The 1,153,433-nt window shown below is 43.3% G+C and overlaps 2 protein-coding genes, 1 long non-coding RNA gene, 3 other non-coding genes and 2 pseudogenes across 6 annotated transcripts; 2 read left to right on the forward strand and 6 right to left on the reverse strand.

The window, feature by feature from the left end:
- Window positions 1–116,129: 116,129 nt before the first annotated feature.
- On the reverse strand, window positions 116,130–368,681 carry LOC126235536 (synaptotagmin-15-like; the record flags this gene model as incomplete). The annotated part of the gene is made up of 9 exons (XM_049944255.1): window positions 116,130–116,384; window positions 127,422–127,626; window positions 133,963–134,070; window positions 146,970–147,125; window positions 179,438–179,531; window positions 190,836–191,049; window positions 228,960–229,123; window positions 274,589–274,757; window positions 368,519–368,681. Coding segments are annotated over 9 exons (1,401 nt in total), but the record flags the coding sequence as incomplete, so codon positions are not given.
- An 18-nt stretch (window positions 368,682–368,699) lies between these two features.
- On the reverse strand, window positions 368,700–883,579 carry LOC126234786 (uncharacterized). Its single transcript, XR_007544773.1, has 3 exons — window positions 883,530–883,579; window positions 700,253–700,315; window positions 368,700–368,739 (listed from the first exon to the last, which is right to left on the reverse strand). It is a non-coding gene; the product is annotated as an uncharacterized LOC126234786 (long non-coding RNA).
- On the reverse strand, window positions 572,392–572,466 carry Trnat-ugu (transfer RNA threonine (anticodon UGU)). Its single transcript has one exon. It is a non-coding gene; the product is annotated as a tRNA-Thr (tRNA).
- Window positions 605,315–605,432, reverse strand: LOC126238053 (5S ribosomal RNA; annotated as a pseudogene).
- LOC126238486 (5S ribosomal RNA) lies at window positions 643,867–643,984 on the forward strand (annotated as a pseudogene).
- Window positions 860,281–860,353, reverse strand: Trnaa-cgc (transfer RNA alanine (anticodon CGC)). Its single transcript has one exon. It is a non-coding gene; the product is annotated as a tRNA-Ala (tRNA).
- Window positions 883,580–933,534: 49,955 nt separating the features above from the next.
- Window positions 933,535–1,125,723, forward strand: LOC126235537 (inositol-trisphosphate 3-kinase A-like). The gene is made up of 5 exons (XM_049944256.1): window positions 933,535–934,523; window positions 953,324–953,515; window positions 1,078,103–1,078,285; window positions 1,117,193–1,117,280; window positions 1,125,693–1,125,723. The coding sequence occupies exons 2-5, from the start codon at window positions 953,449–953,451 to the stop codon at window positions 1,125,721–1,125,723; spliced, it is 369 nt and encodes a 122-aa protein (XP_049800213.1). The 5' UTR covers window positions 933,535–934,523; window positions 953,324–953,448.
- Window positions 1,074,491–1,074,565, reverse strand: Trnas-cga (transfer RNA serine (anticodon CGA)). The gene has a single exon. It is a non-coding gene; the product is annotated as a tRNA-Ser (tRNA).
- Window positions 1,125,724–1,153,433: the final 27,710 nt, after the last annotated feature.

Below are 1,153,433 nucleotides of genomic sequence, written 5' to 3' on the forward strand. Positions count from 1 at the left end.
CAAAGAACAAACTTACCGGATTTGAAAATAGAACGTTAGGAATTTATGAACATCTAATGCACTTGGATAAACATCGCAAATGTATTTGATTGCAGCTGATGCGTTACTACCCTTACGAAGTTAAGAAAAAGCATGCAATGTCGGATAAATGTCTCTTCTGGTACTTGGCTGGCAATGTTACTATAAATTAAAGAAAAATAAGGATTAAATTATTTACAAGTAATTAATCGTCTAACGTGCTATTTTCGCAGCAAAAAAACACCAAAGTCAGAGCAATCAACTATGCCATCCATTAAAGAATTTCGGACGATTCTGTCACCTAAAACTCCATTAACAGCATCGTGAATGTTGACGTTATTTTAAATTATCCAACTGAGCGTTCCACCGCAACGCTAATAATTATTTTGCGCAACATTAATCCGCCTGTATTGTGCTATGGACCAGGCTCTCCGCCAAAAAAATCACGCCAAACGTCATTGGGGCGACAGTTCTGAATGGCAAGGCAAACGGTGAATCTGTTCTCATTCCACGTATTCCTAACATTCCCATCGACATGCCATTTCATTTCAGCGAACACAGTTCCCTGTTCATCAAACATTCTCGACGACCATCTACAAAATGTAATGTCAACTGGTTCAAGTCAGGAAAACACATGCATTTCACCTGGTCAGTTATATGGTGCATGCTCATGAATGGGAAAGCCGATAAATTTATTTGTGTTTGCTCAAAACGGAAAGGCCAAAAATACTATCCCAAAGCATTCAGTAAACTAATTCACAAGTAACGCAATGATGTAGAAACCATTTTTTTATTCATTTCGTACGTATTGTCTTCTTCGTTTATGTGTATCTACTTCCAATAAATTAGGAAACAATTGAAAGAGGTATTGCAACGCATGCTGGACATTAACTAGTTTTTGTGTAAAACGAACCATAGAACCAACCAGTAAATCTGTCTTCTTTTGCGTTACAGGTCTGACACCAATCAGCACTTACTGCGGCTAGTTCCATCGAAGTCAGTACGTAGATAGCATTCCGACACTGTATATCTCAGGCTCTATACAAAACAAAACCCATACACAATATTCAATCGTGTCTTTTCTTCGAAATTTTCAGCTATGGCAAGTCACATTCCTCTGTGACGTCAACATGTAGGTGACTGCACGACAGGTGTCTGCACACAAACACTCTCAACTTGCAGCAGAGTTCGCATTTATAATATTTATAATCTTCGACGGATTGCTCACAGCCCTCAGTTTATTTCATAAGGCAGAGACAGACACACACACACACTAAAAGGAACTCCACAATAGGAATTTCACGCACAACAGATTTAGGCCTATGTGTTATTGCACTCTGGTCGTTGCTAAAAAAACACTTTTATCTGTGACAGTAATGTAAATTTATTAGTCTAAAACCTAAACCTTTTTTTTAAATTCCTTCAAGCAGATGTAAATTTGTGGTAAGTAGTGTTAATGGCTTTCCAGTATAGGTGTGGCAGATTTTTACTGTATTAGCGGTATATATAATTCTTGATTGTTCAGTGTCTCTTCCTTATCTTATCTTTGGTAGACGGGGCATACAGCATTTTTGGTGATGTTGGCCGTCTATTTCAACACATCTTGTAAGATACAGTACAAATGGTACGCTCATTGTATCAGTGATGATATTTGCAGTTAACTAATGGAAATAAAAAAGTACACAGTAATGTGATTTTATTCCTATTATCTCCTTAAGCTGGCTTTTCGATGCAGGTTACCCACCTCAAATTGTTCAGCAGAGCATCCTTTATGTCCTGTTAAATTTTTGCACACTCCTGTGTACTATATGTAATCAGTTTCTACAGGCTTTGCATTCTTAGTTGCATGACAAAGTTCTTCTAACTCAAAGGAAGGAAGATTTACTTGCACTGTCCGAATAAAAAACTGAAGCACTCAGAAGATAATAATGTAGCTTTGTACACGTTCATACTGTCACCAAGTATGTAAATGAATAGATTTGCAGGTCTCCGTGATATGTTGAATGGACACAAGGGTGCATTATGTGTTGTTTGTGTTTAGTGTTGTAACGAGGTCTAGTTTGGTATATAAGGGACGTGAACAGCAATTGTTGAGTGATCACTGTGAAAAATGTGAAGTTGCTGTGTATTTGTGTGAGAAGTGTTACCAACACATAGCAGAGTGTGGAAGAGGCCAGTTTTGGCATAGATCGATACAATCCTCACTAGCGTCTCACAGTTTGTAACAGAACGTACGTTTGTGACAGCGATAGTGATAATGTGGGGGCTGGGTAGATCCAGTGATGCGCGCCCGCTGAGCCACGCCTTCAGTGGCGCCAACTGTGGGTTCCCTCTGCCACCGCGATAAAGGACGGCTGGCGGCAGCTACGTGGACCAGCCTCAATCACAGTCTTCGACAGTCTTCAGTCTCTACCTTCGACAGTTCACTCGTGCATTAAGAGTGAAAGCCACGTACTGCACACTGCTCTTTGGTTTTGTAATAGTTGGACTTGATTGCTGTCTGTTCTTTTGCAAAGTTTGTTCACGACACTTGTGTTTGTATTGGTGCAGTGACCAGCAAGCAAGGATGGCTGATGAATGTGTTCAACGATGAAACGCGGGTTCTGCTTTACCATAATCGTCAAATATCTTGGCGACTTTGGGAGAGGCCCCATTCTTCCAATGTTTGAGAGAGAGACACTCCTGAAGTCATGATGCGGGGTCCCATTGGGTCTGACGTCAGAATGCAGCTTGCAATGCCGGAGGGAACTATGACAGCACAGCAATCCTATTGTGTTACCAGAATTCCCTCCGTCTTCTTGTGTTACCTCTTCTGTGACAATAGGCCCATTACCAAAATGTCTATACGGTCGGCATGATACTGAAGTACTCCTGCCAGGATGATCATCGAAGCCTTCTCTGATGGGAAGTGTGTGGCACCAGCTTGGACGTCAAATGTGTCCCACTGCGTATATCCGGGATTTAGAGAACGAGATATAATCGTCGTCGGCCAGCCTGCATCCGGAGAAGATACAATTCTTTCCCACACATCTCCCAACCGAATCAGTGAAAGCATTCAGGTCAAAAGGTGTGTAATACCATACTAGTACGTGGGGTCCTACTGCCATGTTATTTGTAAATTTGGATCGATTTCGTAATCACTGAAATAACTTCACATGCTCTCTCAGCCCTTGGGCCTCAGTTCTATTCCTCTTCCCCTTCTGTGTGCATGACTTCTTTTACTAAACAGTGTACGTTCAAGTGAATAGACGACATACTTAGCATTCAAGTGAACTACGGATAAATTAAGACGAAAAATTGGAAGCGTAGTACGAATTGAAATAGCAAGTTTCTCAATATTAGAACTGAGAAACATACAGTAGAAGTGAAAATTTCTTTTGTCGGGGTGACAAGAGAATGAAGAACTGCTGAAGGAAGAAAATAATGGGAAGCAGACTATCACAGGTGAACAAAGTTTTCTTTGACAAAGAGATTCTCTCGGTATCAAGTGTTGCTAAGGAAATTACGAGAGCGTCTTTAAATGTCGATGTTCGGAAAATAATAGTGAAACGTTGATCTGGCAGAATACGAAGGAGAAGTAACAGTAAGCATTTGAGACAGACATCCTTTAAGAAATCCTACTTCCTCAGAACTTTTGTGCTTCATTTGTAATGTTCATTTCCGAATAAATTTCGGTCTGACTTCGGTTAATGTTTGTACATAAATTTTATGTTCCACATCTAAAGATAATTTAGCATATATTTCAACACCAAGTACTATTTTATTGATAATATAATTCTACTTTTCATATCGATCCATTTAGCAACATCGATCTTGAACCACGAAAATTAGAAATCATAATTGTTAACTTAAATGAGTCAGAAACTACTTTATAGTGAAACTAATATTATTGTGTCAGTTTTCATGTAAACAAAATTTCTGTTTTCATTTTTAGTTTTTCCAGTTTAGCTATCGATAATTCCGTCAACAATAATACGATAACAAGAAGGTGACAGTTTTTATATTGTCAAAATTTTCAATCTTTATTATTAATTACTAGGTGCAGAAATGTTTATATAAATCATTATTTCCAGCAAACGTTATGGAAATTATACCTGAAAAATAATTTGAGTTAAGAGAGTCATAATAAAATTCGTTTGAACTACTTTCTAGTCCAGAAGCATTCGGATGCTATGAACTTTAGAAATTTTAGGCGCCAAAGGCGCCATAATAGTTTCAGTTGTTGCAGAGATTGCTGCACTGTAACTATCAAGTTATTTGTGTTGTGATGAAATGTTGCACAGTCCATTTACTTAACAAGGAAGTTGTAGAAAGTGTCAATAATGTATGAATAAATATTGATGACGTCAAAAGGCAACAATATTCCAGCTACTTTTACTGAAACTAGAAATCTTGTACCTATTAACTGGAAAGCATAATCACGAAGGGATACCCTATACAAAGAACAGATACTATAATATTTCTGCCCTTATGAAATTGTATAAACGTTGAGAACACTGGAATATATCAATGCAGGATCTTTACTCTTTGTGCATATATAACATTTTGATAATAAGGGATGTATAACAGTATAATTTTCAAATTAAGTAGACAATGAATTTATGTAATGAAGATTACCGGTTATAATAGATTAAGCGCGTGGAATACGGAAAGCCCTTATCATAGGAACAAACTTGGTAGTGGGAAATTTGCTGTGGTATCCATTGATGTTTATTTAGATGCTGGTAGTTTGTAAAAGTATTTGTTTTGTAAAAATATTAACCCAACGTAATAAATGAAGGATGATCAGCAAAATAATTTGAAGGAATGTGACTGGACGACAATTTGCTGTGCGTCCTTCCCTAACATGGGCTCAGAGCTTTTCCTTTGAATACTGGTGGTTACGCAGTACAACTGCGCTGTCTGGACTTAACTGTGTGAAGCCCAGCGGCAGGTAGGGTTTGCCTATCGTAAAAAGAGAATGCTTACATGCGAGTCTGCTAAGGTTAATCGGTCGAATCCTTTTTTTGGGTGTTACGTCTTTTGATTAGTTTGATGCGTCCTACCATAATTTTATTCTTCTATGACAGTTCCTTCATCTGAGACTAACAACTACACACAACCACCACAATTATTTGTTGTGTAGATAGCGATCTCTTGTGTTCTTCTACAGTTTATATTCTTGTGGAAGTTGTTCTCTGATGCCTTAACTAATTCCCCGTCACTCTTTCCCTGCTTGAAGCTAGAGTTATCTACATATTCCTTTCTTTGCAAATATGTGCATCAGCTGTAAATTTCTTACTACCAATCGATTTGATTTTCAGTATGCTAATGTAACAACACATGTAAATCGCTTTGACTATTTTATATTCTAGTTTAGCCACAGCCCGTTGCACTTAGTGTCATGATACAGGGAGTTAAGGGGAGGTTTACTATCTTTGGCCCGAAAAAAGCATGTTCTTTGATAATTTGTTTCTCGGGATTTGTTATAGATATTAATGTAAAATTTGGTCAAAATGTTTATTGATATTTTCTCTACAAACTGGAATTTTTTCGACCGGAAATGTCAAAGAGATAAGGCGGAAGTGCCGTCGGAACGAAACAAAATTTAGTTGTAGACATCCACGCGCGGTATGTCACAGGTCAGCCGGCCCGTCTGAAATAAAAATTGAGTTGACGTTAGCAAAGTATATAAGATTCTCTAGGAGTTGTACCTCGCTTAAGTTATTTGGACCATTGGAAACAAAATGGCAGCCATTTGAAACAAATAGGGTTTTTTCATCGATTTTTCGACTTCGTCTGCCAAGTAAAAATATTTATAGTTGATGGATCGAAATAAAAGTGCTATATCTCCTAGACAATTTAGTTAGTTTCGTCGGAAACAAAGAATCATGCCAATCGGTTCAGTAGATTTGAAGTTACCACACCGCGCGAAAAAAAAAAAAAAAAAAAACCCTCATTTCGAGAAAAACGCCTTTGAAGTTTTGACTACATATAAATGCAAAATTATGCAACTTGCGTTCAATCTGCTATTTCGGGTCCTTAAACTAGTCCTTCCTCTTCCTCAGAGAGGGCGTTCTGCTCGATCTGGGCAATCCTGCGCTGCTCCAGAGCCGCTCGTACGGCCGGTGACAAGCGGTTTTCGGCCGCTTGAATCCGGTGGACGTCCGAATGCTTGGAGAACTGCGTCGAATAGAGTCCCAGGGTGACGTCCATCGTTGTCATGGTCTTCAGAATTGATGAATACCCTTCGTTGAAGCTGCTCACTGCCAGAAATGTCGCAATCTCCACAGTCTTCGCACCAGAATGCAAATGTTTGGGGGCTAACTTCCAAACACACGAGTTCAAACTTTCATTTGAATTTTGTGTTTCCTACCAAGCTCCGGTGCAATAACTCGCACTCCGAAAGAAAAAAACTGGTGCGTGAAAAAGGGCGATTTCAGGCAGATGCATTTTTTTGTTCAACCCGGAATAAGAAACACTTCCGTTCCGTATTCGGAAAAACCGTTTCAGTGGTGGGTTCTAAACACTTTTATCGGTCAAAAAATGAAATTAAAAAAATCAATTTTTTGAACCAAAAGATAGTAAACCTCTTAAGGGTATAAATGCAGATATTTTTACTAGAAACTGATAGCAGCATACTGAACAACACTACATCAGTCTTTACGTCATCTGCAGACTGATAGTTATCGCTATTATGGGTAGTATATTTTTGGTTTAGGTTAGCACCTCCAAGTACGTATGCCAAGAGCAACTCATCAATGCTTATTTTTCTCTGAGCAGCAGGTCAGTTCTTGATGATGGATGCATGGATGCAAAACGATTGGTTCCTCTTGGTCGGGGCTCACAGTCATGTAGAAATTTTTATAGGACATCATATTCGGCGTTGACTGTAGACATTATTTATTTCACTGTTACAGTTTCGGCCTTTGGGCCATTTTCAAGTTTTTTGTGCAAAAGATTTTACTTTAGCACATGTCAGACGTTAAAATCCTCTGACATGTATACATGTCATCGTCAAAACACCTGTCGGAGGGCTTTAAAGTCTCACATGTGCTGAAGTAAAATCTTTTGCTGTGCCACTTGCCCAAAGGCCGAAACACTGTCATAGTGAAATACATAATATCTACAGTCAACGGCGAATATGATGTCCTTTAAAAAAAGGTTTATACTGTCAAGCGCAACGACGGTGCAGGAAATATCAAGTAGAAAATTATGTGGTGTGTTTGCTTGAAGGCTGTTAGACGTAGAGAATAAATCAACCAACACACTGGAAGTACGTATAAATGTAAAAGTGATTACAATATCTGAACTTATACCTCTAACACTCTCTATATCGGGAGTAGGAGTCTTCGTGATATTATTTATCGCTCTAAAGAACAAGATTCCAAGAAATCTGTTGAAGCAAGCGAATATTCTGGCCGTAGAAAAACAGATTTTTTCTGTTGCTAAAAGCTTCTGCAAACGAGTATAAAAGTCTTTGTTTCGAGAGAACCATTAATTCTTAAGTTTCTTTACTCTGAAACATAATCTGCTTTCTTTTAACGAGATGGGCTATTATGACAGGGCTCTTTCGTATGAACAATCGATGCAGGTCGAACAAGAAGCTGGCTGATGTTTTCACTGTTTACCATTTTCTTTTCACAATGAAGGTATTCATTTTTTACCGTAACACGCTTCGCACGTTCAACTTCTTGACAAATCAATGCGTTCTATAAGCTTCAAACCACTGTGAAGTGCATGATATGGGGTACTTCCCCTTATGTCGGTTACTAGGGCTTCTTCCCGTTCCATTCCCGTATGGAACACGGAAAGTATGGATGTGTAACCGTCCTTCTACCACGATTTCTTTTTGTTTCACAGAGTACCATTAGGGTCATAAAGACCCCAAGTAATCTACACGGGATATACTGGCGGTATTTTAATGAAACACCATAAAGACATTCATTACAGCTGTCAACGTAAAAGTCATCATTCTATTTCTGTAAATCTTACATTCAGAAAGCCAAAATAAACACAGATTTGGGTCATATTGACCTTTGTGTATTCAGTTCCAAAACCCGAATAAATGTTAAAGTGTTGAAAATATAAAACTAAACAACACATCCATGGATATAGTAGACTCAGAGGGAGAAATTCACATGTTTTCAAAATAATGGTTTTTAATTGCATGTGTTTCCGATGCGTTTGTGTTATCATATTGACTACAATGGCTCTAGGAAGGGCACAAAAACTGCTGAGGGAAGATATCCTAACAATGGATACACAAATAAGTCGGAAATGATAATTTTATTCTAGCAGGTGTTTCGTATAAAAGTTGTCGAACGTACTATTTTCGTAATTGTAACATTCAATAAACAAACAAAACAATTTGAACTGGAGTGTTACTGACCCCTAGTGGTACCCAGTGCAAAAACCACGAATAACTTTTAATGTGTTCTAAATATAGAAATGAACAAAACATCTCTGACTCAGAGGAAGAGAGTCACTTGTCTTGAAGATAACAGTTTTGGAAACGAAGGATATTTACATATTTTAAATGCTCTTATTGGGTCATATTGAGCCTGGTGATACTCGAAGTGTTAAATGCCTCTGTGTGTTGTAATTAGTGTAATCATGCCCTCGGTAATATTATGGGAGGGATACATAGGGGTTGTGGTATATTCCTATATTAATCACTTTCAGCTGGTTCTTGTACTTTGTATGTAGGCTTTCTCAAGATAGTCTGCGTCTTTCTTCAAGCGACTACCAGGTCAGTTACTTCAGCATTTCCGGACACTCTTCCATAGGTCAAACAAACCTCTGACCATTCGTGTTGTGCTACTCTGTAGACAATGAATATCGCTATCAGTCCTATTTGATATGGGTCCCAGAGACTTGGGGAGTATGCTAGGATGAGTCGCCTGATTGTTTTGTAAACACTTATCTTGGTAGCTGGAATGTATTTTGGTAGTATTCTACCAAATTTTACATTTACATACATTTAAAGCAAGTTACCAGTTATTCCCCCGCTGCGAAATCTTATAAAGGGTGGACTGAATATTTATGCAGCTTATTTCACACAGTAGGTCATTGTGGAAAATGGCATAATCATCAGAAATTATGTGGTTACAAGCGCTACGTCATGTACAGCAATGGTCCCAACACAATTCTGTTGGGACCCACTTGAGGTACTTCTGCATCTGTCTGTGACTCTCCATCATAGACAACTTTTCTAGAGGAACACTAAGCGCTCGATACAGTGACAACAGAGATATTAAATTCATTCAGGTCAGAGGACATAGTGCGTAATACTTATCGACAAGCTACAACACTTTACAAAAGTAATTATGGGGGCATAGATGAAACATTTATTAACTCAGCAATCTATACTAATAATAAAACTAAATAACCGTCGTGTCTACCTGTTCGTCTGTTTGAACACCCAAATTTCCATAAGTACTACACGAAGTTTCACAGGCAACCTGAGTGTAGCTTGGGGCCGGCCGCGGTGGTCTAGCGGTTCTAGGCGCTCAGTCAGGAGCCGCGTGACTGCTACGGTCGCAGGTTCGAATCCTGCCTCGGGCATGGATGTGTGTGATGTCCTTCGGTTGGTTCGGTTTAAGTAATACTAAGTTCTGGGGGACTTATGACCACAGATGTTGAGTCCCATAGTGCTCAGAGCCATTTGAACCATTTGAACAAGTGTAGCTTGGGCAGTATATTCCCTGCGTTTACCAAAATCGGATGACGAAAAATTATATTAAAGTTTAAATTTTTGTCTCCTATCTGTTTGCAAAGGTCCAATGGAATGAGATGTTACTTCTTTCCAGCGTAACATCATAGAAGTGGAAATCTGGATGGGAAGTGGCGGAGACGACTGTTGCTTTGCAACCCCTGTTCATTTCGCTTTAAACGTTGTAATATCGCCGGGGGCAATTTTCGCCGACTCAAAGCACCAGGAGTCCAGGACGATGAAAAAGACGGACACCATCCGGCGAGCGCGCAAACGTTGACACTGGAGCCATTTTGCAACCACACAGGGTTCAAAACGGTTCAAATGGCTCCAGACACTATGGGACTTAATATCTCAGGTCATCGGTCCGTTAGAACTACTTGACCTAACTAAGCTAAAAACATCACACACACCATGCCCCTGGCAGTATTCGAACCTGCGACCGTAGTAGCAGCGCGGTTCCGGACTGAAGCGCCTAGAACCGCTCTGCCACAGCGGCCGGCCCATCACACAGGGGGTAGGCGGGAGGATACCCTCGCCTCTCTCAAGAACTAACGCGTTGGGAAGAGTCTGGCAGACAAAGGATGGACCCCTGCAACCGTTAGGACGGAGTGTCAAGAAAGCACACGCAAAGGCATGTCAATTCTTCTGGCCTCGCAGAAGTTATCTCCCTCAGAATGCGTGAAAGTGTCATCAATTCCAGCACTGGGAGAAGAGTATGCAAAGTGCGAAGAATTATCACAGGGAGACGTGGGAAAGAAGTCAGCCTGCTCAAAAAGAAGTTTTCTGCACACTGAGGACGTCCTTCATAAGCTACAGACGCCAGCAGATTCTGAGACGGTCGAAACATGAATCCGTCCAGGCCTCACGCAGAGATGGCCACTCTCAGAACAGCTTCGGAATGCAGAGCAACGTCGGAAGAACGTGCCACCAACACTGGTGAAATAGTGCGATAGGCGCCAGTTCGGGAGTCATACACCAGCCCGTGCCAGATTAGAAAATTTCCACCCTGCACAGAGAAGCGTGGTCACGAAACGGCGAACAGTCATTGGGCGGCATTGCAAATTTAATCTACCAGTGCCAATGTCGAGAGGAGACATGCAGTGGAGAAAGAGATAAAGAGTGAAGGGAGTGGGTGAGACTGCTCGGAAGCGAGAAAACATGGGCGTTCTTCCATCCATTGCCAACAGCCGCCTTCCGACACCGTGATATTGCATCCACAACGGGTAAACAAGGCGGACATCGTACATGAGCTTCGCCGCAAAGCCGCGATTTCTGATAAGGGCAGCTAAATCGCGCCGCATCGACGTAACGCCGGCCGCCGACAGCACTACACGACGAATGATCACGAATAATTCTGAGATGATTCGTCCCCACCTCCTTCCCCTTAATAACTGATTCGCATCCACGCCCAGTGAAATCAGCACTGAGATTTGCAGTTTTGTTTTGGTCTGTGTAGACGGTATTGAAACAAATACATTACTTTCATGTTTTAGTCGTCTAAACAATCTTTTCCATTCATACATCAATCCCTTAATCTCATAAACTTTAGTGCTTCGTTTAGTTTAGTTACTGACGTCAGTTAATTATTGGCTGCCAACGGGGGCAATCGCATTAATCAGCTACATGTCATTTCAGGTCAAATAGCAGAGAAGACTTCCCAAATTCCAAATCACTACATTTTTGGTACCCAGTGTGGAGTGATTTCATTGGTAGTTTTCATGTTGTGTGATGTCACAAATAATTTATCGAGGTCACTAGAACGAGCACAATTCCCGGTGAGCTTATGCGATGCCTTGACCATAAACAGAGCACATGGCCAGTCGCTGTATGTTATGGGCGTGGATCTCAGTGTCAATAGCTTTTCTCACAGCCAGCTCGACGTGGTTTTCTCCAGTGGTAGTGGAGTAAACAAGCTCTATTCACAGCCCCAATTATACTACTTCAAACGTTGGATACGAAGAAGCTTTAAAAGTCAAAAATAAATTCCATGCATGTGAAGTCTCGGGCACAGCCATCAATGCCTGGACAATGCGTGGTTTCTTAGCTAGTAAGAAATACAATTATATCGCTTCAGTTTTTAAAACTAATCGTTACCAGTAATGTAGTTCACTGTTCAAATCAGTAGTCTGTAAAATATTATTAGATCTTTTTGGGCTGCTTTCCTTATCATTTTAACCCGAGGTTACACTTTTAATTGCCCGCAGTTTACAAACTGTGCCAATAAGCAATAGATTACTGTGAACTACAGAGTACCGCAATAATATTCATCATGAAACTTCCTGGCAGGTTAAAACTGTGTGCCGGACCGAGACTCGAACTCGGGACCTTTGTCTTTCGCAGGCAAGTGCTTTACCAACTTTTTTTTTCATTTTGGTCGGTATCGTTCGTTGCGTTTGGTCTGGGTGGACGTCACAGGACATCCGTTCAAGTTGACCTTTCTTTCCTTTAGTCAGTTTTTTTTTTTTTTTTTTTTATTACAGTGGGTTAGCGCCTCTCTGACCGAACACGCTGAGCTACCGTGCCGGCGCCGATTGAGCTACCCAATCACGACTCACGACCCGACCTCACAGCTTCAATTCTGCCAGTACCTCATCTCCTACCTTCCAAACTTCACAGAAGCTCTTCTGCGAACCTTGCAGAACTAGCACTCCTGGAAGAACCAGGATATTGATGAGACATGGCTTAGCCACAGCCTGGGCGACGTTTCCAGAATGAGATCAGCGCACACTCCGCTGCAGAGTGAAAAGCTCATTCTGGAAATATTCATCATAGCTAGAAATTATCAAAAAACCCGTAAGTTTGAGACTTTATAATCTTGGAACAGCACAAAAAAATGTTGACGAATTTGCAGTCCTTCAAGTAGAATCTGCTCTGTTTCAGCTCTAGCCCTCGAGTAACATTTTGTTTCCGGATTATAGGCAGCAAACGCAATGGAACCTGATAAGTATCATCTTGCGTTTCTTGCATTAGATCTTTGTCTTTCGGTAAGCTACAGGTTTTTTTATATTCATTGAATCCCATACTTGTACATTTCTGTGTATTTTCTGATTTTGGTGGAAAGGGAGAGTGAGGGTGGATACATTGAAAAACTGCCCTCTGAGACTTCCAATGGCTCCAGAATGAGATTTTCACTCTGCAGCGGAGTGTGCGCTGATATGAAACTTCCTGGCAGATTAAAACTGTGTGCCCGACCGAGACTCGAACTCGGGACCTTTGCCTTTCGCGGGCAAGTGCTCTACCAATTGAGCTACCGAAGCACGACTCACGCCTGGTACTCACAGCTTTACTTCTGCCAGTAGCTCGTCTCCTGCCTTCCAAACTTTACAGAAGCTCTCCTGCGAACCTTGCAGAACTAGCACTCCTGAAAGAAAGGATATTGCGGAGAGATGGCATAGCCACAGCCTGGGGGATGTTTCCAGAATGAGATTTTCACTCTGCAGCGGAGTGTGCGCTGATATGCAACTTCCTGGCAGATTAAAACTGTGTGTCCGACCGAGACTCGAACTCGGGACCTTTGCTTTTCGCGGGCAAGTGCTCTACCAACTGAGCCACCGAAGCACGACTCACGCCCGGTACTCACAGCTTTACTTCTGCCAGTACCTCGTCTCCTACCTTCCAAACTTTAGTAGTAAAGCTACTTCTGCCAGTACCTCGTCTCTTACCTTCCAAACTTCAGTAGTAAAGCTGTGAGTACCGGGCGTGAGTCGTGCTTCGGTAGCCCAGTTGGTAGAGCACTTGCCCGCGAAAGGCAAAGGTCCCGAGTTCGAGTCTCGGTCGGGCACACAGTTTTAATCTGCCAGGAAGTTTCACTTCCAATGGCCTTAATGTGTTGGCTTGTGGGCGTCATAGGTTTGTCCACATGGTCGAAAACTACTTCTGTGACCAATAATTGACAACAATTGTGCAGCGTTGTGTTGAAATGAAGATTTAAAGCAGGGATGATTCGTATTTAGTTACGGAGTGGAGTTGCTACATTTATGAGATGAGTAAAATACCTGTGATTGGATATTGTTAACCTCAGGGCAGTTTCACCAATAAATTTTAACTCCTTTTCATAGCCAAATACGCAACGCTTCGCCGACTCTCAGTGATGAGGAATAAATTGTTGACGAAAAATCACGCGCCTCCCTTCTCTCCTTCCCCTGTTCATAGCCGACAGTCATATCAAAAAGAATCTGATAGCGACACATGATTCCAGTGCGAATAGTTTACTGGTAACCAAGACCAGGGTTTCCATAACATTTCCTCAGTAGAACAGATTCCTGGTAACTTGCTGTTTATTTGAAGGTTAATAAAATTTTAAAAATTAGCAAAAATTATTTTGTTCGGTGATTATTAGTAACAAAGAATTCACAATATAATTTAACAAATACTCACTATCATCAAAAAGTTGAAAAACAACGCCGTGTTATTAATATATGATTGTAGGTTTTCTCGGCGTAGTCCTGCGATAACATTTTCTCGGCTGGTGACCGGAGTAGATTTTATCATGTTATTAACAGTTTTTTGTGGGGAATTTATTCATTCCCCGCCGAACCCTGATGTTACGCGCAACACTGTTTGGAAAAGTCTGTCCTAGAGGACTCTTCACTACTAGTACATCGTTCTGTGTCCACCGACCGACGAAAACATGTCTGCAGAAAGAAGCGGCCTGGTGCATATTATCGAAAAAAGAAAAGCACAAGAAACGAAGCAAAATGGAAAGCAAAAATAAAGCTATGAAAGGTTTTTACGTCACTTGGCACAAGAGGCGAAATAGAAATACTATGAGATTAGATGATAACCTCCGTAGAGCAACAAACGTGTCTTGAGGAGTTGAACCGCTGGTGGAGCAGTTAAGTTTACTATATTTGCTTGTTGCCAGAATTCCTTTCTTGCTTCTAAATAATTTCGAATATTATATGGAGAACAAAATTTTACTACGGTAATTCTTTATTATTACATTCACAAGATACAGGTACGGTAATAGCCATAGTCACAGAGATATGGCCATTAAAAATGACGAATATCTGACTCGCGATCACCCAGTCATCCACGCGTATGAAGCCTTCACAAAAAATAAACCTTGCGAAAGCATTGCAAGCGGGAGTCTCCCTCTACCCCCAATTCCAGTGCGCTTACCTCTGTTGTATCATGAAGAGTGTGGAGCTCCTTCCGTACTTCTTGCTTCTTTTCGCGTTTCGAGCAGTTGAGTTATAATCATATAACACATGTTAATACGTGTGCAACAGTCTTATTCTTGGATTTTCTGTCCTATAATCAGTTTTAAAACGTTCAGTACAGTACGTCAGTGTAGTGGCCTCCATTAAGATGTGAGGAACACAAGGCCAAATTTTTTAAGGATACGGTAACAAACCGGTCGAGCCCTTTCAATCGAAACAACCCAGCATTTACTTGGAGTGATTTAGGGAATTATGAAAAACCCAAATCTGGATAACCGGAGCCGAAATTGAACTGTCATCATCCCGAATGTGAGTCCATTGTGGTAACCACTGAGTCACCTCTCTCGATCTTGAATTTGAGTAGGTTTTGTTACACAAAAACGTGTAGATTCCCCCGCAGCTTAGCTTTTAGGTCACATTAGCACAGTACAGTTTCCTTCCGACATTTCGCCGACACCTGTGGTCCTCATTGTGTAACGTATTTTCCCTCACATTTTTCACAGTGCTGACAATGTTTCTAACTTTTCCCATCACGTCTGTGACTCTTCACACCGGCGAACGTCAAGAAACTGTGGACGATAGCTTGTTTTCAAGAAACTAACGGGGGGGGGGGGGAGGGGGGGAGGGGGGAAGTGAAGAAAACAAGTCGTAAAACCCTAAATGATTTTATTTAAGTAAGTGGTCTTTTTAATGATACACATGGAGTGAAAAGTGATCAATTACATAACTTTAGCATACGTGAACCTTTTGTTTTCCAGCTCGCTCTTTTGCGACATTATGCTAGATCGTGGAGTCTACTCTAACATGATGGACGATCTCATGGCTCCTTGACGCTCCAGTAATTTATTGTCCATGACCATCTTTTCTTTACGCTACAGACATTTATTACAGTCCTCGTACTTAAATACAAAATGTCAGATTCTGGGTTACAAAAAATATTTTTCTCAAGTAGAAGCATTTATCATCTCTGAATAGTGATACAAATATTAGTTTCACAAGGAAAACACGATACAAAGTTAACTTCCAAAAAATTATTTTTGGTACTGTGATCTACCATCAGACGTCGTGTTTAAAACAGTCCGTCAGACTTTCTGAGACAGCTCTCAGGCTCAGCGGTGTTCAGCAAGGTGGCTCTTATTTTAAAAGTCTTATTTTTTCTTTGTGCTACCCCCTAGTTTGCTTCCACTGCAGGAAATAATGAGTTTTGCGTAATTTGAAATCCGTAGGAAAAAGAGCAGTCGTGTCCCTGTGTGCCTACATAAAAAAGCTTAAAATCGGTCAATGGCATCAACATTTCATTTACAAGTAATTTGGAGTTCATAGAATAAAGGGCAGTCGCCTCACTGCGCACCTACAAAAAAAAAGCTTTAAATTTATCAACAGCATTAGCATTTCATTTAGATGTATCTCATTACACCGAAGTAGATGATGAAACGATTACTTTCAATTTAATTTATTGGTCTAACTTTAATAATCTACAACTTTTGTGCCTAGAATGTTTGTGAGCAAACATGAAGAGAAAACCAAATTTTCTGTTAAAAATCCTTATTCTTCCATAAAGCCACAATTTTCTGTCGTAAAAACTTCAGCGAATCTTGGATACAACCTGGTGCACATGCTGCTTCTCTTTCTCTTTTTAGGAAATAATCTAGTCTAGTTCTCCAAGAGCTTGACTCCTCTTGCTGGTGGATCATTGCTTTCAGTTTATTGGTTAGGAATAGAGTGTTTATGAAATATTCATTTTCATGCCACTGTGAAAAATCTGTTTTTATGGACATATCAGTCATAAAAAATGTGGTACCCAACAGTCTGGTTTTATTACACAGAAATAGTTCGATACCTTAATTTATGGTTTATGGGATTTTATTAGTTGTTATTTGAATCCTTTAAATTTTTTTCGTATCAGGTTCTGCTCGCGTTTCAGTGCACTGTCCATTTTAATTTATGAATCAAGAGACAACTTAGTGTCAAAGAATGAAGAAAAATGCAGGAGACAGGAAAACATAAACGACATCCACACACGGTGATTCTGCTGCAGAAGAGGCAGAGAACCACATTCCAACATGCACACTGACAAAGAAAATAGAAATGTCACAGATTGCATTCTTGTGCAGGTAATTCATATTCATCGTCGAACATGAACATTTAAAAATTGTTGTAGTCAGTCCTGTGCTATTGGCGCGCGGGATTAGCCGAGCGGTCTAAGGCGCTGCAGTCATTGACTGTGCGGCTGGTCCCGGCGGATGTTCGAGTCCTCCCTCGGGCATGGATGTGTGTGTTTGTCCTTAGGATATTTTAGGTTAAGTAGTGTGTAAGCTTAGGGACTGATGACCTCAGCAGTTAAGTCCCATATGATTTGAAACACATATAGACCTGTGTTATTACACTCCATCGTTTCCACAAAAACACTTGTGGAACTGATTTCAAGTATGTGACGCCTGCAAGAGGTCTTGCAAGAGCCCCCATTTATACTAAACCTCCAGAAATGTCTCAGTTCAGTCAGTGAGTCCGTACAGGGGTAAATAAGAGGCTTACAGTATGACTGGCGGTGCTTTCCTTTCCGAGTTTTGTGGAGACACTCCGTCCTTGGACTATCTTAGTAGGTCGTCGAGTAGGATTCTTTCCACCGGCTTTGCCGAAAAGCTCTCGAAGTTTATGTCCCTCGCAGAAGCAGTATCAGCGCCGTTGGGATCTCTGCAAAGTGCAATTCCAGTTCACTTTATTTTAAGTGATGAAGCGAGAAGCTATGTTATTCGGAATATCGTTCAGAAGGGATGACAGTCTGATTTACTAAACGCTATAAACTGTTATGATCGACACAATTAATAATAATGATTAACTGGAAACTAACACTTTACTGATAGCATGATATTATGACAGAAGGCATCCTATCGACGACAGGCAATTATGGCCCGCAGCCTGCACCTCGTACTTGCACTTGTGATATTTCTTAACTGCCCGCGCATTTTCGTTAGCTTAAACGTTATTCATTTATTTATTAACATGTTTAGCTTCTTGTGCTGTAATACTGTTGTAGGGAAGTACTTACGATCTGTAAGTTTTTCCTTACATCTGTATAGGAAGAAGCGACTTCTATCAGTAAATATGTATTACGCACGATTTCTTGCTTCGCACGAGAATAAGTGTGCTTAGTCTACGTACCTCGGTGCTGACGCTACGGTCGTTCTCGTTTAGCCACAGCGCCTCACACCACCTTCCACCTGCAACACCGTATGAACTACTGTCTGCTTCAGGCAGCGTGGGAACTGAAATCTTACTCCCGACTCTGTGCGTTCTGCAGTACCATTTTACTCGTTTAATACTACATGAGATCTGCAGTCGAGATGCAATACCGTAAAATTGGAAAGTAAAGAAATAAAATGTTAAAATTTTACAAACAAATACCTTACGCTATTGCGTAAAAAGTTCTCGGTTTACTTGCCGCGTCAAATTTGGATAAAATCCCAAGCTTTCGATGACTACCTCCGCCATCTTCATCCCCTGACGAAGATGGCGGAGGTAGTCATCGAAAGCTTGGGATTTTATCCAAATTTGACGCGGCAAGTAAACCGAGAACTTTTTATGCAAGGACTCCGTCGCGTAAGACTTCGTAGTCACCTTACGCTATTCTTAAATTTCACATTCACTGGAGCCTCTTCTCAGGTACCTCTGATCGTTCATGTGGTCTTTTGTTTTTCTCAAGTGGTTGGCGATAGATTTTTTGGTTCGGTGCAAAGACCCGGGCTGTCTTTCAACGACTGGCTGATCGAAAACCATGGACGTTCTTGGGAATTAATGGTAGGTACAGCATTAGAATGTGCTATGTCAAAAATCTATCAAATTTTTTGACAAAACCTATTCCTTTAAAGTCAGTACTGCCATTAGTCTGTTATTTATTTACAGTGTTACATTTACACCTACATAATCACGATTTCGCCTTCAAAGTGCCATTATCAAGAGTTTTAAGAGTTATAAATTGCCTAAGATGGCATACTGACGTATTAAATTACACTATTGGACACAATGTGTAAGAGTCGATATTTATGGCAGAGCCTACTGCTTTGTTTCATTATTGAGTACACCATCTTGAGTCCAGATGCCAGAACTCTTAGACAATGTGTCTAATAGCGTATTTTAATACGTCAGTATGGCATGTTAGACAATTTATAACTCTTAAAACTCTTGATAATGGCACTTTGAAGCCGAAATCATGATTGTGTAAGTGTAAATGTAACACTGTAAATAAATAACAGTCTAATGGCGGTAGTGACTTTTAAGAACAAATACACTCCTGGAAATGGAAAAAAGAACACATTGACACCGGTGTGTCAGACCCACCATACTTGCTCCGGACACTGCGAGAGGGCTGTACAAGCAATGATCACACGCACGGCACAGCGGACACACCAGGAACCGCGGTGTTGGCCGTCGAATGGCGCTAGCTGCGCAGCATTTGTGCACCGCCGCCGTCACTGTCAGCCAGTTTGCCGTGGCATACGGAGCTCTCTCGCAGTCTTTAACACTGGTAGCATGCCGCGACAGCGTGGACGTGAACCGTATGTGCAGTTGACGGACTTTGAGCGAGGACGTATAGTGGGCATGCGGGAGGCCGGGTGGACGTACCGCCGAATTGCTCAACACGTGGGGCGTGAGGTCTCCACAGTACATCGATGTTGTCGCCAGTGGTCGGCGGAAGGTGCACGTGCCCGTCGACCTGGGACCGGACCGCAGCGACGCACGGATGCACGCCAAGACCGTAGGATCCTACGCAGTGCCGTAGGGGACCGCACCGCCACTTCCCAGCAAATTAGGGACACTGTTGCTCCTGGGGTATCGGCGAGGACCATTCGCAACCGTCTCCATGAAGCTGGGCTACGGTCCCGCACACCGTTAGGCCGTCTTCCGCTCACGCCCCAACATCGTGCAGCCCGCCTCCAGTGGTGTCGCGACAGGCGTGAATGGAGGGACGAATGGAGACGTGTCGTCTTCAGCGATGAGAGTCGCTTCTGCCTTGGTGCCAATGATGGTCGTATGCGTGTTTGGCGCCGTGCAGGTGAGCGCCACAATCAGGACTGCATACGACCGAGGCACACAGGGCCAACACCCGGCATCATGGTGTGGGGAGCGATCTCCTACACTGGCCGTACACCACTGGTGATCGTCGAGGGGACACTGAATAGTGCACGGTACATCCAAACCGTCATCGAACCCATCGTTCTACCATTCCTAGACCGGCAAGGGAACTTGCTGTTCCAACAGGACAATGCACGTCCGCATGTATCCCGTGCCACCCAACGTGCTCTAGAAGGTGTAAGTCAACTACCCTGGCCAGCAAGATCTCCGGATCTGTCCCCCATTGAGCATGTTTGGGACTGGATGAAGCGTCGTCTCACGCGGTCTGCACGTCCAGCACGAACGCTGGTCCAACTGAGGCGCCAGGTGGAAATGGCATGGCAAGCCGTTCCACAGGACTACATCCAGCATCTCTACGATCGTCTCCATGGGAGAATAGCAGCCTGCATTGCTGCGAAAGGTGGATATACACTGTACTAGTGCCGACATTGTGCATGCTCTGTTGCCTGTGTCTATGTGCCTGTGGTTCTGTCAGTGTGATCATGTGATGTATCTGACCCCAGGAATGTGTCAATAAAGTTTCCCCTTCCTGGGACAATGAATTCACGGTGTTCTTATTTCAATTTCCAGGAGTGTATATTATGACCGTGGCCCCGTATTATGAAAAAATTATTAAAAATCCATTCCTTTTCAGTTACGAACGTCCGACTATCAATGCTTTTGTGTATGTATGTGTGTGTGTGTGTGTGTGTGTGAGAGAGAGAGAGAGAGAGAGAGAGAGAGAGAAAAGGGGCACCAAATGGTATATCGTTTGTGTGCAACAATACTCTCGACCTGTCCCTGCTCCCTGGACTCGACAGTAACATTAAATAGTAGCTGAACGTACCGTGGGACACCAGGACCTCGGCTAATCTGCTCAATTAATCGTCCCTCATATGAACGTCGCGGTCGGTAGCATGACGCGCCGCACGCAACAATGTCCCAAGACACATACCATTGTGGCTACACATCTGCGCCTGGCTATGTGCCAGAGATGTCGCCCACGCGATATCCATACATATCTAGCACTCCAGCTAACAGTGGCTCCTGTTGTCAGCTGTGGTAATAGTTTCTAACCTATGGTACGTGGGTCGCAGAAACCTTTATTCGGATATCGCAAACGCTAGCCCGAATTTTATCACACACTGCAGTTGAAAGAGTAGTGAAAGAGAGTTATTAAAACGACATAGGGGTATTCGTTTGCTACGTTAAGAGAATGACAAAGGCTTCTGGAGAAGCTCTAAAACCTTTTAATTACATTTATAGCACTCCGCTACTGACTGTTAGTTCATGACAACTTTTTAAAGTGTTTTGGTTCAGTAGTGTCCGTGATATACTAGTGAATTATTTGCCTGGAAACATATTCTTATTAGGCAACGAGGACTTTAAAGCAACATATAACAGGAAAAAAAATGGAAAGCAAAGAGGCTTTGAGGAAGTCAAAACTTTCCGTTGACTGGGCTTCCTGGAAATCTTATACTGACGACGCCATGAAAATACACTACAAGATGTGGACAAAGGCACTCCTGTTTCCCCCAATTGAACTCCATCCTGTAATACGAACAAATAATTCACATTTGATCCTGCTACCTCGTGTTACAGGGGAAAGCTTCGTTTGGCGCTGGCCTAACACGCTGCACACGGTTGATGGAGCTATGACACCATGTTCCCATTTCCAGCGAGTGGTCAAAACGCGCTCCAGTCGCACTAACTCAGATTCTCCTGTTTCCCCGCAGGATGCAGAAAGTCTTAGATACAGCACTCTCCGTCTTCCGTACAGGACAGGACAGACTCTAAATTGGACGATCACATGGATTAAGCTGCGAGGAGAGCTGGGCATAGACATAGGAGCAGTTACACGATGCAGAGGGACTGTCTAAAAACAGCGCTGGAGTTCCTGGTGTATGGAATCCTTAGCAGCTAGCTCGAGATACGAGAATGGCATGAATGTGATCGAACGCAAATATGTGGTAGAATGGATAGACTTGATTCGAAATTGTGGACAGCATTTCGGACAGTATTTCTGCCTGAAAGCATAACATTATCACCGAACGTGTGTACCTGTAGACTCAAGATCGCTTTTTATGCAGCGTGATGATAACATAGGTGTTATCGTCGTGTATTTTAATAGTGCGGTCCTTACGCAAAATGTATGTTGTGGGTTGTAGATTCCCTCTATTGTCAGCTTCGATGTCGTTTCTCACTAGTGTTCATCGAAAAGAACGTCGTATTCCCTCCTTGGATTCCCAGTTGTTCTACATCGCGAGTGTAATCTCCAATTGTTTAGTTGACTATGTCCGAAAAAACAGACACCATATCCATATAAGTATATACACTCCTGGAAATTGAAATAAGAACACCGTGAATTCATTGTCCCAGGAAGGGGAAGCTTTATTGACACATTCCTGGGGTCAGATACATCACATGATCACACTGACAGAACCACAGGCACATAGACACAGGCAACAGAGCATGCACAATGTCGGCACTAGTACAGTGTATATCCACCTTTCGCAGCAATGCAGGCTGCTATTCTCCCATGGAGACGATCGTAGAGATGCTGGATGTAGTCCTGTGGAACGGCTTGCCATGCCATTTCCACCTGGCGCCTCAGTTGGACCAGCGTTCGTGCTGGACGTGCAGACCGCGTGAGACGACGCTTCATCCAGTCCCAAACATGCTCAATGGGGGACAGATCCGGAGATCTTGCTGGCCAGGGTAGTTGACTTACACCTTCTAGAGCACGTTGGGTGGCACGGGATACATGCGGACGTGCATTGTCCTGTTGGAACAGCAAGTTCCCTTGCCGGTCTAGGAATGGTAGAACGATGGGTTCGATGACGGTTTGGATGTACCGTGCACTATTCAGTGTCCCCTCGACGATCACCAGTGGTGTACGGCCAGTGTAGGAGATCGCTCCCCACACCATGATGCCGGGTGTTGGCCCTGTGTGCCTCGGTCGTATGCAGTCCTGATTGTGGCGCTCACCTGCACGGCGCCAAACACGCATACGACCATCATTGGCACCAAGGCAGAAGCGACTCTCATCGCTGAAGACGACACGTCTCCATTCGTCCCTCCATTCACGCCTGTCGCGACACCACTGGAGGCGGGCTGCACGATGTTGGGGCGTGAGCGGAAGACGGCCTAACGGTGTGCGGGACCGTAGCCCAGCTTCATGGAGACGGTTGCGAATGGTCCTCGCCGATACCCCAGGAGCAACAGTGTCCCTAATTTGCTGGGAAGTGGCGGTGCGGTCCCCTACGGCACTGCGTAGGATCCTACGGTCTTGGCGTGCATCCGTGCGTCGCTGCTGTCCGGTCCCAGGTCGACGGGCACGTGCACCTTCCGCCGACCACTGGCGACAACATCGATGTACTGTGGAGACCTCACGCCCCACGTGTTGAGCAATTCGGCGGTACGTCCACCCGGCCTCCCGCATGCCCACTATACGCCCTCGCTCAAAGTCCGTCAACTGCACATACGGTTCACGTCCACGCTGTCGCGGCATGCTACCAGTGTTAAAGACTGCGATGGAGCTCCGTATGCCACGGCAAACTGGCTGACACTGACGGCGGCGGTGCACAAATGCTGCGCAGCTAGCGCCATTCGACGGCCAACACCGCGGTTCCTGGTGTGTCCGCTGTGCCGTGCGTGTGATCATTGCTTGTACAGCCCTCTCGCAGTCTCCGGAGAAAGTATGGTGGGTCTGACACACCGGTGTCAATGTGTTCTTTTTTCCATTTCCAGGAGTGTAGTTCTGGCAATACCGGCCATGACCTTCCTCTTTGTGCGGATGCACACATATTACTCGAACTCTTATGGGAACTGGTAAGAATGTCTTCTACGAGTAATGAGTGTGTTAGGGTAGGGACACAACGAATGTAGTGGGTGGACATACAAGGTGAGAATTTGGGTCTTACGGGAGGCATGTGCGAGATAGTCTCTGCAGTCGCAGTATGCTCTGTGCCCTCGGTGGCACAGATGGACAGAGAGTCTGCCATGTAAGCAGGAGATCCCGGCTTCGAGTTCCGGTCGGCGCACACATTATCACCTGTCCACGTTGATATATATCAACGCTCGTCAGTTGCTGATGGTATTAATATATAATTCTAATTTCATTCTAGACAGCTGCAGGTCATCAATGGAGTCTGTACTTTTGGACATGGCCGAAAACACACACCATATCCATGTAAGTAGAGATTTATTATGGTCGCACATGTTTTTTGCTTTTTGTAATAGATGCCTGATCATATCTGCATTGACGTCAAATACAATTGTTCTCCGTCGCCGTAACGTGGGCTGCTGCTGGTGAAGGGCAGGGGGGAGGTGGGGAGGGGGGAGGGGGGGAGGGAGCGTGTCTGCTGTTGTGGTAGCTGGACACAGCCACTCTCTATCCAGGGTGGCGGCATGTGGGGGCTCTGCCGTTATATTTTAGATGAACGAGTTGCATTTGAGGTGGCCTATTGTTTAGTTGACTATACAAGCTATTGTGCAGGTGTATGAGGGTCGCATTAAGGCGGCTGCAAGGTGGTGCAAAGCCACGTGCGGGCAGCGGCCTTAGAGGATGGTAGTGGAGGTGCAAGACGCTCAGCGGAGTATCGTAGAAGGGGGAGGGGGAGGGGAAAGCGTGAGGGGAAGTCAGACGGTCTTGGTTCTCGGCAGTTTGTGATTGTACATCGAAAAGAACGCACGTTCAACTACCACCCTCTCTGCCTTTTAGGACTACGATTTTCCCCCAGTATGTGTGCTGCATTATGACCCATTCATTAAGAGTGCTGGTTTTTCCACGACAATTTCGAAGTGTAATTAGAAATGTGATGCATTTTTTCCATCAATAGTGGTAGTGTGTTTTGGCTTCTATTACCTGGGCTGCAGGATGGTTTTTGAGCAGCCGTCTATAGCAAACTCTGATGTCAAACAGCGATAGATAATGAAACTTCCTGGCAGATTAAAACTGTGTGCCCTACCGAGACTCGAACTCGGGACCTTTGCCTTTCGCGGGCAAGTGCTCTACCAACTGAGCTACCGAAGCACGACTCACGCCCGGCCCTCACAGCTTTACTTCTGCCAGTATCTCGTCTCCTAGCTTCCAAACTTTACAGAAGCTCTCCTGCGAACCTTGCAGAACTAGCACTCCTGAAAGAAAGGATATTGCGGAGACATGGCTTAGCCACAGCCTGGGGGATGTTTCCAGAATGAGATTTTCACTCTGCAGCGGAGTGTGCGCTGATATGAAACTTCCTAGCAGATTAAAACTGTGTGCCCGACCGAGACTCGAACTCGGGACCTTTGCTTTTCGCGGGCAAGTGCTCTACCAACTGAGCTACCGAAGCACGACTCACGCCCCGCCCTCACAGCTTTACTTCTGCCAGTATCTCGTCTCCTAGCTTCCAAACTTTACAGAAGCTCTCCTGCGAACGTTGCAGAACTAGCACTCCTGAAAGAAAGGATATTGCGGAGACATGGCTTAGCCACAGCCTGGGGGATGTTTCCAGAATGAGATTTTCACTCTGCAGCGGAGTGTGCGCTGATATGAAACTTCCTGGCGGATTAAAACTGTGTGCCCGACCGAGAACATTCTGGAAACATCCCCCAGGCTGTGGCTAAGCCATGTCTCCGCAATATCCTTTCTTTCAGGAGTGCTAGTTCTGCAACGTTCGCAGGAGAGCTTCTGTAAAGTTTGGAAGCTAGGAGACGAGATACTGGCAGAAGTAAAGCTGTGAGGGCCGGGCGTGAGTCGTGCTTCGGTAGCTCAGTTGGCGTAGGGGAGGAAGGAGGCCCAAAAAAAAAAAAAAAATAAAAAAAATTGGTACAGCACTTGCCCGCGAAAGGCAAAGGTCCCGAGTTCGAGTCTCGGTCGGGCACACAGTTTTAATCTGCCAGGAAGTTTCATATCAGCACACACTCCGCTGCAGAGTGAAAATCTCATTCTGGAAGCGATAGATAATGTATGCTTACGGGTAATACACTTCTGAAACTCCTCTCTGCCCAACACCAGCATCATGTCAGTTGAACGTATTTCCACCAAAAATAATAAAGATAGTACCCTACATCCCTGCCTTTTTCCCGCCGGCTTACCGAGCGAGGTGGCGCAGTGGTAGCACACTGGACTCGCATTCGCGAGGACGACGGTTCAATCCCGCATCTGGCCATCCTGATTTAGGTTTTTCGTGATTTCCCTAAATCACTCCAGACAAATGCCGGGATGGTTCCTTTCAAAGGGCACGGCCTACTTCCTTCCCCATCCTTCCCTAAAAACCGATGAGACCGATGACCTTGCAGTTTGGTCTCTTCCTCCAAAAAACAACCCCCCCCTCCCGCCGGCTTGTGGCTGTAGGGTAAAGTTTGAGTGTCTGTCGCTAGTTTAGAGTGGCCTGCGAAATTTTTTCCCAGCAGGATAACACCAGTGGTATGGTACCGTCAGTTTTTGAGCTGTATTGCACTTTTGTACCGTCATTGTGCAGCGCTGTGCACAGAGTTGTGTAATTAGGCCTGATCTTTGTGATTAATTACGTAATTAGGATCGATATATCTGTCAGTTTAGCGACCACAATAAGTAAAGTACACTACCCCAACTTTCCTCACCCACACCAGGACAGTTTTCATGTGTTAGGTGGTGCATTTTGGCTTTCCATCCAGTAGAATCAGGGTTCGACTCCCAGAAAGGGATCAGCCATTTTTAATTTCCCGTAAATTCCAAGTGCCTCTGGTGGTTTCATTGTGTTGGGGGAAGGGAGGGATGGGACTACACTTGGGCTTTCCACCCAGGAGGACCAGGGTTCAAGTACCAAAAAGGGTACTGACAATTTTAAAATCCCACCAATTACCTTTGGGGGGGGGGGGTGAGTGGGGTGGGATGTCAGCACAGCAATGGGACAAATAAATACCCACGAAAATTCAAATTCCCGCCTAAATTCGAAATTCCCGCCAACAAGGTAGGTTGGGGGGAAAGGAGGTGCGGTGGTGGCAGGGGAAAAGAGGACTGGGGCACATGTGCAGGCTGACAAAAACACGTGACGTCATCTGGGGGCAGGGGTGGGCGTTGTCGACGTTGGGGATATCAGTTTGATATCAAAATTGCACCTAGAACCCCATCTCCCTACTACTAATGATGACTAAGTGGATCCTTGAGTGAAGCCTGTAAGAATGATAAAGAATGGAATGTGCCTATCTTCTGCACTTATATAGCAATTCGAATCTAGACACACGTTTCTGGAAACATCAGTGTGATATTCAGCAATTCCTTATAGGCTTACAATACTCCACAATGATTCTCGGTGTAAACTGCCAAATGCTTTTTTTGAATCAAAGAAACTGTGAGCAGTGGGAAATTGAATTCTGTGTACTGTTCCGTTAGATTTCGGAGAACAAAAATTTGTTAAAAGCAGTATTTTCCACTTTGAAAGGCAGCCTGTTCTTCTCACAGTCTACAGTATGCTGTTTCCTGTATCCTTTTTAGAAGAACGATGCAAAAGACTTTGCTTGGCTCTGAGAGAAGCGTGGTACCTCTCCAGTTTGTCAGATTTCTTTTCTTCGGTAGTTTAACAATGATTCCTCGGGACAAGTCCTATGGAACATGCCTTGTTTCCCAACATATACTGCACAGTTTCCTAAGATGGCGAAGTAACTCCAAACCTCCATATTTAAGGATTTGGGCTGAGATTTCATCCAAATCTTGGCACGGGCATCATAGTTTCTTGAAAAATTATTAGTTAATAAAGTTTTCTTACGCGTTTATGTAATTCCTGACTACTTCAATAGTGTACAGAACATTGAATGCCTATATTTACATTGAGAAGTAACACATAACTATTGTATACAAATGATCACTAACAAGTAAAACACCTATCTGCGTTGCAAATGAGATATATTTTACGGCGTTGGAAGAGTGGATCAGTAAGGGAGCTGCAGACGTATTCGCCTTCCGCAGCTGGCGTGATTGGAAACGAAATTTGCATCTCCGAATGAGCCTGATATTGACTTAGGACCCAATTTCCTGAGCTTCATATAAATTCTACAGGCTTCGTAGAATATGCATCAGGCCTACAGTTCTATAAAGAGGTATTTTCTGCTGCTCTTGATATAACTCCACCATAAAAGAGTAGCTTCAGAGCTGTATATTTAGGGAGAAATTGTTTGCTAATTTTTGTTTGTTTGTATGTGAATGAACTTGCAGATATTATCCATTCTCAGTGAATTTCATTCCTAATGGATGCTGCTGAAATCCGTGACTGTTTCTTTACAGGGTGTAGAACAAGATCCGCTACCAGTCAAACTGAAGGTGATTTACTGGGGACACGACCAGTTGATTATACTTTCACTTTCATGTTCCAAAATGCGATGTTGGAGTTCACATTCGTGATGTTGGCCAAATAGACACAGGTGAAAGAAATGGAAGTGGCGAAATGACATGTGCTAAAAATATTAGCTGGAGTATCCAAATCGTATATGTGACAAATACGCAACTATGATTTGTATACTCCAACTGTATGTAAGTACGCTAATATTTTTCACACGTCACTTTTCCATTTCCGTTTCTTTCACCTCCGTCTATTTAGTGAATATCGCGTCATTTGCCTTTAATTTAAGCGGTGGTCTCCATCATTGAATGTGTAAACATGAAAAAAAAATGTATAATGACCTGAAGATGGGTACAAGGCCGAAACAGGTCGTGTCTCAAATAAATAACTTTCAGTTCGGAGTGATAGCGTATCTTATACTACAGTCCGTTATCAGTTCCGATAATAGTGATCTAACATGTTTCCAGTATATGCAAGACACTCATTGCTCAGTTCCTTATTATTGTCTGCTTAATTTAAAGGGCTGTGCAGTCAAAATAACAAACATTTATACTTCCTTTACTTTACGCTATCAGGCCCAATGGACCTCGCGCTGCTTCGGTAGATTGCCTCCACTTCAGCCTGTCTTCAGCTCCTTTCTGCCGTCCTTCCAGCATTCCCACTCTCTGAAGGCCTTTGGATACGTAGTCACTCCATCGAGTCCTAGGTCTTCCTACGGGCCTTCTGCGTTTAATTAATAAAACAATGTGATTTCTTTTTGTCTGTATGGTAGTTTCCTATGCATTTCGGAAGTCAACATTTCGCGATGACAAGAGTGGTACTCATAGATTCATTCTAATGAGTAGACTAAGATAACTGGGGAAAGCGTTGCATTATGTTGGATTACGTATATTTAATCTGTGTGAAGAATAAGGGTCGAGTGCAATGTAGCACAGTCATTTATATGTGTAATAGGGATGACGCAGAAACACTTGTTATAACACTGAACAGCTACAGTCATTTTGGAGTTTTCATCGAGGCTGTGCTCTTATTGTATGTTCCAGAAGTACAAGAATTTTCTACCCATAGTCACAGGAGTATTGAAATACAAATAAGCAGCATCGAGTTAAGGTTTCAGATACTATAGAAAACTTACTAAATACATTTGTATACATTACAAATAAATAAAATAGCAAAGTGTCGTTTCACTTCAGTAACAAAAGCAAAGAACGAGCTCATTTACAAGACCTGCCGATATCAAGAGTTTCAGTAATAGATGTAATTTTACTGCCAATTATCGCTGTATACTGATTGCACGAGGGGCATCCAACGTGGTTCACATGTCCAATTTCAAATTATATCACTCCCGCAGCCTTAGGAATATATTTCCATAGGCGTATTACTGGGCTCGTCTCACACAGATACCCAAATAAAGGTCTTAGTGCTTGTCAGAAGTCACAAGATTTTGTGTAGAAAATACGGACAAAAGGAACTGGAGCCGCGAGAAAATTCAATTTAGTTAAAGACTGTCGTCAACGATTTCCAACAGTCTCACGTAGAAGAGAAGTCGGTAGCTAGTGTGCTGCAGCCCTTATATTTGTATAAATACAACTACGTAAGTCGTAAGTATTTAGCAACAAATCATACGGTAGGTAATTGTTTCCATAATTTCAAAACAGCTTCAAAGATCCTGCATGCAGAAAATTCATATAGATAAGAGTACAGCCAGACAAATAGGGGAAGAACTTATGCAGCGTGTCGTCGTTGAATACGTAAGTGAGATAAGCCCTTTCCTTTTCGACTTCTGTAGTTAGACTGTTGCGACTGTAATCTTCCAGTTACGCAATCAAAATAGAAAAAGGTATTAATTACTAATACCACAAAATATTGTCAGCCTCTTGATATAAACTGGTTTAGACACTATAAGCTACATGTGACTGGAATCGTTGACATTATCCTCAAGGGAAACTTGGCAGTTCATATGAAGTTACGGTTTCTCTCTGCTATATAAAACAAGGCTTTACTGTGCTACAGATTCTCAAAGGTGCCCCCGTCTTTGAACTAAAAGGAACTCTTTACCGCATCTTATAGGTTTAACTCGTTTTATCAACTCATCGAGTGTGTCCTTACGGTTTATAATTTTTCAGCAACATTTACTCCACTTCCTGTTGAGTGGTTAAACTGATATTTTGTGTTCGTATGTGAAACAGGTGACACTGCGAATTTACACTACTACACAATAAGTTTACGATAGACCTTACTATTTTTATTTGTTATCAGTATCTGAATGTTTTCAGAAACTCAGGCCGGCCGGAGTGGCCGAGCGGTTCCAGGCGCTACAGTCTGGAACCACGTGACCGCTACGGTCGCTGGTTCGAATCGTGCCTCGGGCATGGATGTGTGTGATGTCCTTAGGTTAGTTAGGTTTAAGTAGTTCTAAGTTCTAGGCGACTGATGACCTCAGATGTTAAGTCCCATAGTGCTCAGAGTCATTTTTCAGAACCTCATATCACGAAATTTCGACGATATAAAAACAAGAAGTAACTTCATTCAAAATATATTCACTAATTTCCTTTTTAATTCTGTGGTCCTAACGGCTTCTTTATTATTTTTTATCATAATTACATCATATGGTGCATCGTCTACGTTCGATCCCATTGTAGGAACAGAATTTCCTCAGAGAACTTCACACAATTAAATTTATAAAAACCATCAATGACTAAGACCCAGTAATCTGGACAATGGAAAAAACGAACACTCTTGTTCCAACTAGGTGCCACTATGCAGTAAGGGTGCAACTAAAAAATTATGGCAAGGAACCTCTTAATCCTACAAAAAAGAAAAATGTGATTTACTACTAACTGCAAACCAGGACTCCTTTACTTACGTGCATCTGCCTTCAGCTCTGGTATAACCCAAACGTTGCATAGTCAGCTGTCAGTTGTCCCTCGCGGTTAGTTGGGAGCAGTCTTTCTCGTAGTTGTTTTCGTGCAACGAGGATTACACTTTAAATTTTCCACTAATACAAGTTGAGAAATTTAATTATATACCTTACTATCATTGCTTATTAATTTATTTACCTTATTAACCTTCACTTCCCACCACTTTTGATACGAAGAAAATTAGATATGAAAAAATCTGCAAAATTCCTGTAGCTATGGAAAACAGGTCCAGCCACGTGTCTCGGTCACTGCTATGGTTGAGGGACGTTAACTGTGTGGGTCATAAACAGAAGTTGTAAAAACTTTGTTCTATATCTCGGAAGATCGGGGAACTCCATATACGAAGTGTCCTAGGAGAAATGGTCAGTATTCAGGAAGAGATATTAGCACTGCTTCATCTTCGGCACTATGAAACAAATCTCTTGTACTGCAGGACATTTTCTTTCTATTTTTACAGAGGGCCTAATATGGACCAAAACAGGGAAAAATTGTCTAGTAAACGCGTGCACTGAAAAGCATACCTTAAGAGTTCTGAGCAATAGCTCAGTAGAAGACACATATTCCTCACCGGCGAAAACGAACAAGTCCGCACAGCTTTTATGGTATGCTCTTTAGAGTCCACATTTGTTGGACCTTCTTTTGTGTCGGTTCATATTACCACATCTCGAAATATATAAAGCAAAGGACTTACAGTAGAAGAGATTTGTTTCACAGAATCTAAGATGAAGAAGTGCTCATAGTACTTAAAGTACCTATTTTAGAGCCCATGTTTACGAGACATTTTTACTTCGAGTGATCGTCACTCTCATGTCACTGAACATTGACTATTCCTCTTCGCACACCCTGTATGATGAAAAATTCTCATTTTTCAGTTACCTATTTATCCCATCAATTTTGATCCAAACGTGCGTCATGACCTTTAGGGGTGTTCAGAAATTGAAGGTGGGAGGAAACCGCAATGAGCTAAAATATGTCAGTCATAAACGTATGTCCAATCGGTTGATAGTGTCTGTGGCCTTTCCCGCATAAGACTCACACTGCATCTGTTGTGTGTCCTTAGCATAATTTGCGGATTCTCCTCACACACATACTTCACTGTAGAGTTGAAAGAAAATGGCATCTGTAGTGCTCTTCAATGTTTGCTCAGGATTATAACCTACAAACTATTCAGCGCACTTGGTTCACATTGAATGTTCTGGCGCACATAGGCCCCATCCTAATTCCCCTCCCCTTCCCGTCTCCACCCAGTCTCAGCGTAGTGTTAAAATGAGACAGCCCAATCAGGATGTAATTTCAGTAAATAAACTTAAAAAAGCCCAAGAAGATCTAACTAGCCCAGTTGTGCTATGTACATCTCTTCTTCCCCATCCAAACACAGTGTAGTATTAGAAATGATAGTGTCGTCATTTTCAAAGATATGTGAAAAAATTCGTAATCTTCACAGACGTCTAGATTACAGAAATTTATGTAAGACATTTCCCTCCAAATTGCGTGCACGCACATACCTCAGTCAAATTCTGTACTCCTTGCACATTTTGTATCTCCCCAGCAAAGGGTTCCAGTAACTGTATATGGAAAACTTTATTTCATTTCTTTTTTCTTTGTAACCACACAAACAGCTCCCGCCTCCACTCCACCGCCTCCCCCCCCCCCCCCCCCCACACACAAACTCTCTGATAATGTCATGTGAGGTCGTTGACACTGAACACTTGATATCATTAGCGACCTTGACACATGCACATACACCCCCAAAAATATACGTCTTCCATATTAGATGCACTGTGCAGCCACCTACTGCCAGGTACTGAATATCAGTGATCTCAGTAGTCATTAGACGTCGTGACAGAGCAAAATGGGCCACTCCGCGGAACTCACGGACTTCGAACGTGGTCAGATGACTGGGTGTCATTTGTGTCATATGTCTGTACGCGAGTTTTCCACACTCCTAGACATCCCTAGGTCCACTTTTTCCGATGTGTTCATAACGTACGGCCTGTGGAGGAGTGGTTGCACGACAATAACATCCCTGTAATGGACTGGACTGCACAGAGTCCTGACCTGAATCCTGTAGAGCACCTTTGAGATGTTTTGGAACGCCGACTTCTTGCCAAATCTCACCGACCGACATCGATACCTTTCCTCAGTGAAGAATGGGCTGCCATTCCTCAAGAAACCGTCCAGCACCTAATTGGACGTATGCCTGCGAGAGTGGAAATTGTCATTAAGGCTAAGGGTGGGCCAACACCATATTGAATTCCAACATTACCGATGGAGAGCGCCACGAACTTGTAAGTAATTTTCAGTCAGGTGTCCGGATACTTTTGATTACATAGTGTATGACATTATCAGTGACCTGGAATGTCCGACATAATCAAGATGGCAGACGGCAGGATATTTAAAAATTAAAGACGCCAATAAATTTAGACATTAAACATGGTGGAAAACTAAGAAATGAAACATGGCTCTAAATTTAGAAATTTTAGATTGCAGATGGTGGTAAATATAAAAACTTAAATATGACGGATGTCAGAAATTTTAAAAGTTAAAGGTTGGAAATATTTTCGATTTTATGTTAAATACCGTATCCTCATCAGCAAATTTGATTGTTCTTGTTTTACTCCTTTTCGTACTTAGTGATTATGTCGAATACTATACTCCACCACTGTTTGTGTCAAAATACTGTACCACCTCACCTTCAGTATATTTCGTTCATCCGAGTTTACGTCAAATACAGTATTACTTAATCATCAGTAAGGAAACTCAATCAAAAAACACACTACTGTTTGCAAAAAGGGAAACACTAAGACCCAGAGATGTTAGCGCATGTAATTTTTTTTCACCCATTACTGCCGTGGCATTACAGAGCTCTACGTTCACTTAACAGGGTAAATCCAGTACGGAGTAGCTACACAACGTGCTGCCATCAGGGCCTCTAGACGTCCTGGCGTGGAATCAAAGAGCGCCTGAGTTTACCGCTGGGAAATACTCGGTCGTGCAGTTTCTGGGCGCCGCCGCATAGCATCAACTGTGGCTGCTGGGGGGACCCGACTGTGCAAGTTACTGACCGATCGTATCCCAGACATGTCCGATTTACTTCACGTCAGGCGAACGGAAAGGCCAGGGAAGTGGTGGTGCCCGTGGTTTTTCGAAGAAGATTTTCACTTCCTCGCCACATGCGGCTGGGCATTGTCCTGCTGAAACATGGCGTGTGGGACGGCCTGCAGGAGAGGCAGTGTCTCAGGTCGTAAAACCTGCCTGATGTAGTGGTAGCTGTTCAGGTTGTCCTCGAGATGCGCGAGGCGAGATCCCGTGCTACAGACAAGGGCGCTCCAAACCATCACAGTTGGCGTTTGTCCCCAACGCCACTTATCAGTAAGGTCTGCACGATTACTTTTACCAAGACGGCATCGAACGGGTATGGGGATTTCACTGTAGGACAAGCTGAATCGGGACGCGTTCAAAAACACCACTCAGCACGCCAGTGATGGGGTTCACGTGCCAGTTGCAGTCTGCTGTGTTGGTGAGGTGTGGTCAGTGGAAGCCGACGCAATGGCATACATGCCACCAATCTAGCCCGCGGAAGATGCCGTCGAACCGTCGACGCAGACTTGTCCCCACCTGTTGCAGTGCTCCAACATCGCGCCAGCACTGTGGATGAAGCTGTTCTGTCTGTTACGCCCAAGCAGACAAGATGGCGGTCATTTCACGCTGTGGTCACAGTGTGTCATCCAGTACACTTTCGGCGCTGCGTAAGACTCTCTTCTCTCCACTGGGTCCACATACGCATCACTGTTAAAGCTATGTGCCCCGTACGAGCCGCAGTGTTGCGGAAAGACAGTCCCGCTTCCCTGAACACATATTTCTGCCCCATTCAATTGCACTCACATATTGATATTCCACCTTGTGATGTAAGTAAGGCGTAGGTTCACTTGGTTACCCGTCTCCACTTCGTATGACGGCTCTGCATCGAATGAACGTTTGTAACACCGTTTTGTCAGGTCACACAAAAGAGCAACCTTTTGGGCCTACTTACACGCCGCCTTTCTGCCATTTAAATCAATTATTATGGTTAGGCTTATAACACTGCAACAGCATATTTACGTAGCTTACGTAATCAAATACCAAATTTGGTTTATTACTCATTATGCCCCAACAGAACAAATAGTCCTGTCACGGTCGCCACGTATAACACTCATGTCCGCTGTTGTTACTGTTATACCATAACCTCAATGCTAGAAACAGGTTGTGACATAAAACTATTTTGTAAAAGCAATTATGGTACAAAGCAACAGAGCAGTGTTACCCTCTGAGAGGAATTTTGTTATGTTGACCGTGTTGTCCCTAACGGAGGTCGCTTATCGGAAATGAAAGTCAGAATTACGTAAATATTTGAACAGTACCAAACAAAATTTTGTTTATCTGCACTGTTCAACGGATAAAGAAAACGGTCGCCAGCCTAACTAGGCAAGAGAATGATTAACATTCTCGTTTAAGGAAGTATGTATAAGTAACTATAACGGACAAACACAACTTAGACTTGGCCACACGCGAGTGCAATGAACTCTGACACACACATAAGTTTACGGTAAGGTTGAAACTAACAGTCGGAACAGCACAAACTATTTGCAAAATTATAACAGTTACCGAAACACACTATTACTTTCAGGGCTTACACAAAGTGAGTGGTCTTTATACTGTTAATATGCACACAAGAGAGACAAACACTTAGTAATCATAAACATATAATTTCCTACTATGCAATTTTCCACTTTTACTACCATGAGACATAAAATTGACATTCATGTAAAATACTAACTCACTTTCTGCGATTTACAACAGGCAATAATGTGATCATTTACTAAGCAAAACTTTATAAGCCTGAGTCTTAAGAACTTTTAATTTTGCAGTTGGCAACAACACATTCATAAGCAGTTTTACTAGGAAAATTATTTCAGCAAGCATCATTAACTTTAACTTTCTCTTTACTAAGTTCAAGAGGGATTAATTAGCATAACATTGGTCATAAAAGTTCTTTCAGTAGGGGCACTCGCTGATTACATTAGTTCAAACGGAAAGGAACCTGAGAGGTGTTATGATGAGGAGAAAAATCAAGGTTGGTACATAAATTCAGATATAAATTACCTTATATTCGAGCACAATAACACCTCCATTAAGCTGATCCTTCACTGTACATCATTATAGTATTACGTTACAGTGATTGCGCAACGTGGTGGCAACTGCATGTTGGTAGGTGGATTCGCAGACTGAATTGCTGGACTCTGTCATTTCTTGGTGGCGACGACAGATACAAATTCCAGAATAGTTCCAGCTATTTATCCATCCAGCCGAGGCATTGGAAAGCAGCAAGAAAAGCCTCTCTCAGAACTAGCACCATATGCACCTTTTACATGGCAGTGCACGGACTCGTAGCTTGTCTCCGTCTGCTGGCTCGTCCCCGACTGACTATCAGTTCCACCTTTTCCACCTGAGCCAACCACAATTTGCGCGCGCTACACAGTTCCGTTCCCGAGGGGAACCACTACACCTCTTATACACAGAATACTAAGAGCCCTAAGTGAGGATCAGCAATTTACATAACAGCAACCAAATGCATTAAATAAAACAAAACATTCACACATATTGACATCTCTACAAAAAATTATGCACACAAAATTACAATCATATATAGTAAGTTTTATTCCCTCCAATTGGGACAAAGCATTTAAACGAGAGATATGCTACACAGCATACAATCAGACCATGACTCAAAGTTTGTGCAAAGAAAGAAATATACAGTTTTATGTTATCGATTCAATCGCACACAGTTACAGGAGCTCAGCGATGTAACATTAAATGAAACAAAAGTAAAATAGCATTAGAGCTATGGTGTTACAGGCTGTTCTACGCGTCGTCTTGTAGTGTTGCAGACCGTTGTTTCTTAGTGTTTCACTTTTCACAGACATTCGTGTGAAAAAGCATATATTCCAAAGAAAGATAGATGCACACTTTGATGACTGTGCACATTAACACACAATTGGTCATAATCATTATCATCAACATCATCATCATCATCATCATCATCATCAGCCAATTCGATCACCTCCTGGTGTGCCCTCTTTGGGTCGACGTGCAATGTAGGATCCCTGCAGATTCTTCCAATTCTGCCGATCTTGAGCTTCCCATTGCCAGTTCAATCCGGCTGTCTTTTTTCTGTCCTATCTGTCCGGTGGTCTTCACCTTGGACTTTTTTGGTAATCTGAGCTCCAATGTAGTACTTGTTTTTACCACCTGTCATCTTTTCTTCGAGTGACATGACCATCCCACTGCCATTTCAAGGTATTCAATGTTTCGATTACGTGACTGACCTTTGTCGTCTGTTTGATAGCAAGTGCTTTCTTCCTCTCTTTATTTGTGTAGCGTAACATGCATCTTTCCGTTCCTCTTCGGGCTATTATTAGTTTTCTGACAACTCATTTAATGTCCATGTCTCACAGACCTGATTTATTAGTGGTACTATGCACTGGTCAAAGGCTGTTTTCTTTAGCTTCGCCGACATCTTGGACTTCTAAACTGAGGAGTATCTTCCATAAGCTTCCCAGCCTAATTTAATAGGTCGAAATATTTTCGGTTTTAGATCTCCTTTCATATTTAGCAGCGGACCCAGATAGTCATATTCTGGGACACTTTGAAGTTGCATATTTCCAACAAATATATTTCCGTTCGGTGTCCATTCACTCATCATGATCTTAGTTCTATTATAGTTTATTTATAGGCCATCTAGTTTCTTCAACTACATTTATAAACGCTGTGGCGGTTTTGTGCATGTTGTATAAAACTTTTATATAGTCCTGTTCTATTTCTTTCTCTGTAAGAGCCTCAAACACAGCTGGGTCACTAGTCGAATCGAATGGCTTATCGAAATCTATGAAGACAAAACAAAAAGGTAGGTGGTACTCATTTGTTCTACTAAGGGTTTCGCGTAATATGAGGATATGATCAGTTGTACTAAATCCTGTGCGGATCCCAGCTGGCTTAGTGGTTTGGACCAGGTCAAGTGTAGTGCTCAGGCTGATAATCAAAATTCCAGTAAAAATGTTGTGCAGTATGGGCAGGAGGCTGATAGGGCGATAGTTCTTTATATTTTTGTACTACCTTTCTTGTGTATTAGGATTATTTTGGCTTTATCCAATCTATTGGTATTTTTCCGCTGTGCAAACAGTTTGAAAACATTTTAGCTAAATATATTATACATTCGTCATCCAGTAGCTTTAAAATCTCTAAAATTTCGGCTGAGAAGTCATCATTGCCTGGTGCAGTTCACTTTTTCATTTTGTCTATAGCGTGTTTGACTACTAAGGGGAGTAATTTGGTATTTGGGAAAAAGAATCATCCAATTCGTCTAGGATTAACATATCATCATTGACTTTACTGTACAGGTTACTATAAAATTTTCATTTTTTTCGAGTATCTCTTTCTTATCTGTAGTTCGGCTTTGGTCTGTGTCTAACGCTATTAGCTAACTCATTCCAGTCATAAGCTTCAGTTTGGCTTTCTTGAAACTAGATTTATTTACAAGACTGGCTTTTGCGTACCTTCTTCACACTTCTTGATGTCAACTTTCATGCTCTTTCTCAGAGCCTTGCACAGTTGTTCCCTTGTGGTTTTATTTTTCTTCACTTGCCCATCAAACTTATCGTTTTATTTGTCAGCTTCTTTAGTTGGTCTTGAGATCTGCGTAAGTCACACACTTCTTCAGCTGTTGTGATTATTATCTTTGTTACTGCTTCTGATTCACATTCTTTTAATTTTCTTTTCATCCTGTCTTGAAATTCCTCATTCCGTTCTTTGAGCTGTTTGAAACCTAAATTTTTTCCTTTATTTAGTTTCAGTCTTTCATGTTCTGTATTCAGTTCAAATCTTGCTCTTATTAATCATTGTTTGTATTGAACCCGATCAACACACAGGCATCTTTAACGTTTTCAGACCTGTTGCTAAGAAGACTATTTCATTTTTCACTTTAAAGTTAGGTCCCCTCCAAGTATATTTGCGACTAGGATTATTATTGAGGAATGTATCATTTGCATCCTGCAAACTGGACCAGTCTCTCACTTCTGTCATTTCTTTCATCTATCCCACGTTTGCCAGTAACTGAATCACTTTCCTTGACGTTACAACTTTCGCATTAAAGTCACCAACCCTCTTTTTTTTGTCATCAGTCTTTCGACTAGTTTGGTGCGGCCCGCCACGAATTCCTGTCCTGTGCTGACCTCTTCGTTTCGGAGAATCATTTGCAACTTACGTCGTCAGTTATTTGCTAGATGTGTTCCAATTTTTGTCTTCCTCTACAATTTTTGCCCTTTACTGCTCCCTCTAATACTATGTAACTCATTCCCTCATGTCTTAACAGATGTCCTATCATCCTGTCCCTTCTCCTTATCGGTGTTTTCCACATATTCCTTTCCTCTCCGATTCTGCTTAGAACCTCCCCAATCCTTACCTTATCTGTCCACCTAATTTTATACATTCGTCTGTAGCACCACATCTGAAATGCTTCGATTCTCTTCTGTTCCGGTCTTCCCACAGTCCATGTTTCACTACCATACAATGCTGCACCAGACGTACCTTCTCAGAAATTTCTTCCTCAAATTAAGGCCGATATTTGATATTAGTAGACTTCTCTTGCCCAGGTATGTCTTTTTTGCCATAGCCAGTCTGCTTTTGATGTCCTCCTTGCTCCGTCCGTCATTGGTTGTTTTATTGCCTAGGTAGCAGAATTCCTTAACTTCATCGACTTCGTGACCATCAATCCTGATGTTAAGTTTCTCGCTGTTCTCATTTCTACTTCTCCTCATCACCTTCGCCTTTCTTCGATTTACTCTCAATCCATACTGTGTATTCATTAGACTGTTCATTCCGTTCAGCAGATCATGTCATACTTCTTCAGGATAGCAATGTCATCATCGAATCGTATCATTGATATCCTTTCACCTGGAATTTTAATTCCACTCTTGAACCTTTCTTTTATTTCCGTCATTGCTTCCTTGATGTACAGATTGAACAGTAGGGGCGAAAGGCTACATCCTTGTCTTACACCCTTTTTAATACGAGCACTTCGTTCTAGGTCGTTCACTCTTATTACTCCCTCTTGGTGGTTGTACATATTGTATATTACCCGTCTCTTCCTATAACCCCCTCAGGGGCTCAGCATTCGTTTGCTGAGTACGGGCTTGGCGACCCCGGGTTTCCTGAGCTGGGGACTGGTAAGCGCCACCAGTCTTCTGTCACCGTAAGCTCTGGTCATACTTCAACGACCACCATGCGGCGCGGCGGTGGAACGTTGTGTTGTGTGAAGAGTGGAAGAATGTAGGCGTCAAAGAGGTGCAGAATTATATGAGGAGAGTCAAGGGCAAATTGGAAAAATCGGCAACGTTTATTCTGTTTCGTACTCCCGAATTACCGGAATAAATCCTTGCCAGCTATATCCGCCTTAAGGTTGTTCCTAACCCCACGCGCTGCTATAAATGTCAAAGATTTGGCCATACCACTATGGGATGTAACGGGAAGGATACATGTGGCAATTGTGGAGACTGCGCACACGAGTCAGGGATTTCTTGTACACTTCCTCCGAAATGTATTAACTGCTCTGGGGATCACCCAGTGTGGAGCAGAAAGTGTGGGGTTTGCAACGAGGAAAAGAAAATTCAAGAGTTGAAAGTACAGGGACGCATACCCTAAGGTGAAGCTAAAACGGCTTACAAAGCCACGCTACCACCGGTTTTTGCAACTTCTTTTGCATCAGCCCTTAAAACACCAATAGCTGAGTGTGATGCCTTCACACAAATTCAGACCACAGATTCAATTACGAGCACATGCACTTGCCGCTGTGCCTGTGGGGGGAAACGCTCCACTTGCAACTCATGTCGCTCAGAAGCCGTCAGCAGTAGACTTACCACCTAAGCCACATACCACTCCCCAATTTGAGAAGCCACCTAAGCCATCCCAGCAACCCAGGCAGCCTTCTCCTCCTGCCAGTAAAGAAAAACCTGCTTCTATAAGTAGTTCTAAGTCCAAGAAAGCGGTAGGTAAGCCTTCTGATCGACGAGCGCTCTCCCTTTCTGATGGCGACTATGCTCTTGAAGATATGGACTTCCAGTCGCAAGAACTAGAGAACGCGGAACATTCCCACTGACCACCCCGGTAAATCGCCGCTTACGAGGGAGAAAGGAAAGAACCGTCATCGCTAACCAATGGCTTCCATAGGGACTTCTGTGTTGCAGTGGAATTTGAATGGATATCGCTCACATTTGGAAGAATTGCAGCTGCTGGTCCAGGATAAACCATTCTGCATCTGCTTACAAGAAACGGGTTTTAAAGTCACGGATATACCTACATTACGGGGCTACCACATATACAGGAAAGACGATGCTGTTGAAGGCAGGGCTAAAGGTGGAGTGGATATTCTTCTTGATGACAGATACCACTCCTCTGCTGTCCCTCTTGCCACGAGCATCCAAGCAATTGCAGTGAAAGTCTCACCGTTTACTATCACAGTGTGTTCTTTGTACCTGACCCCCTCCCGCCCCCCCCCCCCCCCAATGACACTTGGGATACGGACGCACTGGCAGACCCCTTCCGGGAACTCCCGCGCCCATTCCGTCTTGTGGGGGATTTCAATGCCCACAATGTGCTGTGGGGCTCGGCTACTACTTGCTCCAGGGTTAGGCTGTTCGAGCGACTCGTCCATTCTGAGGATATCTGCCTTCTGAACGCGGGTCAGATGACTCACTTTTCCACAGCTACAGGGTCTTTTTCTGACCAGCAGGAGACCACGCAGGTGGATGATACAAATAGCAAATTGGTTACAGTTCAGTAGACAGGCTATTTTTAAACGAAATGATTGTGCACAAGAGGCGGTGGCCCATATCACTCATGAGATTCAAAGGGCTGCCGCAGAGTCCATCCCCAGGTCGAGTAATCGCCTTGGACGACGGCCTGTACCTTGGTGGAATGACGACTGTCGATTGGAAATCAGGGCCAGACGGACAGCTCTTAGGAACTTCAAACGGTGTCCAACTACAGACAACTTTCATTTTTTGAGATCTGCGAGAGCACATGCACGGCGAGTGATGAAAGAACGGAAGAGGGCTTCCTGGAGGGAATTCACGACTTCCATGAATCGGTCCACTTCCGCTGCGCACGTTTGGGACTCAATAAGACGGATTTCAGGCAAGGGTAGTCCACATCCCCCTTACGGCCTTGTCAAATAATGGAGTCTTGGTGGACACGCGAAGAGATGGCTCACGTTTTAGCTGAAGACTTCTTTACTGTTACTAAGTCATCCAGACAAGCTCCTGCTGTTCAGGTATTACGTCGGACTGCAGAGATGAGGAAGCTCAATTTTTTCTCGCGTAAAGAAGAATTCTACAATCTTCCATTCTCCATGTGGGAGCTGGAATCAGCTTTATCTGCAGCCAAAGACACTGCTCCAGGACTTGATGAAATCCATTATACCATGCTTCGTCATCTGTGCCCTGAGGCAAAAGGTCAGCTCCTATCAGATTTGTTTTGACGGACAGTACCCCACGACTTGGAAGGAGGCAATCTCAATTCAATTCTGGAAACCAGGTAAGGACCGGAGCGCCCCTAACAGTTATCGGAGTGTTGCCCATCATAGTTGTATGGGTAAGACTCTTGAACGCATGGTCAACCGCCGCCTCGTCTGGCTACTCGAATCCCGAGGTTACCTGAGCGGCTCCCAGGGTGGTTTCAGGCGCTACCGTTCCACTCTTAGCAAATTAATTCTACTGGAGACGGCGATACAGGAGTCCTTCTTACGCCGAAACCATTTAGTTTGTGTGTTTTTTGACCGCGAAAAAGCACTTGACACTACTTGGACGTACAACATCCTTCCTCAACTTCATGAATGGGAACTACGTGGACGCCTGCCGCTTCTGATCCAATCCTTTCTCGAGCACAGGCGTTTTCGTTATCGCATTGGCGATGCCATATCTGATTGCTATGTTCAGGAGAATGGTGTGCCCCGGGGCAGTGTCCTCAGTGTCACATTGTTTGCCATCGCTATCAATGACATTTGCTCTGCGGTCAGGAGCCCTGTCAAATGCTCTTTGTTTGTGGATGACTTTGCAATCTTCTTCTCTTCCTCTGATCTTACGACGACGAGGCAGCTACAACTGACCATTAGGAGGCTGGAAACCTGGGCCCAGACAACTGGTTTTCGGTTCTCACCTGAGAACGCTGTGTGTGTCAATTTTAATCGTGCTCGTCGGAGTTTTAACCAACCAGAGCTTACAATGGGGGACCGTATTTTACTTCTTCAAGACACAGTGCGTTTTTTGGGTTCATTAGTTGACTCGAAATTAACATGGCTCCCACACCTGAAACACCTACGAACAAAGGGCTTCCGGTTGTTGAACATTTTGAAATGCCTTGGCGGAAAACATGGGGAGCTGACATGTCCCGCATCCTACAGTTTTAGAGAGCATTTGTTCGATCACGCTTAGACTATGGCAGCACGGTTTCTACATCTACACGACTACTCTGCAATTCACATTTAAGTGCTTGGTAGAGGGTTCATCGAACCACAATCATACTATCTCTCTACCATTCCACTCCCGAACAGCGCGCGGGAAAAACGAACACCTAACACTTTCTGTTCGAGCTCTGATTTCTCTTATTTTATTTTGATGATCATTCCTACCTATGTAGGTTGGGCTCAACAAAATATTTTCGCATTCGGAAGAGAAAGTTGGTGACTGAAATTTCGTAAATAGATCTCGCCGCGACGAAAAACGTCTTTGCATTAATGACTAACTATCCCAACTCGCGTATCATATCTGCCACACTCTCTCCCCTATTACGTGATAATACAAAACGAGCTGCCCTTTTTTGCACCTTTTCGATGTCCTCCGTTAATCCCACCTGGTAAGGATCCCACACCGCGCAGCAATATTCTAACAGAGGACGAACGAGTGTAGTGTAAGCTGTCTCTTTAGTGGACTTGTTGCGTCTTCTAAGTGTCCTGCCAATGAAACGCAACCTTTGGCTCGCCTTCCCCACAATATTTTCTATGTGGTCTTTCCAACTGAAGTTGTTCGTAATTTTAACACCCTGGTACTTAGTTGAATTGACAGCCTTGAGAATTGTACTATTTATCGAGTAATCGAATTCCAACGGATTTCTTTTAGAACTCATGTGGATCACCTCACATTTTTCGTTATTTAGCGTCAACTGTCACATGCCACACCCTACAGCAATCTTTTCTAAATCGCTTTGCAACTGATACTGGTCTTCGGATTACCTTACTAGACGGTAAATTACAGCATCATCTGCGAACAATCTAAGAGAACTTCTGAAATTGTCACCCAGGTCATTTATATGGATCAGGAACAGCAGAGGTCCCAGGACGCTTCCGTGGGGAACACCTGACATCACTTCAGTTTTACTCGATGATTTGCCGTCTATTACTACGAACTGCGACCTTCCTGACAGGAAATCACGAATCCAGTCGCACAACTGAGACGATACCCCATAGGCCCGCAGCTTGATTAGAAGTCGCTTGTGAGGAACGGTGTCAAAAGCTTTCCGGAAATCTAGAAATACGGAATCAACTTGAGATCCCCTGTCGATAGCGGCCATTATTTCGTGCGAATAAAGAGCTAACTGCGTTGCACAAGAACGATGTTTTCTGAAACCATGCTGATTACGTATCAATAGATCGTTCCCCTCGAGGTGATTCATAATGTTTGAATACAGTATATGCTCCAAAACCCTACTGCAAACCGACGTCAATGATATAGGTCTGTAGTTCGATGGATTACTCCTACTACCCTTCTTAAACACTGGTGCGACCTGCGCAATTTTCCAATCTGTAGGTACAGATCTATCGGTGAGCGAGCGGTTGTATATGATTGCTAAGTAGGGAGCTATTGTAACAGCGTAATCTGAAAGGAACCTAATCGGTATACAATCTGGACCTGAAGACTTGCCCGTATCAAGCTATTTGAGTTGCTTCGCAACCCCTAAGGTATCTACTTCTAAGAAACTCATGCTAGCAGCTGTTCGTGTTTCAAATTCTGGAATATTCTATTCGTCTTCCCTGGTGAAGGAATTTCGGAAAACTGCTTTCAATAACTCCGCTTTAGCGGCACAGTCGTCGGTAACACTACCATCGGCACTGCGCAGCGGAAGTATTGACTGCGTCTTGCCGCTTGTGTACTTTACATACGACCAGAATTTCTTCGGATTTTCTACCAAATTTCGAGACAATGTTTCGTTGTGGAACCTATTAAAGGCATCTCGCATTGAAGTCCGTGCCAAATTTCGCGCGTCTGTAAATTTTAGCCAATCTTCGGGATTTCGCGTTCTTCTGATGCTTTTACCGTTGCCTCTGCAACAGCGTTCGGACCTGTTTTGTGTACCACGGGGGATCAGTTCCATCTCTTACCAATTTATGAGGTATGAATCTCTCAATTGCTGTTGCTACTATATCTTTGAATTTGAGCCACATCTCGTCTATATTTGCATCGTCAGTTCGATCCGTCCTTCCTACCTCCGGATGTTAGATGCTGTCCACCACGCGAGCATTCGGATATCGACTGGAGCCTTTCGGACCAGTCCAGCTCAGAGTCTGTGTGCAGAGGCTGGTGAATCACCACTGTGGATTCGGCGACGTATCCTTTTGGCTCGACAGGCGCTGAAATTCTCAGTGTCACCTCAGTCGTTTGCATTTAGTTCAGTGATCCAACCCACCTTAGAACGACTGACTGTTTGGGAATCGGCCCCACGTGACCCAGACATTTGGTATACGTGCTACGGCCTGCCTAAAGTATCTGGATCTTTCGAGCATGAAAATACACAAGCAGGGATGGAACGCCCTGCCTGCTTGGTGTCTTCGGAGGCCCAAAGTGATTTTATGCTTGACGCAGTACCCGACAAATTGTACTCCAGATATGGTTTTTACAACTCTGTTTTCGTCTATTTTAAGTATGTACCATAGCTTTATCGTTATTTATACAGATGGATCGCAGCAGGGGAATGCTCTCGGTTGTTCTGTGGTTTTCCCTGACAGGGTTTTAAAAGTGCGTCTTCCAGAACAATTTACAAATTATGATGCGGAGTTGTATGGCATTCTAATGGTACTATGTAGGGTTCACAGACATCGCGGTACGAGTGGTCTTGTCTGTTCCGACTCTCTTAAGGGGCTCCGGAACGCCCTATACTTGCAATAATAACGCTTATAAATTACATCTTTCCTCACAAAGTATTTGAGGTAGGAAGTTGAACTTTTTACAGATTATTTATTGGAATATGGGCTACAACATAACACAGGGATTTTACAAAATTTTAGTTCAGTTATTAAAGATGATTTTTTTTCAATTGTAATGAAAATTCACAACATTTTTTTGCAATTTTTTATTTATATATTCAAAAATATACAGTTTTTTGGAAAAAAGGCTGTGTTAAATTATGCAGAAGGTACTGTGTAACATTTACTGAAAGTTTGAAACAAATATGTTTGGAGGATCCTTAGAAAGCATGTAATTAGTATGAGAAAATAAAAGTTTTGGGAATCGAGCGACAAAGATTGGATTAACTTTTTAGTGCATTCCAGGTCCATAGGATGGATTATCTTCATCCTCTGCAAACTCCTCCTCCAGCTTCCTCTTGTTCCTCCTCCTGTTTACTCTTGCTTGTATTTCTAGACTCTTTACAGCCCTGTCTGCAGCCCGAAGGCGTTCCTTGTCTAAAGCAAGCATCGCTCGTACCATGTTAGAACCTATCTTCATTCCCATATTTCTAAATACCTTTGGCTTTCCAACATTTCTCCTTTTCTTAAAAGCCTTCAGAGGATTTCTAATAACTTTACTTTTACTCATTATTATACTTCAACAAAACAGAGACTCAAGGAACAGAATTAATTACGAATATTTTCGAGATAACGACAGAGTAAATAAACATGAAACAATCGACAATCACACCAGCGATATATATTGAACCATCACAGGTTAGCCACAACACATACTTTATCTCACATCACTAAAATGTACCTGATGAACACAGACGTTAATAATAACACAATTTGACAGCAATTTAACAGCGCCACGGTGGGTCACGCCCATGTAGAACACATTTCAAAAAAAAAAAATTAAAAATAGTTGTAGCCTTCGGAATTGAATAAATTATATATCTATTAAAAGGTAATAGTCTGCAGATTCAGAAAACGCAAAAAAGTAAAAATTGAACTTTTCATGATTTTGATCCTTTCCGGAGCCCCTTAAGTGCACTGCAAGCGCTTCACCAAATGTATCCGGTGGACCCGCTGATCCATGCTCATCCATGACTGCTTACAGCGGCTCCAACGCCGTGGCAAGGAGGTGACCTTTTGCTGGCTACCTGGTCACGTTGGGGTACAGGGTAACGACAGGGCTGATAAAGCTGCCAAGGAAGCATGTTGGGATGGTGCTGTCCATCAACGTGCCATCTCGTTGCATGCCATTATCTCATTTTCTGACAGATGCATCATGCGTCAGTGGGAGGCTGAATGGTTGCAGGTGTCGGACAACAAACTGCGGTCACTCAAACCGACCACAAAGGCTTGGCGGACTTCGTGTCAGCCTCGCCGCTGGAAGGAGGTTTTGCTTACCAGACTGTGCACCGTTCATAGCCCTTTCACACGTAGCTTCCTCCTCCGGGGGGAGGGTCCACCTTTCTGTGAATTTTGTGACGTGCCGCTTTCAGTTCAGCATATTGTGACTACGTGTGTCCTGTATACTGATAATAGGGCAGCCCTTGGTCTCGCTGGAGATCTGACCACCGACCTCGCAGATACCGATACCGGTGTTAACGGAGTGGTGAAATTCTGTGAACTATCAAGCCTCATCCCTAAACTGTTGCGGAAGGGCGGCAGACTTTAGTGCGTTGTAGACTGCTCTGCATGTGGGGACAGCCTTCGTCCCCACCCATGAGATTTCATATTGACTTTTCGTCAGGGCGCTGATGACCGTGATGTCGACCGCCCCCTAAACCTAACTCATCATCATCTCCCTATAGCTTACCCTTACTTTTTTCATAATTTCGAACATCTTGCGCCATTTAATACTGTCGAACGCTTTTTTCCAGGTATAAAAATCCTATGAACGTGTCTTGATATTTCTTTAGCCTTGCTTCCATTTTTAACCGCGTCAGAATTGCCTCTCTCGTGCCTTTACTTTTCCAAAAGCCAAACTGATCGTCATCTAGCGCATCCTATATTTTCTTTTCCATTCTTCTCTATATTATTCTTGTAAGCAACTAGGATGCATGAGTTGTTAAGCTGTGCGATAATTCTCTCACTTGTCAGTTCTTGCCGTCTTCGGAACTGGGTGGATGATGCTTTTCCGAAAGGCAGATGGTATGTCGTCAGACTCATATATTCTACAAACCAACATGAGTAGTCGTTTTGTTGCCACTTCCTCCAATTATTTTAGAAATTCTGATGGAATGTTATCAATCCCTTCTGCCTTATTTGACCTTAAGTCCTTCAAAGTCCTTCAAAGTCCTTCAAAGTCCTTCAAAGTCCTTCAAAGTCTCTACTAAATCGATTTATGTTTCTTCTTCTATAACATCAGACAAATCTTCCGCCTCATAGAGTCTTTTAATATATTCTTTCCACCTATACGCTCTCTCCTCAGCATTTGACAGCGGAATTCCCGTTGCACTGTTAATGTTACCACCCTTGTTTTTAATGTCAGAAGGTTGTTTTAACTTTCCTGTACGCTGAGTCTGTCCTTCCGACAATCATTTCTTTTTTGATGTCCTCACATTTTTCCTGCAGCCATTTCGTCTTAGCCTCCCTGCACTTCCTATTTATTTCACTCCTTAACGGCTTGTATTTCTGTATTCCTGAGTCTCCCGGAACATTTTTGTTCTTCCTCCTTTCATTAATCAACTGAAGTATTTCTTCTGTTAGCCATGGTCTCTTCGCGGTTACCTTCTTTGAACTACCTACTGAGTTATTCCTTGTTGCTGTACCTATAGCCTTAGAGAACTTCAAGCGTGTCTCGTCATTCCTTAGTACTTCCGAACCCCACTCCTTTGCGTATTGATTCTTCCTGACTAATGTCTTAAACTTCAGTCTACTCTTCATGACTACTATATTGTGATCTGAGTCTATATCTGCTCCTGTGTACGCCTTACAATCCAGTATCTGATTTCGCAATTTGTGTCTGACCATGATGTATTCTAGCTGTAATCTTCACGTATCTCCCAGCCTTTTCCAAGTAAACCTCCTCCTCTTGTGATTCTTGAACAGAGTATTCGCTATTAGTAGCTGAAACTTGTTACAGAACTCAATTAGTCTTTCTCCTCTCTCATTCCTTGTCCCAGGCCCATATTCTTCTGTAACCTTTTCTTCTAGTCCTTCCCCTACAACTGCATTGCAGTCCCCCTTGACTACTAGATTTTCATCCCCCTTTACGTATTGTATTAACATTTCAATATCATCATACACTCTCTCTATCTCTTCATCTTCAACTTGCGATGTCGGCATATATACCCGAACCGTCGTTCTCGGTGTTGGTTTGCTGTCTATTCTGATAAGGCAACCTGTCAGTGAACTGTTCACATGAACACTCTCTCTGCTCTACCTTCCTATTCGTAACCAATCGTACACCTGTTATACCATTTTCTTTTCATCTGACCAGAAATCCTTGACTTCTTTCCACTTCACTTCACTGACCCCTACTATATCTAGATTGAGCCTTTGCATTTCCTTTTCAGATTTTCTAGTTTCCCTACGACGTTCAAGCTTCTGACATTCCACGCCCCGACTCGTAGAACGTTATTCTTCTGTTGATTATTCAATATTATGTTCATAGTAACCTCCCCCGTGGCAGTTGCCTTTAGGAGAACCGATTGGCGGATATTCTGGAATCTTTTGCCAATGGAGAGATCATCATGACACTTCTTCAATTACAGGCCACATGTCCTGTGGATACACGGTACATGTCTTTAATGCAGTGGTTTCCTTTGCCTTCTGCATCCTCATGCCGTTGTTCATTGCTGATTTTTCCGCCATTTAAGGGCAGTTTCCCACCCCTAGGACAAGAGAGTGCCCTGAACCTCTGTCCGTTCCTCCACCCTCTTTGACAAGGCCGTTGGCAGAATGAGAGGTGACTTCTTATGCCGGAAGTCTTCGGCCTTCTATGCTGATTATTTAGCAAAATACAGTCAGCGGTGGTATTCGAACACGGGACCGAAGACATTTTGATTATGAATCAACGACGCTTATAAAAGCAACATCTCTCTTTTTCACAGGTTTCTTTCAGGCACTCATAAAAGAATTCTGTCTCCTTATCCGAGTGACAAGAAGCAGGTCCGTATGCTTGAACTATTTTTATTTTAAACCTTTCTGACATTTTGGGGACAAAACGCGCAATTCTGCTTGAAGTTCCTTCTGATACAGCTATCTTGTCTACTATGGTTTTGTTTACCAGATATCCGAATCCACTGAGTTTTCCATTTGGTTCACGACAATGATAGATTTCATGAATTTGGTCGAAGGCAATTTTCACCTTTACGACGGACTTCGCTTAAGCCAACAATGCTCCTGTTAATTTTTTTTCTAATTCCACTTCTATTTCTGTCAGTCTGTCCTCTCAGAATATCGAACGATTTTAGATTTTTTGACACTGAAGCAGCTACCATCCGGAGATCAGAATGTGGGACTAATTTAATTTAAAAAAAAAATTACCTTACTGCGCTTGCTTCAGAATGGACTGGCGATATCATTTTCCAGGCCGCCGCTAACCTATCGTACAAATGGCGTTGACTGGCCGCTCCTTTGGAGTATAGACGCCGCCTATGTTGCTAGTTTTGGTCCACCTCGATTATTTTATTTCTCTAGTGCCACCCATATCTGGGAGGCTTTCCCGATTGACCACTTGGCGAGGTGCGTTACGGGATCCAAGTGTATTCAGAGTTAAACTGTTAATGCTTTTGCATTAAATTTTTCTTATAATTTTTCACATATTTAAAGTGTTTGTTTCACGCTACAAATATACCCCAGTATCCTTAACGGCCTTATGAACCATGTTACACATAAACAGAATCACTTTTTATGTTATCACACAAAGTGCACACATACGAAATTAATACATATTCTACTTAATCTTCAACACTTGTTATAATGTCATCTATTGCAAGCAGTAGGTTGTTACAATAGGAGTAAATATTTCTGATATCTGACCTGGCTAATCAGTTTTGACAGCTGTTTCCCTGCATAAAATCGAAATAACACCAAATAGCATTTTCTGGAAATATGAGTAAGACATTCTTAATGTAACCATTAGCCAGTTCGTAATACTGAAACAGAATCACTTCATAGTGATAAATACATTCACACTTACCAACACTTCAAAAGCAACAAAGTGTTCACAATTTGTGAAGCACTGCTCCTTAGCGAGTGTACTAGTTTAACATTCACTTCTGAAATAGCGTTTAGATAACATCTAAAACCAATTACTTTATTTGCGAAAAATAAAGACTCTTGTGAATTAAACACAGAACAACAATGTTCTTTTAGAAAGCAATCAAGAATATCCCTTGTAGTTATATGAAAAATTAGTATTTTTAGGTTCATCGTTTCCATGTATCCGTATATGAAAATAACTTCAGTATATTTTGTTGTTTTCGGAATGAAATATGTCTATGTTGCTCACTCTTCTGTGATACATCACACAAATGAGCCTCGGGGGGTAGCCGCGCGGTATGAGGCTCCTTGCAACGGTCCCCGCGGCTCCCTCCGTCGCTGGTTCGAGTCCTCCCTCGGACATGGGTGTGTGTGTTGTCATAAGCTTAAGTTAGTATAAGTTAGTTTAAGTAGTACGTAAGCTTACAGACCGATGACCTAAGCAGTTTGGTCGCATAAGATCTTGACACAAATTTACAATTTACAATATCACACAAATGGTAGTGCTGTTGAGACAATGAAGGTCATCTTAGCTGGTAGATGGAATCTTGGTGACAGGTACGTCTTGAACTCCTTAAAGAGAGACCAGCACATCTGTTGCAAAAATGATGTTCGCTTCTTGGTCTCAAGATTGGTTGCTGCTCCTTCTTCTCCATTACCCGTAAGTCTTTCGATGCGTACTGCACTTCCGCGAAAACGATCAGGTGTTTCAAGTTGTGTAACACAGAAGCGGAAGAATCTCTATTTTCTTAAAGTATAACAAGTAAATTATAAGCAAATACAAATGTTATTAGTAGTAGTAGTGAGTAATAGACTTACATTTTTTCTGATTCAATAATACTCATACAGAGGACAGCAGCAGCATTAGCAACAGCGTCAATAGCAGCTGCGCCAATGAAGCCATTCCACCTATTTGTCTCCTATTTATACATATTTTTCCACTGAGACACCAACTGCAGACTTGTTCGGAGAAGTCCTGACAAGCAAATGTGCATTCTCATCAAGTCAGTATGTTTTGCAGACTAGATGCATGTCACCTTTCTCTGGCTCAACAAGCCAGGACAAGCTGAGTCTTGCTAAATGCATAGTCGGAGAGTTCAGTCTTCTGATACCTAACTCCATCCTCTATATACGTGCATCTGCTGTTGTCTATCATTTACATATTTTATGTTACACATTTAATAACGACATTTACTTTATTTTTTAAAGAGTTCGTAAACTTCAAGCTATTGTTGACGATTCTCGAAGTTCTTCTTCGATGGACGTTATTTTCTTATCATGTGATTTATTGCCTATCGCTTTAAACGAGAGCAAGAAAATTTATTTCGATATCTGCCGGCACTTTGTTGTAGAGCATTTTCTAACTCTGAACATCTTCTTCTTCGTCATTATAATCATCCTCTTCATCATCATCATCATCATCATCATCATCACAGCCATCTTTTAGTTCTTTTCCTATAATATCTCCACTTTCAGTTTTATAAGTACATTGTTTTCTTCAGCTTTAACGTCTTCAACTTCTTCATCTCGATCTGTCTCCTTCTACTTTCGGAACTACTGTTCCAGTCCCTGCAGTTGTTGAGAAACAGGTGTGATGGGCAGTTAAAGTGCATATTTATTGAAGTGTACCTTCTCATTTAAAAGTACCTTTCTGTGTCGAAGTACAGCTAGATAGGAATCTCAGGTTACATTCTCTCCCACACCGATACGTGTGTCATCATCACTCAATAATGGTCCACCAATTTCTTATCTGGGCTTAATAATATGGAAATCATTAATTATATTCTCTGTTGGAATTTTCTTATCTGTACTAGATATGTCTTTGCTTATGAGCAGTTGTAGCCCTGAGAATCCGAACATATTATAAAAATGGATTGACATATACATGTAAGTATTCATGCTCCACATCTGCTGCTAAACCACTGGCCGGATTTCAACCAAACTGGGTGTACATATGGGAAGACTCGCTGTTAGGGTAAGGAGCACATTCCTATTAATGGGATGGGAATGGGTGTAAAAAAGTAACATAGCACATGATGAAACTTTTTGTAACAGACAAAAATGATAAAAGGAAAAAAAAAGTTTGTCCTTTACTTCAGTTTCGCTTGGCATGCAGTAAAACTGCCACATCAGGCAGGCTTTTTAAATTATTGCTTCTTTGCTAACTCTATTCGCAAGACATTTTGTAGTTATTATTCACGTATACCTACAATATTATATCTTTGTACGACACATAGCTTTAGGATATATGACGTCATAAAAATTGAGCTGCGTGAGAACGAAAGTGTAGTGCAAATTTCAAACAAAGCAAGCTTCTCCTGAACCTCTGTATCGATTTAAACACACTTGATACGTTGCTGTCTAAACAGAAATACTGTCGGGGTAAGAACCAGCAACTTCTTATTGGGGTAGGGTGATAACTTGGAGAGGGAAGGGGTAGGAGGAGATAGACAGAGGCAGGTGGAGGAAGAGATGAACAGAGAGAGAGGCAGGAGGAGATGGACAAAGAATGGGAAGAAGAGAAGCTGGACAGAGAGGGGAAAGATGAGGAGATGGACAGAATGACGAGGGAGGAGGAGATGAACAGCAGCAAGGGGGAGAAGGAGAAGAAGCCGGCCGGGGTGGCCGAGCGTTTCTGGGCGCTACAGTCTGGAACCGCGCGACCACTACGGTCGCAGGTTCGAATCCTGCCTCGGGCATGGATGTTTGTGATGTCCTTAGGTTAGTTAGGTTTAAGTAGTTCTAAGTTCTAGGGGACCGATGACCTCAGAAGTTAAGTCCCATAGTGCTCAGAGCCATTTGAACCATTTGAAGGAGAAGAAGATGGACAGAGAGAAGGGGTAGGAGGAGACTGATAGGAAGAAACAGAGAAATTGAAGAGGAGGAGAAAGGGAGTAGAACTGTCTTGAGTTCCACATCAAACTGAGCTCTGATGACATACGAAGACGTGTATGTTGACGCCCCAAACGACAATGGAACATCATCCTTGAATACGGCTCGACAATCAGGACTGCATTTCATAGCAGAACCCATTTGGTTGACATCTGCGTCTCAGCGGTGGGTCGATGATGTTCTGCACCCTGTTGCCCTTCATGGCAAGCCACCTTTGGCTTGTATTTCAGCAAGATAATGGGCGTCGAGTGTCTCTACTGCTCATTTTCGTGCATGCCAAACCTAGTCTTGCGTAGCAAGGTCACCCGATCTCTCCTCAGTTGAGGACATTTGGAGCATTATGTGGAGGACCCCCTACGATATTGTCATTTTGACAATTTAACGCGCCAATTTGTCAGAATAGGGCACGATACCTCTCGGGAGGTCATCCAACAACTCAATTACTGACAAACCAAACACGTGCTTGCTTAAGGAGCAGAGACAGACCAATGCATTATTGACTTGCTCAGTTCATGAAATTCTTTCTCTTGAATACAAGTTTTTTGTTCGTACTTGCACATCATATCTATCGATTTCCGTCCAATTTGGGTAATTCCTTTGCGGTGTATCCGTTTTAATTTTTTCTCTCTTCTTGTTTTTCGGTCCTCTGTCTCCTCACTGATCTGATGCTGCCTGTCACGAATATCTCTCCTGTGCCAACCTCTTCACCTCAGAGCAGCATTTGCAACCTACGTATTAAATGATTTGCAAGATCTATTCCAATCTCTGTTTTCCTCTACAGTTTTCATCCTCTGCAGCCCCCCCTCCCCCCCTAGTACCGGGGAAATTATTTCTTGATATCAGAGGTCCTACTATCCTGACCCTTCTTTTCTTTCTGTTCCATATATTACTTTTCTCAGTGATTCTGCACAGAACCTCCTCGTTTCTTGCCTTATCAGTAGATCTACTCGTAATTTGCAACATTCTTCTGTAGCACTACATCTCAAGTTCTTCCATTTTCTCCCGTTACGATTTCCCCACATCGTTGTTTCACTATTATACAATGGTGTACTAGAAAGGTACATTCTCAGAAATTTCTTCCCCCCAATTAAGGTCTATGTTTGTCACCAGTACATTTCTCTTGGCCAGGAATACTCTTTTTATGTGTTAGCCTGCTTTTGATGTCTCCTGGCCCTGTCCGTAATGGCTTATTATGCTGCCTAGGTACCACAATTCCTGAACTTTATCTACTTTGTGATCAACAATTTTGATGTTAAGTTACTCGCTGTTCTCATTTCTGCCACATCTCATTACTTTCGTCTATCTTCGATTTGATTTCAATCCATGTTCTCTAATCATTAGACTGTTTATTACATTCAACATATCCTGTACTTCTTCTTCACTTTCACCGAGGATAGCAATGTCTTCAGCGAATCTTATCATTGGTATCCTTTCACCTTCATTTCTAACTTCACTCTTGAACCTGTCCTTTATATCTGTTATTGCTTCTTTGATGTATAGATTGAATAGTAGGGGCAAAATACTACACTCCTCTGCCGGCCGCGGTGGCCGTGCGGTTCTGACGCTGCAGTCCGGAACCGCGGGACTGCTACGGTCGCAGGTTCGAATCCTGCCTCGGGCATGGGTGCATGTGATGTCCTTAGGTTAGTTAGGTTTAAGTAGTTCTAAGTTCTAGGGGACTTATGACCTAAGATGTTGAGTCCCATAGTGCTCAGAGCCATTTGAACCATTTTTGAACTACATTCCTCTCTGACACCGTTTTTAATCCGAACATTTGTTCTTGGTCTTCAACCCTTATTGTTACTTCTTGGTTTTTGTACATATTGTTTATTAGCTGTCTTTCTCTATAGCTTACCCCTACTTCTCTCAGAAATTCGAACATCTTAAACCAATTTAAATTGTGAAACGCTTTTTCTAGATCGGCAAATCCTATGACTCTATCTCGATTTTTATTTAGTCTTGTTACCATTACCAACCACGACATCTGAACTGCCCTTCCGGTGCCTTTATCTTTCCTGAAGCCAAACTGGTCGTCATCTAATACATCCTCCAATTTCATTCCGATCTTTCTGTATATTATTCTTGTGAACATGTTGGATGAATGTGCTGTTAAGCTGACTATGCGACAATTTTCGTACTTGTCAGCTCTTGTAATCTTCGGAATTAGGGATGACGTTTTTCTGAAGGTCAGAGGGTGTATCGCCAGACTCATATACTGTACACAGCAACGTGAATAGTTGTTTTTTATCTCTTTCCCCAATGACTTAAGAAATTCTGATGAAATGTTATCGATCCTTCTGCCTTATCCAACCTTAACTCTCTGACACTGGTACTGGATCACCTATCTTTTCTATACCTACTGCTGTTTTTTCTTCTATCATGTCATCACACAAGTTTTCCCCATCGAAGAGGCATTCATTGTACTGTTTCCATCTATCACTCTCTCTCCTCTGCATTTCTACATCTACATCTACGTGATTACTCTGATATTCGCAATAAAGTGCCTAGCAGAGGGTTCAATGAACCACCTTCAAGCTGCCTCTCTACCGTTCCACTCCCGAACGGCTCGCGGGATAAACGAGCACTTAAAGTTTTCTGTGTGAGACCTGATTTCACTTATTTTATCGTGATAGTCATTTCTCCCTTTGTAGTTGTGTGCCAACAGAATATTTTCGTAATCGGAGGATAAAACTGGTGACTGAAATTTCATGAGAAGATCCCGTCGCAACGAGAAACGCCTTTGTTTTAATGATAGCCACTCCAATTCACGTGTTATGTCTGTGACACTATCTCCTCTACTTCACCATAGTAAAAAACGAGCTTCCCTTCTTTGAACTTTTTCGATGGTATCCGTAAGTCCTACCTGATGCGGATCCCACACCGCACAGCAGTACTCCAAAATAGGGCGGACAAGCGTTGTGTACGTAGTCTCTTTAGCAGACCTGTTGCACCTTCTAAGGGTTCAGCCAATAAATCGCAATCTTTGTTTGGCTCTACCCACAACATTGTCTATGTGATCGTTCCAGTTTAGGGCATTTTTAATTGTAATCCCTAAGTATTTAGTTGAATTTACAGCCTTCAGATTTGTGTGACTTATCGCGTACTCGAAATTCAACTTATTTCTTTTAGCACTTTATTCAGGGTAAATTCCTCTTTTTGCACCATACAGATATCTTATCTAAATCATTTTGCAATTCGTTTTGGTTATCTGATGACTTTACACGACGATAAATGACAGCATCATCTGCAAAAAAATCTAAGAGATTGTCTCCTATGTCGTTAACATAGATCATGAACAGTAGAGGGCCTGTAACACTTCCTTGGGGAACGCCGGATATTATTTCTGTTTTACTCGATGACTTTCCGTCTGTCAGTATGAACTGTACCTTTCTGACAGGAAATCATGAATGCAGTCGTACAACTGAAGCGATATTCCATAGGCACGCAGTTTGGTTAGAAGACGCATGTGAGTAACGGTGTCGAATGGAATCAATTTGACATACCCTGTTGATAGCACTCATTACTTCATGAGTATAAAGGGCTGGCTGTGTTCCGCAAGAACGATCTTTTCTGAATCCGTGCTGACTACGAGTCAATAAATCGTTTTCTTCGAGGTACTTCATAATGCTCGAATACAGTATATGTTCCAAAACCCTACTGAAAATAAACGTTAGTGATATGGGCCTGTAATTCAACGGATTACATTTACCAGTGAATTTAACATCACACTCTTAATTTTTGACGCCCTTTCTTTTAATTCCACCGAATGTTCTTTTGAGTTATTTATATGCTGAGTCAGTCCCTCCGAAATTCATTTTTAATTTCTTTACATGTGACCTGTATTTCAGTATTTCTGAATTTTCCTGAACATTTTTGTATTTCCTTTTTTTCATCGACCACCAGAAGTATTTCTTCGGTTACCCTTGGTTTCTTTGCAGTTACGTTTCTTGTGCCTATGTCTTTCTTTCCAACTTCCGTGTTTAGCCGTTGTACAGATGCCTATTCCTCTTCAACTGTACTGCTTACTGAGCTATTGCTTAACACAGTACCTGAAGCCTTCGAGACCTTCAAGCGTATGACCTTATTTCTTATTGCTTCCTATCCGTAGCCCACTACATTATGCATTGATTCTTCCTGACTAGAATCTCATGCTTCAGTTTGCACTTCATCGTTACTAAATTGTGGTATTAGCCTATCCTTACCATCTAATATATGATTTCAGAATCTCTGCCTACCTATGACGTAGTCAGACTGGAATATTACTGTATCTCTCGGTCTTTTCCAAGTATTCATCCTCCTCTTTTGATTCTTGAACAGAGTATTAGCTATCATTAGCTGAACTTTATTCGGGAACTCATTTTGTCTTTCCCATCTCTAATTAACAGAACAAGCCCATAACTTCCTCCTTTTTTCTACTCCTTCCCCTAAAACCGCATTCCAGTCCCCCACGATTATTAGATTTTTTACCTCCCTTTAGGTACTGAATTACCCGTTTCATATCTTCATATATTTTCTCTGCCTCTTCTGCTTACGACGTTGGCGTATATCCCTGAACCATTGTCGTCAGTGTTGGTTTGCATCGATTTTGATGAGAACAACCCTATCTCTGGACTGTTCACAGTAACTCACTCTCTGCCATAATTTCCTATTGAAAAGGAATTCTACTCCATGTATACCATTTTCTGTTATACTCATCTGACCAGAAATCCTTGTCTTGTTTCCATTTCACTACACCGACCCTCCTTTCTCCAGATTGAGCGTTAGCATTTGCTTGAAAAAGCATGCTTCCCTATCACGTTCAAACATTCCACGCCCCTACTCGTAGAACTTCATCTTTCCGTTGGTTATTGAATGTTTTTCTCATTGTCATCTGCCCCTTACCAGCCCCCCACCCCCCACACTTAGACATCTGAATGGAGGGCTATTCCGGAATCTTCTGCCAGTGGAGAGATCGCACGACACTTTTCGATTACATGGCATATGTCATGTGGATACACATTAGGTATCCTTGATGCATTCGTTTCCGTTGCCTGCTGCACCTACCAAATCATAGGTTGGTGTGAATCACATACTTGATACTGCGAATGATATCGCGATCGCCAAGTAACTCGGAGCAAGTGACTGAGGAAGCTCCAGCTTCCGATTATTACAGCCATGATTTGCAAATCCTAAAGTTTAGCAACTGTATTCGGCAACGCCAGGCACTCAGCTAGTTTTATAGTCATTCAAAAGAATCTCGTGTTGTGAATTTTTTTGCGGGAGGTTTAATTTTCTACAATAGATTGTATAATCGTTTTGCTCCTGAGTATCTTACATTGAGAATTATTAAATCACCTTCCTATGCAGTTACTGGTTCAAATCTGATAATGTACACAGTGTACCTATATTGTCTGTTTGTTCAACAAAAAGTGATGCTGACAGTTTATCCTCTGTCTCAGCTATAATTTTCTTTCGTCATTCCTCTTCATCATCATTATCACCACCCACTTCCACAGAGGTAAGCAGTATCTGTTATCCATTACGTGTTACCCATAACCTCTACTTATTTACAGTTACTCTTTTACTGTTACTTGTTCATCATTACCCATTTACTGTTACCTTGTTACCATTACCCATTTAGCATTATCCCTTACCCTTTAGCTAATACCCACTAACCATTTACCATTACCCATTCACTGTTACCTGTTTTTCACCACCCATATGCCATTGTCTGTTAGCCATCAGCTGTTACGCATTATCCATTTATCATTACCCATTTACTGTTACCTATGTACCATTACCTATTTACTGTTACTCATTTACCATTACCCACTTACCTTACCTTTACCTGTTGCCCATTTATTGTGACCTGTTTATCATTACTCATTTACTGTTACCTGTTTACTGTTACACATTTATCATTATCTGTTTACAATTACCACTTTACCATTTCATGCTTACTGTTATTCATGACCCATTACCTGTTGCCCATCTAGTGTTTACCATTTACTGTTCATCCATTCACTGTTTACCGATTTTTACTTGCAAAGTGTGGACAAATACATTGTGAGACTTGAATTAGACCAGGGATTCTCAGACGTTTCCCCTGATGGAACACTTTGAGGATAGTGGTGTTCTGATGGAAGACTGTTTATTTCGAATATTAGTAATATTTTTAAGAATGAGATAAAGTTGTTTTCTTCGGTGATTATTACAATTTTAAATCACAAATTGTAACAGAAATTATAATGAAATTTTAAAATATGATTAGTGCCATATAAATATAAAAAATCATGATATTAATAGTGTTTTGTGGAGCACTTACTCACTTCTCATGGAACACCAGTGTTATGTGGGACACACTTTAGGAATCGCTGCCACAGACATTCCTGCTTTTGTGTTCTTCACGTATTTCGCACACATTTTAGTCGTGGAAAGAATGTTGTGGGATTGACAAGCAGTACAAAAGTCGAAAACAATTAATTTGGGGAGCGGTTGTGAACATGTTCGTAGATGAAAGTACTAATGTTTATAAGTACTGTGGTACTGTCATGTATTGGTAACGATAAGTAACAGGAACATTTTAAAGTTTTGCAGAATAGTAACTGAAGTAAATTCCATCTATAGCTAGCTACTTATTTTAATACATTAATTACACTGAATAAGTAAAAAGGTTTTTAACTATTTATGGAGAACATGTTTTACAGTCATTTTCATGTAAGAGAAATACAAATAAAGCAAACTGTGTTTTATGATTGTAGTGATTCATCAAATAGCGTATATGCTTTCAAGCATTGAATAGATTTCGCTGTTTGCTGCGCGTGATAGATAGCCTCTGGAATACGAAATTTTGCTTCAGGGAGAGAGTTCTGAAAATTCAACGTAACTCTGTTTGGCCTGATGTTCTCTCGAAGTACGTGGAACAAAATCATATTCTGAAGATTCAGCTGGTTGGTACATGTGTCCGATGCTGGATACTAATTCAGCATAGGTCTGAGATCAATGATTTGAAAATTTGTTTCGAGTTTGGTATAGACAGACCTGCGTTTCTACAGAACATATTTTCTTCAAGAACGTTGGTGAATTTCATTTCATATATCAAATGTCTGCAGGAGACCTAATTCCAAAATGTATTATGTCAAAACGCACATAAAGTGTCTGCATTTAATGCTTTTGCATCAAAAAGTAATGCATCAACAAAAACTCCGTTCAATGAGAATTTTGCAGTCAGCTATTGTCTGTTCTTTTCCATAGTAAGTTCAACGTAGGAAACATTGAATGACTGAATGAATAATGAGAGAAAAACTTTGTTGATTCTTATCGACACGTGAACTTTACTCTGTACCTTAGATCATCTGTATCTCCCCATGTATTTTTTTCAATGCAGTATGTATATGATTACTCTGAGCTAAGAGTCAAATGCACTGGATGTCAGCAAGTCGAGACTTGTCGGAACAAGCAAAACACTCACACGGCAAGTTAGGTGCAGTGGACGTCTGCCTGTGTGTCTTGTGACGCTTGACATTTTACACTTGACATTTAGATGTGGAAAATAATTAATTTGAGGCCACGTTATGCCTTACACCAGAAATCGAACTTCGAGTGTATACAAGTACTGCTTCCCCTAATTTTTGGCTATAAGATTTGGGACGTGATTCAAGAAAAACAGATTGTTCTGATAGTTTTGAGCGCCCTATAAAATGCTTTGAAATATTGCAAAATACAATATCTGTGTAATTTCTTTCGTAAAAATCTTTTAAACGTGGTACAAAAAGTAAATCAGAAAGTTTGGTTACTTTTGAGCACTCTGTAAAGTACTTTGAAATATTGCTAGTTACACCCTTTATGTAATTTTCTTCCTAAACATGCCGCAAAATATAGAACATTCAGATGTTTTTGAGCACTCTGGAAGGTAATTTTAAATGCTTAAAATTCCAACCTTTATAAAAAATTTTCGTTGAATATAGCACAAAGTGTTCCGTGTTTTCTAATGCATTTCAGGAATCTGCAAACTAGTTTGAAACACTGCAAGTTATATCTTTTACATAATTTTTTTCTTGGCATAAAAGAGTTCAGTGCTTTTTGGTACTTTTGAGAATTTTTTTAAGCACATCAAAATGTGGCAAGTTATATATGGATAGATAATTTCGAATATGGCCTAAAAGAAATATTAGATCGTCCGGATACTTTTGAGCGTTCTAAAAGTACTTGTGTATGTTGATGTGTGTGTGTTTGTGTATTTGTATGTATGAGTGAGTGAATAGCACTATTTTACACACTGCAGGTGAAGAAGCTTGCTTAAGTTTAGGAAAAACTGTAGTATTGGCAACACTTTTTTATTTTTGAATATGGCACCAAAATCAGATGAAGAAGCTTGTGGAAATACTGTAATATAAATGAATATAATTAAAAAAGTACTAAAGTGTCATAGGCTGTAAAAATTATTCCACCACCATCATCTTGCACTGTGGTTCGTTGAAAAATATTTGCCACCAGTGCCATATTGCATTTTTAAAATTTTTTTTCATCTCCCATCCTTCATTTTTAAAATTCTCACCATCCATCATCTTTAATTTCTTAAATTTACTGTCACCCCTATCTTTAATTTTTAAACCAACCATCCACCTTCGAAAAGACATCATGCCTCAATGATCACTGATGACGTCATACGTGCATATGTTCAAGATCAATGACATCACGTGATGTTATCAGGGGGCGTGTGTGTGTGTGTGTGTGTGTGTGTGTGTGTGTGTATGGTTGGGGAGACGGAGAGGAATTGCGCTCCCGTGCTTGTATGTTTTTGTGATTACGAAGAATAAATAAAACTTTCCACCTTTCCACAAAGAATTACTGGATAACTTTGTATGAGGGAGATAACATGTACAACATGGAACCAATGCCACGTATAAACTCGAATTACGATATAGTCATGAAGCTTAAGACAATCGTACGGAAGGAGTAGTGTGGAAGATAGTAGGATGACAAAGACGTGTATGAAGGTCTCTAAAATATGGATAATGCAATAAGCAATAACACAGCACGCAGTTTATCTGAAGACGAGTGGGTATCTCCAAAAAGAGCAATGAAAGATATCGGAAAGACAAACGTAGATGCTAGAAAAGTAATTACGAAAAAGAAAATGAAACACTTCAGATGATTGATGAATGAAGGAAGAACAAAAAAGTTCAGCGAAAACCGGAATAGAGCCATATAAATCATTCAGAAATGAAATAAATAGAAAGTGCTGGGACGCCCAGGTAAAATGGCTGTTGGAAATCGAAAAAGAAATGATCGTCGGATGGACTTTCTCGAAATCAAAACAAACTTCGTAGAAATTAAAATTAAGGGCGGAACCATTAAAATAGCAAGGGGAATTCCGCTGTTAAAATAGAGTTAGACAGCATAGATGGAAAGAGTACATTGAAGGCCTCTATAAGGGACACTATTTATCTGATGACCTGATAGAAGATGGAGTCGATGCAGAATACATAGGGGATCCAGTATTAGAGTCAGACTTTAAAGTGCTTTGGAAAAACTGGGATTAAATAAGGTAGAAGGCCGAAAACATTCCATTGGAATTTCAGAAACTCCTTGGAGGATGTGGGAATCAAACGACTATTCAAGCTGGTGCGTAGACTCTATGAAACTGACGACATACCATCAGACTTTTCTGAAAATATCGATTCAGTTCCTAAGGTAGCAAAAAAAGATGGCTCGAGAATTATCGCACAATCCGATTAACAGCACATGCATCCAAGATGGTCACGAGAATAACACACAGAAAAATGGAAAAGGAAACAGAGTTGTTAGAGGATCACTTTGGTTTTAGAAAAACTAGTCATCAGAGAGGCAGTTCTGGCATTGCTGTTGATAATGGAAGCAAGACTGACGAATGATCAAGATTCGTTCATAGGATTTGTCGACCTGGAAAAAGTGTACGACAGTGAAAAATGGTCAAGATGTTCGAAATTCTGATAAAAACAGGCGTAAGGTGTAGGGAAAGATGAGTAATATGTAATATGTGCAAGTATCAAGAGGGAACAATAGGATTTGAAGACAAAGAGTGACATGCTGGAATTAAGAAGGGGTCAGAGTGTTTGTACATCTAAGAAGCAATGATGTAAATAAAACAGTTCAAGAGCGGGATCGAAATTCAGGGTGAAAGAATGTCAGTGACAAAATTCGTCAGTGACATTGCTAACCTCAGTGAAAAGTGAAGAACAATTACAAGATGTGTTAGATGGAATGCATAGTCTAATGAATACAGAATACGGATCGAGAGTAAATCGAAAAAAGACCACAAATAATCAGAAGTACCAGAAATGAGAACAGCGAGGAACTTAACATCATAATTGGTGAGCAAGAAGTAGATGAAGTGAAGGAATTCTGATTTCTAGGCAGCTAAATAACCCATGATGGATGGAGCAAGGAGAACATAAGAAAACAGACTAGCACAGGCGACGCGAGCATTCCTGACCGACACAAGTCACAGATAGGGCTTAAATTTTGGGGACGAAATATCTGGGAGTGTACTTTTGGAGTACAGCATTGTAAGGCAGATAACCATGGACTTTATGGAAACAAGAGTATAAGACTATCGAAGCTCTTGTGATGTGGTGCTACAGAAGAATGTTGAAAATTGGGTGGACTGACAAGATAAAGAATGAGAAGATTCTCCTCACAACCGGCGAAGAAAGTAGCGTATGGAAGATAGCGACAAGAATAAGTGACAGGACGGTAGGATATGTGTTACGAGATCATTAAATAACTTCCATGGTAATGGAGGGAGCCGCAGAGAGTAATAACTGTAGAGGAAGACAGTGTTGGGAATATATCCAACAAATAATTCAGGAGATAGAGTGCAAGTGCCACCCTGAGCTGAAGTGGTTGGCGTATAAAAAGAATTCATGGTGGATTACGTCAAACCAGTCAGGAGACTGATGACTCCGAATTAAATAAATAAATCTTGCTACCCGTTTTTGTTTCAAGAAGAGGGATCTGTGATACGTTCAGATATTAACCACTGATGGACTGTGCAACGAAGTTGAGCTAAGGCGTTAACAGATGAATACTACTTATAGTAATTTGAACTTATGCTATTAGGTTGGGTGTGTCTATAAAAGTTTCCCAAACATCAGGGAAAGGCTGTAGGCATACCGCGCGTCACCCACTAGAGGCATGGTTCGCCTGTTGACTGGGCCCTTAACCGCTGTACCTATTCTGAACTCTGTGCCGACAGGGTGGGGTGTGAGGTTGTTTCCTAAGAAGACATTACATTGCATTGCCTACAATGGCCACAGGTAATACAAGAAAACCGATGTATGAAGGTTTTATGATGCTACTGGTTGGCTGTGACTTGGGGCTTCCAACTCCGCTTTCGCCGCCACCGCCGTTGGCCGGCAGCTGGGGTGTATCTCAGCCGCTCTAGACGGAGGCGTGTTACCTACAGTGCCACTGCCTGGCTCTTGAAGGCCACCCGAGTGAGTCTGCAGCTACGAAAAGTCTCGCAAGCGAAGCTTGTGACCTGGGAACTCTGAGACCTTCGGTGTGCTTAGAATATAAATCGCTCATCGCGGAGCATCAGTCGCTGGAGAAACAATTCCGTGTATGAGACAGGCAGATTAACACGAGTCATAGATAATGTACTATCCGACAAAATGATTCACATCTGTGTGGGACAGCTCACGTGGAAACGTGAGGTATCCACAGAGTCGTACTCCCAAAGTACAGGGTGTATAAAGAGATGAGGTCAGTGGTTGACGTGATATAGGGCCTTATTTGCAACACAGAATCTTAGTACTACTTGCAATATTCTGAAGTATCAAATACGTCAAGGTCGCTTGTAAATCTCTTATTGGTTACCACTTAGGCAGATCTGCGCAGTTAATACCACTTTCCCGTTTTCATCCCCGTGTACGAAAAAAGAAGTGTACTAAAAAGGTAGTGCGTGGTAACTGTGTATTTAAACGCCATAATACCCGCCATATGTTGCTAGCCATTGGTCTTTAACTGCCGAATGTGTACGGTTCTCTAGTTAAGTACAGCATTCATTGTTACTGGTATTGGGTATTTTTCGTTTAGCCTTGTGCTCTCATGGACGTGACGGCTAAAGCGATCAGTTGCAATCGTGGACATACACAATGTTTACTAACGAAAAGTATCGTGACATGCGCCGGCCGGGGTGGCCGAGCGGTTCTAGGCGCTACAGTTTGGAACCGCGGGACCGCTCCAGTGGCAGGTTCGAATCCTGCCTCGGGCATGGATGTGTGTGATGTCCTTAGGTTAGTTAGGTTTAATTAGTTCTAAGTTGTAGGGGCTGATGACCTCAGAAGGTACGTCCCATAGGGCTCAGAGCCATTTGAACCATATCGGGACATGCACTTTGTTTGCAGTGTCTGTACGGTAATGCGGTCGTCACTGAAAGAAAATACCAAGACACGTTTCTGCGACGACGCCATGCAAAACACGAGTTATTTCAAGCCTTTCACCACGCAGGGGGGTTACAGGAATGTTACAAACGTACAAATCATGCTGGTCGACCAGAATCAAGATCGTAAGAAGAAAGTCTTAACAATGCAGAAGCACGTCCGTCTGTCAGTAGAAGGCGTCTAGGGCGACGTGTTGGTATCCCTCACTCATATGTTTTGCGAGTACTTCGTCAGTAAGGTCTTCGTTCGTACTATCTGATACCTGTGCAAGAATTAAAACCACTAGTGTACATCGTTAGCGTACTGTCAGTGGTTATTACAGATGATTAATGACCAGCCAGATTTTGTGGATTACATCTTATTCACTGACGAGTTAGGATTCACAAGCGATGGTGCTGTGAGCAGACACAAATATGCTGATGAGAATCCCCGTGTAAACTCTCCCTGCCTAATTCGAATCAGGCTTCGGTGTTACTGTGTGAGTAAATGTCCAGTGTCCAGTGATTTAGGGTAGCGTCTTTGATTAGTAGTCAAAATATTCTGAGTTTGCTGACATTGCTGGAATTTTAAATAAAAATGATCAGCAACGTCGGCCGAAGATGTCCGTCCGTGTCAAAGAGGGCGGAGGAGCGGACAGATGTTCAGCGCACAGGGGTGGGAAGAATCAGAAAAGACAAACGGCATGAGGATACAGAAATCAATGGAAACCACTTCAATAAAAACACGCAATATGTATCCATAGGGCATGTGCCCTGTAATTGGAAATTGACATGATGATGTGTCCATTCGCAACGGATTCACAGTCTACCTTCGGCAGGGCAACAGTGCACACGCATGACTGTTTCCCGCACACGGGGTAACGCTTACGCGCCGTCTGCTCTTCACCTTTTGCCCCTACTTTGCACAACCCCAAGCACTCGATGTGGAATGTTTCTTGAGAAACGAGATAAAGATACCTGCATCTCAATACAATATACAGGATGGTCCATTGACAGTGACCGGGCCAAATATCTCACGAAATAAGCATCTAACAGAAAAACTACAAGGAACGAAACTCGTCTAGCTTGAAGGGGGAAACCAGATGGCGCTGTGATTGGCCCGCTACATGGCGCTGCCATAGGTCAAACGGATATCAACTACGTTTTTTGAAATAGGAACCCACAGTTTTTGTTACATATTCGTGTAGTACGTAAAGAAATATGAAAGTTTTAATTGGACCACTTTTTTCGCTTTGTGATAGATGGCGCTGTAATAGTCACAAACGTATAAGTACGTGGTATCACGTAATATTCCGCCAGTGCGGACGGTATTTGCCTCGTGATACATTACCCCTGTTAAAATGGACCATTTACGAATTGCGGAAAAGGTCGATATCGTGTTGATGTATGGCTATTGTGATCGAAATGTCCAACGGGCGTGTGCTATGTATGCTGCTCGGTATCCTGAACGACGTCATCCAAGTGTCCGGATAGTTACGTTATTTAAGGCAACAGGAAGTGTTCAGCAACGTGTGAAACGTCAACCACGACCTGCAACAAATGATGATGCTCAAGTAGGTGTTTTAGCTGCTGTCGCGGCTAATCTGCACATGAGTAGCAGACAAATTGCGCGAGAATCGGGAATCTCGAAAACGTCGGTGTTGAGAATGCTACATCAACATCGATTGCACCCGTATCATATTTCTATGCATCAGGAATTGCATGGCGACGACTTTGAACGCCGTGTACAGTTCTGTCACAGGGCACAAGAGAAATTACGGGACGATGACAGATTTTTTGCACGCTTTCCATTTGGCGACGAAGCGTCATTCACCAACAGCGATAACGTAAACCGGCACAATATGCACTATTGGGCAACGGAAAATCCACGATGGCTGCGACAAATGGAACATCAGCGACCTTTTCGGGTATGGTGCGGCATTATGCGAGGAAGGATAATTGGCCCCATTTTATCGGTGGTGATCTAAATGGTGTAATGTATACTGATTTCCTAGGTAATGTTCTACCGATGTTACTACTAGATGTTTCACTGCATGACAGAATGGCAATGTACTTGCAACATGATGGATGTCCGGCACATAGCTCGCGTGCGGTTGAAGCGGTATTGAATAGCATATTTCATGAGAGGTGGATTGGTCGTCGAAGCACCATACCATGGCCCGCACGTTCACCCGATCTAACGTACCCGGATTTCTTTCTGTGGGGAAAGTTGGAGGATATTTGCTATCGTGATCCACCGACAGCACCTGACAACATGCGCCAGCGCATTGTCAATGCATGTGCGAACATTACGGAAGGCGAACTGCTCGCTGTTGAGAGGAATGTCGTTACACGTAATGCCAAATGCATTGAAGTTGACGGACATAATTTTGAGCATTTATTGCATTAATGTGGTATTTACAGGTAATCACGATGTACCACCATGCGTTCTCAGAAATGATAAGTTCACAAAGATACATGTATCACATTGGAACAACCGAAATAAAATGTTCAAACGTACCTACGTTCTGTTTTTTAATTTAAAAAACCTACCTGTTACCAAATGTTCGTCGAAAATTGTGAGCCATGTGTTTGTCACTATTACAGCACCATCTATCACAAAGAGAAAAAAGTGGTCCAACTAAAACATTCATATTTCTTTACGTACTACATGAATAGGCAATAAAAAATGTGGGTTCCTATTTAAAAAAACGCAGTTGATATCCGTTTGACCTATGGCAGCGCCATCTAGCGGGTCAACCACAGCGCCGTCTGGTTTTCCCATTCAAGCTAGACAAGTTTCGTCTTTGTAGTTTTTTCGTTTGATGCTTATTTTGTGAGATATTTGGCCCGGTCACGATCAATGGACCACCCTGTATGTAAGTGCAACATGAGTGACCTCAGGTGGTTGTGAATCACGATACAAAATTAACACCAAGCACAACTTTTTGTACATCTCCAACCCCATACATTCGACATGGGAAGCTGGATTCCAATCAGGTATTTTGTTGAGTAAGGAGAACGATTCGATTTTAGAAACTTTTATTTGAATCCCTTTTTTGCTTTTGGTAAAAATATGAAATTTGGGGGGCACCGTTCTATGACTAAATACGCTTTTAATTAAATAATTATTTAGAAGGGAACGTTTACTTCATGATAGCTTAATACTGAATTAATGAAACATATTTCCTTAGGCAGTATTAAAGTATAAATCAGATCTTAAATGACTCGTGATTCACTCATGACAGGGAACAAAAGCAATATTTCACTTAATTCTATTAAATGCAGCCCTTAACTTTTTGCTCTGGTCTGGCATTTGACGTGTAAAATGAGATCTAATTAAACACGTATGTTAAACGCATTGATAATATAGTACAATAGTCAATCATTAGACCTGCTTCCACATAGAGTCACAGTTATAAAATAAAGGCAAAAACATGAGTCTTTGAACTGTCTAACAATGATGAGGATGTATTACTGAACACATTTACGATACTGAACAGGTTACTATTTTACCCGCAAGATACGACTACAAAAAGATCCTAAACAGGCCATCTAGTTTGGAGCGCAGTTCCGCTAATTTGGAATACAGGCAAATCATGTAACTGCTGTACGGGATTAGTTCACTGAATATTATCAATTTAAGTACACATTGTGGAAAAGACAGCAAGATTACTGATTTTCGACACAAGTGTTCAAGAACTATGTTGGCAGATTATGAGAGTTCCATCTTGGAAAATCGAACTGCATTTGTGTTAAATAAAGGCAGGAAATTTTATTAGGTAATTTATGTATGAAATGAGGAGCAGTGTCGACCCTAAGACAAAATGTTCCCACTGAATCGAGACAACAACATCTTAACTGTGCGCTAAGGAACTGAATTTAAAATTTAACATGGAATAGAGCACGTTTTTGATTGAATAGAAACAAAAATTCTATATCAGAAATCTGCTGTGAGAAGAAACGTATGAAATACGTCCATTAGATAGTACAATTTCAAATTTGTTGATCATTTACCGTTGCGTGCTTTCTACCTTGTGGTGCTGTTCCTGTCATGAACTGAATGTTGCAATAAGTAATGAGCCCTTAATTGACACTGAGTACGTCACGACGTGAAAGTAACTCCAGATTTTGGATTTGTACACTCACTTTGTTCTTTCGTGACATTTACTCACCATAAACCTTCCATTATGGCTGATCAGCGCACAATTAACGACTTCATCTGGAAAAACTGAGATTTTAATTAATACTGCCGGCTGAGTCAATAATTCTATCATGGCCAAGAGTCACTTTGTCACTTTTCTTGAGGCACATAGAAAACTGGCTGTGGGTCTATGGATGACTCTGATCTACGATGACGGGTGGCGCTCCTCTTGTCAAGAAGTTTTTAATTCAGTCACACACGTGGTCAAATGGGAACACATTCCCTTTACAATGCGTAATTGTGGCGTTGGTTGTAAGCTTTTCGAAAATCCAGAAACACTGCATCAACCTGATTGCCTATACCAAAGCTTTAAGACTCACAAGCGAAGAACGTGATTCGTTTGTTAATATTTACATTCTTATCGAGTATTAATTCAATGTTGTTTATCTTGCAGATAAGAATAATTGTTACGCGTCCCTTTGTAAGCGATTTTCATCGTTGTGTTTCACCAAACATGTTTCCCATAATTGCTTTGTGTAGCTTCAGTGGCGTATTATTATAAGCGTTTGCCGTACTATAAATATTTTGATTTAACTTTTAGTTTAGATATGTAGATGTTCATAGCAGAACTTTCAAATTAACTTAACTAACTAATCACTTTACTTCTAGGTAAACTACACTCCTGGAAATGGAAAAAAGAACACATTGACACCGGTGTGTCAGACCCACCATACTTGCTCCGGACACTGCGAGAGGGCTGTACAAGCAATGATCACACGCACGGCACAGCGGACACACCAGGAACCGCGGTGTTGGCCGTCGAATGGCGCTAGCTGCGCAGCATTTGTGCACCGCCGCCGTCAGTGTCAGCCAGTTTGCCGTGGCATACGGAGCTCCATCGCAGTCTTTAACACTGGTAGCATGCCGCGACAGCGTGGACGTGAACCGTATGTGCAGTTGACGGACTTTGAGCGAGGGCGTATAGTGGGCATGCGGGAGGCCGGGTGGACGTACCGCCGAATTGCTCAACACGTGGGGCGTGAGGTCTCCACAGTACATCGATGTTGTCGCCAGTGGTCGGCGGAAGGTGCACGTGCCCGTCGACCTGGGAACGGACCGCAGCCACGCACGGATGCACGCCAAGACCGTAGGATCCTACGCAGTGCCGTAGGGGACCGCACCGCCACTTCCCAGCAAATTAGGGACACTGTTGCTCCTGGGGTATCGGCGAGGACCATTCGCAACCGTCTCCATGAAGCTGGGCTACGGTCCCGCACACCGTTAGGCCGTCTTCCGCTCACGCCCCAACATCGTGCAGCCCGCCTCCAGTGGTGTCGCGACAGGCGTGAATGGAGGGACGAATGGAGACGTGTCGTCTTCAGCGATGAGAGTCGCTTCTGCCTTGGTGCCAATGATGGTCGTATGCGTGTTTGGCGCCGTGCAGGTGAGCGCCACAATCAGGACTGCATATGACCGAGGCACACAGGGCCAACACCCGGCATCATGGTGTGGGGAGCGATCTCCTACACTGGCCGTACACCACTGGTGATCGTCGAGGGGACACTGAATAGTGCACGGTACATCCAAACCGTCATCGAACCCATCGTTCTACCATTCCTAGACCGGCAAGGGAACTTGCTGTTCCAACAGGACAATGCACGTCCGCATGTATCCCGTGCCATCCAACGTGCTCTAGAAGGTGTAAGTCAACTACCCTGGCCAGCAAGATCTCCGGATCTGTCCCCCATTGAGCATGTTTGGGACTGGATGAAGCGTCGTCTCACGCGGTCTGCACGTCCAGCACGAACGCTGGTCCAACTGAGGCGCCAGGTGGAAATGGCATGGCAAGCCGTTCCACAGGACTACATCCAGCATCTCTACGATCGTCTCCATGGGAGAATAGCAGCCTGCATTGCTGCGAAAGGTAGATATACACTGTACTAGTGCCGACATTGTGCATGCTCTGTTGCCTGTGTCTATGTGCCTGTGGTTCTGTCAGTGTGAGCATGTGATGTATCTGACCCCAGGAATGTGTCAATAAAGTTTCCCCTTCCTGGGACAATGAATTCACGGTGTTCTTATTTCAATTTCCAGGAGTGTATTTAGACTGGGCACTTGCTTCTATCTTTTGTATTTCATAGCGCTTTGACCTCAAAATCATGAAACTTTCATGAATAAAAATTTTCTATCATTGGTATTCCACTACACCACGCGCACTGGATTTCATCAAGCTGATAGATCTTGGGATGTACACCTGCAAAACGTGAACCTGCAACTAGCATCATACCTGTAAAATTCTACGATCCTGGCCATGTTACAGTACAATATGAGATTAATTAGGAATTTGGCCTGGACCTGATGATGCAGTAATTTTTAATTTGCTTCTGGGAGAATTCGTAGCTGAAAAAATACTAAGGCCCAGTAAGTGCCTCTCTATCTGATAGTGGCTGTAAAAGAGTAAAGATCCGACCACAGATGTGTTTATACGTACCTCCTTCCTGGAATTTGCCCAAAAACAGCCAATCGTCATGTGACGCACCGTCTTGTCTTCTTGTATAGGAAATAAGAAAAAAAATGTAGGTGGCAGTTTCGAATGCGTTCCGCCATTCCACTGCCTTCACCAAATGCCTCATTGCATTCATTTCTTCATATAGTGCTCAATATGTTTAATCGCCTTTCTTCAGCCAGTGCGTGGCACCTTTTTTCCTTATATCCAGCTCCTGCAGAAATATTTGCAGAATGTCCAACGTCAGTCAAGCTTATAGAGAAGCCACCTGGTGGTTTACTCCGAGTGTTGAAGAAGATGGTCTTGCAACCTGTAATTTATGAGCTCATACATCCTCATAGTTACCCTTGATACACATGAACATACATTTGTGATATTCTCTGGTTACTTTCAAGGGAACTCGAAAATGTCAGTTTATGATATCGAAGAGATGGAGAATCACTATGGTTCCTTTCCAGACTGCTTCCTGTAACTGAGTTGACAAGTTACTATTTTCATACAGAAAATCAGCAAGATATGTCGTTACTACCCTTCTTCCGATCGTTATGTCGAGAAGTTTATTTTAAGACCTTTAGTAGGTTGCCGTTCAGTGGATGTGCTGCATTTTTGAGTTGCTTATGACAAGAATCTAGTGGTTCAGGGAAAACGTTTACGTCCTGCGGTTCTTCTCTAGTCACCACAGACAACTAATGACGAATCATGTTCATATGACACCAATCACTTACGTTACCACACAACGTATGCACTGTGGACTCTACGAGACCCAGTGGTGCATCTCAAAACTCTGGACGAGACATTGATCTCCACTACTTCCTGGACACATGAAAGATTTTTATCTACTCAGGAAATAAAACCTTAGACGCTTACTGAGTTCCCCTATATATTCTAATTTTCTTAAGTCTCTTAAGGGGCTCCGGAAAGGCTCAAAATTATGAAAAGTTCAATTTTTTACTTTTTTGCGTTTTCTGAATCTGCAGACTATTACCTTTCAATAGATATATAATTTATTCAATTCCGAAGACTACAAGTATTTTTAAATTTTTTTTGAAATGTGTTCTACATGGGCGTGACCCACTGTGGCGCTGTTAAACTGCTGTCAAATGGTGTTATTATTAACGTCCGTGTTCATCAGGTACATTTTAGTGATGTGAGATAAAGTATGTGTTGTGGCTAACCTGTGATGGTTCAATATATGTCGCTGGTGTGATTGTCGATTGTTTCATGTTTATTTACTCTGTCGTTATCTCGAAAATATTCGTAATTAATTCTGTTTCTTGAGTCTCTGTTTTGTTGAAGTATAATAATGAGTAAAAGTAAAGTTATTAGAAATCCTCTGAAGGCTTTTAAGAAAAGGAGAAATGTTGGAAAGCCAAAGGTATGTGTTATTACTGTAAACAATAAAGACGATGAAAATCCCCAACATAGCTTGTGTCCCAAAGAAGAAGACAGTTGGTGTAAATATAACAAAGGATTGCTAACTGGTGAAGTGTACACTCATAAGCATAGTCTGCCTCATGCAATAATGGAGGTGATAAAACCTATTTTCAGAGACTTAGCACCACCTGAACTGTTGAAAAAGTGTATTCACGGAAAAACTCAAAACCCCAATGAAAGTGTAAATAGTGTTATATGGTCGAGAATCCCCAAGACTGTATTTGTTGGAATAGAAACACTTCACTTTGGTGTGTATGATGCTGTTGCGACTTTCAATGATGGCAACATTGTAAGGTGCAAGGTATTTAGAAATATGGGAATGAAGATAGGTTCTAACATGGTACGAGCGATGCTTGCTTTAGACAAGGAACGCCTTCGGGCTGCAGACAGGGCTGTAAAGAGTCTAGAAATACAAGCAAGAGTAAACATGAGGAGGAACAAGAGAAAGCTGGAGGAGGAGTTTGCAGAGGATGAAGATAATCCATCCTATGGACCTGGAATGCACTAAAAAGTTAATCCAATCTTTGTCGCTCGATTCCCAAAACTTTTATTTTCTCATACTAACTACATGTTTTCCAAGGATCTTCCAAACATATTTGTTTCAAACTTTCAGTAAATGTTACACAGTACCTTCTGCATAATTTAACACAGCCTTTTTCCAAAAAACTGTATATTTTTGAATATATAAATAAAAAATTGCAAAAAAATGTTGTGAATTTTCGTTACAATTGAAAAGAAAATCATCTTTAATAACTGAACTAAAATTTTGCAAAATCCCTGTGTTAAGTTGTAGCCCATATTCCAATAAATAATCTGTAAAAAGTTCAACTTCCTACCTCAAATACTTTGTGAGGAAAGATGTAATTTATAAGCGTTATTTTAACATTGCAAGTATAGGGCGTTCCGGAGTCCCTTAAGGGACGAAAGGGAAATAGAAGAAGCAGTCAACGGCAGTATATGTTAGAACGGTACCTTCAACAAGTCTGACATTACACTGAGGGGACAAAAGTCGTGGGGCACCTTCTAACACCCTGTCAGAGTCCTTTCTTCAGGCGTACTGCAGCAGCCCGATGTGTCATGGACTCAAAAAGTCGTTGGAAGTCCCCTGTAGCAATAATGAGCCATGCTGTCTCTATAGCCGTCCATAATTGCGGAAGTATTCCCGGTGCAGGATTCTGTGCACGAAATGACCTCCCAGTTACGTCCGATAAATGTTCGATGGGTGGCCAAATCTGGAACTGTCCAGAGTTTTCTTCAAACCAATGGCCCGGTGACATGGCGCATTGTCATCCATAAAAATTCCATTGCTGTTTGAGAATGGTTGCAAATGGTCTCCAAGTAGCCCAACAGAACCATTTCCAGTCAATGATCGGTTGAGCTGCACCACGCAACCCAATCCATTCCACGTAAACACAGCTCACCTCATTATGGAACGACCGCCAGCTTGAACAGTGCCTTGTTGACAACTTGGGTCCATCAGCTCTTACCAACTGAAATCGGGACTCACCTGAGCAGGCCACGATTTTTCGATCGTCAAGGACCCAATCGATGCGGTCACGAGGCCACGAGAGTCGTTGCAGACGATAGCGTGCTATTAGGAAGGCACTCTTGTCGGTCGTCTACTGCCATAGAACATGAACGCCAAATTTCGCCGTACTGTCGTAACGGACACGTTCGTCGTACGTCTCACATCGACGTCTGCGGTTGTTCCACTCAGTGTTGCTTGTCTGTTAGCACTGACAATTCTACGCATTCGCCACTGCTCTCGGTTGTTAAGTGAAGGCAGTCGGCAACTGTGTTGTCCGTGGTAAGAGGTAACGACTGAAATTGTTATTCTTGGGTCACTCTTGACAACGTGTACCTCGTAATATTTCCGCAATGGAATGCTCCACGTGCCTAGCTCCAACTACCATTACGTGTTCAAAATCTATTAATTCCCGTCGTGCGGCCTTAATCACGCCGGAAACCTTTCCACATGAATCACATGAAGACAAATGACAGCTCCGCCAATGCACTGCCTTCTTATAACTTGTGTACGTGAGTTGTGTATGTGCTTGTCGCTCTCCCATAACCTTTGGAACCTCAGAGTACTTTAAATTTCTTACATAATGCTTGTAAATGATTCGTGTGAAAAGCACGTGACTCCAGATTCAGTATTTTTTTGTTTAACCGTTAAGTGACGCCGGCCGATGTGGCCGAGCGGTTCTAGGCGCTTCAGTCTGGAACCGCGCGACCGCTACGGTCACAGTTTCGAATCTTGCCTCGGGCATGGATGTGTGTGATATCCTTAGGTTAGTTAGGTTTAAGTAGTTCTAAGTTCTAGGGGACTGATGACCATAGATGTTAAGTCCCATAGCGCTCAGAGCCATTTGAGCCGTTAAGTGACGCAAACGATCAAATGACAATGTTATACAGAGAATAGGGCACACAAGCGCAGGTATTACGATCATTGTTACCTTAAGGCGTACCGATTTTAATGTGTAAGATATTTTTTCTCTTCATGTATCAGTCTTTCCGCAAACACATCACATAATTTACTAGCTGATGTTTTCTCCATGGTTGTAAGTGCACCACTAGATACAACACGACTGTCAGTTTACACAATTTTGTGTCCAAGAGTCCACACGTCAACACAGGACCGCTGCCCAGTGGAAAATAAACATTAACGACTTGCTTTTGCCATATGTACTTGTTGGCACTAACCAACCTATAAACATACTACTCACAAACGCAATGATTATTTGTCTCCAAATGAAGTACATACTGCTGTAATGTTATTCAGTACACTGCCCTCAGTCCCCAATACAAATTCTGCACATACTCCCAGAAGGATTTCTTTAAAGTTATTATTTGTAATGGCGAGATACGCGGTTTTGATATACGACAAAGTATGCTGTTATTATGATTTTCAGTCCAAAGATTGGTTTGATGCAGCTCTAAATGTTGGTCTGTTCTATACAATTCTCTTCATCTCTGAATTACTACTGCAACCTACACGCATTTCAACTTGATTACTGTACTCACACCTTGGTCTCCTTCCACATTTATTAATCCTCATTCTCAAAACGTCCTTCCATTAACAATTTCACTATTCTCTGATGCCTCGAGATGTGTCTTATCAGCTGATCTCTTCTTTTAGTCAAACTATGCCATAATTTGCTTTTTTCCCCATTTCCATTCAATACTTATTTATTAGATCAATCCATCTATTTATCAGCATTCTTCTGTAGCATTACGCTTCAAACGCCACCATTCTCTTTATATTTGTGCTGTTTGTCGTCCAAGTTTCACTTCTGTAGAAGGCGTACAAATGTCTTCAGAAGAAAACTAGTTATTAGCTGATGTTAACGCATTTCTTGATTTCAGAAACGCTTTTCTTGTAATTGCCAGTGTATATTGTATATCCCGTCTACTTCGGTCACTGTCAGTTACTTTTCTGCATAAATAGCAAAACTCACCATCTAGCTTTAGTTTCTTATATCCGAGTCTAACTCTAAGAGCATCATCCGATCTAATTCGACTTTATTCCATAACCATTGTTTTACATTTGTTGATATTTATCTTATCATTTGTTTTCAGTACGTCATTCTTTTCATTCAACTGATCATCCGAGTCCCTTGAGTCTCTGACAGAGTTACTACGTCATCATCAAACCTAAAGATTTTTATTTCTTCTCGCCGAACTGTTATTTCTTTTCCAATATCTCCTTGCTTTCTTTTATTGCCTCCTCAGTGTACAGGTAAAATAACATAGAGGAGAGGCTACAACTTTATATAACTCGCTGCTCAACTACGACTTCTCTTTCATAAAACTGCAGCCTTGTTTCTCCATAAGTTGTACAAAATTTTCACTCTCCATATTTTATCCCTCCTACCTTCAGAATTTCAAAGAGGGTATTCCTGACGACACTGCATACAGACGTCTCTAAACCTACAGACGCCTTTATTTAATCTGAGATAAGTCTTAGCGTCAGTATCGCCTCGAGCGATAACAGACCTCTTGTTACGACGAGAGCTACCGTCCAAGAACAGAAAATCTTAAGCTTGTTGTAAAAGCTGTTTTTTGTGATTGTTTCCTTAGCCAAGTGGGAGGTAGTAATCAAACATTTTCTCTCTTTCTAGCGTCAGCTGCATGCAGTGCTTTGTTTTAGAGGTAACGTCACAGTTCGTGCTTCAAACGAGCTACCAGCTGTCGCTTCAGCTGGAACGCCTTCTCCCGGAATTGCAACGTCTGTCGCACTCCTTGTAACCCAATAATGCGAAAGTCTCCCGCCTCAGCTCTTTCTACACAGTTGCTTCAAACGGGATGAGTCGCCGAGGCACATGAGCAGTTTAGGATCAGTTGCAGTAAGGATTGTGGAATGTAAGATTGTTAAAAATATTTATTGACCAGTTGCACGTTATTAGCGAGCTCCTGTACCGAGAACACTACAGAACGGCCTCTCCTAGTCGTTTACTACCGATAAACGTGGGGTGGCGATCCAGGAACAAGTGTTGTTAGTTTTGTGGCACGAGGATGTTATGAGCATTTGCCGAAGTTGAGTACGATTTGAGGCAGGTATGTGATTATTGTATCGACTTAAATGGCCGGGAAGAATGTCACTCGCATTTAGTGGCAGACGGCTTGGAAATTTGTCTGCTACTTTTGGCTGCAGAATTCACTTGCAAAGTGGGATTAGTAAGCCAGCGCTTGTTGGACTTCTCTGAGGAGCACCTTAGTGTCTATACTGTGTGAACAATTATTGGGAGGTATCTGTTGTGTCATTTGGTTCTTTCAACTGTGTGTGGTATATTGTTTTAGGTTTGAGTTAGTTTATTTAACTCTTTATTTGCCACAAACAGAAATATTGTGAAGAACAAGTATTAAGTAACATGTATATGGCCAGTATTACATGTATTGAATCAAGATTATTACCTGTAAGGTCATTGCCCTATAAATCCGCATGCGTGCTACTATAATAGTGATTGGAAAAATGGTTGCGTTTTGCACTATTGCATTTGAAATGTCTTAAAACATTTCTGTTTTTGCTACAAAGCACAGAACAATTCTCCATTTTCTGCATTTTACAGTCTACTGTCCCTGATGGCAAACTCTGGATCTTATCTTTTGGCCCATCTGGTCAGTGACCTGAACTGTCATCTCGTACATAATTCACGGGCACAGAAGCTGTCGTTTACTTCTTGTTCTGGGCTTTTTGTCCATCCAATAGTGAAAGCCAGGCTTCCTCTTTACAGAAAAAGTAAGACCGTGCGTAACGACCCAAGTAAGATTTGTATAACACATTTGCGTAAGAACTCACGTTCAAGACTTCCTCTTTACGTTTAAAAGCAGTTTTGCTTGCACAGGAAGAAACAGCGTCTCAAAACCGAATGAAACTGCTCAAACGGTAATTGATGCTCACAAATCCATACAACATGTCTGCTATGGATGCACAGTATTCAGAAATTTTTCACCAGAGACAACAGAACAAGAGCTTAAATTTCGGTTGGAAGCACCATTACCCATCCAACGACGAAACTTAAAATATGCTACAGATTACAGTCAGCAGTTTTGACATGGCTTCAGAGCCAGATTGCCAAATAAAGGGTTAAAGAGCTCACTGGTTCCATCTAGGCTAGCTTACAGTGCTAAAACCGTTCATTTCTCAGTTATTCGTGGTGGGTCGTCTACTTCCCGTCTATCGCCTTTGAGACGCTGTTGGTATATTATGAATATTACGTATATGCTGCGTGAGTATGTTGTGTCGCAGAATGGCTATTCGAACTCGCCATTCTGTTTCTCCATCACGACATATAAATATCTTAATTCGTGAGTACTTTAAATGACATCACTCAAGCTACGTTTCTGTGAATTTGTGTGACCAAACTGGTGGTGCTCGATCTGTTTGTCTAAGTTTATTCTCACCTATAACTAAAATGTGTTGTTTATTTTGAAATCACGTGCTTCATGTGCAACGTTTGCCTTTTCCAAGTTGAAACGCGTACGTCTCATATGTACCAGCGATGGCGAGGCATGACAGAATCTCTGACCAGAGAGTTGTTTATCGTTGCTAGTCTGCGCTTGACCGCGCGAGAGTGCTGTTGCGTGTAGCGCGTCGGCAGGAACAGTCAGTTGCGAGTAGGACTCGGTCGGAGTTCTGTGTGAGGAGTCGGCAGGCGTCGACATGGGTCTCTGGTCACGATTCGGGACGAGGTATATTGTTAAATAACGTAATGAAGCAGCATTGCGCACATCTGATAATGTAATGAATGTTAATTGTAATTAATTTGTTCAAGAAATGCCCCAATAATAATTTCGTTTTCAAAGCAATCGTTTTTAAAAAAAGGAATCATTCCAATTGAAACAATATTTCCTATGCTTTTCCTCCCAGAATCAATTTAGCAGATTAATTATTGCACAGGGCCTAAGGTCAGCGCAGCTGCCCTTATAAAATTTATCAGGTTCACCGTAACGTTAATTTTGTGCGGACCTAACATTTTTGCACATTTTTACTATCATTGAGTTTTATTACTGTGGGAAGCTAACATTTGGCACTATTTGTGATTATATTCCATTCTTTTCATTTTCATATTTTCACGGGGAGGTTACACTTGGCTCTATTCCCATTAACATTCAATTATAGACATTTAAATTATTTGCGGGGAGGTAATTATTGTCTTTTCAAAATTCTGCGGGGAGGTTACAAAGTGTATTTACAGTGTCCATTTGTGTTCTAAATGCACTTGATGTGTCTGTTGTTTGTTTTGTGGGTCCAGTTAGAGATGCTTGGGTACAATAAATGCTTTTACTGAGAATGTCTATCTCTCCAGCGGCGATCGCCATCCGCACTTCAATGAAGAAAGAGTAATTGATTCGCTGTGCAACTCCCACTTGTACCATATTTTGAATTTAATGTGCAGTTTAATGTTTCTTCTATCTGCAAACAGTCACGTGATAGTGGATGGCTGATGTTAATGACCTGTTAGATATTTTCAATATTTCAAACTTGTAATGTGGAATGTATAGGTTAATTTTAGAGATTTGTAATCTGATAAGCGTCTATAAAAAACTTTTGCTTTAACTTAATATAGTTACCAAAATATATTTTTTAAAAATGTCTTTCAATCATTTCTGAAAGTTATTTAATATCTACCAGTTCTGTTGTTGGAAATTAATTTAAATAATTGTGGTGTAGCTGCTCAAATTAGCCAACGGCCTTGCCGCGGCGGTGACACCGGTTCCCATCAGATCACCTAAGTTAAGCGCTGTCGGGCTGGGAAGGCACTTAGATGGGTGACCATCCGGTCTGCCGACCGCTTTTCGCGAGCGGGGTGCACTCAGCCCATGCGAGGCAAACTGAGGAGCTACTAGACTGAAAAGTTGCGGCTCCGGTCTCGTAAACTGACATACGGCCGGGAGAGCGGTGTGCTGACCACATGCCCCTCCATATCCGCATCCAGTGACGCCTGTGGGCTAAGGATGACACGGCGGCCGGTCAGTATCGTTGGGTCTTCCAAGGCCTGTTCGGACGGAGTTTAGTTTTTAGCTGCTCGGAGTGTCTTGCATCTTTTTCTGTGTTTTAAGAAACTGGTTTGTGTTTTTTTACAAATATGATAATAAATTTGTGGCCTAGCATCCTTTCACTTAAGACCAGCTCGCTGCCACATTATAGTCGTGGTCTGAAACTCAGAACTACTACTCACCAAAATTTGAAGATTAAAACTATATAGCTGAATTTGAAACTGTCAAATGGCACGTGTTTTAAAAATAGTTTTTCATACAAATAGTTTACACTATTATTAAATAAAATTATTTCATCTCATCTGGGTAACATGTTACGTACTCCCAGCTCCTCGGTTGCTGACGACTTCAGGTTGCATTCGTGTTGCTTTTGCCGTCGTTTCGTCCATCTGCGGATCCGACTGTTTCATTAGCGTTTCACCTTTTGATTCTACCTGGACTTAAGCTTCAGCGGAGATTTCTCGCATATCTTTGCTATGCTGTTTCTTCCTCATTTTAGTCAACGTTTTGAAAGGTTTTTTTCATTTTCTAGAAAACCAAGGTACTGCTGAAGTTTCTTCTTGAGCGGAATGCGTTTTTCCATGTCCTCCCGTAATATACGCGCTCCTTGCAGTTCTTTTTCTACCTGGGTAACAGCCCCTTCTTATTGAGAGAGTTGCAAAATATCAAATTAATCAAACTTGAAGGACTCATGCGAACAATTTTTCCATAGAAAACAATCCTCTTCCTCCGAATTATGTTGTGAATTATTCTGCCAGTGTGTAAGAATCGTTGTTATCTTTTCTTTCCTTTAAATATAACGACGACGTTTCTTCAAGATCTGTCTCTCTATTACTTCTAATTTCTCGATCAGACTATTTCTTTTCATACAAAATCTTACTGCGGCGTCTTCTTGACTCAGATAATAATTCAGTGCAGTAATGTAGCATCTTGGCGTTAATCGAGATTTTTTTTTTTTTTTTTACAACTTCTCATCGATGTATGCGACTGCCATTGGCGTGTCGCCTTCGAGTTTACTAACTGTAACGAAATGCTGCTTACCTTATCTTTTCCTCTATTAGCCCACAGACTGGCGAGGAGTAGTCAAATATTGATTGAAACAGAGTTTTGTAAGCCACCCCTCTGTTGGTGGACTCTACCCCACTGAGGAGTCTTCCAGTGAATATCACTCTGGCATCTGCGTTTCCTGCGATTAGTTTTATGCGGTCTTTCCGCTTTACATCTCTCAATACGGTTACTCCTAGATATCTAACAGATGTTATTGTATATAGTGATCATTCTTCAATCCTTTAATCAAACAGTAATTGGTCTTGCTGCCTGTTCGTGTGCAATACGTTACGTGTGTTTATGTTGAGGGTCAACTCTCAGTCCCGTCACCAAGAGTCGATCCTCTGCATTTCAACTTGCATTTCGCTATTATCTTCTAGGGTAGCGACTTTTCTGTATACAACAACATCATCCACGACAAGCCTCATGGAACCTGCGATGTTTCCACTAGGGCCTATAACACACACTTGGGGTAAGCACGAAGTTACTTCTACGTCTGAGGATTTCTCTCCCGTTCATAACGATATGCTGTGTTCTGTTTGCTATAAACTCTTCAGTCCAGTAACACGGCTAGCTGATATTCCTTACGCTCGTATATTAGGCCCTAGTGCAGGTCTGCATCGAATTCCTTCCGGAAGTAAAGGCATACGGCACCAACTTGGGCCCCGGTATCTACTACTTCCTCGGTCTCGTAAACGATCAGAGCGAGCTGAGTTTTAGACGATCGTGATTTTCAGAATTTACGTTCATTACCACAAAGGTGATTTGCTGTCTACAAAAGCCACAATATACGAGCATATAAAATATGCTACAAAATTTTACAAGAGACCGAAGTCAAAGAAATATTAAATTTCTTCTGTCCGTTTTCTGTCTCTCGTACTCTAGATGTTAACGTTTCTTATAAATTCCATTTTTTATGGAGATCTGGAGTCCCACGGATTATAAAGATACATTACCGTAACTGTGGAAAAAAGGTGCTGAACAACAGTTTGAATATCTTTTATACCTTCGCCTGTCTTCCTTCCTGCAGCCGCGCATAGGTACCATAATGGAGTGGTACGATTCCATTTGGGAGAACATGTTCCTAACCATTTCCACCTGTCGTAATAGTTTTTCAACTGCAATACGTTAAGGTAAAACATATAGGGGAAGACAGAGATATGAATATGCCCAACAAATAATCGAAGACGTAGCGTGTAAATGCCACTCCGAGATGAGGAGATTGGCACAAAAGAGGAATTCATGGTGAGCCGCATCAGACCTGTCGGAAGACTGATGAAAACGAAAAACAGCAATTGAATAAGAGAGTCCCACTTAGTAATGTAGTACCTGTCTAGTATAGATGTGATACCGATGAGTCGTGACATGATACCTGGTTGTAAGCTTCTGTGTTGGCAGCTATGTGTTGCGCTTTGCATTGGATCTCTGACTCAGCTTTCTTTGTAAGAGACTCTGTTGTTGGTTGGACGCGTTGTTGGAAGTTAATCGCCAGTAGTGTTGGGCAGTTGGAAGTTAGTCGCCAGCAGTGATGGATGTTGGAGGTGAACAGCCAGCATTGATGGATGTTAGATGTGAGAAGTTAGCATTGATGGAGGGTAGAGGTCTGAAGTGTTAGCGTGGGCTAACAATCTGTACGTGTTCGACTTGGAGATTGAATATTATTCATGATTATATACCTTTGTACTAGATCTCAATGACGATTTATACTCGTGTCTGGACTGGATGTCACATTATTAAGGTAAAAAATATATTAATTGGTTTGCAACAAATTCGTTCCTTTGCTAACCACATGCCTCTTAGTAGTTAGTGGCTTTAATTGTTAGAATCTTATATTTAGCTGGGAGTATTGACGCTCGCTGTACTGCAGTAGTTCGCGTAATGAAGATTTTTGTGACGTAAGTGCTTAATGAAATGTAAATAAAGGTTATTGTTAAGATTTCTTTTTAGTCATGGCCATTCTTTTGAATTAATTACTTGAAGACAGGTTGCAATTTCTTTTGAGCAGTCAGACTGCGTTGCGCTAGAATATTGCGGGTCAGTGTTGACATGATAAGAATAAGTAAAGAGAAGGTAGGCTCTGTACGTTCAGTTTTACTCAGCTGTTTCAGAATTAAATAACGTAGAAGCTTCAACTTCCCATTTCATTCAGCAATAGAAGTAGAAAAGAATTTAAATAAAGAAATTTTACGGTGTCGTCCTGATCCACGACTGTCCAACCACGGTTGACAACTCATAGACATTTTCTCAGCACCAACATTCCTTTCCCGTTTCTTAGCGTCAGTTATCTGTAGACGTTAAGAACAGGCCACTGCAACTGCCAACAAATGCACTTTCCGCTATCATTTTTCATGCTTTCTCTGCGACATAACAACATATTCTACTTCGAAATGGAACCTGTGAAAGAGGGCTGTCGAAGTCCACTTTAATTTTGTATTTCGTATGACATTACCTGGTAACGTCGTTAGATTTAATGCAGAATGTGTGTGTGTGTGTGTGTGTGTGTGTGTGTGTGTTGTAGTCCTTTGAAAAGAGAATGTACGTGGCGCAAAAATACGTATTTTACGTAATAACGCGCATCATCTTCTCATCTGATTCATATTCAAGAATGACCTCGGCAAGTATCAACGTTTGTATTTAAATGTGCCAGTGAGGGACAGAGAATATTTCCTGTGCCTTTGGGTTGTGTAGTGCAGCGGTGATAATCTTCTGCACAGAGATGTGGCAAATTTGCATCTTTGTGAGTCAGAATGTTTCTCGCTTTTTCTCTCCGAATTGTTGCCTGTAGGATACTCGCCCAGTCACTTAATGAACGGCTATTCGCGGCAACTGAAGCTGGGTGGTTTTTTTGCAGTTCCCTCTGGGTTCCTTCGCTGAGCTAGTAAGCACGAATATTCCATGGAGCATACTTTAGAACGAATTCTATTTCTGATACCGAGGGCATATACTTGTCCTTTGGTAGAAAATTACGTCATTAGTTTGATTAAATGTGTGGACCTGTTTCTTATTTTGAATGACGGAGTTTTTCTAATAACTTTCACGAATGATGTTTGAACACGAGTTGTTTCTTTGTACATCTCAATACCAGTCACTAGCCATCAGAACTGGTGTTTTCTTTAATCGAGAATCTTTCTACATTTGTTTGAAACTAGTGTTTTCCTCAATTGGTAAGCATAACGATGTGTTACAAATAAATTTCTTGCAACATAAGCAGATTGAAGCTTTTTTGTGATCAGCCTCGTGTGTAAGTGGGGTAAAGTTTGCAGATGATTAGTCAAAGATACCACCAACAGTGATCAATCGTCATTTTGATGTATTTTCATGAATCTGATAGCAGGATTTGACGTTTCTTCTCTGTTTCTGATGTAAGACCGTTTCTGTGGCGTGGACACGAAGGGTGAAAAAAGATATCAAGAGTACAAGGTTTCCTGCTTGGTATAATATGGGACTCTACACGGAATGAACCGCAGTTTCCATAATTTTTTTTTTAATGAAATGGGTGTAGTTGAATTTATTTGCCTTAGTAGGAAGGCTTTGACATTAATTTTAGTGGTAGTGGAGAAGGAACTGTCTCGTTCAGTCACTATTTTGCATATGATAACTTTAACGTCAGTGGAGAGTTACTCTCGTACTTGAGTGGTCTCCCAGTTTTCAATACCTTGCGTCTGAAGTTATTTACACTATTTCTTCCGTGTTATTTTAAGTGTAATTTTCATGCAAGTAACGCACTGCACAGTTTTACTGCTCGCTTTATGTCAATTCATATTGTGTTTCGAAAGAATTTGATGATCATTATAGTAAACCACCACATTCGATAAGAGATTGTTTCCAAATATTCACCCTCATCATGCTCTCCCAAAGTCTGCAGTTGTTCCCTTAAAAGACGAATGAGTCAAGTCCTCTTAGATTCAAAATATCCTTTAATCAGATTTAATGCGCAATGGATGTGTATGTTATGTGCACCACATCCCCGTGTAGTCGAATTTAAACACAAGGACTTGCACAATAAAATATTATTACAACCTTATGTTTAATATGACAACGCTGGATGTCATTTTCAGCGTCTGTAGTGTTATTTGTGAACTAAGTTTTGATATTGGTTTAAACGTATTGTCGACGACATCATTAGCACGAACTTGGATGGTAGAAAATCGGAAAAAGACGTGTCATTTTCAAAGTAACGGACTCGGCGTTTGTCGTAAGGGACTTAAGGAAAGCAGGAGAAAACTAAATCTGGACGGACAAACGAGGATTTTAATTTCCGTCCTGGGAAACGAGAACCCAGTGTATTACCATCTCACACGGTACATAAATCAAGTTCTTTGATAAATGTGAATTGCTTGGTTCAGTACATTCATTAATTCTTTGAGTCTCACAAATATGAGAAATGTATAATTTGAAATTTTCCACATAATTTACATTTATTTCCATAGTAAGTGAAGAATGCAAGAAGATGTTTGCAAGAAGTAAGTTCTCAGTTCTTTTCGGGAGTTCTTTTCACTTTGGAATATAATTTTAAAGTTATTCGCAAAATTAACGATTACTTTCATGGTCAGCAATGAATACAAAAAGAAATTGGAAAAGAGTAAACGTTCAATTACTTTAAGGAAGTAGTTTCACTCTGGGACAACTAGGACGAAAAGTTTTCAGGCTCCTGTCATTCCATGCCATAGATTTGAAAGCAAATTAGCATTCTCCCCTGACACAGTCCCGCATCTCGAAACTTCCATCAACTCATAATGCCTCAAACAAAAAGTAATTCTATATAATAATCAAAAATGAGCCCAAAATTTAATAATTTTTTATCATAAATGTATGCTGCTCCAGTGGTCCCATTTCGAAAATGGTTCAAATGGCTCTGAGCACTATGGGACTTAACATCTACGGTCATCAGTCCCCTAGAACTTAGAACTACTTAAACCTAACCAACCTAAGGACATCACACAACACCCAGCCATCACGAGGCAGAGAAAATCCCTGACCCCGCCGGGAATCGAACCCGGGAACCCGGGCGTGGGAAGCGAGAACGCTACCGCACGACCACGAGCTACGGGCGGTCCCATTTCGAAATCATTCATAAAGTAGTACTACAAACTCCCATTTACGTTACAATAACTTGAATATACATACATTCACTGCCAGTGGTTTCTTTAAAATACCCATTACAAGCAAATCCACGTGTCATAATGTGAAGGAGATTCACAACTCTATCCTTTTCAGTGCAGCTCAGAAAGATACTGTTCCTTATTTTCATCCAGCATATTTGGTAATAAGAAACTGCACGGGTAAACTGCCAGGCGTTAGCGTACAAAGGGCCGAATGTGTCGGCGATCGATCCTCTCGCCATCAATAGCTGAGCTGATCAAATGACTGTGTGGCTGCTCAGGCGCCACTTGTATCCCCACCCCCCACCCCACCCCCACACCCACTTGAGCAAACAGCATTCATTGCACACACACACACACACACACACACACACACACACACACACTGTATAGAATTACACGTGTGGTTCACGTACGTGCATCTTGCAGGTACCATTATGTCTCTAAACAACTGGCAATATTAACCACAGACTCACAGTACATTTATCAACTCATAAAATTAGCTACCAACAATCCATCTGATTTTGAGACTGACAAAGACAACTGCAAGTATAACACTAGAAAGGAAAACGATCTGCATTAGCCTGCAACGAATGTAACGTTGGCTTAGAAAGGAGTGAAATATGAAACTATGAAACAGTTTGACTGCATGCCCATTGTAACAAAGTAAGGATAATATTCTCTTTTCCAGATTGATTTGGTTGATGCCAGTCTCACTGTTAATGAATCATCCAAAACCACTTTTGCGTGATACTTATGCGATTCTCGGATTTTGTTTCGGAACTGGTTTTTGTGTAGTACTTTTCTATTATTTATATTTCTTTACTGAATGGTTATGAGATTATTCAGTACTGTTTTTTAAACAGAAAGTAGTATGCTCAAAAAATTAGCAATCTGGGAATTTTTATTTTTAACTTGAAACAAATTTGTATAAAAATTATTCACGTTAACACATTTTATAAAAATGCATGAATCTCTGCCTTTATAATGTCACAGAATGGACCAAGGTAACTTATTTGATGATTATCATTGATGTATAGTTTTTGGTCGTAAGATGATGCGTGTGAGGCGGTCTGTGTGAAGTTGTTGTTGTGGTTAGGCTCCACTCTGGTTTAAGATCTGTATCATACCCTTTTGTGAATTATAGCGTATGAACATTGTGACTGTTAAAGATAGGAATCTAATTTGAAGAACTATGTGAATGAAAGAATTAATACGCGATAAGAAGTGTGGCATAGAATATGTTGGCATTCAAGAAATACGATGGGAAAATAAACAACAAGAAACAATTGGTGTTCACAGGAAAACCCAGACCTCCATACTGAGAACTTTTGATAGATGAATTATAGTCTTTGCGCCAAGAAACTAATAAAACATTATATCGACGTTTTATATAACTGAAACACAATGGACTACTTTTATTCTGGAAGAGAGTGATGATTCACTAAATTTTCATGTAACATATTTTCCCGATTACTGTCAGTAACACCACTGTGGAACGGAATTTTGCCATTGCAATAAAATGACACCAATATGGCACAATTTAGGTTATGAATATTTCCCCTTAACAACTCATTCTATACCAGACAGGAATTCTGGAATAGAAATTGTCATTTCTACAGACAAAAAATGTAAGTGGTCAGCAAGTATCCATGCATATTCATTGTAATTTTTTTGTTTTTGGCTTTTCCAAATGACGTTGTGCGTGTTAGTGTGAATAAATATGTCCTACAGACAATGCAACTGCTTTTGAGGAAACTGCAAACAATATTTCAGTCGTAATAATCGAAGATTCTGCAAAACCTGCCACTTTGTCATACGTGATTTAGTTAATGAAACACTGCTAAGCATGAAAAAAATAAGTAATGGGTGCAGGGTTTTTTACTTAAATCATGAATATGACTACAAGTATAGGAAACTCTTTGCATCGAAGACAATAAGGAAACTATGCTGCAACAAATATTGAACACGATCGTTAAACGGGTTTTCTCAAATCACGATAGTTAAGAGTCAACAGACAGGTGCTCCATTTGAGACCTCCTGACATCCACCCTCTTAATGTCTTCTAGTGGCACTCCACCACCGAAGAAGGACAGATTGTAATCTCGCTGGCAGCCAATGTACTCAACCGCATGCTTGGGCCACACATGCAGCTCGTCTTCCATTCTCACAAGACGAATATATTCACACGTCTAAGCACGAATGTGCGTCATTAATTTTGATTGTTTGTCAGTAACTGTGGTTGTGACTTCTTGTAGGTATAAATATACACTTCTCGCAAAAAATCAAATAAACTGTTCCTTGAATCCTCCAACCACAGTTTGCAAAGAATTGTGCATATTTACGTATAAACTGTTTTCAGTGTTCTAATTATACATAATCCTTTTACAGACGTTTTGGAAGGACTGAGAACAAACAAGGGGTAATGGACACATAGTATTCCACCAGAATTTCTAAAATCATTCGGGTAAGTGCCAACCGAGGTTGGCGACACAGACGATCGGAAAAATATCATTCATTCAATTTTGAAGATAGCAAGAGCAGATAGGTACGAGTTCTATCGCACAATCAGCTTACCACCTCGTACATAAAAGTTACTGACAACAATAATATACACAAGAGTGGAAAAGAAAATTGAGGAGCTGTTAGATCATAATCATAATGGCTTAATGAAAGGTAAAAACTTCAGAGAGGCAGTTTTGCTGTCGCGGTTGATAATGGAAGCTAGACTGAAGAAAAATGGCCATGCGTTCATAGAGTATCTCGACCTAAAAAGCGTTCACTGTAAAATGGAGCAAGATATTCGAAATTCTGAGAAAAATAGGAGTAAGCTATTGAGAAAAAAGAAGTAATCAATAGAAAGAGACGTGTGATGTACAATCTGTAGAAGTACCAAGAAGAAATAATAAGGTTGAAAGACAAACAAGTAAGTGCTTGGATCAAAAAGGGTGTAAGGCAGCACTGTAGACTTTCGCCCCTACTGCTCAGTCTACACATAGGAGGTGCAATGACGGAAATAAAAGAATGGTTCAAGAGTGTGATTAAAATTTAGTGTGAAAGGATATCGATGATAAGATTGACTGGTTACACTGCTGTCCCCACTGATCTTTTTATGAATACAGGACATGGATAGAGAGTAAACTGGAGAAAGACGGACTTCATGAGAAGTAGCAGAAATGAGATCAGCTAGAAACTTAACAGCAAATCTGGTGATCGTAATGCAAGACGAAGTTGTGGTATTCTGCTACCTTGGAAGCATAATAACACATGAGACGTAGGCAGAAGGACATAAAAAGCATAGTGGCGCAGGCAAAGAGGGCATTACTGGTCAAAAGAAGTCTGCTAGTAGCAAACATACGAATAACCCTCGCAGTACCAAGGGGTGACAGTACTTTTTTTTAACCATTTACTGTTTTTAATGATCTCTTATATCAGATCAGGTATTTGTTTAAAATTTTTCTGTAGAAGTTAACACAAAAATTTAAGTCGTAGTGAATGTGACATTTTGTAGCAAGTGTCATATTCGTATTTTCCGGTTCAGTGCCCTTCTTAAACAGCTAGTTAACTTCAAAAGTTAAGTTGTCAACGAAAATCAATGAAAATTAATGAAATTTGCATTTTCTTTAAATTTTTATGGTGGTCATAAAGTATCTCTCCACTTCGCGTAAACATTACAGAAATGCGTTGCTGTTGATAAAATTGCACTAAAAGATATGTTCCCTACTTACATATCAGTAAATGTTTAACAAGTGTTTCATTAATTAAACTGATTTAATTGAATTTGTTATTTTATTTTTCTTTTCATGGCGGGCACAAGGCATCCACCTTTGTATTACGCGTTATGGGAAATTAATTGGTACTGGCAGGGATTATCTGAGGAATAAATTTCTAAGAATGTACGTTTGAAACATAGCGTTGCGTGATAGTGAATTGTGGACAGTGGGGAAACGGGAACAGAAGAGAATCGAACAGTTTGAAATGTCGTGCTAGAGATGGGTGTTCAAAATTAGGTGGACTCATAAGGTAAGTAATGAAGAGGTTCTTCTCAGAGTTTGCGAAGAGAGGAACATAATGGAATACACTGACAAGAAGAAGGGAAAGGATGATAGGACATCATGGAATAACTTCCATGGTACTATAGGGTGCTTTAGAGGGCAAAAACTGTAGTGAATGATAGAGAGTGGAATATATAACAAATAATTGAGGGCACTCGTTGCAAGTGCTGCTCTTAGCGAAGAGTCTGGCACAAAAGAGGAATTCGTGGCAGACTGCCTAAAACCGATCGGAAGACTGATGACTGAAAAGAAAAAAGTACCGATCTCACAGTATGACCAATGAAATGCTTTTCATAATCCTATTAATTTGTTCTTTTAAACATTTGATTTCAACAAATTGTTGCTTTGGATGCCAGTTTCATTCCTCAGTCAGGAGTCAATCATGCCTTCCCTTAACCTCTGTAAACTATTGGGTAGTGTTAACTCCAGAATACTGTCATTCCTAAAATGGTAGTTTGGCAATTCCTTTAAGTTTAACCTTATAGTATGACTATTCTCTTTCAGTGATAAGATTTGTATTAATAAATTTGAAAGTACTTATTTCAGAGGTTGTAATAAAGAGCCTACTCTCCCATTTCTTCATATAGATATCAGCTAGGTTTCCTCCAGGAGTTACGGTATATCTGGAATTCATGTATTCCATCTTCCTTTTGTCTTTTTCTTCAGTAAATAAAAAACTACTAGCATTAATGTTTCTTAATTTTTTTCAGCATTTGTCACATTCTCGCCGTTATTAGAATTAACATTTTAATTAGATGTGCTTAATGTTTATTTGGTTTGAGCTTCTGTGACCGGACTGGTTTAGTAGAATATCTTTCCCCATGTTCTTTTTCCTCTGCCTCGTTTACGGTTTCGACATCCATTTCCAGCCACATGTTAAAATGCTCTCTGACAACAAGCAGCATATAGACTATATATATAGTGCTGCTCACAAATGTAGTTTGATTTCTTAAACATGAACTTACCTACTGACAAGTTCACATGTTTATAGCCTATGCCAATTATTTAGGGATATGAGGTGAACATAAAATTTTGATACATATCCTCAGCTTTCTGAATGGAGATAAAGTTGTATATATGTTAAATTACTGCGCTTCATGTTTCTATATGTTAGTAAAATACAAATGCATATTATGTTTGATGATTCATAGCATTTGATGTGCATAACCTGCCATACTTGATATCACTAAATTAATAGAGTGGTAGCTATTTTGTTTTGATATATGGCTATAGATATTTTCAATGAGGTTGCCTTTTTTATACTCTCCAATGAAGATATTTTATTAATAGATTTGCCCAAATGATAAAACAAAATATATCGTAACTAGTAGCTAAATTAAGTAATATCATGTTGAGGTTCGCCTACTGTCATGTCTTCCTTCTGAAACAGTCAAATACACTTACTAGCACGACAGTCTCAGCTTTCTTTGTTTGAAGGGTCAGATAATTGTGAGTTTCAATTTATTTTTCCATCAATGTAAATTTATTGTACTTCTTTTTTAGATGAAATTGTGTTCCCTCACATAAAGGTGATATACTGTCTATCTAGTTGAGTTATTTGATACCTGCAGCCCGCAATCACATTGTTCTTACATGAAAGGTGTGTTTTATACAGTATGACGCCTTAGCGGACATGATCGTATTGCATGTGGTATACTCCTTGCTTTGTCCTACCTTTGAAGTGGCCTACCCAATTTGTAAATTGATGAACAAATAAATAACCACAGTCTGACGTTTTTTTACACAAATGTTGATAAACTGCACTTGCTACATCGAACCTGAAGTGACCTGCTATGCAGATTGGAACCGTTAGTAAGTATAAGAAATTTTGTGGTGTCACAGCCAGACACCACACGTGCTAGGTGGTAGCTTAAATTGGCCGCGGTCCTGTAGTACATGTCGGACCCGCGTGTCGCCACTGTGTGATCGCAAACCTAGCGCCACCACAAGGCAGGTCTCGAGAGACTGACTCGAACTCATCCCAGTTGTACGGACGACAGAGCTAGCGACTAGACGTACGAAGCCTTTCTCTCTCATTAGCCGAGAGACAGAATAGCCTTCAGCTAATTTAATGGCTACGAACTAGCAAGGCGCCATTAGCCTTACAGTGATTGTAATTAAAGTCTCCTTTGTGCAATGTACCACAATGAAAGAGTAAAGATAAGTATTATACCAGCTACGTACTTTTCTTCATAGCATTAATTACGTATCCTGTTCCAGTACTTCACGCCCGCCTGCGTTAGTCTAGCGTGCCTTAAGCCACCTCTATCTACAAAGTGTTGGCCCAGCTGGCCGACACATCACATGGCGACGAGTCTACAAAGGATCTTGTGTTTTACTTTGCCCTAATTTCTTTGTGTCATGGCTTCGCCACAATCTCCAGATGTACTGTCCGAATTGTATCGCTTGCAGAATCAGCAGACGCAGGCGTTATTGGATGCTCTTGGACAGCTCGTCCAGGGTCAACGTGCGCTGCACACCAATGCAGCCGCCGCCGCTTCATCGCTACCGCAGCCACAACATGCTGTTGCACCTCAATTCAGACCCTTTGATGCAACCCACGAGTCCTGGCAATAGTGGTCCCGTCAATTCGCCTTCCACCTCGCCGCATACAGAATTCAAGGTAATGAGCGGCAGCCGTTTTTGCTTTCTTGTGTCGGTGTGTCCGCCTACCGAGTGATAGTGAAGTTGTTTCCCCGGCGCGACGTAGCAACTCTGTCCTACGAAGAACTTTTGTCTGCTTTAGATGCCTATTTCAAGGAAACAGTAAATGTCATTGCACAAAGGTATACGTTCTTTCGTACAAAACGTACGGCCGGTCAGACTAATAGGGAGTGGGTTGCGACACTGCAAGGACTTACTAGGGAGTGTGCGTTTGAATGCGAATGTGGACTTCCTTATTCAGATACTATGGTGCGTGATGCAATAGCACAGAACGTTTCTGATGTTCGCGTACGGGAACAGATTTTGAAACTAGTTAATCCCTCCCTTCAACAAGTGATAGACATATTGGATAGGCAAGACACACTTGACTTTGCTCAGGACTCATTTGCAACTTCGCCGGCAGTGTGTCACATTAACCGGCCCGCCGGGCCTGCTGCACGGGACGCTCAGCGGCCCTCGCGCCCGTCAGCACAGCGGCAGCCTAGCTCGCACACACGTGCGCCGCGTAAGCAAGCTAATGCAGTGAAATCATGCCCGCGGTGTGCAACTAGACATTCGCGTGAAAATTGCCCGTCACGCCAAGCTCTTTGCTTTTACTGTCATAAGAAAGGACATGTCCAAAGTGTTTGCCACAAAAAGCTCAGATCAGACACTCACACCAATTCCAGGCCCTTTGCTTCGCGCCGGAATCGAACCAAGGAAACTCAGGCTCGTGAACCTTCGCCCATGGATATTCATGTAGTTCATTCCACCCCGTCCAGTGACAGTGTTCATTCCACAAAAAGTGTGCGTCGACGTCGACGGAAGACCCGTCACGTCGCACGTGATTCTGTCCCAGTGTCTGTTCCAGTTGCACAACACAGTCGCTTTTGTCATCAGCAGGACAATAAACTTTTTGTAGACTTAGACTTTGCAGGCAAAGTGATACCATTCCAGCTCGATACCGGAGCTGCAGTTTCATTGCTCAATCACGACACGTACAACCAACCGGGCAAACCTCCGTTGCGTGCCGCAAATGTTCAGCTCAATAGTTACTCAGGCCAGAACATACCAGTGTTAGGACAGTGCAGCCTTCTTGCAACATACAAGGGACAAACAAAACTTGTGTCATTTTACGTTCTTCGTTCTTCTACTGCAGTGAACTTGTTTGGTTTAGATTTATTTCAGTTGTTTAATTTGTCTATAGTAAATCAGGTCCTCTCAGTGATTCAGACTGTGCCTTCCGCCAGTGTTTCTAGTCTATGTGAAGAATTTGCAGACATTTTTGCACCGGGCCTTGGTTGCGCTAAGAATTATGCAGCGCATTTGGAACTGAAAGAGAACGCGCAACCGAAATTTTTCAGAGCGCGCAATGTTCCCCACGCATTACGTGATGAGGTCGCAAGAACATTGCACGATTTAGAATCTCAAGGTGTAATTGAACGTGTGCAGGCTTCTCTCTGGGCCTCACCCTTAGTAATTTTGCCAAAACCTTCCGGAAAATTGAGACTTTGCGTGGACTTCAAAGCAACTGTGAATCCACAACTTGTGACTGCTACTTTTCCTTTGCCCCGCCCGGAAGATCTTTTTGACAAACTGTGCCCGGGAAAATATTTTTCAAAGTTGGACCTAGCAGATGCGTACTTGCAAATACCTGTGGACGAAGAATCCCAGCGCGTCTTGGTGGTAAACATGCATCTTGGCTTGTATCGCTTCAAAAGACTGCCTTTCGGGTGTGCATCCGCCCCTGCATTGTTTCAGCAATATTTACAAACTATTTGTGCGTCGGTCCCTACTGCTGCAAACTATCTGGACGATATTGTGATCTCCGGAAAGACAGAAGCCGAACATTTGCAAAATCTCCGAACGTTATTTCAGGTCTTGCGACAAAATGGTCTTCGCTTGAGGAAGGACAAATGTGTGTTTTTTGCTCGGGATTTACCCTACCTGGGCCATGTCCTCAATGCCCAAGGCATACATCCGAGTCCAGAGCACCTCCGTGCCATACAGGATTTGCCGTCACCGCAGAACTTGAAACAGCTGTAGAGTGTGTTGGGGAAAATTAATTACTACCATAAATATGTTCCCCATGCCTCTTCCATTTCAGCTCCGCTTCATCGCTTACGCCGTCAAGGTGTTCCGTTCGTCTGGACGACGGAATGCGAACGCGCCTTTCGCCAGTTGAAATCGGCGTTACTTTCAAATACTTGCCTTACGCCGTTCGATCCCCAGAAACCCCTTTTGTTGATGGTAGATGCATCGGATTTCGGGATCGGTGCTGTGCTTGTGCACAAAGATGGATCGCATGATCGCCCTATTGCCTTTGCGTCAAAATTGCTCTCATCTGCGCAAAGAAATTATTCACAGATAGAGAAAGAGGCTTTAGCTCTCGTGTTTGGTGTTACTAAGTTTCACGATTTCTTGTATGGTCGTCACTTTACCATCATCACGGACCACAAACCTTTGACATCGCTTTTTCATCCGAACAAGCCGGTACCTCCGCGTACGGCGCAGAAATTCATTCACTGGTCTCTCTTCCTCTCGCATTACCGCTACGATATCTTGTATCGGTCCACTGCTAAGCACGGAAACGCTGATGCGTTGTCCCGTTGCCTGTTGCTGAGGATAAAGCATTCGATTCTTCCGAACTTGCTTGCATGTTCATTGATGCGGAAACCGATGACGTGGTCGCATCGTTTCCGATTGATTTTCGTCGTGTCGCTACAGCCACGGCTGCTGACCCTGTCCTTGCTACTGTTTTGTGTTTTGTTGCTACGCAATGGCCCTTGTCAAAGTTCCGGATCCAGGATCCGTTGGTTCGCCGATTTTTTGCTCACAAGGAGAGACTTTTTGTACGACGTGGTGTTTTGTTGTTGCGTTCTGATAATGATCAGTCCCGAGTCATGGTCCCACGTTCGTTACAGTCCTCTGTCTTACGGCTTCTTCACCACGGACATTGGGGTATAGTGCGTACGAAACAACTTGCTCGTCAGCACTGTACTTGGTTCGGAATCGATGCTGCGATTACGAATATGTGCTCCTCTTGCGTGGCGTGTGCCGAACAACAATCCGCACCGCCGCGGAAATTCTTTGCATGGCCGAATGCCACTTCCCCTTGGCAACGCTTGCACATCGATTTTGCTGGTCCATTCTGGAATGCTCGTTGGTTGGTTGTGGTCGATGCTTTCAGTAATTTTCCTTTTGTTGTCCGGATGTCTTCCACGACGTCTTCTGCCACAATCCAAGCCTTGTCTGCTATCTTTTGCATTGAAGGTCTTCCGCAGACTCTTGTTTCCGACAATGGCCCACAATTCATGTCCGCAGAATTTCAGTCATTCTGCAAGGCCAATGGTATTCAACATCTGACGTCCGCGCCGTTTTCGCCTCAGTCAAACGGTGCTGCGGAACGGTTGGTCCGGACTTTCAAGTCACAGATGTTGAAGTTGAAAGAGTCGCATTCTAGGGAGGACGCATTGTTGCTCTTTTTGTCTTCATATCGCTCTCAGCCCCGTGATGGTCGCTCGCCGGCTGAGTTGCTCCATGGTAGTCCTCATCGAACCTTGATGTCTTTGCTGCATCCGCCGCATCAGGTTCCAGTGCAGCGGCAGACTACTACTTTTGCTCCTGGCGACGTTGTTTTCTATCGCAACTATCGCGGTTCACGGCGTTGGCTCGCAGGGCGCATTCTTCGCTGCCTCGGCCGCGCGATGTATTTGGTTTTGGGGACCTCTGGTGAGGTGCGTCGGCATCTCAATCAGCTGCGCCTCTGTCGTCGCCTGGGTTCTGCCGCTCCCCGTCTGCTTTCAGCGACGGTGCCGTCCGGTCAGCGCCCTGGGGACCCATCTACTGGCTCGCCTCATCCCCAGGTGTTACCGACGCTGCCTTCCATTTTGCCTCATGGCGACGCGCCGCCGCCGCCGCCGCCGCCGCCGCCGCCGCCTGTTCTCCCGCCGGCGCCGCCCGCAGTGGACGCGTCGCTGCAACCGCCTGGCGCCTCCCTGGGTCACGCGCCGCCGCTCGCTTCCCGTGACCAGCTGTCCTCCGCCATGGAACTCTTGCCCGCTCCGGACCAGATGTCGTCATCGCGCGTCGGATTCTCCGACCACATGGAGGTCGACCCTTCGGCCCCTCCTGTCTCTTTACGGGCGCATACACCGCATGTTGACGTGCACCCTGGACTAGGTTTTCAGGCGTTTCCTAGCTCCCCTCGGACCGAATGGCCGGGTGCGGGTGGCACACTCGCCTGTTGTTAGGCTCCCCACCTCATCGCATACGTCAACATGGGGTCCTCCCCACGGCGGGCGGAAGCCTTATCTCACGACCGTTCGCCGATTTGCGGGGGAGGAATGTGGTGTCACAGCCAGACACCACACGTGCTAGGTGGTAGCTTAAATCGGCCGCGGTCCTGTAGTACATGTCGGACCCGCGTGTCGCCACTGTGTGATCGCAAACCTAGCGCCCCCACAAGGCAGGTCTCGAGAGACTGACTCGAACTCATCCCAGTTGTACGGACGACAGAGCTAGCGACTAGACGTACGAAGCCTTTCTCTCTCATTAGCCGAGAGACAGAATAGCCTTCAGCTAAGTTAATGGCTACGAACTAGCAAGGCGCCATTAGCCTTACAGTGATTGTAATTAAAGTCTCCTTTGTGCGATGTACCACAATGAAAGAGTAAAGATAAGTATTATACCAGCTACGTACTTTTCTTCATAGCATTAATTACGTATCCTGTTCCAGTACTTCACGCCCGCCTGCGTTAGTCTAGCGTGCCTTAAGCCACCTCTACCTACAAGGTGTTGGCCCAGCTGGCCGACACATCAAATTTTAATGCACACAGTGTGTGTTTATGTATTGTAATAAAAGAAATCACGGTTCTAAAGACACAGCGTCAGTTATGGAACTGTTAATGGGGTACTATTCTTCTAAGCTGGACTTCATACCACGCTGCAGCCTTGAATTTTTCACGTTCACTGATCGTTGCCGGAAGTGAAAGAAGTGGTAAGTGATGGCGAATAGTCCCAGGAGTGACTGAGGGCCGAACAGCAATTGTTTGGATTAGTAATCTGATATTTTTCCACATAATCATCAAGTTTCAGGATTTCAGATTTTCCGATTAATTTTAATGACTCATTGGCCTTGCCTTGTGATCACAATATGTGCGACCTCCAGTTAATAGAAGTGCTAACAAAAACCCATCCCGTGAATGGAACATCGTTTATTTAACTTGTATAACACGCTTGACATAGTACATTACCCATGGCACATACTGGAGGATAGAACTTTGTGTCATAAAATTTCCTCCTTTTGTTACCGATTTTGGAATACATTATGAACAGTAATTTCTGTCCAGAGATTGTAGGGGAAATGAGTGTATGTGGTGCTCGAGTGCGGAAATATCTGGGGGACCTCTTCACACAACTTACCTTTTCCATAAGCAACTACAACTTCAACAATATGGTCAGAGTAGGTTCCTTTGATCCACTCTTTTAAAACACATGAATCCATGTATTTCTATATGATAACTGCAAAAATGGCGTTATCTCACCATCACCATACACTTAATGCAAAAAATAACAATAGGGAGGGTATTTGCAGCAATTATATGGCTGTTTCTTAAGAGGTCCTAAGTCTGTTCAGGAGTCTGAAGCAACACATCCCAGTCCCATCACTGCCTGTCCACGGATAATGGAAAAAAAAGTTTATCATCACACTTTACACAGAAAATGGGCTGCTGCCTATCATGCATGAATTACGTTACTCTGTTTCAGAAAATTTACGTTGTACCACTGTTAGGAGAGACGAATCGGACCAATCATGTGACCCACAGGATCCATATTTCTGCTGCGTCATTCTGAGTGGCTGGTGTAACATTAGTAATCAATCTGCTTACTTAGATTAATTTATCCTCATAAAACTCACTTCTGAGGCTATTTCCTCAATTCTCGCGACTTGACAGGGATTAGTCATGCATGTAAAAACCATGTCACAGATGTACGAAGAGAAACATCTCAAAATTCAAGGGTTTTCGGTCATATGTTTGTGTAATTTTTTTCTGCGAGTAATATGTTCCGGGAAAGATCACCCGAAGTTACTATTTATACACCGCTGATTTTATGTAATCACGACAGGGTATTAAGAAAATAGCATAACTTCTCTACTGGGAGAAAATTGAAAGCCAGCTGTCACTCTTTTATAAACATTTACTCTTGTTTATACTGCAACCGATTTACGGAATATACTCCCATATACAGATGCCTGTCTACGCATATTAAAAACTGCACGTAGTTTATGCCATATCGCCTGGCGTTGCACTACGTGGGAATTAATTATTTCGTCGTTACGGTCACGTATAATGAAATTTGATATTTTGAAGTATGTGATCTGTTTTGGAAAATACGCTTTAATCAGCACTGTTTTGATTATGTAAAGTCAACTTGACACAGTTCGCCGTTTTTGACTGATATGAATTGTCATGGGACCCAGTGTCTCCTTACAAAACCTACACGCCAATCTTTGTCTCATGATATCATTTAGCAGATGGAAAATGATCAAGATGGTTGACAAATCACTTTGGACGTGTCGTTTTGGTAACGAGATGCTGGTTCCGATGGTGACTCATAAAAAACTCGAAACCCCTTAAACTATCGAATCTGTTCACTGGGAGAAAGGCAACTGTCAATAAAAAGATCACTTTTGTTTAATGTGAATCGATGTATTTAGTTAAAAAACCAAATGTTTATACTCTTGCTGCAAACGTTATCGGTCATAACCAAGAAAAGCTAATGCTGAATATCTACTTACGTATACTCCAGCCTTTTACATTTTAGTCGTCGTTGCGTTGAACAATGCCGGCCGATGTGGCCGAGCGGTTCTAGGGACCCGCTACGGGTGCTCGTTCAAATCCTGCCTCGGGAATGGATGTGTGTGATGCCCTTAGGTTAGTTAGGTTTAAGTAGTTCTTTAAGTCGATGGGACTGATGACCCAGATGTTAAGTGCCATAGTGCGCTGAGCCATTTGAACCATTTTTTTTGCGTTGAACAATTTAAAATGTGAAAGTTGCTTGTCCATAAAAAATATTTGATGATTCATTGCACAGAATCTGTTTGAATTTTTCTCGTGGAAGTACTTCATATTCTGCTTTGAGCAAAAGTATTAGCTTCATAGAGTGATGCAAACATGACTTCATAACTACTCTGGTATTTTTGTTAGCTGTTATCAGCTCCTGGCTCTGGTGACAAAGAAAATGTAGATGATAAAATGTGGTACTAAATTACTCGAGAATCGAGGAGGCGTATCTGTTTCCACTAACCCGTACCAGTTAAATATTTACCGAATGTTTTTAGGGGCTTGCAAACATAATTCTTATCCACCCTGTAAACACTACTCCTAAAAAGAGTTTTTTTGTTGTTATTCATTTGCTTCAAAATTCGTTGTGATATGTTCCGTCTATGCAACTAATTGAAGGCAGTTTGTTTGTTGCCAAACGCGTTTAGCTTCTTTTGTTTTTGTGAAGCCTCTTCAATGGCATTTAATTAATGTTTCTCTTTATACATGTAATTAATGTATTACGTGGTAGTTGCAAGATGTTATCATGTTACATTCTGTCAAGTTTTCTCATGTTTTTTAGGTTAGATTCAACTTTTGTAGCACAAATTACTTGATGCGAAATTACCGTTCAGTGCTGCTTACTTCTAAAGCACGCTATGGTAGACTGAGCGCACTACGAGAGCACGAATTTACTGAATAGGAAGGTGCGACGAGCGACACTGTTTTATGGACGAAGTACCTGTTCTCAGTTTCAAACGTCAGCATCGGGTCGGATGTAAGCACCTCACAGCATGTAGTGCTCGTCATCCCGACCCCTACCGACCACAAATGGGCGTTCCAGCAGCTTCCATGGTGGGCGGAAGGCAGTGTTAATTTTAAAAGCATTTTCGTTAGCTTTTCATAAAACGTTGATATAAATTATTATTACATGCTTTAATTTGCTGTATTTCTGCTTAATACATTTTGTAACTAACAGTTTTTGTAAGTATATCACCGGGGCCCCTTCACGCCCACACTTGCGTGGTGAGCATTCAAGAAGACCTGTCACCTCTTCGGTGGTTAGTATCTAAAGACAATTCCGTCGAAAATGCGGCGATTTATTGTCGCCTAATTTGTTAACCATTTGTAACTCTCAGAGAAGTGTCACGAGTGGGGAAATTTGAGTAAATCCTACACATTTCTCTTGTAGCCATGTTAGAACTTGCTTATTTTGCCAAAACTCAGTGGAGTTTACACAGTTTCACATCACCAACATGTTGTGCAGCTGCAGTAGCGAGGGAATTCTGACACAGTGGTTTACAAACTTTATTAATTGAGGAACTGAGGAAAAGGAAGGTCAGCATCTTATGAAAAAGCACATCCTCAGTACAAAAGAAACGTATAATGAATTCTCTTATGTTGTTCCAGCCCCTGAAAATTACATTCTTTCGTCGGAAAACTCTGTAGCTACTGGAATAACACGGTAGATAGTGAAGCTTTGCACAATAACCATACGGCAAACTACTCTCCTCTTTGTGTGCTACTATTTGCCAATAGCTCATCACGATATCTCAAACTGTGAAGTATGAGGAATGTTGTGGATATTTCACTCTGACCTTATTCCTCGCCCAGTGCCATAGCAAATGAGTGCGCTACGTCAGACCAATTTCCTCGAGATTGGCAACCCAAGTCTAGAGAGAAATTCAATATGTCAGCTAAATTTAATACGCAGCAACATTAATACGCGTCAAAAGCAAAGTCATAGCGACCTCTATAAATCATTTGAGAAAGAGCGCAGGGAGTGTGCGTCGATTCTGCCGTAGCCGACCTGCCGGAAGGTGGCAAACGCATGTTGGCCTCTCCGTCTCTCAACAAACGAACGAAATGGTCCAGCACTTTGAACAAAAACAGGTCACTGTACATCGGCCACCGTATCCTGAGCGACCTATACATTTTGATTTTCTTTGTAATGGTTTTGTTACATGCACCATGTAGCACTAAACGTAATGTGCAGAACTGTTGTATGAACTGTGATGCAACAGCATATCGATATTTGCAATAGAACAGAGACGGTCAGCGTTTGTGCAATGGTGTGCACATGTATATGTTGTGTGGTGTGCTAGAACCGTGCCGGATACAAGCAACACAAAATTTGAAACCTCCCATTAGAAAAATTAATGAATTACTGTGGTGGTAAACCTCTTAAGTTATTTGTTTTTCAAACAGCTGAGCAAAGCTGAACGTACTCCGACATTTCTCTCTTCACTTATTCTGATCATCACTAAACTGACACACAATATTTTTTTTTTTGCGCAACGCAATCGTACTTTCAATAATCCCTACAAAAGAATGGTCCTGACTAACAATAACCTATACCTTTCATGAATCACTTACCTCACAAAAATCTTCGTTACTCAAACTGCTGCAATACAGCGTGTGCCAATACTGCCAGCTGAATAAAAGATTCTAACCACTGAAGGCACTAACTACTGATAGGCATAGTTGGCAAATGAAAGATTTTGATAGAGAACAATCAACGTATTTACCTTAATAATGTTCAAAAGTCATCATATATATATCAGTTCATGATATTCAATATTACAAATTTACTCTTTCTGATGGACACACGTCCAGATCGTCCGTTCTTAAAATTCTGCCATCTCTCACCCCACATCCACCACTGCTGGTGGCTCACCTCCAACTGCGCAACTCTACGAGCTGTTCACATCCAACTGCCCAACATTAAAATAGCAAAAATTCCAACAATGCAAACCAGCCACAAATTGCACATAGCACAGTCAGTGATTTTCATACAGAGCGCTACGTGACGTTACCAAGATAAAAAGCTAAACAGCCTACCTACAAATTTACTGTCGACTTCTTAAGTTTCTGACATTATTTGGACCAGATATTACAGTGAATGTTTTGAAAGAAAAGTTAAACTGTTTGAATGCTGAAAGCTTCGTGGAGTGTTATGAATATCATTAACAACGCACGGGGTAGTAGAGTTTTGAGCGTCGTCATTAGCGCCTAATTATTAGCCGCTAAGCACAAACTGATGTACCTTCAGGTTCTCATTCTGTTTGCAACATAATGAACTTCTGCGCGCTGTTTACTTCCTGTGAGCTGGTTAACAACAGTTGTGGCATTGCGAATGTGATTTGTATCCCTACAACGAACTAACCGCATGACCATCGAGGTAAAGTATATTTCACATTGTTTCAAGGCTGTGTATTTGATGTTAACAGAAGCAGCGCGTGGCTGAGCAAAGCTATTGACGTACACTAATGGCTTACAACCCATACTGCATCGAAAGTTATTGCCGATTCAGAAAAAGTTGACGGATCGCTAACACTGCCACCGAGTAGACGACGTACGAGGCAAGGACCGAAAACATTTTACCGTCGACGGACCTGCTTTAATTTTGCCCCATCATGAAGAGCTGCTTCCGAAGACGCAACGCAGCTACCGCCCGACCAGATATGCAGCTTTCCTTAAAACATTTCTCGTGCTCTCTCAAGGTTCCTTTCCATTATAACGTTCAAAATAGGGTACTAGCAGTAAGAGGCAGCCTGAGTAGCTGATTAGTGGGATAAGGATGTCATGTAGAACAAAGTGGGAATTATGCAAAGTGTTAGAAGTAGTCACAGCCGAGCTAGAGTAGCCTATTGCAAACAGGGTGCTCAAAACTGTTGTTAGGAAGACAAAGAGCATGTGGTACGCAAATGGAATAGCTAGTTCACAGGATAAAACTAAAACAATATGGTCAGTCGCGAAGGAAGCAGCACAAGGTCCAGGATACAAAGTCAGTAGGTAGTAAAATTGTTTTTGTCACTGATAAGTCAGATATATGTACAATATTTAACAATCACTTTCGGAACGTAGCTGGCGAATTAAATGAAAACTTAGCTTCTACAGGGAATCATATAAATATCGTGGGGAACGGCTTTCCGAAACTGATACGTGAAATACTTGTGCGTCATACTGACAAGTTCGAGACTGAGTCAATAATTAAGTCACAGAAGTCTGGTGGAGTGTCTAGCAGAATACTTACGTACTGTGCTGCTCATGTGAGCATGTACTTAGCCATACTTATTATTTTTCCTTTAGAAATGGCCAGTTTCCTGAACGATTAAAGTACCTGATAATAAAGCCGCATTATAAAAGGGGAGAAAGAGATAATGTAGACAATTTTCGACCTATTTATATACCATTTGTGTTTGCTAGAATTATAGAAAAGACTGTGTATGCGAGGGTAATTGACCATTTCTTTTCACATAATTTGCTATCAAATTGGCGTACGATTTTAATGATAAACAACAGAAACTTTTCCAACAAGATGAGTACGAACGTTTCTTTCTTGAAAAATCTACCAGAACGAAACTAATGCATGTTTGTATAAAGTTTGATAAAGATTATTGTAAATATCTGTGTAGCAGGATTTTGATCTCTTCTTTTGCAGGATTTTTATCCTCCAAATTTCTGTTAAAAAAATGCACCATATTTTAGGGCTTTTCTCTTGCATAAATGCTTTAGTACTGTATTAAATGAAAATTCCTTCCATAGAATGTTTCACTATACTACTGACTAATTGAATGCCAAATTTTCGTTCTCTAAGGTCAGTAGTTTGTGAGGAAAAGGTAGATAAAGTTTTCAAAATGTAAGTTGTGAGAAACCCGAATCAAATATTTGACACTATTTGTATTACGTCTTACCTTATCTGGGTGAACAAGTGCAAACCATATGCATACTCCTCTTCATTCTCAGGCAGTCTTTTCTTTGTTTGTCTTTTTGGGTTAACCTGATTTTCAAACTGAGTAGCAATAATGTCATCTGCAACAATTCTCCTCTTCGAAGCTCTAATTTTCTTCCTTGAAGAGACGTCTTCATTCGGTATTACTAAATTGTTTCCAAGTTTTATTTATGTCAGCGAGAAGAACGACACTTCGTAACCTTATTAAACACTTTACTGCAACTAGGCAGGCTGCAGATTGTAACAACAGATCTACACATAACTTTCGTGACAGTTACTGCTTTTGCAACTTCTTGTAAGCAAACACCATAACCCAAAGTATACAACATTAGTGGAAGTAATGCTATTCCATAGCCTTTTTGATGTACCATACAAACATTCGTCGCGTTATGATTGGAATAAAACTGTAAGAAAACGCCACAGGGATAATTAATATGAGGAACTACAGAACAAGAAGGGGGCTTGTCCTCTTGCAGGCTTTTGCCATTTAACATATTCATTACACTTGTGAGTGCAATTGTAATGTAATATTTAGGAATTCTAATTTCAAACCATGTAGCAAATGAAGAGCTAAAAATTTTTTTTCACTACTTTGTCGCTTTCAAGTACGTGCCCATTTAACGCCATACTTTGCGTTTTGGTGTCAATGGCAGCCTACAAATGGAACGATAATTCCATAGTCTAGCTGCTGCTAATCTCCGACCAGTGGTACACGATGACACAGAATGTCCATTATTTGTTCTCGGATGGCAGGTGCAGATGTAAAGTGGTGCACAGTACGGCTATCTTACTATGTGTTGGTCACACATAGTCGACCGCAAACGTGTCGAGTGCACCTGTCCTAACAGTCACATGCAGCCTAACAACCGACCAATGACACATTCGATTGTCCAACAAATGTGGATGTTGCGTTATTCGATCAGCCAGCCAAATGGAGATCCACAATGTGACCGCTTGAAATTTACCAGGTGCTGATAACGCTGTCTCAGACAAGTACATGGTACCTCCAAGTCCTTAACAGTGATCACTCAACACCTGTCGCTGATAACGACCCTTATGTAGCCCACAAGGCCTGGTAAGAACATTAAATACGAGAAACACTAATGTACTCTGGTGGCGTTTCTACCTGTCACAGAGAATTGGATCGCTTTTCATTTAAATAGCAGCCAATGATATCTATATACACGTAGTTATATTGACATCTGACCATGTCTTCACTTTTTTGTCAGTCAATGTACACTATGTGATCAAAAGTATCCGGACGCCTCCAAATACATACGTTTTTCATATTAGGTGCTTTGTGCTACCACCTACTGCCAGGTACTCTACATCAGCGACCTCAGTAGTCAGACATCGTGAGAGAGCAGAATGGAACGCTCCGCGGCACTCACAGACTTCGAAAGTGACAGGTGATTGGGTGTCATTTGTTTCATACGTCTGTAAGCGAGATTTCCACACTCCTAAACATCCCTAGGTCCACTGTTCCCCATGTGATAGTGAATTGGAAACGTGAAGGGACACGTGCAGCTCAAAGGCGTACAGGCCGACCTCGTCTGTTGACTGACAGAGACCGCCAACAGTTGAAGAGGGTCGTAAGGTGTAGGCAGACATGTATCCAGACCATCACAACGGCAATCCAAACTGCATCAGAATCCACTGGAAGTACTATGACAGTTAGGCGGGAGATGAGAAAACTAGGATTTCATGGTCGAGCGGCTGTTCATTACCCACACATCACGCCGGTAAATGCCAAACGACGCCTCGCTTGGTGTAAAGAGCGTAAACATTGGACGACTGAACAGTGGAAAAACGATGTGTGGAGTGACGAATCACGGTACACAACGTGGCGGTCCGATGGCAGGGTGTGGGTATGACGAATGCCCAGTGAACGTCGTCTGCCAGCGTGTGTAGTGCCAACAGTAAAATTCGGAGGCGGTGGTGTTATGGTGTGGTCGTGTTTTTCATGGAGGGGGCTTGCATCCCTTGTTGTTTTGCGTGGCACTATCATAGCACAAGCCTACATTGATGTTTTAAGAATCTCCTTGCTTCCCACTGCTGAAAAGCAATTCGGGGAAGGCGATTGCATCTTTCAACACGATCGAGCACCTGTTCATAATGCACGGCCTGTGGCGGGGTGATTACACGGCATTAACACACCTGTAATGGACTGGCCTGCACAGTCCTGACCTGAATCCTATAGAACACCTTTGGTATGTTTTGGAACGCCGACTTCGTGGCAGTCCTCCCCGACCGATATCGATACCTCTCCTCAGTGCAGCACTCCGCGAAGAATGGGCTGCCATTCCCCAAGAAACCTTCCAGCACCTGATTGAACGTATGCCTGCCAGAGTGGAAGCTGTCATAAAGGCTAAGGGTAGGCCAACACCATACTGAATTCCAGCATTACCGTTGTAGGGCCCCATGGACTTTGAAGTCATTTTCAGTCAGGTTTCCGGCTAATTTGATCACATAGCGTATATTTTAAAGCTTGTAATGTTTACCTTTTGTCTTTGTCTTTTACAGCCATCCGTTCGCGGGAAACTGAAATAACAATAAATAAAAAACGTGCTTCACCGTCAGTATTTCCTGCTCGTTCCTAAGATGACTAAGCAGTTAACAGCAGAGAGCCTGGTTGTGGATGAGTTCCTGCAGTTTTCTGGATCGAGTTTCGTGATACAATTTTTCATATGTACTTTTACAAACCGGTTAGTAAAATTTTAGTGTAAAGTCTGCGTTTGGCGTATGTGATACGTTGGCGAGATGTTATGCGTGGAGCTCTGCTGAATTACACAGACAACGGACATTTCACCTATGAACACTATTTATATTTTGGGAGTGGGAAACGCACAGGATAAAATAGACGCATATTATAAATTCAAATTTTATTTTCAAAAAATTAATTTTTGTTGAATATATACATACACGTTGTTTCGCTTACATACTCTTCATTCCAGTGTTTTACTATGCTGCAAAACGAAACATAAGGGTAACAGTTTTCTTCATGCAAATGGTTATGTCAATAAGAAACCTCTTGTTTTACCATAAGCAGCTTTCGTTTGCGTTGGAGCTCGCACCCAAAATATCTAACCGTACAAGATATTTTGAATAATATCTTGTATTGACCCCTTCTTCAATACTTTAAAGGGTTAACAGGTTGTTCATATATTTACAAACGCTCAAAATTATTTCCCTGTGACGTAAGCCTGCATGAAAATTTTACGAAGCTCAGTGGCACATTGTAATTCAAATCATTGTTATTATCCTTATTAACAGAATATTTTTATTTATAAATGTTTGCCTGTGTTTGTAATTTTACTTTGTAATAAATGTATACGTTCTGTATCTTAATATTATACAAAAAACATTTTTGTCACAAAATCGAAAACTGGCCCCACGATATTTTTCTCATTTAGAGACATTGCGGACGCAAGTATTACTTTCTTACACTGACTGCTGTCTATCCCGTAATGTTAAAATACACTATTAACGATTTAGATTACGGGTGCACTTCATTTTTTATTATTTCCATTGTAGAATATATTGTGTGATATTACCTTTATGTTAAGTATCGTACTCTGAAGAAAAATCAAATAATTTTGGAGCTTAACACTCTACAACTGCAAGCAAACTGTAAGTCGCTTAGTATCTTAAGAATATGCCGGGGCATCGACACTTGTTGGTTGTTTTTCAAACATGCATGCCATCACCTTGTGTTAAATCAAACAAACGGAATGTTCCTGAAGGTGACTGATTGAGACACAAGGAGCTCAATCATTTTTGTTCCTCAGTCTTTCGTATCCGTTGGCCAGAATATACTATGAGATTTTGTTCAATGTATCGTTTGCCCTGAGTATAGTATTAGCACCACCTGGTTCTTACAAACGGACATGGGATAATGCTAGATCCACATTTCACTTGGTCGGGGAATGGAAAAGAGATGACACATCCCTAACAAGATTCTGAAAGAACTATAATATTTTTGACTACCGAAGAGTAGTTGGCTGTGTTGCTGATTTCCGTATCCAACAATGACATCCAATTATAGTAGATGGGAGTTAACCGAAATCAACCAAGAGAAGTCTGCTAAACTTTTATAGTAGCAGAAAATCGTTTAAATTTCATAACAAAGCATTAAACAGTGTGGTACCATTTTCATTAAACTTCGCTTTCTCCATTCTTTACTAATCTGTAGAACTAAGTTTATAAGAGTTGTGCTGGAGTTTGGAAGTTTTGTTGAACTATGTACGAAACACTGCAGGGTCCATTAAAGACTGCCATGACTGAAATATTTAAATAAGCAACCACGGTGCAAGATAGCAAATTCTAAGACTGTCAGCTGACAGCGAATTATCGTCTTATTGTCGCCCAGAGACTTGAGAACCAAAATTCTCCGATTAGGAAGGTAGCGAGCGTTCTTAGTGCAAGACCCATGTGAAGAAGAAACAAATGAAATATTTTTATTACAAAATGCGCTATCAGTGGAACAGTGCCCAGACTATTTGTTTGCAGCATTGACTTGTAGCAGTATCAGGGCAGGGGGAAGTGGGGGATACCGTTTCGAGAAAAAACTGTGCCACTACAGCTTACGACTGGTGACAAATATGTAGGTACAATAACCGTTTTCTTCGTCATAAAATCACCACGCGTATGAAAGCTGCAAAAAGCGTCTCCTAAGCCTTCTGACGCATACAAACGGCAGATCTTGTCATGAGATCTCGTTTCAAATAACATTTTAAAGTAAAACATCTTACAGTCTAAGTTATCTAAAATAGATATAGTCCTCTATTTTACTGCAATAAATACAAACTTGTATGACATGCTTCATTCACTGAACCTCTACATATACATTGTCCATAAAGATTTATAGTTAGGCTATCAGAAAATTAACGCTAGCACAGTTAACTATGGCTTTCAAGATCTCGCTACATGATCAAATTTGGTGAGAGATAATTCTTTGATAACCTTAGGCAAAGCACGAATCGTTTGAATGATGTGCCATGAAACAAAGACCAACTATCTCTTTACACTTATATGTTGCGACCGTTTCTAATAACTCCAGATTTTCGTATCGGTCAAATGCTTTTCATGACTCACGGTCCAAACTGCTTCTCCCACTAGCAGTTAAACTCGATACCACAACAGTAACGTGTTCCGGAGAACCACCTACATAATCGTGCGTCAAAAGATGATACTGTTGGCAATTAACACAAATAGGAGGGCAGATCAGGGTTTAAAGTCCGTTTGAGATGGAACAAGTTCTCGGTTGTGGAACACATTATGGAAATTGCCTCAAGCGATTTCGACAAAGCGCGAATGGGCAGGAGGTCTACAAAACTTATTTTGGTACCACATATCAACACGGTCAGGATAAAGTGTGGTAATCGTCGGTATTTCTGACAACTGTGGGAACTATGATTTATTTTGATAATAGTTCCGAAACGGACAGTAGTTATTCTACAACCACAAAGCAAAAATGTGAAGTTCCGTTTTAACGACCTTGACGTGTATAACGATAAAAACTGGGACTGTAAAATAAATCGGTTTTCAAAGCCTTCGGAGTCTATAGGATAAAAATTCAAAAGAAAGCAGAAACAATTATCTATAGCCTCGAAACGTTACCGTAACTGTATGAAAAATTAACTATCACTTTTCAGCACCAAAGATATGTAATTTCATTCGTACATTTACCTTTTCAAGAAATATCTGAAACTTTCATTTTCACAGGTCCGAGCTGGTTTACCATAATCATTTGTCTACGAGCGTCATTTCATAGCATTTCATTACAATCATTCGTCTGTAATGACCTCCTGACTCTGGCGTGATGTAGCGATTTCTTGAATGTCTAAGAAAGCTAATTTCAATATTTAGTCACAAAAATATAGTGACATTACGTGATATGTTCATATTTTACAAATGTTGTTAAGCAAGGAGCTACGCTATCAGTCCTTACAGTAAAAATTAATATCACGTGGTCAGCTGTGGAATGAGCGTTGCTATTCTATAACATATATACATACAAACATATATTTACAATCGTAAGTGTTGTTTTCCATTACAGTGAGCTCAAATTGAGATATATTTACATTATTGTTGTATTATCAAAGTAGTGGATAAAAATGTCAGTACTGGACTGTAAAATAAATATCTACCATTGATCCCTATTTGTTTAAGCTCTCTACGTTCAAGTCTCTGCCTCTGTAATAGCGAATTTTCGTTTACAGTATTGCAACTATTCGCAATTCTATTTAGTAATGTCTGATGTACTTCTATTTAGAAATCTAAGGTCAGCTTGGTGATTATTTACGTAAAGTATTGCATGAAACACTACGTTTTCTACAGTTTACTTAAATATTAAACATTACAGTCACCAATAAGATGATGCAATACTTAGTGTGTGTGGAATTTTATTCTTTCGTTGCCTTTACTACCTTCACCATGTTACCTCGGCCCATTCAAGAGAAAGAATAAGTTTCACAGGGCACAGAATACGTGCGCATAGCCTCTGAACTGTGGCAGTTCGAGAGGAGAACATATGCAGATACGTGTTGTATTTTGAAGAAAGTACTCAACTAAATAATGAAGTCGCTGATTAGAACGTCACCTTCAGCTATGTTGCCTCGTATTCTCGTAGAGGACGAAATATTTGAGTCGCAAAGTCTCAAGCGACTGCAGAATCATTATCGCTGCATCCGAACAATATAAGCTACACTGCATCATGTCTTAAACAGTCTTGTTGCAGGTTAACGTTGAATTCGTTCCTCCTACAAAGCGACTGTGTTTCCTGCCGACGAGGATAATTATGTATAAAAGCCGTGCGACGCGACCGTCGATCAGTATTTGACTGTGATATAAATAGTTGATTGCAAAGAGTTACACAGTTGCTACAAGAAAGTTTAGGAGTTTGCCATAATAATGTTGCTTGAATTATCGTACTGTACACGTAGGTCGTTACCCAGTGAGTCCAGTAATCGTTAAGAAATTTTCGACGGACAAATTGTTACAAGCGCTGGTAGCTTGCTGTGCATCCTAATGTACGAGCATCGCATTAAGTCTCAACTTCATGTTCATTGGTTTGACGAAGAGCATTACTCTGTATAGGAATTACACAATTCGACAACGTTTCAGTTGTTCGATTTACTTCTGTGGAATGGAAATGTGGATTTTGCTATAGAACGTGCAACAGCAATCCTTTCTTCGTAACCGTGAAAGTACCAATATTTGATCTCTTTCTACATGGTGTCAAAAATTTTGAGAAAAGACATTTTCTATACTCCTAAAGCGCAAGTTTTGACGAGAATCTGTTTTTAGTGGTCAGTGAATCCATTATGGGACTAAATTTTACTAAATTCTACGGTAAGCTATTTCTTGTCGGGCTAAGTGAAATGTTTTCCCTTCGATAAGCACGAAATCATATACTAAAATCTTTACCTATGGTGATAGTTACCACAGAGTATTAAATTTGGAACCATAAAGTGCATCATGTTATCAGTCGTGCTAACTTGAATCCCCCGTATAATGAATGTTTCATGATATTTCGGGCTTGCAGCTGGATGCCGTGACATCTTGCCAAATTATTTGGATTGACAACGGTTTACACGTCTTCAGATGAGATTGCTGGTACACATCAATTATTTTCTATCGAAATTTGCCGCTGTGGCACATGCGCACGGATTTTCGGTGTACGGCAGCCGTCTATCGAGGGCGGATATTCCCCCCATCAGATTAGGACAGCGTTAGCGAGGAGTAAACGTCACCATTCAAAAGATAGGGAGGAGAAGGAGCTGTTCATGTCCAGGTCGCACCTCTCATAAGGGGGCAACATTTCATCTAAACTGGGCAAAATTCTAAAGAAATGTTGTTTAAAGTAATATTCCGGTCACTTACAAAGGCCTGTGCTCTTCCCTGCTCACTAAAGCATGATTGCATTCCAGAGAACACAGCGGCAGTACATGTTCGCCAGCCCATTAGCTCAGCGTAGCGACTTCTCTTCCTAAATAAAAATTTAAGCCCTCTGATTCAAAATTAAAATCTTAAATTTATTAAGAGACAGATGATTTATCGTCTTTGCTCCAATCCCTAAGTAGGAGACTAATGATCATGCTAACATTGCACAATCAAACTACTGTGGCTCTTTGAATCTTTTGTCAGTGAGTAGGCTAGACTTCAAATCACTATCAAGATGATATGTTTTTTATAACCAGGCGGAAAATTAAATTTGCCGTCTTCCTTATAATAACAACGAAAGGTCTTCTATGAGTTATTCTGCCACGACTGTCCTGGCCACGAAGATATGCTTTGAATCATTATTGAACCTGGGCAAAAATGTTTGCCGAATGTTGTTGTTAATCGTGATCGCATATTACAATGTGATAAAGCTTGGGAGCCGGTGGTTTGTTTAATATCTTCAGAAAGACAAAATTTCACGCCTAATAACAAGTCCAGCGACTTTTCTTATTTTCACCAATGAATTTTAACTCCGGGAGTCCCAAATTCGACAGAGGGCGTGAAAGCAGTAAGAGCTGCGCGCCGCACATGGAGCAGTACTCGACAAAGAGCGAAGGGTGGTCATGCAGCGAAAACCTGTGCGAATGTGGCGTCGCGCGTTTTCGGTATAAATTCAGCGACGCACACCAGCAGTCTCCAGTGTAAAATACACCTAAAGATGGCTGAATGGTTGTTAGCTGAAATACTGACGCAAAATGTTGATGTCATCCGGTTGCAAGTCCAAAACTTTGGGGAATATGGTACCATTTGCTTACTTACGAGGGTTTAGCCTCTTTTAATGTAATTTATGCAGGGATGGCTACCAGTCTGATAGGCTCGTCCAGCCTCTTGGTTAGTCCATTTGAATTAACCGATAAAGTGACGCATTTATAGCAAAGGGAAGATACTAAAATGAATTATAGTGCACGTTGTAGTAACAAGCCGTACCGCCCTAGTAGGGCGGGAGCAACCTATAGTTGAAGCAGTTTCGCAAATGAGTTGTATAAGAGGAAGGTGGCCACTGCATCTCGACGCGAGGAAGAAGGAAGATATGTACAGCTGATTGTTTCTTGGTAGGAAACCAAACGCGTGCATGGCCCCGCCTCACTCGGACAGGGCGTGCCATTGCTGAACTTGCTCCATGGGCGATGAGATGGCGGCGTTCCAGTGGGCCAAGGCCTTGCCGCGCGCGAACATGTACGACCCCAGCACCGCCTTGCCGATCGGCTTATCTGAAACACACATGTCGCCTCTGGTAAATACACAGTTATATGCACAACATTCGGACAAAGGATACTTGACAATACGTAAGCCTGCTAGGCTTCCATGTCCGTTGGCACTGAAGGCAAAATCTATAGGACTGTGAGGCAGCGACCTGTTCCTCTTCACTGGAAGTAGGAACTTAAAAACGCCTTCAGTCACAGATTTTCGTGTTTTATTAAACACACGATTAATTTTGGACCCTGTGGTTCCATCATCAGGTGTAACTTGTCTTAATACATGATTTTATTTTGCTCTAGAACGAGGTTAAATGCATAATGCTGTTATGGAAAGGAAAGTTATTCCCTGCACACGTCATTTGTTTAATAATTAGATCTCTGGCACTGCGAATATATTCATCTTTGATCACTCCACACTAGACACACAATCGATATCTCTGACGTGTTTACAAATATGTGTATGCAAATGTGCCTCTTGAGTGAAGTGATATGCACGAAGAGGATGGAGAGAAGAATGTATGATGGTATTAAACAGTTAAAAATTCTTTTCTTGGATGTGCGGTACGTTTACGCTGTTTATTTTTTCCACTGTTTCGCACATATTTCCCGCATTTGACTTACGAAATTCATAAACTAACATCAAACCTTTTCGTGACAGGAATATGCATTTCACCTGAGCGAAAATAAATCACATATTAAGACAAGTTACACCTGATGATGGAAGCACAAGGTCCGAAATGCAGCGTGTATTTAATAAATACACGCTGCATTATTAATAAATATTAATATAGTATTAATAATTTAATAAATTTAAAAAAATATATTGTTACTGAAGGTGTTTTTTAATTCATACTTCCATGTGTACAAACATTCAAGTTTGAAGCTGCGAAATATGGATAAAATTAAAATGTTCCTCTACAAATTATTACGTAACCGACGTTTCGAGCCCTCTAATGGGATCTCCTTCAAGATATTCTCGAGTTCACCGCTTAGTTGAACACTGCTACAGACCAGTGCAGCGTTCACTTACAGTATCTGATTGAAAAGTATCCGTGTACCATTGTATTATGCGGAATTGATCACTGGACTTCACGAGTGGCCGAACCACCAGTATAGATGGTGGTGGGGATTATTGTATGGTCAATGGGGTTGCTCAGGAGAACTCAGTGTTATTGAACGAAGACAAGTAATTGCATATCACTTGACCAGCAAATGCATCAGGGATATTTCATCACTTCTAAAGACCCCCAATTCGACTGTTGGTAATGTAACTGTGAAGTGGCAATGCGAAGAAGCTACCACTACTATGCCGAGACCAGACAGACCTCACATGTTGACAGCATGGGGTCTTAGACCAATGTTAAAAGGTGGTTGTACAAAAATCGCATGAAATCAGCGGAAGAAATTATTCGTCATTAACAAAGCGCCACCAGTAGTCCAACTACCACAATGGCTGTGCATGGGAAGTTAAAGAAGTTAGTGTGAAATGGTCAAGGAGTTCCTTGTAAGCCACTAATTTCTGTAATCAATTGCAAGCGGCGCTTGAGGTGACGTAAAATGCGACGCCACTGGGCAATGGATGACTGAAAACGTATGATTTGGATTGATGACTGACGCTATACCCTGCGGCAATCCGACGGAAGGGTTTGGGTTCGACGATGTTTGGAGAATCTTACCTACCGTCATGTCTAGTGCCATCAGTGAAGTACAGATGAGATACGGTCTCCAGGAAACACTAAATGAGGAAGGATATGTACACAATTTACAGCGTTGTGTACTGGGTACAGCAGAGGGACAGTTCGGCGACGTGTGCCCTGTGAGGCCATAGTTTGTCAACAATGACGTTTATGAAATGGTCTGTACTGTCCTTGTTCCCGTTCTGATCCCAGTGGGACGCCTTTGGTCGCTCCAGGCCTCACCGTCCAACATCGTCATCTTCTTTGGTTTCGGCTCTTGAGGAAGAATGGGCTGGCAATCCACAGGCTTTCACATGTCTCGTAGGAATTGTCCCCAGCCGAGTTCAAGGATGGACACTACCCATATTAACACTCAGTAATAGATGTCCAAATACTTTCCATCCGATTATAAAATGTTGTCCCACCTTTTCTTTAGAAATTGGCTTAATGGAGGAAAATTTTACGGCTGCTGTTAGTGGGCCATTGGTCATTGGTTAGGTAAAATTAAAATTTAAAACAGCCTTGATCGCAATTTTGTATTGGAGAGAGTGACCGGTTTCGACTCTTTCATAGAGTCTGACTGTTTTAAATTTAAATTTAAACAAATTTTAAGATTGCTGAGTATGTTTTCAAAAACTTCAAAAATTTTATTGGTTAGGTAGCTAAAGAGACGGAACAAGACAGTAGTAAAGTCTATCAAATTATTATTTTCGTGCTGCTTCTTCGTAACTGTATGTATTTCTCGCGCACTGAGGCTGTGAATTTACTTCTTACTTACGAAATATGCGCGAAAAAACTCCTTTTACAAAAGAGCGTGTCGATTGTCTTAGAGTCCAACTAACCGGTAAACACCCGAAGATCCAGATAAGGAGGGGTTGAAACGTCGATTATATATTGAAGAGGAACATGACGTGACAAAGTAGAAAATTTTACGTTCAATAAAAAAAAAATTGTCTACTATTTTTTTTTTTTTTTCAAAACATCTTACTCCCAAAATGCCGTTCATAAAATTAGAGGCAAGGTTCGTAAATCGGGCCTTGTTGTAGGATTCGATTCGGTACTTCCTAGAACTTCTAGTGAGCCGCGAGCGGGAGAAGAATGTTCCCAAAAAAAAAGGAATATTCTAACAATATAGGACATCTCTCAGTAACCTTGGATGGAAGTAATTCTAAGATTCCACTATCAATTGCAACACAAAGCCCATGTTAAATGGGTAATGTGAGTAATGCTGAACAATCATCCGATAACAAATTTGACAACTGCACGTTTACAGTGAACATAGTAAAATTCTGCGAATAATGTGCTGTAACTAGTCTGTCTCACTAAGCCGTGTTAGACTCCTAGCGCTCTCTAGTCCCTATAATGAGCCTGGTCTTGCTCCCATGCCTCTGTTCCGTTAGACGTGTATCCCTTCTACCTTTTCCGGCTCTTATGAGTGTTGTACTGAGATACTGCGATAATGAATAGCTCAGTACGCAGTTCAGTTCCGAAGATGAATGGACATTTCTGAAAAGGGCATTCACAAAAGTTGTAAAGAAAAACGTAGATACCTGAAAATTAACTGTGAAGAAATCACGGATAACAGAATAAATACTTCAGTTGATCGACGAAAGAAGAAAATACCAAAATGTGCAGGGAAATTCAAGAATACACAAATACAGGAACTTAGAAATGGAATAAATAGGAAATGCGGCGAAGCAAAGGCGAAATGCCTGCGCCTAAAATGTGAGGAAATTAAAATAGAAATGATTGTGGGAAGAACTGACTCAGCACATAGAAAAGTTAACCTTCGGTGAAATTAAAAGCAATAGTGGAAACGTAAAGACAGCATCTGGAATTCCACACTTATATATACAGAGGAGGGAACGGATAGGTAGAAAGAGTACAATGAAGTCCTCTGTGAGTGGGAACACTTGTTCGACGCTGTGATAGGAGGAGGAACAGGGAAGAGATATGGCATCGAGTATTAGAATCGGAATTTAAAAGAGCTTTGGGAGACTTAAGGTCAAATAAGGCAGAAGGGAGTGATAACATTCCATCGGAATGTATAGATTATTGTTGGAAAGTGGCTACAAAACGACTGTTGACACAACTGTGTACAATGTATGATACTGGCGATATACCATAAGATCGTCGGAAAAATATCCACACAATTCCGAAGATAGAAGGAGCAGACAAACTCGAGAATTACCGCAAAATCACCTCGTGCATCCACGCTGCCGACAAAAATAATGTACAGAAGAATGGCATAGAATATTGAGAATCTCTTAGATGATGACCAGTTTGGTTTTAGGAAAGATAAAGATAACAGAGAGGCCGTTCCAACGTTTCAGTTGACAGTGGAAGAAAGACTGAACAAAAACCAAAACACATTCATAGGATTTGTCGACAATACAAAATGGTGCAACACGTTCTAAATTCTGAGAAAAGTAGAGGTAAGCTATAGGGAAAGACGGATAACATACAACATGTCCAAGGATCAAGAGGAAACAATAAGACTGGAAGAACAAGAATGAAGAGCTCGAATTGAAAAAGGTGTAAGACAGGGATGTAGTCTTTCGCCCCTATTGTTCAATCTACACATCGAAGAAGCAATGACGGAAATAAAAGAAAGGTTCAAGAATGGGATTAAAATTCAAGGTGAAAGGATATCAATGGTAAGATAGGCTGAGGACATTGTTATTCTCAGTGAGTTTGAAGAAGAATTACAGGATCTGTTGAACTTAAGGAATAGTCTAAATAGTATAGAATATGTATGCAGTAAATCATCAAAAGAAAGTGATGCGAAATAGCAAGAATGAGAACAGCGAGAAACTTAACATCAGGATTGATGGTCACGATGTAGACGAAGTTAAGTAATTCTGCTACCTTGGAAGCAAAATAACCTATGACTGACGAAGCAAGGAGGACTTAAGAAGCAGAATAGATGGGGCAAATAGAGCATTCCAGGCGAAGAGGAGTCTACTAGTATCCAACATTAGCCTTAATTTGAGGAAAAAATTTCTCAGAACGTATGTTTGGAGCACAGCATTGTTTGGTAGTGAATGGTGGATAGTGTGAAAACCGGAGCAGAAGAAATCGAAGCATTTTAGAAGTGGTGCTACAGAATAATGAAAATCAGATGGATTGATAAGATAAAGAATGTGGAAATTCTCTGTAGAATCGGCGACGGAAGGAACATGGGGGAAACGGTGATAATGGAAGGGACAGGATGATAGGACCTGTTTTAAGGATCAGTGAGTAACCTCCATGGTACTAGATGAAGATGCATAGTGAAAACTCTTCAGGGGGCAGTCACAAGTCGCAATTCATAACCTTACTCAATATAATAAGAACGTTGGAGAGGATTGAAGACCATCGTCAGAGCTAGAGGAACTTACGGTTCAAAGTTAGATTGGCAGTGGAATCAACCAACTACTTTCAGTTGTAAATCCACAGTTTCTGACGATGTTGTTGTTAAACTGAGGAAACTTGTCCATAAAAGCATTGGGGCTGTCATAAACTGGACTGACATATTTGTGTTGTAAAAATAATTTGTTTGTGTTGGGAGATTGTGCTGATACATGTGTGTGTACAGTTCTCCGTGTTCGAGTATTCTACTAATTGTCTTGGTGGTATTTGTTACGCCATTGCCGTTCTAAGGGTACGGATACATAATAGTGTCTCTGACAACGTTGTTAAATATAGTAACTTGTTTTCTTCTAACCTAAACTTCAAGTGTAGATACTCCTGGCACTCGTTCCTAGAAGGAACTGATTGTGTTATTTTCGTTTCAGCGCAGAGAGTAAAGAGTTTTGACACGATTTATCAAACTGTATGGCAGGCGCATTGTAAGCTCTTCCCTTGATGGTAAGACAATTGCAGTACTCATGAAGCATGATTAACACCTTGCTGAATATGGAACAACATTGTCTTGAAATCGACCGTGTGTACGTAGGATACACATCAAAATAAAAAAAAATTAAAGATACAGCTGCTAGAAAAATGACTTACATTGAATTACATAAATGACAACTGAAAGACCTGTGGATATTCGGTATACAGCCGACTGCATGGAAGCCCTAATGTATCTAGAACAGCCCATACCTGCATAGAGAATAAAACTACGAGCACAAGAACACATCACTTTGCCAGAGTTAAGTCAGCCACGGAGGTCTGTATGCTTTTCTCACCCCATAATTCATGTTTTAGTTCTCGATATTTCTGTTTAAGTAATTTGAAAAACATACAGACGTTCGTTATACACTATCCTACCAAATATAAGAGAAGCACCCAGAAGTGGAGGAAGAACCTAAATGAAAGTTCACGGGTTGATATTATTGCAGTGACTGCAAAATCGAGTTAGTTTCACAAAAAACGTGACAGCATGAACCAACTTATCTGTATGATGTTGCATTCTCTCTTTCCAGTATGTATGCATTGATTCTATTTGGAAGGGTGTCGTCAGGCTGTTCGTAAGGCTGTTGTATTCTTTCCTGAGGCAAGCTGACCCACAACTGTGCTTGATACCCTGGATATGGCACTGGAACGTCTGAGCTGGTACCACGAATATACCATTGGAGGCAAATGGGGGATCTAACTGGCTACGGGAATGCCTCAACATCACAGAGAGACCAAGCAGATACGTTCCACGTGTAGACGAGTATTGTATTGTTCAAAAATGTCACCATGGTACTGTAGCATGATAGTTACTACATGTGGCCACTGGATGTCAGTGACGTACCGCCGTGCCATCAGGGACCCTCGGTCACTACCAGCCGTGACCTGAAATCGTACTTCATGGCTCCGCGCACCATGACCCAGGAGTAACGCCGGTGTGCTTTTGCAAAACATGTGATGAAATCATACCCGACGATGATTGTCATTCGGAATAATGCAGGACTGCTGTTCATTGCTGGACGCAATGCGAGGCCATTTTCCAGCACTCCGTAGCACCACTCCAAATGCAGCAGTTTGTGTTGGGATGTTAATGGCAGCTTATGCGTGGCACGGGAATTCCCTAGTCCGACTTTTGCTAGTCTCTGAACAGTGGTGCGTGATGACACAGTATTCTGCAGGGAGTCCATGACTTGTTCTCGGACGACAGTCACAGATTCACGTGAAGGAATTTCCATGAGTTTGGTGCACCCTTGTGGCCGTCAGACGAACTCGACCACAATTCTGTACGCCTGCCCTTCAGTTTCCATTTGGTCCAACATCGGGCCTCTGTCACGTCCGAATGGTCCACAAATATGGATATTGCATGATTCAACCAATCGGCCAGATGGAGACCCACAATGAATCCCTTTCGAGCTCCGTCAGCTGGTGATTTCGCCGTCTCACATGAATATGAGGCATAGCTGTGTGTTACACAGTGATCATGCAGCATCTAATGCTGTTCGTTCCCTACCAGGTGTGGTATCAACTCTAAACCCGAATGACGGAGATGCACTATGGCCGCTGTTTTATCTGCCAGAGAGAAATGCAACTCTAATCACTTACATATCTGGTCATTGTGAATCGGTATAAGAAACTACATTGACATCCGACCGTGTCTTCTGGGCGCTTGTATTGTATTGTATTGTATTGTACGTTAACCGGGGGCTAGTAACGATGGATGTGGCCGAGCTGTTCTAGCCGCTTCAGTCTGGAACCGCGCGACCGCTACGGTCGAAAGTTCGAATCCGGCCTGGGACATGGATGTGCGCGATGTCCTTAGGTTAGTTAGGTTTAAGTAGTCCTAAGTTCTAGGGGACTGATAACCTCAGATGTTAACCCATTAAGTACCAGTGTCCTATTTTGAGGACAGAGCACATGTTTATTTATAAATACACAATAAATTATTAATTTCTAACTGTTACCGTTCTAAGTCATTTGCTGATGCTTTTTATAACAAATGTATGCTTAAAGGAAACTAAAAGCAATAAATCCTACCATTAATTGATTATTGAATACTAAGGCACACTTTTTGTTATTATAGGTATTTACTTTATCGACAATTTAGTAATATTTGAAATATGTGGCAAAGATCTTACTGTGATTATTTATAGTCAACAATGTGTCTTTTAAACTACTTGCATTGTTAACTCAATTGGAGCTATATTCATTGTTTTCCATTGTTATAAAATTTGATGTACTCGAAATAGGGCACTGGGATTTGGTGTTATCATTTCAGTTATTTGAATTGCTGCACGTTCGAATATGAAACTCCGCTACTCCTGATGTATTTTCTTTTTAGAACGTGGTAATTTTACCAGATTTTGTTGCTGAGGTAAGTAACGACCCCTCTTTTATATATACATATTACAGGATATGAAGTTACTTTGAAATTTACAGCGTATTATGTAAGTATATCTATGAATATGTTACCCATTAGTAAATAATACAATTCCAGATGGACAGAGGTATTTACACATTCCCTTTTCTGTAGTTTGTGCTAATGTATTATTCTTTCATTTCACGTTATTTTATTAAAATTTATTCCATTTCATTTTATATAGATTATAATGGCCTTCAGACGAGATAGATACCTCACTGACGAAGAAATAGAAGAAATAATAAACAGTGACGCATTCTATAATGTGGTGTCAGATGATCAGGGCCATATCTATGTCACTGTATGTCCTCCTGCAGTCGACTGTATGACCGACGGAGGTCCAGACGATGTTACTGGAACCGTGGAAGTCTCAGATGTGCCAGGGGCTATTTAATTACATTATGTTATATCAGAGAATAACGAAGAAACTGTATGTAAAACTTCACTGCCAAGTACATCCCAAGTTTCCAGAAGTAAATCGAAGAAGAGACGCCTTACTGATGAGAAAAGCAATTGGAAAAAAGACACCTCCAGTTTATACAAAGCTGTCTCAAACTAGTGAGCATGACATCAGCACAAAGAGAGAGGAATTGAAGGAACAATTTTCTTCCTTGACCCCGAAGGAGATGTTTGAAGAACTGATGAACGGAAACATATCCGAGTTCATACTGAAAGAAACTGTGAGATATGCAGTAAATATGAAGAATATGCAGGATTTTATGCTCAGAGTTGAAGAAGTGAAGGTCTTTGACGGATTTCCTCTTTTTGCTGGCTACCATAAGCTCCCTGCTGAGAAGCTATACTGGTCTGGAGATGAAGATGTTGGCACACCAATTATAAAGACAGCTATGTCAAGGAATAAATATCAGAAGTTGGAAAAATTGCTTCATATTCAAGATAATGACTTAGCCAATGAAAACAAACACGATCGCGGATTCAAAATTAGACGTCTCTTGAAAATGATAAATGAATCGTTTCAAAAATTTGGAATATTTGAGGAAAATTTGTCAGTTGACGAAATGATAGTCAAATACTATGGACGAAGTGGGCTGAAACAGTTTATCCGAGGCAAGCCTATTAGATTTGGCTATAAGTTGTCGTCTCTTTGTGGAGCAAGTGGCTACTGTTTCAAATTTGATTTATACTGTGGAAAGGATCCAGAAGATACTGCAAGGGATGACCTACTATTTGGATCAAGAGTAGTCCTAAACATGCTGGACTGCACTGAAAAACCCCTTAATCATTTTGTGTACTTTGACAATTTCTTCACTAGTAGAGATCTTCTGATTCATCTGAGAAATTTGGGTTTTCGAGCAACTGGGACTGTCAGAGAGACTAGAGTTGGTGACTATCCACTACTGAGCAGCAACGAACTGAAAAAGACAGTTAGAGGAAACTATGACTACCAGGTCGACAGGATTGGTGAAGTCTTATTTGTTCGATGGCACGACAACAGATGCGTTACAATTGGTACAAATTTTGACAAAGTTGAACCTTTGGGAGCAGCTACGCGGTACAGTAGACAAGCAAGTAAGAAGACACAAGTGCAACAACCTGCCGTTTTGAAGTCGTACAACGCGTACATGGGAGGTGTTGACCACCATGACTGGTTAGTTGGAAAATACGCGACGGTAATTAGAGGGAAAAAATGGTACTGGGTCCTATTTACACGTATGCTGGAAACGGCCCTCGTAAATGCCTGGCTCTTCTACAGACTAGTACATGGGAAAAATGCACTGGATTTACTGGATTTCAGACGTGCTGTTACAGTTACATACCTGAAATTGGACACTGGAAGACCGAATATTGGACGTCCATTGGAATACCCATCACGTCATTTGAGAGTGATACCAGACATCAGGTTTGATGGAATTGGTCATATGATTGACAAAAAAAGCACGCAAAGAATATGTGTAAGAGCTAAATAATGGGAAACCAAAAACATATTGTGTTAAATGCCGTGTAACATTGTGTGTGATGTGTTTTGTGCCATTTAACGAGAAATAAATAGTTAACATTTGAATACAGTTTAGCGTGCTATACAACACTGTTTGATCCCTGCGTCTTATTTGAGGACGGCCATTATATCAGCATGTATGAATATTCTTTGGCTATTTTTGTACTTATTGTGCTTCACACACTATGTACATTATAATTAGGGAATAAAAAATTCAATTTTTAAAAAAAATTGGGACTTAGTGGGTTAAGTCCCTTCGTGCTCAGAGCCATTAGAACTATTTTTTTTAGAAACGAAGGAGTGGCTGCGTCCCCGCCGAAGCCGCAGCGGTCCACAACCCCACGACGACTACCGTAGTCCACTTCACCCCTCCGCCGCGCCACACCGAACCACTCTTTCAGGGTTATTGTGCGGTCCGGTTCCCGGTGGACCCCCCCCCTCCCCCCCTCCCCCCCAGCGAACGTCTCACACCAGACGAGTGTAACCCCTATGTTTGCGTGGTAGAGAAATGGTGGTGTACGCGTACGTGGAGAACTTGTTTTTCGCAGCAGTCGCCGACATGGTGTAGCTGAGGTGGAATAAGGGGGAACCATCTCGCTTTCGCCAAGGTAGATGGAAAACCGCCTAAAAACCATCCACAGACTGGCCGGCTCAGCGGACCTCGACGCAAGTCCAGCGTGCCGGGGACCAGGCGCTCCTTCCCAATCCGGAAAGCCGTGCGTCAGATCGCACGACTAACCGGGCTGAGTCTGGATGCTTACATTTTTTTGTCAGGCAGCGTAACATTGTAGACTTGCATGCACGGTGTTAATCTCATTAAAATTCTTCTGGGTGTACTGCCACATCATCTCGCAGAATACGTAAATGATAAAATAAACCGACGTTCCAGATGATACAGGTTGGTGAGGAGTCCACTGCAACTCGCCTGAAAGGATTTTAATAAGGTCACGTGGCAGTAGGCCTAGAAGGGTTGTAATGAGATGCAAGCGTGGCTGTATTAAAACAGAAAATTCCATTCAGCCCCATGTCATGCTGGCATGTGTGATGCACCTAGGAAGTGAATGTAGAGGGAAGGAGGTGGAGAACATGGGAAGGTAGGCAGGGAGTTGTCAGGCAGGTACCTCTGCCGTAGCCCGGCACGGGCACCAGCACGTGCAGCGTGATGCTGGTGAGGTCGAGCCGCGCGGCGGGCACGCGGAAGTTGAAGCACTGCGAGAAGTTGGGGCAGTCCGAGTTGCGCACCGTGGCCGTGCGCTTCACCTTGACGGCGCGGTACTGCTGCTGCAGCGACACGCGCACGTACGAGTCGCGCCGCTCCTCCCGGAACTGAAACACACACACACACGCTGGGCGCACACACTTGATTCCCATACGCCTGAACTTTCTCATTTTCATAGTACTGAAGGGCGTTGTTTTAATTGTTACAAACCATTCAAAAGCCAACATCGCATAAAAATTTCCTTATTTGAGACGACCGGTTTCGGCAGTCATTGCTGTCATCTTCAGGTCTTTAACACTTCTTTGTTGTAAAACTCGTTCATTTTACGCTGAACCTCGTGCAAAAGATGTGAAGAGGATAAAACTAGGCACATTAAAGACAGAAAGCACCTTGTCCAAAATGCCATGTCCATATAAATATTGCTCGCAGATGCTTGAGTATGTTGTCCTGCATATGTAAAAATATATGCTACTGTGTACCATGTTTGTGTGATATAACAAGCATCTGCGAGCAATATCGCACACAGGTCGCTATTGATGGTTGAATCTGATCGGCTGAGGCCGTCTGTATGAGACGGCGTTGCAGGCATTCCGTACGTACAGGGTGTTTCAAAAATGACCGGTATATTTGAAACGGCAATACAAACTAAACGAGCAGCGATAGAAATACACCGTTTGTTGCAATATGCTTGGGACAACAGTACATTTTCAGGCAGACAAACTTTCGAAATTACAGTAGTTACAATTGTCAACAACAGATGGCGCTGCGGTCTGGGAAACTCTATAGTACGATATTTTCCACATATCCACCATGCGTAGCAATAATATGGCGTAGTCTCTGAATGAAATTACCCGAAACCTTTGACAACGTGTCTGGCGGAATGGCTTCACATGCAGATGCGATGTACTGCTTCAGCTGTTCAATTGTTTCTGGATTCCGGCGGTACACCTGGTCTTTCAAGTGTCCCCACAGAAAGAAGTCACAGGGGTTCATGTCTGGCGAATAGGGAGGCCAATCCACGCCGCCTCTTGTATGTTTCGGATAGCCCAAAGCAATCACACGATCATCGAAATATTCATTCAGGAAATTAAAGACGTCGGCCGTGCGATGTGGCCTGGCACCATCTTGCATAAACCACGAGGTGTTCGCAGTGTCATCTAAGGCAGTTTGTACCGCCACAAATTCACGAAGAATGTCCAGATAGCGTGATGCAGTAATCGTTTCGGATCTGAAAAATGGGCCAATGATTCCTTTGGAAGAAATGGCGGCCCAGACCAGTACTTTTTGAGGATGCAGGGACGATGGGACTGCAACATGGGGCTTTTCGGTTCCCCATATGCGCCAGTTCTGTTTATTGACGAAGCCGTCCAGGTAAAAATAAGCTTCGTCAGTAAACCAAATGCTGCCCACATGCATATCGCCGTCATCAATCCTGTGCACTATATCGTTAGCGAATGTCTCTCGTGCAGCAATGGTAGCGGCGCTGAGGGGTTGCCGCGTTTGAATTTTGTATGGATAGAGGTGTAAACTCTGGCGCATGAGACGATACGTGGACGTTGGCGTCATTTGGACCGCAGCTGCAACACGGCGAACGGAAACCCGAGGCCGCTGTTGGATCACCTGCTGCACTAGCTGCACGTTGCCCTCTGTGGTTGCCGTACGCGGTCGCCCTACCTTTCCAGCACGTTCATCCGTCACGTTCCCAGTCCGTTGAAATTTTTCAAACAGATCCTTTATTGTATCGCTTTTCGGTCCTTTGGTTACATTAAACCTCCGTTGAAAACTTTGTCTTGTTGCAACAACACTGTGTTCTAGGCGGTGGAATTCCAACACCAGAAAAATCCTCTGTTCTAAGGAATAAACCATGTTGTCCACAGCACACTTGCACGTTGTGAACAGCACACGCTTACAGCAGAAAGACGACGTACAGAATGGCGCACCCACAGACTGCGTTGTCGTCTATATCTTTCACATCACTTGCAGCGCCATCTGTTGTTGAAAATTGTAACTACTGTAGTTTCGAAAGTTTGTCCGCCTGAAAATGTACTGTTGTCCCAAGCATATTGCAACAAACGGCGTATTTCTATCGCTGCTCGTTTAGTTTTTACTGCCGTTTCAAATATACCGGTCATTTTTGAAACACCCTGTACATGTCCACGTCCGGAGCAGGTCCTCGGCTGACCGTCGCAAATACTTATCGCCCGGCAGCCAGTGATAGTGAGATACGAAAGTATATGGCGGTGAAATTCAACACTGACCTCTCGCACCTCGTTAAGGACAGGGTAAGTTTCGAACGTCTTCAATTTTTTTGGCCGTATGGTCGAGGACTGTGCCACAGAGCCGAAGACCAGGGGTGACCAGATCCTCTAAACCTTCAAATACATATTTTGTATTTTGCACATTCCGTTCCAGTGTTACCATACCGAGAGTGTCAGAATCTGTAACCTTCCGTCTGAGAAATTTGTCACACTCCCCATCGTCAGCGAACTTAAGATATACTGGAGACGGTAGACAAATAGATACCCAGCAGCTCTTTCGGATCAAGTCTCATAAAAATCTGTCTACCTCGTGGGTATAGAGTCTACAATACGTTGCGTCAAACTGCAATTTGATCCCGACTTTTCGGTACGAAAGAGCCATCGGGGTCACGAACGTAACTGTAACACTCAACACCACCACGGTCGTGCGGTAAACAACAGACCCGGAAACGTGCCCGGGATGTACTGCACCGCTCAAAAACCTAAAGCTGACTATCCATGCACGACTCACGGCCACACTCAAACCTCCATGTGTCGTCAACTTAGTATGTGTAGAAAACCCATACTTGCTCATCCACTATGTATATTCCCGTACAATGGAGACAATTTACTTCAAAGCCGCTTACCCAGTGTCGGAGGGTAAATACGATATTGCAGTGCCTGTGATATTCAGAAATACGATGTAAAGTTCCTTTGGACAAGCATGTAAACAGGCTCTTCAGCATCATATTTACGTCACTGCTCATCACACTGCAGTCCGTGGGCCACACGCGGCTCGAATCGGCTATTCGTGCAGCCCCAGGTGCTTACTTTTAATTGACGTCGGAGAACTGGGCCTTGAGCTAAGTAAAGTTGGCCGCTTACGTCAGGGACAGAGTGTTATGTAGTGTGGCAACTGCGGGTATTGAGGGTTACGGTTCCACTGCTTGTCTTCCAGTTTTGAAAACACACTGGCTCGCGTGACTTGCATTGATCGTTTGCTATGGAAAAAAATTGACATGGGAGTAGCGTCGGTTCATGAATGCGCATTAAAGAGAAGGTCATCTTCACAAGCGGTACAGATTTATAGGTAGCGTCACAACTTTAGGGTCACTAAGGGTGTCAGCAATCTGAAACAGAGAACAGTCAAAATGAAGTGTTCCGAATGGAGCTGTCTTCTTTCAGCGCTTCGGAAGGCTATATGTCGCGCGTTTACTATAGCTAGTGAATTGGGGGCTCATAACATATCAATTTATGTAAGTTATCAATTAATAAACCTATGTAAGATACGAATTAAGAATGAGAGTGGTACATAAGCGGCCCGAGGTGCGGCCCCTCAAACTGTGTACTGCCTCTTGAGCAAATAACATTTTACTACCACTGATTTACAGCGAATTGACCGCTACGCGCAGCGACGGCAGGCGCATCAGACTTACGTCACTTTCGATGCCGCAGGGGTTGCCTAGCGACAGGAGTTTTCTCCAGTAAGTTGCCTAGTGACACCAGTCTTCGACAGTAACGACAACGCTATATAACGTCGGTGGATAGCGTTGTTGGACACGGTTTCCTACCTTCAATTTTTTTCTCAAAACAACCTCCACAACTCTTCGAGCTTACTTTCGTTGCATACTATATAGGCTAAGCATAAAGTTTTTGTAAAAACACAAAATTTTATTTCTAAGAACTATGAGCGATACAGCTATGTGGTTTGCAGCAAATAGTAGCTTAACCGATGAAGTTTTTTATGGATTTGCCTTCTTTCTTTCATTTCTTGTTGCAGAAAGCGTAATTTAAGACTGCTGCTGTCATAACGTCGTCTATGCACGAATTATTTCGCGGTTTCGTGACACTCACTCGCCAGTTACAGTTCAGCAACTCTTTAGAAGTGCCTGTAGTCTACATCCACCAGGTGTGAAGAGCCTCAAAGGAGTGTATGAAAAGTGATTGACGGTGTTGGCGACGACAAGGCCAGAAGTCGGAGACCTGGAGTGAGCGATTACGCTGTTGATACCGTGAGTACAGAATTTCGAAGGAGTCTGGGGAAATCGACGCATTGTGTTTTCAGAGAAAAGAGCATAACTCACAGCACTGGATTTAATATTTTACACAAATGTCTGCATTTACATGTATACGAAGTGTAAATTATGCACGTTTTGCAGCCGTATGTTTAGCCCAGACGGGCTGACTTCGCTAGGTACATACTAGAACAAATCGCTGTACACAACACAAAAGTTTGTGTGTCCGATGAGACGACTTTTCACACCTCCAGGAAAGTAAACAGGGGTATCGTCCGAATCTGATGGTCGAAGAGGCGATACATTTTCGAACAGTAGACAATGGACAACCTGGAAATGAATGTGAGGTGTGGCCGTTATGGGTTCGTTATTTTCCACTGAGTCTACCATTATGGCAAAAGTTTAACTCTACACCTTGGAACTTCACGTTGCAAATCAGTTGCGGGACTGTCAACCTTGGAAGCGTTACTACAGATGGTCTGGCACAGACGGCCCAAAATCGTGACCACCATGTCCGCTACAGATAACATCGTTTTACCTTTTACGGGTAAGAAACAGCGCACATACGGAAGTGTACCGACAAAGAAAAAAAAAAGAAAAAAAAAACCTTTGCCCTTTGCGAGTTAAGTTACCAGTTGCAACAAACCGCGTATCTACACTCCTGGAAATTGAAATAAGAACACCGTGAATTCATTGTCCCAGGAAGGGGAAACTTTATTGACACATTCCTGGGGTCAGATACATCACATGATCACACTGACAGAACCACAGGCACATAGACACAGGCAACAGAGCATGCACAATGTCGGCACTAGTACAGTGTATATCCACCTTTCGTAGCAATGCAGGCTGCTATTCTCCCATGGAGACGATCGTAGAGATGCTGGATGTAGTCCTGTGGAACGGCTTGCCATGCCATTTCCACCTGGCGCCTCAGTTGGACCAGCGTTCGTGCTGGACGTGCAGACCGCGTGAGACGACGCTTCATCCAGTCCCAAACATGCTCAATGGGGGACAGATCCGGAGATCTAGCTGGCCAGGGTAGTTGACTTACACCTTCTAGAGCACGTTGGGTGGCACGGGATACATGCGGACGTGCATTGTCCTGTTGGAACAGCAAGTTCCCTTGCCGGTCTAGGAATGGTAGAACGATGGGTTCGATGACGGTTTGGATGTACCGTGCACTATTCAGTGTCCCCTCGACGATCACAAGTGGTGCACGGCCAGTGTAGGAGATCGCTCCCCACACCATGATGCCGGGTGTTGGCCCTGTGTGCCTCGGTCGTATGCAGTCCTGATTGTGGCGCTCACCTGCACGGCGCCAAACACGCATACGACCATCATTGGCACCAAGGCAGAAGCGACTCTCATCGCTGAAGACGACACGTCTCCATTCGTCCCTCCATTCACGCCTGTCGCGACACCACTGGAGGCGGGCTGCACGATGTTGGGGCGTGAGCGGAAGACGGCCTAACGGTGTGCGGGACCCAGCTTCATGGAGACGGTTGCGAATAGTCCTCGCCGATACCCCAGGAGCAACAGTGTCCCTAATTTGCTGGGAAGTGGCGGTGCGGTCCCCTACGGCACTGCGTAGGATCCTACGGTCTTGGCGTGCATCCGTGCGTCGCTGCGGTCCGGTCCCAGGTCGACGGGCACGTGCACCTTCCGCCGACCACTGGCGACAACATCGATGTACTGTGGAGACCTCACGCCCCACGTGTTGAGCAATTCGGCGGTACGTCCACCCGGCCTCCCGCATGCCCACTATACGCCCTCGCTCAAAGTCCGTCAACTGCACATACGGTTCACGTCCACGCTGTCGCGGCATGCTACCAGTGTTAAAGACGGCGATGGAGCTCCGTATGCCACGGCAAACTGGCTGACACTGACGGCGGCGGTGCACAAATGCTGCGCAGCTAGCGCCATTCGACGGCCAACACCGCGGTTCCTGGTGTGTCCGCTGTACCGTGCGTGTGATCATTGCTTGTACAGCCCTCTCGCAGTGTCCGGAGCAAGTATGGTGGGTCTGACACACCGGTGTCAATGTGTTCTTTTTTCCATTTCCAGGAGTGTATATTAGCACAGTTCCTCAGAACTAATTTTTGATTAGGTAAAGATTTTACGCTCAGCCTGTATTACTGCTTCAGTGTGTAAAATGTTAGCAGCCGTACACGTACAGAAAGACACACACCTTGAGGTTCCTGGCCTCTATGACGGTGACGGCGAGCCGGTGCAGGTTCTCGTTGTACAGCAGTGATACCAGCAGCTCCCCGCGCTCAGACACCTGCTCTTGCGCCTCCTGCGGAACAAATGGAAACAGCGCTGGAAAAGAGTGGAACACATATAATTACTTGTTACTGAGGTAAATTCTATATAAGTCAGTGTGGCAGGGAAATATACACCCGCTTGAAGGAACACCACGCAAGGTGGAAACTTAAAAAAGGAGACGCTATTTTTGCAGACCACCTGCTTAAGGAAGGCGACAGTTATAAGGCAAAACACATACATTACATCCACAAAGGAAGGAAGATAAACTGCATTGAAATTATAAAAATTAATAAACACTTGTCCATCAACCCAAGCTTCGTTCTGAAAGAACAGACACAGTTCCCTCACTCACCACTTGTAACTGCAAATACTACTCATAATCCTATCCAGGTCATATTATTTCAGTTACTACAATTTCTCCTGTTGTGTTAAAAAATTTACTTTGTATAATCACAGCTCATCACTCACCTGCTTAATACCACTACTATATCTCATTTGTTTGTAATTCTTGGTCTATTAAAGACAAGATTATTTTGTTCAGCGACATCTTTGGATATGTCACCAAAGGTTATTGTTCAGTTACGTTCTTGTGTGTAAAACTGTTGTAATTTGTGTATGGTTCATTAGTTAATGTGTCACATATTTTATTTTAGTTAAATATGCCATTTACATGGAAATAACCTCGCTTATTTTGTTCCTATTCTAACTTGGCATTTTTATGTCTGGAGATGCAGATGCTCTGTGTGGTGTCACCGCCAGACACCACACTTGCTAGGTCGTAGCCTTTAAATCGGCTGCGCTCCGTTAGTATACGTCGGACCCGCGTGTCGCCTCTATCAGTGATTGTAGACCGAGCGCCGCCACACGGCAGGTCTAGAGAGACTTCCTAGCACTCGCCCCAGTTGTACAGCCGACTTTGCTAGCGATGGTTCACTGACAAAATACGTTCTCATTTGCCGAGACGATAGTTAGCATAGCCTTCAGCTACGTCATTTGCTACGACCTAGCAAGGCGCCATTATCAGTTGCTATTGATATTGTAAAGAATGTACAGACAAGAGCTACGTTCAACATTAATGGATTAAAGTTAAGTATTCCACCATCTGCGTCCGTTTTTCTAAGTTCTGATTTCCTTGTCCTGTTCCAGACCTCACGCCAGCCTGCGTGAGATTAAACGCATGCCTTTCGGCTTCCTCTATGAGGGTTGGCTCTCCTGCCAATCCACAACATCTTGGCGACGAGGTTTTCCGTGTTCTTATCGATATTGCCCTGATTTACTTGTGTAATGGCTTCGCCAACATCTTCAGATGTACTGTCCGAATTTTATCGCTTACAGAATCAGCAGACGCAGGCCTTACTGGATGCCCTTGGACAGCTCGTCCAGGGTCAACGTGCAACGCAAAACGATGCGGCAGCCGCCACTCCACCGCTAACGCAGCCACAACATGCAGTTGCACCAACTTCTCGTCCTTTTGATGCTGCACTGGAAAGCTGGACAGAGTGGTCACGCCAATTTGGATTCCATCTCGCCGCCTACAGAATTCAAGGTAACGAGCGGCAGCCTTTTTTATTATCTTCCGTCGGAGTGACCACGTACCATGTGATAGTCAAATTATTTCCCCGACGCGACGTAGCAACTCAGTCCTACGACGAGATTTTGTCTGCATTAGATGCATATTTCAAAGAATCAGTCAATGTAGTTGCCAAATGGTATACCTTCTTTCGTACAAAACGTATGGCAGGCCAGACTAATCGGGAGTGGGTTGCAACTTTGCAAGGCCTTACTAGGGATTGTGCTTTTGAGTGTCAATGTGGACACCCTTATTCAGATACTATGGTACGTGATGCAATTGCACAGAACGTTTCTGATGTTCGTATAAGGGAGCAAATTTTGAAACTAGTCAATCCCTCCCTTCAACAAGTGATGGACATATTGAATCGGCAGGACACACTTGACTTTGCTCAGGAATCATTTTAAACTTCGCCACCCGTGTGTCAGGTTAACCGGCCCGCCAGGCGAGCTGCACGGAACAGTAAACACTCCTCACACCCGGCCGCGCCAAGCCGCCTGGCTGTCAGCCACGTGTACCGCGCCAGCAAGCAATGCAGTGCTAAAATCATGCCCGCGGTGTGCTACTAGACATTCGCGTGATAATTGCCCGTCACGCCAGGCTATTTGCTTTTTCTGTAACAAAAAAGGCCATGTTCAGAGTGTTTGCCAGAAAAAGCTCAGATCGGACCCTCACAACCATTCCAGGCCCTTTGCTTCTCGCCGGAATTGGAATCGAACCAAGGATACTCAGGCTCGTGAAACTTTGCCCATGGAAATTCATGTAGTTCATTCCACTCCGCCCGGTGCCACTCTCTCTAACAGTGACTTTGTTCGTCCCACAAATAGTGTGCGTCGACATCGCCGGAAATCCCGTCAAGTCGCAAGTGATTTTGTACCAGTGTCAGTTCACGTTGCACGAGACAGTCGCTCTTGTCGTCAACAGGACAATAAACTTTTTGTCGACTTGGACATTAACGGCAAAGTGATACCATTCCAGCTCGATACCAGAGCTGCAGTTTCACTGATCAATCAAGACACGTACAAACAGCTGGGCACACCTCCGTTGCGTGCCGCAAATGTTAAGCTAACTACATATTCAGGTCACGGGCTCCCTGTGTTAGGACAGTGCAGCCTTCTTGCAACATACAAGGGACAAACAATACTTGTGTCATTTTACGTTCTTCGTTCTTCTGCAGTGAACTTGTTTGGTTTCGATTTATTTCAGTTGCTTAACTTGTCTATAGTCAATCAGGTCCTATCAGTGAACCAGACTGTGCCTTCAGACAGTGTTTCTCGTCTACGTGAAGAATTTGCAGATATTTTTGCACCGGACCTTGGTTGCGCTAAGAACTATAAAGCACATTTGGAACTGAAAGTCAACGCGCAACCAAAATTTTTCAGAGCGCGCAATGTTCCCCCCGCTTTGCGTGATGAGGTCGCAAACACATTACACGATTTGGAATCACAAGGTGTGATTGAACGTGTGCAGGCTTCTCTATGGGCATCACCCTTGGTAATTTTGCCAAAACCTTCCGGAAAATTGAGACTTTGTTTGGACTTCAAGGCAACAGTGAATCCCCAACTAGTGATTGCAACTTTTCCTTTACCCCGCCCGGAAGATCTTTTTGACAAACTGTGCCCGGGTAAATATTTTTCGAAGTTGGACCTAGCAGATGCGTACTTGCAAATACCGGTGGACGAAGAATCCCAGCGCGTTTTGGTGCTTAACACGCATCTTGGTTTGTATCGATTCAAACGACTGCCATTCAGGTTGCCTGCCTGCATTATTTCAGCAATATCTACTAACTGTTTGTGTGTCGGTCCCTACTGCAGCAAACTATCTGGACGATATTCTGCTCTCCGGAAAGACGGAAGAAGAACATTTAACCAATCTCAGAACATTATTTCAGGTCTTGCGACAAAATGGTCTTCGCTTGCGGAAGGACAAATGTGTGTTTTTTGCTCATGACTTACCCTACCTGGGACATGTACTCAATGCCCAAGGCATACATCCTAGTCCCGAGCACCTCCGTGCCATACAAGACTTGCCTTCGCCGCAGAATTTGAAGCAGCTACAGAGTGTGCTCGGAAAAATTAATTATTATAACAAATATGTGCCGCACGCCTCTTCCATTTCAGCTCCGCTTCATCGCTTACGCCGTAAAGGTGATCCGTTCGTCTGGACGACGGAATGCGAACGCGCCTTTCGCCAGTTGAAATCGGCGTTGCTTTCCAATACTTGCCTTACGCCATTCGATCCCCAAAAACCCCTTTTGTTGATGGTGGATGCATCGGATTTCGGGATCGGTGCTGTGCTTGCGCACAAAGATGGATCGCATAATCGCCCTATTGCCTTTGCGTCCAAATTGCTCTCGTCTGCGCAAGGAAATTCATTCGCCGGTCTATTTTCCTCTTGCAGTACCGCTACGATATCTTGTATCGGTCCGCTGTTAAGCACGGAAACGCCGATGCGTTGTGCCCTTTGCCTGTTGCTGCGGATAGAGCATTCGATTCCTCCGAACTTGCTTGCATGTTTATTGATGCGGAAACCGATGGCGTGGTCGAATCGTTTCCGATTTATTTTCGTCGTGTAGCTACTGCCACAGCTGCCGACCCTGTCCTTTCTACCGTTCTGCGTTTTGTTGCTACGCAATGACCCTTGTCAAAGTCACGGATCGGGGATCCGTTGGTTCTCCGATTTTTTGCTCACACGGAGAGACTTTTTGTTCGACGTGGTGTTTTGCTGTTGCTTTCTGATAATGATCAGTCCAGGGTCTTGGTCCCACGTTCGTTACAGTCCTCTGTCTTACGAATTATCCACCAAGGACATTGGGGTATAGTGAGAACGAAACAACTTGCTCGTCAGCACTGTACTTGGTTCAGAATCGATGCTGCGATTACGAATACGTGCTCTTCTTGCATGGCGTGTGCCGAACAACAATCCTCACCACCGCGGAAATTCTTTGCATGGCCGAAAGCCACTTCCCGTTGGCAACGCTTACACATAGATTTTGCTGGTCCATTCTGGAATGCTCGATGGTTGGTCTGGTAGATTCATTCAGTAATTTTCCTTTTGTTGCCCGGATGTCTTCCACGACGTCATCTTCCACCATCCAAGCGTTATCTGCTATCTTTTGCATTGAAGTTCTGCCACAGGCTATTGTTTCCGACAATGGCACACAATTCATGTCCATAGAATTTCAGTCATTCTGCAAGGCCAATGGTATTCAACATCTGACATCCGCGCCGTTTTCGCCACAGTCAAACGGTGCCGCTGAACGATTGGGCAGGACTTTCAAGTCACAGATGTTGAATTCTCGGGAGGACGCGTTGGTGCTCTTTTTGTCCTCGTATCGCTCTCAGCCCCGAGATGGTCGCTCGCCGGCTGATTTGCTTCACGGTCATCCTCATCGAACCTTGATGTCTTTGCTACATCCGCCGCATCAGGTTCCTGTGCAGCGGCAGACTCCTGCTTTTGTTCCAGGCGACGTTGTCTCCTATCGCAACTATCGAGGTTCACGGCGTTGGCTCGCCGGGCGCATTCTTCGCTGTCTCGGCCGCGCTATGTATCTGGTTTTGGGGGCCTCTGCTGAGGTGCACCGGCATCTCAATCAGCTGCGCCTCTGTCGTCGCACGGGATCTGTCGCTCGCCGTCTGCTGTCAGCGGTGGTGCCCTCCGGTCAGTGCCCTGGGCACCCATCTACTGGCTCGCCTCAGCCCCAGGTTTTACCGACGCTGCCTTCCATTTTGCCCCATGGCGACGCGCCGCCTGTTCTCCCGCCGGCGACGCCGCCAGTGGACGCTTCGCTGCAACCACCGGGCGCCTCCCTGGGTCACGCGTCGCTGATCGCTTCCCGTGACCAGTTGTCCTCCGACATGGACCTCCTGCCCGCTCCGGACCATATGTCGTCTTCGCCCGTCGGGTGCCCCGGCCCGATGGAGGTCGACCCTTCGGCCCCTCCTGTCTCTCTGCGGGCGCATACACCGCATGTTGGCGTGCACCCTGGAGCAGGTTTTCAGACGTTTCCTAGCTCCCCTCAGACCGAATGGCAGGGTGCGGGTGGCACAGCCTCGCCTGTTGTTAGGCTCCCCACCTCGTCGCATACGTCAACATGGGGTCCTCCCCACGCCGATTTGCGGGGGAGGAATGTGGTGTCACCGCCAGACACCACACTTGCTAGGTGGTAGCCTTTAAATCGGCCGCGGTCCGTTAGTATACGTCTGACCCGCGTGTCGCCTCTATCAGTGATTGCAGACCGAGCGCCGCCACACGGCAGGTCTAGAAAGACTTCCTAGCACTCGCCCCAGTTGTACAACCGACTTTGCTAGCGATGGTTCACTGACAAAATACGTTCTCATTTGCCGAGACGATAGTTAGCATAGCATTCAGCTACGTCATTTGCTACGACCTAGCAAGGCGCCATTATCAGTTGCTATTGATATTGTAAAGAATGAACAGACAAGAGCTACGTTCAACATTAATGGATTAAAGTTAAATATTCCACCATCTGCGTCCGTTTTTCTAAGTTCTGATTTCCATGTCCTGTTCCAGACCTCACGCCAGCCTGCGTGAGCTTAAACGCGTGCCTTTCGGCTTCCTCTATAAGGGTTGGCTCTCCTGCCAATCCACAACACTCTGTATATGCACTAGTTTAAAGTCTTTGACCGAAGAAAATTTCATTGCACCACATACTTCCGTGGAGCGACAATAAAGTAATGAGACTGTTTTCTTTTCAAGATGTTGCAACACTGCAGGCCTACATACACACAATATCTTTGACCTTGGTCTACAAGCTGCATCTAGTCCAAACGGCACATCGATGCAACTGCTCAGTTGTAAGTTGTGCTGTAGTAAGTTAACACGTGTTTGTGTCTCTCGTCACGGAAATGGAACCGTATAATACTGTGCAACGGTATGCCATTTCTTTTTGCGTTAAATTGGGTGAAAACGCAACGACAACTTACGGTAAGCTTCAGAAGGCTCATGGAGAGGAGGTTATGTCAAGAGCTCAAGTTTTTCGTTGGCATAAAATGGTTAGTGATGACAGAACGAATGTTGAAGATGAAGACCGCAGCGGATGACCATCAAACTCACAGACGGATGTCAAGTTGGCCAGGCTGCGTGAACTCGTACGATCTGATCGCAGATTATCTGTGAAAATGATTGCAAAAGAACTGAACATCAGTCGAGATACGGTTCGTCTAATAATAACTGAAGATCTTCTTGGTATGAGAAAGATTTGTACAAAAATTGGTCCCCAAAAATCTCACACCACAACAGCAATTTTTAACGTTAAAACAAATATCAGTACTACCACAGCCACTTTATTCACCAGGAAACGATACAAGATGTCCAAAAAGCTGTGACGAGGGTCTTGGAGGATAGATATTACGGAAGATGAGTTCCAGAAATGTTACCATCAATGGCAAACGTGCTGGAAAAAGTGTGTGCAATTAGAAGGGAACTGCTTTGAAGGAGACAACACTAAACTTGACTAAAACGGTAAGCAACCTTTTTTTCACATCAATCTCATTACTTTATTGTCGCACCTCGTATCATTGACTTGATGAAAACCGGTTCGTGTAGTTCGTGTAACAAATAGTAAATATTGTAGAATATTACACCAGTATTGTTTGCGTTTCATTGATGATCTACACAACATTCTATCAAGAACGGACCGAACAGTCAATCATTGCAATAAATCTCTCTGCTCACAATGCAGAACATTACAGCTGTGACAGACATTGGAACTAAGCACTTGAAGTCACGCGCCTAGTGTATCTGAGTTACTCTAGAGTATACAGTATTTAATTTCCTTAATTAGTGTGTTTGCATATGATATTGCACAAAATTATCCAGATGTACATCAGATAAACTGCTATCAGTCGCCTACTAACAGAACATTTTATATGGCATTACTAATTTCACCAACAATTAGAATTACAAAAGCGGTGAAACTCAAACCTAGTAAAGAAACATCGAATTAATATTTGAACGAGCTATCCTGAATTACTGTATGTTTCCAAATCCAGTAACTGCATTCAGAAGTTGGTGCTGGAGTCACGCTCTACTACTGCTATATACTGCAGCCTGTATTTATTGTCACTGTTGACTAGAAGATAAGCTTTCCAGCAGGAGAACGGAATAAGAAATATGATCCTATGACAGGGCGATCTACATAATTTATAAATATGGAAGCGATTATTGCTACCCAGTTCCAGTCAGAGGACGTTGAGTTTTAATGTCCGCTAGAGGAATGTTCTGCATGCTCCCCTATGGTCTGCCTATATGTACAAAGCTGCGAGGGGTGGTAAGTCTCCAGTGTGGCCGCCATTGTTTTGTTACCACAGCGTGTTTCTTGTGATTGTATCGGTGTAGATTATTGGTGTTTCGATCTTCCTCCATCGCACAAAAAGCAAAATTTCTTTCCTTTTTTTGGACTTTATGCACATATACACTGGTTTCCAAAACAAAAGCGAGAAACCACTATTTCCCCGTCCTGTGTCTAACGATATAATCATACAAACTGTCAACGGATGTCCTTACGATCGCGCCCTGCACGGAACATGTATTCCAGTCAACGGACAACCACACCAACGATGACATCGGGGCAGCTATCAAACGGGACAGTGTTTGCCGGGTACTCCCACATCCACAATCGCTGTGTACAGTCATAGACGGTGCCGTATGGCACAGAGAAGACGCCTACCAGGGTCTGCGATTGAGGGCCATGGGGAGAATGGAAGCAAGATAGTGGCAAACTGATGTGGCTTGATGACATAATGTGAGTCGTTGTGTTGCTTTTTCGGATGTGGCGATAGTTTATAGAGATCTAAATTGTGTCCTGCAGACGAGGCCGGGCCCGACCACGTGTAACATCAGAAAGAGAGGACCGTAATGCCTTAGTACTGCACGGCAGCTGGCGCCTGTGCTCGCAGCATCCACTGGACGCGCTGCAGCGAGGCAAACCGTGTAGAGAAGGCTTCGGAAGAGTGGCCTTTATTGTCAGAGACCTGCTCCATGTGTACCTCTGACGTGTTTTCGCAGAAGGGAACATCTATAGTGGAGCAGTCGGCGTACCACCTGGACGGTCGGACAGTGGGCCAATGATCTTTTCACAGATGAGTCCCGATTTGTTCTCGGCAGTGATTAACGACAGATTCGCATCTGGAGGGAACGTGGAGCACGATTTCGGGTCCCAAACGTTATGGAAAGAGACTGATATCAAATGGTTCAAATGGCTCTGAGCACTATGCGACTTAACTTCTGAGGTCATCAGTTGCCTAGAACTTAGAAGTAATTAAACCTAACTAACCTAAGGACATCACACACATCCATGCCCGAGGCAGGATTCGAACCTGCGACCGTAGCGGTCGCTCGGTTCCAGACTGTAGCGCCTAGAACCGCATGGCCACTCCGGCCGGTAGACTGACATCAAGGAGGATCACTAATGCTGAGGGAGAGATTGTATTGCCACCTCTTCATGAAATTTTACGGGTGAATCGGCAAGGTTCAACTGCTGCCTGGTATCGAGACGAGATCTTGGGGCCTCATGTGCGGTCGTTGCAAAGTGCTGTCGGAGCAGACTTCGCACGAATGGACGATGATGCTCGACATCATAGAGCACGGGTGGTTGATGTTTTCTTGGAAATGGGAGATACTGGAGGAATGGCGTGCCCTGCTCGCTCTCCTAATTTGAGTCCCATAGAGCAAGTACGGCAGGCACTAGGGACATGGGTTGCACCATGTCAGCATCCACCAACCACTCTCCAGAACCGTGCGGGCAGGGCTGCAGGAAGAATGGGCGTTATCGCCTCAACATGAGATTGGAGATATCATCGTTTGTCAGTCTCGTATTGCTGCCAAAGGTGGTCACACCCCATACTGAGTGCATTAACCAGTTGTCAGAATGTACGTTCACTGTTGTACATGCCGTTGTTATTTACGTTCTGTATTCTATATATTGTTTATTTTTAGCTATCATCTGTTTATACTGTTTTGTGGCAAAATAAACGCAATCTTGCGGAATTTCTACATATACATCTACATCTACGTGATGACTCTGCTACTCACTATAAAGTGCCTGGCAGAGGGTTCAATGAACCACCTTGATGCTGTGTCTCTATCGTTCCATCCTCCAACGGCACGCGGGAAAAACGAGCACTTAAATTTTTCCGTGCGACCCCTGATTTCTCTTATTTTATCGTGATGATCATTTCTCCCTATGTAGGTGGGTGCCAACAGAATGTTTTCGCAATCGGAGGAGAAAACTGGTGATTGAAATTTCATGAGAAGGTCCCGTCGCAACGAAAAACGCCTATGTTTTTATGATTGCCACTCCAATTCACGTATCATGTCTGTGACACTATCTCACCTATTTCGCGATAATACAAAACGAGCTGCCCTTCTTTGTACTTTTCCCATGTCATCCGTCAGTCCCACCTGATGCGGATCCCACACCGCACAGCAGTACTCCAGAATAGGCGGACAAGCGTAGTGTAAGCAGTCTCTTTGGCAGACATGTTGCACCTCCTATGTGTTCTGCCAATGAATCGCAGTCTTTGGTTTGCTCTACCTACGATATTATCTATGTGATCGTTCCAGTTTAGGATGTTTGTAATTGTAATCCCTAAGTATTTAGTTGAATTCACAGCCCTCAGATATGTGTGAGTTATCGCGTAATCGAAATTTAGCTGATTTCTTTTAGTACTCATGTGAATAACTTCACACTTTTCTTTATTCAGGCTCAATTGCCACTTTTCGCACCATACAGATATCTTATCTAAATCATTTTGCAAGTCGTTTTGGTCATCTGATGACTTTACAAGACGGTAAATGACAGCATCATCTGCAAACAATCTAAGACGGCTGCTTAGATTGTCTCCTATGTCGTTAATATAGATCAGGAACAATAGCGGGCTTATAACACTTCCATGGGAAACGCCGGATATTACTTCTGTTTTACTCGATGACTTTCCGTCTATTACTACGAACTGTGACCTTTCTGACAGGAAATCACGAATTCAGTCGCACATCTGAGGCGATATCCCATGGGTATGCAGTTTGGTTAGAAGATGCTTTCGAGGAACGGTGTCGAAAGCCTTCTGGAAATCTAAAAATATGAAATCAATTTGACATCCCCTGTCGATAGCACTTATTACTTCATGAGCATAAAGAGCTAGTTGTGTTTCGCAAGAACGATATTTTCTGAATCCGTGCTGACTATATGTGCATAAAATGTTTTGTTCGAGATACTTCATAATGTTTCAATATGGTATATGTTCCAAAACCCTGCTGAAAATTGACGTTAGTGACAGAGGCCTGTAATTCAGCGGATTATTCCTACTTCCCTTTTTGGGTGTTGGTGTGACTTGAGCAATTTTCCAGTCTTTAGGTGCGTATCTTTCTATGAGCGAGTAGTTGTATACAGGATGGTCCATTGATCATGACCGGGCCAGATATCTCACGAAATAAGCGTCAAACGAAAAAGTACAAAGAACGAAACTTGTCTAGCTTGAAGGGGGAAACCAGATGGCGCTATGGTTAGCCCGTTGGATGGCGATGCCATAGGTCAAACGGATATCAACAGCGTTTTTTTAAAATAGGAACCCTCATTTTTTATTACATATTCGTGTAGTACGTAAAGAAATATGAATGTTTTAGTTGGACCACTTTTTTCGCTTTGTGATAGATGGCGCTGTAATAGTCACAAACACATGGCTCACAATTTTAGATGAACAGTTGGTAAGAGGTAGGTTTTTTTAAATACAGAACGTAGGTACGTTTGAACATTTTATTTCGGTTGTTCCAATTTGATATATGTACCTTTGTGAACTTATCATTTATGAGAGCGCAAGCTGTTGCAGCGTGATTACCTGTAAATAACGCATTAATGCAATAAATGATCAAAATGATGTCCGTCAGCCTCAATGCATTTGGCAATACGTGGAACGACATTCCTCTCAACAGCGAGTAGTTCGCCTTCCGTAATGATCGCACATGCATTGGCAATGCGCTGACGCATGTTGTAAGGCGTTCTCGGTGGATCACGATAGCAAATATCCCTCAACTTTCCCCACAGAAAGAAATCCGGGGACGTCAGAACCGGTGAACGTGCGGGCCATGGTATGGTGCTTGGACGACCAATCCACCTGTGATGAAATATGCTGTTCAACACCGCTTCAACCGCACGCGAGCTATGTGCCGGACATCCGTCACGTTGGCAGTACATCGCCAATCTGTCATGCAGTGAAACATCTTGTTGTAACATCGGTAGAACATTACGTAGGAAATCAGCATACATTGCACCATTTAGATTGCCATCGATAAAATGGGGGCCAATTATCCTCTCTCGCATAATGCCGCACCATACATTAATCCGCCAAGGTCGCTGATGTTCCACTAGTCTCAGCCATCGTGGATTTTCCGTTGTCCAGTAGTGCATATTAAGCCCGTTTACGTTGCCGCTGTTGGTGAATGACGCTTCGTCGCTAAATAGAACGCATGCAAAATATCTGTCATCGTCGCGTGATTTCTCTTGTGCCCAGTGGCAGAACTGTACACGACGTTCTAAGTCGTCGCCATGCGTTTCCTGGTGCATAGAAATATGGTACGGGTGCAATCGATATTGAATGGGGGTCTAAAAAAAAAAACAAAAAAACGCAGTTGATATCCGTTTGACCGTTTGACCTATGGCAGCGCCATCTAGCGGGCCAACCATAGCGCCATCTGGTTTCCCCCTTCAAGCTAGACAAGTTTCGTTCTTTGTAGTTTTTTCGTTTGACGCTTATTTCGGGAGATATTTGGCCCGGTCACGATCAATGGACCACCCTGTATAATTACTAAATATGGAGCTATTTGATCAGCATACTCTGATAAGAACGTGACTGGTATACAATCTGGACCGGAGGCCTTGCCTTTATTAAGTGATTTAAGCTGCTTTGTTACACCGAGGATATTTCGGTTTGTTGCTTTAAGTTTGAACGGCAGTGTATTTGGCGTCAGAGCAGACACCAAAGGTAACAAAATGGTTCAAATGGCTCTGAGCACTATGGGGCTTAACTTCTGAGGTCATCAGTCCCCTAGAACTTAGAACTACTTAAACCTAACTAACCTATGGACATGACACACATCCATGCCCGAGGCAGGATTCGAACCTGCGACCGCAGCGGTCGCGCGGTTCCAGACTGTAGCGCCTAGAACCGCTCGGCCACTCCGGCCGGCACCAAAGGTAGCAAACTCTAGGGAGAAACGCTAGGAAATTTTGAGGTAGGATGATTCAGTAAGGGTTTGTTGTTGGGTCGATGCCACCTTGAGCTGGTGCACACTGCACTGTAGTCGATAATCTCGCACGGAACGCAGTGGTCGCCGTGACGCACCTTCTCGAGGTCCATGTTGAAGAGGCGCTGCTCGCCGCCAGTGCCCAACTCGCGCAGCGGCAGCGACACGTGGCCGATCACGTTGCGGCGCTTGGCGCGCCCCGCGTCCAGCACGGTCAGCTTCAGGATGTGGTCGGACACGTTCTTGGACGGCACCTGCGGACACGCCCACATAACCCACGATTAGCTCGCCAGTCGAGTAGTAATCGTGAAAAACACTGTAGCCTGCTGCAGTGTTTAAAGCTCATTAATACACTCCTGGAAATGGAAAAAAGAACACATTGACACCGGTGTGTCAGACCAACCATACTTGCTCCGGACACTGCGAGAGGGCTGTACTAGCAATGATCACACGCACGGCACAGCGGACACACCAGGAACCGCGGTGTTGGCCGTCGAATGGCGCTAGCTGCGCAGCATTTGTGCACCGCCGCCGTCGGTGTCAGCCAGTTTGCCGTGGCATACGGAGCTCCATCGCAGTCTTTAACACTGGTAGCATGCCGCGACAGCGTGGACGTGAACCGTATGTGCAGTTGACGGACTTTGAGCGAGGGCGTATAGTGGGCATGCGGGAGGCCGGGTGGACGTACCGCCGAATTGCTCAACACGTGGGGCGTGAGGTCTCCACAGTACATCGATGTTGTCGCCAGTGGTCGGCGGAAGGTGCACGTGCCCGTCGACCTGGGACCGGACCGCAGCGACGCACGGATGCACGCCAAGACCGTAGGATCCTACGCAGTGCCGTAGGGGACCGCACCGCCACTTCCCAGCAAATTAGGGACACTGTTGCTCCTGGGGTATCGGCGAGGACCATTCGCAACCGTCTCCATGAAGCTGGGCTACGGTCCCGCACACCGTTAGGCCGTCTTCCGCTCACGCCCCAACATCGTGCAGCCCGCCTCCAGTGGTGTCGCGACAGGCGTGAATGGAGGGACGAATGGAGACGTGTCGTCTTCAGCGATGAGAGTCGCTTCTGCCTTGGTGCCAATGATGGTCGTATGCGTGTTTGGCGCCGTGCAGGTGAGCGCCACAATCAGGACTGCATACGACCGAGGCACACAGGGCCAGCACCCGGCATCATGGTGTGGGGAGCGATCTCCTACACTGGCCGTACACCACTGGTGATCGTCGAGGGGACACTGAATAGTGCATGGTACATCCAAACCGTCATCGAACCCATCGTTCTACCATTCCTAGACCGGCAAGGGAACTTGCTGTTCCAACAGGACAATGCACGTCCGCATGTATCCCGTGCCACCCAACGTGCTCTAGAAGGTGTAAGTCAACTACCCTGGCCAGCAAGATCTCCGGATATGTCCCCCATTGAGCATGTTTGGGACTGGATGAAGCGTCGTCTCACGCGGTCTGCACGTCCAGCACGAACGCTGGTCCAACTGAGGCGCCAGGTGGAAATGGCATGGCAAGCCGTTCCACAGGACTACATCCAGCATCTCTACGATCGTCTCCATGGGAGAATAGCAGCCTGCATTGCTGCGAAAGGTGGATATACACTGTACTAGTGCCGACATTGTGCATGCTCTGTTGCCTGTGTCTATGTGCCTGTGGTTCTGTCAGTGTGATCATGTGATGTATCTGACCCCAGGAATGTGTCAATAAAGTTTCCCCTTCCTGGGACAATGAATTCACGGTGTTCTTATTTCAATTTCCAGGAGTGTACAATCTAAAAAATAATACTAATAAAAATGAGGCATCACGAAGGAGTTATGCGAATGGGATGGAAATCGATGGATGTCGGTACATTCACAGACGAACAAATTACTGCAAAAACAGAAATTATGCGAAGTGAAAGCAGCTGTCAAAGGTCAATGAGAGATTCTTTTAACGAATTTGAAAGCAATATTTTATCTTGCAGATTCAAAAAATAACCACAAAAAATTTTGTTCGTACGTAAAATCTATGAACGTTACAAATAATTCAATACCTTCTCTTGAAGACAGTACGGGTAATGTAACGGATGATGATAAACTGAAGGCAGAAATTCTAAACCTAGCTTTCAAAAACTCGTTTATGGTAGAGGACTGTAGCGTCATTCCCTCTTTCAACTATGGAAGAAACGCAAGTATGGCTGACATAGTGTTTAGTGTTCCTGGAACTGTAATGACCTTAGCAGTTAAGTCCCATAGGACTTCACACACATTTGAACACTTTTTTTAAGGCATCTGGCCCAGACGGTATCGCCGTAAAATTTTATTTTGACTATGCTACAAAAAACAGCACCATTCTTGTCCATCATCTGTCAGAAATCATTGGAACAGCGGGAAGTTCCACGGGACTGGAAGAAGGCATAGGTCATAGCAATCTATAAAAAAGGGTAGAAAATTGGATGCACGTAATTACCGGCCAATTTCACTGACATCGATTGTTTTAGAATCATGGAACGTATTTTGTGTTCAGACATAATGATCTTTCTAGATTCTGAGAAATTCATCTGCAGAAACCAACACGGTTTTAGGAAACAGCGGTCATGAGAGACACAGGTGGCCCTCTTTGTGCATGATATACAACTGGCTCTAGATACCGACTCCCAGCTTGATGCCATATTCCTCAACTTTTGAAAGGCGTTCGACGCAGTTCCGCACTGTCGCTTGATCCAAAAAGTGCGCGCTTACGGTCTATCCGATGACATATGTGGGTGGATAGAAAGTTTTATAGCAGACAGAGAGCAGTATGTCGTCCTGAATGGGGAGACTTCAACAGAAACAAGCCTAACATCAGGTGTGCCCCAGGGCAGCGTAATAGGTCCGCTCCTTTTCACGATTTACGTAATCTGGTTGATAGTATTGACAGCGCCATATGACTGTTTGCCGATGTTACTGTAGGTTACAGGAAAGTAGTATCACACGAAAGTAGTGAATAAATAAATGCAGATTTGCAGAAAATAAATGCCTCCTGTAATGAGTGGCAGTTATCTCTCAATACGATTAAGTGTAGCCTACTCCGTATAACAAAGCGAAAATCCCCATTAATGTACGAGTACAAAATAAATGACCAGTCTTTGGAAGCGGTAACATCCATCAAGTATCTGGGTGTGACTATTCGAAATGATTTCAAATGCCGGCCGCTGTGGACGAGTGGTTCTAGGCGCTTCCGCGCGACCGCCACGGTCGCAGGTTCGAATCCTGCCTCGGGCATGGATGTGTGTGATGTCCTTAGGTTAGTTAGGTTTAAGTAGTTCTAAGTTCTAAGGGACTGATGACCTCACGTGTTAAGTCCCACAGTGCTCAGAGCCATTTGAACCATTTTTTTATCTCAAATGGAACGATCGGATTACACAAATAACGCGTTAGGCGAACTCCAGATTGCGGTATATTGGTAGAATCCTGAAGCGATGCACTCCTTCAACAAAGGAAATTGTTTACAATACGTTAGTTCGTCCTGTCTTAGAGTATTGTTAGTCTGTACGGGACCCTTATCAGTTGGGTCTGAGTCAAGAGATTGAGAAGCTCCAAAGATGAGAGGGAAGATTCGTGACTGGTACATTTAGCCATCGCGAGAGCGTTACCAATCTCATAGAAAGTTCGAAGTGGGACACACTTGCAGATAGACGACGCGCTAAACGGAAGGGGCTGCTGACTAAATTCCAAAATCCGATCTTCGCCGAGGATGTAGAGCATATATCATTACCGCCAACTTTCAAATCGCGCAATGATCACCATTCAAAGATAAGGGAAATTACAGCTCGTACTAAGGCGGTCAGACAGTCGTTTTTCTCTCCCGCGGTCCGCGAGTGGAACAGAGGAGGAAATATGGCTTTGGTACCAATAGTGCCCTCCGCCACAAACCGTTTGGTGGCTAGAGTAGATTATATGTAGATGTAGATGAATTGATTTTATTAAAGAGAAAGAGTTTCAGAAACTGAGCAAGTCAATAACGCGTTGGCCGCTTCTGTACCTTATGCAAGCACTTACTGGGCTTGGCATTAATTGATAAACTTCATATATGTCATGTCCTCCTGAGAGATGTCGTGCGAATTCTTTCCAATTGGCGCGTTAGATCGACAAACTCCTTAGGTGGCTTGAGGGACCTGCTCATAGTGTTCCCAACGTTCTGAATTAGGAAGTGATCCGGCGGCGTTGCTGGCCAAGGCATGGTTTAGCAAGCACGAAGACAAGCATTAGAAAGTCTCGTCGTGTGCGGACGGGCATTATCTTGCTGAAATATAAGGCCAGGATGGCTTGCTATGAAGGGCAACAAAACCGGGGGGTAGAATATTGTCACCTTACAGCTGTGCTCTAAGTGTGCCGCAGATGATAGTCAAAGAGACGAAATGGCACTGTAGACTCCTGATCTTAGGGCCCTATGGCGGGGGACCATCAGGCTGGTACCATACCGCTTTCTGGGGGTGTTTCCAGAAGCTTCTCCATTGATCATCGCGGCTCAATTCGAAGCGGGACGCATCACTACAGACAATTCTTAGACAGTCTATGAGAGTCCAGGCTTAACGTGCCTTACACTACTGTGAACGGTGTGTTGTTGGTACGCAGAGGTCAATTACAGTCGAAGCAGGGGGCGTCGGAGCTCACCCCGCTTCCTGTGAACCGCCTATTGTTTGTGCTTGTCTTCACTGAAGCATCAACTGTACGTCGGACAGTGGAATAATGAAAAATGAAATGTCGTGTGACGAGGGCCTCCCGTCGGGTAGACCGTTCGCCTGGTGCAAGTCTTTCGATTTGACGCCACTTCGGCGACTTGCGCGTCGATGTGGATGAAATTATGATGATTAGGACAACACAACACCCAGTCCCTGAGCGGAGAAAATCTCCGACCCAGCCGGGAATCAAACCCGGGCCCTTTGGATTGACAGTCTGTCGCGCTGACCACTCAGCTACCGGGGTCGGACCGTGGAATAATGATGAATCCGTGGCAGTGAGTGCCTGTCTGACAACTACTCGGTCTTCATGTACCGTTGTGTCCCTAGGTCGTTAGCTTCTTTCTTGACGCTGCTTTCTGACGTAGTTCACCCTTTCCTGCCAACATCGTTGAACAGTAGCGTCGCTCCTATTGAAATATCGATCTATTTGCTGATTACTCCAACCAGCTTGTTTGAGTCCAACTACAGCCCCTCTCTCAAACGCGACTGCTAGGTGTAGTTACTGTCCAACTAAGTACACGGAATCAAATTCGCGGAGACGTTATGCCCTGCTATCGGTATGTTTCCTGCGTACTATCCTTGTCACCTGCGAGGCAAAACTGCGCTGCAGCATCACATATCCATCCATCGGTCACCAAAGTTATAATCTCGCATTTTCCGTCGATACCTGTACGAATATCAGTTGTGATCAAATTGCGTAACTCTTTCGTCGTACGGTGTAATAATTCACTTATGGTTTTGTGAAGAGTCAGGTTACGAGGCTTTAATCTAAAGATACTGGTAAGTTACATACTGGTCATTCTTTGGATGAAGTGGGAGTGTGGGTACCCAGCTACTTTGGTCGCGAGGTGGATATCTGCCTGTATAATGGTCATGTTGCATGTTGTGCCGCGTCCTTGGGAAGAAGGAAGGCAGGCCCATCTTCGCATTCTGGTGCAGTTCGTCTGGGAAGCTTGGACACAGCAAAGTTAAAACATGCATGGCAATATTTGCTACGAAGCGTTTTCGACCGCTAGTACTGTTATGGAACGACAGGGGCTGCGGGATTTGCAAACATCGAAAGGATGTGGGACGTCTAGTTCGAGGTGTTACTTTCATGTAAAGATAGTATAGTTGGTTTCCAGACGACAGCTATACCAGGAAAGTCACTGGAGAATAGCAAGAAAGGCATCAGTGTGGAAAGGAGCCGAGTGGCCAATGTGAGCACGTCTCTAAGGACGTTTGTAGTACAAGCAATCAAAAAGAGTGAAGAGGCCAAGAATATGTATTGGGGTAGGGAAAATTAAAGGGAGCGGAGGCAGTCGGTGTTAAGCTGGGGTCTGGCGCCCAAGAGGGGAATGGAGAGTGTGGAATGCGAAGGTAGATACTAAGGCAAGAAAACGTGTGTTGCACAGAGAAAGAGCGCATCCTGAAAAGTAATGTTTCCGAATTTTTTATGTGGAAACTCTTAAAGCTTGCTAAAGAAATTGAAATACAGCACATTTTTCAGAGGCAAGTAGTAGTGGTAACTTTACATTCATGATAGTAGTCAAACCACGAAGGAAGTATGTTACAAAACATTCGTTAGACCGATTTATTTTCCTTATCGTGTGATGACAGCAGAAATACCAGACAATTATTTGCGACAAGTATGCAGTTTTTACAAAGATGCACACAATCGCAAGTCCATAATTGATTCATAGCTCTAAGTTCAGGCTTCAAACCCAATCAGAAGTTTCTACAGACAAATTGTGTAGATCTTCCGTGGTCCCTTTGAATGCTCTGAGGGAACATTCAAATGTTACATCGTGCACTGTTTGCTGCTCTTCGCCACAGTCGCATGCAGGGGAGGACTTTCATCCACATTGGTGTGGCTATGTTCCACATCTGCCGCCGTTAGTTCGGATCCGATTCAATACGCACCATTTTCGTCAGAGTAGAGGAAAATCTGCTGGTCACTTCCAGGGAGATTCGACTGGTCTGTAGTGCTTTATGAAAGATTACTCCTGCCGTTGATCGTTCCAGGATTCTTAAACGTTAAAATTACTGTCCGCCAGGCTGACTGCTGTGCGCCATGAAGGTTATCTACTCTGCAGTCGGTGAGGCTCTAATGATCATATTTCTGAATGAATATGGGCTGTTTTTCTACTCTTGTACATACGTATAGCAATGAATATGATCTTCTTGTGGATGGTGGTGGAGTGTTACTAAGGACCGGTAGCCAGTACTCGTTCGTAGGATGAATACACCATGTAACGAGGTGCATTGCTTGACTGAGCCGTGTGTGTGTGTCAATTATTTTATTGTGGACACTGTTTAGACAGATGGAAGAGCGATACTCTGCAACTGACAATGCATTGTCAGTCAGTTTGGACATTAACAAGCCAGGATTTATATAAGAAATAAAGAACATCCAAAGAAGAGCGGCACATTTCGTTACAGGTTCATTTAGCAACATGGGAACCATCGTGGAGACGTTCATCCAAATCTATTGGCACACACTACAAGAGGGCCGTTGTCCATCGAGGAGGAGCATTTGCATCCAACGTACATAGTTGCTTGTGGAATAATTTCCGATCTCTGTCTTCCCCTATACTTTTTATCCTCTACAGTTCTCTCAAGGAAGTTATTTCTTGATGTGTTGACACGGTCGTATATCGTACCCCTTCTAGTTGTTAATGTGTTCCCTCCTAGACGATTCATCGGAGAAGCTCGTCTTTCCTTAGATTACCTGTCAAGGTAATTTTAAACATAGCATCCGACCTCAAACACTTCAATTCTTTTCTTATACGGTTTTGCCGTATTCCATAAATCACTAGCACACAATGCTACGCTCCAAACGTACATTCTCATAAATATCTTACGCAAATGAATGCCTGTATTTGATACTAATATCTTTCTTTTGCAACTGTTAGTCACCTTTTCATGACCTACTTCATCCTCCATGTGATGCTGTGCTTCCAAGGTAGCTGAATACTTTCATCTATCTCGTGGTCATCAATTTTATCGCAAGTATCATTCCTGCTGCTCCTTATTATTTTAGTCTTTGGTCTTCCCTCAATCCATTTCCAGCAATTCGACGTTTCGATCCATTATCGATAAGTCCTGCACTTTCTCCTCACTGAAGACAGGAATGTCACCTGTTAATCTTAGTATTGTTTCGTCCTAAATTTTAATCCCATTCTGAAAGCTTTCTTTTATTTCCGTCATTGCTTCTTTGGTATATAGGCGGAAAATTAGGGGCTTGCTCGTGCAGGTACAGTGTGCACTTAGGTATCCAACTTGCTAGCACGCTGCACGAGTCTTTAGTCAGTAGTCAAAAACAACCCATACGCAGAATCCTTGCACTTTAATATATGGTAGGACATGCTTCTGCAAAAGCCGTGGGACATGCTTCTGCAAACCAATGTGCACGGAGAGTACGCCTATGAAAACACTGAAATCAGCGTTTGTCGTCCAATTTTCATCCTAATTTGTAAAATAGTTTCGTCTCTAGCTAAGAATAACACTATTTCTTAAACGGGCGTCTCAAGAGTCAAGTTTTGCGCTCGAATTGTTTCCAGCCCTAGTTCGGAAGGTGTGGTCATAACGTTAAGCACAGGAAAAATGTTCCTATAGGAGAAGCAGAAAGAGGCGAAAATGCTCCATTTTAACAGATGCAGTCTGAAATGTGGAGTACAAGTTGCCTCATTTTACTGTCTTCAGCATCTTTATAAATTTTCCCAAAACTCTTAGCACCACACTAGCCCATCGCTGTAAGTAGGTCATCCCATCAACTCCCACTTCCCCATCCTCATTCAGCCCAACTCATTACCTGTGTCCCTCTGTTATTATCTTCTGTTTCACAGCCACTGTCTCTTTCATTCTGTCCTACTACTACTGTCTTCTCTCAGTGTCACTATCTCACTCTTGTTCTTTCTTACTGCTACTATCTCATTCATTCCTTCTCACTGCTGCTGTCTCTTCTCTCTGCCACTACCTCTCTCTTCTTCGTTCTCACTGTCAAAGACTTTGTCTCTTACTGTCACTGGCTCTCGCCCATTACCAACTTCTTCCTTCTCTTTATTCCTCTTCCAATCTCACTGTCTCCCTCCCACTTCTTCTGGCACTGTATTCCACTACCACTACCACTGTGTCCTTCTCTTTATCTCACACTTCCACTGTCTTCTTCACTCTTTTTCTACCACAACAACTGTCACTATTAATTACTTTTCTGTCCCTTTCCTGTAGTCACTGTGTCACAGTACAAACAAATGCAAATACATACTCAAGCTAAATTTTTGGAAAAATTTTAAAGGTGCTGAGGAAGGTCGGATGAGACAACTGGGACCCGACTTCTCAGCCAGCTTATTCGCGGGCATTTTCCGCTGGTTTCTTTCTTGGCCCTGCTGCAGCAGGGCACATTACTCATATGAAAAGAACTTCATGCGTCAGTAAAATTTTGGTAGATTACTTACATCAAATTCAAACAAATCAAGAGTAAGTTTGCACCTCAGTCATAATTTTAGGCGCATAAAAAGTTTGTATGTTCTTCAGTACTAAAACATGGCGACCGAGAACAATCTTGATGATAACGGAGACACTTTGCAGCATATTTCTCTGTCCTACGTCGCTTTATGAACTAAATTTCCACCTCAATCCGGATCTGACGTACGTATTAATTTTTTACAACTTTGAACTTTTGTCTTTCGGAAACAGATAAAGATAACATGAAATTTTTCAAGATTGTCCATCGGGATATTAGTAATACATCATAACACAAAATTGTTAACACTTTCGTGGCCACCTGCTAAAAAAATTGCCTGTTGTTTTCTGTTTCGGGATCTTCCGCTGATGATTGTTGATATTTCTGACGTTCTGGCGAAATGTCATGAAATGAAACGTCAGCCGAAGAACCCGAGTCAGAAGCGAACAAATTAAAATCATTTGCTGTGCACAGCCGTCTTGGAATCCGTGCATCGGCTTTGTTAACCAAAAACCATAATTTTAGGGTTTTTCTCGAAAACGGGAGGACTGCACTTCTAGATAAATGCCTAGAAAATACACTGACAAATTTGAGGAATTTACTGCTGACGGCAGAAAAGATGACAAAAAAAAAGCTTATTTCGGGTGTTCTCAGGAGCCACCATAAGGTTCTTAATGCGCACCGTAGACGCCATCTAATGAAAAGAAATTAGCTGATTAGCTCCATTTGCCTAAGCTGGGGGAAGTGTGCCACATTCAAACTTTGAGCTTTTACTGTGGGACAGTACAAGTAATATGACCCTTCTGTTGGGTATTCAAATGGTCCCTAGCCCAAGGGCTATCCAAAGCACTCGATCCTTACTTTATATCATTAACAGAATCCGAGGTATGAGCCCCTGAAAAAAACCGCTTTTGTGCGCGGCGTTTTGGAACATATCGGTAGCGCATGCTGTCGCATGCGTTGTTTTTTTCTGCAGGAATCACGAATTCTATTTCTTTTTTGATTTCAGACGTCCTTTGACAGATCAAGGTTAAATTCACGTTCTGCACTAGATGAATTTGAAAGCCACAAGTCTCTATTGGAATTACACCTGTTTTTGAGGCTTGCCATTGGTCACCCCCGCTTTCTCGCGGTTTCGGACAGCTATAAGGGAAGCCAATTCAGATGCTATTGCTACGTAAGTGACGATTAATGTTTGCACTACTGTTGACGTCGTAGACGGTGCGACCGCAGTTACCGCTGTGGTAATACAGGGCAATAATTATTGAACTACATGAAAAAAAAACTCAAATTAGTATAATCTACGGCGCGCGCACACACTTTATACAGCATGTAAACGTCACTACAGATATTCTGATTTGGGTTATGACATGTTCGATATGCCTGCCATCATTAACGATGATTTGGAGCAGACGAATAGCGAAACTCTGCATGGCCGCTGTAGTGTTGATGACCTCCACACTGGCTATTTTCAGCTCATCAAAGGTTTTGGGGTTATGCTGTATTGTCGTTAATACAGCCCCAGAGAAAGCAATCGCATGTGTTCAGATCCGGAGAACATGGCAGCCAATCGAGGCCAATGGAAGTGGCCTCTGTATAACCCACATCCAGAATACGGCTCCCTAAGTCCTCCCTGCTTTGATGGGGTCGAGCTCCGTCCTGCATGAACCACATCCTGTAGAAATCAGGGTCACTTAGGATAATCCAGATGAAATCATCTTCCAAAACATTCACGTAGTGATCGGTAGTCACCGTGCCATCAAGGAACATCGCACCGATTAGTCCGTGACTGGACACTACACACCACACAGTCACCAGTTGATAATGGAGAGACTTCTTGATTGCGAAATGCGGATTCTCAGAGCCCCAAATGAGCCAATTTTGCTTACTGACGAACGCATCCAAATGAAAGTGGGCTTCGTCTCTAAACCAAACCATACATATAATACTAATTCCCATCATGCCCCACGGCCAACCGTGCAGTTTGAACACCCTAACGCAAACCGTTCAGAAGTTATGACGATTTTCTTTCATATAGTTCAATAATTGTCACTCTGTGCGTGAGTCTCCCAATAATGCCTCAGCACAGTCAAATCTCCGTCGCTGCTGGCACGCCTGATGACAGGTCAGTGTCCAGAGCATCGACCCGCTTTCTCCTACTGCTGCTGAGGAATGGTCTCTAGTCCAGAAAGATAAAATTTAAAGCGGAACGGTCACCTGCCAACAACAAATTCCCATGCACCATTCGCAATAGATACTGGAAAAAGTGGAGAGTGTGTAGGGGCAATGGTTTATAAAGTACCCACCGGCGCATGCCATGAAGTGAGCTGCGAGGTATAAACGTAGATGCAACTGATCAGGGCTTCTCGAGAACACCGCTGCGGCTTCCGCCAGAGCGGACAAATCCGGGTGAAAGCTAAGGACAGGAGGCGTCGAAGCGGCGAGCTGTCATGATGAGGGGAGGAGGGGGGGGGGGCGACTTGCTCCCCACTGTGTGGAGGCCGCGCCTAACTTAGTTTCGCGGGACGTCGGACGCGCTATTCTTGCCGAAGTAACGCAGTTACTGTCAGGGGCAGCTGGACTCTGGAGCAGGCAGGTCGCGTGTGTGTGTTCTGACTGACGCTACCCTGAGCCCGCTCACTTACACATTCGCGTCAGTGCTGGTTTGTACAGCTTCTGACTACGTGAGAAATACTCATACGTCTTTCTCGTCTACCGAGCATAATTAACATGTGGCCGCTATAGCACCTAAGAAAAATTCTAGTGGTGACAGATGCAATGTAACAGCTTCTATCTGTGGCAAAAACAACACACTTATCCAGAAATTACGTAACGTAATATACACTGCTAGTCTTTAAAACAGGTACATTATAAAGAATAGAAAATAGTGAATATTGTATATTAAGGAGAATACGTAATTAAATTCGTAGATGATTTGTGGGTGTATAGGGTGCGACATTTAGTGCACAAAGTTTTTGTCTCTAGCAGATTAACGGTTAGTCGCATGTAAATCAGAATAAATACTGTTACACACATGAAAATTTATTGCAAGGAATGTAGGAATAGTGGTATTCAGTGCTGGATATCTGCGGAAATAACTGGTTGTTTCCAAGGAGGTCTGAATATCGTATGGTCAGCTTGTTCATCTTTCAATGTTCAGATACCGTGTGTTGTTTCAGTAAGTACCGTAATAACTGTAGATTATTAGCAACTATCTTCCAGCCACTCACTTCTTCCCACATCAAGCATACAGTTTGGATCAAAGGGGTATATACTCAACAAAGAGAGGCTATCTGTGCGTTACAACGGTCACTCCGAACACTTTAAGTTCGGCTTATGCCACATATGCTCGAAAATAATATTATTTTGTCATCGAAATATAATTTCAAAGAGTCTGTGTTGATCATAAATCATGTTCAGTGTATGTTCAATGTACAGTTGTATTAATCGTAGTAATGAAATTATCCAAACAAGCTGGGATTTTTACACTGATTCACAAATTTTATTATTAATGTTACTGCACAACCTAGGTTTCGGGTTGTAAGCCCATTTTCAAACATTACTGATTCCCTGGTAATGAAATATCCGAATTGTCGCGTTTTACCTACGTATCCACTTCTAACCTTCCTTGTTCGCAAGTTACCACATGTCTGCATCCTATTTTCAGGATCATTACTGCCATCTGCAACATTAGCCAGACGACTTGATTAGAATGCATCTTTCTATCGCACTAAATGTGTGTCAGTGTATCGACAATACATTTGCTTGTTCACAGTAAAAGTAGGTGTTAAACAATAACTAGAATATGCTTATGGGCTACCTATGTATTTCAACACTAATTAAGCTAGTCATTATTTTCGTTTAGAATTCCTCTGAAAAACACTGACCTGACATAATGACGGGTGGCCACCGCAAGGCAAGAGCAAGTGATGGCTTACTCTGTGTAGTTACACATTCCGTTTTCATCCCCCGTTAGCTGAGTGGCCAGCGCCGCTGAATGCAAAGTGGCCCGGGTTCGATTCCCTGCTGGGGCAAGAGATTTTCTCCGCTCAGAGACTGGGTGTTGTGTTGTCGTCATCATCATTTCATCCCCACCTCTGACGTGCAAGTCGCCCAATCTTCCGTCAAATGCAATAAGTACTTGCCTCGGCGGCCGAACTTCCCCGAATGGGGTACTCCCGGCCCACAATACCGTACGCTTCATCATCATCATCACCTTCATCACCATCATCATCTCAAGGGGCCTCTTTTCCGAGAAACAAAAATCGTGACGCAGTATATCGGGAAACATGACAGTCCCATCTTTCGTTAGAACTACCCTGAGCTACACAGAAAACAGCATGGCGCTAGAACAAAAAACTGTATGTGGAGCTCTCCTCAAAAGCGACGATTATTAAGCATTCGAATCAGGTATTAAAATATTTATTTGTGTCTACTGTCGTTTGATTTCTCTACATAATAAATATATCAATATGTCTCCTTGCTATATACGAAAGACAGAGATTCATAGCGTAAAACACTTGAAACGTTATTCAAGTCCAAGGTGCAATAACTGTACATAAAAGTTATAAAAAAATCCGCCAGTATGTATACGGTAAGGTAAATATGTAACTAAACAAATTCGGCTATTTACTATACAGTGAATCCGCCAGAATAGTGCAGCAACTAGCACATTGCAGACATTGTGAATGTGATCCCAAAGTACACGATAGCGCTTCATACTAGGAATTATGTCCTGAAGCGCGTCGTACGGGCAATAAATAAAGAAAATTGGGGACTTCTGGCAGCAAATTAAAAAAAAAGTTTAAAAAATAAAGAAAAGATACGATTCAATCTTAAGACGCATGAAGACTAGGTCAACGAACGACGGAGACTGGATTCGACCGAACGTTGATTTCCACACCAAACGAAGAGCTTTCGGCCAAAGGATTCGGCCATGTGGAATCGCAGTTGGCTCTGATATCTTGCCGATGTTGTGCAACCCTTGCTATTGTTGTAAGGTGAAAGGCGGATACTTTATTTGTCACGGCAGTTTTCACGTAGTTTTGGCCATAAATGTGAATGAAGCAGGGAATTTGATAAATGAACTCAACCCCCGTAGTATCAATATAGCTATGTTCTGTCTAAGTCCCATTTTGAGACCACAGATCTTGGTCAGAGAGATTAGTTTTACTTTGTCAGAGAAGCAGTCAGTGTGTGTTTGGTTATGTGTTTGCTTTGAGAAGAATGGAAGTTGGCCTACCGTGTTGTGGAGGTAACGTTGTTTGAAATTGAAAATGATTTTGTATTAATACATTCTGAAGAAAAAGTTTGTGCTACTGAGATTGTATGTAAAGTAGCTTATATATACTGTGTTCGTATACTTGCATTGCATTTCACCAGTTGTATGCTGCAGAGGCATTTTTACGAAAAGCGATAAGAAACCGTCTTGCATTGCACACTAGTACGGTAAATGAGATTTAATTTTTGACAGTCTCGTCATTCTCTTAGCAGTGTCATGTTGCACAGCAGACGGGATTTCCGTGTGCACAGGTAGGCAGAATTCATGTCCTCCATAAGGAACAGTGATTGTCAGAGAGCTATTTGTGAAAATAATATCGTAGCTCAGTGGCTTAATACGAGTAGAAGAAATCAATAAAATGCTATAGCGTAACGTGTCCTTCACATACTTTCGTTCAAAATTTGTCTCAGTTCTGTAGCCCTGAACTGAGATTTACGTATTTCAGTATCAGAATAACTTTTATACATTTATCAGAATCCAACCAGACAATTACAAACCCAAGTTATGCAGAATTTTGAACATTACACTTTCAAAGCATTGTTGTGATTCCAGTTTCACTGGCCGATATTATGAGGGAAGAAGAGGATTTATCGGTCGTCCCATATGCAGCATTTACTGAACATCAGAAAAAGAAGACGTAACGATGCTGGTGGACAACCGCTATTTTTTAAAAACTGGGCAGAAAAAAATTAATGCCTACCTTAAAGACGAGTCGGAAAATGGGCTACTTCATAATTTTTTTCGAAATGAAAGCTACAGATTTCAAATTCTCAACGAATTGTGTACGGCATAAAATATCCAAAGGTAAAACAGCTTTTAGGAGAGCTGTACCTGCAGCAGAAAGTTATGTCAGTCGCAGTTTTGTTTGTTTCTTTCTGTCGTTCACGGGAAACAGATATCAATAAAGACACCATATTCTTTTTTTCACATCGTGCATATCACTTTCTAACAGTTGAGTTATTTCCCTCGAAGGGTTTAGTCTTTTTAGTCTGTTATTATAATAGCAGTTTGAAGAGATTCATAAACACTCCCGTTGACGACAAAACTCTATCAGTTTTAATTCTCTCTCTATATTTCACCCCATGAACCATGGACCTTGCCGTTGGTGGGGAGGCTTGCGTGCCTCAGCGATACAGATGGCCGTACGGTAGGTGCAACCACAACGGAGGGGGATCTGTTGAGAGGCCAGACAAACATGTGGTTCCTGAAGAGGGGCAGCAGCCTTTTCAGTAGTAGCAGGGGCAACAGTCTGGATGATTGACTGATCTGGCCTTGTAACATTAACTAAAACGGCCTTGCTGTGCTGGTACTGCGAACGGCTGAAAGCAAGGGTAAACTACAGCCGTAATTTTTCCCGAGGACATGCAGCTTTACTGTATGATTAAATGATGATGGCGTCCTCTTGGGTAAAATATTCCGAAGGTAAAATAGTCCCCCATTCGGAACTCCGGGCGGGGACTACTCAAGAGGACGTCGTTATCAGGAGAAATAAAACTGGCATTCTACGGATCGGAGCGTGGAATGTCAGATCCCTTAATCGGGCAGGTAGGTTAGAAAATTTAAAAAGGGAAATGGATAGGTTAAAGTTAGATATAGTGGGAATTAGTGAAGTTCGGTGGCAGGAGGAAGAAGACTTTTGGTCAGGTGATTAAAGGGTTATAAATACAAAATCAAATAGGGGTAATGCAGGAGTAGGTTTAATAATGAATAAAAAAATAGGAGTGTGGGTTAGCTACTACAAACAGCATAGTGAACGCATTATTGTGGCCAAGATAGACACAAAGCCCATGCCTACTACAGTAGTACAAGTTTATATGCCAACTAGCTCTGCAGATGATGAAGAAATTGATGAAATGTATGACGAGATAAAAGAAATTATTCAGGTAGTGAAGGGAGACGAAAATTTAATAGTCATGGGTGACTGGAATTCGTCAGTAGCAAAAGGGAGAGATGGAAACATAGTAGGTGAATATGGATTGGGGGGAAGAAATGAAAGAGGAAGCCGCCTTGTAGAATTTTGCACAGAGCATAACTTAATCATAGCTAACACTTGGTTCAAGAATCATAAAAGAAGGTTGTATACCTGGAAGAATCCTGGAGATACTAAAAGGTATCAGATAGATTATATAATGGTAAGACAGAGATTTAGGAACCAGGTTTTAAATTGTAAGACATTTCCAGGGGCAGATGTGGATTCTGACCACAATCTATTGGTTATGAACTGCAGATTTAAACTGAAGAAACTGCAAAAAGGTGGGAATTTAAGGAGATGGGACCTGGATAAACTGAAAGAACCAGAGGTTGTAGAGAGTTTCAGGAAGAGCATAAGGGAACAATTGACAGTAATGGGGGAAAGAAATACAGTAGAAGAAGAATGGGTAGCTCTGAGGGATGAAGTAGTGAAGGCAGCAGAGGATCAAGTAGGTGAAAAGACGAGGGCTAATAGAAATCCCTGGGTAACAGAAGAAATATTGAATTTAATTGATGAAAGGAGAAAATATAAAAATGCAGTAAATGAAGCAGGCAAAAAGGAATACAAACGTCTCAAAAATGAGATCGACAGGAAGTGCAAAATGGCTAAGCAGGGATGGCTAGAGGACAAATGTAAGGATGTAGAGGCTTGTCTCACTAGGGGTAAGATAGATACTGCCTACAGGAAAATTAAAGAGACCTTTGGAGAGAAGAGAACCACTTGTATGAATATCAAGAGCTCAGATGGCAACCCAGTTCTAAGCAAAGAAGGGAAGGCAGAAAGGTGGAAGGAGTATATAGAGGGTTTATACAAGGGCGATGTACTTGAGGACAATATTATGGAAATGGAAGAGGCTGTAGATGAAGATGAAATGGGAGATAAGATACTGCGTGAAGAGTTTGACAGAGCACTGAAAGACTTGAGTCGAACCAAGGCCCCGGGAGTAGACAACATTCCATTAGAACTACTGATGGCCTTGGGAGAGCCAGTCATGACAAAACTCTACCATCTGGTGAGCAATATGTATGAGACAGGAGAAATACCCACAGACTTCAAGAAGAATATAATAATTCCAATCCCAAAGAAAGCAGGTGTTGACAGATGTGAAAATTACCGAACTATCAGTTTAATAAGTCACAGCTGCAAAATACTAACGCGAATTCTTTACAGACGAATGGAAAAACTGGTAGAAGCGGACCTCGGGGAAGATCAGTTTGGATTCCGTAGAAATGTTGGAACACGTGAGGCAATACTAACCTTAAGACTTATCTTAGAAGAAAGATTAAGAAAAGGCAAACCTACGTTTCTAGCATTTGTAGACTTAGAGAAAGCTTTTGACAATGTTAACTGGAATATTCTCTTTCAAATTCTGAAGGTGGCAGGGGTAAAATACAGGGAGCGAAAGGCTATTTACAATTTGTACAGAAACCAGATGGCAGTTATAAGAGTCGAGGGGCATGAAAGGGAAGCAGTGGTTGGGAAAGGAGTGAGACAGGGTTGTAGCCTCTCCCCGATGTTATTCAATCTGTATATTGAGCAAGCAGTAAAGGAAACAAAAGAAAAATTCGGAGTAGGTAATAAAATTCATGGAGAAGAAGTAAAAACTTTGAGGTTCGCCGATGACATTGTAATTCTGTCAGAGACAGCAAAGGACTTGGAAGAGCAGTTGAACGGAATGGACAGTGTCTTGAAAGGAGGATATAAGATGAACATCAACAAAAGCAAAACGAGGGTAATGGAATGTAGTCAAATTAAATCGGGTGATGCTGAGGGGATTAGATTAGGAAATGAGACACTTAAAGTAGTAAAGGAGTTTTTCTATTTAGGGAGCAAAATAACTGATGATGGTCGAAGTAGAGAGGATATAAAATGTAGACTGGCAATGGCAAGGAAACCGTTTCTGAAGAAGAGAAATTTGTTAACATCGAGTATAGATTTAAGTGTCAGGAAGTCGTTTCTGAAAGTATTTGTATGGAGTGTAGCCATGTATGGAAGTGAAACATGGACGATAACCAGTTTGGACAAGAAGAGAATAGAAGCTTTTGAAATGTGGTGCTACAGAAGAATGCTGAAGATAAGGTGGGTAGATCACGTAACTAATGAGGAGGTATTGAATAGGATTGGGGAGAAGAGAAGTTTGTGGCACAACTTGACTAGAAGAAGGGATCGGTTGGTAGGACATGTTTTGAGGCATCAAGGGATCACAAATTTAGCATCGGAGGGCAGCGTGGAGGGTAAAAATCGTAGAGGGAGACCAAGAGATGAATACACTAAGCAGATTCAGAAGGATGTAGGTTGCAGTAGGTACTGGGAGATGAAGAAGCTTGCACAGGATAGAGTAGCATGGAGAGCTGCATCAAACCAGTCTCAGGACTGAAGACCACAACAACAACAAATTCAACCCATACTTCAGTATTTTCAAACACAACATATACACATTCGTAGTGAGAGCAGACATTGCCTGCAAGGGAAAGAGCGACTATTGTAATTAAGTTCTTCAGAACAGCATCTAGTCGCACACAGTATGTTTTATTGACAGGCTTTGCTCTTTAACAGCCAACTAGCGTACTTTACACTGCAATCTAGAGAGTTTCTGACGATGCTCTTGTTAAATTATATAGAGAAACCGGTCAATGAAGCACAGTAAGTGCGACTTTTCCTGACCTGGATAACTTAAGCGACCATTCTGGGGACACAACAAATCGCTACTGAACCAACGAACATTCGACGCGGCGTCCACATTAGCAGAGAAGTCCCATAGCTAAACAACCGTCAACGCTTTGATGTTATCGCCAGTAGACCGAACAGCAACCAACACCAAGCGCCTGCTTGACTCCGATTTGCCGCCAGTATCCAATAAGCAGATTTTGTCTAATGAAGCGATTGGCTGTCGCTTATTGGCTTTCGCAGGCCTAAAGTGTACGCGCTGTCAGTCTAACAACGGTAAGTTATTTTCGTACTAACTCCAATATTTCTATTAGGTATATATTTGTCTGTCACATTCAGCCGCCTGGAGGATGGTTTACTGTTGGATATTTTACTTTATTTTCCGTTTAATTATTGGAGTCCTCATTCCTGTTCATATATTAAATCCTAGTGTAGTCACTTGCATGAGATGAGTAATGGTGACACAGCTTCAAATTAGAGACAGTACCTTTCTTTCTTTCTCTGCAAACCGTGCAGGGGTCGTTTGTTTTCTTTATGCCTGGCTGGCGGGAGCATTGCACAACTGCACAAGCGAACCTTCCCGTCGTTTTCAAAATGAAATACTTTGATTGGCCCTGTAGAATTCCGCCCAGAGCTTTCTAGAACTTTCTGGACCTTTGCTCTATTCAGGAAAAACCTGGGGGTAACAGCTGCCCGCAGTTTCCCTACCCCGCAGGTTGGGGTACCGGCCCACGCTCTTTATCGGGCGCCGGGACTAATGTCTTGCCGTCCCTCCATAAAGTACTCTGGACATTGCGTCCAGGGGAGAATCGTGAATTTTCGTTAGACACCGTAATCCGAGCAGCCGGTTAGTGCTCACATTCTGATGGAGCGTGAAGTTAAATACTAAGTCGGATCACAACTCGAGTTAAGTCGAATTTAAAGCTGTTGTTAACAGCGTCATCTGGACTACAGAGTGATTCAGGTTACTTGTCACTGCTTTTGCCCATGGTCGCACTACAAGATCGGTGATTAACTGTACACTAGTTTCCCCCTTTTAAAAAAGGTGTAAGACACTGAGGTAGCCTTTCGCCGCTGCTATTCAATCTATACGCCGAAGAAGCAATGATGGAAATAAAAGAAAGGTTCAAGAGTGGGTTTAAAATACAAGGTTAAAGAATGTCAATGTTAAGATTCGCTGATGACATTGCTATCCTCAGGGGAAGTGAAGAAGTTTCTTTTTTTTTTTGTCATCAGTCTACTGACTGGTTTGATGCGGCCTGCCACGAATTACTTTCCTGTGCTAACCTCTTCATCTCAGAGTAGATGTTCCTCCCAGTGGTGGCAGGATCAAAGGGCTGCAATGCCTGAGATGTGGTTCTAGTAGGCGTATGGTCAGCAGTAAATCTGACGGGGTAGAAGCACTTAAAACTGTATAATTTTCCACGTGTGCAGAACTGTTTTACTTTGACGGAGGTCGCGCCTATTAAGGGAAAGCTTTCCTGACTGAACATCTGTTTACGTGATGACGTAGAGATGCCGCAACTTGGACGCTCCCTCAATTTGTTCCAGTCTTACGACTGTTGTGACACACAAAGAGGACATAGAAACTGTTGGCCTCATACCTGTAGTTCTCTTGTGGACCTCCTGCGTGTGTGCATCGGCTACCGACATCTTCTTTACCCAACCTGAAGCCTCTTGCATTACCTCACGCCGCTAATTATTAAATTACGTAAACTTGTTACGGGCTTCTGCCACGATACTTGTAATATTTTGATTTGTGCCCCCTACCCCCTATTTTTTTTAAAGGGACTTCATCCTGTCCCGTGTTTTAATTAATGTGAGTCTTAAGTGTTCTGCTCTCTTAGGTCAATGTCTTGCACGGCCCGAGTTGTTAAATTTACTTAAATTTTGTCATCTGGTGTTGGCCAATTTTTTGAAGACCTGTGACTGGCCGTTTCTTAATTTGTTAAACTTTTGTTAAAGTTTTTAATGAAAGGGGATTTTATATATCGAGGCGGATTGTCAATGGAGATGCATTTATAGGAATTGTGTAGTAGAGTAATTACCCATCACGTTCTTGGTTTCGCATTAGTCGGTATCCCGTTTACAGATTTGAATTGTGGTAGAAGGTTCTAGAACGCCAGCTCGTCGTCTTTATAAGAATAATTACGCCACATGTTGGTTCAAATCGCTCTGAGCACTATGGGACATATCATTTGAGGTCATAAGTTCCCTGGAACTTAGAACTACTTAAACCTAACTAACCTAAGGACATCACACACACCCATTCTCGAGGCAGGATTCGAACCTGCGACCGTAGCGCCTAGAACCGCCACTACATGTTGGCACTGACAGTTTTTTCCCCTTTCCCTAAATTTGTAAAATTAAAAATTAGACTAAATTGTGTTATTTCTTGCTCAAGTTTTATTTAAGTGCCCGGTGGGCTTCTTTCTAAACTGTTAAAGAATTATTTGGATGGACTATATTTTAAATTTACTAAACAGCAGCAGCCGTTGGGTATACATTGAAAGTATGCTTAACGTGAAACTGGAAATTTTTATCTTATAATCAATCTGCGTGATATGAAACTGGAAAACTGCACTTCGTAAGCTTTTGTAATAGGTGTTGTGCAAGTGGTAAATGATGTGTACTCAAAATGGCCCCTCGCCGGCCGGAGTGGCCGTGCGGTTCTAGGCGCCGAGCCGAGCGACCGCTACGGTCGCAGGTTCGAATCCTTTCTCGGGCATGGATGTGTGTGATGTCCTTAGGTTAGTTGGGTTTCATTAGTTCTATGTTCTAGGGGACTGATGACCTCAGAAGTTAAGTCGCATAGTGCTCAGAGCCATTTGAAACACTTTGAAACGGCCCCTCCTTGCAGGTGATTTACTCAGAGCACCAGGTCGCCATTTGATATTATAATGTAAGATGGAAGGAAGATTAATATTTAACAAATTGTTGACAACGAACTTCAGAATTGGGAAGGATGTGGAAGGAAATCGGCCGTGCCGTTACAAAGGAACCACTCCAGCATTCATGTTAGATTTAGGAGTGCTGTACTAGAGACGTTCGCAAAAGCGCTCGGCAACCCTTTGGGCACCCAGCGCACGCGTGCGGCCTAATTGGCCCCTGCACGCCTCACCTTCACGAACTCGCTCTGTCGCAGCAAGGGACGGACACCAGCGGCCGGTATCAGTGCTAGCAGAGGCCGTCGCTTCCAAGGGACATATTCACGCCCGCCACACACGTGACTAGAAAATAGTGCCGCGAGGATTCGGCCTCCGGCCGCCATATAAAGTCGGCGCCAGAGATGCGCAAGTCAGTTCTTCCGGCTTCGAGAGCTTCTCCTAGCCTCCGGGCGGGTGCCGAAGTCCGTCGTAGGAACTGACGTAGCTGTATCCAGCATTCGTCGTGTTTCCCTTGGTACAATCCGACTGTATCCAGGATAGACTCTTCTGTTCCTATGCCCATGTTATTCAACACAGCTTCATTCGACTTAGCAAATTTTCCTTGCGAATGTATTTGTCTACGAAGATCCTTAATGTGTTAATTTGACAGGTTCTGTAATTACCATACTGTCAGGTCTTCATACCTGGGAATCAATGTAATTGTGGTTTTGTTGTTATCGTCTAAGCAGACGTTTCTTTCCTTTTCCAATAAACTTTTGTAAACTTTGTCACTGTGTCGCTGTGAGCGACACATCAAGTAATATCACAGAAAACATAAATCTGGGTGGGCTGTCGTGGATGTGAATCACCGTCCTCCCGAAACTATCTGTCGATTTATTTGTGTTGTTTTTGGAACGCTATGTCAAATTCTGAAGGTGGCAGGGGTAAAATACAGGGAGCAAAAGGATATTTGCAATTTGTACAGAAACCAGATGGCAGTTATAAGAGTCGAGGGGCATGAAAGGGAGGCAGTGGTTGGGAAGGGTGTGAGACAGGGTTGTAGCCTCTCCCCGATGTTATACAATCTATATATTGAGCAAGCAATAAAGGAAACAAAAGAAAAGTTCGAAGTAGCTATTAAAATTCATGGAGAAGAAATAAAAACTTTGAGGTTCGCTGATGACATTGTAATTCTGTCAGAGACAGCAAGGGACTTGGAAGAGCAGTTGAACGGAATGGATACTGTCTTGAAAGGAGGGTATAAAATGAACATCAACGAAAGCAAAACGAGGATAATGGAATGTAGTCGAATTAAGTCGGGTGATGCTGAGGGAATTAGATTAGGAAATGAGACACTTAAAGTAGTAAAGGAGTTTTGCTGTTTGGGGAGCAAAATAACTGATGATGGTCGAAGTAGAGAGGATATAAAATGTAGACTGGCAATGGCAAGGAAACCATATCTGAAGAAGAGAAATTTGTTAACATCGAGTATAGATCTAAGTGTCAGGAAGTCGTTTCTGAAAGTATTTGTATGGAGTGTAGCCATGTATGGAAGTGAAACGTGGACGATAAATAGTTTAGACAAGAAGAGAATAGAAGCTTTCGAAATGTGGTGCTACAGAAGAATGCTGAAGATTAGATGGGTAGATCACATAACTAATGAGGAGGTACTGAATAGAAGTGGAGAGAAGAGGAGTTTGTGGCACAAATTGACTAGAAGAAGGGATCGGTTGGTATGGAATATTCTGAGGCATCAAGGGATCACCAATTTAGTATTGGAGGGCAGCGTGGAGGGTAAAAATCGTAGAGGGAGACCAAGAGATGAATACATTAAACGGATCGAGAAGGATGTAGGTTGCAGTAGGTACTGGGAGATGAAGGAGCTTGCACAGGTTAGAGTAGCATCGAGAGCTGCATCAAACCAGTCTCTGGACTGAAGACCACAAGAAAATCAACAATGGTGAGCTTATGTGTGTTTGTCGGGTGATCCAGATGAGCAGAAAATTGTACATCGGGTTAATGAAAACTGGTTTTGGTCGCACTTTTTGCTTCGTGTGCAGTTTCAATGTAAGTCGTGACTAATAACAAATTCAAATGACGCACTCCGTATCTTTTAAACAGCTCCAGATTACTAGTGTGATGACGAGAGAATTTGAAGGTTTGTCTTCTAAATCTACTAGGTAAGTTATTTTGGATGTGTACGATTGCTCTGGAACAGGCCAGAATTCGTCACGTTATACTGTGGAGCAGTTTAATCGGAGGCTGACAGTTCGCCAAGTTACATCTCAATGTATCATCCGCTATCGAGGCTGTCTTGTATAGCCTCTCTAGGCATCATCTAGCTGGAAGGAATTTGGACGCAAGAGGCAGCTGCACGATGCGTTATTGCCCGGCGACAAACTGCAAATCTCCCATCCGTGTCTCACGGCAACTCTTCATGGTGATCCATTCGTGAAGGGAGTCTTTAAGTTTTCCAGGACTCTTGGTACTCTTCTAGACTATATACCGTTAACAGATTTTATCCTGTTTGTTCTTTCCTTTGTGATTAACAATACAACGATGACATATACTCTCTGCACAAACCTGCCATAATCACTTTCAGCAAAGCAGTTTCATTTAGAGATGCCCCTTGAACTGTTGCTTCAACTAACGGCGAGAGAGCTTCAGCGCTCTAGTTCGCCACAATGCAAAACCCCCACAACCACGGCACCATATCATCACATTCATCGCGCCTCCACAGCCCGGACAACGTGAAGGAACAAAGCGATGGCCGAAAAAGTTACATCAAGCATCACAAGATTTCGAAATTCCCAACGTCCGAGATATAACTCATAACGGCTGAAGTACCAGAACCCAGTATGGCAAGATACGACTAATTATCGTAACTTCAAGAAGAAAAATGGTGTAAAATATGGAAGTCTCGAACCGTTAATGATCCAGTTATGACAGATCACGCTCATTTAATCTAAACGGGTTCACTTTGAACAGGAAAATGTGGACTAGATTCAACGATAAACTGTGCAATATAAATTGGGCAAATGTGTGAACGGAGACCCATCAGCTTTCCCGCATGAGAACAGACGACCATGGAACATCTGCGAAAAGAATGCGCTTCCTGGAAAGTTACTTTAGTTCTGTCAGTCTGCACAGACGCGGTGGTATTCCTCAACCAGCCGCAAATGCTTGAGGCAGCTTATTGATGGAAGCCCTCAACATTCTACTTTTGAATTTCCTCTTACTTTGAAAATAGCTGTTATTCTTGTAAATAAGTAGATAAAAATGAAATATGCCTAAAAATAAGCCAGCAGTAGGGGAGTCAAATAAGGTGGCATGAATCAGGCATGAAACGCATTAAATTTCAACGACAACAAAGTATTAAGGATAACAATAGTAGCTTAAACATGGGCTAAGGAGAGTAGTATAAGAATGTTGTCCTCTGGGAGTAAAGAAGAGTCTTGTTTTCAGAGAAAACTTCAACTGCAGATATGGCATCCATATTTATGGGCATTTAAGAACCAATATATTTTGCAAAGAAGTTATTGCCTTATTGTTGTTATTGTCTTGATTAAATCTGCCATTTAAATGTGAACCGAGAACTAGCAGTTGCACCTGTGGTCTAGAGGTAGCGTCTTTGATTAATAATCAAGAACGTTCTCGGTCCCAGGTTCGAATCCTCCCAACGTTTAAATTTTCAATAAAAATTATCGGCAATCGCGGCCGAAGACTTCCGGCATAAGAGGTCACCCTCATTCTGCCAACGGCCTCGTCATAAAGGGCGGAGGAGCGGACAGAGATTCAGGGCGCTCTCTTGTCCTTGGATTGGGAAACTGCCCCTAAAGGCTAAGGAATCAGCAATGATCAACGGCATAAGGAAGCAGAAGGCAATGGAAACCACTGCATTAAAGACATATGTGAATCTACAGGGCATGTGGTCTGCAACTGAAAAAGATCATCAATCTCTTAATTGGCAAAAGATTCCGCAATAGTCCCCCTCTCGGATCTGCAGGATGGACTGACCATGAGAAAAAGATTGAATAATCAAGGAAAGGATAACGTTCTATGAATCGGGTCGTGGAATGTCAGAAGTCTTAAGGTCTTAGGGGAACTAGAAAATGTGAAAACGGAAATGCTAAGTCTCAATTTAGATATTTTGGGGGCCACTTCAATTACCCCACAATATCTAAATTGAGATTTAGCAATGGAGAGAAGACAAGTATTTCGGTCAGATGCGTATACAGGGTGTTACAAAAAGGTACGGCCAAACTTTCAGGAAACATTCCTCAGACACAAATAAAGAAAAGATGTTATGTGGACATGTGTCCGGAAACGCTTAATTTCCATGTTAGAGCTCATTTTAGTTTCGTCAGTATGTACTGTACTTCCTCGATTCACCGCCAGTTGGCCCAATTGAAGGAAGGTAATGTTGACTTTGGTGCTTGTGTTGACATGCGACTCATCGCTCTACAGTACTAGCATCAAGCACATCAGTACGAAGCATCAACAGGTTAGTGTTCATCACGAACGTGGTTTTGCAGTCAGTGCAATGTTTACAAATGCGGAGTTGGCAGATGACCATTTGATGTATGGATTAGCACGGGGCAATAGCCGTGGCGCGGTACGTTTGTATCGAGACAGATTTCTAGAACGAAGGTGTCCCGACAGGAAGACGTTCGAAGCAATTGATGGGCGTCTTAGGGAGCACGGAACATTCCAGCCTATGACTCGCGACTGGGGAAGACCTAGAACGACGAGGACACCTGCATTGGACGAGGCAATTCTTCGTGCAGTTGACGATAACCCTAATGTCAGCGTCAGAGAAGTTGCTGCTGTACAAGGTAACGTTGACCACGTCACTATATGGAGAGTGCTACGGGAGAACCAGTTGTTTCCGTACCATGTACAGCGTGTGCAGGCACTATCAGCAGCTGATTCGCCTCCACGGGTACACTTCTGCGAATGGTTCATCCAAAAATGTGTCAATCCTCATTTCAGTGCGAATGTTCTCTTTACGGATGAGGCTTGATTCCAACGTGATCAAATTGTAAATTTTCACAATCAACATGTGTGGGCTGACGAGAATCCGCACGCAATTGTGCAATCACGTCATCAACACAGATTTTCTGTGAACGTTTGGGCAGGCATTGTTGGTGATGTCTTGATTGGGCCCCATGTTCTTCCGCCTACACTCAATGGAGCACGTTATCATGATTTCACACGGGATACTCTACCTGTGCTGCTAGAACATGTGCCTTTACAAGTACGAAACAACATGTGGTTCATGCACGATGGAGCTCCTGCACGTTACAGTCGAAGTGTTCGTGCGCTTCTCAACAACAGTTTCGGTGAGCGACGGGTTGGTAGAGGCGGACCAGTTCCATGGCCTCCACGCTCTCCTGACCTCAACCCTCTTAACTTTCATTTATGGGGGCATTTGAAAGCTCTTGTCTATGCAACCCCGGTACCAAATATAGAGACTCTTCGTGCTCGTATTGTGGACGGCTGTGACACAATACGCCGTTCTGCAGGGCTGCATCAGCGCATCAGGGAGTCCATGCGACGGAGGGTGGATGCATGTATCCTCGCTAACGGAGGACATTTTGAACATTTCCTGTAACAAAGTGTTTGAAGTCACGCTGGTACGTTCTGTTGGTGTGTGTTTCCATTCCATGATTAATGTGATTTGAAAAGAAGTAATAAAATAAGCTCTAACATGAAAAGTAAGCGTTTCCGGACATTTGTCATTTGTCACATAACATATTTTCTTTCTTTGTGTGGGAGGAGTGTTTCCTGAAAGTTTGGCCGTATCTTTTTGTAACACCCTGTAGAGTAATATCAACAGCAGCAGTAACGGTATAACGGAAGTAGAATTTGTTGTGAATAGGAAGATAGGGTAGAGAGTGTGTAACTGTGAACAGTTCAGTACTACTGTTGTTCTCATCAGAATCGACACCAAACCTTGACCGACGACAATAATACAGGTAAACATGGCGACGTCACAAGCAGAAGATGAAGAGATAGAGAAAGTATATTGAGGATGTTGAATGGGTATTACAGTACGTTAAGGGAGATGGAAATCTAATAGTGATGGGGACTGGAAGGCGGCTGTAGGGCAAGGCGCAGCGGAAATAGTTACGTGAGAGTGTGGGCTTGATACTAGGAATGAGAGAAAGGAAAGAGTAATTGAGTTCTGCGATAAATTTCAACTAGTAACGTTGGATAATCTGTTCAAGAATCACAAGAGGAGGAGGTATATTCGGAAGAAGCAATGAGATACGGGAAGATGTCAGTTAGTTTACATCATGGTCAGGCAGAGATTCAGAAATCAGATACTGGCCGTAAAAGCGTATGCAAGAGCATAGGCAAACAAGTGGCATACGGAACTACTAAGGAATGAAGAGATACGCTTTAAGTTCTCTATGGCTATAGATACCGAGGTAAGAAATCGTTCAGTAGGCATTTCAGCTGAAGAGGGAAGACATCTATGAAAAGGGCTATCGCAAAAGTTGGAAAGGAAAACATAGACACAAGGAAGGTAACTGCCAAGAAAGCATGGATAACAGAACAAATACTTCAGCTGATTGAAGAAATTAAGTAGTAAAAAAGACAAGAAATTCAGGAATACAGAATTATAAGTCAGTTAGACTGAGAAAAAAAGAATGTGCAGGGAAGCTAAGGCGAAATGGCTGCATGAAAAATTTGAAGAAGTTGGAACAAAATAATTGTCGGAAGGACTCACTCAGCATATAGATAGGTCAAAATAATATTCGTTGAAATTAAAATCAAGGATGGTAACATTAAACGTTCAAACAAAATTGCATTGTTAAATGAAGAGGAGAAGTGCTCTACGAGGAGGTAGACTTGTCTGGTGACGCGATAGAAGAAGAAACTGGAGTCGACAGAGAAGAGATGGTGGATCAAGTATTAGAATCAGAATGATGACTTAAAATGACTTAAAATCAGATAAATGACTTAAAATCAGATAAGGCAGATGAAATAGATAACATTCCATCAGAATTTATAAAATGATTTGGCGAAGTAGAGAAAAATCAACTATTCATGTTGGTGTGCAGAATGTATGAGTCTGGCAATATACTATCGAATTTCAGGAAAAATATCATCCACACAATTCCGAAGACTGAAACGGCTCACAAGGGCGAGAATTATCGCCCAGTCAGCTCAACAGCTCATGAATCCAAATCGTTGACAAGAATAATGTACAGAAGATCGGAAAAGAAAATTAAGAATGTATTAGATCAAAATCAGTTTGGGTTTAGGCAAGATAAAGGCACCAGAGAGGCAGTTTTGACGTTGCATCTGATAGTGGAAGCAAGACAAAAAAAATCAGGACATATTCGTAGTATTTTGTGAACCTGGAAGAAGCGTTCGACAATGTGAAACAGTGCGAGATTTTCGAAATTCTGAGGAAAATAGGAATACGTTATCATGGGAGACGGGTAATATACGACATGTACAGGAGACAAGCGAGTATAATAAGAGCAGGAAGGAAGTGCTCGGATTAAAAAGGGTGTAAGACAGGGATGTAGTCTTTCGCCCTAATGTTCAGTCATCGAAGAAGCAATGATGCAAATAAAGAAAAGGCTCAAGAGTGCAGTTAAAAGTCAAGGTGAAAGGATATCAATGATTATATTTTTCTGATGACATTGCCATCCTTAGTGACAGTTCAGAAGAGTTACAGGATCTGTTGAATAGAATGAACGATTTCATGAGAACAGAGTATGGACTGAGAGTAAATAGAAGAAAGAGGAAGGTAATGAGAAGCAGCAGAAATGAGAAAAACAAGAAACTTGACGCCAGCGTTGATGGTCAGGAAGTAGAAGTAGGTAAGGAATTCTGCAACCTAGGCTACAAAATAACCCATGTCGGATGGAGCAAGGAGGACATCAAAAGCAGGCTGGTATTGGCAAAAACAGCATTCCCAGCTAAGAGAAGTCTACTAGGATCAAACATACGTCTTAGTTTGAGCAATAAATTTCTGAGAATTTCCGTTTGGAGCACAGTATTTTATGGTAGTGAAACATGGATTCTGGGAAAACCGGAAAAGAAGAGAATCGAAGCATTTGAGATGTTGTGCTACAGACGAATGTTGAAAATCAGGCGGACTGAGAAGATAAGGAATGGGGAGGTTCTGCACAGAACCGTAGAGGAAAGGAATGCACGGAAAATTCTGATAAGAAGTGCCTCTACTCTTCAGCTAGTTGGCGCATGTCACTAGTTCTCTACGTGGCATACTTACGCCAAGTGGGATCCGATGCCACGTTTTATTTTTAGTGTCATATAGATACAAATCTCTCAAGTAAAACACTGCGCATTGTTGAATACAATATAAAAGTGTGATATTTTAATAATAGTTATGGCAAGTCTCTAAATTAGAGAACTACTACTTTTAAATCATGTATTTTAAATGGTGATTAAGTGGACGACACGCATATGCACTAGACAGTCAACGACTCCCGCATTGGATATAGGTAATGTGATTCTACATTCAATACTTTCTGAAAAAGACGGTTTTAAAACTGTCGAAACGGTGGTCAAGGCTTATTAAACCTATGAGCTGTGGTAAAAAAATCTGCTGTTTTAAAGAGCGCGCTGCAGCGCGTTGTGTGAAGCAGTCGCCCTCCGTTTCTGGCGGTGGCGCTGGTGTGGAAATCGCAGCTTTGGTGTCTCCCTCTGGTGGGAAAGCGTAAAGGTTGCCTGTTCACGTGCATTAAGGGGCGCTATGAGCTCGGTAGAGGGGCATATGCTGCTGCCAGCCCGCCCCAATTGGGAATTGAAATACAATAAAGGAAAAAAAAACTCGGTACAGGAGAGTCGGTCAGTAGAGGCGAGGCTAGTCAGTTGGTCAACCGGCTCAGTGAGGGGCAGTCAGTGTGTGTGTGTCATCGGAGCGCGAGTATGTCTGTCGTTTGGATCAAACTGTAAGCCACAAAACGAGAGTCTTTCCACTCCGCCAGTAAGAGATCTCAGCTAGTGGTCGCCCGGTCGGGGCTGAGTTCCTGCATCTGAGTCTGCGCGTTAGGCCGCCAGTCTGCTTGAATTGCTCGGGCAACGGTCATTGGCAGTTGGATTGGTCGGTTGGTTGGTCGCGCACTGAGACACGAGATCACTTGTCCGCCTTGAGCGTCGGCGCATGTGAGGTCCCCACGTGAGTCCCGTGGGCAGCGCTGTAAAGAAAGGGGTAGTGGCTTCGCGGTTCACAAGAGAGCAACATGAGCGAAACCACGACGTCGGGCTGGCCGGGGCGAGCTGTGACGCCGTGCGACGGGAGATCGGCGCGCCTTCCTGCGTCTGTTGAAGCGGCTGGCAGCGGACGGTTCGGGAGAGCGTTGGGGGTGCTGCGCCAGGTCTTCGCCAGAAATCGCAGTTTATTAGAAGTTAAGTGACTGGAGATATGTTGTTTCATTTACTTGTTAAATTCTACTTGTTTTCTGGGTGAGGTCACCAGCCTCTTTGTTTTGGGGTCGTCCCACCATTCTTCTCCGTTTGCCCACCCACGGGAAGGTGGTTATTGCGAATTGAGTGGTCCGTTTTTCCATTGTGGAATTGAGGAGGTTTAGAGCAACCTGTGGTTTGGGTTGTTTAGTAACCCCCCCCCCCCCTCCGTCAATCTGCCATACGTTAATAGCTGCATCTGTCGTGTTTGTCGGATTCAGTGTCAACGAATTTATAGAATTATGGTAAGGGCCGAATTCCTGAAATATGTTTTTATCTTGCCTATCATCTTGCGAGGCGGTATATATGTAATGTAGAGCACGTTGTACACTTTATGTAAGTCTGAATTTCACGGGTTTTATTTAAATAGTGATTTTTATAAATTTGCCACCATTCCACCGTAAGAGCCCTTTTAAAAACAAATTGCACTTTTGATGGAAAATAAGTTCTCAGTGTGAGTGTTTGTACCATTTACATCCCTCTTACGGGGTGCATAGTTAATTTGTTTGTGTGAGTTGTTAAAAATTTTAGTTCAAAGTAATCTGGTGTGTTACAGATTTGCACCAGTGTAGTTTTTCAGAGGTCGTCGTGAGCGGTCGTGACTACGGCCGTGTTGAAAGGGAGTGGAAGCTTCTCAGCACGAAGGCCCTTACTGCAACAAAAATTTTTTTTATTCTGCCTCTGAATAATTTAACACGATATTTCGAGGGTGCTTTTCTGCTTAAAATTTTAAAACTGTTTTGAAAAGCTTTAGGAATAAAATTCACATTTGTTAAATTGTAACTTGATATCTCGAGGGTGCTTTTTTGCTTATAAATTTTAAATCTGCTTTGAAAAAGGCTTTTATGAATAAAATTTCCATTGGTTGAAATTTAATTTGTTTCCATCAGATACTCTTTCGCAACTACTTCCACGCTCACATAGTGTGTTAATGTTCTCGATGAATCGCTAGTAAATAAAGTAAATTCTTTAAGAACATATTTTGAAAGTAAATTTTCGCTGTTAAACCTGTATTTTAACTGGCTGCCTTTTACTTCCTGTCTACTGAACCTCTTGCATGCACAGTTCCTGAAGCGCAGCCATGTTCAAAATCACACAAGAATGATGTTCCATAGAAGAATGCTGAAGATTATTTGAGTAGATGGTTTAACTGAGGTTTAGAGCCTTTGACTTACCTGAAAGACAAACGTCTCGTCGAAGTACGGGTTGCAGGTCTTTTTCTTCTGCTTGGACTGCAGACATCGCCGCTCGTCTGGCAGCAAATGCAGTCTACGAAAAATAAGACGAGAACGCTGAAAATGTACCAGTTACGACCACTAAGAGCTATCTTTTCAAGGAACAGGAAATTTTCTTTTTTAGGAATACAAGCTGATGAAATATTAATGAATAATTCTAGAACTGACTACAGGCCTAGAAGTAATTAGAAAATGTAACAAGTAAGCATTATCATCACAAACTTTGGTTACTGAAGCAGCTAATACAGGGTGTTTCAAAAATGACCGGTATATTTGAAACGGCAATAAAAACTAAACGAGCAGCGATAGAAGTACACCGTTTGTTGCAATATGCTTGGCACAACAGTACATTTTCAGGCGGACAAACTTTCGAAATTACAGTAGTTACAATTTTCAACAACAGATGGCGCTGCGGTCTGGGAAACTCTATAGTACGATATTTTCCACATATCCACCATGCGTAGCAATAATATGGCGTAGTCTCTGAATGAAATTACCCGAAACCTTTGACAACGTGTCTGGCGGAATGGCTTCACATGCAGATGAGATGTACTGCTTCAGCTGTTCAATTGTTTCTGGATTCTGGCGGTACACCTGGTCTTTCAAGTGTCCCCACAGAAAGAAGTCACAGGGGTTCATGTCTGGCGAATAGGGATGCCAATCCACGCCGCCTCCTGTATGTTTCGGATAGCCCAAAGCAATCACACGATCATCGAAATATTCATTCAGGAAATTAAAGACGCCGGTCGTGCGATGTGGCCGGGCACCATCTTGCATAAACCACGAGGTGTTCGCACTGTCGTCTAAGGCAGTTTGTACCGCCACAAATTCACGAAGAATGTCCAGATAGCGTGATGCAGTAATCGTTTCGGATCTGAAAAATGGGCCAATGATTCCTTTGGAAGAAATGGCGGCCCAGACCAGTACTTTTTGAGTATGCAAGGACGATGGGACTGCAACATGGGGCTTTTCGGTTCCCCATATGCGCCAGTTCTGTTGATTGACGAAGCCGTCCAGGTAAAAATAAGCTTCGTCAGTAAACCAAATGCTGCCCACATGCATATCGCCGTCATCAATCCTGTGCACTATATCGTTAGCGAATGTCTCTCGTGCAGCAATGGTAGCGGCGCTGAGGGGTTGCCGCGTTTGAATTTTGTATGGATAGAGGTGTAAACTCTGGCGCATGAGACGATACGTGGACGTTGGCGTCATTTGGACCGCAGCTGCAACACGGCGAACGGAAACCCGAGGCCGCTGTTGGATCACCTGCTGCACTAGCTGCGCTTTGCCCTCTGTGGTTGCTGTACGCGGTCGCCCTACCTTTCCAGCACGTTCATGCGTCACGTTCCCAGTCCGTTGAAATTTTTCAAACAGATCCTTTATTGTATCGCTTTTCGGTCCTTTGGTTACATTAAACCTCCGTTGAAAACTTCGTCTTGTTGCAACAACACTGTGTTCTAGGCGGTGGAATTCCAACACCAGAAAAATCCTCTGTTCTAAGGAATAAATCATGTTGTCCACAGCACACTTGCACGTTGTGAACAGCACACGCTTACAGCAGAAAGACGACGTACAGAATGGCGCACCCACAGACTACGTTGTCTTCTATATCTTTCACATCACTTGCAGCGCCATCTGTTGTTGAAAATTGTAACTACTGTAATTTCGAAAGTTTGTCCGCCTGAAAATGTACTGTTATCCCAAGCATATTGCAACAAACGGTGTATTTCTATCGCTGCTCGTTTAGTTTTTACTGCCGTTTCAAATATACCGGTCATTTTTGAAACACCCTGTATATGGTATATAAGTTTAAATTTCGTCATATTCTTTAACAATTAGAAGTTGTCTGCTGTTTAGTTAGATAGAACGAGTTATTGAGTTAGTTTTGTTGCTCATTAGATACATTGTAAATGACGAACTGAAAATGTAATTTAAATTGGCGGTTTTTGTAGTTGTAATATGCAACCAAATGCTTTGTGAATTTGACGATTGTACCTTAAAATAGTTTTAGAGCCATTGCAGGCTCATCTTCTGGCGAAAGTGTTGGTGCAACACTGTTTTCTGCACCATGCGCAGATAATTATAATGCCTGCCGAAATTTAAGTGTAAGTTACAGAAATATGTGTGTGTGTGTTCGCGACTTACTTGTGTTCGTTGTCGAAGTTGTCAGCGCTCATACGAAAATTAATAGGGGAGAGTAGGGTTAAAATGGCTAAAAGCAACTTAAAATAAGGAGTAAATCCCATAGAATTTCACCCATTCTCTCCGAGTGTCACTCACGCCCATTCACACAACCACAGACAATGTCGCATCCCTTAAGACAACGTAAAATTGGTGAAATGCTCTAAAATTTGTAATAAAAACACAAGTAATACAAGAGAAAAGCTAAAATAACTACGCAAGGAACTGTAACTGGCTAACCACTTACAAAAACAGAGATGATCCAGCCTCTCTGATAATACATTAAAATTTTCTCCTCAAAATTTTGGGGAACAAGTCGGACATTTCAAGAAACATTGGGTCGTACCACATTCGTTTGATATTCTGTTGAATTAGAGGGCAAATCTAACGGGAAATGAGCTGCCGATGTCTGGTCTGAAATGAACACAATCTACTAAAATGTGGCGCACCGTGATCTCTACGTCAGAAGCATTAAACGTTTGAGGGTCCTCTCGACGGAACAAGAAGCCATGCCTTATACCGATGTTTACTATGCGAAGACGAGTGAAGAGGACCTCAATTCGTTTGCCTCGGTGGAAGCAGGTGCACCACGGGAGCGTTATGGGCAGAAATGATATTTATGTTTCAGTATAGTTACACTGAGGCGACGAAAGTCATGGAATAGTGATATGCACATACAAGGTGCGGCTAGAAAAAAACCGGACTGATGCTGGAAAAAACATTTATTTACAATTATTTACAATTTCATGTTATCTCCTTCAATGTACTCTCCTCCTCGGTCTCTACACCGCTCCATACGAATCTTCCACTGTTCATAGCAATGCTGCAGATCATTTTCGGTAAGTCCATACATTACTTCCGTCGCTTTTTCTTTTACTGCTTCAACAGTCTCAAATCTAGTTCCTTTCAAAGCTGACTTGACTTTAGGGAAAAGAAAAAAGTCACAGGGGGCCAAATCAGGTGAGTAGGGTGGATGATCTAACATGGGAATGTTGTGTTTTGCCAAAAACGTCTTCACTGACAACGCACTGTGAGCTGGGGCATTGTCTTGGTGAAGGATCCATGACTTTTTTTCTCCACAAATCGTTCCGTTTTCTCCGTACTCGCTCACGTAGGGTAGCCAGGACGCTAATGTAGTAATGCTGATTCACTGTTTGTCCCTCTGGTACCCAATCAATGTGCACAATCCCTTTGATGTCGAAAAAAAAAACAATCATCATTGCCTTGAATTTCGATTTTGACATTCGTGCTTTTTCTTGTCGTGGAGAACCAGGAGTTTTCCAATGCATCGATTGGCATTTAGTTTCGGGATCGTAAGAAAAAACCACGATTCATCGCAAGTAATAACATTTTGAAGGAAGGTGGGATCACTTTCAATGTTTTCCAGGATGTCAGAACAAATCATTCTTCGGCGTTCCTTCTGTTCAATTGTGAGACACTTTGGAACCATTTTTGAACACACTTCGTTCATGTTGAAACTTTCATGAAGAATCTGCCTAACACTTTCCTTGTTAACTCCTGTTAACTCAGACACTGCTCTGATTGTTAAACGGCGATCTTGTCGAACAAGTTTACCGATTTTTTCAATGTTTGCATCAGTTTTTGCTGACAATGGTCTGCCAGTGCGAGTGTCATCACTGGTGTCTTCGCGGCCATCTTTAAATCGTTTAAACCACTCAAACACTTGTGTTCGCGATAAACAATCATCGCGGTACACTTGTTGTAACATTACAAACGTTTCACTTGCAGATTTTCCTAGTTTGAAACAAAATTTGATGTTAACACGCTGTTCTTTCTGTACACTCAACATTTTCCGACGCACAGACAAAACGTCAACTACTTAAAACAGACGCCACGGGCAGACTGAGTGAAGGAGGCAGATGAAACTCGAGCAGTAGGCGGAGCGAGAGTCACGTGACAGGCCACGCGACTTTCAGCCTTATTGCATTCGTTTTATTGTTTCACCAGTACTAGTCCGGTTTTTTTCCAGCCACACCTCGTATGCAGATGGCGGTAGTATCGCGTACACAACGGCGGAACTGCCATTTTAACTCAGGTGATTCATGTGAAATGCGACGTCATTAAGGCCGCACGACGAGAATTAACACACGTGGAAGTCGGAATGGTAGTTGGAGCTGAATGCAAGGGACATTCTATTTCGGAAACCGTTAAGGAGTTCAATATTCCTAGATCCACAGTATCAAGAGTAAGTCGACAGTCATATTTCAGTCATTATCTCTTACCACGGACAAAAAGTGTCCGACGGACTTCACTTAACGGCCGATAACAGCGGCGTTAGCATAGATTTGTCAGTGCTAACATACAAGAAACACTGCATGAAATAACCGCATAAGTCAATGTGGGACGTACGACGAACGTATTTGTTAGGACAGTGAGGCGAAATATGGCATTAATGGGCTGTGGCAGCAGACGACCGACGCAAGTACCTATACTAACAGCAAAGCGACTCTCCTGGACTGGTGACCATGTAGATTGGACCCTAGACGACAGGAAAATGATGAGTCCTAATTTCAGTTGGCAAGAGCTGATTGTATGGATCGAGTATGGCGCAGACCCTACGAAACGGTGGACCCAAATTGTCAGCAAGGTACTGTGCAAGCTGGTGGTGGCTCTATAATGGTGTGGGCTGTGTTTATATGGATTGAACTGGGTACCCTGGTCCATCTGCAACGATCATTGGCTGGATATGTTTTGTTCGGGTACTTTGAGATCACTTGTAGCTATTCATGGACTAGATGTTCCCAAAGAACGACGGAATTTTTATGGACGGGAACAATAGTTCGCGAATGGTTTGAAGAACATTCTGGAATATTCGAGACATGGACATAATCTACAGGGCAGTTTGTGCATAAAATCGTGCACAGGGAACAGTTCCGCGACTGTTGACGGTCATACAGGTAGCATGGCTCAATTATTCTCCAGGCGACTTCCAGCGACTTGTGGATTTCGTGCCATGTCGGTCTGTTGCACTAGGCCGGGCAAAAGGAAGTCCGACACGATATTAGGAGGTATCACATGACTTCTGTGACCTCACTGTGTATTTCACTTCCTAGTGTTGCCCACGACACGAATTTGTCTGCGTCCAGCTGCACGTGGTCCAGAAAATAATGTTTCTGTGAAACTTTCATCTAATGATAAGCCTGGTGTGGCTCAAAAACTGGTTAGTGATAAGCTACATAGTATCAGATTCAAAAAGAGATTGAGTGCATGTTAGACCGACAATAACCACCAATTAAGATGTTACTATAATTTCCTTAAAATTTTTCGTTTATGTATATTTATAATATCTCTGTTTCTAGACAGCTTTAAAACTTATGTTACTAGTTTAAGGTATACACAATGAAATTAAAACATGCTACAATACTCCAGTTTCTATGACGATACCCCTACACCTTCCCTTTCCTCATGGAGTATCTGAAGTATGTAAGGCTTTATGTATTTTTACCCTAATAAACAATCTCCACTTCGCTTCATAAAAATAGCCGAGACGGAGCAGTTCTGTTTCGAAATATCAGATTAACACGACCTGGAGAACAGGGTTCTGACCATATCCTCTTCGACAGACGCTTTTTAGTGCGCAGGGGTTGGACAGAAACATGGTGAGACCTTGAGAAGCGCATGATTGAACATAAATGCAAATACCAGCGAAACCAGCAGCTCGCGGTGTAGCATTTGACCACACAACGGCACCTGTGTAAGGTCTTCAATAAGTTCCAAGTGCCAGTCGTGGTCAGAACATAGTCCTCTGTAGCTGTGAGTGTATCATGGCGGAGCTGAGTGAATTGGAAGCCGGGCAATATGTTGGCGCTAGTACGGTGGGTGCTTCCGGAACCAAGGTAACGGAAGCGCTCGGTGTTTCAACAGATGGAAGATTTATACCACATAAAGGGAAAACAGAAAAATACGAGGGCAGTTCAATAAGTAATGCAACGCATTTTTTTTCTCGGCCAATTTTGGTTGAAGAAACCGGAAATTGCTTCTGGAATATTTTCAAACATTCCCGCTTCGTCTCGTATAGTTTCATTGACTTCCGACAGGTGGCAGCGCTGTACGGAGCTGTTAAAATGGCGTCTGTAACGGATGTGCGTTGCAAACAACGGGCAGTGATTGAGTTTCTTTTGGCGGAAAACCAGGGCATCTCAGATATTCATAGGCGCTTGCAGAATGTCTACGGTGATCTGGCAGTGGACAAAAGCACGGTGAGTCGTTGGGCAAAGCGTGTGTCATCATCGCCGCAAGGTCAAGCAAGACTGTCTGATCTCCCGCGTGCGGGCCGGCCGTGCACAGCTGTGACTCCTGCAATGGCGGAGCGTGCGAACACACTCGTTTGAGATGATCGACGGATCACCATCAAACAACTCAGTGCTCAACTGTTGGTAGTGCTGTCACAATTGTTCACCAGTTGGGATATTCAAAGGTTTGTTCCCACTGGGTCCCTCGTTGTCTAACCGAACACCATAAAGAGCAAAGGAGAACCATCTGTGCGGAATTGCTTGCTCGTCATGTGGCTGAGGGTGACAATTTCTTGTCAAAGATTGTTACAGGCGATGAAACATGGGTTCATCACTTCGAACCTGAAACAAAACGGCAGTCAATGGAGTGGCGCCACACCCACTCCCCTACCAAGAAAAAGTTTAAAGCCATACCCTCAGCCGGTAAAGTCATGGTTACAGTCTTCTGGGACGCTGAAGGGGTTATTCTGTTCGATGTCCTTCCCCATGGTCAAACGATCAACTCTGAAGTGTATTGTGCTACTCTTCAGAAATTGAAGAAACGACTTCAGCGTGTTCGTAGGCACAAAAATCAGAACGAACTTCTCCTTCTTCATGACAACGCAAGACCTCACACAAGTCTTCGCACCCGAGAGGAGCTCACAAAACTTCAGTGGACTGTTATTCCTCATGCACCCTACAGCCCCGATCTCGCACCGTCGGATTTCCATATGTTTGGCCCAATGAAGGACGCAATCCGTGGGACGCACTACACGGATGATGAAGAAGTTATTGATGCAGTACGACGTTGGCTCCGACATCGACCAGTGGAATGGTACCGTGCAGGCATACAGGCCCTCATTTCAAGGTGGCGTAAGGCCGTAGCATTGAATGGGGATTACGTTGAAAAATAGTGTTGTGTAGCTAAAAGATTGGGGAATAACCTGGTGTATTTCAATGCTGAATAAAACAACCCCTGTTTCAGAAAAAAAATGTGTTGCATTACTTATTGCACTGCCCTCGTATCATACCACGTGGAGAAAAGTGTGTGTTGAGTTATTGTGGGCCGGCCGCTGCGACCGAGCGCTTCTAGGCGCTTCAGTCAGGAACCACGCGACTGCTACGGTGACATGTTCGAATCCTGTCTCGGGCGTGGATGTGTGTGATGTCCCTAGGAATGCGTTAGGTTTAAGTAGTTCTAAGTCTAGGGGACTGATGACCACAGCAGTTAAGTCCTATAGTGCTTCGAGCCATTTGAAGTTATCGTGGAGGAAGGTCATTCAAGAGAACTGTGATGATAAACATGAGGACGATAGCTCCAAATGTCAATTCAGAACTCAATGTCACACTCTAAACTTTGTCAGCGCCAAAACAATACGGTGGGAGCTCCAGAACCAGGGAATCGCAGGGCGAACTGGAATTTCCAAAGCCGCTCATCAGTGATAGAAATGCCCGTAAAAGGGAAACGTGACGCCGAACTCATTAAACCAAGACTATGTAGCCCCGTAAAAATGTCATTTGTTCGGATGAATCTTACACTACTGGCCATTAAAACTGCTACACCACGAAAATGACGTGCTACAGACTCGAAATTTAACCGACAGAAAGAAAATGCTGTGATATGCAATTGATTAGCTATTCAGAGCATTCACACAAGGTTGATGCCGGTGGCGACACCTACAACGTGCTGACATGAGGTAAATTTCCAACCGATTTCTCATACACAAACAGCAGTTGACCGGCGTCGCCTGGTGAAACGTTGTTGTGATGCCTCGTCTAAGGAGGAGGAATGCGTACCATCACGTTTCCGGATTTGATGAAGGTCGGATTCTAGCCTGTCGTGATTGCGGTGTATCTTATAGCGACATTGCTGCTCGCGTTGGTCGAGATCCAATGACTGTTAGCAGAATATGGAATCGGTGGGTTCAGGAGGGTAATACGGAACGCCGTGCTGCATCCCAATGGCCTCGTATCGCTAGCAGTCGAAATGACAGGCATCTTATCCGCATGGCTGTAACGGATCGTGCAGCCACGTCTGTATCCCTGAGTCAACAGACAACAAGCATCTGCACGAATAGTTCGACGAGATTTGCAGCAGCATGGAATATCAGCTCGCAGACCATGGCTGCGGCTACCCTTGACGCTGCATCACACACAGGAGCACCTGCGATGGTGAACTCAACGACGAACCTGGGTGCACGAATGGCAAAACATTTTTTTGGATGTATCCAGGTTCTGTTTACAGCATCATGATGGTCGCATCCGTGTTTGGCGACATCGCGGTGAACTCACATTGGAAGCGTGTATTCGTCATCGCCATACTGCCGTATCACCCGGTGTGATGGTATGGGGTGCCATTGGTTACACGTCTCGGTCACCTTTTGTTCGCATTGACGCCACTTTGAACAGTGGACGTTACATTTCAGATGTGTTACAACCCGTGGCTCTACCCTTCATTCGATCCCTGTGAAACCCTACATTTCAGCTGGATAATGCACGACCGCATGTTCCATGTCCTTTACGGGCCTTTTTGGATACAGAAAATGTTCGACTGCTGCCGTGGCCAGCACATTCTCCAGATCTCTCACCAATTGAAAACGTCTGGTCAATGGTGGCCGAGCAACTGGCTCGTCACAATACGCCAGTGACTACTTTTGATGAACTGTGGTATCGTGTTGAAGCTGCATGGGAAGCTGCACCTGTACACACCATCCAAGCTCTGTTTGACTCAATACCCAGGCGTATCAAGGCCGTTATTACGGCCAGAGGTGGTTGTTCTGGGTACTGATTTCTCAGTATCTATGCACCCAAACTGCGTGAAAATGTAATCACATGTCAGTTCTAGCATAATATATTTGTCCGATGAATACCCGTTTATCATATGCATTTCTTCTTGGTGTAGCAATTTCAATAGCCAGTAGTGTATTTGACACTGATTCCAACATCTGGCCGAGTTTGCGACCCAAGACTGAAGAAGGTCAGTGGTTCACTTATAATTGGGGCAGCCTGATCGTGGTTACTCTGTGAGGGCGTTACTGGATTGGTTCAAATGACTATGAGCACTATGAGACTCAACTTCTAAGGTCATCAGTCCCCAAGAACTTAGAAATACTTAAACCTAGCTAACCTATGGACATCACACACATCCATGCCCGACGCAGGATTGGAACCTGCGACCGCAACGGTCGCCCGGTTCCATACTGTAGCGCCTAGAACCGCTCGGCCACACCGGCCGGCAGTTACTGGATCACGTAACAATTTTGGTTGATAGGGTCCATCTCATGGTACAGTGTTTGTTCCCTAATGGTGATGCTGCGTTCCGAGACGACAGGCCACTTTTCCTAGCTGCTCGAATCGTCCAATAGTAGTATTGTGAGCACAAGCATTAATTATCGCATTTCCCCTGGCCATCAGTTACTAGACCTTTACGTTACTGAGCCTTTGCGCTCTACCTTGGAGAGACCGGTGTGTGACAGCTAGCCACATCCATCATCGTTACATGAACTTGCCCCTATTTTGCAGCGAGAATGGTATAAGAGTCCTTTCAAAACCATGGAGGACCTGTATTCCGAGACGAGTAGAATCTGTTTTGAATTCCGACGGGTTTCCTACACTGTATTTGGCATGGAAGTGTAATGTGTTTCCGGTGTGTCCATATAATTTGCCCAGCCGCCCTTACTTCCACTGGGTATTTGTCGTACTGTGGCCTTTGTCGTATGGTATCTCTGAACTTGCTGACGTTATTGTAAGTGACAGACGTTGATTTTCTGGAACACCTCATACCAGTTCCTTCAGCTTACATCTACATCTATATACATAGTCCGCAATCCACCATACGGTGCGTGGCGAAGGGTACCTCGTACCACAACTAGCATCTTCTCTCCCTGTTCCACTCCCAAACAGAACTATGGAAAAATGACTGCCTATATGCCTCTGTAAGAGTCGTAACCTCTCTTACCTTATATTTGTGGTCTTTCCGCGAAGTGTGAGTTGGCGGCAGTAAAATTTTATTGCAGTCAGCGTCAAATGCTGGTTCTCTAAATTTCCTCAGTAGCGATTCACGAAAAGAACGCCTCCTTTCCTCTAGAGACTCCCACCCGAGTTCCTGAAGCATTTCCGTAACACTCGCGTGATGATCAATCCGACCTGATAGGGATCCCAAACGCTCGAGCAGTACTAAAGAATATGTCGTATTAGTGTTTTATAAGCGGTTTCCTTTACAGATGAACCACATCTTCCCAAAATTCTACCAATGAACCGAAGACGACTATCTGCCTTCCCCACAACTGCCATTACATGCTTGTCCCACTTCATATCGCTCTGCAATGTTACACCCAAATATTCAATCGACGTGACTGTGTCAAGCGCTACACTACTAATGGAGTATTCAAACATTACGGGATTATTTTCCTATTCATCTGCATTAATTTACATTTATCTACATTTAGAGCTAGCTGCCATTCTTTACACCAATCACATAGCCTGTCCAAGTCATCTTGTATCCTCCTTCAGTCACTCAACGACGACACCTTCCCGTACACCACAGCATCATCAGCAAACAGCCGCACATTGCTATCCACCCTATCCCAAAGATCATTTATGTAGATAGGAAACAAGAGCGGACCTACCACACTTAGTTTCTTTTCCTGTGATCGAGTCCACCCCATGGTACAGCTTTTGCTACCCAATGGTGATTCGGTCTTCCATGCTGACAGGCCTCTGTTCACACAGCTCGCATCCCCCAGTTCTGCTTTTGTGAGCACGAGGACGAAGTGTCCCATCTCACCTGGCCATCACAGTCACCAGATCTCAATATCGCTGAGACTTTTTGGATTTTGTGGCCTTTCAAGCTATATAAATATTTGACTGCTAATAAATAATATTACTCTAAAAATTTATTGCTGTTGGTTATTTAAGTAGATTACCTGACGAAGGGGTCGCAGGCGTTGACGGTGGCGACGGTCCTGGAAGGCAGGTTTCTCGCCTTGAGCAGCGACACGAGCAGTTTCTCCGTGGCGGGTTCGTAGCGCACCGAGAACCACACGCGGCCCAGGTGGTCCTCCGGGAAGGACATGTTCTCGTCCAGGCCTAGCGCACCGCGGTACAGCGAAGGGTCGATAGCGCCGAGGCCGTAGCAGCCTGCGAAAGGATTCCAGATGAGGAGTCATGTTCTGACACTACACGAAGAAGACCCGCACCTGGTCCAGATGGTCCTCTGTGAAGGACATGCCCTATCCAGGTGCACCCAGGCTGTAGCAACCTGAGAAGAAAATTCATGAGACATGTTCTGTCAAAAATCACTGTAAAGAAGAGCTAAACGTGTCACAGGTGGTTGCCCTGGAAGGACTCGTGCTCGTCCAGCCCAGCTCACTGCGGTGCCGCGACAGGTCAGTGGTGGCCTCTCCATAGCAGCCTGAGAAGCGAATCTAGAATATATGTCCCAATACACCTTAAAGAAAATGTACACGAAATTCAGATGATCCTCTAGAAAGGATTTGTTCTTGTGCTGACCCACTGTTTCCCGGTACAGCAGTGGGTCAATCGCAGCCAGACCGTAACAATCTGAGAAGAGAATGCAGGTTATGTCTCACGTTTTGCCGAACTTCTTGTAAAGAGGCCGGCCGCTGTGGGCGAGCAGTTCTAGGCGCTTCAGTCCGGAACCGCGCTGTTCCTACGGTCGCAGGTTCGAATCCTGCCTCGGGCATGGATGTGTGTGCTGTCCTTAGGTTAGTTAGGTTTAAGTAGTTCTAAGTCTAGGGGACATGACCTCAGATGTTAAGTCCCATAATGCTTAGAGCCATTTGAACCATTTCTTGAAAAGAAGAATCAAACGCGACATAGATGGCCTTCGGGGAAGAAATGGTCCTCTTCGAGGCTCAGCACACTGCGGTGGAGTGACAGGCCAACTGTGCCCAGTCTATAGCAGAAGGGAAACTAGGTGATGATTCACCATTTGAAACTTTTTCAAAATTGTCCACAGGTGGCGCAGTTGATACTCTGGAAATCAGGCCCATGTTAAAGTAGCCTTTATTTGCAGATAAGAGCGCATTTACTTAAGCTCAGTTTTGATATTTCACATACCCAGTGAATGTATCAGCAGCGCAGTATGTATGGAGTAAGGAGCGAGCTGTAGATTACCACATTGGCTAGCAGAGGCGGTTGGCCATCAGGCGCTTCTTAGAGCCAGTGGGATGAAGTGCCAATGCAGAAACCGCTGGTGACGTCAGCAAAGAGATACGTAGGGAAAGTACATCTGTTCTGGTGCGAATCAAGCAACTACTGTTAATGTGTATTTATGAATAGAAGTTGACTTTTGTCACTCAGACATTAGAAGGACTCTAGGGTCATAAATACCATTTTTTGTAATATTACAATACCAGCAAACGTTGATGTTAATAAATAAGTGAATAACTTTGGCATAACCCAAGATGTATGATCTTAGACGAGCTATACAGACTGTATGCTCAAGTTACAGATTGTGCGCCGTAGTCGGCAGTCGTCGATAGGATGACAAGTTTATTTGCGAAGCCATCCTCCGCAACAAGTACAGAAATATTTGTTTTGTAAATAAAAGCGCCTTTCCTTGCTGCAGCTTAATTATTTTTCCCAGACACGTTTCGCCTTTTTCTTACTCTAAGGCACCTTCAGTGGGATCTAGAACGATACAGTTTTGTTATTTTTAGATTATCAAACAGTCCACGTCGCTTTTTTTTAAATAAACAAGTAATTAATTACAGTCTGTTGGCGTCTGAGTTTCCTCTCATCTGGTCTTAAGGTCGCACTGCCTCTTCATTTCCGAAACATACGAACAATTTTGTATTCTGAAGTTTCTCTTTCACACTGTGCACCGTGTTTCTCCCTCGTCTTTGTGGTGCATTATTATTCTTTTGCCACTGTTTATAGGTATTAGTTCAAATACTGTGCTTTTTAAGACGTAAATATTATGAGTTCATTAAGTGTTCCTTCTGTTTGGGTATGTTTATATATATGTTGCCAGCATACTGAAGTACGTGTTGAAAACTAACGTCTATTCATGATGTTTGTGTCTGTGTGTGTGTGTGTGTTTTTTTCTTTTTAACCTTATGGGATTTAACTGCTAAGGTCATCAGTCCCTAAGCTTACACACTACTTAACCTAAATTATCCTAAGGACAAACACCCATGCCCGAGGGAGGACTCGAACCTCCGCCGGGACCAGCCGCACAGTCCATGACTGCAGCGCCCTAGACCGCTCGGCTAATCCCACGCGGCTGTGTGTGTTTATCTCGCGCTCTCTCTGTCTGTCTCTTTCTCTTCATGTGTGTGTGTGTGTGTTTATCTCGCTCTCTCTCTCTTTTTCTCTTTATGTGTGTGTGTGTGTGTGTGTGTGTGTGTGCGTGTGTGTGTGTGTATGAGAGAATGAGTTTTGGTTTGAGTGTTCTGTGGCGGGGTTCATGGACAAGTGAGCGATAAGGTGTTGGGTGGTATTATTATTATTATTATTATTATGATAATCTTCTTTTGGATTGTTAATCTATTGTTCCAGCTAAAAGTTTAGGAGGTGTTTTTTATTGTTGATTCTAGTTATTTTCGTGTACTCTTCTCTAGTGGTTGGTTCATGGTTATGTTCTCTTCGGTGTTCAGCAAATGTGAAGTGGTTTGTCCCATTCATCTAGGCACTCAAGTGTTCTTTGTATCAGACATCAAATGTTCTACCTGTTTGTCCTATGTATCTGCCATCACAAGTGTTACACTGTATTTGATATATACCTGCATTCTAGTATATGTCTCTGTTTCTTGTCAGTTTTGGGGTGTATTTTTGTATAGAAATGTCTGTTGTATATGCTATGTTTATTCTCTGTCTTTTGAAATGTTGGTGATTTTATGTGTGAGTTTGTGCTTGTATGTCATTGTGTCTTGTATTTTCTTTCATATTTTTCCGACTGTTATGTGTATTTGTTATGGTACTGAGTATTTGTGTTTGGTTCTGTTGTGTTGGTGTCTGGGATTTGGTGCTTTCTGCTTTTATTTTACTTTTAATTTTGTTGTTTGGCTTGTGACTATGTTACTATGGTAATCATTGTTTTGTGCTATCTGCAATATTACGTCAAGTTCTTCGGTAGTTTTCTTTGATTAATGGCACTGTGTTGAGTCTGTGGAGCATGAGTCGAAGTGCTACTTGCTTTTGTTAGTGTGGGTGGTTTGAGGATTGGTGAATGACAATTTCCATTGCTGTGGGTTTACGTCAAATTTAAAACATGTGCTTAATGTTTAATTTCTTGTTTGTCAATTTGGTTATTTTGTTCTCTTTCAAAAGTGAATTTTATATTTTTATGCACCCTGTTGAAGTCAGTATGTAGGTTTTCAATTTTTGTTTGCTGTTTGTCTATTAAGCAGAGGATGCCATCCATATACCTGAAGCACTATAGTATGTTGAATTCTTTTGCTACTATTTTGGTGAAAATGATCTGTTCAATGTGTTTTACAAATATATTTGCTAAGGTTCCTGACATTTGGACCCCATTACTAATCCATCTCCTTGTATATAAAATTCGTTATTCAATTGGAAGTAATTTTATTCTTTTATGAGCTTAATTAAAGTGTATTAGCTGTGTAGTGTTTTAATGGTTTTGTGCTCTTGTTTTTTGAAATGTTCAGACTGTAATTTTGAAATGCATCCTAGTAGATTTTTTGAAATCCGGTATTGACCCTATAAGAAGATTAGGTTTGTGAATCTTTGTTTGACTTTGGAGGATAGGTGTAGTGGTATTAATTGGTGTCATCTTTCTTTTCTCTGTTTTATACAGTCTATATTTTTAAGAGGGCTTTTTACTTTTGTCTCTAATCCGTTTTTTTGGGTCTGGTTTTAATTTTGTAACGTTATTTTGTGAGACGAATTCTTGTGTTTTTGAATTTATTGTTCTTTTTCCGTAAGTGCTAATACATTCACTTTGTCTGCTTTTGAAATGATCAAATTTTCATTTTGAAGCTTTTTTTCTAAGTTTTGTGAGTGTTGCAGATTCTGGGTTTTTGTTGTTTTCGTGTTGTGTCGATTTCTTTTTTTACTAGTTCTCTAGTTAGTGCAATGTTGACAGTGTTGTTTTCGTTTCTATCTTCCCTTGTCCTTTCTCCAACAGCTGTCTTCTTTGCTGTTTAACAGTGTGCCTGTAAAGTTTACCAATCTTGGGTAGAATGTGTGTGTTTGTTTCTCGGATTGTGTGTGAAGGTATTGTGTTGTGACTAGAGTTTTTTGAGTTGATAATGTTTCTTCTACGTACTTTTTCTATTCTTTGTACTGCAGTTTTTGCGTGCCTTTCGACCTTGTTGATCAAATGGGAAAAAACTGCCATATTATTAATGGTGTTTGCAAGTTGTAAATGTGTCTCACACTACTCGAAATTTAACTCTTGGTTTGTAGATATAGGGATTTGATTTCGTATTTCACCATATTTTCTGAGCAACATGCACTGCTTTTTGGGCTCTAGGTGAACTGTTTTTAATCTTTACATTGATTTATTTAGGTACAAGATCATTACATTTGCATATGGTGTTGATTTTTGTGTGTTTTCTGCTTTTATGGACATTCCGGTGAAGTCTTCTGAATGTCTTGTACAGACCACATGGAAACGCTTGGCATCGCGTGAATAACAAGTTTGTTTGTGTTGTCATCCTCCACTGCAAGTACAGAAATATTTGTTTTGTAAATAAAACCACATTTTCTTCCTGAAACTGAATGTAAGAGATATAAACACACGCACAGAGGCACAAACGTCATGAATAGACGTTAGTTTTCAACATATACTTCGTTAGGTAGGCAATAGGTAGGTAAACAAACTTAACAGGGGAAACACATAATGAACTCACAATATTTACGTCTTTAAAAACACAGTTTTCTAACAAACAGCAAAAGAATAATAGTGCAACACAAAGAAGAAAGAGAAACTTGGTGCACAGTGTGAAAGAAAAAGTTCAAACTAAAAATTGTGCTTAATTTTTGGAAATGAAGTGGTAGTGTAACTTCCAAACCAGATGAGAGGAAACGCAGATGCCAACAAACTGTAAATAATTACTTATTCACATATAAAAAAGCGTTTGATAATATAAAAATAATAAATCTGTATCGTCTTAGATCCCATTAAAGATGCCTTAGAGTAAGCAAAAGGCGAAACGCGTCTGGGAAAAATAAATTAAGTTGCAACAAGAAATGGTGATCTTTTTTACAAAACAAATGTGTTCGATAGGATGCCTTTCGATCTAGTTATGCAGTAGATCACGCTCTCGTACCGTTTGTAGGTAGCTTATAATCAGTGTGAACAAGTTCACTTTACCCTGTTTCTTAAATGAACGGACCATAAAGGCATCCCCTGTAAAAATTATTTCCCGCTTTATTATGGAATACATAGACAGTGGTATTGCACTTTCAGAATCCGACGGCCCTGTAAGGAGACATAAAACTACGAGAGCACCTCCACTTAACGGATTGAAGGAATTCCTAGGCGGTGGCTCACTAAGCCAGTTAACGGACGCACTGGCTTAATTTTCGCAAAACTCAGGTGGGAAAGCGTGGCCAGTTACTCTGTACGCCCGTTATACCACCATGTACGGACTCGCTAAAGTGAGATATTTGTAGAGGTTTAGTACGGGTGGAGGTTTCTTGCACCCAGTGCATTTCGGTATATGTAAGGGTCAGTGGCACCTATATTGTATCTACCTTGGAGGAAAGGATGCGTTATCTCTTGCGATTCGACCTGCAGCCGAGATTGCCCTACTAGAACGAATCATTACCGTTCAGGCCGAGCACACCATGGTTGTGCGACGGGTCATTGGCACACAGACTGCAACAGCTCCAGGAGCCGAGTCACATCTCGTCCATTTCCAGTGCACTTTTTCCAAGAGACAGGTCAGTCTACAGAGAAACATGGTTTTTCATGTTCACTCCCAATATATATTTTTCAAAATCATCTGCCTTCTGGCTGGTTGGACGCCACCCGCCACAGATTCCTCGCATGCCACCGTATGTCTTCAGTTATTTGTTGGGTGAATACCAGTCTCTGTCTTCCTATATAGCTTTTACTCTCCATAATTCCCTCTAACGCCATGGAAGTTATTTCCCACAGTCTTAATATCTTTCCCTTCTACATGTCAGTGATTTCTGTTAACTCTTTTCTTCACAGAATCTACGAAGAGCCCCCTAAATCCTTATTTGTCCAACTAATTTTCAACAGCCTTCTTTAGCGCATCATCTCAAACGCTTCATTGCTCTTCGTTTTTGGTTTTTCCACAGTTCATGATTCACTACGATAGACTGCTTTGCTCCCATCAGAAGCTTCTTCCTCAGATTAAGACCTGTATCTGATACTATCTGACTCGCTTTGCTGATAATATCCTCTTTGTCTGTGCTGTCCCGTTTCTTATGTTCTCCTTTCTTTCTCTGTGAAGCGTTACCTTGCTTGCACAGTAAAAGAATTAGTTAACTTCGTCTACTTCGTTGTCGCCAATTTTAACGTTAAATTTATCGCTAATTTCACACCTGCTTCTCATTACTTCCACCTTTCTTCGATTTACTCTGGCCATAGACTGTACAGTCTATTCACCGTTAATTCATCCTCCTTTCCACGCCGAGGGTAGCAATGTCACCAACAAATCTTTTCAGTGATATCCTTTCAGCCTGAAATTTAGCCTCACAATGGAAAGTTTCCTTTATTTGCATCGTTGTTTCTTCACATTATAGACTGAACTGCATCCCCGTTTTACACTATTTCTAATCCGAGCTCTTTTTTCTTGTTCTTCCATTCTTGTTCTTGTTTTGGTTCTTATACACACTGATTATCACTTGTCTTTCCCTATGTCTCAGACCAATTTTTCTTTTATTATTTTATATTGACCAGCGCTATTTCTGGGTCCACAGAGCCTATGAATGTGTTCTGGCTTCCATTATGAATACAACTCAAAATTGCCCCTCTGGTGCCTTTACTTCTAAAAGCCAAACTGATAATAAACAAAAAGAGAACTAATTTTCCTTTCCATTATTAATAAGGTCAGGAGAACAAAAGAAAAAGATGTTGTAACTAAACTGTTACAAATTAAGTCAAATTCCGGAATGGTAAACTTCAAAATGACACGACTGCTTTCCTTTTCATCCACTCCCAGATTTCAGTTGGTACTCCTGGTCTCGTCAAGCTGTTGTCAATAATTGACAGACACAGCAATCCACTTGTTACAGTCGAACAGCAGCGTCCGAAATACTGTTTCAAATTGGTCGGTAATTCGTTCTTGTGTGGAGAAGTCGATGAGAGCGACATATTGCAGGTGATACACGCAGCGAATCCATTCTCGTGTATGCGGCCCTTGAAGAGCAAGGGCAGTTCCTTATTCCTTGGAATCTCAGGTTTTGGTCCAGTTGTTCGGAGAGACTCTTGGCAGCAGTGTAACACTAGATACACGCTGTCACGTGAAGATTTAGAGCCCCAGTGACCTAGGGTCCTTTAAATAAGGCCGCTTTGGTTCACCCATGTTGAATGATACAGAGAGAAAACCACGGTGCCAATTCACCGTTTCCACTCTTTGGAACCCAATCGATAGAAAAAAGGGAGACTGTGTCGAACGACTAAAGAGACAAGTAAAATAAATACTAAAATAATAACAAAAGAACAGTGTATGTGTGTGTGTGTGTATCTCTTTAATGAAGTAACCCTCGTTATATGCGGGCTTTGTAAACATCAAAGGGCTCCTCACGTGGAAGACTGCAGGGGACCGACGCGTCAGCACTTTTCGCGCACGTGTGCTTCCGTTGGCCGAACGGTTGCGGAGTTCTCGTTGACACACGCCCACGTCGCGTTTATTGTCCTACAGAGAAAAAACAAAAGAGCCCTCAGCTGTGAGCGTTTGATCAGCGTGCCGCTTCGAGGATAAGCAGCGTTTGTTCAGCGACAGCGTAAGCAAAGGGTGTACTGGGGAAGGCGAAGTCCTCTGGTCTCTCCCTTTTTTTTCTGTTCTCTTAATCGCAGTACTTTACCGCATATCCGAGCGCCTTATAACGTTATACTTTATTTATGCCTATGTTTATGTTGCATTTGACATTTGAGGAACGCAGTGCCGATATTACCTCACGGAAAGTTTGCTGGGAACCTGACTTTACAATATTAAAAGTTCACATAAAAAATTATCTGCGTCATTCACTCTTTTTATTTGATCTCACGACGAGTTTCGAGAGCTTACACTTTCATCTTCAGGTGAGACAGTGATATTATGTTACATATTTGCTGTGTGAATGCAGCCACTAGTTTCTTGCGGTTTCATTTTGCCACAAAACGTGTAACAATCACTTGTTAGCGTAATATGGCACTAATATTATAAATTTTGAACGGTGATAAAGTTACTGGCAATCTGTTGCAGTGCACAGAACCCTGTGGTTCGTCATGAATATACGTTTTTAACTGAATGTGTCTCACAGAACATGAATCAATAACGTAAACAAACGAAATATTATAACGGCGTAAATATATAGTGACTAGTCTCAGAGTTTATTCACTACTTATTTAAATAGCGGACAATAGATACACGTAACAATTATAAAATTATATCATTATTTACAACAACTTGTTAGAAGTATTACTATTGCAAATACATTACAGTAAAGACACAAATAAAAATAAAAGTACAATGAAAAATACAAAAATATAAAATTTACGTGCTTAGTATTGACATAATGTAATTGTAACTGTCTCTGTACAGTGCTCCTGGAATTATCTTTTATTAAGGTCAGTGAGGAAGTAGAAAGTGGGAAGAGTTATAGCACATCATTTAGTATATCTGCAAAGCTCTTAATGAAGCTGATTGCCCCTATCTCAGCTTTTTCATTTAGTGTGTTCTGACTATGTTTTCTATTTCGAATGAAAATTTCTAATTGTTCATAAAGATCGAGTTTATAGCTATTGTTTATTATGTGAAGTGTTATTAAATTGTCCTCTATGTTATCAAAGCCCTGTGTCCTGAACGTGTGTAGCTGTGGTAGATTTATTGGGTATTTTGTATCTAAGCCAATCATATGTACTTTGAATGTAGTTCGAAAGCTTCGTCCAATCTGACGACACATTGTACGGGGCCCTGATTGCATTTTATCTTGCTTACAGCTCAGTTGGAGAATTTACCTTTACTGGTTTTTGCATTGTGCGGCAGTCGATGAACTGATTAATTGTTGGTGAAGAAAGTAACTCTTCCGTTGTACCGTCTCAGTACATTAATAGTTTTTTTGTGAAATGGTACGAAAGTAGGGAAGGCATACCGTCCTAGCGTAAGTTTTCTTGTTGTTCTTATTTATGTTTCTGTTTATTTCTCTACTAACTTTCTTAGAAAAATGTGTAAGGAAGTATAACTTTACAGCGTTATAATTTGTGGTTTGTTTGTATCATTGGTTTGTGTTCTGTGAAACAAATTAACAACTTATATTTATGACAAATTGCAAAGTATTGCGCACTGGAACAGTCTGTAAGTAACTCTGTCAGCGTTTAAAATTTATAATTTTAGTCTCATATTACGCTAACAACTGCCTGTTACACATTTTTGTAGCGAAATGAAACCACAGCAAACAACTGGCTGCATACAGTTAGTACAAATGCAACAGTATATTGTCCCATCTGTAGATGAGAGTGCAAACTATCGTAATGGATCGTGGGATGAAATAAAAGAGTGACTGAGGCAAATAATTGTTTTCTGCCAACGTTTATTGTCATAACAGTCGCAGTTGCTTACAAAAGTCCACCAAAAACGACATAAAGTTTACGATATTAGCTTTATGTATTTAGTAAGTAGCAGGTGTGATACCCTGACTATCGTGACCTTCGTTTTTTTCCCTTCAAAGTCGTTTTGGTGTACCGCTCTCGATGGACGCTGTATCGACTCTCTTCAAATACGGCAGGAATATGGAGGAATGTAGGGAGATACGATGAGCAAGTTTGCAATATGCTGGATTTTACTTCACCAACACAAGACTACACCAGTGACTTCTTAGGTGTCTATCAGTTTCACGCGGACGCTCGTATTACAACATAACGGAACCCCGTCTTCTCGGAAACGAAAACTTTTCCTACTAAGCCGCCAAGTTCCCCACGCTGCGGGATTAATCTCTTCATGGGAGTTCTCTGGCCAAGAGTAATGGACGAAACGTAACTTGCTAATACACCACAGAACACGATTCTTTTAAAATTGTTATGTCTCATCTTACTGACACAGTGAGATGTCTTGGACTTTCATTTTCGGACACCAAGATCATTTACGCAAAGTAGAAAATTACATGACTTGCTGTGGTAAAATATTGTTATATACTCAGACTCACTTTACGATTACAGACGAAATCGATGTCATCCATGTAAGTGGTTTGGGTAATGGCAATTTTATGGTGAGCTGGTGCTGCTTGTCGATTTAAGTCATTTTTGTTCTGTTTTTAATGCACACTGAGTGTGCAAAACCTACAGTATTTGTGCTGAACAAATCACCATAGTTAATTTTCTTGTTAAGTCACAATACGCTCATGGATGAAGTTTGGAAAAATTGAAACTCTTAAGCCTTTTTTCGAGGTGTTATTGATCCGTTCTTAATGTTTCGATATTTTTGTGTGCATAAAAATGCATTCCCAGGGAAATATCAAGATGCCTATTACTCATCTGGAACGCTCATCCAAATCAGAAACCATTCATACTTCCCTCATTTGTATACATTTCTTTACTGGGTCTTAATTCATTCCGATATGAATGCCATTCGCGTACAGCTAAGATCTGTTCCAGCAGAGTTATTGTAAATACTCTGTAAGCGATCTGTTTCACATGGAAGCTAAGAATCACGTCTGTTTAAACTGCCAAGTCGGTTCTGCAAAGGGCATCTATTATCCCTCTTTAGCACACCTCTTCTCAGGTACCTTGACATATTTAGCATCTTTAGTCGTATGTTGGTAAAGTGCTTGGTACACTGTTGACTGGAAGTAGGAGAACATACAATCTGAAAAATTGTGCCTCTAAATGGTTCAAATGGCTCTGAGCACTATGCGACTCAACTTCTGTGGTCATTAGTCCCCTAGAACTTAGAACTAGTTAAACCTAACTAACCTAAGGACATCACACACAACCATGCCCGAGGCAGGATTCGAACCTGCGACCGTAGCGGTCACGCGGTTCCAGACTGCAGCGCCTAGAGCCGCACGGCCAATTCGGTCGAATTGTGCCTCTAACGGAAATAGATTCTGAATATGTTATATGCAATTCCACATATAGGGAGTTGTGAGACAACTCACTTGAACAGTTTGTAACTTATGTAAGAATAACTGACTCATCAGTTTCAAATAAGGAACGAAACTTGTGGATACGTGTGCAGATAAAATGACGAACTGCACTTGGTACAGTAAAAAACTGACATTATTTAATAATTAACAACTGTCATTTTTCAATAAAAAGCCATAGCTTAACTGAACTTAGTATAACATAATATGTCCAAGATCTGTGACGGATGATTCTACATGTAAACAGGGCCACCGAAGAGAATCAAAACCAAACGATGGATAATACCAACTTGCTGATTCCAATACGGTATGTTTAATTAATGAAAAGCCGCTGTAGTTACTAATAAGAACTTTATTAAGTCTTCAGCCGATTTCAGCCTTTACATCAAGCCATTTTCAAGTAGACCTGGAACTATCATTGTTAATGCCTAATATGGTGGATACACAAAGAAGATAAAAAACAAATTTAGATATTTTCAGCAACATTACCGAAAGAATATATAGCTTACATTATGCTCTAGGGAAGTAATGTCAAATGATAAAAATAAGAAATGTCAGGTGATTTTGAGAAGTAAAAACGTAGGATGTAAATCCACCTTCCAAATCACTAATACAAAGTAGTTACACGGTACACAGTATCGACAACACTTGGAGTCCTTCATACATCGAACAAGGGACATACACTGACGGAAAGAAGTCGCAACACCGAAAAATAATTAATGTAGAGTAATAAAATTTCGGGAATACATTTGTCAGGGTCACATATTTAAGTGATTGACATTGCAACACCATATGCTAATGTAAGAGCGAGATAAACCATAGGAAATGTGAAATGTGGGTACATTAATAACCGGTGTGGCCGGAAGAATGCTGAATGCAAGCAATCAAATGTGCATGCATTGCCGGATGTCAGTTTGTGGCTTGGAGTTCCATGTCTGTTGCACTTGGTGGGTCAATACAAGACGGTTAATGATGTTGGTGGATGACGCTCAAGATGTCGTCCGATGAATTCCCATATGCGTTCGACTGGAGACAGATCTGGTGATCGAGCATGCCAAGGCAACATGTCGACACTATGTAGAGCATGTTGGGCTGTAACAGCGGTATGTGGGAGAGCGTTATCCTGTGGGAAAACACCCCCTGGAATGCTGTTCACGAATGGCATGTGTGTGTGTGTGTGTGTGTGTGTGTGTGTGTGTGTGTGTGTGTGTGTAGTTTACGGGCGCTCGCCGAAGAAGATTAAAACATAAGTGAAACGACAGAGGAGTTAACAGAAAGACATAGGGAAATGTCACTGGCTGACCACATACAAAAGATATGGGTGAGCCAGTGACCCTGTTATTAAAAGATATCCCCAAAATCTTGGGAAAAATGTTGGACAATTGACAAAACTTTAAGACTTTAACCAGACCCGTCGGCAAACATGCCGCGGCGCAGTTATCTTCACGCCACAAGCTCCGCACTCTGGAGGGTCCTCTCACCACAGCAAGAAGTTGTGTGTCATACAGCTGTGGCCTATGGGAAGACAAGTAAGAAGGACCTCATCTCTTCGATGTGGCTGGAAGGAGATACACTACGGTCGCGTTGTAGGCTTTACTAGGCGGAGTTAGTTGCCAGTCACTTCCAGCCACTCGTCCACGCAACATTCTCGTATTCAACAGCGGGACCTCACCATGCAGACGTTTGGCACAGTGAATGAACTGAGGATCACGACACGTCTCCTTGGTTGCAAGAGCCGCCCTCTCGTTCCCCACAATGCCCATGTCGCCTGGTACCCAGGGGAAAGACACCTCCTTTCCCAGTTGTTGCATTTTCAGGCTGGCGTCCTGGATATTATGGACTACTTTATCTCTTTTATTTACGAGGGCAGTTCAATAAGTAATGCAACACATTTTTTTTCTCGGCCAATTTTGGTTGAAAAAACCTGAAATTTCTTTTGGAATATTTTCAAACATTCCCGCTTCGTCTCGTATGGTTTCATTGACTTCCGACAGGTGGCAGCGCTGTACGGAGCTGTTAAAATGGCGTCTGTAACGGATGTGCGTTGCAAACAACGGGCAGTGATCGAGTTTCTTTTGGCGGAAAACCAGGGCATCTCAGATATTCATAGGCGCTTGCAGAATGTCTACGGTGATCTGGCAGTGGACAATAGCACGGTGAGTCGTTGGGCAAAGCGTGTGTCATCATCGCCGCAAGGTCAAGCAAGTCTGTCTGATCTCCCGCGTGCGGGCCGGCCGTGCACAGCTGTGACTCCTGCAATGGCGGAGCGTGCGAACACACTCGTTTGAGATGATCAACGGATCACCATCAAACAACTCAGTGCTCAACTTGACATCTCTGTTGGTAGTGCTGTCACAATTGTTGACCAGTTGGGATATTCAAAGGTTTGTTCCCGCTGGGTCCCTCGTTGTCTAACCGAACACCATAAAGAGCAAAGGAGAACCATCTGTGCGGAATTGCTTGCTCGTCATGTGGCTGAGGGTGACAATTTCTTGTCAAAGATTGTTACAGGCGATGAAACATGGGTTCATCACTTCGAACCTGAAACAAAACGGCAGTCAATGGAGTGGCGCCACACCCACTCCCCTACCAAGAAAAAGTTTAAAGCCATACCCTCAGCCGGTAAAGTCATGGTTACAGTCTTCTGGGACGCTGAAGGGGTTATTCTGTTCGATGTCCTTCCCCATGGTCAAACGATCAACTCTGAAGTGTATTGTGCTACTCTTCAGAAATTGAAGAAACGACTTCAGCGTGTTCGTAGGCACAAAAATCTGAACGAACTTCTCCTTCTTCATGACAACGCAAGACCTCACACAAGTCTTCGCACCCGAGAGGAGCTCACAAAACTTCAGTGGACTGTTCTTCCTCATGCACCCTACAGCCCCGATCTCGCACCGTCGGATTTCCATATGTTTGGCCCAATGAAGGACGCAATCCGTGGGAGGCACTACGCGGATGATGAAGAAGTTATTGATGCAGTACAACGTTGGCTCCGACATCGACCAGTGGAATGGTACTGTGCAGGCATACAGGCCCTCATTTCAAGGTGGCGTAAGGCCGTAGCATTGAATGGAGATTACGTTGAAAAATAGTGTTGTGTAGCTAAAAGATTGGGGAATAACCTGGTGTATTTCAATGCTGAATAAAACAACCCCTGTTTCAGAAAAAAAATGTGTTGCATTACTTATTGAACTGCCCTCGTATTTATTTTCACGTCAAGTTCCGTAGGACAAAATCGAGGAGAAAATCTTCAAGATCATGGATCGTGTCAGTACATGAAATTACAGCATAACAGAGAAAAATAAAATGTTTATGAAACCGAAAAAAGACAAGCCATAAGTTTAAGGAAACGCAATCAACACTACAACAAGAATCAGCTTAATTTTTCAATGAATCATCGACATAATAGAAGGAGTAACCCATGAGGAAACTCTTCACTTTCGATTTGAAAGCGCGAGGGTTACTGCTAAGATTTTTGAATTGTAATGGTAGCTTATTGAAATTGGACGCAGCATTATACTGCACACCTTTCTGCATAAGAGTTAAGGAAGTCCGATCCAAATGTAGGTTTGATTTCTGCCGCGTATTAACGGAGTGAAAGCTGCTTATTCTTGGGAATAAGCTACATTGTTAAAAAGAAATGTATATATACTGAGAGGACAATGTCAAAGTATCCAGACTAGTGAACAGAGGTCGACAAGAGGTTCGTGAACTTACACCACTTATTGCCCGAACCGCCCGTTTCTGAGCCAAAAATATCCTTTTATGTGTATAGACGCTGGAGTGAGTGAAGGGCACTCAGAGAATCGGAACAGAGAAGGAATTTAGCATTTGAACGTCTCATCTGCTCCACTGCCCGCAAGAACGCATGTAATTCTGCATCTAAGACTAAAGTCTTTAGGCAGTCGGACCTTGAGGACACGAGCCAGGAAAACAACAGAACAACCACCAGAGCCCCCTGTTTAGACCCATCCGTATAAACAGCTACTTAGTTGTGGTGCTCGTTTAAAATGTCAGAAAATGTCGCATTAAAAACAGAAGCTGGAACGCAATCTCTCCCGTACTACACCGAAGATAAAATTACACTGTGCCTCTGAAACTGCCATGGTTGCAGATGGTTAAAATCCTGGATTTTGGGTTGTACTTGTTCCACACCAGGTGTCTCCGGTACACGCTGCAGCGGGCCCCAAACGGCCTTGTTGCTCGTGGACGATTGGAGAAAATGTGTTTCAGAGGCGGTAGAGCGGCAGTACGGTATGCGGGTGAAGTCGGAGCTGCGAGGAACTATATACCTGTCGCGCCGCGAGGAGCTGCCGCTGGATTGTGAGTGGCGGTTCTCCACCCTTATGGTTGATAACGTCAATAATCTTCAGGTAAGAAAACCTCATTGACCCGTACATTGTAAATGAGCTGTGGCTATGGCACTTGATGTTATTGAGCGTCTTCTGGACTTTCTCAGGTCCCTCAGATGCGGTAACTACGATAATTTTAAGTAAAAAATGAGGCCCAGAATCTCACTGTGTCTTTAAAATGTAGAGGGTGTCCCTCGTACAAGAGTAAGGTTAACTAAAGAGACGTTGAGAACGATTAAAATGAACACACACACACTTAACTGCAGATAACTGAAAATCCGTCTTTGCAAGCCACTCCTCTAACCTCCGCATTTTAAGTTGCAACTGGGAGGTCATTGTTACAACACTGGAAGAAAAAGAGAAAATAGTAAAATCGTCTGCAAGTAAGGAGCACTACATAAGACTCCTTAGCGTAGACGTACTACTGGTTATGTCTAAGGCAAAGAAGTTAACACTTAAAACACTACCCGAGGAACACCATTCTTCTACTCAAAAGATCTGACAGCATGTCACCTACTTCAGACCTAAAAAGCGGGTAGACAGGAAGGAGAGTTTGAAAATGGGGAGGTGGCCACGAAAGCCTCACTGATGGAGATTCACGAGAATATTGTCTCTATGTAGTGTCATACACCTTACCGATATCGAAGAATATACCAAGACAGTGCTGTTTGCATAGGAAAGCCTGCTGAACAGCCGCCTCTAGTAGGGTCAGGTTCTCGACAATGAACCATAATCTCCGGAATCCACATTTAGATACGCCAATGAGTTTCTTGGTCTCCAACAACCAGACCAGGTGACGGTTAACCATGTGCTCCAGGGCCTTTCCTGCCTAGCTCGTTAAGACGACGTTCCAGTAACGACCTGGACATGTGTGGACCTTTAATGGTTTGAGGAGAGGCATCAGAATTGCCTCACTCCACGAGATGGTCTGTCTGCCGTATAAGATTAAAACATTCAAGGAGGATTTCCCAGTGGCAAATGTCGAAGCATGCAGAACCGGATTTGGTCGTGAGCGGGTGCAAAGTTACGAGTTCATTCCATCTCCTACGTGGAAAACGGAGAGATGTAGGACTAAGAATTGTTGGATATGAAGTACAATTTGCACCTCTCTACTGTCGAACTGCAGTGGAGGAATGCCGGAGCCAGGCTGACATTGGCGACAGTTTTTGCAAAAAGCTCTGTCATCGCCTGAGCGATGTCTCCAGACGTTGTCTGCAGGCACCCCTGTTCCAGCATTGCTGCTATTGGTAAACGACTGTGTTTACTGCAGAGCCTCCGGATGGCTTCCCATACTTTCATAGAACAAACGGAACAGTTGATGGCGACCAGAAACGCTGGCAATGACGTTTTCTTGTTCTCCTTAATTACACGTCACACCTTGGCCCTTGCTACTCTGTGAGGCTGTCTACTGTTGGGCGGCATTTAAACTGTTGAAGAGCCACAAACCCGTCCCCGATTGCTGAATAGCACTCATATGTCCACGAAGGTACAGGATGCCTTCTAATAAGACCTGAAGACTTTGGGATGAGTAAATCAGCAGTAAGACAGATCACACGCGTGATGTGGTCTACTCATTTCTGGGCGCTGTCACGGTGTTCAAACACAGCCAGCTGGTTAGAGCAGCGTACATTTAGCCCTGATGACCATTTCGGTGCCTTCTATTCAACTACTCCTCCACTGTGGGAAGTGATCACTGGAATGAAGCTCATCAGTTGCTTCGAACTGGGGTGAGACTGGAAGAGCGGGAGAGCAGAAAGAGAGATCGATGGCTGGGGATGAGCCACTGGCAGCCGAGGAGTGAGTCGGGCAGCCTGTATTCAGAACGCACAGCTCCTGACGCATCATGACCTCTAGGGCAAGAGTAGCTCGCGCCCCATAATATGTAAAGGTAATTGAAGTCTCCCACTTGGAAGAATGGCCATGGGAGCTGTTCTGTAGAGCCTGTGACTCAATCGTATCATACAGAGGTACATAAAGCGACCAAGCAGTAATCCTCTGACACTTGCAAAGTTCAACTGCAACGCCTTGCAAGTCAGTAGCTAGTGGGCAACCACAGGAGTGCTGTGTAGTATCGACAAACAAAGCGTCCCCTGCCTTAGCTCTTTTCCCAGAGAGATCATCCTTGTGACAGGGCGTAGTCCCAAGGCACAGGTGCATCAGATGCTATAAAAAGCATTTCCTGAAAACACAAGCGCATAGGGTGTTCCTGTGCTAACAGTTTCAGTTCCTGTACGTGTGTTCTGAACCCATTACTGTTCCACTATAATATGGGAGCCATCTGCCATCGGGGTTGCAGTTTCATCCTGTCTTTCCACCGTGGAGGTGAGCCCGAAGCGAGGGAGGCTCCAAAACGAGTCGGAGCTACGCTAGCGTCTTCTGCGTTCTCTTTGCTTCAATTGTTGCCCAGTACAGTATGTAAGTATGTACTCATTTGGACGCTCCGCCACTCAATCTGTTTTACACTTTTAATAAATCTTAAGAAAATTTCTTTTTGCCTTGTACTGGTGAAGCATGCAGTTTAAAACTACGAATTTTTCGTAATATAAATCTTCTTAAAGGTAAAGCGTTCTTTTAACGTATCGAATTGTACAGTTTTTTCTTACGATGTTACTGGGCACACAGCATTTTTAGCTCCACTTGACTTTCAAGTTTTTTAACGCTTGACGTTGCTTCTGAGAGCACATTATGAGTTACATGTTCTTTCTCTGCTTTTACTGTACATGTCTAAGTTCTGTTCTGAATCATCTTTTTTTGCAAAATATTTACCAGAGTGTTTCAGAACTCGACAGCATAATTTCAGGAATGGGTCTCCAATATAACTAAAAAGAAAGAAGTCTGGTAAACTTGGGCTCTAAAATGCATATCTTGAGAGCTAGGGGCGCTGTTCATCTTCGATCCTGTAAAACACATCTCTTTTATTGCAAACTCTTTGCTTTCCATATTTTAAGAAGAGGTAGAATGGACCAAGACGAGAAAGAAAAAACGTCGAGTAAGTAGAGGTTCTAAAATGCTTGCCTTAAGGGCAGTGAGCACTTGTTCACCACAAGAGATGTATTTCACAGTAGCGAAGATCAACACATGCTCATAGCTGTTTACGTATGCATTTTAGAGCGTATGTTAACTAGACTTATTTCCCTTCTTGTTGTATGACGAGTCATGTCCTGAAGTTTTTACTTCGAGTTTTGGAACACACAGGCGATAAGAATGGCAGTACCTGGTCCATTTGAAAATGGCCTGATGTAAAGGGCAGAATCGGTCATGGACTTCTTATTGGCAACTGGCACAGCTTTTTATGAATTAACTTTTTCAGTTTACTTGAGCTCAATATCTTTCGTTCATTGCGGTGAGACTTTTTCAGATGGGCCAAGAGGGCAACACGAAGAATTCAACATAGTGGCACAAATATAATCGACCTTCTGATAGCAGCTGAGATTGTATGTGCATGTATTGTATGGTATGTTTGTGTGTGTTGGGGGGGGGGGGGGGGGTGGAGGTTGGGCGCTGTGTGTGTGTGTGTGTGTGTAATGCAAACTTGTATACGTTTATATGGGCTGTGACCACTGATGTGGTACAAATGAAGAGTGTTAAAGTACTTTTTGATTAGATATTATTACTGTATGCATTACTTTGTCATTTTTTAATATTTATTTTTCAGATCAGATGACATGTGTGATATCATTTTACAGATAATCTTTAGGTGAATATACGGGTAACTAATTAACTACAGTATCAATCAGATTTTCTCAAAACAAAGGCACAATGTGGTAGACAACACCCTTTTCATGAGGTTGTCTTTTTTTTTTAATCATTCTTCTTAAGTGCATAACAGATGTATCCTTGTAAGGAGAGCTTTTGAGAATGAGTAAACTAGCTGGTAGTCCTTAAGAAAGTACTCTTTTAAAAATAATAGCCAGGTGGAAGTATTATTCTACCTCACATTAAACAAGGCTGTGATACTCACCTAGAAGCCGTCAAGGAAACAGTAGGTGGTAATAAGTGTGAAAGTTATTCTCTCTTTATTTGACTGCTATAGCAACAGTATTTTTACAAGTGAGCTCCCTCTTCATATACACTGAATTCAGAGCAGGTGCTGATGGCACGACGCATTTGAAGTCTTGCTTGTACGCTGCGATTTGTTAAAACATCAGAGGGGTGCGTGCTCTCACTGCAGAACGGGATCGTGCGTGCTACGTGCTGTACTGGCTTGGAATAGGGGTGGAGTCCCGCACGGTCGCTACCAGCCTGACATCTATCACCGTAACGGGGTGTGTTTAAGAGAGGGAGTGGGGAGGGTGAGAGGGAGCCGACTCGAGGGAACAGTTACCGGTGTACGTGAGTGGATTTCCTTCTCCGGAACACCTCTGGCTACCAGCCCCCATGAGACTGCACGCCTTTCAGACTGCTGCCGGGAAGGGGGCAACGGGAGATTGGGTGGTGCCTGTTGAGAAGGTGTTGCCTTCCACAGGATTTGGAGGTAAGATATGTGAAATGTTATTTCATTCTTCTGAAAATCTGTATTTTCAGGACGCCAGTAAATAACAAGGCACCATGAATTTTAAAATATGACTGTTATTCGTAGACGAATCTTGAAACAAGATCGTTCATCCTACATTCTAAGAGAAGACAGATTGAAAGTCTCAAAAGTGCCATAAAACAGCATTAGACTGTATCTGCGCCATGCGAGGCTTCATCCATGTCTGTGGTATACGGTAGTGTATCATTCGAGCACGCTAATTTTTCCGGAAGCGCAGTAGTTATATCTCTGATTTGATGGCCGTCCAGAGAAGCTACAACACGTTGCTGTTATAATGTTCCGTGTTAGCACAGCCTAGCGTAACAGTCCCGACACTTCATCTCACTTTTGTTACCCTCAGCGATAGCAGCGCCCCAAGCAGCCAACAAGCGACACTTCTGAATACGATATCGGACGAGTGCCAGTACTAACGTTTATATTGCTTTGTAACAGTATTTACAACAGCGAGCGTACGTAGTGCCATAAAAATCCACAATAACTAAAAAATGATACGACATTTGTCATTCTTTTGTTTCCTAAGGACCCTGGGAGGTAGGAAACAGTACAGTATAGGACAGTTTATTTACGATTCTGTTGTAACCTATATATATTTACTGAATAATGTCGTTTCCTTTAATAACAAAAACTGGCGGTAAACATCAGAAGACCTGACCCCTCGCACAAAGACGTCGTATACCTACCAAACAAAGTGGAGGTTTGTTCGCTGCACTTTCAGCCAAATTAGAGAATGTGGAACGTAAGAAATCGATATGGAATGTAATACGTACATTGTTTAAAGTGCTAAATAAGCTGCCACACCTGTAGCTTAAAAAAAACAACAGAAGAAATCAATTCCATAATTGTTGCTAAATCCGAGCTACAAAAGGCAAGAACCTTCAACTCATTCGGTTTTGAGACAAAAGTAATTACATTTAAAGAAAATACTCGTGTATTAGAAAGTCGAGTGAGTTGTAAGAATGGGCGAATCATTAGAGCCCATAAAAATTTTTTACATGTTCAGGAAAATGCCTGTGATAGTAACAACAGTCATCAACAGTAATGTAGGCCTCTCTTGCATGATATATGTGTTTATATTCTCATGATTTAGCTGCAGATATACACGTATTCGAAAGTATCGCTTCCTGAATAAATTGAATCTGCACAGAATCTGTTTTACGTATATTGCATGATAATTCATGTGTATTGGTAATTTGCTAGCTCATGGAACGCAAAAAATACAACTGTTTCGTTAGTTAAGTAGAAAATTACTAAAAACAAACATTACCTTTGCAACGAATGTTACTGCTTCCTCACCGCTTGAAGCGCTAATGACGTTCCAACTGTCAAACGGCATCAGAGAGTGTCGTGACTATATATATTAGGCTGTGGTGTTACTTACCGCATCCACTCGCTGATTCATTGCGCATTACGAGGTGCGATCAAAATATATACTGATGTAGATGAATAATTTTATTAGAAACAAAGTAATTAGCACACTCAGAATTCGATTTAATCTTCTTCAAAGTGCAGTAATTGGGTAGCAACGCACTTATGCCAACGTTGTATCCATAACTCGAAGATTTTGTGCAAGGCTTGTCTTGGAAGGGCGTTCAGCTGCTCCGTCGTGCCTCTCTCAGTGTCGGGGATGGGGTCCAAACATTTTCTTTTAAGCACGGTTTTACTTTTTGGGGAGAACCATATGTCGCATGGTACTACATATGGTAAATAAGGCGGATAGGAACACGCGCGATGTGGTACGGCGCATTGTCGTAATGAAGAAGGAAGCCATTAGCCCGTTTTTCTGGTCTCTTCCTCCGTACATCGTTTCACAAACGTTGTAGTACGTCCTTGTAAAAATCGACGTTTACAGTTGTTCTCCTCTAAATGAATTCTAATCGATCTATGCCATCAATATCGAAAAAAATAATGTACATGATTTTGATGTTCGACTTCGACTGACGTGCCGTTTCAAGGCGAGGATATCACTGGTTTTTAATTGCGAGCTGTGAATTTTCGTCTCAGGGTGATATCCGAAGACCCAAGAATCATCTCAAGTCACACATTCGGACATGAGGTACGGATCTGAATGGAGTCGATCCTTCAGCTCCGTGCTAATTCACACACGATTTTCCTTCTGCTAAGCACCTGAAAGTCAGGGAACAATTTTTAGTCACATATCTAATTGCTAATTTATCCGTTAAAATGCTTTGCACGAACACGTACGAGAAGCTACGTTCTTCGGAAAACTCTCGAATAGTTATTCCCTGTTTGAAAGAACCGTTTTTCTCACTTTTTGCACGTTTTCTATTGTTTTTGAGGTTAAAGGACATCTCAAAAATTGCTCCTCTCCTACCTACTCATTTCCGCTTTTAAATCTCTCATACCACTTGAACAGTTGAAGAGTTACTGCATCATCGCTAAACATCAATTTCAACGTTCCATGAGGTTCTTTGAGCCTTTTTTTCAACCTGAAAGAAAACTTAAATTTAACCCCTTGTTCAAAATCCATGAGGAGCGACAAACATAGTACATACAACCTCACCATAGTGTCTCTGGGCACTGACTGAAAAGGCCGAGCTACAGTCTGGAACCGCGCGACCGATACGGTCGCAGGTTCGAATCCTGCCTCGGGCATGGATGTGTGTGATGTCCTTAGGTTAGTTAGGTTTAAGTAGTTCTACGTTCTAGGGGACTGATGACCACAGCAGTTGAGTCCCATAGCGCTCAGAGCCATCTGAACCATCTAGCACTGTTTCCGCGACGCGGGATAGAACATGCATTTCATTTATGAGGTTCGCCAGCGAAATTTATTAAAATTATTCGAGAACTAAGAATTAAAAAAAAAATCATTTTTAGCACCAAATAGGACGGGCGAAGTTAGGGTTTACTGTAATATTATATGCAACAGGGAATAAAAACGCCGCCAGTATATTTAATGCGTGAGCAGACATATGAAGGCAATCGTACCCTCTTGCAGTAACACAGCTTAGTCATTATATTCGAAGTATGGCCTGGCGTTAGTACTTTTTTTCAGATTAAGAACAGAAACACTAATACACGTGCCAACAGCGGTTGAGAATAATATTTCTTTATTTGGCGTATTACTTTACCCGGCGGCGGTAAGGTACTTTGTTCCACCAAATGATGTCCTATCCACAAGTATCACCAAACTGAAAATACAGCTTGAAGTGATGTATTGTAATACAGGAATTTTGAAGTCGTTTAGAGTATGTAGGCTGGTTCAACTGGCTCTGAGCACTATGGGACTTAACATCTATGGTCATCAGTCCCCTAGAACTTAGAACTACTTAAACCTAACTAACCTAAGGACATCACACAACACCCAGCCATCACGAGGCAGAGAAAATCCCTGACCCCGCCGGGAATCGAACCCGGGAACCCGGGCAGAGTATGTAGGAAAAACTGTGTAGCTGACCAGCCCATAGCTGTCCAGTCACATAAAAAAAGAGAGAAAATAAATTAATATTAAAACCGCATTCCTATCACAGATAGACACTGCTTATACAGTAACGAGTTCAGTGGTAGGAAGCATGGAGTTGTAGACATTGAACTCAATCTGTTTAGTTATACCTGAGAAATAATTTTCTCAAGCCAATTGAAGCCACCGATAGTTTGTCTAGGTAGAGGACAATCGAATGGCGCAGCGGAGCAACTTTCGTGATAACTAATCATTTAAATATTAAAAGACACAAGCTAGAAGGAGTCTGTTCTTATTGAAGCCGACGCAACAGTTGTGCGTAGGGACAAAAATCCGACAGTACCTAGGAACACCAGACTGTGAGTGAATCGAATCGACCCTTCATAGAAAGAATGAACATCGGCACGTCCGCCCCCCAGTTATGTTGGCTGCAGGGGCCTTCTGCTCTCGGATGAAGCACGCGGTGTGAGACAAATCTTCTCGATCGCATTTCGTTGCAGTTGTTGGCTGGCTTTACTTCGTAACCAGCAGAAGTGCGGTAGGTGTCACCATATTCCCGGTACAATGTAGACTGGCAATGGCAAGGAAACCGTTTCTGAAGAAGAGAAATTTGTTAACATCGAGTATAGATTTAAGTGTCAGGAAGTCTTTTCTGAAAGTATTTGTATGGAGTGTAGCCATGTATGGAAGTGAAACATGGACGATAAATAGTTTGGACAAGAAGAGAATAGAAGCTTTCGAAATGTGGTGCTACAGAAGAATGCTGAAGATTAGATGGGTAGATCACATAACTAATGAGGAGGTACTGAATAGGATTGGGGAGAAGAGGAGTTTGTGGCACAACTTGACCAGAAGAAGGGATCGGTTGGTAGGACATGTTCTGAGGCATCAAGGGATCACCAATTTAGTATTGGAGGGCAGCGTGGAGGGTAAAAATCGTAGGGGGAGACCAAGAGATGCATACACTAAGCAGATTCAGAAGGATGTAGGTTGCAGTAGGTACTGAGAGATGAAGAAGCTTGCACAGGATAGAGTAGCATGGAGAGCTGCATCAAACCAGTCCCAGGACTGAAGACCACAACAACAACAACATGTGTTTATTGCCATCACGTTGCAAACAACCTTGTACTGCCACGATACCTGCAGCAGAATCCTCGTAAAGCGTCCGGCTGTGACTAAGATGCAAATACACTACGTGCACAGCGACCAATCAGCGTCAGTTATCTTTGTCGCGCTACGCCATATATGTGCTTGTCACGCTTGTGTACTGATGGATTATTACCTTCTTTTATGATTCGAATCCTGGAGATTTATAAACAATCTACTGCATGAACAATCTCTCCAGAAACTAGAATAGTTATCATTTATTCTTTTGTGTTTTAGGTGTTTTCATATTATTTTGCCTGTATGGTCAAATTTCTAGATTGACCTGTTCCCATCCGGAATGATAAGCACGACGGTAACCAGCAGAACATATCGCTTTCAAAAACCCCTTGGAAGACAACTGATCTACATAGTTGCTTGTCACAATGACAACTTTCATAACTATTCTTTTTGACGCTTAACCTAAATCGCAAGCCTGCTGGAAGCATATTTTTGTACCAAGCACCCAGTTGTTGTGTTAACTGCTGTCAAGTGAGAGCGATCGCATTTTTCCGTGTTTGCAGGGTGTTTGAAAGGCACGAAGAGAGGCTAGTCTATGCTAATCTTTTATGGTTCTGCTATAAACGTTTTAAGTTGTTTTAAAATGAGGATTCAGCTCGCACCGTAACTTGCAACTACGCAAGTTGAATGGCACAAACAAGTGTCAGTTTCGGAGCTTTCCAAAATACGACATCTGGTAAACGATTCGCACTAGAGTTCTGCTACCAATACCATTGACAATCTAATTTACCCTACTTTTAGTTTGTTAATTTCAATAGTCACTGCTCCAATTCAAAAACTGTACCTTTGCACTAAAATACACTTTCTCAGTATTATTATGATCCCTTGATTGGCTACCAGTCACTGTGTGAAAACCGGACATCAATAGCACTTACCATTCCCGCAATATCTGCGGTGAAAGTTTTAAGTGATTAATCCTGTGTATACAGTGTGGTCCATTGATCGTGATCGGGGCAAATATCCCACGAAATAAGTGTCAAACGAATAAACTACAAAGAACGAAACTTGTCTAGCTAGAAGGGGGAAACCAGATGGCGATATGGTTGGCCCGCTAGATGGCGCTGCCATGGGTCAAATGGATATCAACTGAGTTTTTTTAAATGGGAACCGCCATTTTTTATTATATATTCGTGTATACGTAAAGAAATGTGAATCTTTCAGTTGGGCCATTTCTTTCGCTTTTTGACAGATGGCGCTGTGATGGTGACAAACATATGGCTCACAATTTTAGACGAACGTCTGGTAACAGGTAAGTTATTGAAATTAAAATACAAAATGTAGGTACGTTTGAACATTTTATTTCGGTTGTTCCAATGTGATACATGTACCTTTTTTAACTTATCATTTCTGAGAACGCATACTGTTACAGCGCGATTACCTGTAAATACCACATTAATGCAATAAATGCTCAAAATGATGTCTGTCAACCTCAATGCATTTGGCATTACGTGTAACGACATTCCTCTCAACAGTGAGTAGTTCGCCTTCCATAATGTCAGCACATGCATTGACAATGCTCTGACGCATGTTGTCAGGCGTTGTCGCTGGATCACGATAGCAAATTTCCTTCAACTTTCCCCACATAAAGAAACCCAGGGACGTCAGATCCGGTGAACGTGCGGGCCATGGTATGGTGCTTCGACGACCAATCCACCTCTCATGAAATATGCTATTCAATACCGCTTCAAGCGCACGCGAGCTATGTGCCAGACATCCATCATGTCGGAAGTACATCGCCATTCTGTCATGCAGTGAAACATCTTGTAGTAACATCGGTAGAACGTTACGTAGGAAATCAGGATACATTACACCATTGAGATTGCCATCGGTTAAATGGGGGCCAATTATCCTTCCTTCCATAATGCTGCACCATACAGTAACCCGCCAAGGTTGTTGATGTTCCACTTGTCGCAGGCATCGTGGATTTTCCGTTGCCCAGTAGTGCATATTAAGCCAGTTTAAGTTACCGCTGTTGGTGAATGATGCTTCGTCGCTAAATAGAACGGGTGCAAAACATCTGTCATCGTCCCGTAATTTCTCTTGTGCCCAGTGGCAGAACTGTACACGACGTTCAAAGTCGTCGCCATGCAATTCCTGGTGCATAGAAATATGGTACGGGTGCAATCGATGTTGATGTAGCATTCACAACACCGACGTTTTTGAGATTCCCGATTCTCGCGCAATTTGCCAGAAACTGATGCGCGGATTAGCCGTGACAGCAGCTAAAACACCTACTTGGGCATCATCATTTGTTCCAGGTCGTGGTTGACGTTTCACATTTGGCTGAACAATTCGTGTTTCCTTAAAAAACGTAATTATCCTGCGAACGGTCCGGACACTTGGATGATGTCGTTCAGGATACCGAGCAGCATACGTAGCACACGCCCGTAGGGCATTTTGATCACAACAGCCATACGTCAACACGATATTGACCTTTCCACAATTGGTAAACGGTCCATTTTAACACAGGTAATGTATCATGAAGCAAATACCGTCTGCACTGGCGGAATGTTACGTGATACAACGAACTTATACGTTTGTAACCATTACAGCGCCATCTATCACAAAGCGAAAAAAAGTGGTCCAACTAAAACATTCATATTTGTTTACGTACTACACGAATATGTAATAAGAAATGGGGGTTCCTATTTTAAAAAAAAAAAACGCTGTTGATATCCGTTTGACCCATGGCAGCCACATCTAGCGAGTCAACCATAGCGTCCTCTGGTTTCCCCCTTCAAGCTAGACGAGTTTCGTTCTTTGTAGCTTTTTCATTTGATGTTTATTTCTTGAGATATTTGGCCTGGTCACTATCAATGGACCACCCTGTATATAAGTGTAACTGTGTGCGTCACTCCTGTCTTCTGCATGTTTAACGATATTATATGCCGCAATTCATCCTGTTTATTGCAGTGTGATAGAGAATTACGTGCGTTGAGTATTGTCTACCGTTAAGTCAACTGGCTACAGCCAACCAGAAAAAGACACCTTGGAGCAGCACTCCTTCTTCCAGTCCCTATCGCGATATCTGTCACCGAGCTGCGTATAGTGAGGAGCGCGTTTCTTGCCGCTCTTTACCCCCAGCGGGCGAAACGACGGCATTTAGAGGTAAGGATCTCGCGAAGCGCGGCCGGCGCGGAGGGGCGTGGTCGGGCCTCGACGTTATATGCGTCGTTACCGCTCGCCGCCACCGCAGAGGCAGCCTCACCCCCGCCTGTCGCTGCCTCGCCTCCCTCAGGGGCTTGTAATCAGTTTGGCCTTACTGCTAATGAGAAGCCTACGAACATCCTGAACGTAAATAACGTAATTTACTATTTCCTCCTGAACACAATTACGAGTTGCGTCCATACAGTAGGCTACCTCCCGTTTGGTAATGGACTGAGGCGACCAAAGTGATGGGACACCTCCTAATATGGCGTCGGACCGCCTATTTCCCGACGGAGTGTGTAGGAACTCGACGTCGCACGGACTTAACAAGTCGTTAGCAGTCCCCTCCAGACATGCTGGAGGTCGAAGATTTTGTGCACGAACGGACCTCTCGATTATTCCCGATAAAAGTTCGAAGGGATTCATGTCGTGCGACTTGGGAGACCAAACCATTCGCTCCAGTTGCCCAGAATGTTCTTCAAACCAATCGTGGTACAGTGATAAGGAGCATTGTCATCCACAAAAGGTCCATCGTCGCTTGAGAACATGAAGTCCATGAATGGCTGTAAATGGTCTTCAAGTAGCTGAGCATAATTGTTTCCCGCCAATGATCGGTTCCATACCGCGTAAACACAGCCAACACCACTACGGAGCCACAACCAGCTTGCACAGTGCGTTGTCACGATCCCAGGAGTTGCGCTGCAGGCGATGGCGTACTCTAAGCAGAGGTACAGGGTGTTTCAAAAATGACCGGTATATTTGAAACGGCAATAAAAACTAAACGAGCAGCGATAGAAATACACCGTTTGTTGCAATATGCTTGGGACAACAGTACATTTTCAGGCAGACAAACTTTCGAAATTACAGTAGTTACAATTTTCAACAACAGATGGCGCTGCGGTCTGGGAAACCCTATAGTACGATATTTTCCACATATCCACCATGCGTAGCAATAATATGGCGTAGTCTCTGAATGAAATTACCCGAAACCTTTGACAACGTGTCTGGCGGAACGGCTTCACATGCAGATGAGATGTACTGCTTCAGCTGTTCAATTGTTTCTGGATTCTGGCGGTGCACCTGGTCTTTCAAGTGTCCCCACAGAAAGAAGTCACAGGGGTTCATGTCTGGCGAATAGGGAGGCCAATCCACGCCGCCTCCTGTATGTTTCGGATAGCCCAAAGCAATCACACGATCATCGAAATATTCATTCAGGAAATTAAAGACGTCGGCCGTGCGATGTGGCCGGGCACCATCTTGCATAAACCACGATGTGTTCGCAGTGTCGTCTAAGGCAGTTTGTACCGCCACAAATTCACGAAGAATGTCCAGATAGCGTGATGCAGTAATCGTTTCGGATCTGAAAAATGGGCCAATGATTCCTTTGGAAGAAATGGCGGCCCAGACCAGTACTTTTTGAGGATGCAGGGACGATGGGACTGCAACATGGGGCTTTTCGGTTCCCCATATGCGCCAGTTCTGTTTATTGACGAAGCCGTCCAGGTAAAAATAAGCTTCGTCAGTAAACCAAATGCTGCCCACATGCATATCGCCGTCATCAATCCTGTGCACTATATCGTTAGCGAATGTCTCTCGTGCAGCAATGGTAGCGGCGCTGAGGGGTTGCCGCGTTTGAATTTTGTATGGACAGAGGTGTAAACTCTGGCGCATGAGACGATACGTGGACGTTGGCGTCATTTGGACCGCAGCTGCAACACGGCGAACGGAAACCCGAGGCCGCTGTTGGATCACCTGCTGCACTAGCCGCACGTTGCCCTCTGTGGTTGCCGTACGCGGTCGCCCTACCTTTCCAGCACGTTCATCCGTCACGTTCCCAGTCCGTTGAAATTTTTCAAACAGATCCTTTATTGTATCGCTTTTCGGTCCTTTGGTTACATTAAACCTCCGTTGAAAACTTTGTCTTGTTGCAACAACACTGTGTTCTAGGCGGTGGAATTCCAACACCAGAAAAATCCTCTGTTCTAAGGAATCAACCATGTTGTCCACAGCACACTTGCACGTTGTGAACAGCACACGCTTACAGCAGAAAGACGACGTACAGAATGGCGCACCCACAGACTGCGTTGTCTTCTATATCTTTCACATCACTTGCAGAGCCATCTGTTGTTGAAAATTGTAACTACTGTAATTTCGAAAGTTTGTCCGCCTGAAAATGTACTGTTGTCCCAAGCATATTGCAACAAACGGTGTATTTGTATCGCTGCTCGTTTAGTTTTTATTGCCGTTTCAAATATACCGGTCATTTTTGAAATACCCTCTACTTGCTTCGGTCGTCTGCTGCCATAGCCCATTAACGCCAGGTTTTGCCTCATGGTGCTGAAGGACACGTTCGTCGTACGTCCCACACTGATATCTGCGGTTATTCCACAGTGTTGCAAATTATAGCTCCACCATTGCACTGCCCTTTTACACCTTGCGTACGTCATCTGTGTATGTGCATATCCCTAGCCCTTGACTTTTGGCACCCCGGAGTAGATACAAAAAGTGCATAGTTACACGAAAAATAATTATCGGTTAAAAATTACGAGCATTAAACCTTTCCATATAGCTCCAAGATTTTGGAAGCATAATCGCGCCATTACATTTTACATGCCTTTCTCATAGAATAGCGGTCTTGAAACTGTGCGCCGCAACTCCCAGAGGCGTCGCGGCCTCACAGCAGACTGGTCGCGGCGGTTTCATGAAAATAATAAATTCGGTTTATTTGCTTCCGAGTAAGGGAACGAGTGCGCTAGTCGGCAAGGGAATGTCGCTTCAGCGGCAGCGTGGCATGTAACATTCTAGAAACAAAGTTGGATGGTAAAGATACGAGTATACAAGTTCACGTTCTCTACTCTTCAAGCGGTTTTAGCGTACAATGACTTTCAGTTGAGTGAAGAGCTAGATAGTTATTGTTTGTCGATCACATAACTCAACTCAGTGATGACTTTCCGAAGTACTTCCCACAAGAAACTGACCGACAATAATGGATCCAAGATCCGTTCAGTACAGAACTTTCATCGTCAATTACACTAAAGACCAAGAGCAATTTATTGATATGTCTTCAGGCTCCACACTGGAATCAAATTCGTTTCCTTATCCGCAGCTCGTGGTCTTACGTTAGCGTTCTCGCTTCCCGCGCACGAGTTTCCAGTTTCAATTCCAGGCGGGGTCAGGGATTTTCCCTGCCTCGAGATGTCTGGGTGTTGTTCTGTTGTCTTCATCATCGTCATTCATCCCCATTACCAATTACGTTCGGAGGAAGGCAAGGGCAAACCACCTCCGCAAGGACCTTGCCTATTCGGCGGCGCTAGTCTCCCGTATCGTTGCCTACGCTCCTCGGAGTATGGGACATCATCATCATCACTGCTTGAGTTTTGGAGCTTGGTGAAGTAGGAGTATCGGCAAGCATTGGTACCTTTTGTAACATCCTACTTATGTGATATGTATTGTACAGCATTGGCAGTCATCGACACGAAATATACACTGATGGAAAAATATCACAGTACCAAGAAGGAATTTTGCGACGTAAATGAAAGCTGGTAAGAGTGTTTCTACTTCTGAGAGATGATGTTTATTCAAATTTCGTGCAAGTTGCACAACAGTGGCGCTAGGTGCGCCACTATGAGGAAGCAAATCAGTTAGCTTTAAATACACGGTGTGACGGTCGTGAGCGTTAGTTACCTTTGAGATTGGAAGTGGTGACTTGACGTTAATGAAAAATGCATTTAAGGTAGCAAAGACCACATTATCATCACCTCACTGAGTTTGAACACAGTCGTGTAATAGGGCTACGAGAAACAGGATGTTCATTCCAGAAAGAAAGACTTGGCAGGAATGTAGCCCCTGCGCGTAAGTGCTGGCATCGGTGGTGACGAGAACGTCCGGTTGCCGGAAGACCAGACTCCAGATGACCACGTGGCACTTCCGAGAGGGAAGACCATCGTGTTCGGCGTGTGACCCTCGCGCATCGTATTGCATCTGCAGCAGCAATTTGAGGAACACGGTGACACAAATAATTGTTTGCAAATAGATTATTTCAAGGACAGCTCCGAGACAGACGCCAGTTGCTTGCATTCAACTGACGCCAAACCGCCGCCATCTGCGACTGCATTAATGTCAAACGAGAGCTCATTGGGAGGTAGTGTGAAGGTTTACTATGTTTTATGACGAAAGCTGGTTCTGCCTCAGTGCCAGTTATAGCCGTGTTTTGGTTAGGAGGCCAGATGAGGGCTTGCAATCAATCAGTCTGCGTGCTGGACATACTGGAGCTACGCCTGGAGTTGTTGTGGTCTTCGGTGGGATTTCCTAAGACAGCAGGAACATTTTCGGGGTTATCCCACGCACCCTGGCTGCAACTTCGTACAGCAGTCTGGTCACTCGACCTGTTGGGCTGCCATTAACTAACAGCGTTCCAGGGGGTGTGTTCCAACAGCATAACACTCGCCAACATACCTTTGTTGCAACCCAATATGCTCTACAAAGTGTCGACATGTTGCTTTGGGCCGGACCATCACCAGATCCGTCTCCAGTCGAGCACATGTGGGACTTCATCGGACGACAACTGCAGCGTCATCCACAAACAACGTTAACCGTCCCTGTATTGACCGACCAAGTGGAACAGACCTGGAGCTCCATCACAGAAACTGACATGCAACACATGTACAACACAATGCATGCACGTTTGCATACTTGCGTTCAATATGCTGGAAGTTACGCCGGTAATTCATGTACCAGCATTTCACATTTGCAGTGGCTTATTTTGCGCTTACATTTACTTGCAATCTTGCAATGTTAATCATTGCAACAAGTCTCCAAGATAGACGTATTCATGTCATGTCATTATTCTACATTATTTATTTTTCGGTGTTGCGATTTCTTTTTCGTAGGTGTAGATCAAATGTTTTTGCAAGAATAAGATATAACAACATTAGAAGTTGATTGAAATATATTTTGCCAACAATTAATAAAGAAATAACTACTATTATTCACTTTCTTCGAAACTTGTTTACCCCCACACCTTGAGTGGGATGTCATGTGCGAAATGAGTCTTGGGTGATTATGTCTGGGCCAAGGTATGCTTGGATAACAGAGTTTGAAAACCACTGTCGTAGAACGTTGTTCAGCGTTTAGACAACCATGTGCTGCCATATTCTTATAGGTCCTCATCTTTTTTTTTTAGTTTCCAGGGGTAAAAACGTAATGGACGTCGGTGTGGGAGAGTTCAAGGCTGTACGGGAGGTGGTGAGTTAGATACAGCCAGAGTCCAAGAGCTGTTCGCAATTTGAGGTCAATCATTGACATGAATAAAAAAAAACCTTTGTGAGCTTTCCGCAGCGCTTATTCTGTATCCCGCGACACAGTTTCATAAGCATCTCACAGTAAATTGGCCTATTTGCACTGATTGTTTCACCTCGTGGCAGAATATACACCAGTCGAGTTGACATTAATCTTTAATGGTGGCGCAGTATGCCTTCATTTCACAGATTGGAGTTTATATCACTGGATTTCTACGAGCGACTCTAGTCTCATTGTCAGTTACTATCTCGCTTAGGTAATCCTTGCCATGTTCGTTATAAAGTGCACAGACCAGATGTTACTCTGTAATAGTTTTTCTTGCCCAGCGAGAATCTAATTTTCGAAAATTCGAGTTTTCAAAAATGATTTCATGAAGAAGCCAATCTGAAATTCGCACAGATTTCTTAGAAAGATCGGATACTGTAACCTTACAGTTTTCCTCTACGCGTTCTTCAGATACGTGAACCCGTTCATCTTTCACTAAAACCCGACGCTTTTTGTCTTCGTTCACTTCAAAACCTCATTCGTTCAACTGTAGATTCCATATCCTTAGCATTCAGTCACTGTTCACATGCTGTACTCCACATGAAACTAGCAAATCTGTTGATGATTGTCGACTGGTTTAGTGCCCTTCGCATTCAAAAAACGAATTATAGATTCAATCTCACAACTTCACCATAGTAAACAAGCAGTGTATAACATAAACAAAACACAGAGAACTCAAAGCAACTACCTCACATGCACCGATTTGCCATTGTAGAGCTTAATCGAATGGGATACAAACGGAACATACTATCTGGATATACCTCGTACGATAACACTTATTCATCCTCGCCATAATGGCAATGGTCGATTGTTCTTCAATTTATACAAATCACTGTCAATTGGCAATACAGTAACTTATGCGACTGATTCACTCAACTATTCAAACGAAATGACACCAAAAACCTGAAAGTAAAGGCAGCTGCAAAGTAAATAATTCTATTCAAAGATTTTCTGAAATGAATTTACGTAATAATATCGCTAAAACACTGTAAATTTCAGACTATAAGATCAACACAACGAAGATATGAACATTTGCATTTATGGATGCGTTGCAGTAAAGTTCACACCCATTAAATTCCTTGGGATAACACTGGAATAAATGTAAACCAGCATACACAAGGTAGTCACAGATAGCCTGGAAAGCTTATAACGGTGTTGCAGGGTAGACTGTGTTCAGAAATAACTGTAAAGGAAAAATTTGATACGTTGCACCGTTTCCGAGTTACTTAGCATTGAAATTAGTCAGTCTGAAGATTGCGTACACATATTCAAGTGCCCCCCCCCCCCAAGAGACGGTCTGATTGACTAATTTAGATGCTAATTAACTTGGAAATGGCACCAGATGTCGACCTTTTTCTTTACAGATATTTATCAACACAACCTCCCCTACAACACCCTAACAAGCGTTTCAGCTTGTTTTTCACCGACCTGTATAATCTCACACCTACATGTGCTGCTCAAATGCAGCTACCTAAAACACACTACTATTGTTAAAATGACATACTGTGCACTAACTAAGTCTACGTTATGGCATAGTTTTGTGGGGAAGAACCTCCAACACAAATGTCAAAAGAATATTCGATAAGTAGAAAAGAGCAATAAGAATCATAGAAGTACAACAACTGGATAAATATAGTCAGGCATTTAAAGCATTAAAGATACTAACATTTTCAATCACATTTGAATATAAACACCCGTGCTGGACGAAATTCAGAAACGCTCTTGATACTAAAGACATTGAGATGCGACGCAACCATGATATAAGGAAACAGAACTTCTTCTACGAGTCCAGACACAATACCATGAAAATCAAATCAGATTCATCCTGTATAGGACAAAAACAACTGCAAAGGTCCTTTTCAACTCTGGAGAGATAAAGAATAAAATTATTTATTTAAAATCTGTAGTGGACTGTTAAGGCAGCCAGTCCACAGTGAAGTAGCCGAAAGGGCACGCGTCAACTCACGCCGTCTGGCGGTAAGTCTAGAACAGGATTCGTAATGAATGTGATAAAGAAAAGAACGTAGCTACTAGAACACTTAACTTTTATATCGTCCTTTGGTATACAGCATTCTTGATGATACAAGTGAGACTCTTTAGATTCATGAAGTAACTAATGGCGCCTTGCTAGGTCGTAGCCATGGACTTAGCTGAAAGCTATTCTAACTGTCTCTCGGCAAATGAGAGAAAGGCTTCGTCAGTATAGTCGCTAGCAACGTCGTCGTACAACTGGGGTGAGTGCCAGTACGTCTCTCTAGACCTGCCATGTGGTGGCGCTCGGTCTGCGATCACACAGTGGCGACACGCGGGTCCGACATGTACCAATGGACCGCGGCCGATTTAAGCTACCACCTAGCAAGTGTGGTGTCTGGCGGTGACACCACAAAATCTCTCAAAACATTTGATACAAAACTATTTCTACAGTATAAATTATTTTATTAGGACTCCAGTGTAAGACAAAATGCAGTATAAGAATATATGCTTTAGCTACCTGTTTGTGTAACTCTGGTCAGGGGTAAGAAACCTTAGCATTAAGCCCCAGATTAAGAATAGATGACTACTGTGAAAGTCGACTACAAGAAACTTTAACTAGACATCTATCAGAAGTAATACAAACGTTTGAATGACGAGCTGAATGAGTTTCCATACATGCATCTTCTACATCTACATCTACATCTATACTCCGCGAGCCACCTTACGGTGTGTGGCGGAGGGTACTTATTGTACCACTATCTGATCCCCCCTTCCCTGTTCCATTCACGAATTGTGCGTGGGAAGAACGACTGCTTGTAAGTCTCCGTATTTGCTCTAATTTCTCGGATCTTTTCGTTGTGATCATTACGCGAGATATATGTGGGCGGTAGTAATATGTTGCCCATCTCTTCCCGGAATGTGCTCTCTCGTAATTTCGATAATAAACCTCTCCGTATTGCGTAACGCCTTTCTTGAAGTGTCCGCCACTGGAGCTTGTTCAGCATCTCCGTAACGCTCTCGCGCTGACTAAATGTCCCCATGACGAATCGCGCTGCTTTTCGCTGGATCATGTCTATCTCTTCTATTAATCCAACCTGGTAAGGGTCCCATACTGATGAGCAATACTCAAGAATTGGACGAACAAGCGTTTTGTAAGCTACTTCCTTCGTCGATGAGTCACACTTTCTTAGAATTCTTCCTATGAATCTCAGCCTGGCGCCTGCTTTTCCCACTATTTGTTTTATGTGATCATTCCACTTCAGATCGCTCCGGATAGTAACTCCTAAGTATTTTACGGTCGTTACCGCTTCCAATGATTTACCACCTATGGCATAATCGTACTGGAATGGATTTCTGCCCCTATGTATGCGCATTATATTACATTTATCTACGTTTAGGGAAAGCTGCCAGCTGTCGCACCATTCATTAATCCTCAGCAGGTCTTCCTGGAGTACGTACGAGTCTTCTGATGTTGCTACTTTCTTGTAGACAACCGTGTCATCTGCAAATAGCCTCACGGAGCTACCGATGTTATCAACTAAGTCATTTATGTATATTGTAAACAATAAAGGTCCTATCACGCTTCCTTGCGGTACTCCCGAAATTACCTCTACATCTGCAGATTTTGAACCGTTAAGAATGACATGTTGTGTTCTTTCTTCTAGGAAATCCTGAATCCAATCACAAAGGTACTAGGACTACAACCGTTATGATAATGTGGTATAATGACAATACGTCCAACTGTAAGAGGTAATTTTTATTTATTTGCATCATAGGTAGCGATTTGTAACCTATTGCACAGCAAATAATTTTCCTACTGTATATGGATAGCTATGTATACCTATACAAATTACGAGGCTATTCGGGAAGTGAGGTCCGATTGGGCATTAAGTAGAAACCAGGATGAAAATCCGATGACGTTTTGCACAGATGTGTTGGGCAGTTTCTCTAATATGCCTGACGATCGCATCACGTCTCTCCTTTGAGTTCTGAGTGCACAGTGAGTACGCATAGATGCCTAGAACAGTAGCGTCTCCCGCCAAGTACGAGGACCTGGTGAGAAATTTCGCCTGTTTTTTTGCACCCCACATAACATAACTGTCATGTGTTTCCTTCTTCATGAAAATTCTCGACCACACTCTGCAGGAGCAATGAAGATGCTCCTGCAGTGTTTTCGATGGGAAGTGATCGCCCACATCACAGCCCATAATTGGCTCCTCCTGAGTATCATGTCTGCTCGTATGAACCGCTCGCTATGAAGACAACATGTTGACACGGACAACGAGCTATAGACCAGGGTAGAAAATTGGCGGAAACCACAGGCGGCCGCCTTCCATGACGAGGATGTTGTAAATGTCTAAGTCGGAGACTTGATTTTTACAGTGGTTTTCATTTCACGGCCGACCGGAGCTTACATTACTGAACTGGCCACACACATATGTATAATCAAAATTAGTTCATTGTGGTATAGTTAATATTTTATTATTTAAATAAATAAGTACATCTATTATTATTACGTGTGTACTCTGTGTATTGGCCTGAAGATAGTGAACTGCATCACTGAAACCGGTGGCAAATAAACCAAAATAGCACATATTGCGCATAAATAGAATACACCGTTTTGTGTAGTTAGACGTATTACGTTTGCGCCCATACTTCATGCTCTGAAGCCCATACGGGTACATTATTTGCAGACTGATGTTTTCAGAGTACTTTCATCAAGAAAATTCAGAAATTACATCAAGTGGCCCCAACGTGCGTAAACATTGCAGCAAAATTGAAATTCCATGACTCTGAATGGTCGCCCACTTAAATGAAACGCAGTCCCTGAAGATGGGAGAATAACTGAGAAATGACCGAATAGACTCACTGAACGAGTTGGACCGCTGCGTGTGGGCACCGCTGGCGGGCACCAGTGGGTCGCTGGCGCCGTCCTCGAACCGGTCGTCCAAGTCTGCATCGCCATCGCCGCCCAGCTCGTCCAACGAGGCCGCGTGTCGCAGCGTGGGCAGCGTGAAGCTGATCTCCTTCGTCCTGTCGAAACAGAGCCATGAGGGCGTGCCACGTGCCGAACTCCACACATTTTACCTACATATTAGCAGACAAACCCGGCATGGGTCAGGTATTTATTTTGCCAATATTCTATCAGAAACGAAAACAACAAGAGAACTGTGTTTGCAGCGTAGGGGAATGTGTGGGAATTAGGCGCAACTAAGGCACTTCGACTATAACTTTTACTCTGTACTACCTAGAGGCTCCAATTTGTTTATAGCATCAGCCGCATCTGTTTACTACAATATATCTTAAAACCATAAAAATATAGCTACGCGTCTTACTAAACAATGAATAATTTTGACGTCATTGCACAACGTCGTTTTAGCCGACATACCGGATAAAATGACGCAATAAGAGAGGTAAACTGGCACAAGGAATGCTCAAATGTTCAAATCTGTGTGAATTTCTGAGGAACCAAACTGCTGAGGTCATCGGTCCCTAGACTTACACATTACTTAAACTAATTTACACTAAGAACAACACACATACCCAAGCCCGAGGGAGGGATCGAACCTCCAGTGGGAGGGGCCGCCCAGTCAGTGACTTGACGCCTCTAACCGCGCGACCACTCTGAGCGGCTCAAGGAATGCTCTTTCTTTCTTTGTCTGGGCCTTGTCCGACAGTTACGCAGGGTCGGCCATGGTTAATCGGATATGGGATGATAAGTTTAAGGGGTGGCCGGATGCCCTTCCTGCCGCCACCCCGTACCACCCCCAGAAAGGAATTACTGTACCCCAGCTGTCTGTGTCTAATGTAAGCCATGGAATAGTGCGAATGTGTTGCAAATGTCTGCGAGTCTTGTAACTGAGGCGGAACGTGGGGACCAGCCCGGTATTTAGCTAGGGGATGTGAAAAACCGCCTAAAAACCACATCCAGCCTGGCCAGCACACTGGCCCTTCATCGTTAATCCACCGGGCGGATATGATCCGGGGCCGGCGCGCCTACCCGAGTCCAGGAAGCAGTGCGTTAGCGCTCTCGGCTACTCTGGCGGGTTCAAGGAATGCTGTCAGGTAACTAATTCCAAGCATCTTATAATACAAATTGTATATATTGAATATTACATGTATTAAACAAAACACTGAACAACATAGTTTACGAAAAGAAAGTAGCGAATGTATCAGCTTAACGAATTACGGATACAAAACAATAATAGTTTTCTCATAAAATGGCGACAAGGACTCGAGTATAATCGAAATCATTAATTAGTGTCCTGCACATCTACTAACCAACTAACGCTTCTTCAGACGGGAGTCACAGTTATAGTTTTCAGACTATCTCACTCACTGTATTGAGAATGACGTGAGAAACACAAGAAATACACCGGTACCATTCCTCGACATCTTTGCCGAATTTACCGCATACTACGCACAGTCTTTGCCTCTCGTATGTTGTGCTGGATGGCGCTCTGTCTAACATAAGTCCCACTATAAACAGCGCTGATGCCATTTCTTAATTCGCCTGATATCCAAACGGCTCTTTCCGCTGTATGGGTGTATGTCCTTGGCATCGGAACAGAGGAACCTATTCTTATAAAAACGGTGCACTGTGGTATTTTGGATTTTATTAAATGTACATAATGTATCTCATGTACACTCATGCTCATAAATTAATAATAATGCTGATACATTGTGAAACAATGCTCTGGTGGGCGGTTTGCGGGTTTGACTCACCTCTGAGCATGAGCATGAGGTGCATTTGATCTCTGCGGTCGTCGCACGGTGGCGCTGGCAGCAGTCCACATACGCAGAGGTGTGTTGGTGCATGTCAGAGTACGGTGCAGCGAGTAAGTGTGCAGACGTTTTCAGGCGTGCTAATGGTGACTGTGTGTTGAAAATAACTCAAAGAACACATATTGATGCCGTTATGAGGGGTAGAATATTAGTACGACTGGAGGCTGGTCAAACACAGCATGTCGTAGCACGGGCCCTCCGTGTGCCACAAAGTGTGAACTCAAGATTATATCAACGATTCCAGCAGACGGCCGTGGAGTACTGCAGGCACTCTTGCTCGGGACCTTACCGCAGCCACTGGAACAGTGATCTCCAGACACACAGACGACTGAACAGACATTGTTTATTCGCCTGGAGACCTGCAAGGTGCACTGCAATGACCCCTGGTCACAGGAGAACCCGTAAAGCCTGGTGTCGAGAACACAGTACATGGTCATTGGAACAGTGGTCCCAGGATATGTTCACGGACGAGTCCAGGTATAGTCTGAACAGTGATTCTCGCCGGGTTTTCGTCTGGCGTGAACCAGGAACCAGATATCAACCCATTAATGTCCTTTAAGGGGACCTGTATGGAGGTCATGGTTTGATGGTGTGGGGTGGGACTATGATTGGTGCACATACACCCCTGCATGTCTTTAACAGAGGAACTGTAACAGGTCAGGTGTATCGGTACGTCATTTTGCACCGCCTTTTCAGGGGTGCAGTGGTCCCCACCTTCCTCCTGATGGAGGAGTGGCCTGCCTGTTCTCCAGACCTAAACCCCATCGAGCACGTCCGGGATGCTCTCGGTTGACGTATCGCTGCACGTCTTGAAACCCCTAGGACACTTCAGGAGCTCTGACAGGCACTGGTGCAAGAATGGAAGGCTATACCCCAGCAGCTGCTCGATCATATGATCCAGAGTATGCCGACTCGTTGTGCTGCCTGTGTACGTGTGCATGATGATCATATCCCATATTGATGTCGAGGTACATGCACAGGAAACAGTGGCGTTTTGTAGCACATGTGTTTCGGGACGGTTTTCTCACGTTGTGTGGCACTACATTCTGCAAATTATCCTTAATTTATGAGCATGAGTGTAGCTACCTACTTTCATTAGTGAGGTAAAATAACGCACTCAGCCTCTTTGCGTCAAATTATCCCATCAGGCATGGCTCATATAAAATTATCGTTCCACACTCGCAATTTTCTTAGGAGACATAATACTTGTACGAGGCGAATACGGAAAGTAAGGTCCAATTTGGCGCGAAGTGGAAACCACAGTGAAAATCCGATAGCACTTTGCACGGATGTGTTGGGCAGTCTCTCTAGTGTGCCTCTCGATCACTTCACGTCGCTTTTTTCAGTGCAGATATCAAAGTGATCACGTAGAAATTCCTAAAACAACAGTGTCTCTCGCCAAGTATGTGGATCTGGAGAGAGACTTGACCTGAAGCTCTGGAGCCACATAACATACATGTCATGCGTTTCCTTCATCGTGACAATTGTCGGCTTCACTCTGCAGGGACAATGAAGATGCTCCTGCAGTGTTTTGGATGGGAACTGTCTGGTTGCCCACAATACAGGCCTTAATTGGCTCCCTTCGATGTTCATCTGTGCTCACATGAACCGTTGATTACGAAGACAACATTTTGTCACAAACAACGAAAGCCAGACCAGCGTAGAGAATCGGCGGAAGGCACAGGCGACTGCTTTCTGTGACGAGGGTACTGGAAAGTTTGTACAACGCTATGACAATTGTCTAAGTCGGAGCTGCGACTATTTAGAAAGGTAGCTGGAAGGTGTGGCTAACTGTTGCGAATAAAAAATTTTTCATTTTTACTGTGGTTTCCATTTCGCGACTGATCGGACCTTAGTTTCCGAACAGTCCTCGTATAATAGTGAGTTTAGTTAGATAGGAATAACAACAAAAACTGGCATTTTAACATAACAGGAAATGGCTTACCTGTTATAATATAGAGATTAAATATTAGAAGAAACAAAGACAAAACACACTCTTGTTTCTTGCGTCGACTATTTGCAAGTAACGGTTTCCGCGATCTGTATTTGTACAACCGAATACCAGATGGCAGCACAGACCAGATAAAACTAGCTCTTACAATTATAGACGTACTGACGTGCGCCATTTTACCGCCAGTCTCCCCTAATATCGAAAAAATGTCGTGTCCATGTATTCGTCAAAACACCTGAGAAATTACGAAACAGTTTCTGTACGCTGACCTCAGCTGCTCTGCATGACTACAATGCGGTTTTGTAAATGTCTCCATGACAACGCCTCTTCGCAGCTCTGCGCTATGGAGACAAAACTCGCGGTATAGGGATACCCACTTACACAGATGGCGCCAGTGTCGCGCAGACAAGATATAAAAGGGCAATACATTGATGGAGCTGTAACTTGTTCTCTGGCGATTCGTGTGAAAAGGTTTCCGACGTGATTATGTGCGCATGACGGGAATTAGTAGACTTCGAACGAGGAATGGTAGTTGGAGCTAGGTGGATGGGACATTCCATTTCGGAAATCGTTATGGAATTCAGTATTCCGGGATCCACAGTGTCAAGAGTGCGCCGAGAATTTCAGGCATTGCCTCTCACCACGGACATCGCAGCAGCCGATGGCCTCCACTTAACGACTGAGAGCAGCGGCGTTTGCGCAGAGTTGTCAGTGCTATCAGAGAAGTAACACTGTGTGAAATAACCGCACAAATAACTGTGGAACGTACGACAAACGTATCCGTTGGGACAGTGCGGCGAAATTTGGCTTTAATGCGCTATGGCAGCAGACATTCGACTCGAGTGCTTTTGCTAACATCAAGACATCATCTGCAACGCCACTCCTGAGCTCGTGACCATATCGGTTGGACCCTCGATGACTAGAAACTGTGGCCTGATCAGATCAGTCCGGACTTCACTTGTTAAGAGCTGATGGTAGATTTGGAGTGTGGTGCTGATCCCGAGAACAGTTGGATTCAAGGTGTCAAGAAGGCATTGTACAATCTCGTTGTGGCTCCATAATGACGTGGACTGTGTTCACATGGGATGGACTGGTTCCTCTGGTCCAACTGAAGCTGATCATTGACTGGAAATTGTTATATTCGGCTCCTTGAGAGACATTTTGCAACCATTCATGATTTCATGTTCCCATACAATTGCGGAATTTTTTATGAATGACAATGCGTCATGTCACCAGGCCACAATAGCTCGTGATTGGTTCGAAGAACATTCTGGACAGTTCGAGCGAATGGATTGGCCGCCCGGATCGCCCTACATGAAACCCATCGAACATTTATGCGACACAATCGAGACGTCTGTTGCTGCACAAAATCCTGCACCGGCTACTCTTTCACAATTATGGCCAGCTATAGAGGCAGCATGGCTCAATATTTCTGCAGGGGACCAATTTTTGAGTCCATCCCACGTTTGGTTGCTGCGGTGCTCCGGGAAAAATTACGTGCGACAGGATGTTTCTATGTATCCCAAGACGTCTGTTACCTCATTGTATAGGTGGCTGTTGTTTTCACGGACAGCCGTTTGCAAAAAAATGGTTCAAATGGCTCTGAGCACTATGGGACTTAACATCTGTGGTCATCAGTCCCCTAGAACTTAGAACTACTTAAACCTAACTAACCTAAGGACATCACACACATCCATGCCAGAGGCGGGATTCGAACCTGCGACCGTAGCAGTCGCGCGGTCAGCCGCTTGCACTCTGCAGTTGGAAGTCGTCAAAAGCGCTGCCAGGTTGCATGGATTTCCTTAAGTTATCTCGACTGTAGGGTTGTCATAGTAGTAAGGAATAAATGTGCTTAAACTTGAGTCATAATGTGAGATTTTTTCATGAGTGTCAGTGTTTTTGACATCGTATGTCTTCAATTATGTACAGTAAATCCATATATTTATGTAAGTACATTCAGCGGCATATACGGATACTGTCTGCGAAAAATGTTGCGAGTAGAGTTAGTGGCAAAGAAGTAATAACTTGGAGCATCATGCGTGATGCGGTAGATTTCACACGTCTAATGTTTATGATGCCATACCTCCTAAAATACTTGGTTCTGGTCTCCTCAGCGATTGTTGCCTGACAGTAAGGGATATGTGGACCAAGTCTGATTAAAATCGATCCAGTCATTTAGAAGGATATGTGGAACATACACACATTTTTTTCATTATTGTTATCCCATTCCCTCCACGTCCCATACGGACGAGGGGAATGGGTAGGCTGTCATCGGTACAGGCGATCCGCTCTTCGGCCTGCGGACAAATACAAAAGTAAAGCAAATGAAAAAAAAAAAAAAAAACGAGAAATAGATTGCGGAGATATATAGGCTGAACTGAAGGCTTTATAAAGGAGAAAAATAGGAAGTTTTGAGGTATAAGATGGATATCTTTTGGCCCTGGTAGTTAAAAACAATAATAATAAAAGGTAAAATGAAATACTGTCAGTACCAATTTAAAGCATTAAAACACATTGCCGAGACACGCATATGGCAAAGAAGCACTTTCCTGTCACTAGAAATTGGAAAGCTCTGCCATGGGATAGGAAATCAGTCGTTCATGGAGAAAGAGTTGGCCATGAAAATGGTAGTAATGTGGTGCTATAAGGATGGAGGACTGGTGCATTTGCAGCGATGTGGTAGGAGTCGCTGTTGGGACACTAGAGGAGGTGGTGTAGAGGGGGAATTGCTGAGACTAATGGGTGTTGGGAAAACAGGTGTGGGGAAAGAAGGGCAGAAGGGGAAGAGAGAGAGTAAGAAAACATGGGAAGAGAAGGGCGAGAGGACCTATAACTGGTAGGATGGGCAAATGTCAGACATACGCACATAGACATCCATTTTTATTATATGTATAGATTCCATGACATGCCGATCTAGCAATGGTTGATATGGTGCAACGATATTTTGACAGACATCAATTCAGCCATCTTGAGGTGAGTTTAATTATGGATCTGCTGGTACACATTATTGGCTTAATACAGGGTGTTTCAAAAATGACCGGTATATTTGAAACGGCAATAAAAACTAAACGAGCAGCGATAGAAATACACCGTTTGTTGCAATATGCTTGGGACAACAGTACATTTTCAGGAGGACAAAATTTCGAAATTACAGTAGTTACAATTTTCAACAACAGATGGCGCTGCGGTCTGGGAAACTCTATAGTACGATATTTTCCACATATCCACCATGCGTAGCAATAATATGGCGTAGTCTCTGAATGAAATTACCCGAAACCTTTGACAACGTGTCTGGCGGAATGGCTTCACATGCAGATGCGATGTACTGCTTCAGCTGTTCAATTGTTTCTGGATTCCGGCGGTACACCTGGTCTTTCAAGTGTCCCCACAGAAAGAAGTCACAGGGGTTCATGTCTGGCGAATAGGGAGGCCAATCACGCCGCCTCCTGTATGTTTCGGATAGCCCAAAGCAATCACACGATCATCGAAATATTCATTCAGGAAATTAAAGACGTCGGCCGTGCGATGTGGCCGGGCACCATCTTGCATAAACCACGAGGTGTTCGCAGTGTCGTCTAAGGCAGTTTGTACCGCGACAAATTCACGAAGAATGTCCAGATAGCGTGATGCAGTAATCGTTTCGGATCTGAAAAATGGGTCAATGATTCCTTTGGAAGAAATGGCGGCCCAGACCAGTACTTTTTGAGGATGCAGGGACGATGGGACTGCAACATGGGGCTTTTCGGTTCCCCATATGCGCCAGTTCTGTTTATTGACGAAGCCGTCCAGGTAAAAATAAGCTTCGTCAGTAAACCAAATGCTGCCCACATGCATATCGCCGTCATCAATCCTGTGCACTATATCGTTAGCGAATGTCTCTCGTGCAGCAATGGTAGCGGCGCTGAGGGGTTGCCACGTTTGAATTTTGTATGGATAGAGGTGTAAACTCTGGCGCATGAGACGATACGTGGACGTTGGCGTCATTTGGACCGCAGCTGCAACACGGCGAACGGAAACCCGAGGCCGCTGTTGGATCACCTGCTGCACTAGCTGCGCTTTGCCTCTGTGGTTGCCGTACGCGGTCGCCCTACCTTTCCAGCACGTTCATCTGTCACGTTCCCAGTCCGTTGAAATTTTTCAAACAGATCCTTTATTGTATCGCTTTTCGGTCCTTTGGTTACATTAAACCTCCGTTGAAAACTTCGTCTTGTTGCAACAACACTGTGTTCTAGGCGGTGGAATTCCAACACCAGAAAAATCCTCTGTTCTAAGGAATAAATCATGTTGTCTACAGCACACGTGTACGTTGTGAACAGCACACGCTTACAGCAGAAAGACGACGTACAGAATGGCGCACCCACAGACTGCGTTGTCTTCTATATCTTTCACATCACTTGCAGCGCCATCTGTTGTTGAAAATTGTAACTACTGTAATTTCGAAAGTTTGTCTGCCTGAAAATGTACTGTTGTTCCAAGCATATTGCAACAAACGGTGTATTTCTATCGCTGCTCGTTTAGTTTGTATTGCCGTTTCAAATATACCGGTCATTTTTGAAACACACTGTAGCTAAGACTGGCACGGAGACGCATGAGCGTCAGATGGTAATGTATGAGTGCACCTTGCCGAGTTTAGCGCCCTCTGTTGTCGAATACGACGCTATCTTTGGCGCGTAGGCGCATGCACAACGTTGATACAGAATGCAATTGCGGGATCACCGAGGTTAAACTTCAGTGGTCAAAACAATAAAGTTAACTATCAATAGACGTGTCATCATAAGTAAAATTTTAACTTTCTAAAGATACAAAAAGATCACCAACTCCCACGCCGTGTCAACTTAAAAGCCGCTTCGTGCTTGTGATTTGACCAACGTAGACTTTGCCGCATTCACATGGTATTCTATAGACTCCACTCTTCCGCAAACCCAGATCATTATTTATGAAGATGACAAAACATAGGAAGCATCCTAAATTAGGTGAAATGTTCTTCAATAAAATTCTTCAGGGTATCAGACCGCATCGTCGTAATTTAAAATGCGCCAACGTTTAGGCCAGCGTTGCAGCTAGCCTTCATCAGGGCCTTACGTTAACTGCTAAATGAACACACTTGGTTCCTTAAATAGCTGCACGAGAAAACCGTGTCGTTACTTGATTGGCTGTAAAAGGAGGAGGAGGAGGGGTGAAAGGTATGCTTCATTGGTGTTTCCTTTATTACCTGTCATTAGCTGAAATAACTGTTTTCTATTGGTCTTTATATTAATCCACCCCATTGGAGGAGACGGACGAATAGCGAACAGGTGATGGCTGTGACGTCACACTGTTTCCATGCTGTCCAGAAGCCGGCTGCGGCGTGCCATTGCTTTGTGTGCTCGCGACCACTACTGCGGCTCTCCGCGTGTCTGCATGGGCCGCCACGGCTCTGCCGCCGCTCCGTAGCCCTGCTATTGCAGGCAGCCAAGACCTCGGAAGCATGTACCCGTCCTCTCTATTCATGTTGGCGGGTCTTTTGGCTATTTCTATCGCCTCTCTAATCTTTCTTTTCAAAGTGAGAGGCTGTTTCGCCAGAAACAGCTATTTCAGCCAATGACAGATAATAAAGGAAACACCAATAAAGCATACCTTTCACCCCTCCTCCTCCTCCTTTTACAGCCAATCAAGTAACGACACGGTTTTCTCGTGCAGCTATTTAAGGAACCAAGTGTGTTCATTTAGCAGTTAACGTAAGGCCCTGATGAAGGCTAGCTGCAACGCTGGCCGAATCGTTGGCGCATTTTAAATTACGACGATGCGGTCTGATACACTGAAGAATTTTATTGAAGAAGACAACGGCCGCGGAAGCCTACGCTTACATAGGTGAAATGTTGTCCACATAGGGGAGGGGGGGGGGGCAAAGGGCGCTAAACTCGACAGAGGACGCTTATTCAGCGGTAACCTAAACTCACGCTCAGGTACGTATTTAGGCACGTGCAACTGCAAAGGGCGGCAATGTTTCTTTTTTTTTGGGGGGGGGGGAATGTTTTAGTATTTGTAAATACAGTTTTAATGTGCGTTTAATCAGCGTTCAGGCAGAGAATATAGAAAATAAACGGTAAGCTTTTTTGGCTTTTTACCCTAAATGAATTTCTTGTAAATAATGAATTGCAAATGAAAACGAACCGTGAAGTCCACGACTACAACAGGCTTTTGAGAAGCCAGGTCCATCCCCACTAGTGTCGTGTGTTTTAATTTTTATTTCTTCCGAGAAACGAAAATGGGATCGCTCATTTTTTGGAGATAACATGGGCGCTATTAGAAGGGAAGGAAACGCTTCGTCTCTGAATCTCGACAATAACGGTTATGAAATTTATTTGATCACCAACGATGATACAGCCTAAGAGGAAAGTTGGCGTCCTCCTCATGGGAAAGGAGAGCCCCGACTTTGACTGAAAATGTTTGACTATCGATCAGTAGGTCAACCGAATGTAATTTTAGAACATGTTCCAGTTGTGGCTGACTTTTTAGACAATGCTATTACTGTGGACGAAATGCGGGCATTTGAGTACGATCCGGAGACAAAGCGATATAGTGAAGACTGGCACACCAGGACATTCTTTGTATACGTTCTTTTAATATCAGTAAATTGATGAAAGAAGTACAGTAAGGAGAGGTAAGAGATACTAAGTGATAAAGTAGTTGGTAGCTATAATTAAAGTGCAGCTACTCACTGAGGTCCAGTGTGTGCTGTAAATGTCGTATAGCAGCGAAACTAGGTGGGTATGGTAATACTGGCAAAAAATGTTAGTTCTAATTTTGATCAGCAGGTGCAAATCTGGCACTGTACAGCATCTCGTTCACGTCACTAGTGCCGATATTGATCAATTTGTGTAAGCAGAGGTTAACAACAAAATCAACGTTATGCCTTTCTCACTTGTTTGAACTTTTCCACCCACGTCTCGTTCCAAATCTATTAGATATGGAAACATTTCTAAACATTTTTGTTACATTCACACCGGCAGATTTTCACCTGGTAGCCAAAAAAGAAACTAATTTTTCCCAGCTTAGATCGGCTCCGCATTGACTCATTACAATACATACCAAGTTTCACTGCCATATGATAATTACAGCCCACACTGTATGTCTGAATAGCTGCTGTTTAATTATAACCACCAAGTATGTAAGCTGAGGAGAGCAGAACTCTGCAGTGGGACGGATCTCAAAGAGTTTGTTGGACCTTTAAATGTAGAGAAATAAGAGAAAAGAAAAGGTCAGCACACTGTTATCTCGTTTTCTGTCAGCTGTTCCACCTTTAAGCCGCTGCTTCCATTGACGCAGCCGCTAATTGGCTTCACGAGGCAGTGCACCTCGTCACGGTCTTCCTATCAGGGGAAAATCTCTCGTACTGCCAGCAATCGCATCCCAATCGATACATGCAGTCTGACAGCTCAGCTATGAGGGCGGACTGAGGTCAATGATATATTAACTTCAGAGTTACATGGTAACTGAAAATTGTTCTCATTAAGATGGTTAAATAATTATATTATAGTCATGCAGTAAAATTCTAATTGTTAATGCAGATCGTTTTAACAGCGCAGTAAAACTTATAAACTTTCAGCAGTGAATAAGCAGTTCTGCACTACCCTGGTTGACCTCAAGGGCTAGAATGGCGATGACCAGGGAAGAGGTCCCTTTCTCCAAATGCTTTATAGAGGCACAGTAGAGTTACTCCTTGCGTCATCGAGTATGACTTCTGGTCCTTACCCTGTTCACTTACACCGCGTAGGTCGCAGCCAGAGAGCTATTTGTACATGTGAGGAACATATATCCCAAGAACACATACTTTCTCACTGTCACCAATACAGATCTGCACACCAGACACTAAAGCAGTATGTCTGTGACATATACGGGCAATAAGAGACAAAGACGAATGAGAGATAATAAATAAAATCGCTGATGATGTCTCAAGCACATGACGAATACGGTCAGACACGGACATATAACAGAACATTGTAACACACACAAAGCACACAAGACAGCAATTCCAATTCGTACACCAAAACAGACAGCAGAACCGAAACACACTCAATTAAACACCGAACACTTACACCAAAATGTACTGCAGATAACCTTACACAAATCTAGAATAGTTCAAATGGTTCAAATGGCTCTGAGCACTATGGGACTCAACATCTTAGGTCATAAGTCCCCTAGAACTTAGAACTACTTAAACCTAACTAACCTAAGGACATCACACACACCCATGCCCGAGGCAGGATTCGAACGTGCGACCGTAGCAGTCGCGCGGTTCCGGAGTGCGCGCCTAGAACCGCAAGACCACCGCGGCCGGCTAGAATAGTTAAACTGTATTACAAGAAAAAGACATATGTAAACAGGCAGAACGCGACGCTGCGGTCGCCATCGCCTATGTTAGACAACAATGCCTGGCGCAGTTGTTAGACCGGTTCTGTTGCTACAATGGCAGGTTATCAAGATTTAATTGACTTTGAACGTGGTGTTACAGTCGGCGCAAGAGCGATGGGACATAGCATCTCCGAGATAGTGATAAAGTGAAGTTTTTCCCTTACGACCATTTCACGAGTCTACCGTGAATATCAAGAATACTGTAAAACTCCAAATCTCCGACATCGCCGGGGCAGGAAAAATATCCTGCAAGAACGGGACCAAAGACGACGAAGAGAATCGTTCAGCGTGACAGAAGTGCAATCCTTCCGCAAATTACTGCAGATTTCAACGCTGGGCCACCAACAAGTGTCAACGTACGAACCGTTCAACGAAACATCATCGATATGGGCTTTCGGAACCGAAAGCCCATTCGTGTACCCATGATGACCGGACGACACAAAGCTTCCCGCTTCACCTGGGCCCGTTGACACCGACATAGGACTGTTGATGACTGGAAACATATTGCCTAGTCGGACAAGTCTCGACTCAAATTGTATCGAGCCGATAGACTTGTATAGGTATGTGGGGAAGCTCATGAATGCATGGACGCTGCCTGACAGCAGGATACTCTTCAAGCTGGAGCAAGGTCTGTAATGGTGTGGGGCATGTGCATTTGGAGTAATATGGGACCCCTGATACGCCTAGGAACGACTCTGGCAGGTGACACGTACGTTAGCATTCTATCTGATCGCCTGCATCCATTCATGCCTATTGTGCTTTCCGACGGACTTGGGAAATTCCAGGAGGCCAATGGGACGTCCCACACGTCCACAATTGCTACAGAGTGGCGCCAGGAACACTCTTCTGAATCTAAACACTTCCACTGCCCACCAAACTCCCTAGGTATGAACGTTATTATATCTGGGATGCCTTTCAAAGTGCTGTTCATAGGAGATCTACACCCCCCCGCCCCCCTCGTACTCTTACGGATTTGTGGACAGCAGTGCAGGATTCATGGTGTCAGTTCCCTCCAGCACTAATTCAGATATTAGTTTAATAGCCCCAAGAAGTAACATACTTTACACTCACACACCACTGCGCTTTCCAGAATGTACGTAATACTTATAATATTTTTCTAAACAGTCTTTAGAAATATTAATCCGTAAATTAAACTGTTGAGGACTGGGACTGCAAAGTTCTAAGTAGTTCCGAAGCTTTCAGACCAGGCTAGCTAAGATATTATAACATTTCTCTGTCTCTTTCTATCCAAATCTTTCCCCCCATCTATCATCACAGCTTCTTAAAATCTGAATATTTTTGTGCTTTTCTTTCAATTTCTATTGTACTTTTAATTTATTATTTCTTCCATCGTAATTGCTGAAATAATAATTGCTGACGTAATATGGGACATGTTTTGTAATCGCTATGAAAAGCTGTAAAATTAACGAAGTGTTGTAAAATGCAATAGATAAAATTCAAATTCAGATCAATGACTTCAGGTGACAGCAGGAAGTGACTGAGGGAACTCTGCTGGATAGAACTGGAGGACGTCACAGGCATTCTGGATAGGTTGGTTGATTTGAAGAAGAGAACCAAACAGCGCGGTCATCGGTACCATTGGATTAGGGAAGGATGGGGAAGGAAGTCGACCGCGCCATTTCAAACCGATTTAGGGAAATCACGGAGAAAGGATGGCCGGACGAGAGATATTCTGCTTCCTCATGTGTTATCCCTCAAAGGGCAGTACGGTGGTGCCATTTTTCAATAGAATATTGCTGGTCCACATACGGGCCATGATGTGCCGAAGCGTAGTGCCTCTACATCGTGGCAGTTGAGATGGGAGATCCGTGAACAGGTGTGCACTATGAGCCACGCGCATGACAGGTGCCAACAAATTGCTCGAGATTATGTAGTTTCATGCGATCTGGTAGAGGGCACTAGCTGACGGACACTGAGCTGAAGTCAAGATACGGTAATTTTCTTTTGAACTTCTGTTTGTTTAAGTTTCTAATTGCTCGTTAATTACCACCGTATTGTGCTTAGTTATGAGAGCGAATGAAGGTGTGGATGTGAAATCATGGTTTCTGTAAAGTTTTTATACTATACACTGAAGTAATTGGTCGCGTGAGGAGTGCTCGAGAATGGCGTGTGTGTTACTCATTCGTACTGGGGAATTTGTTATAAAATATTTCGTCAGTTTATGGTACTACAAGTAAAATGAGATTATTATTTCACTAAAGTAGTTTTATTAAGAGAAAATTAATTTTATATTCGTGAGTTAAAAATTTATTGATTGCGGTTTACTGTTCCAGCTGCTGGTAAACCTTCTGGGATGTGAGGTCTGCAAGACTCAGCGGAGGAGCGCCTCTGAGGATGTCCAGCGCAGTCCTGGACAAAAGTCAGCAACAGAAGACTTCCTTGGACCACGATCACACATCCCGAAAGATTTACCAGCAACTATATCATGCGATGGTGAAAGCCTTCATTCTATGAGCAGTTTACTGTTCTGATCCAGTAACAAATTTCAATTGGTGCTGTTTATATACTCGGAATTGAGCGGCTTTGATGCTGCTTTTCGACTGGCAGTGATGTTTCTCTGCCAATCAGAAATCAGCATATTCGCGCGTATTTTGGGAACCACAAACTTCTTTTGTCTAGAGAGATGAGAGAGTCGGCGCTTGGATCCCATAGTGATCAGACCTGCCTAAAATTTGCTCCTGTGAAAATTAATAATAGTGTAATATTTCGGCACCAAAATGTTTTAGAAATGCCGTAAAGTGTGGAAGGGAGTTCGATTTAAAGCACAGAGTGAAATTCGAAATATTTTGCGACATTTAAATAACTACGCTGAAAAGCCAAAGAAGCCAGTATACCTGCCTAATGTCGTATAGGGCCCCCGCGAGCGCGCAAAAGTGCCGCAATACGACATGGCATGGACTCGACTAATGTCTGAAGTAATGATGGAGGGAACTGACATCACGAATCATGTAAGGCTGTTCATAAATCCCTAAGAGTACGAGGGGGTGGAGATCTCTTCTGAACAGCACGTTGCAAGGCATCCCAGATACGCTCAATAATGTTCACGTCTGGGAAGTTTATTGGCCAGCGGAAGTGTTTGAAGTCAGAATAGATTTCTGCAGCCACTCTGTAGCAATTTTGGCCGTGTTGGGTGTCACATTGTCGTACTGGAATTGCCCAAGTCCGTCGCAATGCACAATGGACATGAATGGATGCAGGTGATCGGACAGGAAGCTTACATACATGTCACCTGTCAAAGTCTTATCTAGACGCATCACGGATCTCATATCACTCCAACTGCAAACGCCCCACACCATTACAGAGCCTCCACCAGCTTGACCAGTCCCTTGCTAACAAATGGCTCTGAGCACTATGCGACTTAACTGTCGAAGTCATCTGTCGCCTAGAACTTAGAACGAGTTAAACCTAACTAACCTAAGGACATCACACACATCCATGCCCGAGGCAGGATTCGAACCTGCGACCGTAGCGGTCGCTCGGCTCCAGACTGTAGCGCCTAGAACCGCACGGCCACTCCGGCCGGCATGGCCTTGCTTACATGCAGGGTCCATGCATTCATGAGTTTGTCTCCATACTCGTACACCTCCATCCGCTCGATACAATTTGAAACGAGACACGTCCGACCAGGCAACGTGTTTCTAGTCATCAACAGTCCAGTGTCGGTGTTGACGGGCAAACGCGAGGCGTAAAGCTTTGTGTCGTACAGTCATGTAGGGTACACGAGTGGACCTTCGGCTCCGAAAGCCTATATCGATGATGTTTATTTGAATGTTTCGCACGCTGACACTTGTTGAAGGCCCAGCATTGACATCTGCAGCAATTTGCGGAAGGGTTGCACTTCCGTCACGTTGGGCGAGTCTCTTCAGTCGTTTTGGTCCCGTTGTTGTAGGATCTTTTTCCGGCAGCAGCGATGTCGGAGTGTTGATATTTTGCCGAAGTCCTGATTTTCAAGGTACGCTCGTGAGACCGTCGTGCGGGAAAATCCTCACTTCATCGCTACCTCGGAGATGCTGTGTCACATCGCTCGTGCGCCGTATATAACACCATATTTAAACTGCCGATAATTCTTCTGGGTTGTATGGCCGTGGTCCATGGAACTCTTCTATCCCTGACGTTTCTTCCAAAGCTACGTTGGACGTCTTCGGAGGTGATCCTGGTTGTGCTGAGTCTTGCTGACCATACTACCAAGTTCATGGTAATTTGACTCGATATTTGTATCACTGAAATAGGAAAATAGACTCTCAAGCAGTGAAGTTTCATTTCTTTTCCTCTTCCTCATAAGGGAGTTTACATATCAACTTTATTACAGTTTTATTTCTTAAAATTAGGAATGGAATCACCTTGTTTCATGTATCAACCATTGTCTTCCCACATGTCACAGCCTCATCCATTCCATTTTCATTACAGTCAGACTAATGTCTTAAGTTCTTATCTTTTTCCAGACATATTTATTAGTTTCATATTTTATTTCTTTCTTTCGCGGGCCTTTGTTCCGCTCCAACTCGGGGTCGGCTTTGTTATCACGGATTTGGCAGTGTTAATTGCAGAGGGTGGCTGGATGCCCTTCCTGCCGCCACCCCGAACCCCCCAGGACGGAAGTAGTGTTCCCCAGCTGTCTGCGTCTAGTGTAAGTCATGAAATAGTGCGAACATTTTCAAAATGTCTGTGAGTCGTGTAACTGAGGCGGAAATTGGAGTCCAGCCCGGTATTCACCTAGCAGGATGTGGAAAACCGCCTAAAAACCACAGCCAGCCTGGCTGGCCTACGGGCCCTCGTCTTTAATCCGCCGGGCGAATTCGATCCGGGGCTAGCGCGCCTACCCGAGTCCAGGAAGCAGCGCATTAGCGCTCTCGGCTACCCTGGCGGGTATTTATTAGTTTCATATGACTCTCATTAATTCTCAACTTGCACCTTTGCCGCTCTCGCTTACAGTCCCTCAGTTTTTGAAAGATCTCCGCGTTGAATCTCTCGTTCCGCAACACTCATTCGTTGTATAAGCATGTGCACTGATTTTAATTTTCATTCTCATGCTAACTGGGAGGGCGAGATTGTTTTTTTTTTTTAAAGAAAAAGCACTGCAGGATGTTTGTATTCTTTTATTTCATTTTTGTCTATACATTCTTCTCTACAAGTGCCCTAAATAAAAAAAACTCATTAACTGCTCCACTTCAATTTGTTTCAGTGTAAATCATGCAGTTCTTACTGTAATTGATTTCCGTGCGCCTGTCCCATTTGCCCTGTTAAATTCGCACGAAGTAATGGCCGCTATCGACAGGGGATCTCAAGTTGATTCCGTATTTCTAGATTTCCGGAAAGCTTTTGACACCGTTCCTCACAAGCGACTTCTAATCAAGCTGCGGGCCTATGGGGTATCGTCTCAGTTGTGCGAATGGATTCGTGATTTCCTGTCAGGAAGGTCGCAGTTCGTAGTAATAGACGGCAAATCATCGAGTAAAACTGAAGTGATATCGGGTGTTCCCCAGGGAAGCGTCCTGGGACCTGTGCTCTTCCTGATCTATGTAAATGACCTGGGTGACAATCTGGGCAGTTCTCTTAGGTTGTTCGCGGATGATGCTGTAATTTATCGTCTAGTAAGGTCATCCGAAGACCAGTATCAGTTGCAAAGCGATTTAGAAAAGATTGCTGTATGGTGTGGCCGGTGGCAGTTGACGCTAAATAACGAAAAGTGTGAGGTGATCCACATGAGTTCCTAAAGAAATCCGTTGGAATTCGATTACTCGATAAATAGTACAATTCTCAAAGCTGTCAATTCATCTAAGTACCTGGGTGTTAAAATTACGAACAACTTCAGTTGGAAAGACCACGTAGATAATATTGTGGGGAAGGCTAGCCAAAGGTTGCGTTTCATTGGCAGGACACTTAGAACATGCAACAAGTCCACTAAAGAGACAGCTTACACCACACTCGTTCGACCTCTGTTAGAATATTGCTGCGCGGTGTGGGATCCTTACCAGGTGGGATTGACGGAGGACATCGAAAGGGTGCAAAAAAGTGCAGCTCGTTTTGTATTATCACGTAATAGGGGAGAGAGTGTGGCAGATATGATACGCGAGGTGGGATGGAAGTCATTAACCCTGCTGTTCTGTTCGGGTCTATATGACCCGAAACGAATATGAACGTTATTTTACATTATGTAAATACCAATATATATTTATGAAACTTTGTGACTTTGTCTGAAAATGGATGAGCAGCATGTGTTTTAAAAGGTTTTAAAAAAGTTTAAGAAGTTTGGGCTTCAACTGTAATAGTTGCATATGTAATGTTCGGGTCATAATGACCCGACACAAATATGTTTAGTGTAACTCGTATTTATTTCTAAAATCTGGAAATGGCGAAAATTATTTTTGTTGTGTTGTGTGGGAATAGTGACTGCATCATTCCAACTTACTCTCAACAATCACCTAAAGCTCCATGCGTTCACAACAATGGGCTTGTTTGTTGCTTTCCCCAGGAAATAATAATTGGCAGTTCTCAATAATTGGAATGCTTTGTTTCTGCCCAGTTTGACTTGTGACACCATGGCGATGAGACCATTGAATGATCGTGAGTTGGAAGAAATAGTAAATGCCTCACCAGATGAAGGATCACTTTCTGAGTTTGAAGATCACATCAGCAATGCATCTGAAAGCGAGTGTTCCGATGACAGTTACGACAGTCCACAGCCCATACAAAATAGTGTAGAGACTTTTCTTTCTAAAAATGGGAATATAGAATGGCAGTTGCATCCACCAGCACAACATGGTCGCCTACCAGCTTCGAACATCATCAAGAGTACCCCAGGAGTTACCAGGTATGCAGTCAGCAGAATATCTGATGTAAAATGTTCATTTGAAGCAGTATTTCACACAGCGCTTCAAAATGAAATAATAGAGATGACAAATATTGAAGGGCAGCGAGTTTATGGTGAACAGTGGACAGATATTGATGGTTCTGTTTTCCATGCATACTTAGGACTCTTACTCCTAGCGGGTGTATATCGATCTCATGGGGAGTCTACAAAAAGTTTGTGGGATAAAGATACTGGGCGAAACATATTTCGAGCAACCATGTCTCATGAAACATTCTGTAAGATATCACGTGTCCTGCGATTTGACAAGAAATCTACTAGAGAGGAAAGACGACGTACTGACAAACTTGCCGCAATTCGTAGTATTTGGGAGAAGTGGGTAGAGGTCCTTCCTAAACTGTATAATCCAGGAGAAAATGTTACTGTTGACGAGCAGTTAGTAGCATTTAGAGGTCGCTGTCCATTCAAGCAGTATATCCCAAGTAAACCGGCAAAATATGGGATCAAAATATGGACCATGTGTGACAGCAAAACTTCATACGTACTGAAAGCCCAAATTTATACAGGAAAGGTGAGTGGAGCGGCACCAGAAAGAAATCAGGGAATGAGGGTGGTATCTGATCTCACTTCTGAGTTACGTGGTCAGAATATCACGTGTGACAACTTTTTTACGTCGTACAATTTGGGGCAGCTGCTTCTGAAAAGGAAATTGACTATGTTGGGAACTATACGGAAAAATAAGCCGGAGCTTCCACACAAAATGACCAACAAGGAGGTACACAGCTCTTCATTTTACTTCACAAATGACACTACTGTGGTTAATTATATTCCTAAGAGACACAAGAATGTTGTACTTATGAGCACTCTCCACCATGATGCGGAAATCAGTGACAGGGCTGATAAGAAGCCAAAAATGATTTTGGACTATAATTCAACCAAAGGTGCTGTAGACACGCTTGATCAGTTATTAGGTACATATACATGCAAACGAAAAAGTAATAGGTGGCCAATGATAGTTTTCTACAATATTCTTGATGTTTCTGCTTATAATGCATACGTTTTGTGGATTTCGGTTGACCCTAATTGGAATGCAAGCAAATTGACTAGAAGGAGAATATTCTTGGAGGAACTTGGAAAGTCACTGATAAAAGAACATATTGCATCAAGAACGCATTTCCCAAGAACAGAAGATTCTTTGAGAATGGTCACAAGCATCCAAAACCCGAATGATGTGGGTGGTGTGTCAGAATCGGTAACAACAAGAAAATCTACAAAACGTGCACGCTGTAAGTTCTGTCCATCAAGTAATGACAATAAAACAAACATGGTGTGTGGAAAATGTAGTAAACATATTTGCAAGAAACATGTAACCTACTTGTGTCCACAGTGCAAGCAGTAAGAAAAGAACTGTAGTATTTTATAAGATGATTGTATTGAAAATTCTGTTGTTTCAAATTTATGTGAATACTTGTGCCTAAACTACAATCAGTAAGAAGAGAGGATTCTAAAGTTGTAGTGCTTTCTATGTTGGAATGTAATAAAAAAACTGTAGTGTGTTCTGTACTGTAGTGTGCTCTAAGATGAATATCTGTAATGACAACTGTCTGTTGTTAGAAAATGTCAATACTTACGTCTAAACTGTCAACAATAAGAATAGAAGTATGGAAAAACTGTAGTGCTTTCTAAGTTGAATGCCTGTAATGGAAACTGTCTGTTGTTTCAAATTTATGTGCATATTTAAATGAAAAATATCCCTCAATAAAGTTGTATGCATTGTTATTATTATTATTATTACCATTATTATTATTATTATTATTATTATTATTATTACTAACAAGGTACTGGAATAGAACAACAATGTCGATAGCTAAAACTGTACCAAAATTTATGTTTCTAAAGCATTTTGATATGTCGGGTCATATTGACCCGAACAGTATATATGTCAAGTAAAAGTGAACAGAACAGCAGGGTTAAAGCAAAGACGTTTTTCGTCGCGGCGAGATCTATTTACGAAATTTCAGTCACCAACTTTTTCGCGAAAATATTTTGTTGAGCCCAACCTACATAGGTAGGAATGATCATCAAAATAAAATAAGAGAAATCAGAGCTCGAACAGAAAGGTTTAGGTGTTCGTTTTTCCCGCGCGCTGTTTGGGAGTGGAATGGTAGAGAGATAGTATGATTGTGGTTCGATGAACCCTGTGCCAAGCACTTAAAGGTGAATTGCAGAGTAGTCATGTAGATGTAGATGTAGCAAGCGTGAAATCGTCATGGACAAATTCATCAACTTCCAGTCGTAAACGCCGTAAGAGAAATGTTAAGCATCATAGTGTGGTTTACTGTTAAAATTTCGTGAGGTGAAATTCCGGATATTCGAGCTCTTCAGGTGCTTACCAACGATCGGTCTTCCAATGAACCACTGGAGACTGGGACGGGAATGGCGGAAGTGACACTCGTACATAAAGTACCCTCCGCCACATAGTGTAACGACGCTTACCGATTATTGTGTATGTAAATGTCGATGGGCTTTGAGTGAACAGATGTATAAACACAGCCTTATTTAAATGATCGATTGCCCACATTTTATTTTCATCAACTGACAATGAAACAAGCCAACGGCCTTGCCGCAGTGCTAACAACGGTTCACGTCCGATCACCGAAGTTAAGCGCTCTCGGTTTGGGCTAGCACTTGGATGGGTGACCATCCCGTCTGCCGAGCGCTGTTGGCAAGTGGGCTGCACTCAGCCCTTGTGAGCCAAACTGAGCAGCAACTTGATTGCGAAATAGCGACTAAGGACTCGTAAACTGCCGGGAGATCGGTGTGCTGACTACATGCCCCTCTACATCCGCATCCAGTGACGCCTGTTGTTTGAGGATGACACGGCGGCCGATCGGTACCGTTGGGCTTTTAAGGCCTGTTCGGACGGAGACTAGTTTTAGATAACAAAACAAAATAGTAAAATTATAGCTTTAGTGTAATGTATCGTACGATATGATCATGCAATGCGATGGAAAAGGACGCTTTAACTGTAAGATAGATACTTTTTATAATCATAAATAAATATTAGTCATACATATGAAATGGTCTTTTTTACCATAATGCAGCTCTATAACTGTGGATGCCCACAACACAAAATTTTCTGCAGCAGTGTAATGAAGTATGTATAATGTAAAACCTGAAAACAACAATAATGGATAAAAACAAGTGACTCAGTCACCCATCACATAATAAAACAAAGAAACGTTTTCAATTGTTTAGCAAAGTTGGATATGGCGATTTATCATCACTTACTCATCTTTGTTACATAAAATTAATTCTGTATTACAAGTGAATATGCATTAATTTATGAGTTAAAACAGAAATTTCGACAGAAATACCCACTTCTAACGTAGAGTGTGCCAGTCCAGAATTAAAGTCTTGTCGCATAGAGTCTCGTATCGTGTGTTCGCCCACCGAGACATTATTTCTAGGTAGAATGCGCACCAAGTAACTTGACCCATAACTGTGCAGACGCGTTGGTGAAGGAAGGGAGAGTGGTAGAGGGGAGCCCTCCGTTGCATGCCACAGAGCAGTAGGGGAGGGGCACATCGACAGCTGATGCCTACGCATAAATGTAACTTGTAAGCTACAGTTAGCAAGTCCGTAAACGGTTATGTTAACAGATTATGCAAGTACAGCGAATAATTCGACGAATGTAGACGTTCAAAGTCAATATATTCTCACGACAACAATGAAAAAGGAATAGCTGCACAAACGAAAGACGAGCCAAAACAAAACAAGTCCGACCACTCTCATGCATAGCTCAAGTTGCCTTTCCTCTTTCGAAAAACTTCATTAAATTTTCTAATTCGCGGTAATTGATCTCGGTAAATGTCATGTTGGCCGCCGTGCGATGATTGAAAGAATTTCGCAGACTTGAACAACTTTCGATACCGCAACTCAGTATGTGGGCCTTTTTCCTTACGGCGCCGGGGGCTATGCCCATTGCTTTGAGACGCTTAGTGATATCAAATACGAACAAAATCTTTTAGAATTTGTCTGTTAGATCGGAAGGCAAAATTTTGCTGTCTGGCGGTAACTACTTGTGGTCACATGTCAGAGGAAGATTACTGTGCCTAATGCCATCCGATGCTAAAAAAGTTTCAGCCACGTGCACACTGAGATGGACCACTGGTAATCAACTTTGGGAAGAAAAGACCAGTTGGCAGTGGAACGTTTCCCTAGTTTATAGTTACTGATAACCATGTATCAGTTACGACATGATTATCTCAGATATCATAATAAAGTTAAGGACTTCACGTCAGTAAAAACGTAACTGGTTATGGCGTGATTACTGAGTGACAAATGCAATTGGTTATATAACATGTTATGTGTGAGTTAACAGTACACTAAGATGCAAAATTAAATGCCACTGGGGCAAACCGATTATAGAGCAGCCTGAAAGGAAGTATAAAGCATGTTCTCCACATGCTGCCGTACCTTTCTGGTAATCGTAGATTCTATTTTCGTTTGGACGAACGAGGTAGACAGATGAGTGTATACCAAGAAAAACGGATCGTTGTTGTGTGACTCCCAGTTGTGTCTCTTACAGAAAACATATCAAGCGAAATACGTCCTCAAATGCATACATGTTGACAGGCACTGAACACATCCAGAGATGAGCTGCTAGGTTTGTAAGAACTCGATACAGCCCATAAAAGGGGGTAACAACATAGCTTGGGGAACTAAAATGGGAGCCCTTCGAAAATGAGACTACGTACTTCTCACGAAACCATACATCTACCATCGTATATCCTGTGCACGGATACTGAAAATAACAGACATTATGCCACGTATAGAAGAATATAATTCTTCCCGCGCTCAACACGCAGATGTGTTATAATCAGAAGTAACACAATAAATATATCACGGTTTATTGACACAACGCTAATACATGTAATTCTGTTACCGAGCGCCAAGTTGTAGATGAACACTTTATGGAAAATTACATAAATTGATGGTGGTTATACCATCGTCCAGGAAGTGCAAGTGAATTGCAGAATTCCAGCGGAAATCACAGGTCTGTTGACATACTGTAAGTAGCCTGTTTATGTGTTTGTTTGTTGGCAGCGCTTTAGTCTGCTTTAATATCACTGACAGCGCTGTGCGCCTTCTGTAAGAGACTTTGTGGCTGGTCGGACTCGCAGTTGGAAGTTAATAGTGAGCAGCGGTGGAAGTTAAAAGTGAGTCGCCAGCAGTGATGGAAGTTGGAAGTCTATAGTTAGCGGTGATGGAGGTTAGAGGTCTGAAGTGTTAGCGCGAGCGGACCGTCAGGACGAGTGCGTCAAGGAGATATAATTTTGTTGACGGTTATGTAATTTTTTGACTGGATCTCACGGACGATTATATAATTTTTGAACTGGTTGTCACACAATTAAGGTAAAATCTGCTAAATACATTGTTTCCTTTATAACAAAATCTTTCCTTTGCTAACCACATGACATGGAGCATACAGTAGTTAGAATCTTTCATTTAGCTGGCTGTATTGGTGTCTTGCTGTATCGCTGTAGTTCGCGTAGTGAAGATTTTCTGTGAGGTATGTGACTTATGAGCCTTATGAAATGTGTGGGTTACTGCTAGTATTTCTTCTAATTCAGGGCCATTCTTTTGTGTTAAGTAATAGTCAGATTACGTTATCCTTGTATATTGTAGGTAATAAATGGATAAGTTTGAGTTGCATTTGTCAGGAACAATTGTGTAGGTCAGAAATGAAATGATAAAGACAAGCAAGGAGACCCTACTTCAGTTTTACTCAGCAGTTACAGAATTAAATAAAGAAGTTTCACCTTCTCAATTATTTTCAGTTTAAGTAAAAATAAATAAATAAGTTTCAGTACTAAGTCTACTGAACGTCGAAGTCCAAGTTCCAGTACAGCATTCGAATTCTAAGTTCAGAGCGCAGCCAAATAACCATCGAACAGCTGGTCCACCGCAGCATAGCACTCCCGCGTTCCGGAGTAGAAACACAGCACAGTTAGATCTGGCTCGTGGACGTCAGTAACAGCGTTAAATAAGGCTCCGTAGCTAATGGAGCCGGCGTCAGGTTTCGCTGTATCTTGTGGGCGGCCAATCTCTGAGTGTTACTGGTGGACAATCGCTGTGGTTTGAAACGCACGAGCGCGCCCGAAGGCGGAGTGCGACGCTACACAATGGACCGCACACGAAGAAACGCGGTCAACGATGCGTTTCTCGGCCGCGCGTATTGGAGCGCGCCACTGCTCGGTGCGGAGATTTAATAGTGCTGGCTACCGCAAAAAGGAATAGGAAATAAAACCGATAATAATGGTGCGACGTAGAGACGCCAGCCTTGTCTGAGCCTCCTCCTTCCATTTCTAATTCAACAGTTCACTAAGTCAGTCAGAAGGATGGACATACAAAAAAATTACACTACTTGCCATTACAATTGCTACACCAAGAAGAAATGCAGATGATAAACGGGTATTCATTGGACAAATATATTATACTAGAACTGACATGTATTTACATTTTCATGCAATTTGGGTGCATAGATCCTGAGCAATCAGTACCCAGAACAACAACTTCTGGCCGTAATAACGGCCTTGATAAGCCTGGCCATTGAGTCAAAGAGAGCTTGGATGGCGTGTACAGGTACAGCTGCGCGTTCAGCTTCAACACGATACTACAGTTCATCAAGAGTAGAGATTGGCCTATTGTGACGAGCCAGTTGCTCGGCCACCTCTGACCAGACGTTTTCAATTGGTGAGAGATCTGGAGAATGTGCTGGCCAGGGCAGCAGTCGAACATTTTATGTATCCAGAAAGGCCCGTACAGGACATCCAACATGCGGTCGTGCATTATCCTGCTAGAATGTAGGGTTTCGCAGGGATCGAATGAAGGGTAGAGCCACGGGTCCTAACACATCTGAAATGTAACGTCCACTGTTCGAAGTGCCGTCAATGCGAACAAAAGGTGACCGAGACGTGTAACCAGTGGCACCCCATACCATCACACCGGGTGATACGGCAGTATGGCGATGACGAATACACGCTTCCAATGTGCTTTCACCGCGATGCCGCCAAACACGGATGCGACCATCATGATGCTGTAAACAGAACCTGGATTCATCCGAAAAAATGACGTTTTGCCATTCGTGCATCTAGGTTCGTCGTTGAGTACACCATCGCACGCGCTCCTGTCTGTGATGCAGCGTCAAGGGTGACTGCAGCCATGGTCTCCGAGCTGATAGTCCATGCTGCTGCAAACGTCGTCGAAGTGTACTTGCAGATGGTTGTTGTCTTGCAAACGTCCCCATCTGTTGACTCAGGGATCGAGACGTGGCTGCCATGCGGCTTTACTTCTGCCAGTATCTCGTCTCCTACCTTCCAGAGACGAGATACTAGCAGAAGTAAAGCTGTGAGTACCGGTCGTGAGTCGTGCTTCGATAGCTCAGATGGTAGAGCACTTGCCCACGAAAGGCAAAGGTCCCGAGTTCGAGTCTCGGTCGGGCACACAGTTTCAATCTGCCGGGAAGTTTCATATCAGCGCACACTCCGCTGCAGAGTGAAAATCTCATTCCAGCACAATACCTGACGACTGGAGATTAGGAAACATTGTTCCCATCTTCAAAAAAGGCAATAAAAGGCTTTGTGAAAACTACAGATGATTAACCCTTATGGTTCTTACAGCCAACATTTTTGAAAGAATTTTACTAAATCGAATAAGTGAAAAGATAGAAAAGGAGCTGAGTGAAGAACAGCGTGGATTTAGGAAAAGAAGAAGCACGATCGACCTGATTTTTCTATCTGTCAACTGATGGAAAAATGTTGGGAGTGTAACAAAAGGGTGATAATGGCTTTTATGGACATAGAAAATGCCTATGGCTCAGTTAACAGGGAAAGACTCTGAGAAGAAATGAAGAAAATAGATATAAAAGATGGATACATTAATGAAGTAAAGACACTGTACAAAGGACACAATTGTAGAATTAGAGCACCATTGGGGAACTGTGAATAATTCGAAATAAGACAAGGACTTAAACAAGGAAGTATTCTATATCCTGCACTTTTTAATGTTGTGATGGAGGGAATGAATAGGGCAGTTAAAGATATAGTAAAAGAAAAAGACAAAAAGATGATTTTTGCAGATGATATGCTAATATGGGGTGATAAAGAGGTAGATGTGCAGTTACAACTTGGTGCTTGGAAGGAAATAATGAAAAGGTATGGATTAAAAATAAATAAAGATAAGAGTGAAGTAATAGTGTTTGGAAGAGACAAAGGGATCAATGGAAATATTACTTTGAATGGAGAAACCCTCAAAGTGGTAGACAGTTTCACTTATTTAGTGAGTGAAATACCTAATGATGGAAGAATAACCGACGAAATTAGTTGGAGGTTACAGAAGGGAGGCAATTTCTACTAAACAATGAAACACCTGATTTGGAATAAGGAAGTTTCAGAAAAAGCAAAACCCCTTACGTATAAAAGTTACTACTTCCCTTGTGTCACCTATGGAGGAGAAACATGGACAATGCAGAAAGGTACTGGAGCAGACTGCAAGCAGGGGGAATGAAGTTTCTCAGAGCAGTTAAAGGAAAAGCAGGAATGGACAGAGTAAGGAACGTAGATATCAGAAAGGACCTTAAAAAAGAAAGTATGAGAGAAGGAATTGAAAAAAAGAGATTAAGATGGTACAGGCATGTTAAGAGGATGTGTGGGCAGAGACTCCTCAAAATTGTGGAAGAACTAAAGATGGATGGAAAAAGACCTAGAGTGCGCCGAAGAACACGGTGGAAAACGGGAGTGAGAATATCTGTGGAAAGGAGAGGTGGCTGGCAGCAAGTGGAGGAAGAAAAGTGGTGGGAGGACCGAGCCAAATGGAGAGAACTCGTTAGCACCCAGACTCGGCAGTAGCTGGAGCCGGATCCGGATACAGATAGATTTGGTAGGCATGTCAAAACACAATATTGTATTTGAGAAGTCATACCTCCCAAAGTGGTCCAGTGAGATATTCACAGTTTCCAAAGTGCAGAGAACAAATTCCAGAAATTAAAATCTAAAACGAAAACAGTGTCACAGAAATTTCGGGATGCTTTTGCACGGAGGAAATATAGAACAGCTCAGAACAACAGGTCTTTCACAACGAGTGTGTCATAAGATGTTGAGATGTTGAGGGAATAGAGCATTAGTTAAATGGATTGGTTTTCCTGCAACACAAAGCATCCGGATTTATGCTGACGATTTGCTATATAATGTGCTGCTCAGACCACAGCGTAACATGCTCAATGGGAGACACATTAAGGGCGGTGGTGTTATTCTCGCCAAATTTCCAGCTGAACTGCACATCCAGGGATATAATTACAAACCTTCAAATACGCTTGGCTCATGGTAATAATGGGATTAATCTCGTTGATGCGACAGGTTTGTAAACACAACATTGCTTAGACAAAACGTAAATATCTGCAAGGATGTCATGCTGCAGATCGAATCTTAGCTGATAAAGCCAAGGAAATATGTGTAAGAAAGGACAGTGATATAGGGCAGCGCATTGCAGCATTTGTAGTTCATAAAAGCATGCATGGTAAAATTAACTTGGGTTTGGATGTGAATGTCAGGGAAATTATGAACGTCACATGTGGAACACTGAAGAAGAAGAGTAAATCTATAAAGAAGAAGAAGAAGCCAAGGCTGGAGTGTTTAAAAAACTATCCTGAGAGTTTGGTGTGCAGCTAAAAGTGGCCTGAAGTATAAAGGAGCGATAAAGCCCCCTGCTTCTGCCGATAGTCAAGGTATCAGGCGGAATTATCCCCTTCCTCAGTCCTGCCCTTGCAGGTCTCTCAGCGATGGGTTCATTGGCTGCTAGTGCTGTGGCTATTGCCAGAACAGCCAAGAACGCTCAGAACTACAAGGATCAGCTAGAGGAAGACATAACTGCATGATGGGAGGAGAAACCATTGTAAAAGAGCTGTACCAAAAACCATGCAAAAAGACTAGGTCTCTTCACAAACAGAAAAAAAAGTCCATTAGCTATCTTACTAGGTAGACCGCTTGCAAATACAGGTCTGTTCAAGTTTGTTAGGAAAAAATGCAGCATTCCCAGATTCTATGTTGTGTTTATGTGGGATACAATACTGAAGACTATACGGAAATATAGAGAATATGGGATTATTAATTCAGATGTTGCTAGGGGAAGAGGAACCCACTGTGTGGCGTAAGATAGAGCAATACAAATAACGGCAACTATTTCGAGTCATTTGGATATTTGCAACCACCAGAAAAGTTACATCGATACTTAATCGGCAAAAGACGTTTTTCCTACAATTTTCATCGCTACAAAGACTTTATACTTACCTCTGTAGGAATCTGTGCATCATGTTCCTCCAACTTCTACGACGAAGGTTATATAAGGAGGTGGATTAAATATTACTCATCAGATGAGGTTTATGTACAGTGTCATATATACTGACTTCAAAAGAATGATCGTTAGCATTATACGTGAATTACTTCCCACCGACTGATTTAAGCAATGGAGTGTATTGCGCTGATTGGATTCGAGACGTACAATAGCATTACTGATATCACAGAGGCTAACAATAAACTTCATCTGGAAGTTAATGGTAGAAAAGAAATTGTGGAACTAGAACTTGGTGCATACGATATTGGCTGTTTAAACAACGTGCAACACGCAAACATCAATGCACAAAAATCTGAAATAAATACATCGAATGCAGTGATAGGCTTCAACCAGAAAGCCTCAGTAGGACGACTATTGAGTTTCACAAAAGGACAGGTTTTGAAGGACGCTAATAAATTTTACAGATCGGACCAGTCAGTGCATGTACTTCCTGTCAGTACAATATGTGTCGAGTGTAATATTGCAACAAATTCCTATCTCTACAACAGATTGAGTCACACAGTTTACGGATTCTTCCCATAGGTTGCAACAAGGTACAAGATAATTGGGACACCTACCATTGCTTTTTTACCTCCCAGAAACAGTTCAGACATTGGACTATCTGGAGCTGTGTACTGGGTACCAGGATAACCAACTCATCGACTTGCGTAGCGAGGAACTCATTGTACAGCTACATCTATAGCAGAACCACTAGTGGATATGGACATGCAGAAACTTGTAAGGGCCGGAAGAGGCGGTGTCGACCTTCAACCAGTCAGGGTTCACAGCAGCCCCAGCTTCCCAGTGTCTGCGTGTTGTCAACAAAGACAGGAAAGGCGCAAGATACGAAACCAATTTGCACAACGCACCCTGTGGCACTTCACAACATAACAGCAAGCTGACGACACGTCCGAACTAGGAGTGTATTATATCAGCAGGTCTGAAACCTCGCAGTGACGTCGTTCGATACAACTAGTCCAGTGGAATATAATGAGCGTGTTATACGCCAAGAATACTTCTCTCATAAACCTCACGCATCAACCACATTTAACCAGAATTACGAAATTAGGGTGTCATCCAACGCGACGACGCTTAAATAAAATAAAAGAAGCTAAATGACTTATAAAACAGAGCTTTATATGCTCATTCGATACAGTGGTCTATGTTAGTCTAATGCAATATTTTATTTACAATTTTTTTTTACTTGGCCAGTAAAACACGAAGAATAACCAGTACAGCCGTGACAGCACCGACTGTTAACGCCATGCGGCACGCTGCTTAATCGCTGCTCTTTGTCTTTTACTGTGTCATTTAATACGTATTGGTAAAGCAAACATAGCGCTAGGCTAATTTGGGACAGTTCTATTGAATGGGCATGTAAAATTCATCTTGAAAAATCAATTTGTTTGTAAAAGGAATCCAACAAACTCTTTCTGTCGACAGTGGGTGTCGTACGAAAGACATGATAAGCAGTATTTGTTTGGGCTGACCCCAATTACATACAGCAAAACCGAAATTGAAAACATCTGTCAAAACACCAGAAGAAATCCACCTGATGAATCATAAGATGAATACCCTAGAAGATAACAATAACAATGATTGTGTTTGTGTGTTGGAGTAGGTACTGATTTTCATGATTCTGAGAATCATCATAGTAACTTCCTGGTTTCTGATTGTTTGTACTAAAAATAGCCTGCCGTTGTGGCCGAGCGGTCCTAGGCGCTCCAGTCTGGAACCGAGCGACCGCTACCGTCGCAGGTTCGAATCCTGCCTCGGGCATGGATGTGTGTGATGTCCTTACGTTAGATAGGTTTAAGTAGTTCTAAGTCTAGGGAACTGATGACCTTAGATGTTAAGTCCCATAGTGCTTAGAGCCATTTGAACCATTTTAACACTGTTATCATTGCATCTTGAGTTTTAATCTCACTATTTCACCTTTCTTTTATTTTCGTCATCGCTTCTACTATGTACAGACTGAACAGTAGGAGAGAAAGGCTATATCCCTGTCTTACACCATTTTGTAATCCGTTCATAGGTTGCGATTATTGATAAGGTATGGAAGTCTCTATAGAAGAAAACACAACGCTATCCCTAGACCACGAGTCACGAATGAGACCGTATTTGTCATTCAACTGAAAAGTTCCTGCAAACAGAACATCGACGAACATCCTTAATGGAGAGAAATTGTAGATATGAAAGTAACTTCTGGAGTATCCTCAGTGACTGTTACAGGACAACTACTTTTCATATTGACGCAATCGATAACGTTGTAGCCGACCAGAGTGGCCGTGCGGTTCTAGGCGCTTCAGTCTGGAGCCGAGCGACCGCTCCGGTCGCAGGCTCGAATCCTGCCTCGGGCATGGATGTGTGTGATGTCCTTAGGTTAGTTAGGTTTAAGTAGTTCTAAGTTCTAGTGGACTGATGGCCTCAGATGTTAAGTCCCATAGTACTCAGAGCCATTTGATAACGTTGTGCCGGACGATGTGGCCGAGCGGTTCTAGGCGCTTCAGTCTGGAACCGCGCGACCGCTTCGGTCGCAGGTTCGAATCCTGCCTCGGGCAAGGATGTGTGTGATGTCCTTAGGTTAGTTAGGTTTAAGTAGTTCTAAGTTCTAGTGGACTGATGACCTCAGATTGTTAAGTCCCATAGTGCTCAGAGCCATTTGAACCATTTGATAACGTTGTAAGTTCCATGAGGCATTTTTTGGATGATGATGTTGTATACACGGAAGACACAAGTACGAAGATTGTAGCGAAATAAAAGAGGACGTGAAGGAGGAAGATGTTTTGTTCAGGGATTGAAAATTGACATTCATCGTAAGTAAATCTAACGTATGCGCTTACACTGGCAGAAAGAGCCATTATTGTATGCAGAACAATCACTGTAAGTAGTCAGGTCCATTAAATATCTGCGAATATGTTCACAGAATGTGGACTGAGAGCGAATCGAAGAAAGACAAAAGTAATTACAAGTGACATAGATGAGAACGGCGAGGAACTTAACATCGACATTGGGAATAACCATGTAAACAAAGTTAAGGAATTCTGCTACCTATGCAGCAAAATAATCCATGACGGATGGAGCAAAGAGGACACAAAAGCATACTACCACTGCGAATAGGGCACTCCTGGCCAGAGAAGTCCATTAGTATCAAACATAGGCCTAAGTTTGAGAAAGAAGTTTCTGAGAAGGTACGTTTGGAGCACAGTATTGTGTGGCAGTGGAACACGGACTGTGGGAAAAACCAGTATTTGAGATGTGCTGTTACAGAAGAATATTGAAAATTCTATTGATGAAATGAGGATTTTCTCTACGGCATCGACGAGGAAATGATACATGGGAAACACCGACAGGAAAAAGGGACAGGGTGATAGGACATCTGCTGGGACATCAGGGAATAGCCTCCATGGTCCTGAGGTGCTAGACGGAGATGTAGAAGTTGAAAAAGCAGTGGAAGACAGAGGTTGGAATACATCCAGCTAATCATTGAGAAAGTAGATTCCAAGTCCTAGTGTGAGATGAAACTGTTGACACAGGAGAGGGATTCGTGGCGAACGACATCAGATCAGTCGCATGACTGATGACTAAAACAAAAAACGAAGTTTACAGACCAATACTTGAATAATGCTCGACAGTCTGGGGTCCGTATAAGTTAGGATGCATAGAGGAAACAGAGAAGAATAAGGGAAGAGCAGCTAGTTGCGTTACAGGGTCATTTAGTAGCAACAGCAATTGAGAGATTCATACCTCATAAATTGGTAAGAGATGGAACTGATCCCCCGTGGTACACAAAACAGGTCCGAACGCTGTTGTAGAGGCAACGGGAAAAGCATGCGAAGTTCAGAAGAACGCGAAATCCCGAAGATTGGCAAAAATTTACAGACGTGCGAAATTTGGCACGGACTTCAATGCGAGATGCCTTTAATAGGTTCCACAACGAAACATTGTCTCGAAATTTGGTAGAAAATCCGAAGAAATTCTGGTCGTATGTAAAGTACACAAGCGGCAAGACGCAGTCAATACCTTCGCTGCGCAGTGCCGATGGTACTGTTACCGACGACTGTGCCGCTAAAGCGGAGTTATTGAACGCAGTTTTCCGAAATTCCTTCACCAGGGAAGATGAATGGAATATTCCAGAATTTGAAACACGAACAGCTGCTGGCATGAGTTTAGTAGATACCTTAGGGGTTGCGAAGCAACTCAAATCGCTTCATACGGGCAAGTCTTAAGGTCCAGATTGTATACCGATTAGGTTCCCTTTAGATTACGCTGATACAATGGCTCCCTACTTAGCAATAATATACAACCGCTCGCTCACCGATAGATCTGTACCTACAGATTGGAAAATTGCGCAGGTCGCACCAGTGTTTAAGAAGGGTAGTAGGAGTAACCCATCCAACTACAGACCTATATCATTGACGTCGGTTTGCAATAGGGTTTTGGAACATATACTGTATTCAAACAGTATGAATCACCTCGAAGGGAACGATCTATTGATACGCATTCGGCATGGTTTCAGAAAACATCGTTCTTGTGCAACGCAGCTAGCTCTTTATTCGCACGAAGTAATGGCCGCCATCGACAGGGGATCTCAGTTTTATTCCGTATTTCTGGATTTCCGGAAAGCTTTTGACACCGTTCCTCACAAGCGACTTCTAATCAAGCTGCAGGCCTATGGGGTATCGTCTCAGTTGTGTGACTGGATTCGTGATTTCCTGTCAGGAAGGTCGCAGTTCGTAATAATAGACGGCAATTCATCGAGTAAAACTGAAGTGATATCGGGTGTTCCCCAGGGAAGCGTCCTGGGACCTCTGCTCTTCCTGATCTATATAAGTGACCTGGGTGACAATCTAGGCAGTTCTCTTAGGTTGTTCGCAGATGATGCTGTAATTTACCGTCTAGTAAGGTCATCCGAAGACCAGTATCAGTTGCAAAGCGATTTAGAAAAGATTGCTGTATGGTGTAGCAGGTGGCAGTTGACGCTAAATAACGAAAAGTGTGAGGTGATCCACATGAGTTCCTAAAGAAATCCGTTGGAATTCGATTACTCGACAAATAGTACAATTCTCAAAGCTGTCAATTCAACTAAGTACCTGGGTGTTAAAATTACGAACAACTTCAGTTGCCGGCCGGTGTGGCCGTGCGGTTCTAGGCGCTTCACTCTGGAACCGCGTGACTGCTACGGTCGCAGGTTCGAATCCTGCCTCGGGCATAGATGTGTGTGATGTCCTTAGGTTAGTTACGTTTAAGTAGTTCTAAGTTCTAGGGGACTGATGACCACAGCAGTTAAGTACCATAGTGCTCAGAGCCATTTGAACCAATTTTTTGAACAACTTCAGTTGGAAAGACCACGTAGATAATATTGTGGGGAAGGCTAGCCAAAGGTTGCGTTTCATTGGCAGGACACTTAGAACATGCAACAAGTCCACTAAAGAGACAGCTTACACTACACTCGTTCGTCCTCTGTTAGAATATTGCTGCGCGGTGTGGGATCCTTACCAGGTGGGATTGACGGAGGACATCGAAAGGGTGCAAAAAAGGGCAGCTCGTTTTGTATTATCACGTAATGGGGGAGAGAGTGTGGCAGATATGATACGCGAGGTGGGATGGAAGTCATTAAAGCAAAGACGGTTTTCGTCGCGGCGAGATCTATTTACGAAATTTCAGTCACCAACTTTCTCGCGAAAATATTTTGTTGAGCCCAACCTACACAGGTAGGAATGATCATGAAAATAAAATAAGAGAAATCAGAGCTCGAACAGAAAGGTTTAGGCGTTCGTTTTTCCCGCGCGCTGTTTGGGAGTGGAATGGTAGAGAGATAGTATGATTGTGGTTCGATGAACCCTCTGCCAAGCACTTAAATGTGAATTGCAGAGTAATCATGTTGATGTAGATGTAGATGTAGATTCGCAGTTAAAATTTATCTGCGCTGGGGATAAATAGTACAATGTCATTAGCAAAACCATGGTTGTTCCACTGATACGAGTTTCTTCTTCGTTTTTCTATTCTAAGACCATGAAAAATATCCTGGTTACTACTGGCTGCATTTTGCTGATAGCGATTGTCCGTTCCTGACTCGTCTTCTAAATCTGATGTATTACAACCAGATAATAACGGCCACAACGATATTTGCTATCTATCCTTCTGATGTTACCTTGTTTGGCTTCATAACAGTTACATACACCTTTCATGAAAATGAGTAATTCTGCTGCGTGATTGAAAAAAAAGTGCTAGATAATTTTTAGAGAGCAAAATTAGTCACTGATACGAGTTCGATCCCTGTGGAAGGGCCTATGAAATTTATTCCAGTATAAACGAATTGCTGCCATTGAAAAATTACGAGGATCACTCTAAAAGTAAACATTTTTGTTAGAGGTAAGGGACGGAGATTTTACAAAAGATTTTGATATCTTCCGCGCTGATATTCATACGTTTGCCGCAGCGTTTCCCGAGCTTTCCTACGCCTTCTGCATTTACAGTTGACGCCAGATTGATGAGGCAGTTACTAACGTCCTTTTCCAGTTCGTTGTCATTTCCATAGCGTTTGCCATCCGTAAAATCATTCATATTGGAAAAAAAGATGGTAATCCCTTGGGGCCAAGTCAAGGCTATAACGCAGATGTTCAAAAATATCGCACTTTAAGTGCCGATGCAAACTCTCTGTCAACGCAGCAGAATGCGGGCAGGCGTTATCGTGAAGAAGCACAATGGACGACAATCCGCGCCGTTTGTTTCGCAGGCGCTGATGGATTTGACAGCTGGGCGCTAACTTTTGATAAGGCATAAAGTCGACCAACAGGACGCCTTTTAGATTCAAAAACACTACGGCCAAAGTAATTTTGGTGTTCGGAATTTGTCTGGATTTGTCTGGTTTTGTTGAAGATGGTGAACAGTGCTGTGACATTGACTGTTGCCTTGTTTCTGGACTTTTATGCGCAACCAAGATCTAACCACCACTAAACACGTAGCTCAAAAGCTCCACACCGTCTCTGTCGTAACGAGGGAATTAAATCAGTGCAATTCCTATTAACTGTTTTTGTGTTCATCTGGCAAAAATAAAAGAACTCACTTGGCGCACACTTTTCTATACCCCAGATCATCACTAACAATTTGATAAGAAGATCCGTAAAATTTCAGGAAACGTAAGCTCAGTCCACAATAGTCCTTATCGACTGTTCCCTCAGTGCTTGATTTGTGTTCGGCCGTCACAATTCGAGGTTGGCCTGGTCCTTGTGATGTATGTTTGTGTGACCGCCATTAAACATGGTTCACTATTTTAGTACTGAAGCTTCGTTTATCTGTCTGTAAATCACGGTAGGACAGACTTTCTTTGCCTTCGCAGACAAACATCACAAATCACGAGATCGTTGTTTTTCTCATGCAATATGAAATCGTTCATATACCCTGTAAACGATAGGTAGTGACCGCTGTTAGCCAACGATTAGATGGGTCTACGATACGACGGCGATTGGTTTCAACAGAAGTGCACAGTTCGTCAAATCCAAAGGTTCTCCAATTTTAGAACGACCTCGGTAATGGAATGGCCTAGTGCACCAACCTTCAAAAGGTTTCTTATATAGGAACCTTTTTTTAAGTTTCGAGTCATCTCACTGGTTTGATGTGGACGGCGACGAATTCCCTTCTGCTGCTACTCTCCTCATCTGAGTAGCTCCTGCATCCTACGTCCACATTTATTTGTTGGATGTATTCCAATCACTGTCTTCCCACACAGTTTCCACCCTGTACAGCTCCCTCTACTACCAGCGATATTATCCTCAGATGTCTCGACACATGTTTTATTATGATCCTCCCACTCTTCTTGTCGCTGTTTCCGAGGTGTTCGTTTCTTCGTCAGTTCTGCGGAACATCTCATCCCTTACCTTATTAGTCCATCTAATTTTCAAACATCACATCTCAAACGCTTCTTGTCCCTCTGTTCCGGTTTTCCCACAGTCCCCGATTCAGGTGGATGCAAAGATGTACTCCCAACGCACTTTCTCAGAAATTTCTTCCTCAGATTAAATTCTGTTTGATAGCAGTAGACTTATTTTCCTTGTTCATCTGTGAATGGCTACCATTTATGTCCTGCTATAGTCAATCGTGTCTTATTTTGCTCCCAAGGTAGCAGAAATTATTTTCTTCTACTTTGTGATTACGAATTTTGTTGCTGAGTTTACCGTTAATCTCATTTATCGCACTTCTGTACTTATTAGATTGTTAACTCGTTGAACAAATCCTGCATTTCTTCCTACTTTTCGGTAAGGATACGTCATCACCGAATCTTATTTTTTTTCTTTTTTTTTCCTTAATTTAATTACGATTAACCCCCAGAGGGGGGGGGGGGCAGGCTAGCAGCAGCTTAATATGCCGCTCTGCAGCCTACTGAAGAGTTAAAAACATAATGAGTATAAAACAAACAATAAAACAGACGACAAAACGGTGACTTTTTTTATAACTGTAACATGGCGAAAAGTTGCGCAAGTGAAAATATAAAAACAAAGGGTTAGTGATGCTGATTAAAACACATAGTAATTATACATCAACAATTGAAAAACACGGCAACAGTCTGGTTTCTGTTTGCAAGATTTAAAAAACACACCTAGCGACAGTATGGTGTCTGTTCCCAACACTTAAAAATGGTTATGTACAACACTGAATTGTCACTTAAACACTGGACTATAGACACAAAGGCAGATGTGGGGGGGGGGGGGGGGCACACAGATGAAGGGGGAAAAGGAGGAATAGGAGAGCAAAAACAAAAATGGGAGAAGCAGATGGGCAGAGGGGACACGTAAAAGAGGGGGGGAGCAGGTCAGCCACAAGAAGGAGTGGGGAGACTAGAGGAAGGGAAAGCAAAAGAACTCAGGGGAGAGAATGGAGTCAAAGAGAAGGTAGGTGGGGAAGAGAGGGAAGAGGGGAGAGGGAGCCTGGGAAAAGGACAGAGGTAGGGAGGGCGAAGTGAGGATCAGAGTTGATAGGAGGGACAAATGGAGAGAGAGAGAGAGGGCTTCATGCAGGAGAGGGAGTTGACAGAAGCCACCTTGGGAAAGGAGATGTAGGATGTAGAGGTGTTATGCACAGTGACATAGGAAAACTGGTGGGAGAGGAAGGAGGCAATCAGACGGACATAGTTGATAGGAGGGGAGTAGATCTGGAGTTTAAACAGGAGACCAGTATGCCATGTTCTGTCATAGGCCTTTTCGAGATCCAGGGAGACAAAAATGGCGAAGTGACAGAAGTTAATCTAGAGGGAGAGGAGATGGGTGAGGTGTAGGAGTTGGTCGTCGGCAGAGAAGGAAGTTCAAAAGCTACATTGGGTGTTGGGGAGGAGGTGGTGTTGGTGGAGATGCTGATGGATGTGCCTCGTAAGGATGGATTCCAAGAGCTTGCTGAACACTGTGAGACATATAGGACGACAGGAAGGAGGCAGCAGATGGAGGCTTATTAGATTTGGGCAACATCAGAATACAGGAGGTTTTATGCTGGTCTCAGTAAAAGCCAGCTTTCGTTACCAAGGGCGGCAAGGACTACAAGGAAGGAGGGATGGTAGTATTTGAGAGGGTGGTAGTTAATACGGTCGTGGCCAGGGTGGTGTTACATTTAGTGCGAAGTGTGAGGCTGATGTCGTATGAAGTGATGGGAGGCTTAAATTCTGATGGTGGTGTGTGGCCCAAGTACTGGAAGCTAGGAGCAAGGGGAGTAGTGGAGGTATTCAGACGTTAGATGACGTTGGGGAAGAGGGAATAATCAAAGTGGAGGGGCAAAGTGGTTGGCCTTACTGAGGATGTCAGGAAATGTTCAAATGTGTGTGAAATCTTATGGGACTTAACTGCTAAGGTCATCAGTCCGTAAGCTTACACACTGTTGTTGTTGTGGTCTTCAGTCCTGAGACTGGTTTGATGAATCTCTCCATGCTACTCTATCCTGAGCAAGCTTCTTCATCTCCAAGTACCTACTGCAACCTACATCCTTCTGTACCTGTTTAGTGTATTCATCTCTTGGTCTCCCTCTTCCATTTTTACCCTCCACGCTGCCCTCCAATACTAAATTGGTGAACCCTTGATGCCTCAGAACATGTCCTACCAACTGATCCCAGCTTCTACTCAAGTTGTGCCACAAACGTCTCTTCTCCCCAATCCTATTCAATACCTCCTCATTGGTTATGTGATCTACCCATCTAATCTTCAGCATTCTTCTGTAGCACCACATTTCGAAAGCATCTATTCTCTTCTTGTCCAAACTAGTTATCGTCCAACTTTCACTTCCATACATGGCTACACTCCATACAAATACGAGTACTTTCAGAAATGATTTCCTGACACTTAAATTTATACTCGATGTTAACAAATTTCTCTTCTTCAGAAACGCTTTCCTTGCCAATGCCAGTCTACATTTTATATCCTCTCTACGCCGACCATCATCAGTTATTTTGCTCCTCAAATAGCAAAACTCGTTTACTACCTTAAGTGTCCCATTTCCTAATCTAATACCTTCGGCATCACCTGACTTAATTCGACTACATTCCGTTATCATCGCTTTGTTTTTGTTGATGTTCATCTTATATCCTCCTTTCAAGACAGTATCCATTCCGTTCAACTGCTCTTCCAAGTCCTTTACTATCTCTAACAGAATTACTATGTCGTCGGCGAACCTCCAAGTTTTTATTTCTTCTCCATGGATTTTAATACCTACTCCGAATTTTTCTTTTGTTTCCTTCACTGCTTGCTCAATATACAGATTTAATAACGTCGGAGAGAGGTTACAACCCTCTCTCACTCCCTTCCCAACCACTGCTTCCCTTTCATGTCCCTGTACAAATTGTAAATAGCCTTTCGCTTCCTGTATTTTACCCCTGCCACCTTTAGAATTTGAAAGAGAGTATTCCAGTCAACATTGTCAAAAGCTTTCTCTTACAAATGATAGAAAGGTAGGTTTTCCTTTCCTTAATCTAGCTTCTAAGATAAGGCGTAGGGTCACTATTGCCTCACGTGTTCCAATATTTCTACGGAATCCAAACTGATCTTCCCCGAGGTCGGCTTCTACCAGTTTTTCCATTCGTCTGCAAAGAATTCGTGTCAGTATTTTGCAGCCGTGGCTTATTAAACTGATTGTTCGGTAATTTTCACATCTGTCAGCACCTGCTTTCTTTGGGATTGGAATTATTACATTCTTCTTGACGTCTGAGGGCATTTCGCCTGTCTCATACATCTTGCTCACCAGATAGTAGAGTTTTGTCAGGACTGGCTCTCCCAAGGCCATCAGTAGTTCTAATGGAATGTTGTCTTACACACTACTTAACAGAAATTAGCCTAAGTACAAACACACACTCATGCTCGAGGGAGAACTCGAACCTCCGCTGGGACCAGCCGCACAGTCTATGACTGCAGCGCCTGAGACCGCTCGGCTAATCCCGCGCGGCTGTCAGGAAATTTATGGTCATCAAGGAGGAGAGGGTACTGCAGGGTAGGACGGTTCCCAGTAAGGCGGTGGAAAGCAGACCAATACTTCGAAGAGTTTATTGGGAGTGTGACGTTGATTTGTGTGGAAGTCTGTTGCCAGACACGACATTTCTTCGCTGTAGTTGCGGATGTGTCTTTGTAATTGCCGGTGGTGGATTAGTGTTTCATGGTCACGAGTGCGGAGGAAGGATCGGTAGAGGCGACCGGATTCACGAAGGTTAAGGATGGCCTGTGGGGACAGGGCTTCGTGGTGAGTGTGAATGGCTTTGGCAGGGATATGGATGGCTACGGCGTCAGTCAAGGTCTCGTGGAGGAAGGTAGTGGTTCGGGATATGTCGTCGGGAGATTGGTGGGTAGGGCTGTGGCGTTCGACCTGGGTGTTTATGGAGTCCCGGTAGGCAACCCAGTTAGCGTGGGAGTAATCGTGGATTACGGATTCACAAAGGTTAAGGATGGCCTGTGGGGACAGGGCTTCGTGGTGAGTGTGGATGGCTTTGGCAGGGATATGGATGGCTACGGCGTCAGTCAAGGTCCCGTGGAGGAAGGTAGTGGTTCGGGATATGTCGTCGGGAGATTGGAGGGTATGGCTGTGGCGTTCGACCTGGGTGTTTATGGAGTCCAGGTAGGCAACCCAGTTAGCGTGGGAGTAATCGTGGATTAGTTTAATAGGAATGTCAGGGCAAGGAACGGAAGTTATCCTTTCACTCTGAATTTCAGTCCCACTCATGAACACATCCCATACTTCCATCGTTGCTTCTCTGACGTATACGTTGAATATCATTGACGAAAGAGTATGTCCCTATCTTAACACTCCTTTTAATATGGGCACTACATTCTTGGTCTTCCATTCTCATTGTTCGTACTTTGCTCTCTTACATATTACACACGTCAGCTCACATTAAGGTGATCACCGCCTATGTTCGATGTCAAAGTGCAATAACTATCAACAAATGGCAGGAGGCGGCACCCAAAACAAAGAAGCTTGCGAACTGTTCAGGTGCCACCATGGTTTGAAGAATATCGTGCATGGCATTATGCCGTTATCCAAAACTGGCCCCGAGGTTAACTGTGGTGCGCCACGGGCTATGGATGACTGGGATGAACGTCTCCGGAGATCTGTATGGGTTAACAGACAAGCAACTGTTGAGCTACTGATCGCCCAGTGAACCAAGGGGCTAAAACGGTGTCCCCTTAACGATCGTTCAGAGAACGTTGCTGCGTTTGGGCCTCTACAGTGTGCGCCAGGTTGACGCATCCATGCTAACTGCTGTTCATCAGCTATGAAGGCCAGAATTTGCAGGCCAGTACCGCAACTGGACGTCCACTGAGTGGCGACAGGTGACGTCATCAGATGAATCATGTTTTATGACTCGTCGGCGAAGAATGTCTGAAAGCATACACCCTGCACCAATCGTCGGATGCGACGAGGCAGGTGGAGGCAGCGGTATGATCAGGGGATTGTTCTCGTGGCACTCTGTGGGCGAGCTCCTCATTCTAGAAGGCGTAATGGGTCGACACAAATATGGATCTATCTTTGAGGACCGTGTCCGTTGCTACATGCAGTTCGTCTTTCCTCGGCGCGATGGTATCTACCATCAGGGCAATGCAACAGTCACAACTCGCAGTTTACGTGTGTGATTCGAAGAGCGCGAGAATGAATTGATCGTACTCAAATGGCTCTGAGCACTATGGGACTTAACTTCTAAGGTCATTAGTCCCCTAGAACTTAGAACTACTTAAACCTAACTAACCTAAGTACATCACACACATCCATGCCCGGGGCAGGATTCGAACCTGCGACCGTAGCGGTCCCGCGGTTCCAGACTGTAGCGCCTAGAACCGCTCAGCCACTGATCGTACTCCTCTTGCCCGAATTCCAGCTCTGCCGAGAATCTGTGTGACCACCTCGATCGGGCTGTTCTCCGCCATTGATCCACAACCGACAAACCTAGCGCAGCTGGCAACGGTACTGGAGTCGTCCTGGCTCAACGACCCTGGTGGTACATTCCAGATCCTCACTGACTCTCCTTCTACACTCTCGCTGCAAAAGTTGGTTATTCGGGTTTTTGATATGTGGCCTCATTAACGTGACAGAACAGTGAATTTCACCCTACTTTCCCTATAGCTTTCGCTTACTTTTCTCAGATTTTCGAAGACATTGGATCATTTAATCTCGGGTTTCGCTTTTTCCTTGCCGACAGACCCTTGATTTGTCCTAATTCTTGCTCCCAGTATTAAGTACAGCTCTAGAATTGCCCCCTGGTGTCTTTACCTTTCAAGCAGCCAAAGTGATCTTCATCTAACAGATTCACAATTTATGAAGATAGTATTTGTTCCCGAGAGAACTGATACCATTTATGACCTTGCAGCTTCTCTAGCATGAATTTTAAGGGACACCCTAGCTGCAAACAGGAGTTGATATACATCATTGGGCACATGTTGAAAATGTGTGCAACGCCAGGACTCGAACCCGGGATCTCGTGCTTACACGGCAGACAGTCTATCGATCTGAGCCACCGAGGGCACAGAGGCTACACCACATACAGGGACTTTTCCCTTGCACGCTCACCGTGAGTCCCACACTCCCAACACGTCCACACCACTACTTTAATGATGTATATCAACGCCTGTATGAAGCTAAGGTGACGATTTAATTATCATTTCATTCTAGGGAAGCTGCACGGTCTTCAATGGTATCTGTTCTTTCGGGAACCGATACTACCTTCATATATATTTAAAATATCGCTACCTAGCCATTGACCTTCTTGTGCGAAGGCTCACGCTATGCCCCAACTCGTACGGGACTTGGTAGATTAATCTGCCACGAGTAATGAGTGTGATGAGCAAAAACCTATTAGGCGCTGTATCCTCCGTGCCCTCGGTGGCACAGATGAATTGAGCGTCTGCCATGTAAGCAGGACATCCCGGGTTCGAGTCCCGGTTGGGGTACACGTTTTCAACATGTCCCCAATTATGTATATAAACGCCTGTTTGCACCCACGTTCTCGATTTAATTATCATTAGATTCACAACTGTGTTACCCTACACCAGAGCGTACTACACTACTGGCCATTAACATTGCTTCACCACGAAGATGACGTGCTACAGAATCGAAATTTAACCGACAGGAAGAAGATGCTGTGATATGCAAATGATTAGCTTTTCAGAACATTCACACAAGGTTGCCCCCGGTGGCGACACGTACAAGATGCTGACATGAGGAAACTTTCCACCCTATTTCTCATACACAAACGCCAGTTGACCAGCGTTGCCTGGTGCAATGTTGTTGTGATGCCTCGTGTAAGGAGGAGAAATGCGTACCATCACGTTTACGAGTTTCGTAAAGGTCGGATTGTAGCCTATTGCGATTGCAGTTTATCGTATCGCGACATTGCTGCTCGCGTTGGTCGAGATCCAATGACTGTTAGGAGAATATGGAATCGGTGGGTGCAGGAGGGTAATACGGAACGCCTTGCGGGATCCCAACGGCCTCGTATCACTAGCAGTCGAGATGACAGGCATGTTATACGCATGGCTGCGACGGATCGTGCAGCCACGTCTCGATCCCTGAGTCAACAGATGGGGACAACAACCATCTACACGAACAGTTCGACGACGAATGCAGCAGCATGGATTATCAGCTCGGAGACCATGGCTGATGTTACCCTTGATGCTGCATCACAGACAGGAGCGCCTGCCATGGTGTACTCAACGACGAACCTGGGTGCGCGAATGGCAAAACGTCATTTTTTCGGATGAATCCAGGTTCTGTTTACAGCATCATGATGGTCGCATCCGTGTTTGGCGACATCGCGGTGAACGCACATTGGAAGCGTGTATTCGTTATCGCCATACTGGCATATCACCCGGCTTCGTGGTATGGGGTGCCATTGGTTACACGCCTCGGTCACCTCTTGTTCGCATTGACGGCACTCTGAACAGCGGACGTTACATTTCAGATGTGTTACTACCCGTGGCTCTACCCTTTTTTCGATCCCTGCGAAACGTTACATTTCAGCAGGATAAGGCACGACCGCATGTTGCAGATCCTGTACGGGCCTTTCTGGATACAGAAAATGTTCGACTGCTGCCCTGGCCGAAACCTTACATTTCAGCAGGATAATGCACGACCGCATGTTGCAGGTCCGGTACGGGCCTTTCTGGATACAGATAATGTTCGACTGCTGCCCTGGCCAGCACATTCTCCAGATCTCTCACCAATTGAAAACGTCTGGTCAATGGTGGCCAAGGAACTGGCTCGTCACAATACACCAGTCACTTCTCTTGATGAACTGTGGTATCGTGTTCAATCTGCATGGGCAGCTGTACCTGTACACGCAATCCAAGCTCTGTTCGACTGAATGCCCAGGCGTATCAAGGCCGTTATTACGGCCAGATGTGGTTGTTCTGTGTACTGATTTCATAGGATCTATGCACCCAAATTGCGTGAAAATGTAATCACATGTCAATTCTAGTACAAAATATTGGTCCAATGACTACCCGTTTATAATCTGCATTTCTTCTTGGTATAGCAATTTTAATGGTCAGTAGTGTAAAAAAAACTTCGAATGCCAGAGAGCTTAGATAAGTTCCAAGAGATTTCAACAGGAAATGTTTTACCTTTTAGAGACTGCATTGCGAACAGAAAGCTGGGCTCGCGCCCTGGGAGTGTGCCGTGGGGTACTCACAGGAACTGCGGCGCGGACCCGTGGTGCGAGGGGTAGACGACAATGCTGGGGCCCGCGGCGTCGCGGTCGAGCGCCTTCCTACGCCTCCGGATGAGCAGCACGGTGGCCACCAGCGACAGCACCACCACCACGCTGGCCGCCGCTGCCGCCACCGGCACCGCCACCTCGCCTGCGCACAGTGCCGGGCACACCTTACACACACACACTGTCCGCGCTGCACACACAGCTGCAGGGGCTGTTTACATAGCGCTGCAAGCAGGCGACTCGGTAAGAAAAATGGTTCAGATGGATCTGAGCACTATGGGATTTAACTTCTGTGGTCATCAGTCCCCTAGAACTTAGAACTATTTAAACCTAACCCAAGGACATCATACACATCCATGCCCGAGGCAGGATTCGAAGCTGCGACCGTAGCGGTCACGCGGTTCCAGACTGAAGCGCCTAGAACCGCTCGGCCACCCCGGCCGGCAACTCGGTAAGGGTTACGACATGTAGCTTTTGAGTGATCGCAGGTGCGCATTTTTCAGGTGCAGCTTCCACGATCTTCGGTGAGGGTGTTTGCATGCTTGCGCCGCATTGGCACTAGTAAGTTTTATACGATTTTTCAGGCGGAGTCGTTAATTAATTAGGTTCATGTTCCGTGGATGATTTGCACAATAAATCCTAACGATAAAGAACGAATCATTTTACATGCACAACGCAATTGGTTCTAAGTACGGCCCGGCCCGGAGTTGGTGGGTGGGGGGGGATGTGGAGGCAAGTTTTTGACCCACTTTGGAAATATCGTACATCCGGGGTTGAATATGGTTACATGCTGTGATCATACAGAGGGTTTTACTGTCTCATATCATAGCAATGACATAATGTCCACTGAGTTTATTGATCTTAAGTATGAACCTTCAACATCGCGGCGCGTCAGCAATCGTTGGTTAATATATTAAGAAACTAAAAACCCGCCTCGACTGCGAAAAAGCACCTAGTGTTAACCTAGGTTTCCGCTTAGATAACTACATCTTCTTCAGAACAACAATAAAACCCACAAGTGCCTAAGAACACCTTTGTCAATGATTAAAAGAACACCATAGCTATACATTTATAAACGAAAAAGAAAAGGAAAACACAAACAGTACATATGTACAAAATCAAAACTACTACTTAACTTAATGGTGTACGCTCCACCTCACACAGGCCTATGTTCGGTGGGCCATGACCCGCCATAAACAGGTCATGGCCCATCGAACATTGGCCGGTGTGAGGTGGAGCGTACACCATTAAGTTAAGTAGTAGTTTTGATTTTGTACATATGTACTGTTTGTGTTTTCCTTTTCTTTTTCGTTTATAAATGTATAGCTATGGTGTTCTTTTAATCATTGACAAAGGTCTTCTTAGGCACTTGTGGGTTTTATTGTTGTTCTGAAGAAGATGTAGTTATCTACGCCGAAACCTAGGTTAACACTAGGTGCTTTTTTCGCAGTCGAGGCGGGTTTTTAGTTTTTTAATAAATTTCAAGTATTATGGATCAAAGACTGTAATTTATGGATATTGCATGGACGAGGGACTTCAGATGATGGATGTGAGAATAAGTACCACCACAGGTGTATTTTGAGTATGCCTTTATTCCATCACATGACTAGTTTTGGCGGCACATTTTTGCCATCCTTAGGCCCCACCACTGCCAAAAGAGTATTTGACTCCCTTGGCGTATTTACTGTGAGATCCTTGTTGCTAGCACACGTGGGCTAGCTTTCATCAGGGGTCTACAGTGTCGTGGGTCTTACAGTAAATGCGCCAAGGAAATCACTCATGACATTGGACACGTCACGGTGTCGAGTGTAGACCTCTGATGAAAGCTAGCCCGCATGTGCAACGAACAAGGATCTTAAAGTAAATTCGCCAAGGAAAGCACTCTTTTAGCTGTAGTGGAGCCTGAGGATAGCGGTAATGTGATGTCGACACTATTCAGGTAATGTAACATTAGTAGGCGCAGGATCAAGCACCCTAATCACTGGAGAGGCCAAAGACACACCTGCAAACAACACGCCGCCAACGTCCTCTCGACAGCACGTATTCAGCTCACTGCCGCTGACAGGAACGCCTCACTGACTCACTCTTCCACTTTGGCGTCTGTCAATTCATCACAGAGTAGGCTCAGTTAACATCACAGACTAAGACACTTCATAGGGACCAGATTAGTGACTATAGCAAAACTAAAGTTTGTAATAGCAAGATTACCAATACTGTCTGCAAGAGGCCTGTTACTGAGGAGTTCGTACAAGAACACGTGGAATCTAATCAAGTTAAGTAAATGTTCATGTAAATAAAGAGCCATATTAATCCACGTGTGTCTCTGTATTCTAAAAAGAGGATACTGGCCACTTAGAACAACCTCCTCTCTCTTGCTTCCTCGCAGTACAAGACTCTACAACAACAATAGTAATTCTTCTATGGGATATATGGAGTTATCAAGGAAAAAATTTTTGTTTGTTTTCAAATTTTACTTTCGTGTCTGCGAGACGTTTTATATCACTGGATAATTTACGAAAAATTTTACAGTTACAGCATTGTGCACCTCTTATCGTGCTAGAGACAACTTTAGTATGCAATACTTAATGTCATTTTCCCTTCAGGTGAAGTAATTATGAACATCATTGTTTCTTTCGAATTGCAGTGGATTATACACCAAACTTCACGAGTGAATAAATACATCGTGAAACAGTCAATACGCAACTCCTTAAACAAAGTTTACAAGATGATTGTGGGTCAGCACCAGATAATATTCTAATAGCACGTTTACGAGCAATGAAGATTTTATTTCTTAAAGATGAGTTACCCCAGTACATTAACCATGCGGCATTTTTAAATGAAAATATGCAAAATATGTCAATTTACTGATTTGTCTCTCTTCTAGATCTGCAATGATTCTAAGTGCAAATGTGGCTAATGAGTTCGTTTTAATTTCCAGCTTAAATTTTCATCAATATGAGCATCTAAGAATATTTAAGTTTCCACCTCGTTTATAATTTCCTCACCATGTGTTATGCTCATCATTGGTGCAGCACCCCTACATGTCCAGAACTGAAATTGATGGCGAGACCCTCCACAGAAAATCAATGACGTTCACAAGAAAATTGTTTACCATTTCTTCTGTTTCTGTATGTGTGCATTGTCTAAAATTTAAATCAAATCAACGTTTTACTAACAAATACACTAAGTACATCTTACACACTTTTCACACTTTATTGTCGACTTATATTCAGTCACTGTATCACTTTAACTATTCACACTTCACTGTTTATTTATATTCACTCACTGCACTACTTTTTCGGTCCCTCCCTTCATTACTGATAAACTGACGTTCGAATCCACGTCAGGTTCTGTTTTATTTACCCATATCAACAGGTAGCCCCATCAGTGGCGATTTCCAGAATATACCAAAATGGCTTCGAATGGTCCACAATGTTTCAGAACATTCCACAACATTCGAGAGTGTACCAGAATGTTACACGATTATCCGGGCTGTTCTCGAACATTCTGGAATCTTCCCAAATATTCCAGACTATTCCTAAACATCCAAAACATTCCGGATCATTGTGGAGCATTCCGGAACATTCTGGAATGTTGTGGAATGCTCTCGAATAGTCTAGAATATTCTGGAATGTTCTCGAATACTCTCGAATGTTTTCAAATGTTCTCGAAATTTTAGAGGGTGTCTGTATCAGTGGCTCACATGCGAACAGTACAACAGAAAAAAGCGACAGTGACTTATATTTGCAAGCCAAAAGGAATTGCGTGAACCATGATATCGCAGAAACCTATTGCTCTACATAAAAGCGAAGCCACTTACCTTACATCGAATGATTGAAAACCCTAAATATTCTCACAGAAAGATAACGGAGAACGCTTTGTTTCTCAACGTCAATGTCCGCACTAATGGTGTGGATTACAGTTAATGTCGCCACTTCTCGGTAGGAAGCAGCACTACTGAAGACATCAGACAAGCAGTGGAAAGTTTTGTCAACCTAGACACTTCACCCTTCTTTACCCTACTCTTCTAAATTTCTTGTCAAGCCTTAAACTTCCAGTTCTTGTTCAGGCACATATACTCTTGTTAAATCTCGGACACTTTGCTGTCAAATTTTGGTGCGTGTCCATATGTACCATCTGATTTTTTTCTTTTTTCTTTTTTTTTTTTTGGTAATTAGCTTGAGGTGCACCTTATGCTCGCCGTTTCGAATACACGTGCGGCAATATAAATTACTGGGAGTTCACTGCTTTCAGTTTATATTTAATTATTTTTAGAGATAAGTACGTTAGGACTAAATTCGATCAGTTATGACACCCCCTTTAATGTTATCTTACGTCTGTGTTTTATAATTTAATGGTGTCGCAGTTTCTTGATCAGTCTCGCACGTGAAGTTTCCTGATTAGCCAGTAGCGTCGGAACGGAAACTTACTCCGTTTGACTACAGTTGATATTTGTCAATGTAAACATTTATATATTTGTCAAAGAACTTGTTCATTGTAGTAAAACGTATTTAAAATTTATTTGTTTCACGAGTGGTGTTGAAGCCCTTTTTGCCCAGGCCTCCATCCAAAAGGCAACCAAATGACAGGCCGCGTTTCGGTACAGCCATTTCGCTACCTCTGAGTCAGGAAATAGTCTTATTTTAAAGCAAAGAAAATATCCTCGTGGCCAATATGATGACATCTGGAGCATGTAGGTCTTTCAGGGATATTGCTACGGCCTACATGACGTGGCAACACAAAGAATCGCGCAACAGCTCTGAACATAAGAGTGACACTACGTCCTGGTTGTGGACACCGCGTCATAGCAGAAGCTACGTTGTCTGAGCAGCTATCGTGATGGTATGGGTACACAACATTGACCACTCCGAGACCTTATGTGTCAAGAATATGACCGCATGTTCCAAGTGCTGCCGTGAATTACATTTACACAGAGGCTATCACGTTTTTAACATCTCTCATTCACTGAAAACATCCGAGCATGGGCTGCCTACAGAGTGGCATGCCTGGCACTGCCATAGCTCCTTGACAGGGTAGATGAAATGACGTTCCCGTCTTTGTCATCCAATCTCAGTTCGACTCACTCCCTATCCAAATTTAAATCCATTGTTCCCAGTAAGGTGGCGGTTGTGTGCAGTAATATCCAGAAGTTGGCAGAGAGCGTTCGTGCGCTGCAGTTTAGAATAGCCCCTGCTCCGCCCCTTCAGCAAGATATCTGGAGCAAGTGTGAGCCGTTGTGCAGACACTTGACCGACCCAGAGTGGGCAGTGTGCACAAGACGCTGCCGGCCCATGCCGGGGCAGACAAAGGCCACCAAGTAACGAGCGCTGCCCCCACCCCCAACCCCCACCCCTTCACTCTCTCCCGTTTCCCGACCGCGGGGCCGCCGCCATTGTCTCTACCGCCGACGCTTTCCCTCCGTGTGCAAAATTTCTCTCGAGTGCCTCTTCAGCCCGAGAGCGGCGTGGCCCTTTTGTCTGCGGCAGAAAGAAGACGCCCGTCTCCCCCGAGGCCACGTGTTCTGTCCTCGAGCCGGACGTAACCGATCTCAGTGTCACATTACTTTTCTCCCCTCCGGTGTGCACGGAATCTTTCGAGGTGACCTTCCAAATTAATTGCTCACCTGTTACAGCATTTAGATCACCCTTGATGCAACTACTTTCCGCAAATGAGGTGTGACACAGGATACGCCGTCTTGTAAGTACAGGGTTATTATAAATGAGTGAAGCGATTTCACAGCTTTCCTGTAGCTATATTATTTGACATATTGCTCCAGGGCTTTCCACACACACAGAAAAATTGAAAAAGTTTTTTTAACATACAGGGTGATTCAAAAAGAATACCACAACTTTAGGAATTTAAAACTCTGCAATGACAAAAGGCAGAGCTAAGCACTATCTGTCGGCGAATTAAGGGAGCTATAAAGTTTCATTTAGTTGTACATTTGTTCGCTTGGGGCGCTGTTGACTAGGCGTCAGCGTCAGTTGATGCTAAGATGGCGACCGCTCAACAGAAAGCTTTTTGTGTTATTGAGTACGGCAGAAGTGAATCGACGACAGTTGTTCAGCGTGCATTTCGAACGAAGTATGGTGTTAAACCTCCTGAAACGTGGTGTATTAAACGTTGGTATAAACAGTTTACAGAGGATGGGTGTTTGTGCAAAGGGAAAAGTTCTGGACGGCCGAGAACGAGTGATGAAAATGTAGCACGCACCCAGCAAGCATTTGTTCGCAGCCCAGGAAAATCGACTCGCAGAGCTAGCAGAGAGCTGCAAATTCCACAATCAACTGTATGGAGAGTCCTACGAAAAAGGTTAGTTATGAAACCTTATCGTCTGAAATTGGTTCAAGCACTGTCTGCAGCTGATAAGATTAAAAGAATCGATTTCTGTGATTTTATCCTTGCTCAAATGGAAACAGATGAATCTTTCGTTTCAAAGATTGTGTTTAGTGATGAAGCAACTTTCCACACTAACGGGAAAGTCAACCGTCACAATTTCTGTATATGGGGCACTGAGAATCCGCGGGAAACAACTCAGTATGAACGTGACTCGCCTAAGGTGAACGCTTTCTGTGCCATTTCAGCCAATAAAGTTTTTGGTCCCTTTTTCTTCGAAGGTGCTACTGTGGACTACAGTATCTGGAGATGTTAGAGAATTGGCTGTTCCCTCAGATCGAACAAGAAGCACAACAATTCATATTTCAGCAGGATGGGGCGCCACCACATTGGCACTTATCTGTCCGTAACTACCTGAACGTCAACTACCCGAGGCGATGGATCGGCCGCCAGGCAGCCCGTGACAGAGCACTTCATCACTGGCCTCCAAGAAGCCCTGATCTTACCCCCTGCGATTTTTTCTTATGGGGGTATGTTAAGGATATGGTGTTTCGGCCACCTCTCCCAGCCACCATTGATGATTTGAAACGAGAAATAACAGCAGCTATCCAAACTGTTACGCCTGATATGCTACAGAGAGTGTGGAACGAGTTGGAGTATCGGGTTGATATTGCTCGAGTGTCTGGAGGGGGGCCATATTGAACATCTCTGAACTTGTTTTCGAGTGAAAAAAAACCTTTTTAAATACTCTTTGTAATGATGTATAACAGAAGGTTATATTATGTTTCTTTCATTAAATACACATTTTTAAAGTTGTGGTATTCTTTTTGAATCACCCTGTATTACAAGTGGTTCATACGTGTCCCTCTCCCCCTCCCCCTCTCGCCCTAGTGATTCTGCGGATATAAATTCAGTAAACAACTTCTTACCACGATCGGTGCTGCACGTCCCTATTAATGTGTTTCAGAAGCACTGTCGGGACGAGGTCGGGGTTCTGGTAGGTTTTTTGGTAGACCAGGTATAAAATGTGAATCTTACACACAGGCCCCCACAAGAAGAATTACAGGGTTAGGTTGGGAGAGCGTGGAGCTGCTGACACGATTGGCTGATCATCAATCCCACCACGACCGATCCTTCGGTTTCTCAATTTACTGTTTAAGAATTCACGAACATCTTGCCGGAAGTGGCGTGGAGAGCTACCTTGTTGCTAGGTGAAGTACACACTGTCGGTCTCCAGTTGCAACATCAGCTTTACAGCATGTCCAGATATACGTGTCATGTAATGATCTTTTGTGAGAAGAAAGAGGGGCTCTAAACTTTAAACCGTGAGATTGCACAGAACACATGAACTTTTGTTGAATGTGCTGCATGATAGCGCGGGGATCCCTTGTGCCCCAGATGTTGCTTCATAACTGATGATGAGTTTCTAAGAAAATCCATCCACATCTATCAGCTGTTTCAGCTGTGTCGGAAATTCAAAGCATCTGACATTGTCATCGGGAGTCAGAGCTTCTAGTAATTGTAAACCATAAGACTTCAGGATCAATCCTTTCCTTAGGATCTTCCATACGTTCGGTTGTGGTTTGTTCAGCTCTTTTTGTTTTGCGCCATTCGTCGACTTCAGGAGGCTACGTGCTAAACAGGCCCGCTCACGGTCAACAGTCCCTTCACTCACTGCAAGCTGATTTCCCCTTGCAGAGGCATCCTGAAGCTTTAAACTGCACATAGAACCGGTGAATGGATTATTAAAATCATTTCCATCATCTATAATAACCTTGTAAGGAACTTCCACTGAGGAAGGACGCTTCAAAGCAACGATTATACAGAAATCCCAAGACTACCTCTACGCTATTTTAATCTACGATGAATTGTTTTAATCTGCCTAACTGTACGAGTTTCGAGAAAACTTTTTGTTGAGCCTGCTGGGCTCTGACAATCTAAATATCTGTATTCACTGCAGATCAGGTCTAATGTGAGACCCTCCAGAGTGGATACAGTTAATACACATCCTAGTCGGACGCAGTAAGGGGGTGAGTAGCCAAAAGTTAAAACATTTTATAAGCTGAACAGCAGAGACAAGAGCAGTCTTGTAAGAGAGACAGATGGAGACGCCATCAGTATAAGAGAGCAGCAGCAGATGCTCTAAGCTGCCCAGTAGGAGAGCGAAAACACAAAGGAGCGTAATTAAAAAGTGACTCTTTTGAGGCATACGCAGAGGGAATTCATAGGGCTCCTCTCCTACGCCTCTGATTATGAAATCATATCGGATATGCTGCAGGGTCTGTACCGTCCTTGGACTGCTGTCCATCGTTTCATCACGCATATAAGCGCACATTTAGCTTGCTAGAACGATTTATTTCCGTAGATAGTATGTCAACGAAATAGAAAGACAATAAATATTTTTAATATCTTGGGTTACACGTTGTGAGTGACTACTGAAAGCCAAGAGAGGTAGGTTCAGCAACCAAATTGGAAAGGGTTTTCTTCCTTCTTGCACAATGAACCCTTTCCTTGAGATGTTGTAATTTTAGCTATGGAATGTAGGTGATTGCAATGTATCTGCGTTTAATCTGGAGCCAGGTTTGTGTTGTATAATGAGAGAAGGAACGCTTGTAGGTTATGCTATGGTGTGTGAGCACGATGTGCAATCCCATCAATACGTTACAAGTATCACTCGTGGTGAGAAAAGTGTTCTGTATCATATTTATTGCTTTATCTCCGAGGTAAGTGAATACTAAAGTGGAAAAATTGATGGCGCTCTTACGGTGGGCGCTTTCGTACCTAAGTTAACCGAAGTGTTTGGTGCTTCTGGAGGCAGTGTATCGATTTATACTGCATGTAGTGAAAGCGGATAAATGAGGGGATGGATGTGTGTGTTGAGTGGGCATGACAGACGCACTTTGAAGGGGATTGTGACGAAAAATACGGGGAAGACAGCTATAGAAATGACCACAGCACTGAATATCGCTCTCGCGAACTCTGGTAGCGCCAGAACAATACAGTAGTCCAATAGAGTTAAACCTGAAAATTAGACAAATCGGAAATAATGCCTACAAAAAATTATATTGTTTTAACTGCTTCACTTGTGACCCAGTATGACTATCCTAGGTTTTCTCCCTCAGCGAAGTTGTGGAAAAGTGGTGGGGGTGTGGGGCAAAAATGTACCCGAAAAAGTGGAATTTTTTAGGTTTCGGGATTATTTTTCGTAAACGACTCACAATATCGAAAGCATAGTGGAATAAAAATTGTAGGGCATGAAATTCTGCATTGATTGAGACTATTCGCATATTTATCGGACCACCCGTTTGCATACTAGTGCTCTTCAAAATTGGATCAATTTTACATGTTCATGAAAAAGTTTCATTTTAACCTCTGTTTTTTGGTAATATCGTTGAAACTAACCCTCCTGTCAATAATGTCGTTCGTAAAAAAGACATGCATTCGATAAAACCAAAAGTGAATTTATTGGACCACCCATTTGTGTGCAGCTCCTCATTAAAGTTGGACCACTTCTCATCATCAATGAAGACAATTTCAAATGTAGTTTGTAACGGAACTGAAATGATGGTGGGCTGACAGTAATTTGGAGCCCGCGCGTCGGAAACGGGCGCGCTGGTGTGAGACTGCCAGGGAGTGCACCCTGATGCCATCTATTGGCGAAACTGGGAATTAGCGCTACCTGTCAGACAATGCACTAAGCTCTCGGAGTCAAATGTATTCTTCTTCTTGGTAATTATAAGTTATTACTGTATAATTTAATGTTGTAAAGCGCTAGTAGTAAATCATTATGACTGGTATGAACTCCAGGATAATAAATATAAATATTCTTAAATACTAAATGATTTCGGTAAAAAGGTGGTAGGGGAACGCCCCCACTCTTGGTGATACGAGCGTAGCTAGGGGTAGCTGGAGACACAGGGACTGAACAATGAAATGGCCTGTGGAGTGTGGACGTGATCGGACGTGCGTAACTGTGCTCACGCAAAAGCGATTGTGCAACAGCGAAGAGGCGAATATCGTCGCCGTTTGTGGAGTACAACGCGACGAATGGTTGTTGAAGCCGCCTCTATGCCACTGGGGCTGATTGTAAGAGTTACTGCGCCCAGATTTTATGGCGTACGTGCAGTAGCTTATACGAGTGCTACAGCTCGTAGTTCCAGCCGCCATTAAGGGCATGAGGCGTGAAGAGCTGCGTTAGCCACCTGCGTCTCACCACCAGCACCGACACGTCTACCCAAGGCAAGACTGCTTGCAATTGTTAAGTCGAACTTTCTATACATGTAAAAGGAGAATACCAGTTTTCTTTTATGCAAGTGCAGAAGACTGAATATAGTAATGAGTAAAATTACGACGCATGTTGTTCATTGTAAAGTGTAGTAACCTAAAACATAGTATAGTGAAATCAGACTGAGGCCACCATCGCCTCTTTCATTTACAATTCTTTTGGTTGTAGAATACTTTAGCGTATAAGAATGTTGAAAAGAGCAATGGTCACACCAGAATGAGTCGCCTATTTATAGTTACTTAAATTTTTCTGAGTAACCTTTCAAGTAAAGTCACTTAACTAATTCTATATCAGTTGACCAAAGAGTAATATCCAAAATCATTAAATAAGTTGAAGGATAGAATTTTGTTAACCCAAGTTGCATAAATTGTCTTGGTAGTAATTACCAAGCCAACTCACAGAAATTGAGAGAGTATTTGCTTTGTAGAATCACCTAGAATGATCAGAAATAGTAATATTCAGAATTAAGTTTAAATTCAACTCAAGCCGTTTCACTTTGAAACGAGCCAAAAATTGATTTATTCTTTTGCTCCTTCAGAGCTGGCGACCGTAGTTATAAGTATTTTCAGGAGGATTCGACGGTAAGTCTGCTGCTCTCGTCGTGCTGATAGGATTATCCACTGCTGCTAGCAGTGGTGATTGGATACATAAGCTCACTACCAAGTTAAGTGGGTCAGGTAGGCAGTGTTACCGTGTGAACTGTAGGGCACTGTAGGCCGTGGATCGAACCCGTTCAATCATCACAGCTCTTTGGGAAATAGTCCGGTTAGGAGTGTACTAATCATTAGGCAAATACTGGCGAGTAACGGTCAAAAATGTATACGCAAGTGAATTTAGCAAGGTCCGTGTAGCACCTAGTTAATGTGGTGCAATGGCGAGGGTAGGAGTGGAGTAGAAGTGAGCTGAGCTTGTGGCAGCTGTGCTGTATTCAAATATTAACAACGTGAATTCACTACTACCTCTTACCATTAGGACTGAGCTATTTACGGTTAAAATACGTAGCAGTAAGCGCAAAGGCGTGACAGCTACAAGTCCGTATTGGTTTTATACATACGGAATTAGGAAGCGGGTCATTCCGTCAGTGGAGGGGGTTAAAACAACAGAGTCAGTTGAGAACATACCCCATTTACTGATGGAAAGATTCGGCGGTTCGGTCGCAAGTTCTTTAGTAATTCTTATGTACACCTATTTAAATACAGAACTATAGCAACCCATTGTCTTGTACGTATTAAATATAGTAATAGAATAAAATATTAAAATTTGGTAAAATTTGAAACGTAATATTAAAAAAGTTTTTCATATGTCGAGGGTTAAGAACTGAGACCTCGTATCTGACAGATGTCAGAAAAAGTCCTGGCTCAAAAAAACTTGTAAGTTAAAAAATATATGTTGTAACAAAATGATGCAAAAAAGACAATGCACAACCTGAGAGTAATAAAGGATTATGCTTTCAATAAAAAAAATCAAAGTAATTAAAATTTTTATTAAAAAGTTATATTTTTTAGCTCCCCTGTAAAATTTGTCATTTGTCAGATACGTGGTCTCCGAGAGGAGGCAGGAGAAAGAGAGACACTCATTGGAATTAAGTAGTGGTTATTATATTTCGTAATTACAAAATATTACATAAATGTATGAGATGAAAATGGTAAAAGTAGTTGTTGTTGTTGTGGTCTTCAGTCCTGAGACTGGTTTGATGCATCTCTCCATGATACTCTATCCTGTGCAAGCTTCTTCATCTCCCAGTACCTACTGCAACCTACATCCTTCTGAATCTGCTTAGTGTATTCATCTCTTGGTCTCCCTCTACGATTTTTACCCTCCACGCTGCCCTCCAATACTAAATAGGTGATCCCTCGATGTTTCAGAACATGTCGTACCAGCCGATCCCTTCTTCTAGTCAAGTTGTACCACAAAATCCTCTTCTCCCCAATTCTATTCAATACCTCCTCATTAGTTATGTGATCAACCCATCTAATCTTCAGCATTCGTCTGTAGCACGACATTTCGAAAGCTTCTATTCTCTTCTTGTCTAAGCTATTTATCGTCCACGTTTCACTTCCATACATGGCTACACTCCATACAAATACTTTGAGAAACGACTTCCCGACACTTAAATCAATACTCGATGTTAACAATTTTCTCTTCTTAAGAAACGCTTTCCTTGCCATTGCCAGTCTACATTTTATATCCTCGGTAAAAGTAGGTATGTACACAAATTTCACATACGTCGACGTATAAGGTACACATATAGATTTGTTTGGTGAGCGTCTTGCAAGGTGCCGTGTCGTGCTTGTATTCAGTGGTTAAGCTTACCCATTTCCAAGAGATGTGTGCCACTAGCGTCTTTATTGGGTTATTTTACCGTTCTGAAACTGTAGCACTTGCCTTTTGGTAGATATGTATTTAACGAATGTCTGCCAGATATGTACAGCGCACGGGCAAGCACAAATTTCCTTTTGTAGTTTTTTTTTGAGCCCACTGAAATGGTCTGTGTTGGCCATATTTACGTTTGCTGGGCGAGTTGAAGCGGTTTTGTTAGGAATAAACGGGTTGAGTCTTTCGGGTTCTAAGTCATTGATACGTTTTTTAAATGTGTTGTTTATTTGTTTAAATAGTCTTTAGATTGAAAATAAATTTTTTGAGTATAAATTTTAGTTGCCCAATGACTGCTATTTTTAAAATTTCTTTGAGATATAATATGGGCATTTGCTTGAAGTTCATGATTATTGAACAGGTATTCTTGAATGTGTATTGTGGACTTTGTATGAACTGCAATATCTTGAACACACGTGTTCATGCAATAGCTTGGCACCCATATCTTAATCTTACTTATAAGTTGTATTGCACCCACTGGTTCTTATAGTTTTACACTGACGGCTCACGCTGGTGGATCAGGGCAGACTGAAGCAGGGGCACCGCAGACTACAACTAATTAAATTTCACTTTATGTAACTCCTGTTGTTGATACCTCAATGTTTTTAATTGTTACTCATTTACTTAAAGACTGTTTTAATAGAGAAGTCATTGGGCTAAATTACTATTCCTCACGAACTAGTATTATCAGTCTTCCAATTTTTTTAATCCATTGAGCTGTAAGAGTCACTCATTCTGCTGCCGAAAGAAAGCATTTTGTAACAAAAAAGCAAGTAGAATATCTGAATATTTATGGTAGTTAATTTGAAGCCTTATTTTCAAAGAAACGTCTTTCCTGCCATCAATGTCAAATTTTATTTCCCGGCAACTTATCGCTGCCAGCACGGCACTATATTGCTCGCGATTCTTTCTGAAGGTACGTAAGAACAATTAATTGCAGTCGTCTCGTAGACCCAGTCTAGAAGAAGATTACTTTTCGGTAGGAGGTGCCCCAATCTGTTTCGAGTAACGTATTCAAGGCACAGTTTTCAGAAACGAAAAGAGAAAAAAATCAGAGAGGCGAGTTTTCTGGCGAACGCTGTTCGTGTAGAAATCTGTGGTCGAGAGAACACTGACGGTAACATTAATTTCCAAAGTGGAACCGCAAATGCTGTAAATACCTCCATCGATAAAGTTGGGACTCATTCCGCAGCAAGTCTCGACTCTCGTTTTTTTTCCGTTTGCTTTGGAGATTTACAAGTGGCAGAAGAGCGGCAGAAGTTGGCAGACGGACTAACACTAGCGGCAGCAGGTGGAGCAGAAAATGGATTGGACATGGGAGGAAGTGGGCGGGGTTGGTCGGAGGAGGGGGAGGGGTTGGGGGGGGAGGGGAGAACGCTTTAGCAGGCAACTCAGCCAGCGCCTCAAAGGGAATTCTTGACGCTGCCGAACGAGCTACGCTTTGCATTTATGCCTTCGGCCTACGTGAATTATTCATACATAGCTACAGGCAGAAGCGAAATTTCATCACGTGAACGACATCGTGACAGCAGTGTAGCCATGCGGTAACTAAGCACGCCGTATGGGGAAACGAGTACAGAGTTTTACAGATACAGATCTTCTTTTTTTTTCTCTTAAGTTACAACAGCGCCTCTACACTGCTGAGATAAATTTAATTAGGCACTAGTGATCTTTCATGAGTTTACACTGTAGCGAAATTTTCTCTAACTAAAACAGCGGTACGCACGTCTTGAGAAAGTCTAGTAAAACAACTGTATGAGCCATGTAGATCTGAGAGAGGCCAGATACATCAGTTTCTACTGAAGTAGATTTGGACCTTCTATTCAGTCACCATGCCGCACCGGTTAAAACATGTTACTATCGCTGCTGTCGTGAGGTATTTATTATGAGAATGGATGCGTTTGTTTTTGTGTATGTTACGTATTTCATCCTAAAACACTAGACCGATTTCAAGAAAACTTGGTACACATATCCCTCACTGTCAGGCAACAACCGCTGTGAGAGTAAGAACCGCCTACCTGTCTTAGTTCGGTGATATAACTTCATAAACAACGAGATGCACGAAAACCTGCCGCATCATACTTGAGATTAAATTTATCACTTCCGTGGCCGGCCGCTGTGGTCGAGCGGTTCTAGGCACTTCAGTCCGGAACCGCGCTGCTGCTGCGGTCGCAGGTTCGAATCCTGCCTCGGGCATGGATGTGTGTGAAGTCCTTAGGTTTGTTAGGTTTAAGTAGTTCGAAGTCTAGGGGACTGATGACCTCAGATGTTACGTCCCATAGTGCTTAGAGCCATTTGAACCATTTGAGCCACAATAAATTTCGCAGACAATGTCCACATATGCCGTTAAATTAACCTACAAAAACATATCATGTTACCACATACGAGAGATGACGTCATAAACACACTCGTGCGTGGAAAACGGCCACGTCATGCTCGACGTTTAAATTTACTACTTCCTTGCTACTAATTCTATTCGCAACATATTTTGTAGACAATATTCACATATGCATTTGTGTGTATCGACACAAATACACCATTATACGGCACATAATTCAAGAGATATGACATCGTAAACACTGAGATGCCTGAAAAATTGTCGCATAATGCCTGACGTTTTAACACATTTACTCCGTACTATAAAGATACTCGTACACGCGAGTCAAATTAAGTCAATACCTGAAACCTGGTAGCGCTTTTGACAGCTTACAACAGTGGCTGTGGGCGAAAACAGTAGTCATCTATAGAGCTATGAAGACGTGTTGCCATACAGACGTTAACAAACTTACGCTGTAGACACGCGAAGCATCTGCGTCCAGGAGGCGGAAACTTTCAGAGATAAGGGTTTTTCTTCTTTTTTTGTTTTGTTTTGTTTAAGATACTATATTTATACATTTGTACGTGCCACGCGAGGTAGCCGTGCAGTCTGAGGCGCCTGGTCACCGTTCGAGTCCTCCTTAGGCATGGGTGTGTGCGTTGTCTTTAGCTTAGGTTAAGTAGTGAGTAGGCCTAGGAACCGATGACCTCAGCAGTTTGGTCCCATAGTACCTCAAAAGAAAGAAGGAAAAAAAAAAACGTTCGTACACTCTGCATATTTCATTCTAAGACTGTTCATTATTTCAAAGGTGTTTTAACAAAACATAGAAATCAAACTTTTTCGATACTTCACTACCAATACATTTTTTTCGTTTCTAATAAAAAATTGGCAAACTAACAAGGGCAGTGTCGTATATGTGAGCTAGTATAATTCATAAAAAATAAAAAGTCCATCGTGAGGGTGTACACCCCTAACAATTCATGTTTCATTTCTCTTGCAGGAGAAATAATATAGCAATGCCGATAAATTTAATCATAGGTCAATATTTGTGCTCTTCATTTCCACTGAGGTAATGAGATTCTAATTTCCAATTATATAATCTCACCATAATTATCTACGGTGTTCGCTTTTCTAATTGTAGCTACTTTTTTGACATTAACAATTTTCAGAAAGTGATGTGATGGTTTTTGTTATTTGACAGTAATAATGTCCTTGGAGGTAATGAGAGTGTAATTTCCAACTATTTCGTACCACCGGAATAAACTATGGTGTTTGTTTTTCTATTTATAGCTGCTTTTATGATGTTATCAATTTTCAGGAAGTGAGTTGACGGTTTTTGTTATTTGGCAGTAATAATTTGTAGCATTCAACAGTTTTATGTCCTACAAACATCTTAACAACGCGGTTCGATAGACAATGCTCCCGTTACCAAGTGGTCAGACTCATCTTGTGAGGTTAAAAAAAAAGCATGCAGACACTTTTGCGGCGCTGATAAAATAAAATAGAGTGAAACAGGTTGGACTGTGAGTTCTTTTCTTCAATAAGTCGGTGATTTTAAGACAAGGACTCACAGTCCAATGTGTTATTATTCTATTAATTATTTCTCTAGCTACTTTTGTAAAGTTGTAAATAATCATTGTTAAGTACAATGTTCATGTAATTCACGGTTGCAGTTAATTCTGTTATAATAAACATGATTCCAAAGACAAAATTATTTACTTCCTGAGATATGGTTCTGATGTTTTTCGCTCATTCAGAAAATACGATCATCCATTTGAGAGCTACAAATAATTCACCTGTGCTGTATCAGGCTTCGTCATGGCGATGGTCACCTTGTTCCTCCGAATTAATTAGTCATCTCAGTTCGTGCAGTTTTCAGCTTACGTCTCCAAAATTGTTTCTCAGTATTATGTAATAGTTTTTCGTTCCAAGTTATTATATTCTTAAAGTGATATATTACACTACTTGAGATGGGTTTTAACAAGTTAAATCAAGTGGTACGCTTTTCCCTTGCCCATCAAAAAATTCCCATGTCGTTTTCAAATATTCAGTATATAACCGCTAACGTACGAAGAGCGTGAGGTCTGTTTGACCCCACGAATAGATTCAAATCGCACTCGCCTGAATGCATAACGGTGCACGGTGCTCTTTACTGCCTAGTCTAGTTTAGTTTCATCTAGCTAGAGATTCAAATCCTCTGCTGTTTCCAGTTGTAGACTTCGCAGGTAGAGTAACTACTGAAGCAGCTACATTGTACAGGCGCATTAAAAATGAACAACGTACATCTTCAGAACGTTGAAGCTAAATGCGCAGCTTTCTTCTGACATCATTTGAGGATAAAACATATGAGTGAAGCTCTATCGTTAAACTACACTAGTCTGACGTATTTCTCCGACAACGTGTCAGAGAAAATTTAATTTTTATCGGTGTCCATACAAAATAAATCGAATGAAGTGAACGTTCAAGCTTTTACTGAATACGAGTCAAGGATATTTTTGAAGAGGAAGAGGTATTTCACGGCAAAATTGATTTAATAGACATCCCCAATCATTACCTAACTAAGTTGTTGCTGTATTAGTTTACGGTCATCGCTATTGTTCACGTTGAAGTTTGGAATGGACGCTCAGCAACAAGGGCCATTAACGCCCAACCACACCTGCATAAAAAAATAGATAAGGGGTAGATTAAATTAAAATTTTACAAGAAAACTGAGAAAAGATATATGAAAGGAGAGGCCAGCAAAAAATGTGTATAAATAATTGCAAAAAAGTGAGCGGTCTTCAGTCATTACTTTTGGTGTGTTGGCAAAAAGATTTTGGCCCAATTTTTAAAACTTTAGTTCTTTATTTGCTTTCAGAGCGCTTGTCTTCTTCTCGTATAACAGATCATATAAGGTATGCTTTACAGTTCACGTCCTCTGAGTATTGCTATATTTATCATTCTTAATACAAATAATGTAACACAAAAGATATTTCTATAGAGTAGAACTTAATAACTGTGTTCCATTAAAGGAAGCAGTTGCACTTAATTAAGTGTACGAATAAACGGAAACGGGAATAAAATACCGAAAAAATGGAAGTGATACTCAATTTTTCAGTGCTCATCAATAAGGACTTCTATAAATTCCCTTCGGCATGCGGCTACCTCAGAACGTCTGGAGTTCTGCTGTGCCAGTCGGAAATACCTACATCTATAGGTGGTTTTCTGCAGCCATTGTCGATAAGCTAAGCTTACCTCATTTTGCAGTGCTGGTGGTTGTCTCTGTTTACTCCGAGCCACCACAACTCTGCTTTTGGATGGTAGATCATATTACGTATGACTCGTATTATAACTTTCTGGATATGGTGCCACTCATCAGAGCTTCGATGCATCGCAGTTCTATACAGGCTGTACATAATGTCCTATTACTATTAATCATGTACAAGAGAAATTAAATATCACTTATGTAGCTCTTCCTCATGAAAATATACTGTATTACTAGTTATACGATGCTCGTGCACTATTTGATGTATACTCCAAGACAACAACTGTGTTAAAAGCGCAAGTGGTTTATACTGTTAACTAAGCTTCATGCCCCAAAAAATCGTAATTACTGTCATTTTTATGGTACCTCACAACACTTACTCTCAAGTTCGTTACAATAACACCTTCACGTTTAGTTGCCACTCATCCTATGTTTACTTCATTCGCTCCTTAAACGCAAGTGCTTTTCCTCCACACTAACACCGAGCGAGGTGGCGCAGTGGTTAGCACACTGGACTCGCATTCGGGAGGACGACGGTTCAATCCCGTCTCCAGCCATCCTGATTTAGGTTTTCCGTGATTTCCCTAAATCGTTTCAGGCAAATGCCGGGATGGTTCCTTTGAAAGGGCGCGGCCGATTTCCTTCCCAATCCTTCCCTAACCCGAGCTTGCGCTCCGTCTCGTTGTCGACGGGACGTTAAACACTAACCACCACCACCATCCACACTAACATCTGTGTCATCACTTGTCTCTAGGTTACTAATCACGTTTCATAGGCTTGTGTGTCTGTCGCTGTTATGGCTGTAAATTCTAAGCGTACTTACCTCATTCCCACTTGTTCGATGCAAAACCAATTAATGTAAATAATGTTTGAAACATAATCCGAAATAATATCCTTCTTGTTTAGGGGTACTTTATTTACTAATTATAGATCTCCTGAGCTTGCGGACGGGTAGCTCCTACTTTCTTTCTGTCTGTGTTAAAAACAAAGGGTATGCTTCTGTTAGAAATAAAGTGAAACGAGAAGAGTCACATAGAATACAAAATGAAAGTTATACGGAATAACAAAACGTTCTGTATGCGACACATTGCGCTATGAGCCCGAAATTCAGTGGGCAGCAATCAAGTCGCAATGGCAGATGTGAAAGCGACACGAGCTCATACTCTTTTGCTTATCTGACGTGTGATGGTTACTGTATCGCGGTAACACCAAATCTCCGGACATGGCTTTCTATTCAAATCATTATCTACTCCGCTATTTACAAAATGAAAGACGAATACATCCAAATCAGCAAGCGAGGTGAGGAGTAATACGACAGACCGTTCACAGCTCCGTCCCGCTATCGACACATAGGCTTCGCGAGATTTCTCTAAATTCTAAATAGCTTAATGAGAATGTCGGGGTGGTTAATTTGGAAGAAAGGGGGCGTGACCGCTACGGTCTCAGGTTCGAAACCTGCCTCGGGCATAGTTGTGTGTGATGTCCTTAAGTTAGTTAGGTTGAAGTAGCTCTACGTTCTAGGGGACTGATGACCTCAGAATTTAAGTCCCATAGTACTCAGAGCCTTTTGAACCATTTGTAGAAAGCGGCTTATTTCCTTCTCTATCTTTCAAATGGTTCAAATGGCTCTAAGCACTATGGGACTTAACTGCTTAGGTCATCAGTCCCTAGAACTTAGAACTACTTAAACCTAACTAACCTGAGGACATCACACACATCCATGCCCGAGGCAGGATTCGAACCTGCGACCGTAGCAGTCGCGCGGTTCCGGACTGCGCGCCTAGAACCGCTAGACCACCGAGGCCGGCCCTCTATCTTTCAACAAGTGCTAGTGCTCCATTCTCTTGACAGTTACTTTCTACATCTACATCTACATGACTACTCTGCAATTCACATTTAAGTGTTTGGCAGAGGGTTCGTCGAACCACAATCATACTATCTCTCTACCATTCTACTCCCGAACAGCGCGCTGGAAAAACGAACACCTAAACCTTTCTGTTCGAGCTCTGATTTCTCTTGTTTTATTTTGATGATCATTCCTACCTATGAAGGTTGGGCTCAACAAAATATTTTCGCATTCGGAAGAGAAAGTTGGTGACTGAAATTTCGTAAATAGATCTCGCCCCGACGAAAAACGTCTTTGCTGTAATGACTTCCATCCCAATTCGCGTATCATATCTGCCACACTCTCTCCCCTACTACGTGATAATACAAAACGAGCTGCCCTTTTTTGCACCCTTTCGATGTCCTCCGTCAATCCCACCTGGTAAGGATCCCACACCGCGCAGCAATATTCTAACAGAGGACGAACGAGTGTAGTGTAAGCTGTCTCTTTAGTGGACTTGTTGCATGTTCTAAGTGTCCTGCCAATGAAACGCAACCTTTGGCTCGCCTTCCCCACAATATTATCTATGTGGTCTTTCCAACTGAAGTTGTTCGTAATTTTGACACCCAGGTACTTAGTTGAACTGACAGCCTTGAGAATTGTACTAATTATCGAGTAATCGAATTCCAACGGATTTCTTTTGGAACTCATGTGGATCACCTCACACTTTTCGTTATTTAGCGTCAACTGCCACCTGCCACACCATACAGCAATCTTTTCTGAATCGCTTTGCAACTGATACTGGTCTTCGGATGACCTTACTAGACGGTACATTACAGCATCATCTGCGAACAACCTAAGAGAACTGCTCAGATTGTCACCCACGTCATTTATATAGATCAGGATTAGCAGAGGTCCCAGGACGCTTCCCTGGGGAACACCTGATATTACATCAGTTTTACTCGTTGATTTGCCGTCTATTACTACGAACTGCGACCTTCCTGACAGGAAATCACGAATCCAGTAGCACAACTGAGACGATACCCCATAGGCCCGCAGCTTGATTAGAAGTCGCTTGTGAGGAACGGTGTCAAAAGCTACTTGTACGATGAATCATATTCACTGTAAACGTAATGATCTGAAACTTGTCAACAGAACACAACATACTCTTTTTTTAATCATCTGTCTTCTGATTGGTTCGATGCGGCCTGCCACAACTCCTCTCCAATGCCAATCTCTTCACCTCAGAGCAGTACTTGCAACCTACGTCCTTAATCATTTAACTGTTTGGTGAATGTATTCCAATCTTTGTCTACCCCTATTCTTTCTACCCTCTGCACCGCCCTGTAATACTACAGAAGTCATTCCGTGATGTCTTAACAGATATCTCTTCCCTTCTTCTTGTCAGTGTTTCCTCGCCGTTTCAGCGCAGAACTTCCTTATTCATTATCAGTTCACCTAATTTTCAACAGTCTTCTCCAGCGCCACATTTCAAATGCTTGGATTTTCCTCTGATCGCGTTTTCAAAAAGTCCATGTTTCACTACCATACAATGCGTTGCTCAAAACGTACATTCTCAGAAATTTCTTACTCAAATTAAGGCGTATGTTTGATACCAGCAGACTTCTCTTGGCCAGGAACGCCCTTTTTGCCAATGATAGTCTGCTTTTGATGATCTCCTTGCTCCGTCCGTCATTGGTTAGTTTGCTGCCTAACTAGTAGATTTCCTTACTTCATCTACTTCGTGACCATCAACCCTGATGTTAAGTTCCTCGCTGTTCTCATTTCTGCTCCTTCTCATTTTCGTCTTTCTTCGATTTACTCTCAATCTATATTCTGCACTCATTAGAATGTTCATAGGAATCAGCGCATTCTGTAATTCTTAAAGAAATGTAGCCAAACATTAACGTTTAGTAGGTCTAATACTTGTTCATCACTATGCAGACCTATGAACTTGCAAGTTTCTACTTCGTTCATTACCTTTTTTTTGTTGTTGTTTTTGCTACTTATGAGTATTCTGACTTTTTCATGCGTCCCGTTACTTATTTCTCTCTTTGCCAACCTCTTCATCTCTCAGTATCTCTTGCTCGCCAATGATTAATTGATTTCCATCACCATTTACGTACTGAATTACCTTTCACTAGCCCCATACACTTTCTCTACCTCATCTTCTGATTGTGGCATCTGCATGTTGAACTGAACTACTGCAACTGGTACTCGTTTGCTGTCGATTCGAATGAGAACAGCCATATTTCTGTTGACAGTAATTCACTCTCTACTCTGCCTTCCTGTTCATAACAAATTCGACTTCCATTACACCATTTTCTGTTGCTGTTGATATTACCATATATTCTTCTAACCATAAATCCTTATCTTCTTTTCGTTTAACTTCGCTGAACCCCACTGTTTCTAGACTGAGACTTAGTATTTTCCCTTTCAGATTTTCTAGCTCCCCTTCAAACTTATACCACCCTTTGAGTCGTAGGTTGCTACCTTTCAGGTGGTTATTCCAATATTTTTCTTGCTTTCAGCCCCACTCCCATCCCTTGGCAGTCTCCTTCTGGTTATGCAAAAGGGATATTATTTTTGAAGTTGTTGCCAAGAAAGAGGTCATCATGAAACTTTTGCAATTACAGGCCGCATGTCCTGTGTTGTTAATTCAGTAGATTTAGTTGCCTTTTGCATCCGCATGTGGTTGATGATTTGTGATTCTTCCGCGTTTCCCCCAGAAACTTTCTCCCCTTCTCCAACCTCTTTCACAAAGCCGTTGGCAGATTGACGGTGACTTCTTACAGTGGATGTTTTCTTGTCACCATTTCTGACGATTTTTATTCAAAATGTTTGCAGTGGCTTAGTTAGAACCCTGGATCCACAACGTTTTCAAAAGACGCTATACGTAGGCCATTTGTAGTCCTACTAGGTTAGTCGGTGGAATATTGTTGTTGGTACGAAACTGAATTAGTTGTGTTTTATAAAAGTTTACCCCACTGGTACAGATCAAGTCAATAATTATCCAAAATACATCATCTTCCGTTCTTTTTATGCTTCTTCGCTAAGCTCTGGAACATTTGCAAACATACTATCTCTACCTAATGATTCTAATTGATTGGCAGGTCATTTACATAATGACAGAATAATAGTGGGTCTCCCTTAGTAATTTCTCCCTGCGCCGATGGCGGCCGTGGTGGCCAAGCGGTTAAAGGCGCTACAGTCTGGAACCGCGCGACTGCTACGGTCGCCCGCATCTCGTGGTCGTGCGGTAGCGTTCTCGCTTCCCACCCCCGGGTTCCCGGGTTCGATTCCCGGCGGGGTCAGGGATTTTCTCTGCCTCGTGATGGCTGGGTGTTGTGTGATGTCCTTAGGTTAGTTAGGTTTAAGTAGTTCTAAGTTCTAGGGGACTGATGACCATAGATGTTAAGTCCCATAGTGCTCAGAGCCATTTGAGCTACGGTCGCAGGTTAGAATCCTGCCTCGGGCATGGATGTGTGTGATGTCCTTAGGTTAGTTAGGTTTAAGTAGTTCTAAGTTCTACGGGACTGATGACCTTAGAAGTTAAGTCCCATAGTGCTCAGAGAGCCATTTGAACCATTTGAACCTGCGCCGATGATGTGACATCCCTCTCTGTATTAGTCGAACAAACTACGGTAACTAAACGCACCCTGTTTCTTACATAAGAACTGTGCCACAGTTGTGGTGAATTTTATATTCCATAAAATCCTTCTCTAACACAATCCCTTCGTCGATGGAACGCTAAACTCTGACCATGCGTCCTTCTTTCGTTACTTTTCACTTGAGCATTAACTGTGTTGGAGCAAAGTGCTGGCACATTTGTTGATGGTTTCTCAAAAATAGCTAAAATCTACATTTGGTACGTTCTAAATCGGTAGGTGACCGACGAAAATATTGCTCAAATTCAGGATTTTTTTTCTCCTTACTGGAATGTACACTGAAGACCCAAAGAAACTGGAACACTTGTCTAATAACGTGTAGGGCCCCCGCGAGCACGCAGAAGTGCCGCAACACGACCAATCACTCCATTAGTGCCGGAGGGAATTGACAGCATTAATCCTGCAGGGCTGTCCATAAATCTGTAAGAGTACGAGGGGGTGGAGATATCTTCCGAACAGCACGTTGGAAGGCATCCAGATATGCTGAATAATGTTCATGTCTGAGCAGTTTGGTGGCTAGCAGAAGTGTTTAAACTTAGAAGAGTGCTCCTGGAGCCACTCTGTATCAGTTCTGGACGTGTGGGGTGTCGCATTGTCTATCGGAATGCACAATGGACATGAATAGAGGCAGGTGATCAGACATAATGCTTACGTACGTCTCGCCTGTCAGAGTCGTATCTGAACGTATCAGGGGCCCCATTTCACTCCAACTGCACTCGCCCCACATCATTAGAGAGCCTCCATTACCCTGCTAACATGCACAGTTCATGGATTCGTGAGGTTGTCTCCATACACGTAAGCGTCCATCTCCTCGATACTACACTCCTGGAAATTGAAATAAGAACACCGTGAATTCATTGTCCCAGGAAGGGGAAACTTTATTGACACATTCCTGGGGTCAGATACATCACATGATCACACTGACAGAACCACAGGCACATAGACACAGGCAACAGAGCATGCACAATGTCGGCACTAGTACAGTGTATATCCACCTTTCGCAGCAATGCAGGCTGCTATTCTCCCATGCAGACGATCGTAGAGATGCTGGATGTAGTCCTGTGGAACGGCTTGCCATGCCATTTCCACCTGGCGCCTCAGTTGGACCAGCGTTCGTGCTGGACGTGCAGACCGCGTGAGACGACGCTTCATCCAGTCCCAAACATGCTCAATGGGGGACAGATCCGGAGATCTTGCTGGCCAGGGTAGGTGACTTACACCTTCTAGAGCACGTTGGGTGGCACGGGATACATGCGGACGTGCATTGTCCTGTTGGAACAGCAAGTTCCCTTGCCGGTCTAGGAATGGTAGAACGATGGGTTCGATGACGGTTTGGATGTACCGTGCACTATTCAGTGTCCCCTCGACGATCACCAGTGGTGTACGGCCAGTGTAGGAGATCGCTCCCCACACCATGATGCCGGGTGTTGGCCCTGTGTGCCTCGGTCGTATGCAGTCCTGATTGTGGCGCTCACCTGCACGGCGCCAAACACGCATACGACCATCATTGGCACCAAGGCAGAAGCGACTCTCATCGCTGAAGACGACACGTCTCCATTCGTCCCTCCATTCACGCCTGTCGCGACACCACTGGAGGCGGGCTGCACGATGTTGGGGCGTGAGCGGAAGACGGCCTAACGGTGTGCGGGACCGTAGCCCAGCTTCATGGAGACGGTTGCGAATGGTCCTCGCCGATACCCCAGGAGCAACAGTGTCCCTAATTTGCTGGGAAGTGGCGGTGCGGTACCCTACGGCATTGCGTAGGATCCTACGGTCTTGGCGTGCATCCGTGCGTCGCTGCGGTCCGGTCCCAGGTCGACGGGCACGTGCACCTTCCGCCGACCACTGGCGACAACATCGATGTACTGTGGAGACCTCACGCCCCACGTGTTGAGCAATTCGGCGGTACGTCCACCCGGCCTCCCGCATGCCCACTATACGCCCTCGCTCAAAGTCCGTCAACTGCACATACGGTTCACGTCCACGCTGTCGCGGCATGCTACCAGTGTTAAAGACTGCGATGGAGCTCCGTATGCCACGGCAAACTGGCTGACACTGACGGCGGCGGTGCACAAATGCTGCGCATCTAGCGCCATTCGACGGCCAACACCGCGCTTCCTGGTGTGCCCGCTGTGCCGTGCGTGTGATCATTGCTTGTACAGCCCTCTCGCAGTGTCTGGAGCAAGTATGGTGGGTCTGACACACCGGTGTCAATGTGTTCTTTTTTCCATTTCCAGAAGTGTATTTGAAATGAGACTCGTCCAACTAGGCAACATGTTTCTAGTTATAAACAGTCCAATGTCAGTGTTTGACGGGCCCAGGAGAGGCGTAAACGCTTGTGTCTTTGCAGTCATCAAGGGTATACGGGTGGGCCTTCGGCTCCAAACGCCCGTTTAGATGATGTTTCGTTGAATGGTTCGCACGCTGACACTTGTTGATGACCCAGCATTGCGATCTGCAGCAATTTGCGGAAGGGTTGCACTTCTCTCACGTTGAATGATTCTCTTCAGTCGTCGTTGGTCCCATTTTTACTTGATGTTTTACCAGTATCGTGATAGTCACGGTACACTCGTGAAATGGTCTTGCTGGAAAATCCCCACTTCATCGCTACCTCGGAGCTGCTGTGTTCTCGCTCGTGCGCCGACTATAACACAAATAATTTTATCACGGGGAAATATTTTAATCCGCCTCTTCAAGCCAGAAACGAAACAACGGCTCAGAGGTAAAAGCTTGTACCAGTACACAACGAAGGCAAAACTGATGTCAACTGTCAGAGACAAAACTAATGTTTGTCACTGATTACGTTGCACAGGATAAAGCGATAGCTATAGCACACTTCAAACGACTTCTGGATCAACAGTTCGAAGAGAATAGCAGCATCTGCCTTCAAGATCACGCACCAGCCAGCGGATGTGCTTTGGAAATTTATTAATTAACTGAGCGATTTGATATATGGCGTTGTAGAGTTTCAAATCTATTCTGTAGACTTTGTACGCCCTGAGGTCCATCTAAAAACAATTTGGCTACATAAACTTGTAGAAAAGCACTTTGGGACTGGAAACTACTCACTATAAACTATCGCTAGAAGGACGTTGACTAAAGGGAAGTAGGTCAAAGAATAAGGGTAGTTTTATTGTTTTCTGACTACCACATAACGTTTCATCGTTCCTTCTATGACAAATTCGTTCATAAACGTGTACATTACTAACGTCTGTAGCGAGTCCCAGGCTACAGTTAAGTGAGACTGAACTAGGAAACGTAATATCTTAATGCTCACGCACAAGCATAAACAGGTTCAAGAAAAGAAAAGCAAATAAAAGGCGATTTCATATGATGTTCTTTGCGAGTACTTCCGCGTTATTTTCGAACATCTGTCGACAGCGTTTGCCGCCGCGCATTGCATTAAAGGGCGGAGCTCCACTCGGAAACTTGAAAGACCCTTTGGCGCCGCTCCATTTCTGTATCCGGCCCCAACATCCCCTGCGCTCATTTCACTGCGGACGTGAACTTTGCCAGGCCGAAAAAACCGCGCAGTCGGCCTGAAACGGAGCGGCGCTGGCAGGTCGTGAATCAAAGCCAGCTGGCGAGATTACGACGGCAGGGCGGAATGCGCGGCCCGGCGAATTCATAACGTGGGCCGTTACCGTCACGGACTGCGCGTCCGCGCCATCAAAAGGAAGTCCTGCGGGCTGCGAGGCGAGTGTGATTAAAGCCCCTGCTCGCCAGGACCAGGTTCTGCGACCACCAGGGTGCCATGCCACCACGACCGTCACCCTATTCTACATCACGCCGAACCGTCGTTCTTCAGCAAATATCCATCGTTGGGCATTAAAATCGCGACACCAGCGAGGACCTGTTTACGAAATTTTACGTATTGTGCGATTACAATATAGCAGGAAGATAACGCATGTACACGGTCTGAGGAAATGTACCCGAAAACCCATATGTATTGGGGAATTGACAGCTAGATGTCATGAAATGTGGACCAGCCTATGTAAAGGAGGCCGCAAGAAACAGTAACCACAAATTGGGTTGATTAGGAGAGCTCAGGGACTTCGGATGTGGACTGGTCATAGGATGTTTTCTGAGTAAAAAACCCATCAGGGCCATTTCAACCCTCAACTGCTTCCAAAGTCGACTCTTGGTCTTGCGTTTGTGAAGTGGAAAAGTCAAGGAATGACTATAGTTAAAACAAACACCTCGTAAATTGAGGGACAGAGACCATCAGGCATTGCGGAGGGTGGTTCCAAGAAAATCGCATGAAATTAGCTCTAATGTACTACCAGCAGTCGATATAGCACAATGACTGTGCGTAGAGAATTAAAAATTATGGGTTACAATGGCTGAGCAACCACCCATACGGCACACATGTCTGCAGTCAATCAGGAGCTCCGCTTGAGGTGGTGTACAAAGCAATGTCAGTGGCCAGTGTTCGACTGTAAACGATTGATTTGGAGTAAGCGCGCTAACACTATGAGAATCCGATGGAAGGGTCTATGTTTGGCAACTGCTGTCATGTGTAGTCCTAACATCAAAGTAAGGAAGAGGTGGTTTTACGGTGCAGGAGTGTTGTTCGTGTTTGACAGCGCTTAAGAAAACGCTAAACGTGAAAGGATATAATGAAATTTTACAGTATTATCTGCTTTGTACAGTACAGGAACAGTTCGGAGACGATGACTGATTATAATGACATGACAGTGCACCCTGTCATAAAGTAGCATCTTTCAGGCGCAAATCTCACGTGCTTCCTACCTTTCATCCTGGGCAAAAATTAGATTCGTGAAGAAAATGTCCAGTAATAATTCAGTGATTAAACTCGTTCATCGATAACGTTAGCCACAGATAAGATAATGTACTGTACGCTGTCTACTGCCTCATGTCCTTCCTTCGATAGAGGAAGACATAAATTAACAATGGCCATTTTAAGAATGACTTCGCAAATTCCGGTTATGCTTCCGCGTTAGCAGTAGCATATTTCAGAACAAATGAAGACATGTATTTGACTGTTTCTCGAACGCAGATTTCCCGCTTCTTGCGAGGGGTCACCTTAACAACCTGTTTTTTTTCCGGCCAAGTGCTCTACCAACTTTTTATTCTTTCTTACTGTCGCCTTACGCTTCCAGGAGTGGCTCACAGCTCCATTTGACGGGTGCCTACTCTCCCTTGTCCTCGCAGTACAGGGTGTTCGGAAATTCCCGTTACAAACTTCTAGGACATATGGCGGTGAGTGGGTAAATAATGCCGGCCGTTGTGGCGGAGCAGTTCTAGGCGCTTCAGTCCGGAACCGCGCTGCTGCTGCGGTCGCGTTCAAATCCTGTCTCGGTCATGGATGTGTGTGATGTCCTTAGGTTAGTTAGGTTTAAGTAGTTCTAAGTCCAGGGGACTGATGACCTCAGAAGTGTAGTCCCATAGTGCTCAGAGTCATTTGAACCATTTTCAGTAAATAATATTTTGAATAGGAAGTCATATCCGCAAACGTAAAATGGTTCAAATGGCTCTGAGCACTATGGGACTCAACATCTTAGGTCATAAGTCCCCTAGAACTTAGAACTACTTAAACCTAACTAACCTAAGGACATCACACACACCCATGCCCGAGCAGGATTCGAACCTGCGACCGTAGCAGTCCCGCAAACGTAACGTTTCCGTTCTACAAAGGTTTGTGTTCAGATGTGAAACGCATTTGTGTTCAGATGTGAAACGGACCCGCGTTTGCTGAGAGAAAGAGAAAAGTCTCAGAGTTGCTTGTCCTGGTATGCAATAGGGTAGACAGTATGACGTGTACTACGTCAGACGGTCACCTGTTGTCGCTTAACGTCTGCCTTGCTGCGAGACCTACTCAATCCTTTGCCTCCCCGCTACAGTAAACATTGTTCGGTACACGGTTAAACATTCCTTGTGCATGGCGAAGATCGAGGTAACGAAAGAACTGTTGGTCGGCGGTATCACGAACATTTTCCGTAAGGTAGCATGCGTAGTACAGACTTTTTTGCACAAGTTACGAGGGGGCTCGGAGAAGCAGGTAGCTTCACCGTGAGAATGCAGGACTGTGATGTTCCACGGCAACGTCGCACGCCCAAATTTGAAGATGTCCTGCAACGCGTTGCAGAGAGCGCGTCAAAGAGTACTCGAACAATTGTGCATGCAATAGGTGTTAAATGGCTCTGAGCACTATGGAACTTAACATCTGTGGTCATCAGTCCCCTAGAACTTAGAACTAACCTAAGGACATCACACACATCCATGCCCGAGGCAGGATTCGAACCTGCGACCGTAGCAGTCGCGCGGTTCCAGACTGAGCGCCTAGAATCGCTAGACCACCGCGGTCGGCTAATAGGTGTTAGTCACAGTATCGTGTGGGACGTTCTGCGCGAGCAATTATTACATCCGTATCACTTACAAAGGGTGCACGCTATGGGAGAAGCGACTTTCCATAACGCGTTGGCTACTGCGCGTGGTTCCTGCACCGCTGCATCGACACGCCCCTGTTTCCACGTCCAGTTCTGTTCACAGATGAATGTTAGATAACTAGGGACTGTGTTTTGAATTCGAAAAACAGCCATGTCTGAGCGAACGACAAGTCTCATACCGCATATATTCATGGATTTCAGGACAGGTTCAAAAATGGTTCAAATGGCTCTGAGCACTATGGGACTCAACTGCTGAGGTCATTAGTCCCCTAGAACTTAGAACTAGTTAAACCTAACTAACCTAAGGACATCACAAACATCCATGCCCGAGGCAGGATTCGAACCTGCGACCGTAGCGGTCTTGCGGTTCCAGACTGCAGCGCCTTTAACCGCACGGCCACTTCGGCCGGCCAGGACAGGTTTGGTATCAACAACTGGGCAGGTATTCCAGATGGCCAGGTGATTGGGCCATATCTCCATCCACTCAAGCTAACTGGTCCTAGATAGGTGAGCTTTCTACAAAATGCTTTGGACCAGTTCTTGGAAGCTGTGCTACCGGATGACCGTCAGCAAATATGGCTTCGGCAAGGTGGTACACCACCTCCCTTCTCAGATGTGGTTCGGAGATATCTCAACAGACGATATACTGAAAGATGGATAGGCCGATATGGTCCCACCGCGATCGTCGGATTTAAAATTTATTTGCGAGACTCTTATGCACACAGAGCTGGCACGAGTTCTGGCCCCTGCGCTGGAAACTGAAGTGACACCAGGTGGGACGAAGAGTGTGAACTAGACCATGCTTCGTAGATACAATGTCTGTAACAACGTTGTCTGTAACATCGAGACGCTGTTGTAATGCATCAGTACTGTTTGTGTTGTGTCGATTCCCTAAGGTCTCGACACAATGAGTGGCTAGGTGCACGCGAAACTAACGCAGACGGGCGTAAATTCTGAAACAGGAGACTGGATGAAAACTATAAAGAAAAGAAGAGAGATTTTAATATACTTAACTTTAATGTAGTCTTGTTCTTGTTGAAATACATCTCTTGCATAGTAGTAAGCAATTAGCAATGATACACATGGCGCCTTGCTAGGTAGTAGCGATGGACTAGCTGAAGGCTATTTAATCTGTCTCTCGGCAAATGAGAGGAATACTTGGTAGGTCTAGTCGCAAGCTATGTCGTCCGTACAACTGGGGCGAGGTCATGTCCGTGTCTTGTGACCTGCCCTGTGGTGGCGCTACGTTTGCGAATACACAGTGGCGACACGCGGGTCCGACATGTACTACAGGACCGCGGCCGATTTAAGTTACCACCTAGCAAGTGTGGTGTCTAGCGGTGACACCACATTCCTCCCCCGCAAATCGGCGAACGGTCGTGAGATAAGGCTTCCGCCCGCCGTGGGGAGGACCCCAGGTTGACGTATGCGATGAGGTGGGGAGCCTAACAACAGGCGAGGCTGTGCCACCCGCACCCGGCCATTCGGTCCGAGGGGAGCTAGGAAACGCCTGCAAACCTAGTCCAGGGTGCACGTCAACATGAGGTGTTTGCGCACGGAATGATATAAGAGGAGCCGCGGGGTCGACCTCCATGTGGTCGGAGCACCCGACGGGCGAAGACGACATCTGGTCCGGAGCGGGCAAGAGGTCCATGGCGGAGGACGGCTGGTCACGGGAAGCAAGCGGCGGCGCGTGACCCAGGGAGGCGCGAGGCGGCTGCAGCGAAGCGTCCGCTGCTGGCGGCGCCGGCGGCGGCTGCGGCGGCGCGACGCCATGAGGCAAAATGGAAGGCATCGTCGGTAACACCTGGGGATGAGGCGAGCCAGTAGATGGGTCCCCAGGGCGCTGACCTGACGGCTCCGTCGCTGAAAGCAGACGGGGAGCGGCAGAACCCAGGCGACGACAGAGGCGCAGCTGATTGAGATGCCGACGCACCTCACCAGAGGCCCCCAAAACCAAATACATCGCGCGGCCGAGGCAGCGAAGAATGCGCCCTGCGAGCCAACGCTGTGAACCGCGATAGTTGCGATAATAGACAACGTCGCCAGGAGCAAAAGCAGGAGTCTGCCGCTGCACAGGAACCTGATGTGGCGGATGCAGCAAAGACATCAGAGTTCGATGAGGACGACCATGGAGCAACTCAGCCGGCGAGCGACCATCGCGGGGCTGAGAGCGATATGAGGACAAAAAGAGCAACAAAGCGTCCTCCCGAGAATGCGACTCTTTCAACTTCAACATCTGCGACTTGAAAGTCCGGACCAATCGTTCAGCGGCACCGTTTGACTGAGGCGAAAACGGCGCGGATGTCAGATGTTGAATACCAGTGGCCTTGCAGAACGACTGAAATTCTGCGGACATGAATTGTGGGCCATTGTCGGAAACAATAGTCTGCGGAAGACCTTCAATGCAAAAGATAGCAGACAAGGCTTGGATGGTGGCAGAAGACGTCGTGGAAGACATCCGGACAACAAAAGGAAAATTACTGAAAGCATCGACCACAACCAACCATCGAGCATTCCAGAATGGACCAGCAAAATCGATGTGCAAGCGTTGCCAAGGGGAAGTGGCTTTCGGCCATGCAAAGAATTTCCGCGGCGGTGCGGATTGTTGTTCGGCACACGCCACGCAAGAGGAGCACATATTCGTAATCGCAGCATCGATTCCGAACCAAGTACAGTGCTGTCGAGCAAGTTGTTTCGTTCGCACTATACCCCAATGTCCTTGGTGAAGAAGCCGTAAGACAGAGGACTGTAACGAACGTGGGACTACGACTCGGGATTGATCATTATCGGAACGCAACAACAAAACACCACGTCGTACAAAAAGTCTCTCCTTGTGAGCAAAAAAACGGCGAACCAAAGGATCTTCGATCCGTGACTTTGACAAGGGCCATTGCGTAGCAACAAAACGCAAAACGGGAGCAAGGACAGGGTCAGCAGCTGTGGCTGTAGCTACACGACGAAAATCAATCGGAAACGATGCGACCACTTCATCGGTTTCCGAATCAATGAACATGCAAGCAAGTTCGGAAGAATCGAATGCCTTATCCTCAGCAACAGGCAAACGGGACAACGCATCAGCGTTGCCGTGCTTAGCAGTGGACCGATACAAGATATCGTAGCGGTACTGCGAGAGAAAAAGTGACCAGCGAATGAATTTCTGCGCTGTACGTGGAGGTACAGGCTTGTTCGGATGAAAAAGCGATGTCAAAGGTTTGTGGTCCGTGATGATTGTAAAGTGACGACCATACAAGAAATCGTGAAACTTTGTTACACCAAACACGAGAGCTAAAGCTTCTTTCTCTATTTGTGAATAATTTCTTTGCGCAGATGAGAGCAATTTGGACGCAAAGGCAATAGGGCGATCATGCGAGCCATCCTTGTGCGCAAGCACAGCACCGATCCCGAAATCCGAGGCATCGACCATCAACAAAAGGGGTTTTCGGGGATCGAATGGCGTAAGGCAAGTATTTGAAAGTAACGCCGATTTCAACTGACGAAAGGCGCGTTCGCATTCCGTCGTCCAGACGAACGGAACACCTTTACGGCGTAAGCGATGAAGCGGAGCTGAAATGGAAGAAGCATTGCGCACAAATCGATGATAATAATTGACCGTACCCAGCACACTCTGTAGCTGTTTTAAGTTCTGCGGTGACGGCAAGTCCTGAATGGCACGAAGGTGCTCTGGACTCGGATGTATACCTTGGGCGTTAAGGACATGGCCCAGGTACGGTAAGTCACGAGCAAAAAACACACATTTGTCCTTCCTCAAGCGAAGACCATTCTGACGCAATACCTGAAATAATGTTCGGAGATTTTGCAAATGTTCTGCTTCTGTCTTTCCTGAGATCACAATATCGTCCAGATAGTTCGCAGCAGTAGGGACCGACGCACAAATAGTTTGTAAATATTGCTGAAATAAAGCAGGGGCGGAGGCACACCCGAATGGCAGTCTTTTGAAGCGATACAAGCCAAGATGCGTGTTTACCACTAAGACGCGCTGGGATTCTTCGTCCACAGGTATTTGCAAGTACGCATCTGCGAGGTCCAATTTTGAAAAATATTTTCCCGGGCACAGTTTGTCAAAAAGATCTTCCGGGCGGGGCAAAGGAAAAGTAGCAGTCACAAGTTGCGGATTCACAGTTGCCTTGAAGTCCACGCAAAGTCTCAATTTTCCGGAAGGTTGTGGCAAAATTACTAAGGGTGAGGCCCAGAGAGAAGCCTGCACTCGTTCAATGACACCTTGAGATTCTAATTCGGCTAATGTTCGTGCGACCTCATCACGCAATGCGTGGGGAACATTGCGCGCTCTGAAAATTTTCGGTTGCGCGTTGTCTTTCAGTTCCAAATGCGCTTCATAGTTCTTAGCGCAACCAAGGCCCGGTGCAAAAATGTCTGCAAATTCTTCACAAAGACTAGAAACACTGGCGGAAGGCACAGTCTGATTCACTGATAGGACCTGATTTACTATAGACAAATTAAACAACTGAAACAAATCTAAACCAAACAAGTTCACGGCACTAGAGGAACGAAGAACATAAAATGACACAAGTTTTGTCTGTCCCTTGTATGTGGCAAGAAGGCTGCACTGTCCTAACACAGGTATATGCTGTCCTGAGTAACTAGTTAACGTAACATTTGCGGCACGCAATGGCGGGGCGCCCAGTTGTTTGTACGTGTCGTGATTGAGCAAGGAAACAGCAGCTCCGGTATCGAGCTGGAATGGTATCACTTTTCCTGCAAAGTCTAAGTCCACAAAAAGTTTATTGTCTTGTTGACGACAAGAGCGACTGTCTCGTGCAATTTGAACTGATACAGGTCCAGAAGCACTTGCAACTTTACGGTATTTCCGGCGACGTCGACGCACACTTTGGGTGGGACGAACACAGTCACTGTTAGCTAAAGTGTCACTGGACGGGTGGGCATGAACTACATGAATGTCCATGGGCGAAGGTCCACGAGCCTGATTGTCCTGGGTTCGATTCCGGCGCGAAGCAAAGGGCCTGGAATTTGTGTGATTGTCTGATCTTAACTTTTTCCGGCAAACACTTTGTACATGTCCTTTCTTGTGACAGTAAAAGCAAATAGCTTGGCGTGACGGGCAATTTTCACGCGAATGTCTAGTTGCACACCGCGGGCAAGATTTCACTGCAGTTGCTTGCTTACGCGGCGCACGTGGTTGCAAGCTAGGCGGCCGCTGCGAAGTCGGGCGCGAGGGCCGCTTAGCGTCCCGTGCAGCGGGCCGGGCGGGCCGAGTAATGTGACACACTGCTGGCGAAGTTTCAAATGATTCCTGAGCAAAGTCAAGTGTGTCTTGCCTGTCCAATATGTCTATCACTTGTTGCAGGGAGGGATTAACTAGCTTCAAAATCTGTTCCCTTATGCGAACATCAGAAACGTTCTGTGCAATTGCATCACGCACCATAGTATCTGAATATGGGAGGCCACATTCACAGGCAAACGCACAGTCTCTAGTAAGTCCTTGCAAAGTTGCTACCCACTCCCTATTAGTCTGACCGGCGGTACGTTTTGTACGAAAAAACGTATACCGTTTTGCAACAACATTAACTGTTTCTTTGAAATAGGCATCTAAAGCCGACAAAATGTCCTCGTAGGTCAGAGTTGCTACGTCGCGTCGGGGAAACAATTTCACTATCACCCGGTAGGTAGACACACCGACACAAGAAAGCAAAAACGGCTGCCGCTCTTTACCTTGAATTCCATAAGCAGTGAGGTGGAAGTTGAACTGATCGGCCCACTCAGTCCAGCTCTCGTTATGGGCCTCAAAGGGCCTAAATGGCGGTGCGACAGCGTTGTGTGGCTGCGGTAGCGATGAAGCGGCTGCCGCCGCATCGGTTTGCAGCGCACGTTGACCCTGGACGAGCTGTCCAAGGGCTTCCAATAACGCCTGCGTCTGCTGATTCTGCAAGCGAAAAAATTCGGACAGTACATCTGGAGAATGCGGCGAAGCCATGACACAAGCAAATTAGAGCAAGTATAACACAAAGACTGCAACGTGGGCGCGGCACCACTCCTCGGCGCCAAAATATTGTTGTGTCGATTCCCTAAGGTCTCGACACAATGAGTGGCTAGGTGCACGCGAAACTAACGCAGACGGGCGTAAATTCTGAAACAGGAGACTGGATGAAAACTATAAAGAAAAGAAGAGAGATTTTAATATACTTAACTTTAATGTAGTCTTGTTCTTGTTGAAATACATCTCTTGCATAGTAGTAAGCAATTAGCAATGATACACATGGCGCCTTGCTAGGTAGTAGCGATGGACTAGCTGAAGGCTATTTAATCTGTCTCTCGGCAAATGAGAGGAATACTTGGTAGGTCTAGTCGCAAGCTATGTCGTCCGTACAACTGGGGCGAGGTCATGTCCGTGTCTTGTGACCTGCCCTGTGGTGGCGCTACGTTTGCGAATACACAGTGGCGACACGCGGGTCCGACATGTACTACAGGACCGCGGCCGATTTAAGTTACCACCTAGCAAGTGTGGTGTCTAGCGGTGACACCACAGTTTGTACGTACAGTATGCTGGGTTCTTTTTTGTTTTGGATTAATGTCACGTTCAAGTGTTAATACAAACAAATGTGCTCAAGTGATAAATGGATGTTTGGTTATGTTCCGTTTCGAATGATTACCTAATAATTGTAGTGCTTTACGCCCTTTTCAGTTCCTCAAGCAGAAATGGATGATTTAATCATCTCAATTGAAACCGTCGTAGGTACGATAAAGTACGTTTCCGGATATGAGGTATGTACTCACACGGTTCTAGAAGTCCTAGAAGTTTATAACGGGAATTTCCGAACATCCTATATTTTACCGCAATCCGCGAACAGGCTGAGACATTGTTTTCTTCGTCATTTCCTTGCTATCGCATGAAATACTGTAGTGCAGTGCCTGAGACACTGCGTTGACGATCAACAGCAGCATTCAGTCAACAATGAACTCGCAAATTTTGATTATGGTTCCGCATTGACAGTAGAATATGACAGAGGAAACAATGTCTCATCCTGTGCGGGAATCAAAACAATGTAGTGTGTGCACGATGGAAGGTAAACACCAGCACAAATGGAGATTCAAATCACTACCGGAAGCGGGCTTGGTGACCTGAAGCGTCTGGATCCAGCACAAATTTTCATTTTTATAACAAATATTCTACAGCTAATACGGAACCGCAACTGCAGTTGACGAGTTCATTCTCAATTGAATGCGTCTGTTGATCGTCAACGCAGTTTCTTAGACAATGCATTACAGTATCAATGATCACCTTTGAATTTTCTGTCCAAACAGTCTCTACAGACCGAGTATGTAAGCAGAACTACGTTCTGACATTTGTGAAAGTATACGTAAACTAGATTTGGAAGCTGTTGTAATTATTTTTTTTAAGAGTGCTTCTAATGACTGTAATTGCAATGGAAATGAGCGTTTGGCGTAATTGGCTGGGAGGCCCCTTGCAGGGCAGGTCCGGCCCCCTTGGTGCAGATCTTATTACATTCGACGTCACATTGGGCGAACTGTGGGCCAGATGGGGATGAAATGATGATAAAGGCAACACACCCAGTCACTGAGCGGAGAAAATCTCCGACCCAGCCGGAAATCGAATCCGGGCCCGTAGAACGGCAATCCGTCAAGCTGACCACTCTGCTATCGGGGCGGTCATGACTTTAATAAGATACAAAGACTTACACAGAACCTACTCGCCCATACTGTGTGAGACAAAATGAAAGAAAAATAAAAGAGAAGAAGGTACAGAAAACATCTCCAAATTATTTTAGAAACAATATCAATCCTCTTCAAAGCTGGATCTGCAGATCTTATCTCAACTCCACAGTTGAAATAGTACTTGAAAGATTCGCTCTACATTTTGAAACTTCTTTATTAAAATGTTTACTTAAGCTGAAATAACTGGGAGGTGAAACTTCTTAATTTACTTCTGAAACTGCTGAGTGAATTTGAATGCAATTAAAGCTACTTTCTCTTTACTTTTTCTTATCATGTTAACACTGACCGACAATATTCTAGCCCAACGCAATCTGACTGCTCAAAAAAAGTTACAACCTGACTTCAAATATTTAATTCAAAAGAATGGCCCTGACTAAAAAGTAATCTTAACAATAACCTATATATTTCATTAAGCACCTACCTCACAAAAATCTTCATTACACGAACTACTGCAATACAGCGAGCGCCAATACTGCCTGCTAAATATAAGATTCTAACTACTAAAGGAACTAACTTCTGATAGCGATATGGTTAGCAAAGGAAAGATTTTGTTGCGGAGCAAACGATGTATTTACCTTAATAATGTGGCAACCAGTACAAAAATCATATAATATATAAACGTTCGTGACATCCAGTTACAAAAGATTATATAATCATCGACAAATTACGTTTCCATGACAAACACACGTCCAAATCGTTCGCTCGAGCTAACACTTCAAACCTCTAAACTCCATCACCTCTGGCTGTTCTCTCCGCACATCCATCACTGCTGGCTGTTCACCTCCAAGTGCCCAACAGTACTTCCATCACTGCTGGCGACTAACTTCCAACTGCCCGACCCGCCACAGAGTCTCTTACAAAGAAAGCGCAGTCAGACATACAATGCAAAGCGCTACACAGCGCTGCCAACACAAAAGCAGCCCACTTACAATTGATTTGCCTGCCCTGTGGACCCAGTTTGTACCTTAGAAAAGCAAGGTAGATATTATAGAGGCAATGGTCTGAGGACATTCCTGAAATGGACTGGCATGACCTCCACCCAATGGAACAGTTTTGGTATGAGTTAGAAAGTCGACTTCGCTCCCTGCCCCAGCTTCCATCAGTACCTTCTCTGGTTTCGGTTCTTGAGGAAGAATGGGCTGCCATTCCTCCACAGACATTCAGACACCTCATTAAACGTATTCCGAGCAGAGTACAAGCCGCTATAAAAGAGAAGATTGGACACGCCTCGCATTAACGTTCATTAATACATATTCGGATTCTTATCATTTACACATCGAAGTATTATGGAGCACGGCCACTTCGATGTGGCGTAATTTACTAGTTCTTTCGGGAGGTGAGAGTATAAGTCGTTCTAAAAGCGAAACCTGATATAAACATATTCTCTATCATTTCCGCGATACGGTTATCTGAAGCTCTTATGAAGGAGGAAGGTGTAGGTATACTACTGAAACCTAACTAACGTAAGGACCGTAGCAGCAGCGTGGTTCCGGCCTGAAACGTCTAGAACCGCTCGCCCAGAGCGGCCGGCCCGCCAAATCAGTTCGCTTTAATTTCGATAGAACTAAGCGACATCTTAGTGCTGTTCATATGAAATTAGGGGAATCGTTGAAAAAAATAAACGAGCGTATCTCAGCGTTCATAAACTTTGGTATATTCTCTGAACAGTATTTTCTACTACATGCTTTCAGAAATAATTAATTATCTGGTCAGTATTCTCACTTCAACTTCCTCAAATTAAGATTTATTCTTATGGTAACCTTCCATAAAGCACCCCAATACAAAGACTTTCTCTTCTACAATTAGATTACAAGACAGTATTAATTACCCACTTAAGATAAACATTTTTGTACTCAGAGCTTATTTATGAGCGTCTCACAGGCGAATATCGCTCTTTTCCGCCCTTCAAAAAATTAACGGTTATTTAATAATTTTATTGCTCAACGAGATAATTGAATAACCTTACACATTTATCGTTATTACTGTGGTATTACAATCAATAGCTATATACAAGCTATATTCAGAATTATTTCCGTGGTAGGCTACATTTAATTTACTTTTTCTCACAAGTACAAGCCATAGATATACGTTACTAGACTGGCATAGGCACATCTCTCACTGAAGCCTGATGTTTGGTGAAATAACATGGCGGTATCAGGAAGTTTGAATGTGGCACTACCACGATTTTCTGAAATGAAATGAAGTAGGCTTCACGAGGTGGTAAAAGTAAGTTCTGTAGCTGAGGAAATATTTGCGTACTACTTGACTTTCAGACACAAATTGTAGAACTGTGTTACGAGAACATCGAGTTACATGTGCACACGTTTCAAGCAGACTGTAGACCCGTAAGAACACTCAAATGAAAAAAGATACTTGTTATCAATGACAAATACTCTTAGGAACACTTTCTAACGACATTGCTATTCAAAGAAAAGCTGAAGTTGACCAAACCTGGTTAAAAACATATCATTAGGGTAAATCTCTTATTACTAGATTTAGAAAACTCCAAAAAATATTCATTAACTACTGCTGGTATTTCAGACAAGACGAACTGTAATGAAATTATTTAGGTCTACATACAGTAATACAGTAAAAATTCTCAAGATGTTTCTCGTTATGGTTGCCAGAGACATGTACCTTTTCTTGTATCTTCTGTCTGCTATACGAAAAATTACAGCCAAACACGTATCATGTATTGATAGTTATGTCAAAACTGTAAAGGCAAAGTAGTTAGCCCGATTTTTAAGACTCTTTTTATCTGCAAATAAGCAGCCGTTTAGACGTCCTTGCACTCGCCGTCATATTGCAATTTTAAAGCGCTGGCTTCGGTCACACTAATGATTCTGTATACGGTGTTGCCAGTCTAATAATGTATGTCTGCGGTGCACGCACGTATGTGTCTTACTCACCCAACCTCTTTGACATTTTATTCTAGCTCAGTCCACCTCGTTACTTTCAACCTCTTTGCTTCCGATGTCTTTCTGCCAATAAACCACCCCGTTGAAGGCGGAGTTGTTCGTGCTGTGTTTTGCGTGAAGTAGTTCGATGGGCTGAGAGTGTATCAGTTAGAAACATCGGTTATCTGTGTACAGGCGCTGGCTCAAATGCCACACATCTACACTAATGAAGAGTACACAGGTATGAAGTATGCTTTTGGCTTCCGCGATGATAATGCTACTATAGCTGTCGAAGAAACCATTGGCGCTTTCCGACTTGTCAGATTTCTGATCGCAAACTGTTTAAAAGAGTTTTCAGTACATTTCGCGAAACAGGTACTTTTCCAAGTTCCCATTGTAGTTCTGAACGTGTGGTTCAACAACCTGTGCAGGAACAACAAGACATTGTTTAAATACACTCCTGGAAATGGAAAAAAGAACACATTGACGCCGGTTTGTCAGACCCACCATACTTGCTCCGGACACTGCGAGAGGGCTGTACAAGCAATGATCACACGCACGGCACAGCGGACACACCAGGAACTGCGGTGTTGGCCGTCGAATGGCGCTAGCTGCGCAGCATTTGTGCACCGCCGCCGTCAGTGTCAGCCAGTTTGCCGTGGCATACGGAGCTCCATCGCAGTCTTTAACACTGGTAGCATGCCGCGACAGCGTGGACGTGAACCGTATGTGCAGTTGACGGACTTTGAGCGAGGGCGTATAGTGGGCATGCGGGAGGCCGGGTGGACGTACCGCCGAATTGCTCAACACGTGGGGCGTGAGGTCTCCACAGTACATCGATGTTGTCGCCAGTGGTCGGCGGAAGGTGCACGTGCCCGTCGACCTGGGACCGGACCGCAGCGACGCACGGATGCACGCCAAGACCGTAGGATCCTACGCAGTGCCGTAGGGGACCGCACCGCCACTTCCCAGCAAATTAGGGACACTGTTGCTCCTGGGGTATCGGCGAGGACCATTCGCAACCGTCTCCATGAAGCTGGGCTACGGTCCCGCACACCGTTAGGCCGTCTTCCGCTCACGCCCCAACATCGTGCAGCCCGCCTCCAGTGGTGTCGCGACAGGCGTGAATGGAGGGACGAATGGAGACGTGTCGTCTTCAGCGATGAGAGTCGCTTCTGCCTTGGTGCCAATGATGGTCGTATGCGTGTTTGGCGCCGTGCAGGTGAGCGCCACAATCAGGACTGCATACGACCGAGGCACACAGGGCCAACACCCGGCATCATGGTGTGGGGAGCGATCTCCTACACTGGCCGTACACCACTGGTGATCGTCGAGGGGACACTGAATATTGCACGGTACATCCAAACCGTCATCGAACCCATCGTTCTACCATTCCTAGACCGGCAAGGGAACTTGCTGTTCCAACAGGACAATGCACGTCCGCATGTATCCCGTGCCACCCAACGTGCTCTAGAAGGTGTAAGTCAACTACCCTGGCCAGCAAGATCTCCGGATCTGTCCCCCATTGAGCATGTTTGGGACTGGATGAAGCGTCGTCTCACGCGGTCTGCACGTCCAGCACGAACGCTGGTCCAACTGAGGCGCCAGGTGGAAATGGCATGGCAAGCCGTTCCACAGGACTACATCCAGCATCTCTACGATCGTCTCCAAGGGAGAATAGCAGCCTGCATTGCTGCGAAAGGTGGATATACACTGTACTAGTGCCGACATTGTGCATGCTCTGTTGCCTGTGTCTATGTGCCTGTGGTTCTGTCAGTGTGATCATGTGATGTATCTGACCCCAGGAATGTGTCAATAAAGTTTCCCCTTCCTGGCACAATGAATTCACGGTGTTCTTATTTCAATTTCCAGGAGTGTAGTTCAACGTACTCTTACCACTAGTACATGTACATTAAATGTGTTATATCTCGGATACCAAACGGAACAGGGGCTATCTCCATACGAAGTTTTCTACTTCAAGGAAGTGTTCCTGAATGTTAATCAGTTCTTCTGGGACACTCTGTATTCTCCCCAAGCCACTTTACTGAGCGAGGTGGCGCAGTGGTTAGCACACTGGACTCGCATTCGGGAGGACGACGGTTCAATCCCGTCTCCGGCTATCCTGATTTAGGTTTTCCGTGCTTTCCCTAAAATCGTTTCAGGCAAAAGCCGGGATGGTTCCTTTGGAAGGACACGGCCGATTTCCTTCCCAATCCTTCCCTAACCCGAGCTTGCGCTCCGTCTCTAATGACCTCGTTGTCGACGGGACGTTAAACACTAACTACCACCACCACCACCCAAGCCTCTTTGTGTGACAGGTGTGTTTTATATACCACTATCACTGCACCCATTTCTCCTATTTCTGTAGCGAATAATGTGCGGTAAAATCGATTGCTGGTAAGCGCCTATGTGAGCGCGAATCTCTGTCATTATCCCTCTGATCTTTTCATCAGATAAAGAGGAAGCGTTATACAGTATTTATTTGAGTGTTCTCGCAACTTACGTTCTTGAAATTTTAATTGCAGACTGTACTGTACAGACTATGCCTCGCTTGAAATGTCAGCCACTATAGTTGGAAGAGTATCTACGGGTTACGTCTGCGTTTACTATACGAACCTCTGACGAAGACACTCATCTTCTTGGGATTTTCTTTATTTAATGTATCAATTCCACCTGGTACGGGTCACTTCCTTCGTGTGTGGACTACAGTTCCTGAGGATTCTTCCAATTACTTTCTATGTGGTATCTACACATAATACGATTAGTTTTATGTGGTTCTTTAAATACCTATGTACACCTGATCCCATTTACTGGATGGACGTAACTGCTTTCAGTGGTTGTTCGGCAGTTGTGTAATGAAACAACAGCGGGTCAGACATTTTCTATCATTTTGGATCTTTATCTTCCTCTCCCCTTCCTGTCCAATACTGAAGCCAAATTTGAAGTCTTTAGGAACTGTACTGATTTTTACAGGCGTTTATTAACTTCATATGTTTGCAAGGGTGCAAGGGTCTTTGTGATACAAACATGTTAATATTTCGGCTCCATACATCCTTTTCTGTTGGTTAATTACATTAAAATGTTGTATGCATGTATGCCGTTGGTAACAGTGTTATTTCCATTTCTAAAAACATAAATTTGATATATATATAACAAAATGGCTCAAGGACTGTAAAATTATCTGTCCAGTTAAGTCCAAATCTGAATGTTATGACAACTATTTCTGACTGATTTAAAATTACTTCAAAGCTAAGATTTGTTTGTTTGAAAAATTACAAATTACGCTTGTGTCATACTGTTTCCACAATTAATTTAAGTTACGCACAAATGTCGTCATTATTAGGAAAAGGTAAAAACTATAATTTTTTATTAAGTATTCAGTGTTTAGAGAAGATTACAATGTATGGAAATTCGGAATCAGTAAAACTTAAGTTGAAACGATATTCGAGCTAAATGGATGCTAACGTTTTCCAGAACGGCGTTCAGCAAAACGTTATGTACTACAGGAAATGGTTACGCACCCTTAGATCTTTCTCTACGGATGGCATTGCGCTATAACTTTTGCTCTTCATGACAGAGAAACGTCAGAAAACTTATGTCCCACAAGTATGTCTTGGAAAGCAATTATCAACCACTTTCACCTCACGACTGGAATTCTTCACCTATGTATGTCCAATATTTTCAGATGGACATTCCATTAAATTTAGTTGTCACTGGTATCAGTTGTGAAGAATAGTGAAATAGTTAAGAATACCTCGTTATTACATCACCTCAACACTGCCAGAAATTAATACTAATCCCATAAAAATATTGAGTGGCAAAATTCAATTTATGAATACATGAGGAAGACCTGTAATGATGAGTTATATTCGCTAGCAAAAGATTCTTTAACCTTGATTGGGTTACTGTACCATTGAGGCTGGAAAATCAGTTTCTCCTTTCTCACTCCAGGTCGAAGTGTATTTATCTTCGGTGGTCTTATTTGAAAGATCAGTCTCTCCCTTGTGATTCCAGGTAGAAGTATTTTTGCCTTCGATGTGCCCACGAAAGGGAAGCAGTCATTTATTTTCTCCCCTATATGAAAGATTGCAGAACGGCTTCGAATGCTGTTATTACCGGTATTGCAGACAGTAACAGATGCGACGCCGGCGGCTGTCTCGCTGTAAGACTTCTGGAGCGACATCTCTGTTTTGCGACAGAATTTCCGTAAATACAGATCAGCGAAGTTCAGCTGGGACCCTAGCAATATCTCTGACGATTCTGCTGCTTACAATTCGATTTAATAAATCATCAAGGCTGACATTTGCTGCAGAATAACTCTTCCGGGCGATATTATTTTGCAGACGGAAACACAAGCAGCGTCTACTAAAAGCTCTCTCATTTTAATGAATTTAAGAAGCATGATCTCTGTCTGCAGGAAATTGCTCTTGACGCCAAATATAACGAACAGTAGGATTTTTTATTAATTCGGCAGGAACTCACGTCAGTAACCCGAATAATCCGACTGTACTTCGATTAAATGCGACTGACGAGGGGAGGCCGCCAGTTGTGAAATTCAGATTCGATTCATACTGCGCATAATAAAAGCTCATGGCCAGAGGTGTAACGTGGCAAAGCACCAAGATGCACTTCTCAGCCGTTGTCGAGAAAATACAGTTAAAAGAAACCGTTCCGGAGAAATACTCTCTACGATGGATGATTTACCTACAGCGTCGTGGCGCAGCGGTAAGCGCGCGGGTTCGTAATCCGAAGGTCGCCGGATCGAATCTCGCGCCATGCAGTTTTTTTTTATTATTAGTATGTTGTAATTCAAACATTAATGAATTGCTTATGTATGTCGGTGAAGGCGGATCGCTCTCCAATTGTACCGCCTCCATTTTTCCGTTTGTTTAACAGGGTGTACCAAAGCTCTCACGTCTGCACTGATTTTCGACGATGTTATAAGTTGCGCTAGGGACAGCATCTACCTTCTTTCGAAGTTAGCAGGCAACTACGCTGTTACTCGGCGGCTCGTTTCGGCCAATTCAACATCTGTCCTTCAAGTGTAACGAGCGAGTAAACGGAGTTTATATTTCATACCTGCCACAGCAAATTTATGTTCGTGGGGTCTCTATTCTAATTCGGACGTTTGACTTACGCTATACGTATCCGTTTCGGAATATCGTTTCTACGTCTTCCGTTAACTATACCTGGTTAACATTATGAAGACAATTAATAACATTGGTGAAATACAACTTTGTTTGCGGAAAACATAATCATGTTCGAAGTCGCCAGTTTTTCCACGACAAACGACTTTCAACAACTTATTATATGCATAATTGTTGCAACTGATTGCCGGGAATTATATATATATATATATATATATATATATATATATATATATATATACAAAAAACTAATAATAAAAAATTGCATGGCGCGAGATTCGATCCGGCGACCTTCGGTTTACGAACCCGAGCGCTTACCGCTGCGCCACGTCGCTGTAGAATATTAGTCATCGTAGAGAGTATTTCACCGCAACGGTTACTTTTAACTGTCGATTTTCTCGACAACGGCTGAGAAGGGCATCTTGGTGCTTTGCCACATTACACCTCTGGCTATGAGCTTTTATTATGCGCAGTATGAATTGAATCTGAATTTCACAATTGGCGGCCTCCCCTTGTGAGATGTAACTTTTCTGTTTACTAGTTAGCTATCACTTCCTTCAAAGGGCGTCATAAAATACCGAAAATCATCCATTTTGCTTGTACTTGTATTTTATTGTATCTCACCCTTTTGCCTCTCACAGATCGTTTAGAACTAGTTACTGTGAACTAAAAGGAAGAAATAAGCAGTATTACGAATCAAATGGTAGTAATTAGTATTTCGGTTCGATTTACAACGTATTAAGGGCGTTAAATATTTCATTCATTTCTTATTGTAAATAGCAGTTGAATTTTCAGGAGACAATAATCGATAAACCAGTCGCTTGTGAATCGCTCTCTTATCAAACAGGAATCAAGCCATGGTTTACTGTCAAATTGTGAATGAACTACACGGTACAGCGGATGACTCCTAATTTCAGCTTGAAACAACAGATATAATTTTGTCTTTCCTAATGAAATATACGCTGCAGTGCATGTGCGCAGGGACTGTCCAAAACTGTGGTCTGACGAGACGCTCAAACTTGTCTTCTAGTGGAAATAGTCGACTGACTGGCAGTTTCAGTGACAGGAAGGTTTTCTTCCACATAATAGCTCTGGTACAAATAGGTGCTTTTGTAGATACCATCGAATTTCATATATCTTTAATTCTTCAGAAGGACCAAAGCTACAGTCATACCTGACCTCACTTACAATGTTAATACTGTGGCACGAATTAGCAGTCATAGCCACGCTGTTTACTGTTGTTAACAATTGCATCAAGAAGGCTACGAGAACTTTGTGTTAGAAAGAGCAGATAAGCTGTTGTTAGCACTATGAATGGGCTTTATTTATTTTCAGTATGACGGACGTTGAGAAACTATGGGCAAAGTTAAACTAGCAGCAAGTCACCCTTTGTGGAAGTACGTGCCGAATAAGTTTTTTTTTGTGTGTGTGTTTATTAGCGTGGTATCTAGGAAGCCTGCTTACACGGTTCTCTAGACAAACATTAAAACAGTCGTATTAATGAGCTTTATTACAAAGAGATAAGATACAATATTTAACTTCACAATTACACATATGTATCGCAAGCAAATGGAGACACATAAAATGTTTCAAGTTTAAATACTGCGCAACGTGGAAGGCGACTGCTGGACAAAATCTACAGATAGCTGATGGAAATTACGACGACTGGGAGACAGACGCAGAGTTTGTTAACGATGTTACTGAACAAAAACAACGATGGAGATCCTGAACAGTTGAAGGCTCAGGAAGAACTGTTGGTGCAATAGATATGAAAAAATTACGTGATGAAACTGCAGATGCAATCCTTAAACAAAGACCGACCCAAGGCAGCATTTTGCTATGGAGGGACGTTTGGAGTGCAGAAAGACAGAATGGATCAGTGTGCTGTTGGACATGACCATGTTGCAAAAGTAGAGAAGCACGTGTCCCAGAAGGATTACAGTGCAGGTTTTGGGGGCAAATTTCGAGTGAAGAAGGATCGGATTCACAAGAGTGCAGAAGGCTGGGAATATAAAGAGAAAATTGAAAAAAACATGCGTCACAATTGGACTACAGCTCTGGATTTGGTGGGAAGTTTGGAATTCAGGCAGATCGACAGGATAAGTCTGCCGTTGGTTGGGATTATGTAGAAAAGATCGAAAAATATGTCACAGAAAGATTATACTAAAGTCTTTGGTGGAAAATTGGGAGTTGAAACTGGCAGTCAGCAAAAGTCAGCTTTAGGCTGTGACCTTGTCGAAAAGACTGAAAAGCATGCAAGTCAAAAAGATTATGCTGTTGGCTTTGGTGGAAAATTTGCAGTCCAAGCTGACAGGCAAGATAAGTCAGCAGTTGGTTGGGATCATCATGAAAATCTTAATCAACATGAAAGCCAAATGGATCATAAACAGGAATTTGGTGGAAAATTTGGACTCAAGACAGACAGAGTTGATAAATCAGCGCATGATTTCAATGCAAAACCAGAAGAAGTTGGAACAAAGTATGAAAATGTGAAACCAGATGTTGGATCTCTCTGGCCATCCAACATACGTGAGAAGTTCGAAAACAAGACGAAAATTGAAGAACCAAAGCAAAATGTTGAAGCAGAGCCCCGGAGTCCTAGTAACCAAATAGTGGAAACTGCAGACCATATTAGAAGGGAAGCAGAGATTTTGAAAACACAGCTGGTGACTCCCTTAGTATATCATAGACAAGTAGAAGAAGAAATTGCAGAACCACCTGACAAAGTGAGCCCACCTACACCAATAGTCATGACTACACAGAAGCCACTAATTTCAGAGCCAGCAGTCACAAGCCAGAGCACAGTTGCTGATGAACAGCTGCTACTACCTATAATAGAAGATAATCTGCAATCAGAAAATAAACAATCTTCTTCAGTATAGACCATCCCTAGTCTGTGCTACATTGTACAAGCGAAGCGATGACAGCTAATCTTGAAGCTGCTATAGAACTCGCTAATCTTGAAACTGTTGTTGAACTAGGCCGTCACCAGTCGCCTGCGGTGATGGCCTCTTCACACAATGGCCTCTGCTGTCGCGTTGTCGTCCTGGAGCGAAGTCCGGTCAGCGTGCGATTGGCTGACTTCTTCTCACAGCCATCTTTCCTCTCTCGTTCCCAACTGGCGTGCCGGCGATTGACTTTACGCCGAAACAATTAGTTTCCCATCATCACTCACATAGGAGTACCTTATTCTTCATTTATGAATAGGAGAGTTTATTGTAATTTTCCCTTACCAAAATACTGTGCGGGAAATCAAACCTTGGAGTCTGTACATCAGTTATTAGCTTTTCATGTCCTCTACTTCTTCGCAAGCTGCTCTGATACAGAAAGCAAGTTATACAAGATAGGGAATTATTAGCCTGGCAGTAAGAATACTACACCCTTACGACGTACAATTTGATTACATCTTGGTGTTGTTCGTATGCAGTAACCAGGGGAGGCAAGACTCGGGTTTTATTCAGGCATAACGCTACAACACACGTTTCCACAATACGTGCCCACATGTTGCCTAGTGTTACCAAGTTTTAAAGTATGATACGAAACCCTGCTACGAAAGTGATAGTTCGCATAAAATTGTGTTGCCTGATATCTCCAGCTACAAGTTGCCCGTGTCGTGTTCCTAGCACGTACGTCAGTCAGATCTACCGAAGAAAATCAGAATAGCGTATTGTCTCTTTGTAAATGGTACGTAGAAACAAATATGTTCTTCGTCGTAACCTGGTGTGAAACAAGGAAATCAAAACGTAGTAAACTAAAATGATTGAAAAGAGCATTATTTATTGGTCCATAACCTCACAGCGAACTTTTGAACAAGTGTTGGATGTCGACGAAGCTTTGTTAAATTACGATATTTTAGGTATTTACTGGAGAAGATCAATCCAATGACAAAAAAATCAGAAACCAACTGTTATGAAGTATACCGCCTAATGTCAGATTGTTATTGACATTCACATATTTAGCGACATGAGACAGTTACCCTTCCTTGATTTAGATGTTCTGGATAGGTAAACCAGGCATTTAAAGAATTATCCTGCATATATGCACGTGGCTTCCATTATTTTGCAGAATAAGAAAAGGAGTAGCATTACAAGCTGTTGCATTTACATCCCTTATTACGGAGAATGATTATTACTACTTGACAGGAAATATGTGTCTGAATGACGCAGTAACCAAAAAAAGTTTGCTTTTCTGGCAAAGAGGTACGTTAATATATTATTAAAATGAACAAATTGAACAATAAATCACTGAACATCCACATCAAGTAGGGATTCTAATATGTATTACTTTGGGAACTCTAGAAAAATACATGTATTGTGCACAGACAAAATTAATGTCAGAGTTAACTTCGAATTCACAAATATTTTAGTTAATATATTAAATACTAAACACACAATATTCTGGAACATTCCAGGCATACCAGATTTACCACAATTCACACACCTACTTGCTATACTCCTCTTGTCCTGGTAAGGGCACAGACCGCATTTCCTCTTTTATTTCGAACAGATCAGTAGATTCGTAGTTACTTTGCTGCTGTACATCAGTCCTGTTTCTGTACTGTTCCAGTTTAACGTTTCTTTATTTCACAATTAGTTCTATGAGTGAATCGTCAAACATCAAAGACGAATTATCTTGTCTATTTCACAACTGGTTCTATGAGTTCGTCATCAAACCTCAAATACAAATTATGTTCCATATTAGGATTATCATCTAAATTTACAATAGCCTTAGTTATATTCGGTATTCTCCGGATTATGTTATCATCAGATACTCGTCTAGCTTAATTGGTTCTTTTGATTCCCAAGTAAATCCATGTTCCCTTGCCGGTCGGGGTGGCCGAGCGGTTCTAGGCGCTACAATCTGGAACCGCGTGACCGCTATGGTCGCAGGTTCGAATCCTGACTCGGGCATGGCTGTGTGTGATGTCCTTAGGTTAGTTAGGTTTAAGTAGCTCTAAGTTCTAGGGGACTGATGACCTCAGAAGTTAAGTCCCATAGTGCTCAGACATCTGAATCATGTTCCCTTTCTAAACAAGAGGAACTGAAATATCGTTATTTGCTTGCTGACCGTGCAGGAAAAATCAACACCTGCAACAGAATCTTGTTCATCAGAGGAAGACTTAGAAAAAACGGAGGATGACAGTCGGAATAGTCAGAAAATCTACTTCTTTACCTCTTGCAAGTTTCTCTTCAAAGTTTGGACCACCTCTCTCAGTACTTCGACGTCTTAGTGACGTAGATGGAACCTGCTCCATTTTTCACGCCCCTATAAAATATTTAAAACATACGAGGCTTTGTAACTTAAAAGAATGTATGAAAGACAAGGCAGTTAGCTCCATCTAGTTCTGCTCACCAGAAAAAAAGTGTAACTTTCGGATATTCATGTCTGATAGACATGCAACAAAACTTGCGTTGCTAGAAATATGTTTCACAGACACTGTGATACTTGAGAAAGCAATTATTACTTCACATGTAACCGTCACCATCAACAATAACAAGCTTGGCAAAGAAATTGTATGAAACTACGGAGGCATTGCCGCCATAGCATCATTAGTACTGTCAATATAACAAAATAAAATTGCATGCTTGTCTCTCAAAGACATAATTCGTTTTAAGGGATATAGTACGTCACGTGGAAACCATTTTGCTCCTTTTTTAAGAAGTGTGCCACTTTTCTTTGAATGATGTAGTTTTTACGTTCGCTGTGGGATGCTGTCCGCATTTTTTTTATTTTTTGCTTTGCTTTCGTAACACTACAATAATATTTTTTGCAAGTTTCGCCTGGCTTGTTGATGTTGGAAGCCTGCTTTTTGTATCCTGTCGACCACAGTACTGTGTTTTCTGTCCAATTTACAAAACTCCTCTACTATTTTCAGTTTATCGTTTCGTTACTTCCTTACCTAACTCTCCAAACATCACATTATTTAATTTACTTGCATTTCATTACCCTTCTTTTATTTTTGTTGATGTCCACCTTGTAACCTCATGTCAAAATATAACTCTTTCACTTTTCCTAATCTTTTGCAGTCGCTCATAGAATTACAATGTCAGTGGCAAACTTCAAAGTTTTTATTTCCTATGCATGAACTTTGATTAAATTTCCAAACTTCTTATTCGTTTCCTTACTTGCGTGCTCAGTATACAGACTGTATGGGAGCTGAGGTCGGCAGATTGGGGGGTGGGGGTGTGAGGGGGAGGAGATGGACAGAGAGAGGGGAACGGAGGAAAGGAATATATGGACTAATACAAGTTTGGAATAAATACTTACATGGGCATGTTTCTACAAATAAATGTTTAACAGCACGTAACACCATGGTACTCACGTACTCCGTATATAAATGACAGGTAATTCTAGCTATTGCAGCATACTGCCTAGTTTGCGAGTATCTCTAGCGTGCGACACCGTATGTGCGTTTTGGCGGCACGTGTAAAGTACTGCCATCGACCGACGAATGATCTGTGGTGTATCATAACGGTTAGCACTCGCGATCATTGACACGGGCGCAGCGGACACAATGGCGGTCATTCCAGTGAACAGCGACGTCCAAAGTGAACTGTGACCTTTGCCGTAAGAGTGCCGCTGAGGCCGAGCAATGGGTACGGGACGACATCCACACATCTTTTCGTTAGCGCGGAGCTGTCATTGAATTATTTCGGCAAACTCCAGAAGTCAAGCCATTCTGAGTTTTCAGTATAAGTATAGCACTCCAATTGACTCTGTCCTCCCACAGATACAGGGCACTGATTGTAATAAACACCTTAAAACGCGTTCCCTGTTGTTTATTTTGCCCTGTAAAGTGAGCGGCGGACAGGAGCACAAAGGTACAGTGTGAAAGCTCTGCAGCTCTGTTACCGAGGGATATTCATGGCAATGCATCACAGCTACAGCATTTCAAGATAGACTCGCGCCAACTAATAACGTCACCGTATTCATCCCTCTGTAGTGAAAGGTTTCTAGCAAGCTACAGGCCAGCACTGTCTGCGTGTTTTGCCCTCTTGGGTGTGCCGACAGCAGCTCGTGTCTTCCAGGTACAATTTTTTATACAGCGCAAAGCCCGTCGTCGGCATTGTGTGCTCCCCGATGTATGAAAGTGTCCACTTTGTTGTTGCTCCCTTAACGTGTGCTTTATGCCCTCCCATTTGACTTTGGTAAAGGAAGCAGTAGACCTTACCTTTACCTTGCCTCAGCACATACAACGGAAAGTATCGGGGCGATTAAAAATGTCATAAACAGTGCCAGTCAAAAATAAAAGACCGGTACCACAACGAATAACACCCTTCTGAGGGCTAGACACCACATGCCGATACGTCACTACCCACTGGGAAGAGGAAGACGCAACGAAATAGACATGCCAAGAAGGCAATCCATCACTGACCTCAGTAGTTTGTTACTCGATACAAAAGTATACTGTAAGAAAAAAAATCGACGCACCACGAAGGAGCTATCCGAATGGGATGGAAATCGGTAGATGTAATGTATATGCATGAACGAACAAGTCATTACAATTACAGAAAAATTGGATTATTTGATCAAAAGAAATAGCTTCAGAAAGTCAATACCGCCTTGGTCCTTTCTATAAGCACTTATTCGGCTTGGCATTGATTGATCCACCTGAGAGATACTGTGCCAAATTCTGTCCAATTTGGTTAGATCGTCAAAATTCTGGCATGATTCCAGGGCCTTGCCCGTAGTACTGCGAACGTTCTCAATTGGGGAAACATCTGGCGACCTTTCTGGTCAAGGTAGGGTTCGGCAAGCACGAATACAGGCAGTACAAATTATCGTCGTGTGTGAACGGGCATTATCGGGCTGAAATTGAAGCGCAGCGTTTGTCTTTAGGGTCAACAAAATGGGGTCTCGGATATCGTCGACGTACCGCTGAGCTGTAAAGGTCCTGCTACGAAAAGAAATGACACCCTCGACCATTACTCCTGGTTGTCGGTTGGTATGGGGGGGCCACAGTCAGGTTGGTAACCCGTTGCTGTCCGGAGCGTTTGCAGGTAAGTGTTCACTGGCCATCGGGGCTCAATTCGAAGCGGCACTCATTCCTGAGGACATTCTACTCCAGTCAATGATATTACAGGTGGAACACGTTTCTACCGTTTGCCCTTGTGCTTGCCAAACCCTACCTCGGTCAGCAAGGTCTACGAATCTCTCCACTATCGAGAATGTTCGGAATATCACGGCCAGGGCTCTCCAGTCATCTCAGTGTTCTGACGATCTAACGCACCAAGTGGACAGAGTTTGGCACGATATCCTACAGGTGGACACCCAACAACTCTGCCAATCAGTGACAAGTCGAATAACTGCCTGTATAAGGGACAGAGGTGGACCAACGTCATATTGTCTTTCTCAGAAATGGTTCAAATGGCTCTAAGCACTACGGGACTTAACATAACCAGTCACCTATACTTAGAACCACTTAAATCTAACTAACCTAAGGACATCACACACATCCATGCCCGAGACAGGATTCTAACCTGAGACCGTAGCAGCAGCGTGGTTCCGGACAGAAGCGCCTAGAACCGCTCGGTCATGTCTTTCTCAGTTTCCGAAGCTCTTTCTCTAGAATCAATAATCCATTTGCTTCTGAAATTGTTGTCATTTGTTTGTTTGTATTTGTACATCACATCTACAGATTTCTGTCTCATTCGGAAATTTCCTTCGTGGTGCGTCGATTTTCCTGTTGCAAAGTGTATTATCTACCGGAGAAACTTAAGAGCAACATCTGATGATATCGATGATTTTTTTCAAAGATTGTGCCAAGAAGGTTTAGAAACCCGAGGCTTGTTCAAGAGGACACCAAGAAGTTGTTTTCTTACGTCCTTCTCATGTTAGTAGAAAAACTACCAGGTCTGGAAGCTTCTGTATTAGTAGTGAGCCACGCTTAACTTTCTAGCCCTCCGTAACAAACACGCTGAATCGTGACCAAAAGTTATAATCGTTTCCCCGTTGTCTTGTAGACTTTTCAAAAATAGTAAACAAGTACAGAGATTTATTATATAAAACAGTTAGGAAGCAAATTTTCACAACTTAAGTGAAATTGATCAAAACTATAATGAGAAGAAATAATTAGCGACTTGGATAAACTTTCCGATGCGACAGAGTTAACCACTGCCTGCATCTTGAAATGTTTGGCCCCGTTATAGGTCCGTTTGTTCCCACGTAAACGCTTAATTCCACAACGGTTTCATAATTTTCTTTTTCATATTCTTTGATTTGTTTTCGTCACCTGTTCCCAAGTACCAGGAAATCAGAAATATGTATTTCCAATTTGGAATACTTACAGGACAAGTTCCAATTCCAGCACTTTCCAAAAAGAATTAAAGATAAATTTTAATAAACTAAATTAATGTTGAAGTAACGTTGGTGATGTGCGTTCTTCTACTCCTTTGGGATGCTGATGGTGATGATTGCTGCTCATTAGGAAATTTTGATGTAGAAGGTAATGAAGAGGATGATGCATTAAAAGGAATTGGCAGGAACGATAGAATGCATATCTTAGGCTATAGGTAGGACGCATATAGGAAGGTAAAATGTAAGTTGAAGGATTCGTCTGGAATGGTTTAGGTTGATTGAACTTTCTAGGAACGGTAATTTGCATTCCCATTTTACAGTGTGAAGGTTGGTGGTTAAAACTACACTGGAAATAACATAGTATGCTATGAAATAAAAGTGATCTGAGATGCTATACACAGCAGCGAAGTAGGGTTTCTAAGGCTGAGGACCAGAAATGCGTGTTAGGACACAGATATACTGGACATGTGCTGAACGCCATGGAGGTTTAGGTATTTGAAGTAGTGTAGTAATTTCATCAGAAGTTACTGAATGCAGATTGGAGAAAGTAGCTGCTCACAGTAGCGAGATGGAATGCACTTCTTCAAGGGTTTGAGAAAGGTAAAGCTTGGGAGTAATGGGGTTCCCTTCTAAATTTGCAGTGGTTAAAATACGATGGATGAAAGTCTTTTGTGTGTGTACCATCGGATCGAAATGGCCAGCGAGATCCACAGATCAGTCCTCTATAGAACACATGTGGGACCAACTCTGATGTCAGCTTCGCCCCAGTGACAATATCGAGGGACACCCGCCCTACCGAATAAATGAATGTATCAAGAGGGGTGCTACGTCATATTGATGAACGTAATGCGGTTTTGTAATCACTTAAATAACATCCCATGCCCCCTCAACCCGTGAGGTTTCATTTCGTTTCCTCTTCCCATTCCAGGTGATTCACTTTTTTTGCCAGGTAGTGTAATATGTAAGCAGATAATGGTTCCGATTACTTACGAGGAAAATACTCAGCACTAACGAATAGTATGCAGACGATCTGCACTGTTATCTCTGTGGACCATGTATAATAACTTTATGATTGAGTTTCGTGCGGATTTTCCTACCCTCAACGTGTTATGTGAACTGTGAATCCTGTGAGCGATGTTTGATGTGTTTCTGCCTAAGGTGACTAACAGGAAAGCGTAAGTAAAATTTCGTGGAAATTCACCATTATGTGTATATACAGGGTGGTCCATTGATAGTGACCGGGCCAAATATCTCACGAAGTAAGCATCAAACGAAAAAACTGAAAAGAACGGAACTTGTCTTGCTTGAAGGGGGAAACCAGATGGCGTTATGGTTGGCCGCTAGATGGCGCTGCCATAGGTCAAACGGATATCAACTGCGTTTTTTTAAAATAGGAACCCACATTTTTTATTACATATTCGTGTATTAGGTAAAGAAATATGAAAGTTTTAGTTGGACCACTTTTTTTGCTTTTTGATAGACGGCGCTGTAATAGTGACAAACGTATAAGTACGTGGTATCACGTAACATTCCACCAGTGCGGACGGTATTCGCTTCGTGATACATTACCCGTGTTAAAATGAACCGTTTACGAATTGCGGAAAAGGTCGATATCGTGTTGATGTATGGCTATTGTGATCAAAATGCCCAACGGGCGTGTGCTATGTATGCTGCTCGGTATCCTGGACGACGTGATCCAAGTGTCCGGACCGTTCGCTGGATAGTTACGTTATTTAAGGAAACAGGAAGGGTTCAGCCACATGTGAAACGTCAACCACGACCTGAAACAAATGATGATGCCCAAGTAGGTGTTTTAGCAGCTGTCGCGGCTAATCCGAACATCAGTAGCAGACAAATTGCGCGAGAATCCGGAATCTCAAAAAGGTCGGTGTTGAGAATGCTATATCAACATCGATTGCACACGTACCGTATTCGTATGCACCAGGAATTGCATGGCGACGACTTTGAACGTCTTGTACAGTTCTGCCACTGGGCACAAGACAAATCACGAGACGATGACAGATTTTTTGCACGCGTTCTATTTAGCGACGAAGCGTTATTCACCAACAGCGGTAACGTAAACCGGCATAATATGCACTATTGGGTAACGGAAAATCCACGATGGCTGCAACAAGTGGAACATCAGCGACCATGGCGGGTTAATGCATGGTGCGGCATAATGGGAGGAAGGGTAATTGGCCCCCATTTCATCGATGGCAATATAAATGGTGCAGTGTATGCTGATTTCCTACGTAACGTTCTACCGATGTTACTACAAGATGTTTCACTATGTGACAGAATGGCGATGTACTTCCAACATGATGGATGTCTGGCACATAGCTCGTGTGCGGTTGAAGCAGTATTGAATAGTATATTTCATAACAGGTGGATTGGTTGTCGAAGTACCATACCATGGCCCGCACGTTCACCGGGTCTGACGTCCCCGGATTTCTTTCTGTGGGGAAAGTTGAAGGATATTTGCTATCGTGATCCACCGACAACGCCTGACAAGCGTCAGCGCATTGTCAGTGCATGTGCGAACATTACGGAAGGCAAACGACTCGCTGTTGAGAGAATGTCGTTACACGTATTGCCAAACGCATTGAGGTTGACGGACATCATTTTGAGTATTTATTGCATTAATGTGGTATTTACAGGTAATGACGCTGTAACAGCATGCGTTCTCAGAAATAAGTTGACAAAGCTACATGTTATCACATTGGAACAACCGAAAGAAAATGTTCAAAGGTACCTACGTTCTGTATTTTAATTTAAAAAACGTTCCTGTTACCAACTGTTCGTCCAAAATTGTGAGCCATATGTTTGTGACTATTACAGCGTCATCTATCACAAAGCGAAAAAAGTGGTCCAACAAAAACATTTTATCATGTGGCGCAGTTGTCCATAAGTGCAGATTTTATAAAAACTTTGCTTGTTTTTCTCGTAGATCAATTTCGTTATTCATTTTTGGCAGTAGTGTTCTGAGATTAGATTCGTTAATTTCTTAGAAATCGACACAGACGTATTTTGCAGCAATTAGATATTAATAATGTAAGAAAATGTCACACGGTGCAGATACAGTCTTAGTTGTGGTGGTTCGTGAGTCTCTACGCCAGCATTCAAGCCCGCAGCGATAACATAACGGGTGGATTTCTGGTTAACCTTAAGGGTTTCACCGTTCTGTCACGTGACTCCGTCGTTCTGATAAAAGAAGTAGTAATATAAGCATAGTTGGTCAAGCTGATGTAGATTATCTAGTCAACAATTGCAGGACACCAAGTAGTTGACGTTAATATATTCCCGCCATTTGCCTTTATGACGGCTCAAACTCTGCCGAGGACACTTTCAGTGACATGTCTGAAAGCCATGTCGTGATAGCACCCCATTCTTCCCCAAGAACAGAAGCCAGAGAAGGTAGTGATCATTGATGTTGGTGTCTGGAGCGAAGTCGACGGTCTAACTCATCCCAAAAGCATTCTACTGGTTTCAAGTGAAGACACTGGGCAAGCCACCGCATTTCAGGATTGCTTTTATCCACGAACAACTGCCTCACAATGACACGGTGCTTGTCACGCTGACAAAATCGTCCTCTCCACAGCGTTCCTCTACTGTACGCATACACAGTGCTTTAAAAAGTCTTCACGTCCTTCCGTGCTTCGCATTTTCTTAAGTGTAATAAATACTATAAAAACGAAAAACACCCCCAGTGCCGAAGCATCACCTACTCCGTGCTCCACTGTTGGTACTACAAATGATGGCAGGCAACGTACTCCAGCCATTCACCAAACCCGAACCATTCCATGGGATTGTCACAGAATACGTGATTCATAGCTCCAAATCATTCATTTGCGTTCACAGACTGTGTAATGTCGTCGCTGATTTCACCGCCTCAAGCGTCGCTTCGCTCTGCCTACGGAAATTTGAAACGAGAAGCTGATCGAGCTATTGTAGGGGATGGTGAGGAAAGTGGCCACACTAAGGAAAACTGGATTTTCATCAAAGCATGTTTTCTGATACAACCTTACTGCTTATACGTTCTCAAACATATGTATTGTGAGATATCAATCAAATATTTCTAAGGTTGAAGGAAAATAATGTATGAGAGCTATACGCAATTTTCTAACATAGTGGCCATTTTTCCATACCTTAGGGTTGGGGGGGGGGGTTAACGCGGTCAGTGCCTTCACAACATGATCCAATGTTTGTTGTTCTGCTTTTCGGGTGTATTTTTAGGCGTCTTGATACCCTACGACAGAGTACCAAGCGCCTGGAGCAGACTATTTTCAAACGGAGTTTTGTACTACGCCAAATATAACTGAACAAAGATGGTTTTAAATAATATTGCTTAATTAATTCAAAATCGTTAGTAAGCAATAGAATGAGGGATAGTACATTTGTTTATAGAAGGATTTAGAAGCCAATCTGGTCTTTGTTCTTAGGTGAGATGTGTGGAAGTAACAAATTCTTATTGGGTAAATACTTGACCACGTTTCCCACGACTAACCTGATCACATTTTCCCGATCGGCCGCCGTGTCAGCATTAGCAGTTCACAGAAGAAACTATCAAAACGAAAGAAACAACAAGGAACTACTTTTGGAGACCAAAGGACGTTGTTTCAATATTGATTGGGTGAATATAAGTATTACTCTGCGCACAAGTGAGGCAGGTAACACGAGGAATTTAAATACTTACATCAGACGCCTGGAAATCAGGAATGTTTGTACTAAAAATTAAATGAACGAGCTTCTTCTGGCAAACTCAGTGCAACTGCTATGGTGGACATCAGAATTGGTTTGACCACTTCTCGGCAGGTGACAGCTCTTTTCAGGACAAAAAAAAAAAATAAAATAAATGCAGTGGCCACATTTCACGTCCTGACCACTTCACCCTACTTTTCCCCAGCCCAACATCTTCTGCTCCCTATCTACAGCCACTGTGCTAGCTGGACCACTGGTATCACTTTGGAACCAACGAGTTATTTCTTCCGATTATTTCATACGATTTTTACAACCACCTCCTGCAATCTCGGCGTTCCCCTTTCCCCTTTTCGTCAGTACATGGAGTCCGTCTAGTATGGTTTTTCCTATGATTGCTCCTTCGCGGTTCCACTTCAGTCACATCACCAGCAGTGAACGTGGGCAGCTTTAGATGAGCTGAAGCGGATTTGTCACATGCAGTGACTGTTCCACGTCCTGGCGACCATTTCAGCAGCCACGGTTTCTCTGCTCACAACAACTGTAAGTAGGCTGTTTAGGTTTTTATGTTGGTAACGCCACGTAGCGCTCTATATGAAAATCACTGACTGTGCTGTGTGAAGTCTGTGGTCGGTCTGCATTGTTGGAATATTTGCTATTGTAGTGTTAGGTAGCTGAATGTGAACAGCGCATAGCGTTGCGCAGTTGGAGGTGAGCCGCCAGCAGTGGTGAATGTGGGGAGAGAGATAGCGGAGTTTTGAGAGCGGATGATCTGGACGTGTGTCCATCAGAAAGAGTAAATTTGTAATACTGTATATCATGAAGATAATGACTTTTGAACACTATTAAGGTAAATACATTGTTTGTTCTCTATCAGAATCTTTTATTTGCTAACAATGCCTATCAGTAGTTAGTGCCTTCAGTAGTTAGAATCTTTTATTTAGCTGGCAGTATTGGTACTCACTGTATTGCAGTAGTTCGAGTAACGAAGATTTTTGTGAGGTAAGTGATTCATGAAAGGTATAGTTTATTGTTAGTCAGGGCCATTCTTTTGTGGGGATTATTAAAAGTCAGATTGCGTTACGCTAAAAATATTGTGTGTCAGTTTAGTGTTGATCAGAATAAGTAAAGAGAGAAATGTCCGAGTACGTTTCAGTTCTGCTCAGCTGTTTGAAAATCAAATAACGTAAGAGGTTTATCAGTACAGTAATTCATTAATTTTTCTAAGGGTATGTTTCACAACATACCGGGTGATCAAAAAGTCAATATAAATTTGAAAACTTAATAAACCACGGAATAATGTAGATAGACAGGTAAAAATTGACACACATGCTTGGAATGACATGGGGTTTTATTAGAACAAAAAAAAAATTCACAAAACATCAGACAGATGGCGCTGGACAGCAAAACGTGTACTGGTGGGATATATTGCAGGCGACTTGAAAACACACAATCCAGCTCTACATCGGGAATGCGAATTTTCAGCAAGCCGGAATAGGGAATAACACACTCTTTTTCTTAGCTCTTCTTTCTAGTTTGTCTGTTTTTAACTCTGAATTCCATAAGTTAAAAAGTGCTTCAGCTGTTTCATACTTTTTGTTAATTTTGGAGTTGCTGGAACACTAACTCTATGAAGTAAATTATTCAAAAATAAAAATAGATTTTGTGTCCGTATAGTGCACTAAACATTTATTTATCTTCAGATTTTCTTCAGTATTTTGTAAACCACTTTAGACGTTTCTGGAATTATTTTGATTAAAGTGCGCTGTGGTATTCGGCAGCTATATAGTAGGTGAGAGTATATCTCTCCTGTAGCTAGAAATAGCAGCTTTGAGGTGAACCTGTCTTCTGCACATATAGTATTTCTCAAGTGAGTCTTCTGCTTTGTAATAATAGGAGCCACTGTACTAAGTAAATAGTGAAATGCACTCCCTTCCACTAGTGGGTAGTTTATATTAGACTCGATGTCCTCCACTTACAGCTGTCGTAACAAATTTTGCTGAATAATTTTAGTATATCGACATAAAACCCACGGCTTCACCAAAGTGTGTTTCCTTTTTCTCCGCCGCTTCTCTTCCAAATGCATATGCAATGCAATTGTGGTACAACCAACTGCAGTGTATCATAAGCAGCTATTGTCGCCCGCCACCTTGAAATTTGACAATGCAATACACCTTTTTGGCGCCTCTTTTTGGCGCCTCGTCAAAGATCTTTGTCAAAGAAATTTGACGAACATTTGATCATATTTCTTTGTCGAAGAAATATGTTAGTCTAATACAAGCCTAAGGGATGCTTGAGGTAATGTAAAGAGCAACGCTACAAGACAGGGCATATATGGAAACAAGTGACTTGGAGTGATGAATCACGCTATACCCTGTGGGAATCCGATGTAAAGGTTTGGTTGGGGGATTGCCTGGAGAACGTTACCTGGCACCAAGTGTGGTGCCGACAGTGAAGTACCGAGGAGGTGATGTGAAGACGTGAGTGTGTTTTTTGTGGTTGGGGTGTGGTCCCCTTATCGCGCTTAAGGAAACGCTAAATCCGAAAGGATACGAAAAATCCAACAGATTTTTGCACTGCGTACAGAAAAATGCGGAGACGAAGCTTGCGACAGCAGTGCAACGCACCCCGTCGTAAAGCACCATTTGGGGTCAGCTGCATTCTTGAAATTGTCTGGCCTGCTCAGACTTCCTACTTGGTACTTGAACCCAATGGGACACTCTTGGCATGAGTTAGAACGCCGACTTTGCTTCAGACCCCAGCGTCCTACTTCGCTAACTTGTTTCGGCTGTAGATGAAGAATGGGTTGCCATTTCTTCAGAGACACTGTGATACCTCATTGAAAGTATCCCCAGCAGAGTTCAGACCATCATACATCTGAACAATCTCCGAAGTTTTGTAAGAGGTGTTGGTGTTTGCCCTGTGGATGCTGATGTGAGGAAGGGGGGGGGGGGGGGGCATGGCATTGAGGGGATACAGCTGTTGCCTCACGCCTGCAGTGCCGCAGTGGCGGCTGAACGAGTAGGCGTACGCACTTGACGCGCCCTTGCCTAGCACCGCAGCATGTGTGTGTGCTTCCGTGCGTGCGTGTGCGAGCGTGTGTGTGCGAGTGTGTGCACAACCAATCGACGCGAGAGCTCTCCACAGCGGAAAATTAATGGAATCATACACTCCACAGGCTGGGCTAATCAATTATGTATGGTACGTGTTTGCAAATTCCACTCAGATTTAAATTGCTCGTCAACAACAGCGGCGCTAACACTCGAGAGAAAGTAAAAAAGGAATCTGTGCTGCAAAATTGCGTTCCGGTTTGTTTTTATTTTTTCCTAGTTAACCACAAATTGTATTCCGATAAATGCTACAGAAATAACAACGTGGAATGGAAACTGTGCGAAGAGAAGTAGCCCAGTTTAGAAAGATTTATTGGCTGTTAGGTGTGAAAGATGGAGGATTTTAAGTTTCGCCGCGTTCTGAGGCATTCGGCACCGAAATATCTGGCAAGCAGAACTCCATGATATAGGAACTCGTAATTCTGTATCTTTTGTCATTAAGTGATAGCGGATCGTCAGTCTTCTGACTGGTTTAATGAGGCCCACCACGAATTTCTCTATGCCAATCCCATCATCTCGTGCACCCTACACACATCTCCTTGCACCCTGCGTCCTCCACTAATTTATTTGATTCCTGTCTTTCTCTACAGTTTTTATCTTTTACAGTTCCTATAACACAGTGATGCCCAACTTTTCTGAGACCATTACCCCCTTAGTGTTATCAGATATTGTTTACTACCCCTCCTCCACCCATCAACACTAAAGCCTAACTCGACTTTAGAATGAAAATCAATTTTCTTTCAACACTTTTATTTTTAAAATGACGAAAGATAAACGATTTTTTAAATTTTTTTGTAGGTCTTTATTAAATTGTGAACTAAAGAGCCGTTGAGACAGATGGTACTTCCCATTTGTAACAACTTTCTTTTACAGAATGATGGAGCAATGCTCGTTTCGTCGCAAGTGGTACCTACAAATTCTTTTTCTGAAAAGAAATCTAGCTGTCTACATTGAAGATAGACTCTTATCAGAAAACGTGCTTCCTCTGCACCAGTCCTGTCCCTAACGGTACTTGCTTTACACATACCCTACACCGACGTTTAAAATCAACCAAACTGAAATATGTGTAATGTGTTAGTCGTTTGTAAACATTTGATTGGCGGGCTCCTTGTTTCTGAACTGGCAGAAATTGGAAGACTTCAGGGTGGTAATTTTTTGTGTCTGACCACTGTCAAAAATAATAATAACACTAAAAACAATTCTAATTACACCGTGTATGCCGTGCAACAGTGTAGTAACTATTACATAGTTGTTACTGTGTTTCCTGTAAATTATTTCGTTTATATGTTGCGAAGCAGCATCTGGTCTATTGAGGAGACTACACACAACTCGGGGAAGCTTTTTCCATTAAATATTTAAGAACAAGTGACATACACTTTTTACTTTTATTGGGATTTGATTCCTGGTACTAAGTTGAAGGTATGTGTGTGGTGGCTGGACTGTGTCACGATGATGTCCGTACGTACGTTTCAGAACGTGTAACCTGCACCATATTTGGTCACGCGTTAATGCTAGTATTTTCAAAACAAATTAATTATTGCTAACTTCCTTAATTAGTTCAAATGTTCCAATGTGTGTGGATTCCTAAGGGACCAAACAGCTGAGGTCATCGGTCCGTAGACTTACTCACTACTTAAACTATCTTATGCTAAGAACAACACATACACACACATACACACACATACACACACGTACACACATACACACACATACACACACGTACACACACACACACACACACACACACACACACACACACACACACACACACACACACGCCCGAGGGAGGATTCGAACCTCAGGCGGGAGTGGTCACGCTATCAGTGACGGCGCCTCTAACCGCGCGGCCACTTCGCGCGTCCTAATCAGTATTAGCGTCTTATACACAATGATAATAGTAGTGGCCATTTAAAAATAATTTAGTTTTCTGACCCTGAACACAATTGGACATTTTCTTTACCCTTCGAAAATTTGGTTGTCCTCTCATCGTGTAGTTATCGCTCTAGTACCATTTGACTTATTCCCTGATGTCATAACACACGTCCTACGAGCCTGCCCCTTTTTCTTGTCACTGTTTACTCTGTGTCTCTCCTCTGTGATAGAACAATTAGTATATCACCATAATACGAGTATTAAAAAGTCACCGGGAAACGGGATGTATATATTTATAGCCATATCTTCATCTAAATCGACATTTACATCTGTGCTCCACTAAACACCTTACAGTGTGTGGAGTATGATACTTCTGGTACCACTTATCATTTCTGTCGGTAAACAGTAAGTGGTGGGAATGACTGTCGATAAAACCTCGGGTATGGACTCTAATGTCTGATTGTCTAGGAGCGTCCATTTCTCGAACGAAACTTATGTGGAAGTTATATGTTGCCATACCTTTCCTAGAAAATACGCCCTGACAGTTTCAACAATGAACTTCTCTGTGTTCGACAAAGCCTCTCGTGTAGCTTCCGCCACTGGAGTATTTTGACCATTTCCTTGACGCTCTCTCTCTCCAGTTAAGTGGTCACTCATGAATACGTGTCTCTCCTGATAGTCGTCAGGCGCAGCTTCTCTGGTGTTTCAGAAGATATGGTAGATATTTGCTGTTTCGTTTTTGCAGTGTGTAGCTGGAGTCTGCCCAAATAAAAACTGCTTATTACGTCTTTCATGCAATGCCCTCTGTTAAACGAAAGCGTAGGATTGTTTCCCGTTACAAACAAAGCGATTTTGAAAGAGGGATTTTAAGTGCCCGTTCGATAAAGCGGTACCAGATTACTCTAGTACGATATTCCTTCTAACGATACGTATTGGCAGGAAGAGAGAAATAAGAAGTATAGCCAGTATTCCATCAGCGACTCATCTGCCGCACTGTCCAGTGCTGTATACTAGCGCCATGCAGCGCTGCTACTCAGTCGCTGTTGGAAAAAAATGGTTCAGTCCCCTAGAACTTAGAACTACTTAAACCTAACTAACCTAAGGACATCACACACATCCATGCCCGAGGCAGGATTCGAAGCTGCGACTGTAGCGGTCGCGCGGTTCCAGACTGTAGCGCCTAGAACCACTCGGCCACTCTCGCCGGCAGTCGCTGTTGGACTACTGGTTATCATTCTAGTTATTCTGTCCCTGTTAATGCAAATGGTTCAAATGGCTCTGAGCACTATGGGACTTAACATCTGTGGTCATCAGTCCCCTAGAACTACTTAAACCTAACTAACCTAAGGACATCACACACATCCATGCCCGAGGCAGGATTCGAACCTGCGACCGTAGCGGACACGCGGTTCCAGACTGAAGCGCTTAGAACCGCACGGCCACACCGGCCGGCTGTTAATGCATATCGATAAAACGAATATCGCTGTCGTATAATCTGGCATGAAAAATTCCACTTTCAGGGCGTTCCACGAAAGACGTTTCCCTGGGTAAACATCAGCCACGCACTGCATAAAAACGAAACTGCAAATATCTGCCGAAACACTAAAATGTGCCTGATGACTCCATTTAATTACACTCAGTATCAACAACCGTCGACCCTCTGCAGGTATATCTGCTTTTCGCTAAAGATCCATGCTGCCTCCGGCGTTACATACTTCCTGTAGACAACATTAGCCTCTCAGAGCCTCTAACATTATGCACTATATTGTTAACACAGGGTGTATTAAAAAGGGATTTAAACTTGTTTAAAATCTGTACAAAACTATTATTCAGCATACAGGCTTAGTCTTGGTCTTGGTGGTATCTCAAAGGAAAAAAGGTACATCAAATTTTGACCGACGTTGGACGCTAGCACAGAAACGAGCTCCACAGCAAGCGCTAGCAGCATCTATAGCAAAGATAGCTGCCTTTACCGGTCCCGACCGTGCTCGCTGCGTGTCGGTGTACTTACAAGGAAACCTCCCCATCGCACCCCCCTCAGATTTAGTTATAAGTTGGCACAGTGGATAGGCCTTGAAAAACTGAACACAGATAAATCGAGAAAACAGGAAGAAGTTGTGTGGAACTATGAAAAAAATAAGTAAAATATACAAACTGAGTAGTCCATGCGAAGATAGGCAACATCAAGGATAATGAGAGTTAAGGAGCGCCGTGGTCCCGTGGTTAGCGAGAACTGCTACGGAACGAGAGGTCCTAGGTTCAACTCTTCCCTCGAGTGAAAAGTTTAATTTTTTTATTTTCAGTTTATGTGACGAACTCTTATGTTTTCATCACTATTTGGGAGTGATTATTACATCCACAAGAAAACCTAAATCGGGCGAGGTAGAAGAATCTCTTTACCCATTCGCCAATTGTACAAGTTAGGTGGGTCGACAACATATTCTTGTCACGTGAGGCACATGCCGTCACCAGTGTCGTATAGAATATATCAGACGTGTTTTCCTGTGGAGGAATCGGTTGACCTATGACCTTGCGATCAAATGTTTTCGGTTCCCATTGGAGAGGCACGTCCTTTCGTCTACTAATCGCACGGTTTTGCGGTGCGGTCGCAAAACACAGACACTAAACTTATTACAGTGAACAGAGACGTCAATGAACGAACGGACAGATCATAACTTTGCGATAATAAAGAAAGTAAAATTTTCAGTCGAGGGAAGACTTGAACTAAGGTCCTCTCGTTCCGCAATTACTCACGCTAACCACGGGACCACGGCGCTCCTGAGCTCAGGTTTTCCTCGAGGTTGCCTATCTTGCGCATGAACTACTCAGTTTGTATATTTTGCTTATTTTTTTCATAGTTCCACACAACTTCTTCCTGTTTTCTCGATTGATCTGTGTTCAGTTTTTCAAGACCTATCCACTGTACCAACTTATAACTAAATCTGAGGGGAGTGCGATGGGGAGGTTCCCTTATTAGAAATGCTGCTGAACTTATTAATCCACCGTACTGAAGAGGATCAAGAACGCACCATCTCACTCCCTCTCCGGCGTTAAGAATTTCCTAAATGTCGGCGACTTTTTCTTTGGGAGGGCTGGATTCTTCAAGGATACCGTATTTGTTCCACCGTTACCGGTATTTATACCAGAGCTATAATCTGCCTTGTAAATGAACAAGTCACGTCTTTCATGCTTCAACGAGTCTGGCAAGAAATCGACTTCAGACAGGACGCGTGCGCAGAACCAACAGAAGTGACATCGAATTTGTTTAGGTGTAAGATAAAAACCTTTATGTATTTAGCTGTAAAATGACACCAAAATATGAATTTATGACTTTTCAAACTAATGAATGCCTTTCCGATGCACTAATTATATGTTGTAAGTAGTAACGTCCCTACACGATCACTTGACAAACATCGTGGGGTAATCATTCCATGTAGGCTTTCACGGCCGGCGTCTTCATCAATAAACACTTCCGGGCTAAGTTGCCGTGGTCGATCTGTAAAACTTCTTCTCCCTAACGTTTCGTTCTCAACTACGGAGAACATCTTCGGAGGTGAGTCAACAGATCGACCACGGCAACTTAGCCCGGAAGTGTTTATTGATGATCGTGGGGTAAATTCCAATATCGAGTTGAACGTCCTGTCGCCCGGCGTCGTGCAGCAACTCGACATGGTATAGACTCAACAAGTCGCTGGAAGTCCTGCAGAAATGTCGAGCCATGCTGCCTCTATAGACGTCCATAAAAGTGAAAATGTTGCCAGTGCAGCATGTTGCGCTCGAATTGACCTCTAGATTATGTCCCATAAATGTTCAATGAGATTCATGCCGGCAGGTCTGGGTGGCCAAATCATTCCAAGTGAATAGTCCACCATACGGTGCGTGGTGGAGGGTACCGCGTACCACAACTAGCATCTTCTCTACCTGTTCCACTCCCAAACAGAACGAGGGAAAATGACTGCTTATATGCCTCTGTACGAGCCCTAATCTCTCTTATCTTATCTTTGTGGTCTTTCCGCGAAATGTAAGTTGGCGGCAGTAAAATTGTACTGCAGTCAGCCTCAAATGCTGATTCTCTAAATTTTCTCAGTAGCGATTCGCGAAAAGAACGCCTCCTTTCCTCTATAGACTCCCACCCGAGTTCCTGAAGCATTTCCGTAACACTCGCGTGATGATCAGACCTACCAGTAACAAATATAGCAGCGCGCCTCTGAATTGCTTCTATGTCCTCCCTCAATACCTGATAGGGATCCAAAACGCTCGAGCAGTACTCAAGAATAGGTCGTACTAGTGTTTTATAAGCGGTCTCCTTCACAGATGAACCACACCTTCCCAAAATTCTACCAATGAACCGAAGACGACTATCCGCCTTCCCCACAACTGCCATTACATGCTTGTCCCATTTCATATCGCTCTGCAACATTACGCGCAAATATTTAATCGACGTGACTGTGTCAAGCGCTACACTACTAATGGAGTATTCTTCTTTTTCCTATACATCTGCATTAATTTACATTTATCTATATTTAGAGTTAGCTGCCATTCTTTACACCAATCACAAATCCTGTCCAAGTCATCTTGTATCCTCCTACAGTCACTCAACGACGACACCTTCCCGTACACCACAGCATCATCAGCAAACAGCCGCACATTGCTATCCACCCTATCCAAAAGATCATTTACGTAGATATAAAACAACAGCGGACCTACCACACTTCCCTGCGGCACTCCAGATGCTGACAGAAATCCTACAGGAAGCGTCTCGCAGAGGCTAGGAATGAGTGTTTGAAGTGACATCGCCTGTTCTAGCAGTGCTGTCCTCCGGTAATTGCCGCACGCACCAGTCTAGGCTATCTGCCAGTCCTTGAGCTATCCAGTTTACTCCATTACGCGCTATGAAAAGCCGATTTCGTAGTTAGAGTTCGCTGTCCAAGATAACATTTATAAACGTACTGCGTTGCCCACCCAAACCGCAGTCGGTCTTCGCCCTCAACTATCAGCCTTCTCCAGCGTCCTCTGTGCATGTAATCTTCTTCAGACAGTCCCTGCGTACTCATATCCTCTCTCAACTGATCAGTCCATCGGAGCCGTGGTCTTCCCAGTGGTCTTTTGCCTCTAATATCTTCCTCCACTACCTGCATTATATTCTGGCCTTCTCGGCACATTACGTCTAACACTTCAGTCTTCTTTCTTTGATCACTGCCACGAAGTCCATCGACTTGTATAGCTCCTGCAATTCAAAGTTCTTTCTTTTCCTCCTTCATCTATTTCCTTCACTGGCCCAAAAATCTGAGGATGGCATTCTCAAATGTCAGGAGTTTTATTTCCATCTTTTGGGGGATGGTCCATGTCTCTGCTCCATATAAGACTACAGGTAGCCGTCTTAGGTTGTTTGCAGATGATGTTGTCATTTACCGTCTTGGAAAGTCATCAGATGACCAAAACGACTTGCAAAATGATTTACATAAGATATCTGTATGGTGCGAAAAGTGGCGACCCTGTATAAAGAAAAGAGTGAAGTTATTCACATGCGTACTAAGAAAAATCAACTAAATTTCGATTACACGATAAGCCACACAAACCTGATGGCTGTAAATTCAACTAAATACTTAGGGATTACAATTACAAATAACCCAAATTGGAAAGATCACATAGATGGTATTGTGGGTAGAGCAAACCAAATACTGCGATTCATTGGCAGAACACTTAGAAGGTGCAACAGTTCTACCAAAGAGACTACTTACACTACACTTGTCCGCCCTATTCTGGAGTGTTGCTGTGCGGTGTGGAATCCACATCAGGTGGGACTAACGAATTACATCGAAAAAGTACAAAGAAGGGCAGCTTGTTTTGTATTATCGCGAAATAGGGGAGATAGTGTCACAGACATGATACGTGAATTGGAGTGGCAATCATTAAAGCAAAGGTGTTTTTCGTTGCGAAGGAATCTTATCGTGAAATTTCAATCACCAGTTTTCTCCTGCGTTTGCGAAAATAGTCTATTGGAACCCACCTACATAGGGAGAAATGATCATCACGACAAAATAAGAGAAATCAGGGCTCGCACAGAAAAATTTAAGTGCTCTTTTTTCCCGCGTGCCGTTCGAGAGTCGAACGGCATGAAGGCGGTTCATTGAACCCTCTGCCAGGCACTTTATTGTGAATAGCAGAGTAATCACGTAGATGTAGATGTAGATTGTATTATTGTCTTGTACATTTTGGTCTTTGAGGATCTCGATAGAAGCCCTGACTTTGGCAGCTTTCCCAGAGCAAACCTTGACCTGTTTCCTGCTTGTATTCGTGCGGTAATTTCCTGTCTATCTAGTTCCTTTCACTGAGTATAGCCCCAAGATATTTAAAGTCTTTTACCCTTTCAAAGACTTTGTCCTCCATCTTCAGGGGTCTGTCATCATTTTCTCTGCTAACTAAGAGGTATTTTGTCTTATCCCTATCCAACTTCAGGCCTGCTCTCATTACCTCTTCCATTACATTTATATACGATACAATTTTTCTACATTTTCTTCTCAGTGAATGTAAGTGGAAATGCTGTCATTTTGATGCAGTATTCAGGCTCGTCCGCCTATGACGAAAACGGAGATGAAAATATTTCTATGAATGATTTTATAGATGTAAAATGTAAACTTTCGCGGCAGGAAATTTCACAATTAATAAAATGTTCCCTGCTATTATGCCATGGTCAAAAGGATGTCACCTGATTAGTCAGTAGCGAGGCAGGGTGTGCATAGGACATTCAACGAAGCTACTATCCCCCTTGAAAATGTCCTCCGCAGACGGGGACGAAACGTCTGGATTTAAAGTGAAATCCATTCGACCACGGCATAATAGCCTGGAACATTATATTAACCGTGAATTTTATAGATGTGTCCGTAATTTCTTCGTGAAGCATACGTCAGTTGATGTAATAACGAGGGGGATAACAACCGCTTATTCACAATAGCCGCACAGCTCCTTTATTTCCCTCACGGTCTGTTTCTACAACAGCCCATTTTGAACTAAATATGCATGAAATATTATTTGCGAATGCACCGTGAAAGAGTTCTGTCAACATCGCTGCTTGAGGCAGAAAACGTAGCTCCAGATTTCAGCAACGGGGTAGGGAACAGATCAATGCGCGACATCGGCCACAGCCGTATCTGCAACCGTCACCTTTTATTCTCCATCTTAAAACGACTTTCATAAAGCTGTTATTACTATAGCCCGCGTCCGAAGAGCCTGCTTAATGGCTTCTTTCAGCCTCCAGAGAGGATGGTAATAGCAGGGAGAAGGCTTTCGGAAAGCAGAGTCCGTAGCGTCTGTCACAATAGCGGTAAGACACTGCCAGATTCCCTCATTTTAGTATTGGTATTTTCTTTACAGATCACATGTGAAATAGTGGCCTGCGGAAGCCGTGGTGAAACACTGTATATTGTTTATTTCTTCGCATATCCAGATTCCATCTGTGCAACTACGAAGAAATTCTTTTTGTTATTTGAATCGGTCTTTTCATCCAAGTAAATATCTTCAGTGATATTTTCTAGACTACATTGTGTATGTTAATGCTAGTTGACTGTCGAATATTATTCAGTATCTGAGCTTCTAAAATTAGCTCTTTGACATAGAATACATGTTTTCAACGGGAAAATACGCGCTTTTTTTTACGGTGGACGCTATCTGTATTTTAGCTCCAGGTGTGTGATATAAAATTTGCTGTTCCGTATATGTGAATGGCTCCCTAGAGCCGATCAATCGCGATATCACGAGTGCTGCTATTCTTCCGAACGGCGTTCTGTTACGACACCATAAAACAGTGAAATTGTGAATGAGGTCTTCTGTTCTGCGAAAAACGCTGTTGTTATCTGGACAAAAGCCGCCTCGACTCTTCACGCTGTTCAGCAATTTCAGAGCATATTTCTATCGGAACTGTACAGACTTTCGCGATCACATCTCTTCAAGGATCTTCGCTATCGACGAGAGCTGTGATATCTTCCACAGCAAGTCCCTGCGTGCGGTGTTTGTGTGCAACGTACATATCTCTGACTGCCTCATACGTTCAGTGACGTTGACTTCGACCGATAACAGAATATGACCACCACATATCCAGTCTTCCGTTGATGAAATGTGTAAATTACGACAACCGTCACTTCTCTCCTGCTAGAAATTGACTTTCCCTTGCTGTATTTGCCTCCTGTAAACCTAATCCTCCCTTTAGTCAAGTTTTTGGCATTAAGCTCTTTCCTCCCCATTCTGATGCAATACTTCTTCATTAGTTATTCTTTGTACCTACCTAATCAGCCTGTGTATATTCCACAATTACACTACGTTTACAAGAGCACGCAAATTATTTTACTACGAAGTATTTATAGATCAGCATCCAGCGGTCAGAATGAATGAATCACGTGGTACAAGATGTTGAGTGACTTTGAATAGAAGGCGAGTCTTTGTTTCTGTATCGATGTCTACAACGCTACTTTCGGTGACAGTACACATTCATCTCTTATACGTATGACCAAAGAGCCTTTTGGGGCAATGTGAAGTCGTTGATACGAGAAACCGCAGTAGAAACTTGAGAGGGGCTGCTAGGGTCCCACCTACCTATACAAATTACAACAGTCAATAGATGCAGTAGAGAGAAGCGACAAAATTACTTGTCCTATTGTAGATGCATGTGTGGAGACTGCTGGCCATCACTTTGAAGAGTTACTATAGAGTGTAAAGTTGTCTACATCATTGAGGGAATCCATTTTTCTGCAAAAGAGGTTTTATTTCGGAATAAACACCTTACTTCATAATGCAGAAATTACGTAATTTCGCCCTCTATGGCGCTAAATAGCTACATCAGAATAACATTGTTATGTACGGACAGTGAGAAGAAGAATTAAAGGATCACTTTTTTGAAATACTGTCATGTGATATTTACAACTTTTCTCTGTAATGGTGCAAAGACGTGGTGTCGACACCCGAAAAAATTCCCAGAGCTCAGAAGGTGTAAGGCTGGTTAACGATGTTATATTGGCGTCAGATTTCACCACAGCTCTACCCAGCACCACCAAGGACATGTAACACCGTGAGAAGGTAGACACCCCCTCCCCTCCCCACCCCCGACCGACATCTTACCCTTTCTCTTTTGCCGCTCAGGTACATTTTAAAATGCTCAATAAAGGAGCGCTGGTGGTACCGAAGGTGTTGATGAAGAGCGAGATCTTAGAGGGACCCTCTGCACTTTCATCTATTCATTTGTCAATCCCATGAGCATGCCACAGAAAGGCGCAAAACAAGACTGAGAAAGCGTAAAGACCCACTGCAGGGTCGGATCACGTTCAGTTTTTGTCGAACGGTTTTGCGCGATCATTAGTGTTACACCCTGTATACCAGAGTAAAAACTGCGGTCCATTTATACGCAAATGGTGTCCGATTACTTTCAATTGGGTTACAGTCCCACGATGTCGTTAGACAAGGAGTGGGTCGTCCGATGGCTGTTGGCAGTATCGAGTGTTGTCAAGAACGTAGTTCCGTTCCACATCACACTGAAAACTGTCGCTTTCGACTGCAAAATGCATATAAACCAGTGCCACAAGGGAAGCAGCGCTCTCACACTGACGCCCTTTCTGCCACCCCCTGAGCCCATTTCGTGTCGGTTCTCAGCGGTGGTGTGACTGAAATGTTTTCCTTGGCCATCAAAAAGGAAATCGCGTAATCTCAACGCTGGGCGTCGTGGTTCTGACCTTTATTGCTGGGGCGTCAAAAAGAGTGACACGTGATAAAAAGGTGCGGCTTGTGACGACGTTTCCAGTTTATGGTACGTCCACAGTGGCGTTGGGCAGAAAATATGTGTGAAATTTGGTGTCACTGTGACATTATTGACCAACCTTACATCTCATATGAACTGAACTCTGGCCTTATTTTTAAGTGTCATCATATTTCTATTTGAAGAATGGCCGAGCCGAAGGGTGAAGTTGTAGGGCACCAAGCTTTTGCACCATTAAAGAGGAGCATTATTATTTATTCGTAATTTCTGCTACCAGTCACTTTTTATGTTTTGTTTTATGTTTAATCCAACATAATACAACGCGTTTCGAACATGTTAGTCTTCAGGCGTTTACACATGCATACATACATCCAGAGAAATGTTACTTTAAAATAAACCATCTTAAACTATATTAATCTAGAACGCTCTGTCCATGGTTTGTTACTGTAGCGAATGGTGTGGCATTTGGGCGGGAGGAGGGGGGCAGTGGATGGCCAGAAATCGAAATCAGTGATTGCTTCTGCTGGTTTTCTTCCTTGTGGTTGACTATTTTTATTTTATTCACTCGTCAAGTTCCGTAGGACCAAACTGACGAGCAAATCTCCAAGGTCATGGAACGTGTCAGTAGATGAAATTACAACGTAAAAGTAATAACAGATAAAAATAAATGTTTATGAACCCGAAAAAGTCAGTACAGAAGCTTAAGTAAACGAAATCAACAATACATAAGAATCAGTTTAATTTTTCAAGGAACTCCTCAACAGAACAGATGGAGTGACCCATGAGAAAACTCATCAGTTTCGATTTGAGAGCGAGTGGATTACTGCTAAGATTTTTGAATTCGAGTGGTAGCTTATTGAAAATGGAATCAACAGTATACTGCACACCGTTTTGCACAATTGTTAAGGAAGTCCGATCCAAATGCAGGTTTGATTTCTGCCGAGTATTAACCGAGTGAAAGTTGCTTATTCTTGGGGATAAGCTAATGACAGTAAGGAATATATATATTGAAAGGCCAATGTCAAAATACCCAGACTCGTGAACAGAGGTCGACAAGAGGTTCGTGAACTTACACCACTTATTGCGCAATCCGCCCGTTTCTGAGCCACAAATATCATAGAATGGGAAGAGTTATCACAAAATATAATACCATACGACATAAGCGAATGAAAATAAGCAAAGTAGACTAATTTTCGTGTCGAACTATCACTCACTTCTGATACCGTTCGAATACTAAAAATCGCAGCATTAAGTCTGTGAACAAGATCCTGAACTTGGGCTTCCCACGACATCTTACTATCTATCTGAACACCTGGAAATTTGAACCGTTCAGTTTCACTTATCATATCCCCGTTCTGTAAAATTAAAACGTCAGGTTTTGTTTAATTGTGTGCTAGAAACTGTAAAAACTGAGTCTTGCTGTGATTTAGCGTTAGTTTATTTTCTAGAAGCCATGAGCTTAAGTCATGTACTGCATTATTTGAAACCGAAGCAATGTTGCACACAACATCCTTCACTACCAAATCATACTACTAGTGTCATCAGCAAACAGAAGTAGTTTAGAGTTACCCGTAATAGTAGAGGGCATATCATTTATATAAATAAGGAACAGGAGTGGCCCCAACACTGATCCCTGGGGCACCCCCAACTTGACAGTACCCCACTCAGACCCCAGATCACAGCCATTATCAACATTGTGAATAATGACTTTTGTTTGCCTGTTGCTAAAGTGAGAGGTGAACCAATTGTGAGCTATTCTCCGTATTCAGTAGTGGTCCAACATCTGGAGCAATATTTTGTGATCAGCACAATGAAATGCCTTAGTTAAACGAAAGAATATGAGAAGCGTTCGAAACCTTTTGTTTAGCCTATCCAGTACCTCACAGAGAAAAGAGAATATAGAATTTTCAGTTGTTAAACGACTTCTAAAGCAAAACTGTACATTTGATAGCAAATCGTGTGATGTAAAATGATCAATTATCCTTACATACACAACCTTTTCAATAACTTTTGCAAACACTGATGGCATAGAAATAGGTTTAAAATTTTCTACATTATCCCTTTCTCCCTTTTTATAAAGCGGCTTTACTAGTGAGTACTTTAATCGCCCGGGAAACTGACCATTCCTAAAGGAAAAATTACAAATATGGCTAAATACAGGGATAACATGTACAGCACAGTAATATTCTGCTAGACACTCCATCATAACCATGAGAGTCCTTAATCTTCAGTGATTTAATTATTGACTCGATCTCCCTTTTTCTGTATCACAGACATCGATCTCAGAAAGGCATTTGCCAAGAAAGTTATATGATTTCCTGCAGAAACTAAATTTTTATTCATTTCACTAGCAATGCTCAGAAAATGATTCTTAAATACTGTACATATATCTGATTTGTCAGTAACAGAAATATTTTTACTATGAACTGACTTTATATTGACGACCTTGTGCTGCTGACCAGACACTTCCTTCACAACTGACCTTACGGTTTTAATTTTATCCTGTGAATCAGCTATTCTATTTGCATACCACATACTCTTTGCCTTCCTAATAACATTTTAACCACATTACAATACTGTTTGTAATGGGCTAATGTAGCCTGAGTGTGACTTCTTCTAACTTTTTGATATAATTCCCACTTTGTTCTACAAGATATTCTTATCCCACTAGTCAGCCACCCGGGCTGCCTATTACTGCTAGTACCCCGTTTGGAACGTTCTAATGGAAAGCAACTCTCAAAGAACATGAGAAATGTGTTAAGGAAAGCATTGTGTTTATCATCTATGTTATCGGCACTATAAACATCCTGCCACTCTTGTTCCTTGACAAGGTTTAAAAAACTCTCTATTACTATTGTATTTACTTTCCTACAAAGTTTTTAATTAAATATGACATTGGTTTGAGTACAAAATCCTTTTAGTGTTAAAATTTGTGCATGATGGACTGAAAGTCCATTCAGCCTTTTTCTAACAGAATGCCCATCTAGTAATGAAGAATGAATAAAAATATTGCTACTGTCCCCCTGCACCCTAGTTGGAAAAAACACAGTCTGCATCAGATCATATGAATTTAGGAGATCTACCAACATCCTTTTCCTTGCACCATCATATACAAAATTAATATTGAAGTCACCACATATAACTAATTTCTGGTACTTCCTACAAAGTGAATCAAGAACCCTCTGTGCCTTGAGCAGAAATGCTCTGAAGTCGGAGTTAGGGGACCTATAAACGACAACAATTAGAAGTTTAGTTTCACTAAATTCAACTGCCCCTGCACAACATTCAAATATCTGTTCAGTACAGTGTCGGGATACGTCTATGGGCTCAAACTGAATACTGTTTTTTACGTACATCACCACTCCCCCATCCCACAAGGAACTCCTTGAGAAACAGCCAGCTAATCTGTATCCTGGTAAAGGAAGCCTCTGAACTGTCAAATTATTTAAGTGGTGCTCTGATATGCCAATAATTTCAGAGTCAACATCCATAAGCAGTCCACTAACTTTATCTCTAACACATCTTATATTCTGATGAAATGTGCTAATTCCTTCTCTACCTGGAAACATTACATCCTCATAAGGTGAACCCTTAGTTAGAGGGACTTCGTTTAAGCAGGTATACCAATCAGCTGACTTCAATCTAAAAAACGTGCAGCTCTAACACCAACTACTACAGTAACTTTTCCATGAGTGTCCCCACCACCACCACCACCACCACCACCACCACCACCACCACTATCGCCTATAAGTTTAGCCAGCCTCCGCTATTGAGGTGCAGGCCATGCCTAGTGGAACCCGACCTACTGATAGACCCAACTGGCACCACCGAGATGTGAGCCACGCCCTCTGATATCAGCACCCTAACAGCAGCATCAAGGTGAGGCCGATCATGACGCTGAAGCAGTTGCACCAGTGCCACCAGTTTGAGTAGCTATCTTTACCAGGTCACCACCTACATCACATTCCCCATCCCTGTTAAAACTGTTCCCTGCTCCACGTACTATCACTACCTGATCCTCCTTCGTAAAATTTCTACATAACTCCCCTATGCTGTCAGTCACTTGAGCCAACCATACACTAGGCTTCGTAATGCTGGTGACCTGGTATGATATCACAGCCTGTATAGGATGCAGATAGTTTTGGATCAGTTGTGTCTTACGAAAACAGCGTCAAAGGCTTTTATATGACAGTTGATCACTAACTTGCATGACTGGTGTAATGGCGGAGCTGTTGATTAACATTACACTATTGCACATCGTACTTTATCACTGATTTCCAACGTAATTCACTGCACAAATTGCTTCGACATACATGTAAACATTATGCACGTAACACAAGATGACGGACTTGTAGCATGTGAGTCAGTATCGATTATCGAGATTTTGTATCGATATTCTTGATACTGATAGATTTGTCGCCATCTATTTACATTGACACGTCTTAAATCTATTGAGTTAGATTTGGATTAAGACTGTTGAAGAATTTGGACTTTTCTTGTTTTTGAATTCGGTTATCTCATTGAGAATGTTATCTCCATCCTTTGTATTATGTATGAAAATTTCCATTTCTTCCATGATACCCATTCTTTTACTTTTTCCTATTTTGTACAAAATTTCGAGGCTGTCATCGATTTTCAGAGGGTGGACTGAGTCTTTAATGCGAGTTGCTGCTGCCGATTTGTTACATTTATCAAGCCTGTAGCAGTCTAAATGTTCTTTGGATCGGGTTCTGAAATTTGGGAGGTGACTCACAATTAGTATTGGAAACTGGCAAAGATGAAATTTTATAACGACAGAAGCGAATCGTTGGATCTGCAAATATGAATCTGCAGATGTTTGGGAGATAAATGCGAATGTGTTGTTTCAGTTTGTCACTGACTTCGTATCAAATATTTTCTTAGTTATTATATGCATATCTGGAACTTAAAGTTTTCGAAAAAGTCCCCCTTCCAGTTGTGGGTCGCATTTCACCCAAGGCGTACCCCAGTAACATGAAATCCAAACCACTTCAACACATAATATGCTGTATTTTACTGCCCCATATCTGTATACGATACCGATTCATTTTTGCCAACATCTCGCGGTTAATTTTATTTTGTGTGTATTAGGCACATTTACTAGGAGGAAAGCTTTGTGTTTTCCTTGTTGGGAAGGTGTTTTTCCAGTGTGTTCTCTGGGTCGTCTTTGTCGGCAGAAGGCAGTCAGTGAAAGTCATCAGGAGGGGTGGAAGATCGACTCAGAGCTGGGCGGAAGATTAATGTGGTCCACCCTGTGTTCATCAGCAAAGCCGGGGCCTCTCCAAGCCCTGAGCAGAAGGCGCCGTGCATCCACTGGTATCCCCAGACATCAAGGGGCGTGACAATGAAACGCCTCGTGACCAGCTTGGGAAGGTCCGTTGCTTTCGCTCCAAATTTTAACGGACACAAAAGAACTGAGTCGCCTCGCTGTGATGCTTGGTAAACAGAATTCGACCAATCGACGGAATACAGCTTCTTCCTAGTGCTAAACTCTTATTTGTTGCGGTCCGTTTTCTGTGCTAAGAGTGGGAAGTTTGTGCAGCGTTCCCCCGATGTTCAAGAGGTAAACAATATTCTTGTCCGTCACATTGCCAACAGCATTGAGTCGCACCGTCCATGAAAAGCTTTTTTAAAAAAGTTGTTTCAGAGGGAGATGAATGTTTTGGGGCCATTCAGTCGCTGGAGGGTCATTCATCTCCCTTTCCCCGTTTGCTGCTGACGGCCGCATGTGCTGCTGATTTTGGGGAAATGTAAGCATCACAATTGCGGTACTGTGGCCCGTGTTTTGAGAAGCTCGCTAGTTGTTTAGTTTGCCACTTAATGCTGCTTAATGCGGTTATAATTTGTGCCATCTTGTATAGGCAACTACAATGTAGCGATCTGTCCATATGAGCAGATCCTGCTCCACTTTTTCCATACAGTCAACCCATGGTGTTAGCGTCATTTTATGATTTCTTTTGAGTTCTAGAGGACTTCGTTTTCTGTTAATTTTATTGTGATTTTTTCCGCTCATTAGGGCAAATAAATATCTATTAATTTCACTCTTGACTTACATTCCATACTTTGCCCTATTTTGCCCTACAAATCTTCCATGGTCAGGCGTAATGGCATTGCCTTTGTCCTCACTGGACAAACGCAACAATCAATTTTATTAAAAAATACAAAGGTACGAGCATTGCACTCGCTCGTCGTCTATGATCGAACATTGGTTTTATAACGAACGTTACACTTACTTTCACCGAGCGAGGTGGCGCAGTGGTTAGCACACTGGACTCGCATTCGGGAGGACGACGGTTCAATCCCGCCTCCGGCCATCCTGATTTAGGTTTCCCGTGATTTCCCTAAATCGCTTAAGGCAAATGCCGGGATGGTTCCTTTGAAAGGGCACGGTCGATTTCCTTCCCCTTCCTTCCCTCACCCGAGCTTGCGCTCCGTCTCTAATGACCTCGCTGTCGACGGGACGTTAAACACTAGTCTCCTCCTCCTCCTACACTTACTTTCCTCGACTCTGATCTATAACTGGGATCCAACTTCCGTCCGCAGCTCGTGGCTGTGTGGTAGCGTTCTCGCTTCCCACGCCCGGGTTCCCGGGTTCGATTCCCGGCGGGGTCAGGGATTTTCTCTGCCTCGTGATGACTGGGTGTTGTGTGATGTCCTTAGGTTAGTTAGGTTTAAGTAGTTCTAAGTTCTAGGGGACTGATGACCATAGATGTTAAGTCCCATAGTGCTCAGAGCCATTTGAACCATTTTTTTTTTTTGATCCAACTTCCAATGTTACAATTTAGCGTACACTTGTACCTTTTAAAATAGCTGTTCCACGTGCCCTCCTCGAATTTGGAGACAATACTGCCCATCTCTCTGCAGTAAATCTTGGCGTGACCGTACAACTGGCTACTCCAGTTCTTCATCCGCATCAGAGAAAGTGCTGCACACGTCACTTTAGAGATGAATACAGACAGAAAAATCCAGGTTCCTGAGTTCAGGTTGCCTTGCAGGCCAAGCTACAGTTTGTGCTCCATCTATCCATCTTGGACCATATTAGCACGTTAGATATCGACTTACAACAGCAAAATACGGCCGTGCCTCCAACACCCATGTACCACATTTTCCAATGCTGCACAAGGCAAGGTAGGTCCTGGATGAAATTTGAGCGCAATTAGAATGGACGTTAATTCAGAAGTAATCATTTCGCATATATCCGTACTAACTAGGACAACGTTTCATACTGACATGAGCGGTAACCGCATATGCGCATTTATCTCGCGGACGGCTCATTTGCATACCTGCGTTTAGTGTGACATTTGTGCTTCGGTAGTCGTGTATTTTCATACCGCTATTAATGTAATCCAGAATGTGTATATAAGAAGAAAATTTTATTACGATGTTTATAGAAAAATAAATAATAAATCTAGTGTGGCTCACAGCTCGGTGCAAACATTTTCATGTAACGCGAATGTCAGTTTAATAGGTGCACGAAAAGCATGCATTCCACTAATCAGCTATGCAGGGGCAGTGGCTCATGTCATGAGCAGAATGCATCCCATTGAATACTGTTAACCTCAGAGCATTTAACTATTAAACTGCGACTGCTCTTCGCAGCAAAATACGAGCGCTTCGGCAATGCTCAGTGATGAGGAAAGTGATAAGGAAAAAGCTGTTTTTGAACACAGAGTACCGGGTTTCTCGCCTCCCTCCTCTCGTTCTGTTGCATAGCCGACACTGATGACGAAATGCTGTGGTAGCAACTCTTGATTCTAAAACACTGTGCTCAATTTGACTCCAAGTATTCTCGTTCGATGCTAGAACGTTGATCTGTGCCCACTTGTCAGCACTTTTGTGAGGCTATTTCGAAAATTCACTCTTATCTTAATGACAAGTGAACCGAAGAAAATACATTTGAAGAAAAGAAACAATCTGTCGCATATTATCGAAAAATGAAAGTACAAGAAGGGACCTTTTTTTGCTGTATTGTAAGCGGGCATATGCCTCGATCCCTCAACTGCCATGTACATAAAATCTGTTGCAAACCTCTGTTGGATCATTAAGTGACTTGTGCATCATTCCATGTTTAATGTAATTAAGGCAAAAATTAATATATTGGCCTTCAAATGGTCTAACTAAGTCACTGTGCCAAGGTATGTAATGTGTGGGGGAGGGATGCGACACCAAATATGTGGCTTCTGTGAAACGATATTCTTGAACATGTTCCGCCTGCGAGTCAGAGATGGAGGGTATCTCTAATTAGTCAGAATATTAGAAAGACTGACAGAGAAATTTTATTATAGTGGTTGGTTGTAAATTGTGACCTGCAGAGACACTTGCTATTCATTAATGTTTGGAAACGTACAGGATGTTAGACGTGTGAGCACAGATATCTCTGTTGGTGACTCAGAACAGTGCTTTGAACACCAGCATTTACTTCAGCTGCAGACTAATGATTATAGCTATTACAGGTAGTATGTTTTTAGGTTGGTTAGTATCTCCACATACGCGACGCACAAGCAAGCAGTTAATGTTTATTTTCCGTTGGGCAGCTGGTCAGTTAATGACTGAGGTACGGACGCGTGAACACAAAACGGATATCTAAACTGACAAGCGTAGTCCACTTTGCAGAACCGTTATGGCCGTGCTGAAAACATTAGCTACTAAATTACGAGATGTCTTTGCTGGAATACTCTTATATGCAGTGACAAACCGACTAACCCATTGGGTACAAGTTGAGGTACCAATAATCATCATATCTGTACCATACCCTAACACCCTGCGTGTCTCACCTTTCTCATCCTATGGCAGCAGCGGAACAGGACGACGAACTGATGACATTGTGCTGGTGGCGATTTCCAAGACAGACTACAATGGAGTAGGACTTCCTCGGAATACTATCCTGTGCTCACACGTCTGCGTCTAAGTGTTTCCTTGCTACTTTACAAAGAACTGTTACATCTTACTTCACCTCATTGAAATGCATACAGATTGATGAGCCGGAACATTACGACCAGTTACTTTAAAGCGTATTGGTCCGTTTCTGGAACGCAGTTTAGTGATCCTGTGTGCCATGGATTCGACAATAACTTGATAGGTTTCCAGAGGTCTGTGGCACCAGATTCCTATGGAGAGATCACAAACTCCGCTCCCACTCAGGTGAGTCCTTCGTTATCTGTAGCGACTCCCTGAGCAGTTTTCGAGCTATCGACCAGTGTTTCCCTCGCTCTCGTCTGGTGATGGCTATCCAGGAGTCCCTGCCATACTCTTGCCCGTTGCGGCCGCTCTGTGGTCCTTGTGTGGACCCCAGCCCACTTTGGGATACCCGGCAATGAACATGATGACCGCCTGGCCAAACAGGCCACCAGTGAACCAACTCTGGAGGTAGGCCTCCCGGAGACTGATTTGCGGGCAGTCTTACGCCGCGCAGTTCTCTCACTTTGGGACACTGAATGGAACAATCTGCCCATGCCAAACAAACTCCGTCCTATCAAGGCAACGACGGGTGTGTGGCGGTCATCCATGCGAGCCAATCGCAGAGATTTTGCAAAAACAGACATAATGTCTTACGGGATAACCGCAATAAGTGATTTTATAATGTTACTTAAAATCCGTCTTGATTGCAAATTTCTTTTTATATTATTCATATGACCGGTTTCGGTTCATTCAGAACCATCTTCAGATCTGATATTTCAGTTACAGGAGTAACCCGTCCAAATCCAGCAACTTTCACATGCTACGTCACATCAGCATGTGACGTAGCACGTGAAAGTTGCTGGATTTGGACGGGTTACTCCTGTAACTGAAATATCAGATCTGAAGATGGTTCTGAATGAACCGAAACCGGTCATATGAATAATAAAAAAAAAATTTGCAATCAAGACGGATTTTAAGTAACATTATACAATCGCAGAGAGACAGATGTCCTTTGTAGGCTCCGCATTGGCCGCACCCGGCCGACGCACAGTTATTTACTGCGTCGGGAGGACCCTCCTCTATGTCGTTGCGGGGTGGCTTTGACAGTGGCTCACATTTTGTTGGCCTGCCGCCTTTTAGCTGTGGTCAGGCAGACATTTGCGCTGCCTGATACGCTCCCTGCCCTTTTAACTGATTACTCTGTCATGGCAGGCCTAGTTTTGCGTTTTATTCGGGCAGGGTTTTTTATCATTTAATTTGAGTGTTTGTTATGTTTTTTTAGTGTTGATTCTGGCCTTTGGCCTACGATTTTAAACTGAGTTTTTAATGTGTCTCTCGGTGGTTGGCTTCCCCTTTTTTTGTTCCTATGGTCAGCCAACCACCGTCACACTCTGTGTGATTTTAATTCGTTTTGTCTGGTCTTTGTCTAAATTTCTTTTGTTCTGTGTCGTCTGTCATCTGTTCTGTTGAACGTTTTTTTTTTTAATTCTCTGTGGATGTTCTTAGTATTTGGGAAAAGGGAACGATGACCGTAGCAGTCTGGTCCCTTTAATCCCACAAACCAACCAACCAACCGTAACTTATGGCGGTTGGTTTGTGGGAGCGGAGCTGACGCCCGATATCGTCGAAGCTGGGCTTCATCGGATTCAGATAAGCAGAATTTAAAAACCAAGACATCAACGTGATCCACCATCATGCTCCTCAAACCATTGGAGCACGTTTCTGCCTTATCACATGGACAGATATTCTGTTGCAAAATGCCCTCGCTGTTGAGAAAGACATCAAGCATAAGGAGCTACAGGTGGTTCCTAATAATGTTGACGTAGTCCACAGTTCTCAAGGTCCCTTCGATTACCACCGCAGATCCCATGGAAGCCCTGCATAACATAATACTGCTCCCACTGGCCAGTGTCCGTTGAGCGCTGCATGTTCCGATCACCCCTTGGCCTGGATAACGGCATATCTGGACACGACCATCGCCCTGGCTTGACAATAATCGGGATTCATTCGACCAGCCGACAAGATTACATTGAACCGCTGTCCAATCTCGATGATCCCGTGCCAACTGTAATCATAATTGACGATGTTGTTGGGTCAATATGGTAACACGTAGTCGTCCTCTAATGTGGAACACCATGTTCAACTCTTTCTGCTGAACGGTGTGCTTCAAAACATTTGTGCCTGCGCCAGTACTTTACTCTGTCGTCAGATGTGTCGCAGATCGTCACGTATCCTTCTTTAGAAAGCGAGCAAGCCTCCGACCCCTATGTTCTGTGATAAGGAACGCACGTCAAACTTCTTGTCGCCAGCTCGTGGTTTCCGCAACCTTGAACCTCTTTCCATAGATGCTCGTGGCAGTAGATTGCGAATAACCGTCCAGCGTCGCCATTTCCGAGGTGGTCGCTCCCAGAACTGGATAACAACAGTCTGGCTTTTGTCAAAGTCACTTAACTCTGTGGATTTCCGTAATAGCGACAATAATCGCCATTAGAATGATTCCCCATTCGTCTCTGCTCCGCTCACATGTAGACGTGTGTGTACTAAACCGGGGACCTAGAAACGACCAGATACTTCGTCACCGCCGTAGCCCTCAGTGGTTCACCCCCACAACAGGCTACAGCGGTCTACTCACCCCACCGCCGCCCCACAGCGAACCCAGGGTTTTGTGCAGGTCGACCCCCAGTGGACCGAACCTTCCCCCTCCCCCGGGAACGTCTCAGAACAGACGAGTGTAGCCACTAATGTTGACATGGCAGAGTAATTATAGTGTACGCGTACGTGGAGACAGTGTTTGTGCAGCAATCGCCGACATAGTGTAACTGAGGAGGAATGAGGGGAACCAGCCCGCATTCACCGAGGCAGATGGAAAACCACCTTAAAAACCACCTACAGGCTGGCCGGCACATCGGACGTCGACACTAATCCGCCGGGCGGATTAGTACTGGGGACCACAACGCCTTCCCGCTCGGGAAGCAGCGCGTTAGACCGCGCGGATAGCCGGGCGCGCTTCTGCTCACATACTTGTCTGTCACGTGCCCTCAGCGCCACAACGCAGCATGCGTCCTCACCCATGGACAGTGGTCATAATGTTTTGGCTCATCAGTGTATGTAACTTGTGAGTTTCTGTCCGAGTTTAATCGATACTTTTTCAAAGGGATTCTAGACTCCCTTTGCTGACTAAACCTCTACGTGCATGGCTGCTGTGGAAAGGGGTGTGGTAGGGAATGCATAGTCACCGACCGTTGTCAATTGTTTCTGAAACATTTTGAAACATGATTATTGTTCCGTTTCGTAGAGACTGACGAAATGTCTCATCTGTACATCATGCCGATGGCACCAAGTACAGCTGGCCAGTTAAATTCTTTTTTGGGCGGGACTGAAATAAAGCCTCCTGCAAGGAATAGGGGGCATGTCAGGTGTCCTTATTTCATTTAAGTTACTTTATTCCTCAAAGTGTCCTGTATTCCTCCAAGTGCAATTGTAATTAGGTAATTGATTGGTTAGTGGAGAATTCACTCATCACAGTGCCAGCCGAACAAAATGGTCCAGAGCAGGCACGGGCGTTGGGCCGGGTTTTGGATGTTGCTTGATTTGGGGGGGGGGGGGGGGGGGACCAAACAGCGAGGTCATCAGTCCCCATCGGATTAGGAAAGGATGGAGAAGGAAGTCGGCCGTGCCCTTTCGTAGGAAGCATCTCGGCACTTGCCTGGAGCGGTTCAGGGAAAGCACAGAAACCGAAATCAGGAAGGCCGGGTGCGGGTTTGAACCGTCGTCCTTCCGAATGCGAGCGGGTCCAGTGTGCTAACGACTGAACCACCTCCCTCGGCGGCACAGTTTTTCAGACGTTTAAATTTTAACGAAAACTTCTCCCTACCACCTGAAAGAGAGCATTACTTCGTGCGTGACAAAGGCGGGCTTTGCGTAAGGCAGATGGCGAAACGCCGAGTCTAAAACGAGTGAATCATTGACATGTTTTAACTGTACCAGAAACTTCTCCTCACCAATCCGTAGAGATAACCAGTTTTCGACACGAGAGAGAAATGCAGAACGGAAAAGCGACAGAAACCGCGTAGCCTCAAACGGTGCGTGATTGGAGCGTCTGAAATACAGTAATAACGCGCTCTTTTGTCTGGTATGTGGCGAAGGGTGTTTGGTTTTCTGTCAGTACGTATGAGAGTCACAAATTTTGCGGTTGATTTTAAACTAATAATGAGCTAGAGACTTGAAACGTTACCATAGCTCAGAGCTGGATAAAAATGCAAAGTTAATTCGCTGTCTTCCGTTGGTAGTGGTGGGTGTATCGCTCCTGCTATTTCCCCGTTTTCCTGTTCCAATTTTGAATGTTTCGCGGTAAGAACGGTTACCAGTAAGCTTGCATGTAAGTTCGAATCTGTCTAATTTTTAGCTTCAAGGTGTTTTCGCGCGATGTATGTCCTGAATAATCTTATAGTACCTCTTTACTGCAAAGTCATTATATGATTTCTGTGCGTGTTGCCGTTCTTCATGTAATGCATGTCGTCCGCCAACTATGAGCGGCTGTCATTATACGCGAACGTGAACTTAAAACAATAACTTAGACGTTTGTGAGTTCTTATTCTCATATCTGGTAATAACAGCCGCTCGCACCTTTGCAAATGCCGTACTGTTTTCCGGGAAACGGCAACGTACATAGAAATCATGAAATGACCTAGAAGTAAAAACATGCTAAAAAATCATTCACCCATATATCTGGCACGAAACATTACACACAGAAGGAAGAGTCAATTGGAAACGACTCAGATGGGAATAAGTATGTAATCTGTTTAATATATCAAGTATAATCGCCGTAACAGTTAATACATTATTCCACAGTGAGACAAGTCGGTCAGTGACTTAACGGAGAAATGTTTGTGTTTGGCTATGGCACCCAGGCTTGCACTTTTTCGGCCGAAGCAAGTCGGCGGACACCAATGTCTTTTGGGGGCTTCAAATTTATGGAGAACGCGTAGGGAGAAACAGTGACTGTACGGGGGATGTGTAAGGGGTAAGAGACTCCCAGCGAAACTTCTGCAGCGTACTCGAAACAACCTTGGCAACTTATGGACGGGCCAACATGTTGTCTGGGTTGTTTCGAATACGTTGTATAAGTTTTTCTGTGGGGACCTTACACGTCCTCCACACAGTCCCGACCTCTCCCCTAGGTACACTATGTGATCAAAAGCATCCGGACACCTGGCTGAAAGTGACTCACAAGTTCGTGGTGTCCTCCACCGGTAATGCTGGAATTCGATATGGTGTTGGCCGACCCTTAGCCTTGATGACAGCTTCCACTCTCGCAGGCATACGTTGAATCAGGTGTGGGAAGGTTTCTTGGGGTATGGCAGTGCATTCTTCACGGAGGAGAGGTATCGATGTGAGTCGGTGAGGCCTGGCACGAAGCCGGAGTTCCAAAAGATCCCAAAGGTGCTCTGTAGGATTCAAGTCAGGACTGTGTGCAGGCCAGTCCATTACAGGGATGTTATTGTCGTGTAACCACTCCGCCACAGGCCGTGCATTATGTACAGGTGCTCGATCATGCTGAAAGATGCAATAGCCATCCCCGAATTGCTCTTCCACAATGGGAAGCAAGAACGCCTGTGCTGTGGTAGTGCCACGCAAAACAACAAGGGGTGCAAGCCCCCATTATGAAAAATACGACCAGACCATAATACACTCCTGGAAATTGAAATAAGAACACCGTGAATTCATTGTCCCAGGAAGGGGAAACTTTATTGACACATTCCTGGGGTCAGATACATCACATGATCACACTGACAGAACCACAGGTACATAGACACAGGCAACAGAGCATGCACAATGTCGGCACTAGTACAGTGTATATCCACCTTTCGCAGCAATGCAGGCTGCTATTCTCCCATGGAGACGATCGTAGAGATGCTGGATGTAGTCCTGTGGAACGGCATGCCATGCCATTTCCACCTGGCGCCTCAGTTGGACCAGCGTTCGTGCTGGACGTGCAGACCGCGTGAGACGACGCTTCATCCAGTCCAAAACATGCTCAATGGGGGACAGATCCGGAGATCTTGCTGGCCAGGGTAGTTGACTTACACCTTCTAGAGCACGTTGGGTGGCACGGGATACATGCGGACGTGCATTGTCCTGTTGGAACAGCAAGTTCCCTTGCCGGTCTAGGAATGGTAGAACGATGGGTTCGATGACGGTTTGGATGTACCGTGCACTATTCAGTGTCCCCTCGACGATCACCAGTGGTGTACGGCCAGTGTAGGAGATCGCTCCCCACACCATGATGCCGGGTGTTGGCCCTGTGTGCCTCGGTCGTATGCAGTCCTGATTGTGGCGCTCACCTGCACGGCGCCAAACACGCATACGACCATCATTGGCACCAAGGCAGAAGCGACTCTCATCGCTGAAGACAACACGTCTCCATTCGTCCCTCCATTCACGCCTGTCGCGACACCACTGGAGGCGGGCTGCACGATGTTGGGGCGTGAGCGGAAGACGGCCTAACGGTGTGCGGGACCGTAGCCCAGCTTCATGGAGACGGTTGCGAATGGTCCTTGCCGATACCCCAGGAGCAACAGTGTCCCTAATTTGCTGGGAAGTGGCGGTGCGGTCCCCTACGGCACTGCGTAGGATCCTACGGTCTTGGCGTGCATCCGTGCGTCGCTGCGGTCCGGTCCCAGGTCGACGGGCACGTGCACCTTCCGCCGACCACTGGCGACAACATCGATGTACTGTGGAGACCTCACGCCCCACGTGTTGAGCAATTCGGCGGTACGTCCACCCGGCCTCCCGCATGCCCACTATACGCCCTCGCTCAAAGTCCGTCAACTGCACATACGGTTCACGTCCACGCTGTCGCGGCATGCTACCAGTGTTAAAGACTGCGATAGAACTCCGTATGCCACGGCAAACTGGCTGACACTGACGGCGGCGGTGCACAAATGCTGCGCAGCTAGCGCCATTCGACGGCCAACACCGCGGTTCCTGGTGTGTCCGCTGTGCCGTGCGTGTGATCATTGCTTGTACAGCCCTCTCGCAGTGTCCGGAGCAAGTATGGTGGGTCTGACACACCGGTGTCAATGTGTTCTTTTTTCCATTTCCAGTAGTGTACGACCGCCTCCGAATTTTACTGACGTTCACCGGGCATTCGCCATACTCACTCCCTGCCATCGGATCGCCACATTGTGTACCGTGATTCGTCACTCCACATTTGTCACTCCACACAACGTATTTCCACTGTTCAATCGTCCACTGTTTACGCTCCTTACACCAAGCGGAACGGCGCTTGGCATTTACCGGCGTGATGTGTGGCTTATGAGCAGCCAGTCGACTATGAAATCCAAGTTTTCTCACTTCCCGCCACACTGTCATAGTACTTGCAGTAGATCCTGATGCAGTTTGGAATTACTGTGTGATGGCCTGGATAGATGTCTGCCTATTACACATTACGACCCTCTTCAACTGTCGGCTGTCAGTCAACGAACGAGGTCGGCCTGTACGCTTTTGTGCTGTACGTGTCCCTTCACGCTCCAACTTCACTATCACATCAGAAACAGTGGACCTAGTGAGGTTTAGGAGTGTGGAAATCTCGCGTGCAGACATATGACGCAAGTGACTCCCAATCACCTGACCACGTTCGAAGTCCCTGAGTTCCGAGGGGCGACCATTTCGCTCTCTCACGATGTCTAATAACTACTGCGATCGCTGATATGGGGTACCTGGCAGTAGGTGGCAGCACAATGCTCCCAATATGAAAAGCGTATTTCCGGATACTTTTGACCAAATAGTGTATGTTTGGATTCCTGCCGAATGAAGTTAGTGGCCTTCGATTTGCTTCGGACGAAGAGATGCTCGCCTGGGTGCAGTCATCGTTCCATAGCCAAACACAAACATTTTTCTGTGAAGTCATTGACCGACCTGTCACCGTGGCTATTATTTTCGACACATTAAATACACTCCTGGAAATGGAAAAAAGAACACATTGACACCGGTGTGTCAGACCCACCATACTTGCTCCGGACACTGCGAGAGGGCTGTACAAGCAATGATCACACGCACGGCACAGCGGACACACCAGGAACCGCGGTGTTGGCCGTCGAATGGCGCTAGCTGCGCAGCATTTGTGCACCGCCGCCGTCAGTGTCAGCCAGTTTGCGGTGGCATACGGAGCTCCATCGCAGTCTTTAACACTGGTAGCATGCCGCGACAGCGTGGACGTGAACCGTATGTGCAGTTGACGGACTTTGAGCGAGGGCGTATAGTGGGCATGCGGGAGGCCGGGTGGACGTACCGCCGAATTGCTCAACACGTGGGGCGTGAGGTCTCCACAGTACATCGATGTTGTCGCCAGTGGTCGGCGGAAGGTGCACGTGCCCGTCGACCTGGGACCGGACCGCAGCGACGCACGGATGCACGCCAAGACCGTAGGATCGTTCGCAGTGCCGTAGGGGACCGCACCGCCACTTCCCAGCAAATTAGGGACACTGTTGCTCCTGGGGTATCGGCGAGGACCATTCGCAACCGTCTCCATGAAGCTGGGCTACGGTCCCGCACACCGTTAGGCCGTCTTCCGCTCACGCCCCAACATCGTGCAGCCTGCCTTCAGTGGTGTCGCGACAGGCGTGAATGGAGGGACGAATGGAGACGTGTCGTCTTCAGCGATGAGAGTCGCTTCTGCCTTGGTGCCAATGATGGTCGTATGCGTGTTTGGCGCCGTGCAGGTGAGCGCCACAATCAGGACTGCATACGACCGAGGCACACAGGGCCAACACCCGGCATCATGGTGTGGGGAGCGATCTCCTACACTGGCCGTACACCACTGGTGATCGTCGAGGGGACACTGAATAGTGCACGGTACATCCAAACCGTCATCGAACCCATCGTTCTACCATTCCTAGACCGGCAAGGGAACTTGCTGTTCCAACAGGACAATGCACGTCCGCATGTATCCCGTGCCACCCAACGTGCTCTAGAAGGTGTAAGTCAACTACCCTGGCCAGCAAGATCTCCGGATCTGTCCCCCATTGAGCATGTTTGGGACTGGATGAAGCGTCGTCTCACGCGGTCTGCACGTCCAGCACGAACTCTGGTCCAACTGAGGCGCCAGGTGGAAATGGCATGGCAAGCCGTTCCACAGGACTACATCCAGCATCTCTACGATCGTCTCCATGGGAGAATAGCAGCCTGCATTGCTGCGAAAGGTGGATATACACTGTACTAGTGCCGACATTGTGCATACTCTGTTGCCTGTGTCTATGTGCCTGTGGTTCTGTCAGTGTGATCATGTGATGTATCTGACCCCAGGAATGTGTCAATAAAGTTTCCCCTTCCTGGGACAATGAATTCACGGTGTTCTTATTTCAATTTCCAGGAGTGTAGTTTACTTACTTGATGTGAATCTTCAGGTTTTGGCGGCGCAAAGAAATTTCTTGCGGCTGCACACCCGAAACTTAATGGAACCGTTTACATACTTAGTCTCATCTTTTTTATGTGACGACCCCCTTCACTAACGTATTTTACGTAATGTAATTAACGATGCTAATTTTACATCTTTTTGAATAAAGTAACCCACTGAATATCGCTATACTTCACCGAAACCAGATTTGTAAATTGAATAAACAAAAATGTTTACATCATGGTGGACGGAATAGTTCCATATTGTTTCACGCGGAAACGGAACGAGAAAATCTGAATTCAAGTTACAGTTACAGTTATAGTTTTCAAAACAATCACTAATTGTGGTCTTGAACTCGACTGAAACGCTGTTCTCCCAGTAGCTGTACACCTCCTCTAGCCTTCAGACGACTCGGCCGCGCTGCAGCCACTTTTGCTGCTAGAGTTGGCAGTTATGCTTACTAATTATCGCACCCAGTATACCACCAAATCGTCTACAATCTCAGTCTTGTATTTCTTCTTCTATACTATATACGGACAATACGTATAAGTTCCGTGCGAGCTGTCCTCCCTGGTGTTGCAATTATAAAAGCCCTCACCAGTTTACAAGTATAGTTCACATGACACGTGTTGAATACTGACCGTGATGGAGAGGCGGCGTGGCTACGCGGCGCACGTCGGAGCCGTTGGCGGTCCCGGAGGCGGCCGCGGTTGCGGCTGCATCTGCGCCACCGCCGTGCAGAGTTGCGGGGGCGGCAGCGGGGGCGGAGGCGGCGCCCAGCTTGAAGAGCCGCGACAGCCGCCACGGCCGCGGCAGCGCTGCGTCCTCCATCTCAGGCCACGCCAAGGACGCCGTCCATCTGCTGGACACAGGCACAGTGCTCTCGTCGTATTCTCGCGTACACTCTAAGGATAGGTAGGGAAGTATCGGACAAATGTTCAAATTATGTGAAATCTTATCGGACTTAACTACTAAGGTCATCAGTCCCTAAGCTTACACACTACGTAACCTAAATTATCCTAAGGACAAACACATACACCCATGCCCGAGGGAGGACTCGAACCTTCGCCGGGACCAGCCGCACAGTCCATGACTACAGCGCCCTAGACCGCTAGGCTAATCCCGTCTAGCTTTAATGACAGCACCCGTGGTCTAGGGGTAGTGTCTCTGATCAGTAATAAACACATCCGCGGTCCCGGATTCATAACACGCCGCCACTTTAACTTTGAATAAAAATCAGCGTTGGTGGCTGAAGACTTCCGGCATAAGAAGTCACCCTCATTCTGCCAACTGTCTTGTCAAAGTGGACGGAGGAGCGGACCGAGCTTCAGGTCACTGTCCTTGGGGTGGGAAGATGCCCCTAAAGGCGGAAGAATCAGAAATGATCAACGGAAATGGAAATCACTGCTTTAAAGACACATAATGTGTATCAAATGGTTCAAATGGCTCTGAGCACTATGGGACCTAACTTCTGAGGTCATCAGTCACCTAGAACTTAGAACTACTTAAACCTAACTGACCTAAGGACATTACACACACCCATGCCCGAGGCAGGATTCGAACCTGCGACCGTAGCGAATGTGTATCCATGGGACATGTTGCATGCAAGTGAAAAACGTGTCATGATGATCTCTCCGTTGGCAAAACTTTCCGGAATAGTCCCCCATCTCCAGCAGGGGACTGCCTAGGTGGAGGTGACCTTGAGAAAAACATTGAATAATCAGTGAAAGGATAACATTCTACGCGTCGGGGCGAATAATGTAATAAGCTTGAACGTGGTAGGGAAGCTAGAAAATCTGACAAGGTCAGTCTACGTATACTGGGAGTCAGTGAAGTGAAATGGAAAGAAGACAAGGATTTCTGGTCAGATAAGTATAGAGTAATATCACCAGCAGTAGAAAATGGTATAACAGGAGTAGGATTCGTTATGAATAGAAGGGCATGGCAGAGAGTGTCTCACTATCAACAGTTCAGTGATAGGGTTACTCTCATCTGAATAGCCAGCAAACCAACACCAACAACGATAATTCAGGAATACATACCAACGTCGCAAGCTGAAAATGAAGGGACAGAGGAAGTATATGATGATATTGAACCGGTAATTCGGTACATAAAAGGAGATTTAATTCAAATTGTCATGGAGAACTGGAATGCAGATATAGAGGGAGGAGCAGAAGAAGGGTTACAGAAGCATATGGGCTTGGGACAAGGAATGAGAGTGGAGAAAGACTAATTGAGTTCTGTGGTAAGTTTCAGCTAGTAATAGCGAATACTCTCTTCAAGAATCACAAAAGGAGAAGTTATACTTGGAGAAGGCCCGGAGATGTGGGAAGATTTCAGTTAGATTACATCATTGTTAGACACAGATACCAAAATCAGATACTGGATTGTAAGGCGTGCACAAGGGCAGATAAAGAGTCAGATCACAATGTAGTAGTGATGAAAAGTAGGCTGAAGCTTAAGAGATCAGTCATTGAGAATCAATACGTAAAGAAGTGGGACAGTCATGTATTAAGAAATGAAGATATATGCTTGAAGTTCCCCGAGATTACAGATACAGCAATAAGCAATAACTCAATAGGCAGTTCAGTTCAAGAGGAATGGACATCTATGGAAAGATCAATCACGGAAGTTGGAGAGAAAAACATAGGTACAAAGAAGGTAGGCCTAACTGCGAAGAAACCATGGCTAACAGGAAAAATACTTCAGCTGACCGATGAAAAAAGAAAATACAATAATGTTCAGGGAAATTCAATTACTGAGGAATGAAATAAATAGGAATTGCAGGAAAGATAAGACTAAACGGCTGTATGAAAAATGTGAAGAAATCGAAAAAGAAATGATTGTCTGAAGGACTGACTCAACACACAGAAAAGTCAAAACAACCTTCGGGGAAATTAAAAAAAGTGTGGTAACATTAAGAGTCGAACAGATATTCCATAGAAAATGCAGACGACAGTTCGGATAGGTGGAAAGGCTACCCTGAAGGCCTCTACGAGGAGGAAGATTTTCTGTATAAGTCGGGCGATATACCATCTGACTTTCGGAATCATGCCATCCACACAATTCCGAAGATTGCAAGAGCCAACAAGTGTGAGAATTATCGCATATTTGGCTTAACAGCTCAAGCATCCAAGTTGCTGACAAGAATAACATACAGAAGAATGGAAAAGAAAATTGAGGATGTGTTAGGTGACGATCAGTTTGGCTTTAGGAGAGGTAAAGGCAGGAGACAGGCAGTTCTGACGTAGAAGTTGACAATGGAAGTGTGGTGTCACCGCCAGACACTACACTTGCTAGGTGGTAGCTTAAATCGGCCGCGGTTCATTAGTACATGTCGGACCCGCGTGTCGCCACTGTCAGGATCGCAGACCGAGCGCCACCACAAGGCAGGTCTCGAGAGACGTACTAGCACTCGCCCCAGTTGTACGACAACGTTGCTAGCGACTACACTGATCGAAGCCTTTCTCTCATTTGCCCAGAGACAGTTAGAATAGCCTTCAGCTAAGTTAATGGCTACGACCTAGCAAGGCGCCATTTGTACCATTGCATGTATCTCAAGATAGTCTCACTTGTATCATCAAGAATGCTGTATACCAAAGGACGATATAAAAGTTAAGTGTTCTAGTAGCTACGTTCTTTTCTTTATCACATTCATTACGAATCCTGTTCCAGACTTCGCGCCAGTCGGCGTGTGTGTACGTGTGCCCTTTCGGCTACCCGTCACTGTGGACTGGCTGCCTTGTCAGTCCACTACAGGAAGCTAGACTGAACAGAAAGCAAGAGACGTTCTTACGATTTGTCGTAGTGGAAAAAGCATTCAACAATACCAAATGGTGCAAGATCTTTGAAATTCTTAGGAAACTAGGGGTACGCTATAGGGAGAGACGGGTAATATACAACATGTACAAGGGGCAAGAGGAAATAATGAGAGCAAGACTTTATTTCCTGGTATTCTTCTTATGAAACAGGTTTTTCTTTTTTTTAATTTCCCATTAAGTTGTTTTTCTTGACTCACACGCTTTTGAAAAAAGGCCGATTCATGTGCAGGGCGAGTATGGTCAAGCTCCTGTTCATGTGACTGCCAAAGTGAACAACAAACTGCGAAGCCTTCTCCAGCGGAATCCTGAGTGTTCTACAAAGTGCAGAACTAATGACAGTCATTCTGGGAATGCTACAACATCTGAAGTCAATGATGCAAAGCTCCCATGCAGTTCCTCGCCACCTTAAAATACGCGCCTGTGTCGTTGTGTGGTGTGGGAACGAGCTTTTCTAGGCACAAAATTATCCTCACTGACAGCCGTAACTCTTCGGAAAGGAAAACCGGAAAATGAACTTGTGATGCAATGCAAGAGTGATAGGATGCGTTAACCAATTTGGAATACTTTAAACAAGAGGCGTGCAATAGTCAAAATAGGTTTTTGGTTTGGATAGGTGTTACTGTTTTCATTGAACTTGATGTTATTTCCGATACATGAAAACATCTACAAACTAAGTTCTAGCTAGTTTCAAACACTGCAAAAAGTAAGTACTATATTCACATTTGGTTCAGAAGTGAGTTTTTGTATTAGGTGGAGTATCAAAAAGATCAACGTTTTTAATTACGTTTACATGAAGTCATATTTTGTTTTTGTAAGGTAATATTTATATAACTTTTAGGTCATAAGTTCCGTTGTATTTCACTTTTTTGGGGTCATTAAATTCTAAGTGATAATAATGACCAAGTACCACTCATGTTACGTCAACTACCGCAGTGGTAAATGTGAAATGGGGGTGTATGTTACTGTTTTACTGGACAACATAATTTGGACGTTATATTTTAAAACAAAGATCAATCATTCCTGTGTTGCTGATGACGTTCTCTGTTAACAGAGTCTTGTAGCGGATTTCTCTCGGCGGTCACAGGGCACAGATAATGTAAAGAAGATAGAAGTAAACATGTAATCCAAACAATAACAAAATCTGTTGTCAACGAATTCCGAACCTACATAAAATATGCACTTACATATTTATGAAACAATAAAAGAAAAAACACGGAAGAAGCCCCAATTGTGATAAAACAAATTTAGGGTTGTAGAAGAAGGAAGACTGTCTTTGATTTATTATTATAGTCTGCAGTCACGGGAAGAGCGCTCAAAATTCCGTTACGATAATTGTCATACATCAAAAAGAGAATTTTTGTGTCATAAATATAAATTTCTCATACATATCAAAAATAGTAACTGTAGAGTCTCCTTTACTCACGGATAAATTTGGGAGGACGCCCATGACTCCTCATCCAACAAGTCTTCGGCACACACTGATTTGCATTACTGAGAGTTCTTAACTATTCACATTTTTTATTTTGTTATCCTCTTACACCTTTATAATACTGCCACAATTTCTCGGAATGTTCCAGGCTGGGTGTTGTGTGATGTCCGTAGGTTAGTTAGGTTTAAGTAGTTCTAAGTTCTAGGTGACTGATGACCATAGATGTTAAGTCCCATAGTGCTCAGAGCCATTTTGTTCCAGGCTGATTAATGGGAGAGATATTGCACATTTGAATTTAAGATTTAAATTTCACATATAGTAATAAGAGGGATAAATTGCTACTCGCCACATAGAGGATTTGTTGTGTCGCAGACAGACACAACAAAAAGACTTCTAAACATGTGAGCTTTCTGCCAAAAGGCCTTCTTCTAAAGTAAACACACACATTCACGCAAGCACAACTTCCAGGCAGATCACCATTTTCTCTGGCCACTGCTGCAATTATTTGAGGATATCCCCACTCTAATTAATGTTTTCTTCATGGTCGGTGTGGAGATAGAGACGAGAAGTAATACATTGCCGTACTGTAACCGTAAAGAGGTAGATAACTGTTCGATAGTTGGATTGCTAAGTTTTCCGAGATACTCTTTTGTAAGTAAGAAAGCTATTATTGTTTCACCTTGTGAAGTATCTAATGGTCCAACAATGACTTTGGCAATAACGCGACCCTTAGGATCAGTTGAATTTCTGTTTGAAGTACAGATCTTTTTATTATTTATTTCGTCTTTGACAGTTTTCATTACTTCATCGTAACATTCGCTTAAGTAAAATTTTCAAAAACTTGAGATATTCATGGTGTGGGTGTGGTTCATGGTGTGGGTTCCTGTAGTCATGTCCCAGTTCATGAACCACAGGCAACGTACGAGTGGCCAAGTAAGTGGTCCCGACAGTCGGGATACCAGGTACTTTGGAATAAGGCTGGGCATCTCGGACATATTCTGAGTCGTGGTCACCTTTGTGCTCATACGGCAAAGACTACCAAATCCACTGGTTAGTCCCTCAACCGTTAGGGGTAAAACCCAATGGGACTCGGGGCAAGTAAGGCTAGCAACCTGCTTCCCTGGTACTTTAAATATGACGCTGGCAACAATCAGAGCAAAATGCCTCGGACCTTTGGAGGTGACGGAGTCCCACCTCTAACTGACAAACCAGGGACTCCTAAGATTCGACTAGGCAAACAAATGGTAATGAGATGGGGAGCTATTAATATCAATGGGGGCTGCTCTGGGAAGAAGGTAGAGCTGGCAGAGGCTGCAAGTAAGATGGGGCTGGACGTTTTAGCTGTTAGTGACATTCGGGTAAGGGGTGAGAAAGAAGAGGAAGTGGGAGAATACAGGGTCTACCAGTCAGGAGTCAAAGCAGGAATAGCACAATGGGGTGTAGGGCTTTACATCAGGAAAGAAATGGAATCCCGCGTAGTTGCAATAAGGTATGCAAACGAACGACTGATGTGGATAGATTTGACAGTGTCTAGCAAGAAAATTAGGATTGTGTCAGTATATTCGCATTGTGAAGGGACAGATCAAGATAAGATGGATAGTTTTTATGAGGCACTCAGTGATGTAGTTGTTAGAGTAAAGGACAAGGACAGTGTTTGCTCATGGCTGATTTTAACGCCAGGATTGGAAATCTAACAGAAGGGTATGAAAAGGTTATGGGTAAATTTGGAGAGGCTATGGAGGACAACAGGAACGGGAAACAACTCTTGGATTTCTGTGCCAGTATGGGCTTAGTAATCACAAACTCCTTTTTTAAACATAACATTCACCAGCATACTTGGGAAGGTAGGGGAACCATATCTGTCATTGACTATATAATAACAGATCAGGAATTCAGGAAGGCTGTGAGGGACACACGTGTATTCAGGGGATTCTTTGATGACACTGATCATTATTTAATCTGCAGTGAAATTGGGATTTTGAGGCCGAAAGTGCAGGAGGTCAGGTCCATATGTAGGAGGATAAGAGTGGAGAAACTTCAGGATAAGGAAATTAGGCACAAGTACATAACAGCGATCTCAGAAAGGTACCAGTTAGTTGAATGTAGTCAATTACAGTCATTGGAAAATGAATGGACAAGGTACAGGGACACAGTATAGAAGTGGGTAAAGAATGACTTGGAACAGTAGTGTGTAAAAGTAGGATGAAGCAAACAGCTTGGTGGAATGACACAGTCAAGGCAGCCTGTAAAAGTAAAAAGAAGGCGCATCAAAAATGGCTACATACTAGAACTCAGGTAGACAGAGAAAGTTATGTTGAAGAAAGAAACAAAGCCAAACAGATAATTGCAGCATCCAAGAAGATATCTTGGGAAAACTTTGGAAACAGGTTGGAGACTATGGGTCAAGCTGCTGGAAAACCATTCTGGAGTGTAATTAGCAGTCTTCGAAAGGGAGGTAAGAAGGAAATGACAAGTATTTTGGACAGGTCAGGAAAATTGCTAGTGAATCCTGTGGATGCCTTGGGCAGATGGAGGGAATATTTTGAAGAGTTGCTCAATGTAGGTGAAAATACGATCAGTAATGTTTCAGATTTCGAGGTAGAATGGGATAGGAATGATGATGGAAATAGGATCACATTTGAGGAAGTGGAGAAAATGGTCAATAGATTGCAGTGCAATAAAGCAGCTGGGGTGGATGAAATTAAGTCGGAACTCATCAAATACAGTGGAATGTCAGGTCTTAAATGGCTACATGATAATTGAAATGGCCTGGGAGTCGGGACAGGTTGCATCAGACTGGACAAAAGCAGTAATCACACCAATCTTTAAACATGGAAACACAAAAGATTGTAACAACTACAGAGGTATCTCTTTAATCAGCGTTGTGGGTAAAATCTTCTCAGGTATTGTTGAAAGGAAAGTGCGAGTATTAGTTGAGGACCAATTGGATGAAAATCAGTGTGGGTTTGGGCCTCTTAGAGGTTGTCAGGACCAGATCTTTAGCTTACGGGAAATAATGAAGTGTTATGAGTGGAACAGGGAACTGTATCTATGCTTTATAGATCTAGAAAAGGCATATGACCGGGTTCCTAGGAGGAAGTTATTGTCTGTTCTACGAGATTATGGAATAGGAGGCAAACTTTTGCAAGCTATTAAAGGTCTTTACATGGATAGTCAGGCAGCAGTTAGAATTGACGGTAAATTGAGTTCATGGTTCAGAGTAGTTTCAGGGCTAAGACAAGGCTGCAACCTGTCTCCACTGTTGTTCATATTATTTATGGATCATATGTTGAAAACAATAGGCGGGCTGGGTGAGATTAAGACATGTGAACACAGAATAAGCAGTCTTGCATATGCGGATGGCTTAGTTGTGATGGCAGATTCGATTGAAAGTTTGCAAAGTAATGTTTCAGAGCTTGATCAGAAATGTAAGGACTATGGTATGAAGATTAGCATCTCCAAAACGAAAGTAATGTCAGTGGGAAAGAAATATAAACGGATTGAGTGCCAAATAGGAGGAACAAGGTTAGAACAGGTGGACGGTTTCAAGTACTTAGGATGCATATTCTCACAGGATGGCAACATAGTGAAAGAACTGGAAGCGAGGTGTAGCAAAGCTAATGCAATGAGCGCTCAGCTACGATCTACTCTCTTCTGCAAGAAGGAAGTCAGTACCAAGACTAAGTTATCTGTTCATTGTTCAATATTTCGACCAACTTTATTGTATGGGAGCGAAAGCTGGGTGGATTCAGGTTACCTTGTCAACAAGGTTGAGGTTACGGATATGAAAGTAGCTAGGATGATTGCAGGTACTAGTAGATGGGAACAATGGCATGAGGGTGTCCACAATGAGGAAATCAAAGAGAAACTGGGAATGAACTCTATAGATGCAGCAGTCAGGGCGAACAGGCTTAGATGGTGGGGTCATGTTACACGCATGGGAGAAGCAAGGTTACCCAAGAGACTCATGGGTTCAGCAGTAGAGGGTAGGAGGAGTCGGGGCAGACCAAGGAGAAGGTACCTGGATTCGGTTAAGAATGATTTTGAAGTAATAGGTTTAACATCAGAAGAGGCACCAATGTTGGCACTGAATAGGGGATCATGCAGAAATTTTATAAGGGGGCTATGCTCCAGACTGAACGCTGAAAGGCACAATCAGTCTTAAATGATGATGATGATGATGAGATATTGGGCATAGATTCGCCAGTATGCTTCTCAAAAACTCTCTTAATGTAGCATTCTGCAGTTTGCACAAAGCAATTCCGACATCAATAATAGCTTTTCGTATACGGAATGCAAACTGCCATTTTCGACTAGGTGTTGCAGTTGCTATTGGAAGCAAAGAAATCATTTCCCCTCTAACCTTGGAAAGTGCATTTTTATGTTTGATTGTACTAATGTGTTGAGAAATGAAACATTTTGGGCACAAGTAGTTTACCAACAGTAAAAAATACGTCGATTTTCAAAGTAGTAATGCAATTTACTGTGTAAAGGAACACTGAATTTCGGCATGTTGTTAGCTTTCTTGCGCAACAACGTCGTAATTAAAGATGAAAGGAAGAGAAACTTAGAACAATAATGAAACCAAGTTTTAGATCCGGCTCTAGTTGTTGCTTTTTTAGGGGGTGTGATCCAGTGGGAAGCCAGGTAAACACATGATAATTAAAACCCTTATCTTCTTTTTTTTTGTTACTTCTTCTCATGGCGACATTCATTTTTGGTTTTAACAGACAATAATCAGAAAGGAAACAAAAGGTTTTTTCAGATATTTGGCGGTTATATAAAAAGACAGAAAAATGCTACATAGACCTGCGGTGTTTCAATCACAAAGATGTAAATCGAACTCATAACACATTCTACTTTAAGATAGATTAACGACATTTACAAAGACTTTCTGCCAAACGTCCAGACCTGGTTCTAATGTTTTCACAAAATCACGAAATTGCGGAGCAATCAATGAACCAAATACAGAACGGGTACGAACCTGTCTGGTAGAGGAGGATAAGAAACTTTATTCTGTTCCGTATGAAATTCAGGAAAGAATTTTAATATTTGTTTTTGAATGGATTTATCGGAAGCAGAAGATGCATTTGGCAGCAGAGATTGAATAAAGGGAAATGCAGTAGTTATTGTTATGTAGCAGCTGGCACAGGGCTCGAATCTTTTCAATATCACAGCTTGCTATGAAAGTGATTGCTTTTGCCCGCAGTAATTCTCGAAGCGGCAATTTCCTGCCAGATGTATGTTTGTTATTGCATTAGAACACTGCAATATTCCGAGTAAACAGTAATGTCATCCGTCGGGATGGTGTGAAGCAATATTTCCAGGATAATTAAACCAATAACAATCGCGTGGAAACATACAAACTGAATCAAAGTATTAAATTTAATTTAATAAATATAGGAATGGTCTGAAACTTCCTGGCAGATTAAAACTGTGTGCCCGACCGAGACTCGAACTCGGGACCTTTGCCTTTCGCGGGCAAGTGCTCTACCAACTGAGCTACCGAAGCACGACTCACGCCCGGTACTCACAGCTTTACTTCTGCCAGTACCTCGTCTCCTACCTTCCAAACTTTACAGAAGCTCTCCTGCGAACCTTGCAGAACTAGCACTCCTGAAAGAAAGGATATTGCGGAGACATGGCTTAGCCACAGGCAAAGGTCCCGAGTTCGAGTCTCGGTCGGGCACACAGTTTTAATCTGCCAGGAAGTTTCATATCAGCGCACACTCCGCTGCAGAGTGAAAATCTCATTCTGGATAGGAATGGTCTGTTTATTCTTATACGCTGACGGAAAAAAGTCGCAACTCCAAGAAGGAGTTGTGTGACATAAACGAAAGTTGGTAGGAGTGTTTCTACAGCTGATAGATGTCCATTCTGATTTCATGGCAATCGAATAAGGGCGGAGCCACTATGAGGATGCAAATCAGGTTTGTTTTAAATACGCGCTTTAACGGTCGCGATAGTCAGATATTGGACGTGGTGACCTGACGTCATTGTGTACAACAGCTGTCTGTGTTTGAACGAGGTCGTGTGATACGGCTATGAGAAGCTGGATGTTCCTTCTGCGATATTGCAGAAAGACTTGGCAGGAATGTAGCCACTGTACATGACTGATGGCAGCGCTACGGTCGCATTAAGACCGAGCTCCGGACGGTCACGTGGCACTACCGAGAGGGAAGAGCGTCGTGTTCGGCGTTTGGCGCAGTACTGCGTCTGCAACAGGAACAGGAGCAGCAGTTGGCAGCACAACGAAACAAATGATTGTTACAAATCGGTTACTGCAAATACAGCGCCGAGCCAGATATCGCGTAGCGTGCATTCTTTTTGCCCCAAACCACCGCCATTTGCGACTACATTGGTGTCAATCCACAGCTTTTAGAGGGAGCAGCGGATTTTTGTCTGTCTCAGTGCCATTGATGAGCGTTTGTTGGCTAGGATTAGGTTAGATAAGCGTCTGCAAGCAACCTGTCTGCGGCCTAGACGCAGTGGACGCACTCCTTGTTATTTGTCTAGGATGCGATTTCTTATGACAGCAGGAGCACTCTTGTGGTTGTCTGAAACATACTGGCTCCAAATTTGTACGTCAGTCTGGTGATACGACCCGTTGCGCTGCCATTCATGAACAGCACTCCAACAGGATAATGCTCTTCCACATCACATACAGAGTGTCGACATGTTGCCTCGGGCTGATCGATCCCCATATGTCTCCAATCGAGCACATACCGGACATCATCGGACGGCAGTTCCACCGTCATTCACAATCATCATTAACCGTCCCTGTATTGACAGACCAAGTGCAACAGTCATGGAAGTTCATCCCACAAACTGACTTCCGGCACCTGTACAAAACAATGGTTGTGCATTTGCAAGCTAGGAATCACGAGACACTGGTTATTAATGTACCAGCATTTCACATCTGCAACGGTCTTTATATAACGTACTTAAATGATAAACGTTGCAAGATAACAGGTTAATGTAAGTGCGGGAAGTATTTTAGAAGTTTCACTACTCTACATTATTTCATGGTCTTGGGATTTTTCTAACCATCAGTGTAAAACCTTATAACTACCTGAGATCTTAAACGACCACTCTGTACTTTGGAAAATGCCTAGGTCTAACTGACAAAATTCAGTTTCAACTGAAACACTGTTTATTGATGAAGAATTCAGCTTACGTGTCACGTACCTAAAAACATGACCTGCTTATTGTTATGCGCCACAATAACACCCTGAAATTATTGAAATAGAGAGAAGCTATATTTAAATCCTAACCAGGTAGCGGCCCACACAGAAGTGGCGCATTTGGCTTCGTTGTTCGCTATACTTGTTGAAAGGCTATAAAATTTATATTATTTCTCTAATGCGTTATGTACAGTATATATTGCATTCATACCGTGAACAATAATCTTTGCTCCCATACACTGTAATTATATGATAGGCTACTTTACACTTACTATATGATCTGGACATTTAATATGGTGTAATCTCTCACTAACGTCACCCACTAGTGATGACACGGTTGAGGCTTAAGACTTGAGAAAAATATTTTAAGAAAAATGCATCGTAACTCGTAATCACCCAATGTCTGCTTATAGTTCAATACTGGATTATTTTATATTTTCGTGATTTTGCCTGTATATTGTGGCCTCCTTACAGAAAAGTCTATGTGTTTTTCACGAACCAAGTTTACTCCTTTTTATTTTTGTGACGTATTTGCCTGTCGCGCAGAGGTACGCGTTTTACGTTAAAATTATCTGTGATTTATTTTTGTGTTCTTTGACAAACAATTTGTTATGCTTACTGTTTTCCAATAAAGTTTATGTTTTTGGGGAAAACTCATGAAGATATAATAAGGGGGGATGTCATTACTTCACAAGCTTGAAGCCGACGTCTACCCTGTTACTTGCCATTAACATTATCTAATGGTTGAACGATTTTCATAAAAAATGATAGATTTCGTCATTTCAGATTAGAGTCTAAACTGTAGAGTGTAAAGGACTCGTATTTCATTCGTAAGTGGATGTCTTCAAGCGATATTTTCTTTTATATGCATGCGTGTCCATTATGCTGTTTGCTTTTGCTGTTGTGGTTTTATTTGTGCCACATGATATTAGATCATTACATGTCTTATCGTTCCGACACGAAAACTTTGCGGACTGAAAGCTGCGAGAAGAATAGATAAGAAACCCACTAAACATAGGAAAACACATGTTTTTTATATTTTCTGGAAGAGGATGTACACCGAACATTATTTCGGTCAGCTCGTATTCAGGAAAATACTACATTACAAAGAGCAATGTTTTCGTAGCACATACTTCTCTTCTTGGTTATTCGAAACGTATAACCAAACCGACTGATGCATTTTTTTACTCAATGAAATACACACCTCAGATTAGATAAACTTCTGAAACGTCTTCCTGAGCCTGTGTTACCCACGAAAGCACTGCAACGTTTTCTGTTTAAAGCGCTGTCACGTCCACAGAAACTACACTTCTGGCCATTAAAATTGCTACCCCACGAAGATGACGTGCTACAGACGCGAAATTTAACCGACAGGAAGAGGATGCTGTGATACGCCAATGATTAGCTCTTCAGAGCATTCGCACAAGGTTGGCGCCGGTGGCGACACCTACAACGTGCTGACATGAGGAAAGTTTCCAACCGATTTCGCATACACAAACAGGAGTTGACCGGCGTTGTCTGGTGAAACGTTGTTGTGATGCCTCGTGTAAGGAGGAGAAATGCGTACCATCACGTTTCCGACTTTGATAAAGTTCGGATTGTAGCCTACCGCGAGCGCTGTTTATCGTATCGCGACATTTCTGCTAACATTGATCTAGATCCAATGAATGTTAGCAGAATATGGAATCGGTGGGTTCAGGAGGGTAATACTGAACGCCGGGCTGGATCCCAACGGCTTCGTATCACTAGCAGTCGAGATGGTAGGCATCTTATCAGCATGGCTGTGACGGATCGCGCAGCCACGTCTCGATCCCTGAGTCAACAGATGGGGACGTTTGCAGGACAATAACGATCTGCACGAACAGTTCGACGACGTTTGCAGCAACATGGACTATCAACTCGGAGACCATGGCTGCGGTTACCCTTGACGCTGCATCACAGACAGAAGCGCCTGCGATGGTGTACTCAACGACGAAACTAGGAGCACGAACGGCAAAACGTCATTTTTTCGGATGAAACCAGGTTCTGTTTACAGCATCATGATAGTCACATACGTGTTTGGCGACATCGCGGTGAACGCACATTAGAAGCGTGTATTCGTCATAGCCATACTGACGTATCAGCCGGCAAGATGGTATGAGGTGTCATTGGTTACACTTCTCGGTCATCTCTTGTTCGCATTGACCCCACTTTGAACAGTGGACGTTACATTTCAGATTTGTTACGACCCATGGCTCTACCCTTCATTCGATCTCTGCGAAACCCTACATTTCAGCATGATAATGCACGACTGCATGTTGCAGGTCCTTTATGGGCCTTTCTGGATACAGAAAATGTTCTCACCAATTGAAAACGTCTGGTCAATAGTAGCCGAGCAACTGGCTCGTCACAATACGCCAGTCACTACTCACGATGAACTGTGGTATCGTGTTGAAGCTGCATGGACAGTTGTACCAGTACACGCCATCCAAGCTGTGTTTGACTCAATGCCCAGACGTATCAAGGCCGTTATTACGGCCAGAGGTGGTTATTCTGGGTACTGATTTCTCGGGATCTACACACCCAAATTGCGTGAAAATGGAATCACATGTCAGTTCTAGTACGATATATTTGTCCAATGAATACCCATTTATCATCTGCATTTCTTCTTGGTGTAGCAATTTTAATGGCCAGTAATGTAAGAACAGAAAGCAATCGTCTGCTAAAGTATTGCGGATTGTGATACGGCGGCGCAGGATTCTAGGTAGTGTAGAGGGTTATGTATATACCGTCATCTGTCGTTATTGTATCTCCATGGAAAACTCGTAGGGAAAACCATAGAGCAAGAATACCTATGGAATTATCACACCGTACTGCGCATGTCGCCAACATTAAACCAAAATTGTGACGTGACTTCTGCAGCCTGTACACGCTGCTTATTAATATGGGGATCTATCCTCTACTTTATCCTATGAAAACGTGTCGTACGCGTTGTGAAATTTTGTGAACTCTCCAGGCTCCAGCCTAAACTGTTAGGTTAGGGGATTTACACTCTGGTGCTACTTCCTAACATCGTGTCGGATCTCCTTTTGCTCGGCGTAGTGCAACAACTCGACGTGGCATGGCCTCAACAACTCGATGCAAATACCTGCAGAAATTTGAGCAATGCTGCCTCCACAGCCATCCACAATCACAAAAGTGTGGTTGATGCACGATTTCGTGCACTAACAGTCCTCTAGATTAAGCCCCATAAATTTTCAATGGTATTCATATCGGCCGATCTGGTTGGCCAAATCATTTGCTCGAACTGTCCAGAATGCTCTTCAAAGCAATTTCGAACACTTGTGGCCCGGTGAAGTGGCTCATTGTCATCTCCAGAAATTCCATAGTTGTTCGGTAAACCTATGAATGTCTGTAAATCGCCTCCAAGTAGCCGAACATAACCTGTTCCACTCATGATCGGTTCAGTTGGACCAGAGGACCCAGTCCATTCAATGTAAACACAGCCCACATTGTTATGGAGCCACCAGAAGTGCCTTGTTGAGAAACTGGGTCCACGGCTTCGTCAGGTCTGTGTCACACTCGAACCCTGCCATCAGCTCTTACCAACTGAAGCCGCGGCTCATCTGTCCCGGCAACGGTTTCCCAGTCGTCTGGGGTCCGGCCGTTGTAGCCACGAGTCGAGGAGAGGCGCAGCACGCTGTGTCAGCAAAGAAAGTCGCGTCGCTCGACTTATGAACGCGACACTACCGCCGTCTGTATAAGAACATATCGCTATCCTATGACGCTTTTCACCTCAGTGTAGTGTTTTGCGAAATGGGTGACGAATACTTTCTTGTTTAGACATCAGCCAAATACATGAATCAATCATTTAATCCATTTTTCTTGAGCTGTCACTTTCCTTGTATCCACCTTTAACGGAGTGACGCATGAGAAACTTTTACGTTATGTTTCTTTACATATTTGTGTGTGTTTTCCAGAAGAGAAGTTTTTGAGATATATTTTCTCCTCCCATTTTACGTTATTTCAATTCCTTTACTAATTTTAACAATATGCCTCTCAGCGGAGTTCAGTATCGCTGCTAAAGACCTCGAATTCATGCGCCCAAATAATTCTGTCATCATCATCATCATCATCTCAGATAACTGCCAGTTTTTTGCACCAAGTACCAACATAACAGAACTGAATTTCACTGACATCACCGTCCGTGGTGCCAGGTCGATGCTTCGTAGAACAGAACGAGAGGGAAAGTACGGCTCGTCGGCTGTTGATCGGGACGGCGTTGACGCCATATCGGAGAGTGGACTGCTGCGGCGACAGGCGGCAGTCTCTGGCTTGCGGCGTGGCCGCGAGCAGCTAATCTGTGAGTGCAGCCAGGCGGTCCTGTCCAATTTGCTGGCTAATGGCGTGCCAAGCAGGGCCGCCAACGCTGCAAATCGCCACAGCGGCGCCTCGCCGTGCCCTGCGAACTCGGCGGTCCCGTCCCAGCCGCTGCTCCGCCACATTAGCTGGCTTCCTGCCAAACTGCTTATGGACGCAAATTGAGTCCGGCGACCTCCGCTGATGACCCAAGTTGTGCGCGAGGCTTCCAACCGGCCGTGAACTGCGGTACCTCTCACTGGAAATGGTTTTCCGGTTAATTCGCGGAGAGTCTGGTGTTGCGTGAAATGTGTGCGAAAATTATAGACCATTTCCTGGAGACGTTTTAAAGCACATTTTCTCCTTCTTTGATATGTCGTCGTCAAGGTCCTACAGGTAGGACGGGTCAGGCGCACCGAGTAAAGTTAGTGAACATACAGGATGATTACAAACGATACCGAGGGTTTTGGACAAATGTGCACTCCTGGAAATTGAAATAAGAACACCGTGAATTCATTGTCCCAGGAAGGGGAAACTTTATTGACACATTCCTGGGGTCAGATACATCACATGATCACACTGACAGAACCACAGGCACATAGACACAGGCAACAGAGCATGCACAATGTCGGCACTAGTACAGTGTATATCCACCTTTCGCAGCAATGAAGGCTGCTATTCTCCCATGGAGACGATCGTAGAGATGCTGGATGTAGTCCTGTGGAACGGCTTGCCATGCCATTTCCACCTGGCGCCTCAGTTGGACCAGCGTTCGTGCTGGACGTGCAGACCGCGTGAGACGACGCTTCATCCAGTCCCAAACATGCTCAATGGGGGACAGATCCGGAGATAGTTGACTTACACCTTCTAGAGCACGTTGGGTGGCACGGGATTCATGCGGACGTGCATTGTCCTGTTGGAACAGCAAGTTCCCTTGCCGGTCTAGGAATGGTAGAACGATGGGTTCGATGACGGTTTGGATGTACCGTGCACTATTCAGTGTCCGCTCGACGATCACCAGTGGTGTACGGCCAGTGTAGGAGATCGCTCCCCACACCATGATGCCGGGTGTTGGCCCTGTGTGCCTCGGTCGTATGCAGTCCTGATTGTGGCGCTCACCTGCACGGCGCCAAACACGCATACGACCATCATTGGCACCAAGGCAGAAGCGACTCTCATCGCTGAAGACGACACGTCTCCATTCGTCCCTCCATTCACGCCTGTCGCGACACCACAGGAGGCGGGCTGCACGATGTTGGGGCGTGAGCGGAAGACGGCCTAACGGTGTGCGGGACCGTAGCCCAGCTTCATGGAGACGGTTGCGAATGGTTCTCGCCGATACCCCAGGAGCAACAGTGTCCCTAATTTGCTGGGAAGTGGCGGTGCGGTCCCCTACGGCACTGCGTAGGATCCTACGGTCTTGGCGTGCATCCGTGCGTCGCTGCGGTCCGGTCCCAGGTCGACGGGCACGTGCACCTTCCGCCGACCACTGGCGACAACATCGATGTACTGTGGAGACCTCACGCGCAACGTGTTGAGCAATTCGGCGGTACGTCCACCCGGCCTCCTGCATGCCCACTATACGCCCTCGCTCAAAGTCCGTCAACTGCACATACGGTTCACGTCCACGCTGTCGCGGCATGCTACCAGTGTTAAAGACTGCGATGGAGCTCCGTATGCCACGGCAAACTGGCTGACACTGACGGCGGCGGTGCACAAATGCTGCGCAGCTAGCGCCATTCGACGGCCAACACCGCGGTTCCTGGTGTGTCCGCTGTGCCGTGCGTGTGATCATTGCTTGTACAGCCCTCTCGCAGTGTCCGGAGCAAGTATGGTGGGTCTGACACACCGGTGTCAATGTGTTCTTTTTTCCATTTCCAGGAGTGTATTTCTCAATGTACGAGTGCTATTCGGAAAGTAAGGAACGATACCTCGCGAAATGGAAACCACAGCGAAAATCAAAACTGTTTTATTTGCAACGGTTAGCTACACCTTTAAGCTACTTCTCTACACAGTCCCCGTTCAGACTTCGACATCTGTCGTAGCGTTGTACCAACTTTTCAGTTCCCTCATTACAGAAGACAGCCGCCCGGCTTTTCGACAATTTTCTGCTCTGGACTGCAGTTTGTTGTCTGTGAGAAAATATTGTCTTCATAGCCGGCGGTTCATCTGAGCAGAGGTGAATCTCAGGGGTAGCCAATTATGGGCTGTAAGGTGGGTGATCAAACACTTCCCACCGAAAACGCTGCAGGAGCATCTTCATTGCCCATGCTGAGTGTGGCCGAGAATTGTGTGGCAGTTATGTAATGTGGATTGCATAGCTTCAGGCGAAATCTATCACGAGGCCCTTATACTTGGCGGAAGACGCTAATTTCCAGCCATCTTAACGTTCTCACTGTGAGCTCAGAACTGAAAAGACGTACTAGACACAGTGTCCAACATATATGTGCAAAGCTTCATCAGATTTTCACTGTATTTTACATTTCGCGACCGATCGTTCCTTACTATCCGAATAACCATCGTATTACACTCAGGTGACAAAAGTCGTGGGATAGATGATAGTATCGCGTACACAAGACATTGGCTAAGCTCTGATTTGTGCTGACGTGATTTATGTGGAAAGATTTCTGGCATGATTATCGCTACACGACAGGAATTAACAGCCTACGAAGGCGGAATGATAGTTGGAACTAGATGCACGGAATATTCCACTACGGAAATCATTAGGGAATTCAATATTCCGAGATACAAAGTGTCAAGAGTATGCAAAGAATATCAAATTCCAGGCATTACCTCTCAGTATGGGCAACGCAGTTGCCAACGGCCTTCACTTAACGACCAACAACAGCTGTTTTTGTGTAGAGTTGTCACTGGTAAAAGATAAGCAACACTGCGTGAAATAACATCAGATAAGCAGTGACCGGTGAAATGACATCAGAAATCTATGTGGACGTACGACGAACGTATCCGCTAGGACTGTGCGGCGAAATTTGGCATTGATGGGCTGTGGCAGCAGACTACCGATTCGACTGCCTTTGCTAACAGCGCAACATCACCTGCAGCCCCTCTTATGGGCTTTTGACCATATCAGTTGGACCCCAGACGACTGAAAACCCGTGGCTTACTCAGATGAGTCCTGATTTCAGTTGGGACGAGCTGATGGTAGCTTTCGAGTAGGGCGCAGGCCTTACGAAACATGGACCCAAATTGTCAATAATGTACTTTGAAAGTTGTTAGTGACTCCATAATGGTGTGGGCCGTGTTCGCATGGAATGGACTTCGTCCCCAGTTCTAAATGAACCGATCATTGACTGGAAATGGTTATGTTCGCCTGCTTGGAGACCATTTGCAGGCATTCATAGACTTCGTGTTCCCAAACAATGACGGATTTTTTAAGGATGACAGTGCCCCAGGTCAATGGACCAAAATTATTCGTGAGTGGTTTGAAGAACGTTTTGGACATTTTAAGCGAATGATTTTGTCACCAAGATCGCCCGACATGAATCCCATCGAACATTTACGGGAGATAATCGAAAGGATAGTTCGTGCAAGAAACACTGCTCCAGCACCGGTTTCGCAATTATGGACCTCTATAGAGACAGCATTGATGATTAATTCCGCGGGGAACTTCCAAAGAGTTGTTGCTTCACTACACCGGGCAAAAGAGCTTCGACACGATGCTAGGAAGTATACAGTACTTCTGTCCCCTCTTTGTACATAACAAATTGTGAATGATACAAAGTGTGAAAAAGTAGATTTTCTGGTTGCCTGCATTACAATGTTCTATGTGCCTCCTCGTGTTATGCATCAGACATCTCTGTGATTGTCGAGTTCGACCTGTACACGTTTGATCGTGCCCCTGTCAATATTTACTAGAGCAGAAATTATACTATCCTGGAGTTCAGTCAGTGTTATCGGAGAGGAGTGGCGTAAACTTTGACTTTCACTTATTCCCAAAGAAAATAGTCCCAAACTAGAAATTCAAGTGACCTGTGGGACCACCTAAAGAGGAGTAGATCATCTTGAGCTTGGCGACCTGTCCACTGGTTTCGAATTTCCTCGTTGTAATGGGGACTCACTACTGTACGCTAATGAGTCGGAGCTCCGTCTTGTTGGAGTCTGGGATAGAAAACAATCGGTCTTGCAACATGCGTCGGCAAGTGGCACCCGTTGCTTCCCTAGGAAAGAGAAATGCCCGTACACTTTGGTACATGAAATTGCACAAAAGACATTCAGCTGTTAAGAATCCCTTCCATTCTCCACTGTAACAATGATATTTGCGGTGCCGAATTTATGGACATTACGACGATTCACTTCACCAACAACGTGGAACGTCGCCTCTCCACTGAATATGAGTCGGCGGAGCGAGGTTGGTGGTGGTGGTGGTGGTGGGAGAAATTCGTCGCTTCCTGATGCTTCCTGTAAAAGTTCAAAAAATTCGTGCTCATGGTACGGTTTTTTGGCAGTAAACTCTCATTAGCTGTAAGCGCTATGGTTTCTGATGTAGTTCCCTCTGCAGAATTTTTTCACAAAGGAAGTTGTGGAATGTCTAGTTCACGAACTGTACGGCATGTTGTTTTCTTAGGGTACAAATGAACACCTCTCAGACAATTTCCACTACTTACACTCCTGGAAATTGAAATAAGAACACCGTGAATTCATTGTCCCAGGAAGGGGAAACTTTATTGACACATTCCTGGGGTCAGATACATCACATGATCACACTGACAGAACCACAGGCACATAGACACAGGCAACAGAGCATGCACAATGTCGGCACTAGTACAGTGTATATCCACTTTTCGCAGCAATGCAGGCTGCTATTCTCCCATGGAGACGATCGTAGAGATGCTGGATGTAGTCCTGTGGAACGGCTTGCCATGCCATTTCCACCTGGCGCCTCAGTTGGACCAGCGTTCGTGCTGGACGTGCAGACCGCGTGAGACGACGCTTCATCCAGTCCCAAACATGCTCAATGGGGGACAGATCCGGAGATCTTGCTGGCCAGGGTAGTTGACTTACACCTTCTAGAGCACGTTGGGTGGCACGGGATACATGCGGACGTGCATTGTCCTGTTGGAACAGCAAGTTCCCTTGCCGGTCTAGGAATGGTAGAACGATGGGTTCGATGACGGTTTGGATGTACCGTGCACTATTCAGTGTCCCCTCGACGATCACCAGTGGTGTACGGCCAGTGTAGGAGATCGCTCCCCACACCATGATGCCGGGTGTTGGCCCTGTGTGCCTCGGTCGTATGCAGTCCTGATTGTGGCGCTCACCTGCACGGCGCCAAACACGCATACGACCATCATTGGCACCAAGGCAGAAGCGACTCTCATCGCTGAAGACGACACGTCTCCATTCGTCCCTCCATTCACGCCTGTCGCGACACCACTGGAGGCGGGCTGCACGATGTTGGGGCGTGAGCGGAAGACGGCCTAACGGTGTGCGGGACCGTAGCCCAGCTTCATGGAGACGGTTGCGAATGGTCCTCGCCGATACCCCAGGAGCAACAGTGTCCCTAATTTGCTGGGAAGTGGCGGTGCGGTCCCCTACGGCACTGCGTAGGATCCTACGGTCTTGGCGTGCATCCGTGCGTCGCTGCGGTCCGGTCCCAGGTCGACGGGCACGTGCACCTTCCGCCGACCACTGGCGACAACATCGATGTACTGTGGAGACCTCACGCCCCACGTGTTGAGCAATTCGGCGGTACGTCCACCCGGCCTCCCGCATGCCCACTATACGCCCTCGCGCAAAGTCCGTCAACTGCACATACGGTTCACGTCCACGCTGTCGCGGCATGCTACCAGTGTTAAAGACTGCGATGGAGCTCCGTATGCCACGGCAAACTGGCTGAGACTGACGGCGGCGGTGCACAAATGCTGCGCAGCTAGCGCCATTCGACGGCCAACACCGCGGTTCCTGGTGTGTCCGCTGTGCCGTGCGTGTGATCATTGCTTGTACAGCCCTCTCGCAGTGTCCGGAGCAAGTATGGTGGGTCTGACACACCGGTGTTAATGTGTTCTTTTTTCCATTTCCAGGAGTGTACATTGCCATACCTGGTAGCACCTGGTCGTCCGGAGCTTTTTAGTTTTCAGAGGCAATCCGTATCCTTCAACCGTCGATACCACCACAGTATGTTTTGGTTTGCTATTGGCTGTACGCTGTGTTGTCTCCAGAAGACATGCTGCAAGGTGACGGATTTCTTCTCATATTGCAACACACAAAATGCTTTCTGTTGATTAGTCGCCATCATACCACATTTTTATTAGGTTGCTAGCTTGTACATCTGTTCAGTACAAATTTTGCAATTACTTTTAAATTAACTTCGCGATGAGATAGAGACTTGAGACTTTAAATGTATCTCTGAACGGCAGGGCAGTGCGATATTAAGTTGCTGTACTGTCGCTCTAATTCGTGTGGCTGGGGGGTGGGGTAAGAAATTTCGGTAACACCTGACATCTTAGCCGCCCTGCAGCAACTGTGTGATGGGCGGGTGTATGAGAGTGCGTTCCAGGCAGTTTGCAAGCAGACAGGCACAGCTGAGCAGAGAGAGAAAGAGGGGGGAGGGGGGAGGAGGAACCCCGCAACGACCTGCAACAGTTTTCGCTATCTGCAATAATGTATGGCCATATTGTGATATATACCGTGTACTGAAGTCACTATTGCAGCCACTTATTGAACTGTATGTTTATGACTCATTTGATTGTTGGAACAGTTCTGCTTAAATCTCTAAAAATCAAAATAGAAAAGGTAGGCACTGTAGTAAGAGTTGTCAAAGTACCCTAAGCTGCGACAGACTACCTTAAGTAAGCGTACATTGCGGTAATTTTCCTAGTAGCATTTCTCAGTTAAGATCTCAACCACGTTACCTGTATGTTAGGTGTGTTGCATAAAGTTACATTATTTCGATCGCATTGTCTGCGTTTGCGATCACTGTGTAACTGATTCTCCTGGAAACCGAAAGTAATGAACCATCTAGAATCTGAGTGAGGATATGTAAAGGGCCGTGTAACGTGCGAAAAATTTTTATTCTACATAGTTATGTTCCTGTTACTTAAAAAATTGAAATTTTCAATCTTTAATTCAGGTTTTATTCGAAAATTGTTTATTTGTAAAGTTAAACAGAGGTCTGTGTTAATAAAAATAGAAAACAATAAAAATTTGTCATACAGTGCTAGAAACCGGAATTTAGTAAAAAAAAAATAAAAACTATCGCCAAACAAAAACACTTCAAACATGCTTTCAGCACTTTGTCGAGCTTAAATTAAATATGTTTTTGTTGTTCATAAACATGTTACACACATATCAATAATAACTGGAAACTTTTTCCTTTGATTGTGTTGAACGTTCTATTGGGTACAAAATACCAACAATAATCATATTTTCTAATGTCTGTGCATGTAAACTATACTTCCATCAAGAGTAAATACTTGGGTTATAAAACGTGGAGTGTTTACGCGATCAACATATAAAATGCAATTTATATTTTATAAGGATATAAAGTAATAGTGGACGACGCTGAACGATGTGCGGTTCTAATTGTGTGAAATACAAACAAACAAAAGCAAAATGAAGTCGCCGGTTCCCAGTTTCTCTCTCACATATTCATTTATAGTTCTTCCCTTGCCAGTGCCACCAATGCTGCCGGTGATCCTTCCACTTACCACGTCATTTGAGTACTGCAACAAACTACAGAACAGAAGTTTTGGTAGAGCACAACTCTAACTGTAGTCAAAGACGAGTACTATACTACAAGTACAGAAACCAGACCGAAACAATGTGAAAAGAAAGAAATGCTTGTGTTAAATACTGCGTACAAGGAAGCAATCTTCCTCCCCTTTCGTTCAAAAAACGATGGAAATAAAACGACGGATCAGGAGTGGAAATAAAATTCAGCGTGAAACAATAATTGCTGATGACGGTATTGTTCCCACCGAAAGTGAGGAGGAGTTACAGGACCTGATGGTTCAAAAATGGTTCAAATGGTTCTGAGCACTATGGGACTTAACATCTGTGGTCATCAGTCCCCTAGAACTTAGAAGTACTTAAACCTAACCAACCTACGGACATCACACACATCCATGCCCGAGGCAGGATTCGAACCTGCGACCGTAGCAGTCGCGCGGTTCCTGACTGCGCGCCTAGAACCGCTAGACCACCGCGGCCGGCTACAGGACCTGATGAACTGAACGAATATTCTAATGAGTGTGTAACGTGGATGGAGGGTAAATCATAGAAACACGAAAGTAATGAGGAGTAGCACAAATGAGAACACCGAAGAAGAAGAGATTGAGAGAATTTGAGATGTGTTACAGAAAGAAATAAGCCATCTAACCCCAGTATTAAGAAAAAAATGGCCTCAGCTCACATGGAAGAAAGTCAACTCTCTTCAGTAAACGCACACCCGAATCAAATATCAGAATACGACGTTCCTTCCGTTTGATAGAGGAACATCAAGGAAAATTGGATGATTCTAAAACACTGACAAAAAATAAGACTGTCTTTCGACCACCTAACAAAACCAGAGAAATTTTGCACATTGTGAAGGGAAACAATGACTCCAGAGACTCAGGTGTTTATAGTCTGCCGTGTGAATATAGCTGTAGCTACTTCTGTTTGTCTGTTCGTACTGTTTTCCAGCTGTTACCGCACAGAACCTTACTAATAAACACAAGATCTTCACTGATCCAACACGCTTTATACTTCTGGAACTGAATCAACAACTGTGGAGGTCAGAATACATAAATAATTATGTAGGGTGAGGGGGGTGGGAGCTGGGGGGTTCTCTTACCCTATAGCGCGCGTCCCCAAAGGGCGAACAGAAGAAGGTTCTGCAGATACGCACAGTAGCTGAGAAATAAAATACCAACCGTGGACCAACACCGAAATAAAAATCCAAAGCCGACTGTCACCAGATTGTGTGGCTTTTGGTCATCGTCTGTTCTCGAAGTTAAGGGTAGCCGAGAAAAGTCCCCAGGGTTATCAACCGTGGTTGTAAACCAATGGCTCGAACGATGAGAGGCACACCCATACAAAATATCATCAGTCATGGAAGAGTATGATCCACCGCACCAAAGTGCACAAGCAGACAGTCAGCAAAATGATTATGAAAAACACACTGCGTGTTGGAATTGGTTTCATAATAGACAGGACATATTGGACACCATTATCAGCTCTGAATCACATTGTGAAAGACTCTCCGCACTTACTTGTAAATCTGTTAACATAGTGTACATTATTGTAAGTGCACATACCCCCATAAACGAAGACAATGGAAAGAACAAAAATAGGATAGGCCATATTTGGGAACAACTAACTGACGTTGTGCAAAAAATTCGAGAGAAACTCTACTTTCTACTTGTGTGTAACTTCAATGCGCGTGTAGGAAAAAGCTCGACAGTCGATCATTTAGCAATCAAACTGAAGTTCCATAAACAAATACAAAAAGGCAAATTCCTCAGAGCGCCAACCTAGATTCCGATCACTGCCTTCGTAAAATAAAGCTCAAAATTATTCGCAGTGGAAAAATCGAACCAACAACCGAAAAGGAGAAAATAAGATCCAGGAAAGATGTAAAACTTCAAGAAGTTTACCCTCGCGACTCAGATATTGCAAATCCAGAACTGGAATAAAATAAAAGAAAGCCTTACAAGTACAGCCTAACAAGAGGCTCCCATAACTAAAGCCATAAAAGATGTCTGGTGGACTGGAGAATGTGGCAGACTCCGTGAACTTAAGGGAAACTGTGCCAGCCAAAGAAAAATTCACGTGACACACAAAACTTTCTAAATGTAAGAAAATAAATCAGAAAAATCTCAAAAGAAAAAAAAAAAGCCCAAGAAAGACCAACTCGTCTTTCAGATCAACGTAGACTTCATAAACAACAACGTAAGAAGCTTCCATAATGGTTTTAAACAAAAAACAAATACAGCCCACCGATGCTTAGACCTACTTAAACCTAACTAACCTAAGGACATTACACACATCCATGCCCGAGGCGAACGTAGCGGTCGCTTGGTTCCAGACTGAAGCGCCTAGAACCGCTTGGCCACACAAGCTGGCTGTTAATCTGGCACTCAGCCATTATTGACATCTATGTCACTGTAAATGTCACTGTCTATTATGTGTTATGATGATTCTGAAGTTTTAAATAAATTTATGAAATCCTTTCTCACAAGTTATTTAGAAGTTAACAGGGCCCAAGCAAAGTCCTTTTTAATAAATTTATTCTTAGTAAAAATGGTTCAAATGGCTCTAAACACTATGGGACTTAACATCTGAGATCATCAGTCCCATAGACTTAGACCTACTTAAACGTAACTAAGCTAAGGACATCACGCACATCCATGTCCGTGGCAGGATTCGAACCGGCGAAGCGCCTAGAACCGCTCGGTCATAGCGGCCGGCTCGTTCTTAGTAACAATAAGCTTTAGCTGCTGCTGCTGCTGCTGCATGCTGCTGCAAATTGCTGTAAACCACATGGAAAAAGGCAGTAATCTGAAGAGGTGAGAGCAAAACTTAGTGTCGAAACAGAGACACAGACACAACACAACATGTCATGTACCCTAATACAGCGAATTCCGTTGCACAAGCCAGATTTTGTATCACTTGTAAATTCTCGTTCAAAAACGCAGTCAGATGGCTTAAGTATTCATTCTTACAAGTTCATTTGTTCCTTTAGTTTTTCATATTCATGCAGTCCAAGTTCATTTGTTCCTTTAGTTTTTCTTATTCACGCAGTCAGATAGCTTATCTAAATGTTAGTTTTAAGTTCTAAGTTTTTCATGTAACGATCGTTTGTGGGTTTAAATGACCGTGAAGCTGACACTCATACAACGCGCGCAGTGTTACACTGTTAGATTCCGTTTACTGATAGCTCAGGTTGCTTCTCGAGTCCATTTTCACAGACGAACATAGTTATAATTGTTGTAACTAATATGTAACGTAGCTACAACAAATATACATGAAGATCCATAGTGTAATCCTACTAGGAACAAAATACAAAGACATTAGAGTTGGTTCAAATGGCTCTGAGCACTATGGGACTAAACATCTGTGGTCATCAGTCCCCTAGAACTTACAACTAATTAAACCTAACTAACCTAAGGACATTACACACATCCATGCCCGAGGCAGGATTCGAACCTGCGACCGTAGCAGTCGCGCGGTTCCGGACTGAGCGCCTAGAACCGCTAGACCACAGCGGCCGGCGAAATTAGTCAATTGTCTCACCTGTCCATATGATATGGGACTAATGGGACTATTAGACGAGATCTGACAAGAAGCAACAGAGCAGAGCATAGAACTACAAAAAGAAGTAGAAAAAATTGGTTTAAAAATCTCCTACAAAAAGACGAAGATAATGACAAAAACAACCATTAAAATAAATTATAGGAGAAAAAGACTAGAGATCGTGCAAGAATTTAAATACCTTGGAGAATGGATGAGCTAGAATGTCCTCGAAAAAAAAGGCAGTGATATCTAGAAAAATTAAAGTTTAATTTCCCTCCCAATTCACTAAAATCACGTATAACAAGAAGACCGTCTCATGGAATGCAAAAGTTAGACACTATAACACAACAATCAAACCAGAAACCTGTATGCAGCCGAAACACTATCCCTCACCAACTGTCGTCGAATTGGAAGCCTGGAGCTCAAAGAAAGGAAGATATTAAGGAAAGTCATTGGCCCCAGATTCCACAGCAACAAATTAAACCAAACTAAAAACTACTGAAAAACTCTGACAGAAAGAAGAAAAGAAGAATTGATATCTATGGACCATCGTCGGAATTAACCCAAAAAGATAAAAAAAAATTTTTTATTACTTCCGCAACAAAAGACCCAACTAAATTGGTTTAAGGCAACGGAAAAGTCTTAAGAGAACTGTAAATCGCAGAAGATATGATGATAGATAAAACTGCGGAAAAAGAGTTGCGAGTCAAAATGACAATTCATATCTCTGAGGGGGGAGAACGGAAACCATGAGCAGGAAGAATGAAACAATACTGAGTTAATAGAACTGATTTAGTTAAAGAAACCCAAAGTCAGGTGAAACGAAAGAAGAAGAAAGACGAAGACTATGCATTCAGTAATATGTGGAAGTGATCGCTTGATACCGAGAGACTGCATTGGAGCCTGTGTTGTATTATAGAGACGGCGTTACTCACAAGTACCTCTTGAGTTTCAGAAGACAGAACCAGTGGGAGTAGGAATCGCACTCAGAGGATATCTTATAAACTCAATCACACTGACGAAAAAAAATTGCACCATCAGAAAATAATTAATGTTGAGTAAAGAAATTTCGGAAATGCATTTGTCTAGGTAACATATTAAAGTGATTAATATTGGAACATCACAGGCTGGTGGTGGTGGTGGTGGTGGTGGTGGTTAGTGTTTAACGTCCCGTCGACAACGAGGTCATTAGAGACGGAGCGCAAGCTCGGGTTAAGGAAGGATTGGGAAGGAAATCGGCATGCCCTTTCAAAGGAACCATCCCAGAATTTGCCTGAAACGATTTAGGGAAATCACGGAAAACCTAAATCAGGATGGCCGGAGACGGGATTGAACCGTCGTCCTCCCGAATGCGAGTCCAGTATGCTAACCACTGCGCCACCTCGCTTGGTATCACAGGCTAATGGAAGACAGATAAGCCATTGCGAATGTGAGTTGCTGGTACATTAATAACCAGAGTAACCGCCAGAATATTGAGTGCAACCACACAGACATGCTTGCATTGTGCTATACAGGTACCAGATGCCAGTTTATGGGTTGGTGTTACACGTATTTTACAGTTGGTCGATCAATACAGGGACGGTTAATGATGTTTGTGGATGACGCTGGAGTTTTCATCCCATGACGTCCTCGATTTGAGACAGATCTGGTGATAGAGCATGTTGGGTTACAACAACGGTATGTGGACGAGCGTTATCCTGTTGGAAACACCCCATGGAACGCTGTTCATAAATAGCAGCGAAACAGATCGAATCAGCAGAATTACATAGGAATGGGCAGTGAGGGTGTGTGGATAACCACGAGAATGCTAATGCTGTCCATACGATATCGCGCCCCAGACCGTAACTCCAAGTACAGTTCCAATGCATCTAGCACACAGACAGGTTGGTTGCAGGTCCTCGAGTGGCCTCCTTGTAACCAGGCCATGGCCATGAATAGCAACGAGGCAGAACCAGCTTTCATCAGAAAACACAACAGAGCTCCACATTATGCCCCCCCCCCCCCCCCCCGCCACCACTCCGTCAGTTCTCGCTTGACACTACTGAAGTCGCAAGTGACGGTGGGCTTTGGTCAGTGGAATACGTACTACAAGGCCTCTAGCTCGGACTACCCTTGGGATAACCAATTTGTGCGCAGAATCGGAGAGGAAAGGAATATGTAGGAAACACTGATAAGGACAAGGGATAGGATGATAGGACATCCGTTACGATATTAGGGAATGACTTCCATGGTACTAGAGGGAACTGTAGAGTGTAACAAACTGTAGAGGAAGACTGAGATTGGAATACATCTAGCAAATAATTGAGGACTTAGGTTGCAAGTGCTGCTGTGAGATGAAGAGGTTAGCAAAGAGGCCCGCATCAAACCAGTCAGAAGACTGATAACAAAAAAAAAAAAAAAAAGCCAACTCGTTGTGTCACTGTGGTGTCAATTGCTGCTCAGATTGCTGCTGCAGATGCATCACAATGCGCCGGAACCAAACGCCGATCACAGTGGCCTTCCCTCTCGGTAAGTGCCACGTGGCCGTCCGGAGCCCCGTCTTCTTGCGACCGTACGTTCTCGTGACCACTGCTGCCAGTAATCCTGTACAGTGCCTACGTTCCTGCCAAGCCTTCCTGGACTATCGAAGAAGGAACGCCACCTTCTCGTAGCCCTATTACACGATCTCATTCAGCCTCAGTGAAGTGTTGATAATGACGTCTTTGTCGTCTTAAAGGCGCCGATGACAAAGATCAACTCATCTCACCCAGTCTCAAAGGCGGCTAATGCTCACGACGGCTTCAGCGTGTAGTAAAAGCAAACCTGATTTGCAGCCTCGTAGTGGAGCTACTAGCGCCAGTCTTATGTGAGTCATGAGAAATTTTAAAATACCTCATAGTTTAGACATAGAAACACGTCTACCCACTTCCGTTTATGTCGCGATTTTTTTCCGTCAGTGTACGATTTCAAAAATGGCTCTGAGCACTATGGGACTCAACTGCTGTGGTCATAAGTCCCCTAGAACTTAGAACTACTTAAACCTAAATAACCTAAGGACATCACACACATCCATGCCCTAGGCAGGATTCGAACCTGCGACCGTAGTGCCGTCAGTGTACGTTTAACGCGTACACCGAGGTTGCAAATATCATGGCATACCCATTAATACTGTGTCGGACGTCCTTTTGCCCGGCGTAGCATGAACTCAACAAGTGGTTGGAAGTCCCCTGCAGAAATATTGAGCTATGCTCCATCTTTAGCCGTCCATAATTGTGAAAATGTTGACAGTGTACGATTTTGTGCACGGCTGATCTCTCGATTATCACCCATAAATGTTCGGTGCTATTCATATCGATGTGTATGGCAAAATAATTCCCTCAAACTGACCAGAATGTTCTACAAACCAATCCGAACAACTGTCATCCATACATAATTGGCTGAAAATGGCCTCCAAGTAGCTGAACGAAACCATTTCCATTGGAATTATCGGGTTCAGTTGGACCAGAGGACACAGTACATTCCATGTAAACAGAGCTCACAATACTATTAGGCACCACCAGCTTCTACAGTGCCTTGTTGACAGCTTGGATCGATGGCTTCGTGGGGGTCTGCGCCACGCTCGAGTCATACCGTCGGTTCTTACCAACTGGAATCGGGACTCACCTGTTCAGACCACGGTTTTCCAATCATCTATGGTCCAGCCAATATGGCCACAAGCCTAGGAGAGGCACTGCAGGTGATGTGTTGCTGTTACCAAAAGCACTAGAGTCGGTCGTCTGCTGCCTTACCCCATTAACGCCAAATTTCGCCTTACTGTCGTAATGAAAACGTTCGTAGTATGTCCCATATTACTTTCAGAAGTTCTGTCATGGAGTGTTGCTTTTCTGTTAGCATTTGCAACTCTGTGCAAACGCCGCTGTTCTCGGTCACTGACAAGGGGAGGCCGCCAATTGTGAAATTCAGATTCGATTCATACTGTGCATAATAAAAGCTCATGGCCAGAGGTGTAATGTGGCAAAGCACCAAGATGCACTTCTCAGCCGTTGTCGAGAAAATCGACAGTTAAAAGAAACCGTTGCGGTGAAATACTCTCTACGATTAATAATTTTCTGCAGTGTCGTGGCGCAGCGGTAAGCGCTCGGGTTCGTAATCTGAAGGTCGCCGGATCGAATCTCGCGCCATGCAACTTTTTTTATTTGTTTTTTTGTAATTCAAATATATATATATATATATATATATATATATATATATATAATTCCCGGCAATCAGGTACAACAATTATGCATATAATAAGTTGTTGAAAGTCGTTTGTCGTGGAAAAATAAAACTTGAAATAAAACACAATATCACAAATAGTATTCGAGTGGATACAATTTATTGATAAGTTCGGTATACAATCGCACATAATTAACAATTAGTGACCAGAAGTAGCTGGAGTATCGCACGAACCAGAGTGATAGTTATCATAGAAACATGGAAAGCAGAAAACAGCACGACATCGAGCACATCTGATAAACGATGCGTTTTTACAAGAACAATTGTTTTTTAAATTATCTGTTGGGAAACACACCTGATTGACATTCTGAAAAAATTGTTCTATCGTTCGTCAGGTTTGATGCATACCACGCGTATCGTATCATATCGGCAAAAATCGGATAAGACAATTGGTGGTGGACGATGGATTATATATATACATTTGAATTACAAAAAACAAAATAAAAAAAAGGTTGCATGGCGCGAGATTCGATCCGGTGACCTTCGGATTACGAACCCGAGCGCTTACCGCTGCGCCACGACGCTGCAGAAAATCGTAGAGAGTATTTCACCGCAACGGTTTCTTTTAACTGTCGATTTTCTCGACAACGGCTGAGAAGTGCATCTTGGTGCTTTGCCACATTACACCTCTGGCCATGAGCTTTTATTATGGACAGTATGAATCGAATCTGAATTTCACAACTGGCGGCCTCCCCTTGTGAGTAAAGGTCGCCACACACTGCGTTGACCATGGCTAGAGGTAATGACAGAAATAGGGTATTTTCGGATCACTGTTAACACAGTTAATCTCGGAGTACCGAATTCCCTGACGACTTCCGAAATGGAATGTCCCATGCATCTAACTCCATCTACCATTCCGCGATCATAGACCGTTATTGCCGTCGTGCGGCCATCATTACGTCGGAAACTTTTCATATGAGTCACCTGACTACAAACGAGAGCTCCGGCACAGCAGCAAATGAGGATGACTGCACCTGTTGCTGTAATAACAGATACAGCTGTCGCTGGTCGGGCCGAAGCGGATGTGCTGTTCGTGAAAATAAAACTGTCAAATCTTGCTGCAAATGTGACGTATATTTGCATGAAAACTGCTTTCCTGAGTTTCATACACAGTTATATAATGGCTTAGCGTTCCTTAACTGTTCGAAACTTGCAATAATAAAGTGTGATTAACAGATTTCAATTTTATTTTGATTATTCCTGTTTCACAGTAGTGACTGATCTTACACTGAAGCGCCAAAGAAACTGATATAGGCATGCCTATTCAAATACAGAGATATGTAAACAGGCAGAATACGGCTACGGTCGGCAAAGCCTCTATAAGACAACAAGTGTCTGGCGCAGTTGTTAGACCGATCAGTGTTGCTACAGTGGAAGGTTATCAAGAGTCAAGTAAATTTGAGTGTTGTGTTATAGTCAGCGCACGAGCGATGGAACATGGAATCTCCGAGGTAGCGATAACGTGGGGATTTTTACGTACGACTATTTCACAAGTGAATACCAGAAATCCGGTAAAACATCTGATCTAAGACATCGCTGAGGCCGGAAAAATATCCTGCAAGAACTGGACCAACGACGACTCGAGAGAATCATTCACTGTGACAGAAGTGCAACCCTTCCGCAAATTGCTGCAGGTTTCAATGCCGGCCCATCAACAAGTGTCAGCTTGCGAAGCAGCCGACGAAACTTCATCGGTATGGGCTTTCGAAGCCGAAGGCCTACTCGTGTACCCCAACGCTTTGCGCCTCACCTGGGCCGGTCAACACCAACATTGGACAGTTGATGACTGGAAAAATGTTGCCTGGTCGGACGAGTCTCGTTTCAAACTATTTAGAGTGAATGGACATGTACGGGTATGGAGACAGCCTTATGAATCCATGGACTCTGCATGTCAGCATGGGACTGCTCAAGTCGATGGAGAGTCTGTAATGGTCCAAGGCGTGTGCAGTTGGAGTGATGTGAGACCCCTGACACGTATAGATACGACCATACACGTACGTAAGCACCGTGTCTGATAACCCGTATACATTCATGTTCATTGTGCATTTCGACGAACTTGGGCAATTCCAGCAGGACAACGCAGCACCCCACGACGTGGGTCGCTAGTCGGTCAGCCTTACGCCTGTTAATGCTAGAGGGCAGAGGGATCGTTTTCTTAGTAAGAGGGGAATTCACTTCTTTGTAGCTCACTCAATTAGCATAAAACGTAAATTATACACACAAAGGTACCTCGTCTATCAGTCTACTTGTTACTGAAAGCCATATAAATATCTGTATAGTAGTTCCTGAGGTTTATGACGGATTACGAATACAATGTACGTTTACAACTGCAAAAAATATTTATGAGTGGTATAATTCCCAATTAACCATTTTTTAAATTTTTTCCTTTACCTCTAATGTGAAACCTTACCGCATGTCAAATTTCAGGATTCTAGGTCAACGGGAAGTACCCTCTAGGTGTTGATGAGTGAGTGTGTTTTTATTGCATTGACTTAGAACTATAAATGTTATACATCACAAAGGACTGGCGGATCTTAGTATGGGACGTAAATTTCAACTTGGTACATCTAGTCGTCCTAAAAAAAAAGCGGATTTGAGAGCCGGAGAAAGAGAGAGACGGGTAGACGGATAACAGACTGATGCTAAAAGGATTCTGTTTTTATCAACTGAGGTAGTGAACCTTAAAAATTATTCATATCAGTGGACTGAGCTTTCTCCTATTTTCGATTCATGATACGCCCTGTGGCGTAATTGCAGAGTGCACCGATAGGGGAGCAGAGGTTCTGATGTTGCGTGCCTTGTAAGCTTTTTCCCAGTCATCGTCTGAATCCTCGGAGATGTTTACGGATAGCCCTGAACTGGTGTTTGTTGTGAATTGGCAGGAGCCAATTCACGGGGTTTGGAGGAAGCCGAAATGCACGCGTTTAAGCTCACGCAGGCTGGCGTGAGGTCTGGAAAATGACAAGGAAATTAGAAAAACGGACGCAGATGGTGAAATACTTAACTTTAATCCATAATTGGTGAACATCGCTCTTGACGGTACACGTTTTACAATCTCAATATTAACTGGTAATGGCGCCTTGCTAGGTCGTAGCAAATGACGTAGCTGAAGGCTATGCTAACTATCGTCTCGGCAAATGAGAGCGTATTTGTCAGAGATCCATTCTTAGCAAAGTCTGCTGTACAACTGGGGCGAGTGCTAGGAAGTCTCTCTAGACCTGCCGTGGGGCGGCGCTCGGTCTGCAATCTCTGACAGTGGCGACACGCGGGTCCGAAGTATACTAACGGACCGCGGCCGATTTAAAGGCTACCACCTAGGAAGTGTGGTGTCTGGCGGTGACACCACAGTGTTAATAGAGAATTAACTAGAAAAGTGCATCGACAATTTTTAATACAGATAACAGGTAAATTTGAGAGAAGGTTGAAGAATTTTTTGTAATGCATAAATTGAAACTTGTGGTCGTCACATTGAAAAGTTGCTATGACTTCCGAGAAGATACTAGTCGTTTATGTAAATAAAATTCTAAACATCCACTCTGGACATTGTTTTATGAATCCTCTAAGATCTGGACAGTTTTGTTCCTTGAGGTTTGCGATAACTTGTACAGCTTTACTGTTATGAGGGAATCTTGAGAACAAATTCAGTTTCCCGCTTCTGTAAGTGTCGACTTTCCAGAGCAGTTTTGGGGTTATTCTTACACCTTGTCTGGTGAGACACTGTCAGCGAACCACTGAAATAAGTATTCTTACAATTTAATGAAAAATGGGGATGAGTAGCGTACACAGAATAGTCCAGTAACTCTAATTACTTCCCAAGTCGGAGCGTCAGGGGATGCGATCTCCTGGCCTACTTTCCCTTGTCTAGTTACATCTTTAAGTTGCACTTCTCTGATTGGTCGCTTCTATCTCAGTTCGTAGATAAGCTTACATTTATGCTAGTTACTCTGCAATAGATTAAGGAACCTTTGCCGTATTATCTCATGGCAGAGGAACGCATACGCGGGAGAACTTTGAGGTGCCTCTAACTAATCTCATTAAGGACTCGGGTTGCTGAGGACGGTGGCCATCTATAAACACCCAGTAACTCTATCGGTTATTTGGAAGCTTCCTCATAATAGCCGATTAGTGCTGGCGTTCTTCTTACGCCACGTCGTTAGAGTTGCTCGTGATAAAGCTCTGCGAAGTTTAAGACACGAAGAAGTTTCATGTTCACGTTGTAAGAAGGTGTACAACATGGACAGTCACGAATTTCTCGCTGAATGCTGAAATGTACAGCCTAAATAATGAGCACTCCAATAGACAAAATTTTGTACCAAAACTAAACAACTGCATCCAACTGGAGCATAATCTAACAGCAAATAAGTGTGGAAGAAAACAAGATCGATTTTGAACGTCTCACTCCCGATGGCATTATAGACAGAACAGAAGCGAAGAATCATAGTGGCATTCACGGAAATCGATTTGTGGTAAATACGGAAAACATTAATCCCACTGACCGGACTGAGATCTGTACTCCATCCGTCCCGATTGCGAGCCATTTGACTTTTATGGATAGAAGATAAACAGTTTTTCCGACGTTAATATTAAAATGTTTGTTTGGCATATGGTGGGATGTAAAGGAACTTAGATTAAAAATAGATCATTGTTTATATCCAGAGACATACGGGAAATAGATTATTGTTTGTATCCACAAACATACAGGAAACGGATATCACAGGCTGTACATACTAGAAGCTACCACTCTGTGGATAAGAACAAATGTAATGTCTAATGAAACTCTGGGCTACACGTAAAGCAGTATTAAAAAATTATTTTTGTTGTGTGTTGTGGTATTCAGTCCGAAGACTGATCTGATGCAGCTCTGCACGTTACTCTATACTGCGAAAGCCTCTTCATATCCTAATAATTACTGCAACTTACATCCTTCTGGATCAGTTTACTCTATTCACCTCCTAGTCTTCCTCTTCAATTCTTACGCTCTACACTTTCCTTCAATCCTGAACTGATGGTCCCTTCCTGTCACAGATTTTGTTCTATCAACGAACCCATCTTTTGGTCAAGTTATGACATACATTTCTTCTCTCGATAATCTTATTCAGTGCCTCCTCATTATTTAGGCGATCTACCCGTCTAATCTTCAGCATTCTTCTGTAGCACCACATTTCAAAACATCTATTCTCGTATTAAGTGAAATGTTTACCGTCGACATTTCACTTCCGTTCAAGACTACATCCCAGACAAATGCCTTCACAAAATTGCCGAACATTTAAATTAATATTCGAGGTTCACAAATTGCTCTTCTTCATAAAGGCTTTTCTTGCCATTTCCATTCTATATTTTATATCCTCTCTACCTCACCCATGATAATTGATTTTATCACCTAAGTAGCAAATCTAATCTACTACGTTTAGTGTCTCTTTTAATAATCTAATTGCCTCAATATCACCTGATTTAATTCGACTATATTCCATTACCGTTGTTTGGCTTGTGTTAAAATTCATCTTATATCCTCCTTTCGAGACATTCTGTTAGCCGGCCGCTGTGGCCAAGCGGTTCTAGGTGCCTCAGTCCGGAACCGCGCTGCTGCTACGGTCGCAGGTTCGAATCCTGCTTAGAGCATGGATGTGTGTGATGTCCTTAGGTTAGTTAGGTTTAAGTAGTTCTAAGTCTAGGGGACTGATGACCTCAAATGTTAAGTCCCATACTGCTTAGAGCCAGTGGAACCATTGGAACATTCTGTTAAAATGCAGTTCCTAGTCTTTCGCTGTATCTGATGGAATTACAATGTCCTCTGCAAACCCCAACGTTTTTAATTCTTTTCTACGAACTTCAATTGCATTTCCTAAATTGCCCCGCCTCTCCTTCACAGACTTCTCAATGTACAGATTGAATACTACTGGGGATAGTCTCACTCCATTCTCAAGCACTGCTTCCCTGAACTATGTGGCAGTGTGTAATGGCTTCGGTCTCGACGTAGGGTAGAATATCGTAAAAGTCGGTGGTCTCCGACGTAGCTTATAGCAAAGTAGCTGGCCTTACGATGAGATCCTTCTCATGCACAAAAGAATGTATGGACGTGACAGACAAAATCAAGCAATTAAAACTTTCCAAGAACTGTGTAATGGAGAGGTTTTAGAGGTATTCTTTACGTAGGCGCCAAGAAAGAATACATGAAACTCGTCAATTCTTGATAGTTCATTATTGTCCTCGATCAATAAGAAATTCAACCGTTAACAAATCAATCATGATCGTTGGCAGTCAAATTACTCGTGTAGCACTTCGTGCAAAGGGCAGTGGACTCAGTGTCGTATATATTAAACACTTACTACATGTATGGACACTAGTTGTATAAGTGTTCCACGTAAAATGTATTTGTTTCGTTATAATCCCAGTGAAATACACTATAAGGCAAACAAAGTGACCCATCACGAAGGAATAATCCGAATGGAACGGAAATCGGTAGATGTGACTTACATGTACAGACAAACAAACTATTACAATTTCAGAAAAATTCGATAATTTATTCAAGAGTACAAGCTTCACAAACTGACCAAGCCATGATGTGATGGTCCACCTCTGGCCCTTACGAAAGCAGTTATTCAGTTTGGCATCGAGTGCTGGAGTCGTTGGATGCCCTCCTGAGCGATATCAAGCCAAATTCTGTCCAACTGTTGTTTTAAACAGTCAAAATCCCGAGTCGGTTCCAGCACCCTGCACATAACGCTCCAGACGTTCTGCGTCGTCTCCACATCTTGGTCTTGGAATCTCACTGACTGGAACAGTATTGTCTTCAGCGATGAGTCTTGCTCCGAATTAGACCCCGATGACCAATGAGAGGTCAGAAGTGAACCAACGCGTTACTGACTTCCTCAACTTCTGAATCTCGTTCTCTTGAATAAATCATTTGATTTTTCTGAAATTGTAGTCATTTCTATGTATCTGCATGTGCACCACATCCGCAGATTCAAGCCCTATTCGAATAATACCTTCATGCTGCACCAGTCTTTTTTGTCCTTAGAATCATGCTAATAAAAGAGTTGCTCAACTAAAATTGCTTTTTTCCCTTCCGGTAAATTTCATCTTCGTCTTCTCTTCAGGTATTAGGCGGGAATTACGTGTTACAGTACCCATCTCCGTCGGGATCTTTCTCTGTCTCTTCTCCCATGCAACTTATAATTTCTGGCCTTTAAGGGAAGTGTCTCACTCTCCATTCTTTGCAGATGTTCGATCCATTTTCTTCTATAATCTTGAATTTTATCATTGAGGCTAAAGATTTGCAGTTATTCTCTAATATCTTGATTTCTTAGCCTGTCTTCTCTTTTACAACTCTTAACACTTCCAAGGAATTTCATTTCTTGTGCCTGAATCCGGATTTCTTGCTTCTTGGTAATCACCCAGGTCTCAGTTCCATAGAGCATTGCCGGAACTGCAACAGTTTTGTAAAATTTAATTTGAGTGTTATTCTTAATTTCGTTTTTTTAGGTTTCTGTTAATTGATCCACATACCCGGCTGAATTTACTAAGCTTAATTTCAGTATCTCTGCTGTATACATATGTCATTTCACAACCGAGGTAATTTAAATGGTTTACTTGTTCTAAAATCTTCTGATATATCACTAATTTGCTTCTGATTCTTTCCCCATGAAGGGGAAATTTCCATGTTAAATTTTGCACTTATCTGCTAGGATCACTGCAGCATCAGCATATAGTAAATTATTTCAAAGACTGTTCCTGCCTAGGAAGATGCATTTCTGAAATTCTGATTTCCATATATGTATAATTTCATTAATGTATATGTTGAACAAAGCTGGAGAGGAGGAGCAGCCTTGCCGTACCCCTTTGTTAGTTGGTATCTCATTAGTTGTTTTGCCATTGAGATCTAGACTGATATTTGTGTCCTAGATGCTTTGGATATCCGCGATTCGTTATTATTTCCTAATGTTGCTGTCTATTGACATTGTCAAAAGCTTTTTTGAAGTCAATAAAACCAATGTGTGTTTCTTTATTATAATCTCTTATTTGCTGTATAATAAAAACTGCATCTATTGTGGATTGTGCTTTCCTAAAGCCCATTTGTTCCCGTAAGTTTCTACCCAGTTTTCGATGGTAACAGAGGAAGATAGTCAATTAACTTTCATTGGTGTCTGAGTTACGAGCCACACAGGGATAGTAGAAATATTAATAACTTGAATACAACGTCTTCATGTTCCACAATAATATTTATTAATCCGTTATGAACGGTTTCGGCTTCTTACGCCGTCGTCAGATAACTTATTGCTAAACAGATAGTCCACGCAACTACAGCTAGAATTCTCAAAATGAAAGTAGAAACCGGAGAAAAGGTTTGATAGGCGCGTAGGGGAAGTTCGGGTAGAATCGGTCGTAAACTTTTTCAGTTTATAATATATCCTGAAGGTTTTATTTGAACACTCTTCACAGTAGATAATTCTACAATAATTTATTTATTGGAATTATAAAACTCACAAGAATATGCGCTCACAGATTAATATTTTCGCACCCTCTGGATTTTGGTCTTTTATTTCTTTTTTCAAATTGAAAGGTGTAAAAAGACGGGCGATATTAAAACACGTTGGCAACATTCACGGAGCGCACTGCCTGTAGTGGATATTAAGAAGATATATCTCGGTTGATATCGAAAACAATGATGAGGGAGACTGCGTCGGGCAAAACTTCAGTTCATTTTATCTCTTATGAAGAGTAGCGGACAGATTCAAATGTAACACGACGAAAATATATGACGTGAAGTATGCCATCTACAAGCCGACGGGGAAATTTCATGAATTAATAAGGTCGGCCAAAGACAAATCGATTTAGTTCTCAACGGCAGGGACATCATATTCTACACATTTGCATTAATGTTATATCGAGGAGGTAATCAAAATGCAGACAGGGACATGTTCGAGATGGTGTAGCAGCTAAATATAAGTTGGCAATAAAAAATAGCGACGAGAAAAAAGTCTGGCAACCAAACGTTCACATAAGAAAGGACAGCAGTCTACCTAAACCTTCCGCGCAAAATTTCAGCTGACGGAAAACAGTTAACTATTGGCACCAACGAACAACAGATATACGCCTATGGACAAATTTGATCAGTAGAAGAAGAAGGCCGCTGCAACCGTGGCCGAAACGTTGATTTTCTCCAGCAGTTGTTTTATACAATATGACGCGGTACCACATCCAGAAAACTTTTATGTGTGTCGACTGACTCCCGCCACGGAAGCCTTCGCATTTATAATTGTATAACATATGTTAATGTGTACTTTCACTCGTTTTCCACAGTGATAACCGTTGCCTTCTGTTAGGGAACGTCTTCGGATGCAGTTGCTGAACAGCCAGTCAGTTCTATGTGCTGTTTACTGCATCCATATGTCACTTACGGAGCTCTCAACGGTATGTGTAGATTAGGAACCTGATTGGTTGATCTGCAACCGAAAATGCTTTGCAGCTGGAAGAAAACTGTGTAAAAAGGACTATAGTAGATTGCACTTAAATAATTTATAATAATGTAGGTTTCTCTTTTTTCGGTGTGTCAGGCTACCTGTTTTTGTTATGATGCACAGATGAACACTTTAAGGACAGTACGTTTGTGTTCTTCATCATTGCTACGGTTCAGCTTGACACACGATTATAAAGTCATCATATCATGTAACAGTCGTACGAAGAGCTAGGCGCAAACCTCAGTGGATCCGATAAGGAACAGTTACCGATTTGATTTGGAAAACGTGGAGTATGTGAAATTACTGGTGGTATGCGAAAATGAACATTAGGATTAATGTGCCATCGATGAGGATGAAATTAAAGACAGAATGAAATTCCAGTTGAAAATGTTCATTTATTAGTAGATTTAGATTATGTTAATGAAAAATGTCCAAAATCATATTTTGTTTGCCATTTTTGTAATAAAACACGCCACATACATAATAGCAGTTACCCATTACTAAAACTAATCGTCTGTCATAGGACTATGTGATGCTGAAGAAAGTAAATTATGAAATGAGACGCTAACAGAAATAGATGAGTTTCGCTATTTGGGCAGCAAAATAACCTATGTTGGCCAACGTTGAGAGTATATAAAATGCAGACTGGCTGTAGCAACGAAAGCGTTACTGAAAAGAAGAAATTTCGTTCCATCTAATATACATTTAAGTCAAAGGAAGTCTCTTTCTGAATCTATTACTCTGGAGTGTAGCCTTACACGGAAGTTAATGTGGGACGAAAAGCAATTCATATAAGAAGAGAATAGAAGATTTTTAAATGTTGTGCTACGGTAGAGTGTTGAAGATTAGATGGGTTCAGAGAGTAACTAATGAGGAGGTACTGAATGTAACAGGGGAAGAAAGAAACTTAGGCACAAGTTGACTAAAAAAGGAAGTCGGTTGCTAGGACAAATCTTGAAGCCTGAAGGAATCGTTAGTTCCGTAGTGGAATGAAGTGTAGGGTGTAAAAATTGGAGAGGGAGACCAAGGAATGAATACAGTTAGCAGATTCAGCAGGAAATGAAGAGCTTTACAGTGGATGGAGCTGCGTGGAGAGCTGCATTAAACCAGTCATCGTACTGAAGCCCACAACTAAAACTACAATGCTACTCAGTTTACCGGCTTTTAAATCTATTATGCCACCTTCCCGCTGGCATTTTAGTTCTATTTCATGTACGTTTATTTCAATTTCTTGCACCTGCGAGAAATTATGTGAGTTTATAGAAAAGAGTTTGTAATAGTAACAGTTTTATGAAACTTTAAATTTGGGAAATGAATATCTGCTGTGAAGTTATCAAAACCACAATACCAGTCTCAACCATAGTCGGCTTATGCAAACTACGAGAAACTTAAATCTGAATGGGTGAATGGAAAGATTATACCCTGCCGCCCACAGGCCAGCGCAAGCCCCTCTAGACCTGTTGTTTTGGCGGTTATTGCCACGAGTGTTAAGTATATTGGTTTGATAATTATGATGTAATAATGTGGCGTGAATGATCTCCTAGAGAGTGCCTAATCCCCGAGAATAGTACTCAGGCGATGCTAAAGTAGAACAGGTGTGTAAACTGATTCACCCGCTAGGTAAAATCCATACTCTTAATGTGGACGGTGATATCAGGACTGTAGATGCAAACCACGGGTTCACTTCCCATATTGCAGCACTACGTCACAATTGCGCTTGTAGAGCGTACCATATGCATTACGCAAACGGCCTCGGCTTAGCTGCCAAGCTACGCGCTCCACGCCATCAAGTTACTAATCCACGCTTAGGGAGTAACTAGGCAGCACGCTGTCGTATACCATGGATTCAGATCAGAATGGGTTGTTGAAGAGGAAGCGTTACTCCACGTCAGCGAGACACTCTGTCTGTATAGTATCATGCCAGAATCTCATTAGGAACATAGCCGCAGACATGAGGGCCAACATTTGAGCACTTTTATCAGTTTCGTTATTACTTTTAGGTTTCGGAAATATTCTTCGTATTTACTGCTTGCGTATGTCAATTACACCTGGTTTACTTTCACCGTAACACTATGAGAGACACTCCTATCAGGTAGAAAAATTTGCGCTGAAGTATTGTTTCAGCAAATCCGCAATTATAGATTATTAGAGTATGACATAATGGTTACAAGTAGAGATTATAACAGTCGTTTCAGATCGAGACAAGACTGCGTGGGACATGAGGGCTGGAATTTACTACAGTGATATATTTAAAAGTAATTTAGGCGATGGCCTCCCTGTTATCTGCTGGTGTTTCTTCAGAAATACTGACCTAGCAGAACATTTCATGTGTCCTGTTATTTCTCACTTTTTAGGGTGACATGGTAAAATTCACTCCTGTCAGAGATATAGTGGCATTCGCTTCTGACAGTGACATGCTGTACTACGTATGAGATAAGTAAGTGGAATATTATAGCTTCCTGATTACTGGTAGCGGTATTGGACTCAATTCCGCCCACAAAGCTTAATCCCCAAGAAATGTTTCTGCGTGTTGACTAGCAACGTATTAAACTTTCTGACGTTTGTAACGCTGTGCAGTTGTTCTGCTCACCGTATTGGTAACGTTTATTTAACACACTATTTGGAATTCTTAAATTAGCCGAGATAAGATATGGGGAGTGAACTGGTATCTTCAACGAAACTGGGTGCAGTTATAAGAGTCGAAGACGTAAAAGGGAAACATTGGTTGAGAAGGGAATGAGATAGGGTTGTAGTCTTTTCCCAATGTTATTCAATCTGTACATTGAATAAGTTGTTAAGGAAAAGAAAAGGAATTGAAGCTCACGGGAAAGAAAATATGTGAGGTTTGGTAATGACATTGAAATTCTGTTAACAGTGTCAAAAGCTCTGAAAGAGAAGTTGAACGGCATGGATAGTGTCTATAATAGACGTTATAAGGTGAATATCAACTAAATAAAACAAGGGTGTGGAGAGAACGAATATAGTGAAATCAAACTGGGCGACGCTAAGAAATTAGATTAGGAAATTAGGCACTACGAGTAGTAGATCAGTTTTGTTATTTAGACGGGAAAACGAACTGATCATGCTCGAATTTGACTGGCTATACCAAGAAAAGCATCAGTCGGAACAAAAATTTATTGAGACGGGACACAAATGTAAATATTGGGAAGCCTTCCCTGAAGGTGTGTGTCTGGAATGTAGCCTTGTGACGTAGTGAAAAGTGGCCGACGGCAGTTCAGACAGGAAGAGATTTGTAGTATTTTAAATGCTGTGCTTCAGACAAATGTTGTAGATTAAATTGATAAATCACACAACTGATAACATGGTACTTTATCGGAACGCCGAGAAAAGAAATTTATGGCACACTGTCACTAAAGGATGAGATCGCTTAATTAGAAACGTCCTAAGGAATCAAGAAATATTTAATTTAGTAGTGGAACGAAGTGTGGTAGGTGAAAATCGTAAGCGGAAACTAAGGCTTGACTGCAATAAGCAGGTGCAGTAGCATGTAGATTCCAGTAGGAGCGCAGAAATGAAGAGGCTTGCGTAAGATAGAGTAGTGTAGAGTGCTGTGAACAACAAGCCTTAGCACTGAAGAGCAAAAGAACAACATTGTGAACTAGGGATACAACTTTGGAATCTACTATCTTTCCATGATAGCGGTTGGTATCGGTCACTCGCGACAAGAAAAAGTTTAGAGCATTCAATTTTTGTAAGTAATTTAATTAATCTGATGCAAAAAATTATTGCCCTGTAGTTAGATATAATCATTATGATTCAAAGTACCTCTTATAACAACCAGAATGGGAACTTCGACTGAATTAAATCATCCGCAGGTGGTCAAAGAACGCTCTTTAAACTTGTACCTTCTCTTTGAAGTCATTATATAGTATAAGAGAAAACGACGTGTGTACAAGCAAATATGCTGAATGAGAAGTTAGCGTTTGTGGAGTCGCAGCTCCTGCTCCGTTCACCACCACCGTCTACTGTCGTGGTACGAGGTCTAAAGATGGTCTAAGACAGATCGAAACCGGTAACTTCACAAAAAACGAAGTTTCTTGCGGTTGTGACTGTTCATGTTCATTTTAAGTAATAAAAACCGTTGTTTTCCAAGTCAAATGTTCTCAGAAATTACTCTTTTAATAAAATCATAGTATAAGTCTTTACAAGCTATAATTCTTATCATATTGAAATGTTGTTTTGTTTTCAGCTACTCTGCCTGTTTGTACACTAAATTTGTGAATTCATCTTTACACAGATGCATAAGATGGATATCTAAAATCCTATAATGACTGTATAATACTGCTTCTTGCTCAATACGGAATGTTCTCGGAAGAGTTTTTCTATTTCATGGTCAATTCCTTATTTTCCAGTAAAGCTTTCAGTTTGTTACCTAATGCACTTCCTGGAACAGAATATTCTTCATTCGCAAATCCTGACTGTCATTTCTAAAAATCTGTATTTTTCTATGGCTCGTTCATCTTATTGTCATTTATATCCTGACGTCTGTATCATTGTATGTTAAAGAAAATAATCGTTAAAATTAACTTTTTAGCCACCTATTTTGTCCTATAGAACACAAAATTGTTTTTGCAAGACTGCCCTAACGTACCACTGTGGCTGTTTAACGTTTTCACTTTTATTACTAGGACTAGACACTGTCAGAACCTCCAACACAGAGAAAATGTCTGTTGTATCTCAAGATACAGTGTAGTATTACGTACCTGCAACCCCGACACTCCAATTAGTTAATTTCGTAACAGGAAAACTCACTAGGAACAGATAACTCGTTGCCACTCCGAAATGCACTGTTATTTTGATTCAGAATCATGTCACCGGTTCTCTTCCTTCATACACTCCTGGAAATTGAAATAAGAAAACCGTGAATTCATTGTCCCAGGAAGGGGAAACTTTATTGACACATTCCTGGGGTCAGATACATCACATGATCACACTGACAGAACCACAGGCACATAGACACAGGCAACAGAGCATGCACAATGTCGGCACTAGTACAGTGTATATCCACCTTTCGCAGCAATGCAGGCTGCTATTCTCCCATGGAGACGATCGTAGAGAGCTGGATGTAGTCCTGTGGAACGGCTTGCCATGCCATTTCCACCTGGCGCCTCAGTTGGACCAGCGTTCGTGCTGGACGTGCAGACCGCGTGAGACGACGCTTCATCCAGTCCCAAATATGCTCAATGGGGGACAGATCCGGAGATCTTGCTGGCCAGGGTAGTTGACTTGCACCTTCTAGAGCACGTTGGGTGGCACGGGATACATGCGGACGTGCATTGTCCTGTTGGAACAGCAAGTTCCCTTGCCGGTCTAGGAATGGTAGAACGATGGGTTCGATGACGGTTTGGATGTACCGTGCACTATTCAGTGTCCCCTCGACGATCACCAGTGGTGTACGGCCAGTGTAGGAGATCGCTCCCCACACCATGATGCCGGGTGTTGGCCCTGTGTGCCTCGGTCGTATGCAGTCCTGATTGTGGCGCTCACCTGCACGGCGCCAAACACGCATACGACCATCATTGGCACCAAGTCAGAAGCGACTCTCATCGCTGAAGACGACACGTCTCCATTCGTCCCTCCATTCACGTCTGTCGCGACACCACTGGAGGCGGGCTGCACGATGTTGGGGCGTGAGCGGAAGACGGCCTAACGGTGTGCGGGACCGTAGCCCAGCTTCATGGAGACGGTTGCGAATGGTCCTCGCCGATACCCCAGGAGCAACAGTGTCCCTAATTTGCTGGGAAGTGGCGGTGCGGTCCCCTACGGCACTGCGTAGGATCCTACGGTCTTGGCGTGCATCCGTGCGTCGCTGCGGTCCGGTCCCAGGTCGACGGGCACGTGCACCTTCCGCCGACCATTGGCGACGACATCGATGTACTGTGGAGACCTCACGCCCCACGTGTTGAGCAATTCGGCGGTACGTCCACCCGGCCTCCCGCATGCCCACTATACGCCCTCGCTCAAAGTCCGTCAACTGCACATACGGTTCACGTCCACGCTGTCGCGGCATGCTACCAGTGTTAAAGACTGCGATGGAGCTCCGTATGCCACGGCAAACTGGCTGACACTGACGGCGGCGGTGCACAAATGCTGCGCAGCTAGCGCCATTCGACGGCCAACACCGCGGTTCCTGGTATGTCTGCTGTGCCGTGCGTGTGATCATTGCTTGTACAGCCCTCTCGCAGTGTCCGGAGCAAGTATGGTTGGTCTGACACACCGGTGTCAATGTGTTCTTTTTTCCATTTCCAGGAGTGTAGTGGACTGTAGTGGTACGCCATGTTCTTCCACTAATGCTGAAGTTTAGAAACAACGCTTGTGCCATACAGTTCTTCGACCAATAGTACCTAAACTCCCCTACACGCACGATCTAGATGTTGGTTTTTTGTACTGAGAACACGTCAGCAAATCACCTTAATACGCATAGTAAACGCTCTCAGGTCGAACAACGTGCTGCTACTAGTGAATGGCAGTAACTGGAAACCGAAAATCTACGGGAACGTCGTGACTACTAGCTCCTTCATAAATCGCTAAAGAATACACAGAATACGATACCTGCATTGTCTTCACCGTGCAGAGAGCGGCAGTCGACGCACTAAACTTTAGCGCTTGTGCTGGAGCTCAAACGACAATTCCCCTTGAGTGCCGTTTCTCGTCTTCCGTTTAACTCGAGGATGTGGTGGACGTCTGCTGGACCTTATCAGACGCAGTGGCCAGAACGGGAAACGCTTATGCAAGATAAGCCCGAGGAACTTACCATCTGTCAAGCAGTGGCACATACGATTGCGAATATCGCAAGAGGTTGAAAATACACTGCTGGCCACCGTAAATGCAACACCAAGAAAGACAAGAGGTAGCACAACAAGATTTATTTTGTAGATAACATGTTGACCAAGTATCAAATGATTACGTTTACAGACGTCTGTGACATGTGGTTTCTGCCAGAATCAGTAGCCAGAGTAGCCGCCATTGTTGGAGAACACCGCTGCCACACGTCTCGGCATTGAGTCAAAGAGACGTTGGATGTGTTCCTGGGGTACAACAGCCCAAGCAGCTTCCACACGTTGCCAAAGATCATCTGGTGTGGCAGCTGGGGATGTAATCTGGGTCACTCGTTGAGCAACCATGGACCACATGTTTTCTATCGGCGAAATATCCGGAGAGCGAGCTGGCCAGGGAAGCAATTCAATCTGGTTATTGACGAAGAACCTTTGGACGATGCGTGCCACGTGTGGTCGTGCATTATCCTGTTGAAATATGGCTGTGGCCGAGCCCTGAAGGTAAGGAAGGACAACTGGCTCCAGCACCTCGGATATGTTGCGCCGGCTATTTAAAGAACCGGCAATGCGTACTAGAGGCGTGCGAGAGTAATATCCAATACCGCCCCATACCATAATACCCGGTGCAAGACCAGTGTGGCGGTGCATAAAGCAGTTGTCCAGCATCCTCTCTCCACGGTGTCTCCACACTCGAATCCGATCATCGTGGTGCTGCAGACAGAAGCGTGCCTCGTCAGTAAAGACAACGTCATTCCATTCTGCCGTCCACATCCGTCTGTCATCACACCATTGGCGACGGAGACGTCTGTGGTTCTGCATCAATGGTAGACGAAGCGATGGACGTCTTGCGGACAGACCACTCTGCTGTAAACGGCGTCGAATGGTACACGCAGTCACTGGATGATGCGTTACAGACGTAATGTGCTGTGCTATGGTTCGGGATGTCACTGAGCGATCCGTCACTTCCATGCGCACAATTTGCCTATCAGCACGTGCAGTGGTGCACCGAGGAGAATGCGATCGACCACATCGGTCCGTCGTACCCTCCTGCATCCAACGGTCACATATCCGCATTACAGTTGTTTGGTTTCGTCCAACACGACTAGCGATTTCTCTGTATGATAATCCACAATCTCGGTAAGCGACTATCCTTCCTCTGTCGAACTCGGATACTTGATCAAACGATGTTCGCTGTTGTCTACGAGGCATAACTGATCGTCTTGTGAAACAACCACAAGGTAAACACACCTGCCGAACGTACACTCGTCGAAATCGGCAAGCCTTAAATGGCGCTATGAGGTGGCGCCACAGGCGCGCGTGATGTGGGTCTGCGCTGAAATTCTAATCAGTTGCATATCTCATCGCTGCAAACCCATGGTGTGCATTTCACTCGATTCGGATGCTTCCTTCAGGGTGTTGCATTTACGGTGGCCAGCAGTGTATGTTCCAGATGACTCAAAACTCGCAGTATGTTCGAAAGAAGAGACGCCACCTTCATATCGTTTAAGGCTAACTGGCTGATGACCTTCTTCAGTGCGGATGCACAATATTTTCCTGAACTCTTACGGGACTCGGTGGATTGTCTGCCGCGAGTAATGGGTATAATGGCAGGGGCACTACGAATGTCGTGTGTGAGCTATAAGTTGAGAATATGGGTCTCACGGGGAGTGTGCAGGTGATAAATCCCTACAGTCGTACTAACCTCTGTGCCCTCGGTGGCTCAGATTTGCCGGCACGGTAACTCAGCGTGTTCGGTCAGAGGGTTAGCTGCCCTGTGTAACAAAAAAAACTGAGTTAATGGATCAACAACGAACTGAGACGGGTGTCTTGCGACGTCCGCCCCGAGCAGATACAACGAACGAAAGAAAAGAACAAAACTAGATTATAAAAAGAAGATGGATAGAGCGTCTGCTATGCAAGCAGGAGATTCCGGGTTCGAGTCCAGGTCGGGGCACACATTTTCAACTTCCCCGTTGATGTACTTCAAGGCCCGTCAGCAGCTAATGTATTGATTTAATTGTAATTTCATTCTAGAGAATTGCACGGTCACCAATGGCATCTATCTTCATATATTCTATATCTTTGGTCGTTTTCTGTGGTGAACGGGGTTGATCTGCTATTCTGTTATTCTGCGCAACGGATTAATCTGAGATGTACCCTTTACCCTGTGGCTCCTGCCAGATGCAATTTCCACCCCCACACTACTACAGAAGTCAGACAGACGCTCCTAACGTTCTAAAGAGAAACGCCTGAAAAACTTTCAGCAATAAATATCTTCTGGAGTCGTCCGCTGTAAGGAAATGACACAAAGATTGACAAAATTTCTTACGTAACTAGTGGGATACTTGGGTACTGGAGTATTTGTGGTGGTTAGTGTTTAACGTCCCGTCGACAACGAGGTCATTATAGACGGAGCGTAAGCTCGGGTTAAGGAAGGATTGGGAAGGAAATCGGCCGTGCCCTTTCAAAGGAACCATCCCGGCATTTGCCTGAAACGATTTAGGGAAATCACGGAAAACCTAAATCAGGATGGCCGGAGACGGGATTGAACCGTCGTCCTCCCGAATGCGAGTCCAGTGTGCTAACCACTGCGCCACCGCGCTCGGTGGTACTGGAGTAGTGCTATTTAGTGTAAGAAGAACATGAAATGGTTCAAAATGGCTCTGAGCACTATGGGACTCAACATCTTAGGTCATAAGTCCCCTAGAACTTAGAACTACTTAAACCTAACTAACCTAAGGACATCACACACACCCATGACCGAGGCAGGATTCGAACCTGCGACCGTAGCAGTCCCGCGGTTCCGGACTGCAGCGCCAGAACCGCTAGACCACCGCGGCCGGCAAGAACATGAAACTAACGAAAATTATTATTTATTTTGCAAAAATTCTGAGAAATCACAATGGCACTTTTAGTTATGAATTGAACAAGTTATATCCTGTTTTTTTTTTTTTTTTCTTCCGAATGTGAAGTTACCTCTTAGGGATAGGATTCGCTAATGAAATTTCTATACAAAGTTTAAGATTGTTATTGACTTGGCAGAATGGCTGAGAGCCGCGCCTGCTCAACTTGAATAATTATCCTTTACAATGTTGCTAGGTACGGTCGAGGCTGTCACGTGTGAAATGCAGTGAAGTGTACTGTTGTGGAGGAAACATTGGGCTCGCAATAGCTGTAGCGCACAATACCGTAAGCTGCGATGACTGCTGTCTGCGCAGCTCACTGCTGACAAATAAGATAACTCTGGTTCTATCTGGATTGACCTTCGCCAATCAAACTCTCCCTACGCCTCGATGAAGTCAAGGACTCCTATTCGCCCCTAGTCTAACTATTGGCGTGGTACTCCGGCCAGATAACCAGTCCACCGCGATGCCACTCAAAAATTCGCTCGCAGGCGTGTAACTATAGCTCTGTCCATATTCACACCGTTCACACCGTATGTCGGCCAACAGAGTGAACAACGCTTAATCTCAAGGAGTCAGTATAGAGCCGCACTTGGATTCGCTCTCGGCAGAGGTGTTCTACAAGTGAAGTAATGAGGAGAGACTTGTTCCTCACTCCAAGAGCGACAATGGAACAGCGCCTCTACACGCCAGACGTGAAGGGGTATATCTTTCGGTCTCTTCCATTACTCCTTCAGCTCAAGGCGTCAGAAATATAGTGGCCAATCAGCATTGCTCTTCTAAAACGGGAGAATGACGTTTCGTTTAAGGCGACCAATCCGGAAATCTGTAGTATCGGCGTTTGGCGTTTGCTGTCTCCCAGTTAAAATCTCTGAAACTGCGTGCTATGTGTAAAGAATGCGTAGGTTGGACGCTCCCACACAATGTAGTGGAATTTGCTTATAAGGCAAACACGGGGGCGTTCCCCTTTTCACTCGGGCACACGCTGTCTGCTCCACGGGCGTCAGATGTTGACTCGTCCTCTGAAGGGACCGGCCTCCTGGTGTGTGGTCTGTCTCTCCCGAACTAAAAGCTCCTGTGACCGTCGTGCCTGGAATGTATGTGTGTACGCTAGCCTCAAGTATTTCAACCCCAGTGCGCACTTGTTATTTGCATATCGTTTAGATGAATTCATACAACATTGACTTTATCTTATCAAGTTTGGGTTTGAATGAAGCCTCTTGATGTGCGAAAGATGATTGTGAGGGCGGACTATGTAAGCAATGAAGGTCTTACAAGATACCATCTTCATATATTCTACATCTTTGGTCGCTATGTCTACGTATCTATTTCTCAACATAGTCACTCTGGTGACGAACACATTTTCCCTCAACGAGGAAACAGTTTGTTGATACCATTACTGCAGAACGTTTGACTTTGTCGACGGAGCCACAATCTCACCTCTGCTTACACCGCTTCATCATTATCAAAATGAAGCCCTCGAATTTGTCCTTTAAGTCTTGGAAGCAGATGAAAATGCGATAGGGCCAAGTCGTGACTGTCTGGCAGTGAACCCAAGATGTCAGATTTCTGCAGATGTGGCACCGCTCTCATGTGGTCTGACACTGCCATGTTGAACGTGTGCGGACGAGCTCTCCGAATTCGAAATTCGATTACAGCATGGTGTTTTTCACGCACCGATATAGTTGTCATACACACAACACGATGTTACACGCTAACGGGAGATAGCTGCAAATGCCGAGCGAGGTGGCGAAATGGTTAGAGCATTAGGACTACATTCGGGAGGACGACGGTTGGACCGCGCGTCCGGCCATCCTGATTAATGTTTTCTGTGCAAATCGCTGCAGGCAAATGCCGGGATGGTTCCTTTGACAGGGTACGGCCGATTTCCTTGCCCGTCATTGACACAATGCGAGCTTGTGCTCTAATGACCTCGATGTCGACGGATCGTTAAGCCTGAAACGGCATTATTGTAGCCATTCCATAATAATAAGCAATAAAATTCTCTGCTCGTTCATTTCCAAAATTTCGTCATCGGTAAAAAGTTGATCAGGCGGCTCTTCCACAGATTTCTCTTTCGACGCGGCCCTGCCGAGAGCGCCGCGCAACCCCCACGCCAACGGATGATGCATTTTATAAAGAATATCAGTGTATGTTTTTTATCATTTTTATTTTTTGTGTGTGGTGTCTGTGTTCGGGCGCACGTCAAATGAATACCTCACCCTCTTCCCACCTGTTCCTAATGCACGTTCTTCTGTAGCTCAAACGTAGCAGACGGATCTTGTTAAAGGGTCTTCTGTAGTAGTTCATTTCTCTGGCTTAGTGGCAGAGATGGAACACGGGTAGGTCGTGACCAAAGACAGACCGAAATCTTCCGATTTGTCGTGGTGAGGTTGGTCATAGCCAACTGGTTCGGCCATCCCCTCCACTAGGCACCGGAGGACCTCCGGACGCCAGCCACTTTCAGGGAGAGTAAAACAATATGGTAAGTGAGCGGACATGCCTTCAGTGCGTCTGTCTCAAGTTTGCTGGAAAAAGGTATCAGAATGTGTTGTGTGTTATCTAATCCATTTTTCTTTGCAGGGTAAGGTTGAGTAGGTAAATCTATTGCAGGAACCGTGCTCATTTACCAATTTATTAGCCGTAAATCCGTTTAAAATGTAAGAAAAGTGCATGTCCTTTGTTTTGCGCCATGTGGCAGGGAGTTCATAGGTTAAAGTATCTATGTTTATTTCTATATCATATTTAGACTTAAACTCGTGTCAAACGTTGAATATTAGCGAATGGTTATATTTCAGGATCAAGTATTCGAATTTTGATAGGTGTTTCTTTGTGGTAGATGGGGCTTATTCCCTATACTCCACCTGTGCACTGTATTCCGGATAAAGCGAGTGTAAATGATCGTAGGCAATTTGTGCTATCAAACGAAATCACTTTTAGCCGCCTCACGGCACATTTTATAAATTATTTACTCCGTTTTGTTTGTCTTAGAAATCAGATGGGGCCCCATGCTGGACCCACGTGGTCGCAGGCGCAATGCCGGAGGGCAGAACATTTCTCAGATACAGCCAAGAATATTAGAAGTAGCTCAACTTTTCTCAAAATTACAGAACGAATAGAATTGATCTTTGAAGAGCCAATACGATCCTGATTAGTTATTTGTTGTATTTTCTTTATGCTCGATGGGCTACGAATGCGAAATTTGATATGCTTTTAAGATTTTGCGTCCCCGTGGTCCAATCTCTGCTTCTTTCTCGGTGCTCTGTTCTATTAAATCTATTTATTAGAGGCATACTATGTTCGATTGTTTGCCACATCTAGTGCATGTTGACTGAATTTATGGATACATTTCCTCCCAGCTTGACCAGACGCAATCCTGACCACTAAAATCCTCCTTGTTTCCTTCTGAAGCGTGCGCGTATTTAAAACTAGCAATCGGTAAGAGGCCTCACCTCCACGCTACGTACATTTGTCGCAACAAATATCTAGTAAATCGTTATATTTTGTAAAAGAGTATGTTTCAAAATGACCACTGCGGCCGTGGCACCAATGTTGTCAGAAAGTTGCATTGTCTTGCGGTAACTCCGTTTTCATTGAAGCCCGCTCAATGAGCAAAAGTTTAACTATAACCACCCTGTACATCAACCCTGTGAACAACCGTAGTGTAACGTGCCGGAGTTGTGAAACCACTGTCCTTTTTGCCTAGATCAAACGACGAATAGTGCCTGTGAGGCTGTAAATCGATAATTTTCTTCTCAAATGTTGTTAGGTATTGATTGATAGCTTCCTACGCCGGAGGAATGAGGATAAATTATCTTATCTTCATCTATTGCTTGCTTTGAAATACAATCTACGTCACTTTTCTCTTTGGTAAATGTTTCCGGTTTAGACTTACATTAACCACCTAGATTCATCATATTTCTAATGACTACCTATTTACGTCGCAATCGGCGTTATTTGTGTGATAATGTATTCATATAAAATATTTTGTAAAAGCCACTACCGTTTTTTCCACCCTGATACCATGTCCAAAATAATTTTTGTACCAGGGATAAGGATTTAATCATAGCTTCAACAATTCGTGTTGTGACCATAACATTCGTAATTATGTCAAGCTTTCTCTACCTACTAACCCTTCAGCGCGACACATTTCTTCCAACGATGGACGATTTGGTAACGACCTTTGCTGTAGAATTCTGTATTTTGGCTGTTACGGAAACGATCCGCCTCGATAGTCATCATTATTGTGGATATGTCTACCACGCAGTGGTTTCTTCGTCCGAGGGAACGTGGAGAATTCACTGGGTCCGAAATCATGAGAATACGAGGGGCGAGGCAAATTTTGGTAACCCAGAGAGGCAGGATGCATTACTGTATCATGTGGAGAATAAGCTGAAGTTTTATGGTGAAGCGAATATTCCCTGATGAATAGCTTACCGCGACTCTTAGACTTCAAGACCTCCCATAAACTCTTCAAGAAAAATCAGTAGTACTCTCCTGTAATGATTTGCCCATTAAGAAAATAATCTGTTAGCCCTACATGATCGTTGATTCTTCGCTTTCTTCGCAGTGGTGAAGCAACATGTTTTGACTGCTGACTTTGCTTCTTTCCATAGTGATACACCCAGCATTCGTCTTTGAAGCAGAGGCGACTAGAGATATCAGCTGGATTGGTCACACACACACCTGTAACATTTATGCTACGGCTCTGGCTTATTGAATGTCTGACTAGTCGATGAAACAAACGGGCAGTGGCATCTATCAGGTTTAAAATGTAGTCAAGATATCGAAAATTGATCACGGGCGTCAGCCGAAGTTTATACAAGAGGGGGAAAAAGTGTAAAAATGATTTTTTTTTATGAAACTCATTCGGTTAGTTTGAGAACGTGTAGTGCCGCAAGAGATAAATTTGATAAGAATCGGAAGAAACTAACTTTGTCTCAAATGAACAACATGAATCGCTCAATAATTTTACGTACAAGGTGGTCCATCTGAAGTTTCGGATGAGATTATCTCGAAAACTATACATCGAGTAAAAATAGTGGGTAAGACAAGGGGGACACCAAATGATGCTACACGTGACCCCCACCCCGCCCATTGGGTGGGGCAGAGTGCAACTTTTAAATATTAAATGGAAACATCTATTTTTATTGCAGATTCGGGTTCTCCATTAAAAACTAATCAATTTTTCTCTGAAACATTTTTTAAACCATTGACAGATGGCTCTTAAATCGATAAAAAAGTAAAATTGGGGAAGAACTCTGATCTATTTACAATTATCCGAGAAATACGCACCAATGGATAAAAATGTGCACCAGTTCTTTCGTCACGCCAAATTAAGCTATTTTTGTGCAAAATGTACTGTATCCTACTTCTAGCGTTACCCAGGAACAACGACATGGACGTAGTAGCATGATGTTCCTATGGCGTGCTTCATTGTGTGAGTCCCCTTACCTCTCACATGTTGGGGTGCTTCATTGTGTGAGTCCCCTTGCCTCTCACATGTTGGGGTGCTTCATTGTGTGAGTCCCCTTGCCTCTCACATGTTGGGGTGCTTCATTGTGTGAGTCCCCTTGCCTCTCACATGTTGGGGTGCTTCATTGTGTGAGTCCCCTTGCCTCTCACATGTTGGGGTGCTTCATTGTGTGAGTCCCCTTGCCTCTCACATGTTGGGGTGCTTCATTAGTGTGAGTCACGTTGCCTCCCACAATTTAGGGTGCTTAATTACTGAAATTATCTACGGAAAAATTGTTCAAAATTATCCCCATTGGCTTCAATGCATAAAGTCAATCGTCTGCGAAAGTTGTCCACAGTTTTGAGCAGCACATCCAGTGGTATGGCTGCACACTCGCTTCGATTGCGTTGCTCCATATTGTTCCTGGTTGTGGGCTGTTTTTCATAAACAATATTTTTTAAATTATTTTTTAAATAACCCCACAAGAAAAAATCAGGAAATGTGAGGTCTGGTGAACGTGGAGGCCACTGAATTCGTCCGCCGCGTCTTATCCACCGACCACGGTACCGTAAATTTAGAACGTTCCCCACAGTTTTAGCATAATGGGGAACTGCTCCGTCCTGTTGGAACCACATTCGTTGCCTACTTTCTAAATCAACGTCTTCCATTAGGTCCAACAATTCATCGTGGGGAAGTTATAAATATGATTCCCAGTCACATTTCCGTCAAAAAAATACGGCCTTATCAAGTAACCGTTTAAAATTCAACACTAGACCATTAATGACCATTTGTGTTGATTGTCAACGGGTCTGTGCCAGTGTGGATTGACAGGGACCGATAATGACAATCATGACGATTTTATCCGCCATTATTTTTGAATGTGGCTTCATCGGTCAACGTAACGTATCTAATAAAATCATTGTCACCTCTTATCATTTCCAAGGCCCATTGGCAGAAATGCACGCGTATTGGCATATCTATCGGCGTTAATGCCTGTGTCAGTGTGATATGATACGCATGATATTAATGTGCCTTCAAAATCCTCAAAACAGTTGATTTCGGTATTCCAGTTTGTCTCTGAATCGCACGACTACTAATTTCGGGATCCAGTTGAACACAGGCGAGAACGGTAATGGTACGAGGGTCATTTTCATTTTATTCGCAATGACGAGGTGGACGGTGCATGTATCCACTTCGAGCTCGTTGAGTGCAATTTCGAATAATGTTTTCTCTTGGATGTCGTCTGTTTGGGAAACGATCCGCATAAAATTGCGCAGCTGCAGTGTAACTGTTATGTCATTCACCTAAACATCATATCAACAATCTCTCTAGGAGGATAGTGAGTCATGTTACGCTAAAGGGTAATTAACGTTCGTCAGTTGATGTTTACGGCTCACAATCTGAAAGTGAAGTGACGTCTAATTGCATTGCACCGACCTTTATCCTGAGCCATAGTTCGTAGTTTAGCCACGGTAGCCCTCCATCAAAACCTGTGGTAGGTAGGATACATTTTGTAATAAAATAGCTTAATTTGGGATAATGGTGCACATTTTGTATCCTTTTCGGATAATTCTAAAAAAATCGGAGTTCTTCCCCAATTTTATTGTTTCTCGATTTCAGCGCCATCTGTCAATGGTTCAAAAAATGTTTGACAAAACTTGATTACTTTTTTTATGGGGTAGCCGAGTCTGCAAGAGAAAATGGGTGTTTCGATTTAAGATTTAAAAGTTGCTCCCCGCCCCACCCAAGGCGGCGGGGGCTGGGGGTCACGTGTAGTATCATTTGATGTCCCCCTTTGAGCTTACGAAGTTGTCTTACCCACTATTTTTACCCGACGTATAGTTTTCGAGATAATCTCATCCGAAAGTTCAGAGGGACCACTCTATATATTACTATAACCGAGATGGCAAGTACATAAGTACATTGTATTAGTACACTATAAGGAGAGGCACCCCCCCCCCACACCCATGAACCATGGACCTTGCCGTTGGTGGGGAGGCTTGCGTGCCTCAACGATACAGATAGCCACACCGTAGGTGCAGCCACAACGGAGGGGTATCTGTTGAGAGGCCAGACAAACGTGTGGTTCCTGAAGAGGGGCAGCAGCCTTTTCAGTAGTTGCAGGGGCAACAGTCTGGATGACTGACTGATCTGGCCTTGTAACACTAACCAAAATGGCCTTGCTGTGCTGTTACTACGAACGGCTGAAAGCAAGGGGAAAATACAGCCGTAATTTTTCCCGAGGGCATGCAGCTTTACTGTATGGTTAAATGATGATGGCGTCCTCTTGGGTACAATATTCCGGAGGTAAAATAGTCCCCCATTCGGATCTCCGGGTGGGGACTACTCAAGAGGACGTCATTATCAGGAGAAAGAAAACTGGCGTTCTATACGGATCAGAGCGTGGAATGTCAGATCCCTTAATCGGGCAGGTAGGTTAGAAAATTTAAAAAGGGAAACGTATAAGTTAAAGTTAGATATAGTGGGAATTAGTGACGTTCGGTGGCAGGAGGAACAAGACGTCTGGTCATGTGACTACAGGGTTATAAAACACAAAATTAAATAGGGGTAATGCAGGAGTAGGTTTAATAATGATGACGAAGAAATTGAAGAAATGTATGATGAAATAAAAGAAATTATTCAGATAGTGAGGGGAGACGAAAATTTAATAGTCATGGGTGGCTGGAATTCGTCAGTAGGAAAAGGGAGAGAAGGAAACGTAGTAGGAGAATATGGATTGGGGGGAAGAAATGAAAGAGGAAGCCGTCTAGTAGAATTTTGCACAGAGCACAACTTAATCATAGCTAACACTTGCTTTAAGATTCATGATAGAAGGTTGTATACATGGAAGAACCCTGGAGATACTAAAAGGTAACAGATTATATAATAGTAAGACAGAGATTTAGGAACCAGGTTTTAAATTGTAAGACATTTCCAGGGGCAGATGTGGACTCTGACCACAATTTATTGGTTATGACCTGTAGATTAAAACTGAAGAAACTGCAAAAAGGTGGGAATTTAAGGAGATGGGACCTGGATAAACTGAAAGAACCAGAGGTTGTACAGAGTTTCAGGGAGAGCATAAGGGAACAATTGACAGGAATGGGGGAAAGAAATACAGTAGAAGAAGAATGGGTAGCTTTGAGGGATAAAGTAGTGAAGGCAGCAGACGATCAAGTAGGTAAAAAGACGAGGGCTAATAGAAATCTTTGGGTAACAGAAGAAATATTGAATTTAATTGATGAAAGGAGAAAATATAAAAATGCAGTAAATGAAACGTCTCAAAAATGAGATCGACAGGAAGTCCAAAATGGCTAAGCAGGGACGGCTAGAGGACAAATGTAAGGATGTAGAGGCTTATCTCACTAGGGGTAAGATAGATACTGCCTACAGGAAAATTAAAGATACCTTTCGAGAAAAGAGAACGACTTGTATGAATATCAAGAGCTCAGATAGGAACCCAGTTTTAAGCAAAGAAGGGAAAGCAGAAAGGTGGAAGGAGTATATAGAGGGTCTATACAAGGGCGATGTACTTGAGGACAATATTATGGAAACGGAAGAGGATGTAGATGAAGATGAATTGGGAGATATGATACTGCGTGAAGAGTTTGACAGATCACTGAAAGACTTGAGTCGAAACAAGGCCCCGGGAGTAGACAAAATTCCATTAGAACTACTGACAGCCTTCGGAGAGCCAGCCCTGACAAAACTCTACCATCTGGTGAGCAAGATGTATAAGACAGGCGAAATACCCTCAGACTTCAAGAAGAATATAATAATTCCAATCCCAAAGAAAGCAGGTGTTGATAGATGTGAAAATTACAGAACTATCAGTTTAATAAGTCACAGCTGCAAAATACTAACACGAATTCTTTACAAACGAAAGGAAATACTGGTAGAAGCCAACCTCCGGGGAGATCAGTTTGGATTCCGTAGAAATGTTGGAACACGTGAGGCAATAATGACCCTACGACATATCTTAGAAGCTAGATTAAGGAAAGGCAAACCTACGTTTCTAGCATTTGTAGACTCAGAGAAAGCTTTTGACAATGTTGACTGGAATACTCTCTTTCAAATTCTGAAGGTGGCAGGGGTAAAATACAGGGAGCGAAAGGCTATTTACAATTTGTACAGAAACCAGATGGCAGTTACAAGAGACAAGGGACATGAAAGAGAAGCAGTGGTTTGGAAGGGAGTGAGACAGGGTTGTAGCCTCTCCTCGATGTTATTCTATCTGTATATTGAGCAAGCAGTGAAGGAAACAAAAGAAAAATTCGGAGTAGGTATTAAAATCCATGGAGAAGAAATAAAAACTTTGAGGTTCGCCGATGACATTGTAATTCTGTTAGAGACAGCAAAGGACTTGGAAGAGCAGTTGAACGGAATGGATACTATCTTGAAAGAAGGATACAAGATGAACATCAACAAAAACAAAACGAGGATAATGGAGTGTAGTCGAATTAAGTCAGGTGACGCCGAGGGTATTAGATTAGGAAATGAGACACTTAAGGTAGTAAACAAGTTTTGCTATTTGGAGAGCGAAATAACTGATGATGGTCGAAGTAGAGAGGAATTAAAATGTAGACTGGCAATGGCAAGGAAAGCGTTTCTGAAGAAGAGAAATTTGTTAACATCGAGTATAGATTTAAGTGTCAGGAAGTCGTTTGTGAAAGTATTTGTATGGATTGTAGCCATGTATGGAAGTGAAATATGGACGATAAATAGTTTGGACAAGAAGAGAACAGAAGCTTTCGAAATGTGGTGCTACAGAAGAATGTTGAAGATTAGATGGGTAGATCACGTAACTAATGAGGAAGTACTGAATACGATTGGGGAGAAGAGAAGTTTGTGGCACAACGTGACTAGAAGAAGGGAGCGATTGGTATGGCATGTTCTGAAGCATCAACGGATCACCAATTTAGTATTGGAGGGCAGCGTGGAGGGTAAAAATCGTAGAGGGAGACCAAGAGATGAATACACTAAGCAGATTCAGAAGGATGTAGATTGCAGTAGGTACTGGGAGATGAAGAAGCTTGCACATGATAGAGTAGCATGGAGGGCTGCATCAAACCAGTCTCAGGACTGAAGACAACAACAACAACAACAACAACAAGGGAAAAACGCAACACGAAGAAATTATCAAATTGGACAGAAACTGGTAGATATGATGAACATTTACAGTCGAACAAATGATTGCAATTCCAGAAAAATTGAATGATTTAATCAAGAAAAACTGAGCAAGTCAATAACACTCTGGTCCACATTTTGCCCTTTGCAAGCTGTTTTTCGGCTTGGCATTTACTGAAAGATTTGGATGTCCTCCCTAAGGGTTTCGTCCAATTGGCGCGTTAGATCGTCAAAATCCCGAGCTCGTTGGAGGACCCTGCGTTTGGTGGTCGTCCGCAGCACCCTTACAACACATCGGTACGTTTACAATATTCTACGAACCGCTTTGTAGCCCTTTGTGACAAGCCATCGTGCGCTGAAAATTTCAGCAAAATAATGCGCTCTCGCACACGCGGAGAGTTTCTGTTGTTTGTCTTCGTGCTTGCCAAATCCAACCTTGTACAGAGAGGTCACCGGGTCTCTCCTCAACTTAGTACGGTTGAAATATTGTGGGCAGCGTCCTCCAACGAGCTCGAGATTTTTACAACATAACATGCCATTGGACAGAATCTGGCACGATATCCCTCAAGAGGACATCCAACAACCCCATCAATCAATGCCAAACCGAATGGCTGCTTTCATTAGGGCCAGAGGTGGACCATCACGTTAGTGACTTGCTCAATTTGTTAAGCCCTTTCTCTCGAATAAGTCATCCGTTTTTCTGAAATTGTAATAGTTTCTACATGTACGTCATTACATCTACTGATTTCTGTCCCATTCGGATAATGGTGAGTCGTTTTTTTCTTTTCCTCAGATCTAAAATTAAATCCTTTTTGAGACTAAAACCAGAGTATTCAAGCTTACCGACTATATCTCCTTCTTCTAGTTCCTATCCGTTCCAGGTGTTGGCAACCATTTTTAGAGGTCGACGTTCTGATGTTCTTAAGCTAGGATATTCTTCTCCAGTGAGTGCTTCTCTTCCCTGGTATATTTCAAAAATGGTTCAAATGGCTCGGAGCACTATGGGACTTAACATCTTAGGTCATCAGTCCCATAGAACTTAGAACTACTTAAACCTAACTAACCTAAGGACATCACACACATCCATGCCCGAGGCAGGATTCGAACCTGCGACCGTAGCAGTCCCGCAGTTCCGGACTGAAGCGCCTAGAACCGCACGGCCACCGCAGCCGGCCCTGGTATATTTACTAGCAGGATGGTCTGGAGGAGATGGTATCTGTTGTTGTTCTGCATGATGGGTCCCAGGTACTGGATCTTTCTTGATGGCCAGTACTTCTTCCTCTTTTTTAAGTCTTCGTAGAACTTCGACATTTGTGACATGCGCTCTCCACGGTATTCTTAACATTCTCCTGTGCAGCCACATCTCAAAAGTCTCCATCCGCTTACCCAACAATTCCACCATAGAACAGGGTGGAAAATACGTAGTACCGTAGAGTCTGATCTTCGTCGTCATTGCTAAGCGATAATTCTTGAAAAGGTTATTCATATAATTGAAGACTGCCCTGGCTTTTCCAGTTTGAGTTCTCACCTCATTAGGAAGATTCCACTGGTCATTTATTGTAGTATCAAGGTACTGGTATTTATGTACCGGGTGATCAAAAAGGCAGTATATATGTGAAAACTAAATAAATCACGGGATAATGTAGCTAGAGATGTACAAATTGACACACGTGCTTGGAATGACATGGGGTTTTATTAGAACAAAAAAAAAAAATACAAAAGTTCAAAAAATGTCCGACAGATGGCGCTTCATCTGATCAGAATAGCAATAATTAGAATAACAAAGTAAGACAAAGTAAAGATGATTTTCTTTACAGGAAATGCTCAATGTGTCCACCATCATTCCTCAACAATATCTGTAGTCGAGGAATAATGTTGTGGACAGCACTGTAAAGCATGTCCGGAGTTATGGTGAGGCATTGGCGTCGGATGTAGTCTTTCAGCATTCCTAGAGATGTCGGTCGATCACGATACACTTGCGAGTTCAGGTAACCCCAAAGACAATAATCGCACGGACTGAGGTCTGGGGACCTGTGAGGCCAAGCATGACGAAAGTGGCGGCTGAGCACACGATTATCACCAAAGAGATCTTTCACGCGTCTAGCAATATGGGGTGGAGCGCCATGCTGCATAAACATCGTACGTTGTAGCAGGTGTTTATCGACCTGGCTGGGGATGATGCGATTCTGTTACATATCGGCGTACCTCTCACCCGTCTCGGTAGCAATTACAAAACCAGAATCACGCATTTCCATCTGTCGGACATTTTGTGAACTTTTTTTTGTTATAATAAAACCCCATGTCATTCTAAGCATGTGTGTCAATTTGTACCTCTCTATCTATATTATTCCGTGATTTATTCACTTTTCAAATTTTATACTGACTTTTTGATCACCCGGTACTTGCTGTAGGTGATTTTGGCCTGACCATATTCAGAGCTTTTTTGTGCAAGTCTATCGATAAGGTATTGCAAACTATCCTATCAGAAAGTATTGCTGTGTCGTCAGCATGTCGAATGTTGTTGGTATATTTTCCATCTAAGAGCACTCCCATCTCAACTTCATCAAGAGTTTCCTTAAAGATGTGTTGAAAAATTATAACTATATTTAGCGTTAATATGCTTTAAAATTTTGTTATTGTTGCCGTAATACTATCTCCGTAACATACACGAAGAGCAAGGAAGATATATGCTTCATCGTAAAACGAGACAGAGGTAAGGTGAAATGCTCACACGCATAATCGTATTTGCGCACTCAGACGAATCTCTCAACCGCGGACACTCTGGTGCAATTAACGCGAACACCGGCGGACGACATCTGTTACTAGCAGGTTGGCGGGGCAGGTGCGCTGCTGCTACATCGGTCGCCTTCCCTCGCAGCTCCTCCCACCCCTCGTTTCTCCCCCGCCAGCCCTGCTCGCCGGCTGGCACGTAATTGGGTCGTTGCGGCTGATATTTAGCCCTCCAGCCTGCAGAATATAATTAAGGCGCCACCCTCCTGCCCGCCGTTCCTCAGGAGAAGGCGAGCGAGCTAGCCGGGTCTCGGTGGGGACCACAGTGCCGCAGCAATTACCTGTACAACGGCGAGACGCTGCCGGTATACCGGTACTAGGGTCGGCCCGCGATAGGGGAAACCTCGTATATCTCCTAATGCGTTGCAGCCACAAATACAAGTATAGCAGTCGCACTGTTATCTCTTCCCGCAGGAGTCCAACTTCGGGCAGTAAGGAAGTCTCTAGAGCAGGATGCTGTAATCGAAAAATTTTTATTGCGCTTTTCATTATGTGAACAACCTACAGTGTTTCGAAAGAAACAATAAAGATCTGACAATGTGATAACATGAATAATTCAAGATAAAATGTAACAGCGTGTACCTGTTATTCCATTTCTAATCGGATGATAAAGAATAAAATGGACCTCACATTTAAAAAAAAACTGTGTCAGTTACTTTAAAAGAGCACAACTTTCATAAAGCTATCTCTTAAATGTTTACTAGTTGTCGAGCTAAAATTCGGTAAAGTTCGCGCTATTTTCCGAAGGCGACATGTCTAACATGTAACTTAAGAAACTTATATCGGAGTTCAGTGAACTGCGATACATTTTGAAACTGAATGTCTGTTATTTATAGACTTGTGTAACAGTAACACTGGCGGACGTTGTGGCCGAGCGGTTCAAGGCGCTTCAGTCTGGAACCGCGCTGCTGCTACGGTCTCAGGTTCGAATCCTGCCTCAGGCATGGATGTGTGTGATGCCCTTAGGTTAGTTAGGTTTAAGTAGTTCTAAGTCTAGGGGGCTGACGATCTCAGAAGTTAAGTACCACAGTGCTTAGAGCCATTTGAACCATTTTTGAACAGTAACATTACTATAAGTAATAAATTTCTTTTTAATTTTTATTCTTATTTTGTGGGTACACACAGCTTTCACAACAGTTAAACTTAGATAGGACTGAATCCCTTGTATTATAAGTCGATATAAGTTTTAAGTTTTATCGAACTCTTTGACTCAAACATGCAAAAAAAACTATTAAATAACAAACATTTAAGCTCGCACTCTTCTTAGGTTACGATGACTTGCCGTCTACCACTGGTTATGGAAAAAGATACCACAGCTAGTTAGAGTCAATGTGGCGCAGAGCAGCAGCGGATTTTGCAACAGTTTCTATTTACTTCTTTCTTCTACAGCTCTCCACTGGAAATACTAAAAAAAATGTTTGATAATTTAATCCAAATGCTGAAGAATGTGGCACAACTTCCATTACATTTAAAAGGTTGTTTCTCAGAAAAATTTTACATTCTAAAACTACTGCATAAGTATCACCTCAAACTATAAAATGTTACCTCCATTTCGAATTTTATTTGAGTATTTTACTTTGATTATCTTATGAGCTACGAGTTCCTGAATCGCATGATTCCATTAAATTTCGGTAACTCAGATTCTTGAAATAATTGGAAGCACTTGTTCTTCACAGCTGCGAGGTTACCAATGATACTGATGCCCACTTTAGATGTCAGAGAACTGAACCCCCACAAAAATGCAAGATTTCCTGCTGTCCGAATTGAAATGGGATTGCTAACATACACTGTCCAGTAATGTTGATGTGAACGGCTGAATAATCTCCGCAAGGAGAGAGTCAGTGACGTTGTTGGAGATACCGACCATGTCAACTCCTTTACCGTGGCCAGCTGCGCAAGGTTTCTACACTGTTGGCCATTCAAAATGCAGCACTAAGAAAGGCCATAGGAATCACAAGCAAAAGTATTTGGGAGATAATACGTTGTACAAAGATCACATGATTTAAAGTACAGCTCCGTGTGAAGATGATGAAATCAGTACTGAGTGATACCGCCATTGCTGGCTATAAGCACGCCTCGGCATTCAATCAAAGAGGCTTTGGATGTGTTGTTGGGGTATGGCAGTCCCAGTCCATGCTGCTTCCATGTATTGCCAAAGTCGATCTGGTGTAGCAGCACGTGATGTGTCCCGGGGCAGTCGCGCCACAATATTTGACCGGACGTTCTCGACAAGGGAGAGACATCGGGAGAAAAGGGAGACCAAGGCAGCATTGAACACAGCGTAACGCGTGTGGCCGTTCGTAAGCTCCGAAGGTAAGGGAGATTAACAGGCTCCAGCACGCTGGGTGGTTAACATACCGGCAATGCGCTCTAGGGGGGGGGGGGGGAAGGGGGGGAGAATGTGGACTCCAATACCACCTCAAACCATAGAACTGGGTGCAGAACCAGTATTGCGATACATACATCAACAGCTCAGCGATTTCTCACCACGGTGTCTCCAGACCAATTCGACCATAGTGATGGTGCAGGTAAAATCGGGATCCACCTTTAAAAACAGTATCATTCCATTCGGTTGTCTATGTCCGTCGTTCATCGCACCATTGCAGGTGCAAACGCCCATGGCGTTGCCTCAGTGGTAAACTCGGCAATGGACGCCTTGCGGGCAGTCCACTCTGCTGCAAACAACGTCGAATGGTACGCGCTGACACTCCTTGTAGCGCAATAGACCGAATTCGTTGTGATGTTGTTTGTGTCGTGGCAGAGCGCTTCATCACTGCCACGCCCACAACGTGAAGTGGCGGAGCGAGGTCAATGCAATCGGTCCTGTTGGTCCGTCGATCCCGACTGCATCCAGCGTTTATAGCTCAGCATCACAATTTCTTGGTTCCGTCCGCCACGATCACCAATTTTCCCGAAGGATAATCAGCATTCGGGCATATATTGTTCCTCGGTTCCGAAACGTGCTCGAAAGACGCTCGCTATCTTCTACGAGGCATACTGAAGCTGCTTACGCACAACAAGGGCACAAAAGAACACTTTCGGTACGTCCACACGACCATTTGTTCACCGTTAATATAGCGCTTGCAGGTGGCGCCACTGGCGAACGTGATGTGCGCCACAGCTGAAATGTTAATCATGTGCATCTCTGGCTGCCGTAAACATATCCTGCAAATATCACCTGCTTTAGATACTTTCTTCAGGGTGTTGCATCTTTGGTGGCCAGCAGTTTGGATTGATGATCCACAGTGTGAACAGGCCGTTGGAGTTAGTCCTACAGATTCACTATAGGTTTAAATCTGGGGAGTCAAGTGGTCAGGGGAGTACGATAAACTCATCCTGGTGCTCTGTGAACCACACACGTGCACTGTCTTGCTAGATCTAAGGGTGGACCTGGTCCTCAAGGATAGAAGCATATACGCATACATGCATTGACCCCCAAGGACAGAAGGATAGAAGCATAGAACCATACCTGCGTTGATCCACTGTGCCTTCCAGAATGACGAGACCATCAAGGGAGGGCCACGAAAAAATTCTCTAGACCATAAAGCTCCTTCCTCCGGACTGGATGTTTGAGAGGTTGTTGCAGGGTTTGTGGATTCAGATGTATCACCCCGTATACACTAACAGTCATCTGCCAGATGAAGCATATGATGTGAAACATCTGAAAACACCACCAGTAGCCACTCAAGGGACGTCCAATGTGGTGCTGGCGTGCAGATTCCATCCTTCGTCTCCAACGAACAGCAGTCACCATGAAAGCATAAACCAGGCTGCTGCTGTGGAGGACCGTATGCAGCAGCGTTCGCTGAACTATCATTGAGCAGACGCTTTCCGTAGCCCTTTGGTTCATCAGATCACGTATTTGGGCTTCTGAACACCTCCGCAGCTGTCTTTCACCCGTGTCATCTATGGCCCGTGGTGCACCACAGTCGCCTAAGCGTCGCTTTTGGATAGCACTATTTAGCCATTCGCCGTCTACTTGAACCACGGTGGAACATGAGTAGTTAACTAACTTAGTTATTTAGGAAATGTTTCCACCCTTGGCTCGAAAACCAATCAATAAGACCTTTTCGAGGCGTGGTCGGCTCGCGTTAACGACGTTTTCTTTTGGGCATTTTGTCGCCATCGAGTGGCGTCTTATTCCTCCCTCACTATCGGAACGAGCTGCTCACTTGCCTCCATCAATGGCAGCCGCAGCGTTTATCGATACTAGTATTGCTGTAACTTCTTTTGTGTGTCAGTTATATTTGCATGCCATGGTGTGTGGGGCAGTTGGTCGGCTGCGGCGGAGCAGCGAGGAAGTCTCTGCGGCGTGTGATCAGACCGGGGCTGCTGGCGGCGTGCAAGCACGGTCGGAGTTGTGTGGCACTAGCTGCGAGAACGGCTAAGCTCGTCGCCCACCGCACCTGCATACTGGAGTTGAGTAACCAGTGAACCTATCATGAAAGCTCAACCGCTGTGACATCTCTCCGTTGATTGCCGGTTGTTGCATCCTGGGCTGTCCCCGCAAGCAGCAATGTGATGGTGTGTTGGAGTTGGCAAAATTTTGCAGCCATCCCCCTGGATGGTGTTTAACCTTTGAAATGATTATAATTTATTAGCGAAGTCACCAGCGGCATCTTCTGCCTTGTGGCCGTTAACGTTCCGGTTACCTGTCCTGGTTGTTAGCATAGTTTTTCGGCAGTGTGTTTTCCTCGCCGTGTTGATGCTGCCCGGCACGGCGTGTAGTACAACAGCTTGGTGTTGTTCTCCTTTTCTCTTTGACTGTTTATTGTGCCTTCACTGTGTTTATACGCCAATCATTAAGACATAATCCTGTTGCGATCCTCGTCTTTGCTGGTACTTTTGGTTGTCGTGCTGTTGGTAGGGTGGAAGGGAATTGATTAGGCGGTTGGTTGGTTCGTCAGCTGTCCATAGGTCGTGCTGCATCCCGATTGTTTAGTGTTACGCTTGGGTGTGTGTCTCACCTAAACTGTGCCGGCTGGAGTGGCCAAGCGGTTCTAGGCGCTACAGTCGGGAAACACGCGACCGCTACGGTCGCAGATTAGAATACTGCCTCGGGCATGGATGTGTGTGATGTCCTTAGGTTAGTTAGGTTTAAGTAGTTCTAAGTTCTAGGGGACTGATGACCTCAGAAGTTAAGTCCCATAGTGCTCAGAGCCATTTGAAGCATTTCACTTTAACTGTGGTTAGAGTTTCCTACCCAGGCTTCTGAGCACCACTGTTGTTTGTGACTGTCATTTTATTTGGTCGCAAGAATTATGCCAGGCCTTTAGCTGTGTATTAATATTGTCTGTTTTATGTTTAGTACACAACGGGTTCAACACCGCATTATGCCGTGAACGTGACTCTTCACATAATTCCAAAAGAGTCAATATCGCGATTCATCGAACCGAACTATACGTTTACAGTCAGGCACTGTCCAGTTGTTTGGTCCATTGAGGAGCTACACTCCTATGTGCTGTTGTGAGCGATGGCCTTTTGCGAAGAAGCCAACCCCAAATGTCAGTTGCATATAGTTCCTTGCGCAATATTCTTTCGAAGACTGGTTGAGATAGACCTGTATTATTCACTGACAACAGCAATTCCTGCAGGGGGGAAACCGGTTGTCATAGACAAGACCGTGACACTAGGCTCAGGTCTTCGCGGATTAAGATCTATTGCTCTTACATCACGTTGTCTGTCCCATATGATGGTACACTATTCCTCGAAGATACACGTGAAAACTCATTTACGTCATTCTGTCACGTCTGCACGTCGAACCATCTTAATGAGCTGATTCCACAAAGTCGACGGCCATATGCACATGACAGCTGTGTGCACGGTTGCTATTAAAATGTCTAAGAGATGTTCACAGGACTGTAAGAATGTGTTCGATCGTGAAATTCCTTCAGCGTTACCATGAAGACGGGAGGAGTTTCTCAACAGAATTTTGAATTAGGACGAGATGCGTTTGCATTACTTGAACTCTGAAAGTAAGGATCAGTCCTAATAGTGGACGCACAGTCATTCCCCCAATAATCTAGAAAATTTAAAGCAGACGCTGTCAAAGCGCCGAATTATGGTTATATTTTCTAGGGATCACAAAGGAATTTGAATGACAGTTTTCATGAGAACAATGCGGGAGAACACTGTTAAAACACGGATTTAGTGTGAGAAAATATCCAAAACAAATAGTGTGGAAGTATCATTCTCTTTCGCGGCAATTCGTGATCTCGTACTGTGAATCAACCGAAGGAAATTCTCACTGTTTTACCAGCGATCGATGTGGACTTGCTTCTTGACGAAAAGTATGACACAGTTACCATTGTGAGAAATTTTTTACCTACTATGGTGGGCTTAAGAGAGCAAATTACTTTTGTTGAAATTAGGATAAAACGTTCCTACCGGTTATACCATAAGGGTCATTGAACGATATTAGTAGTGAATTGTGGAAAATAAATGACAACTTAAGGTTATTCCACGAATTTTAACAATTATCCCCTCCGACAAACATACGAGGGCAGTTCAATAAGTAATGCAACACATTTTTTTTCTCGGCCAATTTTGGTTGAAAAAACCGGAAATTTCTTGTGGAATATTTTCAAACGTACCCGCTTCGTCTCGTATAGTTTCATTGACTTCCTACAGGTGGCAGCGCTGTACGGAGCTGTTAAAATGGCGTCTGTAACGGATGTGCGTTGCAAACAACGGGCAGTGATCGAGTTTCTTTTGGCGGAAAACCAGGGCATCTCAGATATTCATAGGCGCTTGCAGAATGTCTACGGTGATCTGGCAGTGGACAAAAGCACGGTGAGTCGTTGGGCAAAGCGTGTGTCATCATCGCCGCAAGGTCAAGCAAGACTGATCTCCCGCGTGCGGGCCGGCCGAGCACAGCTGTGATTCCTGCAATGGCGGAGCGTGCGAACACACTCGTTCGAGATGATCGACGGATCACCATCAAACAACTCAGTGCTCAACTCGACATCTCTGTTGGTAGTGCTGTCACAATTGTTCTCCATTTGGGATATTCAAAGGTTTGTTCCCGCTGGGTCCCTCGTTGTCTAACCGAACACCATAAAGAGCAAAGGAGAACCATCTGTGCGGAATTGCTTGCTCGTCATGTGGCTGAGGGTGACAATTTCTTGTCAAAGATTGTTACAGGCGATGAAACATGGGTTCATCACTTCGAACCTGAAACAAAACGGCAATCAATGGAGTGGCGCCACACCCACTCCCCTACCAAGAAAAAGTTTAAAGCCATACCCTCAGCCAGTAAAGTCATGGTTACAGTCTTCTGGGACGCTGAAGGGGTTATTCTGTTCGATGTCCTTCCCTTCCCCATGGTCAAACGATCAACTCTGAAGTGTATTGTGCTACTCTTCAGAAATTGAAGAAACGACTTCAGCGTGTTCGTAGGCACAAAAATCTGAAGGAATTTCTCCTTCTTCATGACAACGCAAGACCTCACACAAGTCTTCGCACCCCAGACGAGCTCACAAAACTTCAGTGGACTGTTCTTCCTCATGCACCCTACAGCCCCGATCTCGCACCGTCGGATTTCCATATGTTTGGCCCAATGAAGGACGCAATCCGTGGGAGGCACTACACGGATGATGAAGAAGTTATTGATGCAGTACGACGTTGGTTCCGACATCGACCAGTGGAATGGTACCGTGCAGGCATACAGGCCCTCATTTCAAGGTGGCGTAAGGCCGTAGCATTGAATGGAGATTACGTTGAAAAGTAGTGTTGTGTAGCTAAAAGATTGGGGAATAACCTGGTGTATTTCAATGCTGAATAAAACAACCCCTGTTTCAGAAAAAAAATGTGTTGCATTACTTATTGAACTACCCTCGTACATATACATATCACACTTTTTGGTTGAGAAATTTTCGAACATCTTACCTGTCGTCTGTAGTAGGCACCAAGCGACTTTCATTCGTTGCCCAAGATGAATGTCTGGCTGGTTACTCAGCACACTGAGACCTCCCATGTATATACAAGGACGCTATTAAGGAATGCCTGAAGCATAGGCGACAACACTCTTTGACGAAGGGGTAAATAAGATGGTGTCGCTTTCCGACAAATGTTTACCCGCCAGGATAGCCGAGAGCGCTAACGCGCTGCTTGCTGGAGTCGGGAAGGCGCCCCGGATCGATTCCGCCCAGCGGATTAACGACGACGGCCCGTGTGCCAGCCAGCTTGGATGTGGTTTTTAGGCGGTTTTCCACATCCTACCAGGTGAATACCGGGCTGGTCCCCATGTTCCGCCTCATTTACACGAATCGCAGACATTTGAAACACATTCACACTATTTCACACTTTACACTAGACGCAGACAGTTGGGGTACACTATTTCCGTCCCGGCGGTATGGGCTGACGGCCGGAGGGGCATCCAGCCACCACTTAAAATTAACCATGCCAACTCAGTACTTAACCCAGCCGAACCCGTGCACACTGCAGGATACAGGCGGTAGCAAAAGAAAGAAAAGAAGAAAGCTTTCTGACAAATGTTTAAACTGGGTATAGACTTTGTGGAGAAGCAATGTCAACATCTAAGTACAGACGGGATACAAAAAATTGTAGTTATCTAAAAACAATGGCCAATCCGAAATTAATTTAGGAATAGCTGTCATTTCTTCTGGGCGATTATTACGTGAAAGCCTGACTCCTGTACAGACAAAAGTAATTAAAGAAATTACAAGCACTGATCACAATCAAAAATAATCCCTATTCACTTCCACGCAGTAAGGAGTAAAAAACTGCCATGTACGGTTGTGACTGAGAAAAAGGTAATAATAATAAATGTCAGTGACCGCTCGCTGTTTGACCCATAGGCGTGTCAGTGTTATTTACTCCCTCAATATAAATATTGTAAATAACGTAACATTAAGTTGGACACACTAGAAAGTTCGCTGGGCTCGAATAAATCAACTCAAATCAGTGATCCAGTGAACCTCTACATCGCTGCAGTTAATATTTTATCTAGGACTATAACGAGGAATATAGCGACAGTAAATGGTTGTGGTCAGTGGAATTCGTGGCTGGGAGTACAGCTATTGCTGGCGGTGACCACTAAACGTTAATGGCACTGCGGTCAGCGGGGAGTTGCGCCGTAGGTCGAGCAGCCCAATTACTCAGAGGACAATGGTATGGCAGACAATTGCTGCGTCTATCCGCGCGCCCTCTGATCGAACCGTTTCACCAGAATAAAACACCGCTTTCAAGCTGCGGATGACTCTGGCAGCTCCAGGACGTTTTGTGCATGGAGTGAATACTGCATATCCCTTAACAGCTCTGAGGACTCGAAAATACGAAATCTTCTGAAAACTATAATACTTGATTACTAAAGCTGGGATTTCCATGCCCTATAAAATCATGCATGATTGCATTCATGCAGTATCATATCATTAAACACGCCCAACGAGGCACCAAAAACTTAAAAATATACGACACCAAAATTCAGTTTTACAATTATAATCTTAATTACTTCTGTTTTTTTCTAAAACAGTGCGAAAAAAACCAATTTACCAATTTTCTTCACTTTGGCTCATTTTTGTGGACCTCTCTACGTCACAAGAATTGACAAACGCATAATGAGTGAAGATTAAATTGGAAGTCTTTTATATTATCACCACAAAATATTTTTTTATCAACTTCATAAACTCCGAACAGGATTTGAGCCGAAAACACTATTGTTCTTCTCCATAGGAAGGTTGCAAAAATCTTTCAAGCCGTTAAGGAACTGTGAGAGATTCCAGTAGTTACCACTGGCTTCCAACTTGGATACTGCCACAGGAGAATTTGCAAACTTTGATTTAATGTAAATCAGGTGTTTGTTGAAATACGTTTTCTTGATTTTTCACTTCAGAAAAGTATTTACAACTCTGAAACGAAAAAAAATAATAGGGGGAAGTAGCTTACGGCTTTTCAATAGAATGGAGTAAACAGAAGTTGAAACGTCAATAAACTGAGAAAATTTAAGTCTATTAGCAACTCAACTTCATCAAAATTATCACAATAAAGGATGGTAGCACTTATCCAGATGTTCCGTGTGGAGGCAAAGTTGCCTCCGGCACTATATTCCTAAACGCAGCAACACGTTTCAAAATATGGCTCTGAGCCTATACAACTTAACTTCTGAGGTCATCAGTCGCCTAGACCTTAGAACTAATTAAACCTAATTAACCTAAGGACATCACACACATCCATGCCCGAGGCAGGATTCGAACCTGCGACCGTACCGGTCGCTCGGCTCCAGACTGTAGCGCCTAGAACAGCACGGCCACTCCGGCCGGCCAGTAACACGGAAAAGTGCTTTTAAGGATAACTTCAGCAGAAAAAAAGAATGGGCATGACTTAATTAATGCTGCCAGAGTTATAAAACCGTTGTATTTCCGGCGTTTGTTTAGCTTGTTTGAAGAGGGTATCAGCGTATCCATGTTATATTTCAGACGTCCTGTTTCAAGTACTCGACATACCGCGTTGGCTAAACGTATAAAGTGCTATAATGTGAGTTGTTCCTACAAATGCATAGAGGAGAGAAAAATTATATAATATGCATTATAAACGTCTAAAATGATGCAGTTACATCGATGAAAACTTCGAAAAATGCATTTATTCCCTAAATTGGAAAATCATGTAAGCATATTTGCATTACTCATGGAAATCGGAGGTCTACACATAACCAACTACTGTCAGTCCAAGAGTCAGCAAATGAGATGAACTGGCAATATTTGTTAATTTTGTTCGTACCATAACCGTCCGTAAATCGAAGCACTGAATCTTCACAATGGAAATCATGTCGCCATCTTAAAATTTTCTTTACTTTGGCCTGACAATGACAGCTGTAAATGCCGATTGAAACTGAAAATAACTGTAATGATAACAATTTATTTTTGTTTCCACTGCGTCTCTCTCTCTCTCACTCTGTGTGTGTGTGTGTGTGTGTGTGTGTGTGTGTGTGTGTGTGTGTTCGTGTCTCTCTTGACACTCCCCTCCCCCACTGTACCCACTCAAACACACACACGAGCGCGGGTGGGCGAGAGCGGGCGCGCGAGCGCGCGCGCGCGCGCGCACACACACACACACACACACACACACACACACACACTGTAACATCCTCGTGATAAAATTTAGGCTACAGTGCGACGAGAGGAAATTATGCCTCTAACAGTTATAAACATTATGTATTCGACGTACAGTGAAAACTTATAAATATTAATTATTTATATAATATTCTATGATGTAATTAGACATATCGATGTGTATCATACAAAGACAATGATAATTGTAAATTCCTTTTATGATCTGCGATTGTCTTCCTTTGTTTTTACCTTTTGTTGGATGGCTTTTGTAGGTTCAGCACGCAAGACGCATATCAAACTCAGGTCTGTTAAGAAATTGTAATTATTTGTTAATTATTACTTGAAAATAGAGTTCATTATTATTATAAACATGAGTGAATAATTATTTGTAACTTTAATTCCCCTCTCAGTAAGCATTATCTGTATTAATTATTTCTTTCCGCTGCAAGGAGCGCAGCCATTGATGATAGCGATTTGTATCGCGTTTTTGTCTGTGTTTTCCTTAGAAACAAATCAAATGTTTGCTTGATGAAGTCTAAATAGTGCACAATACGAAAGTAAAGTTTCTGTAAAGTTTAATAAGCAGTTAAAATACTTATTTGGTCTAACAATAGAAAGTCTCTATCAATTGTCTGCCGCCATCTTAACAATTATCTCATGATCTCAGCGGCGAATTCAAATTACGCAACTCTGCAGACATAAATGCCGAACGTAATACAAATGTGTAAAAATAAATGTGCACCGGTGGTTCCGAACTCATTTTAATGAAAATGATTTGAATCACATTGGTTCTTTAAAAACAGTGCTCATAGCACGATCGTTATAACAAACTTTTCTAGCTGATGTATGGAGCCGAAATTAATTACGCACGAGTTGCGAAGAATATTGTTTCAGGTAACATGCGTCAGTGCTGTGCGCGGCTGATATTCGGTGGTTTTAATGATCATTTTGCTGAAGATAACTGTTTCCATCATAATCCATAGTTGTATAGAATCCGTTGTATGAACTGTGATTTAGTGACACTTACACAACTTACAGACAACACTTTAACACGACGTTAATTTGGAGTTCTTTAGCAACTTTATCAAATCTTTAGCCGGGAGAAAAATTATTTAATAATTACTCAGTGTAATAAAATAAGATTATCATTTCCATTTTACAAATTAGTTAAATACCAAACCACTGAATAACCCAGCGAACGCCACAACACACACACACACACACACACACACACACACACACACACTTCACAATATTAACTTTATATAGGTTGTTCGGGCTGGAGGCATACAAAAACATTTGTTTATATTTCAATACCTATTGAGATTTATGGGTTTATGCTTCCAACGTTGTTCACAGGGGATCAAACGTTTTTATAGACGTACGTACAGTTAAATGTGGATACCGTTTGCCGGCCGTGGTGGTCTCGCGGTTCTAGGCGCGCAGTCCGGAACCGTGCGGCTGCTACGGTCGCAGGTTCGAATCCTGCCTCGGGCATGGATGTGTGTGATGTCCTTAGGTTAGTTAGGTTTAAGTAGTTCTAAGTTCTAGGGGACTAATGACCACAGCAGTTGAGTCCCATAGTGCTCAGAGCCATTTGAACCATTTGAACCATTTTTGGATACCGTTTGTAGGTCGACAGATATCGAAATGTTGCTCCACTTCCCGCCACGTGTTCATAAGCATGACCTCTTATGATCTCTACTGCGGCGTAGATACATTGTCTCAAATTTACCAAATCTCGAACACTTGTTCTAAACAATGACCTTCACAAACTCCAATGCACTTAAATCCAGCGGAGTCGGATTCAGAAGGTGAGACGAGGGGGGTCAGGCAATGGGATCCACCTCCCAGCCCTTTCTCATGGAGTACGGTGGTAACATCCACAAGAGATTGGTGGGGGGGTGCACCTTCCAGCTGGAAAATGACATCGGGAAACATCTGTGGAACTGCATAGTTCGCCAACAAAAAAAATGGCTCTGAGCACTATGGGACTCAACTGCTGAGGTCATTAGTCCCCTAGAACTTAGAACTAGTTAAACCTAACTAACCTAAGGACATCACAAACATCCATGCCCGAGGCAGGATTCGAACCTGCGACCGTAGCGGTCTTGCGGTTCCAGACTGCAGCGCCTTTAACCGCACGGCCACTTCGGCCAGTTCGCCAACATGCTGATATACGTATATCCTGCCACTTGCGCGCATGTGTCTTGCGACTCAGCGCTGTTTATGAAATGGAGAGGACCATATCATGAAGAGAGTGTCTGTCGAATGCGTATTTATCTAATAAAACAAAATTTCGTGTTCTTTCGTTGTAAGGAATTGTTTGTATATACCTCTAGACCAGATACTCTGCATAAAATTGGTGGTTTGGTGGTCAGAGATTATCCGAGTACATATTTCCAGAGGTTAATTATCGTTTTTATATATTCCTTGATAGCACCAAATACGCTGGTTTTGCTTACTTAAGTACATGTGAAATCTATGTAATGTAAATACGATCTGGTAAGCAGTCTGCGACCAAGGAAAGGTATTTACATGTTACCGTTCATCTATGTAATACATAAATTTCAGCCTTGCGCTAAAATAGGCGTTGTTGTATGAGAATAGAGTTCCAGTGACTCGCTGCCATGAGTTGTGGCCTGGGGGGAACTTTGTCCTACATTAAAAACGGTTTTTTTATCCGATTTCATTGGCCTAGATTTGAGGAACAACAAAGGAATTACAATCTTATGTCTCCCTGGCGTCCAGAATCCCGTAGAGGAGTGAAGGCTCAATTGCGGAAAGAAAGCGCTATTGCATTTATTTGGCGTCAGACATGTAAACGATAGTCCGTACCAGAATGGTGTAAAATTGCTTTGAATTCTCGCTCATCACAAGTACTTTTTTTGTAGAACATGAGATCTTGACAATTTACTACCTACACGGATGAAAGAGTGAAGGAATTATATTACGTCATAAGCAAAACAACTAAAGATGGACCAGGGGCGGATTAATGAAGGTTTGTGGGTGGGGCGGTTGACTAGAAGAGAAAAAAGACCAAGGGGTTAAGGAAAAAAACCTTCAGAAACTACTGCTTTAATCTGTTTTGGTACTTTTTTTGGGGGGTCATCAGTCTTCTGACTGGTTTGATATGGCCGCTTGTATGAATTCCTTTCTTGTGGCAAACTCTTCGTCTCAGTGCAGCACTTGCAGCCTACGTCCTCATTTATTTTCTGGGTGTATCCCAATATCTGTCTTCCTCTACCCCCTACAGCTCCCTCTAGAGCCATGAAAGTCATTCCCTCATGTCTTAACTGATTTCCTATCATTCTGTTCTTTCTCCTCATCAGTGTTTTCCACATACGCCTTTCCCTCCGATTCTGCGAAGAACCTCCTCATTCCTCACGTTATCAGTCCACCTAATTTTCAACATTTGTCTGTAGCACCACATCTCAAATGAGTCGATTCTCTTCTGTTCCAGTTTTCCACAGTCCATGTTCCACTACCATACAATTCTGTGCTCCGAATGTACATTCTCAGAAATTTCTTCCTCTAATTAAGGCCTACGTTTGATGCTAGTGGACTTCTTTTGGCCAGGAATGCACTTTTTGCCATAGCTAGTCCGCTTTTGGTATCCTCCTTGCTGCGTCCATCATTTTGTAGTTTACGGCCTAGGTAGCAGAATTTCTTAACTTCATCTACTTCGTGACCATCAATCCTGATGTTAAGTTCCTCTCTGTTCTCATTTCTACTACTTCTCATTACCTTCGTCTTTCTTCGATATACTCTCAATCCATACTCTGTACTCATTGACTGTTGATTCTGTTCAGTAGATCATATAATTCTTCTTCACTTTCACTCAGGACAGAAATGTCATCAGCGAATCGTATCATAGATATCCTTTCACCTCGAATTTAGCTGATAGTAAGCAGCTACATCGAAACGACTACTTTCCGATTCAAACATACGTGCGTGACAGAGAGTTCATGGGACCATCGTTCCACTCTTGACTAGCACGTAAGTAAATTTTTGCGCCAGAGCTCTGATTTATTTTATCACAATTATAATTTCGCCTATCTAGGCGAGCGCCAACATTATATTTTCACATCCGAAGGAGAAACTTTGAAATTTCGTGAAAAGACCTCCCCGCACTGAATACGCCTTTATTTTAATATTGTTACCCCAACTCGCATAGCATATCCGTAACACTCGCGCCATTCTGTGGCCATAACACGAAAGGAGCAGTTGTCCTTCGAAATTTTCCGCTGTGTCCTATTGTATAAGGATCGCATACAGCGCAGCAACGCTCAAGAAGAGGACGGACAAGCATTGTGTAATTATTTTTAGTACATCTGTTGCATCTCTAAGCGCTCTGCCAAAAAACCCAGCCTTTGGTTATTCTCCACAACATCTTTCCAATGAGAATTGTTCGTAATTGTAATCCATAGATATTATGCCGTGTTTCTGTGAGATTTATCGTGTATGGAAATGTCACGGATTCCTTTCAGCACACATGTGGAGAATTCACACTATTTATTGTCAATTGAAACGTTTCAAAGCGTGCAGATACTTGTCTAAATCATTTCGCAATTGGTTTTTATCTTCTTCAGATCTTACTAGAGCGTAAACGACAGCATCTTCTAAGGAACTGCAGAAGACCGCTAACACTTCCTTAGGGAACGCTATATATGGCTTCCGTTTTGCTAGGTGACATTCCATCTATTACTACGAATTGTGACCTTTCTGACATGAAATCACGACTCCAGTCGCGCAATAGAGACGGTATTTCATTGACACGCAATTTGCTTAGAAGCAGCTACTGAAGCAGCTCTGTTAACAGCCTTCTCCAAATCTAGAAATATGGAATCAATTGGAGATCCCCTGTCGATAACACTCATAACTTCGTGAACATAAACAACCGGTTGTGTTTCACAAGAATCCGTGCTATGCGGCAACAAATCATTTTCTTCCAGGTGTTTCTTGTTCGAACATGGTAAAAGTTCCTAATCTTACTGCAAGTCGACTTCAGTGCTATGCCTCCGTAATTTAGTGGGCTACTCCTATTGAGCTTTGGATTCTATGAAAAATCATTGCGAAAACTGAATATCTTGCACTGAGAAAATATGAGGCGATGGATTTGGAAACTGATGTTAGCAAGATAAAAGAAACCAAAGTTTTTAAATATCTTGGTGTAACTTTATGTGTTAGTGGAAAGAGCACAGAATAAAAAACAAAAATAAATTTGGTTATGGCAAGAAGATAGTCAGACACTTAAATTCTGCCTTGTGGAAAAAAGACTAACAATTAAAACCAAAAATGAAGTATACTGTACAATTGTGGGAAGTATTGCAAAGTATGTGTCGGTAGTCTGGTAAATGAATAAAAGAGAAAAACAGGCTTCTTGGAATGGAAACGGGCTACAGGAGGAGGGGCAGCCTAATATAAAGATTGGATCACACAAGAAATCAGTAAAGAGGGAGGAAAATAGAAGTCGAAAAGACTATTACAGGCATACCTGAAACAAAATAGTGGCTTGGTATGGTCATTTTGGCAGGACGTATATGCAACTTGATAACTGGATGGACAAAAAGCAGTGGGAAATGCGAATCGAGAAATGGCAACGGCTGTTTCAGGCTCGCATATATATATACTGTCGAGGAAATCATGAGAGTGCTGGCTTCTTTCACACGCCTCGCTGCACCGATTCCCCGCGCTTTTTTTTTTTTTTTTTTTTTTTTTTTTTTTTTTTTTTTTTTTTTTTGCCCTCCTCCCTGTGCCAATAGGGTGCTGGTATTGTCGGCGCATCCCTGTTTTCTAAGGCAGGTAAAATAACTGCCGCAAGTCCAGAAGAACTCAGATGCTTTCGTCCGTACATTCTTGGCGTTCCGTCCTAATTGCTGTAGGCTTCCATCAGCTCTCGGCACGCTTCTCGTTGACAGACGCATCGTGTCCCTTGTTGAGCGAGGCCAGGACGTCAGCTCAGCTTCCTGTTGTGTGCTTGCAGAATGACTGCACCCGGGGGCTCGCTCAGGCAGTGGCCCGTTCATCCTCCACGGCCACTCGGGGCGACTTGGGGGGAAGTGATTATATATATATATATATATATATATATATATATATATATATATATGTGTGTGTGTGTGTGTGTGTGTGTGTGTGTGTGTGTGTGCACCATTGCCAATGTAGATGGCGCTGACGAATGAAGTTCCTCTGATCACGTAGCAGATTGATCCAGTGTTCATGGCGGGAACAAGCCGAGATGGTGTTAGTGTACGAACAAGCAGGCTGGAACGGTCGAGAGGCAGCACGGCTGTAAAAAAGCACGTACCCTCACAAACACCAACCACATCGGACATCATTTGAGGCCCTTTTTGGGCGTTTGTGAGATCAATGGTCCCTTGAGACACACGAACGTGCTGGCAAGATGCGGACTGTGCGTGCACCAGCCAAAGTACAGTTATGTGTATCATGCCTGACAACTGCTACTATCCCTATCACCTGCAACCTGTCCAACTGTTATCAGCAGTGGATTTCCCCCTACAGGAAGAATTTTTCGATGGGTCAAACCATCACAATGATGGGATTTCTCCCATCAGTCCTGTTTACCGACGAAGCAATCTTTACCAGAACTGGCATCATCAGTAAGCATAGTTGACATCTGTGGGATATAGACACGGCATGTCAGAGGAACTTCCATTCGTCAGCGCCGTCTGCCGAAGCAGTGATGCACTTCCGGGCACATGCTGATAGGACTTTTTCCCTCCATTTCCAGTCAGGAATCCGTCCCTGAAATTCGTCGGTTTTATTAACGGTCACCCCGTACATATATGCTCCACATCTCCTCCTAGCCCACTGGACTAATTTCCACCAAACTGGTACATGTGTCAGTATCTGGCAACGATAGCTGTTGTACTAAGAGCCACCTACCTATTAAAGGGTGCGAGTGAGGTTGAAAAACCAACGTAGCCCTCGACGCGTGAATACCCTTACTTCAGTCATCCAGCATTTGCGAATGATAGCGCTTAGTGACATGTAATAGACTTTATACGTAATTTCAAACCTAAACGTAACTTATTTTCTCTGACAACCCCCTCAAAATGATGAAAAGAACAAAAATTTATCACATAATACATTTTGGCCGTTCTTGCAGTAGAGGTGCCACTTGAAGCATTAAATTTGAATTTATTACTTCTTTACAACTCACTATATTCACGACACATTTTGCAGATAGTATTCACATATACAACTGAATGTACCAGAAAAATTATATCCTTTTATGCCACATGGTTCAGGAGATATACAGTCCCAACAATAAGATACAAGAAAAACTGCTACATCACGCATGACATTCACATTTATTACTTCTTTACTACTACTCTCTATTCTTAACATATTTTTGAGTCTTCGAGGCGCCTGCTCGGACAATATCGATAAGCTACAGTATTATACACGGTAGTTAAATTTTGTATGTGGATACGATTTCGCTGGAGGCTGTGGTATTCTTGTAATTCAAGAAAAACGCGTTTTAAGCTCACATATGGAAGTTTATCTTCAATAATTCTAAAATGCGACATCCAGCTAAAACGTATCCCAATACACAAGTTAACGCATAAAATTTCCTTCAAAACCGACCTGTTCATTCTTGCTGTTGGACTAATAGTGTATATGCAGCGACTGACAGAACATGAAATTATTGCACCAGGTACTGCGAGTCGCGTAAAGCCCATGGGTAGGGGCAGCTGAATCACCCATATGTAATTTATTTATTTTTCATCACTAGTTTGATGCGGCCCTCCACGAATTCCTCTCCTACGTCAACGTCTTCATCTCAGAGTAGAACATGCACTACATACTCGCAATTATTTGTTGGTGGTATTCAAATCTGTGTCTTCCACTACTGTTTTCATTCTCTACAGCTCCCTCCTGTATCACGGGTGCTCTTCCCTGATGTCATAACACATGTCCTATCATCCCTTCTTCTTATCGTTTCCCCACATCGTACTTCCTTCACATATTCTGCGGTACACCTTACTAAATAATTTTAAACATCCTTCTCTAGCATCACGCTTCAAACCATTCGATTCTCTTTTGTCCAGGATTTTCCCACTGTGCCCCAAATTCGGAGATATTTCTTCCTCAGATTAAGGACTATGTTTCGTACTAGTAGACTTCGCTTGGTCGAGAATGCCCTTTTAGCGCCAGTGCTAGCCTGCTTTTGATGTCCTCTTTGCTCCGTCCATTATGCATAATTTTGCTCCCAAGATAGCAGAATTCATTAGTTTCGTCTACTTCGTTATCACCAATTTTGATGTTAAGTTTCTCCCTATTCTCATTTCTGCTACATCTCATTACTTTTGGGTTTTTCCGATTTATTCCCAATACATATTCTGTAATTAGACTGTTGATGCCATCCAACAGACGCTGTAACTAAAAATGGCTCAAATGGCTCTGAGCACTATGGGACTTAAAAGCTGAGGTCATCAGTCCCCTAGAACTTAGAACTACTTAAACCTAACTAACCTAAGGACATCACACACATCCAAGCCCGAGGCAGGATTCGAACCTGCGACCGTAGTGGTCACGGGGGTCGCTGTAACTCTTCTTCGAATTCAGTGAGGATAACAGTGTCATCAGGGCATCTTTTCGTTGATATCCTTTCACCCTTGATCCTTTCTTTTGTTTCAGTAATTGCTACCTCGATGTATAGATTGAACAGAAAGGGCAAAAAACTGCATACCAGTCTTACAGCCTTTTTAATTCAAGCAATTCGTTCTTGGTCTTCCATTCTTTTCGTCCCCCCCTTGATTCTTGTACATACTGTATATTAGCCTTCTTTCCCTATAATTTACTTCAGTTTTTCTCTGAATGTCGAACATCTTGCACCATTTTAGATTCTCAAATGGTTTTGTAGGTCGACATATCCAAAGACTGTCGTGATTTTCCGTCAATGTTGCTCAGCTATCGTTGGAAATACCTCTCTGGTGATTTACATTTCCTAAAGCCGAACCGACGGTCATCTAAAAGAGCCTCAGTTTTCTTTTCCATTCGTCTGTATATTATTCGTGTCAGCAGGTTCGACGAATGAGCAGTTAACCTGACTGTACAATAGTTTTTGCCCTTTTCTACACTTGCTGTCTTCGAAACTGTGGACGACATTTTCACGGAAGTCTGACGGTATATCGCCAATCTCATACACACTACAAACCAAAGTGAACTGTCGATTTTTTTTTTACAAATGATTTTACAAGTTCCGATGGAATATTATCTATCCTTCCTGCCTCATTAGATCTTGTTATTGTTGTCTTCTTTAGTCCAGAGACTGGTTTGATGCAACTCTCCATGCTACTATATCCTGTGAATGCTTCTTCATCACCAAGTATCTACTGCAACCAAATCCTTCTGACAATGCTTAGTGTATTCATCTCTTGGTCTCCCTTTACGGCCGGCCGGAGTGGCCGAGCGGTTCTAGGCGCTACAGTCTGGACCCGCGCGACCGCTTCGGTCGCAGGTTCGAATCCAGCCTCGGGCATGGATGTTGGTTAGGTTTAAGTAGTTCTGAGTTATAGGAGACTGATGACCTCAGAAATTAACTCCCATAGTGCTCAGAACCATTTGAACCATTTGTTCTCCCTCCACGATTTTTAATTTTAACGCTGCCGTCTAATACTAAATTGCTTATCCCTTGATGCCTCAGAACAAGTCCTACCAACCAATCCCTTCTTCTAGTCATGTTGTGTCAAAAATTTCACCCCTCCCCAGTTCTATTCAAAAACTCCTCATTAGTTATGTGATCTACCCATCTAATCTTGAGCACTCTTCTGTAGCACCACATTCCGAAAGCTTCTATTCTCTTCATGTCTAAACTATTTATCGCCCATGTTTTACTTCCATACAAATACTTTCAGAAATTCTTCCTAACACTTAAATCGACAACCGATGTTAAGAAATTTCTCTTCTTCAGAAACGCTTACTATGCCAATACCAGTCTACATTTTATATCCTCTCTACTTCTACCATCATCAGTTATTTTGCTCCCCAAATAGCAAAATTCATTTACTACTTTAAGTGTCTCATTTCCTAATCTAGTCCCCTCAGCATTACCTGATTTAATTAAACTACATTGCATTATCCTCGTTTTGCTCATGTTGATGTTCATCTTATATCCTCCTTTCAAGACAACGTCCATTCAGTTCAGCTGCTCTTCCACGTCCTTTGCAGTCTCCAACAGAGTTAAAACATCATCAGCGAACCTCAAAGTTTTTATTTCTTATCCATGGATTTTAATTCCTACTCCGAATTTTTCTTTTGTTTCCTTTCCTGCTTGCTCAATATACAGATTGAATAACATTGAACAGCCTTTCCCTCCCTGTATTTTACCCCTGCCACCTTCAGAATTTGAAAGAGAGTATTCCAGTCAACATTGTCAAAAGCTTTCTCTAAGTCTACAAATGCTAGAAACGTAGGTTTGCCTTTCCTTAATCTTTCTTCTAAGATACGTCGTAGGGTCAGTATTGCCTCACGTGTTTCAACATTTCTACGGAATCCAAACTGATCTTCCCCGAGGTCGGCTTCTACGAGTTTTCCCATCCGTCTGTAAAGAATTCGTGTTAGCATTTTGCAGCTGTGACTTATTAAACTAATAGTTCGGTTATTTTCACATCTGTCAACACCTGTTTTCTTTGGGATTGGAATTAATAAGTTCATCTTGAAGTCTGAGGGTATTTCACCTGTCTCATACATCTTGCTCACCAGATGGTAGAGTTTTGTCAGGGCTTGCTCTCCCAAGGATATCAGTAGTTGTAATGGAATGTTGTCTACTCCCGGGGCCTTGTTTCGGTTTAGAACTTTCAGTGCTCTGTCAAACTCTGCACACAGTACCGTATCTCCCATTTCATCCTCATCTACGTCCTCTTACATTTCAATAATACGGTCCTCAAGGACATCGCCCTTGTATACACCCTCTGTATACTCCTTCCACCTTTCTGCTTTCTCTTCTTTGCTTAGAACTGATTTTTCATCTGAACTCTTGATATTCATACAAGCGGTCTTTTTATTTTTTCTGTAGGCGGTATCTATCTAACCCCTAGTGATGCATGCCGCTACATCCTTACATTTGTCCTCTAGCCATCCCCGCTCAGCCAATTTGCACTTCCTGTCAATCTCATTTTTGAGATGTTTGTAATTCTTTTTGCCTGCTGCATTTACTGCATTATTATATTTTCTCCTTTCATCAACTAAATACAACGTCTTTTCTGTTACCCAAGGATTTCTACTAGCCCTCGACTTTTTACCTACTCGATCCTCTGCTGCCTTCACTATTTCATGTCTCAAAGCTACCCATTTTTCTTCTACTGTATTTCTTTCTCCCGTTATTGTCAATCGTCCTCTAATGCTCTATCTGAAACTCTCTACAACCTCCGGTTCTTTCAGTTTATCCAGGTCCCATCTCCTTAAATTCCCACCTTTTTGCATTTTCTTCAGTTTTAATCTACAGTTCATAACTAATAGGTTGTAATCAGAGTTCACATCTGTTCCTGATTCCGCAATCTCTGTCTTACAACTGTATAATCGTTCTAAAACCTTCCGGTGTCTCCAGGTCTCTTCCACTTCTGCAACCTTCTTTCACGATTTTTAATCCAAGTATTAGCATGATTAAATTACAGTCCGTGCAATTCTACCAGGCGGCTTGCTCTTTCATTCCTTATTCCCATTTCATATTCACCTGCTACTTTTTCTTCTCTTCCTTTTCTATTATCGAATTCCAGTCCCCCATGGCTATTAAATTTTCTTGTCCCTTCACTATCTCAATAATATCTTTTATCTCATCACATATTTCTTTAATCTCTTCGTCATCTGCGGCATATAAACTTGTACTACTGTGGTAGGCGTGGGCAGCGTGTCTACCTTGGCTACAGTAATGCGTTCACTATGCTGTTCGTGCTCCTATTTTTTATTCATTATTAAACCTACTCCTGCATTACCTGTATTTGATTTTGTATTTGTAGCTCTGTATTCACCTGACCAAAAGTCTTGTTCCTCTTGACACCGAACTTCACTAATCCCACTATATCTAACTTTAACCTATCCATTTCCCTTTTTAAATTTTCTAACCTACCAGCCCGATTAAGGGATCTGACATTCCGCGCTCCGATCCGTAGAACGCCAGTTTTATTTCTTCTGATAATTACGTCCTCCTGAGTAGTCCCCGTCCGGAGATCCGTTTGGATCACTATTTACATCCGGAATATTTTACCGAAGAGGATACCATCATGATTTAACCATACAGTAAAGCTGCATACCCTCGGAAAAAATTATGGCTGTAGTTTCCCCTTGCTTTCAGCCGTTCGCAGTACCAGCACAGTAAGGCGGGTTTGGTTAATGTTACAAGCCCAGATCAGTCGATCATCCAGACCGTTCCCCAGCAACTACTGAAAAGACTGCTGCCCCTGTTCAGGAACCACACGTTTGTCTGGCCTCTCAACAGATACCCCTCCGTTGTGGTTGTCGGTACAGCTAGCTGTATCGTTCAGGCACGCAAGCCTCCTCCACTTCTCTCTGTCCTGGCCCCCCTTCCCCTTTTCCTGCCACCTCTTTCTCGTTCCATCTCTATCCATCTCTTACATTTCTGTGTCCATCGCGTACTCTCCCCTGCCTCTATTCACTTCCCTCTCCAAATCTCTTTCTCCATTCCCTTCTCCCCCTATTTGTGACCATCTCCTCATTCCCCCTCATTGTCAGTACATTTCCTTTTCTCCTTTCTCACCCATGTTACCATCCCCACCCCAACAGAAGGCTACTGGTCCTCATCTAGAAGATATTTCTTTGCAGGTAGTAAATAATATTTCTACCAAATTTGGTCGAAATGTTTCAGGGGTTGGGATGAATTTTTTCCCTTTGGCCTGGCCCACGTACCCACATTTCAATTCTGTTTGAAATATGTTTAACTTATTTCGCATGAACTTGTACACATGTTTCACCTCTATCTCTAGCGAATTTAATCTTCAGTTTCAACTTCGCGCCGCTCAGTTTTTTGATGTATTCGTCATAAAGTGATACAATTTTGCAGGGACATCCAATGGTGTATGTGGCTATTGTCGTTTTGAAGGACCTCCAAGCCGCTGACAAATGGAGACAGAGAAGATCGAGCTTTAAGTGGCGCGCACCTGCGCACCAGTCTTCTAGTCGAGATTACTTCGGCGTCTCTAGCTGGTACCGAATGTGACAACGAGTTGTTGATAGTTACCTCTACCGGCAAACATTCAGTGTATATAGACAAACGCTCATATCGCGCCTCTGCTTATACCCAGCCACGGCTGCCACAAGGTAATACATTAAATTTCCCGAAAAAAATTCCAGAATATCCTGCTCAATTTTTTGCAGGAGTAATAAAACACGCGTTTCGAGCGTGAGTATCTGAGAATTCGCTCATTGTATTAGAAGGTATTATGGGCATGCATGAAATCTATTGGTATGTGCAGCTGTCCTTGATTCTAATTTGGCAATATCCATTCGTCTTGATGAAGGAATTTCGATATATGGTATTTAGTAACTTCCCTCTAGCGGCATTTTTGTCGATAGCATGATCATTGCTGTAGCCCAGTGGAGGTACAGAATGTTTCTTGCCACTGGTGTACATTACATACGATCAGCACCTCTTTCGATTTGCTAACAAATTTCGAGCCAGAGTTGCCTTGTGGAAAATAGGCTAGGATACTTAAGTGTTCTAGTTAAGTAGACTGCAAATTTCAAATTCCTAGGTCGGTGTCTAGGTAGCGGAAAGCACTATTGATGCTTCCTTCAAATTTTCGGGGATTTTTGCCGATCTGATGGAAAGGTATCATTCTACACACAACAAATATAGCATTTATATTCATGTATTCAGACTATTTATGCCTAGAATAATGGGAGTCATTATAGGTATATGGTCTAACAGAATCTTTGTGCTTTTGTTCTGATCTAAAGCGTAGATGTGCAAGGGGAAACATTTATCTTTTCTCTAATGCATAAGACACAACATCAGATGATATGTAAGGGAATCCTGAGAACGAACGACGGTTGAAGTACGCTCTGCACTGCACTTGCACTCTGACAGGTCGATACGAGACGCCGTAAGTGTGAGCGCGTGCCCAGAGCACTTGGTGCCGTGATTTTCCTGGCCGGGGATGGTGGGAGGGGCAGGGGACAGAGAGAGAGCTGGGAGATTGAATAACGCGTGGCTGTCGATCTGTAAAGGAAGCTACAGGGACACGTTAGCAGCTGCAGTGGAGTCTTTCAACAAAATACCCCTCTCGCCCCGAACAGATATCAGGACACAAGGCATCGCGCTGCTCAAGCTCTTTGAAATGTTATCACTCCATGGGAACTGGATTCGGCAGAGAATTAAAGGTCTGCATTTTTCCGATAATGTCTGTCATTTATTACATTTACCCGACGTTACAGGTGAACTTGTACGGCGTCTTCTCCCTGAATCATTCGTGTTATCATCTACTGCACCCACTCCCCTGCCGTTTTAGAGTAATCGCATACTATAATTCCCACATTTCCTTATGGTCTTCCAGCGTTTTCTTTTTGATTCATGTTTGTTCATTTTTGTTGGCAGCCTTTCGGGATCATTCTGACGTTGTGTCCATACTTTCTTCTAAATTTCATTTTACGATAATAATGTTTAGCTTATTTCTGTCTTTACTTTATACGTCTCGACATTTTTTAGAGACTTTATTTGCGTAGACTGTATTTTCTTCCATTTCTTTAACCAACCATCATCTGTTTCCGTAGCCGGCCGCTGTGGCCATGCGGTTCTAGGCGCTTCAGTCTGGAACCGCGCGACCTCTACGGTCGCAGGTTCGAATCCCGCCTCGGGTATGGATGTGTGTCATGTCCTTAGGTTAGGTTTAAGTAGTTCTTGGGGGCTGATGACCTCAGCTGTTAAGTCCCATAGTGCTCAGAGCCATTTGAACCATTTACTTCCGTATGTTCTGCTGGTAGAGAAACAATCTTATATAGAAACTTCCTGGCAGATTAAAACTGTGTGCCCGACCGAGACTCGAACTCGGGACCTTTGCCTTTCGCGGGCAAGTGCTCTACCATCTGAGCTACCGAAGCACGACTCACGCCCGGTACTCACAGCTTTACTTCTGCCAGCATCTCGTCTCCTACCTTCCAGACTTTACAGAAGCTCTCCTGCGAGATATTGGCAGAAGTAAAGCTGTGAGTACCGGGCGTGAGTCGTGCTTCGGTAGCTCAGATGGTAGAGCACTTGCCCGCGAAAGGCAAAGGTCCCGAGTTCGAGTCTCGGTCGGGCACACAGTTTTAATCTGCCAGGAAGTTTCATATCAGCGCACACTCCACCGCAGAGTGAAAATCTCATTCTGGAAACATCCCCCAGGCTGTGGCTAAGCCATGTCTCCGCAGTATCCTTTCTTTCAGGAGTGCTAGTTCTGCAGGGTCGCAGGAGAGCTTCTGTAAAGTTTGGAAGGTAGGAGACGAGATACTGGCAGAAGTAAAGCTGTGAGTACCGGGCGTGAGTCGTGCTTCGGTAGCTCAGATGGTAGAGCACTTGCCCGCGAAAGGCAAAGGTCCCGAGTTCGAGTCTCGGTCGGGCACACAGCTTTAATCTGCCAGGAAGTTTCATATCAGCGCACACTCCGCTGCAGAGTGAAAATCTCATTCTGGAATCTTTGGTATTTTTATTTTTCCGCTATTGGGTGTTTGTTCCGTAAATATCACCAAACTTTTTCAATTTACTTTATCTATCCATCACAGTCGTATTTTATATCACGGAAAAGCTGTACAAAGTGTAGTACTTGTTCTGTTATTTTATTGTTAAAGATAATTTTAATCTCACTTAGTTGTTTACCTAAGAACTCTACGGTTCTAGTTTTCTGAACCAAAATTTTCATATTTTATTCGTAAATTGCATAACTGAATTCATGAATAGCTATCTACAGCTCATTTCCTTTCTTTCAAATTTCTGGTACGTCGTCACCGTTTAACTGTACAAAATCGAATAAAAGTAAGAAGTGGGGATGTGTGAAAATAATACGAAACTGGATGCAGCAGGATTCCAAATAACGGTCATGGCAGTACGTTGCTGATAAATATGAATACACGACGAGATGTATTCACTGGCGGGCTCCAGCAACCTTCGGCTCTTTGTTGATGCACCATGTGAAAGCTTTTCTTGTAGAGTTGCTGAGTAAACGCCACTGAAGTTGCCGCACCTTGACGAATCAGGTAAGGTCCAACACAACGTTAGGCTAGTGTCTTACGACCATTCAACGTAGTCACTTGACAACTTTGCCTTATCAGTGTAGGAACTTCTCGTGAGCTCTTTTCTGTTGGTCTGTTACTAGAGAAACAAACTTTTAGCGTACTATCTATTTAGCAAACGAAACAGCTAGCCACTACGCTTGACGGTATCTGAACGGTGTGGAATGACGTATCGGATATCAGTCATTCACACTTAGCACAACAATTCGCACCTTGTATTCTCAAATTACCTGAAAGTTAACTCATACATTGTTCCTTCTATACAGCATATACACAATAAGTAAAAAAATCGCTTTTTGCTCTCCTTCCTGATGTTGCAATTGCAGCGAGTGGACAAAGACGTGGATACACCACAAACACAGTACACATGCATAATACAGTGTAGGAAATACACTGGCATTCAAAATATCTCCCATCCGTCTCGGAATGGGTAAAAACAGTTCCTGCAGTGTTTTCAAAGCAATATTATATCAGTATAAAATTATAAACAATGTAGTAACCAGTCGCGTTAACATAATTTATTTATCTTGTTGCAAATCGATTTTGACTGATATTAGTCATCATCGGTGCAGAAACAAATACAAGAGACAGGGCATAAACTACAACTGCTTCAACAAACGAAAAAAATTACAATAAAAGACAGTTGCAACAATTACGACAAATACAGATGTATAACATTAAAATTCAAAGTCATAACATACCATTTTTTAAACCGATACATGCCATAAGTAGAAGTAGTGTCTTTGGCAGATTTCTATCGTGAAGTGACACATCATAGGTCAATACTACAACAAGAGAACGTTGCAATAAGCGCCATGTAAAATAGAGGAGTAATGTAAAGTACAAGCAGTAAGGAATATATCGCTTTACAAAAAAATTATGCAGTTATGGTAATTGATAATATCAGTTTAAATAATTGCGACAAGTACGAGTAGAAATGTCTGAACATTGTTGGTGCAAATGGCTCTGAGCACCATGGAACTTCTGAGGTCGTCAGTCCCTTAGAACTTGGAAGTACGTGAACCTTACTAACCTAAGGACATGACACACATCCATGTCCGAGGCAGGATTCGAACGTGCGACCGTATGGTAGCGCCTAGAACCTCTCGGCCACCCCGGCCGGCTGAATATTGTTGGTCAGATGATAATAACAAATTAAATATATACTCCAAACCTACGATCGTCAAAATAGTAAGAAGAGAGAAACTCGCTAAGAATATTATTCCATTCACACAAATTTAGGAAATGAAACTTATTTAGATTACCTTACATCGAGTGACGCTTGTTTGTTCTAAAGTTTTGACTTTTGGTTTTGTAAATGGTATTGTATATCTTTATATGTATTGGCTTTTAAAGGATGTATGTATTTTATGAAATCTGGTTCAACTGTCAATTTTTCACACATAAACTGAGCCATTCTTAAACGTAAGGGCGCATGGTACATTTGTTCACGAGACTATAGTTCGGACCGTAGATCTAAAGTAGTTATCCGCATATATATAGTTCTTTATATGTGCAACACTTTGTTAATCGCATTATTTAAGTAATACGATTGTTTATCGTGTACTGTAATTTTTACCTGAACTCTGTCAATTTTGGATTTGTGCGTTCAGTAACAAAGCGTCATCTACTGGAAGAAACATAAATGTAACTTTGGATGCACTTGTAGTTCGAATGTAGAACGGCAGATGGCCATTGATACCACCATTGGGTTTCGTCATTATGACAAGTTTCATTTTCTAAACTTGTGTGAATGGAATCATATTGTTGTGGCGTAACAAGACAGCCACGCCACTCGGAAGTAGCCGAAAAGCACGCGTTAACTCACGTAGGCTAGTAGATAGGTCTGAAACAGGATACGTAATGAATGCTATAAAGAAAAGTACGTAGCTCCTGGAATACTTTAATCCATCCTTGTGGTACATCGCTCTTGACGATACAAGTGAGACTCTTTAGATACAAGCTATGTAATGCTAATGGCGCCTTGCTAGGTCGTAGCCATTGACTTAGCTGAAGGCTATTCTAACTATCGGCTCTGCAAATGAGCGAGGCTTCGTCAGTGTGCATCGCTAGCTACGTCGTCCGTACAACTGGGGCGAGTGCTAGTAAGTCTCTCGAGACCTGCCGTGTGGTGTCGCTCGGTCTGCGATCACTGACAGTGGCGACACGCGGGTCCGACATGTACTAATGGACCGCGGCCGATTTAAAGCTACCACTTAGCAAGTGTGGTGTCTGGCGGTGACACCACACTTATTTTTAGCGAGTTTCTCTCTTCTTACAATTTTGACGATAGTAGTTCTGGAGTATATATTTAATTTGTTATCATAGTCTGACAAACAATGTTAAGACATTTTAACTTGTTGTAATTATTTAAATTGGTATTATCAATTAGCATCACTGTATACTTTTTTTGTAATGCGATATATTCCTTATTGCTTGTACTTTACATTACTCTATTTTACATAGAGGGCGCTTGTGGCAATGTGGCTCCACCTCATGTTGTCTTGTAGTGTTGACCTATGATGTGTCACTTCATGATAGAAATCTGCCGAGGACAGTAGTTCTACTTGTGGCATGTATCGGTTAAAAAAATATGTTATGACTTTGAATTTTAATTTCAGAATTCTGTATATGTTGTAATTGATGTAACTATGTTTTATTGTCAATTTTTTCGTTTGTTGAAGCCGTTGTTTTTTATGCCTTGTCTCTTGTACTTGTTTCAGCACCGATGATGACTGATGTCACTGGAAATCGATTTTCAACAAGATAAATAAATTATGTTTCCGCGAGTGGTTGCTACATTCTTTATAGCTTTATATTCCACTGTCGCTGAACAGAAAGGGAACCTTATGGAGCCCAACATTCAGAAATATGTCACTGTTTCTGCAAAACTGTGACACGTTCAAGAAGCGATAATGGACGTGAACAGCGATGACGATCTTTCTCTCCACGATAGACTAGAAATGCTCAGTGCTGACTGTGGTAGCCAAAGGGTATACGATACTTCATCCTCGTGCTCACAAAACCAATTCAATTCTAGTTGTGTGCACAGGCACCTTATTGTCTTGGAACACAGCATCGTCATTGGGGAGCAATAATTATACCATGGGATGGACCTGATCAGCCACAATGGTCAAATAATTCTTGGCAGTACTGTGAAGATGCAGAGTAGGCACGGGACCTATGGAATACCTCAACATAGCTGCCCGAGTGGTCAACGAACTCCCACCGTCTTTCACTCTTGGGACTTAAAGTCTGTCAGAAGTTGGAAACAGTGTGAAACAATAGGGAACCAACCAAATGACTTGGGTTGCTCCGTTGTCCTGGTGTTAAGGCTGCGGCAGCACGTTTTCCTCTTAGGGGCAATTGCGTCACCGATGCGTGGTTCTGGTATTCCACCTTGTGACAACAACAACTGTACATATAATAATTTTTTCTTCTGATTTTTGATAAATTAGTGTAAGCAATGTTTTGATTTCATTTCTTTTTCTTTTCATGCCATGATGTTAAAGGAACTGTAACCAACTTCCGATATGAATATTAATATTTATGTCAAATTTCAAGCAATGCTGTAACAGAATTGAAGTGTAACCCATGTTGAATCTATTGTAACATGTTTAAAATTGTAATTGTGCGCCTGGTCCATACGTAGGCAATGTATTAGGATATGTGGAATGCAAAACCTTTGGTGAATACCCTGTCTGTAGGGGAGCGGTAAAAGGTGGATGGCAGGCGAGCGCGGGAAAATGCACACGGGCGCGGCACGGCATAACGGGCTCAGCAAGAAAGTCGCAGTTGGGCATCGGTCTGAGAAACACGTTCTGGATCGAGGACGCTCTCCTGGAAAACGTGATTTCATTGAGCCTCGGATGTGCCGTTTCCGACGACTATACAGCATGGCTATATTCTATAGGCACTAAATTGAAAAGGATTGCGACGCTAAGAAGAAGCAAAGTGCCGATACAACAAGAGCCATAGCTGTGATTGTATGTGTGCTGTGCGCCTCGCCATCTTGCCGCCCGCCAACCGCCGCATCGACACGAACAGGTTGAATCTTTAGAATTGTATTCGTGTGGACCAGTGTTAATTTTGTTCCTGACTCTTCAATAACAACTTAACTTTTACCAGAATTGTCCTATCAATTAATTATCCTCATCACCAACCTAGACAGGGTCCTTTCCACATGTTGTGCAATCCGAGTGTCCCGAAATGAAGATTTAAAGTTTATGTTAATAAGAATTACCTGCAGACCTATCTATGCTAGAAAGATGTTTAAGGAGCTTTATTGTTAATGAAAATATAAGCAAAGAACAAAGGTCTGACAAAGTTGGAAGATAATTTTGGAATTGGTTTAGTAATGAAGCTTAATTAATTTGAGACAAAAATAATGGTAGTTAAATGAGAAAGTAAGAAGACAAAAAGAGTAGTAGCTCATATATTGTAAATCTTGAGTGCTTAATGCTTCCAATAGTTTATAGTTTCAACACAGTGATCATAACAGTTTCAGGGTCCCCCCTCCACTCTTTTCTTTTCTATTCATTTAAATTCTGAAGTGTACTGAACTGATTTGACCAGCAAAGTTAAAGTCAATACAAAACCTAAATTTATCAGTGTTTTACTCTTCTTAAAATTAACATTGTATGTGTGTTTCAAAAGTGCTATTTCTGGGATAACCTATGCCCGATTCCAGTCAGATCAATAGACAAAACGCAGTTTGTAGTAATCATTGTAGTGTAATGTTGTGTATTTATAGCTTGTCCAAATTAGTACAGAAAGGGAAAATATTAGTTCAGTAGATTTTTCTGGTTCTAAAATTTACCATATAATGCAGTATTACTACGTGTGGTTATGCTTGTACGTACATCCACTTGTACAAGGAAAAAACTCACTTAATGGCTAATTAGGCTGGCGACCGTATTATTAACAGTTTATTAGCATCTGCGGTGTTGGTTCTTGTCCGTCCTAACGCGTAGTTGCACTTCAGACTTGCTTGACGTATCATTGTTGTTACTGAGTGGGTGTAAGTCTGATTGTGCCTCCATTCAGGTACACGCGGTCAACATATTTACTAAAATCCTTTCTTATAAGGTAAAGCCCGTCAACTTACCATAGTACAGGCTTTAAAGAGTTAACGTACGCCCGAGCGTAGACGTTACAACCTCGCCCTGCAGTTCCCTGTTTATGGACCTCCCTTCGTGTTATGGAGCTGATAGGGGTGCAACATTCAATTTTGCTATGATTTTTGCATCTGTCATCTTATTTTTCATCACCATCCTCTTCACTGACCATCTGTCACCATTACTCATCACACGCTTTCGTCTACGTTGTGATGTTTTTCCGCTCTGCTTGTGCACAGTGCCTCTTGAAACATCTAACACTTGGTTACGCAAGCTCCCACCATAAGAGCACCAACAATTTTCGCACGTTCGTATCCACTCAGCTTACAAATAATACACTCAAAACTAAACAGAAAAACAGAACACTTTTCTGGCCACGACTGACATTTGCAACATATCGAGTGCCTTGCGTATCGTGATCACATACAACAGAGCAACCTGCAGTCGCGGCTGGAAACTCCATTTATCTTCAAGCAAGCATTTCTCGCTGTGTTTCCATATATTTGTCCAAACCCTGTACAACGGCCAACAATCTGTTACGGATGACATCCTGCCTCAAAGCTACCTCTCAGTATGTCTGTGTACGCCGACACTGTGGCCGCTCGCAAATTTCCTTAAACGCATCGGCTGCAGGGAACAGCGTGTTCCCCAAAAGCCTCTTCCGTAGGGAGAGTAGCCACTGTTTAGTCTTCCGGGGAAACGTTTTAGGTTAGTAGATCCCTCAGGGAAAGCAGCGAGGTCGCGTGAATTATTCAGGCGGTGCGTGGCGTTCGCGCAAGAGTTAAGGCAACACGGCACGGAATGGGATGTAAAAAGCTTACGCACAACGACGGAAATAAGGCTCCTCCTCTGTAGTGGAGCGAACCACGTGTTTATATTGCAGCGGGCGGAATGTACGGAGCCAGGGTCGCTGAATTTTTAATAGACGGATGCATAATGTAGGGCCTCTCTAGCCGAAGCGTGTGATGGAGTTTCCACTTTGTGCTCGCACTGATTTCTTCAACCCCGGAGAGAATTTTCTCCTAACTAAAACGCATAGAATTTTTCCTGTTTTCTTTTAGTTATGCCCACAAGAGTCCTTCTTGAAGCACGAGGATACTGTAAACCGCTAATTTCAAATAATTTTTGTTTAGATAGACAATTAGCGAGTGTGTTGTCTGGTCCTGTTCTTGTAGAAATTTCTGCTGTGTCTGCTACATACTCTGCACGACACTGTGATGTTTAGGTCCTTCCCATAGTACCACGCATTAGCGTATCTTAATGTTCCATTTACGTAAGGACTGCAGGAAGAATGACTGCTACAATGTCTATGCGCATGCTGTGGTCTAGTCTACACGGACCCTAGCGGAATGATACTCAAGGGGCAGTAGACTATTCCTATTTTCTTCCATTAACAAGGTTCTGAAAATTCAGGTTTTTCTGAATTTCAGTGGCGCTCTCCCGCGTTCCAGCCTAGCCTGTCATCAGTCGACCTGTCCTTCTTTGCATGCACTGAACACTGCATTTCAGTGTTGTTTAGTTGGAATCGCGCACTCTTGAGCAATATTCTAATATGGGCCGCACGAGAGCTTACTACGCAGCACCTTTATAGACTGAGTGCGTTTTCCCAGTATCCTACCAATGAAACGAAGTCTGACACCTCCTGCACCTACGACTGAGCCCTTATGATCATTTGAATTCCTATCCACTCAACTTGTTCCAACCAGATCCTTGTTTCAGTTGACGATTCCCGTTGTGACTTATTGATATTGTAGTCATAGAATGTTTTTACACTCTGTTAAGTGAAAATTTCACATTTTTGAGCTTGTAAAGCAAGTTTCCAGTTGTTGCCTCACTTTCATATCTCATCAGATCTGATTGCGGCTGCGCTGTTCGGGGCGCCATGTCACGGATTGCGCGGCCCCTCCCACCAAGGTTCGACTCCTCCCTCGGGCGTGGTTGTCCGTGTTGTTCTAGGAATAAGTCAGTTTAAGTAGTGTGATAGTCCAGGGATCGATGACCTCAGCAGTTTGGTCAAAATGTGTGTGAATTCCTAAGGGACCAAACTGCTTAGGTCATCGGTTCCTAAGGAATGGTTCAAATGGCTGTGAGTACTTTGGGACTTGACATTTGAGGTCATCAGTCCCCTAGACTTAGAACTACTTAAACCTAACTAACCTAAGGACATCACACACACTCCACACCCAAGGCAGGATTCGAACCTGCGACCGCAGCAGCAGGGCGGAGCCGAACTGAAGCGCCTAGAACCGCGGGGCCAAAACGGCCTCGGTTCCTAGACTTACACACTATTTAAACTAAATTATGCTAAGAATAACACACACACCCATGCCCGGGGGAGGACTCGAACCTCCGGAGGGAGGGGGCGCGCAGTCCGTGACATGATGCCTCAAACCGCTCGGCCACTCCACGCGGCGCAGTTTGGTCCCTTAGGAATACACACGGATTTGGACATTCAGATAATACTTCTTTTTACACAACTACATAATCTGTGAAGGTCTGAAACTACTATTAAATACGTCGTTAATAAACTACATGAACGGCAAAGGTACCTGCACACTTCACTGCGTCACAACTAAAATTCTATTTCTATCCACCAGCCGTGCAGGATTAGCCGAGCGGTCTTAGGCGCCGCAGTCATGGACTGTGTGGCTGGTCCCGGCGGAGGTTCGAGTCCTCCCTCGGGCATGGGTGTGTGTGTTTGTCCTTAGGATAATTTAGGTTAAGTAGTGTGTAAACTTAGGGACTGATGACCTTAGCAGTTAAGTCCCGTAAGATTTCACACACATTTGAACATTTTTTCTGTTCAAACATGGTTCAAATGGCTCTGAGCACTATGGGACTCAACATCTTAGGTCATAAGTCCTATAGAACTTAGAACTACTTAAAGCTAACTAACCTAAGGACATCACACACACCCATGCCCGAGGCAGGATTCGAACCTGCGACCGTAGCAGTCCCGCGGATCCGGACTGCAGCGGCAGAACCGCACGGCCACCGCGGCCGGCTTGACTCCTTTCCCCGCCGAATCAATGCATTCGTCCCGTCCAGAAGGGGTGCACGTCACACTGATAAATGTGCTCATACTGTCAAGTTCTTCCTTAAGTTGTCTCGATTTTGTAAGCACTGAAATTACAAGTACATCAAATAATCTCTCGACCCATGAACTTTCATTAGTTTCCTCCTCTCGTTCCTGTTGCTTCACGTTTTTGACCGGGCTGTCTATTGCCTCCAAACCTAGAATTACACCAGACGTCTGTTCAGGGTGTATCGATGTTTTATTCCTATGGCGTTTTCTTGACCTTCATATTTCTGCACCAGCCTTGTTGACCTTCCTAACGCTACACCACCTGAAAATTTTCCTTGCACGGTAACTTTCACATGCTGAAATAGACTGTCGCAAAAAACATATGCACTGATGAGCCAAAACATTAAGACCATTGTCCACCACAATCGATACGGGATGCCGCCTGGTCGCCCTACGAGCACGTAATGCCCCTGTTGGGCCATGCTGACCCAACGACATCGTCGGTTACGACTGCCGTTCCCATGGGATCTCCGCGACTGGACCGTGGATCAGTGTAAACGTGTCACCACGTGGGAAGAATCACGTTGGTTGCTTCACCAGGGTAACAGTCGTGTCCAGAAACGACGTCATCCAGGCAATGGTTCTTTCAAACAAGCACCGCGCCAAAGACACAGGCCAATACAAGCAGTATTATGCTATTGGGTACATTAACCTTCACTTCCGTAGATCCTTAAGTAATAATAGAAGGCGCCGTGGAAGCAGTAGACTACATGTGCTGTTTTGCGGACCACATGAAATTCTTCATGTATCTCCCTTTATGGCAATGGTATCTTTTAGCTTGATAACTGACTGTGCCATAGATTCAGGATCATACTACAGTGATTTGAGCTGAACGATAGCCATCTCACGTGAATGTCTTTGCACCGTAATTCACTTGATCTGAAACAGATGAAACACTTTTATGACGCTTTCGTGCACTAGCTTCTTGCCGGCCGCGGTGGTCTAGCGGATCTAGGCGCTCAGTCAGGAACCGCGCGACTGCTACGGTCGCAGGTTCGAATCCTGCCTCGGGCATGGATGTGTGTGATGTCCTTAGGTTAGTTAGGTTTAAGTAGTTCTAAGTTCTAGGGGACTTATGACCACAGATGTTGAGTCCCATAGTGCTCAGAGCCATTTGAACCAACTAGCTTCTTGCTCAAAAAGCGCCAGCGCATAATTTAAGGGATTTAATGTGACCTGTGTCTAGACATCTGATGTGCACTAAGTGCTTGCGGAATACACGCCTCAGACAAGCGCTGGAATGGAAATGAGCGTACGGCATTGTGGGCCGGGAGTCCCGCACTCGGGGAAGTTCGGCCGCCGAGGACAAGTACTTCTTGCATTCGACGCCGCATTGGGCGACTTGCCCGTGGGAGATGGGGATGAAATGATGATGAGGACAACACCAGTCCCTGGGCGGAGAATATCTCCTGCCCCAGCCGGGAATCGAACCCGGGCCCGTTGGCGAGACAACTGTAGTTGTGTTGCTTCCAGACGTGGACCAACACGATGTTCAGAAGCCACTCGCAATGTTTTCGTTCATCAGTGTCGTATAGCTTTGCAGAGTCATGGATCGTTGGATGGAAGATCGGTACCAGAAAATACTGCGTTTGATACGGCATTCACGATGAGTCACATGACGAGACATCACAGAACTTCCGCCCCGAACAGCGACTTGTATATTCCACGTTGGTAGAATTACAGCTGGCGTGGATTTTCGAGTGACGGAAGCGATGACCCAGTTTCGAGTTAACACGACGTGGCGCTCCATATTGGCAATCGACGTTAATCTACTTAAGCTATACGATCCCCATAAAAAAAGTCAACTTATTCTGTACCTGGGTCCCTGATTCACCTTGGTTTACTTACAACGAGTACAAAAGTTCGCTCCTACATGGAACATGTACTTCCTTTGTGTTCGTTTCTCTAGTGTACTGTTCTGTGTGATACATTCCCCAATCATAAAAGTTCAATCTGCAGTTATTATTACCCCTTCTCTCATGCGAATTATGTAACTGATCAAATTCATGATACTTGATGCTGCTGTGATACTGAGATCATCGCAGTGCCTGGTATGTAACCATCTTACCTACAAGCACACGTGATGCTAAGAACTGTATCTGATACTCGGTTATATTTTTCTTGTATAATATTTACAAGCCAAAGGCATTGCCGCAGTGGTAAGACAGGTTTCGTCACATCACCAGAGTTAAGTGCTGTCTTGCTTGGCGAACCCTTGGATGGGTGACCGTCCTGTCTGCCGAGCACTGTTGGCAAACGGGGTGTAGTCAACCTTTGTGAAGCCGATTGAGGAGCTACTTGATGGGGAAGTGGTGGCTCTGGTCACGGTGTGCTGACCACATGCCCGTCCATATTCCCATCCAGTGACGCCTGAGGGCTGAGGATGACACGGCAGCCGATCGGCAACGTTGGTCCTTCAGTGCCAGTTCGGACGGAGTTTAGCAGTCAATTTTTTTAATATATGCAGCATATTACTGAAGAAATTGTTGAGTGCCTTCATCCCACATCGTGATCTATTCTGGACGCTGTACACGTGTGGCTGATAAATGTACTTCGCCCGTCACTAACCAAGTGCTTTTGTAAAATCATTCATGTCCCAGTTCCACAATTCTTCATAGAAAGAAATATTATTTTTTTTACTTGATCTTGGGCACAGACCACAGCCTTTCCTAATTTCCAATTATCTTATGTCCATTACCTCTTAGTCGTTCTTTATTTAGCATTATATTTGTGATTCCTGTGTGCACGCTTTTCAGCTAACAGGTAAACATATCACAGTATAAGGACGTAGCTGTAGAGGATTTAAAATAGCTGAAACGACTCAGTCTGTTTCATTCTAATATCTATATGTTGTCCTTAGTTGAACGTAGTATGGGTTTCAGTCCTAGTCATGATTGCGTGATTGCTGCAAATAAAGGAACTTTCCGAATTAGTTGGGTTTTGGGTTATCAGTGACCATGATCAAGTGGAACACAACATTTGCACATGGCCACGCCCCAAAAACTAAAGACCAAAATCACGCTTCTTTGAACGTGCAGTAAATTAGCGATCCCTCACCGCTTGCCGGTTGGCGCCAGTGCTGGCCATGCATTCCTTCTTCGACAGCGTGCGTGTGAAACTTCGAAATAGTCAAGCACAGCATCACAGTGGGAGCAGGAGCAGTTGTTAGCGATAGCAGCGCGAAGTCTGGTGCGAGCAAGGAAGCAGCAACAACTTGGAGCTAGTGCCAGATGCCATGGGCAGCAGGGGCAGGACAAGGCTTTGCCTGGATTTGGTGCGCCATGGGGTCTTGTGTACGTCGCAGAGTGGTTGGTTCAGGTAGTTGGCTGGCGAACAGAGGCCCTTGGGAAGATGGGTGACAGTTGTCTTCTGGCAGTTGGTGATGGCGGCCCCATGCGTATGGAGCGTGGTGCAGGTGCTGTTCTCATAGGGACTGCAAGCTAAAAGACGAGGACCTACAGAGAGCTAACAAGGAAGCACACATGTGGACTACTGAGACAGAGTCAGCTGTAAAGTCGTAGCAGAAAGTTTAGGTGACGAGCAGTAGGGACAGCCTGCTAGTGACTGGATGCGAGTTGGCAGTAATATGGCATTGGTTCCTGTTCCGGCTCAGTAGGTGGTACCTGGCGTCTTTGTTCCGGGTAAGGCTGTTCTGCTGAGACACAAGCAGAGGTGAACCGTATTGTGTGCTCTTGATCGGCGGTGCACAAGAAGAATGGCATATCGTTTGTGTTCAGCGGAAACGTCGGGATACTGCCAATATCGTCTGGCTTTATTTCAGTTATACCTGTGCCAGATGTTGTATTGTTCTAGACGCTACAGTCTGGAACCGCGTGACCGCTACGGTCGGAGGTTGAATCCTGCCTCGGGCATGGATGTGTGTGATATCCTTGGGTTAGTTAAGTTTAAGTAGTTCTAAGTTCTAGGGGACTGATGACCTCAGAAGTTAACTCGCATAGTGCTCAGTGCCATTTGAACAATTTTTTGTTGTATTGTCAAACGATTGAGCTGCTTCAAGGCCTAGGGCCGTTATCGAAAATAAGTTTCAGTATTTGGCGATACTGAACTAGGCGAGATTGCCAAAAGGGTGTATTTCATTTTATTGTCAGCCGAGGCTGGACTCCCATACCAGTAGTTTTATTATGATGAGATGGTGAGTAAGTAAGTTACAGTATGTGTAATAAAGTCACCTGCCCTCACGTGTCTTCGTGTTCCGGTAAGCAAAGCTAGTGATGTGCGCCATTTCCCGTACAAGTCTCCCCCCCCCACGCCCCTCCCCCACTCGAGTGACCCTATGCACGATGCACCAGCTGCCGACTGGCGCGTGTGGAGAGACATGAGGAGGAGCGTGCATCTATGCATCTGTGAATTGTGCTACAGAACTAACTAGACGTCATATAATGTGGACATTATCCAACAAAATTAATAATTTTTAACATGGTTTATGTTTAGAAAAAGTAAAAATGGTGACCCATGCCATACTTCACACTCCTTGTCGTAAAATTTTTTTCCAAACTGCAGTTTCATCGGAAACAGTTCTGCTTTTTAGTCGTGAAAACATGACAGACAGTTACTTTCACTGTTAACAATACTAATATGGGCCCTTGGCTTAAAACATTGCGGACTGTATAAGCATGGTATTAATTAGATTGAATCCTATTACGTACAATGTATCAAACAATAACATCATTTTCAGAAATACGATGCAGTTCCACATCAAAGACGTATATTTCCCCAAGTCCAGATAAAACTTTAAATTACGATGTCTATTTCTCCAAAGACACGATTTTGATGGAATGAAGTCTATATATTGCCCCAAGCTATGCTCAAGTCACCTCTGAAGACTCCATTAAAATTCGTTTAGTAGTTTTGGAGGCTGGCGTACTCAAAAAGACTTTTATAATTACTATAGATACATATTGCGCTAAAACTCTCTTACCTCTTTGACATATAAATTGTGGACGTTGTTTTGAATTCAGTCATTTCGTCCTGCCAGCTCAGGGTAGGTCTGTTCCGTGTGCTATAAGTATCCATGTACACACATAAAAAAAGAGGTATTGCATCACCTCGGTTCGGAGAGTTCCGGAACCTATACACAAAATTGGAATAGAGAGCAACATAAATATCATTTCCGTCCTTTTTATTGCTCATGAAAACCACACAACCATACAGCGAGAACTTCAGAGGTGGTGGTTCAGATTTCTGTACACACCGGTGCCGGCCGGAATGGCCGTGCGGTTCTAGGCGCTACAGTCCGGAACCGAGCGACCGCTACGGTCGCAGATTCGAATCCTGCTTCGGGCATGGATGTGTGTGATGTCCTTAGGTTTAATTAGTTCTAAGTTCTAGGCGACTTATGATCTCAGAAGTTCAGTCGCATAGTGCTCAGAGCCATTTGAACCATTTTTTGTACACACCGGTACCTCCAATACGCAATAGCACGTCCTCTTACGTTGACGCATGCCTGTATTCGACGTGGCATAGTATCCACAAGTTCATCATGACACTGTTGGTCCAGATTGCACTCCTCAACGGCAATTCGGCGTAGATGCCTGAGTCATTCATCGCTCACGTCGTCCATAAACAGCCATTTCCAATCTATCCCAGCCATGTTCGATAGGGTTCATGTCTGGAGAACATGCTGGCCACTCTAGTCGAGCGATGTCGTTATCCTGAAGGAAGTCATTCACAAGATGTGCACGACGGGGGCGCCAATCGTCGTCCATGAAGACGAATGCCTCGCCAGTATGCTGCCGACGTGCTTGCACTATCGGTCGGAGGATGGCATTCACGTGTCGTACAGCCGTTACGGCGCTTTCTGTAACCACCAGCGGAGTAAGACGGCCCCACATAGCGCCACCCCAAAACAGCATGGAACCTCCACCTTGATGCACTCGGTGCAGAGTGTGTCTAAGGCATTAAACTTGACCGGGTTGCCTCCAGACAAGTCTCCGACGATTGTGTGGTTGAAGGCATATGCGACACTCATCAATGAAGACAACGTGACGACACTCCTGAGCGGTCGATTCGGAATGTTGTTGTGCCCACCTGTACAACGCTGCATGGTGTCGTGGTTGCAAAGATGGGCCTCAATGGACGTCGGAAGTGAAGTTGCGCATCATGACACCTATTTCGTAAAGTTTGAGTCGTAACACGACGTCCTGTGGCTGCACGCAAAGCATTATTCAACATGTTGGCGTTGCTGTCAGGGTTCCTCAGAGCCATAATCCGTAGGGAGCGGTCATCCACTGCAGTAGTAGCCCTTGGGCGGCCTGAGTGAGTCATGTCATCGACAGTTCCTGTCTCTATGTATCTCATCCATGTCCAAACAACATCGCCTTGGTTGACTTCGAGACGCCTGGATACTTCCATTTTTGAGAGCCCTTCCTGGCACAAAGTAACAATGCGGATCCGATCGATCCGCGGTATTGACCGTCTAGGCATGGGCGAACTTCAGACAACACGAACCGTGTACGTGCTTCCTGGTGGAATGACTGGAACTGATCGGCTGTTGGACCCGCTCCGTCTAACAGGCGCTGCTCATGCTGGGTGTTTACATCTGTGGGCGTGTTTAGTGACATCTCTAAACAGTCAGTTGGACTGTGTCTGTGATACAATATCCAAAGTCAATGTGTATCTTCAGAAGTTCTGAGAACCGGGGTGATGCAAAACGTTTTTATCTGTGTTTTATCTCTCGTTGATTAGCAGAAACTGAATCAGTTTGGGGCAGCTGAGGCTGTCTTATTCGAAGTTATGTATTTATGGTAACACAACACCCAGTCAATTTCCTGCCCCACGGTGTGTACAGTCGATGAGGCTTTCAGTAAATCCTTTGGAAGAGTGAACCAGTCGACGTGGCTAGATACGGCATGAACATAAGTGCTCGGTACCTGACCTCAACCACCAGAACTGTCGTGCCTGCGCGGGGCTGACCAGTGGTGCGAGTAAAGTGGGCGGGCGGTTTTAATTACAGCCGCAGCTGTCGCCTGCAGACGCGCCTTCCCTGTCCTCTGGGGCTGAAGGCTGCTTTCACCGCTCCGTTTACCAATCCGCAGGATTCTCTTAAGGCATGACAGCAACAGCAGTGCTGCTGCGGTTGACCTCTTTTGTTGTCGAGATACTACCCAAAATACCGGAGTTTTTTCTCTTCCTGTTTGCCTCTCACCTTTCACTACGGTGTTGGTATTCTTTGTTATAAATCACGTATGGCAGTGCTAATGTCATATTGTGGTCAGATTCCCTTCCTGACAACGCCTCTGCCACCGGGAAGGAATCTGTATACAATCCATATACAATGTATATGAGATCCATTTCGAAGAGTTTGCATATGTTTCTGAGAAGGGACATGGTACTGCTTTTCTCAAAATAAGCGAAATCTAGGAGGTGAAGTCTTGCCGCGTGAACTTTGTCAGGCTAGGTCTTATTGAAGAATATTAAATTTTGTTATTACTTTCGCCGGAAGCAGTGGACCAGAGAAAAAAATATCTGATGGATGCTTGCAGGTCTTATTAGAAAACAAAATGCGACGAAATGTTGCCCGTTATAAGTTTTTGTTATAAGAGACACAACTGTTCTACCACGGCAAGAACGAAAATTCCATTAACACGGAAAGACCGGAAAGACGGCACCTAATTTTCGTCCGTTTTCCAGAGAGCTGAAGTTGCTTAACAAAAGTTCCCGCATTTTGAAGTCACTTTCTCATGAATTATGCAGATAGCTTAGTCCTATCGCCAACGAGGAAGCATAGTCAGTTCTTTTCTTGTCATCTTTCAAAAATGGCTCTGAGCACTATGGGACTTAACTACTGTGGTCATCAGCGCGCTAGAACTTAGAACTACTTAAACCTAACCTAAGGACATCACACACATCCATGCCCGAGGCAGGATTCGAACCTGAGACTGTAGTGGACACGCGGTTCCAGACTGAAGCGCCTAGAACCGCACGGCCACACCGGCCGGCTCTTGTCATCTTTCACATTAGCCATTTTACTCATTTGCTCCGACCACAGCCTGTTGTGACAGCCGACAGATGTACGACTAACAGTTATTTACTTTATTTTCTTCTTTGATTCTCTAGTATGCAACTAAAGGTATTTTGGTACAAGTAAGTAGCTAAAAGTATGCGTATTCATGTATCGAATGGACAGAAAAGTTTTCTAATAAGAATAAACGGATTTCGGTTTAATTTTTTGGGCTTTCGTGTGGACTTCGTGCCCGGAAATTATAAGAATTTAGGACAGCTACATTATGAGCATGACAAACTGTTCATATACCGTCCATACAGCCTGCATAAGAACACTGGCGGAGATTGAGGAATGCAATCTATACTGATACGGATCTAATATACTAGAAAGTGAGAAGTGAAGACCAGGGAGAGTGTTATTGAAATTACAAAAAATTTAAAAAACTAGCAGCTATAAAATTATACGTCTATTTTTTGCGAATATTTAGGGAATAATTAGGAATGTTTCAAAGTGTGCTATGTACAGCTTACGCCCTTTAAGCCACTTGCCTTTCCACGTTTATTACGTTTTTTTCTATGTTTTAACGCACAGTACAGGAAGATTTAGTTACGAGAGGCTAGCGAGTGGGTGGGATCACAAGGAAGACTCAGAACGACGCGCCATATGGTCTCGCAGCTCGAGAACGGCCGAGCGAGGAATAGCCGTATCTCTCTGAATCAGAGGGAGACAGTAGGGTTTCACCTATAACGCTGGGCGACAAGAAGCGAAAATTTTATTCTTTATATTCACAGTGTAGACAATAATCTGTAGCTCCAACCGTGCTGATGACGTTACTCACACTGAGAATTTGTTAACAATAATTTCAATATCACTGAATCCATCAGGAACTGTTAATAGCAAATTTCAGTTACTGTCAGTGCTTACAAATGCAAAGGATGGACCAATCGCGAACGCACCCTGAGAGGGCAGTAGCCAAACTGCTAAGATACCTCACTATTATTGTACCATCGGTTTCTGATGAGGTACAACATGAACCCGTGTATAAAGTCTGATGTCGTGTAATGACGGAACAGTTCACTGAAATACACTCCTGGAAATGGAAAAAAGAACACATTGACACCGGTGTGTCAGACCCACCATACTTGCTCCGGACACTGCGAGAGGGCTGTACAAGCAATGATCACACGCACGGCATAGCGGACACACCAGGAACCGCGGTGTTGGCCGTCGAATGGCGCTAGCTGCGCAGCATTTGTGCACCGCCGCCGTCAGTGTCAGCCAGTTTGCCGTGGCATACGGAGCTCCATCGCAGTCTTTAACACTGGTAGCATGCCGCGACAGCGTGGACGTGAACCGTATGTGCAGTTGACGGACTTTGAGCGAGGGCGTATAGTGGGCATGCGGGAGGCCAGGTGGACGTACCGCCGAATTGCTCAACACGTGGGGCGTGAGGTCTCCACAGTAGATCGATGTTGTCGCCAGTGGTCGGCGGAAGGTGCACGTGCCCGTCGACCTGGGACCGGACCGCAGCGACGCACGGATGCACGCCAAGACCGTAGGATCCTACGCAGTGCCGTAGGGGACCGCACCGCCACTTCCCAGCAAATTAGGGACACTGTTGCTCCTGGGGTATCGGCGAGGACCATTCGCAACCGTCTCCATGAAGCTGGGCTACGGTCCCGCACACCGTTAGGCCGTCTTCCGCTCACGCCCCAACATCGTGCAGCCCGCCTCCAGTGGTGTCGCGACAGGCGTGAATGGAGGGACGAATGGAGACGTGTCGTCTTCAGCGATGAGAGTCGCTTCTGCCTTGGTGCCAATGATGGTCGTATGCGTGTTTGGCGCCGTGCAGGTGAGCGCCACAATCAGGACTGCATACGACCGAGGCACACAGGGCCCACACCCGGCATCATGGTGTGGGGAGCGATCTCCTACACTGGCCGTACACCACTGGTGATCGTCGAGGGGACACTGAATAGTGCACGGTACATCCAAACCGTCATCGAACCCATCGTTCTACCATTCCTAGACCGGCAAGGGAACTTGCTGTTCCAACAGGACAATGCACGTCCGCATGTATCCCGTGCCACCCAACGTGCTCTAGAAGGTGTAAGTCAACTACCCTGGCCAGCACGATCTCCGGATCTGTCCCCCATTGAGCATGTTTGGGACTGGATGAAGCGTCGTCTCACGCGGTGTGCACGTCCAGCACGAACGCTGGTCCAACTGAGGCGCCAGGTGGAAATGGCATGGCAAGCCGTTCCACAGGACTACATCCAGCACATCTACGATCGTCTCCATGGGAGAATAGCAGCCTGCATTGCTGCGAAAGGTGGATATACACTGTACTAGTGCCGACATTGTGCATGCTCTGTTGCCTGTGTCTATGTGCCTGTGGTTCTGTCAGTGTGATCATGTGATGTATCTGACCCCAGGAATGTGTCACTAAAGTTTCCCCTTCCTGGGACAATGAATTCACGGTGTTCTTATTTCAGTTTCCAGGAGTGTATTACGCCGGATGACGTGCAATGTTCCGGTAATCCAGCGCAGTCTACGATCGGGTATCGAAGTGGCAACACGCTAACAGATGCGTAAAGTGCAATTTCGCGTAATGATGGAATTAACTGTTGAAGCAGGATTAGAAGACATTTGTGCCATCTCATGTGGATTCTAGGATCACGCGAAGATTTTTTGCGATTTTAGCGGTGCTCGGGAACTAATGATATATGACCGGGAATCTTGCTACGGATATTAACGATACGATGGCCCTAGAAATCGATTTACAAATTCAGAGATTTGATAAATAAAACAAAATTAGATGGCACCCAAACAGTGTACTATTCTTATTACACTTAACATTTAGACCTACCCCCTTGTCACATTATTATGCATTGTTGATTGCACAAGCGTTAGAGCTCGCGACTGATGGAAAAAAAAACAAGGGCGACGTCTACGAGAAACGAGATGAGCAAGTTGGCTACAATTCAGGCACGAGAAATAGGGGCCGGACGCACTAGACTTTCATTGTGAATCACACGTAGCATCACTTTGTATCCCCGTGTACATATTGTGGCTGGCGATATTTCGAACATTTATTCGCTGTCTGCTGTGCTAATTTTACAAGCTCTTACAAAGGCACGAGGAAAATTAGTTATGTACATATTCACAAATCAATTCTACATTTACGTCGACACGCTGCAAACAACTGAAGTGCACGGCAGAGTATACTTAATATTGTACTGCGTATTAAGGTTTATCCCGCTCCATTCGCGTGTGCAGCGTGGGAAGAATGTCTTCTTAAACGCTCCTGAGCGCGCTATAATTACACTAATCTTGTGTTTCCGGTACCTACTCGAGCAACACTCAGAAGGTGGTAACATATTCCTAGATACCCCAATTAACACAGTTTTCCTAAGCTTTGTAATCAGGCTTTAGAAGGGTGGTTGGCATCTGTCTTCTAGCGTCTGCCAGCGCATGACTTTCAGCTGTGGGTCAAAGGGAGCTTGTGACCAACCGTCCTGTCTTTCTTCCAGCACGTTGAATACCAGTTTTTAGCACTAACTGATGTAGGTCTTACACACTTGAGCAGTATTGTAGGATAAATTCCACAGGTGTTTTGTAAGCAACTGATATGTAGAACAATGTATTTGCCCACTACCCTAACAATTAACTGAAACCTGCATCTTGCTTTACCTAAAACTGAGACTGTGTCGTCCCATTTCATATTCCCACAAACCGTTGCACTACCGGTCAAAAGTTCTCGACCAACAATGAAAAGAGAAAAATACTTTAGTGTACAAACACATCGTACAAACTAAGTAAACCAGCAAAAGAAATATTTTATCCCTCTATCATGAAGTTCAACACAATATGGTTTAGAATTTACCACCTCGAAGTATACACCTTGCCCTCACAACAGCTGCACAAACTCTTGGCATTGTGTGGATATTGTTAGTGTTTTCTGATATATTACAGTCCAACACGTATGTAAATTATTCTGTAGTTCTTAAAAATTAGATGAACTCAGCTTTCTGACCACCCTGTTCGGTATATCTCATGAGGGTTCACTGGAATTTAAGTAAGGTGACACAACTGGCCGAGTCATATTCTTCGGTGCTCCAAATTTCTCTTCTTGTTGACGTAAACTCTGCGCAATTTTGAAGCATGTTTGAGATCTTTGTCCTGGTGCACAACGAACCCACGACTATTAAGTCTCGTGCCAGATGGGACTGCGTTGTTGATCAGTGTCCTTTGATATCCTTTCTTCTTTAACGTTCCCCTAATTCTCACTGGATAACTGACTTTATCACCCACAAAACATCCCCACACTATGATCCACCCTGCACCATGATTCATCGTTGGCGGCACGCACTGAATCTTCACACATTCTCCACGAAGTTGACGAACAAATATTCGACGAAGGGTTCCAAATACTTCGTACTTAGATTCCCCGCGGACCATTGCTGCACGCTCCAGTTTTTATATTCCTGTGCCCACTGCAATCTTCTCACCTTATTTTTGTTTGAGTAATAATGTTTTTTGGCCGCAATGCACACCTTGGGCATGAGAACAGGGTCATACTCTTGAGATAGACAATGAAGCTGGTCGCTTACTACTTACTTCCTCGTGAATTTCAGGTGAAGTACATGTCCTCTGACGTTTACACGTATGAACTGATCGTTGTCTGGTGTTACTCGGTGTCATCGCTGTTTGCTGCTACTTAGTGTCTTCCAGATGGCGAAACGACTGCTTTGGCACCAGTTTGCTTGAACTGCTGCATTTTTTATACCAGTGTAGACTAGGCTACACTAGCGTTTGTTGCTATTACCTAAATAACCTTCCTGATGCAGAGCTACAACTATGATACGTTTTTCAATTCCAGCCTCCTACTTCCGTCCCATCAGGAGGTAATATGATGGGAAGCTCATGAGATGTACAAGCAAACTGCTAGATGCACTCAATGCACTGTAAACCAATGCGAACTGATTTCTAAGAATGAATGAGGCTTATTCGAATGGACCTCTCTTAGATAAACTTACGACGGTGTTGTGGATACTCTTCAGCGCCCCTTTAGGCGAACGGTCAAACTTCAGAGGCGCTCTCTGTCTCTACATGTCTATAGCTGTTTCATTATCAGAATGGGGACATGATAGAATATTCAAAACAATATCGCTGATTTAACAAAATGATTCAAATGGCTCTGAGCACTATGCGACTTAACTTCTGAGGTCATCAGTTGCCTAGAACTTACAACTAATTAAACCTAACTAACCTAAGGGCATCACACACATCCATGCCCGAGGCAGGATTCGAACCTGCGATCGTAGCGGTCGCTCGGTTCCAGACTGTAGCGCGTAGAACCGCACGGCCACTCCGGCCGGCGCTGATTTAACCACAAACTTATAGTTTTGATAGGTATAACAGACTTTTGACCGGTAGTGTACTTCCAGGTACGTGTGTGAGTTGACTGATACCGTTAGTAATTCACGGTTACTGCTGTCATATGCCGCGCGCGGTAGCCGCGCTGTCTGGGTCGTCTTGTCATGGTCCGCGAGGGTTCCCCCGTCGGAGGTTAGAATGCTTCCATGGGCGTAGGTGTGTCTACCTTCGCGTAAGTTAGTATAAGTTACATTAAATAGTGTGTAAGCTTAAGGACCGATGACCTCAGCAGTTTGGTCCCATAAGACCTTACCACCAATATACATTACTTTAGTCATATCATACTATACAACAAACCTAATCTAAGGCATTTCTGTTTGCAGATGCTGAAGTAATCTCTATGTCTTTTAAGACATATGAAGGTACATTTGTAACTGTCTTTAACATCTCCTCTTAAACGACTTGATCAATTTCATCTAAACTAGGTTCACATATCACTTTCTCTCTACAGAAAAGCACCGTGCCGGGAAGCGGGGGTAGAAATAGGAAAGAATCGTAACATAGTGCCAAAAAATATCGAGGCTATATTCACCAAATGAGAATGAGAAGGCTTAGCGACCTGCAGAAAACTTTACACATAATGTCAGCCCCTTAAGAAATTTTTTCTCGCCGACACCCTCAACAAAATAATGAATGGAGAAAGGTTTATCATTTCTTACAATCTCGCTGATCATGTGTAAATGTTCCTTATAGGGCACAATGTTTTAATTTACGAGAATGTTCAGTAAGTGACATATATGCTTTTCCTCTCGACCAATTTCGGTTGAAAAAATTTGTCATGTGTTTGTGGGACATTGTGGAATATTCCCACTTCAGTCCGTTTAGCATAGCGTATAGAAGATAGAAAGTTCATCACTATCAGGTACACCAGTTTCGCCGCTTGGCAGCGCTAGTTCCGATTTGAGCGTTACTCTCCCATGCAGTCAAATTACACTTTCGCATTTGAATTTGTTTTACGTGCTGTAAAGTAACTATTCTCATATATTCTGTGGAAACATAATTAAACTAGACTATTTAAGCCCAGATTAAATACTGACAATTTTTTGTTTTTTAGTTGCTTGGGAATGGCAGTGCATAAACTTCCCAAACAGTAATCAATTTTGGGATTGTCTATGTATTAAAGTAGCAAGAAAAGGGAAAAACAGGAATCATTGAATGTTATACGGTAATAAAAATGTATATTCTTACCACCTCACTTCATAGTTCTACAGCCGACTAACTAGATAACACTCGTGGCCGTCTATTAAAACAACTCACTTTCAGTAATGCTGCGAATGAACTAGAGCTATATCAGTATAAGACGTTTGTTGTGAAAAGTGTTCAATTCTCTAACATGTATTACAGAACAACGTCGATCTTTAATCCTGTCCTAGTACTGTGTTTTCAACTACTACGGTCCTGCCTCTCTGTCCGGATTTAGATTTTCTTGGCCAGTACTCAACCAAGAATGCATCACCACCTATATCTCACGAGGCACAACAAGAGTAGTCTTAAAATAAATGCTGCTTGTGCAGAATTGACCGTAATGGAGTGTGGCTACAGCTTAAAAGAAGAAAATTCTCATAGGCCTACCAGTCCATACAGCAAAACAGGTCATAAATAAAAGCTACTACAAACTAAGACAAAAAATTAAAAACATTTTCTACGTATTTTCTCACTTTTTAACTGTTGGACAGTATGGAAAGTTTCCTTGTTGATTGAATTAAGGTTTCTTCTGCCCGTAGCAAGACATCTAACAGTACTTCTGAAGGGTGACATTAATATCTTTGTCCTCGATGAAAACCATAGTCCTTCTAGTTAGTGGAAAGTGATAAAGGACGGTTTTTTTACTAATGATTTCTTTAGTGAATCTAAGCAGACATAATATTTAGTGATTTTTGAGGCGGGATGTGCGATATAACCTGATTTGTTGTGTACAATACGTTTTTTTTGCGTTCTCAAGAACATTGTTGAATGGATTTTGTAGGCTTTCCGATCGGAACGACTTTCATCGGATTTATAGCAATCAGTTTTTCTTCTATACTTCCTAGTACATATTTTTTGACGTCAGTGTACTCCTCCATAGTCTTCTTTGCCAAGATTCTTATATGACTGACAAGGAACGTAAGAGTGGGTGCCTCCAGCACAATTAATCTAGCCTTCTCTGACTTGAGTTTACTGTTTGCTCTAGCCAAGCTACTTTTAAATTTTTTTATTTGTAGTTTCAATAGAGTTAATTCATCAAGTGTATCAACTAATGGAGACCTATAAGACGACAGGTTTCTGCTTAAATCAGAAGTGATATCACTGTCACAAATTTTTGAACATTTGTTGGGTGATTTATTCACAATTTTGCAAGCAGCTTTCCTTTTTGTGGGAGATTTCCTTTGCTATAATAGGGTAGACAAAAGTATGGGCAAATATGAGAAAATGTCAGGAACTGAATTTTGTTTCAAGTGCCAATTAATTCTGGGCTATTTTACTTCCTTTCCATCAATAACGAATTTGTCTGTTTCCTTAATATTAAATTTTCAGCAAAGTGAGCATCACAAATGTTTGTGTTTCTTGTTAGTTCCTTGTCTTCTCTTGAGATAACTGTTTTCGATTTTTTTATATTTTCTACATCTTTTGGTGGCTTCGAAGAGCATCTTACCTCTCTGCGACTTCTATAACCAGACTTACAACCAGGCACAAGATAGGAAGGCATCATCACTTCTCTTTAGTAGACAGCAGGGCCAACTATTAATTTAAATCGAAATATTCGCTTGGAAACCACGTATTTCGGTTTAATTTATACTCACGTACCACTAATAATCTGTACAGCTGCAGAACCGCACATATGTAACTTAAAATATCCGCAAATCGGCAACGAAGCACACGGTATAGCATTTAAAAACTTAGAAAAAACAGCGCGCGAAACGATCGAAGCGTTGCGCAGTGGGATATTACCGTACTAACCTTATTCAGCCCATGTTATCGGAGACAAGACATTACACTCTCCACTATGCCTATAATTTCATTAAGTTCAGATACAAATAGCCGCTATACAGAGCCTTCAAAATGGCGTCCGTAACCGAGATGCGTTCCAAGCTCAGAACTGTCATTGGGGTTCTTTTGGCGGAAAGCCAGAGTATCGCAGATATTCACAGGTGCTTGCAGAATGTCTGCAGAGACCTCGTCGTTGGGCGAGACGGCTGGCATCATCGTCCGATCTTCTGCGTGCCCGCTGACACAGGTGTTACTACTACAGTGTTGGAATGTGCAGATATTCGAGATATCTCTCATTCTGCATCTCTATCAGCTATCGTTGTCAGTACTGGTTAGAGAGAAGTCTAACCCAAAAGAATCTTTTGTGAACCTCACACAGATAGTTACAAGAACACCGATACTGCCTCATTGACATTTCTCAACCCTGTTACACTAGTCAACAAAGTGTGTACTTATTCCTTGCCACCATTTCGCTAAGGGGTGTTCGACAATGGTGAAGCCTACCACCCACGTAATTCAAATGCTACACTACTGGCCATTAAAATTGCTACACCAAGAAGAAATGCAGATGATAAACGGGTATTCATTGGACAAATATATTATACTAGAACTGACATGTGATTACATTTTGACGCAATTTGGGTGCATTGATCCTGAGAAATCAATACCCAGAACAACCACCTCTGGCCGTAATAACGGCCTTGATACGCCTTGGTATTGAGTCAAACGGAGCTTCGATGGCGTGTACAGGTACAGCTGCCCAAGGAGCTTCAACACGATACCGCAGTTCATCAAGAGTAGTGATGCGTATTGTGACGAGCCAGTTGCTCGGCTATCATTTACCAGACGTTTTCAATTGGTGAGAGATCTGGAGAATGTGCTGGCCAGGGCAGCAGTCGAACATCTTCTGTATCCAGAAAGGCCCGTACAGGACCTGCAACATGCGGTCGTGCATTATCCTGCTGAAATCTAAGGTTTCGCAGGAATCAAATGAATGGTAGAGCCACGGGTCGTAACACATTTGAAATGTAACGTGCACTGTTCAAAGTGCCGTCAATGCGAACAAGAGGTGACCAAGACGTGTAACCAATGGCACCCCATACCATCACGCCGGGTGATACGCCAGTATGGCGATGACGAATACATGCTTCCAATGTGTGTTCACCGCGATGTCGCCAAACACTGATGCGACCATTATGATGCTGTAAACAGAAACTGGATTCATCCGAAAAAATGTTTGCCATTCGTGCACCCAGGTTCGTCGTTGAGTACACCATGACAGGCGCTCGTGTCTGTGATGCAGCGTCAAGGGTAACCGCAGCCATGGTCTCCGAGCTGATAGTCCATGTTGCTGCGAACGTCGTCGAACTGTTCGTGCAGATGGTTATTGTCTTGCGAACGTCCCCATCTGTTGACTGAGGAATCGAGACGTGGCTGCACGATCCGTTACAGCCATGCGGATAAGATGCCTGTCATCTCGACTGCTAGTGATACGAGGTCGTTGGGATCCAGCACGGCGTTCCGTATTACCCTCCTGAACCCACCGATTCCATATTCTGCTAACAGTCATTGGATCTCGACCAACGCGAGCAGCAATGTCGCGATACGATAAACCGCAATCGCGATAGGCTACAATCCGACCTCTATCAAAGTCGGAAACGTGATGGTACGCATTTCTCCTCCTTACACGAGGCATCACAACAACGTTTCACCAGGCAACGCCGGTCAACTACTGTTTGTGTATGAGAAATCGGTTGGAAATTTCCCTCATGTCTGCACGTTGTAGGTTTCGCCACCGGCGCCGACCTTGTGTGAATGCTCTGAAAAGCTAATCATTAGCATATCACAGCATCTTCTTCCTGTCGGTTAAATTTCGCGTCTGTAGCACGTCATCTTCGTGGTGTAGCAATTTTAATGGCCAGTAGTGTACATGTACGAACTAGTTATAAAGTGAAAAATTTAAATACAGTTGGAATTAAAACAGGATCTAACATACAATCAAGCCTTGTTCAAATGGTTCAAATGGCTCTGAGCACTATGGGACTCAACTTCTGAGGTCATTAGTCCCCTAGAACTTAGAACTAGTTAAACCTAACTAACCTAAGGACATCACACACATCCATGCCCGAGGCAGGATTCGAACCTGCGACCGTAGCGGTCTCGCGGTTCCAGACAGCAGTGCCTAGAACCGAACGGCCTCTTAGGCCGGCAATCAAGCCTTGTTTAAAAAACAGGACAGATCGCTGAAATTTTTAGAGCATTTTAATCTTTTCAACGTTCTCTGCCTGTCAATAAATGATCCAACTGTGTCCTCGAAGCCCAGACGACAGGAAATATGCTTCAATACGTTCGCCATAGCCTGCACTGCTAGCACTCTGGTTTCATTGGTTACAAGAATAACAACTTTAACATATTTTATCAGTTCCACAAGCATAGGAGCACAGTAGACAAGGTGTCCTTACTCCTAGGCGCCATTTCACTAAGGGGTGTTCGACAATGGTGAAGCCTATCACCCACTTAACTTCTATATGTACGACCTAGTCATGAAGTGGAAAAATGAAATACAGTTGGGAATTAAAACAAGACCTAAGATATAATCAAATACTCTGTTATATAGTTAGGACCAGATAATTGTACAGGAAATAGAAGACAATACACATAGTACAATATATAGAATGAGCCCGAAAGCAATACACTGAAATTTACCTATACCTTCAAAGCAGACAAAGATAATGGCGTTCAAAGGAAAGAATACAGTCAGATCGAAAATAATATTAAATGAGCAAATTTTGGAACAAGTATGTCAATTCAATTGTCTAGGATATGATATTAGTTTTAGGTAGTTTAGAAACATCGAGAAGGTTAACAAATTTCACGAAGCCTGTGGAACAACTGAAGGAACTTCGGGAAGAAAAACAAGATAGGAATGAAAGATGAAATTACTTAAAATATAACTGCACGTACTCTTGGATACGGTTCAGAATCCTAGAGGAAAATTTAAAAAAATAGAACTGCGATTAGGACTGGCCCTCTTATGGTTCTCTACAAAATTAATTACACGTTGTGATGAGCGAGTTTGCGAGTATCGAAGTACGTGATATAAATGGTCGTATCTTTGGTTACATTTACTTAGTAGCTTAAATTTTTTACACCGTCATGGGACCGCAGACCTCAGTATTTGGCATGAAATTCAATCTGATACCTTTAACATTCCCGTGGAAAACTAATCTTTAGAGACGGCCGTATCTTTTGGTTACATTTACAGTATTTATATCGTCAAGGGACCGTTCACCTTACTTAGTACTGGACATAAATTTCAGCTTGACAGCTCTGCTCATTTCTGAATAAAAGGGGTCGTAACAGACACACGGACAACAAGCGACAAAAAAGTATTTTATTATGTGATACAATTACAAATTATCGGCATTTGCATTTTTTCCTATACTTGCACCGTACAGCGAAACCTTGCCTCCTGCCAAATTTCGTGATTCTACGTCAGCGGAAAGTACAATACGTTTTTCGATAACTTTGCGACTACCAATATGTGTGATACAAATGGCCGTATGTTTGGATTTCAATGTGTTAGAAGGTTAAATTTTTAATAGCGCCAAGTGATTTTGACATAAATTTCAACTTTATACCTCTCCCCGTTGCTGAGGAAAAGAAGTCTTAATTGACGGACAGACGCAAGGTCAAGAGAGTGGTCCTGTGTGGGTTCCGTTTTTGCTGATTGAGGTAAGGAATCCTTAAAAAGAAAAAAAAATATCCCGTGTCTGGCAGCAGAGACGATGTTCATGAGATATGCAAGGGGCTGTAATAAAATACATGAAATTAGAAATGAAACAATACGATCAGATTTAAATATCTTTTCATTTAACAAGATAGAAGAGAATAGAATGAAATGGAAGCAGCATAGTGAGAGAAAATAGACAAAAAAGATTGAGTTATTGGCCGACCGTAAAGAGAGAACTAAGCAGAGCTCGGGAGAGGTGCATGTATGATAGAGACGGATCAGGTGGCTGTGACACCCAATCCTCGAAGGGAGATGATGATGATGATGATGATGATAGTAATGGGTTTCCGTGAACCTGACTGGTCCTGTGACGAGGCTGAACGGTTGTTGTGTGTCAGTAAGCCACCTCAATAACAGCAGTTATTTTCGGTGGGATGGGGTTCTCTTTCTGGCACGTTTATGTTTGACGCCAAGAAAATTTGGTGAATAGAATATTAGAGTTTGGATTTGTAACTTGCGTTGTGCTCACCAACAGACTCGTGTAAGAAATCACTAAATGTGGAATTTAACGGTCAACGAAGACAACAGACACTAAGGGGGAAACTAACCGGAACGCGATGCTTGAAAACACAACATTACGCGGCAACAGTCAGCTTCGTAGAATTTATTTTTACGTCGCGTTTGTGAAGCGAACAACACAGCGGTGACTAAGGGAGACCAGCCCTTAGACAGTGGCGCGCCAGCCACCTACCCCCCCCCCCTCCTCCTCCCGTTCCGCCACCACCGCTTAAGTTTGAATGAGGCTAATTAACTACCCCTCCACAGCCTGCACAGTGTTTGAGACCGGCCCCAGCGCGCTCCAGGCACTCCAAAGCCGTGGTAATGAGTCTTCCTCCCGGTCCGCCACGTATCCATCCGTTGTTGTCACGGCTTCTCACGTCACAGCATGGAGTTCCTCGAGACCTCCACTGAAATCAGACGCCTTTCATTAGCAAACATGTACCTTTTACCTGACGTGTTTATGGAAGACGACATGCAAGTAGTGAACAAGAACTATGCCATGAAATGATAATTAAATGAAGTTCCTAAGCTGTCGACAGCCGTTGATATACACAACTGGGACACTTGAAAATGTGTGCTCCGACCGGGACTCGAAAACTGGATCTCCTCCTTACATGGCAGACGCTCTATCCATCTGAGCCACTGAGGGCACAAAGGATAGTGAGACTGCAGGGATTAATCCCTTGCACGCCCCCCGTGAGACCCGCATTCCCAGCATAGTGTCCACACACTACATTCGTAGTGCCCCTGCCCATTACACTCTTTACTCGCGGCAGACAATCTTACTGAGTCCCGTTTCAATGGCCGGTTAGCCTAAACTATATGGAGATGGTATCTGTTCTTTCGGAAATGTCTGAAAGAACAGACACCATCATCATATAGAACTATGCCACGCTGGTCCCAACATGCAATTAAATATAAACTCCGTTGTTGCTGGTCGTCGTGGCCTCGCGGTAGTATTACAGGCTCGTGAAGCAATAGTGCGAGTTTAAATCCCGCCTTGACCACGGTACTGTATATTCTAGACCTATTTGATCTGAAAGTACGTACGATGATTTAAGACGACCTGAAAACGTAAACTGAACAACATACATAATCCTCGCAAAACCAAGTACGGAGGGTGCTTTATGCTCACCTTTTGAAAATATTGTAATCTGCTCAGTCACATCATATTTTAAAATTTTGAAACAATATTTATTGTTTTTAGTGAGTTCTTCTACCAGAGTCCAAATATGTTTTGAAGTTTTCAGTTAAACCAAAACCAAAAATTTAATTCTTAATGGCTGTCATAGTCAATATTTTTATATTTGGAACCTTACTCATCCAGAGCAAAATGAATTTTGTGAGTAAAGGTCAATAACAATTAACGTAACTTGCGTTTTATAAACAATTTTTGGGTGGTTTAACAACCCTACCACAACAAAGGTCAAAAATTAATTATGATTGTAGTGTTGCTCACGCTGCTAAATATTGCATTTTCGGGCAACAACAAAGTTATATTATGTGGCAGGTGTCATTAGAGCACAGTTAATAAAGTCATTTCTTGAAATAATGGATAAACTAGGCATTCATCTTTTCGTGTTTCTCACGCTGGTCTCGTTGTGAACTCGTGGCTCAATCGTCGAAAATCTAGGTAGTGATGATTCCAAGCTGGGATGCAAAGAGGCCTAGGTGTTATTCTGCGATATTCAAAAGTTTTATAGATGTGTTTCATAAACCATTCTTGAAGATTAAACTTTTGCAGGTTAGGACAATGGTGACGTAAAAAAGTAATCAGCACTCCGAATTTAAGTTACACTTCTTATTTATTACTTTTGTTGCAATATCACGTAACTCGTTCCAAAACATCACTTCACAATATAAAACATACTTGAAAATATCTTCCTCACTGTTAAATTTCACATTTCATAAACTGACTACAATTTGCGTCTTTTTAACATGACGACCAAAGCTTGACTCTCTAATAACCGCTTACGCGCCCAAAAATCAGAGTTACAAGTACGTCAATGATCATAGTGACGAAAGAAAGAATACACATAAGAATATCATTGCAATATATACATATCGATGTATCGAAGTACCTCTACATTAATGAAATCAAATCTGAATGTTGTCACAGAAATATGTTAACTATTTTACAGAAACACAGTAGAATATTGCTGGTATCGATAGGTTGATGTGAGGTGCCGTAATGGCTACGTAATTCAAGTACTATTACAGTGGGCATAAAGTACCCGCATTGGTAGTACATGAAAGTGAATGTGCTTTGGTATTGCTAAGAGTGTGCTAAAATGTATTTTTAGGTTCTGAACCCTACTTACGCATCAGTGTCTCTTTAAGTATGTTGTTAATATAAGTCAACAACAAATAATACTTTTTTCTATTATTCTTTTTTTGGGTGGGCATTATATACTCTCCCCAACTGGTAATGGAAATTACTTTGCTACTGCTAGAATTAAGCTTGGGGAGAGTAATGTAAAAAACGTATTTACGAAATAATCAGATTTTCAGATTAGCAGTGAGCTGACTGTGAGATTAGACGCTACTTTCTCTCTTTGTAAAAAGGCACACCACTCAGTAATTCCAGGTCTCTGCACACAAACATGGGTCCACGAAGCAAGATATAAAGTTTACATCACTGTCGGCGGAGAAAGAAGAGAAGTTCCTGGCGGCGGCCATTCAAACGGTTTCAAGAACGGCGTAAAAATTATCAGATTCCATGTATTTTTACTACGTAATATCTTGACAGGCCTACAAAAGAACTTAACTACAAGATACAGAATGGTCAAATATAACAAAAGCGTTTAATCGATTTGGTCTGCATCGCTTGAAAGGCGACAGCATGTTTTCCCACGTGTGTTCTTTACCGACAAAGCAACGATTATGAAAGGTAAATGTATGTACTACTTGTCAGCTGACTTCGTCAGGTCAACAACGACAATGTAGCGTAAACATATCGTGCGGCATCTTAGAAAATTCCATTCTGGGACCATCTTAGGAATGTTAAAGGAAATACATGCGCATACTTTCTTACGAACATTCAATATTCTTCTACAAGAGGTACCACTGCATAAGCAACAGGGCATGTGGTTCCAACACGGCGGCTACCACGCTTAGATTTCCTGTGCTGCAACGCAAATACTGAATGAGAAGTTTCCTGACCATTGATATGACGGTGTAAGTAGGCTGTTTAGGTTTTTTTTATTGGTAACGCCACCTCTGTATGAAAATCACTGCCTGTGCTGTGTGCAGTCTGTGGCTGCTTTGCATTGTTGTAATACTCGCCATTGTAGTGTTGGGCAGCGGCATCTGGATGTGAACAGCGCGTAGCGTTGCGCAGTTGCAGGTGAGCCGCCAGCAGTGGTGGATGTGGGGAGAGAGATGGCGGAGTTTTGTAATTTGTCATGAACTGCTATATATATATTATGACTATTAAGCTGGCAATAGTGGCGCTCGCTGTATTGCAGTAGCTTGAGTAGCGAAGATTTTTGTGAGGTAAGTGATTTGTGAAAGGTATAGTTTAATGTTAGTCAGGGCCATTCTTTTGTAGGGATTTCTGAAAGTCAGATTGCGTTGCGCTAAAAATATTGTGTGATATTGTGTGTCAGTAAAAGCTCAGTCTTATATATAAATTGTTAAAAAAGGGGACGTTTCAACGGTATGATGCAGTACAATGGCTGACCAGGTCTCTTGATTTGATTCCTCTTGATTTCGTTCTATGGGGGGCATTGAAGTCCAAAGTATGACGGAAAATATGCACTGCCGAATTGCCACAGCCTGTAATGGCATGTCATCCAATTTACTTTCACCTGTTCATGCAAATGTGTCCTGCAGTAGATACGAAAAGATTAGAGCACATACTTGAGTTGGATGTGAAGCTACCTTTCATTAAGAAAGCTATGTATTCTTTCGGTTACCTGTTGTCAATAAAGCGTTTGATTTATTTAAAGCGTTTTCTGTCTAGTCACAATATCGAGTAGTATTTATAGACATATATTTTGTTCGGCAGCAGGTGGTTACTTTAAGAAGCATTCAGACGTCTCCAGGCAAAGACAGGTAAAATGTCTTTTTTTCTCAAATCTAAATAAGTTATTAGTCCTTCCCTTTTTCCCCTTGAACAAGGCTGTTTATCGTTATGATGACTAGCAAACGTTTCTGTTTTGGCTTTGACAAATAAGCAGCAACAGGGAAGGTTTAAATGGAAAACTGAATGACGAAACTGTAGTTGTTTCCACAAAACCTGGAATCGTACATACATTTGAAATAGTTTTCTTTAAGCCCCATCAGATGCGCCGGAAGCTAGCCTATTCCGTATTTCCATAAATAAAATCATAGCGCATTATATGTCGATTTATCTTAGTAGAGTAGGACTGTCTTGTTGCATGTAAACACGGAGCTTCGCATGAGAGCTAGTCTTGGCGGTGTTCATATTGCAATTGCTGACACTGGCGACATTGTATTTTCATTTCAGTACATTTCTTGGATTATTCTGTGAAGAGATTTAACCTCAACATTAATAAGTGTTATATCACTGTACTCTTATTCTGAAGCGCTTTCGAGTGTCATTAAAAATATGCTTTCGAATGCCGCTAAAAATATACCATTCTATTTCGAAAACTATACTTGATTCATTACCTCGATCGATACAAAAGCTACGATACTTCATCAAACGCGAAAGCACCTTAGCGTGCTATCATTTGCCGAAAACTTCGTTTCTATACCCAGAACTGTTCATGAAATAAAAGGTGTGTGTGCTTGACAAGCCCATCAATATACTCAGAGGCAACAATCTTTCCTTTCATATCTAGATTATATTCAGTATGCTTCGACTCGGACGATTGGAAAATAATTTTGTTTTCATTATCACTACTTTTTCTTGTCCCACCCCCCCCCCACCCCCCCATGAACCATGGACCTTGCCGTTGGTGGGGAGGCTTGCGTGCCTCAGCGATACAGATGGCCGTACCGTAGGTGCAACCACAACGGAGGGGTATCTGTTGAGAGGCCAGACAAACATGTGATTCCTGAAGAGGGGCAGCAGCCTTTTCAGTAGTTGCAGGGGCAACAGTCTGGATGATTGACTGATCTGGCCTTGTAACATTAACATTAACCAAAACGGCCTTGCTGTGCTGGTACTGCGAACGGCTGAAAGCAAGGGGAGACTACAGCCGTAATTTTTCCCGAGGACATGCAGCTTTACTGTATGATTAAATGATGGCGTCCTCTTGGGTAAAATATTCCGTAGGTAAAATAGTCCCCCATTCGGATCTCCGGGCGGGGACTACTCAAGAGGACGTCATTATCAGGAGAAAGAAAACTGGCGTTCTACGGATCGGAGCGTGGAATGTCAGATCCCTTAATCTGGCAGGTAGGTTAGAAAATTTGAAAAGGGAAATGGATAGGTTAAAGTTAGATATAGTGGGAATTAGTGAAGTTCGGTGGCAGGAGGAACAAGACTTTTGGTCAGGTGATTACAGGGTTATAAATACAAAATCAAATAGGGGTAATGCAGGAGTAGGTTTAATAATGAATAAAAAAATAGGAGTGCGGGTTAGCTACTACAAACTGCATAGTGAACGCATTATTGTGGCCAAGATAGACACAAAGCCCATGCCTACTACAGTAGTACAAGTATATATGCCAACTAGCTCTGCAGATGATGAAGAAATAGATGAAATGTATGACGAGATAAAAGAAATTATTCAGGTAGTGAAGGGAGACGAAAATTTAATAGTCATGGGTGACTGGAATTCGTCAGTAGGAAAAGGGAGAGAAGGAAACATAGTAGGTGAATATGGATTGAGGGGAAGAAATGAAAGAGGAAGCCGCATTGTAGAATTTTGCACATAGCATAACTTAGTCATAGCTAACACTTGGTTCAAGAATCATAAAAGAAGGTTCTATACCTGGAACCATCCTGGAGATACTAAAAGGTATCAGATAGATTATATAATGGTAAGACAGAGATTTAGGAACCAGGTTTTAAATTGCAAGACATTTCCAGGGGCAGATGTGGATTCTGACCACAATCTATTGGTTATGAACTGCAGATTGAAACTGAAGAAACTGCAAAAAGGTGGGAATTTAAAGAGATGGGACCTGGATAAACTGAAAGAACCAGAGGTTGTAGAGTGTTTCAGGGAGAGCATAAGGGAACAATTGACAGGAATGGGGGAAAGGAATACAGTAGAAGAAGAATGGGTAGCTCTGAGGGATGAAGTAGTGAAGGCAGCAGACGATCAAGTAGGTAAAAAGACGAGGGCTAATAGAAATCCTTGGGTAACAGAAGTAATATTGAATTTAATTGATGAAAGCAGAAAATATAAAAATGCAGTAAATGAAGCAGGCAAAAAGGAATACAAACGTCTCAAAAATGAGATCGATAGGAAGTGCAAAATGGCTAAGCAGGGATGGCTATAAGGCAAATGTAAGGATGTAGAGGCTTGTCTCACTAGGGGTAAGATAGATACTGCCTACAGAAAAATTAAAGAGACTTTTGGAGAGAACAGAACCACTTGTATGAATATCAAGAGCTCATATGGCAACCCAGTTCTAAGCAAAGAAGGGAAGGCAGAAAGGTGGAAGGAATATATAGAGGGTTTATACAAGGGCGATGTACTTGAGGACAATATTATGGAAATGGAAGAGGATGTAGATGTAGACGAAATGGGAGATAAGATACTGCGTGAAGAGTCTGACAGAGCACTGAAAGACCTGAGTCGAAACAAGGCCCCGGGAGTAGACAACATTCCATTAGAACTACTGATGCCCTTGGGAGAGCCAGTCATGACAAAACTCTACCATCTGATGAGTAAGATGTATGAGGCAGGCGAAATACCCTCAGACTTCAAGAAGAATATAATAATTCCAATCCCAAAGAAAGCAGGTGTTGACAGATGAGAAAGTTACCGAACTATCAGTTTAATAAGTCACAGCTGCAAAATACTAACGCGAATTCTTTACAGACGAATGGAAAAATTGGTAGAAGCGGATCTCGGGTAAGATCAGTTTGGATTCCGTAGAAATGTTGGAACACGTGAGGCAATACTAACCTTACGACTTACCTTAGAAGAAAGATTAAGAAAAGGCAAACCTACGTTTCTAGCATTTGTAGACTTAGAGAAAGCTTTTGACAATGTTAACTGGAATACTCTCTTTCAAATTCTAAAGGTGGCAGGGGTAAAATACAGGGAGCGAAAGGCTATTAACAATTTGGACAGAAACCAGATGGCAGTTATAAGACTCGAGGGGCATGAAAGGGAAGCAGTGGTTGGGAAAGGAGTGAGACAGGGTTGTAGCCTCTCCCCGACGTTATTTAATCTGTATATTGAGCAAGCAGTAAAGGAAACAAAAGAAAAATTCGGAGTAGGTATTAAAATTCACGGAGAAGAAGTAAAAACTTTGAGGTTCGCCGATGACATTGTGATTCTGACAGAGACAGCAAAGGACTTGGAAGAGCAGTTGAACGGAATGGACAGTGTATTGAAAGGAGGATATAAGATGAACATCAACAAAAGCAAAACGAGGATAATGGAATGTAGTCAAATTAAGTCGGGTGAAGCTGAGGGAATTAGATTAGGAAATGAGACACTTAAAGTAGTAAAGGAGTTTTGCTATTTACGGAGTAAAAAGTTGATGATGGTCGAAGTAGAGAGGATATAAAATGTAGACTGGCTATGGCAAGGAAAGCGTTTCTCAAGAAGAGAAATTTGTTAACATCGAGTATAGATTAAAGTGTCAGGAAGTCGTTTCTGAAAGTATTTGTATGGAGTGTAGCCATGTATGGAAGTGAAACATGGACGATAACTAGTTTGGACAAGAAGAGAACAGAAGCTTTCGAAATGTGGTGCTACAGAATAATGCTTAAGATTAGATGGGTAGATCACGTAACTAATGAGGAGGTATTGAATGGGATTGGGGAGAAGTTTGTGGCACAACTTGACTAGAAGAAGGGATCGGTTGGTAGGACATGTTTTGGGGCATCAAGGGATCACAAATTTAGCATTAGAGGGCTGCGTGGAGGGTAAAAATCGTAGAGGGAGACCAAGAGATGAATACGTTTAGCAGATTCAGAAGGATGTAGGTTGCAGTAGGTACTGGGAGATGAAGAAGCTTGCGCAGGATAGAGTAGCATGGAGAGCTGCATCAAACCAGTCTCAGGACTGAAGACCAGAACAACATCATCTGGTAGACACACCTTTCCATAGTTTCCTGGGCCATCATATCTTAATACCGAGAATGTCATCTGAAGGTAAAGTTCTGGTTCTGGACGAACGGTACGACGCCGACAGAAGTGCATAACACATGACTTTGCGGCCGAAAACTGTAAACTGTGGGCTAGAGCCCATGACCGCCTTGTGGATGGCTCCCTGTAGGCACCACCCAGTAACACCAGTATTGGTGGAGCAGTACGGAATGCAGAAGTCGTCTGCGTACAGAGAAGGTGAGACCGACGGTCCTACAGCTGCTGATAGACCATTAATGGTCACTTAAAATAGACTCAATACAGAGCCCTGCGGGGCCCCATTCTCCTGGAAATGGGGGAACCATGGGAGACATTAGCTTGGACACGGAAAGTACGAAGCGTCAGGAAATTTTGGATAAGAATCAGGAGCGGGCCTCATAGGCCCCCTCGTATAATGTGGCAAGGATATCGCTAGGTCGTGTCATAAGCTTTTCATAAATCAAAAAAGACGGCAACCAGGTGCTGGCGTCTGGAAAAGGCTGCTCGGATGGCAGACTCGAGGAACACAAGATTTTCAGTGGTAGAGCGACCCTGGCGGAAGCCGCATTGACATGGAGCCAGTAGGCCACGTGACACCAGCACCCAATTCTACCGCCGACACACCATACGTTCCAGCAGCTTACAAAGAACGTTGGTGAGGCTGATGGGTCGATAGCTATCCTAATCGAGCTGTTTTTTGCCGGGTTTGACAACCGGAATTATGATGCTCTCCAGCCATTACGATTGAGAGGCGCCATCACACCAGATCCGGTTGAAGATGACGAGGAGATGTCGCTTGTAGTCAGATGAGAGATGTTTAATCATCTGATTGTGGATCCGATCTGTTCCAGGAGCTGTGTCTGGGCAATGTGGAAGGGCACTTAGGAGCTCCCACTCTGTAAATGGGGCGTTTAAGGATTCACTGTGGCGTGTAGTGAATGAGGGGACTTTCCCTTCCAGCACCCAATGGTCGAGGCTTATCTATCCCAACACTCCTGCTTCCGTCGTTTGATAAGTTGGCGAACGGCGGCACGGATCTATTTACAGGCTATGAGGTGCTGCAGGGAAGGGTGCCGCGTATGCCGCTGTGGAGCGCGCCGAAGCTCTGTAACTGCTTCAGTGACTTCCAGCAACCACCAAGAAACTGCCTTTCGTCAGGGGCACCCTAAACAGTGAGGGGTCGCGTTTTCTGCCACAGAAACGATTGTTGTAGAGACCTGCTCTACCATCACATCGATGTTACCCTGTGGGGGAGATTCAACAGTGACAACAGAGGTGAAAGTTTCCCAGTCCGCCTTGTTTGAAGCCAGTCTGGGCAGGTATCCGTGGGCCTGACGCCAGGGCAGTGATAGGAAAATGGGGAAGTGATCACTACAACACATGTCGTCATGTGCTCTCTAGTGGATAGATGGGAGAAGTCCTAGGCTGCAAATTGATAAATCAATGGCCGAGTAACTACCATGAGACACACTGAAGTGTGTGGCGGCCCCAGTATTTAAGAGGCAGAGCTCAAACTTAGACGGTAAAGTTTCGAAATCTCTGCATTGGCCAGTAAGCACGGTACCACCCCAAAAGTGGTTATGGGCACTAAAATCTCCCAAAAGTAGGAACGGTTTAGGGAGTTGATCAATCAGTGCAGTTAATACATTCAGGGGTCAGGAGGGGCTGGGGGGGGGGGGGTTGCTCCTGAACTAGGTGGTGCCGAGCAGCAGGAAGGGAAGTGTCCCCCACCATCAAGGAGGCAGATGTAGTCGTCCAGCTCTGAGAGGTGACTGGGGTTGATGGACCTGATGTGGCACAAACTGTTGTAGCAGTGGTGTAAGACGTTGTTATGCATGCAGGATGTAGGCGTTCAAATTTCCTCTTAGCCTCGGTGTAGGTCAGTCGCTCCAGGGTCTTGTACTCCATGATTTTCATTTCTTTCTGAGAAACCTGCAGTCTGACGAGCAAGCCGAATGGTGCTCTCCACAGTTGACACAAATTGGAGGCGGGGCATATGGAGTATTGGGGTGTGATGGGCATCCAAAATCTGGACTTGTGACGCTGGTACAGCGAGAAGACATATGGCCAAACTTCCAGTATTTAAAGCACCGCATTGGGGATGGGATATAGGGCTTTACACCACAGTGTTAGACCATCACCTTGCCCTTCTTGGGGAGTTAATCACCCTCAAAGGCCACGATGAAGGCACTGGTTCAAATGGTTCAAATGGCTCTGAGCACTATGGGACTCAACTGCTGTGGTCATAAGTCCCCTAGAACTTAGAACTACTTAAACCTAACTAACCTAAGGACAGCACACAACACCCAGCCATCACGAGGCAGAGAAAATCCCCGACCCCGCCGGGAATCGAACCCGGGAACCCGGGCGTGGGAAGCGAGAACGCTACCGCACGACCACGAGATGCGGGCGAAGGCACTGGTGGCAACCTGATTATCCCTCGGACCCCGGTGAGCACGCTGAATGAAATGTATACCTCGCCGCTCTAAATTGGCATGTAGGTCATTGTCGGATTGCAAAAGAAGGTCCCTGTGAAATATGATACCCTGGGCCATATTTATGCTCTTATAGGATGTGATGGTTACAGAAACATCCACAAGCTTGTCGCAAGCGAGTAATGCCTGTTACTGGGCACAAACTCTTGTAGCAGTGGTGTAAGACGTTGTTATGCATGCGTTCAAATTTCCTCTTAGCCTCGGTGTAGGTCAGTCGCTCCAGGGTCTTTTACTCCATGATTTTCATTTCTTTCTGCTGTTGTGATCAAGACTAACCCAGCTCTCATTTTGGACTACCCCTCCACCTCCCCAAACTTGTACTCTAAATGCTCAAGAAAAAACTGAGGCTTCACCATCTGAAAGATTCCTCATCAGGGAACGAACAAGGTACCAAGGTGAATAAGAGCCACTGCCATCCTTAGCCTGACGTTCCTGCCATGGTGTGTCCAGTGGGAGGAACGATTTGGGGGTCATACTTCTGTGTGTTGAATTGAGCCTGAGAACGCTTACAGACTGCTGGTGTTTGACCACCAGCAAGAGATGATGTACTACGCTTCATCACATGCCATCCGCCCCGATGCCACCCACTCCGACCAGGGGCTCTCCTCAAGAGCGTCATCCAGCAGCAGCAAAGGCCATTGCCGGGAGTCCTGATGCCCAGGGGGATGGGCATCTACCCTTTGGCATACATGGGGAGTTAACGGCGCAGGCATCAGCAGAGTGATCCCTGTGTGGTCAGGGAGCTACAACAAACAGGGTACATGGCAGCCCCACCACAACGGACTGGCTACTGCGCTGGATATCAGGTGCAAACAAGTCCATTACCATCGTCAGCGCAAAAAAGCATAATGCACAGTGGACGGAGGGTGACCGCGCCGAACAGCTGGAAAATGAGCGGAAGGGCAGATCCACACCGACGTAGGATGCGAAAGGTCTCAGCGCACGATGGACATGATGCACCATGAAAGGCGCCCTTCCCCAATTGGCTCGCTCTCCGGGAAAAGTTTGAAATATGGAGGTCAAACCCTACAGGGGACCATCACATAAAATGTGTTAGACTCCTTTTAGTCGCCTCTTACGACAAGCAGGAATACCTCAGGCCTATTCTAACTCCCGGACCCGCAAGGGGAAAAAAAACATGCCTGTTTTAGGTGATTAATGAAGTTGTGAAAAACCTTAGAATTACATTCATTGTCCCAGGAAGGGGAAACTTTATTGACACATTCCTGGGGTCAGATACATCACATGATCACACTGACAGAACCACAGGCACATAGACACAGAAAACAGAGCATGCACAATGTCGGCACTAGTACAGTGTATATCCACCTTTCGCAGCAATGCAGGCTGCTATTCTCCCATGGAGACGATCGTAGAGATGCTGGATGTAGTCCTGTGGAACGGCTTGCCATGACATTTCCACCTGGCGCTTCAGTTGGACCAGCGTTCGTGCTGGACATGCAGACCGCATGAGACGACGCTTCATCCAGTCCCAAACATGCTCAATGGGGGACAGATCCGGAGATCTTGCTAGCCAGGGTAGTTGACTTACACCTTCTAGAGCACGTTGGGTGGCACGGGATACATGCGGACGTGCATTGTCATGTTGGAACAGCAAGTTCCCTTGCCGGTCTAGGAATGGTAGAACGATGGGTTCGATGACGGTTTGGATGTACCGTGCACTATTCAGTGTCCTCTCGACGATCACCAGTGGTGTACGGCCAGTGTAGGAGATCGCTCCCCACACCATGATGCCGGTTGTTGGCCGGCCGAAGTGGCCGCGCGGTTCTGGCGCTGCAGTCTGGAACCGCGAGACCGCTACGGTCGCAGGTTCGAATCCTGCCTCGGGCATGGATGTGTGTGATGTCCTTAGGTTAGTTAGGTTTAACTAGTTCTAAGTTCTAGGGGACTAATGACCTCAGCAGTTGAGTCTCATAGTGCTCAGAGCCATTTGAACCGGTTGTTGGCCCTGTGTGCCTCGGTCGTATGCAGTCCTGATTGTGGCGCTCACCTGCACGGCGCCAAACACGCATACGACCATCATTGGCACCAAGGCAAAAGCGACTCTCATCGCTTAAGACGACACGTCTCCATTCGTCCCTCCATTCACGCCTGTCGCGACACCACTGGAGGCGGGCTGCACGATGTTGGGGCGTGAGCGGAAGACGGCCTAACGGTGTGCGGGACCGTAGCCCAGCTTCATGGAGACGGTTGCGAATGGTCCTCGCCGATACCCCAGGAGCAACAGTGTCCCTAATTTGCTGGGAAGTGGCGGTGCGGTCCCCTACGGCACTGCGTAGGATCCTACGGTCTTGGCGTGCATCCGTGCGTCGCTGCGGTCCGGTCCCAGGTCGACGGGCACGTGTACCTTCCGCCGACCACTGGCGACAACATCGATGTACTGTGGAGACCTCACGCCCCAAGTGTTGAGCAATTCGGCGGTACGTCCACCCGGCCTCCCGCATGCCCACTATACGCCCTCGCTCAAAGTCCGTCAACTGCACATACGGTTCACGTCCACGCTGTCGCGGCATGCTACCAGTGTTAAAGACTGCGATGGAGCTCCGTATGCCACGGCAAACTGGCTGACACTGACGGCGGCGGTGCACAAATGCTGCGCAGCTAGCGCCATTCGACGGCCAACACCGCGGTTCCTGGTGTGTCCGCTGTGCCGTGCGTGTGATCATTGCTTGTACAGCCCTCTATCAGTGTCCGGAGCAAGTATGGTGGGTCTGACACACCGGTGTCAATGTGTTCTTTTTTCCATTTCCAGGAGTGTATTTTATGTGAAAGAACTGGGTGTCATGTTATAGCAACATACAATTCGGTGTAGCTATTGATACAGGTAACTTCACTTAAAGCATAGTTGACTCGGCTCTTTTCATTCATAATTAGAATTATGGTTTACAAGCCGCAATTGTTTACTCCTTTGGTACAAGTTTCCGCATGTAAACTGTATGACTGTATGAAGGAACTGAGTGGTTGGGAATAGATATTGTGCTATGGTGTGTGAGAACATTGCTTACAAGCATATAGAGGACGTCACATTTATTTTCACTACCCAAAAAAGCTTTCTGTGCAGAAAAAAAATAAAAGAAACTGTTTTGTGCAAATGAACTGTTTTGTGCAAATGTTGGTTATCTACCTATGGGACAATAACCGAGATGTTTGCTAACTTTGTAACTTTGTTCGTTACGGACTTAACAGCAGTACCTCTTCTTTTAAATTTTACCCAATGTTTGTGCAAAGACGTATCACAACGGACCACTTAAGTAAACATGGCTTTACTAAAAGCGTAAGCCAAAAGTTACTTTGACACTTTCTGGCATACAGTACCATTACTGAGGTTAACGTACCTAATCTATTTGCTGGAGATGACAGTAAAAAATGGAAACACAAGGAAAATGGACACAACTCAATCAGTCACGTCCTCAGTTTGTCTGAGTACAATGTACACCAACGAAAGCAAGTTATAAATGCTACACATCTCTGACTGATATTACACTTTCAAATTTCTTTGACAAAGTTTCTGTATCAAATATATTCGGCTAAATGTAATAGAGGACTTTTGCCAGTGTACCCTTTCGTCAAATTTATTTCGCCAGATCCAGCGCCTCGTCTTAGATTTTATCAAAGAAAGCAGTCGTCTTTTGTTTACTGCAAGGAGAAATCTTTCCTCAAGGATTTTGCGAATATAGCATTTCTGAAGCTGAGTGTTCTGCTTCGTAATGTGAGGAACCACCTTCTTGAGCACATACTGAAATACAGTCTCGTTGATTCGCAGCTGCCATATGCCTTTATTTATTGTGCTCCTGTTTTAAATGTAAACAAAATGCGATTATAGTGCACACAACTGCAGGCTTCATCAGCCATTATGAAGAAACTATGACCAAATATTTGATGACAATGTAATACTCACGTACCACATCAAAAATGTTTATCAAAGAAATAAGACGAATATTTGACCGAATCTCTTTGTCAAAGAAATCTGATAGTGGTATTCCAGCCTATGAAGAATATATGTTGGCAGAATAGTAAGTGCACTAATGTTTTCTCGTTTTACTTAGGTGTTCGTATGTTTACTGTCAACTCCAGCAAGTGGCACGCTACCGGCTATCCGAACTAGTGGAGATAATGTTCTGTGGCAAGTGGCAGGCCGTACTATCCCACCATGGTGGGCATTTATGAGAATGACAATTGCATTCTGGCAATGTTCGTTCTCCTCGGAGTCTACACACATGGTACATCTATCGCGATGCTGTGCGTAGTAATGGAACTCCTGAAAAATGTTATTAAATTTTAAATATTTATTTCTCAAAATAGGCACTCTGGCAACGAACACGTTTCTCCCAACGAGACACCGGTTTGGTGATACCGTCATTGTAGAATGTTTAACTACGTTGACGAAACCATAACCTAACCTCTGTTTGCACCGCTTCGTCACTGTCAAAGCGAAGGTCTTGAAAGTGTTTTGTAAGTTATGGAAACAGATGAAAATCGGCTGGGGCATAGTCAAGACTGTATGGAGAACGACCGATGAGAGAGAACTCAAGGCATCAGGCTATTGCAGATGTCGCATCACTCGTGTGTGGTCTGGCATCATCACGCTGAAGGGGAGGGTGCTCCATGTACAGATGAATTCCTCAAATTCGAATCTTGATTACAGTACTAAAAAAAATCCGCTAAATTTCAGTTACACGATAAATCACACAAATCTAAAGCTTCTAAACACAACTAAATACTTAGGAATTACAATTACGAATAACTTAAACCGGAACGATCACACAGATAAAGATGTGATGAAACTAAACCATATACTGCTATATATTGACAGAACACTTAGAAAATACAATAAGTCTACTTACTCTAAGGTTGTCCACCCTTTTCCTGAGTGTTACTGTGCTGCGTGCGATCCGCAACAGATAGGACTGTTCGAGGACATCGAAATAGTTTTTTCACATTCTGTTCTCATGGTGCTACCATTTGGCTCTGAGACGCCAAAGAAACTGGTACAGTCATGCGGATATAAATACAGATATATGTAAACAGGCAGAATAGGGCGCTGCCGTCGGCAACACTATATAAGACAACGTGTCTGGCACAGCTGTTAGATCGGTTACTGTTGCTACAATGGCAGGTTATCAAGATTTAGGTGAGTTTGAACGTGGTGTTAAAGTCGGCGCACGGGCGGTGGGACACAGCCTCTCCGAGGTAGCGATGAAGTGGGGATTTTCCCGTACGACCATTTTACATTCGTACCGTGAATATCAGGAATCCGGTAAAACATCAAATGTCAGACATCGCTGTGGCCGGAAATAGATCCTGCAAGAACGTGACAGAAGTGTAACCCTTCCGCAAATTGCTGCAGATTTCAATGCTGGGCCATCAAGAAGTGTCAGCGTGCGAACCATTCAATGAAACATCATCGATATGGTTGGTTGGTTGGTTGGTTTGGGGAAGGAGACCAGACAGCGAGGTCATCGGTCTCATCGGATTAGGGAAGGATGGGGAAGGAAGTCGGCCGTGCCCTTTGAAAGGAACCATCCCGGCATTTGCCTGGAGCGATTTAGGGAAATCACGGAAAACGTAAATCAGGATGGCCGGACGCGGGATTGAACCGTCGTCCTCCCGAATGCGAGTCCAGTGTCTAACCACTGCGCCACGTCGCTCGGTCATCGATATGGGATTTCGGTGCCGAAAGCTCACTCGTGTACCCTCGATGACTGCACGACACAAAGCTTTAAACCACGCCTGGGCACGTCAACACCAGAATTGGACTGTTGATGACTGGAAACATGTTTCCTGGTCGCACGTGTCTCGTTTCAAATTGGATTGAGCGGAAGGACGTGCGCTGGTATGGAGACAACCTCATGAATTCATGGACTCTGAATGTGAGCTGAGGCCTGTTGAAGCTGGTGGAGGCTCTGTAATGGTGTGGGGCGTGTGCAGTTGGAATGATATGGCACCCCTTACACGTCTACATCGACTCTGACTGGTGACACGTACGTAAGCAGGCCTTGACAATCCGTTCATGTCCATTGTGCTTTCCGACGGACTTGGGCAGTTCCAGAAGGACAATGCGACATCCCGTATGTCCAGAATTGCTACAGAGTGGCTCCAGGAACACTCTTCTGAGTTTAATCACTTCCACTGCGCACCAAACTCACCAGACACGACTATTATTTAGCAAATCTGGGATGCCTTGCAACGTGCAGTTCACAAGAGATCTTCACCCCCTCGTACTCTCACGGGTTTATGGACAGCCCTGGAGGATGCATGGTGTCAATTCCCTCCAGTACTACTTCAGACATTAGTCGAGTCCATGCCACGTCGTGTTGCGTCAGTTCTGCGTGCTCGCGGGGGCTCTACAAGTTATCAGGCAGTTGTACCAGTTTCTTTGTCTCTTCAGTGAAACTGCCATTATTGTGCTGTTTCAGGAGTGGCTTTTACGTAGGCCTTGGCAATAGTGTCAAGTCCATTAGCATCCTTGGTGTGTTTCGATGTAAGTGTAGTGGACTTTAGCTTCTCAGTAGTTCACTCTGTGCACATTCAAAGCAACCGCCTTATTGTCTCACAATAAGAACCCCCATACAGTTAACACATAGTTCACAGGTCGTAGGAAGGCAGTGCAAAAACCAACTAGTCCATAACACTATGGTAGACAAAGGTCACTATGTGTGGAACATGGAACTATATTGCCGTGCCCTTCAGCGTCATCTTTCAGACACATTCTATTGGCATGACTGTTTCTATAATAAAGTGTTTTGTGAGGTAACAAGATTATCCTTTCCATCCATAATTGAATCTGTGCCAAAACGAAGCTAAAAGGGTTTGCCAACGCATGATCTTCGGGAGCAGATTTTTTTCAAATAGCAGTCAAGAAACTGAAATTAGTATCGTGAACTATTTGGCCATATTCCGAGTAAAAGAAGTGTGTTGTCACACATCGACCTCCTTAAAAGCTATATGTTGAATCGGTGACTATTTCTCCACATTCGTTACAAGTGCCTGAATATATGTGAAAAAAAAAGTGGGCACGATGGAACAGTAGATGGCGAAAATACAGTAATTACAATTAGCTGAAGCCAAATGGGGATCAGAGTGGCAGGAAACGAATAGGAATCGGCGTTAGCCAATGTTAAATGAGGCACTTTGCCAACAGCGCTGCAGATTCTCGTTTATTTATTAAAACTTATGCAAATAAGCGTTTATCTCTGTAAACAATGTAGTGATTCACTGACACTATGGGTACTAGGAAAGGATTAATACAGCTCTGCAGTGAATTTCGCCGGAAATTATGTTCCTCTCACTTTATGGCATCGAGCAAAGGAAGCCTCGCAGTGAGAGATTAGCTAAGCCAGTCTTTTAAAGCAGATAATTCTGGTTAATGCTGATAAAATGTGTGGCGTTAAGTACACCAATTTTGGGACTACCACATGCGTATGCAACATGGAAGACCATTTTATTCTTGTGTATTTACACTTAACAGCTTAGTACATTCGGAACCTTTCTGTATATTTCGTCAATAAGTTACTTAGCACGAGCGTAAAATAAAAATCGCTAGTCCATTACGGCCCTGTGCGACTGTGACCTAGTTCAGTTGGTAAATTCCATTTATATGATCTGAAGAGATGTGCATTATTGCATGACTACGTAAACAGGCACAGTTAAAGTTATTCTTAATAATAATGATGTAAAGCTAAGAAAACGCTTTCAGAAGAGTAAACCATGAGCTCAGGGTTGTGAGGAGAGTAGGAGAATCGAAAAGAAAATAAGCAGTACATATGTGCCGTGTTACAATAAAGCACTGAATACAGTCTAGATAAAGAATGAAAGGAAGATGTAATAGAAATATAGATAACTGTGAAAAATTTAACATAAGTAACCGAACGAGGTGGAGCAGTTGTAGGTCACTGAACTCGTATTCGGGAGGATGAGGGTTCAAATCAGCGTCCCGCAATCCAGATTTAGGTTTTCCTTGATTTCTCTAAATCCAGATAAATACCGGGATGTGTTAATAGAAAGTGCGCTTTCCTTCCCCATCCTTGGAACAATCTAAGCTTGTGCTTTGCCTTTAATAATCTTGACGTCGACGGGACAAACCGTAATCTTCCTTCCTTCCTCGCCATATGAAGGCAAAGGTCAGTTGAGCACCTTCCAAGACACCCAGAAATAATTAACTAGACAATGGAAGCAGGGGTAAACGAGAAACATTACTTCGGGGACGAACTTTACACAGCGCACGTTATTGAAGAGATGCAGTGTAGTAGATATGTACCTATCCGAAACTGGCATAAGGTATAAAAAGGCGCGAAACACCTTAAACCAATGAAAGTACTTATTAAAAAGGTTGTCTAGATATAGCTGCCATGAAATAAAACCGAAAGACGATGAGGCTTTTTAGTAATATCAATCGTGTAAAGGGAGTAGGATTTGTCATGAATAGGAAGATCGAGCTGAGACTGAATTACAGTGAACACTTCATCGATAGGATTATACTCAACAAACTCGAAAGAACACCAATGGCAGCAGACATAGTTCACTCGCATTCAAAAGTAGCAAGTGAAGAGATAGAGAAGAAATAAGGACACTGAACTTTCATGTAGTATGTAAAGGCACAAGGAAATCTAATAATCATGGGTGATTGGAAGTCTCTGGAATGGAAAGGAGCAGAGCCGCTACAGAATAGGGATTCGGTAGTAGGAATGAGAGAGAAGAGGGACTAATTGAGTTCTGCAAGAGATTTCAGCTACAGTAACAGCGAATACTGGTTCAAAACGCAAAAGAGGAGGAGATATACTTCCAAAAGTCCTGGAGGTTTTGGGAGATTCCAGATGGGATACCTATTGGTCAGACAGAGATTCCAAAATCAGCTACTAGGTTGTGAGTCGTACACAGGAGTAGTTAAATATTACGATCACAATTTAGTAGTGTTGAAGAGTAGACTGAAGTTGAAGGTTATTGATACTGCGACAATTAATAACACAGCAGGCAGTTCATATGAAGGCCGGACATCTTTAAAATGGATAATCACAGAAGCGGCACAGACAAATACAGATAAAAGGAAGGAAACCTTGGCTGACATCAGAATTATTTCGAGTGGACGATAAAAGGAAGTTGTATAATATCCAAGAGAATACTGGAGTACAGCAAGTTCAGTTGTTTAGGAAGTGCATGGAAGCAAAGACGGAATGACTTCGGGGAAAGTGTGAAAGAACTAAAAAAGAATTGAACTTGGAAAGAATGATTCAGGATACAGAAAATTATGGATAACCTCCGGTGAAATTAAAAACAAAAACTTCAGTATCAACATTGCAAGACTTAAACATATAGGAGGGACCGGATAGGCGGAAAGAGTACAGCAAAGGCCTCTACGACGGGGAGGAAGACAGTGATGACGTGATATAAGAAGAAATGGGAGTCAGTATGAAGATATTGCGGATACAGTATTCAGAGCTTTCGAACAATTCCGACGAAATAAGAAAGATAGGGCAGATAATATTCCTTCCGACTTTTTTAAATTAAGTGAGGGAGTTGTGAACCAACAAGACTCGCCGCTTGTGTGGGTGGCCTGGTTCCCTCAGGGAACACTCAGCAGCATCCATGTTCGCGACTGCAGTGAGGGCTGAGGGAGTTCAATGAACTCAGCACGCAAGTACATTCGTTTCTGTGAGCACTGCTAATCCTGTCAAAGCCTTATGCCGCCCTCTGCCGCAGTAAACGGGACAAAGGTGGCAGCTCCCTGGGATTCGTGTAGGCTGTGTTTACCTTCCGCCGCCCGCATCCGGTCACTCACCTCACCCGCTGAGCGCAAGCCGAGGTGTGACAATACTGCAAGGGCGATGCGTTCATTCTCTGCTGACTATCAAAAGAATGAATTCAACATGAATTATACAACTAAAAGGAATTAAAAGAAATCCTCTACAGTCATCACAAAATGAAACAGGTTATACCGCTCCTTTGCATATGCTTCGGAAATCAATCAGTTAGACCTATCACACCGAGGAATTAACTACGATGAGTGAAAGAGTGTAACGTAAATTGAATTTTACGTTAAAATGTGGGAATGTCATTATTCTTCTACGAAAGTAGACTGCACTTATCTCGTTGGATAAACACGACCATTTTGCCGATGTATAATTTCTATTTTCCATTGCGATGTTACAGGGTGTTTCAAAACTGACCGGTATATTTGAAACGGCAATAAAAACTAAACGAGCAGCGATAGAAATACACCGTTTGTTGCAATATGCTTGGGACAACAGTACATTTTCAGGCGGACAAACTCTCGAAATTACAGTAGTTACAATTTTCAACAACAGATGGCGCTGCAAGTGATGTGAAAGATATAGAAGACAACGCAGTCTGTGGGTGCGCCATTCTGTACGTCGTCTTTCTGCTGTAAGCGTGTGCTGTTCACAACGTGCAAGTGTGCTGTAGACAACATGGTTTATTCCTTAGAACAGAAGATTTTTCTGGTGTTGGAATTCCACCGCCTAGAACACAGTGTTGTTGCAACACGACGAAGTTTTCAACGGAGGTTTAATGTAACCAAAGGACCGAAAAGCGATACAATACAGGATCTGTTTGAAAAATTTCAACGGACTGGGAACGTGACGGATGAACGTGCTGGAAAGGTAGGGCGACCGCGTACGGCAACCACAGAGGGCAACGCGCAGCTAGTGCAGCAGGTGATCCAACAGCGGCCTCGGGTTTCCGTTCGCCGTGTTGCAGCTGCGGTCCAAATGAAGCCAACGTCCACGTATCGTCTCATGCGCCAGAGTTTACACCTCTATCCATACAAAATTCAAACGCGGCAACCCCTCAGCGCCGCTACCATTGCTGCACGAGAGACATTCGCTAACGATATAGTGCACAGGATTGATGACGGCGATATGCATGTGGGCAGCATTTGGTTTACTGACGAAGCTTATTTTTACCTGGACGGCTTCGTCAATAAACAGAACTGACGCATATGGGGAACTGAAAAGCCCCATGTTGCAGTCCCATCGTCCCTGCATCCTCAAAAAGTACTGGTCTGGGCCGCCATTTCTTCCAAAGGAATCATTGGCCCATTTTTCAGATCCGAAACGACTACTGCATCACGCTATCTGGACATTCTTCGTGAATCTGTGGCGGTACAAACTGCCTTAGACGACAGTGCGAACACCTCGTGGTTTATGCAAGATGGTGCCCGGCCACATCGCACGGCCGACGTCTTTAATTTCCTGAATGAATATTTCGATGATCGTGTGATTGCTTTGGGCTATCCGAAACATACAGGAGGCGGCGTGGATTGGCCTCCCTATTCGCCAGACATGAACCCCTGTGACTTCTTTCTGTGGGGACACTTGAAAGACCAGGTGTACCGCCAGAATCCAGTAACAATTGAACAGCTGAAGCAGTACATCTCATCTGCATGTGAAGCCATTCCGCCAGACACGTTGTCAAAGGTTTCGGGTAATTTCATTCAGAGACTACGCCATATTATTGCTACGCATGGTGGATATGTGGAAAATATCGTACTATAGAGTTTACCAGACCGCAGCGCCATCTGTTGTTGAAAATTGTAACTACTGTAATTTCGAAAGTTTGTCCGCCTGAAAATGTACTGTTGTCCCAAGCATATTGCAACAAACGGTGTATTTCTATCGCTGCTCGTTTAGTTTTTATTGCCGTTTCAAATATACCGGTAATTTTTGAAACACCCTGTATAATTTCCAGTGTGCACTTACACTGATCACCGAAAACTTTATATCCATCTACCTAATAGCGGGTACGGAAAACGGCGACGACGCCTCGTGGCATGAAAGCTATGAGGAGTTTGATGATCACTGGAGGGAGTTGCCACCACCTATGCACACACAAATCGTCTAATTCCCTTAAATTCATGGGAGAGGGCGATGAGCTCTGACGCTACGTTCAATCACATCCCAGATCGATCGGGTTCAGATCTGGAAAGTGAGAGGCCAGCACACCAGTTTCTCGAAACACTCCATCACACTCGTGTCCTTATCACATGACTCATTATCTTGTTGAAAAATGCCACTGCCATCAAATGGTTCAAATGGCTCTGACCACTACGGGACTTAACATCTGAGATCATCAGTCCCCTAGACTTAGAACTACTCAAACCTAACCTAAGGACAACACACACATCCATGCCCGAGGCAGGATTCGAACCTGTGACCGTAGCAGCTGCGCGGTTCCGGACTAAAGGGCCTAGAACCGCTCGGCCACCGCGGCCGGTCCACTGCCATCAGGAAACACGATCGTCATGACGAGGTGTACATGGTCTGCAACCAGTGTACGATACTCCTTTTCCCTCATGGTGCCTTGAACGAGCCCCACTGGAGCAATGGGATGCCCACGTGAATGTTCCCCAGATCACAATGGAGTCGCCGCCAGCCTGTCTCCGTCCCACAATCAAGGACCTGTTCCCATAGAAGACGATGGATTCGCGCCACCCCATCAGCAAAACGGAGAAGGTATCGGGATTCATCAGAACACGCAAAGCTCCGCCACTGCGCCAACGGCCAACGCCGATGGTCAAGTGCCCATTTCAGTCGCGATTGCTGTCGTGGCACATACATGGGAGGCCCATCGTTACGTGTGTTCGTTGCACTGTGTGTTCATACACACTTGTGCTCTGCCCAACATTAGCGTCTGATGTTACTCCCACCACAGCTCGCCGACTGCCCTGTTTTACCAGCCTATGTTGTCCGACGTCGGTGATGAGGGATGGCCGCCCGACATGGGAGTGATTTCACCTTGATTTCGCCACGTGTTGAAGACATTCACCATGGCACTCCTCGAACACCCGACAAGTCGTGCAGTTTCCGAAATGCTTGAACCGAGTCTCCGGGCCATCACAATCTGCCCTCGATCAAACTCAGATACATGGACAGAACGCTGATACTACTTACACCATAGGTGTGTGACTAGCAGTCATTCCTCTCCAGGTGACGCTGCTGCTATCGCCTGAACTGGTTTATATCGATAGTAGGTCGGTGGTCATAACTTTATGGCTGATCAGTGCATGTAGTGTATACATAGCACATTTAAATAACATTTGTGACATTATACAATCTATTGATTTTTCCTTTGTGTTTTGGTGAGTATATTTTAAATCTGTACACTCTGCATTTTCGTTGTTTATTGATACGCATAATTCTCTTCTGGTAATATGTGAAAAAACTTTCTGATAGCTGTATTTATCTATTTATTTTTGTGGTACAACGGATCAAATGACAGCAGTCTGCCGAAACGCTTAATCTATGTAGATAAATAAAATATGATCGAGGCAATTCATTTTGCATAAATGCTTCATCATGATCAATGACCTCCATAGCCGTTTTCTGTTTTCTTGTGTACTGGTTGGTCGACCTATCTCCGATTGTGGAACCTCTTTCAACCATAATGTGTCTTAAATCTGTGAAACGAAATACCTTGCCCAGTGACTGGAAGAAACACAGGGCACAACCGTCTACAAAAAGAGCAGCAGAAGGGATCCAGAGAACAACCGTCAAGAATTATTGACACCTATTAGCTGTAAAGTCTTAGAACGTATTCTGAGCTCAATCCTAATGAGATACCTCGAACAGAATGACTTCCCTCATCCCAACCACCATGGAATCCGAATACATAGGTCATATGAAACTCAATGGGTACTTTTCTGACTCATCCTGAAAACCATGAATCTACGAAGTTAGGTAGATACAGTTGATATCGGAAAAGCTTCAAACTCGGTATTACGCATAAAATTAATATCGAAAGTACGATCATAAAAAAATATGCTGTAAAGAGAAATATGTAGCTGAATTCAGGATTTTTCGGGAGAGTTATCGGCAGATACAGAATTAATTTAGGGTGTGACACAGAGAGATGTCTCAGGACTCTTCCTACTCATATTGCATATTGATGACCTTGCCAAAAATACTAATATTACCCTCAGACTTTTAACAAATGATGCAGGTACCTATACAAGCACTATATGAAAAACGCTATGCATTCAGCCAGATCTTGATAGGATTTAAAAGTGGTGCAAGTACCAACAATTTTATTTAAATGGTGAGAAACGTAAAAGATTGCACTTCAAAAAACGAGAAACTGCCTACAATAACAAGCAGTTACACTTCCGACTGGCTGACTCATACAAATATTTGTGCTTAAAATTTGGCAGAATATGAAATGGAACGATCACACAGACTCAGACGTAGGTAAAGAAGGTCGTAGACTTCGGTTCGCTGGTAACATACTAGGGAAATGCAGTCAATCTACAAAGGAGATTGGATACAAAACACTCGTTTGACCCATCTTCGAATACAGTATCTACAAAATTTCACACATCTTCAATGGACGTTGCTAAGAGTTTTTAAAAGTTAAATGCATAGCTTCTATCACGATCTAGGCCAACAGAAAGAATCTTTCCAATGATATAAACGGTGCGGCAAACAATACTGGGCAGAAATTATTACATACTCTTTAAGATACACCACTCAGATTATCCACACGCGGAGCGGATAATTAACTACGATAGCCTGTATCAAAGTGCATGACATATTCTCTGCGCCACTTTTATTTTACTACGCTTTAAATCAGAGCTACAAACGGATTTCGATGCAGTAGCATCTTTTTCTTTTGTACTATCAATGCAGTCACTAGCTGGCGTGACGATAGATGCAGAAAACATGTTTCCGCGCTCTTCTCTTTAGTATCGCTTATGTTTAGTATGTTACATGTGATCGAATGAGACCTCTATGCCTTAGTGTATCAAAGAAAACTTTTTAAGTACCTAAAACGTAAAGCTTCTGTATATAACATCAAAACATAAGTAAACAAGTATATCGTTATCATTATATTACATTATAGGACAGAAATGTGAAATTTGTATTAGAAATGATCCCTGCCCTCTGACGACGGGCTCAGACCCGAAACTACACTCCTGGAAATTGAAATAAGAACACCGTGAATTCATTGTCCCAGGAAGGGGAAACTTTATTGACACATTCCTGGGGTCAGATACATCACATGATCACACTGACAGAACCACAGGCACATAGACACAGGCAACAGAGCATGCACAATGTCGGCACTAGTACAGTGTCTATCCACCTTTCGCAGCAATGCAGGCTACTATTCTCCCATGGAGACGATCGTAGAGATGCTGGATGTAGTCCTGTGGAACGGCTTGCCATGCCATTTCCACCTGGCGCCTCAGTTGGACCAGCGTTCGTGCTGGACGTGCAGACCGCGTGAGACGACGCTTCATCCAGTCCCAAACATGCTCAATGGGGGACAGATCCGGAGATCTTGCTGGCCAGGGTAGTTGACTTACACCTTCTAGAGCACGTTGGGTGGCACGGGATACATGCGGACGTGCATTGTCCTGTTGGAACTGCAAGTTCCCTTGCCGGTCTAGGAATGGTAGAACGATGGGTTCGATAACGGTTTGGATGTACCGTGCACTATTCAGTGTCCCCTCGACGATCACCAGTGGTGTACGGTCAGTGTAGGAGATCGCTCCCCACACCATGATGCCGGGTGTTGGCCCTGTGTGCCTCGGTCGTATGCAGTCCTGATTGTGGCGCTCACCTGCACGGCGCCAAACACGCATACGACCATCATTGGCACCAAGGCAGAAGCGACTCTCATCGCTGAAGACGACACGTCTCCATTCGTCCCTCCATTCACGCCTGTCGCGACACCACTGGAGGCGGGCTGCACGATGTTGGGGCGTGAGCGGAAGACGGCCTAACGGTGTGCGGGACCGTAGCCCAGCTTCATGGAGACGGTTGCGAATGGTCCTCGCCGATACCCCAGGAGCAACAGTGTCCCTAATTTGCTGGGAAGTGGCGGTGCGGTCCCCTACGGCACTGCGTAGGATCCTACGGTCTTGGCGTGCATCCGTGCGTCGCTGCGGTCCGGTCCCAGGTCGACGGGCACGTGCACCTTCCGCCGACCACTGGCGACAACATCGATGTACTGTGGAGACCTCACGCCCCATGTGTTGAGCAATTCGGCGGTACGTCCACCCGGCCTCCCGCATGCCCACTATACGCCCTCGCTCAAAGTCCGTCAACTGCACATACGGTTCACGTCCACGCTGTCGCGGCATGCTACCAGTGTTAAAGACTGCGATGGAGCTCCTTATGCCACGGCAAACTGGCTGACACTGACGGCGGCGGTGCACAAATGCTGCGCAGCTAGCGCCATTCGACGGCCAACACCGCGGTTCCTGGTGTGTCCGCTGTGCCGTGCGTGTGATCATTGCTTGTACAGCCCTCTCGCAGTGTCCGGAGCAAGTATGGTGGGTCTGACACACCGGTGTCAATGTGTTCTTTTTTCCATTTCCAGGAGTGTAGTTACGGCAAAACTGATCATTAAAAAAGTGAAGCTAGTTGCAGTTTTTTCTTGAATGATATTTGTGAAAACAGCCGCGGTGTTTTCAAACCATTATGGGTGTAATGGCGAGTGTTCATAAGTAGTTCAGACTGTGGGAGGTCTTGAATGAACAACGCTTCAAATGCATGCATCTGTTAAACTCTTCATGTTTAATAACAAACAATGCCAGAACCGCAAGGCAGCTCATCTGACTCACATTGGTGCTACAACGAGACGGAAACTAATAAACCGCAACCAAGAAAAATACCTGAGCGCCGATGGTACAGCATAGACCGCAGTACGCAACCAGTCACCAGGAAGAGCGATTATATTCAGTCTACACACTCGTCATCGTAACCAAGGAACAATTGCTACCGCTATATATACTCAAAAGTACGGTATGTAAGTTATACCTCAGCAGTAGAGCTATCGAAAAATGAAGTGGAAAAATGGAAGAAGAGAAATATGAAGAAAATACGATCGAAATGTAATCGAGCACCCAGAAAACTGTTGAAATAACCTTGGCGATATTCAAGAGTAAGTGTGATATATGGCAACGGGATTCATACACCGTATCAGGCCCGTTAATGTGTTTTTTGGTGTTTTCATACTATTTTCCACCACTGTGTAGCTTTACAAATAGATAGATAGATAGAGAGAGAGAGAGAGAGAGAGAGAGAGAGAGAGAGAGAGGGTGGTCCATTGATCGTGACCGGGCAAAATATCTCACGAAATAAGCATCAAACGAAAAAACTGCAATGAACGAAACTCGTCTAGCTTGAAGGGGGAAACAAGATGCCGCTATGGTTGGCCCGCTAGATGGCGCTGCCATAGGTCAAACGGATATCAACAGCTTTTTTTTTCCAATAGGAACCCCCATTTTTATTACATATTCGTGTAGTAGGTAAAGAAATATGATTGTTTTAGTTGGACCACTTTTTCGCTTTGTCACAGATGGCGCTGTAATAGTCACAAACGTATAAGTACGTGGTATCACGTAACATACCGCCAGTGCGGACGGTATTTGCTTCGTGATACATTACCCGTGTTAAAATGGACCGTTTACCAATTGCGGGAAAGGTCGATATCGTGTTGAAGTATGGCTATTGTGATCAAAATTCCAAACGGGCGTGTGCTATCTATGCCGCTTTCAAGAAAATATTATACCGTTCTTCCTGCAAAATAGTGGCAGGCTCAGGTAACGATGATGGAGGTGGATTCGAATAGAGCTCACTTCTCTCCAAAGTAGACCACAAAGTCTCAATAGCATTGAGATCTGATGAGTGTGTGGTCACAGGAGATGTGACAGTTCGTCTTCGTGCTCACAGCACCGGCCTAGGACGTTGCTAGCTGTGAGAACAGGGGCCTTGTTGTCTCTGAACACAGCGTCTCCATTAGTGACCGGAATGATCAGCCAAAATTGCCACATAATCCTTGCCAGGAATGCAGGCTTTCAGAGTAATCATGGGGTCCATGGAATACCACCATATGACTGCCCTAATCATCACCGAACCGTCCGCCCCCCCCCCTCCCCGCCATGTTTCATTCTTGGGACATAGCTAGAAAAAAAATGGTTCAAATGGTTCTGAGCACTAAGGGACTCAACTGCTGAGGTCATTAGTCCCCTAGAACTTAGAACTAGTTAAACGTAACTAACCTAATGACATCACACACATCCATGCCCGAGGCAGGATTCGAACCTGCGACCGTAGCGGTCTTGCGGTTCCAGACTGCAGCGCCTTTAACCGCACGGCCACTTCGGCCTGCCGGACATAGCTAGAAGTTAATGGTAAACAAGATCCATCCGACCAAATTACTTGAAACGCCTGGTTAAATCCACAGGACAGAACAGGTAGGTGGAATTGTGGAAAGGGGCCAAAAATGAGGGGCTGTCAGTTAAACTGGAATACATATAACTTTATTTAATTGCCCAAACATTACAGCGCAAATTTCCGAGCTTAACTATCGACTGGATATGTCACACAATTTTATGGCTTAAGGTCTCAACGTCTTTAATTTTTAAAACGGCTGAAGGCACATGATTTAAAACACAACTACAATAAATTTTGAAAAGCACAAGGTTTTATCCTTAAATAATATTTCAGAAGAGGATGATGGCCCTAACCATCTAAGATTTGACAAGTAAGGAATTTTAATTTTAAAACGGCTGAAGGCCTTGATTTAAAACACAACTACAATGAATTTTCAAAGGCCCAAAGCTTTCTCCAAAAAAAATATTTTAAATGAGGCTGAAGGCCCAAACAATGCAAGACTTAACAAGTAAGGAACTTTCAATTTTAAAGCGGCCGAGGGCCCATTATTTAAAACCCAAATAAAAGCATCCAAATTCAAATTCAAAGCATCGGCTATGAGCCATTAAAATACACAATCAAACACCAATAAGAAAAGGCAACACAGCCAGCGGCGCTCAGAAGTTTCCGGGCCTCAGCCTGCACTTGAAATATTAACGTTCCCTTAGGGGAGACAGGTAGTCGACCCAACTATATCCGTTCCGCCGGCAACCCAACCAAGAGACAGTCAACGGACCCACCGACGAACTCCACCCGGTGGTGGCCAAACTTTCGCCAACTTGTCACTCGCTGTTGCTCACAGGAATACCCCCCCCCCCCCCCCCCCCAACAGCCTACCATGAAAACCAGCGGCACAATGTGAACAGACTGGCTTCGGTAATTAAATAACCACTCAACTTTAATGCCCTGGGTCAGTGAGCCACGAACCTCGTAGCAATCGAAACAGCTCCGACACACTCCGGGACTGCGTGCAGACCGCCAGCGGGCCCGGCCCACTGCGCCGCGCGCAGATTTCCCGGCTGATCCACACCAACCGACCGAATGCCGCACACCGGCTAGCCGGAAACTATGTAGTGGACTGTTAAGGCAGCCAGTCCACAGAGACGGGTAGCCGAAAGGGCACACGTACACACATGCCGACTGGCGCGAAGTCTGGAACAGGATACGTGATGAATGTGATAAAGAAAAGAACGTAGCTACTAGAACACTTAACTTTTATATCGTCCTTTGGTATACAGCATTCTTGATGATACAAGTGAGACTATCTTGAAATACATGCAATGGTACAAATGGCGCCTTGCTAGGTCGTAGCCATTAACTTAGCTGAAGGCTATTCTAACTGTCTCTCGGCAAATGAGAGAAAGGCTTCGATCCGTGTAGTCGCTAGCAATGTCGTCGTACAACTGGGGCGAGTGCTAGTACGTCTCTCGAGACCTGCCTTGTGGTGGCGCTCGGTCTGCGATCCTGACAGTGGCGACACGCGGGTCCGATATGTACTAATGGACCGCGGCCGATTTAAGCTACCACCTAGCAAGTGTGGTGTCTGGCGGTGACACCACAAACTATAAGCACCAGACCAAAGATAGTACAAGGTGCGAATATCGATACACACCGCTGCGGCCACACGTAGAAAGAGGGAGAACCACGGTATAACCGCAGTAACCGCGGCAAACCAAACCCAGAGTAACAATTAAGGTTTAAACCAACACATAAGCCGGGGCCAGCTCGGCTCGTGACTTTTTCCCAATCCTCTATAGTCCAACTTCATGACTTCAGCGTAATTTTTCTCTGTTGCTGGCGTTTGCGTCACTGATGAATCGTTTTGGAATTCCAGCTTATCCTGTAATTTCCTGCCAATGGAGATCTATTTGTGTTTTGTTGCTGACAGTGTTCGCGAGTATGGAATTCACATCTGCAGTGACCATTGCATTTGTGTCCCGTTATTGTTGGTCACAATCCGCTTCAATGAGCGTCTGTCACGATCACTCAAGACATTCTTTGGTCCACATTGCGACTTAGCGGACGCTGTTCTTCGGCTTTCCCTGCACGTGGTGTAAATCTTCGATACGGTGCGTCTTGGTAACGGAAGCACGCACCATACCAGCAGCAAAAGTTTGTCCGTGTTCGAATTCTCTCGGCTCCGACGTAATGCACTCACAACTACACACTGACACTTGTACTACAGACTCAAATGGCTCAAATGTTTCTGAGCACTATGGGACTTAACATCTGAGGTCATCAGTCCCCTAGAACTTAGAACTACTTAAACCTAACTAACCTAAGGACATCACACACATCCATGGCCGAGGCAGGATTCGAAACTGCGACCGTAGCTGTCGCGCGGTTCCAGACTGTAGCGCCCAGAACCGCTCGGCCACTCCGGCCGGCGTTGTACTACAGACACTGCACAGGTGCCGTTCATAGTAAAACATAACAGTGCAACTTTCAGGCATGCCTAGCATCTACATTTATGTTGAAGTATGTAGTTTTCTCTGTGTGTCTATGTTTTTGCTCAATTCCTGTAACTTGAAAGAGAATACACTATCGTAGTAGATGCGCTCACAGTGGAATTTAATTCCGTTTACAGTTCACACCCAGTTATCCAATTTGGAGCAATAATCGTTAAAATAACTTGCAGACATACATTTAACGCGTGAAGCGTCTGCAATTCCAAACAAATATAAGGAGAAAAGATTCGTAATGTAAGTCATCCTCATATCGTAAAACGCTGTCGAAATAACCAGAAACTTATGAGAAACAGGACCAGAGATCCCTCCACTTATGAACATGAGTGTATATGCATTTCGTTTTTAATGCTGTTGGTCCAGATTTGTAACATTCTGAAGATATCCAGCCTCAATAACAGTAGTGCGTACAACTTTCTTGCCGATGGTAGGAGTTTTTTCCGTAAAAGCGGTGCACTTCCATCGTGCTTAGAGCGCCACCCACTATGAAGGTGCGACGTCATTTAAGTGTCGAGGTTGGCGTCACGTAGAGTTCTCCCAGCGCCTTTCATTGTCAGGCGGCGGAGCAATGAACACTACTACAGGTGTACCCGATAATGGACTGCAAAACGGCGGCATTCGTGTGAACCCTATGAAGCTAGCAAAAGGAGGTTTTAGCACTGCGCAAAGTCCTACCAACACAAAAGTCAGCAAAAGCGAGTTGTCAGTGAATTATTTCACGTCAGTTGGACCTCTACTTCTCATTCTATCCATCACTGCATGAATCAGATTCTATTCATCGTAAGTTGCTGAAGTTTTCGTAACGGAGAATAAACAACAGCTGTCACCATGAGAAATTTAGAAGTAAATAGTAAGAAAAGCAAGTATTGGTTGGTTGGTTGTTTTGGGGAAGGAGACCAGACAGCGTGGTCATCGGTCTCATCGGATTAGGGAAGGATGGGGAAGGAAGTCGGCCGTGCCCTTTCAAAGGAACAATCCCGGCATTTGCCTGGAGTGATTTAGGGAAATCACGGAAAACCTAAATCAGGATGGCCGGACGCGGGATTGAACCGTCATCCTCCCGCATGCGAGTCCAGTGTCTAACCACTGCGCCACCTCGCTCGGAAAAGCAAGTATTCCGGTCGAGATTCTATACCAGCTAGATTCCTTTCGGAGTATTGCTGATGAAATAGCTTCGTGTTTAGCAATAATATACAACCGCTGTCTCGATGAAAGGTCCTTAGCCAAAGACACCGGGTCACACCACTGCACAAGAATAGAAGTAGAAATAATGCACTGAATTATAGGTCCATGGCGTTGACATCGATATGCGACCGAATTTTGGAACACACTCTATGTTCGAACAGTCAGGATTCAAAAAATACCGGTCTTATGAAACACAACTGACTCTAATGTATGCTGTAGCAATGGGAGCTCAAGTTAATTCCATATTTCTAAAGTTCCAGAGGGCATCAGACACCGTTCTTTACAAGCGAATTCTAATCAACTTGCTTGATTCTGGAGTATCGTCTTAGTTGTAGTTGTGCGATGGGATTCATTATTTCCTGTCAGAAAATTCAAAATGCGTAGTAACTGACTGGAAGTCATCTAGTGAAACCGAAGTGACATCTCTCATTCGCCAAGGAAATATTATATGTCCCCTGCTGTTATTAATCTATATAAAAGATTCACGGGTCAATCTGAGCACCTACAAGTCCGCGAAAAAAGAGGTAAAATATCTGTTAAATTTCTGTTGCACGATAAATTACGCAAATGTACAGGTGTTCGACTAACAAAGTGCCTACGAATTACAATTCAGAACAACTTCAACTGAAACCATTATACAGATGTTATGGTAATATCGAATCAAAGAATGCCTTTTATTGGCAGAACACTTATAAGATGGAATTAATCTGCTGTAAAGAGTGTGCAGTTTGTTGCTCCATGTCTTAACCGACAAGAATTTTTTTCAAAATTCAGCTGTAAAGTCACTTCGAAGAACCTCTTGTGTTCTTCATAACTTTAGATCGTTGATTGTCTGTCTTTGTGCCTCACTTTCCACCTTTCTCATATCCAAGCTACACTATTATTTCAGGTTTTGTACATGACATCGTCATTTAAAGGAAATAGTGATACTTGTGATAAATTATCAGCTTCAGTCACAATAGAGCAGTTAGGATGGAACGAATATTTTCACGCTAGCTTCGTCAGCGTCTATTGCACAGCCTGTAGTCCTTAGAGATCCTGTGGCCTCTTGTAAGAGCGCATTTCTGTATGCAATTAAGCAAGATGACGGGTTTCATTTGTTTTCTACAAACACGTTCAGATCGTTGAAATCGTAAAGCGGTAAACATGCACTGAGAAACATCATTAGCTGTACGAACTACCAGCAAGCTGGAGTAGCTGTTGGTCAGCAACATTTTATTAATCAGTACAACGACAAACCAGTCCAAAGTTGCAAATTTTACACTTTTTGTTTCATTCTATGACAAGTTCTGGGCCAACACGCATTTTCAGATCATTTATGACTATGTTACGATGATCTGAATCTTGTTTTAGGCCAGAAGGTAGTCATAGAGTGAATAAAAAAACTAAAATTTGCAAGTTTGGGTTGGTTTTTCGTTGTACTGATCATTAGCTGTCGTCTGCAATGACATGCATTCTTATTATTGCCAACAAGACTATGACAGTATTTAGCTAAAGTCCACCTTGAGCGAGCCAGGATGTGAACCACAATCTCGCAAGACGACGGTTATGAAGAAGGAAAATAGCCAGTTGCATTAGCATGTGACGCAATTTCTGCCAACGTAACTGGCCATTTACGTTCTTTATTACCGTGATATTGCTAAATTATGGTTTAAAACGTAGCTCTCTGACGACGGAGTTTAGTTTTATACTGTTAAACATTTGTTGGCCATAATACAAGTGCATTTCATTGTATGACTATAGGTAACGACGTCTCTCAATCCACGGTCATCACTTCTTTGCGATTTGAACGCTCTAAAGATGGCTGTAGCAAGCAGCCGAAACTAATCATCGTACTTTAATTGTATACTGAAAACTGCAGTCTATGCATTAAAAGTTTTTACAGTAAGAAAATTTATTCAATAAACGCACCCTATATTTCCGGAAAGAGAGAAAGTCGTAGGACTTGGTCAGCGCTCGTATTCTGAGAAAAGACCTGGCGACTTGCACTTGCAGCATATACAAAAATTACTTCAAAAACTTCGTTTATCGAAGAAAGAAAAAAAACTAATTGTATTATATGAGGCGTATGATATATGTGGAATGTGAAATGTCCAGATTACGCGACGCAGGGAAGAAGGAAGAAATCAACATTTGAAAACAAGAGAAAATTAATTTTCGTTTACTACTGAAGTAGTTTAAATTTAAAGAAAATAATAAAAAAATTGTCAACAGTTTCACTGTAGCTGAAATATGCACAGCAATGAGAGAAGGTAGTGCAGTATTTCAGGCAGCAATTGAACGTTGCGACGTTTTGTCTCCCTTCACAAATATTTTGGTCTATGAGGGTGGTCTGTTAAGATTCCGACCTCAGCATCAAGACACAAGTACTTGTCAACAAACACTGGCGAATTTATCTGCGCATGCCTAGTGAAGCAGTCAACAATTTCAGCTAGTTTGGATGCACAGTTGTGGCTTGACAGTCGTTTTAGTGAGTCGACGTGCATGTTTTTGTGGAGGTATGCAAAATCGAGTTACAGCTGTCATTAGATTTTTGTTTTTGAAAGACAATACGCCTACGCAAGTTAAACACGAGTTGAACGCTGTTCACGGGGACACTGTACCATCAACTGACACCGAGAAATTTTGCACAGCCGAATTTAAACATGGCCCTACCAGGTTGGGTGACGATGAACATTTCGGACTGCCATAAACTGCAACCACTGGTGATAACATTGGTCAGCTTCACCAGGTAGTGCTAGTGAACCGTCGAATTAGGGTGAGGGAGATTGTAGACGGTATGAGCATATGTAAAGAATGTGTTTTTCACATATCGATTGAAAGTTTAGTGATGAGAAGGCTGACCGCACGCTGGTTGCCACGATTTCTCACACCTCCGCGGTTACTATGGCGAAAATCCACGAACTGCGGTTTCAGTTGCTTGACCATCCTCCATACTCATCAAGGCTAACGCCAGGCAACAGTTTTTCGTTCCTCCGGATAAAAGTTGAGCTCAGAGGACAGAAATTATCGTCTAAGTAAGAGACCGTCACCTTCGTAAATAGTTATTTTGCGGAGAAAAACAGTATTATTTCAAATGGTTGAAAAGACGGGAGCACAGCTGGGAGAAGTGTACAGACTTACAACGAGATTACATTTAAAACTTAAAACAAATTTGAAGAAAAAATTTGACATCTTTATTAGGTCTGAAATTTTCAGACTACTCTCGTTTACCATCAGGATAAAAATTGCTTAACTTTGAACCATGTATTTAGTTTATTTTTGTTCGATGTCAGAAACATTTACTCACTTCTACTATCAAAAACAGTCTTGATCACAATTTATTTATTACGGTGACCGGTTTCGAGCACTACTGTGGTCATCTTCATACCAATGAGTAAGAACCTCCTTCTGGTGGCGTGTTCAGTAGTCACAATCCTGAAATGGACTGGGCTGCTCGGAGTCTTGTCCTGAATAACCGTAATGAATAAATTGTGATCAAGACTGTTTTTGATAGAGCCGGCCGCGGTGGCCTGCGGTTCTAGGCGTTGCAGTCCGGAACCGCGCTGCTGCTACGGTCGCAGGTTCGAATCCTGCCTCGGGCATGGATGTGTGTGATGTCCTTAGGTTAGTTAGTTTTAAATAGTTCTAAGTTCTAGTGGACTGATGACCTCAGATGTCAAGTCCCATAGTGCTCAGAACCATGTCAACCATTTTTTTGTTTTGTTTTTGATAGTAAATATTTGTAACACATTGATCACTGTTCACTCCCACAATGTATTCGAAACTAATTAAGTTACTCACGGTGGTTCTAGTGTATCTACTCTTAAGTCGGCTTCTGTGCTTGTTGCTGCTGCCTGGCAATATAGGTCAGTACTACATTCTAAGTTCTTGTTTCTATATAGGTATCCAGTTATGTGGGAAATCCTCTTTCTGATATTTTTCAACCAAGAGTACTCTGTGAGTTCTGGGAACTTCTGGGCAAAATTATATGGATTCACTAATACTGTATGCGACACATGCCGCATGGACTGAAGCCCGAGTTATTGGACAGCTTAAATGAGGAACTAACTGCAGATTTCTCTTCCATCAAACGAAATACGCGGAAAACTTAAAGCCGATGTTCTTTATCTCCAGAAAACTATAAATGGACATAAAAATGGGATGAGTCCACCTTTCGCCTTATGACTGCTTCAGCTCTGATGAGGATTCTTTCAATGAAGAGAGGGAATATTTGTGGAGGAATGGCAGCCCTTGAGATCCGAAACCAGAGGAGACAGTGATATTTGATGGCGGGCTCTGGAACGATGTCGACGTTGTAAAGCATCACAGATGTTTTACATATGGTTCAGGACAAGACTCCGGGCAGTCCAGTCCATTTCAGGAATATTATTATACATAAACCGTTGCCTCACCGAAGCTGCCTTGAGATAGGTTGCAATATGATGCTGAGGTAAACTATCATTGTCTCCCAACTGTTCCTCTACTGCAGAAAGCTGTAATGCGTCTCCATATCACTCCGCACTTAGCGTTTTCTTAACTGCAAAAATAGTTACGCACCATAACCGTACCGTAACATCACATCATTCGTGCTTCGCTGTAGACACTACACATGGTGGCAGGCAACATTCTCCATGCACTCGCCAATCCAAACACTTCTGTCGCATTGCCACAGAGTAGAGAGCCATCCCTCACTCAAAGTCACTCGTTTTCAGTCATCCACTCCACAGTGGCGGAGCTCTTTACACCACTTCAAGCGCTTTGCAATGACTGCAGAAATATGTGAACAGCTGCTCGACAGTTCTATTCGATTCATTTTTACTCTATGCACAATCAAGGAAATGAAAAGGCACCACAGAGGCAATTATGACGCTGTGGTTCATAATGGAGGCAACACTAAATAAAAATCAAGGCACGTTCATAGTGTTCGTCGACCTGGAAAAATCGTTCGACGATGTAAAATGATGTAAAATGTTAACAATTGTGAGAAAAATAGAGATAACCTTTAGGGAGAGACGGTTAACACAATATGTGCAAAAGACAAGAGGGAATAATAAGAGTGGACGACCAAGAACGAAGTGCACGGATTAAAAAGGGTGCAAGACAGGGACGTAGTCTTTCGCCCCTACTGTTCAATCTGCACGTAGAAAATAGTGATGGAAACAAATGAAAGGTCCAAGAGAGGGATTAAAATTTAAGGTGAAAGGATATCAATGATACGATTCGCTAGTGACATTGCTATCCTGAGTGAACGTGAACAAGAATTACATGATCTGCTGAATGGAATGAGCAATCGAATCAGTGCAGAATACGGATTAAGAGTAAATCGAAGAAAGATAGAAGTAGCAAAAATAAGAACAGCGAGAAACTTAACATCAGGGTAGATGGTGACGAAGTCAATGAAGTTAGGGAATTCTGCTACCTAGGCAGCTAAATAACCAGTGCCGAATGGAGCAAAGAGGATATCAAAAGCAGAGTAGAATAGCGAAAAAGTGGATTCCTGACCAAGAAAAGTCTACTAGTATCAAACATAGTAATACATTTGAGGAAGAAATTTCTAAAAATGTACGTTAGGAGCACAGCATTGTATGGTAGTGAACGTGAACTGTGGGAAAACCGGAACAGAAGAGAATCGAAGCGTTTGTGTTGTGCTACAGACTAATGTTCAAAATGCACCACAAGATGATTAATGTTGAAAAGTAGGTGGACTGACAAGGTAAGGAATGATGAGATTCTGCCCGGAATCAGAAAAGCAAGGAATGTGTGGAAAATACTGACAAGGGGAAGGGACAGGATGATAGGACATGTGTTAAGTCATCAAGGAATGACGACCATTGTAGTAGAGGGAGCTGTAGAGGGCAAAAACTGTAGAGGAAGACAGAGATTGGATAACATCCAGCACATAATTGAGGACGTAGCTACTCTGAGATGAAGAGGTTGGTTGTTGTTGTTGTTGTTGTGGTCTTCAGTCCTGAGACTGGTTTGATGCAGCTCTCCATGCTACTCTATCCTGTGCAAGCTTCTTCATCTCCCAGTACCTACTGCAGACTACATCCTTCTGAATCTGCTTACTGTATTCATCTCTTGGTCTCCCTCTACGATTTTTACCCTCCACGCTGCCCTCCAATGCTAAATTTGTGATCCCTTGATGCCTCAAAACATGTCCTACCAACCGATCCCTTCTTCTAGTCAAGTTGTGCCACAAACTTCTCTTCTCCCCAATCCTATTCAATACCGCCTCATTAGTTACGTGATCTACCCACCGTATCTTCAGCATTCTTCTGTAGCACCACATTTCGAAAGCTTCTATTCTCTTCTTGTCCAAACTATTTATCGTCCATGTTTCACTTCCATACATGGCTACACTCTATACAAATACTTTCAGAAACGACTTCCTGACACTTAAATCTATACTCGATGTTAACAAAATTCTCTTCTTCAGAAACGATTTCCTTGCCATTGCCAGTCTACATTTTATATCCTCTCTACTTCGACCATCATCAGTTATTTTACTCCCTAAATAGCAAAACTCCTTTACTACTTTAAGTGTCTCATTTCCTAATCTAATCCCCTCAGCATCACCCGATTTAATTTGACTACATTCCATTATCCTCGTTTTGCTTTTGTTGATGTTCATCTTGTATCCTCCTTTCAAGACACTGTCCATTCCGTTCAACTGCTCTTCCAAGTCCTTTGCTGTCTCTGACAGAATTACAATGTCATCGGCGAACGTCAAAGTTTTTACTTCTTCTCCATGAATTTTAATACCTACTCCGAATTTTTCTTTTGTTTTCTTTACTGCTTGCTCAATATACAGATTGAATAACATCGGGGAGAGGCTACAACCCTGTCTCACTCCTTTCCCAACCACTGCTTCCCTTTCATGCCCCTCGACTCTTATAACTGCCATCTGGTTTCTGTACAAATTGTAAATAGCCTTTCTCTCCCTGTATTTTACCCCTGCCACCTTCAGAATTTGAAAGAGAGTATTCCAGTTAACGTTGTCAAAAGCTTTCTCTAAGTCTACAAATGCTAGAAACGTAGATTTGCTTTTTCTTAATCTTTCTTCTAAGATAAGTCGTAAGGTTAGTATTGCCTCACGTGTTCCAACATTTCTACGGAATCCAAACTGATCTTCCCCGAGGTCCGCTTCTACCAGTTTTTCCATTCGTCTGTAAAGAATTCGCGTTAGTATTTTGCAGCTGTGACTTATTAAACTGATAGTTCGGTAATTTTCACATCTGTCAACACCTGCTTTCTTTGGTATTGGAATTATTATATTCTTCTTGAAGTCTGTGGGTATTTCGCCTGTCTCATACATCTTGCTCACCAGATGGTAGAGTTTTGTCAGGACTGGCTCTCCCAGGGCCATCAGTAGTTCTAATGGAATGTTGTCTACTCAGGTGTTTCAGTGCTCTGTCAAACTCTTCACGCAGTATCTTATCTCCCATTTCATCTTCATCTACATCCTCTTCCATTTCCATAATACTGCCCTCAAGTACATCGCCCTTGTATAAACCCTCTATATACTCCTTCCACCTTTCTTCCTTCCCTTCTTTGCTTAGAACTGGGTTGCCATCTGAGCTCTTGATATTCATACAAGTGGTTCTCTTCTCTCGAAAGGTCTCTTTAATTTTCCTGTAGGCAGTATCTATCTTACCCCTAGTGAGACAAGCCTCTGCATCCTTACATTTGTCCTCTAGCCATCCCTGCTTAGCCATTTTGCACTTTCTGTCGATCTCATTTTTGAGACGTTTGTATTCCCTTTTGCCTGCTTCATTTACTGCATTTTTATATTTTCTCCTTTCATCAATTAAATTAAATATTTCTTCTGTTACCCAAGAATTTCTATTAGCCCTCGTCTTTTTACCTACTTGATCCTCTGCTGCCTTCACTACTTCATCCCTCAGAGCTACCCATTTTTCTTCTACTGTATTTCTTTCCCCCATTCCTGTCAATTGTTCCTAATGCTCTCCCTGAAACTCTGCACAACCTCTGGTTCTTTCAGTTTATCCAGGTCCCATCTCCTTAAATTCCCACCTTTTTGCAGTTTCTTCAGTTTCAATCTGCAGTTGGTACAGGAGAGGAAATCGTGGCGGATTGCATCAGAATAGTCAGAAGACTGATGGCGAAAAAAAATTGCAGTAATTGTGCCAGTTGGACTGCTGGTACCACTTCAGAAGCCCCCCGTGTTTCTTTCTGCTGATGTCATACGATTCTGTACAACCACCTCCGCCATCCTCAACGGTCCGTGTCATTCAGTACACGAGATAACCAGGTCTTCGTTTAGCAGTGGTTCACAAACCACCACACTATCTGCAACAGTCGACTTGGCGAGCTTGAGAAGGGCTGAAATGTCCCTGATGGATCTGCTGCTTGGTGACAATAAATGACTAGGATGAGTTCGAAATCACTGTCTCCTGTCAGACCCATTCTGCTTCTCTAATGATAGTACTCACTAACTCCATTTATCCGGGCAGGTCCGCATCTCCTGACATCTAGTGGCCGATTAAGCATTGCATACCGGTGTCCGAATGCCTTGTATGAAATAGTGTATAAAGTATCGCCCAGAAGTATTTTGTAGACTCTATAAATTCGGAAAATAAAGCCTGTAGGAGCAAATGTAAGTGAAATCCTTGTAATATGTACTTCATTTTGTTACACATATTATATACAACTCTAGTCTTTGCATCAATAATAAATAACAAGTACACTACTGGCCATTAAAATTGCTACACCACGAAGATGAGGTGCTACAGACGCGAAATTTAACCGACAGGAAGAAGATGCTGTGATATGCAACCGATTAGGTTTACAGAGAATTCACACAAGGTTGGCGCCGGTGGAGACACCTACAACGTGCTGACATGAGGAAAGTTTCCAACCGATTTCGCATACACAAACAGCAGTTGACCGGCGTTGCTTGGTGAAACGTTGTTGTGATGCCTCGTGTAAGGAGGAGAAATGCGTACCATCACGTTTTCGACTTTGATAAAGGTCGGATTGTAGCCTATCGCGTTTGCGGTTTATCGTATCGCGACATTGCTGCTCGCGTTGGTCGAGATCCAATGACTGTTAGCAGAATATGGAATCGGTGGGTTCAGGAGAGTAACACGGAACGTCGTGCTGGATCCCAACGGCCTCGTATCACTAGCGGTCGAGATGACAGTCATCTTATCCGCGTGGCTGTAACGGATCGTGCAGCCACGTCTCGATCCCTGAGTCAACAGATGGGGACTTTTGCAAGACAACAACGATCTGCACGAACAGTTCGACGACGTTTGCAGCAGCATGGACTATCAGCTCGGAGACCATGGCTGCGGTTACCCTTGACGCTGCATCACAGACAGGAGCGCCTGCAATGGTGTGGCAAAACGTCATTTTTTCGGATGAATCCGGGTTCTGTTTACAGCATCACGATGGTTGTATCCGTATTTGGCGACATCGCGGTGAACGCACATTGGAAGCGTGTATCCGTCATCGCCATACTGGCGTATCACCCGGCGTGATGGTATGGGGTGCCATTGGGTACACGTCTCGGTCACCTCTTGTTCGCATTGACGGCACTTTGAACAGTGGACGTTACATTTCAGATGTGTTACGACCCGTGGCTCTACCCTTCATTCCATACCTGCGGAACCCTACATTTCAGCAGGATAATGCACGACCGCATGTTGCAGCTCCTGTACTGGACTTTCTGGATACAGAAAATGTTCGACTGCTGCCCTGGCCAGCACATTCTCCAGATCTCTCAGCAACTGAAAACGTCTGGTCAATGGTGGCCGAGCAACTGGCTCGTCACAATACGCCAATCACTACTTTTGATGAACTGTGGTGTCGTGTTGAAGCTGCATGGGCAGCTGTACCTGTACACGCCATCCAACATCTGTTTGACTCAATGTCTAGGCGTATAAAGGCCGTTATTAAGGCCAAATGTGGTTGTTCTGGGTACTGATTTCTCAGGATCTATGCCCCTGAACTGCGTGAAAATGTAATCACATGTCAGTTCTTGTATAACATATTTGTCCAATGAATACCCATTTATCATCTGCATTTCTTCTTCGTGTAGCAATTTTAATGGCCAGTAGCGTAAGTAAGTCACACAGAATCAAAAATGTTTTGTGAGAACTAAACATAAGAACACTAATAATGATGTCTTGACCGACGATGTTCTTGGCTTAATACTTGGTTGCATAGTCCCTTACGTGTATTATTGCAGCACACCTGGATGGCATACAATCCACGAGTTTTGACAATCGGGCCTAAGGAATTTTCTACTATTTCTCACACAATTCTTTCCAAAAAGCCGCATTGTTTCAGTAGATTTTTTGGCGAACACTTGTATTCAGCTCGCCCCGAAGATGTTGTAAGGGATTCTGCCACAGAAGTGTCTTCACATGACCAAAAGTATGCTTCATACCGTTGTCGTGATAGAATTGCCAATTACGAGGTCTATCTTGTGTCCCGTGAGGTATCATATGGCCTGTTAATATTTCAAGATATTTCAGACTATCCATTATTACATGAATTTCAACGAGAGAGGACTTACACAGCTTCCTGAGAGCCGCACACCGTGACCAGTCTTGAGTGTTTCGTGTCGCGTACTTCTTGGTAAACTGTATTCTGGCCTTCCTATTTTTCGCATTTATTATAGGCTTTAGACAAAGTCGTCTACCATTCAGAGCTATACGCTGTCGAGAAATGTACCTTCACCCTGGGTTGTATCTGTAGATCATCACGTACTGCCCGGGCCGATTCAATAGGATCAGCCTTCGATTCCCTTCCGATGTTCCTGTCACTGGGTGTGACAGGCCTGCCACTTTGTGTACTGTTCTCTATCACCACCCCTCCCCCGTTTCTCCTCACAAGGTGTTGTGAGATCTAATCACTTTTTCAACGAAGGACAGCTTGTCTGCAACCTGCTGAAAATTTTTTAATTTTAGACGTTGCTGTAAGTAAATAAAAATATATAATTTTCGTTGTGTAGTTAGTTTTTCTGCTGTCTTCCCATTCTTGAAAATGCTTATGGACCCCTTGGAATCACCATTTATGTCTTGAGTCCGTGCTTACCTGCACTCAGCAGGCACTACATGTAACCATCTTATGTCCGAACAAAAAATTTGTTTTAATTCTGTACGTACGTAAACACGCTTACCAACCCACTAGTTCAAACACAGAATACTTTTGAACGATACTGTATACTGAGAACGATTGAACCTATCAGTACTAAACGTTAGCTTTGATTCGTGACGTGTGACGTTGTACGTACTCAGAGACACAAGCCTGGCAATATCTACTTTGCTAGCACTTAATATTTTAAATGTAGGTTGTGATAAACTGATTCTCACTGTAGGCAACGTCTACATCTACAGAATCATTAACTTCCTTACTCTGAAACCAATTTAGGGTGGGCGTTGTGGGATACGTCTAATGTCACTGTCATTCACCTTTTCCCTAATCCGTTAGGGAAAGGTTTGCGGGAAGAATGAATGTCGACGAACACTCTTTGAGAGGTAATTATTCTGATTTTTTCCGGGTATTCATTTCGTAGGACGTACATTCTTCGAAATTAGTCTCATGGAACGTACTCTTTAGAAAATTCATTCCTAAACAACTCTAAGATACACAACGCTTCTCTTTTAGCGTCTACTACTGGGGTGGGGTCTTTTGATGTCCATAACACTCTCGCGTTTACTAGACGATCACGTGACGAAACTGAAGCGTCACCCATCCACCAGTGTCAGCCCAGTTTGCAGGTGAATATAAGTTTAATTTAGTTTTGTTTATGTATTTTTGTAATATTTGTAATGGTTGTGAATTGTCTAAAGTTTTGTATTTATTTTTTGTGTTTCATGTACGCAGAGGGCGGCGCAACGAACGGAGACAGCATTTTCGCTGCCGGGACCAGAGAGAAAATTGCTGGCCACTATACGTCGCGGGTCGACAGCCAAAGAGCAACAGAAGATACTGAAACCGAGTTGTTGCGTCGTGCTTCTAAAAATCAAATAATTGAGAATTTGTAATGTTTTGTACAACAATGATATCATAGGAAGTTTAATCTTATTGAAAATGTTAGTTTTGTCTCGTCAAGACTCAGGTTCACGTCTGTATGTAGGAAGATAATAAACTAGTGGATGCTATTAAAGTTGAAATACGTGATCCGAGGATTTATTTATGAAGAATTATGTGAATGAATTAATAATATATTTGACAAGATTATTGAATTTTGACAGCGTTCATCGCGACTTTGAATCTCAAAAAGTTTATTCAATGTGGTTCTAATATCAACTAAATCAGATAACGTGTATCAATATAATTTCTGAGGAGAAAGAAACGACATCTAAAATTGAAAAAGTTTACGCAAACCAATTGGCCCGAGTGACGTAATTCTGAGCATACGACTCAAATGATGTTTTACAGTTTCGTTCAAGAACCATTCTGAGACAATTTAAAAAGAATATAAATAATTTTGAAGTGGGTTGTAACTGACGTAGGTGACGAAGTCTACACATGGTCATATGTCAAAAGAAAATCATTTAAACAAAACTTACGTCGTTACACTACACCGTGGCGACCGTGACAGGACTTGTGTGCAACTAAGGCACACAGGTACGAAACAGAACATCAAGAGTCCTTCGGAAGTCAACGCGAGTTTTCGTGGAGCCTTCACCAGCCAGCGGCGACTTCGCGGGTGTGGGCATGTGACGGAGCGCAGCCAAGCAGTACGGTCACGCAGTTATTCCACGAGAAGGCGCATCTGTTGGGCAGCAGCTGAACGCTGCAAACCCCGACAACCTTTTTTCTCCCTAAGCTAACAGGCCCAGTACGTCAGCTGGGGGGCGTTCCTTCGGCTGGTATTAGAGGTGTTGCTGAGGGCTTCACCTGTCAACGGTGGGCCGGGCGTGGTTGCAGCCAGTGACGTCTCCGGTGTTCGACTCAGCGTCCTGCCGCTTGTGGAAGCGGGGTCGCAGCATCTCAGCGGCTGCATCGACGGCTGTTACTTCTGCAGCCCATAGCAGCACACGGATCACCGAGAACTACAAACTACAATATTAGTGTCCGGTGAGTTTGTTTCAAGTTGGAAGTGGATTGTTGTACATAGGGAGTGTGCTTTTACAGGATTGTTGATTACAAGTCTGCGTGTGTAACTAGTTAATGTCTTACAATAATGTCGGGAAGTGAAATGTCAGACGAAGAGCATTCTATGTCCGATAGGAGCATGAGATCCCTTTTTAGAGCGATCGCTAAATTAAAACAGTCTAACGAAGAATCTATTGCTAGATTAAAAGAGGAATTAAAACAATCTAATGAAGAATCTACTGCTAGATTGAAAGAGGAATTAAAACAGTTTAATGCTAGATTAAAAGGGGAGCTAACAAAATCTACAGACAGGTTACAGGAACATCTTAATGAAACCAGTCGAGAATTAAGTGATAAAATAGAAGCTTCTAAAGTTGAAATGCAGGAAAAACTAGTAGGACTTAGTAATAAGATTGCTGATAATTGTAAAAGGTTAGAAGAACATATCCAGGAATCGCGTGAGGAAAAAGCTCGCATGCGAAATGATATTACTGACTTAACCAAGAGACTAGATAATGTCAATGTCTTAGTTGTAAATGAAATAGAGAAAAATAACGATAAGTTACGAGATGAATTTTCTATGCAATCAGAAACTGTTCGTAGAGAATTATTAGAATCTATTAAAGAGGTTTCTACCAGACCTGTAGAGATTTCTTCAATAGATAATGTAGAATTAGAGACATTAACTCATCGAGTAGAAAAAGATCATACCGAAATAAAAAACATAAAATTTTTAATTACTGAAATATGCAGTAACCTTGAGACTGCCAAAGATAATAACATTGACGAAGGTACAGAGCGTTCACATCGTGAACACAGTGAAGAATCGATATTAGTTAATCGCGTATTCAATACAGAAATGCGAATACAGGAAATTACTAAACGGTTATCGGAATTAGATAATAATAAAAACATTTCAAGTAGTAGAAGCAATAAAGTAATCAGAGACAACAGTCGCATCGAGTTTGCTAGCTCGGACGACAACAATACGAATAAAGAAATCACGGCAAGCCAATCCGATGCAACTCCGTCTCTGCAATCTAAACAAAAGCCAACTATGTTGTCTCTCGCAGAATGTTGGGATGATATAACAACAAATTCAAATGTAGCAAGTCGATTTCCTGTATTCAAACCGGGAGGCGAACTTCACCCTATAATCTTTATAAAAGCTTTTGAAACAGCATTATCTCCTAAATGGAGTAATGAAAAGCGGATTCAATTTGCAATAGGACATTTAGAAGCAGAAGCTGCGGAATGGGCAGTACTGCATAGAACTGAATTTAGGGACTGGGATGATTTTGTTAAGCAGTTTAAACAAAATTATTGGTCAAGAGGAAAACAACAACACTTAACTTTAGAGTTGTTACAACCTCCTCCATATTCTAAACGCTGGGGAGGTTATAGGAATTATTTCGAATGGCATTTAAACCGTGCTAAATTAATTGGAGAACCAATTATTAAAAGTCATCTAATACGAGTCCTAATTAGTAGGTTACCGTATTATGTAAAGGAAAGAAAAATGTTATTCCACGAATTGTCTATCCGAACGAGAAAAGGAAGATCTTGTATTAGTACGATCTCATCCTAAAAGTTCGAAGATCAATAAGGAATGTAGAAAATTCTTCTTTATCTTTGAAGGTCCATATGTTGTGCATAAGATTGTATATCACAAAGCGTTACTTCTTATGGAACCTTCATCAGGTGTAATTAAAGGATTATATAGTGTCGATCAAATGAAACCCTTCATTCCTAAATAAGTTAATATTTAGTATATGTTACATACGGAAGAGCGTTCATAGTTTATTCATGTGAAGTTTTTCGTGAGAGTTACGTGTTATTTTAAAGAAATAACAGAAAGTTTAAACAAGTGTTCTACAATAATCTACCATTACTTCAACAGGAGAAAGATAAATAAAAGGGGATTTATATGGAAGAAATTTTGTTATTAGGTCAGAAGGAATTTTGTATATTCTATATTTACTCGGATAGTAGGAACCAAAGGGGATGGTTAATAATTTTAGGGACCATGGGCGTCCAGAGCTATATGGCTCACGAGAACATAGCAGAGTGCTTTTAATAGAGATTTGTAATAGTCTTAATATAGAACACACCAAACGGGGCTCTCTCGCTTGTTTCTCCTAAATAAATTGCCATTACCCAACAGAGTGTCCGAAGGTAAAGAAAGCCGTGCCGAGATTCTAAAGAAAGTTTGCTTGATTTCTTCTTGACCTCAGGCATAAATAAAGCATTAGGAAAACAAACGACGTAAAGTAAATAGTACTATTAGTTATTGTGAGAAATTTGTTAGTAATATACATTTTTGGAAAGAATAACTCTAGTAAATGAATAAAACTGAAACTAATCTATCACAATTTGAAGGCTCTGTCCTAATGTAACAACGTTAAAGAACGTACTAAATTAAATGAAAAGGAGTAATCTCCATATATTCGGTTATGAATTACCATAATAGCACAATTAAGAGTAAATGACAAATAGTCACAACAATATCGTAGTAAAAGAATTAAATCTAAGAGCAAGGACTCTAGATTACGTAAAATGTGAGGAAAATGTATTAACAGTTAAATATGGTATATAGAAAAAGTTTTATTTTCGGTTAAAACCTGACAAACTGAGCTTGTGGGTGGGGTATGTAGTGGAACGCGAAATTGAAGCGTCACCCATCCATCAGTGTCAGCCCAGTTTGCAGGTGAATATAAGTTTAATTTAGTTTTGTTTATGTATTTTTGTAATATTTGTAATGGTTGTGAATTGTCTAAAGTTTTGTATTTATTTTTTATGTTTCATGTACGGAGAGGGCGGCGCAACGAACGGAGACAGCATCTTCGCTGCCGGAACCAGAGAGAAAATTGCTGGCCACTATACGTCGCGGGTCGACAGCCAAAGAGCAACAGAAGATCCTGAAACCGAGTTGTTGCGTCGTGTTTCTAAAAATCAAATAATTGAGAATTTATAGTGTTTTGTACAACAATGATATCATAGGAAGTTTAATCTTATTGAAAATGTTAGTTTTGTCCCGTCAAGGCTCAGGTTCACGTCTGTACGTAGGAAGATAATAAACTAGTGGATGCTATTAAAGTTGAAATACGTGTTCCGAGGATTTATTTATGAAGAATTATGTGAGTGAATTAATAATATATTTGACAAGATTATTGAATTTTGACAGCGTTCATCGCGACTTTGAATCTCAAAAAGTTTATTCAATGTGGTTCTAATATCGACTAAATCAGATAATTTCTGAGGAGAAAGAAACGACATCTAAAATTGAAAAAGTTTACGCAAACCAATTGGCCCGAGTGACGTAATTCTGCGCATACGACTCAAATGATGTTTTACAGTTTCGTTCAAGAACCATTCTGAGACAATTTAAAAAGAATATAAATAATTTTGAAGTGGGTTGTAACTGACGTAGGTGACGAAGTCTACACATGGTCATATGTCAAAAGAAAATCATTTAAACAAAACTTACGTCGTTACACTACACTGCATGCGCCGCTCTTTGATGGGTCTCCTCTACGTCTTCTTTTAACGCAATCTTATAGAGGTCCCAAACTGATGAGAAATACCTCGAGATTCAGTCTTACACGTATAAAACAGTTGACAGGTGGGCTGGACTCCGTCCTGGGCGAAACTTTTGTCGATGCACGATGTTCCAGGTCAGTATCCAGCCCGTTGGGGAGTGAGCTTCTGGTATTTGGTGTTTGCTACGCGATTTAATATCATTCATTCCTATAGCTTACCGGTTGAGACGTGGGACATAGAGAAAGCAGGAAAGGTGTGGACGGGGCCTAATCAGTTACCGTTGCTTGCACAGAAAAAACATACACTTTATTTTAAAAAAACTCTCAACAATCATTTTTAAAAGATTTTACTACACTGGCGGCTGAAAGCCTTATTAGAAGAATTGCAAGTTACTGTCGGCTGAAGGCCACAAGCAATGTTACACACAACCAAAGGCTGAAGGCCTGATTAAGAAGGTTTAAAATTATTCGTCGGCTGAAGGGCAGAAGCAATTTAAAAAATACACGACGACTGAAGGCCTGAATTACCAATAATGTGAATAATTACACGTTAAAAATACTAAAACCCTTTCTAATAATCTTAATAACTTGTAACAAGCTGTAGTGACGGCCAAAGGCCTCACTAAAACAGGATTGAAATTTTTTTCGCTGAACGTCACAAGCAGTGTTACAAACAATTAACGGCTGAAGGCCGGAATTGCAAGTGGGCAATAACGTGTTTAACATTACGGTAAATTTAAAAACATATTCAGGTGACAAGTCGTAAGTTTAAATAAAGAAAATCAACAATGTAACACTGGAATTTGCTTAATTTTTTAGCTTTTCCAGGAGCTCCTCGGCAGAATAGAAGGAGTGAGCCATGAGGAAACTCTTCAGTTTGGACTTAAAAGAGTTTGGGCTACTGCTAAGACTTTTGAGTTCTTGTGGTAGCTTATTGAAAATGGATGCAGCAGAATACTGCACTCCTTTCTGCACAAGAGTCAAGGAAGTGCATTCCACATGCAGATTTGATTTCTGCCTAGTATTAACTGAGTGAAAGCTGCTAACTCTTGGGAACAGGCTAATATTGCTAACAACAAACGACATTAAAGAAAATATATGCTGTGAGGGCAATGTCAGAATTCCCAGACTATTGAATAGGGGTCGACAAGAGGTTCTAGAACTTACACCACATATAGCTCGAACAGCCCGTTTTTGAGCCAAAAACACCCTCTTTGAATCAGAAGAATTACCCCAAAAAATAATACCATACGACATAAGCGTATGAAAATATGCGAAGTAGACTACTTTTCGTGTTGAAGTGTCACTTATTTCAGATACTGTTCTAATGGTAAATAAAGCAGCATTTAGTTTCTGAACAAGATCCTGGACATGGGCTTTCCACAACAGCTTACTATCTATCCGAACGCCTACGAACTTGAACTGTTCTGTCTCGCTTATAATACGCCCATTCTGTCTGATCAAAATATCGGTTCTTGTTGAATTGTGAGCTAGAAACTGTAAAAACTGAGTCTTACTGTGATTTAGCATCAAATTATTTTCCACAAGCCACGAACTTATTTCATGAACTACATTATTTGTTACTGTTTCATTATCACGCCCAAGATCCTTCACTATCAAGCTGGTGTCATCAGCAAACAGAAATATTTTTGAATCACCTGTAACACTAGAAGGCATATCATTTACATAAATAAGAAACAGCAGTGGCCCCAGCACCGACCCTTGGGGAACGCCCCACTTAACAGTGCCCCATTGGGACTGAACATCACTACCACTCTCAATATTGCGGAGAATTACCTTCTGCTTTCTGTTCTTAAAGTAAGAGGCGAACCAATTGTAAGCTACTCCCCTTACTCCTTAATGGTCCAACTTCTACAGTAATATTTTGTGGTCAACACAGTCAAAAGCCTTCGTTAAACCAAAGAAAACACCTAGCGTTCGCAACCTTTTATTTAATCCGTCCAAAACCTCACAGAGAAAAGAGAATATAGCATTTTCAGTTGTTAAACCATTTCTAAAACCAAACTGAACATTTGACAGCAAATTATGTGAATTTAAATGCTCCAGTAACCTTGTATATACAACCTTCTCGATAACTTTAGCAAACACAGATGGCGTAGAAATAGGTCTAAAATTGTCAACATTATCAATGTGTCCCTTTTTATAAAGTGGCTTCACTACCGAGTACTTTAATCGGTCAGGAAACCGACCACTCCTAAAAGAAAAGTTACAGATATGGCTAAGTACTGGGCTAACATACATAGAACAATACTTCAGTATTCTGCTAGATACCCCGTCATATCCATGAGAGTTCTTGGTCTTTAGTGATTTAATTATTAACTCAATCTCCCTCTTGTCAGTATCATGGAGGAGCATTTCAGGTAACCGTCTCGGAACACTTTTTTCTAAGAGCGCTATATGATTCCCTGTTGGGACTAGGTTTCTATTTAGTTCACCTGCTATATTCAGAAAGTGATTATTAAATAGTGTACATATATGCGGTTGGTCAGTAACACGGACATTCCCACTACGCACTGATTCTATATCCTCGACCTGTCTCTGCAGACCAGCCACTTCCTTTACGACTGACCATATGGTTTTAATTTTATCCTGAGACTTAGCTATTCTATCTGCATACCACATACTTTTTGCCTTCCTAATAACATTTTTAAGCACCTTACAGTACTGTTTGTAATGGGCTGCTGCATTTATATTTTGACTGTTTCTAACGTTTTGATATAATTGCCACTTTGTTCTACAAGATATTCTTATCCCTCTAGTCAGCCACCCCGGCTGCCTATTTGTGCAAGTACCCTGTTTTGAACGTTCTAAAACAAATGGTTCAAATGGCTCTTAGCACTATGGGACTCAACATCTTAGGTCATAAGACCCCTAGAACTTAGAACTACTTAAACCTAACTAACCTAAGGACATCACACACACCCATGCCCGAGGCAGGATTCGAACCAGCGACCGTAGAAGTCCCACGGTTCCGGACTGCAGCGGCAGAACCGCACGGTCACCACGGCCGGCGAACGTTCTAATGGAAAGCAACTTTCAAAGAGCATGTGAAAAGTCTTGAGAAAAGCATTATATTTATCGTCTACTGTATCAGCGCTATAAACATCTTGCCACTCTTGTTCCTTGATAAGTTTTACAAAGGTCTCTACAGCAACTGGATCAGCTTTCCTAAATAGCTGATGACTATATTTAACACGTGTTGCAGCACAAAAACCTTTTAGAGTTAAAATTTGTGCATCATGATCTGAAGTACAACTGTTCCGACTGTATTTACGACAAGGAGCTGATTCATTAGAACATTAATGATCGGGTATAAACCAGAAAGGAAAGGCAATATAATATCGGAACAAATTTTCAGACGACAACTTGTGTCTTAGTACAATACAATTTACGAGCAAAGAGCCGACCGAATAAAACTCTGAGGGTCGGATACAAATCAGAAGATAGTTAGGAGCTCAGGTATACAATGGCACAAATCACCACGAGGATTGCAGATTGTTACTCCTCTTCATCTGCAAGCAGTTCCATGGATCCACGGTCCGTCGCGGTGGTTACTGACAAGGGAACCTCCCCATCGCACCCCCCTCAGATGTAGTTATAAGTTGGCACAGGGATAGGCCTTGAAAAACTGAACACAAATCAATCGAGAAAACAGGAAGAAGTTGTGTGGAACTATGAAAAAAAATAAGCAAAATATACAAACTGAGTAGTCCATGGGCAAGGTAGGCAACATCAAGGAGAGTGTCAGCTTACGAGCGCTGTGGGCCCGTGGTTAGCGTGAGCAACTGCGGAACGACAGGTCTTTGGTTCAAATCTTCTCTCGAGTGAAAAAATTTTTTATTTTCAGATAATTATCAAAGTTCAGGCACTCACACATAATCAACTTCGCCCTCCAAAATTCCAGGACATGTTCAGATTTGCTTGGACATTTACAGTATTTGACGGTCTACGCATGGAAACATTTGAAAACGTAAAAAACATATGTTTTGACAGAGCACAGGGAAAACTGTGCGATTGTGAAACTGTTGCATTCATTTGTTGCAGTTTATGTGACAAACTCTTATGTTTTCATCACTTTTCTGGGAGTGATTATCACATCCACAAGAAAACCTAAATCGGGCAAGGTAGAAGAATCTTTTTACCCATTCGCCAAGTGTGCAAGTTAGGTGGATCGACAACATATTCCTGTCATGTGACGCACATGCCGTCGCCAGTGTCGTAAAGAATATATCAGACGTGTTTTCCTGTGGAGGAATCGGTTGCCTATGGTTGGTTGGTTTGGGGAAGGAGACCAGACAGCGAGGTCATCGGTCTCATCGTATTAGGGAAGGATGGGGAAGGAAGTCGGCCGTGCCCTTTCAAAGGAACCATCCCGGCATTTGCCTGGAGCGATTTAGGGAAATCACGGAAAACCTAAATCAGGAGGGCCGGACGCGGGATTGAACCGTCGTCCTCCCGAATGCGAGTCCAGTGTCTAACCACTGCGCCACCTCGCTCGGTCGGTTGCCTATGACCTTGCGATCAAATGTTTTCGGTTCCTATTGGAGAGGCACGTCCTTTCGTCGACTAATCGCACGGTTTTGCGGTGCGGTCGCAAAACACAGACACTAAACTTATTACAGTGAACAGAGACGTCAATGAATGAACGGACAGATCGTAACTCTGCGAAAATAAATAAATTAAAATTTTCACTTGAGGGAGGACTCGAACCAAGGACCTCTCGTTGCGCAGCTGTTCACTTTAACCACGGGACCACTGCACTCATATGCTAACATTGTCCTTGATGTTGCCTATCTTGCACATGGACTACTCAGTTTGTATATTTTGCTTATTGTTTCATAGTTCCACACAACTTCTTCCTGTTTTCTCGATTGATCTGTGTTCAGTTTTTCAAGGCCTATCCACTGTGTCAATTTATAACTAAATCTGAGGGGGGTGCGATAGGGAGGTTCCCTTGTGAGTACTGCCGCTGAAAGCCACGTAGAAGAGGGCAGCCAGGCCACGAGCGGTCGTCCGACACGAATGTTGACATCCAACCGAGGGAATGTCGGCCTACTGTTTATAGCCGACGCTGACCCCAGTGAAGTACTGCGTTATCTTTACGCTGCTCAGGCCCACCTGGCGTAGCTCGTGGCTTCGGCCGCTCGGAACTCGTGACCGCCTCTTCTCACGGCGCTACCATCAATCCCCAAACTTGATGCCTCCTCCTCTCGGGCCAGCGAACCCGTATATACAGGGTAGTCCACTGATCGTGACCAGGCCAAATATCTCACGAAATAAGCGTCGAACGAAAAAACTACAAAGAACGAAACTAGTCTACCTTGAAGGTGGAAACCAGATGGCGCTATGGTTGGCCAGTTAGATGGCGCTGTAATACGTAAAACGCATATCAAGTGCGTTTTTTTAAAATAGGAACCCCATTTTTATTACATATTCGTGTAGCACGTAAAGAAATATGAATGTTTTATTTGGCCCACTTTTTTCGCTTTGTGATGCATGGCGCTGTAATAGTCACAAACATATGGCTCACAATTTTAGACGAACAGTTGGTAACAGGTAGGTTTTTTAAATCAAAATAACGAATTTAGGTGCGTTTGAACATTTTATTCCGGTTGTTCCAATGTGATACATGTACGTTTGTGGACTAATCATTTCTGAGAACGCATGCTGTTACAACGTGATTACCTTTAAATACCACATTAACGCAATAAATGCTCAAAATGATGTCCGTCAACCTCAATTCATTTGGCAATATGTGTAACGACATTCCTCTCAACAGCGAGTAGTTCGCCTTCCGTAATGTTCGCACATTCATTGACAATGCGCTGACGCATGTTGTCAGGCGTTGTCGGTGGATCACGATAGCAAATATCCTTCAACTCTCCCCACAGAAAGAAATCTGGGGACGTCAGATCCGGTGAACGCGCTGGCCATGGTATGGTGCTTCGACGGCCAATCCACCTGTCATGAAATATGCTATTCAATACCGCTTCAGCCGCACGCGAGCTATGTGCCGGACATCCATCATGCTGGAAGTACATCGCCATTCTGTCATGCAGTAAAACATCTTGTAGTAACATCGGTAGAACATTACGTAGGAAATAAGCATGCATTGCACCATTCAGATTGCCATCGATAAAATGGGGGCCAATTATCCTTCCTCCCATAATGCCGCACGATACATTAACCCACCAAGGTCGCTGATGTTCCACTTGTCGCTGCCACCGTGGATTTTCCGTTGCCCAGTAGTGCATATTATGCCGGTTTACGTTACCGCTGTTGGTGAATGACGCTTCGTCGCTAAATTGAACGCGTGCATATAATCCCGTCATCATCCCGTGATTTCTCTTGTGGCCAGTGGCAGAACTGTAATTCCTGGTGCATAGAAATATGGTACGGGTAGCATTCTCAACAACGGCGTTTTTGAGATTCCCGAATCTCGCGTAATTTGTCTGCTACTTACGTGCGGATTGGCCGCGACAGCAGCTAAAACACCTACTTGGGCATCATCATTTGTTTTAGGTCGAGGTTGACGTTTCACATGTGGCTGAGGACTTCTTGTTTTCTTAAATAGCGCGCCCGCATCTCGTGGTCGTGCGGTAGCGTTCTCGCTTCCCACGCCCGGCTGCCCGGGTTCGATTCCCGGCGGGGTCAGGAATTTTCTCTACCTCGTGATGGCTGGGTGTTGTGTGCTGTCCTTAGGTTAGTTAGGTTTAAGTAGTTCTAAGTTCTAGGGGACTGATGACCATAGCTGTTAAGTCCCATAGTGCTCAGAGCCAATCTTAAATAGCGCAACTATCCGGCGAACGATCCGGACACTTGGATGATGTCGTCCAGGATACTGAGCAGGATACATAGCACACGCCCGTTGGGCATTTTGATCACAACAGCTATACATCCATTTTAACACGGGTAATGTATCACGAAGCAAATACCGTCCGCACTGGCGGAATGTTACGTGATACCACGTACATACACGTTTGTGACTATTACAGTGCCATCTATCACAAAGCGAAAAAAGTGGTCCAACTAAAACATTCATATTTATTTACGTACTACACGAATGTATTAAAAAAATGGGGGTTCCTATTTTTAAAAAACGCAGTTGATATTCGTTGCACCTATGACAGCGTCATCTAGCGAGCTAACCATAGCGCCATCTGGTTTGCCCCTTCTAGCTACACGAGTTTCGTTCTTTGTAGTTTTTTCGTTTCATGCTTATTTCGTGAGATATTCGGTCACTATCAATGGACTACCCTGTATATCGGCTAGCTAAGACCTTCTGAAGATACAACTCACGGATACCAACTGTTTCTCATAGATATTGGTAATGGTGCCGCAAGAGGAATAGTTGATAGTATTCTTGAGGTAGAAGCGCCAGTCAGAACAGTGTACCAACTTAATGGCGCCACGGCTCAACCGGTAAAGGTATCGTCACACTCTACTCCTTCCCTACGTGCGTCTTTTCAGGGTGCATTCGGGCCTGACATCGTCTATAAATGATCCGAAAGTTACTGAGCTGTATTACTCGGCACTCACAAGTCCCGCCAAAGTTCTTTCGTCCTTAAGCTGCGGACGACAGTGGATTTAATGAAATTATGTGTCAGATCGGAGAAGTGATGCCGATAATTGCAATATCGCCTTAGCTATGCCGTAGATAATAGTCTCCTAGAATGAGTTGTCGACGAATCCTTTTAAAAACCAGCATTGAATCGGAAAAGGAAAAGCGAATTTCCGCAGTAGGAACTGTGGGCGCAGATAGCAGGAACGCTGAACAGGCGGCACGTGGCTTCCTCGCCGGACTCTGCGGAGAGAAGTCAGGGAGGAGGAGGAGGAGGAGGAGGAGGGAGCGTCGTGTAGAGCGATGGACACGTCCAGATAGCGGACGAAGGCCGCCGAGGCGCCGGGCCGGGGAGAGAGTCTGAGCGCCGCTGCGTGGGCGCCGGGCTGCATCCCCCAGGGCGGCGGGGGCGGATAAGCCAGCCCCCAGATCCCACCCTTAGCCGCCGCGCCGCCCCTAACGCCTCGGGGAGGCGCCTGTGACGCTCCTAACATAAAGCAGGCGGCCGGCGACAATAAGCTGCCGATGGCGGCAGGAACGCCGGAAATGCGAGGAATTTGCTATTCCGCTGCGACAGCCAGCTCCCCGTTACTTCATACGTTGTTAGAAGAAGCCGTGAAAGCGAGCCGTGGCACGAAAACGCAGCATATTGTGTGTAGTGCGGAAGAATCTGAGATTTTTTTGTTACTGTCCGGAAAAAAAAAAGATCCGTGACAGGCATGGTTTCTGATGGAGTAGCAAAGAAAAAGGTCACAGCACAGTCACTGTCCAGTCTTTCATCACTGTTTTTAGAAGCTTCATGCAAAACATCTTTGCTAGACAAAAAAAGTAGGAAAAAGGATTCGGTTTTTCCATTTGATCTCCGCTAGTCTGACACATTCAAGTGCTAAGGGTCGATTCGCCGCTACCCTCAGCCGTCACAGTTAATTTTCCTGTCCATCAAAGTCGTTCTCGTCACGGGAGCTTTGCTACAGCATGGGGCGTAAGTAACACTACAGTCTAACATTTACAGTCTTGACACTCAATGCTGTGAAATTTGTTACCATCTGACAACTGGTGTGACAGTAGCGCTCTAAGCGGAGAGGAAGCCTCCCGTCTCTCAACCGCGCCTTAAGAATAATGCTTGTTGACAATAACTTCTCAAAGTAATTTCTGGAACATTTACTATATTTTTTGTGTCCCATAAGTTAGTACTGTATATAAGAGGTACCAGTTGGTTCAAATGGCTCTGAGCACTATGGGATTTAATTTCTGAGGTCATCAGTCCCCTAGAACTTAGAACTACTTAAACCTAACTAACGTAAGGATATCACACACATCCATGTCCGAGGCAGGATTCGAACCTGCGACCGCAGCGGTGACGCGGCTCCAGACTGTAGCGCCTAGAACCGCTCGGCCTCCCCGGCCGAAGAGTTACCAGTGAATAGTATTCACATCTACACCAAACACGCTTACACACATGTTCACAGACGCAAATGTATTTACCAAGAGGCGGAGGTACTGCAGCAGACGAACAGAGTGCGTCCCGGGGGAAATACAGCGGGCAGCGCCAAGTCTTCGCAGTTGCAGCTCTCGGCACAAGCAACTGAATTTACGAACACTATGTTCACGCACCACAACATGGAAGGAAGGTTACCGACTTCAATGTTAAGAATTTGCGGATACAGTCACATGTTAGTGATAGGTGTTCGTGTTAACACTACACTGCAATAAAAACTTAAAAAAAATGCTACGCATCATTACATTAGTTCAAGATAAAATCACTTCGCTCCATGACTACGGCAATGGCACTCTTGGAGCAACCGTAATACGTCTGCAGAACAGAAAAACAGTCTTGGTTGCACAAGATAGGTTTTTTTAATCTTCACATGTGAAGTGTTTCGCCTGTTCCAGGCATCATCACACAGTCTGTCGAAATTACAAACTGCTCTTAAAGGCAATAATAAATGAATAAAAATAACAAGAAGACATTCATCGGTTGTACTATGGAGCACAGGGCCACATTTGTGTTTCAGGGGGCGTTGTGGGTATAAATTTCAGTTCATAAAATATTGCATCATAACTGAGCTAACCGATAAAAATTCTCGCTAATCGTAACAGAGGCGTCGAACGTAATTAAGAGTCCCATAGAACTAGGAAGTAACAGCCAGGTATCCATTGTCAATGCTTCGTTACATAACCGCTGAAATGCTTCCTACTCCTAAATGAAGTGTCAAACGTGATTAAGAGTGCCAAAGAACTGTGAGGTAACAGCCAGATACCCACTGTCAATGCTTCGTTACATCACTCAGATGCAAGACGAACAAAGGCAGAAGGAAAAAGAAAGCTACTAAAACGTCCAAGGCGTGCCTAAGGCAAATACACTCCTGGAAATTGAAATAAGAACTCCGTGAATTCATTGTCCCAGGAAGGGGAAACTTTATTGACACATTCCTGGGGTCAGATACATCACATGATCACACTGACAGAACCACAGGCACATAGACACAGGCAACAGAGCATGCACAATGTCGGCACTAGTACAGTGTATATCCACCTTTCGCAGCAATGCAGGCTGCTATTCTCCCATGGAGACGATCGTAGAGATGCTGGATGTAGTCCTGTGGAACGGCTTGCCATGCCATTTCCACCTGGCGCCTCAGTTGGACCAACGTTCGTGCTGGACGTGCAGACCGCGTGAGACGACGCTTCATCCAGTCCCAAACATGCTCAATGGGGGACAGATCCGGAGATCTTGCTGGCCAGGGTAGTTGACTTACACCTTCTAGAGCACGTTGGGTGGCACGGGATACATGCGGACGTGCATTGTCCTGTTGGAACAGCACGTTCCCTTGCCGGTCTAGGAATGGTAGAACGATGGGTTCGATGACGGTTTGGATGTACCGTGCACTATTCAGTGTCCCCTCGACGATCACCAGTGGTGTACGGCCAGTGTAGGAGATCGCTCCCCACACCATGATGCCGGGTGTTGGCCCTGTGTGCCTCGGTCGTATGCAGTCCTGATTGTGGCGCTCACCTGCACGGCGCCAAACACGCATACGACCATCATTGGCACCAAGGCAGAAGCGACTCTCATCGCTGAAGACGACACGTCTCCATTCGTCCCTCCATTCACGCATGTCGCGACACCACTGGAGGCGGGCTGCACGATGTTGGGGCGTGAGCGGAAGACGGCCTAACGGTGTGCGGGACCGTAGCCCAGCTTCATGGAGACGGTTGCGAATGGTCCTCGCCGATACCCCAGGAGCAACAGTGTCCCTAATTTGCTGGGAAGTGGCGGTGCGGTCCCCTACGGCACTGCGTAGGATCCTACGGTCTTGGCGTGCATCCGTGCGTCGCTGCGGTCCGGTCCCAGGTCGACGGGCACGTGCACCTTCCGCCGACCACTGGCGACAATATCGATGTACTGTGGAGACCTCACGCCCCACGTGTTGAGCAATTCGGCGGTACGTCCACCCGGCCTCCTGCATGCCCACTATACGCCCTCGCTCAAAGTCCGTCAACTGCACATACGGTTCACGTCCACGCTGTCGCGGCATGCTACCAGTGTTAAAGACTGCGATGGAGCTCCGTATGCCACGGCAAACTGGCTGACACTGACGGCGGCGGTGCACAAATGCTGCGCAGCTAGCGCCATTCGATGGCCAACACCGCGGGTCCTGGTGTGTCCGCTGTGCCGTGCGTGTGATCATTGCTTGTACAGCCCTCTCGCAGTGTCCGGAGCAAGTATGGTGGATCTGACACACCGTTGTCAATGTGTTCTTTTTTCCATTTCCAGGAGTGTAGATACATTCAATGAACAAAAGAAAACTCAAGAGTGCTAAATACAAATATATAGTGGATAGGTTAATACACCTGTGGAAGATGGCTGGGCAGTAATAAGAATAAAGAAATAGCTAAACTTTTTTCGTAAAAATGTAAAGCAACGAAGCCAGAAGCAAACTAAACCGGAAACCTAACTGTAACGATGATAACATATCCATGAAGAAACCGCCCTACCAACACAAATATGGTCTGTTTATAATACTGTGAGCATGTGGTATCATGCCGCCAACTAGCTGCCAAGCCATAGTGAGAAAAGGCTCACAAGGTGGCGCGCTACAACTTAACTAACTGATGGCTAAGCATTAAATAAAACTCCCCAGATTATCTGATGATGCCTAGAACAGGCGAACGGCGTCACATGTGAAGTTTAAATAAACCTTTATCATGCAACTAAGAGTAATTTTCTGTTCTTTAGTTTAACTTTTCTTTTATTAAGTTAATTTAATTTCTTGCGAGGAGTAATCTGTTAAACTAATGGGGGCGGGGAGGGGGGAGGAGGAATCAAATGAAAACGAGACTAATGGAAAAAGTAAGTAAACAGTTTACTATTTCAAAAGTAATCACCTAGTAATAAGTTTAGCCGATAGTGAGACAAGACAGATATTGCCTACATGGAAAAATTTTTGTGGTTGACTCTGTACCTCTTTGTCTCATGGTGGGACAAATGTATTAAGAGATGAGGCGCTTACTTTTGAAATATTAAGCAGTTTACTTCCTCTTTCCCATCTGTGTCGTTTACATGTGACTACCCTTATACATACGAGTGCTATTCGGAAAGTGAGGAACTGTCGGTCGCGAAATGGAAACCACTGTTAAAATCCGACGAGGCTTTTCACAGACATTCTCGGCAGTGTCTCTACTATGTCCGTCGATCGCATCAAGAGGCTCTTTTCAGTTGTGAGCGCAGTGTGAGCGAGTAAAGGTGCCTAGAACAACGATGTCTTCCGCCAAGTAGGAGAGCCCGCTGACAGGGTTCGCCTTACTGAATGCAGCCCACCTAACACAGCTGCCACGCACTTCCTTCTTCATGGCAATCCCCAGCCGCACTCTGCAGGGGCAGTGACGACGCTCCTGCAGCCTTTTCGATGGGAAGTGTTCGATCACCCACAACACAGCCCTAACTAGCTCGTCCTGAGTATCATCTCCGTTCACATTAAACGCTGGATGCGAAGGCAACGCTAGGGCGCAGGCTACACGCTATAGACCATCATAGAGAATTATCGGAAAGCATAGGCCGCTTCCTTCTATGACGATGGTGTTGGAAATTTGGTATAACGGTCCGAAAATTGTCTAAGTCGGAGCGGCGATTGTGTAGAGAAGTACCTGGAAGAAAACAGTTTTGATGTTTCACTGTGGTTTTCAATTCGCGACCGATCGTTCGTCACTTTCGGAACAACCCCCATAACAATGTAGTATCATTTTAATCCGGGCCACAGCGTGCTTTTTACGAATCTGTTCTTATTTAATGTTGGCTATAGGTTCAAGAGATGTACTGGGGAAATTGCGGTAAAGGCAGCCAACGGTAAGCAAACTAATAGTAAGAGTGGTGTAACGTATACTAAGGAGACGAGTGTCGAAATTCCAAAGGAAAAAGAAGTGGAATGTAGGTAATTCGGGTGCTTAGCACGGAATAGGAAGGAGCTTTGGTTTCAAAACGCGTACTTGCGCATACGACGGCGTAGTGCTGAAGTTTTATGAAATTTTCGCGAAGCTAGCCTTTTGAGGGATAAGTATCACATATGTGGTGTTTGTTCTTTGGCACATGTATAATTATTGAGAGGATTGCCAATGATCACTTCAGTGCGTATGCACACCACGCTCGCTCCCTTACGGGAATCGACGAAATGTTGCGAGTAATGAGGATAATGGGCAAGAGTCACTAGATCAGTAGTGTGTGGATAAGTATCGGTTGAGAATTTGGATCTGACGGGAGACCTGACGGATGGTGCAATGATCACAACATCTGCGTAGCAAGCACGAGGCCTGGGCTTGAATCCCGGTCTGGCACAAATTTTCAACTTCCCCCCATTAATTTAAATCAATGCCCACTGGCAGCTAGCGTCATTCATTCCATTGTGTCTGGATTCAGTATTGTCGCACGAGATGTTACATTTGTGAGCATCGAAGTTTTTTGAGACAAGAGAAGCATGTGAAATTCACTGGCAATCAGTCTCTGTGTGACAGTTATTTTTGTAGTTAAATAACAGATGACTTTTAAAGATGTACGATTAGTGTCTCCTAATTTATGTTGAACATCTGCATTTTCAGCTATTTTCAAGCTTGCAGATAGATATACAGGGTGCTCCAGAAATGTAGCGACAAACTCTGCGGAATTGTAGAGGATGTCTCGAGAAACATGATAGGAACACGTGTCCGAAAAGGTCATCCAGCGAAGCTAAAGAGCGCCGATGTTATAGTGTACAGGCGTTCTATTCTATGAATGCGATGCCCTGCTGCCTTGTTGAATGATGTTTTCGAACAAGGGTTTCCGTCTGCTGTTTATTTTTCTCTGGAACCCTCTAAAATCTCCAATGTTTTTTTGTGTACACGAGGAAAATGAACTGCAGCTGGAAATCCGTGTCGGAAACCATCATCCAACGAGCCAACAGATCGTTGCATTCATAGGAGAGAAGGCTTTTCTACGCGGCAGCTAGCTCCATCTTCTCCACTGGCTACCATGGCAATGACTCGCGATCACTGAATAGCAAACAATGTTGCCGGATGTTCTGCCTACGGTCCATCACCATACAAAGCCACTTTTGCTGCCGATGGGGTGGTCTAAAGGCAGGCGCCGGCGCGGCGCCTATAACTTCGACGCTCTGTAGCATCGTCGGATTACGTTTCTGGACACTGGTTCCTATCTTCGATTTCTTTTTCAGAACACCTACTACACTACCTCGACGTTTCTCACAACATTTCTGGGACACCCTGTATAAAGTTGTTATATTAAAACGATGGTCCGAATCTAGAGAAAATAACTGAGCATTAAACTTTTCTATAAATCTAGTTGTGCATTCAGGTTCCCCATCCAGTGGTAGTTTACAAATTAAGGCGGTTGTGCAGCCAACATTAATACCCAGTGGGAGGAATGATACCGAGTAACGCTCTGTTTCCGCCCACGACAAAGGTGATGCCGTCTATAGGCCAGACTGAAATTGTGGCTGTAGCCTTAAGGCTTACGTCGCCTTGCCGTTTAACGCCTGCTGGGCGGGCAACCCAAATGAAGCTACTGTACGCGTTTTTGCGCGTGAACCAATCTACCCCTATTAACAAACAGTAAAATGCTTGTACGAAAATGATGAGCAACAGATGTGAGAAATATTTCTAACAGGTGTCACTACTCAAAGTCAACGTTCTGAGCATATGATACGACAGTCATAATAAACAAATGAATTACACCTTAATTTGGCATTTCCTTATATTTTGGGCTGTAGGGCTGATGTTTGACAAATGTCTCATGACAGGACATTTGTTTATAGTGCTGTTATCTTCCCTAACATTTGTTGCGAATCCACATAAGCTACGTCGTTGAAACCTGCTTCGCCATAAAGAGGACTGCGCTCTACCTCAGCGGAAATAGACGTTAAAACTTACTTGCATCCGTCAGAAAAATCACTACATTGTTCGCAACAGGTCAGTGCAAACCACACCGCCATGTAGTTACTAGTTCTGGTTGTAAGCTGCTTAGTCTTGTAATTCAATGTCGCGTAGCTAAGTGATGGTCTTAATGGCAAAACTTCAAGGAATAACGAAGATACAGACCGAATCGAGAGCCACGTAGCTGACTGTACTTATAAAGTTTGTAAAGTATCTACCCCGCCAGCACTCATTACGTAAGAAGAGTTTTATTTTAGGGGAAATAACATAGAACTCTAAAGTTAAATTGAGAATAAAACTTCGTTCACTCTCTTCTGTTTCCATAACTATTTTTCTAAATTAATGGGCTCAAACCAGGTGCCGGTTTCTATCGATAAGGGCTGTTGCTCTATCGTATCGATAACCTGGTCCTGCTGGAAGCAGCAATTCAACAAGATTTCCTTCGTAAGCAACACCTTATCGGGTTTTTCGTCAATTTCGAAAAGGCCTACAATACTACCTGGAGGCATAATATTTTCTCAGTGCTCTATCAGTGGGGGTTTCCTCTGACTGATATTTTAGATACAAGATCGGAAATGTCCTCTCTGAGCGTTTTAAGCAGGATTATGGTGTCCATCAAGGGAGTGTTTTAAGTGTCACGGCATTTTCCATTGCAATAGAGAGTATGACGTCGATAATGTGACGTCCCGTACTGTCTTCCTTGTCTGCGGACGATTTCTCCGTCTTCTGTGCGTCCTGCAACATCGCAACGGCTGCTCGCAATTTGCAACAGACGATCAGGCCCTTGGATGAATGGTCTTACACTAAAGGTTTTAAATTCTCTTTGGAGAAAACTGTTTGCGTTGATTTTAATCTCTACCGCCCTCTTTTTAATTTTCTAGTTTTAAAACTGGCGGACGCAGTTCTCACTTTCAAGCAAAAGTGAAATATTTGGGTGAAACATCTACTGATGAGTAGCTAAGATGGCTACCGTACCTTAAAGAACTGAAAGCGACATGTCTCAAGGCCTTAAAGGATTTTGAATGCGTATTTCATAGGTCTTGGGGAAATGACAGGGCTCCAACTTCATAGGGCGTTTGTGCGACCCCCGCTTGAATACGGGTTCCCAGGGTTTTGGGTCAGCAAGGCCCTCATATCTCAAAATGCTGGATGTGGTTCATCACGAGGGTATTATGCTGTCATTAGGGGCCTGTCGCACGAGTCCTGTTGCTAGCTTGTGTGAGGAGGCTCGTGAGTCTCCGCTGTCTATCCGACGTCTTGTTCTGGTGGCGCGCCAAGTATATGGCACATTTTCCGTTCCTACATGGCCAGCATCCAGCTACATCACACAGCCGCCACTGGAATGGCTGTTCAAGCGTCGGCCACAGGCAACCAGACCATATGGGATCCGTACAAGGGAGGGCCTTGAGTTATTATAATTGGGGGAGGGGGGTGGGGGGGCATTGAAGTCCAAAGCTATGGGTGGAGTAGGGCATCCCTCCGGCTACCAACAAGTCGCAGATTCCTTTTGGCTAATGCTTATAGGAAGAGAGATTTTCTCGGTTGTTCTGTCGTATTCCGCGACATCGTCCTAAGGATAGGGCTCTCATAGCAGTTTTCGGTTTATCATGCGCAATTGTTTGCTATGCTGAGGGAAATGAAGCGGATGAGAAGGCTCATGACAAGAAATTCCTCATCAGGTACTCAAGTTCTTTTCGCGCTACTGGGCAGATGTACCCAGCATATCGAATGGTGCAAGAAGTGCAGGACGCTGTCCTTCTCTTGCAAAGTCAAGACGAAGAAATAATTTTCTGCTGTGTTCGAGGAACATCGGGATTCGGGAAAACGAACTCACTAATGCGGCTACCAAGGAGGCTTGCTCCCTCCCTCCTCCTGCTTACTGTTCGGTCCCCCTGCAGGCTGTCACTTCATTTGTAGCCAGGAAGGCCATGCGTTGCTGGGAAGCTCAGTGGCCAGAAGTGAGGAATGATAAACTAGGATCCGTAAAACCTTCACTGCGAGCGTGATTTACCTCCTTCCGCCCATGACGGTCTGAAGAAGTAGCCCTTACACGGCTTTGAGAGGGACATTACCAATTGACACACGCCTTCCTCTTATGTATCGAGGAGCCTCCAGTATGTAACACATGCGGGACGAATCTATCAGTACGACATATTTTAAATGTGTGTGTTTCATACGACTGACGGTTGACCTGGGTCTCCTACAGCATCTGCCTTTTGAACTGATTATGAGGGAGCGTTGTTCGTGTTTTAAGATTTTGTGTGGTGACCAGAATTCTTCCCAAAGTATTGGGTGTGAGATTTTAATGTGTCACAGAATGTGGCTCGGTCATTCATTACTTATGAGTAGTCACACAGCTACTGTTATCTGTCCCTAAGTTCCTTTACTGGTATTTCATTTATGGTTTTATCTAGTTATTCTGTAGTGCCTCATCGGGATTTCATGACTGGCTTTTCTCAAGTTCACCTTTTCGGGGATGCTTTCCAATTCTTGTAGGAGAATGAAACTCGGCCTTCTGTTTTATTCTTACTTTTTAACAGACTTTCACCATGCTCGTCGGTACATCGGTAAACCTAGGGTCGCTGATGACCTTACTGTTTACCGCAGTCAGCCATAAATCATCATCATCATCATCTCTGACTTACCCGCCTAGCATCCAGTATCATGGGTCCCCCCAGAGTGCGCTGTGCCCACTTTTAGAGCGTTGTCCACGCAGGCTGGCTCTCAGTCTGCCGTGGAGTTTTCCTGCTGCAGCCGACCAGTCCAGAAGGGGCCCGCCGGGCCGTCGTGATCCGCCCGCCACTCACGCTATTCCGTTGGAGGTGATGCACATTTTGCAACGGATTTCAAGAGATGTGCTCTAGTCCGAAGGCTCGGACAAGTCTCGAGCAGAGACTGGCTGAGTCTAAGGAACCAGCTGTTTGGAGACTTCATCCCACGTACTGTCAGAGGATCAACAAGGACAATTAATTTGGCAAAAAGTCTCTCAGAAGACTTGTCCTCAACGTTCTGGTGTTCCTCAACGAATTACTGGTGCCTTTCTGTGAGATTAATCTTGGATAAATCTGTGTTGCCAAGCTTCATCGGTTTCTGCAACGTTTGAGCGTTATACTCTAGTACCAGTGGTTTTTCTAGTGTTATTTGTAAACGATATTTTGTCGAAAATTGAGACTCTGAGATCGTGGCTCTGTACAAAATGTAGGTTGCTTCTTTCAAAGAAAAAGACAGCAATCAGCAACTATCAATAATGCTAAGTCTTTAAATAAATAGCTCCATAAATACTTACTTAAACAACAGTCGTCGTATGAAACACACTCAGTGAAAATATGTCGTACTGATACCTTCGTCCCGCATGTGTTACATACATCCTCGATACATAAGAGGAAGGCGTGTGTCAGTTGGTAATGTCCCTCCCTAAGCTGTGAACTTCGTCAGACCGTCATGGGCGGAAGGAGGTAAATCACGCTCCCAGTGAAGGTTTAATAGTGGCTAGTTGCTGTCTTTTTCTATGAAAGAATCAACCTACATTAGTTGTAAAATTGCTAACAACTACTATTGGATTTGCTTTTGGGTTATCATAACAACCCCTGTTATCGGCTTTGATTGCGGCTTGTTCTACTTTTTTATCTAATATTGCTTTTATAAATACACTCCTGGAAATGGAAAAAAGAACACATTGACACCGGTGTGTCAGACCCACCATACTTGCTCCGGACACTGCGAGAGGGCTGTACAAGCAATGATCACACGCACGGCACAGCGGACACACCAGGAACCGCGGTGTTGGCCGTCGAATGGCGCTAGCTGCGCAGCATTTGTGCACCGCCGCCGTCAGTGTCAGCCAGTTTGCCGTGGCATACGGAGCTCCATCGCAGTCTTTAACACTGGTAGCATGCCGCGACAGCGTGGACGTGAACCGTATGTGCAGTTGACGGACTTTGAGCGAGGGCGTATAGTGGGCATGCGGGAGGCCGGTTGGACGTACCGCCGAATTGCTCAACACGTGGGGCGTGAGGTCTCCACAGTACATCGATGTTGTCGCCAGTGGTCGGCGGAAGGTGCACGTGCCCGTCGACCTGGGACCGGACCGCAGCGACGCACGGATGCACGCCAAGACCGTAGGATCCTACGCAGTGCCGTAGGGGACCGCACCGCCACTTCCCAGCAAATTAGGGACACTGTTGCTCCTGGGGTATCGGCGAGGACCATTCGCAACCGTCTCCATGAAGCTGGGCTACGGTCCCGCACACTGTTAGGCCGTCTTCCGCTCACGCCCCAACATCGTGCAGCCCGCCTCCAGTGGTGTCGCGACAGGCGTGAATGGAGGGACGAATGGAGACGTGTCGTCTTCAGCGATGAGAGTCGCTTCTGCCTTGGTGCCAATGATGGTCGTATGCGTGTTTGGCGCCGTGCAGGTGAGCGCCACAATCAGGACTGCATACGACCGAGGCACACAGGGCCAACACCCGGCATCATGGTGTGGGGAGCGATCTCCTACACTGGCCGTACACCACTGGTGATCGTCGAGGGGACACTGAATAGTGCACGGTACATCGAAACCGTCATCGAACCCATCTTTCTACCATTCCTAGACCGGCAAGGGAACTTGCTGTTCCAACAGGACAATGCACGTCCGCATGTATCCCGTGCCACCCAACGTGCTCTAGAAGGTGTAAGTCAACTACCCTGGTCAGCAAGATCTCCGGATCTGTCCCCCATTGAGCATGTTTGGGACTGGATGAAGCGTCGTCTCACGCGGTCTGCACGTCCAGCACGAACTCTGGTCCAACTGAGGCGCCAGGTGGAAATGGCATGGCAAGCCGTTCCACAGGACTACATCCAGCATCTCTACGATCGTCTCCATGGGAGAATAGCAGCCTGCATTGCTGCGAAAGGTGGATATACACTGTACTAGTGCCGACATTGTGCATGCTCTGTTGCCTGTGTCTATGTGCCTGTGGTTCTGTCAGTGTGATCATGTGATGTATCTGACCCCAGGAATGTGTCAATAAAGTTTCCCCTTCCTGGGACAATGAATTCACGGTGTTCTTATTTCAATTTCCAGGAGTGTAGAACGTACTTATATTTACATAGCATTAAGTGTTACAGAAATTATTTATATCAATTTCCTTAGGAAGGCCCATAACCATTTAGAAAACAAGAAGGTGAAAAAATTTTGTACAACAGGACTAGAATCCTTTACCTGAGCAGTCCTAAGACATCGACAGCACACCGTACAGTGCAGCCCGCGAAAGGGCGTCAAGAAGGCGATGAACTGCGCGCCAGTGGAAAGAGCGTGCAGCGCCACACTTCCACAAAGATAGGATTCAGCGCCCCCTGTCAACACTGATTTAACTAGCCGTCCATCACTGGTCTGCCCAGTTCTGTATCAAACTTCGAAAGCAACGGTACTGAGTAATGGGACGCCTAAACTTAGCGTTTTTTCTGCGAGTAGTGATAATGAAAAGTACTTGCATGTAGGAGGCACAGGAAGCAACTTATGTTTATTTTCTTTTTAGAAATAAAGAGGTCAATTAATTTTCAAGTGTAATGTACAGATCATTTTGAATTCCTATCATCGACCATGGCAACTTCTTTTCTTCCTTGTTTGTGTCAGTGCTGACTCCCACAGTAGCAAACACAACACTATCGACCTAACCTCTGTTCCATAACGTGATGCCCCTACCCACTATGCTATATTGCAGCTTCGTGATTAGCGTGATTATGTTAAAGTCCTTTGTAGGATTCAGTTGCCGAAATGTTATTAATTCACATTTAAGTACAGCAAATCGTAACAAGAACATGTTTCTCACAAATATTCAATGAGCCCTTGTCTTAATACGGATTTCTAGCATAACGCGCGAATTATAACGCGATAATAACTAAATAAGAAAATTCTTCAACCATCAATATGACGTACTTTTATTAAAATAAATCCTACCGATAATGATTCGTTCTCGAGACATTCTAGCGCACTGGACTCACATTCGCGAGGACGACGATTCAATTCCGCGTCAAGCCATCCTGATTTGGGTTTTCCGTGATTTCCCTAAATCGCTCCAGGAAAATGCCGGGATGGTTCTGCCCTAATCCGATGAGACCGATGACCTCGCTGTCTGGTCTCCTTCCCCGAACAACCCATCAATTCATGAGCTTCGATACATTCAATGCCTGGCGCTTAAGAAACAACATGTATTCATGGGGTGTAAAGGTAACATAAAATCCACTAATATACAGGGTGTTACAAAATGGTACGGCCAAACTTTCAGGAAACATTCCTCACACACAAATAAACAAAAGATGTTATATGGACATGTGTCCGGAAACGCTTAATTTCCATGTTAGAGCTCATTTTAGTTTCGTCAGTATGTACTGTACTTCCTCGATTCACCGCCAGTTGGCCCAATTGAAGGAAGGTAATGTTGACTTCGGTGCTTGTGTTGACATGCGACTCATTGCTCTACAGTACTAGCATCAAGAACATCAGTACATAGCACAAACGGTTAGTGTTCATCACGAACGTGGTTTTGCAGTCAGTGCAATGTTTACAAATGCGGAGTTGGCAGATGCCCATTTGATGTATGGATTAGCACGGGGAAATAGCCGTGGCGCGGTACGTTTGTATCGAGACAAATTTCCAGAACGAAGGTGTCTCGACAGGAAGAGGTTCGAAGCAATTGATCGGCGTCTTAGGGAGCACGGAACATTCCAGCCTATGACTCGCGACTGGGGAAGACCTAGAACGACGAGGACACCTGCAATGGACGAGGCAATTCTTCGTGCAGTTGACGATAACCCTAATGTCAGCGTCAGAGAAGTTGCTGCTGTACAACGTAACGTTGACCACGTCACTGTATGGAGAGTGCTACGGGAGAACCAGTTGTTTCCGTACCGTGTACAGCGTGTGCAGGCACTATCAGCAGCTGATTGGCCTCCACGGGTACACTTCTGCGAATGGTTCATCCAACAATGTGTCAATCCTCATTTCAGTGCAAATGTTCTCTTTACGGATGAGGCTTCATTACAACGTGATCAAATTGTAAATTTTCACAATCAACATGTGAGGGCTGACGAGAATCCGCACGCAATTGTGCAATCACGTCATCAACACAGAATTTCTGTGAACGTTTGGGCAGGCATTGTTGGTAATGTCTTCATTGGGCCCCATGTTCTTCCACCTACGCTCAATGGAGCACGTTATCATGATTTCATACGGGATACTTTACATGTGCTGCTAGAACATGTGCCTTTACAAGTACGACACAACATGTGGTTCATGCACGATGGAGCTCCTGCACATTTCAGTCGAAGTGTTCGTACGCTTCTCAACAACAGATTCGGTGACCGATGGATTGGTAGAGGCGAACCAATTCCATGGCCTCCACGCTCTCCTGACCTCAACCCTTTTTACTTTCATTTATGGGAGCATTTGAAAGCTCTTGTTTACGCAACCGCGGTACCAAATGTAGAGACTCTTCGTGCTAGTATTGTGGACGACTGTGATACAATACGCCATTCTCCAGGGCTGCATCCGCGCATCAGGGATTCCTTGCGACGGAGGGTGGATGCATGTATGCTCGCTAACGGAGGACATTTTGAACATTTCCTGTAACAAAGTGTTTGAAGTCACGCTGGTACGTTCTGTTTCTGTGTGTTTCCATTCCATGATTAATGTGATTTGAAGAGAAGTAATAAAATGAGCTGTAACATGGAACGTAAGCGTTTCCGGACACATGTCCACATAAAATTTTATTTCTTTGTGTGTGAGGAATGTTTCCTGAAAGTTTGGCCGTACCTTTTTGTAATATCCTGTATAGTGTCTTGCTTTCTGCACGCCTCAAGCTTCCTCCTTGTAATGTAAGGGGCGTTCTTGCTTCCTATTGGTTCTACTTTCATGTCACACGTCGCAGAAACATCGCAGAACTTATTATGAGTTTCACGTGACGAAATGACTCCTCAACGTGACACAGCAGCAAGTCGCAAATCTCGTAGAGCAGCATGTTAACGTCGACAAACTCGATTCCGTGTGCCGACAGCTTCAGTGATGGATGGTCCAGCACCTGGCCACGCCAGCCGCACCGTGTCAGGACTGAGGCTCTGCCGTGCCCCCCCCCCCCCCCCCCGCCCCCGGCAGCCTCGTGGCATTTTTATTAAGTTGTCTAATTATATAACTTTTTATTGTATAACTTCGTTTGTTGCCATGTTTAGATTAGATTGCCTTCTGAAAGTTACTGACAATGTAAACTCCCCACCGCACCGCTCTCAGATTTCGTGGTAAAATGTCCTGGTGGATAGCCAGTTAGAAAACGGAACAAAGAGTAAACATGAAAACAAGAAGAAGCTGTGCTGATCCGCGAAAAAAGAAGCGAAATAGAAATATTGGACGATGCAAGCGCAATATCTGCGACATCGAGCGAAATGCCAGACCCATAGCGGCGTGGTTTTACGATCATGGTGTTGGACTATATATCGGGAGATGAACGTTCAAATCTCCTACACGACCCATACTTTTCTTTCACAAATTTAAGAACTGCCCGTCCAGTCACTGACTTGTCCGTTTTCCTTCTGTAATCTTGGCAGTTGTCATACTACACATTGGGTATAGGTCACGAATCTTTTGGTAAGAATATACTACCGTCGCAAGTAAATGTGATGAATAGAGAGAGCAGGCAAGAAACCGCACAAACCTCTCACGGAAATGAAAACTACAAATAAACGGGTGTGAACTATGTTACAAGAAAGGAATTCGGAAGTCAAAACTTCCGAAAAGGAACGCAAGAGTCATAACAAGTGGCACTAGCAAAGCAAGTAAGAGGTATCTGCCTCTGATGGTCCCTTCCTTACATCTCGCTGTAGCAAACGGATGTTACTGCACGACACAGACACAAATTTGTATGCATCGAAAAGACACGCCAGCGGCCCGACGGACAATTCATAATTTGTGAAGTAATAGGGTGGAGGGGGAGGGGGAGGGGGCATGAGGGAGATTTGAACTCGGATTTCCCCTTCGCATTACAATACCGTGAACGCATAACCAAGACACCATGACTACTCAGTTTCGCTCGATGTTGCATTTCTTGAGCTAGGACCGTAAACATTATTTTTAGCTTCTTTTTTCGCTGTTCAGTACAGCTTCTTCCCGTTTTCATGTTTGATGTGTTTTCAGTTTTGATAGGCTGTCCCCTGAGCAATCTTACCAGTAAATCTGAGAAAAGCGTGTTGGGGAGTTTCCCTTGTGAGTGATATTCTAAACATTATATGTAAATTGAAGGTGGAGGGAGTAAGAAAGGAAACGGAAGGGAAGGGGAGGGGTTAATTATGTCAGCTGCTTCAGGGTATTACACGGAATGTGTACCGGACAGGATTCGAACCCGGGACCTCCTGCTTACTAGGCAAGTGCGTTAACCATTGCGCCATCCCTTACAGTAGCAATAAGAAATTTGTGTTTATAGTTAATTGTCACTGCATGAAAACATTCATTGTTTAGCAAGCAATGTATATTGAAGTGCACGAAAGGTGACATGAAACACTATAAAAAGTTCACTTAGCTTTAAAAGATGGCTTCAATGTCTGGAGACGTTGAAATATTGTCGATCACCATTTTCGAGGCCCAGGATGGTATACGACACTACATGGTGCTAATAGTTATTCTGTGAAAGAATGTGACTTATTTATCATTCCACATAAAAGTTCACACTTAGTGTCACATCTCCACAGGAAAATATCAACAACAGAGAATAGAACTCTTTTTCATTATTATTCTGCCGCGTACATTGAAAAGAGCCCTACGTGTGCTAACTGAATCCACATCAATAACAATCTGACGCAGTTAGTGCCTGCGAATGACAAGCTAATTTCCCTCGAAGCTTTCAGAATTTGAGATTGGTCAACAATATGCTCTGATTCCCGTTTTTAGGTGATTCATCAAATTTAGTTTATTGAACGTTTCTTGAGGAGATATATTCTATGAAGATTTTTGGTAATAACATCTGGTAAGAAAGGTTAAAACATTTGCAAATATTAAAACTGGAAATGAAAGCAAGACCAAATCTGATCAGAAGAAAAGGTGGTGTCACATACTTCACTAGTTAGAAAAACGGTTCCGTCAGACAATGTTTTATTGTGACCCCCATAAATGTATGTAGAAAAACAAACACCGTAATTTTTCTTATAGCGTTTCAGTACTGACTTTTAAATAATAAAAGTAATTCTTTTGCACAAATATTTCGTGGTCCAGTCGTTTTAATCCTAAATCTTCGCCTCTCAACCTCTCAGGGCTGGTTCTTAGCGAAATTCTGCGAGGCTGTTGAGGCAGTTGAAAACAATCGAAAAACTCTTAATCAGAAGTCTTTGCTGATGATCAGATAATTTCACAATAGTCAGAGAATGATTTACAATTGTTTCCACATCGCTTGGGCTTAATAGTCAACTAACCCGAAAGTATCGAAATAAAACCAAAATCATCGTTTTTAAACAAAAATACCCAGTACGTTCTAAAATAATTCTAAATAGAAAATCTGTTGAACACGTATCTTACCCGCAGCTATTACTATTAGGATGTGACGTAAGTTATGATCATGATAACGCCATCTCTAATTAGTTAAACAAGTTTCAAAAATGTAGCGCTATACACAGAACATTAACCAATGAACGCAGGAAAGACAGGACAAGTTTCTACAAAGAAATGGCAGCACCTATGCTCACAGACCAAAATATAACCTGGAATTACTGAAAATAAAGAAAGAACGAAAAATATGTTCTGCATGAATGAAAGAATAAAATACGGTTCACAAACGGAAGGAGGATGTTGAAAGAATGGGCACAGAAAGAATAGAAATTTAAGAGATTATAGACCTAAAGAAAGAGAGATAGAGGAAGACCATTGGAAATGTGGCTTTTGTGGAAGACTCAACATGCTTTACATCTACTCCTCAAATGAAGAAGATTACTATTTCCGAGCTATGTTGTTGGTTTAACAGTTCTCCGGAGGTTATTTGCCATTCAGGTACATCTCATGCTCTTCTAGCCTACAGCTGTACCTCTGGCCTCACATTTACCTAGATACTGTATCTATAGGCTGGGAAGGGAGACGTTCAAGTGGATGTTGGAGCAGGAAATAGTAAGGAAGCGTCAGGAAGCTAGGAAAGGCATTTGAGACTTTATCTAAGGAGAGGATACGGGCAATAGGTATGTAACTGGTGGGAAGCGTTTGGAGGGGTCCTGGGTCATCAGAAAGGAGCCTATTGCAGATGCCTTGAGATATAAAGTGGACGGCTTGGAGTTGGAGGGGGGCTGGAATGTGTTGGCATAGGCGGGACAGCAGCTCTGGATTGCAGAGGGTTGGATATAACTTAGGTATGCTAAGGATTCCGAGATTAGACAGCTGCAAAACTTGTTGCGGAAGAACGCCTGTAGTGACCGAGATATTAAGTTAGCCATCAAACTTTCTGGCAGATTAAAACTGTGTGCCGGACCGAGACTCGAACTCGGGTCCCGAGTTCGAGTCTCGGTCCGGCACATAGTTTTAATGTGCCAGAAAGTTTCATATCAGCGCACGCTCCGCTGTAGAGTGAAAATTTCATTCTAGTAATTTGCCATCATTAAGACACAAAAAGACGGAGTAGGCTATTCATCACAAAATTTCTTCGGAGCTACGATATGTAAAGTAACCAGTCTTGGGCATCAAGGAACTTAATTCATTATCCGATTAGGCAAGAAAATTAGACAGGTCGGCATCCAATAAATTACAGCCTTAGTGTCAGTATCCATGGAGTGTATTAAACTACCTCTGAATGCTGTAGCATTTATTTTCCTAAAACGACTTCAAAACGATACCCAGAGCACTGATGTCACATTAAATATCGGAATTTTGGCCAATCGGCTGTTGTTACGAGCATACGATTGTGTTTGATGGAACCTACCTACCGATATTCTCTCATCAAACTAACCGTTGAGATCGTGAGAGCAACAACGTTGACCAGGACAGAGGCTGTACCCCCTAGTGTCGCATTGAATCGAGTGCTCGATGCTGGAAGGCTACACTGAGCTGCATTATCCACCAGCTAACGGAACCTGTATCACTATTAATTTTCTCGATCACAGACATAATCCCTTGTAGCATTTGGAAGCTCCGAGACTTCGTGAAGTCTGTGTGACATAACTTTGCGAATTACAGGCTACAGTAGGAGATGGCCCTTTAGCACGACAGGTCTGACGATGACGGCAGAGGAAGTGGTAAATCCTACGCGATAACGTGATAGGAAATCTCAGAAACATTTATCGAATTGGATATTGTAGTGCCTGTGTTGTTAAGAAGAACGATGCAATACAGGCACTGCAACATTGTATTTATTCGCCGATACCAGGCAGCGAAAATCTAATTGAGTTCAGTAATTGAAAGACGTGTTCGAGTAAAGGTTGTAACGGAGGAACGACGACCTAGGGAAGGGTGGCTATGGCAGTGGGTCGCGCACGGATAGCCGAGGCGGTTATGACGAGAGACCCAAGTAAAGCGGGAAATCCAGGTTCGAGTCCGCGTCAAATTTTCTTCTGCTCCACTACTTGTCAGGGGACACGAGACGCTTCTTGATACGTACGTGCACGTGCACGTAATTTTAATACACAATGACAACCAGATTGCTATGTTCAGTGAATTTTTTAGACGCCAAATGTACAGAAAGTAGTCGAATGTGTGAGCTCAGCAGCTGCAGCTATGAACTACTGGTTTATACAAACTCCTGTATAAACTATGAATGATGCCAATGTCGCACAGTAGAGGAGTAAAGCATTCACAATTTTCGATGGATCAGTTAGTCGTCGATGTTCCTCTCTGTCCTCATTAATAACGCGCCTGGAATAAATAGCAGAATTTGAAGTGCGGACAGGCGGCAGCATCGAATATCATTACACGTGTTCATGGAGCAAATGCGAGATGAACACGATCGACTGAGTCTCATAATGTGAGCTGGATAATTTAATTGCCACTATGCATGCGGTCGTGCAGGTAACAGCTGCCCTTCAACCACTTTGTATTGAAGCGTTTGAAATTTTTTCATGCGATATTTAGTTCCATGGCTTTGTAGAAAACCCGATAAAAGTCGTACCTTATTTTTTTAAAAAAAATATTGTTACCAAAACATTCGTACATTTTCAGATTCAGTGCTTGTAGCTAGCACTTTGGAAAGTCAGAATTACTTCTGGTGGTGGCCTTTTTGTAACAGAAAAATCTAACAAGTACACTAAATTTTGCTTAATGGGTGTAATACACAAAGCTATCTCAACTACAGCTACACCGTTGGATGTTCAATGTGGGTGCTAAGTTGCTGGATTTAGTCACTTCTGCCTATACCACAGGTGCAGCTTGTGATGGTTTACTGAGATCTGTATTTTTAGTTTAGATTTGGTTTTTAGTTAATTACTATTATCCAATTTCACAACGTTCAAGAAAGCCCATTTATTTCGACGTCAGTTTATGTTACATAGTTCTATGCTTTGAAATCAGTAAAATAAATAAACAAACGTTCCCTAATCATCACGTGAATAATATTCCATATATGAGGACAGAGGATTTTAGAATCTTACAAAATTATGAACTTTAAATTGCAGATCAACTGTCGCCCATATTCATGTATTAAAAAATGTTTATCACCTTTAGAGCCACTTATCTAAAGACATTTCGTAATTCAACGTATACAGGGTATTTGAAAAAAATAAAATAAAAAAATAAAAAAACAGTGTCACATTCCTTCAAGAGGTAATATTTATCAAAAGTTATATGTCCGGAAAATAATACCTGCGGCCAACAGACCACCGTCCCCGATTACAGTTCTACCAGCTGATTCTAGAGCAGACTGCTAAAGATCCGAGTTCACAGTCTGCATTTTATTTACAGAATAGGAAAAATGCACACGATACAGTATAGTAACTTACCACAGTACGAAGGTATGGGCAGATGCAAATCGTTCAGTCATAGAGGTGAGACACCAGAATCCCTCCAGCATCAGTGTATGGGCAGGAACTGTCGGTGACAGACTCGTAGGGCCATACACTTTACCGAACAGATTAACAGGTGATGTGTATCAGCGACGAATTACCAGCGCTATTGGAATATTGTTTGCGGAACGACAAATATTGTTTTCTATGGATGAAGGTGCACCACTCCTTTATCTAGGAATCGTACAATAGTGCCTCTCCGCAATGTTTCCTGGGCGATGAATTGGTTGAGGAAGCACGGTAGCATCGCCAACCGTTCATTTGAAACCAATCAGTTGTGTTCCCAATCCATCGACGTTATGTAGGCGTTGCAGTAGCGCATTACCAATGTATGTGACGTAATCCAAATAGAGCCACGTGTATTGGGAAGTTCGTAATGATTCGTTGTCAAGAAGAGTTTAAGAATGTGTCAAGATGCATGGTAACCACATATAGGAATGATTGATTGGTTCTTATCTCAACAGCTATTGATTTCCGGACATATTATTACACGACCTTTTCTTCTGGTTTTGACTGATATGACCTCCTAACCTCCTATAGGAATGTGTGACACTGTTTTTTAAAACACGCGTAGGATTTTCGTTTAGGCAACTTCCTTACGTTAAGGAGAACTCTGTTTTGAATCTTCCGCAACAGCCGCGCTAGTTATTACAAAATTATTACGTAAGTAAGCACGTTTGTTAACAAACATTTGTATTCAAGCGTAAAATACCCTATACGTATTAGAGAGAACCGCTAACAGGTACCGGCCGCTCCCTTCCCTTCAGTTTTCTCTCACTAATCTTGTGATCCCTTTCTAGTAACTATGTCCGTTACCCATTCACTCAATACGTAGTTTCATTAACGTGCTTTCTATTCAGTCCAAAACGATGTCACGATTTCAGCCGGAACCTACGAATATGTGCCTACGTACTAAGAATAGTGTACCCATTAGTCATATTTTAATGTACAAATGATGATTTAAGAGATCATACCAAATGGTAAGCAAACCGTTTCCTTTCTGTAACTGTTTCAGTGATAATATATGCAGCTATGGCACTTGTTTCGAATTTTTAGACTACTGTCCAGCATTACTGGACAATAAAGTATTGTGCATGCTGGCGAACAAATACATTACAGAATTTACAACTACCAGAGAAATTCATTGCTAATACTTAATAAATGAAGTAATATAGTCAAAACTCTAGACTGATATTTGAAAATATCATGTTCTTCGGAACCGTGACAACTGCAATTGCAATGATAAAAGACGCCGTCTTGGTCGGTTATAATGTTTTATGTGTGCTACCAGTTTCGCTTTGTGATAGAGACTGTCTTCACATCCACATAAATGATGAAGGAAGAAGAAAAGAGATGTACAGTACCAAATCAGCAGTAATTTGATATTAAATCATAGAAACAGTGTCATTATGAAAATCACATAGCACGAAGTAGTTCAGTCCTATCACTTAAAAGGAATCAGCAGGACGAGGATTCACTGAAAATTGCTAAATGGATGGCGCTTTACGGAAAGTTATGTTCTCAGCAACATAAATCTATGTCATTAGTTCAGAGCTCTAATATAAATAAAACCCAATTAAATTGTGAGTAAAAATTTTTAAAGTAACAGCACAAACGGTGATATTACGTGATTTAAAAACTTCAAAAACACTTGAAGTTAATAGTGCAGATGTTAACAAGTCCAGAGGAATCTCTTAAGTGCCAGTGACGTACAAAATCTATTCAAGGCCCTTCAAAATGATTTGCAAGAGCAGTTAGATTCTAGGTCGCTGAATGCCGAGAGGAATTTAGAAATGGCCGGTACTGGGAAGAACAATTACGCATTTCATACTGGTTTTAAGGAACTCATGTGTAAAGCAAAATTCGTGTCGTACTCTTTTGTAGACTTCCAAAAATCCTACGACTCCGTAGACAGAGAAACACTCTTCAATATAGTAGAACGATTCGGCCCAAACAAATATGCTTTAGCAACACTTGAAGAAACATCAACACAAAGTCTAAAATAAAATTCCGTGTGGATATTTCAGAACTATTTGAATTAAAAACTCCTGTAAGGTAAGGTGATCCTCTTCGCTCTTCAGGTGCGTTTTGGGGGAGGTAATCAGCGAATGGAAACTTATATTTGAAGCAAAAGAAATCCGAGAAATCAGACAGACATAAAAACGCGAACGTCAAACTCAGCTAACTAGCCTTTGCAGATAATTTAACAAACTTTTCGGAGAACACTGACTAAACCACTGATCAAATTAACCTACTGAAAGAGACGACGAGAAGGCTGAATTACAAATTTCTGTAGAGAAGTTAGATTTCACGTTGAACTTTACAAATACTACAACATTCCTATGGACAAGATAGACAGACTCAACAGAGTGAATAAATTAAATTACTCAGGGGAAATAATACAGCCAAATGGTCTAGATAAAAAAGGAAACACAAACAGAGAGATGAAAATAGAAATGAATTATTAGTCAAGGAAGGACATTTAGAATAAATAATCAGTCTCTGCTAAACCAAAAATCTAGCCCTGCAACACGGTCATAAAATTGGAGTGCCTCTATGCAGCGGAATCCTTAGTCATCAACAAGAAGGTATATACTGAATAGTTGGAGCCAAAGGAAAGGAAGGTACCAGGGAAATACTCGGTCCGACATAAATTGGGAGAACGTGAGTGGGAAAACGTACTGAAGAAATCTACACCCAAACTGGAATCTATCTGATGCCCTTAGGAAAAAGTGAATTTCGCTTTAGGGTTACTTTATTCGAATTAACCCGGAAAATTGGCTAAACAAATACTCCTCAAGTGTATTACGGCAAGACTACCACACAGAACCTATCCAGTGTGACATGAGAAGCACAGTGTGGGCTACATATTTCCACATGGTGTCAACAGCTAACCATTCATCTGTGTCACACGAGGCTCTACAGGCTCAAAGGGATAACAGCCCCTTAATACACTGGTAGAGGCCTTCATATTGTATCCTGGATGTTTTCAAGCCCACTTACAAGTTTTGCACACCTATTTCTATAAATCCCATAAATGTCTAAAGAGATAATTTTGAAACTGTGGGTGTAAGCTAAGATATTGAGTAAAGCGCTTGGAATTTTACATGAATTTTGTATTACGCTTGCAGAATTGTAATTAAAAAATGTTAACATTCTCCTACTCGATATATTAAGAAAAAACTCATGAGAAAAGATCGCTATATGCAAAGAGATTAAACAGAAAATTTTGTAGAAACTTCCTGAATAGTTTGCGTTGTCCTCATCATTTCATCATCATTCCTGAAAAGTGGCGAGACTAGACTGAGCAAAGGTTGGGATTTTGTATGCGCGCTGATAACCGCGCAGTTGAGCGCCCCATAAACCAAACAACAACAACATCATCATCATCATCATCATCATCATCATCATCATCTTGAACAGTTTCTGACAAAAAGATACATAAATTACTTTTTTAAAATAAAATTTTAAATTCCATAAAAAGTTAAATGACTCTAATGACTTGTAGAGAAGTAGTTGGAAGATGTAACTACTCAACAGATTGATTCACAAAAAGGTATGTGTATTTAATTTATAAATGTTTCGTGCAAATAGGTTCAAGTATGATGAATTAAGGAGGAACGTTGTTGAAAAACACACAGTATTTAAAACATGCATCAAATCCACAATTTCAAAGATATGGCAATGAAATTTTGTACCACACTTTATATGAAATGAATACAATTACTATGATACTCCTTGGACTACACATATTTAACTTTTTTATGTAATTTAAAGAGGTTTCTATAAAATTCTCTGTTTAATATCTTCGCATATAGTGAGCTTCTCTCACGAGGTTTTTTGAATGTATTGAGTGCGAGGATTTTAATAGTATTTTAATTATAATTCTGCAAGTGTAATACAAAATTCATGTACTTCCAAGCACTTTACCCAATGTCTCAGCTTACAGCCACAACTTCAAAATTAGCTCTTGACACATTTATTGCATTACTGGTAGTATTGGTAGCATTGATAGAGGAACAGAAAAGAATATGTGTGTGAGACAGATAGACTGGGAGCTGATGACTTCTTTGTTTCTTGTTTGTTTTGCACGTAATTAGCACCGCAAATCTCTCAGTGTCAGTCCACTGTGTATTATACACTTATAAAATATAAACTGCATTTTATAAGTGATAAAAATTTGTTGATCGCGTAACATCTGCGCATTTGTGTAATAAAAACAATTACCTTTGATTCAAGTACAGTTTACATGCATTTACATTCATAAAATCTGTATTATTGTTGTTTCGTGTTCTGATTAGAACCTTCATCATGATCAAAGGCAAGACTTTCTTTCAGTACTGATAAGTTCGAAAGTTGTTTACGAATAACAAAAACACATTTTACATACAATCGACGAACTATTGTTTTTCTTTTGCGGTTACTTGATTTTACCTTTATTTAGGAAATTGTGTCGTCTGGCACTATATGATAAAACTGTATTGGTTTCTATTTTTACTACAATTTCCCTCTGTTTCAAATTACAAATCAACTATTTTCTAATGGAACCAGAATTAAATATTGACGATTTCAATTTTGCAATAAATACTGTTTATTTTTAAGTAAACGGGCAGGCCCTTTACGTGAAGACTTTTATATATATTCTCACTCAGTTTAGACAGTTCACCGCTTACAGTTTGTAAAGGAATCTAGTAAGACACTGACTGCATACGCCAACAAAGTGATCGAAGTAGGTAATGCTCAATAGGTATGCAACCTCTAGCATACAAGTAATGTGGTTATGATCTTAACTTACCAAAACGACTAGGAAAACTACCACAATCTCCGCTTACTTACTGTCATCTGCGGTAGCTTACGATATTTTTAAAACTCTAGCGGTAGCACACAGCGGCCTCCCCGCAGCTGCAGTTCCAAGATGTTCTACCATTTTCCACTAGATGGGAATGGCATTGTTTTCACAGCGGCAGGGGACTTAAATTTGTGATAGTTAAACCGATTTGCCGATGTATCTATAATTTACACACACACACCTTCTTCGTGCATCTGTCGATTAGTGAAAAACCGTATCAAAATACCTAGCGTAGTTCCTGATATTAGCACAGCCATAAAGAGAGGAATCCCGCAAAGGCCTCCAGTTTATATACTGAAGCGCCAAAGGAAATAGGATAGGCATACGTATGCAAATACAGCGATATGTATACCATGCAGAATATGGCACTGCAGTCGGCAACGCCTACATAAGACAACAAGTCTCTTGCGCAGTTCTTAGATAGGTTACTGTCGCTACAATGGCAGGTTATCAAGATGTAATGATAATTAAATAGACACCCTCGCTGCATACAGGCGTTGATCTACTTCTTTGGGGACATGTTGAAAATGTGTGCCCCAACCGGGACTCGAACCCGGGCTCTCCTGCTTACATGGCAGACGCTCTATCCATCTGAGCCACCGCGGGCACAGAGGATAGTGCGTCTGCAGGGACTTATCCCTTGCACGCTCCCCGTGAGATCCACATTCCCAACATGTCCACACCACTACATTCGTTGTGCGCCTAATAGATGTTTGCCCATCATACTCATTACTCGTGGCAGATTAATCTACCAAGTCCCGTACGAGTTCGGGCATAGCGTGTGCGTTCGCACAAGAAGGTCAATGGCCGGGAAGCCATATTTTAACTATATATGACGGTGTAGTAACTGTTCCCGAAAGAACAGTTACTTTGGATGACCATGCATCTTTGCTAGAAATGAAATGATAATTAAATAGACACCCTCGCTGCATACAGGCGTTGATGTACTTCATTGGGGACATGTTGAAAATGTGTGCCCCGACCGGGACTCGAACCCGGGATCTCCTGCTTACATGGCAGACGCTCTATCCATCTTTTTTTCTTTTTTTTATATGTTTTTTTCTTTTATTTTTTATTTTTTTCAGAGAAAAATATTGTGCCCTTGAAAGCAGTTTCCTTCGGCAGCTATACACCGGCGGAGTCGCTGTTCCCTATCTTGGTAGCAGCGTTGAAAGGCTTCAGCTGAAAGGGGCACATTGTTTTTAATGCTCTACAGAGTACCAAACTGACGTCCGCTTAAGATACGTTTCAATTTCTGGAAAAGAAAAAAAAGTCACATGGGCTGAGATCAGGTGAACAGGGGGGCTGTGGAACAAGAGGAACAGCTTTTCAGCTCTAACACTCCGCGATGGAAGTGGTAGTGTGACATGGGGCCCGTAGGACGGCAATCCGTCACGCTGACCACTCAGCTATCTTTTTTTTATTTTATTTTATTTTTTTTTTTTTTAGGCGACGTTGGGGGCGCGGGGGGCAAAGTGGGCAGGGGTCGAAACCTGAGGCCTGGCCACAGTGTCCCCCTCACCACCACCGAGCCTATGGTGCTTAGGGAAATAGGAGACACAGGAATCAACAGTAGTGGAAGGCGTTGTTATTTATTTATTTGCATGTGTGTTTGTAAGATTCACTAATATCATGAAATTATGGGAACACATCGGCGAAAAAGAAAAGAAATATAAATTCTGGTCAAAGAAAAGGAAGGAAAAAGGAAAAGCAAAAAGAAATAAAATCCGCGCAATCTGCGACGCGCTCTCCCATCCGCGGAGGTCAGAAGTAGAATAGATCGTAGGCAGTTGAAACTCAGACACCGCCGGGGGAGGAGCCAGGCACCCCCCAGCTCAGTCGAGGTCTAACAAAGACCGCTCGAAGATAGTTAGCAAATAATGTTCGTAACGTGGCGAGCGTTCGAGAGCTGCATGGGCTGTTCGTAAATAGGTCCAAAATTCGAGGCGGGATTTAGGTCCCTCATGAAAGAGATAAGCGACCGCCCATCCTTTGACCCACGTAATAGCATGACATTTGGCGGCGGGAAAATGTCGGTCCTCCGGGTATAGAAACATTCGAGGTTCGATTTTGTCTGGTGGCACCCGGAGATAGCAGGCAATGATTTGCTGCACGAAGCGCCATACATCTTGCGACGAGGCGCATGTCAGACGGTGTTCATCAGTGTCCAGTTGCTGGCAAAGGAGACAAAGAGGGGATTCTGACAAGCCAATGTTGTGCAGGCGCTGCTTCGTGGCAAATTTCCTGTTGACTATGTGATACCACAGTGCCCGGACGTTCGTAGGGAGGAAGGGCTGGTGGACGGTAGTCCACACTATGGGCCACTGGACGGAGGGATGTTTGGTCTCCATCACATTCCGGGGAACACAGCGCAGCAACAGGCTGTAAAAATCCTTAGTCCTAGGTGGGCGTGTATCTGGAAGACTGGTATGCATGTAACTGTAGTCGACAAAAAAGGTCGAAATATGGGACAAATAAGGCACGATATGGCCGACAGACACCGGTGGTGAGGTGGAAGCAGGTAGGAGGACTTCAAGCAGGCTGCGTGTTAGAGATGTACCCTGGCCTATCCACTGTTTTCTCATGGTACTCATGTACAAGGCTGCAGCTCGCATACGGACATTGACGAGCCCGACGCCACCATACCGTGAGGGCAGGGTAAGTGTCTCATAACGGACTTTAAACATTGAACCAGCCGTGAGATAATAGCCAAAAGCCGCCTGAAGGTTGCGCCCAATTGCAGTTGGCAGAGGGAGAACTTGCGCGATGTGAACCAATTTTGATGCCACATAAAGGTTAATAAACTCAACCCGTTGAAGTGTGTCCTGGCGGCGCAAGAGGTTCTGGCGGACGTCGTTGCGGATGACGTGTAACAGGCGACGGAAATTCGTTGCCGCTGTGCGTGTTACCGTGGGGGTGAAGGTAATGCCCAAGTACCGGAAAGTCCGCACAAGCGGCAGGGGTGCAACTTCACCCTCCTGGAGGCTTCGTCCAATGTGCATTGCAGAAGATTTGGCGACATTCATGGCACTGCCAGCGACAGCCCCATAACGGGTAATCAATTCGAGGACTTCTCGAATCTCAGATCCGGAGCGAATGAGGGGGAGGAGGTCATCAGCATATGCCCGACAGCGAAAAGTGTGTTGGCGTAGGGTGATGCCAGAGAGCTTGGTCGTCAAACCACCAATAAGGGGCTCAAGGGCAATGGCATACAGGAGGGTAGAGAGGGGGCATCCCTGCCGTATCGAACGGCAGATAGGTACCGGCCCTGCTAAACGTCCATTGACTTGGACACGTGAACTGGCACTGTCGTAAAGACGCCGGATGACGTCGAGAAACGGAGGGGGGATGCCCATTCGGGCTGCCACCGAAAACAGGAAACGATGACGCACTTTATCGAAGGCGCTGTCGAAGTCTATAGCGACGACCGCTGCCCGGAGTCTGCAGGCCGCCGCTATCGCAATTAGTCGCGGCATTCCCCTGTGGCAGTCTGTATGTTAACCTGTCCGCCAGGCGTCGTTTGCTCTGGCGAGAGGATATGAGGGAGTGTAGTTCGGAGCCGCATTGCCAGTAAGCGCGCGAAAATCTTGTAATCGGCATTGAGTAGGGTGAGCGGTCTGTAACTCGTGACCATCGAACCTCGGGCTGGTTTGTGGACCGGTATAATGATGCCCTCAGCAAAGGCGGGTGGGATTGCTCGGTCAGATGTCATCAGTTCTTGGTACATAGTCGTCCACCGTGGTGCCATGAGGTCCCGAAAGGTACGGTAAAACTCAATCGGTAAGCCGTCAAAGCCGGGCGATCTGTTGACTGCACCCTTGGCGATGGCATGGTTGACTTCGTCTAGCGTGACCGGCACTGTCAAAGCATCCGCCTCCGTGTGGGGGAGGGTGCGCGTGACGTAATGCAAAATGGAGTCGTCTGCTGCAGTTCCAGCGTCTTCTTCACAATAAGTACGACGGTAGTGCTCGACTAATGCGTGGACGATGTCATTCTGAGTGGTCACCTGCGGTCCATGAGGCGTGGTCAGAGTGCTGATGATCTGCCGACGACTCCGTCGTTTGTCGGACACTATATCATGCATGGATGGAATTTCTAATCTGAGCCACCGCGGGCACAGAAGATAGTGCGTCTGCAGGGACTTATCCCTTGCACGCTCCCCGTGAGATCCACATTCCCAACATGTCCACACCACTACATTCGTTGTGCGCCTAATAGATGTTTGCCCATCATACTCATTACTCGTGGCAGATTAATCTACCAAGTCCCGTACGAGTTCGGGCATAGCGTGTGCGTTCGCACAAGAAGGTCAATGGCCGGGAAGCCATATTTTAACTATATATGACGGTAGTAACTGTTCCCGAAAGAACAGTTACTGTGGATGACCATGCAGCTTTGCTAGAAATGAAATGATAATTAAATAGACACCCTCGCTGCATACAGGCGTTGATGTACTTCATTGGGGGCATGTTGAAAATGTGTGCCCCGACCGGGACTCGAACCCGGGATCTCCTGCTTACATGGCAGATGCTCCACGGTGGCTCAGATGGATAGAGCGTCTGCCATGTAAGCAGGAGATCCCGGGTTCGAGTCCCGGTCGGGGCACACATTTTCAACATGTCCCCAATGAAGTACATCAACGCCTGTATGCAGCGAGGGTGTCTATTTAATTATCATTTCATTTCTAGCAAAGCTGCATGGTCATCCACAGTAACTGTTCTTTCGGGAACAGTTACTACCGTCATATATTATCAAGATGTAATTGAGTTTGAAACGTGGTTTTGTAGCCAGCGCACTAGAGCGATGAGACCAAACATATCTGCGATATCGATGAAGTGGGGATTTTCCCGTACGACCATTTCATGAGTGTACCTTGAATGTCAGGAAACCGGTAAAACATCAAATCTCCGACGTCGCTGCGGCCGGAAAAAGAGGTCCAACGACGACTGAAGTGAATCGCTCAACGTGACAGAAGTGCAACCGTTCCGAAAAATGCTTCAGATGTCAATACTGGGCTATCAGCAAGAGTCAGCATGCGAACCATACAATGAAACACCATCGATATGGTGTTTCGAAGACCCACTCGTGTACTCTTGATGACTGCATGACACCAGTGATATGATTGGAAAGAGGTGGCCTGGTCGGACGAGTCTCATTTCAAATTTGAATTGGAGACTCTGTAATTGTGTGGGACGTCTACAGTTCAAGTGATATTGGACCCCTGATACGTCTACATACGACTCTTACAGGTGACACGTACGTCTGATCACCAGCATCCATTCATGTCCATTGTGCATTCCGACGGACTTGGGCAACTCCAGCAGCACAATGCAACACCCCACACGCCCATAATTGCTACAGAGTGGCTCCAGGAACACTCGCCAGACACGAACATTGCTGAGCATGTCTGTGCTGCCTTGCAACGTGCTGTTCAGAAGAGATCTCCACTCGCTCGTACTCATGCGGATATATGGACAGTTTTGCAGGATTCATGCTGTCAGTTTCCTCCAGCTCGACGTCATATATTAGTCGAGCCCATGACACGTCGTGTTGCGGCACTTTTGCGTGCTCGCTGGTCCCCTAGACGATATTAGGTAGATGTACAAGTTCCTTTGGCGCTTCAGTGTATATCTAAAGAAGATAGATAATAACATAGACAAATGTAATGTATTGAGAATAGATAGAAAGTAGGATCCTTTATTGTATGATTATATGATAGCGGAACAAACACTGGTAGCAGTTACTTCTGTAAAATATCTGGGAGTATGGGTACGGAACGATTCGAAGTGGAATGGTCATATAAAATTAATTTTTGGTAAGGCGGGTGCCAGGAGATTGATTGGGAGAGTCCTTAGAAAATGTAGTCCATCAACAAAGGAGATGGCTTACAAATCACTCGTTCAACCTATACTTGAGTATTGCTCATCAGTGTGGGATCTGTACCAGGTCGAGTTGACAGAGGGGATAGAGACGATCCAAAGAAGAGCGGCGCGTTTCGTCACAGTGTTATTTGGTAAGCGTGATAGCGTTACGGAGACTCTGCAAGAGAGGCGTGCTGCATCGCAGTGTAGCTTGCTGTCCAGGTTTCGAGAGGGTCCGTTTCTGGATGAGGTATCGAATATATTGCTTCCCCCCTACTTATATCTCCCGAGGAGATCACGAATGTAAAATTAGAGAGATTCGAGCGCGCACGGAGGCTTTCCGGCAGTCGTTCTTCCCGCGAACCATACGCGACTGGAACAGGAAAGGAAGGTAATGACAGTGGCACGTAAAGTGCCTCCGCCACACACCGTTGGGTGGCTTGCGGAATATAAATGTAGATGTAGATAGTCTTTATGCATAAATTATGTCAAGATTATATTATTTAATGTGTTAATGTATACAGAGGGTACTGGGCTTTTACACCAGTCAAATGTTATCTGTATTCTGGTATAAAGCGACTGCATACAAGTTTGACATCAGTATATGAGACTTTTTATTGTGTAATTTGGAGAAACAGTACGTTGAATAGCATTTGTAACGTAGATTGGAAAAATATATCTGTAATATTCGAAAGAGAAGACTAGAATGAAATTTTGATTTTTCTTTTGTTTGTGTAACTAATCTGATGATGGGTCACACTACACGAAACCGCTCGCCTTGTGAAAATAAACACAGCGATCGACAGGCAGAATGTAAGGGTTTTTGTTCTAATTTTATTGGCAATTACTCGGATTTTGAACCGAGAGGACAGAGTACACGCACGCCACTTCGAAAGACTCCGAAAGATATGTGATTTCATTGGTTCCTTGGCCTCAGTAGAGTCCCGTAGCGAGTAGGGGTGTACGCGAGGTAACAGTGCGGAAGGCGGTGCAGAGCGAGCCGGCCGCGGTGGTCTAGCGGTTCTGGCGCTGCAGTCCGGAACCGCGGGACTGCTACGGTCGCAGGTTCGAATCCTGCCTCGGGCATGGGTGTGTGTGATGTCCTTAGGTTAGTTAGGTTTAAGTAGTTCTAAGTTCTAGGGGACTTATGACCTAAGATGTTGAGTCCCATAGTGCTCAGAGCCATTTGAACCATTTGGTGCAGAGCGAAGCTCAGACTGCGCCCTGCAGCATTCGTCCAACCCCGCCTGGGGCGGTATTTACCTGCTCGCGCAGCCTTCATAAAGGCGCGAGCAGGCGCCTCGCCGACAAACACTCGAGCCGTGGTCGCATTGTCGGACACAGGCGGGCTGGCTAAATATTTTCCCTGGCCGTGTGCACAGGCTGTACAAAGAGCACGCCGAGCCGCCACGCGCTGCCCCGTGCCGGGTCGATAGCGGGCGGCCGGCCGCGTTCTTGGGCGCCGCCGACCGTGGCCGGCCGAGCACGCCCCACTTGTCGCGGTACAGGCAGCAGGTGGCGGTGGCCGACACGTGAACCACGCCAGAGGCTCGGCCGGCGCCCCAGTCACAGCAGGAGTTGGCGCCGGCGCCGAAAAGCGGCTTTTTCGAATGAAACGTCGCGACCACGTAGGTGTCAACACGGGGGTTGGTTGGTTGGTTGATTTGGGGGAGACGGGTGTGTGTGTTGGGGGGGGGGGGGAGAAGGTCATCGGTCCCACTGGATTAGGGAAGGATGGGGAAGGAAGTCGTCCTCCCGAATACTAGTCCAGAGTGCTAACCACTGGTAATGCGGAGGGCTAAGAAAATTGACACTCGTCTTTTGTCTTCCTCTGGCCTGCTTCAACTGGTGGAGGACCACCTCGTCCTCGGTTTTGTGGGCAAACATGACGAACAGCGGCGTTCCAGCTTTTTACATAAAGACACTTTTTTTCCCCCATCAGTCTTTTCACTGGTTCGAACAGGCCCGCTACAAGTTCCTCACCGAGAGAGGTGGTGTAGTGGTTAGCACTCTGGACTCACATTCGGGAGTAAAGTTCAGACCCGCGTCCGGCCATCCAGATTTAGATTTTTCATGATTTCCCTAAATCGCTCCACGCAAATGCCGGGATGGCTCCTATGGATGTGCACGGACGATTTCCTTCCCCATCCTAGACACAATCCAAGCTCGTGATCCGTCTCTAATGACCTCATGACCTGGATGTTGACGGTACGTTAAACCCAATCTCCCCCCCTTTTCTTCACATGTTCCTCTCCTGCGCTAACCTCTTCGTCTCCGACCAGCAATTGCACCTTACGTCCTCAGTTATTTGCGGGATGTATTCCAATATAGACATTCATCTAACGTCTTTACCCTGTACAGCTCCCTCTCGAACACTGGAGTTATTCCCTGATGTCGTAACACCTGTCCTAACATTCTGTTTTGTCTTCATGTCAGTGTGTCCCCTATATTCCATTCCACTTCACTGCTTACCCCATAAGTCTACATAATTTTCAAAATTATTCTGTAGCATCACGTCTCGAATGCACCGCTTCTCATCGGTTTCGTAATTCCCACAGTCCATTATTCACTACCAATCGGTGCTGTGCCCCCAAAACACATTCTTAAAAATTTCTGCCTCAGATTAAGATCTTCTCATCGGTTCCGGTTGAAACGTCCCCTTAGAAAAATTATGAATTACTGTGCTGGTAAACCTCTTACGTTATTTGTTTTTCTAACAGCTGAGCAAAACTGAACGTACTCAGACATTTCTCTCTTTACTTATTCCGATCATCACTAAACTGACACACAATATTTTTAGTGCAACGCAATCTGACTTTCAATAATCCCTACAAGAGAATGGCCCTGACTAAATTAACCTATACGTTTCACAAATCACTTACCTCACAAAGATCTTCGTTACTCAAACTACTGCAATACAGCGAGCGCCAATACTGCCAGCTAAATAAAAGATTTTAACTACTGAAGGCACTAACTACTGATAGGCATAGTTAGCAAATGAAATATTTTGATACAGTACAAACAATGTATTTACCTTAATAGTGTTGAAAAGTCATAATACATATATCAGTTCATGACATCGAGACATACAAATTTCCTTTTTCTGGCGGACACACCTCCAGATCGTCCGCTCTCTAAACTCTGCAATCCCTCGCCCCACATCCACCACTGCTGGCGGCTCACCTCCAACTGCACAACGCTACGCGCTGTTCACATCCAACTGCCCAACACTACAGTAGTGAATATTCCAACGATGTCAACCAGCCAGAGACTGCACACAGCATAGTCAGTGATTTTCATACAGAGCGCTACGTGGCGTTACCAACATAAAAACCTAACAAGCCTACTTTCACGATACCCTCAGAGTCCATTATTCACTACCAAACAGTCCTGTGCTCCAAACGAACATTCACAAAAATTTCTTCCTCAGATTAAGATCTACCAGTAGACTTCACTTGGCCAGCAATATCTTTTTGCCACTGCTGGTCTGTTTTTTACAGCATTCCTTATTTTCGTCTGCTTAACTATGAATTTTTAAGTTGGGTCTAACACTCATCTCGTTGCTACTACTTCTTATTGCTTTTATCTTTTTACGGTTTACTGTAAGTCTACATGCTGTATTCATTAGACCATTTCATTCAGCTCACCCAGTCATTGTTCGTCGCTTTCACCGAGGGTGACAATGTCACCAGCGAAGAGTTTGAATCCCATTCTTGAATCGGTCTTTCATTTCATCATTGCATCTTCGATGGACAAATCGAAAAATATGGGCGAGAGACTGCATCCTTGGTTCTTGTGCATATTATAAGCTAGCGAACCCGGCAATGATTCACTGTTGATAAATACATGTAGGAATTGGGTATACCATATAATATCCATCTCTCCGCCCACCTCTACTTCTCCCTCGCCCCTCTCTTTGTTCATAACCTCCTCCTCCCTCTCTCTGTCATTCCCTTCCTCCTCCCCCCTCCCTCCATCCTCCGTTCCCGTCACTACGTTCATTTGCTTCCTCCTTTCGGTCCACGCTCTCTGCCTTGTTTACTGGTGTTGCAAAGGAAATCTTGACTGGAAATTGAAGTCGCCTAAAATGAATGCGTAAATCGGTTCGGGTCATTGGTACAAGGGGTGTGCGAGAGATCTCACCAGCTGCTAGATTTGTGAGGATAATAGCTTCAACAACAGTACTTCGCATGGTTTTAATCCGTAAACGAGTAGGGTTAAGAAGTTGTGGACGATTCAGGTTTGTAGTAGTATTCCAATTATAAGCCGATCAGCCATTTCTGTTAATACCGACTGTGAGGAATAAAACGAGGCATAAGGAGCATTGTCTTGTCTGCTAATTTAGTTTAAAATTATCTATAAGGAGAGAGAACATTTATAGGAGAAGCAATTTATCTGTTGGTTTAAACGCAATGACACGTAGTTAAAATTGACCGCGAGAAAGAAAAACTAAAGCATACATTTTCGTAACGCAGCATTGCACAGCATCTTTTTTTCTCATAGTTGGTTTTAACTAGAGATGCGCTCTGCCATAAGTACGGTTCGGTAATTTTGATACACTACCTAAGTGACGAAGTAAATGGTAGGATTACAGGCAGCTTGGTAGAATGGTAGGGAATAAGTGAATAAGTGAATATTTAAGAGAGAAAATGGAAGCCGACGCCTTCCTCTGCTCTTATTTCTTGTCTGGTTGTTTTATTTTTTGTCTGGTTGTTTCTTTTGCACGTAATTAGAACTGTACGTCATTCTATGTTCGTACAGAATATAACATTTTATAAGTAATAAAAATTATTTTGTCGAGTAATTATTGCACTTACATGTAATCGAAGAAGTTTTCCAATTATTATTGGCAAATGGGAAAGCTGTTTATGATTAACAGAAACTAGTTTTACATATGTTCGACGAGGTGTTGGAGCGATGTTTGATATATTTTTTTTTCTTTTTGTTTGTTGAGGCAATTAAATTTTAAAGTGCTATATGATAGACCTCTATTGTTTTGTTTATCTTTAATACAACGTTTGTTTCACATTATGAGTTGACAAATTTCGAAAAAACCTACATTAAACATTAAAAATTGCATTTTTGCTATAAATACTGTTTATTCTTAAGTAACGGACAGGAGGATACCAATGTAGAAGAAAGATGTTACATACGGTGCTCAGTAGTTGTCTAGTGGTCATATAGCCTCACTGAGTTTGTAGACAATTCATTTCCAGAGGGATCGAGATAGACATTGGCCACATATGTAAAGAAAGTGGTCGTTATGAGGTAACGCGCGATAGATATGCAACACACTCTACATACAAGTAATTCGGTTACGACCTTAACTGACCAAAGCTACTATGAAAACTTTCCCTTATGCTGGTCTACAGAGGCTTAATGTGGTTTCACAACTGTAGTTTTAACAGAAATGTGTTCAGTGTTGTTTAAAAATACTGTTCGTCTGAACATTTTTGTGTTGGACCAAAGTCCTTTCTGCATGGATGAAAGCAAATTGTGTTTTTAGTACTTTCTTGGGTAAAAATAATTATTCATTTATTACTTTCAGAGCATACTTATTGTTGTATCAGAATAACACAGTAACATACAAAATAATTAAATGATTTATTCACAGTGATACTGGTTCACAATAGAACTTCACAATCCATAGCAAGTACACAAGTCTAGGGCACTCCAGTTCACATCCGAGATCGTTGAGACAGTGTCCTAAGTTCCACAGGGTTCCTAGTACGTGCGGTCACTAGTCACAAGTACGAGCAAAGGCAGGCGTAGGACTGGCTCTACGATACTGTTTCAGTGGGCTGTATAGCGTCCTGCTAGTCCTGGAACACAGCGTGTGTTGGTGCCAGGGGCCGAGTGGAGACTCGCTTCCATTTCAGGACACTGGGCCTCTAGTGGTCATCTCGAAATGGACTACGCGGCCGGTCGGTGAATCTATATGCCCGGTCCGCGTGTGTTATCTTTGCAGCTGCGCGGTTGGCCGCGCTTTGCGGGTGTTGACAGTCGCCGCTGTCGGCCGGCGGCTGGCTGAGTGATGGCGGATACTACAGTTATAGTTTACGAATCTGAAAGGATCGTAAGCATTAGATAAAGTAAAGCAATAGGTTTTCAATCACTATTTATTAAGAAAATAACCGAGAAAAGAAAATGTAATATTCCATTTCGAATTTCCTTAGTCATCTTGCTCTTGTGATTTAAGAACTTCATTTGTAGGCCAGTGCCCGCATCTCGTGGTCGTGCGGTAGCCTTCTCGCTTCCCACGCCCGGGTTCCCGGGTTCGATTCCCGGCGGGGTCAGGGATTTTCTCCTCGTGATGGCTGGGTGTTGTGTGCTGTTCTTAGGTTAGTTAGGTTTAAGTAGTTCTAAGTTCTAGGGGACTTACGACCACAGCAGTTGAGTCCCATAGTGCTCAGAGCCATTTGAACCATTTTTTATAGGCCAGTGGGTAATTTGACGGTAGAATTCTTGATAGTCCGGAACCGCGCTACTGCTACGGTCGCAGGTTCGAATCCTGTCTCTGGCATGGATGTGTGTAATGTTCTTAGGTTAGTTAGATTTAAGTAGTTCTAAGTTCTAGGGGACTGATGACCTCAGATGTTAAGACCCATAGTGCTTAGAGCCATTTGAACCATTTGATTCTTGATGGTCATTAGGTCTGCAAGTGAGTAATCTAATGATGTCCTCTATTTTTGTTGCTTTTCCCCATGGGATATAGACAGTTCGATGGAAAAGCAGAGTTTGAAATATGCTCATGGTGACAAAGAGGGAATGAGTATTTTTTTTCGAACAAGATACATTAAAATAAACCAAGTGTATAAACCTGAAAGGATGAAAGCCAAGGAAAATTGTTGTAAGCAAAAACAAAAGGGACCACAGGCAAAAGAAATAACGGAAGTTACCTGGAAACAGTGATAGCCGACAGGTAAAGCGCAGCGTACAGCGACACGCACATCGAATGAACCTGGAGAGCTAGTGAGTAAACAGTCCAGCAGAAGACCATATCCAAACTAGAACTGAAACTAATATCGGAACTGATACGTGAGGACACATTTCAAACTCTGCACAGTTTGGCAAACGAGGTATCACGGAAAGTGTAGACAGAATATCTGAAGGACGTTAATTAACGATTAATCCGTGATTAATAACCAATACCAAATGCGTCCAGTACCCTAATCCTATACCGCCTGTGCGTGGACACGCCGACTTACATTACAGTTAGAATCCGCCACGTGCAGGACTAGGGGGACTGGGGTGCGATAACAACAAATCAGGACATGCACCGAACATGACATAGAACAGGACTTAGATAATAGGCCTTAGAATTAGGAAATTAAAATGGGAACCTGCAGCATTAGACATCCTTGGCCTGCCTAGTCAGAGGGGCACGCCCACCGGGATTAGCTCGGTGAGCAAGGCTGCATGGTAGGTTTATATGTTTGCTGACGCACCTGTGACGCTGCAGGCAGTAGGGATTACACATAAGTACCTATCATAGAGTATTAGTAGTAATAAAATTACCCATTCTAATTCTGTACTGGGTATAGTTCACTTGTAAAAACTGCAAATTAGCTGCAATTACAATGATATGTAACACTTAAGGACCCATTAATCATGAAGGTAGCGGGCTGCATATGTATAATTATAAAGATTTGGGAATAAAGAAACTAAAAAAAGACTAGAATGCAGAGCAAACCATGTTTCTCGCGCTAGGAGGCTGGTATGTCAACACGACGCTAGTGTCGGTAAAATTTTACTAAACTAATTAAACTATGAAAACTGATGGTGGAGGGGGAGAGGAGGGAAGAGGGCTGTAGATGTCAGCTGCATCCAGAATTCATGCGGAATCAGAAGCGACGAGTGAAAATGTGTACCGGGGTTCGAACCCGAGATCTCAGGCTCACTGGGCATTTGCCTTAAACACTGCACCATCCTTGTTGTGATGATGACAGACTGCTCGTCCAACGGCTCAACGTACCTTGGTTCACTGTCAGGTCTCCGTAGACATTGTGCAATCGCCTACGAATATCTTCGATGCTCTGGTTTGCCGCCAAAAGAACCACAAAGACAACTCTCTGCTTGGAACGCATATCCGTTACAGACGCCATTTAGAAGACTACGCACAGCGCCGCTACCCACCGGAACCTCATGAAACGTATGGTCTCGAGCGGAAAATTCCTCTATGTCCCACAACAAATTCAGCATTTTTTCAGCCGAAGTTGTCTGAGAAAAAATGTGTTCCATTACTTATTGTAACTCCCCTCGTATGGCTTCAAGACGGATTTCGGCAGTTAGCTGTCTCTTCACGTTCCAGCAGTAAACGCGAGAACCCTGGCAGTGCCCAGTCCCTAGTTCCTCCCGCGCACAGACACGTCCCGGAGGCTGCCGGCTGAGTCTTGTTTACGACCGCCTCCGGGGGCGGACTGCTCGCGAGTTGGCGCGGCGGCCCCAACTGCCGGAAGCGACCCAGGACGGCAGCGGGCTCCGCATACTGAGAGGGCGGAGGCGTGCGTCGCAGGCGACCCCGCCTCCACGTTCGTTAACCTCGGAGTCTCATCCCCTCAGGGCACAGGGCACCCACGCATTCTGGAGGCGTGGCCAAGTCAGCAACTCTCACAAGATACTTCGTCGAGTGCGACTATTCATTTGATTTCGTGCTGTAGATCGCTGGTGCCGGCAGGTGAGAATACTAACGAATCATCATTTTAATGTCCGCCACCGTAGCTGAGTGGACAGCGCGCCGGTTCGTCATGCCAGGGGGCCCGGGTTCTATTCCCGGTTGGAGATTTTCTCCTCTCAGGAACTCGGCGTTTGTATCTTCTTCTTCATCATCAACTCAAAATACACTCCTGAAAATAGAAAAAAGAACACATTGACACCGGTGTGTCAGACCCACCATACTTGCTCCGGACACTGCGAGAGGGCTGTACAAGCAATGATCACACGCACGGCACAGCGGACACACCAGGAACCGCGGTGTTGGCCGTCGAATGGCGCTAGCTGCGCAGCATTTGTGCACCGCCGCCGTCAGTGTCAGCCAGTTTGCCGTGGCATACGGAGCTCCATCGCAGTCTTTAACACTGGTAGCATGCCGCGACAGCGTGGACGTGAACCGTATGTGCAGTTGACGGACTTTGAGCGAGGGCGTATAGTGGGCATGCGGGAGGCCGGGTGGACGTACCGCCGAATTGCTCAACACGTGGGGCGTGAGGTCTCCACAGTACATCGATGTTGTCGCCAGTAGTCGGCGGAAGGTGCACGTGCCCGTCGACCTGGGACCGGACCGCAGCGACGCACGGATGCACGCCAAGACCGTAGGATCCTACGCAGTGCCGTAGGGGACCGCACCGCCACTTCCCAGCAAATTAGGGACACTGTTGCTCCTGGGGTATCGGCGAGGACCATTCGCAACCGTCTCCATGAAGCTGGGCTACGGTCCCGCACACCGTTAGGCCGTTTTCCGCTCACGCCCCAACATCGTGCAGCCCGCCTCCAGTGGTGTCGCGACAGGCGTGAATGGAGGGACGAATGGAGACGTGTCGTCTTCAGCGATGAGAGTCGCTTCTGCCTTGGTGCCAATGATGTTCGTATGCGTGTTTGGCGCCGTGCAGGTGAGCGCCACAATCAGGACTGCATACGACCGAGGCACACAGGGCCAACACCCGGCATCATGGTGTGGGGAGCGATCTCCTACACTGGCCGTACACCACTGGTGATCGTCGGGGGGACACTGAATAGTGCACGGTACATCCAAACCGTCATCGAACCCATCGTTCTACCATTCCTAGACCGGCAAGGGAACTTGCTGTTCCAACAGGACAATGCACGTCCGCATGTATCCCGTGCCACCCAACGTGCTCTAGAAGGTGTAAGTCAACTACCCTGGCCAGCAAGATCTCCGGACCTGTCCCCCATTGAGCATGTTTGGGACTGGATGAAGCGTCGTCTCACGCGGTCTGCACGTCCGGCACGAACGCTGGTCCAACTGAGGCGCCAGGTGGAAATGGCATGGCAAGCCGTTCCACAGGACTACATCCAGCATCTCTACGATCGTCTCCATGGGAGAATAGCAGCCTGCATTGCTGCGAAAGGTGGATATACACTGTACTAGTGCCGACATTGTGCATGCTCTGTTGCCTGTGTCTACGTGCCTGTGGTTCTGTCAGTGTGATCATGTGATGTATCTGACCCCAGGAATGTGTCAATAAAGTTTCCCCTTCCTGGGACAATGAATTCACGGTGTTCTTATTTCAATTTCCAGGAGTGTACTTGCTTCAGGCGGTCAGCTCTACCTGCCGGGAGGCCCTCGCCACACAACATGTCATTTCATCAGTTTAATAATTCGTGGTACCAAAACACTAATACGAATTATCTCCAGAAGAATGAGAAAAACCTGGTAGAGATCGATCTTGAGGAAGATCAGCTTCGGTTCCGGAGTTATGTAGGAACACAACCGACGGTACTTAACCTACGACTTACGTAGGAACTTCAGAAGAGAAGTTGCACATGTCTTCCCTCGACAACACCATTTTTTCAAAGGTGCGGTGCGTTTTCAGAAGAGAGAACATGTTACGGGTTTCCTGTAGACACAGCACAGCTGCGGTACGGAAAACAGGGGTATCACAGTGTTCAAGTGAAGTGACGCGGCAGCTGTAAATGTACTCCCAATTGTAATTACGCGGGAGGGTATGGCTCTTGCGAAAACGACAACGGTCAGGCAGTCTTTTCGGCAATCTGAAAGAAAATTTGAGGGAGAAACATGTTTTCAAACGATGAGGACAACGTGGTGTTTCCAGAATGAGATTTTCACTCTGCAGCGGAGTGTGCGCTGATATGAAACTTCCTTGCAGATTAAAACAGTGTGCCGGACCGATACTCGAACTCGGGACCTTTGCCTTTCGCGGGAAAGTGCTCTACCATCTGAGCTACCCAAGCACGACTCACGGCCCGTCCTCACAGCTTTAGTGCGAGGACATCGGTTCAGCGGCTCTCAGATGGCCCCATGACCGAGGGGCGCATCGTTGTTATGGAAGAAATGAATGATGTGTGAGCGTTGCGACCCTTTTTATAGAGGCTGAACAACTATATGGAAAAAATGACCATTGATCTGTATCACTTGGCAATGGTAGCAGAACTGAAAAAAAATTAAGACATGTTCACAGGATTTGTCGGCCTGGTAAAAGTGCTTGGCACTGTACAATGGTACAAGATGTCGGAATTCTGAGAATAGTGAAACTAACCTGCAGGGTGTCCCAGGAGGAATGGTCAAAACTCAGGGGTATGAATGGAACGATCATTCGAAGCAAAAAAGTCGAGTAAACATGGGCTCTAAAATGCCTACCGTAAGAGCTATGAGCATTTCTTCGGTACTGTGAAACAAATCTCTCCTATTAGTACAAAGAAAAACCAGTTTCAAGTTATACTTCTTCCACTGACTCGATGACTATCGAGCCGAGCCCCATTTTCAAATCACCGTAACATAGTCAAAAATGCTATTTTCGAACACGTGAAAACCATTTAAAAAATGTGTAACGAACAGCTACAGCGCTTACAGGTAACTGAGTTATGTGTATGCGCTGTACCTGCTCTTTGCACATTTTTGACATGGTTTTCAAGTCTTCGGAAACACCATTTTTGACCGCGTTACGATGATTTGAAAATTGGCCTCGGCCCGAAACTAGCCATTGAGTTGGTAAAAAAAGTAAAGTTTGCGACTTTGTACTGGTTTTTCGTTGTACTGATTAACAGAACTTGCACACCCACATCTACTCCAGCATGCGGGAAGTGCGTAAATCTCTTCTACTCCAAGCTGTTTGCTTTCCATGTCTTGAGAGGTGATAGTACGGACCAAAACAAGGAAAAAAATGGTCTAGTAAGCACGGATCTAAAGTGCGTACCATAAGAGCCACGCACACTTGTTCAGTGAAATAGATATGTTTCACAGAGGCGAAGATGGACAGGTTGTCATAGCTCTTAGGGCATGTACGTTAAAGCCCATGCTAACGGGATACTTTTTTCTTGTTTTAGTCCATACTGGCACCTTTCAAAATATGTAAAGCAAAGAGTTTGCAATAGAAGAGTTCTGTTTCACAGAAGAACTGCTCATAGCTCTTAAGGTATGGTTTTTAGAGCCTATGTTTACTTGAATTAATTTGCTTCGAATGATCGTCCCTGTCGTTCCCCTGAATACTGGCCATTTCTCCTGGGAGACCCTCTATAAGGAATCATGAGTAACGGTATGTTGAAGTAACAAGGATGAACAATAACAATGGAAGACCAAGAACGAAGTGATCGAATTGACAAGGGCACAAGAAAGGGTTGCAGTCTTTCGGTCTTAGTGTTCCATGTACTGTATACATCAACGAAGCAGTGACGGACATAAAAGAAAGGTTCAAAGGTGGGATTAAAACTGGGGGAGAAAGAATATCAATGACGAAATTGTTGTCCTCAGTGAAGGTGAAGAATGATTACAACGTCTGTTGAACGGAATAAAGACTCTAATCAGTACATAATACTGATTGAGAGTAAAATTAAAAAGGCGAAAGTAATGATATGTAGCAGCAATGAGAATAGCGAAATACTTAACAGCAATTTTCTTGATCGCTACCTAGGCAGCAAAATAACTCATGACGGACAAAGCAACGGGAATATGAGAAGCAGACCATGAACGCCAAAGACCGCATTCCTGGCGAAGAGAAGACTGCTGCTATTAAACATGAACCTTAATCTGAGGAAGAAATTTCAGAGAATGTATGTGTAGTGTACAGCTACAGTCAGGCCATTTAACCCACGAAGAGTCTGCCGTATATCCCCTCACTTTCTTCCAATACCGACCGGTGGGACTTCGGGACCAAAAAAATCTGAGAAATACGTGACGTCTGTAGTGTAACAACGTCAGTGATGCAGTGTATTGGAGCAGTCGCACCGAAGATACTTAATCTACACCATGTGGAAGACCGGTGCAACACACAAAAAACTCCAGTTGTTTTAGTAGGTTCAACATTATAAGAATTTTATGAGATAACACGGAGGTACGTCAGAGCGATTTCAATGGGATTGTAACTATCTGCTCAGCGATCGTATTTATACCCTGAATAAGTCAGCGTAGATGTTTTTATTTCAATATTATTACCACTTTCGTGCAAATTACGTCGCCATGGATATAAAACTAGAGCAAAAAAAATTATAAAACTCGTTAGTCATCCCCTCTCAGTACGGATATGTGCAAATGAGGATATGGACGTATATAAAAGCATGCGCCGATGTGAGTGTCCGCGTGTTTATCTTTGGATAACGGCAATAATAATTACGTTTTGGTTAAGAGGAAAATCTCAGTAATATGAATTTCGTTTATTTCCATTGTAAATGATCGATATCAAAAATTGTAATTTTGATGTTAAGTCACTATTATTACCAATTGGTAATAGAGTGAATGCACAGTCTATTGGAAATGGTTGATGCGTTGTGGACACTTGCAAGGATAAATGCGGCTATGCTTCCACCTATCCACAGAATTACGCGAAGACCCTGGTTCCGTCGCATCGCCGTCTTATCTCTAGGTGTTCTTATCTCTAGGTGTCCCTGTTTCGTTCACAGTAACATAGGTCAGTTGTATAATTACCAAAAGTTTCATAAAAGCGAGATAAAAACTAGGACATGACTAGGACACTACACCCGCTGGGGTCTTCGTCTCATGGTCTCTCTTCTGTTTGTGGAAAACATACTACAAAATAATGTCCAAAATGAAATCAATGAATTGATCTACGTTTCTCATAAATATGGTTACATGTACGCAATGTAGCACTTCGGGCACAGACATTTAACATTATGGCGTGTTAATATACATTTGATAAACATATTATTTGATTAACAAATAAAATTATACAGTATGAGACAACTTCTAACACATCTTCATTTGACTTTCCAGTGTTGTGACAGATTACATGGTGATGGTAGTAGGGAGCTACAGGGGCATCATTCCAAGTACACTTGTCCAAGATGGCGGCCGTGACATCAGCTGATGACGCAAGTACCGTTATCCAAAAAGGCGGGTTTTGATGGGAAGTTTGAATTTTGGCGGGAAGATACGTCAATTGGGTTATGTCTACTAACTTAATCCCTTCACCTCCCCCTTCCCCACAAAATGGTGTGGAGTTCAAATTCCGTCAGGACAATGTCACACACTTGGCTTGCGCTGGACATGTCTTTATTTTCAGTCTTTATTTAGCCCCATCCAGTATGTTCACCAAGGAATCCAGATCCAACTGACCTATTACACAGTACTGCCACCAGAGGGCGCTGTTATCCCTTATATGACATAATCCAAGACAGCAGTCTGGAGGGGGGGAAATGGCCAGAAAATGACTCAACCTGTGCTGCACTGCTGGAGAGAGGAAGGAGAGTAATATATTTGTTTTTGAAACATTTTATTTAGGGACGAGTTTCACGTAGTTTTTTTATTACACTGATACAAAACACACTCTCTGACGTGTTTGAGTCGCAATTCACAGCCTAGAGCCCCGCAAACTACTCGTAAATTACCGAAATAACGCATGTTAAACGCTCTGCAGACACGCTCACTAATTCTAAACTGCCCAAATAACACTACACAGCACACAGACATGCAAACAACTCGAAAATTATCAAACTAATGCAGTACACTGATGTACAGACACGAAATCAACTCGTAAATTACCGAAAGAATGCATACATAACGTCCAGCCAACACGCTCACAACGCTTAAACAGCCAAAAATAATTCACTGCACAAACACTCAATGCACGTATAAAACCCTTTTGAACTATAGTCAATTGTGACGTATCAGAGGCTACAACGTGCTCATACGTCGACGCGCCGCCAGCCACTGCCTCTGCTGAGCCACACACAGGTGTCTGTCTGGGTTCTGCAATCAGAAGGCGGCGGCATCCCTTTCATACTTGACACGTGAGAAATTCATGTCGAAAATACGTGTTCACCTAGACCATTGCAGACGCAATGGCGCATAGCTGCATTGCGTGTCCAGCGGCGAGAGAAATGTGTGCATAGCAGCTAAAAGGTTCGCAATGCTATGCTGACACCACAGGTCGCACTATTGAAATATGTTGGAATGCAATCATAACTGGACAGCCCATTCATCACTGAATTTGCCCAACAAACTGCTGCCCTTGTGGGAGCACCGTCCACCACTGTCTTCTGCAGATGAGACTTTCATCGGCAAAAAACATTTTCTTTTATACAGATCGCCATATGCACTGACAGTTAAACCCTGAAAAGAGCGTTATATATCGTCAAATACGGAAAGACTTACCCAATTATACTACTCTGCCAGTGAGGACAGGAGCAAATATCTATTTGCAGAGCAACTCACCCTCACATATGCTGCAGAAATCCGTTCCATTGTTTCCCAGAAAAGGACAGGCTGCTTTCTCTTCCTCGCCATCCTAATGGGACATTTGAGCTGTGTCTGTCCGTGCACGCATGCTTACCTTCCCAGCTCGGCTGACGCATCACCACGAAATGAGCGTGCGTAGCTACACACCATCGCAGGTGCTTCTAAAAGGTTTCTCAATGTTATATTGTTTTTTTTTTTTTTTTTTTTTTTTTTTTGTCTACTGACTGGTTTGATGCGGCCCGTCACGAATTCCTTTCCTGTGCTAACCTCTTCATCTCAGAGTAGCACTTGGAACCTACGTCCTCAATTATTTGCTTGACGTTTTCCAATCTCTGTCATCCTCTACACTTTTTGCCCTCTACAGCTCCCTCTAGTACCATGGAAGTCATTCCCTCATGTCTTAGCAGATGTCCTATCATCCTGTCCCTTCTCCTTATCAGTGTTTTCCACATATTCCTTTCCTCTCCGATTCTGCATAGAACCTCCTCATTCCTTACCTTATCAGTCCACCTAATTTTCAACATTCGTCTATAGCACCACATCTCAAATGCTTCGATTCTCTTCTGTTCCGCTTTTCCCACAGTCCATGTTTCACTACCATACAATGCTGTACTCCAGACGTACATCCTCAGAAATTTCTTCCTCAAATTAAGGCCAGTATTTGATATTAGTAGACTTCTCTTGGCCAGAAATGCCTTTTTTGCCATAGCGAGTCTGCTTTTGATGTCCTCCTTGCTCTGTCCGTCATGGGTTATTTTACTGCCTAGGTAGCAGAATTCCTTAACTTCAGTGACTTCGTGACCATCAATCCTGATGTTAAGTGTCACGCTGTTCTCATTCCTACTACTTCTCATTACCTTCGTCTTTCTCCGATTTACTCTCAAACCATACTGTGTACTCATTAGACTGTTCATTCCGTTCAGCAGATCATTTAATTCTTCTTCACTTTCACTCAGGATAGCAATATCATCAGCGAATCGTATCATTGATATCCTTTCACCTTGTATTTTAATTCCACTCTTGACCTTTCTTTTATTTCTATCATTGCTTCCTCGATGTACAGATTGAAGAGTAGGGGCGAAAGGCTACTGCCTTGTCTTACACCCTTCTTAATACGAGCACTTCGTTCTTGATCGTCCACTCTTATTATTCCCTCTTGGTTGTTGTACATATTGTATATGACCCGTCTCTCTCTATAGCTTACCCCTACTTTTTTCAGAATCTCGAACAGCTTGCACCATTTTATATTGTCGAATGCTTTTTCCAGGTCGACAAATCCTATGAAAGTGTCTTGATTTTTCTTTAGCCTTCCTTCCATTATTAGCCGTAACGTCAGAATTGCCTCTCTCGTCCCTTTACTTTTCCTAAAGCCAAACTGATCTTCACCTAGCGCATTCTCAATTTTCTTTTCCATTCTTCTGTATATTATTCTTGTAAGCAGCTTCGATGCACGAGCTGTTAAGCTGATTGTGCGATAATTCTCGCACTTGTCAGCTCTTGCCGTCTTCGGAACTGTGTGGATGATGCTTTTCCGAAAGTCAGATGGTATGTCGCCACTCATATATTCTACACACCAACGTGAATAGTCGTTTTGTTGCCACTTCCCCCAATGATTTTAGAAATTCTGATGGAACGTTATCTATCCCTTCTGCCTTATTTGACCGTAAGTTCTCCAAAGCTCTTTTAAATTGCGATTCTAATACTGGATCCCCTATCTCTTCTAAATCGACTCCTGTTTCTTCTTCTATCACATCAGACAAATCTTCACCCTCATAGAGGCTTTCAATGTATTCTTTCCACCTATCTGCTCTCTCCTCTGCATTTAACAGTGGAATTCCCGTTGCACTCTTAATGTTTCCACCGTTGCTTTTAATGTCACCAAAGGTTGTTTTGACTTTCCTGTATGCTGAGTCTATCCTTCCGACAATCATATCTTTTTCGATGTCTTCACATTTTTCCTGCAGCCATTTCGTCTTAGCTTCCCTGCACTTCCTATTTATTTCATTCCTCAGCGACTTGTATTTCTGTATTCCTGATTTTCCCGGAATATGTTTGTACTTCCTCCTTTCATCAATCAACTGAAGTATTTCTTATGTTACCCATGGTTTCTTCGCAGCTACCTTCTTTGTACCTATGTTTTCCTTCCCAACTTCTGTGATGGCCCTTTTTAGAGATGTCCATTCCTCTTCAACTGTACTGCCTACTGCGCTATTCCTTATTGCTGTATCTATAGCGTTAGAGAACTTCAAACGTACCTCGTCATTCCTTAGTACTTCTATATCCCACTTCTTTGCGTTTTGATTCTTCCTGACTAATGTCTTGAACTTCAGCCTACTCTTCATCACTACTATATTGTGATCTGAGTCTATATATATTGTATAGTGTCCCAGAAATAGGTAATGCTCGCTTTTGTAGGAGCTTTTGTGATGTCTCAGCTTGTATGCATTGAAATTATTGCTCTAACAGAACTTGTTTACGAAAATAGCGCAGAATAACGTCGAATGTATTCTACCTCGTGGTCCTAACGTGCCACCCCATCCATCATGTGTTACCCTTCCTGCTTTCAACATACGAAAACGTTTTCATCGCTATGTAGAAACTCCTATATCCCAGCACAAATGATGTCTTGTGAATGAATGTGGCTTTATGATTGGGTCTTATCTAATTTACCCGCCGAATTGCTGAGGCCGCCTGTGTGGAAACACCTTCCACCTTTTTTTTTTTCTTTCTGCAGACGAGACTTTCAGTGGCAAAAAGCTATTTTACACAGATCACCATATTGCACCGATAATTAAACCTTGCAAAGTGCTCTATATTTCGTGAAATATGGAAAGACTCTTACCAAATCACACTGCTCTCCCACTGAGGACAGGAACTTGAATATTAGAGCGTGAAACGGATCTCCAACCCAGCAATATGTCACTGCGTACAGTGTGGATATGGTATACAAACAATTCATATCCTGCGCCGTACCTGTACAGGTATGAGCAGCCCTCAGAGGCTCGCCTTCACACATTCCTTTTAAATATTTTGTAACTAAAGCCCTTCTGGCCTGTTATTTATTTTATATGTGACATGTAAATACTGTCTCTGTCTTGTATTGTTAGTCAGAACTTACACTTTTTATGCAATTTTTTTTGTCCCATAAATTTGTAATTATGTTGTAGACCACATTAAATGTCTAAATTCTGATGAAGGCACTCTTAGAAATGTTGAAACCTGGTTAATGAGACTGAAAATTGTGACCAAGGGCTCATTTGTTTCAATTTCATTTAATGGTTAATGTATATAATATAGACAAGTGACTATAAGGAATTGCAGAAGGCTAACAATAGATTGCTATCACATGGTCTAAGAACATATTTTTAGACTTTTTTTTTTTTTTTTGCGAGACAATGATTATTCATGTACACAGACATTTGACTGAGGAACTGTGCTATCGAACAAACGAAAGTTATATAAGGACAGGTTCACCTAGCGGCAACTACTCCAGTTTTAGTGGTAGAGGATTATCCACATGGGCATTATGTTAAACGGTATCTAAATTTCTGGCATGCTAGTTGCCTTGTCAGCGAGGCATTGTGGTTTTCCCATGCATCAGCTGACTATCTTGTGCAGTTGTGACGGTTTGCGTAGGCAATTTTTCGTTGCCTGTGGCAACAAGGGCTAATATTAATACCATAAAGAGGATTAGCACTAGTTATTGCAGCAGATATCTTTATTTCTGTTAAAATTCGGCTTCAGTCATAGTACTAAAGCCCTGTGAATTCATAAATACAAGCAAAATAATTGCAATACCTGCACATATCAATAAAGAGTACTTGTCAGACCGAACGTTAACGCAACAGAGCTAGCTGTTTACAGGTACCAATGCAATTGGAGTAGCTGCTTGCAGGACAGACCCATCTAGCCAACTGCACACGTCAGTGTAAGCAGCTAGCCCAGTTGCCTTCTGTCTGAGAAGTATTTTTTACTGAAATGCGCAGATATTTCAATTTCAGTGCTTGTACTCATGAGTCCACAGTGCTATTACTGGTGATGGTCACGCAGTGATTGAAATAAAGATTTCTGCTTCAACCACCAGTGCTGACGCTCCTTTTGTTTGTAATAGTGGTGCTGTGGTCGTGGTGCACGCAAATCTCGATGGAGTCCTCATTCAAAAAAGATTATTGGTCAGTTGTGTAGCAACCTTAACCGGGCGTCGTATGCGAACGTCGTAAATCCGACAGCTAGCTCGAAACGCACGTACAGCTTGAGCTAATATACAGTTTGACAGCGGTGTCCTATTCGCAGCTGCACAGCTGAGCGAGGGCGTAGAAACGCAGACGGCGCCAGCGGTGGCCTACAATCGATAGGTGGGCGTGTTAAGCCGTGAGCTCTCTTTATTACCCGGCTGGACTCGAGCGGCCGGCCACGTGTGGCGGGGATTAGCGCACCACCAGACCGCAGCTGCGCTTCCACCGCGAAATGCGCCTCTGTACTCCCAGCCGGTCGCTGCGTTGCATCGTCGGCTCCCTCTCGATTCCGTGATTTTGAATAGCCTTCGCAGCCATTCGCAGCACTGACAGTCACCCGGCGTTGCGACTTCGCGTTATGAAACTTGGGGATTGCTCCTGGACGTATTGCGTCCTGAGAGTGCCGCACCGATTGTATGGAAGTAGGGCAGCGTTTAGGCGGGAGCGCAGATTCGCAATGGGCGAAAACGTGAAGAAGGGGAAATGAGAAGGCTGGAGGTGAGGAGGGGAAGGTGGTGATGCTGGTGATGGACGAGGAGAAGCAGCAGGTGGAGATGGAGAAGGAAATGGAGGGAGAAGGAGCTGAAGAGGAAAGTACACTGCTGGCCACCGTAAATGCAACACCAAGAAAGACAAGAGGTAGAACAACAAGATTTATTTTGTAGATAACATGTTGACCAAGTATCAAATGATTACGTTTACAGACGTCTGTGACATGTGGTTCCTGCCAGAATGAGTAGCCAGAGTAGCCGCCATTGTTGGAGATCACCGCTGCCACACGTCTCGGCATTGAGTCAAAGAGACGTTGGATGTGTTCCTGGGGTACAGCAGCCCAAGCAGCTTCCACACGTTGCCAAAGATCATCTGGTGTGGCAGCTGGGGATGTAATCTGGGTCACTCGTTGAGCAACCATGGACCACATGTTTTCTATCGGCGAAAGATCCGGAGAGCGAGCCGGCCAGGAAAGCAATTCAATCTGGTTATTGACGAAGAACATTTGGACAATGCGTGCCACGTGTGGTCGCGCATTATCCTGTTGAAATATGGCTGTGGCCGAGCCCTGAAGGTAAGGAAGGACAACTGGCTCCAGCACCTCGGATATGTAGCGCCGGCTATTTAAAGTACCGGCAATGCGTACTAGAGGCGTGCGGGAGTAATATCCAATACCGCCCCATACCATAATACCCGGTGCAAGACCAGTGTGGCGGTGCATAATGCAGCTGTCCAGCATCCTCTCTCCACGGTGTCTCCACACTCGAATCCGACCATCGTGGTGCTGCAGACAGAAGCGTGCCTCGTCAGTAAAGACAACGTCATTCCAGTCTGCCGTCCACATCCGTCTGTCATCACACCATTGGCGACGGAGACGTCTGTGGTTCTGCATCAATGGTAGACGAAGCAATGGAGGTCTTGCGGACAGTCCACTCTGCTGTAAACGGCGTCGAATGGTACGCGCAGACACTGGATGATGCGTTACAGACGCAATGTGCTGTGCTATGGTTCGGGATGTCACTGAGCGATCCGTCACTGCCATGCGCACAATTTGCCTATCAGCACGTGCAGTGGAGCACCGAGGTGAATGCGATCGACCACGTCGGTCCGTCGTACCCTCCTGCATCCAACGGTCACATATCCGCATTACAGTTGTTTGGTTTCGTCCAACACGACTAGCGATTTCTCTGTATGATAATCCACAATCTCGGTAAGCCACTATCCTTCCTCTGTCGAACTCGGATACTTGATCAAAAGATGTTCGCTGTTGTCTACGAAGCATAACTGATCGTCTTGTGAAACAACCACAAGGTAAACACACGTGCCGAACGTACACTCGTCGAAATCGCCAAGCCTTAAATGGCGCTATGAGGTGGCGCCACAGGCGCGCGTGATGTGCGTCTGCGCTGAAATTCTAATCAGTTGCATATCTCATCGCTGCAAACCCATGGTGTAAATATCACTTGATTCGGATGCTTCCTTCAGGGTGTTGCATTTACGGTGGCCAGCAGTGTATTATGGGCACTAAAATGGGAGGGGGGGGGGGGGGTTGGGGAGCGGAAAAGAGATGTACGAATACATAAGGACCGCAAAAAGATTCCGATCAATGAGACGTACAGTGAGCTCCACAAAAAAATGTACGCTGTTGTATGTATGAAATAAAAGACACTATTATAAATATATGTACACATTCACATAAATGTTATTACTGACTTGCACAATGGCCTAAAATGGCCGTCATTATCGACTACAGCTTACACCTTTGTGTCACGCTTTCCACGAGATTTTCTTCACTCTCGGTGACGTTCTCCACATCGTCATGATTGTATATGACATTTGCATGAATGCATATTGCTTATATATATGACGGTAGTATAATAGGCGTTTGCAGCTAGGGTGTCCATTTCAATATCATTTCCTTCTAGCAAAGCTGAACGGTCACTGTTCTTTCGGGAACAGATATTACCGTCATATATATAGTTAAAATATGTCGTCCTGGCCATTGACATTCTTGTGCGAACGCACACCATGCCCGATCTCGTACGGGAGTTGGTAGATTAATCTGCCACGAGTAATGAGTATGATGCGCAAACATCTATAGGCGCACTACGAATGTAGTGGTGTGAACATGTTGGAAATGTGGGTCTCACGGGGAGCGTGCAAGGGATAAGTTCCTGTAGGCGCACTATCCTCTGTGCCCGTGGTGGCTCAGATGGATAGAGCGGTTGCCATGTAAGCAGGAGATCCCGGGTTCGAGTCCCGGTCGGGGCACACGATTTCAACAAGTCCCCAATGAAGTATATCAACGCCTGTTTGCAGCTAGGGTGTACATTTAATGTATATTGGCTTTCCCTTAAGCTTCATCTTAATATATGAAAATACATTTCCGATCGGATTCGCATCCAGAGACATTGCAGGCCACTCCATCGCGGACACTGTTACCGCATAAAGTCAAGACCCAGCACGCCAATCGGAAACAAGAGTGCAGAGAGGGCCGTGAAGAAGACGTCGGCCAATCGCACGCTGACTGACTCCTCTCCAGGACGACAACGCAAAAGCAGCGGCCTCCAACGCGAAGAGGACGTAAGTGCTGGTCCAACTGGTCGCGCCCACTTCTACAGCAGCATCAAGATTAGGCACTTCAACACCAGCGACTTAGGAACCCTACATGCTGAAGAGATTTCTTGTTTGCATGTCGCCCTTTGTTTGCGACATTTCTGTGTTATTGTCACCGTTAAATACTGTCATTGCTCATTGGGTAATAGAACCCATTAATACACTATTGGCCATTAAAATTGCTACACCACGAAGATGACGTGCTACAGACGCGAAATTAAACCGATAGGAAGAAGATGCTGTAATATGCAAATGATTAGCTTTTCACAGCATTCACACAAGGTTGGCGCCAGTGGCGGCACCCACAACGAGCTGGCATGAGGAAAATTTCCCATCGATTTCTCATACACAAACAGCAGCTACCGGCGTTGCCTGGTGAAACGTTGTTGTGATGCCTCGTGTAAGGAGGAGGAATGCGTACCATCACGTTTCCTACTTTGATAAAGGTCGGATTGGAGCCTATCACGATTGCGATTTTTATCGTATCGCGACATTGCTTCTCGCGTTGGTCGAGATCCAATGACTGTTAGCAGAATATGGAATCGGTGGGTTCAGGAGGGTAATACGGAACGCCGTGCTGGATCCCAACGGCCTCGTATCACTAGCAGTCGACATGACAGGTATCTTATCCGAATGGCTGTAGCGGATCGGGCAGCCACGTCTCGATCCCTGAGTGAACAGATGGGGACGTTTGCAAAACAACAACCATCTGCACGAACAGTTCGACGACGTTTGCAGCAGCATGGACTATCAGCTCGGAGACTATGGCTGCGGTTACCCTTGACGCTGCATCACAGACAGGAGCGCCTGCGATGGTGTACTCAACGACGAACCTGGGTGCACGAATGGCAAAACGCCATTTTTTCGAATGAACCCAGGTTCTATGTACAGCATCATGATGGTCGCATACGTGTTTAGCGGCATCGCGGTGAAAGCACATTGGAAGCGTGTATTCTTCATCGCCATACTGGCGTATCACCCGGCGTGATGGTATGGGGTGTCATTGGTTACACGCGTCGGTCACCTCTTGTTCGCATTGACGGCACATTGAACAATGGACGTTACATTTCAGATGTGTTACGACCCGTGGCTCTACCCTTCATTCGATCTCTGCGAAACCCTACATTTCAGCAGGATAATGCAGGACCGCGTGTTCTAGGTCCTGTACGGGCCTTTCTGGATACAGAAAATGTTCGACTGCTGCCCTGGCCAGCACATTCTCCAGATCTCTCACCAACTGAAAACGTCTGGTAAATGGTGGCCGAGCAACTGACTCGTCACAATACGCCAGTCACTACTCTTGATGAACTGTGGTATCGTGTTGAAGCTGCATGGGCAGCTGTACCTGTACACGCCATCCAATCTCTGTTTGACTGAATGCCCAGGCGTATCAAGGCCGTTGTTACGGCCAGGGGTGGTTGTTCGGGTACTGATTTCTCAGGATCTATGCACCCAAATTGCGTGAAAATGTATTCTTATGTCAGTTCTAGTATAATATATTTGTCCAATGAATACCCGTTTATCATCTGCATTTACTCTTGGTGTAGCAATTTTAATGGCCAGTAGTGTACGATTTGTTTGATCTAGCGATCCGAGAAGGGTTTCCTAGACACCCCAAATTCGACGACTAGGCAGGATTCAACAGACACCTCATTGTCTTTTCCAAGCTGTACAGATGTGTTGGATCATTATCCCTTTGAAGCAGACCGTTTGTTTCTTTCGGACCAAAAAGCTTCTTAACGGACCGCAGAAGGCATTTTTGATAAATATTGAGCATATTTCAGAATTTAAAGTGGATGTAAATAAGTGCAAATAGCCAAAAATGAGTTGAGGGAAGTATCCTCAAACATTCACTTTCATCACGTATTTCACAGTCTGCTGAAGCAACCTTTCACGATTCGTACAACAGACTTTTGAAAGAGGAGACCAGGCTCAAAAAGTTGATTTACTACGAACACTGCCTCGTGACGCTCCAGATATTTTGCACCCATTTTAAAACGCAACTGACAAAACAAAACATTCAGTCCTCACGCTGTTGATCTATACACTGTTCAAAAGCGAACTGAATTCAGATTCGAGACCACAACCAGAGATATCGCTGTGGATGCTACACTTAAAATTATGGCGTACACTTTCTTGTGGAACTGACTGTACATCCTACTGATAAGGACAATTAGTCATTAGTTTTAAACTGCTTATTGGACGCAGTCGTATTGCCAAGTAAGACTAAGTGATAAAACTTCAGAGAACATATTTTACTCTTCTTTTCTTCTTCGTTACGGCAATTTTTAATGAAAAAGGAACCTCACTATTGTTGTAAATAATGTGTTGTTTAGTGGTTAAAATTACGTTTACTACAGTTAAATTTCGATTTCTGTTCACATATTTGTTTCGACATAATCTTACTATCAGAGAAAGAGTTTCATAAATGTAATTCATTTGATTCCACGCACACTAAATTTGTTTACTCGTGTACTGTGAGAGAATCCAGTACACACGTTCAGGTATTATATTAATATTTGTTGGAAGACAGATGTCTTGGGGACATAACAGACTTTGCAGGAATTTGCTTCCTTAACCGGAAGCATGAAACACAATGTTTACCTATTTTTAAATGCAGTCCCAACAGATACGGTAATTATAAGTAATGGAAAACATGTTAAAATGTGTGTGAATTCCTAAGGGACCAAGCTGCAAAGGCCATTGGTACTTAGACTTACACGTTGCTTAAATTAACTTACGCTAAGTTATTCTAAGAATAACCCATACGCCCATATCCGAGGGAGGACTCGAACCTCCGGCGGGAGGCGCCGCGCAATCCATGACATGGCGCCTGAAACCACGTTGCCACTCGGCGCGGCTATAAGTAACGATTCCGTCTAAAAACGACAGGTAATGCTCGAAGGACACAATTCAAAATTTTAATTTTCTCATGTGTGTTTGAATCTGAGCTTAGCCAACGATAAGTTATTTATGTTGCCTTTTGACTCACCGATGATGAGGTAGATAGGGCTTCTTCAGAGAGAACTAGTTTCTGAACTGTCTTAACATTATCACCATGTATAATTTTTCTTAAGAATTTAATAATGGCGACATGTTATCATCACTGACATATAAGAAAGTTGTCTGTGGGTAGCGCCTAGGGGTAGTATCTTTAGCTAAGAATCAAAACGTCCTGGGTCTCACTTCGAACCGAGCCACTAATTCAATAGTGAATACAAAGCCTCAGCAATGTAAGCCAATGGCTACGGGTGACTCTCATCCTACCAACAGCCTTGTCAGACGGGACGGAGGAACTAAAGAGGCTCAGGGTGCCTTCTTGCCCTTAGGGTAGGAAACGGCCCTTAAAAGGAGGAAGAATAAGGATCGATCAATGACGTGAGGTATTAGGATGCAGAAGGCAATGGAAACCACTGCGTGAAAGACCCACGATGTACATGCACAGGATAGACAATGTTATTGAAAAAGTGGCATAATGATCTCTCTATCGCCAAAGGACTCCTTATTAGTTCCCCATTCGCATCTCCGGGAGAGGACTGACAAGCAGAAAGTAACCAGGAAAAGAGCTGAATAACCAATGAAAACGTAACATTACAGGAGTCAGAGCGTCGAATGTCAGATGTGTGAACGGGGCAGAGAAGCAATGAAATGTGAAAGGGAAATGCAAAGGCTCAGTCTACATATAGTGCGGATCAGTGAAGTGAAATGAAAAGAAGACAAGGATTTCTGGACAGACGAATATAGGGTAATACGAGCAGCAGCAGAAAATGGTATAATGGGAGTAGGATTTGTTATGAATTTGAAGATAGCACAGAGAGTGAACTACTGTGAACGTTTCAATGAAAGTTATGTTCTCGTTAGAATCGATAGCAAGCGAACGGAAACTGCAATAGTTCGGACAGACAACCTAACGTCTGAAGATTTAGAAGTAGATAAATTAAGTAACTAACTAACTCCGTCCGAATAGGCCTTGGAAGGCCCAACGGTACCCACCGGCCGCCGTGTCATCCTCAGCCGACAGGCGTCACTGGATGAGGATATGAAGGGACATGTGGTCAGCACACTGTGTATGTAGGCTGGTATTGGTAACGCCACGTAGCGCACTGTATGAAAATCACTGGCTGTGCTGTGTGCAGTCTGTGGCTGGGTGGCATTGTTGTAATATTCGCTATTGTAGTGTTGGGCTGTTGGCTGTTAACAGCGCTAAGCTTTGCACAGTTGGAGGTGAGCCGCCAGTAGTGGTGGCTGTGGGGAGAGAGATGGCGAAATTTTGAGAGCGGACGATCTGGACGTGTGTCCATCAGAAAGAGTAAATTTGTAATATTGGATATCATGGACTGATATATATATATTATCACTTTTGAACACTATTAAGGTAAATACATTGTTTGTTCTTTATCAAAATCTTTCATTTGCTAACTATGCCTATCAGTAGTTAGTACCTTCAGTAGTTTGAATCTTTTATTTAGCTCGCAGTATTGGCGCTCGCTGAATTGCAGTAGTTCGAGTAACGAAGATTTTTGTGAGGTAAGTGATTTGTGAAACGTATAGGTTAATGTTAGTCAGGGCCATTCTTTTGTAGGGATTATTGAAAGTCAGATTCCGTTGCGCTAAAAATATTGTGTGTCAGTTTAGTGTTGATCAGAATAGGTAAAGAGCGAAATGTCTGAGTACGTTCAGTTCTGCTCAGCTGTTTGAAAATCAAATAATGTAAGAGGTTTATCACCACAGTAATTCATTAATTTTTCTAAGGGGACGTTTCAACCGCTCTCCCGGCCGTATGTCAGTTTACGAGACCGTAGTCGTTACTTCTCAGTCAAGTAGGTCCTCAGTTTGCCTCACAAGGGCTGAGTGCACCCCGCTTGCCAACAACGCTCGGAAGACCGGATGGTCACCCATCCAAGTGCTAGCCCAGCCAGACAGCGCTTAACTTCGGTGATCTGACGGGAACCGGTGTTACCACGGCGGCAAAGTCGCTGGCTAGGCAGAGAAAATATACGACAATTTTCTTTCTTATGTCTTAATCCACTAGCTAGACGGGGTCGGCATGGTTGTTACCGGATTTGGAGAGAGGAGAATTGTGATATAGATTGCAGCTATTACGCAACAGTGAATGCACTGTCCATATAAAAGATCGCTACAGAGGGAGGTATACTTGGAAAAGCTCCGTACGCGAAGAAAAATTCCAGCTGATTGGCAAACTGTGAAATCTGATGCTGGACTGTTTGCATCGTTATTATTGGATTATCACTACTGATGCTATGCTAGAGAGGGGCCAGATGCCCGTAAGCCGTTTGCTCCCCCCCCCCCCCCGCCCCCTCACCAACTGTGTGCGTGTAATCTCATCCATGTGAAAGAGTGGGAACGTTTGCGAATCATGGAGGGGAGGGGTGACGTGGATACCAGCTCTGGAAATCGCCAGATCGGATGCGAGTAACCGCTTTAAAACCACATTGAGGCTCACTGGCAAGTCGTTAATCTGCCTATCGGATTAGATACGCGCCTGCCCGAGTCCTGGAAGCGGTGTGCCAACACGCGAGGCTATCTGGGCTTATTCAAAGGGTAGTTTTGTATGTGAAGGAAGATGATAACGCAGTACCAATCTGGGATGAGAACGTGGTTGTAGGGGAACGAATAGAAGGAAGGAGTACGGGAGAATATGGACTTGTTAGTGGAAATCAGAGAGGAGAGAAGTGAAGGTATACTTGAGGAAAAAGCCTCTAGAGATAGGAAGATTCCAGCTGATTTACATCATAGAAAGCCAGAGGTTCTGAAATTAGTTACTGAAATGTAAGACGTCCCCGAGAAGAGGCGGAGGCTCATATCACATTTAAGTAATGATGTCCTACTTAACCTACCTAGAAGTCAGATAAAGTTTTTCAGTTTCGTGTTACTACTATGCAATTAAGTAATTACAGCTACGTGTAGTGTTAACGGTTCACAGTCGTCCGACTAAGATTTTAGTGACGCCAATTAAAAGAATTGTAAGGTCGGTACCACTACATTTCTGTTTGCAGTAAAAGGTGTCTAGCGTATACGAACTTGATTGACCACTTTAACTTATCTTATTGATGACGATGCGATAAAGATGTCCTCAATGGGAAACAAACATCCAGAGCAATCTGTTATACTCGAATAGCTTTGTCGATACGGAGCTCCGATTTTCCACCGTGTGTGATTGCTTTCGAAGCCCACAAGATGCCTCATTGAAGGATAATTTTATGACTACATTGTGTTAAAACAACAAATTAGAATGACTTTGTTCTGTCGCTGATAGTTATTCTTGCAATACCCGTGCCTATCAGATGGACATATTTCCTGTTTGAGACTTTCAGCACAATCGGTTTCATATCACAAGACATAGTCTTCTTTAGCTGGTGATGATAAGTAGAAAAGAAACCCTCTAAGTTCAGTAGCGCCTGGAAGAGTTGGTCATCAATGATGACACTGATGAGTTTTCTGGCATCCTGGAGATTATTGTCCATGGAGGATTTTCATTTGTGGCTGTCTCACCTCCACAGAATGTCATCTCACGTATTTTGATGCTCGAAAACTCACTCGTGAAAGCCTGTATGATATGTCCCATTGACCTAGAATCATGAAATTTGGTAAGAAGCAACATTTCCCATTACGAGCAAATGAAAATAAATCCGTTAATTGTTAATTTGTAATCATATCACACGAAAAATATGTTTTTTGTCAGTTTTCATCCGTATACCACCATTAATGTCAAATACGTGTTTTGATACTCGAAAACTCACTCATCTGTAGCGTACTTTCCGTTAACCTACAACCAGAAAAAAATGGTTCAAATGGCTCTGAGCACTATGGGACTCAACTGCTGAGGTCATTAGTCCCCTAGAACTTAGAACTAGTTAAACCTAACTAACCTAAGGACATCACAAACATCCATGCCCGAGGCAGGATTCGAACCTGCGACCGCAGCGGTCTTGCGGTTCCAGACTGCAGTGCCTTTAACCGCACGGACACTTCGGCCGGCCCTACAACCAGAAAATTTGGTAATAAATACAGTGTCACACTACAAATAAAGGAAAGATATCAGGAAATTGTTGAGTTGTAATTATGTCACATAAAAATATTTTTTTTTTTTTTGTCACTGGACCTTACATTGCATTCATCTGTCGAAAGCATGACGGGAAAATAGTACCCCATGAAAATATAAAATCTAAGTTGCAGTCATGTTTTAGTTAGTAGTCTCTCGATTCCTCGGTGGATGAAATCTCTACATACCGGATATTCACCACGTTGCAACACGAGAACTACTTACCGTACGAGAACCAAAGTTGGCAGCATTAATGTCCAGAGTATGGGGTGTATCATTTCCATGCTCACAGCGCCACCGTCCAGTTTCAACTATGGCCAGCAGGTGCCGTGATCAGTCATCCTGATTCACAGTCTCACACTCCTGACCAGTCGCAATGCACCTGTTCACGTATTAACATGATTTTGGACAAAAGGAGCAGGGCATTGTTGCTGAAGCTCTATTATCAAAACAACAGTAATGCTGCCGCTGCACTTCGAGAATATCGTCGGCTGAAAGGATTACGGAAGGGTCCTCTTTCTCCACCTGCTGTGCGGAGCATGATGAAGAGGTTCGAATCAACTAGATAACTGGGCGTCGCTGCAGGAAAAGGCCGACGACCGGTTGCACCACAGGTGATGCATGAAATCGCTGTTGCTGCGGCAGATAAAGCTGCTCGCAATTCCCGATTGTCAGGTAGTGCGCGTGATGTGTCATATTTTAACATCCCGTGGTCCACTGTACGGATGATGCTTCGAACCTTTCTCGAATGGTATCCGTACAAGACCCCTATTGTTCAGCAGCTTGCACCGGATGACGCACAACGACGTGTTGACTTCGCTCTCCACTTTCTCTCAAGGACTGAAGTTGACGAGGGCTGGCCCTGGACCATCCTATGCACAGACGAAGCTCATTTTTGTGGGGATCTTCACCTCCAGTCGCTGTGCATGAAATTCCTCTTTAGGGTGAACTAGTCACGTACTTCGTGCCTTCACGCCTACGTTCATCATTGGCCCATTCTTTTGAACAGGTTGGCGCTGAAGGACCTAAGACGTCCATTGTGACTGACCTGTACTACTGAGATGTGCTTCGCTAGCCTGTAATACCCGCCCAACAGGAGACAGACACATTAAACTCAACAGTTTTCATGCAAGATTGGGCCCCACCGCACACCGTTCGTGAGGTTCACCTGCCTCTGCGAAACACATTTGGAAATGATCGAATTATCAGCCGATTGTTTCCAAATGCTTAACCGTTACGATCACCTAATCTCACTCCCTGTGATTTCTGGTTGTGGGGCTACCTGAAGGACATTCACACATGTGCTGATCTGAAGAGGAGCACATCTAGAGAGGTAGTCTGCATACCTACTAACATGCTTCATTCTGCTCTGCAGAATGCAATCCTGTACTTTCAGACACTTCTGGACACAGATGTGCGCCATATGGAGCACCTTCTGTTACTGTAATGGTACCGGTATGCAATGATATGATGTTAGGTTGCATCAAATTAAAAGTCTTTCGGTTGAAGTGATTCTGCATAATTTCTCTTCCCCGTGTCCTTGGCATTAATGCTACCGAGTTTGGTCCTCGTACGGTAATTAGTTTCCGTGTTATAACGTGTTAAATAGGAAAGTTTAGTTATAACAACCCAGTACATACACTACTGGCCATTAAAATCGCTACACCAAGAAGAAATGCAGATGACAAACGGGTATTCACTGGACAAACATATTACACTAGAACTGACATCTGATCACATTTTCAAGTAATTTTGGTGCATAGATCCTGAGAAATCAGTACCCAGAACAACCACCTCTGGCCGTAATAACGGCCTTGGCACGCCTTGGCATTGAGTCAAACAGAGCTTGGATGGCGTGTTCAGGTACAGCTGCCCATGCGGCTTCAACACAATACCACAGTTCATCAAGAGTAGTGACTGGCGTATTGTGACGAGCCAGTTGCTCGGCCACCATTGACCAGAAGTTTTCAATTGTTGAAAGATCTGGAGAATGTGCTGGCCAGGGCAGCAGTCGAACATTTTCTGTATCCAGAAAGACCCGTACAGGACCTGCAACATGCAGTGGGGCATTATCCTGCTGAAATGTAGGGTTTCGCAGAGATCCAATGAAGGGTAGAGCCACGGGTCGGAACACATCTGAAATGTAACGTACACTGTTCAAAGTGCCATCAGTGCGAACAAGAGGCGACCGAGACGTGTAACCAATGGCACCCGATATCAACACACCGGGTGATACGCCAGTATGGTGATGACGAATACACGCATCCAATCTGCGTTCATCGCGATGTCGCCAAACACGGATGCGACCATCGTGATGCTGTAAACAGAACCTCGATTCATCAGAAAAAATGACGTTTTGCCACTCCTGCAGCCAGGTTCGTCGTTGAGTGCACCATCGCAGGCACTCCTGTCTGTGATGCAGCGTCAAGGGTAACCGCAGCCATGGTCTCCGAGCTGATAGTCCACGCTGCTACAAACGTCGTCGAACTGTTCGTGCAGATGGTTGTTGTCTTGCAAACGTCCCCATCTGTTCACTCAGGGATCGAGACGTGGCTGCCCGATCCGCTACCGCCATTCGGATAAGATGGCTGTCATCTCGACTGAACCCAGCGATTCCATATTATCCTAAAAGTCATTGGATCTCGACTAACGCGAGCAGCAATGTCGCGATACGATAAACCGCAATCGCGATAGACTGCAACCCGACGTTTATCAAAGTCGGAAACGTGATGGTACACATTCCTCCTCCTTACACGAGGCATCACAACAACGTTTCACCAGGCAGCGCCGGTCAACTGCTGTTTGTGTATGAAAAATCGATTGGAAACTTTCCTCATGTCAGCACGTTGTCGGTGTCGCCACCGGCGCTAACCTTGTGTGAATGCTCTGAAAAGCTAATCATTTGCGTATCACCGCATCTTCTTCCTGTAGGTTAAATTTCGCGTCTGTAGCATGTCATCTTTGTGGTGTAGTAATTTTAATGGCCAGTAGTGTATGCTATTTTGTACGGATAAATAAGGGCGTCCTACGTGCACTTGGCCAGAACTTTTTTTGTTAGTTTCAGCTTGTAATATGCTTATTAGCGAAATAACGCCGTTTGTTTACCTTTTTTACAAAACACGTGAGATTATGTCTAGTACGGAGGTATATAATTTTCCTGCGCTTTGCCACCGTAACACAGTCGGGATGGCAAATAAAGATACAAAGTGTCCTCTGCCGAGGAGTCTACAGTGGTTCGCGGTACGTGCGGGCAGATGTAGGTTAGAAGCCAGACAGCAGCCGCCTCCTTGGCCGTTGGCGCGTTTCCCATTAGGTAACCAAAAACAGCGCTTCTGCTCGTGAGTGGTGGCGGCTACACTGCCGTGCTCTCAGGGCGACAAGAAATATTTGACGTCGGGTAATGGAGAGTTTTTGCCGGTGCTCCGGTGCGCTCTGGGCTGTCTGCAGTGGAGACCATTATGTAGGGGCGCCGTGGTGCCGGCATAATGAGGCAGCGGTGCTGCCACCGCCCCGGCTTAATGACTTCTGCGCACAAGGACGGAGAGCGGCGGAAAATACACACCCAGCTCACTACAGGCCGTGGCGAGTGCCCGGGTGGGGAATATTTTAGTACAAGGCTGAACCACGCCCGATTGCTGCGTCTGTATGTGAGGTCTGTCTCAAATGAAACGAGGTTTGAGATGCACAGTTGTGAAATTATTAAACAAGGTACGTGGACAGAATTAGTTAACCCATTAAGGCTCCACTATCAGGCTAAAACATTATGACCAGCCCCCACCGCGACATTTTATGCCAACCGGTGTCGTGCAGGCACGAGGCGAGATACCAAAGGTATGTAAGCAGAACACCATAGCGAAGATATGGGCTTCAAATCGGAAAATCCACTGAGATAAGCGATTTTGACAAAGGACATTATTGTTATGCAAAGCCTGTCAACGAGAATCTCGAAAACTGCGAAGCTGGTAGAATGTTCACATGTTTCTGCGGAAAGAGGTGGAAAATCAGTGGCACCAGGCGCCAAATCGTTGGACGTGCACAACTCTTCTGTTGCGTAAAATAGGATAGATGGCGGTCTGTGGCATTCTTGCCGGAAGAGCACAATGTTGGTGCACGCACAAGTGTTTCGGAGTACACCATTGATCGTACCTTGTTGAACATGGGGTTTCGCAGCAGACCACACCTATATGTTCATATGTTGACCCAATGACATCGTCAATTACGACTGCAGTGGGCACGGACCACCAGGATTCAACAGTCGATCAATGGAAATTTGTCGGCTTTTCGCATCCGTCATCGAGACGAACGTCAGCACGAAACGTGCAGCGCGCCATGGACGCTAACTATTGGGAGCAGTATTTTGCTATAGGAGACATTCTCCTGCACTTGCATGGGACCTTTAGTAGTTATCGAAGACTACCTGACAACTGCGAATCACCTGCATCCTTTCAAAATTCATGTCTTCCCAGACGGCGATGTCATCTTTCAGCAGCATAATTTTATGATTGTCCGTGTCTCGGAGCCAGAACCGTGATACAGTCGTGTGAGAAGCGTTGTAGTGGACTCACGTTGTAGTCTCGGTGACCAAATTCGCCTGATTTAAACTCTATGGAACCCATCTGGGTCGCTTTCGGGCGGTATCAGCGGGGTACGCGAATCAGCGGCCCGCTATTTTCGCGAATTACATGAAACATGCGTAGACATCTAATGCCACATACCTACAACAAACTGTCAGCTCCATGGCAGACAGAATCAGTGATGTATTTCGTTCCAAAGAGGTACTGAGAAGCTGTTACGCATGTGGTTATAACATTTTGGCTAATCAGTGTACACACTAAAAGTTTTGGAACGCTACTCCTAAAAGTCATAGTTTAAAGATGGGTACCGCAAATAAAAACAAACTAGCATATATGCACACAAACAAGAAGGTAAAGTCTGATCTCAGAAGTGGCCTTCGGTACTTTAAATTCATGATCGTCCTTCCACTAATTGGTACTTAACGTGTTTCTCTGTGACCCCAACCGTGTATGTAGATGCTGGTACCTACATACATACTCCGCAAGCCACAGTACGGCGGCAGAGAATACCCAGTAACACTACTTGCCATTTTCTTTCCAGTTCAACTCTCAAACACAACGAGGGAAAAACGACTGTCTACACGCCTTCGTATCAGTCCTATCACAATTCCCTTGGGCACTCCAGACGATGCCCTTGTGTTTGGTGAACACGCGTCATCGAGGACAACATACTGTATTCTACTGAGAAGTCTTCGAGCCTTTGGGAACCTGTTCCATATGCTCGTACCTCCGTTAGCAGTCTGCAGTGAAGCAGCGTGTCAAATGCTTTTCGGAAATCTAGAAACATGGAATTTGCCTGTCACCAGTCGTACTGTATCCGTCACAGAATTCCTTCCCGTAATTTATTCTCCTTTGTTCTATTGTGCATGGGTTTTAAATTTGTGACAATATTCATCCAATTGTTAATTACTGTACGTCACATCGTAAGAGATAGCATTTAGTATTGTCTTAAGCCAGCCATAAGGATACATGACGAGAGGATTTGATAATATTCTGTATGTGATTTCTAAATTCACGGGAGAGAATTTTCATCGCGCTTCAGTTTGGGGCCCCATATCGATGATTCGTTGAATAGTTCGCACGCTGACATTTGTCGATGGCCCAGCATTGAAATCTGCAGCATTTTGTCACGTTCAACGATTCTTTTCAGTCGTCGTTGGTCCCGTTCTTGCAGGATGCTTTCCCGGCGGCAGTAATGTCTGAGATTTGATGTTTTATCGGATTTCTGATATTCACGGTACACTCGTGAAACGGTCGTATGGGGAAACCCCCACTTCGTCGCTACCTTGGAGATGCTGTTTCACATCGCTCGTGCTTCGACTATGACATCACGTTCAAACTCACTTAAATCTTACGCCAGACACTTGTAGTGTCACACTGGCGTTGCCGACCGCAGCGCCGTACTTTGTCTGTTTACATATCTCTGTATTTGATTGGAGACTCCATGGAGGGCTGTGTGCACCCCGACCATATATGTTATATTAAAAGGAAGGTCAGCGTTGGTAGTAATATTGATGTTTTATTGATAGCAGAATCGATTTTCGATCACACAGTGATCATCTTCGGTGCTGTACACATTAAACTCAGACACTGGTATCAAGTTATCAATAACCAAAACTGAGAAGCGATCACAATAACTTCTAGCCGTAATAGATCTCGGGTGAACGGCCTGGTATGAGTGTGCATACGACACAATATTTCGGCAATCGACCACGTTGCCATCATCAGGTGCACCTGATGATGGCAACGTGGTCGATCGCCGAAATATTGTGTCCTATGCACACTCATACCAGGCTGTTCACCCCAGATTTATTTCGTCATAAAATACGCCTGGAGAAATTGAAGAATCGCGTTTATTATTGGTTAGGAGGCTATTGGAAGCATATGCCAATATGTTTTGTCATATCACCAAATTTTCCGTCCTTTATCAGGTCACAGAGAACGAAAGGCGACACTTTTCGTGACATCCGTGTCAACCTGCCGACAGATGTTTGTGAATTTCGACTGGTGAAACGACATCTGCTACGCTAAAGTCGGCACACCCTTACCAGTACGTGGAGATGCTGCAGGGAAAGAATGACTGTATGCCGTAGGAATCAGGCCAATTACTCCTCTGTACAGTCATCAAGGACTGGATAGCTATGTTATGTTTCTAAACCAGTGACTGATTAATGTCCCATCCGATTGTGAGATTTCATGCAATTAGACAGCAGCGACACGTAACGAGGACGTAGTAGTACGCTGTAACCGTTAACAAAGGCACAGAGCTCAACAGAGAGGCGGTTAACGTGCAAAGCGTCACTAAGGGGCTACTCTGCCTAGTTTGTCGTAATTGGGAGCGACTCTCTGAGAGAAACAACATGTCGGTGAAACAAACGAGAGCCGAGATGATAAGCAGATTATTTGGATATTCAAATGTGTATAATCGGATACGATTAAAGCGCATTACAGCAGCGTCAACATTAATTAAATACCGTAACATCTGACATTATTAAATGCTGTAAGCGGTCTACGACGGCCGAACCACATGTTTCCATGCACTATGTGAAACTTTATCACTATTTCGTTCTTAATACTGTCACATGTGTAAGAGGTGATTCCGTGATGATGTTACAGACTTACAGGGATGATGGAGAAGGGTAATTGTATCAATCAAGGGTAAGGAACCGTAGTCAGGAAACGCACGAGTCAAAAACTTAAAAAAAACTACTCAAGTTACGCCATAGCCTCACGCAATGTTCATTACATGCAGAATTTTTGCTGAACACTCCTCACAGATAATTTCACCCGTTGAATTAGTAACGGCGCACGTAACGTGATGTCTGAGAGCCGGAAAATCGTAAGTCTGCGGCGAAGTAATAATGAATTTCATTTACCTTCAAAAGTTTCAGAAGCTGCTACATCTGTAACAGTTGTTCAAAACGGCGTCCCCCATCCTCAATGCAACCATGGCATCGTCGCACAATGTTCTGTCTTTCCCGTTTTAGTATCCCCGGTGTCGTTAGGACACTGCCGCAAGCAGAATTCTTGCCAGGAAAGCCACTTCAGTTTCGACAGGTAACTCGTATTTATACGCACGGTAACGTGGATTTATATGCACGGTTTAAAGTTGGTTGTGAACCTCAGAATTTTGGGAAATGTCTTCCTCCTGAGGGCATATGTTTACTAACAGACGTTGGCATTGCTAATTTCCTGCAAATTTGTTCAAATATTTTCAGCACATATTTTGTGTTACTGATTCTTTGGTACGAATATTTACTATCGCATGATGGTGTAACTAGAAATACATAATAAACTGAGCAATTTACTTGATTAGTACTCCAAAAGAGTACATGCTCACATGCGTTCCGTTTTTATGCTGAATGAAACATTTTGTCACTTAAAGGATTAACCTGAGGAAGAAATTTCTGATAATGTACGTCTGGAGTTGCAGCGTCATATGGGCGAAATCGTGGACTGCGGGAAACCGGAACAGAAGAGAATCGAACCGTTTGGCATGTGGTGCTACAGAAGAATGTTGAAAATTAGGGGGGCTTATAATCTCTGCAGCATCAGCGGGGAAAGGAATATATGGAAAACACTGATAAGAAGAAGGGACAGGATGATTTATTTTTTACAGTATTAGTTTCCACCTCCTCGGACCATTCTCAGATCTACAAACAAAGTAAAACTAAACATTTAGTTTGATATATAAATATTTACTATTTATTGTTTTAAAAAAGTAGACAAGTATTGCCAATAACTGCTCAATATTCTACGTATCTGCGTTGGAAACTCGCCGTTTCTGTATTGCTTCTACACGTGACAATATTGCGGTGTGGAACTGTGTTCCATGTATTAAATTTGTATCTGCTGTAGCGAGGCGTGCGGTGGGAAAAAGAGGAAGAGTCAAAAATGGGTCAAGTGGCTCTGAGCACTATGGGACTTAACTACTGAGGTCACTAACTAACCTAAGGACATCACACACATCCATGCCCTAGGCAGGATTCGAACCTGTGACCGTAGCGATCGCGCTGTTCCAGACTGAAGGGCCTAGAACCGCTCGGCCACAAAAAAAGCAAGAGATGGAGGGGGTTGGGAGACGGGAAAGAGGACAGAGGAGGGGGGGGGGGGCTGGACGAATTTCTTGAACTCAACGGATTTACATTCGGTAAAACATGGTAGTAACTTCTGTGTAGAGAGAGTATTACACCTAAAAACATAAAAAGAAAAATTATGATAAACTATTGTTTAAATATTAACCCAGAGCTTCCCAGGTAAATTTTTTTGTCACACTCTGACCAGGTGCGGTCTGACAGACCATTATGTTTAAATAGCCATAAAAATTCCACTCAGCAGTTTCAGTGAAACAGTTCAGTTTTTTATGTAAAAGGTTACACTGATGCCACACGAAAAAATATTCAAATAAATTTTAAAGTTTATTTTTACGATAAAGCTCATTTAAACAAAAAACTGCACAAAATGGACATAATATTAAATGATAAAGCTATGAAAACTCAGATACCCTGCACTCTAAATTTTACTTTTTGCTATGTTTTTATTGTTTATTATGCACGTAATAATAACATAAAAACTCCCATAAACCGTCCAAAAAAACTGAAAATCATACTAGTAACTTTCGGGTTTATTTTGGGTCACATGTTTTGCGTTTTTCCAATCGTTCTACGACTTCTACTCTTGGTTCTACTACATCCAAACCATAGTGAAAGGACACACGAAGTTCGCAGCCTATATGATCGTTGTTGACCGGTTTTTATCGGCGGTGTCACCAATGACTTTGCAAGCTTCTCCAGAAACTTAACGCGGCTCACCTTAATATCGCCTTTGTAGGAATTATATATATTAATATAAAATTTTATATTTAATAATATTAATTATATTTATTATATCCAATTATAATAATATTTAATATTAATTTACATATTATTATATAATTTATAATATAATAACCTATTTTAAGCTAAAAACATAAGTAGCTATAATCCTAGGTAAATAAATGTATTAAAATAATCATTTAATAATTATAAAATAACATTATAAGTATTTAAATTAATGTAATATGGTATTAATATAAAATTGACTTTATATTAAGTTAACTTAAATATTAATTAGTTAAATAATCTAATTATAGATAATATATTGAATTATATTATTATAATTAATATAATTATATATATTAATATAAAATTTTATATTTAATAATATTAATTATATTTATTATATCCAATTATAATAATATTTAATATTAATTTACATATTATTATATGATTTATAATATAATAACCTATTTTAAGCTAAAAACATAAGTAGCTATAATCCTAGGTAAATAAATGTATTAAAATAATCATTTAATAATTATAAAATAACATTATAAGTATTTAAATTTAATTAAATGTAATATATTAATATAAATTATTTATTATATATAATATATATTATTCATGCCAATCATATTCAGCAGGGGAAACGGAAGAGGCTTCGACGACCAACGATATTTGTTTCAACTATATAAATTTCTAATAGAACCTTACCTAAAGATTAAGTGTTTGCAATTCTATCTGCCTCACTATCTGATCACTAGTTTCATTCAAGGAATTCATTGGTGGCAAAACAAATTCGTCTTCACTTTCGCACAGTTCCTGTTCTGAATTGTTATATCCTAGCCAGTAATGCCACCCGAGCCCGCTGCCAAAAGGTTGGCAGCATCAAAGTCCGGACGCCGTCCGCATAAGCAGCGCCAGCGAGACAGGAAATGGCCGCAAGTCTGCGCGCGCCACCGCTGGCTTCTGGTTTCTTAAGCGCTGGAGTCGCGAGCGCTAGGACAGTTCTGTATTCGCCGCTCAGTTGTATACTCGCCACCGAATTGTGTACTTGCTAGGACAGTTCTGTATTCGCCGCTCAGTTGTATACTCGCCACCGAATTGTGTACTTGCTAGTCAGTTGTGTGTTCATCGCAGCAGATTTGTTGTTTGTCGTCAGCCGACGCTGACCTAGCCGCTCCGACTCGAACTAGACAGATTTCTGTAGACACGGAGTTCACTACTGTGTTTCTGTATCTTCGTTAATAAAGGTAAGTACCGACTTTTATTTAATCAGAGTGTTTGGGGTTTCATCTTTCTGTTCACTGTTCCAGCGGACCGGTCGGCCCGCTATTAAAAGTGTGGCGGTGACTTCGTAAGCCGTTTCTACAGCGAATTGTTTGTCGCTACGAACGCCGCCACAAAATGAATTGCGTTCGCTTTCAATTTCGTTATCACAGTCTAATACGACATCACTTCCTAAACCGTCGTCAAACCATTTTAAAACAGCGTCCTCAAAATCAGGGTCCGTAACATGAACAGCAGATGAAGACTCGGCTACTGAATCCAGGAGCGGTCTCAGATACCAAAAAAAAAAAAAAAAGAAAAAACCGTACTAAACAGGCCTTAAAGGTCCAACGTACCTACCTGTCGCCGTGTGATCCTCACCACTTAGGCAGAGGAGAGGCGGGTGGACAGTACATCGCTCTCCAGCCGTTGTCAGTTTTCGTGACCGCTGCCACTACACCTCAGTCAAGTAGCTCCTCTGTTAGTCTCACAAGGGCTGAGTGCACTCAGCTAGACAACAGCAGTCGACAGACCCTGACGGTGACCCATCCAAGTGCTAGCCAAGCCGGACAGCGCTTAACTTCGGTGACCGGACGGCAAGGCTGTCGCCCAGTCTCAGAGACCACTAGCACAAAGAAGCAGCAATACTACAGGTTCAAGTCACATGAAAGTGGCTACTGACAAAGAAAATCACTGCATCTTCGGTAAAGAACAACTACACAACGCTCTAATCTCCTGACCCGCCCCTATGCACTGGCAACAAAGTAACAAACGCTAACGGCCTGTGAGACCACATCTAGGACGTTAAGAGTTAAGAATGTACAACAATCGGTAGGGCATGTCCTGAGCATGATGGTTTTATATTCTTTCGGCATTGTAGTATGTGCTAAGTGATTAAAAACAGAGAGTCTTACTCCAAAATGTGCCATATTAACGATATATTAAAACTATTTCATATCAACACAGTTACTGATTTCTCTCGTGCCAAATATGTCGGCTGTAGGGTAAAAGGTTTTTACCTCGATTGTTTTTCACCAGTTGCAAAATTAAGAACATCATCGTAATATGAGCCACACTGGATAGCGAACATTTCAGTCACGCCAGTATCTGCAAAGAACTTTGCCATGTCACCGGAACTACAGCAACGTACAGTCTGATGCAGAGACGGTCTTTCGTGAAAGCCAACACACCACCGCAGTCCCCCTTTCTGTCAGATAACGCGGCGTGGCGGAGGAGAAGCCTGCTTTCTCAAAATAAAACTTCTCCGGCCTTAGCCGATCGGCGAGGGATTTTTGTAGCCGAGCGTCGAAACTTTGATTTAACCTTTCACTTCTGTTGTGTTGCGGCTTCGAAACTCCACGCTCCACAGAAACTTATCCTATATCCTGCTTGTTAAGCTTCTTGCAACGTCTTGCCTTCCAATACTTTTCTGGGCCACATTGACGACACACATCATAAACTCGTGTTCCCGTGCCCCGAAATACTTTGTCACCAGCGAAAGCGTCCCGCATGAAGGTAAGTTTTCTACCTTGAGCAAACTGCTACGCTCAGCTCTTTTCAGACTATATAGCTCAACACTCTGCCGCGAAAATTTTCCATTACAGTTACGTTTACTTTTTCTCCACCCAGTACCACTCATTTAGTGATCTCAAAAAATAAGTTACACACGTCGTCCCACGTCAAGGCCATCACGCAGTAAGAGCGGCGTATTGTCAGTAGAAAGTATATATTCCAGTATTCTTGAATGGCCTCGTTATCGAAGGATGACACACCAAACACTTCGGCTAACTTGCTGACTGAAACACTCACCATACGAGCACTAACAGTTTGTCCACGTTCGAATTCACTTAGCTCCGACATAATGCACTTGGAAACTTCACAGAACACTGTTCTGACGACGACTGACAATTGGAACGTACTGAGGACATGGCGAGGTGTCGGTCGTGATCGATTGCAACAGAAGGCTTGACTGGTATCTGCAATTATGGTAGATTGCAGCTGTGTGTCGGACCGATACTCGAACTCGGGACCTTTGCCTTTCTCGGGCAAGTTCCTTACCATCTGAGCTACCCAAGCCCGACTCACGACCCGTCCTCCCAGCTTCAATTCCACCAGACTCCTTCGTGCTTGGGTACCTCGGATGGTATAGCACGTGTCCGCGAAAGGCAAAGGTCCCCAGCTCTAGTCTCAGTCCGGCACACAGTTTTCATCCGCCAGGAGGTTTTCAGCGCACACTCCGCTGAAGAGGGAAAATTTCAGTTATCAGTTATGTTCAAGATTGTATTTCTCACAGTCTTTTCACATTTTTCATCAACACCTATAACTCCCATAAAAATCCGCTAATTCTCACGAAATGATAGAAATTTTTTGGCGTTATGACTCAAAGTTTATCTTAACTGGTAGATTGTTACCTAATAAATACTTATAGATGCAAGCATAGCAAAATTAAAAATCGTAAAGTGCTTAAAAACACTATTTATGGCATGAATTCCACAATGACATTTTTCGATTCATGAATTGGGGAGCTGTGCCACAGACGCTATAGAATTAAACAAAGGATTACCAAATCCTGACTATAAATAACAGTGGAACAGAACGATCATGTAAAACACAAGGCTAACGAAAATCAGTGCAAAAAACGATCGTATCGCCATAACCATATACACTCCTGGAAATTGGAATAAGAACACCGTGAATTCATTGTCCCAGGAAGGGGAAACTTTATTGACACATTCCTGGGGTCAGATACATCACATGATCACACTGACAGAACAACAGGCACATAGACACAGGCAACAGAGCATGCACAATGTCGGCACTAGTACAGTGTATATCCACCTTTCGCAGCAATGCAGGCTGCTATTCTCCCATGGAGACGATCGTAGAGATGCTGGATGTAGTCCTGTGGAACGGCTTGCCATGCCATTTCCACCTGGCGCCTCAGTTGGACCAGCGTTCGTGCTGGACGTGCAGACCGCGTGAGACGACGCTTCATCCAGTCCCAAACATGCTCAATGGGGGACAGATCCGGAGATCTTGCTGGCCAGGGTAGTTGACTTACACCTTCTAGAGCACGTTGGGTGGCACGGGATACATGCGGACGTGCATTGTTCTGTTGGAACAGCAAGTTCCCTTGCCGGTCTAGGAATGGTAGAACGATGGGTTCGATGACGGTTTGGATGTACCGTGCACTATTCAGTGTCCCCTCGACGATCACCAGTGGTGTACAGCCAGTGTAGGAGATCACTCCCCACACCATGATGCCGGGTGTTGGCCCTGTGTGCCTCGGTCGTATGCAGTCCTGATTGTGGCGCTCACCTGCACGGCGCCAAACACGCATACGACCATCATTGGCACCAAGGCAGAAGCGACTCTCATCGCTGAAGACGACACGTCTCCATTCGTCCCTCCATTCACGCCTGTCGCGACACCACTGGAGGCGGGCTGCACAATGTTGGGGCGTGAGCGGAAGACGGCCTAACGGTGTGCGGGACCGTAGCCCAGCTTCATGGAGACGGTTGCGAATGGTCCTCGCCGATACCCCAGGAGCAACAGTGTCCCTAATTTGCTGGGAAGTGGCGGTGCGGTCACCTACGGCACTGCGTAGGATCCTACGGTCTTGGCGTGCATCCGTGCGTCGCTGCGGTCCGGTCCCAAGTCGACGGGCACGTGCACCTTCCGCCGACCACTGGCGACAACATCGATGTACTGTGGAGACCTCACGCCCCACGTGTTGAGCAATTCGGCGGTACGTCCACCCGGCCTCCCGCATGCCCGCTATACGCCCTCGCTCAAAGTCCGTCAACTCCACATACGGTTCACGTCCACGCTGTCGCGGCATGCTACCAGTGTTAAAGACTGCGATGGAGCTCCGTATGCCACGGCAAACTGGCTGACACTGACGGCGGCGGTGCACAAATGCTGCGCAGCTAGCGCCATTCGACGGCCAACACCGCGGTTCCTGGTGTGTCCGCTGTGCCGTGCGTGTGATCATTGCTTGTACAGCCCTCTCGCAGTGTCCGGAGCAAGTATGGTGGGTCTGACACACCGGTGTCAATGTGTTCTTTTTTCCATTTCCAGGAGTGTAATATAGAAACTGCCATCACATAAACCACTCGTGACTAATGGACATAAAGAACAAAGACGGCGAAAAAACGTGTCATTAAGGAAGAGAGTTAATAACACCACTTTGATGAATATTTAGTGAAATTTGGGCGTTGTCTTTCCGACAGTAGCTATTTCTCTTGTTTGTATTTTTTGTTGCCACGTCAAACTTAGCCTCTGACGAAAGAGGAGTACATCTGTACCTATTATGTACCCTAATGCAGTCCATTTTCCTTCTCACCTTTCCTCTGTATGCGTATGTTTGTAAATGGAAGAGAATAAATGATTTGATATCTGCTCCACTGTAGTCAGAGTTTTTAATAGTCGTAGTTTCGTAGTGCCAACGTAAACTTTCCTAAAATCAGAGACACTGGTCCGTCACAGAGAGCTGAAGTCTTGTTTCGAGAGATACAGGTCCCTAGTTCGCAACACCCTTTCCCCCCTGCACCGACTCGTCATGAATACACAGCCGGAAAAGGAAGACGAGGGATTTTACAGCGGATCCTGAAAGTGATGGACGCTCTATCATAATGTAGTAAGCATTCTGTTAGAACAATTCATTTGGAGTTTGCAGTTAATTTAGCACATCTGTTCATGGATTTAATGCAAAGGTTTATATAATAAAATGTTCAACATAAATTTTTCTTGGAGTTAATTCCTACATTTTATGCAATTTCATGGGTACTGCTCGCTCTTGAAACGATGACCATTAAATTTGTACCTTGGCGGTGTTTGTGACGGTATACAATTGGAGATGTTCCTTGCAATGTGTTAACATATTCTTCGTAATCACTTATCGGATTCTATCTGTTGTATGATTTCTCTTTATAATATGTGTCGCTTTGTCGATGTTACATTGTATCCTGGATATCAGCCAACAACATTGTCCTCCATCCAAGATTATCAATCCACGGCCATATAAATCGCCGTGAGTTTAGTGGTTTCTGAATTTGTGGAAAATAATTTCCATTTTAGCCACCAGCCAGTCTCGTGGTTCTGGGTCCACGTTAAAACGTTATACCTCTTTTTCATTAGTTTCATGAGTACCCAAACGTAATTTTAAATTACTCTGTAGTTTATGAATTTATCAAAGCTGGACTGCATTTTGGCCATCAGCTAGCCAGCCAGATTAGCTACTCATGGCTATGTTGAAACGTTAGTCTTTTTGACCTGAGGCTATTGACTACCCAGATACATCTATGATTACCAATTACTTGGTCCTTCATTAGTTTCATGAGTACCCAAACGTAATTTTAAATTACTCTGTAGTTTATGAATTTATCAAAGCTGGACTGCATTTTGGCCATCAGCTAGCCAGCCAGATTAGCTACTCATGGCTATGTTGAAACGTTAGTCTTTTTGACCTGAGGCTATTGACTACCCAGATACATCTATGATTACAAATTACTTGGTCTTTCCTTAGTGTATTGAAGATAAGCTATTTTTTGGGCATAATCTTGAATTCTCACCCGTCTATGACGCTGATTAATTTGAAATAATATATTTAAATAAGCTTTTAATTATCTTTAGGCTTTTGAATGGTATTTAGTTCTGACATCATTCACAGGTTCCAATAAAGACAAAGTACTGAAAATACAGAGTCCCCAAAAAGGAAGTAGTGGCTGCAACACGGGTGTGCTCAGTACCATACGCTCCGGATTCTAGAGGCCGGCGAATTTTTAGTAAGATTTGTGAATTTATTTAATGACCATTTGCTAACTCGATCGCTGTCTTATCAAGCTCCTAATTTCGCCATACCGGAGTAAATACTGAAATCTTAAATAAAGTGGTTTGAAATAATTAAGAGGCGTACAGAATCAAGTTAAGCCTCACTGTATGTTATTAATCAGTCTTCCAACACCAAATTCAGTAACTTGCACAATGAACAAAGGCACTGATAACGCAAATTCAGTCACACTTCCGTGCAGCTCCAGAACAAAAAATAATGATGTTATTTGCGTCTTCTCGATAAAAAAAAATCGTCGAAATGTCTCTGAGAACTATGGGACTCAACTTCTGAGGTCATCAGTCCCCTAGAACTTAGAACTACTTAAACCTAACTAACCTAAGGCCATCACACACATCCATGCCCGAGGCAGGATTCGAACCTGCGACCGTAGCGGTCTCGCGGCTCCAGACTGTAGCGATTACAACCGCACGGCCACTCCGGCCGGCTCTTCTCGATAAAGACGAGGAACAATAGAATATGGTCTGGAGATCAACCTCACGGAGCACAACTAACTAAAACAAAATGAAAGGTACATTACGAGGCAACCACATACTCTGATTATGAATACTACCATAATGTAATACGAATACTCACTTGTACTTATCGCAGAGCGTACGAGATATTCATGGTATTCATTATACGTTTCTTTTGGTTAATTACACTCCTGGAAATTGAAATAAGAACACCGTGAATTCATTGTCCCAGGAAGGGGAAACTTTATTGACACATTCCTGGGGTCAGATACATCACATGATCACACTGACAGAACCACAGGCACATAGACACAGGCAACAGAGCATGCACAATGTCGGCACTAGTACAGTGTATATCCACCTTTCGCAGCAATGCAGGCTGCTATTCTCCCATGGAGACGATCGTAGAGATGCTGGATGTAGTCCTGTGGAACGGCTTGCCATGCCATTTCCACCTGGCGCCTCAGTTGGACCAGCGTTCGTGCTGGACGTGCAGACCGCGTGAGACGACGCTTCATCCAGTCCCAAACATGCTCAATGGGGGACAGATCCGGAGATCTTGCTGGCCAGGGTAGTTGACTTACACCTTCTAGAGCACGTTGGGTGGCACGGGATACATGCGGACGTGCATTGTCCTGTTTGAACAGCAAGTTCCCTTGCCGGTCTAGGAATGGTAGAACGATGGGTTCGATGACGGTTTGGATGTACCGTGCACTATTCAGTGTCCCCTCGACGATCACCAGTGGTGTACGGCCAGTGTAGGAGATCGCTCCCCACACCATGATGCCGGGTGTTGGCCCTGTGTGCCTCGGTCGTATGCAGTCCTGATTGTGGCGCTCACCTGCACGGCGCCAAACACGCATACGGCCATCATTGGCACCAAGGCAGAAGCGACTCTCATCGCTGAAGACGACACGTCTCCATTCGTCCCTCCATTCACGCCTGTCGCGACACCACTGGAGGCGGGCTGCACAATGTTGGGGCGTGAGCGGAAGACGGCCTAACGGTGTGCGGGACCGTAGCCCAGCTTCATGGAGACGGTTGCGAATGGTCCTCGCCGATACCCCAGGAGCAACAGTGTCCCTAATTTGCTGGGAAGTGGCGGTGCGGTCCCCTACGGCACTGCGTAGGATCCTACGGTCTTGGCGTGCATCCGTGCGTCGCTGCGGTCCGGTCCCAGGTCGACGGGCACGTGCACCTTCCGCCGACCACTGGCGACAACATCGATGTACTGTGGAGACCTCACGCCCCACGTGTTGAGCAATTCGGCGGTACGTCCACCCGGCCTCCCGCATGCCCACTATACGCCCTCGCTCAAAGTCCGTCAACTGCACATACGGATCACGTCCACGCTGTCGCGGCATGCTACCAGTGTTAAAGACTGCGATGGAGCTCCGTATGCCACGGCAAAGTGGCTGACACTGACGGCGGCGGTGCACAAATGCTGCGCAGCTAGCGCCATTCGACGGCCAACACCGCGGGTCCTGGTGTGTCCGCTGTGCCGTGCGTGTGATCATTGCTTGTACAGCCCTCTCGCAGTGTCCGGAGCAAGTATGGTGGGTCTGACACACCGGTGTCAATGTGTTCTTTTTTCCATTTCCAGGAGTGTAGTTGTGTATTTTTGTAGTCTTACATGCATTGGTTTTCGGCTCCAGTTCTTCATTTACAAATACCCCTCCGGTGCTCTGTAGTACACTCTACGTTTAGGTGAGTATATTGTCATTTAGAATAGAACTGATAAAATGCTACATACAAGAGTGTACGAGTGAAACAGACGTGCTCTCTTTCGTTTCCTACTCAGTCCTCTGATCTCTCCATAGTGGACTGTATTTCGCTATTTAACCCTTTAGTATTCTTATATCTTACATGAATCTGGTTTATCAGGGATCATTTATATACAGAACCGCGAAAGAAATTGGTACAGGCATGCGCATTTAAATACAGAGATATGTAAACAGGCAGAATATGCCGCTGCGGTCGGCAACGTCTATATAAGACAACAGGTGTCTGGTGCAGTTGTTGCATCGTTTACTGCTGCTGCAATGGCAGGTTATCAAGATTTAAGTGAGTTTCAACATAATGTTATAGTCGGAACACGAGCGACGAGACACAGCATCTCCGAGGTAGTGATGAAGTGGGAATTTTCCCGTAGGACCATTTCACGAGTGTACCGTGAATATCAGAAATCCGTTAAAACATCAAATCTCCGACATCGCTGCTGCTGGAAAAAGATCCTGCAAGAATGGGAACAACGATGACTGAAGAGAATAGTTCAACGTGAGAAAATTGTAACTCTTCCTCAAATTTCTGCAGATTTCAATGCTAGGCCATGAAAAAGTGTCAGCGTGCAAACCATTAGACGATACATCACCGATATGGGCTTTCGGAGCCGAAGACCCACTCGTATACTCTTGATGGCTACACGATACAAAGCTTTACGCCTGGCCACGGCCCTTCATCGCCGACATTGGACCGTCGATGACTCGAAACATGTTGCCTGGTCGGACGAGTCTCCTTTCAACGTGTATCGATTTTATGGACGTGAGCAGGTATGGATATAATCTTACAAATCCAAGGATCATGCATGTCAGCAGAGGACTGTTCAAGCTAGTGGAGGCTCTCTAATGGTGCTGAGCGTGTGCAGTTTGAGTGATACGGGACCCCTGATACGTCTAGATACGAGTCTGCCAGATGACATGTACGTAAGCATCCTAGCTGATCACCGGCGTCCGTTCATGTCCATTGTGCATTATGACGGACATGGGCAATTCCAGTAGGACAATGCGACACCCCACACGTCCATAACTGCTACAGAGTGGCTCCAGGAATACTCTTCTGAACACACCCGCTGGCCACCACACGCCCCAGACATGAACATCACTGAGCGTATCTGGGATGCCTTGCAATTTGCTATTCAAAAGAGATCCGCACCCCCTCGTACTCTTACTGATTTATGAACAGCCCTGGTTGGTTGGTTGGTTTTGGGGAAGGAGACCAGACAGCGTGGTCATCGGTCTCATAGGATTAGGGAAGGATGGGGAAGGAAGTCGGCCGTGCCCTTTCAGAGGAACCATCCCGGAATTTGCCTGGAGTGATTTAGGGAAATCACGGAAAACCTAAATCAGGATGGCCGGACGCGGGATTGAACCGTCGTCCTCCCGAATGCGAGTCCAGTGTCTAACCACTGCGCCACCTCGCTCGGTGAGCAGCCCTGTGGGACTGATGATGTCAGTTCCCTGCAGCACTACTTCAGACATTAAAGGAGTCCATGCCACATCATGTTGCGGCACTTCTGAGTGCTCGCGGGGGTCCTACACGATATTAGACAGGTGTAACAGTTTCTTTTGCTCTTCAGTTTCACATCGTGTGTTACATTGCATTCATAAGTCTTAGTTTCCGGTAAAGCTTTCCATTTTGATGTTAATTAATAAACTAATTTTGAGCCATGCGTGCGCACTCATACTGATACTTACGCTAGCAGAACTGCTTGGTGTTTCGTTATCTCTCTGGTGTCTTGGTAGATGGCGGCTTTTCAGCTCTGTGACCAGAATGTTAGCACACGTAAAGCTCACGTTAGAGGACTGACAGGGGTTTAGTGTCAGTGAAGGACTGTGTCTGGGTCGTGGGCAGAACTTGCTTGCCGTGCAGGTCGGCTCGCCGCAATTTAGATCGTGGGTGTTTACTTTGGCAAGTGTGCCTACGCCTACTGCTGAGTCGCCGCTTCCCTCTGGCTTAGCGGTAACTGGAGATCGAGTAGGCCTGTTTCTTGCTGCCTTGGTTGGTGGACGTGGGGGACATACACTCTTCTTAAATATCCACGGCCGACTCAGGAATGAATGGTAAGCACCATATCTCGGGTTCGATAAAGTGTCCGCTGTGGTTCGTGAAATGCCTCGTGCCTTTGCTGTTGACATTTGTTTGGCGTTCTTACCGTAAACTGATCTGACTTATACTGCTTAGCTATTGAGTTTTGTTTGATGTTCTTATTGTAATCTGATGTGGCTTATACTACTGGCCGTTTTTTTTTTTTTTTTTTTGGCAGTTATCCTTAACGTGCATTAGCATCACGGTAACTGGAACGTGTACGAGTTAAACATGGTTCAGTTGTAAGAGGGCTTGCGGTTTTTCTATTTCTATTTTGTGAGTACCTGATCTAGGAAAGTTTGCTTTTTTCTGCACTCCTGGTGCTTGTATTTCCTAAGTTTAGGTATCTTCAAGATTTTTCGTTGTCACTTAGCTCTGATTACTTGCGGATGAAATAGGCTTAGTTATTTGGTTTGGCTTCTTCAGTCAGAATTAAAAGGCCCATAAATACTTGCAGGGCTAACGGGCTCATTTGTCTGTCCTGATTTTCTCTGTGGTCGTTGGAGGTCGGTGCACTATTTGCAGTTTATTTGTTCCGTAAACACAATGTGTCCTCAATGTATGTGTTTTAGAGTCTGCACTGATTCGAACAATCGTTTCGGACAGGGGCTGAGCTCATGCCGTTTATCGTGCGTTGGGTGATCCATCTGTTTCAGTCCCTTTATTGGTTTTGAACTTGCCGCAAGGAATCTCTATAACTGGGGTTGACCCATCTTCAGTCGTTAAGTCCCGTTTCATATTGAGCCCCAATTATCAAAGAAGTGTCTGGAGACACTTCTTTCAGCGGTGGGATACCAACATTTCTTTCACCCCCCCCCCCCACCCCGCCATACGGTCCGAACTCAGAAGTGATGGTATGTGGTCCCATTTCACATCATAGCAGGACCTATTTGGTCATCTTTCGCGGCACCCTTACAACATAGCGGTACGTCGGCGATATTCTACGCCCCGTTTTGTTACCCTTCATGGCAAATCAGCCTCGGCTTACATTTCAGCAAGATAATGTCCGCCTGCCTTAGGCGAGGGATTCTACTGCTTGTCGTCTTGCTTGCCAGACCATACCTTGGCCCCAACGTCGCCGGATCTGTCTCCACGTTTGGAGCATTATAGGCAGGACACTCCCACCAGGTCTGGATTTTCACGATGTAACCCGCCAGTTGGGCAGAATCTGGCACGATATCCCAACGAGTTGTTGACTTGCCCAACTGGTGTAGCTCTTTCTCTCGAATAAATCACGATTTCTGTGAAATTTTAATCATTTGTTTGTCTGCATATGTACATAACCTCTATTGATTTCCATTCCATTCGGATAATTTCCTCGTGGTGTGTCATTTTTTTTTTGTCTTTTGTAAGCGTTAAATTCATTTAGTGCCTCTCGGGACGATTTTCTAATGTTTTTCACGATGAGAAGTTTTTCTTTCATAATAAGAAAGGGAATACTATGAAATAACCAAAGGACAGTAACTTAAGGTTTCGCTAACTTATAATGGGATCCCTTAAGCTTCATTGTACATTACTCTTTATTTCGTGTTTGGCCTCTGTGGCAAATAAACATTGCTTATCAATGTCTATACTAAATTTTCTCTGTGTGGCAAGTAAATATGTTAAAAATAATGTCCACGCCTTACCACTTCTAGCTCCCAGGTCATTGCCGTTTCAAATTTCATGATCAGTAAATTTCAACGTGAATGATCATAGATAGCCCCGCACTTCAGAATCGTCTTCCCATCCAGTCACTTTGAACATCCCAAGAACTATGAACTGAATAAGACATTTAAGTATACTCGATATTAAAGAGGAAGCTGTGCATGGTGCGAGTTAAATTGATGATATCGCTGGGAGTATTGCACTGCTAGCTATGCTATTGTCCCCATCTCTCTGTATCGACATAGCGTAGTGTCTTTATTCATTGCGCATCAGAGATATGTCTGTTTTCGTTATTGCATTTGGCTAATTATGTAATTTATTGCATAATTCATCTGACTGTCATACAGAGAGGCGAACATGACGCGGTTGAGCGGGACTCGACTGTGAGGAAAGAGTTCAAATGGTTCAAATGGCTCTGAGCACTATGGGACTCAACTGCTGAGGTCATTAGTCCGCTAGAACTTAGAAGTAGTTAAACCGAACTAACCTAAGGACATCACAAACATCCATGCCCGAGGCAGGATTCGAACCTGCGACCGTAGCGGTCTTGCGGTTCCAGACTGCAGCGCCTTTAACCGCACGGCCACTTCGGCCGGCTGTGAGGAAAGAGTACAGCGTCAGCTTTCATTACGTATGTAAAAGTATTCGGTTACCCAGTTAGTCGTCTCGTTAACAGCCAAACAAGATTAGAAACAGGTATCTACAATGCAATGTACACAGTGTGATAATACAATATGATCATGAATAATGAATAAAAGTGAATATAAGAAATCGTATTTTCATTGCGCACGTAAAACGGTTAAATTGCTAAACTGTATGTATTCAGTGGTCTGTTGTTAATGAGAAAAAAAAAACAGACAATGTTGAACTTAATGAGGTGAGTTAAACAAGCACTTTGCGTAAATATATGCCGTGAACTTTCATATAAATAATGTGGGAAGCTGCAGGTGTCCATGCAAATCTAGAAAATAGCGTAACATCGAAGCAGGATAGCTAAACAAGAGGATTGAGATAAGTTTGGGTATACAGCAAGAGCGTGGGTGTTGACCATAAAGCACATCAACTACAAAAACTGTATCACAGTTACACCGTGAAACTCCCATCATGAACGAATTGAACGTCTATAAAAGTGTGCTGTGCTAAGTATGTAAACCTGCGTTAGCAAGAACGTTGCGCAGCCGTGACTTAAAAACAGGAACGTAAAAACTAAACCACTCGTTCAGGATGTTGTTACATTCCCTGTACTTACACTATCTGATCAAAAGTATCCGATCACTTGTTAGTGGACATTAATATGGGCGTGTCCACCATTCCTTTACGACGTATTGAACTGGAGACACTTTTAATGATGAGTCTGAAGGTCTGTGGAAGAAAGCCAGTCCGACCTTCCTCAAGAGCAGAAAGCGGACAAGGCTGTGATTTTCGACGCTAGGCCTGCAACTAAGTCGACGTTCTAATTCATTCCGAAGCCGTTCCATAGCGATCACGTCTGGACTCTGGAAGGACAGGAATGTTATTGTCCACAAACCACTGCGTCACACTTGCTGCACACCGTTCTGTAAACTCTATTCATATCATCCCACATCTAGCGTTTCCTTAACCACAAAAGGGGGACCACACCCTAAGCACGAAAAACTATCCACACCGTAACACAATCCCACCGTATTTCATTTTTGGCACAGTATGTGATGGCAGGTCACGTTCTCCAAGCATTCCCAAACCCAAAATCTTCCGTCCGACGGCCACAGTGTCTAGCGTGATTCATCGTTCGAAATCTTTCGTTTCCGGCCACTGTCCAGTGGCGTAGCCCTTCACATAGCCTCAAGCGTCGCCTAACAGTGAGTACCAAAATCTGTGGCTTATGCGAGTTGCTCGACCCCTGTACCCATTCCTTTTTATCACCCTACGATCTGTCGTGTTAGCTAGAGTACTGGTAGCAATCTGAAACTCACAGCCTGATTACACCTGCTGATTTCAGTGGTTTTTCACAACCAACCTCCGGAATGTTCGATGGTTCATGTCTGTCAGTATATGAGGTCTGCCTGGCCTCTGTTTAGTTGTTGTTGCTCCTTCGCGATTCCACTTCACAAACGCATCACCAACGTTTGATTTGGATAGCTTTAGAAGTATTGAAACACTCTCGTTGATGTGTTACTGATGTGAGCAGTGTTGCGGCTCGCGTTGGTGCCGTTGGTAGGTTGGCATCGTGTCATAGGGATAGCGACGTCTCGTTTTCTTCTCGTGTTTACTGCCGCCACTACGTTTGCTAGCATTATCTGTCCGCGAGTGGGAGCAGCAAAAATGGTTCAAATGGCTCTGAGCTCTATGGGACAACTTCTGAGGTCATCAGTCCCCTAGGACTTAGAACTACTTAAACCTAACTAACCTAAGGACATCACACACATCCATGCCCGAGGCAGGATTCAAACCTGCGACCATACCGGTTGCGTGGCTCCAGACTGTAGCGCCTAGAACCGCTCGGCCACTCCGGCCGGCTGGCAGCAGCAGCAGTTATCGATATCTAGTACCCTAGTACTATCTTCGGAAGTGTTTTCCGGGTTGGGTGTGTCGGGGAGTCCGGTTGGGACGGAGCAGCAGTGAAGTCCGACAGCGCGGGGACATGCCTGAACCGCTGGCAGCACGCAGGCACTGCCGGATCGAGGGGCTGTAGTTGCGAGGGCCACAACCTCGATGTCCACCAGACTCAGGACTTTTGAGTTGAGTGAACACTAAACCAGTAGTGAAACCTCCACTATTTTGAGATCTCGCCGTTTGTTCGGGCGTAGCTGCTCGCAGGGTCGCTGAGACGAAGAGCAGTGAGTGGAGTGTTTGGACTTGGCGAAATTAATTAGACACCCTCCACTTGTTATTATTAATCATTGAATTCCTTTTGTTTATTGATGAAGTTCAACCAGCTGCATTTTTCTGCCTAGTGGACGCTAACGCTCCGGTTACCTGCCCTGGAGGTCAGCGTATTTTCGCGACAGTGTACCTTTCCTCGCCTTGCGGCTGTTGTCCGGTAAGGCGTGTAGTTCGACAGCCTCCTTGATTGTGGTTAGGATACTTGTTTATTTTGGAGAACTTTGATCGTAGTGTGTCCTTCTGTATGTTCTAAACACCGGATTCTGGAGATGCAGTGCTGTTGGCTGGTTCCGCCTTGCTTGGGTTATACCGTCGTTGTATTGGTTTTCAGATGTTAGGTAGATGTTGCAAGACCGTTGGTCTACGTTTAAGCTGTCACTCGTTTGAGTTGCCATCCGGATAAGTGAATGCAACTCTTGGCTGTCCATCTCATCGTTTGTAAAGTTGAGCGACTTTCCCAGATCGATCATTGGAGCACTGTCTGAGGGCCACTTCTGTCTTGATTTGGTCAGATTGTGATGACTGTCAATAAGGCCTTCAGCCGTGAATGCAATTTGTCTGTTAATATTGAAAATTTCATGATTGTCCTTTTTTATAACATTTTGGTATCTCTTGAAGAAGTTTAATTCGTTATTAAGAATTTGCTGTCCAGGCCTCCAGCTGTCAAATTGTTTTGTGAGTTATTACTATTGGGGCCTTCTCTAGGGATGGTGAGAGACAACATCCGACGCCAATGCCTCACCATAAATCCGGACATGCTTTACAGTGCTGTTCACAACATTATTCCTCGACTACACGTATTGTTGAGGAATGATGGTGGACATGTTGAGCATTTCCTGTAAAGAACATCATCTTTGCTTTGTCTTACGTTATGTTAATTATTGCTATTCTACATCTACATCTACATAGTTACATTACAAATCACAGTTAACCGCCTGGCAGTAGGTATATCAAAAGACCTTCACACTCATCTACGAGGCCTGTTCAGAAAGTAAGCTCCGATTGATTGCCAAATTGAAACCACAGTGAACATCAGAAATGTTTTACTTGTAACAATTAGCTACACCTTTCAGCTACTTCTCTACGTAGTCGCCGTTCTGACTTAGACTTTTGTCATAGCGTTGTACCAACTTTTCAATAGCCTCATCATAGAAGGCAGCCGCCAGTGCTTTCCGCCAATTCTCCACGCTGGCCTACACCTCGTTGTCTGTGTCAAAATGTTGTCTTCAAAGACAGCGGTTCATGTGACCAGAGATGAAACTCAGGGGGAGACAATTGCGGACTGTATTGTGGGTAATCTCACATTTCCATTTGAAAACGATGCAGGAGCATCTTCATTGCCCCTGCAGAATGCGGCTGAGAATTGTCTTGAAGAAGAAACAGCACGACAGTTATGTAATGTTAGCTGCATAGCTTCAGGCGAAATTTCTCACCAGGCCCTCGTACTTGGCGGCAGACACTATTTTCTAGACATCTTTACGCACTCACTGCGAGCTCAGAAATGAGAAGAGCGACGTGATGCTAACTGGGGTTATACTAGAGACACTACCCAACACATCTGTGCAAAGCTTTATCGGATTTTCATAGTCGTTTCCATTTCGCGACCGATCGGAGCTTACTTTCTGAACGCCCCTCGTATTATTCCACTCAAGAACAGCGAGCGGAAAAAGCGAACACACGTATCTTCCCGTGCGTTCTGATTTCCCTTATTTAATTATGATAATCGTTTCTTCCTATGTACGTCGGCGTCAACAAAATATATTCGCTTTCGGAGGAGATAGTTGGTGATCGGAATTTAGTGGAAAGATGCCACCACCGCGAAAAACGAGTTTGTTCCAATGATCTACACCCTAAATCCTGCATCATGTGCGTGACAGTCTCTCTCTCTCAATAATACAATACGTGCTGCCCTTTTCTTGAACTTTCTCGATGTACTCCGTTATTCCTATCTAGTAAGGATCCTATACCGAGCAGCAGCACTCCGAAAGGACAAGCGTAGTGTAGGCAGTCTCTTCAGTACACCTGTTGCGTCTTCTAAGTGTTCGCCTTCCCCACAACATTTTCTGTGATCATTGAAATTTAAATTTTTCGCTATTGTGGTTCCTAGGTATTTAGCTGAATTTACACCCTTTATATTTGGTTAACGTCTCGTGTAACCAAAGTTTAATGGATTCAGCATGAATTTACGACTCACGTATTGACTTCACACTTTTAGGATCAATTGACTGTTTTCGCACCATACGGATATCTTATGTAAATAGTTTTGAAATTGGTTTTGATCTTCTGATGACTTTAGAAGACGATAAATGATTGCATCATCTACAAACAACCTACGACGGCTTCTCAGAGTATCTCCTAAATCGTTTATAGTAATAAATAACAGCAGACGGCCTATAACACTTACTGGGGGAACGCCTGAAATGATTTCTTTTTTACTCGATGACTTTCCGTCAGTTACTACGAACTGTGACCTCTCGGACGGAAATCAGGGATCCAGTCGCATAACTGACACAATATTCCATAAGCAGGCAGTTTGATTACAAGTCGCTTGTGAGATACGGTGTTGGAAGCCTTCTAGAAATCTAGAAATGCGAAATCGATTTGAAATCCCTTGCCGATAGCTCTCAACACTTCGAATGAGTTAAGAGCTAGTTGTGTTTTAGAAGAACGACGTTTTCTAAATCCGTGCTGAGTGTGTGTGTCAATAGAGCGTTTCAGAATGCTGTAGCATGTAGACGTTAATAACGTGAGCCTATAATTTAGTCAATTACTCCTTTTGCCTTTCTTGAAAATTGGTATGACACTTGCAACTTTCCAGTCTCTGGGTACGAATCTTTTGTTGAGCGATCAGTTGTATATGATTGTTAAGTATGGAGCTATTGCATGAGGATACCCTGAAAAGTACTTAATTTTTAAATAGTCTGGAACTGAAGACCTGTTTTTATTAAGTGGCTGAAGTTGCTTCACTGCTCCCAGAATATTTGTTACTAAGTCACTGATGTAGAAAGTTGTTCTTGATTCGAATTCTGAAATGTTTACTTCGCTTCTTTGGTTAAAGAATTTCAGAAGGCGGTGTTTAGTAACCCTGCTTTAACAACACTGTCATCTTTAGTATATCCATTACCATCGCGCAGAGAGGGCATTGATAGTGCCTAACCACTAACATAATTTACATACGACCGGGATTTCTTTCAATTTTCAGCCAGATTTCGAGACAATGTATCGTCGTGAAAACTATTACAGGAATTTCGCATTGAAGTCCGCGCTAAATTTCGAGTTTCTGTAAATATCGCAAATCTTGCTTTCCCTTACATTTGGTAGGCTCTTTTTCTTACCTCTTTTTTGCTGTTACTATTCCTCTACTGAGATCACAATAATCCCTACCACATTTCGTGAAATCTAGTGGTCAATTCACAATTATATAGGGAATGCCGGATACGTTTGACCAGATGGTGTACAGCTGGCTGTTCTTGTGCCACGCGGTCGGCGAAGTGATTGAGTGTGCTAACAGTGTTCAAGAATATACCTTTTAGCGTTTTGCATGGTGATTAGACATTTTTGAGTCAATTTAGTTACGAAGACTTGTGTGCATGTTTTTGGCCAAATATTTGTGAACAAGCAACTGAATGCGAGCAGGTGCATAACAGTGCTGCAAAAGTTATAAATTATTTCGTCACAAATCGATGAATATTTATCTGATTGACGATGCAAACAGATCTGAACTTGTAAGTAACTGATCTTTCGGCCTAGTGGCACGAATTCATGGTATGCTATTCCATTAACATAGAAGAACACGTTGAGCATAACCTTCACTTTTGACAGCACATGTCAAACTGTTTTCGGTCTTGGTGATCCAGAATGTATGTATGGAACGACCAACCGTTAGTCTCGTCATTTGCGTAAACCAAAGTTACCGACCTTCATTTAGCGACTCCTGACAAACTTACATTCGCTGCTGTTTCAGGCCGAAATTTAATTTTTTTTAATAAATTTTGCTGTCACACCCTTCATATCCAGACCATTCCAAAATACTTTCATGCGTGAGGCCATTAATATCCCAACATCATCAGCGATGTCTCTGTGATTCGGAGATCGTTCATAATTTGCTTCCCTTTTTTCACGATTTCGTCGGTTGATGTGGCGGTGCATTGAGGGCGCTCGGCATCCTCCTTTTACGGCATTCTTCGAAACTTTTGTACCACTCGTAACCAATATACACATTTTCTAAAACTTTGCTGCTCACTGTTCCGTTCTGACATAAAAATTTAATACAAAATTTCTAATTCATTTTTATACAAAATAAATAATCACAGGTACCCCTAAAATATATGTAAACATTTTGACAGATGACAGCAGGATAAATATTCGATAAGGCTAAAACTGTACAGAAGCGCTTCATACACTTTAATCGACATGGAAACGGAACGATTGCTTTAATCCAGGGCTTAACAACTGGCCGGTTTAGAGCGTGAGTACTCGCGTCTGCTCAGGCACGTGCTCGCGAGCAGGTGCTAGGTCGCGGAGTAGGGAGGTAGGGGAGGGAGGGGAAATGCGCGCGCACGTTTGGATAGGGCCGCAGCGTGCCTATAGAATTCGCGCCGACTTTGTAACGTTTAAAGTACTACGATCAGCTCTAACAGTCACTTCGCTGGTTAAGAATCATGTCAAGTCGCCGTTGTGTAACCACAACCATGCTTTTGACTTCAACTCCCATTGGGAGGAATTGTATCTGTTTACAGAAAAAGATGGTGTTGCAAAATGTTTAGTATGTCACAAAACGCTGAATTCTTTTAGGAAATTGAATTTGTAGCGACATTATATGTCGTACCACGCGAAAGACTACGGAAGTGGAAAATGTGATGGACCAGATCGTGCACAGGAAGTTATTAAACTTAAAAGGAAGCTATCCGAAGAAGATCTGGACGACGAAGAAAAATCAACTGAGGCAGCTCTCAGAGTGAGTTACAAAATTGCTTTGCTTTTAGCAAAATCCCTGCTTCCTATCACTGACGGCGATTTAATAAAAGAATGTTTGGTAGTTGCCGCGGAACATTTGTGTCCATCTCAAGTTGAACAGTTTCGGAATGTGCCATTATCTAACATGACCATTATGTGTCGCATACAGAACATGGCAGACGATGTCTAGAGCCAGCTTGCAAATATCTGTAAAGATTTTATGGCGTATTCTCTGTCTCTGGACGAAAGTGTTGATATCACAGGAACAGCGCAGCTTACCATATTTATTATAGGTGTTAATAGAGATCTTCAGGTGAGGGAGGAGCTCCTCGATGTAGTAGCCATGAAGAACACTACAACCGGAGGTGATATTTTAAGTAGTGTTGAAAAAAGTGTTGAAAATATAGGATTGTCGTGGAATTCTTTAGTTTCAGTGTCTACAGACGGTGCACCAGCTATAACAGGGAAAAAAATCAGGTTTCGTTGCGCTGTTGAAGGAGAAAATGCAAAAACTGACCGTGCCGAATGAAACAAGGGGCGTTCACTGGCTGATCCACCAGGAAAACTTATGTGCAAAGAGTATCACACTAAAAAATGTGATGAGTGTTCTTTTTCGAACAACCAATTATATAAGGAAGCATGGGCTACAACACAGGCAATATAAAAGCTTTCTTGAGTATGTAGAAAGCCAGTATGGTAGCCTGCCTTATTACAGCGAGGTCCGCTGGCTTAGTCGTGGCGAATTATTAACTCGATTTTTTTGCCTATTAGATGAGATAAATATGTTCATGGGAATAAACAATATGTGTGTTCCTGAATTGAAAGAGCCTTCATGGAAATGTGATCTCGCGTTCTTAGCAGATTTAACTAGCCATCTGATTGAACATTTCACTACAAGGTAAAGATCTGCTGATTACTCATTTCATAGATCGAATACGAGCTTTTAAAATGAAATTGACACTTTGGGTAAGTCAGCTGGAAACAGGAAATCTAGCTCATTTTCCTACATTATCATCCATGCAAGATGTTCACAAAGACTGTGAACGTTATTCACATGCCCTTAAGGAAGAATTTGATCAACACTTTCAAGATCTGACAGCATTAGACAGTGATTTTGATCTGTTCTCCTCTCCATATTCAGCGAATATTGAAGAGATTCGTCATGAGCTGCAACTAGAAATTATTGACCTGCAGTGTGACAGAGAATACAGAGACAAATTTCAGAGCAAGAAAAACATTTTGGAATTCTACAGAGGTTTCCCTCAGGATAGACTTCCTCGTTTGCACAAACTGGCGGCTACAATAATATCAATGATCGGTTCCACGTATGTTTGTGAACAACTGTTCTCTGCAATGAAATGTAACAAGACGCGCCTGAGAAACGCATTGTCTGATAGAAATTTAAACGGCACGCTGCGCCTAAAATGCACAAGAACAGTTACTCCGAACATAGACGCCATTGTAAAGGGCAAAAAGTACAAGATAACCGAGAACCCCACACTTCAGTGACACCTTTTATTGTGTAACAGTTCACAAATTAATATGAATGTAGAGGCATACACTAAGCTAATAAAATTATGTGGCACGTGTACATTCTCCTTTATTTGTTTCACTTGTCGCAGTAATAATTCGTGAGTGATATCCCTGCAGGTGGCCGTGGATTTACAATGACTGGCGGCAGCTGCTGTGTGCCCCACGTGACTCTCCCCACTCTCCGCTCTGGTCCGGTAGTGGGGGTAGCGTGCTCGCACTGCTCCGTTCTCGCGCCTTGCTGCTCACAGCTTTCTCCGCGAGCACGTATGTTGTGAAGCCCTGCTTTAATCGGACAAAAATAAAAGGCAAAATTACAAAATTCCCCAAAATTTTTGAACATACCGCGTCTTACGGCGAGGATCAGTGTCACACTACTTCGAAAAAGCTGTCCCTCATACAGGAATATACGATTTTCGTTGTGCGACTGTATTTGCGTTTCTGGAAACCCTGTAGGAAATCATTTCCTTCATTGACATGTACCATCAAACTGGGGTGATTTCTCACGAGATGTAGGCAACTGCTGTATTACACAACCTGCATTAAATGTTTTCACTGTAGAACGAGAGTTTTCTAAACATTCGTCTGATCTAGATATTTGCCCGATGCATATATCCAAACACATACATTGTGAGAAAAGTCGTGGATAGCGATATACATATCTACAGCTTTTATCACGTACACAAGAGATAAAAGGGTAGTGCGCTGGTAGAGCTATACCTTGTACTGCGATGATTCATGTGAAAAGATTTCCGACGTGACAATGGCCTCACGATAGGAATTAACAGATTGTGAACGCGGAATGCATGTTGGAGCTAGACGCACGGGACATTACATTTCGGAAATCGTTAGGGAATTCAATATTCCGAGATCCGCATTGTGGTGTCACCGCCAGACACCACACTTGCTAGGTGGTAGCTTAAATCGGCCGCGGTCCATTAGTACATGTCGGACCAGCGTGTCGCCACTGTCAGGATCGCAGACCGAGCGCCACCACAAGGCAGGTCTCGAGAAACGTACTAGCACTCGCCCCAGTTGTACGGACGACATTGCTAGCGACTACACGTACGAAGCCTTTCTCTCATTCGCCGAGACACAGTTAAAATAGCCTTCAGCTAAGTCCATGGCTACGACCTAGCAAGGCGCCATTAACCATATCTGCAGAGAGTCTCACTTGTATTATCAAGAGAAATGTACCACAAAGAATTAAAGTTAAGTATACTAGAAGCTCCGTTCTTTTCTTTATAGCTTTCATCACGTATCCTGTTTCAGACTTAACGCAAGACGGCTTGAGTTGACGCGTGCCCTTTCGGCTACCTACCTCCCTTGTGTCTAGACTGTCTTGTCTAGACACAGCACGCATTGTCAAGAGTGAGCCGAGAATACGAAATTACCGGCCTTCCTTACCTCTTACCATGGACAACTCAGTGTCTGACGTAGAGTTGTCAGTGGTATCACACAAGCGGCAATGCTTGAAATAACGACCGAAATCAATATGGGACGTACGACGAACTCAATCAGTTAGGTCAGTGCGGCGAAATCTGGCGTTAATGGGCTATGGCAGCAAACGACAAACCCGAGTGACTTTGCTAATAGCACATCGCCTGCAGCGCCTCTCCTGTTGTGGTAACCATATTGCTTAGATCCTAGACTACGGCAAGATCGTGGTCTGGTAAGATGAGTCGTGATTTCAGAGCTGATTTTAGGATTCCAGTGTGGCGCAGACCCCACCAAAGCATGGAGCAGAGCTGTCAAAAAGGATTTGTGCAAGCTGGTTGTGGCTCCAAAGTCGTGTGCGCAGTCTTTACATGGATCGTTGACTCGAAATGGTAATTTTCCGCTACGTTGAGCCCATTTGCAGCCATTAATGGCCTTCATGTTCCCAAACAACGAAGGAACTTTCGCGGATGACAATGTGCCATGTCACTGGGCCGTAATTGTTCGCGATTTCTTTGAATAACATTCTGGACAATTGAAGCGAATGATTTGACCACTCAGATCACCCAGCATGAAACGCATTGAATGTTTTTGGGTCATAATCCAGAGGCAGTTCGTGCACAAAATACACTACTAGTCGTTAAAATTGCTACACCACGAAGATGACGTTCTACAGACGCGAAATTTAACCGACAGGAAGAAGATGCTGTGATATGCAAATGATTAGCTTTTCAGAGCATTCACACAAGGTTGGCGCCGGTGGTGACACCTACAACGTGCTGACAGAGGAAAGTTTCCGACCGATTTCTCATGCACGAACAGCAGTTGACCGGCGTTGCCTGGTGAAACGTTGTTGTGATGCCTCGTGTAAGGAGGAGAAATGCGTACCATCACGTTTCCGACTTTGATAGAGGTCGGATTATAGCGATTGCGGGTTATCGTATCGCGACATTGCTGCTCGCGTTGGTCGAGATCCAACGACTGTTAGCAGAATACGGAATCGGTGGCTTCAGGAGGGTAATACGGAACGCCTGCTGGATCCCAACGGCCTCGTATCAGTAGCAGTCGCGATGACAGGCATCTTATCCGCATAGCTGTAACGGATCGTGCAGCCACGTCTCGAGCCCTGAGTCAACAGATGGGGACGTTTGAAAAACAACAACCATCTGCACGAACAGTTCGACGACGTTTGCAGCAGCATGGCTCTAAATGGTTCAAATGGCTCTGAGCACTATGGGACTCAACTGCTGTGGTCATAAGTCCCCTAGAACTCAGAACTACTTAAACCTAACTAACCTAAGGACATCACACACATCCATGCCCGAGGCAGGATTCGAACCTGCGATCGTAGTGGTCGCACAGTTCCGGACTACGCGCCTAGAACCGCGAGACCACCGCGGCCGGCGCAGCAGCATGGACTATCAACTCGGAGACTATGGCTGCGGTTACCCTTGACGCTGCGTCACAGACAGGAGTGCCTGCGATGGTGTACTCAACGACGAACCTGGGTTCACGAATGGCAAAACGTCACTTTTTCTGATGAAACCAGGGTCTCTTCACAGCATCATGATGGTCGCATCCGTGTTTGGCGACACTGCTGTTAACGTACATTGGAAGCGTGTATTCCTCTTCGCCATACTGGCGTACCACCCAGCGTGATTGTATGGTTGTATGGGGTGCCATTGGTAACACGTCTCGGTCACCTCTTGTTCGCATTGACGGCACTTTCAACAGTGGACATTTCAGGTGTGTTACGACCCGTGGCTCTACCCTTGAATCGATCCCTGCGGAACCCTACATTTCAGCATGATAATGCACGACCGCATGTTGCAGATCCTGTACGGATACAGAAAACGTTCGACTGCTGCCCTGGCCAGCACATATTCCAGATCTGTCACCAACTGAAAACGTCTGGTCAATGGTGGCCGAGCAACTGGCTCGTCACAATACGCCAGTCACTATTCTTGATGAACTGTGGTATCGTGTTCAAGCTGCATGGGCAGCTGTTCCTGTACACGCTATCCAACCTCTGTTTAACTCAATGCCCAGGCATATCAAGGCCGTTATTACGGCCAGAGGTGGTTGTTGTGGATACAGATTTCTCATGATCTATGCACCCAAATTGCGTGAAATTGTTATCACATGTCAGTTCTAGTATAATTTATTTGTCCAATGAATAACCGTTTATCATCTGCATTTCTTCTTGGTGTAGCAATTTTAATGGCTAGTAGTGTATTTCGCTTGTAATACTTTCGCAACCATGAACGGAAACAGAGGCCATACAGCTCAGCATTTCTACAGGGGACTTCCCGTGACGTATTGAGTCTATGCTACGTCGAGCTGCTGAGCTACGCCTGGAAGAAAGAGGTCAGACACGGGATTAGAAGGTGTCCCATGACTCTCGTCACGTCAGTGCATGTTGCCACTGTACGAATAGCTCAAAATTTTTCGTCATTTAATTGTAGCTGAGTAGAGCTTCTGCCTTTGATCCAAGTGGATGGTGGTGACTCACGTATTACGGAGGATTAATTTCATGAATGTCGTTATGCAAGTACATACTGAGACAAAATATTATCACCGCCTGCAGCGTAGCTTGTCGGCCCATCTTTGGAACATAGCACTGGAATAATTATATGTAACAAGCATTCAGTCATTGGTGGGTTTTCTGAGATACCAAACGTGTACGCAAAGGTCACGCATTTACCTCGAATCACGGGCCGGTGGTCTATGTACACCGACCGTACCAATGTGTTCACATCCGCTTCAGATCAGGCGAATTCAGTGGCCATCAATGTGCGTTCACCATCGTGCTCCTAAAACACAGCCGCACGATTTTAGCCTTACGACGAGAGCTATTATACTCAGTCGCCGTCGGGACAACAGTGTGAAGGGACGCGACAGGACCGCAGTTATTTTCACGTAGACCAGTGCTGTCGTGGTGCTTTCGATTAGAGCCACTGGTGCCATCTCAACCCAGATGAAACCTGGCTGACGGCGTACCGGTGCACGACCATCGTTCTGGTACAACATGAAGCGTTATTATTCCGACAACCCGCGTCCACTGCAATTGTAATTGAAAACCATATGTATGCCAACGGCCTTGTCGCAGTGTTAACACCGGTTCCCGTCAGATCACCGAAGTTAAGCGCTGTCGGGTTGGGCTAGCACTTGGATGGGTGACCATCCGGTCTGCCGAACGCTGTTGGCAAGCGGGGTGCACTCAGAGGTTGTGAGGCAAACTGAGGAGCTACTTGACTGAGAAGTAACGACTCCGGTCTCGTAAACTGACATACGGCCGGGAGAGCGGTGTGCTGACCACATGTTGTTGTTGTGGTCTTCAGTCCTGAGACTGGTTTGATGCAGCTCTCCATGCTACTCTATCCTGTGCAAGCTTCTTCATTTCCCAGTACCTACTGCAACCTACATCCTTCTGAATCTGCTTAGTGTATTCATCTCTTGGTCTCCCTCTACGATTTTTACCCTCCACGCTACCCTCCAATGCTAAATTTGTGATCCCTTGATGCCTCAAAACATGTCCTACCAACCGATCCCTTCTTCTAGTCAAGTTGTGCCACAAACTTCTCCTCTCCCCAATCCTATTCAATACCTCCTCATTAGTTACGTGATCTACCCACCTTATCTTCAGCATTCTTCTGTAGCACCACATTTCGAAAGCTTCTATTCTCTTCTTGTCCAAACTAGTTATCGTCCATGTTTCACTTCCATACATGGCTACACTCCATACAAATACTTTCAGAAACGACTTCCTGACACTTATATCTATACTCGATGTTAACAAATTTCTCTTCTTGAGAAACGATTTCCTTGCCATTGCCAGTCTACATTTTATATCCGCTCTACTTCGACCATCATCAGTTATTTTACTCCCTAAATAGCAAAACTCCTTTACTACTTTAAGTGTCTCATTTCCTAATCTAATCCCCTCAGCATCACCTGATTTAATTTGACTACATGCCATTATCCTCGTTTTGCTTTTGTTGATGTTCATCTTATATCCTCCTTTCAAGACACTGTCCATTCCGTTCAACTGCTCTTCCAAGTCCTTTGCTGTCTCTGACAGAATTACAATGTCATCGGCGAACCTCAAAGTTTTTACTTCTTCTCCATGAATTTTAATACCTACTCCGAATTTTTCTTTTCTTTCCTTTACTGCTTGCTCAATATACAGATTGAATAACATCGGGGAGAGGCTACAAACCTGTCTCACTCCTTTCCCAACCACTGCTTCCCTTTCATGCCCCTCAACTCTTATAACTGCCATCTGGTTTCTGTACAAATTGTAAATAGCCTTTCGCTCCCTGTATTTTACCTCTGCCACCTTCAGAATTTGAAAGAGAGTATTCCAGTTAACGTTGTCAAAAGCTTTCTCTAAGTCTACAAATGCTAGAAACGTAGGTTTGCCTTTTCTTAATCTTTCTTCTAAGATAAGTCGTAAGGTTAGAATTGCTTCACGTGTTCCTACATTTCTACGGAATCCAAACTGATCTTCCCCGAGGTCCGCTTCTACCAGTTTTTCCATTCGTCTGTAAAGAATTCGCGTTAGTATTTTGCAGCTGTGACTTATTAAACTCATAGTTCGGTAATTTTCACATCTGTCAACACCTGCTTTCTTTGGTATTGGAATTATTATATTCTTCTTGAAGTCTGTGGGTATTTCGCCTGTCTCATACATCTTGCTCACCAGATGGTAGAGTTTTGTCAGGAATGGCTCTCCCAAGGCCATCAGTAGTTCTAATGGAACGCTGACCACATGCCCCTCCATATCCACATCAAATGACGCCTGCGGGCTGAGGATGACACAGCGGCCGGTCGATACCTTTGGCCCTTCATGGTCTGTTCGGGAGGAGTTTAGTTTAGTTTTTAATCATATGAATGCCTAGTGTCCATTCTTTCGGACATGTCCGTAAAAACACTCAGAATCCGCAGCTGTGACACATCTAATGTAAATTGAAGGTGGAGGCGAGAATAAAATAAAAGAAAGGGAGACGATCCCTGCTGTCAGATGTATCGGGACATTACACAGAATCAGCGGGGACGAGTGAAAATGTGTACAGGGCCGGGATTCGAATCCAGTATCTCCTGCTTACTAGTCAGGTGCGTTAACCACAGCCCCACCTGGGATGCAGCGTTACAGCCACTGCACGGACTATCTCGGCACGCCCGAGAGCCGGTTCACACTCACATCGAGCGCCACCTATCCGGAGTCCCTGTCCATTTCCTCCGTGTTCGCTACTCTTGAGACTTCCACAGGAGGGCAGACGTATTTGTGCATCCGCACAGTAGAAGCTGGATCCGTTGCCCAGTCAGGCTAATCAATTATGGGACGCTTCGTGCCTGTTCTTTCGCACATCTCAGAGTAGCGAACATGAAGGAAATGAGCAGGGACTGCAGGTAGGTGGCGCTCGATGTGAGTGTGAATCGGCCGTGAGGCATGCAGAGATAGTCTACGCAGTTGCGATAACGCTGTGCCGCAGTGGTTAACACACTTACCTGGTAAGCAGGAGGTCCTGGGTAAGAATCCCGTTCTTGTACACATTTGCACTCGGCGCTGCCGATTCCACGCAATATCCCCAGGCAGCTAACAACAGTCTCCCATTCCTCTCCTTTCTTCCCCTTTCCTCCTTCATTTTACATGTAATTCGTAATTTCACTAACAGGCAGACTTCCTCTGCTTCAGAAGGTGCTGATCTGTGTACTCTAAGAAACTTGTGCCTGGATCTGCATTGCATTGCATCTGAAATCCCTGGGCTAGCAGGAAAGAGCGGATGTGGAAGGGGGCGAAAATAAGTTACTGTTATTTGCAATCAACATACAGGGTGTTTCAAAAATGACCGGTATATTTGAAACGGCAATAAAAACTAAACGAGCAGCGATAGAAATACACCGTTTGTTGCAATATGCTTGGGACAACAGTACATTTTCAGGCGGACAAACTTTCGAAATTACAGTAGTTACAATTTTCAACAACAGATGGCGCTGCAAGTGATGTGAAAGATATTGAAGACAACGCAGTCTGTGGGTGCACCATTCTGTACGTCGTCTTTCTGCTGTAAGCGTGTGCTGTTCACAACGTGCAAGTGTGCTGTAGACAACATGGTTTATTCCTTAGAACAGAGGATTTTTCTGGTGTTGGAATTCCACCGCCTAGAACACAGTGTTGCTGCAACAAGACGAAGTTTTCAACGGAGGTTTAATGTAACCAAAGGACCGAAAAGCGATACAATAAAGGATCTGTTTGAAAAATTTCAACGGACTGGGAACGTGACGGATGAACGTGCTGGAAAGGTAGGGCGACCGCGTACGGCAACCACAGAGGACAACGTGCAGCTAGTGCAGCAGGTGATCCAACAGCGGCCTCGGGTTTTCGTTCGCCGTGTTGCAGCTGCGGTCCAAATGACGCCAACGTTCACGTATCGTCTCATGCGCCAGAGTTTACACCTCTATCCATACAAAATTCAAACGCGGCAACCCCTCAGTGCCGCTACCATTGCTGCACGAGAGACATTAGCTAACGATATAGTGCACAGGATTGATGACGGCGATATGCATGTGGGCAGCATTTGGTTTACTGACGAAGCTTATTTTTACCTGGACGGCTTCGTCAATAAACAGAACTGGCGCATATGGGGAACCGAAAAGCCCCATGTTGCAGTCCCATAGTCCCTGCATCCTCAAAAAGTACTGGTCTGGGCCGCCATGTCTTCCAAAGGAATCATTGGCCCATTTTTCAGATCCGAAACGATTACTGCATCACGCTATCTGGACATTCTTCATGAATTTGTGGCGGTACAAACTGCCTTAGACGACACTGCGAACACCTCGTGGTTTATGCAAGATGGTGCCCGGCCACATCGCACGGCCGACGTCTTTAATTTCCTGAATGAATATTTCGATGATCGTGTGATTGCTTTGGGCTATCCGAAACATACAGGAGGCGGCGTGGATTGGCCTCCCTATTCGCCAGACATGAACCCCTGTGACTTCTTTCTGTGGGGACACTTGAAAGACCAGGTGTACCGCCAGAATCCAGAAACAATTGAACAGCTGAAGCAGTACATCTCATCTGCATGTGAAGCCATTCCGCCAGACACGTTGTCAAAGGTTTCGGGTAATTTCATTCAGAGACTACGCCATATTATTGCTACGCATGGTGGATATGTGGAAAATATCGTACTATAGAGTTTCCCAGACCGCAGAGCCATCTGTTGTTGAAAATTGTAACTATTGTGATTTCGAAAGTTTGTCTGCCTGAAAATGTACTGTTGTCCCAAGCATATTGCAACAAACGGTGTATTTCTATCGCTGCTCGTTTAGTTTTTATTGCCGTTTCAAATATACCGGTCATTTTTGAAACACAATGTATATACTTTATTTCTTAAAACACAAATCACACAAGCAAGAACCGAAATTTAATTTACATCGGCTGAAGGCCACATCGAAAATCCAAGGCACAAGGACTAAGCAAGGAATTGAGGTACAGGAGTTCTTCTGGAGGTTCCACTTCTTCAAAACAAAAATTTTTATCTTCAACATAGATAGGCTGAAAGCCTTAGCTTAAATTTTTCCCATAGAACTCGGCTGAAGGCATCACATTATTCAAGCGCAGTGTTACAGCTTAAGGCCGAGACAAACATTTTCAAAGTTTAATCTAAATAGGCTGAAAACTCGGCTGAAGGCCGCATATCAACAAAACAATTTAACGGCTTAAGGCCTAGGAAGAAGAGCTTTCAATTTGAAAAGGCTGAAGGCCTTATCTTAAAATATTTCGTGTAAAACTCGGCTGAAGGCCTCATACTAAAGAATAACAATCTTATGACTGAAGGGCTAGACAAGGATTTTGAATTTTTAATTTAAGAGAGATTAAAACTCGGCTGAAGGCCACACACCATGCAGAAAACAATTTTATGGCTTAAGGCCTAAAGGGAAGAGCTTCTAAATTTTAACTAAAATAGGCTAAAGGCTTTATCCTAAAATGCTTCACATAACTCTCGGCTGAAGGCCACATACGAAACCCAAACAATCTCACGGTTTAAAGCCCAGACAAAGAAATTTCGAATTTTTAATTTAAGCTGGAAAACTCGGCTGAAGGACACATAATAACTAGAAAATATTTCTTTCGGCTTAAGGACTACACAAAATTTTTCAACTTTTGATCTGAAAAGGCTGACAACTCGGCTGAAGAGCACATACCAACTTGAAACCAATTTACGGCTTAAGGCCTAGGCACAAGGAATTTTCAGTTTTAATTCTGAAAGGCTGAAACTCGGCTGAAGGCCACATATCAAACAAGAAACAATTTTTTTAAGGCTTAAGGTCTAAGAAGAAAAGCCTTGCAATTATAGTAAGCTAAAAGTAGGCTGAAGGCCACACAGAGTACTTAAGACTACAAATGAAATCATTGTGTAAAACACAAGGAGCGGCGCTCAGAAGGTTCCAAGGGTCAGCCTGGGAAGGCAACCTAAAGCACGTTTAGGTGAGACAGGCAGCCAGACCGACAATCTCTTAATCGGAAGGCAACCCAACGAAAAGCCAGCCGAAGAACCGACCAACAAGATCAATTCTGCTCCACCAGACCAGCAAAATGACAACAAGATGTCAATAACACAACCTTCTGGATACTGGTGCCCAATCCTGCCCAGTCAGAATAAACGCCCAAAACTACCAACAACAGCTCAACTGTCGGACTACACGCCGCGCTGGACAGGATCAACACGATGAGGAAAATACACAGAAAAAAAGTAAGTCAACGACCAGGGCTGGTGACCCGAACGTCAACGGCCACAAGGTAGCACATACCGCTGGTACACTTCACTAAGGAAGGAATGAATTAAAATTAAGTTAAACACCACACAGGAAGACGGCAGCAATTCTAGCCGACTTCAATGCACACACATACACTCCTGGAAATGGAAAAAAGAACACATTGACACCGGTGTGTCAGACCCACCGTACTTGCTCCGGACACTGCGAGAGGGCTGTACAAGCAATGATCACACGCACGGCACAGCGGACACACCAGGAACCGCGGTGTTGGCCGTCGAATGGCGCTAGCTGCGCAGCATTTGTGCACCGCCGCCGTCAGTGTCAGCCAGTTTGCCGTGGCATACGGAGCTCCATCGCAGTCTTTAACACTGGTAGCATGCCGCGACAGCGTGGACGTGAACCGTATGTGCAGTTGACGGACTTTGAGCGAGGGCGTATAGTGGGCATGCGGGAGGCCGGGTGGACGTACCGCCGAATTGCTCAACACGTGGGGCGTGAGGTCTCCACAGTACATCGATGTTGTCGCCAGTGGTCGGCGGAAGGTGCACGTGCCCGTCGACCTGGGACCGGACCGCAGCGACGCACGGATGCACGCCAAGACCGTAGGATCCTACGCAGTGCCGTAGGGGACCGCACCGCCACTTCCCAGCAAATTAGGGACACTGTTGCTCCTGGGGTATCGGCGAGGACCATTCGCAACCGTCTCCATGAAGCTGGGCTACGGTCCCGCACACCGTTAGGCCGTCTTCCGCTCACGCCCCAACATCGTGCAGCCCGCCTCCAGTGGTGTCGCGACAGGCGTGAATGGAGGGACGAATGGAGATGTGTCGTCTTCAGCGATGAGAGTCGCTTCTGCCTTGGTGCCAATGATGGTCGTATGCGTGTTTGGCGCCGTGCAGGTGAGCGCCACAATCAGGACTGCATACGACCGAGGCACACAGGGCCAACACCCGGCATCATGGTGTGGGGAGCGATCTCCTACACTGGCCGTACACCACTGGTGATCGTCGAGGGGACACTGAATAGTGCACGGTACATCCAAACCGTCATCGAACCCATCGTTCTACCATTCCTAGACCGGCAAGGGAACTTGCTGTTCCAACAGGACAATGCACGTCCGCATGTATCCCGTGCCACCCAACGTGCTCTAGAAGGTGTAAGTCAACTACCCTGGCCAGCAAGATCTCCGGATCTGTCCCCCATTGAGCATGTTTGGGACTGGATGAAGCGTCGTCTCACGCGGTCTGCACGTCCAGCACGAACGCTGGTCCAACTGAGGCGCCAGGTGGAAATGGCATGGCAAGCCGTTCCACAGGACTACATCCAGCATCTCTACGATCGTCTCCATGGGAGAATAGCAGCCTGCATTGCTGCGAAAGGTGGATATACACTGTACTAGTGCCGACATTGTGCATGCTCTGTTGCCTGTGTCTATGTGCCTGTTGTTCTGTCAGTGTGATCATGTGATGTATCTGACCCCAGGAATGTATCAATAAAGTTTCCCCTTCCTGGGACAATGAATTCACGGTGTTCTTATTTCAATTTCCAGGAGTGTAGTTGCTTGCGGAGATCTCCCAGAAAGCGACAACCAGGATCAAACGAAGAGATGTGATAGCAGTTGAGGCTTGATAGTAGGTTACGTGAGGACTCCACTTTAGTACCAGGATCGGTGGGTGACGAACTTCGTAACCCTCGCAAGAAGCGCCTAACAACTCCAACCGCGCCTGCACGCCGCCAGCGGATCCGTCCTGACAACGCGCCGTGGAGACTCCCTCACTGCTTTGCCCCAACAGACCCACCGCCACACACAGCACAGCCAAATATACCCGCCACACCAAAGAAGATAGTACAGCTGTAATAGTATCGATACACCTTGCTGCTGCCACTCACAGAGAGAAGACAGCGACGTTATGGCGGTAGCACAAGAAGAAATAAGAGAACGGCTCTGAGCACTATGGGACTTAACTTCTGAGGTCATCAGTCCCCTAGAACTTGGAACTACTTAAACCTAACTAACCTAAGGACGACACACACATCCATTCCCGAGGCAGGATTTGAACCTGCGACCGTAGCGGTCGCGCGGTTCCGGACTATAGCGCCTAGAACCGCTTGGCCAGAAGAAATAAGACACCACTGGACTGGAACCAATGATAAAGAGACATGACGCGAGCCAGCCACGGCTCAGTATCATTAGATCTGCCACAGATCGCTGCCTACCCTTGTTTTTGCAAAGCACGCAAGACTCCGACATCTGTGGCGAGGGGAGGCCGTCCAGTATCTTGTCGTCTACTCGTGGTTTCACCGTCTTCAACCACTTTCCATAGTTGCTTGCAACAGCAGCATACGGGCAGCCCACTAATTTCCGGGTTTCCGAGGTGGCCTTGCCAGGAGGCAGGCTACAACAATCCGTCCTTCGTCTAAGTCGCATTTGTGAATGGATATCCCCATTAGCGACCCGTGCTTGTTCCCACAAAATTTCCCCATTGATCTCGTGTCCTCTTACTTATTACCTTTACTGTGTTACGCGATCGCATATTATCTTGAATAATGAAACCAGTGACTGTATTTTAATGTAATGTCGTTTATTCTTCATAAAACACGCTACCAGTTTCGACAACACATGGTGTCATCTTCAGGGCCTGCACGTAACCTGCCACCCACAACCGTTTTCATATGCAATTAACTTAATTGTATGCAGTGGGACAAAATTAACTGGATTATGTACCTTCCGCCGGTTACATACGATTCTGTTCATTGCACATGAAACGGTTGTGGGTGGCAGGTCACGTTCGGGGCCCTGAAGATGACTCCATTTGCCGTAGAAATTGGTAGCATGTTTTATAAAGAATAAATGACCTTCGATTAAAATACAGCTGCTGGTTCCGTCATTATTATTAAAGTTCTGTGTGTCCGGATGCAGTCCCACTTGATAGATTACCAGAGACGCCTTTTATCTGGCGATGGTGAGCAGACATAATATTTTGGACAGTCAGCGTATAGCGATTCTTTAATTCTTCATTGAAAATTGATTTTCAAGATTCGAGTTGCATCGCATTTCTTATTTTTGAACAATTAGCAATCGTGCCTTGCTTATCACGGTTAGTACTAAGTATCTGTGTCTAGATGACTTGTCTGACGTAGTGGTAGTTTTGTTTACAGGCTACTGCGTAGAGCTATGATTGAAATTCAGAGAACAGCGTCCGATAACTGAATGCCATCACTGTGACAAACGATCTGTACGATACTGTAGTGTCTCTGTTGCTAATAAGACCGATGGAGTGCTCCTTCGGACATGCATGCACGTGTCTCCGGAGGAACAGTACATCTTTCTTCTTAACAACACAGGCGCTGAAACATTGTATTTATTCCCCCATATCAGGCAGAGATTTTCAATTAAAAATATCCTCTCCTGCGCAGGAATTACATAATGTGAGTTTGAGTACAGGTTGTGACGCAGGAATGACGATATGTGGAAGCTGTGCACGGAGAGCCAAAGTGGTTCAGGCGACAGCTCGCTTAAAGGGGGAATCCGGGTTCGAGTCCCGATACGGCACAAATTTTCATTTTCGCCATTCCTTTCTACAGCAGACGGTTGATCGTATTCGCAACTGCGAATACATTTCACATATTTTACGATGTGAGTAGCGCTCGCCAGGAAAGGACTCCTGTACTTGTACGGTAACAGGTACCGGAACGTTTTCTGTGTGACCATTTTCCCATATTTACTGTCACACCTCTTTAAACTCTTTCTGCACACACAAAAAATTATTTTAATATCAAATACGGCCGGTCACAGGAGCCGGGCAGCCTTTAATGTATATGTATTACTCCAAGGAGTTCTTCCGTTCACCAGTAGATGACAATAGCATCGTTTCCACAGCGGCGATGAACACTGATTCATTATGGTTAAGCCAATCTGTATGAAGTATTTATCAATTGTGCACATAAATTTTCTTCATGAAGCAGTCTATCTATCAGTGAAAACCTACTGTTGTTAGCATAAACATACAGACAGAAACAGCGGTGCGGGTCTTTAATGTACATGTGTTGTGATCATCACACGAGACAGCTGTCACGATTTCTTTTACAAAATTTCTTCCTATGTTCATTTTACTCTCTTCCAACATATCTTTAAATATGTATACATGTACCGAGATGTGTGTTACTTCTTGTTTCGCTTGAATGGAGGAAGACCCTAAGATAAGGATAGGGGAAAGTAGAACGATTTAGAATAGGATCTAAACTGAAAGGGGTATACATTGATTGCTCGGCCTTTGCGGGTGATCTAGCCATTTTTGCCAGAAATATTAACTCAGCAGTTCTAAACATTGCTCGATAGACAGAGATCTCTGACAAAGAACCATTGAAGATCTCCTTCAAGAAAACGAAAAATATGATAATCATAAGCCATAGATGAGAACGGAAAAATTTAAATCCGTACCTAGTTCACGTAATCCAGCAGAATGTCTTAGAATAGGAAGCGATCAATCGCAAGATTTGTAAATTGGACCAGGAAAACCACCTGCAAAAAATTTCTATAAAAGGAAGTCGCTTAGGATTGGTGACAAGTTAAGACGAATCATTTGAAAAATCATAAGTATTATAAGCTTTAGAGTCTTTGATTATTAATAAATGAGCATTAGTAGATATATTAGTCAGAAGAGAACACAGGATATTGAGGAAGCTTTTAAGCAACAGATGGCTTACCAGACATACAATGTTTCAGATCAAATGAGGCACTGCAAAGAATGGTAGAACCAATACCTTGGATTAAATGGAAAAGCTTGTTGTTCTTATTGGCACATATTCAAAACGTCGGAAGATCGTATTAAAAAAGAAAATCTGGAGTTCCATTATGCCAAAGGCAAAAAGAACGCGATGTAATCTTAAAGTAATCAGTACCCCAAAGGACAAAATCATGGATAGGAATAAACTTAGGCAAATAGTGGAAAAGTACTGAAAATACCTTTCCATTCTCCTGTGATTTGGGGGTGCAATAATGGCGCAAATACAACTGCCCAACTTTAGATTCACATCACTCCAACGTAATATTCATTAGTTTGAATTATGACGAAATAAAGTAGGAGCCATTTCGAAACTGACAGAATGATGAAAAAAATCACCATTAATAAAAATACTACCATAGATGGCTGTTTACGAATTGAGGATGATTTTAGCAAGAGGTCGACTTTATTGCAAAGTCCATCATCCCTGTCATGCATATCACTTGTGGCCAATCAGAATGGTCCATTAATATACTCAGCTTGACAAATGCTAAGTAATAACTGAAACTTGCTAAAGAATAGCTGCCGATTGCTAAAAAAAATCCGACTAATGATAGTGAAAGGATCTGTAGTGGGTAGGACGTGACAGCAGCAACAAAGCCTGTGTACAAAAGCCCTGTATGCTTTCGACAGTTTATACAGTGGTGTTTGACTAAGGTTGAAGTGGAACCAATTAGTGCGACACTCCATGTGTTACAGCAACATGTATGCAAGACATTATTTGAGTGATAACGATCGTGGACGGGCAATTGGACGGCTCGAAGACGGCCAAAATGTCACTACTGTGGCTACAGTAGTGGATGAGTCCAAAAGTGTCATCTCGAGATTAAAAAAGGACATCGGCAGAAGTATGCCAGTGGTCGCAGATAGGTCACCACACCACAAGAGGATCGATACACATCCCTTGTGTTGAAAGCGAACAGGTATTTCACTATATAAATTGAAGGCGAATAGGAGAGAAACTAAAGGAAAGGGAAGGAAGTAGTGACATCACCTGCATCGGGACTTCGTGCAGAATGAGCAACGATGAGTGAAAATGTGTGCCAGGAGAGGACTCGAACCCGGGAATTCCTGCTTACTAGGCAGTTGTGTTACCACTGCAGCACCCACATACAGTGTTTATCTCAAATGCGCGGACTATCTCGGCACGGTCTACAGTTGACCCACACTTCCACCCAGCACTACCTAGCGCTGTCCGTCATCCACGTCCACCAAGCTCGCTAATTTCAGATTCCCGCTGGAAGGCGACATGAATGTGCATCTGTATTAAAGGTTGTGGATTCATTGCCCACTGAGGCTACTCAACGGAAGGTATAGTATCTGTTTTTTGGAAAGCGTCCGGATTGTAGAGGTTATCGCAACAGCCTACGAGGAATAGAAAAGCAACTGGAATCACTCAACAGAGGAAAGTCCACTGGACCTGACGGGATACCGATTCTACACAGAGTACGCGAAAGAACTTGCCCCCCTTCTAACAGCCGTGTACCGCAAGTCTCTAGAGGAACGGAGGGTTCCAAATGATTGGAAAAGAGCACAGGTAGTCCCAGTCTTCAAGAAGGGTCGTCGAGCAGATGCGCAAAACTATAGACCTATATCTCTGACGTCGATCTGTTGTAGAATTTTAGAACATGTTTTTTGCTCGAGTATCATGTCGTTTTTTGAAACCCAGAATCTACTATGTAGGAATCAACATGGATTCCGGAAACAGCCATCGTGTGAGACCCAACTCGCGTTATTTGTTCATGAGACCCAGAAAATATTAGATACAGCCTCCCAGGTAGATGCTATTTTTCTCGACTTCCGGAAGGCGTTCGATACAGTTCCGCACTGTCGCCTGATAAACAAAGTAAGAGCTTACGGTATATCAGACCAGCTGTGTGGCTGGATTGAAGAGTTTTTAGCAAACAGAACGCAGCATGTTGTTATCAATGGAGAGACGTCTACAGACGTTAAAGTAACCTCTGGCGTGCCACAGGGGAGTGTTATGGGACCATTGCTTTTCACAATATATATAAATGACCTAGTAGATAGTGTCGGAAGTTCCATGCGGCTTTTCGCGGATGATGCTGTAGTATACAGAGAAGTTGCAGCATTAGAAAATTGTAGCGAAATGCAGGAAGATCTGCAGCGGATAGGCACTTGGTGCAGGGAGTGGCAACTGTCCCTTAACATAGACAAATGTAATGTATTGCGAATACATAGAAAGAAGGATCCTTTATTGTATGATTATATGATAGCGGAACAAACACTGGTAGCAGTTACTTCTGTAAAATATCTGGGAGTATGCGTGCGGAACCATCTGAAGTGGAATGATCATATAAAATTAATTGTTGGTAAGGCGGGTACCAGGTTGAGATTCATTGGGAGAGTGCTTAGAAAATGTAGTCCATCAACAAAGGAGGTGGCTTACAAAACACTCGTTCGACCTATACTTGAGTATTGCTCATCAGTGTGGAATCCGTACCAGATCGGGTTGACGGAGGAGATAGAGAAGATCCAAAGAAGAGCGGCGCGTTTCATCACAGGGTTACTTGGTAACCGTGATAGCGTTACGGAGATGTTTAATAAACTCAAGTGGCAGACTCTGCAAGAGAGGCGCTCTGCATCGCGGTGTAGCTTGCTCGCCAGGTTTCAAGAGGGTGCGTTTCTGGATGAGGTATCGAATATATTGCTTCCCCCTACTTATACCTCCCGAGGAGATCACGAATGTAAAATTAGAGAGATTAGAGCGCGCACGGAGGCTTTCAGACAGTCGTTCTTCCCGCGAACCATACGCGACTGGAACAGGAAAGGGAGGTAATGACAGTGGCACGTAAAGTGCCCTCCGCCACACACCGTTGGGTGGCTTGCGGAGTATAAATGTAGAGGTAGATGTAGAGTCATTCAATAATTAAAGAGACAAATTGGTCTGGAGAAAAAACCGTTTATTTTTACAAAACAATACTTTTTCTACTTTTCATAATATTTCCCTTTAACATTTATGCACTTGTTCCAACGGGATAGAAGCTTTTTTATTCCGGCTGCAAAGAACTCTTTATCTTGGTGTGTGAACCAATTTCCCACAAACTTTTTCGCGTCATCGTTGTCCTGGAACCTCTTCCCACGTAATGCCTCCTTCAGTGCACACCAAATAAATGGAAATCACTAGGTGCTAAATCAGGACTGTAAGGGGGTTGAGGCAGTACTTCCCAGCCCATTTTGTCGATGGTATCACAGGTTAGTTGAGCCATTTGAGAACGTGCGTTGTCTAGATGGAAAATCACACCTCTCCTCTGAGAACCACGACGTTTCTCTCTCATGGCTGGCTTCACTTTGCTTAAATGCAAATCCGAGTAGTATTGACTTCATTCTACGCTGCTCTCCGAGATAATCACAAAAAACTGGAACTTCAGCATCCCAAAACACCGTCAACATTACTTTTCCTGCTGATATTTGGGTTTTGAATTTTTTCTTGACAGGTGAGTTGGTGTGCTTCCACTCCATGCTTTGTCTTTTTGATTATGGCTCATAATACTGAACCCAAGTTTCATCACAAGTTAAAATTTTGTTGATGAAATGCTCACTTTCTCTTTCATAGCATTCCGTTAGCTCTGTGCCCACTCTCAACCTTCTTTCCTTGTGTAGCCGCTTCGACTCTTTTGGGACTCATCCTGTGCGTGTTTTGCGGTACTTCAGCTTATTCAAATGTGTGTGGGTTCTTAAGGGGCCAAACTGCAGAGGTGATTGGTCCCTAGAATTACACACTACTTAAAGCAACTTAAACCAACCTATGCTAAGAACAACACATACACCCATGCCCGAGGGAGGACTCGAAACTCCGGCGGGAGTGTACTTCAGCTTGTTACAGATAATGTTATGAACTGTGCCAGTACTAACTTAAACCATATCAACTATCATTTCCACAGTCACACGGCGGTCGGCACGAATAATATCATCAATTCGACTTTCAAATGAGGGAGCTGAAGCTGCAACTGGTCGGCCAGAACGGTGGTCGTCAGTCACTGAGTAGCTACAATTTTTGAACTGCCCTAACCACTTGTAAAAATTTGCAAGATTCATACACCCTTCACCAAAATCTTTAGACATTCCACAGTATATTTCCACTGGTTTCTCGCCTTCAGCAAGTAAAAAACGAATAACAAAACGTTTTTCAACTAAAGTGGACGTTTCAAGCGGACACGCCACCCTGAAATGTATTTTTGAGGTTATAAACAAAACAATGTTGATATGTCAGCTGATGTCAGTGATGCCAACTTTAAGCTATAAAAGTACCAAACTTGTCCTACTAACAATTTTTTTCCCCAGACCAATTTGTCTAATTATTGAATGACGCTAGTAGTAAGCGGGAGATTCCAAGTTAGAGTAACTAGTCCAGGGCTTCACAACATACGTGCTCGCGGAGAAAGCTCTGAGCAGCAAGGCGCGAGCACGGAGCAGCGCGAGCACGCTACCCCCAATACCGGACCAGAGCGGAGAGTGGGGAGAGTCACGTGAGCCACACAACAGCTGCCGCCAGTCAATGTAAATCCGCGGCCACCTGCAGGGATATCACTCACGAATTATTACTGCGACAAATGAAACAAATAAAGGAGAACGTACACATGCCACATAATTTTATTAGCTTAGTGTATGCCTCTACATTCGCATTAATTTGTGAACTGTTACACAATAAAAGGTGTCACTGAAGTGTGGGATTATCGGTTATCTTGTACTTTTTGCCCTTTACAATTGCGTCTATGTTCGGAGTAATCGTTCTTGTGCATTTTAGGCGCAGCGTGCAGTTTAAATTTCGATCAGACAACGCGTTTCTCAGGCGCGTCTTGTTACATTTCATTGCAGAGAACAGTTGTTCACAAACATACGTGGAACCGAACATTGATATTATTGTAGCCGCCAGTTTGTGCAAACGAGGAAATCTATCCTGAGGGAAGTGTCTGTAGAAATGGTTCAAATGGCTCTGAGCACTATGGGACTCAACTGCTGAGGTCATTAGTCCCCTAGAACTTAGAACTAGTTAAACCTAACTAACCTAAGGACATCACAAACATCCATGCCCGAGGCAGGATTCGAACCTGCGACCGTACTGGTCTTGCGGTTCCAGACTGCAGCGCCTTTAACCGCACGGCCACTTCGGCCGGCGAAGTGTCTGTAGAATTCCAAAATGTTTTTCTCGTTCTGAAATTTGTCTCTGTATTCTCTGTCACACTGCAGGTCAATAATTTCTTGCTGCAGCTCAGGACGAATCTCTTAAATAATCGCTGAATATGGAGAGGAGGATCAAAATCACTGTCTAGTGCTGTCAGATCTTGAGAGCGCTGATCAACTAAACTATGTGAATAACGTTCACAGTCTTTGTGAACATCTTGCATGGATGATAATTTAGGAAAATGAGCTAGGTTTCCTGTTTACAGCTGACTCACCCAAAGTGTCAATTTCATTTTAAAAGCTCGTATTCGATCTATGAAATGAGTAAGTAGCAGATCTTTACCTTGTAGTAAAATGTTCAAAGCATTCAGATGGCTAGTTAAATCTGCTAAGAACGCGAGATCACATTCAAACGTGCGCGCGCATTTCCCCTCCCTCCCTACTCAGCGACCTTGCACCTGCTCGCGAGCACGTGCGTGAGCAGACGCGAGTACTCGCGCTCAAAACCGGCCAGTTGTTAAGCCCTGAACTAGTCCCATAGTCCAGCAGACATATAAACTCGCCGCCGCTGTTTGTGCATAAAGTACACTTGCAGCTGATATCGTTAGTTCGGTTCCTTTCCTTTCTCCCCCCCCCCCCCCTTCCCCCCTGCACCTTCAATTTGCACAATATGTATCACAGCTGTGGATTCCGCGTGGCGTCTATCCTTTCGGACATGTCCAAAAGAACAGACACCACGCATTGACATAAAACATATCTTATGCCGAGGCACATCGCTGCAGAGATTGCAATCGCTTGGTACACATACCCGTGTCAGAACCATTTCGCAGAGATTAAATCAGGTGGCCGGCCGGTGTGGCCGAGCAGTTCTAGGCGCTTCATTCCGGAACCGCGCTGCTGCTACGATCGCAGGTTCGAATCCTGCCTCGGGCATAGATGTGTGTGATGTCCTTAGATTTAAGTAGTTCTAAGTCTAGGGGGACTGATGACCTCAGATGTTAAGTCCCATAGTGCTTAGAGCCGTTTGAACCATTTTTTAAATCAGGCTGGTTTGTATGCTTAGAAGCCTGTTAAATGCACCCAAATTAAACACTACATCGTCGAAGAAGAGGTAGTTGGTTAGGGAATATGTTGGCGAGCGTCGCAACAATGGTCCATTTTGATGTTCCCCGACAACTCCCGCTTCACTGTGGCGAGTATTCTGGCCACCAGTTAGTGTGGAGAGAGAGGGTGGCACGTTACCCACGACAGATAGTTCATTAACACCAATGGTATTGCCTAGCTGTTATGGCGTGGGCAGACATTATGCACAGTGGCCAAGTATTCTGGATCATGTCCGTCAGTTTAAGGGTGCATTAGTTACTGACGTTCTGTTTATAGACAATGCACGCCCATACAGATCCACTGAGGTGTTGGACACACTGTGAAGTGATGATATCGAACGTGTGGAATGGTCTGCGTACTTTCTAGACCTAAACCCTTTAGATCATGGCTTGGTTGCTCTCGGCAGAAGTGTTTTTCAACAAACACTCCCTTCCTGAACCGTGCAAGAGCTTAAAACAGCTTTGAGAAATGGGTGGGACAATTTCCCCAAGGACTCCTCGACAGCTTGCTAGGGAGCATGAGTAACAGCTGCAATATGGCGTTAGTGCCCAAGGAGAGCCTCTTTTTCTTCACTGAGCTTCCGATATCGATCTTTATGTTGGGAGTCTGACCAGTGTCAAACATGAACGTTATCCTGCTTTCCCATATGGTGAAATCTGTGCATTTTTCCTCATAAATATCTTACCCCACACGTCGTCCATTGTTGCTTTTGATTATTCCTGTCCAACAATGTCTCTGTTTCTCAGCATTTCTCAAACAGTGTACTTACTCTACTGACTGTTTTTCAAAATTTGACAGCGAATTTTCGTTAACACATAGAAGAGTGTATCAGCTTCATATTTCATGAACACCAGACTATCCATGAGTTGAAGCGACAGTCATTTATGCAGAAACAATGGCATTGTTAGTCCATTTACGTAGCCATGGTGCTAGAGCAAGCGGTATTCGCAGCTGTAATTGTATCGAGCAATTTGACCATGCATCGTTTAGCTGTGCTAACCCGTGCGTGCTGTGTCGGTTTCGGCAGACGATTTTACGCAGCTGTGGCGCGGCGGCGTTGTGAAATGAATAAACTGTAATTGCCTGGAATAATTTAAGCCCTGCGCCGGGGCGCGATGGGGTGGCTGGCTCGCGCGTTCCAGCGGGGAAGCGCTTCTGCGCAGCCAGGCTGGGAGTGTGGACGTGTCCGCAGTTGCCGAGTCGGGTCACGCCAGCAATTAGCCGTGCGATGCCCGGCCAGGAGAGGTTGCCAGCACTGCTTTGTAATCCGCTCTCCCTCCTAGCGCTCGGACTAATGTGCTCTTGTAGCTGCAAGCGGACGGCCTTGATTATTTGATTACTACAGCAGAACTGCGCCACAGCAAGACTCCCCGACATCGGCAGGTGGCTTAGTTTCAGCGCTTTGCGCAACAATGTCCAAACAATTAGGGGCCGAGAGCGAAGCCCTGAAGGATGCCCAGAATACGACTATCAAATGTGCAGGTCTGAGTCCACTTGGACCGACAAAACAGCACACCGCTGACGGAAACTTGGGATATTTTTTCCCTCATACTGAGTTGCGAAATTTGAAAGACTTAATGTCGCGATGAGAAACTGCAACACTAATCACCAAACACAAAAATGACCATGTAGGAATTATCCGAACGGGACGAAAATCAGTAGAGGTAATGTACATGTGCAAACAAATGATTACAATTTCAGAATAATTGCACGATTTATTCAAGAGAAAGAGGTTCCCGAGATGAGGAAGTCAATAATGCTTTGGTCCACCTCTGGCTCTTATGCAACATGTTATTCGGCTTGGCACTCATTGACACAGTTTTTGGATGTCCTCTTGAGAGATGTACCAAATTCTATCCAAATGGCGCGTTAGGCCGTCAAAATCCCGAGCTGGTTGAAAGGCCCTACCCAAGGTCGGTTTGGCAAACACGAAGACAATCAATAAAAACTCTTGCATTGTGTGGGCTGGCATTATGTTGCTGAAATGTTTGCCCAAGATGGCTTGCCATGAAAGGCATAGAAAAACGTCGGCGTACTGGTGTGCTGTAAGGGTGTCGTGGAAGACAAAAGAAACGATTCCTGCTATAAAAAGAAATGGCACTCCATACCGCAGACTCCTGGTTGTCGGGCCGTATGGTAGACCCACCACTGTCTAGGGCCTCTCCAGACACGTCTTCGGCATGCAGTTTCAAACACTGGAGTATAATTGTGTTCAAGGATGAGACCCGCTTCGAAATGAGCCTCGGTAACCAGTGAGGACGAAGCGGATAATTCCTTTGTGGTGCTTTCTTAAGTGTGATTTTAGCCATTAGAGTTAACAGTTCCACAATATCTGCTTCAGTGAATGAGACCGGTTAGAATCTTGGTGGTAGAGGAAATGTTTAGCACCAGCTTTTGGTCGGTGGTGAGACGGGATGTGGGGTAGCCAAGTTATTTTGCCAAAATGGCCTGCATTATGCTACAAAAACATTTCCTCATGACTTTAGTGGTCTTTCCCTGAAGAATGCCTTACCTGACATAGATGCGAGCTGCGTGAAGAGGCGCCCAGTCGTCTTGGAGCACAGCGCCATCATTTGGGAATAAACTTTGTTCCGTGAGACAGATCTCATCATTCAAAATTTCGAATTCGCTTGGCTCCGACATAATGCAATCACAGATGCACAGAACTAAGCACGACTGACTCTTGAGACGTACTGAGAACATTGCACGGGTACAGTTTTGGTCAAACACCATAGCGCAACCTGCAGGCTTTTCTAGCGTCAGCTTTTATCTTCAAAGTACATATTTCTCCCGATGTTTCTAAATTTTTGTCGAAACATTGTAGGCGACAGTTGCTCGACCGAACCTCCTTGGTCATAAATAAATCCTTGTTATATAAGATTTTGGTGACTGAGTGACGAAGTTCTTCTCTTCAATGATACTCGGAACAATCGAACCTCGCCGCTCCTATGGCCACAGGTCTACCGAACATAGATTGCAATCACATTTTGAACGGTTACTGTTAATATTTGCTTGATCTAATGCGTTTGATTGAAGATTTCTACGTTATTGCGAGCGTGTAAGGAAAAACGATTGGCAAAGCTATTTTCGGATGCTGTGATTGTCAAACTAATCGGCTCTAATCATTTCGACACGTAAAATATTTTATTCATCTTATATAATGCGCAGAATCCTGGGAAAAAAAGACAGCCTCCACAAAGTGAGTGTCGGGAATTATCGTAGCACTATCGTGACTTACAAAGAATTTGGATTTGTGTGATTATGACTGCTATCTGCCGGTCAGCAGTCTTAAGATATCTGGTCTCGACGCTATTGAAGTATTTATTGCTGTTCAAATGGGTGCTTGTACAAGGGTTGCCCAGAAAGTAATGCACCGCATTTTTTTCATCTCTTTACTGAACATAATGAGAATTACATACATGAAAGAGCCGGCCGGAGTGGCGGAGCGGTTCTAGCCGCTAAAGTCTGGAACCGCGCGACCGCAACGGTCGCCGGTTCGAATCCTGCCTCGGGCATGGATGTGTGTGATGTCCTCACGTTAGTTAGGTTTAAGTAGTTGTAAGTCTAGAGGACTCAGAAATTAAGTCCCATAGTGCTCGTAGCCATTTGCACCATTTTGAACACACGAAAGACTGGTGTTTCACGTATACACAGTATTTTTCCATGTAATCTCCATCCCGTTCTCTGGCCTTTCTCCAGCGCGAAACAAGGGCGTAGATGCCCTGTCGGTAGCAATCTTTGTCCTGGCGGCGGAGCCAGTGCTTCTCTGTGGGAACTTCCTTTGCCTTTGACAGACGCAGCGCCCACTGCCGAGTCGTAATGCGTCTGTCCTCGCGAATGACAACATCAGCTCGCTGGAACATGTCAGGAGTGACAGTCGTGGATGGTCTCCCCGACCGCTGCAAATCGTGCAGCTCCGGCGAACCTCCTTCTGATGACCTCACCCACCGTGTCCAGCGACTAACTGTACTTCTGTCAACAACAGATGCTCCATAGACTTTGCACAAGTGCTTGTGAATATTCCCCACAGTTTCTTTCCCTGCAGTGAGAAATTCAATGACGGCACTTTGCTTGTAACGTACATTTTGAAACTGTCCTACAACTACGCTATCTGTCAGAAGCGACGCAAACATGACGCGCTTACTCAGGAGACTTCAAATAAAACATACCTAACATTTCGCATTCGCAGAATTGTTTCCGAATGAGGAAAAAAAAAGCGGTGCATTACTTTCCTGTTAACTATCGTATTAATATCTTCAGAAGAATAAGTTTTGCGAATAGCTTATTGTATTTTTTTTATATATATGATCTTCCATGCATATACGCGGATGTAGCGGAGTCAGCAGTTGGCAGGTTACCTAGCATTAAAATGTCGTGAAAGTAGAATACAGAATAAAAGCGTGCGATGACGAAGTATGTCATCTAGTAGTACTTTTAATGCAGTCATTATCCATTTCTCCGTTAGATAACTTCTTGATAATTCAGGTAACTGAAAGACAATCACTTACGACTATATTCTCACAGAAAAAGAGTCCGCGCCGCAATGGACGTCAGACGCAAACATTTTCATATATATTACCTCTTCAAATACATAGAAATTTAATTTCAATCAAACGCAATTACTGTACTGTTTACTGTAACGACAGTGTATTAATTACTGTTTATAGTAGGTGGGTTTGATGTTTACTGAGGATGTGGCGCGTGAAACAAGGCAAATATTGGACGGTTACCCTCAGACCTAATTAATACGTAAGAATTTTATGAGCGTTTTTCGCCACAGAAGATTCATAACAGACTTAATAGGTGCATGTGAACATATGGAGCAAGATATGACCTCAGAATCGACCAGCGAGAGTTTATGGCTATCATTTATGCTGTAAGATATTGTCGCATGCGGTCCAACATTATTTTATGAGTGTTTGGGTTTCCTTATCTGTCTTCTAAGGAACGTCGTTAAAAGAATATTGGCTTTCTTGATCACGGAGAGTCTTTAACGTGACATCTCGATGTCAGAAGAAGAAATGCACATGCTACTATTGTATGTTCCCGCTGATCATTAGCGCTTTATACCCTGAGTGTTTCCATTTGCTTTCAAGGACTGTGCAATACCCGAAACAATAAATTTTTGTTTAAATGAAATTCTCTTGCAAATATTAAAATTTATGATAAATGTATACCATTACAAAAAAGTTACGCCGATTTCATATGACAATATCGACACGACAGCTGGGTTAATTAATTTTTTGATTTAACTAAATTGACTTGAATTGTGGCATGCAATTAACTATTCGTCCGCATTTCCCAGATGCCTTCGACAAAGCCACTTATAATACTGCAAGAATTAAGATTTCTCTCTGTAGGGAGTTGCGCGCTATTATGGACTTTCGTGGCAGATTAAAACTGTGTGACAAACGGGGACTCGAACCTCGAACGTTGTATTTGGCGGGCAAATTTCTTGCCGAGAGAGCTAAACAGGCATTACACTAATCCGCCCTCACAACCAGTGCCTCGACGTCGCTTTTTCTGGACAAAATAGAGACAGCCCGTAACCATCCCCATTCCTACAACATCCCCATTCAACTACAACATGCCTAATGCCAAATATCTAACACATTAACTCATTTGTAGTCAGAAGTTTGAAGTTGTTTCATACACGGCCGGTCGATTCCTTAAATAATTTTAAGGAATCGACCGGCCGTGTATGAAACAACTTCAAACTTCTGACTACAAACGAGTTAATGTGTTAGATATTTGGCATTAGGCATGTTGTAGTTGAAAACACAAAACGCTAATTATGTTGCGTCCATTAGTTTCAGGTTATTCACCCTTAGACTAATGAAAAAATAAGAATCAAAAGTTGTAACAAGTTGGAACGCCATGTTTCATGGTGAAGTTTAACCACATAAACGATGATGTTGTAGTAAGTTATAAACTGTTTTCCTTTCAGTATTCTTTGGGGCTGTAATGCGGGCGACAAAAAGCTAAGAAAAGTGTCTGAAGTATATTCGAAGCTCGCTGAGAGTCACTAGGTGCTCTCACAATCAGACACTGCATATTTTCAACTCCGTATTAAGAAACGTGGGTTATTCACGCATCTCATTGTTTATGGAGTTATATTTCATGAACTGTGTGTCATCCAGTGAAATGGTTTTGTAGGAAAATTCACTGAAATATAAGAATACTGTGTCCAAGATGTCTTGGAAATCAGAGTAAGTAGTAAGGAAGTGATAAATTAATGCGTCATGGGTGATGAAGCTTTATTACACCAACAGTGAAACAGCGAAAACATTTTTCCTTTCATTGTTGTGTGTAAGTTATTGAGAAAAAGATTCTAAAACATTTGAAATTAGGAGAAATTAGTTGCAGGTGGATAATTGCACTTACTTATACTAAACAGAAGTGTACAACAATCGTGTCTGTCTGTTTTTTCTATTTTATCACGCTAATCTCTTGTACCACCTAATATATTTTCGTGGGCTTTTCAGAAGCGACTTGAGAGGAGTTTTGGGTGACCTATAAGCTTTATTTCATGAAAATCGGATCACGAGAAAGGAAGATAACTTGATTTAAAGTTTCAGTTACAATGGTCTTGCTTGCTTGTCTGAACACTCTAATCCCAAAACTACTGGACGAATATTCGTGGGGTTTTGACTGGTAACCTGAGTGTAGCTTGGGTGAAATTTAAGTTTTAGTTCATCAGAATCGGTACACGGAAGAAAAGATATCGTAATTTAAATCTGCCTCGTTAGTAGTTTCTATGTATAATCATCATGGTGCATTATATTAAAGAACCAATAGACAGCACTGTTAGTTTCTTAATACACTAAAAAGTCAATAGATGGCGCTGAAGATTTTTTTAACTCGCTGACAGACGTATTTCCGGAAGGTTACGTCAGTGACAGAATCAAGCGCCGCACTCTTTACGAATACGAACTAATAGCTACATTATGTGATCAAAAGTATCCGGACACCTGGCTGAAAATTACAAGTTCTTGGCGCCCTCCATCTTTGATGCTGGAATTCAATATGGTGTTGGCCCACCCTTAGCCCTGACGACAGCTTCCACTCTATCAGGCATACGTTGAATCAGGTGCTGCAAGGTTTGTTGGTGAATGGCAGCCCATTCTTACCGAAGTGCTGCACTGAGGAGATGTATCTATGTTGGTCGGTGAGGTCTGGCACGAGGTCGGCGTTCCAAACATCCCAAAGATATTCTATGGGATTCAAGTCAGGACTATGTGCAGGCAGTCCAGTACAGGAATGTTACTGTCGTACAACCACTCCGCCACACGCCGTGCATTATGAACAGGTGCTCGATTGTGTTGAAAGATGTGATCGCTATCCCCGAATTGCTCATCAACAGTGGGAACAAAAGAATGTGCTTAAAACATCAATCTAGGCCTGTGCCACGTAAAACAACAAGAGGTGCGAGCCCCCTCCATGAAAAACACGACCACACCATAACACCACCACATCCGAATTTTACTGTTGGCACTACACACGCTGGTAGATGACGTTCACCGGGAATTCGCCATACCCACACCCTGCCATCGGGTCGCCACATTTGGTACCGTGATTCGTCACTTCCCACAACGTTTTTCCACTATTCAGTCGTCCAGTGTTTACGCTCCTTATACCAAGCGTGGCGTCGTGGGGCATTTACCGGCGTGATGTGTGGCTTATGAGAAGCCGCTCGACCATGAAATCCAAGTTTCCTCACCTCCCTCCTAACTGTCATAGTATTTGCAGTGGATCCTGACGTAGTTTGGAATTCCTGTATGATGGTCTGGATAGATGTCTGCCTGTTACCCTTTACGACCATCTTCAACTATGGGCGGTCTCTGTCAGTCCACAGACGAGGTCAGCCTGTACGCTTTTGTGCTGTACATGTCCTTTCCTATTACCACTTCACTATCACATCGGAAACAGTGGACCTAGTGATATTTAGCAGTGTGGAAATCTCACGCTTTGACATGACATAAGTGACACCCAGTCACCTGACCACGTTCGAAATCCGTGAGTTCCGGGAAGGTCCCCATTCTGCTCTCTAATGATGTCTAATGCCTACTGAGGGCGCTGATACGGAGTACCTGGCAGTCGGTGGCAGCAAAATGCACTTAACATGAAAAACGTATGTTTTTGGGGGTGTCCGTATACTTTTGATCACATAGTGTAAATGTCATAATGCACGGAATTCACTATGTGTATTAAAACTGAAGGACAATTCTTTGCTTCTTTCTAAATGTTCTATTTATATTCATTGGTAGGAAAAGCGAATCTGTTAAGTTTGGCTTGTGATTACGGTGCCTACTCATTACATTTGGATTTCGTTTTCGAGTCTATCTGAATACACAATAACTGCTAAAAGATGGAGTACTATGCGGTTTCAGAAACCTAACGAAGATCGAGAGGCGAGAGTTGATGTGGCTCAATAACATCAGGCTTTAGAAACGTTTCCCAAAGGGGAGGCGCGACGTTACTCCAGTGGAGAGAGTTACCCACGTTCTCGCTCCTCAGAACCCATTCGTCCAGCCTAACATCATAGAAGCAGAATTCTTAACGGGAAGTGGCGCAGGCGTACTAGTTTTTATACTCCCAACCTCACTTATTGAAGCAAACAAGCCTCCCCCAACTATACTAATCCAAATGCTGCATACAAAAACGCTTTGTAAGTAAAAAATAAATTCCGCACATAAGAAGTCTCGGGGAAGCCTCAAAACAAACACTTGAGCCATTCGGGGTTCTCAGATAGTTCTTAGATATTGGATGATATAGGCTGTATATTTGGTGCTATGAGTTACGCATCCTTAAGTCATATAAACTGATAAGTCAAAACATTACGACCGCCTACTTAACAGCTGAAAGAAGATATCGTCGTCGGGCAAAACATCAAGCACTGAAGGGACGTAGATGGTTCGCAGCTTTCAGCGTATCTTTGATTACTACCACAGCTCTCATGCAAGCGCAGTAGAATGTCTCCCATAGCATTGTACTGCTTACACCAGCCTATGTCCATAACACGCAATATGTTTCGAGCCCAAGTTCACTTCGATGACGCGTTTATGGAGACGACAAACGACCTAGTTATCAAAAATGTGATTCACCGGAAGAGCCGACACGTTTTCTTTGGTCGAATGTCGAATGCCAATAGTGCCGTGTCCCCTGTATCCGTAATTGACGATGTTGTAGGGTCAACACTTAACACGAGGAGGTGGCCGGCTGTGGATCTACGTGTCCAACAGTTTACGGCGAACGGTGTACTTGCACCAGCAAGGAGCACTTTCGGCGAAGATGACACAGGTCTTCATCTATCGTGCTTTACAGACCATACAAGCATCCAATCCCCACAGTCTGTAAAGAGCCGTGGAGTCCAACCATTTAGCGCCTAGTGGTAATTTCACTGCCTTACCTCTTTCCGTGTATGGGGAGTAGCACGTGAACACTCGACCAGCTTTGCCGTTTTCGAGATACTCGTTCACAGACTCTGCGTAATAACGATCTGCCTTTGTCAAAGTTGCTTGTCATAAAGGATTTCCCCATTTGCAGCTCATGCCTTCGCTTGGGTGATCCCTATCAGTGTCTGCTGCACACACACACTTTGGTGTGCTGTCATCTACTGCCAGGTTCTCCATATCAGCGACCTGAACAGTCTTCCGACATCGTGAGACAGCAGAATGGGGCGCTCCGCGGGACTCACGGAAATTTGCGGTGATATCTCATGGGACCCAACTGCTCAGGTCATCGGTACCTAAGCTTACACACTACTTAATATGACTTAACCTTACTTACACTAAGGGCAACACACACACCCATGCCCGAGGGAGGACTCTAACCTCCGACGGATGGGAGCCGCGCGGACCGTGACAACGCGCCCGAGACCGAACGGCTACCCCGCGCGGCTCACAAACTTCGAACGTGGTCTGGTGATTGGGTGTCACTTGTGTCATACGCCTGTACGCGAGATTTCCACACTTCTAATTATCCATAGGTCCACTGTTTTCATTGTGATAGTGAAGTGGAAACGTGAAGGGACCCGTATAGCACAAAAGCGTACGGTCCGTCCTCGTCTGTTGACTGACAGAGACCGCCGATAGTGGAAGAGGATCGTAATGTGTAACAGGCAGACGCCTATGAAATGCATAATTGTAGTGACACACCAAAATCAGAATAGTAATCCGTTGTAGTTGCTACATATTTTATTACAATCAGAAGCATTATAAAATCACAATCACAATAACACAGGAGACTGCCTTACAAGGCCAGATCACTTGGACAAATAACAAATAAACTTCTTTAACCGGAACAAGACCCATAAAACTTGAAATTTGAATATGACTAGGTAAACATACGCAGGTAAGGCTTTACTGAAATACACTCCTGGAAATTGAAATAAGAACACCGTGAATTCATCGTCCCAGGAAGGGGAAACTGTATTGACACATTCCTGGGGTCAGATACATCACATGATCACACTGACAGAACCACAGGCACATAGACACAGGTAACAGGGCACGCACAATGTCGGCACTAGTACAGTGTATATCCACCTTTCGCAGCAATGCAGGCTGCTATTCTCCCATGGAGACGATCGTAGAGATGCTGGATGTAGTCCTGTGGAACGGCTTGCCATGCCATTTCCACCTGGCGCCTCAGTTGGACCAGCGTTCGTGCCGGACGTGCAGACCGCGTGAGACGACGCTTCATCCAGTCCCAAACATGCTCAATGGAGGACAGATCCGGAGATCTTGCTGGCCAGGGTAGTTGACTTACACCTTCTAGAGCACGTTGGGTGGCACGGGATACATGCGGACGTGCATTGTCCTGTTGGAACAGCAAGTTCCCTTGCCGGTCTAGGAATGGTAGAACGTTGGGTTCGATGACGGTTTGGATGTACCGTGCACTATTTAGTGTCCCCTCGACGATCACCAGTGGTGTACGGCCAGTGTAGGAGATCGCTCCCCACACCATGATGCCGGGTGTTGGCCCTGTGTGCCTCGGTCGTATGCAGTCCTGATTGTGGCGCTCACCTGCACGGCGCCAAACACGCATACGACCATCATTGGCACCAAGGCAGAAGCGACTCTCATCGCTGAAGACGACACGTCTCTATTCGTCCCTCCATTCACGCCTGTCGCGACACCACTGGAGGCGGGCTGCAGGATGTTGGGGCGTGAGCGGAAGACGGCGTAACGGTGTGCGGGACCGTAGCCCAGCTTCATGGAGACGGTTGCGAATGGTCCTCGCCGATACCCCAGGAGCAACAGTGTCCCTAATTTGCTGGGAAGTGGCGGTGCGGTCCCCTGCGGCACTGCGTAGGATCCTACGGTCTTGACGTGCATCCGTGCGTCGCTGCGGTCCGGTCCCAGGTCGACGGGCACGTGCACCTCCCGCCGACCACTGGCGACAACATCGATGTACTGTGGAGACCTCACGCCCCACGTGTTGAGCAATTCGGCGGTACGTCCACCCGGCCTCCCGCATGCCCACTATACGCCCTCGCTCAAAGTCCGTCAACTGCACATACGGTTCACGTCCACGCTGTCGCGGCATGCTACCAGTGTTAAAGACTGCGATGGAGCTCCGTATGCCACGGCAAACTGGCTGACACTGACGGCGGCGGTGCACAAATGCTGCGCAGCTAGCGCCATTCGACGGCCAACACCGCGGTACCTGGTGTGTCCGCTGTGCCGTGCGTGTGATCATTGCTTGTACAGCCCTCTCGCAGTGTCCGGAGCAAGTATGGTGGGTCTGACACACCGGTGTCAATGTGTTCTTTTTTCCATTTCCAGGAGTGTAGTACAAATGTCCATACAACTCCCATCAGAACTCTCATTACTTCACATCAGCTGAGGGACTGATTAAGGATAAGAACACAGATTTTTTAAGGTTTGACCAGCCAACTTTCCTAAACAAAAAAAATTACTAAAACAATTAAGGAGGTTCTTTAATTTTGACCAAACCAATCTTCAAATTTACTTACTCAGCTGATTAATCACCAATATTCTTAGAATGATTACAACTAGAACATGATCATATGAAAATACCCATAAAATGAGGTTGCTTCAATATTGCGTGTGAATTAGCGATAGACGCGAGCAGACCGAGGATTCAAATCAATACGAGAGATCCACGAGACAGAAAATCAAATAGAAATTATTCAACTTTGCACTGCAATTTAACTTCAGATGCTGTAATTCTCCACCAGGAAGATGTAATCACGCAACAGTGACAACATAACCCAAGATGTAAAAGAGAGGACAGTGCCTTAAATATCTCTCTGCCCCCGTGGTGCTTTGCTCCCAGTATGCTCGAGTCGACCACTGCCAAGTATCTGTAACACAACACACATCAACGGCAGACAATATTCAGAGACATAAACTGCACAATCTTATCTAGAGAACATGTGATCAATACAACTGAACAGAAACAAATTAGCCTCCGTGAAATACTTGGCCAGTGCCAGCCCATAAACTTTGATTAATAAAAATCATTCCCTAAAGTTAAGAAGACAAAAGTTATCTCGGCGCACATTTACACGCCAAACTACCAAATGAACCAGAAGGTAGAGTAGAGGACGTATCTCGGCTTGTCTTGAAACGCCAGAGCCGGACTTACTCACTACTCATTGCATTTCTATCTACGACTTTAACCATGCTTCGAGTCGGTTGGTTGGACGTAGCCACACTTTCTCAACTGCCGTAAACATAGTTAGTCACGACACCGAGGTAAGTGATAAACAACTATAACAATTTCAATTGACTTTTAGTACACTGGCATATTCAATTAATCCGCACGCAACCCACCGAAGCAACTCGGCGACTCCAATCCAATCGGCCGGCGTAGCTTATAACGGACTCGAAGGAGTTTGTCCTTCCGACCTCTAAGGAAACCAAATCACCATGGGCGGTGGATCTGCCCTCACGACTCAACACGCCGTAGTCGCTGGTCCCGCTCCTTCGTTGTCCGACTCGTCCTCGTGCCGCCCTGCCTACATACACAGTACCACGTGACTCTCGCTTACCGCCGATCGCGACGCACTTCCCCAGCAGGGCCCGCGTGCTGCCGTTAAATCCGCGCCGCCAAAGATGAGCAGAAGACAAATAAGCATCGAACTCGACTCAAAGATCCAAAATGACGGTCGATGGAAAATGGCCCCAGAAACGCAGCAAGTCAATCTATCCAGACCATCACACAGGAATTCCGAACTGCGTCAGGATCCACTGAAAGTACTATGATAGTTAGACGAAAGGTGAGAAAACTTGGATTTCACGGTCGAGCGGCTGCTCATAAGCCACACATCACGCCGGTAAATGCCAAACGTGCCTCGCTTGGTGTAAGGAGCGTAAATATTTAACGATTGAACAGTGGAAAAACGTTGTATGGAGTGACGAATCACGGTACACAACGTGGCGATCCAATGAAAGCGTGTGGGTATGGCGATTTCCCAGTGAAAGTCATATGCCACGGTGTGTAGTGCCAACACTAAAATTCGGAGGCGCTGGTGCTATGTTATGGTGTGATCGTGTTTTTCATGGAGGGGGCTTGCACCCTTCGTTGTTTAGCGTGGCACTATCACAGCACACGCCTGCATTGATGTTTTAAGCAACTTCTTGCATGTAGCATCTCACTGTTGAAGAGTAATTCGGGGATGACGATTGCATCTTTCGACACGATCAAGCGCCCGTTCATAAAGCACGGCCTTTGGCGGAATGGTTACACGACAATGACATCCCTGTAATGGACTGGCCTGTACATAGTCCGGACCTGAATCCTATGGTACACCTTTCGGATGTTTTGGAATTCCGATTTCGTGCCAGGCCTCACCGACCGACATCGATACCTCTGCTCAGTGCTGCATTCCGTCTAAAATGGGCTGCCATTCACCAAGAAACCTTCCAGCACTTGACTGAACATTTACCTGTGAGAGTGGAAGCAGTCATGGAGGCTAAGGGTGGGTCAACACCATATTGAATTCAAGCATTACCGATAGAGGGCACCACGAAATTGTAACTCTTTTTCAACCAGGTGTCTGGATACTTATGTCAAACAGTGAAAGTAGCTGGATACGTGACCTATCAGCCATAAAACCACATACAATGTAAAATAGACACAAAGGTTACGTATACATTACCCATCCGTCATGAACCATTTAAACATTAAGTGGACCTTGAACAAACTAGCCGGCTCTGCCGTGGTTTGGGTGGTTCACAACGGATGGGCCATGTATCCGATTACCTTGGTGTTTATTTTACAATATATGTGGTTTTACCGCTGATAGGTCACGTATCCAGCTACTTTTACTGTTTTACATTATATGTGGATTTATGCTTGTTGACTCACATATCCAACTGCTTTTACACAATGTGATGATGCTTCCAGAGGATGTATTTCGTCACTATCATTAAATAATGTTGCAACCGAGACTTTTTTTTCTTCTGATCATCTAGCAACAATTCTCCTAGTACGACTGGGGTCAATATGACCCCACAAGCACATTGGCAATATATATTTCCCTTATTTTTAAAACTATTATTTTCAAAAATATGCATTTCTCCCGCTGAGTCAATTGTATCCAATGGTGTTTCGTTCATTTTTACATTTGCAACAAATTAAAATTTATTCGTGGTCTTAGCGCTAAGTACTACTGGAGTCAATATCCCCCAACTTAAATTGTTTGCTCTTATTTGAAGGTAACATTTATGAAACTAGGATGATGAATGTTATGTTGAACAGCTGTTATACAAATCACATTCAACAATGAAAATATTATTTCCCGTCTATTTTTGTACCTATTGTTAGGGTCAGCTGCTGTAGTACCCTTCCTAGTAGCACTGGGGTCAGTATGACTCCAATCTGATTTTTTGTTGAACGTATTTTTTACGAAAATAGAATCGTTAGTGTTAGTTTAAACGACTGTAATGCTCGTTTTTAAGTTATTTCATTAAAATACTGCCAAATATATCCGGCGTCAATTACTTGGGGTTTATATGACCCCAGTGGTACTCAATGAGAAACAAAATCATCGTACGATAATGATTGAAGCAGGAGAAAGGAATTAAAATTTGCACTCCGGCCGGGACTCGAAATCAGGTTTTTTTGATTGATAGGCAGAAATTCTAACCATTACACCACCACAACACCATAGTTAACATTGCTGCACCAACTACCCAAGATGAGTGCCGTCCCCAACACGAACTTCAAATCATATCTTCTGCTTATTTTCCTTTACATTCTCACTATAGTCATTTCTTCTGCTTCAGTCATTATCGTAGGTAAAGAAGAGACTTGAATATCCCAGGGAAAAATATAATTATAAGAAAAATCGTCGTAGTAGGAGGGTTAAGTAATTGTAATGAAGTAAATATAATGAAGTTCTTGAAGATGAACCTTGTGGATCGAATCTGGTAAAGCATATCCCTTTACAAACACCACAACAGCTGGCTTTTGCCCTTATTTCCTGGGAGAATGGACCTGTATTTTTACACATTCTCCGTCTCATTACGCCATTATTATTTATGAAACAGTGTGTGGTTAAAGCTAAGTAAAGTAACCTAAAGCCAACTTACAACAAGAGGAACACAGTCCAAAATACACTGTAAAGTGCAAAAAACCGCCAGTGTTTGTGACAACGTGAAATTTCTTGCACTCTCTCAAAACGGATTTAGCCGTTCTCCTCAAGGTTTCACTCGGTCAGCTATTTGAAAAACTTATTCGAAATTGTCACCTTCGGTAACAATCAGTGCCAAAAATATGCTCCTATTTCTGTTACCAAGGCGTGTCGGACCAAGTACCTGATAAAAGTTAGAGAAAGTAATAATATCAGAAAAATCACTCTTGAGTACTTGGTAACGAACTGTACACCCTTGGTGTCCGGTATCACTCTTTCGGCTGCTGTTCTAGTGATGAGTACTCCTGATGGTGTACGACGTACGTGCACTGTCGTAGAACAGCGCAAAGCTTGGTTAGCAGTGTCCGTGGGCGGCACACAGATTGCCTACACATTCCGAGGTACGGCACACAGCCTTTGCCGTTCGTCACGCAGCTCTCGTCGCCCCAGCAAATACTGGGACGGCATCAAAGTAATGCTCCCAAACGGCGCGCTTTTAGCTCCGACGTGCATCACTGGAGTTCAGATGTATTACACACCTCGTTTGCTCCGGCGTTAATGTTGGGAAAAAAAAGGCGGCAGGAAAAGCGACGGCAGACACACAGCCGAGCCTGTACGTTAAAGAGGGGAAGGGTACAATGGCAAGGACTGTGCCAGTGCAAGGTGGCAGTCGCTACCGGACTCTTATACACAGCGTAAAAAAAAAAAAAAAAAAAAAAAAAAAAAAAAAAAAAAAAAAAAAAACGTACGGCACAAATTGCAGGACGTTTTCCTTCTAAGTAGACGACGAAATTATATTATGTGAACATGGGTCTAGAAATGTTTTGCTTCCATGTTATAACTCATCTATTCCAACTCATTAATCATGGGAAACACACAAGAACAGAACGTTAGGATCACGGGGAACATGCACTCTTGATGATGCCTTGTTATGTTGTGCACCGGCAGTGTTTTGTTTTACATGTCCCTGTTGCCATGCGACGCACGTCATTACTTGTTTACACGTAACATCAACTGTTCCAGCGGTCAGTACAAGCGTTGCAAGGACACAGGTTACTACGTAGAGTCAGTCACAGACTTGGAAGGTGCAATGGCGGCGCACACAAATCCAGAGATGGCAGATGCCCATCTGATGTAAGAATTACTTAACGGCAATAGCACTCGCGGTCAACGTTTGTACTGGGAGGGATTACCAGGACCCGACAGGAAGACGTTTAAAGCCAATAATCGTCGTCTTATGGAACATGCGGTATTATTTGTGGGGCCATCTGAACGCTTTTCTGTGTGGAACCCCAGTGCAATGTGTTCAGAGTCCCAAATGCCCGCATTATGGAAGGCTGCAAAACTACACGCAGTATCCTAGGGACTCATCGGCGCATCCGATATTCACTACGACGCAGAGTGAGCCAGAATCTTGAAAACGTGGCCAAAAAGGAGAAAAAAAGGTTGTAGACGGGAATTTTGGACTATCAGGTTGGCTCCAGCAATGCTGCGACAACTGAATGCCCGCTGCGCGGACGATCACGTGTTCATTTGTTCGGTTATATCTCAGGTTAAATGCGGCAGTTCATTATTAGCGTGCGTCTTAGTGTTGAAGATAGTTACCTGTGTTTTGTGCAAGTGAAGCCAATACTTTCAACATGAAAGATACTCCAGGAGGTACGCACTAATGAAAAAATATTTATATCACTATTAAATCATAAATTATGCATGTTTATTTTTCAATTAATGTACTACAGGAAAATGGACGAGAAAATTGTAAAATGCGCTCAAAACATAGAGATAAGTTATGAATTCCACGACATTCCGCTTTCTTTTGCGCTGTGACCGAAAGTATTTATTATTATCTTTGTAAATTAAGCTTCGAGTTGCTACTCTGGCTTTGAGCCACGTTTTAAACGACACTTGCAAAATGCCATTGTTGAGACATCTTCAAAAATGACAATAGAATTAGTTAATTATGAGCTGCATTGGTACATTTTAAATCACAATCGACGCGTAGAAGCAATGTAAACAATAAAAAATTAGAAAAATGACGGAAAGTGTAACACAGATTCTTTTTTTTTTTTTTATTTCAGTTTCATCTGATCCAGCGTATTCCATGATCGGATTTGCGAGGAAAGATATTTTTTTAATAACAAAGGAGTATTTGTCAAACGATTTGGAGGCGGTCATAGGACACTTGGAGAAGTCGATGACAGAAACAAGTGGACATACAATTCCCGATGATATGATGCCTGCCATTTCGATTCTGTTGACGAAGTTAAGAAGCAAATAGAAAGAAGCAACTCGGCGACAACAATATTTTTTCAAGAAGAACGAAAGCTGGTTAAATACATTAGTATATATACCGGTTGATGTGCAACCTGCAAGTGTGATTAAATGCACAGGCTGCCATGCTACAATACTTGAAACATTATGTGATAGGTCCGAAAAAAGGGGAACTGTCGGATTATCGTTCGCTACGCAAATAAGTCTTCGATCTTCGGGGCACCCAGACGTTGCAAAGACGAAGAAAAACGTCGCACTCTCAAGTCCACCCAAAGCGAAAACATACAAGACACGCTTGCGATTGTCAACACCATCGCCAACCTCTTTAAGACTTGAAACTGTCAAAAGAATCTTTCCAGAATTTGAGAAATGGGGCAAAAGGAAAGGCTTAAACACACTTTATCCATCGGACTCGGCAGTTTTGGCAGCAAAACAAGCTTGTTGCCCTCCACACGAAACCCTCCCTTTTATCGAAACTGAGGTACAGTTGCAAATTTTGTTGGATCACAACGTTCAACATGTTCTACTGCTGAAACGAGACGATATTGTACATATGAGTGATTGGGTTTGGTTGATTTGGGGAGGAGACCAAACTGCGAGGCCATCAGTCTCGCCGGATGTTGTGGCCGAGCGGTTCTAGGTGCTACAGTCTGGAACCGAGCGACCGCTGTGGTCTCAGGTTCGAATCCTGCCTCGGGCATGGATGTGTGTGATGTCCTTAGGCTAGTTAGGTTTAAGTGGTTCTAAGTTCCAGGGGACTGATGACCTCAGAATTAAGTCCCATCGTGCTCAGAGCCATTTGAACCATTTGATTAAGTATTACTGTTGTCAGTAACACCTGTTACTTGATGCTTCAAAGATAGTCTTGTTGTAGTCCTTTATCTATGTCTGTTAATATTTAAGAGGTAAGATAATTCTTGGCATTTAACAGTCTTACCCGCAGCAGGTTTACCTGGTAGCTTACGGCCATCAGCTGTAGTATTCTGGGCTTCTTCCTTGGTTGATTACATTTTTCTAGTTTTATGTACATACGCACTGTTTAAATCTCAACAGGTCTGAAATTAACCTATCATTGTGCCCCGGTTGTTGGTTTGATTGCGTGGTGACCATAATTTTGGTATATTCTTTTATATACATTCTTACAACTTAAGGTTTACGAAGACACGAAACGTCGGTATTTATGATCATTACAGGGCCGACATTGGTTTATGATGTTCCGCACCCAACTGTGATCTTGTACCCTGTACCTTCGGTGCAAATATGTGTCGGGAGAGTTGCCTAATCTAAGGCGCCCCACTCGCTATATAAAGATGGTACTTGTTCTTTCGGACATGTCCGAAAGAACAGGTACCATCGGCGACCACGCAGTTCTCTAGAATGAAATGATAATTAAATCAAGACCCTAAGCTGCCGACAGCCGTTGATACACATTGAGGGGTACAGTTGAAAATGTGTGACCCAACTGGGACTCGAACCCGGGATCATCTGCTTACATGGCTGACGCTCTATCCATCTGAGCCACCGAGGGCACTGAGGATAGTGCGCCTGCAGGGACTTATCCCTTGCACGCTCCCCGTGAGGCCCACATTCCCAACTTAATGTCCACACACTACACTCGTTGTGCCCCTGCCCATTACACTCATTACTAGCGGCAGACAATCTTACCAAGTCCCGTAAGAGTTCGGACAATGCGTGTGCATCCGCACAGAAGAAGAAGGTAAATGGCCGGTTAGCCTTAACTATATGAAGAAGGTATCTGTTCTTCGGACATGATCGAAAGAACACATACAATCGGTGACCACGCAGCTCTCTAGAATGAAATGCTAATTAGATCTAGAACATCATTAGATCGCGAACGTCACGAAAAAAAAAAACCTGGCGATGTACTTTTCTCTCCAGTTTCTTCTTATAGAACATCAGTAGATAGCGTACGTCACGAAAAATAATCTGCCGATTTATCTTTCTTTACAGTTTCATCATACAGAACAACATTAGATAGTGTACATCACGAAAAAATGAAAACCCTTTCGATGTACCTTTCTTTCCAGTTCCATCGTACAGAACATCATTACATAGTGCATGTAACGAAACATCAAACCATGCCGATGTATCTTTCTTTCCAGTTCCATTGTACAGAACATCATTAAACAGTGTATGTCACGAAAAAATGAAAACCCTGCCGCTATACCTTTTTTCCAGTTTCATCGTACTGAACATCAATAAATAGTGAATGTCACGAAATACTCTTCAAAAATACATGATTTCATCGTAGTAATTTTATTAATATATCAATCATTAAGCACATTTTCTTCAATTGTGTATTCTGATTATGGTTCATAGTTGATAGTTCATAGTTCATAGTTGGATAGCTCCGAGGAGTTCTCAACGATGGACTAAGTATTAGCTGCTCCCGAAGGATTCCAAATACACACGAAAGTACTCATCCGTAATTCTGGACCTCGATTAAGTAATTAATACCGATCTATCAGCTGCCAGTGCCGTTCGATGTACAACAGATCCCTTGGTGAACAAGGAGCGAAAACCTGTTTGAACAAGATGTGTTATTTCTTCACGGGACGGTACACTGCAACTGCGACGGGATAGATATTCTTTAATAATCAAACAATGTAAGCACTCACAGCCGGTACTGTATTCAGTGAAACTTCCAGGCTAATTCGTCGTGGTCGACGTCTGGTCGAATTTTATACATCGACCAAAGGCTATTAGTCTGGAAGATTCGAGCGAAGATATTTCCTTACGTTTTCTAATGTATGTAAGAATCAACATGGAAATTTATCGGTATTACTGGCGACTTATAAATTAAAAAATGTAGTTATGTCCGACACGAAATAAGGGAATTTCACGAAAGTGATGCACTAGAGCTTTAAAAATCAGTCAGTCTTCTATACGTGGCGTAAGAAAAAATTTATTACCTTATTCGGGTGAAAGGGGGGGGGGAGGCAACATTGTGATATTTACTTTTAGAGGCAGCCTAAAACTTTAGCAAAATAGTATTGAAAATGCTCCTGACTTTCTAAAGACAAATCAAGAAATCGATTCGAGGGAAGAGTCCATAAAAATACGTTAATTTAGTGCATCTGCTTTCACGGGAAAGATGAAATGTGTGTAGTTCACGACGAATTTCATCGAAGAAAGAACAGTCCTTTTTTAGTCTAAACAAATTGTGTTTTCCGGTATCACTTCTGAAAAATCTGTGTGTGCCTGCAAGACAGTAGCTTCTAGTGAATGTGTGTGGTATTCTACGCCTAGTGTTTCCGTTGCTTCTGCGACAAATACCATCCGCAGTTGTCTTCCAGCACAGCAAACGATGCAAGCGGTAGCGGGTTAGACGATTCTGTATTCTGTTTTGCAGCAAACGTAATACACATTTGAAGAAAGTGTGCTGTAATAATTGATTTATTGATAAAGTTGGGATGGTGAAAATGACGATTTTGGAATAATTTTGCTTCACATACATTATATTTAATGATATTTTGTACGAAGAAATTGGAAAAGAAAGAAGCGCATGGGCAGAGTTTGAACACATAACGCCAGTTTAGTAGCCATGAACCTGGCCCGTTACAGATATAACTTTACGGATATAATAGATAGACCAAAGCACAATAATTTGACATTGACTTTCTCGGAAACTAGAGGCTACTGTATGAAAAGCCGCTAAACAGGTACTCAAAGAAGGTCCCTTCATAACATAACTAAGCCTTACGAAAATCAGTAATTAAGAGATTTGATAGTCCCCTTGTCTCCTGCTACATGGCGGTATAAGCTCTAACCACAATAAGATGATAATGTTACGTGTAGGGTTTAGGACAGTTGTAGTCGACAATTTTTACTTATCGCTCAAATGTATATCGCTGCTAGCAGTAAAATTTTCTAACCGCCCTCCAATTCCACTGTAATTGTGATTTATAAAGTACGGAAGTACGTAAAATTTATAAAACAGAGTTACAGCAAGTTAAAGCATATGATAACAATTACTTACCAAATACTTTATGTTAACATTTTACGAAAACTTAGTCCATACAGTGTGTTGCCCACCATGAAAGCTGACTAGCGCTCGGTAGGGACCAGGTTGGCTACCACTGGTATAGGCAGTTTATAGGTAGTGGCGACTGTTTTCTGGGTTTTGTTGGTGTTTTGTGTTTTTGCAGCTGTAAGCAGTTGTTGATACAATTAACTCTCATTATACACTCCAGATTCAGAGAGGGCTATATTACAACCGTTTTCGTTTATGTTATATCATTTGCACAAGATTAGTCTGCAGCAATGTTGAGGTCAAGTTCAAGGGCTATTTTTCACGCTCTTTTCTTATATGAAATGTCTGTTCGAGTTCGGTTGTCACAAAAATTACGGGGGTGGTTACCATATATGACAACTTACGCCGATAAGTTTGTGGTAGTTTTCCCCTAGTTTCAGGTAAAAATATCTTGAAAGAAAAGAAAAAAGACAAACCGAGAACAAGTTACACCAGACAACATGCTTGAAGCAGTGAAGAAGGAGAAGGTGAAAAGGATGTTATTTCTGACGTCACCCAGGAAGGAATCATCTGTACTCCACCTGCTTCCAGCGTAAATCTCTGGTTAAGTGCAAGACGTTTACTAAATGTTTGCGTGGCGTGTGTCTGAGACAGTACGCGCGTCACCTCATTAGATGTGAGACATCGCCTAAAAGTCACAACCAGGTGGGTGGGGCCTTCACTCCACGTCATTAATGCACGAGGCGGATTCGATTTGGAACGTGCTTGGCTCACCGTATCCCTCAAGTGACGCGCTATCGCGCTCGGTAATTAAGACGGATCATGGAAGTAATTGTGCCGCACATATAGATTCTTGGGAAGGACAGTTAAATCAAAAAATTTTGATAGAGCTGTAAACTATTTACTGTTGCGTATGACTGAATACCGATAATTTCAAACCTTACTACAACGATGTGAATGGTGGATTCGAGGGCACAGTGGTCACTCCCCTAGATTCCAATGTTCGAAGACTACAGACAGGATTGTATATAACAACTTTATTTCTTCGAGGGAATATAGGAAAACTGGAATGGGAAACACTGAACAGATACTGACTGTAACGTAAATGCTGGGAACTACTGTAACTTTACTACGCTACAATTAGGTGATAGGGCCGACAGATAAGATATACATAACTATGCCGATATACACTGCTGGCCACCGTAAATGCAACACCAAGAAAGACAAGAGGTAGCACAACACAATTTATTTTGTAGATAATATGTTGACCAAGTATCAAATGATTACGTTTACAGACGTCTGTGACATGTGGTTCCTGCCAGAATCAGTAGCCAGAGTAGCCGCCATTGTAGGAGATCACCGCTGCCACACGTCTCGGCATTGAGTCAAAGAGACGTTGGATGTGTTCCTGGGGTACAGCAGCCCAAGCAGCTTCCACACGTTGCCAAAGATCATCTGGTGTGGCAGCTGGGGATGTAATCTGGGTCACTCGTTGAGCAACCATGGACCACATGTTTTCTATCGGCGAAAGATCCGGAGAGCGAGCCGGCCAGGGAAGCAATTCAATCTGGTTATTGACGAAGAACCTTTGGACAATGCGTGCCACGTGTGGTCGCGCATTATCCTGTTGAAATATGGCTGTGGCCGAGCCCTGAAGGTAAGGAAGGACAACTGGCTCCAGCACCTCGGATATGTAGCACCGGCTATTTAAAGTACCGGCAATGCGTACTAGAGGCGTGCGAGAGTAATATCCAATACCGCCCCATACCATAATACCCGGTGCAAGACCAGTGTGGCGGTGCATAATGCAGCTGTCCAGCATCCTCTCTCCACGGTGTCTCCACACTCGAATCCGACCATCGTGGTGCTGCAGACAGAAGCGTGCCTCGTCACTAAAGACAACGTCATTCCATTCTGCCGTCCACATCCGTCTGTCATCACGCCATTGGCGACGGAGACGTCAGTGGTTCTGCGTCATTGGTATACGAAGCAATGGATGTCTTGCGGACAGACCACTCTGCTGTAAACGGCGTCGAATGGTAAGTGCAGACACTGGATGATGCGTTACAGACGCAATGTGCTGTGCTATGGTTCGGGATGTCACTGAGCGATCCGTCACTGCCATGCGCACAATTTGCCTATCAGCACGTGCAGTGGTGCACCGAGGTTAATGCGATCGACCACGTCGGTCCGTCGTACCCTCCTGCATCCAACGGTCACATATCCGCATTACAGTTGTTTGGTTTCGTCCAACACGACTAGCGATTTCTCTGTATGATAATCCACAATCGCGGTAAGCCACTATCCTTCCTCTGTCGAACTCGGATACTTGATCAAAAGATGTTCGCTGTTGTCTACGAGGCATAACTGATCGTCTTGTGAAACAACCACAAGGTAAACACACGTGCCGAACGTACACTCGTCGAAATCGCCAAACCTTAAATGGCGCTATGAGGTGGCGCCACAGGCGCGCATGATGTGCGTCTGCGCTGAAATTCTAATCGGTTGCATATCTCATCGCTGCAAACTCATGGTGTAAATTTCACGTGATTCGGATGCTTCCTTCAGGGTGTTGCATTTACGGTGGCCAGCAGTGTATTTTAGTCGAATAACAAAGAGTGGCGCACGAATAGATTACACAACACTTTTATTTCTGAAATGAAGACTTTCACATTTGACAGACAAGTAGTATGGCCCATTGAAAACGCATTTCACCTTATCATGTGTTCAGTATTCCCTCCATTGCAGAAGACAACATCGCGAAGGCGAGTATACATATTCCTTCCAGTTTTGAGGCACAAGTCTTCATTTATGTCATCGCACAACTGTACTGTCTGGGCACACATTTCCTTAATATTCAGTGGTTTTAAAGGGAAATTTGAAATCACCCCACAAAAAAAAATCATATGGGCTTAATTCTGGACTTGAAGGAGGCCAATAGAATCAACCACGATTGCGCTGAGGGTAGCATTGGGACATCACACGGTTTGCGGATATTTCGCGTATAAACTAAAACTCTCCCTCTCTCCCCATAGGGTGGGGTTTGAGAGAGAGAAATTAGTGTTTTAAAAATGTTGACCCAATTATTAATTTTTTCCGCAGATTCGTATAAGTTTTGTTTGTTTCGTGTTCATGAGGCCCCACAACTTTTAATTATCAAACAAATCATCTGACTAGCTAACTAGTTTTAGCGAATCAAAGTTTACGAAGTAAATAAGTATTTTTTATTTATACGTAACCATTTTCCACGCAAAAATGAGAACATGGATTTTCTTGAATTACAGCGGCAAATACCAAGAATCAAAAAAAAATGTTTAAGATAAAATGTAAGTAGAGTGTATTTAGAATCTGATACTGCAATAAAACATTGGGGTTCGCATTTGAAATTTTAAAGTTGCCTCCCGATCCACCCTCCAGGGGGCTGGGGTGGCGGGCTAATTTTAGCACCAGCAGATATCCCCATGGAATCTAATCAACTTTGGATTCTACAAATTTTTTCGTGTGAAGCTTATTTTTCAAGTTATTCTGGTTTGTCAACTTAAAATTTACACCCTGTCTTCACTGCCGTCGAGAGCGATACTTACGCCGCACTTCTTGAAAGATTTAACCATAATGTCTTCTCTCACTCTAGACCGCGCCTGTGTCATCCACTGACATATCTGATTGATTGTAGGTAGTTTTAAAGCTCCCTTCGGCGTGATTCATGATGCGTTTCATCCATTATCGATTTGTTCAATTCCTCTTGCATAGACACTTTAAATGGTTTATTCATCGATACATCAAGAGGTCGCAATTGTAAATTAAGTCCTCCCGCAATAACTGAAAACTTTCTGTTTTCTTGTTCAGTTTCTATTTCACAGAATTTTTCAAACGACTGCTAAACTGATCTAGCGCAAGAACAGCACTTTTCTTCAGTAAAGCATCTTTGCTTCTCTCCCACACTCTGTTAGTCCATAATTTCACGTCGACCTCGTCCATCGAACCCTTGTCATGTACGTGAACAAGTACACGTGGCGGCATTTCAGAAGGTTTAGGCATTGTTTTACGCTTGAAAATGATCATTGGATAAAGTTTAGTACCGTCAGCACAACACGAAAGGCCAATAGTGAGTGCATTTTTTTTGGTCCCCTTGTTTTTATAGTTACAGTTTCAGCATCTTTCATGGCAACAGTCTTGTTACGCGGCACATTAAATGACAGAGGTGTTTCTACCATATTAGCTATTTGGCTGAGTTCCACACTGCTTTTCTTTCGATGTTGAATAATAAAGCGATGAAAGATAATATTTCCTTTTCGTACTCTCATTGTATTTTCTGAGATATTTTGGTTCTGGTTCACATGCTAAGTACATGACAATAAACCGGTAGCAGCAACCAACTCCGCCCTTAAAGTCTGTTAAGTTCCACAGTAGCGATAGCTTACCCTTGAATCCATTCAATACGTAATTTCTAGTTTTGGCCATTTTGCCTTCACTCCTCTATTTGCACATTTAGCCTTCCTCAGTTCCTCAGTTTTTCTTCATTACCCAGACAAGGGCGAACGTTTTTTTTCTGTTGGTGGAGGATAGAAATGCCGCTCGGCTGCTCTGTTTCCATGTTCTTCTGCATATCCTATTACTTTCAGTTTGTAGCCCGCATCATATGAATACCTTTAATTTTTTCCCATTACGGAACTACCTACTAACAAAAATATTGTACTGTAAAAATGGTTCAAATGGCTCTGAGCACTATGGGACTCAACTGCTGAGGTCATTAGTCCCCTAGAACTTAGAACTAGTTAAACCTAACTAACCTAAGGACATCACAAACATCCATGCCCGACGCAGGATTCGAACCTGCGACCATAGCGGTCTTGCGGTTCCAGACTGCAGCGCCTTTAACCGCACGGCCACTTCGGCCGGCTATTGTACTGTAAGCGACAGCACAAATCACTTTCAACATCACTCGGACCGTAGATTGCAATCACATGTCATAGACTAGACAGTGTTTTGTGTTTGTGTTGGCGGGGCGGGAGGGAGACAGTGTTAGCAAGATTGTGAATCCCCACCCCAGCCCATCTTCGTCACATCGGTGCACTGATGCTTCCAGTCGAATCCAGTGTTGTCAAATAGAGATAGGTGACACACACAGTGGTTACGGTTACTACAAGCCACACCACAAGTTGGGAAACGGTGCCAAATTTCTAGTAGTTTACTGTCGAGTTGAGATTTTCACACACAAATGTTTTATTCATATCTTACAGAAACGAGCATTATGGCAATAAACAGCCTTTTAAACACGCCGCTAGCGGCAATCAAGTAATCTATAGCAATACAACAATTTAAAAAAAAACTTTCTTTTTTTAAAAAAAGTAGAAGTAACAGAACGGTAATCAACAACCTTTCAAAACACGCCGCTAACGGCAATCAAGTAATTTACAGCAGTGCAACAGTTTAAAAATGTCTTTTAAAAACGGCAATCAAGTCATTTATAGCAATGCAACAGTTTAAAAAATTCAAAGAACTTTAGTAAACAGGCTACTAAAGTGAATACAGAACTTTGTTAATAAAGTAGTGAAGCTCCCAACACCGCCATTAAAAACAATCAAAGGTCTCAGCAAACACACCATTAATGGCAATCAAGGAATGGAGGAATTTTAAAAGTTTTTAAACAAAAGTGTCCTGGAATATCTTTAGAACATCACAGATATGACGGACCCGTGTAAGGCGGCCACAAATCACCCACTCAGGGATGCTCAGGCTAGGCAGAATACTGATTTTTTTTTTTTTTTTTTTTACTCTCAGGCTGGTCACTGCTCCTACTTTTAGGTAGTGAAAACTTCTAATAAGATGGCTTAACTTGCCGACAGAATTAATTAGAGCTAACCCCGTGCAAGAAAACATTACACCACACAGTCCTGAATGAGCGACAACATTATCAATCAACAAGAAGCAAGAATTCACTCATAACACACGACAGAATAGCGAAACAATTAAACTGCCAAAACTACACCTCCTATCGGGCAGTAACGAGAGGAGGAGGAAAGATCACGCGGTCTTCAATTACACCGGTGACGGGGACAGGGATCCCGATCGCCGGAGGCCACAAGGCAGAAGAGACACTGGTTGCGCAAACTTATTACTTAATGATTAAACCTTCCACGACCTTGACTTGCAATTATGCTCGAACAGGCAGTACACGACCTCCGATGGCAAGGATCCACACATCCGATCGCGCACGCGTCGCCAGTGTACCCAACACGCCACGGTCACGCGACAACACGCTCTGTCACCGGAGTTCACGTCTTCTCTGCAACGTTGACGGGTAGTGACCGCTCCTTCATGTTAGGTGTCTCCTTTTTAAAATCCAGTGTTGAAACGGAGGATTTAAAGAAGCTTGTTAACGTCCCACCAAGGTGAAATGAGCAGCAACTACTCGTCGGGCGATTCTGTACACAACCAACTCGCGGGGAGCTCTTCCGTCAACTTGACCCGCTCGTTACACACAACCGACATACATCACGTGGCGACTCGGTACAACCGACCACGCCTGGTCCGCGCTGGCGAGCCACACTGCCCTCTCGCGTCCACCAGACTCTCTCAGCGCACGCCCCTACTTCCGCGCCACCACACGAAGTTACCACCGGTCAAAGATCTCACTTCCTCCATAGCAGTTTCCCGGAAGCAAAAACGCAGATATCGATAGCCGAGGGAAAAGACAACCAAGCAGCCACTTAATGACAGACAACATATCAAACAAACATGTCGGGGGAAGGAAAGGAAAACCAATGCAATTTAAACACAAGGTGTAGCACGAGTCGATACACGGCTCAATAGGTTTCCCTCGGCATCTAATATATGGTCATTTTTAAGACTGACGGGAATTTTAAATCAAACACTGGACATTTTAATATTAATTTCGAATATAGGACGCACCTGAAGTTTGGAGGCCATTTTGTCGAAGAAAAAAGTGCGTCTTGTAGTCCGTAAACTACGGTACTCCGGTCTTCTCCGTTTGTTCTGCTCGGTCAGTTGTAACACATTTTGTAAGGTAAGAGCCTGAGATAACTCCATAAAATTCTTTCTACAGAACGACGGGATATCCTCATTTCCCTTTCTGCTCGTCGGTATGAATTATTAGACTTCGTTGAATGGCGATCCGTAGCGTTGTTATGAAAGGACATCCTGTGCCCAAGGTCGTTTCCGCTGTAACAAACTGCCTTCTGCTTCAGATTTTTTCTTTAATCACAGAAATGTGTTCTTTTATGGAGCGCAGCGCGTCTGTAATATTGCTCGTCTGGAATATTGCCCTAAATCTTCTTTGCGTTGCTGTGTGACTTTACAATTCAGCGTAAAGGCGAACTGCTCTAACACGCTGCTGAAACAAGGGACAGACGATGTTGTAGCAACACGGCCTTTACCGATATTTGCATGAAACAAAACACGTACGAGCGACAGTTGAATGAAATGTAACTAGACGTACAATTTTTATTCAATGTTAAAAAGTGTCAGCTATTCGTGCGCCACTCTGTAACACTCGAAACAATGTCGCCAAAAGTTACTCAAATATTCTTTCTTTGCGGACTGTCAGCACGCTTACTCCCTGAGCTACGCTCTTTTAATGTACAATGTGACCAGAAACTTCAGAGTCCGAAGTTACAGTTGGGGAGTTCTGGTGTAACGTAGCCTCCACCCGTGCCCACTGGAGAATCTAGCAAAGAGCTGAACATGAAACGGGCTAACGCGCCAGTGAACAATACCGCGAGAGAACCACCTATGCGGAAGATATCGCTCTTACGCCTGACACGAGAGAGAACTTTCATCAGCAGCAGACTAATGGTGAAAATAACGAAGGATGATGAGAAGGGAGTAAAAGAACTAGGCGAGGAACAAAGAAAACTGACAGACCTCTTTGATTCCGATCAATCGCCTGCAGCAGAATGGGGGCGGCTTTGATCTGTGTGCTGCGAAAGCGTCTGTCTTCTCTAGGGGTCCCGATTTTAATTCAAGCCGTCTTCGCGGGCAGACTGGTCTCTTACAACTTACCAAAGTGCAGTAAGCATAATTTATTCGTCACATACGAATAAACGTTGACGTCACGCTTGCCTTGTCCACTACGATAATACACTCCTGGAAATGGAAAAAAGAACACATTGACACCGGTGTGTCAGACCCACCATACTTGCTCCGGACACTGCGAGAGGGCTGTACAAGCAATGATCACACGCACAGCACAGCGGACACACCAGGAACCGCGGTGTTGGCCGTCGAACGGCGCTAGCTGCGCAGCATTTGTGCACCGCCGCCGTCAGTGTCAGCCAGTTTGCCGTGGCATACGGAGCTCCATCGCAGTCTTTGACACTGGTAGCATGCCGCGACAGCGTGGACGTGAACCGTATGTGCAGTTGACGGACTTTGAGCGAGGGCGTATAGTGGGCATGCGGGAGGCCGGGTGGACGTACCGCCGAATTGCTCAACACGTGGGGCGTGAGGTATCCACAGTACATCGATGTTGTCGCCAGTGGTCGGCGGAAGGTGCACGTGCCCGTCGACCTGGGACCGGACCGCAGCGACGCACGGATGCACGCCAAGACCGTAGGATCCTACGCAGTGCCGTAGGGGACCGCACCGCCACTTCCCAGCAAATTAGGGACACTGTTGCTCCTGGGGTATCGGCGAGGACCATTCGCAACCGTCTCCATGAAGCTGGGCTACGGTCCCGCACACCGTTAGGCCGTCTTCTGCTCACGCCCCAACATCGTGCGGCCCGCCTCCAGTGGTGTCGCGACAGGCGTGAATGGAGGGACGAATGGAGACGTGTCGTCTTCAGCGATGAGAGTCGCATCTGCCTTGGTGCCAATGATGGTCGTATGCGTGTTTGGCGCCGTGCAGGTGAGCGCCACAATCAGGACTGCATACGACCGAGGCACACAGGGCCAACACCCGGCATCATGGTGTGGGAAGCGATCTCCTACACTGGCCGTACACCACTGGTGATCGTCGAGGGGCACTGAATAGTGCACGGTACATCCAAACCGTCATCGAACCCATCGTTCTACCATTCCTAGACCGGCAAGGGAACTTGCTGTTCCAACAGGACAATGCACGTCCGCATGTATCCCGTGCCACCCAACGTGCTCTAGAAGGTGTAAGTCAACTACCCTGGCCAGCAAGATCTCCGGATCTGTCCCCCATTGAGCATGTTTGGGACTGGATGAAGCGTCGTCTCACGCGGTCTGCACGTCCAGCACGAACGCTGGTCCAACTGAGGCGCCAGGTGGAAATGGCATGGCAAGCCGTTCCACAGGACTACATCCAGCATCTCTACGATCGTCTCCATGGGAGAATAGCAGCCTGCATTGCTGCGAAAGGTGGATATACACTGTACTAGTGCCGACATTGTGCATGCTCTGTTGCCTGTGTCTATGTGCCTGTGGTTCTGTCAGTGTGATCATGTGATGTATCTGACCCCAGGAATGTGTCAATAAAGTTTCCCCTTCCTGGGACAATGAATTCACGGTGTTCTTATTTCAATTTCCAGGAGTGTATGTCTTCCCGTAATGGATTTTCGAATTTATACTTTGCTACAGAACCATTAAAATATGTATTCGACGAGGATCTGTAGATCTTGTTTCATTTTTATCTGTATATGTGAAACAACAATAACAAAAACTGTAGCAAAAAGAAGATACACTTTATTCGTTTCTTCGACTTTCTGTTTGTTCGCATTGTGGTTTCTCAAAACCGTGAAGGGAGCTTTCCGGATATTCAAAGTAGAATGTGGATGGTAAGGGTTAGTGTATCATTTGAGAGATACAGAGGCGAGCGAGCGTGCCGCGACTTACCCCAGTTCACTGCTACTAGCACCACATCGACAAATCGTCTCTGTGCGTAAAACACAAGTATTACACCATAATTTAAAAATGAAATTAAAGGTTAATGTTGCTTTTCCTAATTTTGTTAGCATCTGCTTTAGTATGTTAATGTTTAAACTGTCAAATCTCAGATTGACCAGATGAATATTTTTCCCTAAATATATCTTTGTACGAAAAATTAAATGGCGCTAAATAATAAAGCTAGGAGCCCAAAAATTGGTCATAATGTGCAGATGTACGTCAAAATTAACTGGTATACCATCAAAACAAGACATGGTTGTCTCACTGGGAGGTCCGCGATCGTTCATTAAGTAAAATATGGCGTTTCAGTCTTCGATCGCTATTCTTTATTCTCAATAACCGGTTTCGGGCTAGCTGCCCATCTTCTGATCATATGTTGTAGTTACAGAGTAACTTGTCCGTACAGAACACACAGTTCACTGTCATAAGTAAAGTAAATTTACTTTACTTATGACAGTGAACTGTGTGTTCTGTACGGACAAGTTACTCTGTAACTACAACATATGATCTGAAGATGGGCAGCTAGCCCGAAGCCGGTTATTGAGAATAAAGAATAGCGATCGAAGACTGAAACGCCATATTTTATTTTTTTAACTGGTGTACGTTTCACGGTGATTAAAGTAAAATTTTGGTCGGAATCCACATTTTGAAGAAAAATTGAAACCGCTAAATATAAGACTTAGAAATATGAAAATTTGTTTGAAGCTTAAGTTTAGTATAAAAACATTAATCATGTAACCCCATTGAGCTACCTCCAATAATTTTCGAGTAATTTGCTGAAAACTAAATTTGGAACAATTTGTAGCAGATGAAGTATCTGTTACATTAATGCTAGCAAGTTCTGGTCACAGCACGTGATGAGACCTATTAAATAATAGAGCTATAACAGGTTTCAAGGCCTGGATGTAAATAGTAACAAGTACAAGGTCTCTTAAAGTTCAGAGGTCATGCTCTGTTGTCAGTTCTAAAAGTTCTAGACGGCAAAGTTTATATGCAGGCAATCTAAAACTTTTTCTGTGATTTTAAACAACCTAAATACGTTCATACAAAAATTACGAAGATTCTAAATTGATTCATGACATTGTTATAAAATATTATGTGCCTGAGAAAGCGTCCGTTTAGAGGCTGCTACTGTGGGCATAGAGCGGATAACAGCAGGTGTTTCTTGGCTGTTCGCTGCGCCAGTATATAAATACAGCCAGAGAGACTAGACTGTTCTTCACTTCGCACCCAGCCACCCTACGATCGGCGTCAGTCAAATGCCAGAGTATGTGATGCTTCGGATGACGTCACAGCCGGACCGCAGCTAAACTCATGTTTTCAGTACAAATAGGAAGTGAAATCGCAAGGACTGTACACCGTATTGGATCGCCTAGATTTCGCAGAAGTAACTTAGTGTGCCGCTCGTAAGGTTAACAAATCCACGTGGCAAGTGGTGACAATTATTTTCCACTTTTGTGGCGAGCAATAATTTTGACTATCAGAAGTCAGGGCGAAAGACAATTTAATACGAACTTACCGTAGAGGTCGCTTCTGAACTGCTCATAGTGCTTTTTAGAATGGACAGATTTGTTATTAGTATCAGGATAATGAATATTACGATGTTGTGCATGTGAAACTTTACGAAATATACACTCCTGGAAATGGAAAAAAGAACACATTGACACCGGTGTGTCAGACCCACCGTACTTGCTCCGGACACTGCGAGAGGGCTGTACAAGCAATGATCACACGCACGGCACAGCGGACACACCAGGAACAGCGGTGTTGGCCGTCGAATGGCGCTAGCTGCGCAGCATTTGTGCACCGCCGCCGTCAGTGTCAGCCAGTTTGCCGTGGCATACGGAGCTCCATCGCAGTCTTTAACACTGGTAGCATGCCGCGACAGCGTGGACGTGAACCGTATGTGCAGTTGACGGACTTCGAGCGAGGGCGTATAGTGGGCATGCGGGAGGCCGGGTGGACGTACCGCCGAATTGCTCAACACGTGGGGCGTGAGGTATCCACAGTACATCGATGTTGTCGCCAGTGGTCGGCGGAAGGTGCACGTGCCCGTCGACCTGGGGCCGGACCGCAGCGACGCACGGATGCACGCCAAGACCGTAGGATCCTACGCAGTGCCGTAGGGGACCGCACCGCCACTTCCCAGCAAATTAGGGACACTGTTGCTCCTGGGGTATCGGCGAGGACCATTCGCAACCGTCTCCATGAAGCTGGGCTACGGTCCCGCACACCGTTAGGCCGTCTTCCGCTCACGCCCCAACATCGTGCAGCCCGCCTCCAGTGGTGTCGCGACAGGCGTGAATGGAGGGACGAATGGAGACGTGTCGTCTTCAGCGATGAGAGTCGCTTCTGCCTTGGTGCCAATGATGGTCGTATGCGTGTTTGGCGCCGTGCAGGTGAGCGCCACAATCAGGACTGCATACGACCGAGGCACACAGGGCCAACACCCGGCATCATGGTGTGGGGAGCGATCTCCTACACTGGCCGTACACCACTGGTGATCGTCGAGGGGACACTGAATAGTGCACGGTACATCCAAACCGTCATCGAACCCATCGTTCTACCATTCCTAGACCGGCAAGGGAACTTGCTGTTCCAACAGGACAATGCACGTCCGCATGTATCCCGTGCCACCCAACGTGCTCTAGAAGGTGTAAGTCAACTACCCTGGCCAGCAAGAACTCCGGATCTGTCCCCCATTGAGCATGTTTGGGACTGGATGAAGCGTCGTCTCACGCGGTCTGCACGTCCAGCACGAACGCTGGTCCAACTGAGGCGCCAGGTGGAAATGGCATGGCAAGCCGTTCCACAGGACTACATCCAGCATCTCTACGATCGTCTCCATGGGAGAATAGCAGCCTGCATTGTTGCGAAAGGTGGATATATACTGTACCTGTGGTTCTGTCAGTGTGATCATGTGATGTATCTGACCCCAGGAATGTGTCAATAAAGTTTCCCCTTCCTGGGACAATGAATTCACGGTGTTCTTATTTCAGTTTCCAGGAGTGTATTTATCAATTAGAACTCAAAATCTTCATTTATAATCATAGTCCTGATCCTGCTGAGCAATTAGAGAATAGAAACAACACTTTCAGTGGGCTGTACAAGAATGTGGGCTTACAGACTGGGAACTATGGTCAGTATGTTCTCCACCGCTTTCTGGCTGACTACAGGAATAGTTTCCAGGCTCTCGTAAAAGACGGCGAACAGTATTTCAAATATTCTAATACTTCCTCCTACTACTTATGAATTATTATAATAAATGATTTTACAAAAAGTATAGTGTATTTTGTCCATAATCGATGCAGTTGAGCTCCGTGACTGTCCCTTTATAGGAGTAAAATAATATTCTTGCTGAACTCACTTTACCTCTACCGACCAAACATGTAACCTAATTCGGAAAAAAGGCTAAACGTTGCTGTGGTATATGCGTCACATTAGAAGGGAGGAGGGAGGGAAAGCGGATGGTTGAATATACGACACCTCCAAAACCTCCCATTGTCAATCACAGGTGCTTGTGTCGCGTGCTACCCTCGGTTTCCCCGTAATGCAGTGCGTTGGTGGCGGTTGTGGTACTATAGACAGGTGTGTTTGAAATGGTCTCCATCACAACATGGTGGTCATCGGAACATCTTCTGTCTGCTCCACATCAGTATAGTTTCCAAAGACAAATAATCGATATTTTTCAATAATGTTCTCCAGCTTATAAAATATTCTCGAATGTTAACGAAAGCGTTCCAGTGATCTAGAATATTCCTTTAATGTTATAGGATACAAATTGGAAACAGCATTGATCCCTTGTAATTTCGTAATAGGTTTTCCACCGTCTGATTCATAATGACCCTTTTATTTACTAAGACCTGTTTCGGTTCGCTTCGAAAACCATCCCCACTTCTTTTAGGAGGCCAAACGCACAAGTTAAGCGGACTAGAAGATTCTGTGACGGTTTTTCAACAGAACCTAAACTGGTTTTAATAAATACAAGATCATTTGTGATCCACAAGTCGGGAAAAGGTGTTGTAAGTTTTGAATTTGTCAACCCAGTTTTCTCTCTTACGTATGACATCACTTATTTTATAACTAAGCCGCTTTGGGCAAGATAATAGTAAACCACATACGTAGCGAGACTTCCTTGTCTGCTAGTTTGAAAGCCACCGTTGGAATAGTATTTGAAGAAACAAGGAGATGATAGCACACACTAGGTTTTTATGTATTACACCAAGACACACACCACGTAATTTTCATGCCTTACGGTGGTAAGCCGTACCAGCATGGCGTCTTCCAGAGGAAACAGAGCGAGTGGTTCGGATGAAAAAAAAAAAAAGATGCCTGTGAAACAGCACGGAACCCGATTGATCTGTGAGTGCATCGCCGTTTACTGATAAGGTTGTGGATGTGTATTATCAGCGAAATTCGTGTGATACTGCATCATTATCAGCTATAAGCACCAACAAAACGCAATCATGTGACCTACCATATTATAACATGTGACTATGTGGCTCACCGTGACGGTACATGTAGCACTCTTAAATAATGCTATTATTGAATGCAATCATGGACTATGGAACAATTTCTAAAATATCCATCTATAATATATTATCCATAAACTATTGTTGTGCATGTGATGGGCATTACTATGTGCCTACTACAGGGTTTGTTGTGGCTGACCGTTAAATAGCTGTTGAGTTGCTGTGTTGTTCAGCGTAATTTCCTAGGTCCATGCTGTTAGTCATTTCTGCATTTTTTCTTCCGGGCGGAGGAAGACTTTACTCCTAACGTAACAGAAATAAATGAAGCAACGGATGAACATCCTGTTAACTTTTTTGCTTCAAATTCTGTTTGAAAATTCCTGAAGCCCACTGTCCACGGAAACTTCCGTGAAATAAATGTCAATAAGCGTGGCCACAGACAACATGGATTACGACCGTATGTTGTGTACATAGTTCCGCGTAGTCAGCGCGTACACAACTTTCCCACTAGAGCGCGCCCCGCTAAGCACAACAGCGCAGGCGCAGCGCTCGTCCGTCTCCGCTCTACGAGATGGCGCTGTCTTAGAGACGGACCAAATTCTGCTTCAGCCAATCGGCGTATTAATATTTAACGCAGTCAATGAGATTGCTGCTAACGTAGAACCTTTTCTCCTCGCGAATCACACTCGCGCGGTGATACCTGAACGCACGACGTATTATAACGGGTGTACAGACCTCCAATTAGTCAGTCTGCATTTGTCTGCACCAGTCTGTACAAGTCTGCATTTGTCTGCACCAGTCTGTACAAGTCTGCATCAGTCTGTACCAGTCGATAGTCAAGTTTCAGTCTGCGCCTAATAAGATTATCATATTCCTGTACATTGCCATGAAGATAATTGTATAGACACTTTGTCAAGTATCAGAGATATGTGAGAATAAGATTAACGTACCAAGACCAAAAGAACTTCAGATTGTCAATTGTAAACAGCATCCAGAATACAGTTACGTAATGTCTACGCTTTTTATTATTTTATTAAATGTGTATGAAAATTAATCAAGTTCTGTTTAAAGTTGGTCACCGTCAATCTGCTACTCTAAGCGTGCAAGTGGCATTTCTATCGTCTGACCTAACGCCAGAAGATAAACATGCCACGATAAGACCACGAGACATATTGCTGACACTCGCCTACTTAGTTAGAGCGACAAGTCAAATAATCTGATGGTGTGTGTATCGAAGGTCTTACAGTACGCACACCATACTGTAACACCAAAATAACACAAAAATATCATGGGCCTATACCTGTACAGAATAAGAAACCAACGTCATTACGCCTACTTCTCTACTTAAACCTGCGATGCATCATGGAAATTATTTATCCCTAACCCAGCTTGGAGCAATTGAGCAAGTTTATAAACCTGAATTAATTGATGGCAGTCTCTTAGATTACTCTGTGAGCAACGTGAATTGAGATCAGTGAGACCAAATGCTAGCACCGAAACCCTTGTGATACGTAATGACAAGCTTGAAAAATATATTTAATGTTTTCACCGGGTGACAACCGGAGCAGCCCTTAAGTACTTTAGAAAATGCATTTTAAACATCGCTGCTTTCTTTGCCCTATATATCATCTACCGATTAGGTCATAAACCATCGTCATTGGATGTAAGGTAAACCGAATCAATTAAAAACATACTCCACTTTCCTTTTAAGCTGATACAACATCAAGGTTGTCACAGTGAAACAACCGAAACAACTACCGTAACCTAGCCCCAATTGTTGTTCTCAGCTTATCGTTAAAAGTTTGAAATCAAATAATAATAATCGATGATTTTTCCGTTCTGTATGATTCAAAAATGGCTCTGAGCACTACGGGTCTTAACATCTGAGGTCATCAGTCCCCTAGAACTTAGAACTACTTCAATCTAACTAACCTAGGGACATCACACACTTCCATGCCCGAGGCAAGATTCGAACCTGCGGCCGTAGCGGTCGCGCGGTTCCAGACTGTAGCGCCTAGAACCGCTCGGCCACTCCGGCTGGCTCTGTATGAGTAGTTGTGAGTAGAGATTACTATCGTATTTCAAGGATGGGCTACAACAGTTGTTTGGGTGGTTTCATTGTGACAACCGTTATGTTGTAGCAGCTTAAAAGGAAAATAGGATATGTTTCTAACTGATATCCGTTTCACTATACATACAGTGACGATGGTCTGTGACTGAAACCGGCAGATGATATATAAGTTAAATAAAACAGCTGATGGTTCAAATGCATTTTTTTAAAAAAAAATATATAAATCCCTTGCACGTAATTTGGTTTTTTACTACGTGCACTACTTAAATACGTTTTAATTCATGTGAGAAGAACCCCTTAAGGTACATAGTACCTTATAACACAATAGACATTCCTGTCTCCATCACCTGGTTTATGAAATGTGTGAACCTTCATACGTCCCGTCTATAGAATTTATTTAATCTAGCTTACCATTATCTAGCCCCAAGCATCTCAAATTTGTTCCCATGTACGACGGTGTGCCGAAAACTAACAGCTCCGAAATTAAAAAAGGCATTAAGAGTTTTAAACAACCGTCATTAAAATTCTACATCTTTATTCTTCATATCTGCATATTTATTTCTCAACATAGTCACCCTGGAGACGGACACATTTCTCGCAACGAGAGACCAGTTTGCTGATACCGTCACTGTAGAACGTTTGACTTTGTTGACGGAGCCACAACCTCACCTCTGCTTGCTTCGCTTCATTGTTATGGAAAGGAAGTCCTCGAAGGTTTAAGTTCTGTAGACAGATGAAAATTGGATGGGGCCAAGTCGGGAGTGTATGGAGGGTGATCGATGACAGCGAACCCAACCCAACCCAACGCGTCCGATTGCTGCAGATGTCGCAGCGCTCGTGTGTGGCCCAGCATTGTCATGCTGAAGAGTGTGCGCCATGTGTCTACGAACTCTTCGAATTCGAAACTCGATTACAACACTCTGTTTCTCATGCACCAACATAGCTACGTAATACATCAACATGTTATACGTTACAATTCGGAGCCCTCTAGCGACAGAAGGCTGCAAATCTGTAAACATGAAGAAAAAAGGTGTAGGGTGCTAATAACGTTTGTTTTATTTAAAATGCTGTAAGAGTTTTCACTTGAAAAATTCGGAAGGGTTACTTTTCAGCAAGAGACCGTATTATAGACAAATCGAGAGCCACGCTGATAGCTGAGTAGAAAGAACAAAAATGGTCATGGAGGAATATTAATAAACTAAGTCGCAGTTCGTATCGAAAAATTATAGAACCAATACCAAAACTGTCGTCAACACGTAGCAATAAATCTTGCAAGAGGAATATGTTGATTAGTATTTCATTTGCGTTTTCATTCCACGCTGTCATTCCATACTGCTATTATACATTAAAAGAAATATTCAAGAAAACTCACTCTTGGTAGGCAGCCTCTGACACCTTCTTTCGTTGAGGTTGTTGTCAGCTTCTCGTTAATCGCCTGAAACGAAATAACAGTAGTTCATGATTTTTCCATTCTGTATGACTTCTTATGCACAGAGATTAGTAGTGAAAATTATAAATTAATGTGTAGGGTATTGATACCTAGTTGCTGTACTATGCAGTTGGCTATTAATTTGCAACACCAGGAAGGCTACTACATAATAAAATATTACTTATTGTGCATAGGCAGTACAGCAGTATACAGGGTGGATCGCTAATTATTGCCACCTAGAATAACTCCGAAAGTATGATAGGAGCTGAAGAGTTTGTGGGACAAAAGTTGCATGGGACCACTGGGGCCATAATATGTCGTTGGCTTTTTGTTGCTAGGTGGGGTCGCTTCAGAGATATGAAGGTCAACGTTGTTTTTTCTAATGGGATGCTATAGTTTGGTACTTATTTTCTGATAGCGGCTATCGAGACGAATTCAATGATGTGTTACAGTAAGATCTTTGAAGGTCAACGAAGGTCACAAAGGTGGCATGAACGTCCATTTACAGAAGGTGTTCGCAGTGATGACCAATGGTATCAGTGCTGAATTCTTCTTATCATGGATTGTGTGGTATTCCTTATCACTTTGGCACTTATCGAAGCACACAACGGTTTTGCCGAAATGAAGATTCTGGAGGCGAACAAAAAATACCGCACCGCAGCACTAAATGAACTGTCGCGCTGTACCAGGTACTTCTGAAGAGGACTGAGAATAGCTGAGACAAGCCGATTTTATCCGCCACGCGGCCCACACACCCAGCATGCGTAAAGTTTGGCACTCCGTCTATGTGGATACTTGCTACAAACCAACGCATTCCAAGACGTGACTGTGCGACCCTGTATTACTGAATCAATATTGCGTCTGTACTCTTAGACGCTAGAGGCGCATTTTAACCCACCGATTCTGCTGGGGATCTCACCTATCGTGAGCACAAATATCGCGCTGTCACAGGCCACCATCTAGATGGCCACTATCCGGTTGCTATCAAATTCTGCGCCGTGTTAGTACGCATTTCTTCATCTTACACGAGACGTAATACAATTTTCTGACAGACAAACGAAATTCGTATCGAATTTATGAATGAGATCAGCTGCATGGCGTTTATTTTAAAGCAGATTGCAGACAGCTTTACTTCTAGCTAGAATTTTTTTGGAATGGTAAACATTTGCGCATCCAAGCATGGTTCAAATGGCTCTGAGCACTATGGGACTTACCATCTTAGGTCATCAGTCCCCTAGAACTTACAAGGGAACCTCCCCATCGCACTCCCCTCAGACTTAGTTATAAGTTGGCACAGTGGATAGGCCTTGAAAAAACTGACACAGATCAATGGAGAAAACAGGAAGAAGTTGTGTGGAACTATGAAAAAAATAAGCAAAATATACAAACTGAGTGGCCCACGCGCAAGATAGGCAACATCAAGGAGAAGATAAGCTTAGGAGCGCCGCGGGCCCGTGGTTAGCGTGAGCAGCTGCGGGACGAGAGGTCCTTGGTTCGACTCTTCCCTCGAGTGAAAATTTTAATTTTACACACGGAAAAATTTGAAAACGTTAAAAACAAATGTTTTGACAGAGCACAGGGGAAAATTGTGCGACTGTGAAACTGTTGCATTCATTTGTTGCAGTTTATGTCACAAACTCTTATGTTTTCATCACTTTTAGGGGAGTGATTATCACATCCACAAGAAAACCTAAATCGGGCAATGTAGAAGAATCTTTTCACTCATTCGCCAAGTGTAAAATTAGGTGGGTCGACAACATATTCCTGTCATGTCACGCACATGCCGTCAGCAGTGTCGTATAGGATATATCAGACGTGTTTTCCTGTGGAGGAATCGGTTCACCTATGACTTTGCGGGCAAATGTTTTCGGTTCCCGTTCAAGAGGCACGTCCTTTCGTCTACTAATCGCACGGTTTTGCGGTGCGGTCGCAAAACACAGACACTAAACTTATTACAGTGAACAGAGACGTCAATGACCGCACGGACAAATGATAATTTTGCGGAAATAAAGAAAGTAAACTTTTCGCTGGATGGAAGACTTGAACCAAGGACTTCTCGTCCCGCAGGTGCTCACGCTAACCACGGGACCACAGCACTCGTAAGCTTGAATTATCCTTGACGTTGCTTATCTTGCCCATGGACTACTCAGTTTGTATATTTTGCTTATTTTTTTCATAGTTCCACACAACTTCTTCCTGTTTTCTCGATTGATCTGTGTTCGCCGAAGTGGCCGTGCGGTTAAAGGCGCTGCAGCCTGGAACCGCAAGACCGCTACGGTCGCAGGTTCGAGTCCTGCCTCGGGCATGGATGTTTGTGATGTCCTTAGGTTAGTTAGGTTTACCTAGTTCTAAGTTCTAGGGGACTAATGACCTCAGCAGTTGAGTCCCATAGTGCTCAGAGCCATTTTTTTGATCTGTGTTCAGTTTTTCAAGGCCTATCCACTGTGCCAACTTATAACTAAATCTGAGGGGGGTGCGATGGGGAGGTTCCCCTGTTAGAACTACTTAAACCTAACTAACCTAAGGACATCACACATATCCATGCCCGATGCTGGATTCGAACCTGCGACCGTAGCAGTCACGCGGTTCCAGACTGAAGCGCCTAGAACCGCACGGGCACCACGTCCGTCGCATCCGAACATGAAGTACACTTCATGTGAGTTTAAATTCTGTTACACGCCACATACATGGTGTTTCAGTTTTAGTGTGCATCAGTGTACTCTACTTAACGTATTTTAGCAAGTTTTTATGAGGCCGCTTTATTGTCAGTTCGTTAGGTACTTATTTTGCAATCCTGCCTCGGGCATGGATGTGTGTGATGTCCTTAGGTTAGTTAGGTTTAAGTAGTTCTAAGTTCTAGGGGACTTATGACCACAGCAGTTGAGTCCCATAGTGCTCAGAGCCATTTGAACCATTTTTTTGACCACAGCAGTTGAGTCCCATAGTGCTCAGAGCCATTTGAACCATTTGAACTTATTTTGCTATTGATTTTCCCGAGGATCTAGCGACTACAGACCCATATAGGTCAGAACTGGATTACAATGCAATATAACTCGCTTCGCCTCTGGTGTGTGGCGGAGGGTACTTTATTTTTCTGTCTCTTACTTTGTTCGATGTAATTTCGCAACTGATTTCGAACTGACTTCCTGATGAGCCAGCACCTCACAACTGAATGACAAAGCAACATTTACTCGATTTTTTGTCTGGTGTGGCACTAAGGGGCTCTAAGGAGCACTGTCACTTCGCCCCCCCCCCCCCCTTTTCCTGTCCCAGTCGCACATTGGTCTGTGGTTAAAACGATTGCTGGTAAGCCTTGCAGCGAGATCAAATCTCTCTCACTTTTACTTTCACGGTCTTTTCGTGGGACATACGTAGCAGTAATCTAAAAACTGGTTGAATCAGAAAAACACAAACTCTAATAAACCTAAACATTACCATATGTCTCTGCTGTAATCTTCCAAAATGTTCAAATTGATTGAAAAATTTCACTCACACCAGACTGGAAAGCAGAAAATATGTATAAAAAAACTCCTTAGTGTAACACGTTTTTGAAACGGACTAAAAAGCATCAAATAACTTCTCCTAGTCCCATACAGCTACCTAACGTCATACAGGTAGTCCTGAAAACTTGTGATTGCGAGTTTTTAATGGCAATGATAATAGTTGTAAAATTTAAAACTTAAAGCTTGGGACAGATGCAGTAGATAATTGGTGATGAGTTGCTAACAGTTTCGTTGCACTGAATTGATATGAACCATTGGGTAATCTTCCTCAATAAGAGATACTCTTTGCAACTATTTATTGAATTAAGCCTCTTTATTCGTTTTAAATTTTATAAATATGGTTATACCTATTAAAAATTAACAAGTACAAAGTTTCGGGATTATCGCAATGGGGATAGCAATCCGTAAGCTGCTAGGAAAAAGTGTTCTAGACATTTTAGACCGTTTATAAAATCGTGTTTTATTAAAAGGGATTTTTACTTAGATAATTTTTTAGAGATCCTTTCTCTAGGAAAGCCGGTAGTATGTTGGTAAGAAATTGTGTTTATATTCAACCCATTACGGTTTCTTCATTGAAATAAGCACCAGTCACTTACGCTACAGTAACTGTGAACACTATTCTGCATGTGATGTTCAACCTGCCACCACAATTCGTGCCTTCCATGTTCAATCTGCCAACATCGGTCTGGTAGAGCAGCACAACATGACAGCACGAACTCCCGCAGAGGACAGTAATCCGTTTCATACTCGATACAAATTGATACTAATTTTTAAATACTGTAATTACTCTGAAATTAATAATAGGAGCTTAAAAATAGATGATAATAATAACGGCGTGCGACGAGGGCCTCCCGTCGGGTAGAGCACTCGCCTGGTGCAAGTCTTTCGATTTGACGCCACTTCGGCGACTTGCGCGTCGATGGGGATGAAATGATGATGATTAGGACAACACAACACCCAGTCCCTGAGCGGAGAAAATCTCCGACCAAACCGGGAATCGAACCCGGGCCCTTAAGATTGACAGTCTGTCGCACTGACCACTCAACTACCGGGGGCGGACAAAATAGATGATGACGGTGTCCCGTAGTCCAAGTAGCGTAGGGGACGATGCGGGAGACCCGCACCGCCGACTAGGCAAGGTCCTAGCGGAGGTGGTTTCCCATTACCTTCCTCCGACCGTAATGGGGATGAATGATGATGATGACGACGACACAACAGAACCCAGTTATCTCGAGGCAAGGAAAATCCCCTACCCCGGCGGGAATCGAAAGCTGGACCTCGTACGCGAGTAACGAGAACGGTACCGCAAGACCACGAGTCGCGGACTCTTAAAAATGGGTATGCCATTAAATTCTTCTTTTTTAGAACTACGAGAGTAGTATCAGAAGTTACCATAGCTCCAGTTGAATAAGTAGAGTTGGTACAAATATTAATAAATTAATATTAATGATGTAATAAATTAATACAGGTATGAAAAGAGGCTATACGTCTTCAGTGAGCACTTTCTTACAGTTCATCTGGACGAAAACAGGATTACGATATCTTAAACGGTTCCGGAAATTTTTCAGATTAACTGCTTAGGGGGGGTCACCCTGCGTAGCAAGGTCGGCCAGGGCGTGCAAATCTGCATACGTGAATGATGTGATGCACGAGTGCAGTGCGAGCCTTGGCATGTCTCAGCACATTGTGCTCATGTGGGAGCGATCTAGGTTGTTGTAAAACAATAAACTGGTAGCCAAGATCGCAGGAATTCTTTTTATTCCATGATTACCGGTTCCGGCGAAACTAAAGGCGCCATTCTCGGATCTAGAGAGGACTGAAATTGCTATAAAAGTGGGCTTGAATTCCAGTTATATAACGTGTATATATATAAATTAAGTTACATACCTTAGGACACATACAGGTTACAAAATACACATTTTTGTAATTCCGCATTTCTCAAGAAATTTGCATTTGCTTTTCGATATGTCATATATCTGATCAGACAGATGTGCAATTGTGTAGGTCTGCAGCTTTCATAAGTTTTGTATGTGTTTACGTGATACAATAATCTCTAGAATTATGTACAAGCCCTGATGACGTTGACCGAGCGAGGTGGCGCAGTGGTTAGACACTGGACTCGCATTCGGGAGGACGACGGTTCAATCCCGCGTCCGGCCATCCTGATTTAGGTTTTCCGTGATTTCCCTAAATCGCTCCAGGCAAATGCCGGGATGGTTCCTTTGAAAGGGTACGGCCGACTTCCTTCCCCGTCCTTCCCAAATCCAATGGGACCGATGACCTCCCTGTCTGGTCTTCTTCCCCAAAACAACCCAACCCAACCCTGATGACGTTGTGTTACCACACACGCAGAGCTTGCTATGACGCGAGTTGTGACAATCATTGGCGCCTTTCTGCTGGCGCCATCTCGCGACGCGGCCTGTAGTGTAGGAACAGAGTCGGGGTTGCGGTAGTACCTAGCTTGCGCTTCTCGTATGTGATGGATACACTTAACATTTACAATGTAATCTCTCTTAGACGCCTATGTGCTGCTTACGACAATTTTGTAGGGCCTGCGTGTTTTAAAAATGGTTCAAATGGCTCTGAGCACTATGGGACTCAACATCTGTGGTCATAAGTCCCCTAGAACTGAGAACTACTTAAACCTAACTAACCTAAGGACATCACACACATCCATGCCCGAGGCAGGATTCGAACCTGCGACCGTAGCAGTCCCGCGGTTCCTGACTGAGCGCCTAGAACCGCTAGACCACCGCGGCCGAATGCGTGTTATAGGGAACTATTAATATCACCATTGTTGGCCTTGATGTTGTAACCTATATGTATGCTAAGGTATGTAACTAAATTTATATGTATACATGTTATATAAGTGTAATCCAAGCCCACTTTTACAGCATTTTCAGTCCTCCCTAGATCCGATGACGGCGGTTTTAGTTTCACCTAAACCGGTAATAATGGAATAAAGAGAATTCCTGCGATCTTGGCTACCAGTTAATTGTTTTACAACTGCTCTGTACGTCTCGCCTTTGCTCGATCCGTCTTGGAAGCTCTAGCCACAGGGCGACATTTCATTTAACAGTGCGGTGCGGCGTTTTTGATCGGCACGCCGTTCTTCGTTTTGGCAGAATCCTGGGACAGTGCTGTTTATTCTTTGCTATCAGTTCAGGATATAAAAGAAGACGCTGTTTTCACTAAAAGATGCAGTCTAGTGATAATTCGTCACAAGCCTTTTATAATGAATGTAAACGACAGAAGGATGAGAATTGTCAATATCTACTATGCAGTCACATAATCGACGAATGCTGAATATTTGTGGCGGAATGACATTACAAAACCGTGAAGGAAGACTTTAAAGATTTGGCGGTCGGTGAAAGAGCAAAAATTTACAACTATTGACATACGATTAGTACAGGATTCATTGTTCTGTGCATCAAGAAGTTTTTTATGCCAAATTTGCAATCATAGAGCATGTGATGGAATTGATGGTTTTACGGCGTAAGGTCAAGTGCCGGCACTCCAGTCGGGAACGATAGAGAAGAGAAGGCTGTGATAAGACGTCCGCCAATCGCACGCTGACCGGAACTCCTTCCAGGACGACAACGCGACAGCAGTGGCCCCCATGTGAAGAGGACATAAGCGCCGCGACCGACTGGTTGCTGGCCAGTTCAAGACTAGTGACTCGTATAACAGCGACTTAGAACTGCTTATACTGAAGAAACTTATTTTGTATGTCGCCCTCTGCTTGCGACACATCTCTGAATTCGCAAAGTATTGTCACTTTTCATTTCATAATAAAACTCATTAATACGATTTGTTTGAATTGTTTGTCTATCGAACGGGTACGTAGGATTCCTAGACACCACACATTCAACGATGAGCGTAGGGACATAAAAGATGGAACCTATAGATAATTTTGTGAAGTTGCAACCATTGTTACACTATCAGTTGCAACAGTTTTTCATGGAACTGGCACGAAGAGTATAGAAATTTTATAATTACTGTAGAGTTCGTTGGTTAAATCATAGGGCATGCTTGGAACTACCTCTCGAATTAAAACGCGCTATTGTTGAATTTCTGAAAAAAATAAAAGCAGAAACAGTAATTAGAACATGTAGAATGGATTATAGACTTCATAGTTTAAGGGATACATTTAGAAAGAAAATCGTATTGTGGAAGGGACTTATTCTGACAAAAAACACAGTTTATTTCTCTAGGCTCATTAGCGTTAAAGAAAACGAGAATTTTAAAGACTTCATTGAAAGAATTGCTTTCTGAGGACACGGTCAGAGTTACTTGTTTTTGAGCTGTTTTCTAGGCCATTTGCCACTTCAGCTGAAGGCGCTCCTCTGTATGTGCAAATGGAACCGATCGATCTATAATGTCGCCGGCCGTAGTGGCCGTGCGGTTCTGGGCGCTACAGTCTGGAGCCGAGCGACCGCTACGGTCGCAGGTTCCAATCCTGCCTCGGGCACGGATGTTAGTTAGGTTTAAGTAGTTCTAAGTTCTAGGCGACTGATGACCTCAGACGTTAAGTCGCATAGTGCTCAGAGCCATTTTTGAATATATAATGTCAGCCACATTTAAAAGACAAACTATTTCTTGCTAAAACCGTTCAGAAGTTCTCCGTTGATTTCCTTAGGAAGAGTTTTCGTACCTCCACAATGAGGGTGCAAACATGATATAATATTTTGATCAACGTATATGCATGAAAGCCATTTTTTATTACTTAACTAAACAAGTCACGATTATTTGACCTGTTCGACAGAATTTGTGACATTATCTACATCTGTTCACATGTGGCAGATCGTACCAGGTAAAAAGTTTATTATGTCTTCAGAGTTTCAAAAGTAATCGAATGATACTGAAAATTTGTTTCGGTTCTGATCTCTATTGTTGAGAAGTGTGGAATGTCAAACCAATCGGAGTGCGAGCTAATCAGTGTTCGTTTGCGACAGTATTTCCATCTAAATGTTGCATGTTCATAGTTTCCGCTTGTTACTCCCCCCCCTCCCGCCCCCCCCCCTCCATCCTCCCTCTCAGACGGTGTGATGTGGTAGTATGGGAAGTGTGCAGCCAGGTGGGAGAGTTCCTCGTGCATACGAGAACACTCCACACTTGCTAATTTGTTGGCCACACCTGCTGCACTGTAATGTTTGAGAAAGAGACCTGTGCCTGTGGCACCATGCGAATGCCATTCACCGATTGGTACGATGGACGACAACATACTTCCAGAATATGCGTGTGACGACCTCAGTGGCAATTGTTCATAGTTTTCTGCTGTGCATCTGGCACCTTACCTGCATTTGCGGGTCCATGAAGTTTTTAATCCCGTAGTTCCTTGAAACTAAAAAGCTCGCAAGACACATTCTACACGGGAAACAGCCTTAATGCTTGTCTACGTTACTGAACATTCACCATTACTAACGGGTGGTTATTTTAACGAGCACCCTTCTCCATAATGAGTGTGAAAAAATGCCTGTCTCGCCAGCGACTGGCTGCATATGTAGCCGCACCTTACAAAGTCTTGCCCCGTATGTGGGCTCGCTAATGATGTACGAGGGCAGTTCAATAAGTAATGCAACACATTTTTTTCTCGGCCAATTTTGGTTGAAAAAACCAGAAATTTCTTGTGGAATATTTTCAAACATTCCCGCTTCGTCTCGTATAGTTTCATTGACTTCCGACAGGTGGCAGCGCTGTACGGAGCTGTTAAAATGGCGTCTGTAACGGATGTGCGTTGCAAACAACGGGCAGTGATCGAGTTTCTGTTGGCGGAAAACCAGGGCATCTCAGATATTCATAGGCGCTTGCAGAATGTCTACGGTGATCAGGCAGTGGACAAAAGCACGGTGAGTCGTTGGGCAAAAGCGTGTGTCATCATCGCCGCAAGGTCAAGCAACACTGTCTGATCTCCCGCGTGCGGGCCGGCCGTGCACAGCTGTGACTCCTGCAATGGCGGAGCATGCGAACACACTCGTTCGAGATGATCGACGGATCACCATCAAACAACTCAGTGCTCAACTTGACATCTCTGTTGGTAGTGCTGCCACAATTGTTCACCAGTTGGGATATTCAAAGGTTTGTTCCCGCTGGGTCCCTCGTTGTCTAACCGAACACCATAAAGAGCAAAGGAGAACCATCTGTGCGGAATTGCTTGCTCGTCATGTGGCTGAGGGTGACAATTTCTTGTCAAAGATTGTTACAGGCGATGAAACATGGGTTCATCACTTCGAACCTGAAACAAAACGGCAATCAATGGAGTGGCGCCACACCCACTCCCCTACCAAGAAAAAGTTTAAAGCCATACCCTCAGCCAGTAAAGTCATGGTTACAGTCTTCTGGGACGCTGAAGGGGTTATTCTGTTCGATGTCCTTCCCCATGGTCAAACGATCAACTCTGAAGTGTATTGTGCTACTCTTCAGAAATTGAAGAAACGACTTCAGCGTTTTCGTAGGCACAAAAATCTGAACGAACTTCTCCTTCTTCATGACAACGCAAGACCTCACACAAGTCTTCGCACACGAGAGGAGCTCACAAAACTTCAGTGGACTGTTCTTCCTCATGCACCCTACAGCCCCGAACTCGCACCGTCGGATTTCCATATGTTTGGCCCAATGAAGGACGCAATACGTGGGACGCACTATGCGGATGATGAAGAAGTTATTGATGCAGTACGACGTTGGCTCCGACATCGATCAGTGGAATGGTACCGTGCAGGCATACAGGCCCTCATTTCAAGGTGGCGTAAGGCCGTAGCATTGAATGGAGATTACGTTGAAAAATAGTGTTGTGTAGCTAAAAGATTGGGGAATAACCTGGTGTATTTCAATGCTGAATGACACAACCCCTGTTTCAGAAAAAAAAAATGTGTTGCATTACTTATTGAACTGCCCTCGTACTATTACACGCTCGTTACTGCACATTTGCTTCACTTTGCGGGGCTCAGCAGCTCGGAAGTTGTTGATGAGGGAGACGTTCCAGCAAACCACGCATTCTTGCATAGTTACCAAAAACACGGAACTGCTTCTTACCCATGCAAAACTGCTCTTTACCTAGTATGTTTTTCGTGAGTTAAAAATTTGCTACTCGAGATTCAGAAGTGCATTTACACGCGGGCTACGTAGGGTCCCACCTAGGATCCCACAGCACAAAATCTGAAAAGATGTCCTTGTTTTAATATGGCAATTTGGACCACTTTATAGTCGTAGAAGTTCTAGAGTAATTCCTTTGCACAGGTTTATGTGAACGAATTGTTCATGGATGGTTGATAGCAACCTTGCGTCGTCCATATTGGACTATGGTTAGCAAATTGCGACAGTTTATGACAGTCGAAGATTATTTAAAATAATTGCCTGTGTCAGCCATTATTTTTTTCTCTCACGGCACTTTCTTCTTCTGATCCATCAGTGGCTTACAATAAATTTTTGTTTATCGTATGTAGCCATCTGTCCGTTTTGAATTTAATTTAGCTACAAATAATTTATAATCAGCACATGTTAGTATTCCACTAAGATCACAAATTTTAGACAATATTGAAGCTATTGACGGTATATTCTAGCAGAAAAGACCCTGAGGTACGTCAGAAGAATACATTTTCATCTTCAAATGGCACACAAACACGGAACAGCAGCATAGACAGTCCAGAGATTTTTACAGATGAAAGTCAAAGAGCATTCATTACTAGCTTTCATTGTGAATCAAAGATACAAATTCATAGGGAATTAACTCTCTGCAAGCTTATCGCCAAGAATGTCATAATCCTAAAAAGTGTTTCAGTTTGATAATATGGGAGTTTCTTGGTTTAGGCCACTCGAAAATAAAAAAACTTCATCTAGAATGCCACTTTGTCAGCTTTGTTAGTGAGTGTGTTCAGCCCAGGATTGCAGATGTGAATAAAAATGTCAACTTCTTCACAGAGATTCAGTTGTTGGCCTTTGTTTATTTTGAGAATTTATTTACATTAGATTATTATCTGTGTTGTCAAAAGTATGTCCTGTCTGTTACCGTAAATAGCTATGGCAGATTCATTGGGGATATTCTACCTAAATTCATTTATACGTTCTTTAAATCAGATGTTCGTTTTAATTTAGCCCTGAGTACGTTTCAGTGGTGACTAGGTTCGTTGACGAGAACCTCTTATGTTCACCTGGCTAAAAGATCGACGCCGTACTTTTACAATAACATTTGAAGACCATGGCTCTGATATTGTTTAGTTCGTATCACACAATACGCAACACTAATAATAACCGATCAAATATAAACTCTCCAACCGTCAAAAAAATACGACATTGATACGAGCAGGACTGACGGTTAGGTACAAACTCAGTTATCAATGTAGACAGTTCATCCAATCCGGAAACAGAAGATAACGACGATTTTTGGCTCTTATTTTCTACTTTCATTCCCATCAAAAGGACCTGTAATTCTTAATCACTTTCACTGAGAATAGAATGTCATCAGCGAATATTAACACGATATCCTTTCACCGTGCATTTTAATTCCCCTCTTGAACATTTGTCTTATTTCCATCACTGCTTCTTCGACGTAGAGACTGAACTTAGAACCTAACGTTATTTTGCTGCCTATGTTGCAGAATTCCTTAACTTCATCAACTTAGCGATGACCAGTCATGTTAAATTTTTTATTGTTCTCATTTCTGCTATTTATCCCTCTTTTCGTCTTCCTTAGATACACACTCAATCCATATTCCCAGTCCATATCTGAACTTAGAAAGTAACGTTATTATACCGCCAAAGGAACACAGACCTTAGTAAATCAGTAATATTTCAATTGGATACGTCTACTCGTTCCTTATGAAAAGGGGTCGTAAGAGATGGGTGGATACACAGACAGCCTGATAACAAACGACAATTTTTTTCGTGCTTATGGTTCTTCGTTTCTAGTATGACAATGTAAAATGGTGCAAATGTTCGAAAATATGAAATTCTGAGAAAAATAGGGGTATGCTCTTTGGAGAGACGGGTAATATACAATATGTATAAGAGCCAAGAGGGAATAATAAGAGCAGACCACAAAGAACGAAATGCTATGAATAAATAGGGTGTAAGACACGGATATAGTCTTTCGCCCCTCTTGCTCAATCTGAACATCGAAGAAGCAATGATGGAAAGAAAAGAAAGATTCAGGAGTGAAACTGAAATTCAAGGTGAAGGATTAAAAATGATAAGATTCGCTGATGACATTGCTATCCTGCGTGAAAGTAAAGAAGAATTACATGATCTGCTGAATGGAATGAACAGTCTAATGAGTACAGAATATGGGCTGAGACTGAATCGAAGAAAGACGAATGTAATGAGAAGTAGCTGAAATGAGAACAGCGAGAAACCTAACATGAGGACTGATGTGCTGTTTGAGGCTTTCCCGGCGCTGCATCTGCTTGATAGGTTCCTGGGAACTACGCCGGATAATATTGTAGAAACCGCAGAATATTTCAGCGAGACAACTGCCCGCCATCTTCAGGTGCTACTGTCGCGTCGCTTTTTTTTTTTTTCCTTTATTGTATTTCAATTCCCCATCGGGGCGGGCTGGCAGCAGCATAGGCGCTGCTCTTCAGCTGAAAGACATAGAACAAAACAATAGAAGACATTTAAAAACAGCAAAGGAGAGAATAAGGTGAACAGAGATATAAAAAAGGGGAACATCATGGAAGGCAACAAAAAAAAAAAAACGGGGTGACTGTAAAACGGAGAGAAAAAACTGTTTAAAAGTAGCACACATAAAAAGCCACACACTGCGACGGTTAAAAGAACACAAGGCACAGTAAGACTGGAGCATAAAGGTAGCGATGGACGGCATAGCACATAACGTAACACTGGCGGCGAACCTCAAGGCAGGACACAATTAAAACACACCTCTTGACGCACACGAGAAACAGCACTAAACAACACTGATGTGGCACACTGATGAAGAGCAACACAGAGGATCTGCCAGGCGCTAGGAGATGAGGGAGACCTGGAGAAGGGAGGGAGGGGAAGAGATGGGGGAGGTGAGCGGGGGGCGCGCGGAAGAGGGCCAGGTAGGGAGGGATGTGGGAAGGAGAGAGAGGCAAGTATGGGGTGCAGGGTCTCAGGGGAGTGGGGACAGAGGAAAATCCGCTCTGGGAGAAGGAGGAAAGAGGAAAAGGGGGCCCTGGGGAGGGAGGGGGAACAAGGTCAGGCTATAGTTGGAAGGAAGGGTAGATGTCACGGCGAAGTTCGTCATCTGGGAGTACTGTCGCGTCGCTGACAAGCTCGCCAATTTATATGTTGGCTTTCTAGAACAGCGCAGGCGCCAGCGGGGCGTAACATCATCGAAGGCCAATCGTAGACAGCGTCGAATACCAGAGCCCTCTGCTGGAGAAACGGGTCGTGGTCTGCGGAAGCGCGCCGCGGCGCGGGAAATGCGGCCGGGAGCGACGGACCCCGTTCGCGCGCGCGAGGCGTTGGCGCGCGATGTAAGCATCTGCGCTAAGGCTACCCATCTGCGTTGACTCGGTGCGGTTGCTAATCTGTGGCTGAGGATTCCTTAGTGCCGCCAAGGCTGGCTCCCAGGCTTTGCTCAGGTGAAACCCCGTGTCTCTGTTTATTAGGTCACTACTTTTACGTATTTCGACCGCCTCTTTGATGATGGAATCTCAGTATGTGGAAGCATACGAGAGGATCTTGGTTTCTTCATAATTCATGCCGTGTCCCGTGTCAAGGCAGTGTTGAGCAACCGCACATTTCTCTGGCTGACCCAACTTCGTGTGACGTTTATGTTCGTCGCATCTGTCTTTGACCGTACGACACGTCTGGCCAATATAAGACTTCCCACATTGGCACGGGATTTTATATATTCCTGGTCTCCTCAGGCCGAGGTTGTCTTTAACAGAGCCCAGCATTGATTGCACTCGTGCTGGAGGCCGGAAAACAGATTTAATCCGGTATTTCTTGAAAATTCTGCCTGTCTTAAAAACACGCCACCGACATACGGTAGAAAAACCAACCCCGTGGTGTTCTCTGCTTCTTCAGGCTGTTCTTGAGGATTGGAGCGTGCTGGTCGATATGCGTTCCGGATCTGCTTCTCGGAGTATCCGTTTTGGGCAAACACAGTATTGATGGTCACGAAGTAGATGAAGTTAAGAAATTCTACTACCTAAGCAGCAAAATAATCAATGACGGATGGAGCAAGGAGGACACCAAAAGCTGTTTAGCACCGGCAAAAAGGGCATTCCTGGCCAAGATAAATCTAGTACAATCAAACATAGGCCTTGATTTGAGGAAGAAATTTCTGAGACTGTACGTCTGGAGCGCAGCACTGTGTGGTAGTGAAACATGGACTGCGGGAAAATCAGAAGAGAATCGAAGCATTTTAGATGTGGTGCTACAGACGAATGTTGAAAATTAGAAGGACTGATAACGTAAGGAACGAAGAGGTTCTGCGCAGGATCGGAGATGAAAAGGATAGGTGGAAAACATTAACAAGGAGAAGGGACAGGGTGATAGGACACCTTAAGACATCGGGGCATGACTTCCATGGTACTTGAGGAAGCTGTAGAGGGCAAGATTGTACAGGAAGACACAGATTGGAATACATCCAGCAAATAACTGAGGACGTGGGATGCAAGTGCTACTCTGAGCTGAGGAGGTTGGCACAGGAGAGGAATTCGTGGTGGGCCGCATCAAACAAGACTGATGACTCAAAAAAAAGTATGAAACCATGTTTCTTGGCAAATTTCATGATTCCAGATCAACGCTAGGCGCCCTATAGGTTTTTATGATTGAGTTTGCGAATATCAAAATATGTGATATAAATAAGCATATCTTTTGATTGCTTTCAGTCAGAAACTAATGTTTATTTGATCGCTAAAGGCCAATAGTCCTTAGTTCGTCACACCAATTACAACTTAAAGCATCTGCAAGATCCAGAGAAAAGAGGTCTTAACAGACGGACGGACACACAGATAGTCTGACAACAACTGACAAAAAGTACTTTTTTCGTGTGCTATAATTCCAAATTACCAATGTTAGATTCTTTCCTTTGGTTGTACTGTCAAAACTGCTTCTTAGCAAATGTCATGATTATAGGTCAACGGGAGGTATCATACTGATTTGGATGATTAATTTGCAAATACCAAAATACGTGACATAAATGGCTGTATTTTTTACTGTATTAGGAGCTTCACGTTTTTACGTCTCTAAGGGATCATAGTCTTTAATCCGTCAAATATTTTATAAGACAAAGAGTTTTTAACAGTAAGACAGACAGATAAACAGACAGACGGAAAACATAGTAATCCTGTAATGATTACGTTTTCACAGATTCGGGGAAGGTACACTAAATACAAGCAAAGTTACATCATGCAAAGAATAATGCTAATGAACAGCAAGCTGCTTGAACATGAAGCATGGAGAAAGTGTGATGGGTTGTGGTGGTTGCAGTGAATAGTAGCCGCTTTCGCTACAAGTTTGTTGGCATTGGCCGAATGAGTGTCCTGTCTTCCGTGTGAGCATCACTCCAAAACTTCCTTGGCAGCTGTCAACTCCAGAGTAATTTTAAACATGCTATAGTGACTAGGTGTAGAAGAGACTTACTTAATCGCAGGCGGCAAGACGACAACACAATTATAACTTGGTAGCGTTCCAGGAGCGTCAGTAGCTTGGACGGCGGCCGACATAGCAGAACTAATCAGATCGATAGCTTGCCGCGGTGTTGAAGGTGGGCCGGAGGAGCAGGCCGGCTCTTGTAACCGCGGGTAATCCATCATCCGGAATGGCATCTGGCGGTCGCCGAGCCTACACGCCCGCCTAATAGGCTGCCAAACCAAGGCTAAAGCGGAATCCGGATTAGCCCCCGGAAATTTGCTCTCCTTTCTACGGGATAAAATGTGATTTTTTTTTTTTTTTCCTGACACTTAACGTCACGTTCATCAGACTTCGCAGAGGTTCCTCATGTACAACATTCTTGAATGAAGTACAGTTTTTTTCTCGTTTACTTTACAAACATGTTCCCGCTACGTATCATCTGTGGCAAAATTGTTTTCACAACTTCCGTATGCAATGAGTTGACAAAAGCCATCGGGTACTTCGTAGTATCGTGTCCGACCTCCTTCTGCCCAGTGTAGGGCAACAACTTGACGTGGCGTAGACTCAACAAGCTGTTGGAAGTCACCCGCAGATATAGTGAGCCATGCTGCCACTACAGACGTCTATAATCGCGAAAGTATTACCGGTGCAGAATTTTGTCTTTGTCCACTGACTGGCCACTCATGTTGATCTGGGTGACCAAATCATTCGCTCGGATTCTCCAGAATAATCCTGAGACTACTCGCGAACAATGTGGCCCGCTGATATGGTGCACTTTCATCCACGAAAATTCTAAGGTACGTGCATGGCTACAAATGACTTCAGCGTATGAGGTGAGGAAAACTCCGCTTACAACTGGTAAACTTGTTGTTTATTAAGACTCGACCGGTTTCGCGGCTTACACATGCTTCATCAGGTGAATCTACGTGGTAAAGCCGCGAAATCGGTCATATATTAATCAACAATAATTTTACCAGTTGTAAGTGCAGTTTTCCGAAGATGACGCCTTTCAACAGCAGCGGTTGCCATCATCCACGAAAATTCTAAGGTCCATGCATGGCTACATATGACTTCAGCGTATGAGGTGAGGAAAACTCCGCTTACAACTGGTAAACTTGTTGTTTATTAAGACTTGATCGGTTTCGCGGCTTACACATGCTTCATCAGGTGAATCTACGTGGTAAATCCGCGAAATCGGTCATATATTAATGAACAATAATTTTACCAGTTGTAAGTGCAGTTTTCCGAAGATGACGCCTTTCAACAGCAGCGGTTGCCATCATCCACGAAAATTCTAAGGTCCGTGCATGGCTACAAATGACTTCAGCGTATGAGGTGAGGAAAACTCCGCTTACAACTGGTAAACTTGTTGTTTATTAAGACTCGACCGGTTTCGCGGCTTACACATGCTTCATCAGGTGAATCTACGTGGTAAAGCCGCGAAATCGGTCATATATTAATGAACAATAATTTTACCAGTTGTAAGTGCAGTTTTCCGAAGATGACGCCTTTCAACAGCAGCGGTTGCCATCATCCACGAAAATTCTAAGGTCCATGCATGGCTACATATGACTTCAGCGTATGAGGTGAGGAAAACTCCGCTTACAACTGGTAAACTTGTTGTTTATTAAGACTTGATCGGTTTCGCGGCTTACACATGCTTCATCAGGTGAATCTACGTGGTAAAGCCGCGAAATCGGTCATATATTAATCAACAATAATTTTACCAGTTGTAAGTGCAGTTTTCCGAAGATGACGCCTTTCAACAGCAGCGGTTGCCATCATCCACGAAAATTCTAAGGTCCGTGCATGGCTACAAATGACTTCAGCGTATGAGGTGAGGAAAACTCCGCTTACAACTGGTAAACTTGTGTTTATTAAGACTTGACCGGTTTCGCGGCTTACACATGCTTCATCAGGTGAATCTACGTGGTAAAGCCGCGAAATCGGTCATATATTAATTAACAATAATTTTACCAGTTGTAAGTGCAGTTTTCCGAAGATGACGCCTTTCAACAGCAGCGGTTGTCATAATCCACGAAAATTCTAAGGTCCGTGCATGACTACAAATGACTTCAGCGTATGAGGTGAGGAAAACTCCGCTTACAACTGGTAAACTTGTTGTTTATTAAGACTCGACCGGTTTCGCGGCTTACATATGCTTCATCGGGTGAATCTACGTGGTAAAGCCGCGAAATCGGTCATATATTAATCAACAATAATTTTACCAGTTGTAAGTGCAGTTTTCCGAAGATGACGCCTTTCAACAGCAGCGGTTGCCATCATCCACGAAAATTCTAAGGTACGTGCATGGCTACAAATGACTTCAGCGTATGAGGTGAGGAAAACTCCGCTTACAACTGGTAAACTTGTTGTTTATTAAGACTCGACCGGTTTCGCGGCTTACATATGCTTCATCAGGTGAATCTACGTGGTAAAGCCGCGAAATCGGTCGTATATTAATGAACAATAATTTTACCAGTTGTGAGTGCAGTTTTCCGAAGATGACGCCTTTCAACAGCAGTGGTTGCCCGGAATATACAATAGTTTGTGACCTCGGAGTAGCCGAACATAGCCTTTCACAGTCAGTGGTCAGTTCAGCTTGACCAGAGAACCCAATCCATTACATGTAAACACGACACACGCCGTTATGGAACCACCACGAGCTTTCACATTGCCTTGTTCACAACTACAGTCCTTTGTTTCGTGGGGTCTGCGTCACATTCGATCTCTACCAGTCAGCTCTTACGAACTGAAATCGGGTCTCATCTGACCATACCACAGTTTTACAGTCGGCTAGGGTCCAACCGAAGAGGTCAAAAACCCGAGAGAAGCACTGCCGGAGATGTCGTGCTCTTAGCAAAGGCACTCGCGTCGGTTGTGTGCTGCCATAGCCAGCGGATACTTACGTATGTCCCCATAGATTTCTGCGTTTATTTCATACAGTGTTGCTTATCTGTTAGCACTGACAACTCTGTGCAAATTCCGCTGTTCTCGGTCGTAAAGTGGTCATCGGCCACTGCGTTCTCAGCGGTAAGAGGAAATGCCTCAAATTTTTCTAGTCTCGGCATAGTCATCACACTGTGGATCTCGGAATACGAGGTGTGGCTAGAAAAAAACCGGACTAGTACTGGTGAAACAATAAAACGAATGCAATAAGGCTGAAAGTCGCGTGGCCTGTCACGTGACTCTCGCTCCGCCTACTGCTCGAGTTTCATCTGCCTCCTGCACTCAGTCTGCCCGTGGCGTCTGTTTTAAGTAGCTTGACGTTTTGTCTGTGCGTCGGAAAATGTTGAGTGTACAGAAAGAACAGCGTGTTAACATCAAATTTTGTTTCAAACTAGGAAAATCTGCAAGTGAAACGTTTGTAATGTTACAACAAGTGTACGGCGATGATTGTTTATCGCGAACACAAGTGTTTGAGTGGTTTAAACGATTTAAAAATGGCCGCGAAGACACCAGTGATGACACTCGCACTGGCAGACCATTGTCAGCAAAAACTGATGCAAACATTGAAAAAATCGGTAAACTTGTTCGACAAGATCGCCGTTTAACAATCAGAGCAGTGTCTGAGTTAACAGGAGTTGACAAGGAAAATGTTAGGCAGATTCTTCATGAAAGTTTCAACATGAACAAAGTGTGTTCAAAAATGGTTCCAAAGTGTCTCACAATTGAACAGAAGGAACGCCGAAGAATGATTTGTTCTGACATCCTGGAAAACATTGAAAGTGATCCCACCTTCTTACAAAATGTTATTACTTGCGATGAATCGTGGTTTTTTACTTACGATCCCGAAACTAAACGCCAATCGATGCATTGGAAAACTCCTGGTTCTCCACGACAAAAAAAGCACGAATGTCAAAATCGAAATTCAAGGCAATGATGATTGTTTTTTTTTTTTTTTTTGACATCAAATGGATTGTGCACATTGATTGGGTACCAGAGGGACAAACAGTGAATCAGCATTACTACATTAGCGTCCTGGCTACCCTACGTGAGCGAGTACGGAGAAAACGGAACGATTTGTGGAGAAAAAAGTCATGGATCCTTCACCAAGACAATGCCCCAGCTCACAGTGCGTTGTCAGTGAAGACGTTTTTGGCAAAACACAACATTCCCATCTTAGATCATCCACCCTGCTCACCTGATTTGGCCCCCTGTGACTTTTTTCTTTTCCCTAAAGTCAAGTCAGCTTTGAAAGGAACTAGATTTGAGACTGTTGAAGCAGTAAAAGAAAAAGCGACGGAAGTAATTTATGGACTTACCGAAAATGATCTGCAGCATTGCTATGAACAGTGGAAAATTCGTATGGAGCGGTGTAGAGACCGAGGAGGAGAGTACATTGAAGGAGATAACATGAAATTGTAAATAAATGTTTCTTCCAGCATCAGTCCGGTTTTTTTCTAGCCGCACCTCGTATTGAATTATTGTTGAGAAACTTCCTATCAGATTAAAACTGTGTGCCCAACCGAGACTCGAACTCGGGACCTTTGCCTTCCACCGGCAAGTGTTCTACCAACTGAGCTACCCAAGCACAACTCACGAGCCGTCCTCACAGCTTTACTTCCGCCACTACCTCGTCTCCTACCTTCCAAACTTTACAGAAGCTCTCCTGCAAACCACGTATGACTAACACTTCTAGAAACATCCTCCAGGCTGTGGCTAGGCCATGTCTCCGCAATATCCTTTCTTCCAGAAGTATTAGTCTTGCAAGGTTCGCAGGAGAGCTTCTGTGAAGTTTGGAAGGTAGGAGAGGAGGTACTCGCGGAAGTAAAGCGGTGAGATTGGGTATTGAGTCTTGCTTGGGTAGCTCAGTTGGTAGAGTACTTGCCCGCAAAAAGCAAAGTTTCCGAGTTCGAGTCTCGGTCTGGCACACAGTTTTAATCTGCCAGAAAGTTTCATATTAGCACACACTCCGCTGCAGAGTGAAAATTTTACTCTGAATTATTGTTCCTGATAAATAATTTGAGAGAGTGTCTCGGCGGAACAAGTCGGCTGCTCGCCCTCCGGTGTCGTGAGACACCAAGCAATTGGACGACCACGCCTCATCACAGAACGGGAATGAAGGATGTTTTCCTGCTAAACAGAACTTTGGGGTCTCTGATACATTTAAAATTTCTCGATATAAACACGAAAACCAATGAGTAGAAATTCATAACAACAACTGTTATCCGCATTTGACATTCAAATAAAAGAGCTAAATGAGATGCAACAAAGAACACTTGCATGAAAATGAGTGTACTGTGAACTACGTCGAGTAATATAATTCCGAGGAAATTTTATATGTCAACTTTAAAATGTAAACTTGAATATCATCTTGTTTTTACTCGCTGAATATGCATGGCGAAAAATACATCAAAACTAAAATATTCATAGCAGAGTTTGCGCGGTGACAAGCTGAGTTATCAAATGCTTCAAATGGCTCTGAGCACTATGTGAGCTAATGTCTGAGGTCATCAGTCCCCTAGAGCTTAGAAATACTTAAACCCAACTAACCTAAGGACATCACACACATCCATGCCCGAGGCAGGATTCGAACCTGCGACCGTAGCGGTCGCGCGATTCCAGACTGTAGCGCCTAGAACCGTCCGGCCACTCCGGCTGGCCGCTGTGTTATCGTTGGTATCATTATTTGCTAATTTATCCTTTGATTGTGTCATGCATTTGATCTGTAAATCTATGCCGCACACCATCAGGATGTGGCGCTCTAAATGGAATAATAGAAATAGATGTAAATTGTAATCAGTCTCAATTCCTAGCGCTAGAAAGGCTGAGGCGGCTGCCTGCTGGCGTAGCAGTCGCAGACCAATGAGTGCTCATGGTCCGGAATTATCTAACTTTCTAATCTACGTAACTGGGAAGTATGCTAAGGGAAGGATATTTCGCGAAGGTCACTGTACGTAAATGTGTGTTTCTTATTGTGTGCACTGAATATAGTCGATGACTTGACCGATCTCCAAAATTACCACGATGTGTAAGGTTGTGACTGCTGCAGTCTCTATATATACACACATCAAAAAAAGTTTTGCATCACCCCGGCTCCTAGAACTCCAGAAGATAGAAGTTGACTATGGATATTGTATCACAGACAGAGTCCCTTTAACTGTTCAGAGATGTCACTAAACCCGCCCAAAGATGTAAACTACCATGCATGAGCAGTGCCTATTACACGAGGGGTTCCGAAAGCCGATCAGTTCCAGTCATTCTACCAGGAAGGAGGTACATGGCTCGTGTTGTCTGTAGTTCAACCATGCCTAGACGATCAATACCGCGGTTCGATCGCGTCCGCATTGTTACTTTGTGCCAGGAAGGGCTCTCGGAGGTGAACCAAAGCGATGCTATTCGGACATGGGAGAGATACAGAGAGACACGAACTGTCGATGACATGACTCGCTCGGACTGCCCAAGGGCTACTACTGTCGTGGATGACCGGGGTATGGCTCGGAGGAACCTTAACAACAACGGTACCATGTTGAATAATGAATGCTTTTCGTGTAGCCACAGGACGTCCTGTTACGTCTCAAACTGTGCGCAATAGGCTGCATGATGCGCAACTTCACTCCCGACGTCCACGGCGAGGTCCATCTTTGCAACCACGACAACATGAAGCGCGGTACAGATGGGCCCAATAACATGTCAAATCGACCGGCCCAATAACATGTCAAATCGACCACTCAGAATTAGCATCACGTTCTCTTCACCGTTGAGTGTCGTACATGCCTTCAACCAGGCAATCGTCGGAGACGTGTTTGGAGGCAAACCGGTCAGGCTGAACGCCTTAGACACACTGTCCAACGAGTGCAGCAAGTTGGAGGTTCCCTGCTGTTTTGGAGTGGCACTATGTGGGGACGTCTTACGCTGCTGGTGGTCATGGAAGGCGCTGTAATGGTTGCACGATACGTGAATGCCATCCTTCTATCGATAGTGCTACCACATCGGCAGCATATTGGCGAGGCATTCGTCTTCATGGACGACAATTCGCAACAACATCGTGCACATCTCGTGAATGACTTTCTTCAGGATAACGACATCGCTCGACTACAGTTGCCAGCAAGTTATCCAAACGTGAACCGTATCGAACGTGCCTGGAATAGATTGAAAAGGACTGTTTATGGACGACGTGACCCACCAACCACTCTGAGGGATCTACGCCGAATCGCCGTTGAGGACTTGGATAATCGGGACCAGCAGTGCCTTGATGAACTTGTGGATAGTATGCCATGACGAATACAGGCATGCATCAATCCAAGAGGATGTGCTACTGGGTATTAGAGATACCGGTGAGTACAGCAATCTGGACCACCACCTCTGAAGGTCTCACTGTATGGTTGTACTACATGCAATGTGTGGATTTCATGAGCAATAAAAAGGGTGTAAATGATGTTTTTGTTGATCTCTATTCCAATTTTCTGTACAGGTTCTGGAACTCTCGGAACCGAGTGGATACAAACCTTTTTTTGATGTGTGTAAAAGGCAATGTCCTGACTAACTGACTCATCACCGTCCAACCCAAACAACTAAGGACAGAAACTTGAAATTTGGAGGTGTAGATCTTATACTGTAGGAGTCGTTTCACAAGGGATATTTCGACATTGGAACCTTGAGGGGGTGAAACTGGGGCTGAAGGTCTTTTTTTAAAAAAAAATATCGATATTAAGGCACTTTTGAAGCCAGACCTACGAAAATTGGTGTTTGGTTTCTCGGTCAGAAATAAAGAAATAAGTATATCAGCATTTTTTGGAAATTTAACCCTATGGGGGTGAAATGGTGAGTGGAAGCTTTTTTGGAAAAGATATTATTACTAAAAAATTGCTGAAGTATTTTTTAAACTACATCTACGAACATTGGTATTTGACATCGCGGATACAGATAAAAAAACACTTGTTTCAGCATTTCTGGAAACCGAACCAATAAGGGGGTGAAACACGGCGTGAGATGTTTTATGGAAATATTTTGTTATGAAAGCATTTTAAAAGGTAAATCTACAGGGTGTTTCAAAAAAGACCGGTATATTTGAAACGGCAATAAAAACTAAACGAGCAGCGATAGAAATACACCGTTTGTTGCAATATGCTTGGGACAACAGTACATTTTCAGGCAGACAAACTTTCGAAATTACAGTAGTTACAATTTTCAACAACAGATGGCGCTGCGGTCTGGGAAACTCTATAGTACGATATTTTCCACATATCCACCATGCGTAGCAATAATATGGCGTAGTCTCTGAATGAAACTACCCGAAACCTTTGACAACGTGTGTGGCGGAATGGCTTCACATGCAGATGAGATGTACTGCTTCAGCTGTTCAATTGTTTCTGGATTCTGGCGGTACACCTGGTCTTTCAAGTGTCCCCACAGAAAGAAGTCACAGGGGTTCATGTCTGGCGAATAGGGAGGCCAATCCACGCTGCCTCCTGTATGTTTCGGATAGCCCAAAGCAATCACACGATCATCGAAATATTCATTCAGGAAATTAAAGACGTCGGCCGTGCGATGTGGCCGGGCACCATCTTGCATAAACCACGAGGTGTTCGCAGCGTCGTCTAAGGCAGTTTGTACCGCCACAAATTCACGAAGAATGTCCAGATAGCGTGATGCAGTAATCGTTTCGGATCTGAAAAATGGACCAATGATTCCTTTGGAAGAAATGGCGGCCCAGACCAGTACTTTTTGAGGATGCAGGGACGATGGGACTGCAACATGGGGCTTTTCGGTTCCCCATATGCGCCAGTTCTGTTTATTGACGAAGCCGTCCAGGTAAAAATAAGCTTCGTCAGTAAACCAAATGCTGCCCACATGCATATCGCCGTCATCAATCCTGTGCACTATATCGTTAGCGAATGGCTCTCGTGCAGCAATGGTAGCGGCGCTGAGGGATTGCCGCGTTTGAATTTTGTATGGATAGAGGTGTAAACTCTGGCGCATGAGACGATACGTGGACGTTGGCGTCATTTGGACCGCAGCTGCAACACGGCGAACGGAAACCCGAGGCCGCTGTTGGATCACCTGCTGCACTAGCTGCGCGTTGCCCTCTGTGGTTGCCGTACGCGGTCGCCCTACCTTTCCAGCACGTTCATCCGTCACGTTCCCAGTTCGTTGAAATTTTTCAAACAGATCCTTTATTGTATCGCTTTTCGGTCCTTTGGTTACATTAAACCTCCGTTGAAAACTTCGTCTTGTTGCAACAACACTGTGTTCTAGGCGGTGGAATTCCAACACCAGAAAAATCCTCTGTTCTAAGGAATAAACCATGTTGTCTACAGCACACTTGCACGTTGTGAACAGCACACGCTTACAGCAGAAAGACGACGTACAGAATGGCGCACCCACAGACTGCGTTGTCTTCTATATCTTTCACATCACTTGCAGCGCCATCTGTTGTTGAAAATTGTAACTACTGTAATTTCGAAAGTTTGTCCGCCTGAAAATGTACTGTTGTCCCAAGCATATTGCAACAAACGGTGTATTTCTATCGCTGCTCGTTTAGTTTTTATTGCCGTTTCAAATATACCGGTCATTTTTGAAACACCCTGTATGAACATTTAAATTTGGCTTCTGAGTTAGAAATAAAACATACCCAAGTCACTGTTTTTGGAAATTCATTCCCTAATGGGGTGGAGTAGGGTGGGACTGATTCACTGACTCATAAACGCCCAGCTCAAACCACTAAGGACAGAAACTCGGTTGGTGTGGATCTTACACCGTGGGCATCGTCTTGTCCGAAATTCCACACCTGAAGAGGTGAAACACAGGATGAAGTGCGTTCTCAAAGTATGTCGCTATGAACGGAAATCTGAAGCTAGACTACGAAAACTGGTGTTTCCTTTTTCAATGAGAAACTAATGTTTCACCATTTGTGGGAACTCAACCACTAATGTGATAAAATTGTAGGTGAAAGTTTTTTTAAAAAATGAGTAATCACTAAAGAACTGCTAAAGGATTTTCACGGGTACATCTATGACAGTAGTTATTTGACTTCTCGGTCAGAAATTAAAAAAAAAATAGGTTTTTTTAGTGTTCCTGGAAATGCAACCCCTAAGGGAATGTAATAAGGGATGAAAATTTTTAAGAAAATATTTCTTAACATTAAAAAATGTTAAATATAAATTTATCATAATCGGCATTTCAACTTCCGGTTAGATATAAAGAAATATGTGTTAGGGGATGAAATATCTCCACACGAACTCGAAAGGACGCTAGTAATGCAGTGGGCGCTAAGCTAGCTGATTATACAAAGAGAGTACTGAGTGCCAGCTACAAGAATGTGATATAGATTCATTGTAGTTACGACTGTTAACCTTGAGTCCTGAGTTTTTAGTCTCGACTAAATTTCATTACAGAAAATTACTCTTGAATGGTATGCGACGTGAATGATTCAGAATAGGCAAAAGCTCACCGTTCCCCACTTGAGTGTGACAGCCCGGTAATGTCGTGGAAGGGCAGCTGCGTAATTTGGAGGGGGAGGATAAGAGGATTTAGCGGAGTAAATGCTCGAATCTACGGAATCTACGGAATCTACGTGGACTACTCAATATACGAAAGAATCGGTTTCCATTGGAAATTTTGTATTATCTCTCAGAATCATTGCAGGATAAGGAAAACCACACTTGTAAAATGCGAATGCTCCAACAAGCAGATACCACTGCTTTAGCCACGAAGACATTATCAACACTGGTGATCCGTTGAACTTCATAGCATGGTTTTGGACTCTTACGTGTAACACTCGATTTAAAGTTCTGATACTGATTTAGGTTTGTGTAGCTATCTACCACTTTCCAATAAACAACGTTCCCTTTAAATACGAAAACACGCTTAGAAATATGATGACGTTATGTCAAAGCTTCGAAGGCTTATATAACTTAAACGCTACGTTAGTAATCTCGCCTATTATACCTCAGTAGATCACCTCAGTTAAGCACAAGATAGAAAGGAGAAAGACGATGGCGATTGGATTCCCAAATGAAGGTACCTTATTTGCCCTGTTTCATCTATTTTACATTTCACGACTCGATACGTTATTTACTATTTATAGTGAAACCAACCTGCTATTCCAAGAATCGAAGAACATGAAATGGAGGCAGTATTTGAGAAAGGAATGGGGCAGGTTGTTACTTATTCCTCACATTGTTCAGTCTCTATACTGAGCAAGCAGTGGATGGAACCAAAGAGAAATCTGGACACTTCAACGAGGAGAAGTAAAACCTTTAAGGTTAGCCGTTGACATACTCTCAGGGTCAGCATATCACTTGGAAGATCAGTTGAATAGAAGGAAAAATGTCCTGGAAAGAGGTTATGAAATGAATATCAAGAAAAGTAAAAAAATATCGTTAAACTACGTGTACAGATGAGTACGAGAGGGGACGCTTGCTCAAAGCACTAGAGGAGTTTTGCGATTTCAGATGAAAATTAAATGACGTTGGCAGGAGCAGAAACGATTTAAAATGTAGGCGGGGAGTAACAATTGAAGCGTATTATGAGAAGAATAAATATGTAAACATAGGATATATATTTACGAGGGGTAGTGGTAGTAATAGTGTTCAACTTATCACCCCGAAAATATTAAGATACCAAAAGAGCTGGAAAGTCGTCCGTAGGGGCGGGGGAGGAGGGGGCACAAAAAAGGCGAATCTGCTCATCTTTAAAAAACTCTGACGGAAGAGGAGGAACAGCTGCCTCAATCCTCACTCCGCCTTCGTCATCAAAAATTTTGCCATGTGAACATTCACTATGTGATCAAAAGTATCCGGACACCTAGCTGAAAATGACTTACAAGTTCGTGACGCCCTCCATCGGTAATACTAAAATTCAATATGGTGTTGGCCCACCCTCAGCTCTGATGACTGCTTCCACTCTCGCAGGCATACCTTCAATCAGGTGCTGGAAGGTTTCTTGGGAAATGGCAGCCCATTCTTCACGGAGTGCTGCACTGAGGAAAGGTATCGTTGTCGGTCGGTGAGGCCAGGCACGAAGTCGGCGTTCCAAAACATCGCAACGGTGTTCTATAGGATTCAGGTCAGGATCTTGTGCAGGCCAGTCCATTACACGGCTGTTATTGTCGCATAACCACTCCGTCATAGGCCGTGCATTATGAACAGGTGCTCGATTGTGTTGAAAGATGCAATCGCTATCCCCGAATTGCTCTTCAACAGAGGGCGATGCAAGAATGTACTTAAAACATCAATGTAGGCCTGTGCTGTGATAGTGCCACGTAAAACAACAAGGGGTTCAAACCCCCTCCATGAAAAATACGACCACACCATAACACCACCGTCTCCGAATTTTACTTTTGGCACTACACACGCTAGCAGATGACGTTCACCCGGCATTCGTCATACCCAAACCCTGCCACCGAATCGCCTTATTGTGTACCGTGATTCGTCACTCCGCACAATGTTTCTCTACTGTTCAATCGTCTAATGTTTACGCTCCTTACACCAAGCGAGGCTTCGTTTAGCATTTACCAGCTTGATGTGTGACTTATGAGCAGCCGCTCGACCATTAAACCAAAGTTTTCTCATCTGCCGCCTAACTTCATACTACTTGCAGTGGATCCTGATGCAATATGGAATTCCTGTTTGATGGTCTGAATAGATGATGTCTGCCTATTGCAGATTACGGCCCTCTACGACTGTCGGCTGTCTCTGTCAGTCAACAGACGAGGTCGACCTGTACGCTTTTGTGCTGTACGTGTCCCTTCACGTTTCCACTTCATTATCACCTCGGAAACAGTGGACCTAGGAATCTAGGGACGCTTAGGAGTGTGGAAATCTCGCGTACAGAGGTATGACACAAGTGTCACCCAATCACCTGACCACGTTCTAAATCCGTGAGTTCTGCGGAGCGCCCCATTCCGCTCTCTCACGATGTCTAATGACTACTGAGGTCGCTGATACGGAGTACCTGGCAGTAGGTGGCAGCACAATGCACCTAATATGAAAACAGTATGTATTTTGGCAGCGTCCGGACACTTTTGATCATCCTTCGATGTACTGTCAGTCCATATTCTATACTGGTCATTACATTCAACAGATCATGTAACTCTCCTTCACTTCCAGTGAGGATAGTAATGTCATTGTTGTATTTTATCATTGATGTCATCTCTTCGTAAATTTTAATCCCAGCCTTGAACCTTCGTTTTATTTCCGTCATTGCCTGTTCGTTGTACAGATAAAACATTAGTGGCGAAAGACTATCTCACACCCTTTCTAATCCAAGCACTTTGCTCTTGCCTTATTGTTGCGTCTTGTTTCTGGTACATATTGTGCATCAACCGTCTTTCTCTATACTTTACTCATACTGTTCTCAGAACTTCGACTTCCTTGCACCAGTTTACATTGTCGAACACTTTTTCCAGATCGACAAGTCCAATGAACGTGTCTTTTATTCAGCCTTGCTTCTATTATCAACCGTAAAATCATAACTTCCTCACTGGTGCCTCTACCTTTCTCAAAGCTAAATAGTTCGTCATCTAACACATCCGCAATTTTCTTTTCAATTCTTCTGTATATTCTTCTTGTCAGCAACTTGGATGCATGGGCTGTTAAGCCGATTGGATGATAATTGTAGCACTTGGTGGCTGTTGCAGGAATTTTTCCGAAAGTCTGACAGTGTATCGCCTTCCTCATACATCCTCGACACCAACTCGATTAGTCGTTATTTTTCCACTTCCTCCCACCATTTTAGAAATTACGATGGATTGTAGTCTATTCTTTCTGCATTGCTTGATCTTAAGTATCCGAATCTGATTCTGATAAAATATCCCGTACCTTTTTTCCGTCCTGCCTCTTCTTCCATCACCTCATCAGAGAAGTCCTCCCCTTCACTTAGGCCTCCAGTGTACTTTTTCCACTTATGCGCTCTCTTCTCTGCATTTAACAATGGAATTCCCGTTGCACTCTTAAATTTACCGCTCTTTCTTTTAATTTCACTTTTTTTTTCTTCAATACGCTGAGTCAGTCCGAGCAACAATCCATTGTTTTCGATTTCTCCACATTCTATATGGATCCATTTCGCCTTCATTTCCCTGCACTTCCTGTTTATTTCATTCCTAAGAGATTCGTTTTTCTGTACTCCTGAACTTTCCTGTACGGTTTTGTACTTCGTCCTTTCGTCTAACATTCAAGTATTTCTTCTGTTACCTAAGGTTTCCTCGCAATTACCTTCCTTGCACCTATGCTTTTCATTCCAATTTCTGTCATTGCGTTTTTAGGGACGTCCATTCCCCTTCATATCAACTGCCGACTGAGCTAGCCACTGTCGCTGTATCTACAGACTCAAAGAAATTCAAGTGTATCTCTTCATTCCTTACTTTATCCGTACCCCGTTTGCACTCTTCTTGACTCTTAAATTTTGGCCTATACTTTATCACTCTAAATTCTGATATGAGCTTATATCTGCTCCTAGGTATGCCTTAAAAATCATTATCTCATTTCGGAATCTCTGTCTGTGATGTAATCTAACAGAAATCTTTCCTACCTCCCGGCCTTTTCTAAATATATCTCCTCTTGTTGTGATTCTTGAACAGAGTATTCGCTATTACTAGCTGAAATTTATTGCAGAACTCAATTAGCATATCTTCTCTCTCATCCCTACTACCAAGTTGACATTCTCCTTCACATACAACCGCAGTACAGTTCCCCATGACTTCGTATTTCATCTCCCTTTACGTACTGAATTACCCTTTGAATACCCTCACTTAATCTCTTGTCCCTTCATCTTCTCCTTGCGACTTCGGGATGTGTATTTGCACTATTGTTGTCGGTGTTGGTTTGCCATCGATTCTAATGAGAACAACCCCTACCTTCCTGTTCATAATTAACTCTAATCCCGATATTCTATTTTTTGCTGCTGTTGATATTTGTATACACTCTTCTGATCAGAAATCTTTGTCTTCTTTCCATCTCACGTCACTGGCCACTACCGTATCTAGATTGAGCCTTATCATTTCCCTTTTCAGATTTTCTAGCTTCCCTACCATGTTCAGTTTTATGACATTCCAGGCCCCAATTCGCAGCTTCTTTATCCTTTCTTTGGTTTTTCACTCTTTGTCTCATGGTCACCTCTCCCTTGCCAGCCTCTTCCCGGAGATCCGAATGGGGGACTAGTCCGGAATCTTTTGGCAATGGAGAGATCATCATGACACTTCTCCAATTGCAGGCCACATGTCCTGTGGACATACAATGTGTGTATTTAATACAGTGGTTTATGTTGCCTTCTGCACCTAATGCCGTTGATCACATTTTACTGAAGTCTAAAAATGGCTGAATATAAAATGACGAGACGAATGTCCGGAGTTCAATCTGCATAATTTCTGCTTCTTGTCATCATGGACAGGATACATAGAAAGTGTACAATACATATTCAGTATATGGCGTGCGGACCACCGGGAGAAAGGCAGCAGTGTAGACCATAACGAGCTCTTCAGCACGGAAAAACGCCGTTTTCCAGAGCTATGCAGGATTTAGTTGAGAGGAAAGTGCGTGACTTTGAATGGCTACCACCGTTAACAGTGACCTGAGTCGCAGGGCATTAACTAAATGGCTGAGAGCCGGCACGTTAATGTGCCGGGCAGTGTAGACGTGCGTGCGGCGGACAGCTTTTTCCGAGGAAACATTCCGTGCGGTGGAGGAGAGGGGGCGACTGTTGTCCGGCGAGGAAGGATATTGCGCTCGCTTTATAGGCCGGAAGATGTCGCCGACCCAATAGCTGTATTCAGGGCGGCGAGATTTTCCGGGGCCTCATACGCGTTATTTACTCACGGATACGCCGGGACGTTGCGGAAAGGGCTATACGATAGAGACTACACGCGACGTAACTTGTGGCTCGTTAAAGACACCGTTATTTATATATTTACTAGCTTTTTGTCCTCGTGGTCACCCGCGTAGTTGTATGTCACATAAATTTAACACACACACACACACATACACACACACGCACGTACACACGAACTACCATGAAGTATTTATCCAGAAGGTACGTAAATCAGTAGACGTTATGTAGATCCATAGATAAACAGCTAATTACAATTTCAGAAAAAGTGGATGATTTTTTTTTTTTCAAAAGAAGGAGTTTCACAAACTGAGCAAGTCAATAGCGTGTTGGTCCGCCTTTGGCCCTTACGCAGGCAGTAATTCTGGTTGCCATTGATTGAAGAGTTGTTGTATGTCCTTCTGAGGGATATCGTGCCAATATCTGTCCAGTTGGCATGTTAGATAGTCAAAATCCCGAGCTGGTTGGAGGGTGCTCACTGTAATGCTCCAAACGTACTCGTTGGTGCGATATCTAGTGAGCTTGTTGGTGAAGACCCTTGTGCGGGCTGGCATTATCTTGCTGAAGTGTAAATCCAGAATATCTTGGCATGAAGGACTACAAAGCGGGTCGTAAAATATCGTCGACGTGCCGCTGAGCTGTAAGGGCGCCGCGTGTGACAACCGAAAGGGGTCGGCTATGAAAAGAAATGGCATCCCAGACCTTCATGCCTCGTTGTCGGCCGTATTGTGGGTGACTGTCAGGTTCGTATCCCACCACTGCACGGAGAGTCACGGGACCTGTTTTCCGCCTGGAATCACGCTGAGCGGAATAGAACCATCAGTCTGCAAAAACAGACATAATGTCTAACGGGAAACCGCAATCACTGGTTATACAATGTTACTTAAAATCCGTCTTGATTGCAAAAATGTTTATTTAGATGACCGGTTTCGGTTCATCTAGAACCATCTTCAGATCTGCAATTTCGGTTACAGAAGTAACCCGTCCACACACAGCAGCAACCTTCACATGCTGCGTATGTGCGGGTGACATTAAAAATTTAACTCAGGAATGTCTGGAGTAATTTCAGTCAAATTTTTAATATAGCTGGCTCTTTATTCACTTTTTCAGAGTGACACAGTATGTGAAGTTGCTGCGTGTGGACGGGTTACTACTGTGACCGAAATTGCAGATCTGAAGATGGTTCTAGATGAACCGAAACCGGTCATGTGAATAAACATTTTTGCAATCAAGACAGATTATAAGTAACATTGTAGAACTGTCTTCAGTCATTAATCCCGCTTCCAACTGAGCACCGATAACCAGCAATGACATGTCTGGAGATACCCCAGGCAGCGACGGGATACCTAGCTGACTATTTCCCGCCATGCAGCCCGCCAGCCAGGACTGATGATTGAGGTGCCTTTTGTATTTCGTAGCAGGGCCCTTTGTTACCTGAGGCACCTCTACAGCACAGTAGTATGCCAGCGATATTCTATGGTCCGTTTTGTTGCTCTTCGTGGCAAGCCGTCCCGATCTTACATTTTCAGCAACATAATACCCGCCGACAGACGGCGAGAGTTAATTCCGCTTATCTTCCGGCTTGGCAAAACCTACTTTGGCCAATAAGGACGCAGGATCTATCCTCAACTGAGAACGTTTGGAGCATTATTGTCAGGGCACTCCAACACTACATGCAGTTCAGAACTTGTAAGGTGTGTCCCACGAGTATATGCCTAACATACGATGACAAGCAGGTGGAAGAGGTAGACAGTGTTAAATTCTTGGGATTAAAGTTTGACAATAAATTCAACTGGGAGGAGCACACCACAGAACTGCTGAAGCGTCTTAACAGATCTCTATTTGCAGTGCGAATTGCGTCAGCCATAGGGGATATGAAAATGAAAAAGCTGGTTTGCTACGCTTACTTTCGTTCCATAATGTCATATGGTATTATTTTTTTGGGGCAATTCATCAAGCCAAGCTAAAGTTTTCCAGGCACAAAAGCGTGCAATAAGAGTTATATTTGGTGTTAACTCAAGAACACCTTGCAGAAGCATGTTTAGGGAACTAGGGATACTAACTACTGATTCCCAATATAATTATTTCTTAATGAAATTTGTCATTAAAAATATACCACTTTTTTAAAGCAGCAGCTCAATTCATGGAATCAATAGTAGAAATAAGAATAATCTTCACAGGGATTTAAAGTCACTTACTCTTGTACAAAAAGTTGTGCATTATGCAGGCACAAACATTTTCAATAACTTGCCAGCAGCCATAAAAAGCTTATCAACCAATGAAATTCAGTTTACGAGAAGCCTAACTCCTTCTCCACTAATCAATTTCTCAGAAGAACCAACTGATGTGTGTGTGTGTGTGTGTGTGTGTGTGTGTGTGTGTGTAAGTACAATCTAACTTCTGCACTATTTCAGTGTAGTAATATGAGTTATATTACATGTTTATAACCTTATGAATAAAAATATATTTTTTTTAATCTTAAATTCTGTGCATAAATGCGATATTAGTAAATGAGTGCTTGTAAAATGATTCTTTCGTATGGTGCTTATTAAAAAGAATGACGATCGTTCCACTTGGGACCTGTGGCACGTACATTAGCTTATTTGTTTCAGTTGTAAATATTTGTCACGTGTTATTGTTCTTCTGAGATGTTCTGCATCATGGAGGACCTCCCCAGTGCGGATCAATTGGAATGAAAGTAAATCTATTCTAATCTAATCAACTAACTAGGAATTTTGAAGATATAAGGCGCCTGTCGCACAGAATCCAGCTTGATATCTCTCAGTGGGACACCCAACAACTCTGTCAAACAATGCCAACCTGAATAAACGCTTGCATAAGGGCCAAAGGTGGACCAACGCGTTACTGATTTGCTTTGTGAAATTCTTTCTCTTGAAATAAATCATCCTTCCTTCTGAAATCACTTGTCTGTTCGTGTTCATTACGTCCATCCGGATAATTCTTTCGTGGTACTTCGTTTCTTTTTCTTTCACATATATTTCATCCGTACCTCTAGCGAATTTTGCTCTGCAGTTTCATCTAAATTCTAAGGAAGCTTCTGTCAGTATCTGATTGTCATATGGAGAAAAAGGATTTTCACTGGCAACCCTCTCATTCTCCACTCTTTTACACCATGCAACAATGGAGATGATATTAAATGTGTCTTTCGTATTGAGCCACTTGGGATGATGTTGGCTCCGAAACACGCTTGCAAAATTATTGGCGGTCTAGTGTACTTATTCTCACGATGTTGACGACTCGTGGAACAACCAAACGAGAGACACGTTCAGCTTCTTATTTTTAAAGTGTTCCAACTGCTTACAAGAAAGAAGTATTAATATGTTGTTTCCGGGTGTGTCTATATGTTATACCTGCTTGTGTCTACCGTCACCCCTACCGGCGGTAGAGATACCTTAATTCTATTGTGCTTTTACGCAAATAATTATTCGTGTATATACGAATTTTGATTGTACTTGCTCCAGGCGTTCCTGATTTGTCCGTATGTATCACCCCTTTTCGCACGAGATGGTAAGCCAAAGGGGTACTACGATTGTCTTACTGTCACTGTAAATTCTTCCATTTAGTTAGTGATGTAGCTTCAGGCACTACAGAGATAAGCTGCCATATCATTATCATTAGAACTCCCCCCACGCCACATCTGACCTGCTCCCGTATATAGGGGTGAAATATTATTGCTATCGCCAAGAAGCGTAATGACTCTCAGACCTACGGATTTGATACTAACACGAGCCAAATATTTTGGCATATCACATGGTTGGTGTATATTACTCCACAATGTTTTTATATAAATAGTCAGCTATATTAAAGTTTGACGGAAATTACTCCACACATTCCTGAGTTAAATGATAACTAAACCGACATCCAAACAGGCGTTGATATACATCACTGGGGACATGTTGAAAATGTGTGCCCCGACCGGGACTCGAACCCAAGATCTCCTGTTTACATGGCAGACGCTCTATCACTCAAGTTGATCGTTGATTCCTTGACTCAGTTTTTAACATGTTCAGCTACCATGCCGGCATCCATCTGAGCCACTGCTATGTAACAGGCGATCTTGGGTTGGAGTCCCGGTCGGGGCACACATTTTCAACATGTCCCCAGTGATGTATATCAACACCTGTTTGCAGCTAGGGTGGCGATTTAATTATCATTTCATTCTAGGGAAGCTGCAAGCTCATCAATGGTATCTGTTGTTTCGGGAACAGGTACTACCTTCATATACTCATGAGTTAAGTTTTTATGTCACCCGCACAGAAACCTTTAGGAGCAGGTGAAAACTCACCAACTTTTATTGCTATCGAATGAATGGTACAGCAACAAGCTGTGCACTCTGTCAGATCCAGTACCCTGCTATAACCGTAGAAGGCACCACTAGGCAGGGAGACCGCAGCACTGGTACCTCTAGTTACGATGAGGCGCCACATACGAGCAGATTGCGCACTCGAAAGGAAGCTTACTATGATTCCACCACAAGAAATTTAAATAGCCAAATCTATCTGCTGACAGTTACGTCTGCTGCCCACAAAGAGCGTTGACAGCACAAACTATTTCCTGCACCACCAAGTAGAGCATATATGACCATTCTTGCACTGTTCGCGGGTAAAAGCGGCCGCACACCTCCAGTCTGGCGGCTTGCCGACCAGTTCCAGCTACCGAACAATTGTCACAGTTGCCGACACTTTCTGGTTTTCTGCCGTTGCCGTAATGTAGCCCAGCAGTTATGAGTGAGTGATTATCGGACAGATAACGTCGAGTGTCATTCTTATAATGTTAGTGCCTGAAGTATAATCTGTCTAAATACACTACTGACTGGACTATGGGGTTACTTAATCACTGAGGCCAGTGTTCATATCATTTAATACAGTGACATGCCTGCTCATCATCAAACTAAACATAAGTATTCATCTTCTACATTACTTCAATAAATGATTCTTATTTATGGTGTTGCCAAGGTTATTCGTGTTAAGGTAGCCCGTCGACGAGATTAGTTGCAAGTATTCGAGCACTCCACCGAAGTACATCAGCTACTTTCCTGTGCAGGGGGTTCACTTCCTGCTAGCTCTGATGTTGGCCGCCAAACCTATTTGGTGAACACACTTTGGTGAGAACACTTAGAACATGATGAAACAAACAAAGAAATATTAATTTTTGTAAACTAGATTTATGTATCTGGTTCTGTGTATTCGATTCATTCATCTGGTTCTGTGGGAATATGTCAATCCTAGCTATTTGGTGTGAGTCTGTACATTGTTTATAGAATGCCGATTGGGCATTTTATAAATTACTAATTGAAGAATTAATAAAACACAAAAGGTAGAGTATACGAATAAATAACACATTACGGAGAAAGATCCTCAACTATTGCAAGGAGAGTGTACTGGGTGGTTCAGCTGCCCTTATCGATGGATTTCATTCAACCCGCAAAGCCTTCAAAAATCACACGCGAGATTTTCATTTTCTGTCAGTCACTAAGAGCGAAATATTAGTCCTGCAAAAAAAATGAACAGCTACACAGTTTTCGAACCATTCCATAAAAACGCATTTGAGGGCCACTTTCGTACATTTCTCTTGAATAATTCGAAAACTGTGATATTTAGCAAAAACGTATACCTGTGTTAAATTTAACCACATAAAAATTCCTAAAAAAAAGTCCTGTCCATTTTTGTATAGGACTAAGTTTGCAAACAGCCAGATAGAGAATTTTTCTTCACAAATTCTTGATCGAATGGGAGATGATGGCAGCAAAATCGGGCCCCGACAGACAAAGCGCGAAATGTAACCTGTTTTTTCGGGAAAATTTCCCTCGCCGCCTGATATTGAGGGGCAGTCTTAAGGGGCCTACCTGCTCGTCCCATGTAACCACATGCCTCTATTTTTATGGAAATATATAAAATCCATTATTTACACCGATCGTCCAAGATCCATACAGAGTTGAAGAATATCCACCACGCAGTAATCCGCATATCCATCATTCAGCTCGAAAGGGTCTATTGAAACATTAGGATCCAGGTGTCTCATTCCGTTGATAATATGAAGTGTCATTTATCGGATATTCGTTTCGAATGTTTAATTTCAATTTTTCCGTTATGTAAACGACACGATAAATACATTTTTTTTCTCTTGTGTTATTCAGCTTTCAGATCAGCAAGTTACAATTTCACACTTTGGACAAAGTGTTTACTGGTTTGTTTTACTGTTATTATAAATAGTAGGACATACGTAACTTGTGGTTACCAACATAGTAAGTGATACGGCAGTGTTGTTTTACATAACCTCATAGGCGTCTGCAAGATGGGTAACAGGGGCCTTTTGCCGCCGCTGCACCCACCTTCTCCCCCAGAAACCTTGGCAACAGGTGCACAGAATTTTTATTCGTTACAGAATCTTCATACACTTCTACAAGTGATTTCCCGTGATTTTGATACACCTCTTCGTTAGCTCGTTATAGCATTACGAGAAAGGTTGCAGAGAGACAGTAGTACGACTTTAACAGCTGATGTATAACGTATCTCTGATAGACAGTTTTAAAGTTTTGATTCCCCCACCCCCTGTCCCTCTTTCCCCCACACCACCCTGGAATAATTTGTGCAAAGAGCCACGCATAACTTCTCCCTTTTGTGCACAGTTCCTGATTAGGTAACGAACATTCTTCGCACTGAATAATAGGCAATGAATCGAAAACGTGAAGACGGAAAAAAGTAAGTAAACTGTTTATTACTTCAAAAGTAATCACCTTAACAGTTAAAACATTTACCCACTGTGAGACAAGACGGACCTTATCGGAACGGGCAGAGATGTTGCCCAGGTTGTTTCGATGCTCTGCAGAAGTCTCGCTTGGAAGGCCTTACATATCCTCCATGCTCTGTTGCTCTCTCCCTATGCGATTTCCTTTGTTTTAGATCCCTGAAGAAAAGCATTCACGGCCGTCTATCTGTTTCGGTCGAAAGGATGCATGCCTGGGTACATTCATTGTTCCGTGAAGGCACTGACGGTCTATGTCTTGCAGTTGGATAAATATTCTAACATTTATGGCAGAGGCAGCTCGTGCGAAATTATACGTGTGCTACAATACTACACAAATAAACAAAAGACAAACTCACACCAAATGTATGAAAATGAAAAGCATCAGTGACGAAAAATAAAGTCCATACGACTTTGTTTTCTGCTGCAGAATTTATCCTTAACTTTGGGTTTTAAACGTTGAACATTAATTACTAAAATCTTCGGTATTCACGACATATTCGGATGAAACTTCCAAATGTTTGGACAAGGAGGAATGTAAATGTCATTGCTGATCCTAGAATTTGTTACAAACACGAAGAAAGAAAAGAATGTTAGCATAAAACAAGATACGAACCTACTTCCTTCAGTTCCGTTGTTCGATGTCTCTAATCTCACGGCCTTACTGATCACACGCAACACATAATATATTTATTTATGCTACGATTTACAAAAGTCTTTTACTCCCAATGTATCTTTAATTGACATTTATTTGTAAGAAATCGCAGCAAGGGTGACGTGTGGTTCTAGTGTGATTTCCAGCTAGCATTCGAAGAGAAGTGACATAATTTTAGTCCGATATTTACAGTGGGTTGTAGCACATCAGCACATGGTCACCGGCCTCTACTGAGTTATGGTGATTACTTTTCAAATAATAGACAGTTTACTTTTTTCAGTCCGTCTCATTTCCATGTGATTTCCCCTTGTATTTATTCTCTGCTTATTATTTATTAAAACTTACAGCCATTATAACCACAAATAAATAGCTCTAGTACAGCGATACCGCTGAAATCAGTAATATTTTAACTACAATGTAATCATATATCACAGCAGATTGTCTATTTCTAAGCAAGTTACGTCGCGATTTTTCAAAAATATGGATGTAAAAAGTGTAAAAAAAATTGTAGTCCCTAAAGCTGAGCGTTAATTTCTCATTTGTTCCTTTTGCGGGATCCCTTTAGTTCGGGTTCGTGTGGATACTTCAACTAGTTCCGCTCTCTCCTTTTTAATTTGCTTGGTCTCACACAGAAGATGATTAGACTTTAAGGATAGATTCAAACATCAAATAAATTCAATGCAGTTAAAAGTTACATTGCTTCACCAGCCATAAGTTATGATGAACGTTGTATTGCTTTGACTATCTACGAGAACGAAATATCTCAGCCGTTTACATGGGAAGGTAGAGGAACGACGGTGCGATTTTGTTTCTCACACAAACAAAACCTTTGTGTCAAAGCCTGGAACCAACTGAAATTAATCTGCACACTTACGAACTCGTTTTGTTCATTCTTTATTATTGGGGCACCAGTACGTATGTATTGCGAAATACATTACATGGCTTGCCCCGCAATACCTTTAATCATTGACCATTCCGCCATCTTCGAAAATGAAAATCTGAAAATACAACATGATAAAAAACACCTAGACGGGCTGCAACTATATTGTTGCCGTCCACAGACGCAACTATCGAGTCACAACATGATACTGTACAATGGGAAAACCTACAGAAGCACCAAACATGAGACCATTGGTGGATATGCCGGGATGTTCCGCTCAAAACAACGGCATTATCATGACTTTAAATAGGTCGTTGTTTACTTACCAGATAAATTCGCACAAAACCGCGACATGTGGAATTCACTGTGGTTTGGAAATGGAAACAATTTCCGTGTTGAGACCATTAAGAAGTAGTGCAAATCCTTGGTAATTAAGAAGCAGTGGAAGTGGAAAGTCTTCTGCGAAAATTGCACATTATAACCGTAGAATAAAGAGACCATACACAATGACAATTACAAGGTTGGCATCTCTGAAAATTGAGGATGGGTGTCCATACAACTGTTGTTCCGCAGTGTTCTTGTAGTTTTACGGCGTCAGGGAAAATGATTACGTGAGAAACTCAAAATTTGGATAACAATGATGTTTGTGCTTGAACTTTCACGTTTTGCAATAGTTACGCATGTAAAACACCTAGTGCCTTTCATTCAAAATAAATGTCTTCCTTGCCGAGTCTTATTATTGTAACTTATGTTTCAACCTCACAATACCAATATAATTCTACCAGTGCAAGCAGGTGGGCTGGTACGTAGTTAATTCTCCCAGAAGTGGCATAGATAACATTTGCGCTAGAACAAGGCCGCTGACAGCCTCGCCGCATTTCGACTAGAATAATGCTCCGTCTGCACAATCCCTTGGAATGAGAGACAAGCTCCGGCCCATTTCTATTGCTTTTCCCCGGCGGAACAATCGAACGCCATTTCTCATTACTGCAAGCGAGTTTCTCGCGCGTGCAGTCGATACTCCAATCTCGGTTACATTACGCAAACTGGGTCCCCGCGTCGGAAGCAAAACGTTCTCGCTTTAAAGAAGATAGTCTGCGAGGTCATCTCATCCACACTGTGGAAAGAACTTCACACACGCACGTTTGAACACTAGTAGTGTAGTTCGAAATATTTATTGACGTCTAACTTTTCTTTCGATTCAAAGCTATCTAATCATGTTTGCTATGATATGCACGAGTAGCAAGGCAGCCGTACAATGTAATACGGATACTACTGTAATTCGCAAATATAACTTTGAGCGCAATGGATCTCACACACCAATGATAAATACTGCATACATAAAATATTAGGTAGGTACACAAACTTTACTGAACGGAATTAGGTGAAAATAAAGATACTTTGAAGGGAAACAGATTATGTTAGGAAAGTGTGGTAAGTCTGCAATCTATAATACGTATTCTACTGATGAAACATAAAGAAGTCTCAAAAGATTTGCAGCTAAATCTGTTTTATATAGTGTCTGACAACATTAACAAACACTTTATTTTATAAAATAAATACAGATGTGACACAGTGTTTGACTTTTCCAAGATCTCATTGATTAAGTCTTTGGAAATGATAAGAAATCAGAACTAAAAACTGAAGAATGATTGATATGAGGTACCTGACCTTTGTACGTGATATCTGTGTAGCGGAGTAACAAAAATTTAAACCAGTTGAAGAAATGATCTGTAGGACAGGGCTACGAATGCATATAGAAAATAATATTTATACTATCGTGACAAAAATGAAATCACAGTTAATAATAAATGTTCATGAAATCTGAGGTTGAAAAGGTTGAAACACTTCTAAGAAAAAGTTTATGAAAACTCCACGAGGAAATCTAGTACATCTATCTACATCTACATCTATACTCCGCGAGCCACCTTACGGTGTGTGGCGGAGGGTACTTATTGTACCACTATCTGATCCCCCCTTCCCTGTTCCATTCACGAATTGTGCGTGGGAAGAACGACTGCTTGTAAGTCTCCGTATTTGCTCTAATTTCTCGGATCTTTTCGTTGTGATCATTACGCGAGATATATGTGGGCGGTAGTAATATGTTGCCCATCTCTTCCCGGAATGTGCTCTCTCGTAATTTCGATAATAAACCTCTCCGTATTGCGTAACGCCTTTCTTGAAGTGTCCGCCATTGGAGCTTGTTCAGCATCTCCGTAACGCTCTCGCGCTGACTAAATGTCCCCATGACGAATCGCGCTGCTTTTCGCTGGATCATGTCTATCTCTTCTATTAATCCAACCTGGTAAGGGTCCCATACTGATGAGCAATACTCAAGAATCGGACGAACAAGCGTTTTGTAAGCTACTTCTTTCGTCGATGAGTCACATTTTCTTAGAATTCTTCCTATGAATCTCAACCTGGCGCCTGCTTTTCCCACTATTTGTTTTATGTGATCATTCCACTTCAGATCGCTCCGGATAGTAACTCCTAAGTATTTTACGGTCGTTACCGCTTCCAATGATTTACCACCTATGGCATAATCGTACTGGAATGGATTTCTGCCCCTATGTATGCGCATTATATTACATTTATCTACGTTTAGGGAAAGCTGCCAGCTGTCGCACCATGCATTAATCCTCTGCAGGTCCTCCTGGAGTACGTACGAGTCTTCTGATGTTGCTACTTTCTTGTAGACAACCGTGTCATCTGCAAATAGCCTCACGGAGCTACCGATGTTGTCAACTAAGTCATTTATGTAAATTGTAAACAATAAAGGTCCTATCACGCTTCCCTGCGGTACTCCCGAAATTACCTCTACATCTGCAGATTTTGAACCGTTAAGAATGACATGTTGTGTTCTTTCTTCTAGGAAATCCTGAATCCAATCACAAACCTGGTCCGATATTCCGTAAGCTCGTATTTTTTTCACTAAACGTAAGTGCGGAACCGTATCAAATGCCTTCCTGAAGTCCAGGAATACGGCATCAATCTGCTCGCCAGTGTCTACGGCACTGTGAATTTCTTGGGCAAATAGGGCGAGCTGAGTTTCACATGATCTCTGTTTGCGGAATCCATGTTGGTTATGATGAAGGAGATTTGTATTATCTAAGAACGTCATAATACGAGAACACAAAACATGTTCCATTATTCTACAACAGATTGACGTAAGCGAAATAGGCCTATAATTATTCGCATCTGATTTATGACCCCTCTTGAAAATGGGAACGACCTGCGCTTTCTTCCAGTCGCTAGGTACTTTACGTTCTTCCAGCGATCTACGATAAATTGCTGATAGAAAGGGGGCAAGTTCTTTAGCATAATCACTGTAGAATCTTAAGGGTATCTCGTCTGGTCCGGATGCTTTTCCGCTACTAAGTGATAGCAGTTGTTTTTCAATTCCGATATCGTTTATTTCAATATTTTCCATTTTGGCGTCCGTGCGACGGCTGAAGTCAGGGACCGTGTTACGATTTTCCGCAGTGAAACAGTTTCGGAACACTGAATTCAGTATTTCTGCCTTTCTTTGGTCGTCCTCTGTTTCGGTGCCATCGTGGTCAACGAGTGACTGAATAGGGGATTTAGATCCGCTTACCGATTTTACATATGACCAAAACTTTTTAGGGTTCTTGTTTAGATTGTTTGCCAATGTTTTATGTTCGAATTCGTTGAATGCTTCTCTCATTGCTCTCTTTACGCTCTTTTTCGCTTCGTTCAGCTTTTCCTTATCAGCTATGATTCGACTACTCTTAAACCTATGATGAAGCTTTCTTTGTTTCCGTAGTACCTTTCGTACATGATTGTTATACCACGGTGGATCTTTCCCCTCGCTTTGGACCTTAGTCGGTACGAACTTATCTAAGGCGTACTGGACGATGTTTCTGAATTTTTTCCATTTTTGTTCCACATCCTCTTCCTCAGAAATGAACGTTTGATGGTGGTCACTCAGATATTCTGCGATTTGTGCCCTATCACTCTTGTTAAGCAAATATATTTTCCTTCCTTTCTTGGCATTTCTTATTACACTTGTAGTCATTGATGCAACCACTGACTTATGATCACTGATACCCTCTTCTACATTCACGGAGTCGAAAAGTTCCGGTCTATTTGTTGCTATGAGGTCTAAAACGTTAGCTTCACGAGTTGGTTCTCTAACTATCTGCTCGAAGTAATTCTCGGACAAGGCAGTCAGGATAATGTCACAAGAGTCTCTGTCCCTGGCTCCAGTTCTGATTGTGTGACTATCCCATTCTATACCCGGTAGATTGAAGTCTCCCCCTATTACAATAGTATGATCACGAAACTTCTTCACGACGTTCTGCAGGTTCTCTCTGAGGCGCTCAACTACTACGGTTGCTGATGCAGGTGGTCTATAGAAGCATCCGACTATCATATCTGACCCACCTTTGATACTTAACTTAACCCAGATTATTTCACATTCGCATTCGCTAATAACTTCACTGGATATTATTGAATTCTTTACTGCTATAAATACTCCTCCACCATTGGCGTTTATCCTATCCTTGCGGTATATATTCCATTCTGTGTCTAGGATTTCGTTACTGTTCACTTCCGGTTTTAACCAACTTTCCGTTCCTAATACTATATGCGCACTATTTCCTTCAATAAGAGATACTAATTCAGGAACCTTGCCCTGGATACTCCTGCAGTTTACCAATATTACGTTGACTTTTCCTGTTTTTGGTCTCTGAGGACGGACGTTCTTTATCAACGATGATAATGTCCTCTCTGGTAAGCCGTCAGGTATTTTATCGTTTCGCCCAAGGGGGGATCCCTCTAACCTAAAAAAAACCCCGTGTGCACGCCACACGTACTCTGCTACCCTAGTAGCTGCTTCCGGTGTGTAGTGCACGCCTGACCTGTCTAGGGGGGCCCTACAGTTCTCCACCCAATAACGGAGGTCGATGAATTTGCAACCATTATAGTCGCAGAGTCGTCTGAGCCTCTGGTTTAGACCCTCCACACGGCTCCAAACCAGAGGACCGCGATCGACTCTGGGCACTATGCTGCAGATATTAAGCTCAGCTTGCACTCCGCGTGCGATGCTGGTTGTCTTCACCAAATCAGCCAGTCGCCGGAAGGAACCAAGGATGGCCTCAGAACCCAAGCGGCAGGCGTCATTCGTTCCGACATGTGCTACTATCTGCAGCCGGTCACACCCAGTGCGTTCAATAGCTGCCGGAAGGGCCTCCTCCACATTACGGACGAGACCCCCCGGCAAGCACACCGAGTGCACACTGGCATTCTTCCCCGACCTACCCGCTATTTTCCTAAGGGGCTCCATAACCCGCCTAACGTTGGAGCTCCCTATAATAGGCCCGCCCTCTGTGACTGTCGGGACCTTGCCGGAGAATCAGCCACTGGCCCAACAGGCGAGGCATCCTGTGGTGGCTCGGAAACGATGTCATCACCACTAGGAAGTACCCCGTACCTGTTGGAAAGGGGTAAGGCAGCTGCCACGCGGCCAGATCCCACCTTCGCCTTTCGGCCAGGCACGCGCGAGCCCACCACTGTCCGCCATTCACCCTGGAGTGATGGCTGACCGGTAAGATGCTCACTGCCGGAAGACGCAGCGACATCAGGGGTTCCATGCGATTCCAAGGCCACCGAAGTAGGCATAGGTCTCACCACAGTTGCCCCAACGCCACTACGAGCCGACGCCTGCGCCTCGAGCTCGATGAGCCTAACAGACAAAGCCTCCACCTGCCCCCGAAGAGTGGCCAATTCTCCTTGCGTCCGCTCACAACAACCACAGTCCCTACACATGACTATGTTTACCCTACAAGCGAACGGTGTACTCGCCTTATTAGCAGCAGGAAATCGAAGTGCTCTCTCACTGACGGTCTAACCGACACTGAGCTGTTCTAACCAAACAAACAAAAGCCTGTACGATACGAGGGTCGATAGCAACGGCGATACTGTAAACTACACTGTTATTAAAATAAAAGGTTGTGTCTAGTAGGCACTCAAACACGCAAGAAATTACAAAAATAAAATAGTAACTACCCAGATAACTGAAAATAAGTTGTACCTGTTTGAAGCTCGTAAAAATGTGTAACAAGCGAACGGTGTACTCGCCTTATTAGCAGCAGGAAATCGAAGTGCTCTCTCACTGACGGTCTAACCGACACTGAGCTGTTCTAACCAAACAAACAAAAGCCTGTACGATACGAGGGTCGATAGCAACGGCGATACTGTAAACTACACTGTTATTAAAATAAAAGGTTGTGTCTAGTAGGCACTCAAACACGCAAGAAATTACAAAAATAAAATAGTAACTACCCAGATAACTGAAAATAAGTTGTACCTGTTTGAAGCTCGTAAAAATGTGTAACAAGCGAACGGTGTACTCGCCTTATTAGCAGCAGGAAATCGAAGTGCTCTCTCACTGACGGTCTAACCGACACTGAATGAAAGGAAACCGGAAAAATCGGAATACTGTAGAGAAAAATTAATAATATCAATAAATGGCATTCAGTCGGAAATCAAAACATTACAATATTAACATGTAGAGATATAAAAATTTTATACTCAACTGCAACTTACAGAAGGTGGATAAACTGAATAAGAATATTGTAGACTAGTTAAAAACATTCTAAATTAAAAATGGGTGATGAAATATATTAAAACACACAATTCGTACTCCTAAGTGCCATAAGAAATACTATTATTATTCCTTGGATCCTTGGATATACATATTGAGCAACAACATTAAGCTAGCAAAGAAAATTTTGAAGTGTGTTCGTGAAAGTAGATAACAAGTTGCATGCACGAATATATTTTCAAGTGTGTTCGGAAAAGTAGATAACAAGTTGGATACACAGAACTATGTAAGAGTATAGGACAACAAACGCAGATTTTAAAAGGTGCAATGCAAATCCCATATAATTAGCACTAGAGAATAAAAGGAGCTGTAAGAAAGTTAAACAGAATCTTATGACTGGTAAAAAATAAATAATAGCAATTGGCAATGATAAAGGCCCCATAAGAGATAACGAAGAAATTCTAGAGGGTGTAAGGAATTTCTACAGCAAACTATATGAAAAACTGATGAACATCTTTTGCGAATGAAACTGACGATGTCAAACGTCCTCCCAAAAGATTTAAGAAAAGCTAAAAAAGAAGTACAGAATGGCAAAGCAGGGAGTCATGATGGTCTGACGACTGAATGCTTGAGTCTATTGGCGAAGAAACAGAAAAACAACTAACTAATAAAGAGAGCACTTTTGCTCAGGACGTTTTAAACCATAGTGTGATTACATGAACTCCACGTAACTTTTCATTCTGATGAATCTTGCCCTTGTGCGATCGAAACCGTGGTCAATTGACATAATTTTGTGCAACAAAAGTGGCTGTATATACGTTCTGTAATTAAATAACATACTGTTGCAGGATCATAGCCAATAAAATGTTTAAAATTTCAAGATTCCTGCCTGCCAGGGTTTCTAAGGCTCTTACGAAATATAGAGACTTATCAACTGACTAATTTCTTTACTGCTCTTATAGAAAAGGCGACATACCCGCTTACTGTAACAAAGCTAGTATAATCCTTCTACAAAAAAGGAAGAAATCACCATCTGAAAGATTACCATCCCATCAGCTCACTTCCTATTATTTAAAAAACTTCTCACTTAAGTTTTGACACATCGCGTCAGTGCTATTGTGGATAACGCACAAGGAATAAAACACTCTCGATTCATCAATGGCTACACACCCTGCATGAAATCATTTGTTGAACCAGCGAATGTGAATGCCACTATGCAACCTTTTATAGACTTTGAGATTACGTTTAACTCTTTCAGCCATTCCGCACTGAGAGAATGAGATGTGGACACAAGGTACTTAAACATATTCCGACATCTGTGATACCTAGATGGCTTCAGTCAGCGTTGCCTATTGAATAATCAAGGTGACTGGAAATCCCCAAAGCTATTTATGACAGACCTTGTGATGGCTATGTCCAAAATTAATTGAAAACGAAGGGGAAATTAAATCAAGGGGAAGCGACATATTAACTCGACATTTGCGGACAAAATGACAGAAAAGTAATCCTCTATAAAGGATTTATCAGGTATCTGCGGAAAAGTGGGCCTTAAGATAAATCTGTCCGAAACAGATACTGTAAACAACAAGTAGATAGTTGCAGGACAAGTACTATTAACAACAACCGTCTAGAAAATGTTAAAGAATATGTTTATCTGGGACAGCCAACAAACTTAATAAAGTTTGTTTTCGAAAAGAATTTTCTTCCTAAAATCATTAATGGCTGTGAAATGAGTTTTGTAAAGGAAAACTACGAACATCTCAGAGATCTAGGAATAATCAGTCCTGTAAGTGAAGACAAAACAGCAATAACAGGAGTTGTTGATGACGTGTGAAGGCGAAGCTCCTGAATTGGAAATGGGTACGACATATAGTGCCAAGAAATGACGGAAGATAGACAAAGGCGGTATTAGTGTGGAGGCCCATAGACATAGACCACGAGACAGATCATCCGACTGGCGGGATAAAGAACTGGAGAAACTCGAGGGGACAACAGGAGACAGAGAGGCAGGGAAACAGCGACTGAAATAATTGTATTTGTTAGCTTCTTGTTAAACAGGCTGCACCTTGTAAAGGTCGAATTAGCTGAACCATGTGTATACAGACCTGTCAGAAACAGTTCAATCAGCTTGTGGGGATGAAGCAGAGGAGGTTGTGTTGAGAAGTAATTGCTAAGAAAAGAGTTCTGTACGTTGTGCCGTTTCTGAGTTAATTAACATTGAAGGTCTTCGCTCGCGTAAATTCACGCAGCTTGCCAGAAACAGTGTCGCCAAATGTGTTCTTCCTTTGGTTTCCTCAGATCAAACTAACGTAGCATTTTCTCACCTAGCTTAAATTCATTGCTTTCTAGAAAGGCTCGTTTTAACTGGTAGTGAGCATTTCAACAAGTGGTAATTCAAGGACCCACAGATGTCTGTTCATTACTGAATTTTGGCCTGTACCATTGCATGAATTGGCACACACAGTGACAGAACTGGCTAACTTCAATGCCAAATAACATGGAAAAGACTCAATGTATTGATTTTTTTCTTAACAATTATTTATCAGCATAACCTTCCCTGGAATACCCTTACAAGATTTTCAGATTGTTTCTGACCACTGCATATATATAAAAATCTTTGTGGTCTATGTACAGATATTGTGATAATTGGCACGTTAATATATACCCACTTCAGTGTGTTAGTTGTTTCTCCTCTGCATCTAAGAGTCCCCCATGAACACGTCACATAATTTACTGCCGGGTGTTTTCTGCACCACTAAGTGGCTTTTGTGGATTCGTAGCGCCTGCTCCGTTCACCACCATCGTCTACTATCATGTTGGTAACGGTAGGTCTGAAGATGATCTAAAAGAGATCCAAATCGGTAACCTCATAAAGGAAAGAAATTTCTTGTGGTTGTGACTGCTCATTTTAAGTAAAATAGACCGCTGTTGTCGAAGACAAATGTTCTCAAAAATTGCTAACCACTTTGTGTCCTCGCTTCCGCACTTCAACGCCTCACATGCTGCACAGGAGAAATTCATCATTAATGGTTTGTTTTTGCCACATAGCACTCTCAATAGTTACTAGTCTACTAATAAGTAATTACGGATATAATTTTTTCCAATGCACTGTCTTCAGTCACAAACAAAAGTATCTATACTCATATCACTCACAGCATATATATATATATATGCTTGAAATAAATCTAACGCGCCTATATATATATATATATATATATATATATATATATATATATATATATATATATATATATATATATATATATATATAGGCGCGTTAGATTTATTTCAAGCATCAACTTCGCTCAGCAGTTTCTCGGGATGAAATTGACGTATTGAGATGCAACCAACGGCATTCTTTTTGTAATTTTTCGTGTTATTGATTGCTTGAAAAATGAAAATACAGTGTCAGTTTAAAAAAGATAAGTTTGTCTTTATACTAATATTTTTCTTCCGTTTCAGAATGTCTCTATTTATTTTCATGAACCCCTGTCTTACACTGATACCAGTTAAGTCATTTTCAGTATCTATATTTTTCAGAGATATTTGCACTGAAACCTTTAAGTAGGCCAGCCGTGTTCGTACATGCATTAGTGATAACATACATATTCGATTCCTGTTCACCATTTTCGTCTTTGTCACCATTGACGACACAAACTTGAATAGATTAATTCAGATCTGTCTGCACTAAACCCACTTCAACTCCACGCTCTTCCTGTTTCCATGTGACTGTAGTGTGTGGTTTGGATTTGACAACGGCGATGAACATTGACTGCTTGAACAGTGATCGGCCTGACCGATCGCCAGAGGTTTACGGCAGAACAAATTAACTGATTTCCCGTGCACTGGATATTATTTGAAGATAAACCAATGTATAAACTCCACTTACGATGAAAACGTTCCATAGAAACTCACGTTGTTACCACAAACAAGAGCTGCGATAAGTTTCATAAGTAGGACTGTACCCCACGGTTGTGTATGCGTGGTCCACCGTTCTCCAATTCCCTAACCACTGATGTCTCAGCTCATGTAAATATGGTCCTGACAACGCTATACATGTATCCAGACCACCACCGACAACGACAGTTCAGGTATACATGCCGACGTCGCAAGCTGAAGATGAACAGATAGAGAAAGTGTATGAGGATATTGAAAGGGTAATGCAGTATGTAAAGGGGGACGAAAATCTAATAGTCATGAGCGACTGGAATGCAGTTGTAGGGGAAGGAGTAGAAGAAAAGGTTACAGGAGAATATGGGCTTGCGACAAGGAATGAAAGAGGAGAAAGACTAATTGAGTTCTGTAACAAGTTTCAGCTAGAAATAGCGAATACCCTGTTCAAGAATCACAATAGGAGGAGGTATACTTGGAAAAGGCCGGGAGATACGGGAAGATTTCAATTAGATTACATCATGGTCAGACAGAGATTCCGAAATCAGATACTGGACTGTAAGGCGTACCCAGGAGCAGATATAGACGCAGATCACAATATAGTAGTGTTAAACAGTAGGCTGAAGTTCAAGACATTAGTCAGGAAAAATCAATACGCAAACAAGTGGGATACGGAAGTACTAAGGAATGACGAGATACGTTTGAAGTTCTCTAACGCTATAGATACAGCAATAAGGAATAGCGCAGTAGGCAGTACAGTTGAAGAGGAATGGATATCTCCAAAAAGGGCCATCACAGAAGTTGGGAAGGAAAACGTAGGTACAAAGAAGGTAGCTGCGAAGAAACCATGGGTAACAGAAGAAATACTTCAGTTGATTGATGAAAGGAGGAAGTACAAACATGTTCCGGGAAAATCAGGAATACAGAAATACAAGTCGCTGAGGAATGAAATAAATAGGAAGTGCAGGGAAGCTAAGACGAAATGGCTGCAGGAAAAATGTGAAGACATCGAAAAAGATATGATTGTTGGAAGGATAGACTCAGCATACAGGAAAGTCAAAACAACCTTTGGTGACATTAAAAGCAACGGTGGTAACATTAAGAGTGTAACGGGAATTCCACTGTTAAATGCAGAGGAGAGAGCAGATAGGTGGAAAGAATACATTGAAAGCCTCTATGAGGGTGAAGATTTGTTTGATGTGATAGAAGAAGAAACAGGAGTCGATTTAGAAGAGATAGGGATACAGTATTAGAATTGGAATTTAAAAGAGCTTTGGAGAACTTACAGTCAAATAAGGCAGAAGGGATAGATAACGTTCCATCAGAATTTCTAAAATCATTGGGGGAACTGGCAACAAAACGACTATTCACGTTGGTGTGTAGAATATATGAGTCTGGCGACATACCATCTGACTTTCGGAAAAGCATCATCCACACAGTTCCGAAGACGGCAAGAGCTGACAAGTGCGAGAATTATCGCACAATCAGCTTAACAGTTCATGCATCGAAGCTGCTTACAAGAATAATATACAGAAGAATGGAAAAGAAAATAGAGAATGCGCTAGGTGAAGATCAGTTTGGCTTTAGGAAAAGTAAAGGGACGAGAGAGGCAATTCTGACGTTACGGCTAATAATGGAAGCAAGGCTAAAGAAAAATCAAGACACTTTCATAGGATTTGTCGACCTGAAAAAGCGTTCGACAATATAAAATGGTGCAAGCTGTTCGAGATTCTGAAAAAAGTAGAGGTAAGCTATAGGGAGAGACGGGTCATATACAATATGTACAACAACCAAGAGGGAATAATAAGAGTGGACGATCAAGAACGAAGTGCTCGTATTAAGAAGGGTGTAAGACAAGGCTGCAGCCTTTCGCCCCTACTCATCAATCTGTACATCGAGGAAGCAATGATGGAAATAAAAGAAAGGTTCAGGAGTGGATTTAAAATACAAGGTGAAAGGATATCAATGATACGATTCGCTGATGGCATTGCTATCCTGAGTGAAAGTGAAGAAAAATTATATAATCTGCTGAACGGAATGAACAATCTAATGAGTACACAGTATGGTTTGAGAGTAAATTGGAGAAAGACGAAGGTAATGAGAAGTAGTAGAAATGAGAACAGCGAGAAACTTAACATCAGGATTGATGGTCACGAAGTCAGTGAAGTTAAGGAATTCTGCTACCTAGGCAGTAAAATAACCAATGACGGACGGAGCAAGGAGGACATCAAAAGCAGACTCGCTATGGCAAAAAAGGCATTTCTGGCCAAGAGAAGTCTACTAATATCAAATACCGGCCTCAATTTGAGGAAGAAATTTCTGAGGATGTAAATCTGGAGTACAGCATTGTATGGTAGTGAAACATGGACTGTGGGAAAACAGGAACAGAAGAGAATCGAAGCATTTGAGATGTGGTGCTATAGACGAATGTTGAAAATTAGGTGGATTGATAAGGTAAGGAATGAGGAGGTTCTACGCAGAATCGGAGAGGAATGGAATATGTGGAAAACACTGATAAGGAGAAGGGACAGGATGATAGGACATCTGCTAAGACATGAGGGAATGACTTCCATGGTACTAGAGGGAGCTGTAGAGGGCAAAAAGTGTAGAGGAAGACAGAGATTGGAATACGTCAAGTAAATAGTTGAGGATGTAGGTTGCAAGTGCTACTCTGAGATGAAGAGGTTAGCACAGGAAAGGAATTCGTGGCGGGCCGCATCAAACCAGTCAGTAGATTGATGACCAAAAAAAAAAAATCTGCGGTCATTGGGGTCATCAGTCCCCTAGAACTTAGAACTACTTAAACCTAACTAACCTAAGGACATCAGACACATCCATGCCTGAGGCAGGATTCGAATCTGCGACCGTAGCAGTCGCGCGGTTCCGTACTGAAGCACCTAGAACCGCTCGGTTACCACGGCCGGTTTTTAATGTCATCTTTGTTCCATCCTCCATGAGTTATTTTATTGCCTAGGTAACAAAATTTCTTTAGTTCATCTACTTCATGATCAGTTAAGTTTCTCGCTGTTCTCATTTCGGCTCCTTCTCATTATATTTCCTTCGACTTATTCTCAGTCCATTATGTGTATTCAGCGGATCCTATAATTCTTCTTCACTTTCACTGAGGATAGCAATGTCACCAGCGAATCTTATCACCAATACCCTTTCGCCTTAAATTTTAATTCCACTCTTGAACAGTTCTTTTAGTTCAATCACTGTTTCTTCGATGGGTAGATTGAACAGTATGGGCGGAAGTCTACAGTCCTGTATTACACCCATTTTAACCCGAGCGCTTCGTTCTTGTTCGTTCACTCTATTTCCTCTTGGCTCTTGTATATATTGTATATTACCCGTCTCTCCCTACAGCTTACCCCTAATTTTCTCAAAACTTCGGACATCTTGCACCATTTCACATTGTCAAACGCTTTTTCAAAACCCTATGAATGATTCTTGATTTTTCCTTACCCTTGGTTACATTATCAACCGGAACGTCCGACACGCATCTCTGGTGCCATTATCTTCCCTAAAGCCAAACTGATCGTCACTTAACACATTTTAATTTTATTTTCCATTCTTGTGTATATTATTCTTGTCGCTAGATTGGATGCATGTGCAGTTAAGCTGGTTGTGGGATAATTCTCGCATTTTTTCAGTTCTTGCAGTTTTCGGAATTGTGTGTATATCATTTCAAAAGACATATGGTATATCGCCAGACTCATACATTCTACACACCAATGTGAAAAGCCTTTATTTTGCCACTTCAGCCATTGATTCTGGTACTGTATCCCCTGTCTCTTCTATATCGACTCTCGTTTCTTCTTCTATCACACCAGACAAGTCTTTACCCTCATAGAGGCTTTCAATGTCCTCTTTCCATCTACATCTACATTTATACTCCGCAAGCCACCCAACGGTGTGTGGTGGAGGGCACTTTACGTGCCACTGTCATCACCTCCCTTTCCTGTTCCAGTCGCGTATGGTTTGCGGGAAGAACGACTGTCGGAAAGCCACCGTGCGCGCTCGAGCCTCTCTAATTTTACATTCGTGATCTACTCGGGAGGTATAAGTAGGGGGAAGCACCCTCTCGAAACCTGGACAGCAAGCTACACCGCGATGCAGAGCGCCCCTCCTGCAGAGTCTGCCACTTGAGTTTGTTAAACATCTTCATAACGCTATCACGCTTACCAAAAACCCTGTGACGAAACGCGCTGCTCTTCTTTGGATCTTCTCTATCTCCTCTGTCAACCCGACCTGGTACGGATCCCACACTGATGAGCAATACTCAAGACCGAGTGTTGATGGACTACATTTTCTAAGGACTCTCCCAATGAATCTGAACCTGGTACCCGCCTTACCAACAATTAATTTTATATGATCATTCCACTTCAAATCGTTCCGCACGCATACTCCCAGATATTTTACAGAAGTAACTGCTACCAGTGTTTGTTCCGCTATCATATAATCATACAATAAAGGATCCTTCTTTCTATGTATTTGCAATACATTACATTTGTCTATGATAAGGGTCAGTTGCCACTCCCTGCACCAAGTGCCTATCCTCTGCAGATCTTCCTGCATTTCGCTGCAATTTTCTAATGCTGTGACTTCTCTGTATACTACAGCATCATCCGCGAAAAGCCGCATGGAACTTCCACCTGTGGAATTCCCGTTGCATTCTTAATATTACAACCCTTGCTTTAATTTCACCGAATTTTGACTTTCCTATATGCTGAGTCTGTCCCTCCGACCGACAATCGTCTCCTTTTCGATTTCTTTGCATTTTTCATGCAGGCATTTCGTCTTAGGTTCCCAGTACTTCTTATTTATTTCATTTCTAAGCGGCTGGTATTTCTGTATTCCTGAATTTCCCTGAACATATCTGTATAATCTTCCTTCATGCATCAACTGAAGTATTTCTTCTGTTACTCATGGTTCCTTCGCAGTTAATTTCTTCGTAAGTATATTTTTCTTTCGAAATTACGTGATTACGCTTTCCAGAGATCTCAATTCGTCTTCAACTAAAATGCCTACTGTGCTATTTCTTACCCTAGCATCTGTAGCCTTAGAGAATATAAAGTGTATCCCTTCATTCCTTACTACTTCCATGCCCAACTTCTTTGCATGTTGATTCCTCCTGACTAGTCTCCTAAACTTCAGTCTACTCTTCATCACTGCTAATATGTGATCTCAATCTATATCTGCTCCTAGGTGTGACATACAATCTAGTCTCTGATTTCGGGATCTCTGCCTCATCATGATGTAATCTAACTTAATACAAGTATATCATTGCTGATTCTCCCCCCCCCTTCCCCCCCTCCGTCCGCTCCTCCGCCCTCTCTGACAAGGCCGCTGGCAGAATGGAGATCATATGACTCCGTTTTAAGTTCATCGTTGAACCCTTTACTCAGTTTTTTTTTTTCACAGAAAGGAGCCAGTTTTCCCACCGAACACACTGAGCTACCGCGCGGTCTGACCCCTAGACCATGGTTACAGCTTTATTTATAGTTTTGACACATACTGAGGTACAATTTTCGCAGTACTCCACTTGATGATGCCCAGACGGGCGTGTATTTTACGAATAAATATTTTTATAGTTGAAGGGGACCATGTCTATCAATTTTTTTGTTTTGTTTTTTGTTTTTAGGTTATCTGTCTTCTGAGTGATGACAATGCCCAGGAGAGCGGTGTGCTGACCACATGTCCCTCCGTATCTGTATCGTGTGACGCCAAGGACTAAGGACGTCACGGCCTCCCATCGGTACCATTGGACGTTCAAGGACTGTTTGGACAGTGTTCGTTTGTGTTTAGTAGACTGCTTCTCCCATTCCGTGTCTCGTGCAGTTCACCTTCGCATTCACTGAGCATACCAACGTCAGTGAATGACGTTACAATAGTGCTTCATTCGAACATTCGAAGCCGTTGCCATCAGGTTTTCAAATGAAGCACTAGTGTAACGATTTAATTCACGACATCCAGAGATTTATGGCTCTATATGACATTTCCGTTTATGTGGAGAGATGCATCTGTGCCCGGAAGGTGGCACAGTGAAATGATGAAACAGGTAGCCTTCAAAATAAAATAATAAACTACACGGCTGTTGAGAATTTTATTGACATTGACAGTTAAATATAAACAGCACATCTCAAGTGTTGAAACTAACACAGCACATCGAAGAAGGTTTTGAAATGGAAGAGATCACAGGAGTTGTATTTATAGATCTGGCAGAAGCTTATGACACAGTTAATCACAGAAGAGTTTTTATGAAGCTGTACAATACCACTAGAGACTACCAGCTAACCTGTTTCATAAGGAATCTCCTTGAAAATAGAAGATATTTCGTTGAATTTCAGAGCAAGGGAAGCAACTGGAGTTCACAGAAAAACGGATTACCCTAGGGAAGTGTGCTTGCTCCAGCTTTGTTTAGTATCTACACAAATGATGAACCACTACCTGAAGGAACACAGAGCTTCATCTATGCAGGTGATTGTGCTATCACCGCCAAAGCGAGCTGCTTTGAAACTGTTGAAGAGAATCCGTTCAAAGCATTGAGAGAACTGTATGCATATTACAGGGGAAACCAGTTGACACTAAATCCTGGAAAAAACACAGACTTGCGCTCTCTGGCTTAAAAACCGGCAGGCAGCTAGAGTCCTCAGAAACACCTGGGAAGAAACATCACTAGAACACTGCAGGTATCTCAAATATCTAGGGGTCATACTTGACGGTGCATTAACATATAAGAGGCACTGCCTAAATACCAAGCAAAAAGTGACAGCCGAGAACAGTATCATCAGAAAGCAAACAGGCACAAAGTGGGGAGCACACGTCAACACTTCCCTTGCATTGTGTTACTCTGGCAGAGAATATGCAAGCCCAGTGTGGTTCAATTCTTGCCATGACCAAACATTAGATGTCGTTCTTAATGATAATTGTATCATCACCTGGTGCCTGAAGCCTACTTTTCTGGATAAACTGTAAAGCATCGTGGGAATTGCACCCCTCGACATCCGCCGAGAGGTACCAGAAAAAAGTGAGAAGAAAAAATCAGAAACTTCTGAAGCTCACCCCTTATATGGCTATCAACCAGCAAACCGACGACTAAAATCCAGAAAGAGCTTCCTCAGATCTACGGAGGCTCTAGTTGGGGCACCACAGCAATGCCGAATCGAACTATGGCGTGCAAGGCTTACCAGTGCTGTGGGATGGATTACATCAAGCGAAAGACTACCACCCAGCTACACAGATTACTGGACTACATGGAGATCCCTCAACACAATACGCTCGGGTGTCATGAAATGTAAGAGCAGTCTGACTAAATGTGGTTTCCTACAGGAACCGCCACTCAGTGAGTGTGGAGAAATGCAGACGACCTTCCACATGCTCCAATGTACCCAATGCCCAACAACATGCACAACAGAAGACCTGCTACATGCAACGCCAAATGCAATAGAGGTCGCTAACTTCTGGGAGGCAAAAGTGTAAATAATTGTCTTGTAAATATTGTAAGACGTCGTGGTCTCCTGACCTTCATTGCTTACATATTCCGTCCTCACAATCATATTCTGCACATCAAGACGCTTCATTCGAACCCAAACTCGATAAGATAAAGTCGTATGAATTCATGTAAACGATATGCAAATAACTAATAAATCGCAAATGCGCACCGAGATTGAAATACTCGAGGCTGGCGTACACACACACACATTCAAGACACGAAGGTCACAGGGGCTTTTAGTTCAGGAGACGCAAACCGCACGCTGGGTGGCCGGTCCCTTCAGAGGACGACTCAACCTATGTATGTTGGCGCGCGACCACCCATAGAGCAGACAGCGTTTGCCCGAGTGAAAGGAAGAACGACCCCATGTTGGGTTTAAAAGCAAATTCCGCTACATTGTGCGGGAGCGCCCAGCCTACGCATTCTTTACAAATATAGCACGCAGTTTCAGAGAGTTTCACAGGGAGACAGCAAACGCCAAACGTCGATGTTACAGATTTCCGGATTGGTCGCCTTAAACGAAACGTCATTCTCCCGTTTTAGAAGAGCAATGCTGATTGGCAGACAATATTCCTGATGCCTTGCGCTGAAGGAGTAATGGAAGAGACTAAAAGATATACCCCTTCACGTCTGGCGTGGAGAGGGGCCGTTCCGTTGTCGCTCTTGGGGCGAGAACACGTTATGAGAGTGTGTGCGCTCGTACGTGTACTCAAAGAGTGAGGAAAAAGTGTCTCCTCAGTACTTCACTGGGAGAGCACCTCTGTTGAGAGCAAAATGGAGTGCGACTCTATATTGAATCTTTGCGATTAAGCGTTGTTCACTGTGTTGGCCGCCACACTTATTGTGCGGTGTGAATGGACAGAGTTATAGTTAAAACAGCTGCGAGAGTTTTTGAGTGGCATTGCGGAGGACTGGTTATCTGACCAGTGTACCACGCCAATGGTTAGACTAGGGGCGAATAGGAGTCCTTGACTTCATCAAGGCATAGGGAGAGTTTGATTGGCGAAGGTCAATCCAGATAGAACGAGAGTTATCTTCTTTGTCAGCAGCGAGCGGCGCAGACAGCAGTCATCGCAGCTTGCAGTATTGTGTGCTACAGCTCTTGTGCGCCCCATATTTCCTCCACAACAGTACACTTAACTGCATTTCACACGCAGTAGCCTTGACCGTACCTAGCAACATTCTAACAGATAATTATTCAAGTTGAGAAGGTGCGGTTCTCAGCCATTCTGCCAAGTCAATAACAATCTTAAACTTTGTATAGAAATTTCATTAGCGAATCGTATCCTTGAGAGGTAACTTCACATTCCGAAAAGAACCCGGAAATAACTTGTTCAGTTCATAACTAAAGGTGCCATTGTGATTTCTCAGAATTTTAGCAAAATAAATAATAATTTTCGTTAGTTTCATAATTTTCTTCCACTAACTATCACTACTCCAGTAGCCAAGTATCCCACTAGTTACGTAAGAAATTTTGTGAATTTTTGTGCAATTTCCTTACAGCGGACGACTCCAGAAGATATTTATTGCTGAAAGTTTTTCAGGCATTTCTCTTTAGAACGTTAGGAGCGTCTGTCTGACTTCTGTAGTAGTGTGGGGGTGGAAATTGCATCTTGCAGGAGCCACAGGGTAAAGGGTACATCGCACAGAATGACAGAATAGCACCCACGCCGCTCACAATATATATACACACGACATGTAAATACTGTACATTATTTTATACATCGTAAATGCTTCTGACACGAGTAAAAAACTTAATTTATTTTTTTATCTGTGTTCTTCAAAGCTTTCACACGGAAACGTAGCGGTAACGAAGTGAACTTTAGAGGCATGTACAGGCTCCGATCTCTCGGCGATACGTCACGTGAACCGGCGACTGCATCAGGTGCGGCGTGGCATGCGTCACGCTCCGCGCCTCGGTCACGTGATAGGTTACTCCCCAGGTGCACAGTAGTCGCGGAGCCAGGCCGGGCACGCGACTGGGGGCGGCCGTGTTATCAGAACGCCGCTGCTCGGCGCTGATACATTAGGCGACCGCTGCCGCCGCCGTCCGCGCCCATCGATCTACGCAGAACTCACAGCTGACCTGAATACTGCTAATGTGATTCATGTGCCGAGCCGCTTTTGTGGACGACGGTCGGGTCTGGCGGTCCGCTAGCAGCACATATTCGTTTTATGAATACGGCGGGCAGTTGTAACGTGTTAGCTGTTGAAATGCGCCTGGAACCGCCTAAACTCGTTTCATTCATAAGTTAACATCACACTATACTTCGTTATTCAAAGAATCACGCACGCTGACATTGTGGGATCGATGGTGTACTGACCAGTGTAGGTCTTTGACCTAGGATTACACGTCACATGTCTCACTGGAAGCTCTTCGGTCTGCAGTGGTCAATTCAACGGCTTGCCATGAAAATTAAAACTTTTAAAGAATTATATATCGTTCAGTTTCAGTTGGATTTCTTACAATATGTGCTATTAAGATGAAAAATTTATTTGTAAATTTATTATAGGTACATCTAGATCACATAAATAGTAGATTTCACAAGTATCGGTTTCAGTCATCGCCATATTCAGTTAAAAAAACTGGTGAATTTACCGACAAATACTATATGAGACGTTTGAAAAGTCTTACGTGTTTGGGTTAAACCTTTTTTATTTTTGGACATATTCTCCCTTTAGACTTATACACTTCGTCCAACGCTGTTCTAATTTGTTCATCCCTTCCGAATAAAAGGTATTGTCCAAGTCTGCAAAATAGCTATTAGTTGCTGCAATCACCTCTTCGTTTGAATAAAATCTTTGTCCCACTAGCCATTTCTTCAAATTGGGGAACACACAGCAGTCCTAGGGAGCCAAGACTCAAGAATAGGGGGGACGTGAAACGAGTTGCAATACTGTTTCTGTTAATATTGCGACCTCAACTGCTGAGGTGTCTGCTGGTGCATTGTCGTGATGGAAGAGGACTTTCTTGCGCTCCAATCGCCGGCGTTTTTCTTGCAGCTCGGTTTACAAACGTTCCAATAACGATGAATAATATGCACCTGTAATAGTTTTACCCTTTTCCAGATAGTCGATGTGGATTCTCCCTTGCGAATCCTAAAAGACACTTGTCATAACCTTTCTGGCAGAAGTAATAGTCTTCGCCTTTTTTGGTACAGATTCTTCCTTGGTAACCCATTGTTTAGAATTGTTGTTTGGTCTCAGGAGTATAGTAATGTATCCATGATTCATCCACTTTGACGAAACGACGCTTAAAGTCTCGCGGATTTTTCCTGAACTGCTGCAAACTATCCTTGCAACATTTCATACTATTCCGTTTTTGGTCAAGCGTGAGTAATCGCGGAAGCCATCTTGTGGATAGCTTTCTCATGTCCAAATGTTTATGCCAAATATTATGTACCCGTTCATTGGAGACGCCCACAGCACTAGCAATCTCACGCACCTTAACTCTTCTGTCACCCTTCACCATATCATGAATTTTATCAACGGTATCTGGAGTCGTAACCCTCACAGGGCGTCCAGAACGTTCAGCATCACTTGTGCCCATATGGCCACCCCGAAAATTTTTAAACCACTTATAAACTGTTCTAATCGAAGGTGCAGAGTCACCGTAATGTTTATCAAGCTTCTCTTTAGTCTCCTGAGGCGTTTTGCCTTTCATAAAGTCATGTTTAATCACTACACGAAATGTTTTTCGTCCATGTTTTGACAATCACTCGACTTCCTTGAAACACGCTAAAGCCAAACACAAAGAAATAGACCAATATGGCTGAAACTTGGTGTTCCAAAGATTCTACTAAGTAAACATGACCTCGATACGCGCCGGTGGTGCCATCTCTCGGACTTTGCACGGACTTTTCAAACGCCCCTATTACAAAAGAGGGCTGTGTGTTCCTTAAGGTCCGATTGGTTGCGAGATTGAAACCACAGTGATGTGTTGGACAGTGTCTGTAGGACGCCGGTTGATAGCATCACGTCGCTCTTTTCAGTTCTGAGCGCCCATTCAGCACATAAATATGCCTAGAAAATAGTGTCTCTCGAAAAGTAGGAGTGGCTGCTGAGTGATTTCGCCTGCTTTCATGCAGCCCCTCTAGTGTAGGTGTCTTATATATCCTTCTCCATGAAATTTCTCGGCCGCACATTGAAGCCTTTTAAATGTATAGTGTTTGATTACACACCATACGGCCCAGACTTTGCTCTCTCTGAGTTTCATCTCTGCTCACGTGACCCGCTGCCTATGAAGACAACATATTGGCACAGACAACGAACTGCAGACCAGCATAGAGAACTGGTGGAAAACACTGGTGGATCGGCCTCCTCCTATGACGATGGTACTGGAAAGTTCCTACAACAAAAAATGGCTCTGAGCACTATGGGACTCAACTGCTGTGGTCATAAGTCCCCTAGAACTTAGAACTAGTTAAACCTAACTAACCTAAGGACATCACACAACACCCAGCCATCACGAGGCAGAGAAAATCCCTGACCCCGCCGGGAATCGAACCCGGGAACCCGGGCGTAGTTCCTACAACGCTAAGGCAAAAGTCTAAGTAGGGGAAGTAGGCGAAAGGTGTAGTGTTCTTTTTCTTTATTTTAGTCATCGGTCTCCTGATGGTTTGATGCGGCTCACCATGAATACCTCTTCTCTGTCGACCTCTGATTCTCCAATCAACTACAGTGCCTAACTCCTTGGAGATATACCTACCAGACCACGCTGAGTGGACACTGTGAAGTCATCGTTATTTTGCGATAGACATATATATATATTTATCTTGTTTTTTTCCGCCTGTTCTTATATCTTTGATGTTGTAGCACATTTTTATTTTGTCCTGTATTATAGCGATAAAAGTTGTTTTCTAAATGTAATATGTAACTGGAAATAATTTCTTTATTGTAAGTAGGTAAATATGTTTACAGTTTATTGATTGTAGAAAGCTTTACATTTTTTTGTTTATCGTTTACTGTAATAAATTTGGTAGAAAACAGTGGCGTAAAGATATATGTAATTTACTTTGATGTTGTATAAACTGCGGACGAGAGTATTGAGAGAGAGAGCAATATCGATAGTCGATCGAACAAAGCGGGGGGTGTGCTGTTGGGTAGCTTGAGTGGCGCACACATGTTTTACTGTGGGAGTCGTGACTTTTACGAGCTGGTGAAGATTGAGTTTAGTGGCAAGCGATGTACGTCTTAATGACTGTTTTATACCAGGACGTGATATAATAATAGTGAGTGTAGAAACTGGGCGAAGTAAATACTGATACTGTGCCGTGAGACGAAGTAACTATGACAATGCAACCGAGAATGGACGGTCTAGTAGCTCTGTGTCTGTGAAATGAACTGCGCTTGTATTTCGACAGTGTTTTCGTACACTCAAGTACTGTGAACTTAGGCATTTATTCGCGTTTCGATGAACTACCGGACGCCTATAATCAGTAACAGTTGTTCTGAACTTACGCGAACTGCCTATTGTGTGTGAGTACATTCCCGCCCAGGACGATGATTCGCGATCGCGGCACTCATAATACGAATTGACTTTCTACAAAATAAGCGGTCGGCAAGTTTTATAAACTGTGTGTGGCATAAGTAAACTTAAATTATGTGCGCCAGAAACATTAAAACTGTGCACATACGGACATCTGTAACAACAATTACATCGACCAGCCTGTGGCCTGTAAAACACCAGTGTAATCAGATTTGCAGCTTAATGAATACCACCGCCCGCCCGATTACGAGGAAAAATTCATCAACTGCAATCACACGACCGTAGGAGCAGATCTCAGCGTTTCACCAGGATCAGCCAACTGCCGTTGATATCGCTACCATCGTCACAACACACAAGATAAGATTTAAAAGCAGCACTCTCCTCTCAGACTCAAAATTATTGCAAACAATTTCAATTTGTAATCTCCTTTCCTTTTGGCTGACATTCACATAACATCTGTCTTCTTTAGAATAAAAGTGTTCTCCACGAAGTGGTGTGTTCTGTGTAGACATTGTTGACTTTCATTAGCAGTAGCCATTTCCCTTTTAATTATTTCCCTTTTTTTTACATTTTAAATCCGCTGCATGTGTATTTTTAATAACTTTTGGAGGGTATGTGTCTAAATTCGTGTGCCGTAACATTTACCAGAAGTATTGTAATGCTTTGCTACTTCGACAAGGGCGCCCGCCATTAATTTCTTAAACGTCGATCAATCACAGTGAAGCTCGCTTCCCATTGGTGCTAACATTCTATAGTGGGTAATTCAAAGGTGGGTAGCTGTCAAACCGCATGGGTTGTGATTACTTTGAATGAGAGTCGTGTAAAATTGTGGGTTCATCACTCAACTTTGGTATTCTTTTGTTTATTGATGTTAGAAGCAATTCTTTTTGGTCAATGTCCTTAAATCTTACTTAATATGGTAATTCTATGCTAAACTGGGATAAATGCACGGTCAGATATTGTGTTGGGAAGTAAAATTTGGAGAAACGTCTATTTAGATACGACTTGGTTTTGACTGCATTAGTTAACACGGTACGTTTCGGGTATTTTGGCGATACTTAGTGACAGGGTAGAATCACGGTCGTCACATATGGCGACCGTGGAGTGACAGGACAGGGTATTTTGACGCTGTCTTAAAGAATTGCAATCTTCGGATCTCACTTTCAAAATTTTGATAATTAGTGGGTGTGGTTTGTTTGTGTTAGGATCAGAAAATAGACAAGATGACTATTAAAGAGAATGAAGGTGTAGCCAGTTTTAAAATGTGTGATGACGAGCAAAGGGAAAATAAAGAACATGAAATTGCTATGGAAAAGGATATAGTAATTAAGACAGGACCAAGCGTTTATAAAGATGTAGATGGAACAGGAGGGGTCAAACGTATGTTTGTTGTACTGTTAGCGGAAATGAGAAGAATGAAAGAGGGCCATAAACGTTTAAGAGGAGAAATAGAGGGTATAAATAAGAAAATTGGAAGCTATTGACAAAAAGGTGGATACTGTAAGCAAATCACAAAAGGAATTGGGAGAAGAACTAAAAAATTTAGATAGGAAATTTGAAGCAATGTTTGAGGATTTTAAAAGGGAACTAGATGATGGGATAGAAAAGAGGATTTCAAATATAAATTTCGATATAGCAAAGATTTTGACAAATTTAAATATGATGTTAAAGAGACATTTAAAGAAACTGAATTCGAGCTGATGGAAAAACAAAAGAGTTTTAGGGAGGAGGTAAATGGAAGGGTAGATTGCTTGGATAAGAGTATTGTAGCACAGGCTGAAGTGTGTGATAAAAGACAGACACAAGTGAAGGAATAATGTGATAGAATTTTACAGGGACATAGTAAGAAAGCTCTAGTAGAAGTGGGAAGAATCACTTCTGTGATTGAGAAAAGAGTAGGAACTTTGGAAAGAAAAGCAGAATATTAGGAATTGTACAGCTCCACCTGCGGTAGTACATATGAGAGATGGTAGTAATTTTAATAATATAGTATTTGATCCTAAAGGCAACGTCCATCCAGTGGCTTTTGTAAATAGTTTACGAAGTTACTTTACTGTAGAGTGGATTGAGAAAGATAAATTAAGGAGAGCAAGTGCATGTTTAAAGGGTGAGAGTTTAGATTGGGGAGCAGATGAACCAGATAGATATGAAACTTTTGAGGATTTTGGTCAGCTTTTCTAGTAGAGTACTGGTTTAAAGAAAAACAGAGTGATGTAATTGAGGCTTTTAAGAAGGCACCATGGTATGATAACCGAAATAGGGAGAGCATGGGAGAATATTGTGAAAGATGGATCAATAGGTTGAAGCATTTGAACAGTACTTGGAGTGATCGAGATACAATAGAATTATTGATGGGGAAGTTACCTCCTAATAGGAGATGTGGCTTAATAGGGCATAATAATAATCTGAAATATTTTCTGAATAGGGTGAGAGATGTGGATAGATGGCAGACAAATTATTCTTTTAATATAAATAGAGATTCTTAGAGGTACTAAGAGAACAGAGAACAGACCAGTAGAGTGAACCAGGTAAATGTGAGAGGTAGGGGAGAAAGAGGTCAAAGGAATTTTATGGGTAACGATAGAGGTTATGATAGGAGAGGAAGTTTTAATACGGGAAACAGTACACCGCAACAGTAAGGGCCCATGCTGGGGTGGGTCAAGTATCAGGGCCTACCAATGTTGCCAGTTGCCACAACGATGTCAGATATTTTGTGACGTGCAGCAATAGTTATACTAATCATGGTGATAGGGGGTGTGGAAGTCAGAACTTGGTAATTGAAGAGATAGGGCCCAAAATAAAGTGTGGGAAAAATATAGAATCGGGAGGTTCATGTATGGAGGTATTTTCTCATGTGTAGGATGGTGTTACAGAATATGAAAAGGAGAAAATAGACAGGGAGAAGGAGAATGAAGTGATACAAATGGAAAGTATTGAAAGTGAGGTGGAAGAGACAAGTAGTGGTAGTAGTGACAGTGAAGGGGGAGAAGAAGAGGTACCAGAGGATACATTTCTTTTCGAAAGTAATTTTCATAGGAGTAAAGGGGAAGAGAACTGGCCAGTTTCTGAAGTTATTGAGGGAGAGATTTCTACCGATTCCTTGAACCATGGTGTAGATGCTGATGAGAAAAAAATTAATGTGTTTATTATTGGCAAGGATAAGGATGTGGCGAGGAGGAAGACAGTTTATGTGCAATTAGAAGGGAGTCAAGAGAAGATGAAAGCTCAGAGATAGGTTGTATAAAATGGGAATATGATAATATTTAAAGAGATATGTTACATGAAGATGAAGATGTGGGGGATATTAAAGCTGGACAACCTTTTGTGAAAATGAAAACCTATGGTAGGGAACAAAAGGTTCTTCTGGATACAGGGAGTGAAATAAATGCTGTATCAGAGCAGTTCTATAACTGTATAAAGGAAGGTAATGAGGTAAAGGACGTACCTGTGTTGGGGTTAAAAATAATGGGTGCTACGGGCAAGTTGAGCAAAGCAGTGAAGCGACAGATCATCTTAGAATTTGAACTTGGGGGCATAAGCTTAGTACATAATTTTTTTGTAGTTCCTGGGATCAGTGTGGAAACTATCCTGGGCATAGACTGGTTGACAGAATGTAAAGCAGGAGTAAATTGTGGGGACGTTTGTGTCACTTTTTATAATGAAGGATTAGAAACAAGTGTGAAATTTGGTGGAATGATAGTGGGTAGCAATGATTTAGTTGGTCAGTTGAAAATGAGGGTGATGACAGTAGGAGTCAATATGGGTGATTTAGAGTTGAACTTGGTTTAGAGGGCAGCAGAGAGGAGAGAGGGATAATAGAAGAATTGAATAACCAGGCGGACAAGGTAGAATGGTTAAGTAAACAACAGAAAGAAGAGTCAAGAGAAGTATTATAGGTAAATAAGGAGGTATTTTCAGACAGACCTGGTAATGTTAAGAACTTTGAGTGTAAATTAGATGTGAAACCGCATTAACCCTTTGCAAGAAAGCCATTTTCTATACCATTTGTGTTGAGGGATGCTGTGCATCAAGAGATTGAGAGAATGGTAGACTGTGGAGTTATAGAAAGAAGCAAGAGTACAATAGTCCCTTAAAAGTGGTAGGCAAGAAAGATGGTTGTGTAAGAGTGGTTATTGATGTTACAGCTTTGAACAACAAAGTGAGTAGAGAGACCGATCGCCCCGAAGATATGGATGGGATATTACAGAAGTATTATAATATGAACTACATGACGAGCCTCGATCTCACGGCCGGGTACTGGCAAGTTTCACTTGCGGAGGAGTATAGGAAGTATATGGCCTTTTTGGTAAATGATAAATGTTACCAATATACTGTAGTGCCCTTTGGATTGAATGTTAGAGTGTCCATATTCGTTCGAGCACCAGACCAAGTCTTGGGACCAGAATTGAGTTCTAGAATAACTGTGTATGTAGATGATTTGTTGATTGCCACCAAGTCATGGGAGGAACATTGTAGTTTATTAGATGATGTGTTTCACGCTTTGAGAAGAGGGGGCATGACCCCTAGACCTAAGAAATGTTTGTGAGAAAGGAAATAAAGTTTTCAGGTAGAATCCTGTCCACTACAGGTATCAAAGTTGACCCTGAGAAGGTCAAAGCGTTAAAAAATGTCCATCTCTGAACAATCTCAAACAATTTAAGTCCTTTCTCGGTTTATGTAACTTTTGTAGAAATTTTGTATCAGGTCAAGTATTTAACAATCCAAGCTTAAATAAGTTATTGAGTCCTAAAGTGCCTTTTGTTTGGACCAGTGACTGTCAGGAAGCTTTTATGCAGCTTAAGGGCGCTTTAAAAGAGGATAGAATTTTGCGTCATCCTGACCTTATTAGACGTTTTTGTTTGGGGATTGATTCTAGGGGATATGGTATTGGAGTAGAATTATTTCAGGGTTTTGGAGAAGGTGGGAAGGAAGATCATAGAACAATTGCATTTGCGAGCAGTTCATTAACTAAGTATGAAAAGCATTATAGTGTGACAGAAAAAGAAGCTTTAGCAATAATCTGGGGATTTAGAAAATTTTGGGATTATCTGTGGGGAAAACCATCATATATACTGGTCATAGGACTTTGATATTTTTCAACAAATTTAGGTTGATGCATACTAGGCTGACAAAATGGGTAGTGGTCATGCAACAGTTTGAATTTGAAATCAAGTATGTACTCAAAATAAAGTTGCAGATGCATTATCCAGATTACCTTTAGGGAAAAATGGGGAAATAGGACAAGACATAGATGAAGAGCATGTGAAATTATTCTATATTAAGGGAGTTCAAGGGGAAAAGAAAATAGAAAATATATTTAAATACATGAGGAGGTATCAAAACCATGATGAGATCTGGAAAATGATTAAAAGAGAGTTAGATATGCCAAATGGTAATGATAAACTGCCGAAATACTATAAAGTGTATGGTGGGATCTTGTTTAGGCGAACTAATGAAAGGTCAGAGGATTGGAAGGTGTGTTGGCCTAGTGATTGCATTGATGAAATAGTTGACTACATTCATTTGAGTTTTGGGCATATAGGTGCAAGGAAATGTATACAGAAATTAAGAGAATGTGTGGCCTTTGACAACATGGTAAAAAGAGTAAATAACAGGATTAGGACATGTGATAAGTGTCAGAGAGCCAAGGTTATAAATCAGACATGCCGGCTTTCTATGCAGAATGTAAAACCTAATCATTTGATGGAGTTATTACCTGTCGATTTCTACGGCCCTTTGCCAAAGACAAAAGGAGGTTTTGCCTACATTTTTGTGATATTGGAAGTATTTCATAGATTTATAAGGTTGTATCCTTTGTGTAAAGCCACTGGTAGGTTCTGACTAAACTTGAAAAGGACTATTTTGTAAAATTTGATAAGCCAAAAGCAATACTTTCTGATGACGGATCCCACTTTACTAGTAATCATTGGAAGGAAGGTCTTAGTGACCAGGGAATAGCGATAATATATATGTCAACTTACCACCCAGTTGGGAACCTGGCAGACACCATATGAGGGAAATAGGAAGGATATGCCGAACGTATTGTAGTAATAATCACAGTTCATGGGGAGATGTTGTGGAAAATATTGAGGATGTAATGAACACAGTGCCTAATGATGTAACTGGGTTTATCCCATATCAGATTATGAAAGGAGAAAGATACTTGAGTTTTGTAGAGGAGAAGTTGTCGTTTCCATCGAGGGATGAGTTAAGTTGGGATGAGAAGGAGAAAAGACTGCGAGAATTAGTGGAAAAGAGGTTAGAGGAGAGGAGGAGATGGCATGATGAAAAATTAAAGAAGGTTGAAATTAAGATGGGAGACTTAATATTGGTGAAGACTTATGAAAAACCTAAGGAGATTAACAATAAGATATCAAAGTTTTTTGATGTGTATAAAGGTCCATTTGAGGTAGTGGGTATACTGCATCCGAATGCCTATTGTCTTGTGTATCCAAAGTCAAGAAAGAAGTTTGGTCTGAAGAATATAGTAGATTTGAAAGCATATAAACCCAGGGTGTAAGTCCTCAGAGGATTCACTACACTAAGTGAATATGTGCCATAGCATGCATAGGGCCCCGAGCTGTAGTAGTGCTATTTCCCTTTTAGTTTTCTGCACTGCTGCCTACTCTTTTACTATTCTTTGTATCTATCAAAACAACTCTTCAACTATCAATCTATCTAGAAAAGGAGTCAGTAAAGAATAACCAGATGTGACTATATTACCCAAAAGTGACAGTTTTCAGGATATTGACGAATTAGAGATAGAGGAGTGGTTTGGAAATCAAGGAGTAGAGGTAAATTGTTTGTGAACACCTTTGTATGGAATGGTAGTAGGGTGCTGTAGAAATAATTTCGGTTTGAAGCTGTATTATTTATTTAGGAATAACAAGGAATGTGAGGTATTTGTTGCTGTGTAATTAAATCAATAAATAATAGGAGAAGTCTGTGATGCATAATAAGTATGGAGTGGAGAATAGCAAAGAAGCATGATGGTTTTGCTGATGTGGGTGGTTGAAAAAGTAATATGTGAGTGCTGAAAAAAATCAGGAATTTTGATGAACAGTGGAAAGGAAAATTATTAGGTAAATGGTGAAATGAGGAAGAAATAATTGAGAATAATAAACAGGCAATCAGAAATTTGTGGAATATGATGAAAAGTAGTAGGTGTAAGATTTCAGAGTAACAGAGAAGAAGTAAGATGAGAGGATAAGTGAGGAGGGTTATAGGTTGAAGTTATTAGCGACCTTGCATAATGTAGTCAAGAGGACTGAGTAGAGTTCGTTGATGGTGTAAAGTGAAAATATATTTTGTGGTATCAGCAAACAAGGTGGAAAGTGATGGTTGATTTAGTGTTTTGTATCATGAGAAAATGATGGAAGGCTAGTAACTCGGAAGATATGCACAGCAAAGGTAAGCTTCAATAGCTTAACAACAGCAAATCATAGATAAATATATTTGCCCATTAACCATGACTAGAGGGAATGCTTTGAGGAATGGTGACTGATTTGCTTTTGGAAACAGAGAACAATAATTTTGAAATTAACATACTAATGAGTGTAGGACATGAGGTTTGGGTGATGAACCCCTTCCCCCTTTTCTTCTTTTTTTTTTAAATCTGAACCAGAAGTAAATGAACTGAGGGACATATTTAAGGAATATAGGATTATATTACTCGCTATAGGCAATCGAATTTGAGTTGTAGAATCATTATGACAGACTCGATAATTTAGAGTCATAAATTTTGTGTAGAAACATGACTTGTTGCAAAGACTAAAAAGTGTGTGATAAAAAGTGATGTATACAGCGAAGAATGGACCAACGAAATTAGTCTTTAGTTATATTGTATAAGTTTGTTGTAATTATTTGTTTATATGGGAATTTTTTTAAATTGTTACTGATCATACATTTACAGTGCTGGATTCAGAATATAAAATAATCATTCATTTAATTGGTTTGGTTAATTGAAATCATTATTCTGTAGGAATTCTGTTGAATACTGTTTTCATGATTGTCAGGTAGATTACATGTTATTAAGTAATATAAGAAATTACTGTGGTAATATTTGTAAATAGAAGCTTTGGATAAATCAAGTCAACATATACCAGAATATTATCTAATTTTATGAGGTCAGTTGTTTCATTTGGGTCATGGACATTCCATCCTGAAAGGTTTTTGGGAACATCTCATGATAAAATGGGGGCCACATGTGAAGACATCGTTATTTTGCGATATATATATATATATATATATATATATATATATATATATATATATATATATATATATATATCTTTATCTTGTTTTTTCCCATCTGTTCATATATCTTTGATGTAGCGCATTTTTCTTTTGTCCTGTAATAAAGAGATAAAAGTTGTTTTCTAGATGTAACATGTAACTGGAAATTATTTCTTTATTGTAAGTAGATAGATATGTTTACAGTTTATTGATTGTGGAAAGCTTAATTTTTTTTTGTTTATCGTTTACTGTAATAAATTTGGTAGAAAACAGTTGTGTAAAGATATATGTTATTTACTTTGATGTTGTATAAACTGTGGGCGAGAGTATTGAGAGATAGAGCAATATCGACAGTCGTTCGAACAAAGCGGGGGGTGTATTTTGGGTAGCTGGAGAGGCGGACACATGTTTTACTGTGGGAGTCGTGACTTTTACGAGCTGGTGAAGATTGAGTTTAGTGGCAAGCGATGTACGTCTTAATGACTGTTTTATACCAGGACGTGATATGATAATAGTGAGTGTAGAAACTGGGCGAAGTAAATACTGATACTGTGCCGTGAGACGAAGTAACTATGACAATGCAACCGAGAATGGACGGTATAGTAGCTCTGTGTCTGTGAAATGAACTGTGCTTGTATTTCGACAGTGTTTTCGTACACTCAAGTACTGTGAACTTATGTATTTACTCGCGTTTCGATGAACTACCGGACGCCTATAATCAGTAACAGTTGTTCTGAACTCACGCGAACTGTCTATTGTGTTTGAGTACATTCCCGCCCAGGACGATGTTTCGCGATCGCGGCACTCATAATACGAATTGACTTTCTACAGAATTCGCGGTCGGCAAGTTTTATAAACTGTGTGTGGCATAAGTAAACTTAAATTATGTGCGCCAGAAACATTGAAACTGTGCACATACGGACATCTGTAACAACAATTACATCGACCAGCCTGTGGCCTGTAAAACACCAGTGTAATCAGATTTGCAGCTTAATGAATATCACCGCCCGCCCGATTACGAGGAAAAAATCATCAACTGCAATCACACGACCGTAGGAGCAGATGTCAGCGTTTCACCAGGATCAGCCAACTGCCGTTGATATCGCGACCATCGTCACAACACACAAGATAAGATTTAAAAGCAGCGCTCTCATCTCAAAGACTCAAAATTATTGCAAACAATTTTAATTTGTAACCTCCTTTCCTTTTGGCTGACATTCACATAACATCTGTCTTCTTTAGAATAAAAGTGTTCTCCACAAAGTGGTGTGTTCTGTGTAGACATTGTTGACTTTCATTAGCAGTAGCCATTTCCATTTTAATTATTTCCCTTTTTTTTACATTTTAAATCCGCTGCATGTGTATTTTTAATAACTTTTGGAGGGTATGTGTCTAAATTCGTGTGTCGTAACATTTACCAGAAGTACTGTAATGCTTTGCTACTTGGACAAGGGCGCCCGCCATTAATTTCTTAAACGTCGATCAATGACAGTGAAGCTCGCTTGCCATTTGTGCTAACATTCTGTAGTGCGTAATTCAATGGTGGGTAGCTGTCAAACCACACGGGTTGTGATTACTTTGAATGAGAGTCGTGTAAAATTGTGGGTTCATCACTCAACTTTGGTATTCTTTTGTTTATTGATGTTAGAAGCAATTCTTTTTTGTCAATGTCCTTAAATCTTACTTAATATGGTAATTCTATGCTAAACTGGGATAAATGCACGGTCAAATATTGTGTTGGGAAGTAAAATTTGGAGAAACGTCTATTTAGATACGACTTGGTTTTGACTGCATTAGTTAACACGGTACGTTTCGGGTATTTTGGCGATACTTAGTGACAGGGTAGAATCGCAGTCGTCAAAACACCTCATATTAATCTTATTGTTGTATTTTATTCAGTCAGTAATTTCTTTGTAAATGCTGACTTACCACAGTAAATTACCGCATAAGACGTCGTTGAGTGGTATTATGCAAAATATGCTATTGAGCCCTACTAGTTTGTGTCAAACTTGCTTCGTCTTAGCTATGGAATCTCTCTTCACCTTTTCCACTACTAGATGCCAAGATAGTCGTCACTCCCCTTTCTACTACATCATTATCTATTTTACGTGGATCACCGCTCTTCTGATATTTTCATTTACTTCATTCCTAGTTTTCTCGATGTGCAAATGAAGTGGTGAAAGCTGGTTGAGAAAATCATGCATCATTGAAGAGAATGTCGAGTATACTATATCAGTACTCTGGTGAGCTGCACTTCGAAAAATTAATTGAGGTCGTGATGGATTTATTACGTTGTCTATATTTAAAATCCTATTTAATGACATTTATTAACTACATACAACGTAATTAAGTGGTACATTTGAAATCAATAAACATAAACTGATCAGGTGTGCCATAGAAAGTGTGTAATTGCAGTAATTATAATGGCTTAGCTTTTAAAAAGCACTTATGTTGTATTAGTGTTAATTGCAGCTACCCTTTGCAAAATTACTTACTTTCGTTTTGCGAAAAACATGTTTGTGGTACACGTAAAGTATGAAATAATAATATGCACGTATATTAAAAAATCTCACACTTCTTTTTCTGAGTGTTAGGTATTCTTTTCCCACCATGAAACTCACAGACTTGCCATTTTGTCCTTTATTGATTTTCAATCCCCCCCCAACTGGGGAGGGGCGAGCTGACAGCAGCTTAATACCCTACTCTACAGCCGAGAGAAAACTTAAACAAACAATGGTGAGAGAACAAACAACATATAAAAGGCGATAAAATGGTGACTTCGTTAAAAACAGTAAAATGGCGGAAAGTGGCAGAACGTAAAATACAAAAACACAGCGTTGACGATGCGGATGAAGACACATAGGAAGGAGACATGCACAATCAAAAAAACTGTTTACATGACATGAAAATAGAACTAGCGACAGTATGGTGGCAGTTCACAACACTGACAGGGTACACACAACACTGAACACTCACTTAAACCAGCACTGTAGAGGCGATACGGAGGCAGATCGGGGGGGAGGTTGGTGGACCAATGAATGGGAAAAAGGGGGGAGGAGAAGAAAGGACAAAAAAGGGGAGCCAATGAAGGGAGGGGACATAGAAGTAAAGGGGGCTGGATGGACACGAGAAGGAGTGGGAAAGGCAGTTGTGGAGAGAGCAAAAGGACTCGGGGAGAGAAGGGAAGCAGAGAGAGGGTAGGTGGGGAAAAAACAGGATGGAAGGGGGGGAGGGAACCCAGGAAAAGGACAGAGGAAGAGAGGGATGATGAGGATTACAGTTGATAGGAGGGATAAATGGAGGAAGAGAGGGCATCATCCGGGAAGGGGAGTCGATGGAAGCCACCTTGGAAAGGAGATGAAGGGTGTAGATGTGGAGGGTATGGGGAACATAATGGTGAAGGTGTGGCAGAGTGTGGCGGTTGGAGAGGACAGGAGCAACCATGGGATGAGGGGGATGAAGGTGGCGGGAGGTGTAGAGGGCCAGCCGCGGTGGTCTCGCGGTTCTAGGCGCGCAGTCCAGAACCGTGCGACTGCTACAGTCGCAGGTTTGAATCCTGCCTCGGGCATGGATGTGTGTGATGTCCTTAGGTTAGTTAGGTTTAAGTAGTTCTAAGTTATAGGGGACTGATGACCACAGCAGTTGAGTCCCATAGTGCTCAGAGCCATTTGAACCATTTGAGGTGTAGATGATGTGGATATGTTTGAGGAATAGGAACAGATGTGGGAAAGGAATTAGGTCGTAGAGGATCTGCGTGGGGGAGAGTAGGCTTATACGGAAGGTGAGGTGGAGTGCATGGTACTCGAGGATCTGGAGGGATTTATAGAATGTGGGGGGGGAGGCGGATATCCAGGTGGGACTGGCATAACAGAGGATGGGAGAGATTAAGGGTTTGTAGGTTTGAAGGATGGTAGAGGGGTTCAACCCCCATGTCTGGCCAGAGAGGAGTTCGAGGAGTCAGAGGCGGTTGTAGGCTTTGGATTGGATAGAGCAGAGATGAGGGATGCAGGTGAGGTGACAGTCAATGGTGAGGACAAGGTAGGTGAGGGTGGGGGAGAGGCAGACAGGACGGGCGCAGATGGTAAAGGAGAAATCTAGGAGCCGGAAGGAGCGAGTGGTATGACCTACGGTAATTGCTTGCGTCTTCGAAAGGATTGATTTTCAGGAGCCATTGGATACACCATGCGGCAAAAAGGTCAAGGTGATTCTGGAGATGGCGCTGGGACCATTGAAGGGTGGGAGCAAGGGCAAGGAAGGCGGTGTCATCGGCATACTGCAAGAGGTGTACTGGAGGGGGGCATATGTGCTGTGTACAGGAGGTAGAGGAGAGGGAAGAGGACAGAGCCATGGGGCACGCCTGCAGACGGGTAGAAGGTGCAGGAATCGGCGTTATGGATGGTAACATAGTAGAGTAGCCAAAACAATGTTCGTTCTGAATGCGTTACATTATATTGGTCAGTTTGCATGGGGAAGTGAGACCAGGTATAGGCTAACAGTAGTAAAGGTACCGGTCCACCATGTCTCATCACCACAAAGAAGGATCGTGGTATTGTGCATCGTAACCTCTTAATATCTGCTCCTGCCACTGGACTGCTATTAATGTACTCCATGCAACATTCTGTGTCGTCTGACACCACTGACTGGAAACTAGGCGTAGACGGACTAGGAAATTACATTCAAAAGAATACCCCTACCTGCATAAAGGCGTTGATGTAAGTCAGCGGGTACTAGGAAATTACTGCTCCGTGCATAGGCTGCCATACACACCACATCATAAGTGGCTGCTTTCATAGTGGTGCCCTGATGGAAAGGATGGACTGTCAATAAATGCCCTTCGCATAGTGTTCAAGGATGAACTATGACACAGTTGGCAAATGTGGCAGCGAAATGGAGAGAGGTTCCGTTCTTCCAATATTTTGGAGAGGCACAGCAGCATAGGGAGTTATGGGCTATGAATTCAGGTCACGGCTGGAAGAGAGATCTGCTTGCACAGTGATATTGTATTGTATGTTAATCAGGGGCCAAGAAACGATGGAGAGGCTCTGTCCCCACCACAGCCGCAGTGGTCCACAACCCCACGACAACAACCACAGTCAACTACACCCCTCTGCCGCCCCACATAGAACCACTCTTTCAGGGTTATTGTGTGACTCAACCCCCGCTGGGCGCCCCCAGGGAACGACTCACACCGAATGAGTGGAGACCCTACGTTTGTGTGGTAGAGTAATGGTGGTGTACACGTACATGGAGAACTCGTTTGTGCAGCAATCGCTGACATAATGTAGCTGAGGCAGAATAAGGGGAACCAGCCCCCATTCACCGAGGCAGATAGGAAACCGCCTAAAACCGTCCACAGACTGGCCGGCCCACCAGACCTCGACACAAGTCAGCCGGGCAGATTCGTGCCGGGGACAACTCACTCTGTTCCGGAATGGGTGCGTCAAACCCACTACTCCAGATGGCCGAGCTGAAGCCAGGACCCGCCTCGTTCTATTTTGTCAGGAGGCCAAGCAAGTGCAAGAGCGTCAAGGGGCAGTGCAGAGCAATACAGCTGTATTCGGTAACATTGGTTTATTCAGCTAATTTACAGTACTCGATAGGTGAAGGGTAGTGTCGGCGTGACACCCGTGGGCTGTCCCACGAGTCCAGCCCTCTCAGCAACTCCTGGTATGCCGACGCCACTGCTGCCGCCATCAAGGTCCCCCGCCGATGGAAGTCGGCCGCGCTCCCCAGTCGTCGCCCGCCGGGGCATTGCGACTGGCTCCGCTCCGCTGCCTGCGATTCTGGAGACTGCTACAGTCCCTAGACCTCGCCACCCTCCTCCCCGTTTGGCCTGCTCTGTCCGACCATGGCGCGAAGGTGGATGTACTGGTCACCCGTGGCCCTCGGGCTGCCACTGCTCCCAGGACAGGACCGGACGCGAACCCGCGCCCTCCCGGATGGTGTGTGTGCTGCAACTTGCCGCTAATGGTGCTTGCTGGATGGCAACACCCCCCCCCCCACCATCTCTGGCGCTGTTACAGTCCTGCTGCGCCTCCTGCAGCGTATGCCTCGCCTGGACTCCGGTACGTCATGTTGGAATCAAACGTGGCTCATACACTCAAATGGAACTGAGCCCTCCTGGACCACTCTTGGACCATGGTTGGTAGACCGTGTCAATTTTGTGTTTTAGCAGTCTCCCAATTTTTGACGTCTCTTTGCCTGCCTTAGACTGCTCTTCATCTGGGTTTCTGCTGTGTTTCCGTCGTCTGAAGGCTTCAGAAGTAAACCATGAAGGGTGGAGCCAGGAGGACATTAAAGGCACTGGAAAAAACTGCATTCCTGGCCAAACTAAGTCTGCTAGTATGAAACATACGCCTTAATTTAAGGAAGAAATTTTCGAGCACAGCATTGTATGGCAGTGAAACATGGACTGTAGGTAAACCGGAACAGAAGAGAAGCGAAGCGTTTGAGATGTGGTACTACAGGCGAATGTTGAAAATTTGGTGGATGGATAAGGTAAGGAATAAGGAGGTTCTGTGCAGAATCTGGGAGGAAAGAATTATGTGGAAAACACTGTCAAGCAGAAGGGACGGGATGGTAGAACATGTCTTAAGACATCAAGAATGACTACTATGGTACTAGATGGGGGCGCAGAAGGCAAAAACTGTAGAGGTAGACAGAAATTAGAATGCATTCAGCAAATAATTGAGGACGAAGGTTGCTACTCTGAGATGTAGAGATTGAAAAAGGAGAGGAATTCGTGGTGGTCCGAATCAAACGTCAGAAGAGAGATGACTCCAAAAAGAAAATATCCCTGTTTGCGGCTCATTGATAGAATGGTTTCCCAAATTTTAAATTCTGTCATGGTTCCCGCAGAGGATAGAGCCTTCAACAGTAACGCCTGCCCTTGCTGGCAGAGGCGTACTGCGTCAGTATGCTCGCACAAGTGTTGGTGGTCAAGCGCCTTTATAGCCCGGTTCATGAACGGCTGCCCTACAAGGCAGAATGGTGACTAAGGCTGAAGTGAGCCCAGACGTGATCCAACAGCTGCATTGGACTGGGAGGTAGCAGGAGGCCCACAGTTAGTGATTACCATGTTATGCGGTAGCTACTTGTAAAACCATGTCGCCACGTACACCTCTGAGGCCCCCTCTTGGTAGTTGGAGGCTTTGAGTAAAAATGACCAGTATTTCCGCCGGCTCGGTACATGGGTATTTTGCGGAAACACCACGTCCGACCACAGAAGCCAGAACAAGCCCGTTGCTTGGCTGCTACCGATACTGCAGTAGATGAGCCTTTCTGCTGAGTTGTCGTTATTGCGATGCTGGCGCCTTACCTGGACCATAATTTTGTAATCGACTGGTGTCGTTGTTGCATCTCAAAAAACGGCGATTTGATTTTTGCAATAACCGTGGCAGCGTCGTTATCGTACACAGTTACAATGCGATAAGGCACAGTACCAAGGTTGCTCAGTTCACAGATGTACACGATTTCCCTCAGATAAATTGCGCACTGTGGTGATAGAGGACTATCTGACCATAACGTTAAAAATAAATAAATCTACCAAATCATGAAAAGTAGCGGAGACGCGTAGACTGTGTAATCGTAAGAAAGTAAAGTAGAAGTTCACTATTACAAATATAACACACAGAATTACAGAAACAGGGACGTATATTCAAGAAGACATATATTCTAGAGTTTTGCCCTAGGTTATAGATATCATGGTGATTATTTTACTCTGATCCAGCATATGCAGCTGCTGTTAACACTTGGAGGGCACTATTCTAGGACTGCACACTATATCGCATTTTCATTGACGTGAATTACTTGCCACAATCTAATTTAAATGTATTGTGAGTTTCATGACAGTTATCTGCTTCCTTCACAGTGCTGTCCTTCGACATTACTGCTCATTGCCACTCCTTTCACCATCTTAATGTTTCCATTTTAATCATGTAACTTTTTAATCATACGATGTTGTTGTTGTTGTTGTCTTCAGTCCTGAGACTGGTTTGATGCAGCTCTCCATACTACTCTATCCTGTGCAAGCTTCTTCATCTCCCAGTACTTACTGCAACTTACATCCTTCTGAATCTGCTTAGTGTATTCATCTCTTGGTCTCCCTCTACGATTTTTACCCTTCACGCTGCTCTCCAATGCTAAATTTGTGATCCCTTGATGTCTCAGAACATGTCCTACCAACCGGTCCCTTCTTCTTGTCAAGTTGTGCCACAAACTCCTCTTCTCCCCAGCCCTATTCAGCACCTCCTCATTAGTTATGTGATCTACCCATCTAATCTTTAGCATTCTTCTGTAGCACCACATTTCGAAAGCTTCTATTCTCTCCTTTTCCAAACTATTTATCGTCCATGTTTCACTTCCACACATGGCTACACTCCATACAAATACTTTCAGAAACGACTTGCAAACACTTAAATCTATACTCCATGTTAACAAATTTCTCTTCTTCAGAAACGCTTTCCTTCCCATTGCCAGTTTATATTTTATATCCTCTCTACTTCGACCATCATCAGTTATTTTGCTCCCCAAATAGCAAAACTCCTTTACTACTTTAAGTGTCTCATTTCCTAATCTACCTCCCTCAGCATCACCCGACTTAATTCGACTACATTCCATTATCCTCGTTTTGCTTTTGTTGATGTTCATCTTATATCCTCCGTTCAAGACACTGTCCATTCCGTTCAACTGCTCTTCCAAGTCCTTTGGAGTCTCTGACAGAATTACAATGTCATCGGCGAACCTCAAAGTTTTTATTTCTTCTCCGTGGATTTTAATACCTACTCCAAATTTTTCTTTTGTTTCCTTTACAGCTTACTCAATACACAGATTGAATAACATTGGGGAGAGGCTACAACCCTGTCTCACTCCCTTCCCAACCACTGCTTCCCTTTCATGCCCCTCGACTTTTATAACTGCCATCTGGTTTCTGTACAGAATGTAAATAGCCTTTCGCTCCCTGTATCTTACCCCTGCTACCATTAGAATTTGAAAGACAGTATTCCAGTCAACATTGTCAAAAGCTTTCTCTTAGTCCACAAATGCTAGAAATGTAGGTTTGCCTTCCCTTAATCTATTTTCTGAGATAAGTCGTAGGGTCAGAATTGCCTCACGTGTTCCAACATTTCTGCGGAATCCAAAGTGATCTTCGCCGAGGTCGGCTTCTACAAGTTTTTCCATTCGTCTGTAAAGAATTCGCGTTAGTATTTTGCAGCTGTGACTTATTAACTGAGAGTTCGGTAATTTTCACATCTGTCAACACATGCTTTCTTTGGGATTGGAATTATTATATTCTTCTTGAAGTTTGAGGGTATTTCTCCTGTCTCATACATCTTGCTCACCAGATGGTAGAGTTTTGTCAGGACTGGCTCTCCTAAGGCCGTCAGTTGTTTCAATGGAATGTTGTCTACTCCCGGGGCCTTGTTCGACTCTGGTCTTTCAGTGCTCTGTCAAACACTTCACACAGTATCGTATCTCCCATTTCATCTTCATCTACATCCTCTTCCATTTCCATAATATTGTCCTCAAGTACTTCGCCCTTGTATAGAGCCTCTATATACTCCTTCCACCTTTCTGCTTTCCCTTCTTTGCTTAGAACTGGGTTTCCATCTGAGCTCTTGATATTCATACAAGTGGTTCTCTCTTCTCCAAAGGTCTCTTTGATTTTCCTGTATGCAGTATCTATCTGTATGGTTAATCATACGATACGCTTTTGTAAAAGCTGTCAGCACCCGTTCCGTTCTTTCGACATCCGTCTTTACTCTCCTGTACGGGTAGAACGTATTAGCCGAGCGCTCCCGCAACCGGCCCACAAGTCCCTGGGGTTGAGTCCTGCCTGCGGCGGCCGGCTACCCCTACCCCTACCCCTACCACTACCCCTACGCCTACCCCTGCCCCTACCCCTACCCACTCACGCCTCTCCCCACACTCTCGCCAGGAGCTGCCTCGGCCTTCCCGCTTTCAGCGCCTCCTAAGCTGCCGCTCTTGGCTTGGATAAAGTTTCGCCGCTCCCGGATGCCGACAGACGACGGCTTCTTCTGTTCCAGAGTGCCCGAGGAATTCGATAACTGATGCACACGGTAGGCTGGGCTGCGTAGAATTCAGGAAAATTCTTCGCCAATAGGAGGGATGTAGTGTTCATATAGATCGTATAAAATATCATGAAACTGACAATTTAATTTCGTTAAACTCAGTTCATGATAAAACATTGGTCCGTACGTGACATTAACTGGTGACTCTGGCAGTGTTTACGTGACGTGGAAAGATGACGGCCTCAAGAAAGTTAGTTGAAACAAAACAGGCTGTTCTGGCTCACGTTTTATGTTTTTAGAGGTCTGAGTGTTCGTTCGTTGCGTGTCAGTCTCGTAGTTTCCTCATAAAGTGGTATCGATCAGTTCACTTTCACGCTTTCATACGAAATGTTTAGTTAAATCATTGTATGTTTACATTCGAATTAGTGTTTCTCTAGGTAATGTTTACGCCTGTGTACCTGCCATGTTCAAATAAACTATTAATAATTTTTTATTTTTTTAAAGCATAGTATGAAATTAAATTGTTACAAGTAATTTCTCATTTTATATAACTAAGTTCGGTAAATTCAAATTGTCGCTACAAGTAAAAAGAAACTTAAGAGAAAATCATTCTATTTCATCAGTTCACGTGTATCTGTGTAATTCATTATCTTTATACATTATTTTTGAGTCATCAGTCTCCTGTGTCAACCTACTCATGTCAGAGTAGAAATTGCATTGTACGTCCGCAATTGTTTCTGTATGCCGATAAAATAGGTTCTGAACTGGGAATGCAACTCAAACCGCCTTAACGCTGAGTTTGATCCCTTCGTGAAAATACAGCTCAACTACAATTTGTTGTTTGTTCAAAACTGCAGATTCCTCAACATCTCCACATATTGCGCGTGAATGGGTTCGAATCCTGGCCCTGCACCCTGCACTAAGGTTTTCATTATGAATTATCAAGCTCTAGCATGAGAACACCTATATGCTGGTGGATAATAATTTTGGTTTTTAATGCATTTTCATTCGTTATCAGCACTAACGATATCTGACGTTTTTGACTCCCAGTGAGTCATATAACTATTTGCGAGATCACTGTAAGTTCAAGGATGTTATTCCGAGCTGCTGGTGGAGAAAAAATCGGTAGCTGACGTCTGTTTGTGTGTAGAAACGATATGTGTGGGGCTCCGTTCCCAGTCAGCACTGAACTCTTCGTCATATTATTTCTAGTTCAAACATGCTCACGTGTCGCTGCTGGTGTAAGAAACCCACATTTAACGTTAGTTTTCTCTAGAATATAACAGCGATAGGTGCCGGGTTGAAGTCCTGGGAAGGAAAAAATTAATGTTTCGTCTCGTCATTTCAGTTAAGACATCTAGCTACTGCGGAGAAAATCAGGTATGTCACAGTCGATTGTGCTTCGATAACAATCCGATTAGGTTCTGGGTTCGAATCCCTGTGCAACACAAAGCTTTACCTCACGGCATTTCAAGTAAGTTACTTGTGAAGAAGCAATATTTAACATCTCTCGTAGTTCGTTAACAGGGACAATAGATGCTGGGTAGGAATTCGCGTCCGTTAAAAATGTTTTCTTTATGTAATTTAAAGTTGATATTTGCTAACTGATGTTGTCTAAAATCGACGTATATTACTCTGTGTATGCCTAGTCAGGAATGACTGTTAGTTTTCGTTAGTCACGAAATGTTAGTCTGCATGACCTGGGTTTGAATCCATATGCAGAACGAGACGCTTCGTCGTGTCATTTGAAGTTCATACATATTATCAACTAGCTGCTCGTGAATAACTTAAATTTTAAATGTTATTTTGTGTTAAATAACAAGAACGGTATGTTCCTTTAAAGAGGAAATCATGAATACGACGAACTTACTACGTGGATTACCTATCTGACGTAATAATGAGAGTGCTAACATTTCAGGTATGTCATTTATTGCAATAAATGTGAGCTTACAAGCCTTAAGGACAGTCTTATCTGTGATAAGGTGTTCCCTGATATTTCTAGTGTCGTGGTATTACTTTGCATCTTGAGTTATTGCGATACAGAGCAGTGTTTCCTAGTGGTAACTTTTTGGAACCATTTTCAATAGTCAAACGACTGTACCAAGGAGCGATTAGAGGACCTGCTAGACAGCTGCGGTAGGCTGGTTGCATGCGAATCAGGCGAAATGCAATTCAGGTCGTTCGGATACTTTCGAGCACGACTATACATTCTCAGAAATTTCTTCCCCAGATTACGGCCTATGCTTCACACTCTTAGACTTCCCTTGGCCGTGACATTTTTGACAGTGCTAGTCTGCTTTTTACGTATTCGTTGCCTTGTTCGTCATTGGTTATTTTGAGGCGTAGGTAGCATCTTTCTTCCTCCATCGTTGTCCTATTCGAGTACTCCACCTCTAATCGCAGATGACGTGACGATCAATCCTGGTTTTACATTTACTGTCTTCTCATTTCTGCTATTTCACACAACTTTCGTCGTTCTTCGATTTACTCCCATCCCAAGTTCTGTTTTCATTAGGAGGTTCATCTCATTCAGCAGATCCTGGAATTGTTCTTCAATTTCTCACAGTACAGCAACGTGAGCAGCGAATTTTCTCACAGATATCCTTTCACTTTGAATCGTAATCTCGTCCTCGAATCTCTATTTTATTTCCCTCATTGCATCTTCGATGTAGAGACTGAACAGTAGGCATCCTTGTCCTACACCCTTCTTAGCTCCAGCATTTAGTTCTTGGTCTACCACTCTTATTGCTCTCTCTTGGCTCCCGTACATACTGCGTATTACCTGTCTTTCTCTATAGCATACACCCATTATTCTCAGAATTTCGAACTTCATGCACCAATGTCAAACACTTTTTCCAAATCGACAAATCATATGAACATGTTTTGATTTTCTTTAATCTTGCCTGTATGGTAGCTAAACCTTCCCTAAAGCCAAACTGATCGTCATATAACACATCATCAATTTCCTTTCTATTATTCTGCATATTATTCCTCTCAGGAACTTGGATGAATGAGCTGACTGTGCGATAATTCACGCACTTGCCGGCTCTTGCAGTCTGCGCAACTGTGTGGATGATGTTTTTCCGAAAGTCGGCTGGTATATAGTCAGACTCACACATCCTACACACCGACGTGAATAGTCGTTATCTTTCCACTTCCCACGATGATTTTAAAAATTCTGACGAAATGTTATCCATGCCTTCTGGCTTATTCGAGCCTAAGTCTTCCAAAGCTGTTTTGAATTCTGATTCTAACACTGGATCCCGTATACCCTCCCTATCGACTACTGTTTCTTCTTCTATCACACCAGACAAATCTTCCCCCTCATAGAGGCCTCCAATGTACTCTTTCCACCCATCCTCTGTACATTGAAGTGGAAACGCTATGTGACAATGTTAACTCCGTTACTTTTAATTTCACCGAAGGTTGTTTTGACTTTTCTATACGCTGTGTCAGTCCATCTGACAATTATTTATTTTCTATTTCTTCACTTTTTCATGCAGCAATTTCACCAAAGCTTCCCTACACTTCCTATTTATTTCATTCGTAAGCGGCTTGTATTTCTGTATTCCTGAATTTCCCTGAACATTATTGTATTTCCTTCTTTCACGGATCAACTGAAGTATTTCTTCTGTACCCCCGAGTTTCTATGCAGTTACTTTCCAATTTGGGTGATTGCCCTTTCTAGAGATGTCTACTCCTCTTCATATGAACTGCCTACTGAGAAATTAACTATCGCGGTGCCTGTAGCCTGAGAGAACTCCAAGCTCATGTCTTCATGCATTTCCGTAGCTCACTTAGCGCACTGATTGTTCCAGACTAGTTCTTAAATTTCAGCTTACTTTTGATGACTACTAATTTGTGATCTGAGTCTATATCTGTCCCTGTGTATACTCAACAACCCAGTGTCTGATTTGTGAATCTGTGCCTGAATCTCTGCGGCTGGTCCCGGCGGAGGTTCGAGTCATCCCTCGGGCATGGATGTGTGTGTTTGTCAATAGGATAATTTAGTTTAAGTAGTGTGTAAGCTTAGGGACTGATGACCTTAGCAGTTAAGTCCCATAAACTTTCACACACATTGGAACATTTTTTTTTTCTGCCTGAAAATGACGCAATCCAGCCGAACCGGAATATTCGCGTGTCTTTCGACCTGATCCTAGTACACTTCCTCCTCTTGTGATTCTTAAACAGATTACTAGCTCAAATCTTTCTCCTCTCTCATCCTAGTATCAAGCCCATATTGTTCCGTAACCCTTTTTTTCTACTCTCTCCCCTACAACCGCTACCAATATCCCATGACAATTAGATTTTCATCTCACTTTTAGTACTACTCTCATATACGTTCTATATCTCTTCATCTTCGACTTGCGTCGTGGGCATGTATACTTGAACTATCGTTGTAGGTGTTTGTTTGCTGTCGATTCTGATGAGAACAACCCTATCACTGAACTGTTTAATATAACTCACTTTCTGCCCTACCTTCCTATTGATAACGAATACTTGCCCTGTTATACTATTTTCTGCTGCTGTTAATATTACCCTATACTCATCTGGTTCTAGGCGCTCAGTCAGGAACCGCGCGACTGCTACGGTCGCAGGTTCGAATCCTGCCTCGGGCATGGATGTGTGTGATGTCCTTAGGTTAGTTAGGTTTAAGTAGTTGTAAGTTCTAGGGGACTTATGACCACAGATGTTGAGTCCCATAGTGCTCAGAGCCATTTGAACCTATACTCATCTGACCAGAAAGCCTGGTCTTCTTTCTATTTAACTTCACTGACCCCCACTTCATCTAGATCGAGTCTTAACTTTCCTCCCATGTTCAAACATTCCAAGCCCCAACTCATAGAACTTTATCCTTTAGTTGATTGGCTAAAATGGCTCTGAGCACTTTGGGATTTAACATCTGTTGTCATCAGTCCCCTAGAACTTAGAACTACTTAAACCTAACTAACCTAAGGACATCACACACATCCATGCCCGAGGCAGGATTCGAACCTGCGACCGTAGCGGTCACGCGGTTCCAGACTAAAGCGCCTAGAATCGCACGGCCACACCGGCCGGCCCTTTAGTTGATTATTCAATCTTTTTCTTACCGTCATCTCACCCTCTGCAGTCACTCCTGGAGATCATCACGGGGAACTATTCCGAAATCCTTTTGCCAGTGCAGAGAACATCATAACACTTTTTAGTTACAGGCCACATGTCCTATGGATGCTTCTTTTGTGTCCTTACTGCAGTGGTTTCCATTGCCATCTGCATTCTCATGTCGTTGATCATTGCTGATTCTTCCGCTCCAAGACCGAGACACTGCCCTGATCCTTCGTCCGTCCCTCCATTCACTTTGATAAAGCCGTTGACGGAGTAAGGATGTCTTCTTATGCCGCCATTGCTGATGCCATTGCTGATGATTTTATCGAAGCCCGGGACCGATGACGTTTTGATTACTAACTGCCGAGCTACTACCTTTTGTTGATGTCGTCATTTTGTTCTTTATTGTTCGTGGCATTTGGTCTGTGCGCACGTCACATGACATCCCTTCAATTTTTTTTTTATGTTGCTTGTTTCATTGCAAGCAGAGTCTCGGCAAGCTAAAGTGTAGTGTTCTATTAGTACTGACCAGGAGTGAGACTCTGTGATTAAACTGAAGTATTTGACAAAAACTGATGCCCAAATTAATTCACAATTCAACTTGCAGCATACAAAAATCAAGAATACAGGTCTTTAATGGAATGACTGCATGAACGTTAGTCGACAATAACGATCAAAAGGTAAGCAAACGTTATGTTTCTCTTCCTCTTCTCACGTATCTTTTAAAACAATCTAATATACTCATTATTCTGGAGATAATTGCAATTACTTATGATTCAGGAAGAACAGAAACACAGAAATATGTCTGCCTGTACGTCAGTGAAGTTATAAGGTGACATGTACTGCTGTTTTGAAACTTCCTGGCAGATTAAAGCTGTGTGCTGCATCAAGACTCGAACTTGGGACCTTTGCCTTTTACGGGTAAAGGTCCCGAGTTCGAGTCTTGGTCCAGACCACAGTTTTAATCTCCTAGGAAGTTTTAAGATATCTCTATTTATTTATAAGAAATTTAAAGGCAATTAAATGAACTTTTTTATGGTACGGGCTTTACACTTCTGTCAGAGGACGGAAGTAGTAAAATGTGGAATTTGAAAGTTCCTGGTGCTTAAAAGCACGAGGACAGTATGCAGAATTTTTTATTCAATAATTTAACATTGACAAGCTGTGTCCACACCAACTGCCTTACAGTGACATTTGGTAGAAAACTATAAGTCTTTCATGTTTTACTGGGTTTAAGTGCTAAGTTGTTCATTAACCGTTATTATAAGTTACACATGTAACAAAATCATTTTTTAAAATTTTGTGTTTTATAAACATAACTAGTATTGTGAGTGACGTTACTTGTACTTGTGGAAACTTGCGCAAAGGCACTTAGAGCTTCTTGGAGAATAGAAATGTTCTTTGAAAGAAATATTATTTTTTCTGGGCAAGTCCACCAGGCCCTAAGTAACCCACTTTATGTCCGAGTTCCATAAACTTTGATATTATCATTCGGTGCAAAGCGTACCAGATAATCCTCAACAAATGTAACGTAATGTTCATAAACTGGAGGTAATACTATACTGTCAGATTACAACAGTCATCAATAAAATACAGAGATGCGACAGTGCTTGCTTCAGTTGTCGCGTTAACATTCTCACACCTATAGTAGAGGTTTTCGACGTCCTCGCAACATAGACGCCTGCCAGGATCGTCCTATTGCTAGGGCTGCAGTGGTAGATCGCACACAGTTACCACACACAGTTACCTTTAGCGCTGGGACTACTGGTACGCACACATCTAGCCCGTCTTACACTCACGCAACAACATCGACGTGCACCTTTCGGCTGGTGCCGTCAGAGGATGAAAACAGATAGGGCCTGCGCGTACGACGTAGCCCTCGAGAGCGCGGTCTCGTTAAGTGCATTCGTGCAAGACATAGTGGCCCCTCACCAGGCCTTATGGTCTGGGTTGCGATAAGCTACAATTCTCGTTCACTTGTGGTGTTTCTGGAGGGGACATTAACCAGCGTTCGGTGCGTGCAGAATCTTGTTAGACCCGTTCTTCCGCCGTTCTTTCAACTAGAAGGTGGTGTCTCTTTTCAACAGGATAATGTTCGCTCAGACACTGCCCGTGGAGTTCAACGTGCTCTGCAGGACGTCCAGCAACTTCCCTGGCCAGCACGATCTCTGGTCTTCAATGGAGCATGTGTAGAATATGGTCGGACGAGAAGTGACTCAGTGACTATTTAGAAGAAAACAACGCTTATTGAACTACGTGAACAGGTCGAGCATGTGCGGAATAACGTATCACAGGTTATTGTTCACCATCTGTACTGTTGACGCTGTCTGTGGAGGCTAAATCACGTATGGGTGTTTTAGCGTGGGTCGATACTTGGTATCTCAGAATCGCTTGGGTTATTGATCTGTAAATGTAATCAATTCCTATACTCTATATGCAATCTTGAGTTAGTTGGCAACATTTAAAAGTGAGTAGTAATTTCTTCTTCATGGACATAATTTTCTTAATGGTTTCCTCACTCTTTTAGCTGTGAAGTCGTACACAACCTATTTCGTCTTTGTGTAGTCTATTTTGAAGGTGGCAGGGGTAAAATACAGGGAACGAAAGGCTATTTACAATTTGTACAGAAACCAAATGACAGTTATAAGAGTTGAGGGGCATGAAAGGGAAGCAGTGGTTGGGAAGGGAGTGAGGCAGGATTGTAGCCTATCCCTGATGTTATTCAATCTGTATATTGAGCAAGCAGTAAAGGAAAGAAAAGAAAAATTCGGAGTAGGTATTAAAATCCATGGAGAAGAAATAAAAACTTTGAGGTTCGCCGATCACATTGTAATTCTATCAGAGATAGCAAAGGACTTGGAAGAGCAGTTGAACGGAATGGACAGTGTCTTGAAAGGAGGATATAAGATGAAAAACAACAAAAGCAAAACGAGGATAATGGAATGTAGTCGAATTAAGTCGGGTGATGCTGAGGGAATTAGATTAGGAAATGAGACACTTAAAGCAGTATAGGAGTTTTGCTATTTGGGGAGCAAAATAACTGATGATGGTCGAAGTAGAGAGGATATAAAATGTAGAATGGCAATGGCAAGGAAAGCGTTTCTGAAGAAGAGAAATTTGTTAACATGGAGAATAGATTTAAGTGTCAGTAAGTCGTTTCTGAAAGTATTTGTATGGAGTGTAGCCATGTATGGAAGTGAAACATGGACGATAACTAGTTTGGACAAGAAGAGAATAGAAGCTTTCGAAATGTGGTGCTACAGAAGAATGCTAAAGATAAGATGGGTAGATTACATACCTAATGACGAGGTATTGAATAGAATTGGGGAGAAGAGCAATTTGTGGCACAACGTGACTAGAAGAAGGGATCGGTTGGTAGGACATGTTCTGAGGCATCAAGAGATGACCAATTTAGTACTGGAGGGCACCGTGGAGGGTAAAAATCGTAGAGGGAGACCAAGAGATGAATACACTAAGCAGGTTCAGAAGGATGTAGGTTGCAGTAGGTACTGGGAGATGAAGAAATTTGCACAGGATAGAGTAGCATGGAGAGCTGCATTACACCAGTCTTTGGACTGAAGACCACAACAACAACAACAACCTGTTTTTTGTGAGCCAAACCGAACAACGGAGAGCGAAAACTGGACATCTGACGGTAGTAAGGATCGAATCCGGACGAAAGGCTGAGCAGTCTCGTACGCTATCGTCTACGGTATCAGAAATACTGGCACTAGCTGTGTAAGATGGGCTGCTTGAGTTGCCGCGCGCAGGAGACTAATTGGCTAGCTTCAGTGGCTAATTAAATCTGAAACGGCGCCAATTATGGGAATTGTTTCTAAACAATTTCTCACGACAACCTGCCTTGAAACACCCTTAAAATCTGTTAAGAGTGTTTCTGACCACCCTGCATACGCAGTTGCACCATCTAATGATCTGCCTGCTACCACGTCTATGTCCAACGTAAACCGTACGCCCCTACGCTGAGGTTTGAGATATCGAAATTGCTGTTTCTCGATTAGATCAAATAATGAAATTATTCAGCCGTAACGAAACTAGTATTTCGGAAGCAGCTGTGCGGGCTGATGTGCTCATTGATCATGAAGGGGTTCGCTAACAGACGAACGCATCATTATATTGGCGCCCGCTTGCAATATTTCTGTATCGAGTTGGAGAAAATCGTAGGCGAACAAACGGTCTCAGACGAGATCACGAATATCGTGGGACAGTCGCTCTTGTAAAACGTTCACTGCCTCTTCCACAGCCAGCGACGTCGTTGGACTAGAAGAAGTGCAAACGTGCGCCGTAGCGGGTCCAACCGCTCATAATTGCACAATGTGGCGTTGTCTCCCATCCAGAAGAGTCTTATGGAAACTAACAAAGACCACGACGGCCTATCAAGACATGCACATTCGTTACTTGGGTACTTAATACCGCAGAAGAGACCCCTTAAATTTAATTAACGTCGGGACGTTGTAACACTTCTGCGATTATCCTCGATTACAAATTACATTTAGATATCATCAGTAATCAACTTTAATTCGATAACAAACTGTTGTGCACATTGACCATAGATTAATTAAGGGAGGATAGGAACAAGGCAATCAGTCACAATCCCATTGGTTTTTATTACTATTCTTTTATACTCAGATTTCAGCTATAAACAGCCATCTTCAGTGCATTTTAGTGGCTCACCATGGAAAAAACTCTCAGCAGTACATGTCACCTCATAACTTCACTGACGTACAGGCAGACAGATTTCTGTGTTGCTGTTCTTCGTGAATCATAAGTAATTGCAATTAACGCCAGCAAACTGAGTATATTAGATTGTTTTAAAAGATACGCTGTTATCTGTCATTCAGTATAACCATTCACGTCGCCTATGACAGTGTGGCAGATACTAAGATATCTCTATTTACCGAATGAGATTTTCGCCCTGCAGCGGAGTGTGCGCTGTTATGAAACTTCCTGGCAGATTAAAACTGTGTGCTGGACCGAGACTGGAACACGGGACCTTCGCCTTTCGCGGGCAAGTGCTCTACTGTCTGTGCTACCCAAGCACGACTCACGCTCCGTCCTCACAGACGAGCTACTCGCAGAAGTAAAGCTGTGAGGACGGGGCGTGAGTCGTGCTTGGAAAGCTCAGACGATAACCGACACGGTAACTCAGAATGTTCGGTCAGAGGATTAGCTGCCCTCTGTAATAAAAGAATTGAGTGGCTGGGTCAACAAGGAAGTTGAACGGCTGCCAGTGGGCATCCGTTCCGAACAAATACAACGAACCATAAAAAGCGAAAAGAGATCATTTAAAAAAAAGATGACGGTAGAGCACTTGCCCGCGAAAGGCGAAGGTCCCGAGTTCGAGTCTCGGTCCGGCACAGAGTTTTAATCTGCCAGAAAGTTTTATTTTGATAGTGTTACTAATAAAAGATTTGAAATTAAATTAGAAGTAATCTTGTAAATATAGATGGTTTATTATTCCTTGTCTATAAACAGAGGGACAGAGTCAATGCTACCTCACCCGTTGGCTATTAATTTTCACTATCCATGACTTGTGTGGTCAGTCATTTTTGGTCGTGTTACTGTCGACAACGTGTAGCGTCGGTCATCTTTTGTTGTGTGATGGCGCTAGTACACGGCCCGGAAGAAAGATTAGTACATCCATAAATGAGACGTCGATTTCGATCCGATGACGACATATGTCACCTGCAGGATACTAGATGTACCGATATTGGTTTCGAAATCGTCCACCAACAGAGAGCATAGTGGTCTGCCTACCAGAGCGCCATCTGTGTCTACAATCTAATAGGGAATTCTCACAGCCAGAAGGTTCAGTTTGGTGCAAATGTCTGAAGCAAGCAGTCAACCATGTAACGGAGATGGGTTCGTGCTTCCCACAGCCAACTGAGCGAGTGTGAAAGGGGTCAAACCATGGACGTCAGAGTGGCGGGATCTCAGAATTTTACCGATGACTGTAGTAACCTGACAGTATTGTACTATTTCCAGATATCTTCGTCAAAGGACTCTCTCCTCAGCCTCGTCGGGGACATTTTCTCTGGTTTTTCGGCAGAAATTTGCAATTTATTTTTTACAACGTGTAGCTGAGTCAGCCCAAACTAATACTAATCATCACACCTTACAGACGCCCAGCGTCGATGGAAAGCGCCGGTTTGTTTCCCTTTACAGACAAAATTATTTTTATTATGGAATTTTACGTGTCCATTCGACAGAGCGGTCCCAAGTTGCTCTGGTGTCATTTTTGTTTTATCGCTGTGTATTAACATGAACAGTAAAACACGGAGAATAACCAGTGCTCCAGCTCGCGACAACACCGGCCTGGCCCACGCTCAGTGCTACCGTGATGCAGAAGCACCACTCAGTCACTGTGGGAATACTGGTTGTTCTTGATGTTAATGCATGTCGATAAAAGGAATAACGCACTGGACAAATCTGGGATCTTTCTACGGCATGGACAAGGAAAATTCCACTTTTAAAATCATTTTGTTTGTAATGGGAACCAACCGACGCTTTCCATCTCTGTTGGGCAGAATATGAAAGATGTGACTAGCGGAATTTGGTTTGACTTTATAACACTCCAACAGCGTATTTACGTAGCTTATACTATGAAATACCAAATTTGGTTTATTACATAGTATGCCCCAACAGAACAAATAGTCCTGTCACGGAAAAGCCACGTATAACACTTCTGTCCGCTGTTACTACTGCAACCTAACCTCAATGCTAGAAACAGGTTGTGACATAAAACTATTTTGTAAAAGCAATTATTGTACAAAGCAGCAGAGCAGTGTTACCCTCTGGGAGGAATTTTGTTAAGTTGACCGTGTTGTACCTAACGGAAGTGGCTTATCGGAAATGAAAGTCAGAATTACGTAAATATTTGAACAGTACCAAACAAAATTTAGCCTATCTGCACTGTTCAACGGATAAAGAAAACGGTCGCCAGCCTAACTAGGCAAGAGAATGATTAACATTCTCGTTTAAGAAAGTAGGTATAAGTAACTATAACGGACAAACACAACCTAGACTTGGCCACACGCGAGTGCAATGAACTCTGACACACATATGTTTTAAGATTGAAGCTAACAACTGGAGCAGCACAAAAACTATTTGCAAAATTATAACACGTACAGAAAAACACTATCACTTTCAGGGCTTACACAAACTGAGTGGTCTTTATACTGTTAATATGCACACAAGAGAGACAAACACTTAGTAATAATGGACATATAATTTCCTACTATGCAGTTTTCTACTTTTACTACCGTGAGACATAAAATTAACATTAATGTAAGATACTGACCCACTTTCTGAGATTAACAACAGGCAGTAATGTGATCATTTACTAAGCAAAACTCTATAAGCCTCAGTCTTGAGAGATTTTAATTTGAAGTGGGCAACAACACATTAATAAGCAGTTTTACTAGGAAAATTATTTCAGCAAGCATCATTAACTTTAACTCACTCTCTTGCCACATTAACTTTAACTTTCTCTTTACTATGTTCAAAGGGCATCAATTAGAAAACTGGGTTTTAATGTACCTTCGGTAAGGACACTCGGTAATCACTTTAGTTCAAACGGAGAGGACCCTGAGAGGTGTTATGATGAGGAGAAAAATCAAGGTAGGTACATAAATTCAGATAAAATTTACCTTATATTTGAACACACTAACACATCCATTAAGCTGATCCTTCACTGTACATCATTATAGTGTTACGTTGCAATGATTGCGCAATGTGGTGGCAACTGCATGTTGGTAGGTGGAATTGCAGGCAGAATTGCTGGACTCTGTCATTTCTTGGTGGCGAAGATAGATACAAATTCCAGAATAGTTCCGGCTATTTATCCATCCATCCGAGGCCTTAGAAAGTAGCAGGAAAAGCCTCTCTCGGAACCAGCACCATATGCGTCTTTTGCATGGCAGTGCACGGACTCGTAGCTCATCTCCGACTGGTGGCTCGTCCCCGACTGACTATCAGTTCCACCTTTTTCCACCTAGGCCAACCACAATTTGCGCGCGCTACACAGTTCCGTTCCCGAGGGGAACCACTACACCTTTTATACACAAAATTACTAAGATTCCTAAGTGAGGATCAGCAGTTTACATAACAGTAAACAATCATTTTAAACAAAACAGAACATTTGCACATATTGACATTTCTACCAAAAATTATTCACACAAAATTACAATCATATACAGTAAGCTTTGTTCCCTCCAAATGGGTCAAAGCATTTAAACGAGAGATATGCTACACAGCATACAATCAAATCATGATATCAAAGTTCGTACAAAGAAAGGAGTATACAATTTTATGTTATCGATTCAAACAAACACATTTACAGAAGCTCAATGACGTAACATTAAATGGAACAAAGGCAAAATAAATCAGTAGAGCATTAGAGCTATGGTGTTACAACTTAGTCCAACTACACTTTGCAGAAACTACGTTGCAAATACTTACTGAAACACCAGAGAAAATACGCCTCACGACCTATAGAAGAGACAGCACATTTAGAGAAATTCGAACTCGTATTGTGGTACGATGATATTGTGGCGCGATGGCAGTCGTGTCTCCCGTGAACAATCTACGAAGGCCTCGTTATCCGTCGTGAGCTTCATTACTTGCATCAGCCTTGAACGTTTGGAGAAACTGGTATACTTTCTTGTTGTAAATCAGTATTTGTTGCCCATCTAGAGTGAAGGAGTGTAGACGGACAAAAAATGGTTGACATTGCCGCAGCCGATGCCCTCTCTCCTTGAGATACTGAGAAATAATTTGGAATTTTAAGCAAAAAAAGACAGGAGTTCAGAAATTTCACTCCGCTACCACTTTCCTTTAATTTATTCCGGCTAGGCACTAACGATCAAACTATGTTCCTCCACTTGGCTACCCATACCAGGATGTATTAATGAACCCACCGTAAAAGTGTGATACAGTCATTCTTCGTACCACCTGCCGTACCGTAGCTTGGGCGGCCAAAATGTCGTTCATTCTCACGAGAGCTTATTGTCAGTTAATTCCTAACTTCCTCTGTTTTGTGTGCTCGGGTGGCGCAACAGCAGGGGCAGCGCATTCCGGAAACCATAAACAACGCCGGTGAAAATATATAAGCTTACTTTCATGTTCTGATGATTTCACCCAGATATTAATTTCAGTATTCTATGAGGTTTCACCAGTGAAGTCGTTGTTATGCCACGGTATTTCGGCAGAAAACCATTCAAAAATCTTCGAGTGAGTTTCACATAGTGTAAAACTACCTGAAGTTCGCTGAATGATTATCAGCCTTCACAGAGTGGCAAGAGGTTACCTGGCTACAATCCCGAAACCTCCGGGAATACTCATAAGACGGAGGAAAAATCAACATTCCAGCAGTTCGTTCGAGCAACAATAGTAATGATGCAATCTATTCATAAAACTTAAAAATATATCCTTTCAGAAGGCTGTTAGATTAAATACGTACTTTATTAAGCTGTACTAGCTAATTTTGTGCATGAGCTCATTCTGAAGTGCACAACAGATGTTGCACATCATCGAAAGTAGCATAAAACAGAAATCAGATGTCTTGCATAGTTTGATATAGCATTACCGTCAATGATTACGACCTCGGTCTAGGTATGTACAGTTGGCGCATGCACAAGTCATTTAACTTCCTCTTGGAGTGATGTCGTTCTCCGAATGCATCCGGACTGCCGTGTCCAACGAGAAGAAGTCAGTCGTACATGAAATAATAGTAGGGAAGAAACGTTTGAGAAAACGTGTCCAGTTGAATGTGTCGACATGAAGAGGGGAATTTTGCATCCCGTCTCTATAGTCGCTGTCGTCCTCATAACAAGTCATCCGTCTGCAAGCAGCGTGGTGATGCGCCTGTTATAGCGGCTACACAATGCTCACTTATACCAGGCATACTGACTTCTACAAGGGGCCCACACAGAAAACACGGACGAAGAAGTTTGTTAGCGAGCTTCCGCTAGCACGTTATGTTCGCTAAATTTCCGCAGAAAATATCGTCCTACAGTTTCTTTTACATTTTGTTACCTGTATCACCATACACCACACGAAATAATTTCATTGTCATTTCAGTAACGTAAAGAGTGACCGACAATTCCGTCAGGTAGATTTAGCTAAACATAACTAATGGAAGGAAACAATAGAGGATATCAATAATGTTGTTCTTTAATTACGAGATATGCAACCCGAGCCAACGTCTATGAACTCAGTATTTCAACAGCAACAATAAAAATGATCTGTTCAGATTTTAATGTTCTGTACACAGAGATGCGAGACATCCGTAGATAGAAGTGCGTAGCTGATATCTAAAACTAACGTGTGATCTGAAAATTAAATGTTTGGGTTTCATTACACTTGGATAACTCGAAGCACGACAGTGGGAAGTGGCTCTGCAGGTGGTAACAACACTACATCCGAAATGGATCACTGACTTCTCTGTAGGCAAATAATTATCTCAATAAATGAAAAGCACCAGTTTGCTTTTGTTCTACAATATTAATTTTATTGTTAGCCGGTTTTCGTCTTACAAGGCCATCTTCAGGCATTTACTAATTATTATCACCAAAGAAGTTACAATGTTTGCAAACAACCTTGGAAGAGAAGTAACACGTCTAGACTGACGTAGATACATATAGTAACATCTTTGGCAGTGTGATGGTAAAGCAATGGAAAACTAAAAATTTAACAGTACATAAATAACAATGGAGTAGACAGGGAAACCTTTATCATGAAATAGCAATAGTATGACAACATAACAGTTTATATTAATAAACAAAACTAATAAAATGCAATAAAATTGGTACTAGACAAGGCTATATCAGGAGGTATGCAACCTGGGGAGAGAAGAGAAAATTGGTTTGTGTACCACTCTCCAGGTTGCATACCTTCTGATGTAGCCTTGTCTAATACTAATTTTATTTTGTTTTATTAGTTTTGTTTATTAATAGAAACTGTTATGTAGGCATGCTGTTGCTATTTTGTGATAAAGGTTTCCCTGTCTACTGCATTGTTATTTGTGTACTGTTCAATTTTTAGTTTTTCATTGCATTACCACCACACTGTCAAAGATGTTACTTACTATATATTTCTACTTCAGTCTAGACGTGTTACTTCTCTTCCAAGGTTGTTTGCAAAGATTGTAACTTCTTTGGTGATAACACTCAGTAAATGTCTGAAGATGGCCTTGTAAGCCGAAAACCGGTTAACAATAAAATTAATATTGTAGAACAAAAGCAAACTGGTGCTTTTCATTTATTATAGTACTTGTTCTACCAAGAACCGGTGGAAGATTTTGTTAACAAAATGTCTCTGGAGTGACATGAGACATCACTATAGGATTGATTTAAAACAGGCCGCATGATATTCATTTCCACCTTTCATCCAAGCATATACTGTACAGGACAACAAACAATAACAGAAATTTTAAATTCATTCCCGTTCTATAGAATGTTTTCAGAATTGCGACTCTGTTGTGAACTTGTGAAACAATTTCTACTGCTTTGGTCACTTTTTAGTAAACTTTAATTAGCACCCCGGGTTTTGGTAGAATGTTGCCATCATCGGACGCATTCCAGTTGTACGGACACTACATTAATCGTGATTGTGTTCACTTGCTTTGTGTGTCAGCGAAGTTCTGTATCGAAATATACTCATTTGTACTGGAAATTTAGTTGCCTGCCACACAGAGCACAATGATGTACACATGTTGACACTTTCACGTACAAATGTTTACATCACTGCAAAGAGTCTTGTCACTGAGTTTATCACTCTTCTCTGATTGCCAGACAACTTAAATTTAAAACAAAAGTGACTGTACGAGGCGTAACGCCTTGCTATATCACTAGACACTTGACACTGTATCCAAACAGCTGACCAACCGTCATCAGTGGCAAGGCTGCAGTTAGATTAGCAGACTTGTTTTTGTAAACGCTGTTTGAGAAGGTTGGCGAATTTAGATTCACGGATGCGAAAACAAACAAGGTTTTAAAATCACGTCATGTTTCCTGCAGGGGAAATCATCAACGGAAACCGTCGCTATTCTTAGGAAAAATGACGCAAAGGAACGGTTATCTTACTTCTGCGTCATAATTACGACAGGACATAAAGGTGCTGAGAACTGATTTGCAAACATTGCTGTTTTCATTTTAACATGGAGGCTAGAGCTCCACAAATTTATTCACAAATGTACCATTATTAAACAGCATTACTCATTCAAACAAGTGACTTGTCAGCTATGACGGTGCCAAATGTCGTACAGAGTAGCGTGCCAGGCACATCCTCCCTAAAATACTGATACTAGGAACCGCGCTTAACCTGTGCTATAGATATGTAGTCTTGCGATTATATCATCTTGTGATTTTTTTGTGCTTGCTAGAAGAGAAGAGCTTTAACTGTACTTTATATCCACATTAATGACATCTCTGTGACTGAAATCATACCTTGGAACACCCAAATGGTTCATCGTTGCTTAGAAACGAGAGACACCAGACAGACAACGGAAGAATACCAATTGAACGAAATCGAAAAGTACGGAAGAATAAAGTAGAATCATATCCAAAGAAAACAACAGCAGAGTACTGCACGATGAAAACCTATACGCAAAATTGACAGTGTAAATAGAATATTTTTACTGTACGGTGTACTAAGTAGAAGCAATATTCTACCCAAACAGACATTCGGTTATAACATACAGAAAAAACGTTATTTCTGATGATCCGAAATTGGGAATTAAATATGAAGACGAAACAGACTCTGCAAATAAACCGTTCTTCCAGTAAGTTGAAGGCTGCTACTAGTGCACAGAAAGTGATTGCAAACTTAAAATTCTCCAGTCTTCTAAATAAAGGCCTGAGTTGCGATGAACTTAAGCACATATATAGTTCACCCGGTGATACTGCTTTGAAAGAGGTGTATAGAAAATACGCAACTGATTTATTTTTGTTCCTGTTAACCCCCTCCCCCACCTAAAAGTTGTGAAAGCCATTCAATGTCCCTACCTATGTGTAACCGTTCAAGAACACGTACAAACTACACTCATGAGGCCGAACATTACTACCATATACTTAATAGCGGGTTGCTCTACCTTTGATGCCCAGTGCAACACTCATTCTGCGTAGCGTCGATCCGACAAGTCCTTGGTGGGTTTACAGGTTATACGGTGACAAATATCTCCGCTCAGGTCACGTAGTTGTTATGGACCGGTTGAGAGTGCTGTCCGTGTGTAGAATGGGGAAGGCGTGCGAGCGATCTTGAATTTGACCGAGAGCAGACTGTGATGGTCCGAAGGTTCGGCACGGGCATTTCGGAAACTACACGACTTTTCCAATGTTCAAGGAGTGTCGTGGCAAGTGTCTTCAACATGTGGCGAAACCGAGGTGAAATCACGTCCAGACGTCGTGGGGTTGGGCGGACAGCCCTCATCACAGATGTCGGACGTCGTAGATTGGACAAACTGGTAAAACAGAACAGGCGCTGAACTGTGGCGGAGCTGACTTGACTCTTAAATGCGGGAGGGAGTACCAGAGTGTCTGAACACGAAGTGCACCGAACACTTTTAACCGATAGGTCTCCGTATCCGACGACCCATTCATGTGTCAATCTTAACACTACAACATCGGCCACTGCGACTGAAATGGGCTTGTGACCATGAGCACTGGACGATTGCGCAGTGGCAGACCGTTGCATGATCTGACGAATCCCGATGCCTGCTTCGTCATGACGATGGGAGGGCGCTAATCCCTCGGCATCACGCCAATAGCTCCTTGACACTTGTACTGCAGGAGGGAGACAAGCTGACGGCGGCTCCATTATGCCCCGGGGAACATTCACATGGGTACCCACGGGTCCAGTGGAGCTCCTGCAAAGCACAACGACGCCCAAGGAACATCGTACACTGCTTGAAAACTACGTACACCCCTTCATGCCGATCATGCTTCCCTGTGGCAGTGACCTTTTCCCACAAGATAATGCGCCATTCACATGGCCTGGGGTGTGATGGAGTGGTTCGAAGAACACAGTGGCGAGTTCCAGTTGATCTGCTGACCCCCATCTCGCCAGATCTGAATCTGATCGAACACATCTGGGATGTGACAATGTGGCGTCAAAGCTCATGGTGTCCCTCTCCGGAGTTTACGGGAATTAGGTGACTTATGTGTACAGATGTGGTGCCGACTCCCTCCAGCGACCTACGAAGGCCTCATCGCTAGCATGACACGACGCGTCGCTGGTGTTATCCGTGAGCACTGGATGCACCCGACTGCAAATTGTTGCTCATGTCGGCACCAATGACTCCTGCCGTCTGGGTTCAGAGGTCATCCTCAGTTCATACCGGCGGTTGGCAGAGTTGGTGAAGGCGGAAAGCCTCGCTTGCGGGTTGGAATCTGAGCTAACTGCACTGCTGGCCACCGTAAATGCAACACCAAGAAAGACAAGAGGTAGCACAACAAAATTTATTTTGTAGATAACATGTTGACCATGTATCAAATGATTACGTTTACAGACGTCTGTGACATGTGGTTCCTGCCAGAATCAGTAGCCAGAGTAGCCGCCATTCTTGGAGATCACCGCTGCCACACGTCTCGGCATTGAGTCAAAGAGACGTTGGATGTGTTCCTGGGGTACAGCAGCCCAAGCAGCTTCCACATGTTGCCAAAGATCATCTGGTGTGGCAGCTGGGGATGTAATCTGGGTCACTCGTTGAGCAACCATGGACCACATATTTTCCATCGGCGAAAGATCCGGAGAGCGAGCCGGGCAGGGAAGCAATTCAATCTGGTTATTGACGAAGAACCTTTGGACAATGCGTGCCACGGGTGGTCGCGCATTATCCTGTTGAAATATGGCTGTGGCCGAGCCCTGAAGGTAAGGAAGGACAACTGGCTCCAGCACCTCGGATATGTAGCGCCGGCTATTTAAAGTACCGGCAATGCGTACTAGAGGCGTGCGAGAGTAATATCCAATACCGCCCCATACCATAATACCCAGTGCAAGACCAGTGTGGCGGTGCATAATGCAGCTGTCCAGCATCCTCTCTCCACGGTGTCTCCACACTCGAATCCGACCATCGTGGGGCTGCAGACAGAAGCGTGCCTCGTCAGTAAAGACAACGTCATTCCATTCTGCCGTCCACATCCGTCTGTCATCACACCATTGGCGACGGAGACGTCTGTGGTTCTGCGTCAATGGTAGACGAAGCAATGGACGTCTTGCGGACAGACCACTCTGCTGTAAACGGCGTCGAATGGTACGCGCAGACACTGGATGATGCGTTACAGACGCAATGTCCTGTGCTATGGTTCGGGATGTCACTGGGAGATCCGTCACTGCCACGCGCACAATTTGCCTATCAGCACGTGCAGTGGTGCACCGAGGTGAATGCGATCGACCACGTCGGTCCGTCGTACCCTCCTGCATCCAACGGTCACATATCCGCATTACAGTTGTTTGGTTTCGTCCAACACGACTAGCGATTTCTCTGTATGATAATCCACAATCTCGGTAAGCCACTATCCTTCCTCTGTCGAACTCGGATACTTGATCAAAAGATGTTCGCTGTTGTCTACGAGGCATAACTGATCGTCTTGTGAAACAACCACAAGGTAAACATACGTGCCGAACGTACACTCGTCGAAATCGCCAAGCCTTAAATGGCGCTATGAGGTGGCGCCACAGGCACGCGTGATGTGCGTCTGCGCTGAAATTCTAATCAGTTGCATATCTCATCGCTGCAAACTCATGGTGTAAATTTCACTTGAATCGGATGCTTCCTTCAGGGTGTTGCATTTACGGTGGCCAGCAGCGTATATTGTAGTATCGTTCCTAGAACCGATTGCGGTCTTCTGGTTTGCAGCCGATTGGAAGGCTTAAACCAGAGGCTCAGACGAGTCTGCGGAGATCTGGGGTGTAAATTTCTCGACCTCCGCTATCGGGTGGAGAAATGTAGGGTCCACGTGAATAGGTCAGGGGTGCACTCTACACAGGAAGCGGCTACAAGGGTAGCGGAGTAGGTGTGGAGTGCACATGTGGGTTTTTTAAGTTAGATAATTCCCTCCCTAGGCCCGACTAGACGCCACCTGAGACGCGACAAGGTAGCAGTAGGCAAAACGCAACACGGAATGACAATATTAATGTGGTAATAGTAAACTGCAGGAGCGTCTATAGAAAGGTCCCAGAACTGCTCTCATTAATAAACGGTCATAATGCCCAAATAGTACTAGAGACAGAAAGTTGGCTGAAACCAGATGTAAACAATAATGAAATTCTTAACTCAGATTGGAATGTATACCGCAGAGACAGGATGCACAATGAAGCGGGAGGCGTTTTTATAGCGATAAAAAGTGCAATGGTATCGAACGAAATTGGCGGAGATCCGAAATGTGAAATAATTTGGGTGAAGGTCAAGGTTAAAGCAGGCTCAAACTCGGTAATGGGATGTCTCTATAGGTCCCCTAGCTCAGCAGCTGTTGTGGCAGAACACCTGAAGGAAAATTTGGGAAATATTTCTAGTAGATTTCCCAACCATGTTATAGTTCTGGGTGGAGATTTTAATTTACCAGATATAGACTGGGAGACTCAAACGTTCATAACGGGTGGCAGGGACATAGAATCCGAGTGAAATTTTTTTAAGTGCATTATTTGAAAACTACCTTGAGCAGTTAAACAGATAACCGACTCGAGAGAATAACATATTAGACCTACTGGTGACAAACAGACCCGAACTATTTGAAGCAGTTAACGCAGAACAGGGAATCAGCGATCATAAAGCGGTTACAGCATCGATGATTTCAGCCGTAAATAGAAATATTAAAAAAGGTAGGAAGATTTTTCTGTTTAGCAAAAGTGACAAAAAGCAGATATCAGAGGCTTGGCGGCCCAACACAAAAGTTTTATCTCAAGTACAGATAGTGCTGAGAATCCGTGGACAAAGTTCAAAACCATGGTACAATATGCATTAGATGAGTATTTGCCAAGCAAGATAGTAAGAGATGGAAAAGAGCCACCGTGGCACAACAACCGAGTTTGAAAACTGCTACGGAAGCTAAGGGAACTTCTCAGCAAACATAAACATAGCCAAAGCCTTGCAGACAGACAAAAATTACACCAAGCGAAATGTAGTGTGATGAGGGCTATACGAGAGGCGTTCAATGAATTCGAAAGTAAAGTTCTATGTACTGACTTGGCAGAAAATCCTAAGAAATTTTGGTCTTATGTCAGAGCGGTATGTGGATCAAAACAAAATGTCCAGACACTCTGTGACCAAAATGGTACTGAAACAGAGGATGACAGATTAAACGCCGAAATACTAAATGCCTTTTTCCAAAGCTGTTTCACAGAGGAAGACTGCACTGTAATACCTTCTCTAGATCGTCGCACAGATGACAAAATGGTAGATATCGAAATAGATGACAGAGGGATAGAAAAATAAAATCACTCAAAAGAGGAAAGGCTGCTGGATCTGATGGAATACCACTTCGATTTTACACAGAGTACGCGAAGGAACTTTCCCCCCTTCTTGCATCGGTGTACCGTAGGTCTCTAGAAGAGCGTAGCGTTCCAAAAGATTGGAAAAGGGCACAGGTCATTCCCGTTTTCAAGAAGGGGGGGTCGAACAGATGTGCAGAACTATAGACCTGTATCTCTAACGTCGATTAGTTGTAGAATTCCGGAACATGTATTATGTAGGAGTACAATGACTTTTCTGGAGACTAGAAATCTACTCTGTAGGAATCAGCATAGGTTTCAGAAAAGACGATCGTGTGAAACCCGGCTACCGCTATTCGTCCACGAGACTCAGAGGGCCATAGACACGGGTTCACAGGTAGATGCCGTGTTTCTTAACTGCCGCAAGCCGTTCGATATAGTTCCCCACAGTCCTTTAATGATCAAAGTAAGAGCATATGGACTATCAGACCAATTGTGTGATTGGATTGAAGAGTCCCTAGATAACAGAGCGCCGCATGTCATTCTGAATGGAGAGAAGTCCTCCGAAGTAAGAGTGATTTCAGGTGTGCCGCAGGGGAGTGTCGTAGGACCGTTGCTATTCACAATATATACAAATGATATTGTGGATAACATCGGAAATTCACTGAGGCTTTTTGCGGATGATGCTGTAGTACATCGAGAGGTTGTAACAATGGAAAATTGTACTGAAATGCAGGAGGATCTGCAACGAATTGACGCATGGTGCAGGGAATGGCAATTGAATCTCAATGTAGACAAGTGTAATGTGCTGCGAATACATAGAAAGAAAGATCCTTTATCATTTAGCTACAGTATAGCAGGTCAGCAACTGGAAGCAGTTATTTCCATAAATTATCTGGGAGTAAGCATTAGGAGTGATTTAAAATGGAATGGCCATATAAAAGTAATCGTCGGTAAAGCAGATGCCAGACTGAGATTCATTGGAAGAATCCTAATGAAATGCAGTCCGAAAACAAAGGAAGTAGGTTACAGTACACTTGTTCGCCCACTGCTTGAATACTGTTCACCGGTGTGGGATCCGTACCAGATAGGATTGATAGAAGAGATAGAGAAGATCCAACGGAGAGCAGCGAGCTTCGTTACAGGATCATTTAGTAATCGCGAAAGCGTTACGGAGATGATAGATAGACTCCAGTGGAAGACTCTGAAAGAGAGACGCTCAGTAGCTCGGTACGGGTTTTTGTTGAAGTTTCGAGAACATTCTTCCACCGAGGAGTCAAGCAGTATAAAGCTCCTTCCTACATAAATCTCGCGAAGAGACCATGAGGATAAAATCGGAGAGATTAGAGCCCACACAGAGGCATACCGACAATCTTTCTTTCCACGAACAATGCGGGACTGGAATAGAAGGGAGAACCGATAGAGGTACTGAAGGTATCCTTCGCCAAACACCGTCAGGTGTCTTGCGGAGTATGGCTGTAGATGTACAGGTATAGAAGGTGGATATATCAGATTACCTGGCACACCACACGTCAACAACACACGTGTATGAGACTTTTGGGCCAACTCACCATTTTCACACTTATTTAGGACAAATCCACAAAATTTTACGAAACAACACCAACTTCGCCCCACATTCTCATTCAAACTTTAGGACACGAACCACCAGAAGCTTCTCACAAACGCCCAAAATTAATCCTTACGCACCCCTTTAGGGACCAATAACACACACAAAAAACACCAAACACCAACCTACACACTGAAAACGTACATATAACCCCAATCCCTCTTCTTCACAAAATTCCCTAGCGCATTCTGAAGTCAGACGAGCACAACCCAGCGAGACTTCGTATACACTATAAACAACCGTAGCCTTCGTCGTCATCTGTCACACAGGGCACAAGAGGAGATACAATATCATCCTTCATACTTTCTCATCTAGAAAAACAGCTGTTAGACAGCTGTAGATGGCAGCAAATTGTCGAATTTCTTCGTGTCAAAAATATTGTAAAATAAACGTGATTGTAACTGAAATATTCGTAATATAGCTGCAGATTGGAACCAATGATATGCAACGCAGGCAAATTTAAGATTAAAAATCGTGTCTGCAGTTGCTATTCAACAGAAGGTGCGCCTCGCCAGTTCAAATGGTTCAAATGGCTCTGAGCACTATGGGACTTAACATCTGTGGTCATCAGTCCCCTAGAACTTAAAACTACTTAAACCTAATTAACCTAAGAACATCACACATGGCCACGAATAAAATACTTTTTCGTCTGCAAGGAAAGCTATGTGGTCCAGGTCACTGGAGGTGTATTTAACGTAACGAAATAAAAACTAACCCAAAACTTTGACACATTTCTGCTGAAACCGTATTTTTCAAACTGGCGGAAAACACAAGCAGAGAAAGGTACGTTGCGATTTTGATCGGAATTTGATGCCGGAATTCTAAATTCGTACGTAAAAGTTTGCAATATCTTAAAAAGTCTATTTTTCTCAGCACGCTATTTACACGATTTTGTGAGCTAAGAAGATATTGATATTTATCTCAACACGTCACTATTTTTTCTAGATCTTCATTTTTTCAGTTATCTTGTGTATGATGATAGAAAATATATTGAAAATGATTATAGAAAAGTATTTTGTTACAGGTCCGATAGGCGGTCTTCGGGAATTCCCGCCAATGACCAATGTTCCTGCTGTAGGGGTCCTCCCACCTAGATCAGCGGTTGCACAAAGCTTCCGATGCGGACACAAAAATTATTTATTAAAGAGAAGGGAACAAGGAATACAACTGTGTCATCAAATTTAGCGTGGCTTTTTATTTGACTTGAAAACAAATGCACCAAAATCACCGTTTTCATGCGTTCAACGAGGGGTAACCCCTTAATGTCCACAACCGAACTGTTTTTTTTCTCAAATTTAGCAATCTCATTACAGTCAGCCTTTTCGGTGCACTGTATTGCCACACATTCCATGGAATTTGCGAGCAGCCTCTGTACAATATTCATAACACTTTTAATGCGTTGTTGCTAAGGCAACACACTGTTCCATCATGAAACAATTCATTAATAACCACACACAAAATATGAAAATCGTTGTGATGCCAACCGTTTTTTTATTTAGTCATTAGTCTTCTAAGTGGTTTGATGCGGTCCGCAACGAATTTGTTTCCTACACCAATCTTTTCATTTCAGAGTGGGACTTGCATCGTACATCCTCAGTTATTTGCTAGGTATATTCCAGTCTCTGATTTCCTGAACATTTTTTACCTTCTACAGCTCCCTCTAGTATGATGGAGGCTATTCGTTGATGCCTTAGTACATGTGTTATCAACCTGTCCCTTCTCCTTGTCAGACTTTCCCGTAAGTTACCTTCATCGCCAGTTCTACGGGGAACCTCCTCATTCCTTGTTTTATCAGTCCACCTAATTTTCAACACTTTTCTGTTGCACTACATCTCAAATGCTTCGATTCTCTTCCGTTACTTTTTTCCCATTGTCAACGTTACACTACAATAGAATGGTGTGTTGCAAACGAACGTTCTCACAAATTTCTCTCTCAAATTAAGGCCTATGTTTGACACCAATGGACTTCTCTAGAAAGCGAATGCCTACTTTGCATTGCTAGTCAGCTTTTTACGTCCTCCTTGCTTCCACCGTCAGGGGTTCTTTTGCTTCGTCTACTTCGTCAGCACCAATTTGGATGTTGAGCTTCTCGCTGACCTCATTTCTGCTAGTTCTAGTTACTTTTGTCTTTTTCCGGTTTACTCTAAATCCATATTATTTACTCATTAGACTGTTCATTTCATTCAACAGATCCTGTAATTCTTCTTCACTTTCACTGAGGACAGCAATGTCACCAATGAACCTTATTACTGATATCCTTACACCCTGAATTTTAACTCGAGAACAAATTTTTATATTTGTATGTCCATTCTTCTGATTGAAGGTTGGAGCGACTTCAGTCCTTCACTTACGTAATAAAACGTAACACCTACAGCCGTCCTTTCAATGTTATTTATTATATAGATATCAGTTTCGGTGATTCAGCACACCATCTTCAGGCCTTAACTGACGTTGAGGGGTCAGCTCCAATCGTATTCACGATGACTTCAGTGAGCAACATCTAGTAGTGTTGGTAGTGTTGTATCCCGCCTAGTTGTTACAAGATGGGGTGTCTCGGAAACCTGCTTCTCGGATTGCTAGACAGCAATTCAAGTAAATCGTATTAATAAGTTTTTATTACAAAAGGAAAGGAATATAATACTTTACTTTGTGTTAAGCAGGTCGACAGACAAAATAAGAAATCTCTTCAGTATAGACAATGCTACATAGTAGAAGCTGAGTGACTAATCTTGATGCTATTCTTGGTTCAAATGGCTCTGAGCACTATGGGACTCAACATCTTAGGTAATAAGTCCCCTAGAACTTAGAACTACTTAAACCTAACTAACCTACGGACATCACACACATCCATGCCCGAGGCAGGATTCGAACCTGCGACCGTAGCAGTCCCGCGGTTCCGGACTGCAGCGCCAGAACCGCGCGGCCACCGCGGCCGGCTGCTATTCTTGAACTCGCTGCTGTAGAACTGGTAGAACTGGACCGCATCCAGGCTGTGCGGCGCTTACGTCGTCTTCGTGTAGAGGGCGATGCCGTTGCGTTGTCGTCTTGAGAGGGGTCGGTCATTGTGCAATTGGCTGACGTCGTCTCACAGCCCTCTCTACTCTTACGGTCCCGCCTGGCGTGCCGGCGCTTGACTTTGAGCCGGAACAAGTGGCTCATGTTTGTAGTCACAACATGCTTGTTACAGTCTACGGAAACCATTTCATAGATGTTGGCCACTGAGAGTATACTGAATACGATTGGAGTTAACTCCCGTCAGCCTCCGTTTAGGCCTGAAGATGGTAGACTGAATCACCGAAACTGGTAGCTACATAATAAATAATATCGAAAGGACGGCTGTAGGTATTCCATTTTTTTACATTAGTTTTATTTCCGACATTGATTCTTCAATGCACAGGTTGCACAGTGTGGTGTGCGTACTGTAAGACCTTCGCTATACACACCATCAGATTATTTGACTTGTCGCTCTAACGAAGTAGGCGAGAGTCAGCAATATGTCTCGTGGTCTTATCGTGGCGTGTTTATCTTCTGCCGTTAGGTCAGACGATAGGAATGCCACTTGCACGCTTAGAGTAGCAGATTGACGGTGACCAACTTTAAACAGAACTTGATTAATTTTCACACACATTTATTAAAATAATAACAAGCATAAAATTTCTTAACTTGATTCTGGATGCTATTTACAATTGACATTCTAAAGTTCCTTTCGTCTTGGTACGTTAATGTTATTCTCACGTATCTCTGATACTTGACAAAGTGTCTATTCATTTATCTTCATGGCTACGTACAGGAATATGGTAATCTTATTAGGCGCGGACTGAAACTTGATCAAATGGTTCAAATGGCTCTGAGCACTATGGGACTCAACTGCTGAGGTCATTAGTCCCCTAGAACTTAGAACTAGTTAAACCTAACTAACCTAAGGACATCACAAACATCCATGCCCGAGGCAGGATTCGAACCTGCGACCGTAGCGGTCTTGCGGTTCCAGACTGCAGCGCCTTTAACCGCACGGCCACTTCGGCCGGCACTGAAACTTGACTCTAGACTGGTACAGACTAATGTAGACTGGTACAGGCAGGTGCAGATAAATGCAGACTAATGCAGACTGGTACAGACAAATTCAGACTGACTAATCGGATGTCTGTACACTCGTTATAATACCTCACACATTCAGGTACCACTGCGCGAGTGTGATCCGCGAGGAGAAAAGGTTCTATGTTAGCAGCATCTCATTGGCTGCTTTACATATTAATACACGGATCGGCGGAAGCAGAATTTGGTCCGTCTCTAAGACGGTGCCACCTCGTAGTGCGGAGACGGACGAGCGCTGCGCCCGCGCTGTTGTGCTTAGCGGGGCGCGCTCTAGTGGGAAAGTTGTGTACGTGCTGACTACGCAGAACTATGTACACAACACACAGTAATGGTAAAAGACTGCATCCCCGTTTTACACCCTTCTTAAACCGAGCACTTCGTTCTTGGTCTTGCAGTGTTATTATTCTCTCTTGGTTCTTATAAATATTGTGAAGCATTCGTCTTTCCCTATGGCTTACTCCAGTTTTTATCAATATTTCGAACATCCTTACAACTTACTAGAGCGGAAATGAGGACACCAAAAAGGCAAAGCTCAAGACTAACGCCTTTTTTTATACCGCCCTTTTTATACCGCATTTTTTTATACTGATTTTACACATTTAGCCTTCTGCCTGCCGCCCGCTATTTTTAACGAGGCTGGATGTGACGTCGCTGCTTTTTATAATACTTGCACTGGCGGCAGAAGAAACCTCTGTCGCGCCGCGCTGCGCCGCCCTCCGCACAATAAGGGTGAATGTGGCTATTTTGACGTCCCCCACCCCCACCCCGGTGCCACCCCTTCCCCTCCCCCACCCCAGGCTTGCTGCAGTTCGTTCAGACGGCGTTAACTTGACAGCCGGCTGGCCGCATATCGATCGCGTACAGGACCGCTGTTTGTACAACGTGACACTCCAGAGCTAGACAATGGGCGGCCACGCTAGACCGCTGACTCGAGAGGACGCCTCCGCAGCGAAAGACGGAGAAAACTGCGCCTTGTCTTGAGATCTACATCTACTCTTCGCGAGCAACCTTTCAGCCTGTGGCGTTGGGAACTTACGGTATCATGACCAGTTGCCTCTTTCATTGTTCCATTCGCGAACGGTGCGTGGGAAGAATGAGTGTAGGCTTGACTGCGTATTCCGACGTACTTTCCGTTGTTCGTTTCTTTATCTTCCTTTTCTTTCAGTACTGTCACCTCTATTACAGAACATGTACACAGGGTGTTACAAAGAGGTACGGCGAAACTTTCAGGAAACATTCCTCACACACAAATAAAGAAAAGATGTTATGTGGACATGTGTCCGGAAACACTTAATTTCCATGTTAGAGCTCATTTTAATTTCGTCCACCTACGCTCAATGGAGCACGTTATCACGATTTCATACGTGATACTCTACCTGTGCTGCTATAACATGTGCCTTTACAAGTACGACACAACATGTGGTTCATGCACGATGGAGATCCTACGCATTTCAGTCGAAGTGTTCGTACGCTTCTTAACAAGAGATTCGGTGACCGATAGTTTGGTAGAGGTGGACCAAATCCATGGCCTCCACGCTCTCCTGACCTCAACCCTCTTGACTTAGATTTATGGGGGCATTTGAGAGCTCTTGTCTACGCAACCCCGGTACCAAATGTAGAGACTCTTCGTGCTCACCGAGCGAGGTGGCGCAGTGGTTAGCACACTGGACTCGCATTCGGGAGGACGACGGTTCAATCCCGTCTCCGGCCATCCTGATTTAGGTTTTCCGTGATTTCCCTAAATCGTTTCAGGCCAATGCCGGGATGGTTCCTTTGAAAGGGCACGGCCGCTTTCCTTCCCAATCCTTCCCTAACCCGAGCTTGCGCTCCGTCTCTAATGACCTCGTTGTCGACGGGACGTTAAACACTAACCACCGCCACCACCACCATCTTCGTGCTCGTATTGTGGACGGCTGTGATACAATACGCCATTCTCCAGGGCTGCATCAGCGCATCAGGGATTCCATGCGACGGAGGGTGGATGCATGTATCCTTGCTAACGGAGGACATTTTGAACATTTCCTGTGTTTGAAGTCACGCTGGTACGTTCTGTTGCTGTGTGTTTCCATTCCATGATTAATGTGATTTGAAGAGAAGTAATAAAATGAGCTCTAACATGGAAAGTAAGCGTTTCCGGCCACATGTCCACATAACATATTTTTCTTTCTTTGTGTGTGAGGAATGTTTCCTGAAAGTTCGGCTGTACCTTTTTGTAACACCCTGTATATCTTACAGTCTTGAACGTGGCTGTGAGGCAGCAACCGCACAAGAATGTGATTTGCATAAATTCAGCGTCCCCTCCAAAGCAAAAATAGCAATGAAGTAGAATTTTCTGCCAATATTAGCTTGAAAAATAATCTCATTCATAATCCCAAACCAGTGCATTCTTCTATAGAAAACTAAGGTGTCTACACAATCTGCTGTCACACATGTTCAGCCTGTTACATAGGGTAGACAAGATGAGCAACTGCTGTCAGATGCAAACAACGTCTTGTAGGATGAAACGACTTATCTGTCAAGGTAATTGTGATTGTGTCGCAAAGCGAAAAAGAACTTAAACAAAGATTTCTCATATACAGTTGCAATTTTTGCTGTTATGAATAAAAACGAAACGATAATACTCTGAAACCTATGAAATTAATTCAACTTGAAACTGGCTGAAAACGAATGAAAAATATTCTAACAAAAAGTTCATTAACAAGAGGGCGTGTATTAAATGATTGCTTCATTTTCAGACGCTTTTTGTGAGTAGCCACAAGATTCATTTCTGTCCAAGCAAATAATAAAAGGTGCCTCAGCATAAAACACAAATATTCTGACAATTATATGGTAGAACCAAGTGCCCCCTACTTTTTGTTTCTTTTTAGATAAGTTATAGGGAATTTTTTGAACTTTTTTTGCGTGTCTGTATGTGTACCTTGAGTTCATTTCGGTCGCGGAAATAAAGATTGGAATGGAAGGAAAATTAGAAAAGAAGATAGTTACAATATGTGCTCTAAGTTATCTAATTTTCTCATCGCGGTCACCCCGGGAGATTTATACTGAAGGTAAAACATCGAAATTTGGGCTTTAAACCTCTGAGATACAAATCGCCCTTCTTGTAGAATCTGCAACTGTACTCTTAGTAGTGTCTCCATGACGTTCTTATAACTATTACACGAATGCGTTAACCCCTCAATAGTCGAAATTTATATGAACGTCTTGATAGAAGTGTGTAGAGTTAACTAAGGAATGGTCTCTGCGGTTTCATGTTGTGCTATTATTCTACGCGTTGCGGTTTGTATGTTGTGATATGTCCTGCACGCAGCTGTACAAGCATCATGTAGACATCTCTTCGGTAATACCCCTCGCCTGTTACCAGCCTAGGAGTCCGACAGTACGTAAATCGCGCCGCAAAGGCTACAAAATAGCCGTGGGGACCTGTTTAACAGGATGATCACCAAACCAATCGATACGCTTCTGAGGACTTTCCCCAGGGAAAGCCCTCAGTAGAAAAATGTATGCGCAAAGAACATATTTAGAAAAATCTATAAAATTGTAGAGAAAATTAGCTGCTCTGTTGAAATATGTAGCCAGAGGCCTCCCAGTCGTACACAGAATGCTGAACGTCATATAGCGTGAGGTCCACATCTACATCTAAGTGATTGCAATTCACAATGAAGCGCTTGGCAGCGGGTTCAATGAACCACCTTCAAGCTGTCTCTCTACCGTTCCACCCTCGAACGGCGCGCGGGAAAAGCGAGCACTTAAATTTTTCTGTGCGTGATGATCATTTCTCCCTATGTAGGTGGGTGCCAACAGAATGTTTTCGCAATCGGATGAGAAAACAGGTGACTGAAATTTCATGAGAAGATTCCGTTGCACCGAAAAACCCCTTTGTTTTAATGATTGCCACTCTAATTCACGTATCATGTCTGTGGCACTATCTCCCCTATTTCGCGATAATACAAAACGAGCTGCCCTTCTTTGTACTTTTTCGATGTCATCCGTCAGGCCCACCTGTGCAGATCCCACACAGCACAGCAATACTCCAGAACAGGGCGGACAAGCGTGGTGTAAGCAGTCTCTTCAGTAGACGTGTTACACCTTTTAAGTGTTCTGCCAATGAATCAAATGAGAAAACAGGTGACTGAAATTTCATGAGAAGATTCCGTTGCACCGAAAAACCCCTTTGTTTTAATGATTGCCACTCTAATTCACGTATCATGTCTGTGGCACTATCTCCCCTATTTCGCGATAATACAAAACGAGCTGCCCTTCTTTGTACTTTTTCGATGTCATCCGTCAGTCCCACCTGTGCAGATCCCACACAGCACAGCAATACTCCAGAACAGGGCGGACAAGCGTGGTGTAAGCAGTCTCTTCAGTAGACGTGTTACACCTTTTAAGTGTTCTGCCAATGAATCGAATGAGAAAACAGGTGACTGAAATTTCATGAGAAGATTCCGTTGCACCGAAAAACCCCTTTGTTTTAATGATTGCCACTCTAATTCACGTATCATGTCTGTGGCACTATCTCCCCTATTTCGCGATAATACAAAACGAGCTGCCCTTCTTTGTACTTTTTCGATGTCATCCGTCAGTCCCACCTGTGCAGATCCCACACAGCACAGCAATACTCCAGAACAGGGCGGACAAGCGTGGTGTAAGCAGTCTCTTCAGTAGACGTGTTACACCTTTTAAGTGTTCTGCCAATGAATCGAATGAGAAAACAGGTGACTGAAATTTCATGAGAAGATTCCGTTGCACCGAAAAACCCCTTTGTTTTAATGATTGCCACTCTAATTCACGTATCATGTCTGTGGCACTATCTCCCCTATTTCGCGATAATACAAAACGAGCTGCCCTTCTTTGTACTTTTTCGATGTCATCCGTCAGTCCCACCTGTGCAGATCCCACACAGCACAGCAATACTCCAGAACAGGGCGGACAAGCGTGGTGTAAGCAGTCTCTCCAGTAGACGTGTTACACCTTTTAAGTGTTCTGCCAAAGAATCGCAGTCTTTGGATTATGTATGTTATCGTTCCAGTTTAGGTTATTTGTAATTGTAATCCCTGAGTATTTACTTGAATTTACAGCCTTCTGATTTGTGCGACATACCGCGTAATCGAAATTTAGCGGATTTCTTTTAGTACTCATGTGAATAACTCCACACTTTTCTTTATTCAGGGTCAATTGCCACTTTTCGCACCATACAGATATCTTATCTAAATCGTTTTTCAGTTCGTTTTGGTCATCTGGTGACTTTACTAGAACATCTGAAAACAATCTAAGACGGCTACTCAGATTGTCTACTATGTCGTTAATATGGATCAGGAACAATAGAGGGCCTATAACACTTCCTTGGGGAACGCCGGATATTAATTCTGTTTCACTCGATGACTTTCCGTCTATTACTACGAACTGTGACCTTTCTGACAGGAAATCACGAATCCAGTCGCACAACTGAGGCGATATTCCATAGGCACGTAGTTTGGTTACAAGACGCTTGTGAGGAACGGCGTCGAAACCCTTCTGGAAATCTAAAAATATGTAATCAATTTGACATCCCCTGTCGACAGACACATTACGTCATGAGTGCAAAGTGCTAGTTGTGTTTCGCAAGAACAATATTTTCTGAATCCGTGCTACGTGTCAATAAACTGTTTTCTTCGAGGTGCTACATAATGTTCGAACACAGTATATGTTCCAAAACCCTACTGCAAATCGACGTTAGTGATATGGGCCTGTAATTCAGATGATTACTCCTACTTCTTTAGGTATGGATCTTTCTGTGATCGAACGGTTGTGTATAATTGCTAAATATGAAGCTATTGTATCAGCACACTCTGAGAGGAACCTGACCGGTATACAATCTGGACCGGAGGCCTTGCCTTTATTAAGTGATTTAAGCTGCTTTCTTCCACCGAGAATATCTACTATGTTTCTCATCGTGGCAGTTGTTCTTGATTAGAATTCAGGAATATTTACTTGTTCTTCTTTGGTGAAGGAGTTTCGGAAAACCGTGTTTAATAATTCTGCTTTAGTGGCACTGTCATCAGTGACTTCACCGTTGTTATCGCGCAGTGAAGGTATTGATTGCGTCTTGCCACTGGTGTGCTTTATGTATGACCAGAATATCTTTGGGTTTTCTGCCAGATGTCGAGACAGAATTTCGTTGTGTAAATGATTAAAAAGATCTCTCATTGAAGTACGCGCCATATTTCGAACTTCTGCAAAACTTTTCCAGTCTTGGGGATTTTGCGTTCTTTTAAATTTGGCATGTTTTTCTCACTGCTTCTGCAAGAGTGATCTGACTACAAACATCAGAGACACTCTAATTTACCCTGCATTTAGTTGGTTAATGTCAAAAGGCGCTCTTCCATTTAAAAAAAAATACATTTGGAGCGTCCGAACTGAGGTGTTGGGCCATGTACCGAGTCTATGTCAGTCAGGCGGTAGTGAGAGATAACCTCATACAATGAGTCCTGACCATCATGACAGAAGAGCACTTCGATCCAGTAGCAGTTCGTAGCGACGGCAGCGACCGTTAGGTGTCAGCGTCTCACGGACTATGAAGTTCTTAGGCAAAATAGTACGTCTTGGAAACGGAATTGTATCTTCTGTGAATACTGCATTTTCTATGTTTCGTTAGTAATCTGAATGAGGGTATGAATGCGGAGTAATATAAAAAATAAATATTATTATAAAGATGCAAGCTGAAGAAATGAATTAAAATTTGTGCTAGACCTCGGACTCCCGGTTTATTAGGTAGAAATGGTAGCCATTACACCCCACAGCACTACAGCTGACGTTGCTACACAGACTAACCAGCAGAACTGGCAGTTGAACCTAGGTCTTTTTGTTTACTGGGAAGATAGGCTAGCAATTACACTACCACGGCACAATACCTAACAATTCTACACGGGCTACACAACTCCGATGCCCTCTATAACACAGATATACATTTTCAGCTTATCAAATGTCTGGACACAAATTTAAATATTATTATGCATATTAACTGAGTAGATGTATGAGACAGGTGAAATACCCTCAGACTTCAAGAAGAATATAATAATTCCAATCCCAAAGAAAGCAGGTGTTGACAGATGTGAAAATTACCGAACTGTAAGTTTAATAAGTCACAGCTGCAAAATACTAACACGAATTCTTTACAGACGAATGGAAAAACTGGTAGAAACCGACCTCGGGGAAGATCAGTTTGGATTCCGTAGAAATGTTGGAACACGTGAGGCAATACTGACCTTACGACTTATCTTAGAAGAAAGATTAAGGAAAGGCAAACCTACGTTTCTAGCATTTGTGGACTTAGAGAAAGCTTTTGACTATGTTGACTGGAATACTCTCTTTCAAATTCTAAAGGTGGCAAGGGTAAAATACTGGGAGCGAAAGGCTATTTACAATTTGTTCAGAAACCAGATGGCAGTTATAAAAGTCGAGGGGCATGAAAGGGAAGCAGTGGCTGGGAAGGGAGTGAGACAGGGTCTGTAGCCTCTCCCCAATGTTATTCAATCAGTATATTGAGCAAGCAGTAAAGGAAACAAAAGAAAAATTCGGAGTAGGTATTAAAATCCATGGAGAAGAAGTGAAAACTTTGAGGTTCGCCAATGACATTGTAATTCTGTCAGAGACAGCAAAGGATTTGGAAGACCAGTTGAAAGGGATGTACAGTGTCTTGAAAGGAGGATATAAGATGAACATCAACAAAAGCAAAACGAGGAAAATGGAATGTAGTCGAATTAAGTCGGGCGATGCTGAGGGAATTAGGTTAGGAAATGAGACACTTAAAGTAGTAAAGGAGTTCTGCTATTTGGGGAGCAAAATAACTGATGATGGTCGAAGTAGAGAAGATATAAAATGTAGACTGGCAATGTCAAGGAAAGCGTTTCTGAAGAAGAGAAATTTGTTAACATCGAGTACAGATTTAAGTGTCAGGAAGTCGTTTCTGAAAGTATTTGTATGGAGTGTAGCCATGTATGGAAGTGAAACATGGACGATAAATAGTTTGGACAGGAAGAGAATAGAAGCTTTCGAAATGTGGTGCTACAGAAGAATGCTGGAGATTAGATGGTAGATCACATTACTAATGACGAGGTATTGAATAGAATTGCGGAGAAGGGGAGTTTGTGGCACAACTTGACAAGAAGGAGGGACCGGTTGGTAGGACATGTTCTGAGGCATCAGGCGATCACAAATATAGCATTGGAGGGCAGCGTGGAGGGTAAAAATCGTAGATGGAGACCAAGAGATGAATACACTAAGGAGATTCAGGAGGATGTAGGTTGCAGTAGGTATTGGGAGATGAAGAAGATCGAACACGATAGGGTAGCTTGGAGAGCTGCATCAAACCAGTCTCAGGACTGAAGACCACAACAACAACAACATTAACTGAGTCTACATTAGCCTGAGAACTATGGTTGTACAGAGAGTGACTACTTCTAAATTCGCCATTCTATGGTATTGGGGAAACGAGAAACCATTAAAGATAATTCACTTACTTAAAGAGGGGGGGGGGGTTATTTTGATATTTGTGGGTTTTACGAAATTAGTTTTTTAATTAGCTGCTCATAAAAGTTATTACGTTGTGATAGTTTATTAGTACAAGAGGCAGGATTGTGCGGATTTATACTAATACCGGATTGGCTATGATGCGTGTCAGCCTGTCATAGGGGCGGTATATTGACGTGTATCCTGTGGGCTAAAGAATTGTTTGCTACGAATAATATGAGTTCGGAGATCAGTCATCATCAAGTTCGGACGCGAACATTACGTGCTCTTAAAGGATGTAATAATTTTGCGGAATAATTATCAAAACTCGACCGCGGAATACCGAAAAGTAAACGCGGATTTGTTTGAAACACAAACGCGGAAAAATATGTAAACTGTACCTTTTGAATTAACTAAAATCCGTGTCGTGTACCGCGAACTGATCGTCCATAGACATCGATTTGGATAATATTAGTGGGAGCATTGTGTGACAGAGAATCCATTTTGCTACCCTTTGGCTAACAGGGTTAGTTACATGTAAAAAAAAAAAAAAACTGGCTGTTACGAATGACTGTGATATCGTGAGTGTCGAAATTGTTAGTTAAGCTTATCACGGGCTTGGTGGAGTTTTGTATAAAGGAAGTGACAATATATTGAAGTCTTCACTCACAAACTATCTATCATTTAAAAGCCCAATTAACCTGAAATAAAAAATCCTTAATGCAGCCTGTAGATGCAAATAGTGTGGCTTGTTATACCACAGCGTGTGCAGTGGAGCAATACTGATTCGTTTCTAACGGAGATACCGAGCTGCAGTAGACGAGATGATCACCACAAGGAGAGGCGAAAGGAGAGGCGAACCTTTATCTATAGGAAGGGGAATAAACAGAGCCGTTGCAGAACCACAGTCACCGATGCCCTAAGGAGATGTGGTGGATAACGACAGTCAGCTACAGCAGCAGATGACCGCTACAGCGTTTTGGTAGTTCACGTGCTATGGGGTAGGGGCACATTATGTTACACGGGCGTACTGACCTACAAATCTTCGAACACGTTAAGCTCACGAGTCATCGTTACTGAGATACTGTACTCCCTCCCTATGTGCGTCGCTCCAGAGGTGTGTCTGACCCTGACTTCGTTTTTATGGATGACAATGCGGGACCCCATCGAATAAAGCAGTTGGGAGAGGCGCTGCAATACGTCCACGTGCACCGGCAACATTCCAGCAATTTCCAACAATGTTGGTGGAGGAAATGGAAAATCGTGACACAAGAACTCCCAACGATTCTTATGGCCAGGACGGGAGCACAATGCAGAGCAGGCATTGCTGTCCCTGATTTGTCACACACACTCTTACAATCATACATCGAAATGGGTTTAGGTATAATTTTTGTCATTGAATGTAAGTGTCATTTCTGTTCGTCCAATTGCTTACCTTTTGCAGTTAAATTCTGTGTTATTCTGTAGCAGTTCTTTCTTTATACGATCCAAGTTTCATCGAGCTATGTTACTTGGCGGTGCGGCATTACGCTTACGTTTCACGCACCAGTCCATTCTAATAAACTAAGGGACTAAACCTGCCGGCCGCTGTGGCCGAGCGGTACTAGGCGCTTCAGTCCGGAACCGCGCTGCTGCTACGGTCGCAGGTTCGAATCCTGCCTCAGGCATGGATGTGTGTGATGGCCTTACGTTAGTTAGGTTTAAGTAGTTCTAAGTCTAGGGGACTGATGACCTCAGATGTTGTCCCATAATGCTTAGAGCCATTTGAATTTCGGGACTAAAGCTCTCGTGGAAAAGGTCTATGAAATCTGCTGATAGAATGTAGCAAGGAAATCAGAATTCGACATTTATCGAACCGAGACATCAAAGGAATCAATGTACATATAAACAACCTCAGGTCGCGTGTTATTTGATTAATTACTTCTTTCGCACATCAAATGAGAGTGTCATCACATATTTGTTGTCCTGATCGCAACATGTTAATGGTTTAAGGCTCCGCTCGGCCCCACTATTAATACACAGAAACTATTAATAAGTAAGTGAAGCATCGTCTTTGTCGGTTTACTTGTTCATTACAGTTTAATTGCATAATTCCTGGTTGTTATGTAAAATTATATTGCCTACATGGAGGACAACTGGCAGCGGAAACTGAAAGATTATCGAAACCAAGATGACTGTATCTAACATCTCACGGCCACAGTCGTTCCGACGCATAGATTCCCAATCTTTCTAAGACCATTACCCCTGAGTACTATCAGATATTAACTAATACCCCACCTTTAACCCCACCATCATCAACATTAGTGTCTAACTACGGTTACGAATGAAAAGAATTCCTTTTTTAATAATTACATTTAATGATAAATTATGTTTAGTTCTTGTAGACGTTTTATTAAACCAGAAGTAACGAGACAATGAGACGACTTATACGCTTATTTCTAAGAATCTTTACTTATGAAATGATTAAACAATTCTCAGTGCTTCGCGAGTGCTAGCTACAATTCCTTCTTAGCACATAAAGCCAACAATGCACAATGAAGGTAGGCACTTGTTACAAATATGCTTCCTCCTCATCACTTCTCTTCACCAGCACCCAGTACCATATTTAGTATCAACCAATTTAAAAAATGTGTGCACTATACCTGCTGTTTGTGACTCACATGATTGCTGGACTTTATTTCTCAACCGACTTAAAGCGGATCACTTCAGGCTGTCAATGAAATGTGTCTGAACACCGTCACTTATAATAACAGTAATGTGTAAGCCCTAGAGAAATGTAATAGTCATCACATATTTACTGTTGTGTTGTTCTTTCAATTAGTCTGTTCATCTGTTTCGAAGTGAACAGCGAAGAAATACTTGCTCCATTGTGGGAACAACCTACAACTCGGAGAAGGCATTTTCAATGAAATATTTAAAAATATGTGACGTATATGTGTTGGGTTGGCAGAAGAGCCAACACCGTGTTACTAGAGGAGGCCGAAATGTACGCGTTTAGCTCACGCAGGCTGGCATGAGGAGGGAAGGACTATACTGACGTCAGGTGTGGAACATGACAAGGAATTAGAATTCAGAAAGCGGACGTAATTAGTTGGATACTTAACTTTAATCCATTAATGATGAACGTCGCTCTTGACGGTACATGAGTCACAATATTATCTGTTCAGAAGACATGTAACTGAATATGCCGCCGTGCTAGGTCGTAGCAAATGACGTAGCTGAAGGCCATGCTGAACTATCGTCTCTCCAAATGAGAGCGTATATAGGCAGTGAACTGTCGCTAGCAAAGTCGTCTGTACAACTGGGGCGAGTGCTAGTGAGTCTCTCTAGACCTGCCGTGTAGCGGCGCTCGGTCTGCAATAACTGATAGTGGCGACACGCGGGTCCGACGTATACTAAGGGACCGCGGCCGATTTAAAGGCTACCACCCACCAAGTGTGGTGTCTGGCGGTGACACCACAATATGTCTTAATTGTCATAGATACATGCTACAAGGCACAGTGGTGGATTAAGTGTCGAATACGTTGTTCATATATTCGTTTCACAAGCTGTAAACTACATCACATTGCGTCATACGTTAATGCTAGTATTCGGAAAAAAATTAACTATTGATTGCTTATGTAATCAGAACCACACGCTTACGAAATAGTGGTCACAATAATGATCTTTGAAAAATAACTATTTCGTGACAGCAAGAGAATCGAACCTTTGGTTTTTACCCTTCAGAAAATTTCATAGTATCCGTGAAAGGGGACAAGTTCCACCTACGTTAGGTACCACAGTTCTAATATGATACTGGCGACCGGCCCCGGCTTAGCATAGGTAGCATTAACTTTGGTCAGACGAACTGTTTTGCGTAATGATAACAAATTATGTACACAAACGTTCCTGGTGAGCAGTCTATCTGTTAGTCAAAAACTTATCAGAATCCGTACAGTGGCTAGTGAGACTACCCTTCACACACAGATAAATTAAGCGAGGGACATTAAATTCATGGCCCGCATCTCGTGGTCGTGCGGTAGCGTTCTCGCTTCCCACGCCCGGGTTCCCGGGTTCGATTCCCGGCGGGGTCAGGGATTTTCTCTGCCTCGTGATGGCTGGGTGTTGTGTGATGTCCTTAGGTTAGTTAAGTTTAAGTAGTTCTAAGTTCTAGGGGACTGATGACCATAGATGTTAAGTCCCATAGTGCTCAGAGCCATTTAAAAAAAAAAAATTAAATTCAAGTGTACATACAAAGATCCTGGTCAAGCTCCGCTGCTCTCTGAAAATGCGGCGGCTGTTTACTACCTTTTCCCTTTAGTTACTGCCTCCTCCTCGATAGCTAACAAGGTAGTGGCTCTCATTACTGCTAACGAGGAAAACTCGATCGAAACCCCCACAGAATGGTCCAGTGGGTAGCTCGTCAATACAAATCAAGCATGAGAACAAGAAGGAGGTACTCTGAACTGTGAAAAAGTAGCAAAGTAGAAACAGTGAAAAATTCAAGATGTGCCGCATCCAGCGATCATTGACGTTCCTGTTCTCCTTCCGTAGTCTTGGCAATGTTCATACTATACATTGGTTATGGCGCGTGAGTGAAATAAATGTTATGAATAGTGAGAGGAGGCGAGATGTCGCATAGACCTCTCACACAAATGAAAACAACAAAGGTTGTGAACTATGTTAGAATAAAGGAATTCAAGGGTTGTACCTTCCTGTTCAAACAGACGTTACACCACGACACATATACCGATATGAATACGGCGAACACTCACGTCAGTGCGTAGACGGACAGCTCATAATTGTGAACGGGGAGAGGCGGTGCAGTGGTCAGCACATTGGACTGGCATTCGGGATGAGGATGGCTCAAACACGCGTCCAGCCAGGTTTTCCGTAATTTCCCTAAATTGCTTCAGACAAATGCCTTTCAAATGGGGAATGGCAAGAGCGACTTCCTTGCCTAATCCTATGGGAGGTCCCCTCCCCAAAGTCAGCCAGCCATCCAACCATAATTTTGTAAGAAAAAATGGACACGACGGAGATTTGAATATGGATCACTCCTTTCGCAACCCAGCACTGTGACCACGTCACTACGACGCCGTGGCTATGCCGACTTTCGCCCATATAAACAGGTACTCATCAGCTTTTAACTTCTTCTTCCTTCTCGTTGTCAAAACAAATGGCATGCTTGGAACAAGCGTACCATAAGGCTGTTTAGCCAACAGTCCTGTAGTCTCAGCAATACTCCACGTCTTCCAAGCCAAAATGTTAGCATCTGGAAAAGCTTCAAGGCCACCATAATCCGCAACAGCCAGTGTGAGCCATGTACTACCTCCAAACACAGCCTGAACATCACAAGTGAAGTTCAGATGCAGTCCACGAAAAACATTTGGACCTCCAATCAATTGTGTTAACGTGCCACAGCAATGCCTCTGCGACGTGCATGGCGTCGTCGCTGGCGGCGCAGCGTGCCTGTGTATTGCAGTTTGAAGGCGATTGATATTGACTTGGCTGGGCAGTTTAATAAATAGCAATTGATTGGAGGTCCAAATGTTTTTCGTGGACTGCATCTGAACTTCACTTGTTCAGGCTGTGTTTGGAGGTAGTACGTGGCTCACACTGGCTGTTGTATGGGGCAACCAAGCAGATTATGGTGGCCTTCCTCTGTGTTCAGTCTGACGGGCTCTCTAAAATCTGAGGGGGATGGAGGATTGCGATGTGGAGCTTCTCTTGTGAGATATATCACTTCAAACGGTAATTAAATATGAAACTGATTACAATACATATGTTACACATACATCACTATTATAATTATAAATTACATACACAAACCTTCCTTGTGACTCAGTCTGTCTACTACTGAAGAGCGTATCAAAATTCCTAAAGTACTTCCGGAGATTAGTCGTAACACACAGAAAAACGCTGCGGCGGAATTTACACTCCTGGAAATGGAAAAAAGAACACATTGACACCGGTGTGTCAGACCCACAATACTTGCTCCCGACACTGCGAGAGGGCTGTACAAGCAATGATCACACGCACGGCACAGCGGACACACCAGGAACCGCGGTGTTGGCCGTCGAATGGCGCTAGCTGCGCAGCATTTGTGCACCGCCGCCGTCAGTGTCAGCCAGTTTGCCGTGGCATACGGAGCTCCATCGCAGTCTTTAACACTGGTAGCATGCCGCGACAGCGTGGACGTGAACCGTATGTGCAGTTGACGGACTTTGAGCGAGGGCGTATAGTGGGCATGCGGGAGGCCGGGTGGACGTACCGCCGAATTGCTCAACACGTGGGGCGTGAGGTCTCCACAGTACATCGATGTTGTCGCCAGTGGTCGGCGGAAGGTGCACGTGCCCGTCGACCTGGGACCGGACCGCAGCGACGCACGGATGCACGCCAAGACCGTAGGATCCTACGCAGTGCCGTAGGGGACCGCACCGCCACTTCCCAGCAAATTAGGGACACTGTTGCTCCTGGGGTATCGGCGAGGACCATTCGCAACCGTCTCCATGAAGCTGGGCTACGGTCCCGCACACCGTTAGGCCGTCTTCCGCTCACGCCCCAACATCGTGCAGCCCGCCTCCAGTGGTGTCGCGACAGGCGTGAATGGAGGGACGAATGGAGACGTGTCGTCTTCAGCGATGAGAGTCGCTTCTGCCTTGGTGCCAATGATGGTCGTATGCGTGTTTGGCGCCGTGCAGGTGAGCGCCACAATCAGGACTGCATACGACCGAGGCACACAGGGCCAACACCCGGCATCATGGTGTGGGGAGCGATCTCCTACACCGGCCGTACACCACTGGTGATCGTCGAGGGGACACTGAATAGTGCACGGTACATCCAAACCGTCATCGAACCCATCGTTCTACCATTCCTAGACCGGCAAGGGAACTTGCTGTTCCAACAGGACAATGCACGTCCGCATGTATCCCGTGCCACCCAACGTGCTCTAGAAGGTGTAAGTCAACTACCCTGGCCAGCAAGATCTCCGGATCTGTCCCCCATTGAGCATGTTTGGGACTGGATGAAGCGTCGTCTCACGCGGTCTGCACGTCCAGCACGAACGCTGGTCCAACTGAGGCGCCAGGTGGAAATGGCATGGCAAGCCGTTCCACAGGACTACATCCAGCATCTCTATGATCGTCTCCATGGGAGAATAGCAGCCTGCATTGCTGCGAAAGGTGGATATACACTGTACTTGCCTCCATCAATGGCAGCCGCAGCGTTTATCGATACTAGTATTGCTGTAACTTCTTTTGTGTGTCAGTTATATTTGCATGCCATGGTGTGTGGGGCAGTTGGTCGGTTGCGGCGGAGCATCGAGGAAGTCTCTGCGGCGTGTGATCAGACCGGGGCTGCTGGCGGCGTGCAAGCACGGTCGGAGTTGTGTGGCACTAGCTGCGAGAACGGCTAAGCTCGTCGCCCACCGCACCTGCATACTGGAGTTGAGTAACCAGTGAACCTATCACGAAAGCTGAACCGCTGTGACATCTCTCCGTTGATTGCCGGTTGTTGCATCCTGGGCTGTCCCCGCAAGCAGCAATGTGATGGTGTGTTGGAGTTGGCAAAATTTTGCAGCCATCCCCCTGGATGGTGTTTAACCTTTGAAATGATTATAATTTATTAGCGAAGTGCACCAGCGGCATCTTCTGCCTTGTGGCCGTTAACGTTCCGGTTACCTGTCCTGGTTGTTAGCATAGTTTTGCGGCAGTGTGTTTTCCTCGCCGTGTTGATGCTGCCCGGCACGGCGTGTAGTACAACAGCTTGGTGTTCTTCTCCTTTACTCTTTGAGTGTTTATTGTGCCTTCACTGTGTTTATACGCCAATTATTAAGACATAATCCTGTTGCGATCCTCGTCTTTGCTGGTACTTTTGGTTGTCGTGCTGTTGGTAGGGTGGAAGGGAATTGATTAAGCGGTTGGTTGGTTCGTCAGCCGTCCATAGGTCGTGCTGCATCCCGATTGTTTAGTGTTACGCTTGGGTGTGTGTCTCACCTAAACTGTGCCGGCTGGAGTGGCCAAGCGGTTCTAGGCGCTACAGTCTGGAAACAAGCGACCGCTACGGTCGCAGGTTCGAATCCTGCCTCGGGCATGGATGTGTGTGATGTCCTTAGGTTAGTTAGGTTTAAGTAGTTCTAAGTTCTAGGGGACTAATGACCTCAGCAGTTGAGTCCCATAGTGCTCAGAGCCATTTATGAAGTGGGTATTTTCCCATACGACCATTTCATGAGAGTACCGTGAATATCAGGAATCCAGTAAAATATCGAATCTCCGGCATCTCTGCAGCCGGAGAAAGATCCTGCAAGAAAGGGACCGACGATGACTGAAGAGAATCGTTAAAAGTGACAGAAGTACAACACTTCCACAAACTGCTGCAGATTTCAAGTCAGCGTGCGAAGTGCGAACCATTCAACAAAACATCACTGATATGGGCTTTCGGAGCCGAAGGCCCACTCTCGTGCCCTTGATGACTGCACGACAAAAAGCTTTACCCCTCGCCTGGAGCTGTCGACACCGACAATGTACTCTTAAGGACTGGAAACATGTTGCCTGGTAGGACGAGTTTTGTTTCACATTGTATCGAGTGGATAGATTTGTACGGGTATGGAGACAACCTCTAGAATCCATGGACCCTGTTCATGCTGGTTGAAGCTCTGTAATGGCGTGAGGGGTCTGCAGTTGGAGTGATATGGGGCCTCTGGTACGTCTAGATACAACTCTGACAGGTAACACGTACATAAGCATCCTGTTTGATCACCTGCATCCCTTCATGTCCATTCTGCATTCCGACGGACTTTGGAAATTCCAGTAGGACAATGCGACACTCCACACGTCCAGAAGCGCTACGGAGTGGCTCCAGGAACACTCTTCTGAGTTTAAACACTTTCGCTGGCCACCAAACTCTCCAGACATTGACATTTTTGAGCACATCTGTGAAGCCTTGCAAAGTACTGTTCAGAAGAGATCTTCACCCCCTCGTACTCTTGCGGATTTATGGACAGCCCTGCAGGATTCATTGTGTCAATTCCCCCCAGCACTACTCCAGACATTATTCGAGTCCATACCACGTCGTGTTGCGCCACTTCTGCGTGCTCGCTGGTGCCCTACACAGTATTAGGCAGGTGTAGCAGTTTCTTTGGCTCTTCAGTGTACATGGAGCGTAGTAAGCGTGTACCTATTAAAAACCTAACAGTTAAAGAAAATAAATGGCAGAGATTGATAGCAAAAAGTCAATACAGATATAAATTTAGAGCTAGATACCGATATACTGTGAGTGACAAAGAAATGTGACGAAAAGAGCGGTCCCAAATCAAGTTCAAAGTACCCATAACACTTGCAGGACGAACAAATTAAGAGGTCGTAGGAATAGAGAAAATAAACAACAAGAGAAGCGCAGATAAATAATACTTGAGATAAAAAGTGTGAGAGGGAGGATGGCGATGGGGTCAGGAACCAGTGGTGACGAGCTAAGTCCTACTCCAGACCGAAGAAGCTGTTCTGCAGTGGGAAATTCAATGACGGCACGTTGCTTGTAACGTACGTCACCTACTGACGCCATTTTGAAACTGTCCTGTAGCTATGCTATCTGTCGGAAGTGACGGAAACTTGGTGGGCTCACTCAGGGAGACTTCAGATAATACATATGTAACTTTTCGCATTCATAGCATTGCTTTCGGCTGAGAAAAAATGCGGTGCATTACTTTCTGGGCAACCCTTGTATTAAGCATATTACATTTACATCTACCTCCACGTGATTACTCTGCTATTCACAATAAAGTGCCTGGCGGAGGGTTTAATGAACCACCTTCAAGCGCGGGAAAAACGAGCACTTAAATTTTTCTGAGCGACCCCTGATTTCTATTATTTTATCGTGATGATCATTTCTCCCTATGTAGGTGGGTGCCAACAGAATGTTTTCGCAATCGGAGGAGAAAATTGGTGACTGAAATTTCAGGAAATACATAAAGAATAAAAATCTGGTTTGCACCAGTCACACTGCAACCACTGTGAAAAATTTCTTTTGTGTGCCTAAAGATAACACCGTGCAGCGATTCCCTGGCCTGGGGCGTTACTCCGACCATTTATCCACTTACAAACACAAAAGCCCATCAATCAGTCATTGTGAGCACCATGTATTCACTAACGGTTTTTTTTTTCCTCACTCCCCTGACTAGTTTGATGAGGAACGCCCCTCCTGTGCCAAACTCTTGATCTCAAAGTACAGTTCACACCCAAGGTCCTGATTTGTTGAACGTATTACAGTGTCGGTCTTCTCCTACGATTTGCGCTCCCTCTTCTACAGTTTCGTCAAGTACCGGGCAAGTTATTCCCTGAACTCTTAACGCATTTCCATTCTTCTGGTCAGTGTTTCCACATATTCCTTTCCACTTCGGTTCTGCGAAGAACTTCCTCATTCTTTATCAGTCCAACTACTCGTCAACATATCTCTGTAACAGTTTCAGTTTTGCCGACCGCGGTGGTCTAGTGGTTCTAGCCGCTTAGTCCGGAACCACGCGACTGCTACGGTCGCAGGTTCGAATCCTGCCTCGGGCATGGATGTGTGTGATGTCATTAGGTTAGTTAGGTTTAAGTAGTTCTATGTTCTAGGGGACTGATGACCACAGCAGTTGAGTCCCATAGTGCTCAGAGCCATTTGACCCATTTGAACCAGTTTCAGTTTTGAACATGGCTGTTATTCAGCAACAGTATATTAGTTTCGATACAAGATTAAATAGCAAACCATAAATTTTCTACATCTACATCTACATCTACATCCATACTCCGCAAGCCACCTGACGGTGTGTGGTGGAGGGTACCTTGAGTATCTCAATCGGTTCTCCCTTCTATTCCAGTCTCATATTGTTCGTGGAAAGAAGGATTGTCGGTATGCCTCTGTGTGAGCTCTAATCTCTCTGATTTTATCCTCATGGTCTCTTCGCGAGATATACGTAGCAGGGAGCAATATACTGCTTGACTCTTCGGTGAAGGTATGTTCTCGAAACTTTAACAAAAGCCCGTACCGAGCTACTGAGTGTCTCTCCTGCAGAGTCTTCCACTGGAGTTTATCTATCATCTCCGTAACGCTTTCGCGATTACTAAATGATACTGTAACGAAGCGCGCTGCTCTCCGTTGGATCTTCTCTATCTCTTCTATCAATCCTATCTGGTACGGATCCCACACTGCTGAGCAGTATTCAAGCAGAGGGCGAACAAGCGTACTGTAACCTACTTCCTTTGTTTTCGGATTGCATTTCCTTAGGATTCTTTCAATGAATCTCAGTCTGGCATCTGCTTTACCGACGATCAACTTTATATGATCATTCCATTTTAAACCACTCCTAATGCTTACTCCCAGATAATTTATGGAATTAACTGCTTCCAGTAGCTGACCTGCTATTTTGTAGCTAAATGATAAGGGATCTATCTTTCTATGTATTCGCAGCACATTACACATTGCCTACATTGAGATTCAATTGCCATTCCCTGCACCATGCGTCAATTCGCTGCATATTTTCCTGCATTTCAGTACAATTTTCCAATGTTACAACCTCTCGATACACCACAGCTTCATCTGCAAAAAGCCTCAGTGAACTTCCGATGTCATCCACAAGATCATTTATGTATATTGTGAATAGCAACGGTCCTATGACACTCCCCTGCGGCACACCCGAAATCACTCTTACTTCGGAAGACTTCTCTCCATTGAGAATGACATGCTGCGTTCTGTTATCTAGGAACTCTTCAATCCAATCACACAATTGGTCTGATAGTCCATATACTCTTACTTTGTTCATTAAACGACTATGGGGAACTGTATCGAACGCCTTGCGGAAGTCAAGAAACACGGCATCTACCTGTGAACCCGTGTCTATGGCCCTCTGAGTCTCGTGGACGAATTGCGCTAGCTGGGTTTCTCACGACCGTCTTTTTCGAAACCCATGCTGATTCCTACAGAGTATATTTCTAGTCTCCAGAAAAATTTATGTCTATGGTCACAAATGTTTTGTTCAAAGATTCACAGTTTCGGTCTATAATGACCACCTTCAGATCTGTGTTTTATAAGAACAATGTCCTATAAAACACATATCTGAAGATTGTCATTATAGACCGAAACCGGTAATCTGTGAACAAAAAGTTCGTGACCATAGACGTAAATTAACGGAAATTTATTCTATATACGGGTCACTTTTATTATCAGCTTGTGAAAATAGCAAACCAGAAAAGATAAATGTTAGATACATTGACCTAGATTTGGACATCTACTATAGGTATCTTCATCAGAATCAACAGTTGCTACATCGTAAAAATTACGTTGCTAAAAAGCAATAATCAGAATTTGGAGCAGCTATGCTCAAGTCAAAAGTAAAACAATACCTTGTAACACCACATCTGAAACGTCTCTGTCCACTTCGTCTGCGGATTTCCGTGATTCACAACCATAGAATTTCGGGCTCCAGCTATACATTCTTAGAAATTTCTTGCTCTAAATAAGACTGATGTTTGATATTTGCAGATTTCTTTGTTCTTCAACGCCTTCTGAGCTTGTGCTAATCTGCTTCATATATCTTCCTTCTATCGTGCATCATGTGTTATTTTGCGTCCAAGGTATCAAAATTCCACTCCTTCTTCTACTTTATCGTCATAATTTTTGATATTAAGTTTCATCTCTAATCTCATTTCAGGTACCCCTCCCTACGTATGTCTTTCTCTCAATCAGTATTCTGTAGTCATTACACTCTTCATTACACTCAACGTATCTTGCTATCATTGTTCACTTACACTGAGGATAGCAATATGCTGAGTAATCTTCTCATCATTCCAGGAAAGATAAAAAGTCAATCGTTAGCTGCACATCACAGTGGTCTTTTTAGCGTATTTAAGAGCTGAAAGCCTTTTATGGTGTTGCTGAAAGATATAATCTCGCTTCACAATTATACGCTCATGAACTGTGTTTACGATAATGGCAAATTGCATGGCATGCAGTAACCCACTGAGTACTAAATGCAAAAGCTAGATTTTACAGTTGAGAAAGTCTTTCCTCCTATGGAGCGTACTTATTTCATTGTTAATGAAGTAGGACACACATTTCCTCATAATGGTGGAAGGACCACAATTTTTCGGGATTTTCACATAAGCAGACACATATTTATGAATCAGATTTAGCAGAAGACAGTGATTATTGAAAGAAATATGTTGGCTAGATCTGATGATGTTAAGGTTAATATTCCTGTAGGTGGCAACACCTTCTTTTACCCGACTAAAGCCGGCCGTGGTGGCCGAGCGGTTCTAGGCGTTACAGTCTGGAACCGCGAGACAGCTACGGTCGCAGGTTCGAATCCTGCCTCGGGCATGGATGTGTGTGATGTCCTTAGGTTAGTTAGGTTTAAGTAGTTCTAAGTTCTAGGGGACTGATGACCTCAGAAGTTAAGTCCCATAGTGCTCAGAGCCATATGAACCATTACCCGACTAAACAGTGAACTGACGATTTTGTTCATAATTCCAGATCACAGCTGCAGAATACCTCAACAAAGGTATAAACTCAGCTTTCAGCTGCAGCTGACGACAGACGTTTTATCTTCGTCGGAATATTCTGCAACTGCTGAACTACAGCTATGAACAAAACCCTATTCTTGATATCTTTTAACCTTGAGATTCCATCTCATTGCAGATTATTTTTTTGTATCCACCGTTGCTTCTTCGTTGCATAGATTGAACAGAAGCACTACATTCCTGCCTTATGCCCTGTTTCATCCAAGCACTATGCCTTTGGTCTTCCATTCTTATTGTTCCCTCTTGATTTTTATAAATATTGTACATTAAACTTCTTTCGTTAAAGCTGATGCCTAGAATATCAAAAACCTTGCACCATATTCCGTCGTAGAACTCTGATTTTATATCGAAAAATACCGAGAGCGGTTTTTTTTTTATTTTTCTTACGTATTTCTTCCACTATCAGGCACAACGACAGAACTATCTCTCCTGCATCTTTGCTTTTCCTATAGCCGTACCTACTGTCATGTAATAGACCCAAAATGGTAACGACAATGATAAATAATATAATGTACTTTTACAGCTATAGAAACTGAAAATAAAAATCTAAGTCAACGATCGCACAGGAAACAAACTGCTCGAGAAAGAAGCATAGTTCACTTGGAAAGTCTTCTGTTTCGGCACAATTTGATGGTAGTAGGTCTCGCATTGTTGCAAAGATGTTATTTTGAATCCTAAGGAAATTCTGAACAAATTTCTTTCCCGCTAAATAGGTGACTCCCGGTAACGCATTCAGTGCAGTATGAGGTTGGAATGGAGTCTTATGAATATAGGAAGACATGTTTGACATCCGTGACGAATTTGTTTGACGATTGGCCGCCCCTAAAATAGTAAACAAATGTACATTGCCCGACAAAGTAAGTGAAGCATCCAGAAGAAATTGCCGGATGTCTTTCTAACTTCCGTATACACCACTGTCGGTTATGTAAACGCATAGAGTTGCAGTGCTCTGTGACAGGTAGATCAGCCATCAGAGAGCATTTGTGTTGTTCGTGATTAATGTTATTGCAAGGTCTGCTAGGGTACGTGAGGGGCACGAACAGCATCAGGGATTGTGTGATCATTGTGAAGGACGTGGATCTGCCACGTACTCGCGAGAGACTGCGTTGCTAGCACCTGGCAGTGCTTGGAAGTTCCGTATTTGGGAGGCTGATCGAATGGTGGTCACTCGGTATTGAACTGCATAGGAACGTGAGGGCAGAAATTTTCGTCGTCGTGGTTCCGGTCGATCTTGTTTGACCACCTCCTGGAAGGGTCGCCACACTGTGCACCAAGCACACCGTAACACTTTTACATCTGCACCTGCCGTCAGACACCAAGTAATGGACTCTTTTTGGCAAAGGTCTCGTCGCTACTGCTGTGGAAGCTGAGGTGGCACTGTTGTTACCGTAGGCCGAGTTTGTGAGTTGGTGAAACGGCTTCTGGTGAAGTACACCGCTAAGACAATTTCTCCCTGCCACTGTTACACAGCTGCGCCCCAGGGTCAGGTAACAGGATAGGAGAACGAAGGTTCTACACCACGCCAATAAATTAGTAACGAAGTCACACAAACGAGTTAAAAAGGTTTACTTATCTTTACTAAATGCAAACAATCGTAGGTAAACCTCACAGTGCATAACAAGTTCGATTTATAATCACTGTCTGTTAACTTCTAGGAGTCCACTGAACGACGTTCCTGTCTAAGTCAGCCCTTTACAATGAACTGTAACCAAGTGGGCGAGAACTGCTCTTCTACAGTCCGAGTAGGCTTCTGTCCGTTGTCGTCCGGTCATTGGCGGATTGTACTCGGCTGGCAGTTCGACGAGGCGAAGTCGACATCTTCATCCTCAGTGACGCCCGTGTCATTGGTGGAACTCGCGCAAGTGGAGAGTCTCTATGGTATTGGCACCAGTTCGCATCTTTGCGCCTGCGTCTTGTTCGGACGACACAGCATTCCTGCCATCTGCCTCTGTCATCACACATGGTTGGTTGTTGTCTTGAAGCAGCAGGTCTATGCATTTACCATACTGCTTGGGCAACATTAATACTACAACAAAGAGGCGGAGTTCTGACTGGTAGCATGACGGAGAGTAATGGATTACTGATGAATGGCGTCACAGTGTGTTCATTCATGACTCTCGTATCCGTGTTACTCTGGATGACCATCGTCGGCGAGTCTGGAGGCGATCTGGAGACAGGTTCTATTGTTCCATAATTTTGGAGGGAGACAACTCCTAGCGTCATGTTGTGTAGGACATCGGGTGTGATTTCATGGGATGGCTGATAGTGACTGAGGAACGCTGATGGTGTAACCAACGTCACGGATGTCATGCATCCTAAAGGGTACCTGTCGAGCAACAGTACCGTACCGCCATTTTTCAGCAGAACCATGCTCGTCGAAACATGGCACGTGTCTCTACGAAGCATGTGCTTGATGTTGAGGTACTCCCATGGGCTGCAAGATCCCCGTATGTGTCCCCGATAGACCATGTGTGGGACCATCTCCAACTCCGTCTCTTTGCCAGTATACAGGAAGTCAAGGACCAGTTCCAACATTTGTGAGCCCCGTTTGCCTTAGAAGAAAATACAACAGCTCTATGACAACAAATGCATCCAGGTCAGAGCGGGTGCAACGTCATATACATCTGCATCTATATCTATACTCTGCAAACCACCGTGAGGTGCATGGCAGAGGGTACGTCCCAGTGTACCAGTTTTTAGGATTTCTTCTTCTTCCATTCACGTATGTAGCGAGGGAAGAATGACTGTTTGAATGCCTCGGCGCGTGCAGTAATTATTCTGACCTAATCCTTATGTGAACGATATGTAGGGGGTTGTAGTATATTCCTAGAACAAGCTGTTTCTTGAAACTTTGATAATAGACTTTCTCTGGATAGTTTACGTCTATGTTCAAGAGTTTCTCAGTATCTCTGTGACATTCTCCCGCGTATAAAGCAAACCTGTGACAATTCATGTTGCTCTTCTCTTTCTACGTTGAATAACCCCTGTTATTCCCATCTGGTACGGATCCCACAAACTTGAACAATATTGTCGAGCACACAATTAAAACCACATCAGTAGATGGCACTGTATAACGGCTCCGAAACACAACACTAACAAATTATCACATTGATAATGAATATAAACCTGGGAGGATCTGCCATGGTGGGGGAGAAGGGGAAAGGGCAAAAGGGGAAAAGGAGATGAGGAGAAGGGGAGAGAAAGAGTGATGGGGAGCGCCAAAGGAGGGCTGGGGAGGCAAGGAACGGGTGAGGAAAACAGCCACAGAGGGGATGCAGGGACTGAGGGAGGGAAGGAGGAAAATCCGATCTGGGAGAAGGAGGGGAGAGGAAGAGGCAGCCCTGGAGAGGGAGGGAACAAGGCCAGGCTACAGTAGGAAGGAAGGGTAGATGTCACGGCGAAGTTCAACATCCGGGAGGGGGAGGTGCTGGAAATTGCCCTGATGAAGGAGATGGAGGGTGTGGAGGTGGAAAGAGGGAGGAATACAGCGATAGAGGCAAGGCAATGGGCGGGAGGTGGAGAGGAAGGAGGAAACCAGGGGGTTGGGGGATCAAGCCTGCAGATAGTGTAAAGGATGGCGAGATGGAGGAAAAGCAGGAGGTGGGGGGAGGGGATGAGGTCATACAGGAGCTGTGTGGGGGAAGGAAGGCGGATAAGGGGGCAAGGTGGAGAGCATGGCGTTCGAGGATGTGGACGGTCTTGTAAAAGCGGGTGGGAGTTGAACTGAAAAGACCTGGTGCAGCTATGGTATTTATAGCGAATTCCGCGCATGCCAGTCGTACTGGCAGTTTACGGCGAGTGCATTAGGAGGTCACATGTGCGAGGCTGCCCAGTTGCATTTGCTGTCTCATTGGTGAAGCAAGAACAGTCTAATCGCTGAGCATGTCGATTCCACTGTGACTGCATAATTTTAATAATTGGATTCCAATTTTTTTCCAGCTGAAAGCCTTTATCACAACACATTAAATTGCCAGCAAAACGTATTTCCACAGATTCTTTGATTACAGAGCTCCAGAAACAGTAAACTGGTGCTAAAATTTTGGTATTATTGTATTCTATTGATTGTTCCATGGAAATTCAATGTTCTGCTACTGCTGATTTCAAGGGTTATCGCAGACGGTTATGTCTTCCGTGTTCTACACATCGTTCCTGGACCGTTCGTGTCGTCTGACTTATATGCCCTGAGCCACACTCACAGGGAATTTTATAAACACCCGCCTTCCTCGATTGTAAACCGCCTTTATCGGATCCGAATAAGGCCCTGCTCTTTGCTGGTGGACAGAAGATGACATTGGTATTACTCTTCCTAAGCAATCTGGCTATTTTAGAAGATTCTTTCCCAGTACATGGAAGAAACGCAGTTGATTTATAGTCGTCATCAGTCTACTCAGAGCGTTGCTTCTTGTTATTATAATTGTCATGGCCTTCCGTATTTAACGCGAGGTAGAGCCATTCTCTTTAAAAACGTTCTCCAGATGCACTAATTCTTCGTGAAGGCTAAACAATGGTTCAAATGGCTCTGAGCACTATGGGACTTAACTACTGTGATCATCAGTCCCCTAGGACTTAGAACTACTTAAACCTAACTAACCTAAGGACATCACACACATCCATGCCCGAGACAGGATTCGAACCTGCGACCGTAGCAGTCGCGCGGTTCCGGACTGCGCGCCTAGAACCGCTAGACCACCGCGGCCGGCTCGTGAAGGCTATCAGCATCCGAAATTACATGCGGCCGATGAATTAATGTGCTGAGAACACCGGCGGTTTGTGCGGGGCGACGGCAGCTGGATGCCTGAAGACATGGGTCTGTATGTGTGGGTTTTCTGTACACCGAATGTACCAAAGACCTATTATTCTTACGGCGTACTAACTCGTCTACAAAGGGAAAAGTCCCATCTTTCTCAATCTCCATAGTATATGTGATGTTTCATGTAAAGAGTTTAAAGGACAAAGGATTATTTCCAGTTCTTGTCTGCCACGAGGCCATACAACGAAAGTATCATCTACCTAACGCTAAAAATCCGTAAGCTTTAAGACGGCAGAGTCGAGAGCCTACCCCTAAAAGTCTTCCATTGAAAGATGGGCCACCACAGGGACAAAGGACTGCTCATGACGACACCGTCAGTTTGTTGAAAAAGTTCGTTATAAAGTAAAAAATAAGTTGAGCAAAGAGTATGTTCAAGCAAAGCCGTCAAATCATCACTGAACAAGTTACCAATAAGATGCAGCGAGTCAAATAAAGGCACTTTGGCAAAAAGTGAGACCACATCGAAGCAAACTAGTAAATCCAAGCTGCTCAGCTTAACAGTCCTCAAAAGATTGATAAAATCCTTGGAATTACGTATATGGTGGCAGTACTCACCTACATACGGCTTGAGTAAGAACGACAGATCTTTTGCAGTCGAATAATTAAAAGCACTAGTGTTACTCACCATCAATCGTAGTGGATGGCCGGACGTCTCTGGGCCGAAATATCGTGGCTGAATGTTCATGGAATACGGCTGCAAACCTGAAAATTACGGAAGCAGAAATACGCCAGGAAAATTTCAGAAGTCACATCAAGAATACTGCTTATACCTGGTTGCCTTTATCCAAACCTTTCAGTATACCATGTGAGAAAAGTGCGAGTTGGGTTTCACATGATCGATGTTTTGGAAATCCTTGCTGGTTGGCACTGAGGAGGTCATTCTGTTCAATATAATTCATTACGTTTGACTCAGAATATGTTCTAAGATTCTACAACAAACTGATGTCAAGGATACTGAACTGTAGATTTGTGTATCACATCTACTACCCATCTTCTAGATGTGCGTGACATGCGCTTTTTCGCAGTAACTGGGCATAGGTTTTTGTTCGACGTTTCTACGATAGGTTACAGTTAGGAGAGGGGCTAGCTCAGCCTCAAATTCAGTATAGAATCTGACAGGAATTCCATCGGAGCCTGTTCTACTGGGTAAAAGTGGGCTCCTACTGGCAAGTTCGTAGTAAATTTTACTCGATATTTTAATCACAAATAACATACATACCCTCTCAGCCCTCGAAGTCCCATTGCTTTTTTTCCTCCTCTCCAGCCTGGGTGCTTCACTTTTTTTGTCAGGCAGTGTACATTTTCTAAGTAGCCTGCATCGGGTTACTCGGACAGCGACACGTGGACGCAGGTAAGAGGCGGGAGTAAATCGACGGAATAGTTGAGGCGTGAGATTGGAGTGCTCCGCAATCACTTTATAGTTGGATTCGCCTTGGGACTAACACGCGCGAGGGGGCTCTAGGATGCGGCGTGCCGCCGGGGAACTCCCAACTACCAGCAGCTAAGCACACTTCCCAGTCAGGGCATGCAGCACTCAGTTTCCAGACGGGAGGATATAATGGTGGGAGTTCCTATCGCAATACTCTTGTTTCCTATTGTTACCTCATTATGTAGTACACATTGTGTTCTTACTGTTAGCAGTAATTTTCTCTCCTTATTTACACTGTGTTTATTAACGTACCAGTATTTGCAGTTTATTTGTTGTAATAATTCTCTGTCATCGTGACTGTATGATTTCTTACACTGACTGAAACTTCTAAGTATTATTTTCTTACTTGAACTGAAGGAACTGAGAATGTGAAACTTTTACGCTTTTACATAAATTCCATAATGCAACTGGACCTTCTAAAACTGCTGGATGAAACTGACGTACTGTCACTTAGCTTGTCTTTATCGTTTGAACACTAACCTACAGAATTTTCCCTTACAAATACAGCTAAAACTTATTCCACTCATTAATGACGCACAATATACATGGATAACACAGTCTGACTATTCATTAACACAAAAGAATGTCCCTGAATTGGAAGAAATCCTAACAATAACCCAAACATTTCATAAGTCACTTACCTCACAGAAAATCTTCATGACGAACTACAGCAAATACAGTAGGTATACAGCAAGCTAAACAAAAAGACGCTAACTGCTGTAGGCTCTAACAAGTGTAAGTAGGCTGTTTATGTTTTCTTATTGGCAACGTTACGTAGCGCACTGTATGAAAAATCACTGGCTGAGCTGTGTGCAGTCGGTGGCTAGTTTGCATTGTTGTCTGCCATTGTAGTGTTGGGCAGCGGCAGCTGGATGTGAACAGCGCGTAGCGTTGCGCAGTTGGAGGTGAGCCGCCAGCAGTGGTGGATGTGGGGAGAGAGATGACGGAGTTTTGAAATTTGTCATGAACTGCTATATATATTATGACTATTGAGCTGGCAGTAGTGGCGCTCGCTGTATTGCAGTAGCTTGAGTAGCGAAGATTTTTGTGAGGTAAGTGATTTGTGAAAGGTATAGTTTAGTGTTAGTCAGGGCCCATTCTTTTGTAGGGATTTTTGAAAGTCAGATTGCGTTGCGCTAACAAAATATTGTGTATCAGTTTAAGCACAGTCCTGTAAAATTTTTTCTAAGGGGACGTTTCATATGTCGACCCTTAGCCTAGGATACCTCACTGGAATCTTCTGATTTTTTTTCTTGTAGTCTGTGTAATTAGTGTAGATTTTGTTTATTGCTAACGCGTAATTGTAGAGAGAATCTTCTTTGTAGTTGCAGTCTTTCATTGTTGTACAGTAAAACAGGTGTGGCACGCATGTAAATTTGCACCAAGTATTTCGCAGCTGCGCTTGCAATTAACTAGATATTATTTTCAGTGCTATGTTAATGTGTTCTCTTATTTTTGCTCTTCAAATTGTGTTTTTCTGTGTTATCGTGTGAAATATTGTGACAATAATGGCGTGTGAAAAACGTAACACTAGGCTCCAATGTAAACTGAGAAATAATAGTGACGACGAGCGTAGCTTATCAGCACCGCTGTGTAATGAATTAACAGACATTCAAAGTAGTAATTTGGTAACTGTGCATAGGGAAATGGAGCGGGCGTCAAATAATGGTGTAGACAGTGAAACAGGTGGTGAACAGGGAAGCATTATCGATCGATCGGTCGGCAACAGCTCGCCTCAGGAATCGGGAATGACAGAGCACAATATTGCAAATACTGTAGATTCAGGTTTTGGGTCCTCACTGTTTTCGCAAATAAGTCAAGACACATTTTCTGCTTGTCAAAATGTAAATGTTGCCGGTGCAACTTCACTGCCGAAAAGCACTGTGGAACATGTTTCAGACACCAGTGCATTGTTATTACAGTTAATACAACAAATGGGACAAAGGCTACAAAAGTTAGACACAACGCTTGAACAAAATCAGAAACAAATGGGACAAAATCTTCAAAAGTTAGACACAATGGAACAAAATCTTCAAAAGTTAGACACGATGGAACAAAATCAGAGACAAACAGAGCAACAGCTTCAAAAGTTAGACTCATTGGAACAAACTCTTGAACACGTGAAGATTTAACTATTGAGTTACATAACATTGAATCGAAATGTCAAAAAGTCTGTAATGACGTAAAAACTCAAATTTGTGAGCATTTTCAACCTATTTTTTCGCGGCATGAAAATGCATTACAGAATCACGAAGCAGCCATAAATGAACTGCAAACTATTGTTCATGAAAATCATGAGACCTTGCAAGCTAAATTTGACTCAGTTGCATCTACCGATTCGGTTACGGAACTTGCAAAAACTCAGAAAAACTTAAAGGACACAGTAGATACTCTGAAACTTGGTTCAGAAAAACACACTGAGGAAATAAGTACACTATCGGAGAAAGTAGCCGAACTTATGGATCAGTTCACTAATTTATCTACGAAGGTAGATGATAATCTGAATGACACAAAACCGGTAGTCTTTAATGACACAGAAGAGTGCGAACAAATTAGGAAATTCAAACAAAATCAGAATCAAATTAATACGCAACACCAAAGAGAAATCCGCGAAGTACAAGATCAGCTGACACAGGTAATACAAGAATTACGTGTTTCAGAGGACACTCGCGCCCCAATACGGGAAGAGGGACATAGAAATACGGAACAGCCACAAAATAATAACACAGGACACTTCGGAAATTATGAAAGAAATTGGCAAGGTGCACCGAATTTTGAAATGGAACCGCCGAAACGACGTAACAATGACCGATATGCGACTCGCCGACATGATGACTTTGACTATAAGCTGTTCATTACTACACGTAAATTCAAAACATTTAAGAATTCCGGCAACGACATTCATCCACAAGCGTGGCTTCATCAATTCTCTCATTGTTTTCCTCCCAACTGGTCATTAGAGCACAGATTAGAATTTATGTGTGGCTACTTTGAGAATGAACCAGCTGAAAGAATGCGATCGGTCATTCACGATTGTCACAGTGAAGGAGAATTTTACCATGCCTTCCTCTCAGCATATTGGTCTCAAGCTACACAAACCCGAGTAAAACATAGCATCATGATGATGAAACACTTTGAACAATCTGAATTTTCCAGTTTTGTCAAATATTTTGAAGACATGTTGCATAAGAATCAGTATCTTTCAAACCCATACAGCCCCTCAGAACTCATCCGCCTTTGCTTACTCAAATTGCCTGAACATTTACGACATATTATTTTGGCAGGACGTTGCAAAGACGACATTGAAGCATTTCAGGGACTCTTACAAGAATTAGAAATTGACACTGACAATCGCAGAACGCGAAACCAGGAACACAACAATTACAGGTCACATCCGTCGCAATTCCGCGATGAAAGAAGTAATAACTGGACACGACAAGGCTATTCTCACAACACAAATTGTGACCAAAACAGACACCACCCGTATGACAACCGTTGGCAGAGTAGTAATAACTACAGGGAAAGATCATCTCACCGCGGTAATGACTATGACAGAGATAACCATAGAAACAGACAATATGGGAACCAAAACAATTATCATCAGGGGAGACAGAATAACTTCAGACGCAACAGTTCAGCGCGCAGTTACGATTCCAGGAGAAATTCTCCACCACATGACAGAGAGAAAAGAAACTATGTAAACAACCGACATAACGACAGACCTGAATTTCATCAGAACTGGCGGGATTCTAACAGAGCTGGGCCCTCTCGGCAAGGCGAATTTGTAGAAGTTAGGTCTCCTAATCCCAATAACGACGCACGCCAACAAAGAGACAGACAATGACTTGCACTGCAGGCAGCCGCTTGCGCCGGCTGGCTCAGAGTAAAATAACATAGACGCTAACCTTGAGAAAAATTCCAGTATTCTTTACCGACGTATACCGCATGATAATTGCATTCAAGTTCAAACTCTGAGTACTATGAAGAGTAAAGGATTGCACCACACTTCACATGTAAAACCGTTTATTGAATGATAATCTGCTTTTTAACTTTGTCTTTGCCATAAAACTTTTCACTTCACATTTCTAGTATGCTTTGTCAGACTTAAGAAACTGTTAACATGCAACAATGTTTGAAGTTAAATATCCAGTCAAGAACCAAGAGAACTTATTTAAACAGAAATTACGAATGCATTGTTATTATGAACAGACGACACAGTGGTTAGTTTATGTGACAGCTACACGGTTTTATCACGACGCTACTAATGAGTGACAATTTACAATGTTGCTTTTGCAGTGTTTCTGTTTTATGACTGCACAGTTTTATGTATCATTCTGGAAAGTAAAACATGTTTTAGTAGTAACTTTTGTGGTATAGCTACAATGAGACAGCCTTTTCCGTAGCACAACAATATGTTACAGCACAGTACTTTCTCCATCACAACAATAAGCGTAATAACTAAGATATCTATACGCAAAGCATTTCACTTTTGTTTATCATGAGGTAAGTACATTGACTTCTGCAGAACTTAGCTTTCGCAGGACGATAACTACGAGACTTCCACAGAGATTATCTTACAACATGACCCACAGTTTAGCGCTACAGGACACGTATTTGAGTGATTAATTTTATACTTAAAACATTTATTTTTAAAGATTTTTTAACTAACAAAGAAAGTTTTCCGTGATACATTTCATTCTATTGGTGTAATCTGTAACACCTGAGGGTATAATTACATTAATCCTCAGGGGGGTACACACTTACTTTGTGTACCATGTGTTTGGCAAGCACAAGGAGCCCTAGCTAATATGGTATTTGCTTATACAACTTTACACATCGGTACCATATTTCTGTAACACATAAATTACACAGCTACCTGATCATTTAGCAGAGAAAGAAACATTTTTTTTTTACTACGTCAGTGACAGATGTTTACGTAATTACACCGTTGGATAACTTCACACTTACGAAATTGTATTTTGTCTGTACTTTGTAAACTGTTCATATTTTTTCGGAATCATTGTGATACTATGAGAGCTTTGAATGATGTATTTGGTAAGGGAGCATGATTTTAAAGTACGTTTGAGGTAGATGACACTATTGAAATGAGCAGAGAATTTTTTTAGGTTTTGACATTATTGCAGAAAGCTACGACGTTTTTGAGATTTGACTGAGGTGTTATGATGTTATTATTATGACGACGATGTGTATTATGCTGTTGAGGAATGTTTATTATGATATATATTAATTATGATGAAATACTGAAGAAGTGTCGACGAATATGTATATGTGTAATAAGGTAAGGAATAATGAATAGTGGTTAGGGACTCTGATTTGTGGAAAAGGATGTTGGAAACCAAGAATCGTGCTTTAAGAGTTATGAAATGTATGTAAATGCGTGAATGTATTACAATGCCGACGAAAACTTTTTGGACACTGTTATATCAATAGGATTTTGTTTCTACAGATTTGTAACGCAAATTCTTGACCTGTGATATATTTTTATATGAGACTGACACTGTAGCGGAAACTGTTGTCGTAAATATTTCGGTAAGAAAGGTAAGTGACCTTGACGTAATGCGTCTTGAGCGGCCACCTGTGCCAGCAACCTGGAGAAACAGCCATTAGGTGAAAAAAAAAGAGGCCATTAACCTCGCTATTGACATTCCTTTGTAGAAAGCATCGCAAATACGACACGCTAATTACTTGGAAACATATGATCACTCGTATTTTGTGCTACTTACTGAAATGCTTATGAATTGATGGGAAATATTCGTACAACTGCACACCTGATTAGGACAAGTGTCTTTCTACGAGAGTTGAGAGCATTTCTACTAACTTATGAAATGTCACATGACTATTGAATGGTATTTTTATGCTTTGCTTTTCATAGTTGCTTATTTCATTTGATATCTAGTTTCCAGCTGTGTTGCAGCATTGCTTTTATAAAATCAAATGCATTTGCTAATGTGAACACTTTCTGTCAACAGATCTATTAAATAATAATTTTGTAATCCACATTCTTAAAAAAAAGGAGCTCTTGGAATGGAAAGAACAATAAGAAGGGACTAATAACAGTAACTGCATATATAATTTTCTTTTCGAGTACTTGGTAATTTTTGTAGAATTTGTTTTTGTGGTGCACCACTTTAATTACTTAGACATTAAGATGTGAATAGACATTTCCCTTGTCTGCATTGTTATCTTTAGTGTACTATTTTTTCTGCTTGAGCTTTGTCATGTTTAGATGCTGCTGCTGTTTGCCATGCATAGTGCTACTAAATTTCTTTTTGTATTATTCTTTTAAGCCAGTTTTACTACTGATTTATTTTTCTTGTTTGCTGCTCATTGCCTTATATTAGTTGTAATTTATGCTGCTTGCTTTGCCTTTTGTATATTTTTGTCATTGCTATTTGTATTAATTGTTTTGTGCTGCTGCATTGCCTCGTCCCTTAGTTTAGCATCTGAGCACAGTAGATTTAAGTTAGCTTAAGAGGGGGTACACTATATAAGAGAATGAGTTGCGATGAATTTGAAGAAATTCATTGAGAAGTTATACGAAAAAAGTACAGAAAGCAAGTATAGAGAGGACTTTTCGGAAATAATGGTGAATGAAGGGAGATCTCCAAGCACAAAAAAGGTTTTCTTCGCAAAATACTGCAGTAAAACAAACCCTGTCCTTTCCTTTTGTGTTATCCCACTATGTGTTTGGTACCCTTGTGTATTTGTTTTCTTCCTGTCTCTGTGTAGTTTCATAGAATTTTTTTTCTAATACTAAGCTACATTCACTATGACAAGGAATACTGTTATCCTCAAATATAATTGGCATTAATAACATGTTTTTTACCTTGTAAATATGCTTAGACATTATTTATTCTGTTTTGATTTAATACTTATGTGTAAAGTTGATGTTTCAAAAGTTATTCTGATCTTTTATATATGTACTCATGTCATAATTTCTGTAACACTGACGTATATGTTATTTCGATTCTTTTGTAAAGCCTGTATTACAAATGTTCTCTATATTATGTTCTTTAATGATGTATTTTGTACCTTTGTAATTGTATTCTTATGTTATAAAATTGTAATTGCCACCAGGTCATCAAATTACTAACTTGTAAGTTACATTTCACTGCACACGTTTCTGTTGGTCATAGTATATGGACAATATGTGAGAAGTAGGGACTGATAGTGTTTGCACGTCTGTTAATGATTCAGCAAGGGACTGGATAACAGCATTGCTGGTTCTAAGGACAATTCCAAAAAACTTTGTGAGTGCACAAGTGGTGGTTATGGACTTGCTATATTATCTACAAGACTCTTCAATGGTGATTGTGCACCTGCACAGTCACAACAGATGGCTGCTGGCCATCTCTACCAGGACTACAGTGGGTCTGCATCTTTGATGGCCCACCAATTTCTACAAGGACTGCAGTGGGTCTGCACCTCTGGTGGCCCACCAGTACCGTAATCTCTACCAGGACTACAGTGGGTCTGCTCTGTGATGACCTAACTACCAATATTCTTCAAAACGTCGACTGACTCTGCTGTGGGATTACTCTGTTGTGGCCCATGACCTGTCTGCATGTCGAGAGTCAGCACTGTCTTTCCGCTGGAAGGACAACGCTACTTCTTCAAGACTGCGTGGAAATCCACTACTTCCGTGTGCATTTTCTTTTACTGCTCAGACTTTGAGAAAAACACTACTATTTTACTGTGATAAACGATCAGGACTGTCTTTATGGACTGTGAGAAAATTTTAGCTTTTGACCAACATTGTATCGATAAGTGTGTGCATTTGATTTCCTTGTTATTGTAATTACGATTATGAAAAATTTTAACAAATATGTATTGCCCAGTGCCCAAAACAATTTGTAAAATTTTTTGTGGGGAGCATGGGGGCTATGTAAGTAGGCTGTTTATGTTTTCTTATTGGCAACGTTACGTAGCGCACTGTATGAAAAATCACTGGCTGAGCTGTGTGCAGTCGGTGGCTAGTTTGCATTGTTGTCTGCCATTGTAGTGTTGGGCAGCGGCAGCTGGATGTGAACAGCGCGTAGCGTTGCGCAGTTGGAGGTGAGCCGCCAGCAGTGGTGGATGTGGGGAGAGAGATGGCGGAGGATTGAAATTTGTCATGAACTGCTATATATATTATGACTATTGAGCTGGCAGTAGTGGCGCTCGCTGTATTGCAGTAGCTTGAGTAGCGAAGATTTTTGTGAGGTAAGTGATTTGTGAAAGGTATAGTTTAATGTTAGTCAGGGCCCATTCTTTTGTAGGGATTTTTGAAAGTCAGATTGCGTTGCGCTAACAAAATATTGTGTATCAGTTTAAGCACAGTCTCGTATAATTGTTCAAAGGGGACGTTTCACAAGTAATAGGAATGTGGTTAGCAAAGGAAAGATTTTATATCAGAGCAAACAATATATTTAGCAGATTTTACCTTAATCATGTGACATCCAGTTCCAAAAATTATATAATCGTCAATAATTCCATTACCCACATTTTACAAAAATGGTTCAAATGGCTCTGAGAACTATGGGACTTAACTTCTGAGGTCATCGGTCCCTTGAACTTAGAATTACTTAAACCTAACTAACCTCAGGACATGACACACATCCATACCCGAGGCAGGATTCGAACCTGCGACCGTAGTGATCGCGCGGTTCCAGACTGAAGCGCCTAGAACGGCTCGGCCACTCTGGCCGGCCACATTTTACAATCCATGTCCAACCGATATTAAGTCTCCATGACGGACTCACGTCCAGATCGTCCGCTCTCGTTAACACTGCTTGTAACCTCCGTCACTGCTAAATATTAACTTCTAATTGCGAGTCCTTCCAGCCACATAGTCTCTTAGCAAGGGCGCATAGCGCCGTCAGTGATATTAATGCAGTCTAAAGCGCTGCCAACATACAAACATACAAACAGGCTCTTTACATGATGTTCATCTTTACATATAACCTGTTATAGAACCTCAAAGAAACAAATCTCGAAAAATTAGTATAAACTCGTATCAGAACGACATATCGTAGCAACATGTGCTGATACAGATTTTTTGAGGTTATCACGCTGACATATGGAAAGACCTACTTTTGTCACTATATTACAGAATGAGCACAGTTACAACTGAAGTAGTGCCACGCTTTTCAACTATGTCCAAGAATATTTGAATTTATTTACAAAATTTCCTCTTTTGCGAAACACAGTGGCTTTTCTTCTGTTCTATTCTTTACCCGAAAATGTTTCGTATATATGTGTCATCTTCTGCTGGTCTCGTATTATTTGTGTAAAATATGATACAAATCATTTGGGTTGTTTTCTATTTTAAGCCTTCAAAAATAATGACATGTCCATTTTTAATTTTTTATGATTCCCGATTTTAATTTGTACAGGATGTAGCGTAAGTTTTAAATGTATTTGATAGCCCACTCTTATGCGATTTATATTTTGATAACTTTACATTTGCAAAGTAATCTGAAGAATAAGATTATTACTTGAGAGAGAGATTGTTATTGTACCTCGTATACTTTTTAAGTGAGTAACAGTAGTGAATGTTAAGTACATACGTTTTACATCGGTGTGTGTCGTTTTCTCATATGCCTCGAACACTTTCACATGTTTTCATAAGCAAAAGCGAGATTTAGGAAAACATACGTCGCCATCCTCTTACTGACGCTGTTCACTTGTTCATTGTGTTGTGTTTGTGCACTGTGGCACTAATTCTGAATGTTTGCTGCGAGTTTTTGTGATGCGGGAGCTGGAGGGAAAACGTATTTGATTCGTGTGTGTGTGTGTGTGTGTGTGTGTGTGTGTGTGTGTGTGTGTGTGTGTGTGTGTTTGTGTTTGTGTTTGTGTGTGTGTGTGTGTGTGTGTGTGTGTATATGTATGTGTGTGTTTGTGTGTGTCTGGAAATATATGTTTTTAGATATATCGTAACAATCAAACAACTCAGTAGAGGAATATTCCGGGACTAAATACATCCCCATAAAGATTTTAACAAAGCCAGCATGTATCAGTTGTATGGTTCCTCTCAGTCTATTCACACAGGCCATTAAGCTGGAATTCTATAACACTCTGAGTACTTCAAGGCTTTATAAAATGATTCCACACATTCCACGACCGCCATGACTATACTGAAACTGATCCTAGGGTCCTCGCGGATTACAATAGTCCTGACCAATAACTTACAATGGAGAGGAACTAACACGTACATACGTGCAGGAGCTTCCAATCGCAGCAAAATTATAATTCTTGGAAATCAGAGAACCACTTCAGCTGGATGAAGACCCTTTTTAATGGACTCACGACCGGTTTCGTGGCATTACAAACATATATTCAGATGAACAAATATCTCATGTCATTAGGTGAACAACAGTTTGACCTTCGTTGACCTCCAAAGACTTTACTATTACACATCATTGGATTCCTTTCGATAGCCACTATCAGAAAATAAGTAACACACTATAGCATTCCATTAAAAAAAAAGTTGGCCTTCATATCTCTGACGCGACCCCACCTAGCAACAAAAAAGCAACGTCATATCATGGACCCTGTTGTCCCATCCAACATCTGTCCCACAAACTTTTCAGCTCCCATCATATTTTCAGAGTTATTCTAGGTACCAATATTTAATGACTCACCCTGTATAGTAGGTCTGCACAGGCACGTTGATACAAGACTGGGTTACCTTTAGTTATAAAGCTATAGTCGAAGAGAGCATTACATGAACAGAAGTTGACAAGAACCTCGATAAGAAGATAATAAACCCCAAACATTAAAAACGGCAGATAGTTGCAAGCGTTAAATTTATTGTATGAACAAGTAAGCAAATGGAAGGGATAACAGGCTGTGTTGATCCCTATCTTGGCCATCAGAGAAATGAAGGCGGCACTGTCTAATGGCAAAAACGATGGAACGAAGAAAGATATGAAGCTCTCAGTCTGTACAAGAGAGGGGAAGAGCTTGATTTAATGAACCATTCCTTCATGCACCTGAAGTTATTTACGGAAACGAAGGAAATATTAAATCACGACTGCAGGCCGGGTATTGCAACTCCGTTCCTTCCGAATCCGATCTCATTGTCTCAGCAGCAGTGCGACTTCGCATTGTACCGGGCGTTGTAATTCCAGTAGCAGTTAATGGCAGCCTTTGACTTAAAACACACTGTGGGACGCAGAAATGCCGTGAAATATCCTTCCAATTAGAACTGGACTGTTAACTTAATTAGCAGGGAAGACTAACTCGCAATGTAGCGTCGACTGAGGGTAATAAGTTTCCTGCACAAAAAAAGTCAGACGATAAACTCCGCCATATTTCCCTTTATTACTCAGAGGTAATTGGGTAGACATTCAGTTTATGCCAACGAAATGGCGCCTTACGTTCTGTAATGAGCCACAGTAACTGGCATAGTTATCGAAGTTATTCTTGTGAATGCTACAGCGAATTTTTGTACGATGGGCGTTCGGGAAGTAACAAACACATTTTTTCCTGTAGGCAGGTACGTTTGTTTTCCAGGGTTCCAATACACCGTATTATCTCCCAATCTTCTGACTTCAAAACCCTGTTTTTCAGCATAATCTCCGTTCAGTGCGAGAGCCTTCCGCCACCTGACAGGGAGGACCTGTATGCCCACTGGCTACCACTCTACGGGTCGACGTCAGAGCCATTGACCTGCTGCGTCAATAAGGTCCCTATCATCCACATCCTTCATGAGAATGGTCCTCCGTTGCTCTTTATGGTCTCCTATTAGGCGGCGACGAAACCAGCGGGCACACACCATTGAGTACTCCAACTGGTACATCTACATCTATATTTATTCTCCTCAAACCCCCCAACGGTGTGTGGCGGAGGGCACTTTACGTGCCACTGTCATTACCCCCCTTTCCTGTTCCAGTCGCGTATAGTTCGCGGGAAGAGTGACTGCCGGAAAGCCTCCGTGCGCGCTCGAATCTCTCTAATTTTACATTCGTGATCTCCTCGGGAGGTATACGTAGGGGGATGCAATATATTCGATACCTCATCCAGAAACGCACCCTCTCGAAACCTGGACAGCAAGCTACACCACGATGCAGAGCGCCTCTCTTGCAGAGTGTGCCACTTGAGTTTGCTATACATCTCCGTAATGCTATCACGATTATCAAATAACCCTGTGACGAAACGCGCCGCTCTTCTTTGGATCTTCTCTATTTCCTCTGTCAACCCAACCTGGTACGGATTCCTCACTGATGAGCAATAATCAAGTATAGGTCGAACGAGTGTTTTGTGAGCCACCTCCTTTGTTGATGGACTACATTTTCTAAGGACTCTCCCAATGAATCTCAACCTGGCACCCGCCACACCAACAATTAATTTTATATGATCATTCCACTTCAAATCGTTCCGCACGCATACTCCCAGAATTTTACAGAAGTAACTGCTACCAGTGTTTGTTCCGCTATCATATAATCATACAATAACGGATCCTTCGTTCTATGTATTCGCAATACATTACATTTGTCTATGTTAAGGGTCAGTTGCCACTCCTTGCACCAAGTGCATATCCGCTGCAGATCTTCCTGCATTTCGCTTCAATTTTCTAATGCTGCAACTTCTCTGTATACTACAGCATCATCCGCGAAAAGCCGCATGGAACTGCCAACACTATCTACTAGGTCATTTATATATATTGTGAAACGCAATGGTCCCATGACACACCCCTGGGGCACGCCAGAGATTACTCCATTGAGAACAACATGCTGTGTTCTGTTAGCTAAAAACACACAGCTGGTCTGATATTCCGTAGGCTCTTACTTTGTTTATCAGGCGGCAGTGCGGAACTGTATCGAACGCCTTCCGAAAGTCAAGGAAAATGGCATCTACCTGGGAGCCTGTATCTAATATTTTCTGGGTCTCATGAACAAATAAAGCGAGTTGGGTCTCACATGATTGCTGTTTCCGGAATCCATGTTGATTCCTACAGAGTACATTCTGGTTTTCCAGAAATGACATGATACACGAGCAGAAAACATGTTCTAAAATTCTACAACAGATCGATGTCAGAGATATGGGTGTATAGTTTTTCGCATCTGCTCGACGACCCTTCTTGAAGACTGGGACCACCTGTGCTCTTTTCCAATCATTTGGAACATTCTGTTCCTCTAGAGACTTGCGGTACACGGCTGTTAGAAGGGAGGCAAGTTCTTTCGCGTACTCTGTAGAATCCAACTGGTATCCCTTCAGGTCCAGTGGACTTTCCTCTGTTGAGTGATTCCAGTTGCTTTTCTATTCCTTGGACACTTATTTCGATGCCAGCCATTTTTTCGTTTGTGGGAGGATTTAGAGAAGGAACTGCAGTGCGGTCTTCCTCTGTGAAACAGCTTTGGATAAAGGTGTTTAGTATTTCAGCTTTACGCGTGTCATCCTCTGTTTCAAAGCCATCATCATCCCAGAGTGTCTGGATATGCTGTTTCGAACCACTTACTGATTTAACGTAAGACCAGAACTTCCTTGGATTTTCTGTCAAGTCGGTACATAGAATTTTCCTTTCGAATTCGCTGAACACTTCACGCATAGACCTCCTTACGCTAACTTTGACATCGTTTAGCTTCTGTTTGTCTCAGAGGTTTTGGCTGCGTTTAAATTTGCAGTGAAGCTCTCTTTGCTTTCGCAGTAGTTTCCTAACTTTGTTGTTGAACCACGGTGGGTTTTTCCCGTCCCTCACAGTTTTACTTGACACGTACCTGTCTAAATCGCATTTTACGATTGCCTTGAACGTTTTCCGTAAACACTCAACATTGTCAGTGTCGGAACAGAAATTTTCGTTTTGATCTGTTAGATAGTGTGAAATCTGCCTTCTATTACTCTTGCTAAATAGATAAACCTTCCACCCTTCTTTTATATTCCTATTTACTTCCATATTCAGGGATGCTCACTGATTCCCTGTTCTGCGCTTACAGAGTCGAAAAGTTCGGGTCTGTTTGTTATCAGTAGGACCAAGATGTGGTAGACGAGTGTGCCAACATTACCAACAGAGACGTCCAGTTTAGTGGCCGGCCGCTATGGCCCAGAGGTTCTAGGCGCTTCGGTCCAAAACCACGCGGCTGTTACCGTCGCAGATTCGAATCCTGCCTCGGGCATGGATGTGTATGATGTCCTTAGGTTAGTTAGTTTCAACTAGTTCTAAGTTTATGGGACTGATGACCTCAGATGTTAAGTGCCGTACTGCTTAGAGCCATTTGAACCAGTTTAGCAGTGAGGTGTTTGTGTGTGACACGTCGTTCTCTTCGAATAAGAGAGTCGGTACGTTACAAGACTATTGGAGTCACCGCTGGCTGGCAGGGAGGCAATAGGACAGGTTTGCGCGACCTTGCTACGATGAAAACAGACACCTCGCCCAACGACTCTCCGTCTTTTTGTTCACCGTTAGGTCGGCGGAGACATTCTGCAGGCGCATATGAATATCTACGATCTCTTGTTTTCCGCCTCAAAAACTCAATGACAGTTCCTTGCTAGGAAAGCTCCTGCGTTACAAACTCTATTTGGAAAGTTACGTATAGTGCGTGCCACCTGTCGGAACTTCACGAAACTATGGGGGCTGAAGCGGAAATATTTCTCGATACCCCACAACCCGCATTATTTAAACTGAAACCGGCTGAGAACCCGTGGTCTAGGGGTAGCGTCTTTGATTCATAATCAAAACGTCTTCAGTCCCGGGTTCGATCCCCGCCACTGCCTAAATTTTGATAAATAATCAGCATTGGCGGCCGAAGACTTCCGGCATAAGAAGTCAGCCTCATTCTGCCAACGGCCTTGTCAAAGAGGGCGGAGGAGCGGATAGATGTTCAGGGCACTCTCTTGTCCTAGAGGTGAGAAATTGCCCCTAAAGGCGGAAGGATCAGCAATGATCAACGACATGAGGATGCAGAAGGCAATGGAAACCACTGCATTAAAGACACGTAACGTGTATCCTCAGGACATGTGGCCTGTAATTGAAGAAGTGTCATGATGATCTCTCCATTGGCAAAAGATTCCGGAATAGTCCCCCATTCGGATCACCGGGAGGGGACTGCCAAGGGGGAGGTTACCATGAGAAGAAGATTGAATAATCAACGAAAGGATAACGTTCTACAAGTCGGGGCGTGGAATGTCAGAAGTTTGAACATGGTAGGGAAACTAGAAAATCTGAAAAGGGAAATGCAAAGGCTCAATCTTGATATAGTAGGGGTCAGTGAAGTGAAGTGGAAGTAAGACAAGGATTTCTGGTCAGATGAGAATTGGGTAATATCAACAGCAGCAGAACATGGTATAACAGGTGTAGGATTCGTTATGAGTAGGAAGGTAGGGCAGAGGGTGTGTTACTGTGAACAGTTCAGTGACCGGGTTGTTCTAATCAGAATCGACGGCAGACCAACACCGACAACGATAGTTCAGGTATACATGCCGACGTCGCAAGCTGAAGATGAACAGATAGAGAAAGTGTATGAGGATATTGAAATGGTAATGCAGTATGTAAAGGGGGACGGAAATCTAATAGTCATGGGCGACTGGAATGCAGTTGTAGGGGAAGGAGTTGAAGAAAAGGTTACAGGAGAATGTGGGCTTGGGACAAGGAATGAAAGAGGAGAAAGACTAATTGAGTTCTGTAACAAGTTTCAGCTGGTAATAGCGAATACCCTGTTCAAGAATCACAAGAGGAGGAGGTATACTTGGAAAAGGCCGGGAGATACGGGAAGATTTCAATTAGATTACATCATGGTCAGACAGAGATTCCGAAATCAGATACTGGATTGTATGGCGTACCCAGGAGCAGATATAGACTCAGATCACAATATAGTAGTGATGAAGAGTAGGCTGAAGTTCAAGACATTAGTCAGGAAGAATCAATACGCAAAGAAGTGGGATACGGAAGTACTAAGGAAAGACGAGATACGTTTGAAGTTCTCTAACGCTATAGATACAGCAATAAATAGCGCAGTAGGCAGTACAGTTGAAGAGGAATGGACATCTCTAAAAAGGACCATCACAGAAGTTGGGAAGGAAAACATAGGTACAAAGAAGTTAGCTGCGAAGAAACCATGGGTAACAGAAGAAATACTTCAGTTGATTGATGAAAGGAGGAAGTACAAACATGTTCCGGGAAAATCAGGAATACAGAAATACAAGTCGCTGAGGAATGAAATAAATAGGAAGTGCAGGGAAGCTAAGACGAAATGGCTGCAGGAAAAATGTGAAGACATCGAAAAAGATATGATTGTCGGAAGGACAGACTCAGCATACAGGAAAGTCAAAACAACCTTTGGTGACATTAAAAGCAACGGTGGTAACATTAAGAGTGCAACGGGAATTCCACTGTTAAATGCAGAGGAGAGAGCAGATAGGTGGAAAGAATACATTCAAAGCCTCTGTGAGGGTGAAGATTTGTCTGATGTGATAGAAGAAGAAACAGGAGTCGATTTAGAAGAGATAGGGGATCCAGTATTGGAATTTAAAAGAGCTTTGGAGGACTTACGGTCAAATAAGGCAGAAGGGATAGATAACATTCCATCAGAATTTCTAAAATCATTGGGGGAAGTGGCAACAAAACGACTATTCACGTTGGTGTGTAGAATATATGAGTCTGGCGATATACCATCTGACTTTCGGAAAAGCATCATCCACACAATTCCGAAGACGGCAAGAGCTGACAAGTGCGAGAATTATCGCACAATCAGCTTAACAGGTCATGCATCGAAGCTGCTTACAAGAATAATATACAGAAGAACAGAAAAGAAAATTGAGAATGCACTAGGTGACGATCAGTTTGGCTTTAGGAAAAGTAAAGGGACGAGAGAGGCAATTCTGACGTTACGGCTAATAATGGAAGGAAGGCTAAAGAAAAATCAAGACACTTTCATAGGATTTGTCGACCTGGAAAAAGCGTTCGACAATATAAAATGGTGCAAGCAGTTCGAGATTCTGAAAAAAGTAGGGGTAAGCTGTAGGGAGAGACGGGTCATATACAATATGTACAACAACCAAGAGGGAATAATAAGAGTGGACGATCAAGAACGAAGTGCTCGTATTAAGAAGGGTGTAAGACAAGGCTGCAGCCTTTCGCCCCTACTCTTCAATCTGTACATCCAGGAAGCAATGATGGAAATAAAGGAAAGGTTCAGGAGTGGAATTAAAATACAAGGTCAAAGGATATCAATGATACAATTCGCTGATGACATTGCTATGCTGAGTGAAAGTGAAGAAGAATTAAATGATCTGCTGAACGGAATGAACAGTCTAATGAGTACACAGTATGGTTTGAGAGTAAATCGGAGAAAGACGAAGGTAATGAGAAGTAGTAGAAATGAGAACAGCGAGAAACTTAACATCAGGATTGATGGTCACGAAGTCAATGAAGGCAAGGAATTGTGCTACCTAGGCAGTAAAACAACCAATGACGGACGGAGCAAGGAGTACATCAAAAGCAGACTCGCTATGGCAAAAAAGGCATTTCTGGCGAAGAGAAGTCTACTAATATCAAGTACCGGCCTTAATTTGAGGAAGAAATTTCTGAGGATGTACGTCTGGAGTACAGCATTGTATGATAGTGAAACATGGACTGTGGGAAAACCGGAACAGAAGAGAATCGAAGCATTTGAGATGTGGTGCTATAGACGAATGTTGAAAATTAGGTGGATTGATAAGGTAAGGAATGAGGAGGTTCTACGCAGAATCGGAGAGGAAAGGAATATGTGGAAAATATTGATAAGGAGAAGGGACATGATGATAGGACATCTGCTAAGACATGAGGGAATGACTTCCATGGTACTAGAGGGAGCTGTAGAGGGCAAAAACTGTAGAGGAAGACAGAGACTGGAATACGTCAAGCAAATAATTGAGGACGTAGGTTTCAAGTGCTACTCTGAGATGAAGAGGTTAGCACAGGAAAGGAATTCGTGGCGGGCCGCATCAAACCAGTCAGTAGACTGATGACCGGCTGAGAAAGAAATATCTTGCATTACATACCGAACACCCAAGTATGACACGTCCATTGGAGTTAACACCATAACTAGAAACAAGGTATAGGTCAAAGATGCAAAACTGCGATCCACAGAGACCAACGTTCAATTTTCCTTCATGTAAGTAAGACAACAAAGTGTGAATTCAGTCCGGTTTAAAAAGTTTCTATTCGTATCTTCTGCAACACCGATGAAGTAATCTACCTTCGTTTATACACGGTTCGTTCAAAAAATTCCGAACTTTGCCGATGAAATTTTTCTACGCTTACCTTTTACTTACTGCAAACTGTCTCTTCGAAACAATCTCCTCCATAATTGATACACTACTCCCAACGCCTTTTCCACTTCCGGACGCAGTCTTCGTACGTATGAGAAAATATGAGAAAAAGTACCACCACAGCTATATCTTGAGAATGTGTTTATTGTCTCACACGACTAGTTTCGCCGGCACGTCACCGCCATCCTCAGGCCCCACCACTGCCAAAAAAGTTTCCTTCGAGCATTTACTGTGGGATCCTTACTACTAGCTTTCGTCAGTACACCGTGTCGAGTATAGAGTCCTGCTGAAAGCTAGACCAAGTATGCTAGTAACATGGACTCCACAGCAAATGCGCCAAGAAAATCAAATATTCTTTTGGCAGTGGTGGGGCTGAAGATGGCGGTAATGTGACGCCGAAACTAGCAGTGTGATAGAATAAAGATATTCTCAAGAAACAGCTGTCTTGCTACGCCTCTTGCTGCGAATTTTCTTTTATCTCGTATATCGTTGCAAATCTTCGTCCTTTGAACGGGGTTTTCAACTTCGGAAATAAAAAAAGTCCGCGAGTGTCAGGTCTGGAGAGACTGAGGATGAGGCAGCATTGTGATTTCGTTTTATGTGGAATAGTCACGCACCAATAGGGATGAATGTGCGGGTGCGTTGTCGTGATGCAAGAGTAATGAATAGTCTTGCTACACGTGAGGCCGTTTCCTTTCTAAATTTTCTCGCAGGCGTCGCACACGTACCGGTAGTACCATCGATTAACAGTTTTTCCCTGTGGCACGAATTCATGATGAATTAACCCTTTAAAGGCAAAGAAAACTATCAACATGGCTTTGACATTTGACCTGTCCGGACGAGCTCTTTGTGATCTTGCAGAATATTTCCCAACCCAATGTGAAGGTTCAACCTTGGTCTCAACATCATAACCTTAGACCCATGCCTCATCACCAGTTATGAGTCTGTTAAGGAATATCTCGCTCTCATTTGTGCGATCTGAAAGCTATTCACAGATTGCGAGGTGAAGGTCTTACTGGTCTTGACTCATGAGCCGTGGGACGAACTTGGTGGCAACACGATGCATTCCAAGAGGCTGTGTCAGGATTTCGCGACATGATCCAACTGAAATGTTGATTGGCACGCACAGTGATTGGCACGCACAGTTTCGTTGGTGTTCCTGACATGAATGTCGTCGGTAGACGTCGAAGGGCACTCTGAACGAGGGTAATCTTTAACTTCCATTCGGCCATTTTTAAACCGTGTGAACCGTTCCTAAAACTGATTATGGCTTAAACACTCGTCACCGCAGGCTTCATACATCAATTGGTGTGTCTTTGTAAAGGTTTTCTTTGTGGAACGTGCAGTTCTGGTGAAAGGTTGTTCTATGATGACTTTCAAATTAGCGTGAACGTAAACCAGGTTGATTACTTTAAAATTCTTGGAGATCAAGTGATGCGCTTTCACCTACATTTTCGTGATGAATATGTATTGGATACTCTCGCCTACCAACATGACGACATTTGTGTTTACAAGACTGTAAACATATTCGGTTTGATGAACACTCGCGCGCCTTATTGTACTTAGTACGGATCGTTAAAACAATCGAAAATAATTCTATGCTGATTCCTCAGATCTCAATGTCCTAGAGTCTTGGTTATGGGGACACTTGAAGGAATTCGTCTACGCCACGCCAATCAACGATGTGTGGACACTATAGAGTCGCGTCATTAAAGCGTGCCAGCAGGTACAACAACAACCGGGTATACTTCAAAGTGCGACTCATTCCTTACGCCAGAGGGCACAGGGGTGCAGTGTCGTAAATGGACGCCACGTTGAACACCACCCTTAAACATGTATTTATTGCACAAAGTGTGCATTTCGGGAGACATGTTTATTGGACGTATCTCACAAAGTATGAGTTTCGAGACCCATTTTTAATGGACTTATTTTTCTTGTTTCGATGGTTAGTACCATTCCTCAAAGTATCCGAAACTTTTTTTTAAAAGTGAATTGAACACAGGATAACAGGTTAGCTAGATAAGTATTACTAAACATATAGAAGAAAAATGACTGTCGGAATAAAATTCAAAAAAATCAAGATGAAATCAATGTTCATCAAGTAGACATAGAAAACACTGAAAACTTCACATTCAAAACTAACAAATTTGAAGATTTTGAAAGAAATGGAAAAACAAACGTAGAACAGTCTTCCCCGACGAACAGACGAAACAGTACAGTGAGAAAATGAATAATGCGGAGAAGGAAAACTGAGACATTACCGGGAATATGAATTCTATATTTAGTGCATAGCAGGCTAGATTCAACACAAGAGGTATTTGTCTAATACGTTTTCATTAAGTAAGCCATAAATTTCTTTGTAAAAAATTTCTGTGGAACAGAAGAGGTGGCGTCCATGAACAGACACGTTATTGAATGAAGTTTTATCCTGTCCATTCAAAGAGCTCCAGTTTGCTCTCTCAGCGACACAGCAGCGAGAATTCATTCTGGGACATCCCTACAGGAGTCTTGTACAGGAATGTTTAGACATGACTCCTAAGGGAGAAATGAAGTGGTGTAAGGTAAGATAAAACTGCTGTCCACGAAACCGAACCTGTATGCATTATTTCTGCTTAGTTTCAAATGTAAGTCTGCTATTTATCAGATGGTTCAAATGGCTCTGAGCACTATGGGACTTAACATCTAATGCCATCAGTCCCCTAGATTTAGAACTACTTAAACCTTACTAACTTAAGTACATTACACACATCCATGCCCGAGGCAGGATTCGAACCTGCGACCGAAGCAGCAGCGCGTGCTATTTCTCAGAGATTATAGTAACAGCATTGTGCACCCTTCAGTTTTAAAGAAGACTAAGAAAATCATGTTATTTGTACTGTCCTTAAGGGTGTTGTTATTCCTCCAGAACTCCCCCTGATTATTTATAACAACTTCCTCGAAAGAACGTATGTACTTTGATGCTTTAGGAAAAATACGTAACTCCTTAAAATGTCGTATACAAGACCATCGTGGATTGACCCCACATTTTATTCTTAATGGATCGGTTTTCGATCACGAACTGCTCATTCTTAAACGTGATTTACACCTGAATGTAATTATGAATGTCATTAATGAATTGAAATAAACAACCTATGTCTAACTTGATGTTACCCAACATTTTCAGTGACTCAATGTATGTACAAGCGACTTGACTGTGTTGGTGGTGGTGGTTAGTGTTTAACGTCCCGTCGACAACGAGGTCATTAGAGACGGAGCGCAAGCTCGGGTTAGGGAAGGAGTGGGAAGGAAATCGGCCGTGCCCTTTCAAAGGAACCATCCCGGCATTTGCCTGAAACGATTTAGGGAAATCACGGAAAACCTAAATCAGGATGGCCGGAGACGGGATTGAACCGTCGTCCTCCCGAATGCGAGTCCAGTGTGCTAACCACTGCGCCACCTCGCCCGGTTTGACTGTGTTGTTTAAAAACCTCTAAACCGCGTGTTTTCCCTATTTCAGTTTTCATCAAACCGTACATCCGAAAATTTGGAAGATTCTGATTTGCTAGCTCTTCCGCACACTTTTAATTTTATTGTATGTATTGTTAAAGGTTCCGTGAATGATGGCAAACACATTCGTACAGCTTGTCATAGATTTAGTAGCGAGAGAGCTTATTAGTACAATGTAGTGAAGTTTTGACTTGAAAAGGAGTCATAAGTAGCGTTTTGATTTCTTCAGCAGCTGTTAGGAACATTTCCAGCCCTCAAATACCTGTTAAAGGGTTACTCCAGGCTACAATTTTTGGGGTAATACGAATGCAGAAATACCCATACGCTTTCATGACGAGCTCTGGCTGTGCCGGTAAACAGAAGTTATTTATTCATACGTACATCTTTATGTAGGTACACCAGCTTATGCTTTATTCCATAAGACGACATCGCTGCTCTAACAGAACTCGTTTGGTAGATGGACCATTTTTTTTTACACAAGTAATTCAATACACGGCGTGATCAGCATTATTGAGCGACTTAATTGCCATAATGCTTTAGGTTCTCCGGTTAGGCCTGTAGCTATTCTGTAATATCCGCTCCAGAGGTAATACACGATCCAGTCATATTAATGTGACAACCACCTATGTTCGACGTCACCTTGAAGTAATTAGTCACAAACGGTAGGTGGCAGCACTAGCAGTGGCGGGTATATAAAGCAGAAAACAGTGCAGCCGTTGAATTGAAGAGAAAACGGAGCGATTTATCTCATGCCCAAAACGGCATGATCATTGGCTTTCGGGACAAGAGTGGAAGCATTTCAGGAATCGAAAAACTGTAAACTGTTCTCCTGCCGCCGTGGTTAAAGTATAACGTGCATCGAAAAACTGCGCTATGCAAAACCGGCGCTGAGGCAACTGTGGTGCAGCAGCGGCCACAGATGACAGCTGTGAACGGCGGCAGGTGGATTTGTGCTGTCGAATAGAGGTGTAACTGTTGAGCAACTGACCCCTCAGATGAACCAAGAGTGTCTCCTCTACGACTGTTCAGCGTACGTTGCTCTACATGGACCTCCACAACAGGCGACTACTTCATCCATCCATGGTGACTGCAGTCCTTCAGCGACGATGGCTGGGAGTTGCGTGACAATAACTCAACGAGACTTCCACTGAGTGGCAACAGGTGACCTTTCCAAGTGAATTGCGTTTTATATTCCATCGGCATGACACATCAAAATGCAAACACTCTGCAACAACTGCCTGAAGGGCCCAGGTGGGAGGGGGGGGGGGGTTTCATGCTCTAGGGAATGTATTCGTGGCATTCCCTGCATGATCTTGTCATTCTGGAAATCGCAATGAATCAACACAAATATGCGTCTATTCTTGGAGCCCATGTCCACCCCCCACATGCAATTGGTTTTTCCTCGCGAAGATGGCATCTACCAACAGGACAATGTAAAGTGTATGGAAGAGCAGCAGGATCCGTTTACGTACTCCCCTGGAAACCAAACTCTCCGGATTTAAATCCATTCGAGAGTCTGTGGGACCAACTTGATTGGGCTGTTCGAGCCATAGGATCTCAACCGAGAAGGCTAGCGCATCTGTCCACAGCACTGCAATCGGCATGGCTCTACATCTCTGTCGGAACTTTCTAAAACTTCATTCACTCTCTTCCTACACGTATCACAGAAATCTGCGCTGGAAAATGTGGTTATTCAGGGTCAGATTAATGTGACAGGAGAGTGCAGAATGAATCGTCGGTGCACGTGCTCCATTATTGTTCAGTATCATCAGGTACCTTGGGCAACGGATACACCGGTTCCCGTGAGATCACCGATGTTCAGCGCTGTCGGCCGTTGTCGGCACTTGGATGGGTGACCACCCCGGCCGCCATGCGCTGTTGCCATTTTTCGGGGTGCACTCAGCCTCTTGATGTCAATTGAGGAGCTACTCGACCGAATAGTAGCGGCTTCGGTCAAGAATACCATCATAACGACCGGGAGAGCGGTGTGCTGACCCCACGCCCCTCCTATCCGCCTCCAGCACTGAGGATGACACGGCGGTCGGATGGTCCCGGTAGGCCACTCGTGGCCTGAAGACGGAGTGCTTTTTTTTAATAATCAGATACCTTATTGATACTGCTAGCGCTTAAATAATCCGACATGTCTGTTCTATTTGTACACAATCTAAGCTCAAATGCAGTTTCTTTGAAATGGAACTTAATATTTCTTTATGCCGCGTAATATGGTTGCTGCTTTGGGTAAGTTTCATTACATTCGGCACTTAAATTTTTGAGTTAATGCTGTCTTCCTGATTTTCTACGTTTCATGTTCGTTACTGAAAACGAAGCTGTATTATCTGTTTTTGCCTGAAGTACAAGATTTATACTCTGCATCATAGTTAACAACAGAAATACGGTAACTGGCAGATAGCTGATGCGACACATGGTATCTTATGTGCCTTTAAAAAAAGCTGCTGGCCGCTTTGCGTGTCGCAGAACAACCTTTTATCGACGCTGCGCGCATGTAATTGGTTCATAAACAGCGAGAGCATTTTCTCGATTAAAGAACCAGGTGAGTAGCGCACAGCAGCGTGCGTGGTACCTTCTGCTAGACTTCCAATGGTGCACAACAACGGATGACTGTAGATGTGACGCAAAACGGGATCTCATAGCTTATCGCAGAGGCCCGACAACAACAGAACAGTGTGTGTGAGTAGCGTATTTATGCCAAATTTTTAGTTGTTTCATCAAACATAAATCGTCGGCATCCGGACGCATTGTCCTCGTTCGAAGACGTCAAAATTAGTTTGCGAATGAGTGCTCGTTCTAAAGGGTCATGATGTCATAATCTCAGCTCACGTTAAATACAACAAAAGATGTGTGCAGTAGGCACTACGTTACTACCTGGAGTTTTCCGCCGATAGAGGTTTTAATACGTATTGTTAGAGAGACGACAAAAGATAAACTGGATCAGTTATAAAATAATTGTGAGGTTTCTGCTCTCCCTTATCTTTGGGAGTACGAACACAAAACTCGCACGGAAACGCACAGTAAACCGCATCATTCCATACGTTTACTCAATATTCAAAATGTTTGCGTGCGTTTGTCGATGGTGTAGCGTGTAGACGAAATATGCAGTGAAAGTTCTATAATACGTGTGATCATAAGTTCTGCATCCCCACTAGATCTCGGTACTAACATGTAAATTTGTGTAATAGTATGGGGAAAGTCATCCTTTGGGTAGAAAGTATTTCTATCGTAGTGAGTATAGTGTGTGGTGTTTATCCCATACTGTCTTATAAGAGACATCGAGGAAGGTGCATATTTTAAAACTAGGTACAGCGTGTTAACATTATTAAATCAGCAGATAGCAGAAGTAATTACAGGCTGTCGTTAAAAAATATCATATGCAAAGCCTTTTTCGTGTAATGACAACAAGCAAATACGTATGTATTCAACAAAATTATATGACTGGCTATGATTAGATTTCATCTTTTATAGTGTTCTTTTGATTTGAAAGATGTAACTAGAGGTTTAAAAACCGAATTAATTACTTGGCTCCCGTATCTTTTGAATAGTAAATTATATGAGGCTGCCGCGCGAGGTAACCGCGTGGTCTCGGGCGTTTTGCCACGGTTCTCGCGGCTCCCCCTGTCGGAGGTTCGAGTCCTCCCACAGGCACGGGTGTATGTCTGTGTTGTCCTTAGCGTAAGTAGTAAGTTAGAGTAAGTAGTGTGTAAGTTTAGGGACCGATGACGCCAGCAGTTTGGTCCCATAGAACTTACCATAAAGTTCCATATATGACGCTGCTGATGGAAGTAACGATGTAGATGCACACGTCTTTTAATTACTCTCTTACGGCCTCAGTACCAGTTTAATCTTTCTGTCTACACTTTGGCGATGCATAATTTCCGACACTGTGGAGGTTCTTCACGATTTTCTTAGTCGCTGCACTTGCAGTTGTACAACGTTTTACTCCATAGATATTTACGTCAGAAAATATCTACCAACTTCAGCCAAATTTGAGGCAGTGAACTTCCATTCAAAAAAGTTCAGTTTTTCAACAGCTTCTCCTTTGGCGCAAGCTATGATTTTACTTAAATGTTAAGTCATTCATGTAAATGAAGAAAGATTATATATTCACATTTATAACAGACTGTTTTATCCCTTTAGAGTTACATAACGTATGTATCCCAAATCACAACGCCCTCTTAGGTTGCCCCGGTTTTAACTGTCATAGCGTTGGTGATTTACAACGAATCAGTTCTGTTATTCATGGATCATTAGAGATTTGTGTTATTATCACCGTAATTCCGGATGACTGCTCATACACTGCAATAGGTTACAGTTGACATAAATGTAACTATCGATAGCACATATTCATCAAGAATTATTCAGCTCTTTTTGCATCCTGTATAAATATATGTGATTCGCAGCTAGACTGACTCACTCTAAAATGATTGTTCTTCCCATTGTAAGCATTAGTGTACCTATACCGCCAGGACTAGTTTAGTCTATATGTTGCAACGCCGAGTAAGAGTACAGGTTGAACATAGATACAGTCCACGTTTTAAAATTTCGGTTGAAACTCTGCCCTTTGCGGAAATCAAACCATAAACACAGTTGCTTTCTGTTCCACTATCAGTACCAAGTTTCTTTTTGTGCAGATGAATGACAGTTTTGTAGACTATAACAAGATACGTAATGGACGGACTATTTAGCTGAGTAATTTAGTCTCTAATTAACTTGTTAAGAACTAAAATAGTATCTTTCTACCGTAGCATGGAAATGACATTTTATATGGTGAGGCGAATTCTGCAATCATACTCTTACAATCATATTCTTCGATTAATAATTTGTCTTAGGTAAGAGCCAAAAAGTGTTGACACTTGATTTTGTTAAGTAAGGGTATGGAAACACGCTTTCCTCTGAGTGAAGTACTATATCCCAAATCCATTTTCACATGCTAAAATGACATGCAATTATGTGTGTCTCTTTTTGTAGAAACTAAACTCTCATGAACATAAAGGGGAGCCAGGCCACAACAACTGAGTTTCAAATCCCGGTATGGAAACGCTTATGATGAACAGCAAATTCTTGAAATTACTCTTGTTATTAATTAGCTTTGTTAAAACACTGTATATGACTTACAAATTTCAAAATAACAAGGAGACTGTAAGTCTTGAAAATACATAGAGAAATGTGGACGTGTTCATCTCCAGCCACTGCCTATGTGGGGTGTGCCCTGCCCTCTCAGCGGAAACCGATTTTCAGCTGTTGGTTTGAGTTTCTATTGGGAAAACAAGAACGCCGAATATATATATATATATATATATATATATATATATATATATATATATATATATATATATGTGTGTGTGTGTGTGTGTGTGTGTGGACTTCAGCAATCTCCGTTCGACGTATGCGGGGCACTTTGACATCTCGACGCTGACAACTCAATTCTGAGATCACAAGAACTTCCTTCTTATATCGTTCGAGGAAGTCTCATTCGCTTGCGTGGTGACTACGGGCCATTTACAAATAAGCAAAGAGAAATTTCAGTGTAACACGAAAATGAGATTAATTAGACATAGCTCTATACCCCTTCAAGTAACGTAGAACAAAATGAATATGTGAATTAGTAATGATTAACTGCCATTTCCTGAGCAGGAAAGAAATAGGAAAAACAACTCTTGGGCTCAGATGTTCTAAAAAATCCGTCATTAGTTGTTATTTTCTAATATCGACTTTTCATCGAGTAATGATTTTCATGCTATGAAACAAAATTTAAACCATTTTGAGTGGACCATCAGTTTCGCAGTACGTTGTTGTTCAGGAGTTAGACGGAACGAGGGAATTTCTACTGCTCACCATTTACATTATTTTTTTTTTGTCGTCCGTTCAGTAAGTGCCTACATAATAGCGTTTCTATTGCTCGTATTCCAGCGTCAACAAACCAATTCAGAACCTTCGCAAATTCATATGTAACTGATATGTCATATGTATGTGTCTATGGTTCTCTAAACATGTTGCTTAAAATTTAACTACAAATTCCAGAGCAAATTAGCCAGCGTCGTTTCTGGCTATGAGAGGCACTTCACAACGAACTGATGGGAGTCGTAAGCCTACATCCTATTATTTATTAACGCAATCATATTTTTACGCCATAATGATCGATTCTTCCGCACCTCTTGGTAGAACAAATTTACATTTAAGGATAAAACATATTTATTATGTAATAGTGGTGTTTGTAAAATAGCTTGCATTGACCGTAACAAATGTACATTTGTCAAACAGGTTGTGCTATAGTGTCTAGACTGACTGAGCACGAAAGTAGCTGAAGATTACATGCGTCATGCTCGACTTTTTCTGAGCATAGGCTGTAGGAAGTCATAGATATAATGACCACACAGAAAGGTTACATACCGCCAAAGAAGGGAACAAATTTAATTTGCACTACGTTGAATAAACATTTAATTCAAAACTCCCATATGCGTATATATCATCAGTTATAGTTGAACACATACCCACTCAAGTTCCACATTATCCAATCAACCAGCGCCACACTCCCAGACATCAGTCCAAATGATTACATTTTTTCGTCAAAAACCTGTACCACAGAATAATTGCCGTTTACCCTACTTTGTTTCTCATCATAGCCTTAAATATTATACTCATACGACTTGTATGATAGTGTCTTTTGGTTAAGTACAATTTATGATACTATTCATCCCGTAAATTTTAATTTAACATGCTTGGTGAACAGCGTGGGTGAGAAGCGTTCAATTTGACATTTCTCAACTAATGTCTCGAATAAAGAATCTGGATGTATTGACAGTTTCTTGTTTCCCTACACACTAGTGTCTAGTGAACGCTAGTAAGTTTTGTCCTGGCGATGTTCAAAATTAACAAATACTAGAAGAACAAAGAGGTATTTCAATAAGTATGTACAAATCCCTTTTCATCTATTTGAGATGTATAAAACGATCACCTTCAGATCAATGTCCAACGCGGTGCTTTTGGTATGTTTAGAATTACACGTTTGCAGTGTGTTAGTCACTGTCACTGTCCTTACCGGGATCACCATTGTGCTGCAAGTAGATTTAAAGATGGCCGCTTGGTAAGATAAAAATACGTCATGTAAAAGTACGTAACTCGTTAAGAAATTTATCAATCACGGTCGACTCCTCACGGTCATAATGTCAAAATTTATACACTGTATTGTATTGTATGTTAACCGGGGGCCCAGAAAAGACAGAGAGGCTCCCGCGACGACTACCGCAGTCCACTTCACCCCTCCGCCGTCCCACTCTTTCAGGGTTACTGTGCGGTTCGGCCCCCGGTGGACCCCCCAGGGAACGTCTCACACCAGACGAGTGTAGCCCCTATGTTTGTGTGGTAGGGTAATGGTGGTGTACGCAGACGCGGAGAACTTGTTTGTGCAGCAATCGCCGACATAGTGTAGCTGAGGCGGAATAAGGGGAACCAGCCCGCATTCATAGAGGCAGATGGGCATCCGCCTAAAAGCCATCCTCGGACTGGCCGGCTCACCGTACCTCGACACAAGTCCGCCGGGCGGATTCGTGCCCGAGCCTAGACGCTCCTTCCCGATCTGGAAAGCCGTGCGTTAGACCGCACGGCTAACCGGGCATTAGAGTGATACCCAAGATGAGTTTTTTATCGAGAGGTAACCAAATATTACGAAAACTACACATCGGAAAACTACGTAGTCAATGTTTTTAATATGCTATTTGGCGATAGCCGTGTTGATTCCCCCCTGCTCAACCCCATGGGGGTAGGGTGCGGGGAATTTTGGAATCTGAAATAAGAACATCCCATTTTGATTGCACAACAGGATTCTACTGGAACAAAATACGCTACTCCTGTACGTAACACTTTCGTCGATGCACGATAGATGGCGCTTTTATCTACCAAGAACATAAATGAGTTCCAAAACGGTATTATCTCGAGAAAATTGCACTTGATAGAGGGAAAGGAATCAGACGTGTTCAGCAATGGTAAGAAAAGCTTGTTTGAGGTGTCTCCTTCCACGTCTCACCAATGGAGTGCTCATTTGTAAGAATTATTTCCCAGTAAGTGCTCAAACATTTCGCCTAACACTCCGATGTATTTATTATTTCGCACATGGAATGACGCGCCACAACTGAGAATTGGATCTAACGTAACATTCTGACAGACGTCGGCAATACGTGGTACTGTGTTATCCCAAGTTGTTGGCACTTCATTATAAACTTCATTCTTCAAATAATCGCACAAACATAAGTCAGCTAAGATCTGCCATTCATGCATGCCAAGATAATGAACCCCCCCCCCCCCTTCCGATCCACCGGCGATTGTACACTCGATCTAATACTTCCCGTGTTGATATAGAATAATGTGCTGGACAAATGTCGTGTTGAAACCACATTGTTTATCGCAGTTCCACTGGGATGTCTGTAAGCAATAGTGGAAGATCGTCCTGCAAGAGTGTTGGTTATTTATCATTATTTAAGATGTCACCGATAAAAAATAGACCAATGACTTTTGTCACCGATTATTCCACGCCAAAAATTTACATTTCATGGATGCTGATGTTCAGCTCGGCGTAACCCGTGTGGATTATCTACATTCCTATAATGTAAGTTGTGTAGATGAATTGTAATGTGATTCGTAAAGGACGTCTGTTCAGAGAATCATACTCGAACAAAGAAATTGTGTACTCTCTGTATTTGCAGAATCCACCACTGTCAAAATGTCACTCTGTTCTAGAATTCACAGCGATAAACTTCCTGATGGAGATAATGTGAAACTGGCGATAATTTATACGTTTCAAAATTCGGCAAACAGCAGTCTGACTAAATCCCGATTTATGACTTAATTGCCGTGTGCTAACGTGTGGGTTGTGATTCACGGCAGCTAATACCGCAATTTCATTATTCTCTCCGGCAGGTTTTCTTCGTAAGTTTTTTTTTTTTTGTGGTGGCACTGTTTTCTCTGTGGAGAACAGCCGAATAAACCGTAGAAAGAAGTGCGCGGTCGCACCCTGTTCGGAAAATGTTGAGCATAAAGGGTTACAGCATTATCGACATTCCTGACAGCTTTTCCACGAATGTAAACCATTTCTGCTTCTCTTCTATCGTAACAACCTGCCTTCTAACTAACAACACAGTTAGGAGAGGAAGGAATATCTTTGAGTAATGAGGGACTAGGTGGACGCCATGAGATAATGAGTGAATGAATGTAACAAAACAAAAGCACGCAGAAAATTGCAGGTCACTGATTCGTTTGCCACACACCACTGGTTTTCTTTTTTGATCCACTGCACTTTTCTCGAGATAAAACCATTTTGGAATTCAATTGTGTTGTTGGTCGACGACATCGTTACCTCCTGTGCAACGACAAAAGTGTTAACATTCAAAATTTAACATTTTTCTTCCCATAATCCGATTCTGCAATCAAAATTGGATGTTTGTATTTCATATTTCAAAGATCCCCCCCCCCCTCCATCTACATTTTTTCAAAATATTGAACCCGTATTTATCTGTTTCTCTTTTTGTTTTAATCCGAAACGTAGTTTTAGAGATATTTCGTTGTCTCAAAATAAAATATTCAGTCTGTATAAGGGACAGTCAAATGAAAACGAGACAGATGCAAAAAGTAAATAAACTGTTTATTATTCAAAAGGTAATAGCCGTAATCATTGTGTGACAAGGCGGTCAATGCCTTCATGGAAAACTGTTTGCTGTTGCCTAGGAGACCTTGCTTATATCGAGGCGTGCACCTCTTCGCCCGAAACAAATCGACAGCCGCGGTTGCCGGGGTTGTTTTAACCACGTTGCAGAAGCCTTTGTTCACAGTCCATTAAGCTCCAATCTCACCCCATGCGATATCTATATTTTTGGAGCCCTGAAGCAATGCGTTCCTGGCTGTCGATTTCCTTCGGATGAAGAGGCGCAAAGCGTCGATACTCTCATGATTCCATATGCACACGGAAACATTTTTTCCACGAAGGCATCAACCACCTTGTCTCTAACAGTCACGGAAACTGCTTATAAAATAATAACCGAATCACTTAGTTTTATCCGTCTGCCCCTTATAAGAAAATAACTTTCACCACTGATTGTTAGCCAGGTGGCGTAGCCGTGCGGTGTAGGCGCCTTGTCACAGCTTGCGCGGCTGGCCCCGTCGCGGGTTCGAGTCCACCCTCGGGCATGGGCGTGTGTGTTGTTTTTAGCGTAAGTTAGTTTAAGTTAGATTAAATAGTTTATAAGCTTAGGGACCGATGACCTCAGAAATTTGGTCCAATAGGACTTAGCATAAATTTACAATTTTTTTTCCACAAATTGCTCTTAATGAGAATGTGTACTGAGGCAACAAAAGCGATGAAATACCTCCTAATACTGTTTCCGACCGTTTTCTTCCAAGCTTAGAGCAGCAGTTCGACGTGGCTTGAACTGAAGAACTCAACGGCAGTTCCCTACAGAAATATTGAACTTTGTTACCTCTGTAGGTGTCCATAATGGCGAAAGTGTTGCCGGTGTAGGATTTTGTGCACGAACTAAACTGACGATTACGTCCCGAAAACGTATGATGCGATTCATGTCGAGATCTGGGCGGCAGGATCATTCGTTCGAATTGTCCAGCATGTTCTTCAAATGAATCGCGAAAAACTGTGTCCCGCTGCCATGTTTCATAGGCATCCATAAAAATTCCATCTTACTTTGGGAACATGATCTAGGGCGCTGCAGTCATGGACTGTGCGGCTGGTCCCGCGGAGGTTCGAGTCCTCCCTCGGGCATGGGTGTGTGTGTTTGTCCTTAGGCTAATTTAGGTTAAGCAGTGTGTAAGCTTAGGGACTGATGACCTTAGCAGTTAAGTCCCCTAAGAAGTCACACACATTTGAACATTTAATTTTTTTTGGGAACATGAAGTCCATGGATGGCTGCAAATTGTCTCCAAGTGATCGGTTTAGTTGGACCAGCGGATCCAGTCCATTCCAAATAAACACGGCCCACACCATTATGGAGCCACCACTAGCTTGCACAGTGCCCTGTTGCCAATCTGTGTCCATGGCTTCTTGGGGTCCCCGCCACACTCGAATGCTACCATCAGCTCTTACCAACTGAAATCAGGACTAACCTGATCAGGCCACGGTTTTCGAGTCTAGACCCCAACCGATATGGAAAGGCCTTGCAGGTGATGTCGTGCTATTAACAAAGGCACTCGCGTCTTGTCGTCTGCCGCTATAGCCCATTAACGCCTAATTTTGTCGCTCTGTCCTACGTATGTCCCACATTGATCTCTGCAGTTATTTCTAGCAGTGTTGCTTGTCTATGAGCACTGACAACTGTAAGCAAGCGCGGATGCTCTCGGTCGTTACGTGAAAGCCGTCGGCCACTGCGTTCTCTGTGGTGAGAGGTAATGCACGAAATTTTGTACTCTCGGCACACTCTTGAGACTAAAGATCGCGGAATATTGAATTCCCTAACGATTTATATAAATGATATGCCTTCTAGTATTACAGGTGATTCAAAAATATTTCTGTTTGCTGATGACACCACCTTGGTAGTGAAGGATCTTGTGTGTAATATTGAAACATTATCAAATAATGTAGTTCATGATATAAGTTCGTGGCTTGTGGAAAATAATTTGATGCTAAATCACAGTAAGACTCAGTTTTTACAGTTTCTAACTCACAATTCAACAAGAACTGACATTTTAATCAGACAGAATGGGCATGTTATAAGCGAGACGGAACAGTTCAAGTTCCTAGGCGTACGGATAGATAGTAAGCTGTTGTGGAAAGCCCATGTTCAGGATCTTGTTCAGAAACTAAATGCCGCTTTATTTACTATTAGAACAGTATCTGAAATAAGTGACATTTCAACACGAAAAGTAGTATACTTCGCATATTTTCATACGCTTATGTCATATGGTATTATTTTTTGCGGTAATTCTTCTGATTCAAAAAGGGTATTTTTGGCTCAAAAACGGGCTGTTCGAGCTATGTATGGTGTAAGTTCGAAAACCTCTTGTCGACCCCTATTCAATAGTCTGGGAATTTTGACATTGCCCTCACAGTATGTATTTTCTTTAATGTCGTTTGTTGTTAGCAATATTAGCTTATTCCCAAGAGTTAGCAGCTTTCACTCAGTTAATACTAGGCAGAAATCAAATCTGCATGTGGAATGCACTTCGTTGACTGTTGTGCAGAAAGGAGTGCAGTATTCTGCTGCATCCATTTTCAATAAGCTACCACAAGAACTCAAAAATCTTAGCAGTAGCCCAAACACTTTAAGTCTAAACTGAAGAGTTTCCTCATGGCTCACTCCTTCTATTCTGTCGGGGAGCTCCTGGAAGAGCTAGAAAATTAAGCAAATTCCAGTGTTACATTCTTGATTTTCTTTATTTAAACTAACGACTTGTCGCCTGAATATGTTTCTTATATTTCATTTCACCTGTTTCTACAATCGTGTTATAATTTCATGTATTGACTCGTTCCATGACCATGGAGACTTCTCCTAAATGTGGTCCCACGGAACAATAAATAAATAAATAAAAATAAATAAATAAAATTTCCGCAATGGAATGTCCTCTCCGTCTAGTTCCAACTACCATTCTGCGTTTAAAGTCTGTCAATTCCCGTCCTGCGGCCATAAACACATCGGAAACTTTTTCACAGGAATTACTTGAATACAAACGACTGCTCCGGCAGTGCACTGCCCTTTTGTGCCTTGTGCACGCAACACTACCGCCATTTGTACGTGTACACATCGCTATTCTATGACTTTAGTCATTTCAGTGTATTTAACATGAGTAGCTATTACATATAGCAGCAAACCACATGCAAACTCGAAATTAAAGCGTATACCACTAAATGAGTTTGAAAGCGGTGGAACATTTAGAACACCGTACGCCAGTTTATTGTTAGTTTATGAAACTTGTGAAAGTAATTACCTTATATAATATCAGTAAACTGTGTAATATGGGCATCAGAAACAGAAAGATATGAATTCTTGAAAAATTAACGGCAAACAGTTGTTGTACAATCCTTTAATAGACTACCTGTTTCACAACTTTTGAGTTGCATCTTCAGGTACATTTATTCTCAGATCATTCTGCCGCCATCCGCCCGTGACGGTTTTCACCAACATATAAGAGATGCGTTCCGAGCTGACTCCCTTCTATGGCTGTGCCGGCCGTTGTGGCCGAGCGGTTCTAGGCACTTCAGTCTGGAACCGCGCGACCGCTACGGTCGCAGGTTCGAATCCTGCCTCGGGCATGGGTGTGTGTGGTGTCATTAGATTAGTTAGGTTTAAGTAGTTCTAAGTTCTAGGGGACTGATGACGTCAGATGTTAAGTCCCATAGTGCTCAGAGCCATTTGAACCATTTTCCATGGCTGTCTTCTTCATTCCACCTGTTTTAACTTTTGACTTTCGTCACTATTTTGTCGAATTATTACAGCCTGACTGGGAATGATCGTGCTTCCAATGTGCTCAACGTTTGCCGCGTAAATAATCTGAAAATAAATGTACCTGACGATGCAACTCTAACATTGTGAAATTGGTAGTACTATTAGAATATCATACAACAGCTCTTTGCGATTTATTTTAAAAAAATCATGTAATAGCCCACAATACCCGAGTCAAAATCTTGTCGTTGTGTCCGAGGACATTTGGCTTCACTGAGGTTGTCTACATAATTTGAGTAATCTTTGAAGAGGAAAATAGTTCGCTGCACCATTTAAGGGGTTCAGGTGACCAACATTGCTCTTTATGTTAATAAAAACTTCAAAAGCAACGTAGCACACCGCACGCAGTGTTTGCAAACAGACGGGCTTATTTTCTAATTAGTGACCGACGTTTCTAAGGTGATCAGTCCTCGTCAGAGTAATTAAAATTAATAGCTCTATTGCACTGGTTTTGTTTAAATCTGTTAACCTAACAAAAGGGGAAGCTTACAGGCAAGCAGATCTCAGAACAACAGACTGGGTATCGCATGATGATGACAGACCCAATGTTCGATTGGCATTTCAGTTCTTATAATAGCGTACGTGGGGGGAGAAACAATTACAGGTGAAAAATTACCATATCTTATTAGCATTGACCCATGTCACTCGCGCTAGCAGAAAGTAAAAGCAAAATAAAATAGTGTTTGCAGACATAAAGGAATAACAGCGGGGAGTTATCCATTGAACTAATGATCTATGAAGTAGTTCTACCCCTTGGCCTGCTGACTTCCGATCGTGCTCAAGAATGTTTCTTGAAAGTAGAAACAGTACAATTAAAAATTATATTTGCCTGTTAATGTAATTTCCTCTGTTTCATTAAAATAAAGCGATATCAGTTCTTTAAAAGACATAATAATCGTATTAAATCGTAAATGAAACTCAGAGTTCCTGCATCGCGCACAAATAAAATCTGTTGTACATTACATTGTCGTGATCTTACGTTCAGGGGCACAGTCTGGATGATTGACTGATCTGGCCTTGTAACATTAACCAAAACGGCCTTGCTGTTGTGGTACTGCAAGCGGCTGAAAGCAAGGGGAAACTACAGCCGTAATTTTTCCCGAGGGCATGCAGCTTTACTGTATGGTTAAATGATGATGGCGTCCTCTTGGGTAAAATATTCCGGAAGTAAAATATTCCCCTATTCGGATCTCCGGGCCGGGACTACTCAAAGAGGACGTCGTTAACAGGAGAAAGAAAACTGGCATTCTACGGATCGGAGCTTGGAATGTCAGATCCCTTAATCGGTCAGGTAGGTTAGATAATTTAAAAAGGGAAATGAATAGGTTAAAGTTAGATATAGTGGGAATTAGTGAAGTTCGGTGGCAGGAGGAAAAAGACTTCTGGTCAGGTGAATACAGGGTTATAAATACAAAATCAAATAGGGGTAATGCAGGAGTAGGTTTAATAATGAATAAAAAATAGGAGTGCGGGTAAGCTACTACAAACAGCATAGTGAACGTATTACAGTGGCCAAGATAGACACGAAGCCCATGCCTACTACAGTAGTACAAGTTTATATGCCAACTAGCTGTGCAGATGACGAAGAAATTGAAGAAATGTATGATGAGATAAAAGAAATTATTCAGGTAGTGAAGGGAGACGAAAATTTAATAGTCATGGGTGACTGGAATTCGACAGTAGAAAAAGGGAGAGAAGGAAACATAGTAGGTGAATATGGATTGGGGATAAGAAATGAAAGAGGAAGCCGTCTGTTAGAATTTGGCACAGAGCATAACTTAATCATAGCTAACACTTGGTTCAAGAAGCTCAGATGGAAACCCAGTTCTAAGCAAAGAGGGGCAAGCAGAAAGGTGGAAGGAGTATATATAGGGTCTAAACAAGGACGATGTACTTGAGGACAATATTATGGAAATGGAAGAGGATGTAGATGAAGATGAAATGGGAGATACAATACTGCGTGAAGTGTTAGACAGAGCACTGAAAGACCTGAGTCAAAACAAGGCCCTGGGAGTAGACAACATTCCATTAGAACTACTGACGGCCTTGGGAGAGGCAGTCCTGACAAAACTCTACCATCTGGTGACCAAGATGTACGAGACAGGCGAAATACCCACAGACTTCAAGAAGAATATAATTCCAATCCCAAAGAAAGCAGGTGTGGACAGATGTGAAAATTACCGAACTATCAGTTTAATAAGTCACAGCTGCACTATACTAACAAGAATTATTTCCAGACGAATGGAAAAACTGGTAGAACCGACCTCGGGGAAGATCAGTTTGGATTCCGTAGAAATGTTGGAACACTTGAGGCAATACTGACCTTACGACTTATCTTAGAAGAAAGATTAAGGAAAGGCAAACCTACGTTTCTAGCATTTGTAGACTTAGAGAAAGCTTTTGACAATGTTGAGTTGAATACTGTCTTTCAAATTCTAAAGGTGGTAGGGGTAAAATACAGGGAGCGAAACGCTATTTACAATTTGTACAGAAACCAGATGGCAGTTATAAGAGTCGAGGGGCATGAAAGGGAAGCAGTGGTTGGGAAAGGAGTGAGACAGGGATGTAGCCTCTCCCCGATGTTGTTCAATCTGTATATTGAGCAAGCAGTAAAGGAAACAAAAGAAAAATTTGGAGTAGGTATTAAAATCCAGGGAGAAGAAATTTAAACTTTGAGGTTCGCTGATGACATTGTAATTCTGTCAGAGACAGCAAAGGACTTGGAAGAGCAGTTGAATTGGGATGGACAGTGTCTTGAAAGGAGGATATAAGATGAACATCAACAAAAGCAAAACAAGGATAATGGAATCTAGTCGAATTAAGTCGGGTGATGCTGAGGGAATTAGATTAGGAAATCAGACACTTAAAGTACTAAAGGAGTTTTGCTATTTGGGAAGCAAAATAACTGATTATGGTCGAAGTAGAGAGGATATAAAATTTAGACTGGCAATGGCAAGGAAATCGTTTCTGAAGAAGAGAAATTTGTTAACATCGAGTATAGATTTAAGTGTCAGGAGGTCGTTTCTGAAAGTATTTGTATGGAGTGTAGCCATGTATGGAAGTGAAACATGGACAATAAATAGTTTGGACAAGAAGAGAATAGAAGCTTTCGAAATGTGGTGCTACAGAAGAATGTTGAAGATTAGGTGGGTAGATCACGTAACTAATGAGGAGGTGTTGAATACGATTGGGGAGAAGAGAAGTTTGTGGCACAACTTGACTAGAAGAAGGGATCGGTTGGTATGACATGTTATGAGGCATCAAGGGATCACAAATATAGCATTGGAGGGCAGCGTGGAGGGTAAAAATCGTAGAGGGAGACCAAGAGATGAATACACTAAGCAGATTCAGAAGGATGTAGGTTGCAGTAAGTACTGGGAGATGAAAGAGCTTGCACAGGATAGATTATCACGGAGAGCTGCAACAAACAACTCTCAGGACTGAAGACAACAACAACAACAACAACAACAAGAACATCTTACGTGCTGCGTTACTACTCTCGCACACGCGATGACATTCTTTTAATGGACGAAGATCGAGGATAAAATCTGTCCTGATCTTTCCGAAGTAGCAAGCGTGAAATTTGCGTAAAGCGACGCAAGGATCGTGCAATAGATGAACGTTTCACACGGAAGTGAAGAGGATGATTATATTTTAAAAATGACATTTTCATTGTTTTCTAGGAAGCGCTGATTTGAGAATGAAACGTTTTTCATCGTAAGTCTTGTTCGATACAGTGCCACCAAGGCCAAAGTAAAAGAAATATTTGTACGAAACAAACTAACACACAAGATAGAGTGTCATGCTTGTATTCCGAATTTTCAATCCGTCACATTCTTCAACTGTTTTACACACGAGTCGTTCCTTTTGGGAGATACTTGTCAGCTGCAGCATATACATTACTCCTGCTTAAGTAGTTCTCTGGTGGTGTTCACCAACATGTGCAACCCCTGTAATCAGAAATAAGCCGGAACCTACTTTTTACTTTAGACGGACTTTCTTTCCCTTACACTGTTACGCGATGTAGTACACCCTCACCATAAACAGGTACATAAACAGGCGCGTAATAGGCGAATAACAGGTGAAAGAGAACAGTCCTGTTCGTTTACGCAATTGGTGACAAATCACTACAGGTAATAACAACTGTAAGATGAGAAGGAATGTTCTTCCAACGCGACCTGAAGTGGAGCGATGACGTGAAACCAATTGTGGGGAAATCAAATGCCGGGGTGAGATTTATTGGAAGAATCTTAAGCAAGTGTATTTCATTCACGGTACAAGCAGCTTGCAAAACACTTGTCCGACCTGTCCTTGTCCGCATTAAGATCCTTTACAAGCTCAGTTATTTGCATCGCTCTTTCTATACAGACAGTGTCTGCAGAGACAAATCGATGAGTGTGAATGAATCGCCGACTTGAAACACATTCGCCTGAGTTACTGCCTGTGTTCGACCTGTGAAAAGTCTGGCACTTCTTGAACTGACGCTGACCAGATATACAGACCAGCTGAAGTGCTTCAGTGCTTTATGTATGGCACAGGTTTCCGGAAAGATAAGACTCAACGCTGAGGGCGACATCACAGCAGCAGAATTCGTACGAGCATAGCTCCTACCAGTTGTTAAACATGTCACTGTTACTGTAAGCCTTTCAGAAGCACTTATCGATTTTCTCATTACGGTATCATATCTCCTTATGTACGTCTTTTCGTCTTAGATAGTTAAACCGGTATTCTTTTTCAGTTTTTAGCTCCTTTAAAAGATTTACATACGAAGGCGTTACATGGTTTACAAGGGCACATTTTTCCATCTTCTCCGTAGTGATTTTTTCCCTTTTATAACTTCAGAAATAATAGCAAAGGCAAGATAATTATAAGTAAATTTACTTAATCTGGTGATGGCCAGAAAATACTCTGCACCCTCGGACTGCTGGCTTAGGACAGCGGGAAATCTGCTTTGTTGTAGGATGGTGTGAACACGAACTGAATACTGCACATGTGATGTGAGGACGCTCGTTGCGATCGCGCTCTGCTCCAACAATCCTGAGTGTGTGAAAGACCCACTACACGTTAGTGTGAACTGCAGTGATGGTCATTGTGGTGTCACCGCCAGACACCACACTTGCTAGGTGGTAGCTTTAAATCGGCCGCGGTCCATTAGTACATGTCGGACTCGCGTGTCGCCACTGGCAGTGATCGCAGACCGAGCGCCACCACACGGCAGGTCTCGAGAGACTTACTAGCACTCGCCCCAGTTGTACGGACGACATTGCTAGCGACTACACGTACGAAGCCTTTCTCTCATTTGCCGAGAGACAGTTAGAATAGCCTTCAGCTAAGTCCATGTCTACGACCGAGCAAGGCGCATTAACCATATCTGGAGAGAGTCTCACTTGTATTATCAAGAGAAATGTACCACAATGAATTAAAGTTAAGTATACGAGAAGCTCCGTTCTTTTCTTTATAGCTTTCATCACGTATCCTGTTTCAGACTTAACGCCAGTCGGCGTGTGTGCACGCGTGCCTTTCGGTTACCCGTCACTGTGGACTGGCTGCCTTGTCAGTCCACTACAGTCATCAAACTCCACGCTAAGAGAGATATACTGTGCATTAGGGAAAGGCTACCGGAGCGTATGTAAAAAGAAAATTAAGTCAACAAACTACTTTCTCTTCTAGATCCTTTTGTTAAGAAACTAAAAGTTACTATTGGAAACTACTTTTAAATTGTCTCTGTAACTGTCGACTTCGGGCAATTGAAACTGGTCGCCCTAAAGAGGTTGCAGCAAGTACTATGGGAACGTCAGTTTGAACAATTTTTAGTTTAAACTCTGGTCATTCAAGCACATGTACTTAAACATCGCTCCCTCCATAAAGCAGGACGCAAAATGACGATAGGAAGATTATATAAAAAAAAGTTTCGAAGAGATGGAGAGGCTTGCCCAGGACAGGTTAAAATGGAGAGCTGCATCAAATTCGTCTACGGACCGAAGAGCATAAAAACGAAAACCGGAAATTTTACCGAAAGTCATTCACCACACGCGCCATTCGTGAATGGTGCAGGAAAACGAATGTAGCATATTGCTAATTCAAAGACAAAAAGGCCCTTTATTGTGTGATTGTAGGATTGAAGGACAATTTGTGGAGGCAGTAACTTTCAAAAGATACCTAGCACTAGGCTTACGTGTACGGAGCGATTTGAAGTGGTATGACTACAAAAACCCAATCTCGAGTAAGGGAGCTGCCAGACTGATTTATTGGAACAATCCCCAGTGAATATATCCCTTAAAGAAACAGAGTAACTTACGAAACACTTATTCGACCAATACTTGAATATTCCTCATTAATCTGGGAGCCGTACCAGATAGCAGTGATAGAGGAAATGGAGAAAACTAAAAGAAGAGCTGGGCGTTTCATATTCATTAAGTAAGCAGGTGAAAGCTTCACGGAAATGATAAACCAACTCAAACGGCAGACGCTGCAAGAGATGCCTTCTACATCACGGTGTGGTTTACTGTAAAAAGTTACGAGAGCATTCATTTCTACAAGAGTAAATATATTGCTTCCTTCTGCGTATATCTCGCGAAAAGACTGTGTAGATAAAATTCGAAAGATTCGAGTGCACACAGAAGCTTGCCAGTAATTATTCGCGAAGGGAACACGAGAGGCTGAATTGAGCCTGGTAGACAAATTACCCACCGCCACACATCTTAAGTTGGCTTGCGGAGTGTAGATGGAGATGTACATGCAGAATGACTGTGGTGCCAGAAGAACCATTCGATACACAACATAGGGAGAATGGGAATGTAGATTGGCGTCATGGAACAGTAATAAGAAGAGCTTCATATAGTTCCTAAGAGGGGCACCCTTACGCGATGGGGAATAATCACTAGATGCAGTAACATTCAGTAAACACCTTTCAGTATGCGTACGCAGCGATTCGACAAATTTTCAGTTTTTTACGTGGTGAAAGATATTAATATGTGGTTATTCTGATTAACGCTGTAGTCAGAAGTAACAGTACGAATAAAAAACGTTTCCCGCCGTTTCGTTTCTCAACCAGTGGAGAGGTTGGACACACATTTCCCAGTGCTAATTTTGATATGGGACCTATGCGTTCCAGTGGTAACCAAATGAATGATCATCCTGTACTTACAAATATTTGACATTTCCCTTGATTATTCCAAATGACAAGCCCTTTACCACTGGATACAAAGTCGATTGTGTCATGTAACAGTCAAATCGATTCTGCAAACCATTACTAAGCTTTCCTTTACCAATGGACCATTGATGCATAGCAACTACAGGCAGGAATTTCCCACTGGATCTCTGATATCCTATCGTGGGACACATCGGACCCCATTACAGTGAAAGAGTTTAGTGGAACCACCACATAAAAAAATATCGCAGTAAGGACAGTAGTTAGAATCCTCAGGAAGTGTAGTTCACCCATGAGGGAGGTATCTTAAAAGAGCCTCCTTAAAATGATACTTGAAAATTACTCATCTTTCTGGGGACCCTATCAGAAAAGATCTATGAGTACGCAGCGATCTGACTCACTTCCACATTTTTGTCGTGGTGAAAGACATTACTATAAGGTTATTTTAATTAATGTCGTGGTTAGAAATAAGAATATGAAAAAAAATGTTTCTCGCAGTTTCGTTTTCCAACGCTGGGTGGGGTAAGACATATATTTCCCTTTGGTATTTAGACTTGGGACCTATATCTTCCAGTGGAATGAAATGAATGTTCATCGTGTATACAGCATGTATCATAATTAAAAGTGTAAACGCGTACAGTTGAAAGTACACGATACTAGAGGCAAAAAAGCCTGAGTAAACATAGCGTCGAAAATACATACCTTAAGGACTACGAGCAATTTTTCATCTTCGAAACTACGAAATAAATCTCTTCTACTGCCAGTTCTTTGCTTTCCATATTTTGGGAAGAGGTAGTAATGACCACAATAAGAAAAAAAAGTCAGCAAACATGTGCTCTAAAACACATACCTTAAAAGTTACGAGAACGTGATCCTTAGAAGAGTTGTGTTTCAAAGTAACAAAGTGGAACAAGTGCTCATAGCTCTTAAGTAATGCATTTTAGAGCACATTTTTACTAGATTTTTTTCCTTGTTTTGGTCCATACTACCAGTTCCCAAAATATGGAAAGCAAATAACTTGCAGTAGAAGAGATTTGTTTCTCAGTTTCGAAGATGTAAAATTGGTCGTAGTTTTTAAGGCATGCATTTCCGACCGTATGTTTACTGAGGCTTTTATGCTTCTAGCATCGTGTACTTTCAAATGTAGGCGTTTATGCCATTAATAATTATACGTCCTGTATTGAGCTATGAGCACTTGTTCAACTTTGTTACTTTGAAATACAAGTCTTCTAAGGATCAAGTTCTCGTAACTTTTAAGGTATGTGTTTTAGAGCAGATGTTTGCTGACATTTTTTTCTTATTTTGTTCCTTACTACCTCTTCCCAAAATATGGAAAGCAAAGAACTGGCAGTACAAGAGATTTACTTCGTAGTTTCGAAGATGAAAAATTGCTCGTAGTCCTTAAGGTATGCATTTTCGACCCTATGTTTAGTGAGACTTTTTTGCTTGTAGTCTCATGTACTTTCAACTGTATGCTTTTATGCCATTAATTATCACACATCCTGTATTCATTCACGTTATATGTTTTCAGAAAAGCACTTGAGTCGTACGGTTATAGAGAGTTGACATTTTGGAAGATTATTCCCAATCACAAGCCTTTTTCACAATATGCAAATTGAAGTGTTTCGTGTAACGCAAATTCGAGTGTTTCATATAACAGTCACATAGATTCTACAAACCATTAGTAGGCCCCCCTTTGCTAGTGAGCCATTGATACATAACAATTACAAGCAGCAAATTCCCTCTGGTTCTCTGATAACCTATCGTGGAACACATACAGCAGCAAGCCATTGAAAGGGTTAAGTGGAACGACCACATAAAACAAATCTCAAATGACACGTGTTAGACTGATATTCATTGCTCTAATCCGCAGAAGGTGTATTCATCCACGATGGAGATAATTTACAAAATCCTCGCTCTGCTGGTACTTGAATATTGATCATAAGTCGTGGATCCTTACCAGGAAGAACTGATGGAAGAGGCAGAGAAGATCCCAAAAAGAGCTATGCGGTTTGTCACAGGACCGTTTAGTAACACGATAACGTCATGGAGATGTCCATTTAAAACGTTGGCAGACGTTACAAGAATGCCAGTTTCATCTGTCAGAATTGCCAGAGGCGGTGCTTCCCTATAGAATCAACCTTGTTTCTCTTTACGTGTATCTCGTGAAAAGATAAGGAAGATAAAATTAGAGAGAATGGAGATTATAAGGTTTCATTCGAACAATTGTTCATCCGGCGCAATGTTCGTCAAAGGAGCAAGGAAAGATTGAAGTGAAAACGCTACACAGAGCACCCACTCACCACCGATAATACGGTGACTTGAGGAACATAGGTGCAGATGTAGACGTTTATAACGCCGTTGAAAGCCAACAGGAACGTTTTAGATTTTTTTCCATTTACTTAATTTTACAGAACGTTGTAATGATGCACTGAAAAGGACTCCTTTCACCCAAGCTTACGAATTTATATTGTTGAAATGTCACGAGGGAGACAGATTTGGAGAATACGGAGGAGGGCGACGGCGCCTACCTGCGGGCTGCCAGGTGTCGCCGGCGAGAAGGGATGAAGCGTCCAGAGGCGGGCGGTGTGACGTCACGGCGCGTGTCGTTGGGCCGGGGGCTGGAGGCGCACTGCGCGGCGGCAGCGAGAGGCGGCCCTCGCGGCCCGCCCCCGCGGCACGGCGCACGGCGCACGCCCGGCGTGGGGCGGCGGTGGCGGCGGCGGCGGCGGCGGCGGCGGTGGCGGTGGCGGCGCGCAGGTGGAGGCGGCGGGGGTGGCGGTGCGACTCCCCGGTCCGTCTGCAGCGCAGTCCCCGCGGACCGCGACACGCGGGTCACTGGACTACCAGCGGATGTCGCGGCAAAGCCAGCAGCGAGGTTGTCGTCACAACGGAGATTACGTCTTCTATGAAGCAGCTTTATTTACTGGTTTTATTTATATGTTGCTATACTCGATGTTGCTATACTCGATGTTGCTATACTCGATCTACAGGCCCCTCTTAAGCTCTGGGTGATCACACTGATATGATGATCTCTCTAGGAGCACCAAGGTAGTTTAGGTTACACGGCGCACCTGCCAAGGGCAAACACTGCCTGTGTTAAAATAATGAATGCAAACTTGGACGACTACGGTTAACTGCCTAGGGTAAGTTTGTAATCTGCATACAGAATATCCGCCAATTACACAGAAGTGTAGGAACGATCAGGTGTGATGTTGTAGTCTGTGTTCTTTATTGGCTCCATTAGTCTCTTCAAAATCTAAAAGAGACCTCGTTCACAGACAGGTCTACTGTCTTTTGCAGCAAACGCTTTTATTTTTATTGTGTATCTTTCAGTTGCACTAACGAGAATTTAAACAATTATACCATATTTCTCAGGCTTGTCTCTGAGCTTTAAATAGTCAACATCCTCTCAAAATACTTAGAATTGTATCGTGCGGTCCACTTCCGGAATACCTAGAGAATATTTCATTAAATTCCTGAAATACTTCGTGCAGTGGCACAAATTTATCCCTTATACGCCTTTCTTCGCTGGTGCCCCTATCATCAAAACGAAGAACCCCCAATAGTTGATTAGCTCTTGTTTTACTCACAGTTTCTCTACCCAATAAATTTAGCCGTAAATCAGATAATGAAAAGTTAGTGTCCTGGTAAACTCCAATTAAAATTCCCAATAAAGCATTATTTTTCAGAATCATTAGCGAAAGATACAGTTGCTTTCGTTCAGCTGCATCATTTATGTGGTCAACTATTTTCCTAACACTTTTATAAATGAAAATTTCTTGAATGATTCACATATAGTGGTTACTTTCCCAGGAGTTGTCATTTCCTTAGGTTCATGGATTATGTTGACAAACTCCTTTTCACATTGCCTTGGAGCGTCTAGAAGATATGCTATAACAGAACTTGAACATATTTATTTCGAGCGTTACCTGCATGGTTTGTTTGTTCATCGTCCTCCGATTCTTCTTCATTTGACTCTTCAACTTCTACGTGATCCAACTCCTAATCACTGAACTCCGATAATCCGACATCTAATAAAAGTTCAGCAGGAATCTCTGCCTCGTCCAAGGCTCTATAACTCGTTGTAGAACGTCGTCGTTGCGCATTTGCTTTACTGCCACAAGCTGCTAATAATAATGATTAGTAAATAAGTCAACAACGGAAATGCAGCCCAACAATTAGACTCTCAAAAATATACCATTAAAATTCACAGTTAAGGTTGTCAAATGAAATTAGGACACAAATAGAACCGACCAGGATAATATATGTTGATTTCTTATTTTTATTTTGAAAATTCGTAGTACTCTATGAGACAGCTGAGAGTGCAGTCATGGTCCATAATGGCGGAAATTCCGTGTTTAATCATTGTGAACGATGATGCAGAGAGCACGATGTGCATCACTGGGCATCGTTGTCGTATTACTTCCAGTGGACTGAGCATAGAGCTGTCAACAGCGGATAGCCGACGGATGTGCGAGAATGTGGCAGGCATCAAAGAGCACATAATCGCAATGGCCAAAGATTGAACTTACGTAAAAGAATAAAAATAAAAGAGGGTGCTAAGTTTAAATGGCTTACGTACTTATCTACATTGCGTCACACTAAACTGTGTATTTCTTCTCGAATGTTGTAAGGAAATTCATTTTTTATTTTAAATGGCACTTTGATATTTTCGTTACCGGAACATATAGCAATGTTGATTTTGGATTCTGCTCTAAGCCATGAGTAGTTTTGACTTGAGTGACTTCTGTTCAATGGTTACGACGTAGGCTGTCGTTATTTGAACTTAATTGAAAGTGCAGGTCAGAAGTTAAACCCACATATACTTCGAGGCCTATACTTATTTAGCTTCCACTCGGAAGTACAGCTCTAAAGAAAAATAAACATCAACCTCTCAAAATCAGTTCACTGATTTACACTTCACTGCGTGGTCTCTTGCTCCCGCAGAAACATTATTGTTACTGATTTGAGGGCAGTTAATTCGGTGGCCGTGAAACTTAACTGGGTGTTTTTCGGGGTCAACGGAAGCATGCGATACAACTAGTGTGATATGACCAATGACTTCATATTTAAGTCATGGGTGGTAATTTCTTTCTGAGCCATAGATAATAAATTTGTTATCTCGGTAAACCGAGAGACAATCTTATATTTTATTAAATGAATGTAACATTAAAAAAAATCGTTTACATGTTTCGTAGTTGGTAGTCGTTTTAAAAAAATTGTATAAATATTTTAATTTTCTTCATTTGAACTTATGGTATTAGTAGTCTATAGGGTAATGCCTCATAGATTTTAAATTTCTTTCTGAGCAGTTTTTAGATAGTTGGGGAGAGTTATTTTTCATTCGGGGCAATTTTGAGATGTTTGTTTTTTGTTCGTTTCGGGGTATGGTTTCAGCTGTTCCAATGAATAAGGAGGACCAGACTGTCGTTATGGGTGTAGACATGTTATCTACAATTATTTATTTACAAATATCTCTCTTAATTACTGAATTTGTTCGGTGGTGTGAGTGTGTCCCGAAATACACGATTGTTGAGTGTACATGTAGTTCTTTTCGCTGTTGGTAATACTAGTGTCCTGTTCCTCAGTTAACCTACATGGGTCAATTCAAGTACAGGATACCGATGTTAGGTATGTTTCTGTTTTCGCTGCTGGTGATACTCATAGTTACGAATTTTTTCCCCTCATCTTCTTCTGATTAGTCTGATTTCATTGACACAAGTCAGGGTTCATCAACGATTAGTAAAATCGTAATTTTTAGGGAATTACTGTTAAAGTCCCATTTAGTGAGCCTTCTGTCTGAGTCGGTGACATCTCGAAGGACTCACATTTCCTCAGGCCCCTTGCACATCCCCTTTGGAAAAATTATAAATGACTGTGCTGGTAAACCTCTTGTTGTTTGTTGTGGTCTTCAGTCCTGAGACTGGTTTGCTGCAGCTCTCCATGCTACCCTATCCTGTGCATGCTTAACCATACAGTAAAGCTGCATGCCCTCGGGAAAATTTACGGTCGTAGTTTCCCCTTGCTTTCAGCCGTTCGCAGTACCAGCACAGCAAGGCCGTTTTAGTCAGTGTTACAAGGCCAAATCAGTCAATCATCCAGACTGTTGCCCCTGCAACTACTGAAAAGGCTGCTGCCCCTCTTCAGGAACAACTCGTTTGTCTGGCTTCTCAACAGATACCACTCCGTTGTGGTTGCACCTACGGTACGGCCATCTGTATCTCTGAGGCACGCAAACCTCCCCACCAACGGCAAGGTCCATGGTTCATGGAGGGTTGAGCAAAACTGAACGTACTCAGACATTTCTCTCTTTACTTATTCTGATCATCACTAAATTGACACACAATATTTGTGGCAGAACGCAATCTGACTTTCAATAATTCCCACAGAAGAATGGCCCTGACTAACAATAACCTATACCTTACATGAATCACTTACCTCACCAAAATCTTCGTTACTCGAACTACTGCAATACAGCGAGCGCCAATACTGTCAGCTAAATAAAAGATTCTAACTACTGAAGGCACTAACTACTGATAGGCTTAGTTAGCAAATGAAAGATTTTGGTAGAGAACAAACAATGTGATTACCTTAATAGTGTTCAAAAGTCATAATATACATATCAGTTCATTACATCAAGTCTTACAAATATCCTTATACTGACGGACACACGTCCAGATCGTCCACTCTCAGAATTCGGCCATCTCTCTCCCCACATCCACCACTGCTGGCGACTCACCTCCAACTGCGCAACGCTACGCACTGTTCACATCCAACTGCCAAACACTACAATAGCAAAAATTCCAACAATGCAAACCAGCCACAGACTGCACACAGCACAGTCAGTGATTTTCATACAGAGCGCTACGTGGCGTTACCATCATAAAAAGCTAAACAGCCTACTTACATAGTTTTCATACAGGGCGCTACGTGGGGTTACCAACATAAAAACCTAGACAGCCTACTTACACACTTGGTTGATGAAACTCCTGCACCGATAGACGTAAGAGCTTATACGCTAGTAGAAACGCCACAAGTGCCTTATGGGAAATAGTTTTCCCAGAATTTATTCCGTTACTTAAGTACAAGCTGAGTTTCCAATTCTCACTTTCAGCGTTTAACATAAAGTTGTAACAAAGTGTGCTTAATCAGAGCGACTTCGTTATCTGTGGATCAGAATGCAGTGCCATATACCATATGGTAAGGCGCTGCTTCTTCCACCGCATATTCATGCGAAGCCAATTTATGCCCGTAATTGCATTGCGTCGCAGGCGATAAAACCTCAGGGCGTCTTATCCGCCTGTGCGTGACCCACATCTGGTGACACGACTTCGGTTTGCATAACGCAGCACGGCACGGCGCCACACTTGCCTCCTTCTCGTGCCTTGTACACCAGTAAGAGTGCCTGGCAAACTACTCGGCAAACAGAGCGATGGATTTTTAAATTTTCACAAAGCATACGAAAAATATAAGTAATTCATTATTAGAGTCACAGTTTAACGGAGGCTAGGAAAATTGCGACCAGACAAGCCAGAAGACACGGATAACATTCCTTCGGAATTTCTGAAATAACAGAGGTGCGCAAATTTATACTTTGCAGTTTGTTCTTAAATGTCAGCCCCCTTGGCTGTGTGGTCAGCGAGTCTGACTACAGGTGGAGACTCCCTACCGTCAATGCAACACGATCATTTCATTTGGTCTTAGATATTTTAGGTTATTCTATGGATTTTTGACACGCTAAGTTCAAAAATGGTGAGAATTTCCCTCAATCACATACCGCTTTTTTCACAAATAGTGACGAAGATCCAGAAAATCCGTACCAAACACTATCTTTTTGAGTCATCAACCTTCTGACTGGTTTGACGCGGTCCTCCACGAATATTTCTCCTGCGGCAATCTCTTCATCTCAGAATACCACTTGCAACCTAACAAAACTGTGTAGTACCATGCAGTAGTGAGGTACCTTGGTGACTTCCCATCGGTTATGGTACCCTTTTCCCGTTTGTTTAATGTCTTGGCTGAGCCTTGCCCCCTCTTCCTCACTCACAGTACATAGTGTGGTATACACCACTTCTAACAAAAAACCGAACAACGCGCTCCAGTACGCGGCCGCCAAATACATCGCTGGCCGCACTTCTCTGGGTTGCCCGCTGCTTCCATCGCTGGCCGTCTTTACACGCACGCTCCCTTACGTGGCCGAGAAATACATCGCTGGCCGCACTTCTCCGGGCGGCTCGTGGCCACCATCGCTGGCCGCCTTCGCGCGCGCGCTTTTGTCAGCATACAGCAATTGGCTACGCCAGGAAACATTGAGATTGGTTTTCCCTGGAAAACAGCGACCCCAGCCGACGGCTGCATTAACTAGCAAGCCTTATATAAACCCGGCCGCCGCCGGAAACGACAGTTCTCATCGGGAAGTGCAGTACGCCGTGTTCCAGCTGCTTGTGGAGGACTCGCCGCACCACTCGAGTTTACCTGGCTGCTCGGCGGAAAATCTTGCGACTTCACTTGGAGAGACTGGACTTGGGAATAATTACGGGACGTGCACCCCACCATGCACATTCGTACATTGGTATAACCAAACTTTAATTATGCATTACTTCTGAGTGTGAGCCTGTGTAGACGCTTGGCTAACATAATTGTTAAAAAGTGATTTGTGATTTAATAAACCAGACTGAAGAGGTTATTGTGTTATTCCTGGTTATAACACATAGATCTCCTATAAAACAGCTGACGCGGGAGTCCAGAAAGTGCTGTTTCAAGCTCGTTGTGGTAGACAACATTTTGAGGTTATTCAGCATGTTTTTTACTGATCAAGGACTTCACATTTACCAAGAAACTTGTGGACAACCGGACATCCAGGATAATCTTTAAATATCTTTCATTTTATCTTCAAATTTTTCGTCTTTCATTAGTTTCCGAATATCAGGGCTGACGTAAATCCCTTTCTTTCATCTCAGTATCTGATACAAGCAGTAACAGTCAGAGAATTTAAGACGTCACCATTTTCTGATAAGGATTTTATAAACTGTTTTATAGTCCAAATATTTAAGTGACATAAAAGGTTTCTGCGGGTCCGCCTTAGAACTGAATAGTACGCTTTTTCCCTCCAACATTCTAACTGGTCAGATATTTTGAGACCAGTGCTTGTTGGTACGCACTACTGGCGTAAAGTTGCCTGGTAGGGAAAGGACCGGGCAAAATAAGGACTGAACATCATTGTTATCAATAATTAACACTCCTCAACCAAAATAGCTTAATAAATCTGTTCAGCAGGACCTTAATGTGTTAAACAAAACTGTATAATTAGAAAAAAACATTTAAGAACAATTACAGATAAATGATCAATAATGTTATCAAATATTTCAGTGACGGAAGGTAAAAGCGTTATCAAATAGGTGCTCTCAACTCTCCAAGAGCTCATTCATGGGAACATGAAGTAAGAAGCTTTAAATTTACAACAAATGGTATTCTCTTTTCAAAATATGCTATTTTTGTATACCATTGGTCACTATTGCTGAAACATTTAGAGCCAGTTTCAATAAGAGAAGCACGATAATATATCACCAATAGAAGTTACATAACAACCTCTTCAAAGATTCGAACGCGACAGTCCTTAAAATAGGCTTGCAACAAACAACTATAGTGTGTATTTGACTAAAATACGACAAATGATTCAGGTTTACCAAAAAAGGAGTTCATTAAAAGGAAGCAAAAAACAATTACAGTTCCTTGATATGAAACCACAATGAATCAGGCAATGTGGTCCGCACGAACGGATCCGAAATTCATTAGGGCAGGCCCGATAAGCAGGTGAAAAGGGTTAGACCAGGTGCAGTGGCCGAGTTGTTCTAGGCACTTCAGTCATGAACCGCGTGGCGGCTTGCGCCACCAGTTCGAATCCTTCCCCGGTCATGGATATGTGTTTAGGGTAGGTAGGTTTAAGTAGTTTTAGGTCTAGGGGGCTGATGACCTACGCAGTTTGGTCGCATAGTTCTTAGAGCCATTTCTTGGCCTTCCGCGTAAATTTCGTTTACATAAACAGCGGTATCTTTAGATTGCGTTGACATAGCTCACTTTTTTACACTACCAAGAGACGGTATACCGCAGGAAGCGTGATGCATTTCCGCTTATTATATCTACGCGTACTCGAGGTAAACGGGTTTTAAGGGTTGGGTAAACAGATAGACGGTCAAGAAAGTGAGACTAGTAGGGTTCCATTTTTACCGATTTAGTAGACGAAATCCTAACAACGAAAATAGCTACGACAGTTACTGAAGATGAGGGCCGCATAAATAATTAGCTCTACTCTTTATTCGAAATGTTCTAGTTGCAGTCGATACATCAGCATATTAATCGTAGCTACGCTTTCGATCCAAACCACGTTTACTGGAATGCAAATAAAATCCATTTGCCTATTCACGTGGTAATTCAGATCCCAGTATTAATGTCACCGCGTTTTAGAAGTGCGAGCATTTCCATTACTAGCTAGCTTAAGAATCACTTCGGTTAATGAACGTTTTCTGGCTGTGGCGAGTCTAATGGAGAACCCGAAATATTGTAGAATACGTTTGGCAGCTATGTCGCCGTTTATTTACTGGGGTGGTACAGAATTATCCTACTAAATATACTCGCTAACAACAGTTATTTGTTATTTCGATAAACATTCCGAATGATTGTCACATAAGCGGTGACATACAGGTAGAAAATTCATGTTTTTGAGTTCAGAAAGCTCTATGCAACAGAAACTGCAGATCAGTTTGCTATTTTCATTGCGAAATTGCCGGCTTATTCATGTCTGGGGTAATAATAGAGGGCTGTTTGCCTGGGTTGTCTGCTAGTGTAGTGAAAGGTGTTTGCTACTGCAAGGGAGGTCTGGTTTGTTTTCATTTCTGATCTCGATGGAGGCAGATAGACTATCATTTAAGCAATTTTAAGAAATTCGAGCGGCCCTTCTACGTTTTATTGCTACCTTTATTCTGTACCGGCGCCCTGTGGATGTCAATATGAAATTTTTGTAGAATTTCATACTTGTTATTGCCCGCTTTTTCCGCTTCTGTCTATAACTGAATTGACTTATGTTTGGCACTGAAAGATTTTTAACTGAATTTCGTTATGAATCTTCACACATTGCTAAATTTGCACACTTTCTTGGTAGGTCAGCAACGTTAATACAGTATGACTGGTCTGAATGTTGACACAGACCGTTTTGCGGCCGAAGCGCATAATATTTCGCTAATTCATAACAATCTGGGGTACTTTATCTTACTAAAACAGTAACGTTCCCTAGATAAGCTGAAATTCATACTTATTAGTACAGTTCATACTAATTAGCGTTTCTTCATTCATTTATATCTTATACTTCAGTGTTGTGTTTAACACACTAATCGGCATTAATATAGTCTTACACAAGATTGAAAACATTCTGACAAAATTTCGGATAGTTTTTTTTCAATTTCACGCCTGTGCGTAGTATGTTGGTAGCACTTCGTCGCCTTGCCTGTTATACTGTATAGCAGACTTTAATGCTGTGCGGATCAGCATAACGAAAAGGCGAGGGGTCGACTGTACACGACGGAAAATTTGACCAACTGTGATCATTCACCATGGCGCGACATTTGTACGCACTGCGGAATGTTTAAAAGTCCTCTAACCAAATATCACAAAAATCATCGGACGGCAATATGTGTACCTCCCCCCTACGGGTCCGGGGTAAGAATAGGCCCGAGGTATTCCTGCCTGTCGTAAGAGGCGACTAAAAGGAGTTTCAACCGTTTCGGCCTTTCATGTGATGGTCCCCCTTGGGGTTTGACCTCCATTTTTCAAAATTCTACAGAAGTACGAGCCTTTTGGGGAAGGACACCTTACGTGGAATACCACTGGTCCTAAGTGCACTAAGACCTTGGCACTCAGCATTGCACCGGCGTTGTAACCATACCCACTATTCCTCAAATTGGGCCTAAACGCCTGATGGGTTGTCCAAGTTACGCCCATAGTGCATCTCCATCTGCACCAGCGATCATGATGGACTTTCCATGGCACCAGAAATCCAGCACGGTAGCCAGCCCGTTGTGGTGGGGTCGTCATGTACCCTCTAGGTTGTAGCCCCCTGACAACACAGGGATCGTACTGCCGATACCTGAGCTGCACCCTCCCCACGTCGGCCAAGGAGTAGATGCCCGTCTCCTTGGGGCATCAGGACTCCCGGCAATGGTCATCCTGCCAGGTGGCCCTTGCTGCGGCTGGGTGGCGCCCGTGGGGAGAGCCCCTGGTCGGAGTGGGTGGTATCGGGGCGGACGTTTCGCAGATGAAACGTCAATACGTATCAGGTCGCTCTGCGGCCGAGTCTTTCAAAAGAAAAGGTACCGTTTCTAGTTCTGGTTCTCCTGCCCTTTCCCCCTTGGCCACTCCATGGGAGGAGGGACAGGCCCGCCGGCTTGGGGCGAAGTACTTCCCCCGCTATTTGGTCTGTTCTCGAACCGATGGGGGGACATTCGCCACCTCCAAGCCCATGTTCTTTGTTCAGCACATTGAGGACATCTTCGGGGAAATCGAGGCTCTCAGCAAGATGCGTTCAGGGTCCGTTCTTATCAAGACCACCTCCGCCACACAGTCGGCGGCGCTCCAGGCGTGCGACCGACTAGGGGACATCCCAGTATCCATTGTCCCACATCTGGCACTAAATAGAACGCAGGGGGTTATTTTTCATCGTGACCTCCTGCTACAATCTGATGAGGAGCTCAGGGCCAACCTGGAGCGCCGAGGCGTGCATGTCGTCCGGCGAGTCCAGCGCGGCCCCAAAGACCGTCGCATCGACACCGGGGCCTTTATCCTCGCCTTCGAGGGGGACGTTCTCCCGGAGAAGGTAAAGGTGATGTGCTACCGGTGTGACGTGCGACCTTACGTCCTGCCTCCTATGCGCTGTTTTAGGTGTTTGCGCTTTGGGCACATGTCGTCACGGTGTGAGGCTGAGCCCCTTTGTGGCGATTGTGGACGTCCTCTTCGTGAGGAACATACATGCACCCCACAACCTCGGTGCATTAATTGTCCTGGCGTCCACTCGCCTAGATCCTCAGACTGCCCTGCATATCAGAAGAAGAAGATACGAGAAATCAAAACTTTGGATCGGCTCTCTTATTCTGAGGCCAGGAAGAAGTATGACCGCCTCCATCCCGTGCCATTGACCACTTCGTTTGCCTCAGTTGTGTCCACCCCTTCCGCTGTATCCTCACCCCTATCCTGTCCCCCCTCCGCCTCCTCCGCCCATCAGGGGGCTCTGCCTCCGCCTCCCAAATCCCTCCCTTCCAAATCCTCCTCCCCCGTGGCCCCCACCCCCTCTGCCCCAGGGGCCACCCTTCCTCCTCCTCCTGCCACCACGCCGCCTGAGAAGCGATCCTCTTCTCAGGCGTCAATCGGGGAAACGTTCCGGACCCCAGCTTCCGAGGTCCGGCGTTCCAAAACGGACCCCGCGCGTGAGGACCTTCTTCGGGTCCAGCCCACCATCCCTGTGCCTCCTCGGCCTTCCAAGAAGGCCTCCAAGAAGAAGTCTCTATCCCCTTCTCTACCCCGGCGCGTTTCGTCTGACGCTCCATCCGTGAGTCGCTGCTCCCGGCCGTCCTCAGTTTCGCCGGGACGCTCTGCTGCCAGGCGCTCAGCTGGCCTTTCGTCGGCAAACGATGCTGCCCCTCCTACACAACCAGGGACAGCGGCCGCAGCTGGCGACGAGTCGATGGAACCGGATCCGCCTCCCGTCGGTTGTAGCGTTGTTCCCTCGCAACCTGGCCCTCCGCGGCCGTCGAGGTGACCAGCTCTTCCCCCGTCTCGTTCCCCCAACTTTTTGACTAGCGATGGCGTTGTTTCATTGGAACATAAGAGGTATTCGCTCTAATCGGGAGGAATTACAACTGCTCCTCCGCCTGCACTGTCCGCTCGTCCTTGGTCTCCAGGAAACCAAGTTGCGCCCGACTGACCGTATTGCCTTTACCCACTATACCTCGGAGCGGTATGACCTCACCCCTGTGGACGGTGTCCCAGCTCATGGTGGGGTCATGTTGCTCGTTCGGGACGATGTCTATTACCATACCATCCCATTGACCACCCCACTCCAAGCAATAGCTGTCCGCATTACTCTTTCTGCTTTTACTTTTTCAGTTTGTACCATCTTCACTCCATCGTCATCTGCTGTTAGTCGGGCTGACATGATGCACCTAATCGTTCAGCTTCCCCCGCCGTTTTTATTGTTTGGCGACTTCAATGCCCATCATCCCCTTTGGGGCTCTCCTGCATCCTGTCAAAGAGGCTCACTCTTGGCGGATGTCTTCAACCATCTCAATCTTGTCTGCCTCAATACTGGCGCCCCGACTTTCCTCTCGGACTCTACTCATACCTACTCCCACTTGGACCTCTCGATCTGTTCTACCACTCTTGCCCGTCGGTTCGAGTGGTATGTCCTTTCTGACACCTATTCGAGCGACCACTTCCCCTGTGTCGTTCGTCTCCTGCACCACACCCCATCCCCACGTCCTTCGAGCTGGAACATACTGAAAGCTGACTGGGGACTTTACTCCTTCCTGGCGACCTTTCCGGACCACAATTTTCCCAGTTGTGACAGTCAGGTCGAATACCTCACGGCTGTTATCATCAATGCTGCCGAACGTTCCATTCCTTGTACTACTTCTTCTTCACGTCGCGTTTCCGTCCGCTGGTGGAACGAGGCTTGTAGGGACGCTATCCGTGCTCGACGACGTGCTTTTACGCACCTTTCGCCGCCATCCTACGTTGGCGAATTGTATTGAATACAAACGACTCCGAGCACAATGCCGTAGAGTCATCAAAGACAGCAAAAAAGCATGTTGGGCCTCTTTCACCAGCTCCTTTAACAGTTTTACTCCCTCTTCCGTCGTTTGGGGTAGCCTGCGCCGGCTGTCGGGCATTAAGGCCCACTCCTCGGTACCTGGCCTGACCTCAGGTAATGAGGTCCTTGTTGATCCTGTGGCTGTCTCCAACGCCTTTGGCCGCTTTTTCGCGGAGGTTTCAAGCTCCGCCCATAACCATCCTGCCTTCCTTCCCAGGAAAGAGGCAGAAGAGGCTCGGCGACCTTCCTTCCACTCGCTGAATCTGGAAACTTATAATGCCCCCTTTACTATGCGGGAACTCGAACGTGCGCTTGCACTGTCCCGGTCCTCTGCTCCGGGGCCAGATGCCATTCACGTTCAGATGCTGGCACACCTTTCTCCGGCGGGCAAAAGCTTCCTTCTTCGTACCTACAATCGCGTCTGGACCGTAGGTCAAGTCCCCATGCGTTGGCGTGACGCCGTTGTTGTTCCTATACCCAAACCCGGGAAGGATAGACACCTTCCTTCTAGTTACCGCCCCATTTCTCTTACAAGCTGTGTCTGTAAGGTGATGGAGCGCATGGTTAATGCTCGGTTAGTCTGGATTCTTGAATCTCGACGGCTACTTACTAATGTCCAATGCGGCTTTCGTCGCCGCCGCTCCGCTGTTGACCACCTTGTGACCTTGTCGACATTCATCATGAACAACTTTTTGCGAAGGCGCCAAACGGTAGCCGTGTTCTTCGACTTGGAGAAGGCTTATGATACCTGTTGGAGAGGAGGTATCCTCCGCACTATGCACAGGTGGGGCCTACGCGGTCGCCTGCCCCTTTTTATTGATTCCTTTTTAACGGATCGAAAGTTTAGGGTACGTGTGGGTTCCGTATTGTCCGACGTCTTCCTCCAGGAGAACGGAGTGCCTCAGTGCTCCGTCTTGAGCGTAGCCCTTTTTGCCATCGCGATCAATCCAATTATGGATTGCATTCCACCTAATGTCTCAGGCTCTCTCTTTGTCGATGACTTCGCGATCTACTGCAGTGCCCAGAGAACATGCCTCCTGGAGCGCTGCCTTCAGCGTTGTCTAGACAGCCTCTACTCATGGAGCGTGGCAAATGGCTTCCGCTTCTCTGAAGAGAAGACGGTTTGTATCAACTTTTGGCGATATAAAGCGTTCCTTCCGCCATCCTTACATCTCGGTCCCGTTGTTCTCCCATTCGTGGACAGAACTAAGTTTCTAGGGCTCACGTTGGACAGGAAACTGTGTTGGTCTCCACATGTCTCTTATTTGGCGGCCCGTTGTACTCGTTCCCTTAATGTCCTCAGAGTTCTTAGCGGTTCATCTTGGGGAGCGGATCGCACTGTCCTGCTTCGCTTGTATCGCTCCATAGTCCGATCGATGCTCGATTATGGGAGCTTCGTCTACTCGTCCGCTCGGCCATCCCTCTTACGCCGGCTCAACTCCATCCACCATCGGGGGATACGTCTTGCGACCGGAGCCTTCTACACTAGTCCTGTCGAGAGTCTTTATGCTGAAGCTGCCGAGTTACCATTGACCTACCGGCGCGACGTACTGCTGTGTCGGTATGCCTGCCGGCTGTTGTCTATGCCCGACCACCCCTTTTTGCCACTGCTAGTCCGAATTTGATGTCCTTCTTGCTCCGACCGTCACTGGTTATTTTACTGCCCAGGTGGCAGAATTCCTTAACTTCGTCTACTATGTGACCATCAATCCTGATAAGTTTCTCGCTGTCATCATTTCTACTACTTCTCACTACCTAAGTCTTTCTTCGATTCAGTCTCAGTCCATACTCTGTACTCATTAGACTGTTCACTCCGTTCACCAGATCATGTAATTCTTCTTCACCGATTCTTCTTCGCCGATTCTCTCGACCTTCAGTACGGGTTGTATGTGTCTGCCCTGCTGCCCCCCGGAGTCCGCTTCCGTCGCCTGCTTCGACAATTGGATTTTGCCCTCCCTACTACCTTCAGAGAGGGTGAGAGCCCGACACCACCTTGGCTCCAGGCTCCGGTTCATATTTATCTCGACCTCAGCTCACTCCCGAAGGAGGGTACTCCGGCTGCAGTGTATTGCTCACGGTTTGTCGAACTTCGTGCTCGACTTGCCGGTCCCACCTTTATTTACACCGATGGCTCCAAAACTGACGATGGTGTCGGCTGTGCCTTTGTCGTCGGGGCCGCCAACTTTACATACCGGCTCCTCGACCAATGTTCCAGCTTTACGGCCGAGCTTTTTGCTCTCCATCAGGCCGTTCAGTATGCCCGCCGCCAGCGCCATTCATCGTATGTACTCTGCTCTGACTCACTCAGTGCTCTTCAGAGCCTTGGAGCTCCCTATCCGGTCCATCCCTTGATTCAACGGATACAGCAGTCCCTCCATTCTTTCGCTGATAATGGTGCTTCTGTCAGCTTTCTGTGGGTTCCCGGACATGTAGGAGTGCCTGGGAATGAGGCTGCGGATGCTGCAGCCAAGGCTGCAGTCCTCCTGCCTCGGCCAGCCTCCCATTGTGTCCCGTCATCTGACGTTCGTGGGGATGTATGTAAGAGGCTTGTGTCGTTGTGGTGGGATGCTTGGTCATCCCTCCAAGGAAACAAGCTCCGGGCAGTAAAACCGCTCCCAACTGCTTGGACAACATCCTCCCGACCATCTCGGCGCGAGGAGGTCCATCTGACCAGGTTGCGGATTGGGCATTGCCGGTTTAGCCACCGCTACCTGCTCTCCGGTGACCCAGCCCCGCAGTGCCGTTGTGGTCAGGCATTAACAGTGCGCCATGTTTTATTGTCGTGTCCCCGTTTTAGTCAATTTAGTGTTGTCCTGTCCCTGCCATCTACTTTACCGGATGTTTTAGCTGATGACGCTCGAGCAGCTGCTCGTATTCTGCGTTTTATAACTTTAACTGGCTTGTCCAAAGACATTTAACCTTTTTACTTATTTTATCTGCATATTTGTCAGGTCCTTCTGGTGTCCCCCCATCCCCTTGAGTTTTACCAGATTCCATGTGCTCTCACAACAGTGACTGTGCGCTAATGACCTCAGCAGTTGAGCGCCCTTAAACCCAAACAAAAAAAAAAAATATATATATATATATATGCGTACCTCTGCTTGACGTCATCAATTGTCTCTTGAAAAACACCGGACCTGTACACATCCTCAAAAGATAGTGTTTTGCATCTCGTGGAACAGCAGCAGTGTGGTGAGCTGGTAATTGCTCCCCGAGGTGCACCCATCACTGCGGACATTTGTTGCCAGCAACTGAGACGTCTTGCAGACGCAGTCCAAGAACAGCGACAAGGAATATTCCGTGAAATGATGCTACGATAACGCCCGCCATCATTATGTTTTTGTTTTTTTTTTGTCATCAGTCTTCTGACTGGTTTCATGCGGCCAACCACGAATTCCACTCCACTCTTTATCTCAGAGTAGCACTGGCAACCTACGTCCTCAATTGTTTGATAGATGTATTCCAATTTCTGTCTTCCTCTACAGTTTTTGTCCTCTACAGCTCCTTCTCGTACCATGGATGTCAAATCCTCATGTGTCAACAGACGTCCTATCATCCTGTCCTCTCTCCTTATCAGTGTTTTCCACATGTTCCTTTCCTGGTTTTGCGAAGAACCTCCTCATTCCTTACCTTATCAGTCCACCTAATTTTTAATATTCGTCTGTAGCACCACATCTCAAATGCTTAGATTCTCTTCTGTTCCGGATTTCACTACCATACAATGCTATACTCCAGACATACATTCTCAGAAATTTCTTCGTCAAATTAAGGCCGATATTTGATATTTGTAAACTTTTCGCCAGGAATGCCCCTTTTTGCCACTGCTAGTCCGAATTTGATGTCCTTCTTGCTCCGTCCGTCACTGGTTATTTTACTGCCCAGGTGGCAGAATTCCTTAACTTCGTCTACTATGTGACCATCAATCCTGATAAGTTTCTCGCTGTCATCATTTCTACTACTTCTCACTACCTAAGTCTTTCTTCGATTCAGTCTCAGTCAATACTCTGTACTCATTAGACTGTTCACTCCGTTCACCAGATCATGTAATTCTTCTTCACTTTCACTGAGGATAGCAATGTCATAAGTGAATCATTGATATCCTTTCAAATATTTTGAGAAACCACCCTCAGTTGCACAAATTTTCTGGTCTTTAAAAGGGTTTCAACTAAATTAATTTAGCCTTCTTCTGAAGCATTAAATTACTATAACATGCCTGAGTAAGGCACAGTCAACATTAAAATTAAAACCTATAGTACGGTGGTATCATGTCGCATGAAAGCTAGTTAACTGAAGTCCAGCCCCGGCATCTCTTCACTACGCGGTCGGTTGGAAGTGGCAAGTACGGGGCTGGACTTCCGTGAAGTAGTTTTCATGTGGCATGGTAACACGGTACTATAGCTTTTAATTTTAATGCTGACTGTGCCTTACTCAAACATGTTACAGCAAATTTATGCTTTTGAAGAGGGCTAGATTAATTTAGCCGAAACCTGGTAAAGACCAGAAAATTTGTGCAACTGAGGCTGATTCTTCAAAATATTAGTCTATCACAGTTGCTGACGGGGACGCAATATGCTAAAAAAAACTTAGATATCCTTTCACCTTGAATTTTAATTCCACTCATGAACCTTTATTTCCATCACTGCTGCCGGCCGGAGTGGCCGAGCGTTTCTAGGCACTACAGTCTGGAATCTCGCGACCGCTACGGTCGCAGGTTCGAATCCTGCCTCGGGCATGGATGTGTGTGATGTCGTTAGGTTAGTTAGGTTTAAGTAGATCTAAGTTCTAGGGGACTGATGACCTCAGAAGTTAAGTCCCATAGTGCTCAGAGTCATTTGAACCATTTTCCATCACTGCTTCCTCGATGTACAGATTGAACAGTACGGGCGAAAGGTCACAGTGCTTGTCTTATATCCTTTTTAATACGTACACTTCGTTCTTGGTCATCCACTCTTAGTATGCCCTCTTCGCTTTTGTACATATTGTATACGAACCGTCTCTCCCTCTAGCTTACGACTACTTTTCTCAGAATGTCGAACATCTTGCACCATTTTACATTGTCGAACGATTTTTCAGGTCGACAAATCCTATTAACGTGTCTTGATTTTTCTTTAGTCTTGCTTCCATTATTAGCCGTAACGTCAGAATTGCCTCTCTCGTGCCTTTACCTTCCCTAAAGACAAACTGATCGTCATCTAATACATCCTAAATTTTCTTTTCCATTCTTCTGTATATTATTCTTGTAAGCAAATTGGATGCATCAGTGTTAAGCTGATTGTGCGCTAATTCTCGCAATTGTCAGCTATTGCCGGCTTCGGAATTGTGTGGATGATGCTTTCCGAAAGTCATATGGTATGTCGCCAGACTCATACCTTCTACACACCAACGTGAATAGTCGTTTTGTTGCCACTTTCCCCGATGATTTTAAAAATTCTGATGGAATGTTATCTATCCCTGCTGCCTTATTTGATCTTAAGTCCACCAAAGCTCTTTGAAATTCTGATTTTAGTAATGGCTCCCCTACCTCTTCTAAACCGAATCCTCTCTCTTCTATCACATTAGACAAATTTTCCCCCTCATAAAGGCTTTCAATGTATTCTTTCCATCTATCCGCTCTCTCCTCTCCATTTAACAGTGGAATTCTCGTTGAACTCTTAATGTTATCACCCTTGCTTTTAATGTCACCGAAGGTTGTTTTGACTTTCCTGTATGCTGAGTCTGTCCTCCCGACAATCATATCTTTTTCGATGTCTTCACATTTTTTCTGCAGTCATTTCGTCTTAGCTTCCCTGCACTTCCTATTTATTTCACTCCTCAGCGACTTGTATTTCTCTATTCCTGAGTTTCCCGGAACATTTTTGTACTTTCTCCTTTCACCGATAAGTTGAAGCATTTCTTGTGTTACCCATGGTTTCTTCTCAGTTTCCTTCTTTGTACCTATGTTTTCCTTACCATCTTCCGTCATGGCCCTTTTTAAAGATGTCCATTCTTCTTCAACTGCACTGCCTACTGCGCTATTCCTTATTGCTGTATCTACAGCCTTAGAGAACTTCAAGTGTATCTCACCATTCCTTAGTACTTCCGTATCTACTTCTTTGCGTATTGATCCTTCCTGACTAATGTCTTAACGTCAGCCAACTCTTCATCACTACTACACTCCTGGAAATTGAAATAAGAACACCGTGAATTCATTGTCCCAGGAAGGAGAAACTTTATTGACACATTCCTGGGGTCAGATACATCACATGATCACACTGACAGAACCACAGGCACATAGACACAGGCAACAGAGCATGCACAATGTCGGCACTAGTACAGTGTATATCCACCTTTCGCAGCAATGCAGGCTGCTATTCTCTCATGGAGACGATCGTAGAGATGCTGGATGTAGTCCTGTGGAACGGCTTGCCATGCCATTTCCACCTGGCGCCTCAGTTGGACCAGCGTTCGTGCTGGACGTGCAGACCGCGTCAGACGACGCTTCATCCAGTCCCAAACATGCTCAATGGGGGACAGATCCGGAGATCTTGCTGGCCAGGGTAGTTGACTTACACCTTCTAGAGCACGTTGGGTGGCACGGGATACATGCGGACGTGCATTGTCCTGTTGGAACAGCAAGTTCCCTTGCCGGTCTAGGAATGGTAGAACGATGGGTTCGATGACGGTTTGGATGTACCGTGCACTATTCAGTGTCCCCTCGACGATCACCAGTGGTGTACGGCCGGTGTAGGAGATCGCTCCCCACACCTTGATGCCGGGTGTTGGCCCTGTGTGCCTCGGTCGTATGCAGTCCTGATTGTGGCGCTCACCTGCACGGCGCCAAACACGCATACGACCATCATTGGCACCAAGGCAGAAGCGACTCTCATCGCTGAAGACGACACGTCTCCATTCGTCCCTCCATTCACGCCTGTCGCGACACCACTGGAGGCGGGCTGCACGATGTTGGGGCGTGAGCGGAAGACGGCCTAACGGTGTGCGGGACCGTAGCCCAGCTTCATGGAGACGGTTGCGAATGGTCCTCGCCGATACCCCAGGAGCAACAGTGTCCCTAATTTCCTGGGAAGTGGCGGTGCGGTCCCCTACGGCACTGCGTAGGATCCTACGGTCTTGGCGTGCATCCGTGCGTCGCTGCGGTCCGGTCCCAGGTCGACGGGCACGTGCACCTTCCGCCAACCACTGGCGACAACATCGATGTACTGTGGAGACCTCACGCCCCACGTGTTGAGCAATTCGGCGGTACGTCCACCCGGCCTCCCGCCTGCCCACTATACGCCCTCGCTCAAAGTCCGTCAACTGCACATACGGTTCACGTCCACGCTGTCGCGGCATGCTACCAGTGTTAAAGACTGCGATGGAGCTCCGTATGCCACGGCAAACTGGCTGACACTGACGGCGGCGGTGCACAAATGCTACGCAGCTAGCGCCATTCGACGGCCAACACCGCGGTACCTGGTGTGTCCGCTGTGCCGTGCGTGTGATCATTGCTTGTACAGCCCTCTCGCAGTGTCCGGAGCAAGTATGGTGGGTCTGACACACCGGTGTCAATGTGTTCTTTTTTCCATTTCCAGGAGTGTATATTGTGGTCTGAGTCTATGTCTGCTCCAGGGTATGCCTTACAATCCAGTATCTGATTTCGGAATCTCTGTCTGACCATGCTGTAACATAACTGAGATCTTACCGCATCACCCAGCCTTTTCCAAGTACACCTCCTCCTCTTGTGATTCTTGAGCAGAATATTCGCTATTACTAGCTGAAACTTGTCACAGAACTCAGTCTTTCTCCTCTCTCATTCCTTGTCTCAAGCCATATTCTCCTGTAACCTTTTCTTCTACTCCATCCCCTACAACTACATTGCAGTCTCCCATGACTATTAGATTTTCATATCCCTTTACATACTGTATTACCCTTTCAATATCCTCATACGCTTCCTGTATATTTTCATCTTCAGCTTGCGACGTAGGCATGTATACAAGAACTATCGTTGTCGGTGTTGGTTTGCTGTCGATTCTGATTGGAACAACCCGGTCACTGAACTGTTCACAGTAACACACTCTCTGCCCTACCTTCCTATTCTTAACGAATCCTACTTCCATTATAGAATTTTCTGCTGCTGTTGAAATTACCCTATACTCATCTGACCAGAAATCCTTGTATTCTTTCCACTTCATTTCGCTGACCCTTACTGTATCCAGATTGAGCCTTTGCATTTTCCTTTTCAGATTTTCTAGTTTCCCTACCACGTTAAAGCTTCTGACATTCCACGGCCCGACTCGTAGAATGTTATCCTTCCGTTGGTTATTCAGTCTTTTTCTCATAGTAACCTGCCCCTTGGCAGTCCCCTCCTTCTGATCCGAATAGATGCCTATTCCGGAACCTTTTGCCAATGGACGGATCATCATGACACTTCTTCAATTACAGGTCACATGTCCTGAGGATACACGTTATGTCTCTTTAATGCAGTGGTTTCCATTGCCTTCTGCATCCTCATCCTGCTGATCATTGCTGATTCTTCCGCCTTTAGGCGCAATTTCCCACCCCCAGGACAAGAGAGTGCCCCGAACTTCTGTCCGCTCCTCCACCCTCTTTGACAAGGCCGTTGGCAGAATGATGGGTGACTTCTTATGCCGGAAGTCTTTGGCCGCCAATGCTGATTCTTAATCCAAATGTAAGTAGCAGCGGGATTCGAACCCGGGACCGAAGACGTTTTGATTTATAATCAAACACGCTACCAGCTTTTTTTTCATTATGGAACCGTTGCAGGAGCTGGATGGCGGGTAGGGAAGGGGTCGACACCCGAGGCCTGGCCATCCCGCAACGTGTTCTAGGATCGAAGGCGCAGAGAGAGGATTTAGCGGGTTTGTTTATGTTGTTTTATTGGGTTATTTATTTTTTTTATTTTTTTATTTTTTTTGTATTGATGGTATTTATTTTGTTTTATTAAAAAGTAACCTACAGTTGCCGTAGCCGAGCGACCGAGTCGTCTTCTCGTCTGTTGAGAGGGGGTTCCTCCCCCTCCCCCCCTATTCCGTCCGTAGTGGATCAATATGTTATATGTTATTTCTTGAGCTTCAGCACCTCATACACCAGGAACGCCCCAATGAGCAGGAGGGTTCGCAAATAATAAACCTAAATAATTAGCGAAGTGTGTCCTGCACCCCAGGTGGCGGCTGCATGTGTCGACATCAGTAAGGACCAAAATTCGAGCGTGCCTTTGTGAGCATCACGAAATATGTTAAATAGCCAGTTAATGGCGTTCGTCACGGTCAGTGGAAAGTATACACCGTGGGGGCACAATATATAGGGTGGTCCATTGATAGTGACCGGGCCAAATATCTCACGAAATAAGCATCAAACGAAAAACGCACCATACATTAACCCGCCAAGGTCGCTGACGTTCCACTTGTCGCAGCCATCGTGGATTTTCCGTTGCCCAATAGTGCATATCATGCCGGTTTATCTTACCGCTGTTGGTGAATGAAGCTTCGTCGCTAAAATCTGTCATCGTCCCGTAATTTCTCTTGTGCCCCGTGGAAGAACTGTACACGACGTTCAAAGTCGTCGCCATGCAATTCCTGATGCATAGAAATATGTGTACGGGTGCAATCGATGTTGATGAAGCATTGTCAACACCGACGTTTTTGAGATTCCCGATTCTCGCGCAATTTGTCTGCTAGTGATGTGCGGATTAGCCGCGACAGCAGCTAAAACACCTACTTGGGCATCATCATGTGTTGCAGGTCGTGGTTGACGTTTCACATGTGACTGAACACTTTCTGTTTCCTTAAATAACGTAACTATCCGGCGAACGGTCCGGACACTTGGTTGATGTCGTCCAGGATACCGAGCAGCATACATAGCACACGCCCGTTGCGCATTTTGATCACAATAGCCATACATCAACACGATATCGACCTTTTCCGCAATTGGTTAAAGGTCCATTTTAACACGGGTAATGCATCACGAAGCAAATACCGTCCGCACTGACGGAATGTAATGTGATACCATGTACTTATACGTTTGTGACTATTACAGCGTCATCTATCACAAAGCGAAAAAAGTGGTCGAACTAAAACATTCATATTTCTTTACGTACTACACGAATATGTAACAAGAAATGGGTGTTCCTATTTTTAAAAAAAAACGTAGTTGATATCCGTCTGACCTATGGCAGCGCCATCTAGCAGGACAACCATAGCGCCATCTGGTTTCCCCCTTCAAGCTAGACGAGTTTCGTTCTTTGTAGCTTTTTCGTTTGATGCTTATTTCGTGAGATATTTAGCCTGGTCACTATCAATTGACCTCCCTGTATATTCAGGGGAGAGGCACTCCGGGAATCGCCGCAAGAGTAATGCCAGCATGCGCCGCGTGAGTAGCCAGCAGTTGCTGGTCGCGGCACAAGTCAGGCGGTGTGCATCCGTGTCGACGACTGAGCACGTCGGACACTAAAGGCCGTCCGTCAGATGAATGGTATGTAGCCTCTGACGAGTAGCGAACTTCCCGTTGATAACCACGTACCACAGTGAACACATCGTCGTAGTTAGAAAAGGCGTGTGTACTGCTCGCCACGCCGTGTTCCAGCTAACTTCGGGATATCTGTGTGCGACCCTATTGACAGGCTCCTACTGTTGATAAAGGCGATGATAGTCTTCCGTGCAGAGCATCCGTGTCGTGTGAAGGTCTGATCTTAAGTAGCTGAGGCGAATAAAGATCTCTCAGATCCGGGCGAGTGCCGGTGAAATGTGTCCTACAGAAACCGGGAGATGCAGAGGGAGTGGTGCCAATTCTTCTATCAGGGTGCCCGTCATACGTGTGCAGAGATCCACGTGCGACGCATAGTGTTGAAATAAAGCGGTTATAGACATGAGTTAAACCGATAGAGCCCGCCCGCTGCGTCAGCGTCAGGGTGGCGTATCGGACTTCAAAAACAAGGCCGGCGCTCATGAAATGTCCATATGCTGCCTGAAATCTGTTACCCATCGTAGCCGTCAAGGGAAGGACATGCGCAAAATAGTTCAGTTTGGAGACAAGATAGGAGCATATCAATTCGATGCAATTTGATGTCTTGTATCAGCGCACGTGTCAGGCGAAATACCCGGCGGTACGTAGCCCCCGGCGTGTGGCGAACATTGTTATAGAACTGCACTACTAAACATATGAGTACGGGCACTTTGTTAAAGGGCACCGGCGTTGCGTGGGAAAGCCAGCCTCCGACATCCATGTATTTTGTGCTCTTCACGTTGATGACGCTCCCTGTGACCGCCCCGTACTGGCATAGCCACTGAAGCGCCATGTGGATCTCAACCTCTGATCTGGCCAGGATCTAGTCCCGCCTGCAAATGCCTGCTAATCGCCCGCGTAGACCATGCAAAGCTTGTTCAAGTTCTACCGATACCCTACATGGGGCATCCCTGTCGCACTGACCGTCCAGCGACAATGTGACCAGACTGGTAACAGTTCACCATCATACGGGGAAGCGCTCCGTGGATCAGATGAAGGGCCACCTGTGCAGACTCTGGAGAGAGGCCCATGCATTCCAAAACTGCGAGTAGGAAGCCGTGGTCAGCCAGCCGCTGTGGCTGAGCGCTTCAGTCCGGAAACGCGCAGCTGCTACGATCGCAGGTTCGAATCCTGCCTTGGGCACGGGCCTTATGTGAGCTAGGTTCAAGTAGTTCTAAGTCTAGGGTCTGTTGACCTCAGATCCCATAGTGCTTGGAGCCATTTGACTTTGAATTCGTGGTCGACGCGGTCGAATGCGTGGTCGAAATCGACGGCGACAAGGGCGCCTAGTATTTTTCAAGCCGCCGTCAAAGCCACTACGTCGCGATATGCTCCTAACGCTGTATGAATGTCGCTGACACCACCTAAACCTGTCTGATCGGAGTGGATGGTTTTCCCGATTGCAGTCTGGAGGGCGGGGCTCGACACGGTGTCTATCATCGGGAATCCCTGTGTCCGATCCCCGCAGTGACGACGTCTGGGTTTCCCCGACGCCGCGGTAGGCAGATACTGCAGGAAACTCTGCACCGTTTGGCTGCTGAGGCGTCGTCGTCATCGTCGTCGTCATCGTCGTCAGCGCCGACTCTCCAAAGGAGCTTGCAGCGGCTTGGGGTGATATCAGGTTTTGATCATCAGTCACAACATTTTGTGCCGACTCCACATACGTTAGCGGGAGAGAGGTCATCGTGGATCGTTGGGGAAGTTCATTGCGGGGCACCTGAACGAGGCGGCGCTGCAGACACTCAGTTCTAACATGGCCCTCCTGGCCGCAGCCTGAGCAGTTCCTCGGTTGACCATCATACAGGGTGTTTCAAAAATGACCGGTATATTTGAAACGGCAATAAAAACTAAACGAGCACCGATAGAAATACACCGTTTGTTGCAATATGCTTGGGACAACAGTACATTTTCAGGCAGACAAACTTTCGAAATTACAGTAGTTACAATTTTCAACAACAGATGGCGCTGCGGTCTGGGAAACTCTATAGTACGATATTTTCCACATATCCACCATGCGTAGCAATAACATGGCGTAGTCTCTGAATGAAATTACCCGAAACCTTTGACAACGTGTCTGGCGGAATGGCTTCACATGCAGATGAGATGTACTGCTTCAGCTGTTCAATTGTTTCTGGATTCTGGCGGTACACCTGGTCTTTCAAGTGTCCCCACAGAAAGAAGTCACAGGGGTTCATGTCTGGCGAATAGGGAGGCCAATCCACGCCGCCTCCTGTATGTTTCGGATAGCCCAAAGCAATCACACGATCATCGAAATATTCACTCAGGAAATTAAAGACGTCGGCCGTGCGATGTGGCCGGGCACCATCTTGCATAAACCACGAGGTGTTCGCAGTGTCGTCTAAGGCAGTTTGTACCGCCACAAATTCACGAAGAATGTCCAGATAGCGTGATGCAGTAATCGTTTCGGATCTGAAAAATGGGCCAATGATTCCTTTGGAAGACATGGCGGCCCAGACCAGTACTTTTTGAGGATGCAGGGACGATGGGACTGCAACATGGGGCTTTTCGGTTCCCCATATGCGCCAGTTCTGTTTATTGACGTCCAGGTAAAAATAAGCTTCGCCAGTAAACCAAATGCTGCCCACATGCATATCGCCGTCATCAATCCTGTGCACTATATCGTTAGCGAATGTCTCTCGTGCAGCAATGGTAGCGGCGCTGAGGGGTTGCCGCGTTTGAATTTTGTATGGATAGAGGTGTAAACTCTGGCGCATGAGACGATAAGTGGACGTTGGCGCCATTTGGACCGCAGCTGCAACACGGCGAACGGAAACCCGAGGCCGCTGTTGGATCACCTGCTGCACTAGCTGCGCGTTGCCCTCTGTGGTTGCCGTACGCGGTCGCCCTACCTTTCCAGCACGTTCATCCGTCACGTTCCCAGTCCGTTGAAATTTTTCAAACAGATCCTTTATTGTATCGCTTTTCGGTCCTTTGGTTACATTAAAACTCCGTTGAAAACTTCGTCTTGTTGCAACAACACTGTGTTCTAGGCGGTGGAATTTCAACACCAGAAAAATCCTCTGTTCTAAGGAATAAACCATGTTTTCTACAGCACACTTGCAAGTTGTGAACAGCACACGCTTACAGCAGGAAGACGACGTACAGAATGGGCACCCACAGACTGCGTTGTCTTCTATATCTTTCACATCACTTGCAGCGCCATCTGTTGTTGAAAATTGTAACTACTGTAATTTCGAAAGTTTGTCCGCCTGAAAATGTACTGTTGTCCCAAGCATATTGCAACAAACGGTGTATTTCTATCGCTGCTCGTTTAGTTTTTATTGCCGTTTCAAATATACCGGTCATTTTTGAAACACCCTGTGTATAACAATTGCGCGGCATCCGCCACCGAAAACATATGATGTAACGTACTTCTTAAGTTCTATACGCACTTGGCGTATCCCGTTTAGGACAGGATACGTTTCGAATGTGTACCATTTCTGTGTGGCTCAAAACTGTACCATGTGGTCGCAGCGCGTTTCGACAATGCTGGCGGGAACTTCGAACGGTAGTTCAAAGACGCGAACGGTATGCACCCCCCACCCCCAGTCCAGAATGGTCAACTGCTACCACACACCGTCAGCGTGGCAGAAGCGGAAGACGTTTTTAGATCGTTGGAGGCGTCTCTCGCAGACCTCTTCGCCAATCAGCTTGAGATACGCTGTACTGGAGACAATAGACAAATGGATGCCGATTTGTTGCGGTTCTACGTGCATGGCGTCTCGAAGAAAGCGTTCTATTTCATGGTCCTCCGGTCTCGTGTACGTTACGTTGATCGTCAGCTTGATTGTGACTTGTCGATATGATAAGGCCATTATGGGTCGGTAACGGTGCTATAAGTCAGTACAACGACGCACGACCGCGCGCTAGCGGGTAAACAGCAACGCCTACTGAGCGCTGCTTGGCACGCCGAGCTCGTCCGCACGGTTTCACGGCCGAAAGCGACTCACCCCGAGACCACGGGTAGACTGACAATAAGCACCATACGAGGTGTGGCTAGAAAAAAGCCGGACTAGTACTGGTGAAACAATAAAACGAATGCAATAAGGCTGAAAGTCGCGTGGCCTGTCACGTGACTCTCGCTCCGCCTACTGCTCGAGTTTCATCTGCCTCCTGCACTCAGTCTGCCCGTGGCGTCTGTTTTAAGTAGTTGACGTTTTGTCTGTGCGTCGGAAAATGTTGAGTGTACAGAAAGAACAGCGTGTTAACATCAAATTTTGTTTCAAACTAGGAAAATCTGCAAGTGAAACGTTTGTAATGTTACAACAAGTGTACGGCGATGATTGTTTATCGCGTACACAAGTGTTTGAGTGGTTTAAACGATTTAAAGATGGCCGCGAAGACACCAGTGATGACACTCGCACTGGCAGACCATTGTCAGCAAAATCTGATGCAAACATTGAAAAAATCGGTAAACTTGTTCGACACTTTCCTTGTCAACTCCTGTTAACTCAGACACTGCTCTGATTGTTAAACGGCGATCTTGTCGAACAAGTTTCCCGATTTTTTCAATGTTTTCATCAGTTTTTGCTGACAATGGTCTGCCAGTGCGAGTGTCATCACTGGTGTCTTCGCGGCCATCTTTAAATCGTTTAAACCACTCAAACACTTGTGTTCGCGATAAACAATCATCGCCGTACACTTGTTGTAACATTACAAACGTTTCACTTGCAGATTTTCCTAGTTTGAAACAAAATTTGATGTTAACACGCTGTTCTTTCTGTACACTCAACATTTTCCGACGCACAGACAAAACGTCAGCTACTTAAAACAGACGCCACGGGCAGACTGAGTGCAGGAGGCAGATGAAACTCGAGCAGTAGGCGGAGCGAGAGTCACGTAATCGGCCACGCGACTTTCAGCCTTATTGCATTCGTTTTATTGTTTCACCAGTACTAGTCCGGTTTTTTTCTAGCCACACCTCGTGCAGGAGTTGGGTTGGGAAGTCATTCCGCCCGTATCTTATTCATCTGAACTTGCGGCCTCAGATTTTCACTTTTTCTGATCTGTGCTGAACAAACCTGAAGCAGCTCCCTTTCTGGATGAAAATGCACTCCGAACATCACTCGACGATTGCTTCGCCTCAAAACCTCGTGATTTCTAATGTCGCAGAATCGAAAAGTTACCCAGCGTTGGCAGACTCTTATAAACAGTGAAGGAAAATATATTATTGATGACCAAAGTCTCTGTTATGCAAATCTCTTCGGTTTATTAAACTTATGAAAAACATACGAATTTATGCACCACCCTAACATTAAACACAGTTTTCCGAAATTCCTTCACCAAAGAAACCGAAGTAAATCTTCCATAATTCGAAACCAGAACGGCTACTTACATGAATAGCTTAGAAACTTGGTGTAGGGCAGCAGCTTAAGGTATTCCATTAAGCCTGGTCTTCCGATCCAAATAATATTCCAACACTGTTCCTTTCAAAGTATGATGATACAATAGCCCCATACTTAGCAATTGAGTGTAGGATAGTGCAAATAAAAGTGGCCCGGAGAACAGAGTTCGAGGGTACAAAGAAACACAGCAGAGGAAAGGAAATACAGTACTAACTATAGCAGATGTTGAAAGTGACCACCATTCATTTTTGCCACTTTTGGGTTCTAGTCAGCATGTTGCTGAAGGTGGATCGAAGTTGGACTGCTGGAATTGCTCCAATCTCATGCGAAATGTTCTGCTGTAGCTCTGGAAAACTATGACGGTTGTCGCGATATTCCGTAGACTTGGCGGCTCCCCATACAAAGTAATCGCATACTGACAGATCAAGTGATCTGGATGGCCAGCTGGGGCCGTGACCACTGTTAAAAACTCTGTCATTTGTACAGATTGTGTAAATATGTTCCAGGGTTCGGTCGGCCATACGGGCAGTTGCTCCATTCTCTTGGAAGTAACTTTAAGTCTTCTCATTCTCCTTTAGATATGCATATATGCATATATTCACGTCCAATTATATCCACTTTTATTTGCCCCACCCTGTACAACCGGTCACTCAACGAAAGATTCGTACCAAAACACTAGATAGTTGTACAGGTTACACCAACACTCAAGAAAGGAAATAGGAATTACTGGCCCATACCACTGATATCGACTTGAAGTAGAATTTTGCAATATACTCTGTGTTCGAAGAAAATGAATTACCTCGAAGGTTCAAATGGTTCAAATGGCTATGAGGACTATGGGACTTAACAGCGGAGGTCATCAGTCCCCTGGAACGTAGAACTACTTAAACCTAACGAACCTAAGGACATCACACACATCCATGCCCGAGGCAGGATTCGAACCTGCGACCGTAGCGGTCGCCCGGTTCCAGACTGCCTATAACCGCTCGGCCACTTCGGCCGGCTACCTCGAAGGAAACCGTCTGTCTTTTAACACGCAGTCAGAACTGATTCCGAAAACATCTTTCTTTTGAAACACAACTAGCTCTTTATTCGGAAGAAATAATGAGTGTTATCGACAGAGGTCTCAAATTTTATTCCATATTTGTAGACTTCCAGAAGACTTCTGTCACTTCTCCTCACAAGAGACTCGTAATCAAATTCCGTGCCTATGGAGTATCGTTTCAGTCGTGCCACTGAATTCATGATTTCCTGTCAGAAAGGTCACACTACGTAGTAATCGGTGGAAAGTCATCGAGTAAAACGGAAGTGGTATCCAGCGTTCACTAAGGAAGTTTTACAGGCCCTCTGCTGTTCCTAATCTGCATAAACGATTTAGGATAGAACTCCAGGAGCCCTATTCGATTGTTTGCAGGTGATACTGCCATTTATCATCTAGCAAAGTCAGCAGAAGATCCAAATAAATCGCAAACACGATACCTGCATGGTATAAAAAGTGGAAATGGTCTCTCAATAAAGAAAATTGTGAACTCATCCGCTAAGTAGAAAATGAAATACGTTGAACTGCGATTACACGATAATTCTCATAAATTTGAAGGCTGTCAATTTGACTAAATACGTTGGAATTACAAGTGCGAACTATTTAAACTGGAATGATCACGTAGATAATGTTGTGGGAAAGATAAATTAAAGGCAACTTTTTTATTGGCAAACACTTAGGAGATGCAACAGAGACTGCCACCACTACGTTTATTCGTCGTCTGCCAGAGATTTTCTGTGGTGTGTGGAATTCTTATCAGATTGGATTGATGAAGGACATCGAAGAAGTTCATAGAACAGCAGCTCATTTTCTATTTCGCGACAGCGTGGCACCGATATGATACGCGAACTGGGCTGGCAGTCACGCAAACAAAGGCGTTTCTTGTTGCGGCGAGACCTTTTGACTAAATTTCCTGTGAATGTGAAAGTATTTTATTGTTGCCAACCCACATACAGAGAAATGTTCGTTATACAAAATAAGAGAAATCAGACATCGTGCAGGAAGTTTTGATTGTTCATTTTTCCCATGCGCTGTTAGTTAGGAAACGATTTACAAATAGTCTGAAGGTGTTTCGAAAAACCCTCGCCGGCCGAAGTGGCCGCGCGGTTCTGGCGCTGCAGTCTGGAACCGCGAGACCGCTACGGTCGCAGGTTCGAATCCTGCCTCGGGCATGGATGTGTGTGATGTCCTTAGGTTAGTTAGGTTTAACTAGTTCTAAGTTCTAGGGGACTAATGACCTCAGCAGTTGAGTCCCATAGTGCTCAGAGCCATTTGAACCATTTTTGAAAAACCCTCAGCCAGGTACTTAAGTGTGAATTGCTGAGTGCTGATGTACATGTAGAAGGAGTCAGCACATGAGAGGAAATCGTGGCGACCTGTGTCAAATCAGTCAGACTACTGAACACCGATAAAAAACAGGAAAATATAAAATAAGAGTTACGAGAATAGCTACCGATCTAATTTTGGGTACTTTTTCAGTTGTTGTTTATCTCTGATGCATATCCAATTGCTGGTATTAAAAAAGTGGGCTATGACTAGCATTGAAGCCAGCCGCGGTGGCCGTGCGGTTCTAGGCGCTCCAGTCCGGAGCCGCGCTGCTGCTATGGTCGCAGGTTCGAATCCTGCCTCGGGAATGGGTGTGTGTGGTGTCCTTAGATTAGTTAGGTGTAAGTAGTTCTAAGTTCTAGGGGACTGATGACCACAGCAGTTGAGTCCCATAGTGCTCAGAGCCATCTGAACCATTTTGAACTAGCATTGAACTGTTGATCATTATTTGTTCTCTGTGCAGTTACACACGATATCACAACTAACTATGGCATTTGTAAAACAACAATTTTCATGCGATAAGGAAACGTTTACACAAAGGTTACTTTACTCTAAAAATAGTGCCTGATAGCGATGTTGACATATAAAAAATAAAAATCTACGACGGATACAAGCGTTTTTAAATGGGACTGTATATATTTTTGCGTCAGGATAACAGACGTGTACGAGAGAAATTCAGTGGACCCTATAATAAATTACAGGGAATGTGTTGGTTAAAAACAGTTTTGGTTGAAATTTTAGTTTTACTTTTCAACGACGAGTTTCGCCTTATTTACGCATCTTCAGGTTATTTACATAGAAAACAGAGATCAAATACATCTATTTAGAAATCGCGATCGCGTTGTGCAGACTTGGATAACCTATAAGCATGTATAAAGATATAAACTATTGAAAGAGGAAATGCCTGAATTTCGTATTTCTTAGAAGAATCCTTCAGTCCGTGTAGCCAAAGGGAATCGTCGAATATATCAGACCAACATCGCCTTCGTTAAACTCAATAAAAAGTAGAAATATAAAACAGTAAAATCATTAGCATTTCTAGATGGACGCGAGAGGCACCAAGATCTGCATAGCGCGTTCCCGTTCACAGGAGCGAGTAACAGAGTAAGATGGTGGCTCAGGTAGTAAGCATAATGCCTTTGGCACAATTCAAGCGATTGCGATCTTATTACTTGATGTTACAGAATACATAAAGACTTTTGCTTGAATCGCACGGTACCATAAAATCGTTGATAGCAATTAAGTGCGTGCTACATTGCCGTTCCTTAAGCCTGGAACATTTCTGTTTGTCGAGGTGCCTTTTGGTAGTAAGTGAATATCTGCAAGCTTCACATGCGGCTTAACTCCTCCCGTCCACCCCCGCGCTCCCCCCCTCCCTCCTGCCCCACCCGTGTCCCTCTCCTATATCGACCCCCTGCTAAAACAGGTGCTGTTTACCACAGGCCGTTTCGTAGACACAATACATATTAATGTCGGATTTTTCATGCGTCCTCTGTGTAGTGCAAGAAATTTGCTTTTTTATTTTAGTACACATTTCACTATAAAAAAAAACACCATGCACCATGAGGTAAGTCAAGTGACAACTTGACCTGTGGGATCTATTAAATTAGATCGTTTGCGCGTGTTTCGTAGAAAACCTTAATATTCGGCGTCATAAAATCATTTACTTTGTAGAGTTTGTTGTCTACATAGCTAAAACGCCGGCTCAAAACTGCAACCAGACTAGAAGGACGGAAGTCCATTACTCTTTTATCAATGGGCTACGATGTGTATGAAATACCTGGCGCTGTGAAGAAAAGTCTGATATATTTTGCAGGAGAATAAACCATAAAAAAGGTTTTAACAAAATGGAAATCCTATTTGTAGAATGGAAAGACAAAAGTGTGAAATTGAGTTTTTCATCTTTTGATCTGTATGGAAAATAATGGAGGTAATTGTGGGGATGAGGTTTTGGTGAAGCGCTTTCCGGCGTATAAGGAAACAACATAGCAAAAGCCGTGCTGCAAAGTAGGTGAAGCCGACCTGCCTGAAACGCATTGCGGCGGAATACACTAGAAAAATCGTTACTGACAAACTTACTAGGGTGTAACACACTTCTGATAGACGGATCAAATTGATGGTGAAAAATGCGGAAGAAGTCTTCATTGCCATGGAGAAAAGCTCGTATTTCGTCAGAAAAATGTACCTGCCTGAAAAGACGTTCTAAGGTAAACCTCACTTCATTCGCAACCTCTGATTTCCCTTTGTTGACTCACGTGAAGAATATTTTGACCATAAAACATTGCGAGTTCTTGAAGCGGATCGTTAGACGCGTAAATGAGTAGATTCGTTGCCTTCCAGAAGCGGACTTACTTGAAGGAATCCTCTCACTGGAATATTTGCGGATACGTTCATCGACATAAAACGCGACTATGCCGGAAATTACGTGCATTTTTTGCCTACAAAGCAGTCTCCCCTGCCAATCTGAGAAGTTTTCTGTTTGAATTTCTGTACATTTTCTGTTCATTTACATATTTTACTAGATAATGTTATCACTGCAAGTTTCTTCAATGCGATATCCATCAACTAATGTAAATGTTCCTGTGATTGTAAAATGTGCGGAAGTTGTTTGTCTCAACACTTATTATGTTTAGCATATTTGCACATGTCAAGAAACATCCGTCTGTGATGAATTACGAATGCTTAAGATGTGGTTTTATGCATAAGAGATTGCGTGTTGTGAACTTACAAACAACTATGAGGAAATGAGATTTCTTCGTGTTTCATGATGTCAGCGAATTACACAACATCGTTATCTGTGCATAGACAGTGGTTAACTTCGTGGATAAACGCCGAAAGCCGTCGACAACGAGCATATTGTACGAAGGACGCTACGTAACAGATCATTTTCAGCTTTGTAGATTAAATTTCTGTATATGTTGAACGGCGCCAATCTCGTCTTCTTTAATAATTTCTGTCGTCTGGCTTTGACTATATCTGAATAAAATATTTGAAACTATTTAATACCTAATATTGTTGACTTAATGGTATAATGTAAAATTAACGAAAAAATCCCGTATTTTTACCAAGTAGTTCAACGAAAATTTTACATCAATACGCACAATACTTAAGTGAGAGCTATGGGACGGAAAATGACTTCCTACTCGTAAAACGATGCGAGATTGCTGTGAAATGGCTGTAAAACATTTAATTGACTCTGCCATTTATTTCACCTGAGGCCAATATGGTAGAGTTAAGAGCACACACAGTAAATGTTGCCTCAGAGAGAGCGGCCAATAAATCCACAAATCAGCCATCACGTCCCGTGAGTATATATGTTTCAGTGAGCTGGGAGGGCTTCTAAGAAAGAACATTCGGGGAGTGCATTTGTGATGTAACTGCAGGCTGAAGACAGAGCGGGGAAAAAACAATGAGTGCACATACAAACTTTGATTTCTACCGAACCGTGGTTTAAATTAAACGTTCAATATGATAAGGGCAAACTGAAATCTGGGATATAGATGAGGTACCCTTATGTCGTCTATGAACTGATCTGATTCCGTGCTGCATGTATTCCTTTATTGCGCTAACCCTTTCATCTCGACGTAACAACTACACAGAACTATCTCTGTAACATCTTCAGCACTTTCTAGTTGCTGCTTGCTTCTGCACTGTTCATTCCAGAGCCAATAGTTCGGGAATGTTGCAGCAGATATCTCAATAAAGTGTATATTCTTTGGAAAACAATGTATTCAAATCTTTTTTCCCTACCCAGTTTTTCTTGTTAACTCTCCACGTGTTTCATTACCTACGCTCTTATTTCGTATATTATCCTACAGTAAAACATTTTAAAGTTTTCAGTTACTTCTTATCCAGGTTTCCCTAAGTCGAGGTTCCATTTCTGTAAGAACCTATGATCGCGTCACCCTTTATTACATTTATTAATAAAGGAAATATGTTTCTTGTATCAGACCACGATCATTGTGAATCTTTTGGGAATAAAACCGTCTCCGTCAGTTAATACACCTTTATTATTAATAACATCGTTTCAGCTGCCGTCATAATCCGCTCAGCACTCAGAATGTGTAAAACAAGATTCACCAGCAGTACCAATAATGTCTAATCGAGGCCTCATGCCACGTATTGTTTGAAGCAAACGTTTAGCTTTTTGACAAATAATATATTTATGAGTCCTGTAAATGTGTTGGTCAAAAAATTGTCCATTACGTGCATTGGATTTTCGCCAACATGTGCTTATGTAGTTTTCAGAGTCTTTAACCTGCCAGGAGTGTTTCTGCTACTTTGGTACATGACGCACCATGAGATCAGCCAGGTGTCAACCACATCACTGTAGCAATTCCGTTTGAACGGCTGTTCAAAGTGGCCGTGTTGCCTTTCTGTCATAGAAATGAATAAACTTGAGTAATATGCGTCATAAAATTATTTGCTTTCTACTGTTTGGTATCAGCAAAAAGAAAACGGAATGTATAGTGGGTGAGGTTTTGATGTCAATATCAACAAAAATAAAACAGTGATAACGGAATAGAATTAAATAAGGCGATGCTAAAATAATTAGATTAGGAAATGAGACACTAAAATTATTAGATGCTTTGGCCGAAACAGAGGGTATAAATTACAAACTGGCAACAAGATAAACGTTTCTCAGAATGAGGAATTTGTTAAGATCGACAGTAAATTTAAGTGCTCGAAGCCTTTTCAGAAGATAGTTTCTGTAGTGCGACCTTGCGTTTAAGTAAAATGTGGACAATAAACAGTTTGGAAAAGTAGAGAATAGAACCTTTTGCAATGTGACGCTGCAGAAGAATGCTGAAGATTGTGTGAGTAGCTCGAGTAATCAATGAGGAGATAATGAATCATACTGGGAAAACAAGAGATTGATGACTCAATATCACTGAAAGAAGGGATCGACCAATGGGACAAACCCTGACGCATCACGGAATCAGCAGTCAGCGGGTACCAATGCATGTAGTTTGTAGTTGTTACGCACTGATGAACGATTTGGATATTACAGCTTAGCAGCGAGAGCTTCGTGAAACCCCTTACGCTATAACAGTCTTAAGAATCATTTGGAGATAGATGCAATATTACAGCTAAATGGATTTGATGGGTGATACAAACGACAGCCCGCATCTCGTGGTCGTGCGGTAGCGTTCTCGCTTCCCACGCCCGGGTTCCCGGGTTCGATTCCCGGCGGGGTCGGGGATTTTCTCTGCCTCGTGATGGCTGGGTGTTGTGTGTGATGTCCTTAGATTAGTTAGGTTTAAGTAGTTCTAAGTTCTAGGGGACTGATGACCATAGATGTTAAGTCCCATAGTGCTCAGAGCCATTTGAACCATTTGATACAAACGACACATCTTCGAATATGAAAATATTTTTCTTTTATTTCAACCATTAGAGCTCAGGCACCTTCCTCGTCAGCACCACATTACCTTCTGAAACTTGCCTAGAATGTTTGCTGTGCTAAGCTTTTATCACTAAAACACTCGTCTTACTTTGGCAAGTATGCGCTCCAGCGTCTTGTCGCAAATAAACTGACCATGCACTGGAGAGTTGTGCTGGGAGAAGTGCAGACCCATCACACATCGCCAAAAGTACGTATACAGTGTCTTCTACAGATGATTTCCCTTTGTACTTGGCAGTACCATGTGGTCGATTTGCGTCCTCGTCGACACTGTGGAGTCTTGTGCCATAGGAATCCAAGGGTTTTTTATTTACATAAACAGGAAGCCACTTATCGTTGAGAGTCCATATCTTATGGTACAAGCTCTTCACTAATAGTCCACATTAGCCTTACTGCTGATTAACTATAAGTTTCGCTGAGTGATTTAAATGAGCGATTAGCGTTATTGGGGGGAAGGCCCCTTACGGGACAGGTCCAGCCGCCTTGGTGCAGGTGCTATTACATTCGACGCCACATTGGGCGACCTGCGCGCTGGATGGGGATGAAATGATGATGAAGGCAACACAAGACCCAGTCCCTGAGCGGAGAAAATCCCCGACCCAGCCGGGAATCGAACCCGGGCCCGTAGGACGGCAATCCGTCGCACTGACCACTCAGCTATAGGGGCGGACCGCTAAGTGATGAATGACAGACACTAATGTAGGGCGCGAATTAGTGCGCTAGTGACTGAGTTAGTGACTGAACGACTGCGCTAGAAACTGAGACTGAGACTGACTGACTGACTGGGCCTTGTGGTCCGTGGCAGTGATCTAAATACTTGCGGTTGAGAGGGCGTTGGTGGCGCACTTCTTGTGAGGCTCTCCTTGGCCTCTCTCCTGATAGTCGCACTTGATCCCATGCCTGCTGTCGATCTTCTAGCTACATCTTTGAAGACCGATATCTTACACCAGCACAGTCCCGTTTAAATGTTGGAGTACTGTTAAGCGAAGGTAAAAGGACAATGAGGAACTTGAATTTAGTAATGAGCACTTCAAATAAATATTAGGGATTCAAGCTTCAATTTGCAACTCCTGAAACAGTACAGAAAAAAAGCATTTTACTGTCACTGATGTCACACAAAAGACTAATTGAGTAGCTCCTAACCACACTTTTGACTATGATTCTGAGTTTAATTGAGAATAATTAATACATTATGCAACACGTTGTCCTACACATGACCAAGATGTGACCGTTTGCTTGGGTCGATGCTGTGAGTCTCCCTGAGCAATGACAATGAAGTTTCTGACATCAAGCTTTTGGCCATTCAGGGGTCTAGATTTTTCTCACACTCATATATGTAGGGCTTATTTCAATAGTGGCACAAGACCATTCTTATTCATTCTGAGACACAGAGTCCTAAAGTACATATACTGCAATATTTCTGGTACCTCAACCGCGGATTTTTCAGCGCTCATTTAACTTTAGGACAGTAATTTCAGAATGAACAAAAATGGACTTGAACCACTATTCAAATAAGCCCTTCATATGTAAGTAGGCTGTTTAGGTTATTATGTTGGTAACACCACGTAGTGCTCTGTATGAAAATCGCTGACTGCGCTGTGTGCAGTCTGTGGCTGGCTGGACTCATTGTTGGAATATTCGCTACTATAGTGTTGGGCAGTTGGATGTGAACAGCGCGTAGCGTTGGGCAGTTGGAGGTGAGCCGCCAGCTGTGGAGGGTGTTGGGAGAGAGATGCCAGAGTTTTGAGAGTTTGCTATGAGCGGACCATTTGGACGTGTGTTCGTCTGAAAAAATGGTTCAAATGGCTCTGAGCACTATGGGACTTAACATCTATGGTCATCAGTCCCCTAGAACTTAGAACTACTTAAACCTAACTAACCTAAGGACAGCACACAACACCCAGCCATCACGAGGCAGAGAAAATCCCTGACCCCGCCGGGAATCGAACCTGGGAACCCGGGCGTGGGAAGCGAGAACGCTACCGCATGTTCGTCTGAAAAAGGAAATTTGTAAAGCTAGATGTCATGAACTGATATATAATGACTTATGAACACTATTAAGGTAAATACATTGTTTTCTCTCTATCAAAATCTTTCATTTGCTTACTATGCCTATCAGAAGTAAGTGCCTTGAGTAGTTATAATCTTTTATTTAGCTGGCAGTATTGTCGCTCGCTGTATTGCAATAGTCAGAGTAACGAAGATTTTTTTGAGGTAAGTGATTCATGAAAGGTATAGGTTATTGTTAGTCTGGGCCATTCTTTTGTAGGGATTATTGAAAGTCAGATTGCATTGCGCTAAAAATGTTGTGTGTCAGTTTAGTGATGATCAGAATAAGTAAAGAGAGAAATGTCTGAGTACGTTTAGTTTTGCTCAGCTGTTTGAAAAATCAAATTACGTACGAGTTTCTCCAGCACTGTCATTCTTTACATACAAATGGAAAGTTCGTATATAGTTCAGTTTGTGCAGGGAGAAGACCCCCCCCCCCAAGAGGGATCAATGCCGACAAAATTTTATTAAATAAATTTTCCATGCATAATGTTCGGCCGTAGCCGGCTTGAGCATACTGTGGTGGAAGGTGCTGGCTGGAAGACCATGGTCGGCACATTCCTGCCACGTGCTCCTCGGTCAGACTCAAGTCCCACGGGTTGGTTGCGCTGACGGGGGTACGCTACTAGCAAGGCGCGTTGGCGGAATCAATCCTCCAATCAGAGACTAATCGTGTGATCACGTGGGGACGCGGCCGGGAGCGGCGAGGGCGGCTCGGAAACAGCTCCGCGCTCTCTTAGCTTCTGACCTCGGCCCCGAGTAGTCGCTCCTCTAGCCTCTGCCTCTCTGATGAGCAGACAGCAACCCCTCTTGGGGCTGCTCAGCCCTACGTAGGCACCAACGTATCATCGTTACAGGAATAAACTGGGTCCATTCCACTTCATTACTTTTCACTTTACAACGCCCTCCGCTCCTGACCTCTACCCTGACGAACGAGTGGTGTCAGAAGTGGGAAACGACCCACCTTACGGTTGTAAAATTAACTCATCAGTTATGAGTACTACAAAGGGGCCGAGGCTGAGCAATTAAAGGAAACTAGACCGAACGTGGCGAGGCTGCAGCGCGCCATGCGCGTGCCAGTCGGTCACATGCGTTGCAGAATGTGCGCGGCCGCGCACTAGCGCGCCACAAGCGTGACGCAGTTCGCCGCCGGACGCGAGCCGAGGAGGGTCCGCGATGCAGTCACGCTCGCCGACGCCGCCGCCGCCGCCGCTGTCCGTAGCTGCCACGGGTCACCGCCTGCGCCGGGGTCCGGGGTGCGGCCCTCGCGCCGCCCCGCCGTCGCAGCTGTCCGCGCTGTCGCCCGCCGCCTGCTGCGCCCGCGCGTGATCAACGCGCCAGCCGCCACTCGTCGACACCGCCGCCGTCCGTCGTCTGCACGCCACCAAATAATGTAAGTCGCTCGCGTCGCTACGGTGGTGTAGATGCCCACACTATTGTGACATGCCGATCACCAGGCAGCAATCGGAGGCAGGAGCAGCCGGAGCGGATGAAGATCCCCTCTTGGCGCTGCAGTCCCAGCTAAATCAATTAATTTTAACTAACGCGGAGCTTAAGCAACAGATAGATGATCTTAAAATGGCTTCTCCGCAATCTAATGTTGCTAAGAAAGTACTAGTGGAAGAACAGCCGAAGCAGGTGACTCCACCACTCACTAGTGCAGAATCACCTGTGGCAGTAGCCACCTCTACTTTGGTGCAGAGCTTTCCAACAGTAGCGTTTATTCCGGCGTTCGCTGGAAAGCCGCATGAGGATATTCAAACGCTTGTCCAGAATATCCAGGACATCGGAAAGCTTTGCGGTTGGCCAGATGAATTTCTCTGAAACGTGATGAAAATGAAACTCATCGGTGAAGCGCGGAACTACGTGCGGTCGGTCGAGAGCTTGAAAAATGCCCCTACCTTCCAGTCCCTTGCAACAGGGTTGATTGAAAGGTATACAGACAAACGTGGTACTAGTTACTATCGCGACTTGCTTTCCACCCTTAAGCAAAAAACGGGTGAAGATTTAGAAGCATTCGCGGACAGGATTAGAAGCGTCGCATGCCACACATACGCACTGAGTGCCAGCTCTGCTCCTAACGAGGTTCTGTTGGAAGAATCAGAATATCGTGCGATAGACGTGTTTATTCGTGGCATAAACCCTCAAATAGGGGGCGAAATCAAGGTAGCTTCCCCCCGCACCTTACACGAAGCCGTGCGATTAGCACTCTTGAGAGAGGAGGCGAGCCGATTTGTGGCCGTCTCCGCGCGGCAAAGCGAGCCCCGACGTGTCTTTTCGAACGATACTAAGTGTGGGCGCTGTAATAGACAAGGACATGTGGCAGAGCAATGTCGCGTGCCATATTGTCATCAAAGCAGGAACATGGGTCACCAAAGCGTGCATTGTCCAAATAGTAGGCCACAACCGCCTGCAAATTCCAGGCGAAATGCAAACCAACCACAGAATTCGGGAAACGGCCCCCATTAAAAATAGTGACCCCCCTAGCTCATAAGGGAATCACGCAGGTGGCAAGCGTGGTTGTCGATGGTGTGTTAGAGGCCGCAAACCGATACGCGTGCTAGTTGACACAGGCGCACAGATCAGCTTGGCATTTTTGTCGAAGAGAGATAAAAGAACATTGAAACCGCCGCGGTACCATATCAGTGGTATTGGTCCCGGCATAGTGAAACCTGATGGCAGCTGTTGCGTTGAGTTCATGTTGGACTCCACAGAATATTCTTTTACGATGGAGGTTGTACGAAACAGGCGCACGACATCATCCTGGGAAGTGACTTTCTGCGTCATTTCCAGGGGGTTATTGACTATACGTTAAATACCGTCCAATTCGGCGACAACGTGCACCGTTTTGGACGTGACTGCACGTTGCGGGCGAGCGGAGCTGGGAAAAAAGGATCCGTTTCCCAAGTTTCGGAGTCTCCCGTAACGATGCTAAAAGCCGATAATCCCGTGGAGCTACCAGAAGGCACAGGAAAGATCCTTTGGGTGCCTGTCGGGATACGTGAGTCTGAACAGGTTCATTTCTTGGTAGATCCACTCTGCCAGAATGAAACTCTTGACCAAATGCAGGTCCACGTAAAACGTAGCCTGTGCAAACCGCAGCAAGTACAGAAAGAAAATTGCGTACCCGTGTGTTTAGACAATTATAGTCACAAGCAAGCCTTAATACAAAAAAAAAAGGTTCAAATGGCTCTGAGCACTATGGGACTCAACTGCTGAGGTCATTAGTCCCCTAGAACTTAGAACTAGTTAAACCTAACTAACCTAAGGACATCACAAACATCCATGCCCGAGGCAGGTTTCGAACCTGCGACCGTAGCGGTCTTGCGGTTCCAGACTGCAGCGCCTTTAACCGCACGGCCACTTCAGCCGGCTTCTTAATACAGTATAAGCCAGCTTACAGGTTATCACAGAAGATGAGTTGCCAATGAGAACCCCTTCTGTGAAAAGGAAAAAGACTGTTGCCGCCTCTCAACACCTTTTGACAATCACGTCACATCTCACAGATAAGTTTAAGCTAAGCTTAATCACCTCCCATTGCATGAACAAAAGCTAATAAATGAAGTATTGAATGAGTATTCATGGTTGTTTGAAGACAGGAAATATTTACCAGCAACAGATCTAATCCAACATGAGATTCCAACCGGAAATGCTAGGCCAATAGCTCAAAAAGGGTACCGAATTCCCTACCATCTTCAGTCAGCGGTAGAGGAAACTATACAACAGCAACTAGAAGCAGGAATAATACAACCCTCTTCTAGTGCGTGGTCTAGCCCAATTGTAGTCGTTCCAAAGAAATCTATAGACGGAGAAAAATCCTATCGCCTCTATGTGGACATGCGAGCAGTAAACAAAGTTACTACTCCAGATCATTAGCCATTACCCCGGATCGATGAAACACTCGATCGTCTGCGCAATTGCCGGTACTTCACAACATTAGACATGCACAGTGGGTATCATCAAATTCCAATTTCTCCTCAAGATCGAGCTAAGACAGCTTTTGTAGTTCCTGGTGGCTTATATGAATTCTTAAGGATGCCTTTCGGGCTTCGCAACGCGCCAGCAACCTTTCAGCGATTTGCAGATCTGCTATTACGTGGGTTAAAACCTACTATGTGCCTTGTGTATCTTGATGATATAATTATATTTTCAAAATCCATTGCTGAACATGCTGAACATCTACGCAGTGTACTGTTGCGCTTGCAAAATGCTAATTTAAGCTAAAAATTAGAAAAATGTTCTTTTGCTCAATCATTTAGGTCATGTCAACAGTTCCAGCGGAGTCAAGCCAGATCCACGATTAACTGAAGCAGTAGACACTTTTCCTATTCCAACAAATTTAATTGAATTACAATCCTTCCTTGGCCTTGCAAATCATTACGGCCGTTTTGTTAAAGATTATGCTACTATTACCAAACCACTTACTAAATTGTTGAAAAAGGATACTCCTTTTCTTTGGACGGATGAATGTTCGACCGCCTTTCAAACAGTGAAAACTATTTTAACTAGTTCACCTCTACTTGTTTACCCAGACTTAGCTGAACCTTTAATTTTATCTTGTGACGCATCTGATTTTGCTGTAGGATGTGTCCTAAGCCAAGTGCAAGATGGTGAGGAACAACCCGTTGGGTCTGCCTCTCGTCAACTGAATAAAGCAGAAACTAATTACAGTACTACAGAAAAGGAATTGCTTGCCCTTCTTTTTGGAATTAATTATTTTAGATGTTACCTTTATGGTCGCAAGTTTACAGTTCTTACCGATCACTCTGCTTTGCAGTGGTTATTGAATCTTAAAGACCCTAGCAGCAAATTTATGCGCTGGGCCATGAAACTGTCGGAATATGATTTTGAATTTCGGCACAAGCCTGGTCGGTTGCATCAAAATGCTGATGCGTTAAGTAGAAGAGTGCGTGTCATTCAATCAGATGAGGTATCAATTGAAGAGTTAAAAGAAGCACAGCAGGTGGACGTTCAATGTCAAAGATACGCCACCTTGCCAGAATTTGAAGTAATAGACGACCTTTTGTATCGAAGAACTCCCCACGGAAATCGTTTGGTAATACCGGAATGCTTGCAGCAACGTATAATACGGCAATGCCATGATACAATCCAAGCATGTCACAGCGGAATACGCGCTACGAACGCTCGAATTGCGACACGTTATTGGTGGCAATACCGACAACGTGACGTGGACAGGTATGTAAGATCTTGCCTGCCGTGTGCACAACGATCACAAAATAGGCATCCACGAGTGCCGCTGCAAACACTTCCTCAGGCATCTTCACCCTTCGAAATTCTTGCTTTAGATTTCCAAGGTCCTTTTCCACAGTCGCAACAAGGTAACAAATACATTTTGTCTGTTATTGATCACTTTTCACGTTATCTAATTTTGGTTCCCCTCCCCGACATGATAGCTGAAACTATGGCGAGAGAGTTTGTAAATCTTGTGATACTACCGTTTGGAAGGCCTGATGCCATTTTAACGGATCAAGGAACCAATTTCATGTCAGCTTTATTTGTACAAGTTTGTAAATTGCTAAGAATCAAAAAATGGCGAACAACTCCCTTCCATCCTAAAGCCAACGGTCGCGTTGAACGCGTACACCGTACAATTTGTAAAATGTTATCCCATTATGTTGCAAAATCGCACGCTGATTGGGACAGATATGTACCGTCTATTTCTTCAGCATACAACACCCGAATACATGAATCCACGGGGTATACCCCTTACGAAGCTGTGTTTGGACGGCCGATGAATTCGCCGTTCGAAATAGACAAACTGCCTCAAGGTGTAGAAATAAAGGAAGTAAAAGGTTTAGCCCGCCGGCAAAGCGATCTGGTATAAGGTAAAGAGGAATAATATCAAAGCTACTAATAAACAGTTGCACAGGCAGAACAAAAATGCTGTTTTACCGACTTATCAAGCAGGTGATTTAGTGTTACTAGGAAACACGGCAATCAAAATGGGACGAACTAAAAAGTTCTCTCCCCGCTATGAAGGCCCGTCTCGGATTGTACGGTTGACCTCACCAGTCAACGCAGAACTGCAATTAACCGATCGTACGGTGATAGTGCACTTTGACCGCCTGCAACCTTACCACAGTAGGGCTGTGTCACCACAACAGGTCGTAGCCCCCGATCCGCCTGTGTCACCTCCACCTCAAGTGGAACAAAGACGAAAGAAAAATCGTAGGAGATTACCTCCGCAGGGTTGTAGATACCCTTTGCGGAATCGATACCCTTATGGGTTGAGGTCGTGTGATTAATCACTCCTAATTAGAGTTTTATGTTATGTTTTATTGCAGCTTAGTTTATGTAATTTTCTCCAGGGACTTGGAAGCAAGACGTGCCTGGCCACCACGGAGTTCCCAGCCATTCTCAATTGTCAATTTACAGTCCTGTCATGTATTTTTGCTCACTTTTATATGTATGATTATGTTTTATGTTTTGCAAGCAATGCCACGCATTAGACGTCACGCAACTGACTTGCTTCAAATGCAACCATATCACTTGGTGTTGGCAGTACCGCGGCTGCTAACTCCGAATAATATTCTTCAATGTCCTCTATTGCCATCTATTTGGCAAACCAGTATATGTGGAGTATTTTTACTCCGAGCTTTTCTTAATACATGTTACGTTGACGTCCAGTGTATTGTACTATATGTCGTAGTTCTGTATTTGCTGCAGCTAATCGTAAGTAATCGGAACAGATAAAGGCAGGACTTGAAATGCACACGCCTCGTACGCTTTGTTTACGGGACCAGCTGTTGGCGGGGCAACACATCAGCTGTCGCCTCCCCTCCTCTCTTCAGTGCTGTCCCATCTCCTCGCCAAGAACTGGCCAGCGGCCATCATTTTTTCTCAGCCAGTAACAGCGCTCCGCGCGATGACGTATCTTATCACCACGTGCGCTGCCGCCTCCAGCGTCTCAACACGCGGCGCGTCCGAGTAGTTACAAAAACAAACCGCAAATTACTGCCCTATCCTCCGTGTATGACAGACTACAATGCATTTACCATCATTTAATACAACTAACAGCCTTTTGTCCGCCCCGATAGCTGAGTGGTCAGCGTGACAGACTGTCAACCCTAAGGGCCCGGGTTCGATTCCCGGCTGGCTCGGAAATTTTCTCCGCTCAGGGACTGGGTGTTGTGTTGTCCTAATCATCATCATTTCATCCCCATCGACGCGCAGGTCGCCGAAGTGGCGTCAAATCGAAAGACCTGCACCAGGCGAACGGTCTACCCGACGGGAGGCCCTAGCCACACGACATTTCCATTTTTACAGCCTTTTTAAAAAAACTCTTATTCTAGATAATTAGCAATTTCTAATTCATCGTTATTTCTTGTACACGCTAAGCGCGTGATATTTGTCGCTGCAGTAGCGGCCGGTCTCTCGCGGCTACACGCCGTCTCACATAACCGCTGACGTGCCGGTGCCTACTCCGCACCTACGCGTGCGCTGCGCGCTCGCTAACAGCTCCAAGCTGGTTTCTTTTTGCAGCCGGAAGTCACGGCAAACAAAATTCATTCAAACATCCCAATAAATCTTAACATAAATATTAAGTAGATGTGATTCATTGTTTAAATTCTTTTCCTTGTTTTGTTTCACATTAGCTGGATAAATCACACGAAGTTCTTAACGATTTACATTATTCTGCATACCCTAGTCTGCCAATCCTCTAAGTGAAGTTTCACTATTGCTTTGATTCATTGTATAAGCTACAAACTACAGCCCTAACCCTCATACACATCGAACTATGAGGACATTTAACGTTATCTTCCTTGGACAAGGCCAGATGTGGGCAAACCAATGCAATGCCACGGGTGTTTCACGCTACTGACGAGGCACAAACGACCAATCGTCCGGGCTGCCGTATATCGGTGGGCGATTGTTCCTTGGTTGCTACGCAGTTATTTTTGCCCTCCCCATTTATTTTACTCTACCGCCGTGGTCATTGTTCTATCCTGTTTTCCTTCTTCTGTCGATGAGGAGGCCCCTACAACATGTTAGGTACCCTCTTCCGACGGTACCGGTCTTTTAATCTTACCACCTATTTACACCGAGACATTGCTCTCCCTTGTTGCAGTCTTGCCCCAAAATATCGGCCGATGATCCATTGTGAGATACGTACTTTGCCTCTAATTAGCCGGTGATGTAAGCGCTACGGGAACTGTGCCTAGTTGACCTTTCAGTTCACTTTGTTATCGTCAGTTTTAAAACTAACACACACGCAGCCTAGCAGCCAGCCCCAGGTGGCCAGTGTTACATGTTAACGTTGAGCGTTCCGACTACTTACAGCGTTATTATTATACATCATTGTGTTTTTATTTTCCTGTCAATATATGTCATTGTGTTTAATTATGTCATTATGCTAGCGCTAGTGATTTATAGTTCATGATTTTCATTTTATGTAGTGTTATGTACTGCGCGCACTAAAAGTGACGCTATTTATGCATGTATGCTATTCTAGCTTCAGAGCTATTTTTATTACTTCAACAGTCGACATTTTCCTAGTACAGCAGGTCGCTAATAACGCCGCTGATACTTTTATTCCATGTATCGCAGGAATCCATGTGCCTACACTAATTCTTATTAAGTCAGACGGACGCCCTTAGGCCCGCTGAACCACGGTATCGCAGATAGCTCCAATGCACTGCCTACCCCTCAATTAGACAGGTTGCCTTAGCACTGTCTGCAGGTTGCTCCATTGCCCTGCAAATTATATAATCATCAACCCAAGTCTGCAGATTGCACTAATGCACTGCTGAACTTATTAGTCGAGTCACTCGCAGGTAGCTCATTCGCACCGCGAACTTGTACTTACACGTCACCGAATCCTAGGCTCCTCGGTTGACCACAAAACAATTCATACATCAATTACCGTGAGACAATTAGCGCTCACACTACGCCTTTGGCACTCAACCACAAATGAACTGAGCCCCAGACGCTCTTTTATTACATTTTATAAGACGCCACTTTCTTCTACATGGCAATTCCATTGCAAAATAATCGGATTCTGCCAAAGATTCAGATTCCGTTCCCCAAATGGCAGCCTTCTCCGTTGCTGAACGGATTCGTTGCTTTTCACCATCTGACAGTGCAAACTGCACTTTTAAGAACAATGTTGTTATATACACACACTGTCGGATTCTACTGACGTAGTCCCTTATGCACTTCGTCAACCAACTAAAAAACAACATCCCCTGACGGATTTCGTATCCGATTCGGAAGTTTATGTTCGGGAAATATTCCCTTTGTTTTATTTCTTGTCAATTATTTACGTCGCGGTTGGAGCAGATCTCCACCTTGGCTCCTCTGGAGACCCAAACTTATTTTAGATTTGACTCGTTTTAAGAAGGATGGCACGCCAGACTTTACATTCCAGTCACTGTTTTTTAACATTTTAGATGTGCATCACGGTTTCCCTGTCGTTTACACTGATGGCTCCAAACAGGAGAATTTCCTTGGCTGTTCTGTGGTGTTCCCTGATAATGTTACCCGGATTCGCCTCCCTGCTGAATATACCGTTTTCGCAGCGGAGCTCCACGCGATCCTGAAGGCACTGGAGCAGATGAATCGTGTTCGGGGCGATCGATTTCTTCTCTGCTCCGATTCTCTTAGTGCCTTACAATCACTGCAGAACCTATACCCGACTGAGGAGATGGTCCAGCTGATACATGGCCAACTGTACTTGCTCCAACAGCGGGGTAAAGAGGTATCCTTCTGCTGGGTGCCTGGTCATGTCGGCATATGGGGCAATGAACAGGCTGATCGGGCTGCCAAGGAGGCCTGCAGAGAGCAGGATGTGGTCCAGTGTCCTATCCCCTTGCAGTCAGTCATCGCTGCACTCCACAGGAAGTGCATGGAGTTGTGGGAGTACGAATGGCTGGCGGTGACGGCCAATAAACTGCGGTCGGTAAAGTAAACCACTCGGCCGTGGCGTTCCTCCTGCCGGTTGCTCAGGCGGGAAGAGGTGGCCCTCACACGTCTTCGGATCGGGCACTGTCCTCTGACGCATAGCTATTTATTACGGCGGGAGGATCCTCCGTTTTGTGATGCCTGTGGTGTGCACATCTCTGTCCGGCACGTTTTAACAGACTGCATTTTATATCGTGATGCAAGGGCAGAAGCACAAGTTGATGGGGATCTGCCTTGAGTTTTAGCAAACGATGAGACGTGTGTGTCTAGGGTTTTTAAGTTTTGTGATGTGTCTGGACTCTGGCCTAAACTTTTAGGCTGGAGGTTTTAGTGTATTGCAGAGTGGCTGACTCCTCCCTTTTTTTCCTTGCGGTCAGCCAGCCACTTCCATCTGCTACATTGTTTTAGCTCCCTCTCTCATTTTCTTCCTGTGTTGTCCCTGTTTTACTGCTGACGCCCTGCTTCATCCCACGCTTCGGTGTGGGTGAGCACATATTTTCCAATGATTGTTCCCCGTGTTTTATGTTCCGTTTTATGTAAATGTTCTGAGCTTTTTTTTCTTGACACCCGTCTCACTAGGATACTGAACGGGCGCTGAAGACCTTGCTGTCGTGCGCCCAGAAAACCCCTCTAAAAAAAAAAATTGTCAATTATTATTACTTCAATGTCATGTCTTATTGTTATCAATTTATAGTTATGATTAATGTTAGTACACTTTATGGTTATACGTTATTTTTGTGTCATATTCGGTATTCCCTTTTAATTTTCATTGTTTCTCTACTGGAAGTATCTCTGATAGCACCTATTGGCCTTCAATTCGTATCCGCCATCAGCTACCATTAGTCACACATATACAAATGGTTCAAATGGCTCTGAGAACTATGGGACTTAACATCTGTGGTCATCAGTCCCCAGCCGGCCGAAGTGGCCGTGCGGTTAAAGGCGCTGCAGTCTGGAACCGCAAGACCGCTACGGTCGCAGGTTCGAATCCTGCCTCGGGCATGGATGTTTGTGATGTCCTTAGGTTAGTTAGGTTTAACTAGTTCTAAGTTCTAGGGGACTAATGACCTCAGCAGTTGAGTCCCATAGTGCTCAGAGCCATTTGAACCATTTGAACCATCAGTCCCCTAGAACTTAGAACTACTTAAACATAACCAACCTAAGGACATCACACACATCCATGCCCGAGGCAGGCTTCGAACCTGCGACCGTAGCAGTCGCGCGGTTCCAGACTGGGCGCCTAGAACCGCTAGACCACCGCGGCCGGCCACACATTTACACAACACTTCATACGCCAAATAACAACTTACAACACACTCACACTGTTCATATCCACACTACCTTGGTGTAACTTGTTGATGTTACCAGACCCCTATTATCATATACTAAGTACATGAACAAGGCTTTTATCGTTTATGCCCTCCGCTCTTCAGAATGGGAAAGGGAAGTACGTACGTATGTACGTTATGTTCAGTAGCAGTTTCTTTTAATCAACAATGTAATCAATTTACCTGTTGAACACTAAAGTTGTTCTGTTAAAATGGGCTGGCCGCGGTGGTCTCGCGGTTCTAGGCGCTCAGTCCGGAGCCGCGGGACTGCTACGGTCGCAGGTTCGAATCCTGCCTCGGGCATGGATTTGTGCGATGTCCTTAGGTTAGTTAGGTTTAAGTCGTTCTAAGTTCTAGGGGACTGATGACCATAGATGTTAAGTCCCATAGTGCTCAGAGCCACTTGAACCATTTTTTTTTTTTTTTTTTGTTAAAATGGAATCAAACGTCTTTGTGACATCAGCTATTCGTTTATTATTGCTTTGCAATAAACTGTTACTTTTAAGTTGCACTTACAATGTCTTAGTCTCGGACGCAGAGCCACTAGCGCCCTCCGACGCTGTTATCTGAGCTCAGCACTCTGCCGGCTCAGCGCTGATAAAGCTGCGCTGCGGCGCCTCCACTGCTTCACGCCCAGCCTCTGTATTCACGATCAACAGACTCGCTCTCGCTAACATTCATTTCCAACTTCAGTACAGTTAATCTCTCTAATCCTATGATTATTGAGTTAACTTGAGTTGTCCTACCCTCATTCGGGTTTCATACAGCTGAAAAACCACTCAATATTATTTCTGAAATTTATGAAGTACTTCACCTGTCTCGCCGTGTCGAGCCTTAGCGGGGTGAGTGCCCCTGCGTAGTGGCCAATGCGTGGGAGGTGCCTAGGCTGTGCAGGTTTACACCGCGATCATAGGATTCCTTCTCATTTTATTCATTAAAAAAAAAACTTTCTTCGTACAAAATCTAAAATTAATCAACGACACTTGGCCTTCGTCCCATAGCAGGTTGAAAAAGAATTTACCGAATACCAATGATTCAGATCTACTCCAATCGATCAATCATCTCCTTACCCAGGAACATAACCAAGTTGCTCTTGACCGAGTGGCCTCACATATTGCCGATTGGCACCAAACCAAGAGATTAACCACCGTTGTATTACCCAGCGCTGGTTCGGTAATCATCATTGTAATGATTCTGATTATAGTATCCTGGATACTCTGTAAAAGAGGGTTTTGCAAATGTTTCACTTCCTTCCGAGAAGTAGTACCACCCCCACAACCAGAAGGTGAATATCACACCTGGAACTACCTGCCATCCTTGGTGCATGCGATCAGGCATGACCCCCCCTTAGAATTAAGTTGTAGTCTAGGTGTCAGGTAAATGAACTAATTTTGTAATGGATTTGTATTTCTATGTAAAATCTATGGAATCACAATATAACTGTTGAGTCTTAACCCTCATGTAAGTCATTTTGTTTTCTCTTTAAATTTTTGTCATTTTCACCCACTTGGGCAATTACCATTGTAATCCTAGATTTAAGAACTCAAAGTAATATTACGGGGAAAAACCCCCTTGTAATTGTTAGGCCTGGGAGCATTCTCTCACCCCCACGAGGGTGGAGTGTTTCAGTGTGCTGTGCTCCTGTGCCCCTCATCATCGCCTGGGTACCCACCACCACTGATACCGCCGACACACACTCACAGCATGGCGCCGCCCCACTGCCGTCGCACCAACTTCACAAGTTTGTTATTCAAGAGCCTTCCTTCAGGCCCTTCAGGCCACTTTGTAACTTTTGCACATATTGATATCACTATTTTATGGATGTTAATTTATGGGACCGTTCATAATGATCATATATTTTTTTTAAATGGAATAATCAATTAGAATAAGCTCATTCATTTTCACCCAGAGAGCCTTCTTCGGAAGGGGGAAGGATGTGCACGGAGGAGACCCCCCCCCCCAAGAGGGATCATTGCCGACAAAATTTTATTACATAAATTTCCCATGCATAATGTTCGGCCGTAGCCGGCTTGGGCATACTGTGGTGGAAGGTGCTGGCCGGAAGACCATGGTCGGCACATTCCTGCCACGTGTTCCTTGGTCAGACTCAAGTCCCACGGGTTGGTTGCGCTGACGGAGGTACACTACTAGCAAGGCGCGTTGGCGGAATCAATCCTCCAATCAGAGACTAATCGTGTGATCACGTGGGGACGCGGCCGGGAGCGGCGAGGGCGGCTTGGAAACAGCTCCGCGCTCTCTTAGCTTCTGACCTCGGCCCCGAGTAGTCGCTCCTCTAGCCTCTGCCTCTCTGATGAGCAGACGGCAACCCCTCTTGGGGCTGCTCAGCCCTACGTAGGCACCAATGTATCATCGTTACAGGAATAAACTGGGTCCATTCCACTTCATCACTTTTCATTTTACAACGCCCTCCGCTCCTGACTTCTATCCTGACGAACAAGTTGCTGTCAGTCAAGAGCTATCGAGAACCTTCTTCTCGGTGGGTGGCGCTGTGCCACGTCAGCAAATTGCCACGCTGGAATCTCCATGTCATCAACACCCCACGTCTTGCTCTAGCCCAGGCTGAAGGTCTTGGGCAGTATTGCACAATCTTAGGAAACCCATTTAATATGGTACAGCACTCTCGCGGATATACATTGCAAGACATAGAAGGTTAAAGAAAAAGGACGCACCACAAAGGAATAATCCGAATCGGTAGATGTAATGTACGTGTAAAGACAAACAAATGATTACAATTTCCGATAAATTTGATGATTTATGCAAGAGGAAGATCTTCATAAATTGAAAAAGCAAGTAACACGTTGGTCCATGCAAGCAGTAGATTTCTTAATATTGTTTGATAGGGTTGTTGGATGTTCTCCTGAGGAATATCGTACCAAGGTCTGTCCAATTAGTGCGTTGTATCGCCAAAATCGCGAGCAGGTTGCTGCAAAAGTTCTCAGTTTGTGAGAGATCTGGTGACTTTTCCGGCCAAAGCAGGGTTAGGCAAGCACTAGCCGAGCGGTAGAAATTCTCGCCGCGTATGCGCGAGTGTTATCTTGGTGAAATGTAAGCCCAGGATGGCCTATTATGAAGAGCAACAAAACGGGACGTAGAATATCGCCGACGTACAGGTGTGCTGTAAGGGTGTCACGGATTACAACAAAAGGAGTCCTGCTAGGAAGTGAAATGGCAACCCAGACAATTACTCTTGGTTCTCGGGCTGCATGGACAGTCAGCGGCGTCCCCAGACTCGTGTTCGCTCGTCATCGGGACTCAGAAGACAATGCTACTCCATATTTCAAATCGAAGACGTAGGGCTTGCTTGGTGCTGTACAAATAACGCCACAAGTTACTACGAGAAAAACAGAAGCATCGTTTGAAGTGGGGCAGTTAGGTAGTAGGAGGCATTGTGGAAAAGGCCATGGTACGATACTGAAGAGTGAGGCAAGCTGATGCTTTGATAGCTGGAAACTGGAAATTGTGGTAAGTTGTATGGGACCAAACTGCTCAGATCATCGGTCCCTAGGCCTACACAGTACTTAATCTAACTTACGCTAAGGAGGACACACACACTCCCCTGCCAGAGGGAGGACTCGAACCTCCGACGGGGGAAGCCGCGCGAACCGAGCCAAGGCGCCCTCGACCACACGGCTACCACGCGCGGCCTTTGGTAGTAGCAGATGCGCATGTTTACAAGACGGCGGTGTACTGTTTTTGTCTAGTCTGAAGATGGCAACGCTGATGCAGCGAGATATTCCAGTGCATCGTACTTGTTATTATTTTTGTAGTGAACAATAATAAAAACATATTACTTAACGTTGATTCCAGGGAAAAGCTGCACGGTCAACAACAGTAATCCCTTCTTTCGAGAACAGTTACTGTCTTCACATATATATATATATATATATATATATATATATATATATATATATATAGTTAAAGGCTACCCAGCCATTGACCTTCGTCTGTGCGAATGCGCACAGGTTGCCCAAACTCCTACGGGAATCGCCAAAGCGTGCGCGAGTAATGAGTGAATGGGCAAATGTCTGTAAGGTACATTACATATGTAGAATTGTGGACAGTTGGGAATGTGAGTCTCACGGGAGGCGTGCAAAGGATAAGTCCCTGCAGTCGCGCTATTCATCTGTGTCCTCGGTATCTCAGATGGATAGAGCGTCTGCCATGTAAGCAGGAGATCCCGGGTTCGAGTCCCGGTCGGGGCACACATTTTTCAGCTGTCCACATCGAGGTATATCAACAACACCTGTCGGCAGCTGAGGGTTTCAGTTGGTCATCATTTTGTCCAGGGAAAAGCTGCACGGTCAACAACAGTAATCCTTTCGAGAACAATTACTGTCTTCACATATACAGATTCTCACTGCCGCCGCAGTCTACTTTAAATTCATTTCGTTCGTATCAGCACCCGCACCTGGATTTCTGCCTGATCCCCCACTTACGTTCGATGCTGAGATGCTGTAACAGATTATGGAGAGCCTCGGCAATTCTGTTCGTGTGCAAGGGCGAATTCAAAGCAGACTGAGGCGGCAGTGGTAATTTGGATAGAGGAGGAAGGCGTGCCAGGGTGATCCGTGCCGTTGTGTGGACCACTGTGCCAAGGTGGTTTAGTGGCTAACGCACCTGCTTGGGAGACATGGGTTCGATTACAGAAGCATCACGGCACTACACTGAACAGATATTTGAATGTTGTGCAGGGATAGCTGAATTTAATGAAACAAAACTTCTAATTTTTGTTGTTTATAGGTCCCCTAACTCTGACTTCAGAGCATTTCTGTTCTTTGTTCACTTCATAGGAAGTACCAAAAATCAGTTATATGTGGTGACTTCAATATCAACTTTGTATATGATTGTGCAAGAAAAAGGATGTTGGTAGATCTTCTAAATTCATATGATCTGGTGCAGACTGTGTTTTTTCCAACTAGAGTGCAGGGGAATAGTAGCACAGTTTTAGACAATATTTTTATTAATTCTTCATTACTAGAGGGGCACTCTGTTAGTATAAGAGTGAATGGCCTTTCTGACCACGATGCACAAACTTTAACACTAAAGGGCTCTTGTACTCAAACAAATGTCATATATAATTACAAACTATGTACGAAAGTTAATCCAAGGCAATTTTTAAAGCTCGTGAAGGAACAACAGTGGCAGGTTGCTTACAGTGTCGATAACATAAATGACAAATACACTGCTGGCCACCGTAAATGCAACACCCTGAAGGAAGCATCCGAATCAAGTGAAATTTACACCATGAGTTTGCAGCGATGGGATATGCAACTGATTAGAATTTCAGCGCAGACGCACATCACGCGCGCCTGTGGCTCCACCTCATAGCGCCATTTAAGGCTTGGCGATTTCGACGAGTGTACGTTCGGCACGTGTGTTTACCTTGTGGTTGTTTCACAAGACGATCAGTTATGCCTCGTAGACAACAGCGAACATCGTTTGATCAAGTATCCGAGTTCGACAGAGGAAGGATAGTGGCTTTCCGAGATTGTGGATTATCATACAGAGAAATCGCTAGTCGTGTTGGACGAAACCAAACAACTGTAATGCGGATATGTGACCGTTGGATGCAGGTCGGTACGACGGACCGACGTGGTCGATCGCATTCACCTCGGTGCACCACTGCACGTGCTGATAGGCAAATTGTGCGCATGGCAATGACGGATCGTTCAGTGACATCCCGAACCATAGCACAGCACATTGCGTCTGTAACGCATCATCCAGTGTCTGCGCGTACCATTCGACGCCGTTTACAGCAGAGTGGTCTGTCCGCAAGACATCCATTGCTTCGTCTACCGTTGACGCAGAACCACAGACGTCTCCGTCGCCAATGGTGTGATGACAGACGGATGTGGACGGCAGGATGGAATGACGTTGTCTTTACATTGCGTCTGTAACGCATCATCCAGTGTCTGCGCGTACCATTCGACGCCGTTTACAGCAGAGTGGTCTGTCCGCAAGACATCCATTGCTTCGTCTACCGTTGACGCAGAACCACAGACGTCTCCGTCGCCAATGGTGTGATGACAGACGGATGTGGACGGCAGGATGGAATGACGTTGTCTTTACTGACGAGGCACGCTTCTGTCTGCAGCACCACGATGGTCGGATTCGAGTGTGGAGACACCGTGGAGAGAGGATGCTGGACAGCTGCATTATGCACCGCCACACTGGTCTTGCACCGGGTATTATGGTATGGGGCGGTATTGGATATTACTCTCGCACGCCTCTAGTACGCATTGCCGGTACTTTAAATAGCCGGCGCTACATATCCGAGGTGCTGGAGCCAGTTGTCCTTCCTTACCTTCAGGGCTCGGCCACAGCCATATTTCAACAGGATAATGCGCGACCACACGTGGCACGCATTGTCCAAAGGATCTTCGTCAATAACTAGATTGAATTGCTTCCCTGGCCGGCTCGCTCTCCGGATCTTTCGCCGATAGAAAACATGTGGTCCATGGTTGCTCAACGAGTGACCCAGATTACATCCCCACCTGCCACACCAGATGATCTTTGGCAACGTGTGGAAGCTGCTTGGGCTGCTGTACCCCAGGAACACATCCAACGTCTCTTTGACTCAATGCCGAGACGTGTGGCAGCGGTGATATCCAACAATGTCGGCTACTCTGGCTACTGATTCTGGCAGGAACCACATGTCACAGACGTCTGTAAACGTAATCATTTGACACTTGGTCAACATGTCATCTACAAAATAAATTTTGTTGTGCTACCTCTTGTCTTTCTTGGTGTTGCATTTACGGTGGCCAGCAGTGTATAATGCTTGCCTTAACACATATCTCATGTTCCTTGAGAGTTGCTTTCCATTAGAACGTTCTAAATGGGGCACTAGCAATAAAAGGCAGGCTGGGTGGCTGACTGGTGGGATAAGGACATCATGTAGAACAATGCGGGAATTATATCAAAATGTTGGAAGTAGTTACAATCAAGTTACAGCTGCCCATTACAAACAGTATTGTAACCTGCTTCAAAATATTATTAGGAAGGCAAAGAGTTTGTGGTGTGCAAATAGAATAGCTAATTCACAAGATAAAATTAAAACCTTATGGTTACTTGTGAAGGAAGTGTCTGGTCAACAGCACAAGGTCGACAGTGTAAAGTCAGTTCGTAGTTAAAATATTTCTGTTACTGATAAATCACACGTATGTACAACATTTAACATTCATTTTCTCAGCACTGCTGGTGAATTAAATAAAAATTTGGTTTCTACAGAGAATCATGTAACTCTTTGGCAGATGCCTTTCTGAGATTGATTTCTGAAATACTCCCCTGTGATACAGACAAGGGCGAGATTAGAGTCAGTAATTAAATCACTGAAGACTAAGGACTCTCGTGGATATGATGGGGTGTCTGTCAGAATGTTAAAGTACTGTGCTGCTCATGTTACCCCTGTACTTAGCCGTATTTGTAATTTTAGGAATTGTCAGTTTCCTGAACGATTACAGTCTCAGTAGTACAGTCGCTTGATAAAAAGGGAGAAAGGGATAACGTAGAAAATTTCAGACCTACTTCTATGCCGTCAGTCTTTGCTAAAGTTATTGGAAAGGCAGTGTATGTAAGGATAATTGATCATTTGATATCATATAATTGGCTATCAGATGTACAGTTCAGATTCAGAAGTCGTTTAACAACTGAAAACACTATATTCTCTTTCCTCTGTGAGGTACTGGGTGGATTAAACAAAAGGTTCCGAACACTAGGCATATTTTTTTTTATTTAACGAAGGCGTTTTATTGTGTTAATCACAAAATATTGCTCCAGAAGCTGGACCATTACAGAATACAGGAAGTAGCTCATAATCGGTCCACTTCTTACTTTAACGACAGACAGCTAAAGGTCATTATTCACAGTGTTGAGAATGGCTGTGATGTGTTCTCTGACTGGGTTACAGTCAAATGGGGAATGCCCCAGGGATCAGTGTTGGGGCCACTCTTGTTCCTTATTTATACAAATTATATGCCCTCTGGTATTACTGGTAATCCTAAAATATTTCTGTTTGCTGATGACACTAGCTAGCTTGGTAGTAAGGGATGTTGTGTGCAACTCTGGCTCGGTTTCAAACAGTGCAGTTCATGATACAGGTTCACAGCTTGTAGAAAATAAACTAAGGCTGAATCGCAGTAAGACTCAATTTTTACAGTTTGTAACACATAATTCAACTAAACCGTACGTTTTAATTTCTCAGAATGGGCATATGGTTAGTGAAACTGACCAGTTCAAATTTCTAGATGTTCAGATAGTAAGCTATCGTGGAAAGCCCACGTTCAGGATCTTATTCAAAGATTTATTGTTGCTAATTTTACTATTCAAACGGTATCTGAAGTAAGTGATCGTTCGACACATAAGTTAATCTACTTTCCTTATTTTCATTCGCTTATACCATATGATATTATATTTTGGGATAAGTCTGCCCATTCTAAAAGGACATTTCTGGCTCAACAACAGGCGGTTCGGGTAACACATAGTGTATGTTCGCAAACCTCTTATCAACCCCGGCTCACTAGTCTGATCATTCTGCATTGGCCTCTCAATATATATATTATGTACTGTCGTTTATTCTTAATATCAGCTTATTCCCAAGAATACTCAGTTAATACTGCTGCATACATTTTCAGTAAGCTACCAGAATGGCTGAAAGCAAGGGGAAACTACACCTGTAATTTTTCCCAAAGGCATGCAGCTTTACTGTATGGTTAAATGATGATGGCGTGTTCTTGGGTAAAATATTCCGGAGGTAAAATAGTCCCCCATTTGGGTCTCCGGGCGGGGACTACTCAAGAGGACGTCATTATCAGGAGAAAGAAAACTGCCGTTCTACGGATCGGAGCGTGGAATGTCAGATCCCTTAATGGGACAGGTAGGTTAGAGAACTTAAAAAGGGAAACGGATAGGTTAGTTAGATAGAGTGGAAATTAGTGAAGTTCGGTGGCAGGAGGAACAAGACTTTTGGTCAGGTGAATACAGGGTTATAAATACAAAATCAAATAGGGGTAATGCAGGTATAGGAGTGCGGGTAAGCTACTACAAACAGCATAGTGAATGCATTATTGTGGCCAAGATAGACACGTAGCCCACACCCACTACAATACTACAAGTTTATATGCCAACTATCTCTGTAGATGATGTAGAAATCGATGAAATGTATGATGAGATAAAAGAAATTATTCAGGTAGTGAAGGGAGACAAAAATTTAACAGTCATGGGCGACTGGAATTCGAGAGTACGAAAAGGAAGAGAAGGAAAGAAATGAAAGAGGAAGCGATCTGGTAGAATTTTGCACAGAGCATAACTTAACTATAGCTAACACTTGGTTCAAGAATCACAAAAGAAGGTTGTACAAGTGGAAGAATCCTGGAAATACTAGAAGGTATCAGATAGACTATATAATGGTAAGACAGAGATTTAGAAACCAGGTATTAAATTGTAAGACATTTCCAAGGGCAGATGTGGACTCTGACCGCTATCTATTGGTTATGAACTGTAGATTAACACTGAAGAAACTGCAAAAAGGTGGGAATTTAAGGAGATGGGACCTGGACAAACTGATTAAACCAGAAGTTGTCCAGAGTTTCAGGGAGAGAATAAGGGAACAATTGTCACAAAAGGGGGAACGAAATACAGTAGATGAAGAATGGGTAGCTCTGAGGGATGAAGTAGTGAAGCCAGCAGAGTATCAAGTAGGTAAAAAGTCGACGGCTAGTAGAAATCCTTGGGTAACAGAAGAAATATTGAATTTAATTGATGAAAGGAGAAAATATAAAAATTCAGTAAATGAAGCAGGAAAAAAGGAATACAAACGTCTCAAAAATGAGATCGACTGGAAGTGCAGAATGGCTAAGCAGGGATGGCTAGAGGACAAATGTAAGGACATAGAGACTTATCTCACTAGCGGTAAGATAGATACTGAATACAGGAAAATTAAAGAGACATTTGGAGAAGAGAGAACGACTTGTATGAATATCAAGAGCTCAGATAGAAACCCAGTTCTAAGCAAAGAAGGGAAGGCAGAAAGGTGGAAGGAGTATATATAGGGTCTATACAAGGGCAACGTACTTGAGGACAATATTCTGGAAATGGAAGAGAATGTAGATGAAGACGAAATGGGAGATACAATACTGCGTGAAGAGTTTGACAGAGCACTGACAGATCTGAGTCGAAACAAGGCCCCGGGAGTAGACAACATTCCATTAGAACTACTGACGGCCTTGGGAGAGCCAGTCCTGACAAAACTCTACCACCTGCTGAGCAAGATGTACAAGACAGGCGAAATACCCTCAGACTTAAAGAAGAATATAATAATTCCAATCCCAAAGAAAGCAGGTGTTAACAGATGTGAAAATTAAGGAACTATCAGTTTAATAAGCCACAGTCACAAAATACTAACGCGAATTCTTTACAGACGAATGGAAAAACTAGTAGAAGCCGACCTTGGGGAAGATCAGTCTGGATTCCGTAGAAATGTTGGAACACTTGAGGCAATACTGACCTTACGACTTATCTTAAAAGAAAGATTAAGGAAAGGCAAACCTACGTTTCTAGCATTTGTAGACTTAGAGAAAGCTTTTGACAATGATGACTGGAATACTCTCTTTCAAATTCTAAAGGTGGCAGGGGTAAAATACAGGGAGCGAAAGGCTATTTACAATTTGTACAGAAACCAGATGGCAATTATGAGGGTCGAGGGTCATGAAAGGGAAGCATCGGTTGGGAAGGAGGTGAGACAGGGCTGTAGCCTCTCCCCGATGTTATTCAATCTGTATATTAAGCAAGCAGTAAAGGAAACAAAAGAAAAATTCGGAGTAGGTATTAAAGTCCAGGGAGAAGAAATAAAAACCTTGAGGTTCGCCGATGACATTGTAATTCTGTCAGACAGCAAAGGACTTGGAAGAGCAGTTGAACGGAATGGACATTGTCTTGAAAGGAGGATATAAGATGAACATCAACAAAAGCAAAACGAGGATAATGGAATGTAGTCGAATTAAGTCGGGTGATGCTGAGGGAATTAGATTAGGAAATGAGACACATAAAGTAGTCGAAGTAGAGAGGATATAAAATGTAGACTGGCAAGGGCAAGGAAAGCGTTTCTGAAGAAGAGAAATTTGTTAACATCGAGTATGGATATAACTGTCAGGAAGTCGTTTGTGAAAGTATTTGTATGGAGTGTAGCCATGTATGGAAGTGAAACATGGACGATTAATAGTTGGGACAAGAAGAGAACCGTGAATTCAGCGTGAAGTTGCTATAGTCACGAACACGCATATTTTGGCGTCTGTTGACCGCTCCACCGTAGCTTTGCGCGGCTTTTTCGTATGTTTCACTGAAAACGGTACGACGGACATTTATCAACAGGCATACAAGATCTCCATCTACTTCCCAGTACACCAGCATGGGGCATGGGGTCAACCACCCCCACCCCCCCTGACTGTCACTCATCTTAAGGCAGCTGGAGGTTGTACCCCGTTACTGCTTTCTCCGAGTTTGAGCCGTCCTAAGCTGCCTATTGTCGCTTCCCTTCGCGGCTCCCCAGCCCGGCCGCGGTCAACTCAGAAAACTTCCTTGGGATAAACTAGGTTCCAGTAAATCGACGCGTTTCCACAAAGTTTTCATGTCGCGTGAATTGGCTGGCTCTGAGCACTATGGGACTCAACTGCTGTGGTCATAAGTCCCCTAGAACTTAGAACTACTTAAACCTAACTAACCTAAGGACAGCACACAACACCCAGCCATCACGAGGCAGAGAAAATCCCTGACCCCGCCGGGAATCGAACCCGGGAACCCGGGCGTGGGAAGCGAGAACGCTACCGCTTGACCACGAGATGCGGGCTCGCGTGAATTGCTTTAAAACCATCACCCAACATTAATTATTCCAATACGTCCATACTATACCCTCTACAAGATGCATTGTGCCTTGTCAGTCATTTTTGTTCAGCCCTACTGTTTACTCAACGTGAGTTCGGTGATCTTTAATGACTTCATGTAAAGGGCATAGGTCTTGCCATCTTACACATCTTCCTGCATACTGACCTTCAAATCATTTGGAGAACGCACTTGTTTCTGTTGCATGCCATGAATCTGGAAATGTCTGGAGATAACATGTTATTTGAAGGTTGCATTAACCAGATAGTTCTCAGATTGCATGAGGACAGTGGTTTTCACACAGCAGGAATCACGTTCTGTAGCAGATGGTACACCTGACAGGAGTCTAAGTGTATTTTCTTCGAAGAAGGACGGACCGAGAATAAATATTCTTGTGAATCCACACCACATAGTAGCATGTGGTGAATGCAGCGGCTCTTCTTGTACAACACGCGGTTTGACTGTTCCCCAAATTCGGTAGTTCTATGTATTCACTGAACCCTGTAATGTAAAATGTGCTTCATCACTCCATAAAATATTGCCCGGCGACATGCCATCAACTTCGATCCATCCCAGAAACCGAAGAGAAATTCAGATCCTTGTTGCGGGGAATGAGGTTTCAGTTTCTTCTCTGGGATCTTCTAAGGGTACCAGTGTAAAAAATAGACCCCAAAACGTCAGTAGTGTTGACCATGGGTTGGACAATTCTTGTGACACTGGACGAGCACTAACACCATCCGGGGCGTTTGCAGCATGGTCAGATATAGCAACAGCAAACTCGTCATAACTTCCGCCAGAATATAACTCTTTCATATTCTAGGTGTCAAACCAAGCTTACCAATGATTTCGAATTTCATTATCATCGCGCCTCACCTCAGACGTTTCAGTCGGTGGTACTCTATCACTGCAACACTATAGTTGCTTCCATTCATTCTTAAACAATTTCACTAACAGCGCACGGTCACTTTTCTCAATAGTCATACGTTCATTCACGTTACGGCTTGTTAAATGAGAGCATGGATGTCATATCATCATACAAACGCTGTACACCGCCAGATTTGCATCTGATGACCAAAACCGGAAATATTCTGTTTTCCAGTGTAAACTGATATTAACGCGTTAGCGTTACTATCAAGTTTCACTGCCACGTGATAATTGCAGCCAACACTGGACTTCTTTGAGTAGCTCAACTTTCATTATAACTACCCAGTACAAAACTTTCAAGTGTTGTTGTAGTTATCTTCACTCAGAAAGCTCGTTTGTTGCAGCTTTCCACGTTAGTCTGTCCTCTGTAAACCTCACCATCTCGGCATAATTACTGCAAACCTCCCACCCATTAGAAGCTGCTTTCTGTGATGAAGATGTGGCCTCCCTGTGCAGCTTTTAACCCTCCTCCTCCCTCAAACTTCCTTCCATTGCCAAATTTACTATTTTTTGGTGCCGTACGATTTGCACTATCAGCCGATCCCTTCTTTTGGTCGAGTTTGCCACAGATTTCTTTTTTCGCAGTACGATTAAATACCTCATACCTACACACCTAATTTTCAGAATCATTCTACACCACCACCTTTAAAAAGATTCTATTCTTGTCTATTGGCCACGTTTGACTTCATTAGACGCCTACATTTACGACAAATATCTTCAGGAGAAACTTCCTAGCACATAAATATTTTATTAGATACTAACAAACACCTCTTGTTAAGAAACAGTTTTCTCACTGTTGCCAGTCTGTGTTTCATAACCTCTCTCCTTCGGACGTCATGAGCCATTTCGGTGACCAAATAGCAACCCTCATTTACTAATTTCAGTGTCTCATTTTCTATTGTAATTCTCTCAAAATTACTTGGTTTAGTTGGACTAAGTTCCATTACCGTTGTTTTAGGTTTGAGGTTCATCTTATAATTCCTTTTCAAGAACCAACCTATGCCGTGCATGTGCTCTTCCTAATCCTTTGCCGCCTCTGACAGAATTACGGTGTCATTAGCAGATCTCTAGGGTTTTATTTTTTGTCCGGAACTTTAATACCATTTTCCTCATGGTTTCCTTTGCTCCTTGCTCGATTTACAGATTGAATAACACTGGTGATGGGCTACAACCCTTTTCAATTACTGCTTCCCCCATTCTTACAACTCACTCTGGCTTCTGTACAAGTTTTAAATAACGTTTCGTTCCTTCTGTTTTATCCAATCTACCTTCAGAGCTTCAAATAGTGTATTCTATTTAATAGTGTTCAACGAGTTTTCTATATACACACACGTTCTGTAAACGTGGGTTTGTTTTTCTTCGATTTATTTTCGAAGATAAGACATAGGAAAAGTACTTCCTCGGTGTTCCTACGTTTCCCCTCAACCGAAACAAATCTGCCCCGTGGTTGACTTCTACCAGTTTTTCCATTCATCTATAAGAAAATAATCAACTCAGTATTTTGCAGCCATGACTTATTACTGCTAGTTCGGTAATATTCACACCTGCCAGCAGCTCACTTCTTCAGATATGGAATTATTATATTCTTCCACAAGTCGTTGATCGCTCCCGTAGCTGACTGAGCAGCAAGGCTACTGCCATGCGATGGATCCAGTTTTGATTCAAGTTACCACCAAGGATTTTTCCTTGGTGGAAGGGCAGCTACGGGGCGCACACAGTCTCGGGGGGCCAACTGAGGAGCTACCCGATCGATTATGTAGCGATTCCAAGCTGAAGACACCCGACAATGGGCGGGAGGGCAGTGTGTTAACTATGTGCGATTCCCCACCATACTGCAAATAGAAAAAGTTTTATTTTGCAGTTTTTAGCTACAGCTTTCAGCTGCTTCTCTACACACCCGCTGCTCCGGCTTAGACAGTTTTCGTAGCGTGGTACCAACTTTCCAATACTGTCATCATACACTCCTGGAAATGGAAAAAAGAACACATTGACACCGGTGTGTCAGACCCACCATATTTGCTCCGGACACTGCGAGAGGGCTGTATAAGCAATGATCACACGCACGGCACAGCGGACACACCAGGAACCGCGGTGTTGGCCGTCGAATGGCGCTAGCTGCGCAGCATTTGTGCACCGCCGCCGTCAGTGTCAGCCAGTTTGCCGTGGCATACGGAGCTCCATCGCAGTCTTTAACACTGGTAGCATGCCGCGACAGCGTGGACGTGAACCGTATGTGCAGTTGACGGACTTTGAGCGAGGGCGTATAGTGGGCATGCGGGAGGCCGGGTGGACGTACCGCCGAATTGCTCAACACGTGGGGCGTGAGGTCTCCACAGTACATCGATGTTGTCGCCAGTGGTCGGCGGAAGGTGCACGTGCCCGTCGACCTGGGACCGGACCGCAGCGACGCACGGATGCACGCCAAGACCGTAGGATCCTACGCAGTGCCGTAGGGGACCGCACCGCCACTTCCCTGCAAATTAGGGACACTGTTGCTCCTGGAGTATCGGCGAGGACCATTCGCAACCGTCTCCATGAAGCTGGGCTACGGTCCCGCACACCGTTAGGTCGTCTTCCGCTCACGCCCCAACATCGTGCAGCCCGCCTCCAGTGGTGTCGCGACAGGCGTGAATGGAGGGACGAATGGAGACGTGTCGTCTTCAGCGATGAGAGTCGCTTCTGCCTTGGTGCCAATGATGGTCGTATGCGTGTTTGGCGGCGTGCAGGTGAGCGCCACAATCAGGACTGCATACGACCGAGGCACACAGGGCCAACACCCGGCATCATGGTGTGCGGAGCGATCTCCTACACTGGCCGTACACCACTGGTGATCGTCGAGGGGACACTGAATAGTGCACGGTACATCCAAACCGTCATCGAACCCATCGTTCTACCATTCCTAGACCGGCAAGGGAACCTGCTGTTCCAACAGGACAATGCACGTCCGCATGTATCCAACGTGCTCTAGAAGGTGTAAGTCAACTACCCTGGCCAGCAAGATCTCCGGATCTGTCCCCCATTGAGCATGTTTGGGACTGGATGAAGCGTCGTCTCACGCGGTCTGCACGTCCAGCACGAACGCTGGTCCAACTGAGGCGCCAGGTGGAAATGGCATGGCAAGCCGTTCCACAGGACTACATCGAGCATCTCTACGATCGTCTCCATGGGAGAATAGCAGCCTGCATTGCTGCGAAAGGTGGATATACACTGTACTAGTGCCGACATTGTGCATGCTCTGTTGCCTGTGTCTATGTGCCTGTGGTTCTGTCAGTGTGATCATGTGATGTATCTGGCCCCAGGAATGTGTCAATAAAGTTTCCCCTTCCTGGGACAATGAATTCACGGTGTTCTTATTTCAATTTCCAGGAGTGTAGAAGGCCGTTGATTTTCGACATTGCCTACTCTCTTCTGCAGCTGTCTGTCTGTGCCAAAATGCTGCCCTCGTAGCTAGCCGTTCGGGTGAGCAAATAGATGACAACCACAGGGAGCCAAGTCCTGGATGTATGCTGAAGGATCAAACACGGCCCTTCGTAAACGCAACAGTGTTGTTGTCGTTGCACATCCGTTATGTGGTCGAGAAGTAACATGAAGATGGAAACGCATGACACTTACGTTAAATGTTATGCATGATATCACGTGAACCCCCTCAGCCGGAGTCACATTTGACGGGATACATCATTTTCTAGGCATCATTATGTGCTCACTTTGTGCTCTGATCTGAAACGGGCGACTTGACGCAACAGAAAGCTGTACTAGAGCCACTGCACAACACATCCGTTCGAAACATAACCCCATTTTCTCTGTAGCTTTACCTTCGCGATCTATCGGAAACTGAAACAATATAACAAGTATACTTCAATTTCCTAGAAGTTCGAAGCTATGTCGCATGTCTCGTATGTGTCAAACAACTGGTGGACTCCGCATGTCTCTTATTTGGCGGCCCGTTGTACACGTTCCCTTAATATCCTCAGAGTTCTTAGTGGTTCATCTTGGGGGGGGGGGGGGGGGGGCGGATCGCACTGTCCTGCTTCGCTTGTATCGGTCCATAGTCCGATCGAAGCTGGATTATGGGAGCTTCGTCTACTCGTCTGCTCGGCCATCCCTCTTACGCCGTCTCAACTCCATCCACCATCGGGGGTTACGTCTTGCGACCGGAGCCTTCTACACTAGTCCTGTCGAGAGTCTTTATGCTGAAGCTGCCGAATTACCATTGACCTACCGGCGCGACGTACTGCTGTGTCGGTATGCCTGCCGGCTGTTGTCTATGCCCGACCACCCCTCTTACCAGTCCTTCTTCGCCGATTCTCTCGACCGTCAGTACGGGTTGTACGTGTCTACCCTGCTGCTCCCCGGAGTCCGCTTCCGTCGCCTGCTTCGACAATTGGATTTTGCCCTCCCTACCACCTTCAGAGAGGGTGAGAGCCCGACACCACATTGGCTCCAGGCTCCGGTTCATATTTATCTCGACCTCAGCTCACTCCCGAAGGAGGGTACTCCGGCTGCAGTGTATTGCTCACGGTTTGTCGAACTTCGTGCTCGACTTGCCGGTCACACCTTTATTTACACCGATGGCTCCAAAACTGACGATGGTGTCGGCTGTGCCTTTGTCGTCGGGGCCGCCACCTTTAAACACCGGCTCCTCGACCAATGTTCCAGCTTTACGGCCGAGCTTTTTGCTCTCCATCAGGCCGTTCAGTATGCCCGCCGCCACCGCCATTCATCGTATGTACTCTGCTCTGACTCACTCAGTGCTCTTCAGAGCCTTGGAGCTCCCTATCCGGTCGATCCCTTGGTTCAACGGATACAGCAGTCCCTCCATGCTTTCGCTGATAATGGTTCTCCTGTCAGCTTTCTGTGGGTTCCCGGACATGTAGGAGTGCCTGGGAATGAGGCTGCGGATGCTGCAGCCAAGGCTGCAGTCCTCCTGCCTCGGCCAGCCTCCCATTGTGTCCCGTCATCTGACGTTCGTGGGGATGTTTGTAAGAGGCTTGTGTCGTTGTGGTGGGATGCTTGGTCATCCCTCCAAGGTAACAAGCTCCGGGCAGTAAAACCGCTCCCAACTGCTTGGACAACCTCCTCCCGACCATCTCGGCGAGAGGAGGTCCTTCTGACCAGGTTGCGGATTGGGCATTGCCGGTTTAGCCACCGCTACCTGCTCTCCGGTGACCCAGCCCCGCAGTGCCCTTGTGGTCAGGCATTAACAGTGCGCCATGTTTTATTGTCGTGTCCCCGCTTTAGTCAATCTCGTGTTGTCCTGTCCCTGCCATCTACTTTACCGGATATTTTAGCTGATGACGCTCGAGCAGCTGCTCGTGTTCTGCGTTTTATAACTTTGACTGGCTTGTCCAAAGACATCTAACCTTTTTACTTATTTTATCTACATCTTTGTCAGGTCTTTCTGGTGTCCCCCCTCCCCTTGAGTTTTACTAGATTCCATGTGCTCTAACAATAGTGACTGGGCGCTAATGACCTCAGTAGTTGAGCGCCTTAAACCCCACTAAAAAAAAAAAAAAAAAAAAAAAAAACTGGTGGAATAATTTTATAATGGACCTCATTAATTTTGAGAGAATGTCGTTTATTTCTTCTTTTCCAGAGATGATCTCTAGTGAGAGCTGTTGTTGTTGTTGTTGTTGTTGTTGTTGTTGTGGTCTTCAGTCCCGAGACTGGTTTGATGCAACTCTCCATACTACTTACAGTAAAGCTGCATGCCCTCAGGAAAAATTACGGCCGTACTTTCCCCTTGCTTTCAGCCGTTCGCAGTACCAGCACAGCAAGGCCGTTTTGGTTAGTGTTACAATGCCAGATCAGTCAGTCATCCAGACTGTTGCCCCTGCAACTACTGAAAAGGCTGCTGCCCATTCTTCAGGAACCACGCGTTTGTCTGGCCTCTCAACAGACATCCCTCCGTTGTGGTTGGACCTTCGGTACGGCTATCTGTATCGCTGAGGCACACAAGCCTCCCCACCAACGGCAAGGTCCATGGTTCTGGGGGGAGGTAGTTATCTCTTGTAAAATCTGTTTCTTTTGTAAGGTATATCTAGCGTGAACTGTGTTGGGTAGAGGGTACTATCTTTCCTACCAATAAAAAAGCAAGAAATGTAGGAAAACTGAAGTTCGATTAGAGAGAGAAATTTAGAAATGCAGTACTCGGAGGAATTTTATTCCCATAATCACCAATTGCCACTTAAGCATAATGGCTGACAGGTTAGTACAGGATGACAATTATTGAACTATTATGAAAAAAACGTAAATTAATTACAAACTACGGCGTGCACACAGTTTATTCAAGATGTAAACGTAACTACGGATATTCCGATTTAGGTTACGACGTGTTCAATATGCCTGCCATCATTAGCGACGATGTGGTGCAGACGAATAGTGAAATGCTGCATGACCTGCTGTTTTCACTTCAGCAACGGATTTGGGGTTATTGCTGTACACGTTCACTTTAATGTAGCCTCACAAAAAGGAGTCGCATGTGTTCAGATCCGGAGAATATGACAGCCAATCGAGGCCCATGCCAGTGACCTCTGTGTACCCCAGAGCCAGAAAGCGGTCCCCAGAGAGCTCCTCCAGGACATCTCTCTCCTGCTCCGACTGTGTCGAGCTCATTCTTGCACGAACCACATCTTGTCCAAATCAAGGTCACATTGGATAATGAGGATAAAATCATCTTCCAAACTTTCACGTATCGTGGCATCAAAGACTATCGCACCGATTATTCCGTGACTGGGCATTGCACACCACACAGTCATCCGTTGAGGGTCAAGAGACTTCAAATACGGATTCTCAGTCCCCCAAAAGCGCCAATTTTGCGTATTGACCAACCCATCAAAATGAAAGTGGGCTTCGTCGCTGAACCAAACCATATATGCGCATACTGTGTGTGGTGTCACCGCCAGACACCACACTTGCTAGGTGGTAGCTTAAATCGGCCGCGGTCCATTAGTACATGTCGGACCCGCGTGTCGCCACTGTCAGGATCGCAGACCGAGCGCCACCACAAGGCAGGTCTCGAGAGACGGACTAGCACTCGCCCCAGTTGTACGACGACTTTGCTAGCGACTACACTGACGAAGCCTTTCTCTCATTTGCCGAGAGACAGTTAGAATAGCCTTCAGCTAAGTCCATGGCTACGACCTAGCAAGGCGCCATTAGTTACTTCATGGATCTAAAGAGTCTCACTTGTATCATCAAGTATGCTGTATACCAAAGGACGATATAAAAGTTAAGTGTTCTAGTAGCTACGTTCTTTTCTTTATCACATTCATCACGTATCCTGTTCCAGACTTCGCGCCAGTCGGCGTGTGTGTACGTGTGCCTATCGGCTACCCGTCTCTGTGGACTGGCTGCCTTGTCAGTCCACTACACTGTGAATTTTAAAATTTTCCCGGCGAATTGACTGTGCAAACAAATTTCGGGCTTGCAACCGGTCGTCATTCAATACCTCGCACGATATTTCAACTGGGCACCTGCCAGAGATGGCTCACTTGAAGATGACTGGCAGGTGCCCAGTTGAAGTATCGTGCGAGGTATTGAATGACGACCGGTTTCAAGCCCGAAATTTGTTTGGACATGCGCATACTAATTTCCGTCATGACATGCGACCAGTTTGAACGTCCTAAAGCAGACTGTTCAGAAGTTATGACGATTTTATTTCATATAGTTCAATAATGCACTAACACCACGCTCAGATCAGTATTTGTTCATAATCTGTTGCAGGAGAAAGTCAGTGACAAAAATCGCAGTGGGAACACTTTACGCCGAGCCTCCGAAGAGCCGTGTGAGCGTTTCATCCCGCGTCTCGCGCAGTTTTATCTGGTGCTGCAGTGGCTGGGTTCCGCAGAATGTACGGGGGTCCGCTGCTGCTGCTGCTGCTACTGACGGACGCCGGCTGGCAGCGGGCTCGTTACGGTAAAACCAGATTGACTCTCATTAGCAGCGCGGTTCGACTGCTTAGTCTATTCGCCGAAATGTCGCGGTCGCGCGTCCATAGCGAATGGACAGTCGGCTCTCTCTCACACTCACACACACATAGCAGGCAGTTGAGCGCCAGGACCTCCGCTCAGAGCCTCTGGATTTATGGCGCGTTCGCAGACTCACCAGCGCGAAAGGTCAAACGTTGCACGAGGATTCTCCAGGATGTTTTCTGCACGGCACTACATTTGTCGACTGGCGAGCGGGTTTTGTCAACGTCCAGGAGGTGAACGTACTGTAGAGCCGGTGTGCGGTACGGACCGGTGCTACCTGCCCTTAAGCAACGATACATGTTATATTTTACGACCCTTAAACAAGAGGTGTCCCACCTGCGATTTATATCGGACATTTAACTGTCGAAACATTAGGACACGTGGTAGTCACTGCTTTAAAACACTTTACTCTGAAGTTTACGACTAGAAGCAAGGCGATTCCATTAAAAAGTTAATAGAAGTTCTTTTTTCCGTGACATTCTTTGGTCTTCTTGTTCCTCTTCTTCTCCCTTTCAGTTTGTTATGGTCTCTCCAAATCACTCCTTTTTCAGAATAAAATTATATCCTTACCACCAAGGTGTTAATGTAAATGAAGATTTTTTTACCCACACTAACTAGTTTGGAGAATGTGTTCACTAGAAAGCGAAATAGGTATTCGTAAACCACACATGTGGAAAACCAAACTGTGGAATCTGAAGCAACAAGTAGGATGGATCAAGGAAATTAAAGAGGATACGGGAGAACTAGATAAAACCTTGTATGATCTGCAAAACAAGACAGAAAATCTCAAGAGGCTGAAAGACAAGAAAATAATATTTAAACCGAAAGTAGACAAACGACACACAATAGAAAGGGTATTTACAGATGAGGAAAGACAGGTAATATCAGAACGAATGAAAATATACTCGGCAGTTAAGAAAGAACGAAACATGCTCTTGCTGAAGAAGAGGACGAGGTAATGATTGACTGAAGTTGTCCAGTGACGCCATAAAAGCAAATTATAATAATCAACCACACATTGACTATTCACAATTCAGTCTCAATTGTGTTATACCGAATTTTTGCTAATATGGGTTATAACTGCGTATGTTTTGCTTTCCTCTTTATTATTATTATAATTACACTTTTTTGCTGGGATATTACATCATTATTCAGGTTTTTTTTGTTTCCTTCTTGATTTTCTCTTCGCCAAATATCATCGTTCTTTGACTGTGTTACAGAATCTTGTGCTCTGTCCATATTTTTCCTGTTTTTCTTTTTTTTCCTTTCGTGTTCACAATCTTGTTTCTGAATTTTCCTCTTTCCTTTTATCATTTCCCTACTGAATACTGCATGTTTTAGGTCTTCTTCTGTTTCCTGAAAGCAAATGGTTTCTTTGGCCTGCTTACAACATTAAAAATGTATGCTGTTGTGCATTCCACGTACGTCTCCATCGGGAGTTCATCGGATTTTTGTGATCATATATGAGAGCCTGTCTGTGCGTACGTACAAGTCTTCCATAGGCCTCTGCATCCTTATACCAATACTGAGTACTGCCCCAAAAATGTTTCAGAGGATTTGATATTCGATTTTTTCTGTCTCTGCGGCGTCTAACGCTGCGGATGTGGTCGTTTCTTGTACTTAGAACGCTTCTGGTAGTCACTTGTATTGTAGTGCCTGAGTTCGGCCTCCCCCCAAAAGTTTCTTTCACTGTAGTGCATGAATGTCAGTTGTACGCTTTCTCAAGCTTTTCTGTTCGGTCTGTGTTGGATGCCTTGTTTGATCCTCCTTTTGTACACCAAAGAGCCAGAGAAACTGGTACACCTACCTAATACCGTGTAGCGCCTCAGTGTGCACGCTGAAGTGCCGCAACACGACGGGGCATGATCGTGGTACGAAGTAGTGCTGAAGGGAATTGACACCATGAATCCTGAAGGGCTGAGCATAAATCCGTAAGATTACGAGAGGGTGGAGATCTCTTCTGAACAGCAGCACGTTGCAAGGCATCCCAGATATGCTCAATAATGTTCATGTGTGGGGAGTTTGGTGGCCAGCGGAAGTGTTTAAACTCAGAAGAGTGTTTCTGGAGCCACTCTGTAACAATTCTGGGCATATGGGGTCTCGCATTGTCCTGTTGTCGAAGTCTGTCGTAATGCAGAGTGGACGTGAATGGATGAAGTGATTAAACAGGATGCTTATGTTCGTGTCCCCTGTGACAGTAGTATGTAGAAGTATCAGGGGCCCCATACCACTCCAACTGCACACGCCCCGCGTCATTACAGAGCCTGCACCAGCTTGAACAATCCGTTACCGACATGCAGGGGTCGTGGATTCATGAGGTTGTCTCCATACCCGTACACGTCCATCCGCTCGATCCATTTGAAAAGAGACTAGTGCGACAAGGCAACATGTTTCCAGTCATCAACAGTCCAATGTCGGTGTTGACGGGCCCAGGCGAGGCACAAAGCTTTGTGTCGTACAGTCATCAAGGGTACACGAGGGGGTCTTCGGCTCCGAAGCCCATATCAAGGATGTTTGGTTGAGTGATTCGCAAGCTGACATTTGTTGACGGCCCAGAATTGAAATCTGCAGAAATTTGAGGAAGGATTGTACTCCATTCACGTTGAATGATTCTCTTCAGTCGTCGTTGGTACCGTTTGCAGGATCATTCTCCGGCCGCAGCGATGTCGGAGATTTGATGTTTTTCCGGATTCCTGATTTTCACGGTACAGTCGTGAAATGGTCGTACGGGAAAATCCCCACTTCATCGCTACCCTGGAGATGTTGAGCCCCATCGCTCGTGCGCCGACTATAACACCACGTTCTAAGTCACTTGATAATCTGCCATTGTAGCAGTAGTATTCCATCTAACAACTGCGCCAGACACTTGTGTTATACAGGCGTTTTCGCCTGCAGCGCCGTATGTTGCCTGTTTACGTATCTCTGTATTTGAATACGCATGCCTATACCAGTTTCGTTGGGGCTTAAGTGTTTATATTCCCCTGGATACCTGAATTTTTTCAGTGCATTAACCTTTTACTATTTTGTGTGCGTAGCTTCTGAGTTATTGTTCTTTCTTCCTTTGTACTGCGTTTCCTCATATCGTATCTGTGGACCTGCTTCAGCAGAGAGTTCACTTAATTATTCCAGTGGTACTTGAGCTTCTTGTCTGTTTTTGCTGAGTATTGCCAGGTCTTTTGCAAATGTCAGGCATTTTATGATTGTATCGTTTGCGTGTGTTCTTTCTAGCTGAACCCCTTTGACTTCCTATTGCTTGAAAATTATGTTGAATACAGCTGTGAGAGACCATCTCCTTGTCTGACCGCTGTTTTATCTCGAATGGTTCTGAGATTTCTCCCATAAATTTTATTTTGGGTGCGGCATCTGTGAGTGCCTGTTGGAGTACCCTAGTTTTCCTGTATATTCTACATTCTTCCAGTTTTTCAAAGAGAATTTACCTATATATGGCGTCGCAGACCCTAAAGTCCATGAATATGACCGCAGTATTATTCGCCTGGCTGAACCTTCAACAGTGTTTGCAGTTTCCAATTTTCAAGCCTGCCTAGTATTCACCCTACTTTGTATCAGTCTGTGGCTATAGTTTGTAGAGTAATGTCTTGGAGAGTATTTGGTAAGTGACTGGTAATAATGAGATAAATCTGTAATCGGAAGGGTCTGTCCTGTCACACTTCCTGTGGAGAGGACGAATCAACGCACACTTCCATTTTTCTTTACCGTCTATTTTAATATCTAAGTAATATCTCCCCACAGCCAAATATCTTCACTTCGGTGGAAAAACTACATTACCAACGCACATGTAAAATTCATGCCTATACACATCACGTATGGACTGTACAAAATATTGTCACGTAGAAGAAGGTGTAATTAGATGAATGACGAACACTAACTTTACTTAACGATATTACACTCCTGTCATTAGACACTCCGGCTCGTTTCTTTTCGAACACCCCTGATACAAAGCGCCTTTTTGGCGTACAGATAGTTCAGATTTCGAAAATTGCGTGATTAGACAGTGCAGAGCTGTGCTTGTGTAGTGTACATTGCTACCAACAGGGGGTCGTAGGTGCAATGTTAGCTACGAATATTTCCTCACAGCACGGGCAGGACTCGTGCGAAGTGCACCAGATTTAATTGCCCCTGTCTGAATGATACTGAGAGTCCGTACACAATGTGATAACACACATCCTATCTTTCTGCCCCTTCTTCGTGTCATTGTTTGCCACACATTTCTGTTCGCACGGATTCTGCAGAGACTTCATCTAATATTCAACATTCTCCAATAGCTCCACGTTTCAGACGCGCTTTGATTACCTTCTTCTCAGATTCATTCACATTGCGTGACTCATTTATACACAATTATAAGCTCCAGATGTACATTCTGAGAAATTTTATACCCAAGCTAAGGTTAGATTCTCAATTTTAGCAGACTTCTTCTGGCCAGGAGTGCCTTCTTTGACCTAGCCTGCTTCTTATATCCTCCATCCTACGATCGTTTATAGTTTGTGCCGACGGCTGTGCAGTGATTAATGCTTATTATTTGCTCTAATGCCTAATGTTTACTGAACACGGGCATTAAACAGAAAAACAGCCAGCGCTGAATTCACTTGGTGACACCATTTATGGAGGAATACCGAATCTCCACATATCTTAGGAACGGAATCCCCATCCCCATATGAGTACCATAATAACGTCCATTTTATTACACCGGGTTATTAAAAAGGATCTACACACTTGTAAGTGATAGTAACAACCACAACACAATCTTTCTACTATGTGATTATACGTCTGGAAACAGCAACTCAAGAGGTTTGTTGTGGCATGGTCACAAATCTTAAGTAGGAGAAATGTTAGCGACATAATACACGTCCAGCCTGTATTCCATTCTGGCCCTCATTCGCCCTACAGTGTCCGCATTGATCCCTGATACGTCCTCGCACGTCAGCCGATGCTATAGGGAAATGGAGACGTGAAAGCAGTGTCTTTGATGTAGCCCCAAAGGTAAAAATCACGTGGTTATAGGTCCGGAGAATGTGAGGACTACGCCAGCAACTGGAGATAACCAGCTGATGCATGAACGATTCATTGTCGTAGTAGCTCAGTAACCAAGAACTCACGAACGTCATTCTGGAACAGCAGTGGGGCACCATACTGTTGAAAAATGATCACTGTCCTCTTCAAATTGACTCATGAAGTATGGGAAACGCATTCGCCATTGATCTAGCAGACATAATGTTGGAGATAACTGTAACAAAAAAAAAATTGAGTCTCTGCTTCCACACAAATAATCATATAATAGGAGGGTTGGCCAGAAAACAGAGCACCGCATTTTTTTGTTCAAAAGTTCTTTATTGAACATAATGAGAATTACACACACGAAAGAATGGTGTTTTATCTACACACCTTATTTTTCCACATAATCTCTATCCCCTTCTATTGCTTGCCTCCCGCGCGAGACAAGACCATGTATTCCCTGCCGGTAACAGTCTTTTCTCCTGGTGGCGGAGCCAGTGCTTCACTGTGTGAATCACTTCCTCACCGTCCTCAAAATGTCTTCCTCGAATGGTATCCTTTAATGCCCCAAACAATTGAAAGTGCGAGTCGGCTAGATCGGGGCTGTAGGGTGGATGGGGTAACACTGTCCACTCATCTTTTGCGATGTGTTCAGCAGTCCTTGGACTTGTGTGGGGCCGAGTGTTACCGTGTTGCAGCAAAACATCTCCTGAGTTGCTGTGGCGGCACAGTCGCCGTAAGCGCGTCTTGAGTTTTGTTAATGTATTGACATATGTTTCTGAATTAATGGTACCACCTCTTGGCATCACATCAAGGAGAATCATACCGTCACAGTCACAGAACATGGAGATCATGACCTTGCCGCCGGAAGCAGTTCTTTCTTTTTTTGTGGGGAGTGGGCATGTCGCCATTTCATCGACTGTCGTTTTGTTTCGGGCTCAAAATGGTGAACCCAGTGAGGCGTAGCGCCTTCGCGTCGCTTCTGTCGCTTGTTAGGACGATATAGTTGTAGACATGAGTCATCGACAGATGTCACCAGCTGACATGGACCTGAGTTACAAAGCTGCACTTAGTTGTACTAGTAGGCGGCAGAGGTCAGCAGTTGACGGACAGTGCTAGCAGTCGTAGTCAAAACAATGTTGTAAAGTTATGTTTGATTAATATTTAATGTATTTGCATAATTATAATTGTTTTATATGTGTAGTAATTAGCAGTGTGAGTGTTGTATGAGTGAAGAAGAACAGAAGTAAATGAAAATTGTTTTGTTTATTCACGAAGTACCAGTTAAACTATACAGGGGATTTACTATAATTAAATGTGCAGTCAGTTTATGGTACTAATAAATCGTGAGTAGAACACAAATTAATCGGTAATTTCGGAAGGAGTAATTTTATATTTGATACTTTTCTAAATTTATTTATTTAGCAATTGCCATAGAAAGAAATGTTTTACTATGATTGGTCATTGAAGTAAAGTGCGGGTTAGCGCGGGATAATACTGCAACCTGATTTGCTGTTTGTGATATCAGCCAATCAGAAAAATGCAGGCTCGCGCCAATCTATGCTGGGAACAAAGCCTTTGGTGTGGTCTAGGTAAGTCAGGGCTGAGGGTTCGAACTAGTAAGATCTCATTGAAAGCAGCTCCGACAAAAGTACTGTAAAATAGCGGAAAAATGCTAATTACGAGTTCGTGAAGTAGTACAAAGTGTATTTAAGTGAACGGTATAGTGGAAGTCGTGTGGAATTTCGGACGGAATATCAAAATTATGGCTTTTGACAGTTAGTTAAAACCGCGTGGCGCGTTGTGCGATCTAAGACTGGAACAGGTATTACGTGTAGAGCAGAGTGCACAACATTTGAGCGAGCATTTTCATAACTAAACGATCTAGTGAACTCTATTAACTTCGGTAACGGGTGTAAATACCATAAACTGGCTACGTGTGTGATCGTGGTGTGCGTGGGAACTTTACATTGTGTAGACACTTAGTACGGACTTGGCAGTATTAACTGTGATCTTTATCGTAAAAATACATCTGAAAATTTACATTGCCAAGTTAAAACTTTTATTTCAGTACTAGCCACATCCCGTTTACCGGACAATTCTATGTATGTTGCGACCTGCAATAGACAGTAGTGGTCTAGTATTTTCTACTACAGCTTTTAGCTAAACAAATGAACATTGCTGGACATTGGCATGGCGGTAAAAAAGAAACGTGCCGCTCCGCACCAGGTTTCATCACCTGTCACAATCCGGGACAAGAAGGTCTTCCCCTCAGCTTCAAACATTGCAGCAGATCAAAAAAATATTTTTTTTTCTTTGCGATTTGTGATTCACCGTTAGGCACCGCGGGACCTATCTTGCACACACTTTTGAATATCCAAGAGTGCGCCTAATTGCATCCACGCTTCCTTTGCTGATTGATGGATTCAGCGCCAAGTGCCGAGTCTTAATGCGTCTGTTCTCGCGAATGACAAAATCAGCTCCCTTCAACGTGTCAAGAATGACAGCCGTGGATGGTCTCCACGACCGCTGCAAATCGTGGAGCTTCGACGAACAGCCTTCTGATGACCTCGCCATCCGTGCCCAGCGACTAAATATTCTTCTGTCGACAGCAGTTGCAGTGAGAAATTCAATGACGGCGCATTCCTTGTAACTTACATCAACTACAGACGCCGTTTTGAAACTGCCCTGCAGTTACGCTCTCTTTCGGAAATGACGGAAACTTGGCGCGCTTACTCAAGAGTCTTTAAATAATACGTTCGTAACGTTTCGCATTCATAGCATTGTTTTCGGCTGAGAAAAAAATACGGTGTATTGCTTTCTGGTTAACTCTCGTACTTTACCTCTGCAAGAATATTTTTTACAAGCGACTAAAAGTGTTTAGATCATTTTCAAAAATCTCTTCAGTCCCGCCCACGCATTAAAAGCGAAGTCTGTAGTAATTGCTTTTTGTTAATGCTAGTTAACAATGGAAATGCCGTGTGGCTAGGGCCTTCCCTTGGGTAGACCGTTAGCCTGGTGCAAGTCTATCGAATGGACGCCACTGCGGCGACTTGCGTGTCGATGGGGATGAAATGATGATGATAAAGACAGCACAACACCCAGTCCCTGAGCGGAGAAAATCTCCGACCCAGGCGGAAATCGAAACAGGGCCGACAGGTATGACATTCCGTCGCGCTGGACACACAGCTACAAGATGCGGACAGTTAACAATGAATGACTCTCAAATTTTTTGCACCCATAGTGAATTTTGTGTAGACGGTATCATATATGGGAATTAAGCAGGACAATTATACACACACCTATGTAGTTTCATCTTGCCTTATTACGAAAAATTATAAACATTAGATATATTTTCCGTATTTGCTGTAGCTTTCAAGAAAGGTCAGACTACAAATTTGGTACAAAAAATTTCAATAACTGTCAGTAAAAAATTCAAAATATTAAAAAAATTCTAAGAAAACTGTCTAGAGGAAAACAGGAATTATTTTAATAATACAGTTATTCTTACTCATTTTTATATTCCCATAACTCGTTTCTTATTCGTATTTGAGAGACAATATCTGTTTCTTCTTTTGATCCACTCCATCAGAGCGTCATATTCATCATTAGATTCATCGATCTCTCTGTCAGACTCGTCTCGATCAATTCTGTTGACGAACTGGATGATCGCTTCATCAGTCAAGTGTTAGGATCAAGTGCAAAAAATATATACACACTTCAACTGACACAAACAAAGTCGGCATTGAGTCCTGAGGTATCATATGTGATACTCTAAAGTTTTAAGTTCATAAATCCGTTATAACGGTAATTCGTAGTTCATTTCTAACTGAGGGACATCAGTACAGTATCATATATTAAAGAACATGAAAATACATGTCATTGGAAAAAATTGGATCTTCACTTTTATTTCATCGAGGCATGCTGTGCAATCTCAGAATCCGAAGTTCCCAGTTAATACTGCCACGTCATGATGCTCGTCAGAAGGACGAACAAGTGAAATGACGCAAGCATGATATCTATTGTACGCGATACCACAGTCCAGAAGAAGTTCAGTTACGTGTGGGAGTGAGAAAAAACTAAAACGTGGAGGCATCATATATAATACCTCGGGACTGAAGAGCATAACCCTGTATTTGTTCAAATGGCTCTGAGCACTATGGGACTCAACATCTTAGGTCATAAGTCCCCCAGAACTTAGAACTACTTAAACCTAACTAACCTAAGGACATCACACACACCCATGCCCGAGGCAGGATTCGAACCTGCGACCGTAGCAGTCCCGCGGCCCTGTATTTGTCTTCTTACATACTTATACATTGTGGCAAGGGCGTTCCCAGGATCTGAACTAGGGTGGGGGGGGGGGGCCAGGTCATACTTGTCTTAGGAAACAAGGACTCGAGACAACATACAGCACTTCTTATTAAATAAAACAGTAAACCAGTGGAAAACTGCTTTTAATAAACATTTTAAATACAAGAATGCACTTGTACAATCTGAGTAAACATGCAGCATTTCTTATTAAATAAAACAGTAAACTAGCGAAAAACTGCTTTCAATAAACATTTTAAATATAAGAACAGTAGCATAGCGAGGTGCCCGTTTAGACTGCGGGCTGAGCACAGCGGTGCAGAACAGTGCTGCACGGTAGCTCCGAGTTTTGTTTCGTGCGATCGTTGGATGCGATTTCTTGCGATGGACATCGAAAGTCCCATATGTACGTCAATATCCCGTGTTGTGGGATCAGAAAAACAAACACTACCACGACAGAGGTCTGGTATGCCAAGCCTGGAATGAACTGTATAAGTACAAAAAATTAAAATAAATAACTAACAAAAATACTACACACAAGAAACGCATAAACTTTGGTATATTGTCATATTTGAGTTACGTACAAATTTTATCATTTTAATAAAGAAATGATAGCCCCAGCAGTTACAGTATTCAATAAACGATTCATGAGGTAATTTGCAATAATGACAGTTGACAGGTTTTGAACACCTCTCCTCCGCTCCTCATCTTTCCTGAAGCTCCACTGTTTGCTTCTGAAAGCATGCTTCAAAGCGCTGTTTTCGATTATGTCCTGGTAAAAACTCAACTGAAGGGAGATTTTGGGTCTACCTTTATCGATTAATATGTTCTGAAAGAAGGAGATGCACTGAATAACGAAGTCTTCGTGTTTTAAAGGAGTTTTTTTTTTCTTTGAGAGAATATGCAACTTGCTCGTCAAAAATCCGAACGTGCGTTCCACTAGCACTCTAGCCGCCGATAATTTCTTGGTAAATAATCTTTCTTCGTCACTTAGTAACAATCCAGAAAATGGATTCATTAAATTATGCAAGTGAGCAAGGGCTTCAGGCACCCCTAATTGGGTTTTTACTGAAGTGCCCGATAGTTTTTTCGGTGATGGCCAGTTTTGTGGAACGTTCTAAAAATTATTTTATAAATCACTTGCACTAAATGTCTCGCCATCTACTGCTTGTCATAACCTGCACGACAACTGCTATTAATCTACAGTTAGCGTCAGCTGTGCCTAAAAAATTAATAGTTTAGGAGCAGTAAAGCATTTTACATTTAAATATGGTAGGCGAAACCATGTTGTTCGTTAGAAACTTCACACAGTCATGATCCCTTACTGCCTACAAGTGAATACGCTGTCCCTTGGCGACGTAACAGGCCTGTGAATAGCCGAGCGGATTGCTTATCGCTAAATTTATTATTTCTATAAACTTCCCTGCCGACAGTAACGTGCCGAAGACGAAAAAATTACTCCCGGATCTGCGCGAACGAGTTCGAATATCTTCTAGGGGGGGGGGGGGGGAGGCAGTGTTATGTTGATATTTCGATTTGGGTTGTTTGAACAACGGAAGTAACTATCCTGGGGAGCTCGGTAACGGACTGCTGAGCTAGCGGCGTGGGAGAAACCCACGCAGGGCAGGATGGGCTGCCGAATGTTACGCACCAGCCCCTCCTCCCACACCCCGTCCCTTTTTCGATTTGCAAACGTCGTACGCGATGTCACCTTCCCAGACCCGACGCGGACCCAGGTCGGATTGACTATCGACCGACGCGGCCGTCCTCCGGCGCCGCTATTAACCGTGGCGTCAGCTCGCAGGGTGGTAGGGAGCTGACAGATGCACCGCCGCCGCCGCCCACGACAGCCGCGGGTTCCCACCCACTCACCCCTGAGGGCAGAACGTCATCTGTCTGTGTTCGGAAGCGGGGTCAGCGTCAGTGCACCATGTTGTTAACAGGCTGACCGTCTAGAATGAATGGCGGGAAAAGCAGGCACAACCGTAACGGGGTGATACTGTGACAATTGCAGATTTGTCACAGCTGTGCCTATCCACGAGGCCATAATCCCACCCGCCCCCCAACCCCCCCCCCCCCTCAAAAATAAAAACTTCTCGTGAAACTTCGGAGATTTAGTGAATTGTATAATTTTGATGTAGATCTTATTGAAAGTAGGCATCTTTTTACGCTGTGGGAACTAAGCCTATATGGGAAGACTGGACTGGTCCCAACTACCCTGAAGGACACCACCTCCAAAGTCAAGTTCAGGCGTGAACTCTCCGCAAGCTTTCCCATCCAGACGGGAGTAAGGCAGGAGGATGGCCTCTAATGCATCCTCTTCAACTGTGTTGTGGAGAAAATCCTCAGAGAATGGACTTCCATATTGTCACCAGAGGCAGGACTGAAACTTGGGTGAAAGAAAGGCAGCCTCAATGTACCCTGTCTAGCCTTTGCTGATGATCTCACCCTACTGGCCAACAGCGTGGGGGGGGGGGGGTCTACTCACCAACTACAGAGCCTCCACAGTATTGAGGCAAACCCAGATTAATTCAAGTAATTTATTAATCTGTCTGTCATAATTGATTCTGTTGATTTTGAGAATGGTGACTGCAGAGAAATAGGCCAGTAATTTTCTGTGTCCTCTATTGCCTTTCCGGAAATTTTCCTGATGTGAAGGATTCATTTATTATCTTTGTTAAGGGAGTTTGCGTACTCTCTGTTCATTGTTTCCATTCACTGACTTCATCAGATTCTGTGTTTGGTAATAACATCATTATAGTTACTGCATATCTATTCACAGGTGTTATATTTGGCATTGGAAATTTTTGTTGTAACTTCTCTGCAGTACACGAAGAATGTTCACTCATATAATTTGTCAGACAGTATCATTATCGATACATTCTCTCTCTTCCTTATGACTACGTTGTTATAACACTGTCTGTCTATTCCTATTTCTTTATTCATGGCATCCCAGATTGCTTTGATTTTATTTTCTGCCCTACCTATTATTTTCTCATAACATTTTTGCAGCAGTCAGCGCCTTCCTATGAATTTTTTTGCACCCATAATAGAAATTTGAGAACTCTGCCTCATTATGTCTCATTTTCATGTAATTGAGGTTCTTAAGGGTTTGGGTGCTCATTAATACCTGCTCTAGTCCATTTGTTTTTGTGACATATTGATACTGGTATGACTACTTCTGGAAATATTTTTTTAAAGCTCAATTTAAATAATGTTCAAAATTTGGAGAATTTCATATCGTCATTGCTTCCCCCCACTTCATCCCAGGTTCGGTTTGTTAGGTCTTTTGAAAAATCAGGTACTTTGATTTCTGATAACTGTATTTTGTAGGCTCACAGCTTAAAGAATCTTTGCATACACTATTTTACTGTTACTACTTGGCATAAATGGACTGGGAGCCCACAGTCCTTTAAACTGCATCACACTTTTTCGTGTCTATATGTGTGGCCACATGATTAATTATTGATAAAGTAATTGTACGTTTGGAGCACAGCACTGTGAGGTAGTGAGTTATGGACAGTGAGAAAAAAGGGCTGGATGAAAATCGAAGTTATTGATTAATATGAAAAATAAAATATGACAGTTTAACGCTGAGCTCCAATTTTTGAAGTCGACAGTAGTTTGTGTCATTGAGCACTGGTGTAGAGATACAGAAATCAAATATGTAGTACTATCGTTCATTGACAGGGCTTACTCTTACTGTAGGACAAAAGATGGAGGTACATGCATTTACATCAGAAAAGGTGCACAATTCAAGTCATGACATGACCTTAATACAGTAAGTGAAGACTAACATTTGCAAATTTCAGCTATTAGATTGACATCACCAAGAAATTAATTATTTTGTGTGTATATCCATATGCCAATGGTAGGGTGGACGCTTCTCACATAAATTAACAGAAGTTCTCCATGAAGTCTCAAGTGGAAAAATAACATTTGTGGAGACATCAGCACAAACACAAATATCATAAATGAAACCAGCACCCGCTCATAAACATTTTTCATACTTTTGACATGTCCCTGTTTCTCAATAGCACAACAAGGGTCGCTACAATTACTCAGGAATTTCCTCAGACTAACGATAATGTTTGTTAGCAGTAGACTTCTTTTGGCCAGGAATGACCTCTTTTCCTGTACTTGTCTGCTTTTTATGTCCTCCTTGGTTGGTCCGTCATGTGTCATTTGGCATCCAAGGTAGTAGAATTCCTTAATATCGCCTATTCCGTAACTACCAACTTTGACTTTAAGTCTCTCGCTATTCTCATTCCTGCTACTTCTGATTACTTTTGTCTCATAGGTTCTACACATCAAATGGAATAGTCGTTTGGTGGCCACCGCCCCGAATGGGTTTTCGCGGCTTCAAACGAATTGTACTTACATATTCCCCTACACAATAATATCTGTTCATTGTTTCAGATACTCGTTTTTTAATTCGTCCTGTCTCTCATTTCACGTAGTCCGCATGTAGCGTTGCAAATCCGGTATCAATTTTAACATGACACACTCGCAAAACCAGAATCTTTCGAAACGCATGGTCAGTGAAAGCTAGAGAAGCACGTTGTTGACATCGCTTAAACAACCATCTATGATTTACTTAATTGTTTGTTCAAACGATACTTTCTTGCTTAGAGCAAAAATTTAAAATCTTAAAACAGGAGGCATTTTATGGTAGTCAACACGGAAAAAATTAATTACGCCACGTCTATTTGTTGTCACATATTCTACGTAATATGGTCAACTTTCCATACACTACGAAGAGAAACTCAACGTAAGTTTTTAGATATGGAAAAAAACAAGATACGTGCGTATGTTTTTTTCCTACTTCAGGATGAAAGACACATTTATAAGGTCCAATGTAGCCGTATTTTCGCTATTTATTTTCATTTCATTGGCAATAATAAAAGTAAAGTGTACACTCAGGTCGGTCTGTAGCGGCTCAGTGCTACCAAAGACTACAAGAGTAAACGAACACGCATGTATTAGTCAGTGACAAGTGTACCGCTGTCGTTTTTCACAACATAGCATCTCGCATATGGTATTTAATCCCAAGCAGTTCATACATTTAGCATCCCTGCTGTGTTTCACGGGTTTGACACTGATCCCTTTAGTACCAATCTAATTACGACGACATTAATTCGATTGTTGTGAATCTGAAGCTTAATTGCAGCGTATCATTGATGCTCACGCTTTATGTTCGCAGTTAATTACTGCACACATTCAACCGATTTAGCTGACGCTGTAAGCTACAGAACGCAAAATCGGAGCGTACATCTCCGTGATACACCGGATGTAGTGCACCACCGTACGACAACGAACTGATTACATTGGATTTAATGGGCACCGTATGTAGTTTGTCGTCCAACATGTGGTCCAGAGGCGTCCCTAGATCAATTATAGGAAAAAAAGAAACGTTAAAGAGCAAGGCATTGTGTTTACAGAAGGATAGTGCCTGATTTTCTTAATTTACGTATATTTTTTTGTTATGTTCTGATGTTGACTATACGCTATTCTCGTGCCTACGGACTTGACGACTCTAAAGATTGTTCAACAGCTGGAATTCGACCTGGAGATATTCAGGAAGCAATTTGATTCATCCTAACTTGCATGACAGGGGAAGTAATGGGAGTGTACAGCTTTCCAGGATTTTACTGGGTACCATGGTTTAGCAGTCACGACTTAAATAACGTATTCTAACGAGCTCGATCACGAAAACTGTTTACTTGCTGAATAAATAAATGTCATGTCCTAAGCTGGTCGAATACTTCCGGTAGCCGCCTCATGCTACAACAGTCTTGTCAGAACAGGTCGGAATAGCGGGTAGAGATTTAGGCCACACCGTTGAACTTGGGATGGAAACAGTTCCCATAGGAGGAAGAGTCAGTGTTGATCAACATCGTGAGAATGCAGAAGATAAAGAAAATCACTACGTTAATAACATATAAAGTGTATTCACATGATATTCAGTCTTCATCTTTGGAATCCAAGGGCGCGGCTTATCAGGACTACGAACGCCCTACTAATCGGAGCGTGTGATGTTATAAACTGAAGAATGCAAAAAGAGAGGAATAGGTCGAAATTGGACTTAGTGGAGATCAGTGACATTAAATGCAATGGGGACAGATTTCTGATGCGATGTTTATCGGGAAATATCGGTAGCATCAGCAGATGGCGTAACTGTTATCGTCATTATTATTGATAGGAAAGTAGGGTACATGGTATTTTCGCGTGAGCGACGCAGGAATTGAGGACTGAAACTAAACCAACATCAATGATCATTAGAAAGTAGAGAGAATGTACAAGGAATTCCTTAAATATCTGATCAGGTCTGATAAGTACATAATCCTAGCTGAGTGGAACACAACAACAAGAGACTGTAGTGTTTCCACAGAACGCGGACTGGAAGAAGGTATTATAATGGTTCTGATGTTCTGCCACGTATTTCTTTCAGAATCACGAAGGGAACTCACAGTGGGAAAACTAGAACAGAAAGAAATAGAAGCATCTGAGATGTGGTGCAGCAGAAGAATGTTGAAAATCAGGTGGACTGATAAATGTGCTGGCATAAGCTGCCGCCAGCACACAAGGCGACAAAAAGGTTGCGAGAAAATCGATAGAGGCCAAAGACAGACTCGCAAGAAACGTGCCTCCAACGCCTTCTCGGCCGTTAGCATTTAGATCGCTGCCATGGACAAGAGGGCCCTGCCAGTTCCAGTCAGTCATCCAGCGAGTCAACGAATCGAGTCATTATTCGCAGCGCAGCCCAGTGGGAGTCGCAGTCGCAGTCGCAGTCAGATCAGCCTCTAGCTCAGAATCAGTCAGTACCTAGCGACCAGATTAGTATACATAGCGGACTTGTACTCCACCAGCAGTATGGATATCGTGGTTTATTATGGAAGAGCTGGACTATCTAAAGTAACTCCTTGTTCTTATTAATAAAGAAACCTGTTAATACATGCGTGCAGTTTGTGTTATAGAAAGAGGATACCGGCCACTAAGCAACATCTTCTCCTTGCTTTCCATGGTACAAACCTACAGTGACATCGAGAGGACACAAAAGGTATGGAATGAAGAGGTTCTCTGCAGAACTGGCGAAGAAATGATCATATGCAAAACACTGACAGGAAGAAGCGATATGATGATACGATATTTGTTAAGACATGAGGGAATAATTTCTGTGGTACTAGAGGGAGCTGTAAAGAGTAAAAACTGTAGGGGGACATAGAGGTTGGAATACATTCATCAGATAATTCAGGACGTATGGCGCAAGTGCAGCTCTGACGTCTTTATAAGGTGACTAAGGCCTCCTTAAGGATAGGACGGCTTTATTCGCTCTGTTAGACCCACGGAATATAACGTACAAATAATTAGATCTATTCACACACAGTAAATGAATGAATATTGGCACATACATTTAATTATATATTTCAATAATACTGGAAATATTGGATTACTAAGGCTTGTTTAATTTCTCCATCAGCAAACGATGTGTTTTATAACTGTACATGAAACGTGCCAAAAATAGTAAATCGGTATCCAACATAGTTTTTCATTGAGAAATGACATGCTTTCTTTCTCATATGAATCCCCCAAGGTCAATACAGATTGTAATTTAAAAAAAACTGGTTAAATTGTGGGGCAAAATTCCTGTGGGAGAGTTTGGCTAGGGATTGTGTAAGCGTGGGCTCTTAAACAACAATAGTTTAAGTTACTGCCGGCACCTGAGGCCGAGCGGTTCTAGGAACTTCAGTCTGGAACCGCACAACGGTCGCAGGTTCGAATCCTGCCTGAGGCACGGATGTGTGTGATGTCCTTAGGTTAGTAAGGTTTAAGTAGTTCTAAGTTCTGGGGGACTGATGACCTCAGATGTTAAGTCCCATAGTGCTCAGAACCATTTAAACCATTTTTTTTAAGTTACTGTCAAACAGCTTACACTGCCAAAACGCATACAAAACACAGCAAGAACTTGTGGCCAGTTTTCGTAGGTATTTCACTTTTGATATAAAATATAAAATTAGTAAAAATTCGCAGACCTCAGGAATAAATAAAATTTCACATGGGAGAATAACGCATTTTTTGATAAAACCGCAATGGTGAGCTCTTGTGCCTGATTGAGTAGTCCGTTACAAGCAACAATAGTAATGTCAGATGATATTCCTCCTTGTAGACTGTTAAGTAACAGTTCTGATTTTATTTCAATTAACATATTTGTAAAACTATTTTAATTACGTTGAGTGGTTAGTAAAGAAACGTCTTCTAATTGTATTATAAAAAGCAGTCTTTTCGAAAATTAACGTATGAAAGCTTCTGACGTTGTACTGTTGTACTCATCTTTGTTTTACTAATGTGTAATCACGTTGTCTAGGAAAACACCGAGATGTGATTGTTTACTTCCTTGGTCCCTGTCTGACAGTGCACATTGCAGATGTAAGTGCATTTAGTGTAATGTTTTGCCAATAATAATTGGATCTTTCTATTTTAAACTTTGTTTAATTTAGTGAAACGAGCAACCTCATACAGTTCCTGTTTCAAATCAATAACGCAAGTAGTTTGTGGCCGTTAAAGTAGGTTGGAAATACCTTGCCTGTTGACGCAATAATCGAGCACCATTAGCACTCTATCGGTTATTTTATTTTTTGAAAGTCTAGTCCGCATCTTAATTCGAAGTCCGGTTAACTATTTACAGAATAACTTCTTATATGTGAACATTAACTGTATAACTCGTCACCAAGCATGCCGTTAACCAATAATGACCATTTTGGTCTGAATTTAATTTATGTAAATTTATGAGACCAGTGAGCTTAACTTTATTCAAATTAAAAATAATCAGTACTTATAACAGTTTCAAATGAGGATGAAAACAACTGTATCTGCCCAATTTTACCAGCTGTACAGTGAAGCCTTTTCTTTGAGACTTTGTGATATATGTGAACAGGGAATTTAATCAGCTTACTCGAATGGAACCACTTCGGCAACAAGGCACATAAATAAAGTCTTAGCACAATGTATGTATATCCAAATCGCCGAGAAAAATTGCTACGCCCCATTGAAACTATCTTTACAAAAGAGAACACTGAAATAATTTTGCAACATCATACAGCTGATAGTACTACCACATGTATGCACGACCAACACCTTAGTCATGTACTGTGCAGACAGCACGTATGAACATGCACAACCTACTCTGACACAATGAGCTAGCATACAGTCATCTACAAAGGAACATAGACCAGCAACTGAATCACTAAAAGCTTATCATTACATTACAATTGGATTACACCAGTTGTGGGGCAGCGTGGTTTGGAAATACGATTGTTTGCTGTTTAAAAGTTTGAATGTAAAATCTGTTCCTATTATTTAGAATGTTATTTATGCTGTCTTTTGCCGTTCTCAACACTGGCTCTCTAATTACACTTTAGCAACCAGAAAGTGATTTAACAAAACGTGAAGCCTGTAATTAGAATTCCTAGTGCCCACTTCATCTGAGAATACAATTATAGCTGCAGCTTATAGCTCTGAGGAAATAGGAGATTGTCCAGGATCTATAATCAAAAACGATTTTCCAAAATAGTTGAGTATATTCTGAAAGTCACTGATGAAAAACACAAGTATCCATACAACCTAACTAACAGAGCAGTTCAGAGTCTAATGCGCTGATGCAACTATAAATGTCCGAATTAAATATTAATATGAATGCTCGCCATAATTTGATGATTAGTTTCATCAAACGCCACGCTAAATAATTGGTAGAATGTCTGTCCCGCGACGGCACGTGAAAATACGACAATACGCAAACTGAAGCTAGATAATGAAAACCATCCCAGAATTAACACTTCACTTGAAAATGATTTCCTGGTTACGCGCATCTCGAGTAACATAATACGGCATCCGAGGCTGTTTGTAGCAGTGATACCGACGCGACGCGACTCCCGACACAGATGGCGTGTTATTCAGCGTCTGGAGAGAACTGGGGCCTTGCTTCCTTGCGCAGCGTTCTTATATATAAAGCCGCGGTGTGGACGGCTAAGGGAACGCCTGATCAAATCGGCTCTCCCGACTAGCCGCTGGGTTACTAATGCACCACTTTAAGTTACCTAATAAATCCTAGCTTCTCTTGCTGATGGTCGATGAAGCTCTTAATTTAAATGTGCATTCAGCACGCAGGTAAGTATTGATAACAAAATTTTGACGTGGCTAAGTTACATATTTTTGGCGAGAGAAATAATTTAATCACACTGCACGCAGTAGATGAGCTCTGAACTGGCCATTTGGAGATACGCTATCGCTATAATTTTATAGGTATTCAAATGGAACTTTTCACATCTTCATAGTTATAGTGGATCTCCAACTTATTTAAATCTAAACATCCTAGCCTTATTTATTAGCCTACTTAATCTATCTTGCTTCCTTAAGTTTTGAGACGAAAACCAGAAAATCATGAATTTCCACTAAAATCTTAATTTGTGAAATACAAAGTACTGTTTTTATTAAATTATTATGAAAGATGAATTTAAATATAAATTTTGAAGTCTCTAACTCTTTTCTGTTGCGCCAATGATTTTTACAGAAAAATGTCCAAATTTCGAAAATATCGAACTGATATTTAACACACATTAATTTAGTATTACTTCTGACATGCTAGAAAAGTTTTAGGTTATTTGCTTGATTTTTAAATTATTGCGCAACATTTATGACGTCAGAGCTAGTTACAGCGGACTGGCTGGCACACAATGGAAAGACTGATGTGAGTTTATTATAGCGTGAGTAGGCTGCTTCCCTATACAGTCTCCACGTGTTTCATGAAATAAAGCACTTTCCTACCAACATAGGCCCAACAACGGCACCACTGCATTTTACGAATACAAATCTTGGTCACAGTCTAATGCTAGCACAATTTCAATGATGAACACATCATTCTTAAGCCCATATTCGAACTACTGTGTGTAGAGGCTTATACCACAAGGATGCAAGGGAAGGGGTTTTGTTATTAGTGGCCAGTATCATCTTTCTACAACACAAATGCACATGTGGATTAATATGGTTCTTTATTTACATGAACAGGAAGCTGTTACTTAACTGTACATTGTGGTACAGCCTCATCAGTAACAAGCCTCTTGCAGGCAATGTCAGTAATCTTGCTATCACGAACTTTAGTCTCGCACTGGCAAAGTACAAGTCCTGCTATATTCACAAATCTGATCGCTGTGTACTGTCATAGCCTGTGATGAACTATGTCCGCTCTGTGAGTGAATGACAGACGCCATCATCAGCAATATATATTTAAAGCAGTTCTTGACCCGTCTCAGTCATCGTCACTGGAAGAAAAATTATACATCTGTTTCATCAAAAATGCATGTATCTCATGAATGACGCATTAGCGTTCCAAATATAATGATGACGCGCTATGGTATGTAAAATAACAATAATTCAGCAATGTCAATACATAGAGAGGAAGCTTGCATTGCTAGTAGTAGTAAGAGAAATCATAGTACGTATGGAAAGATCTGTGTTAATTTTTCCTGTGCTCTTTTCAAGAGTGGAACGGTAGAGAAATAGCCTGAAGCTGTATGTTTTTGGATAGGGTCCGCCTTTAGCAAAACACAGTTTTGTTTCTTAATCCAAATATGTTTCACTGCAGTTGCAGCATCTTCAGTGGGCTTTTATGTTTCATCTGTTAAAGATAAAGAATGTTCTTTACAGTGTGTATACATGTAACTATTAGTTTTTAAATAGTAATTACAGATACTTGAAAAACCACGTAAATTATGAATTCGTACCTTTGTACCACATGGTGTGGTTTTTCTGATGTGTTGTGTTCTACAGTGACTGTTTTGTTTTCCTTTCCTTATCTTCATCACTGCCACACACTATATATTGAGGTGACACTGTCACTGTCACTGTTTCACTGTTTACCAGCTGTAAAAACAAACATGGCGGGCAGTGGAACAGTTGAAGGTATAAAAACAATATGGCAGACAGTGGAACAGTTGAAGGTGTTCCTGGCAGTTGTTCTAAATCTTTCAGATGTGTCTGTGAATTTGTGTGTGTGTGTGTGAGAGAGAGAGAGAGAGAGAGAGTGTGAAAAGGGAGGGGGTGAGAGAGAGAGAGAAACACGCAAAAAAATAATCCTAAAACCTACAGTCACACACTCTTTCTCTCCCTCCCTCCCTTTTCACACACACACACACACACACACACACACACACACAAAATCACAGACACCTCTGAAAGATTCAGAACAACCGCCAGGAACACCTTCCACTGATCCACTGTCAGCCAACTTGTTCTTACACCTTCAACTGTTCCACTGCCATGTTTCTTTTTACAGCTGGTAAACAGTGAAACAGTGACAGAGACAGTGACAGTGGTAACTCAATATATAGTGTTTGACAGTGATGAAGATGAGGAAAAAGAAAACATAAGTGAAACATTACATAAATAGATACACACACATACACACACACACACACACACACACACAGAATTAATTAATTTCAGGCATAGAAATAACAATTCTCAAATCGTAATTTTGGCTTAAACAATTTATCTACTTCAAGGTGTAAGTGGTTGCAGATGACAAACTGTGGAACAAAACAGTCACTGTAGAAACACAACATATCAGAAAAACCACACCATGGGGTAAAAAGGTATGAATACATAACTTATGTGGGTTTTTTCAAATATCTGTAATTACAATTTAAAAACTAATAGTTACTTGTACACAAACAGTAAAAAACGTTCTTTATCTTTAACAGACGAAAAATAAAAGGCCACTGAAGATGCTGCAACTGCAGTGAAACATATTTGGGTTAAAAACAAAATTTTGTTTCGCTAAAGGCGGACCCTATCCAGAAACATACGTATTGTTAAAGCAAACACGAAAAAAAAGAGCTTTAACCCCAAGATGATTATTAGCCTGAAGGTGGTTCAATGAACCCTCTGCCATGCACTTAAGTGTGAATTGCAGAGCAGTCATGCAGCTGTAGATGTATACACGCATTATACAGGCAATTGTAACACCACTACGACCATGTTTAAAATTCCTTTATGTATTGCGACTGCTGTCGAACATCCTGCTTTAAACGTTTATGTTGATCATGTCGCAATTATGGCATTTTACACTACTAACTCACATTTTGTTTACAAGCAGTTGTGAAGTGTGGGCGCGCTTAATCTATGTACCAATTTCGCGCTTCTGCCCAGGGGTCCATCTATCGCCTGGGAGGGGAGGGAAGAAACTGGAATTGCTCTCATTTAGTGCCAGAAAAATCGCTGAGAATCGCCGCAAGCTGGACCAGTAGCATGAATAGCAAAAAAATCTTCATGTTTCCAACACAGAAATGAATATTTCTCGTTTCCGCACTTACTTGAGAATTCCTGCAGAAACTGTAGGATAAGACAATTCCTTTCCTCCGAAGTTCAAATGGTTCAAATGGCTCTGAGCACTATGGGACTTAACTTCTGTGGTCATCAGTCCCCTAGAACTTAGAACTACTTAAATCTAACTAACCTAAGGACATCACACTCAGCCATGCACGAGGCAGGATTCGAATCTGCGACCGTAGCGGTCACGCGGTTCCAGACTGAAGCGCCTAGAAGCGCACGGCCACACTGGCCGGCTCTTCCGAAGTGCCTTCCAGAAGTCACGACAGAGACAGTGAAAGAGGGAACATTTTTGTCTGAATGTTTGAGGGAGAACATCTTCCGGAGTCCCGTAGTGAGGTTTTCCCTAAGTCTTCATGCCAGTATTGGTACAGAGCGAGCTGCCGCACTTAGCACACTTGTTTCGAATTCGGGAGGACGACGGTTCAAACTCGCGTCCACCCGTCCTGATTTAGGTTTTCCGTGATTTCCCTAAATCGCTTCAGGCGAATGCCAGGATGACCCGTTTCAAACGCTTCGGCCGACTTCTCTCTCCATCCTTCCCTAATCCGATATGACTGATGACCTCAGTGTTTGGTCCCCTTCATCGAATCAGTCAACCAACCAACATTGTCACGCCTCACTAACATATCACGGCGTAGGATGGAACAAATTTTTTAAAGTGGCCCAGTCAAATTACTCGTCAACTTTTTTTGTCTGCTTGTTTGACGCGTTCCGCTAAGAGTTCCTCCCTGGGCTGATCTCCTAACCTCAGAATAGCAGTTACACCAAATTTCCTCAATTGTTTTGTTAGATTTATTCGAATCCCGTATTGAAAACACAGTTTTAGGTTTTTACGTTCCTTATAATATCGCACAAGTTATTCCCTGACATCTTAGCACATTACCTATCATTCAGTCCCCTCTTTTCATTGTTTTACACATACTTCTGTCCTCACCGATTCTAACGAGAACCTCATACCTTATGAATCCACCAAATTTTCAGCACCCTTCTACAGCACCACATCTCAGACGCATCGATTCTCTTCTTCTCCAGCTCCCACACAATCCATGATTCGCTTCCATGCAGTACTATGCACCAAGTGCAAGTTCATAGAAATGTTCTTCTGAGATTGAAGCCAATGGTTGATAGTAGTAGACTTCTTTGGGCCAGAAACGTTCTTTCTCTCTGGTAGTCTGCTTTTTATGTCTTACTTCCCTCATACGTCGTACCTTCTTTTTATTCCAATGTAGCACAATACCTTCACTTCCCTTACTTTGTAGTTCACAGTTTTGATGTTAAGTTTATGGCTATTTTCACTTCTGGTACTGCTCATTACTTTCGTATTTCTTCCGTTTCATCTCAATGCACAGTGTGTGCTCATTAGACCGTTCAATTCATTCACCTTGACTGAGGACAGCAATGTCTTCAGCGAATCTTATCATTGACATCCTTTCACGTTGAACTTTACTCACACTGTTTAACCTTTCTTTCATTTCCATTATTAATTTTTTGATGCACAAGCAATAGCTGGAGTGAAAGTTTGATCCTTGTCTTGCAAGTTTTAACCAGAGCATTTCGGTCTTAGCATTCCATTCTTATGGAGCCTTCCTCTTCCTGCACACATTGTCTATTACTCATCTTTCCCTGTAGCTCACACATATTTTCCTGAGAAATTATAACTCCTTGCATCATTTTACATTCTCTAACTCATGTTTTATGTTGGCAAATCCTATGAACACATCTTGATTTTCCTAAAGTCTTGCTTTCAATAATAAGCGCGGCGATATAAAAGTTTCTTCAGTGCCTGTATCTGCCAAAACCCAAACCAATAGCATCTAATACACCAAGTGACTTGTGTTGTCGTTTTTGCAGCAGCTGCACATAAATTACAGTTGTTTAAAAGAAAAACGCCTTTTGCGTGCTGCACATTAAGTTTTTATTATTATTATTATTAGTTATCTTATGCACCCAGACGCGTCTCGCCTTATTTACAAGTCATCTTAAGTGAGTGTCCTGAAATGTTACATGATTTTTTGCATTTGCATATACAGGTTATCGTCTACCCGCCATGGTAGCCGAGAGCGCTAACGCGCTGCTTCCTGGACTCGGGTAGGCGCGCTGGCCCCGGATCGAATCCGCCCGGCGGATTAACGACGAGGGCCAATGTGCCGGCCAGCCTGGATATGGTTTTTACGCGGTTTTCCACATCCAGCTAGGGCAATACCGGGGTGGTCCCCATGTTCCGCCTCAGTTACACGGCTCGCAGACATCTGAACACTATTCCATGGGTTACAGTCGACGCAGACAGTTGGGGTACACTAATTCCATCTCGGGGGGTATGGGATGGCGGCAGGAAGGGCATCCGGCCACTCCTTAAACATTAACATGACAAATCCGATTAACAATGGCTGACCCTACGTAACTGTGGGACTAGGCTCAAGCGATAGAATACAGGTTATCGTCTGCTCTTATATTTAAAACAGTTCGTTGAAGTTTCTGTAATAAAATAGAGAAGTATCTATAGAACAGCGTCTACTCATTATTTTTAAGCCACACTCCTCTCAGGTGGCAAACTGGTTGTGAGTTTGCACTTTACTTTTGGTCACTTTTATCAACATACAGCAATTTAACTATTTTTTGCGTGTATCATGTCATTTGTTATTGAAGTGTTGCCAGCTCTCTCAAGCTTTGCTTTCGACGTTTTTTCTGTGACTATACGTGTGCTGATGCAAGTCCTGCGTGCGCGTGCGCGCGCGTGCTCGTGTGTGTGCTTGTCTGTGTGTTTAGTTATATTTTATTTCTTTTATTTATTTTTCTCATACTTTATATTCTTGAGTGAGAAATAGTGTTTGTGATCATCCATTTGGATTACTGTCTATGGTTCAATTCTTTCATCATGGCGTTTCGCGCAAGCCCGCCCAGAGGCGGGAGATTGCTGTGTTGACAGTTGCAAACCAGTTGCAAACGACACACGCGCCAAGAGAAGCAGCGCCATAGTATAGCATAGTTCGCAAACTTACATTTAGGGGGGAGCGCGCAGTTTATGAAGTAAAGCCACCACGGCAGCATTAACCCTTTCGCTGCTGCAGACACGTGCTCCCCGCATTCCGCGCTGTGCACGATTTTGTCACTGCACTGCTCGCCTGTGCACACACATGGTGTTCCCACTGCTTTGACACTCTTATCATTCGTGCCTGGTGTAAATAAAACTTTTGTTCCAGTCGCGAAAGATGGAATATTTCTCAATATTACATACGACACCTATGTGGTACTTAAATTAAATGAGATATTGTTATACAGTAAATTTTATATGAAATTTAGGTATCTTGTCCACATTTCATTCTCAACATTGTAGCAACTAAAATCGACCATACGGAAAGTATACTCTAAGGACTTTTACCTCTGCAACCTCTTCAAAATTTCGTGCAATGGTTTACTACATTTAATGCTGCATAATAACTGCGTTGAACATCGAAACAAAATTAAGTCATTTATGGAGGGAAGGTATCAGTCAAGAAGACGTGTAAAAATCAAATTTTTGGGCCAAATAGTTTTTGTGAAATCGAATGATAAGTGTGTCAAAGCAGTGCGAACACCATGTGTCTGCACAGGCGAGCAGTGCAGTGATGACAAAATCGCGCACAGCGCACAATGCGGGGAGCACGTGTCTGCAGCAGTGAAAGGGTTAATGAAGAGACAAAGCACTAGGAATTTCAAAAAATTGCATTCAAACGAATAAACTGAAGACACTCGTCCATGCTCTACACTGCAGTCGAGATCTGGCAACGTCGTTCTCTGTTCGTTGGCTGACTGTGTTTTGTGACGTCAGATGCGCAGAACGAACCTAAACTCGCCCGCCAACATAAATGACGCGCACTTTAGTATATCATCAGTCAGTGTAAACAGAGTGTAGTTATATTCACTTGGCCATTTAGTAATATCTTCCTTTCAGCCTTTCTTTTGTATATGTGGTAATTTTCTTGTAAGATTAGCAGCTGTCTTTCATTATTTATTCTAACTATTTCATGGCTTTCTCTCTTGTAGTAGTTTTGTGATTATTTTCCCTTAAGTGTTCTGCGAACGTTGAGTAGCCTTTCCCATATTTCCGTGCTCTGAAGTGTTTTTTGTACTGAGTGTCGAAAGTTATGTTGTTTGTCCTACATATCTTCCATCATATGTATAGCATTGCAGTTGGTATATCTAACAGATCTTCAATTTCCTTTTCCCTTCTTCTGTACATCATTCTGCCAGGAACCTGGATGCATGGGGTGCTGATTTACAAGAACACGAGCGGAAACTCAGCTCCTGCTTCCGCCCTGTAATTCAAATGGTTCAAATGGCTCTGAGCACTATGGGACTTAACTTCTGAGGTCATCAGTCCCCTAGAACTCAGAACTACTTAAACCTAACTAACCTAAGGACATCACACACATCCATGCCCGAGGCAGGATCCGAACCTGCGACCGTAGCAGCAGCGCGGTTCCGGACTGCAGCGCCTAGAACCGCTCAGCCACAGCTGCCGGCCCCTGTAATTCCTACAATGGTAAAAGATCTGAGGAGGCCTCAGTTTACCATCGGCAGCAGTGCTTAAAATATTGTTATTGTTCTCCAAACGTAGTAGTGGACTGTTTTTAATTCATTTAGGAATATTCCCCTGCCACCCAGGATATTTCACGAAAAATGTATCATTTTATGTCATCTACGACTCCATTCTTACCATTTCAGTTGAAAAAGTGACCAACACATACATGATGGTCTAATGAATGACCTATTGCCAAACTACACTTCAGGACAGAAAAAGAAAAGACGACACACTACGAAGGAATGAAGGAATGATCTGAATGGATAGAAAATTGATAGATGTGATGTACGTGTATAGGCAAATAAATGATTGCAATTTCAGAAAAACCGGTTGATTTATTCAATAGAAAGAGCTTCACAAATTGAGCAAGTCAATAACGCCTTGGCTCTCCTCTGACCCTTACTCAAACTGTAATTCGGTTTGGCACTAGTTGACAGAGTTGACGGATGCGCTCCCGAGGGATATCGAGCAAAATGGGCGTTACATCGTCAAAATCCTGAGCTGGTTGGAGGGCGCTGCTCATAATGCTCCATACGTTCTCAATAAGAGAGAGATCCGGTGACCTTGCTGACCAAGGTAGGGCTTGGGAAGCACAAAGACAAGCAGCAGAAACACTCACCATGTGCAGGCGGTCATTGTCATACTGAAATACTAATGTAAGAGCAGCCTTTTTCAGGATACGTGTGGTATGTTGCTAGATGTGATGAAGCGTCTGTAAATATTCAGAAAAAGTATCGCAAACAATACTATTTTCCTATTTATTATTAAACCTACTCCTGCATTACCCCTATTTGATTTTGTATTTATAACCCTGTATTCACCTGATCAAAAGTCTTGTTCCTCCTGCCACCGAACTTCACTAATTCCCACTATATCTAACTTTAACCCATCCACTTCCCTTTTCAACTTTTGTAACTTACCTGTCCGATTAAGGGATCTGACATCCACGCTCCGATCCGTAGAACGCGTTTTCTTTCTCCTGATGAGAACGTACTCCTGAGTAGTCCCCGCCCGGAGATCCGAATGGGGGACTATTTTACCTCAGGAATATTTTACCCAAGAGGACGCCATCATCATTTTTCCATACAGTAAAGCTGCATGCCCTCGGGAAAAAAATTACAGCCGTAGTTTCCCCTTGCTTTCAGCCGTTCACAGTACCAGCACGGCAAGGCCATTTCGGTTAGTGTTACAAGGCCAGATCATCAAAACATCCAAACTGTTGCCCCTGCAGCTACTGAAAAGGCTGCTGCCCCTCTTCAGGAACTACACGTTTGTCTGGCCTCTCAACAGATACCCCTCCGTAGTGGTTGCACCTACGGTAAGGCTATCTGTATCGCTGAGGCACGCAAGCCTCCCAACCAACAGCAAGGTCCATGGTTCATGGTTCATGTTATAATCTTTGTATTTCAGAATATATTGCAGATAGTGTAGTTACTACTAGCGTCAAAACAGTATATCTCGTTTAATGGATAAAGGGAAGTTAAATAAAGTAGGCCACACTTGTACTAATGGGGATTAGCAATCTCCTCTCAAGACAGATATTGACCCAGGCGCTTGAAGTGTACGGTCTTCAGTCATTACTTGGAAGGCTTACGAAGAGCCTGACAGTTCTTTATTAGAACTGCAAAATAAAAGTTGAAGCAGTGCTTAAAGATTCAAGGTGTGCAAACTCACGAGGAGCGGATCAAAGAATGACAGAGTCAATTCCCCTTCGTGAAGGAGGGCTCTCCATCTAGACAATGCCGCCGGCTACGGCATTTCGGCATTTACAGTGCTATCGAGGGAGTCTAAGTGGCGCAGGAGCTACATGTCCCATGGCATACATATTAACTCAGAATAAAGGCGTGCTTTTGGACGATCTTGAAAACGTGACATTGAGAACTGAAGAAACAGGAGATACTAGGAGAACAATCGCTGGAGAAATGAGTTGCTGGTGAAGAACGGAACTTACGTCTTGAATATTCTGTCAGAACACAGTGGCTCGGATGTTGTCTCTGCCGTTTCCAATGCTGCTGTAGCACAAGGCGATATTTAAAGATTTTTTTTTATGGACAGCGCGGGTTTCCAAAATTTACGGGAAAAACGAAAACCATCTTCTGACATGGAAATAGAGTACCCTGATCCTATAACGTGAAACCATCGACGATGTAATCTGTTTGTAGATTCGTTATGTAGCAAACATATGCATGGAAGAGCATGTCACATCTGAGTTTTAATAATTTTACTATCCTACGGGATCTCGTACTAAGACCATTATCAAAGAACCTAAGGGAAGATAATAATTCAGAGAAACATTTATTGACTTACAAAACTTTTCTCGATAACATAAATCTAATACATTTAAAAATCAGTCATAAGGAAAAAGAGTTCTCATGTTTTCATTTTGTTCAGTGTATCTGACTGGTTGGCTGGCTCTGAGCACTATGGGACTCAACTGCTGTGGTTATCAGTCCGCTAGAACGTAGAACTACTTAAACCTAACTAACCTAAGGACACCACACACATCCATGCCCGAGGCAGGATTCGAACCTGCGACCGTAGCAGTCGCACGGTTCCGGACTGCGCGCCTAGAACCGCGAGACCACCGCGGCCGGCAGATCTGACTGGTAAATTATATTTAATGTAAATGATGACGTTGTTCAAACAAGGCCTCTCATGCAGAAAATGGGAGTCTGTCGTGTTCTATTATAGTAGCATCCTTCTAGGAAGTCGCCAGTATGTTACAGCTGCGCTAGCTACATGCCATGGGATGTGGGCATGTTTTGATATGGACGTTAGCTGAAATAATTTGGTTGGGAACGAAACCAACCCGAATAATCGATATCATTATTTCGTCCTCATTGCACCGTAATTTTGGAACTGCGACTGCTTATGATACAGAAAAAACATTATATCGTTTATCTGTTCCAAGCACTTTTATTTTCTCACACGAAGTTTTAAAGGGCAACATCCTCATGTGATTAACAGAGAGTCCAGTCGCGTTACCCCACCGCTTATGTTCGACAACAACGTGCAATAACCACTCACAGAGTGTAGCTGGCAGCACTAGCGGTGGAGTGTGTGTAAGCTTATTGTCATATCGCTGGCTCAGTTGCAGAATATCTTTGCGGGCAGCCGCGTCTGTAGAGTCGGGCACGGGACACGGAACTATTATGGTGTGCTGTGGGTAGCTCTGCATGTGAGACGCATTGTTATTGTGGAAGTTCAAGTGTTACTACAAGTTCTATTACAGTAAGGTGATGAAATATGGAAGTGATTCAAAGGAAAGTGCGTAATGATGTAATTAAAAATGAGCAGTTCCGCCGATGAGGTATTTGTGTATCCTCTCGTTGCGTGTCGTGCAGCATCAATCATCCGCGCCGTGTTCGGTCTCTCCGAATTAACTAATGTGAATCAGTAAAAATTAGTTGCCATAAAAGAGTGCAATCAAGTGCCAGTGTCTTGTAGCGAGCTTGAGAACGTGCATGCGGTCATCGCGTTTCCGCCTCACCAACAATCATTCGCGCCGCGACGCTTACGTACACGCTCGTACAGTTGTGAACTGTAATTTAACTTTATGAGCAATGTTATATCATTACTAGTGTCAATGAGGACTGGTACCAAAAGAAATCTGTGTATGCATGGCGAGCGTAAGAACTTTCGTTCGATCATTCGGCTTCTGCATCATTAACTATTGTAACCTCCCCACAAAATTCTTTCCTTCACATTTGTAACCTCCCTACAAAATTCTTTGCCATTTTTACCTCCCCACAAAATTTCGTTACCATTTTAGTGTAACTTCAAAACAGAAAAATTCCTAAACCTCTCAACTAAATTATCGCTCTCTTATAACTTTTCAATAATTGACTGTGAATTTAACCTGGTAAATTTTGGACGTCAGCAGTGCTGCGTCATGGCCCTGAAAGATCATTCTGAATAAAACGAGAAAAATTCTTACCTGAATGCAGTCGCCGGATGACGCATATATATCTGCTCTTACAATAAAATTTTTTAGCAGAGCCCTGTGCAATGCTGGCCGATAGATTTGTCATTTATGAAAGGAAGCAACTGATTTTTCTTTTGCAACAATCGGAATGATCATGGATTGGAGAAATTAGTAAATTCTTTAAATTGAAATGAATGCTTGTTAAAAATTACTTCATATGAGAAAGATTATTATTAGGACATTTTTAAAACATTTACATGGGAGTTCAGATAACATTACTAGATATGCGCGAGGCTGCTTTTTACCTTATACAATAATACTCAGGCTCCGGCATCGCTGCACCGCGACCGGTCCAGCCAACACGATACACTATACCAGACCAGAGCAGACTGCAGACTAGCCACTAGCAACAACTTACTGCTACAGCTACACAGTTCCTACTCAGTCAACACTGTTCTCTGGTCAGCGATTCTCTTATACCTTGCATATCGCAGGCAGCGCATGAGCAATACATCGAAATTACATCTGCTCGGACCTATTACACTATCATCCGTGCCGTGTTCGGTTACGCGTACGCTCGTCCAAGTGATATTGTGGACAGATAATTATCTAGAATTTGGCATAAACACTTGTGACTTTGAGTGTAAACAGTGCAACCTGTGACTTTCATATCGTCTCAGAATATAGATGTTCATACCAGACGTAGGACAGTGTTGTATTTGACGTTGAGTAGCTCCCCAAACCTGCTTGCATATTTAGATGCATATTTTCAGGCAGGTCGGTCAGCAGAGTGGAGCAGAATAGTACGACCGCCGCGGGATTATCAGGTACGTGGTGTGGACAGGGCGCACGGTCAAGAAGCAGCAAGCACTTATACCAAGTAAGGGACCCCCGCCATTGGAACCCCCGGGCGTGTTACAAGTCGGGGGATGTGGAAACCAATGCAGTAACGGAACAAATTATCTGACGTGAGACGCTGAAAGCATTTCTGAACCGATTAAGTTTGTACGCTGTTCACGTGACGGTGTGATTAAGGTATACCGCACGTAGCAAAATGGCGCTTTTCAGAACCGGGAACGGGCCATAGATGGCAGGGGTGAATGACGGCTGCAGAGATGTGGACCGGCGAATAGACTGTTGAGTACTGACCGCCCGTGCACATGAACCAAAGGGCTACCACCAGTGTCTCCCCAACGGCAATTCAGCGAACTTTGTTGCTAACGGGGCCCCGCAGCAGTTGCCTGGTCCGTACACCAATGTTGATTGCCGTTCATCGGCGACTAAGGCTGTAACTAGCAAGCTGGTACTCAACTGGACGTCCAGTGAGTGACGACAGGTGACCTTTTCAGATGAATCACGTTCTATGTTCCATCGAACAGGTAGCCGTTGTCGTGTACGGTTTGAAACGTCTGAAAGCAAACACCCTGCAAGAATCGTCAGAAGGGGGCGGGCCGGGGGAGGGAGCGTTGTGGTCTGGGAAATGTTTTGTGGCATTCCTTGGGAGACCTCGTCATTCTGTAAGGCACAATGGATCAAAACAATATGCATCCATCCGCGGGGACCATGTCAACGCTTATGTGCATTTTGTTTTTCCTCGGGACGATGACATCTACCCGGAGGATAGTGCAACCTGTCACACAACTCGCAGTGTGAATGAGTGTTTCGTGCCAGGGTGAGTTTACCTTAGTCCCTTGGTCACTAAACTCCCCCGATTTATAAACAACTGAGAGTCTATGGGACCACCTCCATCGGGCTGTTCACATCATGGACCCCTACCCGGAAACCTAGCGCAGCTGGGCGTGGTAATGGAGTCGGCATGGCTCCACATCCCTGTCGGCACCTTCCAGAACCTCACTGACTCTCTTCCTGCACGTCTTGGAGCAATCCGCGCTGCAAAAAGTGGTTATTCCTGAATTTGAGAAGTAGACACATTTATGTGACTAGACAAATAATGGTTCAAATGGCTCTGAGCACATTGGGACTTAACGCCTGAGGTCATCCGTCCCCTAGACTTAGAACTACCTTAACCTAACTAACCTAAGGACATCACAAACACCCATACCCGAGGCAGGATTCGAACCTGCGACGGTAGCAGCAGCGCCGTTCCGGACTGAATCGCCTACAACCGTTCGGTCACAACCGCCGGCTGTGACTGGACAGTAAAGACTTATATTACTACTTATTTTCCTAGACGCAGTCAATTTTCTGTCTTACGCTTCAACGCAAATGTACTTATGAGATGTTCCACCGAAAAATGCAATGCATATAGTTATAATTTGTGTATTTGTATCAGTGAATATCACACTTAAACACAAAACAAAATCAGCATTGAAACCGTATGGGCGATATCGCTGCACTGTAGCTTGCGAAGAGATTTAGAGATGTTTGAAATTGAGTGCCTCTACGCGACTGCTGTACTAGGCTTGTATTTCAGTGTATAGGCCTCAAATCCGAAGGTACTAAATTATTTCAGAATGAGAATTTCACTCTGCAGCGAAGTGTACGCTAATATGAAACTTCCAAGCAGATTAAAACTGTGTGCCGGACCGAGACTCGAACTCGGGACCTTTGCCTTTCGTGGGCAAGTGCTCTACCATCTGAGCTACCCAAGCACGACTCACGCCCCGTCCTCCATTTCAGCGCACACTCCGCTGCTGAGTGAAAATCTCATTCTGGAAACATCCCCCAGGCTGTCGCTAAGCCATGTCTCCGCAATACCCTTTCTTTCAGGAGTGCTAGTTCTGCAAGGTTCGCAGATCTTCTGTAAAGTTTGGAAGGTAGGAGACGAGGTACTGGCAGATGTAAAGCTGTGAGGGTGGGGCGTGAGTCGTGCTTGGGTAGCTCAGATGGTGCCGGCACGGTAGCTCAGCGTGTTCGGTCAGAGGGTTTAGCTACCCTCTGTAATAAAACAACTGAGTGAACGGATTAACGAACACCTGAACGAGTGTCATCGAACATCCGCCACGAACAGATTCTACGAACAATATAGAACAAAATGAGATCTAAAACAAAAAAAAAGGTAGAGCATTTGCCCACGAAAGGGAAAGTCCCGAGTTCGAGTCTCGGTCCGGCACACCGTTTTAATCTGCTAGCAAGTTTCGTACTAATTTATTATCAGTACTGCTTTTTACTTCCTCTGTTTAGGGGGAGTATCGGAGCCTATGTGCTGAAACGATTATGCTAACTTGAGAGAATGTGTGAATGCGTATATTTACTGTAGCAGTCTTGTTCAACATCGAGTAATGGGAACTTGAACTGTGTGGCATGGAGCTGCGTGTTCCTGAGATACGTTGACACACATTTTATTGTATCTGCTTGTAGAGAGAAGTTTTCCTCCTGTTTCAAAGTAAAATGACACGTTTACCTAATTAGCTGAAAGTGATATAATTTGGATCATAAGGAAAATACGGTGAGAGATCGTTAGTTAGTTAATGGCTATTGTTTCCGAATTGTTGACGGTGGCTCAGACTCAGTATTAAGTTCGTTTAAATAATTGCATTGTACGTAGGAACGTTTAGAGCTAATCATAGCATTAATAAGAGGCAAATAATGAAGAGGAGAGTGTAGCATCGTGGAAAACTTTTCAGTTTCACCTCCTATCAGCTCTATAATGGAAGTTTAATCTATTTTGTATTTCCCATTTTTAAGCAGCAGCATTAATTTTATGTGTGTTGCAAACCTTTTCTGAAATTACAGAAGTTACTTTAGAAATAAGTTTTTCCAATTGCGGGAAAAGGTTCCAAGATATAACATAGTCATGTACCTAGGAACAAATACTGTACTGTAATCTATATTTACTATCGCGAAAACCTTGTCATTAATGTATTTAATAGCATATCTGTTACATTATGGCTCTAAAACATACCAATAAAAAATAAGTGAAAGCAAATTATGCAGAAGTAGTATCAAAAACCATTTGCAAGTCAAAAATATTTTGAAACTAAAACCCAACACAACTTTAAATTTTCAGGACAGATAAAATTGTTATGACACTAAAAATATTAGTTCGTGCAAATATCACATGCTGTAGGATAATGACTTTCTTCCATTGCAATGTGCAGGATGGTGTACGACCGAGTGGTTTAACCGACCACACGTTGTATAACCAGTTTTAAAAAATACATAGAATTTTACTCATCACAAAATTCTGTAACTGAAGAACTAAAAGTTCCTCCCAAATAGCTTTAATACGCTCTAAGAATAAAAAAGGCACACCACGAAAGAATGATCTGAATAGGACGGAAATCGGTTGATGTGACGTACATATACAGACATACAAATGATTAAAATTTCACAATGGTTGGCTGATTTATTCAAGAGAAAGAGCTTGCCCAATTGAAACGATGGTCAGTGTCTGGCTCTTATACAACCAGCTATTTGGGCTGATGTTTCCGAAAGAGTTGTTGAATGTCTTCCTGAGGGATATCGTGCCAGATTCTGTCCAACTGGAGTGGTAAGGCGTCAAAATCCCGAACTGGTTGGAAGGCTCTTCATGGCGTGCGTTCCTGGGCCAGATAACGCCCGCCTATTTACATTACATGAGACACATTGGCTTGAATATGCAGTGCTCTGCATATCACCGTCTATGATTCACTTACTTACAATACCTTTCTCCAAGCCTTTGAAACTAGTAAACTCGTTTTTACCTGTGCTAATCAATATCCTTCTTGCTCGTCCGTCATGGATTATTTTGTTTCGAAGGTAGCGGGCTACATTCACTCCGCCAGTTCGTGGTCCGTGATTTTCATGTTAAGTTCATATCTAGTACCGTTTATGCTACCCATCCATACTTCCGTCTGTCTTGCGTTTACTCTCATTCAATATTCGGTACTCATTAGACTGCCCATTTCATTAGACGGGTCGTGTAAATCTTCTTCGGCGAATCTAATCATTGAAATTCACCCTGAATTTTAATCTCACTCCTGAACCTTAGTTTTATTTCCGTCCAGTTTTTCTTCGATGTATATATTGAATAGCAGGGCCGTAAGGCTTTGTCCCCGACTTAGCTCTTTTTAATCCGTGCGCGTCTGTCTTTGTCTGTAATTCTTCTTGTTTCCTCTTAGTGCTTACATCGTACATTCCCCGTCTTTCCCATTATTTCACGCTTACGTTTCTAAGAACTTATATTTTTTCACCATTGTCGAAGTCCTTTTCTTTTTGATCGACAGACCTTGTGAAGTAATACTGATTTGACTTAGTCTGTGGAATGTAAACTGCGAGGTCTGACGTCAGCAGACTGAAATTCACAGGCCAGGTGCCGTCGCATTCAATAGGTTAGTTAACAAAATGGTTCAAATGGCTCTGAGCGCTATGGGACTCCACTGCTGAGGTCATCAGTCCCCTAGAACTTAGAACTAGTTAAATCTAACTAACCTAAGGACATCACAAACATCCATGCCCGAGGCAGGATTCGAACCTGCGACCGTAGCGGTCTTGCGGTTCCAGGCTGCAGCGCCTTTAACCGCACGGCCACTTCGGCCGGCAGTTAACAAAATCATAATATCGGCACCCTCCCACAGATCATTGCACTGTCTTTTAGATCAGTGGTCCCCTGCCATTATCTGGTCATTACTCTTGAACGATGTTGTGTAGAGCCGGCCGTTGTGGCTGAGCGGTTCTAGGCGCTTCAGTCTGGAGCCGCGCGACCGCCACGGTCCCAGGTTCGAATCTTGCCTGTGTGTGATGTCCTTAGGTTGGTTAGGTTTAAGTAGTTCTAAGTTCTAGGGGACTGATGACCTCAGATGTTAAGTCCAATAGTGCTCAGAGCCATTTGAACCATTTTTTTGATATTGTGTAGAAACCAACACCTCCAACTGAGTTTAGTGTTTAACTGAAGTTTAGAATGAAATAATGTTTGAAAATTTCTTTTAAAAGTTGCGGGAAAGCACATAATACTTCAATAACGTTCAATAAATATTTTGCAGATGTTACATGAACCCAAGGAATAACAACAGTCGATGAGACGACAACCTTTTTATATTTGATATTAGCCAATGTAAACCGTAAACAGTATTCCCAGTTTTGTCGATTAATTGCTTTTGTTTTGTATGCCACCATTCTTGCAAATCAACATTCACGCTTGTAAGCTGTGGCTAATGCAATCAGTATCCTTATAGCTTCTTCCTTTAGTATTGGATACTTATCACTACTGTTTTTCCAAGATGCTGTTTAGAGAAATTAATTTCCAGTATGTTATCCTCTGTTATCCTCACGAAGTTTTGGGTGAATTACGGTACCTGAAATCCATCTTCAGACTCAGGCATTCACTCGTAAACTCTCGTGTCGTGAAAATACTTACTGCTAGAAATTGTTACTGATACTAAGTGATGATTTATTTCATATGTGAATGAGAGTTTTCCGCTTTTGGTGTCGAGCACCACTATAATTTCTGGAAACATCTAATTACAGGGTGAGTCCTAACTTAACTAACTATTCCCACCAAGAGTAACTCCGAAAGTGTGATAAAAGCTGTAAAGTTTTTGGCCAAAGTTGCATGGCGCAATGAGGGCCATAATATGACGTTGGTTTTTTATTGCTAGGTGGGCTCACTTCAGAGATATGAAGGTCAACTCTGTTTTTTTTAAATGGGATGCTACAATTCGGTAATTATTTTCTGCTAGAGGCTATCGAGACGAATCAAATGATATGTAACAGGAAGGAATTTGAAGGTCAGCGATGGTCACAAAGGTGGCATGAACGTCCAATTTACTGAAGGTGTTCGAAATGATGACCGTTGGTATCATTGCAGTGCTGCAATCTTCTTACCAGGGACTGAGTGGTATTTCTTATCATATCGACACTTATCGAAGCACATGTCCTGACAATTCTCCCTTGAATATCTTCAGGAGTAGTTGGAACATCTTTATAAGCAATCTCTTTTACGAATCCCCACAAGAAAAATCCAGAGGCATCAAGTCTGGTCAACGAGCCGGCCACGACACATCTCCTCCGCGTCCAATCCAACGATCTGGGATTGTGTCTGCAACTCATTTCTAGCCATCAGCGAAAAATGTGTCTGGCACCCAAGGTTCTGATACCACATTCTGTTCCTTGTTCCTAATGGTATTTCTTCCAATAACAGACATAATGTCTCTTGCAGGGATGTGGTGTAGTTCCTACCATTAAGATTTCCTTCGATGAAATAGGGGGCCTATAATTCTGTCCTCCAGAACCCCACACCATACATTCACCGACCACGCTTTTTGGTATGCAACTTGCCGCAGCCAACATGGGTTTCAGGTTGCCCAATAATGCATGTTAAGCAAATTAAGATTCCTTGGTTCGTGAATGTAGCCTCGTCAGTAAATAAAATCAAATTAATAAATGTGCCATCCCTCTGAATCTGAAGTTGAGCTCATCGCCAGTTAATTCTTGGTGCACTCTGATATGGTAAGGATGATATTTATGGCGATGCCGAACACCAACAACACTTATGGCTCATGCCAGATTCCTTAGGATATGACGCGAACTAACACAAGGATCTCTAACCACCTTGGCAAGAGTACCAATTTCCGTTTCCTCGTTAGTAACTTTCTTTTGCCGGATTTGTTTCCGATTCGTTAAAGATCCAGTTGTTCTCAATTTATCATACACACTTTCAAATGAATGACGTGTAGGGTGAGTACGTTGAGTATATCCTTCAGCGTAGAAGTCTATAGCTCTCACTGAATTTCGTTGGCATTCTGCGAAAATGAGAAGCATATCGACTTGTTCATCGAAGGAATATATCATTCACATTCGCTTGATTCGACGATACTGTTCCTACCATTCCTATCAGTGTTGTATTGCGAAAGCGTGGAATGTTGTTTACATGCCAATGGCACGTTAGATGGATTCACCGTATTCGGCAAATATTTATTATTTGCTCAATATACGAGAGAGAATTGTCAGAGCATGTGCTTCGATAAGTACCGAAGTGGAAAGGTCTACCACTCAATCCATGATAAGAAGATTACAGCACTGCATTGACGCCAGTGATCATCACTTCGAAATCCTTCTGTAAATGGATGTTCTTGCCACCTTTTTGACCTTCCTTGACCTTCAAAGCCGTTCTGTTACACATCATTGGATTAATCTCGATAGCCGCTATCAGAAAACAAGTACCAAACTATAGCATCCCATTAAAAAAAAAAAACAGTGTTGACCATATTCCTGAAGCGACCCCACCTAGCAACAAAAAACCAACGTCGTATTATGGCTGTCGTTGTCCCGTGCAACATTTGCCCCACAAACGTTTCAGTCACTATCTTGCTTTCGGTGTTATTCTAGATGGCAATAGTTGATGACTCGCCCTGTATATTGAACTTCACCTCTGCGTCGATGAAGCTCCAGTCTGCGAAGACAACTGGCAGTTTTATCTTTTCCCGTCAAAATATTCATCACCTCTTCTTGTAAGCCGCGATTAAGCGAATTTGTGTCTACAAATAATTTCACAAGGTATGCCACTGCGGAAATAAACATACCATCTGTTACACCACGCCTAGTAAGTAAGGCTGGATGAGATTTTCTCTTACTATAAGGTCCTTTCAGATTCAACACTAGGCCATGTGACTGGAAAAAGTAGCTTAATCATTACATGTGTGAACTTAACAATGCAGATTCTTTGAATAACCCAGAATCTTTTCTAGCGAAGTCTGCAAGCTTCTTTCAAAGCGGTCTTTAATTCCCTGGTCTTCATACTCTCGGCTTTTAACACTTTACTGACAGAGCACAATTGGGCTTTCATTTAGCATTATCTCCTATCGTGGCAAGAACTCACTGTGGGAAAGCTTCCTTGTATGATTTTTTATCTTAACATGGCAATGTTCCTGAAAAAACAAAAAAATCTCTAAAGTACGAGTCCTTAAGGACAAGAAGCGCACCATGACGCTTTCTTGGTGAAAGGTTTCCCGGAATTGAAACATTATTAGTTAATATTATATTACAGCTGATATTTACTGTGTTGGTGAGTCTCAGATTACATCTATTTGCAGCTGGATTACTGTAATTTAATATTTTCTCATACATGTGCGCCTCAATTTATTATGAAGCACCTTCAGTAGCCTGAAGTATCCTCCATGACCAAATAAGTGAAGCACCCACATGACACGCTCACCTTTTCAATACAGCTTCGCACACGTACACACCATTACCAGGTGTGTAAATGATTAGACCTGCAGTTCTATTTAACAAGTAGAGTGTCCACCAGATTGCATTATTATCTGTGCGCAACACTTCCTGTAATCCTGTGAGAACAAAACTTTTTTGTTTTTCTTTTTGAGTCATCAGTCTTCTGCTTGGTTTGATGCGGTCCGCCACGAATTCCTCTCCTGTGACAACCTCTTCATCTCAGAGTAGTACATGCAACCTGCATCCTCAATTAATTTCTGGTTGTATTCCAATCCCTGACTTCCTCTACAAATTTTGCCCTCTACAGCTCCTTCTAGTACCATGGAAGTTATTCCCTAACGTCGTAACAGATGTCCTATCATCATCTTCGTTCCTTTTGTCAATATTTTCCACAAATTGCTTTGCTCTCCGAATCTGCGCAGGACCTCCTCATTCCTTACCTCATCAGTTCACCTAATTCTCAACATTTGACTGTAGCACCACACCTCAAATCCTTCGATTTTCTTCTGTTCTGGGAGTCAAACAGTCCATGGTGCACTTCCATACAATGCTTTGCTCCAAACGTACATTCTCAGAAATTTCTTCCTCAAGTTAAGGCCTGTGTTGGATCCCAATAGACATCTCTTGGCCAGGAATGCCATTTCTGCCAGTGCAAGGCTGCTTTTGATGTCCTTCTTACTCCGTCCGTCATTGGTTATTTTGTTGCCTAGGTAGCAGAATTCCTGAAATTCATCTAATTCGTGACCATCAATCCTGATGTTAAGGTTCTCACTTTCTCATTTCTGCTACTTCTCATTACTTCAGTCTTTCTTCGATTTTCTCTCAATCCATATTCTTTACATGTTAGACTGTTCATTCCATTCAGCAAATCATGTAATTTTTCTTCACTTTCACTCAGGATAGCAATGTCATCAGCGAATTGTACAGTTGATGTCCTTCATTCCACTCCTGAAACTTTATTTTATTTCCGTAATTACTTCCTCGATGTACAGACTGAACAGCTGGCGCGAACTACTACATATTTGTCTCACATCCTTTTTAATCCGAGCTCTTCGTTCCTGGTCGTCCACTCTTGTTATTTCCTTTTGGCTCTTGTACATATTGCATACTACCCGTCTCTTCTTATAATTTGTCCCTACTTCTCTCAGAATTTCGAACACCTTTCACCATTTTATACTGTCCAACGCGTTTTCCAGGACCACAAATCCTATGAACGTGTCTTAATTTTTGTTTAGTCTTGCCTCCATTATCAACCCGAATATCAGATTTGCCTCTCTGGTGCATGTATTTTTCCTGCAACCAAACTGATTATAATCTAACAGATCCTCAGTTTTCTTTTCGTTTTTTCTGCATATTATTCTTGTCAGCAACTTGAATGCATGAGGTGTTAAGCTGATTATGCGATAATTCTTGCACTTGTCAACTCTTGCAGTCTTCGGAATTATGTGGATGATATATTCCCGAAAGTCAGATGGTATGTCCCCTGACACATTCTATACACGAACGTAAATAGTCGTTTTATAGCCGCTTCCCCCAATGGTTTCAAAAATTCTGATTTTATCTATCCCTCCTGCCTTATTTGAGCTTAAGTCCTCAAAAGCTCTCTCAAATTCTGGATCCCCTACCTCATCTAAATCGACTAATGTTTCTTCTTCTTCTACCACATCAGACCAATCCTCCTTCTCATGGAGAGGCCTTTAATGTACTCTCTCCACTTATCCGCTCTCTCCTGTGCATTTAACAGCGGAATTCCCGCAGCATTCTTAATATTGCCACCCTTGCTTGTAATTTCATCCAAGGTTATTTTGACTTTCCTGTATGCTGGGTCAGTCCTTCAGACAATCATTTCTTTTTGGATTTCTTCACATTTTTCATACAGCCAATTCGTCTTAGCTTCCCTTCACTTCCAATATATTTCATTCCTCAGCGACTTTTATTTCTGTATTCCTGAATTTCCCAGAACACTTTTGTACTTCCTTCTTACATCGATTGCATGGGGGCTTAATTAAAATAAAATGCAAATAATTTTATTTTTTTTGATTTAGTAGCTGTCTGTTCAGATTACGCTATGTCTCGTAAACGGTTGGCCCTGACTAGTATTATTACGCAATCTGACTGCATAGAACAACAACAAAGAATGAAATGGAAATTTTCATTAACACAATTAATTAATTAAGTCCCCAGCAACTATAAAACCTACGAAACCAAAGCACAAGTGTAACTGTTCTGTGTGTGGAAGTATGACTCAACGTACGCATCTGGCACGGTTCTTCTTCAACAACACAAGAAATTTTAAATATCATTTATACTGAATTAATTAAAGAAAATAGAAATACCATAATTACTCATGAAAACCAGAATTACACTCTAATACAAGAACACAAGCCAGATGCTTTGTTGACTGAACCTGTAATGACGCATTATTCAGGACATTGAAATAATGAGAAAGAAAAGAAAAGTAGTTTGTTACCTTAATTTATATTGATGAAAAGCACTCTAGACATTACAATCTCTCCACACCGACTCGCTACTATCACATCTCCACAAGAACTTTTCAGTATCACATCTCAGCAAGCACTGCCTACTAGCTCATCTCAACAAACACTCCTCACTACGACATCTCAGCACTGACTACCACGAGTTCTCCCAAAGCACTGCCCACTACGAGTTCTCAATAATCATTGCCAGTGGTGGTGAAAATAACACCAAATTCGTCAAAAAAAATACAGACAAAAATAAAAGATAATATTAATACGTAAATATCATATAACTAGATAATATTTTGGCTTTGCACTGACCTTTCAATAACCTAATATATAAAATACAGTAAGCAATACAAATTCCTTCATACATGTGACTTTACATAACACTTTACACAAGTATTATGTGGTTAAACAGTTCAATCAATAGCGTCAGCAATGACGAATATGTGCAGGTAAGAGTCTCATAACTTTTCACAAACAGTAATACACAAAAAAATCAGTTTATACAAATATTCACATAAACGCTTTCCATAGCTCAAGAATAAGCAGTTGACAGTTCCAGCAGTAGCACCCAGCAATGGTCAACAGGTGCAAAAACCAACAAGTGACATTTTTTCAGTAGAAACAGTCCATCAGTGGCAACCAGTAATGTTGAATAGGTGCAGACACCAACAAGTAACACCATTTCAGTATAAGCAGTTCCATTAGTTGCACCAGCAATGTTGAGCAGGTGCACACAGCAACAGGTGACATCTTTTCAGTAGAAGCAGTCCACCAGTGGCACCCAGCAATGTTGAGCAGGTGCCGACACCAACAAGTGACATAATTTCGGTAGAAGCAGTCCATCAGTGGCACCAGCAATGTTGAACAGGTGCAGATATCAACAGGTGACATCTTTTCAGTAGCAGTAGTCCATCAGTGGCACCCAGTAATGTTGAATAGGTGCAGACACCAACAAGTAACACCATTTCAGTATAAGCAGTTCCATTAGTGGCACCAGCAATGTTGAACAGGTGCAGACCGCAGTCCATAGTATTCACTTTCACTAATCACACTGTTCATCAGCAGAAATTAAACATGACTAAATGTCACACATCATGTTGAAAAGTGCAGCACCATCACTAATCAGACAGTTCAGGCATGAACAATAGTTTGAATACACATACAATGCTTTTACACTAAACATACAAATCATAACAAACACACAAATGATATCAGATAATTGTCCTATTAACTATTACAATACACAAATACCAGTAAACCTATAATATTTATGGGTGTCAGTGCAAGCCACAACAAACAAATAAAATAATATTTAGGAGATAGGTTGGGATCACTTCTCTGGGATTATAAAAGGAAAACACACAAAACACACTCACTCATCTTTCATCCACATTAGTGCTACTGTGTAATTGAATAGTGTTAACTGTGTAAATGCAATTCTGTCAAAATTTTATGTTCATCATGTGTATCAAGTAGTAGTGACAGCAATGTATAACAGTCTATAATAGTTAGTCAACGTCATAGTCATCATGTCAAGACCAATGTTTGCCAAGCCAGATCAAAATGTACGGTTGCTGAACAACTGTCAGTGAGCCAAGATATGCAAATACTTCCTCTCTTCAAAAAAAGTATATACTGCTTAGTGATTTAACAAAGTGTGTGTGTAGACAATCTTCCTTCTACTTGAGTGTTCTAGTCTGCCATCTTTATCCTCCTTGTTCCATATAGACCAACAAAAAAAATATGCTCCTCACTTACTTCACCTCTTATCCACCAAAACTCCAATAATCATCAGCATCACATAATCTCAATACTTCAATAATACCTCTTCAATACGTCGATCATCAATATCATTTACCTTACCTATTGTCCACGAAAACTCCAATAATCATCAACTTCACATAATCTCAATACCTCAATCATACCCCTTCAATACGTCGATATATATAACCTCATTGCCAATATCATTTCACTTCCATAACAACTCTTTCCTCTAGTCAGTCTCCTCGAACAAGTGCAGACAAAATCTTAATGCAAACCTCAATTCATCATCTCATACAATCCGAAGACACAATGTCAACACACAACCTCTCGTGTAATCCATCTGATCCAAATCTGCTACTCATTATAAATTATAAGATACATTTTGTTTACCTTGTCCATCATTAAATAAAAGAAATGCGTACATGACCTCTAACAGACTTAGTTCGAATAACTCTCAGTAATTAATTACGATTACGGAGTGTGAATGATCATAATATTTCACAGTGTGTACACCACTTCAAGAATCATGGCAGAAGCAAACATATGGAGTATTTCTTGTGTCAAGTGTCACTTCCTATTTCAATTACTCACGAAAAATGCAGTGTAATAACTGTCGATGGTCTAAACCTAGTGTTGGTATGTCATGTCGTTATCTTCCTTCCTATTAGCATAAATTTATACAGCTTCCATAAAACCTCCAGCTCATGTGACTTCTATGAAGTTTCTCGTACTAATGTCGTTCGTCGAATTATAGCAGTTCATTTTCTTATCTTAAAAATATAAAGCACTGAGCGTAAGCAAAACATGCAATAGCGAGTAAATATACCAGTAGAGAACAGAATGTCAACAAGTGGATGCAGCACAATCCCTACAACGAGGCTCTGCCAAGCAAACAATCTATAATTAATACCACAGTGTAACCTAAACTCTATGTTCGTACACAGTATATCAGCATTTCTATATTCTAAATTAAAGAATAGTTATGACAACAAAACAGAAGTGTGTACATATGCAATCCATACGCACAGCAGCAAACATATATCTTACGTAATAAACAAGTCATTAGCATCATTCAGCATAAGCAAATAAATGTTCATATGTAATCTTAATAAGTAAACATGAAGGCGCAAGCAGATAAATCACAAAGTGTAACCTACATACCTAACTACAGTCAGCACAATTAATCAGGTGACAATTATAATTTAAATAAATAAGCACGGCAGGCACATAATAGAAAAATATGACATCAGTGAAAAAGCAGTGCAGCCAAGCGATGCATAATATATACAAATAACAAGCCTGTTCATTAATCAATCATCGTCAAAATCAGTAAATGTACACAAGCACGTCGCTTCACAAGTAAATTCATAGAACATGAAATTTAGCACAAAGTATGAGTCACGTAATCGCAAGCAGCAAATTATGTCTAAAGTACGTACCTAAGTGGAAATATGTTACCTGAAAAATAAACTCAATTAATAGTTACCCTTTTTAGTTTATTACTTTTTTTTCTTCGAAATTACATTCTTCCTGAAATTTTCTCCATAGCAAGTCGTCTTAACGTCGGACACGCACAGAATTTACCTGAAGGTCTTAAATATTTTACACAACCGTATCCTGAAAAATACTGAACGTTAATAACATAATTTATAAAGTCACCATACCTTTATACAGAATTTAGTCGGAGAAATTAGACTGTGTATTTGTTTACGTCTGTCAGTGCATTCGCACTGAGCGCTCGATCAGCTGTAGGCGCGTGACGTAGAAAGTGATTGTTTGCGGTCAACGACTGCCTTGTGCGGCGCGGTCAACGACTGCCTTGTGCGGCGCGCAGACTTCACTGTTGCTTTGAGTACGCGCCGCCGCCAGAACACGGCGCGGTATCCTTGTATTCTCTGCATGTTTACATGTAGCTGTTAGTTTCTCTAAAGTATGTCATTCCACAAAAATTTTTACGTTCGATATATGATGTATTCCCTTAGAGCGCCGAGATTTAAGAGTTTCTACTTCAACAGTATTATCATGTATAATTTTGCGAACTCTATATGGACCGTTATAAAGCAGAAAAAATTTGCGACATAAGCCTTTTCCTTTATGAGACAAACGATGAGACTTAATTAACACCTTTTGACCAACTGACAAAATTTTTAAACGACCAGGACGTTTAGCTGATTTCTCTCTTCTTGCAGCCGCAGACGCAATATTTCGTAGAGCCAGGTTGACAACTTCAGAATGCCACAGTTTCCGGGAAGGCGGAAAAGGAACGATTTCAGAAATGCGATTTGTTGGTACTTTATTTTTTAATATCAGTATAGGCGGTAAAGAAGTTGAGTCATTAGGAAATTCATTCAGAATATTTTGAAAAATATGAAGACACTGATCCCAAGTTCTGTGATTCTGATGACAATAAAGACGACACAATTTATTGATTTCCTTCATCCATCTCTCTGAAGCGTTAGATTGAGGGTGAAAAAGTGAAATGAAAATTGGTTTAATCTTACGACGCCGTAGAGTACGAAGCCAAATTTTAGAGCGAAACTGTGATCCATTATCTGATATAACCTTATCAACATGACCAACTTCTTTAAGAAAATGTTTGATGAAAGCATTAGATACTGAACGAGCTGTTGCTTTGCGTAAAGGTGTAAAACACACATTTTTTGATGTCAATTCCACTGCTACGAAAATGTACCCAAAACCATTAGTAGAACGAACCACTGGACCGAAAAAATCGACTGCAGCCATGTCCTTTAATTTCGCTGGAATGATAGGAAACAACGGTGCTCTGTGAGAAACAGTTGGCGGCTTAGCCTTTTGACATAATTTGCATTTGGCAAGAACAGATCGAATGCGTTTTTCCATATTATTGAAGTAGCAATTTTCCCGTAATTCATGAAAGCATTTTCTGGGACCAAAGTGTGCATAACTGAAATATGTAAACGAGGTGTGGCCAAATCATCCAATCTAACAAAGCGTCTATGAAAATTACAGACACCAAGGAAACTACGAACATCACGTTTTATGGAAGGAACAGCATAATTACGAATAGCGTCTAATTTCTCTGGATCAGGAAGAATACCTTCTGTAGAAATAATGTGACCGAGAAATTTCACCTGAGATCGACCAAATTCAGATTTTTCTAAGTTCACTGTAATGCCAACTCTTGCAAAAATACGTAATAATGAATCCAAAATTTTGTTGTGCTCACTCCAAGAACGTTTAGCAACAAGAATATCGCACAACATATGAAGTAATATTGTCACAAAGATAAACAGGTAAAATTTCATTTAAGCTACGAATGAATGCTGCAGAAAATATAGTAAGTCCAAACGGTAATTTCCAAAGTCACTTTTGGGTAAAATCGTCATATCCAGTTAATCTTTACCTACTGTCTAGATAGATGGATAGTAGAAGAGTTGTTTTTATAGATGCAAAGAATAGTGAAAGAGTAGGCAGCGGTGCAGAAAACTAAAAGGGAAATAGCACCACTACAGCTCGGGGCCCTGTGAGCGCTACGGCACATATTCACTTAGTGTAGTGAATCCCCTGAGGACTTTAATAGCCGCACATAATTTTCAGTTTGTGACTTAGTGGCAAATTTGGCGGAAGTGCGTACGTAAATTGATCAAGCCATGAACATGGATGTATGTCATTCTTAGAATTACGAAAGATCTGAAATTTCCGGACAGTCAAAAAGTGTTTATAGTCAAAGTTTTCGCCTCGTGGCGACAAAGACCTACCGCGTCTGTCCCAGTCCCAATGTCGATTATTGTCAAGTTCGCGCGCCTGGCGCTCTCTTGTTGCATCCCATAAATGAAATAAATTATTTTCTTCAAAGCCCTCTGCTATCTGTGATTCCAAATTTCTTCTACTGTCTTTTCCTACGATTTCGCCTTCAATATGTTTGACTTGCTTTCGTAATGCCTCAAATTCCATTTTAACGCGAACATTAAATTTTCCCTGAATTTCAACATGCTTATTTATGTTCTGGTACTCTTCGGTTTCAGCAAATGGTAATGGAGCTGTATCATCCGAATCTCTGTCCCCATTTAAACTAAGATTTGTCAATTTACCTGAAATTTCCTCAACTCTTTCCGATAAGTTTACGTCTTCCGTAAGTGTCGCGACTCGGGTTTCGGTATTGTCACATTTAGTAGTTAACTGTTCACACTGTTGCGTTAAGTCATTTGGTACGGATTCCTCGATTCTCTCAAATATTTCTTCCTTATCGTGTGCACGTTGTAAATTTAACTCTGAAAATTTTTGTACTATCACGCGATATTTTTCTTCCCGTTCTCTGTCCTCTTCCTCTTGTCTGATTTCTGTTGAAATTAAGCTATTATTGTGACCATTCAAAATCGGTTGTACTTCTTCTCTAATTTCTTTCTTTGATTCATCTTTCGTGATTTTGAAACATGTCCCTGTTCGTGAGCCTAACTGTGTTTCCATTGTCTCCAACTCGGTTTTAATTTCAGATGGTAACTGTGATCCCACTGTTTTTAATTCGGTTTTAATTGTTTCTATTTTTGAGCATATCCGTGTTGTCATAATTTCACTCTTCGTGTTAATTCTTCCTATCTCTGTTTTTAATTCAGATCCCAAATTTAATATTGCACTCATCAACTGCTCCATAGTAACTGGTTCGAAACTCTTTTCACCCCTAACATTTCCCGCAAAACCAGTTTCATTCGTCATAGCTGTAAAGCTATCTGTGTTCGATACTATTCCAGAATTTTCTATCGTTAATCTCGTATTCTGTGAATTTTCTGATTGAGAAAAATTTTGAAATGGTTCCGGACTGTCTTCCCGACTTATTAAATTGTTTTCAACTTCATTATTCATCATACTGTTATCCTGTGTTGGCGAGTTCGCCATGTTAACAATTTCGTCATTCTCACTATCCATGATTTTCGCCTTTTTCATTGATCGCATAATCATTTACAAAACATACAAAACTCGTCACTGTACGAAAATTACACACAATGCCTCCTTATTTCCAACAATACCATTCACACGAAATGCTTCCCTCAACCACGATTAATCGAACAATTGAAATCTTCCTAACTGCACAACATTGTCAAACCCGTATACAAGATAACAAAATTAAATTCTGCAGAAAAAAATACCATTAGAAGAATGACAGTTACCAAATCTACACATGCAATATAGGCTACAATTACTAAACTACAAATTACTACAACAATACTACTGTCTACTATTTTTACAATCAGAAGAATTCCAAGGGACGATCCTGGCAGGGTCGCCACGTGCATGGGGGCTTAATTAAAACAAAATGCAAATAATTTTATTTTATTTTATTTTATTTTTTTCGATTTAGTAGCTGTCAGTTCAGATTACGCTATGTCTCGTAAACGGTTGGCCCTGACTAGTATTATTACGCAATCTGACTGCATAGAACAACAACAAAGAATGAAATGGAAATTTTCATTAACACAATTAATTAATTAAGTCCCCAGCAACTATAAAACCTACGAAACCAAAGCACAAGTGTAACTGTTCTGTGTGTGGAAGTATGACTCAACGTACGCATCTGGCACGGTTCTTCTTCAACAACACAAGAAATTTTAAATATCATTTATACTGAATTAATTAAAGAAAATAGATATACCATAATTACTCAAGAAAACCAGAATTACACTCTAATACAAGAACACAAGCCAGATGCTTTGTTGACTGAACCTGTAATGACGCATTATTCAGGACATTGAAATAATGAGAAAGAAAAGAAAAGTAGTTTGTTACCTTAATTTATATTGATGAAAAGCACTCTAGACATTACAATCTCTCCACACCGACTCGCTACTATCACATCTCAACAAGAACTTTTCAGTATCGCATCTCAGCAAGCACTGCCTACTAGCTCATCTCAACAAACACTCCTCACTACGACATCTCAGCACTGACTACCACGAGTTCTCCCAAAGCACTGCCCACTACGAGTTCTCAATAATCACTGCCAGTGGAGGCGGCGGAACAATACTCTCTAGCGCGATCTCTGGCGCTGTGGCTCAGTGTAGCCACCTTTCACGATTAACTTAAGTATTTCCTCTGTTACCCATGGTTTGTTCACAGTCACCTTCTTTGTATCTATGTTCTCCTCTCCAACTTCTGTGATTGCCCTTTCTAGAGATGTCCATTCTCCTTCTGCTGTTTTGCCTACTGAGCTATTCCTTACTGCTGTATCTATAGCCTAGGAGAACTTCAAGCGTGTCTCGTCATAATTTTGTATCCCACTTCTTTGCGTATTGATTGTTCCTGACTAATCTCTGAAACTCCAGCCTAGTCTTCATCACCTCTACATTGTGATCTGAGTCTATGTCTGCTTCTAGGTACGCCTTACAATCTATTATCCGATTTCGGAATCTCTGCCTGACCATGATGTAATCTGAAATCTTCCTGTATCAGCCGGCCTTTTCCAGGTCTACCTCCACCTCTTGTGATTCTTGGTTACTAGCTGCAATTTCTTACAGAACTCAATCAGTCTTTCCGGTCTCTCGTTCCTTGTCCCAAGCCCATATTCTCCTGTTACCTTTTCTTCTACTCCTTCCCCTACAACTGCCTTCCAGTTCCCCATGACTATTAGATTTTCATCTCCCTTTACGTACTCTATTAACCTTTCAATATCTTCATCTACGTTCTCTGTCGGCATGTATACCAGAAATATATTTGTTGGTGTTGGTTTGATGGCGACTTTCATAAGAACAACTCTATCCGTAAATTGTTCACAGTAACACTCTCTGCCCTACTTTCCTAATCACGACGAATCCTACTTCCGTTATACCATTTTCTGCTGTTGTTACTGTTACCCCATACTCATCTGATCAGAAATCCTTGTCTTCTTTCCATTTCACTTCACTGATCCCTACTACATCTGGATTGAGCCTTTGCATTTCCCATTTCAGATCTCATAGCTTCCCTACAACTTTCAAACTTCTGAACAAAACATGCAAATCGAAAATCTGCGGTATTTAATTGTATTATGCAAACTGTAAAATGGGTTACGAAAGAAACAGCTTCAGGAAGGAATGCACCTTTTCTTTGTTTACATAAAGAAAATAATTTCCGCAGCGCAGCAGATGACTAAACTTATAGTTTTCTGCTTTTCTGGAATCAACATTCGGATACCAGTTTTCACATGGCGGGTCGAAAAAGTCTGCCACAAAGAGTTAGCGTGAAATAATTGTAGGAACAAGTTTGAACAATGAATCAAAGCTTATAAAGCTTTACAAGAAAAGTGCTGTCGCGGGCTACGCATGTACGAGTAGATCAGGGGTGTTCATGAGGCGAGCACAAGCACCGTTATGTAACTGGGTGGGCAGACTGCGTTATACAGCCCAAAGTGACGAGATATTAAATTTGTTTTATGTAGCCTTGATCGGAAGCAAAGACGATTACTGCGCTATGATGATAGTGCTTGAAATCATACATCTACGTCCACAACTTTTATTCTGCAGTGGAACATCTGGCTCGAAGCACTTGTGGAATTCAGTCCTTACCTAGAAGTAATTTTATATTGTAACTGTGTATGTCCTTTATGGTGATATTTTTGTGATTACTGTGCAGTAGGACCACTACTAATAATAAAAACCTACATACCTACTTACATATAATGTACTCAGCTACTTATGTCCACTCTTAAACTATAGGTAGCTCTGTGAATTAGGAATTTCTTACCCAATAGCTGAAACAGTGAACGGTAAATATTTCACTCATGCCTCGGTTTCTCGTCTAACAATCCGAAATATGTTGAAAGGCACTGAGGTCGCAGGCATTAAAAAAAAAATGAATGCACTTCACATGTGAGTCAACTTCGTTAAACAGGGGATGAATGACTAACGAAAAGAACAACCAGTGGGTCAGTAACTCGGAGGAGTGAATAATGAACGTGGCGCACCAAGCAAACGGCTAGTTTTCGTGACCGACGAAGCGTGGATTGTCGTCAATACATTAGCTGTGCCATCTGACGCGTTGTGTCATGCATTAATGTTCATTTTTAGAAGTTTTTGAATTAAAAATTATTAATCTAATGCAATGGATATGATATGATAGAGATGATAGATGATATAAACGAATAGATATGATAAGATATGCCGAAGATATAGCTGTCCTGGCTGAAAGTTCAAAAAATGGTTCAAATGGCTCTGAGCACTATGGGACTCAACTGCTGAGGTCATTAGTCCCCTAGAACTTAGAACTAGTTAAACCTAACTAACCTAAGGACATCACAAACATCCATGCCCGAGGCAGGATTCGAACCTGCGACCGTAGCGGTCTTGCGGTTCCAGACTGCAGCGCCTTTAACCGCACGGCCACTTCGGCCGGCTACATGGATCAAATCGTGAAAGATGTGGGATGTAACACCTATAAAGAAATGAAGAGAAAAGCTGAAAGACGCACAGAATGGAGACAAGCTGCCATTGTAGCTGTTGCAAACCAATCCTTGGATTGACCACTACAGAAGAAGAAGAAGAATCTAATGCAGTCAGTATGATTTTTTAAAACAATTTAGTTTCGTGACCAAACCGCAATCGAACTCTTCTTGCTTTTACCCATTTCAAGCCGGCCATCGGCGGTAACTGTCTCCATGTTGGGAAGTACTGTTCTAGATAAACGCTACACCAGTACAGTTGTTGGAGCGTCGTCGATACGTAGGTCAGTTACTGTCCCCATCAACTCTCTCGGAGCCTCGAATCCCTAGTTCTCCTGGAGTGTGAACTCTGCAGAGAACCGTGACATTATATCGCCGTAAAACTAGGTCACCGAAACACAATAAGCCTGACGTAATCCGATAGACACACGGCCTTCCAAAGCGAGTTTCATCCAATTTTGTTGGCGTTATTGCATCGCACCACAGGCGAATCGATGCTCCCATGAAGACGGTGTGAGTGCTGGAAGCTCGGAGGTCCCACGCAGCCCCCACCCCTCCACCCCCTCAAGACGATTGCCTCTCAAATCGCAGCCGGGCCGCGCTCCAGCTTATAGCGCCCATAATACACGGCATGAAATTCAAACAGGTTAAACGAAATGAAATGATAGTATGGCACTGAAGGCCTCGAAATAATTAGAAGGATAGTTTTCTAGAAGTTTCTTGGCACTGGCAGTCTTATTTCTGTTTTCGAGTTGTTTTTCAGAACGTTTGCTTTTCCAGCTGAAAGCGCCTCTGTGCATATGCGGATTGTAATGGATCTTGCCTCCGCTGAACTTTCGTGCTTCAATTGAAATATTCGAATCCGTATATATTTCGAATTGGGTTGAGTCAATTTTTATACTAGAATTATATATTCCGTACCTATACGAGGTGCGGCTAGAAAAAAACCGGACTGATGCTGGAAAAAACATTTATTTACAATTATTTACAATTTCATGTTATCTCCTTCAATGTACTCTCCTCCTCGGTCTCTACACCGCTCCATACGAATTTACCACTGTTCATAGCAATGCTGCAGATCATTTTCGGTAAGTCCATACATTACTTCCGTCGCTTTTTCTTTTACTGCTTCAACAGTCTCAAATCTAGTTCCTTTCAAAGCTGACTTGACTTTAGCGAAAAGAAAAAAGTCACAGGGGGCCAAATCAGGTGAGTAGGGTGGATGATCTAAGATGGGAATGTTGTGTTTTGCCAAAAACGTCTTCACTGACAACGCACTGTGAGCTGGGGCATTGTCTTGGTGAAGGATCCATGACTTTTTTCTCCACAAATCGTTCCGTTTTCTCCGTACTCGCTCACGTAGGGTAGCCAGGACGCTAATGTAGTAACGATGATTCACTGTTTGTCCCTCTGGTACCCAATCAATGTGCACAATCCCTTTGATGTCAAAAAAAAAAAACAATCATCATTGCCTTGAATTTGGATTTTGACATTCGTGCTTTTTTTTGTCGTGGAGAACCAGGAGTTTTCCAATGCATCGATTGGCGTTTAGTTTCGGGATCGTAAGTAAAAAACCACGATTCATCGCAAGTAATAACATTTTGTAAGAAGGTGGGATCACTTTCAATGTTTTCCAGGATGTCAGAACAAATCATTCTTCGGCGTTCCTTCTGTTCAATTGTGAGACACTTTGGAACCATTTTTGAACACACTTTGTTCATGTTGAAACTTTCATGAAGAATCTGCCTAACACTTTCCTTGTCAACTCCTGTTAACTCAGACACTGCTCTGATTGTTAAACGGCGATCTTGTCGAACAAGTTTACCGATTTTTTCAATGTTTGCATCAGTTTTTGCTGACAATGGTCTGCCAGTGCGAGTGTCATCACTGGTGTCTTCGCGGCCATCTTTAAATCGTTTAAACCACTCAAACACTTGTGTTCGCGATAAACAATCATCGACGTACACTTGTTGTAACATTACAAACGTTTCACTTGCAGATTTTCCTAGTTTGAAACAAAATTTGATTTTAACACGCTGTTCTTTCTGTACACTCAACATTTTCCGACGCACAGACAAAACGTCAACTACTTAAAAGAGACGCCACGGGCAGACTGAGTGCAGGAGGCAGATGAAACTCGAGCAGTAGGCGGAGCGAGAGTCACGTGACAGGCCACGCGACTTTCAGCCTTATTGCATTCGTTTTATTGTTTCACCAGTACTAGTCCGGTTTTTTTCTAGCCACACCTCGTAGATAATTTTGCATGTATTTGGTCACGAAAACACTATTTATCTGATAATATAATTTTTTCATATTGATATTGAACTGTGAAAATTAGTAATCACAATTGTTAACTTAAAGAGTCAAAAACCATTTTACAGTGAAACTATTATTATGTTTAATGTTCGTGGAAACGAAATTTCTGTAAATTTTTTTATAATTTTACTATCTATATTTGAATCGACAATTACACAAAGACAGGAAGCTGTCAAAATTGCAACTTTCTTTATTAATTATCAGGGTCGTCAATTTTTATTTAAATAATTATTTCCAGAAAAAATGTGTAAATTATACATGAAAAGTACTTCCAATTAAGACAGTTATAGTAAAATTAATTTGAACTACATCCTATTCGAGAGGCATCTGGAAGCTATGGACGGACTACATATAGAAATTTTAGGCACAAACGATCGCAATAGTTTCAGTTGATGTCGAGATTGGTCACTGTAACTATCGAGTTCTTTGTGACACGCTGAGATGTCGCACAATGCATTTACTTAGCAAGAGGTGCTGTAGAAACTGCAAAGAATTTATGAATAAATACTGATGACGTCGAAAAGCAACAACATTCCAGCGACATTTACTGAAAAAAAAAAAAGATCTGGGACCTATTAATTGGAAAGCGTAAACAGAAACCGACACCCTTGACAACGAGAGAATCATAGCAATATAATAACATTTGTCTGCTAATATAATGTTTCTGAAACTATACAGACTTTGACAGAACTACAGTAGTTAGTTCAACGCAGGATATTTACTATCTGTACATAAATGAACATTTTGATAGTAAGGGATATGTAACATTATAAGATGAACTGATTGATCTCCAATGTGATTCCTGCTTTGAAGACAAACCCTTTTAATTTAAAATTGTCGAGGACGTCTCCATTGTTTTCCTGAGGCAGAGTTTCCATGTCTCCATGGTGAGTTTGGAAGCGTGATAAAATATTTGGATTAACAGGTGTGTGTGAAAGGCCTATTTCAGTGAGCCAAAATATTAAATAATGCTAAACATTTTTTTGTATTTTTTAAAGGAATACGAATTAGGACCCTACTAGTATGCAGTGCAACTACATTGCTACTTAAATGGGGCACGTTGAGTTTCCCCTCTTCCTCCTCCTTCTGCTCAAATAGCGTGACGTGGCGATGGGGTAATTGTAAAGCCATGCCGAGTGGTACGGCATGTGACCAGGGGCACAGCTTACAAATGACTCTAAGCACTATGGGACTTAACATCTGTGGTCATAAGTCGCCTAGATTTTGAACTACTTTAACCTAACTACCCTAAGGACATCACACACATCCATGCCCGCGGCAGGATTCGAACCTGCGACCGTAGCAGCAGCGCGGTTCCGGACTGAAACGGCACGGTTCACGTATTGAATTTTTGACCCCCACTTCATAAAGGATAAAGAGTAATTGGGTAAATGGGGAAAAACTGCAGGAAACGATCCGTGAGAGGATAAGTGGCGCAAAGTTTCTTCGGACACACCGCCAGAAATGCGTTCCAAGGAAGTACACCCACTTGAAAGTGGAGATACGAGGTGTTTAATAGAGTAGGCTTAAATAACTGAAACAAGACATGAGAACACACCAGGCAAGTGGGCATATTCTGTCTGCTGTAGCGTTCAGGCGCCACACGGAAGAGGGCAGTGACATAGAGCACCATCACTTAGCAGCCACCTTAGTCCTCGTACTACCAATCCCACGTCTTCCAGCGAAGAGAGAGGATCACCCACGGAAAGAGCAGATACGCCTCACGCTGTGAGGCGTTGTAGAAGGATGACTGGTCTCCAAGAGGCAGGCGTCAATAATCGACGTCCACATATTCAGGTTGAGCCGGCGGCCGTGGTTTCTACTAACATACCATGTCGATTCTCCGTAACCTAGAGATGGTTGACGATACAGGCCCATGCAAAGACAGCCTCGTCTGTGAACAGAATGGATGGCAGATATCCCAGGATCGTGGTGGCCTGTGTGACGAACCACCAACGAAACCGTACGCCATAACGCTTGCACACATCGTAAGTGGCACGGATAGTAGCATTTACCACAGAGAATGTTCTACATGGTCATCTGACCTTCGCCATCTGGTGGGCCACTTTCCCGGTGCTCATACCGCGATTACTTTCGAGGAACTTTTACCTCCATCTTCAAGTTAATTACATCCCTTGGAATGCATTTACCGCCATCTGCCCATATGACCTTTTTGCCCCTTATTCTTTAAAGGAGTTTTCCTGCAGTTTGTCATCATTTAACAAAATTTTACTGGTAGGTTCTCTTCAGATTGTAAGGTGTACGTTGGAACGTTACAACTCTCAGGTGTAAATACAAAAATAACGACACTATGCACTCGGACATTTTGCGTTGGGCTCTCTGTATCGTGCAGGGTGGATTTCGCTGGCAGTACTTTAAAGCAACACTTTAAAGCGGACTTGAGCATCCACAAACTATGAACGTTGGTGCACTTGGGCATCCGTCGGCAGCGAGGACCCCTATCGGTGTTCACAGGGAGGGCTAGCGCATGCTGCACTCCAAATGCAGCCTCAGCAAATCAGAAAACAGCTAGCATTTGAAAAAGTACAGCAAAAATTACAATTAAAATCCATAAAAAAGAAATAGTTGCTTAAGGTCGTAGCAAGAGTGACTGACGCAAGAAAATAGAAATTTAATATGATTGAGCCGTGGCGAGCTGGCGCCAGTGTCATTTTGTTCATGTATCGTTGAGATCGATTGTGGTTGAACTAAGCTATCTTTGCTTTTCGCGTGACTTACCTACCGGGTTGGCGGGCGAAGGGATTAGGTTGTTAGCCTTCGACGGGTAACCGTCGACATCTCGTGACATTCGCTGGGAGACGAGTGTAAACGGGTGCCGAACGAGCGTGATGACCGTTATATGTTGTGGTGTGAAATTGGTCGGGAGTTTCGGAGACATGGCCAGCTTGGAGATACAAGTTCTGTGACTTCGCTGGTGGTGGTGGTGGTGGTGGTTAGTGTTTAACGTCCCGTCGACAACGAGGTCATTAGAGACGGAGCGCAAGCTCGGGTTAGGGAAGGATGGGGAAGGAAATAGGCCGTGCCCTTTCAAAGGAACCATCTCGGCATTCGCCTGAAACGATTTAGGGTAATCACGGAAAACCTAAATCAGGATGGCCGGAGACGGGATTGAACCGTCGTCCTCCCGAATGCGAGTCCAGTGTGCTAACCACTGCGCCACCTCGCTCGGTGACTTCGCTGGAAACAAGTTTTGAAGTGAGACGGTGAAGCTATGGAACCAGCTCCTTCGTATTGTGTAAGTGATATGAAGTAAGTGTTCGTAATTGTGTTTTGTTACCGACGCACTCAGAGGCATTTAAATTTTATTATTACTGTGGGACTTTCATAGTCGAACTTAAAGTTGGTGTGGAAGAGTTCAGTTGGGCTAGTTAAATGGTGGCCGTTATTTGAAAGTTTTCTCAGAAGTCATACTAGTAATCTGTGTTTCTTGTAATCAAATGATTTTGTTTTGGCGTTTCCAAAGCCTGCACGCTATTAATACTGTTGTCCATGTGTAAAATGCTCAAGGTAAAAGTTACGAATTTATCAATAGTGTAACGCATTCCTTTACATGCTTACCAATATCTCGAGTCAAAGGTTCTGCCGCCTGTTTCTACGTTTCAGAGTTATTGGAATGACTTTGTGATTCGCGCAAAAACCTCTGATGGTGCCGACGGCTTGGCGGGGAGTGAAATGTCATCCGAGGTCTAGGCCTGACAGTGTTTAAGAACCTGGCCACTACCGGAAGTTGTTCACATACCGCTTTCCAAAGTTTGGTATTTATCTTCCTTCCGGCAAGGCGGGTTAAGCTGGAAGATATATAAATAAATACATATTGTATATAACCTGTTCTCATGCGAACCTGTTTCCTTAAATATTAGCGACTGGTAACTGGCTAAACTTTAAATTGCATAGCATTTGCTGATTTCCTTGTGCAGCTCTTTCTAGTAGTCTTTCATTAACACATCTGAGCACGTAAACATTCATTTTTAAAGATGAGTGTTTCTGCTGTAGTTTTTTTATGTAAGTGGTTCTGTCATGTTATGTAATTGGATCTTAGCTTGGCACTAGTGTTGAAGTTTCATTAAGTCACCCATTATTGGTACCTGTTTTGATTATACGTATTTTGAGGGAAATCCTATATGGGAGTTTAGATTTCTGAAGTTTGTCAGTAATTCTGTTTTCTTAATAAGAGAAAATAAAGCGAGGGGTATTAGTGCCCGGCAACGTTAAGTTTGTAATTGATATTTTAACAAGCACTTCTTTAACGGATTGAAATAGTAAGTTTATAAGGGTATCTTAGTGAAGAATGTTAAGTTTGGCCATTTTAATGTAACAACTGGTTTTAAGGAGTTTGATGAAGTGGCTATATGAAGAAATTGATAATTGTTATGCTTAAGGTTCCTATAAATGCCTGGTACATTAAGTTTTTATAACTTTCTCTTAAGGGACTGTTTATTTCAGTACTGAGTACGTAGGGTTTCTAACTGTATTTGCAAAGCTTTATTTAGTGGCTCGTCCACAATTTGTAATTGTGAAATTCCTTAAAAGGCGTAATGTCAATAAACTGTTATAAATTGTGACTACCAACCGTGATTCCATCCATATCTAAGATATGGTGGGTAAGTGTAGTACGAAAAGCGATCCACGTAACAATGATGTCAAAGTGGACAGCAGAGTCAAGCACAGAGGCCCGGCCCGCTGGCTGCTGTCGCACAGGACAGCGTAAGTCTCGAGCCAAGCAAACCTGTGACGTCATCGCACGTGTCGAGCAGTGCTGTGCGGAAGCACAGGTGTGCTGCTGGGTCTTCAGAGTCGCGCATAGAGACGCAGCCCGTGGGTGGCGGCCGCAGTGCTCCGCAGTGACGTGAGCAAATCTATGACGTCACTGCAAGGGCCGGGTTAGAGCTCCTACATAATAGGCTGAACCATCCGCCACATTTCCCAAACTCCGACAGTTCGGCAGTTGCTTACCTTGTGGGTGCTTAATCTATGCACGCAACGTTTATTGGATGTATGAACACTACCGATCAGTAATGACTTGTATAGAGACATTTAGTATACCCTTTTCACAAAATAGAAAAACTGAAATGTAGGCTTGGAACTTGGGTGTTAGTTTGTAAACATAAAATGTAATGTGTTAAGAACTCGGTACCAGTTGTAATGTGTTCAAGTCATTTTGATTTTTGTATGTCATCGACGTGAACAACAGAGGGAGGAAGTTAGGTTACCGCTAAACAATCTTTGATCTTGTCGTGGCACATTCTATGGTTTATGCCTCTGTGCGCAGTCTAATACATTCTTAGTTGAGATGTGGTAGGTGATGGACGTTTTTGATACTGCTTTCTTTTTTTTTGGGGGGGGGGGGGAGGGAAATTTGTGGTAAGGTGTTATAGGACCAAACTGCTGAGGGCGTCGGTCCCTAAGCTTACACACTACTTAACCTAATTTAAACTAACTTACGCTATGGACAACGCACATACCCATGCCCGATGGAGGACTCGAACCTCCGACGGGGGTAGCCGCGAGGACCGTGACGAGGTCTCCTAGACCGCGCGGCTACCCCGCACGGCTTGCTAATGTTGTGTGGACTTGTGACTGTATCTGTTGGACGATGGAAGGACAGAAAGGATGAATATGATGCAGACAAAGAAAGATGAAAGGAATGTGAATGTGACTGTTTTTGAAGAAAAAAAGTTTACAGTAAGACTGCAGCGCTGCGCAACTACTTTGTCGGAATGATTATTGCCAGTTAGTTTACTTGCCCAGGGCTGATAGAAAGGCCACCCAACTTCCCTGAATCATGGATTAATATATTGAGTGATTAACCTGTTTGATTTTTATAGCAATTCTCTGTTAATGTTTTAGTCTTTTTAAAGCATTTTTCACTTTGTTAAGCGTAGTATTGTTCAGATCAATGTTCTGTGTGAAGATCACGCGAAGTTTTACTCTGTCTTTTGAATATATTCATACTAAAACCGTTGTCTTCGCATATAGCCGCACGGGGTAGTCGTGGCGCCTTGCCACGGTTCGCGCGGCTGCCCCCGTCGGAGGTTCGAGTCCTCCCTTGGGCATGGGTGTGTGGGTTGTCCTTAGCCTAAGTTCGTTTAAGTTGGATTAAGTATAGTCTGGGAGACGAGTCTTTGGTATTGACAGCTCGGTAGCGTCTTTCCGTTGCCTAGCGACCGCAGGCAGGCAGCCAATGACGGCCTGACTTTGAGCGGGTAGCAAGGGCCACGTTGCCGCTCTGAAACCCGGTCGCGCGCGCTTATGAAACTTACCAGTGTCTCGCGTGCAGGCGGCGCGGTCTTTCGTCGTTTGTCTGAAATTGAATTCGCAGTTTATTTCGTTTTTGTTCTTTTTAGTGTTTCTTTGTTTATGTTTCGTTGTAAACAATGTCTAGTGCGGCGGGTAGTACCAGCCCAACACAAGAAGTGAAACGGAGGAAGAAAAGTGTGCTACACATCCAGGCCCGTGAATTCGTGTGCTCTGTGAGGGATTACTTTGAGAAAGAATAGGACAAAGGTGGGCCCTTAATTCCTGTTGTTCAGGTTGTGAAAAGAACTGCAGCAGCATTGAAAATAAGTAAGAACACTGTTGTAAAGATAGGGAAAGAACAGTATAGTGTAGATTGTGACGAGAGTGGCACAACAAAGTTGCACACACCAGGAAAGAAGCGACCGAGAAATAAGCAGGTGACAGCTTTGGACGATTTTCAGAAAGATGCTATTCGTCGTCATATATACAGCTATTATAAGAGAAGGGAACATCCCACTCTATCTAAATTACAGGTATCGCTTCAGAAACACGATCTTTTTAAAGGGAGCAAATTTTCATTGCGTACAGTGTTGAAAGACATAGGCTTCAGCTATTCACTGTTTAACGGACGCAAAAAATTAATGGAAAGGACAGATGTAGTTGCATGGCGGTGCAGATTTCTGCGCAGGATCATGGGTTTGGAATTCGGAAGTATAGTGTGGTTAGATGAAACTTGGGTCAATGCCAGCCATTCTTTACGTAGAGGCTGGAATGATGGAACGCCCGAGGGGACAATGGCAGTGCCTGTTGGCAAAGGAGGGCGTATTATTGTCTTACATGCAGAAACATCGAAAGGTTTTGTGCCAAACTCCTTGAAAATGTTTCGGTCAAAAAAGACGGGAGATTACCATGAAGAACGGAACAGTGTAGTATTTCAAGAATGGTTCGAGACATCGCTTATGACGAATCTGACAAGTCCATCAGTGATTGTTATGGACAATGCGCCTTATCATTCCGTTGTTCACGATAAGGCACCAACCTTGGCAACAAAAAAAGAAGATATCATTCAGTGGTTGAAACGGCGAAAAGTAGATTTCAGAGAAGATTTAAGGAAGGCGGACTGCTCGAAATTGTGGCACAAAAGAAACCCCAATTTCCAACATATGTAATTGACGAGATTGCTAAAAGGCACGGGCATTAAAAAGTTCGGCTTCCTCCATACCACTGTCACTTCAGTGCAATTGAAGGAGTGTGGGCGCAGATAAAAAATTACATTCCTGCAAACAATAAAAAATTCACGATCTCTGAAGTGGAAACTCTCCTTCCAGCAGCTATCAATAAAGTGACAAGCGAGACGTGGGCTAAAATTGTAAACAGCACTGCAAGAGGCGGCCAAAACCGAAGGGGTTGTGGAAGAATGCATCGAAAATTTAACTATACATCTGGGAGAGAGCAGTGATAGTTCGAGTAGTGCTGAGGAAGACAATGTCAAATCAGATTCTGACAGTGATGTCAGTGGTGTTTTTCCATTACAGTAACTACAACGTATTCAGGAATGTAAGGAGGGAGTTTGGTATCGATCTACAACCAGATCATCATATTGTGAGTACTTTCTTCAGATTATAACTCTTAATACACTGACCAATTATTCTGTAGCTTGTAGTAGAACAAATTAATAATGCTAATACTTAACAATGGAAACCAAAACTGCTAATGTTCAACAACTTGCGAAAATAGTTTTCATTTCAGTTGTGAAGTTTAACAAATAACTTTATTATGTTTCAGCATCTTAGATACTTGTACTAAATAGCTCTTATCAGTTTTCGAGTTAATATATTTCAAGCATCAACTTTAAATAAATTCACGCGTACCAATACGACTTGTATTCTGTCTCGCTTTTATTTCTGCTGCTAGAGAATGCGTGTAGCAGACAGGGCGCCGCGTGCTGTGAGCCACGTTCGGCAACAGCGCCGTCTGCCCGCCGGAACTGTCAGTACCAATCACTCGTCTCACGGACTATAGTGTGTAAGCTGAGGGACGATGCCCTCAGCAGTTTGGTCAAATAGAACTTACCAAAATTTCCAGTTTCTTGGAATATCATTTCATAGGAATAGTTACTCTACCCACCCCATTGTTTATCATTCCGCATAAATATTTGCAACAGTTTGAATGATATAAAAGACATCATATTTACGCCAGTGACTGTAACACTTTCTTTATTTCACGATTGCAATTTCGGCCTTAGGCCACTATCAAGCGAAGATGTTATGGCTATTAGGCGATCTCAACCAAAATGAGCTGACACATTTATATGTCTTTATCATTACTATTAAATATATTTGTGACGCTGTTACATAGGGCTTGTTTTAGGTTGACATGTCCTAATAGCCATAACATCTTCACTTGATAATGGCCTAAGACCGAAATTGCAATCGTGAAATAAAGAAAGTGTTACAGTCACTGGCGTAAGTATGATGTCATTCATAAAGTTCTACATGACTGTGAATCCCAGGTACAAAAAGTTTGAATGAGTATTTAGAAAAAGAAATCTAATTTATCCGCTGTCTAGTTCCTGTTTGCCGCCGTGCTTTCGAAAAACCTGCAATAGTATTGTCAAGACACGAAGTAAGTGGAAATTTTGATTAGTGCCAGATAACTGCTTTTTTTTCAGCTGCGTATTTAATACAAAGACAATCCGCATTCACATCAGTTACAGTTAAGTTCAAATTAGGTTCTGTTTAGTCAAAGGTTATCAAACGAGCGTAAGTTGGATAACAGTTTGAGAATACGTAGTTTTGGTAATACGTAGACTCTTATAGAGTGGTGAAACGCGTATGTATTCAGTACAGCGATGGCGAGGCATGACAGAATCTCTGACCAGAGAGTTATTTATCGTTGCTAGTCTGCGCTTGACCGCGCGAGAGTTCAGTGCAGTTGCGGTCGAGTTGCGAGAGAGTTCAGTTGTACGTAGTGAGTCGCGAGAGCATGTAGTTGCTAGTTGCACTCAGTCAGTGCTAGTAGCACGCGCGAGACAGTCGGAGTTGTGTGTGAGGAGTCGGCGGGCGTCGACATGGCCCTCTGGTCAAGATTCAGGACGAGGTATATTTTTTAAATAAGGTAATGAAGCAGCATTGCGCACATCTGATAATGTAATGTATCTGCCGGCCGAAGTGGCCGTGCGGTTAAAGGCGCTGCAGTCTGGAACCGCAAGACCGCTACGGTCGCAGGTTCGAATCCTGCCTCGGGCATGGATGTTTGTGATGTCCTTAGGTTAGTTAGGTTTAACTAGTTCTAAGTTCTAGGGGACTAATGACCTCAGAAGTTGAGTCCCATAGTGCTCAGAACCATTTGAACCATTTTTTTGTAATGTATCTTAACTGTAATTAATTTGTCCAAGAATCGCCCGAATAATAATTTTGTTTTCAAAGCAATTTTTTAAGAAAACAATCATTTGAATTGATAGAAAGTTTCCCATGCGTTTCCTTAAAGAGAAGTTTCACTCAAATTCAAAGAATATTTGCGATGCATTTCCTCCAACCTATGGCGAAAAATAAGAGCAGATGCAGTTTTACTGAGGTAAGAATTTGAGTTTAATTAGTGAACAGGGCCTAAGGTCGACATTTAGGTCTATTTGCGTTTTCATTGTCACTGAGATTTCTTTTATTTTTGAATTGACTTACATTTTTGTGGGAGCGCAACAACATTTGGGTCATTATTATTCAGTAATCTTGTGGGGAAATAACTTTTGGCACGTTTTCATTATCATAGGCTTTTCTTTTATTTTTCTTGGGAGGTTGCGTTGAACACTATTTCCATTCACATTTAAATTATTGATTTCATTTATATTTTTGCTGGGAGGTTACAGTGGGAGGTAAAGTTGTGCTAAATTTCATACACGAACAATTTCAGCGGGCATGTTACAGTGTCTTCAAACAATTGTGCTAAGCAGTGCCTGTTTATTAGTTTGTGTCCGTATAAAAGCATTTACATCTACATCCATACTCGGCAAGCCACCTGACGGTGTGTGGCGGACGGTACCTTGAGTAAAAGTGGCACTTATTTCTTAATCACAATCAGGTGCCTACTGAAAAGTACTTAAATTATCACAAATATTTCTCTCCTCTTTGCCAGCTGCGAAAATATCTCAGGAATCGAAAAAATCTGAGACGGACTGCTTCAGTATTGTTTTCGGCTTGGGGAAGAAACGCAATTCTAATACAACTGGTTTCATTTTTACAACTATTTTTATTAACTCATATTTGTAATACTCAACTGAGTGCCAGGTCATGGTTCCAGTTGCCTGTCCGGCAGTTTACGGCCCATCTTCTTCTCCATTCTGGGTCACTTGCAAATCCAAACATGCGAAAACCATTTTTGCAATGCTTAGTGCAGGTCACATAATAGCGGCGACCCGAATTTTCCATGAATTCTTCGATACATTTAAGTAGAAATCTCCAATCGTATTGTGACTCTCATGTAAACAAGTATGAATATCCAATCCGTTGGGGAAAACATGGCGGACAGTTCAGCTCAGGTTGTAGGCGACTTACGCCGGCTAGTGCAGTGAGCAAGATACAGTCTGCTGCGACTCGTAGTTGAACTGACCGCTATTGTGATCTACTGTCTACGAGCGGCGAGTAGAGCAGGTGCTTGGACTAGTGCCATTTTTTCTAAACATTGAAAACGAGCACGGAAAATAAAGGTGGTTTGCAGGGGAAGGAGTGCATGTCTATAAAAAGAGAAGTAAAAGAGAAACTAATCAATGGTGAGTATAGAACCACACAGCATGAAACGAATCTTAAACGTTCAATTTGGTCGATAATCATGCCTATTGTGGATGGCTATGGGATAAATGTTACTTTTGTTAGCTGTTCGCTGTGCAGCAAAATTTACCCTCATGCTAAAGGGTCTAGCGTCACATCGCACTTTTTTGCCATCCATGCGTGTCGGGTAAACCAGGGTCTTGTGTGGACGAGAGACGCCTTCCAAAGCCTGCTCAGGAAATGAGTGTCGATAAATGTATGGGCTATGTGTGGGTAAGACGTAAGGTCGTTCAGACCTGTAGGAGCTGAAGGTTTTTCAAATCTTGTTCAAACATTAGTTGACAGTGGAGTGACTTACATAAAAGAATGTGCAAAGCCTGTTATGTCTTATTCGACAACAGTGTTGTGGCACTTGACAGAAAGTACTAAAGGCCTAAGAGAGATAATTATGCCTTAAATTATTGCTCGTATAACAAAAGATGAATTCTCAGCAACTACAAAGATGTGGACATGCAGCGCAAGAATAAACTATTATCTGACGTACACTGTCTACTATTCTCTGCCGGCCGCGGTGGCCAAGCGGTTCTAGGCGCTTCAGTCCGGAACCCCGTGACCGCTACGGTCGCAGATCCGAATCCTGCCTCGGGCATGGATGTGTGTGATGTCCTTAGGTCAGTTAGGTTTGAGTAGCTAGGGGACTGGTAACGTCTGATGTTAAGTCTCATAGTGCTCAGCCATTTGAACCATTTTTTGCTAGGGTATAAATGTCACACGGAAGTGACAAGCTTTTATGAAAGCACCTTGCAAATTCGCTCATGTTCAGATCTGGTACTTATTTATAATAATGAATACGAATTTAAAGCTGTTGAAGAGTTCAAATACACACACTTGCAGTAGTGAGAAACAACACGATATCTATCGATGTCTTTCCACTTCTGCGGAATGGAACTAGGGCGGCGAGAGTCACTAAGTTTTGTACAAATACTGTTTACCTCTGAGAGGTTTGCAGGGCAGGGGAAAGGACCACATCAACTTTCTAGCTGGAACGGCGGTGCAGTGGCAGCGTCTTGTGTATTACTGTCCACGTGCCAATCATCTGCTGTGATAAAAATATCACACGGAGCGAGGACAATTTATGAAAGCGCATTTAAAATATGTGCACGATGAAATGTGGTAGAAAATGACTGCAACAACACGCACACAGCTCACGTGCAAGTTTTGGCACCACGGTTATTAGAATGTGTTTCAGTAACAAGCTTCGAACCAAACAATAAATCGCTAAGATTGGTGGCAGTGAGCCAAGGCACGAAGTACAGCAACTTCTACCTAGCGGATCTAGGATGCCTGAACTCAACTCAGAGTTTAATTCACACACTGCATGTTGACGTTGTTTCTATTTTCCTAGACATGTGGCTTCATCGGGTTTCCCACAAAATCAGCGTTGCTGGTCACCTGGTTAATTTCTCATTTCTTTAGTGTAGTTAATTGTGGTGATTGCCGTGAAGTAAATCACTGTTTTCTCGATAGTGCTTTATAAGAGAGTTGAAAAATATCATAAACTAGTACCATTTTTGTAAAAATATATACTACTTCTCGCAATTAATTAAAAAGAAATTTTGTCTTCTTTTGAATCTGAATGAAACTAAATGAAATAACCATATTGCTACATGTCTGAAAACTAGGGGTTCTGTAATGCAAAAACATAAGCCTGTGTAAAATGGTATTTATTTTTTATTAAAATTACGTAATTCCTTGTTTAACATTAATTTTGGATTGGGCATAACGAAGGCTGTTTTATAATAAATACACCGTATTAACGATAGATAATCGCGAAACTGGAAAACTATTTTCAGGAACCGATCGATAACTAAATGAAGAGGATACAATAAGTAACTGTGAGATATTCGAAGAAAGATCTTCTTGTTTACAAATTGACTGTACAGTGGGACCTCGTTTAACGAGGATAATTCACTTTTGAGTCTTACCTGCTTCGCGAAACACTCGTTATGCGAAACATGTTTTTCTGTTGGAATTCACGAAAAAAAATGGATAATGCATTCCATTCCGAAAAAATACTAAAACAGTTTATAAAATGTACATTCCTTTTTATAAGAAGTCGTCTAAAGAGATCTGTTTTTTCCTTCTCTTCAAAGCGATTCATAAACACAGAAGACAGTTAGCTGAATCAAACATTTGCCTACGTGTTGGTTAATGCGCAGCTTCATTGAATTCGTGTTGGTTAACGACGACATATTTAAATGGAATGCATATAGAGATATTTCAAGGTCATGAAGTAAGTCTTGCTTGCAACACCGTCACAGAGAATTTGGCAACGTCGTCGAGGAGAGCCGAGCGTAGGTATCGGTTACAATAACTGCAACGCGATGAGTGTCGTTAACAGTACAGCTGAATATTGCATTGCCGGCAGCGTTGGCTTTGTCGGAGTGTCTAATGTACGTCGTTCGTCGTAATAATAACAATAACAATAATAATAATACTGATGTAAAACAAACGCTCTTTTTTCCTCCGCGTTTTCTGTTATTCCATTGCAGAGCATAAGCCATAACGTCAGGGAAAAAAAATTAAATTTGTGGTAAGGTCTTATGGAACCAAACTGCTGAGGTCATCGGTCCCTAAGCTTATGCACTACTTAATCCAACTTAAACTAACTTACGCTAAGGTCAACACACGCACACCCCCATGCTCGAGGGAGGACTCGAACCTCCGACCGGGGGAGCCGCCCGGGCCGTGACAAGGCGCCCCAGACCGCGCGGCTATCCCGCGCAACTACCGTCAGGAGTAGTCAATGACAAAACGGTAAGATCCTGTAATCATACGCAAATGCACAGCGCTTTATAGGCACAACTACAATTTTATGCCTAATGAGTAATGTCTCTCATTTGCATTATTAAAAAGCATTTGTATTATTAAAAAGCATAGATGGAAGCCAGATGGAAGTAGGCAAGTTTTATAGGTCCTACACTACAATAAATTGCAACAGTTTCAATGAGAAGGCTGTGCCTGTTTATTTATTAATAATTTGGCAAATCATGGTTCTATTTTTGAGGCACAAATCACCAAATCATTTTCTAGTTCAGGTCTATTTCTCTTCTTGGTTTTTATGTTCACCATTGAAGAGTCTGCCGAGCGCTATTGGCAAGCGGGGTGCACTCAGCCCTTGTGAGGCAAACTGAGGAGCTACTTGATTGAGAAGTAGCGGTTCCGGTCTCGTAAACTGACATACGGCCGGGAGAGCAGTGTGCTGACCACATCCACTGATGCCTGTAGACTGAGGATGACACGGCGGCCGGTCGGTACCGTTGGGTCTTATGGCCTGATCGGGCGGAGTTAAGTTTAAGTTATTGAAGAGAACACTAATTAAGAGGTAGGAAGTGGCGAATGGCACTAATAACTGCAAAGTTTCCTTGGCGATCTGTGGATACTCTTCTTTCCCTTCATCCAGAAAACGACAATCTTTTGCGAATTAAATTCCATTTTAAGCAACCAGCCTGCTGCTAAGTCTATAAGCGTTTTTCATCATCGTGCTCAAATCAGCCAGTTGTACTGATATATCTAAAAAAGGATTTAGTATTAATCTATGACCGTTGTCAGCACCAGATTTCAGCTATGGAAAGTAACATAAGTTTCCCTTCCAAATTATGCAAGCTCTGTGTCATGCAAGGAATGAAAGAACTTAGTATCACCGACTGGTCCATTGCACTTTCTTCGAAAATCGTCTGCATACAAGGGAGTCAAACATCATCTTTTGTAAAGACGTTGCCCACAAACTAATTTTGTAGAGGAACCTTTTGCTTTTATCCTTAGCTGTTATAATGTTTCCTTCTTTTCCTTGGAGGCTCTTGTTTAAAAATGTAAGTGGTTAAAAAGATCTATGAGAAATGCTAATTTTAATAGCCAGGCAGGGTCACAAAAGAAATTACCATATCCAGATTTGGAATCTTGTAAGAACGTTTACGATTTACCTTTTAGTTCCAGAACTCGCGTCAATACCTTTGCTTTGGAAAGCCACCAGACCTCTGTGTGCTAAAGGAGATTTTGATGGAGCGAACCCAGGTCTTCACAAATGATCCTTAACAGTCGAGTCCTTTAATAGTTTACAGCTTTGATCACCTCTTTAAGCACATCATTTAAATCAGAAGTTAAGATCGTGCCTGCCAGAGCTTTTCTATGAAGGAAAATTTGGCATTATTGATTTTAATTTCGTGACGAACCAACTTTTACAACTAGTGATAGTTTAGTCCCATCAGTACAAATGGCGATACATTTTTCCCCATCAATCTCGTAGTTCCGCGACTGCTTTCTAAAAACACTGGCCAGTAGTGTTCGCAGGGAGTGCGCTGCAAAATAAAATATCTTCCAAGATATTTTCATCTGCTTCAAAGCGTACAAATACTATAAGTTGAGCACAATCTGAAACAGTAGATTCATCAAACTGCAAAGCAAAATTTGGGCTCTTCTTTAATTTTTCGTCTAACTATTCTCGAATGTCACCGGGCATATCGTTTATTCTGCGTTCAGTGATATTATCAGAAAATGGTACCCATTTAGCTTGTTTCCCACTCGCTTACCTAAAATAGTTTCAACCATATCTAGGGCTGCTGGCAAAATAAGATTATCTGCATCTGTATCCTGCTTCGCTGCTTTAGTGACTCGGAATGCGACTTCGTAGCTAGCTAGTAACGCTTTCTCGTTGACTCTGGATACCTAAAATCAGATGAAAGTACACTCCTGGAAATTGAAATAAGAACACCGTGAATTCATTGTCCCAGGAAGGGGAAACTTTATTGACACATTCCTGGGGTCAGATACATCACATGATCACACTGACAGAACCACAGGCACATAGACACAGGCAACAGAGCATGCACAATGTCCGCACTAGTACAGTGTATATCCACCTTTCGCAGCAATGCAGGCTGCTATTCTCCCATGGAGACGATCGTAGAGATGCTGGATGTAGTCCTGTGGAACGGCTTGCCATGCCATTTCCACCTGGCGCCTCAGTTGGACCAGCGTTCGTGCTGGACGTGCAGACCGCGTGAGACGACGCTTCATCCAGTCCCAAACATGCTCAATGGGGGACAGATCCGGAGATCTTGCTGGCCAGGGTAGTTGACTTACACCTTCTAGAGCACGTTGGGTGGCACGGGATACATGCGGACGTGCATTGTCCTGTTGGAACAGCAAGTTCCCTTGCCGGTCTAGGAATGGTAGAACGATGGGTTCGATGACGGTTTGGATGTACCGTGCACTATTCAGTGTCCCCTCGACGATCACCAGTGGTGTACGGCCAGTGTAGGAGATCGCTCCCCACACCATGATGCCGGGTGTTGGCCCTGTGTGCCTCGGTCGTATGCAGTCCTGATTGTGGCGCTCACCTGCACGGCGCCAAACACGCATAAGACCATCATTGGCACCAAGGCAGATGCGACTCTCATCGCTGAAGACGACACGTCTCCATTCGTCCCTCCATTCACGCCTGTCGCGACACCACTGGAGGCGGGCTGCACGATGTTGGGGCGTGAGCGGAAGACGGCCTAACGGTGTGCGGGACCGTAGCCCAGCTTCATGGAGACGGTTGCGAATGGTCCTCGCCGATACCCCAGGAGCAACAGTGTCCCTAATTTGCTGGGAAGTGGCGGTGCGGTCCCCTACGGCACTGCGTAGGATCCTACGGTCTTGGCGTGCATCCGTGCGTCGCTACGGTCCGGTCCCAGGTCGACGGGCACGTGCACCTTCCGCCGACCACTGGCGACAACATCGATGTACTGTGGAGACCTCCCGCCCCACGTGTTGAGCAATTCGGCGGTACGTCCACCCGGCCTCCCGCATGCCCACTATACGCCCTCGCTCAAAGTCCGTCAACTGCACATACGGTTCACGTCCACGCTGTCGCGGCATGCTACCAGTGTTAAAGACTGCGATGGAGCTCCGTATGCCACGGCAAACTGGCTGACACTGACGGCGGCGGTGCACAAATGCTGCGCAGCTAGCGCCATTCGACGGCCAACACCGCGGTTCCTGGTGTGTCCGCTGTGCCGTGCGTGTGATCATTGCTTGTACAGCCCTCTCGCAGTGTCCGGAGCAAGTATGGTGGGTCTGACACACCGGTGTCAATGTGTTCTTTTTTCCATTTCCAGGAGTGTATATTTAAATCAGAAAAACGAATAAAAAGTCAGAAACTTTATACTATTTTAAATCAACAAGTAACATTACTATTTTATTACCTGAATCATAGTAGTTTGCTAACGGTTAAGTGTTTTCAGTTTCCTTTCGAAGAAATCCAACGGTTTATCAACTTTCTTGGAATGTTTAGTTCGGAAGTGACGCAGTAACTTTGATGGTTTCAGACTCTCACGTGACAATACTTCGTCGCAAATTACACATTGAGGTTTATTGTTCGTGACAGTAAAGCCATACATCAGGTGACTGTCGTCATAGTCTATTTCTTTTACGATTTTGATTCACTTCCGCCACTGCATCTTGTACCAGACGTGGAGGGCTGCACGGATCTTTTAAGAAACTTGTCCATTTTATGCTCGATCAGAACGAAGAGCGAAGGCAATAATCACGTACTTGCTGGCGTACTCGGACAAACGATTGTAGTGCCCAAAAACGCGCCAATAAGTCTCCGCTGACCCTTTCTCAGCCCCACGCATCTACCGCGGTAAAGAATTGTATCTCTGCCCGCAAAGCACTGAGACCTCTTTTCAGAATGTATTTGATTTGTCGATCAATATAAAGAAAATTAAGTACGTTGCAATTGAAATCGCTTACATACTTTTATTATGATTCTGGGGGTCGCCAGAATATTTTTACTTGGAAAGGGGCGCGTGTTCAAAAGGTTTAGCTGTTCAGTGTAGTGATTAAGCTGTCCACAAGTTTATGATCTTCTGACTGCGGCGAAAGAACTCATCACTTACGCAAAGAAAAGTGGCATTCTTAATACTCTTAATAGATCATTGGAATAATCCAACGATAGTCGCTGGAATAACTGGCCGACAATGTTAGAATCGATAGAAAGACAATTTTCTTGTTTGTACGAAAAGGCCTCTCAGAAAGGAGAAATAGCTCGAACTGAAGGAATTGGTATACACAGTGTGCTCCCTGCCGCCGTTGGATAAACAGCTGCAGCAGCAGGTCGTATACTCCTAGCTCACTCATTTGTTACATAGTTTAATTCATAATTTCTTTGCGTGTTTTTGGTACTTACATTGTTTAATTCATAAATTTCGGGCGTATTATAGTATTTGAGAGTTGTAGCATCGCGTTTTAGTACCTGAATAGTGTAAAATCGCGTAGTCTCCTTCCGCCGCCGAGCAGTGTGTCAGCAGTGCGCAAGTAGCAGCATTACTGCATTTACTAGGCAATCTTGTATTTTAATAACCGTTTAAATTTTGTGTCGATTTGTTTGCGCTCTCTGTATATTAGTTCAGACGTTCTTTGCACAACAGTTTTTAGCATGGATAGGGACTGCAACTGCTGTGTTCGGATGCAGGCTGAGTTTGCATCCCTTCGCTCCCAGATTCAGGCAGTGTTGGCTTCGGTCACACAGCTTGAGGCTGTTGCCAATGGGCATCACTGTGGGGGTCCGGATGGGGCTCTGTCGGGGACGGCCAGCTCGTCCCACGCATCCCCCGATCGGACTACGACTGTGGTTGCCCGGGATACTGCCCGCACTGAGGCTGATCCCTCACCTGTGGTAGAGTGGGAGGTCGTCTCAAGGTGTGGCAGGGGGCGAAAGACATTCCGGAGAGCTGAACGGGAGGCCTCTCCAGTTTGTCTGACGAACCGGTTTCAGGCTCTGTCTCAGGCTGATACTGATCTTCGGCCTGACATGGCTGCTTGTCCTGTTCCAGAGGTTGCCCCTCAGTCTGCAAGATCCGGGCGGTCGCAGAGGGTGGGCTTACTGGTAGTTGGGAGCTCCAACGTCAGGCGCGTAATGGGGCCCCTTAGGGATATGGCAGCAAGAGAGGGGAAGAAAACCAATGTGCACTCCGTGTGCATACCGGGGGGAGTCATTCCAGATGTGGAAAGGGTCCTTCCGGATGCCATGAAGGGTACAGGGTGCACCCATCTGCAGGTGGTCGCTCATGTCGGCACCAATGATGTGTGTCGCTATGGATCGGAGGAAATCCTCTCTGGCTTCCGGCGGCTATCTGATTTGGTGATGACTGCCAGTCTCGCTAGCGGGATGAAAGCAGAGCTCACCATCTGCAGCATCGTCGACAGGACTGACTGCGGACCTTTGGTACAGAGCCGAGTGGAGGGTCTAAATCAGAGGCTGAGACGGTTCTGCGACCGTGTGGGCTGCAGATTCCTCGACTTGCGCCATAGGGTGGTGGGGTTTCGGGTTCCGCTGGATAAGTCAGGAGTCCACTACACGCAACAAGCGGCTATCGGGTAGCAGGGGTTGTGTGGCGTGGGCTGGGCGGTTTTTTAGGTTAGACGGCCTTGGGCAAGTACAGAAAGGGCAACAGCCTCAAAGGGTGCGGGGCAAAGTCAGGACATGCGGGGACCAAGCAGCAATCGGTATTGTAATTGTAAACTATCGAAGCTGCGTTGGTCAAGTACCGCAACTTGAAGCGGTGATAGAAAGCACCGAAGCTGAAATCGTTATAGGTACAGAAAGCTGGCTGAAGCCAGAGATAAATTCTGCCGAAATTTTTACAAAGGCACAAACGCTGTTTGGAAAGGATAGATTGCATGCAGCCGGTGGAGGAGTGTTCGTCACTGTTAGTAGTAGTTTATCCTGTAGTGAAGTAGAAGTTGATAGTTCCTGTGAATTATTGTGGGTGGAGGTTAAACTCAACAACCGAGCTAGGTTAATAATTGGCTCCTTTTACCGACCTCCCGACTCAGCAGCATTAGTGGCAGAACAACTGAGAGAAAATTTGGAATACATTTCACATAAATTTTCTCAGCATGTTATAGTCTTACGTGGAGATTTCAATTTACCAGATATAGACTGGGACACTCAGATATTTAGGACGGGTGGTAGGGACAGAGCATCGAGTGACATTATACTGAGTGCACTATCCGAAAATTACCTCGAGCAATCAAACAGAGAACCGACTCGTGGAGATAACATCTTGGACCTACTGATAACAAACAGACCCGAACTTTTCGACTCTGTATGTGCAGAACAGGGAATCAGTGATCATAAGGCCGTTGCAGCATCCCTGAATATGGAAGTTAATAGGAATATAAAAAAAAGGAGGAAGGTTTATCTGTTTAGCAAGAGTAATAGAAGGCAGATTTCTGACTACCTAACAGATACAAACTAAAATTTCCGTTCCGACTCTGACAATGTTGAGTGTTTATGCAAAAAGTTCAAGGCAATCGTAAAATGCGTTTTAGACAGGTACGTGCCGAATAAAACTGTGTGGGACGGGAAAAACCCACCGTGGTACAACAACAAAGTTAGGAAACTACTGCGAAAGCAAAGAAAGCTTCACTCCAAGTTTAAACGCAGCCAAAACCTCTCAGACAAACAGAAGCTAAACGATGTCAAAGTTAGCGTAAGGAGGGCTATGCGTGAAGCGTTCGGTGAATTCGAAAGTAAAATTCTATGTACCGAATTGACAGAAAATCCTAGGAAGTTCTGGTCTTACGTTAAATCAATAAGTGGCTCGAAACAGCATATCCAGACACTCCGGGATGATGATGGCATTGAAACAGAGGATGACACGCGTAAAGCTGTTTCACAGAGGAAGACCGCACTGCAGTTCCTTCTCTAAATCGCACAAACGAAAAAATGGCTGACATCGAAAAAAGTGTCCAAGTTATAGAAAAGCAACTGGAATCACTCAACAGAGGAAAGTCCACTGGACCTGACGGGATACCAATTCGATTCTACACAGAGTACGCGAAAGTACTTGCCCCCCTTCTAACAGCCGTGTACAGCAAGTCTCTAGAGGAACGGAAGATTCCAAATGATTGGAAAAGAGCACAGGTAGTCCCAGTCTTCAAGAAGGGTCGTCGAGCAGATGCGCAAAACTATAGACCTATATCTCTGACGTCGATCTGTTGTAGAATTTTAGAACATGTTTTTTGCTCGAGTATCATGTCGTTTTTGGAAACCCAGAATCTACTATGTAGGAATCAACATGGATTCCGGAAACAGCGATCGTGTGAGACCCAACTCGCTTTATTTGTTCATGAGACCCAGAAAATATTAGATACAGACTCCCAGGTAGATGCTATTTTTCTTGACTTCCGGAAGGTGTTCGATACAGTTCCGCACTGTCGCCTGATAAACAAAGTAAGAGCCTACGGAATATCAGACCAGCTGTGTGGCTGGATTGAAGAGTTTTTAGCAAACAGAACACAGCATGTTGTTATCAATGGAGAGACGTCTACAGACGTTAAAGTAACCTCTGGCGTACCACAGGGGAGTGTTATGGGACCATTGCTTTTCACAATATATACATAAATGACCTAGTAGATAGTGTCGGAAGTTCCATGCGGCTTTTCGCGGATGATGCTGTAGTATACAGAGAAGTTCCAGCATTAGAAAATTGTAGCGAAATGCAGAAAGATCTGCAGCGGATAGGCACTTGGTGCAGGGAGTGGCAACTGACCCTTAACATAGACAAATGTAATGTATTGCGAATACATAGAAAGAAGGATCCTTTATTGTATGATTATATAATAGCGGAACAAACACTGGTAGCAGTTACTTCTGTAAAATATCTGGGAGTATGCGTGCGGAACGATTTGAAGTGGAATGATCATATAAAATTAATTGTTGGTAAGGCGGGTACCAGGTTGAGATTCATGGGGAGAGTCCTTAGAAAATGTAGTCCATCAACAAAGGAGGTGGCTTACAAAACACTCGTTCGACCTATACTTGAGTATTGCTCATCAGTGTGGGATCCGTACCAGATCGGGTTGACGGAGGAGATAGAGAAGATCCAAAGAAGAGCGGCGCGTTTCGTCACGGGGTTATTTGGTAACCGTGATAGCGTTACGGAGATGTTTAACAAAGTCAAGTGGCAGACTCTGCAAGAGAGGCGCTCTGCATCGCGGTGTAGCTTGCTCGCCAGGTTTCGAGAGGGTGCGGTTCTGGATGAGGTATCGAGTATATTGCTTCCCCCTACTTATACCTCCCGAGGAGATCACGAATGTAAAATTAGAGAGATTAGAGCGCGCACGGAGGCTTTCAGACAGTCGTTCTTCCCGCGAACCATACGCGACTGGAACAGGAAAGGGAGGTAATGACAGTGGCACATAAAGTGCCCTCCGCCACACACCGTTGGGTGGCTTACGGAGTATAAATGTAGATGTAGATGTAGGTGGTGAAAGAACTAGTTTCTCTTGTCACGGTATGGTGTTCTATTGCTGTAATTGTTACATGTTATCATTTATTTTATAGCTTTTAAAACAGGAGGGCTTTTGCAGCACTTCAAACGGGCAAGGAAGGAATTAAATCTGGAGAAGTCACTTACATGGCACTTGTATTGCCACGGAAGATGACAATAGTACATCCTTTGAGTCAGGCGTCGCAGGACAGAGAAGCCTCTGAAACAAGACTTCTACGGAAATGCCTCAAATTATACTTAGAGGAAACGTTAATTATCCAGAGATGCCACGAGATAGCTAGTTTTCTTTGCCCACCATTTCGTCATTTATACATTCTTTCTGAACATAAAAGGCGTGAAATTATGACAGAAGTATGACGTGCAATCCATTTACTGCTATGTTAAAATCTCCCCAGTGGTCAGTTTCAAAGGGAACTGGCGATTCTCAGTCGAAACCAGGGTCGGTCATAAAATCGAGTATAGCATCACAGGATCAGTCGACATTCCTTCGTTAAATAATAGCCGAATATATAAGAATACTTTATCAGATCGCCCGATCTAATTCATGAGCAACCTTGGCCGAGACCTGAAATTAAATGAAATCAAATACCTTCAACAACAGAACATTTGCTTTTATTTTCAATAAACTACCATATTCAGAGTAGGGCTCATAATGGCATGGATTTGGAAAGTGATGTATTACAGAGCTTTGAACTTCTTCAATCAGGTGAAAACCGTTATGTTGGAAGGGGCAATTCTTTCACCAAATTCCACAAAAACCCCGTTACCAGAGAAAGTAAAGAAGTTTGATATGTGGGCAATTGTCGATTATAGTCTTGGTCCAATAGATGAGATGAAGAGATATTTAAATCAAAACCGCTGCATGGAGCTCCGTTTCCTGTTGTTTGTAGTGACGGGACAGTTTTCGTTTATTGCACATTTTGTTGCGTGTCTTTGACTTACGTACACTGTTTCTCAAATTAGTTTTGAAATTTTTGAAGTGAAATACAACCCACTTTAATACCAGAGTATAGGCTCTGAGCACTATGGGACTTAACATCTCAGGTCATCAGTCCCCTAGAACTTAGAACTACTTAAACGTAACTAACCTAAGGACATCACACACATCCATGCCCGAGGCAGGATTCGAACCTGCGACCGTAGCGGACGCGCGGTTCCGGACTGTAGCACCTAGAACCGCTCGGCTACTCCGGCCGGCTCGAGATTATTCCTGAGCAGAAAAGCCAATATTGGCAGCTCTATTTCAGTCTCAGTTTATCATGTTTTAAAATTAGTATTTGGAAAAATATGTCATTTTATTCACAATTATCTTCATCGCAATTAGTATTCATTATCTTTGAAAACCGCTGAAACGACGTAGATGACGCTGAGACACGTAATTTAACATAAGACACCCGGGGCCGCAAATGTCGGGAAATACCCGAAAAGTGGATGAAAGATGTTGAACACGGAACGTGACCATATAACGTACCTCGCGGCACGTGCTCCGGTTGTGTCTGTCGATCTTACTTTCGACGGTAGGGGGCAGTGCCGCACATCACGCCAAGCCAAGTACTGACGTCGGTGAGGCTCCGGATTTGGTTGCTCCGCTATAGGGCGTGAGGCTCTGGGTTCGAATCGCGCGTGGCAAGAAGTATTTATTTCACTGGGTTCGAAAATTATGGGTTTACATTTAGATAACATTTATTATCTCATTTATCGGTCTCGCAGTCCCTGCAGGTTTATTGGAAAGAACAGTACAACAAAAAACTAGCATAATGTGTCACAACTAAATGACTATAAGCTTCCGAACTGCATCGTTACCAGTAAATGAACACCGAGCGAGGTGGCGCAGTGGTTAGCACACTGGACTCGCATTCGGGAGGACGACGGTTCAATCCAGTCTCCGGCCATCCTGATTTAGGTTTTCCGTGATTTCCCTAAATCGCTTCAGGCAAATGCCGGGATGGATCCTTTGAAAGGGCACGGCCGATTTCCTTCCCCATCCTTCCCTAACCCGAGCTTGCGCTCCGCCTCTAATGACCTCGTTGGCGACGGGACGTTAAACACTAAATCTCCTCTTCCTCTTCACCAGTAAATGACCCACGTTTTTCTTTGTTAAATAAAGTGTGTAAACAAAAAGGAAGGGACAAAAGGCCGCCCGTTGTGGCCGAGCGGTTCTAGGCGCTTCAGTCTGGAACCACGCGACCGCTACGGTCGCAGGTTCGATTCCTGCCTCTGGCATGGATGTGTGTGATGTCCTTAGATTAGTTAGGCTTAAGTAGTTCTAAGTCTAGGGGACTGATGACAGCTGTTAAGTCCCATAGTGTTCAGAGCCATTTGAACCAATTTTTTAAGGGACAAAAGTCAATGAACACAACATAACAGCTTTTGCTTGCTCAGACCGAGAACAATAATTTTGTAAGTTCTACAGTCACAAAAGATCACATTTACAAAAAAATAGTCGCCTAGCGGAGCGACGTGCAGCAGTGTATCGTACCGGCGCGGATAGGAGAGACGAGTACGACTGCTACATGTGCAGCGAGGTACGTCATCTGGTGACGTCACATGTATGTTCCACATTTATCATTCACTTTTCAGATATCTGCCTACATTTGCGATCCCATGTGTCTCATATTAAATTACTTGCTCAGTGTCATCTACGTCGTTTTGATATGTTTTAATTGTTAATAAGAATTACTTATACCTTAAAGCGAATTAAAATATGTATATCGTGTTCATTTTAACTGAAGACATTAAAAGAAACTACACATCGGATCAAAATAATTCCAATTTGTTTTTATCAGAGGGGGACATCCAACGATACAACATTCGAGCCCCGCCCCCTCCCCCAAGTGCAAGCGGGGAGAGGGGAAACTTTCAAATCTTCAATGAGAACCACAATTTTTTGTCAAAGATTAAGATACTGCGGCAAAATTTAGATACGTTCTGTCCGAAGCATTTTCTTCGTTTCTCCACAAATGGCGCTATAATCGGAGTAATAGAAATGGGTAGTACAACGAAAAATGAGTCCACAGTTGCAAATTATATTCACTCGATGATCTGCAAGCGCTTTAGCTGTTCATTGCAGATTTTGGCATTGTTTACACATCTTCGGAAATATAATTTAGGACATATTAAGATGATCTGAAAATGAGTCTGGGCCCGAACTTAATCGAGTAAATAAAGTAAGTAAAATTTGCAACTTTAGACTGGTTTTTCGTTGTACTGATTAACATAAGTTTCTGATATACAGCTATTCCCGCATGCTAGAAGGTCATAGAAATAGGTCCGCAGTCATAGCACGTGGGACACCACCTCCATACTGCGCAGGTAGGACGGACGAGTATTTCATAACTTCTAATAGGATACCCCAGTCGCAGCGTTGTATTCTTCCGTCGTACCGAATAGGGGACTAATCTATGAGCCACCGTGGCCGTGTAGCGAACTATGACGTATCATACGGGCTACCCCCTACAATGCGACCGTAGGTTACCTATCGTGCAGATGTCGAACAGATAACGGCTCTAAACGTTACAATACTTGCGCGGTGTTTATTGTCTGCACACCTACCTGTCATTTGTATAACAGACGTGCAAGTGGACGATGAAATGATCCTGGTTTACGGAGAATGTAGAAGAAATGTTGAGGTTTCTGTTGCCATGTATGCTGACAGTTCTCCAGAGAAAACTCGCTCTCTTTCGTTCTTTTACAAGGTTGTGATCGCCTTTATATCTGATGGCGGGGTACAGACCGGTATACTTTGGTGACTAACTGAACACCGCAATATAAATATTCTTCTTAATTTAAAGTCGTTTCATGCTGAAAGTAAGCGTGTGATGACAGTGCTACCAGCTACGTGCAATACACGCTGTCGACTTGTTTGACACTGCAGTAAATGATTTACTGACAATGATTTAATAACCAGCCATATCACATAACATAAATTTTGTCTTCCAAAAAATTAACTTTATTCTTTTTTGAAGCATGTGTTCATACTGTTGCCCATGGACTGAAAGGCACATTTAAAATCGCTGCTCGAAAGAACGATAAACATTTTTGATACGTTGGAGCATGTAGTAGCGATTCGACGACACATGTCGTCTGCCGTATTTGGGGCTTCGTCATAGGCTGCACCTTTGAATGCTCCCCAAAGAAAGAAATCAGAAATGGTTAAAATGGGTCTGAGCACTATGGGACTTAACATCTGAGGTCATCAGTCCCCTAGAACTTAGAACTACTTATACCTACCTAACCTAAGGACTTCACACACATCCATGGCCGAGGCAGGATTCGAACCTGCGACCGTAGCAGTCTCGTGGTTCCAGGCTGAAGCGCCTAGAACCTCTCGGCCACAGCGTCCGGCGAAAGAAATCGAGAGGAGTCAAATCGAGGGACCTCGTAGGCTATTTGAAAACAGAATTTATTACCATCCAGCATAAAGGAATGTTCTCATTCAGTATTTTTGTCGCAACATTTGTCGAGTGAGCTGTACAACCTTTGTGTTGCAACCACATATACTGTCGAATATCCTGTCGTACCTCTTCTAGAGGAACCGGCAGAATGTTCGTCAGAAACTGTGTGTTCGAATGTCCATTTAGTAAGCCTGAGATGAAGTAAGGTATCACAATATACTCGTAATATCCTATGGGGCCGCACTATTCGTTTATGCTCCATGGCCATTGATTTACATCTGACGATACTATTGTGGATTTTCGGCTGCCCAGTAGTGCATGACATGCAAATTTACATTAGCGTGGTTAGTAGACGTTGCTTCTTCGGTAAAGAGCTAAAGCTGGAAAAGCGGACGGTTGTCTCTCAGTTGCTGAAGAGCAAACTGCCAAAATTCCGTACGATATTCGAAATCACGGTCGTCGAGTGTCTGATCTAGTGACAGATGACAGGGGTGGAAATCCTGTCGATGCAGGATGCGAATGACACTCGTCTGGAAGATTCTACATTCCTTGGCAATATTTCTCGTACCACTGCACGGATTCATTACCGTCGTAGACAGAACAGCTTCCAGCTTCTCTGCGCTCTCTGCCAGTGGCAGTCTTCTTCCTTGTCCTATTATTGATGCCCAAGCAACCTGTCGGCACTAGCTTCTTAATAATTCGTGCAATTACTTTGCGCGTCGGACATTAGTGACTCGGGTAGATAGCCCTACACCGCTACACTGTTTTTTATGGCATTTCTTTTACATTCACCGTATAAAAGAAGATATTCAACTTCCCCTCATTGGTGAAGATGCTTACACGCAGAGGATGTTGAAACATAAATTAGTGGCTTGCAGTGCAGACAGGTAAACAGACAAATGTGTTGATTTTCTGACACAGCATAGCACGAGAGCTCTGCTTTGTGGAGTTTACACCGCTAACGCCAATTCCGCCCACCGTGCTGTCACATTCTAGGATATTTCTCAATTATTTTACGACAGTTTTCAACGTCAACATTAACAAAGGCTATATCACTGTAATTGTTCTCTCAAGAGGTATCGAATGCAGTTACAAAAAGAACAGATTTCAGTGGCTTATTACTGCAAATAATAAAAGATAGAAAGAAACACATTGCGCATGTCACTGGAGGAAAGTTCAAAGTTTTGACTCAGCTGCACTGGTGGTTTTTTTTCAACTCCGCGGTCGATTCAGCAAGAAGCCGCCGCTGCACGAACAGATTTGTGACTGGCATACCATATTCTTGGAAGCTGGTTGCATGTGCAAAGAGAAGAACACTGTATGGTCAGGCACATCTGCTAAAAACGTCGAGCGAATTGGAGATGCGTTCACACGGCAGCCGTCGGAAGTCTCCAATACTTACTCAATCAACGGTGTGGCGTGTTCTGAAACGACGCCTACATATGAAGCTTTACAAGTTTTACTTAGTGCAGCATTTGCGTCCGGGCGACCATAGCAGAAGATACGAATTTTGCATTTCAGTTCTGTAGGATATGGCAGATGACACTTTCGCCGAACGACTCATCTTACCTGGCAAAGTAAACCGCCATAATGTAAGATTTCGAGGATCACAAAATCCTGACGTCGTCATCGAACATGAAAGAGACTCACCGAAACAAAATGTGTTTGCGCCGTTTCTGTTCAAAAAGCTTTTAGTTTCCTTTTTTCCTGAGGAAACTGTGACAGTCATGTCATACCTGAAGATGCTGCAAAATTGGTTGTTTCCTCAACTTCACGAAGACTCCAACGATTTCATTTTTATACATGACGGCGCCCCGCCTCAGTTTCACCTCGAGCTTCTGCGTTATCTTAACACCACGCGACAATGTTGGATTGGAAGAGAGGGGCAACAAGATGTTGTTCATTGAGTTTGGCCTCCAGGGTCACCAGACCTAACACTTTGAGATTTTTTTCTGTGGGGACACATAAAAGACACCGTCCATGTGCCACCTGTGGCAACTACTCCTCAATAGCTGAGAAATCGAACTGTTGCAAATGTTAGTTCAATAAACACGAAACTGTTGACTCAATAAACAGGGACACGTTAATTTGCATGTGGCATGAAAAGGACTACCGTTTCGCTGTTTCTCAAGCAACCTTTCTCTATCCAATGACATGCGCGAAGTGTTTCTGCGGCCAGCTGTGTTGAATTACCCTCGTAAGGAAAGTTACGATTTCAACTATGACGATACTCGACTGCCGCTAGATTGGAGCTACTCGTCTGGATGGAGCTAAGACCAGGCGGCCTCACACGTGAATCGTGTCGCCGACCCTGGGGCTTTGGGCTGCTTCAGCCAGCCCCAATCCACCGCGCTATGCTTACTGCATCACAGTGTGGTTTCGCGAAGCAGGAAATCAAGAAGGACGTATCCAAAATGTTCTGACGCCAGACTTAGAGGAAAATGTGATTAACACTGTGGAACATTCTCCATGACATTTGTTACTACCCTTATCACTTAGAGCAGGGGCGTGCAGGAATTCTGCACGTGTGCGGTGCACATGCACGTGTGCAGTTAACAGGTGTTCTCCGTGCACACAGGGGCAAGCTGGCCACCCGCTTCTCTCCCCTCCCCACCATACCGTCTCTCCGCTTCTTCCTCTGTAATGCGTTTTGTTTCCTGGCCTGCTTTATTGAATGAAGGAATAAGGGTAGTAGGAGTGCTTGAAAGTAATCATCGTTTGAAAGAGTACCTATTACCTACGATAAGTTTTATTTAATTATCACAGGTGGAGTTTACAATACGTTTAATGTCTGGAACAAAATTTCTACATACAGACAAACGCAAACAGTTACGCAAATTTTCGTTACTGATGTGTGCTCTTAACCGAGACATTAATTTTCATAACAGAAAAAAATCTCTCACAAACGTATGTCGAGCCAAACATTGACATTATCTTCGCGGCTTCACGATGGAGACGAGGAAACTTGCTGTGGAAAGTCGTGATAAAAATCTATCACACGTCTTGCCAAAAGGAACCTGTCTCTCAGACGAGAATTACGCAGTAGACCTATTAATTCCATTTGCAAACTGGGATGAATATCATCTACAGAAACAGCAGATTGTCTCTAGAACTATTCAAAACCTTGGGATAAGTAAGATATATCCCCAAATCGCTTGAGAAATTCCTCTTTTATTGCAATAAGAACGGCAACATACTGAAATTTATTATAATGGCGTTCAATATTAAACTTCCGCTGACCAGCGAGAATACTGTCACATATTATACATTTCCAATTTTCACGTTTTTGCACACAGAAAAAATGATTCTCCCATTTCTTTTTAAAAGATAGCAAATCTCCAATTCTCCGTTTCCTTGATTCACTCTGCATTTACCGGTTACTGAAATTCACTACGTAGTGGTCGCTTCCCTTCAACGTCCGCAGCTTAGCCTGGAACTACACTGCGGCAACCTGCCGGCTGTCGCCACTGCTCCGTTCGACGATTGCACGCGAGCAGCACACGTGCAGCGCTGTGTGCTCATGAGCCGCGTGCAACGTTTGCCCGCCCCTGACTTAGAGCGTGTGCACGAATTACTAGCGGCAGATTTCCCAAGTCGGGAGCTGTTTTGTCACTGGTTTCTTCGCCAGGCAACCAAGATTCCAGGATCTGTGTAATCCATCCTATTCACAGATGTCACCCTACCGTGGAATGATATCTTCAACTTTCATGACAGTCATCTGTGGGATAGTACGTAGGAGCCCCATGGTACGGTGACATTGAATCATCAGCATTGGCGCAACCGGAATGTATGGGCTAGATAATTGGCGACCGTATTTTGGGACCAGTCATCCTCTCATGTCACCTAATAGGCATTTCTTGCGGATGACGTTGCCTCCCCTGCTGGAAGAAGGACCATTGATTGTTCGAGGGTTATGTAGCTGCTACGTGATGGTGCTCCCGCTCATTTCGCCGTTTACGTCCGGACGCATCTCAATCGTGACTTCCCTGGTCGATGGCTCGAACGAGGGGGTCCAGCTGCAAGCCCTGCTCTATCACCGGATTTAAACTCGTGCGATTTCTGCTTAGGGGCCCAGCTCAAAACTATCGTGTATGCAGAGCCCATTCCAGATGTGGAGACACTAGAGCAGCGTATTAATGCAGCCTTCGACACTGTTCGGATGCAGCCTGGCCGATGTGAACGAGTAAGACGGAACTCACTACGGCGCGTACACGAATGCGCTGAGGCACTTGGAAACCATTTTCACCACACACTGTAACTGTGGCTGCGTGGTAGAGAACGTATTAGACTCCAAACTCTGTAACAATCTATGACTGAATAAATGGTCTCTAGCTTGCAAACCATGCATTTCCGGACGTAAGTTAATTACACGTTTTTGTTCCATATCATCTCATCGATTATTTCCTAGAGTTTGTACACTGTGAAAAATATCGACCTATACACCAATCTGTTGTGCGTAAGGGTGAAAAAGTTTTTAAGTAGTCCTTGAATAGGTAATACATAAAGTCATTAACAAGCCACTTTGGAGTTATATTTACCAAGAAAAAATTAAAAAGCCCAATCAGAATTTTCTATCAGGGAACCAAATTATCTCTTAAACTGCCCAAAGAGATGGAAAAGTTACTAAAATACGACACATGACAGTAAATTCTCACAACGTAAGGCTCTTACAAGAAAAGCATGTGCCATGATTGGCAATGTATGATAGTAAAACCTTGTCATTCTCCTGACGTCATTTCACTTATCACAGGGCTATGCTATCTGTTTCCCTCACAAGCGACTAATTATCCAATTGCGTTCAGCTAGAAGCTAGACATTCTCATTGCTAAGAAGGCAAGATGATGTCATAAAAAAATACACTTAATGGCTTAACTCATATGGCTTCTATATTACATACCACTATTATTTTTGCTCAAAAAAAAAAGTTCAAATATGTGTGAAATCTTAAGGGACTTAACTGCTAAGGTCATCAGTCCCTAAGCTTACACACTACTTAACCTAACCTCCACCGGGACCAGCCGCACAGTCTGACTGCAGCGCCTTAGACCGCTCCGCTTATGTTTGCTCAATGCATGTAATGCCTGTTGGTCGGTCTTCATCCTCAGTTCATTGAATACTACTTTTTGCGAAAGGCGGGCTGTAAGGATGATACATTGGTTGGTTACGTGGCGCCATCTATGTGAATCACGTATATAAACTTTAAAGGAAGTAAACCACTTCAAATTTGCATGACAAGTACATAAAATGAAACATAAGTAAAATTCTTACATTGTCGTCCGACTTATTTCATATTTGCCATCAAGAAATAAAATTTCCATGTTCACTCCTTGTGAGTCCGTCATTATTATTAAAACATTTAAATTACGTCAGGTGGATAAAACAATTAAAAAAATTTTTTTTGTTAATTTTGTTGTTGTTGCTGTGGTCTTCAGTCCTGAGACTGGTTTGACGCAGCTCTCCATGCTACTCTCTCCTGTGCAAGCTTCTTCATCTCCCAGTACCTACTGCAACCTACATCCTTCTGAATCTGCTTAGTGTATTCATCTCTTGGTCTCCCTCTACGATTTTTACCCTCCATGCTGCCCTCCAATACTAAATTGGTGATCCCTCGATGTCTCAGAACATGTCCTACCAACCGATCCCTTCTTCTAGTCAAGTTGTGCCACAAGCTCCTCTCCTCCCCAATTCTATTCAATACCACCACATTAGTTATGTGATCTACCCATCTAATCTTCAGCATTCTTCTGTAGCACCACATTTCGAAAGCTTCTATTCTCTTCTTGTCTAAACTATTAATTGTCCACGTTTCACTTCCATACATGGCTACGCTCCATACAAATACTTTCAGAAACGACTTCCTGACATCTAAATCTATACTCGATGTTAACAAATTCTTCTTCAGAAACGCTTTCCTTGCCATTGCCAGTCTACATTTTATATCCTCTCTACTTCAACCATCATCAGTTCTTTTGCTCCCCAAATAGCAAAACTCCTTTACTACTTTAAGTGTCTCATTTCCTAATCTAATACCCTCAGCATCACCCGACTTAATTCGACTACATTCCATTATCCTCGTTTTGTTTTTGTTGATGTTCATCTTATATCCTCCTTTCAAGACACCGTCCATTCCGTTCAACTGCTCTTCGAAGTCCTTTGCTGTCTCTGACAGAATTACAATGTCATCGGCGAACCTCAAAGTTTTTATTTCTTCTCCATGGATTTTAATACCTACTCCGAACTTTTCTTTTGCTTCCTTTATTGATTGCTCAATATTCAGATTGAATAACATCTGGGATAGGCTACAACCCTGTCTCACACCCTTGCCAACCACTGCTTCCCTTTCATACCCCTCGACTCTTATAACTGCCATCTGCTTTCTGTACAAATTGTAAATAGCATTTCGCTCCCTGTATGTTACCCCAGCCACCTTCAGAATTTGAAAGAGAGTATTCCAGTTAACATTGTCAAAAGCTTTCTCCAAGTCTACAAATGCTAGAAACGTAGGTTTGCCTTTCCTTAATCTTTCTTCTAAGATAAGTCGTAGGGTCAGTATTGCCTCACGTGTTCCAACATTTCTACGGAACCCAACTGATCTTCCCCGAGGTCGGCTTCTATCAGTTTTTCCTTTCGTCTGTAAAGAATTCGCGTTAGTATTTGGCAGTTGTGACATATTAAACTGATAGTTCAGTAATTTTCACATCTGTCAACACCTGCTTTCTTTGGGTTTGGAATTATTATATTCTTCTTGAAGTCTGAGGGTTTTTCGCCTGCCTCATACATCTTGCTCAGCAGATGGTATAGTTTTGTCAGGGCTGGCTCTCCCACGGCTGTCAGTAGTTCTAATGGAATGTTGTCTACTCCGGGGGCCTTGTTTCGACTCAGGTCTTTCAGTGCTCTGTCAAACTCGTTACGCAGTATCATATCTCCCATTTCATCTTCATCTACCTCCTCTTCCATTTTCATAATATTGCCCCTAAGTACGTCACCCTTGTATAGACCCTCTATATACTCCTTCCACCTTTCTGCTTTCCCTTCTTTGCTTAGAACTGGGTTTCCATCAAAGCTCTTGATATTTATAAAACACAAGAAGACACGTGCTGTATACACCTATTAGTTGATATGGCTTAAGTATATTTATCTTTATCACTGAGCAAAAATATTAGTGGTATGTAATATACAAACCATATGAGTCAAGCCATTAATTGTAACTTTTTATGACATCATCTAACTATGTACTTCTTGTATTCTTAACATTGAGAATGGTTAGCTTCTAGCTGAAATCGAGATCTGCCAATAAAATTTTATAAGAACGACTGATTGCTGCAGTCTATAATTTACAAGTCAATATAACAGTCGCTGAGTGCAACAGCTTTTGGAATGGAAGGTAACCTGATAAATGAATGGTAATATACACTATATGCACGTATAACCGTGCAACGATTTTTCTCAGTAACGCAGAGTTGCTGTTTCTGATTTTTGAGCCAATCGAGCCTGACCGACCGCCGTGTCATCCTCTGTCGGTCGAGTAGCTCCTCAGTTAGCCTCACGAGGCTGAGTACGCCGTGTACCAGTCCTCCCACCAAGGAAAAATCCTTGCCAGTACTGGGAATCGAATCCGCATCCTACACAGGGCAGGCAGTCGTGCTGATCACTCAGGTACAAGGGCAGACATTTTCACAGTATTATGATTGTCTATATTACTGTGACTTGGTCCGTAGATGAGTAAATAAAATGAATCCTCTCATTGTGTTTCGTGCAAGAAATGGGGTATCACTCTTCTCAAAAGTATTCTTGGCATTTACTAATTATGATAGTATGGAATACTTACGCACTGTAGTGTCAATTCATTGTTTTAATTCTGAGCTGAATATTCTCCTTTGAATATGGCTCTTAGTGATATCGACATTTGAAAGCTGATCTTCATACAAACTTTGTAATATGTATCTTGTTACATATTACAAAAATTTTGGAACACCCTGTCAGATATGTTTGGCCCTAGGATGTCTCTCCGCCTATGCATATTATAGTGAATATGCCTTACTTTATCTTCTTCTTAGCTCTGAACTAGTTTAAACCATATATTTCCAGACACCCTATAATGAATGTCGTGGGAGTGTATGTTCAATTTCTTACGTGTGGTCCGTTCTATTGTTCTAACTTTGTCCCTTAGCATCTACACTTCTGTTTTATCTTAGCAATAAAATTTTGTGGCTGATCTCTCTTAGATGCTAGCTTATCCTGGATTTTGGTACCAAAAATATGGAAGCAAAAGACAAGACAGGATGCCCATACAGCATGTATATGGCTACCCTGACATGTGTGTTCTGATTCCTTATTGCTGTATTGACAAGCAATGTGTTACCTTCATATTTTTCTATTTCATCATGTAAGTCTCCAGCCATTAATTATCACCGATTTGTACTTATTAATTTCTATTACGCAATGATGTACTGTTCACCCTTACAGTATTTGACTATATGTTACTGTTACCATATTGACTTACGTTATAACTAAGAACATTGCATTTCATCTTGGGGATTTTCTGTAACCTTATGTCTATCGCTCTTTATTTTGTACTCAGCTGATGAGCACTAATACGTTATTTCTGTTCGGCGTCCTTCGTACTTACGACAAAATGATCTGTGATGATGGACTCATCTAATTCGACAACAGTAATTATTATTTCTCTTCCCGAATTAAATTGTCAGTTTCCTTAAGTAGTCTTTTTCGCAGTTCCATAATTACAATAGTATGGGTTACATATGTGCTGGAATTTTAATCTGTTGTTCTAATTGTGAGTTACTCTTATCTTCACTGATACAGCTCTTAGTGTCTTTCATATTCGAACGCTGATAGTTCATTAAAATAATTTGGTTTGTGCCATGTTTTGTATACACTGAAGACCGGAAGAAACTGGTACACCCCCCTAATATCGTGTAGGGCCCCCGAGAGCACGCAGAAGTGCCACAACACGGCGTGGCATAGGCTCGACTGATGTCTGGAGTAGTGCTGCAGGGAACTGACACCATTAATCCTGTAGGCCTGCAAATAAATCCGTAAGAGCACGAGGGGATGGAGATCTCTTCTGTGTATCGCGTTGCAAGGCATCCCAGAGATGCTCAATAATGTTCATGTCGAGAGACCAGCGGAAGTGTTTAAACTTAGAAGAGTGTTCCCCGAGCCACTCTGTAGAAATTCTGGACATGTGGGGTCTCGCATTGTCTTGCTGAAATTGACCAAATCCGTCGCAATGCGCAATGGACATGAATGGATGTCGGTGATCAGACAGGATGCTTACGTATGTGTCACCTGTCAGAGTCGTATCTAGACGTATCTTGGGTCCCATATCACTCCAACTCCACACACCCCACACTATTGCAGAACCTCCACCAGCTTGAATAGTCCCCTGCTGACATGAAGTGTCCATGGATTCATGAGGTTGTCTCCACACCGTACACCTCCATTCGATCGATACAATTTGTAGAGAGACTCGTCCGACCAGGCAACATGTTTCCAGTCATCAAAAGGCCATTGTGTCGTGCAGTCATCAAGAGTACGTAAGTGGACCTTCGGCTCCGAAAGCCCACATCGATGATGTTTCGTTGAATGGTTCGCACGCTGACAGTTGATGATGTCCAGCACTGAAATCTGCAGCAATCTGCGCAAGGCTTGCACTTCTGTCACGATAAACGATTCTATTTAGCCGTCGTTGGTCCCGTTATTGCAGATTATTTTTCCGCCCGCTGCTATGTCGGAGATTTAATGTTTCACCGGAATCCTGATATTCACGTCACACTCTTGAAATGGTCGTACGGGAAGATCCCCATTTAATCGCTACCTCGGAGATGGTGTTTCCCATCGCTCGTGCGCCTAATTTAACACCACGTCTAAACTCACTTAAATCCTGATAACCCGCCTTTATAGCAGAAGTAACCGATCTAACAACTTCACGAGACACTTGCTGTCTTATAGGCGTTGTCGGCCGCAACGCCGTATTCTGCCTGTTTACACATCTCTGTGTTTGAATACGCATGTCTGTACCAGTTTCTGTGGCGCATCAGTTTATATACAGTTTTTAAAAAACTCTACTCTGTAACTTTCGATTTTACTAAATATTGACTTGTTCATCGCTATGGTGGAATTGTTTTGTACTGTACTTTGGCTGAAATGTCTTGTTATTATCGATCTCTGCATTCCCGTTGTTGCCCTTTGTGTCCCGTGTTCTTTGCTCACAATGCTATGCAGTTGACCCGTTTGTGCAGCCTATATGTATGCAGCTTTTCCTGCCGGTTTCTAATAAGCTGTAGAGTTACTTTTCAACTTGAACCTGACTCATGTATTTTAATCAATGACTGTGTCAATAGCTACTATCTTGTGTTTCCATTTTCGTAATATGTGAGGCGTTTTTATTTCAGCTTCGTGAGCACTACAGTGTATTGCTTTTATCACTTATATTTTATTTTTGTGGTTGTAGTTAAACTTCTGGCTCATGCTCCAATTGCAGTGATACAGGTACCAGATGATGGTTTGTACCCGAAACCGGTAGTACAGTAAAAGAATCAAATTCACGTTTGCTTAATGAATTTTGCGCAGTTTAGCACTGCGTGAAGAAAACATCTGCTTATTGTGAGAGATGTCACCACTTAAACTGACAACATGAGCTGGGCACATACAGTCAAATGTTCATTGTCATGGTGACTGATACGAACGGGGCAATCAGTGTACATCAGCAGATATTTCCAATGTCAGTGATAGTTGCAGAAAAAAATGCTGTTGGAGGTAGCATCGTAAAGTACTATTTTATGAGAATGAAACCATGGTCCAAGTAGGTTTTATCTGTTTATGAACCGTGATATTGGCCAATTTCAACCGCTGGTGCTTAAATATGCTCCCTGGCTGAAATTAGGCGACTGTACGGATAACAAACAAATTACAGCCTACTTGGACAATCTTTACTTTCTCAAAACAAGTTGAGGATGTGGAAACCCATAAAAATAAAATACCGTCTTCTGAATTAGTGGCCGTTCGGTTCTAGGCGCTGCAGTCTGGAACCGCGAGACCGCTACGGTCGCAGGTTCGAATCCTGCCTCGGGCATGGATGTGTGTGAAGTCCTTAGGTTAGTTAGGTTTACCTAGTTCTAAGTTCTAGGGGACTAATGACCTCAGAAGTTGAGTCCCATAGTGCTCAGAGCCATTTTTTTTTAATTAGTGCAGTTACATTCATACTTGGTCTGCAATCGACTCTATCTATTTCGAACCTCGATAAACTGAATTTCTTAATATTTCAATCTACTTATCCTGTTTCTTTAAAAATCTACGATTCTTTCTGTACAATCAATAAATCGATTCGTTTGTCCGCCAACACTCTATAGCTCAAACTTGGCGACCCCCTCACACTCGGCAGTTCGAATCTTCCGTCAACAGTTTCGCTATTTTTTTCGACTTTCCGCTCATTGACCAACTCGTTTGTTTACTCAGAATTGAATAACGTACTACAGTATACACCGACCAGCAAAAACATTATAAGCACCGCCTACTCTCGACATAAATCCTTCTAGACGATAGCAGCGACACCTGGCTAGTCAGACACATGGTGCCTGTATATCAGTGAGTGTGCTGTCCGTGTGCATGACGGGGAAGGCGAGGATCTATGCGAGTTTGTCTGAGGACAGATTGTGATGGCACGGAGCCCCGGCACGAGCATTTCGGAAACTTCACAACTTTTCGCGTGTTCGAGGAGCGCTTTGGCGAGCGTATTCAATACGTCGCGAAACGAACGCGAAACAATGTTCATCCGTTGTGCGGTTGTGCTTCCTCCCCTTATTACAGATGTCGTACATCGTATGCTGCCCCCATCCCCCTCCCCTCCTCTGTCTTTCCCCACTCCCTCTCGCGTCTGCCCAGCCCCCCCTCCCCCTCTTATGACTCACGTCCTCCGTCGGCCCCTTCCCCCCCTCCACACATTTCGTTTTTCCTCTCCCCTTCTCTTTCCCATCATCTGTCCTGGTTCCCCCCCCCCCCCCCCCATCTGCCCTCCGCTGTGGTGTGTCATCTTTGTGCTAACTTTTTAGTGCAGTGTTCCAGTGAGTGTTCAGTGTTTGTGCGTCTTTTCCAAAGTCTTGCAAAAAGAAATCATGCTGTCGCTGAGTGTGATTTTTATATCTCTTGCGAACAGAAACCAGACTATCGCCGTGTTTTTTAATTGTCTATTATTTTACCTGTCTGCTTCCTGTGTATTTTATTATAATCGCCAAACCTCTGTTTTATGTTTTAAGTTCCACAATTTTCTGCCATTTTATCATTTAATTCACCGATTTTATGGCCTGCTTTTGTTATTTATCATCTTCATTTTTTAAAAAAGAAAAATTTCTGTAGGCTGGAGAGTGGCATAGTAAGCTGCTGCCAGCCCGCCGCCTTCAGGAGGAATCGAACCTCAATAAAGGGAAAAAAGAAGTCGTATGATTGGCGGACAGGTAAAATATGACAGGCGACGAACTGTGATGGAACTAGCGTCAGACTTTAATGCTGGACGGAGTACAAGTGTGTTTGAACATACAGTGCACTGAACTCTCCTAACGATGGGCCCCACAGCTGACGTTCCATGCATGTGCCAATGTCAACACCATGACGTCGACAGCTGCCACTGAAATGGGCACGTGACCATTGGCACTGGATGTTATCGCCGAGGCAGAGTGCTGCATGAGCTGATGAATCCCGACACCTGCCTCATCGTGTTGGTGGGAGGGCGCGAATCCGTCGTCTTCGAGGGCAACAGCTCCTTGACACTTGTACTGCGGAATGCACACAAGGTCTCAGCGGCTGCATTATGCTCTGGGGAACATTTACGGAGGCATACATGGGTCCCGTGGAGATTATGCAAGGCATCATGACGGCCAAGGAGTATCGTACACTGGTTGCAGACCAGGTACACCCCTTCATGACAGTCGTGTTCCCCGACAGCAGTGGCATTATTCGGCAAAGTAATGAACCATGTCACCCGGCCAGGAGTCTGATGGAGTGGTTCGAGGAACACAGTGCCGAGTTCCACTTGATGTGTTGGTCCTCCCATGTCGCCAGATCTGAAGCCGATCGAACACATCAGGGATGTAACTGAACGTGGCATCAGAGATCATCGCTCCCCTCCCCGGAATTAATGGGAAATAGGTGGCTTCTGTGTGCACATGTGGTGCCGTCTCTCTCCAGTGAGCTACTGCTTCCATGTCACGATGCGTCGCAGCTGTTACCTGTCTCAAAGGCGCACATGCCGTCTGCTAGATAGGTGGTCATAAAATTCTGGCTGATCTGTGTATAAATAAGCTGTAACAATGACGTCCGAGAAGCACAAATCTTTGAACTTCGCAGGCCCCTCTTCCTGACAGCGTCTTCGTGCTCTTATTGCGAAATGTGCAACAATACGCAGTCTCCAGCGCATGAAAGATTCGATGCGACGGCGGCTTCGTGCATGTATCCTTGCTAACGGGAGGCATTTTGAACACGACACATAGGAAAGTGTTTCATTCCGTGCTGATATGTTCTTCCCGTGCGTGTCTCCTGCGATTAACGTGTTGAAGAGTGGTAGAACCTGCACTCTGATATGGAAATAAAGCGTTTTCGGGCCCATGTTTATGTAACATATTTTCTTTCTCTGCTCCATATCTATTTGTTACACCCTGTATCACAATCACTTGAGCAAAAAGTGGAAGAACGCACGTGCCTGTCCTCATTGCAAGCAATACCACCTCCACAAACAACACACGGACGCAAAATCTCTGTGTCCAGCACTAGCTACTACTCCCTCTACCTTCCTACCCTCGCAAATGTACGTCCAAACCCCCTCTACAAAAACCTGCGCTCCCCAAACGCAAGCACACACACAAGCGCGCGCGCGCGCACACACACACACACACACACACACACACACACACACACACACACACTGTTGATAAAACCGCACTATATAAACAGTTACCTCCGTCCATCATTAAAGGAGGTATCATCCCATTCAAAACCTTAGTCCCCTAAAGTATCCACCCCTTTGAAAGAACACACATTGTACGAGGTGTGGCTAGAAAAAAACCGGATTAGTACTGGTGAAACAATAAAACGAATGCAATAAGGCTGAAAGTCGCGTGGCCTGTCACGTGACTCTCGCTCCGCCTACTGCTCGAGTTTCATCTGCCTCCTGCATTCAGTCTGCCCGTGGCGTCTGTTCCAAGTAGTTGACGTTTTGTCTGTGCGTCGGAAAATGTTGAGTGTACAGAAAGAACAGCGTGTCAACATCAAATTTTGTTTCAAACTAGGAAAATCTGCAAGTGAAACGTTTGTAATGTTACAACAAGTGTACGCCGATGATTGTTTATCGCGAACACAAGTGTTTGAGTGGTTTAAACGATTTAAAGATGGCCGCGAAGACACCAGTGATGACACTCGCACTGGCAGACCATTGTCAGCAAAAACTGATGCAAACATTGAAAAAATCGGTAAACTTGTTCGACACTTTCCTTGTCAACTCCTGTTAACTCAGACACTGCTCTGATTGTTAAACGGCGATCTTGTCGAACAAGTTTACCGATTTTTTCAATGTTTTCATCAGTTTTTGCTGACAATGGTCTGCCAGTGCGAGTGTCATCACTGGTGTCTTCGCGGCCATCTTTAAATCGTTTAAACCACTCAAACACTTGTGTTCGCGATAAACTATCATCGCCGTACACTTGTTGTAACATTACAAACGTTTCACTTGCAGATTTTCCTAGTTTGAAACAAAATTTGATGTTAACACGCTGTTCTTTCTGTACACTCAACATTTTCCGACGCACAGACAAAACGTCAACTACTTAAAACAGACGCCACGGGCAGACTGAGTGCAGGAGGCAGATGAAACTCGAGCAGTAGGCGGAGCGAGAGTCACGTGACAGGCCACGCGACTTTCAGCCTTATTGCATTCGTTTTATTGTTTCACCAGTACTAGTCCGGTTTTTTTCTAGCCACACCTCGTACATCAAATAACCCTCACCTCCTGTACCTCTTCCATCTCAGTACATATGTCACATATGTCACGTATGTGGACCTGACGGGATACCAATTCCATTCCACACAGAGTACGTGAAAGAACTTGCCCCCCTTCTAACAGCCGTGTACCGCAAGTCTCTACAAGAACGGAAAGTTCCAAATTATTGGAAAAAAGCACAGGTAGTTCCAGTTTTCAAGACGGATCGTCGAGCAGATGCGCAAAACTATAGGCCTATATCTCTGACATCGATCTGTTGTAGAATTTTAGAACATGTTTTTTGTTCGCGTATCATGGCATTCCTGGAAACGCAGAATGTAATCGGTAGGAATCAACATGGATTCAGGAAACAGCGATCGTGTGAGACCCAACTCGCTTTATTTGTTCATGAGAGCCAGAAAATATTAGTTAGATACAGGCTCCCATGGCTCTGAGCACCATGGGACTTAACATCTTAGGTCATCAGTCCCCTAGAACTTCGAACTACTTAAACCTAACTAACCTAAGGACATCACACACATCCATGCCCGAGGCAGGATTCCAACCTGCGACCGTAGCAGTCCCGCGGTTCCGGACTGCAGCGCCTAGAACCGCACGGCCACCGTGGCCGGCATACAGGCTCCCAGGTAGATGCCATTTTCCTTGACTTCCGGAAGGCGTTCGATACAGCTCCGCACTGTTGCCTGATAAACACAGTAAGGGCCTACGGAATATCAGACCAGCTGTGTGGCTGGACTGAAGAGTGTTTAGCAAACAGAACACAGCATGTTGTTTTCAATGGAGGGACGTCTGCAGACGTTAAAGTAACCTCTAGCGTGCCACAGGGGAGTGTTATGGGACCATTGATTTTCACAATATGTATAAATGACATAGTACATAGTGTCGGAAGTTCCATGCGGCTTTTCGCGGATGATGCTGTAGTATACAGAGAAGTTGCAGCATTAGAAAATAGCAGCGAAAGGCAGGAAGATCTGCAGCGGATAGGCACTTGGTGCAGGGAGTGGCAACTGATCCTTAACATAGACAAATGTAGTGTATTGTGAACGAATAGAAAGAAGGATCCTTTATTTTATAATTATATGATAGCAGAACACTGGTAGCAGTTACTTCTGTAAAATATCTGGGAGTATGCGTGCGGAATGATTTGAAGTGGAATGATCATATAAAATTAATTGTTCGTAAGGCGGGTGCCAGGTTGAGATTCATTGGGAGAGTCCTTACAAAACGTAGTCCATCAACAAAGGAGGTGGCTTACAAAACACTCGTTCGACCTGTACTTGAGTATTGCTCATCAGTGTGGGATCAGTACCAGGTCGGGTTGACAGAGGAGACAGAGAAGATCCAAAGAAGAGTGGCGCTTTTCGTCAAAGGGTTATTTGGTACGCGTGATAGCGTTAGGGAGGTGTTTAGCAAACTCAAGTGGCAGACTCTGCAAGTGAGATGCTCTGCATCGCGGTGTAGCTTGCTGTCCAGGTTTCGAGAGGGTGCGTTTTTGGATGAAATATATTGCTTCCCCCTACTTATACCTCCCGAGGAGATCACGAATGTAAAAATAGAGATTCGAGCGCGCACGGAGGCTTTCCGGCAGTCGTTCTTCCCACGAACCATATGCGACTGGAACAGGAAAGGGAGGTAATGACAGTGGCACGTAAAGTGCCCTCCGTCACACACCGTTGGGTGGCTTGCGGAGTATAAATGTAGATGTAGATATAGATTCCCAAAACCCTTCCATTTCAGAACGCCTCGAAACACCCGTGTAAAGCTCTCATCCGTCCCCTGTCTAACTGAAAATGGACCTTGTGGAATATCCTACCTTTAAACATCCGTTCCGTCAGCTTCAGTAAACATCATCTTACTCATGCCCTCTGATAACAAGAAATCCATCTCCTCCTTCCCAACGAAAACTTCCCCCAATCCCACCATTCCATACTCATGTCTCCCAACATCCTACGTGCATAGCACTGAGAATCCCAGTCCAACTGCAGGCTGTGTAGCCATCCTTCATCTCAGAAACATGCACATCATACCACGCAAGCTATCTAACGGTGGGTGGCGGAGGGTACCTTTGGTACCACTGCCCTGTTCCACTCGCGAATGTCCTGTTGTAAGAATGATTGTAGGTAAGCCTCGGTATTAGCTCTAATTTCTCCGATGTTTTCATCGTGCTCATTTGGCAAGAGGAAGTAATGTGTGGTCTGACTCTTCACGAAAAGTGCTCTCTCGAGTTATTAGTAGTAAACCTCTCCTGTAACGTGTGCAGGTGAAGATTGTGGACCATCACTGTAACGCTTTCGCGCCATTAGACGGCCCGCGACTCTCTTCATTGGATCTTCTCTATCTCTTCTATCAGTCCTACCTGCTGACGAAACCAGATAGATAAACAGGAGGCAACACTCTGTCAGACAAGTGCTTTGTATGCAGCTTCCTTCGTGGATGACTTAGATCTCCTTAAGATTCTTCCAATGAATCTCATCTTGGTATCTACCATTCCTAGTGTTTCCTTGATATGGTCATTCCACTTGAGGTCGCTCTCGATACTTACTCCTAGATGTTTTACGATAGATACGCTTTCCAGCAATTTGTCATCAGTAGTGTAGCTGTGCAGTAGGGATTTATTTTGCTATGTATGCGCAGTATGTTACCTTTACTCACGTTTATAGTCAACTATCACACCCTGCATCATTCATAAATCGTCTGCACGTCATTTGCAAATCGATACTCTCTTCTGGCGTTGCTACTGAGCCGTGGTAAAAATTGCTGTTTAGAAGAGCGTGCCGCAGCGCGTAGTGTGAAGCAGTCTCCCTCCGTTTCTGGCGGTGGCGCCGCTGTGGTGTCTCACTATGGTCGGAAAGGGGAAAGGTTGCCTGTTCACGTCCATTTAAGGGGCGCTATGAGCTCACCAGTGGGTCAGTCTGGTTCAGGCTCTCGCCCCCAGCTTGCTTGTCTGTCTCTCGTCCGCATTTGTTAGGCAGTTATTATCTGTCTGTCGTTCGGATCAACCTTTAAAGCCGGCAAAATGAGAGTCTTTCCACTCCGCCAGTAAGAGATTTCAGCTAGTGGTCGCCCGGTCGGGGCTGATTTCCTGCAACTGAGTCTGCGCGTTAGGCCGCCAGTATGCTAGAGTTGCTCGGGCAACGGTGATTGGCGGATCGATCGATCGGTTGATTGGTCGCGCACTAAGACACAAGATGACTTGTCCGTCTTGAGCGTCGGCGCATGTGAGGTCGCCACGTGAGCCCAGTGGGCCGCGGCGAATAGCGAGGGGTAGTGACTTCGCGGTCGACACGAGAGCAACAGGAGTCAACCCACGACATCAGTCTGGCCGGTGCGAGCTGCGACGCCGTGAGACGGGAAATCGGCGCGCCTTCCTGCGTCCGTTGAAGCGGCTGGCAGCGTACGGTTCGGGAGAGCGATTTGGGCGTGCTGCGCCAGCTCTTCTCGAGAAATCGCAGTTATTAGAAGTTAAGTGATTGGTGATATGTTGTTTGATTTACTCTTGTTAAATTCTACTTGTTTTCTTGGTGAGGTCACCAGCCGTTTTGCTTTGGGGTCGTCCCAACATTCTTCTTCGTTTGCCCACCCGCGGGAAGGTGGTTGTTTATAAATTGGGTGGTCCGTTTTTCCCTTGTGGAGTAGGGGCGGTTTAGAGCAACCTGCGGTTCGGGTTGTTCGGTAATCTCCCTATCAATCTACCGTAAGTTAGTAGCTGCGTCTGCCATGTTTGTCGGATTTGGTGTGTTAAAGAATGTATTGCTTGGAGTGTAACGGCCTAATACCTGAAATATGTTTGATCTTTCGAAATTTTGATATTATTGCCTATGATCTTGAGAGGCGGTATCTGTGTACTGTAGCGCATCTTAACTATTGTTTGGCCAACCTTGTAGAATTTTATATAAGATTGCATTTCATGAGCTTTTATTTAAATGATCATTTTAGTATATAAAGTTGCCACCCTTTCACCGTAAGACTTTTCTTAGAAGTTAAAATCAAGTTGCGCCTTCGGTGGCAAGGTTAATATTTAAATTTTTAGTGTTTTGTACCATTTCTATCCCTCCTACGGGGGATGCATAGTTTGTGTGCTTCTGTAAATTGTTAAAACTCTTAGTTTAAAGTAATCTGGTGTGTTGCAGATTTGCACCAGTGTGGTCTTTCAGAGGCTGTTCTGAGCGGTCGCAACTATGGCCGTGTCAAAAGCGAGCGGCAAGGTTCTCTGCCCAAAAGCTCATACAGTCAAAACTAGTTTCTTTCTGCCTCTGTGTAAATTGTAACTTTGATATTTAGAGGGTGCTTTCTGATCATAATTTTAAATCTGTTTCTTTTAAAAAATGATTTTAGGGACTATTAAAGTGAATGAAATTCACATTTGTTAAAAGGAATTGGTTATGATTTCATCAGTTACTCCCTGGCAACTACTTCCATGCTTACATAGTGTGATTAAATGTATTAATGTTCTTGATGAATCGCTAGTAAGTAAAATAAATTCTTAAGTATATTCTTTGAAAATAAATCACGGTTCAGCTACTTTCTTATAAATAACTGAATATTCTGAGAGCAGTCCAAGAGCTTCTGACGCTTTCTACTAAACCATTTATTCATATTGTAACAGTAACTGTCCGATCACACATCCTCGGCGAAGTCTGGAAATTCCCTTTACATCTGTCGATTTTGTTCTCTAAGAGCGACATGTTGAGTTCTGTCTGCAACGAAGTCTTGAACCCCGTTGCAAAACTGATCCGATACTCGGTATGCTCGTATTTTTTCACCGACCTTAGAGAAGGACGGTGTCAAATGCATTCCTGATGTCAAAGAATATTGCATATCCTTAGCGCCTTTATCTATAGCAGTCTGGATCTTATGAAGCAACAGAACGAGCTAAGTTTCGCAAGGTCACTGTTTGCGGAATCTACGTTTATATTTACGAAGCAGAATTTCGTTTTCTAAAAGCATCATAATTCATGAGCATAAAACACGTTCCATAATTCTACAACAGATTGATGTTAATGCTGTAGGTATATAATCTTGTGCATCTGTCCCACGACGCTTCTTGAAAACGAAAATTACCTGCACTTTTTTCCAGTAGCTAGGCGTCTTTCGTTTTCCCATCTTTCGAAGTACTTCTACGCCCCCAATCACTCGTAAATGATCCAAATGAACACCTCACCCTCACCATTTTTTCTGTCAAAACACACAATAACCCTTGCCAGCATCTACATCCTCCCTAATCAATATACCTGGAGAAATTCATGATAAACACTGTGTTGTCTTATGGTACACTGATTCACTACTGGTTTCGCTCATTGACCATCTTGGAATAATACCTGTTGTGGCAATTTAGCATGTCATACATGCTAGTTAACCAGAAAAGTATACGCCATTGCTGACCTGAAAACGCCAAAATGAAACTTAACGCCATGGCTTAAGAAAGCAGAAAACTTCGAAAAAAACGTAACAGTACTGAGTACACAGCCCCACTGCTCAGACACAACATCCAGCAGGTTAACACACAAGTGTTCAGGTGTTTGGCTGAACACTTGTGCGTTAATCTGCTGGATGTTTTTATCGCTGAATAATAAAGACAAAAAAAAAGAGGAAAGTTGATGCCAGCCATAGAGGCGTACATATTTTTAATTTTTTTGTTAATGTAATTACTGCTATTTTTTTTTTACCACGTTAGTAATTCTATGTTATTTTTAAGTCAAAATTATCCATGAATACACAGAGAAACAGATACAAATTTTGTCAGTGGTATGTCTAACGTTGATGTATATACTCGCTGCAGCTGTAAACAGTGAAAATAACTTCAGATCACAATTCCAATAGTGGATATTCTGATAAACAGTACAGTGAATGGCGAACACCTCGCAAAAATTCAATTTTTCTGTGCTCTTCGTTCCACCGGAGGTGATGTGACGTCGGTCTTGTTCTGTTATGAAGAAGTGAAAATCTGTTATTAAAAAGAACATCATGTCTCGAAATGTATACAGTTCATATGAATTTTCATTCTATGGTTGTTTGTGAATTATTTGCGATGTCGTAGGTGACATTTGTCATTTGTCATTTGAAACAGTAATGCAGAGCCATTAAAGTAGATTATGTAAACATGTCACGTAATGAATCTGTGATTAAGCACAAAAAATGTAGAATATAAAATTTTACTTTGTTATATTGTACCACTATTGTAACTGTAACATTTTAAACGGATTAAGTACCCAAATTATAGTGAGAGAGAAGGGTAGGGGGCGAAACGAGGAAAGAGAGCTGGGTGTAGGCAACGGGAAGTCCAACAGCAAATGAAATTTCAGTCCCACAGGATGCTGGCCGTTAATGTGAGAGTTCGGAATTTGTAACTCCCTGTTTCCTGCGCCCGCATGTCCGCTGAGAGAACTCCCTACTTGCTCTTCTGTGGACAGCGAGGTAACCAGCATTTTCCTGCGAAAACGCGAAATGGATCGCGCCTCTCAAATAGCAGGAATACAGTTTTGAAATACCGTGCTTCTCCGCTACCACATTAAGATGCAGATGACTTCTGGACGTATTAAATGCCTTAGAGATATAACAGTGGCTAATAGTAAATTATTTACGTATATTTTAATAGGTAATTTAAGTTACGACACTGTTAATGACCTAATCAAAATCTCAGAATACGTTTTTAAGTTCATTAAATTCAGGTGATAAATTATAAAGCTCAGAAGTTTTCAGTACCGTTCCGAACACACTACGATGGTATAACTTCATACGGCCTGTAATACAAAATATTTCGACATCATTTTAAGTTGCGTGCAACCGCAGTCAAATGTCAACAGTTTTATAACAGGGCAAAAATCACCGCTATAGCTGTAGAAAGTTTTTTATTAATATCAAGACCGGTTTTATGCAAATTTAGGCGTTTGTCAAATTGATAGTTAACGTTTCCAGCGGGTATTAATTTATCAATGGCATGAAGGATGGGGAGAGGATTCAGGGCAACGTAAATTAATATTGTAGGCACAATTTGTATCACCTGAAGATGCACGTTAATTGGTGAAACCATTCGTGGTTTTAATAAACTTTCTACAGCCAGAGTGGTGTTTTCCGCCTTCTTATAAAAAACAAAAATTTCAGAGCGGCCATGGTGAGGACAAACCGCTACATAATTCATCCAGCAGCAATTCTTTCGAAGTGAATAAGTAATTTCCCTATAGCGTTGAAATTATGAGAATATGTGGTATAAAATTACTGGGTTCCTCATGCGTGTATTGTATTAGAGGCGCTGTAGTATAAACGTTTGTGTTTGAGGCCTCGCTTGAATTACCCACTAACGCTTCCTTCGCACAGTATTCATTCAGTGTCAAGAGTATATCAACCCTAGCAATACCAAGGCATTTTCCATAACGCATACTACCAAGAGGGGAGGGGCGTACTTGCCCATCACAAAAAATTAAAGAAACATATAATTTCGGTAATTATGTTTTATTAACGAAATTATTTTTAAATATGCACCTATGTATAAATATGGTCCAGAGCCTGAAATTATCTTTCTGCACTATCTTTGTTTTCAGTAATGGTTGGGCCTGTTACATAAAGAGGAATGGTGCTTTATGACAACCACAGAATATTTTTAAAAAAATACAAATTTAGTTAACTATTGTTGAGTTTTATGAGCAACATAAAGATATATAGATGCGAATGAAGGATCCTGAATTTGAAATACGATTGTGACATTTGTTCAAAAATGGTTCAAATGGCCCTGAGCACTATGGGACTCAACATCTTAGGTCATAAGTCCCCTAGAACTTAGAACTACTTAAACCTAACTAACCTAAGGACATCACACACACCCATGCCCGAGGCAAGATTCGAACCTGCGACCGTAGCAGTCCCGCGGTTCAGGACTGCAGCGCCAGAACTGTTTTTTTTTAAACATATACAAATGAGTGTTAGGTAAACAAATTATTAGAATAACATTAAATACAACAAAATAGAACATTTCCTGTTTTCCTTTTTTTTGTTCTTTTTTTGTTTTTGTTTTTGTTTAAAAATTTGTATTGAACAAACTAAAAGTACATATATATTCACTATGCAAGAGTTCTTCAAGGTACCATTTAAAAATATACAAATGACTGTTAGTTAAACAAAAAAATATTAAAAAAGAAAAACATTAAATACAACAAAATATAACATATTCTGTCTTCTTCCTTTTTTTTAAAAAAATTGTGTTTGTTTTTGGTCGATGCATGAGAACGCGGATAAGGGTGTTGCATCATGTGACAGGTAGGCATGGTACACCCCAACTTTGAGGGGGGTCAAGGAAGACGCTGCGGAGATAACCGGCAAAAGTTTGTCGGTAAGATGGTTTTCGGGTGCGGGTGCTATGCGCGGTCACAACTTTGTACCAGAAGTCAAGGACTGTATGCGAACCACTCTGAAAGAGATATTCTAAAGCCTGTTCTCGAAACCAGATTAGGGTATGGTGCTTAGCAAGAGGGTAGTGAAATGTCTGGGGCAACAACAGGAAATCCGGGGTTACCGTCGTTGGCGGGGCACGGAGGTAAAAGCCCACGATTCGTTGGTTGAGGAGCCATACGTTTTGTTTCAGGGGGCACGTAAGACGGTGCTCGTCGGTGTCTTCGAGCTGACAGTCAGGGCAGAGTGGGGAGGTGGCCAGTCCTATGCGATAAAGTCGACTATTAGTCGGGAATTTTCCATAGACTAAAACGTACCAGAGTGCAGACACAGACGACGGTAAAAAGGGTGCATGCACACACCCCCAAACCGTGCGCCAGTTAATGTCAGGATGCTGTAGCACCATGGGGTCGCAAGGGTTGGACAGCATAAACAAACGATAATAATCTTTTGTACGGGGAGGACGGGTGACTGGAAGATCGGCCCGAATGTAGCTGAGTTCTATGAAACAATTTGCGACGTAGTACAATAATGGAGAAATAGGTGCCACTTTGATCGGTGGATCGAGAGAAGCTGGTCGGAGGATATCTAAGAGACTGCGTGTTAAGGACGGGACCGGCCCCTGCCAGTGCCGCAACAGAGTGTGGACAAAGAGTGCAGAAGAGCGTGCCCGCACGTTGATGAGTCCGAGGCCACCTTTTGCAGGAGGCAGTGTTAGAGTGTTGTATCGGACTTTGAAAAGTGCCCCTGCTGACACGAAATATCCAAAGGCTGATTGGATGCGGCGGCCAAGGAGTAACGGCATTGGGAGGATCTGGGCGACGTGTACCAGTTTAGGGGCGACATACATGTTGATATAGGACACACGTTGGAGTTGGTTTAAGTTACGGTGCACTTGACCGCGGACATGGTGCCGAATCGACTGCAAAAGCCGCCGGTAAGCCAGGGCCACTGTGCGGTGTGTGGAGCTCGTAAATTCGATACCCAAGTAACGAAGGGTCGCACTGACTGGGAGTGGGGTCGGCACCATAGCCGGGAGGCCGCGCCCAATGTGCATCATAGTCGATTTACGGACATTAAGAATGCTACCAGAAAGACGTCCATACTGGTGGATCCATTGGATGGCGTCATTGAGTTTTGTGGAGCAGCAGGTGAGAAAGAGGAGATCGTCCGCATAAGCCCTACAGTGAAAGGTGTGGTCACGCAAAGAGAGGCCCTGCAGTCTAGAGGTAAGTCCAGTGATGAGGGGCTCAAGTGCAATGGCATATAGTAAAGTAGACATAGGGCATCCTTGACGCACAAAGCGGAATATAGGGATCGGTCCTACAAGCCTCCCATTGACTTGTACCATCGAGACCGCGGGAAGTAGTAACCGGCGAATGGCATCGACAAAAAGCAATGGGAACCCCATACGTGTCGCCACCATGAGGAGGAATGGGTGTCGAACGCGATCAAAGGCACTCGTGAAATCGACAGATACCAGTGCTGCACGAAGGCGACAAACCGACGCCAGAGCAATGAGGTCACGGCATTCTCCTAGGGCTCTTTGTAAGGTAGCCCCACAACCACGTGCAGTCTGCTCAGGTGAAAGGACCGTAGGTAAGACGGTGCGTATGCGCGCTGCTAAGAGGCGTGCATAGATTTTATAGTCTGCATTCAGTAGTGTAAGGGGACGATATGCAGAGACATGAGACCCTCCCTTCGGTTTAGGCACAGGTAGAAGAATGCCAGTGACGAATTCAGGTGGAATTGGGAAGGACGGAGTAAAGAGTTCCTGAATCATTTCCGTCCAGCGAGGAAGCATTAACGTGGTGAACGCCCGGTAAAACTCCACTGGGAGACCATCTGGTCCGGGTGATCTGTTCTTGGCCCCTTTGTTGATCGCATCGACCACCTCTTCTGCGGTGATTGCAGACATCATGGACGTTGACTCCGCTACGGCGAGGGTCCGATCAGGGGAAGGACGGAGATCATCAGGAATGGGCGTCGCCATCGGTTCATCATCATAAAATTGGCGATAATGTTCAGCAAAGGCAGACACGACTGCCGCCAGTGTTGTGTGGTGAACACCATCGGAGGTCGTGATGTTGGGGACGAAAAGTCGACGTCGACGACTATGGTCGGATGCGGCATGGATTGTGGATGGGGTTTCGTCGTGGAGGAGGTCTTGTCGTCGGGAACGCACCACGACGCCATGCAGTCGCGCACGTTGAAGAGAGAGGAGACGAGCTTTAGTACGTTGTCGTTCCCTGTGGGTGTCAGGTGATGGAGGGAGCGCATCGAGCTCACGGAGGACGGCGTAGTGAAAATTTGTGGTGTCTCGATGCCATGCTGCTGCTTCCTTGCCACATTGTATGAAGGCCTTTCTGATCGCACGTTTGGCACATTTGAGCCACCAATAGAACGTGGATGTGTACTGCGGAAGGCGTCTTTCGCAAGACGCCCATGTAGTGGCAATACATTGTCGGCAGTGTGGATCATTAAGGAGGGAGGTATTAAGCTTCCAGTAACCTCTGCTGCGCCACACTGACTGAGGTGGCAGAGCCAGGGAGCAAATGACGGCGCAATGGTCCGAAAATGCAAGGGGCCATCGTTCAGCTTGGGCGACTTCATTGCCGAGGTGAGCAGAGACATAAAACCGGTCCAGTCTGCTCGCAGAATGTGCTGTATAATGGGTAAAACCGGGGGTATTGCCATGAATTTTCTCCTAAACGTCGCCGGCCGAAGTGGCCGTGCGGTTAAAGGCGCTGCAGTCTGGAACCGCAAGACCGCTACGGTCGCAGGTTCGAATCCTGCCTCGGGCATGGATGTTTGTGATGTCCTTAGGTTAGTTAGGTTTAACTAGTTCTAAGTTCTAGGGGACTACTGACCTCAGCAGTTGAGTCCCATAGTGCTCAGAGCCATTTGAACCATTCTCCTAAACGTCCACTAGATGAAAATCTTCGATTAAGGTGAGCAGCGCCGGGCATGGCGAATAACCAGGCACTTGGTCCTGCGGATGGAGGACACAGTTGAAATCGCCTCCGATGATAAGGCGATCATAGCGTCCAGAAAACAGGGGCGCCACGTCATGTCCGAAGAAAGTGGACCGCTGCCGACGGTTCGTGGAGCCAGACGGAGCGTAGATATTGACGACGCGCGTGTCGAAGATGGTAACAGCCATGCCTCTTCCACAGGGAAGGATTGTCGTGTCCGTGAGTGGGACTCTTTCGCGTATGTAGAAAGCCACTCCACGCCCTGATTGATCACATGTGGACGTGTATGAGTCGTAGCCGTAGACTGGTGGTAGTGTGGCAACGCGTACTTCCTGAAGAAGGGCGACGTCGACGTCAGAGGCCCGAAGCATGTCACATAGGAGTTGCAGCTTGGGTGCAAGGCCGATCATGTTGATATTCAGTGTGGCAAACCGGTACGTTTGTTTCAGTGGTGGTGGACGCGCATCTACCATCACCAAGGGAAGTAAGAGGAGGGCACCGACAGGAAGTCCCGTCCCATCAGCTGCAATGCCTCGCTTTTAATGTTAACAGGCAGCCTCGTCCGGCGGAGGCAACTCATCCGGAGGAGGGGGCGTACCTTCCTCAATGTCGTCGGCCCATGCTCCTGTGTCGTGGGTCTGTCCAATGTCCATGGGAATTGCGTCGTGGTGAGAGAGATCTGGAGTTGTCGGCGGGAAGACAGGCGTCTCAACCGGCGCACCGATCGTTACATTGTGCGTGGCGACCTCCATAGTGGTCCCGTCCTGCGAAACGTCTTGTTTATCGTGAAAGTTGTCCGCCGACCTCTGCGTGGAAATGTCGGCTGCTTGGATGTCTTCTTCGTCGTCGCGGGTGGCAACGCTCTGAGAGCCCGTGGGTGAACGGCGACGGCGTTTGCGCCTACGTGGCGAGCGTTGTTTGCGCACGTGTTCCTCAGTGTCGGACGACGGCAAGGTGGAGCGTCGACCTGGTTCGAAGGCGTCGGTGGGTATAATGAAATTGTCAAACAGGTAGTGAAGATGTACTGGTCTCCTCGGCGTCCGGTGCGGGAGCCTGTTCGGCGGCAATGTTGTCAGGTGGGACGTCTGCACCGTCCGTTGGTGACTGGGACGGTGGGACGTGCCGATCGGAAGGACCGGGCGACGGACTGGACGAAACTGTAGACGTGGCAAGAGCCGCTGCGTAAGTGACCGGTAGGGCGGTCATCGTGGGTGTGACGGACGCTTCCGACAACGGGAGCTGCGCGACACGCCGTTGAATGCATTCAGACCGTAGGTGACCTTCTTTCCCGCAACCGGAACAGGTCCGAGGTTGGCCGTCGTACATTATAATGGCACGGCAGCCTCCGATACGTAGATAGGAAGGCACGTGTTTCTGCAACTCGATGCGGACCTGTCTAACACCGTTTAAAACGGGATAGGTTTGAAATTGTACCCATCGTTCGGCAACATGTTCCAGAACGTTGCCATAGGGACGGAGCGCCTCGATGACGACGTCTGCAGGTAGTTCGAACGGCAGTTCGAAGATCCTTATCGTCCGTGTGCCGAGACCTGCGTGATCGACGGTAACGGGTCCGACGTTGCCGTCGGAATGACAGAAGCGCAGTCCACGTTTTGCCTCTTGAAGCACCTTGTCGCACGCCGCATCGTTGATCATTTTGACGTAGACGGTACTGTTAACTATGGACAAGTGGATACCAATTAGATCCGTTGGTGGTATTTTAACTTCATCGCGTATAAATCGTTCTACCTCCAGGGCCTTGGGTCGGGCGAAGTCGGAACAAAAGTTGAAACGTAATGTCTTCTTCCGATAGTTGTGCGCCATGGTGGTCTAGAAGGAAACCGGCACTTACAGCGGCCGACGTAAACACAAACACACCGTGCGCGCCTCGCCCGCAGTGCTCTGGCGCGTGACCGCCTCGCAGCACTGCCGGCGGCAGACTTAGACCACCGCGGCCGGCTGACATTTGTTACAAGATGTCGCATTCACTACCAGGACTTAAGTTTTCGGATTACGTTTTACTGAAAAATTCAAAATAACTGCGGAATCCGTTATAAGAAATCAATAAAAACAATAAATATTTGTTTTCAAAATTTTAAAGTACAATGTACAAGACAAGGTTGCAATGTTTTCAAAAGGTGGGCATAAAGCATCCCCTCCCCCTTGCTACCGCGAACGTTAAATGACAAGCTCCATGGCAGTAACGTAGCACCTACGTTTATTTGGAACTAATGCCACGACGGCCACGTGGAGTGGCCGCGCGATTAGAGGCGCTATGTCGCGGATTACGTGGCCCATTCCGCCGGACGTTCGGGTCCTCCCTTGGGCATGGGTGTGTGTGTGTTGTTCTTAGCGTAAGTTAGTTTAAGTAGTAAGTCTGGGGACCGACGACCTCAGCAGTTTGGTCGCTTACGAATTCACACACATATGAACCTTAGAATGCTGTGACGTAGCGACGTGACAGAAATACAGCCGAAGAAGTGTAAGAAAGCCCGAGAAATTCGTTGCGGAGGTAACCGTTGTAAATCTTAAATGATATTCTAACAAGATCGTCTTAAATGCTACCGTATTACTGTTTTTTTTGCATAAGCCGTATACGTCCAGTAACGCAATGACGATCTTAACGTGGTTAAATGCAGTAAGCTCAAGAAGAAGATACTGAAGGAAATGGAAGCTCATACGCTGATAAAGTAAACGATACAAAGAAATTGATCTCCTGGAACCTGTGAGGTACACGTTGCGTAGCAACGGCGTGCTGGGAGTAACGCGAAACCGAAGACTGTCTCGAGCCGATTCCAAATTCGATCGTATCCGCCGCACACTGTGACCGAGGACAGCTTCTGGTCTTGCGGTAAACGAGCACGTGGGGAGCGCTCGCTAGGCAGAGCCATGAGGAAGCACAACAGGCTGAAGGTGGACCCTCTGACAGATGCGTGTTGCCAGCCAGAAGTTGGCGGCGGGATCGCAGCGGTACACGAGGTGGGGCAGCAGCGCAGCATGGTGACACTGTGTGTGTGTGTGTGTGAGAGAGAGAGAGAGAGAGAGAGAGAGAGAGAGAGAGAGAGTGTAGGATATCATAGCTTTAGGTCCGTAGTATCCTTAGTCAGTACATTTGGTATCAGGAGATACTTATATAACCAGCCGTCGGATTTGCCAGGTAATGGAAGACTGCTAAGATGTCACTACCTGGTGAGTCTTTTGAATTGGATGTTTAAAAAAAGATCTCTGTTGCGTTTGAGAACCAAAATACTGTCTCTTCAGTTTCGCTGGAAATTCTAACATTTCGTCGATTTGTCACTCATTTTTATCGCGAAACATGGCTGTCGTCTGGGTATTAGTGCTGCGACCTATTACGTTGACAATTTTTGTGTAAGTGTGAGTGCCGCTCGTGTGTCATTGTTCAAAGTCGATGACCAGTATCCCAGTTTTTCACTTTATCCAACATTTCTTGATGGTACGCGTGAAAGAGCACTCTTTGAATCTGTCGATTAATGACTGTGAGTGTCGAACAGGCACTTTCTTCCCGGTAGTCTTTTGACGAATCAAAGTAATAGTGTAATTTACAGATTTTGTCTCTGTTATGTAAATAGTCTCTTCCTCGTAAGCCTTACCTTCCATTAAATGTTCGCTAAGGACAAGGAATCGCTGTCGCTAGTAAAGCTGTTTTGTTTATCGTTGTGTGACGGCTTTGTGTTACGAAGGCTTTATATCAACAACATTGTGACTCAGGAAGTCGGTATCAGGGGCACGCTTAGCATGGAAGTTAAGAGCCCCTATAATGTCGCTCCTTAAACACAACAACTACCAAATCAATTATCAATTTATTCAAGACAATATTTACAAAACAGTTAAGAGACAATCAACACGTGGCCATGTTTAAGACAATACCAAAATGTCACATAGCTTGCTTCTTAAGCAAAGCAGCAAATTCTAAATACCAAGACTAACTTAAAGAGATAAACCATAAAGATTTCAATAGTTAAAAGAACAATAAATTACAATCAGAAGGTGATTTAAAGGTTAACAATTAATACAATTCATTCCCGAACAAATTTAAAAAAAACCTTTTTTTCTTAAAAAAAATTGGTGACTTAACGTAAAATGCCTGAAGCAGCAGACTAGCCGTCCAAAACAACACCCAAACGTCTGGGTTAACCGGGAGTCACTTCCCATTAGACGGCACGTCACAGCTTCTGTGCACAGAAGCGAAACGTGGCGCGCTCCAACACACCCCAACTCGCAGAAAACTGGAACACAAACAGATGGCAGAAGACACGGCAAACACCAACCAAACATCTATTAATATAAGTTAAGAGTGTGGTGTCACCGCTAGACACCACACTTGCTAGGTGGTAGCTTAAATCGGCCGCGGTCCATTAGTACATGTCGGACCCGCGTGTCGCCACTGGCAGTGATCGCAGACCGAGCGCCACCACACGGCAGGTCTCGAGAGACGTACTAGCACTCGGCCCAGTTGTACGACGACGTTGCTAGCGACTACACTGACGAAGCCTTTCTCTCATTTGCCGAGAGACAGTTAGAATAGCCTCCAGCTAAGTTAATGGCTACGATTTAGCAAGGCGCCATTTGTACCATTGCATGTATCTCAAGATAGTCTCACTTGTATCATCAAGAATGCTGTATACCAAAGGACGATATAAAAGTTAAGTGTTCTAGTAGCTACGTTCTTTTCTTTATCACATTCATTACGAATCCTGTTCCAGACTTCGCGCCAGTCGGCGTGTGTGTACGTGTGCCCTTTCGGCTACCCGTCTCTGTGGACTGGCTGCCTTGTCAGTCCACTACAAAGAGATCAATAAATAACAATATAAATGAAGCAAATGCTCTAATACTGAGTGAGTGCATTCAGATATATGAACGTATATAAAGAAAGTACGTATAAATGACTAGCTTTACAAAATACGAGTCTTTACTACTGAGTGAGTGCTTTCAAATAAATGCACGTATATAGGTGACTCAAATTTTACAGCAATATACAAGGGACGTCGACTTGGTGGCAATCAAAATATACTGAAAATCTCACACAGACAATACATAAACTTCTGGATATTGTCCCAAAACTCCAAAAAAAAAAAAAATATAACACACACACCTTCGTGCTACTCAGCTTCCTAATAGTAATGCAACAAGCGGATTTTTAAAAGGAATTAGTAACTGCTGGTATCCAGGCGCTCATACACTTTGTCGGCTGCTCTTACTTCAACGACGCGTATATTAGGGCAACCAAGCAACAAATACACTCGCTGGAACGCGAATGATTCTACGAAACGAAGGCACTAAAATCACTTACTCCTTAAATGGAGAGCGTTGTTCGAGATGGTCTCCAGGGATGGGTCTCTCCGAGAAAACAGGCACCAAGGCAATGCGACGAACAGCAGCCGGAGCTGACATCAGGCAGGTCCACCACAAACTCGAGACCGCCTTACGAGGTAGGCCCGGCGTGCCGCTGCTGGCAGAGCACGCGTGTTTTCCCCTTTCGTGCACTCAAGCACGTCCTCGCACCCCGTAGCGAGTCCAACACCAATTGCCGCGAGCGCGAAACACCCGCGAGATCACAACAGGGGCAAAGATACTCGTACAGCCGGGTAGTCGGTAGTGTCTCTCCCAAGAACTGGTGTTCAGAAAAGGCGCACAGCGGCTGAAACATAATGTAGATCATTGTTTAATGGTATCAAACCCATACCGGCTGTGTACATAAACAAATAGAGAACAAAGGGCATCACGTCAGCTGCAGGTAGTCTCGCTGGATCGCTGACTATCAAACTTGGAAGCAGGGTTATTGAAGAGATGCATGACTTTCCCGATAACGAACCTAGAATAGACAAAGAAAGAAATGCAAGTTAGATGTAGTAGGGAATGATTATTCATGGTATTCTGTAAGAAGAAGCAGATCCTAACATCCGTAGATATATGCCTTGACAGAAGAAAAATATTCATACTAATTAATTCTCTATCGGTACAAAATGTGGGCAACGGGAATGACAGTAATGAGGCTATTAGAAATCTGTGTAAAGACGCTTTCATGAGATGGTGGCATATCAGATAAATGAAGCAAATAAATAAAAAAGACATGCACCGAGCCAGTGCTTGCCTTATTACAACGGTGAGTCACTGAAATGCATTGCATAGTAAGATATCTGTTTAGGTAGACAACAATCAGGTTTGACTATCTGAAACGTGTTTCAAGTAACCATCATTTATACAAATTATTATAGGCGCATGCCTAGATGGTTCTTACTAAGACGAAATGGCACACATGATCGACTGTCCTTGCGTATTTTTAAGAGCTGAAAAATCAAATAATCCCCTACACTATATGTTTTTAAATACTGGTGCTGCTTTCAGTACAATTTCTCAGATACATGTTTTATTATTCTTTTTCCTTTTCTTTCAATAAATTCGCAGCGTGTCTTTCGTATTACCTAACATGGCGTCAGTAATGCGCATGTAGATTTAATTTAGATTTATCAAGTATTATTACAGAAATAAATGAAATACAAATATCCTCTATACTTCTCACAGCAGAACAACTAAATACCTTGAAAAGTAATTCTTTTATCACTTAAAGCTGGTTCGTGGAATTTTTGTAGTAGGCTTCCTTGGGGTAGTTTGCAGCTATCTTCAAGTATTTGCCAATTAAGTGTTTTTTTTTTTTTTTTTTACGCCCTCCATTGGTTCAAACAAGCTGTGACTATTCCTGGCGTACTTTCTTGAATTCATTCAATATCCCTTGACAGTCGTATTTCGCATGGGTCCCACAGTATTCTAGGTTGTGTTACAAGAGTGCTTTCTAAGCGATCTCGTTTGTAGGCTGGTACATGTCACAAGTATTCTACCGTTGAGCCCAAGTGGGCCACCTGCCTTGCCTAGCCTATGTGATCGACCCATTACCAATCCTTGCAAATTATCACACCAAAGTATTTGCATGAGTTGACCAAACCCAACTGTGAATCTCTGATACTGTAGCCACAGGATACTACGTTCTCCTACGTCAGGCAGTGCTGCATGTGGTTAGCACGAAACCTGGCACATCTTCCAGCAACCACCCACTCTTTCAAATACACCTGGTTCCATTCGGATTGCGTCAAAACCATCGCACGCATTCGTAACTCGCTCCTGTAACCTTGAGATATTTATGGATGCGTTGGGAACACACCAATGCCTTTAAATCGCTCCAAACCCTGTAATCAAACGGACTCACGTCCGGTAAACTGGGACGCCATGCTACACCGGACCTCCTCAACTAATCCGTCGCTCATGAAACTCTGGGGTGAGATACTGTCGCACAATAGAAAAAAAAAAAAAAAAATGAGCTGGTGCCCAGTCGTGCATAAAGCACAGTCGCTGTCTTTCTGTAAGGCTCACATCCAATAACGCTGTTAATTCGTGAGTAACGAACTGCTACAATAAGACGGCCTACATCACCGATTGGAAATTACTCTTCACAAGTAGAACAGCCCATATCTCAACAGATACTGGTAGTTATAGGACATTTTCCTTAAGTTTTGACCAATACTGCCTGTTTTCGAAATGTGTTCCACTTTCTTCAACTACACTTACAGCGTACTAGCTGCAACACGCGTCTGCGCTCCTTTATCAGTAGTTTCGTTGTTATGTGTCCTGGTGAGCGAGTCATTTATAAGTGACAAATATCTGGGTATATAGGGGTGTAGACATGTATGTGTGTATGTATACATGTATGTAGTGCCGATATATAGCAACATAATGAATGGGTTTTTGTTATTATTTCGTATGTCATTTAAGGCTACTCCGACGTAATCTTTGTAAATACATTTCTCGGAATTATCATCGGATTTTATGGTTCTATCTCCACAATATTTCGATGCAGAAACTGTCCGGCTTCGCTAGATGGTGTAGCAGCTCTTTTGCAAATTTCAGAAGCCACGCACACGGGTAAACATTGGGTGCCCACCGTCAAGGGGTAATCTACTATATAAACCCTCTTAGTCAACGAAGTCTTCACAAGTGTCGTCTGCATCCCACACATGTATACCATATTTAGAAATATTAATAATATTCAAAAGTACGAGGCCTGTTCAGAAAGTAAGCTCCGATTGATTGCCAAATTGAAACCACAGTGAACATCAGAAATGTTTTACTTGTAACAATTAGCTACACCTTTCAGCTACTTCTCTACGTAGTCGCCGTTCTGACTTAGACTTTTGTCATAGCGTTGTACCAACTTTTCAATAGCCTCATCATAGAAGGCAGCCGCCAGTGCTTTCCGCCAATTCTCCACGCTGGCCTACACCTCGTTGTCTGTGTCAAAATGTTGTCTTCAAAGACAGCGGTTCATGTGACCAGAGATGAAACGCAGGGGGAGACAATTGCGGACTGTATTGTGGGTAATCTCACATTTCCATTTGAAAACGATGCAGGAGCATCTTCATTGCCCCTGCAGAATGCGGCTGAGAATTGTCTTGAAGAAGAAACAGCACGACAGTTATGTAATGTTAGCTGCATAGCTTCAGGCGAAATTTCTCACCAGGCCCTCATACTTGGCGGCAGACACTATTTTCTAGACATCTTTACGCACTCACTGCGAGCTCAGAAATGAGAAGAGCGACGTGATGCTAACTGGGGTTATACTAGAGACACTACCCAACACATCTGTGCAAAGCTTTATCGGATTTTCATAGTCGTTTCCATTTCGCGACCGATCGGAGCTTACTTTCTGAACGCCCCTCGTAAATAAACCCTCTTAGTCAACGAAGTCTTCACAAGTGTCGTCTGCATCCCACACGTTTATACCATATTTAGAAATATTAATGATATTCAAAAGTATAATACAAGTACCTAACTCAAAGGAAAGATGGAGAGATTTTTTTTAATAGTAAAGATTTAAAACCTTCAGAAATTGAAAACAAATTAAAACATTGTTATAGAAAAAAAGAAACAACTAAATGCTCAAAAACTACCCAGTTTAAAAGGACCATTGTAAAATTACAGGACAAACAAGTTTGCATCTTTAACTTATTAAAGATTACTTTTAAAAAATCTGTAAAAATGTTTATAGCGAAAACTGTCAGAATAAAGCGCAATAAATTGTTAAACAACAGTTTAATTTGTGACATTATTATCAAAGCTAAGTCAAATACAAAATTGAGACTTACCAAATATCGACTATCTACTACAAAATGCATACCTATTTCAAGGAATGAAAATAAAACGTTAAATTTCTTAAAGTGTCAAATAGCGCCAAACTGACGAAGAAGGAATGTAAATAATTTTTGGTTTAGGGCAGCACAAATTTTGTAATATCTGAACGTTCAACAACGCCTGCTACGCCCACTGCCGAGTTATGCGTGCGGAGGGGCATGGACAGTAGTGTGCTTCTATACGCCATACTACTTAAGTAGCTGTACATTGTACCACGTGTTTACTGCACAACAAATTTAATAACGTTTTAACGCAGTTAATGTTCACTGACCTACTTCACCGTCTTAGGAGTCGATCTTTTTTTTTTCGTTTTAAAATAGCCTAGGGTCCTCCTCAGGGTTCAAGCTACCTCCGTACAAAATATCGTGAAAATCAGTTGTGTAATGTAACGGACAGCGTTACTTTCATATTTTAAAGTCTTAGTATGGCTGTCCACTGAGGTGACAGACGTGATGTGATACCTCCACACACATCGTGTCGGATCTCCTTTTGCCAGGTGTAGTGCAGTAGCTCGACGTGGCATGGACTGAACAGGTCGTTGGAAGTCCCTTGCAGAAATATTCAGCGATGTTGCTTCTATAGCTATCCGTAAAGGCGACTGGGTTGCCGATGCAGAATTCTGTACACGAAACTGTCGATCATGTCCCATAAATGCTTAATGGGTGGTCAAATAATTCGCTCGAATTCTCCAGGATGTTCAAACAAGTCGCGAACAATTGTGTCCCAGTGACATTGCGCATTCTCATCGATAAACGCTCCGTCGTTGTTTGGGAACATGAAGTCTATGAATGGCTTCCCTCCAAATATCTGAACATAGTCATCTCCACCGGATGGCCCAATCCTCCGCAATAGCTGACTGGTCAGCCTGACGGACTAACGTCCTAAGTGGCCCGGCTTCTATTCCCGGCTGGGTCGGGGATCTTCCCCACTCAGGGACTGGGTGTTGTGTTGCCTTCATCATCATTTCATCCCCATCCGGCGCGCAGGTCGCCCAATACGACGCCGAATGTAATAAGATCTGCACCAAGGCGGCCGGACCTGCCCTGTAAGGGGCCTCCCAGCCAATGACGCCAAACGCTCATTTCCATTACCGGATGGCCCAGTCAATTGCATGTAAAAACAGTACACAGCATTACGGAAGGAGTGCCAACTTGCACAGTGCATTGTTGACATCTTCGATCCATGGCTTCGTGGGGTCTGCGCGACACTCTAACCCTAACATCAACTCTTAGCAAATGAAATCGGGACTCATCTGACCATGCCGCCGTCTATTCGTCTATTTGTACGAGGGCAGTTCAATAAGTAATGCAACACATTTTTTTTCTCGGCCAATTTTGGTAGAAAAAACCGGAAATTTCTTGTGGAATATTTTCAAACATTCCCGCTTCGTCTTGTATAGTTTCATTGACTTCCGACAGGTGGCAGCCCTGTACAGAGCTGTTAAAATGGCGTCTGTAACGGATGTGCGTTGCAAACAACGGGCAGTGATCGAGTTTCTTTTGGCGGAAAACCAGGGCATCTCAGATATTCATAGGCGCTTGCAGAATGTCTATGGTGATCTGGCAGTGGACAAAAGCACGGTGAGTCGTTGGGCAAAGCGTGTGTCATCATCGCCGCAAGGTCAAGCAAGACTGTCTGATCTCCCGCGTGCGGGCCGGCCGTGCACAGCTGTGACTCCTGCAATGGCGGAGCGTGCGAACACACTCGTTCGAGATGATCGATGGATCACCATCAAACAACTCAGTGCTCAACTTGACATCTCTGTTGGTAGTGCTGTCACAATTGTTCACCAGTTGGGATATTCAAAGGTTTGTTCCCGCTGGGTCCCTCGTTGTCTAACCGAACACCAAAAAGAGCAAAGGAGAACCATCTGTGCGGAACTGCTTGCTCGTCATGTGGCTGAGGGTGACAATTTCTTGTCAAAGATTGTTACAGGCGATGAAACATGGGTTCATCACTTCGAACCTGAAACAAAACGGCGCCGGCCGAAGTGGCCGTGCGGTTAAAGGCGCTGCAGTCTGGAACCGCAAGACCGCTACGGTCGCAGGTTCGAATCCTGCCTCGGGCATGGATGTTTGTGATGTCCTTAGGTTAGTTAGGTTTAACTAGTTCTAAGTTCTAGGGGACTAATGACCTCAGCAGTTGAGTCCCATAGTGCTCAGAGCCATTTGAACCATTTTTGAACAAAACGGCAATCAATGGAGTGGCGCCACACCCACTCCCCTACCAAGAAAAAGTTTAAAGCCATACCCTCAGCCGGTAAAGTCATGGTTACAGTCTTCTGGGACGCTGAAGGGGTTATTCTGTTCGATGTCCTTCCCCATGGTCAAACGATCAACTCTGAAGTGTATTGTGCTACTCTTCAGAAATTGAAGAAACGACTTCAGCGTGTTCGTAGGCACAAAAATCAGAAAGAACTTCTCCTTCTTCATGACAACTCAAGACCTCTCACAAGTCTTCGCACCCGAGAGGAGCTCACAAAACTTCAGTGGACTGTTCTTCCTCATGCACCCTACAGCCCCGATCTCGCACCGTCGGATTTCTATATGTTTGGCCCAATAAAGGACGCAATCCGTGGGAGGCACTACGCGGATGATGAAGTTATTGATGCGTTACGACGTTGGCTCCGACATCGACCAGTGGAATGGTACCGTGCAGGCATACAGGCCCTCATTTCAAGGTGGCGTAAGGCCGTAGCATTGAATGGAGATTACGTGGAAAAATAGTGTTGTGTAGCTAAAAGATTGGGGAATAACCTGGTGTATTTCAATGCTGAATAAAACAACCCCTGTTTCAGAAAAAAATGTGTTGCATTACTTATTGAACTGCCCTCGTAATAATATCTGCACCAAGGCGGCCGGACCTGCCCTGTAAGGGGCCTCCCGGCCAATGACGCCAAACACCCATTTCCATTACCGGATGGCCCAGTCAATTGCATGTAAAAACAGTACACAGCATTACGGAACGAGTGCCAACTTGCACAGTGCATTGTTGACATCTTCGATCACCGGCTTCGTGGGCTCTGCGCGACACTCTAACCCTAACATCAACTCTTAGCAAATGAAATCGGGACTCATCTGACCATGCCGCCGTCTATTCGTCTATTTGTATATGATCACAAGGCCAGCAGAGGCGCTGCAGGCAATGTCGTGATGTTAGCAAAGGCGCTTGCGTCGGTTGTCTGCTGCCATAGCCCATTGACACCAGATTTCGCAGCACAGTCCCAGAAGATACGTTCGTCGTCTGTCTCATAATTATTTCTGATGTTTCCAGAATGAGATTTTCACTCTGCAGCGGAGTGTGCGCTGATATGAAACTTCCTGGCAGATTAAAACTGTGTGCCCGGCCGAGACTCGAACTCGGGACCTTTGCCTTTCGCGGGCAAGTGCTCTACCAACTGAGCTACCGAAGCACGACTCACGACCGGTACTCACAGCTTTACTTTTGCCAGTACCTCGTCTCCTACCTTCCAAACTTTACAGAAGCTCTCCTGCGAACCTTGCAGAACTAGCACTCCTGAAAGAAAGGATATTGCGGAGACATGGCTTAGCCACAGCCTGGGGGATGTTTCCAGAATGAGATTTTCACTCTGCAGCGGAGTGTGCGCTGATATGAAACTTCCTGGCAGATTAAAACTGTGTGCCCGACCGAGACTCGAACTCGGGACCTTTGCCTTTCGCGGGCAAGTGCTCTACCAACTGAGCTGCCGAAGCACGACTCACGCCCGGTACTCACAGCTTTACTTCTGCCAGCATAGGTTCGCAGGAGAGCTTCTGTAAAGTTTGGAAGGTAGGAGACGAGGTACTGGCAGAAGTAAAGCTGTGAGTACCGGGCGTGAGTCGAGCTTCGGTAGCTCAGTTGGTAGAGCACTTGCCCGCGAAAGGCAAAGGTCCCGAGTTCGAGTCTCGGTCGGGCACACAGTTTTAATCTGCCAGGAAGTTTCATTTCTGATGTTATTTCACGCGGTGTTGCTTGTCAGTTAGCACTGACATCTGGCTGTGTAAGCGCTGCTGCTCTCGGTCGTTAAGGGGAGGTTTACTATCTTTGGCCCGAAAAAAGCATGTGATTTGAGAATTTTTTTCAAGGGATGTGTTGTAGATATCAGTGTCAAATTTGGTGAAAATGTTTGATATCTCCTCTACAAACTGGAATTTTTTCGACCGGAAATGTTGAAGAGCAAAGGCGTGGGAACGAAACAAAATTTCGATGTAGACCTGCACGTGCGGTATGTCACATGTTAGCCGGCTCGTCTGAAACCAAAATTGAGTTGACGTTAGCGAAGTACACTGCTGGCCACCGTAAATGCAACACCCTGAAGGAAGCATCCGAATCAAGTGAAATTTACACCATGGGTTTACAGCGATGAGATATGCAACTGATTAGAATTTCAGCGCAGACGCACATCTCGCGCGCCTGTGGCGCCACCTCATAGCGCCATTGAAGGCTTGGCGATTTCGACCAGTGTACGTTCGGCACGTGTGTTTACCTTGTGGTTGTTTCACAAGACGATCAGTTATGCCTCGTAGACAACAGCGAACATCGTTTGATCAAGTATCCGAGAGGAAGGATAGTAGCTTACCGAGATTGTGGATTATCATACAGAGAAATGGCTAGTCGTGTTGGACGAAACCAAACAACTGTAATGCGGATATGTGACCGTTGGATGCAGGAGGGTACGACGGACCGACGTGGTCGATCGCATTCACCTCGGTGCACCACTGCACGTGCTGATAGCCAAATTGTCCGCATGGCAGTGACGGATCGTTCAGTGACATCCCGAACCATAGCACAGCACATTGCGTCTGTAACGCATCATCCAGTGTCTGCGCGTACCATTCGACGCCGTTTGCAGCAGAGTGGTCTGTCCGCAAGACGTCAATTGCTTCGTCTACCATTGACGCAGAACCACAGACGTCTCCGTCGCCAATGGTGTGATGACAGACGGATGTGGACGGCAGAATGGAATGACGTTGTCTTTACTGACGAGGCACGCTTCTGTCTGCAGCACCACGATGGTCGGATTCGAGTGTGGAGACACCGTGGAGAGAGGATGCTGGACAGCTGCATTATGCACCGCCACACTGGTCTTGCACCTGGTATTATGGTATTGGGCGGTATTGGATATTACTCTCGCACGCCTCTAGTACGCATTGCCGGTACTTTAAATAGCCGGCGCTACATATCCGAGATGCTGGAGCCAGTTGTCCTTCCTTACCTTCAGGGCTCGGCCACAGCCATATTTCAACAGGATAATGCGCGACTACACGTGGCACGCATTGTCCAAAGGTTCTTCGTCAATAACCAGATTGAATTGCTTCCCTGGCCGGCTCGCTCTCCGGATCTTTCGCCGATAGAAAACATGTGGTCCATGGTTGCTCAACGAGTGGCCCAGATTACATCCCCAGCTGCCACACCAGATGTTCTTTGGCAACGTGTGGAAGCTGCTTGGGCTGCTGTACCCCAGGAACACATCCAACATCTCTTTGACTCAATGCCGAGACGTGTGGCAGCGGTGATTTCCAACAATGGCGGCTACTCTGGCTACTGATTCTGGAAGGAACCACATGTCACAGACGTCTGCAAACGTAATCATTTGATGCTTGCTCAACATGTTATCTACAAAATAAATTTTGTTGTGCTACCTCTTGTCTTTCTTGGTGTTGCATTTACGGTGGCCAGCAGTGTATATAACATTCTTCAGGAGTTGCACCTCGCTTTAGTTATTTGGACGATAGGAAACAAAATGGCGGCCATTTGAAAAAAATTGGGTTTTTCATCGATTTTCCGACTTCGTCGGCTAAGTAAAAGTATTTATGGTTCATGGATCGGAATAAAAGTTGTACAACTCCTAGAGAATTTAGTTAGCTTCGTCTGAAACAAAGAATCATGCCAATCGGTTCAGTAGATTACAAGTTACCACAACACGCGATTAAAAATAGGTCATTTACAGAAAAACGCGTTTGCAGTTTTGACAACATATAAATGCAATATTATGCAACGTACGTTCAATCTGCTTTTCGGGGTCTATAAACTAGTCCTTTGTCTCCCTCACAGAGGGCGTTCTGCTCCATCTGGGCCATCCTGCACTGCTCCAGAGCCGCTCGTACGTCCGGTGACAAGCGGTTTTCGGCCGCTTCAATCAGGTGGTCGTCCGAATGCTTGGCGAACTGCGTCGAATAGAGTCCCAGGGTGACGTCCATCGTTGTCATGGTCTTCAGAATTGCTGAATACCCTTCGTTGAAGCTGCTCACTGCCAGGAATGTCGCAATCTCCACAGTCTTCGGACCAGAATGCAAATGCTTGGTGGCTAGCTTCCAAACACATGCGTTCAAACTTTCATTTGGATTTTGGGTGTTTCCTCCCAAGCACCAGTACAAAAACTCGTCCTCCGAAAGAAAAAAAACTGGTGCTTGAAAAAGGCCGACTTCAGGCAGGTGCATTTTTTTGTTCAACCGCGAATAACAAACATTTCCGTTCCGTAGTCGGAAAAACCGTTTCAGGGATGGATTCTAAAGACTTTTATGGATCCAAAAATGCAGTTTAAAAAAATCGAATTTTTGAACCAAAAGATAGTAAAGGCCGTTGGCCACTGCGTTGTCCGTCGTGAGAGGTAATGACTGAAATTTGATATTCTCGCCACACTCTTTTCTCTGTGGATTTCGAAATACTGGATTCGGTAACTATTTCCGAAATGGAGCGTCCCCAGCGTCTAGCTCCAACTACTATTTCCCCTTTCGATGTCTGTTAATTCCTATCGTGGGGCCATAATGACGTAGGAAACGTTTTCACATTAATCGCCTGAGCGCGAAGGATACCTCCACTGACGCACTGCCCTTTCATACCTTGTGTACGTGACACTACCGCCATCTGTACACTTGCATTTGCCATCCTACGACATTTGCCACCTCAGTATGTAGCATCTCTGCGCCAATGTGACCGTCGTGTTGCAGCTGATCGTGCACCAAGAAGGCGAGTCGGCCAGCTGCGAGATGGAAGCAGCGAAGGACGAGCGGAAGAAGCCGCAGCCGCAGCAGGAGTCGCCGCAGAGGCCGCCGCACGCCAGGGACAGGGACAAGGGCAGGCCCAGCCGCGAGGACTCGGAGGAGCGGCGGCGCCGGCTGGCGCTCTTCCAGGTGCGTGTCCAGCGACCAGTGTCCGGTGTTTACTGGACCACTCTGCGAGGCGGAGGGACGCCGCTGGTGCCGGCGATGGCATCCTCACGTTCTCCACACGCAGTCTGCGCATTGGCCACATCTGCTGTTTACTGCGCCGCGAGGACCCACCTTTGTGTCGCTGCGGGTCAGCTTTGACTGTGGTCCACATCTTGTTGGACTGCCCCCCTTTAACTCCGCTCAGGCAGACGTTTGCGCTGCCTGATACGCTTCCTGCACTTTTATCACATGACGTAGCGAAGCTGCGCGGAATTAGCCGGGCGGTCTAGGCGCTGCAGTCATGCACTATTCGGCTGGTCCCGGCGGTGGTTCTACATCTACATTTACATACATACTACGCAATCCACCATACGGTGCGTGACGGAGGGTACCTCTCGCTATTCCACTCCCAAACAGAACGAGGGAAAAATTACTGCCTATATGCGTCTGTACGAGCCCTAATCTCTCTTATCTTATCTTTGTGGTCTTTCCGCGAAATACTAGTTGGCGACAGTAAAATTTTACTGCAGTCAGCCTGAAATGCTGGTCCACCCCACGGCGGGCGGAAGCCTTATGCCACAACCGTACACCGATTTGCGGGGGAGGAATGTGGTGTCACCGCCAGACACCACACTTGCTAGGTGGTAGCCTTTAAATCGGCCGCGGTCCGTTAGTATACGTCGGACCCGCGTGTCGCCACTTCAGTGATTGCAGACCGAGCGCCGCCACACGGCAGGTCTAGAGAGACTTCCTAGCACTCGCCCCAGTTGTGCAACCGACTTTGCTAGCGATGGTTCACTGACAAAATGCGCTCTCATTTGCCGAGACGATAGTTTAGCATAGCCTTCAGCTACGTCATTTGCTACGACCTAGCAAGGCGCCATTATCAGATACTATTGATATTATGAATCATGTACCGTCAAGACCGACGTTCTTCATTAACGGATTAAAGTTAAGTATTCCACCAGCTACGTCCGTTTTTCTAAATTCTAATTTCCTTGTCCTGTTCCAGACCTCACGCCAGCCTGCGTGAGCTAAAACGCGTGCCTTTCGGCCTCCTAGTAACACGGTGTTGGCTCTCCTGCCAACCAAAACAATGCTGACTTGTTCATCTTGAGTACTGTGAAACATATTTGTTCTGCTACAAGGTCTTTGCTCTCCATATTTTGGGATGAGGAAGTATTGTTCAAAACAAGAACACAATGTCCGGTAATCATACAATGAAGGCTTTCACGACCGGATGGTACTGTTGTTGATAATACTTCAGGGTTATATGGCCGTGGTCCATGGAATTCTTCTAGAAGAATTACCAACAACAAGGTCCGGTAAACCTGGTGTCTGCAATGCATACCTTGAGAGCTATGAGTATTTGTTCAGCAGAAGAGATGTTACACAGTAGCGAAGATGAAGAAGTTCTCAAATCTCTTAATGAAAGTTTATTGGACTTGACTTTTTTTTTGTCCATACTGACACTTCGGGAAGTTTGTCAGTTGATACAGAACACTTTGGGTGTATTAAGCCGAAAAATAACTTTAAATTGGCCGGTGCGTGATATTCGTAGTATCCACACGCTCTCCTACTTTACCATCTATGTCGCCTATTTCGTTAATATGACTAATGTAAACTTTCCCGTGAGGATAATGAAACAAAAGGGAATTGTGTAAATTTTATGATAAAATTAATTACGTTAGCCCTTACGAGTGAAGTAGTTTCGTAATACAAAGGCAAGGGAAACAAAACGATTTAATAGTTAATTTCATGCTTTTAAAACTCGTAATATTTCAGGTTAAAATTTTCACAAGCGTCAATTTTACGTTTTGTAAGTGCACGATCAATGGGTTTTCAATATTCAAAGACCATTTTAGCCACAACTCACATGGCGCACATGCGCCGTAGCTTGCACGTCAAAGTGAGGTTATATGAACCCGTGACGCCGTTCTTTCAGGTATCTCCGAAAGACCAGACACCATGCGAAATCCACATGTATGATACTGCGTAAATTGAAGGTGCATGGGGGAGAAAAGCGAAAAGGAAGGAACTCGTGGCATCAACTGCATCAAGGCTTTATTGGGAATCTGTGGCGACGAGTGGAGACGTGTGGTGACCTGGGACTCGCACTCAGGATCTCCTGTTTACCAGGAAGTTACGTTAATTAGTAAAAAAATGGTTCAAATGGCTCTGAGCACTATGAGACTTAACATGTGAGGTCATCAATCCCCTAGAACTCAGAACTACTTAAACCTAACTAACCTAAGGACATCATACACATCCATGCCCGAGGCCGGATTCGAACGTGCTACCATAGCAGGTGAGCGGTTCCGTATTGAAACGCCTAGAATCGCTCCGCCACAGCAGCCGGCGCGTTAATTAGTGCGACACCGGGGCAAATTTTTTATCGTTAATGCGCTGACTATCTCGGCACGTTTCCCGGCCGATCCATATTGCCATATATGAATGCATGGTATCTGTTTCTTCGGAACACCACTCATTCAAATAATCGATATGCAATGAGCTCACAACCTTCAGTGCGGATGCCCATTTACGAGGTGCATTCAAGTTCTAAGGCCTCCGATTTTTTTTCTAATTAACTACTCACCCGAAATCGATGAAACTGGCGTTACTTCTCGACGTAATCGCCCTGCAGACGTACACATTTTTCACAAAGCCGACGCCATGATTCCATGGCAGCTGCGAATGCTTCTTTAGGAGTCTGTTTTGACCACTGGAAAATCGCTGAGGCGATAGCAGCACAGCTGGTGAATGTGCGGCTACGGAGAGTGTCTTTCATTGTTGGAAAAAGCCAAAAGTCACTAGGAGCCAGGTCAAGTGAGTAGGAAGCATGAGGAATCACTTCAAAGTTATCACGAAGAAACTGTTGCGTAACGTTAGCTCGATGTGCGGGTGCGTTGTCTTGGTGAAACAGCACACGTGCAGCCCTTCCCGGTCGTTTTTGTTGCAGTGCAGGAAGGAATTTGTTCTTCAAAACATTTTCATTGGATACAACTGTTACCGTAGTGCCCTTTGGAACGCAGTGGGTAAGGATTACGCCCTCGCTGTCCCAGAACATGGACACCATCATTTTTTCAGCACTGGCGGTTACCCGAAATTTTTTTGGTGGCAGTGAATCTGTGTGCTTCCATTGAGCTGACTGGCGCTTTGTTTCTGGATTGAAAAATGGCATCCACGTCTCATCCATTGTCACAACCGACGAAAAGAAAGTCCCATTCATGCTGTCGTTGCGCGTCAACATTGCTTGGCAACATGCCACACGGGCAGCCGTGTGGTCTTCCGTCAGCATTCGTGGCACCCATCTAGATGACACTTCTCGCATTTTCAGGTCGTCATGCATGATTGTGTGCACAGAACCCACAGAAATGCCAAATCTGGAGGCCATCTGTTCAACAGTCATTCGGCGATCCCCCAAAACAATTCTCTCCACTTTCTCGATCATGTCGTCAGACCGGCTTGTGCGACCCCGAGGTTGTTTCGGTTTGTTGTCACACGATGTTCTGCCTTCATTAAACTGTCGCACCCACGAACGCACTTTTGACACATCCATAACTCCATCACCACATGTCTCCTTCAACTGTCGATGAATTTCAATTGGTTTCACACCACGCAAATTCAGAAAACGAATGAATGCACGCTGTTCAAGTAAGGAAAACGTCGCCATTTTAAGTATTTAAAACAGTTCTCATTCTCGCCGCTGGCGGTAAAATTCCATCTGCCGTACGGTGCTGCCATCTCTGGGACGTATTGACAATGAACGTGGCCTCATTTTAAAACAATGCGCATGTTTCTATCTCTTTCCAGTCCGGAGAAAAAAAATCGGAGGCTTTAGAACTTGAATGCACCTCGTACGTTCGACCTCCAACGGGAATCTAAAACTAGCGGTCATGGAGGAAATGGACGGGATATGCGATAAGGCGGCGCCAGGTGGGAATGTGGGTCAGCTGGGGAGCGTTCCCAGGTAGTCCACGCATCTGCAGTGAACACTGTGTCCAGGTGGCGCACTGTTAAACGCAACTACCTAGGAAGCACGATATCGTGTTCGAGTCCCGGTCTGGCACCAATTTTCTCTCGCCATGCAGCTGATTCCATTACTCCTTCCCATTCCTATCGCTCCCATTCACCTCCAATTTACACAATACGAGCCTGTTTTCCGGCTTCGTGAACCACCACTGTCCTATATCACTTTCTTCACCTAGATTTCCACGTACACCACTGTGTTACGTTGTAAATAGTTATCGATCACTGTCCGTGGATGGGGAAGCGGTTCAGCGGATTGGCGAAGATGGCTGGTGTGCCAGCCAGGCTGTATGTGGTTTTTAGGTGGTTTTCCACATCCCACCCGGTGAATATCCGACTGGTACCCACGACACGCTACAAATACACGCTGCACAGTCAATTAGGAAACTGTCCACCCCCATGTGCACATAGAATTATTCTAGGCATAGACTGATTCCATCCTTGGAAGTGAATGGGACACTGATGACCTTAAGATGTTTAGTCTGCTTAAACCATTAATCAGCATGAACGTATATATCTGATCGTGACTGAGCCAAATATCTCACGAAATCAGCGTCAAACGAAAAAACTACAAAGAACGAAACTTGTCTAGCTTGAAGGGGGAGACCAGATGGCGCTATGGTGGGCACATTATATGACGCTGCAATAGGTGAAACGGATAGCAACTGCGTTTTTAAAATAGAAACCCCCATTTTTTATTAAATATTCGTGTAGTACGTAAAGAAATATGAATGTTTTAGTTGGACCACATTTTTCACTTTGTGATAGATGGCGCTGTAATAGTCACAAACATATGGCTCACAATTTTAGACGAACAGTTGATAACAGGTAGGTTTTTAAATTAAAATACATAACGTACTTAAGTTTGAACAGTTTATTTCGGTTGTTCCAATGTGATACATGTACCTGTGAACTTATCACTTCTGACAACGTATACTCTTACAGCGTGATTACCAGTAAATATCACATTAATGCAATAAATGCTCAAAATAATCTCCCTGAACCTCAATGCATTTGGAAATACGTGTAACGACATCCCTCTCAACAGATAGAAGTTCGCCTTCCGTAATGTTCGCACATGCATTGACAATGCGCTGACGCATGTTCTCAGGCGTTGTCGGTGGATCACGATACCAAATATGCTTCAACTTTCCCGAGAGAAAGAAATCCGGGAACGCTAGATACGGTGAACGTGCCGGTCATGGTATGGTGCTTCGACGACCAATCCACCTGTCATGAAATATGCTATTCAATACCGCTTCGACCGCACGCGAGCTATCTGCCGCACATCCATCATGTTGGAAGTACATCGCCATTCTGTCATGCAGTGAAACATCTTGTGGTAACATCGGTAGAACATTACGTAGATCAGCATACATTGCACCATTTAGATTGCCATCGATAAAATGGGGGCCAATTATCCTTCCTCCCATAAAGCCACACCATACATTAACCCGCCAAGGTCGCTGATGTTCCACTTGTCGCAACCATCGGGGATATTCCGTTGCCCAATAGTGCGTATTATGCTGGTTTACGTTACCGCTGTTGGTGAATGACGCTTCGTCGCTAAATAGAACGCGTGTCAAAAATCTGTCATCGTCCCGTAATTTCTCTTGTGCCCAGTGGCAGAGCTGTACACGACGTTCAAATTCGTCGCCATGCAATTCCTGGTGCATAGAAATATGGTACGGATGCAATCGATGTCGATGTAGCATTCTCAACACCGACGTTTTTGAGATTCCCTATTCTCACGCAATTTGTCTGCAACTGATATGCGGATTAGCTGCGACAGCAGCTAGAACACTTCCTTGGGCATCATCATTTGTTGCAGGTCATGGTTGACGTTTCACATGTGGCTGAACACCTCCTGTTCCTTTAAATAACGTAACTATCCGGCGAACTGTCCGGACACTTGGATGATGTCGTCCAGGATACCGCTCAGCATACATAGCACACGCCCGTTGGGCATTTTGATCACAATAGCCATGTATCATCACGGTATCGACCTTTTCCGCAATTGGTAAACGGTCCATTTTTACACGGGTAATGTATCACGAAGCAAATCCTGTCCGCAATGGTGGAACGTTACGTGATACCACGTACATACACGATTGTGACTGTTAGTGCCATCTATAACAAAGCGAAGAAACTGGTCCAACTAAAACATTCTTACTTCATTACGTACTACACGAATATGTAATATAAAATAAGGGTTCCTATTTTAAGAAACGCAGTTGATGTCCGTTTGACATATGGCAGCGCCGTCTGGTTGCCCCCTTCAAGCTACACAAGTTTCGTTCTTTGTAGTTTCTTTGTTTGATGATTATTTCGTGAGATATTTGGCCCGGTCGCTATCAGTGGACTACCCTGTATATCGTTGTAACTCCTCAATACAGGGAGAGGGCTGATGATTGGGCTTCTGGTTCTTTTTTTTCAGCCATACGCCTGGATATTCTGTTTTGCCTCCAATTATTATATTTTAGATGGGAAGAAAGTAGAAATTTGAGTTTTCTGTCTTTTCTTTTTTCTGAATTTTTTTAGATCGAAGGGGTTAATTCTAATCTCGGGTTTCGTCTTAAGGTGAGGGTACCCATTCCAAAACCTCCCCTTTTCGGAGGTCTATTGCGTCGTATTCTTCGCCTGTATTTTTTGTGTATAGTGCTGTTGTATGTGGTAGGTAACTGTACAGAAATCTTCGAAAATTAAAAATAACGGTTTTGTTTTTATATAGCTCCGTCGTTGGTGTACTGCTGTTTATTCTTTCAGTCAGATTACACTGGCAGTTTGGATAGGTCAGTATTTCAAAGGTTTAATATTCTTTGTTTTGTATGTGGCGTTGTTTCGCGTATATGTGCTTCATCCTGTAGCTGTTCTTAGGATTTATCTTACTGTGCTCAGTACCTTTTTTGTTTGGGTTTCGTTAGCCATCCAAACAGAAGCTTCGTACTCGAAAACTTTTCTAATGAAGGTTTTGTATATATGTTGTAACTTTCAGTTTGAAGCCCGGTTTGTGTGTCCTTTAATCATTTTCTTGACTCCTATTCATCGACTTGCTTTTTCTGTGATGTTGTCCATTTGAGGCTTCCACAACTGCGTAGTATCCATAGACAATCCGACTTAATCACCTTTCGTTTTTTATGTTATTTCGTACCCCCATTGCTTTAATTTTATATCTTCGCTTGTTTGCCTTTTATTTGTTGGAAAGTTTTTAGGTCTGAAGATGCGATTCGACTTTCAAGGCTCAGCCATTTTTGTAGTTTGGTGATGTCCTGCTTGGTCATTTGTTGTAGAAGTTATTCTGTCTTTTCGTCGCAGCAATATACAATGCCATCTGCTTATAACGCTAAGCCTTCGAAGGTGATATACCCTGTGGTACTGGGATGAAAATCACAGAACGTTTGTCACCAACTGTAACGGTCGTGATCCTGTCGTCCAGAATGGTGTTGAGTGATTGTACCGTTTCAGCGGAAGTGCCGAAAAAGGGAAGTCATTTTCTGAACAAAATGGCGGGAAGAAATCGCAACACATGCAGGAGTTTTGCGACACAAACAGAAGTTGGTAGGCGTGTTTCTACATATGGAAGATGTCTTCAAATTACGCACCAGTTGCACAAGATTGGACTTAGTAGAGCCACTATGAGGATGGAGTTTGGGTTTGTTTTAAATACAGGCAGTACCGATCGTGAGTGTTAGTTTACTTTGAGATCGGACGTGATGAGTTGACGTTTAGTCAAGAATGCCTTTAAAGTGACGAAGACGCCCTTATCAACACATCATTGATTTTGAAGGAGGTCGTGTAGTAGAGTTACGAGAAGCATGTTCCTTCTGCGATAGTGCAGAAAGACTTGGCAAGAATGTAGCGATTGCATGTGATTGCTGGCAGCGATGCTCACGAAAATGTGGGGTCGCAATATGGCCGGGCTCCAGATGGCGACTTGGCACCTCTCGAGAGGAAGCAGGCGATGCGTGATCTGGGATGTTCATTGATTTTGTGATAGTGTGACAGATACTTACTATAGTATCGGTGGTTGACTCCTGATTTGTAAATCCGAATTGTGTACCAAAAATTGTCTTCTGATCTTCAACGAAAGGTTGTAGGTGCGCATTTAATATTGTCTCGAAACATTTGCCTATTAAATGTATTAAAATGGTTGGTGTATATGAGACAAGGTTATTTAATAGTTTGCAGGCTTGGGTAACAATATTACCTTAGCTGTTTCCTGTTGGATTTGCGCTTGTTTACGTTTAAATGCTCCGCTGAACAGGGCGGGCAAAGTATTAGTTATTTCTGTTCTTGGTGCTTTATGTAGGTGACATATGCGGGCATCTCCGGTACCAGGAGCAGAGGTTTTCCCTTTGTCAATTGCAGATACTTCTCTCTCTCTCTCTCTCTCTCTCTCTCTCTCTCTCTCTCTCTCTCTCTCTCTTGTGAGGTTGATTTGAAAGCTCTGGTGCTGTTAGAATTTTGCTATTCTTGCTTGTGATTTCAGTTTTGTGTGTCTTGTCGAAGAGAGGCTCATTGGGTATTTTGTGTATCGCTGTTAGAACTACTCGAAAAATTTGTGTATTCGTTTGACTATCTGCAGCAATGTTTCTTTCGAATAGAGATGGAGGTTCCCATTTTACATTAGAGACGGTTACGCACTTGGAGTTCGAAAATAGAGTTGATTGCCTGCGGTCCAAGTTTTCACTTAGAAAAATGAACATGTGGTGTACTATTCTCTTCACGTGAAAGAATTTGATAAAAATGACATACCCTCCGATTGCTAAACATGAATCTGGCAATTAAACATAATTATTGTAAGCATTCGTCACAGTTAGTCATTTCGCTAAACTGCCCTTGCTTCTACGCCCAGGCTCATAAATTAAGGATAATTGCAGAATGTGGTGCCACAAATGTGGCACTACACAAAACTGGCGCTGATAGCATAGGCACATAGGGAACATGCACGACACAGATCTGTGAGTCCACGGTATTGGTGATAACTAGAGAAAATCGTCCCGAAACACATGTGCTTCAAAACGCCACTATTTCCACCGCATGTACCGCGACATCAATATGGGATATGATCACCATCTACATGTACACAGACCGTACAACGGGTTGGCATACTTTGGATCAGGTGGTCGAGCAGCTGCTGGGGTACAGCCTCCCATTCTTGCACCAGTTCCCGTCGGAGCTCCTGAAGTGTCCTAGGGGTCTGAAGACGTGCAGCGATACGACGACCGAGAGCATTCCAGATGTGCTCGATGGGGTTTGGATCTGGAGAACAGGCAGGCCACTCCATTCGCCTGATATCTGCTGGTCCAAGGTACTCCTCCACGATGGCAGCTCGGTGGGGTCGTGCGTTATCATCCTTCAGGAGGAAAGTGGGACCCACGGCACCCCTGAAAAGAAGAACATACTGGTGCAATGTGACGTCCCGATACACCTGACCTGTTACAGCTCCTCTGTCAGAGACATGCAGGGATGTACGTGCACCAGTCTTAATCCCAGCCCACACCATCAAACCACGACCTCCCTACAGGTCCCTTTCAATGACTTTAAGGGGTTGGTAACCGGTTCCTGGTTCACGCCAGAAGAAAACCCGGCGAGAATCACTGTTCAGACTGTACATGGACTCGTCCGTGAACAAAACCTGGAAACACTGTTCCAATGGCCATGTACTGTGTTCTTGACAGCAGGCTTTACGGGCTCTCCTGTGACCAGGGGTCAGTGGAATGCACCTTGCTGGTCTCCGGGCGAATAAACCATGTCTGTTCAGTCGTCTGTAGAGTGTGTGTCTCGAGACAACCGTTCCAGTGGCTGCGCTAAGGTCCAGAGCAAGGCTACCTGCAGTACTCCGTGGCCGTCTGCGGGCACTGATGGTGAGATATCGGTCTTCTTGTGGATGGACACTGTGGACGTCCCATACTATAGCGCCTGGACTCGTTTGCTGCCTGCTGGAATCGTTGCCATAATCTTGAGATCACACTTGGTGGCACACGGAGGGCTCGTGCTACGACCTGCTGTGTTTGACCAGCCTCCAGTCGCCCTAGTATTCTACCCCTAATAACGTCATTAATATGTGTTCTTCGAGCCAATTTCAACACACAGTCACCATTAGCACGTCTGAAAACGTCTGCACACTTACTCGCTGCACCGTGCTCTGACATGCACCAACAAACCTATGCCTATGTGGACTGCTGACAGCGCCACCGTGCGACGACCGCAGGTCAAATGCACCGCATGGTCATACCCCGAGGTGATTTAAACCCGCAAACCGCCCACCAGAGCGTTGTTTCACCATGTATCAGCATTATCCTTAATTTATGAGCATGACTGTACTACATTCGTTCCATTACGTGCGACTTTTTAGCACATTTATCTAAGTTAACATTAATTAATCCATTCTGTGTGGGAAAGGTGCTTCAGAAGTCTTTTTGCGAGAAAAGGGTCATCATATTTGACGGTTTTCCAAGCTCGCCAACAGTCTGTCGCCAAGAGCACCGTATCCAGGACGCGACTGTAGCTTTCTGCACAGTGTAGCCGCGTTCCCGCGAAGTGGAACGGGTGGAGAGGGGGGTGGGACGGTGTATGCCTTAGCTTACGAGAGGCAACAGTCAAATATGACTGCTTCGGATCACTGCCAAATGATTTGGTAGCCAGAGCCAACTGGTGGAAGAACCGCTCAATGGATCTGTTTGAACTGCAAGACTATGCAGCCGCCAGCGTCTCTTTGTCCTAAATGTAGCTGCTCAGTCGCTTGCAGTACCTCTCGGTCGGCACCTCTGGCTGTTTGCGGACAGTCACACCAACTTTCCCACACGAGATGCGCCTGTCTCGCCATTGATGTCCTTGCGACACGGTTTTCCGAAACTCCTTCACCAAAGAAGACGAAGTAAACGTTCTTGAATTCCAAGCTGAGAAATTGCCAAGATGATAAACATAGAAGTAGATATCCTCGGAGTAACGAAGCAGCTTAAATCACTTAATAAAAGCAAGGCTTCTGGTCCAGATTGTATACCAGTCACGTTCCTCTCAGAGTATGCTCTTTAAGTAGCTCCATATTTAGCAATTATATACAACCACTCGCTCAGAGAAAGATCCTTACCTAAATACTGGAGAATTGCTCAAGTCACACCAATATCCAAAAGGGGAAGTAGGAGTAATCCGCTGAATTACAGGCCTATATCACTAACGTCGATTTGCAGTAGGGTTTTGCAACATAAACTGTATTCGAACATCATGAAGTACCTCAAAGAAAACGATTTATTGACACATAGTCAGCATGGATTCAGAAAATACCGTTCTTGTGAAACACAACTAGCTCATTATACTCATGAAGTAATAAGTTCTATCGACAGGGAATGGCAAATTGATTCCATATTTTTAGATTTCCAGAAGGCTTTCGACACCGTTCCTCACAAGCGTCTTCTAACCAAACTGCGTGCCTACGGAGTATCGCCGCAGTTGTGCGACTGGATTCGTGATTTCCTGTCAGGAAGGTCACAGTCCGTAGTAATAGACGGAAAGTTATTGAGTAAAACAGAAGTAATATCCAGCGTTCCCCAAGGAAGTGTTATAGTCCCTCTATTGTTCCTGATCTATATTAACGACATAGGAGACAATCTGAGTAGCCGTCTTAGATTGTTTGCAGATGATGCTGTCATTTACCGTCTTATAAAGTCATCATATGATCAAAACGACTTGCAAAATGATTTAGTTAATATATTTGTATGGTGCGAAAAGTGCCAATTGACCCTGAATAAGGAAAAGTGGGAAGTTATTCACATGAGTACTAAAAGAAATCAGCTAAATTTCGATTACGCAGTAAGTCTCACAAATCTGAAGATTGTAATTTCTGCTAAATACTTACGGATTACAATTACAAATAACCTAAATTGGAACGATCACATAGATAATATTGTGGTTAGAGCAAACCAAAGACTGCGATTCTTTGGCAGAACACTTCGAAGGTGCAACAGGTTTACTAAAGAGAGTGGTTACACTACGCTTGTCCGCCTATTCTGGAGTATTGCTGTGCGGTGTGGTATTCGCATCAGGTGGGACTGACGAATGACATCGAAAAAGTACAAAGAACCGTGTATTATCGCGAAATAGGGGAGATAGTGTCACAGACATGATACGTAAATTGGAGAGGTAATCATTAAAACAAAGGCGTTTTTCGTTGCGATGGAATCTTCTCATGAAATTTGAATCACCAGTTTTCTCCTCCGACTGCGAGAACATTCTGTTGGCACCCACCTGCATAGGTAGAAACGATCATCACGATAACATAAGAGAAATCAGGGCTCGCACAGAAAAATTAAAGTGCTCGTCTTCCCCGCGCGCCGTTCGAGAGTGGAACGGTAGAGAGACAGCTTGAAGGTGGTTCATTGAACCCTCTGCCAGGAACTTTATTGTGAATGGCAGAGTAATGACGTAGATGTAGATGTAGACCTGAATTCTCTGAATTCCTGTTAGGTCTTAGCTACTTCACAGGTGACTTAGCTCTTTAAGGCGTAGTTCTCACCGAGGCGATTCGATATGCGATATGATACGTTGCCACAAAAGTTTGGTGACGTGATGTTCTACGTGCGGCGCTAGCGTTTCCACAGGACAAGGCAGAGCAGGCAGCGACAGCCTCGCCTGTGAGGCGTCACTGCCAGCCTCAGTACGGACAGCTTGCAAGTGTGTCACGCATTTACTCGAGACTGGAAAGAGTTACGGGTTCCATTCCAGCTCTAAAAACAATTTCAATATGTTAGCTACATTTGTTGCACGACCTAAAATGCACCAAATATAAACTAGCCAGTAACTACCCTTTTTACTGCTAGCGTTTGGAAATATGCACTATGTTTCACTTAATTTCAAAGTATTGCAATAACTATGGACAGTAACGAAATAAAATGAGTTTAGTATCAGCCTCTGATAACAGACGATAGGATGCAAACATATATTTTTTTATGAATAGTTTTCTCAAAATCCTATTACAGTCAATTTTAATGTTTTACGCGAAAAGTGAAGGTTTTACTGAGAAACTAAATACAGAGATGGATGCAACTTTGCTTCATCTACATAATATAATTTTTTCTGAGGCACATCAGATGACCTGAAATTTCCCTGCCCCCGGATCTAACGATACAGTTGTGTGGAGCAAACATCACTCCATGTACCTGCGGACGATATGACAGCTAATCATATTAGTATTCTGTCTCTGCCGTCCCATTGTCAACCACTTAAGGAGCTTCAGCTACGTATCCGTATGCTCCACCAACGCTGATTGCTTCTTCATGTATAGTTAGTCACATCGCATATTGTATCTCTTCAGTGAGAACCGTGCCTAAAAACAATGTCTTCTTTAAAACGTGCGTGTGTGTATGTGTGTGTATTCCCATCTATTGTTTTATTTCAGTTAAGGCCGCCTGTTCCCCACACCTACATGCTATCTTTAATATAAATAATGCTGTCCTGCTAAGCAAGATTCCATTGGCTGCCCGAGGCAATAATAAATTCATTTGTCTTTTTCCTTATGAATGTCACTGTTTTTGTCTTCAACAACAGTAAAAGAACGGAGATGAGCCTACCCCTAGTACGTCCATATCAGCAGGAAAGCTACTGTCATCGAAAGTACGGGTCACAAATCTCTGCTGCAAGTATTAAAAGAAATCATGATCGTTTCTGGCAGGGGCCAAGTTAAGTTTGACTTGATAAAATCAGAAATCCCTTATGTCCAGTACAACAAATTTTTCAGGACAAGAAAAACGTTATTATCAAGCACGAATAATTAAAAGTTAATGAGAAATATCTCACATTTTCTACTACGTGGTATGTTATTCTATATCCAAAAAGTTGCACGTACCTTTCGTAGAATCAGAAATGCTAATACGGATAGCTATTGGACATGAGGAGATACTGCACAAATGTATGGATATGAGGTTTCCTAAATCAAACACATTGCAACAAACTGCGTTTTAGTGTGATTTATTAAAGTGTCAATAACAAAATAGTGTACAAAATGTGCTGCAATGTAAACCATGAGCTTTGGGCAAAACGTCCTTTCTCCTTCTAATTCGTGTATTTCCTGTATTTCAGTCTTACTTCGTTATCAAAATCACATTTACGTTTGCTGTGTTGGTAGTACATCACTCATATTAGAAGCGCTTTAATAGTGCAGAAATAATGGACAAAACATGTAATAATGTAATGAAAACAAAATACTTGCATTACAGCCACGTAACGTTTATGTATATTATTGACTGTCAGCTGTTTAGCAGTGAGATTCAACAACCTTAGAAAACAAACTAAAATACGAAGGAAGCCAACGAGAATCCAAAGAGTAAGATATTTCCACTCATTAGGTGCATAAACGCTTCATATCCAGTGATATGAGGCGTTTCTGAACAAAACAGTAAAATTTACCATTTCATAACACGGAAATCATTTGGTGGACATGAGGTATTTCTATCACAATTAGTGTCGTTACTCGCTACCTTCAAGGATACATAATCCGTCATTATCTCATTTTGCAAAAAATGTGGACATCATGGGTTTCTGATTTTATCGATTCATATATTCTAGTTGCGTGTGTTTTAATTTCACACTCTCAGCAATACTTCCGGGAAGCTACCATCTGTTCCGTCTACTCCGCCTCTCCGCATTGCCTAGAAATTCTGTGTGGTCAGGTCTGTGGGATTTGGTAAGTGGCTGTAAACACTCTATTCATCTCAGCTGTAGGTGCAGCTATCAAGTTTCTTGCTTCTCGCAAGCTGCTGGATACGGGACACATGCTCCTCCCTCGGCCACAAAACACTCTCGCTTGTCACAGTGCCATTGTAACCCGACACGTGTGTGACCTCTGGTGGAACAGCCAGCGCCATCACGCATAAATTGCGTTCTGGTCTTCCGGAACAATTCGGTCCTAATTCTGGTAACTAACTTTTTGCTGGTGCGAATAATTATTTGTGCCTACATTTCAAAGCGAGCTAATTAATATGCGAAATGAATGATTAGCGTAGTCTCCGAATATGCGTCAAATACTAAATCAGCATTGTAACATTCGGTAACGAAGCATTAACTCCTTATTGTCTACTGATGTATTGGTGCTGATTGGACACCGTGTCCGGTGTAGAACATAATTTCGGTGACACACGCTGCTTGCTACGTCTGACAGCGATAGCTGAATAAAACTCATATGCTAACGAAATGGTTGTCCTACATCAGGCATATAAAAAAATTCCGAATATTTTTTTCAGGCAAATTCATTGGCGTTAATATCTTAAGAAAGGAATTATATGTAAGATGTATTTTCAGCTAATTTACCTCTCTCAAACTGTCTCATAAATTTGGCTGTATGCATTCAGTGAAGCGAATTCCTAAAACACAGTTCTAATCTGTAGAACAGATGCACCATAATTGTAAGGTCTTCCAAGTTATCATATAGAACGTTTATTCTGGATTATACCTTGCTCTTGACATTCTGGTTTACATATTCCATTGTGTACTTGAGCCACTTACGACAATGTCGAAACTATTCTTTTCCCAGAAGAGTACACCGTATATTCCGTTCGTAATTTCCTCCTTCATTGTATAATCAGTGATACCTTACGGAATTATACAAAGAATGTTTCTTATTTGAATATAGCAATGAATGGCGATGAGCTGCAAGATACTGCTGGAAAAACTATAATCCTTTAATATCAACTTTTGTCAAAATATGATGCACTGTCACTCGACAATTTCTGATTGATGTTTACCATCTGCGTCTTATTATAGGACCGACTGTGAGGATATTATCTGCAAACTAACTTTTAATAGGTGTTATTTTACAAAATGTCATATACACTCTGGTAGTACATATCAGTGATAAACTAAGTGTTTAACATCGCGCGACACATCATTCTTTTAGTTTATAAACCTAAAGTCACGGCCTCACAGTAAAATGGGTTACTACAGGGTGACAATTATTGAACTATATGAAATAAAATCTTCATAACCTCTGAACGGCTTGCCTTAGGACGTTCAAACTGGACTGTTGGCCGCGGGGCATAATGAAAATTAGTATGCGCATGTATGATTTGGTTTAGCGACGAAGCCAACTTTCATGTGGATGGATTCGTCAATAAGCAAAACTGGCACATTTGGGGGACTGAGAATCCGCATTTCGTGATCGAGAAGTCTCTTCACCATCAACGGGTGACGGTGTGGCTTGCAATGTTCAGTTACGGAATAATCGGTGCGACATTCCTTGATGCCACCGTGACTGCCGAACAGTACGTCAAAGTTTTGTAGGATGATTTCATCTCCATTATCCACAGTGACCCTGATTTCGGCCAGATGTGGTCCTAGAAAGACGGAGCTCGCCCTCAGGAGTGTTTGATGTCCTGGAGGAAGTCTTTGGGGACCACATTCTGGCTCTGGGACATTGGGGATTGTATGAAAGACAAGGTGTAAAACAATAACCCCAAAACAATAGCTGAGTTGAAAAGAGCCGTCCATGAGGTCACTGACACCACCGACTTTCCGACACTTTAGCGGATCATGCAGAATTTCGCTATTCGTCTGCACCACATTATCGCCAATGATGGCAGGCATATCGAACATGTCATAACCTAAATTCGACTATCTGCAGTGACATTTACACGTTGAGTAAAGTGTGTGCACGCCGTAGTTTGTAACTAAATAAAGTTTTTTTTCAGATAGCTTAAAAATTGCCACCCTGTATTTTTAAACACTGTTGTTCTCCATACACGTTAATGATTTGGCGGGCAGGGTGAGCAGTAATCTTGCCACTGGTCGCTGGTGACAGTGTGGTGTTCGGGAAAGTTTCCTCGTTGTGTGACTGTAGGAGGATACAGGGCGACTGAGGCAAAACTATTATTTGGTGCGTCGAACGGCAGCTTGCTGCAAATGCAGAAAAATATTAGATAATGCGTATGAGTAGGAAAAACTACTATGTAATGTTCGAATAGAGAAAATGGTGTTATGCTGTTCACCACAGTCACGGTGGTTAAATATCAGGCCAAAACGTTACAGATCTGTATGAAAAGCAAGAAGCACTATGGTCGGTAGGTCGGAAGGTTGAATAGTCGATTTCAGTTTAATGCCAGAATATCACCAGGTTGGATTAAGGGAAGACATCAGAGCTGGTATAAACGTTTCCGGCAGGTTCAGTCAAGACCTGAGTATTGTGGAGATGCTTCGTGAACTCAAATGAGAATCCTTAGAGTGAAGACGGCGTTCTTTGTACGGAACAGTAATGAAAAATTTAGAGAACTGGCATTTGTGGCTAACCGCAAATCGATTCTACTGCCGCCGCCTAGTACATTTCTCGTAATGACCGCGAAGCCGACGGAAACTGGGACTCGTACTGAGGAAAATAGACAGACCCTCGCTCCATTTTGAAGTGGGACAGGAAAAGGATTGACTACCTGTGGTACCAGGTACTCTCTGCCATGCAACGTATGGTGACTCGCAGTTTGGCAAGCAACGTAAATGTAGATCAATGTAACACCGTTATCAGTTATTTGAAATACGTGTCAATTTAACTAAAAAATTGTATGTTCAAGTGTATCTTCACTTTTATTTTCAATCACCTGCAAATAGTTTACTTATGACTCTTGCAAATGATGAGAAAAGGACGGTAATCGTACCTACCAGATTTTATTCATTCGCACCAATTAAAAATTAAAAAAACACGTCGTTCGACAACTTTTAGCAACAGATCGGGGACTAGGTCACTGTTCGTAAGTGCAAGAAACACTTCGTCAGACGCTAAAAATGCTCTGGTGAGCATCTATGTGCCGTAGCGTCAGACTGCTCCACAAAGCGGCCATTAGAACTAAAGCGTTCATGTACGACTTGTTATTGACACGTTATATGTGAATTATACAGGTTGAGGTGTAACAATACTATCGAAATAACCTACGTGCATATGAAATATAGCCGGCCGCTGTGGTCGAGCTGTTCTAGGCACTTCAGTCCGGAACCGCGCTGCTGCTACGGTCGCAGTTTCGAATCCTGCCTCGGGCATGGATGTGTGAGATTAGTTAGGTTAGTTAGGTTTTAAGTAGTTCTAAGTCTACGTGACTGATGACCTCAGATGTTAAGTCCCATTGTGCTTAGAGCCATATTAAACATAGTTTATGACACAATATTACCGGAGCTCCCCATGGTTATTAACACCTCTGCACGAGCTGACACCTGATAGCAATGATCTATTTATATTTATGTAATAAACATCTCCCGAATTCAAAAATAGCTCTGAGCACTATGGGACTTAACTTCTGAGGTCATCAGTCCCCTAGAACTCAGAACTACTTAAACCTAGCTAACCTAAGGACATCACACACATCCATGCCCGAGGCAGGATGCGAACCTGCGACCGTAGCGGTCGCCCGGTTCCAGACTGGAGCGCCTAGAACCGCTTGGCGACCTCGGCCGGCTCTCCCGAATTGATCATTTGCTTATATCGTAGGTACCACTCCTGTCAACAAAACGTGAAAGTACGTTAACCTTTCATCGCTGTACTCGTCAAATGACGCACCAAAGAAAGGAAATCATCGCTAAGAGACGAAATTTTTAGGCTATTCAGTACTATCAACTAGCAGTTATAAAATATATTCCTGACAGTAACAACTTCAGTTCGTTTCTTCTTTTATTCATTCATTTTCTGACGATGTGTTTTGAGTGAAGTAGTACATCAACCCATCTTTACTGAAATGTTCTATTCCGTTATCTTTCTGTTAATTTCATCCATTTCAACATTGTTGATGATAATGATATGGAATAACGCAATTATAATTACAGTAAATTGTCTAACAGCGTAATGGCATACCATATACACAGGGCTGCCACAGCCAAGATGCCACCCCAAATATATCCAGAATGAATAAATATATCGAGGTGTGGTTTTCACCTAGTATAGCATATTTCCTGATGTTCGAAATACACTTTTATCATTATTGTCACCGAATTACAGCTCCGTTTTTTTTTCTTACTGCAACTATATACTTTCTTTTGCAGCACATTAAAGAAGCTTCTAAGAGACCTTCAACGATATAACATGTATGAGACTTGATAAAATAGCACCAATATAACAGCATTGCAAACCAAAGTCCTGCCGTCAGTACAAGAGGTTCCGCTAACATCTGCCCTGTTATACAAAATGTAAGCAAACATGTAACTTAGACATGGTTCGTGTGTTTATTATCACGGCCGTACTCCACGTTGAATTTCATCAGCAGTTATCACCAGCACACGCCCGCGTTACAAAACATTTCATTCCTTTGGTAGTCGTCGGTGTTTCCTAATAGTCCTCTTCTTTTACTTTTCGCCGCAGATAAAAATACAGAAGTGTTAAGTATGGTGAGTGTGCAGACCATTTGGCGTTTCCTGGACGAGCATTCGAATGTTCTCCAAATGTTGTCTAAAGAGTGTTTGTCATTACGTGTGAAGCATCGGACGGACAACTGTCTCGTTGGTACCACACCGATTGCTGTATGTCTAGTGGGAGGTCCTCCAATAATTGCAGCAGGAACTCACTGTACTCTTACTTGAGTGAATTTAGATTCCCATCAACAAAACAGGGACTAATAACAGTTGTCTTGAAAAACTGAGGTACAGGATTTCCCCATTACGTCCAAAGCTGGAGTGTTATTCCAGTGGCGGACAGCCCTGGCAATAGTGACAATTTAGGGGGAAAATAAGCTGAAGATACGAACTGAAGTTTGTAATGGTTAGCATTCCCACCTACTAAGCGAGGAGACCAGAGTTCAAGTCCCAGACGTGGCACAAATTTTGATTCATTAATTCAGTTTCCACCATTATCTTGAAAAATACGTACCAGGCTTTGATAGACCAAGAGCGTTGTTTTTATCTGCGGATTTTCAGCTGACGATTATTGCATATTGTGAAGATTGGCTAGCCCATGGATTGTAAATGATGCTTCTTCCTCAAACAAAGTTCTGCGTTTATATGCCGCATCACGTCGCGCTTTTCGTAGCTAACATTTGGAGAACAGTAACCAACTTCGAAAGTCATTGTCATAAGCTGTAGATAAAGCGAATTGTTAAGAGGATGAAATGTAATAGAATGAAATGTTCGCAGAACATTCGTTCGGAGGATCCATCTAGTAGTACTTCTGTGATGTCTCTTAGTGACATTGCACTGTGTGTGGCTGCTTCCAAAATGTTAGTTTCATATCTATCATTATTTGCTCTCCTTTTTCCCTGGCGTATTTTACTCTACTTTTCCAGTTTCTAGAACATTTTTTATAATGTTTGGAAAGACAGATCGTGAATGTCAATCAAATTCTTCTGGGATGCTAACCGTATTGTCAACATATAAAATTCTACAACGTTTCGGCAACTATTGCAAGTGGCCTTCCTCAGGACTGTGATGAACTGATCGTGAATGCTTGCACGATCCTGGTGCTTTTCAGCTTACAATCGCACCCCTGCTCCAGTAGTCCGGCGACGTTCGCCATAAACGGTATTCGCTTTCTTTTCAATTTTTCGACTGTCATTTGTGAATGTCTCGAAAGCTTTACGAGCAAGTTATCTGACTTCTACAACAGCAAGAAACAGTGACGGCTTCAAGAGCATAGGGAAACAAAGGTACCCCACATCACTTACGTGTTTCTTTGCATTCAGTATAACATAAGTAGGACAGCCGTTTGTAGAACCTCTTCTCCTGATGGGAGGAATAGTGACTTGCGGCACTGTTATATTGATACTATTTGACCAATCTCTGTATACATTATGCCCCTGAAGTTCTCTTAGAATTTTTTCCAAATACCAAAAAGGAAGGATGTGGTTTCATTGCAGCAAAAGAGACTCGGTGTCATAATAAAATTTCTTGCGAAGGTACTGAATGTCTGATCGTGAAATATCATGAAAAGCAGACAGAAGAGATTGCTGGTGTTAAATTTCTGGGATTACATTTACATAATAAATTCAGTTTGGAGGATCATACCACAAAACAGCTAAAGAGCCTTCACAAATCTGTATTAGCAATGCGGATGTCGTCAGACACAGATGGTATAAAAAACAAAAAGGCCACTACGTTTCCCTTACTTTCACTCTAATACCGTACGTGATAATTGTTCGGGGAAACTCATAAAGTCGAATTGAAGTTATCTACTTTTCTGAGTCAATCGTCTTCTGACTGGTTTGGTGCTGCCCGCCACAAGTTCCTCTCCTGTGCCAATCTTTTTATTTCAATTATTCGCTGGATGCATTCCAATCTCTCTCTTTCTCTATACTTGCTTTTACCCTCTCCTGCTCTCTCTAGTACAGTACCAAGGAATTTATTGCCTGATGTCCTCTCATCCTGTGCATTCTTCTCAGTGACTTCCATATATGCCTTCCTCGCCGATTCTGCGGAGAACTTCCTCATTCCTTATTTTATCAGTCCATCTAATTTTCAACATACTTCTAAAGAACCACATCTCAAAGGCTTCGACTCACTTTCGTTTTCCCACAGTCCATGTTTCTCTACCATACAAGGCTGTGCTCCTTATCCACAACCTCAGGAATATCTTGCTCAATTTAAGGTCGCTATTTGATATCAGCAGTCTTTCCTTGGAGAGGAACGCCCTATTTGCCAGTGCAATTTGGTCCGTCCATCTGGGTTGTTTTGTTGCCTACGCGGAAAAATTCCCTAACTTCGTCTACTCCGTGATTAGCAAACCTGAAGTTAAATTTGTCACTGTTTTCATTTCTGCTGCTTCTCACCACTTTCGCCTTTCTTCGATTTACTCTAAGTCAGTATTCCGTATTCATTAGACAGTTCATTACATTCAACAGACCCTGTAATTCTTCGCCGGCCGTGGTGGCCGAGCGGTTCTAGGCGCTACAATCTGGAACAGCACGACCGTTACGGTCGCAGGTTCGAATCCCGCCTCGGGCATGGATGTGTGAGATGTACTTAGGTTAGTTAGATTTAAGTAGTTCTAAGTTCTAGGGGACTGATGACCTCAGAAGTTAAGTCGCATAGTGCTCAGAGCCATTTGAACCAGTTTTTTGTAATTCATCTTCACTTTCACTCAGGATAGCGACGTTATGACCTTGAAATTTAATCCCACTCTTGAGCCTTTCTTTTATTTCTGTCATTGCTTCTCCGATGCAAGGAATGAACAAGAGGGGCGAAACAATACATTCCTGTCCTATAGCCTTTTTAATCTGAGCACTCCACACTTGGCCTTCCGTTCTTATTTTTCTTCTTGGTTCAAGTAGATAAGGTATATCACTGTTATTAATCCAACAAATGCACATCATCAAATTAAACATAGCTCTGTTAACAAATCTTAGAAACATTACATAGTGAAATATGTAACTAGCCTTTTTATCAAAACGGTTTATGTACATTCTGGGGTTACTCAACAATCACAAATTTTCAGCCAACTCATCTATATTAACGCACTGGCAAAATCAGATATCATAATCTGTACCTTGCTTACATTAAGGCTTCTGCTTCCAAGTTCAACAATATTGACATACCTAAATTAATCTAACTCTTGGTGGCTTCACACAGCACACCACAAAAAGTGCCTACTCCATCGTCTTTCCCTCACAGACAACTGTGCGTCAAACGCTCTGTTACTCCAACACTAGTAATATCTCTGGGTCGGCGATATAAAGCCTACCAAAGACATACATCTTTATAAAATCATATTTGGGTGCCACATACAAATGTGCTCCAGTATACTCCTTTCACATTCTGTGTCATTACCTACCAGTTGTCGGAGGCTAGCAGCTACCGGACTAGGAAAGAATCGTCCCATGCGTAGGCCACCTTTCAAATCACAACACAAACTGCTGCGTATGAGGTGCTGTCGTGATCAGAAAGTATAGATTGCTGATGAATGTCGTCGTATTGTGTTCAACGACACAACCTGGTGGCAACCTGGTGAAGGGTCCCGTTCTTCCAATGTTTTGGAGAGCCACAGTGATGTTACTCCTAGCGTCATTGTGTAGAGAGCCATTGGGCGTTACTTCGCATCACAGCTGCAGTGACTGAGGGAACTTTGACGGCACGAGGGTACATCATGGACATCTTTCATTCTCATGCTGCAGAATCGGGGTGCCATGTTTCAACGGGACCATGCTCGCCCACACATGGTACCTAACTCTGCGAATAGTCTTCGTGATGGTGAGGTACTCCCATGGAAAGCAATTCCCTGGATCTGTCCCCGATGGAACATGTGTGTTACATGTTCGGACGCCGACTCCGCCCTAGTGCCCGTTTCAAAGATATCAAGTACCAGTTGCCACAGCTGCAGGCCAGCATGCGACAATGAGCTCTCACCTGTATCTTTATGATACCCTTCCCGTCCCAATCAGCTCATACATCCCGATAAGACGGTGTGCCACGTTGAGCATACTGTGAAATTATGTGTCAATTTGACTCAATTTTGTAATTACTGGAATATCATCGCATATCCTCTCAAGCAGTGAAGTTACATTTCATTTGTCGGCCGTTGTGGCCGTGCGGTTAAAGGCGCTTCAGTCTGGAACCGCGTGACCGCTACGGTCGCCGGTTCGAATCCTGCCTCGGGCATGGATGTGTGTGATGTCCTTAGGTTAGTTAGGTTTAAGTAGTTCTAAGTTCTAGGCGACTGATGACCTCAGAATTGAAGTCGCATAGTGCTCAGAGCCATTTGAACCATTACATTTCATTTCTTCACCCCCTTTTCAACATCTACATCTACATCTACATGGATACTCTGCAAATCACATTTTTAGTGCCTGGCAGAGCGTTCATCGAACCACCTTCAAAATTCTCCATTATTCCAACCTCGTATAGCGCGCGGAAAGAACGAACACCTATATCTTTCCGTACGGGCTCTGATTTCCCTTATGTTATCATGGTGATTGTTTCTTCCTATGCAGGTCGGGGTCAATAAAAGATACTTGCATTCGGTGGAGAAAGTTGGTGATTGGAATATCGTGAGAAGATTCCGTCGCAACGAAAAACGCCTTTCTTTTAATGATGTACAGCTCAAATCCTATATCATTTTAGAGGCACTCTCTCCCATACTTTGCGATAATACAAAACGTGTTGCCCTTCTTTGAACTTGTTCGATGTACTCCGTCAGTCCTATCTGGTAAGGATCCCACCCCGCGCAGCTGTATGCTAAAAGAGGACGGACAAGCGTAGTGTAGGCATTCCCCTTAGTAGATCTGTCACATTTCCTAAGTTTCCTGTCAATACAACGCAGTCTTTGGTTAACCTTCCCTATAACATTTTCTATGTATTCCTCCCAATTTAAGTTGTTCATAATTGTACTTCCTAGGTATTTACTTGAATTTACGGCCGTAAGGTTTGACTGATTTATCGTGAAACCGAAGTTTAACGAATTCCTTTTAGCACTCATGTGGATGACCTTACACTTTTCGTTATTTAGGGTCAACTGCCAATTTTCGCACCATTCAGATATCTTTTTTAAACCGTCTTGCAATTTGATTTGGTCTTTTGATGACTTTATTAGTCGATAAACGACCGCGTCATCTGGAAATAACCTAAGACGTCTGCTCAGATTGTCTCCCAAATCGTTTATATAGATAAGGAACAGCAAAGGGCCTATAACACTATCTTGGGGAACTCGATCACTTTCCGTCAATTACTACGAACTGTGACCTCTCTGAGAGGAAATCACGAATCCAGTCACATAACTGAGACGAAATTCCATAAGCACGCAATTTCACTACAAGCAGCTTGTGTGGTACAGTGTCAAAAGCCTTCCGGAAATCCAAAACTACGGAATCGATCTCAAATCCCTTATCAATAGCACTCAACACTTCTTGTGAACGAAGAGCAAGTTGTGTTCAGAAGAACGATGTTTTATAAACCACTGTTGACTGTGGGTCAATAGACTGTTTCTCCGAGGTAATTCATTATGTTCGAACGCAAAATATGTTACAGAATCCTTCTGCATATCGACGTTAATGATATAGGCCTGTAATTCAGTGGATTACTCCCACTACCTTTCTTCAATATTTGTGTGTCTTTGGGTACGGATCTTTCGTCGAGCGAACGGTTGTATATGATTGTTAAGTATGGAGCTAATGCATCAGCATACTCCGAAAGGAACCTAATTGGTATACAGTCTGGACCAGAAGACTTGCTTTGACATAAATTGCTTCACTACTCCGAGGATATTTACTTCTATGTTACTCATGCTGGCAGTTGTCCTTGATTCGAATTCTGGAATATTTACTTCGTCTTCTTTTGTGAAGGCATTTTGGGGGCTTCAAGTTTTTTGTGACGCTGTCTATACAGGGAGGTCAGAAAGAGTTTGGAAAATTTGTAAGGCCGTTGCAGAGTGGGTTGTGTTGAGAAACAACTATTATGAAAACAACTCCACACGTTACGCCGTATCCTAGTTACGTAGGATTCATGTTTGCCAATCAGGGCGTTTCGCGCGAAAATTCAAGCGGCCCGCTATACACAATTAATGTCAGTTGTCCTCACAGCGTAGATGACATCGCACGGGACTGCTCAGATTTTGGCTCGCATTCGTTCCTTACTATCATCCCACATCCAGTTTTTGTATCTCATGTTCGGTTTTGGGAAACGACTAGCTAGTCAGGAACCATGACAATAAAAGACTGCATACAGCCCACATTACACAGACTTGAATCTGCGCAAGCAACAGGTGAACAGCTAACTTCAACGTAAATAAAACGAAAACGGCGCAACTTACCAATTTTTTTCTCAATAGCTATTTCTCTGCCCTCCCTTACAAGCTTCTCAGACTATTTCTGACCACCCTGTATTAATTATTATGTGTTACCTATGTCACCTTGTAACCTCCCCGGAGAATTTTTGAAAAATATGAATTGAATGAAAATGCAAATAGGAGCCAAATGTCATCTTCCCACAGTAACAAAACTCAATGATAACAAAAATGTGCAAAAATGCTAAGTCCCCACAAAATTAACGATATGATCAACCTGATAAATTTTATAAGGTCATCTGCGCTGACCTTAGGCCCTGTGCAAATCTGATAAATTGATTCTGGCAGGAAGAGCATAGGAAGTATTGTTTCAATTGTAATGATTATTTTCTTAAAAAATTGCTTTCAGAACAAAATTATTATTGGGGCGATTCTTGAACAAATTAATTACTGTTAAGATACATTACATTATCAGATGAGCGCAATGCTGCTTCATTACCTTATTTAAAAATACACCTCGTCCTGAACCTTGACCAGAGCCCCATGTCGACGCCCGCCGACTCCTCACACACAACTGCGACTGTCTCTCGCGCGCTACTACATGCTCTCGCGACTCGCTACGTACAACAGAACTGTCGCGCGGTCAAGCGCAGACTAGCAACGATAAATAACTCTCTGGTCAGAGATTCTGTCATGCCTCGCCATCGCTGCTACCGAGTACATACGCGTTTCATAACCCTCCACTGTGGGGGGCAAAAATTTGGCAGCGATGGTGAGTCATTTGGACTTGCCATGAGCAACAAATTTTTTGTAACTAATTAACTTTTACAATTCACAGAATATTCAGATGTAGAACATGAATTAAATGTGGTGCACATGCACCAAGTACAAAACATTTCAGACAATGACAATGGGTACAGAACATATGACGTAAGTGCACACACTGAAAAACTCTTTAGCATCTTCACAACAACAAAACCATGTTGACAAGTGACATAAGTGCACATGCACTGCAGTTCAGAACATATCAGCAAATCAAAATGTATACGTAATGAGTACAAATGACATAAAGTGCACATGCACTGTAAAACTCTCTAATATTTTTACGACAAATAAACCTAATGAGTACAAATCATATTGACAAACGACAAAAGTGCACACGCACTGAAGTAGTGAACATATCAGGAAATCACAAATGTATATGTAATGAGTACAAATGACGTGAAGTGTACACTCACTGAAGTACAAAACATATTAACAAATGGCAAAAGTGCACACACTGTAATACTCTTTAGTGTTTTTCTACAACAAACAAACAAATCAAGGAGTGTAATAAAGTCCACATGCACTATAGAAGTCTTTAGTAATTTCAGGACAACTGATTAACAAATGAAAGGAAATGCACACGCACTGTATATGACTTTTTCATTTTACAAGAATTAGGAAAGGAATAGGAAGGATTGCGTCATGGTTGTAGCACTTAGGTTGCACGCAGCTGCACTGAAAGTCCATATCTTTCCACAGAAGTACAACACCAAGTGAGACAATCTGAAGTTCTTTTCCCAGAATTGTTTATCAGCGTAGCCAAGACACTGAAATTTCGTAGTAATATTCCATGTTATCATTTTGGCAGTACATCAGGTACACCAAACGGTGGGACCATAATAACGTCTCCATCGCTCACGGTGGTGGACAGCATGTCGTGTCAACACCACGCTCTTACAAGGCACACCAACGTAGAATTAGTGCAAAAACCAAATATAGTGCTCCATGATCAAGAGGATAGACAGGACAAATGGATATTGCAGTAATTCAGGGTAGTTAGGCCAGAAGGTGAAGGACATTAAGTCACATACTAGTCTTCACTGAAAATTACATTAGTAGTTTGCGGCATTCATAGCCCAGTTATTGAACATTTCTGTACCATGTATGTAGTATTACAGAATAATGTTCATTGATTGGCGTTTTACTGACAACATTGGCACTCATTGCCTAATTATAAATCATAGAAATCATTCGTTTTACAGATAACATTGAAATTCGTTGCTTAATTACAAATCATCAGAAGTCATTCGTTTTACATTGAAATTGGTTGCCTAATTACAAATCATCAGAAGTCATTCGTTTTACAGATAACATTGAAATTGATTGCCTAATTACTTGAAATTGATTGCCTAATTACAAATCATCAGGAGTCATTCGTTTTACAGAGAATATTTTACAGAGAACAGTAGAATAAAAGTATTATTCACTGAAATTATGCGCATAGTATTTATGTATTCAAATGACATACTATTCAGAGCTGATCAGTATTATTCAGAACTCTCTTAAACGGGTAGCATTATTTGGGACTGGTAATACATTTTTTTTGTTAGCAATGCATTGCTTTGGGTAATTATAGGGGAAAGCAAGATGAGAAAAAGAAAAAAATTTGCTTCTGGGTTGTTCCTGTAAATGAAAATGTGTAACGTCATTCGTCATGAGTCAGCTGTAGCAACGTTATGAAACAAGTAGAGTATATGTAATCACATTCATAAATGACATAGATTTAATGAACAACTGCTTATAGCACATTAATTTCATAAATAATTTCTCCTGCAAAAATATATAAGAAAAATGGATTATTAAGCTGAAAGAAGAAACGTATTTTATGCTGAAAAGTAGTGAACTTCGAATTAACAGGTAGTGAAATGTGTATAAAAATATTTGTTCTCTAGCTGTCCTTTCCAAAACCTTCAGTCATCATACCATACGATATAAAACATACTATCAAAACAAACTACAACACATACTTAAATAACTACATAGCATAAATACATAAACTTCAACATCATCCTCATCTGTAAAGAAAAAAAAAACTTCATTATCCATCACTTCATTATCCATATTATCATAACTCCATTATTATCATCACCTGTAAAGAAAAACTTCATTATTCATAGTAGCATATTCTTCATCATTATTCATCAGCATTCATTATCATCTGCAAAAAAGTCACTTCATTACTCATTACATAACTATTCCTTATCTCTAGCATATTTCATCACTAAAACTAAGATGTGCAGTTCTGTCTGACAGCCTGCATTAATCGCTTCGTATTCTGAAAGAAAAAATTAGTTAAGACTGCTATTCTACGATGTGTATAGTATATTCTTGTTAATGCTTGTTAATTCTGATCCATTTACTCTTCCTCATAAGGTTTTTATATCTTCTTTCGCCTATTCCGTAGGTGAAATTCCCATTTCTTGTTTAATTTATTTCCTTTACACGTTATTTCTTTCTTATTTAAAAAATACACCTCGTCCTGAACCTTGACCAGAGCACCATGTCGACGCCCGCCGACTCCTTACACACAACTACGACTGTCTCTCGCGCGCTACTACATGCTCTCGCGACTCGCTACGTACAACAACAGAACTGTCGCGCGGTCAAGCGCAGACTAGCAACAATAAATAACTCTCTGGTCAGAGATTCTGTCATGCCTCGCCATCGCTGCTACCGAGTACATACGCGTTTCAACCTTCAAACTAGTCCCCTACGCAGAGAATACACCGATCTCGAAGTTACTGTTACTTTTGAATAATGCATCATGGAAGATTTTTTTTTTTTTTGCCTTAGAATTTCCGCCACAGAATCCAGTCTTCATACCTTGAGCTTGAGTTTCATCTTGGGACAAAGGAAAAAGTCACACGGTGACGTATCTGGTGGGTACCGTCCGTGGGCAACACCTGTGTTCGTGTTTATAGTCAAAAATGTCTGTGTAATGTAGGCTGTATGGAGTCTATTACTGTCATGGTTGCTGAGTAGCTAGTCGTTCTTATGTCACGTCTGTGGACATATTCTGTTCATGTCCTCCCTCAAACGCGATAAGACACTGAAGGACTTCAAGGTCAAGCAAACGAAGTACTCTTTCATATATACGATTTTTGCTTAGTTACCCAAAACACCCTCATCAGTCACAGCGTTTGAAAGAAATTTGGAATTGTCTGGGCACGGTTTTTTTCAATTGTCTGCGAACTTGTTACCAATCGTCTTGAAGTAATTGTAGCACAAATATCGCAGTAATCCTTCTCAGGTTCAACTTTTCTGGCAGAATACGTTACATGCGTCGTAACTTATTTCCAAGATGTAACGGAGGTCTTTGATGGTCCCCTCTATGATCTTGCAGAATTAAATCCCTTACTTTCAGAATATTTTCTGTCGTAGCGCAAGGTGACGGCTGTCGTAAATGGTCATCTACATCAACTGATGTTTGCTCGTTTTCGAAACGTTTTACCAGCCTTCTGCGCCTGACCTAAATAGTAGTCTGCACAATTTCGCTTCTTCATCTGGTGCGTTTCTGAGGTGGTTCTGGCAAGTTTAATTCACAAGTTCATATAGACACGAATAATGTCAGGCGGCGAAAAGCGACAAGCTCAAGGAAACATGACAGTGGAGGTATGGTCACCAAAGCGTTGTAGTGATACAGTACCTTTAGGTTCGTATTTGTGTTGCTCAGGGTAACTACTTCACGAAGTGATCCGTCACCCTGATGCTGTTCACAATTAGTGTCACCATATTCCAACTGGAAGGTTGCAAAAAAATGGTACAAATGGCTCTGAGCACTATGGGACTCAACTGCTGAGGTCATTAGTCCCCTAGAACTTAGAACTAGTTAGACCTAACTAACCTAAGGACATCACACACATCCATGCCCGAGGCAGGATTCGAACCTGCGACCGTAGCGCTCTCGCGGTTCCAGACTGCAGCGCCAGAACCGCGCGGCCACTTCGGCCGGCTGGAAGGTCGCCTTCTCATAGTGATCTTGATGCAGCGGTGCAGCTATGCAGTACCACCAGTTGTACCGTGGGACTTGTGTCCATTGTGCAAAGGGGCGAGGGTTGTAACGGAGCTCGTATCTACATCCACTAGCTACGAAATCACGTAACTACTCTTCAGAGATTTAATATGTGTTTAATATTTCTCATAAATTATTACAAAATTTAGTGAACAGATCGCTCATTTACAATATGCTCGTAGGCAGTCTTGTCATGAATAACTCATCGAATGACAGTGAATGAGTAAGAGATTACATAATATAGCAGCTTTGGTTTGACGCTAGAAAATTCCAGATAAAGCAGGTGCTGACAGGTATGAAAATTACCGAACTATCAGTTTAATAAGTCACAGCTGCAAAATGCTAACACGAATCCCTTAGAGGGGAATGGAAAGCTGGTAGAAGCGGACCTCGGGGAGGATTAGTTTGGATTCCGGAGAAGTAAAGGAACACGCAAGGCGATACTGAGCCCATGACTTTTCATAGAAAGTAGGTTAAAGAAAGGCAAACCTACGTTTATAGCATTTGTAGACTTAGGGAAAGCTTCTTTTGACAGTGTTGACTGGAATACTCTCTTTCAAATTCTAAAGGAGGCAGGGGTAAAGTACAGAGAGCAAAAGGCTATTTACAATTTGTACAGACACCAGGCGGCAGTTATATGAGTCGATTGGCACGAAACGGAAGGGTTCAAAATAAGTGAGACAAGGTTGTATCCTATACACAATATGATTCAATCTGTATATTGAGCAAGCAGTAAAGGAAACAAAAGAAAGAAAACTTTGGAGTAGGCATTAAATTCTTGGGAGAAGAAATTAATAAATTGAGGTTTGCTGACGACTTTGTAAATCTGCCAGGGACTGCAAAGGACTTAGAAGACAGTTGTTCAGAATGGACTTTGTCTTTAAAGAACCATATAAGATGAACATCAGCAAAAGCGAAACGAGGATAATGGAAAGTCGTCGAAATCAGGTGATGCTGAGGGAATTAGGAAATGAGGCAGTTGAAGTAGATGAGTTGTGCTGCTTCGGTAGCGAAATATGTGATGATGCACGAAGTAGGGAGGATATAAAATGTAGCCTGGCGATGGCCAGAAAAGCGTTCCTGAAGAGGAGAAATTCGTTAATATCGAGTATAGATTTAAGTGTCAGGAAGTCTTTTCTCAAAGTATTTGTATGGAGTGTAGCCATGTATGGAAGTGAAACATGGACGATAAACAGTTTAGACATGAAGAGAATAGAAACTTTTGAAATGTGGTACTACAGAAGGATGCTGAAGATAAGAAGGGTAGATATCGTAACTAATGTGAAGGTACTGAATAGAGATGGGGAGAGGAGAACTAGTACTGGTGAGAGGCATATGGGGTAAAAATCGTAGAGAGAGACGAAGAGATGAATACACTAAGCAGATTCAGAAGGATGTAGATTGCAGTAGTTACATGGAGATGAAGAGGCTTGCACAGGATAGAGTAGCATGGAGAGCTGCATCAAACCATTCTATGGACTCAAGACTACAAAAATAACATCACTAGAAAGTAACCAAACTTTCAGCTCACAGCCCCGTTGACAATGATTCAAGAAAGGTGTATGGGTAGATACTTAGCGTCAATGTGTCCTGTTACAGCCACTACTGCTGATGTGACGAATTGCGCGGATGCCATTATCCGTGCAGACCGGCACAGCAAAACTGGACAAATCGTTCTGCAACTATCTGTGTGCATTGGATGTACGTGTGCAATGACTGGACTCATTGATGTTCGAAGGTGTGGTTAAGATGGGATACGCGAATACTCACAACAGACCACAAGATGCAAAATATAGCCATTTGATCTGATTTGCTGGAGCAGTTTCGAGGCGAATGGATAGACCTTTGTCACGGAGCGTTACAGTTGACTAAACCTGCATGCATCACTCTGAGCTTTTACTAACATGGAATACATGCTCTTGCACGACCGGACATGAAGTTATAGTGCAACTATTATTTCTAACACAACGAGTGCTTCCAAGAGTACACCTCAAGAATACACGAATTGTCGTCTGTTCTCAGTCAAACGCTCAGTTCAGAGTAAGAATCACATTCTCAGCATACATCTGTCATACCTAACAGAAACAGGGAAATTTAACAAATTTCAGCATAAAATTACAGTGAGCGGACACAGTTCTTTAACCTGCGTTTGGGAATTCGGCATTATAAAAAGGAAATTTGGGAAACACGACATTTGGTTAAGGTCGATGACTTCACAGAAGTGAATCTTGCAAGTTCGAAAGCAAGTATATTTCTTGTTAGAGAGGTTGCTGCTAGCGAAATACTGGGCTAAAAGTCATTGTGGCATCTGCGCTACAGGAAGAACAGAATTTCTGAAGACACTCAGAATACTGGAACACAAGGAAGAGTGACTTTCTCTGTCAGCAGTTTTTTAGGTTCTGGGTTTGATAACACAGGAAAGGATTGTATTACAGCTTCTATGGTGATCAGAGGACTGATTAGTAATACCTGTCGTCAAGACCTCCTCCTTGATACGTTGACTGCGCCAGAAAAAGTAGCGTATCCATCCGGTAAAGTACCAATTAAGTCTAATACAGTCAAGGACTTGGAAAAACTCCAACTTAATCTGTCTGACGAACACCTATCTGTCTGTGAATAAAGCTTGTAGTGGCCAGTAAAGAGTTCCAGCCAAGACGAGTGACTGAGCTGTCAGACACGGACTATTGTTGAAGAATGATATATTACTATGTAGAACTGAACGTGTTACGTTACTTGCAATCAGTGTTAATATGAATAGAAAAGAGTGTGCATTTTCTGTGTCTTTTAAACGTAATTTTTTAATTCAACGGTTTTAGCTTTAAATCATGTATTACAGTACCAAAATATAACATTAAAAAGCCATTCTCCTGTCTCACATTCGCGTTTGCATGATACAATACAGTGAGGTGACAAAAGTTACGGAATACGTCCCAATCTCGCTTCACACCTCCTTTTGCCCGGCTTAGTGCAGTAACTCGACGTGGCGTGTCGTTGAAAGTCCCTAGAAAAAATAATGAGCCATAGCCGTCCGTAACTGAGAAAGTATTGCCGGTGCAGAATTTTGTGCCCGAACTGACCTCTCGATTAGGCTATGTCCTACAAATGCTCGATGGCGTTTATCTCGGGTGACTTGGGTGGTCAAATCATTCGCTCGAATTGCCCAAAACGTTCTTCAAACCAATCATGAATAATTGTGGTCCGATGACCCAACATCGTAGAAAATTAAGTCCACGAATTGCTGCAAATTTTCTCCAAGTAGCTGGACATAAACGTTTCCACTCAATAATCGGTTCATCTGGACCAAAAGACAGTCGAATCCATGTACACACAGCCTACACCATTATGGAGCCACCACCAACTTACACAGTCCCTTCTTGACACCTTGGCCCTTGGTTTCGTGAGGCCTGTGCCACACTCGAAATCTGGGTTCAGCTGACCTGTCCACAGTTTTCCAATCGTGTAGCGTCAAATCTGTTATGATGACGACGAACGAATCGTCACCAATGTGAATGACTGGTGGCCAATACTAAATAGAAACATCCAAATATCTTCTTTGCATATACAGCAAGTTTGTCAGTGAAGTCTATAAGGAGCTGGCTGCAAGGTCTGGGTCTACAACGACTAAAATAAGTAGAAGTCGTTGGTAAAAAATAATATATATTGTACTTAACTGCTGGTACAGGAGTCTTCGTAGTCAGGAGGAATAGAGCTATAGAGGCATCACATAGGCCATACATTAACTAGGCGCCTTGTTAGAGGTTGCTATCTATCAGCTGAAGGCTATACTACGTTTCTGCTTGACGTCCCGAGCAAGAGTGGCCAAGCGCACGCTAGAGACTTGTTGTAAAGCCGCGGAGCGGCGTTAGCGGCGCTAGTCTCGACTGGCGGGTCCAGTGATACTAGTACGGGCGGCGGTCGATAACTGCAACCCCTAACTAGTGTGGTATCGAACGTTGATACCACACAATCAACGTGATCACGAGCCGAGGAGAGGCACTGCAGGCGATATCATGGTGTCAGTAAAGATATCCGCGTCAGTCGCCTCCTCTTATAACGCATTAACGCCACATTTCGCCGCACTGTCCTAACGGATACGTTAGTTGCACGTCCCACGCCGATTCTGCTGTTATTTCACGCAGTGCTGCTTGTCTGTTAGCATTGACAACCCTCTACATAAGTGCCGATGCTCTCCGTCGTTAAGTGAAGGCCGTCGGACACTACGTTTTCTGTGGTGACAGATAATGTATGAAATTTGGTATTCTCGGCACACTCTTGACTCTGTTGATATCGGTCAACTGAGTTCCCTAACGATTTCCGAAGTGGAATGCCCCATATGTCGAGCACCAATTAACATTAGCCGTTACGTCCATTAGCCGTTACGTCCATTAATTCCCGTCTTGCGACCATAGCCTCGTCGGAAACCTTTTCACATGAATCACCTGAGTGCAAATGACAGATCAGCCACTGCACTGCCCTTTTATACCTTGTGCAAGTGATACCCTTGCCACCTGTATATGTGCATATCGCTATCCTATAACTTGTCAACTCAGTGTGTAACAGGCAGAATAATTCTGACCGTAAAGTCATTAAATAAATTAAACAGTTTTCCTCAATCTCCCACAGATGTGTGATGGTTGACTTAAGCCCCTTTATACATATGTTATTCATTTGTTGAACGACCCCTTCTACAAATTGTATAAACTGTTTAAAGAAATTAAAACTAAAACAAAGCCTTTATGTTTCTGTTAATCATGGTACACTGGTTTTCGTATAATATGGAATAAATAACAGATATTTATTTACTACTCACAAATTCTTAACAGTGGTTAAATTATTAATCAAAATTAAATAAGAATGGGTATAATTAAAAGTAGGATAATACCTGCATCCAGCCACTGAGGTCCTACATTCCATTTCCTTGCTTTCAGTGAAGCTAGCTTATTATTTATCCCATAGAAGTCAAGTTTAGCAACTGTGTCATTCTCTATAGACAAGAGACCTATAGCAGACTGTACGTTTATTTACACAAGCTTTTCACTTACATGAACAATTTAAGCTTCATTGTGCCGCCTACACCTCCCACTTTTTCCATTTCTTGGTTTATGACAATATAATTTCGATCTTAGACCATCGTCAAGTATCTAAAAGGGAAGCACCATACGTTGAATGCATTAGCAATCACTTAATGATTACTCACAAAACCAGGTCAGATCCCTCTCTCATTGAAGATCATTAGATGAACAGAGTTTACCACTTATAGACACAAAAAGTAGCAATTATCGTAATATTAGTTCTCTTCCAAAGAAGGCTTGTTCTTGAATTCTTTTTCATATAGATCGTACTAACCGAAACTTTGGAGCAGGGAAAGTAGTTGCTAGAAAATTGCATGTTTTCCCGGCCTACGTTGCTTTTGTCTTCCGAAGTCATTCGCCAACTTTTGAGACCCTACAATGCCGCAGGACGTAGAGCCTGCGACTTCTGATTGCTTTTCTTTTCTTTTTTGCAGCGTTGGAGAAAATACTTTTTTGGAGGATTTCTTCGGGAAACAGAAACCGTGGGGATTTTTTTTTTGGGGGGGGGGGGGGGTGAATTTCGGTACCAAGGAATCTGTGGAAGTATTTCATCAGCCTAGCCTTACTACTAATGCTATCTCGGATATTTTAGTCAGAACGACACATATTTATTTTACTAGATGTCAGTCTCTTTTCAGATCAATCGCTATGCCTTTCCTTTTGCGGAAGACGTTAGGCTCACCTCGGCGATACCCTCCGTGACGTCAGCACTACGTGTACATGCCCAGTTTCAACTGTTTGGGATGCTATCACATTTCATGGTCGTAATCAAGTTCTGTGGAGACCCCATATTCGATTTCGTCGTTTTAATTGGAGCTTAAATGTGATACGTTTTGTATTATAACTCATGTCCTATGAATATATGCTGTTTCAAATATTGAGGATCTCTTGAAAAGGATCGGTATTGGTATGATTTGATATAATTAAATGTAAGGTTAAGAATCCCCAGCAGTTGTAAGTAAAAACATATAAATATATTTTGTGTGTTCGCAGTAGCGTAGTGGTTAGAGATGTCGAGTTTTGAAGTGAGATAACGCTTAATCAACAAAATAATGAAACATACGCGCAGAAAGTAAATGTGGCGTCGCTATAGCAGAAAAAATTTTTTTTATGTCCTTTTTTATATTTCCGATAATTTTTAGGCCCCGAACACATAATTCCATTTCTTCAAGATGCCATAACTGATAAAACATAACAGTTTAAAGTAATAGTTAAGTTTAAGATTTTGAGGAAAAGCTGCAGAAATTTTATCATTTTGGATTTTTTTAACTGTCTTCTGTGTGGAATTTCAGAAACTCAATATTGAACCCTGCCTAGAGCATGAGCTTCATTCCTGAACAGGAGAAAGATGTGTAGGTGCCAGCTGTCTGAACCGAGCGCACTGTTGCCACATAAACCACGTTAGCGATGGACATCTGTTCCGTAGTAGTCGTTTCTTTTTGGTACTACATGGACGAATTGACGCTATAGAAATGACACCGTGACAGTTACTTGAGTTTCTCTCTGAACCGTGGGAAAGACTAATTGTAGGCGGAAGATAGGAATAGGAAGAGTAAGAGAACTCTCGTAGTTCTTCCGCTCAATTCGTTAAGTCTTTTTATCTTGGCTTTCTCTTTATTAGATTGTGAGCCTTCTTCGTATCTACATCACTGGTAGGGGCTATCTCTCCAAATCATCGATATGGCCATGTTTTTGATACCACCTGGCAAAATGAAGATCGTACATCTACTTCTACGTGTGACGTACGTATTCCGCATGCCAGCGCACGGTGGGTGGCGGAGGGTACCCCATACGACCACTAGACAGGTCCTTCCCTGTTCCGTGGCAAATAGAGCGATGGGAAACCACTGTGTGTATATCTCTGTATCAGTCATAATTCCTCGTATCTTACATTCGTGGTCCCCAAGCGGATTGTACATTGGCGTCAGTAGAATCTTTCTGCAGTCAGTTTCAAATGCCGGATCTCTAAATTATCTCAGTAGCATTCGTCGAAAAGAATATCCCACTTCCTCCAGGGACTCTCATTTCAGCCACGCGGGATTAGCCGAGCGGTCTGAGGCGCTGCAGTCATGGAATGTGCGGCTGGTCCCGGCGGAGGTTCGAGTCCTCCCTCGGGCATGAGTGTGTGTGTTTGTCCTTAGGATAATTTAGGTTAAGTAGGGTGTAAGCTTAGGGACTGATGACATTAGCAGTTACGTCCCATAAGATTTTACACACATTTGAACTTTTTTTTTTCTCATTTCAGTTCCTGATGCACCTCCGTAACACTTGCGGGTTATTCAAACCTATCGGTAACAAATCTAGCAGCCTGCCTCCGAACTACTCCGATGTCTTTCTTTAATCCGACGTGGTACAGACCCCAAACACTCGACTGGTACTCAAGAATAGGTAGCAGTTCAGATGTTCAAATGTGTGTGAAATCTTATGGGACTTAACTGCTAACGTCATCAGTCGCTAAGCTTACACACTACTTAACCTAAATTATCCTAAGGACAAACACACTCACCCATGCCCGAGGGAGGACTCGAACCTCCGCCGTGATCAGCCACACGGTCCATGATTGCAGCGCCTCAGACCACTTGGCTAATTCTGCGCGGCGTAGGCAGCAGTAGCGTCCTATATGCGGTATCCTTTACTGATGAGCCACAATTCCCCAAGTTCTCCCAATAAACCGAATCCGACCATTCGCCTTCGCTAACACAACCCTCACCTGAGGGACCCGAGTTCGAGTCTCGTTCCGGCACAGAGTTTTAATCTGCCAGGAAGTTTCATATCAGCGCACACTCCGCTGCAGAGTGAAAATTTCACTCTGGAAACATCCCCCACGCTGTGGCTAACCCATGTCTGCGCCATATCCTTACTTCTAGGAGTGCTAGTTCTGCAAGGTTCGCAGGGGAGCTTCTGTTAAGTTTGGAATGCAGGAGACAGGTACTGGCGGAATTGAAGCTGTGAGGACGAGTCGTGAGTCGTGCTTGGATAGCTCAGGTGGTAAAGCACTTGCCCGCATAGGCATAGGTGCAGAGTTCGAGTCTCGGTCCGGCACGTAGTTTTAATATGCCAGGAAGTTACAATCCTGCTCGTTCCATTTCGTATCACTTTGCAAGGTTACGCCCAGATATTTAAAAGACGTGACTGTGTCAAGATGGACACTACTAATGGTGTATTCGAACATTACTGGTTTCCTTTTCCTACTCACGTCCATTAATTCGCATTTTTATTCGTTCACAGCCGCTGGTTCAGGACAGTCCACCACAGTGATGAAAAACCTTGAGCTGAAATGCTGTCCACAGACGCAGCGGCTTCTGCTGTCGGCCAGGCAGTACGACCCGGTGGAGTACTACCTGCTGCAGCGCGAACTGCGACACTACCTGCGGCTGCGCGGGGGCGGGAGCGGGGGCGGCGGCGCGGGGGGCAGCGGAGGCGCCACCAGCAGCGGCGGCTGCGGCGGCGGCGGTGGCGGCACCAGGGACAGCAGCAGCGGCGCCGTGTGCTCGGGGCCGCGGCGCGAGGCCTGGTGGCGCCGCCTCATGGGCTGCATCTTCAAGAGCACCGCCTCCTCCGGCTGACCGCTCGCCGCGCTGCGTGTGTGCGCGCCTAAGGACAGTCTGCTGATACACGGAGTTACTTGACCTTCACTTTTATTGTTCGTTGTCATCGACTGATTGTGAAAATAAATATCGAGTGTTAGTTTTTGCCACAGCATTGGAGCGTTACCTCTGGCTTCCGAGGATCTGCTTTGCTTTTTACGACCGTGCTCAAACACACAGTTACTACAATAAACAGTAGGGATCATGTGAAGTATGCTGACGTCATAGCCAGCCCTCTCACGAGGAGACAACACAGCAATCGGCTTTTTTAAAATACACTGACGGAAAAACATCGCAACACCATAGATAATTCATGCAGAGAAAAGCAATTTAGGGAATGCTTTTGTTCATGAATAGCAGCACAACAGGTCGAGTTACGAGACTGACGTAGGCTACAAATTTGCAGTCTGGGTCACAACGGTTCTAGGCACTTCAGTCCGGAACCAAGCTGCTGCTACAGTCGCAGGTTCGAATCCTACCTCAGGCATGGATGTGTGTTATGTCCTTAGGTTAGTTAGGTTTAAGTAGTTCTAGGTCTAGGGGACTGATGACCTCAGATGTTAAATCTCATAGTGCTCAGAGTCATTTGAACCATGTTTGGGTTGCGAGAGTGATCCTGCTGTCATACGAAATTGCGCCCCAGGCCATAATTCAGGTGGATGTCTAGTGTGTCTGTCATGCAGATAGACTGGTTACAGGCCCTCCACTGCCCTCCTCCAAAACCAACACACTTGGCCCCGAGGCAGAACCAGCTTTCATCAACAAACACAACAGACTTCCACCCTGCCCTCCAATGGACTTTGGCTTGACATCACTGAAGTCCCATATGGTGGTGTTTTGGGGTCAGTGGAATGTACGCTACAGGGCGTGTGGCTCTGAGCTGCCTTTGAAGTAACCGATTTGCAGCAGTTCTTCGTTTCAGTGTGGTGCCAACTGCAGACGCAGTACAATGCGCCAGAGCCGTATTTCGAGCATTATTGTCTTCCCTCTCGGTAGCACCACATAGCCGTCTGGAGACTGGTGTTATTGCGGACATTCATTCTCGTGACCACTGACGCCGGCCATCATCTACAATGGCTTCATTCCTCCCAAGTTTTTCTGCAGTATCGCAAAAGGAACATTCAGTTTCTCGTAGCCTTATTCCAAGACCTCGTCCAAACTCAGTGAGATGCTGATAATGGTATCTTTGTCGCCTTAAAGGCATTATCGACTGACATCAACTCGCCACGTCCAATCCCAAAGGTAACTAAACCTCGCAACCGCTCCAGAGTGTACTTACAGCAAACCTAATTGGCATCCTCTTCTTTTCGATGTTGTGGTTTCGTTTCCGACAGTGTATTTATGGTATGTTAAGTTGTACAGAGCAGTTCGATGCAAGTCTCAAACATTCTCGAGAAAATCGGGTTTGAAATTTTCGGAGCGACTTTAATACCTTGGAGTTAGACAGACTCTTCTTTAGGCAGTGTCGGTCTGTGGTAGAATGTGCGCAAATCAGATGGGTGGCCGACGTTAGATTTTCTGCTGCCGCAAATTTTTTAATGAATTCGTATCTTTACTTGTATTTCCATGAAGAGTAAAATACTCAGAGATAAAAATAATTTAGTACCCAAAGATTTTTAATTTAAATAATGTTTATTAATAATCGTTCATAAAGGATCGTGTGCGACCTGCATTTAGAAATAAGATGTATGTTCTCTGAAAAATTGCAGATATGAGTTAACTACCACATATTTGATGAATTTTGTATTTAAATAACCTAGGTTTCTGAACCGAACGAAAAAAAATATGTTCGAAATAATAATCGAATAAGCGATTACCAGTCTCTAACGCTACCGACTTTTTTTACATCTTGGTGTATTTTAAGATTCATATGTACCTTTGTTTAAAAGTTTACAATGGTTGGCTTTCAAATCCTTGTCCTCCACATAGCAGGTGAGCTTCCTACCACAGAGCAACACTGCCTGTCAAATAATAAATCTTCTTTAGGCTATTGAATCAGCTCAGAAAATCTTTAAGACAATTTTCTCCAGGATTTTTTAGAGTTGAATCTTGCGCTTTGGGGGACGGATAATTGAGTTGTGAACGTCAAGTACCATAACTACAAAAAATACGAAACTGTGATTTCTATGTACCGATGCAAGCTGAGTTGGTGACCCTTCGCTCACAGCTCCAGGCTGTGTTGGCTTCCTTCACACAGTTTGAGGCTGCTGCCAAGGGGTATCACTATGGGGGCCTGGACGCGAAGATGCGAGGGACGTTGAGCACGTCCCACGTATTCCCTGATCGGTCCACTGACGTGGCCGCCCCGCACTGAGGTTGACCCCTCACTCGTGGTGGAGTGGGAGATCATTCCAAAGTGTGGGAGGCAACGAAAGACATTCGGAGAGGTCGATCATAGGGCCTCCCTGGGTTCGTTTGCCGACAGATTTCGGGCGTTATCTATGGCTGGCGAAGTCTCAAAGCCAGATGCAAACGTCTACCCTGTTCCAGAGGGTGCTTCTCGGCCCACAAGGTCTGGGCTTTCACAGATGGTGGGTTTGCTGGCAGCTGGGATCTCCATTGTTAGACGCGTAGGGGGGTCCCTTAGGAACATGGCTGCCTAGGAGGGGAAGGAAGCCAGTGTGCACTCCGTTTGCATACCGTGGGCAGTCGTTCCGGATGTGGAAAGGGTGCTTCCGGATTCCATGAAGAGTACAGCGTGCAGCCAAATACAGGCGGTGGTTCATATCGTATTGTCGCTTTAGATCTTAGGACATTGTCTCTGGTTTTGGGCGGCTAGCGGAAATGGTAAGGACTGCCAGTCTTGGTTGCGAGATTAAGGCGGAGCTCGCCATCTGCAGCATCGTCGATAGAACCGACTGTGGTCCTTTGATGCAGAGCCGAGTGGGGGTCTGAATCAGAGGCTCAGGCGGTTCTATGATCGTGTAGGCTGCAGATCCCTTGACTTACGCCATTGGGTGGTGGGTTTCCAGGCTCCGCTTAATAGGTCAGGAGTCCACTGCACACAGAAAGCGGCTAAACGGGTATCGGGGGCTAGTGGAAGGGGCATTCATCTACAGTTTTTGTGTAAAATGTCTACGTGACTGGTCTGTACTATCGGAACTAGTCTGAAGCAGTCAGAATTACTTGGACCCATTAAGAGCTATTTGATACTGGATGAGAGATGTAAGGCTGTCCTAATACCTGTATATACGCTTATCTGGGTTAACAGCAGTCACCCTGTAACTTAAACAATATTGCCCTCATTCTGCAACCCAGTTTCTGTCAACTGTCACTGTGCTGCCTGCTTAGCATTATTAGCAAAATAGAAAAAACGTTTTCTACTACAATGTAAAATTAATACCCTAACATGGCGCCACTATAATGTTTCCTGTCTTTAGTACCAGTGTTAGAGAAGATTTTCTAACTAATTTAGACATGGGAGTAGCATTGTTACTTTGATAATTCACGTTAACAAGCTTTTATATATATATATATATATATATATATATATATATATATATATATATATATATATATATATATATATATATATATCTTTATGGCCTCCATTAGAATCAATTTCATATTTTTAAAGGAATTTACTAAAATTATAATTTTTATGAGCTTACATAATGTGCTGGGTAAAATGTTGACCGCAATCCAACTGCATATTACCTAAATCGTTTACTGTAGGATTGTTACAGATATTCCAGTCTTCAACATATCCACGATTCTATTACTGAAAAGGGGCTACAGCTCGTAGACACGTGGCCTCAACCATATCCCAATCCTGCTCAGTGTATTCGGTCTATTATTAATAGTATGCATTGCTCTGGATGTCGACAGAGTAAATGTAGTGGTTCTTCGAGATGCAGCTTGTAGAAATGCACCATCGCCAATGACGAGAGTAATACAACTGGAGCAGAAACGGCTTAGAACAAATGTAACACAAAAGGAACGTGTTGTAACTGAATGTTATTTTCGACAAGCGAAACAGCAAATTACAGCTAATCGCATCAAAAGTAGGACTGATTACAGAGAAAGTGCTTTCGATTATTTTCAATGACTCCTACTCAGTGTATACTTAAAGTATCCTTCTCAGTGGTCAAGACGAAAGACAATTTGCTGTTCGTTTCCTGTGAGTAAGTTTCAATTAAACTAACTAGAAGGTTGGTAACTATTTACTTCAGTTAAAATCCGAAATTAAATGTTGCAAAATTGTGTTTCTTATTACCATTTAATCAAAAGCACTGTATAGATTCTTGTGTCTAATTACATACAATAATTTATTAAAATTCAAGCAGTTTCTTTTGAGGGAGCTGATAAGCAGATGGCGAACACAGCTCGATAATACTGATTTTTTTGCCTGTTATCTGCAACTTCGTTCTTCATATCAATATGAAATTACTTCCCACTGTGAAATCAGCAATGATGTTTGAAAACAAAATGGTTAACCTGTGAAATCTGCGCAAGGAGTAACGCTGGGTAGCTTTGGCGAATCACTGGCTGGAAAGTTGGGTTGAATTGCATGGACTAATGTCAGGATCCCAATTAAGAATTAACAGAGCATTTATTATCTGCTTAGATTATCACAGAATAAAAAAGATGTCAATTAAAAATCGATATCGGATGGGGATTTTGGTACGTGACAGTTATTACCCAATACTTAATGAATTTATACCCTGACACGAAAATATGTAGGGTAGGTGTAGGAAAGGATTTATCCAACCACACCTATGCCACATTCGTGCTAACTATCCACACAGAGAGAAGAACAGAATTTATATTTCCATACACCAGACTCACACGTTGTGGACCAGGCGGTAACTAGTTTTAACGGTCAACCACAAAATTGGTAATTTACATAGGAAGTCCCGAGATCAAAACTTCAGTAAATACGGAAACGTCTGAAATAAGACAAATTGGCACACGATACAGAACCTATATTGCACCACGAAACTTCACTGTGATTTCCTAACGGACCAAACTGCTGAGGTCATCGGTCCCTAGACTTACACACTACTTAAACTAACTTATGCTAAGAACAACACACACACACCCATGCCCGAGGGGGGACTCGAACCTCCGGCGGGAGAGGCCGCGCAATCCGTGACTAAACTTAAGTACACCAACAAATATACTATTCTGCAATAACAAGGTTCTACATCATTAAACGCACGTAAAACCACTCATCTCTCTTAGGTACCACAAGAATGAGGTATATTTGCCAAGAAGTTGAATTTAGTAGTCAGAGCAAAACAGTGGATAATTGAATTGGTCTGAAAGCTCTACACGGGTCAATAACACACGTGGTCTGAATCAGACGAGAAATAGAATGCAAAACACTTCATTTAATCTTTTTCTCGAGTGCAATCAAACTCACACGAAAGATTACTAAAAGCCTACAGCAAATTAAAATTGATTACCAGAGCTGTGTGGTCAGTAACACCATACGAAGAAACTTGCGTGCCGTCACATAATGCGGCACGCTGCAATAAACACGGAGCTAGCGGAAATTGAATGAAATCGAACGACAAAAGAAGAATTCTAACATGAACGTGTACAAAACACATGACGCATTCAGTCATAAGGCACACAAAGTAACTGAATTTATTTTTCACGATAAAGGATGGAAATTCTTTACTAAGGTTTCGGTATATATAAATATACCTTCATCAGAAGTAAAAAATCTGAAATTACATCATGCAATGGAGATTAATAAAACAATAGTGCCAAAGGCGACGTCAATAATTAAGACATCTTCTCCATTTGTACAACATGACTATGGGCACATGGTCAATGCGAACAGTTTAGCACCAGTACTTCGGCTGTGAAGTTGCAGCCATGTTTAAAATCTTGTAACTGAATTTAGACGTAGCTTCGCTATAACACTCTCCTATACCTAAGCTGCGGCAGCACAGAAGTTCATGTTAAAGAAACAGAACACTAATAAAAATAATACTACTCCCTAACTGAAATGAATTATCCGGCATGTGCTTGAACCTGAAATAAACTGGGTAGAACCTCGAACTATGAAAATTGTTACACATTCCAATTTCTCCGTTTACGCTACTAGAGATGACTGAAAGAACATCTTCACTTACCGGAACTCTAGTGTACAGTGAAGTTACACGCAACCTTACAGACATCCACAGGTACCACCGGAAAAGTTCAGCGACAGCTACTGTAACGTCTCTTAGCAAAAGACATATTATGCAATAAAGAGAAAACATTGTGTATCATATTTAGTTATTGTATAAAATTATGTACTTTTTTATTATTTATTTGAGATAATATCTGTGTCGGCGAGTACTGAAACCGCCACAGACGATAAATATCAAACAAAGATGAGAATATGTGACTAGTATAAATAATACAGAACGAACATTAATTTCGCTGTCTTCTTCTTGGAGTTACGTGAGAAGGATAGCATGTGACGTGATATTGTATGCTAGCGTAGCATTCTTTTGTCAAGTTTGTAAGAGGGACGCCATTAAGCGAGATGTTAAAAAGGTGTGTAATAATTCAGATATTTAAATGTTTTGAATAGAGTTATTTAGTGAAACCTTGCATTATAATTTCTGTCAAGCTTGCCTGGTGTTTTATCCCATCCCTTTAAGACATTTTCAGTTGTTTAAATATTATTCGTGGTGCAGAGCGGCGCTACGAACGAGGCAGCCGCTGCCGCGGTTCATTTAAATTGCAGTAAATGAAATCTATCATACCGCAAAGAGGCGGTCAGGTAATAGTGAAGTAAAAAATTATTTCTTTCAGCTTTCGAAGTTGAAGAGCAGAGCAGCAGATTTTATGATGTGTTTTACAGGTTGACGCGGGCTGCTGATAATATATTAATAATAGTGCAAAAAGATAATTTAATTTTCATCATATAAAAGAAATCTTGCTGTGCGTAGTTCTGGTCTGGCAACCTTATAGTAAAAACATCATTTTTCTCCGATAATAGTCTCATGTTCTCGTGTTATCCATGGTACTTATTGTTGTTTTACTATTAACAAAAATCCACTGCAGAATTATGATGTTGAACAATCATTGCGTACTATAACTGCTTTAATAGAAAGCCATATACAGAACAACTGGAACATAATACATTTTGTTTTGTTGAAAATTAATGATCTAAAGAAAGGCATAGCACAGCATCACTAAAAGGTATTTCGGGTCTCTTTTCGTAGTAACATATTTCATTTAATATATGAGTTGTTACGCGAATAAAATCAAACAAATAATAAAAGAGACAAGAAGTGAAACTACCGGTGCCAAACTACACAATAGCTGTTGACCAGTGACCACTAATGTCTCTTTGGCTCAGCATAGTTCTACCAAAACTCTATACAAAGGTTGGCTAAAAAGCCAGTAACATCCAAAGAACCGGGGCCCATTCGTCAAAGGACTTTGAAACATCACGTACGGACTCTTACTGACTCTCTCAAACAGCCGAGAGAAGGAGAATGAAAGGGTACAAAGAAACGTAGCACATACACATAATAAACGTTGCTATAGGAGTATACAAACAGAAAACATATAGGTGGGTAAACATAAACTTAGAAGCCACAAGATTTCAGTACTGAAATGTCGCTGTGACTGTCAAATGAAGCACTCTGCTGTTCATATTTCTCCCAAGTTCAAAGCACAGGTGAACCGAAAATCAGAGCTACCAAGAAATATCGCAAAACGAGCGCAACAAAACCAATGGACCCATGGTGTTATCGCCTATGATTGATAGCGCGGGAGAACACTCTAACAACGAACATTTCGAAATTTCTTAAGCAGAGGAAGGCGAGGAGGAAAGCATAAAGCATAAAAATACTGTAGGCAGCACAACGTGTAGACAGCACTGCTTTGCCCTTACATAAACAAAATTTGAACACCGGCTTAGTGCTCCATTTACGGATATAGTTGTCGGAGGGAGGTTCATTTCTGTATTTGATTCGAAACTGGTTCTATACTATGGCAACGGACTGTTGTGTAAGATATTGAAGAGTATAACACGCTTTCCCTTTACGGCTGGCTGCAAGTTTGTAAAAACTACAACGACCATCTAATGTTAACTGAAAGCACTACAATCGCTTCAGAACAAAACACCGACGGTTTAGTTATCAATGGCTCTAACAATAATAAGCGTTTTCCATTACCTATGAAAAAGTTACGAAATCCGTACAATGATTTAGAATAACTTCTTATAAACATACTCTGTCTTCTTTTTCAGAATAAAATTCAGTCGTCAGTTTATAGTATAATAAAATAATGGAATAGATGATAATAAACTGTTGAAATGCGATGCTTTTTAAAATGTATTGAATTAATGAGATTAATTTTTCCGCATGAATGACAAGCACAATAAGCTGAGCTATGCCTGGAAATAAGTTCGTATTAGTTCATATTACACTCCTGGAAATGGAAAAAAGAACACATTGACACCGGTGTGTCAGACCCACCATACTTGCTCCGGACACTGCGAGAGGGCTGTACAAGCAATGATCACACGCTCGGCACAGCGAACACACCAGGAACCGCAGTGTTGGCCGTCGAATGGCGCTAGCTGCGCAGCATTTGTGCACCGCCGCCGTCAGTGTCAGCCAGTTTGCCGTGGCATACGGAGCTCCATCGCAGTCTTTAACACTGGTAGCATGCCGCGACAGCGTGGACGTGAACCGTATGTGCAGTTGACGGACTTTGAGCGAGGGCGTATAGTGGGCATGCGGGAGGCCGGGTGGACGTACCGCCGAATTGCTCAACACGTGGGGCGTGAGGTCTCCACAGTACATCGATGTTGTCGCCAGTGGTCGGCGGAAGGTGCATGTGCCCGTCGACCTGGGACCGGACCGCAGCGACGCACGGATGCACGCCAAGACCGTAGGATCCTACGCAGTGCCGTAGGGGACCGCACCGCCACTTCCCAGCAAATTAGGGACACTGTTGCTCCTGGGGTATCGGCGAGGACCATTCTCAACCGTCTCCATGAAGCTGGGCTACGGTCCCGCACACCGTTAGGCCGTCTTCCGCTCACGCCCCAACATCGTGCAGCCCGCCTCCAGTGGTGTCGCGACAGGCGTGAATGGAGGGACGAATGGAGACGTGTCGTCTTCAGCGATGAGAGTCGCTTCTGCCTTGGTGCCAATGATGGTCGTATGCGTGTTTGGCGCCGTGCAGGTGAGCGCCACAATCAGGACTGCATACGACCGAGGCACACAGGGCCAACACCCGGCATCATGGTGTGGGAAGCGATCTCCTACACTGGCCGTACACCACTGGTGATCGTCGAGGGGGCACTGAATAGTGCACGGTACATCCAAACCGTCATCGAACCCATCGTTCTACCATTCCTAGACTGGCAAGGGAACTTGCTGTTCCAACAGGACAATGCACGTCCGCATGTATCCCGTGCCACCCAACGTGCTCTAGAAGGTGTAAGTCAACTACCTTGGCCAGCAAGATCTCCGGATCTGTCCCCCATTGAGCATGTTTGGGACTGGATGAAGCGTCGTCTCACGTGGTCGTGCAGACGAACGCTGGTCCAACTGAGGCGCCAGGTGGAAGTGGCATGGCAAGCCGTTCCACAGGACTACATCCAGCATCTCTACGATCGTCTCCATGGGAGAATAGCAGCCTGCATAGCTGCGAAAGGTGGATATACACTGTACTAGTGCCGACATTGTGCATGCTCTGTTGCCTGTGTCTATGTGCCTGTGGTTCTGTCAGTGTGATCATGTGATGTATCTGACCCCAGGAATGTGTCAATAAAGTTTCCCCTTCCTGGGACAATGAATTCACGGTGTTCTTATTTCAATTTCCAGGAGTGTATTTTGCAGGGCGAAGTAGTTTCTTTCTCCGCTGTAGATTTGTGCTTACCATTCTTTATGATGCTACGTTTGTTCGCCGTCTTCACCTTTGAAGTCTTGACCGTGTTCCCATTAAGCTTATCGGATCTTCGAATTTTCCCAAGTACACAGGTGGGCTTCAGTTCTTGTAATTATTGTACTATTTGAAATAACAACTCACACGACCTTTCTGTTAATAAAACAATACTGTATTTTTCTCAACGGTGCACATATGAAATACATACTCCTCACTTATTCATAGCGACCCCAAAATGGCGCTCTACAATTACTCGCTAAAAATGGCGTGCTTCTCACTCGTTCGCTAGTTGAGCGCGAATCCTTCCTTCCTCCTACTGGTACCAGAAAAAATCCTCTGTTTTTTAACAACTGAAAGTCAAAAAAAATACATGACGGTAGTCATAGGCTTTATGATGGGCTACCGCTTCATCTTCTCTCTTTGCCTTTAAATAAGACGAAAACATAAAGGAAACGCAAAAGGTTTATCACAAGTTGCACAAATATTATTATTACACCTTACCGGTTTCGGCAAATTAATTTGTCATCTTCAGAAGTATATAAAGTTGGGGAGATTATAAATCGAAAGAACTTGGCTACACATTAATTGGAAGTATCAGAAGTTTATTACAGAAACTTACTTAGTATTAGTTTAGCAGGTGTCAATATCTTCCTCATGGAAGCATAATGTCCTGACATATCCAGAAATATACACATTGTATGTGATTATTGTAAACACAGATTGACAGTTTACAGTACGTGAATCACATCTATGTGTACGAAAAGCAGTTGTGGTAGCAGCAAGGAACATATACAAAAGCACATAAAAATATAACCAAGCTATATAAATATATTATGGAATACATATAAAAAACATGCCACATAGACGTAATATACCCTATAACAGCAATGCCCCAATTTTGGTGTTTTATAAGAGATGATATTATGCAATCAGAATAGTGCCTGTTTCTAATGCAAGTTGATCGTTCATAAAACCTGTTGCGTTTTGGTGGAAAAGTTTATGTATGTCAAATTCTTCTAAAAGATTCGGTTTGTAGTCCCTCTCAGCTAAATACAAAATTTCGGCTTTAAGCAAGGATGAGGAGGTAGAGTGTGTTTCTCTATTTAGAGATGTTCCCAAAAAGCTACTTATATGAATTCTCGCCGTCTTTTTTGAGCAAGTGCTCACGAAAACGGGACTTAAATGCCCTCTATGCCTGACCGATATAGAAAATCGAATGTATATGATTGAAACACGTATGTTATGTAGCAGCGATGGCGAGGCATTGTAAAATCTTTGACAAGAGAGTGCGCTTGACCGCGCGGGAGTGCAGTTCAGTCGCGAGTTAGCAGTTCGAGAGTAGTAGCGCATGCGAGATGACGTAGTCTGTGGTAGTAGCGCGCGAGAGATAGTCGCAGTTGTGTGTGGGGAGTCGGCGGGCGTCGAAATGGCACTCTGGTCAAGATTCGGGACAAGGTATATATTTTAAATAAGGTAATGAAGCAGCATTGCGAATATCTGATATGTAATGTAAATTAACTGTAACTAATTTGTTCAAGAATCGCCCCAATAATAATTTTTGTTTTCAAACCAAGCACTTTAACAAAACAAACTTTTTATTGAAAGAATATTTGCCTCCCATTTCCTTTAAAGAAAAATTTACTTAAATTCAAAATTTTTGCGATGCATTTCCTCCAAGCCATGGCGAAAAATAAGAGCAGATGCAGTTTTACTGAGGTAAGAATTTGAGTTTAATTATTGCACAGGGCCTAAAGATCGACATTTCGGTCTATTTGTGTTTTCATTGTCACTGAGATTTTATTATCACTGAATTGACTTTATTTATTTTTTTTTTTTGTGGGCAGCTTACACTTGGCTCAGATTGCTAGTTCACATTTATTGGGATTGTCATTAAATTTCATTGCTGGGACGTTACACTAGGTTCTATTCTAATTGTCATTAAAATTTTTGTCATTTTCAAATTTTTGCGGGGAGGTTACACTTAGCACAACATTTAAATATTGTCATTTAAATTTCTGTGGGGAAGTTACACTTGGCGACACCCGGTCCAGGATCGTATTTCGTTGGGAATCTTCTAAGAAACAGTCAGATATCTGCTCTTATTTGCTTAAATATAATTAGCATTTGGCGCAACGCTTTTACTAATTTTATGACTTTCTTTCCTCAGATCATCGGCGATTCGTTGCTCTGTTGTATTTGTGTGTTGTTTTTGCATTGTGCTTATTTGTTTTGTGAATAATTTTGACTATTGTAAAAATGCCGCGAAAGACTGAATAGTGTATCGCGAGGTATTATGAATGAAATTACCGACTTAAACAATGTGACCGATAATAATTGTGACAGGCAGTGTAATGATGACAATCCTGCGTTCACCGACAATCAGTGCGTTCCAACCTCTAATGATGATTATTATCTTACTGATGAACAAACGAACTCAATTGTCTCCTCTGTTAATTTGACGACAATTGATGACGCGGGGCGTTCTGTTGGAATGAGCGCTGCCCAGCTTAATACACCCGGTTCGGAAAATTCAAATAATGTACAGACAAATTTTTCTAATGAAAATGGACAATGTACTGAAAGTACGACGGATTTATTTAATTCCGAAATAGTGTCTGATAGTATACGTTCGACTGACAAATCCTTTTGTAAATTACAGAATGACCAAATGGTCACACAGAACGTGACAATTGCATGTACTCCATCACAGAGCACTGAGAATGCAACAGTTACTTTTGGTTGATATCAACTTATGGCAGTATTGCTACAATTTAAGAACGAAGCTAATGAAAATTCGAAACAACTTAGTGAGAATTTCAAACAACTAGTTAATGAAAATTCGAAACAACTTAGTGAACAGGTCAGACAACATAGTGCCGAAGAGCTCAAACAACAACTTAGAGAACAGAACAAACAAGATAACGAAAATCTCAAACAACACTTAAATGAAAAATTAGGCGACTATTCCAGACAGCTTAATGAAAAATTAGACGACAATTCCAGACAGTTAAATGAAAAATTAGACAACAATTCCAGGCAGCTTAGTGAACAAATTAGAGCCGTTGCCGCGCAGTGCCATGACACTAACAAGGGAACCTCCCCATCGCACCCACCTCAGATTTAAATCTAAGTTGGCACCGTGGATAGACCTTGAAAAACTGAACACAGATCAATCGAGAAAACAGGAAGAAGTTGTGTGTAACTATGAAAAAATAAGCAAACTATACAAACTGAGTAGTCCATGTGCAACATAAGCAACATCAAAGACAATGTCAGCTTAGGAGCGTCGTGGTCCTGCGGTTAGCGTGAGCAAATACTGAACTATAGGTCCTTGGTTCAACTCTTCCCTCGGATGGAAATTTTAATTTTTTGTTTTCAGTTTGTCACAAACTCTTATGTTTTCATCACTTTTTGGGAGTGATTATCACATCCACAAGAAAACCTAAATCGGGAAAGGTAGAAGAATCTTTTCACCCATTCGCCAAGTGTACAAGTTAGGTGGGTCGACAACATATTCCTGTCATGTGACGCACATGCCGTCACCAGTTCCGTATAGAATATATCAGACGTGTTTTCCTGTGGAGGAATCGGTTCACCTATGACTTTGCGATCAGATGTTTTCGGTTCCCATTGAAGAGGCACGTCCTTTCGTCGACTAATCGCAGTGTTTGGCGGTGCGGTCGCAAAACACAGACACTAAACTTATTACAGTGAACAGAGACGTCAATGAACGAACGGACAGATCATAACCTTACGAAAATAAAGAAAATAAAATTATCACTCGAGGGAAGACTTGAACCAAGGATCTTTCGTTCCGCAGTTGCTCACGCTAACCATGAGACCACGGCGCACCTGAGCTTACATCATCCTTGATGTTGCCTATCTTGCGCATGGACTACTCAGTTTGTATATTTTGCTTATTTTTTCATAGTTCTACACAACTTCTTCCTGTTTTCTTGACTGATCTGTGTTCAGTTTTTCAAGGCCTATCCACTGTGCCAACTTGCCAACTTACAACTAAATCTGAGGGGGGTGCGATGGGGAGGTTCCCTTGTAAGGAACAGTTATACGAGGAACTTGAGGCGTGTTCAAGAAAAAGTAGCGAAGAAATTAGATCTGTTGCGCAAGAATTAAGGGAAATGCAAATAGCTACAACAGAAACACTTAGAAACGAAATTAGCGCAGTCGCTAAACAATGCTCAGAAAAAGCTACACAATTACGCGACGAATTTAAATTAATAACAGCAGAACTTTCGCGCACAATAGACGCAAAGATAGACGAAAAGATAGACGCGAAATTCGAACAACAGAACACTCAAATTGACGAGCGCTTTAATCAGCACATACAAAACAGTGATACGCGTTTCCGCAAATTTATTCAGGATCAAAATATAGTAAAACGTCAAGTCATGGAAACAATCACTGCACAGAGACAAGAAGACAAACGTAAAATGTTTGCGAAGGCAAAAACATATGTAGACAACAATATTGCTACAGTGTCCGACGAAATTAATACCATCAAACAGTCGAACACAGAATTACGTGACGAAATTTCGGATCTTAAATCGAAAACAGACACATACACAACAGATTTTCAAACAGTGACCGACAGACTCGAACAATTAGAACTAACACAGGATTCCGATGTCGTCAAAGCTGACGTTAAAAAACTGAACGAAACTACACGTAAGTTGCAAAAACAGATTAATGCCTCTGATTCTAAAACCGATGATCAGGTAAAAATACTGACTGAAAAATGTGATGAACTGGCCAGTCGTATTGACGCTATTGAAAGTAATAATGACTGCAAATCAGACGATACTTCACCGGTTTCATTTAATCAAACACCTGAATTTCAAAATCTACAGCAGACAATTAATGAGATCGATTCATCTAATAACACCTTACGTAGAAAATTGTCATGTTTACAGCCAGAGGTAACAGAGATAAAAAATGTTTCTGGGTTCAACACATCACAGCAAACGAACATTTGTCAGACTCACGCAGCGCGTATAATTTAGGTAATCAACAGAGAGTATACGACTTAGATTCCGAACAGACACAGACAATCAGATTTTCTCACAAACCTGAACGTATTCTCAAATTCAGTGACGAGAACGTTGATTATAAGCAATTTGCATTTGTAAGAAAATCTAAGGAATTTAATAATGACAGAGCACAGATACACGATTTGAACTGGATACGTCGATTTATTTTTGTATTTTCAATAGCATTGCCTGTAATGAAGAAACAACAATTAGCATTGATACAGCAATTTATTTCTGAATTTTTACCGACATTGCCTGGAACGCAAAAGCTAAAAATTATTTGCAGTGCGTAATTGACCTCAGGGGATTTATTACGCTTTAATGAATATGTGCCGTAGCGTGCATAGGGCCCCGAGCTGTAGTAGTGCTGTTTCATCTTTAGTTTTCTGCACTGCTGCCTTCTCTTCTACTATCCTTTATATCTATCAAAACAGCTCTTTAACTATTGCTCTACCTAGAATTAAGTCAAATTGTAATGAATACCCGATGTGACAAATTTTTTTACCGAAAGTGACAATTTTCATTAGGCACTTCAGAACTACCACGAGAATATTAATAACAGGTAAAAATCGTAATCATCAGTATGTGTAAAATTAACAGCAAACGCATTTTTTGGTAACAATAGACGCTTTTCACCACAACAGCATGAAAGTCAGCCGGTTAGCATACCTAACCAACAATGTAATGCAAAAGGTCAACCAAGCTTTAATGTTTCGTCGCGTGCACGTATAGTCTCAGCTCCAACAAATAGTAACGCACGGCAGCAAAGAAATAACTACGTACAGACAACACACTATTTCAACTCGTATCGCAATGCGCCGTATAGAAATTACTATCATGACAGACTTAAAAATGATGAGCACAATTTTTAGCGTACATTTAATAACAGTCGATCTTATTAGCAGCAACAACATCAGCAACAACATATTATCATGAATGAGCCAGACAATAGGTGTCATCCATAGTGTAATACGTCAGGAAGAAATAATAGTACAGTTCAATAGTTGAAATGCCACATAATCCTGCTGAAAATAATAACACGTACGATAGAATTTAAACAGATACAGCACAGATTGCATATTCCAGTAACGTAAGCAATAATTTTGACACGCAGAATCTTGTTCACGAGAACGTTATTTGAAACATGCTTTGTTGAATGCTCCACTTTTATCGCATCCAGATCTTACCAAAAAAAATTTTCCATTGCCACCGACAGTTCTAACACCGCTTTAGGCGTACATATTTTTCAGGAGATTGAAGAAGATGGCTCACCAGTAATTAGAAACATCACATTTGCAAAGCCGCATTTTGTCACCTGCTGAACGAAATTATTCCGTTACAGAACTTGAAACATTATGTGTTGTATAGGCTTTTACGAGATTTCGGCACTTTCTTTATGGAAGACACACCACCGTTTACACAGACCACAGAGCTATACAACTTTTACTTTCGGCTAAATTCACTCACGACAGATTAAGCAGATGGAAACTTCATTTTCAGGAATTTAATTTTACGATTGTTCACATTCCCGGCACACAAAATGTTGTAGCAGATGCATTATCTCGTTCTCTCAGCAACAATCAGCAAGACGTCGCAACCAAGTAAAGACAATGTGTGGAAAGAAATTAAACACCTTTGGCAAGATAGGAATAATGTTACGATTAGGAACCACTACACTGTACGCAATGACATTCTATTTCGCCGCTCTCATCCAGACAGCAACAATTGGTTATTATGCATTCCTGACGAACTTGTTAACAAATTAATCTGGTACACTCATTTAAGCTACGCACATTATGGAGGCAGAAAATGTTTTCTTATACTGAGACAGAACTGTTATTTTGCCAACATGGAGAAACGTATACGACGAGTTTTAGCGTCATGTAAAATTTGCCAGAAAGCTAAGTCAGACACCACTTCACATATTCCTCCATTATATCCCATTATACCTGTTAAATTAAGACATATGGCCGCAGTAGACATTTTTTCTCCAATTCCGAGAACTAACAGAGGTTTTTGTTACATCTTTGTCGCTGTTGAGCTCACTTCAAAATTTGTTACTTTCACTCCGTTACGAAAAGCTACTGCTAAAACTGTTTCGAAAGCATTTGTAAAACATTTTCTATTTCATGTAGGGCATGTGATGAGAGTAATTTCCGAAAATGGATCACAATTTCGTTCTGCTATATGGACACGCATGTTACGAGCTAGAAACATTTCTCCGATCTATATATCCAAGTACCATGCTTCTTCGAACCCTTGTGAACGATTAATGAAAGAAATTGGTAAACTGTGTAGAATATACTGCCACAAAAGACATATTGATTGGGACACACACATATTCTCATTCCAAGATGTAATTAATTCCATTCCAAATGAATCCACTATGCTATCTCCGTCTGTTATACTGAAAAACGTTGAACCACCAAACAAAATTAAAGAATTAGTAAACTTTCCTACATCTCGTCGATTACGACACCACGAAATAATTGACATTGCGCTGAACAACATCAAACGTGCCGCAGAGCGCCGGAGAAGACAGCAAAAGCAGGTTTGTACGCGCCGAGACTTTCACATTGGACAGAAGAGATTAGTACGAACACACTATTTATCTAGCAAAATAAAAGGTAAGTGCAGTAAATTTGAACTTCTATACGCAGGTCCATATCGGATTCGCAGCATTCCTCACCCCAATGTTGTACACGTCGAAACTCTGAGAACCAGAAAATCGAAAGGAAACCACCACTTATCCATCATAAAACCCTTTATTGAGTGAACATACTTTATGATTTATCACACTGTAATACCATTTACTAATTTTATGACCACTTATGCAATTATATTTATGTGACTAATTATTGATGACTATCGTATTTTTTCTTGGCAAGTGCCCGGCAAGGTAAGGTCAGCAGGTCGCTCTTCTTGTCGTTACACATCAGACTGTGCACATTTTTTCAGATGAACTTACACATTTTATGAATAATTATGCAATTCTATGTAGTGACGTATTAATTTTATCAAATTCTCTCTCCATTAAAGTCTTTAATTCTCGCCTCTATTAACTACACTTCATACAAGCTGAACACAACGAACGTCACATTTTGTCTTTTTATGTACGATTGTTTTCATGTTTTGTTTGTATGCACTGTGAAATAGTTAAGGTATAACACACCAGTTGATTTTGACATTTTTGCCCTATGATATCTCAACATCGTGACTGTTTTTTTTTTTTTTCTGCTGCATTGTGATATTCTCTGTACATTTTTGCCTTTGAACACTGTCTATGCTTTTGACATATTACGTTTTCTGTCATGATATACTGTATGCTTAATTGTGTCACCATTAACCAGTCATTATTTAGAGGGCATATGATTTAAATGCAAGGCATTAATCTTTGTTCATCAATTTCAGAAAGAAATAAAGTGTAAAGGAAATAAATTAAACAGAAATGGGAATTTCAACTACGGAATAGACGAAAGAAGATACAAAAACCTTATGAGGAAGAGTAAATGGATCAGAATTAACAAGCATCTACATCTACATCTATACTCCGCGAGCCACCTTACGGTGTGTGGCGGAGGGTACTTATTGTACCACTATCTGATCCCCCCTTCCCTGTTCCATTCACGAATTGTGCGTGGGAAGAACGACTGCTTGTAAGTCTCCGTATTTGCTCTAATTTCTCGGATCTTTTCGTTGTGATCATTACGCGAGATATATGTGGGCGGTAGTAATATGTTGCCCATCTCTTCCCGGAATGTGCTCTCTCGTAATTTCGATAATAAACCTCTCCGTATTGCGTAACGCCTTTCTTGAAGTGTCCGCCACTGGAGCTTGTTCAGCATCTCCGTAACGCTCTCGCGCTGACTAAATGTCCCCATGACGAATCGCGCTGCTTTTCGCTGGATCATGTGTATCTCTTCTATTAATCCAACCTGGTAAGGGTCCCATACTGATGAGCAATACTCAAGAATCGGACGAACAAGCGTTTTGTAAGCTACTTCTTTCGTCGATGAGTCACATTTTCTTAGAATTCTTCCTATGAATCTCAACCTGGCGCCTGCTTTTCCCACTATTTGTTTTATGTGATCATTCCACTTCAGATCGCTCCGGATAGTAACTCCTAAGTATTTTACAGTCGTTACCGCTTCCAATGATTTACCACCTATGACATAATCGTACTGGAATGGATTTCTGCCCCTATGTATGCGCATTATATTACATTTATCTACGTTTAGGGAAAGCTGCCAGCTGTCGCACCATTCATTAATCCTCTGCAGGTCTTCCTGGAGTACGTACGAGTCTTCTGATGTTGCTACTTTCTTGTAGACAACCGTGTCATCTGCAAATAGCCTCACGGAGCTACCGATGTTGTCAACTAAGTCATTTATGTATATTGTAAACAATAAAGGTCCTATCACGCTTCCTTGCGGTACTCCCGAAATTACCTCTACATCTGCAGATTTTGAACCGTTAAGAATGACATGTTGTGTTCTTTCTTCTAGGAAATCCTGAATCCAATCACAAACCTGGTCCGATATTCCGTAAGCTCGTATTTTTTTCACTAAACGTAAGTGCGGAACCGTATCAAATGCCTTCCTGAAGTCCAGGAATACGGCATCAATCTGCTCGCCAGTGTCTACGGCACTGTGAATTTCTTGGGCAAATAGGGCGAGCTGAGTTTCACATGATCTCTGTTTGCGGAATCCATGTTGGTTATGATGAAGGAGATTTGCATTATCTAAGAACGTCATAATACGAGAACACAAAACATGTTCCATTATTCTACAACAGATTGACGTAAGCGAAATAGGCCTATAATTATTCGCATCTGATTTATGACCCTTCTTGAAAATGGGAACGACCTGCGCTTTCTTCCAGTCGCTAGGTACTTTACGTTCTTCCAGAGATCTACGATAAATTGCTGATAGAAAGGGGGCAAGTTCTTTAGCATAATCACTGTAGAATCTTAAGGGTATCTCGTCTGGTCCGGATGCTTTTCGCTACTAAGTGATAGCAGTTGTTTTTCAATTCCGATATCGTTTATTTCAATATTTTCCATTTTGGCGTCCGTGCGGCGGCTGAAGTCAGGGACCGTGTTACGATTTTCCGCAGTGAAACAGTTTCGGAACACTGAATTCAGTATTTCTGCCTTTCTTCGGTCGTCCTCTGTTTCGGTGCCATCGTGGTCAACGAGTGACTGAATAGGGGATTTAGATCCGCTTACCGATTTTACATATGACCAAAACTTTTTAGGGTTCTTGTTTAGATTGTTTGCCAGTGTTTTATGTTCGAATTCGTTGAATGCTTTTCTCATTGCTCTCTTTACGCTCTTTTTCGCTTCGTTCAGCTTTTCCTTATCAGCTATGATTTGACTACTCTTAAACCTATGATGAAGCTTTCTTTGTTTCCGTAGTACCTTTCGTACATGATTGTTATACCACGGTGGATCTTTCCCCTCGCTTTGGACCTTAGTCGGTACGAACTTATCTAAGGCGTACTGGACGATGTTTCTGAATTTTTTCCATTTTTGTTCCACATCCTCTTCCTCAGAAATGAACGTTTGATGGTGGTCACTCAGATATTCTGCGATTTGTGCCCTATCACTCTTGTTAAGCAAATATATTTTCCTTCCTTTCTTGGCATTTCTTATTACACTTGTAGTCATTGATGCAACCACTGACTTATGATCACTGATACCCTCTTCTACATTCACGGAGTCGAAAAGTTCCGGTCTATTTGTTGCTATGAGGTCTAAAACGTTAGCTTCACGAGTTGGTTCTCTAACTATCTGCTCGAAGTAATTCTCGGACAAGGCAGTCAGGATAATGTCACAAGAGTTGAAAGGTGGCTACACTGAGCCACAGCGACAGAGATCGCTAGAGAGCATTGTTCCGCCGCCTCCACGGGAGTGATTATTGAGATGTCGTAGTAGTCACTGCTTGGGGAGAGCTCGTAGTAGTCAGTTGGTGTTCAGATGTGCTAGTAGGGAGTGCTTGCTGAGATGTGATACTGAAAGGTTCTTGTTCAGATGTGGTAATAGCGAGGCGGTGTGGAGATATATTGTAATTATGAGAGTGATTTTGGTCAATATATGAAGGTAACGAAACTTGATTTATTTTTCATTATTTCCATGTTTTAAATAATGTGTCATTACAGGTTCAGTCAACAAAGCATCTGGCTTGGGTTCTTGGATTAGAGTGTAATTGTGGTTCTCTTGAGTAATTATGGTATTTGTATTTTCTTTAATTAATTCAGTATAATGTTATTTAAAAATTGTTGTGTTGTTGAAGAAGAACCGTGCCAGATGCGTACGTTGAGTCACACTCCCACACACAGAACAGTTACTCTTGTGCTTGTTGTTGCGTTGGTTTTATAGTTGCTGGGGGCTTAATTAATTAACTGTGTTAATGAAAATTTCCATTTCATTCTTTGTTATTGTTCTAAGCAGTCAGATTGCGTAACAATAACAGTCAGGGCCAAGCGTTACGAGACTTCGTAATCGGACAGACAGCTACTAAAGCAAAAAAAAAAATTAAAATTATTTGCATTAATATTTTTATTAAGCCCCCATGCACGTGGCGTCCACTGCTTCGGATCGTCCCTTGGAATTCTTCTGATTGTAGAAATAGTAGACAGTAGGATTGTTGTAGTAATTTGTAGTTAGTAATTGTAGTCTATATTGCATGTGTAGATTTGGTAATTAGCATTCTTCTAATGGTATTTTTCAAAATTTAATTTTTATTGCCTTGTATACGCGTTTGACAATTTAATGCAATTATTTCAATTGTTCGTTAATCGTGTTTGAGGGAAGCATTTCGTGTGAAGGGTATTGTTGGAGATAAAGAGTCATTGTGTGTAATTTTCATATAGTGACGAGTTTTGTATATTTTGTAAATGATTACGCGATCAATGAAAAAGGCAAAAATGATGAATAGTGAGAATGACGAAATTGTTGACATGGCGAACTCGCCAACACAGGAGAACAGTATGTTGAATAATGAAGTGGAAATCAATTTAATAAGTCGGGAAAGTAGTCCGGAACCATTTCAAAATTTTTCTCAATCAGAAAATTCACAGAATACGAGATTAACGATAGAAAATTCTGGAATAGCATCAAACACAGATAGCTTTACAGCTATGACGAATGAAACTGGTTTTGCGGGAAATGTTAGGGGCGAAAGGAATTGCGAACAAGCTAATATGGAGCAGTTGATGGGTGCAATATTAAATTTGGGATCACAAATAGGAACAATTAAAACACAGATGGGAACAATGGAAACACGGTTAGACTCACTGGGATCACAGTTACGATCTGAATTAAAAACAGATAGGGGAACAATGGAAACACGGTTAGACTCACTGGGATCACAGTTGGGATCACAAATAGGCACAATTAAAACAGAGATGGAAACAATGGAAACACGGTTAGATTCACGAATAGGGACATGTTTCAAAAATATGAAAGATGAATTAAAGAAAGAAATCAGAGAAGAAGTACAACCGATTTTGAATGCTCACAATAATAGATTAATTGCAGTAGAGATTAGACAAAGGGAACAGGATAGAGAACAGGAGGAGAGAGATCGCGTGATAGTACAGAAATTTTCAGAGTTAAATTTACAACGTGCACACGATAAGGAAGAAATATTTGAGAGAATCGAGGAATCCGTACCAAATGACAGAATAAATAAACTAACACAACAATATGAACAGTTAACTACCAAATGTGTTAATACTGAAACCCGAGTCGCGACACTTACGGAAGACGTAAATAGACAGAAAGAACAAATAGGTGATTTATCGGAAAGAGTTGAGGAGATTTCAGATAAATTGACAAGTCTTAGTTTAAATGGGGATAGAGATTCAGATGATACAGCTCCATTACCATTTGCAGAAACCGAAGAGTACCAGAACATAAATAAGCATGTTGAAAATCAGGGAAAATTTAATGAACGCGTTAAAAGGGAAGTTGAGGCATTACGAAAGCAAGTCAAACAAATTGAAGGCGAAATCGTAGGAAAAGACAGCAGAAGAAATTTAGAGTCACAGATAGCAGAGGGGTTTGAAGAAAGTAATTTATTTCATTTACGGGACACAACAAGAGAGCGCCAGGCGCGCGAATTTGACAATAATCGACATTCAAACTGGGACAGACGCGGTAGGTCTTTGTCGCCACGAGGCGAAAACTTTGACTATAAACACTTTTTGACTGTTCGGAAATTTAAGATCTTCCGCAATTCTAAAAATGACATACATCCATGTGCATGGTTAGATCAATTTACGTACGCACTTCCGCCAGATGTGCCACTAAGTCACAAACTGAAATTTATGTGCAGCTATTAAAGTCCTCAGGGGATTCACTACACTAAGTGAATATGTGCAGTAGCGATCACAGGGCCCCGAGCTGTAGTGGTGCCTTTTCCCTTTTAGTTTTCTGCACCGCTGCCTACTCTTTCACTATTCTTTGCATCTATAAAAACAATTCTTCTATTATCCATCTATCTAGACAGTAGGTAAAGATTAACCGGATTTGACTGTTTTACCCGAAAGTGACTTTGGAAATTACCGTTTGGGCTTACTATATTTTCTGCAGCATTCATTCGTAGTTTAAACAAAATTTTACCTGTTTATCTTCGTGACAATATTACTTCATATGTTGACGATATTCTTATTGCTAAACGTTCTTGGAGTGAGCATAACATTTCGGAAATTACCGTTTGGACTTACTGTATCTTCTGCAGCATTTATTCGCAGTTTAAATGAAATTTTACCTGTTTATCTTCGTGACAATATTACTTCATATGTTGACGATATTCTTATTGCTAAACGTTCTTGGAGTGAGCATAACAAAATTTTGGATTCATTATTACGTATTTTTGCACGAGTTGGCATGACAGTGAACTTGGAAAAATCTGAATTTGGTCGTTCTCAGGTGAAATTTCTCGGTCACATTATTTCTACAGAAGGTATTCTCCCTGATCCAGAGAAACTAGACGCTATTCATAATTATGCTGTTCCTACCACAAAACGTGATGTTCGTAGTTTCCTTGGTGTCTGTAATTTTCTTAGACGCTTTGTTAGATTGGACAATTTGGCCACACCTCGTTTATGTGAACTATCTGGAAAGAAATCTAATTGGTGTTGGGATGAGGAAGCTCAATCAGAATTTGAACAACTTCGTGATGCTTTAGTTGCTGCTCCACTTCTTTCACATCCGGATTTATCTAAAGATTTTTGTTTGGCGACGGACTCATCATACAAAGGCCTAGGTGCACATTTATTTCAAGAGATAGAAGAAAACGGCGTTGTAGTACAGAAGACTATTGCATTTGGAAGTCGTGTTCTCTCTAAATCCGAAAAGAATTATTCGATTACGGAACTTGAAGCTTTGGCTGTTGTTTGGGCTTTCACAAAATTTCGCACATTTTTGTTTGGCAGACATACTAAGGTTTACACCGATCATCGAACTCTGGAATTTCTTATGTCAACAAAATTAACTCACGGCAGATTGTCACGATGGGCGTTGTACCTACAGGAATTTGATTTCCGTATTGTTTACATACAGGGATCTTCAAATATTGTTGCTGATGCTTTATCACGTGCACCTATGGGTTTGAAACAAAGTGCCGAAGAGGACGGCAAAGAAAACCATTATTGTTTGATGTACATTCAAGGTGTTGCGTTTGAGAACTTTATTTCGTCTTCGCTCCAGGACATCGCTAAGGAGCAAAATAAGGATCCAATCTGGAAGGACATTAAGGAGAAGTGGAGGAGAAAGGAAAGCGTAGCGATCAGACAGTATTATTTAGTTCGCAATGATATTCTTTTCAAACGAAAATCGGTCGACAACTCTGTTTGGTTAGTTTGTATTCCTGATGAGTGGGTCAATAAATTGATTTGGTACACACATTTCAGTTATGCGCACTTTGGTCCCAGAAAATGCTTTCATAAATTACGAGAAAATTGCTACTTCAGTAATATGGAAAAACGTATTCGATCTGTTCTTGCCAAATGCAAATTATGTCAAAAGGCTAAGCCGCCAACAGTTTCTCACAGAGCACCGTTGTTTCCTATCATTCCAGCGAAATTAAAGGACATGGCTGCAGTCGATTTGTTCGGTCCAGTGGTTCGTTCTACTAATGGTTTTGCGTACATTTTCGCAGCAGTGGAATTGACATCAAAATATGTGTGTTTTACACCTTTACGAAAAGCAACAGCTCGTTCAGTATCTAATGCTTTCATCAAACATTTTCTTAAAGAAGTTGGTCATGTTGATAAGGTTATATCAGATAATGGATCACAGTTTCGCTCTAAAATTTGGCTTAGTACTCTACGGCGTCGTAAAATTAAACCAATTTTCATTTCACTTTTTCACCCTCAGTCTAACGCTTCAGAGAGATGGATGAAGGAAATCAATAAATTGTGTCGTCTTTATTGTCATCAGAATCACAGAACGTGGGATCAGTATCTTCATCTTTTTCAAAACATTCTGAATGAACTTCCTAATGATTCAACTTCTTTACCGCCTATACTGATATTAAAAAATAAAGCACCGATAAATCGCATTTCTGAAATCGTTTCTTTTCCGCCTGCACGGAAACTGCGGCATTCTGAAGTTGTCAACCTGGCTCTACGAAATATTGCGTCTGCGGCTGCAAGAAGAGAGAAATCAGCTAAACGTCCTGGTCGTTTAAAAATTTTGTCAGTTGGTCAAAAGGTATTAATTAAGTCCCATCGTTTATCTCACAAAGGAAAAGGATTGTGTCGCAAATTTTTTCTGCTTTATAACGGTCCGTATAGAGTTCGCAAAATTATTCATGATAACACTGTTGAAGTAGAAACTCTTAAATCTCGGCGCTCTAAGGGAATACATCATATATCGAACGTAAAAATTTTTGTGGAATGACATACTTTTGAGAAACCAACAGCTACATGTAAACACGAAGAGAGTACAAGGATCCCGCGCTGTGTTTTGGCGGCGGCACATACTCAAAGCAACAGTCAAGTCGGCGCGCCGCACAAGGCAGTCGTTAACCGCAAACAATCGCTTCCTACGTCACGCGCCTACAGCTGATCGAGCGCTCAGTGCGAATGCACTGACAGCCGTAAACAAATACACAGTTTAATTTCTCCGACTAAATTCTGTATAAAGCTATGGTGATTTCAAAAATTATGTTATTAACGTTCAGTATTTTTCAGGATAAGGTTGTATAAAGTATTTAAGACCTTCAGGTAAATTCTGTGCGTGTCCGACGTTAAGAGGACTTGCTATGGAGAAAATTTCAGGAAGAATGTAATTTAAAAAAAAAAAAAAAAAAAAAGGAAGTAAAAAAAAAAGGTAACGATTCATTGAGTTTATTTTTCAGGTAACATAATTCCACTTAGGTACGTACTTTAGACGTAATTTGCTGCTCGCGATTACGTGACTCATACTTTGTGCTAAATTTTATGTTCTATGAAATTACTTGTGAAGCGACGTGCTTGTGTACATTTACTGATTTTGACAATTATTGATTAATGAACAGTGTTATTACTTGCGTATATTATGCATCGCTTGGCTGCTATGCTTTTTCACTGACGTCATATTTTTTTTTATTATGTGCCTGCTGTGCTTAGTTATTTAAATTATAATTGTCACCTGATTAATTGTGCTGATGTGGTTAGATATGTAAGTTATACTTTGTGATTTATCTGCTTGCGCCTTCATGTTTACTTATTAAGATTACATATGAACATTTATTTGCTTATGTCGATGTGATTCTAATGACCTGTTTATTGTGTAAGGCATGTTTGCTGCTGTGCGTATGGATTGCATATTTACACATTTCTGTTTTGTTGTCATAACTACTCTTCAATCTAGTATATAGAAATGCTGATATACTGTGTACAAATATAGAGTTTAGGTTACACTGTGGTATTAATTATAGATTGTTCGCTTGGCAGAGCCTCGTTGTAGGGATTGTGCTGCATCCACTTGTTGACATTCTGTTCTCTACTGGTATATTTACTCGCTATTGCTTGTTTTGCTTACGCTCAGTGCCTTATATTTTTAAGATAGGAAAATGAACTGCTATAATTCGACGAACGACATTAGTATGAGAAACTTCATAGAAGTCACATGAGCTGAGGTTTTATGGAAGCTGTATAAATTTATGCTAATAGGAAGGAAGCTAACGACATGACAGACCAAAACTAGGTTTAGACCATTGGCAGTATTACACTGCATTTTCGTGAGCAATTGAAATAGGAAGTGACACTTGACACAAATAATACTCCACATGTTTGCTTCTGCTATGATTCTTGAAGTGGTGTACACACTGTGAAATATTATGATCATTCACACTCCGTAATCGTACTTAATTACTGAGAGTTATTCGAACTAAAGTCTGTTAGAGGTCATGTATGCATTTCTTTTATTTAATGATGGACAAGGAACCAAAATGTATTTTATAATTTATAATGAGTAGAAAATTTGGGTCAGATGGATTACACAGAGGTTGTGTGTGGACACTGTGTCTTCGGATTGTATGGGATGATGAATTGAAGTTGCACTAGGATTTTGTCTGTACTTGTTCGAGGAGACTGACTAGAGGAAAGAGTTGTTATGGAAGTGAAATGATATTGGTGCTGAGGTTTATATGTATCGACGTATTATTGAGGTATTGAGATTAGGTGAAGTTGATGATTATTGGAGTTTTGGTGGATAAGAGGTAAAGTAAATGAGGAGCATATTGTTTTGTTGGTTTATATGGAACAAGGAGGATGAAGATGGCAGACTAGAACACTAAAGTGGAAGGAAGATTGTCTATACACACACTTTGTCAAATCACTAAGCAGTATACACTTTTTTTTTGAAGAGAGGAAGTATTTGCATATCTTGGCTCACTGACAGTTGTTCAGCAACAGTACAATTTGATCTGGCTTGGCAAACATTGGTCTAGACATGATGACTATGACGTTGACTAACTATTATTGACTGTTATACATTGCTGCCACTACTACTTGATACACATAATGAACATAAAATTTCGACAGAATTGCATTTACACAGTTAACACTATTCAATTACACAGTAGCACTAATGTGGATGAAAGATGAGTGAGTGTGTTTTGTGTGTTTTCCTTTTATAATCCCAGAGAAGTGATCCCAACCTATCTCCTAAATATTATTTCACTTGTTTGTTGTGGCTTGCACTGACACCCATAGATATTATAGGTTAACTGTTATTGTGTACTGTAATAGTTAATGTGACAATTAACTGATATCATTTGTGTGTTTATTATGATTTGTATGTTTAGTGTAAGAGCATTGATTATATTTTGTTAAAGAAATTGTATGTGCATTCAAACTATTGTTCATGACTGAACTGTCTCAGTAGTTATGGTGAATAGTATGGACTGTTACTTGCACTTTTTCTACATGATTGGTGCCACAAGGACATGTTTAATTTCTGCTGATGAACTGTGTGATCAGTGATTGTAAAAAATTATGGACTGTTACTTGTACCTTTTCTACATGATTGGTGCCACTAGGACATGTTTAATTTCTGCTTATAAACTCTGATGAACAGTGTGATCAGTGCTAGTGAATTTTATGGAACTGCTTCTGCTGAGAAATGTGACTTGTTGCTGTGTGCACCTGATCAACATTGCTGGTGCCACTAATGGACTGCTTCTACTGAAATGGTGTTACTTGTTGCTGTCTGCACCTGCTCAACATTGCTGGGTGCCACTGATGGACTGTTTCTACTGAAAAGATGTCACCTGTTGATGTCTGCACCTGCTCAACATTGCTGGGTGCCACTGATGGATTGCTTCTACTGAAATGAAGTCACCTGTTGCTGTGTGCACCTGATCAACATTGCTGGTGCCACTAATGGACTGCTTCTACTGAAATGGTGTTACTTGTTGGTGTCTGCACCTACTCAACATTGCTGGGTGCCACTGATGGACTGCTTCTACTGAAAAGATGTCACCTGTTGATGTCTGCACCTGCTCAACATTGCTGGGTGCCACTGATGGATTGCTTCTACTGAAATGAAGTCACCTGTTGCTGTGTGCACCTGATCAACATTGCGGGTGCCACTGATGGACTGCTTCTATTGAAAAAATGTTACTTATTGGTATTTGCACCTGTTGACCATTGCTGGGTGCTACTGCTGGAACTGTCAACTGCTTATTCTTGGGCTATGGAAAGCGTTTATGTGAATATTTGTATAAACTGATTTTTTGTGTATTACTGTTTGTGAAAAGCTATGAGACTCTTACCTGCACATATTCGTCATTGCTGACGCTATTGATTGAACTGTTTAACCACATAATACTTGTGTAAACTTATGTAAAGTCACATGTATGAAAGAATTTGTATTGCTTACTGTATTTTATATATTAGGTTATTGAAAGGTCAGTGCAAAGCCAAAATTTTATCTAGTTATATGATATTTACGTATTAATATTATCTTTTATTTCTGTCTGTATTTTTTGACGAATTTGGTGGTATTTTCACCACCAATGCTGGCAAAAATACCATCAAATTCTAGCCGTGGAGGAAGGGCATATGAAAGGTGGCTACACTGAGCCACAGCGACAGAGATCGCTAGAGAGCATTGTTCCGCCGCCTCCACGGGAGTGATTATTGAGATGTCGTAGTAGTCACTGCTTGGGGAGAGCTCGTAGTAGTCAGTTGGTGTTCAGATGTGCTAGTAGGGAGTGCTTGCTGAGATGTGATACTGAAAGGTTCTTGTTCAGATGTGGTAATAGCGAGGCGGTGTGGAGATATATTGTAATTATGAGAGTGATTTTGGTCAATATATGAAGGTAACGAAACTTGATTTATTTTTCATTATTTCCATGTTTTAAATAATGTGTCATTACAGGTTCAGTCAACAAAGCATCTGGCTTGGGTTCTTGGATTAGAGTGTAATTGTGGTTCTCTTGAGTAATTATGGTATTTGTATTTTCTTTAATTAATTCAGTATAATGTTATTTAAAAATTGTTGTGTTGTTGAAGAAGAACCGTGCCAGATGCGTACGTTGAGTCACACTCCCACACACAGAACAGTTACTCTTGTGCTTGTTGTTGCGTTGGTTTTATAGTTGCTGGGGGCTTAATTAATTAACTGTGTTAATGAAAATTTCCATTTCATTCTTTGTTATTGTTCTAAGCAGTCAGGGCCAACCGTTACGAGACTTCGTAATCGGACAGACAGCTACTAAAGCAAAAAAAAAAAATTAAAATTATTTGCATTAATATTTTTATTAAGCCCCCATGCAGAGTCTCTGTCCCTGGCTCCAGTTCTGATTGTGTGACTATCCCATTCTATACCTGGTAGATTGAAGTCTCCCCCTATTACAATAGTATGATCACGAAACTTCTTCACGACGTTCTGCAGGTTCTCTCTGAGGCGCTCAACTACTACGGTTGCTGATGCAGGTGGTCTATAGAAGCATCCGACTATCATATCTGACCCACCTTTGATACTTAACTTAACCCAGATTATTTCACATTCGCATTCGCTAATAACTTCACTGGATATTATTGAATTCTTTACTGCTATAAATACTCCTCCACCATTGGCGTTTATCCTATCCTTGCGGTATATATTCCATTCTGTGTCTAGGATTTCGTTACTGTTCACCTCCGGTTTTAACCAACTTTCCGTTCCTAATACTATATGCGCACTATTTCCTTCAATAAGAGATACTAATTCAGGAACCTTGCCCTGGATACTCCTGCAGTTTACCAATATTACTTTAACTTTTCCTGTTTTTGGTCTCTGAGGACGGACGTTCTTTATCAACGATGATAATGTTCTCTCTGGTAAGCCGTCAGGTATTTTATCGTTTCGCCCAAGGGGGGGTCCCTCTAACCTAAAAAACCCCCGTGTGCACGCCACACGTACTCTGCTACCCTAGTAGCTGCTTCCAGTGTGTAGTGCACGCCTGACCTGTCTAGGGGGGCCCTACAGTTCTCCACCCAATAACGGAGGTCGATGAATTTGCAACCATTATAGTCGCAGAGTCGTCTGAGCCTCTGGTTTAGACCCTCCACACGGCTCCAAACCAGAGGACCGCGATCGACTCTGGGCACTATGCTGCAGATATTAAGCTCAGCTTGCACTCCGCGTGCGATGCTGGTTGTCTTCACCAAATCAGCCAGCCGCCGGAAGGAACCAAGGATGGCCTCAGAACCCAAGCGGCAGGCGTCATTCGTTCCGACATGTGCTACTATCTGCAGCCGGTCACACCCAGTGCGTTCAATAGCTGCCGGAAGGGCCTCCTCCACATTACGGACGAGACCCCCCGGCAAGCACACCGAGTGCACACTGGCATTCTTCCCCGACCTACCCGCTATTTTCCTGAGGGGCTCCATAACCCGCCTAACGTTGGAGCTCCCTATAACTAATAGGCCCGCCCTCTGTGACTGTCGGGACCTTGCCGGAGAATCGGCCACTGGCCCAACAGGCGAGGCATCCTGTGGTGGCTCGGAAACGATGTCATCACCACTAGGAAGCACCCCGTACCTGTTGGAAAGGGGTAAGGCAGCTGCCACGTGGCCAGATCCCACCTTCGCCTTTCGGCCAGGATCGCGCGAGCCCACCACTGTCCGCCATTCACCCTGGAGTGATGGCTGACCGGTAAGATGCTCACTGCCGGAAGACGCAGCGACATCAGGGGTTCCATGTGATTCCAATGCCACCGAAGTAGGCATAGGTCTCACCACAGTTGCCCCAACGCCACTACGAGCCGACGCCTGCGCCTCGAGCTCGATGAGCCTAACAGACAGAGCCTCCACCTGCCCCCGAAGAGTGGCCAATTCTCCTTGCGTCCGCTCACAACAACCACAGTCCCTACACATGACTATGTTTACCCTACTCTATACGGTGACAAATTCCCAAGATAATCTTCTGATGAGCTACTCTGATAATCAAGAGACACTCACTGAAATACGAGACGCGAAAACTACGCTAGGTTTTCCCAGAAAAACTATTTAAAAGCTAAGCGCAGCAAATAAGTACAAAATATACTATACACATCGTAGAATAGCAGTCTTAACTAATTTTTTTCTTTCAGAATACAAGGCGATTGATGCAGGCTGTCAGACAGAACTACACATCTTAGTTTTAGTGATGAAATATGCTAGAGATAAGGAATAGTTGTGTAATGAATAATGAAGTGATTTTTTGCAGATGATAATGAATGCTGATGAAGAGCAATGATGAAGAATATGCTACTATGAATAATGAAGTTTTTCTTTACAGGTGATGATAATAATGAAGTTAAGATAATATGGATAATGAAGTTTTTCTTTACAGATGAGGATGATGCTGAAGTTTATGTATTTATGCTATGTAGTTATTTAAGTATTTGTTGCAGTTTGTTTTGACAGTATGTTTTATATCGTATGGTATGATGACTGAAGGTTTTGGAAAGGACAGCTATGGAACACATTTTATACACATTTCACTACCTGTTAATTCGAAGTTCACTACTTTTCAGCATAGTCTGCGTTTCTTCTTTCAGCTCAATAATCCATTTTGTATTTTTTCCTGGAGAAGCCTTTCATGATAGTTACTAAACTTGTTACTTATTAAGCCTATACTAGTACTTGCATTTTTTTATTTTTTACCCACTTGTGTCACAACCTTGCTACAGCTGACTCATGACGAATGACGTTACACATTTTTCATTTACAGGAACAACCCAGAAGCAATTTTTTTTTCTTTTTCTCTTCTTGCTTTCCCTTATAATTACCCAAAGCAATGCATTGCTAACTAACTAGCACAGAAACAAAAAAATGTATTACCAGTCCCAAATAATGCCACTAGTTTAAGAGAATTCTGAGTAATACTGATCAGCTCTGAATAGTATGTCACTTCAGTAATGACTTCTTAATGATACAAAAAAATATAAAATAATGCTTTGTAACTGGCAAATAACTGCCACTGTTTATTGTAATGAGACTACTTATAATGCCCATGATTATTAATGCTATGACTGTAATTAACTGATTTTTAATCATGACTTCTTAATGGTGTGTATCACCAGTTTCAAATAATGCTACTCATTTAAGAGACTTCTGAATAATACTGAATGATGAACAATGTTTTATACTATTCAATACTTGCTGGCCATTAAGTGCTGATAATTAATGTAACTAAATGAATTATGTTATTTATTATGCCATTAATTAGCTCCTGTTTTCAATGATGACTTTTCATGTTTTGGTAACTGGCCAATGAGTGCCAATAATTTGTATAACTCAATGAATTATGTTAATGCTATGCCAATAATTGACTCTCCTTTTCAGTGATGACTTTTGATGAACATTATTCTGTCATACTAAATATGCTTAGTGACTGGCCAAGGACTGCCACTGTTTATTGTAATACGATTACCCATGATGCCAATAATTTAATTTTATGAACATTATTCTGTAATACTAAATACATGGTACAGAAATGTTCAATAACTGGGCTATGAATGCCGCAAACTACTAATGTAATTCTCAATGAAGACTACTATGTGACTTAATGTCCTTCACCTTCTGACCTAACTACCTGGAATTACTGTAATATCCATTTGTCCTGTCCATCCTCATGATCATGGAGCACTATATTTGGTTTTTGCACTAATTCTACGTTGGTGTGCCTTGTAAGAGCGTGGTGTTGACACGACATGCTGTCCACCACCGTGAGCGATGAAGACTTTATTATGGTCCCACTGTTTGGTGTACCTGATGTACTGCCAAAATGATAACAGGAAATATTACTACGACATTTCAGTGTCTTGGATACGCTGATAAATACTTCTGGGAAAAGAACTGCAAATTGTCTCCCTTGGTGTTGTACTTCTGTGGAAAGATATGGACTTTCAGTGCAGCTGCGTGCAACCTAATTGCTACAACCATGATGCAATCCTTCCTATTCCTTCCCTAATTCTCGTAAAATGAAAAAGTCATATACAGTGCGTGTGCACTTCCTTTCTTTTGTTAATAAGATCAGTTATCCTGAAATTGCTAAAGACTTCTATAGCGCATGTGCACTTTATCGCACTCCTTGATTTGTTTGTTTGTTGTAGAAAAATACTAGAGAGTACTAAGGTCCGTGTGCATTTTTGTCATTTGTCAATATAAATTGTACTCATTAGGTTTATTTGTCGTTAAAATATTAGAGAGTTTTTCAGTGCGTGTGCACTTTATGCCATTTGTACTCATTACGTATATATTTTGTGACTTTCTGATATGCTCTGTACTACAGTGCGTGTGTATTTTTGCCGTTTATTAATATTTTCTGATTTGATGATATATTCTCAACTGCACTGCATGTACACTTATGTCACTTATCAAAATTATTTTTTGCCATTATGTTTATTTGTTACGAAAATGCTCAAGAGTTTTTCAGTGCATGTGCACTTATGTGTTAATATGTTTTCTACTGAACTTCAGTGCCTGTGCACTTTTCTCATTTTTCAATATGATTTGTACTCATTCTGTATACTTTTTATGATTTCCTGATATGTTCAATACTTCAGTGCGTATGCACTTATGTCATTTGTTACTCATTGTATATACTTTTCGTCATTTGCTGATGTGTTCTCAACTGCAGTGCATGTGCACTCATGTCACTTGTCAACACGATTTTTTGCCATTCTGTTTATTTATTCTGAAAATGCTAAAGAATTTTTTCAGTGCGTGTGCACTTTGTTATCTATCAAATAATTTGTATATACATTTTTCTGATTTGCTAATATGTTTTGTACTCACATTTTGTCATGTACTCGGTGCATGTGCACCATATTTGCTACATCAGTATATTCTCTATAATTGTAGAATTAATTAGTTAAAAAAAATTTTGCCGCGCTTGGCAAGTCCAAATGACTCACCATCGCTGCCAAAATTTTTGCCCCCCCAGTGGAGGGTTATGAAGCACGTATGTTATGTAGCAGCGATGGCGAGGCATTGTAAAATCTTTGACCAGAGAGTGCGCTTGACCGCGCGGGAGTGCAGTTCAGTCGCGAGTTAGCAGTTCGAGAGTAGTAGCGCATGCGAGATGACGTAGTCTGTGGTAGTAGCGCGCGAGAGATAGTCGCAGTTGTGTGTGGGGAGTCGGCGGGCGTCGAAATGGCACTCTGGTCAAGATTCGGGACAAGGTATATATTTTAAATAAGGTAATGAAGCAGCATTGCGAATATCTGATATATAATGTAAATTAACTGTAACTAATTTGTTCAAGAATCGCCCCAATAATAATTTTTGTTTTCAAACCAAGCACTTTAACAAAACAAACTTTTTATTGAAAGAATATTTGCCTCCCATTTCCTTTAAAGAAAAATTTACTTAAATTCAAAATTTTTGCGATGCATTTCCTCCAAGCCATGGCGAAAAATAAGAGCAGATGCAGTTTTACTGAGGTAAGAATTTGAGTTTAATTATTGCACAGGGCCTAAAGATCGACATTTCGGTCTATTTGTGTTTTCATTGTCACTGAGATTTTATTATCACTGAATTGACTTTATTTATTTTTTTTTTTTGTGGGCAGCTTACACTTGGCTCAGATTGCTAGTTCACATTTGTTGGGATTGTCATTAAATTTCATTGCTGGGACGTTACACTAGGTTCTATTCTAATTGTCATTCAAATTTTTGTCTTTTTCAAACTTTTGTGGGGAGGTTACATGATATTGTATTTTTTTAAACTCTAGATTTGCGAAATTTGTCAGCTTGGGGTCTCTTATTATGTAGCGTTTGTATTTATAGCATCTCCCATCACTGCGGAACACGAAGCATTTCTCCAATCCCTCCTGAAGTGCCATGTTGCACTATTTGTTTCACGTCACAGAGAGGTACGCGGGTTGCAAAAAAAATATGGATACACCGCGAGAAACGCGTGCTTAAACATAAATGCAGATGCTAACCAAGCCAGGCAGTATGTTTTATGTGTTATTTGTGGGAATAACAGTGTCCTGTGTAGTTGTGAACGCTTCTTGTCGAAAATAATTGACTTCGAACATGGGCAAATTCTCGGTGCTCCAACGATGGGCG

The sequence above is a fragment of the Schistocerca nitens genome, chromosome 2 (assembly GCF_023898315.1).
Source record: "Schistocerca nitens isolate TAMUIC-IGC-003100 chromosome 2, iqSchNite1.1, whole genome shotgun sequence".
In the NCBI taxonomy this organism is placed as follows: domain Eukaryota; kingdom Metazoa; phylum Arthropoda; class Insecta; order Orthoptera; family Acrididae; genus Schistocerca; species Schistocerca nitens.

What these genes read in the sequence shown, in the direction of transcription:
- LOC126235537 (XM_049944256.1), top strand. Translation starts at nt 953,449, where the DNA reads ATGTACGGGGGTCCGCTGCTGCTGCTGCTGCTACTGACGGACGCCGGC. An exon ending in GCCGGCTGGCGCTCTTCCAG is followed by an intron (nt 1,078,286 to 1,117,192) that starts GTGCGTGTCCAG and finishes TGCTGTCCACAG; the next exon opens with ACGCAGCGGCTTCTGCTGTC. An exon ending in GCGACACTACCTGCGGCTGC is followed by an intron (nt 1,117,281 to 1,125,692) that starts GCGGGGGCGGGA and finishes CTTCTTTTTCAG; the next exon opens with AATAAAATTCAGTCGTCAGT.